General features: G+C 56.0%; 30 protein-coding genes and 2 long non-coding RNA genes across 142 annotated transcripts in view; 15 read left to right on the top strand and 17 right to left on the bottom strand.

Moving 5' to 3' along the window:
- HP1BP3 (heterochromatin protein 1 binding protein 3) overlaps window positions 1-7189 on the bottom strand; it is a 9792-nt gene extending 2603 nt beyond the window's left edge. Inside the window, exons 1-7 of one of the 2 annotated variants that reach the window (XM_053281175.1) lie at window positions 7032-7189; window positions 2987-3174; window positions 2426-2528; window positions 2178-2328; window positions 1155-1314; window positions 413-556; window positions 1-11 (exon numbers count right to left, since the gene is read on the bottom strand). The exon at window positions 1-11 is cut by the window's left edge and continues 70 nt beyond it. In XM_053281175.1, the coding sequence (XP_053137150.1) occupies window positions 1-11; window positions 413-556; window positions 1155-1314; window positions 2178-2328; window positions 2426-2528; window positions 2987-3073 (656 nt within the window). In that variant the 5' untranslated portion in view covers window positions 3074-3174; window positions 7032-7189. The remainder of the gene's footprint in view (window positions 12-412; window positions 557-1154; window positions 1315-2177; window positions 2329-2425; window positions 2529-2986; window positions 3175-7031) is intronic. The other variant, XM_053281176.1, reaches the window with a different exon arrangement.
- Window positions 7190-10207: 3018 nt separating this feature from the next.
- EIF4G3 (eukaryotic translation initiation factor 4 gamma 3) lies at window positions 10208-61422 on the bottom strand. Of its 13 annotated transcripts, none has more exons than XM_053281009.1 (38): window positions 61272-61421; window positions 49018-49093; window positions 46250-46378; window positions 44045-44149; window positions 39003-39098; window positions 38288-38404; window positions 35578-35610; window positions 33129-33149; window positions 32370-32549; window positions 31760-31874; window positions 31151-31269; window positions 30868-30990; window positions 29926-30070; window positions 28565-29371; window positions 25159-25247; window positions 24380-24632; window positions 23348-23481; window positions 22790-22909; window positions 22076-22183; window positions 21168-21338; window positions 20709-20906; window positions 19911-20057; window positions 19325-19561; window positions 18443-18547; window positions 17859-17991; window positions 17295-17389; window positions 17012-17105; window positions 16321-16438; window positions 15954-16183; window positions 15177-15292; window positions 14840-15012; window positions 14608-14733; window positions 14318-14399; window positions 13940-14038; window positions 13556-13702; window positions 12914-12995; window positions 11777-11923; window positions 10208-11291 (listed from the first exon to the last, which is right to left on the bottom strand). In XM_053281009.1, exons 4-38 carry the CDS (start codon window positions 44045-44047, stop codon window positions 11110-11112), a joined length of 5145 nt encoding a protein of 1714 aa, XP_053136984.1. In that variant the 5' UTR covers window positions 44048-44149; window positions 46250-46378; window positions 49018-49093; window positions 61272-61421; the 3' UTR covers window positions 10208-11109. The 13 variants fall into 13 exon arrangements, with proteins under 13 accessions (XP_053136984.1, XP_053136985.1, XP_053136994.1 ...); XM_053281010.1 differs by having other exon boundaries at window positions 44045-44146; XM_053281019.1 differs by lacking the exon at window positions 61272-61421 and adding an exon at window positions 51541-51779.
- A 1867-nt stretch (window positions 61423-63289) lies between these two features.
- Window positions 63290-129719, top strand: ALPL (alkaline phosphatase, biomineralization associated). 2 transcript variants are annotated; one of them, XM_053281029.1, is made up of 12 exons: window positions 63290-64614; window positions 107967-108081; window positions 108940-109059; window positions 110085-110200; window positions 114183-114357; window positions 118340-118515; window positions 123143-123286; window positions 123540-123609; window positions 124373-124507; window positions 124731-124922; window positions 125786-125905; window positions 126155-129719. In XM_053281029.1, exons 1-12 carry the CDS (start codon window positions 64609-64611, stop codon window positions 126424-126426), a joined length of 1641 nt encoding a protein of 546 aa, XP_053137004.1. In that variant the 5' UTR covers window positions 63290-64608; the 3' UTR covers window positions 126427-129719. The 2 variants fall into 2 exon arrangements, with proteins under 2 accessions (XP_053137004.1, XP_053137005.1); XM_053281030.1 differs by lacking the exon at window positions 63290-64614 and adding an exon at window positions 100855-101025.
- ECE1 (endothelin converting enzyme 1) lies at window positions 65089-95355 on the bottom strand. 5 transcript variants are annotated; one of them, XM_053281024.1, is made up of 18 exons: window positions 95251-95355; window positions 82596-82679; window positions 79973-80114; window positions 79646-79849; window positions 79340-79464; window positions 78206-78352; window positions 77560-77625; window positions 77013-77204; window positions 76258-76400; window positions 76018-76132; window positions 75412-75522; window positions 74481-74657; window positions 74283-74386; window positions 71962-72072; window positions 71629-71696; window positions 70954-71144; window positions 70090-70185; window positions 65089-68783 (listed from the first exon to the last, which is right to left on the bottom strand). In XM_053281024.1, exons 1-18 carry the CDS (start codon window positions 95251-95253, stop codon window positions 68607-68609), a joined length of 2256 nt encoding a protein of 751 aa, XP_053136999.1. In that variant the 5' UTR covers window positions 95254-95355; the 3' UTR covers window positions 65089-68606. The 5 variants fall into 5 exon arrangements, with proteins under 5 accessions (XP_053136999.1, XP_053137002.1, XP_053137001.1 ...); XM_053281027.1 differs by lacking the exon at window positions 95251-95355 and adding an exon at window positions 94861-94879; XM_053281026.1 differs by lacking the exon at window positions 95251-95355 and adding an exon at window positions 90338-90356.
- A 12054-nt stretch (window positions 129720-141773) lies between the features above and the next one.
- Window positions 141774-185660, bottom strand: RAP1GAP (RAP1 GTPase activating protein). Of its 4 annotated transcripts, XM_053280855.1 has the most exons (25): window positions 185556-185660; window positions 175460-175495; window positions 166491-166578; window positions 161920-161955; window positions 160954-161001; window positions 160488-160526; window positions 160052-160237; window positions 158013-158116; window positions 157826-157904; window positions 157612-157665; window positions 157006-157089; window positions 155116-155216; window positions 154830-154959; window positions 154512-154667; window positions 153889-153960; window positions 153331-153417; window positions 152682-152822; window positions 152104-152235; window positions 149956-150033; window positions 147301-147410; window positions 146431-146544; window positions 146079-146202; window positions 145679-145781; window positions 145205-145308; window positions 141774-143606 (listed from the first exon to the last, which is right to left on the bottom strand). In XM_053280855.1, exons 4-25 carry the CDS (start codon window positions 161935-161937, stop codon window positions 143496-143498), a joined length of 2175 nt encoding a protein of 724 aa, XP_053136830.1. In that variant the 5' UTR covers window positions 161938-161955; window positions 166491-166578; window positions 175460-175495; window positions 185556-185660; the 3' UTR covers window positions 141774-143495. The 4 variants fall into 4 exon arrangements, with proteins under 4 accessions (XP_053136830.1, XP_053136829.1, XP_053136827.1 ...); XM_053280854.1 differs by lacking the exons at window positions 166491-166578; window positions 175460-175495; window positions 185556-185660 and adding exons at window positions 144394-144442; window positions 162743-163155; XM_053280852.1 differs by lacking the exons at window positions 166491-166578; window positions 175460-175495; window positions 185556-185660 and adding an exon at window positions 162743-163162.
- Window positions 185661-187074: 1414 nt separating this feature from the next.
- On the bottom strand, window positions 187075-207615 carry USP48 (ubiquitin specific peptidase 48). Of its 5 annotated transcripts, XM_053280849.1 has the most exons (27): window positions 207310-207613; window positions 205763-205883; window positions 205014-205170; window positions 204430-204557; window positions 203937-204061; window positions 203705-203813; window positions 203225-203358; window positions 202642-202724; window positions 202209-202388; window positions 201332-201454; window positions 201080-201229; window positions 199095-199298; window positions 198222-198336; window positions 197987-198117; window positions 197607-197675; window positions 194707-194831; window positions 194165-194287; window positions 193685-193746; window positions 193396-193506; window positions 192950-193083; window positions 192380-192486; window positions 190795-190899; window positions 189693-189848; window positions 189303-189428; window positions 189107-189155; window positions 188862-188888; window positions 187075-188751 (listed from the first exon to the last, which is right to left on the bottom strand). In XM_053280849.1, the coding sequence occupies exons 1-27, from the start codon at window positions 207441-207443 to the stop codon at window positions 188729-188731; spliced, it is 3111 nt and encodes a 1036-aa protein (XP_053136824.1). In that variant the 5' UTR covers window positions 207444-207613; the 3' UTR covers window positions 187075-188728. The 5 variants fall into 5 exon arrangements, 3 of the variants coding, with proteins under 3 accessions (XP_053136824.1, XP_053136825.1, XP_053136826.1); XM_053280850.1 differs by lacking the exons at window positions 205763-205883; window positions 207310-207613 and adding an exon at window positions 205255-205750; XM_053280851.1 differs by lacking the exons at window positions 205014-205170; window positions 205763-205883; window positions 207310-207613 and having other exon boundaries at window positions 204441-204538.
- A 295-nt stretch (window positions 207616-207910) lies between these two features.
- Window positions 207911-216343, top strand: LOC128338583 (uncharacterized). The gene is made up of 3 exons (XR_008312659.1): window positions 207911-208237; window positions 213740-215824; window positions 215970-216343. It is a non-coding gene; the product is annotated as an uncharacterized LOC128338583 (long non-coding RNA).
- Window positions 210177-220984, bottom strand: LOC128338582 (uncharacterized). Of its 7 annotated transcripts, none has more exons than XR_008312657.1 (7): window positions 218456-220984; window positions 217219-217920; window positions 216060-216776; window positions 214921-215616; window positions 213770-214478; window positions 210561-213446; window positions 210177-210480 (listed from the first exon to the last, which is right to left on the bottom strand). It is a non-coding gene; the product is annotated as an uncharacterized LOC128338582 (long non-coding RNA). The 7 variants fall into 7 exon arrangements; XR_008312656.1 differs by having other exon boundaries at window positions 210177-210468; XR_008312658.1 differs by having other exon boundaries at window positions 210177-210465.
- A 3876-nt stretch (window positions 220985-224860) lies between these two features.
- Window positions 224861-227275, top strand: LDLRAD2 (low density lipoprotein receptor class A domain containing 2). Its single transcript, XM_053281376.1, has 5 exons — window positions 224861-224936; window positions 225334-225807; window positions 225912-226061; window positions 226481-226624; window positions 226729-227275. Exons 1-5 carry the CDS (start codon window positions 224861-224863, stop codon window positions 226959-226961), a joined length of 1077 nt encoding a protein of 358 aa, XP_053137351.1. The 3' UTR covers window positions 226962-227275.
- A 126-nt stretch (window positions 227276-227401) lies between these two features.
- On the bottom strand, window positions 227402-313569 carry HSPG2 (heparan sulfate proteoglycan 2). 14 transcript variants are annotated; one of them, XM_053280703.1, is made up of 105 exons: window positions 313211-313569; window positions 294751-294886; window positions 294394-294477; window positions 291644-291727; window positions 288437-288546; window positions 288294-288352; window positions 287622-287782; window positions 287457-287495; window positions 284277-284402; window positions 284031-284156; window positions 283398-283658; window positions 283114-283233; window positions 282789-282920; window positions 282256-282400; window positions 282026-282177; window positions 281417-281563; window positions 280899-281062; window positions 280352-280531; window positions 279356-279552; window positions 278682-278829; window positions 278362-278489; window positions 277916-278002; window positions 277318-277376; window positions 276863-276936; window positions 275729-275869; window positions 275418-275600; window positions 275129-275308; window positions 274686-274804; window positions 274435-274546; window positions 273933-274046; window positions 273240-273367; window positions 273073-273159; window positions 272832-272881; window positions 272393-272472; window positions 271831-271971; window positions 271476-271667; window positions 270156-270197; window positions 269118-269222; window positions 268591-268824; window positions 268100-268201; window positions 266930-267013; window positions 265749-265841; window positions 265182-265262; window positions 264516-264746; window positions 264311-264424; window positions 263938-264065; window positions 263765-263851; window positions 263032-263090; window positions 262213-262386; window positions 261844-261948; window positions 261488-261588; window positions 260835-261015; window positions 260063-260170; window positions 259182-259304; window positions 258645-258797; window positions 258008-258150; window positions 257183-257263; window positions 255572-255707; window positions 254912-255063; window positions 254634-254772; window positions 253913-254055; window positions 253666-253798; window positions 252857-253008; window positions 252351-252480; window positions 251370-251524; window positions 250698-250836; window positions 250220-250374; window positions 249172-249313; window positions 248861-249012; window positions 247960-248098; window positions 247419-247570; window positions 247046-247178; window positions 246601-246752; window positions 246169-246310; window positions 244947-245087; window positions 244180-244314; window positions 243760-243941; window positions 243307-243499; window positions 242827-243006; window positions 242033-242293; window positions 241286-241460; window positions 240980-241077; window positions 240408-240674; window positions 240207-240319; window positions 239859-240006; window positions 239488-239604; window positions 239181-239198; window positions 238058-238142; window positions 237281-237425; window positions 236505-236604; window positions 235983-236092; window positions 235670-235778; window positions 234896-234994; window positions 234592-234813; window positions 234100-234344; window positions 233572-233743; window positions 232986-233102; window positions 232471-232521; window positions 232149-232224; window positions 231625-231703; window positions 231014-231055; window positions 230461-230531; window positions 230290-230373; window positions 229856-229959; window positions 227402-229241 (listed from the first exon to the last, which is right to left on the bottom strand). In XM_053280703.1, exons 1-105 carry the CDS (start codon window positions 313337-313339, stop codon window positions 229066-229068), a joined length of 13665 nt encoding a protein of 4554 aa, XP_053136678.1. In that variant the 5' UTR covers window positions 313340-313569; the 3' UTR covers window positions 227402-229065. The 14 variants fall into 14 exon arrangements, with proteins under 14 accessions (XP_053136678.1, XP_053136685.1, XP_053136679.1 ...); XM_053280710.1 differs by having other exon boundaries at window positions 260111-260170; XM_053280704.1 differs by having other exon boundaries at window positions 269118-269219.
- A 3306-nt stretch (window positions 313570-316875) lies between these two features.
- LOC128338391 (chymotrypsin-like elastase family member 3B) lies at window positions 316876-343803 on the bottom strand. Its single transcript, XM_053280746.1, has 7 exons — window positions 343775-343803; window positions 320515-320612; window positions 319747-319881; window positions 319210-319346; window positions 318504-318646; window positions 317509-317661; window positions 316876-316957 (listed from the first exon to the last, which is right to left on the bottom strand). The coding sequence occupies exons 1-7, from the start codon at window positions 343787-343789 to the stop codon at window positions 316940-316942; spliced, it is 699 nt and encodes a 232-aa protein (XP_053136721.1). The 5' UTR covers window positions 343790-343803; the 3' UTR covers window positions 316876-316939.
- On the top strand, window positions 320561-324350 carry LOC128338389 (chymotrypsin-like elastase family member 3B). 2 transcript variants are annotated; one of them, XM_053280743.1, is made up of 8 exons: window positions 320561-320750; window positions 320950-321092; window positions 321244-321341; window positions 321984-322118; window positions 322663-322799; window positions 322997-323139; window positions 323343-323498; window positions 324283-324350. In XM_053280743.1, exons 2-8 carry the CDS (start codon window positions 321042-321044, stop codon window positions 324298-324300), a joined length of 738 nt encoding a protein of 245 aa, XP_053136718.1. In that variant the 5' UTR covers window positions 320561-320750; window positions 320950-321041; the 3' UTR covers window positions 324301-324350. The 2 variants fall into 2 exon arrangements, with proteins under 2 accessions (XP_053136718.1, XP_053136717.1); XM_053280742.1 differs by having other exon boundaries at window positions 320561-321092.
- Window positions 328386-334005, top strand: LOC128338388 (proproteinase E-like). 2 transcript variants are annotated; one of them, XM_053280741.1, is made up of 8 exons: window positions 328386-328425; window positions 328661-328746; window positions 329319-329416; window positions 330723-330857; window positions 331573-331709; window positions 332636-332778; window positions 333094-333246; window positions 333929-334005. In XM_053280741.1, exons 1-8 carry the CDS (start codon window positions 328386-328388, stop codon window positions 333947-333949), a joined length of 813 nt encoding a protein of 270 aa, XP_053136716.1. In that variant the 3' UTR covers window positions 333950-334005. The 2 variants fall into 2 exon arrangements, with proteins under 2 accessions (XP_053136716.1, XP_053136715.1); XM_053280740.1 differs by lacking the exon at window positions 333929-334005 and having other exon boundaries at window positions 333094-333362.
- Window positions 338697-354822, top strand: TMEM269 (transmembrane protein 269). 2 transcript variants are annotated; one of them, XM_053280744.1, is made up of 7 exons: window positions 338697-338739; window positions 345067-345168; window positions 351390-351537; window positions 352256-352353; window positions 352670-352813; window positions 353355-353555; window positions 353932-354822. In XM_053280744.1, the coding sequence occupies exons 1-7, from the start codon at window positions 338712-338714 to the stop codon at window positions 354039-354041; spliced, it is 831 nt and encodes a 276-aa protein (XP_053136719.1). In that variant the 5' UTR covers window positions 338697-338711; the 3' UTR covers window positions 354042-354822. The 2 variants fall into 2 exon arrangements, with proteins under 2 accessions (XP_053136719.1, XP_053136720.1); XM_053280745.1 differs by lacking the exon at window positions 338697-338739 and adding an exon at window positions 343114-343217.
- Window positions 354823-355187: 365 nt separating this feature from the next.
- ARHGEF19 (Rho guanine nucleotide exchange factor 19) lies at window positions 355188-370019 on the bottom strand. 8 transcript variants are annotated; one of them, XM_053280730.1, is made up of 16 exons: window positions 369025-370019; window positions 368295-368616; window positions 365775-366384; window positions 364885-365238; window positions 364599-364698; window positions 364106-364209; window positions 363357-363613; window positions 361876-362036; window positions 361250-361402; window positions 361002-361131; window positions 360414-360488; window positions 359995-360084; window positions 359119-359261; window positions 358727-358885; window positions 357201-357303; window positions 355188-355564 (listed from the first exon to the last, which is right to left on the bottom strand). In XM_053280730.1, exons 3-16 carry the CDS (start codon window positions 366355-366357, stop codon window positions 355478-355480), a joined length of 2499 nt encoding a protein of 832 aa, XP_053136705.1. In that variant the 5' UTR covers window positions 366358-366384; window positions 368295-368616; window positions 369025-370019; the 3' UTR covers window positions 355188-355477. The 8 variants fall into 8 exon arrangements, with proteins under 8 accessions (XP_053136705.1, XP_053136707.1, XP_053136701.1 ...); XM_053280732.1 differs by having other exon boundaries at window positions 359119-359282; window positions 361298-361402; XM_053280726.1 differs by having other exon boundaries at window positions 359119-359282; window positions 369025-370017.
- A 641-nt stretch (window positions 370020-370660) lies between these two features.
- LOC128338385 (zinc finger protein 436-like) lies at window positions 370661-377185 on the top strand. Of its 5 annotated transcripts, none has more exons than XM_053280724.1 (6): window positions 370661-370793; window positions 371250-371775; window positions 372228-372339; window positions 373031-373116; window positions 373429-373549; window positions 374693-377185. In XM_053280724.1, the coding sequence occupies exons 2-6, from the start codon at window positions 371293-371295 to the stop codon at window positions 376123-376125; spliced, it is 2235 nt and encodes a 744-aa protein (XP_053136699.1). In that variant the 5' UTR covers window positions 370661-370793; window positions 371250-371292; the 3' UTR covers window positions 376126-377185. The 5 variants fall into 5 exon arrangements, with proteins under 5 accessions (XP_053136699.1, XP_053136697.1, XP_053136696.1 ...); XM_053280723.1 differs by having other exon boundaries at window positions 370694-370979; XM_053280725.1 differs by lacking the exon at window positions 370661-370793 and adding an exon at window positions 370928-371064.
- LOC128338384 (anoctamin-7-like) lies at window positions 372472-397089 on the bottom strand. 3 transcript variants are annotated; one of them, XM_053280720.1, is made up of 25 exons: window positions 396846-397089; window positions 393157-393262; window positions 391997-392184; window positions 391766-391873; window positions 391554-391690; window positions 390854-390911; window positions 390592-390702; window positions 389962-390127; window positions 389529-389619; window positions 388765-388861; window positions 388228-388371; window positions 387697-387834; window positions 386973-387071; window positions 386731-386833; window positions 386160-386271; window positions 385588-385642; window positions 385358-385455; window positions 385035-385171; window positions 383985-384190; window positions 383183-383325; window positions 383004-383094; window positions 381077-381239; window positions 376824-379255; window positions 374344-374765; window positions 372472-373575 (listed from the first exon to the last, which is right to left on the bottom strand). In XM_053280720.1, the coding sequence occupies exons 1-23, from the start codon at window positions 396903-396905 to the stop codon at window positions 379221-379223; spliced, it is 2646 nt and encodes an 881-aa protein (XP_053136695.1). In that variant the 5' UTR covers window positions 396906-397089; the 3' UTR covers window positions 372472-373575; window positions 374344-374765; window positions 376824-379220. The 3 variants fall into 3 exon arrangements, with proteins under 3 accessions (XP_053136695.1, XP_053136694.1, XP_053136693.1); XM_053280719.1 differs by lacking the exon at window positions 396846-397089 and adding an exon at window positions 393679-395922; XM_053280718.1 differs by lacking the exons at window positions 374344-374765; window positions 396846-397089 and adding an exon at window positions 393679-394478.
- On the bottom strand, window positions 396062-401719 carry CPLANE2 (ciliogenesis and planar polarity effector complex subunit 2). Of its 4 annotated transcripts, XM_053280738.1 has the most exons (7): window positions 401505-401574; window positions 401120-401190; window positions 400705-400827; window positions 400266-400418; window positions 398654-398778; window positions 398285-398421; window positions 396062-397422 (listed from the first exon to the last, which is right to left on the bottom strand). In XM_053280738.1, the coding sequence occupies exons 2-7, from the start codon at window positions 401130-401132 to the stop codon at window positions 397164-397166; spliced, it is 810 nt and encodes a 269-aa protein (XP_053136713.1). In that variant the 5' UTR covers window positions 401133-401190; window positions 401505-401574; the 3' UTR covers window positions 396062-397163. The 4 variants fall into 4 exon arrangements, with proteins under 4 accessions (XP_053136713.1, XP_053136710.1, XP_053136714.1 ...); XM_053280735.1 differs by lacking the exons at window positions 401120-401190; window positions 401505-401574 and adding an exon at window positions 401604-401719; XM_053280739.1 differs by lacking the exon at window positions 401120-401190 and having other exon boundaries at window positions 401505-401591.
- Window positions 401720-402404: 685 nt separating this feature from the next.
- Window positions 402405-425408, bottom strand: FBXO42 (F-box protein 42). The gene is made up of 10 exons (XM_053280768.1): window positions 425153-425408; window positions 418616-418906; window positions 417519-417635; window positions 413344-413478; window positions 409256-409409; window positions 408870-408980; window positions 408259-408355; window positions 407924-407980; window positions 406938-407054; window positions 402405-406526 (listed from the first exon to the last, which is right to left on the bottom strand). Exons 1-10 carry the CDS (start codon window positions 425385-425387, stop codon window positions 405387-405389), a joined length of 2454 nt encoding a protein of 817 aa, XP_053136743.1. The 5' UTR covers window positions 425388-425408; the 3' UTR covers window positions 402405-405386.
- Window positions 425409-425956: 548 nt separating this feature from the next.
- SZRD1 (SUZ RNA binding domain containing 1) lies at window positions 425957-436066 on the top strand. 3 transcript variants are annotated; one of them, XM_053280774.1, is made up of 4 exons: window positions 425994-426229; window positions 431055-431104; window positions 432007-432264; window positions 433180-436066. In XM_053280774.1, exons 1-4 carry the CDS (start codon window positions 426179-426181, stop codon window positions 433280-433282), a joined length of 462 nt encoding a protein of 153 aa, XP_053136749.1. In that variant the 5' UTR covers window positions 425994-426178; the 3' UTR covers window positions 433283-436066. The 3 variants fall into 3 exon arrangements, with proteins under 3 accessions (XP_053136746.1, XP_053136749.1, XP_053136748.1); XM_053280773.1 differs by having other exon boundaries at window positions 426042-426229; window positions 432010-432264; XM_053280771.1 differs by lacking the exon at window positions 431055-431104 and having other exon boundaries at window positions 425957-426229.
- Window positions 436067-437040: 974 nt separating this feature from the next.
- NECAP2 (NECAP endocytosis associated 2) lies at window positions 437041-446796 on the top strand. 2 transcript variants are annotated; one of them, XM_053280769.1, is made up of 8 exons: window positions 437041-437514; window positions 439586-439686; window positions 441352-441456; window positions 442202-442283; window positions 443036-443144; window positions 443950-444118; window positions 444216-444306; window positions 445087-446796. In XM_053280769.1, exons 1-8 carry the CDS (start codon window positions 437423-437425, stop codon window positions 445133-445135), a joined length of 798 nt encoding a protein of 265 aa, XP_053136744.1. In that variant the 5' UTR covers window positions 437041-437422; the 3' UTR covers window positions 445136-446796. The 2 variants fall into 2 exon arrangements, with proteins under 2 accessions (XP_053136744.1, XP_053136745.1); XM_053280770.1 differs by having other exon boundaries at window positions 437043-437514; window positions 444219-444306.
- A 2552-nt stretch (window positions 446797-449348) lies between these two features.
- CROCC (ciliary rootlet coiled-coil, rootletin) lies at window positions 449349-486471 on the top strand. 6 transcript variants are annotated; one of them, XM_053281266.1, is made up of 37 exons: window positions 449349-449773; window positions 452372-452516; window positions 454315-454466; window positions 460449-460640; window positions 461344-461427; window positions 461538-461635; window positions 462382-462547; window positions 462780-462886; window positions 463495-463722; window positions 464026-464122; window positions 465172-465276; window positions 465409-465657; window positions 466412-466611; window positions 466933-467115; window positions 467754-467898; window positions 468070-468216; window positions 468648-468878; window positions 469658-469851; window positions 470851-470978; window positions 471186-471355; window positions 471655-471834; window positions 471939-472073; window positions 472196-472339; window positions 472520-472758; window positions 473530-473689; window positions 474013-474180; window positions 475358-475742; window positions 475834-476024; window positions 476419-476539; window positions 476857-477020; window positions 478736-478951; window positions 479582-479806; window positions 480667-480816; window positions 481489-481689; window positions 481876-482007; window positions 484218-484397; window positions 485285-486471. In XM_053281266.1, exons 1-37 carry the CDS (start codon window positions 449705-449707, stop codon window positions 485369-485371), a joined length of 6168 nt encoding a protein of 2055 aa, XP_053137241.1. In that variant the 5' UTR covers window positions 449349-449704; the 3' UTR covers window positions 485372-486471. The 6 variants fall into 6 exon arrangements, with proteins under 6 accessions (XP_053137241.1, XP_053137240.1, XP_053137239.1 ...); XM_053281265.1 differs by having other exon boundaries at window positions 479582-479857; XM_053281264.1 differs by having other exon boundaries at window positions 479582-479869.
- Window positions 486472-488152: 1681 nt separating this feature from the next.
- On the bottom strand, window positions 488153-498474 carry MFAP2 (microfibril associated protein 2). Of its 2 annotated transcripts, XM_053281203.1 has the most exons (9): window positions 498353-498474; window positions 494089-494199; window positions 493673-493751; window positions 493464-493492; window positions 492854-492940; window positions 492058-492096; window positions 490759-490846; window positions 490043-490116; window positions 488153-489209 (listed from the first exon to the last, which is right to left on the bottom strand). In XM_053281203.1, the coding sequence occupies exons 2-9, from the start codon at window positions 494132-494134 to the stop codon at window positions 489106-489108; spliced, it is 546 nt and encodes a 181-aa protein (XP_053137178.1). In that variant the 5' UTR covers window positions 494135-494199; window positions 498353-498474; the 3' UTR covers window positions 488153-489105. The 2 variants fall into 2 exon arrangements, with proteins under 2 accessions (XP_053137178.1, XP_053137175.1); XM_053281200.1 differs by lacking the exon at window positions 493673-493751 and having other exon boundaries at window positions 493464-493496.
- A 1059-nt stretch (window positions 498475-499533) lies between these two features.
- On the bottom strand, window positions 499534-528137 carry ATP13A2 (ATPase cation transporting 13A2). 4 transcript variants are annotated; one of them, XR_008312683.1, is made up of 30 exons: window positions 523482-523647; window positions 521276-521346; window positions 519701-519868; window positions 519127-519185; window positions 518558-518675; window positions 517800-517879; window positions 517345-517422; window positions 516605-516674; window positions 515670-515804; window positions 515345-515411; window positions 515007-515138; window positions 514689-514856; window positions 514348-514458; window positions 513299-513345; window positions 512843-513031; window positions 512547-512753; window positions 511225-511338; window positions 510758-510914; window positions 509898-510018; window positions 509675-509799; window positions 508618-508772; window positions 507268-507378; window positions 506453-506532; window positions 505584-505736; window positions 504354-504450; window positions 503707-503930; window positions 502665-502816; window positions 501611-501783; window positions 501393-501504; window positions 500998-501115 (listed from the first exon to the last, which is right to left on the bottom strand). XR_008312683.1 is itself a non-coding variant. In XM_053281568.1 (29 exons), the coding sequence occupies exons 1-29, from the start codon at window positions 528045-528047 to the stop codon at window positions 500945-500947; spliced, it is 3543 nt and encodes a 1180-aa protein (XP_053137543.1). In that variant the 5' UTR covers window positions 528048-528137; the 3' UTR covers window positions 499534-500944. The 4 variants fall into 4 exon arrangements, 3 of the variants coding, with proteins under 3 accessions (XP_053137543.1, XP_053137542.1, XP_053137544.1); XM_053281568.1 differs by lacking the exons at window positions 501393-501504; window positions 523482-523647 and adding an exon at window positions 528038-528137 and having other exon boundaries at window positions 499534-501115; XM_053281567.1 differs by lacking the exon at window positions 501393-501504 and having other exon boundaries at window positions 499534-501115.
- A 1737-nt stretch (window positions 528138-529874) lies between these two features.
- On the bottom strand, window positions 529875-534902 carry SDHB (succinate dehydrogenase complex iron sulfur subunit B). Its single transcript, XM_053281406.1, has 8 exons — window positions 534750-534902; window positions 534041-534189; window positions 533170-533255; window positions 532811-532947; window positions 532018-532134; window positions 531093-531194; window positions 530588-530710; window positions 529875-530083 (listed from the first exon to the last, which is right to left on the bottom strand). The coding sequence occupies exons 1-8, from the start codon at window positions 534876-534878 to the stop codon at window positions 530006-530008; spliced, it is 921 nt and encodes a 306-aa protein (XP_053137381.1). The 5' UTR covers window positions 534879-534902; the 3' UTR covers window positions 529875-530005.
- A 153-nt stretch (window positions 534903-535055) lies between these two features.
- Window positions 535056-540693, top strand: TRIM62 (tripartite motif containing 62). The gene is made up of 5 exons (XM_053281405.1): window positions 535056-536844; window positions 537701-537796; window positions 538878-539134; window positions 539333-539448; window positions 539620-540693. Exons 1-5 carry the CDS (start codon window positions 536392-536394, stop codon window positions 540168-540170), a joined length of 1473 nt encoding a protein of 490 aa, XP_053137380.1. The 5' UTR covers window positions 535056-536391; the 3' UTR covers window positions 540171-540693.
- A 3153-nt stretch (window positions 540694-543846) lies between these two features.
- LOC128338483 (protein-arginine deiminase type-2-like) lies at window positions 543847-605787 on the bottom strand. Of its 4 annotated transcripts, XM_053280987.1 has the most exons (23): window positions 604414-605787; window positions 603407-603902; window positions 602749-603244; window positions 602437-602585; window positions 585053-586632; window positions 584773-584927; window positions 579969-580073; window positions 576809-576951; window positions 568832-569015; window positions 567589-567661; window positions 566166-566227; window positions 563657-563774; window positions 562638-562763; window positions 559700-559878; window positions 557712-557815; window positions 556985-557096; window positions 555999-556106; window positions 549251-549402; window positions 548584-548728; window positions 547392-547485; window positions 545714-545799; window positions 544833-544961; window positions 543847-544753 (listed from the first exon to the last, which is right to left on the bottom strand). In XM_053280987.1, exons 9-23 carry the CDS (start codon window positions 568865-568867, stop codon window positions 544520-544522), a joined length of 1758 nt encoding a protein of 585 aa, XP_053136962.1. In that variant the 5' UTR covers window positions 568868-569015; window positions 576809-576951; window positions 579969-580073; window positions 584773-584927; window positions 585053-586632; window positions 602437-602585; window positions 602749-603244; window positions 603407-603902; window positions 604414-605787; the 3' UTR covers window positions 543847-544519. The 4 variants fall into 4 exon arrangements, with proteins under 4 accessions (XP_053136962.1, XP_053136963.1, XP_053136964.1 ...); XM_053280988.1 differs by lacking the exon at window positions 603407-603902; XM_053280989.1 differs by lacking the exons at window positions 602437-602585; window positions 602749-603244; window positions 603407-603902; window positions 604414-605787 and adding an exon at window positions 587228-593258 and having other exon boundaries at window positions 585053-585148; window positions 585382-586632.
- Window positions 605788-605983: 196 nt separating this feature from the next.
- Window positions 605984-660276, top strand: LOC128338321 (protein-arginine deiminase type-1-like). 11 transcript variants are annotated; one of them, XM_053280558.1, is made up of 19 exons: window positions 605984-606141; window positions 608269-608366; window positions 609198-609469; window positions 610495-610602; window positions 616028-616208; window positions 617417-617489; window positions 617626-617687; window positions 618203-618320; window positions 618642-618767; window positions 619112-619290; window positions 620297-620400; window positions 620975-621098; window positions 622137-622244; window positions 622336-622487; window positions 623645-623789; window positions 624184-624277; window positions 624376-624455; window positions 626664-626789; window positions 640300-640458. In XM_053280558.1, the coding sequence occupies exons 4-19, from the start codon at window positions 610508-610510 to the stop codon at window positions 640312-640314; spliced, it is 1782 nt and encodes a 593-aa protein (XP_053136533.1). In that variant the 5' UTR covers window positions 605984-606141; window positions 608269-608366; window positions 609198-609469; window positions 610495-610507; the 3' UTR covers window positions 640315-640458. The 11 variants fall into 11 exon arrangements, with proteins under 11 accessions (XP_053136533.1, XP_053136532.1, XP_053136525.1 ...); XM_053280557.1 differs by lacking the exon at window positions 640300-640458 and adding an exon at window positions 634300-634450; XM_053280550.1 differs by lacking the exon at window positions 640300-640458 and adding an exon at window positions 627838-628873.
- RCC2 (regulator of chromosome condensation 2) lies at window positions 651896-670243 on the bottom strand. Of its 4 annotated transcripts, none has more exons than XM_053280559.1 (13): window positions 669925-670243; window positions 666278-666637; window positions 664154-664247; window positions 661526-661669; window positions 661144-661275; window positions 660588-660676; window positions 659738-659852; window positions 659438-659604; window positions 658953-659133; window positions 657806-657911; window positions 655888-655960; window positions 653760-653837; window positions 651896-653492 (listed from the first exon to the last, which is right to left on the bottom strand). In XM_053280559.1, exons 2-13 carry the CDS (start codon window positions 666614-666616, stop codon window positions 653388-653390), a joined length of 1623 nt encoding a protein of 540 aa, XP_053136534.1. In that variant the 5' UTR covers window positions 666617-666637; window positions 669925-670243; the 3' UTR covers window positions 651896-653387. The 4 variants fall into 4 exon arrangements, with proteins under 4 accessions (XP_053136534.1, XP_053136536.1, XP_053136535.1 ...); XM_053280561.1 differs by lacking the exon at window positions 669925-670243 and adding an exon at window positions 669343-669389; XM_053280560.1 differs by lacking the exon at window positions 669925-670243 and adding an exon at window positions 668873-668983.
- On the top strand, window positions 660152-778090 carry ARHGEF10L (Rho guanine nucleotide exchange factor 10 like). Of its 15 annotated transcripts, none has more exons than XM_053280544.1 (33): window positions 660152-660315; window positions 671529-671584; window positions 676504-676638; window positions 677129-677275; window positions 690308-690417; window positions 692746-693030; window positions 694723-694750; window positions 700115-700206; window positions 700514-700597; window positions 701942-702111; window positions 703789-703905; window positions 705045-705153; window positions 706534-706635; window positions 710078-710187; window positions 711503-711580; window positions 712342-712521; window positions 713736-713852; window positions 714548-714640; window positions 714886-715059; window positions 716521-716666; window positions 718295-718479; window positions 718888-718992; window positions 720487-720602; window positions 721394-721521; window positions 721776-721876; window positions 723962-724080; window positions 727129-727215; window positions 728273-728493; window positions 729536-729690; window positions 736097-736242; window positions 747194-747368; window positions 759017-759111; window positions 777955-778090. In XM_053280544.1, the coding sequence occupies exons 1-32, from the start codon at window positions 660298-660300 to the stop codon at window positions 759076-759078; spliced, it is 3951 nt and encodes a 1316-aa protein (XP_053136519.1). In that variant the 5' UTR covers window positions 660152-660297; the 3' UTR covers window positions 759079-759111; window positions 777955-778090. The 15 variants fall into 15 exon arrangements, with proteins under 15 accessions (XP_053136519.1, XP_053136507.1, XP_053136506.1 ...); XM_053280532.1 differs by lacking the exons at window positions 759017-759111; window positions 777955-778090 and adding exons at window positions 753025-753147; window positions 753728-754815 and having other exon boundaries at window positions 677138-677275; XM_053280531.1 differs by lacking the exons at window positions 759017-759111; window positions 777955-778090 and adding exons at window positions 753025-753147; window positions 753728-754815 and having other exon boundaries at window positions 718891-718992.
- Window positions 777976-1006223, top strand: IGSF21 (immunoglobin superfamily member 21). Of its 6 annotated transcripts, none has more exons than XM_053280564.1 (11): window positions 777976-778111; window positions 856488-856621; window positions 937272-937384; window positions 963224-963345; window positions 980617-980735; window positions 994290-994405; window positions 996038-996509; window positions 1002236-1002321; window positions 1003879-1004071; window positions 1005252-1005290; window positions 1005524-1005815. In XM_053280564.1, the coding sequence occupies exons 1-11, from the start codon at window positions 778095-778097 to the stop codon at window positions 1005595-1005597; spliced, it is 1485 nt and encodes a 494-aa protein (XP_053136539.1). In that variant the 5' UTR covers window positions 777976-778094; the 3' UTR covers window positions 1005598-1005815. The 6 variants fall into 6 exon arrangements, with proteins under 6 accessions (XP_053136539.1, XP_053136542.1, XP_053136543.1 ...); XM_053280567.1 differs by lacking the exon at window positions 777976-778111 and adding an exon at window positions 783365-783458; XM_053280565.1 differs by lacking the exons at window positions 777976-778111; window positions 1005524-1005815 and adding exons at window positions 833547-833581; window positions 1005868-1006223.
- A 29924-nt stretch (window positions 1006224-1036147) lies between these two features.
- KLHDC7A (kelch domain containing 7A) lies at window positions 1036148-1040064 on the top strand. Its single transcript, XM_053280604.1, has one exon. The coding sequence runs from the start codon at window positions 1036171-1036173 to the stop codon at window positions 1038322-1038324; it is 2154 nt and encodes a 717-aa protein (XP_053136579.1). The 5' UTR covers window positions 1036148-1036170; the 3' UTR covers window positions 1038325-1040064.
- Window positions 1040065-1103829: the final 63765 nt, after the last annotated feature.

The raw sequence follows: 1103829 nt of genomic DNA, 5'->3' as shown, positions 1-1103829 counted from the left end.
TTCCCTTTCACCTGGCGCAAAAATGCGGGGGGGGGGGAGAGCGGAGGGAGGTTCAAAGTGCTTCTGGGAGGACGAGGTGGGCAAGGCATGGGGGGGGGCGTGAGAGGAGACGGAAAGGGGGCTGAGCCTCCCCTCGCCCCGGGTCTACTGGCAGGGTGAACGCCACACGGGCCTGTCCCCCAACTCTGGGGCTGAGCGGACAATGCCGAGAGAACAGGAGCGGTCCCAAAGCAGTTGATAAGCCACAGCCCCTGGAGGAATGCGGTGCTGGGGATGGAGAGGGCCAGGTGCTCCCCTCCCGCTCAAAACAAGAGAACTGCCGTTCCCCAAAGGTGCCCGCCTCTCTGCCCACTCAGCAGGGGTCGGGGCCAGAGGACCCTCCTCCCCCCACCCCGGCCCCGCCACCGCTCACCTGCCGGATGACGCCCCGCTCCAGCTCCCTCTTCAGGGCCTGCTTCAGGATGTAGCCCCTCCTCTCCAGTTCCAGGGACGGGTACTTGTGGATGATGTACTTGCGGACGGCCACGACGGAGGCGCCCCCCTTCTGATAGCAGGCCTGGGGGAGGGCAGGGGGTGGATGTTTCTGCCCCCCTCCTCCAAGGGGACTGGACAGACCTTTTCAGCAGGGGCAGAGGAAGCCGCCTTCTACGGAGTCAGGCCCTTGGCCCACCGAGCTCAGGACTGTCTGCCCGGACTGGCAGCAGCAGAGTCTCTCCCAGCCCCACTGGGGAGATGCTGCTGCCGCCGCCACTGCCAGGGACTGCACCGGGGACAGCCGTCTGCAGGCAGGGCAGGGGCTCCCCCATCCCTTTCAGGGGCCTCGATGGGCGGAAGCCCAACCGGAGGAGGGCCCAAAGAAGAGCCCCCCCTCTGTGGACCTCCCAGGCAGCCCCCGGGCCCAGAAGGCGGGGGGGGGGGGGAATGAACTTCCCTGGGGGCCCCGGAGGGCAGCCACACGCCTATCTCCACAGGGCCTTTCTGGCTGGCAGCGGGGTGGGAGCTGCAGCTGCTGCCCTGGCCCGTTCAGCAGCTCCCAGGGGCCTTCCCTCGAGAGAGGGTGACCCTCCCCTCCCCTCCCCGGGGGGCTGACGTTTCGTGCTCTCGTGGGTCGCCTCCGCCCAGGGGCAGGGGCAGCCCCCCTCCTCCCCGCTTGCCTTGATGGCCTCGATCAAGATGGCGTCCATCTTTGGGCGGGAGGAAGCGGCCATCTGCGTCTGCTTCTGTGCCCGGGCCAGCTGGCTGGCGGAGAGGGTGGCCCAGGCAGGGATCGTCTTCTTGACTTTCTTCTCCTTCTCTTTAGCTGGGTCCTTTTCCCTGCACAGGGGAGAGAGGGGAACAACCGTCAGGCCCGGAGGCTCCAGAGATGGGCGGGCGGGGGGACTTCAGGGGTGAGCCGCCGGCGGGAACCAGCAGCAGTGGACAACTGAGCCCCCGAGGTTCCTCTCCCAGGCTCCAGCTCTTTTTCCCTGGAAAGGCCTGGAGTTGACCCGGAGAGGTTCTGCCAGCAGGCCGGGTGCTGGGACCCTTTGCCAAGCTGGATTTAAGACTCCGCAGAGGGAGCTGCTTCACACTGAGCCAGACCACTGGTCCAGCTAGCCCAGGACAGCCTACTCTGACTGGCAGCGTCTTTCCCAGCCCGGCTAAAAGGGCCTTTCAAACTGGAAGTGAACTTGGGGCCTTCTGCAGGCCAAGCAGGAGTGAAGAGGAGCGCCGTCTCTCCCCGTCCCAAGGCTCCGAGTCCCCCAGAAGGGAAACACCACCGCCCCCAGGCTAGCTCCTCCCGACACTTTTTGTCATGATGATCTCCCAGGGCCCCAACAGGTCCCCCAAGGAAGGTGTGAGGCAGTGCTGAAACCACTCAAACCATCTCTCATCGAATGGGGGGGGGCACCCTGGCGGGTCTCCCCAGTCTCAGCGCAGCAGCAGCAGCAGCGGCAGGCGGCCTTTCTGCCGACTGGGCGCTGGGCCCGCGACGGCAGCACAGTGGCCAGGAAAACGCCCAGCGCTTTTTCCCAAGGGCGTTTTTGCGCCGTTGACTCTGTGGCGAGAACCAGCACTTCACGCCGCCCTCGGGGGGGCCAAGGCCAGAACTGGCAGGAGGCTGGCTGCCTCCAGAAGCGATGCCAGCTGTCCCTGCCAAGCCCCCCCCCCCGCGGCCCCCCCCGGAAGCCCCTTACTCCTTTTTGGCCTCCTCGGCCGGTTTGGCATTGCTCTTCTCTTCGGCCTCGGGCTCCTTGGGGGGCTCCGTCTCGCTGGAGGTGGCCGGCGGAGTCTCGTTCTCTCGCTCCTCTACAGTCGAAGCGGATTCCTCCGAGCTGACATCCGGATCTGAGCAGGAAGGAGCAGAGGGCCCCGGCTAAGCCAGGCGGGGAGAACTCATCGCCCCCGGGGCGCTTGGCCGGACGGGGAGAAGGGAGACCGTTACCTGGCTGGGCCTCGGCCCCTTCCGCAGGCTTGCTTTTGGGAGGCGTCTCCCGAGCAGAAGAGTTGACGGCCCGGCGGATCGGCATGGTGCCGTCTTCAACCGTCTGGAAGGGAGAGGGCGAGAAGCATCACCGGCAGGGCCTGGGGGAGGCTTCGGAAGGGCCCCCTCGAGGCACGGGCCAGAGCCAGAGGGAGATGTCGGGCAGGCAGCCGCAGCCCCCGCCCCTGGGCCTGCCTGCCAATGCCGGCCCTACCAGAGAGAGCGCCACGCACTGCTCACGAGGAGACCGACAGCCGTTGCCACCTTCCCCTTCCCCCTGGCGGGAAGGAGAGTGAAAGGCTTGCTTCAGTTCAGCAGGACAGGAGCGAAGAGGCTCACTAGGGAGACCTGGCGGTGGCGGCGGCTGGGGAGGGAAGCCGGGGGGGGGAGGGCAGTGGGGCAGCGGGAGGGGGCCGGGGTCCTGAGGCAGCCCCGCCAGGAGTCCTACAAGCAGGGGGAGCAGAGCAGAGCAGAGCAGGGCTTGCCGGGCCAGTCCGAGCGTGGAGAAGGGTCGGCCCCTACCTCACTCAACTTGTCCAGGGGGGCTCCTGTTAAGAGTGGAAGCGCCTTACGGTGTGCGGGGTCCGCTTCGGACAGCTCGGTCGCCATTTAAACTAACGGCTAGCCCCAACGGGAAGGGGGCGCCTGGGAGGCCCACACCTTGGCCTCGCGGGGGAGGAGGAGGAGAAGGAGGAGGGCTTCCTAACAACCTGGAGTGCAGAAAAGAGGCGGTGTGAAGAAGGCAGACGAGGACGCCACCCCGGAGAGCCCAGCTCCCGCCGCCAACGCTCCCGCACGGAGCCACATCTCCAGCCCGGCCAGAGGGGTGGCGGGACCCAGGGGCGCCGGCCCGGCGGTGGGGGACCACCACTCCGTCCTCATCCCCAGCAGCTGGGGACGCTGCGAGTGCCCGTGGCCCCGGGGAGACTGGCCCGGCTGCTCCCCCAAGCAGCCGGCAGAAGTGCCCGGCGGAGAAGGCAGGCAGGCAGGCAGGCCGTGGACAAAGAGGGGCCCGGGTCTTCGGGAGAGGCAGAGCCCTCCACCGCCTCCGTGTCCACACACAGGCTGCTCCTCACCTGGCCCAAAGGAGCAGGGCGCCCGCAGCTCTCCCTCCTCCTGCGGAATCCGCTGGGCCAAGATCCCCCCCCCTCCTCTGCCGCGCTGCACACTCAGGGTGGCTGGCAAGCCCTCCCACCAGGTGAGGAGGGAGGCCGTCCTCTGAGTCTGGGGCGGCCGAGGGGGGCCCCCCCTTGGGGGTCCTTGTCTCCTAAGGCGGAGGCAGGAGGGCCCTCGGGGGTGCAGGCACGGAAGCAACACTGCCTGGCAGCTCAGGGCGTCATCCTGTAGGAACCCAACGGGACAGCTCAGGTTCCAGGCGCTTTCAGGCGGAGGCCTCACCCAGTCAGGGCATCAGCGAGCTCGCCTAAGAGGGCTCCTCCGGGCCACGGGGTGCAGGCGCACCGGGCGGGGACCCCCCTCACCTTGCCCCCAGGCCTGGGGGCCCACTTTAGCCAGAGCCAGTTGGGCTCCAGGCAGGAAATGGAAAACGGGGGGGGGGGGGAATTCCCCACATTCCTTCTGGTCCCAGCCCTTTCTAGCCATCCTCAGAGTGGAGGACTCGGGACCAGCTTCCTAGGCTAGAGGAGGGCTCATGTTTCAAACCAAGCCGCTCAAGATGGGGGTCTGGCTGGTCACAGGCGGCAGGGGGCCGGATCTAGGAAGAGGAGCATCCCAAAGCGAGTCTGAGTCACCTCTTAGGGGACACGGCTTTGTGTCGAGGCAGCCTGCAAACTTGCGGGAGGCTTATGTTTGCAGGGAGGCGAAGTCTGGGCGACTGAGGCTCCCGTCTGGCGGTCGGCAAGCAGAGCTGCTGCTGCGGCCGCCTGGAGGCCCCTCTGCTGAGGTCAGGGGCTCGCTCCCAAGCCACTAGCTGGGAAGCCTGATTTCTGTCCATTGTGGAATAAAATGGAAATTTTTTGCACCGGGTAGGAGCGCTGCTGAGGAAGGCTCTCGTGCAAGAAGTGCCAAGGCAGTCTATCGAAACCCAGTTGTGGGCCACCTAGTGTTAAAAATGCAAGATGCAAACCTGAGTGGCACAGAAATCCTCCAGAGGCTGGATGTCTGGCGGGGGAAAGCCTCAATGGGACAGCTGAAGAGGTTTCTGGTACAGAATACCTCCCCCCACCCTGCCACACCCCTTCTACTCTCAAGGGCAGGGAAATCACCAGTCCCAAAGAAGAGGGCTATGTGACCCAAAAGCTTGCACTGGTTTTCAAAGCCAGGCAGCAAGTGGGATTCAGTCCTTGGCGGATGTGCTTAGGGTTAGGGAGACCACCTCTCCCCTGTCACCTAGCCTCTGCTTCTGATAAAACGGACATTTTGCCTCTCTATGGAACCCTACAAGGCTCAAAGCACTTGGCAGACCTTTCTGTGGGACCCACACAGCTGCCCAGACTCTGCCCTTGCTACGGTCTGCTCACAAAAGGGAGCGCGCGGCCGAGTCTGGTGTCTTATCCTGAGGCAGCCACGCAAAGCGCCCTGGACCAAGCACCGCAGCAGCTGCTGAAAAGGTTTCCTTCTCCAACATGCTTCCGGGGCACCCAGCAGCTCCTGCTGGACTCCGCCGGAAAGCAGAATTCTCTACAAAGCAGGTGAAGATCCCTGGGGGGAGGAACGTTGCCCACAGGCTGGAAGTATTTGTCCAACTGACAGCTGGACTCCCAACAGGTCTGCTCGGGAGCAAGTGCTCAGGGGTCCTCACTCCCAAGCGGGCGGGCGCCAGCGCCAGCTAGCTCCAAGACCCTCCCGTGCAGGAGCCAGCAGGGCATCGGACAAGGACTGCCGAGAGCCGGGTCCAACTCCTCTTGCAGTGGTGGAGCTCAGGGACTGACTCCCTCTCGGCCTTACCTACCCCACAGGGTTGGGGTGAGGAGAAAGCGGGGAGCATATGCACTGAGCTCCTCCATCTGCAGGAGGCTCACAAGACGCACAGAAGTCCTGACTGCCTCGGCCAGTGCAGCGGGGTGGGGGCTCCTTTCCCCAGCAGGGACCCACTCCCCGCTCCCATTGGCCGCCTGCAACCATCCCGAAATCAGCCACACCCAGGCCCCCCTGCCAGCCAGAGGCCTCAAAACCGAGTGGGCAGGGAGGCCTCTGCAAAAGCTTCAGCTGGGGCTAAGCGCCTTCCTCTGCACCAGGGCACCATCCAGGCTGACCGAAGAGACGTTCCTCTGGGCAAAACTGTTGCTGGAGCCTTGCACAGAATACCCCAAGGATTGGACATCCCTTTCTCTGAACCCCAAGGCGTAGCGTGTGCATAAACAAAACTGGCGTCCCTTGACGCAAACAAGTCTGTGTGTTTCTATAGCACTTGTGAGAGTTCACGCCACTTGGCCATCTTGCTGCGGTCCTCACAACAACCCAGTGAGGCAGGCTTGTGTTAAACACGGCCAGTCAGAGGCCCGAGGGAGGACATCGGAAGCTGCCATCTACTGAGTCAGACCCTTGGTCCATCCAGCCTAGTATTGTCTACCCAGACTGGCAGCGGCTTCTCCGAGGCTGCAGGCAGGAGTCTCTCTCAGCCCTATGTCGTTGGAGATGCTGCTGCCAGGGAGGGGACTTGGGACCTCCTAGATGCTCTTCCCAGAGCGGCAGCTCCATCCCCTGTGGAGGGGAATCTCTTGCAGTGCTCACACATCAAGTCGTGAGAGAGATCCACGGCGGCGGAAGCAACACGGGCCACCAGCTCTCAGAAGAAGAGCCAAACGAGCCCCAGGCCTCCCCACCAGGGCAGGGATGGATCTGGCAGGGCCCACACGACAGCAGAACCCTCGCCGCCGCCTCCTCAGCTTCTGCTTGGCTCTGGGCGGGCGGGGGGGGGCACACTGGGGGGCCCCAGGAGCTGCTGGGGAGAGGGGGGCCAAGGGCATCCGGACACCAGCCCCACCGCCCGACTCCTCCTGCACCCTGGCCGGGCCTCCAGCCACCCATGTGCACAAGCTGGGCTGGGTGGCAAAGGCGCCCCGGACAGCCTCTCCCATCACCCCCTGCAGGACGCCCCAGGTGGGCCTGGAGATGGGGGGGGAGCACCGCTCTGCCCGGGCTGGGCCCCCCGCTTTGTCTCGGGGGGGGTGGACAGCGGAAGCACCAGCTGGCTGGAGTCCCGGGACCCCCCCCCTCGCAGGAGCAGGTCCTGGGGGGGGCAGACACCCTCTGCCTCGCTCTGTCACGTGGGCCACCTGCTGGTGAGGGATCCCCATCCTTCCCTGGGTCTCCCTGCTGCCCCCAAGACCCCCCCTCCCCCAGCCCCCCTGATTTCTGCAGGGAGGATCCTCTGGGGCCCCCACCCCAGGGGACAAGCCCAGCTGGGAGGCTCCTCGGGGCAGAGACCTGGCCTCTGGGGCCTTACCCTGTGACGAGCCAGGGACCCGGATGGGGGAGGGGGGAGGGGGAAGGGGCGGGGCTGCTCCCGCCCCCTCATTTGCATAAGGGCCCAGGATGCAAATAAGCGCCCCACCCCCTCCCGCGGTGACCCCTGACCGGGCCCCGCCCCCGGCCTGTCACTCACTGCCTCAGGGTGCGCCCTTCCCCCTCAGCTTCCTCCTCCTCCTCTTCCTCTCAGCGGCCCGCGGGAGACAAAGCAGAAGCGGCGGCGGCGGCGGCGGACCCTCCAACAATGGCGGCGGCGGAACCGGAGGAAGAGGGGCGGGGCTAGTGCGGCGGCGGACCAATCGGCGCCCGCGAGCATCTTTCGAACGCTCGGGCGCGAGCACGATCCCTCCCTGCGCAGCGGCAACCAATCGGCGGCACGGACCCCGCGCATGCGTCACGTGGCGCTCCCTCTTTCGAGCTCGCGTTCTGGTAGAGCTAAAAAATCCCTAGAGTACCACACCCCCCACCTCCTAGACGGCTCCTCGGGTTGAGTTCTGAGTTACACTTCCGTCTGCGAGGGCGCGTGTGCCCCACCATAGAGACCAGGCGGGCTAGAGCAGTGGACCGCCCGGCTTCCCCCGACGCCGGAAGCTTGGCCTGGGTGTCCCGCTGGCCCTTTCCTTGTCCGCCTCTCTATGGTCCCGGCTCGTTTTCTCCCCTCGTCCCGGTTCCAAAGGCAGCGCGGAGGCACTCTGCCCATGCTTACGGGCTAGGAGAGCAGGTGGGGGCTCCCAGCCGCACAGCCAGCCCTGCGAAGCAGGCTGCCAGGCCAAGAAGGGCAGCTCTGGCTTGGCCAAGGAGGGTGCGGAAGGCCCCAGCTGCCCAACCCAGGCTCTGAGAGGCGCAGCAGTCCTCCTGAACATGTGCAGAGGACTTTTCTTTAGCACAACATCCCCCCCCCGCCCCAGCTCTTGCTCGTTCCCTCCCTGTCCCTGAGCCTTGCCCCGCCCAGGGCAGGTGGTGGGCCCATCGAGCCAGCATCCTGCCCCCTCCGGCCAGACGAGCACCCCTCTCCGCCCAACTCTGCCCCTGGAGGCGGCGTTCCGGGGCCTGCTGCGGGGCTGGGCCCGTCTTGCCCAGCACGCCGTAAGGCGCAGCCCGAAGCAGGCAGGCACCTCTGCCCAAGGATGGGCGAGAAGGGCTCGCTCGCTCCAGGAACTGCCTTGCAAGATGTCACTGAAGGGCTACCGCGCCGGGCATCCGGAATCCAGCGGAGGTCGGCTTTGAGGACACAGACAATCAACACTTAAAAAAAAACACCACCACCCAGTAAACCTTTTTGCAGAGCAGGAATTCCTGCTCCTTTCTGTTTGGGGAAGCTCCTCTCTCAGCCCCCAACTTTGCTCCGTGGGTCTCTTACAATTTCTATACCTGAAATTGTCTTCCCAAAAGACACAACACAGATAACATACAATAAATGCATATCCTCTACAAAACCCAAACCACAGGCATCAGAATGCCACCCTGATTCAGCCACGGACATTAAAAGCAAACCACTCTTCCTATGCACAGGTCTCCAACCACATGCAAAGGTCCAGATCCATCACCCCTTTCTAGAAACTATTCTGTGTTACATTGGTCAAAGCCCCAAAGAAAGGACCTTTTGCATGTGTGCACAAGTCTTGCTGTCCAGAAAGGAATGGCCAAGATCTCACCTGCTCCCACCTCTCTATGATGCTTTTTGCTAAAACTCTCTGTAGAATCGGGGTAATTTCCCTCTTTGGCAGAACTTATTGCTTCTACCTGCTTCCCTCTGAAAAAATTCTACCTGCTTCCCTCTGAAGAAATGGCCCCTTTTGGGTGCAGAGTGCTTGCTGAGGCTTGGGGTCTTTTACTGAAAGCAGGCTGCTTGCTAAGGTGGAGGGTGCCCCCCACTAGACTCAAAGCCTGCCCTAAAAAACTCAAGCCTGGCCAAAAGCAGGGAATAGGCCCTGCACAAGGCCTCAGGAACTTCTAGTAAAACTGAATCTGTCCCGCTCTCGCTCCCTTCCTCCCCTAAGCACCACATAGCCTTTTTTGTAGTGGCCAAAGGTGGGAAGCCGCATCTCCTCATACGCAAGTGCAGGTACCCACAGAATCTGTGGCAAAGCCAGCTTGGCTGAGGACAATGAGTTTGGGGAGACATCTGTGGTGGGAGTTTGCACAAGTCTGCCTTTGACACTATGCAAAAGGTGTATTTCCCCTCAACATTCTTAATGCCACTTGCTGTCCAATCCTGAGCACTTTTTCTGGTCTTTCCCACCCAATAAAAGCCACAAATAAAAAATGGGTCTAATTTCCATTTAAAAACAAAACAGAAAGTAGCAGAAAAGGCATTTGTTTCGCTTGTAACTAGAATCACTGCCAGATCACCTTAACGTCTCCTGCACTGAGAGAAGGCCTTTCCTCCTCTGCCCCCAGCTACGCTGAAGCAGTATTCAGTTCTGGGAGATCCAACAGCATCTAGGATACACAGCCAATTGCTTAACGCGTGAAGGAAAACCAGGGAAGCATCACATTCTCTGTTGCTTTTAATAGCTTTAACATAAGAACATCCCTGCTGGACCAGGCCCAAGGAGGCCGATCTAGCCCAGCATCCTGTTTCACACAGGGGCCCACCAGGTGCCTCTGGGGAGCCCGAAGACAAGAGGTGAGGGCATACCCTCTTTCCTGCTGCTGCCCCCCTGCAACATCATATTGGGAGGCATCCTGCCTCTGAGGCTGGAGGTGGCCCTGAGCCACCAGACTAGTAACCACTGACAGACCTGTCTGTCATGAATGTTGCTTGCAATTACAACACACAACCACAAAGCCATTCCAAAAACCTCCCAAGAAGTGGACTGTTAACGGTCAACAAACCCCCACAGATGTCTTTGGTAGTTCAGGAGGACAGAGCATAGTTGGATGTGATGCAGGCCTGCAGAGGGGCCTTGCGTAGTACTGCTGCTTCCTCGTGGAAGAGTCTGATCGAGGCACTTGGGGGCATGCAGGAAACAGTGCAGTGCCCCACTGGGCAAAGGGGACACCACGGGCACACTCCTCTCACCCTGAAGGGAAACAGCAAGGCAGTGGACCTCAGTGGTCTGGAGGGAGGGGACCAAATCCGCCATCACTTGGAAAAGGATGCCACGGCAGGTTTCTCCCTCCCTTCAGCACACAGGAAGTGCACCTTGGCGCCCGCTGGCTGCACACACAGAACGCTCGGCTCCTCGCTTCCCTTCCCACCCGCTCCCCACATCCAAGAGAGCGCCAGGAACAGGTCAGCTCTGGAAGGCAGGCCCCTCTGCTCCGAGGGGGAAGGGGGGGGCAGGCAAAAAGAGAAGGCACTGCCCGTTCTTTTAAACTTGCAAGGTTTGTCTTTATTTTGTTCTTTATATTTTGAAAGTGAAAAGAAATAGTATCGAGTCAATTTCTTTTTTTAAATATTTGTTCTATGTATTTACAAGCCTTAAAGTTGCTCTAAAGGTTCTGAAAGTATCACTAGGCTTCCTCCTCCTCCTCCTCCTCCTGGGATAGTGCTGTTTTGCACTGAACCAACGAGTCAGTCTCCAAGCAGTCTGGTCCACAGCCGTCTTCTCAAACGCGGTTCCACGGTTACGCTTTGTTACTTATTTTCTTTTTAAATTTTGGAAGCAAGCTGAGAGGCAGGCAGAAAGATCTGGTGACCGTTTTTAAAAAGTTCATCCCGCTCGTCCTGCTCATTCCCGATCCCCTTGAGAATTCATGACATAGTTACCGTGCTTTGAAACAAAACTGAGGTGGATCTGAAGGGGAGGGAAATTTATTTCTCTGCGTTTGTTGTTGTCTATCATACAATTTGTTACAGAAACTGCAAATTTAAAAATTACACTGACATTTGCAGTCCTTAAAATAATAAATTAAAGTTCTCACTTTTTCCCCTAAAGAGATTTGTTTCTTTTAAAAGTATGAATCCTTGTTTAAAAAGGAAAAAAAAGATTAAAACAGAAAATATTTTCTATAAATAATAGATGTATTTTGGTTTAGTGCTCCTGCGCTCAGGTCTGAAGTGGACTTGAATTCTCAAGTATGTTCTGTCCTCCATGATCGCCGTTTGCGTTTACATCTATTTTGTTTCCTCCCCCACTCGTGCACCTGTGGGGAAAGGGTGGGTGGGGCTTCTGCGCGAGAATTGGCCTTGCTGCACGGTGATTGGCGAAGACGTGAAACTTTGTTTTTTAAAAAAAATACTTAAATTGTTTTTTTGTATTCAGTTTTTAATTATCCTCTGACTCCTCTTCAGCTTCTCGTAGCCACGTGAAGAACGCCGTGACCGACTTGAGTGCGACGCCCTTCCCGTTCTGCTCTGCGGGGTCTTTGCTGCTTTCCCATTTGTAGAAGGCATCCTCCGAAATCACCTCCTCATCGTACAGGCAATCAAAAAACATCCGTAACAAATCTGCAGGAGGAGGGAAGGAAGAGGAGATGGACGCCAACGCCGCCCTCTGAGTAGCCTTGCACAGCTGAGAGTTGACAGACTGGCAACGCTGTTCAAAACGCACAGAACGGCAAGTGCAGGTTCACAACACGCTCCCCGCTCCGGCTAGCTGCTGCCCAAGAGAAACTCTTCCCAGCAAAGGTGCCTTCTGGGGCCAAACGCCAATGCCCTGCTCCCCCCGACCCACCCCTTCCTCTGAAGGAACAGCCTTCCTCCATTCAAGTAGGTAAGAATCCTGAGCCAAGAACGGGAAGGCAAGTGGTCTAAAACGGAGGGCAAAACCCACAGCTTAAGCCATCGCCGGCTACGCTGCATTCCCCAGTTAAAGGAGGAAGAGGAGGAGACCGTGAAGACTGAACGTGAGCTTTTAATGCCTCAGCCGCTACTGCTCACTTTGCTGACACAAACCACTGACGGGGCAACTCGCAGCCCCAAGACACACTTACTCGGAGGCTGATCAAGTTTTACTATTGATGCTTGTAGTGCGTAAAGTGCTTGTAGTTCCTTCTCGGTGTCCGAGTCTAGGTACTTAAGTAAGATCGGCACTCTCTGCTTGATGACAGCCGTGTCCACTCGCCAACTTGAACTATCCACTGGGGAGAGGGGGAAAGAGAGCAGCCAACACATCACAACGAGTTCAGAGGCCAGCCTCTCTCTCGACTTGTCTGGGCAGGGGGGAAAGGACTCAACTAGGCAGAAAAGAGGGAGCTGCTGAAGGAGGAGGAGGAGGGGAAGCCATGCTGGTGCTTATTCTACAACAGAAGCCTTTCATCTCGGCAGCTCCTCCTCCAGAAGTGGGACACTCTGGGAGGAGACGATCCCCCTACCCTGCCTTCAGGGACAAAAATGAAGGCCTGAAACACATCTGTAGCCGCTGGCTGGTTATCAGCACCTCGGAGGCCTGGTTTCCACTCAAGTCCTCAACCTATGTCTGGCCTATACCACTTTGGACTACAGGAGAGGGGACACATGAGGCAATGATCCATACCAAAAAAAAAGGCACGCCAGCGAGAAACCTAGCTCTCTCCCAGACACCTTGGTTTCCCTACATATTGGGAATGTTTGTTGTGATGGAGAAACTCCCAGAGATGCCAGTGTGAGGGAGGCTGGCAAGGAGGCCCCGGTGGGCCAAGGCTGCCCTCCCCCTCTGCTTTATGGAGCTTCCGAAATGGTCACCAGCAGCACGCATTTCAGCCCAGGGAATCCTTGCTGGTCAGCAACATGAAGACATCCTCCAAGAATACTACCAGCCACCCCATCTAGGAGATCTCAGCCTCAGGGAGCGGAAGGCAAAAAGACAACACTCCTCTCCTGCCTAGGCCTTCCGTGCCCCCAAGTCAACACACAGAATCATGGTGGGGGGGAAACCATCCCTTGACGGAGGCTAACACATGACTGATCGAAATGGTAAAGGCACCAGCTGTGGTTCTCCCTCCACTGGACAGCACCCAGAGAGAAAGGATCCAGAGGACCCCAGAAACCAAGCCACCCCTCCAATGCAAACCTGGCCTGTTGTCACTCTGTGCTCACAGATCAACTGTCAAAGGGTTCACACCTGAAAATCCTGCATGGCTGTTACTCACCTATAATTGCTGCTTTACAAACTGCTGTCATTAAAGCTCTAAGGAATGTAGGTGAACTCATCTGGCTCTCGTCTAGATTAGCCTGGAATCAAGAGCATTTGCAGCAGTTAAAAGCATCTCTTCTGAAGAGGCCGCAGCTGAAGGAGCTCACTCATTCAGCTCCTTTTGATCAGCTCAGCTCAGCCGTCCTGAAGAGCTTCTGGGAACAGGAGAGCCATTTCGACAGCCCCCCTCCCCGCTGTGTTCATTCAGTCAAGACCGCAGCCCATTTCACAACAGTAAGAGGAGAGAAGGAGGAAGATTCTGGGACGACACTTCCGCGCCACACAACTAAAGCACAGTCCGTGTACATGTTTCTAGGCAGACACACTGATGCCGTGCTTCTAACCCGGCCACATCAGGTCTCCTGACAAGGCTGGCAACCCACCATCACTAACCCCCATTCCAAGGTCGTGTGTGTGTGTGTGTGTGTGTGTGTGTGTGTGTGTGTGTGTGTGTGTGTGGCAACCCTGAAGGCACCCAGGAGCCGAGGCACAGGGCTCTGCCTCCTTTGAGGGCATTCCTGCAGGAGGCGCAGAACGCAGGTCAGGCACAGTCCGTGGCCAGGCCTAGGGGGAGCAACACGACAAAGGGGCTGTGTACCTCCACCCAGTCAAAGATCTGCTCGTCATTCGCCTTCTCCTCCTTAATGAGTGTCTCCAGCTGCTTGTTCAGCTCTTCAGCAGAGAGGTCTTTCTTTGAAAGTGCTTCTGAGGAACTGGAACTGTCCGTCTCGGTGAAGTCCAACTTCTGCAGAGGAGGAGGAGGAGAGAGAGCGTCAGCAGAAGGGAAGCCACACGGGAAAGTCAGAGGAAGCCCTTCCCGGCTCTTAGGGCTCTGGGAAAGGGGAGTGTCGCAACCGGGCCTTCCAACGGTCGGCGTTGGGAGGGGCCACCGTGTTGCCCAGAGCCTGGAATTCTGATCTGCTTTCCTCTGGAGGGGCCAGGAAGGGCAGCGCACCCCACCCCGCCCAGGCTCCCAGCGCACCTGCTCCGTGAGAAAGGTGTGGACGTCCTCCCCTTCGGGCAAGAAGTCTTTCCAACTGAGGCCAGCCTCCCTCCATAAGGCTGCCACTTTCTTATGGCTCTAGAAGACAAAGCAAGTGTGTGTGTGTGGGGGGGGGCCTGTGGAGCGGCGACTAGGAGGCTCTGCCAGAGCCCTGCCCCACGGGACGCAGCAGCCAGCACCACCAGTCCAGCCTCGCTCTCGAGCAAGCGCGAAGGGGAGACCCGCCCGCCCCCAGGCATTGCGCCTCCCATAGGGCGGGACCGAACCCCCTGCTAGAGAAGGGTGACTGTCACGCACACGGGCGGGAGTCTTGCCAGCCAGACCCTCTTGGGCACCCCCAGAGACCGACACACTCACCACTTGTTTGCATAGAAGGTGCAGGATTTCGGAAAGCAAGATGCCAGCTCTTCCCACAGAAAGCAACGGCTTGCTAAATTCTCTGCACCAGAACAAGCAGAAACAAAGCCAGCGGGGTCATTTGGCTGGTGGCTGCCCCCTGGCTTGGCGTGCCTGGAGGCCGCTGCTCCAAGGGCTGCCCCTCCCCACCACCTCTTGGCTTGCCTTGCAACAGAAAGGCGGCCCAAGGGAGCCGCAGCGAGGGCCAGCTCAGGCTCCCTGCTCGCCCGCAGAGGAGAAGCCCCACTTACACCAGCAGTTCTCCCAGAGAGATCCCTCCTTCTTTCAAGACGGGCGTCACCAGCTCAGCCAGGTACAGCCAGATGTGGGGGATATCGATCGCCATGTCGTCCGCCATCTCCAGGGTGTCAGCAAAGCTAAGGAAGGCAGGCAGGCTGGGTCTCCAGCCGGGCTCAGCCGCCTCGGGCTGCCCGCCCCAAAGGAAGGCCATCTGGCTGGCCCTTGCCCTGGCAGGCTACCCACCCCTTGAAGAAGTCCTGCTTGCTCAGCTGCTCCGACTGCACCAGCTGGTACAGCAACTGGCCCATGTGGTCTCTGGTGATCTGGCTCCTCTCCAGGGTGGACTCCACTCCCACTTGCACAAAGACGGGCAGGACGCCCGGCACGGTCAGCTCCTCCACGCACTGCATTGCTTCCTGTGCGGAGAACGCCAAGGGTGAGTTGGGAGGGCCCGCTTCTCTCCTGCTTGTGCAGCCAGCCCCTGGAGATGGGGCCACGTCATGCTAGAACCCCAGAGAGAGGGAGCCGAGAGGCCCGGCCTGTGCGGGAGCTCGTTGGGACGGGCCACTGCCCGACTTACTTTGTAGTCATTAATGTGCAAGAATTCATCAATGATCGACTTGCACTTCCTCTCCAGCTCCTCTTCTGACAATGCAGACTTTTCTTGGCCAGGTAACGGGGAGATTTCAGGCTTGGCTGTCGAGGCAATGGAAGAAGGCAGACATGAGACCAAGAAAGCCCTCTGGAAGGCAAAGGGGCCACTGCGAAGAATCACCTGAGCCTCTCCCGAGTCAGAAAGGCAGCTTGCTATGAACCGCCTAACTCTTCCCATTCCAATGTGCAGGGAAGCAGAAGAGTTTACAGCCACTCTTCTGTCATCTGCTTTGCACTTAAATTCCCCTTTAAAAATGCAATTCAGCCCTGCTGGCTTTCCAAAAATTCTAAGCTGCTTGCAGATATTAAAAAACAACTGAGTTTTCTGAGCTCACGTTGACAAGGAAGGCAGGAGAGGAATGTTTAAAATTAACAGCACACACCTCAAATGGTCAGGGAAAAACACCCCCCCCCCCAGCCAAATCCCCCAATCCTGGCCAGATTAAACCCACCCAATGTCTGCTCAGACAGAAATCTCCCGCAGATCTTGCGGAAGGCCACAAGGGACTCTGGGAGAACTGACGGACCCCCCAAGCAGCCTGCAGCTCAGCCTCTCTGCACTGACTGGCAGCCGGCTTTCAAGGGGCAGGATCTTCCCCAGCCCTGCCTGGAAGGGCGGCCAGACCAAGCAGGGGCCGGCCACTGAGCCAGGAGTCCTCCCCAAACACGGGTGCTGGCAGAGAGGCGGCAGCGGCCGGCTCACCCGTCTCCTTGGCTCTGGCCCTCTCCGTCTCCAGGCTGTTCCGCTCACTCTCCAGGCCGCCCGTGAGCTGCTTCACCGTCTCAAGCATCTCGCGGCGCTGTTCCTCCTGGGCCTGGTTGTCCAAGAGCAGCAGCTCTTTGCCGCCGCCGCCGGCCCGCAGGAAGGTGTTGGGCCGGGACAGGGAAGAGGGCAGCAGCTTGTCGTTCTTCTCCCGGCCTGTGCTCCCCCGACTGTGGGAGGAAGAACAAAGGTCCACGGGCAAAAGGCTCCCCCTGGCGACCCTGCGCACGCCAGATCCAGCCCGAAGAGCGCGGACACCGAGCATTGGTCGGGCGGGGGGGGGGGGGAGAGGGGGGCTCATGCTTACCTCGTTAAGGCCCTGCGAGGGTCCAGCTCGGAGGAGGTGGCCGAGGCAGACACGGACGACACGGGAGGCTGCAGTGCAGAGAAGCGGTTCAAACTAGTGGCACTTGGTCGTAAGGAATCTGCAAGAGGATGTGGGGAGAGTGACAGCCAGCTCAGGGACTCCGGCCACGCAGCTGCCCCCACGCAGGGAGCAGCGCTCCTTCGGAGCAGGCATTTGTGCCGCGCTGCCTGGCTACAAATGCCAACGAGTGACCAACTGGTGAGCGGCTGGAGGCCGGCCGGCAGGTGCTCTGCATCCCCGGCAAGCGGAGAAGGGGGCCCTGGGTGCCGAGGCGCTCCGCGGGGAAAGCGGCACAAGCGTCGAGCCCTGAAGGGCTGAGTGGGACACCGAGAGAGAGACCCCAGGGGCTTGGGGGCTGAGTCAAGCTGGGAGGGGGCGAGGGGGCTTCAGTGGCCTACCGAGCTCCTTGCAGAAGTGGAGCCAAAGTTATGCAGGAGAGCAAAACACGGTCCCAAGCTGCCCAGAGGCATGCAGCTCATAGGTTCTGGCCTGTGTTGATGCATCAGCCTTTCAGTGCGCTTGGCCCCCCGTTTCACGGCGTGTCAGACGGGGAGGACTTTTTTCAAGCAGGGAGGTCACCCGGCCAGGCTGCAGCCCCCTTGGGGGGCACAGAGCCCCCAGCTCCACTCACCAATCTCACTGACTTTGGCGCCGCCACTGCTGCCCTTCCCCCAGCTGCCTAACTGGGCTTTAGGCACAAGCTGGATCTTCTCATCGATCGTGGGCTGCAACACACCGGGGGGGGGAGCCAAATCATGGAGAGTCTGGAAAACCCGGCCCGGCCCTTCCCCGCAGGGGCAGCCACCACCTCCTTCCCTCCCCCGGCTTGAAATGCCTCCCCGGTGGTCCCGGGGAGGCCGCCTGCCCCGCCCCGCCCTGGGCTCCAGCCACTCCCTCTCCCTGCCAACACACACCTTGGTGATCTTAAGGAACTTGGTGGGGTCCAGCACACGGCTGTTCTTGGCCCCCTGGACCGTGTTCCAGCCACCTTCTTCTACCCTCTGGACACCTGCCAAAGAACCAGCGCAACCCCGCTCCGTGACGGCTCGGCTATGGATAGGCAAAGCTGCCTTCCAGACCAAGGGGGCCGCCGTCCGGCACCAGCTCCTTCGCCCTGGCGCCCCTCCGTCAGCTTGGCTTCAGTGGGCCCCAGGCCTCGAAAGCCAAGGCGAGGACGGACAGACGGGGCCGCTCCCTCTCTGGAAAGGGCACTCCCCAGCCGAGCCTGGGCTGCATTTCCAGATGCACTTCTGGCTAAGCGGCTTTCTTACGCACGCGCACACAGAGCCCTCCCTCCCTCCCTCCCGAGGTCAGATGCAGATCCCCTGGTGAGGCTGCTCTCAGCAACACACACCCAGGCAGGCATGGGGGAAGTGCACGGAAGCCTCTCCCCACTGCCTCCAGCCTCACCAAGGCACCTGGGCAGAGACGGCTTTCTCCCCTTGCTCGTGGGGCTGCAGCAGCGCCAGGGAACTTACCCGGCCTCCTCTTCTCTTTGGTCATCAGTTGCTGGACTTTCCGCTGCTCCTCCTGCTCTTCAATTTTTGCTTCTTTGTGGATCTGCTCTATCGTCTTGGGGCCTTGATCCGCCCTCCGCGAGACCCAGTTACACTACAGAAGCCAATCAAGACAAGGTCTGAGGCAGCAGCCGAGATCCCCGAGAAACGCCCGTCCCGAACACACAGTCTTGGCCACAACCTACCTGCATCTTCCAGGCACATTGCCCCCCCACACACACACCCATGGGGTGGTGGAGGTGCATGCAGAGGGAGAAGGAGCCAGTTCCTGCAGAGGGAGAAGGAGCCAGTTCCTGGAGAGGGATGCCAGCCAGCCCCACGGCGGAGGGGGTCCCTCTGGCGGCAAGCCGGCCTGCCCCCGGCCTGCAGGGCAACTCAACTGCCCACCACTGCACTATATGGCCGGCGGTCCGTGGCAAGAGATTCAGAAGGAGCAGGCAAGGACGGTACCTGTCCTTCCTGACCACTCATTCATACAATGGAATGAAATGAAATAATGTGTCTCTCTCTCTCTCTCACACACACACACACTTCCTTTGGCTCACCTGCCTGAGGTCTATGACATCTTGAAGCATAAACCGGATTCTAGAGGAGGTTTTCCTCTCTTTCACAATCTTCTCCATCTGATTGAAATACTGGTCCATCCGAGGCTACAATACAGAGAGATGCTCTCACCTTTCCTCGAAGAACACCAGAACATAGAAGGAGGTTGCGTTATCAGACCGAAGGCCTCTCTAGTCCAGCCCACCCCAGAACTAGCCCTCTCCTGCTGCTGCTGCTCCCTAGCAAATGGTATTCAGTGGTTCACTGCATCTGAATCCGGAGGATTCATTGTGGCTAAAAGCCAAGGGCTGACTCCTCCGTCTCAATGAATGTGTCAGATCTCAATTTAAAACCATTTAAGGCACTGCTTGTCATCACCACATCTTGTGGCAGGGAGTTCCATCAGCTAACGACACATTGTGTGTGTGTGTGTGTGTGTGTGTGTGTATCTCTTTTGTCTGTTCTGAGTCTCCTGCCTGCCCAACCTCCATTCTGCTGGAGGACCCCAAGTTCTAGTGTTCTAAGAGCAGAGAGGAGCTTCTCCACAGAACTTCTCCCTCAATCTTTCCATCATGTCTCCCCCCTCCCCGCCCCACTTTCTCCAGCCTTCCCTTTTGAAATGAGTCAGCCAGTTAGTCAGGCCCTTTCTGACCGACCCCTAGCATGGAACCTGCCTTCTCTGCAGCCGCCACACCCAGAGTGGACATCTTCACGGCTCTCTCGCCCGGTTAGCTGCTGCCAGTTCGGATGAGGGCGGGGCCGATCCGGCAGGCCCGCCTAGCCGACAGACCTCCAACCACGCACTCCAGGTGCACCCCGGCCCCTTCCGATGCTCAGAGGGGGCTCCACCATCTCCCCCCCCCGCCTCCCGGGGCTCTCCTGACCTTGGCTTTCTCAAAGTCCAAGTCTTTGCCGATGGTGGTCAAGAGGCGGCAGAGGCACTCCAAGGACTCCTCGTCGTGGTTCTTCAGCAGCTTCACCACGCAATCGTGCATGATGGCCTCGGTCAGCATCTTCAGCTTGAAGAGCTCCCCAATGAACTTGATGTTGCCGATCGAGCGCCGCCGGGCCTTGTCCTTGGCCTCTTCCAGCTCGTCGTGAAGCCGCGTCCTCTCCTCCGGCTGCAGGGCAGGAGAGGGAAGCGGAGAAGGGGCTGGCGGAGGGGACTCTCCCCGGGCTGGGCAGCCCCAGACCCTCAGCCCTCCGATTCACCTCCCGGCTCTTGGGCACGCAGCTGATGGGAGCTTTTCAAACCACCAACAGCTGGTCCCCTGTCCCCATAGGGCTCACAAGCTAAAAGGAAAGCCCACGGGGGTAAAGCCAGCAGCAGCCGCCACCCCTGCAGGGATGCTGTGGTGGGGCTGGAGAGGCCCGCTGCTCCCCCCTTGCGAAACGTAAGCTCAGCTCCAGCCGAAGAGGCGCCTCATGGGTCCGGGGCAGCAGGGGCAAGGCCCATTCCGGGAGACTCACCAGTGAGGCTGCTTCCAGTTCTTTCTGCTTCTTCTCAAAGACATCGTCATCGGCCTTGTCCTTTTCAAATTCTTTCTGGCAACGATTCAGTAGCAACTTGCGGAAGTTGACGGTGCTCCCGGGCTTGTCTGCCATGGGCACTTTCAGCTGTGGCCAATGCCAGGCACCAGCAGGAGGGAGGAGAGGAGGAGGAGGAGGAGGGTGGTGAGCCACCACACCCGGTGTCTAAAGCCATTGGGAGGCCCCCCCCCCCGCCCCCGGCCCAGGCCAGGCTGCCTCTCAGGCCGGAGGGAAGGACGCCGGCTTGGCCTGCTTCTGGGAGGCTCCAGGCTGCGGAGGACACTCCGCCGCCAAGAAAGCAGCCGCGCCCCACCTGCCTGGCCTGGAAGAGGAAGAGGAGGCGAGCCCCCCCGCAGCCCCATCCCATTTGAGAAGGGCGTCTTGCGCCTGGCCGAGGAGAGGAGCTGCTCCTGGGTGGTCCCTCCTCCGGCTTCCCAGGCTCTCCCTGCTCAACACCCCCACCCCTCTGCTGTTTCGGGCTGGCAATGGGGGCGGGGGGGGAGACACCCCCCACACCTGGAAGAGCAGGTGCAAGTGAGCCTGGTCAGAGCAGAAGGGCGAGGGATGCAGCTAGCACCCTGCCCTGGCCCCTCCCTGGGACTGAGCAGGGCCACAGCAATGCTGCGGGTGCTCTGGGCCGCCCCCACCCAAGCTGGGTAGCCTGCAGAAGACCTGCCGCCCACAGCCATGGGCTGCATCTCCCCCCCCCCCCGGCACCAGCTGCTCCCCCAGCCTTACCGTGACAAGACACCTGCACATGTTTGCATAGGCCACGGAGAAGCTGGGCTCGTCAATGGCCTTCTCAAAGACCAGGTCGATGACCCCCTTCAGCCTCTCCTCGGTGTCCACCGTCAGGTCGGTCACTTGCTTCATCAGCTGGTTGAACATCTGCGGCGTCAGCTTGTTCAAGATGCTCCGGACCTTGCGAAACAGCTCCTGGCGGGGAGGAGAAGCCAGCCGGCATGAGGCGAGACCCTCCAAGGGGGCCAGGCGAGAGAGCAGCCCTGCTCCCGGCTGCCGATTTCCACAGGACCCCCGAGCCAGCCGGCGGAGGGAGGGGGGGGGGAGAGGCGGGCGCCTTGAGGAGCCTTGGCCTGCGCGGGGCACACCCTTCGGCAGAGCTCTTCCTGGGAAGGAGCCCGGGGCTGGCCTCCTCCTCGGCTGGGCCGCGCGCACTGCTCCCTCCTCCGGCCTCACCTGGGTCTTGATGTTCTCCGGCTCCTCGGCTTGCGAGTCACGCTTCAGGCTCGGCTTCCAGGCGTTCTCGGCCTTCTTGAGATGGACGTCCTCTTTGACGCAAACGGTGATGATCTTCCGGGGCTCCCGCCTCTGGCCTGGCTGAGATCTCCGCGCTCCAACGTTCAGCAGCTGAGACAAAAACCAGGCCCCAAACATTACTTCCCCTCAGCAGCCACAAGGAGGATCTGGGCAAGGGCCCCACCGCCCTTCCTCAGCGACCAGCCACCCCTACAACAGGGGGAGCTGACGCTGCGGAGGCCACCAGGCCCGGCGATGCCCCCCACGGGCAGCCCCGGCAGACAGCCTGCCCTCGGGGCAAAGACTCCCCCGCCTCCGCCACTGTCAGGCCAGCCGTCCCCGTCCTGCAGGGCCAGCACAGCCCCATGGCTCTGGCAGGGCAGGCCCCGGGCTCAGGAGGCTCCCGCAAACCCTGCTCAAGCCAGGGAGCCGACTAGCCTTCTGCATTCTTTTGGAAAGACGACGACAACCGTTTTCCCGAGCAGAAGCTTCAGTTGTGTCACTGGGTGCCGAGGTGAGCAAGACACTCTCCACACACACACACACCCCTGAAAAGGAGAAGCTGCCGCCACCCAGCCGTGCAACGCGCCCCCAGCCCTGAAGACTCAGGCCCCACCGGCCGGGCCAAGCAGGACTTACCTGGTCTCCCCCTCTCCACAGGACTGCCCAGCGCAGCCCCGGGTGGGTCCGGCTCAGGCCAGAGTCCCAGCATGCCCTCTGCTGGTGACGTCCCACCCACCACGGAAGAGACGGCCTAGAGGGGAGCACAACGCAAGGCTGCCGCCAGTTCCAGGCGAGGCTGGGGCTCGGGGGCTCCTCTCTTGTGGGGGGGGGGGAGGCTGGCTTACCCCTATCTGCAGGTTCCTCGACGGGTGAGACGGGACCAACAAAGGGCACGCCGGGGTGCCACACCGAGCCAGCGACTGGAGTCCCGGGGGGGGCTGCACTTTGCAGACCTACAGAGAAAGCGGGGCAAGAAAAACGTGGGGCGGGGCTGGTGTCGGTGTCGGCAGCAGGAGGCGCTTGCCCACGCCACGCTCCTCTCCCCGGAAAGGTGCACACCTTGCCGCTGGCAGGAGGGCATCACTGGCAAGGCTTTGGAAGAAGAGGTCAGGGTCCAACCCTGGGGACTGTACGCAGTCACAGGAGGACTCCGACCCCCCCGGCCACTTCCCATTCCAAGCCCCGGCAGGGCAGCTGCTCCTCCGGCCGAGAGGCAAGGGCTGCCCGCCTGCAAGCGCCTCTGGGGCTCGGCCCGCTCCTCGGTGCCAAGGGGACTCCCCTTCCCGGACCGTCCCTGCCCTTGACACCCCACCCGCCAGGCCAGAGGGCCGCCTGAGCACAAGGCCAGCCCAGCCAGAGGCTGCTGATCCGGGCCCGGAGTCCAGCTGCCAACTGACGCCTTGGGAGAGAAAGGCAGAAACCAAGGGGCTTGGTGGGCTACAGGGAGACAGGAGCGAGCGAGAGAGAGAGAGCTGCCAGAGCAGCGGGAGGCACGCTGGACTGTGGGCTGTCTCAAGGGGAGCCAGAGGCAGCTCCTGAAGCCGCTCGCTCAGACTTACAGCTGCCCCCCGCCCGCTGGAGATGGGCCTTCCAAAATCCGCAAAGGCTGGCGTGAAATCTGGACCCCGTGCCAATATCCGAGGGTCCAGCGCTCGATGAGGCAGCTTCGGCTGGTTGATCTGTGCGGGGACAGAAACGCGCAGGGTAAGGATCGCCACCCGAGACCGATGAGCAGGCAAGGGCGTTCATCGGACACTCCCAAGAAGCTGCAAGAGCTGCAAGTCAACCCCAAAGGCAGAGGGGGGGCTCTCCTCTCTCTCTCTCTCTCGGTCCCGTCCTGCTGTGAGGAAACCAGCTGAAGCGGAGTCAGTCGGGAGGAGATGGCTCAAGGCCACTTGGCTACTCCACAACCTGGAAGAAGCCGCTTCATGCCTACAGAAACAAGCCCGGCCAAGGGGAGATTCCTCCCAGGGCCAGGAATGCACCAGAGAGGGGGACCTTTCCAGCTCTGGGCCTCGACTGCAGCCAAGCCCAGTAGCCGCTTCTCAGGGATGAGACGGGGCCACATCCCAAAGAGCACGCCCCCCCCCCGCCTTGCCCCCCAGCCGGCCGCTGACCTTGTCCAGGACCACATCGCTGATGGGCGGCAGCCCCTCCGGCTTCTGGATGCAGGCAGGCATGAACTGGAAATCCAGCAGGAACTCCCGGCCGTACTGCTTCTTCCCTTCCGAGTCCAGGGGCTTCCAGGGCTCTGTAAGGAGACCCACCGCCTCAGGACGGCCCTCGCCTTGCTCCACCCACACGCTCCCGCCACCTCTGGGCATCTTGGCGCTCGCCACACAGCAGCTGCAGCCCCCATTTGCGGCTGGCCGTCTTGGCCCCAGAGCAGAGTGCAGAGAGCCCCGCGCTCGACTGGTCCGGACACTCGGGGGCCTCCTCTTTCCCGGGGGCCGCTTGGGCTGCTCAGAAACCGGCAACGCACAGGAGTCCGACGAGCGGAGGGGGCCTCGAGTCCCCGCTCCAGACTGGGTGCGCTGCAGCGCCTCAAGGAGCAGAGCCCAGGCATGGACTCCCGAGAGACCCGGCGCGCTTCCTGGAGAGAGAAGCCGCCGCCGCCGCCCGGGACACAGGGGGCCGGAGGGCGAGTCAGGAGGCGCAAGCAGGGCACGGGCTGCCAGCCGGGCTCCTCAGCCGAGAAGCCCACCACACCCAGCAGTCCCACCTGGAGCGGGCCGCAGCTCTGGGGGAGAACAGATGCTTTGCATGCTGACGGCCTGGGTCCCATCTGGACGCGGGGGTGCTGCTTGCCCCCCATCAGTGCAGGCCGGGGGGGGGGGGCTGAAGGGCTCCCGGGGGGCACTCGCAGCCCTCCTGCCTCTCCACTTTTCACACACACACCCCCTATGGGGTGCCCGAGCTGAAGGTTTGGGGCAGAAGGGGCCCACTTGCTGAAGACAGACTGGGAGCCCTTGGCACAGAACGGCTGCCAGAGGAGAGGGGCTCCTCAGCGAGGAAGGCTCCGCTCTGCCAGGCCCAGGCGGGGCCGTCTCCCCTCCAGCCTTGGCCACCAGGATGCAGACAGAGCGAGGCCTCCCCTTCCCTGGGAGGAGGAGGAGGAGTTCTGCCAAGGCAGCAGACCGGCCCCCTACCTGGCTTATACTGGCAGGCTGGGGCTTCACTGGGACTCTCTGGGCAGCCTGGAGGCCCATCCCCGCCTTCGCCCTCGGAAACGCTCTCGGCACCGTTCCCGATGGGCTCCCCTTCCTGCTGGCCATTCTCTTCCGCGGCCGGCACCGCTCGGAGGTCAGCGGGGGAGTCCCTCCCGGGGCAGGCCCCGTGGCTCATCGCCTCTCGCTCCGATTCAAGTATTCGGTCACCTCGAAGCTCCTCTTCTGCTTTCGGCTGGAAGACAAGCCAGCCCAGCCCAGAATGGACACTGCCCGGCACACCCGGCCCCACCCCGCTCAGCACAACAGCCTCTTCCTAAGGGAATGGTCTTGGCCTTACATTTCTAGGGCACTCCTCAAAAATACGGGGGGGGGGGAGAGGAACCTACAACCAGCCTAAACCCTGCTCGCCCCCCAGCCACAGGACAGGCGCGTCTTTATCCAAACCCAGAAAAGAGAGAGAGAGACCAGGCAGGCGACACTGGGGCGGAATGAAGAAGGTGCCGCGCAATACGCACACCTCTCTTGGGGTCTGTCGTTCGAAGCCCCTCCAGGGGGGCGGCAGGGGCCACGAGGCTGCGCCCGGGCCAGTTCCACACAGCGCCGTCCCCACAACTGCCCGCTCACACCCTCCACTCAGAACTGCCCACTGCAGGCCAGGGGCTCTCCTCGGGGGCCACTCAGGGAGAGGCAGGCCCGGGGCGGGGCAAGCGCGGGGGCCCCTCGGAGGCCCGGGCGGGGCCTGCGAGAGCCCCCCTTACCTCGGGCTCAGCTTCCACCCCCTCCTCGGTGGGTTGGCTCCGATCTTTTGGCTTCTTCCACGTCTTTGGTGCAGTTACAACTGTGTGGGCTACAAGAGAAGTTGAGACAAGTTACTTGCCAAGTCCAAAGCCCGCTGGGAGCAGGTGAGCTTTGAGCAGCAGTGCGGCCTGTTCGACAAACTCAAGACTACCAAGGAAAGGACAGCAAGTGGCCACAGCCTTGCAAAAGGCAACAACAGGGGGTGGGGTGAGGGGAGAACCACAGCTCCGGGGCAGAGGCCCTGGCTCTGGAAGCATCTCCAGGAAGGGCTGGGAAAGACCCTCCTCTGCTTGAACGCCAAGCAAGATGGACCGATTCAGGCAGCTTCTTGCGTGTGCACACCTGGCGTTTCCGCCCACAGCAAAGCAGGGAGTTCCAAAGTTCGCAAGCACAGCACTAGAGACGGCACGGCTCTCCCTCCTCAAGGCCTCTCTGCAGTCTGACAAAGCAGCCAGGCCCTGGCAAGACCCTCCTCTCTCTTGCACAGTGAAAGAGACCCCAATTTTTTGCAGGGGGAGAGGATGCAAAAAATAAAAAATGCAACACAGCTCTCTTAAAACTACCCATCCATGTGAACTATTCTGTGGGCTCTAACCCTATCAATACAGTGTATGCAAGATCACTGACAGCAGGGCACTTTAGTACCAGGGTCAAGAAACTCTAGTTTGGTTGCAATCTGAAACAGGAGTGTCTGTCTGTCATATGCACGAAGCCACGGAGAAACATGGAAGCCACAGCTGGGGAAACCCTGATATTTGCTGCCAACTCCCGAGAATCTGAAATATGTTTGCGGCCCCGGGCAGGATCCAACACAGAAACTTGGCAGCACATTAGTCTGCTTTTTCTCATGGAGGGAGGAAAGAGTTAGGATAAGCACAGACCTGAGAGCGGGGTGGGGGGGCACACTGGGACCCCTTCCCAACCCAAACCTGCAGTTCCAGATCCCCACCCCAGAGGGCGCCAAACACCAACCGCACAACTCTGGAGGAGAAGCGCCTTTCGGGCCTTTGCTCACTTTTGCTTCTGACGGAGCTCACCGAGGACAAGCTCCAAGCAAGCTGGGGGGGTTTAGCGCCCGCCAGAGATGGTGGGCCCAGAGAGCTGGGCTCAGCCCGGCCAAAGCCGGTCCAAGAACACCACAGGCACTGGCTCTGCAACATGAGGAGACCACAAAAGGGGCTGCCAGGAACAGCCAGGCCGGGCCCTGCCCAGCGGGCAGCATCTCTGGAGCATAAAGGCCGGGCGGTGCCCCAGCAGATCACCGTCAACCCTGAAGGGCCACCGAGGGTCAGGATGCGGCCCTCCTCCCTCTGCGGCCAGGCTGGGCTCGCCCACTTCCCTCCCTTCGGAGGACAGGCCACGGGGTCCCGGCCACACCACAAAGCCCAGAGGAATCCCAGCTTCGCTACTGGGATGAACTGGGCTGGCGGGACGCTCAGGAGAGCGACGGCAGCCTCAGGGGGCAGCTCTGCGCCTGCCCTTCCGGTCAAGTGGAAGCTCCCACTACACGGAAACTTCGGCTCTGCTGAATGACGAGCAGGCGGAACTGGCCGAACGCCAAGCCGTAGCCGCTCGCAGGCCCAGACCTCTCCCGCAGTCTTTACCGAGAGGAGAAACGGGCCAGAGAGCTGCTCTGCGACTTGCGGTTGTGTGTGTCGGGGTGGGTGGGTGGGTGTGGCGCTCCCCCAAGGAAGGAGCACTCCCCGCCCCCCGTCCGGTGAGGGGGCCTCCCCACTACACCCCCTCCCACCTCAGCACAGAACGCTCCTCTTACAATGCTTTCTGGGGTGGGGGAGAGGCATTCACGCCACCCCAGGGGGCTTGGAGACGCAGCGCCTGAGAAGGCCCAAGCGGCCAGAAAGCCCCACTTCACGGCCGAGACCAGGAAGCAGCACTGTGCCCCCCGCGGAGGACTCGGGCAGCAAGGGAGAAGCCAGCCCAGCTCCCAGCCCAGTCGGCCCACCAATGGCCAGACACCAAGGAGGAGGAGGAGGAGGAGGGAGAGCCCTACGGGCAGGGCCTGGCTGGGGCAGGGCCCCGTTGCCGGGCCGTGATGCAAGGGCAGAAGACTGTGACATACAGCCCTGTCAGGCTGGGCTGGGGCAGCTCAGCCCTGCCCACCTCAGCAGCACCACTCAGGGCCTCAGAGCACCTTGCAAGAGGGGGCAGCAGCAGCAGCAGCAGCGGCACCCCGGTCGGCTGGGCGAGCGGAAAGGGAGCCGCGGCTTCTGCTCCTTGGCTTCCTGCAAAGAGCCGCGCCAGCCAGCCCCCTGGCGGCTCTGACTCCGGGTGCCACCCGCGGGCCTCTCTGCCCCCCTGCCCCGCACGCAGCCAGGACAGCTGGCCTTCCGGCTGAAGCGCAGTACGGCTTTCGCGGCAGAGGAGAGGGCCGAGAGGAGCGCCGGCAGCCCGGGCACCTCAGGGGGCTCACCAGGACCCTGCTGGCAGCAGCACAGAGAGGAGAACGCCAGGCGCACCGGGGAAGGGGAAGGGTCAGGGCGAGGGCCCAGAGGGGTCTCGGCCCAAGAGCCTGGCAAAGCCTCGGTCCTGCTCCTGCCTGGGACCCCCAGCAGGCCGCCTGGACTCTCCTCCGGGCAACCACGGCCTGCGTCTCTCGGCTTGCCCAACGCGAGGGACACCGAAGGCAGCCAAGTCCAGATCTCGGCTGCTCTCCCCAGACCGCCCCTCTTCCTCCCTCCCTCTCCAGGAGAGAGGCACCCACTGCCTCCCACCCTCTTCCCGCAAGGGCGACAGACTGACTCATTCGTGCAGCTGCCCTAGAGCGCCCCGCTTGGAGGGGCCTTTCCAACATCCCGCACTCTGCAGGGCGACCTGGCCAGGCATTCCAGCCCCGCCTGGGCCCAGCGCCACTCAAGTCCACGGCTGGGGCATGCAGGAGAAGCCGCCTCGGGGCCCGAGAATGGCAAGGCGCCGAGCCCTGGATCCCCACCACGGGCCGGAGGCATCAGGCGCTCTCCCCGCCCCTCCATCTAGCCGCCAAGAAAACGCGGCGAAGGCTCATGAAGCAGCCAAGCTGGAAGGAGCGGGAAGGGAGCGCTCCAAGAACTGCGCGGTGAGCAGGCACAGGCCGCCAGCAAGGCGGGCTGGGGGTTGGCAGCTTCCTGGGGGAACAGGGCAGGGCCGGCCGCCTGAGGCCCAGACGGACCCTGTGCTGCCTTCGCCCAGCCCCTCCCGTTCCAGCAGCCCACACCCCGAAGGGAGACCTCTCCGGCTCCTTTCCCAAGAGGCGACGCTGCAGACACCCAACTTCTGCCGGCTTCTGCCCCGCCCTGGGCCAGCAAGGCTCCCGCCCACTCGGCCTTTTCCCGCGGGGCAGGCGGAGATGGGCCCAAGCAGCCCGCTTACCGGGTCCGGGGCCCTTCCTGGAGTTCCAGCCCGGAGCCTCCTCCGCGCTCTCCTCGGGCTGCCCGTCCACCTCCAGCTCGTCCCCCTCCAGCGGTTCGTGGGCCTCTTCGCGGAGGGCAGTTCTCGTGGGCTCCTGGCCACCTAACGCCTCCTGAAGAGCAGGGAGGGCACCAGCGAGCGCGAGAGGAGAAGGCGGCGAGGGCGGCGGCGGCGGCAGCGGCGGCGAGGGCGGCGGAGGGGTGGCAGCGCTCACGGCAGCAACCGGAAGGGGAGGGTTGGGAGGAGGCGGCAGCGGCGCCGGCGGCGGCAACGGAGCGGAAGCAGCATCCACTTGGGCCAGGGAGGCTTCCGGGCTCTCCAGCCGGGCAGCCAAGGAGGGCAAGACCTCTTCGCTGGCAGTCACAGGGACCCTCTCCGCCACTCCATTGAGTTCGTGCACAAGAGGAGTAGCAGCAGTCGTGGGGGGGTCCCTGGGGCCCATCCGCAGGGGCTCCCTGCACACCTCGGCCGCCTCCTCCTCCTCCTCCGCGGGGCAATGGGGCGGCTCCATGCAGGGCGCAGCGGTGCTGGGGGGCGAGGGGGCCTCCTCCGGCAGGGTGGCCCCCGCTTCACACCCCTCCTCAGAGTCTGCTGCCAGCGCTGGCTTCCCGGGAGGAGGCGTGGCGGTGGCAGCCGCGGCCGGGCAGGGCAAGGGAGCGAGAGGCAGCTCCAAGGAGGGCTCTGGGGAAGGGGGCCGCTCTCCGCTGGGCTCTGCTCGGGGGGCAGGCGAAGGAGGTCTCTCGGCCGGCTCTTCCGGAGGCTTCTCTTCTGGGGAGGAGGAAAGAGAGACAGCTCAACGGCCACGCGGCTCCTCGCCTCACCTGACGGACCGTGCGCCGCCGGAAGGAACACCCTCTCTTCCTCCTGGAGGCCCTCAAAGAGGAGGGCGCAGCCGCTGGCCGGACCCTGCAGGACGCATGTCCAGAGCACCTCTCGGGCCTCCCCCACCGTGGCAGGAGGCAGGGACGGCCGCTGGGCTCGTCTGCGGCCACTTGCCGGGCAGCCAAGTCCAGCCCAAGCGCTCCTCCGGCTGCTCCAAGCACAGGGCCTGGGGGTCAGGCAGGCTGGCCAACGGCTGGAAAGGGCCTTGGCCACCCCCACCCCGCCATGGGGTGCCTCACGGAGGCAGCTGCTGGGTCGCTGCAGCCTGGAGTCCTGGATGGCACCCCGGCTGCCCCCCAGGAAGGGCCCAGGCCTCCGAGAAGCCGGGCAGCTCGCAGGACCCCGAGGCGTCTCCCTCCCCCTCCCCTCCCCCTCCCGCCTCAGTCACGCCACACAGGCCGGCAGCACTTCTCCACCTCCCCCCCCCCCCGTGAACCCACCTGGCTGCTTCAGGTCGCTCGTCACAGTGACGGGGGCGCTGCTGCTGCTGCTGCTGCTGCTGCTGGGGGCGGCAGCAAGGGCGAGAGGAGAGCTCTCCACAGCCCCATAGACCACAGGGCTGTGCTCTGGGACCTGGCTGGGCAGCTGCGGGGATGGGAAGCACAAGAAAGGGTGAGCACGAGCGTGCGGACACAGAAGCCAGCAACGTGGAGCGCGAGCGAGCGGGGCCAGGACCCCCCGCCCCACCCACACACACGGATGAGAAAACGGAAACCAAGGAAGAGGAGAGAGAGAGACCCCACAAAGAAGCAGCACCTATGGGGAGAAGAGCAGCAGTCGCGGGAGGAGAGAGCGCTACTCTTGGCAGCAGCACGGCTGGACTGGAACACACACACCCCCGGGAGTGTGGGGAGCAGGACTCCCCCCAGCCCCAGCCCCTTCTAAGGTGGTGCCTCAGAAAGCCACAGGCTGTGGGGCCCAGCCAGCTAAAGCCGTGGTGGCACATTCTCCACTGGATGAGCCACGGGAGAGGCCCCTGGAGGGGAGCAGGGCGGCCATCCTGGGAGCCCCCTTTGGCTGCGCCCGCTCAGCCGCCGCCAAAGCAGAATGCCGCCTGTCGGAGACAAACCACCACAGAGGGCAGGGCCAGAGGGCAGGGCCAGTCAGGGCAGACAATCCTGAGCGAGACGGCCCCAGGGCCGGACTCCGTCGGAGGCCGCGTCCTCTGCTCCGATGGCAGCAGCCAACACTGGCTCAGAGCGAGGGGGCCGGGCACAAGCAGAGCCTTCCCCAGAGGGGAGAACACCACACGAGAGGTGCTCAACTGGACGGGGCCCGCAGCTCTTTGGGGGCGACCCCACGAGGTCAGCCTTGCAGCCCAGGAGGGGCCACAAGCAGCAGCACCGGCATCAGACCAGCAAGCCTCCCCGCACGGTCGTTACCTGGGGCGGCGTGGGGGTCGGCGTGGGCCGGACGGTGGGCGGAGTGGGGTTCCTGCTCCCTCCACCAGACATAATTTCCTCCGTTATGTCTTTGCCCCCTTGGTTGGGGTCCCGGATGCGGATCTGGAGCAAGAAGAGCCAAGGCCTGAAGGCACCCTGCCCAGGCCACCCCCAGCAGGGCCAGCTGGCTTCCCGTGCAGCCGCTGGGCGGAGGCCAAGGCAGGTGGGGGCTGCAGCAGGGGGTGTGATCCAGCCGCCCCCCCCCCCGGCCCGGCTCCCTTACCGTCTTCTTCTCACGCTTGGCTGGTGGGAGCGGCGGCGGCGGCTGCTGCTGCTGCGGCGCCGTAGGCACTATGATGGGTGCTGACGGATAGACCGGCTGACTGGGGTAGAAGGGGGCTCCTGCAGAGGGGGGCACACAGACACACACACCCCACTCAGCCCACCGGTCCTTGGAGATGCTGGGGGGGGAGCAGCTGCTTCCAGAAGAGGGCCGGGGGAGGAAGCCACACGCCCCGCAGGCCTCAGGACAGGGGAGCCGCATGCCTGCCTCCTGGCGGGCGGAGAGGAGATGGGGGCCCCAGCGCCTGGGTCCCAGGCAGGCGCCAAGCAAGGAGCTGCCCCCTGCCACAGGAGGAAGGGCCCCCAACGGGGGGGGGGGGCAGAACCTCACAGGGCCCCCTGGGAGCAGCAAGGAGGGCCAAGCACGTGTGCCCAGCCCAGCCGCAAATGCAGCCACCAGGGAGCTCGACGGGCACACGCCAGGCACCACGGCCGTCCTCGTCTGACCGGAAAGGGGAGGGGCTGCTGTGGGCACGGCCCAGCCCCCAACGGCCGGGTGACCTGCCGCCTCCCCCCCCCCGCCCCAGACGCAAAGGGGGACTCTCCTTACCGTAGGCATTGGGGAACTCTCCAGGCCCCGGTCCTGGATAAAACGGGCCAGGCCCTGGCGGCTGAACCGGATATTGTTGTGGGGGCCCAACGTAAGGAGGGCCGCTGTGGCGATACTGCGGCAGAAACAGCGGGAGGAGCTGAGAGCAGCGCCCGGGGAGGCGGCACTTTCAGCACGAAAAGGGCTGCTCACGGCTGCTGGCCCAGGACAGACTCCAAGGGCTGTCCCTTGCCCAGGAAAGGCAGGGAGGGGCAGCCAGACCCCCTCCCACCCCACCCCACCCTGCCAAAGTGGCTCAGCGGCAAGGGCCGGGCCGCCAGGGTGAGGGGAGCCAAGGGTGGGGCCCTGGCGGCTCCCAGATCTCCCTCCCTGGCCCAGTTACGGAAGCCACAGCCCACTTCCCGGGCCTCGCCCTCCCTCTGCTGCTGGCATGTGGAGACGGGACGGGCACCAGAAGCTGCCAGGTGGTGTGGACTCAGCAGTGGAGCAGCCCCAGGCCCTCCTCCAGAGAGCCCCTGCCTCTGGCCGCCACTCGGGGGCCGCTGCCGAGCCAGCATCCAGCCCCACCACACGCCCGTAGGCAAGAAGTCCAGCCCACAGGGGGTCTTACCTGCGGTATACAGTACTGGGGGCCCTGAGGCATGGGGTACGGCATGGGGAGATGGTTCACCATCATGATGTGCTGATTGGTTTGATAGACAGCGGTTGGCGTCTGCGCACCAGGACGGAGGGAAGGGCTGCTGTTCTGGAGCGTCGCTCGCGGAGGCTGGATCTGAGGCCTCTGGAAAAACTGCCGGGGCGGTGGGGGCGAGGAGGGAGAGGGAGGGGGGAAGGAAGCAAGGAGCCCAATGTTTCAACGGGTCGCCTTCTGAAGGAGCAAGAGGTGCCCGGGGCAGTGGCCCCGCTGGCCTCCAAAGGCCTCATCGGGAAGTCCCCGTTCCCCAGAGCAACCAGAAAGGGAACCAGGGGGTGGGCTGGGCTGGGCTGGGGGTGAATCAGTAAGCCAGGATTGCTGCTGCGTCTAGAGAGCCTTGCCCGGGGGTGGGGGGGGAGGCAGGAAAGGGTCTTGGAGACGAGCTTCTTACAGGGGTTGCCAAGACCACCAAGTGGCCGAGAAGAAGCGAGAAGCAAGGCCCAGCCGGGCCACCCCCACACTCCGGTTGCCAAGCCGCTCCTGGGGGCCTCCGTTTGTCTTTAAGAGGCGGCCACCCCTCTGGCTGGGAGGACTTCTCCTGCCACAGAAAGACCAAGCAGCCCGGGGTGAGAGCGCGCCGCCCAAGCGGGGCCGCAGGCGTGACAGAAACATGCCCATCGGGAAGGAGGCGTGACCGAGACCGGGAGGCCATGCAGGGCCAGAAGCGGAAGTTACCTGGATGGGCCGGAATCCTCCCTTCAACAACGGAGCAAGAAAGCAGCAGCGGGAAACAGAAAGAAAGCCCATGGAAGAGCCGGCAGGGCAACAACGGGGGGGGGGGGAGACCCAGCATGCACCCGGAGGAGGCCCGCCTGCCGCGCCCTGCCCTGCCCGGAAGCGCCCGCCTGCAGCCGGCCAGGGCCTTCAAATGCTCTTTGGCCCACCAGCAGGAGGAGGAGGAGGAAGCAGGGCCCGGAAGAGACCAGACGGGCTTCGGGGAAAGCTCTGCCCTGGCGAGCCGCCCTGCTCTGCCTGCAGCCCTTCCCTCCCGCACTCCCCGGCCCAGATTCCTGGCCCACCTGCATCGGCCAGGAGCCCCAGCGGCCGTTCCCCGGACCCCCTCAGTAGAGGCGGGCCCCAAAAGGCGGCGGCAAGGGTCCCCCTGCTGTCCTGGAGCAGGCTGACCCAACCCGGGGGGGCCGGGCGGCGGGAGCAAGTCTGGGGCTTGCCACACAGAACTGGGCCACCCCATCTGCACTACGCCTCCCCGCTAGGACGGGCAGGCCCTGGCCACACACACGCTTGCAGCCAGGGAAGCCTTGGGACCTCTCTGCTCTCGGTGGCCAGGGGGCACCCCTCCCGGGCAGGAGACTGCCCGCTGGCCTGACGGCGGGGTCTGGGCTTCAAGTGGGAGGCAGACGCCCCCCACCCCCACCCCCGCAGGGGTCGAGGTCCGCCCGAGAGGAGGCTGCTTCAAGCTCCCCCCTGCCGCTCCCGGGAAGCCAAGCCAAGCGCTTGACACCCTCCAAGGTTTCACCAAGGTTCCTTCCTTCTCCCTTTCCGAACAGCTTTGCGTCACAGTTGACATGCAAACGCGGCTGCTAATTGCGTGTGGGAACTTCGGCTGTTCGCTGCCTGCTTGCAGCACTGCGCAAGGTCACAGTGGATGCCACAGTCAGAGGCGACACATGGGAGCCCCAAGGAACCGCGGCCCACGTCTCTCCACGGAGGAGCCTCGACATCTCCCTCCCTGCCCCCAAGGAGCAGCTGGTGGCCCACACGCCCAACTGGCTGGGCAGAAGTCATGCCCAGTGAATGGCTCGAGCACACAAACCGCTCAGGAGGACACAACCATCGCCGGACGACACGGCACGTGGCAACACTCAGTGGGGCCCCAGCAGAACCTCTGGCAGAGCTGTTGTGTTCCTCTGCAGCTGGCAGCCAGAAGAGCTGGGGCAAGAAGCCCCCCCCCACACACACACCTTCCCCCCCCAACGCAGAAATCCTCAACGAGCTACCCACATGGTGCTGCTTGGGACAGCGGAGGCCCTCCCTCCCACCCTACTCGGGGGGCTTGACCCCCCCCCCCACCTTTGTTCTTTGGAGTGGAGTTGAGTCCCTGTACAGGAGTTTGAAAACAAGTTGCAGATTTTGCCAAAGCAGTCTCAAAATGCAACTTTGCCAAGCGCCGGACTAGGAATCCCAACGACCCCATCCTTGCTTCCGTCGTCCCCGAACTGCGAGTCCCAAGGCACTCGGTCCCCAGCACATGCCTCTTGCTCTCTGCAGCCCTGCCCCACTGCCACATCAATGGATCGGGGCCTATCCCGTGTCTGCAACCAGAGAGGCAGAACACGGCCCCACTCTGACTAGCCCCCGCCCCGCCCACTCACAGCCGCCACCTCTCCGCTAGCCTCGGGCCTCTCTTCCATGTGCAGCTCCCTCCAGAGCCCCCCCGTCTGTCCTCTCCTAGGCATATGGGACTGGAGCGGGGCTCTGGGTGGGAGGGCATCGCCACTGGTGCTCCTCCTGAAAATCCAAGCGCAGCCGTGGACAAAGGCCAACCGCCCCCCACAGGTCCCCCTCACGACCTGGACTGCTCTGCGAGAGGCTCCTGGGAGCTGGCTGGCGAAGGGGCCCAGCCTTGCCCAGGTCCCCGTGACCGCGCTTGGATCCACACGGGCTGGGGGCGCGGATCTGGGGCATGTGCCCTGCCGCCCTAGCTCCGGCTCTGCAGTGGGGTTACCCCCAGCCTGGCCAGTGGGGGAGCCCCGATGCCCATCCCGAAGAGTCCCTGCTAGACAGCCAAGCCCCCTCCCAAGGCTGCCCTGCGGCGCCCAGAAGGGCCAAGCCCAGCAAACCGCTCGAGCGGCCCAGTGGCAGGGGAGACAGGGCTGCCCTTGGGAGGCCACGCGGACTCCTGCAAGCAAGCAGGCTGCCTGTGTCCCCAGATGCAGGGAGAGCAGCCACGAGGCAGGCCCAGGGAGCGGGGACGCTTGCGGCCAGCGCAGCCTCAGCCCCATGGGCCGTTAGCGGGGCTGTGAATAGAGGCAACGGTGGAGCGAGGAGCCGGAGCAGGCCCCGAGGCGGTGGCGGAGGGCCGGCCCATCATTCCCCTCTCCCCACACGGTGGTTAGCAGCAACAGCAGCACAGGGGAGCAGGGGGTCGAGGAGGGTACTGTACCTGGTGATGGGCAGGTCGAGGCCCCGCGGCAAACTGAGGAGAAGCGGGAGAAACAAAACACAGAAGGAAAGGCACAGAAAGTCAGAAACACCACAACACAAGGCCCACATGTCACACTGTATGCAAAATAAACCCACAAGGAACAAAAAAGAGCTCCACAATCAAAGCTTTGCTGCAGGACAGGGACAGGCAGGGACCGCGACCCCACAGGCTCAGACTCCTGCCCACAGAGCGGGGGGGGGGGAGCACTGCCAGTGGGGTGAGCCCTCGGAAGGGCCCCTCACGCTAGTCTGTGTGCGGTGGGGGAATAAGCCCAAAGAGTCACCGCCAAGCAAGGCCAAGCGAGCCTTTTGGTGGTGCTGGGGAGGGCAGGATGAAGCCCCTGCTGGTGGCAGCATGGCCACCCCCCGACCCACCCAGGGAGGCCTCTGCCTTGGTGCACACGCAGTGCCCTTCGTCGCAAAGCCCCTCTCTCTGGGCAGCCTCCTGCACTCTCCGCTGGGAGCAAAGCCAGCGCCCCCCTCCAGGGCATTCAGAGCAGCTGAGCACGGGCGGGTGGGCGCAGGGGAGGGAGAAGAAAGCTGCGGTCTCCAGACAAGAGCACACGCCTTATCTTCTCCTCGGTGCCCATACGGAAAACAGCACGATGTCTGAGCGTCCACCCACCAAAACCTGCCACGAGCAAGGAAGCAATGGAGGAGACAGAAAATGGGTGCACAGAAGGAAGCAGCGAGTGTCAGCGTGCAGCAGCTCCACCTGGAAACATGGCAAGCGGCCGGGCTCCGTGCAAGCCCACGGGGGCTCTCTGGCAACACGGTCCCTCTCCTCCCGTCCGCCTCTACAGCCGGCCTCATCCCTCTCCCTAGCAGAGCAGAGCACAGCTCCTGACTTGGGCAGCAAGAGAGCTCTTCTGCTCTCCACCAAAATGAAACGAAACAAAAACGAAGGTTTCCTGTCCCAATCTAAGCTGTCCTGGGGAGTTTCCCAAAGACACAGCTGTGCAAAGCCTCTCGGGCCCTCCGATTCCACTGCCCCATCTAGTGCCGAGGAACCCAGAGGGGCCACTTCCCAGGGAGGGACGGCACCTGGCCGGGGCAAGACAAAGAACCACCGAGTGAAGGAGCAGAGGCTGGGGTTGAGCTAGCACAACACTCCGGCAACGCACACCAGCCGGCCGGCCAAGCAGCCAGAGATGGGAGAGGCGGTGCCCAGCCAGCCCAGCGCCAGTCTGAATCACTGTTCCACACCAAGTCTAATTGCCAGCAGCTCAGAAACAGGAGGCAAAGATTTGCATCTTAATCAAATCCAGGAGAAAGAGCAGCAGCAAGTTACAGGGGAAAACAAGCCAAGGGGACTTCAGCGTTAGTGGGAGTCCCCGAGTCTATTTGGCCCTCGCCATCCCTGGCTCTGGGCGGCAGAATTCCTGGCAACAGGAGGTGCTCGCTTGCTCGCTTGCTTGCTCGCTGTAACTGTAAGCAACAGAACAAACTGTAGTCCCTGTGGGGGCCAAGGTGAAAAAGGGGCGCTCTGTTTTTAGAGAGTTCAGGGAAGAGAGTTTGGAGCCCCAATGCTGCCTCTGCCCCAGACTCTTCGGTGCAGAGCTGCCAGGGGGCGGGCAGGCGGGCGGGCACGCACACACACACACACACACACACACACACACACGTGGCATGGTGTGGGCGCGCACTGGCCCATTTAGAACAGAAGCACCCCACCCGCCCCAGCTCTTCTCTGCCCCACGCCAACCGTTTCATGGCTAGGAGAGCGGGGGCAGGCAGACACCCCCAACTGGAGGCGGCCTGCGACATCTGGGGCACCGACCGGCTAACAAAAAACAAACCCCAGCCCCGAACAAAAAAGATACCGAGTTGGCCGGAGGGCAGAAAGAGGCTGTCCAGGCGGAGCCTGGCCCACTGCCAGGGGTCCCTGAATGCAAAAAGAGAGTGGAGTCACCAGGCAGCCCCAGGGAGAAGCAGCGCTTCGGAGGGCGCCCCTCCCCGCCCGGATCGAGGCCTGCCAGCTGCACTAGCCGGACCTGCCTGCCTTGGCCAGCCATCTCCCTCAGTGCCCCTCCACCAAGCCTCCCCTCAGCACCACCGGGACAAACCAAGCCCAGCCCCGAACAAGAGGCCAAGGCTGCTCTGGGCCAGCCCACCCTGCATCGGTTTGGGGCTGGTGGGGGTGGGGAGGGAGAGGCGAGAGGAAATGTTAGGTGAGCAGTTTTTAGTCATGGGGTGGTAATGATCACAAAACGCAATGGATGGCAAAGATCGCGCACGCAGGAGGGTAGTATTTTAGAGGGGAAAGGGGTTCATGGCCCCAGAAAAATGGCGGGCAAGGGACTGGCTGCTGGCGCCCCAACGTTTCCTCCAGCAAGCAGGGCAAAGTCCTTGCCCTGTGGAGATGCCCCTGCCAATTCCCTCCCAGGGGACTGTGATAATTAAGGGGGATCCCAACATTGGGACCGGGGGGGGAATCCCTGGGCCCCCCCCTGCTCCAGCCACCTAAAATGCCGACACTGCCTTTTGCAGCCGCCTTCCGGGGCCAAGGCCACGCTTGCTTGGGGCTTTCCTGTAGATCAGCCGTCGACGGGGGGCCGGGGTGGGGGGAGGAAAAACCCACCGAAAACCAGAAGGGGAAGAAGAGAACTGAAATGGCGTTGCGGGCACCGTGGCCTGCAAGGAGGAGTACAGTTTGTTATATTGCTTACAATGCAGTATTTTATCCAGCCTCTTCCCGCCAAGGACCTGTAAACCGGACTCTGCTCCACAACCTTCCTCCGCTGCCAGGAGTCCGTGCAACGTGCTGCTGGCACTGCTCTGCTGGGCTGTCAAGAAAACCGGTTGAGAGAAGCCGCTCCGGAGTCAGCCACCCTTCGGGAGGGGGGGAGGGGGGGAGGAGCAGGCCTGCCCAGGCGGGGGCTCCCTTCTGCTGGCAAGAGGAGCAGCAGCGGCAGCGGCAGCAGCAGCAGCGGCAAGTTCTAGCCACCCAGCACCACGGTGGAAACAGAACCCTCTCCTAGCCGGGAGCCTGGCGGAGGGGCAGGCCGGGACTCCCGCCAGCACACGCCCCCCGGCAAGGCCCCGGGGGCTCCTCAAACAGAGGCTGCAACGACGTGTGTCGGGATCCGGCCGGGCCTTGAGCAAGCGCAGAAGAAGCTCCCCAACAGCAGAGCCCCCAAGGGGAAGCCAAAGCGCCCAGCACACAGAGACCGGCGGGAACCGTGGTTCAGTCGCAGCACCAGACGCGCAGTCCAGAGCAGGGCTCCTTCCTTCCCCGGCCCTCTCGGAAGAGAACTGCGCAAGAGAGGGAGCCTCTGGCTGCGGGAGGAGGGGAGAGTCTCTTCCGCCCCCCCCCCGCCCCCGGGAGAGCGGCTCCGGCGTGTGCAGCAGGCGCAAAGCTCAAGCCCCAAAGGGCCCCCTTACCGGAGAGCGGGTCTGGGGCTGCGTGCTCATCGTCTGCGGGGCTTGCGGGTAGACCAGCGTGGTGGGGGCTGCGTTCTGTCCAGAGGGGTAAGGGGTCTGCCACGGGAGAGAGAAGAGACCGCGGTTAGCACAAGGGCCGGCCGGCCCACACCAGCTCCCCAGCCCGGGCACTGAGCTCCCTTCACAGCGCTACCTGAGGGGCTGGACGGAAGCGCCCTCGGAAGGGACAGGAAGGCAAGGAGGAGAGGCGACCCCCCACTCCTCCGCCAGACGGGCCTGACAGAACACGAGCAACTGAAGACACCACCTCTGCCACGCTGAAGGGCCAGCTAGTCCACATGACTAGCCAGGGCCCCGGGGGGGGGGCTGCCCCTGTGGCTCTCTGGCCCTGTGGCTCTCTGGCCCAGCTGCAGGGGCCCATGAAAGCACAGCCAGCCAAGGCCCGCTTGCGCGGCCAGTGCAACGGAGCCCTCCTGCCTGGCCTCAGCAGCTCTGCGCCAAGCGCCAAGCCCTGGCACCTCACCACGGCTTCCCAGTCCTCACCTGGGCTAGCGGGGCCCCTCAGCGTGTGCTCTGCCCCCTTCTCCCCAGGACACTCCAAGGCTGGCCCAGGGAAGCAGCAGCAGCAGCAGCAAACTCAGCCAACGGGGACCACCTCTTCTAAATCCCTGCGGGCACGAAGGCTCAGGCGCCCCTTCACACAGCCTCTTGGAGGAGACGCCTAGCTGCTCCCGCCTCTGCGTCCTGCATCAGAACAAACAGGCCCGTCCCCAGGGCTCTGGGCTGCCCCAGGGCCCTGCCGAGGAGGAGGAGGAGGAGGAGCGGCAGCAGCAGCGGAGACGGCGGTCCCTCGGGGCTGATCCCTTCCTGCTGAGAAACAGCCACTTCCTCCTCCTGCAGCCACCGGGGCCGTGCGACACCCTCTCCAGCCCTCCTCCCCAGGCCGGGCAAGCAGGTGCAAACTGCAGGGCTGGCCTGAGGCTGGATCCAGGAGAGGGAGCCTCGGGGGGCCGGCCCATCGCCTGCTCGTCCACACAACGCTGGACGACAGCAGCGCAGCTCCCACCCTTGACCGAGCCGCCCGATCCGGGGTGTGTGTGTGTGTGAAGCAGCCCCGTGGCCAGAGCAGCAGCCGCCTCTGCAGGGCCAGGGCAGAAGCCCAGAGCTCCGGTCTCTGCCTCGCACACGCCAAGTCCTCTCCGCGGCTGGGAAGGGCTCCAAGGGCCCCACGGCGGCCAGACTCAAAGAGGACCCGCCGCTGCCCCACGCCACAGCCCCCCCCGGGCCCCTCAAGCAGCCACTGCCTAGCAACTCTGCCCCTTCTGCCCAAGCCCTCACTAGAGCGCCCGGTGCCAGGCTCTCTTCCATCCCAGCGGCGCAGGGTCATTCTCCTGCCTCCCGATCAGAAAGAGGAATGCACAGGAGAAGCTTAATCGGCGGACACAATCTGCCTGCCAGATGCGGCTGGTTAGCTCTGCGCCTCAAATTCCAGAAAGCAGGGAGGGGGCAATGCCGACTTCTGGGGCAAGATGGGAGGCCGGTGGCATCAGGCAGCAGCCAATGGGCCCATGTCTCACGCGGAGGAGGCTTGGGGGGGCTTGTGACGCGGCCTCCGAGCAGAGCTGAGCGCTGGGATTGCAAGGAGGACAAGCCAAAGGTGGGCACAAAAGCAGGTCTGCAGAGGCGACTGTGAAGGGGCCGCCGCTTGCCATCCGAGCGCAACTCTCCCAGCCCCAGCGGGGTGCCTCAGCAGCCCAGACCTGCCTACCCCGCCAGGCAGCCGGAACGGCAAGACCAGGCAGCACGGCCTGCCGGGCGCAACCCCACCAGGCGCTCAGCAGGAGTGGTGCACCCCCCCCCCCGGCCTACCTGGCGGCAACGAGCAGGCCAGGTCCGGGGGCCAACGCCCTGGCAGGGGAGCCGGCAGAGCAGGGCAGGCAGGCAGTGCTGAAGGGGATGGAGCCGTGAGGGCCCCCCTTCCGGGCGCTCAGCTCCCCTCCCCTCCGCCAAGGGCTTGGAGCCCAGGCAGGCCACAGCGACACAGGGGAGGGGGCAGGCCTGCACTCTGCTCCCCATCTGCCCAGGAAGCCGCTCCGCACAGACCCTCCCTCCCGCCCCCTAAGCACGCAGCCCCAAGGAGAGCCCTGTGTTTAGCCCCCTCGCCCAGCTGGCCGCCGCCCCCCCCAACACTGTGCCGGGACTACACAGGCAAAGGACACCATCAGGGCAGCCAGAACTGCTGAGTCACAGCCAGCGCTTTCGTTTCCTGCTCTGAGCCACAGAATGGAAGTGCCGGCCTCAGCACCACTAACGGCCCAGGAAGCCCCGCCGTGCCGACTCGCTCTCTGCCTCTCTTCCGGGGCCAAGGAGGCCACCCCCGGGCAGGAGGGGCAGCCGGGCTCAAGGCCAGCTGCTTGCTCTCGAGGCCCCTGGCCCGGGCCGCACGATCCTGTCTCTACAGCACAGCCCAGGCCCCCCATACGGCCCGCCCCCCTTGGGAAGCTCCCAAGACCTCGGCGGAGCCCGGCCAGGCCTCCCTCAGCACAAGGCAAGAGCCCAGCCTTCAAGGCGGCTCAAGCCCCCTGCCTGCCCCCCGGCCCTCCCCAAGGCCAGCCCTCCAACCAGCCCAGGACCCAGCTGGTCCCCACCGGCCATCGAGCCAGAGGCACCGCCCTGCCACTGAGACGCCACCAGACAGCTCCAGAAATGGCTTCTGCTCCTCGGCCTCCACCCGGGTTTTCAGAACACAAGTAGCAACGTGGCTCTTCACCCAGGCTTTGATCGGAGAGCAGTTTTTGCTGCTGCTGCTGCTGCTTTGCATGTGACTGTTTTATACAGGTTTTTAAACTTTTCTATAGAGATCCATTATATTTCTATTTAATATCTGATCCTTTTGTGTTTTGACTGTGCTTTGGTTTCATTACATTGTCAACTGCTTGGGGATCATTTTAATGAAAAGCAGTACAGAAATCGCACAAACACCCACAGGCTTTCTGCGGAGCTCCCCAGGAGATCAGCAAGCGTCAAGGTGGGGGCTTCTCTCACCACATCTGATGCATGAAAGCAAACCACGTTCTCCTCCACTCCCGCTGGCTTGCTCAATGGCTCCATGAGACACAGAACTAGAACCTCCTTTGAGCTCTGGGGACAAAGGGGCGGCAATCCACATGTGTGCGGAGCACCCCGATCGCATGCACTGGTTTCCACAGGGCGCAGAGGCGACACAAGACCGAGTCCAGGCAGAGGAAGGGCCGCGGAGGAGGGAGCCCAGTGGAAGGCGAGGCAACCTAAGCCTCAAGGGCAGGCCAGCATGGGCAAGCAAAGGCAGCCTCTCGGGTGGCACACTGGCCCTGAAGGCGGCCGCACCCCAGGGCGAGCTGTGGGGCACTCCTCCCTGCCGTCACAACCAGGTGGCAGGAGCCCCACGCGGACCAAAGGCAGCGGCTGACTTGCTAGCCGAGTCTCTGGCACAGGCACCATCTGCCTGGCCCCAGAGACAGAAAGGGGGCCGTTCCAGCAGAAAAGGCTCCGGGAAAGAGCCCGGCTTCCCAGAATCTCTCGCTCCGGAGAGCTGGACACTGGCCAATGAAGCCAAACTTAACTCCATTCTCGGGAGTATTAACGCTCTTTCGGGAAAAGTCACCCCAAGCAGCACGTGACAATGGCCTTGTAGGCGCGCATAATCAAGCGGGAGGCGATTTTGTTCTGGGCAGGTGGAGATCTAAAGCCTCGCCTGAGAGGCTCTGACCAGCTGTGTGTGTGTGAGAGAGAGAGAGAGAGAGAAAGTGGACATGCTGATTAGCCCAGGAAGGCGCCCTGTGGGGGAACGCCCAGGTCACCATTTCACCTTGCGGGGTTCGGCAGCCCTTTCTGTGGACCCTGGTTCTCTGTGCCCCACAGCACCACCTTTCTCCACCCCCCACCCCCACCCCGGTTCCTCTGAAGCCAGCCAGCAGCCTCCCCTCCTGGCATCCCACAGCGTGTCCTCGTTCCTCCTCTGCGCCCCCACCTTGCCTAGCCCGCTCCCCCACCTCTCTGCACCCCACCCCACTCTTATTCTGACCCCCACCCACCTGTCCCCTGGTCTTCCACCCCACAGGACTCGCTGTCTCTTCGGGGTCCCCCACTTCCGCCTCCCTCCGCTCCGCCACCCTGCCTTGCCAAGTTCAGCCGTGACAATCCACAAGGCTTCTGCTGCTCTCCCTGCAGTCGGCACCCACGGAGGAATCCTGAGCACCGCACGGCCGCAGCGCCTGGGGCCGACTCCGGATCCAGGCAACTGGAGGGTCTATTGCCACAAATACACCCCCCCCCTGGCTCCCCCTTTTGGTGGGCTCATGCAGGCCTCGGCTACCCCCACAGAGCAGCAGGTCTCACGAGGAATTCTCCCCGCTGCTGCAGAGGGCTGCGGTCTGCCTCTGTGCCTCGCCGAGCAGGCCTGCTCTAAGCCCTCGGCCACCCACTCCAGACTCTGAAGGAGCACACTTAAGCCGCTCAGACCGAGAACGGGACAACCTTCTGCCTCCCTCCAAGAGGTCCCCCAGCACGTCACAGCCCTGCTGGTAGGAGGCGCCCCTGCCTGGGGGGACCAGAAATGGCGTCCCTGCTGCTCAGGTGGCAACTCTCCAGGGACCGAACCCCAGCAGGCGTGGAAGATGCGGAGCGATCCTCTCAGGAAGACCAGACCGAAAGCCACCTCTCTCGCTGCACACAGCAGCTGCTGCTCCCAAGCAGAACCAGGCCTCAGAATGCAAAGCGGCCCCCCGGCCGAGCCACAGCCCAGGAAGGGGGCTGTCCAGGCAGAACGAGAGAGAGGCCTCCAGGGGCCCCATCACATCTCAGGGCCACAGTGCATCCGAGTCACCCACAGCTCTGTGGGGCGGGGGACAGTACGCTCCCCCCCAAACAAGACCTCCACCCTTCAGAAAAGCTCTTTTTTAAAAAAAGGAGGAGAAGGAGAAGGAGAAGGAGGAGGAGGAGGAGAAGAAGAGCCAGGCGTGTCCGGCGGGGCATCACTTAACCTTGTTCCTCTTGTGACTCACCATCCCACATCCCAGAATCCTTTGCACCAGCTCCCTTGGATCTTCAAAAAGACTGCTGGCTCTTGGGTGGGGTGGGAAGCTTCTGTCCCTCCTCCCTCCTGGCTGCTGGAGCGAGAGTGAGAGAGAGCGACAGAGTAAGAGAGGAAGAAAGAGAGCGACAGAGAAGGGGGGGGGAGGACGGGGGGGGGCCTGGCACGCTCCTCGGGGAAAGCTCCACTCACTCTCCCCCTTCCCTCCGGCCCAGGTGCCTCTGGCTCTCTCAGCTACGCTACGTCCACCTGGGCTGCGCAATCTCTGCTTCTAACTGAATACACCAACTGGGGGACGGGGACGGGGACGGGAGGGGACATTCCGACCTCTTCTCCCCGCTTCCCACTAGGGCCCACCTGAGGCAGAGCTGGGACCTGGCCTCTCCTCCTACTCCCCGTGGCTGCAGAGCAGGCACCTGGGATGCCTGGCAAAGGCTGATCCCCACGAGCGGCAACGGGAAAGGTCTAGGTCCCTGGAGCTCAGCCGCCGCCACACTGTCAACAGGCCACCGGAGGACTCGAACCACGGCCGTCCCTGACAGCCCCTCCCCTTCACCATGGGGATGGATGCTGCCCGGCTGAGTCTGTGCAGGCCACGGCCTGCCACTGAACAACTCAGGCTGCCCCTCCCTACAGCGCTCCTGCGAGGGAGGCACTCCGGGGGAAAGTGTCAGAGTGCCGGGGGAGCGCTCCGGCGGGGACCAGGAAGCTGGCCTAGGATTAGCCTGCTGTGCCCGGGACAGCACCCCAGGGCTGCGCAGGCAGGAATTCCTCAGCCAGCTGTCAAGTGTGAGCGACCGCCCCCAAGTGAGCCCTGTGCCCAAGGAAGACTGGACGTGCTGTGGAAACGGAGGGCGCTGGCAAGATGCAGCGAGTGGGTTGATAACGGGGACAGCCAGAGGTGTGACCCAGCCCCTCCCCGCATCTGACAGGTGAGGGGGGAGGCAGAAGCAGCACTCACCGCTGGCTGGTCCGGCCAGGGGACGACACCAACGCAGAGCAGCAAGTGCCTCCAGCTGGCAGCCCAAGGACAGCACCGCCTGGCAGGGCCCCACTGAGAGCCACTCACACGGGCCGCCGCCACCGCCGCCAAGCTGGCCGACTGGACCAGCCAGACGTCCAGGCCAGAATGGGGCACCCCGAGGGCCAGCACTCGAGACGGACCTCGCTCGGCCCCGGACAGGCCTCGGGACAGGCCTCTCTCGCCCTCTCCACTCTCTCTCAGTGCACAGGCATGGCAATGCCTCGGTGGATTCTGGCAGGCTTCCCCCCTCAGTTCCTTTTGGAGCACCAAGGACTGCCAAAGGGGTCAGGGCCTGGGGAGATGCAGCCGTTCTGACAGGAAGCCAAGGAGGGGCCCCTGAGCCACTCTTTGGGCTCAAGCCGTAACATGCACACCACGACGCACCACCTTGGCCTCTCAGCAAGTCTGCCAGTGAGCTGACGCGGAGCTCACAGCATGCCGGCCGTGGCCACCCTATGCAGAAGCACCCCCTTCCCTGCAGATGGGAAGCTCCCTCTCTCTCCGTCCCCAACTCCTCCTCCTCCTCCTCCTCCCATGAAGAGCCCAAACTGGGTGCCGTGGGATGCTCCAGAGCCTGGGAGGCATAGCCCGGCCGGCCCAAACCCATTCTAGTTGGGAATGCCACACTCTCCGCCCCAGAACCAGCCCTTCTAACCTCACCCAGGGAAGGACCGCGCCTGGCCTGGCTGCTGGCTCTCCGGGGAGGTCCGAGCGCCCCAGAAGCCCCTGCCCAAGGCGTCCGCCTGAGCTGCACAGCCCCAGCCCCAGCCCCAGCCTCTGGACCCTCGGGGAGCTGGAGCCAGGCCTGCTCTCCTGCCCTCGCCCTGGGAGGCGCCAGTCCTCAGCCACGCCCACTTCCTCCTCCCCGGCACAATGACAGGCACGCCAGCAAAGCCATCGCTGCCGAGCGCACCATCTTCTGTGTCGCACACCAAGGAGGCCTCCAAGGGAGGAGCAGAGGGGCATCAAGGGAGTGGCTCCCCTCTTCCTCCACTGGGGCCCTTCAGGAAGGAGGGGGTGGGGGCAGCACTTCGCCAGGGTGAGCGCGGGCCCCCGCCTCGCCCAAGAGCAGATTTCAGAGGGGCAGCTCCGATCCGAGAAGAGAACGCCAGGCGAAGGACGGAGAAAGGGGTGCCAGGCCCCGGATCTTACCTGGCTGAGCCCAGGGGAGGACGCATGTCCGGGGGGCGTTGCAGGAAGGGCCGGGTGCCCCTTGCTTATCTCATGTGCAGAGTAAGGGGAGGGGGCAGGAGGACCTGGCGGTCTGGCAACTTGTGCAACCTGTGAGGAGATAAATGGTTAGTAACACTGCAGGTCAGAAAAGCTGCCCCCAAGAAAGGTCACTTCCACGCTCAGGGGCACCCTCTTCAGGGCCACTTCTTGGGTCACCGCAAAAGGGCAGCAGGTCGGACATCAAGCCAAGAGAGGCAGAATTCTGCTGCTGGGGGTTCCCAAGCGCCACATTTATGAGCTAACTCCATGCCCTCTGCCAGAAAGAAACAGACACTTCCCTGCTGGGCACTGTTCCCTCTCAGGGGTGCGCACGTGCACGCACTCACAGGTTTTCGGATGTCCGCTCAGTTCATTTGAGACCCCGCTCCGGTTGAATCAGGAAGGCCCCATTCTGAATGCACATGGTGCGCTACACTGTGCCTTGATCCTCTGCTGCCCAGAACAAAACTCATTTCGCCCAGAGATGGGGGAAATGAGAGGGGCCGCTGGGGCTGGGGCTGGAAAAAGTGAACCTGGCCATCGGGGGAAGGCAGCAAACCCAGAAGGGGGGAACTGGGCCAGCGTTTCTGCGGCCTGAGAAAATGGCTGGACATGCAGACTGGGCCCGAGACCAAGCACACCAGGAGGTTGCTCCACCATTCTGCACAGAGACCCATTCGAGCAGCCCTTGAAACGGAAGGCCATCCATGCTATAAAGGAGCTGCAGAAGAGAGCAGCTCCACGGGAGTGTTCGTTTCAAGGCCTTGGAGCCAAGGGAAGAGAAGCTGCCCAGCGCTCAATCCCCGCCAGGGCTTAGTTGTCACAGAAGCCCCAGCAGTTGGGGGTCTAGGCTGGCAACACCAGAGGAGGCGGTGGGGAGAGAGAGACAGACACTCGCCAAGAGCCTCCCTGCGACTTCAACCCAACTGGGTCCTATGCGGATGGGCACTGCTTGGACTGCACCCTCAGACCCTTCTGGACTGACCTCACAGGGTCAGATCCCAGCCTGTCCACTGCTCCATAAGACTTTTTCCTGGCAAAGAAGAGCTGCTGCCCCATTCAAGAACTGCCCCCCCCCAATATATGTATAGGCCGCTTTCCAACAAAAGTTCCCAAAGAACTTTTTTTATTACATAGAGAAATAAAAAACAAGCAAACAAAGTTGGCTCCCTGTCCCCAAAGGGCCCACTATCTAAAAAGAAAGGCAAGACAGACCCCAGGCACAGCCACTGGGGGGGATAATGCTGTGCTGGGGGCGTGGAGCGGGCCAGTTGCTCTCCCCCTGCTCAGTAAAGAGAACCACCACTTTGAAAAGCTGCCTCTTGGCCCAGGCAGCAGGGACAAAAGCAAGAAAGCCTCTTCCGCTCAACAAAGGGCCGTTTCCAACTCAGCGGGGAAAAGCAGCGAGAGAAAAGCCAGTCCGTAGCCAGAGGCATTTCTTCACTGGCCAAAGTCCTTACTCCACCTCTCTTAGAAAGAACCTTTTGATGACCCCCTGGGGTTTAGATGCTGTCGCCTGTGTCTTCCCGAGTCGCCTGGTCTCTCGTTGTCCTGAAATGGGGACTGCAGCCGCCCGATCCTGTGCACACTGACTTAGAAGCAACTTCCACTCTCTTCAAAAGGACTTCCTTCCAAACTAGCAAACCAAGGCCCGCAGCTTTAAGCTTCCAAGGAAGTTATTCTGCTTAGCTCGGTGACTTAAACAGCCTTGATTTAAGCCAATCCAGCCTGGCTTGGGGCAACGTCACCCCGGGATGCAACTGCAAACCACCCAAAGCCGAAGCCTGATCGGCAACGGGCCTTTCTGCCCGGACGCCGATGACCTCTCTTCAGGAGAAGCCGCAGCCTCAGCAGCAGGCCACACGGCAAAAGGCAGCGGCCTCCTGACCCAGATCTCCAGCATCAACGCGCTGTGGCTGTGGCGGGAGCAGCTAATCCTTCATAATCTCTTTTTTGAAGGAAGCACTTCATGGTGGGAATACGCCTTCAGAAGCAACACAGAGATGAGCTGGGGTGTGAAATTCCTGAGAGTCCACTAAGGACTGGTCCTGGGTGTGGAGAGGCAGGAAGAAGCCTCTCCACGGGGCTCTTCGGCTGCAGCAACAGAATGCTGACCTCAGCGCCCGGGGCAGCAGCCCTTTCGCCTCCTTGCCAGCCCAGGACTGCGAGAACCTCCGAATCCCCTTCCTGCGGAGCTCTGCTAGAATGTGTGGGGAGAAGCAGCCATGCCGGTGGTGCTGGCCCCCAGGGAAGTGCAGCATGCCCAGGGCTCCCTCCTGCAGAGCCTACGGGAGGTAAGGATTTAAGCCTCCGGCCAGTTCATACCAAGCCAGGGCGATTTCTGCTTAAGGTAGCTGCACCAGGCACAGGATGTTTAAACCAGGCCTTATTCTCCAAAGATACTGGGCAGCAGAGGCCTGCACCAGGCCATCTTCTTAAGCAAGCAGCGTCTGTTGCAAAAGCGCAACTCTAAAGCTTCCTTTAATGTCTTAATCTGAAAAGTTGTTTGCATTTTTTTTAAACCCACAGAACGGATACCCTTGTATATGAAGGAAATGACTCCCTCCGCTCACCTCACCTCCACACAAACAGACCAGCTCTACAAGCTCACCCCAAATGGCCTGGTAAGCGGGAAGAATGTGCTCCTTGACATCCTCAGAACGACACAGACCCCAAAGAACCTGGCCAAAGCCCCCGGGAATACTTACAGTGCTGTACACAGCGGAGACGGTTGGAGTGAAGATCCGATCCTCCAAGGGCTGCTGCACAGGTCCCCGGGGGATTCTGCAAAGCAGCAAGTTAAGGAAAGACAGAAGGCTGAAAGAGTGCCGCCAAAACAGGGGACGGCAAAACTGTGCCTCACAGTTGCTTGCTCATGCGCAACTGTGCGGTCAGAATAATTCCCACTTCCAAGAAGTCTTCCAGAGCAGGTGTGGCAACGCATGGCCACTGAAGAAGTCAACCAGATATCCCTGCAGAGAGCTACAAACTTACAGAAGCCAGACTGCTACGTTTCCTCTTCAGTACAGACAACATGGCCCCTGACATCATCCAGGATCATGACTCGATCTTCCAATGGAAGCCTGACCTATACTGCCAACAATGCAGGGGTGGGGTGGGGGGGGTGATTTCCTCGCAGGCATTACGCACGACAGACTCACCCCTGCTCCCACTCAAACAGTCCCCTTTAAAACCATCATGGGAACTGAATTAGCTTCTCAACAGGTGGACAATTTTGTCGCTTAAAAGGAAAACTACCATTAAGTGGCTGCCCCCACAGCCACAATTTAAAGCACTACCATGAGCCAGAAGAGCTGCCCTTTACATGCCAAAGAAGAATAAGGCCAGCAGCATCACCAGAAAAAGGTGAGTTTTCAGGGCCACAGAAGGATGCAGATCATCTTTGGCAAAGGGAATGCAAGAACTAGGGCCCTAGGGAAAGTCCCTCTGGCTCCCTCTCCAGTGACAAGCCCTTTCTTAAAGCGGGATGGCCGGGCACTTGCCAAGACAGAGGTTCTCCCACTTGGCTCCCCCGATGCCGCTGGCCTGCAGCTCCCATCCAAGGCCACGGCAGGAGCTGCAGTCCAGCTCCAAGTGGGAGAAGCCCTGTGCTAAGAGACTAGCCAAAGGGCTTTCCATCTGCCTGCCCCACAGAAAAAGCATCAGCTGGAAGGCTCCCCCACACATCTGAAAACAAACAACAATAGACATGACTGTTGAGGGCAAGCTGGCTGCATTCTTCCCAGCTCCCCAAACAGAATGGTGTTTGTGTATTTATATGCTGCCACGCTGTTTTCCAAAACGTTCAATCAAAGTTATTTAACAACATCTCTCTTTGTCCCAGGTAGCCCTCTTCCTGTTCCAAGGGTGTAAAGGGGATTTTTTAAAAGCTCACTTGCCCTCCCCCTCCATCATGTCCTCCAACAAATCCTGTAATTCTGTCAAGCATCCATTGCCTGGCTCCGAAAGCCAAAGCAAGCTGGTCCTGAATAACTGAACGGAAAAGCAGCATACAAACAATTCCTAACCATGTCAGCAGCTGCAGAAATCCACCAGCGGCCTGACCGAAGACGCAGAATATGGGCTCCCAGGAAACGCTTCTCTCTGCAGGACAGACAGCTTTCTTCTCTGCAAGACCTAGAGAGCCAGGGCAGCAAATGCCCCCAGGCCGAGCGGCACTGCCCATTCCTTTGCAAGGTACCCCGAGGAGGCTCCCCACCTGCGGGCCAAAGGCCAGGCGGGCAAGCCTCTGTGCGAGTCCCCGCTTGCTTCCGAGAAGGCCACGACCAGCAGGACATCCGGGACCTTTTTGAAGGCCCAGGCAGACCCACACTGGGAGGGTCTCTAGGGCAAAGGGCGCAAGAGAAGGACCTCGCGTGCACCGCAGGAGGCCAGCTGCTTCTTGAGGCACCACAAGGGCCTGGGGAAGAGCTGCAGGAAGCTGACCCCGGTGGCAGGAGGGCTCTGCCTCTGCCTCTGCCTGCCCCCCTCTCTCTCTCTCACGCACGCTGCTGGCACCCCCCAAATGGAGCACTCCCTCCGGGAACCAGCTAACAAGTTGGAGTCCGCACAAGAGGCTCCGGCACACAGCCTGGAGGAGCAAACCCTGGAAGTCAGCGCCCGACGTCTCTCCACCGGTGCCTCGGAGCCCTTGTGCCGCAACCACCAACTCGGGCATCAAGGCCAGATGCCTCCCGCCTGGTGGCCTTTGGGGCCCAGCAGGCGAGCCCCGCCGCCGTTCCAGACCGACCACCCACCCGCAGCCCCGCCAGCCGTCCTGGGCAGGGGCCCAGCAGCTCTCCTCTGGCCCCTCCCCCCGCTGCCCGGGAGGGCCAGCCCAACTCCGCTCCAAGCTGTTCGCCCAGCGGCCGGCTTCCCTGAACAGCCTAGAGAGCAAACCAGAGGCGGGCCTTGTGCCCGGCCACTCCGGCGGCAGAGTTCCTCCCCGTCCTGCTCAGACCCAGGCAGGCCTCTTGGTCCGCGCCCCCAGAGGGCCGCCACAAAAGCTTCTGGCCAGGGCTGCTGCGAATGCCCTGGGCCGACGCCACCCCACCTCGGCAAGAGGGAGGAGGGCAGCTCCCCGGTTCCGTCGCGCCCCACGCTTGGCTGGCCCGGCACAGAAGCCGGCAGCTGCCCACAACGGAGCGCAAACCCGAGGTCTTCCGCGCGGAAAGCCTAAGCAAGCGACAGCAGGGAAAGGGGCTCCACGAGCCAAGCGCCAGCCCACTCACCTCACACACATGGCCTCCGAGACCACTCAGACGGCAAGCTCTGAAAGAGCCAGCGCTGGGAGAGAACCAACCGAGGACAGAACGGCAGCCTCCGCGCAGAAATGCCGCCGCCGCCGCGGCTACCACTGCAGGGAAGCTGCGTCCCCCAGTACAGCCTCACGCAGTGCTCCGCCGATTCCCCAAGTCCCATCTCAGCCACCGGCCTCTGGCCAACCAGCCCCTTTCTGGCGGAGTGACTCGCTGCTTTCAGAACATTGGGAAGCAGAAACCTGAGCAGGCAAACAGTGACGCATCTTGAAAAGAAGGAGCCCACCATGTGATGTGTCACATCGCAGAGACCGGGCCGTGACCGAGCAAAGCACGTGCCCCCTGTATTTTGAAACACGGACACATGATCTCCACTCCCCAGATGCGGCTTGTTAGCGAGTCCGGAAGCCAGCAAAACCCAGCAGCCACTTTCCCCTGAAACCACACACGGCCCCAGCTGCAGATTGTTCCTCTCGACACTCACATACGGAGAGTGCAAAGGCAGCCCAGCCTCCTCCATCCTCAAGGCCCTCGGGGCAATTTCCAAGCCACAAGCACTGGCCATGCCCACAACCCGAGCCGTTTCAGCTGGTCTTGTGGGAGAAAACACGAACGGTCCCCTTTGCGGAGCAGGGTCCACCCTGGTTGCAGCTGAATGGGAGACCACGTGTGTGGGGCCACTCTGGGGAGAACATCTGCCTGCTTGCAGAAGGTTCCCAGTTCCCGCCCTGGCAGCAGCAGCAGCAGCATCTCCAAGAGAGGGCTGAGAGAGACTCCTGCTGGCAACCTTGGAAAAGCCGCTGCCAGCCTGGGTAGACCTGGCCTGCTCCACTTCGGCCCAACTGTTTTTGAACTACAGCTCCCATAATCCCTAGCCACAGTGCCCAACAGCCAGGGATTATGGGAGCTGTAGGCCAACATCTGCCAGAGGGCCGAAGTTGGGCAGCCCTGGTGTAGACAATACGGAGCTAGAGGGACCAAGGGCCTGACGCGGTCCTAACCCACAGGGCACTCCTGGCGGAAGGGGCCTCTGCCACGCCAGTCAGGACACACGGAGCAAGCCGCCCTGCAGGAAGGCACAGCAGCATTTCCTCATGGGCCCAACCCATGGCACTGCGGCAGCATTTGAGGCGGGTGGGCTTGATCACATGGGGCCTTCCTTGCCACCAGACTGGCCATGGGTGGTGGCAAGAACCCATGGCTGGGGTGTGAGCGAGGGCACTTTAAACACCACAGCAGGTTGAAGTCATGGGGAAGCAGCCCCCTCGCTTCCTGCTGCTGCTGCTGCTGCACCTGCACCACGCAAAAGGACCCTCCGGAGGACCCTCCACTAGGACGAGGCGCCCTTTGCTGGACTTTAGCGCACTCCCAAACAGTAGGACCAGCAGCCAGTGAGTTGCCATGGCCGATCCACGCCGGGAAGCTCCAAGCTTTGAGGCCTCAGGCAGAGGGATTCCCCTCCCCTGAGACCAGGGTTCATCCTAGGCAATGGGGGACTAAGTCTCAGAGAGGACGGGAGGGAAGCTGGGAAGAGCAAGAGCCAGGTGGCAGCTTGGAGGCCACGTCAGAAAGACCACGAAGTATGGAAAGCCAGTGGAGACCAAGCCAGGCGAGAGAGCTGCGGGGAAGCCAGCAGGGGCTGCAAGGCCGCCTGGGACCTGCCTCCAGAGGGACCCATCTTCCAGGCTGCCAGTGGACCCCCCTTTGCTCAGGCTCTCCCACGCCCTTCTGGAATGGCCCCTAGCTCCGCTTCCCCCTTGCCGAAAAGCACCCTTTCCCAGAAACGCCCGGTTCCAAGCAACGGGAGGCTCACGTGCAGCCAGGGGCACAGGCCAGAGGCACTTGTGGGCACCACCCAGGCAGGGGACGGGCCGTGCCATGGGGGTGCTACCACGGCCAGCCCACAGGTTCTGGGCCGCTGCCAGTAAGACACAGAAGCAGCAGACGGAGAAGCCGTCTGCGAGGTGGGCAGGAGCTTCAAGGATCAGAGCGCAGCTGAGAACTACATTCCCTTCATGCATCCCAAGAGCATTTCTCTCCCATTCAGAAGCCAGTTTAACGCCACGGGGTCTCTCAAGAAGCAAAGGCCTCCAGCGGCCCTTTCACCGGGCAGCCCCCGCCCGGCACACACAGGGGGCTCCTCCGCTGCGGGGGCCGGGCACAAGGCGCCCCTTCAGGGGCTTCTCCCCACTCCAAGAGCACTCCACCCAGCAGCGGGCGCAAGGCGGGCCCCGTGCCCTCCGAGCACCTGCTCCCTGGCACTCTGGGCCTTTGCGGCCATCCAAGGGGGAGCTGCGTGCGGCTTCCGTGGACTGAAAGTGGCAAACGGGGAGGGGGCCGTCCTCTTTGCCTCCGCAGTGTTCTGCAGTTGCTGGGAGACAATGTGGAGGGCAGGAGGAGCAAGAAGGGCACTCGAGGGCCAGCCCCACAGCACAGCAGGCGGCTGGGGATCAACCTGCTCACCCACACAAACCACCACCAGGTCTCACCTGGCAGTCAGTGGCAGGATCAAGACCCCCTCCGTTCCAATGAGGGAGGGCACCCCACCCCGGCAAGATGCCTGTGGCTGATGGAGACGCCTGGGAGAGCAGTGGGTTCGAAGAAAAGGTTCGGAACTGCAGCACTCGCCGACTCCCACGGGGCCCTGGGATGGGGCAGGCTGGAGGTTCCCAACCCCACCACACGCACGTTCCAGCCAGGAGCATTTAAATTCAGCACCCTCCCACCCACCCCCGGGGGGGCCTCTTTCCTGATCAGGGCAGCATCACCGGATTCGGGAGTGAGATCAGCCAACAGCCATTCAGAAGCCTCCTCTGCAAAAACATGCAGCAGTCTGAATGGGAAAGACCCACAACTCCCCCCACTTTAAACCAGGAAGCAACATTCATTCCAAAAGTGCCACTGTGGGTATTAACAACCAGAGTAGGGAGCAGGGAAGAGAAGCCAGGCCTGGGAACAAAAGCTCCGGGCCTGAAAGGGCTCTTTGTCTCTCTGGTCAATGCCAGCCTTTCGAATGGCTGAGCAGGCCGGGAGGGGGGCCCAGAGGGCTGGCTCTTCAGGGGACATCTCCTCCTCCTCCACTGCCAAGAGCTGCAAGGCCCTCTGAGACAAGGGCGCTTGCCTGAGCCCAGCAGAGACTCTTCCAAGCAGCCAGGGACACAGGCATTGTCTGTCCACAAGCACAGCCTGGAAGAACCCGCTCTGCCCACACGGAGGAACCGGCATTCCAGAAACTGGACACTGCATCCCGCCACAATCAGACTGGCTGCCCTGACGACTTAACCTGTTCTTCACGCCTGCTCCAAGAACCTCTGGCTCTTCTGGACTATTCAGCCCTGACTCAGCGGCAGAGCACCTGCTGCTGCCCTACAGAAAGCCCTAGGTGCCATCCCTGGCCGGCAGTGTCTCCAGGGAGGTCCGGGAAAGAGCCATTCGGAACCCTGGAGAGCTGCTGCCAGTCAGTGCTGCCAAGGACCCAGAGTCTGACTCAATGCAAGGCGGCTTCCTCTGCTCAGATGCTTCCTGCCAAACGCCACAAGCCCCCGACCGGCACCCACAGACTCCTCCCGACCCTCCTGTCGCCACACGGCAAGACACCCACGAGTCTGCCTTCGTCACCGTATGGAAACCATGGCTCTTCTTCCCAGCTAGAGGAAACGCCATCCAAGACCGGCCCGCTCACATTTAAGAGTCGCCTCTACGAATCCCCATTGCCATCCAGGCCCCTCCAGCTATGTGGGCTGCCAAACGCCACACTGTCCCACCCGAAAGGAAATCAAGGTGATGGAAACCCCTCACTCCCTTTCTTCCTCATTTCAACACCCACATCTTCAGCTAAGAGCGATATGGGAGCTGAGAGCCATGTGTCCAATGCTGCCCTGGGTCTTAATGCAAAGGACACCCCCCGCCGCCCCCATTCTGGGTACTAGCCCTCCAAGCAGCTGGTCAACTGATCATCAGTCTAGCAACCAGAGTACATCACAGAGCTCCGAACAGGGCTAGACAGGTCCAAAGGTGCCCATCTGCTGGATCAGACCCAGATGGGTTCATCCAGTCGAGCATCCTGCTTCCTGCAGTCGCGGGCCCAAGACCTGGAGGCACCATCTTTGCAGTGAATTAACTGCGCTGATGAAATCCTGAGCACACTGCACGTATAAATGTGGGGGGCCATTCTTAGTAATAATGTCCCGCCCCCCACCATATTGCAGGTGAAGAGACCGAGGCTGTGAGAGAAGTGCTTACCTCGGGCTGTCCAGATCACTGAATTTCATGGAGACCTTCCTCAGGCAAAACTGAAAGGGCGAAACATCTCAGGCACACAAGGAGAAGTGGGATCCTAGCAAGCCCAGCTTGGGAACCAGGAGCAGAGCTGGAGGGAACACTTTCCCATCCTGATCCTGTTCCTGAAGCACTCCGGCTAGAATCAACCCTAGCTCTATGATGCAACTCTTAATATGGGGAAAAAATACTGGAAAATGAATTGAACTTGCCTCTAGCAAGGAGTCTATTAGGAAGTCAAGGAGATATTCAGAGAGTGCTTTCGAAAGAGTGTGGATAGCCAAAGAAAGCAAGCACAGACTAAAGAAAAAAAGCTAAAACCACAGCATCCTTGTGCCACAAAGAAGAATAAAAAGGAGTAAAAGCTTGGGAAAGTTGGAAGAAGTCAGGAACCCCAACCAGTTGCCTGAGAACTGCTCTGAAGCCAATGCAAGCTCTTAGTTCCTTCCGCGTCTCCCAGCACAACAGCAAAGTTGGGTTCTTTTAAGGCCAAAGTAGAAAGCCAAGAGATAGGCCAGGCGTGCCCAGGTTAACAGTAGATGAGGGGACAAAGGGGGCGCAGCCTTGATCCTGAGACTTTCCCCCCAAAGCCAGAAGGAGCAGCTGAAGCTGCCCGCTACCAAGCCAGCCCCTCGGCCCGCCGAGCTCAGCCTGGTTCACACAGGGCAGAACAGGCAGCCGCTCTCCAAGGTTCCAGATGAAGAAGAGTCTTCCACGAACTCTTTATGGAGAGGCTGCTGGAGACGGAACCTGGGCTCTACCAATGAGCCATGGCGGCCCACCCTCAAGGGCGCTGGGTGCTCCAAGTCTCTCATGAGAAGCTTGTCTCTGTGGTGGCTCACAGGGAAACCTCCTCCACTGAGGCTCTGCACATCCCGGCCCGATGCCCAGCTCCGCATGAATGGCACGCGCCCCACACTCCACCCAGCCTCTGGCCTCTTCTTTCTAATGCCAGGCACCAGCCAAGGAAGACCAAGCAGGGAGAGCTTCGGTACAGCGCAGCAGCACGTCTGACTAGGACCTAGGCTGGGTCTGGAAGCACCTCTCAGAGGCCCAGCACCACAAGAAGAGGGGGGGCCAACGCCTCCTCCTCCTCCGCCACGGCTTCCTCACCCTCCTGCTTGCCCCTCCCAATGAGCTGCTGCCACACACCCTGGCGAGAACGTGCCTGAAAGTCAGTCCTTGCACAAGGCTGATGAGGGGTCCAGGTGAGCCAACCGGCGGCTGCTCCTGGTGTTGGGGACCAACCTTCAGGCTACCAGTTTCCTGGGCAGCGTGATGCCAAGGCCAGGCCCCTCCCAAGCCAGAAAAGCACCTCCAGAGAACTGGGGTACTCATCACAAGCACCATGGAGGAAGGATGCTGCTGCTGCTGCTGCTGCTGCTGCTGCTGCTGCTGCTGCTGCTGCTGCTGCTGCTGCTGCTGCTGCTGCTGCAAGGGGGTGCTCTGGCTTAGCCATAGCAAAAATGGCAAGGCCAGAGCGCTGCCCATTTCCTCTTCCCTCTGCATCCAGTCCTGCAAAATGAGGTCATCACACCATGCCACTTTCCAAGCCTACCCACCTCGAGCCCAAACCAGCGGGCACTGCTGGATGCCCAAGGCTCTTCACAAGCTCCTCCATTCGAGCTCCGTGCAGCATCAGCTCTGGGCGGCCACAAATGAGCACCATCACCAATGCAAGCCCGGGGCAGCCTCATCCCACAGCAAGTTGCCTCACTGCTCTTCAAGCTAGCAAGCTGCACTCTCAAGTAGGTGCTTGGTCCAAGCAAGGGAGAAAAAGCAAACCATCTTCCCACATTTTGTGGAGCCACACATTATCGCACACGGCGGCTGCAAAACGGGGCTCCAAGAACAAACGAACAGGAAGCCATATTAGCCCACTAGGCGGGCAAATACACCCAGGAGCCACAGCAGCACTACAGGCCACGCCACAGAGCCGAGAACGAGTTTCCAAGGAGCGGGCCAACATCCGCAGATCCCACATACAACCGGAATCCCCCTCTCACTGCCGTACAACGGGGAGGACAAGCCTGTTCCAGGGGCTGTCCAGGGGCCCATCCGCTCAGCAATGGGTACTGAGCAAGCAGCAGAGAAGTGCTTCCGGTCATCTTTGCAGGTGCCACGAGGCCTGAACTCCGTCCTGGCGGGGCAATCCTGTTCTTGCCACTTGGAGTCTTCCCAGGCGAGAACAAAGCTTGAGCCTCTGCACAGGAAAGTGCACTCCCACTCCTCCAGTGACAGGAGCGCCTCCCTTAAGGGCTACTCGAAGCGACCCCGGATGCCAGCCTCTCCCCGCAGCAGCCTCGACCAAACCTGCCAGGGAGCTCCCCACCCGCCACTCTCCAGCCTCTGCCAACAAAGCCAAGCACCAGCATGCAAGGACCCTGCTGGAGGAGACCAGTGTCCCAAGCTGGCCCTTGGCCTCACAGACGACTCCCCTCCCCTGAGCTGCTCCTGCCCCGGCCACCATCCCCGAGTTCCCCGTTCACGCTCCGCCTTCCTCTGCACGGGTCTCTTCTGCTCCCTCCCTCCCAGGCTCTTTCCTCCAGGAGTTCAGTCAACAGCGTCTCCCGCATCCCACCACAGACAGGAGGGCCCCAGCCTCCAGGCGGACCAAGTTCAGGGCTGGACCCCCCAGACAAGTGCCCTGCCGGCCCTCGAGTGGGAGAGCGAGGACGTGCTCTTACAAAAGCACCAAGAACCGACTGCTGGCAAGGGGAAGGGCGCTGGGCAGCCGAGCGCCGGCACGCACCCTTCCTTTCAAGTGGCTCCCCCCTCCCAAAATACAGAGCCCCGAAGACGCCCAGCAAAAGGGCAGAGGCACCAAACGGAGCAGCACACGTGGAAATGGACCCAGGGGCTGTGTGGCTTGCAAGTGACGGTCGCCAAGGGGCAGAACCAGCCTGGGCGGCTCCTCTCTCGCTCACAACACCTCCGGTCCCCGAAGAGCCAGCTAAGAGGCCCCTGCCCGGCTACAGGCTTCTTGAGGAGGGCCTGCTGCCCCTCCTGACAAAGAGGGCCAGTCTCCTTTCCTTCCGCCAGGAGGCGCCCATGGGGAGGGGGGGCCGTGCCAAGCAAGGAGGTGCCACGGCATCTTCCAGAAGAGGCCCCCCCACCCCCCCGCCAGCTTTCCAAGCCACACTAAGCTAGCATTCACTGAGGCTGGACAATCGGGAGGGGATTTTAGGGCTTCCTGGAAGGGCTCGGCACCTTCACGCTCCACCCCAGAGCCAGGAGAGCAGAAGCCACCGGGCCAGTCGGGGCAGGAAGGTGTTGCACTCCAGCCGCAGAGTTAAAAGTCGAGCCAGGAAAGCCACCCAGCCTCTTGTCCTCCTGGAGGCAAGCGCCAGCCTCGGTGGTCTTTTCAAGAAGTCCCCAAAGGGTGCCGTTTGGCCAGGAATGCCTGGGAGCTGCCCGAGTTCAGATCTGGGCGGTCCCGTGAACTCAGGAAACCCAAAGCAACAGATGCAGCCGGCCCAGGAGGGTCCGCCTTGCCCACCTGCTGCAAAGGAGAAGCCCGTTCTGGGCCAGCCGCCCACAGCTGCCTTGCTCTGCCCCCCCCCCCGATTCCGCTTCCACTCTGAACAGTCAGCTGCCCCCCTCCCGACAAAGCAAAAGTGGCACCCCAAAGACCACCCACAGGCTTCAGGCCAGGGAGGGGGGTTTCTCCAGCTTGGACCACGTTTGGGGGCCCCCCATGAGAGCCGCTGCCTCTTTCCCTTGGGCCCAACAACAGACCACGCTGAGCAGCCCCAGGGAGTGGGGTTCTCTAACATGGGCCCCAGATAGGGTTGGCGTGCAGCTCCCCTGGGCCCCAAAGGCAACTGTGGCTGGGGACAGGGGTCCAGAAATGTTGGCTCAGTTCACCAGCCAGACCAAGATTTTACTCAGCAGAGGGTTTCTCGGGCTACCTTGGTGCCGTACATGTCAGGATTCTTTCCACTGGTCAGTCATGGGTTTTTTTTACTCGCCATGGACTAGTAGACCAGTGGATTTCTTGAGCCTGGGCTGGGGACGTTGGGAGCTATAGTCCCCACAACATCTGGGGACCCAAACTGGAGAGCCTCTGAGTTAAGACATTCTCTTCACAGCCCCCCCCCCTCAGACCTCCACTTTTCAACTGACCCTCGAAATGTTTCCCTCCCTGACTCCTGGCCTAATAAATGCACACACACACCCCCCACTTCAGGCAAGAATGACCTTGTGGGGGCTCCAGCCACTTCCTCGCTCCCTCCAAGAGGCAGCTGGTGACACAGAAGGGGGCCTGGCAGGGCTCCTACCATGGAGCAAAGTTGGCGGCAACCACCCGGCCCGTTCCCAGCCCAAGCCCTCACCTGCTGACTCCGGAGCAAGGCCCTGCGAGCGCAACCCGGCTGAGGGTGCCGTCCCCGCACAAGAGCAAGTGCGCACAACACAAACAAGAAAAGCTAACAAGGGCAGCAGCCCCGCACGCGCGGGGGGGGGGGCCCGCAACCAGAAAGCCCCCGCCCCTAAAAATGAAGAGGCCCCTGCCAGAGATGACCCACCAAAAAGCCCCTCCTCAGAATCAGAATATCCCACCACAAACAGATGCAGCAAAGCCCACCACAGCAGGTGCCACTTCCCCACTCCCACTGCCTGGTGTGAAGCCAGAAAGAAGAGAACCCCCCCCCAAAAAAACACACACTGGCCCCACCCTCCATAAAAACGGGGGCGGGGAGGCAGCGGAGATACACGGGGAGCCCCTCCCGGCTGACCCCTTGGGGCCCCCTCTTGTGGAACCTCTTTCCGAAGAGGTCTGGCCCTGGAGAGATACTGCAATGGCGGTGGGGCAGGGGGAGGACAGGAGCCCCCCCCACGGAGAGAAATCAGCCAGGCCCCCCCTCATTGCCGCCGGCCATCCCCCCTTCGCCCGAGGACCACCCTCCTCTCCCCCAACCCAGCCCGCAAAGCCACCTTCTTCACTGATCCAGGCAGGGGGGAGCTTTCCCCTCAGCCGGGGAACACTGAACTGGGCTGAACCGGGAGCCTTCCGGGTGCAAAGCAGGGGCTCTTCCAGGGAGCTAGCTCTGCCCTCCCGCCTGCTGCCCCCCAGGATCCGACCCCCGCTCAACCCAGTTCAGTACTGTCAACACGGACCGGCGGCAGCTCTGTGGGATTTTGGAGAGGGGTCTTCCCCAGCCCTCTCCAGAGAGGCGGCCAGGGGCAGAAGCGGGGATCATCTTGGGCACGCAGAACAGGGGCCTTTGCGCCAAGGCCCCACCGCAGCCTCCCCGGGGCCTGGGGCTCCTTCTCCAGGCCACCCGCTCGTCCGCCCTCCCGAGTCCAAGATCCCGCGGGCGCCCATCACGCCCTCCCCGTCCACACGTTCAGCCAGCGGACCCGTGTCCATCGCCTCCCTGGGACACGCGTCGTCTGCATGCCCAACCTGCGCGCTCAAAGGATACTGCTGGGGGGGCTGCTGCTGCTGCTGCAGGGCCCTGATGCTGGCCGGGTGCGGCGGCGCGGGGGGAGGCGGCTGCGGGGCCGCGGGGCCGGGAGACGGAGGCGCCGCCGCGGCCGGAGAAGCTGCGGCGGCGCCGGCAGAGGATGGTGGCGGCGGCGGCGGCGGGGCGGGCGGCGGCGGCCCCGCTCCGGAGCCGGGGGGCGGCGGCGCGGTGCCGGCGTTGCTGCCGCTGGAGGGGGAGCAGGGGGAGGCGGCGGCGGCGGCGGGGCTGCTGCTGCTGGCGGCCGGGGCGGCCCCTGGCCCTCCCGCAGCCGCCGCCGCCGCGCCCCCGGCCCCCGCCGCCCCCGTGGCTGCCGCCGCCGCCGCCGCCGCGCCGGGCTTGAGGGCCGCCTTCTGCGGGAAGCTCATGGCCAAGCGCAGCCACCACCAGGCCGGCGGCGGCGGCGACGGCGGCGGCGGGGGCAGCCCGGAAGAGGGCCAGCACCCCCCGCCGGTCTCCGTGACAACGCCGCGGCCCGCCTCCGCCCCCGCCCCCGCCCCCTCCTCTGCTCCCTCCTCCTCCTCCTCCTCCTCTCGCGTCCCCCCCGCCGCCGCCGCCGCCGCGCTCAGGCCGGGGCCCGCTCAGGCCGCGCCGCGGCTCATGAGGCCTCCGCTGGCGGCGGGTCTCGGCGCCCCTGGGCGGGGCGAGGCGGCTCCCCGGGCTCGGGCGGCGCTGGGGCGGGCGATGCCGGCGGATTCTCCTCACCGACGGAGCCCAGCGTCCAACATGGCGCTGGCGGACGCCTCCGGCACGACGCACCGCGATCGGCTCTCTCCGGAGGCGCTCGGCCCTCCTCGGAAGCCCCGCCCCCCGCCTAGAGAGGCGCGCAGGCTAGAGCAGCCCTGGCGCGGGCGCGGCACAGCCGGGAGGGCGGCCTCTCCTGGCTCAGCGGTCAATCCTGCCTTCCTTCGTTGGGAGCTGCCTTCTAATGCCCGCCCCGTCCCGCCGCCTCGTCTGGCTCAGGGGCTCCCCGCCTGTGGTCCTCCAGAAGATGCTGATGGACTCCCATCGTACCCAGCCACAATCAACTCTAGCTGGGGACTTGATGTCGTTCAGCCCCATTGGTCGGGCCCTGGCTGGCAGCAGCTCTCCTCCAGGGTCTCAGTCGGGGTCTTTCCCAGCCCTGCCTGGAGATGCTGCCATGGGGTGGACCTAGAAGGCAGAGCTATCGCTCTATTGGCCTCAGCACACAGCCTCATAGGTTTAATTAGAAGTTTCACCGGAAATTAAACCAGAGTGAGAAAGTGGAGGAGCTCCTGCTCGGCTTTAGTGGGGGAGGGGTGTTGCGGATGAGGGCACCGCTGCTGCCCAATCAGAGCTCGGCTAAGGGGTTCTCGAAAGGGCAGCAGCTTTTCCCTTTGCCTTGGGAGACAAGCAAACCTGGCTTGTCCATGTGAACCAGGAAGTGACCTATGGAGGCACTGCGATGCTTCTCTCCGGTCTTTGTGTATCTCTCTGTGCCCCAGCATTGGAGGAGCGGGCGAGCACAGAATTAGGAGGGGGGGAACCCTAGAGTGACACAGAATCAGCACTTCCGGCTTGGGAGAATGCCAGCGGCGGAAGTGAGAGCTGTCCATCGGAACGCCTGGAGAAATCTAGGCTTTGAGTCTAGCTACGACTGGGAAGCAGTGCAAACAAAAGGTAGCAGCAAAGAGAGGCAGTCCCGCCTCCGACCCTGACGGGTCCCCTGCGCGCGTGTGTGTTTGAAACATTAAAAAGTGCAAACAAAGTATCTGCAAAGAACATGCAACCGGGCGCTGGATTGGGGCTGGGAGGGACGCGGGGCTCTGTAACATTTGCATTGACAGAGGCATTTCGCAAATGTTTAAAAGCATCACATTTCCCCCATAAATTTAGCTCAGCCCCATCACCCCGGAAATCCTCCCGCTTGACCATGAGATGGGCGCCTCTGGTCTTTTCGTACCTCTTGACGCCTGGCTTCCTTCCTCTCGCACGAGTTCGGCTCTCCTCGGGCGTCTTCGTCGGCTTGCTCGGGCTGGATCCGGCGGGGCGGCCGTCCTTGTGTTCCTAAAAGGCCCCCCTCCGCTTGGTGCAAAAGCCGCAGCGAAACCAGGACGCCACGCAGGGCAAGGGATCCCTGTGGCCTGCCCGACCTCTCGTGGCTTCCTGTGGGGGGGAGGAGGGCCTCTGTGCTGGCGGCCGAGGGGCCGTATCTCCCGCTTCCCTTCGGAAATGGATGCACCAGCCAGGCCTCCCGCCTGCTGGCACACACAGCCTCCCACCCCTGAACTCAGCCCACCTCCCCAGGCCCCAGTTTGTCATGTTTTTAAACTGCCTAGTATGCACATCTCTGCAGGAGGGGGGGGACCACACTCTGCACACACTCAGAGGCACCCTTTCTTCTGCGCTCTCACCGGCAGGGTCAAGCCTGACGGGCACCCCCCTCTATCCAATGCCCTGGAGTGGCTTGCCCAGACCCATCTCTGGTGGGCCCCGTGGTGCCTGCTTGGACTGTAGCTCCTCCCGGAAACTTGCCCCTGGACTTTTCAGGGGGTCGCGCCATTCACGTCTTCAGAGTTGCTCTCAGTGGGCCGGCAAAGAGGGAGGACGGTTCCTGGAGGCTGCGGCTGAGAGCCTCTGCATGAATAAGGAACAGGAGGACCGTAGAACACCTCCTCCGCAGGCCGAAGGCTCCAGCTTCAAGCCCTGGCAGGATCTCCAGGTCGAGCTGGGAAAGGCCGAGAACGGGGGGAGCTGCTGCCAGTCAGGGTCGGCCATGCTCCAAGGGTCTGTCTCAGCAGGAGGCCGTTTCCTACGCCCCCTATGGATCCTTCAACATTAACAACAACAACAAATGAATAAAGAGAGAGCCGGGGCTTCCTCCACCAAGACACGAGGCCCGTAGGCTTCCTTGGTACCAAGCAGGCCCGTAGGTTGCCATAGCAACCCTTGTTCCAACAGGCCGGGGGCCCGGGGCAGGCCTTGCCTCCCTCTTTGCTCCAGGCATCGGCCACGTGTGGCCCTCCAGAAGGCGCGAAATGCACCCGTGAGCCTAGCCGTAGCAGGCGGCCCAGGGCACCTTTGTTACCACCTGCGCCCACTACGCCTTTGCCAACTGACCCAACCAGCGCATGCTTTTGTGAGCCTGAAGCAGCCCTTTGCGGTAGCACCCACGACGGTCCATGCAGCTGAAGTCTGTGTTAGAGCAGAACGGCAGCCATCAGTTGGCGACACTGTTTGGGCTGCTGAAAAGAATGTTTGCCGAGAAGAGCTGTGTTCGAGTCCTCCTGCAGCTGTTGGACTATAACTCCCATCGTCCCCAGCCACAGTGGCCAATATGATGGTAAGCAGGGTAAACCTCTTTCTTACTACTACGGATATTTATATATGCTTTTCAATATTTTCTAGTGGTTAGAGTGTTGGACTAGGACTGGGAAGACCCGAGTTCGAATCCCCATTCAACCATGAAACTCACTGGGTGACTCTGGGCCAGTCATGTAGCTCTCAGCCTAGCCTACCGCACAGGGTTGTTGTGAGGATAAAAATAACTATGTAGAGGACAAGCAGATTATAAGTGTAAAAAATATAAAATTCTCAAAGCGGCTTACATAGAGAAAAATAAATAAGAAATAAGACTATTTCTTGTCCCCTGAAGGGCTAGAAATCCTTCATCTTTAAGCAAATAATAAAAACACAAATATCCCAGCCATTTCCCAGAGGAGCAGAGAGAACAAAGACTTGGCAAAACTGTAAGGAGCCCCTGAAAGACTAGTCAGAGGGGCACGCAGAGAGTGCGGTAATAAAATGGAGGAGAGCATTTAAAACTTAAAACGCTTTTTATTCCAAAATACAAGAATCCCCCCAACGAGGGGCGATGAAAGGAACACAAACAGAGCCTCCCCACATAAATACAACACTCTTCCCCACAGAACCTCCCTTCGTCTGAAAGGAGACGGCCCTTTCCTGGTGCAAAATGAGGCTCTTCCTAGTGGCTCCCTTTCCAGGTGGCCCCAAACTTTGTCAGATGCCAAGCTTAGTCCCTGCGGGGGCCCCAAGTGCCAGACATGGTGGGGGGGGGCAGCTGGTGTGGCTTCTCTCTAGTGGGGAAGGGGGAACCCTAGATGATTACACACACACACACACTCGATCCCAAAGACGTCCGGGCCCCCTTGAAACCTCCGCCACACATCTTGAACCGCTCAGCACACGGCCTTCTTGGGTCCAGTTACCACAAGCAGATGGCACAGATGGAACCAATTTGTTCCTCCGCGCAGGAGGAACAGGAGGAGGCGGAAACGCGAAGGGACAGAAGCGGGGAGAGAGGGGCGGGAAGCAGCCTCCCAGGGACAAGCCCAGCAGTGGCCCTCGGGGGCCTGGGCAGAGGCCGGGGCCTCTGTCTCGCCAAGGACGCCACCCGTGCACAAGGTGCTGCAGGGGGCCCTTCGAGGCCGTTCAGCAGGTGCTCGGTGCTTCTCCCGATAACGAGGCGGCAAAGATTCCTCCCCCCCAGCACCTGCCAGCGCAGCTCCCCAGCGAGAAAGGAGTCGGAGAAAGCCCCAGGATGAGGGGAAGCGGGGCCGCGGGGCCTGGACAGCGCAGGAAGCCCCCCTCCTCAGCTGCCAAGATCTCACCCCTTGAAGTGCCGCCTACTTCCCCTTCCACCTTTTTAACCATCTGTCTCAGGGTCCCTTTTTGGCAGAACCAGAATTGGGAGCGCGGGGGGGCTGTGGCAATATTAAGGCACTGGGACGGTTCTCACTTGTGCTCAGCGCAGCACACACACACAAACACACACGCTTTGTGCAATGTGCAACCACCTTGCCGATCCGCCCCCCAGCCCGCCTCAAGACCAAGAGGGAGTGGCTGGGAGAATATGGCTGAACTCTGGCTGCGCCAACTCTGGACCAGATGTCTGGGGGCTCTCCGAACACACCCCGGGCCAGCCTCAGTGGTGATGCTGAATCAGCAAAGAGCGGCTTCCACAGGAGAGTTTTGGTGTAGGGGGGTGTGTGGGTGTGGGTGTGCTCCACAGCCCTCCAGATTTAGCAGTCTGCATCCAAGTGGATCAGTTTCCCTTATCTCCATGCGAGAGGCCTGCCAGACAAAGAGAACATCCACGAGAACCTAACACATTGAGTGAATATGGCAGGACACAAAACCCCAAAATGCCAGGCTAAGCCAGAGCCATGGAAGAGAAACCACGGTGGCCTTGCTAACTCTTTGGAACGGAGACCTCCCATTTCTAGCAAAGGGGGAGAGGCGAGTAGCTCCTGTCCATAACTCCACAGCGCTGCTGCTGCCGCCGCCGCCTCCTCCAAGAGGAAGAGCCTTTCTAGCAAAGATTAAGCAAAAAGGAGCACAGCAGATCTGCCCTTGCTGCCGGACAGAGCTGCCCAGGCCAAGTTCAGGGAGGGTTCCCACACATCCGGCCCCCGTTCTGCTGTGTGGAAGCTGGCGAAGGAGACGAGGGTATTGCCAATCCAAAGAAGAAGAGCTGGAGGAAGTTATTTGCAAGTGCTTGGAGCAGATCCTGAAATGGATTCCACATTGCAGCAGAACTCCGGCGGCTTGGGAAGTCGAGCCTTTTGGAGCAGAGAGCTTCCTTCTTGAACAGAGAACTTCTCGGCGCCTGAGAGCGCTGCTGAGCGTCAGAGGGTGCCAAGAGCCAGAAGAGTTTGTCTGCAGGGAGGCGAGGCCAGTGGGAAAAGCCCAGATGTGGGGCCCATCCTGACTCACTACCCCTTCAACTGCCACCCCCACCTTTTTAAGGCAGGTGAGCGGAGCGGACTCAGCACTTGGCATCAAGGGCCAGATGGGCTCCTGCCTGCCTGCCGTGCTGCTAGCGCCAGTCTGCACCTGGCTTTAAAAAAGGATCCCTGACTCGGTGGCCAGAGAAGTGAGCCAAGAAGCCGGGAGGTACTTGGAAGAGACCTTCTGGGACACCACCGGGGCGTGTCCCTTTCTGGCCAACAACAGCTCCAGTGCCAGTCGAGGGAAGTTGGGTGTCTCAGTGTTCGGCTGCCTGCTCCATAAGGGACCCAACCCAAGCTCTGCTCCCCCGAAATCTGCAGAATTCCGCTCCGGGGAGAGTAATCCGCTCTCTGTAGTGGGAGATGGAGTGAACAGCCAGGTTGACCCTCAAGTTTGAGACAGGCTGATGTCGACGGTCAGCTGCTACACAGCGGTTTGTCCTCCTGGCAGGGACCTCAGAGGAGGCTTAAGGCAAAGTGGGCTGAGGAAGAGGAGGAGGAGGAGCAAGTGGCCACAGTCCCCACGAAGGGAGCAGGGAGGTTGCTGGGTCGTTTCCCACTGAGGACTAGAAGCGAGATTGTGGCTGAGCCGGTAGAAGGCTGAAGTGTAGGGCAGTTTTGGAAAGAGGATCGCAGGCGAGGCTAAGCAGGCCGGCCGAGCTCCAGGGATTCTGTGGGAAGCCACGGCGACAGCAAAAGGGAGAACTGCGGAGTCCCAGAACGCTGCTGACCGAAGGGAGAATGTGCATGAAAAAAAAAGGAGGAGGAGGAGGAGGAGGAGAGCTGTGCTCGAAATCCAGGCACAACAAGCCACCTGTCAGCAAGTCCTCTTCCCAAAGAGGAAACTCTGAAGGGACTGGAGCTCTTCCATTTAGAAAAGCAGGAACGGGGCTGGGCAACAAGGTCTCCCCGCCATTGCTTGCATCGAAGGGAAATGCGCTCTACCTACAGTCACACACAGAAGATCAATAAATATACCAATCTGTTTGCTTTATATATTAAAAAAACCACTTCGCTATGTTTTCCCTGAAATTTCCAGTGTTCCACAAAACGTTTTTTTAAAAATGTCTCCCCCGTCTCTCTTACAGCACGTTCTGTGGTGTGTGTCGATGGCAAGGCTGGACTCCGTTCGGGGTGGCTGGGGAGGTTCCTTCTCTCCGGGTGGTTCTTTGTTGGGGCGGTTCTCCCTTTGAAGTGGACAGAAGAGTTTCCAAGCCTGCGCTAGGTAAGAGCTCGGTTTCCCTGCATACAGAAAGTGTGGAAGTCACTCAGTGCATATCGGAACAGGCACTCTCAGCAAAGGTAAAAAGGTAAAAGATACAAGGGGTCGGTGGGGGAGAGGAAAACATCGCAGCAGTTCGGAACATTTTCACAGTGGATCCAGTCAGGTGGCGCTTTGGAGCCCAGGCCAGAGATCCCGTGGAGGGCAGAGCATGGAGCAGGAAGGGGACCTCCTGGCCAGACGGGGCTCCAGGGGTCACGGCTCGCTCCTCGAGAGAGAGAGAGAGAGGCGCCCCAGCAAGCCAGCGTCAGTTCTGCTGGTCGTCTGCTGCTCCCCTTTTCTCCGCCGCCGTCAGGAGGACGTTCACCAGACCTCACACTTGCGCAGGGGGTTCATGGGCGCCCCGGGCCGGCACTGGAAGTGCTCCGAGAACTCTTTGGAATTGGAGACGGTGCCGATGACGCGGAAACGGGACGGGCTGTGCGGATCCGTCACGAGACCTTCGTGGGAGCTCTCCGGGGTGCGGACGGAACACCAGACCTGATGACGAGGAGAGCAGAAGAAATCTCAAGGTCTCCGATGAGAATGAGGGGAGTGGGGAGGAAGGAACGTGCCCGCGCTATTATCCAGGAAGGCCAGAGGGACAGGGAGAAGGGAGGAACCGAGAGGGCATGCTCTCAGCTCTTTGCCTGTGGGTTTCCCAGCAGCACCTGGTGGGCCACCATGTGAAACAGGACGCTGGACCAGGTGGGCCTTCTGGGGCCCGATCCAGAGGGACTATGATGTCTTTAACAGCCTCATCTCTGAAAGTACACAGCAGCAAAATGGATGGTTTCACCTAGATCACTACGTGGGGCACCTGCTTTAAGATATGCTGAATATCTGGGAAACCAAGTCGGCTTAGGAATGAAGCAGAAGGCTTTTTCTGGAGTAGCCAGAAGGACCCTGGAACTCCCTGCCCCATGAGGCTTTCCAGAAAGTGAACCAGCAGGCTTCGGCAAACTAGATGGAACATTCCTTAAAGGGTTTTCTGTGGCAGGGCTGGCTTCAGGATTTTTGCTCATTTGAGTTATTTTCTATTGTTATTGCCAGTTAAATACAGTTAAATACAAAAGACAGCCAGTCTTTTGAATGCTTTTCAATTCATGCTTTTGCTACTGTTTCCAAGTCACCTCGGCTTTGCAGATAAGCAGAGCAAGACCAAATCCAGAATACAAATCTGTTGTTGGTGTGGACATTGCAACTAGAAACAGTCTGGGCTGTTAATATTCAGGGAAAGCAAAACTGCTTTCCATCTAATCCAGAAGATCCAGCATGAACTAGCCGGATGCTTCCAGAAGCCAGCAGGCCACAAAAGCAACCAGTCCTCCCCACCTCAGCAACTGGTCTTCAGGGAGAACGGCTCCCATGGCCAGAGCACCCCTCCTCTTCCTCCGTGGATGTGCCTAGCCCCCTTCTCCAGCTGCCCAAGCCAGCAGCCACCGCCACATCTTGTGGCAGGGAGTTCCTCAAGTTTAATATTATCTGTGTAAAGAAACTCTCTCTTTTGTGAGACTCCTGAATCTCTTGCCAAGCAATGTGGGTGATCTCCCTGTCCCAACAAAAATCTTGTGTTGTGGGAGAAAAACACCCCTGCCTCCATCTCCTCCACTCCTAACAAAGAACGCTTTTGAAGACTGCAATGGCCTTCCATCCCGAGCAGGCAGCCGTGCTCTGCAGCCCTTCTGGTGTGTGTGGGTCCCCCCAGATAAGGGTGGGCCGAGAACGGCCTGCCTGACCTTTGCCATCCAAAAGAAACTTGCGGAGGGCTGAGCAGCACGATAAAAGAACGGTGACAGGCGCTCACCTGGGCAAATCCCACAAAGAACAGCTGGGGGTTGGTCAGGCCCAGTGCCGGCAGCGTCTCCTCCCCTCCGTTCTTCTGCACCCAGTTCTGATAGGCCTGCAGGGTGGAGAGAGGTCAGCAGGGAGGGTGTGGGTGGCCACGGGTCTGCCTGCCACGTGGCCAGGACTCCAGCAGCCGCCTCCCCTTCAGAAACTGAGTCCCAGGAGAGGGCGGCTGACCGGCCCGGGTCTGGCAGCTCTATGGCTCGGGGTGAACAACGGGTGGGGCAGGCAGCGGCCAGACACTGAGTCTGCACAGCTCATCTGGTTGAGGATTGCCTACGCGGAGGACAGCAGCCCTCTAGGGGTTCCAGACAGACAGGGGTCTTTCTTCCACTTCTAATATTTATCCACTGCTTTTCAACAAAACAGCGATGAATGAGGCGGCCACCTGTCCTCAAAGGGCCCACAATCTGAAGAGACACACCAGGAAGACAACCGCCACTGGGAGGGATGCTGTGCTGGGGCTGGAGAAGGACGGCTGCTCTCCCCCTGCTCAATGCAAAAGGATCGCCACTCTGAAAGGGGCCTCTCTGCTCAGTTAGCAGGGGCCTCCCAGCCCTGCCGGGAGATGCTGCCGCCAGGGACCGGAGCTGGGACCTCCTGCATGCCAAGCAGGGGCTCTGCCCCTGAGCTACAGCCCCATCTACTCTGACTGGCAGCGGCTCTCCCAGGTCCCAGCCACTGAGCTGTGGCCCCATTGCCCCCCCAACCCCAACCCCCACTTCCTTGGCAACTTCCCACCCAAACGGGGGAGCCACCACCAAGGCAGGCCCTGCCATGCGACCCGGCACCCTGCACATTCAGCCAGGCCCCCGAGGCTCACCCGGTAGGCGGCTTTGAGCCCCCCGTTGTCGGCGATGTTCTCCCCCAGGGTGTGCTTGCCGTTGACGGCCTCGCCGTTGACCGTGTAGTTGCCGTACTGCTCCACCATGCAGCCCGTCTGCTGCTTGAAGGCCTCCACGGAGGCGTTCTTCCACCAGGGCCGGAGGTTCCCGTCTTTGTCGTACTCCCGGCCTGAAAGGTGAAGAAGAGCCGAGGAGGTGAGCCAGAGATGGTCCTATTATGTCATGTTCTCTTTTTAATAAAATGGTGACCATTAAGAAGAAAGAAAGAGAAAGCAAGTCAAGATCCAAGCAGAATGAAAGCATTTTTAAAGCACAGGGTAGATTTGGTGAAACTCCTCGGGCGGGAACTGCCACACAATGCTGCGGACGAGTTGAGCAGAGGCACTTTCGAGCGGGAAGGACCCCTGGCTTCGAGAGCCGCCCAGCATCCAACTGGAAGAACCTAGTCAAAACTGACACCGGCCCCTCTCCGTTTGCCCTGGGAGCACCCTGACTTTCACGGGGCAAATTGAGGATTGAGCCCTGCTCTGCCTTCGAGGAGAAAGAATCTGAATTCTCTGTGCCAAAAAAACCAGGTAATTCTGCAAGCTGACAACATTCTGGAAACAGCAGAGAGAGACTCTTGCTTGGAAGAGAAAGCGGAAAATCCTCACCTTGATCGTCAAACGCGTGAGTCAGTTCGTGGCCGACCACCACACCAAGTCCGCCAAAGTTGAGTGCCCTTTAAGCGGGGGGGAGAAGAGGAGAGGTGGGAATTTGGGGGGTGGGAACTGGAGCCCACGCTCGCCAGCTTCCTGGGTGGCTGGCAAAGCAGGGCCGCCCCTGCTTAGCGGAGGGGACAAGGCACACTGGCTGCCCCCAGGCCAACTCCCCTCCCCTCCCCTCCCCTCCCCTCCCGCCACAGCCCTTGCCCAGCCGGGGCCCCTCTGAGGCCAGGGAGGAGAAAAGACCGACAGGCGGACGGACAGACAGGGGTGTCTTTGTACTTGGGGGCACTCCGGGTGTAGAAGGGCGTCTGCAGGATCCCGGCGGGGAAGACGATCTCGTTCTTGGTGGGGGAGTAGTAGGCGTTGACTGTCGGCGGGGTCATGCTCCACCTGCGGGGGGGGGGGGAGGAGGAGGAGGGGGAGGAGGAGAGATCCTGCTGCATGAGGGGAAACCACACACCCCCCACACAAGGCCCTGAGCCAACCCCAGACCACGCAGAGGGCTGGCGAGCCTTGCAGCCACCTCTCCAAGGTCCTCCTTTTGGGCTTCTGGCGCCAGGCCTGCTCCCCTTCTTTAACGTAAAGGTACCAAAATGTTGACCACGTGCAGTGAGAGAGAGCGAGAGAGAGGCTGGCTACAACAGCCGGGTCCATTCCCCCCACTCAAAAGACAGGCAAGGGTGAGGGTGAGGGTTCGGGTGAGGGGCTGGGGCACACTCTCCCCAGCCTGGGGCATCTGCAGGGGCAGTGGGGGCGGGCTGGGAAGAAGGGCAGCTGCAGCAGACAAAAGCCCCCCCCCCCAGGTGTTGGCGTCGCCCTGCTGCCCATTTCAGAGTCCAGCCAGGCAGAGCTGGGGTTTCCGCCTGTCTTATCGGTGGCCTTGTGCTCTTCGAGATTAAACATGATCTGTTCTGGTTTTGTAAGCTGCCTTCAGCAAACCTGGGAGAAGCAGGATATGCCGTGACTAAATACATTTTAATGGCGGGGGGGAGAAGAAGAACACGTGGCTGGAAGACCTTCTTTGCGAGGAGAGCGAGAACTCTTTCCCAGGGCGGTTTAGTTCAGAAGGCGACCGACATACTCGAGAGGGTATTTAGGACCCTCTGGAAGAGGGCGGTCAAACCGTGCCATGGTGCGGAGAGAGAGAGAAAGTTTCCTTCCTTCTCCTCAACCTTAAAACCTGGGGAGGGGGTCACCTAATGGACTCAAGGGCAACCGAGTCAAAGCAGCTGGATCACTGTACACAAAAGGGCCTCATCCTTGGATTTAGGTGCCAGTCGGCACAGCGGGGGGAATGACTTGACTAGCAAGCCAGAGGCTGCCAGTTCCAGTCCCCACTGGTGTGTTTCTCAAACAACGGGAAACACCTAGATCAGGCAGCAGCGATCTAGGAGGGTGCTGAAAGGCATCAATCTCATTATTATTATGACATTTATAGCCCGCTCTCCCTCCAAGGAGCCCAGAGCGGTGCACTACATCCTTGAGTTTCTCCTCACAACAACCCTGTGAAGCAGGTCAGGCTGAGAGAGAAGTGACTGGCCCAGAGTCACCCAGCTAGTTTCATGGCTGAAGGGGGATTTGAACTCGGGTCTCCCCGGTCCTAGTCCAGCACTCTAACCACTACACCATGCTAGCTCTCATTCTGTCGGGGGGGGGAAGCAATGGTCAGCCCCTCCTGTGTTCTCCCCAAGACAACCTCAGGGCTCTGTGGGCGCCAGGAGTCAGCACCGCCTCGAAGGGCACACTTTGCCTTTGATCGGTGAGCTCCAGCGGAGGGCTTCACACTGGGAGGGGTTGCTCTGAATCCCAGGAGTCTGCTACCTTTCAGGTTTTACAGAACGCATTTTCATTTAAAGGTACTTCTAATGCAAACAGCCTGTTTTTGTTGGGTTCTTCGTTTCTCACTGCATCTTTGCCAAGTAAAAACAAAATGTTGTTATTTCTGCTTTCACTGACCTTTTTATTGGAATAGTAAATATTTTTTGGTGATGCTATGGGGCCTTTTAAGATTGACACAGCTTGCGGCTTCAGAATGTCCTAATCCAGCCTTGTCTGGAATTCGCTGCTGCGGGATCTGGCCCTGGCAGCCCTAGCTTTAAACGGCTTCTCAGGAGTGGGTTTGCCAAACTGTGGCACTCCGGTTTTATCGGTGGTCATTCCAGTTAAATAGAACCTCCAGCTTCAGAAGCAGCATCCCTCTGGAATGCCAGTTGCTGGGGGGTGCCAGTACCTTTTAGACCGTGAGCCCTTTGGGGACAGGGAGACATTTTGTTTGTTTGTTTACTTTATTTCCATGTAAACCGCTTTGGGAAACTTGTGTTGAAAAGCGGTCTATCAATATTTGTCGTATTTCTCTTGCTGCAAGAGGTGGTGCTGGGGCTGCTTCTGGGATTCCCACTGGGGCATCTAACGGGCCATCCGGGTGGAAAGAGGAGGCTGGACGCCCAGACCCGACCCCCCCCCCCGGCTGATCCTGCAGGGCTTAGACGGGTCTCGCCGAAGAGGCGTGGCCTTGGACACCCTCCTCACGGGCTTCCCACTGCTGGAAACAGGAGGCCCCTCGTGGACCTTTGGGCTGGTCCGATGCCCGTGCAACTCACTGGTCACGGTTCGGGGGCTTCCGGAGCTGGTCGGCGGTGACGCGGGCGGAGAAGTTGAAGAACTGCATCACGTTCTCATAGTAGCGGTCGGGAGCCGCGTCGTACTGCCGAGAAACAGCCCACGTTGGAACCAAGCCACGGCCCGGGGGGGGGGCTGAGGGAGGGTCTGCCCGCTGCGCTTCAGATACCCCCACTCACATCGCTGAACACTTTGTCCAGCTCCTTGGGGTCCATGATGAACTTGGGGTACCCGATCATGTTGTAGATGGCGTCAGCCTTGGCCCTGGCCGACCTCCGCGTCTCTTCATCCATCCACTGGAGACCCTCCAGGCTCTCCTCAAAGGCCGTCTTGATCTCCGCAATCATTTCTTCAGCCTAGAGCAAACAAGCGAGGCCGTAAGAGGCCCCCCCCCCTCCGCCTTCCGCCGGGACGCGGCTCTGCCGAGGGAGGAGGACGGCCTGGGTCGCTGCAGGGACCACACGGGCCCGCTCAGCCCCCCACCCCCCAGAGGGACCTGCGGCCGTGCTGCGGGTGCAGAGAAGCCTCCTCTGCCTCCAGGATGATGGTGGGGGGAGCAGCCCCACAAGTTCCGGGTGAGACGCCATCATAGCGGGATGCTGGAAAGGCATCACAGGCGGCAGCAGCAGCTCCTCCTCCTCCTTCCGAGGGGGGCTGGGCTCCCTACTGACGGCGCCGCCACCCGCTCGGGTCCAGAGGCTTGTGATAAAAACCCACCAAGAAGAGGCCGGGACAGAGGCAGCTGCTGAGTCAGGACCTTGGTCCACCTCACTCAGTCTTGTCTGCACTGGCTGGCGGCAGCAGCGCTCCAGGGTTTCAGGCCCTACCTGGAGATGCTGCTGCTGCCGCCGCCAGAGACCGAGTCTCTCCGGGGCCTCCTGCGTGCCAAGCAGGGGCTCCGCCACTGAGCCCGGACCCCTTCCCTCTGGAGAGAGGGGGCAGGAGCAGCCAGCGCTCCCCTGGGCGGAGTGCTGGCCCCCAGGAGCAGAAGCCCAGGGAGCCCAGCTGAAGGAGCAGCAACACGCAGAGCCGGGTGCCTGGGAGGGGGAGCGGAGGCAGCAGCAGAGCCCCCGCCCCAGGACTCAGAGGAGACGGGGGGGGGGCACCTACTATGGCCTTGCTTTCTTCGGCAAAGGTGGCTTTCACGAAGAGGGCGCCCAGGGCAAAGCCGAGGTTGATGTCTGTGTCGCTGATGCAGTACTTCCAGCGCGGCACGCAGCTCTGTGGGGGCAGGAGGACACGATCCCCGTCTGTTGGGGACAAGCAGCAACACACACACGCCCCGCCCTGCCCTGCCCCGCCCCGCGTTGCTGGACCCCTGGGGCGGTGTGAAGGGAAGCCACCTCCCGCCTTCCTCAGGGTCTGTTTCTTCTAGCCTCGTCAACTTTTATAGAAGGAGGTGGATTCGTCTAGATAACCAAGTCCCTCTATTAACTCTATGTGGCCGCTAAGCGTCAACACTCATCCATCCGTCCACTGTCTACAGAACTTCGGCAGCGGGCAGCTCCCCGGGGCCCACTTCTGCTGAGGTCCAGGAGGGCAGCGTCGATGCGAAAGGCACCGTGGTTTTCCTTTCAGAAATCCGACGGGTGGGATAGGCGGGACGTGGGGATGGCCGCCGGCTTGAAGTGGGGCTTGGGCACATTCACGGAGGATGTGCCTCTCGGGGGCTACCTGCCACCTCCAGCCCCCATCCGGCTCTCTCCCACTTCCTACCTTCTTGCTCCCGTACATGACCTCCATGAACTTCTCCTCTGCGTCTTGGAAACGCTGGTCCAGGAAGGAGGAGGTTTTCCTCACCAGGTTCATGACCATGTAGGTGTGCAAAAGGCTGTGGCGGAGAAGGACACGCGGACCCCACAGTGACTCCCCGGCCCCTCCAGAGGAGCAACCAGGCCAGGGGGGCACCGCCACAACCCCCCGCCCCCCACCCCCGGAGGAGTCTGCCCGGCTCACCACTTGTCCGTGTGGAGGATGAGCGAGGAGACTTGCTCCAGGTATTCTTTGGCGTAGACGACCACCGGCTCCCGTTCGGTGATCTCCACCGGGGAGAAGACAGCGCTGATGAGGGGCAGCCAGTCCACGGCCGGAGCCAGGCCCTGGGGCAGAGCGAGGAGGAGCGACTCAGAAGCCACACACAGAGCGCATGGACCTCCCAACGACACCCGGAGGGCGACAGGGACGCGATGCACAGCCGGGCAGCAGTGGGGCAGAGGCGGGGGAGAGTTGGGTCACCCCAGCCCCAAACTGCAGCGTAACAGCCAAGGCAAGGGCTCTGCACCCACCGCTCCCCGGGGTTTGTATTAGAAGTGTTGAAGTTCCACGAAATCACAACCTTGACCTCCCTGTGCAGAGAGTTCCACAGACAGGCAAAACCGCCAGGACATCCCTTCTTTGGGAATCGAGCTCCACCAAACACAGCCAGTCAGGAGAGGGGAGCTGGGCTTGTGGAAGTGAGCAGGAAGGGCCCCCTTTGCTAAGCAGGGTCTGCCCTGGCTTGCATTTGGATGGGAGACTACCTGTGCGAGCGCTGGAAGAGCTTCCCCTGAGGGGAGGGGGCCGCAGCTCAGCGCAAGAGCCTCCGCTTGGCAGGCAGAACGTCCCCCCTCCCCAGCGGCCAAGGCCTCTGGCTGCGGATCCTGGGAGCGGCAATCAATCCCTGGGAACCCTCCCGACGGGAGAACGCCGGCCCCTGCCAGGCGAGGCCTCACCTGGAGGTCGCCGACGGTCATTTTGTGGTAGATCAGCTCCTCGTCCCGGCGCTTCTCCTGGGGGGCGGTGATGTTCGCCAGCGCCGTCTCAAAGTCCAGCACCTGCTGCATCTGCTGGCGGACCGAGGCCTCGTCCCGGCCTCCCAGCAGCAAGCCCAGCTGGACCATGAAGTCGAGGTACCCCGTCAGCACCTGGACAGGGAGGGGGGGAGGACACGAGGAGGCAGCGGCAGCGTTGGCTCTGTGGGCCCAGGGAGGGTCCCGGCAGCACGGAGCCTGCTGACCCACAGACGGCTTTTGCTGCTCCTCCCAGCCCCAGAGCAGAAGCGCAGGCAGGCAGGAGGCCGGCCCCACCTGCTCTCTGCAGCCAGGTGAACTGGCCTGCTGAAGACCCGGCTCCCCAGCCCCACAAGGGGCCTGACCCCTTGGCTACACTGCAAACGCCCAGCCTGCTCTGGGGCACAGAGAGGCCAGCTCTTGGGCCGGGTCTCTCTCGCGTCCGTCTCGGGCACAGAGCCGGGGCTCCGGGCAGGCGGGTGGCGCTCACCTTCTCGTTCTGCGTCTTGTTGAGATAGTAGTCCCGGGAAGGCAGCCCCAGTCCGGACTGGTCAACCTGGAGGAGGCAGAGACGGGAGGGGGGCGAGGCACACCCTCGCAGGAGCCCAGACGGCAGCCGCGTGCTTTTATTGCTGGCGGGGAGTCCCAGATATTGGGGAGGGGGATTCTCAGGCGCACAAAGGCTTGAGACAAGGGGGGGGCAGATTGATCAGCGGCTGCTAGTCAGGATGGCTAATGGAGCCTCCATGGCCAGAGGCAGTAGGCTGGATTCTGAAGACCCACAGGGGAGGGTGATGGCCTTCAGGGCCCTGCTTGGGGAACTTCCTGGGGGGGGGGGATCCGACCGGGCACTGCAGAAAGCAGGCTGTGAGGTGAGTTGGACCCATGGGGGCTCCTAGGACAGCCAAGTAACCAGCGTTCCCTGCCACAGGGATTCCCAGATGTTGAAGACTACAACTCCCATCATCCCCAGCCAAAGGCCATTGCAGCTGTGGATGCTGGGAGTTGTAGTCAACAACATCTGGGAATCCCCGTGGCGGGGAGCGCTGGCGAAGACCACCCTGACCACCCTTTGCTCATCAGTGGGCAGGGACAGCAGGAGGGAGGGGGGATCTCCCACGCCCCCCACAACCCACCTGGATGATGTTGCTGCTGGAGTTCTTGGAGTCGGCACTCACGTAGATGGAGAAGAAGGGTGCGATGTGGTGGTGGGTGGCCAGCGCCAGCAGCGTCTGGTTGAAGCTGTCCTCGTCCCAGGGGCCGGTGATATTCCAGCCCCCCAGCTGTGGGGAGAGCCAGGCAGAGGGGAGAGGAGGCCCCCGAGGCACAGAGCCCCCCACTCCAGACCGGGCAGGAAATTAAGGGCGACCACCGGACAGAAAGCGGCCGCGGGGACCTCACACAGCCCTTCCCTCCCTTCCAAAAATGGCTCAGGGCGGTTTACTCAGAGGAACTACAAATAAACTAGATGGATCTCTGTCCCCAAAGGGCTCACAAGCTAAAAAGGAACATCAGATAGACCCCAGCAACAGTCACTGGAGGGGTGCTGTGCTGGGGACGGAGAGGGCCAGTTGCTCTCCCCCTGCTCAATACAAGGGAATCGCCACTTTGAAAAGGTGCCTCTTTGCCCAGGGAGCAGGGGTCAATTAGAAGATCTTTACACTCCTCTGTTGAGAGAGGCTCTTCAACGTATTTTACTGTAGCTTGCATCTGGACGTCCTTAATTCTTTAAAATCTAGTTTTAATTGGGTCTGTTTCAGCGGATCTTCTGTTAATTTCATACTGGTTAGCATTTTATCTGCTTTGATCCTTCTGGTTAATTCGGGGCTTGTTCTTGCGGCCATGAAGAGGGCTGAGGGCTCTCCAGCAGGGGAAACACACACACACACACAGTGGTTCCCTGTCCCAAAAGGGCTTGCCGCCTGAAAGGCAATATCAGGCAGACCCCAGCAACCACCACTGGAGGGATGCTGTGCTGGGGGTGGAGAGGGCCAGTTGCTCTCCCCCTGCTAAATACAAGAGAACCACCACTTTAGAAGGTGCCTCTTGGCTCAGTTGTCAGGGAGATACCCAACGCCTCCGGCCACAGACTCCGAGGGGAATCCCCGCCAGCGTTATTGCGAAGGTCAGCAGAGATCTGCAGAGCCCAGCAAAGCCCTGCCTGCTCTTGCCTGCCGCCCCCATGAGAAGACGCCGCTCTGCTTGCTCTGGGCCTGCCTCGCACAGGAGCAGAGAGCGCGAGCTTGCCCTGGGCTGAGGAGGCTCCTTACCTTCTGGATCCGGTCCACCAGGGGCGTGGCCTTCAGCTCCTCGATTCTGCTCTCGTTCATGCAGGCCTGGTAGTAGCGCTGCACTTTGCGTTCAGCCTCACTGGACGAGGCCGCTGTGGCGTTCTCTGTGCAGAAGAGACAGCACTCCTCACCGGTGGTCTCCCATCCAAATGCAAACCAAGGCAAGCCCTGCTTAGCAAAGGGGGCCATGCCCGCCGGCGACCACCAGACCAGCTCTCCTCCGGCCAGTGGCCAGCGGCACAGGGTGGACTGCTCAGCCCCGAGGAGCCCCCAGCCGCCACTCACCCAGAAGGTGCTTGAGGATGGCCTGGTTGTGCTCCCAGAGCTTGTTGAACGTGCCCCAGCGGGAGTGGCCGTCTGGGATGGGGTTGGCCTTGATCCAGCCGCCACAGGCGTAGCTGAAGAAGTCCTCGCAGGGGTCCACCGCCCGGTCCAGCGAGCTCAGGATGGAGCTGGTCACGGAGATGCAGGCTTCTGTCAGGCACGGCCCTGGAAGGGGCGCAGGAGGAGGGGGCCGGTCGGCACCGTGCACAGCAGCCACTCCGAAGAGAGGCCCCCCCCCTCCGAGACCCTGGAGAGACGCTGCCGGCCAGAGCAGCTCCTGGGACTCACTGGAACGCCACTGGAAGAGCAGCACCGAGGCACAGGCCAGGAGGCCGACCGCCAGGACCGCCGTCAGCACGAGGAGGCCCCTCTCGAAAGGAGTCCGCTCCGCCCAGCAGTTCTTGCGGCTCCCCGATCCACGGAAATTCACCTGGGGGGGGGAAAGAAGTGGGACTCTCTCAGCGCAGGTGGACGAGGGCCTAGGAGGCGGCGGGTGTCCCCCCCACCCCCGGTGAGCCTGCTGCCAACGCCGACGGTGGTTTGTTGGGCCTGATCCGAAATGGGGACTCGGCCATTGATTGGAACACCACATTGCACAAGAGGGAAGTCACCGTATTTACCCGAATCCAAGAGGAGGTTTCCCCCAGTTCTTGTGTGCGAGGAATCAGAGGGTCATCTTAAATCCAGAGTCGTCTTGGACTCAGAGGAATTTGGGAAACTCATTTCAAGGTTGTATCTGGTTTATCAGTGGCAGGTTTTTAAGCAAGGACTGGTGAAGCACCCAAGGTGGTCAGACGCCACCCAAAGCACGGGGGGGAGGAGGAGGAGGAGGAGGAGGAATCCCGCTGACAGCACGGACGCCCTTCTAACGCCCTCCTCCCGAAAGATCCCCCGCGTCTCTCTGAAAAGTGACTGGAATTGTTTTCAGAAACACAAGCTGGAGACTGGGAAGGCCGCGATGCATCACCCTGGCAGGAACAGCGGACAATCAGAGGAAACACGCTCCGAGAGCCAGAAGGAGAGGCTGGTCCGCTCCCTGTGGGGCAAGTTTCCGGGCACGCTTTCAGGCCCTCCCCCACAGCGGGCTCCGTGGTGGGCAAGGCAGGAGAGCTGGGTGGGCATGTGGCAGCCAGCAGGAATGGTCCCCTCGGCCAAGCAGGGTCCACCCTGCTTGGCATTCCCATGTGAGCCCTGGAAGAGATGCCCCGCAGGGGATGGGGTCAGCGCTCAGTGGAAAAGCCCCTGCCTGCTTGCCTGCAGAAGGTCCCCAGTCCCCTCCCTGGCAGCAGCATCTCCAGACAGGGCTGGGAGAGACTCCTGCCTGCCACCTTGCAGAAGCCACTGCCAGGCTGGGTGGACAATCCTGAGCAAGGTGGACCAAGGGCCCGACTCAGCATCTGGCAGCTCCCTCAGTTGCTACCACAAAAGAACGGCCACCATGCCCTCTCTGGGTGCCTCGTTCTCCCAGGTCCGGCTGAGGAGCAGCCGGGAACAGAGGCCTCCCTCCTAGGCGGGACGTGAAGGATGGAAGAGACGGGCCGCGGTCGGGCAGCGGACAAAGCCCAGCGCTGGCTGCAGCCTTCGAAACGGGCTGACTGGACAGGAGAGCTCTCCACCGCCCCGCCACTCGGAAGGAGTTCCTGCCCCTGGGCGTGAGAAGAACAAGCAGCAGAAGCAGGGAACTGCTGCTCCCCTTCCAGGGGGGATCGAGATTGGGTTGCAGGAGGGACGACGGGCAGGCGGGCGGGGGAGATTGAGCCACGCCAGGCCAGCAAGAGGCGGAGAACCAGTTTTTCTGGCAGAGGCAGAGAGCAGCCTGGGAACGCAGCTCAGCGGGGGGGGGGGGTCCGAGAGCCCCTCCTGCGCTCCGTTTCCAGCACGTGCTCGTCAGGATGAGAAGAAGCCGCAGCGAGGGGTGCGTGGAAGACGCTGGGCTGACGGGAGGACGCTGGGCTTGTGGTGTGTCAGCAGAGCCTCCCGTGGGGAAGCCACGTCCGTCCGTCCGTCCCGGCAAGAGGCTGGGAGTCCTTCCCTGCCCAGCGGTCCAGAGAGACGGGGAAGCACTTCCCTCGGGTCCAGCAGAGACTTGCAACGTAGGAAGCGGATGTCTCCCGAGTCTGGCCCTTGCTCCATCTAACTCAGCAATGTCTGCACGGACTGGCAGAGGCTTCTCCCAGGTTGCAGGCAGGGGTCTCTCCCAGCCCTCTCTTGGAGATGCTGCCGCCAGGGAGGGAACCCGAGGCCTTCGGCACGCTAAACAGGGGCTCTGCTGCCACTGAGCAACAGCCCCTTCTCCAAAGGGGGGTCCCCTACAGCGCCCAGATGTAGTCACCCCTCCTAGTGCAAACCAGGGAAGACCCCGCTTAGCAAAGGGTTAGGGTTCTAACCGGCTCTGCAAAATCAGCCCCCATCCCGAGGAGGAGGGAGACCCTTCGGAGGCTCACCAAGCAGCCCCCCCACCCCGAGGCCCCACCCAAAGCAGTGCTTTGGACCTGGAGGGAGAGGGGGGTGCAGCATGAGGCCCCAGCCCCTCCTCGTGTGCCCCAGGACCTGGGCCCCCTCTCTGAGCTCCCCCTGGCGCAGGCCAAGCAGATCAGCCTTCCCCTCCCCTCCCGCCCCCCACCCCACCGCTTCCCGCTTGGCAACGATCCAGGCAGGCCCAGCGCTGAGCCATTCAAGGCGTTGGAAGAATGCTTGTGTGGGCAGAAGCTGCGGTGGGGCCAAGCCGAGAGACACGTCGCAGCCCTGCCCCAAGGGCAGAGGGTCTTGTGGGCTCAGCTCATGAGAGGGGCCACTGCTGCAGAGGCCCTCCAGGGCCCCACGGAGGCCCAGGAAGAGGGTCCAGCAGGGGAAGGCCAAACCATGGCTGGGACCCCCCGCACCCCACCCCGCCTGGGAGACAAGCGCTCACCTGGATCCCGTTGGGGTAGGCCTCTCCCTCCATGGAGTCCACCAGCTCCTCCTCGTCTAGCGTCGCCCGCTTGTATGTCGACATCTGGAAGGCCAAGTGCAGGACAGACTCCCTGAGCGCCTCCATGCCGGGTCTGGGCCACCCCGAGCCCGCCGCGGAGGGCCACGCTCATCCCTCGGAGGCTGGAGCCCCCCTCGCCACGGCGCCTGCGAGCATCTCCCACCGCCAGAGCCGGCTGCCCCGGCACAACCAGGTCAGCTTGCGGAAGGAGCCCAGCTGGGCCACGTGGCCCCCCCCCGCCACCTCCCCGGGGAAATCGGGGACCAGCGGCGCAGGGAGGGTGGGAAGAGGCAGGCCAGCTCAGAGCATCCGCTGCGCCACCAGGTTAGAAGTTCTCCCACGCCTGCAGAGTTGGAGCTGCTCCGCCAGTCTAGAGTTACTAAACAATTATACACCAGAGAGCTACCCGAGCTGGCCCACCCACGGGCTCTTCCTCCCCCCCCCCCGCCCGCCGCTGGGGCATTTATGCAACCTCTGCGTAGCCTTGAGCCAACGTTGGGCCGGCCGAAGAAGAGTTCCTCCCGGGATAGGGGCCGGCCCGGCACCCTTTTGCCTGCAAGGCGGACGGAGAGGTGGCCACTTCTCCCAACACGAGGACTGGACGGCAGGCCGGGAAACAGGAAGCACCAGCAAGACGGACGCCCCCCCCCCCCCCCCGCGGGCTCAGGAGAGCGACATTCCAGAGCAGGCTGGCGGCGAGGGAGGGAGGCGGCCACTTCCCGCCCTGGCGTCACCTGCCCACCCTTGGCGGGGGGGGGGAAACACAGCCGCTGCCTGCAAGGGGAGACCGACTGCCCAGCACCCCCAGAAGCCTGAGACGCCTCTCCCCTTTCAAGGCGCGGCGGCGGCTGCAGAGCCGGCTGGCGTCCAGGAGGGCTTATCTGTCCCGGGCTGCTTCCTGCTCCCACGAAGCTGCTCAGCGCCCGGGGCGGGCATGATCAGGGACCTCCTCCCAGGAGGCCAAGGAAGCCTCCTCCGTCCCCACAGCGCGGCTTTTCCCTTTGAGCAGGCCGAAAACGATGCCTCCCGATGGAGCCAGAATCCCGCCGCTCTGGGGCTGAAATCCGGGGGGCAAAAGCTTCCATTACAGAACACAACGTGCCCCAGATGATCCGGGGGGCAGGGGCTGAAAGGCAGGCCCCAAAGCTACGGCTGCTCCCCTTCCAGCACCAACTGCATTGGGGGGAAAGGTCCAGCTTGTACCCAAAGCTAGCCGACAGCTGGGGGCGCCCCTCACACAAGTGCTCGGATCCTGGTTCCAGGTGGCTCACCGGCATGAGCGCGACTGTGGACCTCTGAGTCATCCGAGGTCATCAGCCACCTTGGCCTGGGTTCACACAATCACCATCATGCCGGTCACCCACGTTAAGCCTCGATTCAGACGGCCGCGAGGGCCAGGCCCCCGTCTCTCCGGAGAAAACCAAGGCCCCGTTCAGGCACCACAAGGAACCCGAAGTCTGTCATCGTGTCTGAACCGAAGGAGCCGGTGCGCAGGAGCAAGGCGGGTCCCTTCTCTGCTGGAACCTTCTGCAATGCCGCTGACTCCTTAGCGCGGTGGAAGGTTCCCCCTAGTCATACCCAGCAAGGCATCTCTGAAAGACCACACTCCTCTTAAAACCGCCCTGCTCCCCCTTTCCCCCGTCCATTTAATGGAGATAACCGTCCTCGGTGGATGCCACCCGGCTTCCATGGGGCCTTCGACCCATCCCCCAGGAATTTCTCTACGACAGTGGTGATGTGGGGAACCTCCACACCCAGAGGCAGTCTATCTCTGCAGGCCAGTGGCTGCCTGAGCAAGAGCCGGGGAGGGCTGCTTCCCAGGAGCCTCGGGGGGCCCCCTCTAAGGGAAGCCGTGGGACATGGGGCTTTTCGTCCCGACCAGCTGGGCTCGACTTCCCCTCTCCTCTCCAAATAAGCACGGCAAAGCCAGGAATTGCGTGTTTAATCCAGAGGCGACGCCTGCAGGAGCCGCCAAGCCAAGCTCGGGGCCCAGTTCTGCCGACGGAGACCGGCCCGCTCCAGCCGCCGAAGGGACGGCCGCGCTCTCCCAGCCTCCCGGGGGGAAGGCAGGCAGGAGCAAGCGCTGCTCCTCGGCCCCCTCCGGACTCCACCCGGGCCCGGGAGTGTTGCCTTTGGCAATGCTGGTCTGATTGACTTGACGGGGCTGGGTTTTACACGGCGCCTCAGGGGTTGGGCTTCCCGAGGAAAGCCGCTTCCAGCCAGGACGCCGGGACCCCTGCCGGCTGGCTCACGGCCGGGGCGGCAGCAGCTCACCCCGTGGCTCGGAGCGCTCTTGCCAGGGCTAGCTGTGGAACCGGGACCCTCCACCACAACCCGCCCCCCCCCATCGCAAGCAGCTGCCTTCGACCGGGCCAGACCCTTGGCCCAGCCAGCTCCATCCTGCCGGCACAGACTGGCAGCGGCTTCTCCAGGGCTTCAGACTCCGGGGAGCTCCCCAGCCCTACCTGGAGAAGCTGCCAGGGAGCCAGGGTGGCAGCTCCTGAACTCAGAGCAGGGACTCTGCCGCTGCCGCTGCTTCCCTCCTTCCTTCCTTCCCTCCTTCCCAAGAGCTCTTTCTGCCTGGTCGACGCAAGCAGGAGGGCTGCGGTCCCCACCCCTCGGCCTCCCAACAGCTGTGCAGACGGAAGCCAGCCCGAGTCCCTCCTGAGAGCCAAGAAGATGCCTCCCCTCTGCCGAGGCGCCGGAGGAAGCAAGCAGAAGGCCCCAGGCCCAGTTCCTGGCAGAACCCCCAATGAGGCCGAGGCAAGGCCCCCTCGGCCTGGAACCCGGGGGAGCCGCTGCCAGTCCGTGCAGACGGTACAAAGCCCGAGGGACCAAGGGTCCGACTCAGTCGGAGGCAGCAGCTTCCTCCGTTTCAGGATGGGGCTGGAGCTTGGAGGCACAGAAGGCCCCAGAGACCCCTGGCAGTGCTGCTGCCAGTCTGTGTGCAGAGCCCTGAGCGAAAAGGACGCAGAAGGCCGCTGCCTGTGCACAGAAGGACCGTAGCTTGCTGGCCACGCGTCTGCTTGGCACGCAGAAGGTCCCAGGCTCACTCCCCCTGGCAGCATCTCGACCTGGGAGTGGGAGAGACCCCTGAGCCTGGAACCTGCGAGAGCCGCTGCCAGTCCGTGCAGACACTCCTGAGCTCACTACAACACTCAGGCATACTGCCCCTGAACATGGCTGCCTGGGAGCAGATCGCCGAAACATTGGAACCAACTCCCTCTCTCTCTCCCCCGCCCCCATCTCTTGGCACCCAAGACTTCTGCAACTCTTCCTTATTTCCTTTATTATTTTATTTTACTTTTCTTTACATTTTATATCCCGCTCTCCCTCCAAGGAGGCCAGAGCAGTGTACTACATAACTGAAGTTTCTCTTCACAACAACCCTGTGAGGTAGGTTGGTTTGAGAGAGAAGTGACTGGCCCAGAGTCACCCAGCAAGTCTCATGAGGCTGAATGGGGATTTGAACTCGGGTCTCCCCAGTCCTAGTCCAGCACTCTAACCACTCCACCACGCCGGCTCTCATCCCAGCCAGGCAGATTCTCGATCCAAAGACCTCCCATATCTCCCCTGGCTCTGATAAACACATTTCCGCTTAAAAACAACACACACACACACAGACAAGGCCCCACTCCAGGCTGCCCCCCTGCGCCCTCCCCCCAGGGAAACAGAGTGGGCGTCATTCTCGGCCAGCAGCAATATGGGCTGCATCCTGACACGGGTGAAAAGAGAGAGGCAGGGGGAGAGGGTGTTTGGTTGCATCTTTAGCGTGCCAATGGGCAATCCGGCAGCTCTGCTTACAAGATAAACAAGGAGGGGAAGAAACAGCCACTGAACCGGCCCCTTTCGTCCTTCTGTTTACAAGCTGCTTTCTTCACCACCCCCCGCCCCCCCCAATGGCCCTGGGGGCAGCCAAGGGGCAGCAGGAAACAGCCAGATGAAATGCAACCAAAGCAGCAGAGAAAACAGGGGAGCCTGCTGCCCACTTTTGGGGGGGGGTGTGGCCTGCACGGGGAAACTCGGGGGGGGGCCCTCGGCTGTCCATCAGCAGCATGGAGTGTGGAAAGCGTGTGTCCCGTCCCCCCCCCCGCCCATTGTTCCCCAAAGCCAATTAGGAAGGAAGATAATGAGCGGATACAGACTGGGCCGTTTCAACGCTGCCATCCGCTTCATCCGTGGGGGCCCCACCCAGGACCTCCATTCCCTCCCCCCCACCGCCAGAATTCAAACCCTGGGAGGAAAAGGGTTTGCTGCGGAGTTGTCCTGCCTTGCAGTGTTCATGGGAGTTCCAGCAAACAATTGTTCTCCAGTAATCTCCGGATCCAGCATGTTTGAATGCAACATTTAAACCACATTCGGGACACTTGCTTGATCTCCGCCCCCTTAATTAAATGTTTCCATTCCCCTACTTTGGGCCTGCTGGAAAATCTTGTCAGATATTTACAACATGTGAGATTAACATGCTGGACTTTGAGTTTTAGCTTTTTGAACCATGCATACTGCAAACACACACCCCACACATGCCCCCACACACGCCCCCCGGCTCTCAGGTTCCTGAACATAATAGCCAGTGTGCTGTAGTGGTTAGAGTGTTGGGCTAGGACTGGGGAGACCCGAGTTCAAATCTAGTTGGCCAGATTTGGCTTTTAAAAAGCCAAATTCTGGCTTATGGCCCATTTGACTCATGAGTACACCCCTTAGGTTCTAGCAACCCAGGAACTTCAAATCCCCATTCAGCTAGGAAACTCACTGGGTGACTAGGGCCAGTCACGTTTCTCTCAGCCTAACCTACCTCACAGGGTTGTTGTGAGAACAAACATAACCATATAGACTGGGTTCCTTGGAGGAAGAGCAGCATATAAACGTAATAAAATAAACCTGTTCTGTCCATCTTCCCGCCAGCCGGAAACAAATCTACATCACTGGACCATTCTGTCAGTCCAGTCATTTTGACCTGAACTGGTCAATTTCATAGGAATTCAGGAAGCTGCCTCCTACCGAGTCAGACCCTTGGTCCACCTAGCTCAGCATTGCCCACACTGACTGGCAGCAGCTCTCCAGCGTTCCAGGCGGGGCAAGAATCTCCCCCAGCCCTTCCTGGAGATGCTGCCAAGGAGGGAGCAGGGGACAGACTTCTATGCGCAAAGCGGGGGCGGGGGGCCTCCAACGCTGAGCTATGGCACCGTCCCCAAAGCTGCAAGGTCCCTGCCTCCGAGAGGTTACAATCTATACCAAGGAACACAGGAAACGGCCCTAGACCAAGCCAGACTCTTGGTCCTCCTGGCTCAGTCTTGTCCACGCAAAGACCACCCCATCTCTTTCGCCTCCTCCTGTAACAGTCTCCTTTTCGAATTCACGCTGGCCTACAGAGACTACTCAACAACGGCTGGTTTTCCCAACTGGGAAGGCCAACACTGGGGGGGGGATGCAGCCCCTGCAGCCGCAGCTTCCTGCCCCCCCCCCCCGCCGCCTTGCCCCCTGAGACAGTGTCCTCCTCCTCGGCCCACATTTCCAGACCAAGAGGAGAAACCAACACAGCCTGGCCCAAAGGAAAGAAGCCAACCCGGGGGAGACGGGTGCACCAATGTGGCTCCAACTCTGCTCCGTACTTTGCCCCCCCCCCGGGAGCCCCCCAGGACCCGAGCTGCAGGCAAGGAAGGGGAAGCGGAGCCAGGCAGGGCCAAGGTGCGGAAGGTGGCGGTTGTGCCTCTCGCCTCCCCCCTCCGGGCGGAGAGTGCCCCCCCCCACCGCACAATGGAAAATTCTGCCATCCAGGAACAAAACAAGCAGCGCTTGCCAAGAGCGGCCACGAGACAAGACAGCAGCCGGCGAAGTGCCCCCGCACGACCTCCCCACAAAGGAGAGCTCCCTCGCCTCCCCGTTTGGGCCGCCTCTCGGGAACGGCCAGGCCCGCCTGGGACGGCACGTCTCTGGAGCCCCACAGGCAGCACTCGAGGATCCTCAGTGGGCCCTTGCTAAGAGGGCCACACCGGACCCTGCCTTACACCGAGTCCGGCCCTGGGTCCCTCTCGCTCAGGATGGCAGCGGCTTCTCCCAGGCTGCAGGGAGGAGTGTCTCTCGGCCCCGTCTTGGAGATGCCGCTGCCAGGGAGGGGACTGGGGACCTTCTGCAGGCAAGCAGGCAGATGCTCTTTCTTCCCAGAGCAGCTCCACTGTCCCCTGAGGGGGAATGTCTCCTCGCAGTGCTCACACAGGCAGTCCCCCATGCAAATCCAGAGCAGGGCAGGCCCTGCTTAGCAAAGAGGACACTCCCTGCTGGCTACCACAAGACCAGCTTTCCTCCTAACAAAACGCTGCGTTGCCTACGGCCAGCAACCCACCCTCAGGGCCCCACTAAATATGGTCAAATACGCCCTGGGGCCGGACCACGCTGCCCAGCCAGACCCGGGCTTCTGCCTTCCTTGGCACCACCGCCTTCAAAACACTGGCCCCTGTTTCCTAAAACGCGGTGCTGCCTTGACTTTATTTCCATGTTTCAAAAGAGTGAAGGAACGGGCTGACCCTGGTGTTCAGAAGATCATCCACGCTGCAGAGGAGCCCTTCCCAGCAGGGCCTGGAGTTCTAAGGGTGTCACCACTTGGTCAGGAGTTCATGCCACTGCTCCCCAGCCATGGCAAGCCACGCGATCCCGCCCCAGCACGGGACCTCTAGTGCCTGTGGCCGGGGTCTGTCTCGTGCTCCTGTTTAGACGGGGGGGGGGGGCAGGGAGCCGGTCAGGACCCCCAACCCTAACCGCCTTGAGCCATCTTGGGAAGGGCGGTATAGAAACCAAATCAAAGGAAATACATTGGGTTTTGTAATTAGCAGAAATATCCAACTGCTGCCGATTCATATATTTTTTTGTTCTTGCTCTAATCAAGCCAGCACTTCAAAAATACTAGACCAGCGTTTTGGTTTTTTGCAGGGGGGCTGGTTAAATGCCCCGTCCGAGCTTGCAGGTCCCATTTCTAGGCCCTCCTCCACGGGCTATTCCGGGCCACGCATGTAAAACCTGCTTCTAATCGGGGCAGTGGCTGCAGCTCAGGGAGCGGGAGGGCTCTTGGTCCCTCCCCAGAAATGGACTCCCTTCCGCCAGGCACCCCGTTTCTGGGAAGGAGGCACTGCCAAGCCCCCTGACCAAGCGACAGGCTTCCCAACAGGCTTTGGGGGAACGGCAAGAGCTGCACTTCCTGGGAACCGGTTTCAGTCTGAAGTGTCAGGCACGGCCTGCGTGTCAACGGCAGTTCCAGCCTGACCGGCTGCACAAACAGAAAGCGAAGCTGAACACACCGCATGGCGGGAGCATCCCCGAAAGAGGCGGCCTAAGGCGGGGCCCCGGGCTTTGCCCTACGCAGAAATCCTGTGGGGCCCCAAAGCCCCGCTCCGAAGTGCCGCTGCTCCCCCTCCCCCCCGGAAAGCAGGGGAGGGCGGCCTGTGGCGCGAACAGGCTGCAAGACAAAGCGAGAGGGGAGAGCATCTCGCAGCGGAGGAGGAGGAGGAGGGCGCCACGGGACCTCCAGCCCCTCTCCTTGCCTTTGGTGGCCCCCCCCCCCCCCCCGGCTCCCTTCCAATCCTGCCCTGGGACGTGGTGGGGCTCTCTCGCAGCCTGCTCCCCTGGGCTATGCAAAAGTCACACAAGGGAGGGGCCTTCCTGGTTTTCTTAACACCTTTGCCACTCACCGCTCCGCTCCAGCCGCGACTCAAGGACAAGCTGCCCGATCAGAAGGCAAGCTCCCTCGCTCTCGCTCTCGCCAGGAGGGACGGGGAGGGGAACTCCCCACCCAAGATCACCGGGAGCTGGGCGTGCTCCCAGCCTCTGCTGGTGTGCAAGCGAGGAACAACAACAAGGCCAGAGGCGCCGCCGGCAGGGACGGGGAGGAGGGAAAGAAGCACCCAGCCCCACTGCTGCTGCTCAGCCCTGGCTCACAGGCAGCACCTCCCTCCTGGCTTTTAAGGGACCCTCCAAAATCGGGAGTGGGCACAGCGTCCAAACCTGGGCAGGAGGCCGGTCCTACCCGAATAAGGAGCAGCCCAGAGAGCTGGATTCTCCGTCTCCCTTTCACGCCATTCACACACACACACACCCCCGAGCTCTGAAGCCATTAATCGGCACGCTGCACCTGACCTCCCACGAGGGTCCAATTCGCCCTCCTCAAGCCAGGAACGTGGTGGTCATGCCAGAGGCCTACCCCTCTCCCTTGCAAGGAGCTGACATGCAGGGCAGTGCAGACGCCAGCGGTGTGGCTAGGACTGAGCAGATGGGTTCCGAGGACCTGGGGCCCCCAGCTCCTGCCTTCCCCCCCATTTGCTTCATCATCTCCAAGAGGCTGCTGGGGAGAGGGGCAAACACAGGCCCCTCTCCCCTAAGGACACCCCTGGCAGACGTGTCTCCACAAAGATCTCCAGGGGAGCAAACCCAGCCGGCCAAACCGGGCACCTCCGTGGGCTGCATCCTGCCTTCCAGAAAGAGGCGACTCCGGAGGCCTTGGCTTCGCCACAGAGGGCAAGTTCAGGCCGGCGGCCGTCTTTGGCAAGCCCCGCTCGGGGCCTTCTCCAAGCACACTTTCTCCTCGTACAAACACAGCCTCCCCCCCACCCCAATGGACCAGCTCAGCAAAGCAACGAACCTCTGTGGGTCTGCAGCAAAAAAAAATGGTGCCGGTGGAAGCCAGAGAAACCCAGGCGGCAGCTCCTCCGTTCACGCAGGCTGACCAGCTTCTTCGGGGAGGGGGCCTGTCCCCCCACCAGCCCCAGGCAGCTTCTCCAGAAGCTGCTTCCACTCAGAGCTGTTGCGCAAAGCGGAGCGGAGGCCATTCCCCTCGGGCTGAATCGCTGCAGCCCTGATGACTTCCCGGCAGGCCCTGGCACAGGATGGGCCTTGGCTCTGCCCCGCCAGGCTGCTGTTTCTGGGCCAGCAGCAGCAGCAGCAGCAGCGCTCTACTGCTCTGACCCCAACTTAGGAGCAGACACGCCGCTCCTTCGAAGTAGGCCGCCAGCCGTCCACTGGGAATGAGCTGAGGCCACTGGCCAGGACCAGGCAGGCTGTCAACAACCCAGAACTGTCCGGCTGGGGACTGACTGGCTGCCACTCTAGACGAGCCATCTCTCTCTCTCTCTCTCTCTCTCTCTCTCTCGAAACAAATAATTCAGCAGAACTGTGGCCGCTGCCTTGCCCGCTGCCAACACACCCACCCGCCCCAGAAACAGTTGCACCGGAAAAAGAAACGGAACGGTCTCCAAGCCAGCCAGGCCTGTGTGCCGGGACAGAGGAACCGCGGCGGTTCCCATCTTTTCAAAGGATGATCACCCGTGGCCTACTCCGAGAAACCCCTGGGGGCTAGGGGAGGGCTGGACCAATCCCAGGCACCCGGGAGCCATGGCACCTAGAGACTGAACCGAGGACGTGGTGCCTCGACTAGGGTATTCAGAGGCGGCGTTATTGAGCAAAATCTCCATTTGTGCCAGGCAGCCCGCAGGGAAGTCCACCCCCCGACCCACAAAGTCCAGTAACGTCGTCAAGTGTCCACTGCCTGGCTCCAAGATCCCAGGAAAATCCGTCAAGGCCGGGGCTAGGACGTACTCCGGCCTTTCACGGGCATGGCTGCAGGACCCTGAAACTGGGACCGAGGCTGACTGAAGCAGAGAAGCTTCCCAGAAAGGGACGGACTCCCCCCAAGAAGCCCCCAGAGGCCGAGCATCCACACAACCAGCAGGGCTCAAGCTGCCAATTCTCCTGCTTCCCGGTAATCTGCAGAGGGGAACTTGCACCCCCCCCCAACCCCGTGGAAAGCAGTTATCCCAAAAGCAAGGCCCCCACGACTGACCGATGGGCAGCCCTACCAGGTCGGGGTGCAGCGAGCCTCCAGCATCCCACAGAGGCCAACCAGATGCCTCCGGGGAGCTCACAACTGGGAGAAGGAGGCATGCCCGCCCCCACTGCCATTGCTCCCCTGCACCTGGTATTTCGTGGCTTACTGCTTTTGAACATGGAGGTTCCACTTATCCAAGAGAACTCTCCTCCTCCTCTGAACTCTGTCTAATCCCCTTTTCCAAAGCCAGCTAAGCCAGTGCCCACCGCTCCATCTTGTGGTACTGAGTTCCACAGCTGAACAAACAACAACAACTATACAAAAACAGTTCTCAAAGCCGTAGACATGCTGCAAAGGAGGCCTCTCTCTTGCCTGTCTTTGAGGAGAGGTGGAGAGGGGTTAAACGGCGCCCTTCTCCCAAAGCTTCTTCCAACCGGAGCTTCCGGGCAGGCTCTTGGGAGAGCACACCCCTGTCCCCTCCTCTGCAGAGCGGGCTCTGAGCTTGGCTGGAGCGAAGGTTTCCCCTGCCCCCTGCCAGCCTCGCTACACGCTCTTTTAACCAGGCACAGAAGACGCAGTCGGCTGAGCTAAAGCATCCCCGGAGCAGGTCCGAGCGAGCCAGCAGGAGGCAGGGACTCCAGCAGAAGTCAGCAGGGAGGGCCTGGGAGCTCTGGAAGATGGGGCAAGGCTGACACACAGCCACCCCGCCACGATTTCCTAGTCTGCAGAACAAAATCGTGGCGTGCACCAGAGGATACGAGATTGGCTCTTGCACACTGCCCTGTAACTTTAAGGCGTGAGAGACGGGGTCACAACATCGGGCCTTCTCCGTAGCAGCACCCGGACTACGGAACTCACTGCCTCATGAAACCCAGCAGGCTACCCCTCACACTCTGTGAATTTCGGTCAAAACAGCCTCCCTTGGGAGGAGCCATTTCTGGCCACGGATTCCGCGGCTTTAAGCGCTGCATTGCTGCTGCGGCGGCCATTATTATTTTCATCTAATTATTATTTTTATGGTAGATGTCATTCGTTGCTCTGTTTAGGCCACAGGTGCAGGATAAAGCCAGACCAAACTGTGGAATCCTCCTCAGGGGGGAGCGGAGGCCAGGCCTGGGGGATTGGGAGCATCATCCCCTGAGACCGTCTACCCCATAAGCCGGAACCCAGTTTCAGTTCTGCCCGCCATCGAGCTCAGCCAAAGGACACCGGCGCTTTGGGCTCTGCAAGGCCCGGCCCACGCAGGACCCTCACCGTTCCCAAAGCCCTTTGGAGGAAAACCGCAGCACAAAACCGAAGGCCAGTTGACATTTGGAAACAGGCAGCAACCGGAAGGAAAGTGACCAGCTGGGAACAGGAGACCTCAAAGGCTCTCGGGGGCGGGGGGGGGGGGGTCAGGGGTGAAGCTTCGCTCTGGGTGGAGGATGTGGCTTCCCGGCTCCCATCTGGAAGCAGCCCAAAGTGGCCTCGCTTCTTGGCGCCACGCAGGAGCACATCAACAAACTGCGTCAGCACCAGAGCGCCGGCCGGGCCCTGGGGTTTGCTGTGGGGCTGCCCCCAGGCAGGCGGGCTCTGCCCGTTCCCCCCCCCCGAACCGGCTCCCTCTCCCCACTTCCAGGCCAGCAGTGAGAAGCAGGCAGAGAGCGAGCCACAAAAGCAGCCCTCCCCCCCCCAGGGAGACACCAGCTGCTTCCGCTCCCACAGCCGAGCCTCCCGGCACGGGGCAAAGGTCACAGAGCTCAACCTGCCGAAAGAAAGAGGGCCCCGGGAGGGCAGGAGGAGCGCGGCGGCCTGGCCCGACTGACCCCTCCTCCCAGGGTGCTCCTAAAGGTGTGCCTTGGCCAGCCCCCCAGCCACCACCTCGCTGGGCCCGTTTCACAGAGGGGAAACTGAGGCCCAGAAAGACAGGACGTAGGACTCGTCCAAGCCCACAGCTGCGTTCCCTCCAAGGCCTGCCCACCCAGACGGAGGCTTTCAGGTCCCCCCAGGTCATTTTCGGGCCTGCTCAGGTGGAATCGGGAAGGCCCCCCTCTGAACGCACATGGGGCGCGCACACAGGGCCTGGATGCTGCCGCCCCAAAGGAACCAAACTCATTCGGCACACAGATGAAAGAAGCGAGGGAGAAGAGGGGTCCGCAGCAGATGGGCAACTGGGGAGCTGCTTTCTCTAGCCAGGCCCTGCCGCTTTGCTTGGGCTGTTGGCTCTTGGCAGGGGTGTCACTGGGCCCCCAACTCCCAAGGGCCCCCCAGCTCCACCTCTCCCTATTTTCTTCATTAGCTCCCTCACTCTGAGGAGTGAACATGGGGCCCCCTCTCCTCTAGCTACGTCCCACCTCTAGAAGGTGGCCGCCACCACCACAGCTTGTGGCAGAGAGTTCCCCAAGTTAACCATACCTTGTGCGAAGCAGCATTTCCTTTCCTCCGCCCTGACCCTCCTGCTCATGGCGCCCAAGAAGCAGGTGCAGGAGGCAAGGACCCGCCACCCTGCCCCGCAGCTGCTGGGTTGTTCTGCGACTGAGAGCTCCGGGCTTTCCTCACCAAGGACTAGCCGCACGCGCGGGTGGGGAGGAGGAGGAGCCCCGCTCCGGGAGGGAAGGGAGGCAAGCCCGGGGGGAGCCGCCGCTGCGGGCGCCCCGCGAGAGATGGCACCGGGGCTCGTCCGAGGCGGAGCGGGGGGGGAGGGAAGAGGGGCGAGGAGGGGACCTCGCCCAGTCCGACGGAGAAGCGCCCGGGCAGGGGCGAAGCGCGCCCCGGGCCAGGCGAGCCGTGCGCCCTGCTACTCACCATGGCGGCGGCGGCGAGTGGCGGCGTCCCCCCGGCTGCTCCTGGCGCGGCCTCGTCAGGGAGGCTTTGGGAAGCGGAGGAGGAGGAGGGCCCCGCCCGGCGGAGCGCAGCCGGGCACCGCAGCAGCCAATCGCCGGCCCGCGAGGCGGGATTTCCTCGCCGCCGCCCCCCGGCCCTCCCCGCCGCCAGGCAAGGTGCGCCCGCCCGCTGCGGCGCCCTTGCGCTTGGCGAGGCCGAGGGGTCCCCCGTGCGCCCCGCTTGGACAGCCGCCACGAAGCCGGCCGGGCCCGCGCGCCCGGCCGGGAGGGGAGCCCCCCCGCCCTGCGCGCCCAACCGGGTGGCTCCCAGGCGAGAGGGGCTGCCTCCGGCCGGCGGGCGGGCGGGCGGGGGAGGGGCTGCGGCGCCTTCCTCTCAGCCTGAAGCCCGCGCCTCGGACCGGCGCCTGGCCACCCTCCCTCCGTCCGCCGCAGCAGGCTCGGCGCCTGGCCCCCCCCGCCCCCACCCGGGCAGGGGTCCGTCCTGGTGCGGAGATCAGCCACCCTGCTGGAGACGGACCACCCGCGTTCCAGCACCAAGCCGCCCCGGTCTCCTCTCCCCGCGAGGCCTGGGAGCTCTCGCCTTCTGCAGCGCCTTCCAAGCCGGGCCCGAAAGGGAGGAGGGGGAGGCGGCCTCGAGGCCTGTGCAGAGAGCCGGCCCCTCTGCAGCCTTGCCCCTCACACCCCACCTCCAGGAGCTTCGGCGGTAGTTGTTGCCACCTTTTGCGAAGGGCTCCCCAGCACCGAGATGGTAAGAGGGGAGGCAGGATGCTCCCCTGGGCCTTTGGAACTTCTGCCTATTGCAGGCAGAGGAGCCATGCTGGCCCAAAGGCGGCCACCCGGCTGGGCAGGGGGTTGCCACCAACAGCCCTTCCTTCCGCCCCCGATGGCCTGTCCCCGATGGGATGCCTTTTGCCCCTCATTCTCAGCTAATGGGGAGAAACTTTGGGGCCGTTGTTTTCACTCATCAGGAAACAAAGGTCATGATGACCAGAGCCCCAGCTCCTGAACCTTCTCCCTCCCCAACCAAGGTGCTCTGTGCTTCTGGTGGCCTGCAGGCAGAGGTGCACCGCGGTTTGGGAGCCCGGACCGAAAGGCCTTTGGACACACACCTCCCCCCCCCCCGCATGTTAAGGCATCATCATGCTCAGCTGGGCTACCGCGTCACCTGGGACAAACGAAAGAGGCCGCGCACTTCAGCCCCAAAGTCCAGGGGTAAGAGCGCCTCTGCCTGCAGGCTGACGGTTGCCAGCAGAGCCGTCCTGGGGGCATTGACGAAAGCATTCCCAGCCACCCATGACTGGCAAACTGGCCATTCTCCCGGCATCATCATCATCATCATCATCATCATCATCGGGCTCATGAAAACCATGCACCGCGCTGATGACCGCTAGAGAGTGCTGGTGGGTGAGAGCGGCCTGTCTTTACTGGCTAGCAAGGCTTCTCTCTCTCTCTCTCCCTCCCACAAAATCACACCACACCGTGTTTGGCTAACCAGGGTTATCCCAGGAGAAGCCATTGGAGTTGTGGTCACTGGCCGTTTCAGTTGAAAGTGGCCAGAGCACCCAGAGCACTCGGGCCCTCGCATACTCCCTCCCCCCCCCCCGCCTCGTGTCCCTTATTCGGGCGAGGAAGGAAAGGGCCGCCTGGTCCGCTGCGAAGAAGAAGACCGAGGAGAGGCGTGCGGAGGATCCATCCCGCAGCTCCCCAGTGGCTTTGCCGTGGGTGCATCGGGCTCTGCTCCAAGTGCGCCATGGAGGGGGACACACTCACTGGCATGGGGGGGGCACCATTCATCGCCTGCACAACCCCCCCCCCTGCAGGCTTCCTCCCCTGCTGTGAATCTCTCTCTTTCCGTTTTTGAGACCACAAGAGGCCATTTCTTGGACATTCAGACCCCCCCCCCGCCCCGCTTCTCCTCTTTTGGGAGCTCCCCTCCTCGCACACCCGGGCCTTAGAGCCGCTCCTTGCAAATCTGGGAGCTTGGAGCAGAACTTAAGTGGTTGGAAATGTATTCTTTGGTGACTGTGATGATGATCTGGACGAGTGAGGGTGTGTTTTTGATGGCAGTTCTACCGCTGGAGAGGGGAAAGGGGACAGTTTTTGGCCACTGCTTGGCCAGTTTGCTCCTGGGAGTCGAGGGGGCCGGTTTCGGTCTGCAGAGGGCACGGCTGCAGCCCTCACTCCCTCTCTTCCTTTCGCCCTCTCCCCGGGCCTCCCTGGCCTCCCAGTTTCCGGTAATCCAATCAGCCCGTCTCCAATCTTCATTATGTTCATGGAAAATGCGCGCGGGGGGGGGGGCTCTTTCGATTACAGAGAGCAGCTGCCCGGGGGGGGGGGCAGAGTCTCTGCTCGGCATGCGGGAGGCCCCCTCCAGTTCCTGGCAGCAGCATCTCCAGGGAGGCCTGGGGAAGAGAGTCCTGCCTGAAGCCTCGGACCAGCCGCTGCCAGCCAGTGTAGACAATCCTGACTGAGCCAGATCGACCAATGGCCTGACTCCAGGGGCGTAGCTAGGGGAGAGGGGGCCGTGTTCATCCCGCCCTCTGGCTGGCGCCCCCCCCCCCCAGTCAGGGAGATAATGAAGGGTGGCCACATGCTGGCTTTCCAGACCCAGGTGCCTAATTGGCATATGATGTAAACTGGCTGGAAAATACATTTTCAGCAGAAGCGGGACTGCACGTTTTGCTCCATCACTCCGCTTCTACAAGGCCTAGAACTTAGCTTAAAAAGAGAGAGAGAGAAAATAAAATAAAAAGATGAAAGATGAAATCCAGCCGAATCTGGGTGGGCTGAGCAATCTGGGTGAGATGCTTAAAATCCGGGCGAAACATGAAATTCCCGTGGGGGGCGGGCAATGCCACGCTATTCCCCAGGTGCCCCAGGCAAGCAGAAAAGACAGGACCTTGCTGGCTGACAACCGGCTCCTCAGACGGAGATGCTGCTCACTCCGAGTGGAAGGTTTCAGGGCTGCCTGCCTGTGGCACACGCCTCTCCTTCTCCCCCGAGGAGGCGTTGGCAGCCCTGGAAGGGAGGGAGACGCTTTAGCCCTCTGCTCTGAGCTGGAGCCAAAGGACTGCTGAAGGGGAACCACCGCCGTGGCTGCAGTTCCACAAGGGCTTGCGCCAGGCCGGATCGTGCACCAGGGTTCTTCGCACAGCCCTCTTGGAGGCGAGACTCTCCCTTGCGAAGAAGGTGGAGCTTGGGGGGAAATCCACAAGAGGGGAAGGGATGTGGGGGCGGGGTTTGAGATGCAAATGGCTTCAGAACAGTCCTGCTGCTGGATCAGGCCCAAGGAAGCCCCTCTAGGCCAGCCTCCTCTTTCCCACAGTGAGTGGCCCACCAGATGCCGCTGGAAGCCACAGGCAGGAGGGGAGGGCACGCCCGCCCTCCTGCTGTGACTCCCCTGCCACTGGGATTCAGCCTCTGAGGCTGGAGGTGGTGGCCTAGAGCCCCCAGACGAGGAGTAGCCACGGATAGTCCTGCCCTCCTCCGTCAATTTGGGTCCAAGCCCTGCTGAAAGCCATCCCGGTGTGTGGCCATCACCCTCTCCTAGGTGGGCCAACGATCTGACTTGGTTTCAGGCAGCTGCTCCCTGTGCTTCTGTGAGCCACCCCAGTCCGGACAATCGGGAGAGATTTTGGCTGGTGCCCCAAATCGCAGAGGAGGCTGCAGGAGGCCCCCCAGCCTGGAAAAAAGGAAGTCTCGGGGCTGGGAGCCACCAGCCTCGGCCCCCAAGCCCCGTCCCCACCAGAGGGCGGCATTTCTTGGACAGGATCTTCTGGGTTCCTTCTGGGTTCTACTACTGTGTCGCTTTTATGGCAAAGTTCTCAAAGTGGTTTACAGAGGAGGAGGAGGAGGTCCCCTGTCCTGGAAGGGCTCACCGTCTAAAAAAGAAACACAAGGGAGAGCTTGTGGGAGGGTGTGTGTGTGTGTGTGTGTTGTGGAGGGGAGCAGCTGCTGTGTTCTCGCCGGGTTTAATGTTTAACCAGCCGCCTTCCTTGTTCCCACGGCTGTGGGGCGGCTGCTGCTGCTGCTGCGTCTGCGTCCACTTCCAGCCTGCCGCCATTTCCTTGAAGCCTTCCGGGCGCGTGGCGGCGCTTCAGGGCCCCTGGATCCCACCTCCGGAGCCTGAGGCCCTGCTCCAAGGCCATCGGGACATCAGGGCAGCCCTGCTGTCTAGACCAGCCTCCTGGGGCCCAGCAGATGCCCCTGGGGAGCCCCCGGGCAAGAGGGCAGGGCGTGCCCCCTCTCCTGCTGCTGCGGCGCCCCTGCAACTGGCGAGGGAGGGGGTCTGTCTTGCACCCCACAACTGGACAGCAGCCCCCTCCGAGTGGCAGCAGGGGTGGGGGGAGGCAAGAGCGGAGGGGGGCAGGCCCTCCCTGCTGCTGCTGCTGCTGCTGCTGCTCCCCTGCAACTGGTAATGAGAGGCAACTTGCCTCTGAGACTGGAGGTGGCCCACGGCCACCGGACGGACCAGTCGCCATGGGTAGACCTGGCCTCCCAGAATTGGCCTCCGGGCCCTTCTGTCCCTTCCAGGCGCCAGCGCAGAAGGAGAGCCCGGATTGCTTGGCCAACACTGCCGCTTGCTGGTGCTTTGCGGGAACTGGGGGAAGGTCAGGCGCTTGCAGGAGGCTGCCTGGCCTAGCAGTGGGTCTCCAGCCCACACACCACCCTAACCCTAACCCTAAAGGCAGATCCGGGCAACAGCGCCGCCCCCCGCCAGATGCCTTTGGTGCCACCACCTGGATCTCCCTGGCCCCCCGCATGGCCTGTCCTCGCGAAGTCTGGGCTTGTTTGTGCTGCTGGGCTTTTCCCGTGGTCGCTAGTGAGGGCAGACTTTGAGCTCTTTCATCACACCCAAGGAAATCTCTCCCTCCCTCCAGCCCAAAGAAGAGTTCTGTGGCACTCCAAAGCTTGTTCACTCTGCTCTGACATCCGAGGGGGCAGGGAAGGGGCGGGGGGGGGCGCGGGGTTACAAAGCCAGACCAGTCAGACCGCAGCGCCTCGCCCCACGGGCCCCCCCTCCTCCCCAGAGAAGAACCCTCCTCGGAAGCCTCTGTGGCTGCTCTGCGCCCGCCCGGGATGCGGCTGCTTCTGCAGCTGGGAGAAGAGCGATGATGCCCAGCAGGCAGCTGCGCCTCACTCCGCCCGGGATGGATGGCCTCGCCACCGCTCGGCGGGCCGGGGGGGACGCTGCAGCCGAGAAGATCTCGCGGGGCGGGCAGCGCACCGGCTGGCAGGAAGTGGGCTGCTGCTGCTGCTGCTGCCGCCGCCGCCGCCGCCTGGCTCTCAGCGGGGCTGATTCCTGCCCGAGCCAGCCAGGGACGGCTCTCTTGGAGCGCGGCTGCTGCCAGCCCGAGGAGACACAGACCGACCAGCCAGGCTGGCGCTCGAGGCGGCGCAAGCCGCAGCGCCTTCCCCTCTGCGGGCGGCAGGGGGCAGCACCGCAGCGTCGCTCCCCGGGCTGGCTCGGGAGCGCGGGGGGGGGAGGGGGCGGGCAGGGGGCGGCGAGCCCGCGACCCAGCCCAGGACCCCCCCTCCCGCTCCTCCTTTAAAGAGCCCCGCGGGGCCGGCCGGGGCGGGCGCGCCGCTGCACGAGGAGCGGAAGGTGCCGCTGCTGCCGGGCGCCCACTGAGCGAGCCGGAGGAGAGAGCCAGAGCGCGCAGCAGCAGCAGCAGCAGCAGCGCCTCCTCCTCGGCGGAGCCCCAGCCAGCCAGCCAGCCCGGCTCCCAGCACCCAGGTGAGGCTCTGCTCCTGCGCCCCCGTTTGGCTCTTGCTGTGCCAAACTCTCCAGGCGGGATCTTTCTTTCTTTCTTTCTTTCTTTCTTTCTTTCTTTCTTTCTTTCTTTCTCCCCCCAAAGGCGGCGGCAGCAGCAGCAGCAGGCCAACTTCCAGCGGGACCCCAACAGCGGGAGGGCTTAGCTCCGGAATTGCCTTTAAATGCCAGCAGCCCTTGGTGCCTCCAAGCATGTGCAGAGTGCCTTTGCCAAGCTGCCTGGGCTTGGAGGCTTCCTTCCCGGCGAAAGACCGCTCTCGAAGCTCAGGAAAAGTGCGCGGGGTGGGGGGGCGGGAGAGGCAGCGGCCCCTACAGGGGTCAAAAAGGGGGGGGGGGTTGAGACCCCCACACACTCCCTGCCGTGGCTGGTCCTTTGCTGTGACAAAGCTACCCCCCCCACACACACATGCTCTGGGTGGAGGGGTGACCGTTCCTTTGAGCACAGGGAGCGGGGGGGGGTGCAGGAAGGGCCCCCTTTCCTGCGCGCATCCAGCATTTCAAAAGAATGCCCAGACGGGAGTGAAGGGCTGGAGCTCCTCTCCCCACACCGGTGTCTGCAATGTGCAGCCAGAGGAGAGCTTGTCTGGGGGCAGCATGAGTGAACTGTCCCATTTGCTAAGCAGGGTCTGCCCTGGCTTGCATACGAATGGGAGACTAGAAGTGTGAGCAGCACTGGAAGATCTTCCCCTCAGGGGATGGAGCCGCTCTGGGAAGAGCATCTAAATGTTCCGAGTTCCCTCCCTGCCTGGCAGCATCTCCAAGATCAGGCTGAGAGAGACTCCTGCCTGTACCCTCGGAGAAGCCGCTGCCAGTCTGGGTAGACAATACTGAGTGAGCTAGACCCATGGTCTGACTCCGTATGTGGCAGCTCCCTCTGTTCCTATTCATCTCTAGGCCAAAGAGATTCCCCACCCAGCCCAGCAGTTCCTTGCAAGAGCTCCCTGTCCCTTGAGCTTCGAACCCAGGTCTTTGGTCAAGATGGCTCTCAAGAGGTGGGAGGCCATGGGATGCCCAGCAGAACAGGGACTGGGCACTCTCTCCCAGGCACGTTGTCGTCTCCCGGAATCACTCCCTTTCCATGCCAAAGGGTGAGCCTTTGAACATACGAGAGAAGGTTCCCCTGACCATGTGCAGAGGGCTGCCTCTTCCCCCACCCAAAAAACACAGCTACGTCCCAAACTCCCAGGATGATGGGCAGGAGTCCGAAAGGGCAAGGCTCTTCTGGACAGCCCGTTTTAGAAAGGAAGGCTTCAGTCCCTCCTAACCCCACTAGACTGGGGCGAGAAGCTAGAAGGTGGAAGCCATCAGCACCCTCCTTGAATGCAGCGGGGCCAGAGGAAGTAAGGACATCGGAAGCGGCCACATACTGAGTCAGACCCTTGGTCCATCTAGCTTGGGATTGTCTACCCAGACTGGCAGCGGCTTCTCCAAGGCTGCAGGCAGGAATCTCTCTCTCAGCCCTGTCTTGGAGATGCTGCCAGGCAGGGAGGGAACTGGGAACCTTCTGCTCCTCTTCCCAGAGCAGCGGCTCCATCCCCTGAGGGGAATCTCGTCCAGTGCTCACACATGTGGTCTCTCATTCAAATGCAAACCAGGGCACACCCTGCTTAGCAAAGGGACCAATCCATGCTTGCAGCCACCAGACCAGCTCCCTTCCCGCTTTGAGTCACAGGATACTGCTGTGATTCCGGCTTATGTAAGCAGTCCTGCCAAGGGGGTCTCCTCCCCCCAGCCTCCCTGCCCCACAGTCTCCCATCAGTGTGCCTTGGGAGGCAGAGGGGTCGATTTAGTGATGGGAGCGGGGAGGGGGGCCCTGGCTAGAGGCAAGCAGCCAATCAATGCATCCGGTCGAGGCGCTGAGCGTGGGGGTGGGGGGGGCGGTGGTGGCTGTGAACGGGATGACCCAGACAGAGCTCTCTTAGGGGCTGAGGGACCTCCTGCCACTGTGTCTGATGACCCCTCCAGAGGGCTCAGGGAGGAAGAGGTGTGTCGGGGAGAAGAGGAGTTTAGGGGAGTGTCTGTAGGGGTGGGGTGGCTCTGGGGAGGGGCTGCTTTGCATACCATGGCCCGGGGGTGGGGGGTCCAGTCCTTGGCAGCAAACCCAGCTGCTGCCAGCCCGTGCAGGAAGTCCAGAGCTGGATGGCCGGACTCAGCTTCCTTCTGCTCTGCAGGCAGAAAATCCCCGCCCTGCGTTCACATTGAGCCTGACGCACTTTGGTGCCTGCCAGCGCCTGCCTACAAACTCACAGGGGGTGGGTCTACCCACGCTTCTCAGCCCCCGCAGCTTAATGGACCTGCCAGCTCCAGAGGCAGTCTATCTCCGTTGGCTGACTACAGAGGGAAGCAGGAGGCTGGGCCAGATTAGCCGCTGCGCAGCTCTCCTCCAGCCGCGTCCATATTCAAGTGAGACTGGACCAGTTCAGTTGGGAGGCAGTCTGTCCACGGCTTTGGGCTGTGAGCATGAGGCCTCCATGGCCAGAGGCAGCCGGCTGTGCTGCTGGGGAGAAAGAGCAGAGGAACCGCACTGCCTTCATGCCCTGCCGGAGGCCTCTGCCTGCCCACCGCACCTCCACGCCCAGGGAACTTGCTCTCGTGAGCCTGCCTCCCCCCCCCCATTCCTACTTCAATGCCTCCGCTGCAAAGTTTGTGCTGCTTCTGGTGTGGGGCAGCCGTGAGAGAGAGAGAGAGAGAGAGAGAGAATCTGCCAGCCCCAGACTCCGCTCTCCTGGGCTCAGATCTCTGCTCAGCAACGCCTCTCGCGTGGCGGGGGGGCAATTATCCTCTCTGAGCTTGCCCTCCCCTGCAGGATTGTTGTGAGTGCAGAACCGGTGTGGGGAGGACCCACGCGTGCTCCCCTGAGCTCCTTGGACGTGCAGAGATGTAGGAAGCGCCAAGGGCGGGCCAAGGCCCCGGAGGGAAAGGCCCCTTGCTTGTGGAAAGCGGAGATTTATGCCGGCGGCCCCGGGTCACGAGCGACTTGCCAAGGCACAGGGAGTTCTGGCGGCCCTTCCCCGCCCTCCTCCCAGGGCTGGGTTGCCAGGTGGCTCCGAGTCCTCCTGCTGGGTCACAGAGGGCGGAGGAGTGGAGACCCGCAAGGGCGCTCCTGCTGCTGCTGCTGCTTCCCGGAAGGAGGACCGCGATCTCCAGAGGGGGCCCATGTGGTGGTGGCCCTGCCAAGAGGCCCCTTGCCTCTCCCTCGGCCACGGGCACCACCCGCTCATCCCCACTGCCTTCCTGGCAGGAAAGGGGGGCCTCTGGGCTGCCTGCCTCTCTGGGGCACCCCCAAGGGCGCCTGGGCTGCATTTCCTGGCTCTTCGCTTCTCTGGGAAGGCCCTCTGGGGGCCAGATCGCCTAGTGGGCACCACCTGATCTGAAGAACCCCGCATCCCAGAACAGCTCCCTGTCCTCCCAGCTGGAGCCGGGGGGGGGGCCTCTGCTGTGCCCCCCCAACCCCCAACCTGGGAAAACGTGTGGTGGTAGCGCGAGAACGGGGCGGGGGGGAGGCAGCGGGCGGAATAGCAGCTACCCTCAACGCTCCTTTCCGCCCGTTCCCTCTGCCAGGATCTCTCCCTGACCCGGGTTTGGTTTGGGGTGAGCAATGGTGTTTGGGGAGGGTGTGGTGCAGGCGGGAGCCTCCCCCCCCCCCGGCAGGCAGGCAGTAATTCATATTTTGAGGCGGGTGCACAGCCGCCGCCTCGTAGGCAGGGGCATGGGGAGTTCAGAACTGCCCCCCTTGGGAGCCAGACGGCCAGGAAGGAGGGCTCAGCTCCCCTCCCCTCTGGGAGAGAGAGGGCAAAGGAGGCCCCCCTTGGCTAAGCAGGTCCTGCCCTGGTTTGCACTTGGATGGGTGACTCCATGTGAGCCCATGGAGGTATTCCACTTAGGGGTGCGGGCCTGGCTCTGCAGGCAGCTTCAACCCCTGGCGGCAGCAGCAGCAGCAGCAGCTCCGGGTAGGGCTGGGAGAGACTCCCACCTGAAACCCGGGAGAGCCGCTGCCAGTCAGTGCAGACGATCCTGAGTGAGATGGACCAATGGCCTGACTCGGCAGAAGGCAGCTCCCTTGCCTGGCAGGCTGTCCTCCTCCACAGGGTTGCTCTGAAGGTCAAGGGAGGCAAGCCTGAGCCTGCTGCTGGCCCCTGAGTGGCCCCGAGGAGGAGAAGACTGCCTGGGATGAAGGGATGGTGACACATCAGCGCCCGGGGCCAGTTCAAACAGGCTGGGCCAAGAGGAAGACATTTAGCCCAAGGGCGCGGAGGGACACCAGCCCCAGATTTAAGCAGCCTGGGGGGGAGGGGGAGGGGCTGGCCGCCCAGAAGGTGCTTAAGGCGGAGAAGCAGGATTGGTGCCGGTGGCAAACGCCAAAGCCAAAGCAAAGAACGGAGAGCCTGCTGCCCCACAGCTGTGCCTGAACCCCCAAGTGAGCCAGGGGGGGCAGGCCGCCTGCAAAACCCTCTGCATGCAAAGTCTCCTCTGGACTGGAAAGAAGCGACAGGAAAGTGTGGGTTCGGGGTGTGGGGGCAGTTGTGGTGGTGGGGCAGCCGGTTGAGGCTCCCCAGTTCAGGGAAACCGTTCCGAGGAGGGTGGGCTGCTAAAGAAAAAGCAGGTTCCTCGCAGGGCGGTGTGAGGGAGAGCATGCGAGGCGGTGCAGCTGCAAGTGGGGAGCTGAGGAAGAAGCCGGCACGGGCTGTGCCGCTGTGGCATCTGGGCCCTTTGTCTGCTCGAGGGAGCTCTGCAGGTTTTGGCACCCGAGGAGACTCTGGGAAGCCAAAGGCAGTTACACGGGCACAGAGAACCCAGCTCCGTGCAGCGAGAATCGCCTTGAAGCCTCCTCCTCCTCCTCGCCCCTCTATTCCGCGTCACATTCCGCAGCTAGAAGGTGGCCAACTTTCTGTCCAGCAGAGACTCCCGCCAGGAGCCCGATCTCCGCGTCTTGTGATTTTGCAAGGCCGGGCAACTCGGGTGGCCTCCTGTCAGCAGCCCTCCTCCCCTCACACCCCGAACAGGGGCCGGGAACGGAGTCTCTTCTCCAAGGGTGCGCTGGATGAAACCGACTGGCATGTCTCTTTTCCCCTTTTCCCTTTTTAATTGAGCAGTCTCGCCTTATGCGACTCTTTCTCCTACATTGACTGGCACGGGCCAGAACAAAAGCGCCGTATTTCAATGGCAAAGCTGTTTAAAGGAAAGCTGGTTGTGTGGCAGCAGCATGGCTTGTCCCTGTTGCTAAGCAGGGGCCACCCTGGTTTGCATTTGAATGGGAGACAGGTGTGAGCATGGTCAGATATTCCCCTCAGGGGATAATGGGGCCGCTCTGGGAAGGAGAGCACCTGCCTGCTTGCAAGTTCCCTCCCTGGCGGCATCTGCGAGATAGGGCAGAGAGAGAGAGAGAGAGAGACTCCCTCCTGCAACCTTGGATCTTGCACACGATCACAAAACGGGATCACACGCCTCTCCCAGACTAGCGTCAGACCCCCGTCCTGCCCTACTTATAATGGTATGAACACACAGCACACGGACACACACATCACACACCATGCCAAACGCACATCTCTGGGCAGTTTGCAGACCAAGTCAGACGGTGCAAAGAGTGCACCATTCCTTCGTTGTGTGTCACGCATTTGTGCCCTGTGTCCTCCTGTTCTCCGTCCTCCCCTCCCCAAACTCACTGAGTCTCTAGAAACGGCATTTGCTTGCATCTCTGTCTCCCTGTTTGTGTGTGTGTGGAAAGTGGCGGCGGCGGCGGGGGGGGCATTCTTTCCTGTTGGGCCCAGAAGTGGCAGGTGCTTCAGTGCGCTCTGGGCAGGCATCTGCGGTGACAGATGGTCTGGCCTCGGGTGCCGGGGCGGGTGCCAGGCCAGCCGGGGAAATGCCTCCATCCGGTCCTTTCTTCCCTTCGCCGGCTGCTGCTGCTGCCCGCTTTGGCTGGAGTGCCTGCTTGCTGGGCCCCTGCCAAAGCGCCAGGCTCCTCTTAAGAACCTTTGCGGGTATCGCTTGCACTCAGTGGGAATAATCCCAGCAAATTAGCTCCGGCACAGAGAGGCTTATTCTTAAAGCTTCTGCTAAAGAGGAGGCGGAGGTGGGGGGCGACTGTGGAGCGGGCAGGCCAGGGAGGAGAGCCCTGAGAACCGGAGAGCGGAGCTAGCCCAGCCTGTGGGTTTGGCCACCCCAAATGCAGAGAGCAGCAAAGGGCCCAGCGGAGGAAACGGCTTCGAGCCGCTCGTACGAGTGAGCCCAGCTGCATGCTCCAGTCACACGGTGCTTCTCAAGCAAAGGGTCACTGCCTGCTGCAGCAACACCCCCCCCATCCACCCCCCTCCGTCTCCACTGCACGGGGCTGGAAGCTTGACTCTCCGTTCTGCATGGATGTCCTCTCCTGAAGTCCTGGCTGGAAAGCCAAGCAGGTGCATGCTCTCTGGGTGCACAGAGCCCTGCCCTCTACTGCCCATGGCTTGGGGGCTGCAGGGAGTGAGGTGGCAAGCAGCACACTGCACGGGGCCTCAGCGACCGTGGCCGGCATCGCGCCTTAGGGTCCATGTGCACAGAGGCCTTGGGAGGCATGTGCGCTAGAGACCAAACGCGTTTCCCCTCCTCCCTTGGGAGAAACAGCTTCTGGAGATCAGAGGGGTGAGCCCCGGGGTGGGGGGGGTGGGGGGAGAGTTGGTCTTGTGGGAGGGAGCGTGAATGGTCCCCTTTGCTAAGCAGGGTCTTCCCTGGTGTGCATTTGGATGGGTGACAAGATGTGAGTGCTGTGAGATATTCCCTTTGAGGGAGGGGGCCGAGTGGCAGAGCATCTGCACGCTTGCATTCCAAAGGCCCCCGATGGGGAACTATGACAAGAAACTGACCAACCTCCCCTCTCTCTCTCTCTCTCTCTCTCTCCTCTCTCTGGCTCCGCCATTCTCGGCTAGGACCCGACTCCTCGTCCAAGGAACTCCGAAGACTTCCCCATGGAAGGGCTGCTGCGGCTGCGGCTGCTGCTGGCGGCCCTCCAGGTGGCCGCCTGCCTCTCCTCCTTGGTTCCAGGTAAGGCGCTTGGGCTGAAAATGCACCCTGGGTTGGTGAAGGCGGCAGCCTGAGGACCACGGTGCCTTGGTGTGGCTGGGACAGAGGAGAGCTCCCAGCAGGCCCAGGAGGCAGCTCCTCGTCCCACTCCCAGGGGCAGCCGCCTCCCTGGGGCTAAGAGGTCTGAGAGGCCTCTTCAGTGCCCAGCGGCCTCAGGACTGCCCGCCAGCTGCAAGCCCCGCCCCGCCCCCCTCATTGGCTGAATTGCAGTGATGTCAAGGAATGTTGGCACCTTGGTTTGTTCCAGGCCAGGCCCCCCAAAGAGATTTGCACAGGGCTTCAAAAACAAGCTGTCTTTAAAAAAAAAATAAAATCAACATAATTGGGGGAACCTCCCCTCTAGCAGAGCAACAAGAAAACTGGAAGCTAGGTAAAAACAAACAATTGGAGCAGTCCTCAAATGACCTTCTCCCTGGTGAGGGGAAAGTACCGGCACTGGAATGTTGATAAGCAGCTCAGTTTCCGTGAGAGAAGGGAAAGGACAGTCAAGAGAGTGAGATAGCAGAGCAACAAGAAAACGGGAAGCCAGATAAAAACGGATGAATGGACCAGGGGAAGGATCAGCACTAGAATGTCAATAAGCGGCACAGCCTCTGGGAGAGAAGTGAAAGGATGGCCCACAGGCTTCTTGGCTCTCTCTAGTCGTCATCTAGCAACTGTGGGCGGGGGGGGGGGGCAGAGCCCTTGAAGCCGGTTGTGCTAACTCAGCAATCTGTCATGGGCTATTCAATGTAGAGGTGGGCCGCTGTGCTGTGTAGGCTCTCCTGCAGGCCACGGGGCCCTCCGGCCCTCCCCAGCCCTCTCCTCTTCTGATTCTAGAAAAAGAGAAGAACCCCCAGTACTGGAGACAGCAGGCCCAGGAGACGCTCAAGAGGGCCCTGAGACTGCAGGAGCTGAACACCAACGTGGCCAAAAATGTCATCCTCTTCCTCGGGGATGGTGAGTGCTGGGGAAGGCCGTTCGGGGGGAGGGCTCTGTGCTGTGTGGGGAGGTCAGGGAGGGGGCGCCCCATTGTGGTGCCACCCGAGGGCCTTTGCTGGCACCCGCTGGGCACCCTGCTTTGGCCTAGGCAGGGGAGCAGGCTTCTGCTGGCTCCAGGCACAGTGGCTTCTGATCTGCAGACCTCACGGAGGAGAGGACTGTCCATTTCGGGGAGAGGCCATCGCTCCGTGGCCGGGCGTCTGAGGGGCCACGATCCATCCCTGGTGGCAGAGCCCGCTCACAAGCACCCTGTCCCAGGAAGCTGGTGGTGGGGAAAACCTTTCTCTGCCTGAGCAGGAGGCCAAAGACTAGGCTGGACTTCCAGTCCTGCCCGAGTCTTCTTTGGGAGGAGGCTCCTGTGCTCGTCCCTCACCGATTCCCCTCACGGTGGGGCCAGAGGGGCACCTAGGTCATTTTGGCACCTGCCCCCAAAGGCCTCTGGAGGCCCCACACCCAGCTGCAAGTTAAGCAGCACCCTCCAAAACAAACACACACACACACACACACACACTGTGACACCCGCAGTACTTTCAGCACGTGGGTTCTCGAGGCATAAACAGCAACTGAACTCACAAGTATGTAAGAATATAAAACAGGTCTATTTATGCCAATAGGCATGAGCGGAAACATTTCGACACACACGCAGCTTAACGTATCCCCACCCCACATATTGCTTTCCCTCCCTGCCCCTTCCGTCTCCAAAGCACCCAGCGCCAGTGACAATCGCTCTCCTAGCTCCCCCTTGGACTGGTCCCAGAGTGAATCTGCCAGGGAGTAGATAGGCTGTTGTTGTTGTTGTTGTTGTACTGCTGCTCCTCCTCCTTATATACTGCTTTTCCACAAAAGTCTCCAAAGCGGTTTACAAAGAACGATAGATAAATAATCAATACGAGGATGTCGTCCTCTGATGTGCTAGTCTCTCTGTGCCCCCGCCCAGGCACTTACAGGTATGTGTGTGTGGGGGGGGGCTCTCTCGGCTGCAGGCATGGGGGTCTCCACAGTGACTGCTGCTCGCATCCTCAAGGGACAACTGCAGAACCAGAACGGAGAGGACACCTTGCTGGAGATGGACCGCTTCCCCTTCGTCGCCCTGTCCAAGGTGAGGACGCTTTCTTCCTGGGGAGGAGGGCGCTGGAGGGGCCGCTTCTCTCCCTGGAGCAGGGGAGGCAACGAAAGGGCAGCCGGGGGGGGGGTGCTGGAGCCCCCCTTCCTGCTCCCCCCTTGCCCCCCCCCCCCGGTCTCTGTCCCCTGAATAAGAGCACAAGAAGCACCTGGCTGCTGGAAAGGGCCCAAGTGGGCTCAGCCGGCTAGCCCTCTCCTCCGCACCCTGCCCCACGGAAAGGCTGCCCCTGCCGTTGCCACAGCTTCGGGGCAGCCCACTCCGCAGGCTGACTGTGTTGTGTGTGTTGCGTGTGTGAAGGCGGCCCCTTCTGACACCTGTCCGGAATCTTTGTCCCGTCAGTTTCGTTGGCTGATCCCCAGTTTGGGGGAGGAAGCGTCTCTCTCTCTCTCTCTCTCTCTCTCTCTCTCTCTCCACACCATGTACAGTTTCCAGAGCTCCCACCCTGTCCCCTCCCCCCCCCACAATCAAGATGGGCCTCACAGTGCTCAGGCCAGCTTGTGGGTCTTGTGGGGAAACTCAGCTGTGGGGCCACGTGACACTTCTAGTCTCCCACTCCTATGCAACCAGGGTGGACCCTGCTTAGCTAAGGGGACAAGGCATGCTTGCTGCCACCAGACCAGCTCTCCTCTCCTAGGCCAGCTCTCTGGTTTCTTGCCTGTGTCTGTCTGCTGGACATTCACACTGTAGCTGACCAGGACAATAATCAACGCAGCAAGCAGAGCCCAGGTCCCACGGATTAGAAAGGAAAGGAAAGGAAGTGCAGCCAGCAGCTCAAATGTACGAACCCGGAGAAGTCCTGGCAGGATAAAAAGGGAGTCTTTGCTTGGTGGGAAGGGGTGATCTGGAGATCTGGAGAGGGGGAGTGGCAGGCCTCAGAGATGCGGGTGATGTTGCCCAGGGAAGCCTGGGTGGGTATTGTGAACGGCACATGGAGCGAGGCAGGTGTGGCGGGCGCGGCCTGGACTCAGCACCAGCAGGATGGCCTGTCCACACCCAGGAGGGTTCTGCGAGCCAAGAGAGAGCCCGGCTGCCTGGGCAGCCGCTGTGTCTTCCACCGCGTCCCGGCTCAGTCGTGCAAAAAGGGCACAGAGGAGAGGCGGGCGCTGCGCCGCTCTTTCACGCGGATCCTGGGCTCCGGCCATGCCCAGCTCCGGAGCAGGCCTGCGGGTGCCCGAGCTGCCCTGAGGAAGCCCTCCTCGGAGACGCCTCCTGGCTGGCTCCAGCGCCTGCCCAGTCCAGCCAGACGGGACCCCCTCCAGTCAGGAGTGCCCTTCTCAGCTCTGCCTGCTTGGCAGGTTCTCCCCCACCTGTGCCCCACGTGCAGTGGGCTGGCTCGGCTTGGTGGGCAGAGCCCGATTTCCCAGCAGTTGGTGCAGACGGGGAAAGGGAGGACAAAACCCCTGAGTTCTGGGAGGCGCAATCGGGTGGATTTTGGCCAAAGCAGAGGAAACTGGAGGGAGGGGAAGGGAGAGGCGGCTGGCTGGCTCTCTCCCATGCTGACGCAAGTTCCTGTTTTGCTGGAGCAGAGAAGCCGTGGGGCAGCAGCCCCAGAGGGAGTTGGACTCGCAGTTGCAGGCAAAGCATGGCAGCGGGAGGCAGCCCTCTCCTCTTGTCCGCCGCCCTACGATGGCAAGGAGAGGTACACTGCCTCAGAACCTGGAGGCTCCACTGAGGGCCAGTATCTGAGGTTAGAGTCCCATAGGACTGAGTGAGATTTACTTCCGAGTACACTTCCTGAGGACTTCTTCTTGTGCATGCCAAGGGGCCATCACATCTTCTTGTGGCCGTGAGTGCCACAGACAGGTTGTGTAAGGGGAATATCCCTCCGGTTTCCACAGTGGCCAGTTTCCCTTATCTTCCTTTTCCGTGTACCATGTTCAGACTCTGATATGCTTACTTGGTAAGGCGTCGTTATTCCATTCTGTTTATGCTCTGTCATACCATACATTTCTCTCCCGCTCCGTATCAGCAATATCCAGGCATCGCTGAGTCATCAGCCTCCTCCTCCTCCCCCCCGCCCCACCCCCCCCATCAGTTATGTGTTACACAGATGGGGAGAAAGTCTTGGATATAAGTGTGGATTTTAAATGGTGGAATAGAGAACACTGAAACTGACGTATATATATCAAAATGTCTGTTCTTTGTTGCAATTCCCTCTTTCTGTGTTTCAATTTACACAATAAAATAAGGTATGCAGAGAAGTATTGCAGTAGACCCATCATGTGTATTGCATTATATCAACTCATTCAATAAACAAACAAACAGCTCTATAGAATCTTTCCCCCCAAAGATCTGTTTTATGCAGAAATGCCAGGGACTGAATTGAGGAGCTTCTGCATGCAAAATGCATGCCCTACAGCCCTGTACAGCCCTGAGCTGAGCTTGCTTGATCAAAGCAGAGCGTTCTGAAACACAGCTCAGCTCCTCAGCAAACATTGCTGCTGGCCTGCCAGTTAACAACAACAACAACCTGATTGTTTAGCCACTCCTTTCATTGTTCTCTGGGCAACTTACAAAGTAATAATTTATTTTATGTATTTATTTAACATATATTTATACCGCCCAAAACGCAAGTTCTCTGGGCAGTTTACAAGAGAATAAAAACAACCAATAAAAAGATTAAGCCATTTAAACAATTAAAATTTAAAAGTTACAAACAATTAAAACAGTATCTGATTAAAAGCCTGGGTGAACAAATGCATCTTGACTGCCCTTTTAAAAGTTGTCAGAGATGGGGAGGCTCTTATTTCAGCAGGAAGTGTGTTCCAAAGCCTCGGGGCAGCAATGGAGAAGGATAATAAAACCAAGGAATAAAACAAACTATTAAAAGCACATTAAAACAAAAGAAGGCTATGATAAAATGCAAAAACATTTGTAACACTTCTTTTAGAAGGCGGCATGGGTGCACAGAAAAGGTCTTTAAAAAGTGATGGGCCAGACGAGCCTCTAGAGCTTATAAACGGAGATCGCTTTGAGAGCGACTTTCGTGGAACTAGCAGACCTTGCTGAGCTAGCTACGCAGTCGCTCGGACTTCGAGGGACGCCTCCTGGTGCTCCTTTGCGAGCAAGTTAAGGAGAAGGTGCTTGGAGTGGAGGAGGTGAATGGCATGATGCTTCTTCCAGCTCAGGATTAAGAGGACGGGTTGGGTTATCTCAGCCCTCCCAATCCCCCGGAGCTTGACCTTGAAAACGGGTGGATGAGAATTACCATCTAGAGCTGGGAATTAATTGACTCACCGCAGCAAGGAAGTCTGTGGCGGAAGAGTCCGCCCGGGTTTGGGAGTGGCAGGCCCAAATTTTGACTATTGCTCACATATCAAGAGCATTGATGGCCCTGTACCAGGAACGGTCTCCTGAGTGGCAAACAGGCACACACTAGTTGAGAGGCAGAAATGCTGGGAATACGCCCGTTCCAGATTCCCCTTTCCACTTTAGAATGATTATTTGCAGCCTCTGGGCTCTGGAATGTGCTCCCTGTCGAAATAAGAGCCTCCCCATCTCTGGCAACTTTTAAAAAGCCACTGAAGACACATTTATCCGCCCAGGCTTTTAATTAGATTCATGGTTTTAAATAAATTTAATACTGGCTTTTAAATGTTTTCAACCTTTTAAATAGTTTTAATTGTTAAATGATTTAATGTTTTTAATGATTTTAATTGTAAACTGCCCAGAGATGCAAGTTTTGGGTGGTATAGAAATATTTTAAATAAATAAATAATAATAATCATGAAATTATTGCTTGTATGCATGTGTGAAAACGTCCCTGGCAGCAGCAGCAGCATCTCCAGGTAGGGCTGAGAGAGACCCCTGCCTGCCTGAAACTTTGTGGAGAGCTGCTGCCAGTCAGTGTAGACCATCCTGAGCGAGATGGCGCGCGGGTCTGGCTCAGCAGAAAGCCGCTTCCTGTGTGCCTAATCCTGTCATGGGGGCTCAGCTGAGTCTGGTGTCTCTCCTGCAGACCTACAACACCAACGCCCAGGTCCCAGACAGTGCTGGCACGGCCACGGCTTACCTGTGTGGGGTGAAGGCCAACGAGGGCACCCTGGGGGTCAGCGCGGCCGTGACGAGGTCGCAGTGCAACACCACCTCAGGCAATGAAGTGACGTCCATCCTGAAGTGGGCCAAGGAAGCAGGTGAGGGAACAGCTCACGGCCGGGGTGTGCCGGGACCCCCCAAACTCCAGGCATTGGCGTTATGGGCTGACACTTGTCCTCGTCTTTATCATGTGTTCCCATTGCCTGTCCGGCCTTCCTTGTGGGGCCCGGGGGGGGGGGGTGCATTGGGAAGGCGCAGAAGTTCAGAGCAGGGCCTGAGACATTGCATGGCTGGCCGGGTGTGTCTGGTTGCCCTCAGTCTTTATTTGTTGAGTTGCCTCAAGAGTCGAAAATCAAATATTGTCTTTGGGATTTCCGAGCTTTGGCTTGGCACTAGACGGGACGGGACCCTAAGCGGTCCGGGGCTAATGTGTGGTGCTATTTCTCCCTTGGTGAGTTCAGTTCAAGGGGAGCGGAGGAAGGCAAACACCCCCCCCCCCGTGAATCAGACAAGGGGGACTCTTGTGGGGGTGGAGGAGCGGGCAGAGAGAAATCTCCCTCTCTCTCTTGCACAGCGCTAGGGTTTGGGCTCCTCCTCCAAGCCCTCCGAGGCCCTCCCCACTTCGGCTCTGCATACCCATTTGTCATCCCAGAAGCGTGCCAGCAATGTCAGTTATTTGGGCATTTCAGAGGAGGCCAGCTCCTTGGCAAACCTCTGCTTCCTGAGACCACATGGGTGAGTTTTCTTTGGGACGTCAGTCGGGGAGGAGGAGTTGTCACACCTTCCCTGCTGGAGTGAGAAGCTGTCTTTGTTGCTCTCCTCCTGGGGGCAAAACAGCCCGAGTTAAAAAAGGAATTCACTCCCATCCATCCCTCCTCTGTGGAAATGGGCAAGACGACTCTGGCAGCAGATCGGGGGTGTGTGTGTGAGATGCCAGTAGGGGACTTGTCCACAACTTGGAAACCCCAGCTGCCCCACCCTCCTTGCAGTTTCCTCTTAAAACGTCACTCAGTAACAGGTCGTGGAAATCTTTAAGCCTGCACGAAGAAAATAGGGTATATTTTAACCACACTGGCTGCTGCTGTCCAAAAGGGTCAGGACCGGGTTGGACTTGGACTCTTGATGTGACTGCGTTTGTCAAGGGGACACACGTGTGGGGGGGTGGGGTGGGGGGGTGGAGTAGAGGCTTCCAGCTATTTTGTGCCGTCTGAAGGAAAGAGAGCGAGGAACGAGGGGGCTGTCGTTTTGGGAGGAAGGGAAAGAAGAGCGGATGGCGTGTGGGCTGTCATAACAACAAGTGTTTATCGACCGCTTTTCAACAAACGTTTCCAAAGCGGTTTACACAGAGAAATTATAAATAAATAAATATGATGGATCCCTGTCCCCAAAGGGCTCATAAGCGAGTCCCTCTTGCTTTATTTATTTACTTGAAATATTTACACCCCGCCCCTCCAGGACGCTACTGCTTGGGGGCCACTCACAACAATAAAACAGAGACAATGTAAAATAAGACAAATATAAAATTAACCAAATTAAGTAAACAAGTTAAAAGTCCAGGCTAAAACCACACTCAGAATTAAGTTTCAAATGAAAAGTTATTATAAAAGTTGAAAATTGAGAATTATAAAAACTAAAGAACCTACCAGATATAACCAAAGATGGAGCACTAAAGAGCCTCTTTTTTAAAAATGTGTTTTTGGTTTTTGTTTTGAACATGGAGGGAGGGAGCATGGCGAAGCTCTTCAGGGTGGGCGTTCCAAAGCCAAGGGGCCACAACCCCAAAGGCCCCGTCTCTAGTCTCCCAACAAGCAGCCTCTTCTGCAGGCAATCCACATGTCCTATCCCTCCGCAGGAAACCCACGCAAAAAGGGAATTCTCCTGCTCTCCTGGAAGTTTTTCATACGGAGCTTTTAAAGCCCTTTAATTTGCATCTCCTCCGGAATGGAGGGGGTGCTTCCACTTATCAGCCAGATTTACCCCGAACTCCCTGTGAGTTATCGGGGAGCAGTTCACACTCAATTCGGGTTTTTCCCTGCGTGTTAGAGTTCAGCCTGATTTATATCCGATGTTAAAAAAAATCCATTACTTGCATCGGTATTTTGGGACAACTTCGAGTTCGAAGTAAAGCCTCCCATTAAACCCACGGTAAAGCCCGCGGTGTGTAGAAGTCCCTGGTGTTAGGAGCTGGGACAGGAACGGAAGGCAGAGAAAGCTTTGCCTTCCCCTCCTGGACACTGGTTGGTTCCTGGCTTGATGTTTGTGTGCCAGTTTTATAGGCTGCTTTCCACCAAGTGTGTGTGTGGGGGGGGTGTTCAGAGCACCTTGCAACAACCCCCCCGCTCCCCAGGACAGCAACATTGCAAGCAACCACCAAGGAACAGCTCACCCTGGGAACAGGCTGGCCTAGTCTGTGATGCTGAAGGAAAGCCATAGGAAAGATACAATGAAAGAACTTTGAGCGCCATGTTCATGATCTCTTGCACATTTTTATAAGGTTCAGGCAAGAGACATTCCCTTTGATTGTCCCTTTCCTATGATTTGTAATGAGCAATGTTTTTAGAAGGTCACCAGGCTGTTATAGAAAAGTGTGTCTTATCTGGAGCCTCAGCCGTTCGGAACCATGAACTTGGTCACAAAATAGATCCACGTGGATCTTGTAAAATGAGAGGCAGACTCCATCACGTTGCTCAGAGAAGCAACCCACTCTCTATCCCTGGCGTGGAAACGTTTTGGGGGCTCGAAACCTCCATTCCTTCCTGTTTTCTAACAGCAGATAAACAGGTGGGAAATGCCATGAAAACACGGCACTGTCAAAAGCCCTCCTGTCGCCGCTCATCCGGGCAGAACCCCTCACACCAATCAAGCTTGTGGATGCGCGGCGAAGCATGGAAACCCAGCGCCCCAAGAACAGCCCTCCTCACTGCTGTCCTTTCTCCGGCATGGGTGACTTCAGCAGCACTTGTGGCCACTCTGTGCTTTTATTCGGGGCTGGTGTGTGTGTGTCTGTGCAAATGCCGATCAAAGCCTGGCATTTCCCGGGGCCCGGCCTCGGAACATCTCTGTCCACTTTCTGTCTGTTTTCGCAGCCTTGCCCAAGCTTTTGGTCTCGGTGGCTTGACAGGGCCCCTCTTTCTGCAGATCAGTTGAACCAGGAGTGAAAACAAACCTTTGGGTTTTCTCTTGAAGTACGTGCTGCAAGCGCCTGTTACAAAGGGGGCTTGTGCTGCCTGGTGCTTTACACACGCTCAGTGTCCCTTCTGGGCTGATGCAGACAGAACCGGGGAGAGGAAGGAAGTGTGGAACGGACGGGAGGATGATCCAAAGGGGACAGAGTGCAGTTGTTCGCGATGGGCGTCCACAGAGGAGGTGGAGGCCTGGCCAGGCAGCGGGCACACAGCAGGATCATTAACTCCACCGAGTGGAACAAGGTCACCCCGTTGTTTAACCACCTGGGCTGGTATCCTTTTGGAGAAGCATGTGTTTGGAACCCCAGGCGTGACCTGCGTGACCTAGGCAAGAGGCTGTTTGCCTTGGAAGGGTTTGTGGCTCTGTGCCCCAAAATGCCCAGCGCTGGGCTCTGGGACGCAGTCTCTCCGTGGCCTTGGAGCTTGGCTTGGGGACAAGAGCCCCTGGCCGGTTGGGCTCACTTAGCTTTGCCCTCCCCGAGCCTGGCGGAGCTAAGCACTGGGGAGGAGCACTGGGCTTGTGGGAACAAGCATCGGCTGTCCCCTTTGCTAAGCAGTGCCTGCTGTGGTTTGCATTCGGATGGGAGGCCACACATGAGTGCTGCCTCCTGCAAGGCATTCCCCCTTAGGGGATCGGGCCGTCGTTCAGTGGAAGAGCATTACGTTCCCAGGTTCACTTCCAGGCAGCATCTCCAGGTAGGGCTGGGGAAGACCCCTGGGCTTACACCCTTGGAGAAGCCGCTGCCAGCCAGTGTAGACAGTGCTGAGCTAGAGGGACCAAGGGTCTGACTCAGTAGAAGGCGGCTTCCTATTCCCCCGGAGACCCAAGGCTGGACCAGAAGGTGGAGGCTGTCCTCGCCCTGACCGCGCCATCCCTTTACCTCTCTGGTTGCAGGCAAATCCGTGGGCATCGTCACCACCACGCGCGTCAACCACGCCACGCCCAGCGCCGCCTACGCACACTCGGCCGACCGCGACTGGTACTCGGACAGCGAGATGCCTGCCGAGGCCCTCCAGCAGGGCTGCAAAGACATCGCCCGGCAGCTGGTCGAAAACATCCCGGATATCGAGGTAAGGGGTGCGCAGGCAGCCGAGAACTGCAGCCGGCTGGTCTCCAGGAGGTCATAAGGACATCAGAGCAGCCCAGCTGGATCAGGCCCAAGGAGGCCTCTCTAGTGGCCCCCCAGATGCCTCGGGGCAGTCCACAAACCAGCCGGCCAAGGCATATGCCCTCTCTCTGGCTGCTGTTGCTCCCCTGCAAATTTGCTCCCCAGCAAATTGGCATTTGGAGGCCTCCTGCCTCTGAGGCTGAAGGTGGCCTGTAGTCACCCAGGCGCTTTGCAGATGACGGGCGGTTCAGCAGGCAAAGGCTTCTCAGTTTGGCAGGCTCGCTTGGGAAACATCCATAGCTGGCGCAACCCTCCTAAAGCGGGGAAACGCAGCTCTTTGTTTGCGGCGCACAGGCAGCATTGTAGGAGGAAAACGCCAGGAGGGAATCTGGAAGGCAGCCTTGGGCATGTGGACGGCAGGTGGCTGACAGCGCAGGGACTGAGGTGTCGCCACACAGGCAGGACGGAAGCACACTCAGGGGACACGCCGTGAGCCTGGGGTAGCGGGTCTCCGGGGAAGCGTCCAGACTAGCAGCCATTGGCAGACCTCCATGAATTTGTCTGCGTTGAAGGAGGCGGACTAGGCAGGCCGTCTAAGGCGGCTTCATAGGTCGGGGGGGGGGGGGCCTTGGAGAGCAGAGAGCACCAGGAGCCAATGCCCAGTCCAGGATAAGGCGCTGGCCTGTCTTGCTCCTGGTGCCGCCTGCTGTGACTGGGAGCCACCCTCCAGGGCCCTCGGGCAGAAATCAGTCTCCGTCCTGCCACCCGTGATCCTGTTTAAACTGGAGATTGGTCTGGGACCGGTTCTGTTTTGGTCTGTGTTGGAATGGGAGACTAGAAGTGTGAGCCCTGTAAGAGATTCCCCTTCAGGGATAATGGGAAGAGCAGAAGGTCCCACGTTCCCTCCCTGGCAGCATCTCCAACGAGACAGGGCTGGGAGAGAGACTCCTGCCTGCAACCTTGGAGGAGCCGCTGCCAGCCTGGGAAGACGATCCTGAGCAAGATGGACCCAGGGCCTGACTCAGTAGAGAGCAGCTGCCTATGCTGCTAGCAGTATTCAGGGTGTCATTCAGGAGCTCCCTACCCACATATCCCCCCACCAAGTATGTGACGCTGAGGAAGCGCGGCCATGACTGCCCCCTGGCCAACAAGGGAGGTTTGGTGCCAAGCGTGATTGGCACCTGGGGCTTGCTGGTCTGAGCCCCACCGGCTAGCCCCTCGGCCGCGCCGGCCTTGCTTATTCCGTGTGCCACACCTGGTGCCTCCCTGCTCTGTTCCCTGCCGGGGCACTTGCTTTGCCCACAGACGCTCGTGCCAGGAACCTGGAGGGCCCACCATTTTTTGCCCTAGCCGCTTGGGAACGGCCTCTGTTGCAACACGGGCAGTCTTGGCTGGCGTTACCTGAGCTATGCGGAAGGCGCCCGTTTATTTATCCGAGTTCACTGCAGCTGGCAGCTGCCGAGATGCCAAGGTGCGCCATAGCGGATGGATTTGTCACTCAAGGCAAGCGGGGACATTCCGTGCCTGGGAAGACCGTTTCCTTCTCCGGGGACAGCAAGGCCCTCGGCCAGAGGGCTCCCCTATCCACTGAAGTCCGCTGCCCTGGGCAGAGTCGCGCAGCCAGGCAGGTGAATCCAAGCGAGCAGCCAGAAACACTCAGGGACGCCGAGGAAGCTGCCTTCTGCCGAGTCAGGCCCTTGATGGGTCCAGCTCAGGATGGTCTGCACTGACCGGCAGCCGCTCTCCAAGGTGTTCAGGCAGGCGTCTCCCTCAGTCCGGATCCCAGGGACAGAGACGACTCCAGGGAGTGAGCCGGGGACTTCCTGCAGGCCACGCTCCCTCCCAGTCATCCCTCCCCCCTCCCTCGGCTTCGACTCTCACACCTCCCAAAGCAGGGAGCCTTCTCTGCTCCCGAGGCTGGCCTGCCCCACCCTGTGGGATGATGGCCCTGCAGACAAGCCTAGGGGAGAGCGCCCTCCTCTGAGGGGGCAGAGCCCGAGCTGGGCGGCCCTGCCTGGGCAGAGCGGAATGCAGGCCGGCCTCCAGCAGGGGTCCCCGGCTGACGTCACTAGCCACAACAGCCTTGGGGGCTAATGGGAGCTAGCGGGGAGTTGGGGGTGACGCGGGTTGGAGTCCAGCCACGTTGGGGCCGCCGGTTGGAGAGCCGCCTGGCTGCACCCAAGGGCCTTTCCACACCTGTCCGCCTCGCTGCCTCCGACCCCGTTCCCCGCGTCCGCGTCCGGGTGTCCCTTTTCAACCCACTGGGGAGTTCCTTTCCACGTCTGCCCTGCTTTTGGCCTCGATCGTGAGGAGAACTCACTTATCAGTGATGGATGAAGTTTCCTGAGTTTTGTGTCCATCGCTCCGGAGGTTATTCCTCGCTGTCCTTGAGCCTGGCCCGCGGCCACCTCGACTGCCTTCCTGTGTCCTTCCAGCCCTAACTGGGTTATGGGGGGTCACAGTGGGGGGGGGGGAGGGAGATGAAGACGGGCCCGAGTCTCATTCGTAAGGCTGGCCATCTCATTCGGTCTTGCACATGTGGAGAGACCCCAGAAGAAATCCATTTCTCATTTAGATCAGTCCGTGAAAAATGGTTTGATCGACCACAAGAATGTTCTAAATTGGGCAGGCCTGCTTTTGTTTTCAAGAATTCTTCTCAGTAAACTAGCTAACAAAAATTTGCACTGTCAAGAGGCATTTCCCTTTTCTCTTACGCAGGAGAGGTTTTCCTCTGCTGTGGCCACACACACATGCATCTTCTCAAAGGAAAGGAAAGTATGCCTTTTGCTGCAGAACCCTTAAAAAAAAAAAGATAATATACAAATTAATGCAAACCCAATGAATGGAGTAGTTGACTAAAACTCCCATGATTAATCAACAAAGATTTCTGTAATTAAGATTGTGGGCCACGTTATCCTGGGACTATACCTCTGGACAAGTCAAACTGAGAGGACAGAGGAGGGGGCCAGAGCAAGGAGGCCGGGTGCCAGGTGGCCGGAGCCGGAGTGTGGCCAGCCATTGCCGGGGGCTGTGAGGGCAGGGCAGGGCAGGGCAGGGCAGGGCAGGGCCGGGCCCCCCAGAATGGGGGAGCTGTGCGGCAGCCCAGTCCCCACGGAGGCCCCGTCAAGCTCCTGTGGGGCCTGCGCAGTCCTTCCAGCAGCAGCAGCAGCAGTGGGGTCCTTGGACAGAAGAAACCCTCCGTGCTGGGGGAGCTCCCGGGCTACGAAGCTGGTGGCCTCTTCCAGGCACAGAGCACTCCGAGGCACTCCTCAGAGGCCATGGACTGGGAAGAGCTGTGCACCCGGGACGAGGAGGGATCCCAGGTGGAGGGGGCGCCTCTGGCCAGCCTTTCCCTTGCATGCCGGCTGTTGACCGTGCCGTCCCGCGGCACGAGGGGCCTTTGGGAATGCAGAGCGCCAGGCTGGAGGCTGTGGGTCCTCCGTGAGCAGAAACGGCTGGCGCAGTCCGGCTGACTCCTCCCAGCTCCCCGAGGGCCAACACAGGGCTCTAGCGCCCGGCCGATGAGTGCCCCCCCCCCCCAAGCTGCGGCCTCGCGATGGAATCAGATGACTCTTTGGAAGAAACCAGCAGCTGCCGACCAGTCAGGGCAGTGCAGGACCCAGGGCGGGGAGGGGGAGCCAGAGCTCCTGCGACGCAGGGAGAGGGCCGGAGACGGAGCAGAGGACCCGGGCGGGGCACAAGGCCAGGGGCGTCCCGCCACGGAGCCCGCAGAATGCGCCTCTCTCCACCACAGAGGTCTGGCTCCAGCCGGGCGACTGAGTGTCTTCCAGCAGCAGCAGCAGCAGCAGCAAGCGGGAGGCGGCTGGGAGCATCCGATGGCTGCCACAATGGCCCGGACAGAGCTGGGTCTGAGCAGCGGAGGAGGTCACCCTCCGTGCCCCCTTCCCGGCCGGTATCGTCCGATGGGAGCAGGCACCGCATTTTCCCCTGGTGGTGTCCACAAATAAGTACCCCTTTCTGTTAAAAAAAAAAACCCCAGAGCAAAAACAGCCAGATCTGTTATTTAAGTTGCTAAATGGGCTCCTCTTTTTATAATTTCAACTTTGTTCCCGGACTAGAAATAATTACACGTTGGGCAAGCCAGCTCTGTTGAACAGAGATCTTTAGTGTGTCATTAATTCCACCCCCCTCCTGCTGCTGCTGCTCCTCCGTGATTCACCTTCTAAGACCCTCAATCCAGGAAGGGGGCCTGAAGCAGGAGCGGGACGTAGTTGTGGGCGAGGGAAGACGCTCTCAGTCCTGCGACCTCCCAGGCGCAGCAGACCCGCCGGTGGCATTCAAGCCCTCTCCCCCGGCGGGCAAGGCGCCTGCCCCGGACGGGCCTTCGGGCCGCGGGGGGAGTGTCAGCTCAGCAAAGCTGAGGGGCCTTTGCAAGCCTTGCCCAGCGCCGTGTTTCTCTCCGGCCGAACCTGCCCCTCCCCTGCGCCCTCCTGGGAAGGGGCCAGTCTCGACTTCTCCGGGACTCTCCTGGGGGGTGAGGCCCGGCCTTGCTGCCACTGGCTGCATCTTGCCCTTTCCCTGCTGCGGGCCCCGTGGGGACAGGATCTTTCCCTTTGTGTCCTGGCTAGGTGATCATGGGGGGAGGCCGGAAGTACATGTTCCCCAAGAACACCAGCGACGTGGAGTATCCGGACGAGGACAAGAGCCGGGGGACGCGGCTGGACGGCACAAACCTGGTTGCCCTTTGGAAGCAGAAGAAGCCCAAAGACAAGGTCAGGAGGAGGAGGAGGAGGATGGGGGGGGGACCCCAGGCATTCGATATGTGCCCCAGCAAGAAGCACCCTCTCCGAGTCCCGGTGGTGGGTCCCAGCATGCTGCAGGGGCACGAGCCACAAGGCTCACAAAGGCCCCCCCCCTTGGGCACGGTGCCTGTGGGCTTCGTGGGCCTGGCTAGCCAGGTGGCTGAGAAACACCCAGCCCCTCCTGGTCCCTCTTCATTGTGAGGTGGGCTCCCTCTTCCCACAGAACGCCCATTACGTGTGGAACCGGGAGCAGCTGAGGGAGCTGGACCCCCAGAAAGTGGACTATTTGATGGGTGAGTCTCTCGCCAGGGGCAGAAGCTGGTGTGTCTTGGGCGGTGGGGGGGTGGGGGGGAGGCCCGTTCTGAGCTCTGGGCTCATAACTGGAAGGAGCCGGACAAGGAGGGGCCGGAAGGCTGAGGGATCTGTGAGGTGGAGGCAGCAGCAGCCCCCAGCCCCATGGAGAGCGATGCAGGGTCTCCCAGCAGTATGCCCAGCAACTCCTGGAGGGATCACCGTGTCAACTGCTGCAGCAAAGCACAACCACGTTGTGTAATCGAGTTTCAGCAGGCATGGCCATCCAGCGAGGAGAGCTGCCCTTTTGACACAGGAACACATCGGAAGCTGCCATATACTTGGTCCATCGAGCTCAGTACTGTCCACCCAGACTGGCAGCGGCTTCTCCAAGGTTGCAGGCAGGAGTCTCTCTCAGCTCTATCTTGGAGATGCTGCCAGGGAGGGAACGTGGAACCTTCTGCTCCTCCCAGAATGGCTCCATTATCCCCTCAGGGGAATATCTTCTTCCAGTGCTCACACTTCTAGTCTCCCATTCATATGCAACCAGGGTGGACCCTGCTTAGCTAAAGAGACAAGTCATGCTTGCTCCCACCAGGCCAGCTCTCCTCAGGGCGAAAGGAGGGAGGAGGCATGCTGTATTTTGGAGGTGCATGCATGTGAAACACATCCCTACCATCTTTCAGTGGGGCAGCAGACTGGAATAGGCCCTGAATGATAACTGGACATCTGGTTATCATTCTCAGCTCTGGTTTTCCTTTCTAGGCCTCTTCGAGCCAATTGATATGATGTACGAACTGAACAGAAACAACGAAACCGACCCTTCCCTGAGGGAGATGGTGGTTGTGGCCCTCAGAATCCTCCAGAAAAACCCTCGCGGGTTCTTCCTCTTAGTAGAAGGTGAGAGTTGGAGTGGGGAGGCGGGGGGCGGGGGGGGGCGGAGAAGGCCAGAGAGGCTGAGGCCAGCAGCTCCAAACCGTTGGCAAGAGGCCTTGCATCAAGGCAGGCTCAAGAGGAGATGGCCCGACTCAGCCCAGAACGGAGAGGCGTCCTGATGCGTGACCAGCCGTGATCGGCGGACCTCGTGGCGGCGCTCAGGTAACTCCCACGATTCCCTTCCCAGGGGGGAGGATTGACCACGGCCACCACGAAGGGAAAGCCAAGCAGGCCTTGCACGAAGCCGTGGAGATGGACTGCGCCATCGGCGAGGCTGGACGGCTGACGTCTCCCCAGGAAACCCTGATGGTGGTGACTGCCGACCACTCCCACGTGTTCACCTTTGGGGGCTACACGCCTCGTGGCAACTCCATTTTTGGTAGGTTTGACACACGTGGCACAGCTGGGAGGTGCTCGCCTCCGCTCGGCAGGATGCCACGTGGGAAGCTGCCGGGGGTCGTGACTTGTGCGGGGGGGGGGGGAGCTTCCTGAACGCGGCTGGGTCTTCCTCGTACTTCAGATGCGCTTGGCAAATGTGCCGAGTTTCGAGATGCTGTCGGCTCTCAGCTGTATCTCTCTCTCTTGTAGGTCATGGGTGGAGTGGGTGGGTGTCTGGTTCACCTGTTCATTTTGTGCGAAGAAGAGCATTGCATTCATGTACCCCTGGGTTCTCCGTAGCACTCCCGGGCTCCGGAAGAGGGAACATTTGTGGCTGATCTTTTATTGTGTCTTGGAATCCTCCCTGGCCCCAGTTGCAAAGCTCCAGGGGGCTGAATCCACAGACTTTGTTTTGGGACGGGGGGAATGGCTTGTTATGGGCACTTTGGGTTCCATCTTTTCTCCTGTGTTTTAGCCACACCCTAAGCTCTTCCAGTGCTCTGGAAAGCAAAAACATCGGACAGAGTTTAAAACGGATGGGTTCGGCATCTCAGGAACTGCCTCAGTCCTCTACTCTGAACCTGTTTGCGGCTTGTCTTCTTCTTTTCTTCTGCCTCGTCCCCTTCTGCTTGCCTCTTATCTACCCCAAATGGTGCCCCCTTCTGTCTGTTGACCAACTCCCTGTTCTCAGTGCTGCTTCTCCTCGTCCCAGCCCTGCTCAAACCTCTCCTCCAGGACACGCTGCCTTGCACCTGAGCGAGTCTTTGACAAGGCAGTGGAGTCAGGCTGAATTTCGGCGATGGCGCATGTGGCTGTACCGTCCACGAGGCCCTGTGGCTAATTTGTTCCCTCTTTTTGGCCCAGGCCTGGCCCCAATGCAGAGCGACATTGATAAGAAGCCCTTCACCTCCATCCTTTATGGAAATGGTCCCGGATACGCACTGATTAATGGAGAGAGAGAAAATGTGTCCACGGTGGATTTCGGTGAGTCCCAGGCCAGCAGGAGATAAGAGAGAGCTACAGGCCTCTCTGTGTGTGTGTGTGTGTGTGTGTGTGTGTGTGTGTGTGTGTGTGTGTGTGTGTGTGTTCCTTTATCGCTTTGTGTGAAATGAATGGAGAGGTCTGTTTTGCAGTCTGGAGCCAGAGAATTGTCTCGGCTCCAGCTGCACTCATTTGCTGCCAACCTCCTTGGTCCCCTCATGTGCTTCTCTCTCTCTCTCTCTTTCTCTGCAGCTCACGCCAGCTACCAGGCACAGTCCGCGGTCCCCCTGCGGCTAGAAACGCACGGCGGCGAAGATGTGGCCATCTTTGCCCAGGGGCCCATGGCCCACCTCCTCCATGGGGTCCACGAGCAGAACTACATCCCCCACGTCATGGCCTACGCGGCCTGCATTGGGGAAAACAAGAACCACTGCCGGTCCAGCGCCTCGCACAGCCTGTCGGGACCTCTCGCCGCCACCTCCTCTATGCTCTTCTCTGTCCTCCTCCTCCAGCTTCTCTTCTAAAGACTTGGGCCTCGGACATTTCTGTTCCTCTTTCTCTTGTGCCAGGTGCCGAGGCTGTCAGAAAATTGAGGCGGCTCCCCTGCCCCCCTCGGAAACTTGCTGCCCCACGCCTGCCTCTTGGGGGGGGGAGCGGTCCACGTTTTGGTCACGATGAACCGTCCCGGGGTGTCCCTCCGTGCCTCATAACAGCCCTTCCTTCCACAGCTGGGAACTGCCCTCCCAAGTCACAAGGTTTGGGTGGCCCAGTTATCAGTCGGATGTCTCTGGAAGTTCCTCGATCCCGGGCTGACCTCCGCAGCTGGAAGCGCCTGGAGAGTTTCTCATCTGGTGAAAATAAGAAAAACCTTGGCTGCGCGGAAAGTGGGGGGGCGGGGCGGGGCTGGTTCTGCATTTCTCTCTATTTTGCTGGCGTATCTCTTACCTCAAAAACTTTTTCCGCTTGTTGTCTTAAAGGCTCACGGCTCTTCCTGGACGGCTCTGAAAGCCAGCTAGTCCACAAGATAAATGTGCCGCGCCCATTGACTCAACACCCGCCCATCCCCTTTTCATTCCCTCATCCGTTTCCCCCGATTTATAGTGCAACTTGTGAACCTGCCGTTCAGCCCGTCAGGTTAAAACCTCCCTCTGGACAAAGGCGCCCAAAGGTGTCTCTGAGTTTTGCCACCCGGAGTGGGTCTTTTCCAAGGACACAGGATGGGTTGGCTGCGTGTCTTCAGTAGTAGCCCCCTTGAGTTCCTGGCTCCCAGGAGGCCCCCGTGTATGGCAAAACAAGCCTAGGTCTTGTGGTCGCAAGCATGCTTTGTCCCCATTGCTAAGCAGGGTCCATCCTGGTTTGCATTTGAATGGGAGACTACATGTGTGAGCACTGCAAGATCTCCTCAGGGGATGGAGCCGCTCTAGGAAGAGCATCTAGGTCTCAAGTTCCCTCCCTGGCGGCATCTCCAAGAGAGGGCTGAGAGAGGCTCCTGCCTGCAACCTTGGAGAAGCCGCCGCCAGTCAGTGTAGACAATACTGAGCGAGAGGGACCAAGAGTCTGACACTACACGGCAGCCACCTACGTCCCTATGTCCAGATGTTCATCAAGAGCAGAGCCTGCTCCTCTCTGAAAGGACACTTACGGCATTCTGGCCGCACATGCCTAGCCTTCTGCAGGGATGAGCTGGGAGAAAGTTAGTTCTGCTGTCCCTCGTGCTGACTGGCCGGCACTTGTGAGCAGCCAGCTGAACCCCCTCTTACATTTCACTCTCGTTAAAAACGGAGGTAACTATTGGTTGCTTAAACATACAAACAGCACTTAGAAGGATTAACACAAAGAGACCAACAACTTGCCTGGAGCCTGTGAGGGCAGAGCCGGGCTGCGACTGCTCGGCCAGTGCCTTGCGGAGGGGGAGGGCAGGCGACCCCCCCCACCGGAACCCCCTGCCGTGAGTGCTGCTCGTGCCTGGGCACAATCTGCCTGGGCGCTTTCCAGAGTAAACCCTGCAGTGGGGTCACGGCAGATCTCGGAAGTGTGCTTCCACACCTCCTGCGTCGTGACACCGCAGTCTCTGCATGGACAGCAGGGGGCCGTTCACATTGCCGATGCCTTGTCTCGAATCTAATCGCTGCCATACAGAGCTAGGACGTCGTAGATCCGGCGTAAGGACGCGACTGTTTTCCCGGGTTGTTAGTTTCCAGGAGACGGCTCCCCCTGCTGGGCACTTTGCTATTTACATTTTGAATGCGATTTGCCTGAATGGAAGCATTTTGCCGCTGTTGAGTGGCTAGGCTGGAAAGCACCTGGTGGTGTCTGGAAGTGTTTGCTGCGTGACCAGCACGAAACAGTCACCTTGCTTTGCCTCTGCTTGCTGGAGTGACCCACTTTGTCCGCTGATTCTGCCCCAGTGGATGTAGACTGTTTCTTGAACGGCAGAACGGGGAGAGACTGGGAAGAGAGCAGAGCCGCCTGACGTGAAATTTCCTTTGAAATTACCCCACATCAGTCCAATTATAAACCGCTACGAGCTGATACCAGAGAAAACGAGGCCTGCCAGCTATGCTGAAGAAGAAGAAGAACAGGCAAGCCCCAGACAGTTCACATGAGTGCAGCAGCCGGACTGCCATGAGGGCAAACCCGCCACCAGAGAGCCAAGAGAGGCCCCAAACCCAGCCCAGCTGACCTCCCATGGTCAGCTGCGACCTCCCCCCATGCTCTCCTCTCCAAAAGGAGTTTTGCTCCTTTTCCCATCATGGGAGGACTTGGAGATCCTCCAGTGAGATTGGCTGGCAGGAGATCGGGGAGCGAGAGAAATAAAGCCCTTCTTCATACAATGCGTCATTAATTGAGGGACGTTGCTGCCACGTGACGAGGCGAAGGCCATTTCTTCTGGCTCAGATGGGAGCGAGGCAGATTCGTGGAGGCGGAGAAGGAGGCCCCTCTCCATGCCTATTAGACACAAGAGCGAAACTGGGTGGATTTCTCTGTTTGGGAGCAGTTTGCTTGGGAGGAGAGCTGGTCTTGTGGTGGCCAGCATGAATGGCCCCCCTTGCTAAGCAGGGTATGCCCTGGTTTGCACTGGGTGACTCCATGCGGGCGCTGCAAAATATCTCCCCTGGGGATGGGGGCGTAGCTCCAAGGCAGAAGAGCCTCTGCTTGGCAGACAGAAAGGCCCAGCTCCACTCCCTGGCAGCATCGCCAAGGAGAGCCGCTGCCAGTCTGTGCAGGGGGTCTGGGGGGCTGCCCTTCCCTCAGGCTCTGCTCGTGGGCATCTTCGGAGCATCTGGTCAGGGGGGCTGCTGCTCTTGGGAACAGGGGGCTGCCCTCCAGGGGCCTTGGGGGTCCACCTAGCCCTCCTGATGCCCTTACAGCGGCCATGGCTTCTCCGTCACCAGCGCAGCTGCCCAAAGGATGGCAGCTGGTGATGGTGGCACGAGCTGCGCCCTGGCAGGCGGGCAGCAGAGAGGCCGACGCCACCGATACCTTCCGCACCATTCTTGCTTCTGCAGCGCCGAGGCTGGGAAGCAGCGAGCTGGCCTGGGCCGTCCTGTGGGCAGGAGGGGCCGTGGGCCTCTCTCTCCCACCTGCCGACAGGCCCGCCCTGGGCCCCCCTTGGACCAAGAGTCTCTTCCCAAGCAGAGGGCTTGCCTGTTGACGGGGCTGCCGAGATGCTGCTGCTGGCATCCAGGGATGTTGGAGAGAGAGAGAGATTTGAGAAAGAAGCTCACCTCAGCGTCCTTCCATTGGTTGATTTCTTGTTGTCTGTTCACTCGACTTTTTTAAGGAACAGTTTTAAAAATAAAATTATTTTGGAACACTTGGGAGCTGGAACTGACTGTGTGGAAGGAAACGCTGCCGGGCTGCAGAACCGCAGCCGCGGGGAAGCAGGAGGGGGGCTGGGCGGAGGGTCCTTGCCTGCAAAGCCCCGCTCTGTGTTGCTGCGGCGGCCGGAGCCTTCGGGGAGGACCCCTCGCGGTTCCAGGTCACTTCACCCGGTGGCTAATCTGGGAGCAGAGCTCATCCTTCAGGCTTAGACGCCTCTTTGATTTTTAATTAGGAGAGGGGGGAGAAACGGCTGCAGCGCCCCCCGCCCCCCCTCGCCTCTCCGCTTGCTGGCTCCAGCCGCTCTCCCTGCTCACCAGGCGAGTCTGTTAATTTCCTGCCTGTCGATGAAACCAAACGGCCCCATCATCAGCCGGGCGCCTCCGGGAGCCGCTCACGTGCCGGGCGGACGTGGGCCCAGATCAATCTCCTCCTGGGCTGAGGAGCATCTCATGGGCGGGGAGGGGTCTTTGGGGCGCTCAGCTCTGGGAGCTCCCATCTTTGCGGGGTGGGCACAAAGCGGAGGCAGGCAGAGGCACAGCCTGCCCTTCGAGGGGGGTGGGGCTGAGCGGCTGTGCACAGGCAGAAGTCCTGGCGGGACCCCACAGGTCACCGGTTCACCACCTCTGTTGGGCAGGGCCCTGGGGGACCCTGGTGCGCCTTGGCTGGTGCCAGGGAGAGGCAGTGGAAGCCCCCTGGAGTGTGGTAGTCGGCTCTTTGTCTGCGGAGCATGGCAGCCGCCGTCTCCAGATCTCTGGGCGGGGGGGTGAGGGTGAGGGTGAGGGCCTCTCTTTCCTCAGGACCCTGGAGAGCTACTGCAGGTCAGAGTGGACCAGGGCGCTTTCCAGACTAGCCCCTGCAATGAGGTCAGGACGCATCTCGGAAGGGGGCTTCCACACCGCAGTCCCTACACAGACAGCAGGGGGCTGTTCACATTGCCAGCGCCTTGCTGCCAATTGAATGGACGTCGTGCATCCGGTGTGAAAAAGTTGCTGTTTCTTCGTGTGGTTAGTTTCTGCAAGCCGGCTCCCTCTGCTGCTTACGGTCCGAATGCGACTTGCCCAGTCGGAGGCAATTTGCTGCTGTTGAGCAGCTAGCCTGGAAAGTGCCCTGGCCTGCTGCGCTTAGGCCCCCTAGCTGTTTGGGGAGGACAGCTCCCATAATCCCCAGCCACAGTGGCCAGTAGTCTTGTGGTAGGAAGCATGAATTGTCCCATCTGCTAAGCAGGATTTCCCCTGGTTTGCATTTAGATGGGAGACTACCTATGTGTACTATAAGATATTCCCCTGAAGGGAGGGGGGAGCATCTGCTTTGCAGGCAGAAGGTCCCAGGTTCAGTCCCTGGCAGCATCTCCCAAGTCCTACTTGGAGCCTGGGAGAAGCCGCTGCCAGTCTGTGTAGACAATCCTGAGCTAGGTGGACCAAGGGTCTGACTCAGTATAAGGCAGCATCCTATGTTCCTCTGATGCCCCCCTGCCTCCATTTGTGCAGAGCCTGGGGGCAGCCTCAGGCTGTTCTTGGCACTATGGGGAGACACCACCTGTTCCTGAGAGCAATCCAGAGGCTCAGGTAGCCTTCTGGGGTCTGTGGAAGCTCTCCACCCATGCAGAGGGCAGCTGCCGGGCCCTGCTGTGCATCGGGAGGCCTGGTGGCTTCGGGGGAAGAATGGAGAGCGTGTCTGGGAGGCAACCCGGGGACACAGCCCAGCAGGCCCGCCTCCCTTCCCTTGTGCCTGGGTTTGTTTAGGCCCCCGGCCACGGGGAAGATCTGGGCAGCAGCCGCTTGCTGGCAGCCCGGGCGGAAAGTCGAGTGCCTCAGGAACAAGCCCTGTGCTGAATCAGCAGCATCCGGCCCCTCTGCGAAGCAGAGCAGGCCCAGCCCCAGCGGAGGAGACCCAGGCGGCCGCCAAGCACAGCAGCCCCCGCTGGTCTCGGGGGGTGGGGTGGGGGGCAGAGATCGCTCACTCCAGAGAGGAGCCCCCGCCCCCCCCCCCCAAGGCCTCCAGGGCTGCCCTCGGCTCCGTGCCAGGCAGCCACGCCGACCCCAGGACAGTTGGCACCCCAGAGCACAGGGGGCCGGCCTTCCCTTGCGCTGCGCCTGCCTCCGGCTGGGCAGGGAGAGGGCTGCGAATGGGGCAGCCAGCAGCCTCTCCCCTGCAGGCCGAGACACCCGGAGGCAGGCAGGCAGGCGCCCACCCCCCCCCGGAAGCCTGGCCGTGACGAGGGGAGCCTCTGGGCCTCCGCGGGGGAGCCACCCCATGGGCCAAGCTCTCTGTCTGCACTTCACGGCCGAAGGGCTCAGGACACCGTGGCAAGGGCCGGCCAAGGACTTCCGTCGGCACGTAGCTGCTGCCGCCTGGGCTGCTCCATGGCAGAGCCCCTGCTCAGGCTCAGCAGTCCCTGGCAGGCAGCCTCTCCAGGCAGGACGCGGGAGAGACTCCTGCCTGCTGCAACTGCAGAGAAGCCGCTGCCAGTCTGGGTAGACAACCCTGAGCAAGCTGGACCAAGGCAGGCCTGACTCAGGATGTGGCGGCTCCCTGGGCCCCGACCCTACGTGAGGCCAGCCTGCCTGCCCTCCCTCTCTGCCCTGCTCCCTCCTCAGTCTTCACCTGACATCCCTGCCGGCCTGGCAGAGCCCCCCCCCCGGCCCCCGCCGCTCTCTGGAGGTGCCGCCTGGCTCCCCTCCCACAGCTCTGGACTGCTGCTCTGGAGCAAGCGCCTGGCCCCCAGAGACCCAGGGATCTGTTTGGCTTCCTATTTATAGCCTGCCTTTCGCCAGCGGTTCCAAGGCAGCCCACGAAAGATGTCCAAGCCAACTCCTGGCGCATGTCTACACAGTCCTGCCACACAGGGCAGGAATGCCAGTGGTTAGAGGCTTTTGTGACCTGGCAGACACGCTCATTAAAGACACCTTGTCTTGATTTGCATGATTACATTCAGGTGACGGAATCCGTAGGAACAGAGGAAGCTGCCTTCTGTCGAGTCAGACCCTTGGTCCATCTCGCTCAGAATTGTCTACCCAGACTGGCAGCGGCTTCTCCAAGGATTCAGGCAGGCTCCAGAATCATGTGGAGCCGTGGCATGGTTCTCAAAGGCGTTGTCTCGACAGCCCACCCCCCCACCCCGATTCCAGGTTTGCCGGCTGACGGCACAGGTGATGCCCGACATTGTTATCCAGCCAGTGGGGAGCAGGGAGTTGGTGCGGGCTCCCAAAGAGACCTGGATAGAGCAGGGATTGTCTGCAACGCCTCGCAGCATCTCTTGGGCGTCTTGGCACAGCCGCTGCCCAGGAAGGAGCAGGAGGAGGACGTGCCCCCCTGAGCCAGGGAGCGGAGACGGCTCTATGTGCTCAGAATAGCCGCCCCAGCCAGGAAAGAGCTCGGAGCACACCTCTCCACTCCTTGGCTCTCTGCGGGGGGCGTGGAGCACACCCCGGGCCCAGCTGAGGCAGCGGCTTCCACCCTGGCAACCCAGCGAGCAGCCTTGATCTTGGTGCTGGCGGCCTTGTCTGGTCTGGGGGTGCAGAGAACAGGGGGCCACAGGCCACAGAGGGCTGCTTTCTTCCCTCCCAGAACAGCCAGGTCAACAGCAACAGCTGCCAGCCAGATCTACGCGCCCCCCCCGTAAGAAACGGAGCTTCCCCTTCTGCGGTGTTGGGAACAAGGGACAGAGACCTGGCGAGCTAACTGGGACGGTCTGTGTGTTGCGTCGAGAGGCATCCCAAGTCAGAGGGTCCTGCGTGGAACCCCGACACCTCCTTGGGTGGGTGCTGCTGGGCCTTCCAGCCCTCTCCGTAATGACTCACAGATTTGGAGTCCAGGACAAGCCGTTTCCCAGAAATACCATTATTCTCAACAAAAACAAACCAGAAGGTGGTTGCATTCAAACCAGAGTTTCCAGCTGGTGTGGTCATGTTTCAGTGGGAGCAGCAGAATGCCCGCCGGGGAGGGCTTTTAACTCAAAACCTTCCTAATCACTGCCTGCACAGTCAGTGTCTCTCTCTCTCTCTCTCCCTCTGACACACACACACACACACCATGGCCAAGCCAGGATGCCCTAGTTGCCAGTGGAGACAGACCTCATCACATTCAGGAGGCAACAAGTTGGCTAACCAACAGTGGGCCGTTTCTAACCACACCTCCGAAACAACGGTCCCAAGATTTAAAAGAACAAGTGATATGAAAGCATTTCGGTAGCCATAGGAACATAGGCAGCTGCCATCTACTGAGTCAGACCCTCGGTCCACCTGGCTCAGTCTTGTCTTCCCAGACTGGCAGCGGCTCCCCCAGGTTGCAGGCAGGAGTCTCTCCCAGCCTGACCTGGAGATGCTGCCACCAGAGAGGGAAGCCGGGACCTTCTGCATGCCAAGCAGACGCGCTTCCACTGTCTGCGGTCACTTAAGGGGGAGACCTTACAGCCGACAGTGCTCACATGTGTCACCCCTCTAAACGCAAGCCAGGGCAGGCTCTGCTTAGCACAAGGGACCATTCATGCCCGCTGCCACAAGACCAGCTCTCCTCCTGTGTCCTTTTGCAGCGCAGTCTCACAGCTAACTGTGTGAAGAGAAAAATGACTCGGCTTTGGTCTGGAGAATTTGATGCAAAACACTGTGACCGTACAAGTGTCCAGGTTTGGTATTCGTTGCTTCCCAGCAGCCCAGAGACCTGTGCTGAGCAAAGTACGACCCAGCAGCCTCCAAAAGTGGCGGCTTTCCCCCAAATGGGTGCTGAATTCGGAACACATGAATCCAGGCCATGCGTGAATTTCTGGACACATTAAAACGGTGCCCTGTTGGCATTCCTCATTTGGGATCTTGCCACTGTCATTCGGGAGAGATCAAAACGATGGCTTAGGTGCTCCTTTACTCTCAGTTTTACTCATATGATCTACGGCACAAACGTAGAGCTCCTTTTATAAGAGGTCACCCAGGTCAGATGGACTCTTCTTATCCCGATGGTCTTCCAGCTGTCCAGAATGAGTTAATACCTTCTAATGTGGCTAGGTTTGGTTTGGTAGCCAGCAGGAGGCTCATTATGAATTCAATTTAGCTGCCCTGTTTTGAGGTTCAGCTAGCTAATATTATATTACAACTTGTATGGTTTACTCTGCTGGGCTCCTGTGTGTTATTGTACTGGTCTGTGACTGTCATAAAGTATTCCGTGTTTTCCCATGTGGGCTACATCACATTACAGCAACCACAAAACATGAGAATGAACTCCCAACATGCAGATCAGCTGCCAGTCAAAGGAGACTAGAGCCAGAGCGGAGAGATTATATCGTGGGGTGTTCTTCGCTGATGCCGAGAATTTGAAATCCTGTGCTGACTGGGTGGCTGGCTTTTCTCGGGGGGTCTCCTGACATCACTCGTCACAAGTGGCCACAAAACGCCAGCCGGCAAAAATAGTGATTATCATCTTAGGAGGAATCACAACAACTAGCTCATCGCTTGGAGGGCCGGCAAAGTCTCTCTGTCTGAGACCTGCCTAATATCCAGCACTTTCCCACCAGGTCTAATCCCACTGGATTAATTTTCTCACTGCAGCCTGGGAAAGGAAGGATGTTGATGGGCAACAACGCGGCGGCCTCTCCCTCCTGCTGGGGATTTGTTTCCACCGACTTGGAACAGATCAAGTTGGTAACTAATAGGTAATTTGGCAGGAGATGATCATAGCCCCTGGATCTGTCATCGCCAGGAGCCAGCTGCTGCCACCACAAACCCCCCTGGGCTCGCCTCCTTCCTCAGCACCATCCTGCATTCGCCTGACATCCTGGCTTCCGCCTGCCTTTAGCTTTTAATCATAGACCTGGGCTGGTGAGAAAGGCCTGCTGGCTAGCATGAGCCACACACGGGCAGTCGACCGGCACACAGCGGTTTCTTCCCACCTCTTCCAGCAGCCATTTCTGCCTGTCTCTAGCTAGCAGGCCCAACCTGCTCTCCAGTTGTGGGGACGTCTCACAGACCCCACTCTTTTGAAAAGCAACGTGGGAGCCAGCGTGGTGTAGTGGCTAGAGTGCTGGACTAGGACCGGGGAGACCCGAGTTCAAATCCCCACTCAGCCATGAGACTTGCTGGGTGGCTCTGGGCCAGTCGCTTCTCTCTCAGCCTGACCTACCTCACAGGGTTGTTGTGAGGAGAAACCTCAGTATGTCGTACACCGCTCTGGGCTCCTTGGAGGACAGCCCTCTCTCCTGCAGTTGCTCCCCTGCAACTGGGATTGCCTCTGAGGCTGGAGGTGGCCTATAGCCCTCTGACTAGTAGCCCTTGATAGACCTCTCCTCCCTGAATGTATCCAAACCCTGCTTAAAGCCATCCAAGCTGGTGGCCATCACCACATCTTGTGGCAGATAATTCCATAGATGGATTATACGTTGTGTGGAAAAGTACCTCTTGGCCATCAGTTTCATCATATCTGAATATTGCTTTCCCTGGACCCTAGACACAAAGACATGTGGACCATTGCCCCATTAAATAAAATGAAAGAATGCATTATATTTGAGTGTGTGTCGGTGTTGTGTGTGTGTGTGTGAGAGAGAGAGATGAATTTAGCATCCCTTTTCAAAAAGGAAGAACCAGAGAGATTCTAAGGACACAGACTTGGGGATATAGCAAGGTTGTGCCAGGCATTGACTTCTGCCAGATCAGGAGCAAAAACTAATAAACAACGCATTCTCGCCCCCTGCCTGCCTGGTTTCTCTTCAGTCGCTCCTGTAACAAAGGTGATGTCACTTCCAATGGAAGCCCAGTGGGCAGGCGGAGAGATGGAGAGGTTCCCAGCCACTTTTGCCTGAAGGGGTCAGAAGTTGTTGAATCTGGATGCGGTCCTCAGCGGGAAGCACGGCCTGTGATTTTCTGTTTGTCTGAGGGGTTTTGCCAAAACTGGTAAAGTGTGCCTCGCTTGAGCCAACTGCACAGCATAGCTGCAGTGAGTAAATAACATGCCCTCCTCCTCCTCCTCTTCTTCCTCCAAGAAGAAGCCCACTGAAGAGGTGGTGCCCCATTCGGAGTGGGGAGCCCTTTCCACTGGGGGCTGGAGATCCAGCGAGTGGAGCTTGGCCGGTCACTTACGGTTCAGACCAGAAAGGATCTCAACCTTCATTGTTTGCCAACTTGCCAAAGGAACTGTTCATTCCTTTGCCAACTGCAGGAAACCCGATTCAGCAGCAACAGGCGCAGAAGAGAATCCCGATTCCCACCTCCTCCACCTCCTGTATCAGTCTGGGTGCAGGGCTAGGCGTCACCCAAGAGATCATCCAGGACTCCCCGAAAAGCCAGGCGCTTGAGTGCAAGCGTTTGGGAACCACATCATCTGGGTTTCATGAAAAGAGAGCAATTCCAGATCGAAGGGTCTCGAGGCCATCTTGGGACCACGGAGCACCATGGTCTCCACATGGTCAAAGACTGAGCACGGATGTGTTTAAAGGCACAAATCTAGCAAACCGACACCTGGGCAGTCCCTTGTTGGGCCTTTGTTGATTAAAGCCACTGTGCATTGCTCATTGTGCTTCGGGCATTCACATCTTTCCTGTGCTAACAGATGCGAGCTCTCTGGTCGCTAGCTTCTCACCTCCTCTGCAGATGCAGCATTTTGGTCCCCAGCTGAAGCCCTCCCCAGAGACCTGATGCATAACATCAACAATGAGCATTCTTGTGCCTTCTGTTTATTAAAAAAACCAAACCACACTGCGTGAATGCAAGAAGGAGGATTGCCACATTGTGCTGGAGCAGAGTCGGTAGAGATTAAGCAAAGAGCTCTGCTGTCAGGGACCCAAGAGCATTGGCTGCAATTTGCAGACAATGGCTGGCCCAGCCCCCCGTGTAAGGAAAAGGCCCTGGGGGGACCAGCCTGCCTTTGGCCTTCTTCTTGCGCGCTCTCCTTGAAGAGGATGGGGCCCCCTTGCCTTTCCAACTACAGGTAACCCCAAACCATGCTTGTTGCTATATCCCATCTCATCCAACCTGATATCAAAGTGGCTTTCTGAAATAATGTCAGAAAGGGAACAAAAATGGAGACTCCTGTGTCGGGGTTAAGTGTCTCCATTGAGGGTCCCATCTGGTATACCCCATAACGTCTCAAACTGAGCCACCAGAGCAATTCAACACTCATGGGGTGAAAAGCTCCTGGGAGGGACCCCTACACAGAGCGCTGGTATATTAGGGCAGGAAGAAAAGAAAGCCGGCACTTAGCAGACACACACACACAAGCCTACTGATCCCACTCCCACACTGGCTAATCCAATACAGAATAATGGTCTTGCTTATGAACATACTACCCAAAAGAAACCGTGCACACTACTGGACGATGGAAAACCACACGGGTGAAAAACTAGAAAAACACAGGCTAGGCTGTCACCTGGGAACCTGTGTGGATGATATTATGAAATAAGTAAAATCATGTCCGTGAGCCAAAGGCATGGACCATTTCTCTTCTGGACAAGGGTACTGTATTGGAAACAGTAAAATAAACAAATGTCAGTGTCTAATTTCATTACACGTTCTGTTAACAAACATTCAGATACTGAAAAAACATGCATATGTCGCCACAGTTTCCACCATTTGCAACATTGTTTTATGAATGTTTGTAAACAGAGTGAAATAGAAATCACGGCTTGAGGAAAGGCCATCATCCCCAATTCCTCAACAGAAACGCCACCTTGGAGATTTCTTCCTGGGTCTCCCACATCACTAGGAGCAGCAGCAACTTCTGCACATGTATTAGACCTGAAAAGAAAAGACTATCTGGGGACACCCGAGAAGCAGGAAGCGGGACGGAAGGGCCGTGGGGCTGCTCCGATGGGGGGGGGGGCTGGAAGGCCCAGCCCTGGTTTCACAAGGTCTTCCTGACTCTCCCCGGCCCGGTTTCAGCCTTGTGCACACAGACTCCGCACAGAGCAGGCAAAGCTGCGTCCCCCACTTCAAAGGGCTGCAGCAAGGCTCTCCGTGTGCTCCCAAACCCACAGCGGGGCTGAGCCATCAACCGCGGCCTGTCCTGAGCTCACCTGTGATGTCACCCCGAGCGAGGTGGGCCGCCTCGGCAGCAGCTGGTTCCTATTTAATACTTCCCGGCAAAAATGGTTTGGCCTCTTTCCCCCCCCCCCCAAGCGCCTGATTCTCACTCAGCACAACGTCTTTGCTTCGTCAAATGCAGTTTCCATTTGGACTGAAATGAAGACCTGCCTTTTGGTCGTGGCTAAAGTTTGCTATTTGGCGCTTTCTTATTCCAGAAAAATCCGAACGAGTTGATGACAGAAAAACAGGAGAATCATTGCTGTGCAAAAGGGGAAACTGCCCAAGCCACATTAAGTGTGTGTTCCAGAAAACATTTTTTGTATTTAAATAGATACAAGCAGAGATGAATTTGTGGCTTTTCTGAATGCACCCCGAACAACAGCAGGATTAAAGGATGCAGAGACGTCACACAGCCATCAATGGCAGTGTACAGTCCCTGAAGAGCATTCAGGCAGAAAGGTCAGCTGGTGTACACATCCACACCCCACAAATCTAGCGCAGAGGCCACAATGGATGCAACATCTTGGGGGTGGAGAGAGAGAGAGAGAGAGAGAGAGAGAGAGGTCAGTGCCATGACCTTGAGGGTGGAGGAGAGAGAAGTGCTGAGGGAGGAATATTTGGACTTAAACAAGAGTGAGACAAGCCTCCCAGGAGCACTGAACAGTCCGGACAGGAGACCAGGAATCCTGTGACTTCAGGCAAACGCCCACTTTGCATGAACGGATTCTGGGAAGGATCCCAGGAGAGGACTGGAGACGGCAGGGAAGGAAATGTCAGGCACACACCATTTGGGAGCCTGCCTGCCTCTTCTCAAATATATGCATTTTTCAGAGAAGCAAAGCTTGCTTTGTACAAAGACGAATGTTACTAAAATAAAAATCAGTTACTGTAGTCAAAATGATAAAAATGTTACTTTAAAAATAAAGATTCTGCTCCACAGTGGGCCTGTGCCAGCATTTCAGCACGGGAATGGATTTCGGAAATGTGGATGCTCTGGGAAAAGGGATCTTCCTATGAAACAGGGTTTGGTCTCTCACTTTCCTTCTACAGCAAAGACATCTGGCAACTCATCCAGACTGACTGGAGCTCGCTTTGTAGCTCTGACTGAGGGAGCTGGGAACGTTTCGCTGGAAACTCTTGGCTTTCCCTGTGGGCTTAATCAGAGACAAAACCTGGAGCCAATTGCGGGCAGGAATCAGAGCAGCTCTGGTGTCCTCATTAGGCCTGACTCTCCTGGAATGTGCGCTTCAGGGAGAGGAGAGTTGTGGTCAGAAGCAACGCGGCCTCCATCCCCGTCTTCTCCAGCCCCTGTCTCAGAAAGCACAAGGCTTGTGTCCTCCCTGGTTTCGGTGCCGAGGGAGACCCACAAAGCAACGGATGGCCGGCCTGACAGAGGGCAAGGAGCCCTCTGCCTCGGAAAGAATGGAAGACGCAGTGGGGAGGCCAGGCGGGGCCACTGGCTAAAATGAGCTTGCGGCTGCCGCGGATCCAGGAATCCCGAACCCTCACTGCATTCCTCCGGCGATTCCAGTCACAGGTTAAGGCGCCAGTCTCAGCCAAGCCCATCAGGCAGAGGCGGGAGGAGAGAAAAGAGCTGCTCCTCCAGCTGAGGCCAAAGGAGGTTTCTCCAGCCTCTCCCCAAAGAGAAAAGCCACCGGTGGGCCCACTGCGGGTGCCAGCCCTGTTGCTTCAGCCGGACAAGAAGTGGCGGGCCTGGCGTGTTCCTGGGAAAGGCGGCCAGCCTGCGTCCCCATGAACTGGCCGGCCACTAAAAGCCGAGGGGCTGCAGGCTCAAAGCACGCCTGGGGACAGGTGGAAGCGCTCGCAGCTCCGATGTGCTGCTGGAAACCGCCCTCACAACCCGCAAGGCGGCTGCCCCGCCACCCGACAAGCAGCCACTGGTCTCCGAGAGAAGACGCCCGTGTGGTGCTCCGGGGCCAGGTGCTCCCACCCACCCCTCCTCCCTCCCACATGGCGGCCAAGTTAAGGGGTCCTGGTGCTTAAAAGGCTGAGCAGCACACAGCTGGAAGCGGATGGCTTTGCAGTCCTGCATTTCATTGTTTAAGCCACCTTTAAGCAACTAGCCCAGTTCCTTCCCTCTAATCCTACAGGAGCATTTCCAGAAGAGCTGAAGAGGGATGCCCACAGCACCCTGCAGGCCAGACTCGGGCCCTGCATCCGCCCCCTGCCCTCATGCATCGGAGCCCCCTTCTCTCTCTCCCGCCGCGTGGACATCTGGGAAGAATCCTCCTCCGCTCCTGAGCTCCAAGGCCTTAGCACTGCTCGGAGGGGGTCACTGCCTCCCACCCCAGCTGAGCAGGGGGGCTCCTTTCTTGTGAACCGCACAGAGATGCAGCAGGCACGCGCCGGATCTTGCCCTCACTGAGGAAGCCCCTCGGTCCTTGGCTGGTTTCGTTCCACTTGCAGCGGGCGGGCCAAGCAAAACATTGACCCTGGTCCAAGCACACCCTTCGGGCCTGGATCAAAACTTCTCTGCACCTGCACTAGGAAATTGGATTAGGAGCCCCCTCTGGCTAGCTGGCCGGCCAGCCGGCCCCTCATCTTTCCGCTTTCTCCTGGGAACCAATTCCAGCTGTTTTCCATAGAGAGAAAAGATTGGGACGTTCACAGGACAGAAGAACGGCACACCCTGAAGGCTTCCAGGAGAAGCATCCAAAGCTGATGCCACCAACCCCAAATCCTTGGGCTAGTTTACAAGCACAGTTGCTGAGGACAAGCCAACCCCTGTGAGTCTGCAGACGTATCTCATCCAAGACTCGATCACAGAAACCTGGCCGGGGTGGGCTGGGTGGGGGCTTTCTGGTAGGGACCCCATCTCCGGAATGCCAGTCCACTTCACCCCTCTGGTTCGGCCTGGCTTGGAGCATCTTTCCAAAGAGCGAGTGGTTCATTCCCTGTATGAGAACTCGGAGTTTCCCACTGAAATTGCAGGGCAGATGAAAGACCGTCTCTCTTCCTGCAGTGCAACCCTGACGCACAGAATCCGTCCCTCCCCCCCCGCCACCGGCTGAAAGGGGGATGCACAGAGTTCTCGGTTTTTTATTTTCCCAGCCTGTACATCTTAAAAAGCATTTTACAAATAGGATCTTCTTAGAATAGCGATAAATAGAATTTTTTTTTATACATATGGTCACTGGAAACACCAGACAATCTTGACATGTAAAAATTAAAAAAGAGAGAGGAAAAAGAGCTTTAGTGTCTCAACATTAATTTAAAAGTTCATGGATTTTGTGCAATTCTTAAAAAAAATACAACCCAACAACAAAAAATGAAAAAAAAGGGGGGGGAGAGAAATATGGATATACGCAACACAGACATAAAATAGGCCCAGACATTCACGGACTTTATCTATTCACACCTACAGTCGGCAGTTTTAAATTAAATAGGGACACTTGGGGGGATCTGTACACAGCTTCCCTGCCTCTCGCACTGGGGGCGCCGAGGGGGGCAGGGAGCCAAGCCAGTGTGTTGCCAGTTGGCGCTTTGCCCCCACCCCCCAATAAAACTGTACAGCATGGAGACAGACTGGCCACTGCGTGGAGGAGGCGGCTGCTTTGGCTGTGCACACCGGCCGGCCGACCTCCCGCTCGAGATTATGGCAATGGAGGGCAGCCGGCCTGGCCTTCCTCCTCCTCCTCCTCCTCCGCCGGGGCTCTTCCTGGCTCTCTTGGCCAGCGAAGAGAGGGCGGCACTCAGGCCCCCCCCGCTGCACTCACCCTAACCCTCCCCAAAATAACTGGACGGCAGCAGCAGTTCACAGGAGGGCCCACAGGCCTGGCTGCCGCCAGCAGACTGCACAGCCGGTGGCGAGAAGGGATGAAAAGGGCTCCACACAGAGATTGTCAGAGATTCTTTGGGACAGACGGCCAGGGAAAGCCGTCGGGTGTGAGGTCCCGCCGTCTTGGGGCGGTTTGAAAACAAAAACTGGATTGCGGGGAGGAGGGCAGCCTGTTCAGGTCCGCACAGCCGCCAGGTCCACCCCGCTTCTGCTCTGCTCTCGAATGATTGCCGGGCGGGCCTTGAGAATGCCGAGGTGGACGCCTAGCCGGGCCGGCTGGAGAGAGGAGGGCTCCCGGGTTTGCTCGGGCCAGGCTGCAGACGGCTGGCCCCGACGACGGAGAGGTGGGGAGGGGGCCACTAGCCCGGGGTCCTGGGCGGCCCTCCCCAGCCACGGCCACCTCGCCGACTGCTCTGGCTTCTGCTGAACTGCCGGCTCCGGAAACGAGGGCTGCTGCAGACGCTCTTGGGGGGGGGAGGAGCAGAAGGGTCCCCCCAGGCTTGTGCTTCCCCGGTCCCCGTCCTGAGCTCCCCTGCTCCGAGGCCTGCCCAGCGGCACGAGTGCACCCTCTGCCTGCAGCCGAGGCGCCACCCCTCTTGCCATCTTCAGACCAGCCTGACGGGCATCTCCACCAGGGAAAGAGGCGGGTGGAGGAGGGCGGGGGAAGCAGGGGCTTGCGAATGATTGTCGCCCTCTGGATGCAACAGGGCTCCTCGTTCTGCACGTGGCTCCAGTCAGATGCATCATCGTGTGCCCCTCGGCCGGCCACAAGACATCATGTGGGGCTGTTGGTGGTGGACGACGGGGTGTGTGTGGCTGAGCGCTGCCCGTGGGAGGGGTGGGGTTGCTGCTGAAGACCCGGGCAGGGAGAGACCCCAGCGCTCCACTTCGGCTGCCCACGGCCCCCGTGGGGCGGCTGCGTCCCCAGCGTGCCCCACCCCGAAGCAACCGCCAGAAGGGGAGGGGCTTAAGACGGAGGCTTGGGCTGGCCGGCTTTGTGGACGGGGCTGTCGTCTTGTGCCGTCAGGAAGATGGGGGCCTTCCTCAAGTCCCTCAGCCTGTGCTTCTTCGCTGTGTGCTGTGGGGCAGGTGGGCGGAGGGAGAGAGGCAGACAGTCAGGGCAAGGCAGGTACGGGGTGCAACCCCCCCCCGCCCCAGCGGCATCCTAGGGAACTCTTTGGGATGGGGCGGGGTTAAAAGGCGGAGGGCACTAATCACCGGGACAGGGGCAGGGGGAGCCAGAGGGAACGGGGGACACACAGCTGAGGGGCCAGGTGCTCGGAGAATCCCCAAAGGGCCCCACAGAACCACTCAGCTCCTCTGGGCATCGGGGCTCTTTCCCTCCTGCTCCCTGGGGCTCTTTTCTCACACACAGCTGCCCCACTTCTGGAGCCCAAATCTGGGGCAGGGTGCACCAGACAGGCAGGGGAGCCAGGAGACAAGGTTAGCGAGAGGACGTGCTCTGCATGAGCCTGGCCCCACAGAAGTCAGCTCCGTGAGAGGCGTCATGGGGCTACAAAGAGAGGACTTCCAGACGTACGGGTGCCTGGGGAGACGGGAGTCACGGGATGGGAAGGGGCAGCCCTGCCAGGCAGGAGTGGGGGAAATCTCCCCGTCCAGGGGACCAGCAGTCACCAGGGCTCCCAAAAGAGTCACCAGGGCTCCCAAAAGCATCACCAGGGCTCCCAAAAGAGTCACCAGGGCTCCCAAAAGTGTAATCAAAAGTTCAAACTCGGAGATGACAGCCATGATCCTCTGTTTGGGCCAGGAAGACCATGGGGCAGGGTTATGGGGAGGCTTGCCCCATCCCCTCAGCCCCTCGCTAGGAGCCAGCGTGAGCCCAGAGAAGCAAAGAGGGGTCTAACCTTGGGGGGAGGCACGTCCGTGGACACTGGGCAGAGAGGGCTAGCAGCTCTGGGTGGACAGACACACAGAAGAGGAGGACAAGGTTAAGCCACGGCCACAGGTTCGACGACGACACCGAGGGGAGCCACAGGACGGATCAAGTCGTGCGAGGGAACGCCCGGCTGCTCGGCCCGGACCCTCCCAAGGGGCCACCCCCAGCCCGCTCGCCTTGGCTCTCTCAACCCCTCCCTGTGGCCAAGCGCTGGAGAGCAAAGGCGCTGACGTTCTGCTGGAGACAGAGGCACCCGAGCTCTCTAGCAAACCCAGCCTGCCCAGTCCTGGGCCATATGCAGATCTGGGCACTTGGGGTGGCCTCCTGGGGCTCCCCCCCTCCCGAATGCCTTCTGCACACCCAGCCCCTTTGCAGAGATTTGCACCCGTCATTGTGCTTCTGATAACCCCGGGAAGGCGGGGTGTGTGTGTGGGGGGGGGGCACAAGGAAACACGGAGTCCCCTCTCGGACGGCAGCTTCCGGAACATCGGCTGCACTGCCGGCACATTTCCAGGGCTCTCTTGCGGTGCTTATTTTGGGGACAGGAGAGCAGAGAGACCAGTTCCCAAGAAGCACAGGATGTGACTGGTTCTGACCTCGCCAACCCCATACGCAGAAGGCCTCTTTGCTAGCAAGCACCCAACATCCACAGAAGACCCCCCCCCGCCTTATGGCACCCTTTCCCAGGCTGGCCCCTTGCGCCAATCACCCCCTTACGGCCCCCTCTCCTCCATCCTGGCTACCCAGACCAGCAGATCCGCCCCCCCCCGGGCACTCACCAGGTGGGGGGGTTGCCTCTCTGCCTGTTCCAGCTGGATTTTGATTTCCGGACACGAAGGGTCTGTGGGTTTCCTGGGGTCTGGCTGGGGAGAGCGAGAAGGGCCTGGAAGCGAAGGGCGGTAAGGGTGAGGGGCACACCCAAGGGAGCTGAAGCCCCCCCCCCACGCAGGTGCCTGTGCAGCGACACCCTCACCCCACCCCAGCAAAGAAAGGTGGCTGATTTCCAGACTGGCTTCTTGTGGGCAGAGCAAGGACAGGCCCCAGGGGAAGCACTGCAAATCCGGTCTCTGGCACGGTCTGCTAAGCCTCAGCTTCCCCGAGTGGGAAACGGGAATGGTGGCCGACCTCGCTGGGATGTTGTTGGCCGCCGCCGCCGCCACCACCACCAAGGGCCAGGCGAGCCACTTTTCCAGGGAGGGAGGGAGGGAGGGTGGCCCAGGGGAGGAGGAGGAGGGTCAAGCACAGCCCCGTACCTGGGGAACTGCTGCCGCTGGTGGTGCTGAGGCTGTCATCCAGCCAGGTGCTGTAGAGGAAGGAGTCCCGCTTGTGGGGCGTCCCCGCCGAGGACTGGCTCTCCTGGGGCACACAGAAGGGGGTGAGCAGCAGCCGCCGGCGGAGCCCTGCCCTCCTGGTTGGCTGGAAGCCCCTCCCCTCCCTCGCTTCCTCCAAGAGACTCCGGCTGGGGAGCAACGCTTGGACCCGACTGGAGCCGGACCCGGAGCCCAGAGGGGCCTTGCGGCCTGTCCCAGAGCGAGCAGGCACAGGCGGCCCGCACTGCAGGGGCAGCTCTGCCCCCCCACTAGCCCAGACTGCCCAGGGCCTCCCGCCCCCGCCGTGGCCTTCACCAGCAGGCGGCCCGTCAGAGCTGCTCACCCCGCCGGCGTCGTCCTCGCGGCCCCCTTCGTGCTCCTCCCCCCCGCTGCCGAAGCTGCTGGCGCTGGACGAGGAGCGCGAGAAATCCGGCAGGGCCTCGGGCTTCTGCGCTGCAGGGTCTGGCCTGCTGGGGAGAGGCGGCCCCGTCAGAAGGAGGAAGGCGGCTGGACGACCACGTGTGGCAGCTCTTCACTCCAAGAGAGGGGCGGGACGGACCATGCTGAGGACCACTCCCACCCCTGCAGCCGGGCAGGGAGGAGCCCCTCAGCAAGCGGTTCTGTGGGGCAGGTTTCTGGCCCCTGGATAAGCCGGTCTCGCCCCCCCCCACCGCTGGGGGGCTCTGGGTGTTGACCTGTTTTTGGTGGTGGGCATCTCTGGGGAGCTCTGATTGGACGAGTTCTCCGACTTGGGCTCCTGGGCGAAGTGGCCGCTGTCCGGAGTCACCTGGGTCCCAGTAGGGCTCTCCCTGCAGGACAGGTTTAATTAATTAATTACAACAATGCAACTAATTAATTAGGTGTATTAATTAATTTAATTAATTAACACGTATTAATTATGCTTTGCCGTTTGCAACCGTGAAAAAACCCTTGGAAGCTCTGAATCGTAACACAGAGGATCAAGCAAAACCTTGGCAGACTTTTGCCCCCCTTGAGACCGCCGCCGCTCTCTGGCTGGCCTCACTGCCACATCCAGCCCTTCCTGTCTCTCCCCTCTAGGTCCTGCAGCTGCCGGGCAGGGGGCTGGGACCCTTCTTGCTCTCCCCAGAGCGGCCCCATTGTCCCCTGAGGGGAAGATGCAGACTCCCCTTCATATGCAAACCTGGGCAGACTCTGCTTAGCGAAGGGGACAAGTCATGCTTGCTGCCACCAGACCAGCTCTCCATGGGGGGGCGGGGGGGGGCTGCTGCTGACAGGACTCATCCTGGGAGAGACAGCCCTTGAGGCTGGGCACGGTTTCCAACGCTGAAACCAGCTCTCTGGGTTGGGCTCAGAAGCAAACGGGCAGCCAGGACAGGTGGGGCCCAGGAGGGCTACGGCGGCACACCTGGAGCCGGCCTCAGAACCTCTCACTCCTCCATGATGGCAGGAACGCGCCCCACTCCCTCCCCCTCCCCACAAGGTCGGCACGTAGTGACAGGTGGGCAGGGGCTGGCCAGCCTCGAAGGGCTGGCGGGCGCATCATCAAGGAGGGGAGCGGGCCTTCCAACCCCCCCGCGCCCCACCTTTTCTCCTGCACCTCCTGAATGTTCTCAATGCCGATGGCGCTGCTCCGCCGAGAGCTGAAAGGCCCCGATTTCTTCCGCGTCGGGCTCTTCCCAGGGACGATCAGGGACTGGAAGAGATTCAAGCCCATCAGGCAGAGACTTTGGAAGTGGGGGGGGGGAGCACAGCACCCATGGGTGACGCAGCAGAAGGCCAAGCCACTCTGACCAGGTCAGCGTCAGGGAGCTGGGTTCAGGGGGCTGCCCTAGGAGCAGAGGCAGAGCGTCACACGGGAGAGAGGGGCCGCCATGACCACTCTAAGCAGGACCAACGACCCCTGGGGTGGGGGTGGGGGGGGCAGGCCCAGAGACATCGCTTCTCAAGGGATCTAGGAGAGGACGAAGGGGGCCCTCCTAACACGGCAGTTCCCATGGCCCTCGGTGGGGGGAGCCTGGGGAACTGGCAAGGGGGCCACGGGAACTGACCTAAGGTCAGACTGTTCTTGATTTAGGGACCCCCCCGCCCCGTTTCGTGGCACTTTGAGGGGGAAACAGTGAGGCATGCATCACTTCTAGGGCACGGAAGAGGCCTCCCGCTGGAACGCCTGACTGGGGGGAGTCAGAGGGGGGGCTGGCAGGCGAGAGGAGGTGGGGAGTGGAGAGCATTGCAAGTGCGGGGCGGAGGACCAGCTGCCGGCTAGCCCGGTCCCCACCACAGCAGGCCAATCTCTCTATAGAGCACATGGCTTGTTTTTTAAAAACCAAACAAGGGAATAAATCCCTGCTAACTGTTTCTGCTCCAAAGCAGACCCTGTCCGCCCCCCCACCCACCCCAGGCATTAGAACACAAAAGTCCAAGCTGCCGCTGCCGCACAACCGTTTTATGAGGACCAAAGTCAGAACGCAGAGCAAGCCTTTGAGTGGTGGTGTTGTTTTAGGGGCAGGGGGACCAGACTGGGGTTTCAAAAATCCTTGCTAACTGAGCAAAGGGAACCTTTCCAAGTAAAGGTAAAGTTGTGCTGCCAAGTCGGTGCCAACTCCTGGCGCCCACAGACTAGCCCTGTGGTTGTCTTGGGTAGGATACAGGAGGGGTTGACCATGGCCTCCTCCCGCGCAGTATGAGATGATGCCTTTCAGCACCTTCCCCTATCGCTGCTGCCCGATATAGATGTTTCCCATAGTCTTATATTGAGCGGGGGGCGGGGTGAGCAACCGGCCCCCTCCAACCCCGGAAGAACATCTTTTCCAGTGGATATTTGCTTGTCTTCCTTGTGTTTCTTTTGAGACTGAGTCCCTTGGGAACAGGGAGCCCTTTTCTTACTTCAATTCCTTTTGCTAGGTCAACCGCTTTGAGAACTGTTTTTGGTTGAAAAGTGGTACTTTCTGTCAAGAGTATTACTCGTCATGATAATTCCTCTCTTCCCCGCCACCCACCTTTAAACATTCTTTTTGCTTAACCAATGGCCCGAAGAAGAGCTCTGTCAAACGCAAAAGCTCACTCGCTTGAAGAAGAGCTTTGTCGGACTCAAAAGCTTGCTCACTCTCATGCAATGTTGTGCTTGGCCCTCATAAAAGGATTCTGCTGCTCTTCTGGGAGAGATTTTTGTGGTTTCTTTCATGCATGGAAATGCACTGCAATAGGATAGGAATACAAATGCCATTTGCCAAGGTGGGGATGGGATATCAGAGGGAAGGGGTTCTCTCCAGGAGCCTGGTGCGGGTGCAGAAGAAAGAGGCCCCGTGTTGCACAGGGAGCGGAGGAAAATGTGACGGGGGGGGATGAGGCAACAGAAATAAGCCAGCCCCCCCCGCCCACAAGCTTCCTCCTAGAGTAGCGTCTCCTGCTCTTTCGGCCCCAGAGAAAACCCCACAGCGTCCAGACTCCACCTCCAGCTGCTGCCTCCTTCCACAGGAGGAGGGGGGGATACCTCCCCCCCACCCCGGCTATTCATCTTCCAGCCAAACCAGGAAGATCGATCTTGAAAAAATAGAGTTTATCTACAGAGAGCAATGAAAAAAATAATATGTGACCCCAGAATTTGGAAGGGGGAGATTCCTTACCCCCGACAGTTCAGAAGACAGTTGTTCTGGGGGTTTTCCCATTTTTTCTGGGGTTTTAAAATTTTTATTTTTCTGACCTGCCGTAAGAAAGGCAGGTTTGCCTTCTGCCAACACACCAGCTGGTGCCCACCCAGCCTGCCTTGACCATCCTGCTCACTTCCTCTTTGGAAGAAAAAGGAAGTGGCGGAGGAAAGTGGCTCAGATTTTCTAAAGAAAGTGATACAAATTTTCTAAAGAAATCAGGGGTACTTATTATATTTAAAAGTGGAGGGAGGGGGGACACTCCCAACAGCAGAGAGCCAAGTCAAAGGCAGAATAATAATGACTCTTGTCAATGGATGGGAGTCGTGATCAGCTTAGCGTTTCGGCAAAGAGCCGCTGAAAGCCCTTCCGGAATCCTGTGGGAAGGAGTTCCACCCACCAGGCAGTTTCCCACCAGGAGGGCCGCAGAGCATCCCCCACGGGTGTCCTTTGTGGAGCAAGCAACCTGGGCACCCCCACGAGGAAGAGGAGGGTGCGAGGGGTGGAGCTGTGTGCCCCCCCCCATGCAAGAGGGAGGGTGGGAGGGAGGGGCAGCCACGGGACAAGAGGCAGAGGGAGAGAAAAACCAGCCACCTCTTCTATGGTTCCTATGCCTATGGCGCTGCCGCGACGTCCGTGCCTACTCGGCGGTTTTCCGGGGACAAGCAATGACTGGCAAAGCGAGCAGAGAGCGCAAAAAAAGACAGATGGGAGGGAGAGAGGGAGAGAAAGAAAGAAAGAAAGAAAGAGAAGAGTCATGCAAACAGCCTGGCTCTCCGTCTCATCATCACAATGGCTCAAACTCAAGCAGCTGCTGCCTCGGCCCCCCCCGTGTCAAGGGGGCATGGTGGGGGGGAGGGGCCCCGCTGGGCGAGCTGAGGAAGACCCTCCCAGGTGCGTCTACATGGCGACGCAACACCCCTTCTGCTCCCACCCTCCGAGACCCTGGGAAAGAAACGGCCCCCTTCTGCATCCTCCGAGCGGACTCCGGACCCTGCCACCTGGTGGCGACTCGGGACCAGGCCTTCTCTGTGGCTGCCCCGGGGCTTTTGGACGTGCCCCCTGCTGAAATAAGAGCATCTCCTTCTCTGTTGGTTTTCAGGAAGGCCCTCACGACCCTCCTGTTCTCGCAGGCTTTTAATGAGAATTAATTTTAATAATTTTTAAAACTTGTTTTAATAATTTTATTCGATTGTTTTTATGTTTTTATGGTCATGTATTTTAATTTGTGACTTTTAAATATTTTAAATTTTGTACACCGCCTAGAGATAGACATATCCGGCGGCAGAAAAATATGATAAATAAATAAACAAACAACCACCCACCAGGGGCTGGTTCACAATTTCTGGGGAATCTGCCCAGAGTAAACAAATGGGCATCAGAACACAAGCCCCTGATAAGAACTTAAAAACAGCCCTGCTGGGTCAGGCCCAAGGCCCATCTTGGTGAATCTCAAGATCTTTTCATCTCAAATTCCCCATCTCATGCCTGTGGGGAAGCCCACAGGGACGAGGAGAAGGCATGCCCCCTCTCCTCTCCCTCTCATGCCCCACTGAGACGGGGATTCGGAGGCACCCGAAAGCCCTCAGGGCTAGTAGCCATGGACAGACCTGTCCTCTGTGAACTTGCAAACTGGGGCCGGTGGCATTAGGGACCCAGCACATCCCTGTGCCGACAGAGGACAGTGCTGGAACAACCAGTGGATCTCTTCCTTTGCATTCCTTAGGACCATCTGGGCCCGCACCGCAGGGTCAGCCATGCCAAGCGGTCCCAATCATTCCCTGCCCAGCTAAGGCTTTGGAGCGCAGGCACCACCGTGTGGCAGATCACAGCACTGCGCCCAAGTGCCAGATCTGAAAACCTCCAGAATCCTAGGGCGAAATTTCCCCCCTGGCAGGATGCTAACCCCGGTCAGCCCTGGCAGAGGGATACCTGTACACATATCAGGGAGAAATCAAAGGGGACTTCACTGCAGGGGTGGCAGTGACTGGGGAGAATCCCGTTCACTCTGTGACCTACTGGGAAGGGGGGTGGGGTTAAGGTATTTCTCTGACCCCTATTTCGGAGCACGCTGCTCCTTCAAGGTAGGCTGCCACCAGCGGAAGATGAATGTAGAGCCACTGACGAGGCTTAGACATGACTTCAACACACCCTAGAGCACACCAGCAAACTCCAAGCCAGACAGCTCTAGGATGTGTGGAAGCTGTGTCTAAGCCTGGTCAGTGGCTCTAGATGCGTCTTCGGCGGGTGGCAGCCTACCTCGAAGGAGCAGCGTGCCCCTAAACTGGAATCAGAGCAATCTCTCTACTGAGGGCAGGTCCCAGGAAAACAGACGTTAGTTTGTCACCCATTCCCAGCCCAGCACGCCCCCGTTCATCCCCCCAATTCACGTCAGGCTCAGCGGACCCAGTGAAATTGACTAGACCAGATCAGAGGTCTAGTCCATTTCACTCCCGGGGAAGTTCATTGTAGAGGAGAGAAACCAGCGAAGCCTCCTTGGCTGGAGGCAGCTTGTCTTCAGCCCAGGCAGTCAAAGCAGCAGCAACGGGAAGGCTGAGCCGAGGAGTAGCATTTGGGGGGGGGGCGGAGTGGGGAGGATGAGGCGCGGGAATGAGCAGGCACGAAGTGGGGTGGGTGAGAGAGAGAGAAAGAGCTGCCAGGGGAGGAGATGGGGGTGAGGAGGGGAGTCCGCAGCGCAAGGAGGAGGAGGGGTCCTGGGGAGGGGGGGCGTGGAGCACTCACTATGCCCGCGGCTTTGGCGATGTCCGGGTTGTTGTGTCCGAAGCTGCCACTGTGACTGGTGGAGACGGTGTTCTGCCGCTTGCCACTCAGGCCCACGGCGTCCATGGATTGGCTGCGGCTGCGGATCACCCGCTGAAAGGGAGGCCCAGGTTCCGTTATCGTCTCCTGCCCTATGGGGCCCAACAGCCCTCTGGCAACGGGGCTGCAGGCCCAGTCCAGACCTGGGGAGGGGGGCCACGAGACTCGCTTTCCCCGGCCACGGCTCCCTAAGGACCCTGAGCAAGCGACGCCGAAACGACAGCACAGCAAGCGGCGAGAGAAAGGGGACGGGCGAGGCGAGGACGGCCAAATGATACCTAACAGGGGGGAGTGCTGAGTCTTGCTTCTTTAAAGGACAACCACAGAGGGAGCTGCCTTCAACGGAGTCTGGCCCTTGGGCCGGCTAGCTCAGCAGGGTCTGCACTGACCGGCAGCGTCACCAGTCCAGCTTCCGAAGCGGGCCTGCACCTCGCAGCTGTCCAGCCCGCTGGCGCTGGGAGGGGGTCCAGCCGGGGAAGATTCCCTGGCCCCTGCCTCACCTTGAAGGACTCGAAGAAGCCCCCGCTGCTGCCGCTGCCGTTCTCCATCTTGTCCTCGTCGCCCCCCAGGCCCATCATGGACTGGCTGTTGATGTGCAGCTCCTCGTAGAGCGTCTCCAGCAGGGCGGTCCGTGTGCGCTCCTGCAGCAGGAGGGAGGGGGCGAGGGCAGGCGGGAGCCCCGTCAGGCTGGCTGGAGAGGCTGGGGGGGGGGTCGGCGGGAAAAGGGGGCACCCCGCTCGGTACAGGCACGGCTCCCCCACCCGCGGACTGCCTGGTGTGGCCAGAGATGGTGCCGGTTAAGACGGGGCTTCTCAAAACTGCGTCCCCAGATGCCGTTGGACTACAACTCCCATCATCCCCACCCAGAGTGGAAGATGGGAGTGGTAGTCCAGCAACCCACGCTGGAGAACTCCTGTCTGAAGACATGCAGAGAGCCCCAGGGTGAGGATGTGCAGGATCAGGTCTCAGGAGGGAGAAAGCAGCCGCTGAAGGGCGGAGAGGCTCCCAGCACCCAGCGGGTTACCCCGAGTCTTTGCGGGGCTGGTGCACGGACCTGTCTGGCCCCCGGGGGGTTCGCCTGGCGGGGCGCCTGGAGTTTGGCTGCAGCATCCCCACCCACCCCCCGCCACCTCCACCCCCACCCCTCACCTCCAGTTTGGCAAACTTCTCGGCCTTGTAGCAGGCGTACTCGGCGTTGATCAGCTTGGTCAAGAGGAATTCCTGGAAGTCAGGGCCCTGTGTGAGGAAAGCGGGGATGGGAAGAAGGAAGCGTTGCCCCGGGGGTGATGCCCTGCGGGGTGCTGAGCTGGAGGCTGGCCACGGAGGCTTCCAAGCCCACACCCCTCCGGCTGCTGCTGCTGCAACTTCTAGGCCGCTTTTCAAGGAAGGTTCTCAAAGGGGGTTGCATAAAAATAAACCTTAAAGGCACGAAATGGTCCCCTGTCCCCAAAGGGCTGAGAATCTAAGAAGAAGCACACGGGAAACAGACCCCTGCCTCCTGGCAGCCCCTGGAGGGATGCTGTGCTGGGGTCAGACAAGGGCAGTTGCTCTCCTCCTGCTAAAGGGATCTGAATCGCCGCTTGGAAAGGGGCCTCTTGGCGGACAGGAAGCCAACATGCCAGGTGTGAGCCCCTGCTGCTCGGATGGGGGGGGGGTCCTCAAGGAAGAGCGGCGAGCGGGCTACCTGGAGGGACTGCGAGGGCTCACCTTCCGGAAGACAGCCGGGTTGGGCAGCGGGGGGCCGAAGAAGGGGACGTCGTCCCGGGCAGTGACAGAGACCTGCAGGCAAGAGAGGCACCAGCGGCTTAGCCAGCCCTGCCTGGCAGCCCCCCAGCTCCGCCACGCCAAAGAGCAGAGCCAGGCAGAGAGCTCAGGCTGCCGGGGAGAGAGCTCCGTGAGTAGGAACGGTTCCCCTTGCTGAGCAGGGTCTGCCCTGGTTGGCCTCTGGAGGGGAGACTCCATGGGGGCACTGAATGCCATTCCCCTTAGGCCGGGGGATGGGGCCATCGCCCCGCGGAAGAGCCTCTGCTTGGCAGGCAGGAAGTCCCCGGTTCCCTCCCCGGCAGCAGCATTCCCAGGAAGGGCTGGGAGAGACCCCTGCCTGGAACTCCGGAGAAGCCGCTGCCAGTCCGTGCAGACAAGTTGGACCAAGGGTCTGACTCGGTAGAAGGCAGCTTCCTGGCTGCTGAGAGACAGGCCCAGCAGACACCTTCCCTTTCCAAGAGCAGCCACAGCCGCCTTGGAGATCTGGTTGCCCGGCAGAGTCCGTGGGTGGGCTCCTGAGCCGGCCCCGAGGGCAACTGTGCCTGCCGAGCCGCCTGGGGGGTCACCTTGTAGAGCGTGTGGTCCGAGCAGGGGTTCTCGGCTTGCACCACCACGTAGGCGTGGAGGAAGTTGGAGGCGATCATGTCGGGCACGAAGGGCGTGTTCTCGTCCTGGAAGACGATGGCCACGATGTCGTTGCCGACGTGCCGCTTCCTCTGCAGCTGAGCAGGGGAGGGAGGGAGGGAGGGGCGGTCACGGCCACACGCTTCCTCACACCGGGCTGTGGGTGAGCCAGGAGGCCAGGCATTGCGGCCGGACCCCCTGTGGCCCTGTCCGGAGAAGGAGGAGGAGGAGGAAAAGGGCCTCCCCAGGCCGCTCCGTACCTGCTGAGCGTCTCCCTCCGTGTAGGGCAGCTTGGTGGAGACGTGGAACATGATCTCCTTGTTCCGAAAGTTGCAGTAGACGGACTCGACCCCCGTCTGCCCGTGGGTCACGTCCAGACCGCCCCGGAAGCTGCATCCAGAGAGAAGAGGCCTCGCACCAGCCCCACGGCTCACCTTCCAAGGGGCAGCCGAGGGCCAGGGAGCCCGGGCCCTCCCGCTGCTGCTGCCGGGGCCGAGGGGAGCCTGCCCGCCAGGGGGAGCTGCCCCCTCCGCCCCCCACACTCACCCCTTGAAATCCTGCAGCTGGATCTTCTGCCCCAGGAACTCCAGGAACTCCACGAAGGCCGGGCTCTCCTCGTTGGTGCTGAAGAGCTCCTCCTCGGAAGTCTGCAAGGCAGAGCCAGGTTGGGGGCCCCGCTCTGGAAAGCCCCCTGCCCGAGGGGGGGGGATGCCTCGGATGGAAGCAGACAGAACCTGGATCCCTCTCTCGCGCTCACTTGCACCCCAGCAACCTGAGTAGCCTCCTGCCAACGGTCTCCGGGGGGATACAAGCGCAGCCTGGTGGGTCAGGGCAGAGGCCCATCTGGGCTGCTCCCCACCCCAGCCCCCACCTCCGGCCACCCCGCCCCTTCTCCCTAGCTGTGGATGGGGCCGTAGCTCAGAGGCAGAGCATCCGCCTTGGGTGCCAAAAACCCCAGGCTCGGTCCTTGGCAGCATCTCCAGGTATTGCTGGGAAAGAGCCCTGCCTGCAGCCCTGGAGAGCCGCTGCCAGTCTGTGCAGACAAGGCTGAGCGAGATGGGCCAAGGGTCGGACTCGGTCGAAGGCAGCTTCCTGTGCCTGGCTGGAGAGCCCTGCCAGCACCCCCACCGAGATCCTGCTGCCTGAAATGCTACGTCCAACCCCTGGCATCTCCAGCTAAAAGATTCCAGGTAGCAGCTGATGTGGAAAACGCCTGCCTCCCAGATTCCTGGGGAGCTGCTGCCAGTCAGAGCAGACAGCACTGGCCTGGACGGACCAAGGATCTGACTCAGTAGGAGGCTGTTGCCTGCGTTCAAATCTACTTCTTCTTAATAATAATTAAACAATGGTACTCCCCAGCCTCGGCCACCAGATGGCGCTGCCTCCCCCTTGCAAAATCACAAGATATGCATTTTTGACAAGACAGAGAAGGTGACGTGTGTCTCTCTGTGTGTGTGTGTGTGTGTGGAGAGAGAGAGAGAGCTGGGTCGTGGCTCCCCCCAACCCCCCCCGCCCTTGAGAAGTGGTTGTCAATGAAGGCGCCTTTTATGCCTCTGCGAATGATGATCCGTGGCAGCGCGCTGTCAAGATTTCCCCGAGATGAAAGCTGTGCGGGTGGAAGGCGAGAGGGAGGGAGGGACGGAGCCCTCCCCGGTGGGCTCATTCAGCAGCGCTTTGAAGGCCCTCCTGCATGCTCCGGCGGGGGTGGGGGTGGGAGGCGGTGGGATCTGCCTCTGGGGCCCCCTCTGCACCGATTGCACAGGTGTGAGGAGCTGGGCGGCGGGGGGCGGGGGGGCATTTAGCATCCAGGAGGGGAGGGGTCGTGGCTTCCCCTCCAACTGGGGGTGCCGAGCTGTGCACGGAGGCACCCAAGGCCGGTCTGAGACCGAGAAGGCGGCTTCTGTCTGCTGGGAGGGCTCTCCCTGGGGCGGCGGGACCCTCCTGTGAGCAAGCCCAACCCTGCGGGAAGGGGGCCCAGAGGGGCCCTAAGTCAGTCCCGGGCAGCGTCTGCAGGCAGGGCTGGGAGAGGCTCCTGCCTGAAACCCTGGAGAAGCTGCTGCTGCTGCTGCCGGTCAGGGAAGCACTCCACGCAGTGGCTGAGAGGCCAGGGCCAGGGCCAGCGCCCGCCTCTGCTTCAGAGCTGGGCGCACTCCGGGCACTCAGCCGTGCGCAAGAGGAGCAGGAGCGGCCGCCTGCCGGGGAGGAGCTGGGGGAGGGGGCTGTTCCTCCCATCCCCTTGAACGGCTGGCTCAAGCTGCCCCACGCAGCTCCTGAAGCGGGGCCCCTCCTGTTCACAGCGACTGGGCCCCCCTGCAGCCTTGAGCGAGGCGGGCCGAAGGCCAAACTGGGCAGATGCGTCCTCTGAGTCCCCTCCCCCCGGGCCCCCCGGGCCCCTCTCCGTCCCCCTCGCTCTCTCCTGGCATGCCACCCACCCACCTGGCCGAGCTTCTGGTAGACGACGCCAAATTTGAAGTTATTGCTGATGACGTGTTCGTCAAAGGTCACCACGAGGCGGGAGGCCTGGAGGCAGCAGGAGAGAAGGCTAGTGAGCACCCTCCTGTCCCCAGGGCCCCTCGGTTTGGGGCCCCTCGCACAATCCACCCAGGGCCACCATCCCCAAGCGTGGGAGCCCCTCCGTTGCTTCACACAGGCTTGAAGCCCTGAAGCGCAGTCCGGGAACAACTGCGTGGCTGGCGAGAAAGAGGGCACCGTGCAGGGGAAAGGGGATGCCGGCGGCCAAACCTCTGGCCCTCTCCGAGTCCAAAAATGGCTGCCTTGTGGCTCGCACCGAGGGAGCTTTTGCTGGGTTTTGCTGCAACAGGCTCTCCCCGCTCCCCCCGCCCGAGAAGGGGAACCCAAGAGGTCTTTAAGGAGGGCACACGCATGCCTCCTGGGCCCGGATCCAGCAGACGGGGGAACGTCTCCGCTCTTCCTGGGAGCTGAAAGCAACCGTCTCACGGCTTCCCCTCGTGGCAATCGACTCCCCCTACCTGAGGGACACGGAGCATCGGTGTCAACGCGCCCCAAGAGAGCTGATCTTACCTTTGGGTACAGGACGGGGTAGAAGCGGTCGACGTTCACGTCCTCGCACACCAGCTGCAGCCGAGAGAGACCGAGAAGCAAGCGCATCAACACACGGGGTCCCGGCCCCCTCGGCAGGGTGGAGAGCCACAGCCCCAACTGTCGGGCTCTGCCTGTACCCTGGAGCGGGAGGCTGGCGTGCCCCCCGCCCCTGCCCCCAACGCCACGGACTTGCCTTGGCCATCTGGACCACGTTGGGGAACTCGGTCAGGCAGGAGATGGGGATGACGTCGTGGTACGTGCGGCACTTTGTCCTGTGGGGAGAGGCCACGGTGGCAGTGACATGCTGGCCTAGCAGACAAGGACGGGGCGGAGGACGGGGTGGGGCAGGGAGAGGGATGGGGGCGCCCCTCGCCACTCACCGCAGCAGCAAGCGCAGATGCTCCTGGTCCCCGATCACGTCGTACTTGAGGGAGAAGACGAGGTGCCCCAGGGCTGTGTCCACCGAGTAGTAGTTGAAGTGCTCCTGGTGGGCAGAGGAGGCCGGGCGGGCAGGCGTAAGAGAGGAGCCAGGAAAGAGGAAAGGAGAGGGGACAGGGCTGGAGCTCAGGGGCAGAGGGGTCCCGGGCTCAATCCCCGGCAGCATCTCCAAGATAGTGCTGGGAGAGACCCTGCCCAAAACCTTGGAGGAGCCGCTGCCAGTCTGGGTAGACAATACTGAGCTAGATTGACCAAGGGTCTGACTCAGTATATGGCAGCTGGGTGTTTTCCAGATTATGAGCTTGGCGCTGATAGAAGCATTGCAAGGTGAGACGGAATGGTGCAACAGTTTCAAACCACGAGTAAAAGGTTGTTCAGTGCTTCGTGGTGGGCTGGTGGCCGTTCATATTGCTGCCCACTGCAACGTGGTTTCCAGGCCGGGTGTGTTTGTGTCCATATTCTCTTTGAACTGCATTATCTGCCCCTCCTCTTGCCCCATACTGGGCCAATGGGGTCACGGAGGGAACAGGGGATGACATGACGTCTTAAACAAAAATCTCATCTCCCTCGCGCAAAGCCGTCAGGGAAAAGGCCGTTCAAAAATTAAAAAAAAAATAATTGCAACATTGCACCCTTGCACAAGCGATCCAGCAAAACAAACCAAGCAAAAAATGGCGGAGAGGGCCCCTCGACAGACATCAGGGGAGTTGGGGGCCGGGTGGATTTGGAACAAGAGGGTCGCGGCGGGGGAGTCAAGGCCGCTGCCCCCTTTGCTTTGCCCCACAAAAGAGGTGAGCAAAGCAAGCCCGGGCATACCCCCTTGGCTCTTAAGGCTCCGCCAGCTGCTCCCCCTTTGCACAGTACAAACAAATAAATAAAACAAAAGATAAAATAAAAAGGGACTTGGCCACTCCTCCGTGTGAAGCCAGGCCTGGGCGTGGGGCCTCTGGAGCTCCTGGGCAGGGGTGAGTGCCGGAGGGGGACCGCGGAGAGGCAGGGAGGCCCGGCCCAGCCCACCCCCGGGACACCCGATCCCAGGCTGCCCCTGGCACCGCGGGGCCTCGCCCTTGGCACACACAGACAGACACACCCCAGCTTAGAGAGCGGCTGCAAAGAACCACAGAGGGGGAGGCAGGAGGGCGGGGCGGGGCTGGGCGCAGGGAGGGGCTCTCACCAGGCTGGCAGGGGAGGGCTCTGTGCTCTCCTTGGCTGGGTGCAGTGCCCCCCTTGAGATTCCCTGAGGGCACCACCCTGCACCGGCCAGGCAGAGCAGCCCACCCAGGGAGCCATGGGCAGACAGAGCAATGGCACGCCCCACACCCCAATCCGCCTGGGAGGCCCTGATTCACACAAGCCACCTGATGGCAGCAAGCATGACTGGTCCCCTTTGCTAAGCAGGGTCTGCCCTGGTTTGCATTTGAATGGGAGACCACATCACTGGAAGAGATTCCCCTCTTAGGGGATGGAGCCTTTCTGGGAAGAGCATCTAGGTTCCAAATTGCCCTCCCTGGCAGCATCTCCAAGATAGGGCTGAGAGAGATTCCTGCCTGCAGCCTTGGAGAAGCCGCTGCTAGTCTGAGTAGACAATACTGAGCTAGACGGACCGAGGGTCTGACTCGGTAGAAGGCAGCTTCCGATGTTCCTGTGTGCCACACAAGCCCCTTTTGGGGACTGGAATGACACAGAGAGGGGTCGGGGGTTTCTTTCCTCCTGAAAATGTGAGCCGAGCAGAGGAACGGTATCCAAATCGAATCAGGGGAAAAGGGGGGAGAGGCTCAACCAAAACTTCAGAAACGTGACCGAAGAGAGTCTGAACGGAATGGAGTCAGGCCAATCAGAGCTGTGCAGGAAGCGCTGTTGGTCAGCTAGGCATTTTTTAAGAGGGAAGGAAGGAGAGGGAGAGGAGAAATGGGGAGGGGAGGGGAGGAGCAGCCACCCCCCCATGATTTCCAGGTCCTGGAGTGGCAACCCTTGACCTCACCTTGCCCAGGAAGTGCTTCCTGTAGATCCTGGCCATGTGGTTGCACTCCAGCTTCACCTTGGCGGTGGGAGACTGGAGCGGCTCCGTCTCGGGGATGCTGGTCAGCTCGTGGTTGGTCCCTTCAATCCAATAGCCTCCAAACTGGGGCAGCAAGATGAGAGGGAACGGGCCCTCCCGGCCCAGCACCTGGAAAGGGGAGGGGAGGCAGAGGCATCCGTAAGTCCCCCTCCCCTCGGAGGGCCCAGCCAAAGGGCTTCCCACAGAGGCCAACCGGAGGCCACCGGGAAGCCCAGCAGCACACCGGCTAATGCCTTCCTTGCTCCTGCCTGGTGATAGACTGCCTCTTCCCATGGAGGCTCTGCAGCCGTTTTGGTAGCCACGGCCGCCGCCTCCTCCTCCATCATTACGGCGTGGCTGTTGGCAGGTTCTTCCTTACCTCATGGACACTGGGGTAGGGGATGTAGTCCTCTTCTGTCTGCAAAACACAAGGCGCAAAAGAGTCCGGCTGGGTGAGTGAGAAAGGGTGTGTGTGTTTGTGTGTGTGTGCATGCACAAACACACACACAGAGGCAATCCAACCCCCTCCCTTTGAGCAATTCCGGGAAAGGCTCTGTCGATGGGCACCTTCCCTGGAGCTTGTGAAATGGCTCCAGAGAGGGAAAGGGCGGCGGCAGCAGCAAGGAGCAAGGATCTTGCCCCGCCGCCCGCTTTCTGGGCAGCTCAGCCCCGTCCGCCCCTCCTCCCTCCCTGCCAGAAGCAATTCCTGGCTCCAGGTGCCCCTGGGGGTGGCGAAGAGGCCAGCGGGCTCTCCGGAGGGCAGGGCCAGCCAAGGGGGCTGCTGGGAGCCCGCCAGCCAGCCGGGACAGAGCTGGCCCTGCCCTCCCGGGCCCCGCGGCACGTACCTTGAGGGGTGGAGGGAAGGAGCAGCGCTGTTCGTCCATCCTGCTTCCCTGGGAGACAGAAAGAGGAGCCCGAGTCAACTCCAGCCCCCCCGCCAAGAGCGCCTTGGGGGGGAAGAGGGCACACATCCTGCTTGGCATGGGGCTGGCAAGGCCCCAGCATCCGTGTGCCTGGGTGGGGAGGGAGGCGGCGGATCTGTGCACCGGGCGGCTGGAGGCCCGGCTGCTGGCTCTGCCTGTCTGGCTCAGGGCAGCCGGGCGGGCCTGGAGCTCCCTGGATGGGCACCCGTCTCGGAGCCCAGTCTGTGCCTCGATGGCCCAGGTGCCCTGGGATCGGGGCTGTGTGCTGGCGCGTGTCGGGGGGGGGGGTGGCAGCCCCATGGTCTCCAAGCCAGAGCTGCCCCCTCCCCCAGCTCAGGACCACAAATCCATTCCCATGGGCAGGGCTGGCCCTCGAAGATGCACCAAGTGCTCCAAGAGCTTCTGAGCATGGGCAGAGTGCACCCACCACAGCCAGCCTTCCAGATGATGGGCGGTGTTTCAAGTCCTAGGGGGACGGTCCAGGTAGGCATGGGCACTGACCCCCTTCCTACAGGGTAGCTGCTGGCAGAAAGAGGGCCTCCGTTCCCATTTCTGTGGGCCTGGGCCTCCCCCCTCCTCACAATCGGGGGCCCACATTTAAAGATGTCCCCCCCTGCCCCAGTTTCCTCCCCACGACAGCCCTGAGAGGGTCAGCGGGGGAGAGCCTTCCAGGGTCCCTGCTCACTTCCACCCCAGCCCCACACCTTCCCGGAGTGAGATGCACCGAAGCGAAATCCGGCACGGCCAACTTCCTGCTGGTTGCAGGGTGCTTGGACTGCGTCTGGAGGCTGCCTGCAGCGGTCTCCGAATCAGGAGGCGCTGCTGCTGACCCGGGCTGCCCTGCTTTCCCCGCCTGCTGCTCCGCCAGACGCAGTGAGGCTGACTCACCTGCATCTTTTCAATCATTTCAAACAATTCTGTGTTCTGCAAGAGACAGAGAGGAAAGGAGCAGTGAATGGCTGGGCTCCCTGGGTGGGATCCTGACCCTGCCGTCACCCTGAAAGGCAAGTGGCCAAAAGGCAGGCACCCTGAGCCACATCCCGGCTGGAAATAGGCAGAAGGCACGCCGTGGCCATTCACGACGACCCCAGAGGGCAGGCCAGCCGGCTTCCCAGGGGAGGCTGAGTCGAGGGAGGCCGAGTCGAGAACCCACAGCAAGGGTGAGCCTCCGCCTCAGGACCCCACAGCCCCCAGTCCAGCTCTGTCCGCTTTCACAGGGACCAGCTCCTTCCGGCACGGCACGGATGCCCACCATGGACACCCACCGACAGGGATGAGGACACTCCCCACCGGAGTGCCCCAGACAGCCAGGCGTGCGAGAGGCCTCCAGCCCACTGGGCACAGACAGAGAAGACGTGTGCTTGGGATGCGCTCGCGGCTGGGTGGACCCCCTCTCCCCCTCCGCCCCCTCTTTGTGGCGCTCCCGAGCCTGGCCTGGCTTACTCAGAGGGGCTCAGCGGCTGGGCGGAGAGAAAGTCCCTGCGGAGTCTCCTGGCTGGGGGTGGGCCGGAGATCCAAGCACCGGCTGCGAATCCCGCAGCTCAGTGGGGCTGGTGCCCAGCTCCCTCCCCCACCCCTCAGCGGATGGCTGTGCCCCATCCCGGGACCCCTCTCTGCCAGGGCTCTCCCGCCTGGCCGGTAGGGCCAGCAGCTCGGCAGCCTGCTGCAGGGACCCCGCTCTCTGGGTCTCCAGCCCCCAGGGGTTACTCACGCTCCAGCTGCCCTGCTGGGTGGAATCCCTCCGGGGCAGCAGCAGCAGCAGCAGCCTCGGGGAGGCCGGGGGAGGCCGCCCCACCGCCATCCCTCCTCCTCCTCCTCCTCCTCCGGGGCTCTCCCAGTCACATCCTCTGCCTCCGGGGCTCGGAGGAGGTTCGCTGCTGTAAGGGACAGCCAGCTTGCTTGCCCGGAGGAGGAGGAGGACCCCGGCCGGCCACCGCAGCCACAGGAAGGGGGAGAAGCAGCCCTGCTCCCCTGCTGGCTCCCTCCCGGATCTGTATGTGTGTACTCTTTGGGCGTGGAGCCAGGTGCTGGAGGTGGAGGAGGAGGAGGAGGAGGAGGAAGAGGAAGCCGAGCCCGGAGGAGGAGAGGCCGGGCCTGGCGCCAGCCCCTCCCCAGACTGAGCCAAGAGCAGGGCAGCGGCGGCGGCAGCAGCAGAGCTGGGGCCTGGACCACCCAGGGTCGCCATGGCAACTGGCCTACACTTGAGGGGGAAGAATGGATGGGGAGAGGGAGGGAGGGGGAGAGGGAGGGAGAGCAGCTTGGCAGCGGTGGTGGGGGAGGAGAAGGGGGGCGCACAAGAGCAGAGGGCGCTCTCCGGCACTGGGATGGGAGAGGGCAAAGTTGCTCTGGGCAGCAGAGCAGGACCCCTCCGGTCCCTGCCCCGAGGAGCCTGCAATCTGGAAGAGGGAGGGGGGGAACCGCCGGGGTGGACCTGACTGAGCCCCAGAGGCCCCAAGTCAGACCCGCTGAGCGCCTGCTTTTAAGCGGCAGGGAAGGGGCGGACCCCCCTCCCCAACCCACCCACGTCTGTCTTGGTAATTAAGGCCATCAGCCAGTTAATTAAAGAGAACTAAGTGTGCTACTTTAACTGGTTAATTGATCCATTAATTGATATGGGGAAATGAGCTGGGCAGAGCCTTGAGGCACTCCCAGGCCCTGGAGGGGAGGGGGGGCTGCAGCGGGGAGACCCCTTTGCTGCCCCCCCATTCCCCTCAGTAGTCAGGGAGCTTCTCTTTCCCTCCTCCCTCGGCCGGCTCATCCCTGGAATCTCTGCTGAATGCGAGCACTCAAAGCAAAGGAAGCATCCGCTGGGGGCTGAAGCTCTGAGCATGTGCAGAGTGCCTGCTCCTTCACTGCTAACCGGCCGGCCTCCGCCAGCGCCGTGACCGGCTGTCAGGGCGTCGAGACCAGGATCAGACCCCTGCCCTTCTTAAGGACCCCTGCCCCGGACCCAGCTGCCGAGGAGACCCTCCTGTGGTTGGCCACAGCATTGTGGCTGCGGCTTCGGAGAAGTGGCAACCTCTCCAGACCCAGGGAGGGTTTCCCGGCAATTTCCACAAAGGGCTCCGATTCGTGGGCACGGCTGGCACAGCTTTGCAGGGCTTCCCTCTCGGGGGCTGGCTGGGACAGCCGCGTCCTCGGGGCAAAGTGCTGGGCAGCCACGCCCACCGAGGGCACCCTTTCCGCCAGGGCCGCCTGCTGCACAAGGCCCTGCTCCTCGCGCTGGAGGAGACTCCGGGGCTGGCGTCCGCTGCTCCTCCTCCTCCTCCGTTGACGTTGGCACCCACTCAAGGCCTGGCAGCCGGGAACCAGCACAAGGAGTCCTTTCACCTCCCCAGCGTCATCTCCATCCCACTGCCAGTGGGGCTGGCAGAGCAGTGTGTGTGTGTGGGGGGGGCAGGCCCCCCCCGGGAGTCAAAGTCTCTCTCATTGCAAGGCGGAGCAGCACTGCCTTCCTCTCAGCCCCCCCCCGGATGCCTGAGCACTCTCCCCGTTTCAAAGGGGGGGAGTAGTGGGGGTGGGGGTGTCGGCAACCCGACTGGAGCAAGAGCTGTTCAAGCCCTGCCTGCCACTGGGGGCTTGATCTCCCACCCACCCCCGAGCCTGCACTGCTTTGGAGCAACTCAGCAGCACCCCTAAGAGAACTGGCCTTGTGGCAGCAAGCATGGCTGGTCCCCTCGGCTAAGCAGAGGCCTCCGCCCTGGCTTGCTTTGGGATGGGAGACCACCGGAAGATCTTCCTCTCAGGGGATGATGGGGCCACTCTGGGGAGAGCAGAAGAAGGTTCCCAGTCCCCTCCCTGGCAGCAGCATCTCCAAGAGAGGGCTGGGAGAGAGACTCCTGCCTGCAACCTGGGAGAAGCTGCTGCCAGCCTGTGCAGACAATCCTGAGCTAGATGGACTGAGGGCCTGACTCAGCAGATGGCAGCTTCCTACGTTCCTGTTTATGTGCGCTTGGAATCAATTCTCCCGGATCCCAAGCAGGTAAAGGCAAGAAGACAGCAAGGGAAGGGGGCGCTTAGCTGCTGCCCCGAAACAGGCGGCTGAGCCCCAAGGAGTCCTGCCTGCTCCTCTCTCCAGGCCAGACGCAGGAGGTCAGGCAGGGAAGCCGCCCGCGCAAGCCTTAATGAGTCAGGCTCTCACCCCGGATAGCTGCCTGAGGGCACAGATTGCCATGGAGACCCACCCACAAATAAGAGCCATTCATCCCGGCAGTGGCTGCCCCACGGAGGAGGAGGAGGAGACCTCAGGGAAGCAATCCATCAGAATTCCCCACCTGCCAGGCGGAGGAGAAGGTGCCCACCTCTGGGGAGGAGCTCAGAGGCAGCAGCAGCAGCACTATGCAAGGTGGTGTGTGTGTGTGTGTGTGTGTGTGTGCGCGCGCGCATCTCTCAGTGGTGGGGAGGGGGAAGCTGGCTGGAATCACAGTTTCTGCATCTCAAGAGAGGCAAAGTGGCAGGGGAGGGGGTGTCTCCTAGAAAAAGAGGCTGGGCTCTGAGCAACCTCCGACCACCTGAGTTCTTGGGAAACTAAGAGGGCCCTGCCTTGGAAGGACACACACACTCCACCTTCCACCGCCTGCAACCATCTTGAAAGTGGGGAGGGGGCAGGAGCAAGAAAAGGGTCCCGTTAGGCAGACGCGACACACCCGGCCAGTGATCTCCCCCATTTTTCAAGTGGGGGCCACCCCGGAAAAACAACCGCACCACACACCCTTCTGCATGACTGTCCTTATGGCGACGCAAGGACCGAGGGAGCTGCCCTATACTGAGTCAGACCATCGGTCCCTCTAGCTCAGGATTGTCTGCACAGACTGGCCGCAGCTTGGAGAAGGTTGCAGGCAGGAATCAGCCCTCTCTTGGAGATGCTGCTGCCAGGGAGGGAACTGGGAACCTTCTGCTCTTCCCAGAGCGGCCCCATCATCCCCTAAGAGGGGAATATCTTACAGTGCTCACACTTCTAGTCTCCCATTCAAATGCAAACCAGGGCAGACCCTGCTTAGCAAGGGGACCAGTCTTGCTTGCTACCCCAACACTTCGGAGCACTCTGTGCATGCCCTCCAGGATGGGCCAGGGGAGCCAGAGGGGGCTGCTCCTTAAAGAAGTGCCCCTTGCCCTGTGCAAAGCGTAGCAGTGCATGATGGGAAAGGTAGTCTCTGCACGGTGCCGGCAGCGGGGGATGCTGTGCAGAGGACACAGCCTCATCGGGAGCTTCATGCAGGCGGACGCCATGGCGAGGGGTGATGGGGGCCCCCACCGCCCTCCAGACCTTCCAGCGAAGGAGTCCAGCTGCAGCAGCATCAGGATGCGACCAAGGCAGGGCTGGCTCTCATCCTGCACGTGCGCTCAGCACCATGGCGGCCCCCCGCCGGCCACAGAGGCTGCCCTGCCTGCTTCCGGCTCCCCTCCTGAGCCGCGCAGGCGAAGGGCGGGCCGTGCCCAGCGGCGGTGGAGACGCTTACCTTGGGGGGGCGCACAGCGGCACGCGGAGGGGCCAGACCCAGCTCTAGGGGTCCGCTGGAGGAGGCATGGGCCGGCCCATTGTTCTTCCTGGGGGAAGCAAGCAAGGAGAGTGGCGTGAGGGAGGAGGAGGAGGAGGAGGAAGCCGTGGGCGGGCGGCCCGGCCACCAAGAGCCCCCCAGGGGCCGCCGTGGGCCTCGGGATCAGTGGCACGGGGGGGGCTGAGAAGCAGGGGGGAGGACGGGTCTCTCCATGGCGACTAGTCTGGCGGCTACAGGCCACCTCCAGCCTCAGAGGCACGATGCCTCCCCATACCAGCACCGCAGGGGAGCAGCAGCCGGACAGGGGGCTGCCCCTCTCCCTTCCTGCCTGGGCCCCTGGGGGAAACAGGAGGCTGGACTAGATGGACTTCCACACAAAGGGCCGCCTGCGAGACCCGCCAAAGCCAAGTCGGCCCCTCTGGGCATGCTCAGAGGCTCCCTGCTCAGACTTCTGGCGCCTCGGAACCAAACCAGCCCCAGGGCAAGGTGGAAAGGGGCCAGGGGAAGGCAGGCACCCGCCCCACGGTGCTCTTCCTGGGGTGCCGAGCCAGCTCCAGCCCACGCAGCCCAGAGCAGGAGGGACCCCCTTCCCCACTGCCGAAGGGGGTGGAAGGGTTTCTATAGCAACAGGAAACAGGCGAGGAGGGACGCCTAATTGATTGGCAATTACCATTGAGTAATCGCCCAATGATGATGACAAATGGGGCAACCAACTCCCCAGTGGGTGTGCCCCTTAGTGGAGTCTGGGGCCTCCTGGGCTTGCCCCTGAACCACGGCCCCCTCCCCAAAACCAGCCTGGTGGCCACCAGAAGGGCGTCCCGTTGCCCCCCCGAGCGACTGACTAGAGGCATGAGGAGGGTGCCCCCCCCCAGCCGCCTGGATGGCCCCACGGAGAGCCTTGCAGCCCTCCAGCCCCCGGGGAGCACCCTCGGCTCTCCATGCCTCTCTGCGGGGAGCACCACGCAAGGCTGCCCACTTGGAAACGTGGCACAGACAAGGTTCAGCGGGGAGCGTCCCACCACCCCGGCCCGATCCGCCTCCTCCTCTTCTCATTTCCAGGTCTGGGCAGGCTTCGCTTCTGCCAGGCAGCCAGTTGCTTGTTGGCCAGGGCCTGAAGCAGCCTGCAAGGAGGAGGCCCGCCAGAATCCCCCCCCCACCACTCCCCCGGCATATGTCGAGGTGGAGGCTACTGCACAAGGAAAAGGAGCAGCCGCCCGCCTGGGGTCCCCCTCCCCCTGTCCGTAAAGCCCCCCTGGGGAGGGGGGAGCCACCTCCCGCCACTGAATCCAGCCCTCTCCTTCCCTCTCACCCCAGAGGAGGGGAGGCCTGCTCCCTTGGGCTTTGCTCTGAGCCCCTGGCTGGAGGTCGGAAGCAAGGAACGAGCCTGCCGGCCGGGATCGGCCCCAGAGGGGTGGGTCACACCGTGGGGAACAGGCAGCACCGCGGCAGCACACGGGTTTTGCACAGAGAGGAAAGACCCCAGGAAAGACCCCCGAGAGCCGCTGCCAGCCAGAGCAGAGAGGCGCGACTGCGCTCGACAGAGCAAGGGTCGGATCCGGTATTGCGAACACCGGGGATGTTTCTATTCTGCTTTTCAACAAGAGTTCCCAAAGCGGTTTACACAGAGAGGCACACATACAAATAAAGGAGTGAAATCGCACCCTGTCCCCAAAGGGCCCACAATCTAAAAATAAGATGGACCCCAGCCACAGCCACCGGAGGGGAAGCCTTTTACTCGCAGCCTGGCAAGAGGAAAGCAGGAAAAGGCTTTCAGGAGATGCCCAGCCCTGGAGAGAGAGGCGAGCTCCAGGGCCTGGCAAAGCCGCCCAAGGGGGGCCGAGTCTCTTCAAAGACGTTCCTCCTCTGAAAGAAGCTCCCCCGTGAGAAAGGGTCCCACGGCACTCTGGAGCCCGTTTCCAGCATTTCACCCGGGTCTGAACCTGTGCAAAGTCCGGGACCCCGACGCCCTCGCCAGCCGCAAGGGATTTCGGGGTCCGGCTGTGGATGACCGCCATGGTTCAGGCCAAAGCTGGTGACCCCCCCCGCAAGGACAACCCACGCCCTCAGGCAGGCTGCCAGCTCCAGCTCGCCCCTCCTGGGCGCCAGCCCCTCGAGGGAGGCTCTCTACCTTCCTCCGCGCTCTGTCTTCCTCTTCCGGGTCCGGAACAGCAGGCCCAGGAGGATGGCGAGAGCGCGCAGTTTGGCTCCCTTGGCGGACATCGCGGAGGCCGCTGAGGCAGTGCCCCCCCCCGCGCCCCTCTGCCCTGGCCCTCGAGGCAAGGAAGGAGGCAGGGAAGAGACGCCGCTGCCGCTGCCGCGCCAAAGCCCATCCCGGGAGGCTTGGCCGGAGTCCCACGCGCCTGGGCAGGAAGCTGCAGGCAGCAGGAAGGCAAGGGCAGCTTGGCCCGCTCGGATGGCCCTTGCCGGAGTCTCCGCTCTGCCCCAGGAAGGCCGCCGTGCCGAGCCCCCTGCCTGGGCATCTGATGGGCTCTCCGGCTCTCGCTGGCTGTTATGTGCAGCTCCCCAGTGGAACGTGGGGGGTGGAGAAGGACGCGGGTTCGCCCCCCCCCTCCGTCCAGCTTTGAGCGCCTCTCTGGATGGACGAGAGACTCCCCGAGAGGCTCAGGGGGCAGGAAGCAGTCCTGGAGCAGCAAGGGAGGGAGGGAGGGCCGGCCGGGGGTGCCCCGCAGGGCTGGGAAAGGTCAGCACAGCCGCAGCCGCAGCCGCCACAGGCCCCAGGCTCTGCTTCCCACGGGGCGCCATCCCAAAGCCATGTGAAGCGGCAGCCGTGGAACTTTGCCACAAGCTGGAGGAAGACAGGGAGGGCCGGGGGGCGGGGAGGGGACTCACCTGGGGGACACGATCCAGGCCAAGGCACTGGCCCCAAAGCTGCAGGCAAGGTGCCCGCCCCGCCTGGACCACTGCCGCTTGGGACAGCGAGGCGGGCTGGAGCAGGGCAGGCCCAGAACGTCGTCCGCCCCCCCCCCCCCAACCGGTCGCCTCCAAACAAGACTCTGCACAGAACCCAGGGGCTGCAAAGTGGGGCGGAGCCTGGCCCACCCGCCCCCAGGAGGGGGCTCACCAGCCGGAACTGGGCCCACTGGGGACCCCCTTTCCCAGGAGCCCATCCCTGTGGCATCTGGGCAGGGGTGGGAAGCAGCGCCAGGGCCCCCCTCCAGCCGCTGGCAGAGCAGCCGGCCCGAGTCCCAGGCCTCACCTGAGGTACTTCTGCTGTGTTCAGAGCAGGCGGAGGGCAGGCAGGGGCAGATCCACCTCCCAGGACCACCCTCCAGAAATATCCGCCCCTCCTGCCTTTCCCAAAGCCTTCATTGCAAAGCACCACACCGCCACGAGCCAGCCCACGAGGAACGCTGTAAGGCCACGTGTGCCAGGCATGCAGAATTCCTCGTTCCATCTGACAGTACGGGGCCAAAAGACATTCTGGCAAAACTCTGGCCGAGAACGAGAAGTCGCCGGCACCCCACCCCACCCGTCAGGAGTCGCTGCCTAAAACAAAGCCCGGAGTGGGGCGCGGGGAGCACGCAAACCACACAGTCCAGCCTCCTCCGGACTCAGCCTCCCAGCCATTTCCTCCTGCTTCACAAGACAACGCCAGGCAAAAAAAGAGGTCATCCTCAGCTAGCCATGAAAATGTCCGCTTCTGGGCAAATGTAACCCAGTAACGGGGGTCGAGGCTGCTCATCTCTCGGAGGCGGAGGAGAGAGGGAGAGAGAGAGAGAGGAAGAGGCCCACAAACTGGCCACGAGGAGGCACCCTCCTTCCAGAGATCCAGGTGACCCTAGCAGAGGGAGCCCCCAGGAGAGCCCCATCCAGCCCCCAACCCTGCCTCATGCAGCCCTCCACGCTTGGAGGCCAGAGTCTTTCCCTCTCCTGCCTGGAGATGCTGCCAGGGAGTGAACTGGGCACCTCCTGTGCTGAGGAGATCCCAGAGAATGGAAGGCGTATGGCGGGTGGGGTGGGGGGTGGCTTGCTGAATACCTCCCCAGATCTTCACTCTCCCCGCCTGTGCCTCTTGGGAACAGCAGCTCCATCTTGCCTCAAGCAAGCAGGAGAGAACTAGGGCAGGAGATGCAGGCCGGCCAGGCCAGCCTCCCCTCTCCAGGGTCCCCAAATCCCCCCACTGAAGAGCCCTCCCTCGCTGGGGCTCAGCCGGTGTCTTCCTTTCCGGTCCCATTCGCAGAACGTCACCAGCTCCTAATCTCTGCCCTGCTCGGTGAGGAGGAGGAGCAGCAGCAGCAGGGAGCCCCCCCCCCCCCCCGTCCGCCACCGGGTGCTCATTAGCAACCCCAACGGGGAGCCGGGAACCCACACAAGCAAGGGATTCATCCTGCAGGCCTGGCCTACCAAGGAAGGAGAAGCCCACACCAGGCCCACCGCTGGCCTAGGAAGCCAGAAGACGTTGCTGGGGGAAACCGGGACAGCCAAGGCTTCACTCCTGCTCCTCAGGGCTGCATTCTGGAGGCCTTAATGAAGACGCCCGTTTCCCCCGATCAAACCCCTGACAGGCAGCTGCTCGCTGGGAGGACGCCTGTCCAAGTCTCCGCCCGGCTGGCAGAGGCACACTCAGGCCCCCTGACGGCAATCCCGTCCCGCCTGAGCGCCCTCCTGCTCCACGTCTGATCACCCAAATGCATTCATCAGTGCATGCAACCCGGTCATTAATGCTATACCCACCATCCCTGATGGGGGGGGAGGGTTAAAGAAAGAGATCCTGCCTGGGTGCCAAGTAGTCTCCCCCCCACCCACCCCACATTCGGAGCTGTGACCCCCACCAGGGAATTCAACTGCCTCCTGAACGGATCTCCAGGAAGGCGTCATCTTGAGAAGCGTTTGCAGCCGGCAGGATCCAAGTTGGGGGAGCCCGGAGGCGGTTGAGCCTGGAGTCCAGCTTCCTAAGCGGCAACTCTTAGGAGCGCTGCCAACGGACAGAAAACGCTTCGTGTTGGGGACTGGAAAGGTAACGATACCTGCAGAGACGGAGTGATCAAAAGAGGCTCGCCCACCCTCCATGACCATACGGGTGCCCAGATATACCGGAGTGTCCAAAGGACACCCTTGGGCAAGAGAGTGCCCACGCCGGGCCTGCGGAAGGCTCCAAGGACAGATGCCGGCCCAGGCGGCCTCCTTGGACCAAGGGCCAGGCAAAGCCGTCCTCCTGGGCGACTCTCCGGGTCGGGGTCCTTCCCTGCGGCTCCAAGCAATGGAGGGAGCGGCCTGCAGGCGTGGCTGGGCGGCAAAGGGGCCCGGGGGCAGCCCCTCGCACTGGGCTGGGCGTGAAAGCCCCCTAGCAGCCAGCCCAGGCCAGTTCCAGAACTCAGCCGAGCGACGCATGTAGCGGGTTGATGATTTATGCTGGCGCTGAATCATTCCTCAGGAGCCCTCGCTTTCTCAGCAGAGCCGCCACTGATTTTCCGCTCCGCGGCACAGAGGCGGCCTGTGCGGGCCAAAGGCCTCGCCACAAGCCTCGCAGTGGGGCACGGAGCAGCCAGGCGCTGGCAGCAGCCCCCTCGCTTCTCCCCGCACACTCGAGGGGCAGCGAGGGCTGAAGCAGCCGCCAGCCACGAGCGAGCAGGCACGCATGGCTGACCCTGTGCACCACAAGCAGCCCTGCGCCGCAGAGGGGGGCGCAGTGGATGCAGCGGGTCCCCAGCGCCCGACTGCCCGCGGAAGCCAGAGCGAGGAGGAGAGTGCCGCCACGCAGGCCGCTGCCAGACCAACTGAGCTGCTGCTGCTAACTGGAAAGCGAAGCCAGCGGGAGGGAGGGAGGGAGGCGTGTGTTGGCTTCGCAGTGGGTCCTCCAGAGCAACAGGAAGCAGACGCCCCAGCTCGATTCTCACAGAGGCAGCAGAGGCAGCCCCCTTCACTCCGCCCCCAGTGCAACAGCAGGATAATTAGCGCACCGGCCTCCCTCACAGGGCTGTTGTGAAGCCTACCGAGAGAACAGGTGCAAAACACCCTGGACCGCTCAGTGTGGTTCCTATTAGCGGCAGGCAGCTCTTGGAGCTGTCCGTGGTGCTGAGAACAGCAGCCGAAGCATCAGCCCGACAGACAAAGTTCCTCTTCGGAGAGGCCGACACAGCAAGGAAGCCGCAGGAGGGCCAGAGCCGGTCCTCCTCTCCACAGGCAGCCTTCGCCAAAAGACCAGCGCCCCCTGATCTGGGGCTCCTTGCAAACACACCCCACCCGGCGGGAAGGGCATGTTCTCGCCATGCAGATACTCTCTGCTCGCGGGCAAGCTCTGGGGTGAGGCGGGGTGGGGTGGCCCTACCTTGGGGCAAGGAGGTGGAGGTTATTCTTAAAGAGACCGGAAGAAAAGGGGGGGCGCTCTACGGCCACTGGGGGCCTCCCAACACGGCACTTGTGGGGCCCACCGGCCCTCTCTGCCCTGCCCCCTCCCTCCTCAGCCTGGGAGGCTCCAAAGCGGCAAGATCTCTGCCTCTGCACCATCTGAGGACACGGCTGCCAGGGCAGGAAGGCGGCGGCGGCCGGGAGGGAGGGAGGGAGGGGGGTGCCCCCCCACTGGTCTGCCTGCAGCCTCTCCACACTCAGTACGGCTTCACGAGAGAGCTGCTCCTCCCTGCTGTAGAGGAGAAGAGGAGCAGCCAAGGAAACGGATCTGACCTTGGACAGCTGGAGGAGAAGGAAGGCTGTCCTCCCTCCCTCGCCAGCACACAGGAGGCTCTGGGCTCCAGAGCCTTGCAGCTCTCAGCAAGGCCTGGCAGGACCCGAGGATGCAACGCCCCCCCCCGGCCCCAAAGACAGCAGCACCCCAGGCTACGAGCGGCCCCACAGCAGGCGGGGGGCCAGGCGGGGCCTGCTTCTGAGAAGTCTGAGCATCCCACTCCCAGACAGCCTCCTCCGCTCCCCACGTGGCCCTGCTCGGAGGAGGCCTGAACCCCTTGGCTGCAAGGTGGCAGGAGGCAGAGCTGCCCAGCTGCTGAAGGAAAATGCACTCTGCACATGCTCAGAGGCACACCGGCAGCCTTGACGGGATTTCCTACCTGCCAGGTAAGGTGCTTGGCCTGGAAAGCTGGGGGGTCCTGAGCCAAGCTGGAGGAAGGGGCTCCAGCCACCCACCCACCCCCCAGCAAAGGGACAGCAGACATCCGGAGGCCCACCTCGTAGAGAAAACACCAGGATGTTACCGCAAGGGGGCTCGCAGAAATGGGGTCCAGAGATGGCTCTGTGTCCTCCCTTCCCGCTGAAGTGAGAGGGCTGCAGTCCCACCTACTTTAGGTTTGGGGTCGGGCGCCGGCGGGGGGTGGGTAAGATCTCAGTGGCAAAGGGCCTGCTTTGCATGTGGATGGCCCCAGGTTCAGGGCCTGGCACTGGTTGAAAAAGGCTGCGAGTAGCAAGGGTTGGAAAGAGCGGCTGCCAGTCAGAGTAGGGGACATTCCGCAAGACAGCCAGACTCAGCAGGAAGCAGCTTCATAACCGAGCGGCCGGCCATTTCCCGGGGAAATCTGGCTGCTCCCCGCCCCGCGGGCAAGGTCCTGGGCAGAGGCGTGATAGGACCTCAAGCGCGTCCCCCAGGCTACCCCCACCCCAAAGCATGCGAGATCCAGCGATGCACCCACCAACATTTCCATGGGGTGACTCACTAGCTGGCACTCTCATTCCGGGGCTTGAAAAGAGGCCAATGTTTGGGATCAGGGAGGAAGGCTGCCCGCCCCTCCCCAGGCTGGCTCGTGACCCCGAAAGCCCCCCCCCGCTTTCCCTTGCTCGCTCAGTCGCTCGGCCAGGACCCTGGAGGTGCAAATTCATCTGCGGAGGAGGAGGAGGAGGAGGACCCTGCTGCCGTCTGCAGGGGCAGAATCCAGGGCCCTGGGGCCCCTCCCAGCCCCAGGCTGCTGTGAGGCAACAACAATGCCCCTTTCAGCCCCGCCCGAAGCCCCCACGCCGGGAGCCCGGCCAGGAAGGCGCCTGAGGAGCCTCCTTTGTTGTGGCCAGGCCGGGCCTCTCTGGCCGGTCCCTCCTCCGTGGGGGTGGCAGCCCCAGAGCCGGCCAGCCGGCCCAGCTCCCGCACGTGGTGCAGAGGGGGAGGGCAGAGGCCTGGGGTGGAGAGGGCGGACAGAGAGAAACAGAGTTTCTCCCTCTCTCACAACGCTGGAACCAGGGGTCACCCCAGGAAACGGGGAAGGTCGGGAGGAAGCGCTTTCTCACACAGTGCATCATTAGCCGATGGAATGCTCTGCCACAGGATGTGGTGACAGCTAACAGCCTGGGTGGCTTCAAGAAGGGCTTAGATAAATGCATGGAGCACGGGTCTCTCCATGGCTGCTAGGTCTGGTGGCTGTGGGTCACCTCCAGCCTCAGAGGCACGACGCCTCTCAACACCAGATGCAGGGGAGAAACAGCAGCAGGAGAGAGGGCATGCATGCCCTCACCTCTTGCCCGTGGGCTCCCCAGAGGCATCTGGTGGGCCACTGTGGGGAGCAGGATGCTGGACTAGGTGGGCCTCCTTGGGCCTGACCCCGCTGGGCTGTTCTTAGGTTCTTGGTCTTATTTATCTATTTATTTAATTCACTCCCTGGAAGCCGCAGGAACCCTGACCTTGCCACCTCCCACACACACACACACAGAGACGCAGACCCAAAAGCAGGCCCAGAACGGAACTGACCGAAGGCCGGAGGGAAGAGGGGCTCAGCACCCCCGGGCGGACCGGCACAAGCAGCTGCAGAGAAGGTCTCGGCTTCCTTTTTCCGCTGCCCCAAACCCAAAGGAAGGGGGAGACGTGCAGACCCAGAGACGGCTTCTCTCCCCAGCACCACCCCGGCTGGACCTGGGCAGGAGCCGGCTCCCAACTCACGGATGCTCTTGGCGGCCGCCCAGCAAGAAGGATGGATGCGGCCCGACTGACAGACTCTCCGCTCCCCCCCCCACCGCAGAGCCAGGGCTGCTGTACTCACCACAGAGTCCGAGGATAAACGGAGGTCTTGTCCACCCTGAAAGACACAGAGAAGACACGAGGCCCATTAGCTGGCAGGAGCCGCCCACAGGGAGCTGCTGCTGCTGCCGCCTGAGCGAAGCCCGTGGCCCATCTTGCTCAGAATGGCCTGCACTGGCCGGCAGCAGCTCTCCAGGGTTTCAAGCTCAGGGGCTTTCCCCAGCCTTCCCTGGAGATGCTGCTGCTGCCGCCACCAAGGACTGCACCGGGCACCTCTGCCACGAAGCTACAGCCCCATCCGCAGGAAGCTGCCCTGCCTGAGTCAGACCCTTGGTCAGTCCTGCCTGCACTGACTGGCAGCAGCTCTCCACAGTTTCCAAGGGGGTCTTTCCCAGGCCAAATGGGAGATGCTGCCAAGGGTTGAACCGGGCACCTTCTGCACGCAAAGCCGGAGCTCTGGGGCCAGCCCCCTCCCAATGCCCCCTCCCTGAGTATCAAATAAGGGGAAGGGAGAGACCAAGTCGGGGAGACCTTCTCCCCAACCCTGAAGGCCACAGTGGCCACCGCTCCCCCCGGGCTGCTGCCACGGTGTTCTGCAATGAACCCCCACCCTGGACCATCCTACCCTCAGCTCCCAACTCTCCCCCCCACACACACATCACCCAAATGTGGGCCAAAGATCAACACCTGAAAAACAAGGCTTGTTTTGCGCTGGTCTCCCGCACAGCCCAAAACCTGTTCAGCCAGCCGGGGAACCGGTCGCTCTGTTTGGGGTTGAAACGAGGAGGAGGAGGAGGAGGCTTGGGAGGCAGACAGGCTCCTCCTGCGCCCAGAGACCAGGCTCAGCCGCCCCACTTCTGCCCCCCCCCCACCGAGCCCATAGCACCTGCGACACACAATGCAGGCGGGGGGGGGGGGGCAGTTGAGGAAGCCGGTTGCAAAGGAGGAGACCCAGGACGCTGCTTGATGCCACTGGTCCCTCGAGCGCAGGGCTGCCTGCAGAGACCGGGGGCAGCTTCTCCTGGGCCCCAGGCGGGGGTCTCTCCCAGCCCTACCAGGGATCGGACTGGGGACCTTCTGCCTGCAAAGCAGATGCTCCACCACTGCCCCCCTCAGGATGTCGTCATCGCCCATAGAAGTGCAGACCAAGGTGGAGCCTGCTTAGCAAAGGGGGCCACCCATGTCCACTCATAGGGCCAGACCAGCTCTCCTCCCCTCTGAGCCTTGGAGAGGAGAGCTGGCCTGGTTGTCTCAAGCATGACTTGTCCCCCTAGCTAAGCAGGGTCTGCCCTGGTTGCATCTGAATGGGAGACTAGAAGTGTGAGCAGATTCCCCTCAGCAGGGGATGGAGCCTCTCTGGGGAGAGCATCTATAGGTCCCAAGTCCCCTCCCTGGCAGCAGCATCTCCAAGAGAGGGCCGGGAGAGAGACTCCTGCCTGCAGCCTTGGAGAAGCCGCTGCCAGCCTGTGAAGACAACCCTGAGCTAGATCGACCAAGGGTCTGACTCGGTATGTGGCAGCTGCCTCTGTTCCCGGTGCCCGGGAGCCTTCTTCTTCCGCGTGGAGGACGGGAGCCCTGCCTGCTCTGCAGCTCCCCACCCCACCCCGCTCCTCCTCCTGCTGCTGCTGCTGCTCCTCCTCCAGGCTGGTGCCAGGCACGTCTCGGCCCAGCCTGTAATTGAGTTATTCTGAACAAACAGCCAGCCTGGAGCGCAAGGCTCTGCATGGCTGCCGAAACGCTGCTCCGCCCGCCGAGGGGAGTCAGCTCCAGAGAGCCGGGCCGGGGGAGCCAGGAGGCGGCGGCGGCAGCAGCCGAGGCCCCTGGGCATTGGGGCCAGAGAAGGCTGCAGGCAGAGGCCCCTTTCCCAGCTGGGAGCCCGGCCCAACACCGGCCCCAGCTGCGGGAGGGAAGAGCCCTCGTGGAGGCCGGATTGAGCTGGCTCTGGGCCGGAAGCCCAGCAGAACCGGGGGGGACACCAGCGCCCCAGAGAGGGAGGCCCCCTCTGGCCAGCTCTCACTCCACGGCCGGAAGCTTGGATTGTAGGCTCCTCGGGGCATGCTGCTGAGCTGTCACCCCACCCCTCAAAGGGGATCTCCGGCCATGCATTGCTCACCTCCTGCGGCCACCCACCCAACGGGAAGCCAGGGCAGAGCCTGCTTAGCCAAGGGGGCAGCCCACAAGACCAGCTCTCTTCTTCTTGGCCTGGGCTTGCGTGGCTTTGTTTGGGGAAGGCTGTGCGCCGCCTTTCGACGTGTCCCCCCAAAGCGGCGCACAAGAGTCTTAGAAGCGCAACAGAAGGAGCTGCCACATGCACAGCAAGGGCAACCAAGGAGCCCGGCCCCCCAAAGCAGGGGGGAAGCAAAGCCAGATGACCCCTGGGGTGCTTCACTCACCCCCACCCCTGCACACGGCCCCATCCCGGTCTGCAGCCGGGGCACATTCGGCAGGGGCTTCTCGCCCTCAGCTCTGGGGCAGGAGGGAGGTGGTGACCTCCTCCCATGGGAGAAATGCCAGGGGACAAGCACTGCCTTGTCAAGGCCCGGGGGGTGGGGTGGGGAGCAGAGGCGGGCAAGACGGTGGGGTGGGGGCAGACCCGGCCAGAACCAGCCCTCTTGACTACTTGAAGGTCAGGAAGGCTACAAAGCGGGGCGGGGGGAGAGTGATATTTGCATGTGGGGCAGAACAGAGACTGCCTCAGACTCCCTCCTACATAACTGAACATAAGAGCCTTATACGGAGACAAGCCCTGGGCCCGTCCAGCTCAGAATTGTCTGCACACTGACTAGCAGCGGCTCCTCCGGGGTAACAGGCAGGAGTCTCTCCCAGCCCTACCTGGAGATGCTGCCCAGGGACCTGGGACCTACTGGTGAGGTATGGCCCTGTCCCCTAAGGGCAATATCTCGCAGCGCTCACATGTAGCCACCCATCCAAATGCAAACCAAGGCAGACCCTGCTTAGCAAAGGGGGCAATTCATGCTTGCTACTGCAAGACCAGCTCTCCACCCTCCTGCCCCCCAATCTAAGCAAGTGGGTCCCCTCATTCATCCAGCCTGGCACACTCCGGCCTCCAACGCCAGCCAGGTTCCGGCATCTCGGGCAGCACTTACAGTGGTTGTGAGTTCCATGGGCTGACCGTGCACTCGACAAACTAGCCTGTCCAAAGAAAGCAGCGCCTGGGGGCGGGGCGGGGCTGCCCTTGCTTGGAACAGGCAGGGAGGCACCCTGGAGAGATGTCCCCCCCCCGCCCCCCGCCACTTGTGGTCGGCTGAGCACACCCGCTCTCCACGGCGCCTGCTCCGTTCTGCAGAAAAACTGGGCGGTTTTGGCCACAACGGGCAGCCCTTTCTTGCTAGCCCAGGGCCCTGAAACCATCGCAAGCCGGGGCCAGCCTCAGTCACCCAGAGAGAGCTGAAAACTGGGATGGCAAGAGGTCCCGGGTGCGAGGAGGAGAAGCCGAGAGAGAGAGACAGCGAGGCAGTGGGGGGGCAAAAGCCGGGGTGGGGAGGGGGAATCACAGAGGAGGCAGAGAGAAGCCAAGAGCTCTGGGCCTCCCTCCCTGCATTCCTGGGCTGCAAAGAGCCGTCACCCGGGAGGCACCTTTGCACCCGCCCGCCTGCCTTCCACAGTCCCAGCCCGCGTCCCCCTTGCCCACCCGGGTGCCCCCCTGCCCCCAGCCACTCACCCCCCATAGGCCCCAAAAGTGAAGCTCCGTTTCCTGGAGGCCATGGTCCGGGGAAGAGGCCGAGGGTCAGGCTGCGACGCCTGTGCCTAGCAGCAGCAGCAGCAGCAGCAGCACCCACAGCTCTGGCGAGCTGGGCGGGCAGGAGGGAGGGCGGGCGGGCGGGAAGGAGGGCCCTCGGCCCCCCCTGCCGGCCGCTCCAGCCCAAACCCGTCTGAGGCTGCTCCTCTCGGCACAGGCAGCCCCAAAGGGCCCTCGGCTGGCCTCCCCACATGTGTTCTGTTTACTTTTCTCTCTTGCACGGGGGAGGCTGAAAGGCACACCCTGGGGAGACCCCAGTCCAGGTGCAGCCGCTGGACCCCTGCCGAGAGGCCCACCAGTGGCGCACGGGTCACGCTGGTCCCAAATGCCTTCGTGGGGGCAGGGAGCCTCTCCCTCCTCGGGCCTCTTCTTCTGCTGCTCACGAACCACAAAGGCAATCACGGGTCTCGGTCTGCCCTGAGCAAGCAGGGAACACTCAGGGCCGGAGGGTCCCATTTGAGCCCCCACCCAACGCTGCAGAGGTGAAGCGGGGTGGGGGTGGGGGAGGGTGGATCTCCATGCCAGAGGAGGGAGGGGGCGTGTCCTGCACCCGGTGGGGCCACCACTGCCAAGACTGGATGGAGAAAGGCCAGTGCAAACAGGCTTGACTACTGCAATGCGTTCTACGTGGGGCTGCCTTTGTAGGTAGTCCGGAAACTACAATTGGTCCAGAATACGGCAGCCAGATTGGTCTCTGGGACAACTCAAAGGGACCACATAACACCGGCCTCAAGGGAACTGGCTGCCGATATGTTTCCGGGTGAAATACAAAGTGCTGGTTACTACCTATCACGCCCTTAACAGCTTGGGCCCAGGCTACTTGAGTGAGTGCCTCCTTTGTCATGAACCCTGCCGCCTGTTATGATCTTCTGGAGAGATTCGGTTATGGATGCCGCTGGCTCCTTTGGTGGCGACCCAGGACCGGGCCTTCTCTGTGGCTGCCCCGGGGCTTTGGAATATGCTCCCTGCTGAAATAAGAGCATCTCCTTCTCTGTTTGTTTTCAGGAAGACCCTCAAGACTGTTCTCGCAGGCTGTTAATTAGAATTAATTTTAATAATTTGTTTTAATAATTGTTTTATGCTACTGTTTTTATTTCTGTTTTATGCAACTGTTTTCATTGTTTCGTGCATTTTAATCTGTGCTGATTTTTAAATAATCTTAAATGTTGTGCACTGCCTAGAGATGTACATATCCGGCGGCATAAAATTATAATAAAAACAAACAAACAGAAAGAGAGAGACCGGAAGGGGGGTCTAGCAGGGAGGAGGAGAGAAGGAGCCCGCAGGGCATGGGGTGGCCAGACCTCTGCCCCGCTCCCCAGAGTCTTGGGGGCCATTCCTGTGTCCGGCACTGCCCTGAGGTGAGCTAGGATGACTGGAACCCAGTGCCAAGATGCAGTCCCGGCATACGAGAGGCATTCTCTGCCTGAAGCCCTGCAGAACTGCTGCCAGCCAGTGCAGGCGATACTGAGCTCGACGGGGCAAAGGTCTGACTCGGTAGAAGGCAGCATCAGACGTCTGTTTGGGGAGATCAGGGCTAGAGAGCACTGCACCTCAGCGGCAGAGAGACCCTGCTGGGCATGCAGAAGGCCCTGGCAGCATCTCCAGGCAAGGCCGGGAAAGACGCCTGCCCAGATGAGAGCCGCTGCCAGTCAGTGCCGGCCAGGGTTCCCTTGAACAGGGATTCCCAGATGCCGTGGACTACAACTCCCACCACCCCCAGCCAAAGGCCACTGCAGCTGGGAATGCTGGGAGTTGCAGTGGACAACATCTGGGACCCCCCCCCCCCCGAGAGGGAACACGGGTGCCGACAGCCCTGTGCTGGGAAGACCCAAGGGCTGGGCTCTGTATGTGGCAGCCTCCATCTCCTGCTGCTGCCTCTGCCCCAAGCAAGCAAACCCCTCTCCAGATCCGGATTGCCAGCAGCAGCAGCAGCAGGGCCCAGTGGGAGCACTGGGGGGGGGGGCACACGTGGCCAGACCACTGTCAGAAAGCGCCCCCTACTGGGCAGCAGCTGGCACACAGTGGACCAGGTCGGAAGGAGAGAACTGGGAAGCGGGAAGGGGCGCGGAGTCAGCAGCACCAGCACCCTGGACAGCGCCTCTGGCCTCCGAGCAGGGAGAAGCCCCTGGGACCCCCTTCCGGATCTCGGCGACTACCCCAGCCCCAGTGCACACCAGGACCGGGCGGGCGGGGCCATCTCCCCCTCCCCAGGAACACCGCGGCTCCCCCCTCCGGCTCCCTCTGCAGCCCGGCTGATCTCCACACCGCAAACGCAGCCAGGGTCTCCCACCAGCAGATCCGAGGAGGCTGAGCTTCCGGGTTCTCCCAGGGGAACCAGCCCGGCCAGGCCCACGGCCACCGCTCTGCTGGTGGTCTCTCCCTCTCCCTCTCTCCCACACACAGGCACACAGTCAAAAGGCGCCCCACGGCGGTCCCAAGAGAGGGACGTCCACCGCGGTCTCACCTGAAGGCAGATTGTTCTCCAAGAGGGGCCCCAATGGAGAAGGAGGCCAAGAAATCCACGGCACAGCATGGTGGGCCCTGGCTGAGCCCCACGCTGAGCCCCCATCAGCAGGGGAAGTCAGCTGGGCACTGCACCCCCCTCTCTCCGCAGGAAGCCCCTTTCCGTCCAGCCCCAGGTGGGCCTGAGAGGAAGAGGAAGAGGAGGGGCTAAAAGGCCCACTAAGGGAGTTCATGCTGAGTCCGGCCAAGGTCCGCCTAGTTCAGGGTTGTCTGCACTGACTGGCAGCAGCTCTCCGAGGTTTCAGGCAGGAGTCTTTCCCAGCCCACTCCGGGAGATGCCACCCCCCCACAGCTCTCCTCCTCCGTTGCACCCCCCCCTTTGGACTAACAGCCTGGGCACTGGTGCCCCTCCCAGCTTTTCCGGCAGGCAATCTGGCAGGCAGTTGGGTGGCGGGTGGGAGGTGTGAAGCCACTCAGAAGAATGCCACATTCTGGGAGATGGAGAGCTGGGAGAAGAAGGCAAGGCTCCAGTCGCCCATGATGGCGCCAACTGTTCCGACGCCCAGTTTGGAGAAGAAAGCGCCCTCCGAGGCAGGCGCACCACCAGGCCCGAAATAATACCCCGCCGGTGGCAGGGTGGGGTGGGGGTGGAAGGCGAGGGGAGGACAGCCGTGCCAACGCGTGGGAAGGGGAGGCAGGCCTGCTCCGGGCAAACCAGCACCCCACCAGCTGAGCCCCCCCCGACTCCCAACACCCCCCCTCCCAGAAACCGTTTCCGAGGCCTGGAGAATCGCAGCGGGAAAAGCAGGGCCAGGAGACTCTCGCTCCTCTGGCCACAAGGAGGAAGACGGACGGGGAAGCAAGGAAAGGGCTGTGGGTTGACAGTCCGGCCACGAGGCTCAGAACTGCGCCGGGACGACCGCGCCAGGCTAGACGGACAGGCAGACACAGGCCCCCCCCCCGCTGCATGGGGCCGAACTCTCCAGCTGCAGCCCGGAGCCCCACGTCCAACACCACGAGGCTCTCTCCTCGCCACACACACACACACACACGCACGCACGCACGCCCCGTCTCCCACTCTCACCCGCCCCGCAGGCATGAGTCACTGACTGTGCTTGCAACTCCCAGGCCATACAACGCGGCTATATATAGGCCATGCCTGCGCACGAGTCTGCCCGGCGTGCCCCACAACACGCACACGAGGAAGCCCCCCTCCCCCAACCACCACCCATCCTGGCAGAGGGGCACCACTAGCTCCTGCCGTTCGGGGACGGGGCCGCCCACTCCTCACCCCACAGCAGAGAAGGTAGCCAGCTCATCGGTCTAGCTCTCTCTTTCCTCTGCTAACCAAGCAGAGAGAGAACTTTTAAAGTGGCGATTCTCTTGTATTTAGCAGGGGGGGAGCAACTGGCCCTATCCGTCCCCAGCACAGCGTCCCTCCAGTGGCTGTCGCTGGGGTCTCCCTGAAGCTCCTTTTTATACTGCGAGCCTTTAAGGGACAGGGGGCCATCTCACTGATGTAGTATTTATTTTTCTATGTAAACCGCTTTGAGAACTTTGGTTGAAGAGTGGTAGATAAATAACCGTTGTAGTAGCATCTACTCTCACTGGCAGAAGCTCTCCTGGGAACTTTCCCCACCTTGGCACCGGGATCCCTTCTAAACCTGGGAGCGCCTACATGCCAAGGAAAGGGCCCCACAGATGCGCCTACATTATGCTCTCCCTACTGAGCTCCTCCCCAGAAGAGTACATAGCCGAGCACGGCCTGCTCTGGCTGGCAGCAGCTATCTAGGGCCCAGGCAGGCAGGCAGCCCTGCCACCTGAGACTCTTCTGCAGGGATGGAAACTGGGACCCTGCTTGCATAACGCAGGTGCGCAGCCACTGAGTCCCCCATGAAGGCATCTTGCTGGCGACGTGCAGCAGGCATGCACAGGAGGCCTCTGGAGCCGTCCCGTGGCTGGCTGTGGGAAGCAGGGCTGGGAGAGACTCCTGATCCCGGAACCCTGGAGAGCTGCTGCCCGTCTGTGCAGGCAGTCCTGAGCTAGGTGGGCCTGACTCGGCCCTTGGCAGCTCCCGATGAGCTTTGAAACTGGGCTCACACCCCAGCCGAAGCCAAGGAAAGAGCTGCCCTCAGCCGGGAGAAGACCCAGCGGCGGCCCTGAGAGGGGGTCAGTCCCCACAGCGGGGGCAGGAGCTCAGCGCAGCCCTGGCCTCTGCCACCGACTCATGGGGCGCCCCTGGGCCACTCGCTCCCCTCCTGCCCGCCCCCCACCTACCCCCTTGCCTCTCTGTGCTCCAGGGCCTGCAGTCCTCGCCTCCCACCCCCTCCGCGCCTGGCAAGCTGCCCGTTCTCCTCCAACTCGATTTCAAATCTGTTAACACGGCTGCCTCCAGCACAGAAAAATCACGCCCTCCCCCTCCTCCCGTTTCCAGGGAGCGGCTCCAAGACACGTCCCTCCTTCAGGGCTACACACGCCTAAGAGGGCCGGCGGGTGGGGGGGGGGCTAGGTAAAAACAAGAAGGGAGACCCCCTCCTCCTCAGCACAGCGGTGGATATTCCTGCCTCTCACTCACATCTGTGGGTGGTGGAGCTGGCTAGCAGGCCTGGGCGGACAGGGATGTAGCAGCAGCAGCAGCAGCACTAGCAGGCATGAACCGTCCCCTTTGCTAAGCAGAGTCCACCCTGGTTGGCATTTGGGCGAGGGACCGCAGGCGAGAGCTGTAAGGCATTTCCCCCGAGGGGCGGGAGCAGTCACTCGGTGGCAGAGCCCCCCCTTCTGCTCGGCACGCAGCAGAAGGTCCTGGGTTCTGTCCCTGGCGGCAGCAGCAGCATCTCCGGGCCAGGGCTGGGGGAGACTCCTGCCTGGAAGAACCCGGGAGAGCCGCTGCCGGTCAGGGCAGGCGATGCCGAGCGAGATGGGCCAAGGGGCTGACTCAGCACAAGGCAGCGTCCTCTGTGTCCCTGCCATCGACCATCATTTCAAAGGGACCCGCAGCAGCAGCAGCAGCGTGAGAAGCGGCAGGCTGTACACTGGCACGCGCGGGGGGGGGGAGGGGCTCTCGTGGCCACCTGCAGGGCCCCTCCTTGGAGCTTCACCTGCCAGAGAGCCGGGGAGGGGGAGGGGGAGGGGGGAGGAGAAGGGCGCCCCCCCCGCTCTGGAAAGCAAGGCCGGCAGGGCGGCCGGCAATCTTCTTGGGGAGAGCCGACCAGCAGCCTGGGAGCGGCGGAGGCGGCCTGCGGCAACCCGGCCAGTGGCCACCTGCAGCGCGCCAGGAGGCTGCCGGCCCTTTCCCTGGACTCCCAGGTGCGGCCAGGCAAGTCCTGGAGGGAGCCTGCGGGGGCGGGCGGGGGGGGGCCTCGCCAGCTCAGGAGGAGCCCCTCCCGTCTGACGGCAGCGGTCTGGCCCCTCCCCCTCCCCCGGGGCCAAGGCGGTCAGCAGGACCAGGCAGCTGCCGCGCACCAGAGCCTGGCAGGCGGGCGGGCGGGCAACCCGGGGCGCTGGGCCGCCTCCTCCCCGCTCCGGGCATGCCCCTTCCCCGACTGCAGGCAGCGGAGGGGGGGGGGGCGCTCTCTCTCTCTCTCTCTCGCGGGCCTCCTCCCGGCCTGGCGGGGCCCTTCCCTCAGTCTTGCCACAGTCGGAAGGCTCAGCAGACATTTGCTTGTGCGGACGGGGGGCGCATGGAGGGAGCTGCGCAAGCGGCCCCCGCTGGGGGGGGGAGCCAGCCAGGGCCCGGGCTGGGGGGGGAGACGCAGCCCCTCGCCCACGGGGCGCTCTGCACGGGCTCAGGGGCCCCCTCGCGCCGCCCCACGCAGAGGAGCCCCGCTGCTTCTGCTGCTGCTGCTCCTCAGCTGCGCGCCCCCCAGCCCCGAGCCGCCCGCCAGTCCCTTACCGGCTCCCGCTCCGGCCCCGCTGCGCTCCCGGCCGCCTCCGCCGCCGCACTGAGAGCCGGGCCGAGCGCGCGAGCAGCGGCGGCGGCGGCGGCAGCGTCGTCGTCGTCGTCACCGGGCCAGCCCCAGCCCCTGCGCCGCCCCCATTGGCGAGCCGGGCTGCCTGCTCGCTGGAGGTGCGCAGGGAGGAGCAGCAGCAGCAGCAGCAGCAGCAAGGGGGGGGGAGGCGGAGAGCCCGCCCTGCTGCAGCCAGCCAAGGCCCCCCCCCGCACAGCTGGCGGCGTGGGGAGAGGGCGCCTCGGGTGCTGTGCGGTGCCTGGACGCAAGCCGGGGACCGACGAGCCTGTCCCGCCGCTGGGCTTCCTCGAGGCGGCGGCTCAGGGGAACCTCCCCATCCAAGGGTAGTCTATCAGCAAATGCCAGCTCCAAGCCTGGGCTACTTCTGCGGGGGGGGTGTGTGTCCCCGCCTCGTACAGCATGAAACAGCAACTCCCACGTGGAGAGGAGGCGCCACATCTACACCTTGGCCAGGTGGACCGGCAGCCTCCATGGGGGAATCAATAGGGCGCGAGGAAGAAGGCAGCGCCAGATCGATGGGCCGTGAAGCAGCGGAGAAGATGCGGGAGGGCGGGCGGGCGGGGGTGGGGTGGTGCCCTCGGCCTGTGGAGGAGGGGGCCTGTGCCCCCCACCGGGGAGGGAGAAAGCCGGAGGAGCCAGAGGGGGCTGCTGGACGCCTCCCTTCCACAGCCGCCCCAATTTCCTGGCCAAGGGGGGCAAGGCCAACCAGGCACCCACAGCTCAGGCCTGAAGGTAAAGCGGGGGGGGGCAGGGGGTGTTGCCTCAAGATGCCGCACTCTGCACTTGCTCACACGGGCCATTTTGCTGCCCAGTCTCCCAGTCTGGAAGGATCTTTCTGAAGCTCCTCACGAGGGATGGAGGATTTCACTACCCTAAAGAGCTGAGTGTGCTCTGCAAATCTGGCCGCTTTTGCTGGTCCCCACAACTCCTAGACCAGAGTGCTGGACCCAGGACCGATCCCTGGGGGCCCCACTTCCGGCCTGCCTCCACTGTGAAGAGCGTCCATTCCTGCCCTTCAGCCGGTTCCCCAACCACACATGACCCTGACATGTGGTGAGGCGCTTCATCCAAAGTTCTTTGGGAGTCCCGGGTATACGGTTGTCAACCGGATCGCCCTCGATCCACCTGCCTGTCGGCCTCCGTCAAGCACTCCTGGGGGGTTTCTTCCAGCAAGGGAGAGTCTGCATTTGCACAGGGCCCTGGATCTTGCCTCCCCCCCCCACCGCCCCCCTGGATGTAGGCAGAGCAAGAGAGCAGCAGCAGCCCCCCTGCCTACTTCTCCATGGCCAAGCGCTACCCCCACCCAGGAAAGAGGCCTCCTTGGTTGGCGAGTTCCGAGTTCGCTCGGGATGCCTCTACCCGCCGCCGAAGGCACTCTCCCGCCACTGCTTGGACGAGCTCCAGCCTCCCCGGGAGTCAAGACAGAAGGCACGCGACAGGACGTGTGGAAAAAAAACCGCTTTATGCAATACAGTACAAACAAGAGGACTGACCACATGTACACACCTTCCTAAGGCCTTGAGTGCTCCGAAACCTTGTCCAGACAGTTTTGCAGGAACAGAGGGAGGGAGACGCGCCCCCCCCACCCCCCCGGGCTGGTTCCTGCTCCGTCTTTTTTGTGGCAACACCCAGACACCTCCGCCTGGTACAGCTGAGGCGGCAGCAGCCCTGGAATCTATATTCTTATATATATATATATATATATATATATGTACACTCGCATATATACACATCATGGCTGAGCAGCCTTCCCAGGGAATTAGCACACACGATTGCTGAGGAAGCCGTACAAAAGCAGGAGGGCCGGGGGGTGGGGGTGGGAAGGCAAATGGACTAAAATCTCCCCCGTCCATGCATGAGTGAGTGCTCGTGTGGAGGACAAAGGATGCCCCTTCCGGGCCCGGTTTCGGGGGAGAGGAGCAGAGGGAGGCAGGCTGCTCCATGGAGCATCACCAATGGCCGGCCGTGTCAGGGCTGGTCTCTTGCCCTCGGGAAGGAGGAAGGCGGCCCAGCTCCATTTCTCGCCTCCAAGAGACCTGGGCCGCTTGCCGGGTTCAAGTCCTGAAGCCGAGGGGGTGCGGGAAGACCCTCGGCACCCTCTGCCTGCCTCCCCCCCGCCCCCCCTCTTTCCTGGAACAGCAAATGGAGATGAAACATGACGGTCAAGGAGTTTGCATCTGCTTACCAATAAAAGGCCCAACCCACCCGCTCACACACAACCCTTTCAAAAGGCTGGTGGCCTGTTGCAGCAGTTTCTGCAGGGTTGGGTGTGGTGGTGGTGGGGTTTTTTTTGTGTTTTGTTTTTTTAAAAGAAGCCCTTTTTAGAGACATTCCTGAAGACCTAAAATGGAAGGTGTGTGCCCAAGGCCCCGCCCCACCAGACCAACCAAGCAACAGGCAGAGAGCCAGGGGCACACCCAGGCCCTCCCCAGCTCACCTCTGCCCCTCCACTTTTGCTTTCAGTAGGAAGTACTCGAGGAGAGAGATCCATGGGCATCGCTGGAGCGGAAACTCTCTTTTCTCCCCGCCAAAACCCAAGCCCCAAATCCAGAAGAAAGCCTATGGTTAAAGCAACCCCAGAGAAAATGGCCACCGTTGCCCTCTTGACGTCCTGGAAGTGAAACAGCTAAGGGGCTGTAGGGTGCCCCACGTTTTAGGAGCAGCTGCTGGCAACATCTCGTGGCTGTTAACTGGGGGGGGGGAGGAGGAAGAACCATGTGTGGGTCTCAGAAGCAACGAGGAGGAGAGGCGGCCAGCTGGAGGCAGAGCTCCGTGGGAGTGCTGAGTGGAGGCAGGTGTGGAAGAGAGGCCTGCAGACGACCCTGGGGTAGGGAGCAGGGAGGGGCCAAGGGGTCCGGCTTCCTCCTCAGCTGGAGGGTTCAAGCAGCTGTCCAGTTCTCGCACAACTCCACCACCTTGGTTCTAACCGGGTATCAAAATGGGAAACTCTCCTGGAAAAGGTCCTCTGGGCTGCGGGGCAGTCCGGTCCAACATGGGGAGGCATCCCCTGGGAACGCCGGCTGGTCTGGAGGAGGCCCAGCCAGGCCCCAAAGCTCAGGTCCTGCTCACATCCGCTGCCAGGCAGTGAAGGGAAGTGTTAATGTCCCAGAAGGCCAGTTCCTGGAGAGGGAGGAAGGGACACATCGGCCCGTGAGCCCACCACAGCACACGGGAGGGAAGGGCAAGCCGTGGGGAGGAAGCTGGAGGAGTGGGGGAAGAGAGAGGCTTACCTTTAAAGCCTTCTTCGGGCATACAGACTGAAAAGGGGGAGAGAGAGAGAGAGAGAGAGAGAATCGTCAGGGCTAACCTGAGGTTCTCTCCAGCCGTGGGACTACAACTCCCACCACCCGCTGCCACAATCTGCGGTGGGGCTGGTGGGAGTTGTAGACCAACAAGAGCCTGGAGTCCTCCCCCCAGCTGTGCCCCACACAGGCCAGGGAGGGGGCAGTCTAGAGGGCAGCAGGGAACCCTCTACCTTGCATAACATCATCTATTGCTGCATAATCCACAATGGGCTCATCAGCCTGTGGGGAGAGAAGAGAAGCTGGTTTTAGGAGGGACACCGAGATGGCCACATGCAGCCAGTCCGGGGGTCAGGAAGACCCCGGGCAGGCCCTCTGACCAGTCAGGCCAGCTTGCTCCCCGCCACCTCTGGGCGGCTCTCCGCTCACCTTGAGTAAGACCACGGACTCTGGAGTGACTCCAAGGCTGCCGAGGGTCGCTGAGTCGTCGGTGAGGGTCGCCCCGTCGATCGACAAGTTCTGGTCGAACGGAGCGACGGAGAAAGCGTGCATGATCTGTGCCAGGGAAGGGGCGGGAAGGAGGCCAGTGGTGAGAGGCCCGCGGGCAGGGGGGTGCCCGGGCTGCCCAGAGCTTGCGCTCTCTTCCTCCCCCTCCCCCAGCCGATCTGCTGCCCACACTTCTAGGGGGCCACTCGGCTGCTGCCTGGACCACCTGGAGGATGGCGTCTCCCTGGGAGCCTCAGATGAGCCACCTCCCCCCCCCGCCCTTTCCCAGGGAGTTTCCTCCCGGGGGAAAGAGGAGCCCCTCCCTGGCCGCACCTGGATTTTCAGGTCCTTCAGCGTCTGGTTGGCCGACACCAAGAGGGCTTTCTCCCCACGGACCTTCCGGTGCCTTGTGCTCCGCCGGATTCCCTGTTTCTGGTAGACGATGTAGTTCGGGTGCGAGACCTTCTGCCGCTTGGCGTTGCTGTCGGCCTGGAAGCAGGAAGCCGCTCAGCGACAACCAACGCCAAGTCCTTCCTCGGCCGAGCGAGAAAAACCTCTGGACATCCGTTTCCAGGGGCTCTCTCAGCCTTGCCTAACACACTCCAGATGCCTCCAAGCGGCCCACCGGCTGGGACTCAAGGACGGAGCCCTGCCCTGCTCTTATGCCCCAGCCACTGTTCTGCAGATGTAGACTGCCTCTGAGCCTGGAGGTTCCATGGAGTCCCCACCGCTGCGGAGAGATCTCTCTTTCTCCACTGATCTGTCTAATCCCATTTTAAAATCAGTGAGCACCAGCGTTTCCTGGGCGGCAGGTTATTTATTTATCTGGAGTTTTTTTTTTTACCCTACTTTTGAATTCAAAATATTTACCACATGGCTAACAATAAAACCAAGCAACAGACACCAATCAGAGACAGAACCTCCAAAGCATCCTATGCACTGTCTCTTGCCCCCCCCCCGCTCTTTCTGCTCCTGGCCTCAGGCCCACGGAAGCAGCACTGGGCAGGAACGCACTCTGGAGTTCACCAGGCATCGAGGGGTCCAGGTGCCTCCGGACCTGCTGGGGGGCAGAACACCCAGCAGTGCACAGTTCTCCTCCCCAGAGGTCTCGTTTCTGCTGCCCTTTGGGAGAAAGTCAGGAGCGGCAGGGATCCTTCCTGAGCGGAGCAGCAAACTCCCACGGCTTTTTACCGTCTCTGCCTCCCAGTGCAGACCTGCTTTGCCTGTGGGCCAGGAAAGAACCTGAGGGGGGTGGGCGGGCAGCCCAAACCATGGCTGGCCAGCGAGCGAAGCCTCCATTTGTGGATCCCCGAGATTTTCCCCATTTACTTCCAACTCTGCTTTGGGGAGCATGAGACAAGTCAAGGTTCACCAGACAGAGCCCCACCCAGGAGGAGCGCGGACCTCTCCCCCAAGGGAGGCGGCCTCAACGCACCTGGTTGAAATCCGGGTCCTGCTCGCCTTCCAGCCGGGCCTCCTCCCTCTCTTCTTCCGCCTCCGAGCTGCTCATGTTGAGCTCTGGGGCAGCCTCCTTCATGACCTGCATTTGCCCGCCGGGAGGCAGAAGAACAATCCCTGTGAGCCACGCCGGACGGCACCCGGAAGCCCCACCTGAGGAGAGTTCACCGAGGCCAGGAGAGAGTTGGAGGTCAGCTGCGGAACGGCCTGCTGGTAGATGTGGGCTGCCCCCCCCGCCCCGGCTTGGGTTTTGGCGGGAGGGGGGCGAGGGCGGGGGCGGGGCTTGCCGCGATCAGATCTGGTGCCGCTTCCGGGCTTTGAGGCCCTTGACCTTCTGGCAACCTCAGCTCATCCAGAGATCCAGTTGGCTGCTTTGCTGCTGAGTTTATTCACCCTTTCTTATTTTAACACCCCCCCCCCCGAAGATTGGCGAAAGGGCTGCTGTCAGGAGAGGCTGCTATAGTGACTGGCAGCCAGGCCGATTGGAACCCCTCCCTCCCGCAGGCCAGTGGCCAGCCCTTGACCCTTCAACTTCTCTTTCAGAGGAGGAGGAGAAGGAAGATGACGCTCCTATATTTAGCCCCCACCAAGGCCTGCTCAACAGAATCCCGCGACCTTCCCACACCCGGGCTCCTCTGTTCCGCTGCCGTCAGCTAGTTCCCCGCCCCACGGCCAAGACACTTTCCAAGAGAGAGCCTCCCAGGCGGACGGCAGAGCGCTGGGCTGGGCTGCCCTCCTGGGCTTATCCAAGCTCGCCTTGCCCCGTGACGGGAAAGTGCCTCCTTTGCTCCTTCACGGGCTCTTCAGCCCGCCAACAGCCTCTTCGTGCTGATCTCCCCACCATCGACCCAGCAGCCGAGGACAAACAGCCTTGACGGAGAGGGAGTGGGAGCGCGGGAGAGAGCACAGAGCGCACCCTTGAACATCAAAGTCAAGGACAACCTGGGGCCGTGCACACAGTCGCTTGATCTCTCGGAGCAGCGATAATTCAAACCTATCTTGGATAAATGGAAGCGGCGCTCTTGAGTTGGTGTGTGATGTCTGGAAGGGCCAGGCCTGGCCTGTGCGCTCGAGAAAAGCAGAGCCCCCTTTTAATGAACGCCCTCCCTGGAGAGCAGCTCTTAAAAGCAGCTGCTTGCAGAAGGGCAGAGCCTCCCGGCTCCAAGAGGGAAAAGCACAAACAAACCACTCAACAGCTCATCTTGGGCTGTAATGGAACACAAGGGCCGGCCAATTGCCCTGCTGAGATCAAAAGGTCCTCCTGATGAGCCCCCAGAGCCCTGCAAGGCTGCCAAGGGGACTGTGGCCAACTCCTCCTGGTTGCTCCTCCACCTTTTGGAGCTCCGGAGTAGACTGCCCTGGGCTATGGAGGTGCCATTCTTAGCCACAACAGCCCTTGGCTATTGAAACACGCCCTTTCCACGTGTTTACGGCGCACGTTTAAAAGCCCACGGATGCCAACGGCCGTGACGACGCCCAGCAGCAACCACCGCCCTGTAGGAGGGCTGTGTGGGGCAGGAGGCAGGACAGGGCCAGACCGAGTAGGGGCAGAGAGTGGCTACCTTCTTGTTGTCCACCACTTTGCGCACGTAGATGGTGGCCTGGGCGTACTCCCGGAGGTCCCTCTGCTGCTGGCACAGGAGCCCTTCCCTGCAGTCTGAGCACAGCTCTGGTGGGCAAGAAGGAAGGAAGGAAGGTCTCAGGGAGGGCCCTCCCGTGGAAGGATGGAAGGGAGAGCGAGTGCTAAGCCGCCAAGGGCTGGGACCTCCAGCAGGGCCCAGGAGAGAGGAAGACGAGTATCCTGGACCAAGACCTCCGTGGCCCTGCTCTCGGGAGCCACCTTCAGTCTGGGCCAGGACACACCCGGGCCCCCAGGGCTTTCCCAGAAGAGCAGCCGGATCGTACCGCCTGCTTATGCCCATCAACACAAGGAAAGGCACAACCCAAACATGCCCCAATGCCCGCTGCAAGCGACCCAGGGGGAGCGCACCAGCAATGCCCTGAAGTCATGTGCACAGCCTGACCGTGGCGGAGGGCCCATGGGACTGTTCCGGCAGACAGAGACAGCTGAGCACTCCCCAGAAGCGGAGCCCACCCGCCGGCCCCAGGACAGACAGGCCTCCCCTGCTCACCAGGCTCCGTGAGGTAGAGGGGGCACTCGGGAGCCGCCTCGGCAGGCAGCTGCCTCCGGACGACGCGGATGGCGTGGTCCACCACAAAGAGCTTTTGGATCTTCTCCCACTCGCTGGGCCATATCAGAGCTATACTGTGCAAAGAAACAGAACATGCTGGCTGGCCGGGAAGGGGCGGGGGCCTGGCCCACCCATACCCCCTCGGCACTGGGGCTCCAGTTCCCCAGACACACAGGCTGCCACCCCCTGCCCTGGGGAAGTGCTGCCTGCAGCAGCCGCCAACCCCTCCCGTCTAAACACTGCCCCCGCCCCGTCCCCCGAGGACAACGTGCCCACGTGGCGGATGCAGGAGCGGGAGCCCAGACCAAACCGCTGCCCCCGCCCCCGCCCCCCCCCCCCCCCGGCCGGCCACAGAGACGCGGCGCCACTGAACGGGAGAAACTCACAGCTTGGAGTCTTCTTTGGTCATGGAAGCCAGTGTGAACATCAGGCCGCCGTGCGGGCAGAGGAGGTCCCGGTTGCCCACCGAGGAGACGGGGCTGCACCGAGTCGGCCTCCTGGTTGGGGTGGAGGAGGAGGAGGAGAAGGGGAGGCAGCGTTTGGTAGTGACGGCGACACCTCACAGCAGGGAAAGGGGGCGGGCGGCCAGGGGCTCCTCCGTTTGCACAGGGAGCCGGGATGCCTGCCTGCCAGGACAGAGCGCTGCAGGTGGACAGGCAGCCGCCGCCGACTCACCTCACAAACTTCCTCCACTCTTCCACAAAGAACCTGGAGACGACGTACAGCTCGTCCACCTCCTGGGAAGAGACACGGAACTCAGCCCTCGCTTCCTCCTCAAGGGAGGCTGCTTCTCCAGCCCTCTCGGTCCTGCCGATTAACCTGCCGGCCCCCTTCCCCGGGTCTTCTGCCCCCCAATAATTAAGTACAGTATTGGCTGGAACTGCGGCAGCCCTGGGGAATCCAGGGGCCTGGTTTGCATCTACATGTGTGAGCACTGTGAGATCTTCCCCTCAGCAGGGGATGGAGCCGCTCTGGGAAGAGCAGAAGGTCCCAAGTCTCCTCCCTGGCAGCAGCATCTCCAAGAGAGGGCTGAGAGGGATTCCTGCCTGCAGCCTTGGAGAAGCCGCTGCCAGTCTGTGAAGACAATCCTGAGCTAGATGGACCCAGGGTCTGACTTTGGTAGAAGGCAGCTGCCTGCGTTCCTGATCTGCCTACCTCTGGCCAGCTGCTGAGGCAAGGCCTGCTTTTGTCTTGGAAGAGGTTCGGGAGGGAGCCCTTCTGCTCGCCAGCCATCATTTTGTGGAGGGCCTCATTCTCCTCTCCTTCCCGCTCCAGAATCTGCGGACAGACAGACAGACAGGTGCCTGCTGGTCACTCCCGCCCTGCTCAGCGCTTGGAGCCTGGGTGGGGTCTTCTGGCCTGCCGTGCTCCAACACACCCACGCTACCCGCCGTAATTTCCGAAGCTGCAAGGTGGAAAGAGACAAGCAGCTCTCCCCACCTCTCCGCAAGACAGGCCCGTCCCCTCCAGGGCGAGAGAAGCCAAATTCCACAGTGGGGACCGGCCACTCAATGCGTGGCCATCTCAGGCTCTTAGTCCCAGGCAGCAGGCGCTCCTCTTTGCGATGCAGACACGGAGGGAGGGAGGGAGGGCCCCGTGTGCTTGGCTGGCGCTTTGCCCACCAAAGTTCCCAGCATCTCCACTGCCCGGGCACCCTTGCGCACACACAAGCCCACTCCGCCCAGCCGCCCACGCACCTTGCACTGGGAACAGGAATCTCGGCTGCTGGGGAATTCCGGGGCGTTCCGGAAGTAGCACTGGAGTTTCTCCCAGGCTTCTCTGGAGACGATTCTCCGCTCGTTCTCCGAGATGCAAAGGTTGCCTGCAGCGGGGGAAGAGTAGGGAAGCGGGATTCGTTCTGGCCGTGGCCGGCAGAGAGGTTTCCACTCAGCCCCACAGGGAGAGGCTTTGCAGACGGCTCGGCGTGAACGGGCGGGCAGCCACTGAGGAAGAGGCAGGGCGCGGGGAAGTCACTTCCAAGCCCTGGCTCCACGGCCGAAGCGGAAGAGGCCAGGTGGGCTCAAGTGGGCTTTGCCTTGTCACACCACCACCTCGATGTGGGGGTGCGAGAAGGAGCCTCCCGGGGAGCCCAGCGGCTGAGGGAGCTTGGAGGAACCCCGAGGGCAAAATGCTGCAAGCCGGGCCTGCAGCCGAGTCCCCTGTCCAGGCCCTCAAACCCCACCCCAAGGACAAACAGCAGCATCCCCCAACGCTCTGCTGCTGTACCAGGAGCCAGGTGGGGGCTTGGAGGCCGAGGGGTTGCTACGTTTCCAGGACCGCTGCCAGACAGCAGTGGCAGCTGTGCAAATAGAGCCTCTGGTGCTGCATGAATGCCCCCCGGTTAGCAAGCAGCCAGACCTGAGCACTGCTCTCCCCTTCTTCCCACAAGGCAGGGATTCTGCTACTTCACAGTGGAAAGAGGTGCCCTAGAAACCAACAACTGGCAGGGGCCGGAGCGGAGGGGCAGAAGGGCCCCGGGGCGGCCCTTGGCAGCACCTCCCACGACGGAAGCATCGGGAAAGGCCTCTTTCTGCCATGGCTGCTTCTAGAGGAGGAGGAGGAGGAGGAGGAGGACAACCAGTCTGGGGGCAGCAAGCATGATTGGCTCCCTTTGCTAAGCAGGGTCTGCCCTGCTCTGCATTTGGATGGGCGACTACATGTGAGCGCTGTGAGATATTCCCGAGGGGCGCGGGGATGGAGCTGAGCGGAAAAGTGTCCGCTCTGCAAGCAAAGGGTCCCCGGTTCACTCCCTGGCGGCAGCAGCAGCAGCAGCAGCAGCAGCAGCATCTGCAGAGAGGGCTGGGAGAGTCCTGAGCCGGATGGGCCTACGCTCTGCCTCGGCAGAGGGCGCCCTGGGGCAGGCGGACTCCTGGCCTCAGCCAGCACCTGATCCCTGCCTGCTGCCTCCTCTCAGGGGAGAGCCGAGTCAGCAGTGAAGCACCTGGGGCTCAATGAGGCAGGGGCCGCCGCACAGATGTGGGCCAGGCCCGGCCACCATCCTTGCCGCCGCCACCGCCTCCTCCCTGCTGGACCGAGGGCCCGGGGCGTAGCAGGCCTCGCTGCAAGGCAGACAGCCCAGCTGAGGGCAGCCCGGAGGCCGGTGCAGATGCTTTGCCAGGAGCTCCGTCAGCAGGAGCAGCTGGAGACGCCTGCTGTTTCCGTGCCGCTCCTCCCTGTGCCGCAGTCTCTACGGTTACGGGCCCATTAGAACACAAGCCGGCAATCAGCTGAAGGAGGAGGGCGCTTTGTTTTACCTCCAGCAGATGCCCCAGGGAGGATCTAAGCAGCCAAAAGGGGCGGGGCGGGGCAGGGGGGACCTGGTGCCTGTGGCGGGGGGGGGGGAGAGACTCTTCCTCAGCACTTGCTCCTGGCGACAGCACTAACATGTCTCCCCCCTCTCTCTCTCTCTCTCGCACACACGCACACTCGCTCAGCACAGAGAGCCCAATGGGAACCCTCCACCGACTTCAAAAGGCCCCTAATTAAGTGCAAGCAGCTCTAATGGCCACTGGGCCGTGGTCAGCTGGCGGAGTCTCTGCTGGTTTTCCATCCACGGCCGCCAGAGAGCCCCACTTCCCCCTTCGGGCTTCTCCTGGCAGGGCGGATGCGTCAGCGCGGGCTGCTTCTGGGGCAGTTTGCAGCTCTGGCCAAGCACAGCCCCTCTGGGGGACTTGGCGGCTCCAAGCGTAGGTCCCTGCAGCCCACACAGGCAGAGACCACCTCCAGACCACCCAAGGGGTGCACCTGCTCTGCACGCACAGGATGGCCTCAGGCCCCTCCCTGGCAGCAGCCTCTCCAGGAAGGGGGGGGGGAAGAGTCCTGCCTGGAACCCGGGAGAGCCGCTGCCAGTCAGTGTTCTGAGCTACGTGGACCGCAGGTCTGGAGGCAGCTTCCCAGGGTCAGCCCTGTGGCAAGACGGGGAGGCAAGCCAGAAACCCCTCCGGGGCCTTTCCTGGGTTTCTGAGTGTTGAATGGCAAGCCTCCCTCTCTCTTGCTGTAAAAAACCTTCCTGTCAAGGCAGAAAGCTCTTGCAGTGCTCAGGATCCCTCCTTGGGAGAATTCCTGCAGCCAGCCCAGTCTGGCAGACTCCTCCCCCCCGCCCCCCGTCGCTGCCAGAAATGTTTCCATCCTCACAGGCCAGCTAAGCCCGTTCACATCTCCTCTGCCTGCAAGACCTTGGCAGGAGGAAGAGAGTCTCTTTCCCCTCCAAGGCTAGAAAAGTCACCCATCACTTCCAAGGAGAGAAACACACAAGCCAGCAAGACGCATCGGAAGCACAGGCGCCGTCGAGCAGCTGAGTCACGAAAGGGGCAGCCCAAGACGGGCCATTGACCTGTCCATGGGGGAGAACAGACTGCCCAGAAGCAGGCGCGATTCCACAGAGGGAGCACCCCCTGGGAGCGTCCATGCAGCCATCAAAGCTCCGCTCCCAACAGCTGGAAGCCGGGCGTCAGGCAGCCCAAAGAGGGCCACGTTTGCCTGGGTGGCCTTTGCCCCCACAGGCTCCTTCTCAGTGTGACACGAGCCACGGAAACGGGCCACGGCGTGCCTCCTACTTTTGCGCGCACTTGCCATGTCCCCCCCCCGCCCCTCTCACCATGGGGGCAGACAATGTCCTCGTTGAACTTCAGCTCCTCTTCCTCCCGCTTCTCGGCGCTGGGTTCGTCTGGGAAAGAGGCAGGGGAGACGGCAGGGTGAGCAGCATCCACAGCTGCCGAAGCGGCTTCGAGGGCAGCAGATCGGGGGGCAGGGGGGGCGTCTTGGAGGACAGCTCAAGCCGAGAGGCTTTGCCAAGGATGGGGACAGACACACTGGAAACGCCCCCGCCCCCCACGGCAGCCAGTGAAGCGCCAGAGGCCAGCGGAGGGACTCCACACCGAGAAGCACCGTGGCTCTGCCATGGGGCAGACCCTGACTCGGCATCCAGGCTCAGCGGGAAGATGGGCGAGGCACCGGGGAGGGGGGGTGGCAGGCTACCTTTGCTCTTGGCGTCGCCGTTCATCTTGCCATTGCTTTGGTCCGCGTCGTCGTCTGGGGTGTCCAGCTGCTCCAGGGCCAACTGGCGCCAGCTCCGCAAGGAGGACTTCCCGACCCAGAACCCGTCGGGGCTGCGCAGAGGGAAAGGCGGGCATGGGAGAGGGGGCCGAGGGCACGGCGCTGCTCCAGCCCGGAGTCCCCGCCTTCCGCCCCCCAGGGCCTGGTGGCCACTCACCCTTTGACTGTCACTTTCAGCAAGTTGGAGACGGTCTTGTAGTCCTCGTTGAGCTGGCTCTTCAGGCGGAGGACGCGGCATCTCTCCACCACACAGTCCCGGCAGAGGGCTTTGACTGTGCCAGGGGCGGGCAGGAGGGGAGGGGAGAGAGGCGGGCAGGGTTACCACCTGGGCAGCCAGGATTTTAGGGTCCACCTTACTACAGAGCTGGCCTGGCTTCCTCCTCCTGCAGCCCAAACATGCCCCGCCCTCCCTCAGGGACCTGCCCTGGGTTAGGGGGCAGCCAGTCACAGGCCAAGCCCCACAGGCTAATGCCCCCGACCCAGAGGGGCTGCCCCTCCCTTCTTTATGCTGCTGGGAAGGTCAGAGAGCGGGACGGCTTCCCCCGTCTGCGGGACGCAGAGCCCTGGAGAGCCCCAGCGCCACACGCAGCTCCGAGCAGCAGCTGTGCTTCTCAGGTTAACAGCTTACATCTCAGGAGCTGCCCTGAGAATGTCGGCTGGGAGACGGATCTGGCAAGGGAGGTGTGAAGGAGGTGGCGGCAACGGCTTGCCGTCTGCACAGCCAAGCGAGCGAGCGTGGGTGGGACTGACACCTGCTGAAAAGGTGGACTTCCCTGGCACTCTGCTACTTGGAGAGCGAGAAGGAAAGGAGACACTTGAGGATCAGTGGGTGGCGACCAAAAGAACCTCCTCCACTCAACATGCGCATGTGTGTGTGTGAGAACCACACGTGCTCACTGCTTCCGTGATACCGTCCCTCACGCCCCACTCCTCAAAGCTGCCCTCCTCCTCCTCCATATGCACCCCAGTGACATTTTGGCCGAGCCCCTCCCCACCTTCCCCCGGAAGATGCCCTGCACGCTCGGCGTACCTGTCAGCCTGGGACCTCCGCCGTATCTCTTGTAGAAATAGTCGGCCACGTACTCCGAGACCCTCTTGACGGTGGGGATTTTGTCCGGGTGCAACTTGCCGTGCGGACACAGGCAGGCCGAGTGGTCGATGGGCTTGGGAGGCGTGGCCTCACTCAGCCACCGCTGCAGCCATTCCAGAGACAGGAAGTCATAGGGGGGGCAGCCTGGGGGGGGAGGAGGAAGAGGACGACAGCAGGGCCAGGGAGGACAGGCGTCAGGCCACGAGCCGGCACCCTCTGCTCACGCCCAACTCGGCCCCACACAGCCCAAGGCCAGGCACCCCGCTCCTCCAGAAGGGAGGCTCCCTCCCCCAGATTAAGCACCCACTCAATGGAAGACGGGCTACTGTTTTAGCACAAACTACGTAGAGCTGGGACACGCTTGCCTGCGGAAGGTTCACCCCGTGGTCCCTTCAAAGGGATCCTTGGACCCTCCAGTGGGGCTTGGAGGACAACAGGTCAGACCCTTCCACTAACGTTCCCACCTTTGCAGGGTCTGCCCCCAAACCCTGCAGGCGGCTGCTTCCTCCCAAGGCTCTTAAGAACCCGGCAACAGCCCTGCTGGATCAGGCCCCCTGCCTCCCACAGCAGCCCGCCAGATGCCTCTGGGAAGCCCACAGGCAGGAGGCGAAGTCCTGGCCCCTCCTGCTGCCACTGCTTCCCTGCAGCTGGAGGACTGGGAGGCAGCCGGCCTCCGAGCCTGGAGGTAGCCTACAGTCCTCAGCCCTGTGGCCATGGATAACGACGGCCAGCCAAGGCACTGGCGGCCCAACCGTCCCTCCAGGAACGCAAGCGGCTGCTCCTGCTCACATGCAAGCTAGGCCTGGCCTAGCAGCCGCTGGAGGGGGTGGAAACTGGGCTTGTGGAGGCTCCCCACAAGCAGTTCCCCACAAGCAGAAATCTAGCACAGCAGGAAGCAGCAGCAGCAGCAGCAGCAGGGGCTGGAAATCCCCTCTGCTGGGTGCCAGCGTTCTACTTGGAGGAAACTTTGTAGAGAGGAGAGAGCGTTGCAGAGAGGCACGGCCTGCCCCCTGCAGTAGGGTGGACAATTCCACCACCACCACCTTCTGCTGGGTGCACAGGCCAGGGCAGATGAGGAGGGCCCAGAATCTGGCCGTGTCCTGGCTCAGGTGGGGCGGACCCCGTGTGGGAGGAGCCGAGATTGCTGGCCCCTCGGCCCTGTTCTGAACACACCAGCCAGGGCTGCAGGCAGAAGCTGCACGCTATGCAAGACCAGCCTCCCCACAGCAGCCAGGACAGGAACAGCTGCATGAGGAGGATCCTGTGCGCCCCACACGTTTCGACGTCAGCAGTCTCTCTCACGAGAGAGGCTGCTTGGAAAAGAGGCTTGCCTCCATCAGGCTGCTTGGGAGTCGGGGAGGAAAGCAACCTTTCCCAAGCAGTCTAGCGAGGCATCCCCTGGAGAGCGCGCACCATCCAAACACGTGGGCAACAACGGACCCTCTTTCTCTTGGCTTCTACAGGCAGAAGCCTCTGCTGTGGGCCCGGAGAAGGAGGAGCAGCAGCTGAGAAGCTCCGCGGGACACCCCTGGCCTGCCCTCTGCTGGTGGCAGCAGGATGACCCCGAGGCACTGCCAGCAAGCCCCTCCCCTTGGGGCAAGGCACAGGGCTGGATGGGGCTGCTTGACCACCCTAGGGAAGGCTGCGCCCCCCACCAGGCAGGTCACCTCCTGGGGGGCTTTGCCAGCGGCTCCTGAGGTAGCGAGCACCAGAGCACCAGCGCCCCCCAAGGTGCCCCGCCGAGCCCTGGCCTGCCCACCCGCAGGCACTTCTCCCTCCCAGAAGGGTCCTTGCCAGGGCTTCCTAGAGACCTCCCCGCGGCTGGCATTCTTCCCCCCCCACAAGGCGTGGCCGGTGCGCCTGCCACAGCCCCCACCCCACCCCCGCCCAAGCCAAGAGATTTGCAAAGGGAAGATCTTACAGACCAGCTTTCGCGGGTAACCTCTGGTAGAGCTCCTTCACCTCCTCGTGCTTGCTCTTGCCCCGGGCCACACTCTGCTGGCGCATCTCCGCCATCTCCCGGCACCACTCCTCAAAGCGGCCGTTGTCCTGCTCGACCAGCTCCTGCAGGAAAGCTGGGGGGCGGGGGGGGGAGGGTGAGGGCCCCTGCTCAGCCTTTGCACAGGACCCCCAGGAGGCCAGCAGGGCAGGGCAGAAGAGGGCCTCCTCCGCCTCACCTGGGATGTCGACAGCCAGCGATTTCTCCCGCGTCTGCAGCCTGTACACCAGCATGTAGGCGTTCCGAGAGCGGTAGACTCCCTTGCCACACTTGGCCTTTCGCGCCTGAGATTTGGAAGGCTCTGGTGGGGGAAGAGACACCCGAGCACGTCAGCGCTGGGACAGCTGCTCTCTCCGAGGACGGCAGAGAGAGAGAGAGAGCCTGGCATTCCTCCTCCCAGCTCCCGTCGGAGGCAGTGACTTCTTCTGGGTCGAAGGAGGCCGCGGCGGCACCGAGGCCAACGGGGCTCCGTGAGCAGCCCCTACGGCATCAGCCCTCCATTGATCAAATGCGCCAGAGAGGCAGGTTCAAGCCAGGCGTGCTCAGCAGAGGGACAGGCGAGAGTCCTCGAGGTGCACCGGGCCTTGCCATGGATATCGGGGGCGGGGGGTGCGAGGAGGGGGAACACTCCACCAGTGTCCCCATGACAGGGATGCCCAGATGTTGTATTATTATTATTATTTATTATTAATTCGATTTCTATACCGCCCTTCCAGAAATGGCTCAGGGCGGTTTACAAAGAGAAATAAAACAAATAAGATGGCTCCCCGTCCCCAAAGGGCTCACATTCTAAAATCCACATGTTGACCACAACCATCATCCCCAGCCAAAAGCTGCCACAGCTGGGGAGAATGGGAGTTGGGAGGGAACCCACCGCGCTCGGGAGGGCATGAGAGGGACTATGCCAGGGAGGGCTTTTAGCCAATAATAGAGTGGGGGTGGGGGCTGCTACTCCTGGAATGGTTTGGTTCTCCATGGCCGCTGGGCATATACTGAGACCAGCCTCCTCCTCCACACAGCAGGAGAAAAGCAAGTTTACAACCCAGACACTTTACCTAGATCTTCTTCTGCCCCCAGCTGCAGTTTCTTGCCCTCCATCTTTTCGATCTCTTCATCGTTAAAGCGGTACCACTCTCCCGTCTGCGGGTCTTTCACATGAGCGATGTAGTGGCCGGAATAGGCGCTGACGCCTCGGTGGATGAGAACCGCACTCAGCTCGTAGGCAGAGACGCTGGCTGGAATACAGCAGAGGCTTGGCTCAACCCCCTTGAAGGCCTTGCCCACCACTCCAGCCAGGCGGCTGCTTCAAATGCCTCAGGACCAGCCCTGCCCCTCCCCAGGAATGGCTCATCCTCTGCACAGGACAACATACTGAACCCCACATCCCGAACCTGGCAGCTCGATTCAATTGCTCAGGAACACCAAACCTGGTCACAGGCCCTGTTCTTGGAATCACCCGAGGGGTGTTTTTGAGGATGCTTGGCCCACCTGTGTCTTCCATGAAGGGCTCCATGTCTAGCAATTCCGAAAACTCGATGTACGCGTTCAGTTTCTTCTTGTGGCCTGTTTGTCTAGAAGAGGAGGAGGAGGAGGAGAAGGAGAAAGAGGTCCGAGACACTCACTCTGGCAACTCACAGCAGACTTAACTGGAACGCAAGATGCCTGTTGCCAGGAGCAGAGAACAGAAGGGCCTGCCTTTGGAGACAAGGCTGGCGATGACCAAAGGAAGAGGACCTTTTCTCTGCTGGCACCTTGGCTGGAAAACTGCCTGCTCCGACACTAGGGCGGTTCACACAAATCAGCATCAGAGCAGGAGAAACCTGGTGGGCCACTTTGGGAAACAGGATGCTGGACTGGAGAGGCCTTCTTGGGCCTGACCCGGCAAGGCTGTCTCATGTCCGAGTTTCATCCCCAGGAAGGATGTGGTTGGGGGCCCTCCTGTGTGCACCAGCCCGTGACATGCCTGGCTTGAGGCAAGCGGAGCCTGCCCATAGCTGAAGGGCAGCACCCCACAAACCCAATGCAAAAGACCTCGCCTCCTCACAGGACTGGAACAAAAGGAGCTGCTCACCTATCAAATACGAAGCGCATGAGTTGCAGGTTGAGGGTGCAGGGAAGACTGAGGAGCCGGATTCTCCGGGTGGCGTTCTGTTTGCTCTGGCAGGTCTCACAGAAGTACCGGTTGTCCCCTTCCAGTTTTTCTTCCTGACCAGGAGAGAGAAGCAGCAAAGGTTAGAATTACCCCTCACAGCAGGTCAGCTTCCCACCTCGGTGACAATATATCCCTGGCATCCATCCAATCCCATCTGAGGCATGCAAGCAGAGCGCCTCCCCCCAACACCCCGCAGAAGAAGAGGGCAGAGGCAACTAGGCACCCACTCTAGCAGGACCGCATTGGGACGCTGGGGAAGAGGCATTCTCCTGGGCAGTCTTTTCAGCTGGAGGCCTGATGCAGGGGGCTCTGCAGGCTGGGGAAGGCACACCACTCCTTCGGATGCCCCCATCCCTGACAGACAGAACGAAACTGGGAGGACGAGCACAGATGACACACCTTCAGAAATTCCGTGACACAGTCTGACAGCTGCTTGTGGCCCTGGATGTTTAACTCAAGCTCATAAAACTTCGAGATAAGTTTGGACTCTCTGCCACACTGGTTGCACCTGGAAGAGGCAAACACCGCCACAAGAAGAGTGCCGTCAGGGGGACGTGTGGCTACCTGGAGCACCGGCAAGGTTGAAACTTGCAGCTAAATGACAAGAAGCTCTAGCAGCACCAGGACTTACACAGTGACGTACGCGTACTCGCCGCAAAACTGCTTCTGGACAATGTCCCGCACCTCTGGGTTCTTCTGCGAGGAGAGGGTGTCCTCCAACAGGGACATGAAGAGCTTGGAGAACTCCTGGGCATCCTACGGGAGACACACACACACACACGGCCAAGTCAGGGAGAAGTTAAATGGAACAGGGAGTCTGGTGCTCTGATTTTGTTCTCATTTCACAGCTTGGAGAAGAAAGGAGCAGCCCCCTCCCCATCCACTGCCCTGACGGGGCCTCCTGGCTCACCCCTCTGCCTCAGCCGCGTAGTACACATGGAGAGCAGGAGGAGAGCTCCCTCACTGCTGAGCAAAGTGTCCCTCCTTCGGGAGGCTCGCCTCCGCTCGGAAATCGCGGCTCTGGTGTGACAGACAAGAAGCCCTCCCCACCACAGCTGGTTGGAGCTGCTTTCCAAAGCGGAATGAGGAGGCAGAAAAGCGCAGCCCTCCGCCCCAAACGTTACCTGTTGCTGACCTGTGTCCAGACCCAAGGCTTTCACAAACCCCGATGGGTCGATGTAGCGCCGCTTGCTGTTCTGCAGCAAAGCAAACAGGTACTGGAGGTGCTCACAGATGGTCTGCGGCTCGTAATCTAGCAGAAGGCAAAAGGTTTTCTGAAGCAGCAGGTGCAACATATGCTCAGCTTAACAAGAGAAATGCAGCAGGCCAGCTTTCTTTGTTACACAACAGACTGGGCACAGTAACACTCAGAACATGAATAATTCTAAGAAGCCGCAAGAGAACCAACTCTCACAGGGAGACTTCCCTCCGCTCACACTTCCAACCACTGCACCGCTGGGACACCACAGGTAGCCCCAAGTACGAGCTGGATGTTGAAAAGAAAAACCCACCATAATGCACTTGCCTAATGGAGCCTACTGCACTGGAGATAAAGAGCCGTACACGGAGCTCCAGCCAGCGGTATGGGGCTTCAGTATAGGTGAGACCAGGCGGAAGCCATTAAAGCAGCGATAGGGAAGCCTGGCTCTCCAGCTGTGGTTGAACTACAACTCCCATCACCCCCTGGGCAACATGACTTCCCGCTCACCTTTGCTTACTGGAGTGCCTTCCGCTGTCAGGTATTCGGGGCGGGCGATCGGACACAGGTAGAGCGCCTGCCGGAGCTCCAAGTTCAAGAACCACATCTGCAGGAACGTGTTGACGTAGCAAGTGGCCCCCAAGTTTGTTAGGCCCACAAACGCATTCTGACGGGGGAAGGGCAAGAAGCACACGGTAAGGACAACACCAATACTCGCAGAAAACAAATAGCAAAAGAAATGAAAACTGACCACGGAATGACCGCTATCATGTTGGACAAAGCAGCCAGCGGCTTAAGTCAATTTCAGCCTTCCCATGTTGAATCGTAATCCTCAGCACCAAATTCAAGTTCAGGAAGCATTTACAGAAAGGATTTAGGAACACAGAAAGCTGTCTTAGCAAATCAGACCACTGGCCCATCTAGCTCAGGATTGTCTACCCAGCCTGGCAGCGGCTTCTCCAAGGTTTCAGGGCAGGAGTCTCTCCCAGCTCTACCTGGAGATGCTGCCAGGGGTTGTACCTGGGACCTTCTGCATGCAAGCAGGCAGATGCTCTTCCACTGAGCTACAGCCCCACCCCTAAGGGGAATATCTTACGGTGCTCACATGTAGTCACCCATCCAAATGCAGAACAGGGCAGATCCTGCTTAGCAAAGGGGAGCACTCATGTTCGCTAACACAAGACCAGCTGTCCTCCTCGTTTCTCTTGCCTCTGGTTCTGGAGCTGACCTGCAAGGCACGGAAGACAAACTAAACGTACCTTTTTTCTCCTCTCAAAGTTTGGATCGTCAATATTGTGAAAGGTGTTCTCATCGATTTCGCCCAACCAGACATGCTCACCAATCCCCACCAGGCAGTTAGGGTTCCCCCGGCAGTTTCTCCTGAAAGAGAAAAAGCAGCAGACTAGATCTAGTATTCTCAGAGTGCCGCGTCCTCATTTCTTTCCCATCAGCATTCTGCAGACTCACGAAGAACACTGACATACTAGTCACCCCTCTGTGTCAATTCATAAGAGAAACAGGTATCACAAGACCTTCTTCAGATCATGGACAGCTTCCATGGAAGAATTCTGAAGCTACTGCAGAGAGGGGGCTGCAGAGCCCCCTAGAGTGCATTTTTGCCCTTCTCTCCCAATTTCTGCAAGAGCTTTACTGTATTTCTAGCATCATTTTGCTGTCAACTTCAGGCCCATTTTGCTGAAAGTTGCTTGTAAGTCAGAATGCAAGGGGCAAAACAGACAGCCAGAGGCTTTGAGAAGAAATGCTACCCAGATAAGGACACCACCTCCCTTGACAGATGGAACAGAGATCCCACAGCACCACAAACCGGCATCAGTACCAAACAAAGAGCGTCTCCTTTTCCTCAAAAATTCTTGGAGATGAGAGAAGGATATGCAACTAGGCTCAGACTTTAGGGTGGGGGGGAGAACTGAACCAGCAGGAGGGAAAGATTTGGGGCCACCCCTGGTACCCCACATAGTACTCTCAAATGCACCCTTCAATACCTTTAAATGAATACATGGTACTCAAAGAGCAATGACAGGTGGTGGCGAACCCATGAGGAGGAGGAATCCCAGCAACATTTAGCTGCTCCTCCTCCTAATGATGATGATGATGAGATGGGCACACCCACTATAAAGGGTGCTGCTTCACCCTCAGCGTCTTCCTTCTAGCGGGTCCTAACAGGAATGAGCCGCTGCCCCAGCTATCACCACCTGCACCTTTCCCTCCAGCAGGCCGGCCTGTTGTTGTTGTAAGTGGGAGGGAACTTGGGAACCTCTGCAGGCAGCGCGGGGGCTCTACCACTGAGCTAGGGCCCCATCCCCTAAGGGACGGTGCTGGCCTGTAAGATGGAAGTGCTGCCAGGGAGGGGACTTGGGGCCTCAGATGCTCATCCCAGAGCAGCTCCATCCCCTCAGGGGAATCCCTGACAGGGCTCACACACGCAGTCTCTCTGCTGCTGTTATCCTGATCCTCGGCGTCTTCCCTAGGAGCAAGAACAGGCCTGCTCAGAAGCAGGTCCACCTCCTGGGGGCCTTCGGCAGCCACCCCACTCCCACCCCCGCCCCTCCTCCTCCTCCAGGCCTACCCCTCCCCATGCGCAGAGCGAGGCCTCCCCACGGGCAAGCCCAGGGATCCTGCCCATCATCATCAGGCCGCCTTCTGGGGCCAGACCCTGGCTGGCCGGCAGCCCTCTCCTCCTCCTCCTCGCACCTTCCCCTCTGGCAGAGGCCCACTGGCGAGGGAGGGGCGGCCCCAGGCAGGCGGGGCCGGGGGCGCAGGAGGCCCGTCCGTCCGTCCGACCCACCTGCAGGCTCCGCGCTGGCAGGGCTCGAGGGCGACGCGGTAGGCGGCCTCGACGTGCTCCTGCGCGACGGCCTCGGGCGGCACCGTCTCGACCCAGCGCCAGGCCGCCTTCTCCAGCTGCAGCCGCGGCGCCATCCCGGCGGGCACCGGGGAGGTGACGGAAGCGAAGCCGGAAGGCGGGAAGCGCAGCCGGAGGGGGAGGAGGAGATGGGGGGAGGAGGCCCCCGCCCGACACGACTGCCTCGACTGACAGGGCCGGGGCGCTGGCTTCTGGCGTCACCCCGGCGACGGGGCAAGGGGCGTGGCCTTGGCGGCCATTGGCTCCTTCCTCCCCGATGGCGCGGAGCCGGTGACGTCACGCCCTCACTTCTCTCCGCCAACTCCTGGGCTCCGCCCCCATTGCCAGGAGAGGGAGGGGAGCCTCCGCCTCCCTCCAGCCACGTGATGAGGAGGGGACGCGGGAGGGCGCCAAGACAGCGGCGCGGGAGCCGCTGGGTGGCCGCGCGTGCGCAGCGCCTCGGGTTCGACGCCTCCGCGCTCTCAGCCCTCCTCGGCTGAAGCGGCCCACAATGCATTGCCGGCGGCAGACGGAGCGGGTCCAGCCCATCCTGAAAGCAGCCCTGCCTGGACCCCGAGCTGCGCGCGCAGCCTGCCTCCCGCCCGCCCTTTGCAAGCGCGGTAGCAGCCGCCGCCATGCAGGTTTCCCAAAGGGCTTTCCTTGGGTGAATCCCCCCGCTGCTCTCCTCCTCCTCCTCCTCCGGGCTACCTCCCCTGCCAGCTCTGCTTTGCATTTGAATGGGAGACTGCCTGGGGGCCTGACCTGCGAGAGATCCCCCTGCGGGGCTGATGGGCCCTAGATGCTCGTCCCTAGACTAGCCTCGTCTTGGCCTGCAGGGGGACCCAGCTTCAATGCCTGGCAGCCTCTCCAGGTAACTTGTGGGGCTGGGAATGAGTCCTGCCTTTAACCTTGGAGAGCCGCTGCCGGTCGGTGCAGAGAGTCCTGAGCCAGATGGCCCAAGGTCCCGACTCAGCCCAAGGCAGCTTCCTCTGGCGCTTTCCGGCACCATTCCCTTTCCCATCCTTCCCGCTCTCTGTGTGTTCCCTGCTGCCGGGAATCGCTCCCTCCGCCTTGTTCTGTCTTCTTGGGCTGTTGACCATTTCAGGAGCAGGACTCCGGCTAGGGCTGGCCGGCAACTCCCAGGACCCCAAGACATAATTCACTGTGTCTGGGAATGCTGGGCGTTGTAGTCCAGGAACTTCTGGATGCCGGAGGCTGCTTCCCCCGCCCTCTTTCTTTGCGGGCTGAGTCTTATGCTGGCAGCACCGGCTTGGGTAGTGGTTAGAGACAAAGACACCCCTCCATCTTAAAATCCCCACTAAGTCACACAGCGGACTTTGGGCTCCCCGCTCTCTCAGCGCTCCGCTGCCTTACCGGGCTGTTTGAGATCAAAGGGGCGGGGGGGGGGGGAGACCAATGATGAGGCCTCTCAAATGGTCTCCCACCTCAAGGGAGGCAGCTTAAGTTTTAAGTTAACAAGAGCCATCTAATTCCACCTTGCCCTGGTGCTGGGAGGCTGGCTGGCCTTCCTCTCCCACCTTCACAGCAAGTGCTACACCCCATGACAGCCAGAAGTTCTCACACTGGGAGAAAACAGAAGCTGTTATCACAGGTGCTTCCTAAGGCGGGCATGTTGGTCTTGGACGTGCCAGAGAGTTGGGGGGGGGCGTGGCAGGAGGGTGTGGAAAGGCCCACCAGAAGCACCCCACACCTGCCCTTGGTCTGTGAGGCCCCAATCAAGAGGGGGAGGACGGAGTGCTTGGAAGGAACCCACAGAGATGCTCCCTGGGGCAGGAAAGCCAAGGGCAGGGGAATGACTGAAGGGAAGGCTGCTGCATTGAGGAGGGCTTGGTTGGTTCCCTGGCCCCCCAGGGAAGACCCTGCCCTAGAAATGAGGTGGCCAAATTCGCAGATGATACCAAACTCTTTGGGGTAGTGAAATCCAGAACAGGTTGGTTGGAGCTCCCAGAGGATCTCTCCAAACTGCGGCTCAGTGCTGGCAAGTGTAAAGTGATGCACATTGGGACAAAAAACCCCAACTTCAAGTATACACTGATGGGATCGGAGAGGGATCTTGGGGTTGTGTCGGAGTGTTGACTCAGTGTGCGGCAGCAGTGAAAAAGGCCAATTCCATGCTAGGGATCATTAGGAAGGGGATTGAAAATAAAACAGCCCATATTATAATGCCCTTATACAAAACTATGGTACAGCCACAGCTGGAGTATTGCATACAATTCTGGTCACCATATCTGAAAGAGGATATTGTAGAACTAGAAAAGGTGCAGAAGAGGGCAACCAAGATGATCAGGGGCCTGGAGCACCTTCCTTATGAGGCAAGGCTATAACACCTGGGGCTATTTAGTTTAGAAAAAAGACAACTGCAGGGAGACATGATAGAGATCTATAAAATCATGCATGATGTGGAGAAAGTGGATAGAGAGAAATTCTTCTCCCTCTCACATCACACTAGAACCAGGGGTCATCCCATGAAATTGATTGGCAGGAAATCTAGGCCAACAAACAGAAGAATTTTTTCACACAACACATAATGAAATTGTGGTATTCTCTGCCATTCTCTATCAAATAAAATGTCAAATATTGCAGTCCTTAGAACAGCCCCTGTGGATTTACCTTCTTCTAAGGAAGAAGGCTCCCTTGTTTTGCATCGTGTCAGCATTGCTCTTCAAAATTGTAGGTTTGATCAGAAGTGTAGCAACTACAACAAAAATCTTTCAGACATTTAAAATACATTACAAGAAGAAGAACCCGGGTTCTACACAAAGGTTTTACAGAAATACTGAATGCACACATACAGAACAACAATTTAATGGTAACAAACTAAACTGTCTCTCAATACGTGGACCAAGAAAGCATCACATTCCATGGCAAGTGAACTGCTCCTTCCACAGTGAATCTTTTCTTCAGACTTCATCTTTTTTCTTCAAGTTGCAGAAAGTTCTCCTCTTTCTTTGAAGTCTACAGGGGAGAGGTTACCAGCACTTCACCCTGACCGTAGGACTTCAGCTCCTATGTCCCTATATCACTTATTGTAAGAGCAACTTTCAACCTGTCTGCACAAGTCTCTTTTGAGAGGGAAATCTGCTAGAAGGAAAACTTTAAATAGAGTCAACTTAACTGTATATCTAACATCCTAATAAGAGAGTAAAAACATCTAAGTAGGAGTTAATACATACCTCTTTGATATTAGCCACTTTAATACACTTTGGATTTCTTCAAATATCCTCCTAAGTAGGGATTTACCAACAATCCACATGGCCGTCTATATAAATCAGTCTGCTAGGGGGAAATTTTCTGGTCTTCTCTGACATTAGCCACTTTTATAAATTTCTGATTTCTTGCAATATCCTCCTTTGTAGGGATTTATCCACAATCCACATGGCACTGTATACAAGTCAACCTGCTGGGTAAAAAGAAAATCTATAAGCATATTAAAATTCTTTCATCATTTCAAATAATTCATGTTTCAAAATAAAACATTAACACAAATCTTTAACAAATGTGTTAAGTGTTAGTTTCAAACATCACAATAACAGTTTTTTCAGATTCACTGAACAAATACTCACGCAAAGCAGCAAGGTCAGGAGATCTGCACCAAGAAACATTCCATTTTTCTCCAATCCAAGTTTAGAATCAAGGCTCAGAAAATCCACTAGTCCACCCATCTGTGACAAGTGAAAAAAGATGCCTGACGAGTGAAAAAACCTGATGTGAACCAACACAGCTCAATGAGTATGGCTGGTGAACAGAGCCAATGGTTGTTTTTTTTAACTCCTGTTTAGAATACTCAGTTTTTAGTTGGGAATGCTCTTTTTTCTTGTCTATTTTATCTTCTGTTTAATTGCATTTAGTAGTGAATGGTTTTTTGCATTTATTAGTGGAGTGTGTGCATTTAGTGGTGGATTTTTTTCCATTTAGTAATGGGTTTGGGGTATTTGTTGCATTTAGTAGTGGTTTTTTTCAATTTAGTTGTGTGGGGGCTTGCATTTAATAGTGGGTTTTGTTGTTGTTTTGCATTTAGAAGGGGGGGTTGTTGTTTTTTGTTTTGTTTTTTTCATTTAAGAAAGGTCAAGCGGCCCTGAATAGCATTTTGTTGAATATTTATTATTTCATTCATTCATTCATTGGCTCAGGCTGGTTTACATTAAAATTAAAAAAAACCCACACAGAATAAAACAATTAAAATCAAGAAACATTTAAACAAGATTAAATCTAATTAAAATTAAGATTAAAACATATCATTAAAAGCCAGGCTGAAGAGATGGTTGTTTAAGGCTCTTGAATAGGCAGGATACAAACAATGTAAACAAATGTATTCTTATTTTTTAGGCATGAACCCTTCAAGCCAGCACAGAATATTCCAGGCTAACTTACCTCACAGGGCCAAGGATAAAATAAACTCACGCTTGAAGCCTCTGTTTGCAGCAGCCAGCCACTGGTTTTGAGACTAATCTGAAAAAACAAGACCTAAAAGAGTAGTGCAGTTTTGCTTGGCATGGCTTGTCTCTTGTCGCCTCCATTGGTCTGTTTTTGAAATCTGTTGGCAAAGAACAAGTTACATAATTTATTTGAAGTGTGAGCAAATCCACAGAGTACGAGACATTTATGAAGGATGACACCTTAGATTTCCTGAGTAATACATTTCTCAGAGTTTCATTTTTATATTCTCCTGTGACAATTGGTATGTAATAAATAAGTATGCTCAGTATTTGTATACATATTTATATTTTGTATATGTCCTTCAATTCTCTGATGAAGCCTCATCACGAAAGAGATTGGGACAGCTTGTCTTGTCCTCACTCTCCTTGCTCCTTCAGCTCCTTCCTGAAATCTGCTGGGAAAGAACAAGTCAAGTCATTTATTTGAAGTGTGAGCAAAACTTGATGAATATACTTTTCACAGTTTCATTTTTACATTCTCTTGTAACAATCAGTGTGAAATAAATATGTATGCTCAATATTTACACATAACTATAATGAACACAACTGAATGACTATGTTGAATAGTTATTCAATTCTCTGACAAAGCGCCTCTCCATCACAAGATTGATCAGGTCAACTTGTCTTGTCTTCTGTGTCCTCCTCATTCCTTGTGCTCTTTCTTGAAACCCACTGGAAAAGAAAAAGGCATATCATTGATTTTTAAGTGTGAGCAATACCACATTCTTCTGTTAGAATATGAAAAGTTCACTCAGGATAAAATCTTAGATTTCTTGGTAATTATTTTCACAGCTGTTTTGTCCCATCTTGCAAAAGTCAATGCATAATGAATACCGGCTCACATGCTGGCAAAATTACCCAATGCAACCCCTATTGAAATTGAGTCATCCTTTAGAGTAACCATTGAGGGGTAACTACTGAGAAACCTAGTTCTGCTTGTCAGCCATAACAATACCTATTTTGTACAGATTCTTCAGTGCCCTGCTGAAGAGCCTCATCATAGCAGGCATTAGTCTAGTTTCTGTTCGATTGTCTCTTACAACACCCTAAGAGTTCTGTTTTTGACGGTGGTGGGATCCCTTTACCTTGGTCCATGCCCTGTCTTTGATCCTACCTCCCACACAGGCCTCTTGGGAGGAGAAAACATTCCAAAACCACCACTCCGGCATGGAGATCATTGCAAATGTGTGCCTACTCTGTTTCTTCTTTCCAAACATGCCACAAAGGGCTGCTGAGCATGCAGCACACATGAAGTGTGTCCTGTTAAAGGCAGTCACCATCTTAGAGGATCTGCAGCTTGACAAGGCTGTTGTTGGGAGAATGAAGACGCGTGAAGCTTCCATGCATGAAGCGTGTTCCATTCGAGGCAGCCACAGAATGAGAGATCATGCTGCCTTCCGCAGCTGTTGGGAGAACAAAGCAGCCTGAAGTTTCTACTGATGGCCCCTAGATTAACAGAGGATTCTGGGTGGTGAGGAACAAAGCCCTTGGTTTGGCTATCTTGTGCATCATCGTGGACTGTTTTAATTCCTTCGTGGCTTGTGTGTCCCTGCCTCTTGGTTCTTCCATGAGACTCTTTTCCTCCTTCCTTGGCTTGCATGTGGTTGCCGCCTTTTGTGAATTCTGTTGGGAAAGAAGCTAGGTCTTTTATTTTGAAGTTTTGGCAATATTACATGTTTATCTTCTAATATGTAAAGTTGGCCTAATGAGAACGTATAAGAGTTCTGGGATAACATACTTTAAACAGTTGTTTCGGTTTTATATTATCTTGTGACTATCAATGTGTTTTGTGTATATATTCTCCAGTCCTGATGAAGGGCCTTATCTTAGAAGGTGCTGGGAGAGCTCGAGATTTTTTCTGTTATATTTTCTCACATGCTGAGAATTCTTTTTTTAATATATGGTTTTCTCTTTAGCTAGGTCCAGTCAGTATCTTTGAGCCTTACCTGCCACGCTGGCCTCCTGGGAGGAAAAGATGCTCCAAAAGCAGCACTCTGGCCTGGAGGTCGCAGGGACACATGCGCCAACTCCGTGTCTTCTTGCCCAGTTTGCCACGCAGCGTTGTCGAGGGGACAGAATGGAAGAAGCATGAAGCCTCTTCCACTCAAGGCAGCCAGCATCTTAGAGTGTATGCAGCCCAAGAAAATAGTTGCGCGACTAAAGAAGCTTGAAGCCTCCGACACGCGTGAAGCGTGTTCCCTAAATTGCAGAATACAAGGTGTCTGTGGTATTGTGTCTGTTCTTGGCAATTCCCCCAAAGCTGCTAACACGCATGAAGCGTGTTCTATTCAAGGCAGCCAGCATTTTAGAGATGCTGCTGCCGCCTCCTAGAGCTGGAGTTTTGTGTTGTGATTTGTTTGTTGTGTTGTATGTGCTCTTCCTGGACGTTTTTCTGTGTTGTGTTATGTTGTGTTGTGAGCTGCCCAGAGGACTATTTGTTCTGGGGTGGCGGCTCACAAATGAAGTGTGTGACGATGATGATGATGATGATGATGATGATGATGATGATGATGATGATGACTGGGACAAGAGAGAAGCCTGAAGCTTCTACGCAGCCCCTGGGTTGTGGTTTGGTTTGGCTTGCCTTGTGTGTCTGTGTCGTTGGCTCCTTTCATGTCTTCTGTGACGTTGCCTCCGTTGGTTGTTCCTTGAAACCTGTTGGAAAAGAGCAAGTTGTGCCACTTATTCCAGAGTGGGGGCAATGTGGCGTTTTTTCATCTTAGGAGGATTTTGCCAAAGGATTGCATATTTGATTTCGGGGATAACGTACTGTTCAGGTTTGTATTATCTTAGGTGACTTCAATGGCTAAGAGATATTGGAGGAACGTTGGGGCTACCCTTTCTTCAGTCCTCTGAGGAAAGGTCTCGTCACAAAATGCAATGATACAGCTAGGTGACTCTGGGCCAGACACTTCTCTCTCTCAGCATAGCCTACTTCACAGGGTTGTTGTGAGAAAGAAACCTAAGTATGTAGTACACCTCTCTGGGCCCAGTCCTCTGAGGAAAGGTCTCATCACAAAATGCAATGATACAACTAGGGAGTCTATTCTGGTAGATTTTCTCCTATACAATTAGCATTCTCTTTTTTGAGCCTTACCTGCCACGCTGGCCTCCTGGGAGGAAAAGATGCTCCAAAAGCAGCACTCTGGCCTGGAGGTCGCAGGGACACATGCGCCAACTCCGTGTCTTCTTGCCCAGTTTGCCACGCAGCGTTGTCGAGGGGACAGAATGGAAGAAGCATGAAGCCTCTTCCACTCAAGGCAGCCAGCATCTTAGAGTGTATGCAGCCCAAGAAAATAGTTGCGCGACTAAAGAAGCTTGAAGCCTCCGACACGCGTGAAGCGTGTTCCCTAAATTGCAGAATACAAGGTGTCTGTGGTATTGTGTCTGTTCTTGGCAATTCCCCCAAAGCTGCTAACACGCATGAAGCGTGTTCTATTCAAGGCAGCCAGCATTTTAGAGATGCTGCTGCCGCCTCCTAGAGCTGGAGTTTTGTGTTGTGATTTGTTTGTTGTGTTGTATGTGCTCTTCCTGGACGTTTTTCTGTGTTGTGTTATGTTGTGTTGTGAGCTGCCCAGAGGACTATTTGTTCTGGGGTGGCGGCTCACAAATGAAGTGTGTGACGATGATGATGATGATGATGATGATGATGACTGGGACAAGAGAGAAGCCTGAAGCTTCTACGCAGCCCCTGGGTTGTGGTTTGGTTTGGTTTGGCTTGCCTTGTGTGTCTGTGTCGTTGGCTCCTTTCATGTCTTCTGTGACGTTGCCTCCGTTGGTTGTTCCTTGAAACCTGTTGGAAAAGAGCAAGTTGTGCCACTTATTCCAGAGTGGGGGCAATGTGGCGTTTTTTTCATCTTAGGAGGATTTTGCCAAAGGATTGCATATTTGATTTCGGGGATAACGTACTGTTCAGGTTTGTATTATCTTAGGTGACTTCAATGGCTAAGAGATATTGGAGGAACGTTGGGGCTACCCTTTCTTCAGTCCTCTGAGGAAAGGTCTCGTCACAAAATGCAATGATACAGCTAGGTGACTCTGGGCCAGACACTTCTCTCTCTCAGCATAGCCTACTTCACAGGGTTGTTGTGAGAAAGAAACCTAAGTATGTAGTACACCTCTCTGGGCCCAGGCCTCTGAGGAAAGGTCTCATCACAAAATGCAATGATACAACTAGGGAGTCTATTCTGGTAGATTTTCTCCTATACAATTAGCATTCTCTTTTTTGAGCCTTACCTGCCACGCTGGCCTCCTGGGAGGAAAAGATGCTCCAAAAGCAGCACTCTGGCCTGGAGGTCGCAGGGACACATGCGCCAACTCCGTGTCTTCTTGCCCAGTTTGCCACGCAGCGTTGTCGAGGGGACAGAATGGAAGAAGCATGAAGCCTCTTCCACTCAAGGCAGCCAGCATCTTAGAGTGTATGCAGCCCAAGAAAATAGTTGCGCGACTAAAGAAGCTTGAAGCCTCCGACACGCGTGAAGCGTGTTCCCTAAATTGCAGAATACAAGGTGTCTGTGGTATTGTGTCTGTTCTTGGCAATTCCCCCAAAGCTGCTAACACGCATGAAGCGTGTTCTATTCAAGGCAGCCAGCATTTTAGAGATGCTGCTGCCGCCTCCTAGAGCTGGAGTTTTGTGTTGTGATTTGTTTGTTGTGTTGTATGTGCTCTTCCTGGACGTTTTTCTGTGTTGTGTTATGTTGTGTTGTGAGCTGCCCAGAGGACTATTTGTTCTGGGGTGGCGGCTCACAAATGAAGTGTGTGACGACGATGATGATGATGATGATGATGATGATGATGATGATGATGATGATGACTGGGACAAGAGAGAAGCCTGAAGCTTCTACGCAGCCCCTGGGTTGTGGTTTGGTTTGGTTTGGCTTGCCTTGTGTGTCTGTGTCGTTGGCTCCTTTCATGTCTTCTGTGACGTTGCCTCCGTTGGTTGTTCCTTGAAACCTGTTGGAAAAGAGCAAGTTGTGCCACTTATTCCAGAGTGGGGGCAATGTGGCGTTTTTTCATCTTAGGAGGATTTTGCCAAAGGATTGCATATTTGATTTCGGGGATAACGTACTGTTCAGGTTTGTATTATCTTAGGTGACTTCAATGGCTAAGAGATATTGGAGGAACGTTGGGGCTACCCTTTCTTCAGTCCTCTGAGGAAAGGTCTCGTCACAAAATGCAATGATACAGCTAGGTGACTCTGGGCCAGACACTTCTCTCTCTCAGCATAGCCTACTTCACAGGGTTGTTGTGAGAAAGAAACCTAAGTATGTAGTACACCTCTCTGGGCCCAGTCCTCTGAGGAAAGGTCTCATCACAAAATGCAATGATACAACTAGGGAGTCTATTCTGGTAGATTTTCTCCTATACAATTAGCATTCTCTTTTTTGAGCCTTACCTGCCACGCTGGCCTCCTGGGAGGAAAAGATGCTCCAAAAGCAGCACTCTGGCCTGGAGGTCGCAGGGACACATGCGCCAACTCCGTGTCTTCTTGCCCAGTTTGCCACGCAGCGTTGTCGAGGGGACAGAATGGAAGAAGCATGAAGCCTCTTCCACTCAAGGCAGCCAGCATCTTAGAGTGTATGCAGCCCAAGAAAATAGTTGCGCGACTAAAGAAGCTTGAAGCCTCCGACACGCGTGAAGCGTGTTCCCTAAATTGCAGAATACAAGGTGTCTGTGGTATTGTGTCTGTTCTTGGCAATTCCCCCAAAGCTGCTAACACGCATGAAGCGTGTTCTATTCAAGGCAGCCAGCATTTTAGAGATGCTGCTGCCGCCTCCTAGAGCTGGAGTTTTGTGTTGTGATTTGTTTGTTGTGTTGTATGTGCTCTTCCTGGACGTTTTTCTGTGTTGTGTTATGTTGTGTTGTGAGCTGCCCAGAGGACTATTTGTTCTGGGGTGGCGGCTCACAAATGAAGTGTGTGACGATGATGATGATGATGATGATGATGATGATGATGACTGGGACAAGAGAGAAGCCTGAAGCTTCTACGCAGCCCCTGGGTTGTGGTTTGGTTTGGTTTGGCTTGCCTTGTGTGTCTGTGTCGTTGGCTCCTTTCATGTCTTCTGTGACGTTGCCTCCGTTGGTTGTTCCTTGAAACCTGTTGGAAAAGAGCAAGTTGTGCCACTTATTCCAGAGTGGGGGCAATGTGGCGTTTTTTCATCTTAGGAGGATTTTGCCAAAGGATTGCATATTTGATTTCGGGGATAACGTACTGTTCAGGTTTGTATTATCTTAGGTGACTTCAATGGCTAAGAGATATTGGAGGAACGTTGGGGCTACCCTTTCTTCAGTCCTCTGAGGAAAGGTCTCGTCACAAAATGCAATGATACAGCTAGGTGACTCTGGGCCAGACACTTCTCTCTCTCAGCATAGCCTACTTCACAGGGTTGTTGTGAGAAAGAAACCTAAGTATGTAGTACACCTCTCTTGGCCCCATTTGGGGAAGAGCAGGATATAAAATGTAAAAAATAGAATAATGAATAATAAATAATATATATTGGAAGAACGTTTGGGCTACCCTTTCTTCAGTCCTCTGAGGAAAGGTCTCATCACAAAATGCAACGATACAACTAGGGAGTCTATTCTGGTAGATTTTATCCTATACAATTAGCATTCTCTTTTTTGAGCCTTACCTGCCACGCTGGCCTCCTGGGAGGAAAAGGTGCTCCAAGAGCAGCTCTTCCGCCTGGAGGTTGCAGGGACACATGCACCGACTCCATTTCTTCCTGCTAAATTTTCCTCGAAGTGATGTTTAGGGGATAGAACACACACAAAAAATGTTAAGTTAATGGCAGCTGCTAAATTGGAGAGTATCCTTCCCTATAAAGTTGGCAGTTATAAAGAATCCTGGTGCTTCTATCATGCATACAAGCCAGCCCCCATCTTAGAGATTATGCTGCCTCCTACAACTGTTTTATTTATTCATTGTTTCATTAAGTTTCTTTATCCCCTCATCCAGATAGCTCTAGGCGGTTCACAAATATGAAAAGATATAACTCACTAAAACTAATTTGAGAGAATATAAGGAGAGCCCTCTCTTCTGTTGAGAGAATTAAGAAGCCTGAAGCTTCCCCCATGCATGAAGCATGTTCCATACAAGCCTGCCTGAAAATTATAGATTATACTGCCTCAGAAAGGTGTTCCGAGTATCTATAACGCTAAGGCTTTTAATGCACAGGGAGGGTGTTCCATTCAAGCCAGCCACTCTCTTAGGAATTATGCTGCCTTACAGTGTTGGGAGAATAAAGGAGCCTCAGGTTTCTCAGACTAAAAGGGCCAGTCTGTAGTTGCACAGCAGCCCCTGGCCTCTGGGAATTTCCTGCTACAGCCCCTGTGCCGTTGCGCTCAGAAGTCCTGCCCTACGCGGTCCATATTTCTAGCATTTGTATGCACAGAGAAAGAACGCTCTAAGAGTGGACAGATTTTCACCGTGATGCAGAAGACTGTGGCGCCCCAGTGTTCTGAGGACGGGGAGAATCTGTCGCGTTTTGCCCTCTGCAGACAAATGCTACAAATGTGGGCAGTGAGGTGGCAGGGCTTTTGTTCACGTCAGCACGGCTGCAGCATCCTCCGAAGGGGTTTGTTTCAGTTCTTTTGGCAAGATGAAGCCAAAGCAGGGAGATGAACTCCCCACACAGAAACTTCTCTTCCCCTCAGATTTATTTATTTATTTATTTATTGCACAAAATGAAGCCCAAGCAGAGAGATGAACTCCCCACACAGAAACTTCTCTTCCCCTCAGAAACTGCTTTTTGGCAGGGGTCTTGAAGACCATATTCCCACCACTCTCCCACAAAGTATTCTTTTAAACAGCCATATCCTGGCTGAGTAGCATGGCTTGAGTGGTTTCCTCCTCCTTTTTCTAAAGCAACAGAGATTTATCATCGTTATTTTGGTGAGGTAAAAGCCAAGGCTGGGCATAGAGCCCTTCCTTGCCCTGTCTTGGAGACAGCCTTTCCTCAGTGACTATTTATTAATTATTCTCATTAAAATGCTGAGGTAAAAGCCACTGCTGGGCATGGAGCCCTTCCTTGCGCTGTCTTGGAGACAGCCTTCCCTCAGAGCATTTCCCCTTGGGATGGAAGGAAAGCAGCTGCTGCCCCTTAGAGGCAATGTGGGGCATGAAGCCCCCTAATTCCCTGAGGGGAGCCTCTCCTCTTCAGCCCTGCTGGCCCTCCTGCTGCAATGTGTGGGGCGTGAAGCCCCCTGGTTCCCTGAAGGGAGCCTCTCCTCTTCAGCCCTGCTGGCCCTCCTGCTGCAATGTGTGGGGCGTGAAGCCCCCTGGTTCCCTGAGGGGAGCCTCTCCTCTTCTGCCCTGCTGGCCCTCCTGCTGCAATGTGTGGGGCGTGAAGCCCCCTAATTCCCTGAGGGGAGCCTCTCCTCTTCAGCCCTGCTGGCCCTCCTGCTGCAATGTGGGGCGTGAAGCCCCCTAATTCCCTGAGGGGAGCCTCTCCTCTTCAGCCCTGCTGGCCCTCCTGCTGCAATGTGTGGGGCGTGAAGCCCCCTAATTCCCTGAGGGGAGCCTCTCCTCTTCAGCCCTGCTGGCCCTCCTGCTGCAATGTGTGGGGCGTGAAGCCCCCTAATTCCCTGAGGGGAGCCTCTCCTCTTCAGCCCTGCTGGCCCTCCTGCTGCAATGTGTGGGGCGTGAAGCCCCCTGGTTCCCTGAGGGGAGCCTCTCCTCTTCTGCCCTGCTGGCCCTCCTGCTGCAATGTGTGGGGCGTGAAGCCCCCTGGTTCCCTGAGGGGAGCCTCTCCTCTTCTGCCCTGCTGGCCCTCCTGCTGCAATGTGTGGGGCGTGAAGCCCCCTGGTTCCCTGAGGGGAGCCTCTCCTCTTCTGCCCTGCTGGCCCTCCTGCTGCAATGTGTGGGGCGTGAAGCCCCCTGGTTCCCTGAGGGGAGCCTCTCCTCTTCAGCCCTGCTGGCCCTCCTGCTGCAATGTGTGGGGCGTGAAGCCCCCTGGTTCCCTGAGGGGAGCCTCTCCTCTTCAGCCCTGCTGGCCCTCCTGCTGCAATGTGTGGGGCGTGAAGCCCCCTGGTTCCCTGAGGGGAGCCTCTCCTCTTCAGCCCTGCTGGCCCTCCTGCTGCAATGTGTGGGGCGTGAAGTTCCCTGAGGGGAGCCTCTCCTCCTGCCGCCGCCTCAGCTGTCTCAAATTCTCCTCAATCAAATGCGGCGCGTTCGAGGCGTCGCGAGCTTCAGCTGCGGGAGGCGGAGCCGGCTGTCCAGCAGCCCGCCAATTAGTGGTGCGCCTGTCACCCCGCCAACCAATCAGAGAAGCGGGCTCGGCTGCCAGGGGCGCGTGCGTGGGGGGGGGGATGGGGAGGAGCGCAGAAAGCCCGCCTGAATTCCCCCCGCGGAGGTTTTGCGGCTTTGTGCCGTTTGCGCATGTCTGTAGCGGCTGCGCACGCCCAGTGGCCCTCTCCGTGCCGGTTTCCATAGCCCGGCAGCTTCCGAACCCCGCGCCGCAGCCCGGAGCCCCGCGCCCGAAGCTTTGTGCAGGCGCTTTACGCTTTCAGAACGAGCCTGCCAAGCCGAAGCATTTTCGTGCTGAACAGCCTGGGAAGCGCCTTGGTCAGTTTCACCTCTGCCGCCACTACCACATCTGCCAAGCCAACCAACCCAAACAAAGCTGTGATGTGTCTGCAAGAGTGTCTGTTTATGCTGAACATTGTTGCTTTCTAATTAATTGCTTCCCAACATTGTTTTCTTTCCGCAACTGTTTTACTTCCGAGTAAACACACCCCTCTTCTCCTGTTGAGAGCACAGTTTCCTTCCCCCCCCCCCGCCCCGATGTTTCAGCTTTTCTTACACACGCTTTGGTGTTTGCTCATAATGGGAAATCGCTGAAACGCTTATAACTGGGTTAAATACCAGATGCACAGAACTTATTTATGCTTGTTTATAGCAGCCAAGATGGGTGTCTCGTGGCGACTTACACACACACACACACACACACAAAACAGCTATAGAAGAGAGAGATTTCAGCGGCGTGGGGGAGCTGGTCTTGAGGTAGCAAAAGTTCGTTGTCCTCTTTGCTAAGCAGGGCCTGCCTTGGTTTGCATTTGGATGGGTCACTGCATGTGAGCGCTGTAAGCTCTTCTCCTGAGGGGACAGGGAAGAAGGACACCGGCATTCTTGCATTCTGAAGGTCCCCCGTTCAGTCCCTAGCAGCATCTCCAGGTAGGGCTGGGAAAGTCCCCTGCCTGCCTGAAACCTTGGAGAGCTGCTGCCAGTCCGTGTAGACAGTTCTGAGCTAGATGGACCAAGCGTCTGACTCAGTATAAAGCTGCTTCCTCCATTCCTCTATGGCTGGTGGGGAGTGGGGGGGGGGTCGCAAAATGGGAGGCAGCTCTTTGTTGTAGTCAGATGAGGACATTACCGAAGGAAACATCTAAGGGAGAGATGAGCAAGCCACAGAGACTACAGGAGAATGAAGAAGAATACAAACATGTCAATACAAGTGGAAGCAAATAATCCTTGACAGTGAACGCAAGAAGAAGAAGTGATTAAAGGCCACAATGAAAGATCCAAAGGGGAGAGAGACACCATCAAAGGCAGATGAGCGGTTCCTGAGAGAGCGACTATTTAATTATGCATCTGTTTACTGTAACGGGAACACAAAGAAGACTGCTGCCTGTCTGGTGTAGTGTTTTATTATTTAGGTTATGGTAATGGTTGTTTGCTGATCAGTGCTCAGGTCCGGAATATGTGTGCCTACTGCCTGGGGATGCCACTGTCGGCTGCTCCGGTGATGGGTTGATTGACAGCTGTGTCAAGAGGGGCCAGGCTTGCTCTGTTGCAGGCTCCTCCGTCCATGTGAGTGCAGCAGCAGCAGCAGGACAGGATCCTCAGGAGCCAACAGCCCTGCTCGTGCAGCTGTGCCCTTCTCTTGGGCTCCCTGTTTGGCTGACAGTAGCAGCCTCTGGCAGGCAATTACCCAGGAAGCAGCTGTGATCTAGCACCTCGCCCAGCCAGCTGGCTCCAAATTCCAGAGGCAGCAGCGAGTTTTCTGGCTGGCTGGGATCGTGTGTGGCTTCATCAAACTCCCGTATTTCCATGGCAATTGAGTCAGGCACGCAGCGGCTGCAAAACCTGAGGTGAGGCCGAACAAAAGCCAAGCTGCTGAACCATTGTGCCTGGGGTTTCGCTTTTTAAAGTGAACGTAGCAGGATGGGACCTTTTGGCCACAGACGTTGGCCCACCTCGTCCTTTGTTCCTCTGTCAAGCTGTGCCAAAGCAATCTCCAGCCTAATTTGCTCACCGAGGGGGCTGCGGGTCTCTTCAGACCTGCTTCTCACAGCTGCTGCCATCCCAGACGGTGCTGCCTCTTCTTGGCCCAGCCAGAGTTGAGCAGGGCTCCCAAGAAGTGGAGAGATGGGCACAGCAGACCAGAGAGGAAGTCCACAGGTGTGGGGGAGATGGCTGCTTCTCCTGAAAGTGACCTCCGTGGCAACCTCAGCCATGCAAACAGGTAGGGTGCATGTTTCAGAAACGTCCTCAAGCTCCTCGCTGGCCTGAGAGAGAATCTGGAGCGACAGGCGCTTTTGTGCGGCATGAGGGCTGGTGGGGTGCTGATGGGAAGAGCAGAAGGTTCCTTCCCAATCCCCTCCCTGGCAGCATCTCCAAGAGAGGGCTGAGAGGGACTCCTGCCTGCAGCCTTGGAGAGCTAGATGGACCAAGGGTCTGACTCCGTATACGGCTGTTTCCTATGTTCCTAGGCGCCCAGCAAAGCATTCAATTCTGAGTGAACTGTTTGGGTGGGACTTTGGTCTTCGGAAGGCTTGTGAAGAAATTGGGTGGTTTGGCCTTATTCTGATGGCATAGATGGACCGCCAAAGAATCCAGAGCAAGCCTGGAAGTATTTCACACCCAGCTATTCGTTCGCATCTCCTCCGGAATGGAGGCGGTGCATTCACATATCGGCCAAATTTACCCCGAATTCCCTGCGAGCTCTCGGGGAGCAATTCACACACAATTCAGGTTTTTCAGCGTGTGTTAGAGTGTCGCCTGATTTGTATCTGGGGTAAAAAAATCCACTTTTTGCATTGAGTTTTTGGGGCAACTTCAAACTCATAGTAAAGCCTCATAGAAGAAGACCTTCAGTAGAAAGCTCCTGGTGCCGGAAAGCGCCTGAGTGAAATTTCCCCGAAGTGAGTGGGGAAGGGGAGATGGGGGAGGGACGCTCCTTGTTAGTTTCATACTACCGTGTGTAAATTATGTGATGGCAACAGAAAAGGGAGCTGAATGACCAGCATTCCTGGCTCTAATTTGCTGCGATTTCTGGGTAATGACGGAAAGGACCATTCAATGGGTGCCTGGTAACTAAAATATCTGTTGAGGCTGCTTTCGGTCAAATCACAAAGAGCCCTGTGGAACCTTAAAGGCTAGAGGTTTTATTGTGCCATACATTTCCATGAACTGGAATGGAAGCGGGATCCAATCCACAGTCCTCACTCTGTTGTTAGCCTTTGAGGTGTAATTCAAATTAAGAGACGCCTCTTTGGGGCAGTCCCTACTGGGGCTTGGCACAGTGAGGGGTCTGGGTGAGGCCAGCTTGCTCTCTGCCTGAATCAAGAGACGGCAGGTGGGGATTGTTCTTGAGCAGAGCACTTGGATGATGCTATCCAAAGAGCACCAGGCATCTTGGTGGACGGACTCTGTTCTGCCACCAGTCAGTGATGATGGCTGACCCAACCCTTTCCTTCCTAGCCTTCTCAGCCTTGACTAGCTGCAGCAGACAGTGGCATAGTCATTCAAGCCTAGGTTTAATGTGGGTTACCAACACTGGCATAAATGGGGGTGTGTGTGTTTCAGAATCCTCTCGGTCCAGAAACCCCCTTGGCCTGGGTTCACACAATCATGCTAACGTTGGTCATCCCCATTAACCCTAGAGGTGGACGGCTGTGTGGGCCAGGCCAGTGTGAGGGGGGCCCAGCCCTTCTGCCTCTTTCCTGTGATCGGGGCAGGCTGGACTAGCTTGCCTGACCAAGGAATCACCACCAGTTCGGCCCTTTGCAGAAGCATGCTGTGTTCATGAATCGGCATGGCGGATATGTCTGCTCCTGCCTTTCACGTACAGAAACAGAATCGCTCAGAGTATTCGCTGCTGGGGACAAAAGGTGCTGTGCACTCCCCACCCCCCCCACCCCCCCTCCGGGGGCTTTCCTGGATGCATCCGGCTGGTTGCTCCTGGAAGCAGGATGCTGGATTAGAGGGGCTTTGTGTCTGATCCTGTAAGGCGGCCCGTGAAGCATCCCAAACGCCACCGGCTGAGCTGGCAACCTTTTCCTGAGTTGTTGTTGTTATTTCAATTTAGTTCAAGTGACGGCAGGTGAGACCTCTTGGCTACTCCACCAAGTGCCAGCCCAGCATGGCCAGCTTCGGATGTCCACAAGGGGCTTCTTGGCATTGCCGCGGGGCCCTGTGGAGGGACGTCGCAGTGGGGATCGGCTGCTTCTCCATGGTGCCCCACTGATAGGCCCGCTTCGGGGGGCCTCCCCGCCTCTCCCCCAACAGCCAGCGTGGTCGACCTGTGTGGCCAGACCCTCCGAGGGGACGGGATGGTGCTGACGTCCCACCGCGACTCCCGGCGCTTCTACTTCGTGGTGGCCGGCACGGACTGCCGGGTGACAATGGAGGCGGCTTCCCCCGAGGACCGGCTGCAGTTCCAGTTCCGCTTCTTCCTGGTGTACAGCATGCTCCGCCTGCCGCCCAGCACCCCCCCTCCTGGGGCCAGCCAAGTGCCCCTCACCCGGGGCTCACCCCTGCCCAGTGGGGAGCAGGGCCCCCCCGACCCCTGTGCCGCCGGCTCCTACGTGCAGTTCTACGACGGCAGGGGCCCCACGGCCAAGCCCCTGGGGGCGCCCCTGTGCGGGAAGAGCATCCCCAGGCCCATCCTCTCCACCGGCGGCTCCCTGACCTTGCGGCTAGTGACCCGTGGCCAGCAGCCCCGGGTGGACTTCGTGGCCGACTTCACCTCCCTCCGCACGGGTAAGGCTCGCAGCGGGAGCCAGCCTGTCTTGGGCCGGGCCAGGCCGGGCCGGGGGAGCTTGTCTCCTCTCCCGGCCGGCCTCTTCAGCGCTGGCTCTTTGCAGGGCTGAACGCTTCGGCCTGTGGCGCCGCGTCCTACTTCCCCTGCCGCAATGGGAAATGCATCCCGCGCAGCTTGGTGTGTGACGGCAGCCAGGTGGACAACTGTGGGGACGGCACAGACCAGGCCGCCCAGCCCCCAGCCCGGTGCCAAGGTCAGCCAGCCTGGGGGGAGAGCTGGGGGTGGGGTGGGGGGGTCAGGGAACCACCCCTGAGAGGAGGAGGAGGAGGAGGAGATGGAGATGGTGGGCCAGTTAGGAGCCTACCTGCCCCCAAATGCCAGAGCCGTAAGAGCCACCTGGTGGTGATCGCTGGCCCAGTGAGCGTGGCTATGTTCCAAGTGGGGTGGGCCGCTCTGGCCAAAAGCCCTTCAACACGCCAGCCCTTCCCGACTGCCCTGACGTCCTCCACACGGTCAGGGCTGGGAGGGCCCCCTCGACCAGAGATGGGCCCTCTCTCCAGAGCCCTGGAGTGCCGGGCAGGGCTGCATTCCCAGCACTCGGCACGTGCCTGCCTTCCAAGATGGGCTCCATCTCCCCACGTTAGCCCCACTAACGGCTGCCTCTCCTCCCAGGCTTACCCACCCTTCCACCCGCCGCCCTGCAGGCTGAGACCCCACCGAGAGTCAGTGCCCACCAGGCAGATCAGGAGAGCTGCACAGGAGCCCAGGAGGGCCGGCGTCTGCCCCCAGCTGCTGCCAACCAGGGCCCAGCAGCAGGTACGGTCTACAGCCCGACCAGCTGGTTGGAGGGAGGGCTCTGGGCTTGCTCCAGCTTCCTGCCCCTCACCAGCCACTTCCTCCTCCTCCTCCTCCTCCTGCAGACAAGCGCCCGCCTCTCTTTGCCTGGCTGGCTGCCCTCCTGGGGGCCGCCCTGCTCTTCTGGTGCTGCTGCTGCAACCCGGGCTGGCTGCTCTGGCGAGTCGGGGCCTGCAGGTTCCTGCCCGGCTGCAATTCCGCCTGCGCGGCCGGCCACCTCTGCACCCACAGCTGTGCCCGCCGCCGTGAGCCCACCAAGGTGACTCCGCAGGGAACCGCCGCCGAGCCGCCCGCCTGACTCGCCTGCCCAGGAAGGCCCCCGGGCTTCCGTTCTGGGGCAGCCAGCCCTGCAGGGGAGGGGAGTCGGTCCTGGGGGAGCAAGCAGGAACGGCCCCCTTTGCTGCTGAGCAGGGCCCGCCCTGGTTTGCAGGTGTGGGAGCGGCCAGGTCGTCTTCTCCCTGGGGGAGGGAGCTGCAGCTCAGCGGGAGAGCCCCTGCTTGGCCCGCGGAAGATTCCCGGTTCCATCCCTGGCAGGTAGCGTCTCCAGGTAAGGCTAGGGAGGGCTCCTGCCTGGAACCTGGGAGAGCTGCTGCTGCCAGCCAGTGTGGACAATATGAGCCGGATGGAGCCGTGGTCTGACTCGGTATGAAGCCGCCCCCACTGGGTCCCCCCGACTTTCTCCTTTCTCCTCGGCTGCCTCAGCAAAGGCTTGTCCAGGAAGGGAGCCACAGACACGGACAGGGTTCAGCACCATTTATTGAAGAAGAAGAAACGAGCACAGAGGGCCAGGCAGGGGAAGCCAAGACAGGGACGGGTTCTGGAGGTGGGCAGCCCCTCCCGGACAGACCTCTGATCCCGGCAAAGGGGGGCGGGGGGCAAGGCAGAGGGGCAGGTGCTGGGCATGGGGGATCATGGGGGCCAAGCCGGAGCAAGCCACGAGGTGAGGGGAATCTGGCCACCGGACGGGGGGGTCATCCCTGGAGCCCACAGCTACAGACAGGGCTGCCTCCCCCCCCTTCCGTCTGCTTGGCACCCCCTACCTATGGGGGAACAAACCCCAGGGCAGTTTGATGAGGGGGGTGGGGGTGGCGTTGGCCAGAGCCTGCCGTCCTCGTTGTCCTGGGGCCGATGGGGAGGGGCCCCTTTCCGCAGCGGGGAAGGGTACCGGTGGAGGCCTCTGGCCCGCCTGCTCAAGAACGCCCCAGCCGGACCCCCCGGACCGTGGGAAGGGCTGCAGCTGCTGCTGGGAGAGAGGGGGCATCGAAGCCCCCTCCCAGCACCTGCCGAGGGGAAGGGCCACCCCACGGCACGGAGAAGGGGCACCAGCCCACTGGCCAGGCCGCAGCAAGCCGGGGAGGGACCCGTTGCCTCCCCTGGCCAGCCCTCCAAGGCTGGGTGGGGAGCGCTGGCTGCCGGCAGGGGGCTGGACCCTGCAGGGTGGCCCCGGGGACCACCACCCCTGCCCCAAGCGTGAATAAGGCACTGAAGAAAGGAAGGGCTTGGGGGGCAGGGGAGAGGCTTGGCCTGCCTCGTGGCCTGGGGGTAGACAGAGGCACCGGGGAGGCCCAGCTCTTCTCAGTCCCAGACTGAGCTCGGGGCCGTGGCAGAGGCGGCGGGCCTGCGGGGCTCCCTGCAGAAGGCCAGCCTGGCGGTGGGGGGGGGGGGAGGCCAGGCTGGGAAGAGGCCGGACTCAGCTGGCAGCCTAGCAAGACCGCCTGCTGGGCCAGGGGTGAGAGAGCTCTGCCTGGGCTGGGTGCACAGCCTCCCCCGAGCAGCACTCCCCTCGGGCTGGGGGCCGTGGCAAGAGACCTCCTCCTCCTCCTCGTTCCCACCAGCCCTGAGGACTGGCAGTGGAGGCTCCCTCCTCCCTCGCCCCCCAGGGAAAGGGGACTCGCTTCTCACTGGACGGGGAGCCGTGGGGCCCGTCTCTTTGGTCACAAGCTGCCTGGTCCAGCCCAGCCGCCGAAGCAGAGAAGCCACGTGGCCAGCGGGCCCCCGCCCAGCGCCTCCTGGAGGGCAAGAGGGCAGAGCCTGTGGCACGCCCCCCCCCCCCGACCCGAGGGTCCAAAGCCCCGTGGGGTGCAGCCGGGCATTCCTGGAGGGTGCTGCTGCCCAGGCCCCTCTCCCAGGGGTCTGCTGTGCTTCTGCAGGAGAGCCGGGGGGAGGTTCACGTGGCCCGCCGGCTGCTCTGCCACTGACACAGACCCTCCCCACCCGCCACTTTTTGGTAGCAGCAAAGCACCATTTTTTTGTTTCTTTAAAAAAATTCATCATCGTCATAATAAAATAATAATAACAACAACAACAATAACAACAACAACAACAACCACCACAGCTGTCTCTCGGTTGGCCTGCTGGCGGGCACCCCGACGGCGAGGCGGGTGGGGGGGCGCAAGCCTGGCCTACGAGGGGCACTCCTGGAAGTTGAAGCCGGCCTCCGCGTGGTGCTGGAGGTCGACGGGCTGCTGAGCCGCCTCCTGCCCGGGCCTGGCGTTCAGCAGGACCACATTCTTGACGCATCCCGTGATTCCCGAGAGGTACTTGCCGGCCGTCAAGGTGCCGATGTCGGGGGCCCCCCCTGTGGAGAGGAGCGGAGCCCGTTCAGGGGAGCCCCTTGGCCCTCCCCACCCCCCCCCGGAAGACGCCCGCCGGGAGGAGGGCTGGCCTGGTGGCCGCGAGCAGCGTTGGCTCCCTTGGCTGGGCACAGTCTGCCCTCCGCGGATTGCACGGACCCGCTGGGGAAGGGATGGAGCTCTTGCTCACTGGAAGAGCAACTGCTTGGCCCGCGGAAGGCCCCCGCTTCACTCTCTGGCGGCAGCGTCTCCAGGGAGGGCTGGGAGAGAGACCTGAGCATGAAGCCCTGGAGCGCCGCTGCCGGTCTGGGCAGGCCATCTTGAGCCGGAGGGAGCAGCGGCCGGGCTCAGTGGGAGGCAGCTTCCCGTGGCCCAGGGCCAGAGGAGAGAGCTCAGCCTCTCGCCCAAGCCGGTGGCTCTTGGCTTCCACCCTCGTCCTTAGCGGTGACATTCAATCTTCACAAGGGTAGTCCTTTCCGGCTCACCTCACCCCGTGACTGCCCGGCTTCACGTCTGGACCCAAGGCAGCCGTGGCACCCCCCCCCCGGCCCCCTTGGCCACAGACCCCTGCGGACCCCTTGAGAGCCGAGCTCTGCTTCCTCGGGACGAAAGGGCTCACCTATATAAACGGGACCTTTGGTGTTCACCATGATGTTCTTGCCCGGAGATTCCGCAGTGACCGTCTCCTCACCGTCCACTTGCAGGAAGCCTTTTTTCCCTTCGCTGGAGGAGGAGCAGGAGGAGGAGGAGGAGGAGTCAGAAAGGCCCCTGTGATTTCTGGCCGAGCTTGGATGAGCAAGGAAGGTCGTGGGGAAGGCGGGGGTGCTTTTTGCCCCCAGGGGCAGAAGTGTGGGTCTGGCCCCCAGCAGTGCCACTGGGCGGGGCCCCTCCTTGGCTCAAGGCGGGCTGGGGACAGCGGGGTGGACGGCACCCTCCCACCCCCAGGTGCGCCTGGGTTGCTCTTGAGAAGGCTCTTCTTCAGGGCCACCGGAGGGTCTGCTCCCGGGGGGGCTCCGCTGCTGGCGGCACCACCCTCCCTGCCTCTCTGCTCACCGGATGGCCGTGACTCGGTGCCACTCGCCGTCGTCAATGGGGTCTTCCGACTGCAGGTTGGCTTCGCCGCTCCCCAGCTGGTAGCTGCAGGAGAGACGGGGTCAGCCTCAGAGCACCCTCCCGCCGGCCGACACCGCCGTGCCCGGCCCGGGAGGAGGGCGGCTCACTCACCTGAAGACCAGGTGCCCGCCCTTCAGCCCGAGGCTGACGAAGTCCTTGGCTTTCCCGCTCTGCCCTTCCTCCTGTGGTGGAGAGCAAAGCCGGGTGGGAGGGCTGAACCCGCTCATTCGGCTGGAGCCGGGCCTGTGGCTGCTGGGGCCCCTGGGAGCCGGAGGGCCACAGTTAGGCAGCCGTCTGTCGGAGCAGGTGGCTTCGTGGGGCCAGGAACGGTGGCCCGACAGCAAGCCTAGCAGCGTGCCCACTCTGGAGGCCTCCCAGCCAGTGACGGGCCTCCCCACGGCCTCAGCCATGCCGGGCGCTGCGAGGCTCTGGCGGCCCCACCCAGCCGTCCTCCTCGGCTCACCTGAGGGCACAGCAGCAGCAGCAGCAGCAGCCTTCACCGCCGCCGCAGGCCTGCTGGGGCCCCTGCTGGGGGCCGAAGCAAGTCCTTCCAGGCACTCAGGTGGGAACAAGCCCCCGCGGGGGTGAGCCGGCCCCCTGCGCCACTCTCCCCCCCCCCCCCCGCTGCCATGCACCGCAGCCCAGCCAGCCAGCCAGCCAGTACCTCCTTAGCAACATGCGGCTCAAGACCCGCCTCCCTGGTTTCCTGGAAAGAGGGAGAGAGACAGACACACACAGCGGAGGCCATGCAGGTGAGGCGCAACAGGGACGGGCAGCAGAGACGGGACGGGCAGCAGCCACCGCCGCCTTCCCTGACCCGCAGGGCACTGCCGGGCTGGGCAGAAAGCAGGCCGCGTGGGAGCATTGCAGAGGCATGCAGGGGCCACACCCAGGGCCCCCCTTCAGAGGAAAGTCTTGCAGCAAGAGGCCCCCGATCTAGACGCAATCATGCAACAGGCTGTCTCTTCTAGCAGGAGCGTCGGCAGCTGCCTTCTGCAGAATCAGAGCCTGGGCCCGTCTAACTCAGGACTCAGGACACGGACTGGCAGCGGCTTCTCCAAGGTGGCAGGCAGGAGCCTCTCCCAGCCGAGAGAGGCCGGGCCGAGGGTCAGCTCCCTACGCTCCTGTGTCCAGGACAGCCAGACATGCGCCCACCGCAGGAGCTCTCCGTGGGCCTGATCCGCTTCCTCACCCCACTCTCTGCCCCCCATGGGCCCAGCGCCCCACCTGCAGACCCCAGCCAGGCCACGGCCTCCCCCTCCAGCTCTCACTCACCACTCCCTGCCAGAAGAGCAGCCCGCCGGGCAAGCTGGTGCGCACTTCCATCTCTATCGTCTCCGGAGACTCGGGGAGGCTGTAACCAGAAGAGGCCAGAGGGATGCTGGGGTCTTCCCATGTCTGCCCCCTTTGTGTGGGGAAGGGGCAGGAGGCAGCCGGGTCTCCCAGCACGGGGCATCCGCTCTGAAGCCCACACAGACCTGTCTGCTCCATGGGCCCAGAGCGGAGGAGGCCTTGGCCTCATGCACAGACTGCACCCCCCTGCCAAGCCCGGGAGCCCTCTCTGCTTCCTGCAAGGGCCCCCTGCCTCCTTCAGCAAACCCGGCACTTTCTCCAGGGTTGCCAAAGGAGCCTGGCGTGTGGGGAGGATGTGGGGTGATGGCATCCTCAGATGGCCAACGTCCCCTGACTACAACTCCCATCATCCCCAGCCAAAGGCTGCTGCTGCTGCTGCTGGGAGCTGCAGGCAACGGCATCTGGGTGCCCCTGCTCCAGGAGACACCGGCGGGGACGACTCTCACCTCCTGGGGAAGGCGTGCCGGGCCAGGGCCACGTAGCCGCCGTCATGGAAGTAGGCGCCGTACTGTCCGGGGGCATCTGGAAAAAAGCACCCGTCAGACAGCGTCCGAATCGGCAGAGCTGCCCCAGACCAGAGCAGAGCAAGGGGCCGGCCGGGGGAGGAAAGCGGTACTCGGTGGTGGGGCAGCCAATGGGGGGGGGGCGGAGAGAGGGAGAAGCCGCCGAGACAGGCGCCAGCCAACATGCCAGCAGAGCGGGCCCCATTCAGTGAGTGCCCCCACCCAGCTGTGAGAGCAGCCCCCGCGCCCAGGGCCCTGGCATTACCGTTTTCCCCGCTGCCCTCTGCAGTCCACTCTGCGCGGTGCTGTGTCACATCTGCAGGGCAAAGACCGAGGCAAAGGCTTGGCACGGCGGGAGGGCAGGCCGTGTGGCGGTGAGCAGGGACGCCCCCCTTCGCTCAGGGAGGTCTGCCCAGGGTTGCCGGGGGAGGGGAGGCAGCCTGGGAGCGGCATCTCGGTGGGGCAGCGTCGGCGCTGCATGCAGAAGGGCCCCGGGGCCACCCCTGGCGGCAGCGTCTCCAGGGAGGGCGGGGAGAGACTCCTGCCTGCGACCTCGGGGAAGCCGCTGCCAGTCAGAACACAGACCACGACCGGATTGGGTGGAAGGAGGCTTTCCATGTCCCCGTGGTAGCACCCGCAAGAGACCGCCTGGGGCTTCTGCTGGCCAGGGGGGCCACGGGGCTCCTCAGCACACCTCCAGCCGGGGGAGGGCAGGCCATTCGGGGAGGGGCCCGCCTCCCCAGGCTGCAGCCGGCCATCCCCCGCCCACGCTGGGCTTACCATGTTCACAATACGGCCCCCGGAAGCCCAGAGGGCACACGCATTCCTTGGCCCGACAGGTGCCCCCGTTGAGGCAGGGAGGCTGACACTCGACCTCAGACACCTCGCAGCGCTCCCCTGTGGACAGAGAGAGAGCAGCACAAATGCAGGAGGCGCCCCCTTTGCTAAGCAGGGTCTGCTCTGGTTTGCTTTGGGACGGGAGACGACATGGGAGCACTGCCTGCTGACAGGTATTCCCCTGAGGGGAGGGGGCCGTAGCTCAGTGGCAGAGCCCAGAAGGGCCAGTCCCAGTCCCTGGCAGCATCTCCAGGCAGGGCTGAGAGAGACTCCTGGGCCTGCCACCTTGGAGAAGCCGCTGCCAGTCTGTGAAGACAATCCTGAGCGAGATGGACCAAGGGTCTGACTCAGTAGATGGCAGCTTCCCCTGTCCCTAGGACACAGAGGTGGTGTGGCACAACCAAGCCCCACAGGCGGGCATGGAAAGGGGGACCTGTCCAGGGGCCAACTTGCTGACTCCCCCCAGCGCAAGAGCTTCCACACCCACACCCACCCCCCTCCCGCACGCCCTCGGCCCTTTCCTCCTCACCCCGGTAGCCCTCTGGGCACAGGCACTGGAACTCGTACTCGCCGGTGGGCTGGCACTTGCCGCCATGCCGGCAGGGCCTGCGGTCGCAGGGGGAGCTGTCGTAGCACTGCGAGACGCTGCGGCTCTCCAAGAAGCTGTACGAGATGTCCACCTTCTTCCCATTGATGGAGACCTGCAGGGAAAGCAGCCCAATGCCTCTGTCCCCAGCGGCAGCCTGCTCCCTCTCCCAGAGTGACTTCCGAGGCAGCCGGCTGGAGGGAGCCCTCTTCCACCCCCTTGCCGCCATGGCCAGGCCCCTCGCCAGTAGCAGTGGAGGGAAACCCGCACCCTGGGCCCCCCTGACACTCCGCCCTGCTCCCTTCCCAGAGTCAGGACACAGCCCTGCTTCTGCAGTCAAGAAAAGAGCTGGTCCTGCGGGGCCAATCCTTAACGGTTCCTCACGCTAAGCAGGGCCTGCCCTGGTTTGCATTTGGCTGGGTCGCTGCATGTGAGCGCGGTTAAGATATTCCTCATGGGGGACAGGCTCACCTCCCCAATGCAGCCATAGAAGTGCCCGGAGACATTGGCGGCTGCCGGCAGTTGGATGCTCTCGTCCACCCCGCCCAGGTACATGGGGGTGCGGAGGTTCAGGCCCTGGCTCTTCCCGGGCGAGGACCTCTTCACCGGCCGCTCCTCGTCCACCTGAAGCGTGCCGTCTTTGTTCACGCGCTCCGCCGTGATCTTGTGCCACTGGCCCAGCTGCAGCCCCTGGGAGCTCTGGAGGACGGCCGTCCCTGGAAGGAGGAGGAGGAGGAGGGGGCAGAGGGGAGTTGGCAGCCTGGTCCCAGCAGCCCTCAGGGTTAGGTCACCATCTCAGCATGGCAGCTGTGCTGCTTCACGTTCACACGGGGGGGGGGGTTGCGTTCCTGAATGTGCCCCACCCCGTGGAAATCTCCCCAGAGACCCCCTTGCAGAAAAGTAGTTCCACCCCATGCTGTGCTCGGACGGGATGCGTGAACGGGGAGGGGGGGGAGCCGTTACCTGACCCCAGCTCGTAGCGGAACTCCAGGTGCCCGTTGGCCATGCTGAGGGAGACGAAGTCTGCCACGGGGGCACCGTTGCCCCCGCTGAAGAGGATGAGGCCCTCGGAGTGCAGGGGCTTCACCTCCATGTCGATGCGCAGCTCGTAGGGGACGTTGGTGAGCGGCGGGTAGGAGACGAAGGCGTCGCCCCCGTGGAAGTGGGGCGTGGTCACCGAGGTGCCTGCGGTGCGGAGGAGGGGTTAGCGGGGGCTCTGTGCATGCTCCCCCCACCCCGCTGGGCTGTGCAAGCCCCCGACACTCACCGGACATGCACTTCTCCCCGTATTTGCCCAGGAGGCAGCGGCAGGAGTAACCCCGCCCGGAGGGGTGGTTCACACAGGTGGCTTCCGGACCGCAGGCCTCTGTGAGGAAGCGGCGGGGGGGGGGGGCGGGGGAGAGAGTCAGCCAGGCCCCCGAGTCACGGCCCTTCCCTTATAACAGGAAGCTAGCTCAGGGGAAGAGCACCTCTACCTGCTGGCCTGCAGAAGGTTCCTCCTTCCCTCCCGGGCAGCATCTCCAGGTGGGGCTGGGAGAGACGCCTGCCTCAAACCTCGGAGAGACGCTGCCAGTCAGGGTAGACAATCCTGAGCTAGATGGGCCCAGGGTCTGACTCGGTGTCAAGCAGCCGCCTCTGTGCCGGAGGCAGACGCTCCATCTCTCCAGCTACATCCCGTCTGCCCTGACTGGCAACGGTTCGCCAAGGTTTCTGGCAGAGGAGGGTCCTCCCCAGCCCTGCTACTGGCGAGGCGACAGACGGGGCCCGGGACCCCCGGCCTGCCTGGGCTGAGCGACGGGCCCAGTGGCTGGATGGCAGGGCTCGCCCCCCCTGCCGGGCACAAGAGACATTTTAAGCCAGCTGGAGCAGGAGCGGATCGCCTCCAAGGGGGAAGGGGGGGGCTTGCTTGGCAGCAGCACGGAGCGTGCCCCCTGGAGAGCCGGGCGCCCCCTTCTCCAGGGCCCTCGCCTCAGCCCTCCCACCTGGACTGCCACCTGGCCAGGGAGACCCTTTCGAAGGCAGCGGGTTGGAAGCGCCTTACCCGGGTGGCAGCGGAGGGCCTGGGGGTGTTCACAGTTGCTGCCGGCAAAGCCCTGCGGACACTGGCACACGTAGCTGCTGCTCTCCGAGTCCCTGCAGACACCTCCGTTCTGGAGAGGGGGGGGGAGGGGAGGCGGGCAGTGAGGGCCGTTTGCCCCCGGACTGGCATTGCCCCGCCTGCCCCTGGAGACCGGCCGGCCAGCCGCCGGGGCTGTGCAAGCAGCGTCTGCCCAGCGGCAGTCTGTAGGGCAAGCGGTGGCCTCTCCGCCCCCCACCCCCCACCCTGCCCAGTCAAAGGTGGCTGCGCTGCCTACCTGGCATGGCTGGTCTTTGCACGTGGGGCAATTCAGGACGTTGCTGGCTGGCAAGTCGAAGTCTTTGAAGATCACCTCCTTGCCCTGGACCAGCAGTTGCCGTACGCAGCCTGGGGGGGGGAGGGCAAAGAGAGAGGGGGGAGCCGTGGTGGGAGGGAAGAATTGTGGAGGGGGGAGCTATGGCGGTGAAGCAGGGGCCAACTGGTAGGGTTTTGGGGGGCGGGGGAGCCCGTCCCATTGGTACGATCAGGCAAATGGGACACACCCAGAAGACCCCCCCCACCGAGGGCTCAGACGGCCCCCTTGATGGTGCCGCGTCTTTTCCGAGTGAAGAACAAAAAGTGGGGAGCAGACTGGCCTGTCCCAGCCCCACAAAAGAGGTCACGAAAAGCTGTCGGGAGAGCCGGGTGCTTGCCCCGGGGGCTCGTGCAGCCGTCGTCCTCCTCTCATCCCCCCGGGCCAGCCGAAGCCCCCCAGCCGGCCCCAAGTGGGCCTCTTGCGCCCCCCCGGCGTTGCTCTCACCGATGAAGCCGCTGCTCAGGCCGCTCTTGGTGACGGCGGCGTAGTTGGGATACCCGCCCAGGTAGAGCCCCTCATTGAGGTCCAGGCCTTGGAATTTGCCCTGGGGAGACACGGAGAGGTGGGCGCAAATCCAGCAGTGATGGACGGACACAGGAGCCCAGGACGCTGCCACCTTCTACCGAGCCAGGCCCTTGGTCCGTCTAGCTCAGCGCGGTCTGCACTGACTGGCAGCGGCTCTCCCAGGTTCCAGGCAGGAGTCCTTCGCCACCCTACCTGGAGAGGCGGCCAGGGACCGAACCTGGCTTGCCAAGCAGGAGCTCTTCCACTCAGCGACGGCCCCATCCCGCCTAAGGGGATTCTCTCACCGTGCTTGCATGTAGTCTCCCATCCAAATGCAAACCAGGGCAGACCCTGCTTAGCAAAGGGGGCAATCCACGCTCTCCACCCCCAGGCAACCTCCTGGCCCTTTGGGTCTGCACACCCTCAGCCTCACCACCTTGCATAACCTGGAACGTCTCGACTCCAGAAGGGGCGAGGGGTCAGACTTCAGTGGCTCCATTACCCAGCTAAATGGAACCTCCATCTCCAGGGACAGTCTAGCTCTAAACACCGGTTGCTGGGGGACAACGGTCAGGAGATGCCCTTCCGATGTTCCGATCCGCTGTACCTTGCGCAGGTGGGGACAAGCTCCCAGCACAGCCACCGCCCCATGGATCCTGCCGTCTCCCCCCTCAACCCCACCCCTGCCCCCACCCCACCCCAAGCCTGTTCCTCACCTGGGATGTGCCGTTCACAGGGGGCTGGTCGTCCAGCACCAGGGAGCCCTGCGTGAGATTGCGGTACAGCCGGACGGTGTGGAACTCGCCCAGTTTGATGATGGACGGGTGGCGGATGGTGGCCATGCCGGAGCCGGCATCGAACCTGCAATTCCAGGCAGCTCAAAGGGGCAAAGGGGCCGCGGCCCCCCTCCTCTGCCCTCCCCACCCGACCTCATCAGTGCCGCATGCTTCAGGAACGCACCAGTTCAGCACGGTCTAGCGGAGCTGTGCGTAGCTCTGGATTCATGAGTAGCCCAGGTTGATGGGGAGTTCTGAAGCAAGGCAGTGGGCACTGGGACCCCCGAGGCTGCCCCTGTGCCCGGCGTCGTGAGTTGGAGGGCTATCCCCCTGCTAAGGGGTCGCAGAGGGCCCCTTTCAAAGTGGCGATTCTCTTGTATGTAGCAGGGGGAGAGCAGCTGACCCCCTCCAGCCCCAGCGCAGATGGCCCCACGGAGCTGTCGCTGGGGCCTCCCTAGGTTTCGTTTTAGATTGTGAGCTCTTTGGGGCAGGGGACCATCTGGTTTATTTTCCTACATAAGCCACTGGGGACATTTTTGTGGAAAACGAGATCCAAATATCAGCCACAGTCGGGAGCCTGTGCACAGCCCAGGGGGTCTGAGGCCGGCTCTGTACAAGAGGGGTGGGCCACACAGCAAGGAAGCCGCTGCTCATGCCCACCAGCCCGGCCCAGCCCAGCCCAGCCCCGCGGGGGCCCTGCAAGCCGCGGCTTCTCACCTGAGCTCTGGCCGGCCGCCCACCAGGCCGAAGGACATGAAGTCGGTGCCCGTGTTCTTCTTCTGCCCGTTGTAGACCAGCATCCCTGCCAAAAGCACAGCCGGGGAGGCGGGTTGGGCACGGCCAGGTGGCATGTGCCCACTTGCCCTCCCCCCCCACAAGCGGCCGGGGGTTTGCTGCCAAGCTAGTCCGGAGCAGCGAGGGCCCCTTTGCCGGGGAGGAGGGTGCAGCCGAGGCCAGCTCCATGCAGGCAGCGGAGGCGCTGAGAGCGAGACAGTCCACCACGCATGGCTGGGCTTGCGAATGAATCCCCAAGCCGGGTTGCGGGGGGCTCACTTGAGGATGGGGCAGGGAGCAGGTGCCAAGGCCCCGCTTGGGCAGGAGAGCTGCTCTCATGCTGGCGAGCACAAGGGGATCCCTTTGCTAAGCCCAGTCTGCCTTGGTTTGCGTTTGGATGGGAGACGACGTGTGAGCCCTCGTCTAAGACATACCCCTCTGGCCTCTGCTTGGCATGCAGAAGGTGCCAGGGGTTCAAAAGTCCCTGGCTCGGGACGCCTGCCCGAAACCTTGGAGAGCTGCTGCCAGTCAGTGCAGACAGTCCTGAGCTGGCCGGCCCAAGGGCCTGACTCAGCAGACGGCAGCTCCCGACGTTGCTATGACTCCAGTGGCCCGTGGCACAGGCGGCCGGAACGGTGCTCTTCCAGAAGCCGAGTGGCCATTCCCTGAGCCCGCCCGGGAAGCAGGCGAATCGGCACCACACTCAGTGCTACGAGGGCCCGAGAATGCCCCTGGATGGCTGAGTAGGACGCCCGCCGGAAGCCCACACCGCCCCTCCCTGGGAAGGAGCAGAAGTGACGCCCCATGGGCAGGAAGGGGACGAGGCAGAGGTAAAGCATGGCCCAAGGAAGCAGCCCAGCCCGAGAGCATGAAGGTGCGCGCGGGGGGGGGGGGGCGTTCTGGAGTCCATGGGGTTTCCCCCGATGCAAGGTTAGTTTGCATGTGGCGGGGGGGGGCACGCATCCCACGACACACACACACGCACGCAGCTCTGGTGCTGAAAGGGTTAAGAGAGGCGCCGAGGGGCGGCTGGCCAAGAAGCCCAGAAGGTGCAGACGGATCTTACCTGAGTAAAGCATGAGAGCTGGACAGGTGGGGAAGAGGGGAGGAGAGACAGGAGGGGGGAAGGTGGAGGAGACACAGAGCGGGGGGGGGGGGGAGAGAGAGAGAGAGAGGCGAGAGGGAGAAGAGAGTGTGGAGTGAGAGAGCCCCAGAGAGCGCAGGCAGGCCTCCATCCGCAACCAGACACGGGGGGCTGTCCGAGGACCGGGGGCTTTGCACGGGTGGGGGGCGCTGGCTGGCGTGGCCGGGAGGGGCAGGGGTCACGCGGGCAGGGCCCCCCGCCCCACTCCCCAGCCCCTCTCTCCTCTTACCATCAGGAGTGTCGGGCCGGAAGGTGATCTCGATGGCGAACGTCTTGTAGGCATCCTTCATGGTCGGCAGGACAAGGAAGGAGGGGGGGTCCTGGGTGAAGTACGGCACGACCCTCTCTGAAGCCGAAAGAAGGCCAGGCGGCGGGCTGAGGAGCTGGGGGGCCAATGCCGGGACGCCCCACAGCCCCTGGGGGGAGCCCACCCCGAACCTTGAGGACCCCGGCCAAGGGGGGAGGAAGCATGGAGAAGGAGGGGGGACCCCCCTCGACGCTGGAGAGGCCCCTCCGTTGCTGGAGACCAGCAGCTCCCTCCTCTGGCTGCTCCGCCGAGGAAGTGGATTCCGGGCCAAGGGACCGAGGCGGCATTCTCACCTCGCACCTTGAGCATGGAGAACGCCGTCACCTTCCCCTGCCGGTTGGACGCGGTGCAGACGTAAACCCCCGTGTCCTCGGGCTGGGCGGATGGGATGGTCAGGACGTTGCCCTCCAAGCGGACACCCTCGGGGAGGTCGCCCTCCAACTGGAAGAGAGCAGCAGGCCCCGTCGAACACCCTCGCCCAGCTGAGCTGCCCAGAGGCGCCCCTTGCCCCTCGGCAGGAGACCTCTTGCCCCACTCTTCTGCCACCCGGGAGGCCTGCCCTGCCTCTGCTCCAAGCCCGCCTGCCTTCTTAGAGGGCGGCAGACCCCACAGAAGGGCTGGCCGCCCTGCTCGGGAGCTACCTTGGTCCAGGTGATGTCCGGGACGGGGAAGCCGGAGGCCAGGCAGGGGAAGGCCACCACGGAGCCCGCGCTGACCTCCTTCACCTCTGGCGGAGCCGAGATCTGGGGGACAGCTGTGGGGGGAGCGAAGAGAGGACGGGCTCGTGAGCGGGGTGTGGGGTGTCCCCCCAGGCCGGCTGGCTCAGCACCCCGGGCACTTACACTGGACATGCAGGATGACGTGGGACTGGACCGCGCCCACCTCGTTGGTGGCGGTGCAGCGATACTGCCCGGCGTCGCTCGGCTCCACCCGCTCGATCTTCACCATGCCGGCGCTCACCAGCACGTCCGGCCGCAGCCGTCCCCCCACTTTGCTCCAGGTGACCTGGGGCTTGGGGTCCCCGAAGGCCAGGCACTCAAACTCCACCGCGTGGCCCACCAGCACCGTCTGCACCGACGTCCGGATGTTGATCATCACCTTGGGCAGCCCTGGCCAGAGGGAGGGAGAGGCAGGGAGGCCGTGGGGCTGGGGACGGCACCCCGGCCACTAGAGGGGAGCCCCCGCGGCGGAGACCTGGTTCCGTTCTGCCCCGAGACTGGCCTGTTACCCAGCCCAAGGCCGCAGAAGAGGGTGGGCTACCTGGGGGAATGTGTGGAGATGGACCAGCAGAGCACCGGAGCACCCGCAAGGGCAGCTTCCGTTGTGGAGGGGCTGCCTGTGCCCGGGGGTGGGGGGGCAGGAGGGTCCTCTGAGGGAGCCGAGAAGGGGCCTCTGGCTGCTCAGCTGCACTTACTCTGGACAACCAGCCGGGTGCTGTCCTGGGCCTGGCCGGTGGCGCCGCTGACCCGGCAGACGTAAACCCCTTGGCTGCTACGGTCCAGCTTCTCGATCCTACAAGGAAGCGGCTGAGAGACTTGGGGGGCCCGGCTGCGGCAGAGGCTGCCCCCCTCCCACCTGGCTTGTTCCCAGCTGCCTCCTACCCTCCGGGGGTAGGGCAGCCCCCCAGCACAGCCTCCCTCTCCTTAAAAGGCACCACTGCCTTCCCACCGCCACACACTCTCCAATGTGGGGCAAGGCTCTCCCCACAAGACCTCCATACCGAAGCACTCCGTTCCTGATGCTGTGGTGGGGGGGCAGCTCCCCGTCCTCTTTGAACCACTCGATCTGGGCCTGGGGGGCTCCGGAGACAGAGCACACGAACTCCGCCGTCCCCCCCACAGCCTGGGTGTCACTCCGTGGGATGACCTGGACAGACAGGGGGACTCCAGCCGGGCCTAGAGAGAGAGGGAGGGGAGAGAGGGGGGGGTCTCTCAGCTCTGGGGGGTCCGCTGGAGAGACCTCGCTGGAGGCAGACCTCACCTGGGAGACGAGGCCCCATTCGGAGTGCCACGTTTTAAGAAGGATTTAGGCAAATGGGAACAGGTTGGCCGTCTAGATTTGCTGGGGGGTGCTTTAGCTCTGGGTTCCCTGCAGTGAGAACCTAGGGGGCTGGCCAAGATGGCCGACAACATCGGAACTTAGGCAGCTGCCCTATACTGAGTCCGACCATTGGTTCAATCTAGCTCAGTATTGTCTTCACAAGCTGGCAGCGGCTTCTGCAAGGCTGCAGGCAGGAATCTCTCTCAGCTCTATCTCGGAGATGCTGCCAGGGAGGGGACTTGCAAGAACCTTCTGATGCTCTTCCCAGAGCAGCGGCTCCATCCCCTGCTGAGGGGAATCTCTCCCAGTGCTCACACATGCCGTCTCCCATTCAAATGCAAACCAGGATGGACCCTGCTTAGCAAAGGGGGCCATTCCTGCCGGGTCCCTCAAGGCGGCTCCCCACCCCGCCCTCCGCCCCACTCACCATGCACCTGCACCTGGGCCAGCGCCTCTGCGGAGCCCACCCGGTTGCTGACGAGGCAGCGGTAGGTGCCCGCGTCCTGGGGCGTGGCGTGGCTGATGTGCAGGGTGCCCTCGCGGACCGCCACGCCTCCCGAGAGGCTGCCCTGGACCTTGCTCCACTCGTAGCGCAGAGGCCGGGTGCCTTGGGCCAGGCACTGCAGCTGCACCGCCTCCCCGGCCTGGACTGAGGCCCCGTCGGGCAGGGTGGTTGCGTACGGCGGTGCTGGGGGAAGAGCGGGGCGTCAGAGGGAGCCGTGGCCCGAGGGGCTCTGCTTCGGAGGTGGGCCGGGCCTTGCCACAGCCTCCCTTCCTCCGTGGGCACGCGAAGGAGACCCACCCCCACCCCGTGCCCCCAAACAAACCCACCCCTCACTTCCTCGCCTCTGGGAGGCCCACTCCTCCTTCACAGGCGTGTCGGGAGTTGCCTGATACTTTCCGTCCCTCTTGCTCAGGACTGGCAGCACGGACTGGCAGCAGCCCGCCAAGGTTTCTGGCAGAGGAGGGTCTCTCCCTGCCCTGCCAGGGGATGCTGCTGCTGCTGCTGCTGCTGCTGCTGGGGACTGACGCTGGTGCCTTCTGCATGCCAAGCAGATGTTTTTGCCACTGAGCGATGGCCCCATCCCTTAAGAGGACTACCTTGCTGCACTCCCCTGCCCTTGCCCATCCAAATGCAGAGCAGGGCAGACCCTGCTTAGCAAAGGGGGCCACAAGACCATCTCTCGTCCTCCCCGCACCCGCCACGGCATCATCCCTTACTTTCAACATCGAGGACGATGAAGGCCTCTGTGAAGCCGGCCGAGTTGGTGGCGTTGCAGATGTACTGCCCGGAGTCCTGCTGGGCCACCCGGGGGATGACGAGGGTGTCGTTCACCACCTGATGCTGCCAGGGCAACGGAGCCCGGAGCTTGGACCAGTGGATGGCGGGAGCCGGGTCGCCTGGGCAGCCGCGGGGAGGAGAAAGACGGGCTGGGGGCCAGGTCCAGCGAGCAAGCCCGAGGCCAGCAACTGCGGCCGCTTCGCACGGACCCACTCAACCATTAGCCAGGGAGCCCCCACTGGCCCCCAGGCCTGACCACGGGCAACATGGAGCGACCAGGAAGGCCCCCTCTCTTCCTGAGCCTGCCCCCTTTCTGCCCCACGCTGCCTCTCCCCCCCAACCCCTGGAGGCCCCGCCCACCAGGAGACGCAGCCTCCTCATCTGAAGTGGGGCCCGCTGCCCCCCGGCGCCCCTCTCACCTGTGGCCGTGCAGTGCAGCCGCGCCGTCTGCCCAGCGACCACGGTCTGCGTGGGAGCCACTTGGATCTCCGGGGCCCCCGGCCTCCCATGGACGGCCTCCACGCTCACGTCCACCTGCGCCTCGGCTGTGCCCAGGACGTTCTGGGCCATGCAGACGTATGTGCCAGCGTCTTCGAGCTTGGCGGACAAGATCTGGGGTGAAGACAGCAGGGGGTTGAGGGGCGCAGCAGGGTGGCCTGAGAGCTGCAAGCAGGGCTGGAAGGAGACTCCCTGGGCAGCATTCCGAGATAGGCTGCCTCTAGAAATGGAGGTTCCATTGGCCTCCCATGGCAAACGGCTGCAGCCTAACGGGCGCACCGCAGGGGTTTCCTCTGCAGCAGTCCTTTGGGCATCAGACCCGCTGCTGCCCTCCCCCCCCATCTCTTGCCCACACCCCACTTCTGAGGCCCCACCTTCAGAACCGCGCGGCTCTCCAGCGGGATCAGGGTCTGGTGTTCCACCTTCTGCCGGACGCCCAGCTTGCTCCAGCGCACCAGCGCCCGGGGCTCTCCTGTGCCTAGGCAGTCCAGGCTGATGGACTTGCCTGTCTTCACCTGCACGGGGCCCTTCGGGACCACCGAGACGGTAGGCGGCCCTGGGGGGGGGGCGGGGAGGAGGAGGTGAAGGAGGTGAAGGAGGGAGCCTGTGGGGCAGCATCCTGGCAGCGAGCCCCGAGGGGGAGAAGAGCAGCCGCCAGCAGCGGGACTCTGAGCTCCGCCCGCAGGCGCCGCCTTGGCCTGGGACCCGCCGGGCTCTGGGCAGCGCCAGCCCCCTGAGCGGAGAGGGGCCGGCTGCCTGGGGAGCGCCCCCGGCCCTCCCCCTCCGCCACGCACCTTGCACCATCAGGTTGACCACGCTGTTGGCTGTCCCGAAGCGGTTGGCGGCCACGCAGTGGTAGGCCCCCTGGTTCTGGGGCTGCGCGCTGGAGACGGTGAGCACGGAGCCGTTGGGGCTGACCTTCACGTTCTCTGCGTCCGGGGAGGGAAAGGAGAAGAAGCCCCCTCAGGCCAGGGCCGGGCTACGGTGGCCCAGCGGGCGGAACGACACCTGCCCACCCCCCACCCCCCGGCCACAACGCATTGTGGGGCAACAGCAGAGCTAGGCTGAGTCCCCTGCCCCTGGCCTCTAAGCTCGGGGGGAGATTTGGGCAGGCCCTCCTTGCTGGAGGGTAGTAACAACCTGCCCGCACGCTCCTCCTGGGGTTTGGGCGAACGACTGTGACTACTACTCCGGAGAGTTACACACGGCTCTTCAACCAAAGTCCTCAAAGCGGTTGATGTCGAAAAGCGAATACGACATCACCGTGGCCCCGTCCCCAAAGGGCTCGCCATCCAAAAAGAAACCCACGGCAGATACCAGCCACCGCCACTGGAGGGACGCTGGGCTGGGGACGGAGGCGGGCCAGCTGCTCCCCCCCTGCTACATACAAGGGAGTCGCCACTTCCAAAGGGGCCTCTCTGCTCCATGAGCCAAGCGTCTCCAGGAGAGAGGGTGCTGCTCCTTGGCCTCTCCTCCCGGGGGTGGGGGGTGCTGAGCACCACCCCAGGCGTCTTTCTCAGCCGGGCTCCGGCGCCCAGACGGGGAAGAGGAGCCTGCTTGCCTTCCAGCTGGTTCTTGGGCAGCTTCCAGGTGATCTCGATGGGCGGAGTGCCGCCGTTGATCCGGCACCGGAAGGAGATGTCGGCCCCTCTGCGCACGGCCGTGCTGTGCGGTTCGATGGAGATAACGGGCCGCGCGAGACCTGTGGGGGCAGGGGGGGGGGGAGACCCAGAGCCAAGGTGAGGCGGGCGCGACGGAGCCCCCTTCCTGCCTGTCCCCGCTCCGCAGGGGAGCCGCTGCTTTGCAGGCAGAAGGTCCCAGGTTCGATCCCAGGCAGGGCTGAGAGGCGGCGACCAGAAGGAAAGCCTACACGGACCCTAGACAGGGACTAGTCCTCTTGAAGGAGTTAGGCACACCCCGTTATGAAAACGGAGCTGACTGAATTCCTCCATAAAATGGGAGAAGTCCAAATCAAGCTTCTTTTTGCCGGGGGATTGAGCTGACTTGCTTGTTCTAGGTGGTGATTTATATTATATTATCTTCATGGCATTAGCCGCCGTTGTGCTAGCCGGCTATACAGATTTTGCTCTAGAGTGCTGTCTCTTGCCACTGAAGAAGACTCCTTCTTGGGCGGAAAGGTGTTTGGCAGCTGACAGCAATACAACAAGATACGGATGTCGACGGAGACAGGATACGCTCCCCCCTCCCCCGGCAAAAAGAAGATTAATTGGGACTCCTCCCATTTTATTGAGCAATTTTCAGAACTTTTTAACCTCTATAGAGACTATTTTGTGCTCATGCTACGTACACAGATGTGATTTTAATAACGGAGTGTGCATAACTCTTAAACAGGACTCTGCCCCTTAAGAAGAGAGTTTTATTGTAATCAAAGTGTGTGTGTGTGTCTCTGGATTTCAGGCAGGGGTTTTGCCCAGCCCTATTCGTCACATGTTCTTTTTGTGTCGAATCGGGCTGACAAAGACCCCTGCCTGAAATCCGGAAAAGCTGCTGCCAGTCAGTGCTGCCAATACCGAAGAAGACGGACTAAGGGTCTGACTCTAGACAGCAGCTGTTCATGGGACAGGATTGCCGTTCAGCGGCGGAGCCTGTGCTCTGCTTGGCAGGCAGAAGGTTCCAGCTTCCATCCTTGGCAGCATTTCCAGGCAGTGCTGGGGGAAACCCATCTGGAACCCTGGAGGGACTCTGCCAGTCAGTGTAGGCCGTACTGGTCTGAGCTCAGGAGAAAGCAGCTTCCCATGCAAAGTAGGAAAACTCAGACATACGGGTAGCAGGGCTGGTCCTGGACCGGACGGAGACCAGGAAGGAAGCCTCCTGTGGGCTGGCATCCGCCCCGCCCCCGCGGCACACGTATTCGCCAGAGTCCGCTGGGGTGAGCTGCATCAGCCGCAGCTGGGCGCCAGAGACCTGCGTGCCCAGGAGAGAGGGTTGGAGGCGGCAGTCGCAGGGCAGAGACCCTCTCCCTCTCCGGCTGCATACACCAGCCCTCCGGGCAGAGCACACAGCCACCAGCGGGGCGGGAGGCGAGCCCTACCCGGGTGGGGTGTGACAGGCAAGCAAGGCGGGAGGCGGCTTGACCGGCAGCCGAGCTCCCCACCGACCCGCGGCGGCTGCTGCTCGGGCTGGGATCCCGGCTGTCTGTCTGGATGGTGGGAGCCATCCCCCTCCTCTCCTCCTGGGTCTGCCCACCTGCTTACCCGGTGCTTGGCGGGCAGAGGCGCCCCCCGCCGAGACCACGTGAAGGTGGCCTGGGGCTGGCCCGGGGAGAGGCACGTCAGGTCCAGGCTCTGCCCTTCCTCCACCAAGGGCGAAGAAGCCTCGATCCGCAGAGGGGCAGCGCTTCCGGGACCTGTTGGGGGGAGGCAACGCCAGAGTCAGGGAGCAGGGGGTCTGTTTGATGGGGGGGGAGGAGGAGGAGATCTGGCACGCGCGATCTCTCCATCTCTCGGTCATTCTGATGCCCCCTGACGTGTGCATCTCGAAGCGGCGGCACGGAATTGAAACACAACAAAGAGAAAGCAAAGTACAAATAGTTGAGATTTCACAAGATAAACAAAAACTGCTCTCCAAGGCCAAGGAGGTGGGACGCCTGCTGGAAGCGGGAACGGCAATGCAACGCTGGGGCTCGGCCCACTGACCTACCTCCGGAAAGGGTATCTTGGATGGTGACCACCAGCGCGGCCTCCTGGGTGGCGGCAGCATTGCTGACGCGGCAGACGTACTCGCCAGAATTGGCCGAGGAGACCTGTGGGATGCGGAGGCGGGTGCCGGAGACCTGTCCGCGGGGGGGTGGGGGGGATGGTTAGCCTGGGTGCCAAGCCAGCCCTGACAAGAAGAGGGGGGCCTCCTGCCAGTCTGGCTTCACAAAGACCGGCCGGTAGCTGGAGGCACAAACCACAACCCTCCTGGGGGCGGAGAGAGCGGAAAAGGAGCGCCCACGGCCCACCTGGCTCCCCAAAGACCACGGATGGCGGGGGAAGCAAGTGGACCTGGGAGTCTGAGCCCGCCTCCATACCTGGTGGTTGTCTGGGAGGGGGCCTCCCCGCTTGAACCAGGTGACCGTAGGGTGGGATTGGCCAGCAACCAGGCAGTTCAGTTCCAAGGTCTGGCCTTCAGCGAGGGACGAGGAGGAAGACTCAATCCTCACTGGCGGGACGACCCCGGAGGCTGTTGATGGATATGGGAGGGGCCCTGTCAGCTGGCAGCAGGGACGTTTCCGGGCTAGGACGCGCCCCTCTGCCTTCTTCCTGACCTCCAAGTCACTGCTGAACTGCCCCTCCCTAACACTCCTTGTGCTAAGTCCCAGCACCTGTTTACACCACCTGGAGTCACACCAAATGCATGAGGAGTAACAGCCACAGGAAGAGCCTTGCTGGATCAGGCCAAGGGCCCCTCTAGGCAGCCTCCTGCCCCAGGCAATGGCCAGCCAGAGGCATCTGGGGGGCCCACAAGTGGGGAGGAGAGGGCCCCCTCCTGTTGGCCTTCCCTCTGAGCACCCAGGATCCCTGTCCCCACGCCCAGCCGAGGGCACAGCAGCCAGCCCCCAGAGCACCTACGGTAGGCAGAGCCGGAGCTGCTGGGGATGGAGACGATGACGGAGGCCTCCAGGGGACTGGTGCCGTCGTTCACGTAGCAGACGTACTCGCCCGAGTCCGCCACCGAGGCCTGCAGGATCCGGAGACGCGATCCGAGGATCTGCTCGTGGTGGGGGGAGGAGGAGAATAATGGGGAGACTGGAGGAATCGGTGGCTCCTTACATGCCTGGAGCCGACGGAGCCCCCACCCCACAGATCTCGGGCAGGGGGCTGCTTGGATGGCCCGGAGTTCCTTCCCCTGAGTTCTCACCCCAGATCAGTCCAGCTTTCCAGTGAGCATCCACAAAGCATGCGGGGGAGCGGGGGTGTGTGTGTGTGTGTGCATCTGAACCCAACCTAAAGAAGGATTCCACTACTCTTTCCCCTTTTAACATCATAGGAACTGAGGTGGCTGCCATATACTGAGTCCGGCCGCCGGTCTCTCTAGCTCAGGACTGTCTTCACAGACTGGCAGCGGCTCCTCCAAGGTTGCAGGCAGGAGGTGTCTCTCTCAGCCCTATCTTGGAGATGCTGCTGCCAGGGAGGGAACCTGAGACCTTCCGCATGCCCAACAGGGCCTCTTCTGCCACTGAGCTGCGGCCCCCTCCCCAAATAAAGTTTCAGGCAGGAGTCTCCCCCAGCCCTTCTTGGAGATGCTGCCAGGGACTTCCTGCCTGCAAAGCAGATACTCCCTTACTGGGCAGTGGCCCCATCCCATAAGGGGCAGATCTTCTAGTGCTCACCTGTCGCCTCCCCTCCAAATGCAAACCAGGGCAGACCCTGCTTAGCCAAGGGGACAATCCACGCCTGCTGCCACCAGACTAGCTCTCCTGGTGCAGCTCCCCCCACCCCACCCCCAGCCACCTCTGAGGGGCCCCCTCACCTGGCTGTTGACGGGCAGGGCCCCTCCTCGCTTGTACCACATGACCCGGGGCTGTGACTGGCCGGCCACCAGGCAGTTCAGGTCTATGGTCTGTCCCTCGACGGCGGAAGCAGAGGAGGTCTCGATCCTGATGGGGGGAGTGACCCCCACCGCTGCAAAAGCCAGAGGCAGGAAGTTCTGGGGCGGGCCCCTGGAGGGTGAACCCCAGTAAGTGGCGCCCCCCACCCCACCGCCGCTGCCCCACACAACCCCTCCTCCCACCCAGCCCCATTCAGAGCAACAGCCCTGCAGAGGCCAGAAGCAGCGCTTACCGTAAGAGGAGCCCTCTCCTCCTCCCTGGATGGTGACGATGAGGGAGGCCTCGTGGACGGCCGTGCCGTTGCTGACGCGGCAGAGGTACTCCCCGGAGTCCGCCGCTGAGGCCTGTGGGATGCGCAGGAGGGGGCCCGAGACCTGGGCAGGGGGGCGAGGCAAACCAGGGGTGAGCTGGGGAGGAGGGCGGCACGCCCCAGCCCCCTGGATTGCTGCTCCCTGTAAGATCTCGCGCAGTCTTCACACCGAGTAATGCCAGGGGCTTTCTCCAAAGGCGAATGAATGCAGCTTTGCCAGACTGAGGTTGGTGCGGGGGGAGTGTTCCCTCTGACAGGGGTGCCCAGATGTTGTCGACTACAACACCCAGAATCCCCAGCTGCGATGGCTTTTGCTTGGGGGTTCTGGGAGTTGTAGTCGACCCAGGAAAGCCACCTGTCTGGGAAAGCTCCAGAGTCACAGAGCACTCAGCCAGGTATTTTCACGGCACAAGAAGCCCGCCAAGTGACCAGAGCAGATGCAACAGGCGGGCAGATTCAGCTCACTCCAGCAGGCGGAAGCCTCTCTGCAGAGTCACGACTCAGAGGTTCCCACAGCCCCCTCCTCACCTGCCTCCTAGCCCCGCACCCAGAATTCCCAGCCAGTCCAGGGCAAACCCCCAGACGACGCACCTGTCTCAAATCAGGCCTTCTCGCCCGAGCGCCTCTGCCCCTTGCCATGCAACTGGCACCTCTTGGATGCTTGAGAAATGCCAGGCGTGACTCTTCCTGCTGTTGATCCAGCATCTGTTTACCTATCGCATTTATATACTGCCCCAGATATAAAATCTGGGTGGCTTACAATTAAAACCCAGCAGCAGCAGCAGCAGTTGAAACGGGAAGTCATATGAAGCAGATTCAAACAACCACCCACAGATCTTCCAAGCATTAAAAACCCCAAGGCTGATAAAGCGGGTGCCTTTTCAAAAGCCAGAGGTGGCTGAATGGGACAAGGAGAAGCAGCCGGGAGAAGGGCCGTGGGGAGCAGAGCGGCCCTCTCGCCGGGCATCACCTGGTGGCTGGCAGGAAGGGGCCCTCCGCGCTTGTGCCAGGACACTCGGGCGTGTGGCGCTCGGCCGGCGACGATGCACTTCAGGTCCAGGGTGTGCCCCTCGGCCGGAGAGCTGGACGAAGACTCGATGCGCACAGGAGGAGTCACGCCGGCCGCTGGAGGAGTCACGCCGCCAGAGGGAAGAGTCAGCAGCCAGAGAAGCCAGAGGCCTGGCACGGGGGCACCCCCTTTCCCTCCCTCCCTGTCCAGCTAAGGATCAAAGCGGACACGATGCGGGAGACCCACGCAGAGGCCTCTCGGCGCTTCTCTTTCAGCCCCAAAGCTGGCTCAGAGGGCTCCATCCAGGACACCCAGACTGCCCCCCCTGCTCCCACCTCCCCTGTCCATTGGGGCACCCAGGCCCCTGCCATGGGGCGGCACCCAGCGGTGGCAGCTGCGGGAGACGCCAGCAGGCCTGGCACGGGCACCCCCGACTTACGGAAGGAGTCAGTGCTGCCCTGCTGGATGGTGACCACGACCGAGGCCTCCTGGACGGTGGCGTCGTAGCTGACGCGGCAAACGTACTCGCCGGAATCTGCCGGGGTGGCCTGCAGCAGCCGCAGGCGGGACCCAAAGGCCTGTAAGGGAGACGGGCCCTGTTTTCACGGCTGCGGCCACCTGGGTAAAGAAACCCTGGCCCGGGAATGAATCCGCCCAGCCTGCGCCCCAAAGGAGAGCAACCGCTTGCTTTGAAGGCGTGGGCGGATTCGATCCGCTGGCTTTTACCTGTGCTGGTCATTAGACCACAGCACAACAAAAGCGCGATCGACACAAAGCGCACAACACCGCCTCCAGGTCACACAGCGGGACACAAGCCCACCCCGATACTAAGGAAGGGCAACTTCCGTGCCTGTTGCCGTGGCAAAATGGACAATGCCGCCAGTCCTCCTGTGCACCTTTGGGTTGGAAAGGCCGGGCAGATGCGTTTGGAAACCCAAGCGAGCCACCGGGGGGGGGGGGGGCAGCAGGGCGGAGCTCTGAGACTGCGGCACTGCTTCCACGGAGGACAGAGGCGGGGGGGGAAGAAGCAGGGGGGATGCCAGGAGGACGCCCCCCCCAGCAGCAGCAGCAGCGGGCCAGCTCCCCCCCTGGGCACGCTGGGAAGGCTTACCTGGTGGCTGGCGGGCAGAGCAGACCCCCGCTTGTACCACGTCACCGTGGCCTGCTGGTGCTGGCGGGCCAGGACACAGTCCAGCTCCAAGGTTTGCCCTTCGGCGACGTGAGGGGAGGAAGCCTCAATCCGCATGGAGGGAGTGACGTCCAAGGCTGGGGGGACCCGAGTGAGAGCCAAGTGAGAGGCAGGATTGCAGCTCAGTGGCACAGCCCCTGCTTTGCACACGGATGCCTCCGCGCCCCCCCCCCCCCAGCCCCGGCTCGAGCCCTGAGGTCTCCATGCAAGGCTTGGAGAGATGCTGCCAGTCAGTGCAGAGCACACTGAGCTAGTTAGAGGAAGAGCCTGACTCTAGAAGGCAGCGACCCAGGGCCCCCCTGCCCCGCATTTCCTAGTCATTGGGAAGGGCTGATCATGTCTGGTGGTGGGTTTCAGGCCACCTCTGTTTGCTTCCGCGGCGTTTGGCTTGGCTGCTTTGATAGTATGGTTGATGCAGCTGCCAAAGGCTTGTGAGCCAAAGTGGCCAAGGCACTCAGACAGAAATGAAACCGGCAGAGAGACGGGTCCGTTTCCTGGGCCACTCTGAGCACTGTGGAGAGCAGCGGAGCGCAGGGGAAGAACATCTCCTTGGCATGCAGAGTCCAACCTCTGGCGGCATCTGCAGGGAGGCCTGGGGAAGACCCAGACGGATGGCCCTGCTGCTGCCCAATGCACACTGAGCCCAGAACTAGCCGGACAGAGGGAGCTGCCGTCTACCGAGTTTGACCCTCAGCCCCGCTACCTCCGTATTGCCTGCACTGACCGGCAGTGGCTCTGTGGGGTTGGAGACGGGGGCCTTTCTCAGCCCCACCTGAACCGGCAGGGATGCAAGCAGTCCCCCCTCCCACCGCCAATTTGGGGGCAGGCAGCTTCTGAGGCCGCCCAGGGCCAGGACTCCGGGCAGGCTTGGGACCAGCCCCAGGCCGAGGGGGCCGCACTTACTGGAAGAGGAGGCGGTGCTGCCGACAATGACGGAGGCCTCTCTGATGACGGCGTCCAGGCTGACGTGGCAGACGTACTCGCCCGAGTCAGCTGGGGAGGCCTGCGGGATGCGCAAGTGGGAGCCAGAGACCTGTGGGGGGCGGGAGACACTCAGAAAGCCCCGCAAGCCCAGGCTGGGGAGGGGGAGGCCACCCGCTTGGCTCCCAAGAGCCCTCCTCCTGCTGACTTGGCAGAGGCCCAGGGCTCCTGGGGGCTCCTGGGGGCACCAAGGAGAGGAGTCCCCCGCCCACAACCGCCACGCTTCCTGCACGAAAAAGCCTCCCCCGCTTCCGCCGTTCCTGCCAGGGAAGAAGAAGATGCTCTGACCGCTGTCACTCTGCACCTTTGGCATCCGAGCGAGACCTCTTGGGATCCCCGGGAGTGGCTCAGAAGGTGGGGTGGGGGACCCCCAAGAGCGCCTGCCACCCCACCCCCCACGGCCCAGACCGGGCCAGGCCCCCGCTTACCTGGTGATGGGCCGGCAGGGCCCCGCCTCGCTTGTACCACCTGACCGTGGCCCCTGCCTGCCCGGCGATGACGCAGTTGAGGTCCAAGGACTCCCCTGCGAACAGGGAGGACGAGGAGGACTCGATCCGCACGGGAGCGGTGATGCCGGCCGCTGGAAAGGCAATGGGCCTCCGTGAGGGGACTGGTGGGGGGCAGAGCAGGAAAGAGGGGGCCTTCCCCCACCCCTTGCCCGGAGGAGATGGTGCAGTGCTTGGCAGGAGGAAGGGAAGGCCAGGCAGGTGAAGCCCCTCTTTTCGATCGGAGGAGAAGTGCGCTGAGGAAAGAGAGACCAGGAGACCCCCCCCTACTCCTGGGGGGGCCCAGCAAGTGGGATGACCCCCCCCACATCCTCCATTCATGTTCTCTGAGGGACGCCTTTGTTCCTCTACCAGTAATTCCCCTCTGGACCACCCCAGACCAGACTGGTGGCGTTGCCAAAGTTGGTAACCAGAGGCCTGATTCATACCGTCATTCGAACCCAGGTTTAATGTGGGCAGGCAACCAAAGCTGGTCTCGTGGCAGCAAGCAGGAATGGTCCCCTTTGCTAAGCAGGGTCCAGCCTGGTTTGCATTCGGAGGGGGGAATGACATGAGTGAGCACTGGAAGAGATTCCCCTCCTCAGGGGATGATGGGGCCGCTCTGGGAAGAGCAGAAGAAGGTCCCAAGTCCCCTCCCTGGCAGCATCTCCAGAGAGGGCTGAGAGAGAGAATTCTGCCCGTAACTTTTCAGAAGCCGCTGCCAGGGGAACAACCCCCCACCCCCGACTCACTTTGCGAGGATCTGGAGATGGTGACCGTGATGGAGGCCTCTTGCACCGTGCCGCCACCGCTGCTCACCCGACACACGTATTCGCCCGAGTCGGCCTCCGTGGCCTGAAGGATCCTGAGGTGGGAGCCAGAAATCTGCAGCAGGGACAGGCCGGCGGGAAGGGTGAGCCAGGCGGGATGGGGAGGCCTTTGCCCCCCACGCATGGGGAGCAGGAAGGCCCCCATTGGGTCCAGCCCACAAAGCCTTACCCTGTGATTAGCCGGGAGGGACCCCCCTCGCTTATACCACGTGACTCTGGAGTGCGGCCGGCTGGCAACGAGGCAGTTCAGGTCCAAATTCTGCCCCTCGGAAACGGAAGACGGTGAAGACTCGATCCGGACCGGCGAGGCCTCTAGGGACACAAGAGCGGCCCCATGGGGTCAGCCCTAGGAGGTTCGAGGAGCCCACGGCTGCTCTGCCTCAGAAGCTCCCCACAACGGCTGCATCCAGGAGCTCCCAGGATGAGGCTGGGAGGGGTGCTCATCAATACCGTCTACACTGACTGGCAGAGGCTTCTCCAGGGTTTCAGGCAGGAGTCTCTCCCAGCCCTGCCTGGAGTCGCTGCTGCTGCCTGCCAGGGACTGAACCGGGGACCTTCTGCATGCCAAGCAGAGGCTCTTCCAGTGAGCTGCGGCCCTCTCCCCTCAGGGGAAGCTCTTCCAGCACTTGCAGGTCATTTCCCATCCAAATGCAAACCAGGGTGGACCCTGCTTAGCCAAGGGGACCCTTCCTGCTCACTACCGCCAGGCCAGCTCATCTCCCTTAAGGAGTCGCCGCCCTTTCAGAGGCCGCCCTTCACTGCAGGAAGGACAGGAGCTGCTCTCCAGAGGCCAAGGGGTCTCCCACGGTGGGAGATCTCCTGGGTCGTACCTGGAGGGGCTGGGAAGCAGCGGTGGGGTTGGGGGGAGCAGGAGCCCCCTTCAGCCTTACCGTGGGAGGAGCTGGAGCCCTGCTGGACGGTCACAGTGATGGAGACTTCCTTGGGCCCCGCCCCGTTGCTGGTGCGGCAAACGTACTCGCCCGAGTCGGCTGGGGAAACGCGCAGGATCCGCAGGAGGGGGCCGTAGATCTGGGGAAGAGCATTGCAAAAGAGACCCTGCCTAGCAGTCCAGCACCCAGGCTGCAGGAGGGAGGGGCTGAGATCATGGTGGCCACCTCCCCGCCGGTGGGCGGATGCAGCCGGGGCCACGCGGCCTGTCTGGCCATACCTGGTGGTTGGCTGGCAAGGCGCCTCCCCGCCGGTACCACGTGACCGCAGCAGCTGCCTGGCCGGGCACGACGCAGTTCAGGTCCAGGGTCTGCCCTTCGACGACCAGAGAGGACGAAGACTCGATCCTCAGGGCAGGGGAGACGCCGGAGGCTGCGAGGAGGAGTGCGGAAAAGGTGACACGTCTCCCCTGCTGCTGATCAAGCCCCAGGGATTCACCGGGCTGCTGGCCAGCGTGCGGAGTCCAGTGCTGAGCCCCCGGTTGGTCCCCGGGGGGAAACCTCTCCAGGGCGCTTTCCAGACTAGCTGCTCAACAGCAGCAAAATGCCTCCGTTCAGGCAAGTCACCTTTGAAACATAAACAGCAGGGGGAGCCGTCTCCCGGAAACACACAACCCGGAAAAACAGCAGCTTCCGTATGCCGGATCTATGATGTCCTAGCTCTGTAGTGCAGCGATTAGCTTCGAGACCAGGCACTGGCAATGTGGACGGCCCCCTGCTGTCCACGGAGGGACTGCGGTGTCACGACGCAGGAAGGGTGGAAGCCCCCTTCCGAGACCCGTCGTGACCCCGTTGCAGGGTCTACTCTGGAAAGCGCCCAGTGGGGTCTCCGCCCGCCACAGAAGGCCACTGCGGCCCAGGGAGATCAAAAGGCTCCTTACCTCGAAGGACCACCACCTCGATGCGCGCTCGGCCCACACCAGCGGCGCTGCTCCCCACGCACAGGTACACCCCGCCGTCAGCAGCCGTGATGGAGGGGATCACCAGGGTGGCAAAGTCGGTCCTCTCTGTCCGGGACTGCAAAGGGGAAGGAGAGCCATCGGGACAGAATCGGAGCAGTAGCCGCTGCTCCCAAAGCCCCACAAGCCGGGGCGGGGAAGACAGGTGGGGCTGGGATGTTGCCCTGGGGCCGTCAAAGGGCAACACTCATTTCTCTGTTTATTGTATTTTTTAAATAAATTAATTAATAAAAATAAAACAAAATAAAAAATCCAGAGTCACTCCAGGATGCAGTACTAACAACACAACAGCGGAAATCAAGGCCAAGGCGCCAGGCTGCAAGCAGAAGTCTGGATGTGGGGTTTGATGCCGGGGCGGAAGAGTCAGGGGCAAGACCCACTTCCGTCCAGGAGATGGGGGGTGATAGAGTCCCTGCAGGGAAGACGAGGCTGCTCCAGCCATTGTGGAAGCTGCTGTCTACTGAGTCAGACTCTTGGTCCAGCTAGCTCAGTACAACCTACCCTGACTGGCAGCAGCTCTCTAGAGTTTCATTCCCAGCCCTGCCGGGAGATGCTGCCAGGGACTGAAGCTAAGACCTTCTGTGTGCAAAGCAGGAGCTACAGCCCCATCCACAATAGCCCAAATTAAGTCAGGGAATTGACCAATACGGTGTGTGTTTGTTTTTTTTATATTTAGGTAGATCTGCTACTTTTTATTTATGGCCCTGAAACAGCTAAATAAACAGTCCCAGAAGAGCAGTCAAGCGAAATGGAATGAAAGCAAACAGAAACCCCAAACAAGATGTTATCAGCCCTTCCCAATGATGTGAAATGTTGGAAGGTGTTGCTAGTGGCAAGAGGCGGAAAAGCAGTACAGAGAGCGACCGAGGGAGCTGCTGCCTACTGAGTCTGGCCCTTGCTCCATCGAGCTCAATATTGTCTGCACAGACTGGCAGCGGCTCTCCAGGGTTCCAAGCAGAGAGGGGTCTTTCCCATCCATGCGGAGATGCTACCAGGGATTGAACCTGGGACCTCCCACTTGCAAGCGTGCAGATGCTCTTCCACTGAGCTTCGGCCCCCGGCCCCATTCCCTAAGGGGACTATCTCCCATCCAAATGCAAACCAGGGTGGACCCTGCTTAGCAAAGGGGCTAATCCATGCTTGCGACCACAAGACCAGGGCGCTTTCCGCATTGCAGGCTGTTCAGCCGTAAAATGCTTCGGGTTGGCAGGACCGTTTTGAAAACGTAAATAGCTTGTGCAACCCTCCGACAACGGGGAAATACAGCTTTATTTATTTGCGATGCGCACGCAACATTGTAGGGATGAAACGCAAGGACAACATCCGGAAGGCAGCCTTGGAAATGTGAAGGGCACCTTGCTGTCAGCGCAGGGACTGCAGCGTCGACACACGGCGTGACCCTGTGGCAGCGGGTCATCGGGAAAGCGCCCGGCTCTCTTGGGGGGAGGGAGGGGAGCGGAAGCCCCCTCCGGTCTGTGCCCGGGAACTGGCCCACCTTCGGGAGGGGAGAGGGGAGAGCCCAGGGAGCGCTACCTGCTGCAGCTCCCGGATGCGCTGCTGGAGAAGCTCCAGGCGGTCACCTTGGAAGTGGAAGAAGCCAAAGACGGGGAGAGCCTAGCCAGAGGGGGGGAGAGAGAAAGAGAGAGAGAGAGAGAGAGAGAGGCGGCCCCCGAGGAGGAAGAGCGAGGAAGAGGCAGAGAGCGCGCCAAGGAAGAGGGGCATCAGAGGGGCGGCCTGCGGGGACAGGGGGAGCTTTGTCTCGAGAGGACCTGCCTGGGGTCCTTGGGCCGGGCTGGCAAGGGCCTCGCCTCAGGGCCGTCTCTTCCCCTGCAGCTCGGCTTACTCACGTGAGCCGCCGAGCGCCACCCCGACCCCCCCCCTCTGCTGACCTTCCAGGTCATCTCCCCCTGCCCTGCTGGCCTAGCCTCCACGCTGGCTAAAACCCAGCCCTGGAAGGGAGGCTCAAGGCGCCCGTGCCTCTAGGCATGCACCGAGGGCCTTTGCCTCATCCTCAGGCACATGGGGAGCTGCTGTCTCCCGAGTCAGGCCACTGGTCCCTCCAAGCTCAGCACTGACGGGCAGCGGTTCTCCCAGGCTCCAGGCAGGAGTCTCTCTCCCAGCCCTGCCGGGAGATGCTGCCAGCACCGGACCCAGCCCTGCCTTCTGCATGCCAAGCAGGGCCTCTCCCACTGAGCTCCGGCCCCATCCCTGCACGCGGAGGAGGCGCTGGGGCTTCTGGGGCAGACTCCCCGGGCGGGCATCCCTCCTCCCTGCCCCCTGCACACCTGGGGGCTGCTCCCCCCAAGGCAGAGGACCCGGCCTCCCCCTCGCCTCCCACCAGGAAGCCCCCGGCCTTACCTGTGGGGGCAGGCTTCCGCCTTGCTTCTCCCAGGTGATGGTTGCGGCAGGGGAACCGGAGGCTCGGCAGTACAGCCGGACCATGTTGCCCTCCTGGACCTCTGTGCGTTCCGGGCTGACCTGCACTTGCGGGACGCTGGCGCCTGCCATGAGAAGCGGCCGGTCAAGCTCTCCTCCTCCCCGCCCTCATCCGGGGCAGGAAAGCAGCCCGAAGGGGGCACCTCCCTCTGAGCCAGGCAGAGTGGCTAGGAGAAGAGCCTGGGTGGGGGAGGATGGAATCTCCCCCCTCCCTGTCAGCCCCCCACCCCACCCCACCCCACCCCTGGGTCTATGACTTGCAGGCCTGGCCTGGGACTCTCTCTCTTGCACGCAACCCCTTCATCCTTGGGGCAGCCCCACACAGCCCATCTCCTTGTCCAATCCCTCCGGGGGTGTGGCCCCACACATGTGGCCCCAATGGGATATGCCCCCCCAGCAGAAAATCCCCCCTTCCTGCTTTCCAGAGCTTGGAAGCAAGGGGGCAGGTGTCCTGTGGCATCCCCCACTCTCATTCCTCCCACCACCACCCCCGGCACCTGAGCCTCCTGCTTTAGAGACCGGGGCCAATGGCCCCGACTGCCCTCCCAGAACGACGTACTGTGTACTTGCAAGAAGGCCCGGGCCACATCCTTCCCGGCGCTGTTCTGCACGTGGCAGAGGTACTGCGACTCGTCAGACGGTTCTACTGCGGGGAAGCGCAGGAGTCCGCCCTGGATCACGGCCCTCGGGGAGATCACGCCTCCTTGCCCACCTGCGGGGGAGAGAGATGGCAGACTCAGCAGGGACCTGGAAGCCGGGGTACTTGCCGGGGGGCTGGGAGCCCTTGGGGAAGGGAAACGGCAGAGCCTCGAGGGGGTCAGGATGGTGCTGAGGTGCTGGGCTGGGCTGGGCTGGGCTGAGTGGCGGCAGCAGCCACCAAAGATGTGTGTGTGGTGTGCACACCAGTCTATTCCTGGGCGGGGGTGTGTGTGCTGGGGAGCCGACGGAAGCCCCGGCTCGGTCGGTGAGGCCCCCACGGACTGGAAGGCATCCCCCCACCCCGCCCCACCCCTCTCAGTTCCAAATCTGGGAAGTCTTGGCTCAAGCCGGAGGGCGAGGCCAGCCGCGGCTTCAGCCAGGATCGGGGGCTGCTTACCGATCCACTCCACTGTGGGCTGCGGGCTTCCCGTGGCCAGGCACCGGAACTCGGCCGGCTGGCCCGGCTGGACGCTCAGCTGGGAGGGCTCGATTCTGGCCGCCGGAGGCACCACTGGGGCTGCTGAAGCGGGGAAGGGGAAAGAAAGTGACGGCAGGCCAGGAAGACGGCAGGGGTCGGGCAGACATCCGGAGCCATGCTGGGGTGGGGTGGGGTGGGGTGGGGCCCCACATCCCTGCCTTGTTCCCGACTCACAGACCCAGGAAAGCAAACAGCCCCTGCGCATGCACAGCAGCCCCAGGCCCAGATGTGACGCATGCCCTGACACCATCCCAGGTGTGTGGAGCAGAAGGCTCTGGGGAGGGGTCTCTGCCCTGTCCCACTGAACACTTCCTCCCCATAGCCTCCTCTGTCTCGAACCCTGCCGCCAATTATGCTCATCTGGGGAGGTCTGGTTACCGTTGCCATCAGCCCGTCCGGTGGCGACTGGGGACAGGGCCTTCTCTGTGGCTGCCCCGGGGCTCTGGAATATGGCCCCTGTCGAAACAAGAGCATCTCCATCTCGGATGGCTTTTAGGAAGACCCTCAAATCACACCTGTTTTCTCAGGCTTTTAACCCAAGTCAATTTGAAACGGTTTAATTTGCTTTTTATCCCGTGGAATTCTTTCAGCTTTTTTATTCTGAGAAATGTTGTTTTTACTCTGTTTTAAATTGTGTGCACCGCCAAGAGAGACACATGCCAGGCGGTATACAAAGACAACAGTTTGCTAAATAAGCCAGGATCATGCAGGAGCACAAGCGCCCCCTTCAGGCCAGCCAGAGAAACGCTCAGAGAGAAGAGGACGAGGCAAAGGGCGGGGGGGGGGGTCGGATCCAGCACCTGCGGGGAGGTGCTGAGGGCATGCAGGGCTCGCCCCGGCCGACTTACAGGGTCTGTGGCCCTCCACCACTTCTACGGGTCCAAAGAACATCTGGGTTTTAGAAGGAGCTGGAAACGAGGGAAAGCGTTGGACCGAGAGCCGCCGCGGGGCAAGCCACACCGCCCCAGGCGCCGCCTCCCTCCTCGCTCTGCAAGCTGCCAGGGGGCGGGCCTGTCTGGGCGCCAGGGAGGACCTGGGGGCATCCGGGTGGTCTCCGGGCAGACCAGGCTTGGCTGGCCCCACGGACCCTTGCAGAAGCAGCAGGAGGGGGGCGTGATGGGGCAAGAGCCCGTGCTGGGGCCCTCTGGGGGTTTCAGGCGCTAGTCAGTAGGTGCCGCCACGGAATAAGAAAGCTCCCCAGATGGTTGGGCCGAAGTTCAGAGGGGACCGCAAGTGCACAGCTGCCGCGGGGTCCCTCCAACCTCTTCGCCCACGTGGCAGAGGCAGCCGGGTGCAGGGAAAGCCCGGATGGAGCCACTGGGGGGCCCTCCAGAGCCCCTTGGTGGGAAAAGGGGGGGCCTCCATCCCCAGACCCCGCAATCAACCTCTTTCCCCCCAAGCCGCTTGGCTTTGCCCCCGGCTAGCATGGCTGGCAACCGTCTCTCTGGGTGGATCTGCAGAGAAGCGTGGGGCCCGGCGGCCCGTGGAGAGCCCACAGCGAGGGGACGGTGGCGTGTGTGCGCTCAGCGGTGGGCCTGTGACCCCCGAGGCGGGAGGGCAGCAGGGGCCTACCTTGCACGTAGAGGGTGGCGGCCCCCTCGTCCATGTCGAACATGTTGGAGCCGGTGCAGACGTAGACGCCGGCATCCTCGGGCTGGACGTTGCGGATGGTCAGGATGCCGTTGAAATCCATGGCCCGGCTGGGCAGCTTCTCGTTGTGCTGCCGCGTCCAGACCAGGGTGTAGGCGGGAGACTGTGGGGCAGCGAGGGGAGGAGAGTGAGCCAGGATGGGGAGGGGAGGGGAGGGGAGGGGAGGGGGCCACACCACCACGCCTGCTATGGAGGAGGACGTGGCCGGGGAACGGTCCCCTCGCTCTGGCCGGGAATCCTGGCAAATGGTGCCCCCACACCAGAGACGGGCGTGGCTTCTGTCCCCCCCCCCTTTGGGGTCTGATCCTGGCAAAGGAGGGTTCCTTTCACATGCAGGGGGGGGGCTGACAAAGCCAAGCCGCCCGCCTGCCTCCTCCCAGGTGCCTCCCCCCCCCACGGGTGGGTCCCCAGGAAGGATCAGGAGGAGTCTGTCCGAGGTGGCTGCTCTGCCCTCGCCCCACTGGAGGAGTACGAGGCTCCTCTGGACAGGTGGGGCCTCGGGAATCACACGCCCCTCCTCGTGCGCGCTGCTGGGGCTCTCCTTGCCTCTCGCTGCAGGCGGGCCGGAGCCTCACCTTGCTCTTGGCTGTGCAGATGAAAGTGACGTCGGACCCTGGCTTCACGTTCTGCACCTTCTTCTCCTCCACCGTCACCGTGATGGGCTTGCTGGGGGTCTCTGTGGGGCAGAGCGGTGTGAGAGAGACCCCCACCCCACCCTGGGCCAGCCTCGTTGCCCACTCCCGCCTCACCAGGACCTCTCCCCACATTGGGTGCCCCCCCCACATCTGGGCACCCCACAGGCATGGGTTCAGCCCTCTTGGGTTTGCGTGAGGTCTCAGACAAGAGACCAGCTTTGCCACTTGGGGCCCCAATGACAGCCCCACCCCCGAGGCTCTACCAGTGAGACTATCCGCCCAGGGCCACTGCTCACCAGTCACGATCACTTCCGCCCGGCTGCTGTTGCTGTACTGAGGGTTGCGGCAGGTGCAGATGTAGACCCCGGCTTCGGAGGGCTGGATCCTGGGGAAGTGCAGCTCTGCGCCCGAGGAGGAAGGCAGACGTCAGCCCCGGAGGGGCCACGTCTCCCCCACGTGGCCCCCCTGCCCTGGGGGGGGCTCACTGGGGACCAGGGCAAGCAGCCCACTAGCTTGTCAGCCTCGGCTCTGAGGGGCACCCTGACCCCTTCAGCCACGTCTGGACCCCAAAGGTGGTGCTGGAGAGGAGAACCTCCCGGGTCAGACCCCTGCTCCCTGACTGCGCTCAGGGCGGTCTCCACCGACGGACGGACGGACGGACTCACCTGGCCTCCCCTGCTGGGTGCTGCTGGGCAGGGGGCGCCTGTCCTCCCGGGACCAGAAGAAATAGTGGGGTGGGCTCCCGCTGACGTGGCAGCGCAGGGTCACCTCGCTGCCTTGCGGGACGGCCGTCCGGGGGGGCTCCACTTGGACAAGGAGGCGGGGCTGGTCTGGAGGGGCTGCGGGGGCAGGAGGAGGGGGAGGAGGAGGAGGAGGAGGAGAGGGGGTCAGCAAGGCCAGGGGGCCGAGGAGGGGGAGGGAAGCGCTCCTCAGCCAGCGGAACTCCCCAGCATGAACGTGCCCCGGCCCCTCTGCAGGCAGCCTGGCCAGAGGAAGCGGGACCTCTCGGCCACCCTCTCACCCCTCCCCTGCATGACCCTCAACCATCGGGGGGGGGCGGGGGGTAAAACTCCCATGCCACCTGTCCACAGCAGCCAAGCAGTCTCTCCCCCCCCCCCGCATGAACCACCTCCTTGTGCAATGGCTCTGCAGGAGACGGACCAAAGGAAGTCCTTTGGGACACAGCGTGGCATTAACCTGTGGAACTCACTACCGCAACCCATGGCAATGCCCCCCTGGCTTCAATGGCGGTTTGAAGGGCTTTAGAGAAATCCATGGAGGAGAAGCCTATCCACAGCTGGGGGGGAGGCAGGAGGGGAGAGGTCTGTGGCCTTCTGGGCCTGCTCGTGGGTTCCTCAGAGGCACCAGAGAAGCAGGATGGGGGCCCCCTTGGAGTCTGCTCCAGCAGCTGCTCTTACAGGCAGTGGGTCACCCTCCGCCCCCCATCACCACTAGTGGGCCCTGCGGTGGCCGCTCTCACTTACCAAGGGGCACACACTTCTGCCCATGGACGTTGGGGTTCCCAGTGTAGCCAGGGGCACACCTGTGGAGCAGCAAGAGAAGCGCAGGGTGGGGCCAGGGGTGGGAGACTGGCCTGACAGGGAGAGGTGCTGAGGAACACGCTCCCCCCATCCCGGACAGCAGCATTGTCCTGGTGCATGGAACATAGGAAGCTGCCATATACTGAGTCAGACCCTTGGTCCATCTAGCTCAGTATTGCCTTCACAGACTGGCAGCAGCTTCTCCAAGATTGCAGGCAGGAATCTCAATCAGCCCTATCTTGGAGATGCCACCAGGGAGGGAACTTGGAACCTTCTTCTGCTCTTCCCAGAGCGGCTCCATCCCCTGCTGAGGGGAATCTCTTCCAGTGCTCACACTTCTAGTCTCCCATTCAACTGCAAACCAGGGCGGACCCTGCTTAGCTAAGGGGCCACATCCTGCTTGCTACCACAAGACCAGCACGGCTTGCCAGGGGATGTGGGATGAGTTAGGGAGCCCTGCAGGGGACCTGAAGGTCTTCCGCTTTGGAATGCTTTTGGTGGAACACAACATTGGGAGTGGCCTCAAACCGAGTCAGACCCTTGGTCCCTCCCGCTCAGCGTGGTCCACACTGACTGGCAGCGGCTCTGCCGGGATTCCGACCAGGGTCTTCCCCAGCCCCCTGGGGCCTTCTGCATGCCGGCCGAGGCTCTGCCCCTGAGCTCCGCAAGCACTCACTGTTCACAGTACTGGCCGGTGTAGCCCGGCTCGCAGGCCATGCAGCGGTAGCCTCCGCCCGCCAGGCTCTCACAGGTCCGCGAGAATCTGCGGGAGGAAAAGGGGCGCCGTCACGGAGGTCCAGGCTGGGGCAGCTCCCAGTCCAACCCCCAGTCCCCAGCACAGGCACCTACTGGTTCTCCGGCTCCGGGAGCGGGCAGGCGCACGGCTGGCAGTCCTCGGGGGTGCCGGCGGTGGCGTCGCCGTAGAAGCCGGGGGCACACTGCTCACAGAAGCCCCCAGCGGCATTGTGCAGGCAGTTCTGGGGAGAAAGGGGGAAACGTGAGCGGGGCGGGGGGGAGAAGAGACGGACCAGCCACAGCGGGGGGGGGCGGCACCAGGGTCCCTCTCCCAGGACTCCCCAGATGTTGTTGACTTCAACTCATGGGGTTATGGGAGCCGTAGTCAAGAACAGCTGGGAATCCCTGTGCGAGGGGACACGGGTGGCCATCCCAGGGGGGCAGCAGCGGCCACGGACTGGGCCCTTCCCCCAGGAAGGCCACTCACCGAGCAGGCGCCGGTCTCTGGGTGGCAAGAATCCGAGTGCCCGTTGCATTCGCACAGGGCGCAGTGGCCCAGGTAGAGCCCGCCGCCCGTGCGGGTGTATCCGGCTGCGCAGTCCTGCAGAGGAGAGAGCGGGAGAGGTGGGGAGTCGTCCCGCAGCCCCGAAGGCCTCCCCCCAGCCCAGCCTCCGGGCCGCAGGTGCGCTCACCTGGCAGGAGAGGCCCTGGTAGCCGGGCGGGCAGCGGCACTCCTCCACCTCCAGGGCCTGCGGCAGGCTGGTGTAGGCGGGCACGGCCGTCTCCATGCTGACGCCGGAGATGCTGGCCGAGACCATGTCCGTGGAGTAGGTGGCGCGGATGAGGATCTCGTCCAGGTCGGCCAGAGCCATCATCAGGTGCTCGCGGGTGGCTGGCTGCCCGTCCGGGCGCTGCCAGTGTTGCTGTGGGGGGAAAGAGGGGGACCGGCTGGCTCGGGGGAGGCAGCTCCTCCCCGGAAGGTTGGGGGAGTGGGGGCGGGGGGCGGGCAGGAGGTGATGGAGACCCTGGCTTCTCAGCACTCCCCACGGGGGCCGGAGCAGGCACAGTCAGACTGAGCCTGTGGGCTGACTGCCGAGGCTAGAGAGGGACTGGCACAGCAGAGGATCAGGCCCTGGGCCCCGGGGCCCCAGATCAGCCAAGCCTGGAGCAGACTCTTCCTGCCAGCTTCCCTCCCTCCAGCCGTCGCTTGCCTCAAGCCGGGAGCGGCTGTTGACTGGCTTACACAGCCTGTGTCCCCAACACAAACAGGTCTCTCCAGTGACTGGCCCAGCCTCACCCCAAGGGCCCAGTTTTAACTCAGGGGCCCCGCAGGCAACAGGGCACCCCACACCCCTCACCTCTCGGAAGACGATCTCGAAGCTCTTCTGCTCCTGGGGCTGCAGCTCAGGCTGGTAGGCCACCAGAGTAATGTCGTTGCCCTGGAGAGACGACACCAAGCGAGAGACACCGGTCTGTTCCTCACAGCAGGACTCAGATGCCATTCTGGGCAGCCACACCCTGCTTGCTGTCCATATCCTGCCTTTACCCCCGGGTAACCCTGAGGCCTTCCCTCCCTCCCTCCCTCCTCTCTGCACCTTAAATAGGCTACATTCAAGTTTCATCTTTCGTTCCTTCTTTTTCAGGCCAGCACCCAGCTGGGGAACCAAGGCTGAGATTAAGAGAGTTGGCCGAGTCCTCCCAGGGGGTCTGTGGCAGAGCTGGATTTGAGCCAAATCTAATTCTGGCTCTCTACGGGGCCACGCTCTCTCCCATCTCTGCCAGTGGCACGATCCCCACCCTGCCTCCAGCCCAGCCCTCTCTCTGGCCGCCCCAGAGGCCCTTGGGGGCTGTCATCTCCAGCATGGCTCCCCAGCTGTCCCCACCTCCCCCCCGCCCCCCGCCTTTCCAGAGTCCCTCCTCCTTACAGTGATCTGCACATCAGCATCCGGCAGTGGGGGGCCTCTCCCGCCAGCGTTGTAGGAGAGGGTGTAGCGGAGGCGTCCTCCGTAGGAGCCCACCTGCAGGGGTGAGAGGAGAGACGTGTCAGGTTGCACCCCTGCAGAGACGCCCAGAACTGGAGCTTGTTTTCAAAATCTGACTTCTGTCTTGGTTGCGACTCTCGATTTAAAAAAAAAAGAGATTCCTAACTGGGCTGCAGACATTTGGTTGATTAAGCGGTCAGCTCCAAGGATAAATAACATTTTGGCCGACTAAGTAAGTGTTCTTGATTAAGTGATCTGCAGGTTTGTATCGCGTTTCAGTTCTTTTTCATACCCGTCCACCCTGGGACGGGGACATTCCCCTCCCGAGGAAGAGCACAGGGTGAACCGCCCCGAGCCACTTTGGGAAGGGCGGTGTAGAAATCGAATCAATACAAGGCCTCTTTCAGCCTGGTGCCGGGTAGGACACCCAGGTGCATCTGGCAAAGGACGCCCACTCCAGAAAAGCGGGATAGAAATATGGGTGGTTGCTGTTGTAGTAGAAGGAGAAGGATGCTCCTAGGCAAATGCTGCACATTTAATGGACGCGACTCCTAAGACTATAAGGGACTCGGATTTCTTGAACTGGGAGACGGCTCTAGTTCAGCCAAAACAGAAGACTTGGGGGGCAGCGGCAGAGCAGGTCGCGCCACGGCTGTGACACCCCACAAAGAGTGGCGGGGGGGTTTCCCAGTCGCCTCCAGGGACCCCGCGGCAAATCTTTCAAGGACTTGGGGGGTTATCTGAGCCCCTGTCTTTCCTCCCCCACCCCAACACCTCAGCATCCTCGCCCCTCTTTAACCTGCCCTTGGCTAACCCGCCTCTTGCAGAATCCGAAACACCCACAAGCCATGAGCAGGAAGCTGCCTCTTGCTCCCGACAGGATCCAGGGGGCAAGGGGGGCTGCGGCAAGGGAGGGGCCACGAAGGAGAACACCACAGAGCCTCTCCCTCCCCCCCCACCCCAGCCTCCCCAGGCAATGTGCACAGCGCCGCTCTCCCGTCTGGTGTCTCCCCTTCCCTCCGACCCTCTTGCCTCACCGTACCCACCCCAGGAACAAGCCCCACTGGGGCCCACAGTCCCCACAGAGGAGGGCCCCCCTCCTGAGGCCCTCGGTGGGAAGTTACCTTGTCCCCCAGGAAGGCTTCTGGCAGCCCCCAGTAGAAAGAGATTTCGGGAAGCAGCGGGAAACCCTTGTAGAGAAGCCGGTACTGAGACAGAAGAGGCAGAGTGAGCGGAGTGGGGCCCGGGGGCTGGCCGGCAGAGAGGCGGGGGGCCCAGGCGCACACCCCAGCAGGCACCCCGCACCCAGGCAGGCACAGTGCAAGGGGGTGCAGCACGCACAAGGGACAGAGGGAGCTGCCGCATACTGAGTCAGACGCTTGGGCCATCCAGCTCAGGACTGCCCACACTGACTGGCAGCAGCCGTCCTAGGTGGCAGGCTCAGGGGCCTTTCCCAGCCCTAGCCTGGAGAGGCTGCCAGAGACGGAAGCTGGGGCCTTCCGCACGCAAGCAGAGGCTCTGCCACGGAGGGCTCCTCCGTGGTCACCCATCCAAAGGCAAACCAAAGCAGGCTCTTCTTAGCAAAGGGGGCCGTTCCTGCTGGGGACCCCAAGGCCAGCTCTCCACCGGACCTCCCAGCTCAAAACCATTGATGCTCCACCTCGAGGGCTCCACCCACCCTGCAGGAGCCGCAAGCACCACGCCAAGGCAGGGGCACCCTCAGAACCCCCAGGGAGGCTGGGCATTGGCGGCATGGGCACTGGCCTTTCCCAGAGCCGAAGAGCCACAACACGCCTCCCGCCCCTTGCAAGGAGCCCTGCGGACGCTGAAGCCGCCCTCCCTGCGGGATGCCCCTGATGCCTCTCCCAACTAGCACGGGCGAGTGACAGGAGCTGCTGCTGGGGAGGGAAAGCCCCGGAAGGGTTTTCCTGCCCAGGGCCCGGCAAGGGGGACAGCAACAGGTGGAGGGAGAAATGGGCGAGCCTCTGGACCCGTGAAAGGTTGCTTCTTGCCCAGGAGAGGCATGGCCGAGACCAGAGGCAGAGATCCTGGCCAGTTCGCCAGCGACAGCAATAGCTTCCTATACTTCAGTTCCCCACCAGAAGTTTCCTTTCCAGAACTGGGGTCGTTTCTGTCCCCCAGGCTCAAGGTCTGGTGAGACAGTGGAGAGCCTGTTGTCTACATGGCAGGATCCGACCGCTCGGCGGCACCTCCGGCCCTGCCCGGCCCCTGCCTCGCAGACCTCAGCATGCAGCTGCCTGCCTGAGCCACGCGCATGCTGCACTCCTGGGTACCTTTTGGGCATCAGCCACCCGGAGATTGTATCGGGGGGAGGAGGAGGAGAGCAAGTTGCCCGAGTCCTGGGACCGTCCTCTGGGGATTCCTTCTCCCTGGGGCTTGGGACACAGGAGGGGACTCCATGAGAGGAAGGAGGGGCGGTTGGCCCCAAGAGCCCAGTTCCCAAAAAGGGGGCTGGGAGGAGGCACGAGTCAGGGAAGGAAGGAAGGAAGGAAGGAAGGAAGGAAGGAAGGAAGGCTCTCTTACAGGGCTCACCTGTAGTTTCCCATTCAAATGCAAAGCAGGGTGATCCCTGCTTAGCAAAGTGGGCAAACTGAATCCAGATGAGAGCTGGTAAGGTTCTGGTTTTGGTTTTGAAGGGGGGATAGTGAGTGTAGCTGAAGGAGCAGAAAGCATGTGTCCGGGCGGTGGGGGCACCCCTCCAGGAAAGTGGGGAGAGTCAGGAGGGGAGTGTTTTGGGAGACGCCGCAGAAGAGCCCAGCCGTACCTGAGGGCGTGAGCCAGGAGCAGCCGCTAAGGAAGGGGGGCGCAGAGGGGCCCTGCCCGAGGAGGCGATAGAGTGGGGAGGGGGAGGCCCCTGGGCAGCAGAGGGGGCCTGCAGCCCTGCGGGAGGGGGCCTGGGAGCCCCGCCCTCCTTGGGGGGGGAGGCCGCCTGCTCCGTGGCCAAGCGGCCAAGCATCGCCCAGATCTCCGCGTCGCGTCTCCACTGCGCTTCGTCTGCCTGAGGGATGGAGAGAGACAGAGAGAGAGGAAGGAAGGAAGCGAAAGGGAAGGAAGCGAAAGGGGCGGAAGAGAGCGCCGAAGTGAGAGCAGAGAGGGAGAAGAGGGCCAGGGGCCACGCACGGCCAGGCCCCCGGGTGGGGCAGGCAGGAGCCACCCGGCATGAGCCCCGCTGCAGTCTCAAGCCCACCGCCGAAGACCTCCCGCCCCACACAGCCCCTGCTCTCCAGCGCCCCAGGGCAACCGCACCAGCCTGTGTCAGGCAGTGACTCCCGCCCCGCTCCCCTGGGTTACCTGGGAGGCTCGCTGGGCCCGGGGCCCGGGGCCCAGGGAGTGGGGGGCCCGCCCGGCGGCCACGTCCTTCCTCAGCTGCTCCTCTGTGAGGGACGTGGAGTTCTGCTGGGGAGGGGGCACAAGGGGGCTTGAAAGGCCGGCCGGCCCCTTCCCATGCCAGGGCTGGCAGCTCCTCCTCCTCCTCCCAAAGGTGCCTCCTCTCCCATGCACTTGGGGCCCAAGCTGTGGCTCTTTCCTTGTCACACAACAGGCAGGAATAAGGTAGCCACACATTCCAAAGGAGGTGGCCAGAGGGGACCAGACACCCATCCATGCACCAGAGAGGGGGTGGAACTTAGGAAGCCGCCGTCCACTGAGTCAGACCCTTGGTCCATCGCACTCAGTGTGGTCTGCACGGACTGGCAGCAACACTCCAAGGTTTCCAGCAGGAATCTCCCCTAGATGCTCTTCCCCTGAGCTGTGGCTGCATCCCCGATGGGGGACATTTCACAGCAGGCAGCGCTCACCAGTGGCCGCCCATCCAAATGCAAACCCGGACAGGCCCTGCTGAGCCCAGGGAAGCATTCATGCTGGCTCGTCAGGCAGGTCACACTCAGTCCCAGGCAGCAGTTCTCTGGCCTGCCCAGTCGAAGCCACAGAGGAGAGCCGCAGAAGAGGGTGCCCCCTCCCCACAACCACAAAGAAGGTCACCATAGGAACACAGGAAGCTGCCATATGCCGAGTCAGACCCTGGGTCCACCTAGCTCAGTATTGCCTTCACAGACTGGCAGCGGCTTCTCCAAGGTAGGAATCTCTCTCAGCCCTCTCTTGGAGATGCTGCCAGGCAGGGAGGGAACTTGGAACCTCCTAGATGCTCTTCCCAGAGCGGCTCCATCCCCTGCTGAGGGGAATCTCTTCCAGGGCTCACACTTCTAGTCTCCCATTCAACTGCAAACCAGGGTGGGCCCTGCTTAGCTAAGGGGACAAGTCATGCTTGCTGCCAGCAGACCAGCTCTCCACACCACGCCATGCTGCGTTACGGGGCACCTGCTTGCATACCTTGTGGGCCCGACGCATCCGAGCAAAATAGGTTTCCTTCTGCTGGTTGGTCCAGGCAGAGGAGGCGGCAGAGAGGAAGATGGAGAGAGAAGAGGGGGTGAAGGGGGTCAAGCCCATGCCCCCCCCGATGCAAATACAAAGGCTGGCTCAGAGCTGCGACCCGCCTGGGCACGAGTCGGCTGCTCCCTGCCCGCCTTCTGCGTCTCTTTCTGTTCTGTTTCAGCCACCTGGGAAGCCCCTTCTAGCCTATCCAAAGCACGAGTGGAAAGGGATGAGAAGTACATCAAGAGGGCGCGGGGGATCCCCCCAGGCAACAGCAGCCCACTCCAGGCCCCACCAAAGGGAACACGCGTCTTCACGCTGCTCACAACTCTGGAACTCCCTGCTACAGGGAAACTGCTGGCGGCTGCCAGGATAACCGGCTTGCGGGGGAAAGAGGGAATCAGACAAGGGCCAGGACAAGCCAATCAAAGGGAAGCCGGTTGGGGCGGCGAGAAAGAAGCAGTCGGAACAACGTCTCCATGACCAGAGGCAGGGTGTTGGCCACGGGAGGGAGGGTCCTTTCATGGCATCCTGATTCCGCCTGCCTGTGCTTCTCGTGGCAATGCTGCCAGAGGCCTCCGACGTCCAGTCCAAGAAGCATTTCACTGCCCTCTTCCGAGGCAGCTGGTCAGCCGAGACCCCCACCCCCACCCCACCCCACCCACACGCTGACGGGGCTCTGGGGCCCCTTTCCTGCCCCATCAGGGATTCTTGAAGAGCCCCTCCCTGTTGAAGGCAGGGCCTCCTTGGAGACAGCCCCATCCCCACGGCAAGAGAGGGAGGGCCCTGGCCAGACCTCCAGGAGCAGCCAGGCGTGGAGCTGCCAGGGCTTCCCCCCCCCAGCAAGGGGGCAGGCCGCAGGAGGACCTCCTGGCCTCCTCCCAGCTCTCAAGAATTCAGCAGTAGCGGGTGCGAAATGCAACACCAACCGTCTTATGCTGTAAAGCACCTAGAGACTTTGGTAGTGGGCGGTATACAAATCTATCAAATCCATCAATCAATGTGGACTCAGCTGGGGAGCCACAGAGATGCCTCCCCCTCCCCCCACCTCTGGGCCAGAAAGCGAAGCGCACCGAGGTTGCAAAGGGCCAGACGCCACCGTGTGGGGCTCAAGGCTTTCCCCCAGGACCCCCAGAGCCCTGAGGCTCCTCGTTCAGAGAGGGGTTCTCCGCAAAAGGCGGAGAGGCGGGTGCCGTCTGTTCTTGCCTCCCCTCGCCATGCTGGGGCGGGGGGCAAGTACTACCCTCCCCGCCGCCGCCGCCATGGCTCAGGGCTCACCTTGTCCCCCTGGAAGGCCTCTGGGAGCTGCCAGTAGTAAGACTCCGACCCTCGCTGCCCCAGGTGGCCGTAGGAGAGCTGAGGGCCCTGCGGGGACGTCTCCACCACGAAGCCCGTCCGGAGGTGGATGCTGCGCTGGCGGTTGACCAGAGAGAAGCCCTGGGGGTCGCCGGCCAGGAAGGGGACGCTGATCTGCAGGGGAGAGAGGAGGAGGAGGAGGAAGAGGAGGGTTCCTAAGCCACGGGCAGAGGGCCAGCCGGGCAGGTGAGTGGCCGGCCGGCCGGCTAGAGTCCAGCAGGGGAGAAGGGCCGGCCATCGAGATCCGGGAGGCAGGGGAGCGGGGCTGGCTGCTTACCACGTCTCGATAGTGGGCAGAGGCGGTGCACTGCTGGGTGACGCCCATACAGAAGCAGGGCAGGCAGCCCTCCCGGTTCTCGGCGTGCAGGTGGAAGTGGTGGGGGCGGCAGGTGGCGCAGGAGGGGCCCTTCACGTGGGCCTGCCGGGAGAGAGGGAGAGGGCGATGGCGGCGGTGGCTGCAGCAGGGCATCCCGCTGTGCCCCACGGCAGCCAGAGGGGCAGCTGACCCCCACCAGCCTGGCTGGGCTGCAGCCTCACAGACCCCCCTGGGCAGGGGCTGTGAGAGAGGCCCAACCCTCCCCGCCCCCCACCCCCAGCAGCAAGTGGGGCCAGGGGGCTTGTGGGGGGGGGAGGGAGTGGCTGTGGGGCTCACACATTGAATGCACAACGCAGCCCAGAGATCCCGAGTGGGCTGTGCTTCATTGCGGGGTGGGAGGTGTGCATGGAAAGGAGCAAGCCCGTTTCTGGAGAGGGAAGGGAAGCCCCAGTTCATGCCCCCTCACCCCCGGCGGTCCCCCAAGTGTCGTCCCCCCCCCCCGCAGATGCTGTGCCCGCCTCACCTTGCACAGGCATAGCCCGCTGGCATCACACTGGCTGCTCACGCTGCCCCGGGGGTCACACTGGCACCTGGCGCCTGGATCTGGAGTCGGGGGGGGGGTGAGGAAGGGGGAGCTGAGGATGGAGGACTGCAGGGGGCCGCCCTCTGCTGCTGCTCCTCCCCGGCCACGGACCATGCCCCACGCCTTGCCCTGCCCCGCTCCTTGTGGGTGGGGACTAGCAATAGGTGCTGGGGCTCAAGCCGCCGCTTCTGCTGCCCCCTAACCTCAGATCTGCGAAGGTGGTGGCGCCGGTGGCCACTCAAGAGTGAGGGGAAATGCTCTTTGCACATGCTCAGATGCACTCCCCTCTTTGCATTGGGCTGGCACTCAGAATAGGCCCCGGGGCCAATCACTCCCTCCCCCCCTGATCTCCTCTCCCCACCCGCAACACGGAGCTCACCTGTACAGGGCTGGCCCCGGCTGGGGTTCCCCACGTAGCCTGGAGCACACCTGGCCCAAAGGAAGAGGGAAGAGGGGCAGAGTTAAGGACACAGGAGCAGCCCTGCTGGATCAGGCCCTCTCTAGCCCAGGCCCCTGTCTCCCATCATGGCCCACCAGATGCCTCCAGGAAGCCCACAGGCAGGAGATGGTAAAGGCATGCCAAGCAGGAGGGAGGAGGCCCAGGGGCCTGGCCAGCCCACCTTTCGCACTGGCGTCCAGCATAGCCCGGGGCGCAGGAGTCACAGGTGGGCTGCCCGTCCGTGTCTAGGAAGCAGGTCTTGGTAGCCCTGGGAAGAAGGGCAGACGTCAGCTGCAGCCCGAGCTGTACCCCCCACCCCATGAAGGAGAGGCTAGCAGGGGCACCTACTGGCTGGCAGAATACGGCCCATGGCACGGGCAGGGCTGGCAGTCGCGGGGGGTCCCGTGCCTGGCGTCCCCAAAGAAGCCCGGCTGGCAGCGCTCGCAGTGAGTCCCCTCCGTGTGGTGCTGGCAGTCCTGGAAGAGAGGGAGGGAGAGAGGAAGAGAGGGACGTAGGAAGCTGCCTCCTACTGAGTCTGGCCCTGGGTCCAGCTAGCTCAGGACTGTCTTCCCGGACTGGCAGTGGCTCAACAGGGTTTCAGGGAGGGGTGTCCCCCAGGCCCCTGTGGGGAGGCTGCTGGGACCTGCCTACAGACCAAAAGCAGATGCACGACCACAGAGCTAGGAAAGGGACAGGATTCTCCTGACTCTCCATAGGAACAGGATGCTGTCAGGAGATCCCAGCTGTCGGATCAGGCCCTGGGGGGCCCATCTAAGCGAGCAACCTGCTGCCCACAGCGGCCAGCAGACATGCCAACGGGGAGCCCATAAGCTGGGCAGGAAGGCAATGGGCCTCCCTTTTTGCTTATCTCCAGCATCAGGTGGACTGCCCCTAAACATGGAGGCTTCACTCAGACCGCTCCTCCATCATGAATTCATCTAGCAGACAGACCCTTTCCTGCAGGGCCAAGCGCGGGGGTGGGGGTGGGGCACGGTTTGCCAACAACCAGCCCTCCGGTCCGCAAGTCCGGCGGGGTCTCACCTGGCAGTCTCCCGTCTCGGGGTCACACTCGGCTGCGTGCCCGTTGCAGGCACAGGGTCCGCAGGTGCCCAGGTAGAGGCCGCTGGTGGTGCGTGTGTAGCCAACGTCGCAATCCTGAGCGAGGACGGGAGGAAGGGAAGGGGCTCAGTCCCGGGGGGGGGCCTGGCCTTTCCGTCCCCGGGGGGCTTTCTGGCCTCCCCCCCCCACCAAGCTGTGCACACCAGCACGAGAAATGCAGCCAGTCCTCGGGGGACGCTTGAGAGGCCAGCAGGAGCTTTGGGGGACTCCGAGCCCGCTCCATGCCATGTGCGGAGCATTCTCGCCGCTGGAACATGCAGGAGTGGGGCCAGGAGTGGGGAAGCCGGGCCTGTGGGGCCAGAAGGCCGAAGATCCAGGCGGGGACCTCTCCGCTCCAAGCCCAGATGCACCCACGAGACGTGGGGCAGCCTCCTCCCGCTGGGCCCTGCTTGTCTGCCGGCCGGGGGGGGCGCCACACACTCACCTGGCAGGACGGGCCGCGGTAGCCGGTGGGGCAAGCGCACTCCTCCACTTCCACCGCAGGGTCCAGCCCCGTGGAGTGGGGCACCGCCACGTCCATGTGGATGTCAGAGACCCTGGAAGGGGAGAGGAGGCCACGGTGGGCAAGGCAGCCCGCCCGCCCTCCCTCCGGCCTCCACACCAGTCCCCTCCATCCCGGAGTCTCTTCCCGGCCATCACTGGCCCTGCCCAGGGGGCCCCCGCCCACCCCGGTACCTGCTCTCGGCTGGCCGCTCGGAGTAGGAGGCGCGGATCATGAGGACGTCCACGTCTGCCAGAGCCATCAGGAGGTGCTCGCGGGTGGCCGCCTGTCCGTCCGCCCGGCGCCACGCTTGCTGCAAGGGGCAGAGACGGGAGGGTGAGGGTCCTGCCCGCGCCCCCTGGGGCCAAACCTCTGTCGGGGGAGAAGCCCCACCGGGGAAACATGGCTGGTGCTTCCCAGCTGCCCCCCACATAACTGATGGACTTCAGGCCCCACCGAGCCGGTCTTGTGGTTGCGAGCATGCGTGGTGCCCGGAAGCCGGGAGAGCCGCTGCCAGTCAGCGCCGGCAATCCTGAGCTCGAGGGACCAAAGGTCTGGCTCAGCAGACGGCAGCTCCCCGTGTCCCGAAGCCCCCCTCCTCCTCGTGTCGGTGCAGCCGCCCAGAGTGGTGCCTCACCTCCCGAAAGGGCACCGTGAAAGTGGTGGGCACCCCGGGCCGAGGGCTCGCTTCCGCCAGGTGCTCCAGGAAGATGCTGTTGCCCTGCAGCAGGACGTCGGCTTTGCCGTGGAGCAGCGGGAAGCCGGGGGGAGCGTCGTGCCGGATGGCGTAGCGCAGCTCCCCGCCGTAGGAGGTCACCTGGAGACGGACGACAGCGCCTGAGCTCTGGCTCTGGAGGGAGGCCCGCCCCGTCCCCTCCCTCTCCCGCCTATGCCGGGACCGGAGTCCCCCTCGCCGGGAGGCTCACCTTGTCTCCCTTGAAGCGCTCGGGCAGCACCCAGTAGTAGACGTCCCGGGGCAGAGAGCTGAAGGAGGAGAAGGTCAGCTCCGCTGGGCCCGTGAAGCGGATGCCCTCGCTGACCGTCCGCGTGCCGGCCGCATTGGAGAGGGCGAACGGTGCCCTCTCGGCATCTTCGGACGCCACGCGCACCTGGAACCGGAGAGCGCGGTCCGTGAGAGGAAGCGGGGAGGGGATCCCGCAGGGGAAGCCCCGGTCTCGGGTCCCGAACAAAGGCCGAAGTGGGGCTTGTGGGCCCCGCGCTAGGGGGCTGCGGGTACCTGATCCCTGTTCCACGACGAGCTGGCACACTGGCGCGAGACGCCCATGCAGAAGCAGCGGAGGCAGCCGTCGGGGTTCTCGCCACTCAGGTGGAAAGACCCGGAAGCACACTCATTGCAGAGGCGCCCCGTGACGTTGGGCTGGAAAGAGAGAGCGCGGGTGAGAGGCCTAGGCCCTGCCCACGTACTCAGGTTTGTGGCCATAAAAAACTCAGGTGGCGCTAAAAGGGGGAATAAGAAAAATTCACGGGAGGAAGAGCAGAAGGGGTCCGCCCACGGCTGTTGGCAGCGAAGACTCAGTGGAACCTCCATGTTCAAGAGTAGTCAACTACAGGAGAGGAGTGAAACTTCCCGGTGCCTTTTAAGAGGAAGGGGGGGGACTTCTCCTTTGCGCAGCATAGAAGGGCAACCACCACTGTGCGCCCTCAAAACCACCTCTGGCAAAACGCCCTTCCCGCCTCGATTTGCCCGCAGGAATCTGGCGCTCTCGTCTCTGGCATTAGTCCTCCCTAAGCACCTTTCCAGCTTGGCTGTAGCGCTTTTAAGAAACATTTGCACTCGGGATTCGTACACAGATGGCTGCCAACGTTTATCAACACGCCTTGCTCTGCCGGGTTTGTTTAAAAAACAACCACCACACATCTCAAAACTTGAAACCCAAAACTTCCCCTCAGCACCGCCGAGCTTCACCAAGTGCACGCCCTGGCCTGGTTCACACAACCATTCCAACCTAGGCTTCAGCCGACATGACCGCGATCATGAGGGCCCACTCCAAGACAGGGACCTGAGGTCCATCTGGGGCCATCCAGCACCTTGGGCCTGGGTCCTCCACAGTGTCCCGCTTGTGTCGGGAACCCACATTCTGCCTCGATTCGGACGACTGTGTGGGCCAGGCCCCTATTTTGGGCTCCGCTGAACTCCTGAGCCTTGTGTGGCAGGGAGGTAGCAAACCCAAGGCGGCAGCAGCAGTGGGACGGGTGGCTGCGTTTGCTCCCCAGTTTTCTGGCCAAGCTCCAGAGTCCCCCGCAGGCCGGGGGCTTTCACAGAAAACTGGCCACAGAGGAACCGGCCCCCGTTGGGTTGGAGACCCTCCCGACTCCACTGGCCACTCCGCCCAGAGACACGCAGCCCTACCTTGCAGCGGCAAGGGCCTCCGGAGACCTCACGACTCCCTCGCTCGTCACAGCGGGTGTAATCCTGCGCGGATTCTGCAGGGGGAGACAGGAAAGGGTCTCCTTTCTCAGCCCTCCCGGGAGATGCTGCTGCTGCTGCTGCTGCCGCCAGGGACTGAACCTGGTGCCTTCTGCACGCCAAGCAGACGCTCTGCCCCTGAGCCGTGGGCCCAAATGCAAGCCAAGACAGACACGCAGCCGAACTGGCCCCACGGTCTCAGACCAGGAGCGGAGGACAGCAGACCCACAGAGCTCCTGCCCCAACTACAGGCTCCCGCCCCTTTCCATGGGAGCCCCCAACGTCCCGCTGCCTGAGCCCTGTTCCCTCCCCCCCACTACTTCCCATCATGCCTGTGGCCCCCCTTGGCCCCCATGAAACATCCCTGGAGGAAACGGCCCCCCACGGGCTTCACTCACCGATCCGCTCACACTTCCCGCCCGGCTGGATGGGGTTCCCTTCATAGCCAGGAGCACATCTGGGGGTGGGGGGGAGAAGGAGGCTCATTGGATAAGACCCCCGGGGAGAGGAGTCCCTCCAGAAAGGGGGCGCTGCTTGGCCGGGTCAACATGCAGCCAAATTGGCGGGGGGGAGCAGATGGGGGTGTTGGGAGGTGGCCAAGTTGATTGGACCTCTTTGGACACTGCGTTGTGTGTGTGTGTGTGTGTGTGTGTGTGTGTGTGTGTGTTTTCTTATGTTCTTATCCCCACAAAAACGCTACACTTCACCCTATGAGGAAGATGAGGCTTAAGAAATATACAGCTGGCCCAGAACCACCCGTGAGTTTCATGGCTGAACGGGGATTTGAACTCAGACCCACCCTGCTCCTCATCCAACCATTACAGACCTCCTTCAGAAGGCTGGGAAATGTCCCTCGCACACCTGGCCTCCCCTCCGGGACACCTCTGACTGGCTGACCCAGCAACGCTGCTCTGTGCTGATCTTGCGACGCACTGAAACCGTCAGGGAAAGGGGCCCCCACCTTCCCCCAGGCAAGCCAAGGAGTGGCCGGCTCACCTTTCGCAGCGGCGTCCTGCATAGCCCGGGGCGCAGGCGTCACAGGTGGCCTGCCCGTCCGTGTCCAGGAAGCAGGAGCTGGAAAACCTGCAGGCGGGAGGAGAGGAGGCGGGTCAGCCTTCTTGAGGGCCACGTGGCCCCCGCTCAGAGGTGGCCAGGCCTCACCTCCCGTGCCGCACAGACCGGCCGCCAAGGAAGAGCTTCCCAGCAAAAGGCTCCGTGCGTGGGGAGCTCCAGCTGCTCAGCGGCGGGAACAGAGTCCCTCTTCTTGCCTTCTGTTCCTGGCCAAAGCCCTCATCAATTGAGGATGAGGCGGTTCCCAAGTCAAGTTTGTGACGCTGACTCTCTCGCGGCGAGGCGCGCCTGGGAGACATTGTCCGAGGCAGCCCGGTGGGCTCCCCACAGCCCAGCCCCACTGTCAGCTGCTTCGGGCCCCAGGTACTCACTGGCGGGGAGCTTCGGTGTAGGGGCAAGGGCATGGCCGGCACGCCACAGGGGTGCCCTGGCTGGCGTCGCCAAAAAAGCCGGGCTTGCACTTGTTGCACTGAGGCCCTTCGGTGTTGTGCTGGCAGTTCTGGAGGGGGAGGAGAAGGGGGGGGTCAGGCGGGGGGAGGCGTTCCCCTCAAACCCTCAAGGGCCTTGCCTGGGAGGCCGCCCCCCCCCCCCGGCTACCCAAGGCTCCCACAGCCACCCCCAAAGTCCCTGGGGCCAGATCATGCCCCCCCCATCGGCCCTCTGCCCCAGCCACCCCCTTTGGTGACCTTACCAGGCAGTAGCCAGAGTTGGGGTCGCAGAAGCTGGAGTGGCCGTTGCAGTTACAGCCCGAACAGGTGCCCAGGTAGGGGCCGCCGGGCACCCGCTCGAAGTGGGCCTCGCACCGCTCACACGACAGGCCGGAGTAGCCGACGGGGCACCTGGGAGAGGACAAGCAGGGCTGGAAGCCGTGGCAGGCGCAAGGAGGCCGGGGAGGGAGGTCCGCTTGGCGCCCTCGCCCGGCTTTTCCAGAAGCCATTTTTAGCCCGGCTCTTAGGGACTTCCCAACAGTTTTAATTTTCAGTTGTTTTTAATGGCTTGTTTATTTCGCTTTTGTTCGTGTGAACTGCCTAGAGGCGCGTGGGTTAGGCGGCCTCCTCCACGCTTCCTAAAGCGAGGCTAACAAATGAAGTTTGCCAGTCCCTGCAACGCACGGTCTGGCGAGGAGCCACCCGACGGCGAGTCCAACAACCAGGCCCAGAAAAGCTGGACGGAGAAGGAGGAGGAGAGAGAGGAACCCCCCCCCTCCCCTGCCGCTCATGGGCTCTCCAGAGGCCACGGCGTGAGGCAGGGGGCTGAGCAGGACGGGCCCTGGCCGGATCCAGCAGGGTGCCCCCCACCCCGTTCTCCCGGCTGGCTCCCCCAGGCCCTGCTCCGCCCTGCCCCCTGCTCCCTCCCGGCTGGCACCTGCACTCCTCGATGGCCCGCGCCAGGCCCAGGCTGGTGGCCTCCGTGCTGGTGCTGTCCATGACGATGTCGCTCAGGCCGACGCTGGCCATCCGGTTGTCGTAGACCGTCTGGATCAGGACAGCCTCCAAGCTCTGCAGGGTGAGCAGCAGCTCCTCCCGGCTGACCGGGGCGCCCGACTCCTTCTGCCAGTGGTTCTGCGGAGATGGCAGCGAAGCAAGAGGCTTGCAGGTGTGGCAAGGCACAGAGGAGGTGTGTGTGGCGGGGGTGTGTGGGGAGGACCTGCAGGGCAGCAGGCTTGAGTCGGGGTGTTTTCTTCTCCCGCCACGAAGTGGGCTTCGGGGAGCGGGAGAGGCACCTGGTGGCATCTTTCTTAGCAAGATTTGAGGGGGTGGACCTTGCACATCTTCCGAAGTACCAAACGGCACAGCCTATCTGAAGTGGAGCAGGGCCTGCCCAAGTGAGTTGGGAGGGCGTGCGTGTGCATTGCTTCCCTGTGCAGCATGGAGCTTGGCTCACTCACTTGAGTCGCCTCCCCATGATAGGTCCGGTGGGCGCACAGTGGCGTGGATTGCTCTGGGCAGCCAGGGTAGTGGTCTGGTCTAGCTTCCCACTTTTGAACACACTGGGACATCCAGACCAAAAGACTAGGGAGGTGCAGAACCGATTCAATCGTGAACTGCACTGCCGGGCCGGTTCGAGCGGTTCAATTACAAACCTCTTCGAACCAGTTCAAGCTGGCTCATCAAACCAACTGGCCCAGCTTATTGGTTCGACTGAACCGGTTCGCATACCTGCAGTTCGGTCCGAATTCGGTTCAAATTCTGACCGAACTGCACCAAACGATCCATGCATACCCCTGCAAAAGACATCCAGACCAAAGGAGCCTGTAGGACCCATAAGTCTCCTGTTATTCTGCCCCCACACGGAACAGTCAGTGTGAGCAGCCCCTGGAGCAATGCCCCCCACACCCACACACATACGCAGCTGCCCCACCTCGACAAACTGGATCTGGCGCTGGTTCACCACCGACGGATAGGCGGGCGCCTGCACCCGGTAGATGAGTTTCTGCCCATTGCCCACGATGACGACGTTTGGCTTCTGGATGGGCTCCGACTCTCCCCTGGCCAAGCCGTAGCGGACTTTGAAGCGGAGGAAGCCGCCATAGGAGTCCACCTGCAGGCAAGTCCGAGACGGGGGGATTTTTTTTATTGACAAGTTATGACGCTCGGTATCAGTTCTTGCAATGTATGTTTTGTAGTGTCAGTCTGATTGCCGTGGGAAGAGATGTGGATCTTTAGTCTCGTGTATTTACGTGTGCTGACCCTGCCCCAAAGGTCTGTTCACTGGAATGACAGTTCCCACCCTAGACTGGGCCTCCTTGGCCACTGGGTCTGCTGGGGGTGTGTGTAAATCTTGGCATCAGATCCTCAGCCACCCATTTTTTGGCTGGGCAGAGCTCAGGAGCCAAATCCCTTGGGGAGAGCTTAGGGGGCAGCCCAGCTGGAGCCCCTTCCCAGCCCCCTCGGACGGGGCGCGTCACCTTGTCCCCCAGGAACTGGCCGGGCAGCGTCCAGAAGGAGTCGTGCATGAGGAAGCGGCGAGAAAGGTCCACCAGCTGGAACTCCTGGAGCACCGGGTCGATCTGCATCTGCGTTGGGGAGAGGGGCGGCGTCCCGGGCTGGGAGGGCGTCGTCACGTTGACTCCTGGGGAGGGAGGGAGGGAGGGAGGGAGGGAGGGTTGGTGGAGCTGCTGCCACAGCCCTGCAAGGAAGCCCCGGGCCACTCGGCACTTTGCACGTGCCCAGAGGCAGGACTCTTCTCCTGAGCCTTGTCTGGACCTCAACGTGGCCCCCTCGCTCTGACGTGGAGCGGCTGTTGCTCCACCCACCGGCCCGGCCCCCTTGCAGACTCCCACACCGGCTTCTTTGCTCCGTTCTGCCCCAGCCCTCTGCCCGGACCCCCCTGGCCTGCAGCGAGGCCCCTCCCCTCCCCTCCCAGGGGCCGAGCAGCGTCTCCGTGGGCCCCCCAGTTCCTGCCCCCCCCAGCTTGGAGCCGCACCTTTGAAGTCCTCAGGCCTGTCGAAGCGCAGGTGGATTTGGGAGCGATGTCGGCTGGTGGCCCGGCAGGTTTTGGTGATGCCAAAGCAGAAACAGGGCAGGCACTGGGAGGGAGCCTCCAGGTAGAAGTGTCCCTCGGGGCAGGGCCCTGAGAGCAGAGGGGAGGGAGTCAGCGATGGAGGGTTGTCAGCTGCCAGCTGGGGGGGGGGACACCCCTTGCAGCACAACCCCAGGCGCACAGGAGTGAGCAAAAATCCCGCTCTGCACATGCTCAAGGACGAGGCCTTCAATTGGCAAGAAGACTCGGAGCCGAGTTCAGATTCAGCCCAGCCTCCTTGCTGATACAGATCCCTTCCGTCCAAGGGTTTCCAAGGCACAGCAAGGGCTGGGTGGGGGCAGCCATGGGGAAGGGGCGCAGGGTGTGGGAGAGGGGGCCTCAGAACCGAAGAACAGCCCTTCTGGATCAGGATCCGGCCCAAGGCAGCTGCTCTCGTCCAGCCTCCTGGTTCCCACTGCGGCCCAGCAGGCAGCCTGACACCAAGGAAGGCAGAGAGAGTGGGGGGAGCCCCCCCCCGGGTGCCCCCCAGATGAGACTCTGTCCCCAGCTCACCTCGCCCAGGCGTCAGGCTCAAGACGCCGTCAGGAATGCCAAAGACCATCCCGCGGGCGTTCATGGCCTCGCAGGTGTAGGCGCCCTGGTCGGCCTCCTTGACGTTCTGGATGACCAGGGTCCCGAAGCCGTTCTTGGTGGTGACGGACACCCTGCAGGCAGAGGCAGGAGGTCAAGACCCCGGCCCCTGGCAACGGGGAGGGGAGGGGGCATCCCCCAGCCCGGCCTACCTGCTGCTGGGAGGAAGGTGGCCCCAGTTGAGCCTCCAGCTGATGTGGGGGGTGGGCACGCCGGTGGCCATGCAGGTGAAGCGGACCGTGTCTCCGGGGGCTGCCTCTATGAACGCTTCTGGGAGCAGGACCACTTGTGGAGGAGCTGAGCAGGAGGAAGGAAACAGAAAGAGAAGCCGCAGATTGAGGGGGTGCCGCTCATCCCCTGATGTCATTCACCTCTGGAACCCTCTGCCACAATATGTTACAGGAGCCCCTCTCACACAAACAGTTTTGTTATTAAAAGGAGGCGATGGTCACTAGCTAAGAAGGCTTTCAAAAGGGGATGTGATGAACACACCGCGATGCCGTTCTAGGGCTCCTAGTCCTGGCGGCTAAACAGAGCCTCCACACTTAGGGCAGTCTACCCATGAAAACAGCTTGCTGGAGGGGAGAAGGAAGAGGGAAGGGGGGCTACCTTGGGTGCCCTTGGAGAGGGGACCTGGCTGGCCCCACCCCTCTCCCCCCCCCGCCCCGGCCCCCGCCCCACTCACCGCAGCCAATCTCGTCCGAGCGGTCCTCACAATCCAGCTCGTCGTCGCAGTGGTAGCTGGCCGGGACGCAGGTGCGGTTGGCCACGCACATGAACTGGTCAGGGCCACAGGTGTCTCCGGGCCCCTTGGTGGCTGTGGGGAGGGCAGGCGCGTGAACTGGGGCATGTGGGCCCCCCCCCACACCCCTCCATCATGCACGGGAGGCTCCCCACTTTCTCCCCTGCAGAGGACCCCAAAGGAGGGGGTGCCGAGGACACGTGCCAGCCCGAGTCAGGCAGGCCAGCCCCCACCCCCCCACCCCCCGCAGGGTCCCTCCGACGCTTACGGCAATTCAGCTCATCCGAGCCGTCCGCGCAGTCGTTGTCCCCGTCACAGCGCCAGGACTTGAGGGCGCAGTGCCCGTTCCGGCACTTGAACTCGTTGGGCTCACACGGGATGGGCGTGCCTGTCCGGGAGGCAAAGGAGGTCAGCGCCCTCTGAGGACCCCTTCCCCGAAGATTCCAAGTGGGGCCCGACCCACGCCGAAGGGAGAGGGGCTCCAGGCTGCGCCCCGCCCAACGCAGAGGCGGCCCCCACCCTGCCAGGCCCGCCTCCGTGCCGGGGACTCACCGCAATTCATCTCGTCGCTGCCGTCAGCGCAGTCCCTCTGGCCGTCGCACAGGTAGTCACGGGGGATGCACTGCCCGTTGGCACAGGCGGCTTCCTCCCTCCGGCAGGGCCGCCCCGCTTCGGGCAGCGGGGGCTTGGAGGTCCGGGGCGGCACGGTCACCTGGGCGCGGCGGGTGGTCACCGGCAGGGAGGTGGTGGTGGGGGCACGGGTGGTGGCTGGCCGCGGGGGGGTGAGGCCCACAGAAGGCGGGGTGACGACCACTGTGGAGAGCAAAGGCATTGCGTGTAGCCAAAGTGAACAAGCGCCCGGAGGCAAGAGAGCCGGCCTTGGGGTGGCGCGCGTGAATTGCCCCCTTTGCTAAGCAGGGTCTGCCCTGGTTTGCACTGGGATGGGGGACTCCGTGTGAGTGCTCTAAGATATTCCCTTGAGAGGAGGAGGGGGCTGAGGAACAGGAATGCCCAGGTTCAAATTCCCCACTCCGACACAGGGTGGCCTCAGGCCAGCTTCCTTCTCTCTCGTCCTAGCCTACCTTGCAGGAGCGTTGCCAGGAGGCCACCCACCACCCTGAACTCACTGGAGAGAGAGGGGGGGGTTGGGGGGAGGCAGTCTCCGTTTCCCTCTGCAGGCCTCACCACAGTCGTCTTCGTCGGAGGCGTCTTCGCAGTCGGGGTGCCCGTCACAGCGGAAGGCCAGCCGGACACACTCCCCGCTGTCACAGGTGAACTCCTCCTCGGCACACTCGGGGGGCATCGGCTCCTCTGCGGGGCAGGAGGGGAGAAGCCAGGCTGACCCCAAAGGCTTGTGAGGGAAGGTCGGGGATCGGGCTAGCTGGCCATGGCGCCTCTGTCCCCACAGCCCTCCCTGCCCCACAGACTCACCACAGTCCAGCTCGTCTGACATGTCCCGGCAATCTGGACGCCGGTCACAGAGGAACTCCCTGGCCACACACTCCCCGCTCCGGCAGGCAAACTCCTCCGCTGTGCAGACGCGCACCTCTGGGGTCACTGGAAGCAGAGGGGAGGATCAGGGCCAGAGCTGAGGAGTGGGGGGGGCGGCACCCAGGGAGGCAGCTGGACCCCTTGCAGCACTCAGGGCACCCTGCCCAGGGGGACTGCGCTCTGGCTGAACTCGGTGGGGTCTGGCAGGCTGCCTTTGGGGAGGGCCGAGGATGCGCCCTGGCAGCCCCCAGTTCCCTTTTCCAGCCACCATTCTCAACTGGGGGGGCAGACTTCTTCTGCAGCTGCCCCACAGCTGCCCCACCATTTGCTTTCCACGAATGCACTGGGTGTTGTGACCACTCCAGAACAGAGCCGCTCTAGTGGGGCAACCTCCCTCTCTGCCTTGCGGGTGATTCCCCCCCCCCGGTACATGCCAGCCCCATAGCACGTGGGCCCCAGACATCTCCCGAGGAGAGCTGAAACTGCCGCCCCACTTCATGAGGGCTGGAGGCGCACAGCAAACCCACGGCACACAGCTGGGGGCAACCAGCCCAAGCCAGACACGGCAAGGAAGGCACAGCCACACACACACACACACACACGTTTCCATCGGGCTTCCTGATGGCTGGGCTGGTGCCCCCCCCTCCGCCCCCAATTCGCTTCTGGATCTTGCTCAGAGGGAGAGTGCCAGGAGAGGGGCACAGAGGCCCAAGAGGGAAAGGGGCAGAATCCCCCCAGCAGAGAGCCCCACGTGGTGGTGGTGGAGACCACAAGAAGGCGACCCACAAATGGCCCCCGCTGTCTCTGAACAGACCAAAGCAGCACAAGCAAATTCCCTGGGGCTGAGCTGGGAGGAATGGTCGGGGAGGGGGCACTCCCGAGGTTCCCTACACTGCCGCCCATGGGCCTCACCCCCACCCCCACCCCGACTCCAGCCCCAGAGGAGCCAAGAAGCTGCAGGGTCTTTTCCAGCCCCCCAGCTCCCAGGGGCGGTGCCCGGCCAGCACTCCCCAGCAGCTGAGCAAGACGCTTCTCAGGTGAGACTCCGGCCTAGAGGGGCTGCCCCCCCATGGCGTGCAGGTCAGCAGCAACACCTGCTTTTCCCGGGCTGCCCCTCTCGGGACTTTGGGAGGCGCTTCTTGACCACATTAGAGCCTCCCCTTCGCTGGATGCTTTTAAGAGAGATCTCGAAACAGGCCGGCTTAACCAGGCGTTTCATTCACCCTTTTAGAGTTCTCGTGTCTCCTCTACAGTCGACACGGTTTTAATTGTGTCCGTGTGTTCAATCGTCGTCGTGTTTTAGAACGTGAACCGCCCAGAGGTTTGCAGACGGGACGGGACAGAAACGTGCCCAATAAGTCAAGGAATGTGCCCACCCCACTTCAGCCCCACCCACCCCCCAGCAGGAGGCAGGAGCAGGCACAGCCAGGCGGAGAGGCTTCGCCACTCCACGACATGCAGACCAGGCACAGCCGAGCTGAGGGACTCCCTGCCACCCCGCCCAGCCCGGGCACCCCAGAGCACTGGCGGGAACTGCACACACCACAGGGCAAGGCACACACACACACACACGGCACGGCACAAGGAGGTCTGGGCAAAGGGACCTGGGGCCTCTGGCGAGGGGGGTTGTGCAGAGACAGGAGCTGGGCTCTGAGTGCGGGCTGGAGCATTGTGCAGACAGGCCCCTAGAGCGGGTGGAGGGGTGTGGGGGGGGCGTGTGTGCTCAGCCGCGGCTGCACAGGATCTCCCTCTGGCCTCCTGGTCGTGTGGTAGCAAGGGGGACTTGTCCCCTTAGCTAAGCAGGGTCCGCCCTGGTTGCATACAAATGGGAGACTAGCTGTGTGAGCACTGCAAGAGATTCCCCTTAGGGGATAATGGAGCCGCTCTGGGGAGAGCATCTGAGGCTCCAAGTCCCCTCCCTGGCAGCAGCATCTCCAAGACAGGGCTGAGAGAGACTCCTGCCTGCAACCTGGGAGAAGCCGCTGCCAGTCTGTGAAGACAACCCTGAGCTAGATGGACCAAGGGTCTGACTCAGTAGATGGCAGCTTCCTCTGTTCCCAAGAACCACGACGGGAGGGGCCGAGCAATTTAGGGCGAGGAGGCCTGGCCTTGTGGTAGCAGGCATGACAGACCAAGGGTTTGGCTCAGGATATGGCAGCTTCCGATCTTCCCTTCAGTCTGCAAGGTCAAGCTGCCCAGAGGCAGCCGAGGGTGAAACCCGAGCCCCAGCGGCAGCAAGGGCCTGTGCCGCTAAGACCTCGGCTCTTCCGGCCGCCGGGATTCCAGGGAGCTCCCGCCAGCCGGCAGCTGAGGAGCGGAGCCAGAAGGCACTCCGGCACGCGGGGGGGGGGGGGCGGCCACGGATCGTGGCAGGGGGCAGCTGCCTGGCAGGCGGAAGGGCCCAGGTCCCCTGTCCGAAACCCAGGGGAGGCCCTGCCCGGCAGCGCGGGACGGAACGTCTGACTCACAGGGACCTCGGGAGCGGCTTCTACTGAGTCAGACCACTGGTGCCTCTAGCTCTGCACTGCCTACACAGACTGGCAGCAGCCCCCCAAGGTTTTCGGCTCAGGGCTCTCTCCCAGCCCTGCCTGCAGAGGCTGCCAGAGGCTGAACCCAAGCATGCAGGAGCCCTCCCGCTGAGCCCCAGCTCTTAAGGGGGATCTCTTACAGCGCTCACAGGTAGTCTCCCAACCACACGCAATCCCATGCAGACCCTGCTTAGCAAAGGAGGCAGTCCATGCTTGCTGCCCCCAAACCAGCTCTCCTCTCAGCAGAAGGCCGCTTCAAGCGTCCGACAACACCTGCTGTGCTCGCAAAGGGTCCCCGGCCCACCCGCTGGCATTTCCATGGAGGGCCGAGAAAGGCCTCTCTCTTCCTGGAACTCTGGGGAGCTGCCGCCGCCGCTGCTGCCAGTCAGAGTAGACGGCCCTGCTCTAAGCAGAGCAAAGTCTGACTCAGCAGAAGGCAGCTTCCTGTGTTCACGCCACGGTGCCCCGTAGTACTCAGAGCCGCCTTCCCTGGACGACAAAGAGGAAGGGCCTGAAGGGGAGAAGCTCCTGTCCCCCCAGAGCCTGCCGGGAGCCTCCAGGTCCCAGTGCACCTCTCCGACTGGACACTCACCTGGAGACTCCATTGCAACAGGGGGAGGCGGGGTTTGGGCTGGAAGCAAAGAGAGAGTTAACGGCGGAGGTGCACCCCTCCCCAGAGGGACCCCCCTCTCCACACACGCCCGGACACACACAGACATACACACACACACGGTCCGGGCTGGCTCAGGGGCTTCACCTGCTCCCAGACGTCGGAACTGGAAGCCCGTCAGGGAGGTGACGTAGGAGGCGATGGAGCCGCTCTCGATGACCGAGGACAGCACCTGGCGGATCTGCTCCTCGTTCATGTTCCCCTCGGAGCCGACGTCCAGCTCCACAAAGATGTAGCCGTCCTTCTCCCTACGGGGGGCGGGGGAGGAACAGCAAGGTTGAATCCGGAAAGCACACACACACACACACACACACACACACACACACACAGAGAGGGGCCCCCTCTGCCCTTTGCCCAAAACACAGAAGGGAATATGGGGCATGGATTGTCCCCGTTGCGAAGGGTTCAGTCCCTGGCAGCAGCATCTCCAAGAAAGGGCTGAGCGAGACTCCTGCCTGCAACCTTGGAGAAGCCGCTGCCAGTCTGTGAAGACAATACTGTGCATGATGGACCAAGGGTCTGACTCCGTAGATGGCAGCTCCCTAAGTCCTTCTAAAGGCAAGAAAGCCCATAGACTGGTGTGGGCTGTGTGTGTCCTCACCCCTCTCCATCCCCAGCCTCGACACCCCCCTCTTTCCCACCAAGTTGCCCTCATGTCACCCCTCTGAGTTTCCCAGGGCTGGGGAAGGGTCCAATCCTGCCCCACCAACAGCCCGCTAGGGAGAGCAGCCGCTGCTCTCTGGCAGCCCCCCAACTCACGTGATGAACACCACGCTGACCATCTGCTCGCCGGGGATCTTGTAGTATTCGGACTCCAGCTGGGGAGAGAAGAACCTCCGTCACTTGGGGGGAGAGTGGAAGGGGGGGGGTTACCGTGGGGAGGGGCAGGGCCCCCGGCTCACCGTGTCCACCACCGCGTCGGAGATTTCCCGGAACTCCTCGGAACTGACGTTGTCCAGGTGGGGGCTGTAATCGATGGACTTGGTGAAGTTCACCAGGGCCCGGAAGTAGACTGGAGCGGGGCAGAGAGAGTGGAGAAAGGGGTCAGGCAGCTCAGCCCCACCCCAGAAGCAGCAGCCCCGCCCTGTGCTTTGCCCCCCACCCCCTCCTGGGGCAAAGCACGGGAGGAGGGGTGGAGGACGAAGTGATGGGGGAGGCAGCCGGCCCCCAGAGCCTCTCAGCCAACCCAGTCGCCCACGAGGGCCCCTCCGCACGGATCCTGCACGCCGGAGGCCGCCAAGTGGCATGCCAGGAGGACGGGCCCGTTCCCCTCCGGGGACGCGGGTGCTGGGTGCGCGGAAGGAGCCCCGGGTGCCCCAGCATCCACGCGGGAGGGGGGCTCCGCTCACTCTGCAGAGACCCTCCTCCCCGCCCCACACTCCCAGCGCCCTTCATTGCAGGGCCCAGGTGGGGGGCAGCCTTGAAGGGAGACAGTGCCCCCGTGAGCCCCATCTGGGAAGGCGCTGGGAAGAGCTCGGCAGGCAGGCCAGGCTGGCGGGGGGGGGGGGAGGCTGGCGGCGGAGTCTCCCCCAGATTCCGCCTTCCCCACCCCCAGCTTTCCCACGGGCGGCATGCCAGGCTCCCCGGCCAGCGGCCCAGCTGCAAACCCCTGTGTGGCGCTGCAGGTGCCGGCCTCAGTCTCTCGCTGGCCCAGGCGCCAAAGAGGGAGCTCGGCTCCAAGAGGCCAGCCCCGCCTCGCCAAGGAGCCTCTGCGCTGACGCCGACTGGGTGCCCCCCCCCCAGATCTCCTCCTTTTTGCACGTTGGAACCGGCTGGCTGCTCTTGCCCGGGGCCCCACAGCCACCCGGCGAGGCAGGACACCACACCACTAGCCCCCGTCGACAGCTGGGGGAGAAGGGCGGGAGGGGGCAGGTGACGTGGCCAAGGCTGAGGAGGAGGTCCGCAGCGGAGGCGCCCTGGATGTGGGGCCACCAGAGCCTCAGCCACAGTCTTTGAGCCTGCCAAGGACTGCCAGAGGGAACAGCGCCTCAGCCCCACTTGGGGCCCCCAGGTCCAGTGGGGCAGGGGGAGCAGCAGAAGGAAAGGGCCAGGTGAAGAGGGAAAGGTAGCACTGCCAGGGAGGGGGTCCTCTCGGAGTTGCGGCCCTGCAGAAGGGGGTCCTCGCTGCCCACACATCTGCCCCACGCCACCCCTGGGCCGGGGAGGGGGAGCAAGGAGGGCAAAGCCTCCCCGTGCTTTCTAGGGCGGCAAACCACGGGAGGCAGCCAGGGAAGCGAGCCAGGGTGCGTCCATGCAGCTCGTGGACACAGGGGGCTTGTTGTCGGGACCCACACAATGGCCCCATTCAGGGGGCCCCCAGGCCTGCCTGCCGAGTCACCCCCAAAGAATGTGCCATGCCCACTGCTGGTCAAAGAGTGGGGAGGGGAGTGGACGGGAGGGGAGGGGAGGTTCTCTTGGCACAAAGGACCCCCCCCCATCACAGCATTAGCCTCTCTTGCTGCCATTGCACCTGGGGATGAAACAAATCCCTGACCCCCCCCCCATTCATCCTCAGGAGTAGGATTTAGAGATGGAAACGCAACTCTGGAATGTCTGATATGGTGGAGGAGGAGGAGGAGGAGGAGGAGGTTAAAACAAGATCAGCAGGTCCTCTGAGCATGGGCCAAGTGCTGCTCCTGTTCTAGGGAAGGGGGGGGGCTGGTGGGACATGCTCAGGCCGATTCTGCCACAGCTCCCCTGGCCTGGTGCTGAGGGCGGCCAGGAGGGGGCCCAGAGCATATCTGAGGTGCCAGATGAGGCGCACCCACTGAGAGGAGAGAGCAACGTTGCGCCCCCCCCCACACACACACACAGAGCCACTTGGGCACCACTGAAGCTGCCCCAGGGAGCCAGACAGAAGGCAGAGGCAACACACGGCCCCCGCTGCCCCCTCCGGCCAGAGAACGGGGTGGCAGAGCCCGGATTGGCCCAGGGGGCAGGTGGGGGTCTTGGCCCGAGCTGGGGAGCGGCAGCGCCAGACCCTCGGAGGGCCCCTCGGCCAGCGGCTGGCCCTGCCTGGAGCCGGGGAGGCTTGCTCCAGCCGCCGCCCGAGGAAGCAGGACGCTCACTCTGCCTCCTTTTAAGGCAGACCCAGCAGGGCCCGCTGCGTGGACGGGGGGGGGGGGCGCCCTGGGAGAGCACTTGGCGCCGCTGCCACGGAGCTGAACAATGAGCCCAGCCCCCTTCCTGTCCGCTGAGTCAGTCTCCCCGGCCGGTCCCCAAAGCACAGGGCAGAGCCCACGGCCCCAATGGAGGGCAATTCCCTTTCTGGAAGCCCTCGGCCTCTCTGCTCCTGGCCCCCCACAATATTTACGTCCCGCAGGAATGGAGTTAAGACGGAGGACACAGCAGCTGAAGCTGGGGGACCATGACAGGCCAGGACCCGGCTTCTCCTCCCGGTGGCCAACGCGATGTGCCTGCAGGCAGCACTCTCTGCTGTGGTCTCTCTCCGGGATCTGGTACTCAATAAGATACACTCCTTCGGAACCTGGAGGCTCCATGCAGCCACCCTAATAGCCACTGAGGGGCCAGGGAGGCTCCCCAGGTTTGTCTGGCCCCCTTTGGAAGACCCACAGGGAGGCTACAAAGGGCTGCGGTCAAGCGGCCAAGATCATCCCAGACTCCCTCTCTGGCTGCCACACACACAACTGCATGGTAGACACAGGCGACCTGGGCAAAACCCGACTTCGGCCAGGACTGGGAGCCCAGCCTCTGTTTCCGATGCGGAAGAGCTTGCTGCAAGCCGTGCCCCTGGGGCCCAACCCGAGTGCTCAGCCCAGCCTCCTCAAAGCAAGCGCGGCTGGCCCTGGTGGCCCCTGGAGAAAGCAGAAGCCCGGGCGTAGACGTGGCAGAGCCGGTTAGGGTTAGGGTTAGGTGCGGCACCGGCACCACCAGAGGTGGGATCCAGCTGAGCACCCCACCCTCTTCACAATGGAGCTCCTTAGGAGACGGAGCTCCTTCTCCCTGGAGTGCAAGCTGCAAAGTCCGTCTCCAAGGCAAGCTTCTGGCCCCAGCAATGGCTGGTGGTGGTGGTGGTGAATGCAGACGGACACCCTCTTGGTGCTGCCCAGCATGGCCTCGGGCCCTTCCCACACACAGCCCCCACTTACTGAGCTGGGAGTCATCCTCTGGCTCGGAGACCGTCATACCCGCGGGGGGAGGGAGCCCCACAGCAGGAGGAAGAGGAGGAAGGGCTGCAGGGAAGAGAAGAGAAGAGAAGAGAGGAGAGGAGAGGAGAGGAGAGTTGAGGAGAGGAGAGGAAGGCAAGTGAAAAGTCCAGCTCTTAAGAAGGACAGTGCCCAGCCACAAGTGGAAGGCAGACAGGCGGGCAAGCAGGCAAGCAGGCAGGCAGGCAGGCGTCCAAGCTACCCCAGTGGCTGAGTATGCCCTCAGGGCCCCCACCCACAGCGCCAGCCTCTGTGACGTTTCTATGAGCATGCGCTTCTCACACAGGGACCCCCCCACCAGCCACTCTCCTCCTGGGGTCTCTCTACTGCCACAGTGCCCAGAGTGTCTCCTCGAGAGAAAGTCTTGAGACGGGGAGGGACATCGGCGGTGTGTCTGACGGGGCTCACAAGGGGTGAAGACGACGGTGGGTCTGCAGGAGGAGGCCTGGAGTCCCCCGGGCGGAACTGCTCCATCCTGGGGGCCCCCAGAGATAAGAAAAGAAAACCCGCAAGGCAGCTGCTGCTGGGAGGCCTCGCCCAGCGGCCTCCGCCTCTCTCTGGAATGCCTTGTGGGAGCGGAGCGGTCTGGGGCTTCCCGAGCCAAGCCAGCCAAGGGATGAAGGAGGGATGCTGCCTCACGCTCCCCGGGCACGGCAGGGCAGGGCTGCAGCCAGCCAGCCAGCTGAAAGGGGGACCCACACCCCTGCCCCCCTTGCGGAGAAATGGAGGAGAGGGGCTCTTTGGGAAGCCACAGCGGGGCTGGGATTTGGAGCCCCGGGGGAGATCCAGTCCCGGGAGCAGATGGGAGTGCACCACCGGGGGGGGGGGTGCATCTCAGAGCCCTGCAAAGGGGCACCCGCCAAGAGCAGGGAGGGGAGCGGGGCAAACCCTGACCTTGGAAGAATGCAGTGGGGGGGGGGAAAGGAACCGGCTGGAAATGGGCAGGTGGCGTGGAGCGCGAGGGAAGGGGAGAGCTGCATTTTAGGGGAAGGAGGGAAGGAATGGGGAGGGGGGCAGGTGGATTCTACAGCCGGGACTCCCCAGTGAAGAGGAAGAGGAAGAGGAAGAAGAGCACCTCCGCAGAACGACACTTCCCAGCCCCCTGCCCTGTCTTTTGGCAACAGGGACTAGCCATATACGAAGGCAGTTCGTGCGATCATCAGTGGGGTAGGACAGGGCCCCCCACCTGCGCCCCGCCAGATGTGGATGAACTACAACTCCCATCATCCTCGGCCCCAATAAACTGTGACTGGGGGTGATGGGCGCTGCAGTTCAGCCACATCTGGAGGGCCGCAGAGGTGGGGAGCGCCCCCCACGGGGGAGAATCCAGCATCCGACTAGCGTCAGGAGCTCTGTGTGTGCTCCTGATTTGGATCATGTGCCAGAAGCTGAGAAGGACGGTGCTGCCTGACCCAGCCTCCCGGCTCTCCAGTCCCTCCCCTCCCACTCCCCAGATGTTTGCACCGGGGTCCGATGCTCGTCCTCTCCCCCAAGGATCGTGGGAACGGCCTGGAGCTCCTCTCTCCACCTTGCTCCTGAGCTCAGCTCTACTGCTCTCTGCAGCGAGGAAGCCGCTGCCCGCCTGGGCCCACCTGAGCTGCTTCCCACGGGAGAGGGACCTGGTTCTGGCTTGCACCCCCTGCTCGCTGACCCCAGAGAGACCAGAGTGGAGGACACAGGCCCGAGACATCCCTCCTGGCTCTCTTTTGGAAGCCGGCAGCTTGGCTGGAAATGAGCAGGCAGGCTTCTGCCGGAGGAGTCCTGCTCCTAGAAGCAGACTGGCTGGGATGTCTCCTCCCGGCCTGGTGAGAAAGCCCCCCCTTGTGCCGGCCCCCGGGCCTGGGGGTGCTCCAGACAGGCCTCGGCCGGCTCCAGAACGCCCCCCACAGCCGGGATCTGGCTGGGGCTCATCTGGCTGGAGGTTCGGGAGGGACGGCCAGCCCTCTGCCCACAGCACAGGCCAATCCGGAACCAGCCGTCCTCAGTGGCACGATCCTCCGGCATGCTACACATTCTGCAAGGCGCGATTATTCCGCCCACGGGAAGGAAAAGGCTCCCTGGGCAGAAGGGTGCCCCCCCACACACACTCCAGAGGCTTCAGATTCCATGAGGATGTAAGAAAGGCCCAGATCCCACCCCCCCCCCAAGAGAGCAAGGAGGAGACCACACCACCAGCCCCGCCTGGGGGCCCCCTCTGTGCCATCCCCACCTCCTGGCCATCCTGCACGCCCAACCCTTCGCTCTCCATCTGTGAAAAGTGGGGGTTGCTGGCCCCAGGCTGGAGAAGCGTTCTGGGCACGACTCCCTATGGTGCCACCCACCCGCCCTCAAGCCAGGAAAGAGGGCTGCTTCCCCTTCACCGGGGCGCAGGGGCTGTCTTGGGGAGAAGGGGGTTCCAGCCAGACATCTTGGGGTTCCATTTCTCACCTCTCCACCCACCGCAAACACCTGCCTTTGCTACAGTTTGGCCATACGGACCTGGGGCTGCTTCCTACTGACTCAGAGTCTTGGTGCAGCAAGGCCAGTGCTCCCTGCTCTGGCTGGCAGCAGCCATCCCGGGTCCCAGGCAGAGAGAGGCCCCTTTCCAGACCCTGCAGCCTACGACTGACCCTTATGAGCAAAGACGCTGGAGACTTCTGCGTACGAAGCCTGCGCTCTACCCTGTGCCCCACTGTGCCCCACTGGCTCCTTACCGGTGGTGACCAGGGGCTGGACACTGGAGACCAACAGGTCTGGGGCCACGGTCCCACTGCCGTTCTCTCCGCTGCCGTAGCCATCTGCAAGGGAAACCCAGAGAGCATCAGGGGCTGCAGCCAGGAACACCTCCTGGCCCCCTAGCAGGGCGGCCCAGATCCACAGCTCCCCAGAGGAAGAGCCTCCTCGGGCGCCCTGCAACAATCCCACGGGGAAGCCACGGAGGCCACTCATTCGGAGGATGCTCCCAACTGTGCCCCAGCCCCAGAGCTGGAGGGAGCCCCGTGGGGAAGGGCCCGGGCATCCACTCCCTGCAGCCCAGGAGGAAGGGCCGTCCCCACACATCACCCCCTCACCTCCAGACGCCTCGTCCGCCAGCAGATCTTCGTCATCGGAAAAGTCCACGTAGCGTTTCCAGTGTCGGTGCACCGCCTCGGATTCCGTGTCTTCCGGAAAGGAGGCCTCGTCCAGTCCCTTGGAAGCGTGCACCCCCTGCAGTGGGGAGCACAGAGGTGGGCTGAGTGGGGCGGGATATGCCCCCCCCGGAACGGAGACAGGGCTCCTTGCGCTTCGCCCGCCCACCCCAACACCCCCTCCAGAGCCCGGAGGGCCCACTCCAGAGTCCTTCCTTGCCCCTCCGGCCAATTTCCCCTGCAAGTTGCTCCCCCAGCACTTCTGTCTGGGTTGCATGGCTGGGATCTTCTGCTTCGTAGCAGGTAATAAACCAGATGCAGGGAGGGAGGGAGGGAGGGTGGGGTTGCTCTCTCTCTCTCTCTCTCTCCCTCTTTCACACACTCACAACTCGGCACAGAGACACAACTGGCTCAGGCCAAGGGGGCCCGTCCGTCCAGGCCAGCATCCTGTGGCCCACCGGCTACATCTGGGGAGCCCTCAAGTGGGGACCACAGCACCGCCTCCAGCTGTAGCCCGGTGAGCCAGAGATGGGTCCCCCCCCCACTGCCATGCGGGGAGAAGGCCCCCTCATTGAGCAAGTCCCAGCACAGAAGGGAACTTCGGTCAGCAGCGGGAAGCTGCCAGCCAGGGTTAGGGTGGCTCTCCGAGGGAGCTTGAAGAGCGGCCGGGTGGGGTCGGCTGCCTCCCTCTGAGCTGCCGTGCAGAGGCGGCCTCTCGAAGACGCCAAGGAGAGGCTGCCGGAAGAGCCAAGGTGGGGCTGGCAGACGGGCTGGGAGCAGTGGGGAGAAGTGGCGATACGGCCGAGGAGTCTGAGTCGGGGAGGGGAGGCGTGTGGAGCGGAGTGGCGCTTTCTGGCAAGGAAGGAGGGGGCACCCCACGGAAGAGATGGTGCTGCTCCCCCCGCCTGCTGAATGCGCTCACGCCAATGGTCACGGAGGTCTGGAGCCGCACAGGGAGGAGGGTTGCCTGCTTCCAGGGCGCGGAGGGGAGAAGCCCCAAGGTCGGAGCTGGCCCCCACCTTCGGCCCTCCAGTCAGCCAAGGCCCGGGGAGCGCTCCCTCTCCACCCCCCAGAAGGGACCCTCGACCCTCCCTGGTCCCAGGCTCACTCCCAGCCAGCATCTCCAGGTCAGGCTGGCAAAGACCTATTTTGGCTGCCGATCAGTGCCGACCATACTGAGCTAGGCAGACCAATTGCTGCGCCCAGGAGGCAGCTTCACATCTGCTCATACGACGATGCTCTCCGCAGCTACCAGGAACGAAATTATTCAGACAAAGGCTCTTCCCAGGGAGACAGTCCAGAGCCAAACTGCTGAAGCAGAGCTGACCAGGACATCTCATCCTGTTTGTTTAGGACTCCCCGGAGAGCACAGCCTTTCCCTGCCACTCCAGATGTGAAATCCATGCAGCAAGGCTCGGGCATCAGGCATCGGAGGAGCTTCTCATGGCCAGGGTGCCAGACACATTTCGGGGCCTGTGGGAGGGGGCTCCTGGCCGGCCTCCATGTATCGACCCGTCCCCCACCCCCACCCCGTGTGTGTGTGTGTGCATGGATGGAACTGTTTGGATGGTTTCCTATTGTGGTCAGTGGCCTGGGGCAGGGGTTGCTTTGCAAACAGACAGAGAGGATACAGAAGCATCTTTGGGAATGCCGGTGCTCCGCCAGCCAAGGGCAAAGCGACCCAGCCCAGGCCATGCCTCCTGGCTGCTAAGGGCCTCCCCGGCGGCTGCCCCCTCTAACCGGGGGACTCCAGCTGGGAGACCCTTCCACCCTGGACAAACACAGATAAGGCCGTGTGGCGGAGGGTGGGGTGGGGGGAGCTTTCACACAGGCGGCAGAGCCCAGATTCCAAGGCCCTGACAGGCTTCCTGCAAGCAACTGGTTCCCCTCCAGCGGACTGAGAAGATCAGACAGAGAGATACCGAGCGGCCCCTGGCATGGGGAAGCCCTCCCCCCAGCACGGACATGTCTGCACGTGGCCTGGGGAAGTCTCAGGAGGAAAGCTGAGCAAAGGGCCGGTGCTTGAGGAGGAGGAGAGCTGGTCTTGGGGGCATGCGCACAAATGGTCCCCTTGGCTGAGCAGGGGTTGCCTTGGTTTGCATTTGGATGGGTGCCTGCATGTGTGAGCGCTGGGAGAGATCCCCCTCTGGGCAAGGGGCCGCTCTGAGAAGAATGCATGCAAAAGGTTCCAAGTTCCCTCCCTGGCGGCATCTCCAAGATAGGGCTGAGAGAGACTCCTGCCTGCAGCCTTGGAGAAGCCGCTGCCAGTCTGGGTCGGCCATCCCGAGCTAGAGGGACCCAGGGTCTCACGACTTGCTAGAAGGCCGCTTCCGACCCTGCTCAGCAATGCATCCTGGCCACTCCAAGTGCCAGACCGGACAGGCCAGTGGAGCGCCTTCCTCACTCGGGCCCCTTTGGCCTCGCACTCCCAGATCACTTTGGCCTCAGCCGCCCCCGGCCGGCCAGGAAAGCCAGAGGGCCAAACCTACAGCATGTGTGCGTGGCCCCCACCCCCAGTGGCTGAGCAAGGAGGCCTGCACATCTGCGGCCCAGTCTGGGGAGGGGGGGGGGAGTTCCTCTCGAGTGCCCGCCAACCTCGGCGCACCAGCGAGTGAGCGTGGCTGCAGCCCGGCTCTGCTGGAGGCTCACGCAGCCAAATGGCCCCCGCCCGCTGCACACAGGAGAGCCCCCACCTCCGGCCGGCCAGCCCCCCCCCCCACAGCTGCAGCCTTCTCCTCCTGGCAAGCACCTCATCGGCATTGCTGAGGAGGAGAGTCATCTCTGAGCCCCAGCACTGCAGAGAGGGGCGGGGGGGTGAGCTCATCTCAGCCAGCCTCCCACGGCAGATTCCTGGGCTGGCAAGAAGCCCCCGTGGCAGGAAGACGCTTGCTGACTCCCAGGCCAGGAAGGAAGGAAGACCGGCCACTCTCCTCTCTGCTCCCCGGGCTCAGGCGAGGGGCTCACGGCTGACCACAAAAACGGCCCCTGCGGAGGGTGACTTCATCCCCCTGGATTCTGAGTGGGAACTCTGAGATGCTACTCAGGTCCGGGCTGGGGGTGGGGGGACCTTTGCAGACAGGCTGGCTCTGGGGGGCTGAGCCAGCCCCACTTCCAGTGCAGAGAAGGGGGCGTCGTGAGGAATGGGGGGGGCGTTTGACTTGGGGGCCAAAAGGAATGCTCCCCTCTGCAGAGGACGTGCCACCGAGATAGGGAGCTGCCTCTGCAAGGTGTGCCCTTCTTAGGGGTCACTTCCAGGAAGAGCCTTTTCCTGGGCAAAGCAAGACGTCAGTCCTGGTGATGGAGCGTGCAGGGTTGCAACGGACACACGGGAATGCGAGGAGGAGGAGGAGGAGGAGGAGGAACAGCAGCAGCACAGACACACCACCCACTGGGGAGCTGCCTGCTTGCTTGCTTGCAGAAGGTCCCAGGTTCCCTCCCTGGCGGCAGCATCTCCAGGTAGGGCTGAGAAAGAGACTCCTGCCTGCAACCTGGGAGAAGCCGCTGCCAGTCTGTGACGACAAAACTGAGCTAGATGGACCAAGGCTCTGACTCAGCCTACGGCAGCTCCCGATGTCGCTACGCACACACAGAGCCCGCAAAGGCAGCCGGCCCCAGGGCAGAAGCAGTGGCCCAAAGTGTTCCCCAGGCCAGCCTGGGGCGGACAGCTGCTCCGGGGAGGGAGAGCAGGAGAGGCGGCAGAAAGAAAGTCCCTCCCCAGCTAGAAGCTGGGAAGTGCTGGGGAAGGCCCTCCATCCCTCCACACCCCACTTCTCCCCCCACCCACCCACCCCCCAGCAGCCCCGCTGCAAAAGTCATTCCGGTTAGGTGGGCGGGATGTGTGTGTGTGTCCACAGGCAAGCAGGCCAAGACAGCTGGAGGCAAGGAGGGGCCCTCTGCTCCGGACGACGGACTCCTCCGTCACGCACGTCTCCAGACCCTCCACCTGACCTTCTCCACCACGGGGCGGGGGGGGGAGGGAGCAGGCAGCGCGATCCAGGCCTCCACACCGCCAGAGAGGTTCCCAGGCCTCGGGCCCAGCTCGGCCTCCTGGCGGCACCCCCACCTCCTGGGCTGGGGGCACGGAGCGGAGACCAGGGGCTCAGCCGCCTGGGGTGGACGCTCAGCAAACGGGGCCACATGACGTGGCCCAGGCAGCGTCTCCAATCTTTGCACCTCAGGATTGGCAGCAAGCACCTACAAGCCAGAGACTGTGCTGTCCAGGGCCAGCCCGCCTGCAAGTTCAGCCTCACCAGGGTGGGGGGGGGTGGGGGGCAGAGGGATGTCTTTGCCTTGGGCTCCCCACTGTTATGGGGCGGAAGTGCCTTGTGTGCACGGAGGACAGCTGGTCTGCTGCTTCCGCCTGGGAGGGCTCTTTGTGCATCGGCTCCCTTTGAGGGACCCCTGGCGGTGAAGCTGGGGGGCCCTTCCCAACTCCTCCTCCTCCGGGCCCTGACCCACCTGTCCCTCACCAGCCCCATGCCCGGAGCGGTGCCCTCAGGTGGGAAAAGCAACCCCCCCCCCGGGCTGGCAGCCGAGCCGGCCGGTTCAGCAGACCGCGGCAGGAATCCGTCACGGCAGCACTTTCCTGTGCAAACAGAGCGGGCCGCGTTATTGAAGGCTGGCCGGGCCGGGGACAAAGGGGGCATCAGAGGGGATTTAACCGGGCTGGGCGGCCTGAAAGGGCATGAAAAGGCGTGCCATGCCGGCTGCACAGGCCAGGCGGGCACCCTGCCAGCCTCCAGGCCCCGGCACGGACTCCGCCGTCCCCGGCTTCCCGTGGCCGGTGCCGGCCTCGGCTTCCTCCAGCCGGAAGAGGTGCCACCCACAGCACGGAGGGCGCCCGGCTTCGGAGCAGGCCAAGAGGAGCCACTTTGCCTGAGTCCCGGGAGAGAAGCCGCCGCCACGGGCGGGGATTGCCCAGGAGGACACCTGCGCCAGCCGGGCGGAGGGAGGGAGGGAGGGAGTCCTCAGCGCTGCCAGCCAAGGATGGAGAAGGGCTCCTGGCACCTGCTGGCGGGCTCTCCAGCCGCCCCGGGGCAAGGATCCAGCCAGGCGCTGGGCGTGCCCAAGAGGCAAAAGGGGGACGGGGAGAGGAGCCTCTTGCAGGGGCTGCGCTCGGCCTGGGCCTGCCGCTCAGATGGGAGGAGGGATGGGGAGCCGGGGGGGCACCCTGTGGGGGCCGCTCGGCTTGTTCCATCCGTGGCCGCTCACAGCAGCCTTTGCAGGGCGGGCCAGGCTGCCGGGGGGAGAGGCCCACCCGCCCGCCCAGTTCTCGCCCTGCTACTGACACTTCTCTGCTGGCCGCATCCTTGCCAGGCGCTACCTCAGACAGGAACCGGGGAAGCTGCCTTATGCGGAGTCAGACCTTTGCTCCAGCTAGCTCAGGACTGTCTTGCTCTGACTGGCAGCAGCGCTCCAAGGTTTCAGGCAGGAAGTCTCTCCCAGCCCGACCTGGAGTTGCTGCCTGGGGACAGCCCCTTCCTCCAGCCCTGGCCCCACAGCTCCTCCCTCCCTCCCTGCCGGGGGCCCCCCTCCCCACCGCCAGCCCTCTTGCCTTCCAGTCGGGGCACCAGCCGCTCTGCAGCCCTGCCTGGATCCGGGTGGCACAGAGTAGCGGGGGGGGGCCCCCCAGAGGCGAGGGCCTGGGAGGGAGCTGCAGCTGCCAGCCGGGCCCGGGACCACTGAGCCCCACACTCCTGCAGGCACGGCCGGCAGAGCCCCCCAACTTGGGCAGGGGAGAATCCCCAGCATGTGCCCAGGGCGAGAGAGGCATGCAGGTAGCTTGCTGAGGAGAGGCTGGGAATGCCTGCCCTGCTGTGGAAAGGAGGCCAAGCTGGAGCCCAGGAAGGGAGCCGGCTTGGCCCCGGCTACAAAGGGAATCCGGAAGGAGCAGGCGGGGGCAGCGGCTGGCACCAGCTCAAGCAGCGGTTCTTGGCAGGGGCGGCCGCCCAGGTATGGGGAGATCTCGCTCCTCCCGGAGGGGCGGAGGCTCCTCAGCGATTTGGCAACGGGGAGGGCAGGGTGTGTGTGTGTGTGCGCACGTCCGCACAGACACACACTCCCTCCCTCACTTCTCTCTTCTTCCCCCTTGCAGCACAGCAGCTTCTGCAGCCAGGAGAGACTGACTTCACCCCCCATTCCTGGCTGCCGCCTGCCGGCCTGCCTTTCCCACGCGGGGCATCACCTGGGAGAGCCGGCCCGGAGCTCAGCTTGGGACCCCCCAAAGGCAGAAAAGAGACCGGCTTCCCGCCAGGAGGAACTTCTGAGCAACCCCCCAGATGCCCTGATGAAGGGTGCCATGGGTTTTCTGGAAGTTCTTTTAAACACAAGCGCTGATTAAAAACTGAAGACGCCCAACTAGTCAGAGAGGATGGGATAGCTTCTAAGAGAAGGCCGAGGTGAAAACCAGGTTCCCACATATGGGGCCTTTCTAATCGAGGGGTCTCTGACAATGCCACCCACACCTAGTTAGGGCTGCCCCCCAGCCCCACTCCAAGGAATCTTGGTGCCTCAATCAGACAGTGGCACAAACTGGTAGATCAACAACTCGGGTCTTCTGAAACAATTCGTCTTCCTTTGATGATACACCCATGTGTGAACACTGCGAGGTATTCCCCTGAGGGGATGGGCCCAGATCTCAGTGGAAGAGCACCTGCAGTCCGGCATGGCGGAGGCTCCAAGTCCCCTCCCTGGCAGCATCTCCGAGAGAGGGCTGGGAGAGAGACTCCTGCCTGCAACCTCGGAGAAGCCGCTGCCAGTCTGTGAAGACAGTACTGAGCTAGATGGACCAAGGGTCTGACTCAGTCTATGGCAGCTTCTTGCATCCGGAAGGCCCTCCTTCTCTAATAATAAGCATGAGGATGGCCCTCTCAAGGCAGGCACGGTCAGGCCATGCCCTCCTGTGACGAAACTTTGCCCTCTGACTGACGGATCTCCATCCCACCCTGGAAAAAGTGAGTTTCCAGCCAGCACCAAAGTGCAACCTCCCCCCCGCCCGTCAGAACAATGGCCGGGCTTTTTCCCACCAGGATTTGCTGGGCTATTTCGGGGACGGAGTCTGCACAGACCCTTCGAGTCCTTGACACGTTTCCTGAAATTGTCCGAGGGCCGCTGCTGAGCCGACAGTCCCAGATGCTGAGAAATCCCCTGCCAGAGAGGCTCCGAGGTGACACAGACGACGGGGAACCTGCCTTGGCCACCGGCCACTGCCTCACCCATCCCCCAGGCAGGCCGAGGGCCGACCGGGCAGAAGGGGGTCCTTGCCCTCTTCCACCTGGACGGTGCCCAGTTGGGAGAAGCAAATCCTCCCGCCCCTCTCTTGTCCCCACTTTGGAGGAGCAAACAATGGCCGCATTATCCCCTCAGGGGAACACCTTGCAGTGCTCAGGCTGCTCACCCATGGAGTCTCCCATCCAAATGCAAACCAGGGCAGACCCTGCTTAGCAAAGAGGACCATTCAAGCTTGCTCTCCTCCCTCACAGTGGCAAAAAGTGACATATTTTAAATTGTTACATTGTTTTCAGTGTTTGTATATGTTTTAAACTTGTTTACCGCCCAGAGACGAAAGTTTGGGGCGGTGTACAAATCTGACAAACAAATACACTGTAAAAATAAAAACAAGCAAGAAACCAGGCTGCCTGCTTTCAGTCTCTGCCATTCATCATTGACGAGAGACCAGTTAATCGCCTCGCCGTGAGGAGCCCTCTACCCTGCCCTGGGGCGTGGAGGATCAGCCTGCAGCCCACGCAGCCCCACCACTTCCGACCGCCTCCGAGGACGGACTTCTGCCCTTGAGCACTGGCTGCCCCTTTGCTCGATTTCTGTCTCACTCCCCTTTTTCATGGGCAAAAGCGGGACGTGTCCGGGGGGGGGGGACCCTGGCGTGCCGGGATAAAAGTCACGGAGAAAAACTTGAAGCCTTGAGGGAATCGCTGGCTGCTCGGAGGAAGCCTTCCTAACATTGTCCAGCCCGCTTCTCCTCCCCGGCGGTGTTTGGGAAAGGACAGTTGCCTTGTTTCACAACAAGGGCGGACTGTTTTTGTAATTAACCAGAGCCTCAAACTAGCCGATGGTGAACGTCTCTGTTTGTTGCCGTTCCGAGGGAATGTAAAATACTTGAACCATCTGTAACGGGCCCATTGACCGAGCAGAGTCCAAACCCACGCTGGGCCTCGGGACGCCTCATGAGAACAGCAGATGAGCTCTCATAATTCAGACGACGTGGCTTGTTTTGGCCCGTTGTTGCCCCAGAGTGGGTGGCTGGGAGCTTCCTTGGAAGCCCACAAGCTGGACATGAAAGCAACAGTCCTCCCTTGTGGGCCTTCCTGCAACTGTTATTCAGGGGTAGACTGCCCCTGAGCCTGGAGGCTCCATCTAGCCATCATGGCTCATAGCCAGCGAGAGGCCTGCCCTCTCCAGGCCTCTCCAAGCGGGAATCTCGCATCCCCGCATCCTGCCCCGACTTTCTCTTCCATTTCCCGGTTCTGCAGGCTTCCTGCTTCTCCGGGGGTAGGGGAGAGCGAGAGAGAGCACACAAGATGTTTGTGATCCTCCAGAACTTGACTCTCCTCCAGAAAACATCATGGACAGCCACTTAGGGTTGCCGGGTGACAACAATCTGCTTCCTCCTCCAACACTTACACGGACCTCACACAGGAAGGCGAGGAAATGAATCGCTCCCGGCACCATCAATCTTCCGCTGGCCCCAGAGTAAACACTGGACTTTAATCAAGGAGGAAGAGAGGAAACCTCAGACAAACAATGTCCCTTCTTGCTCCAGAGGAGGAGGAGGGGGGGGGCAGCTGGAACCCAGGCTGGGAAGACTCCTCCTCTGTGGCAAGGGGGCCCAAATGGCACCGGCGGGGACCTCCCACCGGGGGCACCTTCATTCGGGTGGCAAGGAGCCACAAGCCGGGGCTGAAGCAGAGCGCCCCCCCGCTCCTGCCTTCAGCATTCCTTGCACATTGGCGTCTTGGCGCCTGGCGCTCACTCAGAACAACAGCCTCCCCAACACCTGTGCTCAGAAGCCCGACCAAAACACAGCCCCAAAAGCGACTCAAGGAGGAGCCGAATGCCGGACCTGCGGTGGGTGACTTGGACGCCCACCCAGGTCACTCCGTTTCGGTGTCCCCGCCGCGCACGGAACAGCCCAGAAATGACCCAGGAAAAGCAGCCCCGTTTCTGAGCCACAAGGAGGAGCACCGTAGAAGAACCAGATAGGCCTGGGCGCCATGGGGGGAGAGCTGGTCTTGTGGTAGCAAGCGTGCAGTGCCCCCTTTGCTAAGCAGGGTCCACCCTGGTTTGCATTTGAAGGAGAGACCTCATGTGTGAGCACTGTAAGAGATTCCCCTCAGGGGATGGGGCCACTCTGGGAAGAGAACCTGCCTGCTTGCATGCAGAAGGTTCCCAGTTCCCTCCCTGGCAGTAGCTCCAGATGGGGCTGAGAGACTCCTGCCTGCAACCTGGGAGAAGCTGCTGCCAGTCTGGGTAATCTATCCTGAGCTAGATGGACTTGTGAGGATAAACATAGCCATGTACACCACTCTGGGCTCCTTGGAGGAAGAGCCGGATAGAAACAGAAAGATAAATAAAATATAAACTCAACAGTAGCACTGCAGAAGGACCTCAGCTAGACGGGCTTCTCACAGGCAGAAATTTCAAAAACCATCGGGAAGTCCAAAGTTCCTGGTGGCGGAATTCAGCTGCGTAAGCCTGAGGACCAGGGAGTCTGGATGGAATGAATGATGCATCGCAGCAAAGAGCCTGCACATTTTCAGAAACAAATGCCGAGACGCACTCCGTTTGCAGGCTCTTTGCTGCGATGCATCATTCCTTCCATCCAGACTCCTTGGGAAACCCTATTACAGTTTTCATGTCAACGAGTAACTAGTTTCCGTGGCATTATTTCAGTTTGCAGAAGGGTTAGGGTTAGGGTTTGGGGGGGTGGGTTATGTCCTCCTAGTCCTCCTCCGACAGCCCCCTCCCAGCCATCAGAGGGGCGAAGGCGCAGCCGCCTGCGAAGAGAACAAGCCAGAGGCCTGCCTTCGGAAGAGGCTCCTCTCTCATTATCTCCCTCCAGAACAAGGTCAGGCTTCCTCCTCTCATCCCTGCACAAACATTATCCTTGGCCCCTCCACTTCCAGGGCGCAGACTGGAGCTCCAAAGGCTGGCCAAACAAACGGATAAAGAGCACCTTCCGCCGAGCAACCGGCCACATCCTGACCCCCTCCCCCGGCCTTACATGCACGCGCACACAGAGAGTGGGGCTGCCCTGGTGGCAGCAGCGAGGAGGCCCCCACATCCCCTCCCTCCCTCCCTCTTTCCCCCAGATGCCAGTGGGGTGGGGGAGAGATGGGCCCCTCTGGGAGCCAAGGGAAGAGGCATGCCCTGGGTGCCTACCAACGTGGCAAGCGCCCATCTGGAGCAGACCCCGGCCAGGCCAGCCATCAGCTGGAGAGGTGGGGGGATGCCCTTCACCGCGGGGTCCTCAGTGGGAGACCCAGGCCTCGGGGCCGCGGCAGGACGTCTCCGCCACTGCTGCTCCCAGGACGCCACCCGCCTGGCCAAAGCGACCCCCAGCCAGGTGGCCAAAGAGGCCTTCTGGAGAACAGGGACGTGCCAGAGGAGAAGAGCCAGGGGTGGTTGCTGCTGCTGCTGCTGAAAGCGGATCGGCCAGAAGCCTCCCCAAAATAGCCCCGTGCCCGGCAAGCCAAAAATATGCCCAAGCAGGCGGCAGCCGAGGTGGCGACACTGGGCGCCTGCAAGCCTGGCCCCATGCGGAGAGGGGGCAACCAGCAGCCCCCACCCAGCCCTGCTCTGCACACATTCGCCAGGGGCCTCCGAGAGCCCAGCTCACACTGGCAGCAACCTAGGGGGAGGGCCCCTGTTTGGACTGCAAAAGGTTCCAAGTTCCCGCCGGCAGCATCTCCAAGAGAGGGCTAGGAGAGACACCTGCCTACAGCCTTGGAGAAGCCACTGCCAGTCTGGGTAGACAATCCTGAGCGAGATGGACCAAAGGTCTGGCTCCGTATATGGCAGCTTCCTCTGCTCCTCGAGGCCTCCCTAACCCTAACCCTCCCTGAGCAGCGCCTTGGGGTCCCCCTGCTGCCCCCAGGCTGGGAGCTGCTCCCTTCTGCCAACGGATGGATCTCATGCAGGGTTATGGGATGCAGCAAGTGAGTGCATACACCAAAAATCCTCACTGACAGCAACCAGGGCCTCATCCTGCCTGCTGCAAAGCACCAGCCCCCTCCCCATCCCTGCAGAGGCCCAGACGGACGGCATTGCATCTCCACACCTGCACGTTGCCGGGATGACCCAGTGCAAAGCAAAGAGGGGCAGGCTGCAAACCCCTCCCCCCCAGCACCTGTCAGCCATGACAGCACAAGACAAGAGTTGCCGCTGCTGCTGCTTCTGCAAGGGTGGGCTCACGTTTCCGGAAGTGGCCCCTTGCTCTAGCCACCGGCCCCCCTCCCCACTGGAGCCACATGGGCCCAGAGTCAGAGAACATCCTGTCCTCGGAGCATGGCTCCGCTCTCCAGCCAGCCATGCTCGGCGCCTTTCCTGGCTCACAGGCAGAGGGCTTAGAAGGGAAGGGGGTCTTCTTCTGTCCTCTGCACTGGGAGATGGAGAGGGGGAGGAGAAGCAGCCCCCGCCATGGGACACCCCCCCACACTCAGAAAGGGATCCCTGCCAGTTCTCAGCTTCTCCAAAAGGGCAGTGGGAAGGAGCCCTCTAGGGAGGAGACCTGTGTGGGGCTGGGGGTGTCCTGCTTGCTTGCCAGAGGCCCTTGCCATTGGCCGGTGGGTCTGCAGATGGCTGGCCCAGAGGCCTCTGGGAGAGAAAGGCAGCTCTCCCGGCTCCATGCACGCGGGATCCTTTTAGCTGAGGGTGGGATCGAACCCGAGAGCCTTCTGCAGGCCCCAAGCAGGGGCTCTCCTACGGAAGAGGGGCCCTCCCCAGCCTGGCTGCCTGGGAAGCCCAAGGCAGTTGGGAGAGAAGCAGAGAGGTCCCTGGGCCCCAACTCCCACACAGTCTCCAAGGAGAAGCAGGAACGGCTGCTTCCCAGCTTCAGACTTCGGCCTCCCCCAGTACCGGGCTGGGCTGGGTGTATCCCCCCCCCGATTCTGGCAGCCTTCTCCAGAGAGAAGGTTAAAGATTTGTTGCTTCCAGCGGGCAGGGAGAGTGTCACGCGATCACTCGGCTTCAGGGGCCTGTGTTTGAGCAAAGGCTTCCTACGCAGCGATCCGGGGGGGGGGGGGCGGGGGGAGGCTGCCGTCCAGTTGCTTTCTCTGGGTCAGGCGTGGCTAACGTTGTGCCTGTCAGCCCTGGCAGAACAGATCTGCCGAGCCGAGCAGGGAGGGGGGTCCTCCCAGGGCATAACAAGCCATGCTCGGGGCGTCCCAGTCGGGGGGGGCCTTTGGGGCCAGAGGGAGAGGCAGCGGCCCGGCCTGCCTCGGAGCCCCCTCTGGGGAGGAGGGGCCGCTGGATCCGTAGCCCAAGAGGCTTCGGCCAGGCAGCGGCTATTCATAGAGATCCCGGCAGCAGCTTCCTGCCCTCCAAGGCCAGGTGACGTCAGCAGCAGCGTCAAGGTGTTTCCTGCCCTGTCCAGGGCAGCAGCCCCCAAGCCAGCAGCAGCAGCCGCAGCAGCCAAGAAGAGCGGGTTCAAGGGAGGCACCAGCACCCAGCAGAATCGTAGCCGCCCCCCCCACACACACACCCTCACGGCTCAAGGCAGCCAAGGTGTGGCCGGATCTCCCCGGTTATCGGGAGATGCTCTAACCCTTTCTCTCAGGCAGCCGCGAGGCCAAGCCGACAACAGGCGGTGCATCCCTTGGCACGGGAGGCCTGGCTGGGCAGCCTGCCCACTGGCCTCCGTCACAACAAGCCCTGCTCTGCCTGCCCGCTCAGGGCAACCCGGGCAAAGCAACCCGGGCATGAGAACACGGACTCAGGCCGAGGGGCAGCAGACTCCACAGCGCAGCAGGGGCAACCGGGAAGCCCGTCTGTGGGTGGGACACGGGAAGCGGCCGGATACCGAGGCAGACCCTCGGCCCACCGCGCTGAGTGCTGCCTGCACTGACAGGCAGCGGCACTCTAGGGTTTCAGGCCCAGGGGTCCTTCCCAGCCCTCCCTGGAGATGCTGCCGGCAGGGACTGAAGCCGGGACCCTGTGCATGCCAAACAGACGCTCTGCCCCTGAACGATGGACGAGCAGGATTCCTGGGTGGAGCAGGAAGGAGACCCGACCCGACCCTCACGCAGGCCTCAGCCCCAGACAGGCGGCCCAACCAGCTCAGTCTTGGGAACAGGGCTGGGAACAAGCTGCTCACAGAACCGGCTCTGCCGAACCCAACACCGAGGGCTCCTCACTTCCACGGAGAGCCTGGAAGCAGCAACAGCCTCTCACCTGACAGCGCCAGGTGTGGGGGGTATGTGTGGGGGAGACGGTGCCAAAGAAACCACTCTTTTTCTGCACCTTGGCGGGAGAACAGGGGCCCAGAAGGCAGACACGGTGGCTGAGTGCTCGGACCATCCGTGCCGTGTGCGTGCCAGTGAGAAGGCCGGTCAGGAGGAGGACATGCACTCTGCACGTGTTCAGAGGCTCAGACCTGCTGCATGGCTTCAGAGCCCGCCTCCAGTCCCTGGCCCCTTGCCTCCTCAGAATAGATTTACAGCCACGGCTATTCTCTGCCAGGGTTTTTGGGCGCATTCCTCTCCGGAGCAGCAACAGGGCCCAATTTATCCACAGCAGCTTTCAGGGCAGACTCAAAATAGCCGCCGCTGCAAGGAAAGGAGCCCAAATATGACCCACGTAAACAATCCGGACAATGGCACGTGCCCAGCGGATCTGGGCAAGCAAGGACAGCGCCTTCACTGTCGGGGGGGGGGAGGAGGAGCTGGAGAGAGCGCTCAAGTGGAGCGGGCCGCCCAGGGCCCCCCCAGCCAGGAACCCTTCTGGGTCGCTGCCGTAGTTGCCGCCAGCAGCATTGCCGTCACCTCCTGGAGAACAGCCCTGCGAGCTGCGCGTCTGTCCAGGCAGAGGCAGCTGCTCCTGGGCCGGGGGAGACGCGGGGCAGATGGAAGCCCCCCCCCCGAGTCTCGCTGCCCACCGGCCAGCACCTCCCTCCCTGCCCCGTCGGATTCCGGCCACCTCCCCACAGCCCAGATCACGCCGCAGCCTTTGGAGATTGGCAAGTCTTTGATGGGTGCCTGCGCGCGCACACACACACACACACACACACACACACACACCCCGCCACGTGCCCTTTGCCCTCTCCGCAGTCAGCAGCAGAGGAAAGGGCTCCGGATTTAACCCTTTGGGCCACAACAAGGGGAGGGCCGAGGGCCGAGGGCTGGTGCCCCACCAAAGACCTGCCACATGCTGCCCTGGGGGCTGGCAGAGAGGCGCCTCCCGGAGCAGGGAAGCCTGGCCTTCCCCGGCAAGCCACACCCAAGCGGGGCCCGGCCAGCTGTTGCTCAGCCCCAGCTCCCAGCCCCAGCCTGGCCCTGCAGAGAGCCCTCCGGCCACCTGAAGGCCCCTTCGGAGCACCTGGGCCTCCTCCCAGCCAGGGAGACTGCAGCGCATCCCCCCCCCCCAAGGGAAAGAGAGAGCAGAGCCCCCCCCCGCACAAGTCATGCAGCTGGCCCCACAGCGGCCTCCAGACCCCTGGAGCAGACCCAGCAGTGCAGAGATGGCAAGGCAAGACCAGGCCCACCCCAGCCGGTGACGGACTCTGCCGTGGATCTCTCCCTCTCTGCAAGCAGCACGAGAGCCGGGAGAGAGGCAGGAAGCTGCCGAGTCAGGGCCCTGCTCCTCCGAGCGCAGGACTGCCTACACAGACCGGCAGCAGCTCTCCAAGCTTCCAGCCCTCCCTGGAGATGCCGCCAGGGATGGAGCGTGGCACCTTCCGCACCCAAAGTGGAGGCTCTGCCCAGGAGCGCCAGGCTCCTCTCTCCACAAACGAAGCTGCTTCCTACGGAGGAGCCCGGACCCCGTCTGCACGGACGGGCAGCAGTTCTCCATCCCAGCAGCAGTGGTCTTTCCCAGCCAGGGAGGGAGTGAACCTGGGCCCTGCAAGTGCAGCCCCCCTCCTCTTCTCCCTGGCTGCCTCATGCCTGCTCCACAAGGCCTGGCCGGGTTTTCCACACGGCATCCTCACCTCCTCCTCCCCGGCCTGCCTCTCTCTCTCTCTCTCTCTCCCTCCTCTGAAAACCTGTCTCCTTGGGAAAGGACCCCTCCTCCCCATGCCGAACAGCCATTTCCCGGCCTGGAGCTGGGCACCTCTGGAGCAGGAGAGGGCAAGCTGAGGGAGGAGTCCCTGCCCTGCTGGCCTTGGCTCCACACCCCGAGGAGGAAACCCCCCCAGAAACAACGAGTGCAGCAAAGCCCAGCTCCCCGGCCCCCTTCTAAAGAGGCAGGGCAGAAGGACGTTTTGCCTGCAGCCAGAGTTCCCTGCCACAGGGACTCCCAGGTGGTGCTGACTACAACTCCCATCATCCCCAGTTGCAGTGGCCTTTGGCCGGGGGTGATGGGGGTTGTAGTCAACAACATCTGGGCATCCCGGTTCCAGGAAAGAGTGCCTGCAAACAAAGCCTTGCATCCTCCCCAGGGATGTGCTGCAGGCTTGTCTGGCTTGTGAGAGAAAAGCACTCTGTATGTGCTCCGGAGCAGTCCGCTCTCCCCGCCTCACCCAGGCCAGAGTGCATCCTGCAGAGAGAAGGCCCAGCCTCGAAGTGGTAGAGCCCACGGGGTTATTTTTAGCGGCCTGGTTACAGCCCTGCCCCGACCCCGACCCCTGCCCCCTTCTCTCCCCACCTCCTCTTCGAGGTGCCTCCCGCTCCCCAGAATTTCGCAAGGTCCCCCTGCCTTGCAGACCAGCCGGCCTTGGGCAGGCAGGGAACAAGTTGGAACAAGTACCTGCTGGCGGGAGGGGAGAGAAGGAAGTAGCCCCCCCCCCTTAGGCAGGCCCTGCCCCTCTGGTTATGGGGCTGGAGAACTCTGTCTCTCTCTCCTCTGCCCCGCACATAAAAAGAAGGCCCTGCTGCTGGCCACCAGCTGCCCAGGCCCCTCACCAAAGAGGGGGCGGTGGTGGGAGACGAACCCAGGGAGCCGCCTTCCACTGAGTCCAACGCTTGGTCCATCCTGCTCAGCCTGGCCTGCACGGACTGGCAGCAGCTCTCAGGCAGGGAGTCTCTCTCTCTCTCTCTCTCTCTCTCTCTCTCTCTCTCTCTGAAACACCGCTGAGCTGGATGGACGGAGGGTCTGACTCACCACCAGGCAGCTGCCCTGTCCCAGGAGTCTCTCCCAGCCCTGCGGAGATGCTGCCTGCAGGGCTTGGACCTGGGACCCCCAGGAGCGCTGACCTCTCCCTGAGGTCCCCAATCAGAGGCCAGCTGGCCCTTCCGCAAGAGGAGGCAGCCGCCAGCACAGGGCCACCCACAGTCCCCTGGCCTCAGGGAACAAGGGGGCCACTCTGCTCCCGGGACTCCCAGGTTCCCCAGGGAGGGGCCGGCCCCACAACCCAGCGGGCTCCACAGACAACAGGCCACTCAGCCCGCCCCGAACCCATCCATGGCAGAGTCCTCGGGAAAGCAACAGGGCGGCGGAGCAGAGCCTCACCAGTGGCACACCGGGCTGTCCTTTCCCGCGGAGGACCCCACCACTGTGCCATTGTTCGGGGGGGCCTGCTACCCGAGAGGCCACTGGCAGCGTCCAAAGGAAGGGGCTCTCCAGGGGACCCCACCAGCATGCTATACAAGATGGGGGCCACAGCTCAGGGGCAGAGTGTCTGCCTTGCACACAGAGGGTCCGGGTTCCACTCCCTGGCAGCCTCTCCAGGCAGGGAACCCCGAAGCGCTGCTGCCCGTCAGTGCTGACAACACTAAGCTAGCGGGACCAAGGCCGGACTCGGGAGGAGGCAGCTTCCTGGGCCCCACCTATGCCCTGCTCTACTTGGCAGTGCCAGGCGGGGACACACCGGCCACCACTTCCCAGGCGCACGAGCCCATCCTCCTCTGCACAGGTTCCCCTTGGCGGTGGCGGCATCTCAGGCCAGGCTGCCCAGGGCGTGGCTGTGCCGCAGGAGGCCTCGAGGAATGTGCCCTCCAGGAAAGGGGGGGGGCCCTGAGCAGCTGGTGGGCGTTCTTCTTCTTCTTCTTCTCCCCCAGAAGAACCGAGTTCAGACAGCCAGGCACACAAAGCCGCCCATTGTTGCAGGCGCAGAGTGTGTGGGTGGACCAGCAGGCCAGGGGAGCCGCGGCCCGGCTGGCTGGCCGGCCGGCTGATCCCCTTGCAGCCAGGGAGGGCTGCAGGTCAGGCCAGGGTGGGGCCGGGGGGTGGGAGACCAGGGGCTTGAGGTCCTGCCAGCAGGCCCAGGCGGAGGCCAAGCAGAGCTAGGGAGGCACCTGAGGAGCAGCAACCGAGAGACGGGGGAGGGCTGCAAGGTCCAGGGGTCCCTTCCTTGCAAGTCTGGCGACGCGGCCCTAAGTGCCTCCTTCCAGGCGAGGCGCACACCAGCGCCCGACCTCGAAGCCTGCAGAGATCTCCCCCTGCCAGGGAAGACCCTGACTCTGGCAAGGGCGCCCCGGCAGCCCTCCAGGACCCCCCTCCGCTCTTCAGCCCCCAGCCACGCAAGGTCCCCTCTGCATGGCCAGCACAGCCAGCCAGCCCGCACTTCTGCTGCACGATGCGCCTCCGCGCGCGCTCAGCCGCTGGGGAGAGGGATGAGAAGGGGGCAGGAAGCCGCAGCCCGCCCGCCCGCCTGCCCCATGGCTCGGCTCCCTGGCTGGCCGCCCCCTCCGCTCAGGCGCAGCTCCAGCGGCCGAGCTTTGTCCGCGGGTCCTCCTTTTATTTCCAGGCGGCTATTTTTACGCCCCTCTCCCCATCCGTCTCCGGGCCCGACGCGATGCTGCCCGCTGCCTGTCAGCTTTTAAATTTAGCCAGCAAGAGGGAGGGAGCGAGCGAGCGAGCGAAGGAAGCAGCGGCCGGGCCGCCAAGCAGCCAGCGCCAAGCCTCGAGGGCGCGGACAGAGCCGCCGCCGGCTCCTCGCCCTGGCCGGCCGGGCGCGCACGGGGCCCGCCCGGGCACCGTCCGAGGTGAGCCCCAACCAGCCGTGGCGCGCAGGCAGCTCGGCAGGCAGCGCGCCCGTCCTCCCCCGACGGGCGCCAGCCGCGCCATGAATAGCCTCTCAGTCCCCCGGTTAAAATTAGACGCCACGAGCAGCGAGCTGCGCCCCGGAGCGGCCAGAGGCGCCGCCGCCGCCGCCGCCGTCCCCACCCAAGCCGACCGGGAGGGAAGGGCGGAGCGGGGCGGGGGGGAGGCTCGCCCAGTGGCCGCCAGGCGCCCCGCTCCGGCCCAGAAGAAGAAGAAGAAGAAGAAGAAGAAGAAGCTGCCCCGCACTTACGCCCAGGAGCGCGGCTGCGGCCATCAGGAGAAGCGCCGCTGCCGCCGGGCACCAACAGCGCGCCGTCCGGATCCGGCTGCCTCCCTCGCTGCCCGAGAGCCTCCTCGGAGCCTTCGTGGCGGCTCCCATTCCCAGCCGCGGAGCGCGCCGCTGCCCGCCGCGGGCCAGTCCGGCTGCTGGAGCTGGAGGTGCTGTTGCTGCGCTCTGGCGCGCCGCCGCCGCCTCCTGCTCCCAGTCGCTGCCCAGAGAGCCCCGCGCGGCGCCGCCAAGCGAAAGGGCGAGCCCGCTCCCGTCCCAGGAAAAGTTTGCCTGCCTCCCCGCCAGCAGCAGCGCCGCCCGGAATCTCGGCAACGCACTCCAAGTCCCGGCAAACCCCGGCCTGGACTTCCCGAGGATGGGACGGCAGGAGGGGGCGGGCAGGGGCGGGGCGGGGCGGGAGCCTGGCAGCCTCCCTCCCTCCCTCCCTCCCTCCCCGCCCCGCGGCGGGCTCCGGCTGGGTGGTGGGAGAGCCCCCGCCACTCGGAGGGAGGGAGGGAGCCGCCGGCCGGCAGACCGTGCCTGCCCAGGAGACGCAGGCAGCAGCCCAGCCGCGGCGCGAGGCCTCCGGGGATGCCCTCGGACGGAGGCGGGTGCGGGCGGCGCCCTCCTCCCGGCGGCCAGGAGCTGCTGAAGCCCGGCGCTCGGGCGGGAAGGAAGGGGGCTCCTCGCCGCCGCCGCCGCCGCCTCGCCTGCTCGTGGTCTCCCCAGCAGAGTGTCCTCGCTCTGGGCTGGACTTCCTCATCCGCTCCGCCGTCTGTCCTTCGGTACTCAAAGGGCGGCGGGGGTGAGGGTGGGTGGGGGAGAGACCCCCCCTTGTTTGCAACTAGCCTGCCGGGGGCGGCTCTGTCTGGTGCAGATGCTGGGGGGGGCTCGGCCCGGGGAGGTGGCCGGAGTCCGCCCAGCGCCGAGGAGCCGGCGAGCTGCAGACCCCCAAGGTGGGGGGGGACTGCCCCTGATCTGCCCCGCCCCCGCCCCCCCGAGATCCTTCATCTGGAGGGAGGGAGCGGGCGGGGCCTGGGTTCTGACCAGCGTCCACACCGGCAGCGGCAGCGGCATCCCTCCTCCGGACTCTGCTCCACTCTGTCCATGCTCTCGCTCTGCGGCGGCGGCCCAGAGGCAGCAGCAGCTGGCAGGCCGGGCCCTCTCCAGTTATCCCTGCCCTCCAGGCACGGCGGCCTCTGACTCACCCGGCATGACCTGGCGCTGGCTGAGCCTGCTGTGCGGTGCCCCGGGGTGCTGGAGGAGGAGGGGGGCCGGGGCCTGCTGGGATCTGTGGGCAAGAGAGGAGCCGGCTTCCCCCCCCCCCCGGCAGTACTCACCCTGCCTGTGACACCGCTGCACCAGCTGAGTGGGGTATGTGTGGGGGTGACGGTACAAATCCCCCCCCCCTATCTGCACCTTGGAGGGAGACCAGGGGCCCAGAAGGCAGAGCGCTCGGACCATCCTTGCCGTGGTCCTTGGTGCTTGCCATTTGGATGGGGGACCCCACGTGAGTGCTGGAGGAGGGTCGTCCCCTCCGGGGATGGGCTGGAGCTGCTTGCATGCGGAAGGCAGTCCCGGGTTCAGGGATGGCAGCCTCTCCTGGCAGGGCTGGGAGGAGAGACTCCTGCCCGGAACCCGGGAGAGCTGCTGCCGGCCAGTGTAGGCAGTCCTGAGCTCCATGGGCCCCGGGGTCTGAGCAGCCACCAGGCCCTGGATGAGAGGAGGGAGACCTGCAGGAGGACGCGCCGCCCACTGGCGCCCTCTCCTGGCAGAGAAGGGGAGCCGGGACTTCTCTGAAGAACAAACACAGGAGGGAAGCTCGGAGCCGGGACACGTCCTCAGAGCTGAGGTCTGGCGACTAGCTCAGCCGGGCGGCCCTTCCGTGAGGTGAGGCGAGGCGAGGCACTTCCCTCCAGCAGCAGAGCAAAATAGGGAGGAGCTGCCTGCCAGCGAGCCAGACCCTTGGCCGATGCTCCTCTCCCACTGAGCTACGGCCCTCTAGTCTCCCATCCAAATGCAAATCAGGGCAGACCCTGCTTAGCAAAGGGGACCATTCATGCTTGCTGCCACAAGGCCCCTCTCCTCCCAGGTTATGCAGGCACCAGGAGGGTTAGGGTTTAGAAAAATAAAGAGGAGGGGACCAGCCTCCCGAGTGCAGGGGCACGTCCTCCTCTGCGGTGTCTGATGCAGACACGAATCCCCACGAGGGCTGCTGCTTGACCAGTGCGCCCGCCACTGGAGAGATGCTGTGCTGGGGACGGATAGGGCCAGCTGCTCTCCCCCGCTACAGATAAAGAGAAGCATCACTTTGAAAAGGTGCCTCTTGGCTCAGTGAGCTGGGCTCGGGGGTTCACATTGAGGAATACATGAGACCCCCGTGGCGAGTGCATGGGAGACCCTGGCCCTCTCTTTGGAAGGAGAAAGTGGGGAGGGAGGGAGGGTGGGGGAAAGGTCCTTGGCCCAGCCATGGGTGGGGCTCACAGCCATGCCAGATGCAGTGCCCAAGTCGGAGAACTTATGGGCAACGGTGCGTGGGGGTCCCTGCGGCCACTGCTCCTCCTCAGTGGAGCAAACACAGCAGCAGCACAAATGTGTTAGCCAAGAGGCGGGGGGCAGGGTGAGAGAGAGAGCCCCCCCCGCCCCACCCCAGATGCAGGGGAGAGGAGAGTCCTTTGCCTGCGCATTAACAGCGACAAGGGGCAAGAAACTCCCGCCCTGCCTGGACCGCGGAGGGGTGCCGAGTCCTCCTTTGGCCCTAGGACTGCCAGCCGCCCCCACCAGTCTCACACCCCTGAGGTGCCCCACATACCACCCCCAGGCCTCTGGGGCCCTGGCTGGCATCTCCGCCTGCCCTCCGTCTTTGCTCAGGTGCCTGCAATGCAACCCCTTCTCAGCTCTGCTGCGGGTTCATCATTTGTTCCCCCAGTTCCTGGCGGGTGCTGCGCTGAGAAGGAGGAGGAGGAGGAGGCCGCTGCTGAGCAGGGACCCCTCGAGCCTGGCACAGACGGAGAATGCAGAGCCAAGGCACTGCGGGTGGGGTGGGGGGGTCCCCATGCCTTGGGGGGAGGGAGGGAGGGAGGGAGTTACTCCGACTGGCCACTTTAGCTCGCGGCCTCTGCTTGCTTATCTCGCCCAGGATCTGGACAGCAGTCAGGATGTGTTCCTCAGCTGGCCAGCAATTTGCATGGCAGTTACAAATCCTTCAGCATCGCACATTATGACCATGAAAGGCCATAAATGTGAGGGGAGAAGGTGGCCTTGCCAGCCGCGCTTCAGTTCTGAAACCTTCTTCTTCCGCCGAATCAGGATGCATCGTCCTGATGATGAGAGGGCTCTCCGTCTCCTCCGTCTCCTGCTTTTCAGCAAGAGCGTCCCAAAGAGAATGAAACCGGAGAGGCTTCCCTGTCCCCAAAGGGCTCACGTTCTAAAAAGCAACAAAAGCCTAGTTCACATGGAAACTCCCTTTCAAATCTTGGAAAGCGCAAAATGGCAGGTGGTGAAGGGGTGTGTGTGTGTCTGTGTGTGTCACTGAGGACTAGGGGACTGAAACGACTTTGGTGCATCCCTTTGGTGTAGTTGGGCCGCCTCTGAAGGATGAGGGGAAGGGTGGAGAGGGAAGAAAAGCAAGAGAAGCGGAAACGTCCAGGAAATGTTTTATTGGTTTTAACCCGTGGAGTCCAGTGAAGGGTGCCACGCGGATTCCGGACCCTAATGGTTGTTGATGATCTGCAAAGCAAAACCAGAGTTTTCAGTTCAGCTATGTTTTGCATTGTGCACTGAGCTGCATTTACATTTCTGTATTTATACATCTTATGAAAAGATTTCTGTGCCGCCGTAGAGCTCCATGCCAGAGTTCATGATTATTGCACAGCAGCCACAACCACAGCACAGACCTGCAATCTCTTCCCCCCGCCCCACTGCTAGGTTTGCAAAACTCTGCCCTCAGAAGCCTGCAGTGCGTCTGGGCCACAGAGCTGGGGGTGGTGGAGCTCTTGCTAATGGGAGCAGGTCGGCTGCTCTTGCCACCCCGCCTTGAAAGGAGGCGCCCGGAGTCCCTCCTTGAGGGGGAGCAAACAGTTCTCCGATTCAGGAGTTGCAGGGGGAGGCTTGCAGTGGTGCCTCCGCAGCCCAGACTTGAGCCAGGGCGGCCCTTTCGTGAGGCATGGGGAGGCGGCTGCTGGGGACTCCATCAGGAGGCAAGTTGCCCCGGCTGCTTTGGGAGCAAGCTGGCCCTGGCAAGCTTCACAAGGAGCACTGAAGAGGCAAAAGGCAGTCACCTCTTTAATCCAGGAGATGAATGCAGAGGTACGGGTGAAGACGGTGGGTTTCTTCAGGGTGTTACATTGCGCACCATTCCCCCAGCTGACAATCCCGTGGATGTACCATTTCCCGTCGTCGTGCTTGCAGCTGAGGGGGCCCCCAGAGTCACCCTGAAACAATATTTATGGAGTACCTCAAGAACCAGGCACGGCACAGGGAAATAAACGTCTGCCCTCTGTATGCGCACAGACCTCTACCGTGGGACCATTCAAATGGAGCACACTCTCCCAGGAAGCACCCACCATTCGACGCTCCAGTCCCAGCTGCAGCTTTTAGCAAGCAAGTAAAAACGTGGCTTCTTACCCAGGCTTTTAGAGAAGGACACTGCTTGCTTTGCTCCTGTGTGCTGTGTTTTATTGCTTTTGTGGTGTACATGTTTAACTTGTAAATGGGTTTGTATTTTTAAACATCCAAATCTAACGTGTATTGTTTCAACGGTCTAATTGATTTGTATTGTTTTTATCAGTCTTGTAAACCGCTTTGAGGGAGGAGCTTCTACCGACTGCCAGCTCGGAGCCGGAAGCTCAGAAGCACCCCCCGCAGAAACGCAGTGGGTCCAGGGGGCACTTCTGGTGGCACCAGAGAGGCAGACCCAAAGGGCAAGCACTCCGCTACTCTTTATCGATTAACATACGCAACACTTTTTCCAGCCCTCCAGGGTGGGGGGCAGACCTGAAGAATTATAAAGGGGAAGACCGACTGTCCCTCTGAGCTCCTGGGTCAGTTGAGACGGGGCTCCGAGCTGGCTGGACACCAGAAGGGCACCAGATCCTGTGAGGTTGCCGTTTGCCCGTTTCTGGTGGCAGCCAGTTCCACCAGCCTGGTTTGCTGCTTCCTGTCCACATCTGGCTCCAGAAAGAGATCCGAGGCACACGCTCTCCTCCGCCACACAGTGAGCAGCCCCTTCAGAGCTGCCTTCTCGCCACCCGGTTTCTGTCCCTTTGCTACTCACATGGCAGGCGGACCGGATGTCCCCGCCGGCGCAAACCACGTTATCCAGGACCTTCTCTCCCCACCAGTCGGGCTGCGAGCAGTGCTCGTGGTCTACCACGGGGAGCAGAGCCTGCTGTAATATGTCGGGGGAAGACCCACCGGCTGCAAGAGGAGAGACCCCGAGTCAAGGGCACAGTTCTGGCAGGCTTAGGTGGTCCTGAGTTGATGGAAGCGGTGGTGCCCTAAAGCCCGGGGACAGACCTGGGAAGAATGCTGGCCGGATGCTGTGACTCGAGTGCGAAGTAAGCCACTTGCCTCTGGGCCAGTCCCTTCAAAGGAATGCAAAGGCGAGCCCTTCATAGGAACAGAGGAAGCTGCCATACACTGAGTCAGGCCCTTGGTCCATCTAGCTCCGTATTGTCTACACAGACTGGCAGCGGCTTCTCCAAGGTTGCAGGCAGGAATCTCTCTCAGCCCTCTCTTGGAGGACAAGCCTATCATTGGCTGCTAGTCCTCATGGCTGCCGGTGCCCTCCAAGTTCAGGGTTTAGAGGAGGAAGTCCGAGATCCCTCCGGATTTCTGGGACGAGGCCAGGAATGCCATCAGGAGTTGGGGGGGTGGGGCCCTGAAACAGCCCCCTGCCCCTCCACTCACCCACCCCCACGCCCGCCTCCTGAGACCCCCCCCCACCCCACCTCCCCTACGGCCAGGGCAGAGTCGCGTACTGATGGTGCTGCCCCAACCAGTGACGTAGCAGGGATAATCATTGGGGAGCAGGGACCCTTCGCAGGGGACGCATCCCAGCTTCACTTTATCGCTGAGCACAGCGCTGCGGGAGAGCTTGATCAGGGCGATGTCGTTCCTGAAAGGGAAGCGAGGCAGCGGTCAAGGCCAGGCTGGCAGGGACGTTTCCGAAGCTTCCGGCTCACCGTAGAGCTCTCTGCCCCCCTTCCTGGTATGGTGGCCTCCAGGTTGGACTAAGGTGAACCACTCCATGTGGGGCTGCCCTTGGAGACATTTTGGAAACGTCGGCTGGTTTGAAGAGCCCACCTTATGCTGCATTACCCACTAGACCACCTGGTCAGGTCAGCATTGTCCTCTCTGCTTCTGACCACCCCAAAGGCAAGGCGGGAGCGGCAGCAGGAATGACCGGGCTGCCAGGAGGAGAGGATGAGGGCCAGCGAGCGAGGAGGCCCCCAGGCCCCGGGGGCTCATGTTCTTAGGAGGTGCCCAAGCACTTACAGCTCTGTCCTTGCACTTACCCAGCATACAGAGAGGAGAGCTCCCAGTCGGGGTGCACATGCATGTCCTCGGGGTTCACAGGGATGTACTGTTCGGGTCCTTCCTCCACACTCAAGTTATACTCCCCGAGTACCACCCTGGTGTTGAAGCTGGTCCTGGAAAGGAAACACAACCAGGTTGTGTGTGTGTGGGGGGGGCGGGGTGTCACCACATCTCCAGCAGGGGCCATGGGTGCATGAGGAGGTCTGTGGTTTTCTTGACTCACCCCCGTTTGCTCAGTTACTTCCCTCCCTTCTTCTGCATCCCTTTCCCTCCCATTATATCCCCATTGTCTGTTCCAGATTGTAAACTCCTAGGGAGCAGGGGCCTGTCCATTTGAGACCATGAAGCTCCATGAGGCACCCATTAATTAATTAATGCTGATGAGCCCAGGGATCCAATTCTGGCATCATAGCTGATTTACTGCAGGTTTACTGTGGTTTTAGTAGTAGTTGTTGCAGCCGGAAAACTGGTGGGGTATAAATATTTTAGAACAAATAAAACAGACCGATGGGGGATTCCCTACTGGCCTCAACTCCACAGCCTCTAAGAGCTCCTTCCAGGGTCTGGGTGTGAAGCAAACTCTGGGGTCAACCAAAATGTCCACCTCCTCTCCTCCCACCAGCAGGCAGGAGCCAGAGATTCAGGCTGCGGGAACTCACACAGAGACACACCCTCGGGGCATGAGCCTCCTCAGGCTCTTGAGTGCTTTACACATCCCGTGCACCAGGCATAGAGACGGGACTTACATGATGCAGTGCCCAGCAGTCAGGACCCAGTCAGGGGTAATCAGAGTCCCCCCACAGTTGTGAAACCAGGTGTCACCGAGTCCGATCTGCAGGGAGATCTGTGGAAGGAATCGCGGAGAAAGAGGCTCAGGGGACTGCCTGCCAAGTCCCATAAAGCCCTGCCAGATGCTCTCAAGAAACCCAGAGTTATCAGCTTGGATGACGAAAGCCATGTGTGTACACATCCCACTGGCCAGGTGAGTCTCCTGGGAAAAGAGCCATCCGCAGGGGATGTTGCGTGTCCAAGGCTGAGAGGCGTCCTTGGGTCCTGCACCATTGGGATCAACCCTGCCCACAGCTGTGCACCGGCCTCCTTGGGGGGACCTGATAAAAGCCCCCGCTGCAGATCCTCAGCCTCAGACAGACACGCTACAATGTGGAGGTTTCTCTTTGCAGTTCTGCTGGCCGCTGGGGGCAAAGCGCAGGCCCCGGACAGTGGACCCTGCTGCCCCATCCTGGACTGTGGGCAGCCCGCGTATCCCCCCCTGATGAGAGTGGTGAATGGCGAGGATGCCCAGCCATACAGCTGGCCCTGGCAGGTAAGTGCCACCCCCGGGAGGGTGAGGGGACAACCTCAGGCAGAGCTGGGGCCCAAGCCATTTAGGGCTCTTTAGGAAGTCCCCACCAGCACTTTCTGGTCTGGCCAGCAGTCAGTCCCCTGAGCCTCTTTCTCCGCGATTCCTTCCACAGATCTCCCTGCAGATTGAACTCGGTGGCGCCTGGTATCACAACTGTGGGGGGACTCTGATTACCCCTGACTGGGTCATGACCGCTGGGCACTGCATCATGTAAGTCTCGTCTCTGCACCTGATGCACGGGATGTGTAAAGCACTCAAGAGCCTGAGGAGGCTCATGCCCTGAGGGGGTGTCTCTGTGTGAGTTCCCGCAGCCTGAATCTCTGGCTCCTGCCTGCTGGTGGGAGGAGAGGAGGTGGACATTTTGGTTGACCCCAGAGTTTGCTTCACACCCAGACCCTGGAAGGAGCTCTTAGAGGCTGTGGAGTTGAGGCCAGTAGGGAATCCATTGGTCTGTTTTATTTGTTCTAAAACATTTATACTTCACCAGTTTTCAGATGAATTCACAGCTGCAAGGAGTAATACTAAAACCACAGTAAACCTGCAGTAAATCAGCTATGATGCCAGAATTGGATCCCTGGGCTCATCAGCATTTATTTTGTGGGTGCCTCATGGAGCTTCATGGTCTCAAATGGACAGGCCTCTGCTCCCTAGCAGTTTACAATCTAGAACAGGCAAACGGGATATAATGGGAGGGAAAGGGATGGAGGAGAAGGGAGGGAAGTAACTGAGCAAACGGGGGTGAGGGGTGAGTCAAGAAAACCACAGACCTCCTCATGCACCCATGGCCCCTGCTGGAGATGTGGTGACACCCCCCCCACACACACACACAACCCGGTTGTGTTTCCTTTCCAGGCCCTACTACAACACCAGGGTGGTACTCGGGGAGTATAACTTGAGCGTGGAGGAAGGCCCTGAACAGTACATCCCTGTGAACCCCGAGGACATGTATGAGCACCCCGACTGGGATTCCTCCTGTCTCAACTGTGGGTAAGTGTGCTCTCCCTCCACCCCCACCCCACCCCCGGACAGAGCTGTCAGTGCTTGGGCATCTCCTAAGAACATAAGCTGCCTGATGCCTTCGGATGCATTTGCAGAAGTATGGCAGCTGGGCTTCATCTGAGCCCTTCCCAGTGTCTGTAGGCAGCTAAAAAGGTGTGAAGCGATCCGTTAAAGGGTGTGGAGCTGTAACTCAGGGGCAGAGCTCTTGGATTCCGGTGGCAATCCTTGGCAGCATCTCCAGGTGGGTCTGGGAGAGAACTCCATCTAAAAGCCTGGAGGGATGCTTCTGGTCAGAACAGACAATGCTGACAGAGATGGACCAAGAGGGACCAGTGGGTGGTCCAGGATACGGTGGTTTATCCAAACCAGCTGACGTTTCCAAGAAGTCTCCAAGGGCAGCCCCATGTGGAATGCGTTGCCGTAATCTAATCTAGAGGCCGCTGTACCAGGAACGGGGGGCAGAGAGCTCCACGGCCAGTCTCTGTAGACTCAGAGCAGCCTGGCCTTGACCGCTGCCTCGCTTCCCTTTCAGGAACGACATCGCCCTGATCAAGCTCTCCCGCAGTGCTGTGCTCAGCGATAAAGTGAAGCTGGGATGCGTCCCCTGCGAAGGGCTGGTGCTCCCCAATGATTACCCCTGCTACCTCACTGGCTGGGGCAGCCTCCACAGTAGGTGACTCTGCCCAGTGGGGAGGCGGGGTGGGGGTGGGTGAGTGGAGGGGCGGGGGGTGTTTCAGGGCCGGGATTCTTTCAGGCCTCGGTTTATTGGGCACCAGCTGCATTCCCAACAATGCAGGGCCACATGACCGTGTCCGGCGTCTGGCCTCCCCTTGGGGTCTCTCTCTCTCTCTCTTTCCCCCTTGCAGCCAGCGGGCCTGACCCTGACATCCTGCAGCAGGCGCTGCTCCCCGTGGTCGACCACGAGCACTGCACCCAGCCCGACTGGTGGGGAGACTATGTCAACGAGAAGATGGTTTGCGCCGGCGGGGACATCCGGGCCGGCTGCTTTGTGAGTGCCCAAGGGCCGGGGGGTGGGGGGGGTGGGAAGGGCAGGGTGGGAGGGGGCCGTTTCTTCTTGCCGACCCCCAGTGAATGGGAGGGCGCTGGAGGTTTGTACCGGGAGCTAGGCTGAAGAATATCAGCACATAAAAGGACAGCAGCACTGCCCAAGGGGGGAGCTTTGGAGGTTCTTCACACGCGTTTTTGTTCCAGGGCGACTCCGGTGGCCCTCTCATTTGCCAGTATCCTGAGGACGGGAAGTGGTACGTCCACGGGGTCACCAGTTTTGTCTCCGGCTTGGGCTGCGACACCCTGAAGAAGCCCACCGTCTTCACCCGGGTCTCGGCATTTGTCTCCTGGCTCAAAGAGGTATGGCATCGCCACCTCTACCCCTGGGTTGGGTTGGTCCCAAAGCGGTGGGGTCATTTTGCCTCCCTAGTGATGCCCCCAAACCCTGCTGCCCCCCACCGTCCTTCATACAAAGGTCACCCTGGCTCAGGTCTAGACACGGCGGGACACAGACACTGGCAGTAGCCTCGGAAAGCTGCTTGCTCCCTCCTTCCGGGAAGGCAAGAGTGCCGCCCTCCTCCTCCTCCTCCTCCTCCCTCAAGGGCACGGCCTGCTCCCACCCCATCCAGCTTTGGGAGCGAGACACACCGCCGATTTCTGAGGGCAGAGTTTTGCAAACTTGGTGGTGGAACTGGCGGGTGGAGAGATTGCAGATTCCTGCAGTGATGCTGCATGCGCTAATGGTGAATTCTGGTATGGATCATGGCAGCACATGAATCTTTTAAATAAATGCATAATAACTGCATTAAACAAATGCATAAACAGCCAACAACCTGGATGGCTTTTAAGAGGGGTCTGGATCACTTCATGGAGGAGAGGTCTCTCAAGTTGGTCTACCAGTTGGAGGGCTACAGGCCACCTCCAGCCTCCAAGGCAGGATGCCTCTGAGTGCCAGTTGCAGGGGAGCAACAGCAGGAGAGAGGGCAGGCCCCTTTCAACTCCCGCCTGTGGGCTTCTAGCGGCATCCGGTGGGCCACTGGGGGAAACAGGAGGCTGGACTAGATGGGCCTCCTTGGGGGGCCTGACCCAGCAGCAGGGCTGTCCTGATGTCCTCATGTAATGCAACTCTGGTTTTGCTTTGCAGATCATCAACAACCACTGAGCACCTCACGGGACTCTGTTTGTTAAAAACAATAAAGCGCTTTCTGGCAACCACGTTTCCTCTGCTCTCGCTTTCGTCCCCTCTCTCACCTTCCCCTCCCCATGTAGAAGTGGCCACACAACACCAAGGGGCGCCCCACACGCACTGACTCTGTTCTTTCCATGCACCTCGTCCTCGGTGACACACACCCCTTGGGCTGGAGGAACTGAGGATGCTGCCTTGTGCCCCGGCACACCTTTGGCCCGCCCAGTTCAGTGTCCGTCCACTTCGGCCTCTGCCCAGGTTTCCCCAACTTTTAGAAGGCGGTTTCCATGGGATGCCAGACCACCCAGTTTCTGATTTTGCACGGAAGGAAAGACTCGATCAATGGCCAGGCAGAGCGGGCGCTACCCTAGCAGGGATGTGGGTGTTGGGGGTTGGGTTGGGGGTTGGGCGGAAACCATCCCCAAGGAGAGTTTGAGGCTCCGGCAACAGCGTCATTCTCCCCACCTTTCTTGCATGGGCTGCTGTTAACATCAAGCATCTTAATGTCCAAATCTGAGTATGGAAGAGGCCCCTGGGTAGGGTTGCCATCTTTGCCGGATGGGCCCGGAATCTCCTGGACTGGCAGCCATCTCCAGGTGACTCTTAAAACAGCCCTGGAGATCGGAAGAGCTGCAAAGCGTTGGGGGGAAATACTGGGCAGAAAAACAGCCAGAGCCGGCAACTCGCGCTTTCCTCAGCCTTCCCTGCAGCCCCTGGAGGCCTCTGTTTACGCAGAAGCAGGCCCCCTGGAACAAGGATGCATCTTCCTGTGATGCCTTAAAGACAGTCCGGCATTTTGTGGCAGAAGCAGCCGTGGGTGTCGTGGGGGGGGGGATCCCCTCCTTGCTCAAGTGCATCAAGGGGGCAGAGAGGGAGGAGGAGACGGTGCCTGGTGGTGGGGCCCCAAAGCCATGAAATGCAAAATGCAAAGTCGGAGGTTTACGCCAATATCAATGCAGTGTCATGATCTATTAAGAGGCCAAGGAAGAGCAGAGACCCCCACCGGGAAGAACTGATGGATCCATTCTATTAGCCCATGGTCCAAATCCATGGGCCAAAAGCACGGAGGCAGAAGCTCTGCCCTGTTCCTTGCCTCCAGCAGCCAGTGCTTAGGGGTAGAGTGCCTCTGCAAAAGGAGGCTCCACTAGCGACCATGGGTGACGGCACTATCTTCCATGAGCTGGTTTAATCTCCTGTTTGAGCCCAATAATAAAGAAACCCATGTCAAATCTGCCAAGGCACTCCACAATGCCTCTCTGTCTTGGATGGCTCTCTTGAATAGCATCCCCTCTTGCAGGGGTCAGCAAAGTGAGCCAGGCAGGAAGAGGGCAGTAGCAGGAGAAACGAAGCCACTGGCAAAGCAACGGAGGTGCAGGGGTCACGGAGTAGCCCCAAGGGCGATTCTCTGTCTTCATCACCTTATGTAGATATGGAGATGGAGAAGCTGCAGGATCATGTCCAAGGTGCCTTTTGCTGTTCATCTGCAGCCTTCCTTTCAAACCTTTAGAACAGCCCAGGTTGGCTGTCCATGCATCTTGGAAAACAGGAAGCTGGGAAGCTGCCTCCTACTGAGTCAGGCCCTTGGTCCATCTGGCTCAGTATTGCACACACTGACCGGCAGCGGCTCTCCCAGGTTTCGGGCAGGAGTCGCTCCCAGCCCTACCTGGAGGTGCTGCCAGGAGCTGGGCCTTCTGGGACCTTAGACGCTCCGCTACTGAGCTATGGCCCAATCCCCTTAGGGAGATCTCTTACAGAGCTGTGGGATGAGAGAGAACTGGAGGTGGTCTCCCATCCAAATACATCAACAACAACAACAATTTATATACCGCTTTTCAACAAAAGTTTCCAAAGTGGTTATTTACATAGAGAAATAATAACAAATAAAGAAATAAGATGACTCCGTGTCCCCGAAGGACTCACAGTCTAAAAAGAAACATCAGAGAGACACCAGCCACAGTCGCTGGAGAGATGCTGTGCTGGGGGTGGAGAGGGCCAGTTGCTCCCCCCCGCTCTATAAAGAGAGTCACCATGTTTAAAACAAGGTGCCTCTTTGCCCAGGGAGCAGCTGCAGGGCTTTGCAAACCAGGGCAGACTTTGCTTAGCAAAGGGGGCAATTCATGCTCCAGGCCACACAAGTCCAGCTCTCCTCCCCTTCATGGCCTGAACGGGCAGTTCAGGTGGAGTCTGAGATTAATTATGGATTCATTAGTCCATTATATCTGTGCACTGCCCCACACTTACATCTCTGGGCGGTTTACAGCATAAAACACACTCAAGCAGAAATGGAAGCGTTAGAACCATGTACAACTGCAAGTCTGCTCGAAACGCTTGGGTGAACAAATGCGTCTTTGGAGAGGCCTTGAGAGTCGTCAGAGATGGGGAGGCTCTCCTTTCAGCCGGGAGCACCTTCCAGAGCCTCAGGGGGGCAGCAATGGAGGAGGCCCATCCCTGGTGGTGACAGCAGGCAGACCTCTCCGGCTGACCTCAAGGAGCGATGGGGCTCAGAGCGAAGAAGAAGAAGAAGGCGTTCTCTTCATGAGTCCTTTCTTTCCTCTCCGGATTTGCTGGTCGATTTGCGCCAGTGAAGTTAGCCAAGGTTTAAAATCCGCCTCCGGGAAGCCCAGTTTGCCGGGCCTTGCTGCTTCCCTGCGTTCCAGCAGAGAGCAGCCTCCGTCCACCGACAGATGTGGCAAGCTGAGGGCTGGACTTCAGCACAAACATTTCCCTGCCAGGCTGCAAAACCACCTTTCCCCGGAGCTGCTCCCCGCCCAGCAGCCTGCATTATACACAGTGAGTGGTTGGGCTGCTGCTTCCCGGCTTGCTGTCCTTCACCTCGGGCGCTCTCAGCTCCTCCTGAGTGTGGGACCTCCTTGTGCAGAAAGGGCCCTTTTCCGAGCCAGAAGGCAAGGGGGCTTGTTAATTGTTAACAGGTTTTCCCAGACACCTGCGCTTGCTCCCAGGGAGGGGGAGTGTCCACCTGTTCAAAGACCTTTATGCTCCCCGCACAGAGGCAGGAGGCGACCCAGTGCCCGTGCCACTGGGATAAAATGTGGGGCTTGATCTCAGCCCTATAACGCCCTGTTTTTCATGTCAGCATCACCGCTTGTGAAGAATAAAGCCGGCTTTGGAGGGAATGAAGAGAGCTTTCCCCCCAGGCTCAAACAGGGGGTGCTGCCTTATGCTGAGTCAGACCCTTGGTCCATGTAGCTCAGGATTGTCTGCTCTGACTGGCAGCGGCTCTCCAAGGTTCCAGGCAGGAGTCTCTCTCGGCCCTCTCTCAGGGACGGAACCAGGAATCTGTTCTGCATGCCAAGCAGATGCTCAGCCAATGTGCTACAGATGCAGCCCCTCCTCTGGGAAATCTCTTCTAGGGCTCACCCATGTAGTCACCCCCCCAATGCAAACCAGGGGACCATGCAAAGGGGACCATTCATGCTTGCTTCCACAAGAACCACCATCTCTCTTCCCCTTAAAGCTATAAATAAATAAATGGCAAAGGGCTTTTGCAGCGGCAGGCCTGACTTCCCAATCACACCTCCAAGCACCAACCTCTCGCTCGCTAGCTGAGACTCACACTGAGCATGAACAAAACTCTGGCTGTGTTAACACACCAGGGTCAGGCCAGGTAGGCCTGGGTCATTGGCTGGAGCAAGGAAATGCTCTTTGGTGGGGACCACCTGTGGGGCTGGCTGTGCCTCTCTGAAGCGGGTCCTGCTGCCAGCCCAGGGACCAATCCATGCCAGCTGCTGAGGGGGCGCTGCTGAGGCCTGGGGGGAAGCGTCCTCCCCACACGGCTCTCTGGGCGTCCTGGGGCAGCGTCCAGCTCCCTTTGACTGGTGAGAGCTGGCCCTTTGGCGCCTTCTTGGCGCTCGCCCAGAACTGGGCAGCAAGGACCGAGCTGTGTGTGTGTGCAGACCGCCCCCCGTGCCCCCCCAGTGACCTTGGGGGCCGGATGGTGGGAGAATCCCACACCTGTGCCTGGCACTTGTGCTTCCTGCCAGTGCTGATAAGGGGGGTACAAAAGGCCGGGCGGTCCCTGCACGCTGCCCTGACCGAGCACAATGTTGGAAGTGCTGCTCCCCGTTCTGCTGGTGGCTTCTGGTGAGAAGAAACAACGGAGACTCTCTCTCTCTCTCTCTCTCGGCTTGCCTCAGTGGCAGCAACTGGGACGGGGTGTGCAGGAGGCGTCGCGAACTGAGCAGGGCCCAGGATGGGGTCTGCCCAAGAAGGGCCGGGGGGGGCAGAGTGGGGTCAAGCGGGGTGCGGCCGGGTCCTGCCTTGCAGCGGCCTCTTCATCACCCCCAACCCGCCCCCCCTCTTTTGCTCCCCTCTGCAGCCTCCGGGTGCGGCCGGCCCGTCTACTCCTCCAATGCCCGGGTGGTGAACGGCGAGGACGCCATCCCCTACAGCTGGCCTTGGCAGGTGAGCCCCTCGCCTGCCTCTCCTCTGGGCTTCCTCCTGGCCCCAGCCCAGCAAGGGGGCCTGACGGTCCGCTGGGGGGAGGCAAAGCCCTGTTGGCCGCAGAGCAGCTTGGGGGCCCTGGAGTTGCTCACACTTGACCGGCGTCTCCTGCGGAGGTGCCGCTGCTGGTTCCCTGCGGAAGAGGTGGTCGATTTGCCCCCCGCCCCTCCTGGCTCTCGGGAGCCTGGCCCCTTCTCCGCATGAAGCAGCAGCAGCCTCCTTCCCCAAGGCAGCCCTTGCCAGGGGCGGGCGGGGGGGTGTCTTCTTCACCCACAGCCCAGAGACAGAGGCCTGCGTCTGCCGCCTAAGCATCCCCTGTCCCCGCGGCTTCTTCCTTTGAGTGCTCCCCGCTGCAGAAGGTGCCTGGATTGGAAGGGCGTCCCTCCCTTTGGCCTGTGCCCAGAAGCATCCAGCCCAGCTGGGACACATCCAGCAGCCGGAGCGGGTTTCCTCCTGCCCCACTGTGGGCGCTCCAGCCATGGGGGGTGGCGGGGGCTCTTGCCCAGGTGCCTGACGCCCTCGCCTCCCCACAGATCTCCCTGCAGTATGAGAAGGACGGTGAATTCCGCCACACCTGCGGGGGGTCCCTCATCGCCCCCAACTGGGTCATGACTGCTGCCCACTGCATCTCGTAAGTCCTGGAAACAGGCATCTTGTGCGGGGGGGGGAGGCGCTCTTTGCCTGGGGGTGGGGACCTGCACACCAGCCCCAGCCATTTCTCCCCAGTGGGGTCCAGAGCAGGCCAGGAGGCGTTGGGCTGGGGAGCCCCCCCCGTCCCACCCCCGGCAATCTCTCCTCCCAAATCGCTCTTCTGCCTCCTGTCTGCCTGCCGCTTGTTTCACTGAGCATCTGCCCAGCGAGGAGGCCTTGGAAGGAGGGAGCCTTCTTCTTGGTGCCACGTGGGCTCCTTTGGGTTGAGGAGGTGTCGCGGAGAACCAGGTGGGCAGAGTTGCCAGATGCTGAGGGGAGCCTGAAATCTCTCTCTCTCTCTCTCTCTCTCTCTCTCTCTCCACAAAACCTGTGGCATCTAGAATGAGTGGGGGGTTGCCAAGACTGGTGAGTTTGTGTGACCCCTGGGCAAGGTGGTCTGCGTGCCCAAGCGCCTTCCCCCTTGGCCTGGGCTCACACGGCCACACCAGTGCCGCTAACCCACCTTGAGCCCACCAGATCCACAGGGCTGTGTGAAGAGGCCTTCGGTGTGGAGTGGAGCGCTCTTCCTTCGGTGATCTGTCTGGCTTCCTCTTTGTCCTGCTTTAAGACATGATGAAAAAACCATCTTCTCTCTCTTGGCATTTCCTCCTCTCCGTGTCCTTTGCTGCCTCCCCTCCTGGCGGGTTAATGATTGGAGTGGCTTCCCTTTGACCCTTCTTTCTCTCTGGCTTCCTTTTAGTTGTGCCCAGCTCCTGCCTCTCCGCCTCTCCCCTCCACTTTCTTCAGAGCCTGAGCGCAAAGCGGGGCTTCCATGGGGGACTCCCGACAGCGCCTGGCACATGCGGAGAGCTTGTAGAAACCACGAGGGAGGTGCGAAGCAGCTCGAGGTTGAGCCGGTTCACCCTCGAGCCAAACAGGGCCCAGCGCGGCACAATTTCGAGCCGGCCACCCTGGGCTGGTTCGGGGGTTCTAAATGTGGGAGGGGGGACCCACATTTAGACCCCCCTAACCAGCTTGAACTCAAGCCGAGCTGGGGGCGGGGGTGTCCAGGGATGTGCAAAACTGAACATGCCCGGTCTGGTTTGAGTCCGGTCTGGACTCGAACCGAAGCGGGCCGACTGGTTTTGAGCACACCCCTAGAAACCACAGAGGGAGTGGAAGCAAGGTGGGTGGGCAGTTCCCACAGCTGAGGGGTCTCAGGGTGACGCTGGGACTCCAGGCCTCAGCACCGCCCCACAGGAGACCCTCCCCCCCAACATCACGACCTCTGGGGGCTTCCCTTCTAGCAAATCCCGCACCTACCAAGTGGTGCTGGGTGAATACGATATGAGCGAGGCCGAAGGCACCGAGCAACGCATCCCTGTGAACACCGGCGACATCTTCGTGCATCCCCGCTGGCTCTCCATCTGCGCCGCCTGCGGGTAAGCCCTCTCACTGGCAAGGTCTCCGCTCAGTCCCGGGAACGTTAGGAGGACTGCAGTGCCTCTGAGCATGTGCAGAGGCAGCGTGTCTTTCCTTAAGGGCTTTCCGGTCTAGGGATGGGGCTTTCAGGAAGCTCCTGTGAGGGATGATGAGATTCTTCCCAGAAGCAGGAAGGTTTGCCAAGAGCGAGTTTGGATACTCACTCAGTCATGGAACTGGTCGCCGATATTCTCATTTAAAATACTGATGCGCCGCTTTTCAACAAAGACCCTCTCAGAGCGATATGCATAGGGAAAGGTGTGAGGAAACGTCACCCAAGTTCTGAAGGCAGTGAGGAAATAGTTCCCTGCCCCGAAGGGCTCACAATTGAAAGACAAATGTAACGGAGGAGCCAGCAACAGCCACTGGAGAGACGGGCTGCTGGGTTGATGCCACTGATAGTTCACTATCGTCCCAACTATCCCAAGATCTCAGGCTGACATTTATCCTCACAACAACCTTGTAAGGTGGGTTAGGCCCAAAGCGGCAGTGAATGGCCCTAGGCCATCCGGCGAGCTTCATGACTGAGTGTAGCTTTGCTGCTGAGTCCCCAAGTCCTGCTCTAACCAAACGGGCTCTCTCACGGGCTGGCCAAAGAAAGCAAAGAGGACTAGCCCCTTGGAAGCCTCCCTGCTGCTCCTGTCTGACTGTCTGCTCCACTCTGCTCCATCCCAGCAACGACATCGCCCTGATGAAGCTGTCCCGCAGCGCGGAGCTGAGCGACCGGGTGCAGCTGGCCTGCCTCCCCCCTGCCAACGAAATCCTGCCCAACGAGTACCCCTGCTACATCAGCGGATGGGGGCGCCTCTACAGTACGTGGTTTCGCCTCGATGGGGCTGAAGAGGGAGGGGGAGACCCGTGTCTGTGTGTGTGTGTGTGTGTGTGTGTGTGTGAGAGAGAGAGAGTTAGAGTTGATGGCAGGGGCGTAGATATAATTGTGCGAAAGGGTTCAAAGAACACGGGCCGCCAGCTCCTGAGGGCCCTCCAGCTCCATCCCTCCCTATATTCTTCATTATCTCCCTCACTCTGGGGGGCGCCCGAGAGAGGGATGAACACAGGCCCCCCCCTCCCCTAGCTACGCCCCTGGTTGATGGGACACAAGCACTAGCCGCCCCTTGCTTCCCGCCTCCACCGTCCCAAAGCAAGCCTGTGTGGCAAAAGCTTGTCGTTAGGTCCACGTGCCAAAATGCTTGAAGCTGGGGACGGGGTCTTAGGGAGCGCGACAGCCCCATTTCCAAAGGCAGCTCAGCCCAGCTGCCCACCCCTGGGGGATGAACAAGGCCTGAGGGAGAAAGCCAGGCCAAAGGACCTCGGAGCCCAGAGGGCGCCCTAACCCTTGAACATGGCCACCCTACGGAACCGGCCACCTCTGGCTTGCTGAGGTGTACTTCTCCTTAGTTTAGATGGCACAGCAGTCTCCATGCGTGTTCTTCAAATAACGGCAACCTCTCCACTCAGCGCTCTGTCCCTGGAGTGGGGGGCTTCCTCGGTTGCCGCTTTGCTGAATAACCGCAAACCCCAACCCAGGGAAGGCGGAGGTCCCCGGTGGAAGAGCAGAGCCCATTTCCACGCAGGGACTCCTTGCGGAGTGCAAGAGCCCCCCCTGCCCCCGAAGTCTGCCGTTTGGAGAGGGAGGTGGTGGCCCCGAGTGGGTGAGGGCTGGGGCAGGGGGCGTCCTTCCCACAGTGGCAGGACCGGCTTTGAGCCCCAGGCTCTCCCTCCCTCCCCCCCTCGGCAGCCAACGGGCCCCTGCCCTCCAAGCTGCAGCAGGCCGTGCTGCCCGTGGTGGACCAGGAGCACTGCAACCAGAAGGACTGGTGGGGAGGCGTCATCCGCAGCGAGATGGTCTGTGCTGGCGGGGACATCCGAGCTGGGTGCAATGTAAGTGGGGGGCCGGCTGGGGAAGAAGCGAAGCACCCACGGCGGGGAGGGGGGCCCTGGCGGCAGTCTGCAGGTACCTGCTTCGGAGTCTCACCCGGCTCTTTCGCAAGGCCTGCCTGGTCTGGGATGAACTTAAGAGCAGCCCTGCTGGATCAGGGCCAAGGCGGCCTCTCTAGCCCAGCCTCCCAGATGCCCCTTGGGAAGCCCACAGGCAAGAGGGGAGAGGGGCCGGCCCTGCTGGGACTCCCCTGCCACGGGTACTCTCGGCGTGCCTCCAAACCTTGCCGCCTCTTTGGGGCGGCCTCTCCTTTTCAGGGCGACTCGGGCGGCCCCCTGAACTGCCAGGCCACCGACGGGAGGTGGGAAGTCCACGGCATCGCCAGCTTCGTCTCCAGTCTGGGCTGCAACGCCTTGAAGAAGCCCACCGTCTTCACCCGCGTCTCAGCCTTCGAGGGCTGGATTCAGCAGGTGAGAGGGCTTCACTGCAAGGCCCCGGAGAGCTGGTCTGGTGGCAGCAAGCATGACTTGTCCCCTTAGCTAAGCAGGGCCTTGGCTTGCTGCAAATGATTTCATCCCCCAGGATGGAATTCAGAGTGTGCACTGGAGTTGGTGTCTGAGCTACGGACTGCAGAGATTGGGAAGGAAGGAAAGTTTTCCAGAGAGACAGAGAGTTATTTTTTCCAGTGATGGGAACAGACTGACTGACAGTTTTCCTGAGACAGACCATTACCTTTCCAGCCACAGAGACAGAAAGTTAATTTCCCAGCAAAAGCTCAAGAAGACCAAACAGGTTGAAGCCCCCAGCACCTCCAAGGCACCCAAGTGGGTGCCAGGCCGGGTCTCTGCCGGAGAAGCTCTTCCACCGCTTGGGCGCAGGGTTCCCACTAACAGGGATTCCCAGATGTTGCTGACTACAACTCCCAGCACCCCCAGCTGAGAGGGCCTTTGGCTGGGGATTCTGGGAGTCGCAGTCAACAACATCTGGGAATCCTTCTTAGAGGGGACTCTGCTTGGGACAGCCCCACTGGAGCGGGTTTTGCCTCCCAAATCCCTTTTTCTGCCCCACTGTTGAGAGCACAGGACTCCCGCCGCGGCCACATCACCCTTCTGACCACCAGGTTCCATCCCAAACCCTTCCCTTCCCTTTCAGACCATTGCTGAGCACCCATGATGACCTGAGCATACTTCGGAGACTGCTCCGGTTCCGGAATAAAACTGCTGAAAGAACCCTGTGTTGACTCCTGGTGGGTTTTCCTCCCTTGGGGGAAGGGGTGGGGAGATTGTGCATTCCCCACAGCGTGTGGTTGAAATGTGGCACGAAAGACCCCATTTTGGTGAGCCGCGGGGGGAGTGGCGCTTGGAGTCGCCAGGTCCGTCCTGGGGGGGGGGCGTGGAGAGCGGGGGCTGATCAGCGGGTTAAGAATACAGTGGCCCGCTCGGGTCAAAGCTAGGCACCGGATCAAGCCCTTCCAAGGGGGCCTGCTTTCAGGCTGGCTTTCACGGGTTCTGCTCTCTGGAGATTGCAGGCCCGTCCTGGAGGGTGGGCAGCCCTACTCAACCCCCGGGGATGGGAGGGGGGGGCTTTGGCTGCTGTTGCTGCTGCTTCCCTGGGCACTTCTGTGGAGGAGACCCTGCCAGATTACCGAAGACCGAAGGGGAGAGCTAAAGATAGAGCCCCAGCCCGATGCAAACTCTGCCCGGCTGGCCCCTGGAGAGCCTTGGTGCCCAGATGGCCTCCGTCCCGCTCCTCCGCGCTGGCTCCCTGCCGAAGGTTCTATGATGGACGTATCATTGTTCCCTGGTGGAGGCTTATCGCTTTGCAGGAGGGCAGTGAGGGCAGCCGGGTAATCTACACCACCCTGGAGCCCAGGCACACTCCGTGCTGCGAGGCGCCTGCCCTTTCCCCAGTGCAAAAGTAGGACATGGTGCACCTCCTCACCTGCTGCTGGGAGCCCTCCCAGCAACACCCCCCCCACCCACACCCCGCACACTTTCATCAGGCCTTTGAAACATGACTGACTGCTCTGATCAATGCCATGGTCAACCCTGGGCAGGAATCCACACAGGAGCGAACACGAAAGGAGGCTCCAAGGAGGGAGGGAGGCCTGCCTCTTGGGGACATCGATCTAGTGCCTATAAAACAAACGTCTCTCCAGGCGGTTCACAGCCAAATAAAGCAGCCAAGAGTTTAAAGACAGACATGTCAAACTTAGAAAGAATCCAGTAAAACAATAAAACGGCAAGAATTCAACTTGAGGTTTGGGGACAACACAGAACGAGGTTGTGGAACTCACTGCCACCAGCTGAGGGGATGGCTGCAGGCTGAGATGGTTTTTAAAAGGGGGGGTTGACAAATGGAGGAGGAGGAGGAGGAGAGGTCTGTCAGTGGCCACGATGGCTTATGGAACCCCCATGTTCAGGAGCAGAGTTCCTCTGAAAAACAGTTGCCAGGGGCAACCACAGGCAAGGGATATTGCCTTCATATCTTGCTGGTGGGCTTCCCGGAGAGATCTGGTCAGCCCATGGGAAGCAGGTGGTTTCCAGATAGCGAGCCTCACAACACAAAATGTGGTGTGAACGGCAACGTTTTTGTGTGCCGAATTCAAACGCAGTTGAAATCCAGCTATTCTTCTTCAACATAATATCGGGCTACAATGCAGCACCCAAATCCGAAATAAGGCACCGGAAATGTGGACGGCACCTTGTGGACAGGCAGGCAGTGCAGAAGCCCGTTGTGCCACTGTGGTAGCATGCTGCCATCTGGAAAGCGCCCAGGACTCTGGGCCAGTGGGCCCTCTCACCGGGATCCCCAGATGTGGTTGACTACAACTCCCAGCATCCCCAGCTGCAACGGCCTTTGCTTGGGGATTATGGGAGTTGCAGTCCACAACATCTGGGGATCCCTGTGAGAGGGGACACTGCTCTGGACTAGAGGGACTTGGGTCGGATCCAGCAGCCGGGTTCTTATTTGGCATGGTAAGAACAGAGCCTCGCAGGGTACCTCTGAGCGCCTGATCCCGGAGACAGAGAAGCGGGGAAGGGTGGCATCTTTCATGCAGATCCCAGAGGAATCAGTCTGGTTCCTCCCTTTTGGAAATGAGGCGCAGGGGTGAATGGCCCCTTGGTCCAAATTCTCCCAGGGACAGGGCGTCTCCTATACCCCTGGCCTACATTCTCCGGCCTCCTGCTTGTTAGGGCCCAAAGAGGAACTGCAGCCTCCCCCCCACCCCCGGTCACACGGCTGTTGTTTGTCACCTCCTCGGCTGCACCCTGTGTCACTCTCACCGTGTGACTTTGCATTTTATGAAAGGGAGAGATCACTTTATGATTGCAAACATGATCTCGGGAAGGTTCACTCGACAACACCCAGGCTTGCGAAGGGTTAAGCCATTCTGGATAGGGCTCCTGACTGGATCCTGGCTGCAGTGGAAACTCCCTTTCTGGGCGTAAACTTACACCTGCGAATCCGAATCCGGGCCTTCCTTCTCCACCCTGTGGCCTCCTTTCGCTTTCTGCCGGTTCCCACAGCACTCAGCCCGCCGCTGACATTGTCTTGTGGGATTCTCTCAGCAGCCCAGCAGGGCAAAGACAGATCTCGTGTGCGTGTTTCCTGGAGGCACCCTGTACAACTCACAGCCTGGTTTTCCTTGAAAACAAGCAGTTGCTCAAAATGTTAATAATTTCTTTGCAGCCTGCTAGTTTCTGGCCCTTCCAAGGCCCTTAACTGGGAGATTTGGGGGCGGGGGAGTGAGTTTCCACGAAGCCTTTAATGTCGGGCTCAGGTGAGCTTCTTCTGAGAAACCTTTCCCCCCTCTCCTAGCCCCAGAGCCAGGGGTCACCCCATGAAACGGAAGGTCGGGGAATTGAGGACTGGCAAAAGGAAGAACTTTCCCACACAGAACATAATTGATCTATGGAATTCTCTGCCACGGGATGTGGTGGTGGCCACTGGCTTGGGTGGCTTTAAAGGGGGCGTGGACAAATTCACAGAGGGCAGGGCTCTCAAGGGCTACTAGTCTGGTGGCTGCGGGCCACCTCCAGCCTCAGAGGCAGGATGCCTCTCAACCCCAGTTGCAGGGTTTGAGCAGCAGCAGCAGGAGAGAGAGGGCCTGACTTCATCTCTCGCCTGTGGGCTTCTCGGTGGGGGGACACTGTGTGAAACAGGATGCTGGTCCTGATAGGCTTCCTTGGGCCTGACCCAGCCGGGCTCTTCTTACGTGCTTCTGGGTGGTCCTGGGTTCCAGACCAAGGACACCAGCGCCTCCCTGGCATGCTAGGGTTTTCTTTTTCAAGCTTGCCAGGATTTTCTCCCCTGTGGGGGTCACAGAGTCCAGCGCCTGCAGGTGCTCCATCCGCTCCTGCTGCGGACATTACATCTCAGGCATTCTCCTCCGCCCCGGAGAGGGGAAGCAAGCAAGCAGGCTCTCCTCTCCTCTGAGTACTGATCCTGCCGCCTGTTGAGTCATCTCTGGCCAGGGACGGCTATTCATAGCGCGCACCGCAGTGGGCTGATCCCCAGTGAAACCCTTGGCCTGTGCAGAGGTGAAGGGGTTCAGCTGGCCACGTGGGATTCTTAGCCGGGGATTTGTTCACTGCAGGAAGGGGAGGGGGAGGCCAGCTCTGTTGACTGCAAGGGAGCGAGGGGGAGGGCTGTTTATAATTATCCGGCCTCCTCCTTGTGATTATCTCAGCCGCTGGCACGATAACTTTGGCCCCAGACCGTGTTTATCACCCGGAGCGTGACATCACGGGGCCGGGAACGTCCTGAACCAGGCTGCTTCTTCTGCGGGACAAGAGGGCGGGGGCCTTTGCTGACACCCCGGCGTGAGCTGGCCGGGAGGAGAGCTGGCTTTGTGGTCGCAAGCATGGCTTGTCCCCTGAGCTAAGCAGGGTCCATCCTGGTTTGCATTTGAATGGGAGACTAGATGTCTGAGCACTGCAAGTGATTCCCCTCAGCAGGGGATGGAGCCACCACTCTGGGAAGAGCAGAAGGTCCCAAGTTCCCGCCCTGGCAGCAGCATCTCCAAGAGAGGGCTCCTGCCTGCAATTTTGGAGAAGATGCTGCCGGTCTGGGTAGACAATACCGAGCTAGATGGACCAAGAGTCTGACTCAGTCTATGGCAGCTTCCTCTGTTGCTCAGAGCCTCGCATCAGCCTGGCCAGCACTGCTCACCCCAGCAGGCCCTGCCGGGCACTCCTTGACTCAGGCAAACCCCGTGAACTGGGACCCCACCCAGGGGTGTCCTGGCAGGCAGGCAGGCAGGTGGGCCCCTCTGCTAGGGAGGAGTGGGGGAGACCCTGGCACCTTCCTGGGGACTCAGGCTGACTCTGCAAGCTGGCTGGGGGGGGGGAGAGCGAGAGCAGCCCCTTCCTGGACGTGGAGGGTGTGTGTGGTTCGGGCTGGCCGAGTGCTGAGGGCAAGGCCGGGCATTCCGAGGGGGTGGCCATGGGGCAAGGGCCCCCTGACCTCATCAGCCGCCTCCCTCCAGCAGGAGAGAGGGACGTCGCTCTGCGTCCCTGCTGGGGTCCTGAAGCAAATAAAAGGCACTGGGACGGGATTCCGCCTGTCCCTGCAGCACAGCCCAGCCCTGAGGATGGGGACTGTCGTCCAGTGACAGCTGGAGGGCCCTAGCTGTGCCTCCTCGGCACAGGGTGAGTCCAGGAGGAATGGCCGGGGAGGGTCTTGCTCCCTTGCCCCAAAGGGCTGGGAGGCCCACAGAGAGACCCCTGCAAATGCCACATGGGTGGGCAGGGCAACACAGCCTTGGCATGACTCCTGCTAGGCAGGCACCTGCCGAAGCCAATCAGAGAGGGGAGGCGGGCTGCGGGGCTGCTTCTACGGCATGCCACGGCGGCGGCGAAACCTTTGCTTTGGAATGTGGAGATCGCCTGTTGCCGGCCTGTGTGGACAGAGGAGCTGGACGGAGGAGGAGATGGCGGAAATCACTCTGAATGGAACAGGCAAGCAAACAAGCTGTGATGAACCTTGTTCGGGGGAGATAAGGAACCAGAGAGAGAGAGAGAGAGAGAGAGGCAGGCCGGTGGGCAGATATTAGAGGAACATGCAGACCTGGAAGATGGCACGTGGTCAGTCCTAGAACATCTTCTGGACACTCAGATTGGAGGTGGGGAGAGAGGAGATGATGCAGTTTGGGACCTGTTAGGAAGCGCCCCTGAAGCTTTCATAGAATCATAGAACTCTAGAGGGACCCTCGAGGTCTTCCAGACCAGCCCCCTTCTCAGAGCAGAACTCTGCGGCCTCCAGTGCAAGAGAGCCTGCCACTTCATGAGGCAGGCTGTTCCGCTGTCCCTCAGGTCTCCTAACGTCTAGTCTGGAGCTGCTTCCTTTTCATTCCAACCCTTGGGCCCTCCTTCTGTGTGGCAGCCCTTTGGAGATTCGAAGCCGGCTCTTGGTCTCCCTGGCTGGGTCTTCGCTTCTTAGACCCATCTCTGTCACCTCAGAGGAGCCGGCTTCCAGACCCCTCATGCCCACTTGTGTGGCCTCCTCTGAACCCCACCCCGTTCACCCACATCCTTGAAATGGGACCCAGAAGGGGATACAGCATTCCAAGCGGGGTCCTCGATATCCCCGGCCCGGTCTCTGTCTCTCTCTCTCTCACACACACACACCAGCCAGGCCCAATGCATCTGCAACCTGCATATTTGCAGCCACTTTTGCTACTCATCCAGGTCATTTCCCCCCACAAAATGCACAGCCCAGAATGAGTGGCAGGTGCAGATGGATACAAAGGGCAGTCTTCTGGGAGACTGAAGGCTGGGAGAGAGGGAGCCGTGTGGATCTCAACCACAAGCAACTTCCACAACCTGGGGGCAACCACCAAGAAGGCCCTGCCCCGCGTGCTCAAAAAATGGGCCTCAGCAGGTATCGGCACACGGAGCAGAGCCCTTCCAGCCGATCGAGTCAGGTGGGGAAATTCAGCTGGGAGCAGGCAGCCCCTAAGCTACTTTCCCCCCAAACCCCCCCTTTTGTTGAAAAGTGGCATATACATACATATACACGGCGGCGGCGGCGTTTGCCATGACAAGGCTGGTGTGCTCCTTGCCTTCTCCCAGTCCTCCCTTGGTGGCTTATGGGCCAAAGGCCTGCAAGGTCTTGAACCTGGGGCAAAAGTCACCCCCCACCCCGCCACCGGTTCCTGCCAGTTCTGGGAGAGTCCTTCCTGGTGCACTCCGAAGAATCACGCGCCACAGAAGATGCCACCCTCCTGTGCCCATCTGAACGTGCATCTTGTGACCGGAGCTTTATGGGCAGAGGGGCCGTCCTTTTTGTCCTGGCACTCCAGGGCTGCAGAGAGCTCATCCCTCTCCTCAGCACCACGGAAGGCCACATCCTTCCCGGGCCATATTCCGTTCTTTATGACACCTGCCCTGCCCATTTTTGGAGGGGCACCGTGACATTTCACACAGCCCAGACTTCTTTGTGGAGAATAAAACCCGTTAAACATTACATGCTATAGAAGGTCCCCACCCAGGTCAGCCGAGTCAAACAATGAGAGGTCATGCAAGGCCTCCGGGGCCAAGAAATGGAGGCAGGATCTCCTGGGCAAAAGGGCGGCCATCGTGGGGGCTGCCCTGGACCCCGGGGCTGCATGTACCTCACCCACCCCGTCCTGTGGTGACGGCATGGTCACTAGCCACCTGCTCCCACCGCACACGTCATTCAAGTGAGCCAGCAGCCAAGCTCCTGGGGGTTCTCTGGCCTGAAGCCAGGAAAGGACAGACAAGCCCTTCGAGAAGAGTCCCCATTCACCCTGAGCTCTTCATGGGTCCGCGCTGCAGCCCAGACAAACAGAGTGTGCTCTGCATGCGAAAAGTTGCCGGCATCTCATCCTGCTAAAAGGAATTCTTGAGGATTAAGCAGGGCTCAAATTCCCGAGTCCTTAAAAGGAAGGACACTGGCTGGGCTCAGGATGGGGTGGGGGCACAGCTCCGTGGCCGAGCACCAGGTAGTGCAGGGCAAGATCCTGTCTCTGGAACCCTGAAGAGCCGCTGCCAGTCTGTGCAGACAGTATTGAACTAGCTGGACCAAGGGCTGGGCTCAGTAGATGGCAGCTCTCTGTCTCTCTCTCTCTCTCTCTGCGCTGCTTTTCTACCTCTTGCCACTGGCAATACTTTCCCACACCATTGGGAAGAGAACAACTTGTTTGGGTTTCCATGCCATCTCTGTTTGCTTTCCTTTGATGAAGTTTGGCTGCTTTTGCAGCTTGTTTATGTAGCCGGCCAAGGACTGTAATCAAAAAGTAGCAAATGCACCTAAGTATAAACAAAACCAACGTACATCTTATTGGTCAATGTCCTGGCTTGATTTGAACCATTGTGGATAGGACCACGGTTCGATGGGAGAGGCTGGATGGCCAGTGAGTGTTTGATTCTAGAGTGTTTGATTCTAAGGACTCCGAAGAGGGTCTGAAGCCTGACAACGCTAGGTGCTGGTGGTAGGAAGAACTCGTTCCCTTCACAAATGCGCGATTAAAGGCAGTGACTTTCCAAGGATTACCCAAGGATGGCTCCTTGGTCGCACAGGAACATGGGAAGCTGCCATCTACTGAGTCCGACCCGTGGTCTATCTAGCTCAGTATTGTCTACACAGACTGGCAGCAGCTTCTCCAAGGCTGCAGGCAGGAGTCTCTCTCAGCCCTCTCTTGGAGATGCTGCCAGGGAGGGGACTTGGGACCTTCTGCTCTTCCCAGAGCGGCTCCATCCCCTGAGGGGAATTTCTTCCAGTGCTCACACATCAAGTCTCCCATTCAAATGCAACCAGGGCAGACCCTGCTTAGCTAAGGGGACCAGTCATGCTTCCTACCCCCAGACCAGCTCTCCTCCCAGCTCTGGTTAACAGAGGCAGGTGGAGGAGCATATAATTTATTTATTTAAAATATTTATATCCTGCCCCTCCAGTGCAATATTGCTTGGGGAGGCTCACAAGAGTAAAACAGCAAACGTAATATAAAACTGTAAAACAACTAAATCACAGTGCAGAATAAAATTCAAGTAAACTGTGGAAAAACCTGTCCGGCTGCAGAAGTCATTCAAAGGCCTCTCTAAACAAGCAAGATCTTTTAAAAACAACAACTAGCAGGGCGAAGCTCTTCCGAGAGGGCATTCCAGAGCCGAGGGGCCACAACCCAGAAGGCCCTGCCTCTTGTCCCCACCACCCAGATCTCAGTCAATGGCAGGGCCATGAGCAGCGCGCAGAGGGAAACCTAGTCTGGTTTTCGCAAGGGGTGTGCCAACCTCTCTCTTCCACTTCCACTTGCTCAATGGCTCCAATTGCGCTGGGCTCGGATGTGGTGGGATTTTACCACTCAGTGGCAGCTGCTTTGAGAAGGAAACGCGCGTCCACAGCAGCCTCCGAAAGAAAGGCATCCGGAGGAAGGCGGGCGGTCTGGGCAGGTTCCAAAGAGCGGGCGCTGGGATCAGCAAACCGGTGCTGCTCTCCAGACATGACCCCCGTGGCCTGCTCTGCAGAAGCTCACTGGAGGGGGAGAACAGGCTCCTGTTTCACCCTCTGGAAACAGGCCGTCCCATCCCTGGCCCCCGGCCAAGAGGGAAACCCCCTCACCTCCTCCCCGGACCTGCCTTCTGGGAAGCCAGCCTGTCTCGAAGGAGCAGACCTTGATCCCTTCCCCCACCTCTTCCCAGCAATCCAGGCAGCCCCCCACCCCAGAGGAAGCCTTGCCCTCTTCGCCAGCACACTTCGTGCCCTTTGCTCTCCAAAAGGACCAACGCAGGGAGGGAATTCTGCCCCGGTCACCTTCCTCAGGCATCCTGGCCTCTCTGGTTCCAGGGCTCACAGGAACAGAGGGAGCTGCTTTAGACCGAGCCAGGACCTTGGTCCAGCCAGCGTAGTGTGCTCTACACGGACTGGCAGCAGCTCTCCCAGGTTCCAGGCAGGCGTCTCTCTCCCAGCCCTACCTGGAGATGCTGCTGCCAGGGCGTGAATCTGGGACCGAGCTTCTTCTGCCTGCGAACGGGATGCTCTGGCCCGAAGCCCTGAGGGGAATCAATCTCCTACAGCAGACACAGCGCTCGCCTGGAGTCCGTGCAAATGCACAGCAAGGGAGGGGCGCCCCCTCCACCCCCGCTTAGCAAAGGGGCCACTGCACGCTCCCCACTGCCAGGCCAGCTCTCCTCCCCCGCCCGGGCCTGAGGATGGGACGGAGTCTGCCGCGCGCAGCTCGGAGGCTGGAGAGGGCGAAGCCGGGGATGGGGCCTCCGAGGAGGGCGCCCGGGGGAGGCGGCGGGGAGGGGGGGGGAGCGAGGAAGGGTGCCTCCCCCTGGCCCGCCCTTTCCTGTGGAAATTTCCCGACGCGGCGTGCGGGGGGGGGGGGGAGGCGGGATGCGCACCGCATAAAAGCCGGGCTGCCGCCGGCGCAGGAACTCAGCAGCGGGAGCGCAGCGACTCCGATTGCCGAGCGGTGAGTGTCGCGCAGGAGCCAGCCTGGGGAGGCAGCGGCAGCGGCGGCAGGCTCTGCCCAGGTTTGCTGGGAGCAGCCCGGTGGGGCGGCCGCCACCTCCTCCTCCTCCGTGCGCCCTGGGCGCACCACCAGCCCTGGCCGGCGGGGACCTGATCCCCGTCTCCGCACCTGTGACGCATTCAGCGCGGGAGGCCTGCCCTGCCTGCTCCCCCCACCCGCGCCCCAGGATGGGGGGCGCAGGAGGACGACCCGCGGCGCAGCCCCTTCCGCCGACCCATCCCCTTCCCCGCGGGGCGCCCCGAGCCCCCGCCTGGCTGCCTCGTGCGGAGCTTCGCTCAGGAGCGTCCCGGGGAGGCGGAGGAGGGGGCCCCGCAGGCAAGCAGCCCTCCGCAGCCCCTGGCACCTACAGGTACATTGCCGCTGGCGCTGGAGGCTCCGGCAGCCGAAGCAGAGCGCCGCTCCCTCCTCGCTTGGGCGGCTCGTGGCTGCGGGGCAGGGTCGGCGATGGCGGGGGGGGGGCGAGAGAGGGAGCAACGCCCCCCCCACTTCCTGCTCACCTGGCAAAGAGGCATCTTTCCAAAGTGGCGGTTCTCTTGTATTCAGCAGGGGTGGCGAAGAGCCGCGGGCCCCCTCCGTGCCCGGCACAGCCTCCCACCCTCCAGTGGCCGTTGCTGGTACCTGCCTGCCTTCGGTTTCTTCTTAGGTTGTGAGCCCTTTGGGGGCAGGAGGAGGGCGGCGTTTTATGGATAGCTACGTGAACCGCTTTGGGGACTTTTGCTGAACAGCGGCCTTTAAGTGTCCGGGGTGGAAACAGGGCCCTTCCTTGGGGAGGCCGGCGACAGGCACTCCCCCTGCCTCGGCACCTGCTGCGCTCCCCTTCCCCCCTGCGCCCTCCTCAGCGGGGCTTCTCTCGCATCCCGGCCACTGCCGGGGCTCGGGGACCGCGAGGCTCTCCCAGCTGAACCCGGATTCCAGACCCAGGATCCCCGGCGGGGGGGGGGCTCCAGAGGAGGCTTCCTCCCCCTCTCCATGGCCTCTGCTTTGGCCCTCCTGGCCGGAGTGGGATCCAGTGGAGGGGGCGCCCCGCCCCCTTCAAGCAAGTGCGTGCACCAGCCTGGCCAGGAGGAGGAAGAGCTCTTTAGGGTTAGGGTCACCGACCAGAACAGAAAAACCAGCAAATAAAGTGATTAAAAATGAGTTAAAATGCAATGTATCCATAGCAATAAAATGGATATTATAAATTAAAACAATCAAATTCCCTTATTAATCATCCGCCGACCAGAATTAATGGCAGCAGCATAGTATCTAGCAACTCTAGATGTGACTGCAGACTCCGCTTCTGGTCTGTTTTGCAAGGAGGCCGGACTACCCATAGCTGGCCCCACAAAGCTTTTCTCTGGCCCCCTAATGTGTTTGCAGTCCTGGAGAGCAACCAAGCTGGTCAGACCTGGGGGTGGGGGGCCGAGGGGAGGGGCCCCAGGTATTGGCTTCCCCAGCCTAGATGCTGGCCCCAGATCTCTCACTAGGCAGCTGCTCTTGCCCAGCAGCAAAGAGGCTGAGGGCGCTTGTGGCTTCTGCCACCAGCACCGGTGGGCTTGGGGAAGCCCTTTCCTCTCCCCCCCCCCAGCAGCAGCAACATGGGGTGAGGCCGCTTACCGCAGCCCAGGAATGTGGCGAGCATAATCCCGCACGGCTTCTCGCCTGCCTGAGATTTCCTCCTGAGCAGCTGTGCTCAGGGGACGTTCTCTTCCAGGGGACGGAGGAGGCCAGCCTGCTCTGTGTGGCTCAGGCACAGTCTCCTGGAGAAACCAGGCCCTGAAGCGGCTGCAAATCTCTGCTCTCTTCCTAGGATTCCCTTCCGAAGCAGCAGCAGCAGCAGCAGCAGCAGCAGCAGAAGGGTGTAATTTCCCCCTGGACTCTGCCAAGATGTGGATGCTGTCGCCCCCCTCTGGTGAGTAGCACTCCGCCCCCCCCCCGTCCCTCCCTTCCCACCACGCCACTCCGGTTGGTTGGTGCCTGCTGATGAATCGCTTTGATGGGTGTGATGATCATCGCCGCCGCGGCTTCCGGCCCGCTCCCCTTTCCTGGCCCAGCTCGGAAACCAGAGAGGAAGGCCCGTCCCGTCCCCCAGAGGTCGCTGCGGCTGGGTGGACCTGAAAGGCGGACGGATTTACTGCAGCCGGCTTGAGGCACCAAGGGCTGCCCTTTTCTTCTGCCACTTGGCTTACTTCTCAGGCCTGGCTCCCCGTCCCCATACGAGGTGGGTCTTGCAAGTGGCAGGCCTGAAGGACAGGCCACCAGAGGCCGTAGCAGCCGGGGACTGTGTTTCAGGTGGCCAGTGGTGGAGGGAGGGATGAACCAGGCCTGTAGGTTAGGGCTGGTCCTGGCAGCCTGGGACTCCACCCAGTTCGCACAGGAAATCCCAAGAGTGTCCCACATAGATTAGCGGGCCCCTTACTGCAAACTCAGCGCTATCCCAAATAACCTGATGTGAAAAGTGGATTCTTTTTACCCCGCACATAAATCAGGCTGCACTCTTAACGTGCAGTGAAAAGCCCGAAGTGTGTGAGCTGCTCCCCAGTAACATGCAGGGACTTCGGGGTAAATCTGGCCGATATGTGAACATGCCCGCTGCACTCCGGAGGAGATGTGGGCTAAAAGCCGGGTGTGGAAAACTTCCAGGGAGGGCTGGGAGAGACTCCTTGGAGAGCCGCTGCCAGTCAGTGTAGACAGTCCTGAGCTAGGTGGATGGAGGGTCTGACTCCGTATACAGCAGCTCCCAATGTTCCTAAGGGTCTGGAGTGTGATCTTATGGACCTGTCAGGTCTTCTGGAAGTGGTCGGAAAGGAGCAAAGCACCACCCTGTGCTGGAAATGCGGTTTCCAGCGAGACTCTTCGCAGCATCTCTCTGGAGGCAGGAAGGTCTGCAGTTAGGAAGAGCCCCCGTCTCCTCCCTCTCTGGTTTCCCACGGCCCCATCCCAGAGGGTGTCCCCTGGCCTGGCTCTCTGATCCTGGACATGATTCCTCCTGGTTCACAATCTGGAGGGGGGCTTGGCTGGGAAATTCCTCGGCACTGACTAATTGCCCTTCACCCCACTTCCTGGAAGGCTGGCCTCCAAGTCTGCGCCTGGGCCCTGATCCGGCTTGGGTCCGTGTTGTGGCAAGAGTGTGCCCCCCAAACTCCTTCGGAGCCTGCCTGGCGGCGTCTTGGTGGCTGAGGCTTTAGAGTACGGCCCTGAGCGTGGCGTGGATGGTCCCAGCGGGGTTTTCAGGAGAGGCAGCAAGGAGCTGGGGGGACAGGACAGGCGGGCTGTGTCCACGCAGTCTTGCCCCCTGGCCCGTTCCCCATGGGTTTCTGATTTCCCCGGGTGGCATTTCCTCCAAGTTGGCCCCCTATGTAGCCGGGTCAGCCCCTGCTTGGCATTTGGAGTGGGGGGGATTGTGGAGACCTCTCCTGGGGGCATTGTTAGGGTGTGCCTTCTCTCCCCCGGCCAGCACCCTCGGCCTGTGAGGGTCTCTCTGGAGGCGGTCTGAGCTGAGTTAGCCGTGACTAGGAAGCCCCACTGCAGTGGATGTTCTTGGCTGCAGAGAAGGGTGAGAGTCCCCAGCGCCACCGTGTGGCCCTCTTCGCCCAGAAATGCCCCCTCCTGGCCAGACGCTGAAACCGCACCCAGGCCTCTGGCTGCAGAGAGAAGCTGGCCGGGCTGCTGAGAGTTTGGCTGAGAGTCCGAGGCACGTCACTCGTGACCACCGTTGGGATTGGCACTGCTGCTTTCCCACAGGGCCGCTCTGGGCTGCCCGTTCAGGATTGGAGAGCGTGCCGTGGCTGTGTGGAATGAGCAGGCCGCCCTCTCCGGGTGCCCATGGCCAGCTGCCCCAGGGACTGCCGGGCTGGCTTCTGCCCGCCGACACCTGCGCGGGGCTTGCCTGGGCTCTTTCCCTGTGATGGGGCCTGCCGGGGCCACACGAGGAACGCCCGGAGCCTTTGCGCACGGGCAGAGGGGGGCACTCTGGCTGGGGCTGCTCGTCCCAGCCCCGTCCTGCTCGGTGGATGGATTGCTCCCTTGTCCAGCACCTCACTTGATGGCGCTTCCTTGGACTCGGAGGGAAGCCTGCTCGGACGCTCTCGGGGCCACTCCGCCTCTTAAGCCCTGCCCGGTGCCCCTGCTCTGGTCCACTTCAGAACCCCACCTTGGAATGGCCGCACTGTTTGACTTGAAGATGAAAGGAGAACGCCCGCTCGCATCTCCCCCGCGTCACGTGCAGGCTGCTCTTCGGGGCGGCCAAGTTGCTTTCCGTGGGACTTTTCGCCTGACCCTGGGCGTGTCTACTCAGAAGTAAGCCTTGCAGAGTTTGGTGGGGTTTACGCCCCAGTCGGTGTGCTTGCGGTGCAGGGCAGGCCTCCTCGCCACTGGCGTGGTTGGATGAATTGGTGTGGCAGGGACGGGAGCAGAGTTGCAGAGACGGTCCTCTGTGAGGCAAGGTGGCCTGGAACGAGGCCCTGCGTGGAATCAGGATCCGGCCGGGGGGGTTGGGGGGGTGCAGGCCAGGCTTTCTGAGAAATGGCCGCAAAGTGTGGCCGGGTGGGAGGAGTGTGGCACGGGCCTCAGGGCGGCCGCTGGCTTTGCCCTCCCCGTGCGGTTTCTCTTTGCTTCCAAAGCGACGGAAAAGTCACGGAGAGCTCTTAGAACAGAGCGCCCCAGCTAGTCGGGATTCAGTTGATCCAGTGGTTTGAAAAAGGGGTCTTGACGTGGCGGTGAGGATGCCTTGGTGGACCAGAAGAAATGGTCTGAATGGGAGGGCTGGTGTGGTCTTTGCCGGAGTGGCTGCCCTAGCAGTGAAGTGGAGTGGGAAGCCCTTCTTCAGCCGCTGGTTATGCCCCTGCTGCCCCATTCCTTCCGGGGGGTGTGGGGGTGGCAGCTTGCTACCACTCAGTGGGAGATGCAGGGGGGGCAGGTTACAGGCATGGCTGTTCTGCCAGACCTGCAGAAGGAGAGGGTTCTGCATTCCGGCCCCAGCCCCCAACAGACATGCATGCATGCATAGACACACACACACACACCCTTGGGGTGTGGGGACGTGCCAAGGCCAGGATGAGGCGGGGGTTCTTTCCTGCCCCCCTGAAGGCTTGCAATAAATAGGCTAGCCCCCCTTCTGGCCATGGGGCAAAAGTGACGTTGGGACTGTGTCTTCCTGAGCAAAGCAGCTGTTTGCCGCCACCGGTCTAGAAATAGTGAGTGGGGATGTTTGTCCCCTCCTGCGATGGAAGGGCCGGGAAGCGTCTCCGGACGCAGAGAGGGCCCCCGCATTGAAGCAGTCCCCCACCAAGCACTTGCTTGCTCTTCTGGAACAACCGGCCGTCCTGGCTGCATCAGGCCGCCGCCTTGAGGCTGGGTGCAAGGCGGAGCCCTTCAGCAGCGGGCTTGTCCTACTTCGCAAGCGCCCGCGTTGCTGGCAGTCGGGGCCCTGCTGCATACTTTGGCATCTCGGGGTGGTAACCAGCCAGGACACCAAGTCCTGGGTCCTGGCACTGCACTCGGCAGGGGAAATTCCACTGCCGGGGACAAGACGCTTCCTTTGGAGGGTTGTGCCGTGCAAAGCCAAACGCACGCACCCAGCCCCTGAGGAATGTTGCGTGCCGCGAGCGAAAGAGGGCACAGCACAGCCGCCCCCATCTCTCTGAAAAAGCGCCTCCATCTTTTCATCCCCCCCACCCTCTTGTTTTATTTGGAGGCTGTTTTGGGGGAGGGGGCGGGATTGGTCCTGTGCTAGATAGTAAGGCGGCTCACCGGATTATAACGGGGGTGGCCTTGCCTGACTCGGGAGCTTGGGCACGCTTCTGTCCTGTGACCGTCTGCGAGGGAGACCGCAAGGTCGGAGGGGGAGGAAGACGTGGTCATCGGGGCGAGAGGAGCTGGGCCGGGCGCCACTGCCCTGCCCAGCTCTCGAACCCAGCACTTAACCGAGGCAGGAGGAATTGCCATCCAACCCAGCCGGGGCTTAGCAGGCGATCCCTTCCTGCCCCTCTGACCTTGCTTCCCCGCTCACGCTTCGTCACAAGACAGGAGCAGGCACGGCTCCCGGATGAGGGTAGCCCACTTTTTCCTACCCTAAGGATAATCGTGTGAATTGCCTTAGTCACTGCTGGAAATGAGGGCGGCAGGGAGGGAGGGAGGGCTGCTTTGTGAGAACACACGGCCGCCCCCAGCTCATCCAAACCAGCAACGGACTTCTGTGCATGGGGAGAGAGCAAGCTGGGCTGGATTCTTGCGTTCCCAGGAGGTGGTGGTGGAAGGAGGCGGAACCCAGACGTGCCTGTCCGACCGTTGGCTCCCAGCGCAGAAGGCGCCCGGAGCGGGAGGGGGGGGGCCTTGGGGGCGGGTGTTAAATGGGGAAGGGGTGGGGGTGAAGCGAGACGAACAGGGTTCAGGGGGATGCTTTTTGGATGCTGTCTTGCTCTGACCTGCTGTTTTCTTTCAGATGAAGAATCTCATGAATTTTCCGGCGTTTGGAAAGACGTCAAGGGCAGGGTGCATAACACACGAGTAGGACATGGTCCCTTCACACTTTCTCTGCTAAAGAGTAGCCCTCTTTTGGGGTGCTAGGATGAGGTGTTTAGCCAGTTGGGGGCGGGGTTGTTGGTTTTTAATTGCAGGGTGGGGGCTCTCCTTTGTTTTCTCAGTTTGATGCCCGCAGCCGGAGTGGTGGAGGGGGGGGCAGAAGTAAGCACAAGCAGAGCTAAGACGGAGAAGTGCTTTCTTGAGAACGCCCCCCATCTGTGTCAGTGAGGCAGGTGGTTCAGCTTGGGCTAATGGGGAGGGCTGAGCATGCGGTGGGGCCAAGGAAGGCCGTGATCTTGCATGTCTGTCTGTCCGTCCCTCGGCTTCCTCTCTGTCTCCTGCAACCTTTTAAACGCTCGTGTTGTGTTGTGATGAGTCAGCACAGAGTCACCCGGGTGCTTTCCAGATTACAGGCTGTTCGGCAGTGAAATGCTTCGGCTTGGCAGGGTCGTTGTGAAGACGTAAATAGCTTGCGCAGCCCTCCAACAACGGGGAAATGCAGCTAGAGCACATGCAACATTGCAGGACTAACACGCCAGGATGAAACCCGGAAGGCGGCCTCGGAAATGTGGACGGCACCTTGCTGTCAGCGCAGGGAGTGCGGGGCCGAAAGGCAGGGCGGAAGCACCCTTAAGGGACAGGTGGTGCCACAGTTGTAGCGGGTAATCTGGAAAGCGCCCCGGAGCTGAGCAGCGATTTGGGGCCCCTGGGAAATGCCGCCTCCCAGGGGTCACGCAGCCCGTGCTTCACATAACCTCTCCCTGCTCGGGCCCCACCACTCTTAAAGCGGTTGGGGGGCAAGCACCCCCAGCAAGCCATTTGCCCCCCAATTCGGTTTCAGAAATCTTCGGGGTGGGGCCCAGCTCGTCCATGCATGCACTTTGCCCCTGCCGGGCCACCCCCTCCGTTTATGTCCCGGTGCGGCCGTTGCCTGGGAAGCGAGGGAGCATCGCGCTGGCACACAGGCAGCCGGGGGCCATTTGGAGCTGGCGGGGGACTGGCCAGGGCCCCACGGCTGCCCCCAGCTTGTGGGGGCTCCAAGCAAGTCAGAGAAGGACTAGAAACACCTCCATCCTCGCTGGGGTATCGGCACAGGGGCGCCGTGAGAATGGGAAGATGGGCCCCCGGAGCCCAGGAGGGGGCGGGGCCAGGGGAGGGGGCCCATCTTGCCGTCTTGCCCCAGAGCCCACCCCAGCCTTGCTACGCCCCTGTGTAGGTGGGCCGAGCGTGCCCGGCTGCCGCGGGGTGCACGGAGGGAGACGGAGCCCTCCAGCCACTGGCGGCTCGGAAGCCGCCCAGGGGCACCGCTGGGACTCGGGGCAGCAGCTTCTGCCAAGACTTCCTCACTCGAAGGAGGAAGGAAGAGCCGCAGGTCTGGGGGGCCCGCGAGGGCTCCTCCTCACACGGCCAGCCGGCCGAGGCTCACGCACACGCACTCACTCTGCCCTCTCTCTTGAGCCAGCAGTTCTGCGTGCCCAGAGGGGGCCCCGGCACACCGGCAGCCCTCGCTTCCCCGCCGGCCCCCTTAAGGGACGTGCAGAGAGCAGGGGGCGCAGCGAAAGCCCCCGGCGGGGACCCCTCCTCCTCACGCTGCCTTCTGCTGGCTCCTAGGTGCCCTTCAGCACACCAAGAAGCTCTTCCTGAGCGAGCGAGCCGGCCGCGCGCAAGCGGCCGAGTTCCTGCGCAAGAATGCCGCCAACGCCCTCTCCATCGCGAACCTTCTCGCCGGGCTCTCCTCCATCCTCTGCAGCCTGAACGGGTGAGGGGACTGCGCCGCCCGCTTCCACTTGGGGCCCCAAGCAGCCTGCCTGCATTCCCACGCCTGGCCTGGGGGTGGGTTGGCCCCGGGCAGCTGCCCTCCGGCTCAGGGGTCTCTCCCAGCCCTGCCCGGACATGCTGCCCCCAGGACGGGACCCGGGGCCTTCTGCGTGCCCAGCAGGGGCTCTCCCGGTGCTGAGCTGGGGCCCCTCCGACCCAGGAACAGGCAGCAGCTTCCAAACGTCTCGGGCAGAGAGGGGGGCCCCTTCCCCAGCCGTGGCTGCCCGAGAGCCGTTTGTTGGCCAGGCCTGTGGCCGGACCCAGAGCTGCTCTTGGTCCTGCCAGCAGCTGGCCTCTGCCTCTGCCTCTGCCCTTGCCCTTCTCTGCTGGACCCCAGCCTGTGAGACTGGCAGACAGGAGAGGGCTTCTGATGGGGCTGGAAGTGGGTGGGCTCCCTCCGGGTTGAGCCCCCTCCTGCCACTTCAGTTTCCACGGTCGGTGTCCCAGCCCCAGAGGCCCCTTTGCTGCGCTGGGTGCACCAAACGCCGGCTCAGGAATGCTCCTCGAGAGGAGGAGGAGAGGGTGGAGACTCCGCGGGGAGCCCCTCGGCCTGGCAGTGGGTGCAGCTGCCCTCTCCTCCCTGGGAATGTGGAGCCGTGCCCGCTGCCGCCACCATGGTAACCCCCCTGCCCGGCTGCCTTGCTTCTCCGTCCCTGCAGGCAGTCGCATTATGCCTGCTTGCTGATCCTGATTGGGTTCCTGCTGGACCTCGCAGATGGAGCCGTGGCCAGGCAGCTGAAGGCCTGCTCGGACCTGGGTGAGCCTCCTCTGCTTGGTCCCCTTGTTGGGCCGACAAGGCAGCGCCTTTCTGGGGCCGCGGGAAGGGAACCCGTCCCGAGCAGTTGGGGCTGCCTCAATCCTAAGCGGGGGGGGAGGGTCCTGGGTGGTGTCTGTTGTAGAGGTGGGGGCCCGCACAAGCGGCAGCTTCAAGGGAGCAAGTCCACTGTCGAAATTCGGTGGTTGAGCTGGGGGGGGGCCTTGAGCAGCCTGCTCCCCAGATGCCTGCCAAGCCCCAGCGAGAGGCAGAAGGGCTCAGGACGGACGCCTGCCTTTCTCTGCCCCCCCCCCTGCAGGAGCCAAGCTGGATGACTTCGCCGACTTCACCACCTTCGGCCTGGCCAGCGCCTTGCTGCTGCAAGCCCACGGCCTGCTGGACGGGCTGCTGGCCATCCTGTACGTGCTGGCTGTCTTCACCCGCCTCTGCTTCTTCCACAGCGGTGAGTCTGCGGCTGCCGCCAGACTAGACCGGCCCCTGTGCACGGCCCGCAGCTGGGGGTCTGGAAGGGGGCAGGACCCCCAGGAGGTCTCCGCTTGCCGTGTAGACGGGTGTCTGTCTCCAGACCTCACGGGACACCCGCTGGAGGCCAGAGCTTGAGGAAAGAGCTGGTCTCTGTCCAAAGCGGGGCGGGGGGGGGGGGCTCGCAAATGGCCCAACGGCCTGGACCAAGTGGCCCCTTTCAGAGTGGTGGAGCTCTCCTTTTGAGCAGGGGGAGAGCAACGGGCCCTCTCCAGCCCCAGCCCAGCATCACCCCTCCTGCAGCTGGGGTCTCCCTTCTGATGCGGTGAGCCCTTTGGGGACAGGGAGCCCTCTTCTCCCCGTCATCCTTTTTCTGTGTAAAGTCCCGTGAGAACTTCTCGGCTGAAAAGCAGCGTATCAATAGCAGGCGTCTTCTGGGAGGAAGGAGGCCCTTGCTCTCCTCGGGAGCCCTCCTGGCCCACCTGACTCACCACCCCCGCCACCCCCTTCCTTGCCCGCAGGGGTCCCCTTCATGTACCGGGGCTTGCCCTGCCCTTACGGCGCCGCCGTGCTGGCGACCACCTACCTCCTGACCAGGGGCAACCTGCTGGTGATGTGCCTCATTGCCCTGGTGATGATCCTCTTCATGGTGGACCAGGGCTTCTACCCGCACGACCAGGTGCTGGAGTCCCAGGCGTGGAAGAAGGCCGTCTATGCCGGAGGTGAGTGCCCAGCAGGCCGGCGGGGAAGCCTCCCTGGGGGGGTCCGAGGACGGAGGCGTCTGTGTGGAGGCTTGAGATGTGGGGCTTCGTTCAGGGGGGTGGTGGTTCCCAAGGAATACCCCGGAGGTCTCTCCAGAGACCTTGGAAAGGCGGTCTGGCTGCATGCAAGCCGGCACTGAGCGAGCGATGGCCCCATCCCCTCAGGGGACGCTCTCGCTGTGCTCACACACTTGCAGTCTCCCATTCAAGTGCAAGGACTTACACCCTGCAGGCATAGACTGACTGGGCGGGCGAGAGGGACGCCTCGTGCTTTGGCTGCGTGGGATGGAGCTGCACATCAAAACCCTGCTCCCTCTCTCTCTCCCTCTCTCGGCAGGCGTCGTGATGCTCCTGTTCTCTGCCTCGCCCTTGTCTCCCCTCTACTATCTCACCTGGTCCGTCTCTTACATCTTCTTCCCGAGCCTCTTGTGGAGCTGCAAAGTGTAACCTCGCGGGGGACGGTGGTGCACGGATGAGGCCGGCTGCTCCAGCGTCAACAGCCACAAGTCGCCTAAAACCTACTAGAGCTGCTGTCGCCGGCTGGGTGGCTCTGGGGTGTCTCCGTCGCTTTCCGCCCCAGACAGGGAGGGGGGTGTCCGGGGAGCACGGCGCCCGCCTGCCGCCCCAGCCGGGTGAACGATGCCCCAGGCCTCTTCTGCCACGTCGCAGGGAATGTACATACTCTTTTCTTTCAAAAAAGCAAACACTCCGTAGACCGAAGAGGAGAAATCCATGCTTAGAACTTTATTTTTTTTACTCCGTGATTTACTGGTTGACGGGATGGAGGGAGATGCAAAGGACTTTGCCAAGCCCTCTCGCCCTGCTGCTTTTCAAGACCCTGCCCTGGACCAGCCCAAAGTGAGAATTTCCCTGGTGGGAAGAAGAGGATCCCAGCACTCTCCTGCGCTCGCAGCCCACCGGCCCCATCGAGAGCCACGCCGTGTGCCAGAGGAAACCTTTCCGGCTGTGGGACCAGATCTGCCCCGCCCCGCGACCAAAGGGCTGTGCCCTGTGGAGCTGTCCAGGGTGGGGGGCCCAGCATGCGCCTGCCCCTCGGAAGGGTCGAGGGGGGCCTGCCCCACAAGGTTCACCTCTTTCTCCGCAGAGACCTTTTGGGCCAAACCCCCGTTTTGCTGTCAAGACCAGGCAGATTGTTTTGTGTCTCTCTGGAAAAGCGTACTTGAAACTAATGCTCTCATGTCTTGGGAAATAAAAGGCAAAAAGTGAAGGTGGTTTCCTGTTTTGTAATCTGGCACCCTTGGGAGTAAAAAGGGGAGCGGGAGGGGAGGATGAGAGAGGCCAGACGGAAGATGGGGGCGTAGTGCAGTGCGAGAGCGTCTCCTTGGCATGGAGGGTCACTCCCTGAAAGCATCTCTAGGTAGAATTGGGAAGACCCCTGAGCTTGAAGCCTTGGAGAGAGCTGCTGCCAGTCAGTGTTGACAGTCCTGAGCCAGATGGATCAAGGTCCTGACTCCGCACAAGGCAGCTTCCTATGCCTTATGGAGAAGGCCTCACCGTGACTCACGGGGCTGCTGTGGAGACACAAACCTACTCCCCCAAATGGGACGGTGGCCTCTTAACACACCAGGCAAATGCAGACACAAGCTTTATTGTTTGTTTTTTTAAAAAACCAACACCACCACTCATTTCTCAAACCAAAGTAAGAAACGGGCTTAAAAACCAGAGTTTCCGGATGAGAAGGGAAACCCCGCGGGGACAAGGAAAGGTCCAAGGACCACAAAGAGGATTGGGGAGGGGGAGGCCGTGGTGGGGGGGTGGCTTTGGCTGGTTCTGGAGGAAACTCCCAGCCGCTGCCTGGTCCTCTCAGGCCGCTGGGCATAGCTGGGCTCAGGCAGGTGGCCGGCCTCTGGTGGCCCTGGTCCTCAGTCGTCAGATGCCCGCATCTGCTTGCAGAAGGCGTCGAACTGCTGCTGCTCCAGCTCCGTCATCACCCTGTTGAGGGCGTAGATCTGTGAAAGGGAGGCGCAGGGTTATCAAAGCGGGCTCCGTGACCCATCCCACCCCTGGGGGAAAGCAGCCCTGCCTTTTGAAACCCCCCCCCCCGCAGGAGGCAGCCCAGAGTGCCCTCCGCCCTTTCCTGGGGCTGCCCCAAAGGCCACCCTCCCCCCATTTTCTGGCTTAAGAGGTCTGTGCCCCTCCCTTCCCTCCAGCCCACCACACTAATCAACTCCTGCATTTCCCTGAAGCCAAGAGGAGGTTTCCTCCCCGTTCCTTGGGGTTAGAGATCAGGGGGCCGTCTTGAATCCAGAGCCCTCTTCTTCCTTCCAGGCCAATGCAGTCTAGTTTGCTTGCCCTCCTCCCCCTCCCCCGCCCCCGCCTTTCCCCTCTCGAGCCGCCCTGAGCAGGAGCGTACTGGAGGGGCAGGCTGCTGTAAATGTCTCAAATAAAAGAAATAAAATAAGATGCTTTAAATAAAAGAAATAAGCAAGGCAAATAAATGAGGTGGAGCCTCCACCCGCGGACGCAGTCGACCCTTGGCTGCGAGGAGCGGTTTGCAAGGGGAGGGGGAGCAGGGAGGGGCGTGACCGCCCTAGTGGGCGTGGCCACGGGGCGCGGGAGGACCGCCCCGCCCCCTATTTAGCATGGCCCCGCCCACCTCGGCCCGCTGCCGCTGCTTGAGCTCCTGCTGGGCGGCGCGCTGCTTGGCCTTCTCGCCGCGGCTGCTGCCCGGCGGCCCGTCCTTGGCCTTCCCCGGGGGCGCCGGGGGTGGCAGGGGCGGCGGCAGCTTCTCGCGGCGGCCCCCGCCGGGCTCCATCGCCGTCCTCCTGAACCCCCGAAGGAAAATGGCGGCGGCGCATGCGCGGAGGGGCGCCCGGGGGCCGCCGCTCTCCCCTCGCGGCTCTATGGCTGCCACTGAGGGGAGCCTAGAGCGGCGCATAGACTGGAAGGGTGGAAGACTCATGGAGGCTGGGAACACTCGCGGGTTCCTTAGGGTTCGAAGTCCTAGCGTCTTTATAGCAGGCGGGGGGTGGGGGTGGAGTTCGCGCATGCGCCTCTGCAGACGCGCCTGTGCCACGTCTAGGAGGAAAGAGGCACCCGGGGAACCAAAGAGGGACCTACAAAGCAAGAGCGCACACGGAGGGTTGCCAACTGCTTAGAAAAGCCAGCCCCTCCTGCTCGTCTGAGCAGTGGAATTAGCAGGAATCAGCCACCAAACTCACTCAAGAGAGAAGCATTCTGTTTCTCAGCTGACAAAGATGCTGTGAAAGGCATAGCTACAGGTGCCAATTTGAAAGTTGGCAACCCAGCTCTCTCCGTATCTCTTTTTCTGTACCTTCCTCCTTTTTTTTTCCATCCTCTGGGTTGTTGTTGTTGTTGGAATGGTAGCCTGTCTTTCCCTACCCATATTTTAATAAACCGAACCCCTTTTTATAATTGCATTGCAATTTAATTCTTTTTTTAAAAAACCAAGACTACATTCTTCTTATGTAAACACCTGAGTGTCAACTGGCAAATAAATATATACAAACTAAATGTAGACCTACTGTTTGTTTTATTATTATAGCAAACGAATGCCTAACATGTGCTGCTGTTAGGAGGAGCGGCTCCATTAAGGAAGGGGAGCGAATGATGCCATGGCGTTACCTTCCTTCTCGGAAATGAGCTTTTTCTCCAGCTGGGGGGTGGAGGGGACCATGGCTGAAATCCACCGCTGCTTTTCACTCCTGGAGGGGCAGAAGAGCTTTTGCTGTTTGATAGGGAGCATTGGAGTGTGAGTCGTTTCCATTGAGTTTTATTATGTTGTTTCCCACTTTGAGAAAAGCAGGATAGAAGCTTCCAGCAATAAAAGCAAATGCCCCGATATTAAGCCCATTTCAGAGACTGGGAAAACTGAGGCTCAGGGCCAGCCACCTGGTCTATCCTACCTGCTTCATTTCTAGAAGCCAGCCACCCACAGATCAAACAGGAGGTGCCCCGGAAAATGGCATTTAAAGAAGAGTCACTGTGGGCCTTGATTTGCGGCTCCATTTTTCATGCCTTTGGGCCTTGATGCTGCTAAAGGGCTTATAAAACAATGTATAGCAGACACTGAAAAGCAGAGTGATCTGGCACGAATCTCTGCAAGAAACATCTTTGGTAGTTTTACAAACGACCCTAAACCAGCCCTCTATTTAGTGAGCTTAACAACTCTGTCCCAGAAAAGGGCTTTCTCCCTTGCACGCTTTATTGCACTTCCATTGGCTGTATTGGAGGGTAGGAATCACAAAATCCCTGCCACTCACCGGATCTGTCCTTGTAGCGAAGGTGTTGAGACTGTGACACACGCCCTTTTGTATTATTTGTTTTATAGGGATATTCGTATCTCTCTCATCTCTCCCCTTTTATTAAATACTAGTGTTTTCTAGCCCGTTGTAATAACGGGCGCTAGTAGGGGAGAGTTGTGCTACCTCCCGCTGCCATCTCTGCCTTCCCCGTAGCCCCTGCCCCCGCCCTCGCCCTCTCCCAGCCGGCCCCGCCGCCTCGCCGGGCCCCCGCCGCCGTTTTCCCTGGCCTTCCCCTGCTGGGCCCGCCGCCTTCTCCGGGTGAGTCGGCGGCTCCAGCCGGGCCCGCCGCCACCGCCGCCTCCTCTGCTTGCCTGGCTTTCCCCCACCGCCTCCTCCACTCGCCGTCCACCGCCGCCTGCAGGCTTCGTTTTTTTGAGGCGGCCGCTTCTGGCCGCCCAAGATGGCCACCGGGTGCCGGTGGTCGTGTCTCCCTTGCCCTGTTCTGCGCCTGCGCTTCGCGCAGGCGCAGAACAGGGCAGGGAGGCACGGACACACGCTTGGTGTCCGTCCACGGACGGACACCAAGCGTTTTATTAGAGAGGATCCCTGTTAGAACGAGTGATGGATATGCATCCTTTATGTTAGCTGATCATTGTGTACCCACAACGTTGTGTGTGGCCAAAATTTGCATGGCCGCATGTAATGTGCTGTTTTTCTTTTGTTCTGTTGGGTCAATGACCATAATAAAGTGTCTGTCTGTCGATCTATCTATCAAGTCAAATACTCCGTGAGGCTGGCCCCCATAGTTTGGCCATTGGTATGATCTCAGGGGACGAACGCTCATAGTGATTTTTGGCAATGTCAACCCCTCAAGAGATGGAACGTAGGTCCCCACCCGGCACTCACTCGCTCTGTGCCCGCAGCAGAATCTGGTGCTTCAGTTGCTGGTTGTCTAGGAGCTGGAGGAGGAAGATCTGCCCAGGGATCCTGTGAAGTTTGGAGCTCAGGTCGGTCACCCTCAGCTCTGGCATCTTGGCGTGAACAAATACTGCAAATTTGCCTGTCCTGAGGAGGTGGAGGAGGAGGAGACAACACAGAAAGCAAGGAAGTGACCCTCTCACTTTCTGTGAAACTCTTCTTGTCATTGCAGGGAGCAGCATTTGTCGTGCAAATGAGCATTCTGGAAAAGGCAGGTTTCCCCACATTTGCACTACAAACTAATCTCCACTTGCCTTAACTTTCTCTGCTACAAATGAATGAACATTGCGCGCCAGGCACCGCGTCCCCTGAGCACTTACTCCTTTTTCCGGGACAGGAGGAGGCAGTCATTGAAGAGGTGGAGGTACACCATCTTGGCAGAGAGCTTCAGCTTGGAGCTGGAGGCACTGGGCACCTGGATGTCCACTTCCACAAGCTCCCCGTGTTTCACGAGCCAACGAGACTGAGAAATCAGTGGGAAAATCTGTGAAGGGGAGAAATGAGGGGATAGAGGAAGAGGGCATAGAGCATGCAAGCATATACGCACACACAGGTGCAGAGGCCTGGTTCAGACATAACAACGCTCCACCCAGGTTTAGCGGTACATCCGAACCGGGCCAGCTGAGATGCCAGGTTCTCCCCTGAGCCTCTGCACCCCTGGCGCTCTGCACCCCTGGCACCAGGTAAAAACTTGCGTGGTTTACACAGTTATTCAAAATCTAGGTTTAATGTGGGTTACCGACATTAGCGTGGTTGTGTGAACCCAGGCCAAGGCGGTTTAAGGCCCGAGATGAATCTGAGATTCTTGGTGTAAATTCACACAATCACGCTAACGTTCGTAACCCACATTAAACCTAGATTTCGCACGACTGGGTGGAGCAGGCTCCGTCCTGGATTTCAACCCAGCACATGGATTGGTTTGGCTGCTTCTGCTTTTCTTCTCTAGTTTTTATTGGAGTTCCTGAATGCAGGGAAGCAAGCCAGAGGCTCATATTTTTGCCATGACAACCATTTTGGCCAGCATAAATTTGCAAAGAGTAGCCGTGTCAGCCCATGGCAATGGAGACAAGCGAGGGCCCCAGGAGGCGGGTCTGTTCTGGGACATCCTTAGCTGCATGGTGCAGTCTGGTCGTTTTTTCCAATGGGGCCAGTCTGACTGCCTCCGGGTGAGGCCAGCCGTCCCCCTCCACACGCACCTTGCTCTCAAAGTGGATCTTCTGGCTGAGGTGGATGAGCTCTTCCGTCCGTTTCATGGACTGGACGCTGGTGTTGCATTCTCTGACTAGCTGCGGTTGGGTGGGTGGAAGGAACACAAGGGTCACAGCATCAAGCAAAGGTCTCTCTAGCACCCAGGAAGTTGTCTCGGGGACCTTGTGCCTGCCACGCAGGGCCTCTGCCGCTGGACTATGGCCCCAATCCCCTCATGTTCCTCCAAGGTGATGCTTGGAGTTGTTCTGGGTCACGACAACCAGACGGCATGCATTTGGGGGATGGGCTGTGAGCACAGAAACGGTGCTCTCTAGGCAAGCGGAGAGGCTGGCGTCTAGAGAGCCCTCCCTTGAGAAATGGACTGCCAGTGCGGATGGGAGTTGCCTCGGAGCAGGGCCATCCTTACTCTCTTCAGCTCGCTGAAAGCCTTCGTGGCCAGCTCTTCATCCGGAGAGCTCTGCAGGGTCCTTTTCAGGATGTTCTGCGAAAGAGGAGGAGGAAACAATACAAGGTCACCACCCTCTTCCCTGGGGGTTAATATCTGTATGATTATTCCATGTGCATCCATCTTCCTCCCACCCCAGAGCTCAAGGTGGTATGGGGGGTGGGGGGCGGTTCCCAGGGGTCTCCCATCCAGGCACTGACCACACTAAGACCTGCTTAGCTTCAGCCAAGTGGCTGTCTAGTGTGCCCTTAGACCACACCCTGGGTTCCCTGTTCTCAAGCCTGACCTGACGACTGCAAAGCAGATGTTTGCCTGCACCTCTTAATGCAAGAGCCGGGAGGAGTTCAAACAACTGGGTGTGTGTTAGCAAACCAAAACAAAGACATCTCACCTGGGGGTGAGACATCCCCCTAACCCAGAGACGGCAGATCTCAGGCCTTATTATTTACCAGACCCCCAAGTCCACCCACAGCACTGAGCAAACGTCTCATCCTTGGGGAAAAGAAACGGAGCCGAGGGTCCCTCTGAGCGTCGGCCAAGGCCCCTTACCTCCACCACCATCTTGAGGCGGGTGACCCTCTGGAAGGGGAGGATGAGGAAGGAGGCGAGGGGGAGGCGCTGGCACACGGGGGCCTCCTCCAGCTTTGCCAGGATCCCTGGGAACTTGGAGTTCTCCAGCCTGCGGCGGGGGGGGGGGGGGGGCAACAGGGAAGAAGAACGGCTTGAGCCACAGGGCCCTCTTTCCAGAGCCGGCGGGCGAGGGAGTGCAGGCGGGGAGGGGGCTTCCTCTCACGCACAGCAGGCGCTGGTAGGTTTGCTCTTGGTAGGCCTGGTTGGTGACATACGGGAGGTAGACGCGGCGGAAGGCCGGGCAGTGGCGCAGGACGATGTCGCAGACCTCAAAGCGCAGGATGTCCTCCTCCAGACGCTGCTCCAGGTCCTGCAAGAACCTGGAAGCCCCACCCAGGAGAGGAAGGAGACACGGGGAGGGTTTTGCGAGGGAGCTGAGACGGCCACCTGTCTCTCGGCCAGGGTGGTCGGGGGCCTGGAGCACCTTCCTCACAAGGCGTCTTCTGGGGCTTTGGGGTTTGGGAAAGAGGCCACTATGGGGAGACATGAGCGCGGTGTAGAAAATGATGCATGGAGTGGAGAGGGTGGACAGAAAGGAATGCTCTTCTCCCTCTCTCACAAGAACCAGGGGTCACCCCATGAAAGTGAAGGTTGGGAGATTTAGGACCGTCAAGAGGAAGGATTTTGCCACGCCTGTTTAACCCGAGGCGTACGTGGGCCGAGCATCCTCACCAAAAGCAGCCGTCCCTCTTTGCAATGGTCCCAGCCTGGGTTGGGGGGTGGTCTGATCACCTGTGTCTCCAGACACAAAGCACCCGCCCCCCACCCACCCACCCCGCTCAAGCGTCCCAACCTCTCGCTGACGTCCTTGACCTCGGGCAGCTTGGAGAAAAGCCACTGCTTCTCTTGGGTGCTGAGGCTGCCGTCCAGTTCCCGCGAATTCATGAAGTGGCTGACCACAATGGAGAGGCTGTGGAGGTAGGAAGCCTCTGAAGTGATGAGCTCGAACTTGGCCTGTGGGCGGGAGAGCTTTTGAGGGCCGAAGGGAGAGAGGAGGCCCCTGGGACGGAGGCGACAAGCCACGCAGCCGTGATGGGGGACGCTGTGACTCCAGAGGGTCGCAGGTTCAATCCCTGGCAGCATCTCCAGGGTGCATTCTGGATTACACGCCACAACAGTTTCACTCCATATCTGCTAAGTGTGCTTCCAAACTACCTGGAACAGAGCTAGGAGGATACGGAAGCTGCCATATACTGGGTCAGGCCCTTGGTCTATTGAGCACAAGTATTGTCTACCCAGACTAGCAGCGGCTTCTCCAAGGCTGCAGGCCGGAGTCTCTCTCCCAGCCCTGTCTAGGAGAGGCTGCCTACTGTGTGGAGATGTGAGGGGCCGGAACTTGCCAAGGAAGCCGTGAGTTCTGCTCTGCACACACAGATCTCTGGGCAGGGATTCAGGAGACATGCACAAACTCTGCCCCTAGAAGTGTGCGCGCACGCACACACACACACCGCACATCGTCATGCTCTGATGTGTGCTGGGCACTTCCTAATTTTGTGCAAGCTAGAAGAGATGGAACGGTGCTCCCCCCTGCTGGCGGCATTGTGCAAAGCCACCGAGAGATTTTTATTTTTTTTTAGAAACCTCTTCACGTCATCAGCAAGGGGGTGGGTGGGCAAACTCCCCCCTCCCTGCGACCCCATTGGGCCAAAATGGAAAAGGAGGAGAGAGGGAATATCCTCTTGAATATTCCTCATATTCAAAAGGAATATGAACAGCCCCGGCCTGGAAAAACATGTTGTAGAGGACAGCAAGATGAACGGCCACAGCACTGCCACGAACCATTGAAGCCACCCTTGATCCATGGTTTCAAAAGCGATGCAGCAAGACGTCGCACCTTACCCCACTTTCCACGGGCGTAAGGATCGCCATCTGGAAAGCGCCCAGGTAGGGCTGGGGAAGATTCCTGCCTGCAACCTTGGAGCCGCTGCCAGCCAGTGTAGACAATAATGAGTTAGAGGGACTGAGGGTCTGACTCAGTAGGAAGCAGCTCCCTATTTAGGGGATGGGGCTGTAGCTCAGGGATGGAGCCTCTGCTTTGCAGGCAGGAGGCCCCAGCTTCACTCCCTGCCAGCATCTCCACGTGGGGCTGGGAAAGACGCCAGAAACTCTGGAGGCCCGCTGCCAGCCAGTGCAGGGCTACTACTTCCTGCACCAAAGGAAGAGTGCACACCCCCAGAGCTCCACGCGCTCCCGGGAGCAGAGATGGAGCTCCAGACTGGGGCAGAGTCCTCCCTGGCCTTGCCCACGAGCCGCACGATGGGACAGAAGGCTCACCTCTTGCAGTTTGCAGGCTTGCATGCTGATGGTGCCCAGCAGGCCGCTGCTGCGGACATTGGGGATCTCCTGCCACAGCGAGAAGGTGGAGCCCCCCGAGGAGCGCCGGGAGCAGAAGGAGCCGCTGGGCGAGAGGTTGCTCCTGGAGGGCCCCAGTGCCTCCTCGCCCCCCTCCTCCTCCTCTGGAGCGTCTTCCCGTTGCTGGCGCTGGATCTCGCGGTTGGTGGCGGCTGCACTGTACTCCTGGTAGAGGACGGCTGGTGGGGAGAAGAAGTGGGGGTGCAGGGTTAGGTCGGCCGTGCCTCCTCCTGGTGGGGCTTCCAGGCCCTGAGCAGCTGCACATCAGGCAGACAGTCAACAGGTGGTGCTGGAAATTGCATCTCTTGTGTGGGTGTTAAAAGCTCAGGGGCTTCTGGACAGAAGAAAAGGTGGCAACCCCTACACAAGATGTGGGGTTATTGAGGGGCTGGAGAAGAGAGAGAGTTCTGGGGTCAACCTCTGGGAGCATCTCCAGAGAGGGCTGGGGGAAAACTCCGAGTCTGAGACCTTGGAAAGCTGCTGCCAGTCAGAGCAGACAAGGTGGAGCAAAGCCTGACTCAGTATAAGGCAGCTTCTAAGGTTCCCGGGGCCCCAGACTTGAAAATGGGAATCCTTCGTTTCTGAATTTGCTTTTCAAAATCTGTCACGTCTGCCCACTCAAACCGAGCTTGTGTTTCCCACGGTTCAGGCTCAGCACCCAAGGCGCTTACAGTTTGGGAGGAATCTGGAGCACCGCTTCTCGTGTGGCGCCATCCTGTTGTGGTGGACCTCACTCTCCTCCTCCTCCTCCTCCTTCTCTAGGGCTGAGTTGCTCCTGAGGAGGAAGAGGGAAGCATCACCACTGGGAGCAGAAACAGGACGCCCTCCTGGATGCCTCCTCTTTGGCCCCTAACTGTGGGTGCTGGTGGAGTGCACTCTACACATGCTCAGAAGCACTCTCCCCACACGCACTTCATCTTCTCATCAGAACAGAAGAAAAGCCCTGCTCCATCCAGTCCAGCATCCTGCCTCACACAGCAGCAGCAGCCAACAGGGCACATCTGGGAGAGCCGCCCATGGCGGGGGGAAGGGAAGGGGGCACCTGGCTTTTCCTGCATGGAGACCTCAGTGGGACACATCCCTGGAAGGGGCTTCTTCTTGTCTCCCTTCCCCACACTCAGCCCTCTGGGTCAAAGGGGCAGCCTCACTCGTCCTTGCCCACACCTGGCGTTCCCCTTGTGGTCTGGCAGCGCCGAAGCCAAGGTGTGGCTGCATTCGCTGGTGATGCTGTTGGTGGGGGTCCTCACCTGTCCAGCCTCTTGGCCTGGAAGGAAGGAAGGAAGGAGAGGGGGGAAGAAACGAAAAGGAAAAAGAAAAGGGAAGAGAAAGAGGGAGGGAGGGAGATGGAAGGCAGGCAGGCAGGAGGAAAGTTTCGGATGGGTTACTTAAAAGAAAACCAGATCTGTCTCAGAAAGCAGGGGAGGGGGCGACCTCAGTCTGGAGGACTTGCCCAGCTTGGGGGAGGGCTGGTGGCCCTGGGTCAGCTGCAGCTTGCCCATCATCCTCATCTCCGAGAAGCACCACTGCGGCCCCAGCTCGGCCTGGCCTCCGGACCCCCACCCAGCGGCAGAGCCCCGGGGCAGAGCCAGGCTCAGCGTCCCAGGCGGAGGGGGTCCGTCCCCAGCAGGCCTCGTGGCCCCCTCGGTGGTCTCCTGGAGCGCCGACGGCAGCGCCGAGGTCCGGAGGGCGTCTTCCAGGGACAGCCGGCCTGCGGAGGTGGTGATGCCCTCACGGTCCAAGCTGGGGCCGCTGAAGGATTCCCCGCTGGGGCTGCCCTCCGGGGCGTAGAGGCGGAGCTTCCTCCCTGGCCAGAGGAGACGCAGAGTCAGCCTGTGGTGGGGCCACCACGGAAGAGGACAAGCACGGGGGCCCCGTTTTGGGAAGGGGGAGGGGGCGGGGGGCGGACGTGCCCAGGTAGTACCTGGCCCTGATGCCGATGAGGAAGCCGTGCTGCTGGGCAGTGGGCCGGCCAGGGCAAACAAGCTGGGCACCCCGGCGGCTGTTGCCCGGCGGCTCCCCTCCCCCCCAGCCATAAACGGTGGCGGAGGGCAATGGGCACTGTAGTTCCACAGCGGCCAGGGGTGGCCTGCCCCAGTGCCTGCAGTGCTTGGGGAGGGGCTTCGGTGCCCAGCCAGAGGGAGGGCTTCGGTGCCCAACCCTGCCAGCAAAACTGGAATCAGTTCAGTCTGGAGCTGGGACTGGCCGGACACAGGTTGACCCCTCAGATACTGGCCAATCCCCACTTTTATGGGGAAGAGTTGAGATGTGGCTAGCATGCACCACAATGCCATCCCTCCGGCCCGCCCGCCCGCCCGCCTTCCCCTGTCACTAGGGACTCACAGGCCTTCTTCTCTGGACCGGCTCCGAGGGAGGCTCGCCGCTGGGACTCAGGCAGCTTTGTTGGGCTCCAGGGGCCACCAAGGACCCCCTGGTGGAGGGAGGGATCACTGTGGGAGGAGGGCGAGGAGCTGGAGGGGTGAGAAGCTGCTCTGTGGGGCCAGCTGTCTGCCTTCCCGGCCACCTGTCTTCCCTGGGGGACAGAGAGCCCTGCCGTCCCCGGCCGGGGTCCAAAGCTCCAGTTCTCGCAGTTGGGCCCACCGGCCGGGGGCTCATCAGGGCTCTGGCAGCTGGCAGGCTGGCGTGGGTCCCCGATGCTGGGGTGGCCCTGAAGGTTGTCATGGGGGGCCTCTGGGAAGGGGAGACCCTCCCCTTCCTTTGGAGAAGCCCAGAAGACCCCACCATCCCTTTGCCTTGGAGGCGGCAAGGTGCCCAGGCAGGCGAGGGGCAAGCCCTCTGGGGTGCAGGCAGCCCCCCCAGCTTCCACTGGCCGTGCACTCCCTTCCAGACCCTCCCCAAGGCCAAGGCCACCCCTCAGGCCTTCCCCCAGCAGCTGGCAGGGCAGGGAGGGGGGACAATATTCCATCGCTCAGCGGCAGGCTCCACCTTGCACCTGCGGAGCAAGCAGAAGGAGAGAGAAGAACTCAGGGACGCGGGCAGGATCGGGCCCAGGATGTTGTGGATTCATTCACACCTGTTTGCCCTGCTTGGCTTTTGGAAGGCAAAACAACGTCCACAATCACAAACACATCCTGGAAGGAAGACAACACCAAATCAGAGCAAGGACACCGGGGAAGCCGGGAGCAAAGCCGAATCATTGACCATGAAACAATCAAACAAAATGAACCAGTTGTGGGCCAATGAAACCATCAATTCGAGCCTGAACCAGTAATGGACAAATAACTCGTCTGTCAGGCAGTTACGGACCAAAATTAGTCAAGGAATAAACAAAAATTAAGGACTTTGAGTCATTGCCAGGGTTCAGTCTGTGTTGGAGTTATAATCACAAGGACGAGAGGACCTTTGGGCACGTGAAGAGTGTGCTTTCCTCACCAGTTGGGTCACCGTAGCCAGCCCTCCACTCAGTTATTTAAGCAGCAAGGCTTCCGATTCCGGATGGGCCTCTGCCCTGGCGACAGACCCACCATCTGCTGTCTGAGGCCACTTGCTTTGCCCTGCCTCATAGTGGAGCCGCCCTGGAATTTCACTCTGCAGCTGAGCCCTGGAGTCTGTTGCACGCAGAACTCGGCGTTGTCATTCATAAGGAAGGCCATGCCTTGGAGCATGTGCAGGGTGCACTTTTGAGGTTTGGGAGCAGCCATCCGGATCACAGAGGCAGACCTGCACCCTCGGGCCTCCTTGTTGGGGCGGGGGGTTGTTAGCGACTGCCTCTGTCTCCTTGCAAGGCCAGACTGACAAGAGCTGCTCTGGGAGGGCATGTCGGCTCCAGAGGCAGAGAGGAGGCACTGAACCCTCCCGCAAGGTCTCGGCTCCAGCCACAACGGCTCGCTTTCTCCTCACACCGCCACATCCTGGCGTCTTCAGCATCTCTCGGGCAGATCCTTTAATGGGCCAGGAGGCGGCTGCTTCTCCTTGCCACGCCAAAGAAAACAGTCATTTCCCTTGGCAGCTCAAAGGTGCCCAGCCGCCGCCTCCCCCTCCCCCTCCTCTGCTGCCTCCCCCGCCTGACAGCCTGATCGCCTGGCCTCATCCTGGCATCTCCTCTTGCTTTCCTGCCATTTCCCTGGAGGAAGCGTGAGCTCTCCCAGCAAGGAAGGATTTGTGCCCTTTGGGCACAGCTGAGCTTTTGCAGGCTGGGCATCCTTTATGCTAACTTTTGTTGGCAGAAAGGGAGAGAGGCTGGGCCCCTTGCTGGCAAGAAGGGCACCTCCGCCAGGGCCCACCTTTGCTCAAAGGAGGCCAGTGAATGCCAGCATGGCAGAGCACCGAAGGAGCAGGGAGGCCTGGCTGAAGTGCCTCCTTGTCCAGGGAAAACCAGTTGCTCTTTCTCGGTGAATGTTGCCACCTGCTGAATGTCTGCCTTGCCACTACAGGTGCAGAAGCAAGGCCAGGGAAAGAAGGTGGCAACTGTCTTCCAGCAAGGCTCGGCTATTTGTACTGCCACAGATTAACACAGCTTTCCCTCTGGGAATCCACCTGCAGCCTGGGGTTCACTGGAGCCCCTAAACATATTTGGAGTCCGAAGCATCCTTTAACACATGGGATTTACATGGAGGACTGTTTGCTGTTCGGACAGAGCAGTGACGGGGACGCAGCACGCCAGAAAGCCAAGCTCATCCCAGTTGTGCAAGCGATTGCCTGCAGTGACTCAGTGGCACTCGGGACATGCCCAGAGGCACCCTTGTCCGCATGATTGCCCTGGGTCCCAGCCGCTCCTGGGGTCACTGACCCCTGCTTTCAGGCTCCCACGAGAACTTCCACAGAGAAGCAGACAGGACATTTCCAAGCGGAGGGGGAAAGAGACAGACAGAGGGAGGGAGGGAGGGAGGCCTGGCAACGTACCTCATCTGCACCCGGGTCCCTGGGGCCGGTGTCCAGAGCTCGGCCTCCACCAGGCCTTCCCTCTCACTGGGCCAGGGGCTGCCCGAAGCCTCGGGTCTCCCGCCTGGCTTTGCATTCCTCTCGGTGACCTCCGCTGGGTGCTTGCAGCCGGGGCGCTGAGACTACTGCGGCACAACCGTGGGGGCAGAAGGTGCTAGCGCCAGCCACGCCCACCGCCCCCCCCCACACGTGGCACGGCTCCGGCGGCTCATCTCCGGCACCTGTTGGGAGCCGCCTGCCTGGGGGGACGCCAGGTCCGATGCCGCTGCTGCTGCTGCTGTGCCTTGACAGAGGAGAGAGAGAGTGGGGAGGGGGGGCAGGGGGAGCTGCTCAGGCTTGCAGGCGGGCTCCCCCCCCCGCCCGCTGCTCCCCGCAGGGTATGTCTGCTTAGCCACAAAAACAGGTTTGGCTGGTAGGGAAGCAGGAGGGCCTTGCAGTGCGTGTGGGACGGTGCCAGGAGAACTGGCGGGGGGGGGGCTTGGTGCTGGGGTGGGGGCCTGCCACACAATAGGGGCCCTGTGCTCCTCGCAGGCAGCTGTGGGACGCGGCCCAAGAGATGGAAAGTTAGCCCCAGGGGCAACTGAGGCGGGAGGGGGGGTGCAATATGCCCTGGGGGGGAGCAGAGCCAAAAGAAAACCACACTCCCTTTCCTCCTCCGGGGGGGGGTAAACAAAGCAGGCTTGAGCCTCACCAGATTACTGTGCTTAATCTCTTTCTGGGGCCAGGATTTAGCCCTGGGAGGCAGAGAGTGCTCCTTTGCCGAAAGCCATTTCTGCCTCCAGATGTGGTGATGGGCACTCGCTTAGGTGTCTTTCAGTGGGGATTGGAGCCACGTATGGAGGGAAAGCCCAGCTGTAGCTCTCAGCTGTGACGGCTGGTGGAACTTCCATGTTCAAAGGCAGCACACTTCTGAATATCTGTTCCGGGAGGAGGAAGCTCATGCCTCCTGTGAATGTCCTGGAGGCATCTGGCCGGTGTGCGAAACAGGAGACTGGCAGAATAGGTAGAATAATCCTCTGAAATACTCTCCTCAGTTATAATTAGTGCATTGGTGAATACTCTTTTCCAAGTCACTGATTGAGCGAGGCAGATGGAGCCTCCACATTCAGGGGCAGTCTACCCCCCAAATGCAAACTGCCGGTGGGACAAACCGGGGGAGGCAGCCATCCCCTTCCTGCCCTGCTTGTGGGCTTCCCTTTGGGGCTTTGAGCAGGCCACCCATGGGAAGAAGAGGAGGCTGGATGGGGTGGGTCCCCTTGGGCCAATCTAGCAGGGCCACTCTGGGGCTGCTTCCTCCATTTCAGATGGAGGAGGAGGATGCATATTCCATACCCAGAATATGCACCTTCACATGCCCACCACCTGTCTCCTCTGCTTCCTTTTTGCTGAGCTGTAAATTATGGGGTGGGGAGGCGAAGGGGGGTGGCCGCTTCCTCGGCGGCTGCACCCTCCCCTCCCTCCCCCCCCCCTTGCCCTGTGGCAGGCGCTGAATTCCAGAGACCCAGATTTGCTGTCTGCATAGATTTCCTTCCATCTTCACGGATTTGTTCAGGTGGCGGAAGAAGGCGCAGCCAGGAGCCCTCCTTGCCGAAAGAGCCCCTCCCTTCCCGGCTCTGGGCTCTCCCCCCCCCGGAACCCACAAGCCCCTCCTGCCTTGAGGGGGGCTTGGCTGGGTCTCTGGCCCCCGCGGGAAGACCCGGCCCCCCCCGCCCCCGTCTCTCTAGTTCCAATTGGACTCTCAGCATTTCTCTTCTATTGGGGTGCCGAGGAGCTTAATCTCTCTCAGGCAGCCGCGAAGAGGCCGAGCCGACAACAGGCGGGCCATCCCTCGGCACGGGAGCCCTGGCTGGGCAGCCGGCCCACCGACCTCCGTCCCAGCAAGTCTGCCTCAGGGCGACCCGGGCGTGAGGACACGGACTCAGGCCGAGGGGCCGCGGACGCCACCGGGAAGCCCGTCGGTGGGTGGGCCACGACTCAGTCTAGGGCGGCGTCCTCTGTTCCTCGGAGCCTCGCATCAGCCTGGCCGGCACTGCTCAGCCCAGCAGGCCCAGAGCCGCCAGCAGGCCCTGCCGGGCACTCCTTGACTCAGGCCAACCACCCAGGGATGTCCCGGCAGGCAGGCAGGCAGGCGGGCCCCTCTGCTAGGGAGGAGTGGGGCAGACCCCCCGGCACCTTCCTGGGGACTCCGGCTGACTCTGCAAGCTGGCTGGCTGGGGGGGAGAGAGAGGGTCAATGGCTGGACTGACCCACGCAGGCACCCATCCACCATCCGTGCCCCCCCCCGTCAGCCGGAAGTGGCGACGCGCGCCCGCAACTTCCGGCCACTTCCGGCCGACGGGCGGAACGCTGCCGCCCCGAGGGGCTTGGACTTTGAAGAGCGCCGGCGGGGGTGGGGGGGGGGTGAGTACACTCTCCCCCGCCCTTACAAACAAAACTTCGGGCACATCGCTAGAAAAGCGGGTTCGTTTCCCCCAGGGTTCCCAAGTGCCTCATTCCTGTAGACGTTTTTCCTCTAGGCTTGCAGGAGTAGTCTCGTGAACTCTGGTTGCTGAGCATGCGCAGCCGCGGTCTGGACGCAGACGGGTGCCTGCGTGGGTCAGTCCAGCCCTTGACCCAGAAAGGAACCTTCCCTGCTGGCCTGCCAAGGCGGGTGGATATTTTGCATCCTGCTCTTTGCAGAAGCAGCAGCCGCAGCAGCAACGCCGCCGGTGGTCAAGAAGGCTTTCCTTGGGTGAAGCCCCTGCCGGTCTTTGCACCCTCCTCCTCCTCCTCCTCCTCCACTGGGCTTCCTCCTCTGCCGGCGTTGGAGGTCTTGGAGGGGTCTCTGGCCCCTAAGGGAAGCCCCTCCCTCGCCTGCCCCACAGGGTCTCCCCTGGTTCCTCTTGGACTCTCAGCATTTCTCTGCTTCTCCTGCAGGGAGGAGATCCGTGCCGTGGAATCTGGCTGCCCATCCCTCGACATGGAGATGTTTTTGGGCGCCGCCTTGGAGCAGCGATTAAAGACCGCCAAGGAAGACCCCACTGGCCGGGGAGCAGGAAAAGGAGGCCCGGAGGCCAGCCAGGCACGGGGGAGCAGCAGCAGGGAATTCTGGCGAAGACTGGAGCAGCTGAAGAGGCGGGGAGTCGAGGAGGCGGAGGCCACCAGCTCAGGGGGGCAGCAGCCTCACCGCTTCAGGCAGCTCTGCTCCCGGGCGGCCAAGGGCCCCCGCCAGGCCTGCAGCCGGCTGCACAGGCTTTGCTGCCGCTGGCTGGAGCCCGAGAGGCACAGCAAGAGGCAGATGGTCGACCTGGTGGTGCTGGAGCAGTTCCTGGCCCTCCTGCCCACGGAGGTGGAGAGCTGGGTCAGAGGCTGCGGCGCGGAGACCAGTTCCCAGGCGGTGGCTCTGGCAGAAGGCTTCCTCCTGAGCCGGGCAGAGGACCACAAGCCCCAGGAGGAGGAGCAGGTGAGGGAGCGGCTTCTCTGAGAGCTCTGGAGTGGCCACCACGGGCCAGGACAGGGAGCCCGGAGACCCCAAAACAAGGCCGAGGCTGCCCAAGACCTGGGAACTCACTCCAGTGAATGATCCCCCCACCTCCACACCCTCGTGGGGCAGGCAGGGACTTTCTTGGGGATCTGGCCGTCGCCCAGCGGAGTGTGGAGGCCTCTGCTTTGCCTACAGGAAGTCCCAGGTTCCCTCCCTGGCGGCAGAATCTCCAGGTCGAGCTGGGAGAGACTGCTGCCTGGACCCTGACTCAGCTGCTGCCAGTCAGAGCACACAGTCCTGCGTGAGACGGACCAAGGCTCTGACTCGGCATAAGGCAGCTGTTACCTCTGGGTCTTCCCTGCACTGCTTTCTCTGTCATCCCTCTCTGTCTCTTCCCTGCTGCTGGAAATCTCCTCTTCTGTCTCTTCCAGGTGCAAGGCCTGCTGTTGGGAGCGGCCCCTGCTTCCCCCGAGGCTGAGGAGGCTCCATTGGGCCCCAGGCAGAGGCCGCCGTCCAGCGGGATCTCACAGGAGGGTGAGGCAGGTGCGGCCTTGCTAAGGAAAGCGGGATGGGACGGACGCCCCCTTGTGCTCCCTCTCTTGCCAGTATCATCTCTATGCACATCTCTGGGCGGTGTGCAAAACTCAGAATATTTCAAAATCACTGATTAAAACATATGGTGATAAAAACAATATAATAAAATCGTTATTAAAACATAATGATTAGAAATTAATTCTCCTTCAAAAACAGGAGGTTCTTGCTGCAAACCTTGGCCAGACCCTTTTCCTGCCCAGAGGACAGTGGTGCGTGGAAGCCAGATGAAGAACGCCACCCCCCACAGCCTGTCTCCGTCTCCCAGTTCCCCTTCGGGCTGCCTCTGGCTGCTGCCCGCCCTAGCTGCCCACTTCTGGGCCCCGTCCATCTTTTCGCTGCTGGGTGTCCCCGTTTTCTCCGGTGCTGCGTGCAAGAGATCCCAAGGGAAGGCAGAGAGCAGGGAATGTTCCCGGAGGGGGGGGGCAAGGCTGCTCCCTTGTGTGACCCCCCCTTCCTCCCCCCCCAGGGAATGATTGAGCCCATGGGTTAAAAATGTCATGATTAAGGACAGTTGTGGATAGCGAGTCCCAATCTGCACATTGAATTCTGCACAAGGGCTGTGTGGAGGAGTTTTTCAAAACTCGGTTCTGTCTTTGTTTCATTCTCCTCCAACCCCCCTTCCCTTTGGGGTCCTTTGCAGGTGCTGGAAGGACACAGCCCAGGCAGCCTCCCGCCTCTCTCCTTTCCGGTGGTGGAGCAGAAGAAGCTTCAAGAGGACAGGTTCAGGTAGGGGGGGGCGTTGTTGGGGGAGGGGGATGCAGGAGGGAGAGAGGCGCTCCCTTCCTTGGTCATCCCTCTGGGCCTGGAAGATGCGCTCTTCCCTTGGGCTCCTATCAAAGCTGGTCAGGGTGAATCAAAGTACCGTTTTTGCTACGAAGACCACTTTGATCCTCCTCCTTGTTGAAAAGCAGGACGGGGAGTCCCCAGTTCCCCAATGGGTTGTGTTCTTGAACGACCCTTTTGGATGGTGCTTCCAAGAGAAAGACGCGTTCTGTGATCTGCCAGGTATCGAAGGTTTCCTTCCTCTTTCCCGGCTAGGTGACCTGTGAGGAAGTGGCTGTGCATTTCACAGAGGAGGAGTGGGCTCTGCTGGATCCGGCCCAAAGAGCCCTGCACAGAGAGGTCATGGAGGAGAATGCTGCAAATCTGGCCTTTCTGGGTAAGACTCCTTTTCCCCTTCCTTCCCTGCAAGGGGAGAGTCAAAGGGAGGGAGAGATCGGCCTGGTTTGCTCAGTCGGTGGGAACATGGCGTGCACTTTTGATCCTGCCAGCATTCCTTGCAACATTGTAGGGATGTGCACAAACTGGTTCGGTGTTGGTGTGCATGCATGATGTATGCGCGTGCACCGGCCACTTCTGGTCTGCTGATGACCAGGGCGGTGAGGAGGTATGTTGCTGCCCTGTGCCAGTGGTTTTGGAATCAGTGCTCGCGGGGGGGATGAGTACCTTCCCACCCCCGTCCGCTGGTTTGTGCAGATCCCTACAACATAGGGACTTTGCAGACATATTAACACAAAAATCCTATTTACAGTAATGAAGAGGTTGGTGCCTATTAATACAATGTACAATTCATTTATAATCCAAGCGCTTATTCAACAAAAACCAAGAGGTCTCAGCCTTGTTTCTCCACACCAGGGCTGCAGAGCTTTTGGCCCTCTGGCTGGATTTGGCTACGACGTGCATCACCCCCAACCTCAGTGGCCACCAGCCAGGGATCATGGAAGTGAGCTGCCCACGATCGGTGTGAAACGTTGCAGTGAGTTATATGAAGACTTTCCCCTGAGGAAGAGGATTTTCAGCTCAAAACACACCAGGACTCAGTATTTTCTGCCTTTAAAAAACCTTGGTCACATCCCAGCGCTGCAGCCCCAGGACAGCTCTGAGCCACACAGGGAGGACTAGGGCATCTTCTCCCAGGAGCACGTAGTTCCTGGGAGAAGGTCAGGTTCTCACCTTATGGCTTAAAGCTGCCCCTGGGCTGCCCAGAGAGGTCCACCAAGGGTCCTTTGCTGGCTTGATTGGGTAGTTATGACAACGCTGTCTCTCCTTGATGCCTCCCTGATTTCCTTCTCCAGCTTCCGGTCACTGCCTAAGGGGGTCGGAAGCCAGTTCCATTTGCAAGATCTTTTCCATTCTGTCCTTAATTTCAGTCCAATAGCTTCTAGGGTAATCACGCAGCCATCAAATATGGGAGAAGAGGCCAGCGTCTTGTTTGCGTCTCCATCATTTCTTCTCATAAGTTCTCCTTAAGGTTCCATTTCGATCCCCGGCTCTGACCACTTTTCTCCCTTGGTTCCAACAGGTGAGAGTTGGGGAACGGATGGAAAACCCAGCAGAGGCATTTTGGGAGGAATAAGATGGAAAAAGAGGAAATCCTGGAAAGAAAGAAGGGGAGCAAAATGGAAGATGAGGAATGGATCATCCTGTTCTCATCCTGGAATCCAACAAATAATGCAGAAGGAGAGACAGAGAAGTCTGTGCCTCCTAGGTAGGAAAGACTCCAGTTCAGAACCAAGCTGTCCACGTCTGTGGGAAATGAATGCAGGAGAGAAACCACATAAATGTTTGGAGTGTGGAAAGAGCTTCACCACGAGGGGAAACCTTACTATACACCACAGAACCCACACTGGAGAGAAACCACATAAATGCCTGGAGTGTGGAAAGAGCTTCAGCTGTAGTGGAGGTCTTACTAGACACCAGAGAACCCACACTGGGGAGAAACCACATAAATGCTCGGAGTGTGGAAAGAGCTTCAGCGACAGTGGAAATCTTACTAAACACCACAGAACCCACACAGGGGAGAAACCACATAAATGCTCAGAGTGTGGAAAGAGCTTCAGCCACAGTGGAGGTCTTACTATACACCACAGAACCCACACTGGGGAGAAACCACATAAATGCTCAGAGTGTGGAAAGAGCTTCAGCCACAGTGGACATCTTACTATACACCACAGAACCCACACTGGGGAGAAGCCACATACATGCTTGACCTGTGGAAAGAGCTTCAGCACAAGTGGAGATCTTACTAGACACCAGAGAACCCACACTGGAGAGAAACCGCATACATGCTTGGAGTGTGGAAAGAGCTTCAGCACGGGGGGAGAACTGAATATACACCAGAGAACCCACACTGGGGAGAAACCACATACATGCTTGGAGTGTGGAAAGAGCTTCAGCCGGAGTGGATATCTTACTAGACACCAGAGAACCCACACTGGGGAGAAACTGCATACATGCTTGGAGTGTGGAAAGAGCTTCTTCACAGGTGGAGACCTTAATAAACACCATAGAACCCACACTGGGGAGAAACTACATAAATGCCTGGAATGTGGAAAGAGCTTCAGCACGAGGGGAGAACTGATTATACACCACAGAGCCCACACTGGGGAGAAGCCACACAAATGCTTGGAGTGTGGGAAGAGCTTCAGCCGGAGGGGAGATCTTACTGTGCACCATAGAACCCACACTGGGGAGAAACCACATAAATGCTTGGAGTGTGGAAAGAGCTTCAGCCGGAGGGGAGAACTAACTAGACACCACAGAACCCACACAAATGCTTGGAGTGTGGAAAGAGCTTCATTCACAGTGGATGTGGAGGACCCAGCTGTCAAGTGTGGGGAACAGCTCTCCATTCCAACTGACTCCTTCACCGCGGTCACCAAGTGGGCTTTTGGCACGGCTGAGTCCCCTGCAGGAGCCCTGCCCAAAATGCAAAAAACCCAAACCAAACCTTAGTGGAGTGGAAATGCCTATAGGTGTGGGGTGAAGGCAATCAATAAGGTCTTACTATGTGAACCATAAGGTTTTTACTAAAAAAATTTCCAATTAAAACCTTTCTTTACAGAGAAATACAACACGTTCAATACTATAGGAGTTTCCCATAGCCTGGGAAACATTAGGTTCTTCTCAAATCTGTATTGGGCACACAGACCCACACCTAAGATAGATAGCAGGCCTGTTTATGGAGTAGGAGATTCTCTGGGAGATCTCTCAACTTTTGAACTTTGGGAGTTGGGTGCCTGCACATTTTTCAAAGGTATGTTGACAGAGACTTTTGAAACTGTGCGCAAGAGGCTTACTGACTGACCTGCGCTGGCAAGGTCTACGCAACACTGAGGTATCAGAGATAATTGTCAATAAGGATCAATATGGTTATTTTGCATCTTTTCCTTTCTCTCACCCCCCCCCCCATCATCTTTGGAGCTGCAAAAACGCTGTCCTTTTGCTACCCAGAGACAGCAAAAATAAAACACCCCATGTTGTTCCCTACTCAAGGACTATAGCTCAGAAGGAACAACAGAGACTGTTTGAAACTGGCAGAAGAGACACTTTTGGCAGTGATAAAATAAGGTGTGAAAGGCTGTACCAAAGGGAGAGAGTTGTGAAATGGCTAAAAAGGAAGAGACAGAGAGCTTTGGGGGCTTTGCACTCACGGTGGAGAGCCTGGCCTTCATTTACAGCACAGAGTCTCTGACGGGAAGAATCCAGAGTAGAGGTGGATCCTGTGCTTGCTTCTGTATTTCGGGCCTCCGCTTTCAAATGGGTCCGGGTCTTAGCTTCCAGCCAACTCCTCTAGCTGCTGCAGCCTGCTAATAAGATTGCTTCCTTGAGAAATTCAGCTCCACTCCCTTCTCTCTTCCAAACCTCTCTGTCTCCCCCTCTTCTTCCTTTAAGATGTCATGAGCAGTGTTTATGCATTTGTGATGACTAATCATTAAGGCAACACACACACACCTCTCGCCAGCTCTCATTTCTTGGTAAAAGCTTGTTATTTGTTAGTAAACATTTAAAAGTGTCTGTGTCTTTCTCATGTCTTCTGCCAAGAAATTGCATCCTCTTGCAGAAGGACCCAAGGGAGTTCCCAGGGGCTAGTGTTTATTTCCTTTGACTCTGAGGTGTCTCTAGAGCATATACAGAGTGCAAAGTGGCTGAGCACACAGCATCTGAGAGGCACCTTTTCTCAGAATAATGTATGGGCTCAAAATTGGAGATCTATGATGATATTCACCAGGACTGAGCAGGCTCATGGAGAACGCATCTCAAGTTCACATTGCACCTGTTTCACACATTTGTGTACACATAAATGCCTATGTGCACATCTACACGTGTCAGGGACACACATTTATGCTACACCTGTTATATTAGAGCTGGTTCCTCGCCAGGTCATCAAGGGCCACCTCCCATGGCAGCTGGCCCCTCTGGAGAGGGGAGACCTTGTGCCACCACCTTGCCGGGGCAAAGAATTCAGCAAGGGGTTCCTGTGCGAACCACATTTACCCTCGGAGTCACCCTGTGCCCAGCAAGGCCTCCTTTGCCTGCCCGGACTCCCCAGGAACACCACCACCACCGCCACACTTGGAACATGCCACATTTTATTCATTCCCCTGCAAGACAGAGGGGTGGGTGCAGTTGCAGCTGCCCAGCAGGGTTGGGTGAACATGCCGGAAGCGGGGCTGGGTAGTGTGTGCTGAGCATCAATCACAACACAGGAGGAAGACAGGCTGGATCCCACTCCGCCTGCCACCCCCCCCCCAAGCAGCAGCAGCAGCTGGAAGGAGGCCCTCCAGCTCCTTTGGCCCCCCTCCCTGCGGCTTGCAAGAGGGGTGCGGAGGGGGTGGGTTTCAGGAGGTGGGCCAGCTCGGATGCAGAGAGAAGAGGAAGCAAATGTGCACCACACTCTCTGCCTGCAAGCTTTGGACAGGCATCACAGCCCCTTCCGGCGGTGCTGAAGCAAACGAGGCGAATGAGACTCTCAGCTTTCCACGGGGGGTGGGTGGGCAGTGAACCTCCTCCCATGTCCATTCTCCCTGGCACGCTCCCAGAGACCCACGGCTAGACCCCCACCCTTCCAAGGCACCCCTCTGGCCTTCCGCTGCAGCTCCAACTGAAACGGCTCCTGTTGCCCTTGGAGCGATGGGCCACTTTTCAACAAAAAGGAACATAAAGGACCCGAGGAAGCTGCCTCCTACTGAGTCAGACCTTTGGTCCCGCTAGCTCAGTCTTGTCTACACGGACTGGCAGCGTCTCTCCAGGACTTCAGGCAGGAAACTCTCCCGGCCCTATGCGGCGGCCAGAGAGGAAACCTGCATGCAGAGCAGGGGCTGAGCTACGGGAGAGAGACCAGCAACAGCGCTAGGAAGACACCCTCCGGCAGGATGCAGCGGGGCAGCTGCTCTCCCCCTGCCCAATACAGGAGAGCCAGTGCTGGGAAAAGACACCTCCTGGCCCAGCAAGCAGGCCCAGCAACTGGGCATCTCTGGGGGATCAGAAAGGGCTGCACTGAAGGGGCGCGTGCGTTTCAATTCTGCCTACAGCTAGGGGCTGGAAACTTGTGCTTCAGCAGTGGTCACAGGCCCCTTGTGGGGGCGGGGGGCAGCCCTGGAAAGACTCAGCCCTTCCTCTGGCTGGACTGGGCAGGCTGTCAGGGAACAGGGACTCAGGAGAGAAATTCAGCTGGAAGCATTCGGCCGGGGTGGGTGGGGAGGGGAGGTCTGTAAATACGGTCCGGAGTCCTTGGGGTGCCTCTTCAGCCTCGTCCAACTAGGAGGCCAGGCTGTACTTTCAGACAGGGGGGGCAGGGGACTCTCTGGAGGCCCGGGGCTCAGGACAGGGATGAAGCAGAACCGGCCCCTCCAGGGCACGTGGGAGCCACCCCGACTTGCTGTGCCCGTTGTTATTCCCTCTCCAGGTGTGTCTCAGGAGGGCGGGATGGGAAGCTCTCTCCACGACTCGCGTCCGCCTCCGGGCTCGTGATCCGGCGCCTCGGAAGGAGAGAGGAAACCGGGGTCCTCGTCCGGCTCGGCCTCCCCTTCCCACCTTGGCTGGCGTTGCTAGATCAGGCTGCTGGGTAAAGAGCAGCTGCTTGCTGTACGGGATGAGAAGGGGAAGGGAAGGCAGAAGACAGAAGGCAGGTTTAGGCTACGGAGGGAAAGCGGATGGAACACCAGTCCAGGTCTGGGGAAGACGGGCAGCCTTATACCCTTCCATAGGAAGCTTCTTTCCACTGAGTCAGACCATTGGCCCGTCTACACTGACTGGCAGTGGCTCTCCAGAGATCTGGGCCAGAGTCTCTCCCTGAACCTGGGACCTTCTGCGTGCAAAGCAGAGGCTCTCCCACTGAGCAACGGCCTCACCCCTTGCAGGTAAGTGGCCTGAGTGCTTTCCGGATCATAGGCTACAACCGCAGTAAAATGCTTCCACTTGGCAGGATCGTATTGAAAACCTAAATAAAAAGGTCCAGCCATTCGTTACGCAAAGCCACCAGCAGGGGGAGCAGTCTTTTCTAGCTTGCGCAAACTTCCTACAACGGGAAAATGCAGCCACTTTTTTGCGACGCATATGCAACGTTGCAGGGTTAAAACGCAAGGATAAAACCCGAGAGAAGGCATCGGAAATGTGAACGGCACCTTGCTGTCAGCGCAGGGACTGCGGTGCCACAACACAGGGAAAATACGGAAGCACACTTAGCAGTTCCATAGTGACACTGTTGTAGCACATAATCTGGAAAGCGCCCAGGCGGCAGGAAACCCCAGGCTCACACAGAAGGGGGAGAGCAGTTGTAGTAAAATAGCAGGATGTGCAAAAAGCAGGACAGTTGTGGGGTGGGGGGAGCGATGGGGGGGTGCAACATGCATGCATGCACCCGCCATCTCACCAGGCCATGGGGAATGGGTTCAAGGTATGGCTCCCCAACACCAAGAGAGTGTCAAGGCTGACCCCAAAGGAGCCCTCTCCTGGTGCAGTGCGCGATCAGCTGGTGGAACCCATTGCCACAAGGTGCAGTGAGTCCTCTAGCATCAAGGAGATAAATTTGGTTCCTAGTGGTTAGTAGTCATGATAGCCAGGAGGCACAGCCTGCCTTTTAAGAGGCAGGGATATTTGTGACTACCAGGTGCAAGGGCGAGGAGGCCATGATCTCCTACTCTGTTTCTAGGGTGTCTGGCTGGCCACTGCCGGGAACGGGATGCTAGACTAGTTTGACCATAATTCTCTTCTGTGTTCTTACAGGTTCCCACACTGCTATCGATATTTATATACCACTTTCCAACACGGTTCTCAAAGCAGTTCACAAAAAAGAGAAATAACAAACAACAAGCCACAACAACAACAACCACAACCACCAAAGATGCTTCTCTGTCCCCAGAGGGCTTGCAAACTAAACAGGGCTCAACCTTAGCCCGAATAAATAAGTCCTGGGGCTCAGCAACCATGAGGCCCAGCTCCGGAGGAATCACTCCGAGAGGGGAAACGGTGTGCGTCAGAAAGGCCAGACACCAGTTGGGGCAAGACGTTTGCTCTCAGAAAGCACAGGCGCCACTCACTGCCCAGCAATTCATGCCGCCACGGAGACGCACACGGCCACATGGCGCATGCAGAGAGAAGCCCACGGCACATGGGCACGCCCCCCCGCCCCACCACAGCGACCCAGAGAGAGCCCTAGCGGGGGGCTGCCCTCCTCCGACCTGCAGGGCTGTGTTTCTTAAACTTAGCGAAAGCAGGTGAGGATTCAGGGAGGCTGCGAGGAACGTGTGCCCTTTGGCTGGGGAGCGGCATGCACCCCTTGGCGGATGATGTGCCCCCCACCCTCCGCGGCTGGCTGCTCGGAGCCTCGCCACGGCAACACTGACACGAAAACACACACACACACACGTCCATGTGCGCACCGGGCGCTCTTCCACGCACTGACCTGCTGAGGGGGAGGAGTCACGACTCACCGTCAGCATCACGTCTTGGTTGTCGGCGAGGGCCTGCTTGGCCAGGTATCTCTCGCGCTTGATTTTCACCGCCAGGGACTCGGGGACGTCGGGGACCAGCCAGTCAATGAGGCGCAGGCAGAAGAAGACCACGTGCTGGGAGGGGAGAGGAAGGAGATGGCTGAGCAGGCAGCCCGATGCGGCGGCCACAATGGGAGCACCGCGTGCAGTTCTGGTCACCGTATCTTAAGGAAGACATGGTCGAAGTGGAGAAGGTGCAGAAGAAGAGGGCGAGCAAGATGATCAGGGGCCTGGAGCACCTTCCTTAGGAGGCCAGGCTACAGCATCTGGGGCTCTTCACCTTGGAAAAGAGGCGACTAAGGGGAGACAGGATCCGAGGTGTATAAAGTTATGCATGGAGTGGAGAGGGTGGACAGGGAGGGACTTTTCCTCCCTCTCACACCCCACTAGAACCAGGGGTCACCCCATGAAATGCAAGGCTGGAAAATTTAGAACTCACAAAAAAGAAGGACTTTCCCACCGATTCCCACATGTCTCTGCCGTTGCTTCTTTGCATTTTGTTCCATTTTTATGCTTGTATTTTAAATCTTTTTAATGAGATTTGCTTTTTATATTTTAGCTTAATATTTTAATTGTGGCTCTTTTTTTTAATAATCTTTTTTTTTAATTCTGTGTAAGCCGCCTTGGGATTGTTTTAATGAGAGGCAGTATATAAATTAAACAATCAAATCAATCAATCAATTTGATCTATGGAATTCCTTGCCACGAGATATGGGGGATGGCCACCAGCATGGATGGCTTTAAGCAGGGCTTAAGACAAGTGGATGGAGGACGGGGCTATCTGTGGCTACTAGTCCTGATGGCTACAGGCTCAGAGGCAGGATTCCTCAGAATCCCATTTGCAAGGGAGCAACAGCAGGAGCTGGGGCTTGCCTTCATCTCTTGGTTGTGTGGCTTCCCAAAGCAATGGTGTGAAACCACCATGCCTTGGGAAACAGTGTGAATCAGGATGCTGGACTAACCTGGCCCAGCAGGACTCTGCTTATGTTGAGAGAACACCCCCCAAGTCCTCATCCAAGTGCTTCAAGAACAGAGATTTGTTCTTGGTAATCCTCACAAGAACCTTGCGAGGTAGCCCGGCATGATTGCCCCCACACTGCAGATGGGAAGACTGAGGCTGAGAGAAAAGGCTTGCCTGGTGGGTCTGTGACCAGTCTGCTGGCTCAGAGAGATTATCAAGCAGCAGGAGCCTCTCCCCTGCTGGAATTCTGTCCCAAAAAACTAAACAAGCCAATTAATATACCCCATTATGCAGACATGACATTTATTATCCTGAGTGCGTACATCCATAAGATGGTGAACTCAGGAAAGGCAGCCAAAGTTATGCACATGCCGTACATTTTTTAAAATTAAAATTTAGTGCCTCATTCAGACATTTAAGACCCCCTCAGGCAGAAGATTATTCAACTAAACGAGAGAATTTAAATTAAATGCAGTTAAAGAGGACAATTATGTTCCATTAAATAAGAGGATTCAAGGGGGGATTAGCAAAAATACTTGTCAAGAGTAGCCGAAATGCTGATGTATTTTTAGATCATCATTATTATTTTAAATGGGGGCAGGGGGAGGTTTTCCACCAAGTGATCTGCACATTCCACACCTCAGCACAAATTGTTCCATATGGGAAAGTGATGCAAACAGATTCTATGAATAGAGAGACTGGCTTTGTTTGTGGATATGGCTTCCATCTGCACGCTTGATTCCAGAAGCAAAGATCTTTTCCAAGCGTCTGGCCAGACTACTGCAGTGTGCTTCAGCTGGGGCTGCCCTTGATGACTGGCTGCTCAATCTTAAAGCTCCGGCAGCTCCAAGATCAATCCAACCAGCTGTGGCTCTCACCTCGAAGGTGATGATGAACCCCAAGCGGATGGCTAGGAGCTTCCAGTAGAAGAGGGTGTAGTTGCCGTTGGGGTCACGGAAGGCCTTGTATCTGCAGGGAAATGTTGCAGCGGTGTTTTAGTGTGGGCCCAGTGGGGCAGGGGACACCTGGTTTCAAGGAGTTTGGGGCAGTGACTCACCGGCACATGGTGTGGTTGCTGTCTACATAGCTTGGCGGAGAGTAAGCCAGCGTGAAGTTGACGTAGCCGTGGAGGTGGCTGTCGTATTCGTACTGGTAGAGGAGGCGTGGCAAGAAGTCGGACGTGAAGGCGATGAGGAAGGCCTGCCGGAGGGGTGGGGGGAACCCCAGAGAACACCGCGGTCAGGCAGGCAGGAGAACCAGGAGCTGGGTTGGGGGTCACACAGTCACGGGGGTCCTGGCGAAATCCTAGTAAAATGCTTCTGGGCCGGAGCGGTTGGACCAGGATGTGCCCTGGAATTCTGGGTTCTCACCGTCAGCTCCACTAATCCTGTTTCTGCATTTAGCCAGGGTCCTTGTGACTGTGTGAACCCAGCCAGAGAATTTTACAGCTGGGAGGAACATTGGAGGTCATCTAGCCCCGCCCTGCCGCTCAGTGAAGGAAACGGCTATGGCGTCCCTGACAGCCTTAGTCTGAAAACTTCCTGCCACGGAGAAGAGCCCACCACTGCATGAGGCAGACGGTTCCACTGTCCAACAGCTCTGACAGTTTGGAAACCCCTCCCACGGCCTGGCCTGAATCGGCTTCCTTGCCATCCCAACCTACGGTCTCCAGAAGCAGCAGAGAGCAAGCCCCCGGCTCCTTCTCGGGGCCAGCCCTCCAGACAGCGGAAGACCCCCCCGGGGTCTCCCGTCTCGCTGCTGAAGGCTACGCCTAGGCGACAATCCGGAAAGCAGCTCCCAGCTGCCCGCGCCTTCACACCTCCTTCCCCCAAGGAGTCCTGGACGCCTCCCTGACTCACGTTGACGATGACGGAGACCTGGGCCAGCACGTCCAGGATGAAGAACCAGACGCTGATGTCCTGGGCCCTCTCCGCCACCGGGCGGCGGTACTCGCACACGAACTTCTGGGCGTCCAGGCGGATCTCCACCCAGTTGTTGAGCAGCGCGAAGAGCGGGGCCAGCGGGAAGGCCGCCACGAAGATGGTGATGAAGCCGAACTGCAGCACTGAGCGGGGAAGAGGAGGAGGAGGAGGAGGGAGTGGCAACCTGCACAACAGCCCTTCAGGGTAGGGCTGTGTTGTTATTCTCACTTATACAGGAGTGCGTGTGTGATGGGGGGGAACAGTTGCTATAACGACTAGGGGGTTTGGAGAAATTGCAGCACCAAGGAAGGAGAAAGAGCCTGGGGCCTTCTGAGTTTAGAAAGGAGGCAGCTAAGTGTGGAGGCAGCGGCATTTGAAGGGGAGGCTAGAAGTGTGAGCACTGGAAGAGATTCCCCTCAGCAGGGGATGGAGCTGCTCTGGGAAGAGCATCTAGGCTCCAAGTTCCCTCCCTGGCAGCATCTCCAAGACAGGGCTGAGAGAGACTCCTGCCTGCAACCTTGGAGAAGCTGCTGCCAGTCTGTGATGACAATACTGAGCGGGATGGGGCAAGTGTTTAACTCAGTAGGAAGCAGCTTCATTGAGGGGCCATAACTCAGTGTTAGAGCCTCTGCTCTGGCAGCACCTCCAGTTAAAAAGGATCCCAGGTTGCAAGTGAGGGGAAGGTTGTTGGGAGAGATGCTGCCAAACAGAGTTGGCCACGCTGGGCTGGATGGAGCAATGGTCTGGGCGCGGTGTCATTGAAAGGCACCTGCTCTGAGCTCACACAGTCCCAACTCCAGTTCAAGGATCTCCAGTACCCCGGTAGGGGAAAGCCTTTCTCTGCCTGCGGCCCTAGAGAGAACTGCTGCCAGTCAGAGCTGGCAGAACTGGGCTAGGCAGCCCCATGGCCTGACTCGGCAGGAGGCCGCTCCAGGTGAGCAGGTGACCCTCCCCCCCCGCCCTCCCCAGCCACCCCGACCCCCTTACCCATCTCCAGGTACTCCTCGAAGAGGCCTTCGCACTCAATCAGCTCGTAATCTTCCTCCCAGCGCTTTGGCTCCTGGCAGATCTGAGAGCCTCGCACCCGGGCCAGCTTCCGCTTCTGCCACCAGGCCTTCAGCTTCCTGCGGGGGCAAAACCAGGAATGGCCGGAGCTGTGGCTGCCGGCTGCCTCTCCAGTATGCGCACGACGCCAGGAGGCCCGCCGGGGGTGGTTGCTGCTGCTGCCCAAAGCACCCCCCACCACACCCAGTGTCGAGGAGTTCCACAGGAGGAGGGGTAGGGGTGTGTGTCTGGTGGAGGCAACTCACGGAATCAGGTACTCCTGGACGTTGCTGACAATCTGCTTCCCGACCATGATGATGAAGAGCTGCTGGGCCAGTTCGATCAGGCACCCGCCGGGACCGCACTGCAGGGAGGGAGGGAGGGAGGGAGGTGTCTCTTCTGCAGGGCTCAGGAGACACCTCTGGGGCGCCAAGTGGTGAGCCCCCCCCCCCCGACTGAGAAGCACCGTCCCCCTCCCCTCCGCCCCGGGACTTACGTCTTCATTCCGCATGCCCAGGAGTTTGCCGTACTGGCCGGGATACCCCACAAACCTGCAGAGGGGAAAGGGAGGCATCGCTGCTGGAGTCTGCGGAAGACCAAGCCACAGCGTGCGGCCGGTGGGTCCTTCCTTAGCGGTGCCCCGAGGAATGCCAGAAAGCCCCCATTTCTCCCGGGCTGGGTGGGCTGCCAGCTTTACCACTGAGCCCAGGAGAGGGCGAGGAGGAGGAGAGCTGGTCTTGGAGCAGCGAGCACGAATCCCCCCTCTGCTAAGCAGGGCCCACCTTGGTTTGCATTTGGAGGGGAGACTCAATGTCTGAGCCCTGTAAGCTCTTGCCCTCAGGGGATGGGGCCGTGGCTCCGAGGCAGAAGAGCCTCTGCTTTTGGCAGGCAGAAGGCCCCCGGCTCAGAGCCTGGCAGCATCCCCACGCAAGAGCGGGAGGGACCCCTGCCCGAAAGCTTGGAGTGCTGCTGCTGGTCAGTGTAGGCAGCGTTGAGCTGGGTGGACCCCCTCCCGCCGCCTCCCACCACCCCCTGGCCCCAACGTGTGTCCCACCGCCGGCACAGCACCTCCCTTTGAAGAACGCCACGTAGAACGGGGAGGAGTAGAAGTTGACGAACTGGAAGATGAAGACCTTGAAGGTGAAGGCGTCCTCGTGCTGCGTCTGAGTCCGGTGCATTTCTGCCCGGGAGAGACCGAGACTGAGCGGGCCGAGACTGGGCTCGGTGGGCCAAGGGTCTGACTCAGGAGGAGGCAGCCGCCTCGTCGTCTCTCAGGGGCAGAACATCGGCTTTGCATGCAGAGGGTCCCCGGTTCCCTCCCTGGCAACGCTTCTCCGGGCAGGGCTGGGAGAGGTTCCTGCCTGGAGCCTCGGAGGAGCCGCGGCCCGTCAGAGCAGGCAGTACTGGGCTAGGTGGGCCAAGGGTCGGACTCGGCACAAGGCCAGCGTCCTGGGTTTCTAGGGACGTGGGTGCCGGGCACAGAGGGCTGAACGGTGGGATGAAAGGAGGAGAGCCGGACGTGCCGGGCTGGTAACGCTCACCCCCAAGGCCGCGCGAAGTGGGTCGACCGCGGCAGCCTCAGAGGGGAGCGGAAGGCGGCCGGTGGCAGCCCAGACCCCTGGGAGGACCCCAGACTCACCCCACCGGGTCAGCTTCTCCGCCAGGGAGGTGTAGACCTGGCTCATGAGGAGGATCAGGACCAGGTTCACCATGGAGCTGCTGATGTTGGCGATGTTGCCTGCCTGCAAGAGAGGACATCCGAGGAGGCCATTGGCAGGATCAAGCCGGGGGGGGGGGGCGGGGCGCATCCTGGTCCCAGTGCAGGACCCCACGCCGGGCATAAGACCCTCCCGCAGGCCCCCCACCAGGCCCCCTCCTCACCTGGGTCATCAGAATGGTGTTCCCCGTGTGATACATCATGGTGCTGACGATCCCCCGATACATGATCACGGACACCAGAAAAATCATCACGACGCAGAGCTGGGAGGGACAAGAACACAGACTGGGTCACCAAGACAGGGATGTCGTCGTTGGTTCATTTGTGCTGCGCAACCCATGCACATACGTCTTTAATGAATTTTATGTTAATATTTTAAGGGGTTTTCGTTTTGGGTGGTGGAATGCCCCGGGCCGTTTTGGATAGCTGGTTTGTAAATGAAAACAAGCCAGAGTGGCTTAAGAGTAAAAAAGTAAAGGCTTACAGTCTACACACTGACACCAGGGAGACAACAGAGGAAGGGGCAGGCGGTTGGGATGGGGAGAGACGCATTTATTTCTGTGACATGGACTTCTAAGCTTCAGGGAAGAAAGGAGGCTGGGGGTTGTGTGAAGGGATGCCCAAGTGAGTTTTGAGGAGGGACGGGGAGGGAGGGATGGGGGGGGCGGGGAGGGAGGACAGGAGGCAGCAAGGGAGAAAAGGCAGAGTGATTTAAGGGGACATAATTCCAGAGGGCAGGAGGTCTGTGTGGGCAGAGACATTTAAGGGGGAGGAGACATTTAAGGGGGAGGAGACATTTAAGGGGGAGGAGACATTTAAGGGGGAGGAGACCTCTTGCACACGCACACACACACGCCCCACTTGGGGACACACACAGGCCGGCCGTACCATGATGATGATGGCCATGGATCCGGTGAGGATGCGCGACAGCCGGTCCCGCTCAGGGAAGTGGGGCTCCTTCACCCCCGTGATGGGGTTCTGCTCCATGCAGGGGGCCATGGCCGCGAACTCCGGCCGGGGACGCTCCTGCTTGGTCCAGGAAAGAAAGAGAGAAAGAAAAAGAAAGAAAAGAAAGAAAGGCAAAAGGAAAAGACAAAGAAAGTCAAAACAGTTCTTGTAGGCAAAAGAGAGAAACTCATGGCGGCAACCCTACACCCTTTTATTAAGGAGGAAGTCCCACCTAACACAATGGGTTTACCTCTAAGGAAGTTTCCTTGGCCTTTCCCCATCTATCTCCTGCCAATCAGGGATGCTGTTGCTTTATCTGTTTGGCGGATTCTTGCTATTAACTGGGATACAATTCATCTGTTTGGACCCCTTTGGTAACCACTCTTTCCCCTTCCCTTTAAGGTTGTGTCTCTGGGTTGTGTCCATCAGCCCCACACAGGAGGACCCCTATATCTGCCCCCCCCCGCTTGCCTCCTCTTCCTGGAAGTCCAGGCAGTCCCAGTGGTGGGCAAGCGTGGCATTCTTCCGCTTCCAGTACTCCAGGAAGGCCACGGCCCAGAAGGACATGAAGACGCTGAAGAAAACTGTCCCCGGGTGGTCGAAGAGGTAGCCGACCTGTGCATGAGACGGGAGAGAAAACCAAAAGGGAGAAAACCCAGGCTGCAGTCCACAGAACAAAGATGTTTGGAGAGAAAAAAGAGAGAGAGAGAAAGGACACTCCCTCCTTCTTGGATGTGGTTTATGTCCATTTCATTTATTATTTATTGTTTTATTATTTTATTTATTGTGATTTTATACCACCACCCCTTCTGTCAGTTCTGGGCAGTTTACAATAAATAAGATAAAGACCTAACCATCAGTTAAGCCCAGTCAAACAATCAAACACTATGAAAGTGTTTCAAACAATTTAAAAACCCTGGAAGGCCAGACTAAAAAAAAAGGCTTTGCCACGTTCCATTAGCAAAACACAGCACCAGCATATATATATGCCCACGGCAGCCACCTCACCTTGGCCATGGGGCAGATCTCCGAGACGTTCCAGTTTTTGCAGGTATCACAAAGGGGGCACATCAGGAACTGGCCTCCGCTGTTGCAGATCTCCTGCCTGGGAGGAGCAGAGGAGGGAGTCAGCGGGGGAGGCAGCCACGGATGTGCCCTCCAGGTCCTCAGCCTCTGTTGGGACCCTTCCTAGGAAGCGGCCTTATACTGAGTCAGAACCTTGGTCCATCCAGCTCAGTGCCTCCTACTCTGACCGGCAGCAACTTCTCCAAGGCTTCATCAGGCAGGAGTCTCTCCCAGCCCTACCTGGCGATGCTGCCAGGAATTGAACCTGGGACCTTCCGCCTGCCAAGGAGAGGCTCTGCCACTGAGCTATGCCCACCCCTTCCAACCTTTGCTAGGGCATAGATTTGGCACAGGGCCAATGCCCTTGAAATGGGGTCAGTAAGCAACTGGAGCTTGACCTGGAAGAGAGAGAGAGAGAGAGTGTGTGTGTGTGTGTGTGTGAGAGAGAAGCCACAGAAGAATAATTGACTGCCGCCTTGGAGAAGCCGCTGCCAGTCTGTGTAGACCATACCGAGCCCGATGGACCAAGGCTCTGACTCAGTATGTGGCAGCTTCCTGTGTTCCTGCGAGTTCTTCTCAGCACAGGAAGAAAGTGGCTCTCCCACCCAGAGCCGCCACCCTCAGGGGCCTCCAACGAGAAGGTGCAAGGGTCCCCTGAGCGGCCCCGCCCAAGCCCCTCCTGGCCGCGCCCCCCCTGCCCCACTCACGCCGGGGTGTTCGCCCCCATGGCTAACAGGCCCGCCAGGAAGACCAGCGTGCCGACGGCAGCAGCTGGGAGCAGCCAAGCAGTGTAGAAGCCTGCGGGGGAGAATGAGAGGGGGCCCCCGTGAGCACCGACCTCCCTGAGGGGCAACCCAGGGCCCCCACTCTCTCCATTCACGACACCCACCGCCGGACTTCCCTTCCTCTCTCTCCCTCCTTGAGCCCCCTTCCACCCAGATGTTGGCTGCAGAAGAGCAGCCTTCGCTGGCCACAACTCGGCACCCTGGATTGCGGGGAGTCGTTTTAAAGAGGAAAGGTTCCCTCTGGGTGCATCACGGATACAGGGCCCTGTTTTCAACACGGGGGAGGAGGGAGGGGACCGGGGCGGCGGCGGTGGTAGTGGTGGTGGTGGGTGCTCTGGCTGCAGCAGGCTCTCACCCAGCCAGGCGAAGTAAATGGCCACTTTCTCTCCAAAGTACTCGCGGATGTGGTCCAAGGGCTGGTATTTGTACCAGCAGCGCCACTGAGCCCAGAAGCTGAAGAGGATCTGCCGCGGATTCAGCTCTTCGCCGGGCACCTCGTACTCGGGGAGTTCAAAGGGGCCCTGGAGGAGAAGGTAGGGAGAGGTCTTTGACAGCACGCATGTCTCAGGGAGCCACATCGGAAGGACACAGGGGAGCAAACCTCGAGCTCCAAACCAGCTCAAAAGCCAATTAAACCCATAGTTATGTCTTGGCTGGGGCCTCCCTCGCACTGCTCCTCCCGGCCGTGAGCCCCTTTGGGACAGAGAACCGTCTTCCCACTTCATTCCACTGAGTCGGTCACGTAAAACACTCGGAGGACTTTTCTGGCTGGGGGGGGAACACCGGCCTACAAATATCTGATGATAATAAAAACCGTCACACCAAGCGATGACAATGGTGCTTCTGGGCACGTGCAGTGTGTCCTCCTCCAGCTCACCCTTCATGGCATTCTGGGCAACGGCAGCCCCACCCCCCCTCTCGGGAGCTGCCCTTCTGTGCCCACCGCCCCCGACTCCAAAGCGGAGTTTCCCAGCAAGCCTCTTACTTCGTGCAGTGGGAAGGCTGCGGCATAGACCCCTTCATTCAGCAGCCGGTCGATGCCGATTTCCGCGTGTTTCCGCTTCCCGTAGACCGTCCGCGCCAAGATCTCATAGACCTGCCCGTGGGGAGGAGAGACGGGATTCCAGCCTCAGGCCGGAAGGCAAGCGGCCCGCAGCAGATGCAGGGACACCGCCTTCTCCCAGGCGTGGAGCTCCTTTCACCCTGGGGATGGGGCGGGCCGGGCACGCCACCCGGCGCACACTCACAATGCGATGCCTTTGTGTGTTGGTGAAGTAGGTGTCGTGAGAGTCGCTGCCCAGGAACCTGGCAGAGAGAAATGTTGCAGACTGGGGAGGGGGCCGTGGCTAGTGGCAGAGCCCCCGTTCGGCATGCGGAGGGTCTCGGGATCAGTCTCTGGCGGCATCTCCGGCTAGGGCTGAGAAAGACGCCAGAGCGGTGTGCTACATCCTTGAGTTTCTCCTCACAACAACCCTGTGAAGTAGGTGAGGCTGAGAGAGCAGGGACTGGCCCAGAGTCACCCAGCTGGTCTCCTGGCTGAATGGGGACTTGAACTCGGGTCTCCCTGGTCCTAGTCCGGCACTCTAACCACTACACCACGCTGGTGGGAGAGCCCACTGAAATAGGGCTCCTGCGTGCAGAAAGTCCCAATTCAGTCCCTGCCGGCAGCATCTCCAGGTAGGGCTGGGAAGGACCCTCGTTTGAAACCCTGGAGAGCCCGTGTGGGTCAATACGGACAGTCCATGAGCTGGGTGACCCGTTCCCTGGGCTCCCCTGCAAGCCTCTCCAGGCAAGAACTTGCGGTCTCAAATGCTCTCTAGAAGAACACAGATTCGGCCGGCCACCCTCTCAGCCCGGGTGGCGATGGCCTCCGGAACCTGGGAGGTGGCCGGGGGAGCCGAGCTGGCAGGAAGGGTCCCCCCGGGGCCACAGCCCGCCCTCACTCACTTGTCCAGTTTGGACTTGCGGAAGGCACAGGTGTAGTAGTCCATGGGCTTGTTGGGGACCCGCTGGTCCATCGCGTTGGGGATGTGGAGCTTCTGGAGGAGGTCGCCGGAGCTGTTCCTGTCCGGGTTAGGGTGGGCCTGCAAAAGGTGAAAAGGGGGAGAGGTGGCTGGGGGCTGCTCAGGGGGGCGGGCTTCTGGGGAGGGGCTGCTCACCTGGAGAGGGGCGCGCATGCACAGCTCCTCGGCGTAATACACCAGCACCTCCCAGGGGGCGCTCAGCTTCAGGTAGTGGATGCTCTTCCTCTCGCTCAGGGTCTCCTCCTGGGAAGGGGGGCGGAAGGGAGATCAGAGAGGGCGGTGCTGGACTGACCAGCGGAAAAAGGTCCCTACACCAACCGCCAGGCCCCCCTGGGCCCGGTGCTGCAGGGCAAACCCACCCCATACCTTCTCCATCAAGAGGCCCGCACTCCGCAGATTCTTGAGGAATTTCCGCTTCCACCTTTCCTGCCGCCCCAGAGCCTGCTCCTGGCTGCCTCCCGGCCCCGCTGCCCGGTCGCCTTCAGGGTGCGCCTGCTTGCTCTTCCTCTTCTTCGAGGGACGACGCACCTTCTCCTCCCAGACCAGCACAAAGTCTGCACAGAGGAAGGGGACCGAGTGGGGGAGAGGAAATCAAGGGTGTGCCCCTCACCCCACTAAAAGCACTTCCCCTCCCCAGAGAGGCTCCCCAGAGCCCTAAAGTTGTGTTGACTCCTGGGGTCCACAGAGCCCTGTGGTTGTCTTGGGTAGAATACAGGAGGGGTTGACCATGGCCTCCTCCCGTGCAGTATGAGATGATGCCTTTCAGCATTTTCCTATATTGCTGCTGCCCGATAATATAGGCGTTTCCCATAGTCTGGCAAACAAACCAGCAGGGATTCGAACCAGCCACCTCTTGCTCCCTAAGCAAGTTACTCCTCCGCTGTTCTATTTCAAAAGCAATAGGGAACCTTGTTTTCACTGTTTGGGATATTGTTAGGAGAGGAGAGCTGGTCTGGTGGTAGCAAGCTGGACTTGTCCCCTTAGCTAAGCAGAGTCTGCCCTGGTTGCATATGAATGAGAGACTTGATGTGTGAGCACTGGAAGAGATTCCCCTTACAGGGTGGAGCTGCTCTGGGAAGAGCAGAGGATTTCAAGTTCCCTCCCTAGCTTCTGAAAGATAGGGCTGAGAGAGATTCCTGCCTGCAACCCTGGAGAAGCTGCTGCCAGTCTGTGAAGACAATACTGAGCTGGACAGACCAGTGGTCTGACTCGGCATATGGCATTTTCTGTGCTCCTATGTTACCTGCTGGACACTAGACTTTGTTTGTAAATGAACTCTCTTTTATTCTTATTTTATTATCACTAGAAAGATTAGCTTAGCCAATCTGGGAAATATCTTGGGGCAAGCCCTCATTGGAGCAAGCAGCTCAGCTCTTGCAAGGTCATTTGGTCCAAGCATGCAGCTCAGCTCTTACAAGAGCATCTCTTGCAGGTAATCAGTTGCAAGAGAGTCCAGTTCTTTCCAAAAAAAGCTCTGGCAGGACACTGGAGCCAAGAGGCTCCGGAGTGGCCACAGCCGGACTCACCAATCTTTGTCGTCCCGTCTCGGAAGAAGTTGCCACTGGCCCCCCTGTAAGCCCCGTCGCCGTATATGTAAATGGGGTCGTCGTCGTCGTCCTCATCGTCCACATCCTGGTGACCCAAGAGGAGGCGTATAGGATCAGACTGGAGCAGAGGCTAAAGAACCAGGTGTCCCTTCCCCCCCCCCCACCCTGCAAGGCAGGCCTGTTGAAGTTGTCCCGCTGGGGAGGGGCTGCAGCTGTGCAAGGTCAGGCCTCACCCTTCCTGCTGCCTGTGTTTCACTCGCACAAGGCCGCTGTGCTCGCCATTCCTGGCGGCCCCAAGCCCACCCCTCCTGCTCTGGTGTGGCCCAGGCTGTCCTTCAACCCCAGGCCTTCCTCCAGAGCCGGTTCCCTGGCGTGCCCCCCTGAGCATGGGCAGAGCGTTTCCCTGTGGACACTCGGCCACGACAGCGGGGGGTCCCTGGAAAGCCCGTCCGTTCCCCCCCCCGCCCCGTTCCAGGAGCTCAGCCCCAAGTTGGCACTTACGAAGCTTCCGCCGGGGCCCCCATTGGGGAGGGGGCTGCTGCTGCTGCTGGGGTCGCAGAAGGGGCCCGAGCTGCGGCTCCTGCCCAGGCCGATGAGCAGGCGCGTGTCCTGGGCTGCTGCTGCCGCCTCCGGCCCGGCCAGCTTCTTGCGCTGCATGCTGGCTGGCTGGCTGGCTGGGGGGCCCCACTCCGGAGCAGCGGCGGCGGCTTCTAGGGCGGCGGGCAGGCAGGCGCGTCCCCGGTGGGTGGGGTGGGAGGTGGTGCAAGGCTGTTGCTGCTGCTGCCGCCGCCCCCCGGCGCGGGGTCCCCTCCCTGCCCGGCTCACCTGCGGGCCCGCCGGGCGTCTCCTCCTCCTCCGCGCGCCCCCCGCCGGCTCCTGCAAGGGGGAGGCGGAGCCGCACGAGGCCTGGCCGCAGTGGGGGCCCAGCAGCTGCAGCAGCCCCCCCGCCCCGTGCCGAGTCACCCCCCCTCCTCCTCCGCGGCAGCTGCGCCTCCCTCCCTGGCTGCGCCCCTGCGCGGCGGCGATGGCGAGGCGGGCGGAGCTGGAGCAGCAGATGCTGCCGCCGCCGCCGCGAAGATGGAGATGGCGCGGGCGGGGTAGAAGGGGGGGGAGCACGCAGGGAGGGGCTGCCACAGCAAGAGCAGCCTCCCCCCGCCCCAGCCCCGCTTGCAGAGTTTTGCCAGGCGGGCGGAGGACGGAGACCGATCGCCAGTGGGGGCCTCCCGCCGGAATGCGCCCCCAGAGCCCCTCCAGACCAGCCTCCTGCTTCCGCGGGTAGGCTGCGCCTGGACGTGGAGGCTCTATTCCTAACGCCTAGCAGCGACTGTTGAAGAGCCCCGGCGCGGGCTCAGACCCAAAGAGCCATCTGGTCCAGCCTGGGGAGGCCAGAGAAGAAGGAAAGGGCGCGCCACATTTTTGGGCCACCATAGAGGCTGGGAGGCCACCTGTCAGGGCGCAAGACCTGGACTGCAAGCCCTCCAGGTACCCTGCCAGCCCTTAACATCCTTGGATGCTGGTCCAGCATCTCTTGTCCCGTGTGCTGAACGGATTCACACCAACCAGCCAAAGCTTTTCATTTTTGCCAGTCCCTGACTCTGCAATAAATTGTCTCTCGGAGGCCATTGCTCTGCCCCTGCTTGGCCTTGCAGAAGGTCCCAGATTCACTCCCTGGCAGCAGCATCTCCAGGTAGGGCTGAGAAAGACCCCTGCCTGAAACCTGGGAGGGCTGCTGCTGTTGCCATTTAGTGCAGGCAACAACAAACTAGACGGGCCAAGGGTCTGACTCTGTGTAAGCCAGTTTCCTATGTCTTTTTAAATTCGGGCATTGTAGTTCTTCACCTTAAATAAAATAATCCGGTGCTTTCAGGGCCTCTCGGCACTGCAAAGATGGGCGGTTATGAGGATGAGGAGTTCATTAAGCTCCTGCCCACCAGAATGCAGGGACGCTCAGGTCAAGAAAACGGTTTTATTTTAAAATAAAATAAAATGTGGCTTCTCAGAGAGGCCTAAATGAGATGGATTCGAGGAGGCGAATTGCAACAGCCAGCAGTTCCAGAAGCATCTTCCCCTCAAGTTTGCACGGTCGGCCTCTCGGGGGTGATGCTGGCCCATTAAATATTAAAACTAACTCTGTGCAAATGGCAGAAAGAGAGGGAGAGAGACGGGAAGAGGGCGTCTGGAAATGCGACACCCTGCTGCAGAGCCTGTGTCAAGGGAGCCGCAGACCCAGAAAAACCCAAGACGCGTGTTGGGGGCATCAGCTTGCCCTCCGAGCTGTAGAATTTAGAGCTGCCAAATTTAAGCATTCAAAAATAAAGGGCTGGTGCAGAATTTCTGGGCCTTCTGGAGCGCTGGGATAGCTCCCCGGGGGAAGAAAGAGGTCCACTCCACAATGGCCAACGCAGAAAGGCCTATACCATGCAATCGAGCAAGCCCTGTTAGGCAGATTCACCCTGGAGTTGGGGATTTGAGGGCAGCTTTCGCATGCACAAACATGCATGTTTAAGGGACACAGGCCTGTCTCCTAGCAAATATAAACACCTTAAGTAAATAAAATAATAAACAGGGGCTGCGTGTCTGCGGCAGGAAACTGCCTCTAGCAAATTCAGTTGCTTCTATGAATTAATTCCACTCATTAATAGAGAGGGGTGTATCTGGCCCCAAAGGACGGGGGACTGGGTGGGGGGATTGCTGATGTAATATCTCATTTACACATCTTGTTTACGAGGAGGCGAAGTTCTCCACGGTGCTAAGGATTTTTAGATTGCAACCCCCTAGGGCCAGAGACCGGCCTTATTCATTGCACAATGTCGCGCGCGCAGGTGGCCTTCTATAAATGATAAACAAAGGCAAGATTATTGAGGGAGTCTATATGCACACAACCTCTCCTTTCCAAATTCAAGGAGTTTTACTTTAACTCATTGCTATAATGGTGATACAAACGGGAAGGAACCCACACAGAGAACAAGGCAGTGAGTGCAAGCCGCCGCCGCCGCCGCCCCCAACCCAGGAAGATAAAACCTTTACAAAGATCAGCTCAAATGGCAAAGTTGTAAGCAAGCTTCCAAACATCACAGAACTCTTCTTCAGGCCGGATGTTGGGCAAAATAAACAAGAAAACAGGACATACCTGGAAAACCCTAAAGCCTGTCGTTTGGACTGCCTTAACATGGAGTTCAGGAGGTGTTAGATGGAGAGTTCAAGCCTAGGGATGTTTACTTGGATTTTAGCCCCGCTTTGTTCAGTGGGGCTTACTCTTTAGCAAGCTTGCCTAAGATTGCAGCCTTAATCAGATTAGCCTGAGCTAGGTACCCAACGGACCCTAGGCTGCATCAAGAGTAGCCAGGATAAAGGAACAATAGCCACTCTCCCAGGTTTTTGGGAAAATATAAAATCTAGTTCTTGCAAAAACAATACTTATGTTTAAAGCACTTCTTTAAAAGTCACTTCTTTTGAAAGTCCCTTCTTAAAAAGTCACTTAAGACACACACACACACATATATATATATAAAGACACCTTTTTTAAAAGCACAGCTCCAACCTGTGACCGGCGTTTCCCTGCAAGAGGAAATCCCAGATGTTGTTGACTACAAATCCCAGCATCTGGGATTCCCTCTTACAGGGAAGATTGCCAATATGACTAAAGAGAAGTCAGAGAGTTCTCCTACCTTTTCAGTCCAGGCTAAAGCCCCCATTCGGACCGCCACGGCGATAGTACTACTCTGCATTACTGAATGCAAATTCTAAGAGGGTGCTGGGGTCTCGGCGCACGGCTGTCAGTGAGGGAGGGGCTCCCCCAGAGGATCACCTGGCTGCTGGCCCCCTCCTAATTCAGGGGTTTCCCCCACCGTGGGCGCCATGGCAACATGGCCTTCAGCCTGGCCGGTCTCCCAGGCGTGGAAGTGGGAAGGCTTTGTGCTGCCTTTTCCCTCCGTGGGCAGCTTTTGTGCAGCATTCGGAGAACCGTTTGCTGCCAGCAGGCCCTGTCAACACGGAGTGGGCTCTGGGGGCCCAGGGGCGGGCAGAATCAGGCCTGCGGCCACTTGGTCCTGGCGCCAGAGGTGCTCGGCCAGGCCGTTCAGGAGGTGGGCCACGTCCGAGAGCCCCGCGCGGCCGTCCAGGGAGTGCCCGTCGGCCAGCCGCCGCACGTTGACGCTCTTGGCCCGCAGGACAGGCAAGCCCCACGTGTGGCGGAAGGCGGCCATGTCAGGTCCCGTGACGTCGGTGTGCGCGAACTGGTCAAACCTGGACGGAAGCGTCAAGGAGGAGAAGAGGGGAAGTGTGCGGGGAAAAGAGTCTTAAAATATGGCAGGGCAGGAGAGCTGGTCTGGTGGCAGTGAGCATGAGTGGTCCCCTTGGCTAAGCAGGGCCTGCCCTGGTTTGCATTTAAATGGGAGACTACATGTGAGCACTGCAAGAAATTCCCCTTGGGGGGATGGGGCCGCTCTGGGATGAAAGGGCACCTTGCCTGCTGGCCTGCAGAAGGTTCCAAGTCCCCTCCCTGGCAGCATCTCCAAGACTGGGCTGAGAGAGACTCCTGCCTGCCACCTTGCATAAGCCGCTGCCAGTCCGTGCGGAAAATACTGAGCTAGATGGACCCAGGGGCTGACTCAGTAAAAGGCAGCTTCCTGTGTTCCTATGTGTCCCAAACATTATCTCTGTTTAAAATGCTGACAGGCCTGTGCCACATAGCTCCCCCTTCCGATGGCAAGCCTCTTTTTAAAAGATATTGGGGCCATCCTTGCGGTTGGAACTGGGGCGGGGGAAGTCTCCCAATCTTGTGCTAGATAAAAGCAAGGCTGGAGGCAGGGAACTTGATGATGTGCTAAGCCCCAGCTGGGTCGGATGAGCACGCCCTGCCCAGATACCATCCCCCGTCTCAGAACAAGGTAGGCGGGGAAACCTTCCTCCCCACCTGGGGCTTGGCAGACAAGCCCGCTCTCTTGTTCATCTTGCTTTCATCTAACACACCGCCAGGAATCGGGAAGCCGCAGAGCTGCCGGGCTGGGGCAGGGGGCTTCATAACAACAGCCCTGCTTTGTGAGAACAGAGCTGCTTTGAGCACACCCGGAGTGCCTGCAACAGAAAGAGTCCCTCTAAAGGATACTTGGTGCCGATCACCATCTTGACGGCCTTCTTGGCCCCTTCGGCCACGCGAGAGATTTGGTTCGGCAGGTCTTCGAAGGACGCGCGGTCCGTGAAGGAAAAGAGAAAGAGGAAACCGTCCACTTTCTCCGTGCACGCCTGTGGGTCGGAGGCGGGTGGGTGGGGACAGGCAGGGAGAGACGCGCAAAGATAGATCCTGGTTAGGAAGATGCCTGGCTTGGAAACCCGCGGATTAATTTAATTGCTGCATAATGCCTGCCTCCACCCGCATCTGATGCTGCTCTGACTTCAGAATGCAGCCCTCCTTGGGAACAATTTTGAGCTTTTTCGTGGTCCACAGGGCAATTAAGCCCTCCGTATTGTTGCTCACCGGGAGGATGTGATCAAACTTCTTGAGCACAGCTTCTCCACAGTCCCAGAAGGAGAACTTGAAAAAGAGGGCTTTGCTGCTCTCTCTCAGCTTTGCCGGCCAGTACACTGTGGTCGTCTGGATTCCTACAATAATTTCAATCATCCATTAAAATAACAAACATTTAAAACCAGCTAAAACAATTGAAAAAGCATTTAAAACTCCAGGCACCAGGGAACCATGGCGCCTAGAAATTTAACCATGGCACTGAGACGAGGATGTTCAGAGGCAGAGTCATTTAATGAAATCTGTATTTGTCCCAGGCACTCCTGTTTCTGATCTAACTGCATTACGTGTAAAGGGGATAAAGAGAAGCCCATACAGGTGAAACTCGAAAAATTAGAATATCATGCAAAAGTTCATTAATTTCAGTAATGCAAATTAAAAGGTGAAACTGATATATGAGATAGACGCATTACATGCAAAGCGAGATAAGTCAAGCCTTAATTCGTTATAATTGTGATGATCATGGCATACAGCTCATGAGAACCCCAAATCCACCATCCCAGAAAATTAGAATATTGTGAAAAGGTTCAACAGTAGGCTCCAGGTGTCCCACTCCAATCAGCTAATCAATCCATAACACCTGCAAAGGGTTCCTGAGCCTTTAAATGGTCTCTCAGTCTGGTTCATTAGGAATCACAATCATGGGAAAAACTGCTGACTTGACAGTTGTGCAGAAAACCATCATTGACACCCTCCATAAGGAGGGAAAGCCTCAAAAGGTAATTGCCAAAGAAGTTGGATGTTCCCAAAATGCTGTATCAAAGCACATTAATAGAAAGTTATGTGGAAGGGCACAATTATAACAAATTAAGGCTTGACTTATCTCGCTTTGCATGTAATGCGTCTGTCTCATATATCAGTTTCACCTTTTAATTTGCATTACTGAAATTAATGAACTTTTGCACGATATTCTAATTTTTCGAGTTTCACCTGTATTTCCCTTCCCTTCCCATCTACACATTATCAGTCACTAAATTTGGGGTTTTTGCCAAGGGTCCATTGTCTGGCTCCTACATTTCGGGGCTGGTTCTTAGATCCAAGGAAAACTTGCCACAGCCCAGCATAATGGCATTCTGTGAAGTCCAGAACCTTGCATACACCACGCCAAGCCATGCCAGTAAGTTTGCTGCTTTTGTACTGCTGCCCTTCAGGACCAACGGAGATGTTGGTTGAACAACCCAGTTTTCAAATTATCTCTGGAACCCAGACGATTTCTTTGTGTATTGAGCAGGATTTGTGCATATCGTTTGTGTTGTATGCATGTGGGCACATGCATACAAGGCTGGGTTGATGCTGTGGGTGCATATGGATGTGTGCCACAAGAATGTACCGCACATGTCAGGAATCACATGGGGAACTCCCATGGAAAACAGCAGATATTTTTGTGTTGCATGCCTGCTTTTTAAAAAATTTATATTGGCAGAAGGTACACTGATTATTGTTTTCGTGTATTGCAGACTGCCCAGAGCTATTTCGATGGGGCAGTATAAAATCATGTTAAATAAATGCGATCAAGCAAATCAACAGGAGGCAACGTCAGCTGCTCCCCCGCTCCCACGGCCAACACCTGTTGTCTCGTGATGCACCGGAGGCACTTCCAGACCGGCCAGCTTGGCCACCAAGGCGGTCTTGCCCACGCCGCTCTTCCCCGACACAAAGACCTTGTAGCTCACGACGTCAGCAGCCACTTGAGGAGGGAGCACCGGCCTCTCAATCGACCCTGCCAGGGATCAGCACCAAAGCAATTCTCACCAGGGGCTTGACATGGGAACACAGGATGCTGCTGCCTACTGAGTCAGACCCTTGGTCCATCTCACTCAGTATTGTCTATACTGACTGGCAGCAGATCTCCAGAGTCTCTCTCAGCCCTGCCTGGCGATGCTTCCAGGGATTGAAACTGGGACCTTCTGCGTGCAAAGGGTGGCCTCTGCCACCCACAAACCCACCTCCAGAGCTTAAGTACCCTCCCTCAAAGTGCTGCTGAAAGCCAGGTTCTTCCCCCTCACCAAAGAACTTGCGCCTGTTCCGGTGCAAGAGAGCATCAAAGTACTCCTTGCTCTCTTGGGTCTTGTGCCAGTCCAGGACGACCACCGATCCAGGGGGCACGATCATGCCTGCCCTCGTTGAAACTGTTGGAAAGGGAAACAAAGCAAGCAGAAGTCAAAATAAACCAGAGGAGCGGGATGCTGTACAGCTGTCAAGGGTGGGCCAGAAAAGAAAACACCACACAGGGCCTAGGAGCGACGCTATCGTTGTGCATGGTTCTAACAGGTGGGCTGCATCCTGCCACTAGAAAGGCAGAAGCTGAGCTTCAGTGCATACGTGCAGCGTGAGGGTGGTGTATGGAAGGTCCCCATGTAGCAGGATGCAAAGCTACTTGGACGCATAGGCAGCTGCCTTCTAGAGTCAGACCCTGCTTACTTGAACTAAACATTGCTTGCACAGACTGGCAGCAGCCCTCCTCCGTCGCTGCTGGGGATTGAAACGGAGACCTTTTGCATGCAAAAAAAAAAAAAAGGCGCTTATCTTTAAGCTACAGTCTCATTCCTCTCTGCCTACAGAACTACTCGAATGCCAGGCAGGCTCCTCGTGGGGAGGGGGCGGGAAGTTTCAGGGTGGGCTAGGCAGGCAGCCACGGAGGTGGACAGAATGCCCCTTGGGGGCCCCCACCCTCAGTCTCTTCTTTGATGAGTTGCAAGAGAGCTGAGCTCCCCGCCCCCCAAAAGAGAATTTAAAAATGCATGACATCAGAAGCACATAGCCCATGCATCTTAATGAGAAAGGCTTGCCCTCGATTCCCCCCTACCCAAATTTTTATATTGTTTTCCAAAAAGTGCGTTCACAGCGGCCAGCTGGAACTGCCCCTTTAAGAAGGTGCCTGCCTAGTGCCTCCTCCTTGCCTCACCTGCGCAGGCACTTCCGCTCCCCTTGCGTCTGACGACAGCACGCCCACTAAGCCCGTGGCTCCTCCCCTTCCTTTCCCCCCGCCAACGACGCATGCGCGCAAGAGCGTGTCTGCGATAAGCCTGCTCTATTGCTAGGAAATGATTTTCAGACGACTTTGCAAGCAAAATAATGAGTTGCACTTGAGCATAGTCATCTCGGACCTGTTTATTATTTAAATAATAATTTACAAAAACCTGGCACCTGCAAGCAGCATGCTTCTGAGCATGTACAGAATGCCTGCCTCCCTCAGCAGAACATAGTGCTTTTAAGGACCTAAAGAGAAGTGTTTCTGAGCATGTTCAGAGAGCCTTTCCTAACAGGAAGCTTTAAAAAGTGTAAGAACAAGGTGCCACTGAACATGTTCAGAGTGGATTTTATCACACACATATTTAAACAGATTTTATCCAGCCTTAACTCCTGTTTTGTTCTGGCAGCTGGCTGCAAGAGGAGGACTTGTAAGCTTCTTGGGGCAGAGACCTGTCCTTTTGTACCTTGCAAAGTGCATTCCACACTCTGTCATTCATAAATAGCAACTTTAATGATGTGCATTATAGAAGCACCCTTTCTTGGCGGGCCCCACCCTGCTCGAAGGAAGCTTATCTCAAACTCCAGAGGACTGAGTTCAGACCAGTCCTTTGCAGGGCACCTTTGCCAGACACGGCCAACTAGCCTCCTTTCATTGTTGACCCAGTAACTTGGGACACACTTTTCCCCTAAAGGCCGATGACCTCCTTGGAAGAATACACATCCAGACAGCAAAGCGGTTTGAAACTTTTTTCCTTTTTATTTGTTAAATTGCTAAAAATCCGTCAGGGCGTGGGGGAAAACATTTAACAAAAGAAAGAAAAACGAAATTCACACAGAATCCTCATGTTTCCATTTTAAATATCAAGGACATTCACTTTCCATTCCTACAACTTGGATGAACCTAAAATGATTAGAGGTGTGTTTGCCTCTGTGTGTGTGTGTGTGTGTGTGTGTGTGTGTGTGTGGTCCATCCTGAGTCACAGGGGTGCGTGTGTGTGTGTTCCAAAGTGGGGTGGGGGGGGAGACCCTCACTCATCGCACCAGGTTGTACCCTGCTGTGAGGCACAACGAAGATCCTTCTTAAGGTGGGCAGGGAAAGAGAGCAGAGAAGGGAATTCTGCCCTTGAGAAGAGAAAAGTCACTCTTGGGAGCAGAGGGGAAAGAGCTGCGTGTGCGTGGGGTGCTTCGTGCACCACCAGAGTGCATCTGCTACAACCGCACAGGGAGAGAGCAGAGGGGCGTGGGTGTCTCGCGGGTGCTGTTTCCCCCTTTCCCCCAACTCATCCTGCAGGCAGAGGGGCTGCACAGGAGTCAAAGACCCGTTTTTGACTCCTGCACAGGAGTCAAAACCAGCCTTTCCTTCTGAACTGAAGCCACCTGAGCCTGCTCGCGACGCAGACATTTGGGAAATGTGCAAGGATTTCAGGTGCAGGGAAGAATTTGGAATGTTCTTGTCGGAATCCACCAGCAGGGCCAGCTGTGACTACTTCCCAATCAGACAGCGATGTGATTGTATTCGAGGGCGTTCCCACCACGCAAGGAGAAGCAGCATGCAGGGAAACCAAGTCTCCATTCTTGGTTAGGGGGAAATAGTGCCCGTTTCGTGAGAAACAGCCAGAAGGGTGCCCCTGAACACTGCCTCCAAGATTCAAGTGTGTGTCTTTTTGGTTAGGATCCTTAAGTGCTCCTGAGGGCTTTATTTTTTGGCGGGGTGGGGTGAGAATGAGGGAAAACATGCCCCACTTCTGTTAAGACAACACAGGCTTTAAGACAGTACACAGCCCAGCTTGACAGATGGGAGGGATTCACACAGATTTGTCGAGGATGCAGAAAAAAAGGGGGACGCGGACGAAGCCCTCTCTCTCCTCCTCGCTTCTGCCCACCCCCAATTCCTTTCAGGCCCTGGGCAGCAAGTAGGTCAATGCAACACAAGGTTCGTTTGGTCAACAGTCCATTCCCAGTTTGTGGGGGTTCAAGGCTGAGCTCCTAAAGGGAACAGGAGCCGGTGAGTTGGAGGGGGGTGGGAGAGGCCCACGGCCACACGGATCCTCCCTCCATAGCAGGGGGTGGCCACCAGAAGCAGACCCAGGAAAGCTTTCCTCCAGGGTTTCTTTCTGCACAGCCCGCAAACGGCACTCATCTGCAAACCAGGAGGGCAGGGGAGGAGACCGCTTGGAAATGGAAACGGCCTCCAGCAAGACGCAGAGGCCAGGGGTACAGAGCGACTGGCTGAAGCTCTGTGTGGATCGCCTCGTTGTTAAAAAACCCCAAAAAACCCCAGAGAAGCAGCCGCTTTATGGTTGTAGGGAGAAGTGGGAGGAAGGGAAGTCACAGGGACAGGATGGGTGGACCATGTCACCAGGGACAGAGAGAGAGAGAGACGCTGCCTTTAAGCCACTCGCGTGTGTTTGACGAGCAAGGGCCCTTTGCGGGGGGGATGCCGTTTCCATGGGGCCCCTACAGTACCTCTCACCCCCACCCTTGGCTGACTTCCTAGGTTTCCTCCAGCCCCTGCTCCTCCACCCTTGAGGTCCCCCCTTGGACCTCACAAGCATTTCGCCGCCTTCCAAGGGGCTGCCACAGCTTCCACCGGGGGTGCTGCGGACACCCACCCACCCACCCCACTTCCACCAGCCTGCCAAGCCCCTTCACCTGCCCCGTGGCTGCAGCTGGGGCAGGGAGAGGAGAAACCGAAGCTCAGAGCGGGGTTTGCGGGGTGGTGGCCAGGCACAGCCACACCGGCTGCTGCCTAGGGAGGAATAATGAAAGGAGGGCCAGGCTCGGTTTGGAAAGCTCCAAGCAGAAGAGAGGGGTTTTTTTTGCCACCTGAAAACCGAATTCCAAGTTGGATGCACAAGGGAGATGATGCCGTGGAGGGCCCGGGGCAAGGGGAAAGCTTGCCAGCCGAGCCACTGAGGTCTCCTGAACCGGGGCGCAAAAATGTGCTTGCTAACGCATGCCCATCGCGACCGGCTGCGAAGAAAGCCAAGGGCGGAAGGGGGTGCCATTCCACGGCCACCCGGCCTCCCCTACCCTCCAGCGCAGGGCAAGCCTGGGGGCTCTCACAGAAATGGCCAAGAGCCTTGTGGCACCAGAAACACTGCACGGGATGTGCAGGAGAAGCTCTTGTGGGACAGACGCAACCAGGGCCTGTCCCACGGAAACTTCTCCCGCAGAAGTTTCTCCTGCCCGTCTCCAAGGTGTCCCAAGACTATTCCGTTTGCACCGATTCGCACAGCAACTCCTCTGGGACTTATAGTCGGGGAGGGTCCTTCTCCGCCTCCTGGGGCTCCACACAAGCCCCAGGGCCTGCCTTCCCTCCCAGGTGGGGGAGCCAGGCAGAGGCACCAGCTGACCAGGCCTTGCTGCGGCTCAGTCCGAGGCAAAAGCAATCCGGGCCCCCAGGGGCCCCCTCTCCCGCGGCACTGCTCGACGGCCTCCTCTCGGCCCGCTCGCCCGCCCCCTCTTTGCCACTCGTTCTCTCTGCAAAGGAAGCTTCGGAGCCTCAGGCAAGGAGCATGCTGGGAGCCAGAGGGAAGCATTCGCACCATGTGCTCACATTTTCTGCTTTTATTACGGGGTGCGGGACCCCCCGTTCACAGCCTGCTTGCCAAGAGCGCTAAGGGGCGCGGGGGGTCTGATCAGGTAACCGGAAGCCGAGGCGGGGGAGAGCGGCGGGGCTGGATGGGGGGTGGGGGGGGGGAGGCCTGCCGCATTATCTCTTCGCTCGCACGAAGTACAAGGCATTCGTTTTGGGGTAGTACTTGACGTTCTGCTTCTTGTCCATCAGGCCGCCAAAGATGATCACCTCGCCCCGGCCTTGCACCACCGTGTGCAGGCTGGTCTCGGGCGGCCCCACCACGGCGCTGCTGCTGAAGAGCTTCCACTGGACCCGGCCGTGCTCCTTGCTGTCCTTAATGTCCAAGACGTACATCTGCATGGGCTTGCAGTTCATGCTCTGGTACAGAGGCTTGCCCACGTTGAGTGACTGGGGCGGGTGGTGGCCCAGCCGGCGGGCGATGGGAGGCAGCGAGTGCCCGTCCCCCTGGGCGGAGCCCGGGCGAGGGGCGGGGGCCGGCTCGGCGGCGGCGGCGCTGCTGGCACTTTGGCTGCCGGGAGACCCTGGCGAGGACCCCAGAGGGGGGCTCAGCACCGCAAGGGCGGGCGGGCCTTTGGAAGACAAGGCTTTCACCGCTTCCAGGCTCCGCCGCAGGGCGCCCGGGGAGACCGCCCCTGCCAAGGAGCTGGCCACCTGAGGCGGGCTGTGGATGCCGTTGGTCTGCTCGGGGGGGTTCCGGACGCCGCCGCCGCCGACGGTGCCCCGGCTGCTGTCCAGGCTGCTGTCCAGCTGACAGGCCAGAGCAGGCAGTTTCGGCTCCCAGTTCAAATCCACGGAGGCCAGTCTCAGGTCTTTCTGGTCGGGGAGGGAGCCCCGCCGGGGCGCGAGGGGAAGGCCGAGCTTCAGGTCGCATCCTTCGGCGGCAGAAGGCATGCTGGGGGACACCGCCTGGACCGGGCTGTCCAAGGAAGCTCCGCCCACGGCCAGGGCGCCTGGAGACAAGCCCCCGCTGCCGTTCAGCACGGGCGAACTGTCCTCCCGGGCTGGCGAGAGGCTCCCTTCCCGAGACCCCGAAGGCGTCTGCCTCTGTGCCCGGGGCCTCAGGGTGCCCCAGCGCCCGTTCACGCAGGGCGCCTCATCTGCGGTCCGAACCGGAGACTGGGAGCGGTATTCCCGCGTCTCGGGAACCAGGGCTGGGGGCGTGGCACTGATGGGAGACGGGCGAGAGTTCAAGCTGGGGCTGAGGGGCGCCCGCCCACTGGGAGCCTGGCTGAAGACCACCACGCACTGGCCCACCTGGAAGAGAGCAGAGAAGTGCGTCACAGCAGGGCTGGCGGGCAGAAGAGGAGACAGCCCTGCCTGCCGGCGGCGGCGGCGGCACATTCTGAGCGGCAGAAAAAGCGGGACTGAAATCCACAGGTCTCCCAGCTACGACCTGGCCGACACGCGTGAGCACCTGAGCTGTGTCCAGAAACAGAACGGTACATCATAGCCAACAGAGGCATTTCTCACTGACTCTGAACTTGGTAGCCACGAGTTCAAATCCCCGCTCAGCCTCAAGTGGGAGCTGCTGCAGGAGAGGGCGGAGAGTTCACTCCGGGTGACCACTTTTCATCTCATCCCCCTCCTCCCCCCCAGAACCCCAGCCACACTCTGGTCGTCTCCCCTCACTCCCCGCTGCCCGAGACAAGCCCCCGCAGCCCTCACCTTGCAAGCGGGATGGCACCACAGCTCGGGGGCTCCCTGGTCCTCGTTCTCCACCTTCAGGGGCTGCCACGTCCACGGGCTGGAGTTCATGCGCAGCAACCAGGCGTCCTTGAAGAGCTGGGAAGGGGGGGGGGAGAGAGGAGGACCCGGGGTTAGCACCTGGGGAGCAGGACCTCTTCACAGCAGGAAGATATGGGTGGGTGGGTTTTTTTTAAAGAGCAATGCAGCGGGAGGGGTCTTGTCTGCCTGATGGTTTTACTCTGAGGCACCTGACCAAAGCCGTTTCATTTGCTTTCAAAGGAGTATCTTTGCACGGCTTTTGTTGCAGGTTAGAGGTGTGAGTGCCCAAAAGACACCTGGGAAAATTCAGGAAAGGAAAAAGTTTATTCCTGGCTTTTACCAGAAGGCCAAAGATGGAAAAATTTGAATTTTCCCCTGGCTTTGGGGGTGGGGGTGGCAGTGGGAGAAACAAAATCTGGAAAAGTCCTCCCTGAATTTTTCTGGCCTGCACCCCTCTACTGCAGATGCTGCCCACTGGCAGATTTCAGTCTAGTCACGGGGGTAAAAAGTCCTCCAGAAAATGCTCTGGGGCTCTGTTTTTCCATGGAATGCTTTCCCCCACTTCTGAAAATGCAGCTTTCCATAAAGCAAAGCAGGAACCCAATGGATGGATACAGGGCCAGCCAGAGCTGCAATCAACCTCCCCGAGAGAACTGCTCCCCTCTTCTCTCGTTCCACCAACGAGCGCAAGGGGAGACTGCAAACTTCCGGGCCCACCCGCGGCTCATTCAACGGAAGGAGCTCTCTGTGGGCAGAAACCGTCTCACCAGCTAGCGATGGAGATCGCTGTGCAAGCAGGACGCGAACTCTGACCCTGAAGCTGAAGGCCTCAGACCAGGGAGTTCAGAGCAAGCCGGGGCAGCTCTTGGCAGCCATCAGAGGGGACAAGAGACCACCTGGGCCACCACCCAGCACCGCCTACTCACCGCATTGGGCCCACCGCAGCCACCCAGGACCAGGATGGTTTCGTCGTCAATGACAATCTGAAGGAGAGGGAGAGGCGTTGGAGGCAGCAGAAGGAAGACACTGAAAGCCCCGGGGCTGCGGGCCAAGGCGGCCAGTGGCCAACCCTGGGCTGCCAATACAAAAGCTTGCTGGGGTCCCTGCTGTCTGGAAGTGGGCACCAAGCTGCATGGCTCGGAAGCCGCCTGCAGCGGAAGAGCGCTCACTGGGCAGTGAGTTGGCAACCCCAGACGCCCTTCTCTGCCCAGCGCTGAAGCCATTTGTGGTTTGGGGGGGGGGGGAAGAAAGCAAGGCGCACCTGTGACTGGCCCCCTCGGGGGTGAGGGCTGGGGCCAGAGATGTTTGGCTTGGACCAGGCCCACTGCTCCAGATCCAGCACCCAGACGTCATTACTCCTGCAAGGAAAGAGCAGCCCGTGAGGCTCTCCCCGGAGCAAATGCCGATGGGAAGAGCCAGTGGGGTGCAGCGGTTAAGAGTGCTGGACGAGGGCCGGGGAGACCCGAGTTCAGATCCCTGCCCGGCCATGAAACCCACTCCTCGCTCACCCTAACCTCCCCTCGGGGTGGTGGTGAGGATAAATATAACCCTGTGCACTGCTCTGGGCTCCTTGGAGGAGGGAGAGCAGGATATCAGAGTAGTGAATAGAATACAGCCAGCCCAGACAACAAGGGACCCGACAGAACTCAAAAGGAGCCGGGGAAACACAGGAGCTCAGCTCGGCCACGGGAGGAGGAGGAGGTGGAGACCCAACGCCCCTCCAGCCCAAGGAGGTCCCGTCAGGCTCCCGGGCCCTGTGTGTGGCAGGGCTGCCCCACCCGGGCCCACCCCTCCGCCCTGGGCAGCTCTGGCCACTGGTCCCGCTCCAGCCAGCCAGCGAGGCAAGGCAGGGGTCACGAGGGACTGACTCACATTTGCCGGGAGCCCAGGGAGCCCCCGAAGACGATCATTTTGTCCTGTATGACGCAGGAGGAGTGGCCAGCCATGGGAGGCGGGCCGTGGGTTGTCACGACACAGTTCCACCTGCGGAGGGAGAGGGCAGCGGGTGAGCACCGGGCGAGGGGCCCCGGGGCCCCAGACACAGCCCACCCTGGCCCCTTCCCTTCCCCTGTGCCAAGGACGGCCTAGGCCTGGAGAGTCCCGAGGGCCAGGGCTGGTGGAGGGGAGAGGCCGAGGCCGCCAGCTCAGGGCAAGGCAAGAGCAGAGCCACCGGGGGTGTGTGTGTGTCCGGGAGAGGGATCGGCAGGCAGGGGGTCCTGGGCGCTCCAAGCAGGCTTCGGGTCCGGCTGCGCTCTCACCAGTTCTTGGAGGGCGAGTAGGTGTGGATCTCGTCAAAGAACCTCTCCGGCTGGTGCAGGGGGTAAGGGCTTGGCCGCGTCCAGCCGCCAAAGAGCACCAGCAAGTCCTTGTACACCACCAGCGTGGCGCCAGCCTTTGGCGAAGGGTAAGAGCCTGCCCAAAAGAAGGGGGGGAGGGAGGGAGGGAGGGGGAAGGGGGTGATCAGAGAACTGGGCGCCGCTTGGGCAACGGGCTGCGGGCCCACGGAGGACAAGGAGAGCCCTGCTGCTGGGTCAGGCCCCCCAAGGAGGCCCATCCCGCCCAGCTTCCGGGAGCCCACAGTGGCCCTCCAGATGCCCCTGGGATGCCCGCAGGCAAGAGCCGAGAGTGGCAGGCCCTCTCTCCTGCTGCCCCTGGGATTCAGAGGCCGCCGCCTCCTCCTTGCAGCCGGGAGCCAGGCTGGAGCCATCAAGGCTAGTAGCCACGGACAGACCTGCCCGCCACGCCTCAAGAAGCGCTGGAGACCCCACCCAGGCTAGCTGAGGAGGGGACCACCGCTCAGGGGCAGGGCGCCAGCTGGCTGCATTTAGCCAGTCAAGATCCAGGCGTTCTTAAAGGCAGACAAGGGCCGACGGCAAGGCTGCGAGGCTGCAGAACAGCTGCTCTGCAAGCAGAAGGCCCCCTGGATCCCCAACCAGAGCGATCCCGGGAAGCGGGTGAGGGGAAAGGCGCCTCTCTGCCGGAGACCCTGGAGAACGGGCTGCCAGTCTGAGCGGACCGTGCTGGACTAGGTAGACCGGTGGTCTGACTCAGAAGGCGGCTTCATGTGCCCACAGAGTCAAAGGCCTTCTGGAACGCAGGAACCCTCACGGCAGAAGAGGCCAGGAAAAGCAGAGGGAGCCGGCTGCTCGAGCGTCCGGGTGGCCAGAATCAAACAGTCCCCCAGAGAACTGTGTTAAGAATTTTTCCCACTGTGGAAGAGAGTTCTGCTCTCTCCCAGGGTGGAAGCAAAAAAGGGAAGGGCGGGGCGGGGGGGGGATAGTTATTTCAGCACTTCCACTCCCCACCCACACACAGAGCACGGCAAGGAAGGTAAACGTGCACAGAGAGGAACCTTCCCGCAGTGCTCCTAGGGGACTTGGCGTCACTGTCCCGTTACCCATGACCCCGAGGGCCAGGCTGGAGCCAGCACCAAAACTGGGGACAGGACTATTTGTAGCCCCTGCCTGCAAAATTAATGGGCCCAGACTTGTCAAAAATAGGTACCTAAAGTTAGACCCCTGAAGTCTGGCGTACGGGGGCCCCTGAGTAAGCACAGCCCGCAGCTCCCCAGGGAGAGCCGCTGAATTCCTCAGGAAGCCAAACCGGGCAGCCTCGGTGCTTTTATAAAAATAACCGGCCCTGGCAGAGGCTTCCTTGTTGAACGCTCTGGAGGGAAGGCGGGGGGTGGGGAGGGAATATCCAAGAGGCTGAGAGAGTCAGAGGGGAAACCCATGAGTGGGACGGCCACCTTCCCCCTGGAGAAGGGCTGGAGTCTTTTCCTGTCCCACAGCCCAAGCGAATGCAGGAGCAGCAAAGGCTGTGCTGGCCACTGGAACTCCAGCCCCCTTGAAACCTCCAGCCCTGCCCAGAGGCTCCTCTGGCTGTGCCGTTTGGCTCCCCACAAGGACTAGAAATGTCCCCATTTTAAAATAAAAAGCAAAGTAGTGCAGCACGGAACGCTCAGCCTTTCCACCAAGCGGCTAGTGCTCTTCCAGAGGGGACTAGAAGCCAGGTTGCTATGGCACGCGCACACCTCCCCCCCTCCGCGACTGTTTTGTGGGGCACACGTAGGTCATAGGAAGCTGCCTTATACAGAGTCAAACCCTTGGGCAGCATAGAAATAGAAGCCAACGAATGTTGTGGCCTGTATATCCCCTCGGCTTGTAAATGGGTGCGGCTTTCCCTCCACTCCTGAGGGGCTGAGCTCCAGCAGCCGGTCCCAGGAGTCCTGCTCCGCCGAAAGCGCACGCCACCGGGCGGGACAGTGAGCCTGCCCAGGTCCGAAAGAGCCCCCTGAAGGAGCAACTGCTGCCTCTGCGGCCCTGGAGCAAGACCATGGGCAGCACTTCCCCCTCTCCTAACATGGCGCAAGACGCATTTGCAAGAAACGGCACATGCGGCTGCGCCCGCAGGGGGGAGGGGACGGGGACGGGACACGCAGAGGGGAAAGGGACGCACCAGTCGCCCTGTCTTGGCACGCTGAGCCTTGAGGTCCAGCTGGCAGGCTGCCAAATGCCCTCAAAGCCGCCGTGCAGCAGGGCGGCCCAGCACAGCTTGATGGCGCCACCATGGGGCCAGGCAGTCTCTGGGGGAAGGGGGCAGGACTCACTCCTGCCTGCGACGGAGCCATGATGTGGGCCGCCCAGAACATTCCCCAGCGCCCGAAAGAGATGGCCATCTTATTCTGCGTGCCGGACTTCTCTTTCGTCAGCGGAGCGGAAGTGGGACGCCGCCATCTTAATTTTACGTGCTGTAAATGTGTGTCCCTCCCCAGACAGGGCTGAGAGAGACTCCTGCCTGCAACCTTTGGAGAAGCCGCTGCCAGTCTGGGTAGACGAAACTGAGCCAGAGGGACCAAGGGCCTGACTCAATAGAAAGTCGCTGCCTATGTTCTCTGGAGGAAGGGAAGGACACCAAGCTAAGGATTTGACAGACACACACCCGGGCTTTCCCCCAAGGGATAGTGACCTGAGTAGACTGAAGGACAACTGTGGAAAAGGCCCCCTTTGACCAGTACTGGATTGGCTCATTAGGTCAGGGGTTCTCTAGCTGCGGTCCTCAAACTCTGCTGGATCACAGCTCCCAGGACCCCCCAGCCACAACAGAGATGATGGGAGCTGTAGTCCAACCACGTCTGGGAGCCAAAGTCTGAGAACGCCTGCATTAGGTTTTAGAAATGATTTAGAAATGCAAGTTGTATTTATTTTTCGCTTCTGAAAGTAGTGCCAGCTAATTATATCACGAGCTTAGCTGTACACACAATTGCACCTCAACCAATGAAGGACAGACTGCTCCCGCCAGAAGTATTGCGTTAGTCTCTCTTGTGGGCTGAAAAGGCGGGATTCCTAAAGATGGCCGGGGAGGAGATCCTAGAAGATTAGAGAGCCTCTCCGCGCATATTCAGCTCGGAAAGGCAGCCAGCAGCAGGACGAGTGGCAGAGGGCCACGGTTTGGCTTTGTCAAGAGGGGATCTCCGTCACTCTTCGCAGCCGTGGTGGGAATCAACCTGCAGCCTTTCCTCGGCTCGAACGGTGAGCCCGAGGATTGTGGGAACGGACTCGTTTCCCACGCTCCCTCTGGTTGCTGGGGGTAACCGGCAAGAGGCAAGTCTTGTCAGCTCTTCCACATACCTGAACCGGGAACACCCAAAGCTCTGAAGAGCAGACGGCCCTGTGTCACGGCTGCCTGCTCCTGCAGAGAGGCAGGCGCCTGGGGCCTCCGAGAGCCAGCCGGGCCGGGAGCAGGTTTTTCTGAGCAGAGGCCGCAGCTCAGTGGGAGAGCCCGTGCTCTGCAGGCGGAAGGTCCCTGGGTCCCCTCCCTGGCAGCATCTCCAGGTCAGGCAGGGGAAGACTGCCAGCCCTGCCCGAGAGGGCAAAGGAGGAGGCGCCTGCTTAAAGATGGAGCCTCTGCTTGGCATGCAGACGGTCACAAATGCAGGCCCGGGCAGCAGCAGCAGCACTGGGGAGGTTTGGGAAAGACCCCACCTGAAGTCTGGGAAGCTGCTGCTGCCGGTCAGTGCAGACACTACCTAGCCGCTAGCAGAGCCCCTGCTTGGCACGCAGAAGGACCCAGGGCCGATCAGGGGGTGGATGGTGGGAGAGGTCTCGTCATTCAGCAACAGTCGGAGGGCCACGTTTGCCCAGCCCCGAATGCAGAGAGAAGGCGGAAGGGGCCGGAGCCTGCATCCTTGTGGCAGGAGGCGCCTTGCGGGGGGATCGGACAGCAAAAGCCCCAACTGTCAGCAGGCCACGGCCCACCCTCCCCTGACCTCTACGGCAGCCAATGCCAAGCGGCAACAGGCAGAGGCCGTAACAAGCAGCGGGATCCGGCAGCAGCTGCCCCTCACCTGAGGCCAGCGGCCGAATCCATTCTTTGCTGTTCAGGTCGAGCCTCCAGAGGTCGTTGAAGGCAGCGTTGCAGCTGCTCTGCGTGCAGCCCCCAAACACGTACATGGATTGATTGACGCCGTAGTAACACGCACCTGGAAAGCAGCGAGCAGAGAGACAGCCGGTCAGTGGGAGCCAGCCAGGTCTCTCCCGGCCTCTGCCAGCCTTCCCATTCCTTCCCCTGCTGGGCCCCGTTTCAGACCCTAAATCGCCAGGCACGTCAGTGCTGCTCTACCGAGTATTCATCAGGCCACCACCAAACCATCGCAAGCGCTTGCTGGAATATCCCCCACCCACCCACCCCGGTGCCCTAAATAGACCGCAAGCCAATTTAGCAGGTTTGTTTGTGCCACTTAGGTGAGGCAAGCAAAATGCAATCTTAAAAAAAAAAATTTAAAAATCACACCCCACATGAATTCTATGTGCTGTAAGAATCACAAAATGCTTCCCAACAGCCAGAAGCAGCAGAACGTCAACTTATTTATCCAAGGATACTGTTTAGCAGAGCTGCTGAACCCGAGCGGCCTCCAGCCAGGCCGAAACCCACCACAGGAGAAGTGCAACTCCACAGAAGGTTCCTCGGTCATCCCCAGTGAAGCTCAACAAGCCCAGCAGCTTCTGGCCATTCAGGGCCAATATGTTCCAGTGAACCAGCCGGGATTTTATTGTGGTTTCTAGGGGGAATTCTAGGCTCGCTCTCAGTCGTGATGCTTCCTCCTCTTGGAAACGATGCGGTTTATTGGTGTGATTGCCTGCCTGGGGGGTTCTGTGTGCTGTAAACCGTCCCAGGGGCTTTATTATGAGAGCCCCGTGGTGGGGTATACATTTTAAGAACAAACCGGGTTGCTAGCATTCCACACCCCTCAGCATTCAGGCCTCTCGAGGCCCAAGCAGGATCTCAAGACAGCCTGCAAAGGTGTAACCCGCTTGCTCCAGAACACAGGAAGGTTCTTTGCTCCAAGGGACACACAGCCAACAGCTCGAGCAGAATTTACACGCACCCCAGCCCAGATGTCCCTCCGTTAAGGCACTGGGGCTCTCAAAGGCAGAGAGAGGGGGCCTGTTTTCAAGCAAGGGCGCTGCTCCTTGCCACAAAGGCAGCAGGGAGAGGGGAGAAGAGGGGAGCCCTCGTTGCTCCGGAGTCAAATGCCTGTGAAAGAGACCCAGGCTGATCACCACGGCCAAAAACTCTGGGAAAATGCAAAGGCCGCGTGGGCAATGAGGGACCGGAGGCAGGTCAAAGTCCAGGCAAGAAGGGCCCTGGGGTGGAGCAGCGAGACAAAGGCGCAGGGGCAGAGGGCAGGCTGTAAATCTGCAAGGGGCACTGATGCCACGGACAGGGGGTCAAGCCCAAGAGCAGCCATAAATACCCAGGGGGTTCAAGCTCAAGGACAGCCGATGCCGGGCGGTGGCATTTCCCTCGGGAGTGTGGAGAGGGCCGCAAATCACACAGCTGCGTCCAGCAGCGCTGCACGGCTCGTGGTGCAACTTGCTGAAGTGAGGTAACTCGGGACAAGGAACTTTTAACACCCCCGTTGCTCCAAAGCCGTCTCTCCGGGAGAGGGACAGGGACAGAGAGGGGCTCTGAATGTGCTTGTGGTCAACGATGGGAAGACGCTGGCTCTGGGGGTCTTCCCAGTCCTCTCAATAAATGTGAGTTGCAGGGGGAACCACTGGAGTTGGAAACTGTTAGAGCAGAGCAGCAAGGAGACCGACGACCTCCTCGTCTGTGCTTGGAGGCTCGAGATCAGGGATGGGCAAATCTGGCCGGCCAGCTGTTTGAACTGCCACTCCCATCATCCCCAGGAACAATGAACTGCGACTGGGGATGGAAAGAGCTGTCGGGCCAGGTTCGCCCAGCCCTGCTGCTCTCAATGGAAAGACCTTCATGTCTAGGGCAGGCAGTGAGTGCCTGTCTCCGACACACAGGGGCCTTGTTCACTCCGCAGCCAGGAAAAGAAAGACCGACTGACCGAGAGTCACTCCCCACACTCCACCTCAACAATTACTCTCGGCTTCTCTGACCCCTTGCTGGGTCCCAGGATGCCCCCCACAAAGCCTCGCCTGGGAAGAGCCTCATCAGGACTACGCCCAGGAGAACGGGCTGCCATAAAAACTGGACAGTCCATCACGCCCGGACAAAGGGTCCCCGTGGCAGGGGGAAGCAATGAAAACCCTCGCCCATTATGCACCCATTGTCTGACCCACGACTTGTCATGCAGATGGCCCGCTGCCCCCCAGAAAAGCCCCTCTGACACCTCGGCACCCTGGCTCAGGCTGAGAAGCAGAGGCCCTGGCCAAAATCCACTGCGGGAATTTTGGTGCGTTCAGGTATTTCTTTGACGCTTCCGGTGGGGCTAAGCCTCCTGGTGTAAAAAAGAAAAGAAAAACATGCCGGCCCTTTTTTCAAAGGAAAAGAAGAACGAGAGACTTGAGGAATCGGTCTGTAAGAAGGTTTATCTGCCTTGAGAATGCTATTCCAAAGATAGTTGTGTGTCTTACTCCCTGATGAAGAGAGCTGTGTCCAAATGCCTTGATTTGAAACATTTAGGAAAAGTGAGTGATTTCTTTCCGTTCTAGCTGCCTTCTACTGAGCCAGACCTTTGGTCCGTCTCCAAGGGCAGCCCCGCGTGGGATGCAGCCGTTAAGTAAGCAAGACTGTGACACAGTTACAGAAGGCCCACTGACAGAACCAAGGGCGGGGAGAGCAGAGGGAAGGGGGAAGCCAGGCTAAGATGTGCCCGAGGCCATGCATGCCCATCCTTCAACCCCAATTCTCTTTCTCCCCACCCCTCACTGGAGGCCCCTTCCTGCCCCACTCCCAGTTTCAGCTGGCTGAGGAAGCCCGCCTGGGCGCCCTCAAAACACTGACATCCACAAACACACAAGGTGCCCAACCCAAAGCAACAGCAGCAGTGCAGAAGCAGACCAGTTTAATGTGGCATAAACCCATACAGGCCTGTTTCGACAGACAGACAGTCGGACAGACACGCACGCACAGGGAAGGGTGCAAGACCAGGCGAGGCATGTTATGACTTAAACCCACAAAGGATCCTTTTCAGAGGGAAAAAAAAGCAATCTCTCTTCAGGAATGAGTCACCAAAGGCCCTGTCATGTCAGAGTGATGACGAAATGATTTTCCCGAAAGAACACCCACAGAACCCAGGTGCCCGCTTCAGGGACGCCACGCTTGTGTGAAGGCAGGGATGAGTCGTTAACAGAAGAGCAAGCGAGGAATCGCTCTGCACACAGCCAGCCCTGGCCTCAAATCCCCCCACCCCCGAACCAGAATCAGTCTCAGACTCATCTGAGGCTCTTTGGGGTCAGGGACTGAAATGCAGAATTCTTTCCGACCACAAACCCACAACAGAACTGTGAGATTTGGCTCAAACTGGCCCACAGACATGCAAAACCAATCTGTAAGCTAGGCAGCAAGGCTGTTAAACGGAGAAAAAATTGGGGTGAAATTTTTGTTTAAGGGAACAGCTGTTTGAAGAGCGTCCTCCATTTGGGTTGGTTTTCCGCCTCCTAAGGCAGGGGTCTCCAGCAGAGGGTACTAGTACCTTTAGGAGTAAATGGGGGGGCCTCCCAGGGGGCACTTGGAGGCACCCCACCTCCCCACCCTTCAGCTGCGTGCAAACACACACTTCCTCTCTCTCAAAATCTCTGTGGGGAGAGGTGAAGAAAAGTTGGCTCAGTTTATCAGCCAGACAAAATATTTTACTTGTCAAGCTATATTGGTACATGGCTCATCAGGATTTTTTTCCACTCGCCAGGCATCATTTTTCACTTGTCACTGACTAGTAGACTTGTGGGTTTCTGCAGCCCTGTCTATGGAGTACCTGAGAGGAATGTTTGCAGCAAAAGGGGCACACATGTATTTAAAAGGCTGGGAACCCCCATCCTAAGCTACTCACTCTACCAATTATATGGTGGGACACCACCTCTTTTGCAATCATGAGGGCCGAGAACGGCACCATCTCCTCCGTTTCCTAACCAAGTTAGGATAGACTCCCTGGGCAGGAGGACGTGGTCTGCAGGGCCCCAGAGCCAAATCCCCTTGGGAGCCCACGGATCCAGAACGGCACACGGACCTTCCGGCTGGTGCCTGCTTGCCTTCCAGCTGGGTACTTACTGTGTGAGAAGCGCTGGGTGATGGGGGTTCCAGGGTAGGGATACGTGCGGCTCTCCCACTGGATGTTCCCCTCTTGAACGGCCTTGATGAAGCCGTGGTAACACTGATGGGCGACACCTAGAGGAGGAGGAGGAGGAGAGAGCAAAAAGGCACAGATGCTTCACGCTGGGAAGCTGGAGAGTGACCCCGCCTTGAGAGCCACCACCCACAATGCACGGTGGGAAGGTCGAGGAGGCTTCTGCTCCTGCACCCAAAGGTCTGACTCAGCACCATAGATGTAGAGAGACACAGTCCGTTTGGGGTGTCAAGGATATTGGGGGCGGGGGGGGATCCCTGCATTGTTCCTTATTTGCCTAGAAAAGATGATCTACCAGTCACCTTGGCCCCTATAACTCCCTTGTGTTTTTAGGACCCAAGTCTGGCTATGCTCCTCAAACATCAGGACTAGCGAGGGGGCTCATTATGAACGTTGAGCTGCCTGTTTATAGTCAAGATTCGTGCGGGGGGGATGAATAAGTTTTGAACCCTCTTTCCACATCAATGACGGATTGTTTTGTTTTTGCATGACCGTTTGTTTATTGTGGTTTGTTTGGTATCACATTTAGGGATGCATGAGTACACTGAGTTGCATTTCTGATGCCTCGTTATTGCTGTGAGCCCCTTTGAGCCGGAAAAGCAGCACCCACCTACTGAATCAAGTGGGAACCAAATGAGGAGGATGGGGATTGCTCAGCTCTCCATGAAAACATAAGCCCCCGCTTGCCGACATGAGCAGGCGGAGGGGCAGCTCCTCACGGGCTCCCTCCTCCCTCTCTCCTTTGCCCTGAAAGAGGCGCCTGAAAGCTTCCCCTTCTGGCTTGCATTTACCCTCCCATCTGATTGCAGCAAATTATTCACTGAATTCTTAAGGACTAGAAACCGAGTGCATGTTTTAAATGTCCCCCCGAATCATGAATTCTGCCACAATAAGCGGGGGGGGGGGGCGGCTTTCTAAACGCAGAATGCACAAAGCTCTGGCCCAGTGTAGTGGACCTCCCACTGAACAGCCCGGATTGGGGAACACGGCGTGTTAGAAGGAAGCGGCTTCCTGCCATTACCTTTGATCAGCCGATACCACTGCTTGCAGACGAGGGCGGCCGTCTTGTGCTCCTGATATGGCGAGAGGAAGGACAAGATATACTCCAGCACCTCTTCCGGGAGCTCCAGCATGGACCGGTGATGCTGGGGCTGCTTCTCCTCCTGCTGCCGCCGCTGCTCCTCCTCCTCCCTGGGGCGGGACTCCTCGTCCTGCTCCATGCTCCCTTCCGCCGCGGCTTCCTCGGGGTCCACCGCCATAAAGCTGTCATCTTCGCTGTCTGAGGAGTGAGCCATGGCATTCCACTTCGCAGCTGCCGGAGAGGGGAGGACACAGGACACCACACGTCACGGGCCCCGTCGGGTTCCCTCAATCAGCCCAGTTGCAAAACAGGGGCCGGACGCAGCCCCCACCCCCCGCCCGCCCGATGCCTCGCTGCTCCCGGGTGGAGGTGCGCCAAGCAGGGTGCGTGAGAAGGGGAGGGGAAGCCAGAGAGGGAGTCCTCTCCCCTCCCCACCCCACCTGACAGACGTCCTTGGACTTTGCTTGGCGGCCACACCTCTGCACCCCCAGGGTGGCTCCTGAGCAACTCTGGAGAGACCTCGACAGCTCCTGTCTCTGCAGCCACGCCCACAGCATTGTGCAAACATGCCGAGTATCTCCAGTGGCAGGGAGTGGAGGGGGCCAGCTCGGCCCAGGAGGGTGGAAACACCACGGGGGGGGGGGGGGAATGCCTTCAGCTCACAGTCTGAGGGGCTGCGTCTTGGGGGCCAAAACACGCTTCCCCCAACCTGGCCACAGCTTGGTCCCAGGACCTCGGGATTCTCCCACTAGCATATGGTTGGCCCTGCATTTGCCAAATCCAAATGAAGCCACCTTACCCCGAGTCTGGCCCTTGCTCCCTCTAGCTCAGGATCATCTACTCTGACTGGCAGTAGCTCTCTCGGATCTCCGAGGGGAGATGCTGCCAGGGATTGAAATGGAGACCCTCTGCAGGCAGAGCCCTGGCGCTTCTGATGGAGAGACGAAGCTGCTTCCTAATGAGCCCACCTCCCTCTTCAAGGTTTCAGACAAGGAAGGCCCCTCCCAGGCCCTGCCTAGAGATGCCGCCAGGGACTGATCCTGGAGCTTGCAAAGCCGGGGCTCTTCCAGGGAGCTACATCTGTCCTCGGCGTCTTGCAGTCGCCAGGGAATCCCAGAAGGATCGCTGCGGCCCAGGATGGACCACCCCATCTCCCTCCAAGTGGGCAAAGCAGGAGGCACAGCTCGCCAGAGTTACTGCCCAACTGCAAGGACGAGACCAGCCCGTCGTTCTGAGAACCCAACAAGACGACAGGCTCCCTGTCCAAACACAAGGGGGAAATGCTCCACACCAGAAGACAAAAACTTATGCCCCAGGAATCCACAGCGGGGAAACCCAAGGATCGCAGGTCCACACACCTCCTGAAGGAGAGGCCCGAGATCCTGGCACTGCCCTGATCCCCAACTGCGTCCTGCCCCGACGAGGTCCTGCCTCTGGCACAGAAAGGCACCCCAAAGCAAAACGAAGGAAGGAGAAGCCCTGGGAAGAGGAAGCTCCTCTCCCTCCGAGGTTATCTTGCTAGACATTTCGTGCATTCAGATACATAAAGGTACATCCAGCCAGCCACAAAGGGGTCATTCCCAATGGCAAGACCTTTAAGGAAACGAGAGGGGGGCTTCAGAATTGGGGGGGTCTGCCTTGTGCTCATCAGAACTCCATTCAGGAGGCTGCAGAACTTTGGCCCTTCTGCTGTGGTTGGATGACAACTTCCACCATCCCTATCCACAGTGGCCGATCACAAGGGATAATGGGACTCGTAGTCCAATATCTGCAGGAGGGGAGAAGTTGTGCAGCCCGGCGCTAATCAGAGCCAGGCGCAAAGTAACAGCTGGGAGTGAAGTCAGGCACAAAGCGATCGGTTCCAGGGTGGGCAGGTAGGTTTGCCAGTGATTCCCCTCGCTCCGTGAGCCACACGCCAGGACCACATGCATATACGGATACAAACCAACGCCCAAGTGACTACAGGCAAGAATTCCAAGCACAACCCTGAACGGCCCGGCAAAGACGCACAAAGTCCTTCTCCAAAGCGACCAAAGAAGGTGCCTACTTTGAAGGTAAGGCGGAGAGAGGAGCTCAGTGGCACAAGATTGCCAGGGCAAAGATTTTCAGGCTCACTCGCAGTTTCAGGAAACGACAAGATGGGTCAGCACTCTTAAGAATCAAGCCCCATTTTCCAGATGGGGAACAGCAAGGCTCAGAGAGAGAGAGAGAGAGCGAGAGCGAGAGCGCATTGTTTAACAAACTGTGAGTCAGAAATCCTGGCGGACCTCTTGCAAATCACACTGTGAACTACCAACAGACCCCCATCCCCCCTTCTGCCCACCGGGTTTGAGCAAGAGGAAGAGAGTGTATGATCAACCCAAGGCAGGCAAAGGATGCTCTGTTTCCTCCAACCGCACGCCAGATGGGGCTGTCAGCTTTGGAACGCCTCCCGCCCGCTCAGTCCCTGCGAGAAAATGAGCAATCCGGGGTTTGCTGTAACCCTGACTTTTAGGCAGTGAGCTGTCTGGGGGCCGTCCCCCACCCAGTGCAGCTGCTGGCTAATTACACCCTCTGTGCTGGCTGAAGCAGGCTTTCAGCGCTCGGTTCTGCAAAGGGAACATCCCACCCCGGAGGGGACTGTCACCGACACTCCTGAAGGGTTTGACAGGACAAAACCTCCTCCCCGCACCTGCCTGGTCTGATCACAAGCGGCATGTGTGGGTATGTTTGGGGGCAGGGGGGTTAACACCACACAGCACCAAGACAGAGAAGGCAGGCAGGGTCTGGCATGAAAAAGCCTGAGATCCCAGCCCTTCACACCCAGTGGATGCTGAGGGTTGCAGGAGTGGGTGGTTCTCTCCCTTTTGCACTCCAAGCAAGGCCCTCTCTTAGGCCAAGCTTCACATCCTCATACAGGGAACGGGGCCGTAGCTCAGTGGTAGAGCCCCGGCTTGGCACGCAGAAGGTCCCTGGTTCAATCCCTGGCGGCAGCAGCAGCTCCAGGTAGAGCGGCTGCCAGTCTGTGCAGACGAGACTGAGCGAGATGTCAGGAGCACAGGAAGCTGCCTTACACCAAGTGGAATACTGCGCATCAGGTCCTGTTGGGAGGGCAGGACCAAGGAGGAAACGCAGCCCTCTCCATTGTCAAGCAATTCCCAGCGTGGCCGATGGCTTCCATTGCAACCAGAGCTGCAGTCTTGCGAACGGGATGCCTCCTTCCTTTTCTTCGGCTCCGAGTAAGTTAAACCACCAACGGAAGGCCCCGGGAAACAGGTGCTCAGGAAGCGCCTGCTTACGCTCCCCTAGCCGCTGTTCACACTCTCTTGGGCAAATGAGCAGCAGCAGTGGCTTCTGCATGGCGCCAGCCCTACAGTGGTTGTCAGACTACAACTCCCATCACCCCCAGCTGCTGTTTCTTTGCCAAATGTGAACAATTAGGTTATGCCATTAGCCTTTGCCCTTCCCGCTGTGGGGCAGCTGTGGGCCGACAAACAGGTTCTTTCCCCTGGCCTACAGAGCCTCCCTAGCTGACACGGAAGCAATATATTTTGTACAGGAATGCCCACAAGAGCTCCATGCAAGCTATGGGGAACAATTCGGGGAAAGTCCGTCAAGCCTCAGCTCTGCCACTTAAGTTCACATGGAAATCCCTCGGCCTCTTCGTTTCACGTGCAAACACTTTGCTCCAGCTGGTTACACCACAAAGTACACATGCAAAGCAGCCCCAAATCACCTGCCTGCAAATATATAAATCAAATAAACAGACAAACACACACACGGACATTTGCACACATACCAGAGGAGCTGGATGGGGGCCAAGGTCTACCTAGTCCAGCAGATTGCCTCTAAGTGGGGATAGCTGATGCCCCAATGGGGAGACCCCCCACAACCTGAGTCCCACAGTAACAAGGAGGGTTTTAAGGCCTCCTAACTTTGTCCGGCAATGGTTTTCCCTGTGACACTCTATGGATGCGAAAGCTGGACTTTGAAGAAGCAAGAGAGGAAAACTATTGACACTCTTGGACTTGGGTGCTGGAGAAGACTTTTGAGGAAATATGGACAGCCAGGAAAACAAACCAATGGATCCTCGAACTAATCAATCCAGGATTCTCACTCAAGGCACAAATGACCAGGCTCAAACTATCCTACTTCGGACACATTGTGCGAAGACCCAGCTCCCTCGAGAAGTCCATAATGCTGGGGAAAGTGGAAGGCAAGAGAAGAAGAGGACGACCAGCAGCCAGGTGGATGGACTCGATGATGACAGCAATGAATGCACCACTGAGAGACCTTCAAGGCCAAACGGAAGACAGATCATCCTGGAGAGAATCTATCTAGGTGGTCGCTAAGAGTCAACACCAACTTGACGGCATGTAATCAATCAATCAATCAACTTTCTCTGGACTCTGCATGTTTCCCCCAAGGAACAGACTTCTCAGATCCAGGGCAGGACTTAAAATCAGAGCAAGAGGTCAGTTCTGGGACAGCCCCGAAAACCACAGCTAAGCTCTGGCTCCTGCGGAGTAGCAAGGAGAGCCTCTGAGCACCCGCCAAGCCTGCCCCCACCCACCACTGCCAGGGATCAGTGGCAGCGCCAAAGCCACCACTCTGAAAAAGGCAAAGTCACCAGCAGGGGAGGGAGTGGGGAACGCACTGAGAAGTTTGCGTCTGGCAAGCGCTCCGACGAGGAGTCTGGACAGGGCTGCTGGCGAGACGCAAGCACCGATTTCTGCCACATCACATCAGCGTTGAGAGAGGAGGAGGAGGAGGAGGAAAGGCAGAAGAGCAAAAGGCTGGGCTGGGAGACCTGAGAATCTGGCAACAGCCATGGGGAGTGTGTGGCATCCTGGGGCAGCCACTCCAAAGCTGCATTCTCACCAAGCAGCGACTCCAAGGCGAGCAGAACCCCCCTGGGAAAGGACCCTGGGGGCCAGGGAAAGGCCTGCCGCCCTGGGGTGCTCGTGGGAATAACAGGGAAGGTGGGGCAGGCTTGGGAATCTCCCCCTTCCAGCCCCACACCGCTTTAGGGGGAGAAAAACACCCTTCACTCCTGACAGACAGGGCTGAGAGCTGGAGCAGCCAGGCCTGGGGCGAAGCTGCAAGAGGAGCAGGGAACGACAAGCCCCTCCGCAAGCTTCATCCAGAGCCAGGCTGGGGTGGGTCTTCTTGCCCCAGTGCCATGGTGCACCCCAAACCCTATCCCAGCATGGACTGCTCCCTCCTTTCTCACAGTTCTCTCCAGTGGCCCTACAAGCGGACCACCAACTCAAAAGGGCATCACCCACCCACCCGCGGGGAAGGGGCCTCCCTCCACTCATCAAAGGATTCCCCACCACCCAGGTGGGCTGGCTTCGCTCCCTTGCTTCCCGAGACGCAGCACGGCTTTGCTCCCCTCCCCAGCTGGGACCTGCACCCGCATTTTAAGCCCTCTTTGGCTCCCCAGGAAGGAGAGACCCACTAGTCCCAGTTGTGAGACATACACACACACACACACACACACACACACAGCCCTCCACCCTTCTCTCTCTGGAGCTCAGACACACACACACCCTCCGGCTGGAAGTTTCCCACCTCTCACGCCTCCTCCCAATCCTTTCCCGGCCAGGCCAGTCTTCAAGCAAAGCGGCCGGGGGGCCCCATCTCTCCACACCAGGCACCCCGGCCCCAAGATCCCACTTGGCAAAGCCCCTCCATGTCTCTGTTAGGAGACCACCCCGCAATCAGGGCTGTCCGGCTCCGTCTCTCCAGGACAGACACAAATAAATAAAATGTCCCTACACTTGTACAAATAGGTGGGGCAGGGAAGATCTCAGGCTGCACATTTCATGCAAGATGGGGCAGGTGGGGGTGGGGACCCCAAAGAACAAGAAAAAACCCCTGCCTCTCAAAATGAAGACCAGTCTCAGCCCCTGGGCTGGGGGGCAGCCTCCTCCGGGCCCTTCCCCTCCAGAGCCAGACCCCTAGCTTGAGGAAAAGGTGGGGCTCACCCAGGAGGAACATAGTGGGGCACCCTGGCCCCCCTCCCCTCCACAAGCCTGGGGGTGAAGCCCCTCCCAGGGCGGGGTCTCCCCCCCTCTCCTGACACGCAGCCAGGCTGCCCCCCCCGCCCCATTCAGCCCCCCCCCGGCATCCCTAACCCCACCCTTGAAGGAAAACCTGCAGGAAGGAAGCTGCCCAGGAGAGAAGCCCCTCCCCCCAAATCCAGGTGTGCCTCTTTATAGGAACCTGGGGGGGGCAGGGTCTGTGGGGGGCAGCCCCTCCCCTTGAGGCCGGGGGGCTGCTCTCCCCCGCTCCAGAGCAGGGCTGGAGCCCCTCCCCCCAAGGTAGAGACCCCCCCCGACATACACACACACACACACAAAGGCAGGTGGGCTGCAGCCCCTCCCCCCCAGGCAGGAGCCCCTCGCCCTAATTCTAGGGACGCCCCTCCCCCCGCGCCCAGGTGTGTGTGTGGGGGACGACTACCCCCCATCCAGCCTCCCCCCCGTTCCTCACCTGGCCCCCTCCTCCTCCTCCTCCCCCTCCTCCTCTTCTTCTTCACAGTCCTTGCTGCCGCCTGGGCGGGCGCCCCGAGGAGCCCAAGCCGCCTTCGCGCGGAGCCTGAGCCCTTCCGGCCACCGTCGCCGCCGCCATCTTGCCGCCGCCGTCCCGGGCGGGGAAGGAGGAGGAGGAAGACAGACGCGGGTGGGGGGCAAGCAGGGAGGGAGAAAGCGGCTGCAGCCACGCGCATGCGCGAGCCGGGAGGGGGAAGGAAGGGAAAAAACCGTCGTCGCCACGTGACGCAGGGGCGGAGTCGGCGAGGGACGGGATTGTCCTGTCAGGGGAGGAGAGAACGCGGCGGCCATCTTGAGAAGGGTGTGTGTGTGCCTTTTTAGAGCGCCATCTTGGTGAGGGCTCCGGGAGCCGCCGTCCTCTTGGGTTGGGGCGCCCTGCTGGGACTGGGAAGGGCCGAAAGACTAGAACTCTGTTTCCAACCAAGGACAGCCAGAACGTGACGTGCCTCTAGGTGGCCCCCAAGCAGGGCAGAAAGATCTTTTTGAGCCCGGTACTCGGTGGTAGAGTGCATCTGGACATGGAGGGTCTACTGCCAAGGACCCTAAATGGTCCCAGATTTAATTGCAAATAAAATGAAACTGTTTAAAACTCAGACCCTACCTTTCCACTCTAAGATACTACATAAAATATACTAAGTAATAATAAATAAATTTTTATGAACGCTAAATAATGATCGTGATGAGGATGATAATAAAAAAGACGAGATGGGTTGCTCTCTGGGCATTTCTTCTCTATCGTCTTGGGGGTGCGCATGCGCAAGGAGGAACGGGCCGCGTCCCGCCTACCCAAGGAGCACGGCGGGAGGCTCGACTCGAGAGCGCATGCGCCGGAAGCCGCCCGAAAAGGGAAGCGCGCAGGCGCGGCATTGTCCGCCTCCCAGAGCGAGGCGCCAGGAGCGTCTGGGCTGCTGCTCCTGCCGCCGTGGCGCATGCGCCCTTGGCGAGCTGGCGGCGGAGGGGCCTTACAATGGAAGATGAGGAGGTCGCGGAGAGCTGGGAGGAGGCGGCCGACAGTGGGGTGAGGCCGGGCGGCCGCGGAGGGCGGGGAGTGGGGCCGGCGCTGCCGGGCGAGCGGAGGGGAGAGGCCGGGCGAGCGGGCGTCAGCGGGGCTGAGGGGGCCGGGTCCTCCTGGCTGGCGGTGAGGCTTCGCGGGGGCTGCTAGGCCTCTTAAAGGAGCCGCGCCTCAATTCCCCTAGCCGGCCCACGTGCTCCCTGCCTGGCCGGGGCGGGGGCTGCAGGAGAGGGGGCGTGTGCGGCGCCCCGTGGCCGGCCTGAAGAAGGGCGGGGGGTGGGGGCGAGGGCACCTGCTCGGCGCCCCTCTCCCTCTGCAAGCCTGGCCTGGAGGAAGCCTCCTTTCCTCCCTAGGTGAGGGCACCTGAGTCTCCTCCCTCCCTGGGTACAGCTTCTGATAGCTGGATACTGTGCAAAAAGGTTAGAAAAGAACCCCCAGGAGTGGGTAGCCCAACTGTTCACAGGGTTGCCAGCCCCCCAGGAGGAACCGGCCCCCTTCTCCAGGAGCAGGCTCTCGGAAGTGGACCAGGAGACTTCCAGGGCTTGGTCTGGTGGGGAGGTCTCCCCTAACCCTAACCCTTGGCGACCCTGCCTGCGCTTCTCCAGTGAGGAGCTCAGCGTGAGCAGCTCTCTTCCGTTTCCCCGCTGCAACAGCCCTGCGAGGGAGGCAAGCTTGGAGACGTGAATGGCTTGATCTGGTGAAAAAAACATGGTGGGGGGGGGGGAGACATGAGGCGAGGGGAACCCCCAGGAATAGGGGGCTTCTCAAAGCTTGTTGGTTTCTCCTTCCTGTTTCCTTTTGGGTAGAGAGCACTTTGAGGGCAGGGAACCATCTTCTTATCCCTTTTGCTCCGGAAACCGCTTTGGGAGCTTCCTGGGTTGAAAAAGTAAAGTGGATTAGCTTGCTCCCATCAGGCAAAGGTTGGCTTTACTAAGTGGTCCCTCTAGCCTGGGCCAAGAGTCGGCATCTTCTTCAAGTGGCAGCACTCTCAGATGTCGTTTGGGGAGAGCAACTCTCTCTCTCTCTTCAGCCCAGCCCAGCATTCTTCCCAGGGGCTGTTGCTGGGGTCTCCTTTGAGTTTCTTTTCCCACTGTGATCCTCTTTACGACAGGGAAGCCATCTTCTTGCTCTTTCCCCCATGCAAACTGCTTTAAGGACTTCTTTGTTGGAAAAATATGCAAGTCCATTTATAGTGTGCATTTGTTTCATTGCAAGACAATTGCATTGTCTCTGCCCCGAGGGGTGTACAAGCTGGAATTCAACACTGGGGAGACAGCGGAGGATATGGAGGGAAATGAAGGCAATTGCCATGAAGGCTGGATGTACCGTCTCCTGAAAGCAGCCTTCCTCTGATTGCCAGTTGCTGGCAAGCAGGAGGTGAGGACGGCCTAGATGTTCCTGCCCTTCTTGTGGGCATCCCCAGTGTTCCTTTTCCTCTGATCCAGCAGGCTGCTCTTGTGTGTGTTTCTGTGATGATTCTATTTCAGGGTAGCTTGTTCCAGGATAGTCTGGGAACCAAGGGTTGTGTTGGGTCATCCCAGAAAGCAGTAGCCAGAAACTGCTTGCTCTGAAGACTCTCTCCTCGTGCATTCAATCTCCAGCCCTCTGCTTCTGGCCAGTGATCCATCTGCTGTCTGCCCCAAAGCCCTGGGGCAGCTGTAGCGTAGAATTGCTTTGCCCTTGCAAAGAAGTCCAAGTGTGATAAGTGCAATGAGAAACACAACACTTTGGAAAGGTTTAATGCAAAATGTAAAAGACAACATAAATGTGCAAGGGTTATCGCAAATTATAATTCAAAAATGTTCCAAACCAAGCCAAGGGATGAGATGAAAAAGCAAAAACCTGAAAGACATGTGTCGTGCGATAGACTCTGTGTTTAGTTGAACTTCATCAGTCATAAAATGAAAGTGTACAAATGTTTGTAAAACCTTTAGGTTTTTTAATATTATCTCTTCCATGTTGTATTAAATCTTTCCTTAGTGTGGTGTTGCCATTTGCTCAAGGGTAGGCAGGAGATTTTGGGGTGACCCGTAGGAGAACTGCCAGAGTTTCTCCCTCTGAGCCTCGGCATTCTCCGCTATAAAGTGAGGCTTTGGTGCTCAGAAGTGCCACCACGACTTGCTGTTCTTATAACTTGAAGTAAAAAAAGAATTCTCCTGTGACTGGCCTGATGCTAATTGCTCGCCTCCGTGTCCCTCGCCCATAAAAGAGGGCAATGAATTGGTTGCTTTGGACCAGGTCTCTCTGCTGCTCAGTCTTGTGTTGCAGTAGTTGATCTGTAGAGCTTTGGGTCTAAACTTGTACTTGTGGGTGCAAAAGGTCTCCCTGTGTGACTCCTGGGTTGCAGGGGGTTATTGGCACTGCCCCCTGGGCTGCCATTTTGTGTTCTGGCGCTAGTTCATTGACCTTAGGCTTCCAAATTAGACTCCAAGTCTGAAGTCCACCTACCCCTGATTTAGATATATCTTTCAAAGGAGATTAGATGGATGCATGGGAGGCAGAGAGTGGGAAGAGGTCTGTGTCTATTAGTTGTGATAAATGAACTAAACGAACTTCCAGGCTTAGAAGCAATCTACCTGTGACTTCCAGTTGGAAATGGGACGCAGGGTTAGAGGACTGCGGCATGGCCTGATCCAGAAGGCCTCCTCTTATGTTTTAATGGGTACTCAAGATTACCAGTAGCTTTCTTGGAGAGGGTGAGGCCAGGTCTCTTACTGCTGCCTTCCATCCACCTGAGCTGTTCATGCTGTGGCTTCTCAAGCATTAGGAGAGGTGTGGATTTAACGACTCCTCTATTGAGGTTTAACCGAAATCTGTATCACAGTCCAAAGTCTGGGGGCTGAGTTAATTTTTGAACGCTAAGGAGTGTTCGCCTCACTGCGTCATGAGTTGCATCTTCCTTTCCAGAAGAATCTGTAAGATGTTTGAGAGAAGCCATGTTCATAGCATCTACCCATGCACCTTGGCCACGTGTTATGATGGTGTGTGCACAACCTGTGCGGTTCATTGCCCTGGACGTGATACCTGGAAGGAAAATGGTCTGATGTGTCTGTCCCTCTGGCTCTCACATGACCCTTTGTGTGTCTTACGGCAGGGATCTACAGAGCACCTGCCTAGAACACCTTCCTTATGAGGAACGGCTACGACACCAGGGGCTTTTTAGTTGAGAAAAAAGATGACTGCGGGGAGAAATGATAGAGGTCTATAAAATCATGCATGGTGTGGAGAAAGTGGATAGAGAGAAATTCTTCTCCCTCTCACATCACACTAGAACCAGGGGTCATCCCATGAAACTGATTGCCAGGAAATTTAGGTCCAACAAACAAAAGTATTTTTTCACACAACACATAATCAACTTGTGGAATTCTCTGCCACGAGATGTGGTGTTGGCTACTAGTTTGGATGGCTTTAAGAGGGGTTTGGATATAACTTCATGGAGGAGAGGGCTATCAACGGCTACTAGTCGGAGGGCTGTGGGCCACCCCCAGTCTCAAAGGCAGGATGCCTCTGAGTACCAGTTGCAGGGGAGTCACAGCAGGAGGGAGGACATCCCCTCAATTCCTGCCTGTGGGCTTGAGTTACCCCAGCCCTCTGGTGATCGCCACACAGATCTCCTCTCCAGAGAGCTCATGTCCAACGCCAGCCTCAAGAATCCTTTCTAAGGGCTTCCCCTGCTTCTTTCCATGTCTGCCTCCCAGTGCAAATGACAGGAGACTCCCTCCTAAGCCCTCCGCCTGTGTGCTGGAAAAGAGGGGATTGGAGACAGTGGCCACAAGTAACGGCTGGCATTGCACTTGCACGCAGGAATGCTTTCTGCGTCGCCATCAAGCAAGTGATGGCCCTCAACTGCTCCGCGTGGGAGGCCTGCAAGCCAGACCCTAAATTTAACCTGCTGCTTCTGCATAGCTCCGTGGCGGTGTTATCTGGAGGAGCCCTGTTGGCAGGAATAGTTGCAAGTCGATCTGGTGACAGGGAAGGGTAGCTGGCTCAGTTTCGGTCCCAGAGGCCTCTTCCCGGAGGAGGGTCCATCCCACCGGTCACGTTGGTCCTTCGTGGAACTGGAGCAGCAGGCAGCCAGCCCCTGGTTCTGAGCTGCATTCACAGACACAGATTTTAAAGAAGAGCTCTGCTGGGCCAGGCCAAGTATCCTCTTTCCCGCAGTGGCCAGCCGGATGCCTCTGGGATGGACAGGATGGCCCCTCCTTTGCTGGTATTTCAGAGGCAGACTGCCTCTGGCTCTGGAGGCTCTGTATCGCCATCCTGATCCCTCCGTCTCTTCCTTTGAAAGTCATCTAGCCTGGGGCTGTTGCTACGTTCTGTGGCAGTGGGTCCCATACTTTAATTGTGTGAAGGAGGACTTTCTCTCTCCTCTCCCATCAGTGTCATTGTGTGCCCCCCAGCCCCCAAGTTCTAGTTTTACGGGAGGATAAAAACACTCTCCCACTTTCTTCACACCATGCGTAATTTAAGGACCCGCTAGTGCAAAGAGTCTCTGACTCATCAACCTGCCGCTCTTCAAGGTGCTCCAAAGAGTCTCTTTCGTGGTGGGCTCTTCTCTATAAGCCTGCCTTGAGCTCATTCCAGCACCATTTCACCACCTTCAGTATAACCGACTTGCTGATCGGTGCCAACTGCACCGCCGTGAATATGCCAGCCTGGTGTCAGAAGTGACATGATACATTGGCCTCTTCTTTTGTGTGTGTGTGTGTGTGTGTGTGTGTGTGTGCTTTTTTTAATGATGCACATCGCTTTGTGCTTGTGACCTGCCCGAGTTGGGAAATTGACTTGCATGCAGTGAATGAAAACCTGACAGCCTTGTGTTGCCTTCCAGGAAATAGACAGGCGGTTGGAAAAGACACTGCGAATCACGCAAAAGGAAAGGTAAGGCTGCTCTGCAGCCCCCGCAGAGCCAAGGCTGGTACCTTGCTGGCACTGAGGCCCAAGGGCTGTGCTAACTCCCGCCTGATGAATGTGGGGTGAGGGATCCTGGTAGAAGCCCCTGCTGCTGGGTAGCACCCTCGGTTCATGGAAGGTTCTGTAGGCTGCTCTGCTTGCATCTGCTCGGAGCAGAACCGGACCTCTGAAACTGAAGCAACTGCCTTATAGCCTAACCCTCAGGGTATAGGGCTAGGGTGACTGTCTGCTATCCCTGGGGCCGGGGAGCCTTGGCGCCTAGCAGTTTACCCCTAGCACCCGGACTAGGATATTCAGAGGTGGGGTTCTTTTGTCTGAGGCAGCCTTGTTCCTGTTCTGTCGTGCTTATAAAGGGGATAAAGAGAAGTCCGTTGGCTGTCCTCCCCTCCCCAGTGTCCGTCACCAAGTCCAGTACCTTGGTTGAGCATCCAATGTATGCCTCCTGCATTTGGGGGCTGGCTCCTAGATCCAAAAAAAATTGTTGAATCCTGGCCTTCCCAAATGGCCACAGCTCTCTGGAGACCCAGGGTCTGAACGCAAAGCAGGGGCTCTCCACCCTCAGAGTCAATGTGGTGTAGTGGTTAGAGTGTGGGACTAGGATCGGAGAGACCTGAGTTCAAATTCCTGTTCAGCCATAAGACTCACGGGGTGACTCTGGGCCAGTCACGTATCTCTCAGCCTAACCTCATCCTCACAGGGTTGTTGTGAGGCTAAATATAACCATGTACACCGCTCTGGGCTCCTTGGAGGAAGAGTGGGATAGAAATGTAAAGTAAAATGAAATCGCTACTGGCAACTTCTTGCATCACTTTCCTAAATATCCCATGGGAGTAATAAACAGAGCTGTCTGCTTTCTTTCCCCCCTCTAGCAGCCGGAAATCCAAATCTCCCCCCAAAGTGCCGGTTGTGATTCAGGACGAGAGCCTTCCCTCAGGGCCCCCTCCACAGATCCGGATCCTGAAGCGGCCCACGAGCAACGGGGTGCTCAGCAACCCCAACTCGGCCAGCCGGCCGGCCTTCCCCGTGAAGTCGCTGGCTCAGAGGGAGGCCGAGTACGCGGAAGCCAGGAAGCGGATCCTGGGCAGCGCCAGCCCGGAGGAGGAGCAGGACAAGCCCATCCTCGACAGGTGAGGGGAGGCGGGCTCGTGGGCTGCTCCCAGCTATTCCAGAGGTGGGCTTGAGCAAAGGCAGGCGCTGGGTTCACCCAGCCCAGGGTGGTGGTTCCGATGGCCGCGGTTTCCCGAGGTTCCCTAGCTGAGGAAGCTCTTTCCCTGCCCTGCTGCCGGATCTCCTTTTAGCCACAGGGGCGGGGATGAAATGCAGACCTCCATCATCTTGAAGGGCTGCATTTCACCACTGGTTGAAGCTGTGTCTAAGCCTGGTCAGTGGCTTCAGATCAGTCCTCAGCTGGTGGCAGCCTGCCTCGGAGGAGCGGTGTGCTCCTAGATTGCGATCAGAGCAATCTCTCTACTGAGGGTGGATCCCAGCTGTTTCGTCACAGATGCCAAGCACAGGACCTTCCGTGTGCCAAAGCAGGGGCTTGGCCCTTGAGCCGTGGCCCTTGCCCAAAGGGGCAGCCCAGATCGGTTGCCTTGCATCCCAATTGTCTAAGCAGCATTATTTTTCCATAACTGAATGCTGCTTGCACTTAGGACTGCCCCCTATATATTTTTGGCAGCCCCCCCCCCCCCAAATGTTTAGGCTGGCGATGGGCCTGGGGAAGGGAAGGGACCAGCCACTGCCCACTCCTCAAGCAGCAGCGACCCAGGATGTCCATGCCATCATGCCCCAAAGGCACAAGGCGAGAACTGGCTGAGATGCTTGCGCTCTCTCTCTCTCGTGTCTGATCTCAGTGTCTTGGCCACAGTCAGTCTGGCGGAAGCCTCTGGGCTTGGGAGGCTGAGGGTGCTGCCACTGAGTGAGCCTCTGGAGGGTCAGTGCAGGGACGCCGGGGGTGGGGGGGGGGGTGAGCAGGCTGCTGGGTTCCTTGCTGATGAAAGAGCGGCTTGGTGCTCTCGCTCTCCTTCCCTCCCTCCCTGCAGGCCCACGAGGATCTCCCAGCTGGAAGAGGCCAGGCCGCCCAGCAATGTGATCCGGCAGCCACTGGGCCCCGACGGTTCGCAGGGCTTCAAGCAGCGCAGATAGGCATGGCCTGCTGACGACGCAGCACGGAAGCAGGGTCATCCCCCCCACCCAGGTGGCACTGCAGCCGCGGACACACTGGCCTGAGCGGGGGGCACCCCCTGGGTGACTTCTTGCACTGTGATCCTCCTTCGCTCCGCCTCCTGCGACCTTCAACCCCATGCACTGTGACCCCTGCTTCACCCACTGTGATTGGCACGCTCAGGAGGGCTGTTCCCAGCCGCCGTGAAGGGAGGGGGCGTGGGGCAGGCTTCTCTCAGGCCTGAGCCGGGCCACGCCTCCCCCAGCCAGCAGCAGCAGCAAGCAATAATCAACCCCCTTGACTTCTGCAGACGGGCTGACCTGGGATCAGACGGGAGAGGCGGCAGCATGCTGCTCCCGGGGAAAGGCACGTCTGTCCGCACCTCTCTCGGAGCGAGTTCTGTGGTCGCAGACCTGCCAGGAGCTGGGTGGGTGAGTGGGCGGGGACGTGTGCGCAGGTTTTTGTTGGTTGGTTTCTTGGGAATTGGATGGTGCCGAAGCCAAGTGCATGGGAAGGAAGCAGGGTGTTAGCTGTTTAACTGGTTGCGATAGTTGGCTAGAGTTTCACGGAAAAGAGGAAATGAATTTGGATCAACTCCGGCAGACGCTAACGGAGAGGGTTTGGCGAGCAAGGCTGCTGCTGCTGCTGCTGCTGAGCAAATGGCCTGGGGGGGCAGCTAGGCTTCCCCGCCCCCACCCCGGGCTCTCCTGCTTATCTGGAAGCATGTGAGCTGGGATGAGGCCCCAAGCTTTTACGTCTGCGTGATGAACTTTGCCTAGTTCTCTGCCTTGGGGAGAAATGGATTGAGACACGCATCTCACTGCACCTCCTCAAAGGGAATGTTGGCCACTACCTCCCTGGCTGGCTTTGTGCCGCTTCCAGGCACAGGGAGGGTGGCTGCGCTTTTGCCACTAGGACTATGAGCTAGGGATAGGCTAGTCTAGGTTCATACCGGTGCCCTCTGGGGAGGCCACCAGGAGGCGGGCGGCCCAGCGTCTGGGTGATGCTTGGGCTGGCCAGAGAGAGAAAACGAGGCAGGCAAGGCACCGGGGCCCAGAATCTGGCCTTCTTGCCCCAAGTGCGCCTTCTGGTTTGGGGCCGGGTTAATTTGCCGTGAGAAGGCAAAGGGACCCGGAACCAACCGCGCTCAAAAGGTTAGTGGTGGTTGTGATGGGGACCCTTGCCGAGTGGGAGGGGGCTTGGGGCTAGACAGAGTATCTTGCAGCCAGGCTAACTGGAGGCAGGACTCTTGTCTGTCCCGGGATGCTGCCAAACAGCCCACTGCAAGACTCGGTGGGGGGGCGGCAGACGGCTGCCTCGTTCCTTGTCTCAAGCCAGGCACAAAAGGTAGGATTTCCTTCGAGGAGCACGTGACCCAGGTTGTTCCCAGGCGGGTATGGGGGACAAGGTGCATCTGGGAGGGTGCTGGTAAGAGGGCTCTTGCATGCTGGGAGGGGGTCTGCTCCTGAGGAGTTGAAACTGGCTGGGCCTTCCCTGTCCTCTCTAGCAGCCATATTGGGGGGGTGGGCTGTAGGCCTCCCCGCCCAGCACCACCTTCAAGTGACCATGGGCTCGTTCGCTTCACTGTGGTTCCAGAGTCTGCCTTTTTTGTTCTACTGTCTGGTTCCGGAGGACACGACCGGTCGGGGGCGGGCACTGCTGCAGTACGCCCCCCCCCTTGTGCTGGGACGGAAGTGGAACCTTTGCCTAAATCGGGTCATAATGGGGGGGAGGGGAGGGGGGTGTCTCTTTGTACGTCCACTCAAGACATGTACCAAACTCCTGCAAAATGAATAACTGGTCAAAAAAGTAATAATAAATAAATAATAATAATAATAATAAAACTACCTGTGTACAAAAAAGAGAAAATGTGACGGACAGCTGCTCTGGTTGATTTGCACCCCTCCCTGTCCTGCCCTCCTCTCCAGTCCAACCCCACATATTGCACCCCTCGCCTTGGCTTTCAGTGGTGGCTTCCAGCACTGGGCTCTCAGCCGCCACCTCTTTGGAGTCACACTGCAGGTTCCCAAACTGCCGGGTCTCGAGACAGCCGGAGTTTATATTATTATTTTTACTGAGTGCTGCTCTGGCATTGTCCATAACGTGCCCCAGTTTATTTCAGAGGGGCTTAATTCTTCCTCCATGGGGGTAGTGGGTAGGAGAGGAGGAGGAGGACATACACACCCCTCCCCTCAATTGGAAGGCTAGAGAGAACATGTTAGCAATAACTCTGCGAAGCCGCCTTGCTTTTCTTTAAACTCTGCTTTAGGCTGGGTGGCTAAGAAATGTCGTCTCCTGCTGTGGGTTGGGCTCCTGCATGGCAAAGGTCTGCTTTCCCTCCACTTAGGGTTCTGCATGCCATGGAGCTGCCTAGGCTTCCAGGAGCGGAGCCTGGTCCCGACAGGTGGCAGTGGTGAGAGGAGGCCATGGTCTCCCCTCCTGCTAGCTCAGCCTTAGCTCTCAGGGGTGCTGCTGCCTGCAGGCAGGGAGGTGGCCCTCTTCCGGCTGTTGATGACCACTGGGTGGGGGCCCCTCTGGTGTGGGCACTGGCAGGTTGTCTTGTCCAGGAATCAGTGTTTGGGAGAAGTCAAAGGCCCTTTTGGGTGGGGGAGGTTGCGTGTGTGTGTGTGTTGAGGGGCACTTTAGGGTGTGCGCGCATGCATGCGTTCACATGGCAAGCAGAGGCTGTGCCTGCCCACAACCTTCCTAAGTATGCAGATAAACATTTTATAAATTGTATTTTAAATAAATGTGTTAACTTTTAACGATGTAGCCTCATTGTGATTCCTCTTCCCTCCCCCTCCCCTCCATGGTACAAAAGGTGTTATTTTTAAACACATACACGGCACTTAAAAGAGTAATGTAAGTTGGGGGAAAGGTTTCTGCCCCAAGGACCTTACAATCTGTTCCAACAGGTTGGGAGGGGTATTAGGGTTTTTTTAACAGCAAAAAACCAGCAAGACTTCTGTGGCAAGTTTATAAAGACCAGCAGTAAAGTGATGATACATTATCTTGGTCTTTAACAGGTGCCCAAGGACTCGGTGTGTCTGTGGGGAAAACATGAGTCTTTCCCGGCTTTTATGCATGCTTTACTTGTTGCTCCCAGAGAGGCTGGGGGAATACACTAGCAAGGTAGGCACAACCTTTCCTTGGGGTGCAAGCTTTTGCATTCCACAGATCTCGTCCTCTAACAAAGGTGTTCTTGGCAGGCAAGGAAGGAGTCCTGGAGTCCTGGCTGCATCTGAAGGAGTTCTTGTTTTTTAATTTTAAAAAAAGTTCCATTGAATAAATGCAATGCAAGAAAGGAGAAAAGATATTTCAGCGTTTGTGGGACCTTACGGTCCTGGTCCGCCATTACCTCCTAGAAGGAGGATATATTTCTGCCAGGGGCAGCCCCCCTGGCAAAAGCTGTGTGTGTTTCCTTCCTTTCCCACTGGAGGAGAGCTAAACAGCCTTCATGTTCAGAAGCAATCTACCTTTAAGTACCAGCGGCTGGAGAGATGCAAAGGGGGGGGGGGTGCTGCTAGCACGCGCGCGCGCGCACACACACTTCTGAAAAGCTTCTCCCTGTTACGTCTGTCTTCAAGCGCTTTCTGTTGCTGGAGAAAGCAGTACCGCTCTAGCTACTGTATTCCGTGGCTCTATGCCCTTTCGACTCCTTTGATCTTTCTAGCCTCTTATTTCTGCCATAGAGAAATGGAACTCTAGCCTTGCACAGAGAGTGGCGGCTGCTGCGGTCCTTCTGAAGCTAGAGGGACACTTCCGGTCGCCATTGGAAGGCCGTAAGAAGCTGTGCGGAGGGAGAGGCCTTAGGCCGAGCAGCCGCTTATCAGGCCGGTCCCCAGAGAGTTCGCCCCAGAAGGGCAACTTTTCCTCCTCGCTCCTTTGCAACCGCGTACACGTCTCCGACGCTCGAGCAGGAGCCCGAAGTCGCCTCGGCGGCGCCTTGCTTTCCTCTTGGTCGCCGCCTGGCGCCGGCGCAGTCTCCGGCCTTTCTTCCTTCGCCTCTTTGTTGCCTCAGAGGTCGGCGCAGGCGCGGTGGCTAACGAGGCGGGCGGCGCAGGCGCGGTGGCGCCGTGCGGGCGAGTGCCCCGGATGTCCGGGTTCTTCCCGCAGCCAAGATGGCGGACGCCGAGTACGAGTCGGTGCTGTGCGTCAAGCCGGAGGTGCACGTCTACCGGGTGCCGCCCCGCGCCTCCAACCGGGGCTACAGGTGAGGAGGAGGCGGCTGCGGCCAGAGTGCCGGAGGCCCCCCGGCCCGACCATGCGCAGAGCGCTTCTCTCCTGAGGGGAGCGTGCCTCTGAGCGTGTGCAGAGTACCCTCTCCCGGGGCGGCGGGGGAGAGAAAGCGCAGAGGAAAACATGCCTCTGATCCTTTGAGCAAGTGCAGGCTGCCGCCGCCGCCTCTCTCCCGGAGTGGGGACTTAAGCACAGGAGAGAACGGGTCTCTGAGGACGTGCAGAGTGCTTCCTCCTCCATTTCCAGCTCTCGCAAGTCACGAGCCTCGTACGGCTGCAGGGAGGGAGCGAGAGAGAGAGAGAGCCGAGGGGCGGCCTGCTTCGTCCTGGGCTGCTGCTTGAATACGGGACACACACAAGGCCCCGCCCGGGCGGTGGGAGGGAGGTCCATCAGTGGGCGGGGCCAGCCCCGGGGTGGGGGAGAACCCCCCACGTTTATTTACACACAAACACACACACACCATTAAGAGACCCCCCCCCCCCGTTTACTTAGCCACTTAATGGTGCAGCAGGAAATGACTTGCCTAGCAAGCCAGAGGTTGCCAGTTTGAACCATATCAGGCAGCAGCGATCTAGGCGGATGCTGGAAGGGATCATCACCTCATATGGCGCAGAAGTTGGCAATGGTCAGTCCCTCCTGTATTCTAGCCAAGACAACCACAGGGCTCTGTGGGCGCAAGGAGTCGACACCCACTCGATGGCACACTTTACCAGGTTTACTTACACACACACACACACACTCTCTCTCTCTCTCTCTACATTAAGAGAATCCCCCAGGTTTACGTGCGTGCGCACACACACTACATCCCCACTGAAAGCCTCAGTGAAAGGCTGATTGAGCTGCCAGAAGTGGTGAGCAGGAGTCTCTGGGTCTATTTACATTTGACAAGTAAAGGATTAGCCACTTGCAAGATGTAAATAAACCCAGTCAGTTGCTCCTGCAAGTTTGCAGAGCCCTTGGGGCTTCTTTTGGGGGCATGGTTGTTTCTTTCACATTCTAATATGCCCTTCATCCCTGCTTCAGAGGGCTCAGAGCAGATGCATTGAGAGATGAGGGCTCTGCCAGTAATTGCAGGGTGGGACGCAGTACTGTGACAGCCTCTCCACATGACAAAAAGCTGCCTCCAGGCAAGCAAGTCATCTGTCTTTCTCTTGTTTTCTTCGGGACTGTGGGGCACCCTGGACAAGTAATGTTGGCAGGCTTGTTTACAAGGGTGACTTCCAGCAGCAGTTCTCCTACTTGGGGGCCCCAGGTGTTGTTGTCCTACAACTCCCATCATCCCCAGCCCTGATGGCAGATGGGGGAGTGTGAGAACCCTCCGCTGCCCCCGGTTCCAGCATCTTCCAGCATCTTCCGAATCCAAAAGACAGAGGAGTCCCGAGGAAGCTGCTTCCTCAGCATTGCACAAGAACAGCAGATACTTGCAGCCTGGTGTTGTTTCAAGGGAGTGCCTAAATTGCTGTGTGTATGGGGGTGACTTTTGTTTATTATTTATTATTTATTGTTAAATTTATACCCCGCCTTTCATTAAGAAAATCTCAAGGCAGCTCGCAATAAAATTTAAAAACACGATTATAAAAAAGACACATTAAAATACTGAGCTAAAAAGTATAAAAACAAGTCTGATTAAAAATAATAATAATGAATTACTTAGCCACCTAATGGTGCAGCAGGAAATGACTGGATTAGCAAGCAGAGGGTAAATAAGACAAGAATGTGTCCCTAAGGTCAGTCCTACAGCCTTGGGATTCCTTTCACGTAGGGATGGGGGCTAAGGGATTGCACCAAAGCTGTTGTGGGAGAGGTGGGATTCAGAGAAGGGTTTCTAAAAGCCTGAGCTGTGGCCTCAAGGGGGGCAATTCCAGGCCGAAGGGCAGCAGGAGAGAACGGGAAGAGTTATTTCACGCAGAAGTAATCCAGATTCTTGCAGCTGTTTCAGCAATCTCTCCTATTAAAGTTCCGGTTGTGTAGCAGATACTGTGAGTAACAGGCAAAGCAGCTGGGGTGGGGTGACCTTTCAGTCCTGACCAGTGGTGTCTTCCCAGAGCGGCTGAGTGGCAGCTGGACCAGCCAGCATGGAGCGGCCGGCTGCGGATCACGTCGAAAGGGAACGTGGCCTACATCAAGCTGGAGGACAAGAATTCAGGTGAGGAGCCGGGTTGAATATTTGCTTAATCCTCCCATGCTTGGAAGTGGAAAGCTCTCGCCTAATCTGGGGTATTGGGGTCAAAGCCCAATTAAATCACAGGGAGAGGGAGAGGCCGGCTGGCCAAGATATACCCGATGGGGACTCAGAACAGTTTTATGAAGGATTCTTGTTTCTGTCGGTGGCTTTCAAACTGGCTTTCTAAGGTTCTTTGGAAGCTTGTCAGAAGATTCTTAGTGCGAGGATCAGTCAGCACAGGCAAACCTCCTGCAAGGCAACTTGCCCACCGGTCTCCTCCTCCTCCTCCTGCGATGCACAGCTTCTGGGGAATGCTGCAGGAGTTAGTCTGGAGCACGTTGCTGTGTTCTGGGGGAGCAGTGGCAAGACCTGGCCGAGGCCCTGTTTGAGCCGAGAGCACGTCCTGGGCTTGACTCCGAATCCTCTGCGATCGCTCAGGGTTACACCAGCACCTCTGTCAATGTCCCTGAAGGTAGGAAGGTGCTGCTTTGTTGTGCAGCAGAGATGGTGTCTGGGGTCTCTAGAGACCTGACTATTTAAACGCCACACATACACCCCAGTGTCTTCCTTATGTAGGTTGTCATTTGAACTTAAAATTTCTGGGAGGAATGACAATCAGGGTTAACATTTTTATAGTCATATTAATAGCTCTGCTTTTTGTATTTTAATTGCGTATTGCGTTTAACCATATGTTGTAAACCGCTTTGAGACATGCTTAATGAAAAGCAGTATACAAACTGAACAATAAATAAACAAAATAAGCTGCTATATCAGCATAAACCAGCCACTTCTTAAAAAATGCTTGGGAAAGTGAAAATGCACATGCTTTAAAAAAGGACCAGCTTAGAAAACAACAACAAAAAATATTTATATACCGCATTTCAACAAATGCTTCCAAAGCGGTTTACATAGAGAAACAACAAATAAATAAGATGGATCCCTGTCCCCAAAGGGTTCACAATCTAAAAAGGAGCATAAGACAGACACCAGCAACAGCCACTGGGGGAATGCTGTGCTGGGAGTGGAGAGGGCCAGTTACTCTCCCCCTGCTAAATATAGAGAATCACCATGTTGAAAAGGTGCCTCTTTGCCCAGTTAGCAGGGGTTAACTGCTAAACACCTAGCCATGCAAAGCAAGAATCAGAACTATGTACCTGTAAACAAATGCAAACAAATACTGCATAAGATAAGCATCATTTGGTCCCTGATATTGACCTGAGTAAATTTGTTTCTTTCATAAGCAAGTGGTCAGTTTCCCAGGCCTTCACTTACCTCCAGTTTGAGGGACTGAGTTGTCTGTTGTGCCTAGTATAAACTCCCCTGATGACATTCTCCATTCCAAAGGAAACATTCACGTATTTGAGGACCCGCCCAGAACAAACAGGATAACACAGGGGTGTGTGCGAAGCAGTGCAAAGTGCTTGGTTCCCTGATCTATTTTTATTTATTTAACACATTTCTAGACCGCCTTACTTACGTCTCTGGGCAGTTCACAATCAAAACAAAATTTAAACACTAAAAACAAATTGCAGGAGAAGTCACGGTGCGTGGATTGTCCTGGGTGTGCTGGTCCAGAGGGCCGGGGAACGGGCCAGGCCCGCTGCTGGCTCTTCACCTTCTGTTCTCTTCTCTCCCCTCCGTCTGCAGGAGAACTTTTTGCCCAGGCGCCTGTGGATCAGTTTCCCAGCATCGCTGTGGAGGGGGTGACGGACTCCAGCCGATATTTTGTCATCCGGATTGAGGACGGGAACGGTACGGGGCGGAGGTGTGGATCCCCTCCTTGGCCTTGGGGAAAGGATTTCCCGGTTGGGCGTGCAGTGCGGATTCTGACGCACACGCCCATGGAAGCGACTGTCCGCGCAGAGACTCCCTCTCCTAAAGCTCCCGCTTTGGTGGCCGCCTGGGAGCTGGCTTGGATTCCCCAGGCCGTTGGGAAGCGAAAGAGGCGGTGGAGTTTTAAAAAGATCCTGTTAGAGGCTAATGAGGGGGATCGCTTTCCTCCCTGGGCGCCCGGGAGGCCCACAGCGCTGGGAGAGAGTGCTTGAGGGATGAGAGGCACGGAAGCCTCGGCGCTTCCGCCTCCAGCTCCACTCTGGCTCCCTCGTGGCCTGCCCTGTGGTAGATGCTCAGCCAATGCAGCAGATGGGCCACTGGTCAAGCCCAGAGTTCAGGGCAGAACTCCAGCTCGCGTGCAGGCCGCTGTGTCCGCAGGCCTGCCCCAACAGGCCGCAGGCGCCTGCTTCTTGGCCACCTAAGCCCTCCTCAGCGGCAGCCATCAGGGTTCTGGACAGATGCTCCCGCTCCTCCAGGAAAGGAGGCCACAAGCTCTACTCCAGCATCCCCCGTCCTTGAGCCCCTGGCTGCACCTTGCTGACCCCCAGACGGGGCCTGGCCCCCGTTCGGGGGTTTCTGTGCAGGGCCTGGCGTCCTGGGGCCCTGGCGTCCACGGGTGGGTCTGGGCAGAAGAGCAGCAACCGGGCCCTGCTTTCTCCCACAGGCCGCCGAGCCTTCATTGGAGTGGGGTTCGTTGACCGGGGCGATGCCTTCGACTTCAACGTGGCCCTTCAAGACCATTTCAAGTGAGTCCTCCCCAGCCCTTGGTGGCCTCTTTGCTGGACGGAGGCGGAGGAGAGAGCTGGCCTGGTGGTGGGAGCGAGCATGAGTTGTCTCCTCGGCGGAGCAGGGTCTGCCCTGCTTTTCGTTTGAATGAGAGACGACCTGTGAGCAGCACCGCACGCTATTCCCCGGAGGCGGTGGAGCTGTAGCTCAGCGTTGGCTCACCGGAAGGCCCCCCGTTCAATCCCTGGCCGCGTCTCCAGACAGGCCTGAGACCTGGGAGAGCTGCTGCCAGTCAGTGTCGACGGTGCTGAGCTAGATGGACCGAGGCTCTGACTCTGTGAGGCAGCTTCATGCAGATGTTAGCCGGAGTGGCTCCGAAGGGGGCTCTCCTCAGTTCTGCTTCTGCCGTGGCCTTTTCGTGGCTTGGTCTTCAATTTAAATTTAATTTTGGGCCATGTTGGCTGGGGATGGGGGGAGCTGTCGTCCAAAAACAAGGACCCAAGTTGGAGAAGTTTCGGGTTTCTCTCCCGCAGCTCCGCCGTCCACTGGCTCCAGCTGTGGGGGCTTGTTACGTCTGAGGCAGGCGGAGTGCAGACAGTTGGGTTTTCCCTGGGAAAGAGCTTGTTCGAGCGGCTTCGTATGAAAGGCAGTGAGGTGCCTTCCCCACCCGCCCCCCAGCCCCGGTTGCAAAGGCATCTGTTGCTGCTCGTCTCTCTTCCCTCTCCCCACACGCTCACTCGGCCGCGCTCCTGGTTTCTCTGTCTCCGTGCAGGTGGGTCAAGCAGCAGAGCGAGCTGGCGAAGCAGGCCCTGAATCCAGACCAGGGCCCCAAATTAGACCTGGGCTTCAAGGAAGGGCAGACCATCAAGCTCAACATTGCGGTGAGGAAAGGGGGGCTCTGGGCTGGTCCTGTTGCCTGTGTGTGTGTGTGTGTGTGTGTGTGTGTGTGTGTGTGTGTGTGTGTGGAGAACCACACCGAGGGGCTCAGAACAGACTCCAAGGAGCCGAGCAGAGCCAGGGAGGAAAGCGGGCTGGATGGCCGTGGAGGCTTGAGTGAACGAGCCGAGCCGACAGCCAGCCGGAAAAGCAGAGCCCCAAAGCACCGGAGTCACTAGCCAATACAACCAAGAGGAGGACATATTATGGAACTCTCTGCCGTGGGAGGTGGTGATGGCCAGCAGCTCAGACGGCTTTGAAAGGGGCCTGGCAAATTCATGGAGGGCTGCTGTATCAATGGCTACTAGTGTGCTGGCTATAGGCTACCTCCAGGTTCAGAGGCAAGAATCCCAGTCGTGGGTGACGTCAGCCGGCAGAATCCTAGAGAGGAGAGCTGGTCTTGTGGTAGCAAGCATGAATGGTCCCCTTTGCTAAGCAGGGTCGGCCCTGCTTTGCATTTGAAGGGGAGACTACAGGTGTGAGCACCGTAAGATATTCCCCTTATGGGCCGCTCTGGGAAGAGCATTTGCATGCAGAAGGTTCCTAGTTTCCTCCCTGGCAGCATCTCCAGATAGGGCTGAGAGAGACTCCGGCCTGCAGCCTTAGAGAAGTCGCTGCCAGTCTGTGCAGACAGTACTGAGCTAGATAGACCAAGGGTCTGACTCGGTAGAAGGCAGCTTCCGATGTTCCTGTCGGAAGGCCTCTGAGCGTTTTGTGCTGCGAGTTGAATGCTTCTCCCTCTTCCTTCAGAACATGAAGAAAAAGGAAGGCACCCCGGGGACCAGACCCCGCGGAACAGGTGCTGGGGCCCCCAGCCTCCTCCCGCCCCCTCCAGGAGGAAAACCAGCCCCTTTCCCTCTGCCTGGGGAACAGCCCTCCTTCCATCCTGTGCAGGCCTCAGCAGGGGTCGATGAAGCAGGTCTGTGTTGGGGGGGGGAGGGCAGTCCTTGGGGAGCCTCTGAAAGGAGCAGGAGCTAATCTGTGCTTCTCTGGGTGGTGCATTTTTCCTCTTTCAGCAGATGCCTCCGTGTCTTGGCCACAGCCCAGGAGTTCTGCGGCAGAAGGGCTGGCTGCTGACATCTGGGGAGACTTTGCCAAAGCCTCTGGGTGAGGAACTCCTTTCTCCTTCCTGTCTGGCCGCTGCGATGATATTTCCCCCTTGCCCTCCCAGATCTCAGTGCCTGGGTAATGTTTTTATGACGGACTGGGATTTTCCATTACCCTGTCAGATTTCAATACCCCGGGGTAAGCTTTTCTGACGGCTAATGTTTTATGACAGACTAGACCGAAATTTTCACTACCCTTTCAGATTTCAGGACCGGGATAAATCTTTCTGATGGAATAGATCAGGGTTTTGTTTTGTTTTTGTTCTCTTATATCCTGGGCTGTTTTCTGGCAGGTAATGTTTTCTGACAGACTAGACTGAAATGTTCTGTTACCCTGTCAGGATTTCAATACTAGCAGCTTCATTCTGTATTACTGAGCATTCTCTACTGCATGCTTAGTTGCATAGGGTAAAGAAATCTCACAGGGTAGGAAAAAACATTGTTACATCAGCTGTGGTGATTGGAGAAAAAGGTCCCTCTCACACACATGCGTGCATGCACACCTGGGCCCCTTCCTCTTCCCTTGTTAAGGCACCCTCACAGCTTTTAGTGCTGCTTCAGTTTCCAGGAGGTGAACTTTGCAGTTTGACACGGGGTGGGCGGGGGGGGGGGGAGAAGAGGCCAGCCCTCTGCTTCCTTATCTCCCTCCCCAAAAGATCCCAGAGGACAGCTCTATATAATGTCCTTGCAGGTGGGTTACCATCTCTGCTCCCTCTGGCAATCTGGTGTGTCTTTGTAAGCTGTGGTTAAAAGGCCCTTTCTCTCCCTCCCCCCTTCTCAGGTCTGTCTCCGGCCAGGCTCAGCAGAATACGGGCTGGGTCCAGTTTTAAGCCAGGGGTCTCTCCCCACTTCTCCTGTGAAGGCGCAGGAGTCGGTGAGGAGAAGGACCGGCCGTCTTTTTTCGTTTTCTTTTCATTGTGGACCAAAGGCAAAGAAGAAAGGCCTTGCCCTTCAAGAGGCCCCCCAAACTCTGGGCATGTGTGGGTGTTTGCTTTTGGCATTCTGGGGGCTGGAAGCGGGGGCAAAGTATGTACATCCCCCCCCCACCTGCTGCCCTGCTGCACCTGTCGCATGCGGCAGGGCGGGGTTCCTTTCCACTGCTCAGAGACTCCCGAGGGTGGTCAGCTTCTTCCGTAGAGCAGCCGGAAAAGGCTTGGAAGGAAGAGGGGCCCTGTGGCTGCGTCTCAACGGAGGTGCCTCCCTGCTCTCTGTTCTGCCCTGCCAAAGAAGTTCTGGGATTCCTGGGCAGGGAGGAGCTTCTGGCGAGGGCAGGCCTTGATTCTGGAAAAGTATGGGCTTCTTAGACGCACCCACTTGGTATCTGGAGAAAGGAGGGGGCCCTCCCCAGTGGGCGATGTGGAGAGGTGCCCAGGGCAGTGTGCAAATGGCCACCCTGGCACATACCCGCCCCACTCACCCGCTTCCCAGGATGGAGGGGTTCTGTCACGCAGCTGTGCCATGCACGCAGGAACTCCTCTCCGCACACAGCTCCTCTTCTCTGGCTCAGAGAGTCTGTTTCCCATGGTGCACCCAGACGCCTTGCTGCTTCTGAGGCCAGGTTTACACGGCAGCCTCCAAGTGGCTTAGCAGTCATGCCTGCCCACAAAGAGACCCTGTGTGGGATTGCAGGTCTCGGCACTCCTCCCTCACTGGAACCCGAAGCAGTCCAGTTTAAAGCAGAGTTACGCCTCTTGTCTAAACACTCCTTGGGCCACTGTGGGTTGGGCAGAACCGCCAGGACAGAGAGGACAGGTGACCGCTCTCTGCGTGGGAGCCCATGTTCCTCCCCACTGGCTTTTTTGTGCTGTTTTTCATTGTGAAGTGCCTTCTCTCTCTTTCCTTTTCCCTCTGCTGCTCAACAGCCTTCTCTGGAAAAGTTTTGCACAGTTACTGAGGCTATTTCTTGTGTGAAACTTTTCTTAGGCTACGTTCACACAGTCATGGTGATCCTGGTTAAAGAACCCAGAATTTCCTTTCCCCACTGCAGTTAACCAGGATAGATAACTAGGATCTGATCCGCAGCAGTTTGACCCGGTTTGCCTTAGAAATCCTGGGTTCTCACAATCAACTCGGCAGAGCTCAGTGATCCTGGTTAACGCTTTAACTAGGATTGCCATGATCGTGTGAATGAAGCCACACATTCCTTCCTTGTGTGCCTTTTGTGGGAGAATAAATCCTTTTTAAAAATTTTTTTTGAAGCAAAACAGGCCTTTTTCTTCTTCTTACAGCTGTTTGGCCTGTGACACGTTTTAGACATCATGAAGGACAAACTATTTTTTCTGGGTCTTTTTTACAAAACTGGACTTTAATTCCTTTTTGAAATATAGATATGTGTCTGTGTGTGTATATATATATTTGTATCTATTTATACCAAGGTGAAGGCCTTTTACAGAATGTTTTACTTTTATGCAACTCTGCAAAGCCCTTTTCTGACTTTCTTCATCGTTTGGTTTGTGAGCTGGTTCCTGATTAAAACAAAATGTGGAAATCATTTGTTTTTGTTTACTTGGATGCAGGGAGGAGAGGGGATAGAAAAGCGAAAAAGCAAGGAAACTTGGGCACCTCAAGGAAGGGTTTCGGACAAGAGTCTCTCCCAGCCCAAACCTGGAGATACTGCCAGGGAGGGAACTTGGGACCGTCTCCTTGCAAAGCAGGGGATCTCCCACTGAGCTGTGGCTGCTCCTGCTGAACTTATAAAGCTGCCTTATACTGAGTCGGACCCTTGGTTCGTCTTACTCAGTAATGTCTGCTTTGACTGGCAGCAGCTCTCCAGGGTCTCAGGCAGGAGTCTCTCCCTGTCCTACCTGGAGAAGCTGCCAAGGGTGGAATCTTCTGCATGCAACGCCGATGCTCCGCCGCAGAAAGTCTTGTGAAGTTCAAAGTGCAGTCATGGTGTTTGCGACATAGCTGAGTGTCTCTGGGCATGGACAGCATCCCTCTGCCCCTGTATCTGTGATTAGGGTTCTCAAGGCTTCCACAGACATCCTTTTTATTATGTATGTAAACAGTCCTCGGAAGGAAAAAGCACCCTCATAGAATGAATGGGTGCAGAAAGACAGAGAAGGCGAACCCTTTCCTTTGTGCAAGAATGACTGCAATTTTACCCTAACAGTTGGGGGGGGGAGTGTGCTTAGGAATCAAAAGGAGCCGGTAACACCCAGAACGCCGTGAGCGCAGCCATGCTTTCAGCGGCTTTCCATCTCTTAGCAGGGCAGACCCTGTAAAAAACCACTGAGCGTTTGCTCCCTGAAATAGTACCAGTGGCTGACGGGAAGCCGGGCTGAAGACAGCATGTCCTGGTGGTGGTGGTGGTAGGTAGTGGGCGGAAGTGGCCGGCTTCTTTCCCAGCAGGGGTCACATCCTTTCCCCAACCAAGGACGGCCTCTTTCCCCAGCCACGCTGCTTAGCTAGTATAAGCTCCAGCAGCTTAAGGAGCTTACGCAGGGCCTGAGCCCAGCTGGCCTCCCTGCCAGCCACACTCTGGCAGCTGCCGCTGGCCGAGAGGCCGGACAAACGGTGAGGGCGGGACCCAGCCCCTCCTCTGGCAAAGGTGACCCAGCCTCCTCTCCTCGCAGCACCAGGTGGCCAGCGCTATAGTAACGGCAGGCAGAGAAGCCAACGAACAGCCCCAGTGAGTTTGGGGCTAGTCATGCCGCTGGGCCCGAGCCATCTCCACAGGTGAGTTCTGGGCCCGGAGTCTGCCTGGATGCTTGACATGCTTTGCAGGAGGGATGCTCAGGTGGGAGGCAGGGGCAACAGAACAGGTGCTGATGCACACACGCTGGGCATTTTGGGGTTTGGGAAGAGTTTCCAGGGCTCGATGCTTGTGGTCAGTCCAAGCAGGAGATGGCCCTCCTCCATCCTGGTGTATGCATTTGCTTCCTGGTGGGGGAAATGTACTTTGCACGTGCTCTGATGCACCCTTTTTATCAGAGTGCAGCACTAGAGGCCTAGAGCAGAGAACCTAGATGAGGCTGCCTTCTCCCGAGTCAGGCTCTTGCTTCAGGTAGTTCAAGTCTTGTCTGCACGGACTGGCAGCAGCTCCTTGGAGTTTCACGTGGGGTTTATCCCTGGTCCTCCCTGGAGGTCCTGCCAGGGATTGAACCCGGGGCATTCTGCATGCCAAGCAGAAGAGCTACTAAGCCTCACCCTAAACACAAGGGGCGTGTGAATTTATTATACACACACAAACACACAAATTTATTATAGAATTTATGAATGTATTACAGAATTTATTATACATACACAAACTTATGTCTGGGGGGTTTGCAATAAAACAGCACAAATGAAAACAAAATCAAGATGTTAAAACATTAGAAATAATTCAAAATTTAAAGCCATGTTAAAATTGGTGTCTAATTAAAAGTCTGGGTGAACAAATTGTTTCTCGACTGTGACTAAGGATGTCATTCAATCTAGCTGCCTTATACTGAGTCAGACCCTTGGTCCATCTAGCCCTGTGTTGTGTGCACTGACTGGCAGCAGCTCTCCAAGGTTTCAAGTAGGGAGGGGCCTTTCGCTGCCGGCCCGATGCTGCCGGGGAGTGGATCTGGGGCCTCCTGCATGCAAAGCAGGTGATCTTCCTATACGAAGAAGCCGTCTTCTGCAGAATCAGAGCCCTCGCTTGATCTCGCTCAGGGCTGCCTACACTGCCTGGCAGGGGCTCCCCAGGGCTTGAGAGAGAGCGGCTCTTCATGCCCAGCCCTGCCTGCAGAGGCTGCCAGGGACTGAGCCTGCTGGGCCCCTCCCCGCAGGCCAAGCAGGGGCTCTGCCACTGAGAGAGGACCTTGGAGCGGCTGAGTCCGACCCGGGGTCCATCCAGCTCCGCACTGACGGGCAGCATCTCCTCGTCTGCAGGGTTCCAGGCTCCGGGGTCTCTCCCAGTCCTGCCTGGAGGAGATGCTGCTGGCCCGGGATGGCGGCGGGCGTGAGCGCGGCGGAGGGGAGCAAGGCGCAGAAGCCGGCCGTGCTTGCAGCTGGGCAGAGCCAGAGCGGAGGCTCTTAGGACCTGCGAGGAGCGCCCGGCTGCAGGAGCGGCTCCAGGAAGGGGTGGGCGCGCGGGCCGGCTCAGTCAGCCGCTCCTCTCCTCCTCCTCCTGGCTGGGGGATTGGCCAGCCGAGGAGGCTCCCCGAGGGCCAGGCCTGCCCGCCCGCCCCTGGCACGCCCCTCTCTGGTGCCCGCGCCCGGCAGCAGCCCCAGCCCGAGAAGCAGCGCGCTGCGCTCTGCAGCCTGCCCCTCGGCCAAGGAGAGCGAGGCGGGCGCGCCTTCTGCGCGCATCTCTGCTGCTGCTGCCGCCGCCGCCGCCTGATGGGAGCCATGCGGGGCGCCGCCGCCGCCCCCGGTGCCTGGCAGGGCCCCCCGCAGGCCGGGGCCGTCCCGTAGGGCAGCCCCCGCCCCCCATGAGCAGCCCAGAGGCCGCCGCGGAGCAGGAGGAGGGCGCCGAGCAGAAGCTGGAGGCGGTGGTGCAGGTCAGTGGCCGCCGGCGGGAGCTTTGGCCGAGGGGGCGGGGGTCTCCATCCATGGAGCGAGCGCGCGCGCGCAAGTCGGGGTCGCCTCGCTGCTCTGCCCCACGCCGGCTGGGCTGGCAGATCGGGTGGCGAGTGGAAGAAGGGCGCTATGGGGAGCGTTGCTGGCGGCGGCGGGGTGCATGCGAGGCGAAAGATCGCGGCAAGGGCTCCTCCTTGGCAGGGCTGGCCGTCGGGCATTCGGCTAAGTTGGGGGGCCCCCCGGGCTGCGCGATGCTGCGGAACGAGGACTCCTCTCCTTCAACCCTTCTTGACACACACAGGGATGGAGGAGTGGATGAAGTGCCGTCCAGTCGGGGTCGACTCTGAGCGACCACCTAGAGAGATTCTCTCCAGGATGGATGGTCTGTCTCCAACTTGGCCTTTAAGCTCTCTCAGTGGTGCATTCATTGATGCTGAATTTGAGCCCATCCACCTGGCTGCTGGTCGTCCCCTTCTCTTTCTTTCAACTTTCCCCGGCATTATGGACTTCTCAAGGGAGCTGGGTCTCCGCATAATGTGTCCAAAGTATGATAGTTTGAGCCTGGTCATTTCTGCCTCGGGTGAGAATTCTGGATTGCTTTGTTCAGGATCCATTGGTTTGTTTTCCTGGCTGTCCATAGTTTCCTCAAAAGTCTTCTCCAGCACCCAAATTCAAAAGCATCCATGCTTTCCCTATCTTGCATCTTCGCACACACCTACACACGCACAGAATTGTGATCTGATATAAACCACAGAAGCCACACTACTCGTGAAGGCATTCGAGTAATTTCAAGTTTCTCAAAGCAACCAAGTAATTGCTTTGGGCAGGAGGGGAGAGATAGTATTGGGGGTGGGGAGATGCCAGCAAAGCAATGCCCCCCCATGGATATGGTGCCTTGTGGCAGAAGTTTGGGACTGTTGTCCCAGTACAGATCTGACCCATCCGTTGCTTCTGATGAAGCAGGCTCTTCTAGACCACAGCAAAGTGGCGAGTAAGCAATTTGCGGCCTGATCCAGCTGCTGCTTGTGACCGGACTTACTCCCCAGTGGGTGGGTTTATGTCTAGGATTGTGGCCTGAGGCCTTTCAGGCACACAGTCGTGGGCACCGTGGGCACCGTTACTACTCACGGGAGTCTGTAGGATTTACACCTGAGTCAAAAGGCTGAAGGTCTGTTAGATGCCACGGGACCCTCTGGGACTAAAAAGTTACATGCCGCTGGGTCCCTTGAGCTGTCATTTTGCTTCTGGCTGTAATGGATAGACAGTGAGGGGGTCTCTCCACTCAAAACTAAGTAGACCCCATACACTTGAAGCCAGCCCACCTGTGCCTTAGGTCAACCCCCACCTGTGCGGGTTGCTCTATATGTATGTATGTATGTATATATATATGTATTTATTTTATTCAATGTATATGCCACCCTTCCAAAAATGGCTCAGGGCCGTTTACATCAAAGTAAAAACAATGTATTTACATGTATTTATTACTCAATTAAAATATCCATATCTTGCATCTCTGAATCCACTCAGGTGCTTGGAGTTGTCGAGCAGACCTTTGGGGTCCTGTGAGAATCCTAGGTTTGGTTTGGTCGTAAAGAAAGACTGTGGTGCTCCCAGGAAGGAGGGGAAGGGGCCTCTCTTCTGGCCCTCCTCTCTGGGTCGCGAGGCCAAATTTGGGTCCCGTCTTGCGGCTGACCTGAAAAATCTTTTCCTGGATCAAGGAGCACAAGGAGGGCGCCTTGATTGGATTGCTGGGCATTAGAACTCTATATGTGTCTATCCTGGAATAGAAAAGCAGCGAACTGTGCCCAGTTCTGAGGCACAATCCGGGAGATGTGAGCTGTTCTGGGTGTTGAATCCTCCCTCCTAAAGAAACTGCAGGGTGGTTGTTATTTACTCCCTGGTTGCCACATTTGGGGTTCTTTAGTTAAGAATAAAATAAACTGGGGTGGATTCATAAAAACGTGTGCATGGTTGTGCATGGGTGGGGAACAGGGACAGGGAGAAGTTTCATCCCACAAAACTGGCTGACCATAAAGTGTAGCAGAGAGGCAGAAGGAGCCCTTCTTCATGTAACTAATCTGTGGAACTTGCTGCCACAAGGTGATGGTGATGGCTGCTGGCTTTAAAAAAAAGATTTGCACAATCATGTAGAGAGAAGGGCTCAAATGGCACATATTAGCTTCGATCGTGAAATGAAGCCTCCATGTTTAGAAGTAGTCTACCTCTGGGGCTGTCGCCTGGAGCCTGCTCCTGCCTCTTATGTGTGCTCACTTGCCCTGGTTCTGTGGCCCAAACAGGGCTGGTTGTGGGTCCAGCGTAGAAGCAGGACTTGAATCTGGCTTCCCCAGCCTCAAAGTCTCTCTCTCTCTCTCTCTCTCTCTAGCTCAGGGGTCCATAGTTGTTGGACTTTGGAACTCTCTTCTGGTTTGCACACGCCGCCCATCCCTGATCCGTGCACCCTCTTGGTCTTTGGCTTCTGCCTTTGCATCCCGGAGGGGTCCCAGGGCATTGGGGTGAGGGGCCTCGGCTTGTTCAGGCCTGGTGTCCGGAGCGCTGACTTTGTCCTTCCTCCCTGGCAGAAACTGGAGCGCAGCGTCCTGATCTCGGCGGAAGGGAAGAGCCTTTCTCTCAGGGGCTGCTGCTGCGGGGACTCGCCACCCACCCGCTTGCCGGCCCGAATCCGAGAGATCGTCACCAAGAACCTGTCGGAGAGCGATAGAGAAGGTACGGCCGCAGGAGACACAGACCGTTTCCAGCCTGGTGGGGATACAGGACAGAGGACCACTCACAGTTCCTGGGGGACGACGAGGCCAGGCACGGTGCCCGGACTTAAAGTTCCCTCGTTGCCATTCTCAAGGACCAACCCACCCACCCCCAAATTCCCCCCAATTTTATCTGCTGTTTAGAAGACCGTCTGGGAGCTCACCTGCCCCAATCTCACCAGGACTTAGTTGCTGTATATCACCACGGAGCCATTTCCCTTGCACAGGCATCGAGTGGGTCCAGATAACCGGAGAGCATTGCTTCAGAGAGCAGGGATTCTCGACGTTGGGTCCCCAGATGTTATTGGACTTCAGCTCCCAGAATTCCCAACCAAAGTCCACTGGGGCCGGGGATTATGGGAGTTGAAGTCCAATAACATCTGGGGACCCAACGTCGAGAATCCCTGCTTTAGAGGATGCCCGGGGTCTGAACTGGCCCTCCCTCAGGCAGCGAAAAATGCAGGCTCCGTGTTTCTCCTTCGCAAGCCTTGTGCTCTGGCACGTGATGGCCGAGTCGTGGCCCATTGCCTGTTTGGCTAGGGTGCCAGCCACCTGGCCACTGGCTCTGTGCTGGGTCTTCAGCATTGCCCGGTGACTGCTGTGATTCTCTGTACTGCCTGGAAGTCACTGGTGTGCAACCAGACTTCGGGACATATGGCTGCTGGCAGAGAAGCCACGAGGCTGGCCCAGGATAGGAAGCGACGTCTGTTTCTCTGGGTGTGGTGCTTCTCTCTCTCTCTCTCTCTCTCTCTCTCTCTCTCTCTCTCTCTCTCTCTCTCTCTCTCTGTGATGTGTGGTACCTTCACGGTGCCATTGAATTTGGGCTGCATTTTTACGGAGATGAAGCTGAGAGCAGGGCTGACATTAGTCATTCAGGATAAGATTTATGGGGGAAACATCCCCCTTTCCCCCCGAGAGGTCCCTGAAATTATTCCACAATTACTCATCCCAATAAATTAGCCCCTCATCTATCCTGAAATAAAAGCGCAAACCACAACATGTTTTTCAGCTGAGAATGAGTAGTATCTTTCTTTCCCCTGCTGCTCCGTGCTCTGTCACTGGTGGCTTTCCCATCAGCAGTTAGAATGTTTGTCAACATTCCCTGGCATCACATCCGTTTCCCATATAGATGCTATCTAGATGCAGAGTTCAGGGAGTACATAGAGACAGTGTGCATATCCATGGGGAGCCGAAGTGATGCCAAGGGATGTTCATGAACATTCCAACTGCTCGTGGCTTGAGGTCCACCTTTTGTGCTCAACTATTTATCCATCTCGAGCAGTGAGTTCCAAGGAGTAACAAAAGCTGTGGAGTGGCTCTCTAGAGAGCTCAGCCACTGAACATTTTAAGGAGCTCCCCTGCCTGGAGGGGCAGAGAATCTATTTCTGTCCGAGACATGACTTGATTTATTAATTTATTCAGGGCCATTGTATTAGGGCTAGCCAGTTTGGGCTGTGGAGTTCCCAGCATGCATGGCTCTGGCTGGATGCCATGCACGCTGAGGTCAAAGCTCCCCGACCCCTTTCTTAGGGGGCTCCTTTCCGTACCCACTCAGCATGCCCAAGAGTGGGGCTGCGGGGCTTTGGCCCTCCAGATGCTGTTGGACTACAACTGCCATCATTCACAGCCACGGTGGCTAATAGTCAGGGGTGTTGGGAGTTGCAGTAGCCCTTTTTTCCAGGCTGGTGCTCGTGGCCAGGCATGCCACCAGGGGAGTCCCTCGGCCCAGCTCACCCCCTGCTCCTCCCTTCTCCCCGCAGCCTCCTTCCACGCCGAGATGTCCTCCCTGCTGTCCCTGCAGGAGGAGAACCGCATCCTGCAACAGGAGCTCTCCCGGGTGGAGGATCTGCTGGCCCAGAGCCGGGCCGAGCGCGATGAACTGGCCATCAAGTACAACGCCATCAGCGAAAGGGTAGGCGCCCCGGAAACCCGTCCTCTCGCAGGCGGAGTCTGGCGAGGCTCGGAGCACCGTGTCCGACTCGAGCCAGCCTTTCCCGTGCGAGCCGGAGCGCTGCTGCTCTCTCCTGGGAGCTTGCCAAGGGTGCTAGGCGCTGTACAGTCCGCACGAGCAAAAGGGTCCCTGCCCCGAGGACCTTGCAGCGTCCCTCAGAGGGAGCAAGGTGTGAGGAGCCCCGTAGCAGGACTGGGGGCTGCCTTTGGAGACGGGGCTCCCGCTCTGCTCACGGTTCCCCCTGTCACTTCTGTGCTCTGCAAGCGATAGGTAGCCAGAGTGGTGCAGGGTGTTGGTCTAGGACTGAGGAGACCTGAGTTCGAATCCTGTTTCAGCCGTGGAACTCACTGGGAGATTCTGGGCCGGTCATGTATCTCTCGGCCTCGCCTACCTGAGGATAAAATAGGCTTGTACACTGCTCTGGGCTCCTTGGAGGAAGAGCGGGATAGAAATCTTATTAAAAACATTTCACATATTTTAGCCTCATTGGCACATGCAACAATCTATAGAACAACACAGCATACATTTAGTGCCAGAATCCTACATTCCTTTAGACACGGGTCTGTTTTGGAGCAGATCTTTATTCCTCTCGCCAGCAACGATCTACCTATACGCCCTGCTAAAGGCTGCAGAATTTGCTTTGGCGGCAAAGAAAACGCGAGTCCAACAAGATCCCAGGGGTGCCTTGCTTCTATGACATCTAAGTGTGTTAGAGGTGCATTTGAATTTTAAACCTTCCGATACGGTGGCAACCGAGACAGGAGACGATTTATTTTATTCTTCTTCATCGGTAGGGGAGATATTTTTCTGGTTTGCTTTGTAGGTCTTAGAGGTTCTGTTCCTCAGCTTTTGAACAGCGGTGGCCATTGGCTGGAGCACTGGTGTTTATACGTAAAGCACAAAGAAGTCCCTGCCCCAAGGTGCTTACAGTCTCCATGACAAGCCCACTTCCTGGTAGTGGTGGACAGGACTGGCTTTTTCTCGGGCTGATTCCAGATCTGATAGCTGAAAGTTACGGTGTCCATCCTGCGGTGCCGGGAGCTTCATTGGGGACCCCCGTGTGGCACTGGGCAGAGGCAAGCTGGCCCTTTTACCTCTGTTCCCCCACGGCCAATCTGCCTTCTCCCTTTCCAGTGGCCCTGCAGCGTCTGATGCCAGCAATCCCCATAGGGAGCCAGAGGTACTTGTGGGGTGGGACATTTCCCATGATCCCCTGGCTCTGGCCCTCATCCTGCTGTGTTTCCCACCCCACTCTCTGTGGGGTCCTGACCCTCGTGCTGTTGCTCAAGAAGAGACCCCGAGGAAGGCACCAGATGGCTATTTTGCAGGGGCTCCGTGTGGGGTGTGTATTTTGCATCCCTCTTTATGCTGAGAGCTTCGGCCTGTCTGGACAAGCCCAGCTAGCAGAACAAAATTGGGGCTTGTAAGGGCTTGCCCACTGGCCATGAAACCCGCAATGGGTTGCCGCTTCTCTTTGTCCTTGGGGTGGATTTGGGAGACTTTAATATGTGGGTCTTCAATGAACTTTCTCTTTCTTTCCCATGTTCTTGAGCAAACAGGCACCTTTCAGAGTGGTTCTTGTCTGTTTGCTGGAGGAGAGCAACTGGCCCCATCCAGCCCCAGCACGGCATCCCTCCAGTGGCTGTTGCTGAGGTCTCCCTCGTTTTATTTTTTTTTAAGACTGTGAGCCCTTTTGGAACAGGGAAACATCTTAGTTATTTTCTTCTTTTACACACACGGCTTTGAGAACTTTGGTTGAAAAGTAGTCTTCAGTATCTGTACTAGTAAGATAAAGGTAAAGTGTGCTGTCGAGTCGGTGTCGACTCCTGGCGCCCACAGAGCCCTGTGGTTGTCTTGGGTAGGATACAGGAGGGGCTGACCATGGCCTCCTCCCTTGCAGTATGAGGTGATGCCTTTCAGCATCTTCCTAGATCGCTGCTGCCCGATGTAGGGGTTTCCCTACAGTCTGGGAAACAGACCAGCAGGGATTCGAACCAGCCACCTCTGGCTTGCTAGTCAAGCCATTTCCCCGCTGCGCCCTAGGAGTATGCATTGCAATGGAACCAGGGAAATTAAATGCGTGGGAAGGCAGAATCCCCAAGCCGTCCAGACCCCGATTAATATTTGCGCGGCATGTTTGAGGGCACAGAGGAGTCCACCCTCCGGTTGTGTTTGCCGAGGGCTTGGATTTCTGCTAGTATGAAGTGCCGAGCGGGGCGGGGTGGGGGAGAGGCACCGGCCCCCTCAGGGCAGCCCTGGGGTCGGGGAGGGGGTCTTCTCTTCTTACAAGGCTTTGTTGGGGCTCAGCCTGCCTGCTCCAGTGGCCATGGTGATCAGCAGGAGATTTTGCACGGACTGCAGGTTGCTACGGCAGCAGTTGCTAGGGGAGACGGTAAACTTTGCTTATACAACCCCTGCCCAATTTGGCGGGGGCGGGGGGGGGAATAAACAGAGGAATCTGCCTTCTACCGAGCCAGACCCTTGCCCCCCTCCCCCGCTAGCCAAATATCGTCAGCAGTGACCGGCAGCAGCTCTCATTGCGGGATCTTTCCCAGGCCCTCCCTGGAGATGCTGCCGCCAGGGATGGCACCCGGGACCTTCTGCCTGCCAAGCAGAGGCTCTAGCACCGAGCAATGGGTGCTCCTAATAAAGACCTGACGCTGCCTGGGAACCGAGTCAGGCCCTTGGTCCAGCTCGCTCAGTATTGCCTGCACTGACGGGCAGCAGCTCTCCAAGGTTTCGGGCCAGGAGCCTTCCCTGCCCAGCTCGGACCTGGAGAGGCAAAGCGTTCGCGCGCCTCGCTGGGGTGGGGTTGGGGGCTCTCCTTGAGTCCGCTGCGCACACGTTTCGAAAGGGAGATGGGATGTTCAAAGGGGCCGGTGGGAGGGGCGGATGGCTGAGAGAGATGCTCAACAAGGCCCCCCTCCCTCTTGGAGAGGGCTTTTCCAAGGGCCGGGGGTGATGCGGGCGGGGGGGAGACGACTCAGACAAAGCCCCGGCCAGCCCGTCACGCGGTCCTCCTGCGCCTATGGCCGGGCCCCCTTTGGAGGGCGGGTTAGGGTCGCTGCTGTCCTGCCCGCCTGCCTCTCCATCCCAGTGAGAAGGGCGCTTTCCGCCTTCGGGGGTGGGGGGGGGGAGAGTTGGGCCAAGCCAGCGCGGCGGCGCCCACAGGCCTGCCCTCTGCCCCCTCGGGAGGCTTTTGTGCCCTGCTCGGGAGGGAGGTGTCGGGAAGGCAGATGTCGGGCGAAGCGGCCCGGGAGGAGGAGGACGCCGCTGCCGCCGGCGCCGGGGAGTCCCCCGGAGGACCCGGGGGCTCGTATGTGAGGAAGCGAGTCCGACGGGCAAGTAGCACCTGCTGCAGCCGCTGGGAGGTTGTGCGGGGCGGGGCGGGGGGGGAGAGGCAGCGGAGGGATGCTGAGGCCGCTGCTGAGAAGCTGGCCCGCGTTGCCGGAGGGAGGGGATGCTCTGGGCTTTGCCGGGAGCCGGGGGCGGGGCGGGGGCGGGGGTTGCACTTCAGAGCAGGTCTGTGTGGCTTGGGGGTGGCCGCGGCCCCTCCGCCTCTCGCACAGTGGGGCTCTAGTGCTCTCCAGACCGCCCCCCCCCGACGGTGCTCACTTGGCCCGGAGGGAGAACGCTGCCCGTGGAGGCCGTTCGCCTCTCTGAGGTCACTTCTCTCCCCCTCAACGGGCGCCGGCTGGTGGGGTCCGTTCACTCGCGGTTCGGTGCCCCGCGTAGTTCTCTCTCCTTGCCTGAGCGCAGATTTATGCAAAAACGAAGAGCTGGGGGCTCATGCGTGTCATCGGTCCAGGGTGCAGAATACGGTGTTTTGGACCGAGAGCAAAAGCTGGCGTTTAATAACAATGCTTAGCATTTCTGTAGTGCCTATAGAGAAACCTGTTTGTTTGTTTGTTTGTTTGTTTATGTGACTTCTAGACTACCCAAACTTTTGTCTCTGGGCGGTTGACATAAAAAACAATGAAAAAACAGATATAGAAGTTAAAACAATGCAACCATTTAAAATCAGCCATAAAATTAAAAACAGTCAGTTTTTAAAACTTGGGAAGCTTGGGGGAAAAGATGGGGTTTCAGACACTGTTGTTTTTTAAACCTAGCATTTCTATAGTGTCCAGAGCACTTATCACTTGTGTAGTCGTCTGCACAACGGCCCTTTAAGGTGGAGCAGCCTTCATATCTCCATATTGCAGCTGAGTCTGAGAGGGAGCGGTTTGCCTTGGGTCAGCTAGGGAGATTCGGGCCAGGGAAGTCCTCACCGGCGACTCGGTCTCTTTGCCACAACAGTGCTTTCCGTCTCACGCCTCCCTCTTCCTCCTTCCTTTTCTCTTCCCGGTTTGAGGGGGGAAATGCTGCCCCGTCTGCCCTGATCTCTGCTTCGACCCTCCACCATTCCTGGCCGCACAGCTGGAGGAGAGCCTGCGCCTGAAGGGGCCCGATCCGGTGACCAATGCAGATGTGGGTATCCCCGAACACTTGACATAACCATCTGGGAGAGAGTGTCCTCTCTGGGGATGCTCCCTCTCCTTACCAGGGAGGAAATCCTCCTGCTGCTTCTTCCCCATCCGGGGCTGGGGCTTCCGGGTCAGGGGTAGGGATGCCCAGATGGGTGTGCAACAACTCCGGCACCGCTTGCTTGGCGCTGGAACCGAGGGCCAAGGGGCTCTTGTGGGTTTTGCCCACCCGTTTAGCATTTCGCAAGGGTTAGGAAGTCAGATCAAAATACGACGTGAATTCAGCGCCATCCTCTGCATCGCTGCCTCATCCGTCCCCATCCCACCCCCTGCCCTCAGACAACTCTGTGGTTCCCCCCAGGCCCCTCTCCTCTTTGGCCTTTTCTCTCCTCCATGCTTCTCCCTCCACGGATCTTTTCCTCCAGTGCCGCCCTCCTCCTCCTCCTCCTCCCCTCCAGCCAACGGTGGGGCTCTTCCCACCGGCTCTATCCGCGCAGCGCCTTTTCCTCTGTCTCCCTCATCTCTCCGGAGAGCTCCGCTTGCCTTTTCCTTCCCAAACGGGCCTGGCGGTCCCAGGGTTGGTCCACATTCTTTCCTGGGCATTTTCCCTCTCAGCAGTCAAAAGTGCTTGTGAACATTCCGTGACCTCACAGCAAAGGCAGCCAATGTCTGGGGGGGATTTTGAGGCAAGAGGTGGGCGGGCCCTTAGCCACAGGCTGTTTACTGCGCCTTTGTGTGTCATTTGTAAAACTCGCATAGCGATACGGTTGATTGCAAGATGAAGTCTCATTATTCCAAGGGCATGGCTTTGGGGAGTGGTGAGGAAATGCATGGCTCTCTTTCCCCGCGGAGAAGAGCAGAGGGAAGCGTGCTTGGCGAGCGTGCAGCCCCTTGCCCCTGCGAGGCCGTTCGGATGGGCTGCGGCCTCCCCGGTTCTGCCCGCTGGAGCACTGACTATGCAATGTCTTTTGGTGTGGAAGCTGGAGCAGCCCCTCCACTGGAGCGCCACGGGGCTGGGGGCCCGGCAGAGAGAGGCGGAGCTGAGGCGGAGGGGCCAGTTGGTAAGCTGCTTCCTGCAACGTCATCGGCACAAGCGCGGGGGGCCTAGTGGTTAGAGCACCGACCCTGGATTCGGGTGGTGGGGGGGAGGCCTCCCCTCTTGTCTGCCGCCTCATATCCTTATACCAAGGCTCTGTGCGCACACCCGCAGCCGAGGGAGCACACAGTGCACCACGCATGATTAACCTGCGGAACTCATGGCCCCATGATGTTGTGTTGGCTGCTAGCTTGGATGCATTTCAAAGGGGATTAGACCGATTCCTTCTCCTGGAGGGGATCGCTGTTACGTGCTTTCTCTGTACAGCGCCTAGCACATTTTGGCATGAAACGGCCGTTGCACCCGCATTGGGGGTGGGGGGTCTGTACGGACTGTCCCGTGAAAGGGGCCTGATCCTCCTTTCCTTCCTTCCTTTCCCAGCTGGAGCAGGCCCTGCGCCTGGAGACGGGCGAGCGGGAGAGGGAGTCCCTGGAGAACAAGAGCCTCGCCCAGCAGAACATCGAGCTGCGCCGGCGCCTGGACGAGGAGCAAGCGGCCTACAAGCGCAAGCTCCAGGCCTACCAGGAGGGGCAGCAGCGGCAGGCCCAGCTGGTGCAGAAGTTGCAGGCCAAGGTGAGGCCCCGGAGACCCCTGCCGGCCAGAGCAGGCAGCCCAAAGGCCTGACTCCGCGGCACAAGGCAGCTAGGAAAGGGCAGGGGGAAAGGGCTCTGGGCAGCCCTGCTGATGTCCTTCCTTCCTTCCTTCCTTCCTTCCTTCCTTCCCTCCCCTCTTTCTCTCTTCTCACCTCTGTTCTAGTTCTTCTTTTCTTTCCTATTCACACTTTATTCTCCTTGCCTCTGTTTTGGATTTCTATCTATTCTTATCTCCTTCCTTCCTTCCTTCCTTCCTTCCTTCTGCCCTCAGCTATTCTTCCTTCTCGCCCCTCACTCCCTTCTCTCTTCTTCCCTCTTTGTCTCTCCTCCTTTCTTTCCTGTTCGCACTTGATTCTTCCTGCCTCTTTATTTCATCTCGACTTTCTGTTTTCTTTTGCTCTTTCCCGCCCTCCCATCTCTGTTCCTCTCTTCTTCCTTCTCCTCTCTCACTCCCTTCTTTCTTCTAATTCTTTTTAGATTGTGAGCCCTTTGGGGACAGGGAGCCATTGGCTAAATTTTATCTATATCTACATAAACCGCTTTGGGGACTTTTTGTTGAAAAGCAGAATATAAATATCCGTCATCTCATCTATCATCTCATCCCTCCCTTTGTCTTTCCTCCTTTGTGCCCCTTCCTCCCTCCCTCCCTTCCCTGCTCACTCCCTTCTTTCTTCCTCCCACAGGTCCTCCAGTATAAAAAGAAATGTAGTGAGCAGGAGCAGCTGCTGTTGGAGAAATCGGCAGAGTTGGAGCAGCAGAGCCTGGTGGTGAGGCACCCCTTTCCTCCGGACGCTGGGGGTGTTGGCGGGGCGGGATCCGGGGCGCCTGTGGGGCGAGTCTGAGCCCCGCCTGCTGCCTTCTCCCCCTCCCTGCTCAGAGCCGCCTGGACCTCACGGAGTCGCGCCTGCGTCACGACGAGGAGCACAGCAACGACCTGGAGACGGCACTCATCCGGCTGGAGGAGGAGCAGCAGAGGTCCGTGCTGGGTGGAGATGCGGGGAGGGGGCATGTTTAAAGGTCATGGGCCTGGGGGGGGGCGGGGTTTGGGGGTGCATCTGACCCTGCTCGATCAGGACTCTTGACCCATTTCGGATCTGGGAGAACTGCAAAGTTAAAAAAGCAAACCCATAGAGAATTGTGGGTGTTCTTTTGGGTTATGCATTTTTGCTCTGTTGTGTTAAAAAAAATAAAATCCCATCACTCCCTCATCCCCACCCACTTAAATTGCAAGAAGCATTCCCTCTGTGTGTATTTAAATGACATTTTTAAAATGTGCATTGTGCCGTGTCCTTGTGAGCTTAGCCGCTTTATTATTGTATAGGAACGTAGGGAGCTGCCTTCTACCAAGCCAGCCTCCTTGATCCCTCTAGCTCAGGGTTGTCTGCACGGACTGGCAGCCACTCTCCAGGATTTCAGTCAGAGGAGGGACTGTCCCAGGCCTCCCTGGAGATGCTGCTGCCCGGGACAGAACCCGGAACCTCTGCGTGCAAAGCAGATGCTCTGCCACTGAGCTACAGCCCCATCCTGCTAAAAACAAAGGGAACTGCTGTCTGCCGAGCTCAGTATTGTCTACTCTCTGACTGGCAGCAGCTTTCCAGGGTTTCAGGCTCGGGGAGCTTTCCCAGCCCTACTGGGAGGGGCTGCCAGGGACTGAACCACGGAGCTGTTATCATTCAGGATTATTGGCTGGCCAGATCCTGACCTCACGCCGCTCTCTTTAGGAGCTCCAGCCTTGCCCAGGTCAACGCCATGCTGAGGGAGCAGCTGGACCAAGCCAACACCGCCAACCAGGCCTTAAGTGAAGACATCCGGAAACTGACGACAGACTGGACGAAAGCCCGGGAGGAGCTGGAGCAGCGGGAAGCGGAGTGGCGGCGCGAGGAAGAGGTCTGGGCCTTGAGAAAAGTCTGATTGGGAAGCAGCCAGTCCTTAAAAAAGAAAAGAAAAGAAAAAATTGAAAGCGGTGAAATAGGTTTAGCAGGTTTTGGGAATAATCCGAGAGCCTGCTGAACCTGCTTGACCCGAGGCAAAGCTGGAAATTGCCTATTGTCGTTTTTGTTTTGTTTTTTGGTCTGATTGGTATATGGATCGGTAAGCTCCTCTTTTTCTTCCTCCCCAGTCGTTCAACACCTATTTCAGCAACGAGCACAGCCGCCTGCTCACCCTCTGGCGGCAGGTGGTGGGCTTTAGGAGACACTTCAGCGAAATGAAGACCATGACCGAGAGGTTGGTGTTTGGGTGGCTCAGCCTCAGGTTTAAACGGGTTTAGATCTGATTTTGTTTGCTGGGATATCTGCCAAAGGACTCTTTGGGAGCTGTGGGGTGTCGAGGGACGGAGGGCACCAGTCTCTTCCGGAGGGGTACATCGCTGAAATCCCGCACCAAGATAAGCTGCATTCTGTGCTTGCATAAATTATGCAAATCAATTCGCACCCTGCGGCTTCTTGGGCAGAATTTTCCTGCTGGTTGCAGAAAAGCCCTGATACCCTGACCCAGTTGTCGGTGCACTTCCCAGACTGTTTCGTCAGCCATGAGGGATAGAAACTTGCTGGGTTTTAGGATTTTAAAAAAGATACCCGAGATTCTTGGGGGGTGCTCAGTTTTGCACCTAGCAGATCCTGCCGTTTTCTTGCTCTTGCTTGGAATTCCCCAACGCCCCCGGTTCTGGGTCCCTCCTGGAGCGGCAGCAACAAGGGTCCCTTGGTTGGGAGCCGCCCCCCCCCCCAACCGCTCTCAGAAATGCACACCCTGAATTGTGTGTCTGGAGGGTGCCTCGGCAGGGGGTCAGAGGTGCAGCCCCCCGTGTGCTGGGGTGACGCTGCTCCCCCTTGCAGGGACCTCTCCGAGCTCAACCACGAAGTGTCCCGGTCGACCCGGACGGTGCACGCCGCCTGCTTGAACCTGAGCGGGAACCTGCGCCTGGCGGAGAGCAGTGCCAGCGTGGCCCTGGAGAAGCAGGCGTTGCTGACGGCGCAGCTGGAGGAGCAGCTGAAGGACAAGGTCCGGGACATGATCCAGCTGCAAGTCCGGTGCGACACCGAGAAGGCGGAGCTGATCAGCAGGTACCGACTCCGATCACAAAACCTTATGGAGAAGGGTGCCTTTTTGGCTTAGCAGAAAGGGTACCCGCTGGAACCCTTTCGTTTGTTTGGGACCCATAGCTTAGTGGGCAGAGCTTCCCCTCTTAAAAAGACCTCAGTTGGCAGAGTCGGGGGAAACCCTTGGAGAGCTGCTGCCGGCCAGAGTCTGGCGCGCCTGAGGTCGCGTCGAAGAGAGCATAAAAACATCCCATCCCCTGTGTTTGGAGAACCGCCGAGGGTCTGGCTCGGCCGGAAGCGGCTCCATCGGCTCCTTTCTCGCCCCAGGATCAACGAGGTCTCGTCCACGCTGGAGCGCCTGAAATCCCAGAATGCAGAGAAATCCAAGACAATTGAGACGCTGACCCAGAAGTTAGAGAGTCTGGTGAGAGGAAGCAGCTGTGTGTATGTGTGTGGGGGGGGGAGATGGGGGGGTGTCCGAGGCCCACAAGACAGCTGGAAGGGGAGGATTAACATGCAATTAATGGGTGTGTGGTTCCCCCCCCCCCCGCCCCCGCCCCCACAACAGTTCTCCAAGCTAATCCTCAACGTTATTTAGCAGGAAGCCTGCTTCAAAAGAACAGCCAGGTTGAGAAGCAAAAGGGAAGCAACTCTAAGGACTTGGCGAACCTAGGCAGCTGCCATATAATGAGTCAGACCCTTGGTCCGTCTAGCTCAGTATTGTCTACACTGACTGGCAGCGGCTTCTGCAAGGTGGCAGGCAGGAGTCTCTCTCAGCCCTATCCTGGAGATGCTGCCAGGGAGGGAACTGGGAACCTTCTGCCTACAGATGCTCTTCCACTCAGTTATGGCCCCATCCCCTAATGGGAGTATCCTGCGGTTCTCACAAGTAGTCTCCCCTTCAAATGCAAACCAGGGAGGACCCTGCTTAGCAAATTGAACCATTCATGCTTCCTACCACAAGGCCAGCAATCCTGCAGATGGAGATCCCGGCTGGGGAGTGAATGCCGATGGGGTCCCAGAGCACACGATACGGCCACCTTGCTGAAGACCTGCCGGTCAGAGTCTGGCATGCCTGAGGCTGCCGGCCAGCAGTCTGACTCAGTCAAAGGCAGTCTCTCCCCCCTCCCCTGCTTTTTCTTTGGGTGTGGTCAGTGCCTGGGTGGGAGGCCCATGTATACCACCTTTGGGGGTGGGGCCAGATCCCTGCTTGGCCTGCAGAAGGCCCCAGGTTCAGTCCCTGGCAGCATCTCTAGGTAGGACTGGGGGAAACTCCTACCTGAAACCTTGGAGAGCTGCTGCCAGTCAGTGCAGACAGTGCTGAGCTAGATGGACCGAGGGTCTGACTCAGTATAAAGCCGCCTCCTAGGTTCCTAACAGCCCAGGTTCAATCCCTGGCAGCATCTCCCGGTAGGGCTGGGAAAGACTCTTGCCTGGGACCCACGGCCAGAGCTCCGTGTTTCTGATTCCCAGGAAGGAGCTCGTGCTCAGGAACAGGCGGCCGCCGAGGCCGAGGAGATCGAGACCCTGCGGACGGAGTCCGAAATGCTGCAGCAGACTTTGCGGGACCTTGCGCAGGTACGGAGGGGCCGGGCAGAGGAACTCCCACTCTCGGACCCCGCGGGATGTGTCGGGTCCACGCAGAAGTGGACTAGAGAGCGGAGCCCCGGGGGAATCCCTCCTCAGCATCCTTCCTGCCGTATCGTGCAGGCCGTCATCTCCGACGCGGACAGCGGCATCCACCTCTCGGCTACCGACCGGGCGACTGACGCCTCGGACAGCGACGCCACCGGCTTCAGCTTGCGGGGCTTGTCCTCCAGCCTCCGGACGTCCTCCCCGCTCCGCCGTTCCTCCCCGCACCGGAGTTCCTCTCCTCGCCGCAGCCTCTCCCCGGTCTTCTCGGACTCCACGTTTGCGGTGGTGCAGTCGGCCTTGCAGAAGCGCCAACTGCAGCTTCAGGTGAGAGAGGGACGGCAGAGGGGGGCGGGGATATCCCACGTGACTATCCGTGTCAAAACGGGACCCAGGCGTCCGGGAAATGTGCCATCTCGTTACAGCTTTTAAGAGAGTCCCACAAGGAACGTTTCTCGTAATCTATATCATTTTTTTTCTCCCCCAAATCTCCTTCCAGAGGTTCAGGCTGTGTAGAAATTCCCTTGCCGGTCAAAAGAAACCTTGCAGGGGGTGGGGAAAGATCAGAAGGCTACCTTGGGGCTCAGCCTGCCCTCTGCTATGGAAGACCATTCCCCCAAACTCCCTTACCCAATTCAGCAAATTTCCTATATCCCGGGTTATGAATTTATGGGACAAACTGAAATTCTGCAGCTGGGTTCTGCAGCCAGTTCTTTCTGATGAGATAAAGCTTCTTAAGAGAATCCAGCTCACAGATGCTCTTTGTAAACTCCAGCGGCCCCTTTCTGGGATCTGAATAAGTTTTTTATTTTATTTATTTAATGTATTTTTATACCGCCCCAAACCCACGCGTCTGGGCGGTTTACAACAAGATAAAAACAAAAGTAAAACATGAGTTAAAAACAAAAACAAGACATTTCAGACACAACAATTTAAAGTGTTTAAAACAATAAGTTGGCGTACATTGACTTGTCCTTCGTAAGAGGCTCGACTTTCCTTCGGCCAGGCCTCGGGAGTGTGGGGCGGGCAAGGGTTTTCTTCTTCCTTCACCCCAGAGTTGAATTTGGTGCCTCCCGCCTAGGACATCCGTGCGAAACATGAAGCCTCGCAGGACCTGGTGTCTTCCTTGAAGAGGCAGCTGGCGGAAAGCGGGAACGAACGGCATTCCCTCGAGCAGAAGATCCAGCAGCTGAAGGACGACGTCGACAGCTTGACACAGGCCCAGGAGGACGCCGCCCGTGATGCCAGCCGGTTCCGGGCATCCGTGGAGCTTCTGAGCAGGTGAGTTGGCCGGCTTGATGACTGGGATCGGTTGCGGCAGCCTTTTCCATCGGAATCGTCCCGGGGGAGAGAGCTGCTTGCTAAGCCGTGGTCCACCAGCGGACTCCTAGAGTGCCCGGAGGAAAGTGCTGGATTGCTCCTGTGAGGCCAGGGCACCCACCTCATTGGAGGAGGGAGCCCGGCGCATCTCTGTATGAGTCCCCACAAGCGAGAAGGCACACCTGGAGAAGAGTTTGCAAGCTGGAGGAGCGAGCCCGGCACATCTCTGTATGAGTCCCTGTACGTTTCCACAGTATCTTCCCCCCCCCCCCTCCACACTAGTGAGAAGACTCACCTGGAAAAGAGCTTGCAAGTCGCGCAGGAGAAGTTGGAAGCCCTGAGGCAAGAGAACGGGAAGTTGCAGCTGGCCAACTGTGACCTCCACCGCCAGCGTGACAGTCTGGAGGAGGAGAAAGAAGACATCAGCAAGGACCAGGAGCGGGCCCAGAAGGAAATTGAGCGGCGGTAGGCGGGGAAGAACCTCCTGTCTTGTTGGCCGGGGCACGTGGTCTTAGGTTAAGTCCTGGAGTCCTCCTTACTTCAGCTGCTGTATACCGAGTCTGGCTGTGCTTCCAGCCAGCCCAGCACCGACTACTCTGACTGGCAGCAACTCCTCGGAATCTCAGAGAGGAGTCTCTCCCCTCCCGACTGCCTGACATCCTTTGACCAGAAATTTAACCCAGGACCTTCAGCATGCAAAGCCCATGCTCTGCCACTGAGCCTATTCCTCCTCCTAAATTTGAATTTATGCCCATCTCGGTCTCACTGGCAGCTTATAAACTCTGCGGGAGAAAGAAGCAGCCGGCGATTGCATTTCTCAAACTGAGCACAGCTTAACACCCGCTCCCCCATCCATGAAACACCCAATGTCTCTTTAATCCCACCCCCACCAAAAAAACAGTCCTGTGTAACTCAAAAGCTTGCACCTGCATTGGGAGCACAACTTAGTAAAAAATGTCCTTGCACCTGTCCGGCATATCTCCCAAGCCAACGTGCCCACTGGATCTTGGACTTCCCAGAGTGGTTACGAGGCAGCCGGGTGTGTGTGTCTGTGTATGTGTGTCTGTTGCCACCTTTGTGTTCTCCTCTGCCCTGTCCTGCAGGCACAAACAGCTGGAACAGCTGGAACAGAAGAAGTCCTCCCTGAAGAAGGAGCACGTGCTGATGAAGGAGGCCCTGAGCAAGGCCGTCCTGGAGAAGGAGGTCTCTGAGAACGAGAAGGCCGAGGTCGCCGAAGCCCTTACTAAGGTGAGGGACCGGGAATGCTCTGACGCCAGCCCTGCAGGGCCCGCTTGCCGCCTTCGCCAGTCATGCAAAAAAACTTGGGGGACTTCTGTTGAAAAGCGGGAGATCGGTATTGGTTGTCGTAGGAGTCGTTGGGTCCCTCCTGACGTGCTCTTTCCCCTGCACCTTGTCCAGGCTGAGCTGAGCCGGGCAGAGCTGGAGTTAGCCCTGAACAGGCTGAAGGCCGAGGAGGCCGCCTTGCGCGACTCCCTCTCCAAGATGAGCGCCCTCAACGAGGGGCTGGCGCAGGATAAAACCGAGCTCAACCGAATCATCATCCAGGTATGCCGCGGGGGTGGCTGGATGGGCCATGCCGAATCGGAAGGGCCATGCCGAATCCCGCCATCATGCTGACACGGGTGCAGGGTTCTGCATCCTTTCCGCCTCCAGGACCCAAGTTCCTAGTCCTCCAGACAGTGCAGAAAGTGCATCGAGCAAGTGGGGACCTGCCACAAAGAGTAGCGGGGTGTCTGAAGCGGAAGCCATTCGGGCAGCTGGGCAGCCTGTCACGGGGGCCCTTGGGCACTCTTTGGGGTTTGCAGGGTGCTGCAAAGCTCTGTTAGGGGTCAGCAAACAAAGCGGGGAGGGGGGTGTCGAGGAGGAGGCTGACCGTGGTTGGGCGGAAGGAGGAGAGAGGAGGGAGCAGCAGCGCCCGCTAATGGGATTCCTTTGTGGTGTCCGCCCCCCGCCCCCTCCCCGCCGTGGGGGCCCAGCTGGAAGAGGAGAAGGCCTCCCTCCTGAGGAAGAAGCAGGAAGTGGAGCAGGAGAAGGCCACGATCCGGGACGAGCTGGTGCGGCTGGAGCAAGAGAAGCTGGACCTGGAGGCGGAGCGGCAGGGTCTGGGGCAATCTCTGCAGGCGTCAGAGCAGAGCCGGGAGATTCTGGAGCGGGAGGTGCTGGCGCTGCAGAAGGACAGGGGCCAGATCCAGGAGCAGCTGGGGCAGGTAGGCAGCGGGGGCGGCGGGGCAGGGGGTGGCGGACCCCCCAGCCTCCGCGTGCTCGAGGCCGGCTGGCTTCCTCGGGGGAGCTCGGACGGTCTCCCAAGTTTGGGGTTAGGGTTAGGGTGATGCCGTCGACTGGCTGTCCCGGGAAGCCCTGCAAGGCAAGTCAGCCTTGTTTAGGCACAAGCCTTGCTAGACCTGAGCTGCTGCTGCTGCTGCTGGCACCCTGCAAGGCCCTGGTTGCCTCGAGCGCAAAAGCAAACGTTGCTGAACCTGACAAGCTGCAGAGGCGAGCTCTGATTGTCTGGCGAGCGGTTCTGGCAAACCCCGACCTTCTCTGCTGGACCGGTGTGGTGGGAGAACGCCAGTCTCCTACAGACAGGAAATCGTGTCCACAGCGTTGTTTTCTTGGTGACCTGGACCTGCTGTATCCAAATCCTAGCTCTGGGGAATAAGGGCGGTCTGTGCATGCTCAGAAGTGCTCTTTGCGCCTCTTTGTTCCAGGGCTGAGACCTGGTTCAGGGGCTCTTAATCTTGTTAGATGGCTTTGGGCGGAGTGGGGGTGAGGAATTGGCTGTAGTAGCTGAGCGAGGCCATGGAGGCTTCACAGTCCCTCCCTCTCTTTCTCTCTCTCTCTCCTTCCTTCCTTCCTTCCTTCCCCTTTCTCTTCTCTCCCTCCTTCCTTCCTTCCTTCCCCTTTCTCTTCTCTCCCTCCTTCCTTCCTTCCTTCCCCTTTCTCTTTTCTCCCTGCCATTCCTCTTTTTCCTTGCTTGCTGCCTTAGTTGTCCCGCCAGAGGCACGCAGCCGGTGAGGAGCTGGCGCAGGCGCTCAGGGATCTGGAGCGCCACGGCGAGGCCTCGCTCCGGGCTGGCAAGGAGAAGGAGGCGCTGATGAAGGAGAAGGCCAGCTTGGTGGTGCAGCTGGCCGCCTCGGAGCGCGAGAATCGGGGGGTGGCGGAGGAGATGGCGGGCCTCAGGTAGGCGTGGGGCGGAGGCCGGTGGGCCCCCTTCCTCTTCCGGCACCCCGGCTGCACAGAGGTGGCCACGTCCAGTGGGGCTGTTGGTGTGGGGCTGGTCTGTTGGCTGGCTGGATCTGGGAGGAGCCCTGGGATGGTAACCATGGCATGGTAATGTTGGCAAACAAGCCAAGAGGGTGGGTGTGTCTGTGGCAGGACTTGGCTCCTGTTCTGGGCAGGTGGAGGATCTCCGAGGTTCGTATCCTGTCTGGCCCCTTTCCAGGGCGCGCGCACACACCCAGCCCAGTCCTCCCTTGCCCCTAAGTCCCTGGAGAGGAGACACAGCGGCAAAAGGTTTTGCACCCAGCCTTGGTGTTCCCCTCTCAGAGCGAGCGTCCCAAAGCACAGGGACCCATTTTGCATTCTGCAATCTGTGGGGAGGAGAGCTGGTCTGGTGCCAGCAAGCAGGAAGGGTCCCCTTTGCTGAGCAGGGTCTGCCTTGGTTTGCATTTGGATGGGAGACTGCATGTGAGCGCTGTTGGGTATTCCTCTGAGGGGAGGGGGCTGTCGCTCAGCGGAAGAGCATCTGTGCGTGGCATGCAGAAAGGCCTCGGCTCAATCCCCGGCAGCGTCTCCAAGTAGGGCTGGGAGAGACGCCTGCCTGGAACCTTAGGGAGCTGCTGCCAGTCAGTGTTGACAGTACTGAGCTAGATGGACCAAGGGCCTGACTCAGTCGGAGGCAGCTCTCTCTGTTTGTAACCGCCTCCAAAAGCTGCCTGAAGCAGTGTCCCTCCCCACATCTCCGGGCAGCGAGCTTCACATCAAGAAGAGGACTCAGAGCGCCGGCAAGGAAACAGAGGCTAGATATCGGGACGTTGCTCTGGGAAGCTGTGGAAACATTTTCCCATGAAGAACGGCAGAGCCCCGCTCTCTTGATGCAAAGCCTGCACAGTGTCTGGGTGTGAGGCCGAGGCGAGGCGGCGGGAGCCCGATTTGACCTTCCGCTTCTGGGTCCACCAGGTCCGAAAAGGACGCCCTGGAGACGACCCTCTTTGACATCCAGCAACATCTGGCTCAGCTGGAAGCCCGGAAGGAGCAGCTGGAGTCGGAGAGCCAGAACTTGCTCCGGGTCAGGGAAAGCTTGCAAGGTACCCTGGGGAATTACCCCTTTGGGGTCTCACGGCCGCCTGGATGGCTTTTGGCCTTTGGTGCAGGTGGTTGCTCAGATGTCTTAAGGGGACCCTTTTCGGTCTCTCTGTCTGTCTTTGTCTTTCTCACTCTCCTTCCTTCCTTCCTTCCTTCCCCCTCTCTCTGACTCTCTCCTTTCCTCCTCCTCCTCCTCCTGTCCACGACAGTGGAGCTTGCAGGCACCCACAAGCAGATGGAGGCCGAGGTGAGCCGGCTGGAGAGAGAGCAGGAGCTCTTGGCCCAGCAGCTCAGCCAGACGGAGCAAGACGGGCAGGCGGCTCTGAAGAAGGCCCAGGCCGCTCACGAGGAGGACGTGGACCGTCTCCAGAGGGAGAAGGTACGTGCCAAGCCCGGCACAGATGGCTCGGCGCGCAGGATCCCGCCAGGTCTGCGCTTGGGCTGCAGCGGGGAGAGTGGAGCAGCGTTCCTTGCGGAGAAGGCGTGCCGTGCGCATGTGCGGGATGCCCTCTAGGTTTGGGGCGCCCTCCTTTGGTCTCTGCCTCCCTCACCAGGGCAAACGCTCTTTAATGTGTGATTTAGAAGATGGATAAAGTTGGCCGCGGGGAGAGGCCTGGGGTCTGTGTGTGTGTGTCTGCCTGTGACTCCGTTTCACCCCTGGGATTCTGGTCCTCGCAGGAGACCTTGAGGCTGGAGCTGGACGCGGAGCACGAGGAGGTCCTGCAGCGCCTGAGCCAGGAGCGGGAGGAGCTGCTGGCCCGCTGCGAGGCGGAGAAGGAGGAGCTGAGCGAAGAGGTCACGGCCCTCCAGCAGGAGCGGGACGAGAGCCTGCTGCTGGCCGAGAACGAAAAGCAGCAGGTGAGCCAAGGGGGTGACCAAAGGGGGCAGGTGACCAAAGGGGGCAGCGGGGCGGAGGCTGCGGGGCTGACCCCCTGACCTCCCCCCCCCACCCCCGTGCCCAGGCGCTGTCCCTCAAGGAATCGGAGAAGACGGTCCTCCTGGAGAAACTGTCGGGTACCCAGCAGAGCCTGAGCAGCGTCACCCTGGAGATGGAGAGGCAGAAGCGAGACGCCCAGACCCGCCAAGAGCAGGAGCGGGTAGGTGCCCGGCAGACCGGGGAGGCCGACCCCGGGGAGCTCTCTGGGGAGCAGGGGCTAGCTGGGCGCTTGGAGGTCTGCCCCAAATCTCAGCGGAGGCGGGCTTTCCCTCCCCTCGGCAGAGCACCATCAACGCCTTGAACTCGGAGCTGCGGAACCTGCGGGCTCAGTTCGAAGAGGCCATCGCGGGCCACGAGCGGGAGGCGAAGGCCCTTCACGAGCAGGCCCGGGACCTGACCCAGCAGCGGGAGTCCGCCCTCCGAGAGGTGAGTGGGCTCTCCTGGCAGACGGCTCTTCCCCCGTCTCTGGGGTTCGCTTCCTTCTCGCTCTGTAGTTGGCTTGCAGGACCTTCGTATTCAGAGGCCCCGGAAGTCGGTGGGGAGAGGAAGCGTGGAAAACGGACCCGAATGCCGATGCTCCTTCTCTCATGCTCCTTTCCTGCCCAGGTGGAGGAGCTGAAGACGCAGCTGCGCATGCTGGAGAACGCGCGCGACCTGATCCGCCAGGACCTGCTGGAGGCCCACCGCCGGCTGCGGGAAGCCCAGGAGGCCCACGACCTCCAGCACAAGGAGACGGCGGACCTGCGGAGGAGCCTGAGCGATGAGGCCAAAGAGAAGGAGGCCCTGCAGAGGTCCAACGCGGAGCTGCGCGCCACCGTGAAGCGGACCGAGAGCGAGCGCATCAGGTGAGGAAGGAGGCGGCCTGGGGAGGCTGGTTCTCCCTCCCTCCCCCTCCCATGGCCGGTCCCTCCTCTGCCACTGACTCACCACGTGGGGTCGGGCAGGTCCCCCTCTCTCCACCTTCATGCCTGGTTGTCAGAGGAGTGGGCCAGTCAGACGAAGCATTATTTGCCACATTTGCAGAAGGTTATTTATGGCATTATTGCTGTAAACCGCCTAGAGACTTTGGTAGTGGAGGGTATACAAATATGTTAAATAAATAAAAGTTATTTGAACCAGCCCCCCGAGAGCTGAACAAAGGTATGGAGCCTCTTTCTTCAGATGCAGTCTAGCTCCGAATACCCCAAAAGCCAAGCAAAATTGTCTTCACACCCTGTTTGTGGCCTCCTTACGAGCAGGATGCTGAGCTAGGCTGACCGTCGGTCTCTTCCAGCATAGTAATTTCTAATATAGAACCTCCCTGTCCTGAGGCAGTCTACCTCTAAACAGCAGTTGCTGAAGAGCAGTGGCCGGTGGGGTTGGCAGCCACCCAGGATCGGCCTGAAGTATCTAGGAATCCTTGGAGATTCCCATGCTTGATCTAGTGGAAAATATTGCGGGGGGAAGCAAATCTCCAGGGGTAGGCGTCGGTCAAAATTGGCAACCTTACTGACAGGGGAGAGCTCTTGCTGCTCTCCCCTGCCTGTGGCCCTCCCCAGGGGGGATTTTGCTGTCCCCTGTTGGAAACAAGACAGTGGGTGAGTTGAACGTTTGGTGTGCTCCCTGCCCACCTCCAGTTTGAAGCGTGCCAATGAGGAGAAGGAACAGAAGATTTCCATCCTGGAGGAGGCCCGGGCGGCCGCGGGCAAGGAAGCCGTGGATCTGCGCATCAACCTCCAGGAGGTGGAGCGCTCTCGGCTGGAGGCTCGCCGAGAACTTCAGGAGCTGCGGCGACAGGTGGGCAGGAGACGGGGAAGGGGCCGTCTGAGCGTCGCATACAAATTTGTTTGCTGCCTCTTCTTTGATCTGTTGTTACTGAAACTCACTTTCTAATGAATGAGTCCTTATGTTTGAGAAGCAAGAGCAAAACTGGGGCCCTAAAAGCACCTCCTGTGAAACCTCTCGTTCAGGCAAGCGTCTCTGAGAAGCTCGGAGTTCAAAAACTATGGGAAATAAGGTTGCAGGCAGGCCGTCTTCTCTAGGTGCAGCTGAACCAAACGGGAAAGGTTTGGAAACGGGGCCCGAATCTGTTTCTCGTATCGCTGGCTCGTCATCTGCAGGTCAAGATGCTGGACAGCGAGAACCTCAAGAAGAGCAAGGAGGCGGCCGAACTGCAGGCCAGGGTCGCTCTGGACGAGCAGCGGGAGGAGGAGAGCCGGCGGGAGTCCTTCGGCCTCAAGCAGAAGATCGTGGAGAGCGAAGCCAGCAGGGAGGCGGCCAGGAAGGAGGTGGGTTTTCAGACTGGGGGGAGCGCCTTCCGCCTCTCCCAGAAAAGCGCCGGATTTGGGGACAGGGTCCTGCCTTTGCGGCTAGGGTTTGTTACCCTGGATGGCCACTGGGGTACGACAGTAGTCCTTCTGAGACGGTTGCTGCTTCCCCCAGTGGGATGCTGAAATGTGCTTGCCAGTTGTGGAATGCCTCTTTCCTTCCTGATGCATAAAATCCTCCCAGTTCTCCACCGCATCGTCCAGTTCTTCCACATTTACCGGCAACTGTAGCTGCCCGAGACCACCAAACGGGAATCTCATGCATCCTGAGAAAGAAATGAGCCCCATAAGGGAAGGGTCCTGGGAGCCCCGGGTCCCCGTTCGCAGGGGTTGCCTGTTGGACCCCTGGAGACTTCACCGTTCTGACCCGACTTCTGGTGGGGAGGGGAGGCAGAGAATTCTGATCTCGGCCTCGGCTGGATCATTTAGTTGCTCCTGATGCAGAGAATCACCCGCCTTCACAGAATGGCTGACCGTTGTGTCTCTGTAGGAGTCTCCGAAAGACAGCAATCCCAGAGCAATCAAGGGAACAGTAATTCTTCGCATCGGGGTGGCACTGTAGAATACCCAAGCGCCTCATATTAATTCTTTTCTCATCTTTCCAACACGCCTTCAAGGCAAGGAAGTGTTATAATCCTCCCCTTACTGGAGGTTGAGAAACTGAGGCTAGCAGAGAGAGAGAGAGAGGCGTGTTGAAATGGTGGCATTTGGACTGCAGAAGTCCGGATTCATTCGGCCTTTTGGCCAACAAGCAGCAATGCTGACTTACTTCTCCCACAAGGTTTTTAATTCTGCAGCTTTTTACGTGCTCTTAAAAGGAAACGTTTTGCTTACAAGAGAAATGCCTCCTTCCTTAATGCAGGAAACAAAGTATCCTTTGGGTTCCTGGAGTTTGGGAACGGTGGTTTATTTGTTTTGTTTTGTTTGTTTATACTTATAAACGGCCTCCCACCTGGATGTCAAGGCGGTGTACCCAACGTAAATGCAATAAACGGAACTCAGCTAAAATAATGTTAAAAGCACACACATTCTGCCGGTGGGCGGAGAGGGTTGCCCCGAATGCCTCTCAGTGGAGAGGGTTGCCTCAGTGGGTGGAGAGGGTTGCCCCGAATGCCCACGCCTTTCCCCTCCTCGCCAGCTGCACAATTTGCACCGGAAGCTGTCGGACCTGGAGAGCGGATTCCTCCTGAAGGAGAAGGACTGGCTGGGCAGCCTGGAGGAGGCCCGCGCCAACGAGAAGAAGCTCCTGGACAACGCCCACAACCTGCAGCTCAAGCTGGAGGCCGCCCAGGCCGAGGCGGGCGAGCTGGGTCTGCGGCTGAGCGCAGCCGAGGGGCGCATCCAGGGCTTGGAGGCCGAGCTGGGCCGCGTGGAGGGCCTGAAGCGCGAGGTGGAGTTCAAGCTGGGTGGCCTCCATTCCGCCCTCCGGCGCACCATGGGCATTGGACACGGCGGCCAGGCGCCCAGCCCGGCGACCAGGGGCCGCGGGAGCTCCCCCAAAAGGCTCTTCTCCCCTCCCAAAGGTAAGTACCGCCGAGGGGAGATGGAGCCATCCCTTCTGGACCTGCCTTCCTTTGGCGTTGCCCTTGGACAAGCCTTTCCCCGTCTCTCTAGGCGAGGCTGCCACGGATGGCCGCAGCAGCCCCACGCCACGGGTGGGCAGCCCGAGCTCCCGCCCCCTGTCGCCGGAACGCAGCCTCTCTCCCAGCCGCGGCGAGCAGCTGGTGGCGGACATCGACCCGGAGGTGGTCCGGGCGGCGCTTCGGGACTTCCTGCAAGAACTGAGGGAGACGCAGCGAGAGCGGGTACGTCTGCCACGGATATATTTACGGACCGCTCTTCCACCAAAGCTCTCAAAGCGGTTGACCTAGAAAAGGGAGCAGTACATCAGTAAGATGGCCACAAAAACACGAGGTAGACCCCAGCAACAGCCGCTGGAGGGATGCTGTGCTGGGGTTGGAGAGGGCCAGTTGCTCTCCCCCTGCTAAATGTAAGAGAATCACCAATTTAAAAGGTGTCTCTTTGCTCCGTTAGGAGGGGCCTGCCCATGTCTGTGGGCAGATAGGATGGCTCCCTGCTGCCAGTCTTGAGTAGACCAAATTGGGCAAGAGGAATCAAGGGTCTGACTCCAGGTGTCTCTGCCAGATCCTGATGGCTCTCTCTCTCGCTCTCTCTCTCCACTTTGCCCTTGGAACCCAGGACGAAGCCCGTTCTCAGCTGGGCACCTTGAACCGCCAGCTGGCGGAAATGGAGGCGGAGAGGGATGTTGCCAGCGCCCGGGTTCAGCAGCTGCAGAAGCAAGTGGCTGAGCGTGATGAAGGTGGGTACCCAGAGCGGGGCCGTGTCTCTCTTCAGGTGGGAAGAGGCCGCCCCACTTATCTGGCTGCAGCCCCGATCCTCAAGCCTGCCACGTTCCCGAGCTAGACATGGAAGCCATTTCCTTGCCCGGGCCTCCTCCGTTGGCCCGCCTGAGGCATTGGGGCTGCTCTTGCCAACCCCTTGGCTCTAAGCGCCCAACGCTTCCACTGAAGCCTAACCTCTGCGGACCTCACAGCGGGGTTCCTGGCCTCCTCCGTGGGACGCACGTGGCCTGTCCCTCATCCGACCCTCACGGCTGCCCACCCCCTCTGCCTGCAGGGAGGCGCAGCCTGGACGGGAAGCTGAGCGGCGCCCAGACGGCCCTGATGCTGCAAGAGGAGACCCTGCGCCGGATCGAGCGGGAGCGGAAGGCTTTGGCGGACAAGCTGGCCACGCTGGAGCGCAGCCTGCAGGCGGCGGAGAACGAGAGGAGGGCCACCCAGGTAAGGGCCTGGGGCACAGGGGAGGCCTAGAGCAAGGGGCTTGCTTCTCCCACCCCCCATTTCTCCCCTTACAGGGAAGGGCTGCAGTAGAGCGATTTCCTCCCTTCCTTCCTTCCTTCCTTCCTTCCTTTCCCTCTTGCTCCCTCCCTCCCCCCCCTCCCTCCCTCCCTCCTTTCTTTCTTTCTTTCTTTCTGTCTTTCTTTCTTTCTTTTTCTCCCCACAACTTCTGCCCATAACCAGCCAGCTCCACCTTTATTGGAGTTCATCTGAGTTCAGACTTGGGGGTGTTCTTGCTTTCTTCCCATTCCTGGAAGCTCAGAAAGGCTTGTCGTCGCTTTCAGATGCAGGGGCGGGGGGGATCTAAAAAAGCTCGGCCTTTCCTCCCTGGGGTGACGCAGGGCAGGCACTGAGGTCAAAAGCGGCCGGGTGGGGGGGGGGAGAGGGCCCCTTCGCTCATCTTGGGCGACGCACGTGAGCCAAGACTTCAGACGTCTGGTGGAGGGAGGCGTCCTCCGCCTACGCTCCGTGTGTGGCTGTTTATGGCTGCCGGTCTGGGCCGCAGTCCTGCTTCCCGGATTGAGGAACAAAGCTGGATGGAGGCCAGGGGGGCTGACGTCGGGGGCCGCGTCATGTGCTGCCCCAGGGGCCAGCGGGAGAGGGGGCGAGGCCACGAGGCCGCTCCTGAGCTGGGCTTCTCCCCCACTCCCCCTACTGAGTCTGGCACAAATTCCCTTGGAGAGATCACAGCTGTTTTAACCACCTCTCTGGGATGGCAGCGGGGGGGGTGTGTGTGTCAGGGGGGGCAGATGCAAGCACGCACGGCAGAAGCACACCCCAAACAAGCCGGAGAATGCTTTAAAGCTCAAGCCACCGCTGCTCTTCAGTAGAGTGAGCGAGAGGCATTCCTTCCTGGAGGAGGATCCCGGGATGGCTGGATTTCCGTAAAGCATTTGAACGCCGCCTTATGCGTTGCCGAGGCGCCTCTGAAGTGCACCGTGTGCCGTCATGTCCCGCAATGCAGACCCCCCCCCCAGCTGGTTCCGTGGCAGGACCCTGTTGGTCCTAAATTTCCCAACCTTCCGTTTTATGGGGTGACTCCTGGTTCTAGTGTTGGGAGGGAGGGAGAGAAATTCCTCTCTGTTTACCCTCTCCACTCCATGCATGATTTTATACACTTCGGTCACGTCTCCCCTTAGCCGCCTCTTTTCCAAGGTGAAGAGCCCCAGATGCTGTAGCCTGGCCTCCTAAGGAAGGCGCTCCAGGCCCCTGATCATCTGGGTCGCCCTCTTTGACACCTTTATAGGAACCTAGGAAGCTGCCATATACCGAGTCAGGCCCTTGGTCTATCTAGCTCAGGATGGTCTTCCCAGACCGGCGGCAGCTTCTCCAAGGCTGCAGGCAGGAGTCTCTTGCTCAGCCCTCTCTTGGAGATGCTGCCAGAGAGGGAATGTGGAACCTTCTGCTCTTCCCAGAGCGGCTCCATCGTCCCCTACTAAGGGGAATCTCTTCCAGTGCTCACACACTTCTAGTCTCCCATTCAAATGCAACCAGGGCGGAGCCTGCTTAGCTCAGGGGACCCTTCATGCTGGCGACCCACAAGGCCAGCTCTCCTCTGCTTCCCAGTTCGACCGTGCCCTCCTTAGGATACGGTGACGGGGCTGCCTTCTGCTGAGGCCACTGGCCACGCTCCCCCCCCATGTCTCCCCCTTTCCCAGGACAAGATCAGCAAAGTGAAGGCCAACGAGAGCAAGCTGGAGTCCGACAAGCGCCGCCTGAAGGACGTCCTGGACGCCTCGGAAAGCCGAAGCACCAAGCTGGAGCTCTTGAGGCGCTCGCTGGAGGGGGAGCTGCAACGGGCCCGGCTGGTGCTGGGCGACCGCGAGGCGGAGATCCAGGGGCTCCATGACCGCATCGACGCCCTGCAGAGACAGGTACGGGCGCCGAATCGCTTCCTGGGCTCGTGTTGACTGTAGCGGCTCCTTTCCCTCCGGGCCGTGCGGGTCGTCCTTTTGCTCTTTCCATCTTCCTGCTCAGGGTCCCCGTAGACAGAGTGTAAATATCTGGCCAAGATCAAACTCTTCAGCCCTCCAAAGGTTGGGTATTCCCTGCTGGCTATTCCGCAGCAACTGGTATTTACAGGTAGACTGCGTCTGGACACGGAAGTCCCATTTAGCTCTCACATTGGCTTTACGCCAGGGCTGCTCAGTGTCGGCCCTCCTGCAGATGTTGGCCTACAACTCCCAGAATCCCTGGCTATATGGCCTCTGTGACCGGGGATTGTGGGAGTTGTCGTCCAAAAACAGCTGGGTTAGGGGCAAATGGAGCAGGCCTGCTTTAGACCTTTCCTCCTCCTCCTCCTCTTCCCGGAATTTGCCTAGTCCCCCTTTAGAGTCACCTAAGTGAATGGCTGTTGCCATCCCCCTGGGAGCAAATCCCTCGTTTCAGTTCTGCGTCTGGAGAAGAAGCCCTTTCCCTTCTCTGCCCTGTCTCACCGGATGGCCCCTGTTCTGAGGTTTGGAGAGGGGAGGAGAAAACTCCCTCTTCCTCCCGCTTCCCCGCAGGTGACGGAGAGCGAGACGAAGGCCAGCGGGCTGCAGCTGTCTCTGGACCGCCTGACCCTCTCGCTGGCGAAGGCCACCGAGGCGGAGGCCTCCCTGAAGGAGAAGGTGCAGGGCCTCTCCGGCTCCCTCTCGGACAGCACCGCCAGCTCCACCGCGGCCCAGGAGAAGGCGCTGCAGCTGCAGAAGGCCCTGACGGCCAGCGAGCACGACCGGAGGGTGCTGCAGGTGCGGGGGAGAGCAGGACGCAAGCCGCCGGGCTGTCTGTCTCCGGCCAGGGTTCGCCCCCCAGTTGCGTTCCGGTGTTTTATTGCTGCTCTGTTTTGATTTTATTTAAACACACGGGAAGCACTCTCTAGGTTTCCAGCTCTCCCGGGGTGGCCGGGGAATCCAAAATACAAGGGGGCACAGTTGGATATAGGACATCAGTCGGCTTGCTTGCTTGCTTGCTTCCCTATCTCCACCGCCATGTAAATAGCATGTTCAAGGGGCGGGGGGATTTGGAACGGGACCACAGTGGACGTAGGGTGTCCTCTCCCTTATCACCGTCTCCTGCAGTCTTGGTCTGGATGTTTGATTGTAAGCCCCCTGGCAGCAGGGACCTTTCCCCTTTCACTGCTTCCTACAGGCCTGATCCGGACATTTGATTGTAAGCCCCCTGGGGGCACGGACCTTTTCTCTTGTACTTGGTACAGCGCCGTGGACCTGAGTTAGCACTCTCTTCGCCTGGCACCAGGGAGATGGCAGGCAGGGTCAACGCAGGAAGTTTTTCACGCCCGGCATTTAGTTCACATCTCCTCCGGAATGGAGATCTGCATTCACATAGTGGCCAAATTTACCCCGAAGGCTCAGGGAGCGCTTCACGCACAATTCAGGTTTTTCATTGCCAATTAGAGCGTAGCCCGATTTATATCAGAGCAAAAAAAAAATCCACTTTTTGTGTCGGTTTTTCGCCACAACTTCGAACTCGCAGTAAAGCCTTGCCGGAAACCTCCTCCTGGGAAGGCCATTCTGCAGGCAGAGGGAGGGGACCTCAGTGAGAAAGAGCCTCTTGTGAGGGACCCCTCTCCCCTTTTGCTTTGCTCCAGGAGCGGCTGGATGCGGCCCGCCAGGCGGTCTCGGAGGCCAAGAAGCAGAACGGGGTGCTGACTGAGCGCCTCCAAGCGCTGAAGAGCCAACAGGCTGAGGGGGAGCTGCAGAAAGATGAACTGGAGGCCATTGTCCGACAGCAGGAAGAGGTGAGTCCGCCGTGCTTTCGCCTGTGTTTGGACCCCACGAGTATTTACCTGAGGGGTCCACGCCGGGTGCAAGAACTCTCGACATCCTGCACCAAGAGCAGCGGCATTCTGAGACCTGCCTAAATGATGCAGCTGGGGCAGATATGCAAAAAGAGAGAGATCCTCCGGAAATCTCTCTCTGCCGTGATCCTTCTTGTTTGGCCAATCAGGGCACATGACCCCCAGCTGTCTCCCCGTCGCTGGAAATCCTCATTGGGTTCCCGAGATTCTGGCAGGTGTTTGCCTGCACACTTTCCGGAATAACTTTCCCGCTAGAAATTTCAGTGGAAACCAAAGCCGGGGTTCTAGAGGAGCGGGCGTCTGAGCTCTCACTAGGCTGGCCCATTGAACAGATGCAGAGGGGAGCAGCAGCAGCAGGAGAGAGAGGGGCTCCTCCGAGGCATTCGGGGGCCACTGTGCGAAACAGGATGCGGGGCTAGATCGGCCGTGGGCCTGGTCCAGCCGGGCTGTTCTTAGGTCCCGAATGGTGTGACCGGACCTCTGGCGGTGGGGGCGAGGGAAGTGATGGGATGGCAGGTTGGCGGTGCAAGCCAGGTGGTACAGTCCTCTCCGGAGGTGTCGCTGGGCCCTGCAGAAGCCTCCCCATGCGCCTCCCCCCCTGTCCTTCCGCAGATGCTGCGCCAACGCCAGGAAGGCGAGACGGTGGCCCTGCGGAGCCTTCAGAAGCTGCAAGAGGACAAACGCCTCCTCCAGGAGCGCCTCGGCAGCCTGCAGAGAGCGCTGGCCCAGTTGGAGAGCGAGAAGCGGGAGGCCGAGCGCTCCTCCCTGCGCCTGGAGAAGGACAGGAACGCCCTCAAGAAGACCCTCGACAAGGTGAGTCTGCGGCCGAGGTCTCCCCACGTGTGCTGCCCCTCTCAGACAAGACACCCTGCCCCCCCCGCCCGAAAACCGAAGCTGAGAGTCCCAAGCAGCCGCCTTCATGGCTCCGGCCAGCTTTCCGGGTCCCCTGCAGAGGTGCCCCCTTCGCGCCCTGACGCCGCGTTTTGCTTTGGCCTCCAGGTGGAGCGCGAGAAGCTGAAAACGCACGAGGATTCGGTGCGGCTGTCGGCGGAGAAGGGGCGCCTGGACCGATCCCTCACTGGCGTGGAGCAGGAGCTGACGGACGCGCAGCAGCAGATCCGGCTGCTTGAGGTAGGAACGCCCACCGCCGGCCCCCCCACACCTCCGGTTGTTTTCTCAGCCGCCCTCTCCTCTGCCGCAGGGGCATGGTGCAGACCTCTCCCTCGAGCAGAGTCTGGTGCTCCCGACAGTCCTTTCTTTTCCTGAAAAGCTGCTGCGGGGGTTGGGGGCTGAGGCACGGGGAGAGGGAGAGCCCTTTGCCCCTGCCCCAGCTTAAAGCTCCTGTGAGCCAGGGAAGGGGAAATGTACAGTCCCGGTTGTTGCAAAAGTGGGGATTATTTGGGTGGAAACAAGAGACGAAGGAATTCTTCTGGTCCTAGGATGAGTTTACCAACCCTTCGGATCAGGCTTTGGGCCTCCCAAAATGTGCGCCTCCGTCTTCGTGCGCACCTATGGGCATGCTTGCGTGGTGGAGGAGGCAAGATGGACCCATCTTCCCTTCCAGAGATTTTGATTTTAGAAACCCCGGGGGAATTGCGGAGCCCTGAAGGATGGCAACAGCCAGCATGGCACCCTGACACTTTTTTAATTGGGCGCCTTCAAGAGAGAGGGGTGTAAGACAGGCCAAGTGTGTGTCGGGCCAGTTTTGCCTCCTCTGTGATCCACCTAGATTAGCATCCCTCCCCTCCACCCCCGCCACCAACTCCCTTCCCATCACCTCCCCTTGCTTCGGCTCTCTCTGCTTGGATTGGCCCAGCTCATTGCCTTCTCTCTTTTGATTGGGCTGCTTTCCCTGAAGGAGAAGTTGAACACCATCAGGAGGACCATAACGTGCTCCTGGGTGAGTGATGGTTCCCACCCCACACGTCCCGCTCAGCCAGTCCAAAAAGCCTGGAGTCCGTTGAGTTGCTTTTGGCATGGACCTTCAGGTCCTCTCCCACCAGACTCCTAGAGCTGAAAAAGAGCAGGAGGTCTTTCCTCATCCCCACGCCTTGCCTCAAGAGAGCCAGGGTTAGAGATAACGGTGTCTGAGCTCATAACCATGGTTAGAACAGATTGGGAACATCCCACGGACTTCAGCACTTCTTCCTCTGCTTTCCTCCTCCCCTCTTATTCACAAATTCTTCCCTTTTCAGAACTAATCATGGTTAGCATTATATGTGCAACCATCTTAATGCTAACTATGGTTAGTTCTAAACCTGACTTTGCAAATCTGGTTCCAACTAAACTCAGATATGTGGCTAACCATGGTTAGCATCAAGACTGCTGCACATAAAATGGTTAGCTGCGACGCTGACTTCAGTTAGAACCAGGTTTACAAACTCTAACTAACCAGGACTAGTTTGAGCCAACCCTGGTGAGTTTAGAAAGTCAGAGATGTCATGACAACCATGAATGGTCCTGAAACGGGGAGGGGGAGACGATGGAGGAGCACCAAAGCCTATGGGTCCCACATGCTGTCTTTAACCATGGTTACAGGCTAATGGAGCCCAGCCCGGTTTTGCTCGCTCGTGGGAACCAGGATCACACCTGATCCCGGCGGCGACACACCAGCAAACCTGCCTATGTAGCCTCCTCATTAAATGAGGTTAAGGGAGCAAGAGGTCTCTTACGCTCATTTTTTTGGATCGTGTGACTGCCACGGCTGCTCCTAGCTGTAGCGGGCACACTCTCAGGGGGCTCCCATTGGGGCTCTGGGGGGTGGGGCACCGTGCGCCAGCGCTTCCCAGCACCCGACCCCCAGAGAGCCCGGGCAAGGGGTGGAAGCACCACAGGGAAGCCACCGAACCGCCTGCCCAGAGACCAACGGAGGATCGTCTGCGGGGAAGGGAAGGCTAACCCTCCTTCCCCGCAGATCGTGAGAAGAGCTTCTGTATCTGCTTTCTGCTCCTGGTTTTGTTGCGGAATTCATTATAGGTCTGCTAGTCATGGGAAGGGGTGAGAGGAACCCACCAGGGGCTGAAATGGTCTCCCCCAGCCCTTCCCAGTTGCTGGAAATCCTAACCAGCATCCAGTCCAGCTTGTGGGATTTTGGCCCAAACGCTTCCAAGCCGATCTCTGAGATCTTCATAAGGACTAGGGCCTTGAACAAAAACCAAACCAGAGCCTGTTGAATCCATGTTGTGAGGAGGAGAGGAAGGGGCTTGAGGGGCAGCCCGTTTGCCTGGAAGGAACAGGGAGGCCGATGACGGGTGAGGGGACGGCCATCGGCCTGTCAATGCACTTCTGGGGGCCCTGCAAGGAGAAGGGTCTTCAGCTGCGGGTCTGTTCCCCTTCGCCAGGCTCAAGTCGCCGAGATGGAGCAGGCCCAGGCCCAGAATCTGGCGGACTCCTCAGCCCACCACCGCCAGGACCTGCAGCTGGAGGTGGAGCGCCTGCGTAGCTCCCAGCTCCAGGTGGAGCGCACGCTGGACGCCAGGGAACGGGCCCACCGGCAGCGGGTCAAAGGCCTGGAGGGACAGGTGAGCCCTGGATGGGACTGTCTCGCCACCGGTCCTTGCCGCAGGCAACGGTGGCGGAGGCGGCTTCCCCCTTGAGCCCTCTGTGCTGTCTTAGGGCCAGCTCTGGGTGAGCCCTTCATGGCAACACCAGTCAAAAGCCCCTCGTGGGGAAGCCAAGTTCTGCCGTGCACAAGCTGCGTAGTAATAGTGCAGAATGTCTTGGCCGGGCAGCGGGTGGAGGAGAGGAGAGCCGGTCTGGTGGCAGCAAGCATGACTGGTCCCCTTAGCTAAGCAGGGTCCACCTTGGTTTGCATTTGAATGGGAGACTAGCTGTGTGAGCACTGCAAGAGATTCCCCTTTAGGGGATGGAGCCGCTCTGGGAAGAGCAGAAGGTTCCCAGTTCCCTCCCTGGCAGCATCTCCAAGATCGGGCTGAGAGAGACTCCCATCTGCAACCTTGGAGAAGCCGCTGCCAGTCTGTGTAGACAATACTGAGCTAGATGGACCAAGGGTCTGACTCAGTATATGGCAGCTTCCTATGTCCCTGTGCAGAGGAGGGAGGGCGGAGAGCTGGCCTTGTGGTAGCGGGCATGAATCTTTTATTTTATTTATTTAACACAGGTGTATGCCGCCCAAAACACAAGTCTCTGGGCGGTTTACAACAAAACAATAAAAACAACAAATTGTCCCCTTTGCTAAGCAGGCACCACCCTGATTTGCATTTGGATGGGAAACTACATCCCTTGAGACAGACCTGCATTCTCGGGCTTGTTAATATTAATATCAATTGTTGTGTGTTAGACTGTACACCGCCCAGAGATTTTTGCATATGGGGTGGTGTAGAAGTGTGCCCAATCAATCAGTCAGTCAATAGAAGGGCTCTGGCTCTCTCCTCCTCCTTTTCCACAGATCCTCACGCTCAAGGAGCAGCTGCAGCAGGAACTACGGAAGGGCCAGACGCTCTTCACCTCGTCATCCATCCTCTCAGGCAACTAGGGAGGGCTTTGTGGCTGTGGACCCCTCCCTCCATGGCGGCCTCCTCCAAGCACTATGGTTTCCAGAACACACGGGGGCCCTCCGGCTTTGCTTTCCATGGCCCTGTTTCCAGCGAGGGAGTGGAGAAGCAGGGTCCCCTAAAACCCCGGGTGAAGATTAACCCTGGCTGCGATCCCGTGCCAAGTTCGCCATGAATTTGCCAACGTGCTTCTGGGTTCGTGATGTAAAAATATGCCTAGAAAGGTTGGAGGGGGAAGGGGAGAGAGGGCCATGGTGGCAGGGTGTGGTGTTTGTGTTTAGCTGATCTGTTGGACAACCAGTGACAAACTGGTGTTGTCTGTTTGCCATCACACACTTTAGAAAGAAAATGCAGTGTTGGTGTGCCCATCCCTTTGGCTGTCACTGTGGAAAGATGAGTCTACCAGATTAATTTATATTCGAGTTTTCCTCCCTGCACCGTCCCCTAATTTCTAGGACCATGGTGGTGAGCACCAAGACAAAAAACCCCAAATGTTCAGGGGTAGACTCCTATCTGTTTGAACGCGCGGGCCTCCATCACCCAAATCCAGCACCCTTCCCCAAAATAAGACCCAGTTTGCAGATGCACCCCAAAGCTACATGGCAACAGGAAGGAAAGGGTGTTCCTTTGACATCCCCTTTCCCTGCCTCTTAAGACCCAAGGAGTAGCCCCCTCCCCAACAAAGCAACCCATACTTTTATATGGAGCTCTTTCCCTATTAAAACCCACTGCAAAAAACCACTAGCAGGGCAAGAATGTAAGCTGGGGAAAGACTGGAGGAGCAGAGGCCCATGTTTTCCATTTGAGACGTTGGGAAACCACGTCTCGTGACATTCTTCCGTTCATGAAAGTGACCAAGATTCTTTTTTAACATACTTTGTCTATTTCGCTCTCTCTCTTGTTTTTTGGTTCTTCCTGTAACACATTAATCAAGACATGTAGAAAGTTTCTATTTTTTATAACAGTGCTGGTATTATATTATTATTATTGTGAATATATTTGGACTTTGCTCTATGCTCCCCTCACATTTGGAAGAGGGTCGCTGGAGGCAGCTCAGATTAAATGTCTGTTTTAGCACCCATTGTGTGTGTGTGTGTGTGTGTGTGTGTGTGTTGGTTCCCCTTTCTCCTCCTTGGTCTGTTTTCCTACCTGTACCTAGAGAGCGAGTTAGCTAAAACTGCTCCTTTTCCACAGGTGGGGGTAACATTTCTATAAAAAGTGCTGTGACATTCCGGTTAAGTTAAGTTAAGTGTTCTGTGCCTGATCTTTTCAGCAATGAAAGGTACGGAGGTCTTCCACCAGGCAACATTTTCTGCTGGATTGGAAATATTTTTCCATTCCTTTCTTTAAAAATGTATTGGTTCATGCAAATTAATTAGTAACCAAATGAATGCATACAATTGCAGTCAAACGGCATGGTTTAAAATTGTCATCTCCCCCCCCCCTTTTTTTTGCAGGTGAGTAACTTTCTGTGCACACACACACACACACACACACACACACACACCCCTAATTCATTGCTCTTCAGGTGTGCTAAAAGGAGTTTGTTACCTGTTCTCAATCCCTTTATTATTTCCTCCCTTAAGGAGTTCAGCAATGGAAGGGGACACACTCACATAGGATTTTCAATATTCTGCAGAATGTCTGCAGGCATTCCAGTCAAAGTAATTTCCAAGGAAAGCTTTGAATTTGTTTGACTATAACATTCGGACTCCAAATTCAATGGGTGGTGAAAACTGGTGGGTTGAATTTCTCATCATAAGGACATAAGAACAGCCCTGCTGGATCATGCCCAAGGCCTCCCTAGTCTACCCCACAAGCAGGAGGTGAAGGCATGCCCCCTCCTCTAGGAGGGAATTCCAGAGCCACGGGGCCACAACTGTAAAGGCCCTGTCTCTCGTCTCCGCCAGCCTGATCTCCCCCTCTTCCACTGTGACTCCCCTGAAAGTGGAATCTGGAGGCCTCTGAACCTAGAGATAGCAAGGGTGTGGGGACTAGGCTGGCTGCAAGTTCTAGACTGCTGGGGTTCTAGAGTACTCTGAAACACGAGGATCTGCTCGGGAACACGAGGCCAGGCCTGGCAGATCAAACCCAAGACACATCTAGTCTGGCAAAGCACATGCTGAGTGTGTGTGTGGGGGGGGCATGTTCTGGGAGCCCCCACCCTGGGTTCTGCTCAGAAGACTCTTTCTCCCTAAGGGGCAGCTGAATCTCCCAGCACAGCACTGACTGGCCAGAGTCTGTACCACCACATACGCCCCACCCTGGAGCAGTTTTGCAGACTGCTCCTGGGCAAGCTAAATTGTCCAAATTCACCAGCAGTGCTTTAAGCAATGGTGAAAAACGGACAGCCCCAGCCCTGACGCGAGGGGGGCAGGAGGCAAAGAAGGGAAGACTAAACCAGCCTTTGCAGAGTCGAAAGTTGCTTTGCAGAGTCCAAGTGCAAGATCAGCTCACCCCACGGAGCAGAGACACACACAGCAGGCCCTGTTTTTCGGTTCCCCTGTACACAGGCGATGGACCCTGTGAAGGCCCCCTTTCAGCGGCTGTTGTTGCCCGCCAGACTAGTAGCCCTGGCCTCCATGAATGTGTATGGGTCCCTTTGAAAACCATCCAAACTGGTGGCCGTCACCAGATCCCCTGGCAAAGAATTCCATCGATTAATTATATGTGCTGTGTGGGAAATTCCTTCCTTTTGTCAGTCCTAAATTTCCTGGCACGGAAATTTGCAGCACCTTGTAAAAGAGACACTCACAGACAAGAAGTTGTAACTTTTGGGTTTATTTCTTTTTTCAAAATGTTTTTGTAGAAAAAGGAGAAACAACAACCAAGAAATGATCTATACAAAAAAACAAAAAACAAAAAGACTTGCAACTTACCGGGAGGGAAAGACACAATGACAAAACAACAGATTCTCTTGCTGGGATAAAATGCCACGGATATGCACATGCTATTCCAAAGGCTGCCCGATTTCTGGCTAGCTAGCCTAACGGCCACTCACCGCAGTCTGGGTCTACCTTCCAGGTGCGTTACCTGCCCGAAGATGTCAACCACTTGAAAGGCTGCGGATCATGGCCAGAGAGTACATCCAGCCACAACAAGAGGTTTGTTCATGGGGGGGGGCTGTTTTTTAAGCCCACACTCCCCTGGGGAGAACTGGGCACTCAAGAGGGCGCCCGGCAGAAAGTGGCTATAAAGTGGAGCATCTGCTGTTGGCACTGCCAGTGGCAGCAAGGGCTACTGGGGAAAGGAGGCTGTGCCGTGAAGCATTTAAACCGCCGCCCCCCCCCCCACCGAAAGAGATTCCAGAAAGGAATGCCATGAGCCTCCTGTCCTGCTTGGTTCACAGTGAAGGGGAACCAAACCCAGGCGGACTCCTCACCCCCCGGACACACCCGGCTAGTTGCAAATATACATCAGGCCCGACATGTACAAACAAGCCAGCGCAGAGGACAAAGGCCTCCGGCCAGAGACTTCTGCAAGACAAACTCGAGTAATACACCCTTGAAACGCACACACTTGATTACTGAGGGCACAAGACGACAGCTTGGCTTGCAGCCGCCTGCCTCCTGTGCTTTCCGTCGCAGGGGTGAGACTTCCAAGGACAGGAGGGGGCAGCCAGGCAGGCAGGCAGGCGTGGCACCGTGGCTGGGGCACTTGGCTTCCTTCTTCGGCGGGGGGGTTGCGTTTCCGGGCAGGGCTCCAGCGTCCCGTCTTAGCAGCCGCCGCAGCTTCTGACGCAGGAGGTGGCCACAGTCTGGCAGAGCCCACTGACTGCCATCACGCCGCACTTGGAGAATTTGTCGCGGCAGAGGTCGGCTGCAGTGGTGGAGGGGGGGGGAAGGGGAGGCGTGAGTGAGCAAGAGGAGAGCTGGCCTGGTGGGAGCCAGCATGACTTGGTCCCCTTAGCTAAGCGGGGTCCGCCCTGGTTGCATCTGAATGGGAGACTTGATGTGTGAGCACTGGAAGAGATTCCCCCCCCCCCCTCAGGGGATGGAGCCGCCGCTCTGGGAAGAGCATCGAGGCAGCGGTAGGAAAAACTGGCCCCTCTGGCTCAATACTGTCCACACTGGCTGCTGGCCCCGTGTAGACATCCTCTCCGGGGTTTCAAGCTCAGGGGTCTTTCCCAGCCCAACCTGGAGATGCTGCCAGGGACTGAACCTGGGACCTTCTGCATGCAAAGAAGCACTCTGCCACTGAGCTAAGGATGCTCCTGACGGACATTTACAGCTGCCTGCTGAGACCATCCAGCTCAGGATTGCCTGCTCTGACTGGCAGCGGCTTCGCCAAGGTTTCAGGCAGGAGTCTCTCCCAGCCCTACCTGGAAATGTGGCCAGGGATTGAACCAGCATGTGAAGCAGATGCTCCATCACTGAACTACGGCCCCCAGACCCCAGGGGGCAGATCTTACAGTGCTCACACATGTAGTCTCCCATCGAAATGCAAATCAGGGCAGACCCTGCTTTGCAAAGGGGTAGTTCATGCTCACTACCACACGGCCAGCTCTCCACTTCTCCCACAGGGTTGAAATGTTTAAAAGTTTAGGGATCAAGCTTTGCAGGACCCTCCACCGGGCGCTGCACATATTTAGTACACTATTTAGTACACCAACACCACGCCAAGCATGCACAGAGTGCAAAGGACAAGCCTACCTCGGAGCAGTTCTTCATGGGCGCAGACTGTACGGATGCAGATCTCCTTGTTGATGACATAAACCCGGCGGAGACTGGGAACAGGGGAGAAAGGAAAAACCCTCGTCATGTGGGAGGAGGCCTATGCTCCTTCCATTTCATCCTTTTGCATCTCCAACATGGGGATAATAAAAGGACTGGCTTAACTTATTAATTTGTGGTATTATGGAGAGAGAGGTGCCTCTGGGAAGCCCACAGGCAGGGTGTGAGGGCAAGAGCCCCCTCCTGCAACTGGCGCTGGTATACTGCTTCTGAACATGGAGGCTCTATTTAGCCCTGTGGCTAACAGCAGACTTGCAGCAGCACAATCCTAAGCATGGCTGCTTGGAAGTAAGCCCCACTGCGCTCAGTGGAAGTCATTCCCAGGAAAGTGTCCTAGGACTGCAGCTTCAAATCTGCCTAATCCCTTTCTAAAGCCAACTAAGATAGCGGCCGCCACCACATCTTGTGCCCAGGAGTTCCACCAATTAATCATGCTTTGTGCGAAAGAGGGGTTCATTTTGTCGGCAGTCCTGAACCTGGGGCCGCCAATTTCACTGGGCGACTCACAGCTCTAGTGTTAGGCACAAAGTTGAAAAATGTCCCCACCCCCTCCCATTTATCCATGCGATGCATCATTGTATACCCCTCGACAGCCCCAGGACCCAGCCGGACAGAAAGGGGCCCCGTCTGCTCACCTGTAAAAGCAAATCTCGTTCAGACACTGCTTGCAAGGTTTGTGGACCGAGTAGAGTCTGGTGCAGGGATATTGCTCCTCTTGGCAGTCTGGAAAAGAAAGGCAAGAAGCAGGAGGACCCACGGTGGGACTGGGATCGTGTGTGTTGTTTTGTGTTGTGTGTGTGTGTCAGTCACAAGCCAGGAGTGGCAAAAGGCAAATCCCCCCTTCCCCATCTTAGCCCCAAGCCAAGAATCAGCCCTGGATCTGGGTGCATACCCACGGCAGGACAGAAGAGAAATGCTGCTGGATTAGGCCAAGGCCCATCCGGTCCAGCATCTTGCCCGGGCGGGGCCCACAAGACAAAGACGACAACTGGCCCCTCCCGCTGGCACTCCCTAGCTAGTTCAGGGGCATCATGTCCCCTCTGGTCCTGATGGAATCGTGCCGCTCTCCACAGTGATAGCCTTGTCCTCCATGAATTTGCCTGATCCTTTTTAAAAAAACTGTCTAGGTTGGTGGCCATCGCCACATCAAGTGGCAGTGAGTTCCATAGTTTAACTACACATTGTGTCAGGAAGCCCTTCCTTTTGTCTGTCTTGAATCTCCCAGCATTTAGTGTCAACAGATGACCCTGGTTTCTAATGTTATGAGAGAGGGAGAAAATTCTCTCTCTGTTCATGCCGTGCATAATAATTTAATATACCTCTACCATGTCGTGTGTCCCCCGCCCCCCGTCCTTACCCTCCTCCTTTCTAAGCCAAAACAGCCCAAAGAGATTGTAGTCTTTTCTCAAAGGAAAGCGTCACTCCAGGCCCCGGATCATTTTGATTGCCTTCTCTGCGCCTTTTCCCAACCCTGCAGTGGATTTGTATCAGGGCATTGCTCTATCAGTAGGATGATCCAGTCGGCAGCAATACCAGATGCAAAACTCACCATCACATTTCAGTCTCAAACTTTTGCTCTTTTAAAAACTTTAAAGAGATTTCAGTTACCAGGAGATTAAGAGTCCCCGCTTTGTTTGTAAGAGATCCCTGCAGCAGCAGCTCCAGGAAGGGCTGGGAGAGATTCTTGCCCTGCCTGAAACCTTGGAGAGACGCTGCCAGCCTGTGCAGACAACACTGAGCTGGTGGACCAAGGGTCTGACTCAGTATAAGGCAGCTCCCTAATGTGCTTCAGAGACATCCGCCCAAGATGAAGCGTCTTCGTCTTCAACCGTTTTGCAGGCTGAACATCCAGCACTTTGAATCAAGTGCCTGCTCATTAGCGTTACTAAGGAATCCCCACATTTTAGAGACACGTATCCAGCTGTGCTTCTTACCAAGCGGCCCTGGCTCTGTGGGTTCTGTTTCGGGGATGTCTGGAAGAGAAGTGGGAAAGGAAGACACGTTGGGACACAGCGAGGCTGGCATGGAAGGGAATTCTGGGGTGGTGGAGAGAGAGGGGGGCGAATAATTCTTCCAGGGGAGGTGGCGCCGGCTGATTCTGTGGGGCCTGCCCCTCCCTTTTGGCCACGTGGGTTTGGGATTGATCCACTCCTTGTAGCTGCAGGCACAGGAGAACTGGCACCTGACGGGCGCCACACCGGATATCACAAGCTGTGATTGCACGAACAGTACAACTAGCTGCACACCTGAAGCAAATGGTGCACGGTGTTCCTTCTAACAGGGATTCCCAGATGACGTGGACTACAGATCCCATCACCCCCAAGCAAAAGCCACTGCAGCTGGGGATTCTGGGAGTTGTAGCCAACAACAGCTGGGGATCCCTGTTAGAGGGGACATTGACGGTGGGTGACCCACACGGGAAAACTTGACTCCTCCGACTCCTCCTCTTTCAAGCATAGCCAACTGGAATCCTCCTTGCCACGCTGAACGTGTCCCAGAGATGCCAAGACGGGGAAGCCCCGGTCTTTGGGCATCAAGGGAGGAGAAGCACCCAGGGAACCTCGGTCGAAGCTACGAGGCAAAGCGGGGCCCTTGAGGCCTGGAGGGCAGGCTCAGGCCAGAAGGGCAGTGCCACACAGACAGGGTTTCTCCACCCTCCGGGTCCCTCCCGTCCCGGGAATCCACCTTCTAGAGCAAGAGGCGTCCGACCCAAAGCAAGGCAGGACTCACCGGCGGTCGGGGCGCGGATCACTTCCTGTTGGTTCTGCTGCTGGGACTGGTACTGATACTGCTCCTCGGGGGTCCGTGGGGTGATGTCTGGGGCAGAAAAGGGGCTGCTTGCCTTCAGTCACTCCGAGCCTCCACCCCAACCCCACACCGAGGGTTCGATTCACACTGTGCTGTTGGGGTGCTAGACGTCCGTCACTTCACCCGGGGCCAGCCGTCCACTAGGCAGACCTCTTGGACACCAATTTCTTTGTAGGGGGTGGAGCACCTCAGCTGTGCCCGACTAGAGCTCGACCCATTGATCTCTCCCTCCCTCTTGTACTGCCCCCCTGAAGGGCTCACAGTGGGGTGAGGAGGTAAGGTGCAATCCTGCCCCTTGCTCCCCTATCCTTTCTCCCCCTGGATCCGCAAACCAGCGTGGGCTGGACATTTGCTGGTCATCCAGCTTTGTGCACCAGCAGCCTGCACGGTTCGAATTAAAGCCGGGGCGCGGCCCTTATCAGAGAGCTGTTGGTGGGGGGTGCTGGTCAAGCTTCCCCGAGGGCGCCAAGGGGAACCCGAGGGTCGGCCCTGACTCCACTGCAGCAGTGGGGAAAAGAGGAGGTGGACTCACCGTTGCCGGCATAATCGTAGTAGGCTTGGCTTTCTGGAAAACAGAAAAGAGGGTTCAAGCAACGGGGGAGAAGCAGGGAGTCCCTTGCTTGGCTGGGGAAATAGTTCTGGACTAAGAACATCAACACCGACACAGTCCCCAATAAAAGGGTTTCAAGGCTGCCGTTGTGCCGCTTTTAAAAAATGGCAACAGACACCAATGCGAGGTACTTGCCTATTTCGTAAGGGCCATACGGTGTGTCGTGGTAGGAGGGGTCGTCAATGTCGTACTGGCCCTGGACCATCAGCCCTGTCGGTGGAGAAAGACACGGAGACCTCAGCCAGCGTTTCCCATGGGGAGCAGGAAAGGGGTCTCCGAGAGCGGCCGGGGCATTGGCCTGGTCCAAAAGATTTGGGCTACGGAATTCGCCCAGCAAGAGTCATGTGTTTGTAAAGCTTGAACTTCTTTAGATGAGCAAAACGATATCCAAGAGAGGAGGAGGAGGAGAAAAAGAGGAGACAGAGACCTCTACCTTCTGGATAACCCCCATCGAAACTTCATAGCCTTGAGGTCTCCTGTTGCAGTAAGATGTCAGCCTGCCCAGAAGTACAGCTCAAGGCAGGACGCAGAAAAGGTTTCCACTCACCTGGCACAGAGAGGAGGAGGAGGAGGAGGCGGCACACGGTCCTCATTTTGGGTCCGGGGCAAAGCTGGGCACGCAGCTGCTCCAGAGGAAGCTGGATGAATTGGAGGCAGGCTGGAGGAGCAAGAGAGATGCCTGCATGGAGCCGCAAGGAAGGACATGTGCATGACTAGAGGGCTGTTGTACGGAGCAAGGCTGGGGAAATAAGAGAGCAGCCAACCCGGGAAGTGGCAATGCTGACCAGCCTCCCTTTCCCCAGGAAGCCCTCTGTGCCACCTGGAAATATATCCCTGAGGGCTGTGGGGCCCTCAGGGACATGTTTTCAAGTGGCACAGAGGGCCTCCTGGGGCAAGGGAGGCAGTTAAACATTGCCGCTTTCTTGCTGCACTGGTGCAGTTAGTGGGCAAGTGCTGGTAGCCTGATTTCTCCTCTTACTGGAGAGTCCTGGCTCAGGAGAGGAGAGCTGGTCTTGTGGTCGCAAGCATGCCTTGCCTCCTTAGCTAAGCAGGGTCCGCCCTGGTTTGCATTTGAATGGGAGACTAGAAGTGTGAGCACTGGAAGAGATTCCCCTTAAGGGATGGAGCCGCTCTGGGAAGAGCATCTAGGTTCCAAGTTCCCTCCCTGGTAGCATCTCCAAGATAGGGCTGAGAGAGACTCCTGCCTGCAACCTTGGAGAAGCCGCTTCCAGTCTGGGAAGACAATACTGAGCGAGATGGACCCAGGGTCTGACTCAGTGTAGGGCAGCTTCCTGTGTTCCTAGTATGTGCGTCACTGTGAGGATCCAGGCAAGGCTCTCCCGATTAAAAAAAAAAAAAAAGATGCAAGAGGCAAAACTGCAGTTGGGCAGGGTTTTGTTTTGTTGTTTTTGTTTTCAAACATGAATTGAAATTTCAAGTGTTTATCTTACAAATAAGACTATCCTTATTATCTTAAGGATAATAAGTGATCTTGGTTTCACACACAAAACGAAAACAACCCTGTAAACCTCCAGCATGTTTTAACAGGACATGGATGAGGCAAGGTGGTCTGACAAACCATCGGCAGATAGGAAGCTGCCACATGCTGAGTCAGAGCCCTGGTCTCTCTAGCTCAGTATTGTCCACACAGACTGGCAGCATCTTCTCCAAAGTTGCAGGCAGGAGCCCTTTCTTGGAGATGCTGCCAGGGAGGGGACTTGGAACCTAGATGCTCTTCCCACAGCGGCTCCATCCCCTAAGAGGAATCTCTTCCAGGGCTCACACTTCTGGTCTCCCTTTCATATGCAACCAGGGTGGACCCTGCTTAGCAAAGGGGACAGCTGATGCTTGCTACCACCAGACCAGCTCTCCGATCACCAAAGCCTACTTCCAGAAAGGCCACTGATGTGGCTTCTGTTGAAGTGTCTTTCTGAAGGCAAGAAGCACTCTTTGCTATGGCAGGGAAAGGCCTAAAACGGACTCTGCTGTTTGTGCCAGAAATGTACTTTAGGATGGTGTGCTGTTGTCAGCACCCCCCAGCAAAATCTCCCTGGACTAGAACCTGCGGTCTGTTCCCCATCCCCAAGTTTCCCCATTTCTTTTGCAGACTCTGCAGAGCCGTGTGGAGGAGGAACCCCTCCGGGGCTTTCCGAGGGGTGGGAAGGAGGCCGTGTGTGTGTGTGTGTGTGTGTGTGTGTGTGTGTGTGTGTGTGTGTGTGTATGTGTGAATGTATGGGCTGCTGGCACGAAGCTGCCAAATTCTCACTGCCCCGTTGACTGTGAATATCAACAACATAATGGAAAACACAACACAGACACCGTCTCTCCCCGATGGGCTGCCGTGAAGCTGGCTTTAGCCTTGCGTTCTGCTGAAGCTGGTGTGAGGCTCTCCCGGGCTGTTGGACTACAGTCCCCATCATCCCCTGCCACAAATGTCATGGGGGTGATGGGCACTGTAGTCCAACAGCTGCAGAGCTTTCAGTCAGTCACCCATTCATTTATTTATTACATGGATAAGCCAGCCCATCCCGAGGCTCTGGGCGGTATACAACTAGTTGAAAGAACATACATACAAACATCATTTAAGACATACCTACAGCCTGAAAACCCCAGATTCCTCAACTGAGCAAGGCTGGGGGGGGGAGGAGGAAGAGGAGGAGGAAGGGTCTCTCTGCTGGCTGCAGCAGCCGTCCCCAGAGAAAGATGGCCGGGCCTGGAGAGTGTTTCCAAGAGCAAGAGCAGCAGCAGAACTTGCACCCGTGCAGTCTTCCTTCTTCAAATCCTCTTGGCTTTGATGGAGCTAACCGGCAGGTGAGGCAGCCGAGGGCTGCAGTCTCCTTTTCCCGTCCAGCAATGGGGGGGGGGCCTTAGCTAGTGGTCTCTGGGAGGGCAGTGCCCCCCCTCCGGTCCCGCCTCTGGCTGGCTGGCTGCTTCATGGCCCTCCCACGGCCAACACGCTCCTCGCAAAGGATGCCAACTGCGTCCAGCAAAGCGGCTTCTCCCCAAGCAGTCTGGAGCGGATCCTGCTTCATATTTGAGGAGAGTTTCCTGGAGAGCCTTCCCCGCCCTCTGCAGAAACCATCTCATGCTAAGAGTGGCCCAGAATGACCCATCATCGTACAGGGGGCTTCTGTATCAGGGAAAGTGGCATCGGCCGAACAGACAGAGGACGTCTCCTCTTCCTCCAGCTCAGGGCTTAGGGGTGTTGGCGCTCAGGCTGGCCTGGAGGCACAACCTCAGACTCTTGCCTGGATCTGCACCCTACACGCACTCAGAGGCACTCTCGTTGAGTGGGCTTCACAGGTCCCAAAGAGCTGAGCCCAGAGATTTCAGAAAGGCAGCCTCTGAGAGAAGCTCTTGAAGGGTCCCTCCTGGGCTCTTTGCAATTCCCCCAGCTTGCGTTATTTTGAGGCTATTTCAGATGAAACACCAGCTCTGCCATCAGCTGCTCAGGAGCTCACAGGCTCTTGGCTGCATGTCCAATCACGCAAAGGATTAAAAAGATAATGAGGGAAGCAGCCTCGAGGGCATCTCTGACCATGGCTAGAGGGCTTTCCCCGTCTAGCCCCTAGGAACACCAGCCAGCTTCCACACTTCTGGGTTTAGGCCCCAACGTTCAGATTTCCAGGTAGGTGCAATCACATCCCCTCTTTTCCAAGGAAAAGGCGAGAGGAAACACGCTCTGTGCATGGGCAGAGGTACTCTCAGAGAGTGCCAGAAGCACTGCCATGAGATGCGGAGGCCGAGCTTTGCCCCCGCCACTCTAGCCACACACCCCCCCCAAGAGCAAGCCCAGCAAAGGTGGGCCATTTGGCGATGGCTTTAGCAGCCCAAGTTTCCCAGGACGGTCAAAGAGGGAGACGCAGGAGGGTCGCGCTCCAGAGAAACCAGATGTGCTTCGCCGGGCGCACATCTGGGAACAATCAGCCAGCTCCGAGAGCAGAGACGGCCCGATGGTTTCCTGAAACCCCACCTTCTAGCAGGCGCCCCCTTCCTCCTCCTCCTCCTCCTCCTCCTCCTCTGCTGCCAAGAGGAGAGAACAAAAGAGAGGACCCCCCCCTGCCCCTTCCACCGCCTGCACCAGCCAGGGGCTGCCAGGGTTTTTTCGGGGGGCTCCAACCTCGAGGGTACACACTCTAGTGCAGACCTTGGCCGGGCCTTCTCCTCCGCACCCCCCTCCCCGCCCCCAACAGACAGACTGTTCTTTCTCCTCGAGGCGTCCACAGAACCAACTTCCAAGAAAAAAGAAAGCGGAGCCCCTTCCTCACTCCCCCCCCTCGCCGCCCCCGCCAGCAGCATTCCAGACATCAGGAAGCAGCCTCCCCCCCAGCCAGCCAGCCGACTCCTCGGGCTCCTCGCTGGACTCCATCCGAGTGGGCCAGGCAGGCGCCCCACACACCGGCCTGGGACGCATCCCTCTCTCTCCCCCCTGCCTGTTGGAACTTCTGCTGCCCGCTGGAAACTGTCCTTTGTGGTTGGTGCAAGAGACCCGAAGGAACTGGAGTGGCTCATCCTTCTGGCCATTGCAGCTCTTTGCGGGGTTGTGCTAAAAAGTTCACCAAGAAGCTCCTTTAAGGGCCATAGATCGGAATTGGCATTCGGAAAGGACATTTATTTGCACGTCGGCCCCCACCCTGCCCCTGCCCTTTAAGTTTAGTGTTCATCGGATGAGGTGGACCCAACTCTGCGTTTTGCGAAAGGATTGTGGACATTTCTACGTGCTGGTGAAGTTTTGGTGCCGCAGAGAGACGCAACCCCCCATCTCCACCCGACGCTCCCCGAGGAACCCCCTTCCCTTCCCCTCCTCTTACCAGCCTGGAGGTCTCTCTCCTGTCCAAATGCCTGCCTCTCTTCTGCCTGGCTGCAAGAGGGCAAAAAGTCCCACTGCTCCCTCCCACCTGGGTCCTAACGCCTCCCCTTTCCAAGGCAGAGCCTCCTCCCCAACAACTCCTGGTCGCTGAAGCGCCCGTGCACAAACCTCACTCCCAAATTAAATTTGGAGGCACATCCCATCCACATGCCTGAACGGGGGGAGAAGAAGAGACTTTTCAAAAATGGAAGAATCAAGAGCCATCTTCCCAGAAACTCATCCTGGAGTTCCTGAGTGAGTCGCCTTCTGCTTAAAGAGGAGGAGAAAAAGCAGAGCGCAGGAACTCCTGCAGAGACCCCACGGCCAGCCTCCTTGGAGCCAGCCAACGATGCTGCATCTCTGTGTGGGGCACTCCAGGTCAGACCAAATGCACCCCAAGTTTCCCTTCTGGCAGAAATGGTTTGGAAGCCGGGCTCTCGGGAGCCCCATGTCATTTAATTTGTGGATGTTCTCACGGCACAAGAGCACCTGGTAGGGAATTGGTGCTCTCCAGGGCGCTGTTAGAGAGAGAGAGGAGAGAGGAGAGAAGATCCCTTCCCAAATGCAAAACTGGGCCTTGTCCAAGCTCTGGCAAACTCTCAGGGATACCTTCAGCAGCGGCTAGGAGGCTTTCGATAGCGAAGCGTGGTTCCACAGCCGTTGGGGCAAAGAATGCACTCGCCTCGTGCTCAGAGGCTCACTTTGTGCACAGAGCCCAGAGTTTTGCCCTGGGAACAAAGCTGGTCCAGCACAGTCATGCCTGAACAGCAGGTGGGGGGAATTCCTTCTTTAGAGGCCCATCACTAGAAGGGAAGCCTGAAATTCCTTTAGAGTAATGAGCCAGTCCTCTCATTTGAGATGCCCAGGATGGAAGGTGCTGTACCCAATAACCAACTTATGGGACTCCTGAGGTATAGCCACAGCTGGTGATTACTTTCCGAAAGGATTAGAAAAGTTCCAGCAAGGGGAGGCAGCTGATGGCACTCCCATGATCAGGAACAGTCTACCTTGCTGGGGGGCCTGCGGCCCTCCTGGTGGGCTTCCCAGGGAGGGCACCTGACTGGGCTTTGCTGGGAACAGGACACACAACAGACTCGCCTGGGCTCTTCGGAATGAGAGCAACCCACCACCCTGTTTCAAGAAAATATCTCTTTTATTGTAAACCTCGCCCACAAACACACAAAGACAGACCGGACATCATCTCTTCCTAGTCACACACATCCTTTCACAGAATGCCCTTTGGGGGGGAAATATATATATATAGTCCTCCTAAAAACACAAACACACAAACACACACACACACACACACACACACACAACCCCTGGATGAAGCAGATCTCCTTGCAGGGTGATACGGATCGCGACCGGTTACAGCCGTCCCCAGCCCACAGGGATGGAGCTGGGTGAGTAGAGCCTTTCAGGTACATTTTCCAGTGAAAAGCCATCTGCCTGCCTGGGAACCGCACCACGGCTGCTCTCCAGAGCCATCCCGGCTCAGAGTCGACGGCACACGGGCAGATTCGCAAAAGAGTTGGCAGATGCAAAGGGACGCTCTCTGCTCCCCCCCCCGGGAAGGTTTTCTGGATTGGATACAGGTTGGCCCCTGGCGAGGGTCTCAGCTGGCCCTGCTTCTCCAGTCCTGGGAGAAGGTGCACAGGCCCAAATTCTCCTCTCTCTGCAACGACGCAAGAGACACAGGGGGCTCAGTCCTCCATCCAACCCAGCGGCTCTACCCGCGGGCCACGCAGTCCTTGGGAGGCGAGTGCAAAAGGCGCCCTCTCTCCTGGCAGGGCAAACAGAAGTCACAAAAGGAACCCCCCTGCTCCCGTAAGGCCCCACGCCAGCTGTCTCTTAGCAGCCACACTAAATAAAACTATGCCATGGGGCAAAGGCAGAGGACGGGGTGCAAGGGGGCCCCACGCCACGCCCACACTGCTCCACGTGGGATGGGCAGATCAGCTCGGCTCCACGCTGGAAGCCGTTCGGCAGATCTGAATATTGGTTCTGGAGTACTGCTGAGGCCTCCGGAAAGGAATCCAGAACCCAGGTGGGGTTCTGTACTCCAAAACAAAGCCCAGCGGGGCTGAGGGGTGTAGCACTGACTGGCATACACTAGTGGCGTCGTGAATACCTCAGGCCTTCCTGCAGCAGCTGCAGAAGCTTCGCCTGCAGATCTCTGGCCCAGGGCACACCGGAGCCAGGTCAAGCCGCCTTCCAGTACAGCCGATCTTCTCTGGCTGGGGGAATGGAAGGGGAATTTGGCAGCAGCTTGGCTCAGGGTGGAGAAGGCTGGGGGCGGCGAGGACAACCCGAGCGACCTTCAGAAGTGTCTCTTCTTCAGGGGGAAGAGGGACCACTGGAACAGCTCCCCACCAGATGTGAGTGCAGGGTTGAAGAGGTTCACAGCTCTTATTGCCAACTGGGATGGAGGATCAACAAGGGACAGTGTTGCTACCGACAGAAATAAATTAAAAGGTCCTGGGAGGGGAGAGGCACAAGTCTTTGGAGTCCACCCGGAGCCTTCCCAGCCATTGGCACTGGGGGCAGGCCAGCGTCATCTGGTCGCGATGGAGATCTTGGCAGTGGCGAAGAGTGGCTCATCAAGCGGCGGCCAGGGCGCCTGCTGCCGGCTGAGTTCTTTCTCCACCTCCTTGAACTCCTTCTTGGAGACCTTCTTGCGGCAGAGCTTCTGCAAGCAGTTCAGCAGGCCGCGATCTATGCCCGTCTGAAAGGGGAAGGAGAGAGGTCAGCCCAAGGCAACCAGACCTGAGAGCAACACCCCCACCTCTGCTGTTGCGGCCCAGCAACTGGTATTCGGAGGTAGACTGCCTCTGGATCTGGAGGTTTCACCACTGTGTCCAAGAGCCATCAGCAGACCTACATGAATTTGTCTAATCCCCCTCTAAAGTCACCTAAGCTAATGTCCATCAAACCCATCCAGTGGCTGTGAGTTTCGTAAGTGAATGATTCCTAGCACAAAGCAGGGCTCTCTTTGGTCTGACCTGAATCACTTGTCCTGAATCTTCTGCACTGGGTGACCCTGTATTCTGGTTTCATGAGAGGGGAATAAACTTCTCTCTATCGGCCTTTCCTCCGCTATAAATTTGCCGAATCCTTTTCAAGAAAAGCAGTGCTTCCGTTACGATTTACTCTGCTCTGTTCCTACCAACCACCAAACACCCTTCTTCTGTCGTGTGGCCCCCACCCCCGGCCCACGTACCTCCAAAACGAAGGCTGTGAAGAAGTGGAGTGTGGCCATCCCCAACAGGAGCAGCTTGAAGTTCAAGTCACCGATGGCTTTCAGCTGCATCCACGATGCCATGAAGGGCAGCGGGGAAAGGGTTAACCAGATCATCAGGCCGAAAAGAACAATTAGGGCGATTAAGAAGAACACTGGGGCGGAGTAAAAAGAGAAAGCGAGAGAGGCATTTCTAACAACTCCGTAGCAGAGTCAAACCAACAAGTCAAGTCGAAAACTCTGTGCCACCCAACCATGGCGTTTCCCAGGTGGCATTTCACTCCTGCGTCACTAAGATCGCGGCTTAGGGTTAGGGTTAGGGTTAGTTGCTGTTCCTGGGCAAGCTTTGCTTCCAGGACACAGAAGAAGCAGAGTTGCGGGGGGGGGGGGCGCGGGGGGGGGGGTCGAGAAGCCGCTGTTCCAGTTGGTTCTCCTTTTCCCCTTTTCCTGTGTGAAACAGGATGCTGGACTAGATGGGCCTTGGGCCCGATCCAGAAGGGCTGTTCTCATGTTCTTAAATACACCTCCATGGGATTCTTGCACAAGAGTGTCAGTGCAAACACTGCAGTACAGGGAGGGTCTTACCATTTGTACAGAGGGGCCGATCCGCTGATTCGTATAGAACGGATATTCGTATGGAACAGATATTCATATGGAACAGATTATGGAACGGATATTCGTATGGAACTGATATTCGTATCGTATGGAACAGATATTCGTATGGAACGGATATTCGTATGGAACAGATATTCGTATGGAAGGGATATTCGTATGGAACAGATATTCGTATCGTATGGAACAGATATTCGTATGGAACAGATATTCGTATGGAACAGGAACGGATATTCGTATGGAACAGATATTCGTATGGAACAGATATTCGTATGGAACGGATATTCGTATGGAACGGATATTCATATGGAAGGGATATTCGTATGGAACAGGAACGGATATTCGTATGGAACGGATATTCTTACTGCCGTCTATCTGATTTGTATAGAGGGGCTGATCCGCTGCAGTACAGGGAAGGTCTTACCATTTGTGTAGAGGGGCTTCCGGAAGGGGTAGCCCTTCGACATGACGATGGCCAGGATGAGATACTGGAACCCTGAGATGCAGAATACAACCGTGTTTTCATAGTTTGGGAGATTCTCAGGAGCCGTGACGGTTCCATTGAGCGGGATGTACCTGGAAGGGAAGAGACGGCTGGCATTATGCTTGTCCCGAGATCCGTCAACAACGGAGACTGGAAACCAAGTGGATGGGATCATAACTCCTTTATACATTCCTGTTCAACCAGGTTTAGGCTCCTGTGTGTTGGGACCCTTTTGCAAAAAGGAAATCTCGGAAAGGTATAGGAAAAAGGGGGCGTAGCTCAGCGGTGGGGAGTCTGTTTTGCGTGGAGAAGGTCCCTGGTTCAATCCCTGGCGGCAGCATCTCTAGGCAGGCCTGAGAGACTCCCGCCTGAAAACCCGGAGAGCTGCTGCCAGTCAGTGTAGACAATCCTGAGCTAGATGGACCAAGAGCCTGACTCAGCTAGCATCCGAAAAAAGTATAAATGTGGCTGCTGCTTTGTGTTTTATGTATTATTCTTTATAATGGGTTATTAAATTTTTTAATAGAGATATAATGTTTATATGTATAATATCTGTACTTTTGTATTTTAATGATAATCTGTTTTAATTGTATTGTAAACCGCTTTGAGATTATTTTAATGAAAAGCAGTATATAAATCGATCGATCAACCAATCAAGGCAGATTGCTATGTAACCTGTATTCTTCCTGTGTTCCTTACCCAAAAGTTCAGGTGTTGGAGAACCTTCCCCACAAGGAAAGGGTCTGGGGATTTTTAGTTTGGGGAAAGGTGACAAAGGGCGTGTGTGTTTGTGTGTTCAGAGAGGTTTATGAAATTATCCAGGCTGCATCATTTGGAACTCATGGAACTCACCGCCACAAGATGGGGGGGGGGAGAAGGGGAGGCTGGCTGGCAAACCTCCATGGACGTGAGAAATACCAGCCTGAAACTTTGCCACCACTTTTCACGTTGCCTTCACCAACTCTGCCGGCCACTCACTCACCATGGCTGGTAGGCAAGGATGAAGAAACTGATGACCTGGATGGTAATCAGGAGCCCCGTCTGGAGGAGGAGGCTGCCCAAGACGGCCACGTTGATCAGCGCCCCTTGCGGGCGTGCCGGGCTCAGCTCTTTCGCCGGGGCCGTCCGGCCCATCAACACGGTCACTGTGGATGTAACGATCAGGTCGAAGAAAAGGAACTGCATATCGCCCAGGTTGGTGTTTATCTAGATGTGGTAGCAAAGGGGGACAGAGCCGTGAAGGGAGGAAGAGGTGACTTGCTCTCTTTGAAGGGGGGGGATAGAGCTTCATGTTCAGGAGTAGTCTACCCCCAAATACCTGATCTTGAGAACTAATACTGGGGGGTACTGTGAGAATACAGAAGCATTGGGTTGTTCTCTGCTGGAAACAGGATGCTGGGTTAAACAGACCTTCATGCCGGCCTACTAGGGCTCTTCTTGCGTTCTTAAAATGCTACCCCTTAGATACTAAAACGGCAGTGAATTCTAGGCAGACCTGGGAAAGCTTCATGCCATGTGCCAGCTTGTGGAACCCACTGCCACTCGATTCTTAAAGCAGCTTTACAAGAGGCTTGCATTCCACCCTGGAAAGAAGACCCAGAGAAGCTGCTTTGAGGACACAAGTCTTACCGTGTAGAGGAGAAGCACAGAGACAAACTGGATGAGGCTGTAGAGAGCCATGTACTTGAAGACTCCGAAAGCGGTCACCAAGCTGCCTCTGCCTTCCCTAAAGAGCACCGGAAAGAAACATCACACATCTGGGGGAAACGGGGGCTGCAGAGCTCCTGGGAGGAAAGCCGGCTCCAGTCCTGCCTTGGCCACTGAACCACAGCAGGGCCATTAACAGCCTCCGTTCCCCACCCATCAAATGGGAAGAGAACTGACCTACCTCGCAGGGAGGCTGCAATGTGACCAAGACTGCAAAACACTCAGCCCAGCAGCCCATGCTGTTTGTTGGAGAGGCCGTAAAGCTCAGAGCAGGCTGATTTCATATCTACTGGAACTGTCATTACTGCAGTGTCTTTTCAGATATGTTTTTAAATCTGACTTTTTAGATTATATGAGGGGGGAAATATTATAAATAGGGAGGTGAAATATTATCTTGAACATTGAGACTTTGGCCAGGGGGTGGAGGAGGATTCATATATATATATATACATATACATATACATATATACAGACTATTGGTGAGCGATAACAATAGTTTTTTTAAAAATGAAGAAGATAGTATTTAAGTTTGGAAAACGGTTTATAATCTGTGTCTGATCGCATTTCTCAATTCGCATGCAAAGGGTGTGTGTGTGTGCGTGTGTGTTTAAATACTTATTTTTATTATTTTATTTTGCAGACAATTATTTTGCAGACAACCAAGAGGACACACCCAGAGTCCTTTCTACTTTGAATAATGCAGAATATTTCTGCAAATTTGATTCCACCAGGGGACAAAGAACTCTGCTCTTTCTGACACTTACTCGCCCATAGAAACTGGAGGTGCCGAGAACGAGAGAAGGGAATCCATATTGACAAAACATGTTGATTTTCTAACAAACAAAGAACAGGCCAGTACCGTGAGCTCTTCTGTCTCAAGGAGATGAGCAAAACTCTAAACCACATTCAAGGAGCAGCACCAAAAGCTCCGAACTTGGCAGTCATGATGTCTGCTCTTCCCCAGACAGTCAAATTATCGGGGCAAATTCCGTTTTATGATACGATTGGTTCTCTGCTGCCTTTATGCCTTTTAATCACTGGCTTTTATGTGCCTGTTGTGGTTGGTTTCGTGCTGCATTGTTGCTGTTTTATTGTACTTCTATCGAGATTTAAAATGTATTATGGCTCACTGCCACAAGTCCCCAGACTTACCGAATAACGACGGGCACGCACTCGATGTTGGGGATCCTGGAGGTGAACGGCGACGCTACTGAGGCTTCCGCTTCGGACAGCGAGATCCCCACATCAGCCGCCTTCAGGGCCCCACAGTCATTGGCACCGTCCCCACACATCCCCACACAGTAGCTGCAACGAAAACACAGTAGCCAGTAGTCCCACACATTCTTGCCTTCATCCTCCTCTCCTTCATACTGGTTGCCAAACGCAGAAATTGTTAATATTCTGGAAGAGTCAGCAACAGGAACCCCTGAACAGGAACCCCCTGAGCAACAGGAATTGGGGGGCAAGGCCTCTGACCCCCACCCCTTCAAGTTTGAGAGTAGATTTTGGTTGGACATTAGGAGAAGCTTGTTAATGGTGGGAGTAGTGGGACCACAGAACCTGTGACTTAGGGCGTGGTTGGCCCTGCCTTGCTAGAGGTCTTCAGCTATCCAGCCATCTGCTGGAGATGGTCTAACTCTGGATTTCTGAACTGAAAAGGGGGTCTGGCTAGATGACCTCCATCCCTCCCACTCCATGATTTGATGCTGCTATGCATTTTTGGCTGAAGTCTCATGTGTTACTGATTAACTTTATAAAGCAATGTATTTTCAGAAACGGAAACATTTCTTGCGGGAAAACAGTACAAAAAAGAAAAAAAAAAGGCTGTTCCACATTCCTGGGTCCTACGGTGGTTTAGCTTGCAGCTGCTTCTTTCCACACATTCACAAACAAACGGCTAGTCCACTCGCCACTTTCTTAGCTCTCGTCCCCCCTCTCCACAAAGTGGGAGAAGAAGCACAACACACACACACACACACACACACACACACACACACACACACACACACACACACACTTACCCCAGACCCTGAAAGCTGCGAACCAGGAGGGTTTTCTGATCGGGCAACATCCGGGCAAAAATTGTCGCCCGGACCAAAATCTGCAGAAAATGAAGAGATTTGTGTCAAGAATGGCCCGAACCAGAGAACCAGAAGCACCAAATGCACCAGGCATGATTTCCCAGCACGACGCAACGCAAGAGAAACAATTCAGTTCTTAGGAGAAGGTGAGAACCCTAAGTTGTGAGGCGCTTGGACAAATAATGCTGAACCGAACTTTTCATTTAACAAGTTAAATATGGCTTAAATGGCATTTGGCACGGAACATAGGAAGCTGCCTCATACTGAGTCAGACCCTTGGTCCAGCAAGCTCAGGATGGTCTACTCTGACTGGCAGCGGCTCTCCAGGGTTTCAGGCAGGGTTAGGGTTTCTCCCAGGCCTACTTGGAGATGCTGCCAAGGATTAAACCCGTGACCTTCTGCATGAAAAACAGACACTCTGCCCCGAGCAAAGACCCCCAAGGCAGTAATCTTTAATTCACTCTATAATCCTGAGTGGTTTTATACAAAGCAGCCAGCCCCACAAACCAAAGCAAAGCAACAGGTGTTGAAATGCACAACAAGAAGAGGAAAAAAAGACACTTTTTTGTGTGTGCACGTGTCATTGTTCAGATGTGGGGGAAATGCTCCTCTTTCAGCGTCTCTTAAAAACAGGCGACAGCAGTAGTGGGAAGGAAGCCTGTGGGTCTGGGATAAAGGGCAGGGGGAACAGACTGCCGGGAACCTGCCATGGGGTGGATTCCATCCAGGCGGCCCGGCCTGGCCTCTGGGGTTACCTTTGGCAGGTGGTTCGGGAAATGCTCGCAGACCACAGCGAAGGATTTCCCGTTCAGAGCCAGGTGGCACGGATGCTGTTCCAGGAAGGAGCGCTCCTCCTGGTAGGCCCCCTGCAAAACCAAGCAGACAATATTCAGCCACCCACATCCATTTAGGCAACGACCGCTGGGCTCGTGGTAGCCAGCACGATTTGTCCCCTTAGCTAAGCAGGGCCCGCCCGGGTTGCATTTGAAGGGGAGACTAGAAGGCTTTTCATTAATATGGTTTTAATGCAGTTTTAAAATATTGTTTTAATTTTTTTTTAATTGTTGTAATGTTTTAAACTCTTTGTTTTTGTTTTAACTAATGTTTTACTTTCTGTTTTTATTTTGTTGTAAACCACCCAGAGATGGAAGTTTTGGGCGGTATAAAAATATGTTAAATAAATAATAGAAATAAAGAAGCGTGAGCACTGGAAGATATTCCCCCACTTAGGGGATGGAGCTGCTCTGGGAAAAGCAGAAGGTTCCCAGTTCCCTCCCTGGCAGCGTCTCCAAGAGAGGGCTGGGAGAGAGACTCCTGCCTGCAACCTTGGAGAAGCCGCTGCCAGTCTGTGTAGACAATACTGAGCAAGAGGGACCAATGGTCTGACTCAGTATATGCAGCTTTCTATATTCCTATAATTTTTATTTGTGAGGGCGGGGTAGCATAAGATCAAATCCCCTGACACACACCCTCCCCGCCGATTTCTGGCCCACACTGTCTTTGGCTCAGTCAACGTGGGGCAAATTCTCAAGCTTTGAAGATTCTCAAGTTTTGAAGCAGCAGCTTGTGGGGATAGGAACATGGGAAGCTGCCATATCCCAAGTCAAACCCTTGGTCCATCTAGCTCAGTGCTGACTACCCAGACTGGCAGCGGCTTCTCCGACGTTGCAGGCAGGAGTCTCTCTCAGCCCTAGTTGGAGATGCTGCCAGGGAGGGAACTGGGAACCTTCTGCATGCAAGCAGGCAGATGATCTTCCCAGAGCGGCTCCATCCCCAAGGGGAATATCCTACATGTAGCCTCCCATCCAAATGCAAACCAGAGCAGGCCCTGCTTAGCAAAGAGGACAGTTCTTGCTTGCTCCCACAAGACCAGTTCTCTTCCCATTGACCTAGGGATTCTCTTGATCCATTGACCAAGGGTGTTCTTGCTCCATTCAGAGGCACCAGAATACAACCCATTCCTCCCTCGATTTTACGACAATTCCAAGACCCACCTCCTGATGCCTCGCTTGGGTGCCCACAACCCTTTTACCTCAAGCAAGGAAAATGGGAGTGCACAACCACACCCGATCCCAACGGGATCTTTTTGCAGCAGGGGAACTTACCTCTAGCTGCCCCGTGGACTGATGGTAGGGGGTGAATTTGAGGGCTGCCGGCTTGGTGTGGCTGGGCGGAGCAGCGTTCACGAAGACCACGCGCTCCTTCGCTTCCACCATCCGGCAGCTCTTGGCCACGTTCACGGCCGTCAGCATGTTGTCTCCTAAAGCAGGAAGGGGAGAAACGCAGCCCGCTGAACCAGCCACCCCTAGTCAACAAGCGTGGCCAGACCAACGTCCAGACTCTACAGAAGGCCAGAAGCAAACGGCATCACTCCGTGGGGACAGCCCCCGATTTGCCTGCCAAAGGCCCCGAGTTCAATTCCTGGCAGAATCTCAAACAGACAAATGAATATTCATATGCCGCTTTTTGACAAAAGTCCCCAAAGCGCTTTACATAGGGAAAGCAATAACAGATTAATAAGATGGCTCCCTGTCCCCAAAGGGCTCACCGTCTAAAAAGAAACACAAGGCAGATACCCAGCCAGGGTAGGAGCCGGCCATGCTCCCAGCAGGAGGAGGAGGAGAGAGTGATCTTGTGGGAGGCAGGAGCCGGGGAGGGCAGAAGCGGCCAAGCCAAGGAGAGCTGGTCTGGTGGCAGCAAGCAGGAATGGCCCTTTTTGCTAAGCAGGGTCCACTCTGCTTTGCACTTGAATGGGAGACTAAATGTGTGAGCACTGGAAGACAGTCTCCTTAGTGGGTGGGGCCGCTCTGGGAAGAGCATCTGAATGCAGAAGGTCCCCAGTTCCCTCCCTGCCTGGCAGCATCTCCAAGAAAAGGCTGAGAGAGCCGCTGCCGGTCTGGGTAGACAATCCTGAGCAAGAAGGACCAAGGGTCTGACTCGGGAGAAGGCAGCTCCCTATATTCCAAGCCACATCCTGTCGCCCGCATTTTATCGCGCGCAGACGGAAAGCTGCCCTCCCCGCCTCTCGGCTCCCACACAGCCCCCTCCTCTCCCCTCCTCCCACCTCGATCTCTGCAAACTCCTGGGCTCTCCTGTGACCCTGTTGAGGGTCCGGAGAAGAGCCCTACAGTTTCAGAGTGGGGGTCCTCGGCCGCTTGCTACCTGTCACCATGACGGTCCGAATCTCTGCGTTCCGCAGCAAATGGATCACCGGAGCGGTTTCGGGCTTGAGGACGTTCTTCATCACCAGGAACCCAAGGAAGACCATCCCACTCTCCACCGAGTCCCTGTCGGCCCAAGGAGAGATGGCGATCAGCGGGGTTGCTGGGGGCAGAGAAGGCCGGAAGAGGCCAGGGATGCAGAGGACAGAGGGAGAGGGAGGCACCTCGTCTCCGCCTGGGCTTCTTCGAAGGTCCCGACAGCAGGAAGGCATTTGTGGGCCAGCCCCAGGATGCGGAACCCGTCGCTGGCATAATGGTGCAGCATCTGGGAGAAATCTGCAGGGACTGCGACGGAGAGACAAGACAATTTAGAAACAGCAGGATGTGTTAGGGAAGCTGGAGGAGGAGATGGGGAGTGCAGGGAGGAGCCCCTGACCAAGAACCCGGGGATCCTTCTTCATTCCCCATCAGAGCCGGGCCACGGACATGGATGCATTCTGGTGCAGAGCAAGTAGAGAGAGGAGATTTCTCTCTCTCCCCTTCTGCAGCTAGAATTTAGGGGGTGACCCAATGAAACTGATGCTCAGGAGACTAGCAAAAGGAAGGACCTCTTTTTGGCAATGCGGAATTAGCCAATGGAACCTGCTGCCACAAGATGTGGTGATGGCTCTGAGTTGGCATTAAAAGGGATTAGACAAATCCAAATTGGAGGAGGAGGAGGAGGAGGAGGAGGAGGAGGAACCTGTCAATGGCGATTACATATAAGTCCCACAGGCCTGGTTCACACAACCATGTGAATCTAGGTTCAAAATTGGCAACCAACATTAGCGCGATTGTGTGAACCCACACCAAGATGACCAACATTGGTCTGTGCCCAGAGATGACTCCCAAGATTTTCACCTTTACAAAACCACACCGACATCAGCCACCAACTTCAAACCTCGATTTGAGCGGTTGTGTGAGCCAGGCCGTATCCAGAGCTGCTGTGGGGGTGGGAATGGGGCAGCCCCCGTGAGCCCGGGGGGCCTGTAAAGGACGCGCCACCCTTCAAGCACAGAAGCACCGCCCTGCCGGAGGGGTTTACCCGAGTCCTTCTTGCAGAGGCTGGCCACCATCTCCGGAGACCCCTTCATGTACGCCTCCGAAGGGCCCCTGCCCGGGGGCTTCGCGATGACGCACATTCTCTGCAGGGACGAGGAGAAGGGGAAGCGGCGGAGGACGGCCAAGGAGGCCGTGTGTTTCTGGGGGGGGGAAGGAAGGTGGGGGGGCCCAGCGTCACCAGATGGGGCCCTCCAGAGGAGAGAGAGAGGGTCCTGCTTCTGCCTGCCTCAAGCTTGCCTTCCCGTGGGGGAGCAGCAGTGGGTCAGCACAGTGGGGCACCTTTGCTCCAACGGCCCCCCCAAGGCGGTGGGCTTTGCTCCCCCCACCCCGCCAGCTCCACAAACGGGGCCAGGCTGAGCCATCCGCAGCCAGACTTTGGACCTCCTGCTTGTGCTGACAAGGCACACAGACACAGACAGACTTCTCCTGCCCTCCTCCTCCGGGGCTTACCGTGCCGTGGGGCTGCTCTCCCAGCGGCGGAGGGTTCATCACCACCAGGGCCCGGGTCCCAAAGCGCTCGGCCATGTGTGCCTCCGCGGCCTCCCCTTCCACATCCTCCATGGACTGCAAGGAAGGTGGGAGGGCGTCAGGAGATGCTGCAGGGTCTACAGCCTCTGCTGGGGTCATCGTTCTGAGGCTTGGCATGCAGAAGGCCCCAGGTTCAATCCCTGGTGGCAGCATCTCCAGGTAGGGCTAGGAAAGACTCCTGCCTGCAACCTGGGAGAAGCCGCTGCCAGTCAGAGCAGACCATCCTGAGCTAGATGGACCAAGCGCCGGACTCAGAATGCAGCTGCAAATGTTCATCAGGGGCATCCATGACTCTGTCGCAGAGCACCGGCTTTGCATGCAGAAGGCCCCAGGTTCCATCCCTGGCGGCAGCATCACCAGGCAGGGCTGGGAAAGGCCCCTCGTTGCCCAAAACTTTGGAGAGCTGCTGCCAGCCAGTGCACACAATATAGAGCGAGGTGGACCAAGGGTCTGACGCGGCGGAAGGCTCTTGCGTCTCTTGTGTCTCTTGCCACAAGCAATTCTTTCCAACGTTTCACATCTCACACCCATTAGGGAGGGTTGACAACAAATTGTTTGGGGTCGCACGCCGCCTCTGTCTGCTTTCATTCCATTTTGTTTGGCTGTTCTTATGTGACTGTTTATGCAGCTGTCCGCAAACAGGGCACATACAGCAAATTATCAATAAAACAAGCAGGCTTTTTCTTAGTCAATTTCCTGGCTTCATTTGAGCGATTGAGGATAGGGCCATAATTCGTTGGTCAAGGCTCTGCTTTGCAGGCAGAAGGCCTCAGTTTCCCTCCCTGGCAGCGTCTCCAGGTAGGGCTGGGAAAGAGGCCTGCCGGAAACCTTGGAGAGCTGCTGCCAGTCAGTGTAGACCATCCTGAGCTGGCTGGACCCCTGGTCTGACTCTGGAGAAGGCAGCGTCCTCTGTCCCCATCTTAGAGGTCCTTCTCCATCTCTGCTACCCAAGGTCTCTTGTTTTTAAACTGGAGATGCCAAGGAGTGAAACCAAAACGTGTTCTCTCTCTCTCTCTGTCTAAAAACCCATGACAAAAAACTCACCCCGTGGTGAGAAATCCCAGTCATCCTGCATGGGGGCGAAATGGAGAGACAGCCCAGGCAAGGAGACCTAAGAACCCAAGAACAGCCCTGCCGGATCAGGCCCAAGGAAGCCCATCTAGTCCCGCATCCTGCTTCTCACAAGCCTGGGCTTGTGCTGCTCTTAACAAAACCGAACCCCGCGAGAAAGCCTCCTCTCTCACCCAGCCGGTGGATTCCAGCATCTTGAGGTCGACGGGGTCTCCGATGGGCTGATCTCGGAGCAGCGAAACCGTGTGGCACGTGGTCAGGCAGGCGAGCAGCGGCCCGTCCGCCAGGCAGCGCAGCTCGTGGGTGACGGGCTGGAAGCAGCTGTGCTCCTGGGGAAGGACGCCCCAGATGTCGAGGCCGTCCTCCGTGAGGGTCCCTGTCTAGGGGCAGAGACCGGCCACGTCAGAGCGGAGCCACGTCCGTCGGCCAGCAACGTGGGGGGCCCCAAATCCCACGGCACGGTCCTCACCTTATCGAAGCAGACCAGGCGGACCTTCCCGCCGAGGTTGATCCGCGGAGGGCTGATGCAGAAGACGCCCCACTTCTTCAGCCGACTCTGGGCGTAAATGCTGCTCGCCGTCATGGCGGCTGGCAGGGCCGGGGGGACGGCCACCGTCACGACGTCCAGGGCACGGACAATGATGAGCCCAATCGCCACCTCGACACAAAAGAGGAAAGAGTGCGGGAGGTGTCACGAGCATGCTGGGCCGGAGATTCTTCCCGAGACCCAAGGCGGGGACTTCCTCCTGTCCGTTCACCGGCGGAACTCCTAGCCACAAGACGCAGGGAGCTCGCTGTGGCTGGCTGAGAGTTGCGGGACAATAACAAAATCCAGGGGCAAGAAGCCACTCTCCGTCTGGAGGAGGTGGGGGCAGAGATGGGGGTGAAGGGGGTCCCACCCTGGATCCTCCTGAAGGTAACTTACATGGTTGATTTCCAAGATGACGATGCTGTAGATGGTACCAATCAAAGCTGGGAATATGAGAGAGAGAGAAATATAAATGCCCTGATCCCACCCATCTCTGACAAGTGAGACGTGGACCTGAATTCAGCCCAGGGGACCCTTTGAACTGGCACCAAGGGGTGAATTAAGAACTCAGGTATCACATCTGCTCTGTCTAGAGATGTGATTCAGGGCCAGAACTACTGCTAATAGAAAGATTTGCCTACTGCTTCTCAACAAAGGTGAGGAACAGAGGAAGCTGCCGTATACTGAGTCAGGCCATTGGTTCATCTCGCTCAGTATCGTCTTCACAGACTGGCAGCGGCTTCTCCAAGGTCACAGGCAGGGGTCTCTCTCAGCCCTCTCTTGGAGATGCTGCCAGGGAGGGAACTTGGGACCTAAGGGGGATATCTGACAGTGCTCACATTTCTAGTCTCCCATTCATATGCAACCAGGGCAGAGCCTGCTTAGCTAAGGGGACCAGCCATGCTCGCTACCACAAGGCCAGCTCTCCTCTCCAAAGGTTCTCAAAGTGGTGAACACCGAATAAGAAAACAGATGCTTCTCTGTCACCAAAGGGCTCACAGCCCAAAAAGAAACAGAAGGGAGACACCAGCCACAGCCACTGGAGGGATGCTGTGCTGGGGATGGAGAGGGCCAGTTGCTCTCCCCCTGCTGAAGGCAAGATAAACACACCACTTTAAAAGGTGCCTCTTTGAAATGAGCAATCAGTCCTTCCACGCCAAAGGCCGTTCCTGCTTTTCCTCCCAAGCCGTGTCTCTAATGTGACTGTTAACCAGCAGGGAATCGGGAACCCTGTTTGAGCTCCCGAAGATCTCGATCAAACACTGCCCAGCCGGTGGTTAAAAAAATGAAAAACAGAGGCACAGGCGCTTCAGATCTTTGTGGAAGCTGCAGAGAGCTGCAACCATCCTTTCTTCTTCTTCTTCTTCTTCAGTCCCTCCAAGATGGGGGTCTCCTCTCCAATACGTCCAGCCTGTGATTTCTGTGCTCTTAAGAGATCGGCTTACCCAGGACAGCAAGGAAGAGGACAAACTTTGCTGCGTCCTTATAAAATCTGAAGTTGATGGCCTTTGGGTACAGGATGGAGCTGATGAGGTCTCCTTTGGCCGTGCAGAAGCCTGGGAAGGGAGACAGCAGGAGGGGAAGTTAAAGGCTGGATCTCGAAATAAGGGCTTCTTTGGGGGGTCAGGAAGGGACAAGAACTCTGCCGTTGGAAGCCTCGAGGAACACAGGAAACTGCCTGGCCCTTGGAGTGAGGAGCGCTTCTGCCCCAACACGCCCGGAGAGAATGGCCGGGCCTTCTGCAAAGCTAGATGGTGGGACACGCAACCCCCCCCAAGAAGCTAACCTGTGCGGGTCACCACCGCTAGGACCTCGGTGCCCACGTAGGATCTGGCCTGGATGACCTGCGTCCCACAGAACAGCGTGTACCGTTTGTGCTCCTCGGGGGAATAGATGGTCTTGGAAGCTTGCAGGTCTTCGGGCACGGGGGTCTTCATCACCGGGACGCTTTCGCCTGCAGGGGAGCATTGCAGCTGGTGAGGGAGGCCAGCGGAAAATACATGTGGGGGGGGGGGCAGCCAAGCCCAAATGGCAAGCCACCCCTCCCACCAATAACACCCCTTTCGCTCGCTCTCACCGCTCCCCAACTTCTGGCATGGCTCACCTGTCAGCATACTTTCGTTGACCATGCATTCCCCCGTCAGCAGAGCGGCATCGCAAGGAACCAGAGTTCCATCTGCGGGCACGATGATGCAGTCACCTGGCACAAGGTCTGCGGAACTCACGGTCACTTCCTCTGCAAATCCCGCCCCCAGAAGACACGTGTTATATCCCCACAAAACAAGCTGGCAGAACTTTTCAGAAGCCCAAACAACTCAAGAGGGGTGTGCCATTAGCACTATTTTGGTAGCATGAAGAGAAACAGGAAGAGCTGAATTGCCCCTTAATTGCCCCATATTTAGTCATCTTTTGAGATTAAATTACGGGTTTCTTTCCACTTACCTCCAGAGGCTCTGCGGATCTTCACATCCACTGACATCTTCACCATGTCCTGCAGAGTCCTGCTTTGCTGTGGGAAATCAGAGGCACCCAATAAAGCCATCAGGAGGGGTGAAACTAACAGCCACTGGATTGCAGTGTGGAACTCAGCAATGCCAAAGGAGGGAACCTCCTAGCCACCCTTTCTTGGTAGCTAAAGGCAGAGATTCTCAAACTCAGGCCCCCAGCTGTCGATGGACTACAACTCCCATCATCCCCAGCCACAGTGGTCGAAGTCAACAAGGCCTGGGAATCTCTGTTCCAGGGAACAGAGCTGGTGGGCACCCACCTTTTTTGTCTCGTAGAGAGAGATCATGATCGAGATGGTCGAGATGACAAAGATGCAAACGGCGTAAGAGAAGTACTCTTCGTAGAGCCACAGGCTGATGCTGAAAATCTGGAAGATGTAGAAGGGGTTCAGGACCTGTGGGGGGAGAGGGAAAACTGAAACATTTTCAGAACTTTTTAGAACACGAGTCCCTCCTTGTCCAAGTGACTGTCTGCAACTTGGTGGCAGGTCCCGGGTTCAGCCCCCGGTATTTCCAAAGGATCTCAGATGGCAGCAAAGTCTCTCTCTGCCAGAGGGCTGCTGCCAGTTAGAGCAGACAATGCTAGTTTGGGTGGACCAATGTCCTGACTCTCGGGACAAATTCAACCCTGGAGCGCTTGCAAAAGAGGCTGTTACTGGCAACAGATTTCATAAGCAAGCAATGGATGCCTTATCTTGTTTTGCTTTAACAAGTTCCCCATTTCACACATGGAAGACCCACCCATGCTTAGGCTGCATTTCTGTTTCAGAAGTTCTGGGAAGAGGATAAAAAGGAGGAAGAAGAGGAGAAGCTTGAAAAAGTGACATAAATATTGATCCATTGTCAACTCCATTTTGGAGTCCTCGCCATCACTCAAGGTGGTCCCCCAGATAGAGAGATGTTTATATTTCCATTCTGTTCTTCCTCCAAGGAGCCCAGAGTATACATGAAGTATACATAGTCACGTTTCTCCTCACAACAACCCTGTGAAGTAGGTTGGGCTGAGAGAGAGGTGTCCGGCCCAGGGTCACCCAGCAAGCATCATGGCTGAATGGGGATTTGAACTCGGGTCTCCCCGGTCCGTGTCCAGCCCTCTAACCACTACACCACGCTGGCTCTGAAATATGCAAGACCCATTCTGCCATGCAAGGGGTGTTCGGGGGGGAATGCCACTGTGAAATCAAAACTCACGAACCTCATCTACCAACAGCCTGAAACAAGACTTAACTGGTACATCAATCCGGTTTGGTCCATAAATAGTTTTCCTGTTAAGGGAAGGGGGAAATACACTGGTTAGCATACTGGGCATAATGTAAGTGAAAACTCACTGGAACTTGGGAGCGTTGGATAGGATGCTGCCATATGCTGAGTCAGGCTCTTGGTCCATCTAGCTCAGGATTGTCTACACTGACTGGCAGCGGCTCTCCAAGGTTTCAGGCAGGAGTCATTCTCAGCCCCACCTGGAGATGCTGTTGCCAGGGACTGAACCTAAGACTTTCTGCGTGCAAAGCTGAGCTGGCCCCTCCCCTAAGGGGAATATCTTAAAGCGGTCACAAGTAGCCTCCCATCCAAATGCAAACCAGGGCAGACCCTGCTTAACAAGGGGACCGTTCATGCTCACTCCCACAAGACCAGCTCTCCTCTGCACAATTACTGGGCTGGTGATTTAGGCTTCTTCAAGTGTATTTAAATGCAAGAATGGATCCCTACCTCCTCGTGAGAGTGCTTGCGTTTCCGTCAAAGCAAAAGGACAGGCAGAACATTGAACAAACAGCTTCTACATGCCACTGTTACAGGGTGAATTTATTTATTTTGAGCCAAGGAAAAAGAAATGAAACCTCCGCAAGGTGTCGTCTTAGGCCAAGTGAGCCTTTTCCTGAGCTTCGAAATGGCTTTATGACCTTTCAGCCATGCAAAATCATTACACACCCCTACCTGGCACTCTGCTCCTCGGGGCTCAGCCCACAGTGGGAACGGTGGAGGTCTGAGTAGGTCCAATTTTCATCCAAGATGCTGCAAAATATGAGCAAAAGGCAGGCCGTACGCATTGGCAGCAGGCCAACAAATGGTGTTTCCTTTTTATGCAGCCCTGGCCCACCATTGGCTAAGCTGCTGTGATGTCACAGAAAGAATGGGAACAGTGCGACAGCTGGGAGGGGAAGGGTCAGACGTACAATACTGAACATGCTAAGAGAGGAGTCAAAGGTGGGGTTGGGAAATTGCAGGACGATGGTTTGCTCAGATGATGCACCTGAGTCCAGAGCAACTTTTGCAAACTTGTGTGCAAACCACATCTTCCTGACAGCTACTTTGCAGCTTGAGATAGGAGAAGGCAGAGAGGGGAGAAGTGAGGGCGGAAGCGACCAGGGTCCCTGAAGGCAGATGCCTACCTGGCCTTGCAGTAATCGTGGTATCTTTCAATCCAGACATAGCGCAAGCCTTCAAAGAGGTAGTAGCGGATGACGGTTTTCTGAACAAGAGAAGATCAAGTGTCAAAACAACATCCCACTTCCCTAGGGCAGCAGCTCAGGAAAAAAATATAAATTAAAAGAGAACTGCCCCTCCGCCGCCAAACACCCTGCCTCCCAAAAAAGAGCAGGACCCTAGGACGAGGGATAGGAAGCAACATGCAGAGGTGGGACCGACCCTCTGGCTGTCATTGGCTTAGCTGCTCTGATGTCACAGAGAGCTTGATCAAGCAGTCCAGCTAAATGCTTAAGGGGACACGCGTGTGTGTTCTCATTACAGGAAAACAACATTTACTGCATCACATGACATTTAAGGAGCAGTTTGCCGAACAAACGGCAACATCAGACAATTATCGCAGACCGAACACTGCCCAAGATTCTTGATCGAGGTACTTCTTATAACCGCACCCCATAAGAATCAAAGACCGCATTGAGTAATCTCTCTTACTCCGCCCTACGCTGAAAACACAAACCACACAATGTCCCTTATATTCTGATTGATTGCTGGAACTATAACAGCATTAGCTAAGCCTCCTTTTTATCGATCCTTTAGTAAAACAAGAGAAACGTAGGACTTGAACCCCTGAGTCCATTGTCAACGTCAGCTGACTCTGTTTTGGGGTTTCCAAGGACACCCCAAACTGGAGACAGTACTAGAGATAGAAGAGAGAGAGAGATACCTCCGTCGCCTCCTTCGGATGCAGCCTAATAGTGTCTCCAACGACGCTGTCGTCTGACACTGCGATAGCGGTGCTGTTTCTCCCATCGTCCCTTCCGCTCAAAAGATGATGCTCGAGGCTTCACAAGAAACGAGAGGAAGAGGGGGAAATAAACGACGTGTTTTGGGGTACAAAATGCCGTGAATTCTTCTCTGGTCTTGTTTTAAGAGGGTTTTAAAGCTCTTGAGCCTCAACACATTTAGTTCTGGGAAAAACACACACAGCCCGTGCAAATTCCTCTTGGAGATGCAGCCGCTGGCCTGACATCTCACCAAGCATTACCAGCTCAAAGCGCTTCCGCCACGGTAGCCAAACCCATCCTGAGGCCGTTTAAGCTCACAGTGAAGACGCGCCTTCCAGGGCTGCATCCACAGGGCCTGTCAGTGTGTTGATCGCGGGACGTTTCCCCACCTCCCCTCGGCCTTCGCTCCTGTAGCTCTTTAGTTCTCCCTCCGCCCCCCGTCCCGACTCAAGACTGCCCCTTGCAAGCCAGAGAGGGGGAAAGAGAGAGACCCCGAAGCCCCACTCACCCGCTTTCCTCCACTGGTTCGGTGTGCACCCGTGCTGTGAAATATTGCCCAGTCTGGTCCTGGGAAAAGAGCAGGACGAGCGATTCAGCCACAGACAGAAGTCTGGCTCACACACTCCAAAAACCACGAAAGGGATTTGCCTCACTCCACTTCTCTCTCTGTCGGGAGCGGTCACCTCTCAGAGCCAGAATCAGGAGGGAATCCCTCTGGCATGACAGGAGAACCCTATGATGGGCCCCCAGAATAAGCCATGGTCAGGCTTATTAAGCAAAGGGACCCCCAACAAACCCCGAAGAGTATATCCCAACATTATAAGAAATCGAAATAATAATAATAAGAAGAAGAAATGGGCCTAAAAAAAAAAAAAAAAAGATGGAAATGGAACCATGTGGTGGGATAGACTCTTAGCCAGGAAGCTCCACAATAAATGCTGTAGTCCTTAGAGTGCCACAGGTCTCTTCATTGCTTCAGACCATTGTCAAGAACACGTTTCAACGGCAGACCCATATTCCTCCTCCTCCTCCCAAGGGGACCAGGTTTCTCCTTCCCGAGAAGCTGCTCCCTTCGCACTTACTCGGATGACCACCCAGTCGGCCTGGGAAAGCTGGCAGCGGGTGTATTTGGCGCGGACAGCGAGACGCGGCTTCCAGTGAAAGACGACCAGCGGGATTCCCACGGTGAGCAAGGAGAAAAGGTGGCAGAGGACCATCTTCCATGTTTTGCGCTGGTAGCCGATGACTTCCTGAGGCAGAAACGGAGAGGCGAGATGACACAGGTGGAGTATTGGGTACCACAAATGCAACACCCGCCCCCCCCCCCCCCGCACACACACACAACACCCTGAAGGTGATGGAGGATGCACATTCCAGAGAGCAGAAATCCCACCACAGGCAGAAGGTGGGCTTAACTCAACTCTCTCCCCAGACCGGGAAGCCGTCCCCCTCTCCTCCAATTAGAGAATGTCTCAATTAACTCGAATTAACCGAATTAACCACCTTGGAAGGAGCTCGGCTCTGGGGCCACAGGGACCAGCAACGGAATCCGTCCCAGGGCCAAATCTAGCCCTCCTGAGGAAGCCGGATTTCTCTGGTTGCCACCCGAGAGGCAAAGAGGACGAAGGGACGATCATGTCATCGAAGACATGATCGAGGTGTATAAAATCATGCATGGTCTGGGAGAAAGTGGATAGAAATAAATTCTTCTCCCTCTCTCACAAGACGAGAACCAGAGGTCATCCCATGGAATTGATTGCCAGGAAATCTAGGACTGACAAAAGGAAGGACTTCTCCACACAGCACACAATTAATCTCTGGAATCCTCCGCCACTGGATGTGGTGGTGACCACTAGCTTGGATGGCATTAAAAGGGGCTTGGACAAGTTCACGGCAGACAGAGCTCTCAAGGGCTACTAGTCTGGTGGCTGTGGGCCCCCTCCGGCCTCAGAGGCACGATGCCTCTCCATCCCAGTTGCAGGGGAGCAGCAACAGCAGGAGGCAGGGCGTGCCCCCACCTCTTGCCCGTGGGCTTCTCAGAGGCATCTGGTGGGCCACTGTGGGAAACAGGATGTGTGAAACTGTATGAAACAGGATGCTGGACTGGAGAGGCTTCCTTGGGCCTGATCCAGCAGGGCTGTTCTTATGTAAAGAGATAGCGGCACACACACACCCCACCCCGCCTGCAGAGACTGGAAAGACGGGTCCCCCGACGCCTTCGCTTGCTCTGCAACGTGGCCCTTCCGGAGAACAAGCTGCAGACCAGGAAACTGCTGCAAGGTGCATTTGAACACGCCGGCTGCCGGCCGCGTCCAAAGACTGTAGCAGCTTTCCAAAGCCAACCAGCAGAGGCCACAACTGTTTCTCGCAACTCTCAGGGTGGGTCGGAATGACCAGGAAGCAGATCCAAACGAGGCCTGAGGAGGAACGTCCCGACTGCAACAGCAGCGGACGGCGGAACAGCCCGCCTCATGCAGTGGTGGGCTCTCTCGGGGTTTCCAAACCGGGGCCGGCTGGCCCCCTTCCAGGGACGCAGCAGCCGCTGCCTGCTCTGAGAAAGGGACCTTTCCGCCAAGGTCCCTTCTACTCCAGCAGGCGAGGATGCTCTCTCCCTCCCCGGAGCGGATCTACTCCCCCCCACCCCGCACACTCCTTACCATAAAGGGGTTGGGGGGTCTCTGGATGGCTCTGTAGTCGGGGCCCCCGTCTCCCAGCAGCCTGCCACTGTCTGTGAAGAGAAAGTGGCACAGCGTTACCTGTAGGCCAGAAGCAAAGCCACGGAGGCACACTGGGTTTTGGGCGGGCGTTTGCACCGGACAGGCATCGCTGCTCCCAAGGCTCGGTCCAAGCCTGCCTTCTCCGGAGGACCCCCACCGCGTCCCCCGATTACTGCCCACCATGCCCAACACAACAGGAATCTTTCCAGCCATTTCCTCTCCGCAGCTCCCCCCAAAACCCACTTCTTGGCGGCTTCCCCAGCTTACTTTCCCCAGGCTGAGCCGGAAATATCTCCTGCCTTTTTGCTCTGCTGCTTCTGCCCAGCTCTCCTCCTCCTGGGGAGACGTGGCCACCGAGCACCCAAGCCCCACACCGAGGCGACCAGTCCTCTGCGGACACACCTCTTTCCCAAACACAGCTCCGGGAAGCCGCAGAGGGAGGCCCGGGGCGGGGAAGCCCGCGTCTCACTCCACGCCTACCTCGGGCATTTTTATGGCTCGGAGCCCGAGAGCCCTAGAGCCAGGGACTTGCCAGCTCAGCTGTGCCCGGCAAGGGGGCAAGCATGCTCCCCTCCTCCTGGCTTGAGCTGGCTTCATTTGCCACCTGCGCTGCTGTGCCGTTGCAAGGGGGCAGCCAGCTCAGGTGTGCAGAGGGGCGTTTGCTGCAGCCCAGAGAGCCCACCTGGACCCCTCTTCCATCTCCAGCTGCATCCATGGGTGGCAGAAATGGCTGCAGCAGAATCCGTCCTGCCAGGCAGCGGGCATTTCCTCCTGGACCTGCTGCAGTGAACAACAGCGGTGGCAGAGAGGCGGCAGGTATGTGGTGGGTGGAGAGAGAGGATCATCCAAATGCATCCAAGGCCTCCTGCGCCGACGCAGAGAGGAGAGGAGAATCTGTGCCAGTGCAGCTTCTCACACACGGCTGAGAAAAGTTGCATCAAAAGTTGGGTGGTCTAAAGCGTAGAGGCAGCAGAGGGGGCTTCCTTCCTCCCTGCCGATCCTGGAAATGGAGGCCATCTAATGAAATTGAGATTCAAGGCAGGTGAAAGGAAGTCCCAAAATGTAATTAGCTGGTAGAACTCTCCGCCACAAGACCTGATGATGGCCACTATCCTAGGTGGCTCCAAAAGGCTCTGGCTGTTTGTAAGCAGCTTTTGGAAGAACGATTCTATCAGGCTTTTAGTTCATAAGGTTCCATTGATGGTTGTTTCAGTTTTTAAAAATGATTTCAGGTTTTAATTGTTGTTGGGTTTTAATTGTAAGCCACCCAGAGGTTTTATATGGGGAGGTAATTACATACAACAAACAAATACAAAATAAATAAAGGGAATTAGATTAAGAGAGGAGGAGGGTGCCTATCAGTGGCTACAAAGTCATGATGGCCAAATGAAACTCCCATGTTCAGGCACAGTATACCTGCAAGGACCACATGCTGGGGGAGAAGCAGCAGGAGAGGGGTTTTGTCTTTTTGCTCTGCCCGGGGGCTTACTAGCCGCATCTGGTTGGCCAGTGTGGGAAGCAGAAGGCCGGACCTGATGCTCGCCCCCACGCCCGCCCCGGACTTCATATGCCCTTATGAGGCATGCCCATGAGGAATTAAGCCTCCATGCCTAGGGGCAGTCTCCCTCACAGTACCAACTGCTGGGAATAGCAGCAGCAGAAAGCTTATTTATTATGCACGTTTATCTACTGCCCTTCATCTTGGGACCCCAGGGCAGGGAGCAGCACGTTAAAAACAATAAACCCATAAAACAGTCCTAATGCTTGGCGATGGTGTGACGGGTTGTTGCCTTCAGGCCTCTGCTTGCCATCTTCCCAGAGACATCTGGCTGGTTGCTGCTGGAAACAGGATGGTGGACGAGAACAACCTTTGCTCCAGCCCCACCGGGCCCTTTTTGCGTCCTGATATTATGATTTCTGTCCGTTGCGCCGCGCTTTAACGAGACCGAGAAGGCAGTTCTCTGCCCCAAAGGGCCTCCAAACCTAAAGCCAACACCAACGGAACCAAACTCCTCCCAGCCGGCACGGCAGCCCAACCATGTTTCAGGGAAGCTCCCTTTTCCTTTTCGCCCACTCCAGGGAACCCAGGCTAACTGCTCTGAAATCTGTGCATTCCCTCCCCATCTCAGTTAAGTCGGAAAACTACCTGGAAACAGCCTTGGGTGTCCAGCAGCCTCCACCCCGCAGTCCCCGCCAGCGTTCTCCATGCTTCAGCAGCATCTGCCTGTGGGCTGCGGTAGGAAAAACCAGAGCTCCGCCCAGCTGGCTCCTGAAAGATCGCCCAGCCCAGGCGTGCAGCTCTGCTGAGGACGAGCAACCGAAAGAAGCCGCAGCCAGCAGACTGCATGCACCGGGGAAGGAGATCGCCGGGCCCTTAGCATCTTTGCTCCGTGCACATCCTGTGTGCAGACCGACAAAGCCGAAGCAAGCAGGAAGGGCAGCAAGCAGACGGGAAGGAAATGGCCCTCGGCTGCCAGGAGAATGAGGAGCAAAAGGCCCCTCCTGCTAGGTCCTCAGCAGGATGGGTGCTCCGCTCCTCCCCTCCCACAGAAGCCGGTGGTGGGATTGCAAGGAGGAAATCAGCCGTCGCGGAAGGAGAGGCACTGCTGCCTGGCCCCTTGTGCAATCACTCCGACCATACGAGCTGCAGAAAGTAAGAGGAGCCCTGCAGGATGAGACCGAACCCAGTTTCCATTCATGGCCTACCTCTGGGAAGCCCAAAAGCAGGACACAAAGACAACAGCCCTCCTCAGAATATGGTATACTCCGAGTTAGACTGCCCTTGAACATGGAGGTTCCACTCCAAAATACATGACTATTCTGGATCAGTTCCGGGGGGCGGGGGGCGGGAGGAGTTCCATCTCACCTAGCATCCCGTTTCCAAAAAAGAGCCAGCCAGAGAAGCTCAGAAACAGGCAGTGGTATCAAGCTTCTAGTAATATTTGAACTGGACAATCCTCCAGAACCACCACCACCCTGCCCTGCAATGTCCTTAATCAGTCCATCATTTTATTACAGTCAGCGACCAGACCGAATGCCCTTAATCGACTGGGACCCAGTTTAGCATACGCTTGCTTTGACGCAGACTTAACAAGCAACATTTTAAGAAAGTCTGCTCTGTTCGTTTTATAACTATCTTCACAGTTTCTCTGACTGGGTTTAAATAGCTGAGCTTAAATCTTAAACCCAGGTGTGTGTGTGTGTGTGTGTGTGTGTGTGTGTATAAGCCACACTTGAAGGCTTAAATGTGTAAACTTTCACCACATTGTCTAGGTTGTTTTCAGCGCCTAGTCTTTAAAGGAGGCAGCATATAATACAATTTTAATAAACAAACAAACAAACTTTTAAACTATACTCAGACATTGACTTTTGATGGAAAATATTTATATCCTGCTTTCCAGCAAGAGAGTCCTCAACGCATTCCACAGAGCAACAGGAACGAGGAGAAAGGCTCCCTGACTGAAAAGGGCTCACAACCTAAGAAGAAACACACCAGCAGCAAGAGCCTCTGGAAGGATGATGGAAGTGGTAGTTCAGCAAAATCCGGAGGACCACTGGTTTCTGGGAACCCCCGGTTTGTCAAATTGTATTTATTTAGAGGCTACCTTCCCACGCACAGAGGCACCCAAGACCGTTCACAAAACGAAACCAAAACCACGAAGTGTTATCACTGTATGCTGCCTTGGCAGCTTCTGCAGAAAGAGCCGTATCAGCAAACCACCCCTTGGATTTCCTTTCCCCATGCCTCCGTTTTCTTTGTCCCCAGATACTCGCTGCGACAACTTCTTTTCCCGATAACACTCAAAAGGAAAGTCTGGGTGAGGCTCTTTGCTGCCGGTTCCTTCTTGGCACTTCCACAGACTTGGACAATTCCATTAAAAGCAGAAAACCTCTAGAGAGTTGGGAGTCACAAGATCAACTTTCTCTCCCATTCAAGACGGAGGATTCCCAGGCTTACGCAAACACTGTTTCCCCATAGAGATGCCGCAGGGTCAGGTCCGAAAGTGGTTTTGCATTATAACCAAGATGGTGCGTTGGGCACTGTTTTTCATTATGATGATTATTTCTAGCCCAAACCCATACAACCCCACCCCAGCCACTCCCCTCAAAATCCCCCCACATAAACTCTAAAAATCCCACAGCAAGGGTCTGCATAATAAGACACACCCTCCTAACACAGGGGTGCAGCATGAGAAATGTGTGCACACCGAAAGCTGCTGATCGGCATTGCAGAATTAAGTGCAGAATCTGAGTTTCTGCCCTGCAGGAGGGAGGACCTGTTCCCCACTGTCAAGTCTCTAGGAAATAACAGCTGGCAAAGCATCCTCCTCTGTCTCCGAGAACGCCTTCCAGGAACAAAATTCCACGTCTAGATTAACGCCACAATATGCCACCACCCCCATCCAGCACACAGGCAGAAACCTGCAGTTCAGCCTACACCTAGCAGCAGGTCATAAAACTATCCGGAAGAGTCTTCACTTGCCCAGAGCCGCAAAGCAAGGCATGGCCAAAAGTGCCATTTCCGGAAAGGCTGGAGATCTCGGGCAGCAGCATGAAGGAAGAGGCAGCAGCCACTTTATGTAAGTGTGTTGAAGGGAAGCATAATTCCTTGGAGGGCTTGCTTAGGATCTTCTTTCAAAAGGTCTCTGTCCAGCTGATCACAAGACAGGACACAGCAACTTGCAACTGTATAACACAAAGCCTGCAACGTCAGCCAGCAAAACAAGGTCTAATCATAAACAAACTAGACTCTCGTACCGAAATCTGAGGACCCTTCCCAGACATCTTGCTCGCCCTTACGCTGGGCCAGGGAGCCCTAACGGTGCACTTCCCAAATCAGCTGCAAAGACACACGCTTGAAGAGTGAGAAATGATTACTCCAAAGCAACCCAAATGCACTCTGTATATGGCACAGAACAGAAGCATTCTAAGCAGGCCCCAGGGCACCCCAACGCAGCCCAGGACCCACGTGAAGCATCATGGAACAGTCATATTAATATAGCGGAATCTGCAGCATACAAGAACTCTTTGTCCTTCTTTTCTCCTCCCAAAGTCTGGTCGTGAATTTCATTCCAGCTCCAGCCCCACTTTTATTGAGTCTCTCAGGACAACGGGAGGCCTACCTGGGAGGGGCATTGTGAAGGCAAAAGGCCTCTGACCCAGCAGTTGTTGGAAGGGAAGGACTCTGCGCTGACTCATGTCTCAATGACAGAGCGGGACAGATGAGTGAGTCAGAGGGCTAGAGGGGTCAAGACATTGCCATCTACTGCTCTGACACTATCCCTTTGGTATGTAGATTGCTGCTCTTAGAAACTTCCTGCCTGCCACTTCCTCGTCCTTCCCCCGCCCCTTGCAACACCCATGCTCCTCTCTCCCGGTAAACATGTGTGCAGAGATGCAGAATCCATCCCTCTGCATCCAGCTAGCTAGCTAGCTAGATTAGAGATTCCATCTCTCCACTTGACTATCTAGAATGGAGTTCACTAATAAAGACTCCTCATATTGATTTGAAGTGATGAACTGGCTCCAAGTTTCTTTGGCTCTCAGCAAACACACATGCCCAGGCAGACACCGCTGTGTTGTGCCTCTGTGTGCTCTGCTGTACTAGAAGGGTATCTCTTGCCAGAGAGAAATCCCAACAGCAGGCAGGACCAAAATAAGCACCAGACAAGAAGCGAGGAGTCCTGCGTTGCTATCGCCGCACCCCGTCACCGCCAGCTTCTCCTCATCAGAGGAAGAAGGTGGTGGGCATGTCCACAAGGGCAGCAGCCACTTGTGTAACTGGAAGCCACGAGTGCCCCACTGCCAGAGCCCCAGAACCTCCTCCAGCCTCAGCCACCCTCCAAGAAGACAGCCAGTAATCAGGGATGGAGCGGGGTGGGGGGTGGGTGGACCCACCAAGCGTGCCCCCCATTTATCCCTTGCACCATGAGGAAAATGGAGAGGCAGCCCCTGTCTCTGTTAGCGCATGAAGGATCCCTCCTGACCCCACAAGGCTATCTTGAGCATCTTTGCAGCGAACATATCCACCTCTGCCCAGGAAGCAGGGAAAGGAAAGGAGGAACTGTCCAAAGGGGCCGGGAGGACAGCGTGTCTTCCTTCCAGGGTCCCCTCGAAGCCCCTTTGCTCTGCACCCCACGGAGGAGGAGGAGGGGGAACCCCTTTGCACCGGGGCTGGAAAAAGCAACCGGCCCCCTTGAATGCAGGGGTCTCCAGCCCGGCCCCTCCGCTGCCTTCCCAAGCAACCCCCTCTCCATCTCCCAGATTCCCAAAGGAACGGCCTGGCGTCGCTTGGGGCTGCTCCCCGCACCCTCAAGGCCCCCTCCCTGCCCGCGGCGACCCCGCCAGAGTCTCCTCCCTCCCTCCCTCCGCTCACTGCCAAGGCTCCAAGGAGTCCCTCTGTGGGTGCCCAAGCAGAGGTCAGAACTGGCACCATGGCCCCGATCCTGGAAGGGAGGGAGAGCGGGCGGGGGGGGGGGTCCCTGCAAGACCCACCCCGAGAGAGAGAGAAAGAGAGAGTTCGGGAAGCGGGGCAAGAGGGACCCCCAGCGATCGCCCCCTCCCCGCTCTTCTCTCCGGGCAGCACCAAGCGCAGGGGGTCCCCTCCTCGGCCCCAGCCAGCAATCCTCCGTCCGAAGGGGTGGGGTGGGGGGCTAGCGTGCAAGGAGGACCCTCCCCCCCAAGGCTGGGAGACGGACTCACCTGAACTCATGGCTGGCGCGGCTACTACCGCCCCCTGGCGGCTGCCGGGAGCAAGACGGGCTGCGCTGGCCAGGCGCGCGGCGCGGCTGCTGCCTGCACAACTCACAACAAAAGGCAGCCGCAGCCGCAGCTGACTCTCCGGGCAGTCAGCTGGAGGGGGGCGGGGCCAGGCGCCGAGGCTGCTGGGAGCTGTAGTTTTCAGGCCCGGTGGAAGAGTCTCCCTCCACCCCACCCATCTCATTTATTTCCCAACATCTGGATGGTGTTGCAAAAGGGGAAACTCGGCAGAGCCTTCATGTGCTTGGCACGCCGGAGGGCCCAGATTCCCTCTTCCAGGCAGGGCTGGGAGACGCCGCTGCCTGTCAATGCGGACGCTACGGAGCTACACGGACCAATAGCCGGACTCGGTTTGGCAGCTGCATATGTTCACCAGGCGCATCCGGCTGCTTCCCCGGCAACACCTCCAGCTGGCGCCTTGGAGAGCCTGCTAAGCAGCAGATGGGCCAGAGGCACCCTGTGTCAGACCTTGGGTCCATCTAGCTCAGTATTGTCTTCACAGACTGGCAGCGGCTTCTCCAAGGTTGCAGCCAGGAGCCTCTCTCAGCCCTCTCTTGGAGATGCTGCCAGGGAGGGAACTTGGGACCTATAGATGCTCTTCCCAGAGCGGCTCCATCCCCTGAGGGGAATCTCTTGCAGTGCTCACACTTCTAGTCTCCCACTCAAATGCAAACCAAGGTGGACCCTGCTTAGCTAGGGGGACAAGTCATGCTTCCTCCCACCAGACCAGCTCTCCTCTCACTATGCACACCAGATGTAGCTTCATGTATGAAAAGGCCTCCACTTTAACGCACACCCCTATCTCATTTTCAAAGGGTCTCAAGCAGTAGGGCTGGGAAGGACCCCTCTCTTAGGCTAGCTGGACCCATGGCCTGACAGAAAGGGGGGGGGAGTTTTGAGGTGAAGCCCCTGCTTTGCACGCAGTGGGGGTCCCGGCTTCCATTCCCACCAGCTCTCTTCGAAAAGACAAAAGGGAGCCAGTGAGGAGGAAAAGTCTCTGTCCAAGACCTGGGAGAGCTGCTGCCAGTCAGAACAGATGGCACTAGACGAGCTTGGGCAAATAGTCTGACTCTGCATGGCAGCTTCTTGGAATGGTGTCGGGGGGGGGGGGCACTGTTTTGTGGTAGAGCTCTTGCTTTGCTGGGTTCAGCCCCTGGCATCTCAAGGCCAGACGGATCAAGGCCAAAGGCGATTCTCATCCAGCATCCCATTTCGGACACAGGGGCCAACTCACTGCCTCTGGAAAGAACATAACCTTCACTGCGTAGTGATATCTCAGGATTATTTGATTTATTGTTTTTAATTTGCTGCTTACTGCCCTGCAGTCCCAAGATGTATATGCACATAGACAGGAAGGAGCAGGGGGTGGGGAAAGCATCACTCTTCCAGCGAGCGGCTGCCAGCCAGAGCAGGCAACATTGAGCGAGCTAGACCAAGGCCCAGACTCTGCATCAAGCAGGCTCCTGCCCCTTACATGCATGCCGAAGAGGGCTGCAGCCACTTTCAGTTCCGCTTGAGGCAGAACCAACCTAAAGGTTCCTCCCCTGCTGCCTTCAATGCCCGCTTTGGCTTTGCGGTTCACCTCATCCCCAGCCCCAGTAAACCCAGACATTGGAGCTGCATCATGGGATGCTTGCCTTGCAAAAAAGGCTTCCACTCTTCAAACCGGAGAGCAATGTTTGTTCCAAGAACACCCAGAAAACCTGCAGCCCCAGCCAGCCCGTAAGCAGGCCATGCCTTGAAAGGCGACGGAGAGAAAGAGAGGCAGACAGACCTTGGCTCAGCTCAGCGAATAATATAGCACTTTATTCCTGCCGGACACGGCAAGAAGCCTGCCCAGGAACGGGATATAAGTTACTTCCAGCAAGAAGGGGGGAGCGCGGAGCAGAAACCGACAGCCCAGGAGGAACCTCAGACGCTGGCGGCTCTCTCCTTATACGTGGCCATCATCTTCTTGATTTCAGCAATGGCTTTTCCGGGGTTCAGCCCCTGAAAGAGAAAAGCAGGGAGGTGAGGAGTGGAAAGAGAGAACCGCAAGAGGTCGGCTTCATCAGCACAGCACGGTGGGGGGACGGAAGACGGAGAGAGCTCGTTATGTTAGGGTTATGTTCATCCTCACAACTACCCTGTGAGGTAGGCTAGGCTGAGAGATGTGTGACTGGCCCAGAGTCACCCAGTGAGTTGCTTGGCTGAGGGGGGGATTTGAACTCGGGTCTCCCCGATCCTAGTCCCCAACACCCTCGCCGCGACACCACACCGGCTTTGGATGAAACACACTGTGGGGTGGAATGAGGAAGTGGCCGGCTACATTGGGGGTTCCTGGGCCCTGAATCATGGGGGCAAAGAACGCCGCGAGGGGTCAGAAGGGTTTCCCCGAACAGACCGAGTCCCTGAAGTCTGCCAAGGGGTTCCTGGCTCTCGGCCAGCGGGGCCTGTTTCTCTTACGCGCCCCCCTTCCCACTGAGCAGGGGGGGCGCAGGGAGGGGCCCCCACCTTGGGGCAACTCTTGGTGCAGTTCATGATGGTGTGGCAGCGGTACAGGGAGAAGGGGTCCTGCAGCTGGGCCAGGCGCTCCTCTGTGTAGTCGTCCCGGGAGTCGACCATCCAGCGGTAGGCCTGGAAGACACACACACATATACACACGGCTGTGGGGAGCCGCCTGCTCTCTGAAGGCATTTCTCCACCCCGCTCTGCTTCTGTTGACCTCCCGTCTGGCCCCACTCCCCCTCCTGAAACGGCCACCCCTCTACTCACAGGGAATGAGACACTTAGGAAGCGGCCTCCTACCGAGTCAGGCCCTCGGTCCACCTAGCTCAGCACTGACTACACTGACCGGCAGCGGCCCTCCGAGGTTCCAGGGGTCTCTCCCAACCCGACCTGGAGAGGCTGCCGCCCGGGGCTGGGACTTGGGACTGGTCCCCATTTCCCAGATATCTTCTGCAAGCCGGCAAACGGTCCGCCCAAGCTTCGCCAAGCTCCCTTCCCCGCCAGCGTTTACCTGCATGAGGACAGCAGGACCCAGGTATTTGTCTCCGTTCCACCAGTAACTGGGGCAGCTGGTGCTGCAGCAGGCACAGAGGATGCATTCGTACAACCCGTCCTGCGGGAGGGGAAGAGAAGCTGGAGTCAGGACAAGGAAACCGCCAGGCCATTCCAGCACCCACTGCATCCCACACACATGCTCTAGGACTCGGTGGCCACGGGATGTGGAGGCGGTCATGAGAGATGCGACAAGGAGGACCAGCTGAATGGAACCAACATCTCGCCTTGTGGTGGTGAGTTCCAGAGGTCAATTCTTCTCAGACAGGGCTCTCTGCCTGAGACCTTGGAGAACCGCTGCCTGTTGGGAATCGATAATCCTGGACCAATGTTCTCTCTCACAGGGATTCCCAGATGTTGAGGACTACAACTCCCAGGATCCCCAGCTGCAATGACTTTTGCTTGGGGATTATGGGAGTTGTAGTCAACAGCATCTGGGAATCCCTGTTAGAGGGAGCACTGCTTGAAACTGCTCGCCTTGCAGATCTGGACAGGCTCCGTGTTCCCTCTAACAGGGTTTCCCAGATGTTGCTGATTACAGCTCCCAGAATGCCCAAGCAAAAGCCATTGCAGCAGGGGATTCTGGGAGTTGTAGTCGACCACACCTGGGAATCCCTGCTCGAGGGAACACTGGTCAGGAGGACTCAGCTGAGAAGCACCAGAAGTATTCACTCAGGGCTGAATGAACAAGGTGGTGGAACAAGGAGGAGGAAGAGACGCAAGCCAGGACACAGAGGCAGAGAGCTTGCAGCATGAGGGCTAGGTGCTTGAGAAGTGACATGGGAAGGAAACATCTGGGGGGGAAAGGAACCTCTGCCCGAGGGCTGACCACAACAGGGACACAACAAAACACGAAATAAAGTCAGAATTAAAAGGGTAATGACCAGCTTCTCCCGCTCCTCTAAGGACTGGAGGTATTGTTCTTTGCCTTGGTTGGATTCGTCCTTCTTCCTCAAGTACGGCTGGATAGATTTGTACTGGGCGTAGAAGTTACTCAGGTCCTGAAACGGGGAGGAAAGACACGTCTTTCAAAAGGAAAGCGGCATTTCCCTAATTATTCCTTTTTCAGTCTTGCAGATCTCTCAGGACTATCCTCCAGGGGTTTAAAAAAGAAAAAGGAAAGAAAAAAGCTCTGCCTCTGCCTATGGGTTAACACCATATTTTAAAAAGGCAACTCACAAATATTAACAAAGTCACAAGGAAAAAACCAAAGCCAAATGCATACTTTTAAAAACTGCAGGCAAGGACCCAACTGACAAATGACCTCTTAAGACCTTAAATTTTAAGACAGAGAGGAAGGCGACTGGGGAAAAAAAACTTCCTGAAGGGGGCCGTAGTCTCAGTGGTAGAGCATCTAATTGGTATGCAGAAAGTCTCAGGTTCAATCCCTGGCAGCATCTCCAGGTAGGTCTGGGAGAGACCACTGTCTGAAACCTTGGAGAGCTGCTGCCAGTCAGAGTTGACAGTACTGAGCTAGAAGGTCCAAGGGTCTGACTCTGCAGATGGCAGCTTCCTACTGGCAAGCTGAGATGATGCATGTAAGGGTTTTGCAGCCACATCTCATCCAGCTCTCCCCTCTTTCCACCCAAATCACACCCCCATCTGATCATTTTAAGCCTCTTGGCCAACCTTGTTTCCTCACTGCTGAGCGGATTGACCGCCGGCGTTAGCACTTACGGGAACGAGATCCTTCACCACGTACATGTGGGGGAGAGGGTAGATTTTGGCAGGTTTGCCGAGGTTGGTGTCAATCCGCTTGGTGCAGGCCAGCGTATTCCCTCCATCGATGTTCATGGCACAGGACCCACAAATGCCTACGAGCAGGAGAAGATGGGGAGTTCTGAGAACACACGGGGCCCCCCCTCCGGTGCCTGTCTGGGCTTGTGGATTCTCAGGGTTAATTGAAGGAACTGGCTACCAAGGGGCGTGGGATAGATGGGCTTGAGCAGGGAGAGGAGGAGACACATTCAGAGGAGGAGGTCTGTCAACAGCTAGATCAATCCCGCGAGGCTAGACGCTACAGCGGGGAACGTTACCTTCCCTGCAGGACCGGCGAAAAGTCAGGGTGGAGTCCATTTCGTTTTTGATCTTGATCAGGGCATCCAAAACCATGGGCCCACATCTAAAGAGAGAAACGTCCGCATTATCGCTAGCGATATAGATGACCAAGGATTTAAAAAACAAACAAACACTGGAAGTCTTTCCATGAGCCTAAATCAACAGGAGTTTAATTTACAGTGCAGGTCTGTGGATGTTTCCCCAGAAGTAAGTCACCCCATGTTCAGTGGGGCTTCTTCTCCAGTAAGGGTGCACAGAGCTGCGAGCCTCACACACACTTGACTTGTACCTAGTAGCCCAACCACTCTTAGAAGTCCAACATGATAGCTTCATATGACGTATGGATATCTCAGTGCCACCCAAAACTCAAAGTAGTGGAATTAAAATATTTGATCAGCGGGAGGAAATCAGTATATCCCCAGGATTGGGAATGAGGCTGTAGCTCAGAGGTAGAGAGCTGGTCTAGTGGTAGCAAGCAGGACTTGTCCTCTTAGCTAAGCAGGGTCCACCCTGGTTGCAGATGAACGGGAGACTTGATGTGTGAGCAGCACTGTCAGAGATTCCCCTTAGGGGATGAAGCCGCTCTGGGAAGAGCATCTAGGTTCCAAGTTCCCTCCCTGGCAACATCTCCAAGACAGGGCTGAGAGAGACTCCTGCCTGCAACCTTGGAGAAGCCACTGCCAGTCTGGGAAGACAATACTGAGCTAGGTGGACCAAGGGTCTGACTCAGTATATGGCAGCTTCCCATCCTCCAAATGCCAAAAGAAGAATGCCATCACTTTTTCCCGGCAAGGGCCCCCAGAGAGGATCTCCCCCAGAGCTTTCCTCCAGGGAGCTGAGCGTACCCACTTGTTCAGGTCTATTTCGTAGGTCTGCATGCGCGGCTTGTCTCCGGGCTTGTCTGGGTTCCATCGGTACACCACAAACTTCTTGATGCGTGCGGAGGCCTCTGGGGCTGCTGCTGCTGCTGCTGCCGCCGCATGTGCCCTGCGACAGACCTGAGACCCAAAGGATGACATAGCAATGAGCTCTTCTGGCAAACCTCTCCAAGAGGCAGACATTGCACAGATGGCAGTTGCATAAGAACATAAGAACCGGCCTGCTGGATTAGGCCCAAGGCGTGGCTCGCCCAGCACCCTGGCCCACACCTCTGGGAAGCCCACAGGCAAGAGAGGAGGGCAGTTCTCAGAGAAGATAATTGGGGGCCACAGAGTCTGTAGCTTTCTAAGGTCTTGCACATTTCCTCCCTGCCCATTTGGTCAGTTTTATGCCCCCTTGAAAGGGAAAACTGAGCTTGCCCAAAGCTGTGAAATGGGTTCATCTCCCATCTCCCACTTCAGCCACAAAACCCGCCGGGTGACTCTGGGCTAGTGACGTATCTCTCGGCCTAGCCTACCTCGCAGGGTTGTTGTGAGGGTAAACATAACCATGCACACCGAAGAGTGGGATATAAATAAAAATATAAATAAAAATAACGAGGCCATGCCAACAGCAGGATAATATCAATGCCGCTGGGGGCAATGACAACAACAGTTCTACGCTCCTTTTCCTGGCTCACCTGGAGCGCGGCCCACCTCGCAGGGGCGCCCGCGACGGACCTGAAGGGCGACCTCGCTGCCATTGCCGCCGCCATCTTGGTTTCCGGCCCGGGGGGGAGCCACTTCCGGCGAAGGAGGGCGGCGGCCATGTTGGGAGGGGCCAGAAAGGTAGCGGGCATGATGGGAGGGAACAAAGACCAAAGAAAAAGCAGCTGCGGAGGCCGCCATGTTGGGAGTGGCGGAGGAAGCCGAGAGGCCCTCTGGCTCTTGAAATAGAGTTCGGATAGGGTAGAGCGGCACATTCCTGGCGGGCGGCACTTCCGCCAGGAGCTTGGAGGACCGTTCCCTTTCCACCACGGCTTTGCTTTTTACCCTCGTTCTTCTTCTTGGGGCTGCTGCACTTGCTGCTCTCAGTCCGAAGAAGCTGTCACAGAGAATGTGTCCCTCCTCAATGCGGATGTCAGCTCGGCCTTTTAGCTTTTGAACTGGATTAATTTTTTAAAAATATATATTATATTTGATATTATATAGAATGCGTTTTCGATTTCAGTGTAAGCCGCCCTGAGCCGCTCCAGGAAAGGCGGTCTACAAATCGGATGGATGGATGGATGAAAGGCTGTCTCTGTCCCATTGATGTCCTGGCAGAGAACCTGCCCTTTCATCTAACTGAGCAAGTTCATTTGTACTGAGCCGGGGGAGAGCAGCCGGCCCTCTCCAGCCCCTGCACAACATCCCTCCAGGGGCTGTTGCTGGGTGTCTTTTTAGACTGTGAGCCCTTTGCGGACAGGGATTCATGGATTTTTTTTTCTTTGTAAGAGCAGTATATAAATATATTCTTAGTAGTAGCAATAGGGAGCCGCCCAAGCCCTGGAAGGGCGGCGTGCAGCTATTTTAAGCCCATTTTTATTTAAAATAATAAACATTTTTGTTGTTATATTTTAAAATAAAATGATGCCCTGCCCCCCATTGCTCCTGCTGCTGCTGCTGCCGCCAACCTGGGTCGCTGGCCGGCTAACCCGGCGGAGTCCCCCTTCCTCCTCCCAGGGGAGCGGCTGGAGGAGCTGCGCCCTTCCCCCGCCCGCTGCCAGTGCCTGCGCGCCTTGCTGGCCAGCTGGGGCGCCTCCTCCTCCTCCTCGACGCCGGGCTGTCCTGCTGCGCTCCGCCTGGTTGGCTGAGGCTGCGCGCGGCGGGGTTTTGCTGAACGCGCCGCGGCGGCGGAAGCCGGAGGTGGCCGAGGAGGAGTTGGCGGAGGCGGGGACGGCGCAGCTGGAGAGCCGGCGGGGCGGCTGCTGCTGCTGCTTTGTCTAGCCGAGGCCGCCGCCGCCATCCCGGGGGGCGCGCAAGGCAGAGGAGGCACGCAGCTCCGAGGAGGAGGAGGAGGAGGGGGAGAAAGCAGCCGCCCCCGCAGCAGCCCGGCCGAGGGGTCTCCTCCGGTGCGCGCGGCTCCCTGCCTGCCTTCCCCTCGCTGCTCTCTCCGGGCGCGCAAGGAGGAGCGAGCAGGCGGCGGCGGCGGCGGCAGCAGCGTCCCCCCAGCAGGGCGCAGCGCTTTGCCCGGCTGGCAGCAGCGCAGTGGGGCGGCGGCGGTGGGAGGAGGAACCGGTTGCACCGGCCGGGCTGCGGGCTGCCGCCGGCGGGGCGGGTGTCTGGGCTCTCGGGGCGGCCATGGCGTCGGCGTCGGCGGCGTCTTCGTGCAGCCTGAAGGACGAGCTGCTGTGCTCGATCTGCCTGAGCATCTACCAGGACCCGGTGAGCTTCGGCTGCGAGCACTACTTCTGCCGCCGCTGCATCACCGAGCACTGGAGCCGGCAGGAGGCGCAGGCGGCGCCGGCCCGCGACTGCCCGGAGTGCCGGCGCACCTTCGCCGCGCCCACCCTGGCGCCCAGCCTCAAGCTGGCCAACATCGTGGAGCGCTACGCCGCCTTCCCGCTGGACGCCCTGCTGAGCGCCACCCAGCAGCGCGGCGCCGCCTCGGCCCTGGCCTGCGCCAAGGAGCACGCCAAGGTCAAGCTCTTCTGCCTCTCCGACCGCGCCGTCGTCTGCTTCTTCTGCGACGAGCCCGCCCTGCACGAGCAGCACCAGGTCACCAGCCTGGACGACGCCTTCGAGGAGCTGCAGGTGCGCCGGGAGGGAGGGAGAGGGGGGGGCCCTCCTAGGAACAGAGGCAGCTGCCACCCACCGAGTCGGACCCTTGCTCCATCCAGCTCAGCGGTGTCTACCCAGGCTGGCAGCGGCTCCTCCCAGGTTGCAGGCAGGAGAGTCTCTCTCGGCCCTCTCTTGGAGATGCTGCCAGGGGGAGGGGACTTGGCACCTTGGTGCTCCACCCCCCTCAGGGGAATAGGGGCACCCACAGTGTGTGCCAAGCCCAGCGGACGCTCTTTGGACTGGGCTTCCGGTGGAGATCCACCCCCACCCTGCAGGCTGGGGTGGGTGGGGACCCTCCAAATGCTGAGCAGTCCACTAATTTGGCAGGATTGTCCATGCAAAATGTGGTATTTCTCTGCAAGGCAGTGGGAAGTATCTTATTCAGAATATCGTCTTTAAAATTAAAAAAAAGTGTTTTCAGCTTTCCCTGAGCATCTTCTGGTGTTTTAAAAAAATGCATTGCAGTTTCTCTATTGGCAGTAGTAGGGGCCCCCCAAAGGCTTTTAGGCCCAGGCTCCAAAATTACCTAGGTGCACCTCTGGCCAAGCCACAACTGGCTAGTGCCAGCAGCTGCTGGCTTAGCTGACTCTAGAAAGGGACTCCCCCCCCATGGAACCTCCATGTTCAGAGGCAGCCTACCTCCCCCAGCCTGGCATTGTTTCCGATTGCTTCAGTGATGGACGAGGATGCTGCTGCTGCTGCTGCCCCCAGGGTCCCCTTTCCCCCTCCCCATGGCGTCACGCTATGCTGGAAGGGCTTGTGGGTTCTGGAGTGCATCAGCAGGGAGGGGGCCAGCCTGTGGCTTGACGGCCTGCCATGTTTCTTGCAGCGGGAACTCAAGGAGCAGCTGCAGACCCTGCAGGACAGCGAGCGCGGCCACACGGAGGCCCTGGCCCTGCTGAAGCGCCAGCTGGCCGACACAAAGGTAAGGAGGCCGGGAGGGCCGGCCACAAGCCGCAGTGGCCACGGAAAGCCTCCCTCCCGCTGCTGCATTATTCTGTGGGGAGAGTCCCAGCTCTCGAAGCCTGTGGCTCCCTGGGAAGAGTCTGTCAACCATTTGCCTGTTGTTCTTGGTTGAAAACAGTGCCCAAGGCCAGCTTGGAGTCTCTTTGGACAACGCATTCTCCACCTTAAGGGCACTTGGAGACCTGTTAGGGCGGCGGGCGGCAGTGCTCCTGTATTGCTGTTGTGGTGGGGCAGAGAGAGAAGAGCTGGCCTTGGGGCAGCGAGCACAAATTGTCCCCTTGGCTGGACAGGGCTTGCCTTGGTTTCCATTTGGATGGGAGACTACACATGAGCACTGTAAGATATTCAGTGGCAGAGGTCCTGCTTGGTATGCAGAAGGTCCCAGGTTCAATCCCTGGCTGCATCTCCAGGTAGAACTGGGAGTAAGGGTGTGCACGGACCGTTCATTGCTGAACCGGTTCACCTTGAATTGGGCCGGAGGGTGGTTCGGTCCACAATGGAACCGAACCAGGCCTGGATCGTGCAAACTGGTTCGGCAGTGAACGCTGTGCTGGGCAGGGGTGGTGAGAGAGATAGAAAGCTCCGTGCCTGTCCGGCGCAGCTGCTGGCATCACTATTCACCCTCCCTGGCGTGGCCCCAAGAGTTTGTTCTGCCTTCTTTAGGAAGCCGCCCACACAGCGGCGGAGCAGTTCCGGCGTCCACACACGCCATGCAAAGGCCAGAACTGCTCTGCTGCTGGGCAGGCGGCTTCTCAAAGGGGGCAGAGCGCACATTTGGGGCCAAGCTAGATTGCAAGCAGAAGCTCGCCTGTCTCGCATCCCGAGCCGCTCTGGCGACGCTCCGCGAGAGATGGCAAAGTGGCTTCTAACCTCCGACCGGGAGTGGTGCCCAATGGTCGCTGTCTAAAGCCCCCATCTCCCTCGAGCAGCACCGGGGCAGGGGCAGAGGTGGGGGGCTTTTCTGGGCCACCTGGGAGTCCCGCCCCATCCCCGACCTGCCTGTGCTTCTCTCTTCCTCCTCCGCCGCCGCCTTCTTCCAGTCTTCCGCCAAGAGTTTGCGAGCGACGATTGGCGAGGCCTTTGAGAGGCTGCACCGGCTGCTGCGGGAGCGCCAGAAGGCCATGCTGGAGGAGCTGGAGGCGGACACGGCCCGGACCTTGACGGACATTGAGCAGAAGATCCAGCGCTACAGCCTGCAGCTGCGCAAGGTGCAGGAGGGGAGCCAGATCCTGCAGGAGCGCCTGGCGGAGGCGGACAAGCATGCCTTCCTGGCTGGCATCGCCTCGCTTTCGGAGAGGTATGCGGACCCGGAGGGGGGGCGGGGGGCCGCAGCGGGAGTTGGGAAGCGGGGGAGGGCTGCAGCTGGCCAAACGGGGCTGGCTCGTGTGTGGGGCGCCAGGCCGCCTGTCCCGAGTACCCCGGATCCGGCGGCACAGTCTAGGTAGCGGAACCGGTGGGCGAAACGCAGGCTGACGGGCAGGCTCCCTCCCTCCAGGCTGAAGGGGAAGATCCACGAGACGAACCTCACCTACGAGGACTTCCCCACCTCCAAGTACATGGGGCCATTGCAGTACACCATCTGGAAGTCTCTCTTCCAGGACATCCACCCAGGTGAGTGGGCTCCCGCCCCTGCCAGAGCGACACGGTCACCGGCACCCTATTGTTAAAGGGGGCGGCGCTGGGTATGAAGCCGACGAGATCAGGAATAACGAGACAAAAACGTTTCCCTTCTCCTCCCCCCCCTGCCCCCCCCCCGCCGGCCGGGTCTCCCTCTGGCCGCAGTACCGGCCGCGCTCACGCTGGACCCCGCCACGGCCCACCAGCGCCTCATCCTGTCCGACGACTGCACCATCGTCGCCTACGGCAACCTGCACCCGCAGCCGCTGCAGGACTCCCCCAAGCGCTTCGACGTGGAGGTCTCGGTGCTGGGCTCGGAGGCCTTCGGCGGCGGCGTCCACTACTGGGAGGTGGTGGTCTCGGAGAAGACGCAGTGGATGATGGGCCTGGCCCACGAGGCCGTCACCCGCCGGGGCAGCATCCAGATCCAGCCCAGCCGCGGCTTCTACTGCATCGTCATGCACGACGGCAACCAGTACAGCGCCTGCACGGAGCCCTGGACGCGGCTGAACGTGAAGAGCAAGCTGGAGAAAGTGGGCGTCTTCCTGGACTATGAGAAGGGACTCCTGATCTTCTACAACGCCGACGACATGTCGTGGCTCTACACCTTCCGGGAGAGGTTTCCCGGCAAGCTGTGCTCCTACTTCAGTCCCGGGCAGAGCCACGCCAACGGCAAAAACGTGCAGCCCCTCCGGATCAACACCATCCGCATTTAAGGGCTCGCCCTGCCCTGGGTGGGGATAGGACGCTGGTGGGTGGGTGGGTGTCACGTGCCCGTGACGAGCTTCTGGGGGGAGGGTGGCATGGAGAGGGTTCCTCGGGAGGGGAGGCCGAGAGGGACCAAGCTCGGTGCCTTGGACTCTTGGGGGAGAAGAGTGGGCCGGGTTTTGGACCTTCTGCATGGCTGGTGGCCCAATGGGGCCCACAGGACTAGCCCAGGGGCAAGGCGTTCCTGCTGGGGACGGTGTTGGAACTTTCCCCCAGCTGGCGAGAGTGCAGACAGTGCATGCCCTGAAAAAGTTAATTCTGCTCCCACCCACCCCGAGTCGGCAGAAAGGGGTCCGGGTTGCGTGTCCGTCCAAAACGAGAGTCCTTTTCCTGAGCTGGGAGCGGAACTGGGAGCAAAACGGAAGCACTTCTGCCGACGACTGGGCACAGTCGTCTACTCCCTGTTAAGGAGAGGATTTATAGAGAGAGATTGAAAGCAACCCACAAAATAAAAGGAAAGTTTGGTCTCGGCGTCTTAGCCAGAAGCTGCTTTGTTCAGGTGCTCTGCACTCGACGAGATCTCCTGCTCTGGGCTTTGCTCCCTCTGCTCATTCTGTTTCTTGAGGGGCAGGAAGGATCCCCTTCTTGGGGCAGCCCTAGGGCCTGGGTGGGTAAACCTCTGCCCAAGAAACGTTGGCGGCACTGGCACTGGCCACTATTCCCTGACCCGTGGGTCTACCTAGTTTCCTGGGATTGGGTGATGGCTCCCCTTCCCACATTTCTGGTACTTACTGATTCCTGTAAGTACTGCAGCCCTAAGCCCCAGAAGGGGGAAAGCAAGAGGAGGGAGACTGAGCAGGCTGTCTGGCATTTGGACTTTTTTCCTAGTGGCCCAACGTGGCTACCTGCGTGTTTTGGTCCTCCTGGATGTCCTTCTGAGTTGGCACAAGAGGGCAGCATTTGCTTAGTGAGTGGCACGTGGAGAGCTCTGTGGCTTAGGAGTTAGATGGAAAGGGAGGAAGATGTCCTCTTATTCCTCCTTCTGCAAGGACAATAAAATACTTATTTACAATATTGCAAAAAGGGCACTGTGGAACTAGAAAAGGTGCAGAAGACGGCAGCCAAGATAATCGGGGGGGCTGGAGCACCTTCCATTTGTAGGTAAGGCTACATCATCTGGGGCTTCTCGGTATAAAAAGGTGACTAAGAGGAGAGACGATCGAGGTTTATATAATTATGCCGGGTATGGAGATAATGGAGAGGAAGGAGTTCCCTCCCTCTCTCACAGCACTAGAACCAGAGGTTTTCCCTTGAAACTGACGGCCAGACTATTTAGTACCGACAAGAAGAAGTAGTGTTTCACGGGGCACATAATTAGTATATGGAATTCTCTGCCACTGGATGTGGTGATGGCCACCAGCTTGGATGGTTTTAAAAGCGGCTTAGACACCTTCATGGAGGACAGGTCTGTCAGTGGCTACTAGTCGGAGGGCTATAAGCCGCCTCTGGATCCCAGTTGCAGGGGAGCCACAGCAGCAGGAGAGAGGGCCGGCCTTCATCTCTTGCCTGTGGGCTTCCCAGAGGCATGTGGTGGGCCATTGTGGGAAACGGGAGGCTGGACTGGATAGGCCTTGGGCCTGATCCAGCAGGGCTGTGCTTATTGCTGTACATAGATCCTATTTGGAGATGCATTCTAAAGTCCTCCAGGATGGGGGAGAAAGCCCAGTTGAGATACTTCACAGCACAGTCCTGGCAGAGGCTTTGATAGAGTTCACTAGTTGCAGCTTTGACTCTCCACAGTTCTGGCTCCAGCGTGCGCAACATCTGGCTCGACAGCTGAGCTGCGTCGTCACTTTTTGTTGGCAGGGGGACCTGAGGTCTTTTGCTTTGAGCCGGCCAGCCTTGGCAAAGCTTGCTGGTTTCTGAAGCCAGGCACCTTGTTCGAGGGCAGGCCTGCTCAACTTCGGCCCTCCTGCAGAGGTTGGCCTACAACTCCCATAATCCTTGGCTGTGGGTTATGGGAGTCGTAGTCCAAAAACAGCGGCGGGGGTGGGTGGGAGTTGAGCAGGCCTGTTCTAGCAGACGCTGGCTGGGCTGTGGTCCGAAGCTAAGCAGTGCGCCTTGGGCTCAGGCATGGAAGTGGGCAGAACAGACTCTGCTAAGATACTTTGACGGGGTGGTTCCTCCCGTTCAGGGTGGGGGAGAGTAGGGGGCCCTGCTTGGCACACAGAGGGGCCCAGGTTCAAGCCCTGGCAGGACCTCCAGGTTGGACTGGGAAAGACCCTTCCCTGCCTGAAACCTTGGAGAGACGCTGCCAGTGGGTGCAGACAATGCTGAGCCAGAGGAACCAATGGTCAGACTCCGTATTCAGCAGTTTCCTATATAAAGAAGGGCGAAGGAAATCCTTGGGGAAAGACTAGCTCAGTGGTCGAGCATCTGCTTTGCATGGAGGTCCCAGGTTCGCTCCCTGGCAGCATCTCCGGATCGGGTCGGGAAAGAAGCCCTCCCTGTAGCCTGGGAGAGCCGCTGCCAGCCCGTGTAGGCCACACGGAGCCAGCTTGGACCGAGGCATAAGGCAGATTCCCCTCCTCCTAGGAGGGCCCAGAGTCCTTGAGGATCAGCTGTGCCTCCACCTGCTCTGGCCGAGGAGCTCTGGAACATTTTGCACAGGCTGAGAAGCATAATTAGACCCTCCATTTGGGAGGGCAAACGATGTGTGAATCGACTTGATAAAGGGCGGGGAGGGGAGAACTATGCCGCCCCCACCCCCCTGACGTGGCCTTGGGGCAGAAGGAGCCGGGTCCCCTCTGGCGGGCTGTGCTCTGACGACGGCCCAGCTGCTGCCGCTCTGGCTGGAGGATAACCCTACCCGCAGCCACAACAAAGGCGGGAGGAATGCGCCCCCTCGCTCTCCGGTTCCCCGGGCTGGCACTTGCCCAGCCCAGACAGCCATCTCCTCACAACCGGCCATCCCTGGCAGTCAGTGGCCCTGTCAGCTGGTGGGGGCTGACTCTCTCCAAACCCATTTATCCTGGCTGGAAAGACGGGGGCCTAAATTTAATTTCAGCGCTCAGCGTTTGTGGCATAACTGTCATCGGCAGCTCGGCCCGAGTGCCGGTCTTCGCAGCAGCTGAGGCCTTCTCGGATCCCCCCTTCCCTCGGCCCTCCAATCTGATCTCCCCTGACTCATTTAATTTGATACCCAGCCGGAACCTCTGGACTTGGCCCCCTCTCCGGGGTGACATGCCTGGCTAATAACGTGGCACATGCACTCCGTGCCTTTCCTCTGAAGAGAGCGGGGCTCCTTTTCACTGCCCTTGGGCGAAGCTGCCCCCTTCCCTTGGAGAGAGGAAGCTGGGGCACATCTGTGCAAGATGGACCTTTTGCTAAGCAGGGTCCACCTTGGTTTGTATTTGAATGGGAGACCACGCGGAAGCCCTGTAAGATATTCCCCTTGCGGGATGGGGCCGTAACTCAGTGGGAAAGCATCTAGGTCCCAAGTTCCCTCCCTGGCAGCCTCTCCAAGATAGGGCTGAGAGAGAGACTCCTACCTGCAACCTTGGAGAAGCCGCTGCCAGTCTGGGTAGACAATACTGAGCTAGATGGACCAAGGGTCTGACTCAGTATATGGCAGCTTCCTGTGTCCCTTTAATGCAGAACGAACAGATTCTGTAGAAGCTGAACTGAAAGGCACATTTGCAGAAAAGACCACTGAAGGCTTTCCGCATGTTTATTACCATGGTTTCAAATCCCTGCCCCTCTGAACTCTGATGCAGCAGCTTCTGTTCCGTGGCTTCGTGAAATCCCTCTCTGGTATAATGCCCCCAAACCAGGACTGTCGCCTCCAGCTGCCATAAACTCCAATGCCTCCAACACACACACACACAAATGCACACAATGGAATGGGTTTGGGGCTTGCTGCGTGCTCGAGAAGAGGAAGCCGGCACACCTGTTGACTAGCAGGCAAAAGGAAAGAAGAAGAAAACACACACACACACACAGTAGGCGCAAAGTTGTTGGAAAACAAAACAGTGCCTTATGATGCTCCCTAACGAACTCCAAAACCTCCCCAGGCAACTCCAAGCAAAGAAGCAAGCTGGCAGGAAAACCAGCTTCTCTCAGAGGAGGATTCAGACAACCCTTTCCCCCTCGGCCCCACGGCCTGTTGGCCCCTACAGCCTCTCCAGCGGGCGCTGGCTGTAGAGTCCATTGGGCCTCCGTGGACCCCTGAGAGACACCCCAATTTGCCACTCGCGGTGGGCAGCCCAGGGCCAGGCGGGGAACGGGTTGTCTGAACCCCCTTCCTTGGAGTTCCGGCCCTGGGATTCTCCTCCTCCCCTCCCCTCCCCACGGCCGCTCAGGGCAAGGCGTGCCACCACTTGTAGGCGAAGGCCTTCCGCTGGACGTTGGTGCCGCAGTGGACTTCTCCCAGCTGGTTGTGGTAGGAGGAGATGTCGTCGATGAAGGTGCACATCAGCCCCAGGGGGTCCATGAGGGAGGTGACGTATTCCTCCAAGCAGCACTCGGCCTCAATGATGGGGCCGTAGGGCTTCGGGACGCCCAGGTCCCTGGCCAGCACGATCATGTTGACCTGGGAGGGAGGGAGGGAGAGGGTTAGGGAGAGGGGGGTGCCCTGCCCTCGGCCGGAGAAGGCGGGGACGGAGCCTCACCATGTTGGGGAAGTAGGCGATGGCTTTGCCTTGTTTGTCGATCCGGAAGAGGGCAGGGATGTCGAGGATGTGCTTCTCCTGCAGACCCAGCTCCTTCTTCAGGATGTCTCGGTTCCAGTCGATGCATCGCTGGCAAGGAGGATGGGAGAAGCACAGTGTGAATGGCCGCCTTCGCACCAGGGTTTCACCAGCCAAGAACCCCTCGGCTGCATCCCTCGCCTCTTTAGCCCTGGCCAGGTATGGTGATCAACGCTTGCCCAGCAGGTGAACAGTGTGCAATACGGCCAATCGTTACAGACCGCTTTTCAGCCAAAGTTCCCCAAGCGGTTTGCATTGATATAAATAAAATAAAATAAAATAAAATAAAATAAAATGGCTCCTTTGTCCCCAAAGTCGGGCTCACAATCTTAAAAAGTCACCATAAGACAGGCCACAGCCACTGGAGAGAAGCTGTGCAGGGGCTGGATAGGGCCAGTTGCTCCCCCCCGCTCAGTCAAGAGAAGCACTACTTTTTAAAAGGTGCCTCTTTGCTCTGTTAGCAGGAGACAGGCCCACATCTACACACAGGCAAGTCACTCACCTGGTACAGCAGTGCACTTCACAAGAAGATGCCACCTACTGAGTCAGGCCCTTGGTCCCTCTAGCTCAGTATTGTCTACACAGACTGGCAGCAGCTCTCCTAGGGCTAAGCCCAAAGCAGTCTAGGACGCAAACGTTTCCCCTGCACACCCAGCCGCTGTCGGCTTTGCAATGGGGTCGCAAACATACACAAGTGTGTAGCCATTCCTGCCTTTGCTGTGATACGGCATCCAAGTGACACCGTACCACCACCGCCACCCCTGTGGCAAGGACCACGGCATGCAGCGCTGCAGAGGCGTTACCTGCACGTATTGGTTCTCCTGCACCATGATCTCGTTGGAGAGGACCTTGTTAATGGTGACGCGTTTCGTGTCTGTGCCGGTGTATCCTGGGGAGACAGAAGAGACGGCTGCAGAGAGCTCGCCCCAGAAGCCTCCTGCAGGCCACAACAAGGCCTGGGGGGAAAGGGGGCCGTGACGAGCAAGCTGCCACTCAGCCTCCGGGGCCTGGGGGTATTGCCTCCCACCCCCATGTTCAATTCTAGCTGGCCCCCTGGGCCCTTCAGGTTGCTCTCCCTTTGCCCGAGATTTAATTCTGTTCTGTGCAACTATTTTATTTCATGTCTATATTATGTTCTCCGCCTAGAGAGAGGGAGAGACAGAGCAGGCAGTACATAAAGGTGATAAACAAATGAATAAATTGCCGCGAGCACCAGAGGAGGGCTGGGGGGGCGGAAGGAAGGAAGAGAGGAGAAGAAGAAGAAGTGGTGTGACTTTCCTGCCTGCCACCTTCACTCATCCGGCAGGCTATGGAGGCAGTTCATGCATCCGACGAGACGTCCAGATCCTGCTGGAGGGCGGTGTGATGTGCACACATGTGACCCGCCCCTCGGATTCCACACCACAGGCTTCTGCCATGGCCAGCTCTCCACTTATACAAGTCTGGCCCTAGCCTCTTCAGCTGGACCCCAAACGGAGCAGGCGTTTTCTGTTCACCGAGCCTGGAGCTCGGCCCCTGCCCTGGACATTTTCACTCTGCGCCAGGATGCAACTTCCTTCTGGGTGATGCCACACTCAGTCTTACAAAGACCTTTATGGGAGCCAGTTTGGTAGACCGGATACGACCGAGGCCAAGGGAGAGGCCAAGAAGCCGTGCCAGCAGGTAGCCAGTTTCCTCCTCGGGGGAGGCAGCCCGTGCGTCTGGAAACAAGGGCGTTCCACAACCGGGAAAGTGTCGTGACTGATTCTGAGCTGACCGTGCTGCAGTCTCCCTCTCCCTCTTAAAAGGAGAGAGAGGGCTCGCCCAGAAACCGCAGCTGCTAGACAGTAAAAAGTTCACAGGACGCAAAGGCGCGGGACCGATGGTGACCCACCAGCTGTTGTGGCCACTGCTGGGCCCTGGGTGGTGGGGGTCGTTCCCAGGAGTGCCCGGTCACCCTATGGGTCTAAGGCACACCTGAAATCAATGGGCAGGATCGATGCCAAGGTGCCTCGGCAGCCTAGTGGCGGGTGTCTAAACAGTCTGCACAGACTGGCAGTGGCTTCTCCAAGGCTGCAGGCAGGAGTCTATCTATCTTGGAGATGCTGCCAGGGAGGGAACTTGGGACCTTCTGCTCTTCCCAGAGCGGCTCCACCCCCTCAGTGGGGGAGGATCCTCCAGTGCTCACACTTCTAGTCTCCCTTTCGTATGCAACCAGGGTGGACCCTGCTTAGCTAAGGGGACAAGTCACGCTTGGTCCCACCAGACCAGCTCTCCTTCTATGCAGGGTGTCTGGATAATGCCCGTCGCCACAAGCCGCTAAATCAAGGGCCCTCCCTCCTCCTCCTTCAGGGCATAAGGCGATCTCAGCACCCGCCGCCACCGCCTTCCCTGCTGAGCAAACCGAGGACCGAGTCACCAGGTGCAGCCAGGGGCTCCTCGCCAGTGTGAGAATCCGACATTTGGGAGGCAGGGCTCCATTCCGGGTCTGAGGCCACCTACCTTTGAACATGATGGCTTCACCGTGGCCTTCCTTCTGCTTCTGTCGGAACAGCTGGTAGCAGGCGGAAGGGCTGGCCATGAGCATCCGGAATTGCTGGGCGCAAGGGAGAAGCAGCGGCCGGTTAATCGACAGGGAGGGCCCGGCGTCAGGGGCCGCAGGGAGGGGTGCAGCAAGGCTGGGGCGGCCCAAACCCAAGTGGGGTTCCTGCCCTCCCACCTCCCTGTCGTCTTCTTCAGAGAGGCACGAGGGGGAGGGCAAGGAGCGAGCTGCCCCCCAGTAGGCGATCCCCCCACCGAGCCAGGGGGCACGGGTTCCCCCTCTCGTCCAGTGGCCACTCGGGCACTGCTTAGAGATGCCAGGCAATTCAGACTCGGAGGACGGCCGGTTCTGCCTGTGACCCTTCTCCTCTGGCATAATACCTTCTTAGCGCTCTTCAACGGAAAAGGTTCTCAGAGCAGCGTACAGAGCAAAAGGAACGAGAAAATGGCTCCCCGTCCTCAGGGGGTTCACAGTAACAATAAAAAGGAAGAGAAGGGAGACACCAGGAACAGCCACTGGGAAGGACCATTGTTTCCCCTTTGCTACATAGAAGAGAACCACCACTTGGAAAGGGGCCTCTTCGTGCAGCTGATGGGTGGAAATTCACGTCTCCCCTCTAACAGGGATTCCCAGATGCTGTTGACTACAACTCCCAGCATCCTGAGCTGCAACAGCCTTTGCTTGGGGATTGTGGGAGTTGTAGTCAACAACATCTGGGAATCCTTGTTAGAGGGAACACTGATTGTTATGCACACACATATAGATCAATCTGCTGTTTCTGTCTGCTTTTGTATCAAAATTGGGTTTAAAGGTTGTTTGTTCCCCTTAGAATTGTTTGCCTGCGTTATGATGCATGTTATGGAGTTTATTTATCCAAATGTATTTATTTATAGTCTGCTTTTCCACCCACAACGGCACCCAAGGCGGCTCACAAAACCAAACCAAATCCCTGAAGTAGTATCATTGTAGGCTGTCTTGGGTGCTCTTGCAGTAAGAGGTGGCCACTTCTCCACTTGGATTTCTTTTGCACATCTCCATTTCTTCCCACTCGGCACACATGCACACAAACACCCAACTTGTGGTTCCGCTCCATTCCTTTGGCCAAAACGAAAAACCACAGTCACAGAATGAGCCATCAGAAGGAGTCCCCACCTTTTTGCCAGGAATGGGGACAAACGTCACGAATTCATCCACGTGACCCACAGTCAGCCAATCAGAATAGAGCTCCACGGGTGATTGGACTTGCTGGGCACAGAGGAAATCACGGACCACTTTCGTCATCCTTCGCCCAGCGGATCTAGTGGTTGGAATTCCCCAAAAGGGAGTAAGAGAGTTAGTGACGTTTCATTTTTTTGCTTATACACTTATAATCGACTGCTTACAGTGGAGGACACTGCTGGACTACAACCCCCATCATCCATAGCCACAATGGGATAATGGGAGTAGTAGTCTAACAACGTCTGGGGACCCAGGTTTGAGAACCCCGACTTATATTATACAGGTGGGGGGTTACCTCTTGAATTACCCCCACCAGGAATACCCAACAGTTTAAAGGGGATCAGACAAAGTCATGGAGGGCGAATCTATGAGGCAACTATGACGGCTAAGCAGAACCTCCATATTCAAGAGCAGTGTATCCCTGCATAGCAGCTCTAGGTTGGGTTTTCTCATGAGAAGTTGCCTTATCCTAAACCAGACCCAGAGCACTGTCTGCTCTCCCTGGCCGCAAGTTGCCAGGGTCTCAAACAGTGGCTTGTCCCTGTCCAATCTGGAGATGCTGCCAGGGGCTGAGCTGGAGTCCCTCCCGAAGCCCTCTTACGTGGGGAAGCTGCTTCCAATGAGGATCCTCCCCAAAGGATACTCCTTCCCGTTGGCCGTCACCGGAGGGCTGACTTCCAAATTGCCGAAAGAATCCAGACTGGTGACCTCCTCAAACAGGGGCTCTCTGGTCACGTAGCCAAAATCTGGGCCCTGTGGGGAGAGGAGGAAAAGCCTGCACAAATGCTTCAGTCAACTGTGAATAGCACCAGGGACTAAGCCACCTGCCTCGGCCATTTTGCATCGGCGGCTTCTTTCTCGCACCTGCCTGCACATTCCAAGCCCGGCCACAGAAGCATTCCGTAACATCTTACGTTTTCCATCAATTTGCTGATTAACAGCCTGTCATCTGCCTAAGCTCTGTTTACATTTTTAAAGCCATCTCTAGGCTACGGGAAGGGGACTTAAAGAGGACGTAAGAAGGAACCAGAGAATTCGGAAGAACTGGGGTCTCCAAATCAAACCATGTTGGACTGTGGTCCCCACTAAAATTATCAGGATGAATTAACTGCAACTGTCATAAGACCCCCTGACTTAAAACTGGACGTACGCAGGACAAATGGAGAAGAGAGCTGGCCTTGTGGTAGCAAGCATGACTTGCCCCCTTAGTTAAGCAGGGTCTGCCCTGGTTGTATTTGAATGGGAGACTTGATGTGTGAGCACTGCAAGATATCCCCCTTAGGGGATGGAGCCGCCACACTGGGAAGAGCAGAAGGTTCCCAGTTCCCTCCCTGGCAGCATCTCCAAGATAGGGCTGGGAGAGATTCCTGCCTGCAACTTTGGAGAAGCCGCTGCCAGTCTGTGAAGACAATACGGAGCTAGATGGACCTAGGGTCTGACTCCGTATATGGCAGCTGCCTATGTTCCTAAATCAAGGCCGGGCAGCTCAGGGCAGTCTTAGGATTGGGTTTCTTTGGGGAAAGATTGCTAGGGACACGGTCTGCAGCTCCATAGCATAGAAGCCAGCCACGCCTGCGCCCCATCAGTATCTGGATGGGAGACCTCGTGGGATGTCCATGCATACCAGTCTGAGCTCTGTTTTAGAAAGCATCTGTAAGGCTCTGCTTCATAAACAGTTCTAGAGGGCAAGAGGACTGCCCAGAATGGATTCTAACTCTCCTTCCCCGACTCAGTTAGAAGGAGGCTAACACTTCCACCCTCCATCTCCTCTCCCCGCTGCCACGATGCTCACTGACAGCACCCCCTGGTGCTGGAGCATCCACGGGACAGGTACCCATTTTGGGGGAGGGTCCATCCTCCACCGCCAAGGTCTGCAGCAGCTGCATGGAATGGAGAGCTCTTAAAGCAGGGAGGGGGTGTCACTTGGCACCCACTCAGTCCCTTGACAACTGAGCTGATCAGGCCTCTACAAACCCACTTGCCAGCTCATCAGGGACGAGTGCCCTCAGCCCTCTGGCCAGCAGGACACCCAGCACCACACAGATCTCCACATCAGAGGCCTCCTTTCCACCCTCATTTTTGAGACGCTAAGAAACAGCAGACATGCTTTTGAGCAGAAGCAGAGGGACCCCACACCGTTTCTCCCCACCTCCATCCCTCCCAGTGCAAAGGACAGAAGAGACCCGCATCTCTCCTAAGCCCTCTGCCTGTGTGTGCCAGAAAAGGACCCGAGGGAAGAGAGGGGGTTGTTGGCCATGGCCATCACAGATCATGGCTGGCTAGTGAGCTCAGCCTACATTTATAGACACCGGGGATGGTTTTCTTTGCCCAGTTCTCTCTGCTTTTGATTTGGGGATTCAGGAAACAGTGACCTAGACAGATAGACACTCACTCACGCATTTGATTTCTATACCGCCCGTCCAAAAATGGCTCAGGGCGGTTTACACAGAGAAATAACAAACAAATAAGATGGCTTCCTGTCCCCAAAGGGCTCACCATCTAAAAAGAAACATAAGAGAGACCCCAGCAACAGTCACTGGAGGGATGCTATGCTGGGGGTGGAGAGGGCCAGTTACTCTCCCCCTGCTAAATAAAAGAGAATCACCACGTTAAAAAGGTGCCTCTTTGCCATGTTAGCAGGGGTTGACGGGAAGAGATGTTCAAAATAAACCTTGGTGCCTAATGGAAAGGAAAGACAGAAATGGCACCCAAGGTGGGGCGGTCTACATCCTAGCGTTATCCCGAGGAAGGCCTGGAGGAGAGAAGCAGCTGCCGTTCACAGCCAAGCTGGTAAATATACTTGTCACAACACTGCGCTAATCAGCCTGACGTGCCCCACGGCTCTGTATGCTGTTGAAATCCGACATAAGCTCCCTTTGGAGGGTGACAGCAGACGCTCCGTGGGCTGGATGGGCCTCATCCACTCAGCACACAGTCACGCGCGCTGACCATTCGTGTGGATGGATGGGTGCCAAGGAGACCCAGGCAGTGTCTGAAAGAACAGAAAGGTGCAGCCATTCCAGAGGGGCCATTATTTCTGAACTGGCTTCCTCACATTCGAGATGCAGCGAAACCCAACGTCAGGAGATCTAGCATTTAAGAGGCAAACTAGATGAGGCCCGGGCGATTAGATCGCCTGCTGTTAATTTAAAAACACACACACACAAAACTAGCAAAGAAGGATGAGAGAGTCTGTGGTGCTGAAAGCTCAAAGCCAGCAACTGCTTGGAAACACCTGTCCTGCGCGGATAAGGTGTCGTGGATTTGAGGCAACGCGCGGAAGATATCTGAGCAGCAAGCCTGGAATCTGCAATGGGAGGTTTCAAAAATCTCGGTACAAAAAGGGAAAGGGTGTGGTGTGGTGGGGGAAAGAAACACATACCTTGGGCAGAACGCAGGTTCAAGAGCGATTCTTTCCCAGAAAGAGCTAGGGGGACGTGGGGTGTGATACGCAGCTCCGGTGTGGAACCCCACACTGAGCTCAGACCCGTGTCCTTGAGTCAGACTTCGCTCTGGGAGAGGTGCGCCCTGCCCTGATGCTTAAGGGCACAGTTTCCCCATCATAGCTTCCAGCCCTCCTGGTTCAGCCGCGTTGTCCATCCTGGAAGCCGAGGAAGGGAAAGGCTCCTTGCCTGAAGGAGAAGCCGCTGCCAGTCGGTGCAGACAATACTGAGCCAGATGGACCAAGGGACTGACTCATTAGACAGCAGCTTCCTGTGTTCCCATGACAGCTGAGGGTGCTGGAACTGGGGGAGCAAAGGTCACAAGTCGGGATGTACTGGGCTCTGAGTGCTGGCTTAAGAACTGCTGCCAGAGATTGCCCACAGATGCCCGTTCCTACACGCCAGGCATATGCCCACGTCCAAATTTCCTGCGAGCCATTTCACGCAGGTCAATGCCCAGAGGAAGAAGGGACACAAACGCAGAGCAAGGAAGGTTAAAAACAGGCTGTGAGGAAGGCCGCAGGTCTGATTTAGAAAGGGATTTGGGTCGAGGGAGAATGCTGAAGAACAGGGCGGCAGCAAATTAGATTGTTTGAAGCCACTTGAAGAGGAGTAATCCCATCTCCACGATTAGGTTACTGGGAGGTATGGAGAAGGGCATCATGGAGAGGCCTTCCTTCTTGCCAGGGGATGCTTTGGGGATTGCGCCAACCAGCTTTAAGCAAGGGATGGATTCGCAGCAGATGACAGCTTGATGTCTTCATTTGGAGACGTCCGGGGGGAAGTGAACCCCTTTCCTTGGAAAAAACCTCTTTTCCTTAAAGACTGGGCAGGTCTGAAATGCTGTACGGCTGGAAGCTGCTAGACAAAAAGGCGGGGCGGGGGGGACGGACACTTGCCTAGATAACATTTCAACACCTCCCCAGAAGAATTTTGCCCCAAATAGACTTCAGGATGACTCGGGATATTCATGTCATTGGTTTAATCCTTAATCATTCTGTAATCCTGACCAAATGCCCAGTGAAGTTTCTGAGCTCTGTTTTTCTCATTGGAGCAGTTTCAAGCGGCCGGCACCCACTTCTTTGGTAAGAGGATACCTGGGGGGTGGCCTGCCTCCCGTCCCAAGCAGCCTCTCATCCTGTGAATTCATGGCATGAGGCCTGTAAAGTTTCACAGAACGGAGCTGGGGGTGGGGGTGACAAAGCAGCCCCCAAGCCAGGTGGTTAGTTACAACCTAACTGTTGTCTCGTTTTAGAAAGGGAGACGAAAGCACCCACACTGCAGCAAAAAGGCTGGAGTCCTCTTGTATGCCAGTGGAGCTAGAGAAATAAAACATGATCGTGGTTAATAAGGAGAATATAGGAGGGGGCCAGAGCTCTGCTGTAGAGCCCCTGCTTGGCACACAGAAGGTCCCAGGTTATGTATCTGGCAGCATCTGCAGGTAGGGCTGGGAAAGACCCCTGCCCGTCTCCTGTAGCCGTAAATGCTAACCATGCAAACTCAGAGTGCCTCTGCCAGTCAGAGTAGACAATACTGGGCTTTTCTCGTCTTCTTGACATCTGAGAATGGTGCTAAGAGTTCTTTTGTGGGCCGCCTCGAAAACCCCCCAAATTGCAGGGTGGGAGATGCATTCTAAAAACAAATCCCATTTCTTTCCCTGCCCCATTCAGCCAGGAAGAGGCATCTAGTGCGGAGCAAGGGCGGTGTCCAAGCAGGAGAAACAAGCAGCACACACGTGGGACACGACAACTTCCAGTGGGGGACGCTCTTGGCCACGTGCCTTTTGTGGCAGGTCCTTGGATCGCCACGGGCTGCCCAGTGATCTTGTTTATAGCACGCCTGGGAAGCACACTTGGCAAAAACCGGGACATCCTTGTACGTGCATGGAAGTCAACCATTTCTGGAGGGAGAGGAAAGCCGCCATAAAAATGATTTACAGAGCAACGAGGATGTGTTGGGTTAACACCTCAGCTTCTCCTTACTTCTCCTAAGGTTCAAGAGGCAATTCGCTCCAGGAGGTGTGAGAACGGCATCTTCGTTTAATATCGCTCCTTTGGTCCTCTCCCTGCTTCCCGGCACACACATGAAGATTAGTGCATGCGAGATTTGATGCCCGGCATGCCTCACACCAACGGGTCTGACTCAGTCTAAGGAAGCTTCCTATGGTCCAGTTTTTGTGCTGCTTTTGGGCTGAGGACTCTCACTCAGAAAACAGAAATCCCCTCGCTCAGTGCCCAAAGAGGTGCTGCAACGAAAACCGAAATCCAGTGCACAGCAAACGAAACGACAGGAGTGACATCCTTTTTGCTGGTCTCTGCTGGAATGTCTGTTCCACCACAAGAGCCCTCCGAGATGTCCGTGATTGCAGAGGGCAAGAGAGGAGAGGCTCTGGAATTTCTAGGAAACGGCCTAGAAGACACAGCTCGATCTGGCCCCAGAAGGTTCAGGTTCCCTCACAGGAAGGACTGTGGCTCTTCTGGCTTCTACCAAGCCCTCCTTTTCCAAGAAATTAATTCCCCCTCGTCTCGTTTCCCACTAAGTGGGCCCCCAAAGGCTTATGGGTGGGCACGCGCCTCACTAGCGGGGTGAAAAACGTTGGGCTAAAATGTCCCATCTGGAAAATGAGATTGGAAAAGATAGTGGGGGGGATTAGGGGAGGCTTTAAAGCAGAAGATTGGAATATAATATGTTTAGCCGCTCTGGAGTCTGAAATTGCTTTTCTAAATGTTACAGATTTTTCCCCCCAGAGGGGACAGACAGAAGCACCCGTCTAAAACACACACAACCAAAACCACAAATCCACACAAATCTATATTTGCAAAGAAAGGGCCGGAGTGACCAACCTGGTATTCCTATCCCGCATGACAAATCTGGGACGGCCTGTACTCATTCGAGGCATGATAAATGATAGATTTCACCACATTTAAAAGCGATTAACCTTCTGCGTACGGAAAGGGAGCCATGGTGGCTGCAATGCCAGCGCCGCCTGGCTCTCGGCTCCGGTTACCAGCAACGCCGCAGAAAGCCACGGGGTGCTGCCAACCAGCCGCAGGAGATGCCCAACGCAAACGCTCCCCCAAATTTTGGAGGCGCCGAGATCCCACCATTGGGAGGGATCCGTGCCATGAGCAACGTGGAGGGAGGGCTGCTGGGGGCTTCCCTTCACCCCAAACCCCTTCCCCAGCGCCTTCCCTGCAGAATTGGCAAGGTGTCTGTCTGTCCTTGGGTGACTTTGCCTGACGCAATCTGCTGGTGGGCGTTCTGCTGCGTGCCTGTGGGGCCTGTTCTAGGGACCCATTACAGCCGCTCCTGGGAACAGCTGCATCCCTGGACTGAGGACACCCAGGTAGCCCGTTCTGCTTCTGCTGCTGCCTGGGGGACATAGGAAGCTGCCATATACCGAGTCAGACCCTTGCTCCATCTAGCTCAGTATTGTCAGCATTGTCTCCAAGAGAGGGCTGAGAGAGACTCCTGCCTGCAACTTTGGAGAAGCCGCTGCCGGTCTGTGAAGACAATACTGAGCTAGATAGACCAAGGGTCTGACTCAGTATATGGCATCTGCCTATGTTCCTATGTCCTTAAAGTTCATCATCATCATCCCCAGATAGGGCTTGGAAAGACTCCTGCCTGAAAACCTTGGAGAGCTGCTGCCAGTCTGTGAAGACAATACTGAGCTGGATGGACCAAGGGTCCGACTCAGTATATGGCAGCTCCCTATGTTCTGGTTGCCCCAGAGCTCAGCGGCTCACTTTGGCCCCAACTCTGGACTCAGCCCTCTCCCAGCCAACAGGACAGGCTTGCTTTGGGGTGGGGAAAGAGGGCCAACTGGTAACCCGGACACAAGCACGCAAGAGGCAATGTGTACATCAGCCCTGCCTCCGGAGTGTGCACCAAGCCCGCTCCTACCAAAATCTCCTTGACAGCAAAATCCTGAAGGCCTCCGTTCCTCGGGGAGTCCAGGACCACCGGGAAGCCTTTGTGAGGAGCATGGATGTACCCAAACTCAATTTCATCCTGCCAAGAGAAGGAGGGAGAGCACAGTGATCTATTCAGACACAGTGGAGAGGTGTCCTCCTCTAGCAACGCAGGCGCTTTGGGTGCTAAAAGGACAGGGCTGGGCCAGGGACGACTCGGCCACCCCTGGGACAGCCACGGAGGTTGCTTGGCAGAGCTACGGTCCATGCAAGATGCACCCTTGGGCTGGTTTCGCAGAGACCAGGCTTGTTCTCACTAGGGAAGGAGGAGCCTCCGGTCCTCGTCCGAGAGTGGTGTGTGCTCCTGGTACTTGTCTTCAAGAGGGAAACGTAGTCAGAGGCGCCTGCCGTATCGGTGTGGCAAGCAGCCGTTGGGCCAGTGGGCTTTTCCTCTGGTTTCCCTGAATCCCTTCCTTTCAGCAGCTGGGTACAGCTTCTGGGTTGAGCAGGAAGCCCCCGGCTCACCCGCTGCACAGAAGGAGGTCCAGACCTTGTTTCCCCCTTGCAAACCATCAAAGATTGGGGGCACGCACAGCTCCCAAACAGCCATAGCGTGAACTAGCCTACTCCGTCTCCCAGGGAACCCTGGGAGTTGTAGTTCTGCGGGGTGGGGTGGGGGGCCATGAGATTAGCAGCATTCTGGTGGCCTGACCAAACCACAACCCCCAGGCTTCTTCTTTGGGGTGGGGAGCAAAAGGCAAGGCAGCAAAAGGGGCAGAGAACTGAGAGGAGGCGGCAGTGCAGATCAGAGCCATGGTTCAGGACTGCTCTGGCGGGCAGTAGCTATCCACAGCTGCTCCCAGCTCCGATGCCCAGAGATGCTTGAACCAGGACTGAACCAGGCACCTTCTGCCATTGAGTGTTGGGCCCTCCCACTGCCTGCCCGCCCACCCACCTGTGCCCTCAGCATCGGCTCACCTGCATCCACCGGTCTCCGCGGTTCATGTACCGCGAGCAAACTTTCATCTGGCAGCCGGCTTTGCTCACCAAGCTCTTGATCTCCTTGACGAAGAGATGGTTATCCTTCACGCTGACCGAGGAGGGTAGAAAGGAATGGTGTTAGCTAAGGGACCAGCAAGGGACCATCCCAACAGTCAGAAGAGGGATCCATGGAGCCCTTAGCCCCACTCATGGGCTGCTCAGGTAGGGGAAAGGACCTTCTTCGGGGGCTTATTCCCCCCACTGCCCCAGCACTTCACCCTCTATTGCTTCCGCTGTACTGCTTCATAGACTGTAGGTTCATTGGGACAGGGACCTGTCCTCCCACACCTTGCATCTTGCACATGGATGGCACTAGACAGTATTGTTTTCATCATATAGCAAACACTTCTGCAACTAACCAGGGTTCTCCTGAGTCTCCAGGTTGGAGTTGGTGTTTTCCTCCCAGAAAAGGAATTCTCCCCTCTCCAAACAGTTTGTAAACTGAACCCTGAAATTCAGCTCACTGAATTCTTTCACAATTCAATGTTGGGGGGGGGGGGAATCTTCGGTATTGCACAGTTTTGCCCTTCAAGGGCCAAACAATACAATACTCAAGATTCTTTCCAAGAAACATTGAGTTTTGAATTCTGAAAGTTAACTGAATTTCTCCATGAAGCTGCCTCCGCCCACAACCCCCCGCCCCGCCCCCCAGCTCTGTCTCTACCTGCACACAAAAACATTGACAGGTGGCAAGGTGTTAGGCGTCATGATCCACGGAGCAACCCGGAAGACGACACTGTCTGTGAAGATCGGGGTCTGTGGAATACCCTTTTGGGGGAAACAAAATTGCATGCAATTAATTAAAAGGAAAAGACAGGAAGTGTGCGAGCGAGTGACATGAAAACATCACCGATGTTATGTCCAACGCTCATACATGACAAATTTACAGTGTCCACATGTGCAGTGATTCATGTGTTATGCTGAATGCAGATACAGAAGTACATTTCCAGTGACTGTTGCTGGGGTCTACCTTATGTTTCTTTTAGATTGTGAGCCCTTTGGGGACAGGGACCCATCTTATTAATTAATTAATTAATTCTCTGTGTAAACTGCCCTGAGCCATTTTTGGAAGGGCGGTATAGAAATCGAATAAATAATAATAATAATAATTTCCTGTCTGTACCATGCAACTGAGGGACCTGCATCCAGGTTCACTTTTCAAATGAACACAGTACAGTCGTTCACACAAACACATTTACGAGCGTACAGACAGCTGCACACTTGTACAGCATCATATCTGAATCGGGTAATATTCTCTCCCAGCCTAATTCGGGAGGCAGTTTTTCAATGGATCGACACAGTTTTCATCAATAGACTGGCTAAACCGCACAGCCTACGTGGAGAATTCAGAGAACATCCCGGCCGCCCAGAGAAACAGTCAGCAACAGAACGTTGACCAACGGTGCAGCTTCTACGAGGGAAGCGAAAGGTCAGTGCGGGTAAGGGAAGCAGCCCAGGGAGGCCGAGGAGGCAGAGGGCAGGGTGCATTTCAGTTCGAAACACACAGCCAAATTAGTAGATTGCTAATAGGAGTTGTATTTTTATGCAGCAAGGTGGCCGGGCCTCTGGAGCCATGCACGGCATTTCAGTAGCGGGGAAAGAGAACCCGAGAAGGCCGCCCGGCTTAATTTAAATTGGCCTCCTTTCTGCAGCCTCATTTATATTGCACTAAAACGAGCGAGGGAGAGGGCTCCCGCCCCAGAGGGCCTTTTGCCGCTGAGGAGCAAACAAAGCGAGGGGACCTGCAGGAAAGCGGCACCTGTCAGCTGAAAACTGGCACATTTGAGGTGCGAAGTGAAGCGCCAAGCCGCCACCGTCAGCAGCTCCTTCTGGGGTTACATGGTCACACGGGTTGCCAGAGGAAGGGAGAGGGGACAGCAGGCACCAGGAAAGGTGGAAGCGGAAGGAGCCGAGAGCCGGGAGAACGTGCGGGGCAAAGCTGGGAGGGCTGCCTCGCTGCCGTTTCAGCCCTTTCTACAGCAGCCATTTTGGAGGCGACCGCACATGCACCTTGGTCATTAGTGTGGCTGGGACCTGCTGCTGAACACAGTGTTAAGTTTACTTAAAAACAAAAAACAAAAAAACACAACCATCTAGAACTCCCGAACCAGCCCCGAGTCGGCCTGGGGGGTTCGGTTCGACCTCGAGCCAGACCAGTTCAATGTTGAACCGGTTCGAGGCTGAGCCAGTTTGCACATCCCTAGGAGCTGGCTGATCAACTGTGAGCCCTGAGCCCCATGGAGAAATGTACTACCCAACATTTATACCCAGCATTTCAATGAGGGAGGAAGAGCCATCTCCCCCAGCTCCTCCCTCGCCAATGATCACTCCCGCCCCCTGACTCCTATCTAGTTGTTTGCTCACACACGATCAAAAATCAGGAGCGTGTACAGCTACCAGAGCTGGGTAGGACGCTTATTCTGCCCTCTGACAGACCACAAGTCTGTCTAACGACGTCCTCCTAGTTTTGCGCCATCAGGTGGGCCAATCTCTCCAGCCATGGTTGGACTACAACTCCCATCAAATTGCAGCTGGGGTCGATGGGAGCTGTAGTCCTGCAAAAGCTGGAGAGTCTGACCACCCTTGTCTCCGCACTCTGTGGCTAAGCAAGCATGCTCTCCTGGCTGCACTCTCCTCCGTTTGCTGACGAACCTCAGCCAAGGCCTCCAGAAGGCTGACATGGACCGTCACGAGCCCGCTGAAGCTGTCATCTGGGAAGCGCAGCCCCTCCACGAAGAACTCCAGCTCTGCAGAGCCCCCCGTATACTTCACGACGTGGTAGAGCTTTCTTCGGCCCAGGACGTGGATGTAACGCTGGCCAAAGAAGGGATCTGGGGACGGGAGGAGGAGAGCAAATTCAAAATGGCGCACTCCACCCCCAATATACGGAAGTGGGCTACCACTAGGCAGAGCGTTGGTCTTCAAAGGCCTTTCTCTGGGGGCTCCCATCTGTGGGGCAAGGTCAGGGGCAAGGCCATTCATGCCTGCACCTGCAAGACCAGCTCTCTTCCCTGGCTTGTTGGCTGCCAGATTTCTGAAGCACAGGGGTTTGCTTCAGAGGAGGGGCCATGAAATTCAGGGCAGCCCGCTTATGCAATCCCAAACAGATTGTGAGGAGCTCCAAAAGGATCTCTCCAAACTGCGGGAGTGAGCGACAAAATGCGGTCCAATGTTTGCAAGTGTAAGGTGATGCACATTGCGGGGGGAAACCCCAGCTTCAAATATACACTGATGGGATCTGAGCTGTCGGTGACTGACCAGGAGAGGGATCTCGGGGTCATGGTGGACAGCTCGGTGAAAGGGTCGACTCAATGTGCAGCAGCTGTGAAAAAGGCCAATTCCATGCTAGGGATCAGTAGGAAGGGGATTGAAAATAAAACGGCTAATACTATAATGCCCTTATACAAAATGATGGTGCGACCACACCTGGAGTACTGCGTTCAGTTCTGGTCACCACATCTTAAAAAGGACATTGTAGAACTGGTAAAAGTGCAGAACATAAGAACAGCCCTGCTGGATCAGGCCCAAGGAGGCCCATCTAGTCCAGCATCCTGTTTCACACAGTGGCCCACCAGATGCTGCTGGAAGCCTACAGGCAGGAGTTGAAAGGGGTATGCCCTCCCTCCTGCTGTTGCTCCCCGGCAACTGGGATTCAGAGGCATCCTGCCTTTGAGGCTGGAGGTGGCCTGTAGCCCTCCGACTAGTAGCCGTTGATAGACTTCTCCTCCATGAAGTTACCTAAACCCCTCTTAAAGCCATCCAGGTTGTTGGCTGTCATCAGATCTTGTGGCAGAGAACTCCACAAGTTGATTATGTGTTGTGTGAAAAAGTACTTCCATTTGTTGGTCCTAAATTTCTTGGCAACAAATTTCACAGGATGACCCCTGATTCTAGCGTTATGTGAGAGGCAGAGAGAAATCTCTCTCTATCCACTTTCTCCACACCATGCATGATTTTATAGACCTCTATCATGTCTCCCCGCAGTCGTCTTTTTTTATAAACTAAAAAGGCCCAGATGTTGTATCCTTGCCTCGTAAGGAAGGTACCCTAGGACCTTCCTGATCATCTTGGTTGCCCTCTTCTTATGTTAACCCCCTTCTGACACCACAGCAGGGACTGCCTGTTTCTCCCAGCTGGCCTTTCCAGGGGCTGGAGGCCTTCCGTTAAGGTCCCTTTACAGCCACGGTCCCGTTCACGAGCTCACATCCCCCAGCGCCCTGCCAAGCACTCCGGGGTGATCCCTTTGGCCTGCCCTCCCTCCTGACAATACTGAAAGTCTAACGTCACCACCACTGAATGTGGTTTTATAAGCTGCAGCAAAGAGCAAGGACAGGAGCATGAAAGGAGGCTGAGACGTCTCCAGGGGATTAGGGAGGCCAAACAGAGAGATGGTGTCATGGCTGTAGCCCCCTCAGGCGCCGAAGCCCTCTTGCAACGCAGCCTCTGTTGCAGCTGCAGATGATGGGAGTTGTAGTCCAACAGTTGGACAGCCTCAGGTTGTTGGAGATGGAGTTCCAGTACATCGACCCTTTGCACCGACTATCCAAATGACTACTGGGAGTATTGGGAGTAGAGGTAGCTAGTGAGGGTCTCCCTACCTGTCCCTGCTTTACCTCTATGACCCCTGCCTTGACTCCTCAGGTAATTCCTGTGGGGAGTCAGAATCCCTTCCTTTCCACTTGGAGAGTAGATGGAAGCATCTCTCTCCCCCCACCCCATCTATCCATTATGTAGCTCTTAGACAAGGATAGGACTTTGCTACCCAGAATGTAAGGAAAAGGTAAAGTGTGCCGTCGAGTCGGTGTTGACTCCCCGTGACCCCAGAGCCCTGTGGTTGTCTTTGGTAGAATACAGGAGGGGGTTACCATTAGGGATGTGCGAATCGAATTGGGTACAAAATGATTTGTACCCAAATGCATTTGTTTTGGGTGATTTGTAGACAAAAACAAATTGGGGGTGATTCGATTCGGGTACAAATCGAATCAGAAAAATTGATTCGTGCACATCCCTATTTACCATTGCTATCTCCCATGCAGTATGAGATGATGCCTTTCAGAATCTTCCTATATTGCTGCTGCCCGACAGAGGTGATCCCCATAGTCTGGGGAACAGACCAGCGGGGATTCGAACCGGCAACCTCATGCTTGCTAGTCAAGTCAATAAACCTCTTTTGTTTAGATTGTATTACAATCTCCATGGGTGTTCTTTAGATGACTGTAGCAACGAAGACTCTGCCTTCTGCTCTGTAACTGGAGTAGCTTCCTTTGTAGGCACTTTGAAAGATAATCACCATCTCTAACACAGGTCGGCCTCATCTCGGTCAGCCCAAGGTCACCCAACAAGATTCATGGCTGAGGGAGGATTTGCACCCAGGTCTCCTGGTCTGTTTTAGCCACCACCATATTGTCCGTCACTAAAATCGGCACAATATGTGATGCTCGGCCTTGGTTCAAGATGGGCTCACAGCAAAACACCAAAACTCAAAGAGAAGAACAAAACGGAGGCGGAGAGTGTGAAAGAAGCTTGTGGTGGTCAAGAGGCGAGAAATACCACGACGCACCGACAGGGAAAGAGAGGAAAGCCCACTTACTCTGCAAGTAAAAGACTCCTATTTTGTCAGAGTCGGACATAGGAATGTAGAGAACCATCTCGTACCCAGGAGGCAGCCTGTCGGGGCCCCGCGTTCTCAAGACCATGCGGGACATGTCCTCCAGATCTGTGGAAATGAATGCCCAGGAAATGGAAGGAAAGAAGCCAGAGAAAAACGTCAGGAATGGACCCAGACCGGCATCTACACATGCACCTGGCACAACCACAGCTCTGGACTGTTAAACCCAAGGGTGCACAACTTCAGCCGTCCAGGTATTGTTGGGCTACAACTCCCATCATCTCCAGAGACTGGGAAAGGAGGGATGATGGGAGTTGTAGTCCAGCAATAGCTGGAGGGCTGAAGTTGTGCACCCTTGGTTGGACCAAGTCTGGGGAACGATGTGTTGACCCACTTCCTCTCATCCTTTCTCAAAGAAGTCTGGCTTCTAGGACCTCGCCTTCTTTCCAAGAAGCCAATCTTCTTCTTGAACGGGAGGGTCCAAAGCTGAGCATGCAGAATTCCAGATAAGGCCTCCCCAAAGGCAGCATTTAAAATGGTTAAGTACCCAGGAAAGGGCCAAGGCCAGAAGTTCAGCTCATATGCACGCTAGGCCACCGGGCAATATTGAACGGGGTCCTCCTGATAGCACTAACATGCATGCAGCTGAATTTAAAATGGAGGCTGTAATCACGCCACTCGGCATTTATTACAGCAGCAGGCCAGCACCTGGCGCGAAGGACTGAAACATTTATTAGAATCCAAGCGCGGTCTTCCTCGGCGCCTGCCAGGACATCACTCAGAACTGCCGACAACCCAGACGGAAAGGGAAACTAAATTAAAGAACCACTTTGCCCCAAGGGGCCATGTCAAACCAACGATACAATTCAGTCAAGGAACATCATTACATTCACAATGGCCCACGATATAGGAGGAGGCTTCTCTAGTCTGTCTGGAAAGGACTTTCCTACCCACTGGGCTCTCTGAATTCACGGCTTGTCCGGAGCAGGGGCCCTGCGTACCTTCCTTGCAGTAAACTTTCTCATCCTGGCAGTCCTCGGCAATGCTGAAGAAGCTCTCCTTATCGCAGTTGACCAGCAGGATGGCACCCTGTCCGTCTGGACCCCACGTCCATGTGCCCTGAAATTGCAACATTGGGGTTTAACATGCCGGGCCAGGGGCCTGTCTTTTACGTACTGACCATCTGTGGAAACCCTGGCCGACACCCAACTGTGTCTGCGCCATGCTCAGCGTTGTTTAGCACCCAGGTCTGGCTCGGTGGCACAGGCAGCCCCAGGGGTTAACAGTGGCAGCAAGTGTGTGTCCGTGTGTGTGTGTGTTCCAAATCATGCAGCAGTGAAAGAAACAGGATGTTCCTGGACATCTGGTGGGCCACTGTGTGAAACAGGACGCTGGACTAGGTGGGCCTCCTTGGGCCTGATCCAGCAGGGCTGTTCTCATGTCCCAAAAACAATCCTCTCGTTCCCTCTCTCCGCACCACACACACACTTTCATAAACATCTGTAGTGACCCTGGTTAGTTTTCTCCAAGATGTCCACCGAAGAGCACTTAGATTCTCGAGTCTCAAGGGGTTATTAAGGACTCCTTGCTCCCTGGAGGTCTGCCTTAGCAGTCTCTTCAGCTCTGTGTGCCCCCAGTTGTGGGGCTGGCGGGTTCCCAGAAAGGTTTGGCTGGGTTGCTTGCTAGTTCGAGGAGCCCAGATTCTAAACAGCGGCCTGGGCCTTTGGTGCTGAAACGCTGCCTGTGAGGAACACTCCCCCTTGGGGCTCTGGAGCTCAGAGGATCCTGCGTTGGCCATTACAAGTCTCTGCCCATGGGGGCTGGCAGCCAGGGGATCAGCGGGCCAGCAGGGGATCCAGGAGGAATGCTGGGAGGAGAGGCTTCAGCGCCAAAGTATGTATGGGGGCCGAAAGGCGGCCGGCATCCCTTTCGTACACAGTGTCCCAGCCTTTTACAAGGAGGGGATTTTTTCCGCCAATTTAAATACCTTGCAGGCTCCAAGAGCTAACCCGAGTTGACTTTGCCTCTCCCCCTCACCATGATGGGCTGAGAGGAAAGTTATCCTTGCACAGCGGCCTCGGGCATGGGGGCACATCTGCGGGCACTTCAGGACTCCTAACCCTGCATCTTTTCTTCCAGGAATTGGAGCGCATACATTTTAAAAAGTGACCCCCACACACAGACACACACACTACTCTCCATGGCACTGTCTGTCTCTCTCTCTCTTGCCCCTGCAAATCTGGTCCATGTGCACGTGCTAGAGATCACAAATAAACCATGTGTGCATGTGGGCGGCTGGAGATGGTGAAACCCAGCCCAGCAAACAGGATTGGTGGGTGGGAAGCGGCTTGAGGGGCTGAAAGGGATGGCCCATCTGTCACCCCCACCTGCCTTGGGAGAGGGAAGGACAGCCAGGTCACCGGCAGGATCATGTCCACTGGCTCCAACTCAAGGACACGGACACAACAGCCAGAAAAGCTTAAGTGCAACCCACGGAAAATCGCTTCGCGCTTCACAGAAAGGCTGTCAGCTGCACTTGTGGGGCATGGAGACGCCTGTGAACTATGTGGCTTCTGGATCACTTCCCAAGCGTGGGACATGCTTGAGCATTCTCACCTACACAGGGACATAGGAAGCTGCCATATACTGAGTCAGACCCTTGGTCCATCTAGCTCAGTACTGTCTACCCAGACTGGCAGCAGCATCTCCAAGGCTGCAGACAGGAGTCTCTCTCAGCCCTGTCTTGGAGATGCTGCCAGGGAGGGAGCCTTCTGCATGCAAGCAGGCAGGTGCTCTTCCCAGAGTGGCCCCAGCCCCGAAGGGGAATATCTTTCCGCGTTCACATGTAGTATCCCATTCCAATGCAAACCAGAGCAGACCCTGCTTAGCAAAGGGGGCCATTCATGCTTGCGACCATTAGACCAGCTCCCCTCCCTCTACCTACCTACTGCCCTTTAAAGCAGGGCTGCTCAACTTCGGCCTGCCTGCAAATGTTGGCCTACAACTCCCACAATCTCTGGCTATTGGCTAGTGTGGCTGGGGATTATGGGACTTGTAGTCCAAAAACAGCTGGGGGGGGGGCTAAGTTGAGCAGGCCTGCTTTAAAGCACGGGCCAGATCTAAGGGGCTTCCTTGGGATCATCCAGGGAACCCAGCTTCAGACTGAGCAAAGGGGCACCTTTTAAAGTGCTGACTATTATATTCAGCGGGGGGAACAACTGGCCCTATCCAGCCCCAGCACAGCACTGGTGTTCCTGCTCACAGGGATTCCCAGAGGTTGTGGACGACAATTCTCAGAATCCCCAAGCAAAAGCCATCACAGCTGGGGGTTCTGGGAGTTGTTTATTATTAGTCTATGTAAACTGTTTTGAGAACTGTTGAAAAGCTTTACACAAATATTTGTTGTGTTCAGCAAGGATTCAAACCTGGGCCTCCGGGTTCCCATCCAACCACCCTGGTCTTTCTTCTAGCTCTTACTGCAGCTTAGCCCATTCTGCATGCAAGGATTACCTTCCTTGGGTTGTTCTTCTCCACCACCCCGTCACGGTCTGCATCGACGTCCAGTGAAATTGCTAGAAAGACAAGGAGAGGCGATGAATGTTTCATGGCACACCAGCAAGATTTCCGGTCTGGTCCTTTAAACCCCTTCCTAAAAGCCAACTGTTCCATGAAGACATGGGCACAGGGATTCTCAAGCTTGGGTGCCCAGATGTGATAGGACTAAAACTCTTACCATCTCTAGTCGCATTGGCTGAAGGCCACTCAGCAGGAAGCCCTGCTCTACCACAATGTAATCAACCTTGAGTTCATGCCCTTGGGGGCGGGGGGAACAAACGACATATTCTCTTCTCTTGTTTGATTAATTGATTAAGTGCCATCCAGTCGGTATGGACTCTTAGCGATCCCATAGAAAGATTCTCTCCAGGGTGATCTGTCTTCCGCTTGGCCTTGAAGGTCTCTCAGTGGTGCATTCATCGCTGTCGTCATCGAGTCCATCCACCTTGCTGCTGGCCGTCCTCTTCTTCTCTTGCCTTCCACTTTCCCCAGCATTATGGACTTCTCAAGGGAGCTGGGTCTTCACTTAATGTGTCCCAAGTATGATAGTTTGAGCCTGGTCATTTGTGCCTCGAGTGAGAATCCTGGACTGATTTGTTCTAGGATCCATTGGTTTGTTTTCCTGGCTGTCCATGGTCTCCTCAAAAGTCTTCTCCAGCACCCAAGTTCAAGAGCATCAATACTTTTTCTATCCGGCTACTTCAAAGTCCAGCTTTTGCATCCATTGAGTGTCACCTCTGCCTCAATTTCCTTCCCGTCCCTCAGCCCTCTCCCTTTGAATTTTAGATTCTATGCCCCAAGAGGCAGGGTCATCTCCTCTTGTCTTTGGAAAAGCACTCTGCATATTGATATGCACTCTAAACAAACAAGCAAATGAATGAATGAGAAACTGGCAGGGGTGTGTTTTGGTTTAGCATTTTCCTTCTTTCCCATTCTGTGCTCCTGGGACAGTTTTCCTTGCCTTTTCCTCTCCTTGAAAGGAGAGCATGCTTGAGCTTGATTATAAAAAAGAGGGCTATTTTGCGTAGTTAGCAACACCCCGTTGCAGAGTTCCTTTGCATAAACTCTGCTAGGGAAAGCGCGGGGGAAGGCAGCCGCTTGCTCTTCAGCCCAGGGCACCCTTGTGACTTTAAAACGCTTCATCTAAAGATGACGGGCCGGCAGGCTTCAGTTCTGCGTTGGCTGCCAAATCTCTGCTTTTGTTGCCTGCAGCATCAAGAGGCTGCTCTCATCACCTCCCAAAGCTGGAAAGCTCCCAGATCTTGCCTGATTCTTTTTAAGTAGCCGTAAGAATTGGCAACATAAAACCAAGATAAACCGGATTATGGGCTCTCCCATTTTAGGAAAAGCCAGGGAGGAGGGACCCCAACGTACTTACCAACGCCAGTCAGGAAAATACCAGCTTGGTCTATGGGGTGGCCACCGTTCTCTCCGTAGTAGCCCACAGTTACCTGGAGCGGGGGCAGAGAAATGCCAAGGTGGGTGAAAGTGAAGAAGCCAAGAGAAGCATAAATGGGCAAAGAAGCACCTTTCAAAGGGGTGATTCTCTTTATACTGAGCAGGGGGAGAGCAACCGGCCCTATCCAACCCAAGCACAGCATCCCTCCAGTGGCTGCGGCCTCCCTCGGGTTTCATTTTTAGACTGTGAGCCCTTTGGGGACAGGGAGCCAACTTCTGATTATTATTCCTTTTCTGTGTACACCGCTTTGAGAGGAGCCAGTGTGGTGTAGTAGTTAAGAGTGTTGGACTAGGACCGGGGAGACCTGAGTTCAAATCCCTGTTCAGCCATGAAACTCACTGAGTGCCTCTGGCCCAGTCACTTCTCCAGGAGTGATGCCTTATAGGAAGCTGCCATATACTGAGTCAGACCCTTGGTCCATCTAGCTCGGCATTGTCTACACAGACTGGCAGCAACTTCTCCAAAGTTGCAGGCAGGGGTCTCTCTCAGCCCTGACTTGGAGATGCCAGGGAGGGAATCTGGGACCTTCTGCATGCAAGCCTGCAGATGCTCTTCCCAGAGCAGCCCCATCCCCTCAGGGGAATAGCTTACAGGGCTCACACATGGAGTCTCCCATTCAAATGCAAACCATGGTGGACCCTGCTTAGCAAAGGGGACCATTCATGCTCTCCTCCCCTTCTCTCTCAGCCTAACCTACCTCACAGGCTTGTTGTGAGGAGAAACAGAACCATGCACACTGCTCTGGGCTCTTTGCAAGAAGAGTGTGCTATAAAGGGAGTCAATGGACTTGTTTTGGGTTGAAAAGCGGTATATACAGAATAGTTACGGAAGGGGAAAGGGGACCAGGGATGGGGCAGCTGCAATTTCAGGAATGCTCTGCGCTGACCTCTGACCAATTTGGGGATTTCCCCCATCTAACTCAGCTTTAAATGGTGGGAAGACCCCAGAGGCCTGGGTGCTTTGGGGTGGTGCTTGCATAAGAAGCCCTGCTGGATGAGGCCCACGGAAGCCCGCCTCGTCCAGCCTCCCGTGTCCCCCAGTGGCCCACCAGATGCCCCTGAGAAGCCCGCAGGCAAGAGGCAAGGGCAGGCCCTCTCTCCTCCTGCTGCGCGCCCCCCCTGCGGTGTGGTGCCAGGTGGGCTCCTCCCTCCCCGCCGCTCACTTTGTTGTCGTTGGCTTCGGTGCTGGGCTGGGTCATTCGGATCTGCAGGATCGTCCTGGGGTCCAGCGGGTACTGCTTCCCGCCATTCCCTGGCGCCGGCTCCGACTGGCCGCTGCTAACGATGTCGACCTCGACCCCGTCCGAGTGCTTCACGCTGAACGTGACCGCCTCGGCCGGTGCTGCTCTGTAAAAGGCAAGGGAAGAGGATGACGGCCTGTGAGGAGAAGACGGCCTGCCTGAGGGAAAGGGGGGGGGGCCCTCTGATTACAGCTCCTGGCTGCCGCTCACTGGGGACTCAGCAGCAACCCCCAACCTGCAAGTGCCTGGTCGGGACTCCCAAGGAAGAGGGTCTCTGCCTCGGGGGGTTTACAATCTACACTAGTGTGCATGTGCGTGAGGATTTAAGCCTGTGGCTCAGTTGTAGTGTTGACCCAGAACGGACAACACTCCCCCCCACCACCACCCGTGATTTAGGACACCAAAACCAAATACACGAAGGCCAATGGCACAAAACAGAGACTCAGTTACTCGGAGCATAGGAAGCTGCCATCTACTGAGTCAGGCCCTTGGTCCATCTAGCTCAGTATTGTCTTCACAGACTGGCAGCGGCTTCTCCACGGTTGCAAGCAGCAGGAATCTCTCTCAGCTCTATCTTGGAGATGCTGCCAGTGAGGGAACTTGGGACCTCCGATGCTCTTCCCAGAGCGGCTCCATCATCCCCTAAAGGGAGTGTCTGACAGTGCTGCTCACACATCAAGTCTCCCATTCATATGCAATCAGGGTGGACCCTGCTTAGCTAAGGGGACAAGGCATGCTCGCTACCCCCAGACCAACTCCTCCTCCTTGGGGATACTGCCAGGGATTGTGCCTGGGACCTTCTGCACACAAAGCAGATGCGCTACCCCATGCCCAAAGGGGAATCTCTTACGGCGCTCACATGGAGTCACCCACCCAAACACAAACCAGGGCAGGCCCTGTTTAGCAAAGGGCTCAACCCCTGCTGGCTCTCACCAGACCTGCTCTCCTCCCCAAGGCTTCCTTTCCAGTTGCCTCAAAACTTCCCAGAGAAAACCCAGTCCAGGTTGCCACCTGGCACTTTTCATGGGACGGCCAAGACATCCGGGTGGCCGTCTGGTAACGCTGCCTGCAGTGCTTCAGCCTGAAGAACGTTTTCCCAAGCTACGCATAAAATCCCGGGGTTTGTTTATCCCTCCCCCTCACACCCGCCGTTCTCCCCTCCGCTTCACGGAGTTTATTCTCTGCTCACGGGCTGCGTCAGGTGGCCTGGAACCAGCATGCCATTCAGAAATCCTACCCTGGGAGAACTTGACTCTTGCTTGAGAGAGAGAGAGAGAGAGAGAAAGCAATCCATGCATGTGCTCAGAAAGGCCGCGAGTGGGGACAGGCACCCGGGTTCCAAAGACGTCTCAGCTAGTCGGAGAGATTTACTACTCTCCCAGCTGTACGCTCTCAAGGCAGCATTCTTGGGAGAGGCCTGACCGGCTCTCTTTCCTGACTCTCTCGGTTAGAAGCAGACCGCTTGGGCTTCTGAAGATCCGAGGCCAGATCCAAGAGGGCAGCAGCATCGGACGCCCTCCTCGCCTCCACTTTTGCCCGCCAAGGCAGACTCGTAGCGGAGTTTAGTCCATCGATCTTTGCAAAAGAGTAAAAGCGAGAAGCGCCGCTCCTTCAGCTTTAGATAACTTGCAGGGGGAGAGCTGGTCTCGTGGTGGCACACATGGCTTGTCACCTTTTGCTAAGCAGGGCCTGCCCTGGTTTGCATTTGGATGGGAGACTACATGGGTGCCACCACAAGACCAGCTCTCCTCCTGCAACTCACGGGCATGTTATGTAAAACCAAAGGAATGGGGCTGTAAGATCTTTCTCTAAGACGACAGGGCCACTCTGGGAAGAACACCTGCATGCCAAAGGCCCCAAGTCCCCTCCCTGGCAGCATCTCCAAGATAGAGCTGAGAGAGACTCCTGCCTGCAACCGTGGAGAAGCCGCTGCCAATCTGGGTAGACCATCCTGAGCTAGAGGGACCAGTGCTCTGACTCAGTTTGAGGAGGCTTCCCATGTGGGTGTCTATAATTTGCAACCAGCTTTGAGTGGCTGAGATTGTCAAGTCAATAGAGCTGGAGCTCAGAGGGAGAGCCTCTGCAGTCTTGCATGCAGGGGGTCCCACGTTCAATCCCGGGCAGCATCTCTGGATTTATACTCCCCACTTTCCCCATCCCAGACTGGACCCTGACAGGTTTAGCTTGGGTAGTCCATGAAGGCGAGGGGGCTGTGCCAAACCTTGGCTTGAGGAGAGAAATAAGTTGGCGCCTCCGTTGGCATATTTCTGACCTAGGCACCTCCTGCACGGTCCCCTTGTAAGACCTTAGAGCTCAGCTATCCAGAGGCTCTGGGGCTTTTCAGCCTCTCCGGGTCTGACCTACAGGGGCTAAGCAAGTCTCTCTACAGGACCCCGGCTACGTAGCAGGGCGACTCGAGCTTTGCTGTTGCCAGACGTGGTGCTCTAGAAAACCTGCTCTCAGCGAATGCAAATATTATGGTAGCATCCTGAGAGGTGGCAGGGCTGCCCTCCAGTGCTGGCCAGGCAAGCATCAGCGTCAAGGTCAGGGGGAGGAAGCCAAATCCCTTCCCCTTTTGGCTCTTCAGAAGCTGACAGGCCCGCCCCAGCTCCCGTTTAGGAGCCATTGCATAATACTCATGGCTTCCCACATCTATTTTTAATCTCCCCATCAGCTGTACCCCTGACATGGGGCAGCTGGAGCGCCCGCCCATTAGCAATGGACACGGAGACCAGCCCACACTAGCTCCGCTCCACTTCTTGGGGGAAGCGGCTGACACAGCAGGTTGGCGGCTGAGAGAGACACTGGCCCCTCGGTCTGAACATGCTCCTCCAGAACAGGTTCCACAAAGCATCCAGTGCGGCCGTGCACCCGTCGGATGTGTCCGACTGCGGGGGGACATGAGAGAGGTCTATAAAATCATGCCTGGTGTGGAGAAAGTGAACAGAGAGAAATTCTCCTCCCTCTCACATCACACTAGAACCAGGGGTCATCCCATGAAACTGATTTCCTAGAAATCTAGGACCAGCAAATGGAAGTACTTTTGCACACAATGCATCATCAACGTGCGGAACTCTCTGCCACAAGATGTGGTGACAGCCAACCACCTGGATGGCTTTAAGAGGGGTTTGGATAACTTCATGGAGGAGAGGTCTATCAATGGCGACTAGTCAGAGGACTATAGGCCATCTCCAGCCTGAAAGGCGGGATGCCTCTGAGTACCAGTTGCAGGAGAGTAGCAGCAGTCCAAAGGAGGACAATTTCAGACTCTTCCCCCAAATCTCAGAAGTTCTGTTACTGGCAGTTGCTTTATTTCAAAATAAAGGGAAGGAAATCAGGGCGGCTATTTAAGGTCCTGCATTCAGACCAGCCTCATTACAAAAAGGAACAGCCACATTTCATTAGTAAAAGGCAGAGACTATATCAGTAAAACCTAAGGCGAGTGTCCCGAGCATGAGAAACAGCAAGCGAACGAGAGGAAACTCCATCTAGGCTGCCTTGAATTTCATCATAAAAGGAAATTTCATGATGAAATTCAGTAGTCGTTTTAAAACAGTAGTTTTAAATCTTCCACTTAGCTTGCAAATTCTAATCTAGGAATCTCTTTGCAAGACCTTAGAACTGAGATATCCAATGGCTCCTGTCCGGGTAATTGTCTGCAGATTCTGCCTGAGAGAGAAGCTGGTTTTCTATCTAATCCAACAAGTTCAGTAGAGTCCTTGGCAAATGACAGGAAAACTGGCTGACAACCCCTCCCCCCCAACAGAAAAGAACAGACAAAAGCCGAGACACTGAAAAGTAGGAGAGAGAAGGGAAATTATCATGCACAGATGCTCCCTAAAGGCATTGAAACTTGTTTTTCTTAGGCTTAATTGATATTTACTAACACTGCTTAGACAGACAGACACACACAGAGCACTGTGTGTGTGTGTGTGTGTGTGTGTGATGGCATCTGCAAAAATGCCCTGGCATAAACGACTCATTGAGTGGCAGAACAAAGAACAATTGGCCATAAACAAGCATTTGCAGAGACAGGAGAGGCTTACACGGGATTACTGAGCTCTCTGCTGATGGATGGCCATTTAAAAATACGAAGCGCCCACAAGGCCAGCTCAAAAGTTAGGGCTCACTGCTGTTTAACCCCAGGACCTAACAAAGAAGCCATGCATTTGATATCTCCATTGTTGAATGCCTGAAGGGAAATATTATTTAATGGTCTGTAGCTGAGAATCAGTCCTTGTTCCTCACAGAGGTTTCTGTCATTTAAGCACCCAGGCCGTTTCACCACCACAACTCAGCCCTTTGGGAGATGTGAGATAATCACCTGGGCATGTGCAAAGTGCCATTCTGGCTCTGCCAAGCAGTAAGCATTCACATGTAGTCTCCCATCCAAATGCAAACCAAAGCAGACCCTGCTTAGCAAAGAGGGCCATTCCTGCTCAGTACCACGCACGAGACCCTCTCCTTCCCAAAATTCTCAGATCGATCAATAAAGAGGATCTCTCAAGCAGAACAGGGTGTTCTGCAAAAATGCCCTTAAGTTGAAATTTGAGCAAAAGGTGCATCCAGCAACTGAACGCACTGCCCAGGTCTCAAGGGGGTTCTGCCCTGTTCCTGCAATGTGTGAATTAACTCTGACATAAACAGTCTCAACATGTGCAGAGCGCATTTGGCACAGAGTAGCCACCCACTTTTTGTACATCTGGGGGGCTGTAGACCAAGGCTACCAGGATGGTGGAGCTGTGATCTCCAGGCATGTTAGAAATCCAGAACTGCCTAAAAGTGCAAGTCAGAGACAGCTGGACTCTTGAGACGTCGGGGTTTTTAGAATCTTTTGGATTCTTCGGAGCCTAGGGACCAGCCATCCCTCGTCCCCTCCCTGCCCGCCAGCCCGTGAAGACAGCCCTCTGACAGGCCCGGCCATCAGCGCGAGGGGCTGACAAGTCACCCACTCCATTTCCAGCACCCACAACACATGGAGCGGAGAAGCGCAGGGATGCAGGGATCGAGAGTTGATCTCGGCACTTGCCTGCCCCCCCGGAAAGTATGACCTGCAACCCAGTTGCTCAGGGAGGTGGAGGGGCTGGGAGACCTAAGAAGAGCTGTGGTGTGGCAGGAGAAGAGAAAAGCAGGTGCCAAGTGGGTACGGGAAAGAGAGGGGAGAGAAAAGGAGGAGGCCCTACAGCAGGGCAGGGGTGGTCGCAAAGAGGTGGCAACAAAGAAGAGATCTGTGGACGCACCAAGGCTTACCAATTTGTTTACTGCGAGATTTCACAAGCTCTGGGGCCCACACGACAGCAACTCTAGTCCACAAAAAGCCGATGCTACCGTATGGTGAGTAAGAGGTTAGGGCGAGGACTTCTTCGCTCGTCCGTCAGTGCAGAACTATGCAGATTTACACATAACACAGAACTCTGTGTTAGAACTTGTACCACACACACAGAAGGTGCTGTATGGATAAGGGTAAATAGTAACAACTCTGCATCAGGCTGGATGAGAAGGCTGCTATCAGAAAGAGGTAGACAGCACCCGCTGAGTAGACCCTGCACAGACCCCACCACTGAGTATCTGCCCAAAGAGCTTGCAGTCCAGATTAGGCAGAGAAGACCAAGAGAGCCAGGGTGGGAAAGAAGAACAGGGGATAGTAGAGAGCAGATGAAGAAAGATTAAAAGGAGACAGGGAAGAGGCTGGTACATCACAAAGCACCCCAGCGCTGGGTCGCGGCTATATTTAATACAGCTTCCACACCCTGTCAGGATCCGCAGACTTTTTCAGTCTCGACAAAGGGTTCTGTTTAACTCAAAAGCCTGCATACTCCTTTGCCAACAGAGGACAGTCACCTGTTCCCATAAAGGACATTTCCAAGCAGGGAATGGAAAGGAAGGACCACCCTGGTCTTTAAGCACTCGTGCTCTCTCATTCTCTGGTAGACTTGTACTTATTGAGGGGGAAGTGCAGAAGGCCTTCACGATGGTAGGGGACACAAGGAAAGGGGTTGCCCAGATTTAAGAAAACATGTGACAAAATGCAAGAATCACGGAAGGCTGCTGTGGTCCAAGGACAGTCTGGAAAGCGCAGAGCTGCTATCCCGGTACAAAGATATTGGCAGTGTGGGGGGAAGGGATGCAGAAAGCACTGCCAGGACTTGGGGGGACAAGCCCTAGATGGTGGGGGCAGGGGGGGCAGTGCTGAGGGGCAAAAGGATCCAGGCAGGCAGGCAGTGCTGGGTCATCTGGGGGCCGCTCTGGGTGCCCAGCAGCAGCAGGGGTGCTCTCCAGGACTGGTGCAGAGGGCTTGTTTGGGGATACAGATGTGTTGAAGGGGGAGATGCGTGGAGAGGAGCCCAGCAGCTGAGCTGGGGCTGCAAAGCTCTTGTGGGGCTGCCTAGGAATGGGGATGCGTTTAGGAAGGGCGGGGAGAGGCGAGGGCCCCTGTCAGCTCCAAGATGCAAATATTTGGGGAAGGGGGAGGCGGGTAGAAAGCTATTGGGGGGAGCTGCAATGGGGTCGCCTAGGAATTAGGGCGTGGGGGGGGGCTCTGCTGCCCCCAGGTCTGGGATGCAGCCAGACAGCTGGGGAAGGAATCCGGGCAAAAGGCGAGGCGAAGCTGTTGGGGGAGAGGTGACCCGTCCTCACCCGTAGACGTCGGTGGAGAGCTGGGTGCCCACCACGATGACGGCCTCGATCCGGTTCCCGAACTGCAGCCGGAGGGTCCGATCCTGCAGCATCTCGCCGGCCTGGCTGCCGCGGAGTAGCGGCTCCGGGGCAAAGTACCCTCCTGCTGTTGCTGCTGCGGCTGCTGGCGGCGGCTGCTCCGCGCTCCTCGCCTGCCTGCCTGGCCCTAGTCCCGCCGGTGCTCCTCCCGGCTCGGCCCCGCCCCCTGCCCCACAGTGGTCCCAGGGGGCGTCAATCACGCCCCCCCCGCGGGGGGGGGCACGGGCATCCCTCCTGCTGGGCTGCTGCAGCCTGTATTTTTAGAAGGGGGAAGCTGGATGCCTCGCAAGTGCCCAGAGCGAACTGGCGGCGGCGGCGGCTCAAGGCAGGGCTGCTGGCGGCCGTGCCTCTGAGCCTGTACAGAGTGCAGCGGGACTCGACTCTCCCGTGGAGCAACGCGAGAGCTTGTGGGCAAGGAGAGATGGGGGGCATCAGGGATCGGGACAGAGTGAGAAAGAGCTGCCTGCCCTTTCTAGACGGACCCCGAGTCCCTTGTCTCTTTGCCCGGGAAGGAAGACCCCTTCCCCACCCTTGCTGCCTCTGTACTGCAGGAATAACGTGGGGAGGGGGGCATGTTCAGAGCCGGGGAAATGAGGGGCTCCCCATCACCCCTAGGAGAAAGGGGGCACCGCGCCTTCTCTGCACCCAAGCATTTCGCGGAGAGAAAAGAGGACTTCCTCGCCTATGGCATTCCACGTGGAGAACCGAAGGGGGCCCTGGAGGACATCTAGTCCAACCCCCGTTGGGTGCAGGAAATCCAGAGATGGCTGCCCAGCCTCTGTCCGAAGACCTCCAGGGGTGGAGGGAGCCCACCCCGTCCATAGGTAACTGGGCTCCACTGCCGAACTGCTCTTACCGTGAAGAAGTTTTTCCTAACACGTTCCACCAAAACCTGCTGTCCTGTAACTTAATGGTGGGTAGATGGAACCTCCGTGTGCAAACGCAGGCTACCTCAGAGTGTGCCAATCACTGGGGGAAAGCAGCAAGGGAGCGTCGTCACCTCCATGGCCTGCTTGTGAGCTTTCCAGGGGCACCTGGCTGGCTCACCTGAGCTTAATGCTTACTACTACTACTAACAATAGCAGTAATAAAATAAAATAATAATAAATAATGCTTCATCAGTATTTTTAATGATCTGAACTGAAGCGGGGAGCAATAGCAGCAGGAGAGAGGGCATGCACATACCTCTTGCCTGTGGGCTCCCGAGAGGCATCTGGTGGGTCACTGTATGAAACAGGATGCTGGACTAGATGGGCTTCCTTGGGCCTGATCCAGCAGGGCTGTTCTTATGAAGGGGAAGGCAAGGCAAGCCAACAGGTAAGAGCTGTCTGTATAAAAAAACATGGGATGTCAGCAGTCAGTCGACATCCTAAGTTCTTTTAGGGGTTGGGAAATCAAATGCTCGTGCCATAGGAACTGAGGAAGCTGCTTTATACTGAGTCAGACCCTTGGTCCATCTAGTTTAGCATTGTCTGCACAGACTGGCAGCAGCTTCTACAACGTCCCAGGCAGAAGTCTTTCCCAGCCCTGTCTGGAGATGCTGCCAGGGATTGAACCTGGGACCTTCTGCGTGCAAAGCGAGGGCTGTACAGCTGCAGCCCATCATGGGGTGGTCTTATTTTATTATTATTATTGCCTGTCCATATTATGGACAGATGGGCTTTAATTAAGACATAAGTGGCACTTTGCGCCAGGGGTGGGGGGCAGACAGGGGATTCGCTTGGAAAGCAGAGAGAAATCCGGGGCCAGCTGGGTGCCAGAGAAGCCGTGCCAGGGCGCTGCTGGGTTTTGATCCACCTTGTCAACATTGTGCTGCACTGATCCTCTGAGCCAGAAACCTCATCATTAATTGTGCTGAGCTGACAGCTGCTTTGAGGCTCTTTATTATTATTTGTTTTCCTGGGGCTTGGGAGGGGATTTAGGGCCGCTCGCTCAAATGGAAATTGCTCCAGGAACAAAAGGGTGCTTGCCCAGCCCCACCAGGAATGCTCAGGGATGGTGCTGTGCAGAGGACGCACCTCATGAGAAGTCTCTGTACTGAACCGCCCAGCGCCTGCCCCGGGCAGCAGGATGCCCCTGAAGACCACTTGTCGGGGAGGGGTCTATGGTGTCCCCTTTGGGGGGGGGGTCTTCCCAAAGGCATGTGGTGGTGGGCCACTGCGGGAAACAGGATGCTGGATGCAATGGGCCTTGGGTTCCCTTAGGTCAGAGCTTCTCCAACTCAGATCTCCAGATATTGTTGGACTACAACTCCCATCATCCCTAGCCACATCGTGGCTCAGTAAGCAACTTGATATGTTCACCAGGTGCACCCACAGCTCAGTGGTCAAGCTTCTGCTTGGCATGCAGAATGTGTTCCCAGGTTCGATCCCTGGCAGCATCCCCCGGCAGGGCTGGGAGAGACCCCTGAGCCTGAAACCTTGGAGAGCTGCTGCCAGTCAGTGTATAGACAGTCCTGGGACAGACAGGCCAAGAGCCTGACTCAGCAGAAGGCAGCTTCCTATGTAAGGAAGCAAAACATTCAGCGCTGCTGCACCCAGAAGGCATTTGCAGAAGGGGAATATTCTCCTGGATGAAACAGACCGGCTCCATCGGAGTAGCCCATTGTGGAGGTTTGCTGAAGCCAAGAGGTCTCTGATTACCCCAAACGCAACAGGACTGCAAGGGATCAGACTCCAGGATTTATAGCCCTTTGACTGTTCCTCTTGTGAACTGCCAAAGAGCTCATGGGGACAAGGGCAAGTTCTGGCAGCCCTGAGGACTTCTACAGTCCTTGCGTGATTCTTGACGAGAGCTTTGGGCAAGCCACATTGTAGGGCTGGTTTCATCCCCTTCTGGACACCAGGGCTGAGCCCCAGATGGTTTAATAAGACAGCCAGTTGTCTCTGGGTATATGCAGAGTGCATTTCACTCTGCCACACCCTACAGACAGCACCAGATATCAGGGTATAGGTGGAAAGAAGGGGTCCAAGTACCTTCATGGCAAAGGGCTGACCCTCAACACAGAGACCTTCTGCAAACCTTCTGTGCACAAGACAAAACTACACTTTTTGGTTCTAAAATTCTTTGTGAGAAAGTTTAAAGGGGACATGCTGTGAATTCTAGTGGGTCTCTAAACTGCATGGGGATTTTTCTTGGTAAGGGCCTCCCTAATAACAATACTACTATTTTTACTATTATTAATTATATACTGCCTCTAAACAAGAAGGTTCCCAAAGCAGTTGACATAGAGAAATGAATAACCAGGAGGTGGTTCCCTGTCCCCAAAGGGCTCACGGTTTAAAAAGAAGCACTAGGCAGACCCCAGCATCAGCCCCTGAAGAGATGCTGTGCTGAGAGTGAACAACAACTTGATTTATGGCCCACCCCACAACTCTGGTTCTCTGGGTGACTCACAAGATCTCTAAAAAAAACCTCCTTCATTGCTGTTATTATCCAAAACGTAGTTTAAAGCTAATCTAGTTCTGCTTTCAGACTTCATTTTGCACCCATGATGAGGACTAGTAACGTGGAGGTTTGTTTTGACAGTCAGAGCAGTGAGCCTCCTGATATTCCTGCCCACCCACAGACTCCATGAGGTTAGCCTTCACACATAATCGAAATCCCAGCTTTGCAAAGCCAGGGGCGAGTGGGGGATTCCAGAAGCCCTCTCGCTCTCCGAAATAGATCCAGGACTTCAAAAAATAGTTGGAATAGGTATTAAAGCTCTACGGAGAACTTTAAAATAGAACGGGCACCTCAGGGCCTTGCAGCCTGTCAGCACCTCTGACAGGGCACACAAATCTTTTATCCTGAAAGAGGTCACGGGGCTTATTCCGTAGATTGAACCCTCTGTGGGGGGGCGGTTTCTGCTGAGGATGACTCTCCCTAGCCCTCTGCAAAAACCAGCCAGGTCGGGCAGGGAGACGTTTCTCCCCTCTGTGGATGTGAGTTTCTTCTGGTTTAGCTTAATATGTGCAGGGGTTTAGGCGGAGTCTGGAATCAAGAAAAATGCAAAATAATGCCCTAAGGATAGGTAACTTTAGGACCCCCAGGAGAATCCTTTCCACTCTGGTTCTTATTCCTGGGGGCATTTTGTTTGAATTGTCAAGGTTTCCTCTTCAAAAGTTAGAACTGACGTCCAAAACACATTTACTTGGAGGTAAGCTCTCACTGAGGAGGGAACATGTCACTGCCCATTTCTCTGCTAGGCCCCCCCCACCCCTTTTTTTTTGCCAGAGAGGAACAAGCAGCAGTGAGTGATGGGCACCATGGTAGCAGTTATTAAAACTACTTTTTACTTAGATTAGTAGTTAAACTACTTTTTTAAAGGAATGATGTGGAGCGGGTGAAGAAGTATTTGCACCTTCAAAATGCTGGTCCAGTTCATGACAGGCAAAAGGAAATACTTCTACATGCAATGCCTTGTCAGTCCGTGGAATTCCTTGCCACCAGGATGTTGTGACAGCCACTAGATTTGAAAAAGAAACAGTTTAGATAAATGGGGGGATGCAAAGTGGCTTAAGCAGGGTGGCTAAGAGTGGAGTCTGTGAGCAGAGACGGAACAAGGAGGAAAGCCCAACCCCTTTGGGCCCTACAGATGCATTTCCCTGGGGCGCTTGGCAGGTGGCTGAGAAGAGAGAGAGGCCAAGATAGAAGGAAGGAGGAACTTTGGCCTAAGTCCATGTGGCCATCCTAGATTAGGTTTTGGGGAGCAGGAAGAGGGGGAACATCCTGTGAACAGCATCCCAGTGGGACAGAAAACCCCTTGGAAGACACTAGCAGTTTCTTCGATTGCTTTTGAGAGATTCGAGCATGATGACAACCATGGCCAAAGATGCAGGGGGCAGGGGGGAACGAACGTAAGGTGGGCCCCAGCTGTCTCAGCTGCATCTGTCTAGGTGCACGGGCAGAATTCTGCGTCACTGGTGCTGTGTGGTGGGGCATGCTGAGGCTCAGGGCTCCTTCCCTCTGGAGAGGATGAAGCAGGAAGCCTCACCTGGTGATGGACAAGGAGCCTCTCCGTGTCTGAAAATCTACTGGTAGTTCCCTGCTGACTCCACTAGATGGATCCAGCACACCACATTCGGTAGACCGTCTTGGCAGCTTGCAAGGAGGAGGAAAAGGCCAGGAAGCCAGGGGTGCTCTTGTCCCTGTCCCTTTCCAGGCAGCCCAAGAGGAAATGTTTACTCCTCCCAGCAGCCTGGCCTTGGGGAGACAGGAGCTCACCTGCGTCAGCCCCAGCAAATCTCACAAGCAGCCCTGAAACCTGCCACCTTCATAAAGGTGTGTCCCAAAGCATGTGCAAAGTGCCTCTAACTGATTCATCAGAGGCTCAGCCCCACTGAGGATTAAGAGTGGTGCTTCAATTACAGGGTGGACTGGCCCTCTAAGGGGCCGGGGCCGTAGCTTAGTGGCAGAGCGTCTGCTTGGCATGCAGAAGGTCCCAGGTTCAGTCCCTGGCAGCATCTCCAAGTTGGTCTGGAAAAGACTCCTGCCTGAAACCCTGGAGAGATGCTGCCAGACAGTGCAGGCAGTACTGAGCTAGATGGACCAAGGGTCTGACTCAGTAGGAGGCAGCTTCCTATGTAAGTGCCTGACGCAACTTGAAATCTGTTTTGCACCCAAGGGTTCCCAACCGGTGGCACTCCAGATGTTGCTCAAGGAACTACAAGTCCCATGTGACTGGGGGTGATGGGAGTCGTGGTCCAGCAACGTCTGGAGTACCACAGGTTGGGAACCCCTGGTCTAACCCAGCTAAGCTGACTCAATGGCTTCTGCTCTCCATCTTAAGACTTCCAAACTGTTGACTTTGGGGCACATCACCCTCAACTTCCCCTCTCATTATTATGCTCAACATCCAGCTTGATGAAGAGTTCTGTTGTACTTGAAAGCTTACACTTTTGGATTTCATGCACACACAAATCCTTTGTACCTACACCGCTCACATCACGTGTGGCATTTCAACAGGACCCAAAGGAAAACTGAAGAAACTGAACAGTCTCTTTCCATTTGCAAATGCACCCCTGTCCACGTCTCTGGAGGCATTTCTTATTCGCCACAGGGCTGCAAAGTGAGTAGCCCCGTGGCTACTGACTTTTCAGTGCAAGCCAGGATTGGAACCCAGGTCCCAGGTGCCCGCTCTGTAACCCCAAATTCACACCCCTTGTCTGACAACCCCTAATTAACAAGTTCGTTAGGGAGCCACCCAGAGAGGGAAGTGAATGCAAGCAGCCAACCAGCCTGACCGGTTGCAAAGCGAGCCACTGCCACACGCCCCGGTAGGTTCCCCATCGCCTCTTCTGCATGACAAATTGGAGGATTATACTGCACAAAAGCCGGGGTGATGCACCTGGCAGGCAAAGGTGCCAGGCGCACGTAGGCCAGGAGGACACACATCAAGCCCAGGAGGACGTCCAGCCGTCTGGATTGCCTGTGGGCCAAAGGGTTGCCTCTCTCCAGCTCCAAGCCCCAGGCACAGGCGAGTGCAGGAAGGCCAAAGGGGCTGGAGTGAACAGAGGAGGAGAGGGCGGTTGCTGCCACCTCCCCGACTTGCAGGCTTCCCTGCATGAAGCAGCATGCTGGACGAGACGGGCCACTGACTGGCCTGAACCAGCAGGGCTGTTCTTGCGTTCTTCTTCAAGCAAGCTGCTTCCTACAGAGTCAGGCCCTTGGCCCGCCTGGCCCAGTGCCGCCTGCACGGATCTGCAGCAGCTCCCCAGGATTCCAGACAGGGGCTTCCCCCAGGCGATGGTGCCAGGGATCGAAGCTGGGAGCTTCTGTGTGGGAAGCAGAGGCTCTTCCCCTGAGCTATGGCCCTTCCCCCTACAAAGAGAGAAAAGCCGCCTTATGCCAAGGGGGACCCTTGGTCCCTCTGGCTCAGCAGTGTCTCAGGGAAGCCACTGCCAGGCAGTGTGGACTCGACACCAGGCCTGCTCAACAGCCCGGCTGCTTTTGGACTGCAACTCCCATCATCCCTGCCTACAGCCAGGGGTTATGGGAGTTGTAGGCCAACAGCTGCAGCAGGGCCAAAGTTGAGCAGGCCTGCTCTACACTGACTGGCAGCAGCTCTCCAAGGCTTCCGGCAGGAGTCTTCCTCAGCCTCACCTGGAGATGCTGCCATGATGCTCTGCCACGGAGCTATGCTTCCCTCCAAGCAACTGACACACGCATCTCCCATTTTTTACTCTCATCTCAAAAAGAAAGAAAAGGAGCAGGAAAAAGCCACAAAATAAAAAGGAGCAGCGCCAGCAGATTAAAAAAAGCCGCTCAAAGCAACGGGAAGGGCCAAGACCAGTAAAGCCGAGCCCTCACGGAGGTCTCCCCAAAGAGCATGGCTGGAACACCCCTCATGCATTTCGGGGCCTCTACCCAGCAAGGCAGTTAAGCTCCTGCAGGAGCTCCGGGACAGGCGGTGGCTCCAGGACATGGCGCGGCTCGGAGTGGTGGCTCAAAAGAGTTACGTAAAAACCTCTCCGCCACTTCCCCATTTCCCTCGGAAGCCGCTCTGAGTCAGGCGGCAGCAAGAATTCCACCTGCAAATCTAGGGCTGGCTCTGAAATAAATCACACCCCACTCTGACAAACGGGCTCCCTTAATCATCACTTAATACCCACGTCTGGCTCAGGCCAAGTGGCGCTGGCCATATATCTTGGCTGGGAGATACAAGGGTATATATTTAATATACTGCAATTAATTACACACACACACACACACACCCCATAGGAACGAAGAGCCTGGAAGTGTTACTTGGTCATCTTCGTCCAAGGCTGCAGAACTCTGGCCTTTTTCAGCGATCGTCAGACTACAATTCCCATCATCCCTATTGGCCACTGTGACTAGGGATGATGGGAGTTGTAGTCCAACCACCGGTGGAAGGCCAAATTTGTGTAGCCCTGTTCCCGATGAACCTGACATCTTACATCAGGGGTTACATGTGAACACAGGAAGCTGCCTCATACTGAGTCAGACTCTTGGTCCAGCTAGCTCAGTAGCGTCTACCCTGACTGGCAGCAACTCTCCAAGGTTTCAGGCAGGGGTCTTTCCCAGCTCTCGTGTGACAGACAAGGCCCAGGAGAATCCATCTAGTCGTTTCTCTCTGCGGCTAACCAGACACCCCAAAGTGAAGCCCACAAGCAGGAGGAGAAGGCAAGGAAACTTTCCTTGTTCTTTACCCCATAGCAGCTGGTATTCAGCAGGTGCTTCTGAACATGGGGCCTTCTCAGAACACAGGCAGCTGCCATATACCGAGTCAGACTAGCTCAGTATCGTCTGCACTGACAGGCAGCAGCTTCTCCAAGGTTGCAGGCAGGAGTCTCTCTCAGCCCAATCTTGGAGATGCTTCCAGGGAGGGGACTTGGAACCTTCTGCCCTTCCCAGAGCAGCCCCATCCCCTAGGGGAATATCTTCCAGTGCTCAAACATGTAGTCTCTCATTTGAATGCACACAAGGGTGGGCTCTGCTTAGCAAAGGGGCAGCTCTCCTCCCTAAGAGGTCAGTCTGGACCTACCAAGGAGATCCATGCTACATCCCGTAAAGAGAATCTGTCAGGTGTGCCATAAGCATTTTTTGACCGTGCAAAAAGATGCCCCCAATGAATTCTTTTACAGACTTATATCCTGCTCCTCCACTTCAAAAGAGAGCTCCACTGGGCAGCAAGTTTTAATTTCCTCTCCAAAGTGCTGCAAAAATGAAGCTGTGCTCAGGAAAACTCTGAATCCGCCTGTGATTCTCCTCGCCCCCTTCCCAAAAACACAAGTGGACATGTGACAGGCCTGACCCTGAGTACATAGGGAGTGTCTTTTTCTTCTGGGGAAGGTCAAAGTGCCACTAGCAAGTCCAACAGCGAACAGTAGTGGGATCTAAGCCACTGGAGCATGGCCTGCCAAAGAACAGCACACAAGGGACGAATAGGGTTGCCAGCACGGAGGCTTTTCTTGGACAACCCCTGCCCCCCCCCCCGACCATTTTGCACAAGACCAAGCCCTGTACATCTCCAGAGTTGCTTTCAAGAGACACCTGGAGATGGCCAGGAAGTTTTGCAACCCAGGGACAAAGGTTCTACTTGTGGGGATGTGGAGTGAAAAAACGACGTGTTTAACTAGACCTTGGCCCTCAACGCATGGCAGAGTATGCTCTGAAGCAGCAGCTACTGCACCTATGAGAAGCACCTTTTGTACCGGGGAGGTCAGTTGCCTTTTAAAAGCTTTGGAAAGAGAGCTCTGCAGACATTTCCCACAAAGATCGCTGGAGAAAAATGGCCTGTCGTTCGGTTTGGCTTATGGCTCTTCCGAAATACCATCTTCAGCATCCTGCAAGCCTGAAGCTAGAGAAGTACACAGGCAATTAAAACTAATATTTATTTCTATATCAAATTCCCTCCCGCCCTCACCCTTGCACCAAGCGGGGGGGAAGATCTGTAGGATCCTAGCAGGAAGAGACTTCTCATACTTCATCTCACAGAGTCTTCATCCTGGTCTCCTCCTCCAACTTCTTCTGATCCTGGGTCTCCTGTTGCTCATCTCTCTCTGCAGTCATTTCTTTTGTCTAAGAAATTGGCCGGGACGTGGGAGAGTTTGAAAATCTCTACTCCTTAGCCTTTTCCCTCACCAGTCCTCTTTCTCTCTCCCCCTCCCCTGCCGTTCAAACTGGACAGAGCAGAATGGCTTCTTGAGGACTGTGAGAGTTCACCAAACCACCCAAACCCCAGAAGGGGACTTTAAAGATACTGCCTTCAGGACATGTTCCCTTGCCTGACAAGGGTCAGGCAGTGTCCTCACCCATTGGCAGTTGCCCAGCATGCCAGGCTGAACGGAGTGGTGGTCAGAGATGGAACGCTGCCTCGTGGGCAGTGGAGAGGAGGCCGGAGACGGGGCAGGGGCGCAGCTCAAACGACTGCTCAGAGCACCAAATGGGTATGCAGGCTCCTTGGGAAGCAGCCAGTCTTCAGTGGGGTCTGAAAAGCTGGAGCAACCTGGGGCAGAGATATGAAGTCAGGCAGGAAGAAAGCCACACAAGCCATATTCCTTCCAGCTACCTGGGAGGCTGATCAGAGCAAGAGGTTTCCAAGGGCAGCCAGCCTGGCTTGGATGGAGACACTCAAGAGCTACCTGAGAGATTCCTGGGAGGAATAAGTCCCCTGTGTTCTGGGGTTTCAGGCTTTTAGTATCAGTGTACTTTTCTCATCATTTCTATATGCTGCTTGGAATATTTTAATATGCTGATGGGTCTAAAATATTTAATCTGCTTTGAAAGGGCTTTGAACTAGTTTCCATATTAAACTAACAACTATTTCTTATTATACTACACTAGTTTATACTTTTAGATTTTATCCTATTTCTTATGTTATACTACACTAGTTTTTGTTTTTAGATTTTATCCTATTTAACACCTATTTTTGTTCTAGTTGTTAAAGTATTTTAAGGTTGTATTTAGACAATATTGCAAGCAGCATACAGAAATAATGGGGGCAAGGGAAGCCATTCCTGATAAACCCCCGGAAACACCCAAGGTCAGCTGCTCTCCAGTCATCTCAGTGGCTGCTCTGAGCAATGCGGAGCAGAGACATCAAGCCAGGCATGGAGGAAACCACACTCCAAGAATCTCGGGGACTTCTCAGAGCAGGAAACAGCAGAGGCATGAAGACGGAACTGCCAGAAAACTGCCCCTCACGCGTGCCGCTCTTGGGAGGGCACCACCAGCTGGCCGGCTAAGCTGCTTCACAGGGCTGTGCCACTATTCAGATGCCACAGAAGATTCGAGTCCCTTGGAGACAGCCACCATCTTCGTGTCGAAGCTGCCCCACAGCGGAGTGGGGATATTTCAATGCGACAGAACTGCCACTCCGTCATGAAGACAAGCATGAAGCCCGCCAGCTCCTAGGAGGGGAGCCTGCCCGTCCCTCCTCTCCTGCTTCTCGATGGCCAGTCTTCTTCTCCTGCTTCTCCAGGTTTCAGGGCTCCTGCTGCACCTTTCTGGTGGCCTTTCTCCTTGGTCCGCAGTCGCTTCTTCAGTCTTTCTCCTGTTCTCTTCTAGAACACGGGGGAACAAAAAAGTTTCAGACTCTTTCCCCCCTTGTCCTTAACCGCATCTGTCCTTTTCTGCCTGACCCGATGTGCCTCAACCCCAATTTCTGCACCTTTCTGCTGTCTTTTCTCCCCTTCGCCCTCTAAACAAAGAAAAAAGCTTCTTCAAGACCTTTCCTCTTTTCTCTCCTTAGAAAGGCTTTTTGAGGAGCAGCTCTGTTCATCCCAGAGTCCAACCCAAAGAGAATAGGAACATAGGAAGCGGCCATATACTGAGTCAGACCCTAGGTCGCTTTAGCTCAGTATTGTCTTCACAGACTGGCAGCAGCTTCTCCAAGGTTGCAGGCAGGAATTTCTCTCAGCCCTATCTTGGAGAAACCAGGGAGGGAGCTTGGAACCTAGATGCTCTTCCCAGAGCAGCTCCATCCCGTGGGGAATCTCTTACAATGCTCACATTTCTAGTCTCCCTTCCGTATGAAACTAGGGCGGACCCTGTTTAGCTAAGGGGACAAGTCATGCTTGCTACCACAAGACCAGCTCTCCTCTCCATGAGACTTCAAAGCTTAAGGCATGTCTCCTTGCCTGATCAGAGTCCACTCACCTGGTGCCTTCAGCCAGCTGAGCCTGCAAAGCACACCACACTGCTTGAAGAGGTCAGGGATGCCACACTCCCAGCATCCCTTGCTTCCTCCGTGGGCAGGGCAGACCAAACTGAAGAATGTGACTGGGGCAGCTTGGAGGTACCACTTCACCATCACTCAGAAAAAGAGCAAAGTCACGAAGCCAGGATTGAAGCTGCTGCCATCCTTTTAAATGAAATACTCAAAGAACAAATGTAAAGTCCAACAGGAAAAAGCAGTACCAAAAGACCAGGCAGGGGTGGGTGGGTCTGGCGAAAAGACATTAAGTCTAGCATGAGAAAGCCATGTCCCACCCAAATCAGGAGATACTCACTGAATAGATATTAAGTACAGCCTAAGGAGGCCACGCACAATTTTAGGGGTTCCTTAGTACCAAGAAATGAAGTCCAGCATGAGGAAGCCACCTCTCAGCCAAATTAAAGGCTAGTCTCTGCAGGGACATGAAGTCCAGCATGAGGAGACTATGCTGCTGGTAAATGAAATGTTGACACCTACCTGAAAGTCATCCTCCTCAGGAGGAAGGAGTGTAACCGAAGGATGGTGGATATACTCCTCCGAACAGAGGGAGAATCAGCCCTACTCAGAGTGATCCATGGCAGAGAGAAAGCCAGCAGTGAAGCCATCCCACTTGTGCATCGACAACCTGCCCGCTTCTTCGGTGAAGCTTCTTGAACATGTCAGCTCCTCCAAGTTGCCAACTTCTTCTCTTTGCATGTCTCCTGTTGCTCCTTTCTGCATGGTTTTCTTCCTCCTTCTGCACTAATTTCTTCTGTCTTTTCTCCCCTTTGCATTCTAAACAAGGAGTCCAGCATCTGAAAGCCGCACCCCAGCCAAATCAGGGGCCCCTCAGTGTATGGCCACTAAGAAGGCCAGGCACCCACAGTTTTAGGGGCTCCTCAGTGCAAAGACATGAAGTCCAGCACGAGAAAGCCATGCTGCAGGTAAATCAGCCCTACTCAGAGTGATCCATGGCAGAGAGAAAGCCAGCAGTGAAGCCATCCCACTTGTGCAAGCACAACCTGCCCATTTCTTTGCTGAAGCTTCTTGAACATGTCAGCTCCTCCAAATTGCCAACTTCTTCACTTTGCATGTCTCCTCTTGCTCCTTTCTGCATGGTTTTCTTCCTCCTTCTGCACTAATTTCTTCTGTCTTTTCTCCCCTTCGCATTCTGAACAACAAACAAACCTTTTTAAAGACTTTTATTCTTTTCTCTCTTTTGAAAGGCTTTTTGAGGACTAGCTCTGTTCATCCCAGAGCCCAGACCAAGGAGAATGAAACCTTAAAGCTTAAGGCCATGTCTCCTTGCTTGATCAGAGTCCACTCACCTGGTGCCTTCAGCCAAAGCAAAGCCTGTTCAGCACACCACGCTGCTTGAAGTGGTCAGGGATGCCACACTTCCACCATCTCTTGCCTCCTCCGTGGGCGAAGCTGATGGTAGGAGCAGGTTGGAGATGCCACCTCACTCACAGGATGAAGGGCGAAGTTATGCAGTCAAGAACCCCTCAATGTATAGCCACTGAGAAGGCCAGGCTCCCAAAATTTTAGGGGCTCCTCAATTGCAAAGACATGAAGTCCAACATCTGAAAGCAGCACCCCCGCTCAATTAGGGAACCTTCAGTGTATGGCCACTAAGAAAGCCAGGATCCCACGATTTTAGGGGCTTTTCCATTGCAAAGACGTGAAATCCCACATGAGAAAGACCCCAGCCAAATTAGGGGCCCCCAGTATGAAACAGACTGGTTCCTGATTAGCAAAGGAATAAGACAAGGCAGTATACCTTCTCCTTATTTTTTCAACTTATATGTTAAACATATACTGAGACAATCTGGACTGGAAGATGATCGTGGTTTTTACATTGGAAGAAGAAACATCAATAACCTGTGCTATGCTGATGACACCAATCTGATAGCTGAGAATGTGGATGGTCTGCAAGCTCTTGTAATGAAAGTCAAGGAGCCCAGCGAAAAAAATGGGACAATGACTAAACGAATGACAACTGGTACAGCAACCAGCCTCAGAATTGACAATGAAGACACTGAAGTGGTGGATAGCTTCTGCCTTTTAAGATCGACCATGAACTGTAAAGGATCCAGCAGTCAAGAAAGACGCCGCAGACTAGCACTTGGTAGGGTTGCAATGAAGGCCTTGGAAAGCATATTAGATGTCGAGACGTGTCTACACCTACAACGATTAGAATTGTTCGGACAGTGCTTTTCCCCATGACACTCTATGGATGTGAAAGCTGGACATTGCAGAAGTCAGACAGAAAAAGCATTGACGCTTTTGAACTTTGTTGCTGTAGAAGACGTTTGAGGACATCATGGACAGCCAAGAAAAAAAGAGGATCATCAAATAAATAAATCCAGGATTCTCACTGGAGGCAGAAATGACCAGGCTAAAACTATTATACTTCGGACAGAAAAAGGGGAAGACACAGCTTCCTTGAGAAGTCCATAATGCTGGGGAAAGTTGAAAGAAAGAGAAGGGGACGACTAGCAGCAAGGTGAATGGACTCAAAATCAGCATCAATGAATGCACCACTGAGACCTTAAAGGCCAAATTGAAGACAGAACATACCTGAGAGACTATGTGGTCGCAAAGAGTCTACAATCATTCAGTCAATCAATAGCAACCAAGAAGGCGAGGCACCACAATTTTGGGCGCTCCTCAATCGCAAAGATGTGAAGTCCCGCATGAAAAAGATGCCCCCTGGCCCTATAATAGACCCAAGGCCAGGCACTCACAATTTTAGGGGCTTCTCAATTGCAAAGACGTGAAGTCCTGCATGAGAATGATGCCCCCAGCCCTATTAGGAAACCCTCAGTGCATGGCCACTCAAAAGGCCAGGCACTCACAATTTCAGGGGCTTCTCAATTGCAAAGACATGAAGTCCCGCATGAGATAGAAGCCCCCCGGCCCTATAAGAGACCCCTCAGCATATGGCCACTCAGAAGGCCAGGCTCTCACAATTTCAGGGGCTTCTCAATTGTAAAGGCATGAAGTCCCGCATGAGAATGACGCCCCCAGCCCTATTAGGGAACCACCAATGTGTGACCACTCAGAAGGCCAGGCACTCACAACTTCAGGGGCTTCTCAATTGCAAAGACATGAAGTCCCGCATGACACCCCAGGCCCTATAAGAGACCCCTCAGCATATGGCCACTCAGAAGGCCAGGCACTAACAATTTCAGGGGCTTCTCAATTGCAAAGACATGAAGTCCCGCATGAGATAGAAGCCCCCCGGCCCTATTAGAGAACCATCAATGTATGGCCACTCAAAAAGGCCAGGCACTCACAATTTCAGGGGCTTCTCAATTGCAAAGACATGAAGTCCCGCAAAAGATAGAAGCCCCCCAGCCCTATTAGAGAACCATCAATGTATGGCCACTCAAAAGGCCAAGCACTCACAATTTCAGGGGCTTCTCAATTGCAAAGACATGAAGTCCCGCAAGAGATAGAAGCCCCCCAGCCCTATTAGACAACCATCAATGTATGGCCACTCAGAAGGCCAGGCACTCACAATTTCAGGGGCTTCTCAATTGCAAAGACATGAAGTCCCGCAAGAGATAGAAGCCCCCAGCCCTTTTAGAGACCCCTCAGCATATGGCCACTCAGAAGGCCAGGCACTCACGATTTCAGGGGCTTCTCAATTGCAAAGACATGAAGTCCTGCATGAGATAGAAGCCCCCCGGCCCTATAAGACCGCCCTCAGCATATGGCCACTAAGAAGGCCAGGCACTCACAATTTCAGGGGCTTCTCAATTGCAAAGACATGAAGTCCCGCAAGAGATAGAAGCCCCCCATCCCTATTAGAGAACCATCAATGTATGGCCACTCAGAAGGCCAGGTACTCACCATTTCAGGGGCTTCTCAATTGCAAAGACATGAAGTCCCGCATGAGAATGACGCCCCCAGCCCTCTTAGAGACCCCTCAGCATATGTCCACTCAGAAGGCCAGGTACTCACAACTTCAGGGGCTTCTCAATTGCAAAGACATGAAGTCCCGCATGAGATAGAAGCCCCCCGGCCCTATAAGACCGCCCTCAGCATATGGCCACTCAGAAGGCCAGGTACTCACAATTTCAGGGGCTTCTCAATTGCAAAGACATGAAGTCTCGCATGAGATAGATGCCCCTCAACCCTATAAGAGACCCCTCAGCATATGGCCACTCAAAAGGCCAGGCACTCACAATTTCAGGGGCTTCTCAATTGCAAAGACGTGAAGTCCCGCATGAGAATGATGCCCCCAGCCCTATTAGAGACCCCTCAGTGTATGGTCACTCAGAAGGCCAGGCACTCACAATTTCAGGGGCTTCTCAATTGCAAAGACATGAAGTCCCGCATGAGAATGATGCCCCCAGCCCTATTAGAGACCCCTCAGTGTATGGTCACTCAGAAGGCCAGGCACTCACAATTTCAGGGGCTTCTCAATTGCAAAGACATGAAGTCCCGCATGAGATAGAAGCCCCCTGGCCCTATTAGAGACCCCTCAATGTATGGCCACTCAAAAGGCCAGGCACTCACAATTTCAGGGGCTTCTCAATTGCAAAGACATGAAGTCCCGCATGAGATAGAAGCCCCCCGGCCCTATAAGACTGCCCTCAGCATATGGCCACTCAGAAGGCCAGGCACTCACAACTTCAGGGGCTTCTCAATTGCAAAGACATGAAGTCCCGCACGAGATAGAAGCCCCCCGGCCCTATTAGAGACCCCTCAGCATATGGCCACTAAGAAGGCCAGGCACTCACAACTTCAGGGGCTTCTCAATTGCAAAGACATGAAGTCCCGCACGAGATAGAAGCCCCCCGGCCCTATTAGAGACCCCTCAGCATATGTCCACTCAGAAGGCCAGGTACTCACCATTTCAGGGGCTTCTCAATTGCTAAGACGTGAAGTCCCGCACGAGATAGAAGCCCCCCGGCCCTATAAGAGATCCCTCAGCATATGGCCACTCAGAAGGCCAGGAACTCAGAATTTCAGGGGCTTCTCAATTGCAAAGACATGAAGTCCCGCATGAGAATGACGCCCCCAGCCCTATTAGACAACCATCAATGTATGGCCACTCAGAAGGCCAGACACTCACAATTTCAGGGGCTTCTCAATTGCAAAGACATGAAGTCCCGCATGAGAATGATGCCCCCAGCCCTATTAGAGACCCCTCAGTGTATGGTCACTCAGAAGGCCAGGCACTCACAATTTCAGGGGCTTCTCAATTGCAAAGACATGAAGTCCTGCATGAGATAGAAGCCCCCCGGCCCTATAAGACCGCCCTCAGCATATGGCCACTCAGAAGGCCAGGCACTCACAATTTCAGGGGCTTCTCAATTGCAAAGACATGAAGTCCCGCAAGAGATAGAAGCCCCCCATCCCTATTAGAGAACCATCAATGTATGGCCACTCAGAAGGCCAGGAACTCACAATTTCAGGGGCTTCTCAGTTGCAAAGACATGAAGTCCCGCACGAGATAGAAGCCCCCCGGCCCTATTAGAGACCCCTCAGCATATGGCCACTAAAAAGGCCAGGCACTCACAATTTCAGGGGCTTCTCAATTGCAAAGACATGAAGTCCCGCACGAGATAGAAGCCCCCCGGCCCTATTAGAGACCCCTCAGCATATGTCCACTCAGAAGGCCAGGTACTCACCATTTCAGGGGCTTCTCAATTGCTAAGACATGAAGTCCCGCAAGAGATAGAAGCCCCCCAGCCCTATTAGAGAACCATCAATGTATGGCCACTCAGAAGGCCAGGAACTCACAATTTCAGGGGCTTCTCAGTTGCAAAGACGTGAAGTCCCGCATGAGATAGAAGCCCCCCGGCCCTATAAGAGACCCCTCAGCATATGGCCACTCACAAGGCCAGGCTCTCACAATTTCAGGGGCTTCTCAATTGCAAAGACATGAAGTCCCGCATGAGAATGACGCCCCCAGCCCTCTTAGAGACCCCTCAGCACATGTCTACTCAGAAGGCCAGGCACTCACAACTTCAGGGGCTTCTCAATTTGCAAAGACATGAAGTCCCGCATGAGATAGAAGCCCCCCGGCCCTATTAGAGACCCCTCAGCATATGGCCACTCAGAAGGCCAGGTACTCACAATTTCAGGGGCTTCTCAATTGCAAAGACATGAAGTCCCGCATGAGATAGAAGCCCCCCGGCCCTATTAGAGACCCCTCAGTGTATGGCCACTCAGAAGGCCAGGCACTCACAATTTCAGGGGCTTCTCCATTGCAAAGACATGAAGTCCCGCAAGAGATAGAAGCCCCCCAGCCCTTTTAGAGACCCCTCAGCATATGGCCACTCAGAAGGCCAGGCACTCACGATTTCAGGGGCTTCTCAATTGCAAAGACATGAAGCCCTGCATGAGATAGAAGCCCCCTGGCCCTATAAGACCGCCCTCAGCATATGGCCACTCAGAAGGCCAGGCACTCACAATTTCAGGGGCTTCTCAATTGCAAAGACATGAAGTCCCGCAAGAGATAGAAGCCCCCCATCCCTATTAGAGAACCATCAATGTATGGCCACTCAGAAGGCCAGGAACTCACAATTTCAGGGGCTTCTCAGTTGCAAAGACATGAAGTCCCGCACGAGATAGAAGCCCCCCGGCCCTATTAGAGACCCCTCAGCATATGGCCACTCAGAAGGCCAGGCACTCACAATTTCAGGGGCTTCTCAGTTGCAAAGACGTGAAGTCCCGCATGAGATAGAAGCCCCCCGGCCCTATAAGAGACCCCTCAGCATATGGCCACTCACAAGGCCAGGCTCTCACAATTTCAGGGGCTTCTCAATTGCAAAGACATGAAGTCCCGCATGAGAATGACGCCCCCAGCCCTCTTAGAGACCCCTCAGCACATGTCTACTCAGAAGGCCAGGCACTCACAACTTCAGGGGCTTCTCAATTGCAAAGACATGAAGTCCCGCATGAGATAGAAGCCCCCCGGCCCTATTAGAGACCCCTCAGCATATGGCCACTCAGAAGGCCAGGTACTCACAATTTCAGGGGCTTCTCAATTGCAAAGACATGAAGTCCCGCATGAGATAGAAGCCCCCCGGCCCTATTAGAGACCCCTCAGTGTATGGCCACTCAGAAGGCCAGGCACTCACAATTTCAGGGGCTTCTCCATTGCAAAGACATGAAGTCCCGCAAGAGATAGAAGCCCCCCAGCCCTTTTAGAGACCCCTCAGCATATGGCCACTCAGAAGGCCAGGCACTCACGATTTCAGGGGCTTCTCAATTGCAAAGACATGAAGCCCTGCATGAGATAGAAGCCCCCTGGCCCTATAAGACCGCCCTCAGCATATGGCCACTCAGAAGGCCAGGCACTCACAATTTCAGGGGCTTCTCAATTGCAAAGACATGAAGTCCCGCAAGAGATAGAAGCCCCCCAGCCCTATTAGAGAACCATCAATGTATGGCCACTCAGAAGGCCAGGAACTCAGAATTTCAGGGGCTTCTCAGTTGCAAAGACGTGAAGTCCCGCATGAGATAGAAGCCCCCCGGCCCTATTAGAGACCCCTCAGCGTATGGCCACTCAGAAGGCCAGGAACTCACAATTTCAGGGGCTTCTCAATTGCAAAGACATGAAGTCCCGCATGAGAATGACGCCCCCAGCCCTCTTAGAGATCCCTCAGCACATGTCTACTCAGAAGGCCAGGCACTCACAACTTCAGGGGCTTCTCAATTGCAAAGACATGAAGTCCCGCATGAAATAGAAGCCCCCCGGCCCTATTAGAGACCCCTCAGCATATGGCCACTCAGAAGGCCAGGCACTCACAATTTCAGGGGCTTCTCAATTGCAAAGACATGAAGTCCCGCATGAAATAGAAGCCCCTCGGCCCTATAAGAGACCCCTCAGCATATGGCCACACAAAAGGCCAGGCACTCACAATTTCAGGGGCTTCTCAATTGCAAAGACATGAAGTCCCGCATGAAATAGAAGCCCCCCGGCCCTATTAGAGACCCCTCAGCATATGGCCACTCAGAAGGCCAGGCACTCACAATTTCAGGGGCTTCTCAATTGCAAAGACATGAAGTCCCGCATGAAATAGAAGCCCCTCGGCCCTATAAGAGACCCCTCAGCATATGGCCACACAAAAGGCCAGGCACTCACAATTTCAGGGGCTTCTCAATTGCAAAGACATGAAGTCCCGCATGAGAATGACGCCCCCAGCCCTATTAGGGAACCATCAATGTATGGCCACTCAGAAGGCCAGGCACTCACAACTTCAGGGGCTTCTCAATTGCAAAGACATGAAGTCCCGCACGAGATAGAAGCCCCCCGGCCCTATTAGAGACCCCTCAGCATATGGCCACTCAGAAGGCCAGGCACTCACAATTTCAGGGGCTTCTCAATTGCAAAGACATGAAGTCCCGCACGAGATAGAAGCCCCCCGGCCCTATTAGAGACCCCTCAGCATATGGCCACTAAGAAGGCCAGGCACTCACAACTTCAGGGGCTTCTCAATTGCAGACATGAAGTCCCGCACGAGATAGAAGCCCCCCGGCCCTATTAGAGACCCCTCAGCATATGGCCACTCAGAAGGCCAGGCACTCACCATTTCAGGGGCTTCTCAATTGCAAAGACGTAAAGTCCCGCATGAGATAGAAGCCCCCCGGCCCTATTAGAGACCCCTCAGTGTATGGCCACTCAGAAGGCCAGGCACTCACAATTTCAGGGGCTTCTCAATTGCTAAGACATGAAGTCCCGCAAGAGATAGAAGCCCCCCAGCCCTATTAGAGAACCATCAATGTATGGCCACTCAGAAGGCCAGGAACTCACAATTTCAGGGGCTTCTCAGTTGCAAAGACGTGAAGTCCCGCATGAGATAGAAGCCCCCCGGCCCTATTAGAGACCCCTCAGCGTATGGCTACTCAGAAGGCCAGGCACTCACAATTTCAGGGGCTTCTCAATTGCAAAGACATGAAGTCCCGCATGAAATAGAAGCCCCTCGGCCCTATAAGAGACCCCTCAGCATATGGCCACTCAGAAGGCCAGGCACTCACAATTTCAGGGGCTTCTCAATTGCAAAGACATGAAGTCCCGCATGAAATAGAAGCCCCTTGGCCCTATAAGAGACCCCTCAGCATATGGCCACACAAAAGGCCAGGCACCCACAATTTCAGGGGCTTCTCAATTGCAAAGACATGAAGTCCCGCATGAGAATGACGCCCCCAGCCCTATTAGGGAACCATCAATGTATGGCCACTCAGAAGGCCAGGCACTCACAACTTCAGGGGCTTCTCAGTTGCAAAGACATGAAGTCCCGCACGAGATAGAAGCCCCCCGGCCCTATTAGAGACCCCTCAGCATATGGCCACTAAGAAGGCCAGGCACTCACAATTTCAGGGGCTTCTCAATTGCAAAGACATGAAGTCCCGCACGAGATAGAAGCCCCCCGGCCCTATTAGAGACCCCTCAGCATATGTCCACTCAGGAGGCCAGGTACTCACCATTTCAGGGGCTTCTCAATTGCTAAGACATGAAGTCCCGCAAGAGATAGAAGCCCCCCAGCCCTATTAGAGAACCATCAATGTATGGCCACTCAGAAGGCCAGGAACTCACAATTTCAGGGGCTTCTCAGTTGCAAAGACGTGAAGTCCCGCATGAGATAGAAGCCCCCCGGCCCTATAAGAGACCCCTCAGCATATGGCCACTCACAAGGCCAGGCTCTCACAATTTCAGGGGCTTCTCAATTGCAAAGACATGAAGTCCCGCATGAGAATGACGCCCCCAGCCCTCTTAGAGACCCCTCAGCACATGTCTACTCAGAAGGCCAGGCACTCACAACTTCAGGGGCTTCTCAATTGCAAAGACATGAAGTCCCGCATGAGATAGAAGCCCCCCGGCCCTATTAGAGACCCCTCAGCATATGGCCACTCAGAAGGCCAGGTACTCACAATTTCAGGGGCTTCTCAATTGCAAAGACATGAAGTCCCGCATGAGATAGAAGCCCCCCGGCCCTATTAGAGACCCCTCAGTGTATGGCCACTCAGAAGGCCAGGCACTCACAATTTCAGGGGCTTCTCCATTGCAAAGACATGAAGTCCCGCAAGAGATAGAAGCCCCCCAGCCCTTTTAGAGACCCCTCAGCATATGGCCACTCAGAAGGCCAGGCACTCACGATTTCAGGGGCTTCTCAATTGCAAAGACATGAAGCCCTGCATGAGATAGAAGCCCCCTGGCCCTATAAGACCGCCCTCAGCATATGGCCACTCAGAAGGCCAGGCACTCACAATTTCAGGGGCTTCTCAATTGCAAAGACATGAAGTCCCGCAAGAGATAGAAGCCCCCCAGCCCTATTAGAGAACCATCAATGTATGGCCACTCAGAAGGCCAGGAACTCAGAATTTCAGGGGCTTCTCAGTTGCAAAGACGTGAAGTCCCGCATGAGATAGAAGCCCCCCGGCCCTATTAGAGACCCCTCAGCGTATGGCCACTCAGAAGGCCAGGCACTCACAATTTCAGGGGCTTCTCAATTGCAAAGACATGAAGTCCCGCATGAGAATGACGCCCCCAGCCCTCTTAGAGACCCCTCAGCACATGTCTACTCAGAAGGCCAGGCACTCACAACTTCAGGGGCTTCTCAATTGCAAAGACATGTAGTCCCGCACGAGATAGAAGCCCCCCGGCCCTATTAGAGACCCCTCAGCATATGGCCACTCAGAAGGCCAGGTACTCACAATTTCAGGGGCTTCTCAATTGCAAAGACATGAAGTCCCGCATGAGATAGAAGCCCCCCGGCCCTATTAGAGACCCCTCAGTGTATGGCCACTCAGAAGGCCAGGCATTCACAATTTCAGGGGCTTCTCCATTGCAAAGACATGAAGTCCCGCAAGAGATAGAAGCCCCCCAGCCCTTTTAGAGACCCCTCAGCATATGGCCACTCAGAAGGCCAGGCACTCACGATTTCAGGGGCTTCTCAATTGCAAAGACATGAAGCCCTGCATGAGATAGAAGCCCCCTGGCCCTATAAGACCGCCCTCAGCATATGGCCACTCAGAAGGCCAGGCACTCACAATTTCAGGGGCTTCTCAATTGCAAAGACATGAAGTCCCGCAAGAGATAGAAGCCCCCCAGCCCTATTAGAGAACCATCAATGTATGGCCACTCAGAAGGCCAGGAACTCAGAATTTCAGGGGCTTCTCAGTTGCAAAGACGTGAAGTCCCGCATGAGATAGAAGCCCCCCGGCCCTATTAGAGACCCCTCAGCGTATGGCCACTCAGAAGGCCAGGCACTCACAATTTCAGGGGCTTCTCAATTGCAAAGACATGAAGTCCCGCATGAAATAGAAGCCCCTCGGCCCTATAAGAGACCCCTCAGCATATGGCCACTCAGAAGGCCAGGCACTCACAATTTCAGGGGCTTCTCAATTGCAAAGACATGAAGTCCCGCATGAAATAGAAGCCCCTCGGCCCTATAAGAGACCCCTCAGCATATGGCCACACAAAAGGCCAGGCACTCACAATTTCAGGGGCTTCTCAATTGCAAAGACATGAAGTCCCGCATGAGAATGACGCCCCCAGCCCTATTAGGGAACCATCAATGTATGGCCACTCAGAAGGCCAGGCACTCACAACTTCAGGGGCTTCTCAATTGCAAAGACATGAAGTCCCGCACGAGATAGAAGCCCCCCGGCCCTATTAGAGACCCCTCAGCATATGGCCACTAAGAAGGCCAGGCACTCACAACTTCAGGGGCTTCTCAATTGCAAAGACATGAAGTCCCGCACGAGATAGAAGCCCCCCGGCCCTATTAGAGACCCCTCAGCATATGGCCACTAAGAAGGCCAGGCACTCACAACTTCAGGGGCTTCTCAATTGCAAAGACATGAAGTCCCGCACGAGATAGAAGCCCCCCGGCCCTATTAGAGACCCCTCAGCATATGGCCACTCAGAAGGCCAGGCACTCACCATTTCAGGGGCTTCTCAATTGCAAAGACGTAAAGTCCCGCATGAGATAGAAGCCCCCCGGCCCTATTAGAGACCCCTCAGTGTATGGCCACTCAGAAGGCCAGGCACTCACAATTTCAGGGGCTTCTCAATTGCTAAGACATGAAGTCCCGCAAGAGATAGAAGCCCCCCAGCCCTATTAGAGAACCATCAATGTATGGCCACTCAGAAGGCCAGGAACTCACAATTTCAGGGGCTTCTCAGTTGCAAAGACGTGAAGTCCCGCATGAGATAGAAGCCCCCCGGCCCTATTAGAGACCCCTCAGCGTATGGCTACTCAGAAGGCCAGGCACTCACAATTTCAGGGGCTTCTCAATTGCAAAGACATGAAGTCCCGCATGAAATAGAAGCCCCTCGGCCCTATAAGAGACCCCTCAGCATATGGCCACACAAAAGGCCAGGCACTCACAATTTCAGGGGCTTCTCAATTGCAAAGACATGAAGTCCCGCATGAGAATGACGCCCCCAGCCCTATAAGAGACCCCTCAGCATATGGCCACACAAAAGGCCAGGCACCCACAATTTCAGGGGCTTCTCAATTGCAAAGACATGAAGTCCCGCATGAGAATGACGCCCCCAGCCCTATTAGGGAACCATCAATGTATGGCCACTCAGAAGGCCAGGCACTCACAACTTCAGGGGCTTCTCAATTGCAAAGACATGAAGTCCCGCACGAGATAGAAGCCCCCCGGCCCTATTAGAGACCCCTCAGCATATGGCCACTAAGAAGGCCAGGCACTCACAACTTCAGGGGCTTCTCAATTGCAAAGACATGAAGTCCCGCACGAGATAGAAGCCCCCCGGCCCTATTAGAGACCCCTCAGCATATGGCCACTAAGAAGGCCAGGCACTCACAACTTCAGGGGCTTCTCAATTGCAAAGACATGAAGTCCCACAAGAGATAGAAGCCCCCCGGCCCTATAAGAGATCCCTCAGCATATGGCCACTCAGAAGGCCAGGTACTCACCATTTCAGGGGCTTCTCAATTGCAAAGACGTAAAGTCCCGCATATGATAGAAGCCCCCCGGCCCTATTAGAGACCCCTCAGTGTATGGCCACTCAGAAGGCCAGGCACTCACAATTTCAGGGGCTTCTCAATTGCAAAGACATGAAGTCCCGCATGAGAATGATGCCCCCAGCCCTATTAGAGACCCCTCAGTGTATGGTCACTCAGAAGGCCAGGCACTCACAATTTCAGGGGCTTCTCAATTGCAAAGACATGAAGTCCCGCACGAGATAGAAGCCCCCCGGCCCTATTAGAGACCCCTCAGTGTATGGCCACTCAGAAGGCCAGGCACTCACAATTTCAGGGGCTTCTCCATTGCAAAGACATGAAGTCCCGCAAGAGATAGAAGCCCCCCAGCCCTTTTAGAGACCCCTCAGCATATGGCCACTCAGAAGGCCAGGCACTCTCGATTTCAGGGGCTTCTCAGTTGCAAAGACATGAAGTCCTGCATGAGATAGAAGCCCCCCGGCCCTATTAGAGACCCCTCAGCATATGGCCACTAAGAAGGCCAGGCACTCACAATTTCAGGGGGTTCTCAATTGCAAAGACATGAAGTCCTGCATGAGATAGAAGCCCCCCGGCCCTATAAGACCGCCCTCAGCATATGGCCACTCAGAAGGCCAGGCACTCACAATTTCAGGGGCTTCTCAATTGCAAAGACATGAAGTCCCGCAAGAGATAGAAGCCCCCCAGCCCTATTAGAGAACCATCAATGTATGGCCACTCAGAAGGCCAGGCACTCACAATTTCAGGGGCTTCTCAGTTGCAAAGACGTGAAGTCCCGCATGAGATAGAAGCCCCCCGGCCCTATAAGAGACCCCTCAGCATATGGCCACTCACAAGGCCAGGCTCTCACAATTTCAGGGGCTTCTCAATTGCAAAGACATGAAGTCCCGCATGAGATAGTAGCCCCCCGGCCCTATAAGACCGCCCTCAGCATATGGCCACTCAGAAGGCCAGGTACTCACAATTTCAGGGGCTTCTCAATTGCAAAGACATGAAGTATTGCATGAGATAGAAGCCCCCTAGCCCTATTAGAGACCCCTCAATGTATGGCCACTCAAAAGGCCAGGCACTCACAATTTCAGGGGCTTCTCAATGGCAAAGACATGTAGTCCCGCACGAGATAGAAGCCCCCCGGCCCTATTAGAGACCCCTCAGCATATGGCCACTCAGAAGGCCAGGCACTAACAATTTCAGGGGCTTCTCAATTGCAAAGACATGAAGTCCCGCATGAGAATGATGCCCCCAGCCCTATTAGAGACCCCTCAGTGTATGGCCACTCAGAAGGCCAGGCACTCACAATTTCAGGGGCTTCTCAATTGCAAAGACATGAAGTCCCGCACGAGATAGAAGCCCCCCGGCCCTATAATACCGCCCTCAGCATATGGCCACTCAGAAGGCCAGGCACTCACAATTTCAGGGGCTTCTCAATTGCAAAGACATGAAGTCCCGCACGAGATAGAAGCCCCCCGGCCCTATGAGAGACCCCTCAGCATATGGCCACTCAGAAGGCCAGGCTCTCACAATTTCAGGGGCTTCTCAATTGCAAAGACATGAAGTCCCGCATGAGAATGACGCCCCCAGCCCTATTAGGGAACGATCAATGTATGGCCACTCAGAAGGCCAGGCAATCACAATTTCAGGGGCTTCTCAATGGCAAAGACATGTAGTCCCGCACGAGATAGAAGCCCCCCGGCCCTATTAGAGACCCCTCAGCATATGGCCACTCAGAAGGCCAGGCACTCACAATTTCAGGGGCTTCTCAATTGCAAAGACATGAAGTCCCGCATGAGAATGATGCCCCCTGCCCTATTAGAGACCCCTCAGTGTATGGTCACTCAGAAGGCCAGGCACTCACAATTTCAGGGGCTTCTCAATTGCAAAGACATGAAGTCCCGCATGAGAATGACGCCCCCAGCCCTATTAGGGAACCCTCAGTGTATGGCCACACAAAAGGCCAGGCACTCACAATTTCAGGGGCTTCTCAATTGCAAAGACATGAAGTCCCGCACGAGATAGAAGCCCCCTGGCCCTGTTAGAGACCCCTCAGTGTATGTCCACTAAGAAGGGCAGGATCCCACAATTTTAGGGGCTCCTCAGTGCAAAGACATGAAGTCCAGCACGAGAAAGCCATGCTGCAGGTAAATCAGCTCTAAGAGTGATCCATGGCAGAGAGAAAGCCAGCAGTGAAGCCATCCAACTTGTGCATCTACAACCTGCCCGTTTCTTCGCTGAAGCTTCTTGAACATGTCAGCTCCTCCAAGTTGCCAACTTCTTCTCTTTGCATGTCTTCTGTTGCTCCTTTCTGCACAGTTTTCTTTCTCCTTCTGCACTAATTTCTTCTGTCTTTTCTTCCCTTCGCCTTCTAGACAAAGAAAAAAGCATTGTAAGATTCAAGATCTTTACTCTTTCACTTCTTTAGAATGGCTTCTTGAGGAGCAGCTCTGTTCATCCCAGAGCCCAGACCAAGGAGAATGAAACCTTAAAGCTTAAGGCCATGTCTCCTTGCCTGATCAGAGTCCACTCACCTGGTGCCTTCAGCCAGAAGAGCCTGCAAACACACTACGCTGCTTGAAGAGGTCAGCGATGCCACATGTCCACAGTCTCTTGCCTCCTCCATGGGCGAAGCTGATGGTAGGAGCAGGTCAGAGATGCCACCTCACTCACAGGACGAAGGGTGAAGTTATGCAGTCAAGAACCCCTCAGTGTATGGCCACTAAGAAGGGCAGGATCCCACAGTTTTAGGGGCTCCTCAGTGCAAAGACATGAAGTCCAGCACGAGAAAGCCATGCTGCAGGTAAGTCAGCCCTACTCAGAGTGATCCATGGCAGAGAGAAAGCCAGCAGTGAAGCCATCCCACTTGTGCAAGCACAACCTGCCCGTTTCTTCGCTGAAGCTTCTTGCACATGTCAGCTCCTCCAAGTTGCCAACTTCTTCTCTTTGCATGTCTCCTGTTGCTCCTTTCTGCACAGTTTTCTTCCTCCTTCTGCACTAATTTCTTCTGTCTTTTCTTCCCTTCGCCTTCTAGACAAAGAAAAAAGCATTGTAAGATTCAAGATCTTTACTCTTTCACCTCTTATAAGGGCTTCTTGAGGAGCAGCTCTGTTCATCCCAGAGCCCAGACCAAGGAGAATGAAACCTTAAAGCTTAAGGCCATGTCTCCTTGCCTGATCAGAGTCCACTCACCTGGTGCCTTCAGCCAGAAGAGCCTGCAAACACACTACGCTGCTTGAAGAGGTCAGCGATGCCACACGTCCACAGTCTCTTGCCTCCTCCATGGGCGAAGCTGATGGTAGGAGCAGGTCAGAGATGCCACCTCACTCACAGGACGAAGGGTGAAGTTATGCAGTCAAGAACCCCTCAGTGTATGGCCACTAAGAAGGGCAGGATCCCACAGTTTTAGGGGCTCCTCAGTGCAAAGACATGAAGTCCAGCACGAGAAAGCCATGCTGCAGGTAAGTCAGCCCTACTCAGAGTGATCCATGGCAGAGAGAAAGCCAGCAGTGAAGCCATCCCACTTGTGCAAGCACAACCTGCCCGTTTCTTCGCTGAAGCTTCTTGCACATGTCAGCTCCTCCAAGTTGCCAACTTCTTCTCTTTGCATGTCTCCTGTTGCTCCTTTCTGCATGGTTTTCTTCCTCCTTCTGCACTAATTTCTTCTGTCTTTTCTTCCCTTCGCCTTCTAGACAAAGAAAAAAGCATTGTAAGATTCAAGATCTTTACTCTTTCACCTCTTATAAGGGCTTCTTGAGGAGCAGCTCTGTTCATCCCAGAGCCCAACCCAAGGAAAATGAGATCTCAAAAGCTCAAGCCTTAAGGCCATATCTCCTTTCCTGATCTGAGTCCACTCGCCGTGTGCCTTCAGCCAGCACACAACACTGCTTGAAGAGGTCTGCTTCTTCAGCAGACCAAGCTGATGGTCTGGAGAGAGCTGGTCTTGTGGTAGCAACCTTGACTTGTCCCCTTAGCTATGCAGGGTCTGCCCTGGTTGCATATGAATGCGAGAGTTGATGTTTAAGCACTAGATATTCCCCCTGGGGATGCAGCCACTCTGGGAAGAGCATCTAGGTTCCCAGTTCCCTCCCTGGCAGCATCTCCCAAAGCAGGCTGAGAGAGATTTCTGCCTGCAACTTTGGAGACGCTGTTGCCAGTCTGTGTAGACAATACTGAGCTAGATGGACCTATGGACTTACTCAGTATATGACAGCTTCCCATGTTCCTATGGGCAGGTCAGAGATGCCACATTTCCCCCATCAATCATTTCTTCCACAGGCAGGACAGATCAAGCTGAAGATTAGGCAATTCAGATATGCCACCTCACCACTTCTCAGGGCATGAAGTCACGCAATAAGGATTGGAGATGGACATCCTCCATTTAAATGAGCTGGAACAGAAAATGTAAAATCCAGAAGAAGAAAGGCACACTCCTACTAAATGAGGGGCCATGCAGAGCAAAGAGGTAAAGTCTAGTATGAGAAAGCTATTCTCTGGCTAAATCAAGGGTTATTCAAAACAAAAACAAAGTCCACATAAGAAAGCTATGCTCTAGCTCCTTTGCGGGCTGCTCTTGAGCAATAGGTGTCAGGGCATCCAACCTAGCTGTGGGGGACTACAGCCAAGCCATCTTAGGGACTGTTATGAGGAATAAGTCCTATGCTTTCTAGGGTTCCAGGCTTTTACTATTGATGAGCTTTCCCCATCATTTCCATATGCTACTTTCAATATTATTTTAATACACAAATTGTTCTAAAATATTTAATCTGCTTTGAAATTGCTTCACACTATTTTCTGTTACATTTCCTTGTTAATCACCTATATTTCCTTTACTACACTGCACTAGCTCACTGTTTTTAGATTTTAGCCTATTCTTTTAACTTTTATTCTATCCTTATTTGTTTTTATCCTATTTAAAGCCTATTTTTGTTGTTATCCTATTCAAAGCCTATTTTTGTTTTTAAAACTATTGCAAGTTTGTATTTAAACAATACTGCAAGCAGCATACAGAAATAATGGGGGGGAAGCCATCCATAATAAAAACCAACCAACCCTGGAAACACCCAAGGCTAGCCACAGAACTGCTATTAAAGACTTCAGCTCTTTTGAGGGAGCCTCACAGGTCTGTGTGGCCATCTCCAAATGCCACAAAACAGCCTCTAGAAAATTAAGCCCGTTTGAGGGAGCCGCCGCCTTCCAGCCAGAGGAGCCTCACAGGGCTGTGGGGATATTGAAGGGCTACCAAGCTGCCATTCAGGCGCCCCTCTATTCTGTTGCTCGTCTGAGGCAGCCTCTCTCTTCCAGCCGAGGCTCCTTCTCCTCTCAGGGCTGTGTGGGGAGGAGGTTTCGGAGCCCTCACGGACCCGCTTCCAGCCTCACGGCGGGGCTCCTTTTTCGCGTCCTCGCAGAGCTGAAAGCAGAGAGTGTCGTGAGGGAAAAATAAGGCGCTGCCAGCAGGGAGCAGCCTTGGGCTGGCGACCCGCCTCAGCTTCCCTGTCCCTGCCCCTCTCCTGAGGCGAGGCTCCCCTCATTCCCCGCCGAGGCTCCTTCCCCTTCAGTCTCCTCACAACTCAAAAAAATGCGCGAGCAGCCGAGGCTCTCCAGCTGGCTGGGCGGGGCCAGCAGCCGGCCAATCAAGGGCGAGAAGGCCGGCTCGTGCGGCCAAGTCTGGGAGCGCGCGGCCAGCCGCCAGCCAATCAGGGGCAGCGACCAAAGTTCGCTCGCGGAGAGCGGGAAAAAGAAAAGGGGAAAATATGTGGGGGGGGGGGTGGGGTGTCGCCCCGATAATGTCCCTTCCCGCCTTTTTCCTCCCTGTCAGAGGACAGACTGACTGAGCCCAGTTCCCCCTGTTTAAATCTGCCTTTCAGGCCCTGACTGTCAAGTGTGAGGCAAAAAGAGACTTAAAAGGACTTGAGGCTCCCAGAAAGGTAACGAGGGCCACTAATAGTCGTCCTTCCCTAGCTGGGAGGGGGAGCACCAGGCTTGCCAATTCTGACAGGAATTTATCCTGGACTGGTGGAGACTCTGTTTCCTCCACTCTTTTCCCACAGTGTCCATTCAGATCTCCAGGCTCTCTAGTTAGGAAAAACACACCAGAGAGTTACCAGTTCTTCACTTTCTGGCAGAAATTGACTGATTCTGGAGACTGTTTCCCCTCCAAGATTTTTCCACATGATTCATTCAGATCTCCAGGCTCCCTAGCTAAAAATCACACACCAGGGTTACCAGTTCTTTCTGGCAGGAATTTATCCTGGATAATTTCCCCCCTCCAATCTTTTTCTACAGTGTCCATTCAGATCTCCAGGTTCCCTAGCTAGGAAACACCAGAGAGTTACCAGTTCTTTCTGACAGGAATTGATCCTGGACATTTTATTTCTTCCAATATTTTTCCACATGACCAATTCCCCCCGGTTTAATATCAGAGCGCCACTGCTTTAAAAATTGTCCCCTCTGCCCAATGAGTAGGCAAAACAGTTCCCTGTTTGCTCTGGGCTTTTAAAAATATACAACTAGACACCAAACATGCAGTTTCAAACAAACAAAAGGTGTCGTTCTAAAATAACGTTTGTGCATTTCAAACACGGAAGCCATGCACAAATTATATGATGCCAGATGGTGCAAAAAAGTGGCTGGTAAGAACGAGAAAAGTAAATAGTCCAGGCACCTTTGAAGCCCAGGCCCACTTTTTCACCAGAGATGCTTCCCACAAACTCTCCACAGAGTCTTCGCCAATGATTAAACACTCTTTTTTTGGGCAATAGTGTATCAAATAGTTTAGTTCTGAGGATCTCCCCACACTCTGTGTAGGCTTCTAAATGTCATGCAATACCGGCTACAAAGTATATGTGTGCAGAGATGGAAAATGCCTAGGTGTGTTGTGCGGGGGGCACATGCTATGCAAAACCCTTGCAAAACTATTGTTTTCTCCAAATGCAAATCTTTGAAAATTAGTATAACTGGTTAATCCATTAGACTGAATAGGATTATTCCTATACTTTCTTTATATCTTCATCTTTCCACGTCAAGGAAATGCACTCTCTTTAAAAAAAAAAAGATTGCACCGTCTATGCTAGGGACGGCTTGCTCTCGCCCTCTCTGGTGGCCTTGCACATCCGGTTTCCTCGTCCTCTCTCTGCCTGCCATTTCCCTGTCTTTTCTGCCACCTGGTGCTTTGCCTTGGCTCTGCTCTGGCGCATGAGCTGGACACCCCCCCTATGGCTAAAGCGATTTGGCTAATTAAATAAATCCTCCCACCAACAAGGACGGGGGCGCGGTGGCTGGTCTGCTGCCTCCCTTCATTGCCTGTAATTAGCTGGAGAGGCTTTGAAAGCCACCAGCTGCAATTAAGCACGTGGCATAATAATTAATGTAAATAATTAGCAGCTTAAGGAGATGATTAAACTTTCCATGCAGCCATGGGGCTGTGGGCCTGATTAAAGTGAGGGCATGAAGGGCAATTTCCCCCAGTGGGGGGTGGGGTCCCCACAAAGGTGGCCACCCAGAGGTTGGGGGATTGGAGAGTCTCTGCTGAAAGGGGTCACCCTGGTGGCTGTCTATCTGCTTTTCTCCATGTATGGCCCTCCGTTTGCACCCCTCAAATCCTCCCACCTAAAGCACAGAGACTCAGGAAGCTGCCTTATACTGAGTCAGACTATTGATACATCTGACTCAGCATTGTGTGCTCTGACTGGCAGCGGCTTCTCCAGGGTTCCAGGCAGGAGCCTCTCCCAGTCCTATCTGGAGATGCTGCCTGCCAAGGAGCAAACCTGAGACCTTTTGCATGCAAAGCAGATGCTCTGACACTGAGCCACAACCCCATTCCCTAGGAAGCTGCTGTCTACTGAGTCAGACCACTGGTCCATCTAGCTCAGTTTTGCCTACACTGACTGGCAGCGGTTCTCCAGGGTTTCGGGAAGCTTCTGATGTTCCACAGGCATGTCCTGCAAAGCCTTCTCAGACCCTGGGACACTTTGCCACCCCGCTGACCCTCTTCCATCCACTCTCCTTGAATGCTGCTACCTATAAAGGCTCCTTCACAGCATTTTTTTTTTTAGGAGAAAAGTCAACCAAGCACAGCGGCCAGTAGTCAGGGATGACAGGAGTTGTAGGCTAACATCTGCAGGAGGGCCGAATGAGTCGCCTTGTGATAGAGGTTTGTAAAATGATGCATGGTCTCTGGAAAAAAGCAGAAAGAGAGCCGTTCCCCCACCTCCTCTAATACTAGAAATGAGGGTCATCTCATCAAACTGATGGGCAGTAGATGCAGATGCCAGAAACTCCTCCACGAATTCAGTGCCAAAAGAGTGGGCGTGTGTGTGTTAATCATGGACACTCTGACTCAGACAGTTTGAAGTAGGGATTAGAGAACCTCATGGGGAACACTAGGTCTATCGCTGGCTATTGATCCTGATGGCCACGTAGAACCTCCATGTCCAGCAGCAGTCTATCTCCGAATTCCAGTTGTTGGGAGAGGCAACAGCAGCAGAGGCTTGTTGCCTCTACAGCCTGTGGGCTTCTGGGCTTCACCAGGATAATGGACCTTTTAGACTAATCCAGCAGGGCTCCTATGATTTTTTTTTTTTAAAGTTTGCCCCAATCATAACACCTGTTTGTCTGGCGATGACAGAGCTGTGACTCTTGCTCCATCAGATGGCAAAATCCTCCATTTGACCTCGAAACCGTGCCTCCTGTCAGCGGCTCATCCTGAGGTCATCCAAAAGGGGAGAGGCTGCTCTGAGTCAAAGCTTTACATTGGCTGGAGTGAGTCCACTAAGTGTCCCTCTGGGGACCAGGTCCTAAAAGGCGGAGCAGGTTATCCAAAGGGAAAGTTACAAGCTTTTAAAGACGACTAGGAGTTTAATGGCTAACATGGTTAACCTTAAAATGAGGGTGGTGTGGCTAGACCCCTTTTTTGCAGATTCTGGCCGATAAAAGCTCCTGTTACAGTTTTATTATTTTATAACCCATTTTATTTCCATCACAGAACTCAGGATGACATATGGAGTCCCCCATCCGGACAAGCACCCTTCTGGACAGTGACCAGACCAAGACCTGCTTAGCGTCAGCAAAAGTATGGGACCATCGCTCAGAGGAAGAGCATCTGCTTTGCATGCAGAAGGTCCCAGCTTCAGTCCGTAGTATCTCCTGAAAGACTTCTGCTTGAAAATCTTGGAGAAGCTGCTACCAGTCAGAGTAGCCAGTACTGAGCTAGATGGACCAAGGGTCTGACTCGGCATAAGGCAGCTTCCTTCCTGTGTAAGTAGCTGTATGCAATTCAGAGAGGTCCCTGAGTAGGCCTGGAACCTCTGTTTCAGATATGGTGATAGTAACTTTTTAACTGGCACATGCAATTTAATGTAACCTTCCTCCAAAAAATGCATTTCAGTTTTTTTTACCTCTTAATGGCTCTATGTTGCTTTGAGAACTCCCTGAAGCCAAAAGGGTAACACACACATTTTGCAAACAAGTGAAACTCTTGCAATCTGAGATGACAGTACTGGTGCTGCCGTGGCAGCTGACCCAAACACCTCTCAGAGTGTTCGCAAAGAAGGAAGCAGAAAACGACAACTACAACAAATATTTATATACCCCTTTTCAACAAAAGTTCCCAAAGTGGTTTACATCAATATAAATAAATCAAGATGGCTCCCTGTCCCCAAAGGGCTCACCATCTAAAAAAGAAACCTAAGATAGACCTCAGCAACAGCCACGGGAGGGATGCTGTGCTGGGGACGGATAGGGCCAGGTGCTCTCTTCCTGCTCAATAAAGAGAATCGCTACTTTTAAAAGGTGCCTCTTTGCCTGGTTAGCAGGGGAGCAAAGGAAAAGAAGCCAAACTGCTGGGATTTCTTTCTCCGGGTTGTGTGCAGCCATCCGGCACTTGTCCTCTTTCTTAGCTAAACATCATATCTGATCGCATCCTGAGTAATTTGCCCAGAACACATGAATAGCTAAATTATAGTATTTCTCCCCTAGAAGGAGACCAGCCCTTTCCGAGTCCTCCCCTGAGGATCTGACACCTTTGCACACCCAAGTGTTCAAACCCGGGGCTGAGTTTTTGGGGAGCGTGGTCACCTCCTCCTTCCCACCCCAACTATATAAGATGCAGGCTGTACTTGAACACAAGTAGACCGTGTCTCCAGTTATACCCGAGGGAGACAGAGGGAGAACAAGGAGGAGGAGGAGGACGACAACAACACATGTCTTTTGAGCAAGTAATGCTGGTTCAGCCATAAAACAGGACAATCCAGGCACTTCACACAGGTGTTAATTTTGTCCAGGTTCTCTGCAGCAATGACAGCCAAGCAGAGAGTCATCCGGGTGTCTACCGAGCAGCCGACCTACGCGGTCACCGTGCTGGGGACGGAAATCTCTATAGACGTAAATGGGTGAGTGATGGCCTTTTCAGAGAATCGGTGCCCTGGGGTGGTTAAGAAACAGGGGCGACATGCTGTGCAGTCCTGGGATCAGGGGTGCCATTAAGGGGTAGCCCTTGGGGCACAGGCCCCCAGTGAATGGCTCGGAGCCCCCTCCCTGCTCTTCCGCGACCTCTCTGCTGCGGGAGCACATGCAAACCACATGGGAGAGAGCCCAAGTTGGCACTCCCTAGCTCCCTGCCACTTGCAGAGGTGTTGTCTGATAATAACAGAGACTTTGAAAAACAGACCGAGTTTAATTATCAAGGGGGGGGCAGATCTTTTAAGTACCAAGCAATGCTCACATTTAAAATGTGAGCGCTAAGCAAAGGGAGGTGTGAATTTCTGAAGGAGAACAAATTGAGCTTTTATCTTTAAAACCCAAAGAGGGGACAGGGGAATTTATAGTTGAATATTGGACATGCAAAGACTTGATGCAAACGGCACACACCCCTGGGAACAAGGTGCTATTTTGGTCCACTGTGACAGCAGCCTGCAATCTTGGAATGAGTAATGTATCGAGAACTGGACTATGCAAGGGAAAGAAGATGTCCTTCTGCCATAGTGACATCGTGAAAGCAGCTCCAAAACCTAGATCCATTCCTCATGCCATTAGGAGTGTTTCTGACCCCGCTGGAGTTTTCCCAGACAGCAGGATTTACTGCAGGTTTACTGCGAGTTCAAAGTTGCCCCCCAAAATGATGCAAAAAGTTGATTTTTTTAAAACCCCAGATATGAATTGGGCTACACTCTACATGCAGTGAAAAACCTGAATTGTGTGTGAAGTACTTCTCGAGAGCTCACAGGGACTTCGGGATATATTTGGCTGATATGTGAATGCACCCTGCCCATTCCGGAGGAGATGCAAACTAAAAGCTGGGTGTGAAAAACTTCCTGGGGCTGGCGTGCTTGTGTGAAAGGCAAGAATACAGTTTAAAATGTGTTTGGGTTGGTTTTCTAAAACTGATTGAAGGCCATGCAGAGAACCAGTTTTACAATTGCATTCCAATCTTCCTGCTTTTTCTTTTCTGCAAAGAAGTGGTTTCCATCTGAAGGGCATTTTTTGTCCTTCATCTACCTTTTATCCCCAGAATCTTGTATATATTTGGGAGTCAGGGAGTTACTAGATACTTTAAAGATCCAGGGTCCGAGCCCACAGCCCCCCCCCCTGATAATTAAACTCAATCACCCCCCCCACAAGAATAACTACATATGGTGTTTTTAAAGTCTCTCATATTATTACCCAGCACCTATAAAAATGGATCCAGCAGAGAGCTTGGACGCTTTCCAGATTAGACCCTGCAACGGGGTCATGACGAATCTCTGAAGTGTGCTTCCACACTTCCTGCATGGTGACACTGCAGCCCCTACGCCGACAGCAGGGTGGCATTAATATTTCCAGTGCCTTGTTTCGAATTTGATTGCTGCGATATAGGCTATGACGTCGTATATCCAGTATTAAAAAGTTGCTGGGGTTTTTTGGGGTGGGTGGGTTAGTTTTTGCAAGACTGCTCTCCCTGCTATTTACTTTTCAAATGCGATTTGCCTGGACTGAAACATTTTGTTGCTGTTGAGCGGCTAATCTGGAAAGCACCCAGGTGAGGCTAGGAGCTCTCTCCCTCCACTACTAACTACTCCACTCCCTCACTCCCTCTACACTTCCCTTCTGGAAGAGATTATGAGATTTGGGGCTCGGAGCCATCCTTTGAAGGCCCATGCCCCATGGGTCACGCCCTAATGACACCCTTGAAAATTTAACCTTTCTACCCTCGATGGAAGTGTCAAGGTCACTATGAAGGTGTCTTCTGTTTAAGAAGTTGGGACATGGTCCCACTGTATTTCTTACTCTCCCAACAAAGGATTCCACTGCAGTCTGCAGAGCTCATGGTCTCATTCCTCAGAACCCCTGTATCCACCCACCATATGCAGCACACAGTAGACCGACAGAAGAGGGAAGAGGCCCATATTCTTATATAATATTACATTCGGGGGCTTCCTAAGGACGAAGTGGGGCAAAATTATACATTGTCTGCATTGGAATAAATAACTTTTTTGGCTGGTAAAATTATCTGTAAACCTGCCGGCCTTCCGCAATATTTTACAGTATTTATCAACTCCATTCACATTATCAGGGTCATCTTTCTGAGTCAGTGAACAATATATGTAGGGATTTCCTCTAATGCAAACAAAAAACAGTTTTCCTCCTTCCTTAGGTGGTAGCACCCGACCTGCCTTTCTTTCTTTATATGACAACTATATGCAATAATGTCATTTTAACCTAGAGGTGTGACACTCCCCTTACAGGTGGATTCAGCAGGGCAGAACAGTTTCTGCTAAAGGAGAGGCTCAGATACAGTTCATATTTGTTTTATATCTAAATGAATCCATATTGCATTGACTGATGATGGTGAGAATTTGGCAGAAGAGCAGTGATAGGGGATAAAGTATTTTAGATTATGAAGAGCATGGCGTTGAATTTATGGTTTGCACCTTCAAGGTTATAGACCCTTATGGACACATTCAGAGGTCCTGTGGCACTTTAAAGATGAAGAGATTGTGGCAGAAGCATTTGTGGGCCAAAGACCACTTTGTCAGGTGCACTAAGGGGTTTTCTCAGTCAGAAGAGAGAGAGCGAGACTGAAAGGAGAGAAAGTGGACCACGGCCAGAGTGTGGCAGTGTAATGGGCCAGTGACAATTCTGTACCTTTTGCACTCCATGGCCTTTTAGCCACACAGCTGACAAGTGGGCTCTAGTCCGTGAAAGCTGACACCTCAATAAACCGGTTCGTCTTTAAGATGCTATAAGAATCTTTGTTTTTATTGCAGCTAGCCACTCTTCAGTAATCTGACACATTAAAGGATGTATTTGAAATCTGGGTGTTTTTTTTTTTTTAAATCCATCTATTATGCAAGTCATGGTTTGCTTGTATAGTTCTGCTTGAGGAAGAGTTGTTGACTTGAAATGCATTTGGCCTCAAGAGGTTGGTCGCATCCGCACATAATGGGGAACCAGAGTGGCAGAGGCCTGAGGTTTCCTTACCATTACGTCTGAACTCTTGCAACTCTGATCCTGTCCCTTCTGCAACCCAAGGCTTTGCTCCGGAGACTCCAATTTGATCCCTCAGTTTGTAGTGAGTTTTGCTGTTCAAAACCGAGGGCTCATGGATCCTCTGTTGCATCCGAATGCAGCACTGGAGGCTGCATTCGGCCGGACTGGAGTTGAGGGAGGAAGCTGTTCCCTCTCTCCCTCCATGATTGGCCGTGCTGGCTGTCCTTCAAGCCAGAAGGAAGCCCGCACAGCCAGATCCTCCTCCTCTCTCCAGCCTCGCGGGCTACAGAAAGGACACTCTCCTTGTCGTCTGAATGTGGACAGGAGAGTGGGGGTGGGCCACGTGGTTCCACGTGACTTGTGAATGCATCCTTCGTTTCTTTCTTGTGCACTGTTTCCTCAGTTTGCTGGGGAAACTATACCTTTCAAAATAGATTCCTCACCACTGGACCTACCAAACTGCCTTCTACAGAGACAGACCCCTGTCCCATCTAGCTGAGTATTGTCAACACTGACTGCCAGCAGCTCTCCGAGGTTTCAGGCAAGGGTCTTTCCCAGCCCTAACTGGAGATGCTGTCAGGGACTAAACTTGGGACCTTCTGCACACAAAGCAGACACTCGACCAATGAGCTACAGATGGATCCCATGAAGAGTATGCTCCATTCATCTTAGAGAAGCCATCTCTTCTCTGCAACAGCTCAAATCACAACCCAGTTTGGTAGCCTTTGGTACCAGTAGCGGTCATTCTGGTTGTTGCATTATGGCAAAGCAATGATTTCGGAAACACTGACCTATGTTTTGGTCGTCTTTAGTTCGGCCTTTGAGAGGTGGGTTTAAAATGGGTGTGGGGTAATCTTAATATGATTCAGTAATTTACATTTACATCTAGTGGGCTCTTTATTCTACAGGTTTTACCATTTTAGTACTGTGCAGTCACCTAGTCGAACCCTCGGGTGGGAATTAGACGTTTAAAGATGCCTGTTCCGTGTGCACAGAGCACAGCATTACAATCCGTATTCTTATTTGGGCCTATAAGTGAGTGAGTTTCCCCCCCTCTTTTCGCCACTCATCCAAACATGACCAGCTCCAGGAACTGTGGTTAATGGGTGTACTACTACAGATCATAAATCCAGCAGAACCCAACCACAAGAGAAGAAGCTATTACATGGGTTTATGGCTGGATTTATCACCTCTCTTTCTCTCCCCTTTTAAATTCTGCATGCTGACAGATTAATATCTCTCTTTACAAGCTGCTGCAAGGCACTGACAGAGCAAGGCAGAAGGATCATGGGGTCGGAGAGAAGGCAAAAAGGAGACAATAATCCTAACCCACATCTTCCCCCCTTTCCCTTCCCTTCCCTTCCTGCCAGACCAATTTGATGGAAATATATCACCTTCGACAGACGCGTGGGAGCTACATATCCCATCTTTCATTTGCCAAATCATCTGGAGTGAAATACTGAACATAGCAGAAGCAGCATCGTGATCTAGGCAGCCCCATTATATGTTTGCACTGCACTTAAGCAGCAGCAGGGTGACCTTAATCAGCCTTTTTTGGCATACACAATAAAAACCCAAGGGCAGTTCCCACAATCGGCATTAAAGCAGGGGAAGCCGCCTTCCCTAATTGGGGAGCGGTGCATACTCCCGGTTGCCAGTTGTGCATGAGTTAAAAACAAGGCTGATTGATTGATTGATTAAGTGCCGTCAAGTCGATGTCGACTCTGAGCGACCACATAGGGAGATTCTCTCCAGGATGAACTGTCTTCAACTTGGCCTTTGAGGTCTCTCAGTGGTACATTCATTGCTAGTGTCATGGGAGCAAGCATGAATGGTCCCCTTTGCTAAGTAGTGTCTGCCCTGGTTTGCATTTGGATGGGCCACTACATGTGTGAGCACTGTAAGGTATTCCCCTTATGGGATGGGTCCTCTCTGGGAAGAGCACCTGCCTGCTTGCATGCCTAAGATTCCAAGTTGCCTCCTGGGCAGCATCTCCAAAGAGGACTGAGAGAGACTCCTGCCTGCAACCTTGGAGACAATACTGAACTGGATGGACCAATGGTATGACTTGGTTAAAAGAGCAAGACTTTTAATAATCAGCTTTTTAAAAAGAAATTATATACCACCTAACTCCACAGGCTCTAGGTGGTTCAGAAAAATGATTTAATTTCAGAGTAAAATCAGAATGAAACTGAGGGTCTCATAACCAGTAATAAAAGTTGGGGAATATGATAGGCTGGCTAATTCACTGAAGCGTCTGTTGCCAGATCCAAAACTATTCTTCCTCTAGTTCTGCAGGAAGGTATGATAAAACTGAATACTTCCTCTGACTGTGTCATTTGGCCCTAGATTCATCCCAAGAGGGGCTACATCCTTTGACGTCCGCGGAACCTCTGGTCTCCGAGTCTACGTAATCTACAACCCAAAACTGGTCACAAAACCAATTGGGGCAGTTAGATGGCCGCTCAACTCTGAGGTGGAGGTCATAGTGGCCTCGAATGACCCCAGCAGTGTCGTCAATGACAACAAGGTGAGTGGGCAATCATGGGACGCCTTGAAGGGCCGTGTGGTCTTTCCCAAAAGAAAGGGAGGAATACCCAGTAGGGGCTCCACAGTATTATGTGTTGCAACTACCAGACTCCTTATCTTCTGTGCAGTTTCTCTCTGCCAAAATAACAGCAGCTTCTGCAGAGTAAATTGTTCTTCTGTCTGTGAGATAAAAGGGAGGCACGGATGGGGGAGACTGCCTTTGTGGAAGTGTTTTATGTCCAGAGTGATTTGGGAGCTCAGCATGGGAGGATGATAATGCATTCTGAAGACAAACAGCATAACACAAGGCTGGAGGAACTGTGTATGTTTGGGCAAGAGCAGAACCAGGCAACCGGAGACCCACGGACAGGCGCCTGGCCCAGCAAAGCTACTTCCTGGCTTACACAGTTTCATCCTGATTCCTAGTAGAAACTCACCTGTGGGCTGGTTGGCCCACAGGTCAATCACAAGGCCGGGCATCTTATATTCTCTACCCTGGCCTAGGGTAGGATAAAAAGGTATCTTATTGAAGAGAGTGCTGGTAACCCGAATCCCTTCGTCAACAGCCACCTTTGTCAGAAGGTTGCCCTGAGAAAGGTGATGGGTCAAGGCCGGTGTTCCCTCTAACAGGGATTCCCAGATGTTGTTGACTACAACTCCCATAATCCCCAAGCAAAAGCTATTGCAGCTGGGAATGCTGGGAGTTTTAGTCAACAGCATCTGGGGATCCCTCTTAGAGGGAACACTGGTCAAGACTCTAAATCTCATCCTCTGAAGTGGCCTCCTAGACGATCCTCTTCTTCAGCCCCTTTTCCCTAACGTCTGCCCCCAGGTTGGCCGTTAGGAAGCAGGATAGCCCCCAGGTGCTGATCGCTATTGGTCTAGCCCAGGGCTCCACAACTTGCCCCCTCCAGCTGTTGGACTAAAACTCCCATCATCCTTGATCACTGGCCTGCTGTGGATGATGGGAGTTGTAGTCCAAAACCAGCAAGCGGAGTGGGTGGCGTCAAAGTTGTGCAACCCTGGGATAGCCTCTCTACATTTTGGCCACTGTTGGTTTTCCAATCCCCTTCCAGACAGGAACAAATAAAGATAAAGATAAATAAAATAAGCCTTACATGATTTAAGTTTCACATGTTTCAGTGATACCTTAGATATACCAGATTTGAGGTGTGGTGGGGAGTGACCAGGCACTCTCTCTTCCTGCAGGTTAGAGTTTCCTATTATGGCCCAACGGGGGAGACCCTCATAGCAAATGCTTGGTTGTATCTCACTTGTATGGGTAAGTAGCAACCCAAGAAGTCTCACACAGCTTTGGGTTCTTGGTTCCTTATCCCTTGCCATTCTAGTCCTGCTCCAGCAGCTAATCTGGAAAGCGTCCCAGAGATACTAACAGTTTGATTTTGTCAATGTCTTAGCTATTTCTCTGGATGCTGATACCAGCCGAACTGGAGTGGTAGAAAGCACTGCAAACAACAAGGTAAGAATGTTTTGGGTTTTTTGTAGATTATTCCTACTGGGAGATTCTCGGGGGCTGAGGCAATTTGAGATATCCATGGAAGCAGCAGTGAGGCTGTGCCTGGCTCTTTGCACAGCGGATGTTGCCAGAAGACAAGATGTCATCAGGAGGGGAGAGCTGGCTTTGTGGTGTTGAGCATGAATTGCCCCTTTTGCTAAGCAGGTTCTGCCTCCTTGGCTTGCATCTGGATAGTTGGATGTGAACACTGTAAGATATCCCCCTGAGGGGCTGCAGCCGTAGCTCAGTGGAAGATCATCTGCATACTGGCATGCAGAAGTTCCTAGGTCCAATCTCTGGAAGCATCTTCAGGTGGGGCTGGGAGAGATTCCTGCCTGAAATTTTGGAGAGCTGCTACCAGTCAGTGTCGGCCATACTGAGCTAGATGGGCCCAGGGCCTGACTCGGTATCCGGCAGCTTCCTGTGGAGGAGAGAAACGCCAACTCGTGGGCTCTCTTCTTCCTCACTTTCCCCAACAGACAAAATGGACGTGGGGCCCACATGGAGAAGGAGCCATTTTGCTGGTGAACTGTGACAGGGACGGCCCGAGCTCTGGGAACTTGGACAATGCGTATCCATCTGTCCGCTCCTACGAAGGTACTCACTGGGGCATACACTCAGTCACTGGGGGCATGGTTTGTAGGCAGGAACAAAAAGTTGCCTCATGCCATTCCTGGGTGGGGAGCAGTGTTCCCTCTAACAGGGATTCCCAGGTGTTGTTGACTACAACTCCCAGAATCCCCAGCCAAAGGCCACTGCAGCTGGGGATGCTGGGAGTTGTAGTCAACAACATCTGGGAATCCCAGTTAGAGAAAACAGTGGGGGGGGAGCTGGAAATACAGAGCTTTGGGGCTGGGGAGGCCACCCTTTTATGGGACATGGTTTCAGAAGCCAGCCTTTGTCTCTTCTCTTTCCAAGACCTGCAAGACATGTCCCTGATGATCCTGAGCACCCAGGGACCTGCCGGGGTCTTCGACAGCCACAAGCTGCTCCTTCATATCTCCATGTTTGATGCAGGCAAAGTCAGGGTTTTCCACGTCAACGGTGAGTCATCTGAGCTAGGATATCTCCCCTGCCCTCTGGCCTTGGAGGGAATGGACACATATGCGTGAACGTATAGACAAAACACTTGTGGGTTTTATTGCCTCTCAAGGATGCAGCACCATTCCCGTCTTTAACCAGCACTGACTTCTGCTGCATATATCCTTCTCCATTTGAAGTGCCTAAGAGAGTTCTTAGGCTACCTTCCACCTCTGCAAGGAATGGTGCAGATTTAGTGAACCATCCAGGAGATGTTCTAAGGTGGGGCATTTGTAGGTTCTATGCTCCCCCCCACATCTGCCAAGAGACACTGCCAACACTGTGGCATGCACTCCATTTTGCTGCAGGCAACACATCCCTCTCCAGCTATGAGCACGTGCTGGGCTCAGACAAGCTCTCCTACGCAGTGAAACGCAGTGATGGGAAAGCGCGGCATTCCTTCTTTGTGGAGGGGCTGGCATTCCCAGACGCTGACTTCGCAGGGCTGGTTTCCTTGAACGCCACCCTTCTGGAGCAACCCAGTCAGGTACGACCCCAGGGAGGATGTGGGGGGAAGTGGGAGGAGAGCCGGTCTCGCGGTAGTGAGCGGGAATGGGTTCGCCTTGGCTTGCATTTGGATGGGTGGCTACTTGTGAGAGCTTTCCACTGTAAGGTATTCCCTTCAAGGGATAGGGCCCTAGATCGGAATGCAGAAGGTTCCAGGTTCAGCCCTGGGCAGCATCTCCAGGTAGGGCTGGGAAAGACCTCTGCCCAAAACCCTGGAGAAGCCGCTGCCAGTCAGAGCAGACAGGACTGAGCTAGATGGGCCAAGGTATGACTCAGTATAAAGCAGCTTCCTCTGTTCCTATGAGATTCTTTGTGGCCGTGTTCAGTGAGCTCTGGCAGAGATGGCTAATTATAGGCGATGCAAGACCATAGCTTGGTGAAGGCTCCAGGTTCCGCCCTTGGCTTTTGCAATTGGAAAGACCTTGGTCTGCCAATCAGAGTACACAATACAGGGCCAGATGGACTCAAGAGGCAGCTCTGCGTGCTCAATACTCTAGTCCTGGGGGGATCCTCAAACTTGGGTCCCCAGATGTTGTTGGACTACAACTCTCATCATCCCCTGCCTCTGTCCATTGTGGTCATGCATGATGGGAACTGTAGTCCAACAACATCTGGGGACTGCTGCTACTTAAATTTACATACCGCTTTTCAACAAAAGTCTCCAAAGCAGTTTGCACAGAAAAAATAAATAAATGAAGGGTTCCATGTCCCCAACAGGCTCACGATCTAATAAGGTAGATACTAGCAGCAGCCACCAGAAGGCTAGGGTTGGCTTGGGCCAATTGCTCCCCCCCGCTAGATATAAGAGAATCTCCACTTTAAAAGGTGCTGTTTTACTCAGCTAACAAGGACCCCAGTTTGAGGGGGGAAAACCCGCCCGACTTCTCCATAGGCGTCTCCCTTCTCACATTTCTCAGTCTGAGAGTGCAGGCACAAAAATAAAGATCTACTAACTTACTTCCCTCCCCTCTGCTTGCTTCTCACAGGATTTACCAGCCACCCCAGTTTTCACGGACACTGTGGTTTTCCGGGTGGCTCCCTGGCTGATGACCCCCAACACACTGAAGCCTGTAGAAATGTTTGTCTGCAGGTAAAAACACAAAAAACCAAGGGCTTAGTTTTTTGGGTGGGTGGGTGCAGGAGCTGTTTTGGGGTGCTAAAGCTAGTGTCCAGACAGTTTGCGTTCTGCTGGTGCTGGATATCGCTTCCAAGGACGGCAGCTCTAAACTGGATTAAAGACTCTACCTATTAGCCAAGGCGCAGTTTATGTGGGGTGGCATAACCCAGATCTCTTCTCCTGCCTCCTTGCTTGGAGGTCAACAACTGGCAGGGACCAGAAGAGGCTGCCTCCAACGCATACTCTAACCCTAATTGTCCCTTTGCATGAGTTTTAATTATAAACTGCTTTAGCAGCCTTGTTTTGGGAAAAAGAAAAAAAAAGCAGGGAACAAATAGAACAAATGAATACAGAAATGAGGTCCCAGCTTCCTCCTCAGGGCTCAGTGATCCTGGTCATCTCTTTAACCAGGATCACCATGACTGTGTGGACACAGCTTCATTTGGAACTGGTTCAGATTTGCAGTCAAGACCCAATGCCTTCCAAACTGAGCCGAGGTGTCCCTCATATCTATACAACCTTGTCTGCTTCTTCGTTTTCTTTCCAGCATTGTGAGAGGCCAAAACACCAACCAGAAGTTTTTGGAAGCCATAAAAATACTTGCAAAGGAAGCCAATTGTAAACTGACAATTTGCCCAGAAGTAGAAAACCGGGGTGACCGCTGGATCCAGGTATCCCCCTTGGGGTCGTGGGGCACGGAAGAAACACTGTGGGGCAGAAGCTTATCTCTAGTTGTTGCTTTAGAATATTCCACGTAACTATTCAGCAGGAAAAGGCAATCTGTTCACCACGGTTAGGTGCACAGCATATGAGTTAGTTACTACCTGGTGAATGGTTGTAATTACCCCTTTTTAAAATGTGCACACACACCCCACACACTCACAACAAAACAACACACGTAAGCATGGTGGGAATTTATGTCTAATGGCGCAGCGGGGAAATGACTTTATTAGCAAGCCAGAGGTTGCTGGTTTGATTCCCTGAACACCTATATAAGGCAGCAGCCTTATAATTGGAAAACAATGCCACCAAGTCATGAGTGAGCTTTTGAGCTCTTCAAAACTTCAGCCTGAAGAAGGGATCTGGAGAACACAAAAGCTTGCTCATGATTTTGAAGAGGAGGAGTTCTGAAGGATCCCAAAGCCTGCTTATGACTTTGAGGGGTTGTAGTTGTTTCTTATACAGGATGGTATGGTGTGTCTGTGTGTGGCTTTTGTGCAAAGACATTGTCCTTGTGCTCACCCTTTCATAGCACATAGGAAGCTGCCACATACTGAGTCAGACCATTGGTCTTTCTAGCTCAGTATTGTCTTCACAGACTGGCAGTGGCTTCTCCAAGGTTGCAGGCAGGAATCTCTCTCAGCCCTCTCTTGGAGTTGCCACCAGGGATGGAACTTGGAACCTTCTGCTCTTCCCAGAGCGGCTCCATCCCCTGAGGGGAAGATCTTCCAGTGCTCACATTTCTGGTCTCCCATTCATATGCAACCAGGGCAGACCCTGCTTAGCTAAGGGGACAAGTCATGCTTGCTGCCACCAGACCACCTCTCCTCTCTTTCATCAAAGGGAAACCAACCCTATAAACAAGCCACCCTCAGAAGTTCCTACTGCTTGAGGAAAAGTGGGGCAAGCCACCAGCCCCTTTTGAAAACACACATATATGGGGTATATTTTAATTGTTGCACTCTAATGCACATTCCCCCCACCAACAGGACGAGATGGAGTTTGGTTATGTGGAGGCCCCGCACAAGTCTTTCCCTGTTGTCTTTGACTCCCCCCGAAACAGAGGCCTCAAGGAGTTCCCCTTTAAGATGATTTTGGTAAGCTCAGCTCTTGGTATAGTCTTGGTTGCATGATCGATTACCAATTGTTGCTCGTATGCAACTTTCTGCTCTCTTGTTCCCTTCTAAGGGCCCTGATTTTGGGTATGTGACCCGAGAGCCCAAGAATGGCCGCATCTCCAGCCTGGATTCTTTTGGGAACTTAGACATCAGCCCTCCGGTGACAGTCAAAGGGAAGGAGTATCCTCTGGGGCGGATCCTCATCGGGAGCAGTTTCCCTGGGTGAGCCCCCGATCTGGGGGAGCCGGCCGAGTGAAGGTTGCAAAGCCAGCATGGTGTAGTGGTTAGAGTGCTGGACTAGGACCGGGGAGTCCCGAGTTCAAATCCCCATTCAGCCATGATACTTGCTTGGCGACTCTTGGGCCAGCCACTTAACTCTCAGCCTAACCTACTTCACAGGGTTGTTGTGAGGAGAAACTTAAGTATGTAGTACACTGCTCTGGGCTCCTTGGAGGAAGAGTGGGATATAAAATGTTTTTTTAAAAGACAACAAAAAAGGCAGGGATACCCCAAGAACTGAGAAATGTGTACAGAGTCCAGGTAGCCAGCACATGGACGAGCCTATGCAATCTCGGGTTTCTGGCTCTCCATGTACGCTGGAAGCTCAAAACTGCTCCCAAGACACATGGAATGAAAGCAGGTGGTACAGAAGAAGCCTGGCTGAAATGAATCAACCTGGTTCACCTGGTCAGTGTTTGGATGGGAATCCATCTCAAAGCAACATAGAAGAAAGGCAGGATATGAACGTTGTATAAATAAAACCAACAAGAGCCTATTCTTAACCGGGGACGATCTGAGTTCTCACAGGCCACGCTATTGAGCAATTTTTGGAAGGGCGGTATAGAAAATCAATCAATCAATCAATCAAACAAACAATATTCTCTGGACAGCAGCCCAGAGTCTAGAACTGCCTGGGATGCAGGTGTGTGTGATTAGTCTCCATGATAAAGTGGTAAAGGTAAAGTGTGTTGTCAAGTTGATTTTGGCTCCTGGATCCCACAGAGCCTTGTGGTTTTCTTTGGTAGAATACAGCAGGGGTTGACCATTGCCATCTCCTACTCCGTATGAGATGATGCCTTTCAGCATCTTCCTATCTCGCTGCTGCCTGATGGGAAACGTACCAGCAGGGATTCGAACCAGCAACCTCCTGCTTGTTAGTCAAGCATTTCCCCGCTGCTCCACTTAAGGTGACGATAAAGTGGTACCCCCTAGCAAGAAGGGCATCACACAGTTTGGAAAGCATGCATTCAGCCATAGGTTGCATGCTCATATCCATACCTCTGCATGGATGATGCTGTCAATCATGTGAGAAGCTGCTCTCAGTTTCAAAAGTTGGGCGTCGTCTCATTTCACCTTTCTCTCCTTCTCTCAACTTTTAGGTCCGGCACCAGGAGAATGGCGAAAGTTGTCCGCGACTTCCTCTATGCGCAGAAAGTTCAGTCCCCTGTGGAACTTTATTCTGACTGGCTCACTGTGGGGCATGTGGACGAGTTCCTGACCTTCGTCCCAGCTCCTGACCGGAAGGTACTGATCCACGGGGCAAATGATTCAACCATTCTTCCTTTCCTATAATGCTTCATGTTTCATTAGCTCTAGTCTGGGGAATGGAGGCTTTTACCCATCTACCTTGCCATTTCCCCTAGCAGTGGCTAATGGCACACACGTCCCCCATCCCGTTGCTCTGTAAGGCCTTCCTCTCACTGCTCTTCACAAAAAGCACACTAGTTGTCAACCTTCTGGGACTGATGCACCAGCTTAAGCAGTTAGAATGTTTGTGGACATTCAGCGACATCACAGCAAATTCCCCAATGCTGGGGCCGGAGTGGATAAGACTCGAGAAAGCAGGCAACAATACAAGATTATACAGCATTAATCACATTCTGTGTCCCGCTCACCGGCTTCATCCGTCTCCATGCAGGGTTTCCGACTGCTACTAGCCAGCCCCCTGGCCTGTCTGAAGCTGTTCAAAGAGAAGCAAAAAGAAGGTTATGGAGGCGCTGCCCTGTTTGAAGGTGAGCCCCAGGAAGTTTTCTCCCACCCGGGTTGCCCAAGCATTGCCTCCTCCACCCTGGCCAGCAAAGCTTACTTGTTAAACTTATTTCCCTTGCAGGCCTCGGGAGAGTGGGGAGGATTACTCTCGATGAGATCCTCGCAGATGAATATTTGCGCAGCGACAGCAGATACGTGCAGGTAAAAAGATACCCGACGACAATCATTTTCTGGTGCGTGCATCAGCAGAGATTTCCTCCTTAGCAGCTTCTTAACAAGCATTTGAGGGCAGCCAGCCCCACAGGCACTCCTGAGGAGGAATAGCCATGTGTCATCGGCAATGGAGAACAGGGGAGTGGTCACATGCTAGCCGCCATCTGGGTAGAGCAATGACAGCCAACCCACACTGGGTACCCAGCATGGCAGTGAGTGGGGGAAATGGATGCCCAATGCCATCCTACCCAGACTGGGGCTGGCACGCCACCACTCCCCCCCTCTTTGTCGACATTTATGCGCAGGGCTTGCAGCCTGGCTGGATGCTCGTCACTCCCACTCAACTGTCAGTCATGGCAGCATTGCCCAAGCAAGGCCCACTCCAGCCCATTTCCTTTGAAGGAAATGGGCCATTTCCATTGTGGGGGCTATCTTATCTTACCCTGGAATATTTCGCCGCCACTTCCCTAGACAGCTGGGCTGCATTGCCCAACTCGTTTCAAAGAGTTTTCAGGATCTCTTGTTTAGCAATTTCCTTTCCAAATGACTCGCATGCAGCACCGGCCTCTCTTTCTGACTAGGAAAGTACGTCTTCCATAATCTTTCAAAAGAAATTCAGAATTTCATATTACTGGCTGATCGCCAAGCCGAGCTAGGAAGCCGTGTTCGCTAGTTGCTTCCAGACCCCATCACCTTAATTTCTACCAAGTCAGAAACATAAGGACCGTTCACACGACCCGGACTGACACTGTATTTACCTGAATCAAAGACTAGGTTCCCACCCACCAGCAAAGCTTTTTGATGTTAGAAAGTGGGAGGTCCATTGACTGATTGTTGGGTCTGTGTGAAGCTTCAGCGGAAGGGAAGGATAGAAGAACAGAACAACATCGTTCTGTTGACATTCCTCAAAGCAAATCTTCATCTTCTGCTGCCTTGTCCCCAAGAATGTTAAAAGTCAAAGGAGTTAGGAGAGGAGGAAGAAGCCAAGCCATACGTGTTAGACAGCAATTAAATGACTTCTTGTGTCCCTCTATGTGATGCTAAGAAGAAATATGTTTAAAGTAACAGCAAAAGGGGTACATGTTTGAGGCAAGTTAATCAATACATTTGACTAAGGCAGAACAATAGGTGACATCATGACGAGCATCCTGAGGTAAGGGATTGCCTGAGAGCAAGTTAATTGTGTCTTCACAAACACTGAGAGACAATGCTACCTTCACAATTCAATTAACAGAGGCAGTCAAAAGAGTTAATCATTAGTTGGCTGAGGCCTTGGATCAATGTTTGGGTCCAGTCCATTAACTTTGGCCATGCTGGCCATAATGGTGGCGCAGCGGGGAAATGCTTGACAAACGAGCAGAAGGTCGCTGGTTCGAATCCCCGCTTCTACTATATTGGGCAGCAGCGATATAGGAAGCTTCTGAAAGGCATCATCTCACACTATGCGGGAGGAGACAATGGTCAACCCCTCCTATATTCTACCCAAGACAACTACAGGGTTCTGTGGGCGCCAGGAGTCGACACTGACTCGATGGCACATTTTACTTAGTGAACAATCACTTGGTTTGATGTGGATTAAAGGCACTCCCTATTTACCCTATATAATATTTTAGAGCCCTTTTTAAGAGAAGTCCCACGCCTCTTTTGTAATCTTGTGGGAGCTATCTTGAGGTAAAGAGGACTGTGTGCTAATTTATTGGCTTAACTGAGCTTAAATATAGTCAAGGGAGGGTGTTGACATGGGCCTAAGCCTGCTATTCTGACGTAAAATTACCTTCCAGTGAAACTGATGAATCCGGTGACGCAGGTGAAACATTGCCATTTTATTTTTAACCTCATGGAGACTGAATTCCAGAGTGGTTGTGACTAACTTTAACTTGCCAAAACTGAGGTAACCCTGAGGTAAAATAATGTTCAGGTAATTCGGAGGCCTGGCTCACACAACCATTTGAATCTAGGTTTAATATGGGTTACCGACATAAGCGTGATTGTGAGAACCCACTCCAAGGTGGGGACCTCCGGTTCATCTCGGGCCATAAACCACCTTGGCCTGGGTTCACACAATCACTCTAATGTTGGTAACCCACATGGGATGCAGTTGGCGATCCTGAGCTAAAACCTGTAGCAGGGTGCATGGAAAGCGCTCTTGGCTTGAGGGAAATAACGTCGCATTGGAAACGTCCTTCTTTCTCCCAGAGCTGCATTGACTGGAACCGGAATATTCTGAAGCGGGAACTGGGCCTCAGCGAACGCGACATCGTTGACATCCCGCAACTGTTTACTCTAGAACATTCCTCAGCGACCGCGTTGTTTCCGGACATGGTGAGGCAGCCACTCATCCTCTTAGACATTTAGGCAGGGGCATTTAACACAATTCAGGGTTCCTTGGGGACCACCATCCTCATGACGACTGTTCTTTCTATTATGTATTATGCTATTTACACAATTTATTATAATAATTAATAATTATTATTTATTAATAATAATAATTTATTTATTATTGCTATTAATTAATGATATTTATTATTATTATTTCTTGTTTACACAGTTAGACAGGTGTTATTGACTGGTTTGTTTTATCCAGACATTGAGTCCTTCTCAAGGACCTGGGATGGCTGAATTTTATTATCAATATTGTTGTTATTATTATAGATATCATCGCAAATATTATTATTATTACTACTACTACTACTACTACATGAAAATACTGTCCCATCCAAACAGCTCTGGGCGGTGCACAACAACAAAAATAAAACCCACAAATCAGTCCTTTAAAAACAATCCTTACAGAACAATTTAAAAACAACACAACACCATTAACAATTAAAACATTTAAAACAGTTTAAAAACCCTGGAAGGCCATTCAAATAAACCATTAAAATGGCTCCCTGTCCCCAAAGGGCTCACAATCTAAAAAATTAAACACAGGACAGACACCAGCAGCAGTCACTGGAGGGATGATGTGCTGGGGATGGATAGGGTCAGTCGCTCCCCCCGCTGCTCAATCAAAACTTTTTAAAGCTGCTTCTTTTGTTATAGGTGTTTCCCAGAATATGGGAAACACCTCTATTGGGCAGCAGAGATATAGGAAGGTGCTGAAAGGCATAATCTCACATAGTGTGGATGGAGGCAATGGTCAACCCCAGAAAACCACACGACTCTGTGGTCGGAGTTGACAGGACACCAACTCAAGGGCACAACTTTACCTTTACCTTTACCTTTCTTTTGTTCAGTTAGCAGGGATAGCTCCAGGATAGCCCCGGAGTCTCTAGGATTTTTAAAAAGCAGTTCAGCAGCAAGGAAACCTTTGTTGGGTCAGGCAGGGTGGAACGTTAACCAACCCTGACCATCACTTTCCTGCTCCCTGAAGGTAAACATGCTTGTGTTGGGAAAACGTCTGGGCATCCCGAAACCATTTGGCCCCATCATTCACGGCCGGTGCTGCCTGGAAGAGGAGGTTTGTCGCCTCTTAGAGCCGCTGGGCCTGACCTGCACCTTCATTGACGACTTTTTCTCTTACCACGTGCTGTCAGGAGAAGTCCACTGTGGCACCAACGTCTGCCGGGAGCCCTTCTCCTTCCACTGGTGGAACATCCTCCCCTGAGCCGGGACGTCTGTCTTTTTCTGAAACTCTCGCTTAATTTCCTCAGCACTTTGAGGGCGGGAAACAAGGCGTCTTGCCTGGGAGATCTTGCAAGAAGAGGGTAAGAACGCGTATCAACAACAAATCCCCACTCACCCAACATTCTCTCTCAGCCCTTGGACGTTAATACTGAGGGGGCAATTTGGAACTGCAACCCATGGAAATGCAGACTAACTCAACTCTGCAAAAACAATGAAGTGGTTTTCCTGGGACATGTGTGTGTGTTTCACTGCGAAATGAGGGATCTTTGGTTCCGCAGAGGGGGCTCAGAGGTTTAAAGAGGCAATTCTGGCCCTCTTCACATGTTAGGTTCATCCCATGCACAGTGTGCACAAGTAGTTTTTCACACATTATGTTCAGCTCACAGACAGTCATAGAGTTCTTATCTGTACCCTGCATTTTTGGTGGCCTGTGCAGCAGGTTCACTTTAAAAATGAACGCATGTACAGTCATTCATACAAACACATGCACAGACAGCGGCATGCACCATACAAGGTAACGTCTAAAATAGGATGCCTACATATTCTTTATTAGAAAAAAAAAAAATCCCATTGGACTCAGTAAGGGCTTATTTCTGAAGAAACACTGTTGTTAGTTATGTTTCTATTCCGTCTTTCCAAGGAGCTCTACAAATTCCCCTCTCCTGCCCGTTTTATCCTCATAACAACCCTGCGAGGTCGGTTAGGCTGAGAGAGTTGCATAAAATGAAGCTGTCTCTCTTTTCTATGCAGCTTTAAGGAATTAGGGATGTCTGCTCTATGTACCAAAAAATAAACACATTTCCAAAGCATTCTAAAAAGGGCAGCCAGATTAATTTCCAAAAAGACAGATGCTTGAAGTCATGTCCGTCTGGGAACTATACCTTCCATCCCAGAAGCTTTGTCCACCCCAAAGGTACGCAAGCTGATTCTAAGTGCTCATGAGGAAGAACTCTGCACATGCTCAGAAGTACTATCATTGTGAGGAATGAGAACCTCAGTTCAAGCCTCAGGATTAGAATAGTCTGAGGGGGCAGAAGTGGACACCACAGAGGTCTCTCTGGTGGTCTTTAAACAAGTCCTATAGCCCAATTCTGGTGATGAGGAATATTAAATTAACAAGGGAAGGACAAAAGTGAACCAGCTGTAAATGTTCAAAGGAAGAACATTCCTTGCCTGACTCATCCCCTTAGCTAAGCAGGATTCATCCTGGTTGCATATGAATGGGAGACTTGATGTGTGAGCACTGTTAGATATTCCCCTTAGGGGATGGGGCCGCTCTGGGAAAATCAATAGGTTCTAAGTTCCCTTCCTGGCAGCATCTCCAAAATAGGGCTGAGAGAGATTCCTGCCTGCAACCTTGGAGAAGCTGCTGCCAGTCTGTGAAGACAATACTAAGCTAGATGGACCCATGGTCTGACTCAGTATATGGCAGCTTCCTATGTTCCAAAGGTCCTAAATCAGAGACAGATGAAGAGACGAAGCTGTCACAACAGAAACAGAGAGGTTGATACTGCCATTTCTCGAAAGAGGGAATGGATTTCTTTCTGGTGACACAATTTTTCAGTTTTTCAGGAAAAGGAAGTCCTAGTTTGATTGTTTCATAAATATTGGAAAGATGCACTCTGTTTTCTAACAAATGTGAGCCATTTGTTTCTCATAACTGGCCAAACCCCACATGTACTATTCCCCACAAACACTTGACAGAGTGCCCCCTGCAAGGACTATTAGGAAGGTCTGAAGTGAATCATGCAGGGCCAGGCTACAACGTCTGGAGCTTTTTAATTTAGAAAAAAGATGACTGAGGGTGACATGACATGGTGGTCTCCAAAGAGTGGAGCACCCCCACTGCCACAACATCCTAATCTAAGTCCATCATACAGCCAGATAAGAAGGTGGTAGCGATTCAGATTCATAGAATCAGCATGTTGCTGATATTGTTTGTTTGCTTTGTGCCCAATCTAATTGATAGACCTGATATTTCCAATGCCGGTTTTATTGCTATGATTATTTTCTTCTTGCTTGCATTCTCGGGTCTTGTGAGTCTAGGCTTAATTGCACAGCGCTTCCGGGAGGCCGGGTGTGGGTCAGTATGGCTCACGTCCCTGGAGCGGCAGACATGTTCATCTGCATAGATCTCCATCTTTGATAATGGGGAATTAGGCAAGCCTTGAGCCCTGGCGTCAGCTCTGCCAGAGGCAATTTGTTACTGATGTTAACTTATCTAAGGAAAGCCCTGAGGAGCTGAAAAGGGGCGGGCAAGGTCAGAGCAAGCCACATCCTTTGTGTCTTATCTTTTCTATAGCACTTTTGCATGTGCAGAGTACCTTATAGCTCTTATCTGCTTGGATTGATTGATTTATTGATTAGATCAATTGATTAGATTTATTAGACTGATCAATTGATTAGATTGATTAGATTAGAGTTGATGCCGACTCTTAGTAACCACATAGATAGATTTTCTCCAGGATGATCTGTCTTCAACTTGGCCTTTAAGATCTCTCAGTGGTGCTTTCATTGCTGTTGTAATCTCTAGTCCATCCACCTTAGGAACATAGGAACATAGGAAACTGCCATATTTTGAGTCAGACCATTGGTCCATCTAGCTTAGTATTGTCTTCACAGACTGGCAGCGGCTTCTCCAAGGTTGCAGGAGACCTTGCTGCTGGTCGGCCTCTTCTTCTCTTTCCTTCAACTTTCCCCAGCATTATGGACTTCTCAAGAGACCTGGATCTTCGCATAATGTGTCCAAAGTATGATAGTTTGAGCCTTGAGTGAAAATTCAGGATTGATTTGTTCTATGATACATTGGTTTGTTTTCCTGGCTGTCCATGTTATCCACAAGACACTTCTCCAGCTCCAAAATTCAGCTTTCACATCCATAGAGTGTCATGGGGAAAACCACTGTCCAAACGATTCTAATCTTTGTAGGTATAGACACGCCATGGCATCTAAACATCCTTTCCAAGGCCTTCATTGCAACCCTACCAAGTGCTAGTCTGCGGCGTATTTCTTGACTGCTGGATCCTTTACTGTTGACAGTCAATCCTAAAAGGCTGAAGCTATCCACCACTTCAATGTCTTCATTGTCAATTCCAAGGCTGGTTGCTGTACCAGTTGTCATTAATTTAGTCGTAGTCCCATTTTTTCACTGGGCTCCTTGACTTTCATTACTAGAGCTTGCAGATCATCCGCATGCTCAGCTATCAGAGTGGTGTCATCAGCGTAGCGCAGGTTATTGATGTTTCTTCCTCCAACTTTAAAGCCACGTTCATCCTCTTCCAATCCAGCTTCTCTCAGTATATGTTCAGCATACAAATTGAATAAATCAGGAGAGAGTATACAGCCTTGTCCTGCTCCTTTGCTGATCTGGAACCAGTCCATTTCACCATGTTCCGTCTGGACTGTGGCTTCCTGTCTTGTGTATAGGTTTCTCATGAGAAAAATGAGATGTTCTGGGAGGCCCTTTTTCCTAAGGTTATTCCACAACTTGACATGGTCGATGCAATCGAAGGCTTTTCTGTAGTCAATAAAGCACATATTGACTTCTTTTTGGTATTCTTTGGCTTTCCCAATTTACATCCCAGTTTACATCCCAGTTACATCATCCCAGTTACATCATCTTTACCTTGTCCAACCTGAGATTTCCCCCCTAGATGTCTGTTGCCCAGTTGTCAAACATTTTCTATCCAAGTGTGTTCAAAAGCCATGGACACTGAACACACATTAGATTAAATTAACAATCAGACACTTGCCAATTAGCCTGTGCTGCATTAATCATGCTTGATTTGTTTGCATGCTCTGAGATGACTCCAGCTAAAGTTAGTGGTGAGACCGAGCGCTGAAATCCTATGTATACGTTTCCTGGGCATACGTTCCATGGAACACAGTGGACTTACTTCTTGGTAAACATGCATAGGATTGGACATCAAACTGAAAGCCATAGAACTTCGATTACATCAAACTTGTTTTGTGGATTTCAAAGGGGCATATGGCTGACTTCAGCTGGATTGGGGTCATGACAGGAAGTTGCCTGATACTGAGTCAGACCATTGGTCCAGCTAGTTCAGTATTGCCTGCACTGACTGGCAGCAGCTCTCCAAGGTTTCAGGTGGGCGCCTTTCCCAGCCTTGCCTGGAGATACTGCCAAGGATTGAACCTGGGACCTTCTGCATGCAAAGCAGATGGAGCTGCGGCCCCATCCCCTACATGATGCTTGTCACCTTTCTGCCATGGGGTAGCTGTTCTCAGTCTCTCTGTAGCAGTAAATACCAGCCTGTAGTGGTTACCCAGGGTTGGGATCTAACCCTTGCCAATATATAGGGAAAACTGTTTCTCTTGGCTCCATTTTGACATCATTTACTTTCCAGTGTGATCTTGGTTTTCAAATACTTGGAAAGAAAGGGGATGGCCAAGTGGAAGTGGTGAAGGAGATGGTATGGGGGTATTGGTATAGGGAGGAGAGCTGGTCTTGTGGTAGCAAGCGTGAATGGTCCCCTTAGCTAAGCAGGGTCTGCCCTGGTTTGCATTTGAATGGGAGACTACATGTGAGCACTGAGAGATATTCCCCTCAGGGATGGGGCCGCTCTGGGAAGAGCCCCTGCTTGCTTGCATGCAGAAGGTTTCAAGCAGCATCTCCAAGATAGGGCTGAGAGAGACTCCTGCCTGCATCCTTGGAGAAGCCGCTGCCAGTCTGGGTAGATGATACTGAGCTGGATGGAGCAAGGGTCTGACTCGGTAGAAGGCAGCTAAGCTTCCTATGTTCCTGTCAGAGGTTTCACAGCTTTCCTCATGTGTCCCTTTGAGCAGAAACTTCCAGACAGGTAGCTGTAGAAGTTATTCTGAGACTTGTGTCCAGAAAGTTGAGTGGCAGGCTGCCCAGAGAAGCGCAGAGCCTTTTCAGACAAGTGTACAAGAAGTCTCGCCGTCTCCCGCACCTCCCCGTCCCCTGGACCAAATTAGTTAAGATCAGATTCCCCCAAGAACAAGATTTGTGGAATAAAGGGCTGGTCTCTTCCTGGAGCCAGCTTTCTTTCTCCTCCTGGATGTTGATCTGCGGGGCAGGTTCGGTTTGAGGGGGAGGTTTGCCCTCTTAGAAGGAGCCCCAAATTCCCTTGACAGCCAGGAAGGCGAGAGAAGTTGGTGATGACTTGTGCAAAACCAGGCTCTGCTTCCTCGATCGCCTCTGAGAAAATCCTCTGTATTCTTTGACCTCCCCCCCAACCCCCAGAGCTGCACTCAGGGGCAGAGACTCAGCACAGCAAGAGCTCAAATCAGAGGTCTGGAGGTCCCTGCAGCCGCCTCTGCCTGCCTCTTGCTCAGGGGTGCCCCCCCCAGCACTGTGTACGAGCCAGAGAGGCCAGCCCCAAAGCTTGGCTTAGCAGTTAGCAGTGACCCCTGAAGCTCCCTGGGCAAAGAGGCACCTTTCTAAACCTGGCGATTCTCTTGATTGAGGGTGGGGGGAGAGCTGAACTGGCCCTCTCCACCCCCAGCACAGGACCTCCAGTGAGTGTGACTGTCGCTGGTGTCCCTCTTATGTTTCTTTTTAGCTTGTGAGTCCTTTGGGGACAGGGAGCCACCTTATTTTATCATTTCTCTATGTAAACCGCTTGGGAAACTTTGTTGAAAAGCGGTATCTAAGTATTTGTGGTGGTGGTTGGGGCGTCTGCGCTGCTGTGCAGCCTCCTCTCCTGCTCGGGACGGGAGGCCTCTCCACGTCGTCCACTGGCGGCGGGGGAAGGACGGAGGAGGGTCAGCAGGGGGAGTGGGCGAAAGTCCAGCTCGGCTCCTGCAGGCTGCGCTGCTCTCTCTGCTGCCCGCATCAGGCGACGAGCGCGCAGGGAAGGAGAAAGCCCTGACCGAGCGAGACAGGCAGGCTGGCACCAGACCTGCACCCGGGCAGGACAGCGAGCTGGCTGTGCCCTCCCACTCCAGGCAGAGGAGGAGGAGGAGGAGGAGGTCCGCCCGCGCCGCTCTCGGGCTTCCTCCTTCCATCCCCCCGCCCCCAGCGCCTTGGGCAGCCGGGTGGTAAGCCCAGGCAGGCGGCAGCAGGTGACTCGACCTGCCAGCTGCATCGCCACCCAACCCAGCCTCCGGGATCCAAGAGGTGGGATTACAGCCCGCAGCAGCCAATCGCCTGGCAGGATGGAGCGCGGGGTGGGACCCTCCGGCCGCCCCAGGTCTCCTTCTTAAGCGCATCACACCACCCCAGGACCGAGGCTCCCTCTGAGCAGCCGCTGCCGCCCGAGAAGCAAGCCCCTTCTTCGCCTGCGGGCCCCCCAGCATGTCTCAGCAGCGATGGATCCGGCTCTCCACCGAGGAAGAAGCAACCATCACCATTTATGTGCTGGGCACAGAAATGTCCCTGGATGTCTGCGGGTAAGAAACTTGCATGTCTGTTTCCTTTCCGGGGCTGCTTGAGAACCGCGGTCAGACCTTTGCCGTCATCACAACTGGCAGGCATATTTTGCAGCCCCCAAGAACTGGGGGTGGGTGTGAGCAGATCCTGTCTGTGGCCCGAGGGCTCTGTCTTCCAGTGTCCAGAAAGAGGGAACCCAAAGGGTCCTCCGGGATGTGATCAGCCTATTCTGCCCAAATTCAGAACCACTCTGTACTCTTTTGCCCTTTGGCAGCTGTGAGTGCGAGCCCAGAATTTGTCGCTTAAGGGTGTGGAAACAAAACCATCCCTTGAAGCATGTTACTCAAACACTTGCTAGTAAGTTCTGCGACCGGGAAGAGAGAGTCAGAGAGTCGGAGGTCTGGTGTTGCCATCCTTCTGGAGGGTCCTCCTCAATGCCCCCTATTTGTCCCACCTGGGAACTGGATTCCATGGCTTGCTTTCACAAGCCTGCCTTCCATAAACACTGACAGACACACACACCCGATTGCAATGAGCCTATGCTGGCAAGTTGCTAATCTACAAGTTTAATTTGTAACCTGTGAGCTGTGACTTGTCCTTTGTTTTGCTATCCCAAGGAGTTCAGCCAGACAGCTCAGTCGTTCCTGACCTCCTCAGCAGTTTAGAAGGAGAGCTGCTGTGTCCTCAGCCCAGCTGGGTTTGAGGGACAAGATGGGCTCAGGGTACAGGAGCAGATAGGTAGCTGTCCAGTACTGAGTCAGGCCCTTGGGCCATCTCGCTCAGTCTTGTCTGCACTGACCGGCAGCATCTCCAAAGTTCCGGGTTCAGGGGTCTTTCCCAGCCCTACCTGGAGAAGCTGCCAGGGAGTGAACTGGCAATCTTTTGCATGCCAAGCTGGGGATCCACCACTGAGTTAGGGCCCATCTCCTGGAAGTTTTTCACACCCAGCTTTTAGCTCCAGAATGGAGGTGGTGTATTCACATATCAGCCACATTTACCCTGAAGTCCCTGTGAGCTCTAGGGGAGCACTTCACACACAGTTCAAGTTTTTCATCGTGCATTAGAGTGTAGCCCAATTTGTATCTGGGGTTAAAAAAACCCCACCTTTTGCATCTGTTTTTTGGGGGGGCAACTTTGAACTCCCCACAGTAAAGTCAGCTGTCTGGGAAAGCTGGGATGAGTTCTCCAGTTCAGCCCAAGTGGACTGACAACATCCAACACAGTTGGGGGGGGAAAGAAGTAGAAAGACTTCTCTTTTGCACTCTTTCTGTGACATACCACAGTAAAAACATAGATAGATAAACAGATAGATAGATAAAGTGCCGTCAAGTCTGTCTTCAATTTAGATCTGTCTTCAGTTTAGCCTTTAGGGTCTCTCAGTGGTGCATTCATTGCTGTCATGATCGAGTCCATCCACCTTGCTGCTGGCCGTCCTCTTCTTCTCTTTCCTTCCACCTTCCCCAGCATTATGGATTTCTCAAAGGAGCTGGGTCTTTGCATAATGTGTCCAAAATATGATAGTTTGAGCCTGGTCACTTGTGCCTCGAGTGAAAACTCTGGATTGATTTGTTCTAGGATCCATTGGTTTGTTTTCCTGGCTGCTCATGGACTCCTCACAAGTCTTCTCCAGCACCCAAGTTCGAAAGCGTCCATACTTTTTCTGTCTTGCTTAGAAGATAGAAACATAGACCAACCACTAAATCACAGCACCTCTTACTTCAGTTATGCTTTATAGGTCAATATAGCAAATCAGACCACCAATTCCAAGTCAATTACGTTTCTTCCAGTATTGGAAATGTTTTTCCATTGCTTTCAGCTTTGCAAAATATTTATTCTCCCTCTCTGGAAAGCGATACATGATAAACTTAAAACATGTAAACTTTCACTCAGGATAGCCTACAGTGACTGGCAGCAGTTCTCAAAGGTTTCAGGCAGGGGTCTTTCCCAGCCCTCCCTGAGTTGCTGCCAGGGATTTGAACCCGGGACCTTCAGCCACTGAGTTATGGCCCTATCCCACCCCAGCCTTGATCACAGTCAAACCCTCCTCCTCTTCCAATACCTAACGGCCTGGCCACTGTACCCTGCGTTCCTATCCAGAGTGTCCCAATGTGAGTTCTTCCTATAAGGCCACCATATAAAAAAATAAAATAAATAATAATAATTTTTTAAAAATACCGCAGACTTATCCATTAATGTGGAATAGTCAAGACAGGTTGGGAGGTTGAGCTGAGAGCTAAGTAAATAGCTGCCATTTCCTCAGGATTTATATTACGGTTGTAGTTTTTTTTAATTGTTTCTGCTTGTTCTCTTCAAAGATTGATTGTCCAAGAACATAAGTAGTAATAAATAGGTTTCTGGTTGCTCCCTTTCACTGGGGTTGATATGGAGTTGACTTTTAATCAGGGAGCCCTTTTGCCTCCAGCTCCGTTTTGGAGACTAGCCCCGTAGAAATGTGTATTAATAAAGTAAATAAAAGCACGTTTGAGATGCAAAGTGTTCGGTAGTGTAAGAAATAAGCCACAAAGCAGAGCATACCCACACCCACCCACGCCAGGACAATTGTGTGGAAGAACTCATAGACAGTAGGTTAAAGGTGCATATTTGCACTGGCCGTGTTTACTCCTAGACAACCTCAGCAAGATTTACTCGTGACTTGTGGCCCTTTGCTGTCCAGCAGCTTTACTGCTATCTCCGATCTTAATTTAAGAGTGCCGGATTTCGGAGAAGCGATGCCATCTCTTCTGCAGTGGCGATGCTGGGCAGGGAAGCAGACGGGCCACCCAGATGCCACATGGCTTGTGAATAAAGTGCAGTTGGAGAACAGGACAGCCGTGCTTGGAAGGTAGCCTTGGAATAGGTCCCCCCATCTTTAAAGAGGCACCTTTTCAAGTGGTGATTCTCTTACACTTAACAAGGGGAGAGCAACTGGCCCTATCTGTCCCCAGCACAGCATCCCTCTAGCGGCTGTTGCTGGGGTCTGTCTTACGTTTCTTTTTAAGATAGTGAGCCCTTTGGGGGCAGGGAGCCATCTTATTTATTATTCGTTTTTCTCCATCCACTGCTCTGAGGACTTTGGTTGAAAAGCGCAAATGTATATAAAGACTCATGCATCGTAGTGGCAGAGGTGGCATAACGGCTCAGCATCCCACAGAAGCGGGATGAACTTCCCTGCTGGTGGGATAGCAGTTCTGTTTTTTCTTTCTCAGCATGAAGGCAAGAGAGGGGGAGAGCCCAAGGAGGGTAGCCCCGTCCCCATGCCAGCAGCCATGTGGGCGGGACACAGAATAAGCTAACACCGCTTGGGAAGCGAGGCCCTGCAGGAGGAGGAGAAGCTGGCTGCCCTACCCGGAAGGTACTTTCGCCCCTTGGGAAAGTGCTTGGTCTAGGTAGTCCTCCAGATTTTGCTGAAGTACAACTCCCATCACTACCTCAGCCTGGGGGGGCGGGGTGATAGGAATTGTGATTCAGCACCAGTTGGCAACCTCAGGTCCAGATCCTGCCCAGATCCTGCCCAGCCTATTGTGACCACGGAGCAGGGCCAGAGGTGCTCTGACCCCTGGACTTCAGGGCCCAAGTCCAGGGCCTTCACAGCCCCTGCCCCCCCCCAATCCTCTTTAGTCTGTCCCGGGCAGTGTGGCACCTGGCACAGCACGATGATGCTTAATTTTCAGGGGAGGGGGCCCTCCAAAGGCCTTTCGGTCCCGGCTCCCAAATGACCTCGGTGCACATCTGAGCAGGGCAGCTGAATGTTGCAGCTCTTGATAGGGGAAAACACCCACACCCAGGACAAACTTCTGCCTGGCATGCAGCCTGGAACTGGAGGGGGTCGGAGCCTGACACCCACGTTCCTGAAAGGGCCACCTTTGCAGGAAGGTATAAGGATTTGTGAACACTGAAGGCCCCCAGAGAGACAGAGGGAGAATTGTAATCTCACCAAACAAGCAAGAAATACTTACCAGTTACTCAGAGAAGTTATTGGGGCTTGCAGAACAGCAGTGGGTATGTGCTGAAAAGAAGCAGAAAAATTCACACACACCCACCCCCCGCCTGGTAAGTCTTACCACTTACCGAAAGGGGAGGAAAACCAGCACAACAGGTGAGGTTTGCCAGCACCTGTCAGGATTGGGGGTGTGATTTCTGAAGAGGCTTTAGTGGCATTGACAGGAGGTATGTGTAAGAGAGCAGTCAGGGGGAGGTAAAAGCAGAGAGGCAGGCGTGGCTTTGCAGGATTAGGGCCAGGACTAAGTCAATGCAGGATACAGACCAGAGCAGGATGCAAACCCCAGCATGACAAAGGAAAAGGACTTGCCTCAAAATGCCGCCAGCACATTAGCCAGAGGGCCAGTGAATGGTCTGGAGTGAGGCAAAGCTGAATAGGCTTTCTGCACAGCTCAGCTCACTCCCGAGTCCTTGGGATGGCGATGCTGCACACAGCTTCCTGAGAAAGAGCATGGACCCATGTGCTGCAGAGCTAAGGAGGGCTGGCACAAAACAACCCACCACTGAGTGCTACTCGTTTCCAAACAGAGGCTGGGCTGCTGCAGCGGTTACCTGCACCAACATACCTGCCAGCATTTTCCCATTCAGGTTGGCAGGTATCTCCAAAGCTCCCTTCCGACTCCAGCACTGCAAAATGCGGCAAGACACAGCCGTCCATGCCTCGCTTTACCCCCGCTGCTTGGAGTTCAATCAATCAATTCCTTTATTACAATCGCAGACCAGCACAACCTGCATAGAGTTAGGTCGAGATAGTCACAGATTCTCCTCTGCTTGGCGCTGAAAGCAGGGAATTGTCTTCCTCTCTGGGATGAACAGTCTGAGGTGACCTGAGTGAGGCCACGGGTCCCAGTCTGGTCCTGTCCACCTGAGCCAAATCAGGTCTTTTCAGGATTGACGATGAATCTGTGCTCCTTTCCCCAAAAGTGCTCAGTCCTCATGCAGGAAGGGAAAAGGGCAGGTGGTAACGCACAGTTTTGCTAAACTGAAGGAACTCTTCCTCCTGTACGTGCAGCTTAGATCATAACAGCAGAGACAGATCAGCAAACCGGAAGAGAGCGGAGGAGGAGGGATTGGTGGAAATAAAGTAAACAGAGCAGCTAAATCAATTTGAGTTAATCAGGCTGGGTGTCAGCCCAGCGTAATGAGCTGCTGGAGCTCACGGCTCAGCCACCTGGGATGCCTCGAGGGTTGCCAACTTTTCTGCTGGGCCTTGATGTGCAAGTGCAAACAGCCATTTTTGAGTGGTGGTTCCTCCTCCTCCTCCTCCTCCTAGTGGCAATTCTCTTTATTGAGCAGGGGGAGAGCAACTGGCCTTCTCCATCCCCAGCACAGCATCCCTCCAGGGCCTGTTGCTGGTGTCTGTGTCTTATATTTATTTTTCAGATTGTGAGTCCTTTGGGGCACTTTATTGATTGATTTATATCTATGTAAACCGCTTTGGGGACTTTGGTTGAAAAGCCGTATATAAATATTTGTCATATTCATACTACTACTACTACTACTACGGGTATGAGTATGGGAGGAGAGCTGTCCTTGTGGTAGCTAGCCACATGACTTGTCCCCTTAGCTAAGCAGGGTCCAGCCTGGTTGCATTTGAATGGGAGACTAGAAGTGTGAGCACCGGAAGAGATTCCCCCACTTAGGGGATGGAGCCGCTCTGGGAAGAGAGCAGAAGGTCCTTCCCTGGCAGCATCTCCAAGATAGGGCTGGGAGAGATTCCTGCCTGCACTCTTGGAGAAGCCGCTGCCAGTCTGTGAAGACAATACGGAGCTAGTTAGACCAATGGATGGTCTGGCTCAGTATATGGCAGCTTCCTCTGTTCCTATGACTCTTAACCATCCCTTTTGCTTGCAGGTCAGCCCCAGTTAACGCCACAGCCTTTGATGTCTGGGGGACGCCTGGCGTGAACTTGTATATCATCCACAATGGGAAAATGGTGAAGGTGCCCTGCTGCGTGCCCCGGTGGCCCCTAGATCCTAGCATGGAGGTGGTTGTCACCATGGACACACCAAGCGCAGACGTCGACGAGGACAAGGTGAGACACCCAGAAGTCTTTGGCCAGACCGAGAGAGAAGAGACGGAGGGAGATAGTTTTCCCATTCGAAATTGGTCATGTAGATAGATCTTAAACGTAGGCCTTCCTGTTAGCTGCACTGTGAATTGTTCACTGGCAGTGGCAGCAACTTTGCTGTGTCTTGGCAGGTCAGGGTTTCCTACTACAAGGACAACGGCAAGATGCCCATCGCTAAGGCTATGCTTCACCTGACCTGCGTAGGTAAGTCACTAACTGCGTGAATCAGGAAAGGGGAAGGTTAAGGAAAATCTTAACTTAATCGTGAGTGCATCACAAATATCCTTGCTTTTGGTGGGGCTTATTTGAACCCACTAGGAACAGCCAATATTCCTTGTGCCCAGAAAGCTATTTTTGTGGTGCAAAAGGCTTGTGATTCTTCTTTGGTCATTTGGTCTTCTACGTTATGTCCCCCCTCCCCGTGCACTCTTCCTAAACTGCTGATCTGCAGAGAGTCCAATGCAGTGTACCAGGTAAACCCCACATGTAAAGCAACCTAATGTGGCAAAATGCTTGCTACTCCTTGGTGAATGGGCACTGCTTTTTTTACACACACACACACGGCATTATTTGTTTGTACCTTGATTTCAGCCCATGGACAGCATTCATAACTCAATGATGGAAACACTCCTCAAGTCCTCACCATGTGGGGAAATCCTCCTGTGAAACGCACATCGCTGGCCCTGTGGGGCAAGGCAGAAAGTGGACAGGATCCTTTGCAAGGGCTGTTGACCAGTGCAGTTTCACACGGGGGTAGTACGGTGTGGTGCAAGGCTTCCTTCTGGGAATCGGAGACAGTTGAATGGTGTTCCTGGGGCAAGTCAGTACCTGGCAGACTCTTACCTACACTGAGAGGAGCAAGAGGACCTCCCTTGAACTGGGGAACCATTGGCACCTCAGAACGTGCAAGTGGAGTGGATGTGCTTAACTCAAGCCCCATCTGTGTTGTGTTCCTAGTAATACTAAGATATAAGCATCAGCAAAACGGGTGCATCGCCCCAGGTTTCTGCTTGACAAATGTCCCCACAGATGTTTCCCTCCCATTCTCTCTTCTGCTGCAGAAATCTCCCTGGACGTGGATACAAACCGTTCAGGAACGGTGACCAGAAGAGCCAAAGATAAGGTAGGGAAGCTCGGCTGACTGAGCACGGGGGACTTTTCCTGTGTGAAACACTTTGGAAACTTTTGCTGAAAAGCGGAATGTAAATTCTTGTCATAGTGGTTCCCTGTAGCAGAGACCCGAAGTTATTTGCTTGATGAGGAGTCAGCTTTTGGCGAGCAACCTGGGGACAATTTTCCCTGCACCTTCAGCAAGCAGTGGGAAGAAATGGTGCTAGTCGTGGCTGGGGGTGGCAGGTGTGGGGGTTTGATGTGTTCATGACTGCAAGGCCTGATGGTGCTTTTTGCCTCTCCAGAAAAACTGGACATGGGGTCCCGAAGGGAAAGGAGCCATCCTCTTGGTGAACTGCGACAGAGACGACCCAAGAGAGAGCGGCATGGATAACCAGGACAAGGAAATCCAATCATATGCAGGTCGGTGGCCGGATCACTGCATGGCGGCCAATGGGTGGCGTCTCGCTTACGAATCTGCATCTCCAGTGTCTGCACCCCAAATGTTGTCCCTCCACTGAAGTGTGTGCGTGTGCGCACATGCACAAGTCGCAAATGTGTATGGCTCTTTGGCTCTGACACATGCACTGTAGGAGCCATTAGCAAGCCCCTTTAATTAAGTCTGTGGTTACATAGGAAGAGCCCTACTGGATCAGGCCCAAGGCCCATCTAGTCCACCATCTTGTTTCCCACAGTGGCCCACTGGATGCCTCTGGGTAGCCCACAGGCAAGAGCGTGAGGGCATGCCTTCTCCCTGGCTGTTGCACCCTTGAAACTGGGATAGCATCTTGCCTCTGAGGCTGGAGGTGGCCTATAGCCATCAAGACTAGTAGCCATTGATAGACCTGTCCCCCATGAATTGTAAAGCCATTCAAGCTGGTGGCCATCACTGTATCCTGTGGCAGCGAATTCCAAAGGTTAATGAGGGTCTCCATTCCAGACCTCCGAGACATGTCCCTGATGGTTCTGACCACCCGTGGGCCGGATGAAGTCTTTGAAGACCACCAGCTGGTTCTCCACATCTCGGCATCTGACAGCGACAAAGTGGGCGTCTTTCATGCTCGCGGTAAGCATTTCAGTTGGGCCACCTTCACCTTTTTAGTCTTGAGCCACTGAGGTTAAGGCTGGAACTTGGTGCTCAGAAAAAAGAGGGGAGATCTTCATTGGGCTACCAAATATACATCCCCCATGCGTCTTTAAAAGAGGAATATGTCTTGTCCTCTTTTAAAAAGCAATACAGGCCCTATCCACCCCCAGCACAGTACCTCCAGTGACTGTTGCTGGTGTCTATCTTATGTTTCTTTTTAGACATTTAGCCCTTTGAGGACAGGGATCCATCTTATTTATTTATTATTTCTCTGTGTAAACCGCCCTGAGCCATTTTTGGAAGGGCGGTATAGAAATTGAATGAATGAATACCCGCTAAGGGCCATCAACACTTCTGGCGTGAATTCCACGTTTCACAATGCACCTAAGTAAAGTGTGCAGTCAAGTTGGTTTCGACTCCTGGCGCCCACAGAGCCCTGTGGTTTTCTTTGGTAGAATACAGGAGGGGTTTACCATTGCATCTTCCCATGCAGTATGAGGTGATGCCTTTCAGCATCTTCCTATATCGCTATTGCCCAATATAATACCAGTGGGGATTCAAACCGGCAACCTTCTGCTTGTTAGTCAAGCATTACCCTGCTGCGCAACTTAAGGTGACGTATCAGAACTGAAGCTCTGTGATGATGGGTCTGCTGCAGAAAAAGAAAAACCAAACAGACAGCTAGGGATACATTCCTTTGTGTGGCAAACTATTAATTGTTTATTTGTTAATGCTTCCAAGACGCTATTTACCCCAGTGCCAAAGTGGTATGAAATCATAACACTCTCTCTTTGGTTGACAGGCAAAAAGCAACTGAGACAATATCAGCACGTTCTGGGGTCTGGGAAGCTCTCTTACGTGGTGGAACACCGCTCCGGCCGAGAGGAGAACATTTTTTACGTGGAAGGGCTGAAATTTCCCGATGTCGACTTTTCAGGCCTGGTCTCTTTCCATGTCACGCTGCTGGAGTCCATCGCTGAGGTATGAAGGCAAAAGGGGGCATTTGAAAGCGCACCAGACTCACAGACATAAATCGTTTTTAAGAGCAGGGAGAGTTCTGGGCTGGGCACTCTGCGAAGCTGTCCCGGTGGGTTTATGCTCCGTGGATACTTTCTGCTTGATCAAACGTTTTGCACCTAGAAAACTTGCATGTAACAGCCTCCTTAATGTACTGCTTTTCTGCATGCAGAGAGTTCCTTCATGGGGGCGTTCATGCATGCATCCCCCATCCCACCCCAAGGCCTGAAGCTCGAAACCGTTCAGTTCAGGACAAACTTGAGTACTTGAATCTGTGGCTCATATCAACGGCTATAAATCTTTGTCTCCCCTTAGCAGATTGCATGAAACCCTTCTACATATCACCCCTGCTAACTAAGCAAAGAGGCATCTTTCAAAGGGGCGCTTCTCTTATATTTAACAGGGGGAGAGCAACTGACCCTATCCAGCCTCCAGCACAGCATCCCTTCAGAGGCTGTTGCTGGCATCTGCCTTAGATTGTGAGCCCTTTGGGGACAGCGGACCATCTTTTTGATGTATTATTTATTTTTCTATGTAAATCACTTGGAGAACTTTGGTTGACAAGCAGTATATAAATATTGTAGTAATAGTATCTGGAAATAGTTGGTATCCCCAGCCTCACTACACTTCTTCCGAGATAATGACCAGTCCCTTCCACTTGACCTCTGGGGTTTTCCACTTTTGGTCGTCTTAACAGCTCTTGGCTGAATCCAGCGTGCCCACCTCTTTATCAGTCTCTCTCTTGCATTTCCTCCCTGCTATAGGAGCTGCCCGAGGCACCAATTTTCAACGACATGGTGGTGTTCCGGATTGCCCCGTGGATAATGACTCCCAACACCTTGCAGCCGGTGACGGTCTATGTCTGCAGGTACCAGCTCCTGTTCTGTGGCCAGCATTCTGGGTCTCATGTCCTGGATTCTTCTTCTGGAGGGGTTAACTCCTCCCATTTTTTTGTTTTTTGTTTTGGAAGAGAGGACTATACCTGTGCTTGTATGCTTGATCTCTTTTCAGAAGAGGAGCCCTCCTCCCGTTTCAGTCCTGCCTGCTTCATAGCAGTGGGACTTTGATGGAGGCCCAGCATGGGACTGGAGAGGCACACCCCAGGGTCCCTTGCAGGGAGGCCATATTTGGATTAGGGGTGTCAGAGAAGGAACGTGTGCACTCCAGGAATTGTCCCCCAATGTCATAGGAACACAGGAAGCTGCCATATACTGAGTCAGACCCTTGGTCCATCTAGCTCAGTGTTGTCTACCCAGACTGGCAGCAGCTTCTCCAAGGTTGCAGGCAGGAGTCTCTCTCAGCCCTATCTTGGAGATGTTGCCAGGGAGGGAACTTAGATGCTCTTCCCAGAGCGGCTCCATCACTTCAGGGGAATATCTGACAGTGCTCGCACATCTAGTCTCCCATTCATATGCAATCAGGATGGACCCTTCTTCGCTAAGGGGACAAGTCATGCTTGCTACCCCCAGACCAGCTCTCCTCTCCTCTCCTACCCCATGTCCTCTGGGGTACTGCAAGTGTTGTGGGTAAGCCTAGAGATACTGGAACACTCCTCTCGGGTTACACAATGCAACACTTTGGCAAGTCAAAATGTCTCATGGTGGCTAGACTAGTCCAGTGTTCTCTCTGACAGGGATTCCCAGATGTTGTTGACTACAGCTCCCAAAATCTCCAAGCAAAAACTATGACAGCTGAGCATTCTGGGAGCTGTAGTCAACATCTGGGGATTCCTGTTAGAGGGCACATTGGACTGGTCCCATGACAGCTGCACACACATCTCCTGAGCTTTCCCTCTCCACACCTGGCTGGGAAATGTCCAAGCACCAATTCTGTGTGCCCATCCATTGGCTTGCTCAGCTGACTTCTAGAGGCTGTGTAAAGCTTTCTCCCCTCTGCTGGATATTTCTTTTTTCCTGCCTCTGCCTCAATGTCCTCCTTCCTGCCTCCTTTTCTTATTTTGACATCCAGTACAGGTGACAACACCGATTTTGTGGCATCTTTGAGCAAGGTCACCCACAAAGTTGGCTGCAAACTCATCATCTGCCCTGAAGCGGAAAATCGTCATGACCGCTGGATCCAGGTATGAAACCTTTTACAAGGAAGAAAGGTGCATGCGTCTAGAATTGCAGGCTGAGATCAGTGTTCCCTCTAAGAGGGGTTCCCTTCCCAGATGTTGTTGACTACAACTCCCAGAATCCCCAAGCAAAAGCCATTGCAGCTGGGGATTCTGGGAGTTGTAGTCAACATCATCTGGGACTCCCTGTTAGAGGAAACACTGCCCCCAAAGTTACTTGTTTTGTCCTGATTGCATCTTGATAGTCACACATTTGGGTACCATTCTGCTCAGCCGCTCGGCACGAGGAGGTAACCAGGTTTCTCTCTCCCCTGCTGAACCAGGATGAGATGGAGATTGGCTACATTCAAGCACCCCACAAAACTTTCCCGGTGGTCTTCGACTCCCCTAGAAACAGAGGGCTGAAGGACTTCCCAATTAAGAGTGTTCTGGTAGGTGAACTTCTTAGCTCCTGGATCATTGAACTGAAAGAGAGAGGACTTGTCTTGTGAGGCAACATTCCTACCCTCTGCTTCTGTCTGTCTGCCTGCAAGGGTCCAGATTTTGGATACGTGACCCGAGAACCAGTCACAGGGAACGTCTCTGGCTTGGACTCGTTTGGGAACCTGGAGGTCAGCCCGCCGGTGACTGTCAAAGGCAAAGAGTACCCCCTGGGCCGAATGCTCTTTGGGGGCCACCTCCCCAGGTGAGCGAGCAGAGAGAGGAAACCAACCTGCCAGGGGTGTCACTATAATTGAGCGAGTGGGTTCAAAGAACCCGGGCCCCTGAGGGTCCCCCAGCTCCACTCCTCCCTGCTTGACTTCTTCAGGGGGATTCAGCATTGGGAAAGGCTGGTGGAAAGAGGGAAGCTACTGAACACGGCTGCTCGAAAGCCACTGGTGGCTTGGGCATGGACCCTAAACCAGAGCTGCTCAACTTCGTCCCTCCAGCTGTTTTAGGACTAGACCAGCCTGTGTGGTGTAGTGGTTAGAGTGCTGGACTAGGACCGGGGAGACCCAAGTTTAAATCCCCATTCGGCCATGAGACTTGCTGGGTGACTCTGGGCCAGTCACTTCTCTCCCAGCCTCACCTACTTCTCAGGGTTGTTGTGAAAGAGAAACCTCAGTATGTCGTACACCGCTCTGGGCTCCTTGGAGGAAGGAGCGGGATATAAAATGTAAAAAATAAAATAAGCAAGCCAGCCCTAATCACAGTGGGCCAAGATCTGCAGAAGGGCCGAAGTTCAGCAGCCCTGCCCTCAACAAATGCTCCTTCTCTTTGTTACTAGTCCCCAAGGTGACAGGATGGTCAAAGTGGTCCGGGACTTCCTCTATGCCCAGAAAGTGCAGTCTCCCGTGGAACTGTATTCCGACTGGCTGGTGGTAGGGCACGTGGATGAATTCCTGTCCTTTGTCCCAGCCTCCGACAGAAAGGTACTTGTGCTCGAACACGTCTAACTAATCCTGTTTTAGAAGGCTTACCCGGTAGCATTTATTTATCCCCCTGGGGGATCAAGACACCAAATGTGCAAGATTACTTGTAGGAAATGTTGGCCCCATGGCCAAGTTAAAGATGATTTTGGTCTGCAAGGACAATATTGGAAAATGTTGCACTTTGTGTAAACTGCTGCGAGAGGCCTGCTTTTGGCAGCCTTGCTTCTAGATTACATTAAAAGACACGAATGGCATATTGTGGAGCTTTTTATTTGTGAACTGCTAGCAAAAATGGGGGGCTCAGCTTCCAGACTTCCCATGTTGTTGGACTACAATTCCCGACATCCCTAGCCCCAATGGCCCTTGGGAGTAGTAGTCCAACAATATCTAGGGACCCAAAATCGAGAACCTTCTATGATGGACTTATTGGAAACCTCAGAAGTCTATTCAGGACGTTTACATCCTCTTCTAGCAGCAAAAAACCCCACAACGTTCCTGCTCTCCATGAAGCTTCCAGGCCTGCCTTTTAAAAACGGCTCCACCTGCCTCTGGCCCACCTCTTCTGACAGCTCTTCTCGCTTGTTTTCAGGGTTTCCGCCTCCTCTTGGCCAGCCCCAGCGCCTGCTACCGGCTGCTGAAGGAGAAGGAACAGGAGGGCTATGGAGATGCTGTGATGTTTGAGGGTGAGAAGGTCTTTCTTCCTCTTTTGCCCATGCAACATTTCAGAAACGGAGCTGAGAAGGGAAGCTTCATTCTCCTTGGAGACATGAAGCTGCCTTATAGAGTCAGACCCTTGGTCCACCTAGCTGAATATTGCCTGCACTGACTGACAGTGGCTCTCCTGGATTCCAGGCAGAGATATTATTATTATTAATTCTATTTCCGATTCGAATAAATTCCGATTCGAATAATTAGTTCTCTTTCCCAGCTCTGCCAGGGACAGACCTGGAGACCTCCTGCCTGAAAAGCAGGGGCTCTACCCTCCCTTACCGACTTAATTTGGCAGATGGGAATGAACAGCCCGGTCCTCTCCAGTGTGGTGATGCACTCTGAAGAAAGCGTGCATAAGGTGGTAGCCAATGGCTTCCAAAAGGGTGAGCTGGCTGCCAGCAGAGGGCGACTTGATCTAAGGGAGCTTGATCGGAGCATCCTGTCCTGCTCTCTGATATTTCCCCATCTATATCATAGCTGGGCTTGCAAATACAGGATGCTGGACCAGACAGGCTTTGGGCCTGATCCAGCAGGGCTGTTCTTATGTAACTGCCTGTATACATTTGTTGTGCAATGTTGAACGTAACGCCTGAACGCGGCTTGCATATCTTAGTGGAGAACATGAACATGGGTTGACATTTGGCCTTAATGAACCAAGCAGAAACCTGACTCTTGTTACAGGACTGAAGGAAGGCAAGCATATTTCTATCAAAAAGATCCTGGAGGACACATCCTTGAGAAACAGCAATGAGTATTTCCAGGTAACGTCCAGACTCACTTACTCGCCTATAAATGACAAGAGGCAGTTTGGTGTGCCAGATTATGGTCAGAGAAGAGTGCAGCAATGTTAGGGAATATGGAGGGTGAGACCGGGGCAGTGGCCGGAGTCTGCAGGTACATGAAAAATGTGCTAGCCACAAGGAGGTGGCAGGCCAGGGAACCGGGCTGGCACACCTGGAAAACCAACGGCTTCGTTTGGGCATCACAGCACTGTGACACGAATCCCTGGCGTTTCTTCCCCCTCTCCAGAAATGCATTGACTGGAACAGAGACGTCCTCAAAGAAGAGCTGGAACTGATGGAGGAGGACATCATTGACGTCCCACAACTCTTTTATCCTGGTTTCCTCAGGAAAGCGTCTGCCTACTTTCCAGACACGGTGAGGCCTTGGTCAGAAGCCCACTTGGGGAAGTGCAAGGAGAATAGCGGCCCAGCGCCTCCGTCCCTGTGCCCTGGCTAAGCTCTGGGGGGACAGATCCACTTTCTGCACAGCTCTTTGGCCCTCCAGTTTTGGCCGCTGTGGCGGGGCTACAAGCGGGAAATTTGGAAACCGTAGCCTCGACCTGCTGACCTTGAGGACTGACAGACATGTCCATTAACATGGACATGAAAGGGAGGAAGCTTTTGACACACTAATTTTACTAATTTATCCCAGAGCTTAATGTGGTCTCCTCCAGTGGCAGCAAGGCAGAAATTGAGTGCCACCACAATTGGTTTAAACACCCCACGCAAGTTTCTCCTCTAAGAGCAGTTCTTGTGGTAACAAGCATGACTTGTCCCGTTAGCTAAGCAGGGTCTGCCCTTGTTGCATATGAATGGGAGACATGTGAGCACCATAAGATATTCCTCTCAGGGGATGGAGCCGCTCTGGGAAGAGCAGAAGGTTCCAAGTTCCCTCCCTGGCAGCATCTCCAAGATCGGGTTGAGGGAGATTCCTGCCTGCAACCTTGGAGAAGCCGCTGCCAGTCTGTGAAGACAATACTGAGCTAGATGGACCAAGGGTCTGACTCAGTATATGGCAGCTTCCTATGTTCCTATGGCTGCTAGTCCTGATGGATATAGGCTACTCTCCAGGCTCTGAAGCCTCTCAATCCCAGTTGCAGGGGAGCAACAAACAGCAGGAGAAAGAGGAATGCCCTCACTTCTTGCCTGTAGGCTTCTCAGAGGCATCTGGTGGGCCACTGTGTGAAGCAGGATGCTTGACTAGAGAGGCTTCCTTGGGCCTGATCCAGCAGGGCTGTTCTTGTATCTCCTGCCTGCAGGTCAACATGCTGGTTCTAGGGAAATACCTCGTCATCCCCAAACCCTTTGGGCCCATCATTCACGGAGAGTGCTGCCTAGAGCAGGAAGTTCGCCGGCTGCTGGAGCCCCTGGGCCTGAGCTGCACCTTCATCGATGACTATGAAACCTACCACCAGTTCTTGGGAGAAGTCCACTGCGGCACCAACGTCCGACGGAAGCCCTTCTCCTTCAAGTGGTGGAACATGATTCCTTGATCCGGCCGAGCGGTTGGCCTTCAGCCCTGCTTTCTGCGGGTGAGAAAGATGTCGAAAATAGCTGGGCCTTGGTGCTTCCATGCATAATCCAAAAATTTTCCAAAAAATGACATGGGTTCTTCTCCTGGTAGCATAGGATGGTGCGTGCTAAGCCCCCAGTGCCTCTGGCCAGTTTAAAGAGCCAAGCTGAGTCCCCTCCTGAGCCCTTCACACTCCCTGGTCCATCAACACATTTCCTCCCCAGTGGGTCGCAAGCCCTCAAGTCCACACCAGTACCCATTTACAGTCCCTTGCCAGTCTCCAAGGCCTGACATCCAGTGCTCTGTGGGTGTCCTCGAGGGGCTGCAATCACACTGCTCGACGGCCTGGGCAGAACAGAATCGGCCACAGAATTCAAACCAGTTCACAGGGAAGTCCTAGACCCCAGGGGCTTTGAGGCAGTGTTCATCAGGGGCTCTGCCAGCTGTGGGGGCACAGAAGGAACAAAGTGCATTTATAGGTGGGTACGATGCACTCCACTTCAACTCCCATAACCCCCAACCAAAGGCCACTGGGGCTGGGGATTATGGGAGTTGAAGTCCAATAACTTCTAGGGACCCAGTGTTGAGTATGCCTGGTCTGGAGGATGCTTGCTCTCTTTGCCGCCTGGGAACCACCCTTGTCCTCCAGCGTGGATGGGCTAACGGGCCCACAGTCTTAAGAGAGCTCCGTATGGGCTTGACGAATCTCCGATACGGAGCAAGGCTTGGCAAAGAGGAGTGTCCTGCCTCAAGCCCAAATGGTTCAGCGCAGCAGCGCTTGGAGAGGCAGGTGTGGACGTCAAGGAACTGATCGTGGACCAGGGTGGAGGGCAGTCTGAGAACGTTAGGCTGAATGCAGTGATGAGTGTGGAAAAGCATCTCTCTTTTTAAAAATGAAAATTGTACTACTGGAGTCTGTTCCTCCGATGATTAAAAAAAAAAAAAAAGCATGCAAATTTCTCTCTCAAGAGCTTCTGCAGGCTGTTTGAATAAAGCTGTGAAGGAACAGAGAGTAGCAGCTGTCCTCATGAGGGTGTGCGTGCGTGCGAATCCATAACGGGTCTTGTGTGAGGGGTCTTCTGGCTGGCAGGGCTCAGGCCAAAAGCTCAAGCTCAGCCCTCCTCTGTGCCCACACAGCCAAGGAGTTGCCAGTGGCAGCCCCACTTGTGGGAACTATGGGGCAGAGAACTTGCACCAATTGCTCTGTGCCTTTCTTGAATCAGTCTTGGGGGGGGGGGGGGTATGTCTAGTACACCATTCCATCTTTTATTTATATAAACATTTATTTTGAAATAGATATATAAAGAGGGGAAAACTGGATCATTAGAGGAGGGGGCTAGGAACCTTTCCCACCTCATCAAAACCTGCAATGGTCCCAAAATGGTCCTCCTATCCCCCACCCCAGTGAGGAAAGACCTAGGGAAAAGGGTCACCAAAGGGGGCCTCTGAATCATTCGGGCTGGCCAGGCAGAAGATGCCTTGAATCCAAACGCATCACTCTTTGGTGAAGAAATACCTTTCTGACCTTGCCCCTACCCAGCAACCCCCCCCCACTAAATTCCTACCCAGCAGCCCCCCCCCCACCCCACTAAATTATCTGTTCCAGAAGCACAAAGGTTTCTGTGGGACAGAGGAGAGACCTTGAACAGGAACACAGAGCCAAGCAGACAGTGTCCAATTTCTGATCCAGATTTTTCTTTTTATATAAAGGCAAATAATAAAGCACTATACAGCCCCACACCCCCCAATGTCAGATAACTCTCTCCACCCAGTGTCCATTGCCCAACGTTTACAAGAATCCTGGAACTGCAAATGGCACATGACATCGGCCAACACTGCTTTAGGGGGGGACTCCAGAAGTGAGGCCGCAAATAGAGAACAGAAGAGAAAAAGGGCGGGCAGGTGGCGGGAGAAATTCCCTTCAGTCGTGGGTTTGGGTCGAGACAGAGCAGTGTGCGCGGTCCAGAAGGCACCCAATTTCATCGAGACAACATGGTGAGAAAGGAGCAGCTGTGGACAGAATGCCAACTGCAGGGGAAGCAACCACCTACCTTCTAAACTACTGAAAAATCTAGGCACAGCCAGCCAGGCTAGACAACAGTCACGGCTCCCACCACTCTTCAAAATGCAGGGAGTTGTTCTTTAACAAGATGCTGGGAATTTCTTACTGCAATTCCCAGAGCTCGTTCAGCTGGGAACCAAAACAATGAGTGTGAAGGTTGTGGGAACCTGCAGGATAGTTAATGGCCTGCTGCAGCAAACGCAACCCTGAAGGGGTTGCTGTGTGATTTCCCAGAGGAGTCTGCCAGCACAGGAGAAGCAATGGGTGCCGAGGTGGGAGGGAAGGATTCATCCCAAATGTCTGAAGCCGGATTTTGTCACGCCCCCCAAAACAAAACAGAGAGAAGCTCTCCATCTCCTGCCCTTTTCGGATGTCACAAAATCAACCAAAAGTGGGGTGCCTCTCTGCTTCCATGCAACTGTATTGCCGGCAGACCTGATATTTACAACCTCAAGGCCAAGTTCTAGCTTTGAAGAAAGCCTCATGCAGGAACAAACAAAAACAAAACAATTAACCACACAAAAGAGTGTGAAAGAGGGAGCACCATCGTCACCTCGGGGCAAACTTGATTTAAAAAAAAACCCTGAAGGAAACATGTAGATTTGAAAAAGAAGAGGACTGGGAGGGGGCACAGAATAGTTACAAAACGGAACAGCCTTCTTGAAGGTCTCAGGGCGACACCCGCTCTGTTTTTTGAAGCCAGTCCCTCACCTTTTCTTAAATGCTGGTTACTGGTCCATTGCTAGCCAAAATTTGATCTTAAAAACTTAAAAAAGGAAAAACGGAACGGTCCTGCCATTTTCATCGGAATGGAAACTCAAGAGGACGAGCAGATCTCTCCCACATAAACCACCCCTTCCCAACCAACCAAAAATACAAAACACAAAACAAGCCATCTCAGGGGGAAAGGCTGTGGGGGAGGGAGGAAGAGTCATGGGGACAGGTAGTTAAAACTTCAAAACTGCTTATCAAGCCAAATCTTGGGTAGTCTAACAAAAACGCACGCCGGCGTAATCCGTAATCTCTTCGCATAAGACTCTGCGTCCCAGTGCACATTGGAAGCGGCAGCTGCCTGTCGAGGCTATTCGGGCCGGCAGCCTGTGTCAGAGCGTGCGCGGGTTGTACTCCGGCAGTTTCTTCAGCTTCTCCTTCTCGGCTTCGCTCTCGTCGCGGGCGATTCCCAGGGAGTGGGCGTACCCCATGGCCACCTGGACAGACAGGGCAGAGAGCACAGGAAGACGTTTTATGCCGAGACAGGCCCTTGGTCCATCTAGCTCAGTACTGTCTGCTCTGGCTGGCAGCGGCTCCCCAAGGTTCCAGGCAGGAGTCTCTCCCAGTTCTACCTGGAGATGCTGCCAGGGATTGCACCTGCGGCCTTCTGCTCTACGCAAACCGAACAAACCCTTCCTTGGAGGTACATGGTGCTAAGTGGGGTCTCCTGGGCAAAGCTTCCTCGTGGCTGCTTCAGCACTCACCTGCTCCGTGTAGATCCCATCCAAGGTCTTCACCTCCTGAGCTGAAGTTGAGGACTTGGGCTTGTGGTCTCCATAGCCCTAAGAAGACAAGAGGGAACCCTTGCCAGAGATAAGACGGCTCAGATCTCCGAGTGGAGATCAGGGCGGTGCAACTCCAGCCCCACAGCTTTTGTTGGGATACAACCCTCAGCACCCCACCACCACGTGGCCAAAAGTCAGGGGTGATGGAAGCTGTACTCCAAGAATTGGAGGGCCCAAATTGGGCAGGTGGACTGATTCTATTACTCCAGTTAGATGAGCATAAAGCTCTTTCACGTATTCCTTTCCCCAACTCTGTCGGAAAATGTGTTTGCTTTTGTAGCCTCCGAGGGACAGGACGAATGGCTTTTGCACCAGAAGGAACACAGCCCAGGAAATCTCTCCCAAGAGCCAAACCCAGGCATTATACTACGTTCCTGGCTTGAGGCAAGGTTCTGTGTTTATGTGTAACTTAACCTTGCCACAGAGAGTGTGCGTATTCTGCTGCTGCTTTTTGGCCCAAGTGTTCAGCCTCTGAATCCTTTTTGAGACAGCTTTTCAGATCACACACACATACAAACAAATTAGCTTGCCTCAAGCCAGGAACACAGTATGCTGCCCAGTGTTCACTAGCCCTTGGGAAAGCCTTCCCGAGCCACTTTAGATGTGGCAGCAATGCCCCCCCAACAGGGATTCCCAGATGTTGTAGACTACAACTCCCAGAATCCCCAGCTGCAGTGGCTTTTGTTTGGGGGTTCTGGGAGTTGTATTCCACAACATCTGGGAATCCCTGTTGGAGGGAACAATGTGTGGCCCGAGTAAGAAAGATGCCCATGAAGTCACTAAAACTTTACCAAGTACACCCCTTTGCACAAAGGAGTAGGAATTACAGCCATGGCGATCCAGCCCTGTGTTGGAAAAAGTGCGACGGCACTTGGGGAGGGACAGACCAGATATTTATTGCTCTGAAGAACAAAATGGGTCATGAGAGCAGGCTCCATGCATAAAGACATCTGGAAATAGATCTCTGATTTCCAGGTGGAAAAAATGCTGCCTACCAACGGCAGAGTCTGTTGCCTAACAGCACTAGGCCGGTTAAGTGCCTTTTAAAAGGAACGCACCAGACAGGCTCCGAACGTCCAGCAATTAGAGACCAGAAGATCCATTAGCCCAGGAGGTGTGAAGCCAGCAGGCAGCAGAGATGCCTGCCCCCAAGGACCCAACTCCACTTCCTACCAAGGCCTCGCCCAGGGCGAGCTGGCAAGAGGAACAGACGCTCTGTGGCCACGGGTCCCTTTCGCCCACTCCCCAGAAAGCTCTCACAACCCACACCACAAGGGAGGCCACCAAGGGCCCATGAAGCATTTGTGGCGCTTGGGCTCTCTCCTCCAAAAGTGTTCTCCGTGGCACTTTAAGCACACGGCATCTCACCAGTGGAAGGCCCTTTTAAGTGGCCCCCATGAATGCTGGGGTGGTGTGGGAGGGGAAAAGCCACCCCACTCGAGTTGCTGTGCACCCCGGAATTCCGGGTTTCACCTGGATTTTAAGCATCTCACCCAGATGGCTTAGCCCACCCAGATTCGACTGGATTTCAGCTTTCATATAAAACAAAAAGCTAAGCTCCAGCCCTTGTGGGAGCGAAGTGATGCAGCAAAATGGGCAGTCCTGATTCTGCTCAGAAATGATTTTCAAGCCAATTGACATAATATGCAACTTAGGCACTCGGATTTGGAAAGCCAGAAAATTATTATTATTATTAATGTTGTAACCGTACACTGCACGCAGAGCCACCTAACGGTGCAGTGGGGAAGTGCTTGACTACAAGCAGAAGGTTGCCAGTTCGAATCCCCGCTGGTACTATATCGGGCAGCTGCTAGGAAGATGCTGAAAGGCACCATCTCATACTGCAGGGGAGGAGGCAAAGGTCAACCCCTCCTGTATTCTACCCAAGACGACCACAGGGCTCTGTGGGCGCCAGGAGTCGAAATCGACTTGACGGCACACTTTACCTTTACACCCCACACAAAGACGATGCGCCCTTGGTGCGTGGGCAACACAAGCGAGTCCAGAAGGCAAGAGAAGCCTGTCCCAGCCGCCACCACCTCCTTACCAGTTCTCCAAAGGTGGGAGAGGGGCCCCAACTGATCGTGCTCTCGTCTGCGGCCACTATAACACTGCTCTTCCTGAAACAGGCACATGGAGGAGGTTACCGTTCGGAGGGCTCTGGAGAAGGTTCCCTTACAGTCCTGGCGCCCACCACATGGCGGCAGGGCTCACACTCGCGGCAGGACCACCTTGGGTTAACCCAAACCAGCCTGCCCATCCACCTGCAGGAACAGGACACGCGGAACGGCCTGATGCCGAGTTGGACTACTGGTCCGTTTTGCCCAGTGCTGTCTGCTAGGGATGTGCACAAACCTGTTCGGAGGCCCTTTTCCTGGACGCGCCTGCACCCAACGTGCACAGGCGCGTCCAGTACTTCTGGGTATATCCGGTAAACGGGGCGGCAGGGAGATACGCTGCCTGCCGCCCCGACACGTTTTTTGGAAATTGTCCGCCGGCGGGGGAAACATGGCGAGGTGGCAAGTGCATCCTCCCCCGCTCTTAAAGTGTGCCCCCGCCAACTCCGTGCACACCCCTACTGTCTGCCTGAGACCCCCTGGGGAGTCACTGCCAGGGAGAGAGTCAAGCGAGACAGAGGCCTTCGCCATCCTCACCCAGAGAGCCGCTCTTCCCCACTGGGGACCCCAGAGATGGAACCTGCTGCACACAGCGTGTGTGACCGACCGCTGAACTATGGCCCCATGAGATTTGATGGGGGGCAAGGGAGAACGCAAAAGATGAAGTGTCTCAAATGGAAATCAGGATGATAAGCATATTAATGAAATTACCGCCCCCCGCCCCCCCCAGCCAAGTCTCATCCGAAATTCGTCCCGGGCTCTTAAGGCTGGTAATAGGTTTCAATCAGTCCTGCCTGGGAGGACATGGGACGGATAACCCCATCAGAGATGTCCTCGGCTCCAGCATGCAGAGAAAGTGGCTTTCACCAGGCATCTAAGAGGGGATGCCGGGTGAATCTGTCCGGGAAGGGCACGCCCCACAGAAAATGCCCTGTCTCTGATAACTAATTGCCAGAGGTGGGGGTCCCCAGAGAAGGGCCATAGTAGCTCAGTTACAGGGCACCAGCTTGGCACGCAGAAGCCTCCCCCCCCATTCAAACGCTAGTTTCAGGCAGAAGCACTGGGCAAGAGGGACCAATGGTTTGAGTCAGTAGAAGCATCATCTGTGGAAGTCACACATTTGGAAGAAAAAACAGGACAGCCATCTTTCAAACACATGGAGCTAGAGGCCTCCAGGGCCAGTGAGGCTGCTAAGAACAGAAGCCGAGGAGGCCTGCTTGCCTGGAAGCTCCCCCAGGGCTAAATGGCCCCCAATTTTGCAGAGATTGCTGTCCCTGCTGCATTCTGCAAGCGCTCCATTGTCCCCTTAGAGCCTTCAAAACAAAGATTTTAGAAGACAGGCCCCAAGACCATTCGAACAGGACATTCTCTCTTAACATTCGCAAAGATATGGTGATTTCTCTCCCTTTGTTTCCCACCCCCCCTGCCCTTCTGGCTATGAAGGAAGCACAATAGGTCCAACTCAAATCCATTTGCAGGTGGACAATTGGGAGGTCATCTTACTGCTCGTCTGCATATCAACAGACTCCATTTCAGAATCTGCCAACTCCAAGTGGTCAGAGGACGGCCTTGGGGGGCACTGAAGCAATCTTGGTTGCCTTCAGAACTTCCTCAGGGGACAATCCAGGAAACTTCCAAAGTTTTCAGTTCTGAAGACAACTCAGCTGCCAAATACCATACAATCTGCAATGGGATGCAAACCATCAATCTTTTCAACAGTGTCAACTCTGGACTAGTCCTGGGAAGTCTGTATATTCATCCTTCTCGCTGTGTCCCGCCCCCCGCACACACTCACCCCCGCCCCCCCGCAGCCCATTTTTCTGTAAAGAAAAAAAAGACGTTTCTTACCCACAAGCCAAATTGCGGATTTTCCAGCCACAAAGATCCTGCACAGTTTTGGGGTACATGGTTGACTCCCGGGAGGTGTTCGTAGCCCCCCAGAAAAACAGGCCACCTTCAAGATACAGCAAGAAGGGAGGGGAAATTGACAGAGTGAATATCTCACATGCACAGCTTTCTCTTACTGTGCATTTGGCTTAGTTGCTGGAGCCATCTACTCTGCAGGCCTTTGTCTGCTTCCACTTTCAGTTTAGGGATACCAAGAGGCAAGTAAAGGTAAATTAAATTGTCTCAATTGTTTTAAGTTTTTGTGTATGCTTGAAACAATTTAGATAATTTAATCTACTTTTAGTTTTTGTGTATGCTTTTAACTTTTTATGTTATTGTTACCTGCCCAGAGATGAAAGTTTGCGGCGGTGTACAAATCTGATAAATAAATAAAGTGTGCCATCAAGTCGATTTCGACTTCTGGCGACCACAGAGATATAGGTGGTTGTCTTTGGTAGAATACAGGAGGGGTTGACCATTGCCGCCTCCTGTGCAGTATGAGATGATGCCTTTCAGCATCTTCCTATTTCACTGCTGCCTGATTTAGGTAACATACCAGCGGGGATTTGAACTGGCAACCTCTGGCTTGCCAGCCAAGTCATTTCCTCACTGTGCCATCAAGCAAATACTCCCACATTTAAACCAATTTCCTGCATGCGATTTCTTGGCTAGCAACAGAAATCTATTAGGCCACTCTCCCCAAATGCTAGAACCTGGGTCCTCTAACAACCCTGGGATGTCAGCAGTTTCAGGCTGGGGGGCAAGTACACCTTCATGCAGTTAACTGCAGCAAGGTGATGTTCTCTGTCCATGGATGGAGAGTTCCTGGACTCTAGGAGAAGCTGGGAGTTCAGAAACAGGGGAGGACTCTCTCCATCTGGCCTGCTTTGAAGTTATGCCCCGCCAAGGCCAGTGACTGGCCACCGTCAGAGGCCACAACTGGCCTCTCCAATGTTCTCAACCCAGGGAACTGCAGTTTGTTCTGGCAGCTGCTGGCAGAGATCCCTAGCCAACTTGAAACAAGCTATGGGGGAAGCGACTGCTGTGCTCACCCCTTCCCCACAGCTCCCCATCGCAGCTAGCCACAAAAGACAGTGGCCAGACCTACCTGTTTCACTGACGGCGAATGAGCAAGTGTAGCCTGCATAAATCTGCGCTGCCCCACGTCCCGGGAAGTCAAAGAGCTTCACTAAACGTGGCACCATCTCATCTCTCTGCTCGGCGTGGCCCAGTCGGCCGTAGCCCCCGAAGCCCCAAGAGAAGACACGCTTCTGTGAGTCCAGGACGAGCTGCAAGGAGAGGACAAGAAGGATTCTGTGTGTTCACAATTCCTCGCTGTTTTACAAAGTTGGAAAGGAAGATTGAATGAGCAGCGTTGTGTTTCCCAGAGGACAGACACAGATGCATTAAAGAGGCACACGTTACGCACAGTTGGTTTTCATTTGTAGTGTGAGGGCCCCAATCCCACTGTGGACACTTTTAACCAACAACTTTTGCAAGTTATGCTATCCTCGTATGCTTGTCAGCCCCAGTTGGCCGTCGCCCACGCAATAAAGCCCTTGGCTAAAGCCGGGACAGCACAACAGGCCTTACCGTGTGGTTGGCTCCACAGGCCACGTCCCTCACCACCACGTTAGGGACGGGAAGGATCTGGCCGTCTTTTGTCTTCTCTATGAAGATGGCAACGCGACGAGGAACCAGTTCACAGTCGAACTCTATCCTCTGAGCTCGGGCAATGAACTTCCCGTCAGAGTTGTGCCCTGTCACAAGTCGGAGAGAGAGAGCATGAGTGGAAGGATGCCACGAAGGAAGCCAGAGGCTAGCAACAACCCCATCTTTCTCTGTGCATGCAATCAAAGCCAGAGAAGGTTTGAAAGGAAAACAGGAGCATACCCAGCTGTCCATATTCCGGGCATCCAAAAGAATAGAGGTTCCCTTTGCAGTCCATCACCATGCTGAACTCCGCCCCACAGGCCATCTTGGTGATTGGTTGACCATTGTACATGATCTAAACATCAGGGGTTTGGGGAACAGGGTGGGGTGGGGTGAGAGAATTAGCATGCAGAAACCAAGAGGTATCCCGCAGAGGAAACTGCTGTGTGCACCCCTCTCCTTGAGCCAGACTGTGCATGTGGGAAATGAAAACTGTTCCCCCCATTTTTCAAAGGGCTACACAGCTGATTCTATGCCAAGCTTTGTTTTGCAGTTATTGATGGATTGATTAAATGCCGTCAAGTCAGTGTCGACTCTTAGCGACCACTTTGCAGTTATAATGTTCATCTAACTTGCTCTTAGGTTTGCAAGTACATCATCTTACTGGCCCTGACAGAACTGCATGAGAAATATGACTGGAAACACACACACACACACCCTGCCAGGAGAAACGCACTAGCCTACTAGTCTGAGAAGAGTAAAAAATGATGTCTGATGAGTGAAAAAAGTCCTGATGAGCCATGCATCAACATAGCTTGGTGAGTAAAATATTTTGTCTGGTTGATACACTGAGCCAACATTTCTTCACCCCTGCAATATATGTATCACAAACACACACACACCCCTAGAGCAATCTGGGTTCCCAACATCTTTTGAACAGGGTATTCACATGTTTCCAGCTCGCCGATTTGGAAAGAGCCAATTCAGATCTCCATGGGCCCAAGTTAGCTACGCTGGGCATAAGCATGTTTCTATCCAAATGGTCCATTTACATTAAAAAAAAAAAACCTTTAAAAGACTCAGCACCTACCTGCGTGGGGCTTGGGACTGCATCCGTCTGATTGCCGAGACCGAGCTGCCCCATCTTGTTTTCTCCAAAGGAAAATACGGAGCCACTCTCTGGAATGCAAAGATGGAAGACACACCGGTGCCATGCTCGAGATCTACTGCCAGGTTCTCCTTTGCGGCTCTTGGCTGTGTGAGGGGAGATCTCCCAGTGTCTCTCCCCATCCCATCCCTCTTCCTCCTCAAGCCCTTCACTTCATGAAGCCAGGCCCCCTCAGAGCCCTCAGGCCAGTCCTTCAGCAACCTTGCTCCCCTTCCTGCCCTATCAGCCTCCATACCTGCCTCTACCTCTTCCGTCTGCCATTGCACAGTCCCTCTTTTTCTTAAGGCCTATGCAAGACGTTCTCTTATCCAACCCAACATTATGCTTCCGCCCTCCACATGCCATTGCTCACCGTTTCCCCCTCGAACAGTTAGAATGCTGGTGAATATTCTATAGCGTCACAGCAGCCCAGCCAATGAGGAGGTGGGAGAGAGAAAGGAAGGCAGAGCGAGAGGCACACAGAGCCACCTCCTTGTACCTGTTAGGGCCAACGTGTGGCTTCGCCCACAGGCTGCCAAGACCACGATTTCACTGCTGAGCACTTCAATCGGCTTGGGGGCGTCCACCCGCGTGGTATCTCCGTGGCCCAGCTGACCTTTGTCATTGCGTCCTACACACACACACACATAGAGGGAGAGAGAGAGAGAGAGAGAGAAGAAGTTGTTTTGTGCTCAATCCAATCATTGGTCTCTCTAGCCCAGGATTTCTACTGGTTGCAGCCTCCCCTCACCCTGCTGCAAAACCCCTTTCCATTGGAGAGGCTGAAGATTGAGCCCAAGCCCTCCCGCAGACAAAACAGATGCTCCACCCCGAGACGGCTCTCCCCACCAAAATGCCCATGGAGAACTTCTGCTCCTTACCCCAGCTCCAGAGCTTCCCCTCTGTGGTGATGAGGAGACTATGAGCAGCACATGGTCCTGAGACCACCGTCCGGACTTGGATCCCCGAGAGACACCCATACCTGTGGGGCCCCCACAAGTTCTGGCCCAGGTTACGGTAGGCGGCTGAGGAGGGAAAAAGAACATTTAAAGACTAAGCGATGAACGTATGAAGCTGCCATGCCGAGTCAGGTCTATCTAAGTCCATCTAACCCAGTAGCGTCTGCTCTGACTGCCAGCAGCTTGACGCTCCTACCTGGGCTTCAAGCGGAGCAAGGCCCCTCCTCTCCTGCTGGGACCCTTTAACTGCAAAGGCTAGGAACTGAACTTGGGACATAGAAAGAAAATAGGAAGCTGTCATAAACTGAGTCAGGCCCTGGGTCCATCTAGCTCAGTATTGTCTTCACAGACTGGCAGCGGCTTCTCCCAGGTTGCAGGCAGGAGTCTGTCTCAGCCCTCTCTTGGAGATGCTGCCAGGGAAGGAACTTGGAACCTCAGATGCTCTTCCCAGAGTGGCTCCGTCCCCTAAGGGGAATATCTTCTTCCAGTGCTCACACTTCTAGTCTCCCTTTCATACGCAGCCAGGGCGGACCCTGCTTAGCTAAGGGGACAAGTCATGTTTGCTACCACCAGACCAGCTCTCCTCTCCCAGGACATTTTGCATACAGCCAGATGCTCTACTTCTGAGCACCGTTCATTCAACTGAGGCTCACAGCCTGCCCTGCCAAGGGCTGTCCTTGCTGCAGGGGCTGAATCCCAGAAGCAGAAGTTGGTCTTGGCCCAATTCAGGCTACACCTCTCGGAGCAGAGAGGAGTGCAGTTTAGAAAATGTTGACTGGGGTTAGGTTGCAATGCGAGGTTCCAGCAGACACGGATGCTAAGCCCCACGTGTGTCCCCTCTACACATTCAGCGTGCCACCCTGCAACCTCCCACCTTTTGTCTTGCTCAGTCACCATCCAAGCTCAGACGTCTTTAAACCAGGCAGCAGACAAAGGCTGCACAGTCTAAGCGGGGAGACAGACGTCAGCGCTGTGATAAGAGCCGTGCTGGCGGGGGTGTGTGTGTGTGTGTGTGTCCCTTCTTGCATTCTGATACAACCCAGCAAAGGAACGGCAATTAGGTGCTCTGGAGAGGCAGCAAGCCGGTCCCATTAACAGCAACAACAAATACTGATCTACTGCTTTTCCACAAAAGTTCCCAAAGCGGTTTACATAGAGAAATAATAAATAAGTAAATATGATGGCGCCCTATCCCCAAAGGGCTCACAATCTAAAAAAGAAACACAAGATAGACCCCAGCCACAGTCGCTGGAGGGATGCTGTGCTGGGGGTGGAGAGGGCCAGTGACCCCCCCCCCGCTCAATAAAGAGCATCACCACGTTAAAAAAAGATGTCTCTCTGCCCAGTTAGCAGCGGTTAGGGTTGCAGGCTCAAACTTCCAGAGGAATAATTTAAACACACACACTTGGACGGCCTTGTTTTTTTGATGTAATTGAATGAATGAATGAATGAATGAATAAATAAATAAATAGTAATAATAAAAGCCTTTGGAGCCACCCCATGCCGCAAGTTAAGCATCCTCCTCCTCCTACACACACACACACACACACACACACACACACACACACCCTGTGACACATGCAACATTTAACATGTGGCTTCTTGACGGCATAAACAGCAACTGAACTCAAAAGAAAATAAGAATATAAAACATATATTAAATATATACATTATATAAAAAGGTATATTTCTGCAAATATGCATTAGCAGGAACATTTCAGCATGCAACTTAACGAATTCCCATCCCACATATTTTCTTTCCCCACTCCCCACTCTGTCGCTAAAGCACCCAGCTTTAGAGGTCACAATCACACTCAGCCGTCTGGCACAGTGCAGGCCTGTGGGGCCCCGAAGTCCAGGGGTAAGAGAGCTTCTGGGCAAGTCTACAAATCTGAGAAACAAACAAACAAAGTGGTACAGCCCAGACACAGATCTGCCACCCTAGTGAAAACCAGACCTGGGAGTTCAGCCACGAATCCAGTCACGTTTCGTGTGGCATCCCACCCTGACAGTGTTCAACCGGCAGTCAAGATTGTGGGAACATCTACACCTGGCTATTCCTCCTTTATTCACATACTGGACCAGGAAGCGCCAACCCTGGAACTCCCCGAGACATGATGGGCAATGCAGTATTTAACACTCCACTTGTATTGGAGTCTCAAGCCTCCACGTAGTTCCAACCCGTTAAGATATTTTTGTGCTTTCTACAGATTCCTTTCTGAACTCTCTGTTCACACATCTTCCTTCGCCAAGATGGACAAAATCACAGTCAGAGTTAAAAATGGACTTGATGACTCAGTATCTTGCCTCTCCCGAAAAAACTCGATTTAACTTTTTCATTATTATTCATCTCACATCCTCAGCAGAGGCAGCTTACCAGAACTTAAACTTGACCTTCCAGTCAACATGCAGCAGCAGAGCATCCAACAGAAACCGCTAAAGCAGCAAACCACCTCAAGTCCTTTCTAGAGCGTTTGTGTTTATAAAACGTGCTCACACACCGCCCGGTCATTTAATCTAGAAAAACCAGTTCACACGGCTACAACCTACCTTGTTGCTTAGGCACTTCTTTGCGGCCAATCAGGTCCCAGTTTGTTGCTCCAAATATCAGAAGCTGCCCCTTGAACTTGGACCCTTCAAGTTTCTGGGAGGAGGAAGGAGAAAGAGGAAACGTCAGATGTGCTGTACCTGCAGGAATGGGAACGCCGGGTACTCTGGCAGTCTCTGTAACAGAACATCAGAAGCTGCCATATACTGAGTCAGACCATTGGTCTATCTAGCTCAGCACTGTCTTCACAGACTGGCAGCAGCTCCTCCAAGGTTGCAGGCAGGAGTCTCTCTCAGCCCTATCTTGGAGACGCCAGAAAGGGAACTTGGAGCCTAGATGCTCTTCCCAGAATAGCTCCATCCCCTAAGGGGGATATCTTATAGTGCTCAGAAATCAAGTCTCCATTCATATGCAACCAGGGCGGACCCTGCTTAGCTAAAGGGACAAGTCATGCTTGCTACCACAAGACCAGCTTTCCTCCTCAGAGCCTGGCCATGCTTAGGGCTTGGCCACCAGTGGACCTGAACCAATGGTTTGGTACTGAGTTCAGAATCTGCACTGCAAGACCTGAACAGCAATGAACTTTAGGTGAAGCCGCTTGTTGAATGAAGAGTCCTGCTTCCTCACAGTGGCTGACGTGACGCCTCCAGGAAGCCGAAAGGCAGACTAGTACGACAACAGCCTTTCCCCGTTTGACTTCCCGCACCTGGTACTCTGAGGCAGACTGCCTCTGGATGTGGAGGTTCCATTTAACCACCGGTGGTCAGAAGCCAGTTCACACAGTAAACCAGATCAACCCTGATCTTACACATCCTGATCTTTGGATGGACTGATAAGAACCAAAGCGTCCGGATACAAGGGTCACTAACCCCCCCCCCCCCATACTGTACTCAAGGCAAGAACGTCACAGATCAGACAAGAAAGTGGTCCAATTCTCATCCTAGCTATCAGGACCCTGAAGCACCGCCAAATCCAGCTTTCGCCCCGATTTCCTGGGTCGTTCTTTTCTACACACCACATACTGTAAACCTGCCAGCAGAAATACAATTTAGGTTACAGCAGAAGAACCGGCGTGGAAACAGGAAACCCGGACGGAAGGAACAGCTGACTTCTGCCACAGTATAGGAAAGCCGGGGAGGGGACTAGCTGAGCTGATAGTGGCCTCCTGCCCCGTTACTTGGAAGGCCGATTAGCCTGCCTCCTTGAAATCAAGCCGTTCTTCGTTAAAAACTCCCGAAACGATTCAGTAGTGATACGGGACGCCGCGCTGGCTCAGGAGCAAGTCCTACTCTGCTTAAGCAGGACTTCCCGAGAAGGCGGCCGGACACCACGGACGTTAAGATACACTCTCCAAACGGGCAGGCTGCACCACTCACAAACCAGACCCAAACCTGACCGCAGCGGCACTGGTGAAAACATGTGCTACCCTACACAATGTTCAGGCAAAGATTTTTATTATTATTATTTCTTTTTGGTGGGGGGAGAAAGTTTCAAGATGGGCAACTCTGCATGTTGATTAGCCTGGCCATTTTAACCAGCAAACTGGCAGCTCTTGCCTGTCCCCCGCCCCCCGCACTGCACCCACAGCCCGCCCCACTGCAAGGAGACAGATCTGCAGGCAGACAAAGGGGTGGGTGGGTGGGGAGGTTTGGAGGAGAAAGTGTGGCTGGCAGTCATGCTAATCGAGTTGGGGCTGGGCTTCCCCTTTCATTGGGAAGGGGGTGTGGGTGGGTGTGTTGTGTCCAGTCTTCTGCCTGAGTCAGCACTGCTGCCTGGTCTCTGCTGGAGCAGGGAACTCCCCTGTGGCCAGGGCTCTCAAAAGTTGGCCCCTGGATGTTGGGCCACCACCTCAGCCACGGCGGCCGACAGTCCCCAACATCTGGTAGTCCAACATCCTGCAGGAAGGCCAGAGCAGTGCACAGCCCCAGGGAAGAGGATCAGACTGGTGCTCTTCTGTCCCCCAGAGGGGCATGCCTCTAGCCTAGACCTCCAAATCCTACCAGGCCCTCTTACAAGAAGTTCCATACCGCCGGCTGATTGGCAACCCCCATAACAGAATAACTGGGGGTGTCTGACCACGAGAAACACCCCCCGCCACGCCGCAGGCATCTCCCCTTTCCCCTTACAATGCGCTCCTTGCTGTGTTCGGGTTCGCTGACCACCACGGCGGTTGTTGAGTTGGGGGTATTCGTCTGGGGGTTGTGCTCTGCTCCCCGTCCTCCTGCGGGCCGGGCTGCCTTCTTGCCTCCGAGGGTGGTGGTCGCAGGGGGCACCCCCAGGCCGTCTCTCTCATCACTGCTGCTGCTGCTGCCGCCTCCGTTGCCACCGCGGCTCTTCTTCTTCTGAGGTGCCCCCCGCGCCGAGGCGGGCCGCTTGCGCGCTCCAGTGCCGTTGCCGGAGCTGGTCCCGTCCCAGGCCAGGCCCCCTCCGGATGACGAGGCCGCGGCCGCTTTCCGTCTGGGCATCTCCTCTCCTGTCCTTCTCGCCTGCAAAAAAGGGAGGAGACGAATGAGATGGGCTGTCATTGAGGCTGGGGGAGGATAATGGGACGGGACGGGGGCACGATTAATCCCAATGCCTACCCCCTGCTAAAATTAATTGGGGGCAAAGTGTGCAAAAAAGGGCACCCAGGGCGGGGGGGGGAAGACGACACACCAAAACAAATCCATGCTGCCTCCCCGCCCCCCTCCTCCAAAGAGCTTTGCCTGCAACAAGGATGGAACACATTTCCTCCCCCTCCCATCCGTTTCACACAAACGTCTATGAGATTCCTGCCTGCAACCTTGGAGAAGCCGCTGCCAGTCTGTGAAGACAATACTGAGCTAGATGGACCAATGGCCTGACTCAGTATATGGCAGCTTCCTATGTTCCTATGACATGAAATGCATGCTACCTCCCTTAAAAAACAACAACAAAAAACAACAACATATATTTCAAATCTGTCATGGTTAGTCTGTCTTCCCCAACCCTCACTTGCTTGATACTTTCATACCAAAAATAGTACTTTTTTCCTTACACGGCCATTAGTTTTGCATTTGTTACTCCCTCTATATTTAGCTGCACCTCCCACCTTTTAATTGTATTTCCCCCCCTCTTTAAATATAAGCTTTGAATCTTGTTTTTGGAAAGCGTAGTGTATTTAATGGCTCACGTAAAACAATCACACACACACACACACACACACACACACGGCAATCCTAAGCACATTTACGCAGATGTCCAAGGGGTTTTACTCTCAGGTAAACATGGGTGGCAACCCCAAAGTCACAAGGGAACAGAAAAGATGGAGCCCACATCCCTGGACCCCCCCAGTCTGTATAGAACCGAGGGGGTCAAGGAGATACAGATTCTTAATCCCACCACAAATACAGAAGATAAAAATGCATGCACAGTGTAACCCTAGGTTAGGTTGGGCTTACTCAGAAATCAGCCCCACTGTGTCCAATGGGGGCTTTACTCCCAGGTAAACTGTGCAGAGGATTGCAACCATAAGGAAGTCGAGGTTAAAACTAGGAGAGAATGGCCTTCCTAAATCTATCTCCTCTCTCCACCAAAAAGTGAATCTATTGGGGGGGGGCCCACGATCAATCCCATCACCTGCCCTTCCCAATTTCAAAATAAAGAAGGTAGACACACAGACAAAGAAAAATGGGGAAAGGGGGCAGCCCCAAGTCTCTGCCTCCCCCCCTTTTACATGAGCAAGGGGCCCAAGGATGACCCCTTCAATGAAATAAGAGACCCCTAAGAGGAGAAATAGGACGAGTCAAACTCCATGTTGGCTTCTATGCCCCCCAAGTAAATATACAGCCGCCTTGAGATTTTCTTAATGAAAGGCAGGGTATACATTTAACAATAAAGAACAACAATAAAATACAGCTGGAGCAAAATCCAGCATGCATTTATTTGTTTTGACATTTATATTGTTTTGTTTTAAATTCTTATAATGTTTGAAACTTTTTGTTGTCATTATTTTAACCAATGTTTCAATTCGTCATTGATTTGTTTTAACTAATGCTTTAACTCTTTGTTTTTGTTGTAAACCGCCCAGAGACTTAAGTTTTGGGTGGTATTAAAATATGTTAAATAAATAAAAATAAATATCCTGCTCTTTCTTCAAGGAGCCTAGAGTGGAAGATACTCTGGTATTCTAAGTTATGTCCCATGCAAAAAGGGATTGTGCTTTTTAAGTTGAAACATGCAGGAAAAAAAAAAGGGTTTTTAAAAGGTAAAATAAAACTAACCACCTACGCCTTCTGCCTGGTTCACGGCACCTTAAGAAATACGGGGTTATAAATCTGGGTGGTGGGGGTCAAGCAGGAAAAAACCCCCTAAACATTAATATCACCCAAACCAGCATTTTATTACTCACACAAGTAATTTTTTAAAAAAATCAAAACTCCATCATGGAGTGGGGTGGAATCCCCCCTTCCCAAAAATTAAGAAAGTAAACAGGCATCTTCCCTTCACGTGTAGGGTGGGGGAGATCTGCCCCCCACCTGTGGAGGGTGCAGGAATACAGGAAAGAAATCCCCAAACAATATTTATTGTATTTTTCAGTCAATGACATCTTTGTTCTGCACAGAAAGCCCCAGAAAGAGTTAAAAGATCTTTTAAAAAACCAACCAAAGTGAAATTCCCCTCCTAGCTCTCAGCTCTGAGGGAAGAGGCTGGGATTTCCCCCCCCCCCATATAATTAAGATGCAAATTAGGCCTCAAATTACCTTTCACACCCAAATTATCACCCCAAACATCCCCAAGTCTGGGCCCCACAGCCATGGGGCAACCCCACTAACCCACCCCATGACTGCCTCTTAAAGGAATATATGACTCCCCATTTACACATTTAACCCCCCCGGCAACTTTAGAAATCACATTTGCGCGTACACACACACCAGCTTTCAATATACCAGTAATTAAATGGGGAGGGGGCTTCTCTAAGAAACCCCCCCCCTACAGGAACATTATCTGCCATGATGCAACTTTTAAAGTCAAAATCCCCCAGATGCAGAGTTTCTCCCAAATGCCTTTACCAAAGAACAGGGGAGAAAACCCACTGGCCATCCGTGCTAATGCAGTTAAACTCACATACATACAACCCCCCCCCCATTAAATTGCAATTCACGACCCCCAGTCTACAAACTCCAATCTGCAACTCAAGTACTGCAAGCATCAAGCAACTATCAGCACAAACCTGGGCATGTTTACTCAGAAGAAAGCCCCACTGTGTTCAATGGAGCTTACTCCTAGGTGAGTAGAGAAAAGATGATTGCATGGAAACAAAAGCAGAAAGTGTGCGTTGAAGGTGTGTGTGTGTGTGTGTGGGTGACACACACCCTGTCCCAAAACAGAATTAGTTTTAGCATTAAAGCAAAACAAAACCACACACACACATACAGAGCTTGCAAACTCTTAAGAAAAGTAAAACGCTCGGCCCGGATTTTTGGTGGGGAGGGAATCCCTATTTTTTTAAAAAAAGAGGCGATTCACTTATTTTTAAATTTGCTAACAGGGTCCCCCCGCCACTGAACTCCTGGCTCGGTTAAAAAATAAAATAAAATCATTATTGCATAATTCCAATCAATTTATCTTTTCTTCTGTCCCACCTTCCGCCGGCCCAGGCAGGGCAACCCAAATTCACATTTTCCAGCAGGATTAAAAAATAATAATAATTTATTTATTTTTTTGGCCCGACCCAGTTTCCCCCGGGCCTTTGCAAAAGAAAAAGAAAGCCAGCCGGAGAAAAGGCCACCCCGCTCCCCCAGCCACCAAGCACCTGCTTTTTCTTCTCTTTTTAGTCGCTTTTTGCCAAACCGGGAGGAATAAAATGCCGAAAGAAACCAAAAACTTTGTCCTTCCGCGACGGTTTCGCGTCTTTCTCCTTTTCCCCGCGCGTGGAGCTTTTCTTTGCAAAAGCTGCCTCTGAATGCAGCTTATAAATGTGTCCACATCTTTTCTGCTTTCTGATTTTTCTCCCCTTTTCTTCTGTCTGCCTGGGGTTTTTTTTTATATTGATTTTGAACAATGGGATCTCTGTCTGTCTCCGATTAAACCACGTGGATCCGCCTTCCTTCCCCTTTTTAAAAAAAATTCACCCCCCCTTGTTATGCCCCCACCAACTTTCACCCCCACCCCCCAAGTAATTAGTATCCAATTGCAAGCGGTGATCTGGGCTGGAAGGAGGAGTGAGTTGAACATGAAATAATGTGGGATTTATTTTTCTTTCATTTTTTATTTTTTTCGTGGTTTGCTTCCCCCCCCCGAAAAAACTAAAAACCTTTTAATGTTTTGGGCCGTTTCCTGTACAAGGAAGAGGAAAGGAGGGAGGGGAGAGAGAGAGAGAAGAAACGGCTTCTTAAAGCCCACCCACCAGCCCAGCTACACTTAAAAAATATGAGCATTCTCTACAAAACAGAAACACATGTATGGACAGGAAAAGGAGAAGACGAGAAGAAAAGGCACATGAAAACGGCAGCCAGGAGAGGCCTGTCGAGGGAGCACAGCACCACCTTAGGGTCAGGATGACTGCACGGAGGCATTCGTGGGAGGAAGGTTTTCACGTGCCTTTATTTCTGCAAATGCGAAAAGCGCGAGCAAGCTCTGGAATTCGTGTGCACGGAATTGCTCTGCAGTTAAAAGATGGCCAGTTCTTGCCTACAAAGAGGGGGCATAAGCAATCCATATCACTGAGTGCACATTTAAAGAACACAAACCATCCAAGAGTAGTATCACATTGTTATGGGGACAAATGGAAAAGTCACAGAGGTGCAGGCAAGCTTTTGAATGACAAGAATGCATCCTGTAGAATGAAAAGGTGGTCGGTTCTCAGCTGTATAGAGGGGCATGTGTAATTTGTATAAATACTGACCGCTGATCTTTCTCTCGATCTCGATCTCTTTTAATAAAGCAACAGTAGTTTCTAGGACTATAGACAGTCCCAAAGAAGCAAGCAAGCTTCTGAATCGCACATAATTCCTCCAGTGCTAAAAAAAACCCCAGCCAATTTTGAACTATATAGGGGAGCATAACTAATTTATATAATTATTTGATTCAGATAATTGTTCAAGTAGCATGAATTATACTTGAACTAAAATGAACTTGAACGAAAACTATACGTGAACTAATTATACTTGCACTAAAATGAAATGAACGAACTAAAAATAAGTGTGCACGCGCGCTCTCTCTCTCTCCGTTTTGGTGATAAATAAGTGTTCAAAGAATTGATAATCCTTTAACCACTTGGATTTGGGACTAAGATGTGGTGGTTAAGGGAAGGGGAGAAGGGTTGGAGTGACTCCATTTCGATGACATCTTTGGTGGTGGGGCAAAAAGGATGCATAAAGACTTAAACCAAGATTTTTTATTTTCCGGTCCTTGCAGAGCTTCAGCCTTTCCACCCTGTCTTCCACGGATGGCTGCATCAGGATGCTCATGCGGTAAGAAAATATCACTCCTTGGCACATATATTTTGTATTTGTCCCGAGCAATAATAACGTGTAACATTTGAGGGTCAGCATTTCCTCCACATCAGATTGGTTAATGAGTCCATTCTCTCCCCCTCACGCTCCCCATTTGCATTGTCAAATATATTTTCATTTTGACTGCTCTCTAACAACGGGCCAAATTGCAGACTTCTAGTTCTCAGTCGAGCCAGGTTAAAGGGGTCCCCCTTTCCATGAGTCCGGGTGTGCAATCTCTTGGCTAGAACTCTATTAGGCTTAGGGTGCTTGGACGAAAGGATACCCTAGGAGGGGAAGAAACACTTTGATTCCTTCTCTCAGCTTCACTTCTCCGACCTGTAAAACTGAAATGATGGCGATCGCCCTCTTAAGGTTGCAGGGGAAATAAAAGGAAATGTTCTCATTACTTGCTGTAGGCAAGGGAGAGACCCCTGCAGCCGGAAACCTTGGAGGAGCCGCTGCCGGTCTGTGAAGACAATACTGAGCTAGATGGACCAATGGTCTGACTCGGTATAAGGCAGCTTCCTATGTTCCTATGGCCCCCTTTGCAGTCGAGGCTGAATTACCAGTGTGACTTGAGAAAATGTGACTCTCTCCTCTCTCATAAATCCTTCTGATTCTACAGCTGTGTTCGGAATAATTACTAGGTGCCCCGGTCCCATTGGAGCTGTCTTGACTTGCTTAATTGCCAAAGGCATCGGGTGGGTGTGTTTGGACTCAGCTTGTAACAGGAGGCTAAATCTGGCTGCTCTTCTCATCAGAGGAAACAAAAAAAAAAGGATGTTGCAAATCCTTTGCAAAAATCCCCACCTTGGGCAGAGGGTGGCCCTCTAGAAATTGGCTGGAGAGGTCCACCTGGCCCCCTGCCCACACCGGCTTAGATTAATCACAGCAGAACCCTCCCAGAAGCAAGTGGTTCCCTTTGTACAGCCGTGTGAGAGATTCTTCGGCACGCTCCACCTTTTTCAGGTTTAGCAGGTCTATTGAGCAGGGGGTTGGGGGAGTAATGTACACTTCATGGTTGATCTCTACTGTTACTTAAAAAAACACACCACGTAATTAATAAAGGGTCTCTGCTGTATTCTGTGGATGATCCCAAACTTAACCCTTCAGCCAAGCAGATGCATAAGAACCCTGCTGGGTCTCCGCAAGGCTCATCCAGTCCAGCACTCTCTTCCCCACAGTGGCCCACCAGATGCCACAGAGATGCCACAGAGATGAGGGCATGCCCCGTCTCCCGTTGTTGCTTCCCTGCAACTGGTATTGAGAGGCATCTTGCCTCTGAGCTTGGAGGGAGCCTATAACCATCAGGACTAGTAGCCACTGGCAGACCTGTCCTCCGTGAATTTGTCTAAGCCCCTTTTAAAGCTCTCCAAACTGGTGGCCCATCACCACATCCTGTGGCAGAGAATTCCATAGATTAATTATGCTCTGTGTGGAAGAAGTACTTCCTTGGGTCAGCCCTAAATTTCTTGGCCATCGGCTTCATGGAATGATGACCCCTGTGTGAGAAAGGGAGAAAAATTTATTTCTCCACACCCAGGCGCTTTCCAGACTGTCTGCTCAATAGCAGCAAAATGCCTCCGTTCAGGCAAGTTGCATTTGAAACTTAAGCAGCAGGGGGGGCCGTCTCGCGGAAATTGACAACCCCCCTCAAACAGCAACTTCCTTACCCCGGATAAACGACACCCTAGCTCTATATCGCAGCGATTAAATTCGAAACAGGGCATTGGAAATGTGAACGGCACCCTGCTGTCCGCGTAGGGACTGCGATGTCACAACACAGAAAGTGCGGAAGCACACTTCCGAGATACAACGTGACCCCGTTGCAGGGTCTAATCTGGAAAGAGGCCAGGCATCCTCTCTAATAAAAGCCTTGGTGTCCGTCCGTGGACGGACACCAAGGTGTGTGTTCGTGCCTCCCTGGCCTGTTCTGCGCCTGCGCGAAGCGCAGGCGCAGAACAGGGCAAGGGAGACACGCTCGCCGGCACCCGGCAGCCATCTTGGGCGGCCAGAAGCGGCCGCCCCGAAGAAGCTGGAGAGGAGGCGGCGGGAAAGTGACCAAGGCGGCGGCAGAGCCGCCGCCTCGGCCAAAATAGATGGAGGCCGGGGGCGGAGCGGAGGCCATGTAACCTTAACAAAAAATTTACTCCCGCGGCCGCCGCCGCCGCCCGCCCACCCTCCCTCCCAGCTGCCGAGTCCCCCTTACCCTGGCCGACTGCTGTCGGCCGAAGACAGCCCTTAATTTAAGAGGCCGAGAGGAGCTCGCAAGCAGAGCTCCTCTCTGTGCAAAGCCTCTTGCCGAACTGCCGCTTTGGGCGCAAGGGACGCAAGCGCCCAAAGCGGCAGTTCGGCAAGAGGCTTTGCACAGAGAGGAGCTCTGCTTGCGAGCTCCTCTCGGCCTCTTAAATTAAGGGCTGTCTTCGGCCGACAGCAGTCGGCCAGGGTAAGGGGGACTCGGCAGCTGGGTGGGAAGGAGGGTGGGTGGTCGTCGTCGGCGGCCGCGGGAGTAAATTTTTTTTTAAGGTTACATGGCCTCCGCTCCGCCCCCGGTCTCCGTCTCCCCGGCCTGGTGGGGGCAAATGCCTGGGCCGATTTGGCCCTTAAAGGTAGGGGGGGAACGGCGGAGGGAGGGGGAATGGCGGCGGGGGTCCAGGAGCGCCGTTACTAGCGCCCGTTATTCAACGGGCCAAAATTCACTTGTAATTTTATAAACCTCTATGATGTCTGTCCTTAGATGCCTTCAAAAAAAAAAAGTCATTGTTATGACTGTGGGCTTTCACAATGCCAAGGCGATGCCAAGTTGCTGAAATTCACCCCCATGTCATGATAATGGAAACCGGGTATATATTGCTGAACTGTAAATAGCTGAAAACGCAAAGGGAGAACCTGTGATAATCGGTACTTTCCATGAACTTCTCTCTTCCTTGCCAAACCCACCTTGACAAAAGGAAACTCTGGAACAAGCACTGCTTTCTGCTCAATTTTTCCTTGCAAGAACACCAAATCTTTGTGAGCATGCCTCTTTGCTGGAGAGAGAGATGCTTCCATTTCAGAGTGTCGGCACCACCAGGGGGTGCCCCAAACCTTAGGCTTCCCCTGCACGAAACTGGATATGATTTTTTGTAATTAATAGCCAGACAAATTGAGACAGGAGCGTCCCCACCGTTAACAGGGAGTTCTTTGGGGAGGTGGCAGCATTGGTCTGGGAGACAGGCAGATACAAAGACAGTCTGATGGTTTCTTGTAAAACCAAACAGTTTTTTGTGGGAACATGCTGGAGAAGCTCCTAGAAAGATGAGCATTTGTGCTAGTGGTGTTCTGATCAACGTGATCAACGGGAATGGCATCCGAACTGCAGCAAGATCTTGGCCTGACTCACACAATTGTTTGAATCGAGGTTTAAAGTGGGTAATCAACATTCGCATGATTATGTGAACCCATGCCGAAGCAGGAATCTCTAATTCGTTTTGGGACACAAAACTGACATTGGTGATTTTGGCATGGACAACACCACATCAGTTTGTCCAAGAAAGAATCCAAATATGTGTAGATAGATAGGTAAGTGTGCCGTCAAGTTGATTTCGACTCCTGGTGCCCACAGAGCCCTGTGGCTGTCTTTGGTAGAATACAAGAGGGGTTGACCATTGCCTCCTCCCACGCAGATGAGATGATGCTTTTCAGCATCTTCCTGAAACCTTTTAGACAAGCATATTCCTACATCGCTGCTGCCCAATATAGTACCAGCGAGGATTTGAACTGGCAACCTTCTGCTAGTTAGTCAAGCATTTCCCTGCTGCTCCACTTAAGGTAACCTACAATAGATTGATAGATATAATTAAATCCTTTATTTACAATGAAGAAAAAAAATAACCGTCCAGCCAGGGGACACAGCCCAGTTAGGGAGTTAAAAACTCAATTTTAAAAATCACAGTCACATATATATACACATAATGATTCTAAAATAGTCTCTATGAGGATTGGAAGAAGTTGAATGTACTGAAGGTTTCTCAGTGTTGATGGAAAAATGCAATCTAATCTTCCTTTTGTTGCAGAGTAATATTTCCAAAGTCAGTACTCCACTTTATCTTGTTATGTTATTAAAACTTCCAAACGTGTTTCGACCCAAGAAAAAGGTCGTCTTCAGTGGCAAGTGTTCCCACTATAGAACAAAATATGAATATAAAATATTCACAATAGAGACTAATACCATACACATATTTATAATCCAAATCCCACACAGAACCAACGTTCACAACCCAAATAGGACGATATCATCCACACAATCATGCGAATGCCGATTGCTAACTTCAACCCTAGATTGTGTGAACCTGGCTGTTGGTTTCCAACCATACATCGATCTGAAGCCTTGGGCATCTTCCTGCCTTTCTCTTGTGCAGAGACGATTTGCTTTTAGAACCCTGAATGGTTTCACACCTTGGGAGGGTTCAGTGCACCTGCCCGGCCTGTGTTACAAGCCTGTCTCTATTTGCAGCAGTCAGATGTGGGAGGGCACACCCACGTTTTCTGTTTATTTAAGGCTGCTGGCTGGAGCTGTGGCAGAATCCTAAAAAGTTCTCATTCACGGGCAGTGAATCAATTCTTGCTTCATGCCTCTTGAGAATGCTCTATAATGAAAAGAAAAAGGAAAATCCAAACAGACAAAAGGGTGTATGTGGGGGGGAGGGGGGATCTAATAACTTCCGCCTCTGAGGCCAGCACTGGCAAACTTTCTTGGTGCAATGAAGCCTTTTGTTTGTGTCTTCGAGGTCTTGAGCTGCAAGCTAGGCCAAGACGACTTCCAATAGAGGAAGTCTTGAGGAAATCCGTCTCTTTAAAAATGGCAATAATAAAAACAAGCTCGCTTAATTCTTTCCCCTTTGCTTGTCTAAAAGGTTTCAGGAACAAGGGAGCGCGTTCCTGGGAAATTCTCCTGCAGAAGCCTCGTGGTGTAGAACCGAGCAGAATCTTTATGACGGTCACCGACCAGTGGAACGGAAGCGGTACAAGAACGTGATCGCTCTGACAACGTAAGAGCCAGCAGGGTTAGAGTAAAGACCTCTATCAGTTCCAGCATCCCTTTATCCCAGCTCTCCTCTGTATCAGAAGAAGGCCACTCAGAGACCAAGGGGAGGAGAGCTGGTCTTGTGGCAGTTAGCATGAATCGACCCCTTTGCTAAGCAGGGTCCACCCTGGTTTGCATTTGAATGGGAGACTACCTGTGTGAGTACTGTAAGATATTCCCCTCAGGGGATGGGGTCGTAAATCAATGGTGGAGAATCTGCCTGCTTACATGCAGAAAGGTCCCAGGTTCACTCCTTGGTGGCATTTCCAAGTAGGGCTGGGAGAAACTGCAGCTTGGAACCTGGGATGGCAGCTGCCAGTCAGTGTGTAGACACGACTGAGTCCTTACAGGATGAGCCCGGGAGTTCAACCCTCTCTGAGTCAGAGGCAAAAACATTTTCTTGCCCAGGGGCTGCTGCTGCTTCTTTGAGGAAGTCATCTGCATTCTGTGCTCAGCTCCTCCAGGTGCCTGCCTGACTTCTGTCCTTCGCAAAGGGTCTTGCCTCACCTGGACTCCAGACCCTGGAAAAGGAGAAGCCAAGAAAGGACTGAATCAAGCCTCGCACAAAGAACAAGCACCCTGCCAAGGAGGACAGCACCTTGGTATGTTCTTTCCCCCCTTCATCTCTTAAAAAAATTTTTTTGTTTTAAAGTTTCTCAAAATTGGGGATCAGTGACACAGCTTGGCATGTCCCTGGAATTCAAAAGGACCTCCGTTGATTCCTCTCAACTCTCTTTCTCCTCTTACTTATTTACTACTATTGTTTATATACTGCTTTTCAATGAAAAAATTCCCAGAGCGGTCCGCACAGATAATAGGACAAGAGAAAGGGTCCCCTTTCCCCCCACAGAGTTCACAGTCGAAAAAGGAGCACAAGGCAGAGACCATCTTACCCCAGGAAGACCTTAAGACAGACTCTTGGATGGGGCGGAAGGAAAACGAGGTCTCAGTTCTGAGAATGGTTCTCAGATATTTGCCATGGGATGAGGTGATGGCCACCAGCTTGGGTGGCTTTAAGAGGGGCTTAGACAAAGTCGCGGTGGACAGGTCTCTCAGTGGCTACTAGTCTGGTGGCTGTGGGCCACCTCCAGCCTCAGAGGCAGGATGCCTCTCAATCCCAGTTGCAGGGGAGCAACAGCAGGAGATGAGAGGGCATGCACAGACTTCTCGCCTGTCAATTTCACTTTGTGAAGCAATTTCACTTTGTGAAACGGGATGCTGGACTAGATAGGCTTCCTTGGGCCTGATCCTTCTTATGTTCTTAAATCGCGGATGGAGGGCTGGACCATGTGACATAGCAGCAAGCAAAAGGTGGTGCTCCTGAGTCTGTGCAGAGTGCTTTTTGTTGGTTACTAACTAACCACAAGCAGCCTATACCACCCCCTGGGATTTAGAGGGTTCCAGATTAGCTCTGAAGTCACCAGGTGTCTCTGCCTTGACTTTTCCTCTGTGAAATGGGACATGAAGATCATCTGAAAGTCCCGGTTTCAATTTCTGGCAGCATCTCCAGGTAGGACTGGGGAAGACTCCTGCCTGAAGCCCTGGAGAAGCCGCTGCCAGTCAGTGTCGAGACTCTCGGCAAGAGAGTACTGAGCTAGATGGACCAAGGGTCTGACTCGATATAAAGCACCTTGCTGGGTCCCTAATGCTTGCAGGAAGATTCGGTTAAAAAGCCGGTTTTAAACCATCTTGGTGTAAAAGGGCGCCTTCCGTCTGACTCAACGCACTTGATTCACGAAATGCCTGCTGTACCGGAAGGCATTCTCGGTGGAATCTGTTGTTATCGTGCATAAATAATACAGGAGGGGCAACTCCCATATGGGGGGTTGGTTTGGCAGGGCGTGAAGTCGGCTTTCTTTGATCCCTGAGTTCTGCAGCACACTCTTTGTAGCGTGACTGTGAGTGATTCCGCTCCCCCATGGGGGAACGGAGGGGAACAGAGCAACTCTGTTTTGCCTTTACTATAGTTCTTCCATTGCTTCTAAGTTAAGCAACAGCTGTTCCCTGTCCGCGTCGCCAGGTATGGCTGGGAAGGACCCCCGAACTTGAAACCATGGAGAGCTGCCGCCGTTCAGTGTAGAGACCATACTGAGCTAGAGGGACCAAGGGTCTGACTCCGTATAAGGCAGCTTCATTTGTACGTGGGAGAGGTATAATCTTCTACTGCGACTGTGAACATTTCAACAAAAGTTCTCCAAAGCGGTTTACATAGAGAAATAAATAAATAAAACACGTAAATAAGATGGATCCCTTTCCCAAAAGGGCTCACCATCTAAAAAGAAACATAAGGTAGCCGCTGGCAACAGCCCCCAGAGGGATGCTGTGCTGGGGCTGGATAGGGTCAGTTGCTCTCCCTGTGCTAAATACAAGAGAATCACCACTTTAACAAGGTGCAACTTTGCTCAGTTAGCGGGGGATAGTCTAATGGCAGAAGATCCTGCTTTGCACGCAGTTCAGTCCCTGGGATGAGAGCTGGTCTTGGGGTCGCAAGCATGAATGTTCCCCTTTGCTAAGCAGGGTCCACCCTGGTTTGTATTTGTATGGGAGACTACTTGTGTGGGCACTGTAAGATATTCCCCTTAGGGGATAAAGCCACTCTGGGAAGAGCACCTGCCTGCTTGCATGCAGAAGGCTCCAAGTTCCCTCCCTGGCAGCATCTCCAGATAGGGCTGAGAGAGGCTCCTTCCTGTAACCTTGGAGAAGCTGCTGCCAGTCTGTGAAGATGATACTGAGCTGGATGGACCAATGACCTGACTCGGTAGAAGGCAGCTTCCGATGTTCCCATCCAACTTGGTGGGATAAGGGATGGGGACGGGGTGCACACGAGGCTGATTCGCTGGGGAATAGCCGAGAGCCTTGACATGGGTGTGATGCCGCTTGAGCATTTTCAGAGCGCGTTCAACAGAATATCCTTTGACTCTTCCAAACGTAAAAGCCCTCAGCAGCAGGCATGTTGCTGCAACAGTATCTCAAAGCCTCCCAGAGATCTGGATGGACCTGTTGGGCTTGTCAGCCTGGTTTCTCCTCCCAGCGGTTCATGGTGAAAGTGTTGGTAGCAACAGCCGAGCGCTGTGGAAGATGATGTCAGCTGTCTTGACTGGGCCTTGGGTGTTGCCTGTCCAAATGGGTGTGGGAGTACATAGGAACATAGGCAGCTGCCATCTACTGAGTCAGACCCTTGGTCCATCTCGCTCAGGATTGTCTACCCAGACTGGCAGTAGCTTCTCCAAGGTTGCAGGCAGGAGTCTCTCTCAGCCCTCTCTTGGAGATGCTGTCAGGGAGGGGACTTGGAACCTAAGGGGGGTATCTGACAGTGCTCACATTTCTAGTCTCCCATCCATATGCAACCAGGGTGGACCCTGCTTAGCTAAGGGGACAAGTCATGCTTGCTACCACAAGGCCAGCTCTCCTGGTCTTGTGGTAAAGGTGTGTGTTTGAGATTTTCTAGATGAGAAAGTAAGGAATGCTTGGGATCTCCTTCAGTGCCTTTGCCCAAGTTCCGTGTGTTGTGTCCTTTTGACCCGGGTGGGGTGGGGGGCACGGGGCTCCATCAGTCAGGCTCAGCCACCATCCTCCATGTACGCCTGGGGTCCCTATCAGGCAGAAGGAGCCCTTAGCTGGCCTTTGCTGCACTGCAGCGCCACCCGAGGGGTGGCCAGAAAGGGTATTGCAGCGGATCAGCCCAGATGGACCAAGGATCTGGGGAGCCAGTTTTGTCTGAAGCTATTTCTTTTTCCCCCTAGTATTGCCCCCCTGCCCCAATATTTCTCATAAGCCTTTAAAATCTCCCGGGTTTCTTTCAGGAGTCACCAGGAGGTGCATGCCCCTGGAGGGCTGGTCCTGGTCTGCGTAGCTCCCAAGCTTGGCTAGGATGCATCTCCCACCCTGATTAGGAAGGATCATGGGAATCAGCCTAATGAGTCTCTGCATGCCGTCTCTCCGAACCTGGCTGACCTGTCACACCCCCTCCAGCCATCGCAACCGGCAAGCTTAAGTGCATAAGCCCAGGGGGTCTCTGTGGGGCTGAGAAGGGATTTTGACTTTTTTCAGATGAAGCTCACTCAGCTAAACCCTTTTAGTGCTTCGGCCGACGCCTTCGTGAGGTTTGCCAACACTATTCCAGTGGCTCCCTCTCTGTTTAGTTTTTTAAGTTAGAGTGGCCATCTTCTGGCTTTCCAGATCCGGGTGCCTAATTTGCATATTATGTAAATTGGCTTGAAAATAATTTCTGAGCAGAAGAGTGACTGCACGTTTTGCTCCATAACTCCGCTTCTACGAGGGCTGGAGCTTAGCTTTTTTTAAAAAATGAAAGCTGAAATCTGGGCGAATCTGGGTGGGTGAAGCAATCTGGGTGAGATACTTAAAATCCGGGTGAAACCTGGAATTTCGGGGGACATGGCAACTCTTATTTAAGTCCTTTCCAACCTTGACATTCTCAGTTGTTTAACACAAACTTCCAATAACATGTAATCCACTTCTGGGTTGCCCAGGTCTGCCACCTCCTAAAGGGAGCCGCTCAAATCCGCATTGATCTCTGAGCCGGCAGATGATTTTATATATAGAGTAGCCCTTTTTGGTGTTGATACCAAGAATGTGCAGCGGCAATTTCTGTAGATAACCTTATCTTGCCTGCTCTTAAAGACGATATGACATGGATAGGAAGGAGATGTCTTCAGGATGTCAGAGAAGCTTGAAACTTGACTTGGTGCTGCTGAGAGATAAAGAGGAGGCAGTTGCTAGAAGCCGGGGGGCGGGGGGAGAAAGAGAAGAGATGCTGCGTTATCAAAGAGAGGTATTTTACAGGCAGTACTCCAGTGACTGGAAGCAGGCCTGTCAGGGTCCTGTTTCCTGGAGTTCGTCCGTGATAATTCAGCAATCTGGGTTCTGGCCTCGAGGGCCCACCCCCCAGCTTAGAGCCCCCTGCCAATAAGCACCACATGTGTCACTGGGGCTGACCATGCTCTGTTGAAACCAACCATGTCTTTCGGACCTGGATCTTCTGTGATGCTGATGGGTATTGAACCTTGTTTTTGTTTAAAAAACAAACAAACTTTGGCTTCATTTGTGTTTGGAAATATTGCATAGATCCAGGATAACCATGGGAGGTCGCTTTCCCTTCCAAAAATCTGTGTGGTTCTTTCCCAGTGCAGTCCTGTGTGTCAGAATCCTGTGTGTCGAAAATAAGCCCCAGGGAGGCAGGATGGGGCTGTTGTTCCAGTGAGAGAGCATCTGCTTTGCAGGCAGAAGGTCCTAGGTTCCATCCCTGGCCGTGTCTCCGGGTGGGGCTGAGAAATACCTGCCTGAAACCTTGGAGAGTTGCTGCCAGTCCGGGCAGACAATACTGAGCTAGATGAACCAAGAGGCTGACTCAGTAGAAGGAAGCATTTTATATTTGCTTGGAGAGATTAGGGATAGGGCTGTAGTTCAGTGCATGCGGCACGTCCCAGGTTCAGTTCCTGGTAGGGTTGGGAAAATTAAAACTCCTCTGAATTCCCAGAAAGCCTCCGCCAGGCCGTGCTGACACTTCCAAACCAAACAGACTAACCCACTGACCCATGATAAGACAGCTTCCTCTGTTAACAAACGTTCCCTCCCGCTAGGATCCTCCCCAAACTGCACATCTGATGCAGTCCCCGTGAGCATCTGTTTTACTTGGGTTATAGCAGCCTGCCACTTAAGAACCGCGCGGTTAAGCGATGGTTGAAATCCGAGGTGAACCCACAAAATCTGCTTTCAATGCATGTTGAGAAATGTGTGCTCCTTCCACAGGCAAAAACGCACACTGTCGATTAAACCCCTGGCCAAATGGTCAGTGAAGATTTGCCACCGGCATCTGGCTAGTTAAAGCCGCAGTGCCAGTGTCCTCGAACCGGGTGCCAGGCGAAAGTAATGGCATCCGATTTGCTGATGTGCTGTTTTCCACAGTCCCCCCGCCCCGTGTGACCGACTGAGCAGGGAATTAGGCCAGGGGTTGCTAGTTCTTTGGAACGAGAGAGAGGAGTGAGAGAGAGAGGCTTTAGACGAGACTCCTGTGCTTGGCCTCTGACGTGGAGCTGACAAGCAGCTTGGCTTGGCCTCCTCTTGAATATTCATGCCTGCAGGACCTCTGAGGGCCAGTGGGGAGGCCACAGCTGCCATTCGATGCTTGGGAGACTCCTCCATCCATGCGCGCTGGGGAGGATCAGCTGAGGGGAGGCAGTGAACACCCACTCACGGTGCCGCCTGCTCCCTCTCTGCGTGCAGCGAGTGCCGCGATCCTGGGAAGGAAGCACAAATCCTGCTCGGAGTAGCCCTGGGTGAGGCCTAGATCCTCTTCCAGGCAATGGAAGGAAGGCTGGACACAGAAGCCGCCAAGACTTAACAGAAAGCGATGCGCACCGGCGGTGTGCGCATGGGGGAAGAAGGCGAAGAGAAAGGCGCTGGATTTCTAAGCCTCACCATGGAGCTGCCTGCTGGGTCCCTGCGTGCTCCTTTGTAACATCACAACAAAGGCGGGAGCGCAGAGAGGGAGGGTAAGTGGCTGGCCACTCTCTGACCCTGCCGGATTCCTCTCTCTGGCCTTGCTTGGGTGCATCGTCATCGTCGTCGGGGTGTGTTGTGAGAGAGGAATGCCTTTTGGAGAATTTGTCCGGCTTTATGTATGGATTTCTCCCCCGCTCTGCATGGCTTTCTCCCCCCACACCCTCCTTTGCTGCCTTTGCTGCTTCAACAGAAATCCCTGCTTGTTTTCCAGAGTGTGGATGGCTTGAAGTGGGGCCGTGGAAGAGTTTTGCACTCCGGAAATGGTTGTCGGGTTAAACCGCAGAAACAATGCCATGCAACGTCCTAAAATCCTAGGAATGGCTTTGCTACATCGTGTTGTGAAAAGTCAGCGCGAGGAATTTTTTTTTAAAATAACAGATTCAAATAATCTTTCTTTTTCTTTTTCTAAAGTCCAGCTCTGAACCCTGTAATGCACCCCCTCCGAATTCAACTGGACATGGTGACCTTTCTTAGATCAGCAGAAATGATGGGCACCTGACAAGCCCGCGGTTTATATATAACCACAGCGGGGTGTAAATAAAACCCATCTTGGAATTGCGGGGAAGCGGGCAGGGAAGGAAGGAGAAAATGTGCAAGGATTTCAGGCATCTTTGGGGGTGCCAGTGTGGGGATGGTCCGCTGCGCTTTTTGGGTGTGTGGGGATAAGAGCCAGGTGGGAGAATGGCAGTTGTGAAGGGGAAGGAAGGTCTCCCCATGCTGTGGCTGAATGCTATTCTGGAAGAACATTTTGAGAGGGTAGCTGTGTTCGTCTTCGGCCGCAAGAAGTTTGTGGCACAGCACACTTGCTGGTCTTTAAAGTTTCACAGGGCATTGGGTGGTTCACGCTGGAAAATATACCTGCGATGGCAATGCTCTCTCACGCTGTCAAAAGCGGAGCGGAAGCCCCGAAACCAGAAGTGGGATGTCAGCTTTGGGAAGGGGTTCCTGAAAAGCTTTTGAGTTTGTTTTATCTTCTGCAAGCTGCACGCCAGCTATTTCCAGCCTGTGCACTGGGAGAATCCCTTGTGGGGCCACAAGAAATAAATGCAGCCTTAAAAGTCCCTGCAAGCCAAAAGAGCCCATCCCCAGAGGAGGTCGCCTGTCCATCTCTGCATGATTTACAGCTCTGGTTAGTTGCCTTTCAGCGAGCCTCGGCTGAGGGTGGATAATTCTGCCCTATCTCTGCTTTGGGTGCAACGAGGGCTTCCAGTCACTCCCAGTCCAGAGACAAAGCAGAATGATGCTCTCTGAAGAGGAGGTCGCCTCTGGCATGTCTGCAAGGCTCAACTCTGGGGCGGCTGCTTTCCAGTCAGGAGGCACACTCAGAACAGGGACTCCTACAGAGACACAGCAAAGGAGCTCCACTGAGGGAGGGGGATCTTTACACCAGCCTTCTAAACACCAGCCTCTTGAGGGTTTGTCAGTGACAACACTTTCCTTTAACTATGTGTGTTGCAAGGGTGTGCTTTTTTTTTTTAAAAAAAATTGTAACCCAGCAGCAGGATCAGACCCCACCGATGCTGTTTGCTGCGGAGAATAGAAACTCATCCCTCTCAGGGGTCAATGTAGTGTCGTGCAGCGTGCTTGTATTTCCGTTGTCAAAAGTGTGGCAGGCAGTGGTGTAAGTCAGAACACCACTTTCTGACTTGCACATTTCTTTTGTCAGAAATATGCCTCTGGCAAAGCAGCATGAATTGAGCATGAATTGCCCCCTTTGCTATGGGAGACTGCATGTGAACATTGTAAGACATTCCCGTTGGGGATGGGGCCGTATGCTCTGCATGCAGAAGGTCCCAGGTTCCCAAGATGCCCTTGGCGGCATCTCCAGGTCGCACGGGGAAAGACTGCTGCCCGAAACCCTGGAGAAGCTGCTGCCAGTCAGAGCAGACAGTACTGGGCTAGATGGACCGAGGGTCTGACTCAGTAGGAGGCAGCTTCCTGTGTTTCCGGACGGCTTGAAACTTGGGGTCTTCTTATCGCTAAATGTTTAGCATAAAAGGCAAATTGCATTTAATGGAGACAAAGCCTTAGTTAAAAACCAGAGGCCAGCGGCAAGAACAATAGAGAGGAAGGTGGGGCTTCGGAGGGCAACCGTCTGTGGTGGACGATGGCATGGCGGAGAGGGCCACAAATTAGTCTGGGCTGGCCAAAAGGACACGATGATGCCAAAGAGCAACACCTGGCAGTCCACCCCAGTCTGGAATTTCTCTGCTCCTCGCACAGCTGCTGTCTGATGGGCCTTTGTACCGTGCAGCTCGTGAGCAAACAGTTCCTAGGCTGGCCTGCTTGAACTGGAGCTGTCCTGGGAGGGTTTCTCCCCCTGAGTATTTTTCAGCAGATCGAGCCATACAAATCTCCAGGGCGATTTTCCAGAGTCCCCTGGAGAGGGAAGTTGCAGCCCCCGTGATTCTGGCTTGGAAAGAGAAGAGACTTGAGCCTCCCGGGGAAGCCGTGTTTTCTTTTCTGTAAGCTTGAGCTCTGTGGGAATGCACTGTGGCTGATGAGTGGTGGGGCATGTCAGACTCTGTACATGCTCTGAGGTGCTCTGTACCTTGCCGCCGACGGCACCCTGGGTCTTGATTTCCCAATAATGTTTTAAAGCGTTCGGTTTCCAGGCAGGCCTTAAGAGACGCGCCTTGTTGCTCTGAAACCTTGCCCCCTTTCTCTGCCTCTCTTTGTTCCCAACTCTGCTGCCACCAGTTGCGAAGGGAGGAGATCTGGAATGGAGTTGTTGGCTGGCTGCTTTCTCGGCTTCCCAGATGTCTCAGCACCATTTCCCTGGCTCTGGCTTCCTGTGGTGTCTCATGCAGCAGTGACTAGGATAGTGTGTCAGAGCAGTGTGTTTTGGAGCTGCCACTTTTAGGAGCACAGGAAGCTGCCATATACTGAGTCAGACCACTGGTCTATCTAGCTCAGTATTGTCTTCCCAGACTGGCAGTGGCTTCTCCAGGGTTGCAGGCAGGAGTCTCTCGCTCAGCCCTCTCTTGGAGATGCTGCCAGGGAGGGAACTTGGAACCTTCTGCTCTTCCCAGAGCGGCGGCTCCATCCCTAAAGGGGAAGATCTTCCAGTGCTCACACATGTAGCCTCCCATTCATATGCAAACCAGGGCAGATTCTGCTTAGCAATGGGGACCATTCATGCTTGCTACTACAAGACCAGCTCTCCTCTCTTTTGTGGGAGGAAGTGCAGAGAAGGACACCTGAGTTGTTTGTTTGGTAGTGGTTTAGACAGTTCCAGGGTCAGGAGGCAAGGAAGGCATTTGCAGGACGACTGCCTTCCCTTTCTGGCTCTTAGTTCAGCATTTCAGGCCTTGTTCTAGATTCCTCCACCCGCTGATGTCTATTAGGATATCTCTTAGGGACAGGGCCTTTTTGGTTGTGGCCCCGTCACACTCCCTCCAGGAGTGGTTCATCCTAACTATCTGGGGCGGGATGCCAAAGAAGGCACAGTTGCCTTTGCTTCCCGGAGCTCCGTTTGCTCCTCTCTCTCCCACCCCAGTGTTAAAGAGCGTTGTGCTGCCTGCAGGCTGGCCATAGAGTGGCCAGTGATATTCAGAGGTGTACTGCTTTTGAAGCTGGAGGTTCCATTAGGAGGAAGTTGAGGCCGGTGATGCTCAGGAGGAGGTGGGTGGGCCCAAACAAATAGGAGGTAAACACAGCCCTGGGGAGATGGGGTTGGTTTTCTGGCCAGCTCAAGCCAAGGAAGGCACAGAAACCTTGCTGGGGAGGGGGAAACCTTGCACTCTGCTTCCTGGAGCCAAGGGTCACTCTTGCGCATTCTTGGCGCTGGGCGGTGTTTGCTTCCCCAGCAATTCCTCTAGCAAAAACCAGGGTGTTGCCAGAAGTTCTTTGTTTTGGATGGCGTCCGGATCGTCAAAGCCACACCAAAATAAAAGAACGCTTCTTATTTCAGACAGCTGTAGCAGAGGCAGAAACAAGCAAGCAAGCTCAGTCAAGATGGGTGCGCACTGTTGTGATTGAATTTGAATTCACACCTTTCCAATTAAGTTTAACACAGATAGGCTGGTTTCTGCACTCGGAGCATTACTAACAGAGGCGTGGCTACACATTTCAGTGCATCCGAGGGCATGAAGTAATCTGGAATGCACATCTGTGTATGTGCAAATGCCTCCGCTTTATAAACTTGTTCCCCAGCATGTCACACTTGAAAGGGCTGTCAAAGCAAAGACATGGCTTAGAGACAACTTGGCTTGTTTCTGAGCCAGTCCAATGCTGAGAATAAAGGACCTTCTGCAGGCAAAGCAGGGATGATACCACAGAGTTACGGTTCAACCCTTTAGCATAATCTTTATCAGATTGAGCTTGGTTGATTCATTGATTGATTAAGTGCCGTCCAGTTGGTGTCGACTCTTGGCAACCACCTAGATAGATTCTCTCCAGGATGATCTGTCTTCCGCTTGGCCTTGAAGGTCTCTCAGTGGTGCATTCATTGCTGTCCTGATCAAGTCCATCCACCTGGCTGCTGGTCGTCCTCTTCTTCTCTTGCCTTCCACTTTTCCCAGCATTATGGACTTCTCAAGGGAGCTGGGTCTTCACATAATGAGCTGCCTTATTCTAAATTGGTCTTTCTAGTTCTGTATTGCCTACACTGACAAGCAGCAGCTTTCCAGGATTTCAGACAGAGAAAGTTATTTCCCAGGCCCCACTTGGAGCTTCTGCCAGAGACTGAACTTGGGACCTTCTGCAATCAATGCAGAGGCTCTTCACTGAGCTGCAGCCTCATCCAAATACTTATAGTAAAATGCGCTTGCTTTTTTAAAAAAGGGGGTGGCAACAAGTCCTCTCCAGTCATTGGTAGATCCTCTGTGATGTCATGGAATGTTAGTACAGTAGATGTCCTGACTGCTTGGCGGGGTGTGGGGGAGGAGGAGGAACTACCAGCAACAGAATGCGAACAAACCCTCTAACTTCTGTGCAGAAAGGGAAAGGTCAGTTTGGCTGCGTGAAGAACCTCACACAGGTCTAGAGTTTCTGGGTTAAGCAACTCGGAAAACCAGAGGCTCATTTTGAAATGAGCAGAGGCTGTGTATCTGCAACAGTGCTTGCTAAATCTTCTCCGGATGCCTGGCAGCTATGAAAAGTTCAGAAGCCTGCCTGCTCCTTGACAGCCGCCATACGGTCGCCACCTGACCGGTTTTCTCCCGAGCTACTTAGTTTGGTGTCCCCCCGCCCCCCCCCCGCTTTCAAACCATCTGTCTCTTGCAAGCGAGCCTATGATGGCAGAGAATTAGCAAGCTAATGTTCTCCTCCTGCCCCCTTGAAAATAATTGTGGAAATCGCTAATTACTGTAGCATTTTTTTTACTTTTTTTTAAAAGAGAGAGAGAAAGAAATCTGTTTGCCACTGCAGGGCAAAGGAAGTTAAAACCACGACTAAACTTGGCAGAGGGTGGCGGCAGCGTTTAAAAAAAAAAGGCCCATGGTTTATGTGCTGGATGGACTCTGCCATATGCCAACCCAAGCAGCTTGCAGGAGGGAGGCCTCCCCGTTCTCCTTGACATTCTGCGGTGGGGTTAATGGTGGACGCGGGAGGGCAGTGCCCCTGGGTAAGGAGGATTAATGGCATCTTGGGGTGCTGCGTGTTTTACAGCAAGCCAGGCTTATTTAGAAACCTTGTTTTGTTTCTGTATTCAATTAGGATCTGCAGATCAGGGAATCAGGGACCGGGGAGTGAGTTAAGCTTGCCGGAGGCCAGCCAGTGAGTTAATGACCAAACTGGGGGCTTCCCAGTTTGCGGTTTATTCCTCAAATGCTTCCCTAGCTGGTTTGTAGGGTTCTTTCTCCCCAGTTCCTCTGGAGGCACCAGGATGCTGCCAGGCCTGGACACAAACCCAGCTGAATGTCCCTTTGAGTCGTCCAGCAGGTGTCTTTTGCTCAAAGGCTGGTGCTCAGGGCAGATTGGCCAGTGCCGCTTTGCCCAACCTCTTGCTAGGAGACAGAGCTCCCTCTCTGCAGATCCATCTATGCAATCCAGACCCCAGTACGTGCAACAACCGGCGACTGAGTGTGCTGCAGAGACAGCAGATAATTCCAGTTATCTCGAACAAGTGAGCCAATTTACATGCCCTGGGTAAGGCAAACACAAACAGCTTCACAGGTCACTGGCCAATCTGACCGTGCAACCGCTTTATGGTGAGGGTCAGCTTTAAGCTGCTCTGTGTCCTAGAGGGGCCAGAGGAATCTGGGATGGGGCTGAATGCTCAGAAAGTGGTGCCTCTGATCATATCCAGAGTGCCTCTACCAGCACTGTACAATAACAGTTCAGAGCACATGGCCTTCAGGTCCAGCTCAAACCTTGGCACGTGTCTTTTTAAGAGTCAGCCACTGACCAAGGGTTGTATTAGCCGGAGGCCTGTGATCTGGAAGGCTTAATTATTTTATTTAGATTACAACAGCCAGACAAGGGCTTTACAGACAGCTATCTGTTAGCCACCTTAATGGTGCAGCGGGAAATGACTTTACTAGCAAGCCAGAGGTTGCCGGTTCAAATCCCCGCTGGTCGGAAACACCTATATCAGGCAGTAGCAATAGAGGAAGATGCTGAAAGGCATCACCTCATACTGCGTGGGAGATGGCCATGGTCAGCCCCTCCTGCATTCTGCCAAAGACAACCACAGGGCTCTGTGGGCGCCAGGAGTCGACACCGACTCGACGGCACAACTTTACCTTTATCATTTGGTTGCTGGTAGACGAAGACTTACGTGATACGCGTAGGAAGGTGGGGGGTCAGATGGCTCTTTATTCCCTAGCTTTCATTTGAAAGGAAAGGTAAGTCAGTAGTCCTCATGGCTAGAGGACTGTCATGGCCAAGGAAAATGGACAAGGACTAGCCGGCTGTGCATCATCTGTACAGGCTCGCCAGCTGTGGGGAAATTTGGCCACAGCATCTGCTGAAAATGACACATATCGGGCAAGCTAATTTAGCCCATGCAGTTTGCACAACTGTACAGGCTTTGACTGTGCAAATATTGGGCCTGCCAGGTGTGGTCTGTGGCACGAGGCGAGGGTGCGTTAGAGGAAAGGGTGCAATGGAACAGCGTCTTAGGCGCACAGCCTCCCTCCTGAACAAATTTCCTCTCCTTTTCTCTTCAGGAAGACAGCTGGGGAAGGAGCCGAAGGGGAGAAAAGCAGCAGGACTCTGTGTGTGTGTGAGGAAGAGATGGCCTCCTCTTCTTCCCAGCCACCCCCGAGCTCATCACTAGGTACTGACACCCGTGCCTTGTAGAGATAGCGTCCTGATTTTTATCATGGCAGTAGCCCTTGTCTAGGAATCACCACGAGGTCCCGAAATGCCCCGTTTCGCAAAGCTCAGCTGGTTGTTTCTGAATTCTGAGAAACGCAGCTTTCATACAAAGCTTCAGCAGCTTCCTAGACCTCCTTGTTGCTGAGCAAAAACATCATATTGAGTTTAGAAGGGGTGTGCATGTGCCTCGTGCAAATCTATCTGGTTTTGCCTAATTCCAAGCAACTAACCTTTGAAGAAAACAGAGCAACTTTCTAGATTTCATCGCTGCTGATTTAGCAACACGTCTGAAAGGACGCGCGTCCATTTTGGGGAACACTTGGTTTTTAAGATTATATGATATCCTGCATTTCCTTCATGATAGGTGGCTACGCAGGGTTCTCTGACGGCCTCTCACTGAACCAGAACCTGATCTGATTAACTTCAGCAAGGCTGCAGAGTTCTGGACCTTTCGACCAAGTCCTGGGTCCTTTAGGGCAGGGGTTCTCAAACCTAGGTCCTCAGAGGTCTCCCAAAGGCCATTGTGACTGGGGATGATGGGAGTTGTAGTCCAACAACATCCATCAGGGGACCCACGTTTGAGAACTCTTGGCTTAGGATGTAGAGCTGTTTTGGGTAGATGCCTTCTAGGAATCGGCACGTTGCCTTCGTGTGCTCCAAGATGCAAAATATATCAGGCTGTTTCTGTAGAAGTCTCTTGGCTCTTCATGTGAGCATAGAAAAGTTTCTAGACCTCATTGTGGCTGAGCGGGAGAAAATTGAAAACTTAACGACAATTTTTGCTAATGCTTTAGAGTGTCGAGGCGGTCTGACCGGATCTTCCAGAGGGAAGGTTGTTTGCACTCTGCATAACTCCCACACCTCTCCCTCTCCACGGCCTCTCTTTCAACCCGTGTCTCCATGATTTAGTGCAGGGGCGGGCAACCTTGTCTCTCCAGCTGTTGCTGAACTACAGTTCCCATCAGCCCCAGCTGCAATTTATCGGTGTGAGCTGTCGTTGAGCAGCAGCTGGAGAACCTAGTATCTAAAACTAGGTGCTGGAACTCTGACTGCCTTGCGGTTATTTGGCAAAGGCACTTTGCACTGCCTCAACCTTCCCACAGCTCAGAGCTGATCCTTGTACAGTCACTGCCTAAACATTCTCACTGCATAACAACAATTTTGCAGAACGTGAGGTGGATACGTACTTAAACGGAAGGTGTGCAAATTGCCCTGACTTCCCTTGCAAACGTTGACAGCTCCTTTCCCCACTGGCTTACCTCTGCGTATATCTGAGACCTGGCTGCCCTTCCATTCTGCCTGACCAAGCATTCTGTGAAACCTGAAAGCTTCCATGCATCCATACTGAGGGAGAAAAGAAAACTAATGCTTTTTTTTTTTTTGCATTAGTGACAGTCTAATGGGGAACAATTCCTACAGTACCCAGTGGCTCAAATGAAAGAGGATGTTTGATCTACTCTGTTCCTGGCCAATATCTTGACAGGGGAAAAGCTCTGAGACTCAAAAAGTTGTTCTTACTCTAAAACACGTCATCCGAATGGCCGGCTGGTCCTCCTCTGGGTTGACTGAGTCTCTTTCAACCTCAAGCTGTTGCCAGGCAGGTTTGCAGGTGGCGACGATGTTTATGCCTCCACTTCAATCCCTGGCTTTTTGGCAGCTGGTCACAGCGAGGCAAGGAGCGTGTGCTAAATTGGGAGCAAGCAGAAACTAGATATTGTGCGAGAGACCTTCCGCAGCAGTGTTCCAAAGTGACCCGAGAGAGGGCGAAAGACATGGAGGGCAAGGACCACTGAACCGTGCATGTCAGTTGCTTTGTTGCTCTTCAGAGTTTCCAGTTTTGTTTTTTGAAAACGATCTGCTGATATGCCTTAATAACAGCCTAGATGAGCCCACCCCCTAAAAAACAAAACAAAGCCACAGCCCCCCAAGACCCTACAAACAAAAGCAGTACAGAATCTGCGGCATGAATAATGCCTTTCCAAAAACTTTGTCAAGTGTGATTGAACGGAGTGGATCAAAAGCCACAGTCACATGGGGCAACTCCAGTTGTGTGCCTGCGTGTTTTGGGGTGCCCAAGATCCCTTTTTGACTGAGACCCTGGAGGGCTGCTGCCAGTTAACATAGATCACACTGGGCTAAAAAGCGTGGATCATACTGAGCTGTGCTCATACTGAGCTTAGATCATACTGAGCTAAAAAGCTTGACTCAGGATGAAGCATTTCGAAGTGCTCGAGTTAGTTTGCAGCCGTTAATTCCTGTTCTGTCCCTACTCCTTGTTTCTCTGCAGGAGACAGAGCTGCACCGTGTGCTCTGGAGACCTCAGCAGAGGGGGAAGACGACGTCGGGGAGGCCTTTGACTTCGACGACAGCGAGGAAGAGGAAGACAGTGCCCGGCTGCTGGTCAGCAATGCCAGGAAGGAGCTGGGCACCAGGGAAGCACTCCAGGACCCTCCCCGGAGGCGGCGGTCCAGCATCAGCGATGACCTGGAGCCCCTGGGCGACTGGGAGGCCGAAGAAGCTCTCCTCGAGGGGCGGGAACCGTTGACTCCGTCAGACTCCCACACGGATCTTGGTAACAGCCGGCAGCCAGCTGGGACAGAAGGGAGGGAAGGGTAGAGAAGAATCAAGACATGGATGCCAACTGAAACAGGCTTGAAACGAGTTTGAAATCAGAAGAACGTCAAAACAGCCCTGCTGGATCAGGCCCAAGGAGGCCCATCTAGTCCAGCATCCTGTTTCACACAGTGGCCCACCAGATGCCACTGGAAGCCTACAGGCAGGAGTTGAAAGGGGCCTGCCCTCCCTCCTGCTGTTGCTCCCCTGCAACTGGCACTCAGAGGCATCCTGCCTTTGAGGCTGGAGGTGGCCTATAGCCCTCCGACTAGTAGCTGATGATAGACTTCTCCTCCATGAAATTATCTAAACCCTTCTTAAAGCCATCCAGTTTGTTGGCTGTCACCACATCTCGTGGCAGAGAATTCCACAAGTCGAAGTATGTGTTGTGTGAAAAAGTACCTCCGTTTGCTGGTCCTAAATTTCCTGGCAATCAATTTCATGGGATGAACCCTGGTTCTGGTGTGATGTGAGAGGGAGAAGAATTTGTTGTAGTTGTAGCCTTGCCTCATGAGGAAGGTGCTCCAGGCCCCTGATCATCTTGGTTGCCCTCTCCTGCACCTTCTCCAGTTCTACAGTGTCCTTCTTCAGAAGTAGATGCACTAGGCTGGTTCATGAGAGCAGAAATCGGGTGTCTATCTTGTGTTTCTTTTTTAGTTTGTGAGCCCTTTGGGGGCAGGGAGCCATCTCATTTATTTATTTATTATTTCTCTCTGTAAACCGGCATCATAATTTGGAAACTTTAGTTGAAAAGCTGTACTGTATATAAATAGTTGTTGTTGTTTGAGATTCTGGGGATTGTTTTGAATACAATCCTGCCAGGCTGAAACATTTTACTGCTGTTGTAGCATGTAATCTGGAAAGCGCCTAGGTGATTTTAAACTAGTTCCAAACCGGTTTCAATTGTCATCCATGTCTGGATTCTTCTCCCTCGGTCCGGGCTCTTCCAAGCCGTGGAGTTTTCAGGTAGCTAGAACAGGCTCTTTCATGCCGCAGACACAATTTTCTTACGCGTTCCTTTATTGATTACTGCCTTCGTTCTTCTTGGTCTTCTGGGTGGGTGTTTTTACCAGAGGTGCTCCTATAATTATTTTTCAACATATCACCCATACAGCAGCAAGGACTGATCGACATTTATGTCCTGTCAGCTTAAAACAGCTCTGGCGTCTGCTCGTTGTGACTTTGCTTAGTCGTAGAAATTTAGAAGGCGAGGCATTTCCTGACGTGGACATAAAAGGAACGGGAACTGCTTTACCTGCTGGATTTCTGCACGTGTCAGGCTAGTACAGAAGGAGCAGAACTGGTAAAGCCACCAGAGTTAGCACTGCCTAATGCAAGGATAAGTCACTGAACATTGTAGCTTCAATGCCAGTTTCTTGCTATTGGCGCTCTGCGATACTCCCCAAATGTTTTAGGGACATGGCTGTTTGGCAGGGACATAAGACCATACAGCCTGCTGCCCAGAAGCGGGCACAAAAGCAATAGCTTTGCCCAGCAACTGGGATTCAGATAGACTGCCTCTGAACAGGGAAGCTCATAGCCCACTGCGCATAGCGGCCTCCTGGGGAATGTTGGTTCTGAAACGACACCTGCGTGGGATGGTTTCCAGGGTCCAACTGATGGGCTTCTTTCTTCTTTTTCCTCCTGACAGATTTCTTGGGACCACAAGCACAGTCAGAGTAAGTAGCCTTGCATTTATTTGATGCTTAAAATAACAAGGAAAGGATGCCTTGGGACGTGATGCTTGTGGGCTGGAGAGAATAATGTTGCTCTTCCGTGTTGCATGGTTCTGTGTCCTGTTCCCTAGGATGGGCGGGTCCCTTTGGGAAGCTCCCCTGCTCTGCACCTGTATAGAGGTCACGATGTAATCCACGATGTAATTCCAGATATCACTGGAAGCCCACAGGCAGGAGTTGCGGGCATGTTGTCTCTCCTGCTGTTGCTCCCCTGCAACTGGTACTTTTTCACAGCTGCTGCACATTGAGTCGACCCTTTCACCCCTTTCACCGAGCTGTCCACCACGACCTCAAGATCCCTCTCCTGGTCAGTCACGGACAGCTCAGATCCTACCAGTGTATATTTGAAGTTGGGGTTTTTCGTCCCAATGTGCATCACTTGACACTTGCCAACACTGAAATGCATTTGCCACTTTGTCGCCCACTCCCCCAGTTTGGAGAGATCCTTTGGGAGCTCCTCACAATCCGTTTTGGATTTCACTACCTGGAAGAGTTTGGTGTCATCTGCAAATGATACCAGCAGTCTTAAGACTTGTAAGTAGATGCAGAAGATTGGCCGTGCCTTAACCCTGCTGTGTTGCTCTGTCTGCCCAGCAGCTGAAGGGTTAATCGGCAGGTAGCTGCCTTTTCCCTGCCCGCCCCAGGTCTGCTTGGGCTTCCTGGACATGCTGCCCTCCGTTCCCTCCCTCCCTGGTGATAAGTGAGGTAGCTTTTGGGAGGCGGCCAGAATATGGCTGGCCTTGAAAGCTAGAGGTGATCTCTGTGGTCGGACCCGGCAGCAGCGCTGCTTACAGGTGCTTCGTCCTCCTTTTCCCCCTTCAGGTAAGGCAGGCAAGAGGCCGGCTGGCTTGGAGAGAGAGGGGCTCCTCCGCCCTGCCTTTGTCTGGTGCACAGTGGGGAAGCTAGTGACGCCCCGGTCCAGATTTCAAGCCATTGTTCTTTGAGCTGATTCCATCTCTGCACCTTTGCAAATAGAGGCCCTCGTTGGGTGTCTCCCTGTCCCTCTGCCATTCCTTGCAGTCATGTCTGACTGGCAACTGCTAGAGGCTTCGTTTAAGCACACACACCCCCAGGCTTCATGAGAACGCCCCCCCCCCTTTGAAGTTTGCCTGGAACCGCAGAGTCCCTTCCTCTTGTTGTCGGACAAACTGTGTTTGGGTCTCCCCTCTGTTCCGAGAGAGGAGAAGGACCTTATTGTGTTTCTGTGCTGACTCGAACTCAGGCTCCACAGAGGTGTGGGCAACTTAACTGACTTCTTTACAGGGTTGCAGGCGGGTCTCTGGCAGGACTCCTAAACCAGGCCTGTGGCAGGGTTTATCTTAAAGGAGCCAGATTAGGGGGGTGATTTCCCTCCTCTCCCCTCCCCTCTGGCTCAAAGTAGCCACGAAGTAGTGGGCCATGGTATTTTGGATCATGGCTGTGGCAGGGGCCAGCTAGTGTTTAATCCCAACACAGCTTCCTCCAGTGAAGGGTTCTAGCTTGAAGCAGAGCACCTGCTTTGCATCCAAGAGGTTCCAGGTTCCTTCTTCAGGATTTCTAGTTCCTGTAGCCCGGACAGGGAGAGACTTAGGAGAGCTGCTACCGGTCAGAGCAGGCAGCCCTGGGCTTGGAGAGTGGCTGCCAGCCAGAGCTGGAGGCACTGAGCTCGATGGACCGACGCTCGATGGACTCCGCATGAGGCAGCTTCTTATGTTGCTCTGACCTTGCTGCCATCCCCTTCCCTTCCCTAATAAGCGGGGGTGGGTGGGGGTGGGGAGAGGACAGCTTGGCCTGCTCCTTGGGGGGATTTCCTGCTTCCTTACTGTATTCGCTTAACCGTGGCACTTGGCTCGCTTCCTCAACCCCCTGAAGGGCGGGCAGTCAACTGTGTTCGCAGCCTGGGCTGTGTTTGGATTGCAAACACTGCAGAGGAGGAGAGTTGGGCCATAACTACACTAGTTAAACTTTCCGTTGAAATTCTTAAAAAAAAAAATCCTTTAACTGGTTTTGGGCCATCTAGCAAGCCAGAGGTTGCTGGTTTGAATCCCTGCTGGTATGTTCCCCAGACTATGGGAAACACCTCTATCGGGCAGCATCCATCAAGACTAACAACCACTCCCGTTGCCACAAACGAACTGCACATATGTTTGGAGCACACGGCAGCCTTGACGGAAGTGCAGATGATGCATCCAAGGGAAGGTGACAGCATGAGGGGCAGGGAGCGAAATATGAGCTCTGGCATTGGGTGTGTGTCCGAAGAAGAGTGAGAGATCTCTTGCCGGAAGGATGGGGCAGAAACAGAAGGTTGGGGATTTCCAGTGTTTCATGGAGTGCCAGAAACTGGAGGAGGAGGATGGAGGCTCCATACTGGCGCCTTGTGGCCGCTGAAGGCAAAACACTCATTTGATTATTCTGCCTAATAGTTGTGACAATGTTGGTAGGCTTGATTGCAAGAAAAAACTCCCCCTTTTGGTTCCACACCCACTTTTTTTGAACTGAAGCAGAGTCGGCTCTACTGTGCTGCGTGGAGGCATGGCGGAGGCCATGAAATTAGGAGCATGGGAAGCTGCCGCCTGCTATTGCCCACATGAATTGGCAGCAGCTCACCCATCCAAATGCAGACCAGGACAGAACCTGCTTAGCAAAGGGGGCAATCCACACTCGCTGTCGCAAGAGCCTCTGTTCTCCCATAATGCCAGAATCCAGGGTCACCCAGTGGAATTGATGGGCAGTAGCTTCGGGAGAAACAAAAGTCCTTCTTACAATGTATACCTAACCCCTGGAAGACCCTGCCACAAGATACAGCGACGGCTTCTCGTCTTCCTCCCCCATGAATTTGTCTCCGTGGATATTAGCCGTGATGGCAAAAGGGGGACGGATGGCTAATGGATGCGGACTGAGCAAAGAGGCACCTTGCAAAGTGGTGATTCGCCTATATTTAGCAGGGGGAGAGCAACTGGCCCTATCCGGCCCCAGCACAGCATCCCTCCAGTGGCAGTTGCTGGTGTCTGTCTTACATTTCTTTTTAGATGGTGAGCCTTTCTGGGGACAGGGACTCATTTATTTATTTATTTATTTATTTATTTATTTATTTATTTATTTTTCTGTATAAACCGCTTTGCAAACTTCATTGAAAAGCACTATATAAATAGTAGTAGTAGTAGTAGTAGTAGTAGTAGTAGTAATGAAATATTTTTAGACGCATGAGGCCTAGAGCCTTGAAGAATTAAAGCTCTGGGCTGCCAGGATTCTGCTCCGAGCCAAAATTCCTTTGGTGTGTCTCCTTTCCAGCTCCGTGCTCTTCTGGATGAAAAAACTGGCATGGCCGGCCGGCATATGTGTTTGTGTGTCCGTGTCCTGCCTTGTCAGAAACGCCCTTTGGGCTGGCTTTTCGCCCGTGGGCCCTGACAGCTCCCGGTGGCAGCCTGTCCTCTTATCTCTCCCGAGCGCTTCTCCTTTTGTTTTTGCTTTCCAGTAAGAGGATTTTTATCAGGCTCTCCATTAAGAGAGGGAGGCGAAGTGCCTGTCTTCTGGCAGAGCTCAGCCCAGGGAGGCCTGGGAAAAGACGGCTGGTTCAGGGCGGGGCGGGGAGCACCATATTGATTGCTCGCCTGTGTGCCGGCATCATCATCTCGCCCGGTCAGCGCAAGGGCGGCGTGAAGGAGAGAAATGGTGCCTTACTGCAGTGTGGGGAGGAGGCTGAGCAGGGGATAAGATCGGGGTGAGCGTTGGAAGAAACAGAGAAACAGCTGCAGGGCCTTTTGGGTACGTTGTGCCAGCAGATTTTTGCATGCCTTCTTCTAGCATCTTAGTGGCTAATTGCTGGACCCGTTGCCAGAAATTTGGCTGTGGGCGAGTCCGAAAACACAGTGGTGTTAGGGGTGTATTGTAACTTAATGCAAAAGAGCAAGTATATAGAGATGGGATCTAACTTATTATTATTTTTTTCCCCATAAGGATGGGCTGATTTTACTTGGGTCTTGCTCTTCATCAGGGCTCTCTGCCGTCTCCCTTCCCTTTGAATGGAGGGTCAGAGCTGTCTGTGCCTGCTTAGCTTTGGCAGTAATGCAGGTTACATTGGAAACTGCCTTATACCGAATCAGACCCTTGGTCCATCTAGCTCAGCATTGCCTGCACTGACTAGCAGCAGCTTCTCCAAGGTTTCAGACAGGAGTGTCTCCCAGCCCGACCCGGAGATGCTGCCAGGGAGGGTATCTGGGACCTCCTGCATGCCAAGCAGATTCTCTGCCACTGAGCTGCGGTCTCACCGCAAGCTGGTGCCTTGAGTGTTTGCTGGATCATTTGCTGAGACCAGGCAATCATAAGCGTGGACAACAGGCAGGCTGGAATCTGCTGGTAGACCTCTGTGCAACTTGCAGGGGGTGGGCAAAAATGTGCGACTCCTTGTTGTTAAACAATGGGCAACTGATGAGCAACTGATGGCTAGAGGCCACCTCCAGGCTCAGAGGCAGGATGCCTCTCAATCCCAGTTGCAGGGGAGCAACAGCAGCAGCAGGAGAGAGAGAACACCCTCCCCTCTTGCCTGGGGGCTCCCCAGAGGCATCTGGTGGGCCACTGTGGGAAACAGGATCCTGGTCTAGATGGGCCTTCTTGGGCCTGATCCAGCAGGGCACTCCTTATGTGCTATGTATCTCTCTGAGTTTCCGTGCCAGCTCATGGCCGCCAGGTAATTGCTTTTATTGTGGTATCATGGCCGCCAGGTAATTGCTTTTATTGTGGTATCATGGCCGCCAGGTAATTGCTTTTATTGTGGTATCATGGCCGCCAGGTAATTGCTTTTATTGTGGTATTTTCATGTGTGTGTGTGTGTGTGTGTGTGAGTGAGTGAGTGAAATAAGCTACCTTGAGTTCTTAGAAAAATAGGTGGAGTATACATTCTTAAATAAACCAACCAGAGTTCCCTGTAACAGGGATTTCCAGATGTTGTTGGCTAAAACTCCCATAATCCCTGGCCATTAACCATTGCAGCTGGAAATGCTGGGAGTTGTAGTCAACAACACCTGGAAATCCCTGTTACAGCAAACACCGGAACCCACCAAGGTATTCTAGTTTCAGTTCACTGAAAAAACCCTCTCTGCACTCCAGTTTTGGCGGTTCGGTTCAGTTCAGCTCCCTTGGCTGGGATGCAACCATGAACAGCTGCCAATGCTGGTTCCAATCTGCTTTTACGCCTTCTTTAGGGTTTCGGGTTACTTGTGGTGTTCCGGGGAAGGGGAGGACCTGGGTTATGGGTCTTGCTGTACAGGGTGCAGCTGGAGGGACCAGCACCTTTTCAGTGGGCTTTCAAAGCTACCTTTCTGCATCCAGGTTCCTGGGAGTCGTCAGCAATGGAGACGTGGTGGGAAGCTCACAGCCTGGGGTCCGAGCCTACAGCTGGAAAAGGAAGAGCTTCCGGAGAGGTAGGACTGAGACATTCTGCTGGGGATTGGGTGGGGAATGAAATGCATGTGCCTGGACTGTGGAGATGTGTGCGTATTCTCGCAAACCGGTTCTCATTGCGGCCTCACCTTGAGTCTGTGCTAGCTTGCTGGTTGACTGAAAGGAGCCGAGGCTACACCGTGGGACCTGCAGGGCCTGTGCTGAGCCCGCTGTCGAAGGGAGATCCACCCGTTCCTCCTCCCATTCTGGTTTTCAAGGTTTAAAATTCATCCCGCATTCTCCCCGGGGCTCTGACTTCAGCCTGCCCTTATGTTGCTTTCGTTCCAGGCGCTCGGTTTAATCCCCCAGCACCCGAAGATGATGTGATCTATGATGACGTTCCTTATGAAAATGTGGACCCCGCTCAGTATGGTACGGCCCCTCCCGCAGTGCCTCCCTTGAGGTGTCTGATCCGGTTTCTCTCTCCTCAAGATCCTCCTTTCTCATCTCAGCCTTATTCACACATTACCTTCCACACAGGTACAACCTGTGTGCAGCGCATTCAGGATTCTTGATCTGTATGCAGTTACAGAATTCACACATTCTGTTTGGCCATCTTTCCCCATATATATCTGCCCCCAGACACCTCTAGAGGTGTGCATTGTATTGTGTGAATAGTGCTCTCTCTTCCTCCCTTCTCCTCATCCTTCATAGCATTCCCCTTTTCTCATCTTGGTGACATTCCTCACAAACGGCTCTTTCTGAAAAATGCATAAACATAACATCATACAATAAACCAGGTGGACAGTGACTAGAAATCTTGATATTCTGAAAGGAGAGAAGGCATTTGGCATTGCCCTTGATGTGTTATTAAGTCAAACGACTAATTAAAAAATAATTAGTTAGATTATTTTTAAGCTAAATCCATTGTTCGCCAAAAGCACCTCTGTTTAGACCTTTGTAGCCATGATAAAATGCTGCATTTGATCCATTTCATCCAGTGATCGCAAACTTTACTTTGTGTTTAGAAATAAAAAAGTTAGAAGGATGGGTTCAAAAGGCTTGCAGGCCCTGGAAAACCAAACCTCTGCCAAAGGGCTTGGTTTCTGCTTGTTCAATGAATTTAGTGCTGATAAGCAACAGAGAATGAGGTCTATTCCCTGATTCTTTCAGGTTCGGCCAAAATGCTCCTGAATGTGGAGTGTTGTTGATATTAAGAACATGAGAACAGCCCTGCTGGATCAGGCCCAAGGAGGCCTCTCCAGTCCAGCACCCTGCTTCCCACAGTGACCACACCCCCATGCCTCTGGGATTTCACACTCCTGGTGGGGTTGAACCTTCCTGGAAAACTTGGAGGTCCTCTCCTTCCCCCTCTTCCACCCACAACGTGCACAAATATCCCGTGAGAATGGCTCTCTGCATATGCTCTTTCTCGCCATCACTTCACCTGCTCCAGAGCTTCCGTGAAGGGCCCTCGTGTGGAAGCAACCTGAGTTAAATGCCGGCATTTCCCTTGCTCTGATTTCATCTCTCTTTCTGCATTCTGTGTCTGCCTTTCTCTTTCTCCATTCAGCAGCTGCCTCGCTTTGAGTTTGGAATCTCTGTTCCATTTAATCTCTTCTTCCCCCTTCTGAGTTTCCTTAGAACTTTCTTGGTCAGGAACTTGGCCCCGTCCGGCCATCTCCATCACTTAACCCTGGCTGGCCCCATGCCTTGGCCCTGGCACTGATCCATAGCCCTTTCCTAAATGGTGCCTTGGTCTTCCCTCCTCCCCAGATTCAGAGAAGAGCCTCATTTATGAGGACGTCCATCATGGCAAGGAGCTGCAGGAGGCCGATGATTTAGGCTGGAGCTCCAGCGAGTTTGAAAGCTACAGCGACAACTCGGGCGAGGAGAACAAGCCGGAAGCCGGACCTGCCAAGCCCAAGGTGTCCTTCCAGCCCAAGGTAATGGATCCTACCAAATCTCGGTGGGTGGCTTGTGGGGTAGACCAGAATTCCACGAGAAGGATCCAGCATCCTCTCTCTATGCGAAAATGTTCGTCTTTTTCATTGTAAGGCCCGGGGGCCGCCCTCAACCCTAAGTGCGGCGTCCCGACTAATGGTTTGTTGGGCCTGTGTGAAGCTTCGGACGAAGCTGAATCCTCTGCGCAGTCCTGCTGGCAACATGTGGAGGCGACCACTCTTACCGTGCATGCTCACCACGGCCCAGCTCCCAGGGGGCTCCTTTGAGGGAAACGGAGCCCTCTTGAGGTCTGGCCTCTTCTTGGAAGGCGTGCATGGATGGCTGGGATTTGTATCGCGTCCCCGCACTTTCCTCCTGGAGGCCCTAAGCGAGGGCTCCGTCTCTCTTAAAAGGGCCCGCCCAGTACTGAGCAAAGTGCAGTACGTGGGAAATGACTCTCAAAGGGAAGGTTTTTATTGGCAAAGTGGCCCCCGCTTGAAAAATAGTGAAGGGCATCACCGTTCAGGCCTTTCCAAGTCCTGGAGTTTGTATCCCTTTACGTAAATGTTGAGAATAGGCTGAGATCGTTTCGGCCCCAAGACCGCCAATCGTTCGCTTTGCCCGAGTCTTTGGAATGCACCTTTTCACTGAGAAGCTCACCTGGCGGCTATTGGAGCAATAAAGGGAAGCAATAAAGAAATCACATGGGAAGAGGCAACATTTTCGTAAATAAATACCACTTAGTACTTGCCTAGCGAGCAAGAGGTGGCTGGTTCGAATCCCCCCCCCCACTGGTCTGTTTCCCAGACTATGGGAAACACTTATATTGGGCAGCAGTGATACAGGAAGATGCTGAAAGGCATCATCTCGTACTGTGAGGGAGATGGCCATGGTTAACCCCTCCTGTATTCTACCCAAGACAACCACCTATATCTCTGTGGTTGTCAGGAGTCGACACCGACTCAACGGCACACCTTTACCTTTATTTGGTAAATAAATACTCCAGGAAAGCTCCCCTAGGGACAATGTTAATCAGAGCAGCAGGAGCAGGAAACAGAGATCATCAGGGCAAGTAAAAAGCCCCTCTGGAAGATGCCTGGCATCAGGAAGGGGGTAAGGGAGGAGCAGGAGAGCTTGCCTCGGGAGGGAGTTGTGCCGCTGAAGGCCCCGCCCTGCGTTGCGATCCGCCAGTGGGGGCACACCACAGAGGGGCCTCCGAGGAAAATCCCGGCGTGTGAGTTGGCTCTCCGTGGAACAAGCAGTCCCCCTTAGGAGACCCCGTTGGCTTGCCTCGACACCCTTAAGGACTAGGAGCGTGGTTGAGAAAGAAGGGAAGTAAGTGTGGGAGTCCACGGCCTGTGAGAAATGGGTCCCGGATGAACGCAAACATCTGCTTCTGGTTTCTTTTCTCCTTTGGCTTTCTTTTAACCACAAACCGACCTGGCTGTCCTGCTGTCCGGGGGAAGGAGCCTGCATCCAAAGGTGGCGGTGGTGGCAGAGCCGCTTTTGGCCTGCCCTTGTCCTAACTCTGCAGCTAACCTTGTGTCTGGCTTTGCCTGCGCCTTGCTCGAAATGTCTGCTGCTTACCTGGGTCTCTCTCTCTCCGCCTCTCTCCTCCTCCCCCCACCCCCTCCACTGCTTCCTCTCCTACGTGGGCGCTGGCATTTGGGGGCTGGCAGCTCTCCCCAGACCTCCATAGGCTAAAGGAGAGATACTCCAGGACTAAGAGGGACATTCTGGCTTTGAGAGTTGGGGGGAAAGACATGCAGGAGCTGAAGCAGCGCTACGACTGCAAGGTACTGTCTCCCTCCTCCCCCCCGGACCTTGAATGTGGCTTGCCCTCTCTTGCTCTTTGCCTCCGGGCTGTGCAGCGTGTGCCCTCTGCTCCAAACGGGGCCTGTGTGCTTCCGCTGTCTTTCTTCTCTGCTTTGCAAGAATTAACCATGGACCTCAGAACAGCCCTGCTGCTGGGTCCGGCCCAAGGAGGCCCATCTAGTCCAGCATCCTGTTTCACACAGTGGCCCACCAGATGGTTTTAGCTGGGGTTGGGGCGGGAGGGGGGGAAGAAAAACAAAAAACACCTTCAGTCATGCAGCATTAGAGTCGTTAACAGGGATAAGGCAGTGACGGAGCTCATGGGCGTTGCCTGCAGAAGGCCCCAGGTTCAATCCCTGGCAGCGTCTCCAGGTAGGGCTGGGAGAGACCTCTGAGCCCCAAACTCTGGAGAGCGGCTGCCAGTCAGAGTGGGCAGTGCTGAGCTAGAGGGACTGATGATCTGACTCGGTATAAGGCGGCTTCCTAGGTTCCAGTGGGGTTCGCGACTGTCGTGGTAGGATGGGAGGAAATGGTAAAGTGGGAGAAGATACAGAAATGAACTGGGTCCACAGAGCAAGGGGAGAGGGGTGTGTGTGTGTGTGTGTGCCTCGTCCCACCCTTGCACCGTCTTCTTGCTCCGTCTGAACCTGCAATGTGCTCCCGAAATTGCAAATAATAAGTCAGAAAGGGCAGCTTAGAACAGTCGGGGCTGGAGCTTCTTCCCTACCTGCGGGTTTGCGTAGGTGGGGAGGATCTGGTCCGCAGCCCCCTCAAGGGGATCCTCTGCGGCTCCCACCACACCCGTCACCCTTGGCCCCGAAGTCCTCTCTCTTCCTCGATGCGTTCACGTTCCCTCCTCTTCTCCCAGTTATGCTTCCCAGTGTGTCTGTGGCATTTGCTCCTGCAACGCACCATTTCCTTTCTCCTCCCTTCAGGCAAGGGTTCTCAAGCTTGGGGGATGTTGGACTACAACTCCCATCATCCCCCTGGTGCAAGGGTGACCTTCTGAGGATGACCTTCAAGTTTGGGACTCTCTGCCAAACTTGGGACAGCTGGAGCTTTGCTAGGAAAGGCTGATCTTTTCTTTGCCTCCTCTCTCTTTCCTCCCTGTTGGGTGCAGATGACGCAGTTGATGAAAGCTGCCAAGAGCGGCACCAAGGATGGCCTGGAGAAGACCAAGATCGCTGTGATGCGGAAAGTGACCTTCCTGCACAAGAAAGAAGTCCCAGGTAGTCTTTATCTCTCTCTCCATGTATGCGGCGCTTTTCCAGGGTCACCCATATGGGACTTCTGAGCCCTTGGAGTCTGCTGTGGGTCTTTAAGGGCCAGCCTAAGTGTGCTGGTTCTTCATATTGGTGTTCGGAGGTAGACTGCCTCTGATCCTGGAAGGTCTATATAGCTGCCTGATGAATAGCCACGATAGCCCCTTCTTCCTCCATGAGGTTGGTCAACCCCCTGTAAAAAGCCACCCAGTGGCCAACCCCATACCAGTCCGTTCATTCATGCGTGGCGTGATGAAGGGCTTTCCTTCTGCCTGCCTTGGTTATCCTGCCTTTCAGTGTCATGAGACTCAATGGGGCTGCCCCTCTCCTGTTTTGCTTGCTCCTCCCTCTGGGTTTCCCCTCTCTGCTCCCTGGGCTTTGTTTGCATCAGAAATTTCTCCATTTCACCATCGGGCAAAGCCACGTTTCTGTTTCATTTTACTGTTCTTCTGCCACTCGCTAGCGAAACTCAGAGTCAGAGAGTCAGAATCACCTCTTATGAGTTCCCAGAGGAAAGCCGTTTCCCAGGACTCTGGGAACGCCTTCCAAGATGCTGCAAGGGTTCAAGCAGGCTCCGTTTCCCTTCACAGCATTTTCCTGGTGCTGGACGCGGTGAGAATGTTCAGCTCCTCATGCTGTCAGCTTTGGCTGAAGATTCTCACAGGCCCAATAAACAATTAAGAGGCCGCACTTAGGATTGACGAGGACCACCATTGGTCCTCAGACCCTGGCTTAGATCTCTTTGGTTTCCCTGATTGAAAGCACCCTGTTCTTTGCTCCTTAACATGTGCTGGAGCAGAGCACCTTGGTTGTTTCTGGAAGGTGAGGTGGGCATGAGGTTGGTGGGCTTCCCAAGATTTCTAAAGAAGAGGAGTCACGCACACGCACGTGGAAAGCACAGAGTTCCCCACCATCTGCCGAGCAGAGATTGAAAGCAGGGCATCCATAACCACAAAGCCCACTTCCTTCTTCCTCCTGGACAATTGCACAACGTTACTTGGGGTGACTGCAGAATTTGCTTACACAGGAGGAAGATGCACCAGGAACAAGTTGAAATGTGTTTGGTGGTTTGGGGTTTTGTTTTTTTGCCTGGGTTCTGCATCAGCATTGCCAGTTTTAGGAGGGAAGTCGGGGCCCCTGCGCTGCGTGGCTGGCCAGTTGGAAGCAGCATCCTCCAGCCGTGGAAGCCAAAGATCCGTTTTGCATTGCTTGGGCAAAACCGCCGGGGTGGGCCGTGGGTTGGACCCTCTTGCTGCTGAGGGTACTTTGCTGTAGAAAAGAGGCGGGTGCGTCCCTGAGGGGCGGAGAGTAAGCACTGTCTGTCTTGGTAACACTTCCCACATCTAGGGGATGGAGAGCCCAGCCGGAGTGCGCCCGAGATGGGACGGAAGCGTTCTCTTTCTTGGACTGGGGAGCTCTCCAAGGCTCACAGGGTGTGCTCGGAGAGAGGTACGGATCCAGCCGCCCTGGATCCTGCCCTAATTGATAGCATGGCTTGCTGTTGAGTTGTCTGTGTTAACTGGCCTCTGCTACTGCGAGAGAGTGATGCTAGTGCTTGAGGCCGCCTGGAATCTATGCACTCTGCACATGTCCAGGAGCACTAGACGCTTCACCCAGTCTGCCTAGATAACCCACCTGGATTCCTTAAACACATGGCATCCTGTTTCCTGCGCTCCACAGGTAGGCGGCAGGCGGCGGTGCACTCTGTATTTTCAGAGAGCCACTAGATTCCTGGGTTTGGTGGTGGCTGGGGGAGGACCTCTTTACATGCTCAGTGGCCCCCCTGCAGCAAGCCAGCACGGAAGAACAGATTCCAAAGCAGGAGCCTCCATTCTCCTAAAGAAAGATGCAAGGGAGGGAGCTGTGGAGGCTCGGTGCTGAAGCACAAGGCACTCTGCGCATGCTCAGGATATGAATCTGGGGGTTTTGGGGAGGAGAGGGGAGGATATAAGCCCTCCAGTTCTTTCCTTCATGCATGTGGTGCTGGTGTGGAGAGTCCCTCTGGGTGCATGCCGAGTGCTGTGCCTCCAGCAGGCCCATAGATTAGGAGGGGTGGGGCTTCTAGGTCGCAGAGCACGGCTCCCTGGGGGTGCTGAGCCCCTGTACCTCTTGCTCTGCAAATCAGTCCATGGAGTGTGAGTTCGAATCTGTGCATAGATCTGGTTGCATCCTCTGGTTACCGTGCTGACCGTGTGGAGTGCCTTGCACGTGGTGTTCGCCTTGCAGTGGCTTCTGCCTCGTAGCTGAGTGTGCCGTGTAGAGCGAGGTTTGCCTGCTGCCAGTGGTATTTGCTTGCGGCCTGTAGGTAGAACCCGTGTAAGGTTCCCTGTGGCTTCCTCATGCTCTCCCAGCTCCCCAGCTCCCCTGGCTTCTCGGATTTAGATTGTGGGGCAGGGATCCTTTCAAAACCTTTGCATCTGTTCCTCTGCACACCGTGCCAGTAATTTGTGAAATCCGGATGAAGCGTTCCTCTTGTTCTCCTGCTTCCAGTACTGTTTATTGACAACAAATTTCCAAGTCCATGGCAAAACAGAGCCCTTCTCTCTCCCCACCACCTCATTCTTTTCACTGGGGTGGGGGGGGTGGGGTGAAGAAAAACCTTTAGAAGATGCGTTTATTTCACATCCTTTTGGGTCGTGGAAAAAATGCCTCACGTCCATATCTTGAATGCACCTGTACTGTCTGGAAACAGCCTCATGTGCAGTTTGCCTTTGATACTGGGGTCCTTTTTTTGTTTCCCCTGTGAGTCAGGTCTGTAAACCCTTCATGAGTGCCAACGTTTTTGCAGCAGGGATTTCTTTAGATTTCTTTTTGCTGCACCGAAGAGTCCTGACTCTCGCCCCTCGCCCACCCGCGTCTCTTTCCTCTCAAGCTGCTTCCGTTCTGGGCCCTCCGCCTCGAGCGGCTGATGTCCCGCCAGCGAGGCAGGCAGCTGTTCCAAAATTAGGGAAGGAAAAAGGTCACCCTTGCCATCGCTGGTCTATTCCTGTCGCCCTCTGATCTCCGCCCCTCCCTGGGCTGCGAACGCGCTCTGCTTTTCCTCCTCCTCTGTCAGTGAAACCTGGGCCTGGGAGCTGCTTCCCGAAATGCAGTTTCCCCCCTGCGGGCGTGGCAGACTGTTCTAGAGCAGGTTCGGCCGGGTTGGGGGGGGGGGGCCTTGGAAGCTTAGATGGGAACTGACTTGGCAGCAGAAGGAGGAAGTTCAGGGCCAGGCAGTCGGGGCTAGCTGGAGGGAGACAGTGGGGGGAGAGGCGCCCACAGGCACGATGTGGAGGAAACGGCACCCGGTTGACAGGGACTATGTCATTGTCCGCGCCTCCAATTCCTCCTCTTCGTCTGTCTCAGGTAAGACCGCTCTTGGCTGTCTCACCTGGCCACAGCCTTCCTCTTGTGGTGGTGGGGGGGGGCCAGGGAGGGCTTCCTCTTTCTCCCTTCAGCACAGATTCCAGCTCTGACAACTCTTTATGGCAATGCTTGGATTCTGACGGCAGCTCCGGGCTCCCTCTTCTCAGCTCTGCTGGCCTCTTTGGGATGCTCTGGAGCAGGGTAAACAAAAACCAGCCTAGGACCCCAAGGCCCACTGACTGATGCAAACTAGCCGGTGGGCAAGTGGGAGAGAGCCACTTCAGAGGAAGGACCTGGGTGCCTCTGAGCACACGCCCAGCAAGCCCAGGAATTTGGGTTCCAGAACAGCCCATTCCCACAGAACCCCACTCCTGGTTTTCTCCCGATATCTCTTCGTTCCAGCAGCCGTGTGTGTGTGTGTGTGTGTGTGTATTTGGGTGTAACATTACTTTTATTGTTCCTGTCCTTAAACACTTGTGAGCTGGCCTCGTCTGCTGATCTAAGGATCTGCCTGCCTGCCTGTCCCTGGTCTAGGAGCCCTCTGTCTCTGCAACATTGTCACTGGAGGTCCCACGTCAGGCCTTGTAATGTTTTTCTTGTGGGGGCGGTTTGCATCTTGGCGCGGGTCGCGTGCATCCGTGGTGGTGGGCTGATTTATGACCCTGTTTGGGGTGGGGAAGAAATTTTCCTGATGGTTGTTTTAAGGGCTATAGCTTGGCTCGTTGGCTTGAGTCATCTGCCCTGCAGATGCTGCTGTCCACGGCGTGTGATGTCTGGGTTGCGTAGCTTGGATTCCCTCCTGGGGGCCTGAGGGCGGACAGGTGAGCTGTTGGGCCCACAGTGAGGTCCTCTCCTCCCTTCCGAGTCTAGAACATGCTGCTTTGAGGGTTTCTTTGTGTGGGGGAAAAGTTCTTCCATTCTGTACTGCCACACGTCTGGGGATAATCTTTGTTTCTGAAGTGTTGGCAGAGCTGAGGTGTGTTGAACACACGGCCTCATGCTGAGTCAGAGTGTGCGTGGTAATCATCCTGTGCAGTCTCTCTGACTCATGCCTGTAAACTAGAACATAGGAACATAGGAAGCTGCCATATACTGAGTGAGACCATCGGTCCATCTAGCTCAGGATTGTCTTCACAGACTGGCAGCGGCTTCTCCAAGGTTGCAGGCAGGAGTCTCTCTCCCAGCCCTGTCTTGGAGATGCTGCCAGGGAAGGAACTTGGGACCTTCTGGTGCTCTCTTGACCCTTTTAAAAGGGAGTGGATGTTTCCTTGAGGATTTTAATTCAATTTTCATTGAATTGGGCAGCTAATGTCTTAAGAATACACCCCTGTTGGTGGGCTGGGGACTCTGAATGTAGGAGCTGAATGCGCCTGCAGAATCCTCCCTGCTTCTAGGACTTATTCGCTGTGGCTTTGTTGTGCCTGGTGACTAACAGCAATGCAATTCTCCCTGTGCCTCGGTTTGATTCCAGCCCTGCTGCTCCTCGCCAAGCTAGGCAAGTAAAGGTATCATAATTTGTCTATTTTATCTGTGTATTACTTCCCAGGTGATTCCGAAGAGGAGGAGATGGGATTCCTGGACGGGGTCACTGTCGCAGATATTAAACATCCGCTTCCTGAGCTGGGCCCGATGCCAGATGGACTAAGTCCACAGCAGGTTGGTGCCTGGACTCGTGTCCTCCTGCCCCCAGGGTTAGGAGGTGGAGGGGGGAGAGAGAGAGAGTATTGTAAACTCTGGAGCTCAAAGACTGTGAAATCAAGAGTGGACAACCTTTGACATCTCCCTGCAAAAGTTCCATGTATACCAGCTACAGTAATAATAACAACTTTATTTTTTGGCCGCCCCATAATAGTTGTGGTCTGGGCAAGCCAAGCGCAGTACCATTTGACAGCAGCAGTAACAAATAACAATAACAAAGCAATGACACGTGCAGCCTTTCTAGCTTTGCCGTACCAATTCAGCAGCTGCAGCAGAACTGCAGCAGGAAAACTGTGGTCTCTAGACGGAATCCTAAATGAACAGAACTAGAATCCCTGCCAGTCAGTTCTAGCTCTGCCATCTGTCAAGAACGGGCAAGGTTTAGAGCTGCACGGAGCTCTTCAGGCGTGTCGAGGTGAATCGTGGTATGCGCTGTGCAGGCTTGCCTGCTGTGGAATGTTAACATAATTCCGCCCGATTAAAAGCCACAGCCATCTCTGGACTCTCCTCGGACAATGCTTGATCTCCCTTCCTGTTTTTGCTCCCCGTCATGCCCGAGCGTCATGAGCCCAGAGGAGATATGGCAGCCTGTTCTAAAAGTGTCCTGTGGCAGCAACAGTCGGGGATTATGGGGCCAGGGGTGAGTTCATTCTCCAGCAGTGGGGGCTGCGAGGGCAGGATCTCGTGCAGCTACTGTGGAGCGAGCAAAGAAGTGGTTTAACGTGACTGGTGTGGGGTCTTTTCAGATGTGATAGATGGGGAGCCCTGGATTCGCCCCTCCCGGGTGGCCTGGAATAGTTCTCAAATTGAGTGTGTGCCAGCAACTGGTACAGCTGCAGAGGAAAGCCTTCCAGATATTTTGGGTTAAGTATTAAATGTGGTCAGGAGATGTCAATTTGAGCTGGCCCTGGGGTATTGCTTTCTCATGCCAGGAAGTGTGAACTAACAGGGAAGGGTGCCTCTGAGAAGGTACAGAGCGCTTTCCCTTGTGCCTGCTGCAAATCTGGGGGCTGGGGGTTAGGCTGGAGCTCTGGCGTTGTGCAGCAGCCCGAACGCAGGGGAATCGGCCTAAGGGTGGGCGGGCATCGTTCACCACGTCTTAGGTCAGTTCAGCCAGTTCCACCGTAGTTACACATTGTATGGAAGAACTCTTTAGCCTGTACTAACTGTTGGTCTCTGCATGCTGGTTATATGCTAGTTTTTTCCTTTTCCCTCCTCCTCTTGGGAAACCTCTGCCTGATGCGATGTTGCCGTCTTTCTCTGCATCTGACAGGTGGTGCGCCGTCACATCCTCGGCTCCATTGTGCAGAGCGAGAGGAGTTACGTGGACTCCTTGAGGCGGATCTTGCAGGTAGTGAAGAGTCTCTTCTTGCCCCAGCAATGGCCTTTCTGCCCTTTCCCCCCTCCTTCCTCCAGCCCCAGGAAGTGACTCTAGAGGTCCTCTTGCTAGGAAACATTTCGGGATATAATTAGCACGGAATCCCTGGATAGCAGCAACTTGGGTAGCTGATCTGGAATCTCTCTTACACACACACTCTAGCAAGCTAAATTTTCATCGAGCAGTTTCAGAAAGTGCTTTCTTGGGACATGCAGCTATTTGGAACAGGCATCGTATGCAAAATATTGCAGGTGCCAGCAAATGGAATGGCTGACCAAAATTTGAGATAAGAACGGAAGAGCCCTGATGGATCGGACCCAGGGCTTTCATCGCGTCCAGTATTGCATTCCCCACAGTGGCCAGTCGCAGCAGAAACGTCTATACGTTTCCAACTTGGTAGCCAGAGAGTGGAAAATAGCCTTTCTAGTCCAATCTCTATGGTCCAGGAGGCCTAGAAAATGGGCATCCAGTCTGATTTGAAACCCAACCCGGCGGGGCAGACAGGCTCACCTGCACTTGCTTCAAAAGGTGCCAGTTGTCAGGAAGGAACCAAGTGCCAGGATTCACTCCTTATGACGAGAGGCACCCGGGTGCTCATAAATCGATTTCTCCGTATAATATGTGTGTGACGCCCTATGGCAAAATGGAACCCACTTGAGGCAGGACCCAGAGGAGGAAAAGGAAGATGTTCTGATGGCTCCGTGTGTCTGTCTTGCTTCCTCTCCCGCTAACAGGACTACAGAAACCCCCTGATGGAGATGGAGCCCAAAGTTCTAAGTGCCCGGAAATGCCAAGCGGTTTTCTACCGGGTCAAAGAGATCCTTCAGTGCCACTCCATGTTCCAGATTGCCTTGTCGTCACGCGTGGCTGAGTGGGACACGGCGGAGAAAATCGGGGACCTCTTTGTGGCTTCTGTGAGTCCTCCCAGGAGAGCAATGCGGTTTCCCCACCTGAATACCTAAGCAAAACTGGATTTCTGCCGGGTGGATGTAGGTTCCTCATGTCTTTCAGGCCAATAGCCTCTACGTAGCACCCCTGGATATATTGTGCTTACCACCTAGACTGAAAAGCCGGGAATCCAGTTCAACCTCCATGGTCCAGGAGTACTAGAGAGCAGACATTTGAAAGGCAGCCGTGCTCTGAGCTTGCTTGCTTGCTTAATTATTTATTTAAAATATTTATACCCTGCCCCTCCCGTACACTACTGCTCAGGGCAGCTCACAACAATAAAATAGATACAGTATAGAATAAAACGAATAAATAATAAACCCTAAAAACTAAAATAAAACCAATAAAACCAACCAAATTATAGTTAAATGTCCAGGCTAAAACTACAATCAGAATTATAGTTGCTGTTTTATGAGTTTCAGAGCATGGCGAAGCTCTTCAGGGAGGGTGTTGCAAAGCTGAGGGGCCACAACCAAAAAGGCCCCGTCTCTAGTCCCCGCCAACCAGATCTCTGCGAGTGGTGGGGCTATGAGCAAGGCCTGAGATGATAGCAGAGGGCCCTGGCAGATTCAAATGAATGAATATGGTCTGACAGATAACCCGGCCCCAAGCTGTGGAGAGCTTTAAAGGTCAAGACCAGCACCTTGGTAACCAATGAAGCTGCCGCAGGATGGGTGTGACACTCATGAAGTGACTTGCGCTCACGAGCATCTTTGCAGCAGCATTCTGGACCAGCTGAAACTTCCGAACAGTCTTCAAGGGCAGCCCCACGTAGAGTGCATTGCAGTAGTCCAATCTGAATGTTACCGGTGTATGAGTGACTGAGGTCAGGTCTGACTTCTCCAAGTAGGGTCGCAGCTGGCATACCAGCCGTACATAGCTTGTGCTGTCACTGAAATTTGCCAGTTACAAAGAAGGAACTTGGTACCCCACGGCCCAAAGCTGTAGAAATGGCCAGCCCAAGAGGCTGATAGGTGCCTCCACATCACCTCTTGATTTATTATAAACCAGAGGTGGGCAAACTTGGCCTTCTGATCGTTTTTGGATGACAAATCCCAGCATGCCTAGCCAGTTGTGGAGGACCACGTTTGTGCACCCCCGGTGTAAGTCCATCTTGGAGTTTAACTCTCCCTTTCTTCCTTCCTTTCCTTGGCGGTTTCTTCATCCCTGCCTCACCAAGTTCTCCAAGTCCATGGTGCTGGATGTGTACAGCGAATATGTCAACAACTTCACCAGTGCCATGTCTTTGATCAAGAAGGCCTGCCTGACCAAACCAGCCTTCCTGGAGTTCCTCAAGGTGAGAAGAAAGGGTGCAGAAGGTGTTGTTGTTGTTGTTGTTGTTGGTACGGATGCTTCTAAGTGGGCTGTTACAAGCGTTAATGCTCATCTAAGATGACATTCTCCATCTGCAGTTTTTAGAAAAAGTTGTATTAAAAGCATTCTATTTTAAAAGCTGCTCCTTGATTAATTGGGGGCACCTTTTTGGCAAGTTGAGATATACCAGGGCCTGGAACACTCAGGAGGGCCAGCTGAGAAGACCTCACAGGTTGGGATACAACCGGCCAAGAGAGGCGATCCCGGAGATATACAGGTGCTAAGCCCATAAGGGTTTTGTAGGTGAGAACCAGCACTTTGAATTGGACCCAGAAGTGAACAGGCAACCAGTGCAGCGGCCATAAAAGCAGTGTGACGCTATCAAATCTCCGGCCACCCATGAGGAGGCGGGCCGCTGCATTCTGGACGAGTTGAAGCTTCCAAATCGTTCCGAATCGTCTAGGTAGAGTGCAATACAGTAATCCAAACAAGGGGTCACAAAGGCGTGAGTGACTGTTGCCAGGGCCTGCCAGTTGAGAAAAGGCTTACCATGAATATGATAAGATGTGCAAAGCACTTTGGGTGCTGATGGTGCATGCAGGTGGTGTTCAGCTCTGAACCAGGGCTAAGCAGGCTGAAGGCCTTCAGGCTAACTGTGGACGTTTCTCTTCCTGGCAGAAGCGGCAGATGGCCAGCCCGGACCGGGTCACCCTCTACGGGCTGATGGTCAAGCCCATCCAGAGGTTCCCCCAGTTCATCCTTCTGCTGCAGGTACTGCCTCTCGTTGCCTCTCCTGCTCTTTCTCGCAGAGCCTGCTTAGAGGGGAAGCCAAAGAGAGCACGGTCAGAGCGGAAGGGCTGGCTTGCATGCGCGGAGGTGTTAAGAAAACGGGGCAAGGGGTCGGGTGTTGGGGCGCATGGCGGCTAACTGGATTCCAGGGGTGGTCAGGAATGGGGCGTGGGCGTCTCTCCCTGCTCCACCGTCCCCTCTTGGCCCTGTTCCTTTGCCCATCCCAGGACATGCTGAAGAACACCCCAAAAGGCCACGCGGACCGGCTCTCGCTCCAGCTTGCCCTCACGGAACTGGAGACGCTGGCTGAGAAACTCAACGAGCAGAAGCGACTGGCTGACCAGGTCACGGAGATCCAGCAGCTGACCAAGAGCGTCAGCGACCGGAGCAGCCTCAACAAGGTGCATGCAGGCTCTTCCAAACCGGGTGGTGGCTTTTGGTCCTTGCTTGTGCTCCAGCTGACTTCTTTCATGCGGCCCACAGTCGGGCGTTTAGGTTGCTTGTGCTTCCTGTGCCGTCTCAACTTGCTGGGTGGCCGTGTTGGGAAAGAAATAGACCAGATAGTCACAGTGGCTTTTTGGGTGGTCATACGCTGCTTGGGTCTGAAATGGATTGGTTCTTCCATGGTCCCTGTAGCCCCTGAACAGTGGTCCCTCTAGCAGGAATTCCCAGAGGTTGTTCACTACAACTCCCAGCATCCCCTGCTGCAATGGTCTTTGGCTGGGGATGATGGGAGTTGTAGTCAACAACATCTGGGAATCCCTGCTAGAGGGAACACTGCCCCTGAAGCAATCTTAAGATGAGCTTCCTCTAAATTTTTACGCATTCTGATAACCCCTGTTAGGAGGTCATACCACCTGCTTCAGGTATCAAGAATTCTCGTAACATTGCAAAACCTGGACTCCAGACCTTCCCCCGCGAGACTGAGAATCCCTCTGCACACTCCATTATCCTGTGCAGCTTGACACTTCTGTATTTCCTTGTCTCAATAGGAATGGTTGTGGATCCACAACCTTTTAAAATCTTGGTTGCATAAGTCAGTAGCGGTCACACTCTTCAGATCTGGGACTTCTTCTAACCCTCATCTCCAACATGAGGTTCACTTCTGTTTATTTTTTTTATTTTAAAAAAAACTATGCATGTTTAGGGCATGGCCCTAGACCAGACTTGCTCAACATAGCCCCCCCACCCCCGCTGTTTTGGACTACAACTCCCATAATCCCCAGCCACAGTGCCCAATAGCCAGGGGATTATTTATGGGGATTGTAGGCCAACATCCGCCGAAGTTGTGCAGCCCTGCCCTAAACCAAACGGCTCCACAGCAAGTGACATCTTTGGAACCCTTTCCGTTTGCTGCAGTACATTTGATCTTCGCCAAAAGGCCAGGGAGTGATGCTTATTCATCTTCTGAATCCCTCATCTTTTAAATTGCATTTGTGCTCTCTTTCATGGCTTTGGAACAGGGTCTGAATGTTTAATTTACCCCCATAGTATCAGACGATAAACTGCCTGCGTGGCTCTGAAAATCTGTAATTATTCATGCTGTGTATATATAAGCTAATCAAAGCAGAGTCATTTCCTCTAATGGTACAGTATAGAAGCGTTAAGGAATAACTGAAATTCCCAGGGCCCTCCAATCCCAGTGCTTTGGCTTTTATTCCTTCCTTCTCCTGTCCCTCCTTTCCCTCTCTTCCATCTTTCTCTTTCTCTCCCCCTAAGAACCCCCTCCCCGCCCCAAACTGTGGCAGTCTTGCTGGAGTGACCCAGCTTATCCAAGGATGCATCCCAGTTTGAAAGTCCTGGCAATCTACCAACTGACATCTCCTCTCTCTCTCTCTGTCTCTCTCTCTGCCTTTCTGTAGCTCCTGAATTCAAGCCAGAGGCAGCTTCTGCTGTGTGAGACCCTGACGGAGACCGTTTACGGCGACCGGGGCCAGCTCATCAAGTCGAAGGAGCGCAGGGTGTTCCTCCTGAACGACATGCTGGTGTGCGCCAACGTCAACTTCAAGTGCGTGTCTAGGAATATTTTGCCCGTGGGTGTGTGAGGGGTGGCAGTACACAGAGGTCAGGCTTCAGCGCGCTGGAGGGCAAAATGGGAATGAAAAATTCAGAGCCGCTTCTGCGCCCCTGAGGTGTAAAGCCTGGTCTCCTCCGCACACTTGTTGTTTCGAAGGGGCGAAGCGAAGTCCGGCAGCTAGAAGTGTGTGTTTGCCCCTCCTCGTGGTAGACACTGTTATGCTTACACCTTGCCATAGGTGTGAGGAATCTTTCTTGCAACTCCAGAACAAATGTGTGTGTGTGTGTGTGTGTGTGTGTGTGATATTTAAAGATGGGGTAATTTTCCTCCTCCCAGCCACAAAAGTCAGACCGGCTCATTGCTTTAGTAGAGCAAAGGCTTTTCAGCCACAGGTCCCCAGATGCAGCTAGACTACAACACCCATCTGCCATTGTGGTGATGGATGGTAGGCACTGTAGTCATGGAGGGATACATCTGTCCATAGCAATTGGTCTGGACAACTGCATGGAATCTCCATGTCCAAAGGCAGTCTCTTTCTGAATACGAGTTGCTACGGAGGACCTTTTCCTTCCACAAGACATCTGGTTGTCCCACATCCTATTACCAATGGAAGTCTAGGTGGACCCACTTTGGTTTGTGGCAGGTGGAACTTCCATGTCCCGAGGCAGTCTACCTCTGAATGCCAGTTGCTGGGGCGCAACAGCCGTAGCCTTCTTGCCCACCTTAAGGACTTCCTGGAGGCATGGTTTTGGCCACCCAGCAGACCTCTTCTTACATTCATGTCTCCTTATTGTGGCAAGAGGAGAGCAATGTGCCCTAGAGACTTGTGGGGCTGGACTTTCTCCTTTTCAAGAGCTTGAACCAGGAATGTTAATGCACTGAGAGCTGGTTGATGCCGTAGGCTGCAGCCTCTCGGTCATTCCAGGCTCCTGGGGGTCGAGTTGGTGCGTGGTGTCGATTCCTAAAATTCACGTCCTTGTCCTCTTGGTGGCGGCATCTCATTAGCCATGCCTGATTAGGCTTTTGTGGACATGGATTGAGAGTGACAAGCTCCGTTTTCCCTGGGAGCCCTCAAGAGTCGGTAACAACCCAAGTCTTTTAACTTTCTTGCAGGCCGGTGAATACCAGGTAGGCAGGAACATGTGGTGTGAGGTTTGCCTTGCTTTTCTTAGGGTGCTGGCTGTGACTTGCAGAGTTTAGGCACCCTGGTGGCAGGTGCTGATGGGTGAGCAATTGCTTCTGCCTGCTTAGCCTTGGGGGCAGATTCTGGCTCTATTATGCTCTACTGCTTTCCTAGACTTGCAACACTAGACCACCCACCACCCATCGCGGTGCAGCGGTGGTGGGATGTTTCTTCTCGTGCTTATGGCACAGATGGAGCGTGTTCCTCCTAGATTTGTGGTTTTCAAATGGGCACCCTTTCTGCAGGGTATCCGGTGCTGCTTTGCAGTGAGATAGAAAAATCCTAGCGTGGACGCTGTTGGGTCTTGTTGCATGGCTGCTTGCTAGGACTGCAGTGGAGTTCCGCCCTGCCGGTGTTTGGGAGTGATAGTGGGGGGCCTCCTCTCTCCCTCTCTCTCTCTCGGTCTTAAACTTGGGGCTTCCTTTTCTTCTTGCAGAGGCCAGCTGGAAATCAGCAGCCTCGTCCCGCTGGGCCCGAAGTACATCGTGAAATGGAATGCGGCCCTCCCGCAGGTCCAGGTGGTGGAAGTTGGGCAGGAGAGCAGCGGGTACGACAAGGACCACGTTGTCGTCCAGAACGTGGGGTCCAAGAAGCACGTGCCCAGCAGTCAATCTTCGCACAGTGAGTGGCGTCCTCCTCCCCCTGTCCTTGCCCCAGGTTGCCGGCTCATTGGACCCGGGCGGGCCCCAGATGTGGCAAACGGAGAGGTCCATTGGATGGCCAGACCAAATCACACACACCCAGGCATTTTCTCCCCTTCCTAATGTTGAAGAGGCTCCCCATTTCCCCAGGGTGAGAAATCCCAGGAGCAGGGCTCCACGGCTTCGGTGTAATTTTGGACGAGAGCACGCTCGTCTCCGGTTGCGGCTGTGGCAGTACATAGGGTGCCCACCCACATCCACGTTTTACAAAGGAAAAGAAGACCGTGGGGTGTACAGTTGGAAAAGGGGGCATGAGGGTGTCCGCAGAGGAAGGGGGAGGCTTATTAATGGTGTCATTGTGATATTGCTTTGTTGACCCACACACAAGCAGAGCCTAAGTGGAGGCAAACAGTCAGCCCTACCAGGCAGCAGCAGCAGCAGAGCCATCCGCCCACGTCAGAATCTCAGAGAGAGAGGTCCCTGCACTGTCAAGGTACCTTCAGCCAACACTCAGCTCGCTCTCTGCCTCTTCCAGACTGCTCTTTCTTCTCTGGCGTGCACGCACTGACTCTCACACTCAGGCACAAGCAACCAGCATCCTGTTTCCCACAGTGGCCCACCAGATGCCTCTGAGAAGCCCACAGGCAGGAGCTGAAAGGGGCAGGCCCTCTCTCTTGCTGTGGCTCCCCTGCAAATGGTATTCGAAGGCATCGCGCCTCTGAGCCTGGAGGTAGCCTATAGCCGTCCGGACTAGGCGCCATGGATAGCCCTGTCCGCCACAAATTGGTCTAAGCCCTGGTGGCCGTCTGCACATTCCGTGGCATAGATTAATGATGCACTATGCATGACATGCAGTATGTGAAAAATGATGCACCATGTGAATGATGCATGGTGTGTTTGTTGTCCTAAATTTCCCGGCCATCAGTTTCATGGGATATCCCCTGGTTCTCATGTTGTGAAAGAGGGAGAAAAATTTCACACACCATTGGTCCCCTCCCTTTTGCCCCCAGAGCTTGGAGAAGGATACACACATGCCCACCAATCTGCTTTAAAACACGAGAGAGAGATCTGGAGGTACCCAGAGACCATCTCCTCGCCATTAGCTCCCATCAGCTGAGCATTCTGGGCGATTAGCATAGCAAAATAATAGCCAGGAGCCCCAACGCTGCAGTCACTGACCTTCTGTCTTTCTCCGCTGCATACACCAGGCATATGAAGCCATGCGCGCCAGAAGCCAGATTCTGTCAATCGGGATGGTTACTGCTGTGCCAAATTCTAGCTGCTTTGTCTCTGTTTCTAGCATTGCCTGCCCTGTATTTTGGAAATGTGGGTTGTAAAGTGGTGGTGCTGTTTATGACCCCGTCAGGAGGGTTTCTCAGTCGTTTAAGCAAGTGGGTGGTATGAGAGAGGCGTGGTTTCCCTTGATGGGGCTTGTTACTCACGACGAAGTTATTTCTTTGATTTTACTGGTGTTTTCTGGTGACTCATTTTACCCAAAGAGTCTGGCAACAGTGCTCTTGGTTAACACTTAACCGCCTCTCAGAAACAGCAAGATAAATTTGCTTTTATGGAGAAAGGTAAAATTATATGAAAATCCCCTCCAGTTAAGAAGGTGTTTGCTTAGCTCAGCCCTGTATGAGACCTTCTCTTGAGAACTGTGTGTACAATCTGTTTGGGTCATGCTCATATATATATATATATATTTGCACAAAATTAAAATGTGAAACCTTCATATATGTATTATAAGGCGAGTTATTTAGATGTAATTTTCATGTTTGAAATTTAATATGTTAAACACACACACACACAAGCCACGCTTGTGTGGATTTTTGATGCACAACTGAAAAGTTATTTTAGCTGGAGAATATGTCGGGATGAGCGGATGCACCATGGGCAACGGGAACCTTCATCAACTTGCCTTTTAAAAAGTATTATCTGTCTCTAGCCAAGCTCAGAATTTGCAGCTACATATGTGTCTTTCCTTCAGATAAAGTCTACCTGGGACCCCCTCGCCTCTTCCAGGAGCTCCAGGACCTGCAAAAGGATCTGGCCGTCGTGGAACAGATAACGCTGCTTATCAGCACCCTGCACGGCACATACCAGGTGAGTGCAGTTCCCAGAGAGGCAGACGAGATTGGAAGAATCCTGTTGGGCATTTAGGCCAGAGGAACAGGAGGGTGAGGAGTCCGGCTGCTCTTGGCCGATTCCGATCAAGATTGGATTGGTGCAAAATGGTTGGGGTTGGTTCCAGCTGGATCCAGCAGATTCGATCATCCTGTTCTTTTGCCATCCACATTGGCTACCAATTTGTTTCCAGACTTGGAAAGCAATCTTGTCCTTGCTTACCTGTAACAAGAAGATAATACACATGAAGCACTTTGAACACTTATGTAATAATAATAAATAATTAGGAACAGCCTTCCGAGGGGTGGGGGTCCTCCAGGTCCCATCGCTGCTTGCCTTCCAACCGTTGTTTTATTTCAGTCTATGATTTCTGGATAACTTGGCAGTGCTGTTGTTGGCTTTACCTTCCTACCGATGAACTTTCCCTTGGGGCAAGTCAGACTGTCTAGCCAGGATTGTCTCCTTTGGCCGATAGGGACTCTCCAGGTCTCGGGCAGAGAGGGGCCTTCCCCATCACTTCCCACCTGCCCCTTTGGGGGCTGCATTACTCTTAGTGTGTCGCTGATGGCTTGGTTTCTGCCTGCCGTCTTGATCGTCTGTTTATAGAAACATGGGATTGTAAGTATTGGGAATAAAATAAATATATGTGATATTTGGCCCAGACGCTGCTCGGTGTCTGCCCTAAAGCCACGGAGAGCCTATAGTTGTGGCCGGTGGTCCTTTCGTGGAGCAAGGGAGGATTCCTCTTTCTCTCTCTCTCCCGCTCCTAGAACCTGAACATGACGGTGGCGCAGGATTGGTGCCTAGCTCTGCAGAGGCTGATGCGGGTGAAGGAGGAGGAGATCCATTCTGCCAACAAATGCAGGCTCCGGCTCCTGCTTCCAGGGAAGCCAGACAAGTACGTCCCTGACTCCAGCACCTCTGCTTTCTCCTCCAAGATGTGTAAACAGTGACAGAAGTCTGAGGTGCTGAATCCAGCTCCCAGCAGCGGTGTGTGTTCACTGCTTAAAGGGACAGGGAGGAAACATCAACCCATTTAGGGGCCAGAATTTCCCCACGGTGACCGAATGACCAGGTCAGACGGTCACTTCTGCATGGGACCGATCTGGGAGCGGAGGAGGCAGACATCCTAACTTCTTCTCCCCCACGCAGATCTGGCCGCCCCATCAGCGTCATGGTGGTCTTCATCACCCCCAACCCCCTCAGCAAAATCTCCTGGGTGAACCGCCTGCACTTGGCCAAAATCGCCCTCCGTGAGTAGTCTCCTTTGTTTATAGGTTCTTGCGATCAGTAAAAATAATGCTTTGAATGAGGGTCAGCCACAGTTAAAATGCAGAAAGCAAGCTTCCGGAGCTCTGCTTCGCTCATCAGGGGAGAAATAAGGAGAGGACAGATGTCTGAGAAAACGCTGCTTTCTTGGTGGTGTACTTTCCCTGTCCTGACGTTTGTTAAAATGAAAGTGGACTGTGAGGGTATTTCCCCCCCAGAGGTCTTGTGGTCATAAGAACCGTATTGCTTGGTCAGGCCAAGAATTCGTCTAGTCTAGCATTCTCTTTCTCTCAGTGGCCAACCCTATTTTAGTCCAAAACCTCCCAGTATTTGGAGTCACTTCCATATAATAGCCAGCATGCCTGGTATGTTTGTCCTTCTCCATGGGCTGTCTAGTCTTCTCTGAAAGACATCAAAGCCTATAACCATCACCACATCTCATGGCAGGGAGTTCCATTAGCTAACAGTGTGATTCCCCCCCCCCATCCCAGCCTTCTCTCATTTCACTTCCTCTCAGTCCTCTTTGGTGTCTGTATTCCCCAAACCACCTCATAGGTTCCCCCCCCCCGCCCCCTTTGTTCTTGTTTGTCCATGTACACAGTTCTGCTGTGGGTGGCTCCAGCGACTTCTTTCAGCTAGCTGCCTTTGGGCTGGTGTGTGAATGTGTCCGCAAATGAAGAACTGGGCGCCACTCCCAGATACATAAATTTCCCACTTCCCTCACGAGCGAGGGAAGTTCAGTTTGATTGTTCAGGAAGTCAACAGATGCTTGGGCATGTGATGCTGCCTGACTGAGTCAGACCCTTGGTCTGTCTAGGCCACTGCAGCCTGCTCTGACAGGCAGCAGCTCTCCGGGGCCTTTTGCCCAGCCGAGCTACCTTTTTAGTTAGGTAAAAAGGGGACCGAACTTGGGACCGTCGGTGTGCTCTGCCCCCTGAGGTTTAACGCTCCCTCGCCGTCTTGCTGGAATGCGTCTCCTTGCCTGCTTGAATCCGGCGTATCTGCCCAGCGTCACTTCTTGTGGGGTGGGAAGGGAACGAGCGGTTACTTTGGAGAAGCTCATTACCAGTTCTTGTTCCTGGCTTGAGTTGACTCACGGCTGCTCGAAGGATGAAAGCTCTCCGTTCACTGCCTTAAATGGAGCACGTCCCCTATGGAAGTTTACTGGGGGACCCCCCCCCCTAAAAAGCCCCGAATAACCCCACAATGTCATTGTTCTGAGTTTTCTGTTCTGAGCGGCTCCCTGCCCTCTGATCTCCTCATTAGCTGGAGGAAAGAGCCAGTTTCAGGCAGCCCTAAACTCTCTTCCTTTTTCAACTCCCCGGCTGGCTCCCTCCCGGAATGTGCTTCTGTTCCTTCTTATCTCCTTTTTCGGTTCAACTGCTGCCACCACTGCAGAAAAACCGCTGCTCCCTCCCTCTCTCTCCCCGCACCCCCCCTCTTTTTAATGGAAGAGAGGGGGGTGGAAATTCATTTGAAATCTTATTTGAATCCCCGACTTCCCTCAGGCAACGATGATTGGATTCTCTTGTTGTTTCTAAACAGTTTGTGGGTCTGTTTTAATCTGAAAGGCCTGCGGGAAAAATAACGGCAACCGGCACTTAAGAATAAGATGTGCTAAAAACTCTAATGTGGAGGAGCGTCTCCGTGTCTCGCCTGCCGCTTGCTTGCTTCGCTCACCCTACCCAGCTGCCGACGGCGGGCCTATTTTGCTGGGCGGCAGAGCGCAGGACATGGGCACGCGCCGTTTCCGTGCAGGAGAGGAGCAAAGCAAGAACTGTCTTTACCTGAATCCAAGACTAGCCCCAGCCCCAAGTTCTTTAATGTTGGAAATCAGGGGGTGCATGTTTTGGGTGGTATCTTAAATATGCTTAATAAATAAAGGCGCAACACAGTTTATGCCCATTTTATGGAGTGGAGAACGGAGGCCTGTGGAGCAGCCAGCCCTCGGCCGGGAACAGCTCACCCACTGCCCTGCAGAGGCACGGCTTGAGCCCTTTTCCCTCCCCAAGACCTGCACTGGACCCCCTCGGCCCGTGGAGTGCTCAGCTCTCTCTTCTTTGCTGCAGGGGAGGAAAACCAGCCCGGCTGGCTGTGCCCCGAAGAGGACAAGAAGAGCAAGGCCCCTTTCTGGTGCCCCATATTGGTCTGCCGCCTCCCTGCCTTCTCCAGGGCTCTCGACCTGCAGGTAAGAGGCCACGGCACCCTTTCCTGGCTCGCCCGTCCCGAGCTGTCGGGGCAAGAGCCGGGAGCTCGTGCATTGCTGAGCATGTGCATGGATGCTTTTGTGAGGCTGCCTTGTATTGAGTCAGGCCCTGGGTCCCCAGAGCCCCATCCTACCTGCTCTGACTGGCAGCCCTCCTCCTAGGTCTTGGGAAGAGAGGCGCCTTCCCCAGCCCTGCTGCCCGAGAATTCTTTGAACTGGAGATGCTAGGGACAGAACCCGCTGCTTTCTGTATGCAAAATAGGGACCCGACCCTATCAGTCTCCCCTGGACATACAAAGCTGGCTTGCACTGAGTCAGGACTTTTGTCCAGCAGTACTGGCAGCTCCGACTGGCAGCGTTTCTCCAAGCTCCTCCCCAAGCGCGGCTGCCTGAGGTCCTCCCAGCCAGATAGATGGACCAATGGTCTGACGCAGTATATGGCAGCTTCCTCTGTTCCTATGTAAGCTTCCTTGAATATGCTTGAAGGACAGGGCAGAAATATTTGAGAGGGGCGCTGGTCTAGTGGTAGCAAGCATGCCTTGTCCCCTTAGCTAAGCAGGGTCCGCCCTGGTTGCATTTGAATGGGAGACTAGAAGTGTGAGCACTGCAAGAGATTCCCTTCAGGGGATGGAGCCGCTCTGGGAGGAGCAGAAGGCCCCAAGTTCCCTCCCTGGCAGCATCTCCAAGATCAGGCTGAGAGAGACTCCTGCCTGCAACTTTGGAGAAGCCGCTGCCAGTCTGTGTAAGCAATACTGAGCTAGATGGACCAATGATCTGACTCAGTAGATGGCAGCTTCCTCTGTTCCTGGAGGTTGAACCTGGGACCTTCTCAGTGCAGAGTCTGTGTTTGGCCGCTGAATTCCATAGATTAATGATGCGCAGTGTGACGAAGCCCTTCCGTTTCTCCATCCTAAACCTCCTGCCCATCCGCTGCACGGGATGCTCGTGGCTTCTAAGACCGGGGGGCTTTTCTCTGCTCGCTGACTCCGAGAGCTCATGCCTCGTGCTAATAATATCGGCTCCAGTCAGCCCGATGGGGGGAACGGCCAGTGTGGTTCTCCCTGGGCCGCAATTAGCCACGGCTTCACTTGCCCCAGATAGCCCAAGGTTGCTGCAGAACTTCAGCAAAAGGGGCTGAGGGAAAGGAGAAGTCACTCAGAGGCCGTTCGTTCTCCAAAAACTGCAGAAATCCATACCGCTTTCTGGCAGCAAGCAAGGCAGCTGTCTTGTTTTGAAGCATCCCTGCCACATGCGTGCCCAGGATGGCTTCCTTGACTGTGCCAACCGTTGGAGGCTCCATCACTGAAGCTCTCTGAGCCTTGCGCTTGACGAGATGCCTCCCACAACCTGCCTTTGCCTGGCATGGAAGCTTTTTCTCTCTCTCTCCCTTGTGTCTCGCTCCTCTCTCAGCTCATTTCCCAGAGTTTCCTCACTGTCCGTTTTCAGTACTGGAACACGTGTAGAAACAGTGGGATATGACAGTGTGCGCCTGAGCTTGCACAGAGTGCCTCTCTCTCCCCGTTGGAAGAACCACATCTGGGAATAGAAAGGAGCTCTTGCACCCCAGGAGTCTGGCTTCTGGTCATGACTGAGCCCCAGAAGGCGTTAAGAGTACCCGCGCTGTCAGTGGGTGGGAGAGTGACTTGGGTCCCAATACTTCCTTCCTTCTTTGGAGGTCCCTCCTTTCTGGCCAGCTGCCATTTTGAAATGAAATCCAATATGGCTGAACACCACGCACTCGTTCTGAGCGTCTCCAGGATGACTGGAACGGACCAGATAGCAGAGCTTTTTGGCCAGGCTCTGGAAGGTGCAGGAAACCCGGGTTCAAATTCCCACTCGGCTGCAAAGCCTGCTGGGTGCTTGTCTGCGTTCTTTGAGATGATAAGCAGTCTCTGATGGGCTCCCCCCCCCAACTAGCTTGGCTTTCTGTCTTCAGAGGACTTCTGAATGTCGTGGCTTTTTTAGAAGAACCCAATTAGCAGTGGTGACGGATGCAAAGCTTTTGGGCCACCGGCTGCATCCTTCCCTCCAGCTCCAGAGGGACGGATCGTGTCGACGGAGGCTGTGTGCGTTGCCTCCTGAAGGCCTGGCTGCCGTTTGTCTAATTATACCAAATGGTGGCAGATTCCCCCCGGGGACGGCCGAGTTCCTCTCTCTTTCCCTTTTCGGCAAAGCTCTGCTGTTTTCATCAGGCTGGCTGCAGATTTTGCTCTTTTGATGGTCCACAGTTGATTTCTTCCACACACCCACCCGGGAGGAAAAAAAAGGATAATAGAGCCGCTGGAACAGTGGAACTTCTGTATGCCTGTATGATGATGAATCTACAAAGTCCCTTTGACTCCGTGATGTCCTTCCCTCCCTTCTGTCTACCCCGGAGGCTCCGGATTCGCTTTGTTGTGTTGTGTCCTCTGGCTTCAAAGGCTCACCTTTGGTGCAAGGGAGCCACCGTCCTTTTGGGGAAGGCATGAAGTGTGTCGGATGCTCAGCTGTCCTCCTCTCTGCCTCTTTTGCCTTTCCAGGCGGCTGTGATCCGTGAGGGGGAGCCAGTCCCCACCGCCTGCAAATGTGCAGAGTTTTAGCTCTGCAAATCAGTTCAGGGTCTCATCTTTCACGCATCCTGGAAAGATAAGAAGACCCCTGCCGGTTCAGGTCAAGGGAGGGGCCCGCCTTCTCGAAGACCGCAAGCAAGCACCCGGCAAGCATTTGGATTTGAACCCAGTCTCCCGTATCTCCCACACTTAGCCCGCTGTGCCATGTTGACCAACAGCCTCCTGTTGCCTGCAGTGGTCGGTCAGATGCCAGTGGGAAGTCCACGAGCAGGGCTGGAAACCAGCAGCCCTGGAAACCAGCAGCCCTTCCCTCCATTGTAAATAATCTGGTATTCGGTGGAAGGTTGTCTCTGATCTTGGAGGTTCCATTTAGCTGCTGTGGTGATCAGGCATTGACAGCCTTTTCAACACACCTCCCTTTGCCTCTGCTGTTTTCTACTTGTGACTTTCCTCTTTCTTATTTTCTAAATCCTTTTTTCAGCTTGGCACCGCGTTGCACAGCCCGGTCCATTCCTCACTGCTGGGTTTCTCGGCCGTCAGCACTTCCTTACCACAAGGCTATCTCTGGGTGAGTCTGTAGCGCAAATGGCCCATGAACAAAAATCGCAATGAGTATCAATTGAGGATGGTGATTATGATTGTTAAGCCAGCATGGTGCAGTGGTTAGAGTGTGGGACGAGGCCCAGGCAGACGCGAATTCAAGTCCCCCTTCAGCCATGAAACGCGCTGGGTGACTCTGGGCCAGCCACTTCTCTCCCGGCCTAGCCTGCCTCACAGGGTTGTTGTAAGGAGAAAAGTTCCCAAAGTGGTTTACATAGAGAAATAACAAATAAATAAATATGATGGCTCCCTGTCCCCCAAAGGGCTCACAATCTAAAAAGAAACCTCAGAGAGACACCAGCAACAGTCACGGGAGGGATGCTACACTGGGGGTGGGTAGGGCCAGTTACTCTCCCCCTGCTCAATAAAGAGCATCACCACGTTAGAAAAAGATGTCTCTCTGCCCAGTTAGCAGGAGAAACATAACCATTCACACTGTTCTGGACTCCTTGAAGGAAGAACGGGATATTCGCATAAAAATCTAAATTATTGTGCCAAAAGGTGTTTAGGCATTGTACATGGATTAAAAAGGATCTAACCACTGTTTGATCCTGAACTGGCCACAGTTGGAGCCAACCTTAGTTTCCCAAGTCCAAACAGAACAGGAAACCATGGTTCATTTACAATCCCAAAGCTTTCAGTCTCCCAAGACTTGCAGCGTCTTGTTGGCTGTTGTCTCAGCCACGGTTCAGGTGACCGTCTGAACCCGACCCTTGTCTCGTAGCAGAACCACTTGCCCCATGTCATACTTGGCATTTTTCTTCCTAAAGCGGAAGAGTCCTTCCCTTCCCTTCATGGGGAATATTGTAAAACAATCCAGGTTCAGGGAAGATTAACTTTCGATCCTTGCAAGCAAGCAAGAGTGGGCTTGGTTTGAGGTCCCTGCTTTCTGACGCTTTCTGGCTCTTGTTCTGTTGATGCTTTGCGAGGTATGCAGGGAGAGCAGCAGAGGAGTGGCTTCCGGGAGCCCCTTTGCTCAATCAAGCAGGGGCAGCCTTCATGCTCTCTCTCTCTTGGCCTTCCAGGTCGGGGGAGGCCAGGAAGGGGCCGGGGGCCAAGTGGAAATCTTCTCCCTCAACCGTTCAGTGCCTCGCACGGTGAAGTCCTTCCCGGTGGCTTCCCCGGTGCTCTGCATGGAATACATTCCGGAGAGGAGCGAGGAGGAGCGTGCCGGGGATCCGGAAATGGCTGCCGACCAGGCCTTGCCCGCACAGCCTGCCATCTACCTTGGGCTACAGGACGGCAGGTGAGGCATGCGGAGAGCTGCCAGGCGTCTGCTCCAGGGTCGGGCTCCAGGCGGCATGGCTCTGGGGCCTGGAGGAGCTGGAGATTGGTCCAAGGCGTGGATAGCAGGCAGGGGCTGAGCCCCAGAGTAGTATGCAAGGTGTCGAGGGCCAGGGGTAGGAGGGGTCAGGAGCCAAGGCAGCAGTCCCCAAGCCCAAAGAGAAGCTGCTCAGGAACCAAAGCGGAGGCGAGGGTTTTGTCGGGCCCAGTGGGCCAGGATGAGCCCTTAGGAACCCGCGGACTAGTGCTCAAGTTGGTATTGCAGCCCAGATGGTACCCTGGAGGGAATGAGCGCAGTGAAACATGGGTCGTGCGTATGCCCCAGTCTGCCAGCAGCCCGCCAACGCCGGGTATTTTGAGACATGCATTGGAAAGCCCTTCCTTTCAAGGAGCAATTCCAGATGTGCTGGTTGCGCTTACTTGGAGAGAAGGCAGGGGAGGAAGCACTCTGGACATCCTCCGAGGCACTCTCCTGTTGAGTAAAGGCCAAGTGTGCCGTCCAGTCGATTTCGACTCCTGGCGCCCACAGAGCCCTGTGGTTGTCTTGGGTAGAATACAGGAGGGGTTAACCATGGCCTCCTCCTGCACAGTATGAGACGATGATGCCTTTCAGCATCTGCCTAGATCGGTGCTGCCCGATATAGTCCCAGCAGGGATTCGAACCGGCAACCTTCTGCTTTTTAGTCAAGCATTTCCCCACTGCACCACTTAAGGTGGTCCTGTTGAGTCCCGCCCTGTATATTTCAGGCGTGATCTCTGGCACAGAGAGCAAAATCCTGAGCTCAGCCTCAGCCAGCATTGGCTTGGTTTATTCCCCCCAAACGAGGTCGACGCCCTTGCGTTTTAGACTTCGGTGAAAGAGAGAGAAAACCAGACCCGGCGGCTCCAGAAGGCGGCCACTAGGGGCTGCTCGTTCTGTTCTAGTTGGGGGCCGTTGAATCTGTCCTCTTTCCTCCACCGTGTTCTCAGCTGCTTGTGCTTCCTGTGCACATCTCTCCCGCCAGCATCCTGGTATACGGAAGCGTGGACACCGGGACGCAGTGCCTTCTGACGGGCAAGAGCCCCCGACTCCAGCCCGTCCTCTGCTTGAAACACAGCCCCGATTACCTGTTTGCCGGCCTGCAGGACGGAACCGTCGCGGCCTACGCGAGGAGCAATGGTGAGCATCTGCAGCTGCGGACACATGGCCAGCAGGTCCTTAGCTTGGTTCTTGAGTCCTGGCGCTTTTTCCACCCGGAAATGGCTTTTCTCCCAAGTGATGGTGGCCCTCCTCAGACAAGGACCGCTCCAGAGGCAACTGGCCCTGGAATGTCTCTCCCTTTTCCAAAGCAGCCAACGAGGGGCCATTTGGGCCGGTGTGGGGGCAAAGGGTTAGCCCCACATGCCACGACGCCACTTCAAATTGCCCTCCTCCTGGGGCTGCTCCTTGAAAAGACGTCGGGAGTGTCAGACATGAAACTTGCCTCATATCAGACTATTGGTTCATCTAGCTCAGCATTGTCTACACTGACTGGCAGCATCTCTCCAAGGTTTCTTATCCCAGGGGTCTGAAATCATTTCAAATTTGGGACTCCAGCATCTCAAATTCCAACTTCCTACATTACCTGTGTTGGTCTGCACTGGTCCTCAGTCCAGAAGACTTTCAGGAGAACCTTGGTTCAATGTCCCAAGAGCCCCTAACCCCAGAATTGCACCTATTAGATAGGTTTGTGGCTTTGCGGTTCCTTGAGGCTCCCCTCTGGGGGAAGGCGTCATCCGTGCTTTGTTTCCAAGTGCCTTTAATTAATTTAAAATCTATTTTAATTTCCTGCTTGTTGCAGCTGGGAAAGAGGAGTGGGGGCGGGGGCAGGGAAGAAGTCATCTCTTCCCCCTCCCTGAAAAAAAACATTTTATGCTAATTGGCTTTCAAAACGCGGCGTCTCGAATTTGGGTCTAGGTCCCGAGGCAAAACCCCAGTTTGAGAGCTCTGTAATTTCCTATTGATTGGCTGTCAGTTCCCTCCAGCAAGCGAGGACAGCGGCCGTTTTACTGCCAGTGAAGTCTGTCAAATGGGTTTTAATCCCCCTTCCCGGTAAATTTCCAATGAACAACAACACCCTTGCTGGGGTCAGTCCTGCTCAATTACGTGAGAAGTCGTTGGATGGCGGAAACGTGCAGCAGTGACACCCGGGTGGATTGGTGTAGGCTAGGTCAGACGCTGCCGTCTACCGAGTCAGACCCTTGGTGCAATATTGCCTTCACTGACTGGAAGTGGAACTCCAGGCAGAGGTGCCCCTCGGTAATTTTGGAGCCTGGACCTAAAGGCCTTGAGAGGCCCCCCGCTGCAAGTTAAGCATCATATTTTAACACGTAGGTCCTAGAGGACACAAACCAGGCCACCCAGGGCAGACGAAAGAGGATTTGGAGGGCGGGGGTGTGCGGAGGACCTGGACTTTGGCCCCGAAGTCCAGGGGTTAGAATGCCTCTGCTCCAGGGTTTCACTTGGATATTTCCCAGGCCTACCTGGAGATGCTGCCAGGGACTGAACCTGGGGCCTTCTGCGTGCAAAGCAGAGGCTCTACCATGGAGCTGCTGTCCATCCCTTTATGCGTGAGGAGACTCTCTTTAGGTTATGCTTACATAGAGAGTTATTTCAGCGTTCCTCGTCGTCATTTTGTGTCTGCCTTCCCCTAAAGCAGGAAGGAATGCCTCTTCCAATCCCGGATGACAATGTCATAACTATTATTTATTATTTCTCATGTGCCTAAGAAACAAGATGGTATACGTACATAAAATTAGCAATGACAAATCCTTGCACGCAAGCTTGCAAGCTAAAAAGGCAGAGACAGAAGGAAAGGGGGTACAGAAAGACAGCGAGGAGGAGAGGTGCTGATGAGCTAAAATTGCCACAGACGAAGGCAGGCCTGGGAGAGAAAATAGGTCTCAAGGGACTGAATCATAGGACTGTCTGGAGATAGCGAGCTCCAAAGAGGAGGTGCTCCAAAGGAAAGGAATGGAGGCGGGAGTCTGCAAGAGGCAACCTTGGTCTAGCTAAAAGAATGGTTTTTGAGGAATGCAGGACTCTGGTGGGGGCATAAAGGGAAACTACAGGAAGAGAAAAATGAATAAGAGACCCCTGGAAAGTGGGATTTGATACGGGAAGGGGAAAGGAGAAGAAGAGAAACAGGCTCATATTTGTGGGCAAGAAAAACGAGATGCCCTGCAGAAGGAATATTGATAGTTTCAGATGAGATGAAGGAAGACCAACTACCGTAACAGGATGTGACACTAATCAAGCCTTGATAGAATAAGGGAATCAACAAGCATTTTAGCAGTAATGCATTTTAGAAATATTATTGATAGCATGATTTAGAAAGGGTCTGAACTTGCAGGGCAGAAGTCAAAGAAAAAGAAAAACCAGACACCCCCAGATTCCTAGCATGCGTGGAGTAGGCAAGCTGAAACACTGCCGAGAGAAGGAACCGAAGAAACCGTTGAAGAGCCCTAGCCCGCGTAGCCACCAAGCGAGCCGGTGGTAGCCGTAACCAGACCTCCCCAGATGATCTTAATAGGCAGGCGGGTTTGTGACAAAGGAGGCATTCTCTGGACCCAAGCCATTGAGGTAAAGTGTGCCACCGAGTCGGTGTCGACTCCTGGCGCCCACAGAGCCCTGTGGTTGTCTTGGGTAGAATACAGATGGCAATATTACCATGGCCATCTCCTGCGCAGAGTGAGATGATGCCTTTCAGCATCTTCCTATCTCGCTGCTGCCCGATAGAGGTTACCAGCGGGGATTCGAACCGGCAACCTCATGCTTGCTAATCAAGTCATTTCCCCACTGCGCCATTAGAGAGCCAGTGTGGTGTAGTGGTTAGAGTGCTGGGCTAGGACCAGGGAGACCCGAGTTCAAATCCCCACTCAGCCTCATGAGACTTGCTGGGTAACTCTGGGCCAGTCCCTTCTCTCTCAGCCTAGCCTACTTCACAGGGTTGTTGTGTGGAGAAACTTAAGTATGTAGTACACCGCTCTGGGCTCCTTGGAGGAAGAGTGGGATATGAACTGTAAATAATAATAATAATAATAATAATAATAATAATTAGGTGGCTTAGCCGTTGAGGGCTTTATAGGTAACAGCAAGTATTTGAAATGAGGTGTGCAGCCCTGACACAGGCATGGTGGAACACCTGGAGCCCAAATGGAGAGAACTTTCCTCCTCTATTCACAGGCAGGTTTAAAATGCTTCCAGTTAATTGCCAGGCAAGCAGCAATGGGGTTATCCTCTGCAGCACAGCATCACTTGTTTCGGGGTGCTACCCCGGGGTTTTCCTCTCCCCAGTGGTGAGCTGGAAGCAGTTCCTGTGCCTCGTCAGGCGTGGATTCATCTCTCTTTATGCCCCTCTTCAACATCCAGTGTGTGTGTGTAGGGGGGGATGAGTCCCGTCCCCCCCATGCCCACCGCCTTCTCCGCTTTCCATTAAGCACCCCAAATCTGCTACTCTGAGCCTGCCCTCCGTTCCAGGGTTATAAGCGGATGTTTACCCAGAGCTTCTGAACCTCCACTTGGCAGCGGACTGCTTTTTATTAATTAGCTTCTGATAAGCCATTTAGGCTTTTTAATTAAAGTGTGTGAGTGGCGGGGGGTGGGGGGGTGGAGGGAAAGCAAAGTGTGGTGGTGGGTGGGGTGGGGGGAGAAAGGACTCCCTCTCCCAGGCAGATGCGGACGCAGCGCATGAACGTTTAATCTGCTGCTCACATCTGCGAGGGACAGCGTTAGCCCAGCTCCTGACTGGAGACATCTCCACTCGCGGCACACCTGGTGCTTGCTGGAATGGAGCTGCCTGGGCTTCCTCTACCTGTTCGGAATCGGACGGCCAGCGCTTTGGTTTTTGCTTTCTCCAAAGAGGCACCATTTTTGGGGTGGGGCCAATGGCGCCTCTGAAGGGCAGAGATTAAACAGGTGCATTGAGCTATATATATATAATTTTGATGCTTTCTCTGATGTTCTTCCCATGCTCCAAGCTTTATTTATAGTCCAGGTGTGCAATAAGCAAATGGACATCAGGAGTGCGTAAGGGGAGCTCAGCTGGATCAGGCCCGAGGCATTCTGTTGCCTTCGGTGACCAGCTAGATGCCTCCCAGAAGCCCACAGGCAAGAGATTTCAGCATCAGCCCTCTCCTGCCATTGCTCCCCAGCAGATGGTATTCAGAGGTAGACTAGCTCTAAACATGGAGGCTCTGTGCTCATGGTGAGCAGCTGTGGAGAGGCCTCCCACACTCCCACACCAATTTCCCAATCCCCTTTCAATAAGAACATAAGACAAATGCTTTTGGATCAGACCAAGGTGGGTCCGTCTAACCAGCTTGGGCCCTTCTGTATAAGGGGGGGGGGAAGAGGGTTATAATAAATAATAAACCTATTAATAAATAAACAGCACCCTTTCCCCGCACAGTGTCCTAACAGATGGGCCTGGGAAGCCCACGTGTGTAGGGCACGAACTACAACAGATTCCCCCTGTTGCTTCTCCTCCGTACCGTGTATTCAGAGCTACACGGCTCCTGAACATGGAGGCTTCACTAACCCAGCCATTAATACACTCTGTGGATTGGTCATGTTCCTTTTTAAGCCAACGCACTGAGTGGCCATCACAAGAGTCAGAGTGCAAAATGGCAGGGGTATTGCAAAGCCCAGTGCCCTGCCTCTGAGAGGGGTGTGGCAGAGAGACAAAAGCCGGTTCTGTGCACGTGGGTGTTCTTCGCGACTCCTTCCTAGTCCAGATGAAAAGAAGATGGCTCTTGTCGTCCAGCTGATTTTAGAGTGCCACGGAAACCCATTCAGAACCCCCTCCCCGGGTGGCATTTCTGCCCCTTCTCCTCATGAAGGTGGGAGCCGTGAAAGGCGTGCCGTGCCGTTGGAAGCTGGCCGCCTCTCCTCTTCCAGGCCCTCCTGGCTGAGTGTGCAACTTCGGATTCCATTTCAAGCTTGATCTTCCTTTTGCCCTTGCCGCTTTTGGCTTTCCGAACCCTTTGTGGAGTGCGGGGCAGGATTCTGCGGGCGTCCTTTCAAGGCCTTTCCCCAGCAGGGCCCAAAGCGCAGGAAGTTCTGGGGGCGGGAGAGGTCAGCCCCTTCCCGCAGCTGTGGCGGCTTCTTTGGTGGGGAGCTGGGCTCCTCCGATTGCCTTGATGAAAGGAGGGAGGCGGATCAAGTGAAGCCTCCCCCCTCGGAAGGCGGAGAAGCCATGCGAATGAGGACGTGATGGGTTAGGGTTAGGGTTAGGACGCCCGTTTGTCTGTGGTCCAGCACCCCCACTTGCTGCGTTTCTTTTTAATGTGTGAAGAGAGATCATCCATGGAGAGCGGAGAGCATCTAGGTCCCAAGTCCCCTCCCTGGCAGCATCTCCAAGAGAGGGCTGAGAGAGACTCCTGCCTGCAGCCTTGGAGAAGCCGCTGCCAGTCTGTGAAGACAACCCTGAGCTAGATAGACTAAGGGTCTGACTCGGTATATGGCAACTTCCTATGTTCCGATATGGATTGGTTTCCCAGTAGTGCCATTTGCAAACCAGCAGGAGGGCTGTAGCCAACATCTTTACTCCCCCCCCCAAGTCCATATGAACCTAAGAAGAACTTCTGGATCAGAGCCGAGTGGGTCCACGGAGCAAGCAGCCAGCTTCTCCCCACAGTGGCTAAGGAGATGCCACCAGAAGGTCAACCAGCAAGCCATCCAGGCAACAGTTCTCCCCTGTCTGTCCCCCGGCCGGCTGGCCACTGGTATCCAGAGGCCTCAGGAAGCCATGCTGAGGCTTGGTTTGGGCCGTTCTGACCTCTGCTCTGGTCACGGGGGCGGGGAGCGTTCCCATTCTCCCTCTTGCTTTTGGAGGAATGGAGCAGTCTGTTCCCTAGACGCTGGGAGTCGCGGCAGTGCGAGATGCAAGATGGGAATCAATGGCCACCACCAGTGCAAAGTCCTTGCCCTTGGGTGGCATCCCTTAGCAAATCAAACTTAACTTGAAAATAATGGTTGTGAAGGTGGGGTGGGGCGGGGGGCGGGGTGTGTTCTCCAAATAATGGCTTTGCAGCAGCTTCAGTATTTGGAAAGCAGGGTGGCTGGGATTTGTGCTGCAGCGTGCCTCTGCTTCCCCCCTCCCACCCCCGCGCCAGACGTTCTTCCTCTGCCGGCCCGATCGAGTGGTTTCTCAGACAGGCTGCCTCTTGCAGGGCCTGTCACAAAAATTAATGAGACGAGAATGACACATCGTCTTGTGTTCTGACAAATGTCTCAGAAATGATCTGTAATAATGTGTATGACGGGCTGGAAAGTCGGGCTTGTGGGTTGCCCGCCTGCTGCGTAGAAGCCCTTGGCCCCTCCCCGGCATTGGCTGAGCTTCTGTGATGTCACAGCACCGACATTCTAAAGGCTAGCGCATTTAGTGGGCAATTGTCACCAAACCAGTGCTGGCAGAGGGCTTTCTCTCTCCACCTCCCCTGCTGCCTTGACCCTCCTGAACTTGGCGGTAGCTTTATGTGGCGCCTTCCTCCCCACTTCCTGTGGGTCTCTCTCTGATCCCTCTCTCTCTCCTCCCTTGCCACAGGGAGCCTTTGGGACGTGACCGCTGAGCCCACCTGCCTGACGGTGGGGCTGGCGCCAGTCCGAACTCTGCTGACCTTGGATGACGCCGTGTGGGCCAGCTGTGGGAACCAGGTCACCGTCTTCGACGCGGCCAGTCTGAAAGCACAGGTAGGCCACGGCTTTCCTCTGCGTTTCCTCAGGGAGCCTGTACGACGAGCTGGCCTTCCGCCCCTGTGCAAAGGTGTTTCTCTTTGGACACGTGTTTGGCTGCTCGTTTGCTTGTAGATCCTAGGCACTCCGGGTGGGCACCTTGGTGGTGGTGGTGGGGCTCTCAAACATGGCCTTACAAGTCCCCCCCATCCCTCGTTTTTCTCTTTTGGTTAATTTAGTTTTGATCGTTGTTTATCACTTGGGTGCATGACATGTTTTAGGGTGCGAGCTGCGTTGCTTGCTGTTCAAGGATCTAAGAAGCGGGATGGGATGAGGCTGGAGGCCCATCCTGTTTCCCACAGTGGCCCACCAGATGTCCCTGCTCGTGTCCCCTCTCCTGCCGTTGCTCCCCTGCAACTGGAATCTGGAGGCCTCCCCTTGCCTTTGAGCCTAGAGGTGGCCTGCCGCCATCCCGACTAGTACCCACCAGTTTGACAGACGGGTCCTCCAGGAATTTGCCTAAGCCCCTCTCAAAGCCACCCCAGCTGGTGGCGGCCGCTGCTGCCGCCACCACGCCCCTTGGCAGATCATTCCCCAGATGGTGAAAAAGTACTTTCTTGGAAAGGTGAGCTATAAATGCCTCAGGAGAGCAAAGCAAATCGTGGACTGGCCGCGTTGAACTCAAAAACCTTGAACCGCTCTGCATATTCAGGGGGCGGTCGTGGTGAGAGACCTCAGTGCTTGCTCAGAACCAAGGCCACCGGGGCGGCAGCTCCGACCACTGTGTGGCGCTCTTGCGGCATGCAGAGTGGTGTGCAGTTCCCAAGCCTCCACCGAAAGCCATCCCCTTCTCTCCCCAGGCCGTCTTTCATAACCGAACCAGCCGCCGCCGCCGCAGAGGCATGCATGTGTCTTTATTGACTCTGCAAATTTCTTGGTTGACCGGCCCTGCAGCCACCGCCCCCCCCCCCCCCCCGCTCCAACCCGGAGCATTTCCATTCTATTATTCATGAGACTAGCGGGCTGCCTGCCAGGAGGCTGCCTGACCCCTGCCGGCTTCTGACTTGGAGGTCAGCTGTTGGATGGCCAGGGAGCACATCTGCCTGTGCAGGGAGGAGTTTGCTGCTGGCAACGCCCCTTGTGGCAAGCATTGGAGCTCTTTTGCTCACTTCCTGGGCTCGGTGGCCAGCCCCGTGTCTCTGCTCCTCTCCCTGACTTGTTCTGGGCACTCCTTTTCAAAAGTGGTCTTTCGTGGCCTTGGAAAAGGGCAGCTGAAATGATGGGGGGGGCTGGGGGGCTGGTGTGCTCTCCTTGCCAGGAGAAGTGTTGGATTTTTATTTTATTTTTTAAGTTTAGGGAAGAAAAGGATTAAGTGGGGTACGAACAGAGATTTATAGAATTATCCACTGGTGCAGAAGTAGTAGGCAGAGAGGAGCTTTTCTTCTGCTCTCAGAATATTACAACTTGGGGATCATTCAGGGAAACTGGGCAGCCATTTCAACATTGATGAAAGGAAGCGTCTCTCCACACAACACAAGATTTAAACTCTGGAATTTGCTGCCACGAGGCGTGCTGATGACCGCCGTCCTCAATGGCTTTTTTCAATGGTTAGCTATACATCTCTGGAGGGAATGAGCCCTCTCCACAGCTATTGGCCGCAAAGACAGAACAGAGCCTCCACGAACAAGCGAAATATACCTCTGAATGCCAGATGCTGGAGGCAACCGGCAAAGAAAAGCCATTGCTTTTATGCTCTGCTTGTGAGTCCCCAGAGGCACTTATCAGGAACTGGGTGCTGGGCTTGGAGAACCTTGGAGGGCATGTCAGTTACTTGACAGATGAAAAGGGTGAGCCTTGGCCATGCCAGCAGGGATCAGTTCCTAGGGTGCCAGGTGCTGAGCTCCAGCGCTGAACAGGAAGAAGCCTTCTGTAAAGCGCCTGGATCTCTGGCTCAGCTGGAGCGCCAGGCGCAAGGCCTTCTCATTGACCCTCAGGACTCCCGTCTGTAAAATGGGCACAGTTCCAACTAGTCTCATATAAGGCAGCCCAGACGAACAAGACCAAGGGCTGGGAGCATGCAGTATCTCTCTAAAGTGCCCTGGGTGCACGGCCAGGGCATGGGATCCTGCTACACATATTTATATACCACTTCCCAACAGAAGCTCCCAAAGTGGTTGACTTGGAAAATGAATAATCCGTAAGTGGGTTCCCTGTCCGCAAAGGGCTCATAGTCTGAAGCGGAAACAGAAAGTAGACGTCGGCAACTCTGCCGCTGGAGGGACGCTGAACTGGGGCTGGTGCGGGATGGTTGCTCTCCCCCTTGCCCACAAAAATGTAAGGGGATCAGCACTTTAAAAGGGGGCCTCCTTGCTCACTTAGTGGGGTTAGAAGGGTGTTGTCTCTGCCCCGTGGATCTCACCAGGGCAAAGCTTCCCCGTGGCCGAGGGGGTGTCTTGTGCACCTCTAGGGTGGTCAGGGCCTTCCTCAGCATTCCCCGTGGCTTGTTTCTACTGGAGAAAGCAGGAGGGTCCTTGGAGCAGAGTCCGCTTCCTCTGCACTCAGAGCCTGCCTGACCTACATCTCTCCCTGCCTGCTGCGCAGCCGGCTTCGAACGCGTTCTTTCACGAGGCAGTAAGAGCCCAATCTTCCACTCGGTGGTGCTGCCGCCGGGGTCCAGCCGGGGTGGGGGGGTTGTATATAAATCAAACAAATGGATGAACAAACAATAGAGCAACCAGCCTAAAACAATGTAAAAACACATTTAAAAACAGATTAAAACCAGTTTTTTTTAAAAAAAACAACAACACCACACATTTAAGAATGATTTTAAAACCCTGGAAGGCCAGGCCAAACAAATAAGTTTGGCCTCTGCTATGAACTCGGTGCCCTGATCAAGCCCCCAACACGGCCCTGCCCAACCTCCTTTGAAAGTGGAGAAATTTCCCAAAGCAGGCAGCTGAAAACCAAGCAAGGCCCCTTTAAAGACCAAAGGTACTCCAGGAAGGAGAACTTCCCCTTTCGTTGCCAGGCCCAGCCCTGAATCCTCCAGCTGAACTCTGGCCATGGTCCTGAAGGGGTTGGGAGCTGGGAGCTGTCCAAGGTATGTCGGGACACAGGGAGCCGCCTTGGACCAAGTAGATCATCGGTCTTTCGGCCTCAGTATTATCTGCTCTGACTGGCAGCAGTTCTTCAAGGTTCCAGGCCCCAGGGCCTTTCCCAGCCCTCCTTGGAGATGCTGCTAGGGACTGACCCGGGGACCTTGTGCATGCAGAGAAGGGCCTCTGCTGCCACAGAGCTACAGCCCCAAACCCCCAGGACATCCCTGGTCTGTTTCTTGGGAAAGGCAGCCGCAGTCCTGGAGCAGGGCGCTCTCTGGCCGTAGGCAGGCTGCTCTCTCTCAGCCTCAGTGTCCTCGCGGCCAGGAACAAGATGAAGCGTCGTCATCCCGACTTACTGACATGGGCTACCTACGTCCCTCTGCTTGGAGCTGGATGGGGACCCCGTGGGATTGTGCCACGGCTTAGTCAACCTCTGTGGGACACACAAACTGTAGGGACATAGGAGGCTGCCATATACTGAGTCAGACCATTGGTCCATCTCACTCAGTATTGTCTACACAGACTGGCAGCGGCTTCTCCAAGGTTGCAGACAGGAGTCTCTCTCAGCCCGATCTTGGAGAAGCCAGGGAGAGAACTTGAAACCTAGATGCTCTTCCCAGAGTAGCTCCATCCCCTAAGTGGGGGAATATCTTACAGTGCTTACACTTCCAGTCTCCCTTTCATATGTAACCAGGGCAGACTCTGCTTAGCTAAGGGGACAAGTCAGGCGGGCTACCACAAGACCGGCTCTCCTCTCCTTGAGGCCATGGTTTGGCCAGAGTTGTGATCTTGGGGTTTGTAGTGGGGGGGATTGGAAAAGGAGCAGGGAGTTGCTGATCCTCCACGGGTCTGGCAGGTGACACACGTGGCTGTCCAATGATTAAGGATCACTTAGCCATATTACTAGCCTGGCGTGGAACCAATTTATCAATTAATTGACCACTGGAAATGGTGGATGGCTTCTTGGAGCACCTCAAGGAAGGTGTTTTGTGGAGGATGAAGGTTATTGGGGGAGCGGTGAGTAGGGAGGGAACTCTTGGTGCTTCAACCCGGAATAGGCACAGGCACATTAAAGGATAACATGGACAGCCCGGAAAACAAACCAATGGATCCTAGAACAAATCAATCCAGGATTCTCACTCGAGGCACAAAAGACCAGGCTCAAACTATCATAATTTGGACACATTATGCGAAGACCCAGCTTCCTTGAGAAGTCTGTAATGCTGGGGAAAGTGGAAGGAAAGAGAAGAAGAGGACGGCCAGCAGCAAGGTGGATGGACTCCATGAATGCACCACTGCATGATCTGAAAGGCCAAGTGGAAGACAGATCACCCTGGAGAGAATCTATCTAGGTGGTCGCTAAGAGTTGACACTGACTGGACGGCACTCAATCATGTTAAAGAAGAGAGTTCCTCTGGGCATCTGCAGAGTGCCTTTCCCATGCTGCTCAGCAATCTCAGCCAGGAGAGGGGGAAGCATCCAACTGTCCTCAGGGTGATTATGTGAACTTGTCTCAGTTTCCCTATCTGGTCCTTTGGATTGCCAGGGACAGGGCTCACCTGTATTGTAATTACTGACTCTCTGTTAAGTCTTGACTGGATAAAGAATTAGGCATGCTAGCTAATTGCAGGTGTGTGTATGGTGTTCTTTTAAAACCCAGATGGAAGGTGTTCTGCCATTGGATGCAGTCGGCAGCAGCTACAAGAAGTAAAAGTGCCCACAAGTGCTGGGCAGTGTGGATGATGTCCCTGTGTCTTTCTCCCACATCTGCTGCTTCTTCCCAAAAGGAAATGCCAACATTAGTTGTTGCTGTTTGACATTGTGGTGTGTTTTCAGTGGGTTTCCACACTTTGGAAACCTGGTCAGGTTTTTTCCAGGTGTTGATGCCAGGGAGAGTGGTGGTGTGATGGTGCATTGATTCCCAGGATTGGGTAGAAGAAGAAATAAAATTCAGCAATGCTATCAACGGAAGGAATATCAATAGTCATTTCTGGCCTCAAAGGCAACCGGTGGAAGACGTGATTGGAGAATTAAAAAACCACCCAAGTTGTTTTTTCAGGTGGGGAAAGAAATAATGCGGAACTGTTTTCCATTCTGTGTAAGAGCAGATGGGGAGCTCTTTGGATACAAGCCCTGTAGAGAAAGCCTTGGGTTCTGCGGTTGACCGCCATTTGAACTTGTACAGCAATGTGTGGAGATCTTCAGGACAAATTTAGATGGTTGGAGAAGGTCCATATTCTCCATGCCGGGGATTCTGAATTGGGGATGGTGGAGGCACCACGTGCAGCACGCGGCCAAGATCAGGATCGAGATGCCGTAACGAGGAGCCCTTGAATTCTCAAAGTTGCCCTGAAGTTGTAAGTTCTGAGCTTCCCCTGGCAGTCACTTTGTGACGTCTCCACAACGAAGAAAGGTGTTCTCTCCGTGCTCTGAGGCACCCCTGTGCGAAGGAAGTCCTGGAGGCCTCAGGAAGGGAATTCCACGCAGCGTCTGCAGTGCTGCGTATTATAATGCTCTTTGGTGCTGCTGGGGCGGAGTCCGAGCATTGAGAAGTAGATCCCGGAGATGAGCTCAGCAGTTCAGATCCTCGGAGGGAAAGCCTTGTTGTGTGCATTTCCCCCTGTCCTTATTGACTAGGGGTCAGTTCCTGTTTGGCCCCTGTTCTTCCTTCTTGGGGATACATTTAAAACACTCAGCTGCGTGTCAGTTGAGCAGGCTTTCTTCAGAGTCCAGCTCCCCCCTTGGGTCTCCCGAGTGGGAAATCTCTGAGTGGGGCAGTAGCCAGTGACTTTGTGGGAAGCGGCCTTGACAACATGGAGAGGCATTTGGCAGAAGGTAGACAGAGGGAGCCAAAGAGGTTGAAAGTGACGGAATTCTGTGGAGGGGGTCCACTCTTGCTTTGGAAATGGAGAGACATCACGTCTTGGCTCTAGTGCACATGCATATTTAAAGGCCTGCGCATGAGCGCTAAGCCACCATGTGTGATGCGGCCTGCCGTTTCTGTTTCAAACTGTTGGAAACAGACTATAGAGAACAATCTAGTTTTACCTTTAACCCCAAGAGCAAGCGCCCTCCTTCCCAGCTCTTGAATCCACAGAGAACAAGCCAAGGCAAAGTGATTTAATACATTGCACAAGAGAATGCGGCCGTCAGCAATATGCAGTCATTAAAGGACATTCTTGTCACATCCTGTTCTCATAGTGAGGAGGGCCCCCCCCTTCCCAGTTACAATTACCAAAGACTCTTCTCTGCCTGTATACTTTCAGCATTCTCCCTGACTTGCTGCCTTTCTCTGTGCAGGGAGTGCTTTTCTACAAAGGAGCATTTAAACAGTGACACCCCGCCCCTCGCCCGTGATCCTCCTCACCTGCAGTGAGACCTGGGCTTTGCTGCTAACCCCACACTTCTGGGGATGGCTAGCCCTTGCTGTGTGAGGATACTTTTGTCTTCCAACCCGCTTGTTTTAGAACGCGCTGTGTCTGTTTCCTCCGAGCGGTGGCTGTTGGCACTGGCTGTGCTTTGGCACCGTCTGTCACGCCAGGTTTGATGCCTCGTCAATACGAATATGACTTTATATGCCTCCCTTGCTGCCTGGGAGGATTTATAGAAGCTCCGTTTTTATATAGACATTTCGAGGTACATAAATGCTGCTGTTGCCGCCATGGGTAGGGTTGTGTCAGCGTTTTCAATATAATATTTGGGGGGTTTTGGGGGGGGTTGTGTGTTTTTAATGCAGGCAATAAAAAGATTGCTGCTCCAAGCCGAGATGCGTAATAGAGGAGCTCAGTCCAAGTCGGGAGGGAAAAACCTGTATTTTTAGCCACAGGGGAGAACTGGGTGGTTTGATTGAGTTATAAATGCATAGCAGACGCGGGGAGGAAGGTGCCAGAGAGGATGATTTGAACTCATGGCTTTTGAAGTCCTTGGAATGAATCGGAGACGGTGGCTACAAAGGGGCCCTCTGCATCGGAGCTCGCTGCTGCGTCTTCTCCCCAAGTGTTCAAAGACAGACGGACGGGCTCTGGGGGTTTCCCGGGAGATGGAGACCAGTCTCAGGCACGCTTACGACACCTCGCTTTAGCCTCTAGCCGGCCACGTTTGGCACCTGACAGTGCCAAAGGAAGGGCCTCGCAGCGGAAAACATCGCATGTGAATCTACCCGCGTCTTGCCCAAGCCGATTAGAATCTGGCTGGCAGGTTTGTAAGCCAAGCCAAGCCGTGCGCTCCGGTGGGACTTCTTCCCTCTCTCTGTCTTGCTCTCCCTCCTACCCCCCTCGGGACCGCCAACCTTGAGTGCGTCCTTGAATCGCACTACCTAGCAGCCCTTCAAAACGCCCCGTCGTCCCTCCGGCTTCCTGTAACTTCTCCTGCCCGTGCCCCCCCCCCCCGCAGTCCAACCTCTTCTGCATCCCTTCGGGGAGAATCCGTAATGCAGCAAAAGGTCAGAGCTAGAAAACGAGAGCTGGCGAAGCCCTCAGAGGGCTGTTCTCTCTGGATAGCTTGAAGGCTGAGGTTTTCCCCCTCCGTCCCTGCTGGTTAATTTCTACCCAGGCAGGAGCTGGGGTGCAGTCTTCCTTCGGAAGCACATGCCTCGATGAGGCAGGCTGCCTTGACCCCCTGCATTTGCGGCGCCTGGCATACGAGAGCCGAGTTCACGGAGCTCCTGGTCCCCGGCAGTGTCTCCAGTGAGCAGGGCTAGGGACAGAGTGCAGGCTCCCAGAGCAGGCAGCCCTGAGCTCAAAGGGCAACTATATGACTTGATACAGGGCAGCTCCAGAGAGAGAGGGAGGGTTTTTTTTTTTAGCTTGAAGATGGATCCCACACTTGGCATTCAGCAGGCCCCAGGTCCATCGCCAGTTACAGAAGTCTCAGGCACTGGGAAAGACTTTGAGAGCTGCTGCCAGCCAGAGCAGACAGCTCTAGAGAAGAGGCCTGTGGGCTGGCTTGGGCTGGCAGCTTCACCTGGGCGGGGTTGACCATGTGGGGTTGACCTTCACTTGGAGGTGAAGAAGCGGGCATCACACGTTCTGTGGCCAGTTGAGGTGACCTTGACCGTTGGCCTTCCCTGGCTGCTAGCCTCCCAAAGCCAGAGGAGGACCATAGCTTTGCAGGCAGGAGATCCAGGTGCAGATTCTCCAGGTAGGTTAGGGAAATATCCCGTCCGAGGCCCCCCGGGGGAGGGGGGACCTTCTGGGCCCGTCTGCCCAGCTCAGGACTCTGTAGAAGAGAGATTTGCCCATCAGCTGGGAGCGCCAGTTGCACACACAATGCAATGTGAAGGAATCACACTCTCCTAGCCTCACCCGCCTCCCAGGGTTATATATGAGGATAATGTTCCATGGAGGAGGAAATACAACACACAAGCATGAGAAACAGGGAATTTACTGGAGCCCAGAAGCCCAGCAGGGGCTTTCAGTTTCCGGTTCTGAATTCTGCTCTTGGCTAAATGCAGCCAAGTCCTAGGACACAGGGACATAGGCAGCTGCCATCTACTGAGTCCGACCCTTGGTCTATCTCGCTCAGTATTGTCTACCCAGACTGGCAGCGGCTCCTCCAAGGTTGCAGGCAGGAGTCTCTCCCAGCCCAGTTTTGGAGATGCTGCCAGAGAGGGAACGTGGAACCTTCTGCTCTTCCCAGAGCGGCTCCATCCATCCCCTGAAGGGGAATCTCTTACAGGGCTCATACTTCTAGTCTCCCATTCATCTGCAACCAGGGCAGACCCTGCTTAGCTAAGGGGACCAGTCATGCAATATCACAAGACCAGCTCTCCTCTCTACAATCCCCCCCTCGCTGTCCCTGCTCCCATAAACCACCTGCGTCTCTCTCGTTCCTGTGACGCATCCTTACAACTTGCTAAACAGAAGAGAGAGAGAGAGAGAGACACACACACACACGTTGGCCGCCTACAACTTGCAGAATTACTCCATGTAAAAATGTCACCCATGTTTTACGTGCTGGATTCCAGGCAAGGTGATGGGCGGGCAACTTTGACTGCAGCAGGTGATTGCTTGCTGCTTGACAAGGAAGAGAGAGGGAAGGAGGCCAGGTAGGGAGACGTAAAATTCCCGGCATTAGAAACTCTGCGTGGGTTTTGCGAGATGGCTGGGAGTGAGGAACCACACAGGCACGTTCTTGGTGGGGTGGGATCGGAAACAACATTTCATCTCTCTGAATTTTATTCCTGTAATTAGGCTTCTGGCGACTGGATATCTGATTTCCTCAGTCACAGGCACATATTAAAAATACGAAATTTTGGGTATGAAAATCTGCAGGGAAGGAAATCGGACTGAATTTGTTGTCGTGTGAGAGCGAAAACAGATGTTGCTTTAAACCCATTGCTTGGCCCTGCATATTTGCATTAAAAGAGAAGAATCAAGCCCCCCGAAGCTGGCTGTAGGGGAGATGCAGATTTGGACCTCAAAGGGGTAGCATACCCCACACTGCAACCTGCTATTAAGTTCCCCACCCCAATAATGCCATTTTGCTCTTCTGCTGTAACTTGGGTCTCTGGACCACAACTCCCATCATCCCCAGCTCAAAAGTTAGGGCCATTGTTAAGGCCATTGTGGCTGCGGGTGATGTGATCCAGCAACATCACAACCCTGCTGTAGTTAACTTCTAGAAAGAGAGATTTAGGGACTCAGCATCAGCTGAAAGTCATCCTAGCCCAGTATTGTCTACACTGAGTTGCTGCCAGTCAGTGACTGTCTCCAGAGCTGCTGCCTGTCAGTGTTGGGCTAGATGATTTTTAGCTTTATTCTGAGGCCTCTAAGGTCTTTCTTTATCTTATCTGGAGATGCTAAGAATTGAACCTGGGACCTTCTGCTTGCACTGAGCTATGGTCCCTCTGAGCTTCTCTGCCCTGGAAGCCCTTTCTGTGTTGAGGAAACTTTGCATGTGCTCAGAGGCTCATTCCCAATTCCCCCTGCTTCTCATGCTTGATGGCGGAGTGCTGGCATTTTATTCTGGGCTCCAGAAGACCCGTAAAGGCCAGAGGAGGAAATAACTACAAGCCGACACGCCAATGAATTAAGTTCTTGGGTTATTGCATCTTGGAGGACTCCATTTCTGCCGTCAAACTGTTTTTTTTACCTTTCCTTCCACTTGCGAGATTCTGAGGACTGGTGGAATGAAACCTTTTCTTTTTAAAAGCCCAGAGGGGACGTGGGCAGAACTTGTTTCTCAGGAACCACCACCACAAGAATCCATTTCCTCCCATCTTTCTTTCTTTCTTTAATTGAATTCTGACAGCCGGCATACCTGCTCTTGTTACTGGCTAGGTTTGGAACAGAGACTGCCGCTTGACGCTGCATCCCCCGATTCTCCTTCCTCCCAGCAGGAGTGGGGAGAGAGCGGCCGAGTCTTACGATTTTATGCCCTCCCCAAAACTCAGGCTCTCTTGGAGTTAGCCCAATGTGTAGGAGTGACTAACCCAATTCATTGTGGTGGGGGGGGTGATGGGAGTTGTAGTTGTAGTTCAAGAACAGCTGGAGAGCCAAGGGTGCCTACCCCTGCCATGAGGAAATAATCCTTATTTTTGGCTTGACCCTTAAAACAATCCCACATGCTGGTCTCTGCAAGCACCGACTGGCCTATGGCTGAGAGGTCAAAGGACAACTTTCAGCCCAGCCTAATTTTTATAGCATTCCCAGCTTTAGCAAAACATCGATTATATGCCCACCAGATTTAAGGTTTTAGAACATTCCCGAGTCGATGTCTGGAAGACAGGATCTGAGGTTGAAATGCCCTATTGCCTTTATTTTGGATTTGTGCAAGTGTGTGTGTGTGTGTGTGTGTGTGTGTGTTCCTTTTCTTTCCTGCATCAGCCTCTGGGCTGTTCTCATTCAGTCTCCCATTCTCTTCGTCCACAGCAAATATTCGAGGCCCACCCAGAAGAAGAAGCCGGCGTCACTCACATGATCAAGGCAGGCAGTGGCGTCTGGATGGCCTTCTCTTCCGGCTCCTCCATCCGTCTCTTCCATACGGAGACCCTGGAGCATCTGCAGGAAATCAATGTCGCGACGCGGACCACTTTCGCCCTGCCAGGTAGGGGGGCAAAAAGGGGGAGGAGAAGCCCTGGGATATTCCAAGCGAGGATCGCCATGGGACAGCATGCTGCCTCTGGTGCGGGGTGTGCCATCTGTATGCTCTGCCAAAGATTTCCCACGACAAACCAGGTGCATTGCAAGCCCCCCATGCCTGGTGGGGCTTGTGGCACGTGAACCCAGCTTGGCCCTGGCAAGGTTTCACCATCATGGGAAGCCATTCTCCGCCAGTTCTGGCCCCTTCCTCTCGGGGGAGACTGGTCAGGTGGGACTCCCCCAATATTTCCATCCCCATTTTTTTGGAAAAAAACCAAAATTGTGGATATGCTTAGAGCATTTATGTTTGGGGCAAACCGGCAAAATGCGGGGAAGGACCAGGGGGCTTTGTGGCGGTGTGGAGACTTGAACCCAGGTCCCCCCAGGGCAAGCCCACGGCTCTGTCCAGTATCCTGCTTGGTCTTTGTCGAGATCCCATTGCTCTTCTGGAAAGAACCTGCCTTTCTATGCAGATCGCAGAGGTTTGGAGTTGTTGGAGGGACCTTGGATGTCTTCTGCTACACATGGTCCCTCTCTCACACACCATGCCTCTTTGTGTGTCTCTGTGTGTGTCTTTCCTCCCTCCCTCCTTTCCAGCAGGAGGGTCCTGGCAGAACTGGGCTTCTCAGCCCCATTCCCGGCTGCAAGGGTGGTTATCCCGAGCGCCCGGCTTCCGTGCCTGGCGTCATGGTGCCTGGGCTGCTCTCAGGGGCTTCGCCACCCACCTCCCCAGCTCCAGGGCTCCGTCTCAGACGCCTCCCTCAACCTGAGTTCCGACCCTTTTCTGCCTTCCAGCTCCCTCTGGGCTCAGCCTGCTGCCTCCCTGCTCCGCCCCGCAAATCTGTCATCTTCCTTGCCATTTCTCTTCCCTTCTTTCTTCCCTCAGGGAATAAGAGTGGGTTGCCTCTGCTGGGGAGGAAATTGCCGGTGCTGCATAAAGAGGGAGGAGGCAGGAGCTGGAGAGAAGAACCACCCTGTGGACAATGGGGCCTCTCCTCCGTGATTCGGGACTTCTTGCTCCTGGTCGCTTCTGCCTGCCTCTCCTCTCTTCTGCATTCCTGGCAGCCGGGCCACTTCGTGCCGCAGAAACGGCCAAGGGGGAAGCCGTCGTAAATTCTTCATTCGTCTTTCCACTTCCTCTCCCCTCAAGCCTTTTAGATCTCCCCTCTTCCACTTTTCCAACTACAAGATGGAGTAATCGTGTAATTAGTACTAAATGCATTACTTGTGTAAAGTGTTTGGTAGGGTTTCTTTTTTAAAAAAACAACCAAGGCCACGGTGGAAAAAAATTTATTGCTGCTTCTTTCCTTCCCCAGCGTGAGCTTTTTAGAAAAGTATTAATGCATTTCTGGACCTAAAGCATTCTCATCCTTTTTAACTATACAGGCCATTAATAAAGTTTTGCAGAGCAGCTCAGCCTTTTAAAAGATGTATATATGCACGAGCCATATATCGCTCTGGAGAGTCCGACATTGCAGTGTTACGTCTTTGCGATGAAATATTTATTTGCCATTAGAATCCCACGTCCTCCTTTTGAAGGTGGGGGTGGGGACAGAGGAAGGGAGCCATTTAACAAAAGTGTCCTAGTGGTTGCTCAGGTCAGGATGTGAAGTGTGCATGATTTCTTCCCTGTCACTTTTGCATTCTTGCTCCAAGGAGGTTAGGATGGTGAATGGGGTGGAGCCCTCCTCTTTATCCTCACAACAGTCTTGCGGGGTAGGTTAGGTTCGACCAGTAGAAGGTTTGTGGCCCAAAGTCACTCAGGCAGTGCCGGGACCTTGTGGGGAAACTGAGAACAAGGGATGGGGCCATTGCTCAGTGGGAGGGTCCCTGCTTTATGGACGGTCCCACCCTGGTGGCATCTCCAGGTAGGCCTGGGAAGAAGGACTCCTGTCTCTGGCAGTGAGTGTAGACAGCCCTGAAGGTGCAACTCAGTAGAAGGCAGTTTCCTACATTCCTTCATGCCCAAGGTCAAAATGAAGGTCAGTGTCAAAGAATGCTTTTTAAAAAAAATGCTTCTCAAGGTGCTTCTTTGCATCTTTCCTCACACCTTCTTTCTTGTGAGAGGTGATTCACCTTCCTTGGGGTGACTCTTTTGCACATTCCTGGAAAGGTGGGGCGCAATCCCTGCTTAGTGCAAGGTTTAAGGTTCACACACGTCATTGAGGCTGGGCAACGTTTCTTGTTACTTAGGCAGTGGGGTGGGAGAAGGGCTTAATCCCGTGCACGTTAAAATGGCCACGTGGCGCTTTTTGGCCGCAGACCAGGGGAGGTGAGATGCGGAAGGGGTTTCCAGCAGGGCTCTTGAATCTGGGTTGTGCAAATCAGCTCACAGTCAGGAGGATGGAGGCCAAGAGATTTTTAAGGCCTGGCGATGCTCTACTTAGCAGCAGGGACCTCTTTGCAAGAACTCTGCCTGCTTGCAAAGAATACTGCTTCTTAACCATTAATGCTGACAATCACTCCTCCCCGCCCCGCCACCCCCGGCCCGAGGCTCTCCTGTTCCCACCTTGTTTTATTGACATTTTCATCTCACTCTTCTCCCTCTTCCCACCACCAACACTCCTGGTCTTTCAGCAGCTAATTTGCAATTAAAATGCACCACTGCGCCACCAGGCTTAGGAGAGAGAGTGGGACCGTGAGGGGAATTGTAACCGGGCGCTATTCCCCAGGGTGGGATTCCTTGGGGACCTCAGCCCTGAGTGGGGAAAGAGCTGAAGGAGCTCTCCGGACTGGTCCACACCTCGTTCAGACTTGTCTCGGAGACCTGAGAGCACAAGGGCCGGGCTGCTGGCCCCATGCCGAACCTTCCTCCTTCCTGCCTTTCAGGCCTGCTCTGGTCTCTGGTCAGACAGGGAGTAGAGGGGTGAGATCACTGCGGGGAGACACGATAGAGGCCTGTAAAATCATGCCTGGTGTGGAGAAAGGGGAGAGAGAGAGGAATTCTTCTCCCTCTCCCATCACACCAGAACCAGGGGTCACCCCATGAAATTGATTGCTGGGAAATTTAGGACCAGCAAACGGAGGTACTTTTTCACACAACACATACTTCGACTTGTGGAATTCTCTGCCACGAGATGTGGTGACAGCCAACAACCTGGATGGCTTGAAGAGGGGTTTGGAGAACTTCATGGAGGAGAGGTCTATCTAGGGCTACTAGTCGGAGGGCTAAAGGCCACCTCCAGCCTCCAAGGCAGGATGCCTCTGAGTGCCAGCTGCAGGGGAGTAACAGCAGGAGAGAGGGCATGCCCTCGCCTCTTGCCTGTGGGCTTCTCAGAGGCATCTGGTGGGCCACTGTGTGAAACAGGGTGCTGGACTAGATGGGCCTTCTTGGGCCTGATCCAGCAGGGCTGTTCTTATCAGGGCTGAGCCGAAATGCCTCCCCCCAGTTTTGCTGCCCCATTCACAGGGGACGGGATGTGCTGGATTGAGCCATGGATGGCGTAGCAGGGGCAGAAGGGGGTGTCACGGGTAGTCCTGACGATCCTATACTGTCGGTACTAGGAGGCGAAGAGAGCTGGTCTTGCAGTCGTGAACATGAATTGTCCTCTTGGCTAAGCAGGGTCTGCCCTGGTTTGCATTTGGGTGGGTGACTACCTGTGAACACTGTAAGATATTCCCCTTGGGGGACGGGGCCGTAGCCCAGTGGAAGAGCATCTGCTGTGCCTGCAGAAGGTCCCAGGTTCAATCCCTGGCAGCATCTCCAGGTAGGGCTGGGACAGACGCCTGCCGGAAACCTTGTAGAAGCCGCTGCCAGTCAGTGCAGACAATGCCAAGTTAGATGGGCCAATGACCTGACTCAGTATGAAGCAGCTTCTTTTGTGCCTGTGTAGTCCTCTCTGGGCAGCTGGTGGTCAGTCCGCCTGCCCCCCTCATAAGTCCTCTCAAGGAGAGGAGAGCTGGTCTTGTGGCAGCAAGCATGACTTGTCCCCATAGCTAAGCAAGGTCTGCCCTGGTTGCATATGAATGGGAGACTAGAACTGTGAGCTCTGGAAGATATTCCCCTTAGTAGGGGATGGAGCCGCTCTGGGAAGAGCATCTGAGGTTCCAAGTTCCCTCCCTGGCAGCATCTCCAAGATAGGGCCAAGAAAGATTCCTGCCTGCAACCTTGGAGAAGCCGCTGCCAGTCTGTGTAGACAATACTGAGCTAGATGGACCAACGGTCTGACTCAGTATATGGCAGTTTCCTATGTTCCTATGAACATCATCACATAACGTCATTCCCAGGGGATTCTGGGCAAAAATGGCAGCCACCAGCCGCCCAGGAGAGCAATGCCATCGCTAACACCACAAAACAGGTAGCAGCAGTCAGGTGGGAGGGATGGTGAGTTGGGGTGTTTGGGGAGTAATCTTTGTGCCCCCAACCTCCCTATTTTGAGCTAAAGGTCCTGCCAAGAGAAGCCTTGACTCAGCCTTTTGTAACCTGCACTTTCATGATAAAACTTCCTCCACGCATTAAGTACTAAGCCATCCTTCTGCAAGACCTCCATCGGCAGGGAGAAGTGTACTTTCTCAATAAATTGCTGACAACAGGCAGAGTTGTGCTCGAATGAATCACGCGCCGCCCCAATGCTACTCTTCAGTCTGGCCTGGTGGGATGAGGTTGCAAAGACCTTTGAACCTGGGCACAAACGGATGTCTTTTGGACTAGGCGCTTTCTACTCGGGCGGATGCTTTCCTCCCTGTGGAGTGCGCCTCTCCCCCTACCTGCTCCTGCACCTGGGAACAGGTGGTGGTGGTGGTGGTGGGGGGTGTCCGTCTCAATCTGCCTGCCTGGCTTCCTTTCCTGCCGCTCTTGCTAAACCAGAAAGACAAGCCCCTGCTGATCAGGCGGGCAGAGCTAATCTGGCCTGACACCGAAAACATGTTAATTCACGGCAGCAAGTTACCCATTTTGTTGTCTGTGCGGAGCAAAACAAAGAGAGATCCTTCTCGCTTGCCAAGGCCCACGCGTGCAGCATCTCAAAAACAGGAGCTTTGGGAACGGAGCCGCCACCTTCCGTGGGGTGGCCGTCTCTGAGTCCAGATGCCCCCACGCCCCTGGCCTGATCTTTGATCTTTCCGTTCTGGGGAGTGTGACTGGATGGGCTTACCGAAGATCTGACAGGTCGCCTGGCTTGTGGTCTGGGTGGCATGTTGCATCCATCTCAGAGACAGAGAGGGCTCTCTCTCACAGCTTGGACTTATCCGGAGCCATGGAGACGCCTCCCTGCAGTGTAGGACCACCGCGTGGTTTTGGATTTGGGAGCAGTCTCCCTTCTAAGGCATGTGCATGCATAAGAACATAAGAACAGCCCTGCTGGATCAGGCCCAAGGAGGCCCATCTAGTCCAGCATCCTGTTTTGCGCAGTGGCCCACCAGATGCCGCTGGAAGCCACAGGCTCACAAGCTTCTTGATGTCTGTTCAGTTAATTTTAGACCCCGCTCAGGTTGAATCAGGAAGGCCCCACTCTGGATGCCTTGGCTTACACACTGTCTTGATACTGCTGCCCAGAATGAAACTCATTCCGCCCGCAGATGGAAAAAAAACTAGAGAGAACAGGAGAGGAGACGTGGCAGAGGGAAGGACTGAGACGGGCCACTTTTTCCGTTCCGTGATCTTCCCCTCTTTTCCTCAACAGGCCAGAAGAGCGTCCGTGTTACCAGCCTCATGATTTGCCAGGGTCTTCTGTGGGTGGGCACTGACCAGGGCATTCTGGTCCTGCTGCCCGTGCCCCGGTTGGAGGGGATCCCAAAGATCACTGGTGAGTCTCCTCCGATGGGATCACATTTCTGTGTGGGGCAGCAGAGAACAAGGGAGACGCGAGCCAGGAAGTGGCCAGAGATGGGCTCTTTAGTAGAGGAACGGATTTCCAAGACATGGGAACAGCTTGAAATCATCAGATCAATGTATTTATTTTTTGCATGCCAAAGTCCTAGATCATTGGAAAGTATGGATTTAAATTCGCCGATTCCTGTCGTGATCCTAGAGGGATTTTTGGACCATCCAGTCTAGAATTGATTGACCGTTCTGTGCATATTGTGTGTCTCTCTTGAGCGGCAGAGTCATTATTTCTCTCTGTTCAGTGTTTGATTTTGTGAATCAGTGTCTTGCCTCTTAGAATTATTATTTTTTTGCTCTTGCCTCTGTCTGCTCTAACTGCAGGGTGCACCTAATGGGAGGCAACCCCCCCCCTTTTTTTTTTGCTTGTGAAATTGCATTAGGAGAGTTTATTTCTCCTCTAAATTGGTTCCGGGTCTGGTTGTTAACATACAGAAGTGTGCTCTCAGACGTGCGGCCGGCTTGTTGTTAACTTCTCCTGCCTCCCTCTCTCTGTTGCTCAGGGAAAGGCATGGTCTCTTTCAACGGCCACTGCGGGCCAGTGGAATTCCTGGCGGTCGCGCTCAGCACCCTGGCTCCAGACGTCTTAAAGAGCGAGAAGGAGGAAGACCCCCTGGCGGAGTCCCCAGCTGCCGATGGCGAGAAGCAGGAGGGCGGGTCCACGGAGCTGGCTGCCCAAGAGAGCCCCCCCACCAGGGAGATGCGGAAAAAGGGCATCCTCTTGCAGTATCGTCTCCGCTCCACCACCCACCTCCCTGGGCAGTTCCTCTCGGTCAAGGAGGCCCCTTCCGCCGCTGGGGGGGCCACTTTGGAGCACACCGAGGAAGACGGCTCCATCTACGAAATGGCGGACGACCCCGACGTCTGGGTCCGGAGCAGGCCGTGTGCCCAGGACAGTCACCGCAAGGAGATCTCCTCCTTGGCTGTCATCTCCGGCGGGCGAGGCTACCGGAACTTCAACCCCAATGGCAAGACGCCGGCCAGCAGCGAGACGGACAGCACTCTGCTCATGTGGCAGGTGCCTCTGATGCTATGATGCCCGTCTCCTCTCTTCCCTTGCTCGCTGCTTCGCCTTTTCTCCCACTAGGAACCGCTTTCGGGCAGCGGCAACGTAACTGGATTGTGTGTGCCGTTGGATGTGGCCTGCTCTCTTGCCGTTTGACGTCTTTGGGGAGAAAGCGGCTCCCCTGCTCCCCTGCAAGAGGATGGCAGGTTTTTAACTCCCTCTCTGGGTGGTGTTCACACTCTCTTTTTAAAGACTTGGTGTTCTTTTTTTTCAGATTTCAGGTCTCTTGTTTGTCTGCTTCTCTGGGGAAATGAACTTGCAGTTTTTCCAAGCAGGTGGCCTAGGAATTGAGTGCTCCCTGCAGGTTTTGGAGCCACCAGGAAGAGTGTTCTTCTCCACAGATGACTTTCCCCCCGGAAAGGGGCATGAAGATTTGTGTATCCATGTGTGAATATATAAATAAATATATATATAAATATATATATATATAACATTAAAAATTCTGTATATTATTAAATTGTATAAATGACATCTGTATATATTGGTGTGTCTTCTGACGCAGAAATAAAGAAGGTAAACAGAGAATAGTTCTGTCTTCACTGCCGCCGCTGTTGGAGTAGACTCATGCAAGGTAAGCATTAGTGGTCTCCTCGTGTGAAACTTGCTGCCAGTTTAGAGGTTTCTCCTCCAGCAGAGTATGTAAGAAATCTGCACTGGGTCGGACCATTTCAGTAAGCTTGGTGAAAGTTCTCAGGAGGATTTATAGGAACATAGGAAGCTGCCGTATACTGAGTCAGACCCTTGGTCTATCTAGCTCAGTATTGTCAGACTGGCAGCAGCTTCTCTAAGGTTGCAGGCAGGAATCTCTCTCAGCTCTCTCTTGGAGAAGCCAGGGAGGGAACTTGAAACCTTCTGCTCTTCCCACAGCGGCTCCATCCCCTGAGGGGAATATCTTACTGTGCTCACACTTCTAGTCTCCCATTCAGTTGCAAACCAGGGTGGACCCTGCTTAGCTAAGGGAACAAGTCATGCTTGCTACCACAAGACCAGCTCTCCTCCTTGTGTACGTGTCCCTACAATCTTGCTGATTCAGATGGGCAATGACTCCTCTGAAACCCACCACACCCCTGTGAGGACACATAGGTAAGGCTGGGAGTTTGTAAACTCTGGAGACGAGGGAGACCCAAAGACCATCCAGTCTGCCCCTCAGCAACGTGGGAAACGTTCAGTGGGAGGAAGCAAATTTGGGGTTATAGGGTACTTATAGGGGACACAATGAGGTGGTTTCAGCCCTTGTGAAGCAACGTGGCAAGAGGTAGAGAAATGAAAGTGAGGGGAAGAGGGCGGCTGAAATGAACTCAGCGTTGACATAGCAAGAAAAGGGCAGAACTGAGAGATGAAGAGGAGAGCTCGGGGGCCAGAGAGTTCTGACTCTGGCAAGGGAGGGTTTTTATCAGCCATTTAAATCCATCCCAAATCCGATTTCTTGATCACTCCAATTTCATTTTCATTTTTGGCTCTCAATTATATTCTCAGCAACTCAACCTTGAAATAGGCCGTCTCAGCCGAGCGCTGTCGGAGAAGGACTATTACCAGTTGTACATGATTTCCGTAGCTTATTTTTTTCCTAATTAGACATTAAATGCGTGTAACATTTTCGCCTTCTCTTTCTTATTTTTTTAAAAAGCCATTTCTGCTCCAGATTAAGTTGTCTTGCGTTCTTTCTCTCCCCCCACATCCCAGATGTCTTGATTTGGTTTTGAATTTCCAGTGGGGGCCAAATCCCCCCCCTAGGTCTTCCGAGCTGAGGTTAATCTGTTTGAATGGAGCATATAAGAGGGCCAAATTCTTCAAGAGAAGGCAATCATTTAAATATAATACAATGAATTAAAACACTAGAGCCCCTGGTGGCGCAGTGGTAAAAGAGCCCCTGGTGGCGCAGTGGTAAAACTGCCGCCCTGTAACCAGAAGGTTACAAGTTCAATCCTGACCAGGGGCTCAAGGTTGACTCAGCCTTCCATCCTTCCGAGGTCGGTAAAATGAGTACCCAGAATGTTGGGGGCAATATGCTAAATCATTGTAAACCGCTTAGAGAGCTCCGGCTATAGAGCGGTATATAAATGTAAGTGCTATTGCTAGTGCTATTGCTAGAGCCATGGCATCTATTGGTCTCCAGTGCAAGGGAGCGTGCTGTCTGTCTTTCAGGGGAGAATCTCAGCCTGGTTAGCAGGCTGCAGACTCTATTCTGGCACGGGAAGCTGCCATATACTGAGTCAGACCCTTGGTCCATCTAGCTCAAGATTGTCTTCACAGACTGGCAGCGGCTTCTCCAAGGTTGCAGGCAGAAGGAATCTCTCCCAGCCCTATCTTGGAGATGCTGCCAGGGAGGGAACTTGGAACCTTCTGCTCTTCCCAGAGCGGCTCCATCCCCTACTAAGGGGAATATCTTCCAGTGCTCACACTTCTAGTCTCCCATCCAAATGCAAACCCAAGGGGACAAGTCATGCTTGCTACCACCAGACCAGCAATCCTCTCTAGGAGGAGAGGGTGCCAAGATTGGTTGACAATATGCAGATAAAGATAGAGCTCTGTACAGAGAATTAAACAGCATGCGAGTGAATATTGCTATTTTATTCCTTGCCTCTCCTCACCACCTTTCAGTTTTGCCAGCTTACAAGGTATTAAACCAACATTGTCTTTATTAAACAGCATGGCACTGCTCCCCCCCCAGTGGCGCCTAGGGCATGTGCCCTGGCTGCCCCCCCTAGTTTCGCCTATGGCCCAGAGACTCTCCTGTCTCTCCAGAAAGTGTTATTTTACATACAGAGGGGAGCTGGTCTGGTGGTAGCAAGCATGACTTGTCCCCTTAGCTAAGCAGGGTCCACCTTGGTTTGCATTTGAATGGGAGACTAGAAGTGTGAGCACTGCAAGAGATTCCCCTCAGGGGATGGAGCCGCTCTGGGAAGAGCTGAAGGTCCCAAGTTCCCTCCCTGCCTGGCAGCATCTCCAAGAGAGGGCTGAGAGAGTCTCCTGCCTGCAACCTTGGAGAAGCCGCTGCCAGTCTGTGAAGACAATACTGAGCTAGATGGACCCAGGGTCTTACTCAGTATGTGGCAGCTTCCGATGTTCCTATGTTTCCTAAAAGGGTTTTCAAGAGGTCTCTCCTTTTCCCTGCCTTTTTTCTTTTCTAGTATGTGTAGACAATACTAAACTGGATGATTTGGTCTGATTAGGTATAAGGCAGCTGCCTACAGCCCAATAACACTCTCTCCCTCTCATTTTGAATATGGTTAAACACGTTTTCTTTCTCCAAATGCAAAACACACACACACACACACACACACACACACACATACAGAGTTTTTCTCTTTCCTTTTTCCAAACAGAATATAAAAGGTTGACGTGAAACAGAGTATACTTTTAAAGATGACAGAGAGGCACAGAAGAGTAGGCACATACAGAAACAATGACTTCCGATTGAGAGAGATTTAAAATAAATACATAAATAAATAGATAGATAGGCAAACAAACTAGGCCTGGAGTGGGGCAGAGAGTAAACAGTGCTGTTTGTTTTGAGAGTTCTGAAAACCACTGGAGAACTTTTTCCCCCTGTGGTTGGAGAGTGTTATGTAAATATCCTCAAGCATGTTGCAATGATAGCCAACAGAAGCTTGGAGGTGCAAATAGATAGCTGAGGGGAGCAATTGCAACTCTGGATGAGGCCCAGCACATGCACGGGCTGAGTTCTCGTTTCTGGCATGGGAAACAGCCATATACTGAGTAAGACCCTTGGTCCATCTAGCTCAGGATTGTCCTCACAGACTGGCAGCGGCTTCTCCAAGGTTGCAGACGGGAGTCTCTCTCAGCCCTCTCTTGGAGATGCTGCCAGTGAAGGAACTTGGAACCTTCTGCTCTTCCCAGAGTGGCTCCATCCCTTAAGGGGAATCTCTTACAGTGCTCACACGTGTGATCTCCCATTCAAATGCAACCCGGGTGGACCCTTCTTAGCTAAGGGGAAAGCGGTTCCTAGTGGGTCATGCTTGCTACCACAAGACAGGTTCGCCGCCGCCAATATTACCCCCCCCCCTGATATTTCCCCACGAGACTCCGTCGAGCTGCTCTCGTGGTGGCAAAGCATGACTTGTCCCTTTTGCTAAGCAAGACTTTCCCTGCCACCGATATTTCCCCACACTGAGCCATGAAGATCTCCAGGGTTGCTTTGAATAGCCGAAGCTGATTCCCGGGGACTCCAGGCCGAACTCGAAGGGTTGCTGAGGCCCAACAGCTCCGTTACAGTAGAACTCTGTATGAGCTCTGCAGAGGGGCATGGCGGCTGCGTTTCCCTCGTTTCCTGAGCGAAAATCTCCCCTGCCAGCCCTCTGGATTTGCCCTGGAGTCCATAGGCATTGGCTTCAAGCTATTGGAAGCAACCTTGGAGATCTTAATGGCTCCACTGGGAAAGGTATTGGAGAAGATATTGGGGGAGAGGAAGGGGGGATTTCCAGGACTAGTTTTGAGGGTCATGCACACCAAGACATGGAATGCTAAGCAAGGTCCACCCTGGTTTGCATTTGCATTTAATGGTTTGGTATCAGTAACTATATTTGGAAAAAAACATTGGGTGTGTGCCGGCAGTCTGTAGGAATGGCTTCTGTCAGAGCTGGCAATGCTAGCTCCATAGAGGGCCTGATCTTCCAGTTTCTCCAAGAAAACTTCAACTAGCTGGCACCAAAAGCAACCAGATTTGTTCTGGGCCTTCTACGACCCTTTGGTGTCATTCTTGCAGATGGACCCTGCCAGTCAACCAAGAAGAGGAACTTCCCAGAAGTAAAGGCTGCTTTATCCTGAAGCCTCTGAGCAATGTGAGCATGGAAACTGACGGTAAGTTCACGTTTCCCCTTTTCTCTCCCTCTTTCTGCTCCCGATTAAGTTGTCTTACCTACTTTCTCTTTCCCCTGTCCCATATGTCTTGACATTGTCTTGGCTTGCTGGTGGGAGAGGAACAAGAGAGGAAAACGAGGCCAAATTCTCCACTTTACGGCTTCTGAGTTTGGGTTACTTTATTTGCATCAAGTGTAGCTTCAAAGGTCGGGGCAAGTCTTTCAAGAAACACAGTCAGTTATGAATTAAAATACCGATGTTATGACATCTATATTTTGCTCTGGTTGCTCTTTCTGTACCATGGACAGTGGTGTGCATTACGGAGACATTTTTTAGGGAGGTCCCTAAGAACAAGCCTCTTCCCTGAAGCCAATGGCTCTGGAATTGGCTGGAATTCCTCATACAGATCTTGGAGAAAGCCGCTGTTTTGGGATAGACTTCTTCTTCTTCTTCGTCTTCTTCTTCTTTTTATTTGCTTTGCTCGGGTGACCTTGATTATCTCTTGATCAAATTAACACACTCAGGCAGCCGAAGCTGCTTTAATGAAGACATTTTCGTGTCGCCTCGTTTTCTGCCGGCTGTCTAATAAGGTGGGTATTGGCGTTCCGCAGAGAAGAATAGCATCTTCTTGCAGACGGAAGCCATCAGATGTCGCGCGGCCTGATTCATGCGGCTTTAATGAGATTGGCTGGTCCCAAGGTGTGTCCGTAAGCCCAAGGAGACGTCGGGGCTCGGGGCTGGAGTCCATCAGCCCGCACCGCATAGCTTCAGTGGGGTGAGTTATGGGGAGGGAAGCCCCCGATCCCCAGCTGGTGCAACTGGCCGCAGTCCAAGTTCAACAGGGCTGTGCCAATTCCTCCCTGCCACTTGGCTTTAATTGAGGAGCATCTGGTGTGGCAGAACTTGGCACTGGAAGATGGTTGCCTAATCGGCTGCCGATAACAGGTGGAGTGCTGGGTGGCTACCCTTCTCCTTGCTGGGCTAGGACATAGAAGGCTGTCCTCACGGTCGAGGTTAGGGTGGGCGGGGCTTCCTACCCTCATGCGTGAACTATCCGCGCTCATAAGAACGTAAGGACAACACTTGTGGGCTGGCAGCTGCGAGAGGCAGCTGCGAACCCAGAACTTGTGCGTAATTCCAGAGCCAGGGTGGAGGGAAAGCATCCTCCATGCCTCCCGCCTCCGTCCCCAGCTTGCAGACGACCGTTTCTCCTCCCTTGCTTGTAGTTTTCTCATCATGGCCACTCTGGTTGCACATAGATCCCGAGTTAAGGTAGGTGAAGTCCTACCCTAGGAACACAGGCAGCTGCCATATACTGAGTCAGACCCTTGGTCCATCTAGCTCAGTATTGTCTACCCAGACTGGCAGCAGCTTCTCCAAGGCTCCAGGCTCAGCCCTCTCTTGGAGATGCTGCCAGGGAGGGAACTTGGAACCTTCTACATGCAAGCAGGCAGGTGCTCTTGATAATGAGAACACAGCCCTAGAATCTCAAAACCGGGAGGGGGAATTAAAGACTATTGAGTCAAAGGAGAACCCTGTGGACAAGACCAGGTTCCATACTGGTCAATGAGACACCTCTGGGAAGCCCCCACAAGCATGGCAGGAAAGGCACAGATGCTTCTCAGCAGCTGATGTGCTGTTCACAGACCCTCCCCATGATGCAAGAATAAAAGAAACCTAGAATCCAAGATTTGGAGGGCTAACTGCTGGGAGATTCAGGAGAGACAAACAGAAGTGCTTCTTTACACAGGGTGACGTTAAACGATGGGGGGAAATTTCACTCCCTGCATCAGATGATGGCATGGACACAGCTACTGGGCAATCACCCCTGTCTTGTGTGAATTGGTCAGTAGGCTGGCGTGGCCGCTTGATGCTTAGTCAAGAGGAGATATTGGTTAGGGAGTGTTGTGGAACCTGGAAACCTCTGTATTTTTGAATGATACCAATTGGAATTTGGAGCGCGTGATACCTCTCCGGCTCAGGGTGGGAAGGGACAGCTGTGGGTGTGTTTGTGTGTGTGTGTTTATCGGGAGAGTGCAGTTGGCAGTACTGAAGCATCGGGAAACTTGACGTGCGGAATCCTCATCCCCTCCTCGGTGTCCTCTGCTGCCAACAGCTTCCAGCAATCCAGGCCACAGCGGCCCACGAGCAGAGAAGGCTGCACGTTCCTGCCCCACCATCCCGCCCGCAGCTCAAAGAAGTAAAACCTGGGAAAGAGCAGTGCCGTCCCCCCTAGTTGAAGAACTGCTCTCTCTCAAATTGAGGTCAGGCTCCGTGCCGGAGTCTTTACAGGCCCTTCTTGAACAGCCGGGGCGAGGTGAGAGCTTCGAGTCCTTGGGGAGACAGGCAGGGCTTTATAGAACCATCTAGGATGGCTCCAGTTGATAGAAAAACTAATAGCAGGAGATAAATTGGTGTCAGGCGAGGGCTTCGGTCATCAGTCAGACCTGCTAACAAGCATATATCCATTGTTGCAGCGAGATTGAGCAGGCTCTCCACTCCTTCCTGCAGACCAGGCCAAAATTTTGCTCCACCGTTTTGTTTTGTTTTTGCACCACAACTGTAGCACAGCGGGTAGGTTTCTAACTCAGGTTTGCTTGCAGAATCCTCCATTTCCCCTCTCCCTGATTCTCACTCTCTCTACATTCGGTTTGGAAAAATTATCGCCGGTGAATAATGAGCCCACACCTGAGCCGCTCAGAAATATGCTGAGTTATTTAAAAGGACAGAAAATGATTCCATTTGCTTCTGAGCCAATCCGGATTTGCCTTCCCTGATCCCTACCCACTGAGGAACAAAAATGAAGAAAAACTACCAAACCAGGCAGGCATCCAATGTCTGGGCAAATGCAGCAGGTGGCTTCTGTAGTTTTGTGGTGGGAATTCCCAAAGGGCATTTTTAATAGAATTGCCATGTCCACCGGAATTCTGGGTTTCACATGGATTTTAAGCATCTCTTTTCCCTTCTCCTCCACAAATATTTTTTTTTCTTTGGGGTCTGAGCAGGGATTGCACTGCACTTTCTAGCTGCTGCTGCTGCTGCTTAGCTCTTGAAGGGGCATGAAACCTTTCAGGGAAGGGGATGGCTTAGCTGGGATTTGAAAGCATGTCTGTCAGGCATCCGGGTGGTTTTTGCAAGTGCTCAGAGAGCAATGGCGTTTGCGAGGTGAACAGGCTGGTGTTTGGTCTTCCCTAACTTTGCTTCCATTTTGCCTTTTGCTTCATGTTGAGAGAGAGAGAGAGAGAGAGAGAGAGAGAGAGAGAGAGAGAGAGAGGTGGTGGGATGGGGTAGAGGAGAGACTCAGCATTTTAAAAGGAACATTCAACACACACCCTATCCCCGAGAGGGGCGATGAAAGAGAGGGAGTGGAGATGAGAATGAGTGAAGCTCACGGCGGGATTCTGCTGATGCTGCCAGGTTGATGTTGGCCATGCAACCTCTTGGGCTCTCAGGCGGTCTCCAAGGGAGCCGCCTCAAAAGATGCCCTGGCTGAGAACCACGGGGAGATCTGTGGAGTAGTCGGAAGCTGGAGAAGAGAGCTGCTGTGTGTGCAATTCCCACTCCACCAGTGGGCCAAGAAGAGAATCAAAGCGAGAGATTTGTACAGCCGGCAGCTGCCTCCTTGGGCATTTGGCTGGGCCAGATCAATCCCAGAGAGAACAGCAAATGCCTCTGCTGGGGAGGTTCTCTGTGTGCACCGTAGCAGCAGACGTTTGCAAAAGCCTGCCTAGACATTCGGGAGGCTGCGGCTGTGTTTCACCTCCTGGAATCACGGTGTGGCAATTCTAGACAGCACTGCCAGCATTTTCTCATCAGGAGAGAGGGGAGATCTCGCTCTAACGGGACCTTGGAGGAGGATTAACTCTCTCTGCAAGGGGCATCCCAGTTGACCTCCTCGTGCGGGGGGGGTGCTCTGGAGGGGAAATGCCCCAGCAATAGAGGAGCAGGGCCACTGTCTGCGAGGGAAGCAGAGGCTGCTGGGGGGGGGCCTAGAAATAGCCTTGCCCAGGTTTTTTTTTGGGGGGGGTGTTCCTAGGAAAGGGAAAGGACAGAGGGAGCCCAGGGCGGAGACCAGAGCGGGATCTGTCCCTTCCCCTCTGGGTCATGATGGGCGAGTGTCTGGGGCCAAGGGCTCACCGCTCCCGCAGGGGCAGAGGGTGGCTTTCTGTGTGCTGCTCAAGCAGCTGCCACGGTCGCCTGGTATACATGCCTAATCCCTTGCAAGGCAGGGCTGAGCTAACAGGCCTAAAGCTGCCGTGGAGATGCCCATTTCTTAAATGCTCCCCGTCAATGATAGACCTCATCTGCTCAGAAATCCCTCGCCGCGCTCCGCAGAGCAGCCAGGAGGCCTCCGTGCGCATTAATGGTCTGTCCGACTCCGTCCCTAATCTACACACACACACACACACACACACACACACGCCTTGTCCAGGCAGCAGGCCCTCCCTTCCACCAGGAAGGTTTGCTCTCCTGGCCCCTAAGCCTTCCTGTTTTGCTGCCCACCCCACGGTAGCGTCGTCGTCTTCATGGCTTGTTTTGCTTGAGCCAGTCATTGGTGGTGGGGAGGGAGAGAGATGGTCTTCTCTCAAGAGAAGCTGCAAACACATTGCAGGGGGAAGGAAATGATGTGTGCTCTTCAGTGCCAAAGACAGGGCTGGCCTCTGAGTCTGAGCCTTGGTCCATCTAGCTCAATATTGCCCACTCTGACTGGCAGCAGCTCTCCAAGGTTTCAGTCGGGGGTCTTTCCCAGCCCTACCTGGAGATGCTGCCAGGGAGTGAATTGGGGACCTTCTGCATGAGTGCTCTCAGGGTTTCCTGTTATCGATAGCAGCCCGGCTCATTAAAGGCTAAGCATTGTACTGCTGAAATCTCTGCTGCCAATGTGACCCCCCCCCCAATTCACCTGGCAGGGTCTCCAGGGACCCGAACAGCTGTGTAGGTGAGAGGGACTTATGGGCAGGTGCAGCTTTTTACCAGTTTGTCATCTCAGGATGTGAGAAAAGCGGCACCAGCCGAAATTCCCTCTTGCATTCAAAGTACAGAGGGGGCATTTCCTCTAAGCATGTGCAGAGTGCCTCTCCTCCTGGATGCACGGCCTCTGGGGTCGGGGCCAGAGAGCGTGGGCCTCCTCTCTCTGCAGCTCTGAGCTCCCTGGTTCCTCCTTCAAAAGGAATTAAGCTAACGCCAGCTTGGTTCACCCTAAGAGCAATTATCCTTAAGCCCTCCTGTAGTGGCTTAAAAACCGTTCCCTGCTTGGGACTGGCCCGGGGCCAAGGCAGCGCGGAGATCCCAGGCGAGGGGAGGATTTAGAATCTCGCCGGCGTTATTTCTCTGTGGCTGCTTCTGGCTGAAGGTCGAAAGATGAATTATGCATGGCCAGGCCTGGAAAGGCTGGCTTTCCTTATCGCCCCCAGTTCATCCCCTCCAAAGTGTCCACGTGGGGATTTCCAAAATCTGTTCCTCTCTGTGTGTGCATTTGGAGAACGGCGAAGGACTGCTCTATCTCTGTGTGTGTGTGTGTGTGTGTGTGTGTGTGCGCGCGCATACTAGGTTTGGGGTCTGTGTGGTTCCTCCAGGGCTCTCCCGTTTCCATTTGGACCTGCCTGCCGAGGAACCTAATGGCGCAGCAGGGAAATGACTGGATTAGCAAGCCAGAGGTTGCCAGTTCGGATCTCCGCTGGTACCTCTATTGGGCAGCAGCAATATAGGAAGATGCTGGAAGGCATCATCATCTCATACTGCGGGGGAGATGGCAATGGGAAACCCCTCCTGTATTCTTCCCAAGGCAACCACAGGGCTCTGTGGGCGCCAGGAGTCGACACCGACTCGACGGCACAACTTTACCTTGTTACCAAGGAACATACGAAGCTGCTGTATACTGAGTCAGACCATTGGTCCAGCAAGCTCAGTATTGTCTGCACTGACTGGCAGCGGCTCTCCAAGGTTCCAGGCAGGAGGCGTTTTCAACTCCCTACCTGGAGATGCTGCCAGGGATTGTAATTGGGGCCTTCTGTGGGCAAAGCAGATGCTCTAGCACTGAGCTACGTGCCCGTCCCCAAACATGGGTCTCCCATCCTGGCACTGAGCACACCAAGAAGCTTTGGCCCACCCTGTAAGCTCAGATGTGCAAGAGTGAGCTGAGTGGGGAAGCACTTGTTCGTGCTCAGAGGCATGGTTGACCCCTGCCTCTACCGGCCTCCCTTTTCCTCTGTTATTCCCCTTGATAGCTGGATTGTGGGCTGTCGGTCCAGGGCGCCATCTCCACTTAGCTAGCCTCGTGGTTAATTGTGGTTCTTGTTGCATCTCTTCTCATTCCAGGGCCATGCGAGATGGTTTAAGCTCCTGGTTAGACTGCCACCACTGCATCCGGTGGCAGTGAATTCCGCAAGCTAATTTTATTTTTGCATTGATAAAATTGCAGGCAGGATTCCTTTTTTCTAAGCTCGTGGCCACCACTGCGTCTGGATCTGGTGGCAGTGAATTCTGCAAGCTCATTCTCTTTTTGCACTGATATCCTGTTCTTCCTCTAAGAATTGCCAGAATGGCTGTGTTGATCCTCACAACACCCCTGTGAGGTAGGTTAGGCTGAGAGAGAAGTGACAGGCCCAGAGTCACCCAGTGAGTTTCACGGCTGAAGGGGGCTTTGAATGTGGGAAGAGACCTGTCCATTCCTTCTCCGGAAAGCGCTTTGAACCTGTATGGCCCTTGTAAATAATCACCACCAGAATGCTGACCTTTTCCAAAGCATCCTGGCTGCTGCTTCCCTGCTCCCACCTGTCCATTTTAACACCCCGCCTGCTGGGGGAAAGATTGCCTGGTGTTGCTTCTCCTCATTAGCTCACATTTAGAAGGTCGTTAGCATACGGAGGAGATCCGGTATTGGAAATTAATGGACTGTCTAGGGATGCTTAAGCCCTTCTGTTGTTTAAAAGAGAGAAAGGGGGAAAGATCCTCCCAGGATGTGTCCGTGAGTAACACGGGGGCAGACCAGAGCGTCCTCTCGCTGGATGGCGCCCTGGACTTCTCGAGAGGAAGGTGTTGGCCTAATTGAGAGGGACAAACCGCAGTGTTTAACTGCTCATCATAACCAGTTATTCGACCAAAGGTTAAGAACATAGAAAGCTGCCTTATACTGAGTCGGACCCTTGGTCCAAATAGCTCAGTATTGTCTTTACAGACTGGCAGCGGCTTCTCCAAGGCTGCAGGCAGGAGTCTCTCTCAGCCCTCTCTTGGAGATGCCGCCAGGGAGGGAACCTGGAACCTTCTGCATGCAAGCAGGCAGGTGTTCTTCCATTGAGCTACGGCCCCCTCCCCTCAGGGGAACGCCTTACAGCACTCGCATGTCATCTCCCATCCAAATGCAAACCAGGGCGGACCCTGCTTAGCAAAGGGGACAAGGCATGCTTGCTACTCAAGACCAGCTAAAGAGAATGCCCGTGAGTGTGTGTGAAAGCTGTCCTTCCAGGCTCCTGTATCTGAACACCAAGCTTTGCTCCACTTTAGGAGAACCACAGGCTCTAAAACGTGCTCTTGCTGGGAATCCCAGTTGGCGGGGGAGGAGGATGCTTCGTCCCTTGCAAGGAGAAAGCCACTCTGTTCATGCTTGGGGACTTTCCTTCATCCTTCTCCCCACGGAGAGCTGATTCCCACCCCCCGGCCCTGAAATTAACCCTTGACTGGCCACCCGATACATCTCGATGTCTTCTATCCAAACCTTTCTCCGCTTCCGTGGGCCCTCCTGGCCGTCTTTCTCCTCCAGGGTAGGCCCCTGTGCCGGAAAGCCCCACTTGGATGCAGAAGAGCGACCTGCCAGGCTGAGCAATGCACAATGAATGTTTGCCGCCAAGGCCGATCGCCCAGGAGACTTCGGGAGTGCTGATTTCTCCGGTGGTGCAGCATAGCGAGGCCTAATGCGTGCTCTGGTGGCGGCAGCATCCATGTGCTGCCCTCCGGGAGGTGGTTTTGGGATGCATCTGATGTCGGAGTCCCTTCGCATTCCATCAGCCTCCCGGCTTTGAAGGTGAGCTTCCTTGGCAGGCTCCTGTGCCGAGGTCTCATTGATACCTCATTCCTCGTCGGGAGAGCAAAACAGACAGCAACCCAGATTTCTGCTGGTGGAGGCCCCCTCCTGAGTCTGTTCAGGCTTCCTTCTGGATGTATTCTCCGTTTGAACCACACTTCTTACACTCTCCACCCTCCTCAGTCTCTTTGAATAAGCAATATCTTCCTGTGTTCTTTTTGAGGGCAGTAGTGGGAGCCAGCACGGCGTAGTGGTTAGTGTGTTGGACTAGGATGTGGGAGATGACCCGAGTTCAGATCCCCATTCAGCCATGAAACTCAATGGGTTGCAGGCAGGAGTCTCTCTCAGCCCTCTCTTGGAGATACCGCCAGGGAGGGAACTTGGAACTTCTAGTCTCCCTTTCATATGCAACCAGGGCGGACTCTGCTTAGCTAAGGGGACAAGTCATGCTGGCTACCACCAGACCAGCTCTCCTTCCGAAGCACATGTGTTGTGACACCACAGTCCCTACGTGGACAGCAGGGTGCCGTTCACATTTCCGATGCCTTGCTTCGAATTTATTCGCTGCGAAATAGAGCTATGACGTCTTGTATCCGGCGTAAAAAGGTTGCTGTTTTTTCAGGTTGTTGGTTTCCACAAGACTGCTCTCCCTGCTGTTTACGTTTCAAATGCGATTTGCCTGGACGGAAGCATTTTGCTGCTGTTGAGCAGCTAAGCTGGAAAGCGCCCCTTTCTCCCACTCTTTCTGTGCTGTCTCCCTGTTTCTGGAAGTTTCGGATCGCAAGGTCTCCCCTGGGGCAGCAATTTGTTCCCTGTTTGTGGATGCGGCACGCTGTCAAATCCTGGATGTGGAGCAGCCTGCTTGAATCCACCTCCATGTCTCCGTGGCCACGAGGGGCCTGTGGGAGGGACCCGAAGGTGCTGCCACCCCCGCCGGCTGTTTCAGCACAATGAGCGCTGTTGTCACCAGCTTGTGTGATTCACTCTGCAGCTGGGGAGTGAGGGACTGTGTGCGTAGCATGTGGAGAGGCACCCGTAATTAGCACCTTGCTCCTGGGACACGTGCCGGGCTCCCTGCTTATTAAACGGGCGGAATAAGAAGGTGGGGGCTGGTCTATGAATCACGCATCTTCTGTGGACCTGCCTGCCTGCCTGCCTGCCTTCCTTCCTTCCATCCTTCCTTCCTTCCTTCCTCAACAGAATCTCCACTCCATCCTGCAGAAACGAGGTGCATCAGAAACACAAGAACTTGCACTGGATTTCTGTTTCCATTCATGAATTTATTTTTGAGAGTGTGGAGCAGTTCCACACAAAGCAGGAAATGGAGATCAGCTAGAGCAGGGCTGCAGGAGAGGTTCGTCTGGCAGCTACTCAGGGATGGGCCTTCTCCGTAGCTGCCCCTGGACTTTGGCATGCGCTCCCTGCTGAAGTAAGAGCCTCTCTGTCACTGGCTACTTTTAAAAAGGCACTGATCTGGGCGACAGTGGTGTTAGGTGTCGAGTCGGTGTCGACTCCTGGCGCCCACAAATCCCTATGGTTGTCTTGGGTAGAATACAGGAGGGGTTGACCATGGCCTCCTGAGAGGATGCCTTTCAGCATCTTCCTCTATCGCTGCTGCCCAATATAGTACCAGCGGGGATTCGAACCGGCAACCGCTGGCTTGCTAGGCAAGTCATTTCCCGCTGCGCCATTAGATGCAAGAAACACAAGTTTTGGGTGGTCTAGAAATGTAATAAATAAAATAAAATAAGTAAATAAATTAGGGAAATCTGGGCCAGGCCAGAAGGGTCTGGGCATGTCTGAGAATGCCGGCTTCTGCTGCTATCCCTAATCTCTAGAGAACTGTTTCCAGGAGGGAAATAACCATTAAACAGTCCTGTCTAGAGGTTGGCTCTTAATTCAGCTGCTGGCACATCAGAGTCAGATTGGGTTGCCTGCCTCGGGCCAAAGGAAACTTGGAGGTAGATTCAAGCAAGTAGCGTTATGAGCAGACCTGCAGAAGTGATTATTTCAAGCCTCAGGCCCCAGGCGCTTACAATTTGAGGTTTAGCAGAGGGGAGGGGCAACAGAGGAAGAGGAGAGAGAGGTGAAAGAGAGATAGAGACAATAGAGGATGGATATGCAAAAAACGGTGGAGTGGAAGAATTAGGATGCTCGCCTTTAATGATATTCTTAATGTATGCTTGTAGGCCTCTTTGTGGTGTTATTGAAGCAAATGTTTTGTGCTTGTTCTTTTCAGTGTTTTGCATGTTTGGTGATAACATTAATTAAACAAACAAACAAAAAAACTGGTTTGGAACTTGTTTCCAAATTGGACAGCTGTGCAGCAAACCGGCAGAACTCAGACCTCAGCGAACGTGGCGTGTGTGTTCCGAATGTTCTCCTCCCACCTTCCCAGCAATTGAGGCAGGCACCTGTCCTCCTTGCCTATGGGGGGGGGGCGAGTTAGCAGGGTGCAATTTGGCAGGGTGAATGGGCCCTTTGGCCTGGATCAGCCACGGGGCTCTGAGCTGGCGCTTTCCCAGACAGCCGGCTTCGCCGTGGATTGAGAGTGAGGCTTCTAGGTGAGTTCGAAGCTGCCCCCCCCCAAACCGATGCAAACAGTGGCTGGTGTTTTGTTTTGTTTTGTTTTTTACCCTGGATATAAAACCGGGCTACATTCTAACCTTCAGTGAAAAGCCCAAATTGTGTGTGAAGTGCTCCCCTCCATTCCGGAGGAGATGCAGGTGTGGAAAACATCCTGGTGGGGGCTACCTATACCTGTGGCCTCTCCCCCTAAACTGCAACACACACACACACACACACACACACACACACACACACACACACACACACACCCCACCACCCAGACTGAGGCCTTTCCTGATGGCTAAGGTGCCCCGGCCCCCTCCTCCTTCCAGCCTAGTCCAAGCCTGAAATTGAAACCAGCGTCTGAGAGAGGCGAGGTCCGCTGGGTCCTTGGCAAGTGTTTTTCCTCCCTCTTCTCTCTGCTTCTGAGATACTAACCACTGGTCCTTGTCACAGTGCTGAGAGGCACAAGCCTTGAGTCGGAATGGGGAGAGAAAATCAATTTCTTTCTAAAGACATATATTATTGTAGCCCCAACTGGCTGGGTCCTCGCGCTCCCCTCCCTCGAAATCTACAGAGGATCTTCTTCGATTCCACATCAGGCTTTAATCTCCTTGCTTATCCCTCATTATTGGGGGGTTAGGAAGAGCAGGAGAGATTAAGGGAGCGAGAGGGAGATAACAGGCCCCGCTTTTCAGCATCCACACACCCCAAGGGGGGCGCGGGGGGGGGGGCTGGCTGGGTGCTGCCCCCAGCTCAACACTCGGCTGTGATGTTAGCTAAAGGAGGGCTTTGCTGGAAGGAATTAAGGTTTAAATGGAAACCCCAAGTGGCTGCAGTGACATTTCAGCTGCGTCCAAATTGCTCTTTTCCCTTCAGATCCTTTACAATAGACTGTGATGTGTTTGGTGTTAACAGGCAGGAAAAACACCACTGCATTTGTGTGGCCTTTCCAGTGCTGACACCGTCAACTGACTGCTTTTTTGCAGGGGCGGGGCCGGGGGGACCAGATCTAAAGGCCTTCTTCCTGTGAAGTGCAGAGTGACTGTGTGCTCTGAGAGAATGTGAGGGAGCATTGCCGCTCCTGCAAGGAACCGTGTGTGTGTGTGTGTGTTGCATGTGTGTGCACATGTGTTGTGTTGTGTGCGTATGTTGTGTGCATGTGTGTGTGTTGCATGTGTTTGTGTTGTGTGTGTGTGCATGCGTTGCTCCAGGGCTAGCCCAGGGTCTTGCAGGCGCCTGGTCAATCAGTGCCCCCATTTTTGCCTTGGGGGGGATGCCTTGTTAGCCTCTTCCTTATGTGAGGATTCAGTGTTGCCACCCTTGAGGGTTCAGCTCCCTCCCTAGCGAGTCTCCAGAGATCTCTGAGTGGGGAATGGGTGTTCTCTTGGCTGCAGGGCCCATCCATGTCAACTTGTGCAAGATCCCCAAGGACGGATCTTCAAGCGAGAGCAGATGTCCAAAGCTGGGTAGACGGCCGGTCAGTGGGAGGCAGCTTCAGACCTTCAGTGGCCGCAATGATTACACAAGAGCTGTGTAAGCAGGAATATCTCGGCGGCAAAAGGGAAAAGCGCCTAACACCACTCTGGCTTTCATGCAGCTTATCTTCCCTCCAACCAATCTTGACCTTCGTGCCACACTCTGAAAGGCTCTCTTCTCCCTATCTCCAGACCGTCAGATTTTATTTTTTGGCCCGTGTTCTAGGAGAACTTCCTTCGCCTCTGCTCCTCTTCCCAGCCTGCCTTCCATCTGCAGTTTGGGCTCTGTGGCTTTGTAGCTGTCTCTTTCTCCACGGGAAGCTTCGGGCAGAGTGTTTTGTTCTCAGCTCGGCCCTCTTTCTTCCTCGTCCCCGTTCCCAGTCAAATAGGTTTGACTTTCCCTCCACCTTCGCTTCCCTCTCCCAGCCCCTCCTGGGCATCGAAGAGTCAAACGTTTATCAGCAAAGGCCCACCTTTCATCTCCGGGTAAATGAGCTGCTGCGCGACATATATCTGCATACATCTCGGGGATGAGCCAAAGGAGAGGATCTCTCCGCCTCCTCCTCCTCCGAGCAGCCTTGGTTTCCAGCAAGAAGCTTTGGAGATGAAAGTCCCCCTTCCCTTCAGAAGGGCACACAAAAGGCGGTTCTGCTCTGCGGAGGAACCACCTCTTCAAAGGGCCTTTTGGTGGCAACAAGATGGTCTCTGCCCCATTAGGAAGAGCGGAGCTTTGTGTCGGCCACTTTGAACCCCTCGGTCCAGGGTGCTTACATGGAATTCATACTCACCAAAGAGTCTTCTGAGGGGACTGTTTTGGGGCAGGGGGCTGGGTGGGTATTTGCATGAAAGCAGCGGGGGCTGCAAACACCAGCAGGCAAGGAAGAGGACAGAAAATGTGGCGGAGGCAGCACTGGAGTGTCATACCAGGAGGGATGGACTCCTTTATAGATGGGGAGGGGTTTCTCTAAACCAGAGCCCTCTAATAACTCGGTAAATGGCAGCTTCCTATGTTCCCAAGTTCCAGGCATCACCAGCCGGGGAGTTATTAACATTGCAATGGTATCTGCAGTGGGGATCCGGTTTCTGCCACCTCTACTGCTGTGAATCTCGGCTCCCCACCGCTCTGTTGAGGCCGCGGAAATTGTCCGGGTGATCACGAAGCAAGGCCCAGCTAAGAAGGCACGTGGAATGAGAGAGGAGGGGAACTGGTCTTGTGACTTATCCCCTTTGCTAAGCAAGCTCCACCCTGATTGCATATGAATGGGAGACTCAGTGTGTGAGCACTGTCAGATATTCCCCTTAGGGGAAGGGGCTGTTCTGGGAAGAGCATCTGCCTGCTTGCATGCAGAAGGCTCCAGGTTCCCTCCCTGGCAGCATCTCCAGGATAGGGCTGAGAGTGATTCCTGCCAGCCACCTTGGAGAAGCCGCTGCCAGTCTGTGAAGACAATACTGAGCTAGATGGACCAAGGGTCTGACTCAGTATATGGCAGCTGCCTATGTTCCTATGAAGAGCATCTAGGTCCCAAGTTCCCTCCCTGGCAGCATCTCCAGGACAGGGCAGAGAGAGCCTCATGCCTGCAACCTTGGAGAAGCCGCTGCCAGTCTGGGTAGACAATACTGAGCTGGATGGACCAAAGGTCTGACTCAGTATACGGCAGCTTTCTATGATATCTTCCCCCCATGGGGCTCCTTCCAAGGAATCCCCTCCATCACCCTCGTGTCCCTGGGAGTGGAGGCAATGCTGCCCCAGGCGGACATGAAGATATGAAGAGCCCGGCTGGATCAGGCCCATCTAGTCCAGCATCCTGTTTCACACAGTGGCCCGCCAGAAGCCTTGGGGAGCCACACTACCTGGAGATAAAGGCATTCCCCCTCCAAGAGTGGGGTCTTCCTGGTGGAGCTACTCAGGAGGAGGGGGAGGCCAGCTTGGGTGCCTCCTCTGGAGGTGGGGCCCCAGAAGGGTGGAGGCTCTCAGGGGTTGCGTCTGCTGGTCCAAGAGCTCCCATTCAGAGCCTCTACTTCCAGCCTAAGGCTGTTGTTGTGTGGGGTTTCAATGGTGCACATGTGTCATTGCATGCTGGTAAAGCAGCATGCACTAATTCTGGGATTAATTTTAGAAATTCGAGTTCAACAGGCTTTCAGGAGGAGAGGGATGCAGGGGGACATGAACTTGGGGAGGAAAAGGGAGCACCTTCGAACAACTCCTTTCCTCTGTATGGAGACCAAATGCCAGGCTAGGAGCAGCTGTGTCCGGTGGCCCAGTAGGGGAAGGAAAAGCACCTGGTTTCGGCTGGTTGCCCAGGACGCTCTCTTCCAACATAAAATCCTGTAGCATGACTTACTGGAATAGAAATCAATGCATGCAGAAAGGTCCACAGGTTGAAACACTTAGGCAAAAAGGAAAGCAAAGTTTCCGATAATTTATTTGGACAAGGCAGCCTCAACACCGGCACGCCACGCTGAGTGGTGAGATGCAACTGGAAATTAACCTGATCAAACAAATCCAAGCAACAGCTGAAGCGTTTTGTGCACGTCAAACCCAACAACGTACAGGCGAGCGGAGCTTCTGAGGACAGAGAGAAGCAATCTATCTAGGAGGAGAATCCAATTCCTTTGCAACAAGGTTAAGATGCGTTTTTTCCTTTTAAGATGTCTGGTTATTAAGTTTCTGAGAGGCAGGGAGAGAGGCGGCCGCGGCTGGCGGAAAAGGCTCCTAGAGGGAAATTATTCCATCAAATGCAACAAGTGAATATTTGAGGCAAAGACGCTGCTAATGCCGGAGCTGGAGGCTCCAGAGGGATCAAAGCCGCAGCATTTTTAGACACCAGCACTTGAGAAAACAGGGCTCCCAATTTGTAAACCTTTTGCTTTCTCTCCTCGTCTGCCTGAGGGACTTGGAGAAATTTCTCTTGCCAACCGGCCCCCCAAGTTCGATGCTTCGGAATCGGTAGCTCTTCCCCTCTCAGCTTCATGTTTTCCTCAAGAAGTCCTAGAACGTGGCTGTGTCACCAGACAGCCTTCAGCTGTAGAGAAGAATCCTCAACAGTAGAAAAGGGGTCCCCAAACCCAATCAGTAGATACTGTAGCTACTCAAATCCAAGTTTAGGGTTCCCCCCCTGCCCCCAGGTTCTCTGGTGTTAGAAATTGGGCTGGTCACCTTAAATTCAAAGTCCTTTCCCCTTTTGCATCAATACTGGTATAACCTGTATTTAACCTCTATTGTTTAATCAGGGGGCCATCTTAAATTAACTACCATACCATACCAGCATTATGGACTTCTCAAGGGAGCTGGGTCTTGGACACATGACGCGAAGACCCAGCTCCCTTGAGAAGTCCATAATGCTGGGGAAAGTTGAAGGAAAGAGGAGAAGAGGACGGCCAGCAGCAAGGTGGATGGACTCGATGATGACAGCAATGAATGCACCACTGAGAGAGCTTAAAGGCCAAGCGGAAGACAGATCATTCTGCAGAGAATCTATCTATGGGGTCACTCAGAATCGACACTGATTTGATGGTGTTTGGGTAAACACAGTAAAACCCGTGATGATGATCAGCCCTGGGAGATTTCTCAAGCGATGTTGCCCAAGTGAGGAACACTTCCAGGGCAGAAGAATGGGCCCTAGCTGGCAATACCTCTGCCCGCCGGGATCCAGTGTGGAGGCTTGTCATACATCAGAGGCAGCTGTGACAGGGGTGTCGTGCCTGAGGCTGTTCTTGTACGATCACAACTCTCAACACCCTCAGCTGCAAGGGAGCCTATGATTCAGCCTCATGCGGAACCCATTTCCCCCAGTACGCCTCCTCGGATCCCCCAAAACTTCCCTAGCTGGAATCCTCGAATGGAGAAGGAGCCTGCGTCCTTCTGCTCACGAGGCAGGTGCATTATTGCTGAGCTACACCCCCTTCCCCAAATCACGGCAGCCAGGATTGGGCTAGAAAGCCTGGCGTCCACATGGCATCCTGCTTCTCAAGCTGTTTTTTGGGACCATTCTGCTCTTAAAAAACCAAACAAAAACCAAATGCACAACACCTACATTTTTCATCCGTGTGCATCTGGGTATCACCGCAGAGATCTACACAGCCATTCTGTCTGGGAGAAGATTGATAGCTCCTTTCTTTTAGTGTTTCAGAAATGAGGGCTTTTGTGAGCATCATGAAGGGGGGGGGAGGTAATCCAGCTGGTATTTAGAGCTGATCGTAACTCCACTTACCGGCACCTGCTCTGGAAATGACTTGTACGTCCGCGGGAAAGTGCTTTTTGTCTCTCTTTGGTGGCCCCCGTCACGTCCCCTGCCTGACAAGTTAAACACCGTATGAACAATCTGTGCTGTATCTCCTGGGGAGTGCTGGGGAGATTGTGTCCATATGGGGGCAAATTCATTTCTTTGCACCCGAGACACAAAATGGAGAACGTGGCCTGCTCGGTTAGACCAATGTCTTTTATGCAGTGTTTTGTTTTTTTTAAAAAGAAAAACAAAGCCAACGGAGTTGTGCGTCAGTAAGTGAACGAGAAAGGCAGCAATCGGCCATGGCGGCAAGAACCTTCCTGCTCAGAGACCGTTTTAGCCTACTTCAGAGACACGTGACCATAAACTGGGTGGGAGACAAGTCCTACCCTGTTTTGGGAGCGGTTGCAACCTCCCGTTGTGCAGTCATGTGTTCGATAATGGAGATCGTGGAGAGCTTGAATGTCTGCCACGCCCCAGCTGGGTAGGACAAGACTGCCCTCCCCAGATTCTGTCTCCAGGTTCTGAACGAGGTAGGTGAAGAAACCCTCCTCCTCAGCTGGGGCTTAACAGGCAGTCAAGCCCTCTGCCTCTGGCTTTAGGAACATAGGAAGCTGCCATATACCAAGTAAGACCCTGGGTCTATCTAGCTCAGGATTGTCTTCACAGACTGGCAGCGGCTTCTCCAAGGTTGCAGGCAGGAGTCTCTCTCAGCCCTATCTGGAGATGCTGCCAGGGAGGGAACTGGGAACATTTAGATGCTCTTTCCAGAGCGGCTCCATCCCCTGCTGAGGGGAATATCTTCCATTGCTGCTCACGCTTCTAGTCTCCCATTCATATGCAACCAGGGTGGACCCTGCTTAGCTAAAGAGATAAGTCATGCTTGCTACCACAAGACCAGCTCTCCTCTCTGATGATGGGAGTTGTAGTAAAAAAAAACCAAACAGCTGGGGGAGGCTACGTTGAGCTACGTTTCTGGGCTAGAAGCTTGTTTTTTGCCTGTTTAATGCAGTGGTTCCCAATCTGGGTTCCTCCAGATCTTGCTGAACTGCAACTCCCATCATTCCCAGCTACAATCTATTGTGGCTGGAGATGCTGGGAACCACTGCCTTAGAAGAGGGAAAGAAAGCGGAGAGGTACAAGTAGCTGGATTTGGTCCTGCTTTTCTGCAGCAGCCTGAGCAGAAAGGGAGACGGGTTTCCCCAGAGCCCTGAGTGGCTAACCCTGCTCATGCTGTACCAAGAGAGATGGAGACGGAGCTCATTCTCAGACCCAGCCAGGCACCAAGGAACGGACAACCTCTCTTCTGCAGAGACAGGCCACTGGTGGTCCCTCCGCTGGCAGAGAAAACCTTTCCTCTTCCTCTGCTGCCTTTTAAATTGGAGATGTTGCCCGGGATTGATCTTGGTCCCTTCTGCAGGGGGAAGACAGCCTCTGCCACTGAGCCCTGCATCTCCTTCCCCTCCTCTCTTTCATGAATTACAACACTCCACACGGCCTTGTCTTTCCTCGAAGGAAGAAGACTGCTCCTCCAGGAGTCGCTAATCCGTCTTTCGTGTAATCCTTGGAGCTCTCTGGAGCTAAAATTGTGCACAGCCAGCAAAGGGAGCCACATGGGGTTTCTTAAAAATGCCTTACAAATTGGCGAATGTCCTCCCTGAGGCGTTCGCAGAGCCACCCTCCCCTTCCAGTCTCATGGCTTCTGGCCTTCTTTGCTTCTCCGACCCCGAGAAAGTTTCCTCGAGAGACCCCTGTGGAGGCAGAGGTGCTGTGCAAACCTAGGCGCGATTGCGCGGGCCTGTGACTGGCTCCCCGATCATGCCTGAGGGGACGCATGTTCAGGAGAGCCATGCTTAATTACACAAATGGCCGGTGTGAATCAATCCTCTTGCAGCACTTAGTGTGCCAGGAGATTGATAGGATGAGCTACTGGCATGGTCAATACTCAGCTTTTAAAGGCACGTCTTGCTTTATTTCCCCATCGACGTTGCCCCTCTGGGTACTTCTCCCACCCTCCCTTCCCTGCCCTCAGTTGCCCATAAGCTAAGCTCAGTCTGGGGTCCAAATCGCCTGCATCCAAATGGAGCCAGAAATATGCGTCTCTGGGAAAGGCCATGTGTTGCTGCTTCCACAGTCTATCTCCGGCCCCTGGTAGATATACTGCTCAGAGATATATTGAGATATACTCAGACTGCTTTTGCACATGGAAGTCCCATTAGCTGCCAGGATGATTGAGACAGGATAGAAACATGTAACATAACTTAAAAAGTATGTTAAGAAAATCACTGTGCTGGTCCCAGGTGAAAAGGGGGGTTACATCTGGACCCACCCCCAATCATCTCCAACATCTGGACCCATCTCCAATCATCTAGATCAAGGTTTCTCGGACTTGGGTCCACAGATGTTATTGGACTACAACTCCCATCACCCCTAGCCACAATAGCCAGCCATCTAGCTGATGCTTTGGTCCACATTTATCGCTTTAAGTTGGGTTGATTTTGTGATGCCTTAAATGCTCCCCTTTGATTCCAAGTTTCTGTTCTGTTTGCAGAAATGCCAAATTGGATGCTCGGAGACAAACTCTGAAAGACAATCTCTTCCCTGCGCCTGCAAAGGAACGCTTCCTTGTGAGACCTGCATCCTTCCTGATAAAGCTGCTTGTCCCCCTTCAGGCAAAAGATTTTGCAAGACATGAGGCATCCGGCAAGGTGAGATAAGGTTATTAATTTTCAGATTGAGGCACATGAACCACAGTGGTAATTGCAATCAAATTGCATTATTGAGCGGAGTGTGTTCAGGAGGTGGCAACGTTGGGAGCAATGGACCACATTGGCCAGATGTTCCAGACAATGGTCTCCCTTGCCCCGAGGTGGGAAGGAAATGTCCGTTCAGAGGGAGCAGAAATGAGATTCCACAGTGGCCCACTAAGCTGGGCATTTCTAAATCAGAGATGTCAATAACCCAGTTTTTTAAAACTTTGTTTTTATATAAATTGTCCAGTGTATGGTGAACACAGGCGAAGCATAATGATGTTCAAGTTGGAGAGACACGTTTCATAGGCTAAGTCTGACATCTTATTGATATGAGTGTGTGTGTGTGGTGGCTCGGAAGCAACCTAAAGCCTCACTGTTGTCAAGTTGGTTTAGAACGTTATGTAGGAACATAGGAAGCTGCCGTATACTGAGTCAGACCCCGGTCCATCTAGCTCAGTATTGCCTACACTGACTGGCAACGGCGCTCCAAGGTTTCAGGTAGGGGTCTTTCTCAGTTCTACCTGGACATGCTGCCAAGGATTAAGTTCTGCATGCAGATTGGATGCTCTGCCACTGAGCTAGGCCCCCATGTAGTTACCCATCCAAATGCAAACCAAGGTGTATCCCGCTTGGCAAAGGGGAGAATTCATGCTCACTGTTGCAAGAGTCGCTCTCCAAGTTGGGGGAGATTGCTTTTATGGTTAAGCCTATGCATTTTAAAGGAATTTCCCACCAGTGTTCTGTCTAACAGGGATTCCCAGATGTTGTTGACTACAACTCCCATAACCCCCAAGCAAAAGCCATTGCAGCTGGGGATTCTGGGAGTTGTAGGCAACCACATCTGGGAATCCCTGTTTCCAGCCATCTATTAGATAAGTCTATTGAAAATGGTCTTTGCTCCAAACCATTCCGCCCACCTGCAATTTCCTTTCAGATCTCAAGAGCAAGTCCCTTATAGCCATCCCAACGCATAGGTCATCTGAGGAGGTCCGTCTCCAATTACCGCCAGCTCGTCTGGTGGCTACACAGAGACGGGCCTTCTTGGTTGCTGCCCCGAGATTGTGGAATGCGCTCCCTGCTGGGAGACGAGCCTCCCCATCTCTGGCAATAAAAAAAAAACACCTAAGCTTTCCCAGCTTTTTAAAACTGTCTGTTTTTAATTTTTATGGCTGATTTTAAATTGTTGCATTGTTTTAACTTTTTATATGTGTTTTAATTGTTTTATGTTAACCACCCAGAGACGAAGTTTAATAAATAATAATAGTAATAATAGTAATAATAATAATAATAGTGCTGGAAGACTCCGTGGCTGTCTGATGCTGCGTCCTTGTTTGGGGAGGCCTGATTGGGCTGCAGATCTGCCATCTGTCTCCTTTTGTCAAGCTGTGTCCCTCCCCTTTCCCCTCCTCACCGGTAATTCCAAGATTGATGCTCTCTCTCTCCTCTGGAGTGTCAACTTTTCTCTTATTACGCCTTAATTAAAATGATAAACGAGTCCTCAACTGGGCTTCAAGGTAGCTGTGCTATTCCTTCTGTTACCCCTCCCACTTCTGATGAGATCTTCCCGGGGACTTTCGGGTGACCTGGAGAGACGTCCTCAGCCCCGGGCCCAGCCCTGCCATGAGGCAGGGAGAAGCCGGCTGCTTCCGGTGGTGCGCTGTGGGCCAGTTCTCAGCCCACCCAGCACCCGCCCTGTGGAAGACCCCCAGAGGAAGGACAGCAAAATGGCGCCACGGGGGGTTGCCTCTTCCCTTCCTAAAGGGCATGGATGGAAGGAAAAGAGCTTCGGAAGGAGGAGGGAACTCGGGTGTGTGGCTTTTCCTATTAAAGAGAGGGCAGGGAGTGAACGGAGGAGGATACCAGTTGCAGGGGAGCAACAGCAGGAGAGGGGGCCTGCAAGATATTCCCCTCAGGGGATGGAGCTGCCGCTCTGGGAAGAGCATCTAGGTCCCAAGTTCCCTTCCTGGCAGCATCTCCAAGGTAGGGCTGAGAGAGATACCTGCCTGCAACCTTGGAGGAGCTGCTGCCAGTCTGTGTAGACAATCATGAGCTAGATAGACTAATGGTCTGACGCCGTATATGGCAGCTTCCTACGTTTTGACTTGACACATGGAACAGAATTAATATTCCGCTTCAGAGAGAGAGAATCCAGCCTTCTGGCCACTTGTCTCCTGCTCCGATGAGGACACTGGCAAGGTTTTTTGCCTCCAGGCAAGCTTTCCCCTCTTTAACTCCATGGTGCTGCGTTTGGGAACAAGCCCAGCTCAAAACCAAGCTTGTCTTGGACGGCTGCGGCCGCCAGGTTCTGCCAGCTTGTCGGTTTAATGCAGGGCTGGGGGGCTTCTTGGCCTCCCGGGTGAATCCATGAAATGCAACCCCACTCGGAGGCGGCTGCATGTGGAGAGCTGGGCTTTGCTCTGAAGGGGCTTAGTCTCCTCTCCTTTGCGAACAGGGCTTCATCTTCCTTGGGTGCCACCCGCTAGGAATTTGGAGGGGCGGTAGGGGATTTGCTTGTAAACAGCCGCCGAGCTGAGTTATTTACCGCAAGAAACAAGACCTTTTATAAAAGCCCCTCATTTCACAGCACAATGGACAGTCTGTTGGAGCACTAACCCACAAGACGAGCACATCTTTCACCATAAAGACGGATTACGAGAATCCCCGTCTGACAAGAGGGAAAGGCCTGCGCTTAATCACTTTCCAGCCTCGTGCAAGCTCTGCTTTTATTATCTGGATCCGGTTACTAAGGTGTGCCAAGCCAAGCATGGCAGAGCTCAGCAGAGAGAGAGGGAGAGGAAGAGAGAGAGAATTTGCTCCTTCTCACTTCTCCCTCCCCTCTGCAGATTTTCCTGCCATTCTGCTGGAGGCACAAAAAGTGGATTTGGGCTCCACAAGTGCCTGGCCACCATCTTGTCACGAATAAGTGAGTGCTACGACTCTTTGAGAAAATGGTGGGGAGGGAGGGAGAGAACCCTGGGAGAGCATTCATCTTTCTTAGTCAATGACCAAAACTTTGCAGCTGTATCTAAACCCATCCTCTCTCTCCCCCCGCCGTGTGTGTGTGTGTGTGTGTGTGTATAAGACTCCTGGCTCCCCACTGAACTGGCAACAGTGAGAGGAAATTTGTGGGGGGTGGGGGGGCCCTAAAACTGGCGCTTTGTCCCTTGTGCCAATTTGAAATGCAAAAGGCAACGGAAAGCCGATTTACTGAAATGAAGTTGGCACAAGCGAAAGCACTTGGGGGTTGAACGCACAGAATTAAAATGAAAAGTGGGTTTCCCCCCTTCAGACAGCTATAGTTCAAACGCAGACCTTGTGATGCAATGGGCCACAACAACAACCTTGGATGCTCTTCTGTAATGTGAGGAATAAGATACGGCAGAGGAGGCTTCCGGGGGGGGGGGGCGCTCTGGTTGACCCCTGTGGGAAGCTGGATTTGATGAACTCGCCTTGGTCTGCCCCAGCAGCCAGGCTCTTCTTATGTGCTGGTCTATCTATGGTTATTAGCTCCGGTTATGAAATAGAACCTCCACGTTCAGAGGCTGTCTACCTCAGACTAAACCTGGGACCTTCTGCGTACAAAGTAGCTCTGCCACTGACATGGCTTCAGACATGACGCGGAATATGCCATTGTGCAGTGAAGTATTTTCTTTTCCTCTGTCCCGAGTCTGCTGTCAATCCAGCGGGCGACCTCGATCCAGGATTATGAGTGAGAAAAGTCTCTCTCTCTCTCTGCATCCTCTTCGGTGGTGCTCACAATGGCTGGGCCTAATTTGTAATGTTGTACGTCGCTTGGCGGAGGAGGAGACGGAGGGGCAAAGATGAAATATCCTTTTAAAGGTGCCTTCCCTAATTAGACGACCTTCAGGTGGCCTTGCCAATCACCGCCTCCCCCCCTCCAGTGCCAACCTGCGCAAGAACATTCCCCTCCTTTGCTCCTCTTCTTCCCCTCGCCGGTACGTCAAATGCCACTGATTAGAGAAATAAAATTTCCATCTGTTGAGGAATTTACGGGAGTTATTACTGGTAATAAAAAAGTCATACAAAGGGGGAATGATGGATCCGAGGGGGGAGCGGCACCTCCAGTTAGCAGCAAAAGTGACTTTTAAATAAGGTTACAGACTTCCTTATTAACTTGCACAAACCGGAGTGACTCCCTTGGCCCCCCGTCAGACCCCTGGGAGGAAATTGTGGGTTGCAGCTTCTCCAACACGAGCTGCTTCCTTCAGGAGTCTGGCAACTGGAACACAGTCTTGAATTGCTAAAGAAAAGAGGGCCAGCAGCCACCCGAGTCTGTCTGGACTCATATTTATCCCTCTGCCGGCAGGGTTATTCCAAAGGTCCATCCAGTGTTCCCTGTAAGAGGGAGTCCCAGATGTAGTTGACTACAGCTCCCAGAAGCCCCAGCTGCAGTGGGCTTTGGCTGAGGAAGCTGGGAGTTGTAGTCAACAACATCTGGGATTTTCTGTTAGAGGGAATACTGAGCCCATCTAATCCTGCATCCTTTCCCTGCATAGTGGACAATCCGATGCCTTCAGGAAACCCACAAGCAGAGCAGGAAGGAGAGGCACCTTTCGGTTGGTTCCCAAGAGAGATAGACTGCTCCTGTGCACAGAGGCTCTTACCTACTTCTCGCAGCAAACAGCTGCCAGAAGATTAATCTCTCTCTGCTGGTCGATACTACTAAGAAGTCCAGCGCTGCGTCCCAACAGGGGCTGTAGTAGCCAGAGATCCCTCCAGGGAAACCCACAAGTTGGGACTGAAGGCAGGAGAGCGCCCTTGGCAGTTGCACAGAGGTAGACTTCCTCCAGCCGTGGAGGTTCCGTTCACCCACCACCAGGGCTGCTCACCATTTTAGACCTCTCCTCCTCCGTGCACATGGGCCTGATCCCTTCTCGAGCCGGGATTCTCGAGGACCCTGGGGTCCCCAGATGTTACTGGACTTCAACTCCCATACTCCCCAGGCTCAGTGGCCTTTGGTGGGGGGCGGGTTATGGGAGTTGAAGTCCAAAGGCGTCTGGGGACCCCAGGCTGAGCACCCTGCCCTGTTCTAGAGAGTCCGCCCAAGCGCTGGCCCTCGTGCTTGGCTTGAGGAAGGACTCGCTGGCCGAGACCCCCCCCCCCCCCCGCCGCCTGCCCAGCAGCAGCCCCTGCACGTGCCTCCTCCTGTGAGGGAAAGGCCTCCGGGCGGGGCCCGGGAAACGCCCACAATGCCCCGCGGGGCGCGGGGGGGCGCGCTCAGGTGTGCTGCTCCTGCCCTCATCAGCTGCAGCTGCTCCCGGGACTGAAGCAAGCCCGCAAGGTAAGCGAGGCCGCCGCCCTCTGGCGCTCCAGCTGCAAGGCGGGCGGGGGGCAGCGGAATGCGGCGGGGTAGCCCCCGGGTGGGCCAGCTGGCCGGCAAGCTGCGTTGCCCTGCTTGCCCGGCCTCGCTTTGCGGCGACCCCCGCCCGGCCCGGCCCGGCCCGGCTCGGCTTCGCCTGTGCTCCGCCTCGCGTCCCCCGCGCTCTCCCCTGCTGCGCGCGGCTCGCCCGCGCCTGGCCCAAAGCGTGCCCTTCTGCTGGGCGACCTGCGGCCGTGTGTGGGGCGCCTCTCCGGTGGGGCCGCGTCAGGGGCGGGTGCAGGTTCCTGCTCTGAATGGTGCGTGTCTCCTGCCCCCCCCCCCAGGCCCCTGCTGGGGATACGATACAATACCGCAAACATTTATAGACCGCTTTTCCACCAAAGTTCACAGAAATAAACAAACAAACAAGACGGCGCCCTGTCCCCGAAGGGCTCACCAGGGGAAAAAGAAACACAAGACAGGCCCCAGCAACAGCCGCTGGTCCTCAGGACTGCACCGAGCTTCCGTATTCCGAGAGAGGCCACCTCTGAAGAGCAGTTGTGGGGAGGGGGGGTCAGTCAGCAGGGGGGAGTTGTTGCTGCCCTGCCCTCCCTCGAGGGGCCGTCCTGGCCAGGCACAACCTTAGAACTCTTCTTCGATGGCTCCACCAGGACCTTTAGCGATGAGTGGCAAATGGAGCCTCCAGGTTCAGGGGCAGCCTGTCTTTGAATATCAGCTGGGAGGCCTCCATCACTCTGCAGAAACTGGCAGGCTTTGGCCTCCAGGCCTTCTGTAGGGCCGTTGAAGGAGTCACGCTTCCTCCAGGGCTTGGGTGCATGCTATGCATTTATGAGGCCGGTCTTCAGCTGCTGCTGCCACCGCCACTCTCGATAGCGCGTTGCGTCTCTGCCTCTAGCTGCAATCTAGGTTTTGTGTTTAAACTTGTTTTGATTAATTACTGATTGGACTGGACTTGACTGTTTGCAAAAGCCGCCTTGACCCCAAGATGAGAGGCCGCTTAGAAATGTTGGTGTCCCGCTGCAAGGAGACAGGACTGGTTGGGCTGGCATCCGGTCCCACGCAGGCGTGCTGTTGGGGCTGCTCCTGTGAGAGGCTGGCGGCATTCTCCCCCCTCCCTGCCCAATGAGCCTTGCGCCTTCTCCTTTTCCCCTAACACTCGGAAATGATTGAAAGAGCTTCTGCCCTTCACCTGCCCTGCCCGTTTCCTATTTAACTTGATTGAATGGCCAAAGGGTAATCCACAACAAGGGTGCAGGTTGATTTGAATCACAACTCTGTGTGTGTGCGTGTGGGGGGTGGGTGGGCACGGGGTGGGGAGGGCAGGGGTTTTGTTAACCATTTGCCTGCATGCCGCCTTCGGTCTCCAAAGGCGCAGCAGTGCAGGTTGGGTTGTTGCCACCTCCCCCTGTGACCTCGCTCCTCTGCCTTAGAGAGAGCAACTGGCTCCACTCCTTATCAGCTTGCTCAAACCAGCTTTGCTGACGAGCTCTCTGTGTCTGAGATGGTGGCGCACGGAGTGCAGAATCGGCACCAGGGCATTGAAGAAGCCGGCCTCTGACTTCTGCCCAGGGCCAGCTGCTGCAGGCCGTTCTGAGAAGGCCTGGCCAAAGAGATCTCTAGTCCACTCCCTTCTGCTGGGGTGGGCTCCCCTGCTCCAGAGAAGAAGATGTGGGATTTCTTCATTCCCGGTGGACTAGCAGAAGCAACAGTTTGCCTTCTGGCCAGTGATTGCCACCAGCTCTGTCCCCCGGCACATAGCTGGTGTTTATTTATTCATCCGTTTAAGAACTTGTACTCTGCCTCCTTTCAATGAACTCTAGGTGGCTTACAAAAAGCAAAATACCATGCCATAAAACAATCACAGCAGCGAGGACAGTGCTCGTCTAAAAGCACCAGAGGGCAAGAAGGAATTAAACAGGTGCAATGTTGATTAAAAACTGCCTCCAAGGCCTGCTGAAAAGGGGTGCTTCTTTTTCTGCCGCTTAGGGGCAGTTAGGGAGGAGAGCTTCTGAACTTCATGGGGAAGGGAGTTCCAGAGGGCAGCGGAGCCACCACAGAGAAGGCCCACTGGTACATTGCCACTAGCCAAACCTGGTAATGTGGCTTCCCTTGGAAAGTGCAATGAAATGCCCAACTGGTATAAAATATGGCCCCCAGATTCTTAGCAGGGACTCTTCATTGGGAGCATATGATCCCTGCCTTTTGCAGGCTGTGTTATTTATTTTATTTTATGCATTTAGATCCCATTCTTCCTCCAAGGAGCCCCAAGTGCTGTTTCTAGTTATATTTATCGTCACAGCAACCCTGTGAGGTAGGTTAGGCTGAGAGAGAAGTGACAGGCCCAGAGTCATGACTTTCATGGCTGAGTGGGGATTTGCACTCGGGTCTCCCTGGTCCCAGTCCAGCACTTTAACTCCTACATCACAGTTATAATTAGCTGCTTCTTAGTTTCCGGGCTCAGTTCAGGGTGCGGCTGTTGCTTGTCTCTGAAAGTACAGAACAGGCTGCGAGGACCGCTTTCTCCTGTCGGTGATTTCTCATGCACCCCGTGCTTTTTGGGGAGGGAAGGTGCATTGCTGCTTGTATCACGGACTGTTTTGGCTATGAGTTCTCTGGATTTGATGGGGCTGCTGCTGCTACTTTTGGCTGGTTTTGTGGCCTTAATCACATTTTATTGTGGTTTCTTAAGGTGATGTGGGTTCCGTATCATCTCTGTCTGTAAAATCTGCCTTGATTTGCCTTGGCCAAGGACATCGGGATGGAAATGTGTCTTGAAATACATGAATTAACATGGGAAGAGTTATATCGCTGGGAAGGTCTTATGTTTCAAGTGAGTTTGGGCAGATATGGAAACTGTCTGGTGCTTGATCTGAGAGGTCCCTTTGAGATGTACTTGTACCCTTCCTTTCAGTAACAAAACTTCTAAAGCAGGTTGCAGCAATCAATCGTGGAATACTAAAAATAACTTAAAACAGAACCATAAAAACCTTTAAAAGCAAAAAACAATGAATAACAAGAGACTACAGTGTTGGGTGATGTCAGCAGATGAGCTGACAGCTGTGGCAAATTGCATGTGGAATTAACTTTTCGAGATTCTCCTCGTTATACTAGAATTATAAAGGGCAGAATGTGGGGAATCCGCTTGTCCCGAAAGTGCTCCTGAGCAATGCCAAGATCTCAAAAACCTCCTTGTGCAGGGAAAGTCTACCCTGAGCTTCTGAGGGCCGCTCTTCTGGTGTTGGGCAGGGATCCTCACAGCGCGGAGGCTGCTTTTGTTCTGGCCTTTCCAGTTGTGCCTTTCAGCTGAAAAAGAGGCTGCACCGGGGATAATTTCAGAGTGCGGACCTGGCTGACGGCAGAAGACCGGCCTCTTTACAGCCGGTGATAAATTTTTAGCGATACCTTCCTGGAGATAATGATAACTTGGCTGCAGCTGCCATGATTTTCATTTTGTTCTTAATTTGATTAAGTGGGGGTGATCGATTGAGTGCTTAAGAGGGAATTAATTCATTTGGGCTGCTCCTCTGGTGCAAGGGAGGAGTGGTCGGTTCTACTTCTGGAGGCCCCAGGCGGGGAAATCTGTACCAGGCCCGCCTTGGGGGCCTGGAGGTCCGTCCCCCCCACAACAGCATCTTTACCCAGAGTTCTGGGGGACCCTCCGGGTCTCCAAGGTGGGCCTCTTTCCAAAGTTGCAGTCTTAGAGTCCCAAAGGGAATGGTGATAGTTGTGGCCACATTTTGGCAAATATCTACCCGGAGTTGCACAGCTGTGGGATGCCGATCATGAAAACCACCTCTGATGCTGAGTGGAAGAGTGGAATGACCCTTTCGGATGGACGGGCTCAGCCCTGGCTCTGTGCCTCTGTGCACGTGAAGAGTGCATTCCCCAACTCACCACAGAATCATACCTCTTCATCCAGGCAGGTTTGGGAGCCTGTAGCTCTCCTTATGAAGAAGAATCCCCCTCACCGTTTTATAATTTAGACCATTTAAGCAATACTTTATAATTATAATTTAGATAATTTAAACAGTATAATTATTGTTTATAATTTAGAGTCAACCAACCAGTTTGCTTTGGGGAGACTTACTTGAATGTAACTTCCAAGTTCTCTCCCTGGCAGCATCTCCAAGATTGGGCTGAGAGAGACTCCTGCCTGCAACCTTGCAGAAGCCGCTGCCAGTCTGTGAAGACAATACTGAGCGAGATGGAGCAAGGGTCATATACCAAGGTTCCTGTGTGATGTGTGCCTGGAAAGAAGATTTCCAGCTGCTTATGGAAAAAGCCTCTCCTGAGATGATGAGCTTTTGCAGCCTGTATAAAAGGCTGAGCAAGGCGATCGATGCCGCTCCAGGCAAATTTCGAGTTAAATTGCTCGAGCAGTGCCTGGGGTGGGAAGTCCTCTCGATCTCCTGCCCACCTTTTAGACCAACCAAGGAGCTGGCGTTTTTTCTACAGAGGAGGCTCTAGCTCAGGCTTGTCTCTACTTTCCCATAGTCTGGGAAACAGACCAGCGGGGGCTTGAACCAGCAACCTCTAGCTCACCAGGCAAGTTCCTTCCCCGCTGTGCCATTAGGTGGCTGGTCTTGTGGTAGCGTGCGGGCATTGACCCCTTTGCTAAGCAGGGCCTGCCTTGGTTTGCACTGGGATGGTCGACTTCATGCTTCTGCTGTAAGACATTCCCCTTAGGGGAAGGGGTCGTAGCTCAGCTAAACAGCACCTGTTTTTCATGCAGAAGGTCTCGGGTTCAACCCCTGGCAGTATCTCCTGGTAGGGGTGGGAAGGGCCCCTGCTTGGAACCTTGGGGAAGCTGCTGCCAGCCAGAGTAGACCATACTGAGCAAGATGGACCAATAGTCTGACTCAGTATATGGCAGCTTCCTATGACATTGCAGATGAGTTCTGGGGCACACGTGCCTCTGGGATTCAATCTTGACGAGGCCTTAAGAATCCCAAAACAATTGAAACTCCTAGTTGCCATTTGGCTTCCCGGAGCGCTCCTGCAATCCGTGTCTGTCCAAATAGATGTCGGGGCAAATGGCCCGAAACATCCAAAGAGGCTGGCTTCTCCCTAGCCACAGACAGTGCTTGGCATCTGCACACAGCCTGGGTAGTGAGGCGGTGTATGGAGCTCCTTTCTCTGGAGCGGAGGCCGGGTGGGGTGGGGAGAATGGCGGGAGAAAAAGATTTGCCAAGAATTTATTAGACTAATTACATTTCCCTAACGCAGTTGACCTCAGCTGTACGGCGGGGCGTCGATCAAAGCTGCAGCCTCCCAGATGTTATTGGAGGCTTAATAAGTGGCAAGTGGCCATTGTCGCTCCGGTTGGGGCCCTCCGTGGGTGGCATCGAGAGTTGGTTGCGCAGAGAGGGAGGGGAGGGAGCTGCTTGCGCTAGTAAAATGGCGGCTGCGGCGTCTTCAAGGCTGGTTCTTCTCCTTGGTCTTGCTGCCCTCCCTCCTTCTGAGGGAATCCTCTTCTGCCCTTGCCGCCACGCAAAAGGGCCCGCCAAGAAGGCTGCTCAGCCCCTCGGCACCTCCCAGCCGGGGTCCCCTCTCACAGGGGTTCCCAGATGTTGTGGACTTTGACTCCCAGAATCCCCAAGCAACGGCCATTGCAGCTGGGGATGCTGGGAGTTGTAGTTGACCACATCTGGGCTTCCCTGTGACTGGGGACCCTGGTCCCAGCCCGCCCAAGGGAAGAGAAATCTTTCAGCATAGATTGCAGTAGTTAACCAGGGCAACCGGGCATGCTTGTATAAGGGAGATGTTTGCCAGACTCTGATAGTTCAGCACTTCCCCACCTGCTGGACTACAGCTGCCACCATCCTCAATGAAGTGTAGTGGAGGAGGACCCCAGGCTGGGAAACCCTGTGATGGGCGAAGCATGTTTTTCCAGCCCCAGGGAGAGCCCTGCACTAGAATCCGGCATTGGCGCATCCTGTATCCAAATGTGGCCAACCGGATGCCTCCGGGAAGCCCACGAGCAGGGCAGGGAGGGTTAGGTTTGTCCCCCAGCAACTGGTTTTCAGAGGTAGACTGCCTCTGAATGTGGAGGTTCTACTGGGCAGTCATGAGTAATAGTCAAGAGGCCTGGCTGGCTTGCTTTTGTTCCTTGGCTGTCTAAAGGGCTTTGTTTGTGAATTTATTTTTATTTATTACATTTATATCCCGCTCTTCCTCCAAGGAGCCCAGAGCGGTGTACATAGTTATCTGTATCCTCACAACAGCCCTGTGAGGTAGGCTAGGCTGCGAGATACATGCCTGGCCCAGAGTCACCCGGTGAGTTCCACGGCTGAATGGGGACTCAAACTCAGGTCTCCACGGTCCCAGTCCGACACTCTAACCGCTACGCTCTGCCGGCTGTCATATGCCTTGAATGCCTTGAGACCTTTGTGGATAGGCGGTCTTAAATAAAACAAAACGAATACGTAAATAAAAACCCGCAGAGCTGATGGCATGAAGGCAGCTGGAGCCAAGCGCCCCTGATAGCAATAGCAATAGCACTTACATTTATATACCGCTCTATAGCCGGAGCTCTCTAAGCGGTTTACAATGATTTAGCATATTGCCCCCAACATTCTGGGTACTCATTTTACCGACCTCGGAAGGATGGAAGGCTGAGTCAACCTTGAGCCCCTGGTCAGGATCGAACTTGCAACCTTCTGGTTACAGGGCGGCAGTTTTACCACTGCGCCACCAGGGATCTAGAAGGGACAGCTCCGGAAGAAGAGGGGGAGCTCGTCTGAACGTGGGGTTTTAAGTTAGAGCTTTGGCAGGGCCAGGGGGTTGCACGCTCCCTTAAAAACCCTTCTTGTGGGGTTTGAGGGGCAGCTCCACCGGTGCCTCCTGCCTCCTCTCTGGCGGAGGAGGCTGGCTATTCCTCCCCTCCCTCCCCTCCCCGCCCGCCTGTCCCTCCTGGGCACTGGAGTTTGTGTGGCTACGAAGCCTCATTAACATGCAGGTTGTGTGGTCCCCGCTGCTGCTGCTGCTGCTTCCTCCAGACTCCGGGAAGAGCTGCAGTCTACTGAAACAGCTTTCTTCTCTCTCCTGGACGTGGGCCAAGCCGGGCCTGCGGCTTCCTTGCTCCGGCCTCTGCCTCGGTCGCTGCTGAAACCAGGCCTGTGGACGACACGAGCCGCCTTGACCGCGGCGTTCCGAGGCGTGTGGAAAATGCACGTACAGGGGTTGGGGATCGGGGCTGCAGAGAGCCGCTGCCAGTCAGTGCAGACGAGGCTGAGCTGGGTGGGCCAAAGGTCTGACTCTGCAGAAGGCTGCTCTCTCTGTTCATAGGCTGTCTGCAGCCGCATAAGCTGCGGTGGGCCATTCACACGGGTGCCAGTCTAACAGGGATGCCCAGATGTGGTTGCCTACAACTCCCAGAATCCCCAGCTGCGGCAGCTTTCACTTGGGGATTATGGGAGTTGTAGTCAACCACATCTGGGAATCTCTGTTAGAGGATGACTTTGATGGGTGCATTAGATGTTACGGGTCATCCGCCAACATGCATTGATGCGAGCCGGTGCTCTTGGGTGCGATCAATTGGGGAGCAACTTGCTTTGGCCTACAGATCCCTCCGGGGTATCGAGAATTGTGCCCAAGGGTCTGAGCCTTAGGAGCCCCAGATCTAAGATGCGGAACCCAGACCTCTGTCCCCCTGTAACAGGAAACTGCAGCATATCCTGATCACATATCGGGAAAAGTAAAACTGAAATACTTTGGGCAGTAATTGCATAGATTTTTGTGGGGGAGCGGAGGGGGGGGGCTTATCTAATTTGGCGCACACAATGCCATTAACATGCCCTGCCAATAGAAGTTTCCCATCAACAAAAGGCCTCTGATGGGCAGATTAAATTATCCAAGGAAACTTCAGACATAACCTCATCTGTGTTCCGATCTTTCGTTTCAGGATTTTGTTTTCTAAAGTAGCTTTTATGGATTTTTTTTTTAAATAAATAAATCCCAGGCCTTTTCAGACCTTTGATCAGTTTGAGGGGCTTGCCGCTTGTTCCTAGGCATGCTTACTCAGGAGTAGACCCCCGTGGATGCCTTTGGTGGTTTTGCCCATGTAAGTCTGCACAGAATTGCAACCTGGAATTCCTAAGGACATTTGGGGGAGGAGAGCTGGTCTAGCGGTAAAGTGTGCCTTCGAGTCAATCTTGACTCCTGGCCCTGTGGTTGTCTTGGGTAGGATACAGGAGGGGTTTCCCGTTGCCTCCTCCTGCACAGTTTGAGATGGTGCCTTTCAGCACCTTCCTAGATCGCTGCTGCCCGATAGAGGTGTTTCCTGTAGTCTGGGAAACATACCAGCGGGGATTCCAACCAGCAGCCTTTGGCTCGCTAGGCAAGTCATTTCCCTGCTGTGCCATTAGGTGGCTGGTCTTGCAGTAGCAGGCATGAATTGTCCCCTGTGCTAAGCAGAGTCCACTTTGGTTTGCATTTGGATGGGAGGCTACATGTGAGCGCTGTAAGATACTCCCCTTATGGGATGGGGCCGTAATTCAGTGGTAGAGCCAGAAGGTCCCAGTTTCTCTCTCTGGCAGCATCTCCAGGTGGAGCTGGGAGAGACTCCTGCTTGAAACGACGGAGAAGCCGCTGCCAGTCTGGGTAGACACTACTGAGTTGGATGAACCATGGGTCCAACTTGGTAGAAGGTGGCTTCCTGTGCAGAGGAGCCCTGCTAGGTTAGATCAAAGACTTGATCCTGTTCCCATTATTATGCTTGTGCATAGTAATTGCACATGGGATTAGCCCCCGCTGACCTCAGTGGAGCTTCTTTCTGAGTAAGCATGTAAGGGAACAAGCTGCCCGTCAAAAGAGCCATGAATTTGGCGGTTGCCTTTAGTTGAAAAGGAGAGGCCGGGGGAGGGAAATCCTCCAGCTTCTCACCTCAGTCCTGGCATTGAAATGGGATGAGTATATACACACACACGGAAAAATCGCCTGGCCAGTCCATCCGTAATTACGTCTAAAGGACCACTGTGTGTGTCACGTCAAAACATTAAGAGGTTTAATTTTGACTCCTGAATGCAGATTGCGAATGTTTTATTCATGCTGTCGAACTTCAGCTCTGGCAAAATCGCGGGCTATATTTAACGCGGCTAATCATCATTGTTGACTCCCCAAGGGGGGCTTGGCTCCCTGATTAGCAGCGGCAAAGGAGCGGGGAATTTAAGCCCCTCTCCGAAACCTCCTCGCTGCTGCGCCTTTATCAGCTGGTGTCAAGCTGTTCAGGCATTAAGGCTGCACATGGGCCAAGCGGGAGCACCCATTCCTCTCTGGGTGAGAGGCAGGCAGGCGGGGGCTGCTCACAATTCGAGGGGCAGGCCAAGGAGGCTCTCTTGCACCAAGCGTGGCTGCGGCTGGCCCGGGCATGCGGGTTTCGAACTGTGCACCTGACCTGGGGGGTGATCCTGGCTTCCCGGGCATTGACTGTGGCCAGGCGTGCTTCATCTCCGCTTGGTCCGACTCACCGGCTGTGCAGCCTTTTGGGGAGAAAGACCTGGCCAGAGATCAATGCACACCGGGAGTGAATTATTGGAAAGCATTCCATTAGGGGAGCCTAGGAAGCTGCCATACTGAGCCAGACCCTTGGTCCGTCTTGCTCTGGGTTGTCTGCACTGACTGGCAGTGGCTCACCGTGGTTTCTGGTTGGAGTCTCTCCCAGCCCAACCTGGAGATGCTGCCAGGGACTGAACTGGGAACCTTCTGCAGGCAAAGCAGGAGCTCTCAGGCCATGACCTCATCCTCCTTGAAAACCATCCAGTAACCACTACTGGAACTGTGTGCAGAGACCAGGACCGGTTTTAGGGAGCATGAGACGTCACTTTTCTGTCAGTTGCATTGGTTGCCGGTCTATTACCTGCCTGGCTTTTACCTTTCAAGCCTGAAACGCAGATTTAGGAGTCATAATGCTAGATGAAAGGGTTTGACAGGCTGTTTGGGATGGATGGAGAAAGTCGTCCTTTGCGCAGTGCAGCATTAACCAGCAGAACTCACTGCCACAAGAAGTGGAATTTATCTAATCCCCTTTCTAGAGCCTTGGGTGACCTCGGTTCATGGAGGAAGGAGGGGTGGAGTATTATTGGCTGTCGGTGGACTTGCTTTGTGCAGTGCTCATTGAATGAGGCCAGCTATTCAGTACTCCTAGTAAATGAGTTAATAAACCTACCTGGAGCTTCTCAAAGGCTTATTGGAGCCCCTCGATAAGAAGATGCTTCCCTTCGGAAATACAGGTTCAGTTTCCACTCTGGCTGCGCCAGAGTGTTGGGACCAACATCTATACTTCCGACGGATGCGTTCTGTGTTTGCTTGGAGATTTCTGTCGCTCTTGATTTGCTCTATGCTGTGCTTAAAATGGGGAAAGGGGGTATGTTAGTGTGGGGCAGGCAATGGAAGCGATGGCATAATTAGCAGAAATGGTGATTACCGCTGCTTTGCTGATCGTTCTGCTGTTAGGCAGATCACTGGTTAATCGTCTGGGGTGACTGGCTGATGCAGCGTTCATGGGAGCGAATGTAAGCAATGGTCTCCTGATGCCTGGGAATTGCTCTCCCTCTGTTTGAATGAGATACCCACGGAGCTGCCTTATTGGACCCTTGGTCCATCTGTCCAAAGATGGAACCAGGAACCTTTGGCTTGGGAAGAATGTCCTCTGTCACCGAACTGTGCCCCCCCCCCCCCGCCCAAGGAGATTTTCAGTGCTAGCATTCTCTCTCCCCCCCATCTGCCTTGACTTGCCTCCTTTTGGAGGGTGCCCTCTTCCACGTGTGTCCCCCCTTCACCCTCCCTCCTCAACCCCCCCCCTGCCCCAATTCCACCTTATCTCCTGCCAGGATCTTATTAGCTGTGTTTACATGGCCGGGATGTCGAGCGATTAATTTTTAATGGCTTGGCTTATTGCATGTTTGAATGGTTTATTGAGTAATTCCCACATCTTAAGATTAATTCCCCCTCGAGTTTGGGAGGACCGTCAAGCGCCGCATTAATCAGGCTCTCCGAATGCCAGCGGCCCGATCAATCAATCCTCTCTGCCAGGGAGAGTCGTGTTAAAATACCTCAAGGTACAAGGAGGTGAAAGAGGAGGGAGTAATTAAGCGCTGAATTGGCTCTCTGCAGATTGGGGCTGCTGGCCGCCTGCTCCTCTCGGAGCTCGAGAAGCCCCCGGGGTTAATGGGGGAGGGCGCCTGAGCTCCCCAGTGCCCTGTTTCCGCCCAGGGTTGGGAGTTCTGGCCTGCTTCTTCGTGCTCCCCAAGTGGGACGGATGTACTGGGTCTCGTGCCCATCCGTGAGAAGGGCAGCGGATATCTTCGGATAACTTGGGCGGTTTCTTGCTAGCAGCTCATGGGCCATAAAACGCGGCTGGTGGGTGGTGGAAACGGGGATCACGGACACGGCTTTGCTCCCGGTCTCCGGTGTCTAGGATTGCTCAGCCCCTGGAGGCATCACACAAGCACAACCGCTCTTGCAAGTCTGCAGAATGGAAACTGCTCCCCTCCGCTCTCCGTCTCCGGGGAAGGGGGCCGTGGCACGGTGGTGGTGAAGCCCCTGCAGGCCCCTGGCAGCATCTCCAGGTCGGGCTGGGAGTAGGGCCGCCATGTGCAAGTTTCCCAGATCCGGGTGGCCTAATTGGCGTATTATGCCGATTCTGCAGCAACTGATTTGCATTGAAGGTAATTTATTTATTTGACAGATTTGTAGACTTCCCCCTCCTTCGCAGCCCTCTCATGTGGTCGGATCCAGACTAAAATCTGGGCCATCCGGGCAGCGCATTTGAAATCCGTGTAAACCTGGGTGGAATTTAGCAGCCGGGGGGAGGAGGCAAAATCCGGGGGAGGCTCCCCTAAATTCCGGGGGCCATGGCAACCCTAGCTGGGAAAGACCCCTGAGCCTGAAACTCTGCACAGCTTCTGCCAGACAGTGTAGACACCGCGGAGTTAGCCGGACCTAGAGCCTGACTCTGTGTTCACGTGGCCTCTTCCACCCTTCCGAGGGGAGCCTTGTGGGCTTTGCTCTAGAAGAGGCAGCTCGCGTTGGGGATCCTTCCTGGCTCGGTTTGCTTCTGGATTTTGTGCTGCGCTCCTCTGTGCTTGCAGAGTTTCCTGCCTCCTCTAGTTCCTCCTTGCCTCCCGCCGCCTTCCCGCCCTTGATGTGCAGGGAGGAAACACAAAAGAAGGCTTGTGTGTGATGGCATCGAGGGTGTTTGCTGGGGTATGTGACTCCGTTTCGGGAGTTACGCCACGTCACAGAAAAGGAAACTGGGTGCCGTCTTGGGTACGGCCTCGTGGCAGGTCCCAGCCGAATGCTGTCGGAGGAGCTGCGATGCTTGACCGAGGTAGGGGTCAAGTGGCGGGGAGGAACCTAGCCCAACTTGTGGTCTGTATCGTCAGGTGAAGGCCTGGGTGTGGCCCATCCCAGGCCTTATGGATTGGGATTGGATCACTCTTCTTTGTTCTGCCTTTCCCATGTCAGCTTTTGCCACCTTATTTTATTTTATTTATTTATTTACATTTATATCCCGCTCTTGCTCCGAGGAGCTCAGTACATGGTTATTTTTACCCTCACAACAACCCTGTGAGGTAGGTTAGGCTGAGAGAGAAGTGACTGGCCCAGAGTCACCCAGTGAGTTTCATGGTTGAATGGGGATTCGAACTCGGGTCTTCCCAGTCCTAGCCCAACCCTCTAGCCACTACGCTATGCTGGCTCATAGGAAGCCCTTGTTGCGGGCTTCCTGGATGCATCACTAGGAATGGAGGAAGCTGCCTTATGCTGAGACAGACCCTTGGTCCATCTAGCTCAGTGTTGTGTACACTGACTGGCAGCAGCTTTTTAAGGTTTCGGGCAGGGGTCTCTCCCGGCCCTACCCAGAGCTGTCCCACAGATTGAACCGGGGACCTCCTCCCTGTTCTTACATTCTTCTGATTCACTGAGGACGGGTCTGTCAACAGCCCTCAGCCATGAAAGGTACATGGAGCCTCCATGTGACGAGGTAGTCTATCCCTGGTAGTAGACAATTCATGCCTGGCTTGTGAGCTTTCTCTTGGACACCTCCTGGGGGAAAAAGACCAAGCCCCCTTGATCTGATCCTGCAGGGCGCTGGGCCAGAGTGACCCTTGGTTGAGGGACGCTGCTCTTTATGGCTGCTTGAGCCACGTTTAGGAGCTCTTCTTGAAGATCTGCCTCCGATTTCTGCTGCTGCCGAGACGCCGCCTCCTCTTTGGCGCATCGTAGGAGCTTGTAGTTAGCCGAAGTTTATGAGCTTGTCCTGATGGGCCGTGTGGGTGTCCAGAAGGACTTCTGGTTTTAACTTATTAAAAATGCAGCGCTTAACCTTTAATGTCTAAGCGTCGACTTGAGAGAATCTCGCCTATAATTAAGAGCTAGCTTTTTGGAGATTAAATTGCTTTGCAGTATAACACCTATTTCTGCACTTGACTTCCCAATTTAATTTCCTCTTGCGTTAGCATTCCGCCGCGGTGTTGATCTGGTCCAGGTACGTTTTGTTTTTCCTGCTGCTGCAGAGGTGGGCCGGTGGGGGGCAAGTCTGTAAATTCCTGCCTCCAGCAGGATTTCTGCACGGAAGGCTCTGCAAGATGCTAGAATATTTGAAGCAGCTATATACGGAGTCCGGCCCTTGCTTGCTCTGGATGGGGATTGTCTACCCTGCCTGGTAGAAGCTCAGAGGCTCTGCTTGCTGAACTCATTGCCCCGGGCGGTAGATTGCTCTTAAAGAAAAAAAAGAAACTGCTTAGGGTGCTGAGTGCATGGCAGACGCTCTTGGGGAGGAGGGCTGGTCTTGCGGTCGTGAGCATGAATTGCCCCCCTTGCTAAGCAAGGTCTGCCTTGGTTTGCATTTGGATGGGAGGCTACGTGTGAGTGCTGTGAGATATTCCCCTGAGGGGATGGGTCCATAGTTCACTGGAGGAACATCTGAATGCTTGCATGCAGGAAGTCCCAGGTTCAATCCCTGGCAGCATCTCCAGGAAGGGCTGGGAGAGACTCCTGCCTGAAACCTTGGAGAAGCCGCTGCCAGTCTGGGTGGACAATACTGAGCGAGATGGACCAAGGGTCTGACTCGGTGGAAAGCAGTTTCCTGTTTCCTGAGAAGGAGTCTTGTGTCTCCTTTCCCCTGATATACTAGCTTTCTAAGGGCAAGGGGCTTTGGCCTCTGTCCCTGCAGCTGTGCTGTTCAGAAACAGGTTAACCCCTTTGCCTGCTGCCTGTGTGTGAGCCAGGCCTGTGATTACGGGCAGGCCCGTTCGAATTCCCGCTGGTCTGTTTCCCAGACTATGGGAAACAACTCTATCAGGCAGCAGCGATCTAGGAAGATGCTGAAAGGCATCATCTCATATTGTGTGGGAGGAGGCCATGGTCAACCCCTCCTGTATTCTACCCAAGACAACCACAGGGCTAGTCTGTGGGCACCAGGAGTCGACACCGATTTGGCGGCACAACTTTACCTTTACTGAGATTGCCGTGAATTATTTCCTGGAGCGACTGAACTCCCAGGCTCCCCTGCAAATATTCTCTCTCTCTCTCTCTCTCTCTCTCTTTCTCACCCCCCCTGCCCAGCCAAATTCTCCCTTTCCAATTTCGCTGGCTCGTAAAGTGGAATTGGAATTAGCTGGCCTTTTGTCACAAATCCCCCTCTGTTAAGTCTTCTGCAGCCGCTGAGCCGATCTCCGGAATCAAAGTGGCTCTTAAGCGGCTGCTGCTCCTCCTCCTCCTCCTCCTCCTCCTCGCAACGGAGGTGTTAGCCGTGGCCAGCCAATCATCGTGGCCGCTCAGGGCCCTGGCGTGGGGGACATTCGAGAAGCCAGCCCTTCCCTGATCAAAGCAGGGCAAACGGCACTTCAGAAAAGCCCTGCGCGGAGGCGGTCTGTGTTTTCAGAGAGCCAAATAAACGCTGCTGTTGAACAAGCATCCCTTATTCTTTGCAGAAAACTAAATGGCCCCCCTACCCACATAGACTGTCCAGGCCAGCAGACCCCTTCCCACATTCGATGCAGAAAATACAATGTCTGTCTGGCCTCTGACAGAAACCAGACTGAACAAGACAGACCCTGGGGTCTGATCCATTAATGCCATTCGCACCTTCCTGACTACAGGTAAATCTGTCTGTTGTTAATCCAGTGGAGCCTCCAGGTCTGGAGGCAGCCTATCCTAGAGGATGCCAGTGGGCTGTTTCTGTCATGCCGTGTTCTTGTGTCCCTCCCAGAAGCGTTACTGTAAACCGCCCAGAGATGGATGTTTGGGGTGTTCTACAAATCTGAAAAATAAGCAAGTGAAATGAAAAAAATCTCCCGATTCCGCACCAGTTCCTTGCGTTCTTGCCTCCCGGTTTCCTTAGAGGGGCAAGAAGCAGATAGAAGCAGCCTTAATAATCATAACAACTACCAAAAGAGACGTCCCGAGAGGCGGGCGAAGCAATTTGGAGGGCTGGCAGAAGCCTTTTGAGATGATTATCCCACTTGAGGACTATAAATAGTGCTGTAGGGGGTCCTTCCTCTGTTTTCTAAAGTCTGCTAGCAGCTTGTAATTCCTTTATGGGGAAAAATTGTATATTTAAATGCTTAAATTGTTTGCAACAGGAGCTGCCGAGGCTCGGGAAATTACAGGGTTTCCCAACAAGTCCTCTGGATAATGCTTGTTCCCCACTCCCTGATCAGCCAGTCCACTTTGCAAAGTGCTGCCGCCGCCGCTGCCTGGGCCTTTCGGCTGCATTTTCCCTCTGGCTGTTCCGAGCACAAGTTTCCTTTCATTCCCCTGCTCTTCTTCTGCGATTGTCCTTTATCATCCAGCAACCAGCGGGAGGGAGAAATGAAGACCAAGTCGGCCAGGGAGGCTCCACTTCCTCCTCTTCTGACTGGCTGTTAATTTCCCTCCCTCTCCTCTTCTGGAAAAGGGAGCCCTTAGCTCAGGAACCGGCTTCTCCATGTCCTTCTCCTTGGAGGCTGGGGGTGTGTGTGTGTGTGTGTGTGTGTGTGTGTGTGTCTGCTTATCTGTGTGCTTCTGAGTCCTCATGAAGAGGCTGCATTTCCAAGCCTGCCTGTGAAATTACCTGACACCGGAGGACTGATTATGACCGCGACTGCAATGCAGCTTCCTGGCTTGACCGTGGTGCTCTCAGGGTCCCGGCTAGTGACTGTGGCCAGGAAGGCACCTTGGGCTTAAGCCCACTGGTGGGAGGGGCTCACTGGCAGAGCCCCTGCTCTGCATTCATGGAGCGGCCTCATCCTGCTGGCCATGGGGGTTAATCCAGGTGGGGCGGCCATGCTGAGGTTTTATTCCTGAAGCCTCCTCCCAGCAGCTCCAGCTAGCTGAACCCTGGTTTTTACTGAGTTGCACTCTGGTTCTGCTTTTATTATTATTATTATTATTATTTTTATGGGCTGTGTTTGTTTCTGTTTTGGAATTACAAATTGCCTTGTGTGGGAAAGCAATCTGTGCGATTTTGAAAATAAACAAAACCTTTGCCCAACTCAGATCGCTAGCAGATCTCAGCGCAGCCTGGCAGCGGCTTCTGCAGTTTTGTCCGTATCCTACTGCGAGCCTCAAGGGGCAGCAAATGTGAGATGGCTCCGTTTGAGCCTCACAACAGCCTTGCAGGGTAGGGCAGGCATTGAGAGAGAGCAGCAGGCCCAGGGCCACCCAGGGTGGCCTGCATTGGCCCTCCTCTGAAGGCAGAAGCCAACCCATTGCTCAGTCCAGGTATTTGGCGCGGGGCGGGGGGAGAAAGGGTCCTGACCAGGGTGTGGGCACCGAGGACCAAAGAGCTGCTATTTCAGGGAGATTTCTAGGTGTGCTCGATGCTTGGCAGATGGCCAGAGAGCAGGTCTCGCCTGGTTCGATTGATCCCCTCCTCTCTTTTTGCCTCCTGAAATTGCTGGTGGAATGAAGGGGAGGAAATTGTTTACAGTCTGGGTTTTGTAGCTGGTATCCAGCGAGAGGGTCTTACGGCTGCCATTTGCTGGTGAATTTGAGTGGTGCAGAAAATGCCGGCTTTTTCAAAAGCCGGGGCTTCAAACAGAAAGCACCTTTCAGAAGGCCTGGCTTTAACACTGCCCACAAAAGCCTGGATGAAACGTGCATCCTTTGCAGGGCTGGGGAAAGAAAAAGGATTCTTTGGGAGAAATTAAAGCAACCACCTTTGATCTGGTCAGGTCTAGACACTTCTTTGTGGTCACTTGGAGGACTGAAAGAGTCCCTCCTGCCCCTCCAAAAACAATGTAAAAATGTGGGTCCCTCTCTCCTCCTGTTACTACCTTTTGCTGACTTGCCTGCCCCCATGGGCAGGGCTGCAGAAATCCACTAGTCGGCTAGTCTGTGATGAGTGAAAAATGATGCCTGACAGGTGAAAAAAGCCTGATGAGCAAGGTACCAACATAGCTTGATGAGTAAAATATTTTATCTGGCTGATAAACTGAGCCAACATTTCTCCACCCCAGTCCGTGGGTGTGCCAAACTTTGCGTATGCTCAGAGGCGCTCTTCTCTGAGCGCTGGAAACAGTCTCTGGAGATGATCTTTATCTTAAATGAAGCCCTGGGTCCATAAACACAATTTCCGAGTCCTTGAGGATTAACTAGGCCCTATAAGAGAGTTTAATTACCGTATTATGTGACACTTACTGGGCACTGGGTGTTGGTTTTTTTTAAGTTTTAATAAAGGAAAAGTGAATTATCTCTAACAATTAAAATTAATTACATTTTCTTCTGCTTAATTAAATTATTCTTTTAATAGGGACAGTGGGTGTGCGTATGGTGTGCTGCCATAAAAAGAAAAGCAAAATGCAGAGATTTCCCCAAAGGGAAACAGCCCCTAGCAAGCCACAGGAAGGCGATCTGGATGCCCACTGTTGAGTGGGAGCATCTGGAAAGGTCAATGGAGAAGGAGAAGGACCTGCTTTGCATGTATAGCGCCCCCCCACCCCGATGAATCCCACTATCTTCGTTTAGGAAGGCTAGGAAAGGACCCTACCTGAGAGCTGCCTATGGAAGTGCTGGTAGTGGTGGGGGTGGAGGGCAGAACTCAGTGGCAGGTGACCCTCTTTGCATGTGGGAGGGGCTAGATTCAGCCTGGGGGGCTCTCCCAGAAAAGCAGTTTGGCCACAGGTAATGGGAAAAGGCAGATCCCAGGGAGCTTCTGAACTTGGTGGGCCACAAATTGGACGTGAGCCGGCAGTGTGGCGCAGCTGCTAAAAAGGCAAATGTCATATTGGGCCGCATTAACAGAAGCAATAGGGTCCGGGTGATTTGTGGGGGGCGGGAGAGAGTCCCAGTCTATTCTGTGCTGGTGGGTGTGCAGTTCTGGGCCATTTCATTTTAAGGAGGACGTTGATAAACTCGGACAGGTTCAGCGGAGAGCAACCAAAATGGTGAGGGACCTGGAAAACAACTCCTAGGAGGAGAGCTGGTCTTGTGGTCGCAAGGAGGAGTTGTTCTCTTTGCTAAGCAGGGTCTGCCCTGGTTTGCATTTGAATGGGGGACCGTGTGTGAGCACTGTAAGAGATTCCCCTCGGAGGATGGGGCCGCTCTGGGAAGAGCAGAAGGCTCCAAGTTCCCTCCCTGCCTGGCAGCATCTCCAAGAGAGGGCTGGGAGAGATTCCTGCCTGCAACTTTGGAGAAGCCGCTGCCCGTCTGTGCAGACAATACTGAGCGAGATAGACCAATGGCCTGACTCAGTATATGGCAGCTTCCTATGATCCTGTTAAGGTGCTGCATATGTTTAGCCTGGAGAAAAGTGGAGATAGGTTAGCCATCTTCCGTTATCTGCAAGGCTGTCTCAGAGGAGGAGTGGTCTTGTTCTCAGAGCCAGGGAGTGGGTCTGGGCCAGGCACGGGGAGAATTCTGTGGGGGCAGTGGGGCAGCCATGCAGGGCTGGGCCCTCTTTTGCGGGAAGCTTTCCAACAGCAGCTGGGTGGCCACTATCAAGGATGCGATAGAAAATGTTTGCACTGGGGTGGGGGGGCGGGTCGACCAGGAGACCTCCCAGGCTCCCTTCCAGCTCTGAAACGAGAGGATTCTGTGCTCCAGGTAATGGCTAGTCTCTCCAGGCTGAGTGAGACTGAATGTCTCTTTTCTTGTACGCCTCCGAAAGTTCCTTGTGCGTGGGGGGTGGAAATGTGACACTTGGCCTAAATAGAGCCATTGATGTTAATTCTCCTTCTCCAAGGCCAGGAGGTTATTGCTGAGGCCTTAATATGGGGCGGCGGGGTGTGTGTGTGTGTGTGTGTGTGTGTGTTCCTTCCTGCTGGGATTTTGGAGCTGTGGCCAGAGAAGCAACCCCTACGCCATGCGGGGGCCGTGTTTCATGATGGTGTTGTCGCACGCGGCCGAGGAGCCTGTGGAGCCGAATGCCAAATTATTACTGGCGCCGTGGGGCAGGCGGCTCTTGGGAACCCCAATACCGCAGCCCTCCCTGGTTCTTCATTTTGCAAGAGGGGGCCGGAATCTTTGGGGCCCTTTGGAAAGCGTTTTGCGCGGTGAAGTGTTTCAGGCAGGCAGCCGTTGTGGGGCGAAGCCGCTTTGGATGTTACCAACAGAAATCTTATTGGAGGAGGAGCAGTGGGTTTGTGGGAAGGCGCCAGGTCTCGAACGGGAAACCCGGGCCTCTCTGCATGGCTGGCTTGTGGGGCAAGCCCCCAGGGCGGCAAGTTGCCGCCTCTCCCTAGGCAATGGGGTGTGTGTTTCCCCTTCAGCGGTTCCACTCAACGCTAACCTTAACCGGCTCTCAACAGGGAGAATGATGAAAGTGTCCTGTGCTAATTCGGAGAGGCCTTACGAGCTGGGGAGGGGAGACACCCCCCACCCTGCCTGCCTGCCTGCCTCAGAGACAGCCTCTTGAGGCCTGTCTTTCCTCTTGCCTTCCTTGGCCTCCCTTTCTTCTGTTCCTGTCTTAGTACCCTTCCTGGGTTGTGTTTCCCCCTGTTAGGTAAAAAGGAGAGCGGGAGAGAGAATGGTTTGGGACATGGAGAAATCCAGTTGTTCTCTCTCCTTCCTACCTTGGGTGCTGTCTGGCCTCAGGACCCAGCTCCGCTCCGGCAGTGCTGGTCCCAAGAGGGGGTGAGGGGGGATCTGTGCAAGTTCCAGGCACCCCACCAGCTCGGAGCGTGGCCACCTGCTTCCCCCGAGCCCCTTCCCCCCCCCCCGGCGTCTTGGGCACTCGTTGCCAACTCCCCAGCCTGCAAGCCAAGCCGGCTTCCTCGCGACAGGCTGAGCCGCTGCTCTGACAGGTGGGTGATGATCATTAATAATCACTTGGAGACAGCGTCGAGAGTGAAAACATGGATTGTGTCGGATAATGAATATTCACGAAGGGGCCTGTTCGATGGCTGGCTCAGCGTGCTGTTTGTGCTGCCCATGCGGGTGGGTGTCTGAAGAGTTTCTAGAAATGCAACGGTCCTCGGAGGGGCTGATGCAAATATGGGCACTTCTGTGTGTGACAAAAAAATGCTGGCTGGGGAAAGTTCTGCAGTGGTTGGTCAGTTTTGTTTCTCTATTGTGGTTTAAAAAATAATAATAATTTTTAAAAAATCCTTGGGTTCATCTGTACTGCACATTACTCCCCACCTTTGTCCCAAGTATTTTGCTTTTCAAAGTCCAGGATAAGTGTTGGACATAATCCATCCCTTGCGTCCGGGGAAGAGGTGATGTTGTGTACCTTCATGATTTGCCCCTCCATGTCACAATCAGCCCTATGCAAGAAGTAGTCAGTAGGGCTGGCCCCAGACATTTTTGGTGCCCGAAGTGGAGCACCACACACACACACACACACTTGTTCTCTGTCCCCTTTTCTAGATGTTTCTGTTGCACTGTCCCTGCCTTTCTTCCTGGGCTGGCAGAGAGAAAGAGCATCTTTCTCCCTGTCCCTGGTGTCAGCTTCAGAGGAAGGAGTGAAAATGCAAGAGGAGGCTGGGTTTCCATCCATAGAGTTGGGCTAGAGTGGTACCTTCCATAGAGTTGGGCTGGCTAGAATGGTGCCAGAGGCTTTGTGGTGCTGCCAACTTTGGCAGAGCTGGGCAATGCTGCCCAATCTGCTGCCCCCTCTCCAATTCACTCAGTGAAGCGATTCATTTCATCCTGCTGCATAGCAGGATTCGGACCCCCAGCTGTTGGGTGCTGGTATCTGTTGGGCTCTGGGGGTGCTGGCATGACACTTAATCCAAGTCTCACAAAGAGAGGCTTAATCTCCAAACGCAAAGAAGATATGCACAAGAGGAAGTCTGGGTGACAAATATTTTAGCATCATATCAATCCCTCCAAAATCTTATAAAGCCGAAGAGTAATAATAATAATTAAAAAAAATGAATACACTTAAATGCAAATAAAATCTATAATGTGTTTTGAAAACAATTTTCCAAAGGATGAGTTGCCAGACTCTGTGTGCGTTGCTCTGCCTTTGGAACATTTTTTTTTTAAAGCGCAGTATGGATTTTATTTCTGTGTTAACTGTATTCCTGTTTCCTTATTTGGTTTGCATGAATTCATTAGATAAAACAGATATCTATTGGGTTTGACAGTCGCTTGGAGTTTTCAGGAGAGATCCGTAGGAACAAGAAGATACCAGCCTCCACAAAAATTCTACATCACTGTGCTGGGCCGTTAGAGGGGAAAAAATACCCCCAGAACATCGGAAGCTGCCATATACTGAGTCAGACCCTTGGTCCATCTCGCTCAGTATTGTCTTCACAGACTGGCAGTGGCTTCTCCAAGGTTGCAGGCAGGAGTCTCTTTCCCAGCCCTACCTCGTTGGAGATGCTGTCAGGGAGGGAATGTGGAAACCTTCTGCTCCTCCCAGAGTGGCTCCATCCCCTGAGGGGAATATCTTCCAGTGCACACACTTCTAGTCTCCCATTCAAATGCAACCAGGGCAGACCCTGCTTAGCTAAGGGGACAAGTCATGCTTGCTGCCAAATGACCAGCTCTCCTAGTGTGATTTTTCTTTTTTAAAGTTGTTCCTATACTGGCATTATCTCGCATGGCCTACAGAATCCAGCTGCCTCCCATTGATTGAAAAGGAAGGCTAATCTCAAGCCTCGAGGGAAAGGGAAATCTACCTTGATTCCTCTCCCTCTGCTCCTGCCTTCCTCTTCCTCGCCTGTCTTCGCTCCCTCTGCGTTTTCGGCTCCGGCTGCACGAGCAGGCAGTGCAGAGAGTTTGACCTTCTCTGTTCTTGGCCATAATTACTGTTATCCCAGATAATCACTTTGAAATAACTCCTCTCCTTACGCATCCTGCTGCAGTTCCATCCCCATTGATCGGTTAGGCCTGTGCCTGGGAAGCAGAGGAACCTCCACCTGATGGATTTCCCCACAATACCCAGATCCATTGCAAGGAACTGGCTTAACTGTTTGCAGTAATGGTCCCCTCTCTCCATTCTTGGATTTGGCATGGAAATCCCTTGTATTATTGATGCTGTGTGTGTGTGTATGTTGGAGGGCTATAGGCCACCTCCAGCCTCAGAGGCAGGATGCAGGGGAGCAACCTCAGGAGAGAGGGTATGCCCTCACCTCTTGCCTGTGGGCTCCCGAGAGGCATCTGGTGGGTCACTGTGGAAAACAGGATGCTGGACTAGATGGGCCTCCTTGGGCCTGATCCAGCAGGGCTCTGTGTGTGTGTGTCTGTATGTGTATATGCACACGCACACACATTTTGTGTGTTCTCTCTCTCGAAAGTGAACCTATCTGTAACTTAGGCCTAGTTCTTAGAGAGACAAAGAGCTTCAGGGCAAGGGTCTCAGTGGTCTGGATGCTCCTTCCGAGAGAAACCTTCCCCTGTGCATAGAAAACGAGCCATTCAGGGCCCTGGGTTCTTCAGTGGCTGGCCTGTGGCCTGCCGGCAGGTTTGTATGTGCAGCAGCATTTGATTAGGCTCTGCTCTCCCTCAGCTAGGACCTAGAGCTAGACTGGAGGAGGCCACCTTGGCTCTCCAGCTGTTGTTGGACTACAACTCCCACTGTCCCCAGACACAACCATTAGCTGGGGATGATGGGAGTCATAGTTCAACAACAGCTGGAGAGGCAAGGTTGCCCTCCCCGCCGTGAGAGAGACATTGACCGGGGAAGGCTTTGGTTGGAGGCTGTGACTCTTTCGGGGAGGCCTGGGCAGCCCTAGTCCTGGTTGCTGAGCTCTCCAAGGTGCTGATTGGCTTGCCATCCAGTTTCCCAAGGGGTGAGGAAGCTTCCCATTCGCCCGTTCAGGCCAGCCGGCCCCCCTGTTGGCGCTGCCCGCTGCGCACGCTTTTTGGTGACACCCCTGGTGCCTCGGTGGCTCAGGAAGTCGAGGTGCTTCCTGCCAGCACGCCTCCACTTGCGACGGTGTTTGGGCTGCCTCGCTCAGTGCTTCATGTGCCTTCCCAGCCCAGGCTCCCAGACTGATGACATAAGCTGGCTTTCTGTTTGTTCCCTTCCCTCAGGAATCCTCTGGGTTTGTTTGTGTGACGCCGACTTGGGGGAATTGAAACCGTTTTGCTCAAACAATCCCTGCACCCGCCCAGCGCCAGCCTCCAAGAGAACAGCTGGGCTGCCATGCCTTTGCTGCCGTGGCGGAGTGGAGCTACCCAGCCAGCCAGCCGCCTTGAGGAAGAGGCTGTCTTCCACACCTGGCCGTGGCACTGGATGGCTGGTTATGGGCTGGGGCAGGGAGGCCCCATTGCTGGCTGAGGGGTGAGGATGGTCGGGGACCGAGATGCTTTGTGACCCAGACCAGGGCTCCTTCAGCCTAGAGACGCGAGGGCCAAGTGGGGATGGAATTCCCAACCAGCCCTGGCTCTCTCTCCGCTGCCGCCCCCCACCAGGTCTCAGGATGTTCCAGGTGCTGGCTGGGTCCCAAATCAGTCTTGTCTCCCCACCCCACCCCCTTCACCAATTCTCTTAGAACTCCTGTTCTGTGCACCTTCTCTGGAAATTATCCGGGGGCGTGACTGTTCTCTGGCTACTTGGGGTCAGTGTTGCCTCTAGCAGAGATTCCCAGAGGTTGTTGACTACAACTCCCATAATCCCCAAACAAAAGCCAGTGCAGCTGGGGATTCTGGGAGTTGTAGTCGGCAACATCTGGGAATCCCTGTTAGAGGGAGCACTGCTTGGGGTGTGTGTGTGTGTTGCTTAGAGAGGCCCAGCGGTGGGCATTCCGGGTTCCGGCCCTGAGAGTACCAGAGGGATGCAGCTTCCTTGAGCTCGATGGGCCCAGTGCCTCTCCTTCTGGGTCCTCAGCACCGGTCTGGCTCTCAGCCTTTTTTTTTTCTGCTCCTGAATTTCCTCTTCTGGTGCCTTTTGCGCAGAAGGCAGCTGGGAAAATGCTTTGCGGAGGGAAATGTGAACCTGAGGCTTGGGCAAGGACCCTCCCTTGAAGCCACGATCTTCCTGGGTCTCCAAACTGGTAGAGCGTTGGTGGTGTCCTGGTTTTGCTTAGCGTAACGGTGTGGGAGGGAGGGAGAAACCGACAGGCGGGGAAGGTGCAGTCAGAGCCAAAACTCTGTGGAATTAAGGCATCGCTTTGATAATAAAGACTATTTCATCTCCGAGTCTCTTTGCTTTGAGTTTGTCCTAGAGTGTTTTCTGTGGCTCATTCATATATGTATATCATGTCAGTGAGCAATTCATCAAATTGGGGGACGTCATTTGTGCGCTTTCTCTCTCTCTCTTTCTCTCTCTCCCTGCCGCTCTTCTGTTTTAAACCCACACACCTCACCTGCTTTCATGAAGAGGAATCTTTTGCCAAGACAATGCGTGACCCCCAAAAACTAGGAAGGAGGGAGCTTTGGAGAGGGTTGCCACTGAACACCCCTTCTGGGGTTGAACAAGCTTCCCTGCTTCTGGAAATGAAGGCAGTTCTCTGCAGGAGAGGGGGGCACACCGCACACTAGGCAGGATGCTTCTGAGTCCCAGTTGCAGGGGAGTCATGGCAGGAGAGAGGGCACGCCCTCAACTCCTGCCTGTGGCTTCCAGCGGCCTCTGGTGGGTCACTGTGCGAAACAGGATGCTGGACTAGATGGGCCTCCTTGGGCCTGATCCAGCAGGGCTGTTCTGACCTTCTTACACTTGGCCGCATTGGGTCTGTATTCTTTACCAGAATCCTGTTTTCCATCAGTTGAGCCTGTGGGCAAAAAGGTGACACGGCGGAACAGAGCGAATTCCCTCCTAGACACCAGGAGGCCTGGGTTCCTTCTGCAGCACCACCCCTGAGTCGCTACAAAGCAGAGATTTGGACGCTGGGCGGCAGAGGTGCTCAGTGGCCTGCTCTGAGGCGCGAGCAGGAGAGGCCAAACTCGTAACTCGCTCTTAATTTACCAGGAGTAGGAGACCCCATCTGCTGCAGAGCGCCCAGAGACCCACCAGGTTCTCGATCCACCCTTGGCCAGGCCCAGCTCTCCGGCTTCTGCTCTCTCGGGTTCTCCGCCTCCTCTCTGCTGCCTCCCTTCTTCTCCCCTCATCGTCCTAAGTTCCTTGTAAGCCGCCAGCTCCTCGGCAGGTACCGGATCCTTCTCCCCGTCACGCAAGCAAAGAGCCAGATTCTTGACTCATCCTCTCTGCTTGCTGGGACCCAACGGAAGCCATGCATTTCTTGGGGGGGGGGGCTGCTGATTGGGTACCAAGAGACCCCCCCCCCGATCCAGCTCCTCGGGGGTACTTAGAGGGGGGGAGTCACCTGGGCCTTCCTGGTGGTGTCTGAACGAAGGTTTTCTCACGATGCCTCTCTTTGAAGGCAGCTGTTGATGCCGCAGTGCCTTTCTCTCCACGTCAGTTCGCTTTTCCCGAGTTTCATTTTTAATGAAATTATCCAGCTCTTCTTTGAGGGGCTTCAAAGTCTGCTGGAAAGATGAGGGAGGGGAGGAGGGGCCCTTCAATGCAATTTTCTGTTTCGGTGGCATTCCCTTTATCTCTCCTCCTCCAAAGCGCTGGTACATTTCCCCTTGCTCTTGTCTGTAGTGTTCTTGGGCCTTGAACTTGTCCCATTCCGGCTACCTAATTTTAAAAAAGACAGATGTGCATTTCCCTGAGATTAGCAGATCAGAGCTGTTCTCTTTCTTTCTCCCCTGCCCTCCCTCTCTTGGGGCCCCACAGAGGAGACTGGCTTAGATACAGCCCCATGTCCAACTTACCTTTTCTGCCTCTGCTTTCCCCCTTGACTTCTCGGTGTTTCTAGTGACATTGATGGGAATCCATTCAGGGTGGGGGCGGGTGGGGGGAACAAGTTCTCCTTCACTTAGTACGCCTTTAGCTTACAGAACTCATTGCCCCAAAGATGTGGAAATGGCCACTGGCCATATGAAAAGCAAAAACATGTGGAGTCATGGAGGAGGAGGTGGAGGAGAGGGCTATCAATAGCTGCTAACCAAGACTGCAAAATGGAGCCTCCATGTTCCGAGGCGGTATGCTGTTGAACTAGGCCTTAGTGTTGGAGAAGGCTGCACCAGCTGGGTAGCAGGGTGCTGGGTTTTGTGGACCCGGTTTAGTCTGATGTGTGAGGGTCCCGATTCTTGCTGTAGCTCCTGAGCTAAAACAGTCTAGTGCCATTGTTTGGATTTCTTTGTTGGGCTTAACCAGGAGGTGAAAACATACTTGGTGTTTCCCTAGGCCAGGGCTGCAAAACTTTGGCCCTCCAGTTCTTATTGGACTACAACTCCCATCATCCCTGACCGGTGTTCCCTGTAACAGGGACTCCCAGCTGTTGTTGATTACAATTCACAGCATCCCCAGCTGCAGTGGCCTTTGGCTAGGGATGATGGGAGTTGTAGTCAACATCTGGGAGTCCCTGTTACAGGGAACACTGCCCCTGACTACTCTCCACTGTGGCTGGGGATGATGGGAGTTGTAGTCAACAACAACAACTGGAGGACTGGAGTTGTGCCACCCTGCTCCAGGTGAACCTCGCTGCCAATCTCAGGTGAGGTTTGCAGGAGCTGAGCTTGCCACGCGAGAAGGCTTGTAGGGCCTCGTTGGGGGATTAGCAACCATTTGCTGGGATTTCTGGTTGGAAACCCTTGCATGGAGGGCGAGGAGCATTTCTGGGTGCAGCAGGTTGGCTGAGTGTTTGCATGGACGGCGGGCCGGTAGTGCATTAGCCCCGCCATGCTTCTCGACGGACAGAGGCTTAGAAGACTCAAAAGAGTGCTAATACCATTACGGGCGGCCGGAAAGCCACATGGCAGGGATACAAATTGGTGCAGCGGAGAAGTGAGGAGGTGGTAAATGCTCCGGAAAATGGCTTCCTCCATTTCGATGCACCCAGACTGATTTGTTCTGTCAATTACAGGCGGGTATTATAGATGCAGCTCTTTGGAGAGAGAGCAGGGGATGCTGTCGATGGAAGTAGGGGGTGAAATCTTTGGCTCTGGGGAGCAGGGAGAGGAGGCCACAGTTCAGTGGAGTTGCTTCTCCAATCTCACCCCAGTGGAATCCCAGGCAAATCCTAATGGGCTCTTTGTGGCGGTTGGGCCTTGGGAACTGGGGATGCCTAGGCTTAAGCCACACGTACAGAGTGTGGCGGTAGAGGCCTAGCTTGGTAGAATGGGCTATCCCACTTGGTGGAGTGGGTGCCATTTTTTAAATGCTTCCCTGCAGCAAAAAGGTAGCACATCAGGGAAAAGGTTCCTGCCCAGCCTGCTCCTTGTGGTGCTAGCTTTCTCCTTGCAAGGTGTCCCTTTTAATGCACTGCTCATTCGTTTTAAAGCTGGTGTAATGTTAGGAACATGTGTGGAAGTGGCCGCCTTGCTGTGTTCATCCTTCACCCACCCACTCTCAATTCCCCCCTGCTGACTTCCTCTCTCACTTCTTCTTTAGTTCCATTTTTTGAGACTCCAGTTCAAAAGTACTTGTTTTCTTGGTGCCGTCCATCTGGTAACTCAGCCGCCCGTAAAGGAGCTCTGCCTCTGTTGACGATGCTACCTGACAAGCAGACGGCCTCTTCTCCAACCGGAAGAGCGAGTCATACAACTCCACATATATCCATGGGGCGGGGAGAGAAAGGGGGGATTGGGGCACGTGCGTTCAGAAGCCTGGACGTCGGGGGCTCACTCAGAGCAAGTGAACTGCCTCTCCCAGGGGAAAGCCGATTCGAAAGGGAGGCTGCAGCGATTCGAAAGGGAGGCTGCAGCCTGGAGAACTGGGCTTTTTTGGTGACCTGCTATTGACGCTGCTGGCAAGAAGAGGCTCTAATGTTGGAGATGGATTCAGCGGGGGGGGGGGGTGCCGAGACAACACGTGTGTGCGGGGGTGGGGGGGCAGAGCAAGACGAGAGCCGAGCTCTCCTGCCACAATCAATGGCTTTTATTTGTAATCTTCCTCATTCCCTTTGTCAGAATGGCAGATGTTTGTGTCGAGAGAAAGCTGCTGGCTGCCTGGCCCAGCATGACTGCAGCCTTGGGCGCACGGAGCTGCTGGTTTTCCACCAGCGAGGGCTTCTGGCCTGTCTGCAGCACGTCCTTCGCTGCTGTGAGATGAGTGCTGGTGCAGCTGTAGCGAGAGACAGGCTGGTGGGAGAGGAGGCGGTGGGGTGGGGAGGACGGGGAGAGGCCGCCTGTCCCGTCTCTGCCTAGCCTGTGTGGTGGGGTGGGGTTTGCAGGGCCCACCAGGGCAAGGATGAGGCCACGGAGGGGCCGGTCTGTGGCGTGCTCCTTGGAGCAAGAGAAGGGCTGGCGATGCCTGCTTGGTTCAGGAGCTGTGCCCGTGGAGGTGTCGCACGAGTCTATTCTTCTGCCACAGTCTCCTGATGGCGGGAGCTGGGGAGGCCTCCGACGCTGGACAGCTCCCAGGTCAGGACCACGGCCAGCGCCCGCCAGGCACCTCAGGAGCTGGGTGTTGCAGTGGGAGGAGTTGCTCCGGGGAGTGTCTCCCAGCAGGCCGCTGGGCGTTCTGGCCTGCTTCGAAGGCAGCGTGATTCAGCCTCAGCCCTTCCACAGGCAGGCATTTGCTCCAGATCAGGAGGCCCTCCTGGACTCTCCTTGGAGAGGAGAGCTGGTCTGGTGGTCGCAAGCATGACTGGTCCCCTTAGCTAAGCAGGGTCTGCCTTGGTTGCATATATGAATGGGAGTGTGAGCACTGGAAGAAGATATTCCTTTAAGGGCTGGAGCCACTGCTCTGGGAAGAGCATCTTGGTTCCACGTTCCCTCCCTGGCAGCATCTCCAAGAGAGGGCTGAGAGATTCCTGCCTGCAACCTGCCTGAAGCCGCTGCCAGTTTGGGTAGACAATTCTGAGCTAGATGGTGGACCAAGGGTCTGACTCAGTATATGGCCGCTTCCTATGTTCCTATGACTCTCCACACCTGGCCAGGGGCGGGGGCACTTTCCAGGGTCCAGGATCAGGCCACAGCTGTCAGGCAGCAAGTGACTTGTTTCATAGCTGCCCGCACCCCCTTGGAACGTTCCTATAATGGGGTTCAGATTCCGAGTAGGTCTAGGTCCTGTTTTCCTCCTCCTCCTCCTGAGGGTTTCTAGACGAGATGTGGGCTGGATGGCTCTGAATGCCAGTTGTAGGGGAGCCCCAGCAGCAGCAGCCGCCAGAGAGAGGACCTGCCTTCATCTCTTGCCTGTGGACTTCTCAGAGGCACCCCGCTGCGGAAAACAGGATGCTGGACTTGGTGGAGGAGCTGGATACTGTTCCGGCGGAGGAGCTGGGCTCCCTCCCCCAGACAAGGCCCCCTGACAACCACAGGGAAATAGGTGAGCTCTTTGCTGAGCCCACAGGTGAAGTTTCTACAGGTACAAAGGAGAGTCAGGTGGGGAGGGCCTCTGTGGTTCTCTGCTTATTCACGGAGCTCTTTTTTGCCGGAGACATCTTTGAACCTGCTGGATCTGCCGGCTCTGATATGACTAGTTTTTAAATTCACTCTCCCCCGCCCCTCTCCGCTTCAAGAACCTCCTGGTTTGGAAGCAGAACTCCACTTCAAAGAGAGTTTAGGCTACAGGTCTCCAGGCTCCGCCGGATTTTTAAAAAAAGAAGAAGAGTGAATGGGACTGATCATGCATGGCTTAATAAATATTTATGCCATGGTGAGAATTCATGATGGAAATAAATAGCGGTTATTTTCTCCGCTTAGGACAGAAATGTTTCTAAAGTGAAATTAAATGTGTGATTTATACATCCAGGAAGGGTGTAATTGGATTTATAATAAACAGGTGTTTACATCCTTATCAAGCCTGTAATGATGTCATAACACAGAAATGGGAGTTGGGGAAAAGTCTTCTGCCGCTCGGGTAATGGAGGGCCATCGGAAGGCCTCCGCTGGGCCATAATTCCTTCCAAAGGGGCCGGCGGCCTCATAAACCTTGAGCATGGAAACTCAGATCACTAGAGCTCGGGCGGCAGAGTTGTTGGCAGGAGGGGCAGCTCCTCGGTGCACAGTTCTGCCATCTTCCTCCATAAGAGGGGGACATCTGGGGGTGTGTGGAATCCGTTGCCCGCACCCAGTCAAACTTACTATTTTAGAAAAGAAAGATGCAAGGATGTCTTTTGAAATAGAGAGTTTCGAAAGCTTGAATGAGATCCTGCAAAGGAAATGGAAAAGCCCAGCCTAAGAATGGGCATGCTCCTTTTTAAGGAGGAGAGCTGGTCTGGTGGTAGCCAGCATGACTTGTCCCCTAAGCTAAGTGGGGTCTGCCCTGGTTGCATGTGAATGGGAGACTAGAAGTGTGATCACTGTAGATATTCCCCTTAGGGGATGGAGCCGCTCTGGGAAGAGCTGAAGGTTCCCAGTTCCTTCCCTGGCAGCATCTCCAGGATAGGGCTGAGAGGGAGATTCCTCCTGGCAATCTTGGAGAAGCCGCTGCCAGTCTGTGAAGACAATACTGAGCTAGATGGACCAAGAGCCTGACTCAGTATATGGCAACTTCCTATGTTTTTAAGGAGAGCTGGTCTTGTGGTAGCAAGCGTGACTTGTCCCCTTAACTAAGCGGGGTCCACCCTGGTTGCATTTGAGTGAAAGACTTGATGTGTGAACACTGGAAGATATTCCCCCCACCCCCAGTGGATGGAGCCGCTCTGGGAAGCAGAAGGTTCCCAGTTCCCTCCCTGGCAGCATTTCCATTGCTGAATGGTCTCTTGGCCTTTCATACCAAATCTTTATGGTAGACTTTGGTGGAAATGTTTGGCAGTTCTGCTTGGGCGGCGGGGGGGGGGGGGGGCGGATCTCAGAAATGGCCAAGGGAGAAGCCCAGCAAACTCTGCTTTGGGATTCCCCATCTCCTTAATGACCGATCTTTGCGACGGCTGCAGGGTCCTGCTTTGGGCTGCCCTTGTGTTGGATTTGCAGTTCTCTTTGAGCCCCGTGCTGGGATCAGGAGTCATTTGGCTAGCACCGGTAGATGCCTTGCCAGATCAAGAAGCCGCTTCGGTGTCCTTAGGGCACTGTCCCAGTTGGGAAGGACCACCCAGTGGTGTTAGAAGTGGCTCAGTGGCTCCCCCCATCCAGATAGGATTGTTTTCTTGCTTACTGTGAGTCAGTCTTGTGGGGGAAAAGATCCAAGGGCCAATGGGCTGCCCCTTCGGCCTAACAGCTGTTGCACCTTTGAGGGGCTTCATGAGATGGGGGGCAGAGATAGCCCCCCCTCTACCTTGGCAAACAAGGCTGCCCTGCTGTGTCTACACTCACACGTGCTGTGCCTGGGATTTCCAATCCGCTGCCTCTGCCAGCCATGAATAGCTTGAAATCTCCTGGTTTTGTTGGGGAAATTGGATAACAACCTCCTTGGCAGATGGCGCCTCTCGGCTCACAAAGGGGTGTCTTGCAGCTGCCTCGTTTGCCGTCTTCTCCTTCCTCCCCTCGTGCAGATGTGGCCTTCCTCCTCCTCCTCCTCCTCCTCCTCCTCCTTGCTTCCACGTGGCATTTCCGAAACCTTTGTTGGAGAGAAAGCCATGCATGGCGCGGTTTTCTCCTCCTCCTCTCACTTCTCGTCGTCGCCAGAGCAGAGGGAGGCCCTTTTGTTGCTGACAAAAGGGAATCCAGGTCAACAAGACAAACTAGTCCTTCAAGGAGAGCGTGAGGAGGGAGGGGGAGAGAGAGAGAGAGACCTGATTGCAAGTGGCCCTATTGTGAGCACTGGCGGGCATGTCGATTGCCTTTCATGCCCCTTGAATTGCACCAAATACGGGCAGGAAATGCAGCATCGTTTCTCGTAAAACCGGCGTCCGCTGGTCTAGTGACTCAATAGCAGTGATTGCGAATGGTGGTTGGACGCTTCCCCGGCTCGCTTCAGCTCAAAATACAAGCTGTTCCCACTTATCGCTTGCTTTTTCGGAGCCCAATTGGATCCTGTGGTGCACCTGGCGGGGGACCGCAGGAGAGCAGTGAGGCTCAAATGTTTCCCCCTCCCCAGCAGCATTCTCGGCACCAGAAACCCAGGGACGTGTCGTTCCCAGGGCACCTGGCATCGATATTAAGGACTTGGGTGCCCGGGAAACTTAACTTCCCGGGATCCCTGTCACCTGAGATGTTGACACATTCAAGAGCAGCCCGGGAGCAGCAGGTGGAACACATGTGGCTTGGTTTTTGTCCATGCTAAAGGAGAACTCTTCCTCCTTGCTAAACTGCTGCTGCCGCTGCCACAGCAGTGGAGGATGGGAGAGATCGAGATCGAGAACCCTACCCAACGGTCATCAGGTGAAGTGGCTGGGAGTCCCAGGGGCCAGTGATTTGGAGGCTTATGGGTGGAGCCAGCCATTACATGGGAAAAGAGACTTTTTTGGGGGGAGTATTCTCCAATGTCACTCATAATTACTAGCCCCAAGGGACTTCGCCCATCCCTGGGACCAGGGCCACCTCTTTAGGGGTCTCTGGGTACATGCAGGGTGCTGTTTTACCTGGAGGGAATCTCCTCTCGGTCTCCTGCTGCGCTGGGGAAATTAGGAGTCAGCAGGCTTGAAGAACGAACATGGCAGCCGCCGCTGTGAAACCAGAGAGTCTCTTCTGATTCCCACCACTGCCGTTGGCTTGAAGAGTGGCAGGGGGGCGCTTGCTTTCCAGGCTTTGACACCTCTTAAGATCCAGGAGCTGCCTTCTGATCTGGTTGATGGTTCTATTAGTCACGCACTGGGGCTGACTATGCCCCATGCTGGCAGAACTGCCCGGGGCAGGGAAGGCAGCCGTGGTGCCCGTGCTGCCAGGCAGATGTGCTTGGCTTACGGACAGAGAGGCATGCTGTTTGGCTAGGAGCTAGAGAAGTGCTCCGGGGCTCGCTCCTTAGGCTAGGTGGCCGGCATTTAATTCCCTCTGCCTTCCAGTCTGTGTGCTGCTTCCTGCGGGGAGAAGCATCTTTGCTGTCTCGTCGAGAGGCGAACTGTAGGTGGGTGTCGAATGGGAGCCAGTGGATGGAGCTGGGAGTGCGGAGGCAGAAGGAAGAAGGCGGTTGCTGAAGCCGGGTGTTCCTCCCTCTAATGGGGAAGCCCAGATGTTGTTCACTACAACTCCCAGCATCCCCAGCTGCAGTGGTCTTTGTCTGGGGATGATGGGAGTTGTAGTCAACAACGCCTGGGAATCCCTGTTGGAGGGAGCCCTGCAGCCCTGCACATGTGAACTTGCTGCTTGGATTCCCCCATCTGTGTGCTCTTCAGGTCTGAATAATGCACTCCGGCCACCACCACCACCACATGCATGCAGGAACCTCTGTCGGTGTCCCTCCCGTGTGTGGAGCTAAGGCACATAGGCCTAAGTGACACACGGGGCTTCTCTGGAGCAGGCCCCTTCTCCCCCCCGCCCCACCCTGGGACATCTCAGATTCATAGTGTGCAAACCTAGATCTGTTTTAAAAATGAAAGGCTTTTTTTTTTTTTTTTGGTAATGGGGTTAATGACTTGTTAATCAGGTTGCCAGCCAGCCTGCGACAGCCCTCCTCTAAATCCCAGGGCTTCTCATTTCCAGGCTAGCAAAGACCTCTGCGCAGGTCATTAGGGCTTAATTGCAATTTAAGTGGCCTCATTTGTTCTCTCTCCGCCATGTCACCAGGCAGAGCTGCTTGGCTTCTCTGGCCTTCAGCTGATCAGATCGGGGCTGCTTCCTTTCTCCATTGTCGTGCTGCCTGTTGTCCTTCCCCTGCCCCCCCCCCCGCCCCCCTGATGGATGACGGTACAATCCTTGCCCATTTTGCATACGGGCAGAGATCCTGGGCACGCAGCAGTGAGATACCTGCTCTGCTAAAGAGTGCTGGGGGAGAGAGATATCAGAGTTGCTGCAGGAACATATGAAGATGCCAGGCAGATAACGGCTGCGCTTACGGGAGGTGCAGGCCGATACATTATTCATTAAGAATAATTCTTCTGGTTCCTGAAAAGATAGGACTGCCCTCGGCTTGGTGATCGGCATGCATGGCATTGCCAAATGGATTCGCTTGGGCTGGTCCTGAAATGCAAACCTGTTGGGTTGGTCCCAGCAAAGGCTGAGGGACAGGAGCCTTGTTTACACAGCAAGGGTAATGGGAGGTGATTTTTTTTTTTTGGAGGGTGGGGTGGGGGGCACAGGCACCAATTCTGCAGGTGCTGCTGTGCATTTGACCGCTTGGTGAGCTGGCCAGGTGTAACCTCTTGCCGCGAGTGGTGGGGAGGAAAGGACCACAGCCTTGGGCATCCCCTGCCTTTCTCCCCAGATCTTGGAATGTGGAGTGAAAGGGGAACGCTGGTTACTTTTACGCGGTTGTGTGTTGCCCCTTGAGAAATGATCACTTGAAGCTAAGCTGGGAAACTGAAACACGGGGGGGGGGGGAAACAACGACTGCATTCTAGGTATGCAGAACTTGCCATGGAATTCCTCTAGGATCAGCACAACTCCCTTCTCTTTAAATTCCTTGGTGGTTTCTCCTGGGCAGGGATTTTCCAAACTGGCCCTGAAATTTTGGGCTAGGCTTGTGGTTCCTGGGAGAATGGCTAAGGCAGGTTGGGAAGGGAGAACGGAGTCGCCCGGAAAGTCTTGGGATGTGTTGGGCCAGACAGAAGGCATGCGTGTCGAGTCCATTCTTGCAAAATCTGCCTGCAGATGGAGCTAGAGGTCATGTTGGCTACGGGTTGCACCCACCAAGGGAAGAGCGGCCTGACGTGGGCTGAGGTGGCCCAGCTGAGGAGCAACCTTCCCTTGCCTCGGAGGCTGCTGGGTTAGGAGCCAGTGAGCAAAGGGGAACCCGGGGTAGACCCAGGAGAATCTGCCTAGCACCGTCTGGATGCACATTCACCTCTGTCCCTGGCACTGGCTTTCATGGGATGTGGTTGGGCGCATCTTCTGTAAACTGGTGTGAGAACCTCTTGGGACTGTGAAGCGTAGGGATCTACAAACCCGCTGGCCAACGGCAAGTGCCCCCAGCCCTCTGGTGATCACCACACAGATCGCCTCCCCAGAGGTCCTCTTTCCACTGCCATTTTTGAGACGGTAAGCAGCAGCAAGAGAGGGCTCCCCTGATCCTCCCCATCTCCATCTCCCAGTGCAGACCCTCTCTCTCCTTAGCCCTCTGTGCATGTGCCAGCAAAGGATCTGAGGGAAAAGTGGGGGTTGGTGGCGACCACAAATACTGGCTGGCCAGTGAGCTGAGCCTCCATTTGTGGCTCCCTGGTGGAGACAGAGCAATAAGCGAGACCTTTGCCACAGCTGCTGTGGCTCCTGTCGGTTCAGCCAAAGGATGCCGCTTCCATCCCTTTTCCTGACCGCCTTCTTCTCACCCCCAGATGATCAGATGGGGGCAATTGTGTTTCCAAGGTGGCCACTAGCCACCTGTGCCATCCCGGAGGCTGCCAGCTTGCGATGAATAATCCTCCCATCCTGGGGGAGGGAACTAGTCTTGGGCGGCTGGTTTTGCTTCCCCTTCTACCCCGTCTGGTGTGTTATCTGCTTCTAAGTGCGTTTTTGTCACTTCCTGACAGCTTGATGAAAGACGATCAGGAGGGAAGTGTTCAAGAGGCGCTCCTGGGGAAGAGGGGAGCAGGCAAAGCAAGGAGAGGCTGAGCAGCAAGCCGTGGGCTGACATTTCTCAGGCCCCCGGGGAGGCGGCATCTCTGGGGGCGGCTTCTCCTCCAAGTACAGCCCTCTTTTGCAGGAGGCTTGCACCAAGAGCCAGGAGGGGGAACTGTCAAGCGGCTGAGCCAGAAGTTCCAAAGGGGACTTGGCAGGGAAGGTCCCCTGGAGAAAACCCGCTCCAGGCGCTTCTTATGAAGCCTCCAGATCTCCCTGCATTTCAGTGTGCTGTCTGGAGGACCTGAAACATTTCTGGGAGGCCCTAAATTGTGAGCTAGGCTGAGCCGAAATGGCCGTCTCGGTTTTCTGCCTTCTTTGCATGCTGTGAAGCTGGCGGCATTTCAGCAGCTGGGGAGCAAGCAGGTGGATTTGCTGGTGGGCAGATCCAACTTCCTAGGTGCCGAAGGGAGGGCAGGAGTCATCCCTTTTAGCTCCTGTCCTCACTTTAGTTTAAAGTAAAGTGTGCTGTCAAGTCGATTTCGACTCCGGGCACCCACAGAGCCCTGTGGTTGTCTTGGGTAGGATACAGGAGGGGTTGACCATGGCCTCCTCCCGCGTAGTGTGAGATGATGCCTTTCAGCATCTTCCTAAATTGCTGTTGCCCGATATAGATGTTCCCCATATTCTGGGAAACACACCAGTGGGGGTTTGAACTGGCAACCTTCTTCTTGTTAGTCAAGCATTTCCCCGCTGTGCCACTTAAGGTGACTTTAGTTTAGCTGCCTGATGATGCTTTGTGGTGTTGGTGTCTTGATTCTGTTGGCAGTTTCAAAACCATGTTGTCCTGGTTGGAACGTCCTTTCCACCCCTACCTAGAGTGACGCCTGCCAATTGGAGATTAGGCGTGTGGTGATGTCACGGTGCAGCCAGTCTGATCTGCCATCACAGAAGGGGAGTGCAAAGCCCATTCAGAGTGAGGGGTTGGCTTCCTGGCTCGGCAGAGCATTGCTCAGGCAATCGGTGCAAAAGCAGGGGTCAGTTTTAGATGCTGACGGAAACCTTCATGAACCGCTGCCCTCTGTCCCTGTCTTGGCCCCACTTGGAACTGTGGGCTGGCTTGCGTTCAGTGGGTGGGGTGAAGTGAAAGGCACGGAGATATTGCGGTAGCAAATTCATACGCAGAACCGAGGGGCATTAATGCTGAGAGCCATCTGGAGCGACGCGGCGGAAGAGAGAAATATTAATAGAGTGAAACAGGCGGCCCTGTTTCTGCCTGGGATTTGCTGCATTATTAAAGGACTGTTAATCTTTATGCTCTGGACTAGCCCAGCGTCCGGAGGGACCTCTTTCTTCCCCCCTTTTAATTTTACTGTGGATGGAGGCGAGGGGGCAGGCTTGTGATGTGTGTGGGAGAAGCCACATGCCAGTGTGTTGATGTGGCGCAGTGGGTCACAGGCCCTGTCCTCGTGAGCACAGGATTGGGCTTGCAGAAAGAGCGCTCAACTCTTGCAGGGAGCATGCACACAGCCTGCTCCGTGTGTGCTGTGGCGGACGATGGTGTGGGCAGGCTGCTTCCCCGCCGACTGTGTTGGAAAATATTTGCGGGAAGGGTGTGTCCGGGTCTCCCACAGACTTTCAGATGTGTTCGTTGTCTGGCTTCGCTCATTTATAGCTTTGGCGCTCCCTCCGCATGCCTCTTTCTGGTGTCCTTCCTCTGCTCTTTGGGCGCCCCTGTCCCCACAATTAGCAAGGCAAGAAAGAAAGACGGTGGGCAGCCTGGAAGCCAAGCCCACTGAGGAACAGTTGAAAGAGCTGGTGGATGGCTAGCCTGAAGAAGAGGAAGCGAAGGGAGGATGTGACAGCTCCCCTTCAAATATCTGGAGGGTGGTCACAGAGGAGGAGTGACCTTGCTCTCTGGGGCTCTGGAGTACAGGACTGGGACGGATGGGTTGAAACGGCAAGGAAGCAGACTCCAGGCTAGACACCGAGGGGAATTTCCTGACTGTAAGAGCTGTTGGCCAGTGGAACAGCCTGCCTCATGAAGTGGCCGGCTCTCCTTCGCTGGAGGAGGCTGGATGCCAATTGGATGCTTATTCCCTTCAGAGGCTGGATGCCTATTGGTCAAGGATGCTATCGCAGATCCCTGCACTGAGTGGGGGGTGGACTAGATGAACTCTTGAGGACCCTTCCCACTCTACCACTCTACGAAATTATGTCCTTCGTTCCCCGGTTATGTATGGCCAGGCTTCAGGCAGTTGGGGTCAGACTACAAGTGAGTCGTGATGTCAAACGCCTCACCGTGAAGCCTTAAAATAGCTATGGGGCAAGGGTGGGGCGGGGATTCAGTGTGGATTGGGACCGCAGCCCTTTCCTTGCCAGCAATTTTTCCTCTCCCAGCCCTCAAAGGTGCCGGGGCATATACGGAATCTGGAAATTGGAGTTTGCATAGCCCCCTAAATTCATGAGATCGCAGAAGTGCAGGCTGCAGCCCAAAAGACCCACAGAGGCGCATTCAGGTCACAGCAAAGGAAGCAGCACCAGGAACGTTGACGCTGGAGGTCTGGACAAGCCAGGGAGGGCCAGGCGAGCGTCTCCTGCCAAGCGGGGAGGGATCAGGCGCAGTGGCTCCCCCCCCCGCGTGTGCCCCTCCTCAAAATGCATGCTGGATGCAATTGTCATGCAGCCTTCTCACCAAAAGCAGAGGCGTCTGTCTCCGGAATTATTTTTACAATCTCTCTCTGGCACTGATATCTCTCCCTTTGCAGGAGCCATGGCTATAAATAACTCCCCCAGACAATGTTCTCGCTTGCTGTTCTCTTGCTTAAAAAAAAAAAATTATTATTATTGCGATGATCATCCTTCTGTTGTTGCTCTCCGGCTCGTCTCCTCCTTTCTTTCCACCCGGGTCCCAATTCCCCCCACTCTGTCTTCAGCCAACAGAACTCAGTGGTGAGGGGACGGATTCGGACAGTCCCGTTTGCTTCCCACCACTCTCCCCTCTTCATCCCTCCCGCCGGCTGGGATTTGCTCTCTTTGAGGAAGGAGGTGGGGACTCAAAGTCTCCCTTGATTAGAGTTGCCTGTGGCCGGAGAGCCGTCAGGAGAGAGTGCCCCCCCCCCCCGTGCACCGTGAGGTCCCAGCCAGAGGTCAAGCCAGGTCCCGGGGGGCGAGCAAGGCTGGCCTGGGCCCTGGGACAAGAAGAAGCCCCCCAGATGGGGGCCTTCTCCCACAGCCACCATCTTTGCATGGGCATGGTGGGAACCCAAGCCTTCTCCGCACGCCCTTTCTCTCACTCCTGTGCAGATAACATCGCACACTCCCCATGCATGCAGACACTTCCACATGCTCACGAGTGTGCACACATTCTCCTGGCTCAGAAACGTGTTTTAAACACACACACACACACACACACACACACACCTACCACAACCACCTCGTATTTTCATGCATCACCCCCCGGGGAAGAATGAAGAGAAAACTGCCACCCGGTCAGCAGGGCCCCCTCCCTTAGGGACCCAAGGACATTAGTTTTCCCTCCCCACCGCCCGGTCAATTTTAGCTGTGCCCCTGCTAAAGAAGTTGGAAACTAAGCAAGGCTCTTGCCAACCAAGAGACATCTCCGCCCGAGTCGGAAGGGCTTGGAAGCAGAGAGGGCCAAGCTGAAGGCCGCTAGCCATGCTGGACTACAACTCCTATCACCCCACAGCCTCTACGTTCGACGGCAGTGTCTCTCTGAATACCAGGTGGCGAGGATGGAGGGTTGCCACATTCTGGCTGTCCGAATCCGGGTGCCCAATTTGCATATTATATAAATTGGCCTGAAAATGATTTTTGAGCAGAATAGGCACGTTTTGCTCCATAGCTCCGCTTCTACAAGGGCTAGAGCTTAGTTTAATTTAAACAAACAAACAAACAAATGAAAGCTGAAATCTGGGCGAATCTGGGTGGGCTAAGCAATCTGGGTGAGATGCTTAAAGTCTGGGTGAAACCCGGAATTTCAGGGGGCATGGCAACTCGACTAGGAAGTAACCACAGGAGAAAGCGGTTGCCTTCCGTTCCCGTGTTTGGGCTTCCCAGAGGTTGGGCTGGAGACAGGACGCCGGATAATTCTTGGTTTGATTGGAAAGGGCTCTTTTTATTTCTTAGGATGGGATGTCCGCCCTTCCAGGAAAAGTAAATCTTCTGGCAGTTTTCATGGCAAAGGTGGCCTGAGGCTCTTCCAGTCCCCTCTCCCGACCCTGCAGGTGGTGTCAACTTTACCTCCGCTGAGCTGTGGCCCCATAAAGCAGATATACGCTAGCTTGACTCTCCGCTGACACCGACGGTATATCCTCTGCCAGTTTGAACCGATCAATAATCCCAAGCCCCATAAAGTTGTGATTTCTGGTGTGGCTGGGCAAATATGATCTCTCTCTCTCTCTCTCTCTCTCTCTCTGGCGTAATGGCAGGAATGTGGCTGGAGGTCGGGCAGGAAAAACCGCCCCTTGCCTCCGAAAGTGCTGGCCAGGAGCCATTGCCTGGAGGGTGGTCCAGAGTGGGAGGAAACTCTGTTCTGCCCGCTTGTGTGCATTTCAGTGAGGGCTCCCTAGCTTGGCTGAGCTGGTGACCTCCTTAGGCAAGGAAGTTCTCCTCGGTGTAATCCTGCAGTTGGATGCAGGCACCCTGGCATGGGTGACGGGTCTCTGGCACGGCACCTCATCTGACCCTTAAAAGCTTCCTGGGGAGAGAGAAAGTGGGTGCTGGGGGCCTGTCTGTTTTGCCAGTGCCTACTTGACTTCTGAATAATGCCGCAGTGCCGGTACTTACAATATTGTGATGGCGTCATAACCTGTGCCTGTGTCAGCAACCTGCCTCGGTTTGCACTGGGAAACCACTCAAGAGTTCCAAAGGAAAACACGACGTGTCTCCACATGGCAAGTGGTATCCTCTCCGAAGAGGGTCCTCCCTTTTCTCCCTTGCTGGACAGAATGCCTCGTCTAGGATGGGGCTTGGAAGTGACTGCAGTTTTGAATGGTAAAGTGTCCCATCGAGTCAGTCTTGACTCCTGGTGCCCACAGAGTCCTTTGGTTGTCTTTGGAGGAGTACAGGAGGGGTTGACCATTGCCTCCACCTGTGCCGTGTGAGATGACGCCTTTCAGCATCTTCCTATATCGCTGCTGCCTGGTAGCGGTGTTTCCTATCATAGTCTGGGAAACATATCAGTGGGGATTCGAACCGGCAACCTCTGGCTTGCTAGTCAAGTCATTTCCCCATTGCGCCATAGTAGTGGTATTAGATATTTTTCTTTGGGGGGAAAAATCTGTAGACTGATGGATGGGAATATCCTTCTAGACTAACAAAACGTTTCTTATCGGATGAGTGGTTAGGTTGGTTGATTAATCAATGGTAATAATGGTGACAGCAATGGCCGGAGGAATAATTGTCGTCTTCCTTCAAATTCTCCCTCTGCAAATCCTGTTGGTTTCTCTCCAGTGTCTAGCAAGTTCAGGGAGGAAGGCAAGTCTGATAAATGCAGGGAGCTGCCTTCTGCAAAGTCAAACCGTTGGCCCATCCGGACCAGGGTTTGTCTGTTCTGGCTGGCAGCTGCTGTTGGAGCAGGGGCCCACAAATCCAGGCTTGGCTCACCGGCCGGCCATCATTTGGGGCCCTGCTCCGGAGACCCTTGAACGGCGGGATTCGAACCAGGGGCCTTGTGCGTGCACAGCAGGCCCCTTGCTTCCTGGACTCCTTTGGCGGAGTGCTGGAAGGGCCGCCACTCGCTCAGGGGCTGAATCTCGGAACCCGACCCGGAAACCATGTCCTGCAGGTGGCGGCCTCGGCCTCCTCCTCCTCCTCCTCCTCCTGCTGGAGCTCAGGAGGCCTCTTTGCCGGCGCCCCCCCCCGCCCCGGGCACGCCTCTCCTTGTGGCGTGTCTGCAGCGCATAGCACAAGGGGACTTGAAGGTGGCCGCTGCCGGCGTCACCCGTGGCGGCGGCCGAGAAGGAAGCCGCCCTCCCTCCCTCCCTCGTCCCTCCCTCCCGGCAGCCTGTTGAGGGCAGTAATGAAATGCGAGTCACACGCCATAATGAACTGCTGTGAGGAGTCCTCCTTTTCTGCAGCTCCCAGCAAATTAGATCTGGATTATTGGAGCAATGAGAATTGAATGATCAGAGATGTTATCGGGCGGGGTGTGTGTGTGTGTGTGGATTGGGACTCGCTCCCGCCCTTTACGGCCCCGAGCTGCGGGTGTTTAATTACCTGGCATTAACAACCCCCCACCCCGCTGACAAACGAGCACACAAACCAGGGCCGCTGACACAGATCCGTGGCACCGAACGCCGCCGCGAGGGAAGACCTGCTCCCCGCCCCCCACCCCCACCCCGCCGTCCTCCTGGGAGGGAGAGATGATGCCATCAATGGCGGCAGAGGAACGCAGGGCTGGCGGCCCGCCGGGGGGAGGAAAGAAGGAAATCTGTTCCGACAGATGGATGGGAGGATGTCTTGCAACTCCTGAACAATTCCCTCTCCCCGGGAGTTGTGCAGGCTCCTCGACTCAGCTGGAGCGGAGATTGCACCCTTCCGCGCGGCCCGCCTTTCGAAGCACCGGCCGCCCACCCCCCGGCCCTGCTTGCCCTCCGGACCCCAGAGCGGGCCGGAGCTGTTCCACTCGGCTCCGGAAGCTTGCTGGCCAGCCCCAGGAGTTGGTGCCGCCCTGCGTCCGAGAACTCTTCCCTCCAGCTGCGGTCGGACTCCAACTCCCAGCGTCTCCCCAGCCGGAGCGGCCACTAGGCAGGGATTAGGGGAGCTGGAGTCTTCCTCCTGGGTTTGAGCCGTTCCTGCTTTGCACGCACAGCGTCCTGCCTTCCGTCCCTGGCGGCACTTCCAAGGAAGACTGGAACTCAGTGGATTGCAGTGTAGTCGATCCTGAGCGAGGCAGACCCAAGGGGGTCTCTGCAGAAGGCAGCTTCATAGGCTCATAAGTGCCACAGTCCTGGAACTCCCCCCGCGCCCCTGCCTGCCCCATACTCTGAAATCTGCACTCTGCACGTGCTCAGGCATTCTTACATTAACCTCGACTCCACCCCTTCAGGGGCTGTACCCTGGAAATAAGTCCCGTGACTGATCTTTGGAGCCCACCCACCCCCGCAAAAAAAACTACCTGCTGCGGAACTGCCTCTGTCTTGCACCCCAAATGTGGGCCAAGTGGAATCAGTTTGAAAACAAATATCCATCTCTCAGGGCTGCATCTGTTTCCTCACCAGCGCGAGCGGCTTTTGTTGGTGTGTGCATATCGCCGGAGAGCCGCAAATTAATTTATCACCCCCGTCCTCCCCCCTGCTCCCCCCCCCAAGCCGATGGGAACTGATGTATTCATAAATTGCTAGGGAAAGTTAGACAAACAGCAAGTTTACTGGATCATTTTTCTATTTTCCAATTTGACCGGTAAGGCTTTAATCAATTCTGCATGGTGCACGCTCTGATTAAGCCCTGTGGATGCTTTTCACACTGCGAGCGAGCCGAGGCGGGATCCTGGGGAGGATGCAGGATTGACTTGTAATCAGTGGTGAAGTTGGGCCAGATCCTCAGCTGCCTCCTGGCCCTTTCCCACCATGCCGTCTCTTTGCCGAATCAATTATGGCCCAGCAAAATGTGGAAGTTTAGAGCTGGCATCAGAATGTCAACTGAAACGGAATTTGAGGCGAACTTGTAGACTTTTCCTTGCCTGAGGAATGTTGCAAGAAGCCAGGAAAGTCACCGTTAAGCACCACCCAAGGAAACTTCCCACTGGCTGTATCAAAAGGAACCAGCTGATAAACTTTGGGTGGGCAAAAAGAAGTACTTGGCTGCGTAATTTTTCAGGGGTTCACCACTCCAGGGTGTGGCAAAGACTGATGGCTTTAAAAGGGGATCGGATGAAGCAGAGGAGGAGAAGCTTATCCATGACTGTTTGCCAGGGCAATGGTTTTCCCCTGATACTCTATGGATGCGAAAGCTGGACTTTGAAGAAGCAAGAGAGGAAAAGCATGGACGCTCTTGGACTTGGGTGCTGGAGAAGACTTTTGAGGAGACCATGGACAGCCAGGAAACCAAACCAATGGATCACAGAAGAAATCAATCCAGAATTTTCACTCGAGGCACAAATGACCAGGCTCAAACTATCCTACCTGGGACACATGATGCAAAGACCCGGCTCCCTTGAGAAGTCCATAATGCTGGGGAAAGTGGAAGGAAAGAGAAGAAGAGGACGGCCAGCAGCCAGGTGGATGGACTCGATTATGACAGCAATGAAATGCACCACTGAGAGAGCTTAAAGGCCAAGTGGAAGACAGATAATTCTGAGAGAATCTATCTATGTGGTCGCTCAGAGTCGACGCCGACTGGATGGCACTTAATCAGTCAGTCAAATCTAAAAGGAATCTCCAGTGTCAGAGACAGTCTACCTGTAAACACTGGTTTGTTCAAGGGGGTAACCACTTTCGGGCTTCCCAGAGACATCTGGCTATCTACTCCTGCGGGGAGCAGGTCAAATGAACTTCAGGGCAGATTCGGTGAGCGCCTCTCTGATGCTCTTGGAACTGAGTTCCTTCAGAATTTCACAGTTCTCTTGCAAAAGTACCTAAACGCTTGCGCAGTGCTACCTTAAGACTACGTAACCCATAATGCCGCTCAGCTGAATGCAAATGGCAGCCTCTTGGGCCGGATCTGTGTCGCTTCGGCGTTGTGTAGCCTGAGCGTCCCTTGGAGGACAGAGTGGGTGGGGCGGACTGAATTGCATTGCCCACTCCCACCCCAACAGGAATCCTGCCACAACTTCCTCCTTCCCAATCCGCACCCTGCGGCATGGCATGAATATTTCAGACCCCCCCCCATTTCTGCCTGGAAACTGGGGCTGCAAACTGATTTAAAATCCAAGCCCATCAGCAAAGAACAAGCAGATTTAATTAAACATAACCTTCCCTTTAGCAAGAAAATAAAACGCATTCTCCTGATAGAACAATTAGTATTTACCACCCCGCCCCCACGCTCTTTTGTTTGCTCCCCCTGCCCCTCCCCCATTAATACCTCTCCTTTTAATGTCTCCGACTTGGATCTGATTTGCATAAATTAGCAGAAGGAACTGCGCAGGGGAGAAATAAGGGGGGAAGGGAAGACAGTTGGCTGAGTGAGGGGGCCGTTTCTTGAGGGGGCCCATGGTCCAAGGGCTCGGATTTAAGCACACAAGGGGGCCAGTCCTCATTGTTCTGGGATGGGGTGGTAAGTGCTGGAATGACAGGAGGGCAGAGGGGGGTCGGCCCTATAGCTTCTGTGTTCAGGAGACTTGGGTGCAATCTTGGAAACACTTGGGGGCATCGGGTGGGTTTTGTTATGGGCCCCCTACCTTCCCCCTATAATTTGAGCACAAGAAGGGGGGGTTATGGGAGGGGTCTTAACTCACTGGTAGAGCCCCCATTTGACATGCAGAAGGTCTGATCCCTGGCTTCTCCAGAAGGTCTGATCCCTGGCTTCTCCAGAAGGTCTGATCCCTGGCTTCTCCAGAAGGTCTGATCCCTGGCTTCTCCAGAAAAAGGAGCCTGGTGGCAGGAGTGAACGAGGCCCCGAAGAGCTGCTGCCGGTCAGTGTAGACAACCCTGGACTTGCTGAACTAAGGGCCTGACTTGGGAACACAGGAAGCTGCCTTCAACTGAGTCCCGGGCCTTGATCCATCTAGCTCACTGTTTGTCTACACAGGCTGGCAGCGGCTTCTCCAAGGCTGCAGGCAGGAGCCTCTATCTAGGGATGCTGCCAGGGAGTGATCGTGGGACCTTCTGCATGCAAGAATGCAGATACTCTTCCCAAAGCAGCCCCATCCCCTGTGGTGGGGGGGATACCTTAGAGTGCTCAGACATGTAGTCTCCCACCCAAATGCAAACCAGGGCAGACCCTCCTTAGCAAGGGGGGAAGTCATGCTTGCTACCAGCAGGCTTCTACTGCGTTGCATCCAAAAGGTCTCGGGTTCGGACCCTGAGCCTGGCATCTCCAGATGGGCTGGGAAACGACGGCCCCTGGTCTGGAACCCAATAGAGCCCCTGCCAAGGCAGTTTCACACGTTCAGGGTTGGGCTTCTAGGGGTCGGGTGCAAGCATGCAGGCAGGCAGGCCTCGGGTTCCATCCCTGGCAGCATCTCCAGTGAAAAGAGTTCTCGGGCAGCAAGGCTGGGAGATGCTAAGCAAGAAATTGTACCCAGCCCTGCTCTAAGGAGGGGGGAGAAGCTTTGCGGGCAAGACATGGAGAGGCAGAATGTCCCCCTCCAAGAAATGAAATGGGAGCCGGGGAGGAGGCCCACAGGAAAGCCAAGGCGGAGGGCGGGGTGTGTGTGTGGGGGGGGGGAGGCTGAAGTGGGATTAGGCTTTCTAAAGTTCACTTGGTCCCCAGCGGTCCTTAAGAGAGAAAAGCTTTCCTCGGCCCGGGCAGGGAGCCAAAGATCTCTGTTTGTTTGAACGTGATATAAAATATGATCTACATGGGAGCACCTAATTCCTCCTTGGCGGGGAGGGAGGGGGGGGGCCCTTCCTGCTGCCATTCCTTTCTTCCCTTTTTTTGCTCCGTGCACGCACCGAGGAAATGTCAAACTCTAAGCCCTGCTGCAGGCAGGGCGTTGCGGGGATGCCACGTGGAGCGCGAGCCGCTTGACCTTTGGCTGTGACAGGAGGCCATCTTCTCCGGCCTGGGCAGGCTTCCTTGGGAAGCTGCGTTTGGGGGGGGGGCTTTGCTCAGGCCCTGCTGGGGACCCCGGAGGCTGCAGCTCTTCCTGCTGTAGCCCCCGGAGTGACTTCTGCAGGGAAGGAGGCGGCAGGCACCGCCTGCAGCCTGCTTCAGCCTGGATGTGTGGGCACGCTCTTCCTTGGTTACTCTTACGGGGCGTGTCCTGAAGGGGTGGCCCATGGGGCATGGCCCCCCAATGAATGGCCCCCCCAGTGCCTGTCCTCCTCTGTGGCCTCAAAAGGGGGCACTGGAGGCACCTGCCCGGAGCAGGGCAACACCAGCCCCCTGCCTCGCTTCGCTCTCTGCGGCTTCCCTCTTCAGAGGTGCTGTATTGATATTAGAGACTGAAAACCACATGTCACATTCAGGTGGTGGTGGTGGGGGCTGTGGGCCTCGGGTGCGAATCTGTGAGGGCCATGCCATAAGAGCCTCCCTGTCGCATCGGGGCAGAAGACCCCCCACCGTTGCAGCCGTGGCCTCCAGGAGGAGCTTCTGGGAAGCCCACAAGCAGGAGCCCCATTTTATCCAATTCTTTTGGGAGTGGGTCGGAGAGGAAAACCGTATCTGTCTCCAGGATATGACTGGTTTCCCCCTTTTCCCATTTCTGGAGGAGAGCTGGCCTTGGGATAGCCAGCATGACTGGTCCCCTTAGCTAAGCAGGGTCTGCCCTGGTTGCATCTGAATGGGAGACCAGAAATGTGAGCACTGGAAGATCTTCCCCTCAGGGGATGGAGCCGATCTGGGAGGAGCAGAAGGTTCCAGGCTACCTCCCTGGCAGCATCTCCAACGAGATAGGGCTGGGAGAGAGACTCCTGCCTGCCACCTTGGAGAAGCCGCTGCCAGTCTGTGTAGACAATACTGCGCTAGAGCAGCCAATGCTCTGACTCAGTATAAGGCAGCTTCCTATGTTCCTATGCTCATGATGTTAGCAGTGGAAATGGGTGGAGAGGAGTTTGTGAGGTAGAGCTGCTGGTGCTACCTAGCAACTGGAATTCAGGAATATGGCACCTAAACATGCAGGTTCTATTCAAGATGGGGTATGGGGCTGTAGCTCAGCGGCAGAGGATCTTCTTAGCATCCAGAACACGGCCCCAGGTTCAGTCCCTGGCAGCATCTCCGGGTAGGGCTGGGAGAGAGACCCCTGCCTGGAACCTGGGAGAGGGGCTGACGGTCAGCATGGACAATCCTGAGCTAGATGGACCGAGGGTCTGACTCGGTATAAAGCAACTCCCTGTGTAATCATGGCGAATACTGTCGCTGTTGCTAGAATGGTCTCTGCCTCTGCAGATGGGTCCCGTAATCCCCTCTGAAGAGCATCTAAAGCCCTCTCTTCCATCGCCTCCCTTCCCCTCGCCTTGCTGCCCCCCTCTTTTTACATGCCTGTGATCGGGGACCTGTGCTGTCCCTCTGCAAAGCACTGAAAACCAACCGTGCATGTGCATGGCATGTGGGTAGTGTGGAGGGGGAGGTCTAGCCACTCACGAGGGTGGACGGAGGATGTGGATGCCAATGGGAAAGGTCTGAAGGTAGCATTCCCAACCAGCCCTTTCCTCCCAATGGAGGCAGCAGGAACTCCTCCCTCAAAATGGCTTCTTCTCGCTTCCCTCCAAAGTTTGGCTCACGAAACTCTCTGCCTCTGAATGCGCCGTCCATCCTCTTGGCCTCTGTTTTAAGAGCCCAACTGCCTTGACAGATCTATCTCCCCACCACCACCACCACCACCACATTCAATTTCCCCTTCTCTCTCTCTCTCTCTTTAAAATGTTGATTTCTCTCCTCCCCTCGGTCTGATAATCCTTTTGAATGTTTCCTCTCCTCTGTACGTAAATCCCCACAGCTGTTAGGGCTTCAGAAATCCTTGATCCATCAAGAGAGGCAAAGAAAGAGGAATGTGAAAAGGGCGCTTGGCAAACGCAGCCCAGATGGGGAGGGGGGGTACCCCGCAGCCCACCGATAATGGCGCTTGTACGCCAACCAGTGAAATTTCTGGCATTCGGCGTATCATTAATCTGTCTAAAGTGGCTTTGATCTCCTCAGCTTTAATTAACTTATAATTATAACGTGATTATATTTTTTTGTGTTGGGTGGAAATGGGGAGCAGCAGTCTGAAAGGCAACATCACTGAAAAGCAATGCTAGCTTGTCTATCACACCCGGCGCCCGTTCGCGCATGTGTGCTCTCTTTCTCTCTCTCTGGCATTGGTGGCAGTGCCTAAGTGCACATGCGTTGGTCTAAATTGGGGTGGAAGAATCGGAGAACAGAGGTGGAGAAGCAGGCGGGTGGCTTTGGTGCCAGTTTACTCTTTGCTTTTCTTCTCCTTTTGAAAAGGAGAAAATCTGTGGTTGGTTTCCCTCTGGAATTGTCCAGAATGTCAGGGGATGGGGATGGGTCCAGAGCTCAGTGGTGGAGCATCTCTTCTGCATGCAGAAGGCCCCAAGTCCAATCCTTGGTCGCGTCTCCAGCCTTCAGGTAGTGCTGGGGAAGACCCCTGCCTGAAAACTTGGAGAAGCCGCTGCCAGTCAGTGTAGACAGTTCTGAGCTAGACGGACGCAGGGCCTGACTCCGTATGAAGCAGATTCCTTCCTATGCTCCTGTGGTGGTCAGTTTTGGATGGTGTTGGGGGAAGGGCTGGAGCTTTTTAGGAGGCCGTGGTGCATCAGAGGGTCAGATAGAAACGTGTCATGGGCATGTGCGTGTGCTCTGACGAAACACGGCCAAAAAGCAGTCCTGGGGGGCGATCAGAGGTGTCTTGCTGATGCATCCCTCACACTGGTGAAGAGTCACCAATGCAGTCTTAGAATAACCGTAATACTGAGCTGCATCAAGGCGGCTAAGTGTCACCAGGGTGCACCAGAAATGTGGAGGAGAAAACCAGGGATGAGTGGAAGGGCCTGAGCTTGTCGTGTTCTAGTGGTTTGAGTTTTAAAATGGGAAACTTCCCAGAGACTTTTATAAGGGTGTGTGTGTGTGGGGGGGGTATAAACCTGTGCTAAGGAAGTCAGATGCTCTGTGCCTTCACAGAGCACGGTATGGACTCTGGGAATAAAATAGGGGGAAATGGAAGGTTCCGAGTGCCTCCCCCCCCCCGTCAAAATCCAGTCTGCAGTCTTCTCAGGGCAGGGACCTGCCTCCTCGCTTGCAGGATCCTGCCAGGGGTCACATATGTTGAAGGCAATGTTTGAATAATGCATCAAGCCGCTGCCTGCTGCAGAGTAATCCCTTTCCGGTTAAAGCTTCGCCGTGCCAATTGGAAACAGTTTTCCCTGACAGGGAGTGGAAATAATGAAAGGAAGCGGTGTGTGTGTGTGTGTGTGCGCGCGCATGCATGGTGGGGTGGTGCAGCATTCTCCGGAGAGAGCTCCCTGAGAGAGGAATGACAGCCCGTTCGGTCCAGGATGTGTGGAGGAGGCAGCAGACCTGGCCGTCCGCTGTGCCCGTTATGGGCATGGAGTGGCAAGAAAGCTCCCTCCGCCACCCAGCCTGGTGATGCACCTGCACGCACGGGGGTGTGTGTGTCTTTCTCTTGCCAACGTGAGCTCAGGCTTTCTCCCTCCTGAAACTTTTATTCTGCAGCCCGAGAATCTTGGCAGGCTCTGTGGGACGGGAGCTGAGGAAGGAAATGCCAAGTAGGCTTCTGTGCTGAGATGGCGCTGAGACGTGGCGGAGTTTGCCTTTTGAAGGGTGTGTGTGTATGTGTGTGTGTGAGTGGAAGTTGAGCCAGAATGCCCCTCCCTGTTTTGTCACCCCATTTGCAGGCCCTCCGAGGCTCAGTGGGTATCCTCTAGGAGCGAGGGATTTTCGGCCGCTGCCATGGTGCTTCTGACTCTTTGGAACTCCCTTCCACAGGAAGGGGAATGTGCTGTTTAATAGAATGCAGGAGGCTTCCGGGCTTTCACAGGAAGGCCCCAGACTAAAGCAGGCATCCAATGTTTTTGCAGTTGACTCCTGCATATTTATTTTATTTTTATTATGTTTATATACCACCCCATCCAAACAGCTCTGGGCGGTGCACACTAGCAAAAATAAAACCCGCGAATCAGTCCTTTAAAAACAATCATTACGAAACAATTTTAAAAACAGTTTTAAAACCATTAACAATTCAAACAGTGTTGAAACTCTGGAAGGCCGGGCTAAACAGATAGGTTTTAAGGGCTCTTCTCCTGAAGGCCGACAAGGAACTCCCGCTATGGGTTTCTAAGCATCCTAAGCGATCCCACAATGAGTCTTTCAGCCCTTCTGACAAGGGCCCCTCCCCTCGAAAAGGGAACAGTGCCCCCCCCCCCGAGGAAGAGCTGGCGTCCTGGCTGCCCAAAGTCCGGGTTGGGGCTCCCCTTGGCCTCCACCCCACCCCGAAAGGTTCCTCCCGGGCTCAGGCCTTTGAGTCAGCAGAGCCAGCAGGACTCTTGGAAGAGGAGAGGATGGCTCCTTTTCCTCTCGGAAAGCATCCAGGCAGCTGCCACCAGGATCAATATGTCAGCACGAGTTATGGAGTGAGATCGCCCGCCGGCTTTTGACAAGGTGTTAGACGACGATGAGTATATTTACCCCAGGATGTCGCCGTGGCATTGATTTATGGCAGATAATTGGGCGGGAAGAAGAGAGGAAACTTCCCTCTCTCTCTCCTGCCCACACACCCAGGCTGTTCACTTGGCTTCGGTGGGCTTGGCTGTATGCAGAGTCAGACCATTACTCTCTCCGGCCAGTACTGCCTGTTCGCCGAGGCAGAGAGAGGCCACCCCCTTTGGGGTCATGCTCACTAGAGAAGCCACCAGGGCCTGTGCCAAGCAGGGGCTCTGCCACTGAGCTCTAGTGCCCCCCTTGGGTGTGCATTCTTTTGATGAGTCTTTGGGAGCTGCTGCCAGTCAGAGTTGTGCTGGCTCAGAGCGAAGGTCCGTTTGTTCTTTAGGAAACGCCGGGCTTTCTTGCACTTCCAGCGTCATGATGCACACCTGCCTTCTTTCCCCGTATCTCCTCCCTCTGTCTCTCTGTTCCTCCCTCTTGCTGGTAGTTGTCTCTGTGCAGGAAGCTTTTCCCGCAACGGAAGAGCATTCTGCTACGTGAGGCTTCACCTGAGCATCAGGACAGCCCTGCTGGGTCAGGCCCCCCAAGGAGGCCCACCTAGTCCAGCCTCCTGTTTCCCACGGTGGCCCACCAGATGCCTCCGAGAAGCCCGCAGGCAGGAGGGGAGGGCACACCCTTTCTTGCTGTTGCCGTCTGGAGCGCTCCAGGCCTCCAGCCACACGTTTACCGCCTCTTCTGCTGACGGTGAGAATTAGGTCCCTTCCCCACCCGCTGCCTTCATGTGACGAGGCAGAACTCTGAGGGCTGAGAGGGGGCTCTGGAACTCCAGGCTAGCCCAAACTGGTGGCTGAGTCTTAGGATGGCTTGGATTTCCCAGGGCCGGCACGCATCTCCTGGGGAGCGGTGACCCCTGGGCTTGCAACGGGCGAGAGGCTTGGCGGACACACGATGACCCCGCGGCTGCCGATGTTTGAAGCGCAGCAGATGTTCCGGCTGGCTGGGGAGCGGGTGCCGCACTTCTAAAAGAGGCCAACAGCTGTCGTGGCTCTGAAAGTCAAGGGTTCAAAGCTCGCGCCGGCAAGGGGAATTTGCGCTCGGCTGCCTTCAGCTCTCTGCTCTTTGTGAGAAGCGGAAAGTGGGTTTCAGAGCTCGGAGTCGCTGCCCTGCCCTGCCTCAAGAGTCGACGGGGGATCCAAGCTCAGCTTCTCTTCTCTGGGCAAGGTTGGGCCCAACAACAGACAGACTGGATTTCCAGTGAAACGTCTCCGTTTGTGTCCAGGAAGGGAGCCCTGAAAAGGAAATGCCACCCTTTTGAGTCTGGTGCACGATTCCAGATTGGGGAAGGCAGAAAGCCTCTTTCCAGGTGGGAGTTTTGCAGCCCAAGAAAGATGTCGGCCCACACGTCTCTTTCCCCACACGCCACGGCTGCCTGCCCGCCCGCCTTTTAGTTCACGCTTCTGCTTTTAACATACATTTTGGGCTCAGGCTTGAATGGCTGCCGAAGCTTAAAATACCTGACCTAGTTTTCTTGGATTTACTTCCAGCCTAAATCTGCCTCGTTTGGGATTTCCGTCTCTTGGCAAGACTGGGGCTGTTTGGGGCAGAGATGCCTGCTCTGGCTGAGGACAAGACAATAAAATGAGAAGTAAGACACCTGCAGTCCAAGAGAGAGTGTTGCTTGCTGGTGCTGAGGTCTGGACCTTAGGGACCTTTTCGGTGCCAAGCAGTTTTCCACCTCTTGAGCGATTGGCCCTCTCCTAGGGACATAGGCAGCTGCCATATACTGAGTCCGACCCTTGGTCTATATAGCTCTCAGCCCTCTCTTGGAGGTGCTGCTAGGGAGGGAACTTGGAACCTAGATGCTCTTCCCAGAGCGGCTCCATCCCTTAAGGGGAATATCCTACAGTGCTCACACATCAAGGCTCCCATTCAGATGCTGGGATTGGATCGGGCCAGTTGTTCTCCCCCTGCTAAATATAAGATAATTGCCGCTTTTGAGGATGTCTCTTGGCTCACTTAGGAGGGGTACCACCCAGACATTTCTGGCTGTCCACTGTTGGAAGCAGGGTGCTGGGCTAAGCAGACCCATCTTGGCTGCCCTCCTGGCTGCGTTCCTTGCCCTTCCTCCTCTTCACCTGCCGTTGATTCCAGAATATCCTCTGCATCTAAGCTACATATTTGGGCAGAGTGACCGGCTTCATTCACTGCCCGTATCGGTTTTCTCTCTCTTCAAGCCCCCTCGTGTCTCACAGCCTGGGAAATGCGGAGAAAGGTGGAGTGGTGAGCCCAGGGAGGCTGTTTGTTCGCTTCCCAGGTGGGGGAGCTTTTGAGCCCAGCCGGAAGGCCGTTCTGTTGTCAGTGGGGAGCGGCTTCTTTGGAACGGCTTTTGTGCTTTTGTGCAGTGATGCTTCCAGGAGCTTCTGCACGTGGTTAACTTGCCACACAAAAGGTGCCTCGATACAGCAGAATGCAGTCTCTGCAAGCTGACTTCTTTGCATGCTTTATGAATAAGAACAGCCCGGCTAGATCAGGCCCAAGGAAGCCCATCTAGGCCAGCCTCCTGTTTCACACAGTGGCCCACCAGGTGCCTCTAGGGAGCCCTCCCCTGTGGCAGGGCAGGGCATGCCCCTTCGAGGATGGGGCTGTAGCTCAGTGGCAGAGTCCTTGTTTTGCCTGCAAAAGCTCCCAGGTTCACTCCCTGAGTTTCTGCTGCCAGTCAGTGCAGACAATACTGAACTGGATGGACCAAGGGTCAGACTCGGTATGGCAGCTTCCTCAGCCGTATTCCTCTCCTTTGCCCCGGAGAAAGCGACACCCTGAATAGGAAAGGGATGGGCCCTGCTCATGCCTCCCCGCTCGGTTCTGGAGAACAGGCCTCCTCTCCTCCTGCTTGCCCTGTGCTGTTCACACCAGCACCCTCCTCCTGGCAACAGCGGCGCGTCTGAAGTGGGCAGGTGCGTGTGAAGAGACCACTCTGCTCGCTGGCATATGGAGACGTTCTGGGACCCTTTCCATGACTGCCTGCCTGCCCGGCGTAGCGGATGGTCTCGGGTGCCAAAGCGGCCCCTGCTTCCCAGCCAGTGGAGGCCCGCCATGTGGGTTCTCATTAGCGCCTCCGTAGCTGTGGCACGCCAGGCGCTTGGCACAGGCAGGCAGCTCTGCTTCGGAGTGACAGGCACCACCGGGCAGCATGTGAGCGCCAGCTTGTTAAGAGGCCTGGACGGGTACTGGGAGTCCAATATGAGTTTCCCCCAGCCTGGGCTGTGCTTAAAAGGGCAGGCATGCTTTCTCTCATCGTGGGGCTGTTTCCCCCGTAACTGGCAGCAGACCTGTGGCAGGGAGTGGGTGGTCTTAATTGTCAGTGGAGGGAAAGGAGGACAAAAGGGAAGGGAGGAGGCAGATGGCGGAAGCACGGATGGACCCCTTCTCTCTGTAGACATTGAGAGATGTTTTGGCATTGCACTGCAGTTGCAGTGTGTGCATTCTTAAAGCCTGCTTTCATATCAAAACCTGCTGCCTGTCGGGAATAAACTGGTATCTGCGCAGTTCCCTACCTCCTCCCCTTAATATGCCACAAAAGGAGAGAAGGTGAATTGTTGGAAAGATGCACCAAAAGGCACCTCGATTCCGGGACCTTTTTCCTCAGTGAAGATTTGCAGGCGTTTGCTGATCCTTGCAGAATGGTTTTTCAAGTTTGGCCCCCTCAGTCGGGCAACTAATGAGCGACCCTGGGACTTGCACAAAAGCAGGAGAATATTCTTTTAACGATCATGGATGCTTTCCTGATGGTCTGGAATCTCAAGTCAGCCTTTGGAAAGAGACACCCTCCGGCTAGCAGGAGGGGCAGAGAAACCACTCGGAGCCAGTGCCTGATTTAAAAGGACCCGGAAGAGAGAGGAGAGTTTTAGTGGAGTTGGCTGAAGCTGGCACAAGAGTCGCTCATGGGGAATCTGAGGCAAGATCAATGGCTGGGCTGTCGGCTTAAAGGAAGATCCTTGCTTCCACTTCTGCTCTGCTTGTATGCTTGTAAGGAACGCTTAGCAAGAGGCAACCCACCCCACACCTGCCTGCCGGGCCCTTGTTGAAATTGGGACTGGCATTTATGAGCTACATTGGAGAATGCACAGGGGAAAGATCACATTTACCCAATGTTTTAAACTCAATTGCTGCCCACTCCCCATTGCAAACCTTGGCAGCTGCTGCTGCTTCAGAGGTGAGGAAGGAGGTTGGTCAGTCAGTCGGTCTCTCTTTCCTCCCCTGTGCTGCTACGGTGGCATTTGTCGGAGGCAGCATGGACACCTTCCCTTCTCCTGACCTGCGACACCATTGTGGTAGCATTTTAGTTGCCAGGAGACCTGGGAAAGGTCGTTTTCTCATGGCACCTTAATGCCGGGTGCCCTGGGAAAGAAATGCATGTCCCAGGGCACCTGGGATACTGCCACAGCAGGCTGAGGGAGCAACAGCCTTCTTGTTGCCCCTCGGCAGCTAGTATTCATGGATATACTGCCTTTGAATCTGGAGGTTCCATTTTGGAGGGAGTGAGAGATTAAATTATAATAAGGTTTGGCTAAACAATCAAGACATCTTTTGAGATCCAAGAAATTGCACAAATCTCCTCCCACGTGCCAATTGACAGGTGCGTTGCCCATGTCCCACCACGATTCCTTGGGAATAATTCAGATAAATATCATTGAATTCTGAACTGAACTGAAGTTTCTGCCCACTTAAGGCCAGCATGCAACAGGTGCCAGGGTTCAATCCTGCCCAGGAGCCAAGCCTTCTGACTTGGGATCCTATTCTGCTAACTACAGACTTGCAGTGTCTGGGTGAGGAAAATGCAACTCTACACATGCCCAAGAGACACAATTCGCTGTGCTGTTGTGCCTCTGCTTGGACCGAGCCTTGAATGAAGTGAACTTCAGATACAGGGTGGGACTGACTTCACTGAATTGCTGCAATTTCAAGCCACTTCAGATCCATCACTGGGCATTCCTGCATCCATTAGTCCTGCATCTCTGTCCCTCATTAATCAAACGGCTGTGTCCTGTGGGCAGCAATGAAGTCTTCCAATTTAAACTTCCTGTAGCAATCAGAAAGCTGATCGCAATCGGCATGGACGCCGGAAGCATTAGGATCCAGCGTGGCAAGAGTGGTGAAGACGCTCCTTTCCCCACCTCCCTCGGTTCGCTCTCGAGCCGTGCATCACCTATAATCACCGCATCGTCTCCGTATCGGTTTTGCGCCACGGTGCGTATTTAACTTGAAAAGGGGGGAAAGTGAGTGTGCGAGAGAGAGAGAAATCAATGAACAAGAATATTAAAAGCAAAGAGGAACCTGGAGCATGGATAAAAGGAGGTGAAAAACGCGAGGCTGGCCTTGCTTTGGAGAGCTTGGTGCCTGAAGCAAGAACAAAGGGCTGTGGGTGGGAAGGTTGCCTCCTGGGCTGTTCAGCAGCTGATCAAGGCTGACCAAGAAAGAAAGAAAAAGAGCAGCCTTTAAGCTCTCACAGAAGTGCTAGAACATAAAATGTGGAAGAGGCATGTTGTCCAGCCCTGTTTCCTGACCCCGTCGTCGGGTGGCATGGCGGATTTGAGCCGCTGCTGTGGTCGCATTCAGTGAGGTGGTTGTAGGTCTGGAGAGGGTGTCGGTGTTGCACCTGACCCGTAATACAGACCCGAGTCCAGACCCTCCTCCGACAGTGGAAGATCCGGCTCGTTGACGGTGACACGTCGGGAGGTTTCCATGGCCAGGCTTGTCCTAGACGAGTGGGATCAGTGTGTGGGTCAAAATGGAGACCCACTGACAGACCCTATCAGCAAGTATAAGCCAGTGCGGTATAGTGGTTAGAGTGCCGGACGAGGGCCCGGGAGGCGCCAGTTCAAATCCCCGCCCAGTCACGAAACTCACTGGGTGGCTCTGTGCCACTCGCCTCTCTCCCGGCCTCAGCGGCCTCACAGGTTTGTTGCGAGGGGAACCCTAACCATTTGCACCGCTCTGGTCAAGAGCAAGAGAGAAATGTCAGAATAAAATCCCCTCCCTTGGAAGGGGAGGCAGGCTGGGCCCTTCAGAAACAGCTGATTAGGCAGAATGCCTAGAATTTAACATATTACGTTCTTAACTCTCTGTGGCGGGACTCTGGCCAGGCTTCTGATTAATCGATGTTTCTCAAAAATAACCCCCAAGGCACGGATTGCCAAGGAAGGACGCCACGTCGCCAAGTCCAGACATGTGCGTCTCTTTGTAGAACTGCCAGTAGGGTGGGAACGTTCTGTGTTGAGGATGGTTACCAATACATCTATTTTTAAAAATGTGGCGAGAAACAGAGACTGGTACATTAATAACTCGTCCGCGTATGCCTTCCGATGCAGAGGTGGAATGCATTTTTAACTGATGGCGCTAAAATGAGCTCTCTCTTGAATCCATCAGAGGGCAGGGTGCTGGCTTGATCGGTGGAGCCATTTCGGAAGGGCGGTATAGAAATTGAATGGATGAATGAATGACTAAATAAATGCTGTTCCAATATATCCCCACCATTGGGGTGGGCGTCTGGCCGCTCCCCCTCCGGAGTTGCCCTGTACCAAAGCCCAGGTCTGTGCATGCGGAATGAATCCATCTTCTCCCACAGTGGGTCCCTTCTTCCATTTCCCGCTCCTTCCCCTGCTGTCTCCCTTGGGTCACAACCGTGAGCCCCTCTGGGCAGAGAATGGCCTTCTCCTTGCTTATAAAGTGTCATGGGCAGAGAGGAAGGATGCTCGAGAAGGTACGGGCACCCAGTGCCAAGGTCAGAGGAGGTGGAAACTCACGTAGGGCACTGCATTTGGGAAAACTCGGGGGTGATTCTGCAGTGCCCCTGCATTCGGCTTTTGTGGCATTTTGTGAAACCCAGAACACTTTTGTGTGTGCTGAAGGGGCAGTCTTTGTGCTGTAGAGAGGGATTTGGCATATTCTTCTTGACTTCTTATTGGGTCTCCTTGGGTGTGGCGCTGTGCCTTGGATTGCACAAGTGGATTTGTCTTACTTTTACCTTCTTAATTTTCCAGTAATGAACAATAACAAACAGTCATTTTGGCAGTCATTAATATCCATCAAACTTATCTGTATGATGCATGATGATGTATGAACATTGGTCTTGTGGTAGTGAGCATGAATTGTCCCCTTTGCTAAGCAGGGTCTGCCCTGGTTTGCATTTGAATGGGAAGATACATGTGTGAGCCCTGTAAGATATTCCCCTTGGAGGATGAAAACACTCTGGGAAGATCACCTGCCTGCTTGCATGCAGAAGGTTCCCAGTCCCCTCCCTGGCAGCAGCATCTCCAAGATAGGGCTGGGAGAGACTCCTGCCTGCCACCTTGGAGGAGCTGCTGCGAGGCTGGATAAATGAGCCAATGGTATGACTCAGTATATGGCAGCTTCCTATGTTCCTGTGACATCTTTAATGACTGATTATGAAGGATGGCAGGAAAAGAAAGAAAGAAAGAAAGAAAGAAAGAAAAGTGACCTCCCCTCAAAGGTCTTCTCCACCTCTGATCTGAAAACAGAGGGGTTTGATGCAATCAATGCCTCCACCACCTCACCCAAAAACAATGTACAGGTTGGTAGTTCCTCTGTAGAGTGTGGGGAGGGAGGCAGAAGAGCCGTGGGAAAGCCATTGGCTCAAAGGACACAAGGATGCCTGGCTTTGCTGCTAAATTGCTTCTACTCTGCAAAGGCGTTTGTGGCTGTTGAGCATTTATTGATGAATGTTCCACACCCTGGGAGTTTATTGCTTTGTCTGCCAAGCACATCCAATCGTTAGACATATCCGTCTTTCCATTCTCGCGTGGCTCCCAGCAAAGGCCAAAACAGGGGCCCTCCCAGCAGCCCTCCCACTTTGCTCTGCATTGAAAAACAGAACAGCAACCAACCCATAGGCTGATGCTTGTTTCCGAGGCTGCCTCTTTTCTTGCCCCAAGACCGAAATCTCTAGTCCACAGTGCCATGGGGGCCAGAATCACTGCTGGCCCAGGAGCGAGGCTGGGACTCAGGGGTGGGGCACGAGCGTGGCAGGCAGAGGGTTCTCGTTCAGCACCAGACTCCTCCAGGGGTGTGTGTGACTCAGACACCGATTTCAGCACCCCGGAGAGCGCTGAGCTCGCTTGTCCCTACAAAAGCCCAATTCGCACAGGATTTCAATGTGTGGGCCGTGCACATATGTACAGTTGTTCACATGTTACGCTCAGCACGTTTAGAGTAGTTCATCACCAGTGTGGACCCTGCATTTGAGAGGAGTTGGTGGTGGTGGTGGGTGCTGTTCGCTTTCAAAATGAACACATGCACAGCTACACAAAAACGTGTATACAGACAACTGTATGCACATGGGGTTGCCAGATAAGAACATAGGAGGTTTTTGTATATGGAGTCAGACCCCTGGTCCATCTAGCTCAGTATTGTCTTCACAGACTGGCAGTGGCTTCTCCGAGGTGGCAGGCAGGAATCTCTCTCAGCCCTATCTTGGAGATGCTGCCAGGGGGGGCAATTTGGAACCTTCTGTCTGCAAGCAGGCAGGGGCTCTTCCTGCAGTGGCCCCATCCCCTCAGGGGAATGTCTTCCGGCGCTCACACTCATGCAGTCTCCCATTCAAAAGCAAACCAGGGCAGACCCTGCTTAGCAAAGGGGGCCATTCATGCTCGCTGCCACAAGACCAGCTCTGTAGAGCTGTAGTCAGGAGCCCAGCTGAGCCCTCTCTGTTCCAGGTGCATAGTTGCCAGATGGGCTCGAGGCAACTTGGTCTTTGGGTAGCAGAGCCTCCAACTCAAAGAGTTGATAGGCAGGCAGGCACCTCAAGGGCCCTGCCTCCTGTTGCCCCATTGGCTGACCTCCACTTGGGGGCGGAGCCAGAGGGCTATATAAGCTGGGTCCTGTTGTCTCACCTCACCCCGCCCCCCCCAACCTGTAAATCTCTTTGAAGCCATTAAGGGTCCTTGCCATTCTGAGACAAATTAAGAGGCAAGAAAGGGAGATCAATGGTGTTGTTTTTCCGCAAGCCAAACCAACTCATAACTTTTTTAATAGCAAAATCAATGCAAATCTTTGTGAATAAAATGGGGTTGAGGATATATCACCGGGGGGGGGGGAAGAAGGCCATTCCCTCCCCCCCCCCGCCCCCAACTCCCTGGCAAGGCATAGGTCTCAGCAAGGCAATGGCTTTGCTTCTAGACACTTGTTGGAAAAAGAGGTTTCAAGGATGTCATCTGGATCGGACCCAAGTTCCAGTTGCTGTTCCAGCATCCTGTCTTCCTTCCACCCAGTTGTCTCCAGGGGGCCCATAAACGGGGCATGAGGACCCCAGTGACTCAGTCCCCTCCTCCTGGGGATGCCCCTTCTGGGTTATGCTCTCGGGGGTGGTACGTGCCACCAGGGTTCCTCGGAACATAGGAAGCTGCCTTATACTGAGTCAGACCCCTGGTCCAGCTAGCTGAGGATTGTCTACACTGACTGGCAGCGGCTCTCCATGATTTCAGGCAGGGGCCTTTCCCACAGCTCTGCCTGGCGATGCTGCAAGGTGACCTAGAGCCCCATCCCCTCGGGGGGGGGGGGAATCTTACAGCCAAGAGGGCTCACGCGTCGTCACCCATCCAAGTGCAAAACCAAGGCAGACCCTTGCTTAGCAAAGAGGACAATCCATGCTTGCTGCTGCTGCAAGACCAGCTCTCCTCCTCAAGGAGAGATGGCGGGAGAGAGACCCGCACAGCAGGGAGAGTCTTGTGGTCCTTGTGGAATGCTTTGGGTGCCTCTCCCTGGGAAGGGCGGCATTGGTGAGCAAACCCACACGAGGCGGTTTCATTGGGCTGAGTGGAAGAACCTTCTCTCCATCTGGGCCTGAGAATTCCCCACTCGCACCGTGGTGGCGAAACCCCCCAAGGCCGCCCAGCAAGTGTGTCCGTGCGGCGTGGGGTGGGGGTGGGCCGTCCGCTTCTTCCAAACCCACCTGCTCCTTTTAGAGACGGGTCAATAACGGTTATAACCTAATAATTATTGCCCTTCCCTCTCTTTTTTTAAATTTTTAATTAGATATTGATAACAGATGCAGGTGGAGAAGATCACGGGCGGGCGGGCAGGGGGCTGCAGACCAGCGGGGGAAAGGCAGAGAGTAGTGGGGTGGAAAATGATTCCTGAGTTGGATCCATAGAATATTGTCCATACAAATTCAGGGGCGGGCTCTTCACCACTCCCCTTTGCTGTATGCCCTTGCTTCAGGTTCTGGTGTTTAAATGGTGTTTAAATCAGCCATGAAATCGCCGCGTGACTCTCGGACAGCCTCTTCTCTCTCTCTCTCTTAGCCTAACCTGCCTCGCAGGGTTGTTGTGAGGTTTAAAGGGCGACAAAGCGGAAAGTATCATTGTGTGTGATGAGTGCTTTTAGATGTGGGGGCCCTTGGCCTAGCAGTTGAGGGACTGAGCTGTGAGCGGCTTCCTTTGAATGGAGGAGAGCTGGTCTGGTGGCAGCAAGCATGACTTGTCCCCTTAGCTAAGCAGGGTCCGCCAAGGTTGCATGTGAAGGGGAGACTAGAAATGTAAGCACTGGAAGAGATTCCTGCAGGGGATGGAGCTGCTTTGGGAAGAGAAGAAGGTTCCACGTTCCCTCCCTGGCAGCATCTCCAAGATAGGGCTGAGACAGAGTCGTGCCTGCAACCTTGGAGAAGCCGCTGCCAGTCTGTGAAGACAATACTGAGCCAGATAGACCAAGGGCCTGACTCAGTGTATGGCAGCTTCCTATGTTCCTATGTTGCTCATCCAGAATTGGGACGGTGACTCTCCTCTGAGCCAGGGGTAGGCAGCCTGGGCTCTCCAGCTGTTGCTGAACTCCAACTCCCATCATCCCCAGCCACATGGGGATGATGAGAGTTGCAGTTCAGCAACAGTTGGAGAGCTGAGGCTGCCTACCCCTGCTTTAAACCTCAGCCCCTCTGATCTGCGGTAAAGGGATAGCCGGACTCGCCTACCTTGCAGGGTTGATGTAAGGAAGATTGAGGCCCAGTTTACACCATCCCAGGAGTGGAAGATGCTACCCCTTCAAGCTGCAGGTGGGCAATCTCATTTTCGGATGCTCCTCCTGGAGGCCCTTCTTAAACTTGCGGGGTGTGTCTTACACGGGGGAGTGTTAAAAATGCGGCCCTCCCCTGACAGCCTGAAGCGGTACAGTCCTTGCTCCCACATCAGGACTGTGCCACCTGCTCTGGCAATCTTTTCAGGCCAGGCCCAAGGTGACCTCTGATGCATTCCAGGCAGCCTGAAGTGCCGTCCTTGCATCGGGGAAACAGAGCCCTGTTGGGATCAAGCAGCTGACCTTCCTTTCTCAATCTTCTCGTCCTCCTTCAAACATTAATTCTTTGATATGGGGAGGTGGCTGAGCACTTTGAGCCTGGGAAAATCCCTCCCTTAATCACCACTTCCCTCTGCCCTCCCCAGCTCTGCTCACGTAGTCATAAGCCCAGGGAGTTTTAAAAAAATTCTCCCTGCTCCCGACTCCTTCGCGGGTCCGTATTATTTTATATTTTATTTTAAAAGAGACCTAGGTGGGTGCTGAAAGGGAATCCGTAAATCTCATTTGAGAATCAAGGAGAGGGAGAATAAAAAGGATGAAAAGTCCTTTTACTTATTCCCCCTCCTCCTTGGCGATGTGAATTTTTTTTCCTAAGCGAATAAACCCAAAGCAAATTTAAAGAGCAGACTCCCAAAGAAAGCAGCACAAAATGCAATTCAGTGGTTCTAAATGAAGACAGAGGTGCCAACGCAATATTAAATCCGTTCCCAGCAGAGTTGGTTTCATTTCAGTGCAAAAATCAGGTTTTGGAGTGTAACCAGCTCCTCTGCACACACCCTTCAAAGCCCCCCCCTCACCGAACTCATCATTTCCACCCCTCCCTCCTAGGTTGGCAGCCCTGCTTGAGAGAGTTGTTTCCAGTGGCTGTTTGCTTGCTTCTCTCAAGGTGATCTCGGGCTCACCTTATCTCTGAAATGAAGGTCTGTCCAAAGATGTGGGGAGAGGCCTGGCAGCCAGCCTCATAACTGGGGGCGGCCCTTCCGTGGGGCCAGGTGAGGCCGTTGCCTCAAGGTGTCCCCTGCTAAGTGGCAATGAGGTGCCCTTTGCAAAGTGCTGATGCTCTCCTGTTTAGCAGGTGGAGAGCAACAGACCCAGCACAGCATTATCGGGGGCTTGTGTTTCTTCAAAAACTGTAGGCCCTTTGGGGCAGGGGACCTCCTCCTCCGTAAACTGCTTTGAGAACTTTTTCATCAGATTAGTGGGCTGTGGGCCGGGCAGCAAAATGGCCCCATCGCCTCTCTCTACTGTCCATGGCTCCTATGTGAGGAGAGCCGGTCTGGTGGTAGTGAGCATGAATGGTCCCCTTTGCTAAGCAGGGTCTGCCCTGGTTGCAGTTGAATGGGAGACTACATGTGTGGACGCTGTAAGATATTTCCCCCTTAGGGGAGGGGGGCTGCTCTGGGAAGAGCACCTGTCTGCTTGCATGCAGAGGGCTCCAAGTTCCCTCCCTGGCAGCATCTCTGACTTCAAGAAAGGGCTGGGAAAGAGACTCCTGCCTGCAGCCTTGGAGAAGCCACTGCCCGTCTGTGAAGACAATACTGAGCTAGATGGACCCAGGGTCTGACTGGGTAGAAGGGAGCTTCCTACATTTGAACTTCCATCAACATTTTTCGGGGGTCGGTGGGGGCAGGCTGACTGCAGGTTGAGTGGCTGCGGATAGGCACAGCTCTTGGGAGGCAGGGGCTGAGGTCTGACCTTCTGCTGCAGCTGGGCGGAATGGTTATGGGCCACTCGCCTGCTTCCGGCCCCTCTTAGATCGATGGACAGTTTTCTCCCCCAATCCCAACGTCCAGGACTCTGGAGCGTGACCCTTGCTGCAGCCTGACACTGTCTGATTGGCTACATAGCTTGGTGACATCATCCTGTTTGCTACAGGATCCCTGGCTGAGTGGGCCCGCCCACCTGACTAATCCAGGAAGGAGAAAGAAGCAGTACCCAGAGTGGGGGCAATCAATGGGGCAGAAGCAGGAGCAGCCAGGGGGAAACCAGGGCACAGAATTTTATTATTATTATTATTTAAAAAAATACTCTTTGCAGCCGCCATTTGATGCCATTTCTCTCGTGTTTGCTTGGGTTGTTTGTTTCTTTGCGAAGAGCCAGGTGGCTTATTCGGGAAGGGATTCTGTGCAGATTGCCGTGCCGTGGCTCAGGTCGTAGGCTGCTGCTATTTATTATTATTTTTTGGTCCCCTCATTCCTTATGTATACAGCTGATAGGAGCCAACAAAAATATCATCATAATATCTGACAATTATAGGGCGGCCTCGCGCACCACAGCACTTTATTAGGAGCTGTGTGTACCGAGGAACGGCTCCAGCCACCAGTGAAATGCAATCGTCGCTGGACTGGAAAGCTAATCCGCAGCAGCCGGCCGGTGGGCAACCGTTGCTGCTTGATGGGATTTGGACGGCGCGAAGAAGGTGTCGCGGCCCTGGCCCTGGGCCCCCTGCCATCAGGGGAGGGGTCCACCGGCTGAGGTGGGGCTCCAGACCATTGCTGGAGCAGCCCTCCCGGCTCTCTGCTGGTTGGTGGTGGGCCCCCTACTCCGCAGGGCCTGGGAAGCAGCCTCACCGTGAGCTCTCCATGGTCCTGGGCATCTTGGCCATGCCCAGCAACGGTCCGAGAGGGGCTGTTTCTTCTTTCTTTCTTTCTTTCTTTCTTTCTTTCTTTCTTTCTTTCTTTCTTTCTTTCTTTTTCTCTCTCTTTCTTTTTCTCTCTCTTTCTCTTTCTTTCTTTCTTTCTTTTGAAAGAAATGCCACTTGTGTGCTCATCTTGGGTTGACAGAAAGGGAGGGCAGCCGGGAGTGGAGGGGAGAGAAGATTCCAAGAGGCTTCCTGAGCTGATCATGTAGCGCAGGATTCATTATATCGGGAGATGAAAGATGCATGGGCTGTAATCCTAAGTGGTGCTTTAATGCATTAGCGGCGGCAGCGGCAGCAGCTCTGTGGAAGTCCGGTGTGAAAAAGACAGCTGCCTAATGTAATTTCTCCGAGTGGTGGCTCCGTGCCAGCCCGTTCTGAAACCCTTGGCTGTCCTTTGGGGCTGCCTCCCCGCGAGCCCTTCAGGGCGGGGCTTTTCCAAACACCCTCCGCCCCACCCCAGAAGAGGCCAAGGCTGGTCTGAAGCACCCCACGCGAGCTCTCTCCTCCCTGTGGTCAGGCGGCGAGGTTGCGGGTGGTGGCGGGAGGCGGCAATGTGGGGGCCTTTTGGCAATATCCTTCTGTGTTTTGTAAAACTGGATGCAGGCTTTCCTTGCTCGGTTCTTTAGCCGAGGGGGTTGACGGTGCTGGTCTGGGGAGGAGAGCTGGTCCCTTGGCAGCAAGCATGAATGGTCCCTTCTGCTAAGCAGGGTCTGCCTGGGTTTGTGTTTGGATGGGAGACTGTTAGCAGTTCCCCTTCGGGGATGGGGCCGTAGCTCAGATAGCCCACATTTGCTATCCACACTCAATTTTTAAGACTGCCTCCCCAGCCTGGCCTTTCCCATCCAGGTTGCTGTTTCCCTTGCCACAGCCAAGGCATATACATTATTAAAGAGCGATTGTTCTTTCCGTGTTAAGTTTAGGAAAACACATGTCACTGCTGCAAATCACGCCTCGCGAATCACACCGTTACTCCGTGATGTATGGTATCTTTGCTTTAACAACAACAACAACAAGATCCTCTAGATATCTGGAACAATCTCTCATAAGAGAATTAATTGCCTAAATGTTTCGCTCCAGCTCTGTAATTCTTGTCGCCACCCCCAGCGCCCCACATCCAAAGCGGCGCGCGAGGGAAGGCTTCTAGTAATGTTGTGTTAATCAATCTCTTTCCTAACGAACGTGAGCGCCAAGGGCGTCCCAAGGCCAGGGAAGAAAGTGGCTGTGAGAAGGGGCAAGCCCTCGGCCCTCTGACGTAGCGCTCTTTTCTGGCAGACGGCATCGGGGTGGAGACGTGGGAAGCCCAAAATGCAATTTCAGATAGGAGGACCCGGTATCATAAGAGTTTAGGAGCACGATGATCGCTCTGCTAGGCCAAGGGTCATCTAAATGGGTCACCCCCCAAATTTGCTGCCCCATTTGCAGGTAGCAAATTTGGGGTGGCCATTTCTTCTTCCTTCTTCCTTCCTTCTTCCTTCTTCCTTCTTCTTCCTTCTTCTATTTATATACCACTCTTCAACAAAATTCTCAAAGCTGTTTCCATAGAAAAATAAATAGTACATAAATAAAGATGGCTCCCTGTCCCCAAAGGGCTCACAATCTAAAAAGAAACATAAGGTAGACACCAGCAACAGCCACTGGAGGGATTTCCTCCCTTTTTTGGAACATGGGTGGATGGTAGCACTGTTCATTCAAACTCTTTTTTCTTTAAACCATTTCAAGAGCACTGGAGCTCTTTTGGGGGGCTGCCATTTTGTTTTTACCCAGAATGCCCCCAGGGTACGTCCACTCTGGGTGACATCTCCACCCTGAGACTCCGAGAATCCAGGACTTTGCACCCTGGAACGAGCACCACGGAAGATCAGGAGGCAGGTGTGGAAGCATCCAAGCAGGTGCTTCCCACCAGGAATTGGAAGTGGTCCAGTCCAGAGGTGGGCGTACCCTCCTGTCTGCTGTTTGTGCGAGCCCAGAGTGTGTCTGCGTGTGTTGAGAAGCAAGGAAGCAACCGTGCACAGGGAATCTTTGGCTTGCCACCAGCTTCCCTGCCTCATTCACAGACCAGATATTTGCTCAGCCAAACTTCGCATATTCATTAGCGAGTTAATTGCAAAATTGTTGTGTGGGTGTAGCCAATTTGGAACCAAAAAAAAAAAAAAAAAAAAGCCCACTGTGGGAAACTCTTGAGCAAGCTCTAGGATCCGGTTGTGTGCGATTCATCAGAGTTCGGCATCGGTGCCTGGCAGGGTAGACAGGATCAATAGGTGCAGTGCGGTCTATAATCAACAACACCTGGTTCCAAGCTTGTGTCAGATCTTGACTGCACACAGACACACACACACACACACAGACACACACACACACCTCTGTTATACCTGCTTCTTTGGCTGCCATTCTCTGGCTGTGCTGCTCTCTCATTCTCCAGTTGTCTGGTTTTGATTCTTATCATCTTGTCTGATTTATATTGCTGGTTCTGTTGCTTGTGGTTTGCGAATCGCTCTGGAATATTTGGACAAGCAGTGCCACGGACGTGTTTTTATCATCCTCATTTCTTAAATACTAAATTGCTGGATGCTGGCTGGATTTGTTAGGGGCTGGAGGATTTTCTGCATGATCTTCAGGAACTCTGGACGCCTTGAGTTAAAAACCTCATCTCCGTGAACTGGAATTAGCGATGATCTTTGCAAACCTGTGGCATGCCTTGGCATGCGACCTACAAATTATAAGGCGACCATGTTGAAAGTATGAACTTACTAAAGTCATCAATTTTCTGCCTGTTTTTCTGCCATCATAGATCAGGGAGTGATTAGCAGCGTTTTCTGGGAGCATATTCGGGTGGTTTGAGAGGCAGCTCAGCTATTATTCACCATGATAACTTCATGTCAGTTTTCTGGGCCGTTTGGCCGAATATATCGGCACTGTCCCCATTAAAGGGCACCCGTTGTGCCATTCAGATTGTCTTAACTGGCCACAGGTCTGCAATCCCAGAGGTCACAAACCCTGTTAAGATTACTGCAGCATCCTGTTGGCCTTTGGAGTGGAACGGACGCCAGTGGCTCCTTTGGGTCAGGGCCGCAGATGAAGAATTCTTGCAGGCTTCTGAGACAAAGAGCCGGCCGGTCCCAAGGATGTCTGCAGTGGGGAGACCCGAATCAGCAATGCCTTCTTGATTTTTGCCACCCCTTACCTAGGGGGTGGAATGGGTATTTTGGTGATTCCCCCCTCCCCCCCGAGGTGGGTGAAACTGGAGGAGGACGCAATTTTGTTTCCCGCCCCCCACTGCCGCCATTTTGTTTCCCATCTGTGCTGTTTCCCGCCATTTTGTTTCCTGTCTGTCCACCGGCGCTTTCCTCTCCCCCTGCCGGCAGCTTGCTTGTGAACTCTTGTGAGAGCTGCCACACCTGGGATTAGCGATGGCTACGCCTTAGAGGGACTATATATATGTTTAAAGATGCCGCAATGAAGGGAAGTGATTGCCTCCCCCACGAAACAGGGCGGTAGCTGTGCAAGATGGCGAGTTGGGCACGAGGCTGGTTCCAGAGAGGCAAGCATCCCTTCAGAAAAGTAGGCTCCCCACTGCCCCCATATTCCCACCCACCCCGAAATCTAGCATATGGGACACAGCTTGCCCTCCCAGAAATGCAGGCTGCCCCTTCTGTGGCCTCTTCACATTTTTTCTGGCGCCACTGCCAGTATGGCTTGTCGTTTCATTCCACAGAAGCGGAAAGTTCCCACGATAGAGTTTTTGGCCTGGGAGGACTGGACATCCTCTGGGTTGCAAGGGGTCTCCTGGCAGAGCCTGGGGCAGCTGTACATGCACCCTGTGTCTGCCCTCCTGACTAGCACGGGCAGCCCGTGTAGGTGTGGTGGCCCCCATGCTCAGAGCTTTGGAGATTCTGGGGGCCGGGCGTGTGCTGATGCTTCTTTCGGGCAGCCACCTTCCCTCCTGGGTCTGAAGAGGGCCCCGCGGACACCCAGGGGCCTGGCTGGGCTAGGCTGCGTCTGCAAAGCACGAGGGGGCTGATGCCCAGTGCCAAAGGTCTTGCTAGCTGCAGGACCCAAGGGTGGTCTGGTGATCGCTGGTGCTGCCTGCAGAAGGTTCTGTGGATCTGGCCTTCTGCACACGCCATGGTGATGGGGAGCAATGGGAATGTCCATCTTGTAGTCAGAAGCCCCGCTGTGCTTGCCCAGCGTCTGTCTGGTGTGGAAAAGTCAGGTTGTGAGTGAAGAGTGACTTCTGGAAACATGCCCCTTCCCCAACTCCGGGGTCTCCTTTTATTGTGTTCCTAAATATTTTTTCCCTCCAGGCTGCCAAAGGATTTACCAATTAAATGGCTGTTTAGAAGTCTTTAGAGCCACTAATCAAATCTGCCAAAACCCTTAATGAGGGCTTTTTATTTCCCCTTGCATTTTTTAAAAGGTTCATTAAAGATCCACAAAGGAGCACAAAGTGCTTCTCAAGCGGCACTCCTCTCTGCTCCTCGCTAAATTATTGAAGAGGCTGCTATGGGCTCTCCCCTGTCTTGTCCAATGATGGGGCTGAGAGATGCCAGCCCCACTGGGCAGCTCACTCTTGGTCTTCTCCTCTGCAAGGCTTCACCTCGGCCAGGTGTAGTTGGGGGTCATCCCAGGGGCTTTCAAACCTGGATCCCCCAGATGACGGACTACAACTCCCATCACCCCCTGCCACAATGGCCGAAGGTAGTCAAGGATGATGGGAATTGTAGTCCAACTCCATCTGGGGACCCAAGTTCGAGAACTCCAGGGGAACCCTAGGGTCTTTCTTTCATTCTATTCCTTGGTTCTGTTCATTCAGTCTATGCTGGGTGCTCTTGAATTCTGACCTAACTAGGAGAATACCTGAAAATTAATTCTAGACTCTCCTTGCCATCCAAAACATGGGAGGAGGGTTCTGGGATCATGACAATAGAGGAACGGTGAGTGGCCAAAGAGATCACCCAGAGATCTTCATCGCCGAGTGAAGCCCCGAATGGGGTTTTTCCAAGTCCCTGCTCCAGCATCCTAACCACTGCAGTGCCCTGGCGCTCCTGTTTCGTACAGTGCCAAGATCCCAAACCCCATTGTGCAGTGCAAGCGAAGGACATGTGCCCAGACTTCAAAGCCCATGATGCAGTGAGCAGAGCATCCCTGTGCAGAAAAACCCACCTCAGGCCTTTTAAGTGAAGCCTTTAAACGCCAATGTTAAACATGCAACAGGGCAATGTTCACATGGTCACCCTGATCTTCCCGTAGAAAACGAGGAACGCTCAGGAATGAGAAAGCAGAGCCTGAAGAGCAGGAGTTCCCCTCCAGCTTCTGCACGGGCTCCTCTTGGACAGGGCAGCAACAGCCGCCCCTGAGTCCCATGCTGGAGCCTCTGCATCCCGTCCCCTTGTCAGCTCGGCTCCTGCCCCCATAAAGCGTGCCGTTCAGCTGACGATATCTGCGCCAGCCGCATCTCACGGAAATTGCTGCTCAGAAGCAGGAGCATATTGGTGGCAAAATCTGTTTCTCTCTGTCTTTTTATCCGGAGCGTCTCTTTGGGGGTTTGAGCATTTGCCTCCTGTTTACATTCATGAGAAGCAAATAAACTTTGCGTGCCACCCAATACTACAGCTTGTAAATTTGCGAGCAGATAAAGCCGTGGCGCGTATCGGAGGCTGCGAGGGCTGGAAGACGCCTTGCATGGCTCTCGGCGGCCGCGGGGGCTGGATCTGCCGATTTAATCATTCCGAAAGCATCCCTTTGCAAGTGTTCCCTCACCGCCACACACGGCCCTTTTCTGCAAAGATTTCAGATCCCAAAATAAATGCACGGCTGCCAGCTTCATCGCCGCCTCCTGTTTATTAAAGGAAACCAGCCAGTGTTCATAAGCACGGGCTGAGTTAACAAGAACTCGCCTTTCTTGTGAAGTGAAACGTGGAGATGGGAAACAGGGACTCGGGGAGCTTTTTTCCGACGGAGCCAGACCTTGGGTCCGCCCGACTCCCCGGAGTCTTCTTGGCCCGGCAACGGCTCTCTGAGGTTTCAGGCAGTGCCTAGTCCTGGGTGACTTTCTTAGGCCCCCAGCCCCACACCCCTGTGGCTCTGTCTCTCTGTTGCCTTTGCACGGCCCTCCTTCCGGGATTCACTTCTCTTCTGTGCGGACTTTTCCTGATCTGTCCTTAATTGTTCCCCGTCTCAGTGGCAGAGCATCTTCTTTGCGTGCAGGACGTTCCGGCTTCCATCCCTGGCAGCAACTCCTCCAGGTGGGGAGAAGAGCTGGCTTTGTGGCAGCGAGCATGAATTGTCCTCTTTGCTAAGCAGGGTCTGCCTTGGTTTGCATTTGGGCGGGTGACTCCATGTGAGCGCTCTGAGGGATTCTCCTTGGGATGGGTCTGTAGCTCAGTGACAGAGCTTCCGCCTGCTTTGCCGGCAGAAGGTCCCCGGTTCAGTCCCTGGCAGCATCTCCCGGTAGGGCTGGGAATGATTCCTGCCTGGAACCTTGGAGAAGCCGCTGCCAGTAAGTGTAGGCAATACTGAGCTAGAGGTAGCCATATCTAGCTCGGTACAACAGCAACAAATATTTATATACTGTTTTCCAACAAAAGTTTCCAAAGCAGTTTACCTAGAGAAATAATGAATGAATGAATGAGGTTTATCCTTACCCTCAAAGGGCTCACAGTCTAAAAGGAAATGTAAGACAGACCCCAGCAACAGCCGCTGTGCTGGGGGTGGATAGGGCCAGTTGCTCCCCCCCTGCTCAATACAGAGAATCACCTCGTTAAAAAGGTGCCTCTTTGCCCAGTTAGCAGGGGTGTTAGGCAGCTTCCTAGCTGCTTCCTTAACTGTGGCCACAGAGCGGGCCCTAAGTGGCCTTAGTGTGCCTTTCTGCTAATGACCGCACCACACACGGTCTCATTCCCAGCCCAGGGCTGATGTCATGGTTAGAATGCTCTGCGCTCGTTTTCACAGGGGAGAGCTAATAAGCCACCGTGCTTAACTCGGCATTGTGTGAGCGGCTGGGTCCGCCTCCTGCGTCAACGGCCCCTTTCCATGCTGGACGGGCACAATGGCGCACCCTCCCACCAACGACCCCAAGCGCAGTGCAGCACCACTGAGCCGCATGCTGACCGTGTGCATCGGGGCCCTGTCGGTGGCTTGCTGGAATGCCGCTTCATTGAGATAAACTTGGTCTCCCAGGCGCCCAGATAATCGACACACGCTTGCTACCTGCCGGGCGTCTCTTATTGCCAGCAGATCTGCTCAGTCAAGTGGCGGAGAACTAATTTGCCTTAAAGAGATTGTTTGTTTGTTCCTCTTGGCGCGAAGGGGGGATCCTGCGTGCTTCTTCATTTTCCTTCCCTCCCACCCCTCTGGCCATGCTGGTTTCACTAGAAAGTCCGCTGGGGGCCAGCCCAATTCAACTTGGGCCATAGGGGATGTTGTACTTACTGTTGGAGTTTGTTTTTTAATGGTTCTCTCTTTAACTTCAGTTGTAGCACGTCGTTTATTTCACACATTGAGAGGTGTAATTTTATTGCAAGTTTACTGTTATGGTCATAGACCGGCACACATGTTGGGAGGTGTGTTTTCTGCCTTTTGCTTGCTGTTGCAAGCTATTATGGCTTACTGTTTTGTTTTGTTTTGTTTTTAAATGGTTCTTTCTCTAACTTCAGTTGTAGCACATCATTTATTTTGCACACTGAAAGGTGTAATTTTATTGCAAGTCTATTGTTATGGTCATAGACCGGCACACATGTTGGGAGGTGTGTTTTCTGCCTTTTGCTTGCTGTTGCAAGCTGTTATGGGTTTTACTTTTTCACACAATGCATAACCAACTTGTGGAATTCTCTGCCACAAGATGTGGTGACAGCCAACCACCTGGATGGCTTTAAGAGGGGTTTGGAGAACTTCATGGAGGAGAGGTCTATCAAGGGCTACTAGTCAGAGGGCTATAGGCCACCTCCAGCCTGAAAGACAGGATGCCTCCTAATCCCAGTTGCAGGAGAGCAACAGCAGGAGAGAGGGCATGCCCTCAGCTCCTGCCTATGGGCTTCTGGTGGGCCACTGTGGGAAACAGGATGCTGGACTAGATGGGCCTTCTTGGGCCTGATCCAGCAGGGCTGTTCTTATGTTCTTATGTAGTCTTTGAAGTCCAGGACTTAGCTTGTGCATATATATATCTATTTCAGTTGGCATTGGCCTGGGCACTGGAGGGAGGAAGCCAAACTGAAGGAGTCGACAGCAGTGGACAACTGTGCAGAAATAAAGCCTGGGGTGCTGGAGAGCGCTGTGTGCATCCGTCCCACTTCAGAAACAAGACCAGGTAATTCAGAACTCCAGCTTAGACATCTGGATGGGGTGGGGTTGCTGCTTTTGTTACCACTCTTCAACGTACCAACATCCTTGTTTATGCCCCTGCCAACTGGGCCAGGAGGCCCACCTTTCAAAGTGGTGGTTCTCATGTATGTAGCAGGGGGAGAGCAACTGGTCTTCTCCATCCCCAGTATAGTGTCACCCCCCTGGTGGCTGTTGCTCCTGCGTACTTCATGCTTCTCTTCAGAATGATCACGAGCCCTTTGGGGACAGGGGACCATTTTCTCATTATTCCTTTTCTATGTACACTGCTTTGACAATGATGTTGTTGTTTGTTGATGATGAAAAGCTGTATAATAATATGTAAATACAATAATATCTTGGAGACATGACTCCTGCTAACTGGGCCAAGAGACCCACTTTTCAAAGTGGTGGTTCTCTTTTATTTAGCAGGGGGAGAGCAACTGGCCCTATCCAGCTCCAGCACAGCATTATCCCCCCCCCCCCCCCTCAGTGGCTGGCTGCAGCTGGGGTCTCCCTTGTAGGGATGTGCAGAACCGGTTCAACTGCAAACCGATCCACTGCAAACCGGGTCGGTTTGATTGCGAACCACTTCAAGCTGGTTCGAGCCGGTTCGTTGACCCAACCGGCCAGCCAGTGGGCCATTTGGGACCAAACCATGGAACTCTTTGTGCTCACCCTGCCTCCCTTGTGTTTCTTCTTAGACTAGGGGTTCTCAAACTTGGGTCCAGTGTTCCCTGTAAGAAAGAATCCCAGATGTTGTTGACTACAGCTCCCGGAATCCCTAGCTGCAGTGAGCTTTGGCTGAGGATGCTGGGAGTTGTAGTCAAAAACCATCTGGGGTGTTCTGCTGCAGGGAATGCTGCTTGGTCCCCAGATGTTGTTGGACTACAACTCCCATAACCCCCAGCCACAATAGCCAAAGGCCATTGAGGACAGGAGAATCTCCTTAATATTTTTCTCGATGTATGTAAACTCCTTTGAGATCTTTTTTGTCGAAAAGTGGTATATAAATAGCAGTCGTCGTTATCTGTAACCAAAGGTGGTGCCCTACTTGACGGCTGATGGGTGCATGGTATTGTGTATTCTGTCCCCGGCTAACTGAGCAAAGAAGCATCTTTCCAGAGTGGCAATTCTCTTCACTGAGCAGGGGGAGAGCAACTGGCCCTCTCCGTCCCCAACACAACATCCCTCCAGTGGCTGTGGCTGGTGTCTCCCTTCTGTTCCTTTTTTTCTTTTTAGAGTGTGAGACCTTTGGGGACAGGGAGCCATCTTTATTTATTTCCTTGTATCTCTGTAAACTGCTTTGACGACTTTGGTTGAAAAGTGGTATAGAAACGTTAGTTGCCGTACTGTGAAATTCTTCGGAAGGTTGCTGCTGCAGACGCAATCTAGAACGGCATCGACTTCCTGTGGAACCGCCTTTGTTTGTCGGTGGGTTTGTTTAACATATTTGTGTACTGCCCCAAAAGCAAGTGATTGATCCCGTCCGGGGATCGGCCCCACCTTTCCCTCCAGGGAGCTGAATGGTGGGAGGCGCCTTCTGCTCTTTGGACAAGAGCCTTTCGCCTGGTTCCTCCCAACCCGAAGACGTGGCACCAACTTTTGCCCTGCCTTTTCTCTGCCGTCCCCCCATCCTCCTTTCTCACCCGCTTCCTTGCTCGTTTTTTTCTGCCTTTTCATTTGAAAATCAAGGCAATTAGATTTGGGGGTGGTGGCGGCTTTGTTGCGGAGGGGAAAAAAGGGAGAAAAATGGAACAAACTGAAAAAGAAATTTCCCGACAACCCACGAGAAATAATTAGCGGCACATTGTGTCATTAAACACTAGACTTTAATTAAATTGCGTAGAGATAACTACCTCTAACGACTGGAAGTCTGGGAGCCCGTGGAAAGAAAGCGCTCAGCATAATGGAGTAATAGACCCCGTAAATAGAGACAAGTCATGACGCCCGGCTTGATGAAGGGCCCGGCTCCACTGGGTGGCCACCTCTTCTTTGGTAACCTACCCCCTAAGACTTCCTCATTATCTCGCCCGGCACTTGATCTCTTTGGGGGGCCAACAATGTTGTGTTAAGAACGAGGCTGTCAGGAGAGCAGAGAGACAATCCGCTTCCGCCCGTCGTCCTTGGCTGCTGCTGTTCCATCTCCCTCCGTTCTCTGTGTGCTTCATTGTTCTGTTTCTCGGTAGAGGCATTCCCGCGGGGTGGTTGGCTTTATTGTCGTGACTCGTCCGGGATATGCCAGGCCCTTCACGTGGCTGTGCTCGGTGGATATCAGGCTCTGGGGTGTGTGTGTGTCTTTTGCTTCTGGGGCCTGAACACTTTTACCACCTGTGCTGCCTAGCCGCTGCCAGTCTGTGAAGACGATACTGAGCTAGATAGGCCGATGGTCTGACTCAGTAGATGGCAGCTGCCTATGTTCCATGCAGGCTTGTTGTAAGGGCAAAAGGGGAGCGAAGAACCACATAGGTTACCTATGACTGGACTGGCAGCGGCTTCTCCCAGGTTGCAGGCAGGAGTCTCTCTCAGCCCCATCTTGGAGATGCTGCCAGGGAGGGGACTTGGGACCTAGATGCTCTTCCCAGAGCGGTGGCTCCATCCCTTAAGGGGAATATCTTAACAGTGCTCAGACATCAAGTCTCTCATTCAAATGCAACCTGGGCAGACCCTGCTTAGCATAGGGGACAATTCATGCCTGCTCGCACCAGACCGGCTCTCCTAGGCTCTCTCTGGCTCTTTCCCCTGGGACGGAAACTGGGAAGCCGAGCCCAGAGGCGTCCTGAAATGGGGCAAGCAGCGGCCCTGTTGATCTCCCCAGGCCGTGAGTCTTGCAGTTTCCCTTCCTTCCACAGCGTTAGAGGGGCCTTGTGGAACAGAAAGGCTCCTGTCCATTCATCCTCCTGCCTGTGAGCTTCCTTGATAGTGTGGTGAATTAGGCACTAGAGCTCCTATTCTGAGACACACACACACACGGTGCCTTTCATGTATTCAGGTCTTGCTGTACCTTCTGCCTAAGGTAGGATTTGAACCCACAACTTCTCGCAGCTTCAGGAAGCCCCCAGTTGACCCACCCTTTCCGTCCGGCAGCCCCTTTTCTGCTCCGCTTCCCTCTCGGTGCCCTTGCCCCTTTCACCTCCCTCCGTCAGTAATCCTCTCCATCCTTCTTACTCCTGCTGAATCCTCATTATGCCTGGGTGGGCCCGGTTAAGTGCCCGGCGAAAGGTTTCCCGGCTGACGCCTGGTGCCCAGCGAGGGAGCTGGCATCCTTTGCTTGGCACAGGCCCGGCCAGGTGGATCACTTTGCTGCCAGAGGGACAGGCAAGGCCCATTTGAACGGGCTCTCGCCAAAGGAGGAAGGCGTCTAAACGGATTAGCTTGATCTTGTTAGAGCTGGACTCTTTTTTTAAAAAAGAAAGAAGATAAAACAAGTCCCCTTTTAAAAGGACTGGTAATCGTGGACAACAAGCCGGCCAGGTGCCCACTTCACATCAACCCTCTTTGGTCTTGGATGGGAGCTGGGATTCCTGCATCGCAGCTCTGCAGAGACCGGCCAAGAGCCGGGAACCCACCACACCCCGTGAGCTGGGATGCGTGGTCCGAACGAACGGGGGCGTGGGAGGAGTTGGTGTGGGGATTGGCGCTATGGGGAGCCCCTCTTCCTGGGAATGCTGGTGCTGGGTTTCTGGGCTGTCAGGGCCTCGGTTGGTTTGAACACTCAGCCGTTGGTCAGCATGGCATGCTCTGAAAAGCCTGCTCCAGGAAAGGCAGGGGCAATGTTTTAAATTGGGAGATGTAGACTCGGAGATGTTGGGACATCATAGGAACAGAGGAAGCTGCCATATATGGGGTCAGACCATTGGTCTATCTAGCTCAGTATTGTCTTCACGGACTGGCAGCGGCTTCTCCAAGGTTGCAGGCAGGAGTCTCTCTCAGCCTCATCTTGGAGATGCTGCCAGGGAGGGGACTTGGAACCTTCTGCTCCTCCCAGAGCGGCTCCATCCCCTGACGGGAATATCTCACAGGGTAGTAACAGAACAGTCCATTAGTTTTATAGGGACATAGAAAGCTGTCTCATACCGAGTCAGACTGTGTGATGAAGATCCCACTGGTCTATCTTGCTCAGGGTTGTCTACTTTGACTGGCAGCAGCGGCTTCTCCAGGGTTCCAGGCAGGAGTCTCTCCCAGCCCTACCTGGAGATGCTGCCAGAGAGGGAACCTGGCACCTTCTGCATGCAAAGCAGACGCTCTTCCACTGAGCTGTGGCCCTTTCCCCTTAGGGGGAATATTTTGCAGTGCTTAAATGGCGCAGCAGGGAAATGACTTGCCTAGTGAGGAGGAGGTGGCTGGTTCAAATCCCCTCTGGTCTGTTTCCCGGACTATGGGAAGCACCTCTATCGGGCAGCAGCGATCTAGGAAGATACTGAAAGGCATCATCTCAGACTGCGCGGGAGGAGGCCATGGTCAACCTCTCCTGTATTCTACCCAAGACAACCGCAGGGCTAGTCCGTGGGCGCCAGGAGTCGACACCGACTCGATGGTACAACTTTACTTTAAATGTGGTCACCCATCCAACTGCAAACCAAGATGGGCCCTGCTCAGCAGAGGAGACAATTCATGCTCGCTACCGCCAGACCTGCTCTCCTCCCCAGTGTTTTAAGTGGCTGTTTAGAAAAGCATGATAGAGGACATGCCTATCAGTGGCAACAGTAACCTAAAGGTGGAGCCTCCATTTCTAGAGGCAGTATACCTCTGAATGTACCGGATCCTGGTGACAAACGGGGCGACTTCCATGCTGCTCTTGTTGGGATCCCTGGAGACATTGAAAGAATTGTTTTGTCTGTTGGGCGGCTTGTATGTGCTGGTTCTCTGTGGAGGCAGGGAAGGCCTCGGAGTGACAACCCTCCATTTCTTGATTGTGTGAACAAGCCCTGCATGGTCACCCGGAAACCCTGGAGTTTGTGGCGGCATGTTCAGCCCTCTCCTTTCTGCAGGCGGGTTGATGGTTCCCCTCCTCCTGTTTTCCATTGTGTGTGTGTGTGGGGGGGGGGCAGCAAGCTTTGTCGTCTCCACTTAATTCCGCGCGAGGCTCTCGCCAGCGAATGGATTTAATACTTAACCACACTCTTCTCCTTGCACACGCCTCACCTGCCTGAGGAGACATGGAGACCCATTTGCATATTTATTAAATATCTTTGAGTAGGGTACACAAGCCGCATTGCTACATCTTGTTCACCGTGCGCGGCCCTGCTGGCAGAAGGGGGTGAGGAAGCAGCGAGCGTGCGTGTGTGCATGCATCCATGTGCGCATGCATGCTGTGGAAAGGAACGTTTAACGGCGCGAGGCTGGGCAGGCTTACTTGGAAGGAAGTTGCACTGTGTTAGATGGAGTTTGCTCCCTGGGAAGCGTGCAGAGAATTTCGGCCTGAATTGCAAGGTTAGCTGTGAGGGGGAGTGAGAGGATCTGAGATGGAAGCTGATTGGGGTGCAGTCCTCTGCCACGAGATGTCGTGGCAGCCACCAGCCTGGATGGCTTTGGGAAGAAGTGTTTAGATAAATTCATGGAGGACAAGGGCGACCAGTGGCTCTCCTCATCTGCCTCCTCGACTCACCATCCTCCTAGTCCTCACTGAGGTGGAACAATCCCTTTGTCATCTCACTCCTGGATAGTACTTCCTTTTGTCGGTGCTGAATTTCTTGGCCATCAATTTCGTGGGATGACCCCTGGTTCTAGTGTTATGGGAGAGGGAGAGGAATTTCTCTCTCCACTTTATCCCACACCATGCATGGTTTTATAGACCTCTCTCATGTCTCCCCACAGTCGTCTTTTTTCTAAACGAAAAGGGTGTTGTAGTCTTGCCTCATCAGGAAGGTGCTCCAGGCCCCTGATCATCTTGGTTGCCCTCTTCTGCACCTTTCCCAGTTCTACAATGCCCTTTTTTAGATATGGTGACCAGAACTGTACACAGCACTCCCGAGTGTGGCCGCACCATCATTTTGTATGAGGGCATTTCCCATCTCTGCACTTTTAAAAACACAGGAACATAGGAGACTGCCTTCTACCGAGCCAGACCCTTGGTGCGTCTAGCTCAGTACTGTCTACACTGACTGGCAGCGGCTTCTGCAAGGTTGCAGGCAGGACTCTCTCTCGGTGGTTGTGGGAATCCGTCCTGCCCCTGCTTGCTTTCTCTCAAAATGTTTGCTAAATGACGCATAAGGTCTGGAACGTTCGTTTCTCTTGTGGACATCTTGGCCCTTTGTAGCAGATTCCTGCTTCTTGCTTGATTGTTCAAGAGCTTCGTAAGAGGGTGTCATCGTCGACAACAGGCCGAACCCTGTTCTCAGAGTGACCCGTACGGAGTTGCCAAGATCATTCGCTGTAAAGGGAAACATCTGGATGCGGGCAGAGTGTCTGTGTCTGTGTCTGTGTCTGTGTCTGCCAGAAGTTGCAAAGCCAAGGCTGAAGGTGTGCTGGACCATGTGCAGAGTGCAGCGTGGCTGACGGAACGCGGGATGGGTGATGACCTGTGAGTGCTGCCTGCTGTAAGATACTCCCTTGTAGGGGATGAGGCCGCCGCCCAGCGGTGGAGCATCTGCTTTGCGTGCGGAAGGTTCTGGGTCCACTCCCTGGCAGCATCTCCAACCCGGGGCGCGGAAAGACCCTCGGGTCCGAAACCCTGGAGAGCCGCTGCCAGGGAGGACTGGGAGAAATCCCTGCCTGAAACCCCGGAGGGCCGCTGCCAGTCCGTGTCAACAGTTCTGGTCTGACTCCGCAGAAGGCAGCTTCCTCGGGTCCCTCTGGTGTGGGATTTGATGCCCAGGGCGGGATCTGAACTCTTCCCCTCTCTCTCCCTTTCCCGCTGGGTCCTCCCCAAGGGAGAGGCCAGCTCAGCCCCGAAAGAGGGAGGTCCCCCCTGGCTTTGGTGATGGGAGCTGGCTGGCTGGGTGAGAGACAGAGAGGGGTGTGTGTGTGGGGGGGGGACGGACGGACCAGGAGGCGCATGGCTTGCTGGCCTCCAGGGCCTCCATGGAGGAGGAGGAGGAGCAGAGAGGAGGGATGAGCAGAGCACAGTCTGCCCTTGTTCTCCCGCCAGGCTCGAAGGCAGCAGCGGGGCTGGCTCCGTGCCCGCCCTGTGCTCGTGGGGCGTGTGTTCCCTTGGCTGCCAGAGCTGCGCGGGGCCGGGGTGTGTGTGTGTGTGTGTCTTTTTGGGAGAGGAGCGCCAGGGGCTGGCCTCTTGGGCGGAGGTCAGGGCTCTTGGGAATGGCTCAGAAGCCGCGGGGAGAGGGAGGCTTGGGCGGCTGGCGGAGTCGCTTCCTGCCATGGGGGCCCCCGCGGCCGCGTGCCTTTGGGTGCCTCCATCCTGACCCGGGCGGACATGGGGCCCGGTGGAAGGGCTCCTGCTGGAGGAGCCAGCCGTCTGCCTCGGGACAGGGTGGCTTCTCTCCATGGCGGGAGTCCCTCCCAGCTGTCCATCTCAGCTCCTCTTCCTTTGGCCAGGGAGCCGTCACTCAGCCACAGAGCTTGTGCTCTGCACACAGAAGGTCCCCCGTCCCATCCCGTCCCGTCCCTGGCAGCATCTCCGGGCACGGATGCTGCCAGGCAGTGCAGACAGTATTGAGCTGGATGGACCAAGGGCCTGACTCAGTCGGCAGCTCCCTTGGACTCTTCCCCTCCCTCCCACCCTCCTTCTCTGCACTGCTTTTCTGCCTCTTGCCGCTGGCAATTCCTTCTTCAGGTCTCACACCCGCTGGGAAGGGCTGCTTTCCGTGCCTCCTCTGCTTGCTTTGGTTTGGTTGCTCTCATGGGAGTGTTTATGCAGCTGCTCAGGGCTGTAAGCAGGAAACTGCCAGGGCACCAAGATAGAAATAAAGCCAACCCACATCTTGTTGGTCAGTTTCCTGGCTTGATTTGTGCCATTGTGGATGGGGGTCTGTTGCGCAGGGGAAGGGCCTCTGCTTGGCAGGGAGAAGGTGCCCGGTCCCATCCCTGGCAGCATCTCCAGGTAGGGCTGGGAGAGAGCCCTGCCTGAAAATTCAGAGAGCCGCTGCCAGTCAGTGTTGACAATACTAAGCGAGATGGACCAAGGGTCTGACTCAGTATGAAGCCATATCTTCAGTAAAGATCTGTCCATGCCCGTTTGAGTAGTGATCGAAGGTTGGGTGGGTGACAAGGGAGAAGAGAAGGGGGCGTTTGGATTCATTTGGGGTCTGATGTGGGCACAGCTCATGAGAGCAAACGTAACATCCAGTTTTGAGAAGAAACTCACCTGCATGGACTGAATCCACAGCCCTGACCGGATTGCTTTGGCGGGGGCTTGGTCGCGAGTGGGTTCTTCTTCTTGCCCCAGGAGGCAGACCGGCCGTGTGGGTCGGGCGGGCGGGCGGGCGGGGAGTGGCAGCCGGGGGTCAAGTGTGCTGGCGGTCTTTTGTCTGTGTGTGTGTTGGGGGCAAGGGGTTTGCACGTGACACAACATCCGCCGTTTTTGGTGATTCTCCCGGCTTGATGAGAAAAGGACTTGACAAGGCTTTTCACTCTGTGCACGGCTAGCGAGCCATAATCACGCTCCGGTAAATAATCTACAGCGGCCGCGGTGCTGGCGCTGAGAGCGCAGGGCTGGATTCTGCTGACCCCGGCATTGTTGCTACCTGAAGGGAAACAGCCCCCATAAAATATTGAAGGGAACTAATAGAAAACGAGACAGCATGACTAATGGAGTGGAGCGCCCTGGACGCCACTTGCGAAGGCAGCTCCTTCTCTCCCCGGCTTCACCCGGAGCTGCCCCCCCCACCCCACCCAGGAGGATGGCCGGGAGAGGAAGCCAAGCCCACCCCGACTCGGGGTTGCCCGGCCCATGCAGCATCGGGGAGGGCTGCCTCTGAATCTCCCCCCTCTGGCCGCAGAGCCGTCGTGCCGTGGTGGGCCAGTTCTGTCTCCCAGCCTCCGCCTTCTGCCTGCAAAATGGGGACGGCCGGGACTTTTTGCCCGAGGGTTCACCGCAGTGGCGTGCAGCACTGCGGATTCCTTGGCGTCCAAATGCACATCTCCGTGAACCCAGAGTGCTGGGCAGTCATGTGGCCTCTGTGACGGGGGTGTGTGTGGGCTGATGGGCCCTTGGATGACCCCGGCAGAGGGTCGTCCCCCGGAGGCTTTCCCGAGAGGGGTTCCTGGCCCTCTGTGGGTGCTGGTGTCTCCCACCCCCCAGCCCCTGAATCTGCTGCAGGTTCTCAGACCCCCCGGTCATCCAGCTTGGAGAACACCTCGAGGGGGGCTCCGACGGATGCTTGGCTCGCTGTCATGGCCACATGCCGGGGGCAAAGGAGTGCTGGGAAAAGCGGGGACCTTGTCAGGAGAGGAGGGCTGGGCTGGTGGCAGCAAGCATGACTTGTTCCCTTAGCTAAGCGGGGTCCACCCTGGTTGCATATGAAGGGGAGACTAGAAGTGTGAGCACTGGAAGAAATTCCCCTCGGGATGGAGCCGCTCTGGGAAGAGCAGAAGGTCCCAAGTTCCCTCCCTGGCAGCATCTCCAAGACAGGGCTGAGAGAGACTCCTGCCTGCAACCTTGGAGAAGCCGCTGCCATACTGAGCTAGATAGACCAATGGTCTGACTCAGTATATGGCAGCTTCCTATGTTCTTATGTCAGTGCAAGGCAGGGTCTGGTGAGGCCTTGGGATGAGCCAAGCCCTATCCCAAAGTGCTGGAAAATGTTTTTATTTATTTATTTTTTCCTTGGGGTTTCTCTGCCCATGACAAGTGTGACGTGGTGTCCTGGCCAAGGAGAGATGGCTTCAAAACCCAACCCAGACATGAAGCACATGCAGATTGGGTCAACCTTGTGCCAACCAATGGCATATAGTTAAGGAAGGGAAATCCTCTTGCAGAGCTCTTGGAGCCTGAGACTCTCGAATCGGGGCCCTGCTCAAACTCCCTGGCAGTGAGGGGGCCTCAAGTTAAGAAGGGGAGGCCAAAAGCCCTCCCACAAACCTGGGGATCCAAACAAATCATTGCATTTGTCTGTTCCTTTGTAGCGAGAACCTACATTCTTGGCTTTTGTTTTGGTTTTTTGCAGTGGGTTGAGTGGGGGACTCCCAAAGAGCAGCCTGAATCGGAGCATGTACAGGGTTGATTCTTCCCCTGCCCCTCTACGTGGGGAAAAGCTTCCAGATCAAAGGCCACGATTTCCAGGCAGGCCGAAGTCTGGGCCCTCTCCCAGCCTGGTTTATTGATTTGCTGTTGCCATCTTCTTGGGGGTCCAGCTAAGCAAGGAGCTCCAGAGACCCACTCACTCCGCCTCCAGCTTCCTTTATTTTTTCCAGTCTGAAGGGTTGTTTGATTTACAGAGCCGCCCCGGGCAGAAGGATCTCCGCCTGCCACGACCAGACCTGTCTTTAAATCAGCTTTGACAGGCCCAAAAACGCATACCTGAAGGAGGTCATTACGCTCCTCTCTCCTTGGCGCTTATTAGCTCCAAACGCCAGACAGCTGCACCTGGAAATGCCGAGAGGTGAATTGGGAGCGGGGGGGGGGGGCGGGTTTACACTGTGCGCAGAGTGAGTGGGCTGCTTCCTAGCCATCCATCTCCTTCAGTCAGATCCCTCTTCGGCTCTGGAAGGTTCAGGGGTAGCTCTTTTCAGCTGGGCCTCGCCTCGCCTCGCCTCTCCACTTCCGTATCCCCTCCGTATCGCCCAGCCGATTCCCTTCAAGTGTGTCCTTCCTCTGTGATTTCCTCCGTGTTTACCTATCGCCCGAACACATTTTTGCCATCACAAGAGAAGCGTGACTTAGAAAGCCTCTGTCTTTTCATAACGGCATCTTGTGTTCTCGTCCCTGAACTTCTGCCAGCGTTGCGGACATTGTGGCTGGCGTTGAATCCATTAGAGGCGGAAACGCAGAGCGTCTGGTTAGGAAATGTGAATTGTTTACCAGCTCTCTGTTTGTTTGGTTGTTTCTTCTGTTCTTTTAAATGTCTTGTTAAATTGTTTTTGTGGTTCGCTTGCTTGTTTTGCCACTCGTTGGCTCTCTGGAATCAGTGTGGGCCTGTCAGGTGCTTCTCTGGAACTGGACGGGTGGGCCAGAAACCCTCCCACAAGTCAAGGAAGACGTAAGCTGGAGGTGAGGGCGTTGAGACCCTCAGTTGAGATCATCTGCATTGCACTTTTGCATGACTTCTGGAACGGGTGTAACAGCCACGCAGAGGCATCTCCTGACATTTTTGAGAGGGTGTGGAGAATTTGCTCTTTATCCGTTGGCCTTTCCCAGAAACGACCCTTCCCAGCTTCCTTCCCTGGGGGTCCGTGGATAGTAAGCAAGATTGGATCTGGAACCTAGAAAGCCACCTCATACTGAGTCAGACCCTTGGCCCATCTAGTTCGGTACTGTCGACACTGCCTGGCAGCGGCTTCTCCAGGGTTGCAGGCAGGCAGGGGTCTCTCCCAGTCCTACCTGGAGATGCTGCCAGGGTTTGAACCCGTGGCCTTCTGCGTGCAAGGCTCTCCCACTGAGTTGCAGCCCCATCTGGCTTAAACGCATCGTGTAGATGCAACTCTTGAAGGCGCCTCTGGCGCAACAACCTGGCATTTCCAGATTGCCCCCCAACCTTCTTCAGTGCATCGGAAGTGGGCAGAGTCTGGGCTCGGCTTCCCTCCCACGCGCTCTCGCGCTCTCTCTCTCTCACACACGCAGACACTTCACCATGTCAGCTAATGGCTGACCTTTCTCCATCCAGGCTGGCCTTTAATAAAATATTGTGATTTAAAATCCCGGAGACTCGAGATTTATGAACCTTGAAAGTTAAGGAGGTGTGGGAAGAGGGGGAGGACGCGAGCTCCCCACGCGGGGGGCTCTAATGGGCCAGGAAGGGGCCGGGCGGCGGAGTTTCTCTCTTCCTCGTCTCTCTCCTGCACCGGAGAGCTGTCGGAATGGCTTCGGAGCAAGCAGACTGGCAGACGGCTGACAGAACTAATTGGCGGGCCAGGCCCCGAGGGGCGCCCCGTTCCGTGCCCCGTCCCTCTTCTCACGCAGCTGCGGCTGCACTCTTTTTCCGGCTTCCGTGTGCGGCAAAAGTCCGGGCAGCTCTGCAACTGTGCTCAGCAAGCGACCCAGACCGGCAGGGTCACCCTGGAGCCGAATCTAATTGGGCCCGTGAATCTAGTTGTGCATATTCTCCCCGCTCCCCGGCCACAGTCCCTCTGCCTCTGTTTCCTTCGCCCCCCGCTGGGGTCTCTCTTGTGTCTGTTTAGATTGTGAGCCCCTAGGGGCAGAGACCGGTCCTTTCATCCACTCTAGCTGTATTTGGGCTACAGCCCCTCTCGTCCCCAGCCACGGTGGCCAGTAGCCAGGGATGGCTGGAATGGTAGTCCAGCATCTGCAAGAGGGCTGGGGTTGTGCAGCCCTGATGCCCTGTGCATGGGAGGCGTTGGATTTATGACCGGGAGCAAAAGGGTGCCGGTGTTAAGGGCTCGGCGGTGATTTTTGTGTGCGCCATGGGGGAACTGACCTCTGGCCGTGTGGCGTTGCTCCAAGTCCTGACAGCCACGCGGTGGCAGTCAAATTGCCCCCCTCCCCAGGTTACCCCGCCACTGATGCTACAACACCACATGACATTCGGGGAGTGCCCCCATTGGTGGGACTGTCGTGGTGGAGACCAGTGAAGGGGCAGTGGACACCATCCCCTTTTACCCCCAGATCCCCGCCCTCAAACTTGACCCACCCAATGCGTCTTGAGTCTTTGCTTCTGGCTCGGACAACCGAAAGGATCCTTAGGGCGAAACCCTCGAGCGCTGACTTCAGTGTGTGTGTGTGCTGGTTTCACCCGCAGATCATCCAAGTTATTTGTGGTTGTGCTGTGTCGTTTCCTTTTTATTGCACTATTGGATTTTCTCTCGTTTGAGTTTCCAGCACGGAAACTACTTTCCACTTGATATTCTCTCCTCCGAGCCCCCCACTCCACCCCCCACCCCTTTCCCAATTTTCCTGGATCCTGACAAATAAGCAAAATCTTCTCATCGGAGCTTAATGTGGGTTGGCTGGAAAGGCGATGTTGGATCCTGGTAAAATGCCGCCGAGATCAGAGCCAGAGCGTCGAGACTGGCTTTACTGTGAAATGTCGAACGTCTCCCCACTATATTAGGGGGTGGTGGTGGTTGGGATTTCCCCTTTCTCATAAGTCAGGAAATCAGGGGAAAGTGGATAAAAACAGAAAGTAGGCAGATTTCTTCTTCTCTCTCTCTCACATACTAGAATCTGGAGTCATCCAAGAAAGCTGACTGGGAGTAGAAGACGGTCTGGGCTGACAAAAGGTCCATCCGAGCCATAATTGTGGAACTCCCTGTCACAAGATGCTGGCAGAATAGATGAACTGTTAGTCTGACCTAGAAGGGCCCTTCTTTTCAGTGGGGATCTCACCACCATTGCTTCTTTTAGCAGTGAGGTCCACAGGAACTCTCGCTGGCCTTCTCTTCTGGCGGTGAGTCTAACCAACCTGGGTTCTTGCGCTGCACTGATTCTCAAAGTATGACCCTCCTTGAGTGTGCTTTCTCACCTTGTCATCTTCTCTTCATTAATGTGATGTAAGGCTGGTACCGTTTTTGTGTGTGTGCATGTGTGAAGTGAAATGCAAAGTGAATTTCAGGGTCCTTCCCAAGGTGAAACATCTGATAATTGTCAAGGGAAGACAGACGGGCATCTATCAGAGACGTGAAATTTCCTTGGGGTTTCTGAGCCCCACTTGGGGGCTGGCCTGTCTTATCAAAGGCTCACCCAGAGGGGCACACCCACTAGGCAAAGAGGCCCCTTTCCAAGTGGCAACCCTCTTGTGTTTAGCAAGGGGAGAGCAACTGGCCCTGTCCAACTCCAGCACAGCATCCCTCCAGAGACTGTTTTCCGGCACCTGTCTTGCGTTTCTCCTTAGACTGTGAGCCTTTTGGGGTCAGGGAACCAGCTTACTGTGGTTCCGGGTACGCCACTTTGAGAACTTTTGCTGAAAAGTGGAATACAGATCGCTCTTCTGCTGGGTGCCTTCTGCCACCCTTCCACCTGGCTCTCCCCGGGGACCCGCAAATCCAGACTTTGCTCACTGGCCAGACATTCTTTGTGGTTGCCACCAGTCCCCTCTCTCTTCCCTCCGATTCTTTTCTGGCAGGCAGAGGGCTTAGAAGGGAGTCTTCTGTCATTTGATGGCAAGGAACAGGGGGACTCCTCCCTGCTGTATCTTATCTTCTTGAAAATGGCAATGCAAATGGAGAGGGGATCAGTGTTGGGCTGGGCGTCCTGCTCGCCAGCGGGCCGGGGGAACTCACCAGTGGCGAGCTGGCCAGTGGATCTCTAGATGCCAGGTCCTCCCCTTGTGATGTCCCACGTGTGGTTTGCTTATGGATTTATTGCATTTCTATCCCGCTCTTTCTCCAGGGAGCCCAGAGCATTGCACGCAGTCCTGTTCCTCCTCACAGCAACCCTGTGAGGTAAGGGAGTGCTTGGCCCCGAGGCCCCTCCAGTGAGTTTCACTTTTGTAGACTAACTTCCGGATGGCGGCATGTGTGTGTGTACGCTGGCCTTACGGGGTGCCAGCGCTGACACTGCGGCCAGGTCTCCCCACCCATCTCTGGCTCGGAGCCGGCAGGGACAGAAGGCCTGTCTTGACACGTGTTCGGAGAGACGGGAAAAGCCAGTATTGACTTTCCCATCCACTCTGATTCTTCTCTGCCCGAGGGACACTTCCCTTTGTCTCTTCTCCCACAGCTCTGGTTGCCTTTGATGCGCGCTTATTGTCTCGGTGTGTGTGTGCTGGTGTGCGTGTTCTTTTGTCGTCTGCCTTGGCCTATTGTTGCCATTATTTTTGCGATCCCTTGTCTTCCCTTCGATCCCCGCAGTGAGAGAAACTATTTGTGTCTGTTGCTATATAATTAACGGCAACTGAAGCCCACGAACGCCTCCCGAGGTACACAAGGGAGCCGAATGGGGTCAGGTGGGATGGCTGCCCCCCCCCACTCCAATTTGAGAACAACGGAGTGGTGGGGAGGAGGTGGCCAGGCATTGTGTGTGGTGTTGCGAGCAGCTTTTGGACTTCTCCAGGTGCTGATTCCCTCTTCCTACAGTTGTTGTTGTTGTTGTTGTTGTTGGGTTGTGGGTTTTTGGGGAAGTTGATTAGGAGATATGAAGCTGAAAATAGTCGCGAGCCGCAAGCCCCGGTGGGTTGAGTCACTCCGATCGGGGGCTCCGGGCGCTTGCTCCATGAGTCTTTGCCAACACCTGGAATTAGCTGTTTTAGATTTGCATTTGTCCAGCTCGTAGTGTTCACCTTCATTGCAGAGCTCCGCCCCGCCCCCCCCCAACATCTTGTCCTCCTCGGATGGCGATCTAAGCCACTGTGCCATTTTGCAACACTGTGGGGCCTTGGGGAAGGCGGCTTGCCCAGAACACCCAGATCCTTAGTATGGCATCGTCTGCCTTGGAAACGACCTCGTGTCTGGGGTGCATCTCCGGTTGCCTTCCTGCCTGGCTTGTGGGCTTGACCACCAATATGGCAAGCAGCTTGCGGACCTCAACGCGCCCTCTTTCCAGTCCTACAGGATGGTTCTTATGTTTGGTTAGGAATGGAGCTCCCATGTATAGGAGTGGTCTATCTCTATCTTCTGGGGACAAACAAGGACGGCCTCCTTGTGGGCTTCCCAGATACCGCCTTGCTGCCGCTGCCCAGCCATTGTTGGAATGAAAATGCCAGCCAAGATGGACTTTTCAGTTCCTACGATTGTAAGCCTGGGTCCATGCAGTCTTGTGTCTCCTTGCCACCATGGATCATGAGTCATAGGAACATCGGAAGCTGCCATATACTGAGTCAGACCCTTGGTCCATCTAGCTCAGTGTTGTCTTCACGGACTGGCAGGTTGCAGGCAGGAATCTCTCTCAGCCCTGTCTTGGAGATGCTGCCAGGGAGGAAACTTGGGACCTATAGATGCTCTTGCCAGAGCGGTGGCTCCATCCTCTGAGGGGAATCTCTTCCGGTGCTCACACTTCTAGTCTCCCATTCATATGCAACCAGGGCGGACCCTGCTTAGCTAAGGGGACAAGTCATACTGGCAACCACCAGACCAGCTCTCCTTTTGGGGGGAGCTTCAAGTGTGCTCAGAATCCTCCCGTTGCCTTCTCTGCATCTTCTGCATTTGCCCTTCCCAATTACATGCTGGCCTACGTGAAAAATCAGCAACTTATTTATAGGCTCCTTTTCTCTTAACCGCGGCTCCCTCTTCCATCCGCTCTAGCACACCCGGCGTCGCAAAGCAAAGGTTACGCGTTATTCTCGTTGCCGTACGGAAACCAGCACAAGCGGCTGATCCTCATTTTGGACGGCAGCGCGTGACTCTCTGCATACTTAATACGGCTTCAGTCAGCGCTCCCGATTCCTCCCCGTCGCTGCGGAGGACGAGGGCTTGGAGTGGGAGGATGTCAGCCTGTGGATTGAACTCCGTCTCCCCTGCTCCCCGTCCATTCTGGAATGATTTACTCCGTCTCTAGGTCCCCCCACTCCATTTGTTCACCTTAGTCAGAGCGAGGAAAGGCAGTGATGTGCCTGCAGCGGAACGGAGGTTTTGATGAGGCTTTCCAGGAGGGTTGGAGGGGGGTGGAAAGGAGGCTGGAGGCACAGCAAGGGATCGTCTGTTTCATGTGGCAGTGAGTGCCGAGTGGCCAGACCTTGGAGGCCCCCCGTTTGAGCGATAGGGCTGCGGGAGCCTCTGTGGGAAAGCAGTTTATAAATATTTGCTGTATTTGCATTCGGCTGCAACTCAGTGGAAGGGCCTCTGCTCTGCTTGGCATGCAGAAGGTTCCCGGTTCAATCCCTGGCAGCATCTCCCGGCAGGGCTGGGGAAGACCCCTGAGCCTGAAAGCTTGGAGAGCCGCTGCCAGTCAGAGTCGAGCGTGTTGAGCAAGGAGGGCAAAGCTCTGCCTGGTTACAAGTCAGCTTCTTAGGAACCTTGGGAGCTGCCGCCTACTGAGTCAGACCCTTGGTCCATCTAGCTCAGGATGGTCTGCCCTGACTGGCAGCAGCTCCTCCAAGGTTCCTGGCAGGCGTCTCTCCCAGCCCTACCTGGAGATGCTGCCAGGGATTGGACTCAGGAACTTCAGTCTGCAAGCAGATTCAGCACCGCTGAGCTACGGCCTCATCCCCTAAGGAGAGCACCTTACAGTGCTCACCAGTCTTCCCTGTAACAGGAAATCCCAGGTGTGGTGGACTACAGCACCCAGGGTCCTCAGCTGCAGTTGCCCTTGGCTGGGAATGCTGGGAGTTGCAGTCAACAACATCTGGGATTACCTGTTCCAGGGAGCACATGGGCTCACATGGAGTCCCCCCATCCAAATGCAAACCAAGGCAGACCCTGCTTAGCAAAGGGGACCGTTCATGCTCACTGCCACGAGACCAGCTCTCCATCTTATGTTCCTAGGGCTCCGGAGGCAGCCTCTTAGTTCTGGGCAGAATCCCCTGTGGCAGGGGATGATGGGAGTTGTAGTTCAACAGCAGCTGGAGAGACGAGGTTGCCTTCCCCTGCTGTTGCTTCTCAGGCAGAGATCTTTTGCTGGCCTTGCCAGAGACTGAACCCGGATCCTTCCATGTGCCGATCGATGCACCCTTCTCGTGCCCCCTTCCTTGGACTCACTCTGCCTCTCACCGCAGCCCCAAATCTCGCCCTGCACTTCCCACTGGGCCAGTTTCTCCCCCCGTCCCTCCGCCTCTCCCAAACAAAACTGCATTAACTAGAAAAACCTGTAGCCTTTTAAAAAATTGTTGTTACGTCCTCCCGTTGCCATAACGACTCCATGCAAATCTTGCTCCCTCCCCTCCTTCTCGTGCGCGCACAACACACGCCTGGCCTCCCCACATCCAATCTGCCACCACAATTCCAGAGCGACTCCTTTTAGGCACAGCCTGTCCTCTGCTTTGGGAGCAACCGCCCACCGCTGCCTTCCGCCGGAGAAGCCATTTATGATGCCGCCGTGGGTTTGATGAGGAGGACCCACACAAACCCCCGCACAGTGTCATCTTTGTGTCTCTCTGACTTTGGGGACAATTTCTTCCCCGTCACTAGACAGATCAGGACAGGGAGGAGATTTGCGGGGCCAGGAGAGAGCAGCAGATTATCAGCCGTGGAACGTATTGTTCTTTACAGAGATGGCCTTATCCGGGCAAGCTCGCTGGCAAAGTTCTGCTCTGCGTGCAGAAGGCCCCAGGCTCAATTCCTGGCAGCATCTCCCAGCAATTTTGCCACCCTGCCCTTGCCCCAATAAACTGCCGCTTGAGGCCAGTGCCTCACCTCGCCTCTGGGAAGGGCCGCCCCCCAGATTCCAGCAAGCCAACCTCTGTATGTGTGCAGTGCTGAACTCTCACCTGCAAAGTTTCTTTCTAAAGCAAAGTTTTCCTCTCTCTGAGTATTCACCTTTCAAGGGAAGATTGGGAGGGAGGGAGGCAGCCGTACGCGGTTTCCTCTCCATGCATACCCACCACGAACAACCACTCACGCACTGTGAATTAGTGTGTTTGCAGTGCACACCTCCTTGAGGCAGCCCGGGAGCCAGCGATTGCATCTTAACTCCCCCCACTCTCTCTTTTATTCATAGCTCCCTGTTAGATGTCATCAACCTATTTATACAGATGTTCCCTTTCGTACGTGTTAAAAATACAATCTTTTATCTTCTTCTCTGGATCCACACCTCCATATTTATCTACGGCCCCGGGAGGATTCATCTTGCCAAGTGACGGGTGATATTTTGACGGATGACGTTCAGGAGGTAGGGAAAGGAAGATCTTTTTGGCATTGAGGGGAGGGGTGCCTGCTGAGGATGCGGCTCTCAGCCAAAAGATTTCTCCTTGTCTGTTCACGATTCAGAGCGCAGTGTGGTTACATTGGGCCCAAATGGTCTACCATTTTGATTTTCTGTTGTTGTTTTTAAAATGGAGTGATTTGAAGGTCAAAATATCTGCTCAGAAAAGCTTGGATTTTGGAATTAGGGAATGCCCCCCCACACCGGTTGCTGCTTCTTTCTGTATTAATGAAATGGGCAAGCCAAGCCAAGCAGAGTTCATGTAGTAAGTGGGATGGTGTCACAACGCGACATAGACCACCGGATCGGACTCCCCAGTGACCCTTGAGGGCACGTGAAGCCACATGAGACTGAAGGCAGAGCTCCCTAGACTGGTGGCCTAGAGGAGACCAAGCAATCAGGGAACACAGACTGAATGGGTTGATGTCAATCTGGCGATGCGATGATGTCACTCAGTGCAAAGTTCATGGAAAGAGAAAGAGCTCTGCACGCGAACTGGAGAAATGGCCAGTTCTGAAGGAAATGTCCTCCCTCCCTCCCTCCCTCTTCCCCCTTACCCCCTGCTAACTGAACAAAAGAGGCACCTTTCGAGTGGTGATTCTCTTCATTGAGCAGGAGGGTGAGCAACTGGCCCTATCCATCCCCAGCACAGCATCCCTCCAGTGGCTGCTGCTGACGTTTACCTTGTGTTTCTTTGTAGATTGTGAGTTATCTATCTCTGTAAACCGCTTTGGGGACTTTTGTTGAAAAGTGGTATATAAATATTTGTCATTGTTTTCGTAAAGTCCTGCTGTTGCTATAACTGAGAGGAAATTCTGAAAGGCTTTAAATAGACAAGGCATTTGCCTGAATCCCAGAGGCATTAGCTGGTCTGTCTTGGAATTCAGCTACACCAGCAAGAAACCCCAAAGATCCCCTGCTAGACTGACCAATAATAAGCAAACACAACCTAGGCAAATAAATCTGTAGTTGGAAATTTGTTTCTAGTGGTGCAGTGGGGAAATGACTTGCCTAGCGAGCAAGAGGTTGCTGGTTCGAATCCTCACTGGCGTGTTCCCCAGACTCCTGTATCGGGCAGCAGCGATCTAGGAAGGTGCTGAAAGGCATCCTCTCAGACTGCGTAGGAGCTGGCAATGGCAAATTCCTCCTGTTTTCTACCCAAGACAACCACAGGGCTCTGTGGGCACCAGGAGTCAGCACCGACTAAACGGCACAACGTTACCTTTACCTTTACCTGTAAGCGAAATCAAATCAATGGGAAATATTGATGAAACAGCTGTATGCTCAGAGAGGAGTGATAAAGTCCATAATGTGGAAATGGGTACAAAACACAAATGAATAAGTCCTCACACTGTATAATCAAAGAGGAGCGGTGAAGTCCATGAAGTAGAGATGGGTATGAAGACTGAACAAGTCCGCACACAACTGTGATCCCCGTTTCGAGATGTCTCTTTTTCAAGGGGAAGTGGAGGTTGATCTTGTCAAAATAGCGTTGGTCAACGTGCTCCAGTGACCTAATATTTCTTATGCAGCCTCTGCAACAGCTCCTAGAAAGTTCTCTTGAACACACAGGCACAGCGCTTACTCAGGCTCGCCAGTGTGCAAAGCAGTGTGCTGAATCTTCCATCTGACCCGGCAGGACGATTCTTCATTGCGTGTTGGCAACGGGAATGGAGCTTCCAGCTACAGGGGCAGTGTACCTCTCTGAGCCAAGGCAGGGGAAGACGGCTGCCTTCAAGCTCTGCTTGTGAGCTTCTTGGAGCATCTGGCTGACCACTTTGGAAACTGGGAAGCAGAACACCGGACCAGATCCTCCTGTTTCAGCCGGCAGGGCTCTCTATGTAGTCATTTTTTGTCTCTCTTTCCATAGCTCTGGAGAGGAGACCCATTGCTCTTCCGTCTTCCGGGGGCATGAGAACCCTTTTGCATGTGAACTATCCGCAAAGGAGTCTCGGGAAAGCACAAACTATACAACTCTTCTGTAAGAGACGATGAAAGAGAGGATCTGAGGGAAAGCAGAGAATAGAAAGCACACGGCATGCAGAATCACCTGTGTGTGTCAGTGGAGTGTGTGTGTTTTTAAAAAAAATCCTGCTCCATTCCTTATCGCTAACACACAGCGTGTGTTTCCAGCTAAGTTAAAGGAGAGGAGAACGCCGGAGGACAAAGGGAGGTAGAGGAAGATGAAGATGAAGAGTAGAGGAGCAGCTGGGAGGGGAGGAGGGAGGGGCTGCCTGCCCTGTTTCCACCCCTTTAAGAGCGGGGCTGTAAGTGCCTTTGAAGGATTTACATATTTAGGTGATGCCTAAACACTCCCAAATTGGAGTGGGCAGGGGAGGGGGCTAGGGGGAAACACCAGCAGAGCTGCAGTAGCAAAGTTTTAACCCGCTAGAAGCCAGCTTTGCAGAATGTTTGAGGTGACTGAAGAAACCCAGCCGCCTGTGCCTTCTGCAGGGCAGTGGCTGGACTGCTGTGATGTCAGAGCATGAGCAGGGAAGCTTCAGCCAGTCCCAGCTGTCTTGCTAGATGGGCATCCCCCTCTGGGGCTCCTTGGGGCAGGGGGCGTTGGGAGCTGTTGAAATGAGAGGAGGGCAGGTGTGCACCGCCTAAATTCTGCGCAAGGCTTTCCTTTCCTTCTCCTTGGTGCCTCCCATCCATCTCTTCCTCCTCTTCAACTGCTCCATCCTCCTCCTCCTCGCGTCTCTTCTAGCATTCTCCTGCTTCTCTTGCAGCAGCAACACTGACTGTGAACATTCCGTGACTGGTCCTTCCCTCCCATAGCTGTAAATTGAAATGCATGTGAGCGTTGCAGGTGGTCATATCCAGTTTTTGTTTTGTGTTTTAAATCACGTGTACCTGAATTTGCACGACAATTTCCGCTGGGAAAGACAGAGTCCCGCCCTCCGTGAACTTTGCAGAGGCAATTTGTGGGGTTCTGGAATGTGGCAGTTACCTGTTGACCCCGAATGGCCGGGAGGCCGGGATAGGGGTGCTGTGGCAAGCAAGTGCCCTTCTTTTAACTTATTGCCATCATCCTTCTCAGGTGGGCTAGGGGCTCTCACTGCTCCGTCGTCTGTGATGTTTTAGCTACAGAAACTGTAGCTAAAAGAATTGAGCCCCTCACTTTGAAATGTGCTGACTCTTAGAAGATGAAAGTCTCCGCCTGGACGCTTTGCTAATGTCCCCCTCCCTCCCTCTTTGCATATAATATTAAATATGCATAATGTAGATGGAGAATAACCCTTGCCAGCAATTGCGAAGCGAGTCATATTTCACAATGTCACCAAAGAGGGATAATTTAGCTAGAGGAACGGTGGAGGCCCCTGATTAGATCATCTTGGAGGCGAAAGGGAGAGAAAGGAGCAGCGGAGAGAACTGGGAGTTGGAATGGCTGGCGGCCATGGTGCCCTCAGATCCAATATGGTGGCATTCATGGCAGCTGCCATCTTGGAAACGGAACACAAGAAGAGAACACAAGAAGGGCCCTTGGTCTGCCTGGTCTGGTCTTCGTCAAGGGGCCATTTTCACGATGGCAGCTGCCCTGAGTGCCGCCATATTGGATCTGAGGGTCTCTCTGGTCTGGTCTGGTGACTCCAGGAGTGGCCAGCCAAATGTTTCTGGCAACAGTTTCCCCCACCGGAAAACCACACATGAGGCACATATCGGTGTCTGCCCATAGACACGTGTTGCAAGCCCCTTGGCTTCAAAGGTCAACAGGGCAACTCGATCCTCTGAAGGCTTAGAGTGCAAAAGGCACGTACTGCTTGGATGGATTGTGAGCGTGACGTGAGTAACTGACGGGCAGCAGCACATATGATCATGTTTCGCCATTGCTGAGGTCACTGCATTGGTTGCCAGTTCACTTCCGGGTCCAATTCAAGGTGCTGGTGATCACCTGTAAAACCCTTCAGGGTTTGACGCCTGTGTACCTTCAGGACCGCCTCTCTTCTCCATCTCCAACCTGCCCTGTGGGGTCGTCTCAGGTGGGCCTTCTCCGAGTTACAGGCCCAGGGGAAGGACGGGGGGCCCAGGCTCATGGGAGGGCCTTCTCCGTGGCAGCCCCCTCCTTACGGAACACCCTGCCTCCTGAGATCCATAATGTCCCCTCTCTTCTGTCCTTTAAGAAGCTCCTGGAAATCTATCTATTTTGCCAGGCTTTTCGTTTTCAACATCCTTTTCTTTCTCCCCCGCTTCCCCTTCCTTCTTCTCTTGTCTTCGTCGTTGTTTTAATTTATGTAAACCGCCTCGAGTCTCAGGAAGCCAGGCGGTTAATAAATTTGCTAAATACCTAACTTTGCCTATTGATTAGCAGTCATGTACTGGACACTACTTGGATGTGTGCTCAGTGTAATGTGCGAACAGAGCTTGTGTGTAAATCTGAGGGGAAGGGAGGACCAACTCCGATTCCCTCGAAATCTCAGCATTCAGCACAGACATACGACCTTCTCAGTGCAGCCAGTAATGGGAGTCATTTCTAATGGTTTGGGGGGGAGGAAAAAGGACCCTCCCGGCTGTGGGGGAGGGGGCATGTTTTTAGGGCTGGAGATTGGGATAATGAGCCAAAGATAAATCCCCCGTTAATGCTAATGGCAAGTTATCAGTGGCTAATTACCCCTGAGTGCTGCATCTTCAATCATGGAAAGTGACTTTGTCAAGATGACTCTGCCTGTCTACCGGGCTCTCCCCTTTGCGGCCTCAGGGGCCCGTTGCCAGAGTTTAAAACCAGCAGTCGGCCCCCCGAGAACTGCCGTGCTGCCATGTCAGGGAGCCCCCAGTTCGAATCTTGTCTCGGCACGTGCTTCTCCCAAGAACTACTTGGAGGGCGGGGAGGGAGGGGTCTCCGGAAGGGGGTGCTTCAGATTGGAGTCTGGACGCGTCCAGAAGCAAACCAAGCTTGGCTTCCCTGGTTTTTCCCTTTCTTTGGCCGAAAGGCAGGATAGATGTCCAGTTGCTGGTGCAAAACGTTAGTCGGCCTCCAGGTCAGTGTGCTTCATTGTCAGCCTGGCAGCGGCCCCAATTGACCCTAACTGTGCCCCCCCTGACTAATGGTTTGCTTCAGCCCTCTGGAAAAACCGTGCTGGTCACTGTCCCAGCTGATGTCCACAGACCATTTTTCTGGTTGCTGTTTGTGCGCTCGTGTGTAGGCGGGGCTCGGAGTGAATGTATGAGGTTCAGGCCAGGGGCGAAGGTTTGCAGAGGATTCCCTGCTTCCCTGTGGACAGCTTGGCTCTCTGGTGAAGGGCTGGAGGAGGGCGGAGGATCTTCCCGGGTGGGTGGGGCAAGGGATGCCGGGCGGGGCCAGAATGACTTGTCCTCCAGTTTTCCTTCGAGCCCTCCCTTCCTGCCTCTCGTTAACTCCACACAATAACCTGTTCTAGCCGAAAGGGCCCCGAGCAGGTAGCAAGAGCTTCAAAACACGGGATGTTATTACAGCATAAAACGCACATTTATAGTCCGACATAAAAAATAATGCTTATAAAATGGATTGGAAAGATATAGCTTATCTTTGGTGCATCTTTAAAATGTGCAGGTGAAATAAAGGCTTGCTTATGCCTGGCTGCTAAGCGGAGGCTGCTTGTGTGCATGTGTGTGTTCTCTTGGCATCTGGCTGGCCTCCACTGGAAGCAGGAGACTGGGTTGCCGGAGGCTTCTCTTGGTGGTGGTGACGATCCTGTTACAAAGGGGAATTGAATAAATCCATGGGGAAGAAGAGGTAATAAATAGTGTCAGATGGGGCAGAGTCTGGGAGAGGAGTTGGACAGGGAGGCATGCCCTCCCTCCTGCTATTACTCCCCTGCAACTGGGACTCAGAGGCATCCTGCCTTGGAGGCTGGAGGTGGCTTGAAGCCCTCCGACTAATAGCCCTCGATAGATCTCTCCTCCATGAAGTGATCCATACCCCTCTTAAAGCCATCCAGGTTGTTGTTGTTGGCTGTCCCCACATCTTGTAGCAGAGAATTCCACAAGTGGATGATGTGTCTTTTTGTTGCCCTGCCCAGCTCGGGATCCTCCTCTGGAGCAGCTCTGGCCGTGGTCCTGAAGGCCTCGCCCTGGGAGCTGTCCGTGGTCCTGAGCATTCGAAGAGACCAGGGCAGGCAGCCCTTCGCGCTGTGCAGAATTGCCGGGTGTGCCTGAAGCATCCTGCATGGCAAGCCGGAGGGAGGAGGCCTCACTCTGCCTCGCTGCCTTGGAGAGCTTAGATGGGCGGCAGAACCTTTATTAGAGTGTCCAAGGCAGCAGCAGCAGCTGGTGGTCAGTGGTCCACTCTGGACCTGCTGCCCACTTTGGGTGGCTCCCAAGCCCCACCCCCCTGTGCAGTTTTGGGCCAGTTGCTCCCAGCGTTGCCTACCTTGCAGGGTGGTTGTGGGGGGCATAAATAACCACGTACACTGCCCCGAGCCCCTGCAGAGAGGGATAGGAATGTAAGCAGTCAAACAGGGAGGCCAAGGCAGGCGTTGGGGCTGGGGAAGATGCCCAGGAAAGGTCTCGGGTGGCCCAGCCTGGACAGGAAGGCTGCCTCGCTCCCCCTGTGGAGCTCACGGCCAGGCCCTCTGGCAGCTCTGCCGGACGTTGGCTCGAGTCCTGGGGCCAAACCCCCGGGAGAAATGGGCAGAGTCTGGACAGTCTGGGCCCCCTTGGGACTTGCCTCTGGCGCCCAGTGGGGCTGCAGCGTCCTCCTGGCTCTGGCTTCTCATTCTGCGTCCCGATGGGTCCCCCCCGCCGGGCGCTGCGTCATCCCCCCGAAGGACGCGGAGGGAAGAGGGGGCCGCCAAGGAGCAGGGGAGAGCGTCCGCCTGCACTCTCGGTCTGTCTCCTCATTAATCTTGATTACGGAGCCCTGGTGCTGAAGTTAATTTTCTTGTAGATGCCTATCAGTCATGTTAGCTGGGAATCTCTCTCCAGCTAATGAGGAAACCGTATTCCTTGCTACTTTATTATGCCACTAATTAGTGTGCAGGATTCTGGCAAATAGGCCGGGGGGAGAACGGGGCGGGGGGCGGGGTGGTGGTGGATATTAGAGAGTTTTTGGAGGGACGCCTTTTGGAGATCGGAGCAGGGGAGAGGCCTGTGGCATCTGGGCCGGGTTGGGGCAGCCCGATGCTTGTGACGAAGCGTCTTCCAGAGCGGTGGGCTGGATGGCGTAGAAGAGGGGCCCCTGTGGGCCTGTCCCTCCAACTGTCCAGCCCCAATGCTGGCATGACCCTTGGATTCAGAGGGAAAGGCAAGGCCTCTCTCCGCCACCCTTTCCCACCTCCAGCATGCCCGTCCAGAGCCTCCTCTCAGCCTCTTTCTTGCTGAGCTCCTTGCTGAAAATCAAATGCATGGCTTTCCACCCTCCCAGAAATTCAGCCTGGAAAACGCGAGTGCAGATTCAGCCACGCCTCTTGAGCCCACAGAGGGAGCAGTCGTATGGACGGGGTGAGGGAACCCCTTTCCCCACCCTCAGGTCTGCTCCTGGTGGCTTTTGGTGGGCCTGAGGCCAGGTCATAGGGACATAGGCAGCTGCCTTATACGGAGTCTGACCCTTGGTCCCTCCAGCTCAGGATTGCCTGCACTGACGGGCAGCGGCTTCTCCAGGGTTGCAGCAGGCAGGAGTCTCTCTCAGCCCGATCCTGGAGATGCTGCCAGGGAGGGAACGTGGGACCTTCTGCTCTTCCCAGAGCGGTGGCTCCATCCCCTAAGTGGGGGAATATCTTCCAGGGCTCATGCATGTAACCTCCCATTCAGTCCTTTTGAGGATCCTGGGCAGCTGACCCCCGACACTAACCCTGGGGCCATACTTGGACTGCCAAAGAACCGCTGCTCTCTGGATGGATTGTGGTTTTACGCCCCTCTTGCTCCGTGGAGCTGCCCACCCTCCCCACCCCTCTGCAAGGTGGCTTTCGGCTGAAAGGGGGTCATCCAGGGTCGTCCTGCGGGTTCCATGGGGAGTCTCTGCCCCTATGAGCATCCATGGAGGAGAGGGCTATCAACTGCTGCTAGCCTGGGTAGCTGTATCCTTGCATCGTGATCAGAGGGGACATGCCCCCGAACACCAGATGCCCTCTGGGCCCCACTTGTGGGCAGGACGCTGGACTGGATGGGCCTAAGAACTTGGTCCAGCAGGGCTGTTCTTATGAAGGTGGCTTTCCCAGGGTGCAGGCTCATCCATTGCACTCTGGGCATGCTGACCCCTATGATTTCCCCCAATGCGGGAAACTCGGTGGCATAATTTGCGGGTGGGATCTGAGGCTCTCTCAGCGCTTGTTCCTCCGAGGAAGAGCTGTGTGCCTCTGGGTCTTGGATGCTGGGGATGCACTGCTAAGGAGGAGGGCCTTTGCTTTCTGGGAGCATCTGGCTGGCCATTGTGGGCCAGGTGAAGCTCTCGCCTGCTCTAGCAGGCCTCTTCTGTGCTTCTAGCCCTGTGGCACGCTGGAGCTGGCTTGCCCCTTGCACCCGAGGGGGCCAGTTGCATCTGAGCAATCACCTGGCCTATTTCAAGCGCCCCTCGTAAATCTTGCATCTGATCTCTCCAGGAGAGCTGCTTCGACTGGTCTCTGTGTGTGTGTGTGTGTGCGCGTGCACGAGAGAGAGAGGGTATTTTGGTCCCTGCGCTTTGCTGTGTGTGTTTTTCTAATGTATGCCATCAGAGCTTAAATAATGATCTAAAAAAGACTTGTTTATCAGGCAGATTCCCCCGAAATCATAAAAGCATTAATAACGTCGTGTGTTCCCGCGCAAGCTGGCGCATTAGCATCCTTTTAAAAGGCAGCTTGACTTTCAGGGGGTGAAAAACCTCCCTTTCTTTTACGTCTTTCATTCTGAGTCCGATCCAAAGCCAATTCCCCCCCCCCCACACACACTTTCCCCTGCTACTCGCCAGAGATTTCAGCCACCCCCGTCTGCCATGAGGCCTTTTTGGCAAATGAACTTGTGAGCGATGGAAAGAAGATGGAGAGGATTTGGCGAGGGAGGGGCAGGGGCGCTGGGGATGAGGGGTGGGGAGGAGTGGACGGAGAATGTCCACGTTGTCCTCCTAAGGTGTCGTCAAGATGCAGTTTCTATTGATCGGCCATCCTGAGCACACGGAGGGGTATCTTCAAGAGAGATAAACACCCAGCTGGGTCTGGAGAGCGAGAGCGAGGGAGTAATAATAGAGAAATCAAGGAAGCAGATGGATCGGTGGAGGGCTGGAGAGGAGGCCGGGGCTTGGCGAAGGAACCCATACGGCAACTGTGCTTGAAATCTCAGGCACACACACCCCGCTCCTGCCCCAGCGTAAATACAACCGGGGATCCTGAATCATCACCCCACTGCAGATGCCGGCAGAGACTTGGACTTGCATTTTCAAAAAGGGCAGGTGTCTGAGTCCTCCCTCCGGTCCTAGCGCGTGACCTGGCAGCTTCATTTTGAACTAACGGCGGTTTCTGAACAGTCTACAAGGACAGCCCCCATATGCAACACATAGCAGTAGTCAGTGCTAGAAATGGCCGGCACATTAATACATGTTTCCAGGCTGTTGCTGTCCAGGAGATAACAGTCTCCGTTCCTTGGCTCCAGGTGTGTGTGTGTGTAAGAGAGAGGGTGGGGTGTCTTCAGTTAAGGAGGGGGTGCCCAGATGGGGGATGTTGAGTCCCCTAATTCTGCAAACTCCCCAGATATGGGGTCTTTTGTGCTGACTGTCATTGGCCCCAGTATGTTTTTGAGGCCGGTGGGGTCTCCTTTTCCTCCTAGGCCCAGGCGCAGACTGGCCCTGTTGTTTTTCCGCCCACACTTTGCTGTCCCACTCCCACCCGGTCTAGTCCTGGGGTTAAAGCTCTGGGGCGACACACGCCCTCGCGATGAGCTACAGCCCGCCCCGGTTCCTGCCCATCTCTCCCCCCCCCCTGCCGGCCTCCTCCGCCTGTACATATAACAAATGCAGCTGCGGCTCCGTGCACAGCAGAGCTGGCGAAGATGGAGTAGGTGGAATTTAAATACCTGCCAATTTGCAAAACCGCTGCCCCGGGACACTGGAGACAATGCTTAGACAGAGCTGGGTAGTTTTTATCGCCGTTAATAACATTTTTGAAGCTCGGGAGGCACGGAACGGCGAGGAGGAGGATCATCCTATTTTGCACCCGACGGAAGAGGGTTGCTGGAGCCAGGCGCGGAGGGAAGTGGAGCACCGCTGGTTCCGTGCTGCTGGCGCTTCTGTTCTTGTGCTTGTGCACAGATACTGTCTCGCCTCTGCTTCCGAGGGCTCGGGCAAGAATTCGCGGTAGCCTCTGGGCCGTTCCCCTCCCTTCCTCTTGCACAAGGTGAAGGGGCCACACTCCCTCCTCAGAACCCGCCTTTTCTGTGTAACCCGTCTCTTCTGTTCTTAGATTATCAGCATCCTCTCCCCCTGCCTCCATTCCCTGCTCCTCCTCCTGTTGTACCCATTTTCTAGATTGCAAGCCCCTTGGGGCAAGGACCTGCCTCCTCATTCCTTGTACAGCACCATGCCCATGGATGGCACTAATCAGGACGAAACCAGCTAACCCCTGCCGACTGAGCAAAGAGGCGCCTTTTAAAAAGTGGTGATTCCCTTGTGTTTAGCAGGGGGGAGAGCAACTGGCCCTCTCCGTCCCCAGCACAGCATCCCTCCAGTGGCTGTTGCTGGTACCTGCCTTATGTTTCTTTTTAGATGGTGAGCCGTCGTATTTATGTACGTATTTTTCTATGTAAACCACTTTGAGTACTTTGGCTGAAGAGCGGTATATAAATATTCGTAGTAGAAGTAGGAGAGGAAGAAACGTAGGAAGCTAAGAAGCTGCCGTCTACTGAGTCAGACCCTTGGTCCATCTCGCTCAGTCTTGTCTACCCAGACTGGCAGCGGCTTCTCCAAGGCTGCAGGCAGGAGTCTCTCCCAGCCCTACCTGTCGATGCTGCTATATCCCTATCCCTGGGGGGGATGATGTTCCAATCCTCCGTCAACGATGGACTCATCGATCCTCCACGAAACCATTGGAGGTGTCTTCTTACGCTTTTGTAGGATCCGGACCTCTTGGGAGAAGACTGTTAGAAGCTTGGGTGAAACCGGAGTCTCTTTTTTCAGCCGGCTCAAGTGATATCGTGCATTGGCCTGACTTATACACACCACAGAACCAAGTGCAAATGCTTCCGCTAGATCGTAGCACTTCTGGTGGCAGGAAGCAGCTTGAATTATTGGGTGAGAAAGCATGCAGTAAATTAGGGTGCCAGGGAATCGTCTTCTTGATATTCTCACTTTCCCCACGCAGTGACTCTGCACTGACCTCCCTCTGCAGTCCGAAGCAGTACAGCTCAGGAATAGCCCTTTTACAGCCATTTAAGCCAGTGCCCGTCACTACATCTTGTGGCAGGGAGTTCCGGACACGAACAGCGCGTTGTGCAAAGGACGACTTCCTTTTGTCTTTTGTCCAGGCGATGGACGTTCTTCCTGTCATATTTCAGCAACGGCGCGGCAGAGAACCTGGCTTCGAGAAAGCCTCCTTGGGGCTGGCTTCCTTCCCCGGCTGCCACTCTGGTGTGCACGCTGGCTTGCAAATCCCTCCCCCCCGGACCTCCCCCACCAGTGCACTGTCTGTTGCATTCCCCCAAGACAGTTCTCTTTGCGTCTTGTTTTGCCGCACTCTCCGTCCTCCCTTTTTCAAACCCCGATGAACCCCCGAGTTAATTATCGTTATTATTTGCTGTTTCCACAACTCGGCTGTAATGTACGAGCGTTGTTGATGCCAGAACATGCAACTGGGAAGAAAAAGGCGGAGGAGGCGCCATCTCGACCAGAGGGCCTCGTCGGCGCGTCCTCGTCTCTGCGATCAAATAAACCCCGGCCTCGTTAGCATACGGCCTTTGCGCCCTCCTCCGGAGCGTGTCCCACTGCTTGTGCTGGGGGAGAAGAGAGGGCAGCAAACCCACCTTGCGGGAAGGGACTTTCAGCGCTAATTGATTTGCCCCCCCCCCTTCTCGTTAGACCCCGAGACAGTTTGTGGTTGCTTTAAAAAAAAATTATTTTGTAATTATTGTTCTTCCTTGTGGGCTTTCTAGTCCTAGAAATCTGACCACAAGTGACTTCGGCCTTGATTCTGTGCTAGCTTTTGCAGAAGAACGTCACGCGCAGAAACCGAGAGCGGGAAGGTTGCCTGGGTTTCAGAAAGCTCCCTGCCTTCTACTCAAAGGCAGAACTGTGAAGAGAGGGCGGGTTGCTCTCCATACAAGGCTGGTGTCTAATAACTGAATGGAGGCGAGGCTGTGAGGCCCGAAGAAGAGCCTCCCAGTGCAGGTGCAGTCTATCTCTGTAGACCTGAGGCTGGGCGCCAATGACAAGGGTGGACTGTTGAACTCCCCGGAGGCATCTGGCTAGTCATGGCTCAAGACAGGATCTTGGCTCAGATAAACCTTTGGTCTAATCCGGAAAGACCCTTACAATGTTCTCATGAGCCCTAGGAGTCAGGAACGAAACCTCAATGTACAGGGGTAGTCTACCTCTGGATGCCAGAGTGCGTGGAACTTACTGGGTGGCTTTGGGCCAACCTCCCTCTCTCTTCAGGCGACCAACCTACAAGGGGGGTCACGCACACCCTGCCACGGCCCGCTTAGCCTCCCGTGGCTTCGTGGTCTGCCTCTGTCTTTGAAGGAAGGAGGGTGGGCGAGGGCAAGGTCTCCGTGCTCGCTGCTAGGGTCAAGCATCAGAGCTGAGAAGGTCCTGGCAGGGCCTGCTGCCGCCGCTACCAGATGCACCCTCGGATTTCCTCGCTGCCGTTGGGTTGAGCTCCCTCTGTCTTTAATCTAGGCGTGCTTTCTCTGCAGTGCGGTCTGCTCCGTTTAATTGGGGAAATCCTCTTAATTGGGACAGTCTTCCGGGGAATGAGAGGAGGCGGAGGACCATGGGGGACCTCCCCCGCCCCGTTCATCTGCGCAGTGCACGGAGGGTTTCGTTGGGCTGTGTGTCCATGGGCCTATATTGCACCGGAGAAGTGGGGATTCTCTGGATCCCTTTGGGTGCCCTCGGTGGATGAGCATTCCAAGCAGTGCCTGCTCCTTCCCAATCCTCCTCAGCAGTGGAAATAAGGCATCATAAGAGTCCTGGCATGTCGGACTCAGGATTTACGTTGTGGTTCAGCTTCCTGCTTCCCACGGCGGCCACGTATGTCCACTGAGAGGCCCACAAGTAGGAGAGGGAGGCCAAGAGCCCTCTGCTGTTGGCTGAATGCCTCCCACCCCACCCCCGGCATCCAGGAGACAGGAGGGACTGCCTTTGAACAGGGAGGTTCTACTTAGCCAACGTGTCCAACCATCATTGGCAGAAAGGAGAGCTGGTCTGGTGGTAGCCTGCCTGACTGGTCCCCTTAGCTAAGCAGGGTCCGCCCTGGTTGCATTTGAATGGGAGACTTGATGTGTGAGCACTGCAAGATATTCCCCTCAAAGGATGGAGCCACTCTGGGAAGAGCAGAAGGTTCCAAGTTCCCTCCCTGGCAGCATCTCCAAGATGGGGCTGAGAGAGATTCCTGCCTGCAACCTTGGAGAAGCTGCTGCCAGTCTGGGTAGACAATACTGAGCTAGATGGACCAATGGTCTGACTCGGTATATGGCCGCTTTCTATATTCCTATGTTCCTAAAGCTGTCTGAATTGCCTGGGTCAGCTAGGACAGGACATCTCCTAAATGTTCTGAATTGCTTTTCATGTTTTCTTGTGTGGCATTTTGGAAGGGGAAGTTGAAAATGCTCCCCCCCCAACAAATAAGGGGGTTACTGAAAATAGCGGATGGCACTTTTGAGTGCCTAGGAAAAGTGCAATATACATGCAAAATATCATTACAGTTTATTAAATATAATTGCACATAATCGGATGTTCTTTTCCCCTTCCTCTGGGGCATCATTACTGCTGCGTCTTGAAGATAAGTTGTCAGTTGACTTATAATTAGCACCCCCCCACACACACACCAAAATACTCCCTTCTCAGACGACCATGGCTGGATCTGGTTTTGGGCTTTTTCATCACAATTTGTGGAGCAGGGATGGAGCTTCTCCCCATTGCCTTGAGACTGCTTGGCAATGACCTTGGTTTTCTATTTTATTTACACTCCCCCTGTCATATCTGGCTTGAGTCACTTACTTGAGTAATCTGAAGATGTTGGCTCTGCAGGCCCTTAGCTGAGCCTCCCTGGCTCTTGGCTTCTGTGCTTCCTGGTGGTCTGGATGGAATGGGTTAATCCAGTGGGGCGAGGGACCCCTGAGAGGATGGACTCCGCACGCATTTCTAGATGGCCTTTTAGGTTGCTTGCAGTTCAGTTCAGTTTGTGCTTGAATTAGTCTCTCTCTCTCTCTCTCTCTCTCTCTCTCTCTCTCTCTCTCTCTCTCTCTCTCTCCGGAAAGCTATGTGAGATGTTGGGGTGTGTGGATTGCCTTTTGCCCTTACCTCCTGCCTTTGATACCCCAAACACTGATTAAAATTGCTGGGCGGAGTCAATAAATAACAGTTGATATAATTAATAGTTAATTAAACAACAATAATCACAAATAATCAAGTAAGAAATAAGAAATGATTTCATAAGGACAGCCCTGCTGGAACAGGCCCAAGGAGGCCCATCTAGTCCCGCATCCTGTTTCCCATAGTGGCCCACCAGATGTCCCTGGTCATGCCCTCTCATCTCCTGCTGTGGCGCCTCTGAGGCTGGAGGGGGCCCGTAGCCCTTTATTTCACCGCAACGTGCTGCCTTCAGAAGTCCCAAGAGCTTCTCCCCACACCTTGTTTTGCTGGCATCCCTTTCAGAGACCCAGCCCGGCTATTACGTCCATATTGCAGAAGGGGAGACTGAGGCTGAGAGAGAACAGCTTGCTGAAGGCTGGCGTGTGAGTTCACGGCAGAGGCAAGATCTGAGCCAGGGACACACACACACACACCACCCAACAGGAAGGAAAGGTTTCAAAGAGGAATCTGCAGCCCAGGACATTCCCCTCATTTCCATTGCTCCCCCAGTCACTTTTCCCTCTCAGGGCAACTGCTTCCTGTGGACTAATAAGGCATTCCCCATATCTTGGGGGGTGGAATCTGGGCGCCTGGATGCTGAGGGGTTAAGCGACTAAAGCAAGCAGGCGAAAGTGTGTGTGTGTGAGTGTGTGTGTGTGTTGGGGGGGAGGTGGAGCAGAGGAGAGAGGGGCTGATTTCTCCTCTTGCTCTCCTCTCCTCTCCTCTCCTCTCTCTCTTGCTGCAATAAATCCGGCTTAAAGGACGAGAGCCGAGGAGCCGAGGATGGATTAAAGAAAAGTCTGTATAATACAGACACCAGCACAAGCGGAAAAAGGGAGAGAGAGAGAGAGAGAGAGAGAGGCAAAAGCAGAGCGACAAGGAGGAGGAGAAAAGGAGGAGGATGAGTTGAAGGTTGTGCTTCCCAAACTCCGGCTGCTAACCTGGTTCTTCCCGGGGAGGAGGAGGAGGAGAGAGAGAGGACCTCACACAGGTGCATCTCTTGGGTACCACTCTCCTCTCAGCATCCCTGGGTACCACTCGCCTGTGCCGTTCCTTTGGACATCTTTCCCTCGCTGCCGCCGCCGCCGCCACTGCCTTTCTCTCTTGCGGAGGGGAGACCCTTTCCTTCCCCGAATCGCCTCCTGCTCGGATTCTGGCAGGCGTCCGCGATGCGTGCGGCGGGCACCACCGGCCGCGGAGGCTTTGCTGCCCCGTCCCAGCCAATGCTGCCATGTTGGCGATGTGGGCAGCAGCAGCCGGGCTGCTTTTGAACCAGATGGAGTTTCTATCCAGAGGCCAAGAGACCAAGGATGAACGGGCTGCTGCTTGCCTTTCTATTCAGTGGACTCTTGGATGTGGCGCTGGGTGAGTGCGTGGTGGAGACCTGCTGGGGGCTGGGGGGGGGCGGGTGGAGATGGGGGCTTGGCGCTCTCCTTCCTCCCCAAGGGAGAAGCATGTGACCAGCCGCTGGAGTGGACAGGGCTGGCTCCAAAATCCGCACGGCCGTGGGCATCAACTTCTCTTTCCCCCAAACCCACCACAATCGCAGCCTGACGCAAAGCCGTGTCCTTTCCTTCATGTGGTGGGGGGGCAGCTTTGCTCCTTCCTGGTGGTGGGGGGCGGGAGGGGCAGCTGGCAGCCAGTGTGGGCTCCCCTAACTCAGGCCAACTTTCCCCAGCAGAAGCGGACACCTGTCCTCCTGTTGTCTGTTTTGCTTTGCTGGGGAAGGTCCAGGAATTGCGTGTGGGGCAAGTTCTCTGTGCCAGAAAAGACAGGAAAGCAGGCAGGAGGGTGCTTCTGGACAGATGCCAGTCCTTTCTTCGGTGTAGATAGAGAGATAGATAGATTTATGCCCAGAGCGCTTGCTTTCTCTCCTCCTCTCTCTCTCTTGCGCCTTTTATTATTCCCCTGATTTCCCAAATAATCACAACAAATCCCTTCCAACCCCCCAATCAACATGCATTGTGGAAGCAGTTCGCTGCTTTTCAATGGCTTCTGATGAGTAGTTGGCCCCTTGGACGGAAACAAAACACAACTCTGTTTGTGCGAGAATTTTGTGCGGAATAAGCGGGGGGGGGGGTGTTTGAGGATGGGGCTGTGGGGGCTGGGTATAGGTGGCCACAGAAACCCAAGCATTGGCAGGAAAAGGGGAGGGTGTGTGTGTGTGTGTGTGTGTGTGTGTGGAGGGGGAGTAGTGAGACTAGCCAGTGGTCTAAGAGAAGATTTTGGGTTGGGTCTCTGTCTTGGGTGCAGGTTTCCTTTTGTGGGGAGTGGGGGGGCGGTGTTTTGGTACGGAATTGGGACCTCAGTGCCGTACCTCGACTCATCCTCGCCAGGGGTGGTTTGGAGACAGCAGGTCAGCACTGCCTGGGCTACCCAGAGAGTCAAAGGGGGAAAGTTTTCTTCGGTCCATTCTTTCAAGGCATAAACAGGCAAGAAAACCGTCTGTGGCATGCGCGGGCGACAAATTTGGCATGGGCACGCTGCAATATTTTGATTCGGATCCAAGCCCATTTCCGCCCTCCTTCCTCTAATATATCCAGGAGCGGGGGAATAGCAGACAAAGAACGAGCCAAGTCGACCTCCCCCCCCAGCCCGATTGCTCCCGACTGCACTGCCTTCTGTACCCCAGCTCCCCAATCCTTAGCTGGTTTCGATCTTGGTGCTGAGAGAGTTGTGTGTCCCTGGTCTGTCGGTGAAAAAGGGGTGGTTTCGGTATGTTTGGGAAGGGAGAGGAGATAAATATTGGGGTGCTGCAGGAGGGATTTGAGTGATGAGAGAGAGGCTGAGGCTTACAACCCCCCTGTACTGGGGAAGGTGTGAGCGAGGGAGGGTCTGTAGAAGAGGGGAGGGGTCTCTCTCTCTCCCCCCACCCCTTTGTCCAAGAATTGGGTTATGGGGTGGATTTGGGACTCATGGCAGAGGATTTCTCTTTGGAGAAGACCCCAATGCAGTGGCAGCAGGGCCAGCTGAAATGTCGTCAAGTTGTGATATTTTCCTATTGTCGCTTTGGAGGGCGTATTCAGTTGGACGGCAACCCAGATTACGCTGTACTGTTCTGTGGCATCCAGAGGGTGGCTTTGCTTTTTTTAAAAATAAAAAATAAAATAAAAATAGTCTTTCTTGAGACTTCAGGGTGAGATGAAATCTGGATGGATGATCATAGTGAACCCTGTTGGGCAGGCAGAAGAGGTCTCTCTGCAGATGTGTGAAGACATTTTCTGGCTGGCTTTTTTTGCACTGTAGGATGATGGAGATTTCTCTACAAAGTCTATGATGAGCTGCTGTCTGTCTGCCTTCTTTTTTTTACCCGAAACACAGGGGAGGCATAAGAGAAAACGTCGTTCCTACCAGTTATTCAGAACAGCAGCTGTTCTGGAAGCAAAGAAGATGAGCAGAGCAAGCGAGAAGCAACCTTGCTCTGGAGAAACTTTGGCTTTCAATGCAGGATGCAAGCTTTTGAGTCACACAGGACACTTCTTGGGGCTGGATATTTTTAAAAAAAGAAGAGAAAGAGATGCATTTGTGTCAGAGATTAAGCTTCCTAATAATCTGACTACCTTCTGTGTGCCCTGCTGATTTTTTTCAACCCCAAGATGGAGGGAGGAAGTTCGAGGAGACCCAGACTTTTTAAAATTCAGTCTTGGGCGGGGTGGGGAAATTTATTCTCTCACAAGCTGTGGCTTGGTTCACTTGCTTGAGCTATCTGGATCCGTCACCTTCTGCTGTTCCCCTCTTGTGGTGTGCGCTTGCTCGCCGTCTGCTATAGGGAGGAGCGCTGGTCTTGTGGTAGCAAAGATGAATGGTCCCCTTTGCTGAGCAGGGTCCACCCTGGTTTGCATTTGAATGGGAGACTACGTGTGTGAGCACTGTAAGGGATTCACCTTAGGGGAAGGGACCTGCTTAGCATGTAGAAGCCTCCAAGTTCCTGTATGTCACGTCTCCAGACAGGGCCGAGAGAGAGAGACTCCGCCTGTAACCTTAGAGAAGAGATAAACAGAAAGAAAAAGAAAGAAAAGAATAGACGGTTCTCTGCTCCTAGGAGCTTACAGTTCTGAAGTTTTAACAGTGGAAGCAACAGCAAAGTGAAAGGACCAACGGGGACAGTAGCCCTGGGGTGCTGTGGGACGGGCCCTCATTCAGTGGCAGAGTGCTTGTCGGCTTCATCTGTCCAGTGCCAAGGTCAGAAACAAATTCTTGTCGGTTGTGTTCAGTGGGCCATGCAAGGGATTGAAACAGCAGCTTGGCTCTTTCCCACCGAACGCTCAAATTGTTTTAAAGAGGGTGTCTGTCCTTGTGGCTGTCATGTCGCCGTGAGTTCCCCAGGTTAATTGTGCATTGCGCGCGAAAGAGATAGGTGAAGCGCACTGGCTCACCTAATCCTGAACACGTTTACTCAGAAGTAAGCCCTGCTGCTTCCCCTCAGTGGTGTACGTTTCCAGCTGTCTTCTGGCAGCAGTTTTCCGAAATATCTTCTCTCCATCGCCGCCTCCGAGTCTGGATGTGCCGGCTGCAATCCCCTGGCCTGCCAGCAGAGGACGCCTCTGTGTGTGCATTCCCTGACAGATGCCGGCTGCGGACGGTGAACTTTGCAAACTTCTGTCAAGTTCTCAACTTGATGGTTTCATAAAAGGAGAATTCCCCGCCCGCCCGCTGACACCGCCAGTCCTCCCTCCCTCCCTCTCCGAGCTGCAAGACGGACGGACTCTCTCTCTCTCTCTCTCTTTCTGCGTCTTCCTCCTCGTGGGGCCTGGGTTTGCTTTGTTCTGCAAAGGGATGCTCTTGCAGGGAAAAGGGCTTAAATAATAGAAGCACAACCGGAGCTGGACTTCCTTTAAAGCCGCCTCCGAGGCGGTGAAAATTTAATGGCCGGGAAACATCTTCTCTGCCGTGCTGTCGTGGTGGCAGCTCATCTGGCCTTGGGTGTGACAGGGCTCGGGAGGCCTTGTGCACAGCTCCCAGCGAGAGGGCGTCGGGGAATCCCGAGCAAGGGACCTCAGCACTCACTCACTGCCTGCCTTTCCTCCATGAAGCACAAGCTGGGCTTGGTGGTCCCCCGGGGTCTTTCCTCCAGGCCCTGGACTGGCTTCGGTGAGCTGTTTCCAGAGCAGACCCTGGATTGGGGGATGGCTACCTTGCCTCTCCAGCTGGGGCTGAGCTGCAAACCCCATCACCCCCCAGCTTCTATCCATGGCATCTGGGGCTGCTGGGAATTGTAGTCCAGCACCCGCCGGCCGGCCAAGGTTGCCTGCCTGCCCTGGATGTTCCCAACAGAGAATGATTGAGCTGTGGAATTCTCTGCCACTGGGTGTGGTGGTGGTGGTGGCCACCAGCATGGAGGGCTTTAAAAGGAGTTGAGGCACATTCACGGTGGAGAAGTCTCTCTGTGGCTACTAGTCTGGATGGCTATAGGCCCGCTCCAGCCTCAGAGGCCTCTCAATACCCATTGCAGGGGGGCAGCAGAAGGAGAAGAGGCAAGCCTTCATCTCCTGCTTACGGCCTCCCCAGAGGGGTTCCCCCTGGGCCACTCTGGGGAAGAGGGGCTAGATGGGCTTCCTTGGGCCTGATCCAGCAGGGCTGTTCTTACGTTCTTATGGGTCCTTAGGTAGTGTTGGACTACAATACCCACCATCCACTGACACCATGGCCAAGTGATGGGAGGATGGGAGTTGTAGTACAACAACTTCTAGGGCCCCCAGTCTGGGAACGCCTGCCTCAGATCAGTGGGGCAGAAGGTTGACCGAGGCCTCCCAGCTGATCCCGAGGGTTAGCAGCCCTCCTGGCCCGGCCTCGGGTCTCCCGGAATCGGCATCCACCTCCCGAAAAAGACTTGAAAAGCCACCCCGGAGAGCTTGATGGCTTGGTGTTGTGCAAAATATTGGGGCGGGGGGGAACCCTCCAGGAATTGTTCCACTCGGAGCTGGCAGCCCTGTGATTTGCAGTAGTTCAGCCGAGGTTTCCGGCTCCCCAGAGTTTCATGTCGCCAGTAAATTTGCCGGCAACCATGCCGTGCTCTGCCGGGGCAAGGAACGGCGAGAGAGCGCAGTGACAGCCAGAGAGAGAAATGTGGAGGAGCTGCTTGGGGAAAGGGCTGGTCTTCTTCCCCTTGGGAGGAGGAGCCGCCGCTCGCTGCCTTGGATCGGGGTCTGAGCGCACCTCTGCCGGCCAGCTCGGCGCTCAAGCCCCAGCCCTCTAGCCAGGCCGGTCTGCAGGGCATCCCCGCCGTGTATGGCTCGCAGGGCACGGGAGGCCGGTAGAGACCAGGCCGGCATTCGAGGCGGGAGGCTGGGTTTGGTGACCCCTTTGCCTTCCAAAGGTTTGAGCTGGAAGTTCTGTTAGGACATAATGGTTGTGGGGGGCGCGAGGAGAGAGCTCTGCGGACAGACCAGGGAAGGGGGCGCTCGGTCCGTTTCGGCGACCTCCCAAAATTGTGGCGGGAGAGCCTTCCGTTGCCCAAGAGGTTTTGCTGGGGTGGGCCAGAGCCATGGAGGCGGGGATGCACCGGTGCCCACTGGAGCCCCCCTTCCTGCTGCAGAACTGGAGGCTTCCACCGCAGCGGCTCCGCTCGGCTATCGAGCCTTGCGTCCCGGCGTGATGGGCCCCGCTCCTGGCCGCAGGGCTGCTTCCGCAGATGCTTTGTGGGAGCGTTGAGGTGGCCTGGTTGGCTTTGTATGTCGCTTCGGGCGTCGTCTCGGAAGGAAGCGCGGTCTGGAAGAGGGATATCGGCGCTCTGGGAGAAGTGGCGAAAGGGGATGAGGAGCACCTTCTTTCCAAGGAAAGGCAAACGATTTCTGCCTTTCCCTTCTAGAAAAAAGGCAGCTAAGGACTGTCTGCACTGACTGGCAGCGGTTCTCCCAGATTTGAGGCGGGAGGCTTTCGCAGCCCTGCCTGGAGGTTCCAGGGATTGAACCTGGGTCCTGCTGTGTGCAAAGCAGATGCTCTGCCTCTGAGCTAAGGTCCTTCTCCACACAGAATTATAAGAAGCTGCCTTCTACTGAGCCAGACCCTTGGCCCATCCAGCTCAGGATTGTCTACCCAGGCTGGCAGCGGCTTCTGCAAGGTTGCAGGCAGGAGTCTCCCTCAGCCCCATCTTCGAGATGCTGCCAGGGAGGGAACTTGGAACCTTCTGCCTGCAAGGCTGCAGATACTCTTCCCAGAGCGGCTCCATCCCCTGAGGGGAATCTCTTCCAGTGCTCATGCATGTGGTCTCCCATTCAAATGCAAACCAGGGTGGACCCTGCTTAGCAAAGAGGACACGTCATGCTTGCTGCCACAAGGCCAGCTCTCCTTCCATGCCCTGCCCAGTTGGCAGGGGAACAAGACCCCGCCTCCTCCCAAGTGGCACCCAGACTGTGGCCTTCTTTCGGGGTTTCTCTGGCACATTATTGGTCTTTTAAGGGCGGTGTGAGCCGCCTTGACGGCTCCTTTGGGCGAGGCCGAAAGGCGTGGCGTGGCAATGATAATTAATTAAACCACTTGGTTCCACCCGAGCCTCGAGCTGGCTGTCTCTCCAAATGACACAGCCGAGGAGGATTCCCGTGAGACCCCCACCCCCCGAATCTTCCTCCCCGCTCTTCTTCCGGTTTTTCAAAAGCTCTGCTTTGTATAGCCGTCCGAGAGGGATGCGCCGTGGCGGGAGGAGGCTGCGTTCAGCACGCCTCTCCATTTCCCCGGCATGAACTGCTCTGTGCCAGTTCTTTCCCCACAAAGTGCCCGGGTAGCCTCAGGCTCCTTGGCAAGTGAAGATCCCGCATGATCTTCCTTGTCGCTTACTTAGCTCCGTTTTCAATCACTGCTCCTGCCTTGTGCTGCTCCGCCCAGAGTGACGATGCCATCCTGGAGGAGGAGGAGGAGGAGGAGGAGGAGGAGGAGGAGGCGGCCACACTGAGCGTTTTCCAGCCTCCTTCTTTTGCATGAATTTCAGCTGCATTAAGGTCTTCTGGCTCGGAGTTTCAACCCGGACCTTTCTTGCTTCACTATTATTTTCCGAGCTGCAAGATTGTGCTAGTTTGGTACCAGGGTGTGTGTGTGTGTGTGTGTGTGAATATTTGGAATCTTGTAGTATCCGGGTTTGATCAAAGCAGTGTCAAATGCTTCTTGGTTTTCCTGGGCTGTCTTGATACCGGTATAAGTGAATTTAAAAACTAAAACCAGCAGGTCTGAAGATGCACTGATGCTCTTTTTAGGACGTCAAGTGGGCTGTGTTCGCACTTCAAGGGCGCCCTCTAGGCGGCAGTACCAGCCCACCTGAGCATGCTGACAGCTGACCCCCGAGAGCCAATCCCATCCCACCACGCGGTATAAAGCCAGAGCCTTCGAGTTTGCTTCTCAGTCTGAACTCCTCTTCCCCGGGGCGAGGACGCTGCCTAAGCGCTTGCTCCTCTTCCTCTGCATTTTGACCTCTGTCTCCAGCCCTCAGGGCGCTCCTTGATTGCTCCTCTGGAACTTGGCCCCTGTCTGCTTTGGGACATGGCTCTGCTTCTGGCCCGCCTGGACCAACCACCAGCTCCTTTGGGCGGGGAAACCAATTCCGCCTGCTCCACACATGCTGAGGTCGAGAGCTGTCCAGCACTTTTGGCTGATACTCCGTCCCGAAGCAAAGCAGGTCCCTTCAGCAGGACTCAGCCCACTTGGACCCAAACTGCATTCCTAGCCCGTTTGGGTCCCATTGGGTTGAGCCGCAATCTACTTCACTTTGCCCCGTTTTGGTCTGCCTCCCCTTCCCTCCTCCCTGGTCTCTTTCCTGCGGGCACCATCTAATTGACAGCAAGTTTGAAAAGGGTTCCCAGAAACAGGATTATCGAGGGACATAGGAAGCTGCCTTCTACCGAGTGATGGACCCTTGGTCCATCTAGCTCAGTACTGCCTACTCTGACTGGCAGCGGCTCTCCAAGATTCCAGGCACGAGTCTTTCCCAGGCCGACTTGGAGATGCTGCCAGCGAGGGAACCTTGGACCTTCTGCACACACGCACCTTCTGCCTCTGCCCCTGAGCTACGGCCCATCCCCTAAGGAGAATATCTTGCAGCATCCACATGTTGTCTCCCATGCAAATGCAAACCAAGGCAGGCCCTGCTTAGCAAAGGGGACCATTCAGGCTTGCTGCCACAAGACCAGCTCTCCCCCTCTTATTTCCCAGCCCTAAGAAAATTGCCAGGCTTTTGGGGAACTGTAGTCTTTTCAGGGGCTGCAGTCATTTCCAGGAGTGGACTGTGGGAAGAGGGAAAAATAGCCTCTTTTCTGAGCGTCATTGTCCAGCCGAAGCTGTGCCTGTTTCCCCCCTGCAAACTGAGTCCTTTCCCTGGCTCTTTGCAAGGCAGAGTGCACAACTGTGTTGTTTGCTTCAGCTCAGTGCTTAGCAGAAGAAGGGAACCAACAAAGGGCCAGGAACATGACAACTGATGCCTGGCGACATGAAGTTGTATGATTTGCGAATGTTATCTGACAAGTAGGGGAAGCCACAAGATGAGCCCAGTGCCAGAACAAGTGGGTAATAATTGATGAAGGCTTTAAAAATTAACGCGTGCGACCTTTCTTGAAAAACCTTCTCCGTTATCTTGTGCTGCGAAACCCTCTCCGACGAGATCTCCATCTCTACCCACCCCCTTGATCCCCCTCCTCAAGGCCATCTGTTCCTCTTCATTTGGGGCCTCCTTGGAATGGGCAGGGAAATGAAATAAGAGAGAGTCTGGAAAGGACAGGGTGCAGTTTTAAATGCCAGTTGCTGGGGAGCGACAGCAGGAGTGGGTTTCTGTCTGTGCCCTTTCTGGAGACACCTGGCTGTCCTCTGTTGGCGTTTAGCCTGATTGGGGTTGGAACTGAAGCCCCTTCAAAGTGAAATTCAAAGGAGCATTTCGGGGTTAGGAACGTAGGAAGCTGCCATATACTGAGTCAGACCATTGGTCTATCTAGCTCAGTATTGGTATTAGCTCAGTATAGCTCACAGACTGGCAGTGGCTTCTCCAAGGTTGCAGGCAGGAATTTCTGGTCTGGTGGTAGCAAGCATGACTTGTCCCCTTAGCTAAGCGGGGTCTGCCCTGGTTGCATATGAAAGGGAGACTAGAAGTGTGAGCAGAACTGTAAGAGATTCCCCTCAGGGGATGGAGCCACTCTGGCAAGAGCATCTATAGGTCCCAAGTTCCCTCCCTGGCAGCATCTCCAAGATAGGGCTGAGAGAGATTCCTGCCTGCAACCGTGGAGAAGCTCTCCTGGTCAGTCACCAACAGCTCAGATCCCATCAGCATATACTTGAAGTTGGGGTTTTTCGTCCCAATGTGCATCACTTTACACTTGCCAACATTGAACCGCATTTGCCATTTTGTCGCCCACTCCCCCAGTTTGGAGAGATCCTTTTGGAGCTTCTCACAATCAGTTTTGGATTTCACTACCCTAAAGAGTTTGGTATCATCTGCAAATTTGGCCACCTCACTGCTTACCCCTGCTTCTAGATCATTTATGAATAAATCAAAAAGCACCAGTCCCAGTACAGAACCCTGGGGGACCCCCACTTCTTCCTTCCTTCCATTGTGAAAACTCTCCATTTATCCCTATCCTCTGTTTCCTGTCTTTCAACCAGTTAGCAATCCACACATGGACTTGTCCCCTTATCCCATGACTGCTAAGTTTCCTAAGTTTCTTAGATCTTCTAAGAAGATCGCTAAGTTTCTTAGATCTTCTTTCTCCCCCCACCCCCATGCCGTAGCGTTGACTGCTGTTGTTTGAAATGGGATGTGTTTGGGAATCCGTGCTTTGAAATCCTCGCTGGGTGTGGCTGGGCCTTTTCTCTGCCTGATGCCTGCAAGAGCTGCTACCAGTCAGAGCTGGCAAGACTGAACTAGATGGCTCAAGGGTCTGACTCCATGGAAGGCCAGTTCAGGTGTTCCCGTTTTCAGCCTCGCAGGGACAAAAATCCCCAGGAGGTTTTACCAAGGAGGGTCTCAAGTGCAACTTGTAACCTAGAATGGGATTCCTTGATTGGGGCGTGTGCTGGGACCATGAGGTCAGCTCACCCCGGCTGTTTGCCATTTTTGAGATGGGAGCATTTTGGTGGCTCCCTGGAGGACTACCCGGCATGGGTCTGCATCCTCAATGGGCACTCTCTGGTGTGCGCCTTACCCGGGATGAATTCTGCTCGGGCATTGCGTTGGTTGGTGGGAGGGAGCATTCAAGTGGCTCCCTAGAAGGTACCCCTGCTGGTGGGGGCGCCATCTTGGATTCAGACCCGTATGAAACTCCTGTGATGGGGGATGAAGGAGGAGAACCGCCGTTCACTGAGTCTGCAGGATGCAGGAGCCGGAGCCATGCTGCTGAGTCTGGGTCTGCTGTGAGGCTCAGCCTGAAAGGGAGGGAATTTTTGCATGGGCGTTGTGTCCCTACATCACCTCTCCCCACACGGGAAAGGGGAGCGACTCAGGTGAAGCGTGGAGGAAATGGCCACATGGCGGCGGCGGTGGTGACAGGCGGCCGTGTCTTCTCAGCCGCTGACCCGGGAAATGAGCAGCAGCAGCCTGCAGGCAAAGGGGTCCAAAGCACTCCCAAAGATGGGGCTGTGGCTGGAGCCTGCTGCTGGGGCCGCTTGGGGGGCTCCCTGGGAACAGGCAGGAGGGGCGCACGCCCCGGGGGACACCTGGAGAGGCAGGCCTGCCCGTGGCCACCCCACCTCTCCTCTCCTGAGTCCTCACACAGCAGGCTGTGGTGAGCCAGCAAGGGGCTGGGAGATGCCCCTTCCCCGCCCTTCAGGCATGGGTTGCAGCAGGCATCAAAGGGGGCGGCTCCTCCCAGGCATGGGAATCCTGCCCAGGGTAGAGGCGGGCGATCCCCAGACTCCTCTGCCCGTTTGGGGGTGGATCCAGAAAGACACCGGAGGTGGGGGCCCTTTGGGTGGGGCTGGTGAGCTGAAGGGAGATCCCAGCCGGAGGAGCTAGGAAGTCCAGGCAGAGACCTGGGGGACGCCTCCCAGTTCAGCACCCGCTCCGGTGGACAGAGCCCAGGGAAGGGACCTCAGGGGGCCTGAAGTGCTGCTGGAGGAGGTCGGGCGAGCTGAGTCCTTGTGCAGCTTGTAAAGGCCACCCCCGCCTGGCTGTTGCACTTCTTTTGGCTGATTTCGACCTGAACATCTGAAGCTGCCGTCTGCTGAGTCAGACCACGGATCCCCGGAGCCCAGGACCGTCTACACAGACTGGCAGCGGCCTTCCAGGGCCCCAGTCTTTCCCAGTCCTACCTGGAGGTGCAGCCTGGAGGTACTTTCTTCAAGCAGAGCAGGGGGCTGGGCACAGATCTCTCTCTCTCCCCCAGCCGGCCTGAATCCAGCATTCAGGATAAGAGGGAGGCTTGGTCAGGGCTTAGAGTCCTCACTGAGGACTGAATCACTGTGCCTTCTCTCTGGGTCTGGTGGGAGACCCCCCGTGTACTTTTCCTCTGACCACCCAACAGGTGGGGGGTCCCAAGAGACAGGGAAATGGTCTCAGGACCTCCAAGTGGGGAGACAGCCAGCTCCCTCTGGCAGGCCCACATGGAAGCCCAGTGGCAACCATCCTCTCCTATCACAACTGGTATTCCGGGGTAGGCTGCCTCCGAACATGGAGGATCCAGTTCGCGATCGGGCGCTTCGCTCCCTGAATGCAGCCATTCAAATATGCGCCGGAAGCCTGCCCCCCCGCCGACGAATATCTCAGTTCTGCGTCTTCTAAACCTACAATTTTATCATCATTTTTTTAGTAGCCGTGATCGCTTTTTAGCGGTGGTAATGGAAATTCTCTCTCTGTGTCTCTTTTGTTGGAGATTTAAAACTTCCTGGTAGAGGAATATGACGTTATAAATATCTGCAAACCGGCTCTCAATGGTTGTGGTTTCTCCTCCGAGCGAGGGAACTGTATCATTGCACTTTGCTGTGTTGATAGCGGAGGGGCAGGAATGAAATAGGAGGGCTGTTTGGAGAGGAAGGCAGTCTGGGCAGAAACATGCCAGCAGATTGATCTACCCTAGGAGCAGATGTCCAAAATAGCACACTGCCATGTCCTCCGCCAAGAACGAGAGAGAGAGAGAGAAAGATAAGGTGGGATTTCTCAAGGTGTGTGTGTGGGGGGGGGGGGTTGGTGGTGTTCTTGGAGACCTGAGGTGAGGGACCTCATGAAAAACCCTCTGCAAGTTCTGTCCAGGTGTCTCTTGAATGCCAGTTGTCACCCAGAACCTGATTCCTGGAGGAGCATTGGGGCCCCATGGTGCCCAGGTACCCCCTGCTGGCTGCCATTTTTTAATTGGGAGTCTTCAAGCTGCCCCCTGGAAGGTCCCCTGAATGGATGGGCATCCCGTCCCCCTTAGATTCATGCCCAGACTGGGCCCTGAGACACGTCAGCACCCCCTACCTGTGACAGATGCAGTTATTGGGCAGAAAGTCATCTTGGGTAGGGAGTCTGGAAGTTGCTTCCTAGACAGGTCCTTGTATGGACAACGTATACCCACGATGGTGCCATCCTGGGCTCCTTCTAGGAAGCAGCTTGGATGCTTCTTACCAGAGACAAAGACGGTTATCTGTCAGAATTCATTAGGGGATGTTAAAACAGAGCAGCAGCTCATGGTTGAAAACCTCTCTCTCTCTCTCTCTCTCTCGCTCTCTCGCTCTCTCGCCATGCAGTTGTGGGTAAATTTCAGAGTAGAAAAACTTGGAGGCAAACCGGGGGATAAGCAGAGATAAACGTAGAGAGTCCAGTCTCTGTGGTACTTCTTTCTGTCTCCTTGTCCTGCTTACTGGATTTCTCCCCAAAATGTTGCTTATATGGCTACCTTCACAATGACCTTGAGGCCACTGCTCCCAGTTTTAGAGGTGGAAGCCAATAGAGTGCCTTAATTGATTTGATTGATTGATTAAGTGCCGTCCAGTCGGTGTTGACTCTTAGCGACCACCTAGATAGATTCTCTCCAGGATGATTTGTCTTCAACTTGGCCTTGAAGGTCTCTCAGTGGTGCCTTCATGGCTGTCGTCATTGAGTCCATCCACTTGGCTGCTGGTCATCCTCTTCTTCTCTTGCCTTCCACTTTCCCCAGCATGATGGACTTCTCAAGGGAGCTGGGTTTTCACATAATGTGTCCGACGTATGATAGTTTGAGCCTGGTCATTGGTGCCTCGAGAGAAAATTCTGGATTGATTTGTCCTATGATTCATTGGTTTGTTTTCCTGGCTGTCCGTGGTATCCTCAAAAAGTGACTTACCCCAGGTCAAAAAATGAGTTGGGGGAGAGGAAGACCTTGAACCCGTCCCTGCCGCAATCTTCTTTCTCTCTCGTCTGAAGCAGAGCCCATCAATTTATTGTCTTGTGAGTAGGCCTGCCAGCGCTCTTGGACTGCCCTGGAGCCCTCAGCAATAAGAATAGCCCTGCTGGATCAGGCCCAAGGAGGCCCGTCTAGTCCAGCATCCTTTCACACAGTAGCCCACCAAATGCCTCTGGGAAGCCCACAGGGATGCTGTTGCTCCCCTGCAACTGGGATTGAGAGGCATTGTGCCTCTGAGGCTGGAGGTGGCCTCTAGCCACCAGACCTAGTCGCCATCAGTAGACCTGTCCACCATGAATCTGTCTAAGCCCCTTTTAAAGCCATCCAAGCTGGTGACCACCACCACATCCCATGGCAAGGAATTCCATAGAATAATTATGCGCTGTGTGAAAAAGTACACTGTAAGTACAATCTGCACCCATCTCCAGGAGAGATATGAAAACCTTGGACATCTTTGCAGCTTGATACTGGAAGGGGAAAAAATCTCTGGGAGTAAAAAGCTGGTAACCCGGCTTCTCAGGCCTGCTTGGGAATACCACAAGGTGAAGGGATGCCGAAAACCTTCCTTGCCTCTTGCCTGAGTTGGGTTACATGGCCTACGAGGCCAGACCTTTCATCACCGCGGCTCCAAAAGTCAGAACGAGGGCCGGGCCTAAAGATGCCGAGGACTGGGTGGGTGGAGCGTTGAGGCTATAGAATGAACAGCAGCGTTCCGGACGGCCAGGGACTTTGACACACCCCAGGCTTTACCGCGAGTTTACTGGGAGGCTTTACCTCGAACTCGAAGTGCTCCCAAAAACCCGACGCAAAAAAGTGGATTTTTTTTTTACCCCGGATGTAAATTGGGCCACACTTTAATGCGTAGTGAAAAACCCAAATTGTGCGTGAACTGCTCCTTGCAGGGACTCTGGGGTAAATCTGGCCGATTTGTGAATGCACCCCCTCATTTCCAATGCGTTGAAAGGCTTTAAAAGCCCCGTGTGGAAAAACTTCCTGGTGCGGAAATCCAGTTCTGGATGCTCCTCCCTGTTGAAAACTCCCTTCTGGTGGCAAACGAGGACCAGGGAAGAAAGGTCCCCCATGCCTGGCCTGCTGGCAAGGAGCATTTCTTAGCGGAAGGGGGCATTCAGAAAGGCAACCCCCCACCTGGGGTCCACGGTGGTGCCTGCTGTTCAGTCCCCTCCGCCCAGTGGTGGTTGCGACAGATTCCTGGGCAGAAGCAGGTTCCAGTCTCGGCGACGGAAGCTGGTTTTCCTCACGTCTCCCCGACAGAAGACACTGTTGGTGCACTTTTACAAGCCGTTTGTGGATTGATTGTGGAGCCTGGGGGTGTTGGCAGTAGATGCCGCTCTTGCTGCTGCAGCAGGAAGTATTATTTCTCTTCCACGGCCCCCCTCCCTCCTCTGGTGCCCCCCCTTTCCTTCTCTCTCTATCTTTCTCTCCTCACTTGGTTGAAAGCTTCCTGCGGAGGGGAAAATAACCAACCTCTTTAAACATTTAGAGGGCTTATTTAAACAATGTGCTCTTCCCTGGGAAAAAAAAAGGGAGCGTGCATTTATCGGTTATATTTAGCACGTCGTCGGGGAGGACAAAGCAGATGGGGTGGGATCTTGAAACCCCCCAGGGCCCCGGGAATATTAATCGTTTACCCCGTCCCTCTCTGTGGGTTGCAAAGAGCAGTGTGTGTCATATTGGTGCATGGGGATGGGCTGTGTGGGGAATCTCGATCATCAGGGTCTGGCAGGCCACAGATCCCTGATGGCTGCCCAGAAATGGTATTGCTTGCCGGAGCTGGCATAACGGCAATGTTGTCTTTGTTTGGGCCTCTCTTTTTAAAACACGGCGGCAGGGTTCTGGCCCTTCAGCCTGCAAGGATGGGCTTGAGAGTGGGTGGGCAGGAGCCAGAGCTCAGGACAAAGGTGGTGAGGGACCCTGTGTCGAGTTGGACCCCCAGCTCAGTCTGGTCTGCTCTGACTGGCGGTGGCAGTCCAGGGTCTCAAGCAGAGAGGGGCCTCGCTCTGCTCCGCTCCCTGAGGTGGAGGTGGGGATAGGGGCCTTCTGCCCTGACCCGGGGCCCAACTTCCAATCATACTATTGCTCCATCTATCTGTCCCTGTCTTGTCTACTCCTGGGCTGCCCAATTTTGGCCCTTCCGCTGTTAGGAACACAGGAAGCTGCCATATACTGAGTCAGACCCTTGGTCCATCTAGCTCAGTATTGCCTACCCGGGCTGGCAGCGGCTTCTCCAAGGCTGAAGGCAGGAGTCTCTCTCAGCCCTATCTTGGAGATGCTGCCAGGGAAGAAACTTGGGGCCTAGATGCTCTTCCTAGAGCGGCTCCATCCCCGAAGGGGAATCTTTTCCAGTGCTCACACTTCTAGTCTCCCATTCAAATGCAACCAGGGCAGACCCTGCTTAGCTAAGGGGATAAGTTATGCTGGCTACCACACTGCAGATGATGGAAGCTGTAGTCAAAATCTACAAAATCTGGGCACCCCTGGACTCCAGCAGGCAGCAATGCGAAGACCCAGCTCCCTTGGGAAGTCCATCATGCTGGGGAAAGTGGAAGGCAAGAGAAGAAGAGGACGGCCAGCAGCCAGGTGGATGGACTCGATGACAACAGCAATGAAGGCACCACGGAGAGACCTCAAAGGCCAAGTGGAAGACAGATCATCCTGGAGGGAATCTATCGGTGGGATCGCTAAGAGTCGACACTGACTTGACGGCACTTCATCAGTCAAGACCAATTCATGGAGGGCAGGGCTATCAATGGCTAGCTGTCTTGATGGCTACAGGCCACCTCCAGCCTCGGAGGCAAGATGCCTCTAAATGCCAGATGCAGGGGAGCAACAGCAAGAGAGCGGGAACAGCCTCCCCTCTTGCCTGTGGGCTCCCCAGAGGCATCTAGTTTGGCCGCTGTGCGAAACAGGATGCTGCACTAGAGAGGCCTCCCTGGGCCTGATCCAGCAGGGCTGGTCTTAACCGAACCCTTTAAGACAAATAGTCCGTGAAAGCAGGAGGGCTGTTCTGGACAAGCTCTCCTTGAAATTCCGCCACACTGATGGGGTGGAAACGGACACATGGCTTTCTTGAGAGGGTGACAGGGGCGAGGGAAATGGTGTGGGGTGGGAGTCCTTTTCATTGATTCCCAGATTGAATTGCAATAAAAAGAGGTGGGGGGGAGTTACTTCGTACCTGTGAGTGCTGCCCTCTATAGAGCCCTTCAAGAGCATAAGGAAGGGGGGGGGGAGATTCCTTCCCCACAAACAAGCTTCTCCATCTCTCCAAGCCAAACTGCCAAGCCCATTACTAGGCTGCTATTACCCTTCCTCACGGGAGCACTGAATTAAAGGAAATATTTTACGATTCCACGCTTCGTTATGTTTTATTAAAAGCCGTGTGTCAGCTTTCCCCTGCCACATCCATCAGATGGGCTGCCCTCTCCCTCCACTCCCCCCCCCCCCGGTGCTCTTTTTAAAGAGGCAGCTGCTCTGTAAGGCTCACAAACCGGAGCTGAGCCCCAGAAGCGGAGCCGGGTCCCCGGCCTCAGCCCTGGGATCGCTGATGGGTTGGCATTTTAGCCCAGCCAATCAGGGTCCTGTTGCAAAGAACAGGGTGCCTCTGAGCTTGGGCAGAGGGCATTCCTTTGTTTACCGAGAAACCCCAGGGCACCCCCGCACCCCCCATAGCAGGTGGTGTGTTCGGTCCTAAGGCGTGGGGTACTGCCAGGTGTGAATGCTGCAATCCCATCTAAGGCTTGGCGGCCAGGATGAGCCTCTTTTCCTCCATTCCAGTGGTAAAAACGCTGCAGAAGAAGCATCCTTGATTATGACGGGTTGTCGTTCTTTCTTGAGGGGGGGTGATGCCTTCTATATCACTCTAACCCTGTCTTGTCAGTCCCGCCAAAGGGAAGGAGAGCCCACCCCTGCGAACCGTTTCCCAGAGATGCTCGGTAACACTCAGCCCGACGGGCCAAAGGGCCGTCTGCACAGATCAGGGCCCGATGAATATTTGATAGGCATTTATATCGAGGCAAAACGGGGAGACGGAAAGGTATTAATTAGCTGCGATTCCTCCGTGGCTCGGCTGAGGATTAAGGTAGCGGGTCGTCTTGTCTCTTTCTGTAGCGGCTGAGAAGTAGCAGTAAATCAGCATTATGGATCGGTGCTGTGTGAGGGAGATATGTTTTAATCTTATTAGCGGCCCAGCATTACTGGGAGAGCAAAGGGATTATTAATCACAGGCAGCAAATCGTTTGCGGGGGGCGGGGTGAAGGGCAGGGGAGGGAAGATGCAAGTGATTGAGAAGAGGTGGTAAGTTGGCAGAAAGGGTGTCTGTGCGCGCAGTGGTACATAGGCGAGCGGGTGAAAAGGCCTTCCGCGGAGTGAAAACGGTGGTCCATCTTGCCCCGGGGTCATTTAATTTTGATGGGGAAGATCTTTAGAGGAAAGCTGGCCTTGTGGCAGCAAGCGTGACTTGTGCCCTTAGCTAAGCAGGGTCTGCCCCGGTTGCATATGAATGGGAGACTAGAAGCGTGAGCCCTGTAAGAGATTCCCCTGAAGGGATGGAGCCGCTCTGGGATGAGCATCTGAGGCTCCAAGTTCCCTCCCTGGCAGCATCTCCAAGATAGAACTGAGAGAAATTCCTGCCTGCAACCTTGGGGAAGCCGCTGCCAGCCTGGGTAGACAATACTGAGCGAGATGGACCAAGGGTCTGACTCAGTATGTGGCAGCTTCCTGTGTCCTTTCCAGCCCTGCTAGCCAAGATTTATGAACTGGAAACGCCGGGGGTTGTTCTTTGGACCTTCTACCCCTGCTCACTGAGCCAAGAGGCACCTTTAAAAGTGGCGATTCTCTTTGTTTCGCAGGGGGAGAGCAACTGGCCCAATCCAACCCCAGCACAGCATCCCTCCAGTGGCTGTGGCAGGGGTCCGTCTTGTGTTTCTTTTCAAAATTGGGAGCCCTTTGTGGGATAGGGAGCCATTTTATGTATGTATGTATCAACCTCTTTGGGGACTTATGTTGAAAAGCGGGGTCTCAATATTTGTGTATTCGCATTCATACATGCCAAGCAGGGTCTCTGCCACTGAACTATGGCCCATCCTTAGGACAACATTGGCAGCTGCCTCCAGCCGAGTCAGACCCTTGTTCCACCTGGCTCAGCCTCGTCTACACGGACTGGCAGCGGCTTCCCCAAGGTTTCAGGCAGGCTTCTTTCCCACCCCTGCCTGGACTTCATTTGTCGCTTGGTGGCTTCATCTGTCTTCCAGGTACATCTGCCGCTCAGTGGCAGCGCGTCTGCTCTGCTTGCAGAAGGTGGTCCCAGGTTCAAACCCTGGCAGAGGAATCACCCTTCCCTGAAACCTTGGAGAGCTGCTGCCAGTCAGAGCCGACAATACTGAGCTCGGTGGACCCAGGGTCTGACTCGGTAGACAGCAGCGTCCTGTGGACCTGGGGATTTTCAAGGGGAAGCCAAGCATGTACCATCCCTCTGTGGGTTTCTGCACAGCCTCCCACCTTGCTGGATCAGACCTAAGCGTCCACACATGGCCCCTTCCAGTGCCCCCCCCACCGACTTCCTCCGAGGCCCCGAAGCAGACCCTGCCTGGGGGGGTGGTTGGAGGTGGTTGTGGGGAAGAGACAGCTCCTCCCCACTCCTCCCCTGCCAGCTGCAGAGAACTCGTTTTCCTTCCCAAAGTGCTGTGCATGGCCGCGGCTGGAGCGCCTGCGCGGGAAATCTCCAAGTTTAATGAACGGCGTCTCTCTTTTGTCTTTGGCACATCCCCGGGGCAGCTGACACCTTTCAGCTCCCATGCAAATGAGCGCCTCTCCGAAACGCTCCCCCACTTTTCGATAGTCCGCTCCAGGAGGCCAAATCCTCCTCCAGGCGGGCGTGGCGCTCCTCCCCCCTTCCCAGTGATGGTTTTGCCCGGCTCTTTCCGGCTCTAATTAATTGCCCTTAATGAGACGGGTTTCCTCCCAAGGAGGCTGGCTTGTGGGTATTTCTAGCAGTGAGTCTGAAAAGGAGCCGGGGGGGCGGGGGGGGCTCAATCCGTGTCTGGTGGTGGTGCTGCCCAATCAATGCCAAGCCCAGGGATTAAATATATAACAATATCAAGAGAAAGGGGGGAGAATCGATAGTTCCCAATGAGATGGATCCCATCAAAATGCAGCCATAATTGGATTTCCTCAAACTTCATCAGCCGGAGCAAAAGGAGCCCCTTTGTTTCCCACACCTTCGTTTTATATCCTTGGCACCGCACGGTCGATTTTCGGCTGGGCGGGGGACGGGGGGGATGGCGGCAGGCCCTTCACACCAAACGGAGACAGCCGGTCTTGTGGTCGCGAGCAGGAGCGGTCCCCTGGGCGCAGCAGGGTTCGCCTTGGTTGGCGTGTGGATGGGTGGCCACGTTGGAGCGCTGCCTGCTGTCAGCTGTTCCCCTGGGGGGACGAGGCCATTGCTCAGTGGGGCAGTCCCTTTGCTCCGCACGCCGTGTCTTGGCGCCACTCGGAGGGTGCTGTGTCTGGGTGCCCTGCAGAGCCCGCTCTAACGGGAACGCCCAGCTGGTGTGGACTCCCGCGCCCACAATCCCCAAGCAAACGCCATTGCAGCTGGGGATCCTGGGAACTGTAGTCGTCCACATCTGGGAATCCCTGTTGGAGGGAACCCCGGTGATTCGCTTACCGTGGGAGGTACTGGCAGCACCGGGCCACCCAGAGTCGGGGTCGAAGGGTCTTCCCCCATTGAGGAGGTCCCAGATCTAGGGTCCTGGCCAGTGTTCCTTGTAACAGGGATCTCCGGAGGCTGTGGTGGCCATCAGCTGGGGATGATGGGCATTGTAGTCGGCAAGCCCCGTTACAGGCAACACTGGTCAGGACGCTGGTGCAGCCTCTCTGTCTCCCCCCCCCCGCCCCAGTTTCAAGCCAAAAGTTGCCCATGAAAAGCCCTTGCCAGGAGCCTGTTCCAGGGTGTTCCTCAGAGGCATGTGGCACGTCTGTGGGTGGGAACAGAGCCCCCAAGCCTGGCACACCGGTGAAGAATCACGTCGCGTCCCCTGCCATACGGCCGCCTCTAATTTTTGCAGATTGTGGAGCCGGGCTGTTTATATAATTAGCATGAATGAGTTACATGTGTACTGCAGAGGGAGCGTGCACCCCGACGAACAGCCTGGGCGTAGGTTAGGTAATCAGAGAGCGGCAAGCAAATTAAGCCTCTTGATTAGATCGCGAGGTGTGTGTGTGTGCGCGCGGGCGCGGGGAACGGCTCTGGCTGCAGGGAGCCAAAAAGTAAAATCGCACAAAACAGCCCTCCCCAAGAGACACAGCCCAGGACCAAAGGGGAGGACTGCCGACTGCCCGGCAGAGACAGGACTGGTGGTGCTCGTTCTCTGTTGGGGGGGTGGGAGGCACCGAGCTTGGCTGCACTGAGGAGATTTCCAGCAGAACAGAATTCGGGGTGAACATTCGGGATGGGCTGCAGGAAGGCCCTTTCGGCAGCGCCCTTCGTTGTTCCAATGGGGATGGGCCAGTTCTTGTGTGTGGTTATTTTTCGGCTTGTGGGTTGTGCCAAAGGGTGGCAGGAGGGGGAGAAAGAATGCTGGGGGGCGTTATGAGCATGGTGGTTAGAACGGCAGCCTCGGCTCGGTGAGAGACAAACCCAGAGGCTCCCGTCCAGCCATGGAGCTTCCGGGGCGCCTTTGGGCCACTCTGTGTTTTCTCAGCCAACCCCAGCTTGCAAGGTGGTTGTGAGGCTGAAATGAGAGATCGGGTGTGCCGTCCTGAGCTCCTTAGGCGATCGGTGGAATAAAACGTCATCTGAGCTGGCCGCCGGCTCCTTCCGCAGTCTCCTGCGCCTGCAGTGTGCCGTAGGACCCTGTGTTGACAAGAGTGGCAAAGTGCAGTCCTTTCTGCAGGGACATGGCAAAGGGGTCCTTGCTTCTCTGCAGGGGTGTGCTTCCACCATGCAAGGCCATGTCAGGGGTGGGGGGAGGCGAGAGACATTTGAAACCCACCGGCAGGAGGTTCAGGACAGGCAAAAGGAAGGACTTCTTTCTGCAGCATGTAACTGACCTACGGAACTCACTGCCACAAGATATGATGACTTCCGCTGGGCTATTGTGGCTATTAGCCATGGTGCCTGTGTGAAACTTCCACGTTCAGGAGCCCTCTGAATTTTGCTGGCTGTGGAAGGCAAGGGCGAGGGAGGGTTCTTGCCTCGCTGCCCTGCCTGTGGGCTTCCCGGAGGCCTCCAGCTGGCTACAGGCGGCTGGAAGAGCGAGGGCCACTTGGGTCTGCTCCAGCAGGGCTGCTCTCGGCCTCATTTAGCTGCCGGGCGTGAGCCTTGCTTTAAAGACAGCCGAGCCTGATTTCCATATATGCAAATGGGGAGCGCACTGCCCGTCTCACAACGGGTCATTCCAGGGCCCTGGCCTGGCCTGCCTGCACGGCTGGCATTAATGGGGGAGACAGCTGGCCTCGCAGATGGGGGGAGAGGCCGGCAGGGCCGGAGTGCAACGGCCGTGCAGGCTGGCTGGACCCCGTGCCCCAAATGAGCCGCCTCCTTCCGCGGCGCGCCAGCTGCACTCGCTGCAAGCCCCGCCGTCCTCGGCCATTTGCATACAATTCCCAGCATGCTCCGCAGTCTGCAGCAAGCACAGCCGGCTGCCGTAAGCTGCTTAGGATTCTGCTGGCAGCCCTCGCCCGGCGGGGAAAGGGGAAGGCTGTGCGCAGCCTGCACAGCCTCCGATGGCCGCTGCCTTCCCCTCGGCTGCTGCCCACCCGGGTTTGCCCCGGCGGCTCAGCCCGCCTTCTGTGGGCCTGTTCCTCACGGCCTCGGTCAAGCGGCCAGAGAGGGGTGTGGGTTTCGCTTCACGTTTCGGAAGGTTTCCCCGCCAAATACAAAATCCCGCCCGGCTTCGTCAGTGTCGGCTCGTGCAAGCTGCTTGCTCCTCGGGGGACTTCTCCGAGTCAGAGGCAGGTTGAGGCCCCTGGGTTGCCATGTGGGCACTGCCTCCGGTTCTTTCAGGTTGCCCTGGTGTGGGAAGGCTCATAGGGTGGGGTCTCCTGGGCTCTGGCTTGTCGGTAGCGTGTAGGTCAGGGTCTGCGCCGTAGGGTCTTCTCACTCTGTTTCAGCCTCCCCAATTGGAGGGTTCCCCGCAACTTGCTCCCTAGCAAGCGGGAACTGGGCAGAGACTGCCTCTGACTATGGAGGCTCCATTTAAGTGAGCCGCCATTCATTTCTCTAAACAGTTGGCTTGAGCCACAGACAGGAGCTTGTTCTGCAGAAACTGGTCTTGTGGCATTTTAGCCAGGGAAGCCAACGGCCCAAAGGACCGAAACCCCTCACCCCCCCCCCCCCCGGGATGGACCCCTTCTCCATTCAGGGCTCATGGACTCTCACACACAAACCCCCCCCCCCGCCAGAGAATGGCGCACGGCACTCGGTCCCCTTTCCCAGCATATCTCCTGGCACGCCGAAGGAAGGGACCGGGTGAATGTATAAATACAACTTTACTGCAGCCGGGTAAACGCTGCTAAACATTCCTCACATCTGTGTGGTGGCGAGAGATAAATATTAAATCCATAATTTATGTAGATGGCTCCCCGGCTTGCAGGGAGGGGGCCAGGGCGGGCTAATAAAACCCATTCCCTCCTGGCCTTTGCGTGGAGATCTTTGGGCTCATCCGCCTCCTGACCTCACCTGCCGCTAAATGCAGCCCAGGGTCACCCCGGCGGCCGGGCTGTTTGCTTTCAGTATATTGATTTGTGTCCGCGTGAGCACACATTGTGTACTTTCCTCTTAAAGTTCCGGGCCTTGTTTGGAGAACAGATTCATCACTCTCTGGTATGTAATAATCGTCCGTTCCTCTCGGCATACGCAAATCCAGCCATCAATCAGCCCACGTTAAGCCTCTTTTCGGAGAGAAAACAGAATCCCCCTTGGGGGTATTAACCTCGGTTGGCGGCATTTCCCGGTAAGCCAGAATCGTGGGCCATCTAGCGTGGCGATCCAGTCTGTCCGTGGTGCGATGCCAAAGGAAGGTTTGCAAGGGGGCTGTGTTGGATATAAAGATATAAAGCCCCTAGATATGCCATATTCCGTCTGCTGGTGTACTGTGTGAAAGACCTAGTCCCTGCTAACTGGTCACTTGAGCTGTACAGCCTCTCTGAACATGGGAAGTTGTAAATCTGCCCATCATGGCCAAGAGCCATGGAGAAGACCAGTTTCTACCCATGTACTCCCCACCCCACCCCGGGAGCCATTCAAGCTAGTGGTCATGACAGCATCCTGTGGCAGAGAGTTCCACCGGTCCATGGTGCAGGCAGCGTTTTTGCTGCACGGTTTGTCCACTTTGGGCTCGATCTGCTGCTTGACGGACTTGAGTCTGCCTGGCTGCTCTTCAGGCTTCATCTCAGCAGCCAGTTTTCCTCCATCCACAACTCTCCTGATGTCCAGAACAAAACCGCTTGCGCCCTTCCCCTCCCAAGGCTGCCTTCTGCCTGCCTGTTGCGCCGCTCTGACGTGCATATAAATCACGCTCCGATTATGACAGCAAATAGTGACCAATAAAAGGGATGTAAGCACCTGCTCTTTATCTGGCCTATTACGCCCGCCCGCCAGCCGCTAATGAAAAACAGATCCGCTGCAGATAGACTCATCCATAACGGCTACGTGGCTGGTGCCAGGACAGAGACGCGCGCCCGTGCTAATGTCTTCATCGCTCCTGCAGAAGCTCCCCATCAGCGGCGGGCCGCTGTTCCAGCTCGCCAGAGCAAAATATCAGAGGACACTCTCTCCTCTCTCTCGCGGCATCATCTCTTGACGCCTGTTTCTACAGCCGTGGCCTAGTTCACACAGTTGATGTTGGGGCACCCAGACAGACCTGGGCCACAGCATTTCGAGTTGCCCCTGTCTGCGTGTCTTGGAATTAAACCCTTACACACACACACACACACACACACACACACACACACACACACACACACACTAAAGCCCTCTTAGCTGGAAAACTAGGGTGTCAGGGAGAAGGGTTCTGGTCCACCCTGACACCCTCGCTTTCTGTGCATGGGGGATATTTAACTTTCAGCCATGGGATCCTGCCCTAGGGATACACCCATTGGGGCGTGTGATCTACTTATGATTACTTGGGAGGGGGCAGGGAGAGGTTGGGAAGTGACGTGTCTGAAAGCAGGAGAAGGAGAGCTGGTCTTGGGGTAGTGAGCATGAATGGTCCCCTTTGCTAAGTGGGGTCTGCCTTGGTTTGCATTTGGATGGGGGACTACATGTGAGCGCTGTAAGATATCCACCTTAGGGGATGGGGCCACAGCTATGTGGAGGGGTCCCGGGTTCAGTGGCTGGCAGCATCTCCAGGTAGGGCTGGGAGAGAATCCTGCCTGAAACCCTACAGAGCCGCTGCCAGTCAGTGTAGACAGTCCTGATCTAGATGGACTAACGGTCTGACTCAGTATCAGGCGGCTTCCTCTGTCCCAAGGCCCCTCACCTGCTGCTTTTGTAACGACAGGCCTTGGACTTTGTAGTCTTGAGAGTTCCCATTCCAGGGGACTCAAACATTTCCTTCCCTGTGGAGGGCCACCAGAAAAGTCTTCTGGGGTGGGAAAGAGTCCCTTCTATCCTCTGATTCAGCGGTCCTGAATGTACAAGGGGGAAAGGAAAGCATTGCTCATCAGTGGGTCCCAGAGGGCTCCCCAGGGCAAAGGGCAAAGGCCCTTGTTTGTGTGAAGGAGGAGACCCAAAGGACGTGCAAGAGGGGGCTGAAGCTTTTTGTGGGACCCATGCCTTTCATGGCTCCCTGGCAGCAAACTTCTCCCGCCACCTTGGCCGTCCAGGCCCTGCAAGCACCCATGCCGTCGAATTAAAGGTCCCGTTGATAAGTGTTTCTTGTACATTCCTGCAGATGAGTGAGGGAAGAGGCCTATAATTAAATGTTTGTACTTTAATACGCTGCAGTGTGAAGGAAGATGAATTTTAATTACCAGCTCTTAATTGTTTGGTTGGCCCGTTAATATCCTATTTACACAGTATTAATACAACGCGCCGCTCACCAGCAGGGCCCTTCTCGTGGCGATAATGGAGATTTCCACCTCCCTTTGCCAGCCTATTGAGACGCTCCGGGTGTCGTGCACGCTCTTGTGAAGAGGGCTTAGCTCCGTCAAACGCTGTCGAGGGAATTAGCCTGCGGAGCTACGAGACCCTTGATGCGACATAGAGCCAGAGCACCACGACGCACCACGCGTGTCATCCGAACTTGAACAGGCTCCACTTGGAGCAAGGGAGAGCAAGGCTCTAGTCCCTAAGCTCCATTCAGGGCTTTGCAACTGAATGCTGAATGCTGCAGGTCTGAACCTTCCCTTTTGTCTCTTCTCTCTCCCTTTCCTGCTGGCCGAATTCGTTCCTTTCTAAGACCAAAGTGGGCAAGAATAGGGCAAAGGTCTTCAGCTCTTGCCACATCTAACTGGTCAGGCCTAGAAGGGTGCTGGGCCGGCTGAGCCTTTGGGGCATCTCTTCTGGGGTTCTTAACTCTTCCCACGGTTGGGGGCCCCTCTGGAAACAGGACGACGGCACTGGCCATATTGAGAGCTGCAGTTTTGCAAATCGCTCTCTGCAAAAGGCTCTGTATTTATGAGTGTGATTTGTATGTCTTTCCCTCTGAGCAGAATCTGAGACTGGCAAGACACACGAGCTTCTCACATATACACACGCTTACATGCACTCCCAAATGCTTCTGACCAAGAAATGGCTCATTTTAGAAGTGTGAAAACAGCTTCTTTTCCCAGCTCTGATTTTCTTTTCTCTTTTGCATAATTTAAACCACGGTAACATATTCATTTCTAACAATTCTACTTAATGGCAATGTGGAGACAAGGTTTGCACAGAATATCCCCCCAGTTCTGATTTTCAGGCCAGAAGTAGTGATGTGGGGGAGTTAAAAGTGTTTTCTGGGAAATCTTTTGTGTGGTCATTAGTTGTTTGGATGATCCCAACCAATCAGGGATTGTGTAGTAATCGTGTTGATGTCGTGATTCTATTTGGCCAGTCAAATTTGGCTACATGATATCATCTTTGGGGCCAGATGAAGTCAATTGAGAGGGTGCCAGTGTTTCCTGGATTGTCCCAGCCAGTCAGGAATCCCGGAATGACCAGGTTGATGTCACCATGCTGTGCAGCCAATCAGATCTGGCTAAGTGGTGTAGGCAAATGATAACTCAGAGTGAGAAATGGAACCCAAGAGGGCCGTGTAAATAAACAGGTAGACATTTTCATGAGCGGTCTTGAAAGCTGGTTGAAAAATTCCCAACATCGCTGAAAATACTCTACCCGCCAAGTGGCTAGTCACTTTGCCTCTGCCCAAATGGTGTTTCCTTGATTAGGAAACCAAAGCCAAGCCTCAAGACCCTGGTGTTCTTAGAATGGAGGGTAAGGCGGGGGAGAAAAGCTCTCCTCCTGTGTCCCTTCCCCTCGCTCGCTTTTCTTCCTGGTAAACGGAGAAGCCCAGCATTCCGGCTTAATTGTAAATTGCCTGTGAGATTATGCATCAAGCGTTTGCGAGAAGGCCGCCGTGACCTGGAAAGGGGACGTGTGCCTCAGCTACGCTTGCAGGAGAGAGGACAACTGCTGGCGTGAATCTTTCATGAACAAGATGTTGCAAGCCGCAGCTTGTCGGCGCTGGTTTGGTCGGAGGGGACTCGCTGGGGAAGTTGGCTGCCCAGCCAGGGGTGCTCTCTCTTGGGCTGCAAAGCGTGGTGAGTTCGAGTCTGGCGTCAGGGCGGCGAATCGTCTTCCCGGAAACAAGAGCCCGCCAAGACCAAAAGTGGTCTTCACGCATCCATGTTGGCGCCTGCGACCCCGAGCGGTGCTGCTTGTGTGAACAGACCCTCACAGGACCCTCAGAGGCGCAGCGCTGGCCTGACTCTTTAGCACCCCGAGTCTCCCGGTGAATCCGGCCTTGGAGGGTGAGCTGGCACCCAGTGGGCTCCCCGGTCTCCTTGGCTCCTCCTTGGGAGGATGGCGGGCGAAAGGGGCAAACCGAGTTCCTTGCCTGCTGGTGCTGGTGCTGGGAGAGAGAGGCAGAAGCCTTGAAGGGAACAAAGCTGAATAATGCATGAAGTTTTGTTAATCATGTACTGATTAAAATGATGATGTGTTAATATTATCTCTGTCACCTCAGGAGAGAGGCGGCCGAGTGGAGGCACCTGGGGAGGGGAGGGGGAGGGAATGGAAGAGCGAGATCGGGGGGGGGGGCTGCAGATTCACCGCCCTCCTGAGTCCTGAAGGACTACAAAGGCCGTTGGGCCATGCTCTTCGTTGCAACTTAGGCACTCTCTCTCTCTCTCTCTCTCTCTCTCTCTCTCTCTCTCTCTCTGTCTGGTACCCTGGTGTTGGAATCCAGAACCTGGTGAGTTGAGGCTAGCCAGATGGCTACCTGGGCCGGGACACCCGGTCTCACCTTCTTTGCTTCCACTGGAAGAGCGCCACCTCTTCCTCCTCGAATCGGTCTCACTCTCGGCTGCTCGTCATCTGCACTCCTTGTAACGAACGCCATTGTTTGTTTCTTGTGTGTGAAGAGGTAGGGGAGAGACTCTGGCACAGAGGCAGAACTTCTGCTTTGTATGCAGAAGCTTACGCAGGAAGCTGCCTCCGACCGAGTCAGGCCCACGGTCCATCTAGGTCAGCATTGTCTACACTGGCTGGCAGCAGCTCTCCAGGGTCTCAGGCAGGAGTCTTTCCCAGCCCTATCCTGGGACTTTCTGGGTGCAAAGCAAGTGGCCAACCACCAAGATACGGTTCCATCTGCTGTGGGCCTCAGTCTGGTCTGCCTCAGTATATGGCAGCTTCCTATGTCAACAACATTTGGGAATCCCTGTTAGAGGGGACACTGCCTGAGATCTCAGAAAGCCACTGCCAGCCAGTGCAGGCAACTGCTACGGCCCCAGACCTCGAAGCCCCTTGTCGGGGGTCGTACACAGAAAGCTCAGGGGATGAGTCAGGGCGTGATGTTCTAGCCCTGTTGGATGCTCTCCTGGCAGCATGACCAGAGGAGGCCCCCTTGCCTTCCTCCCCAGACCCATCTGAGGACCTGTCTCATCAGCACCATGGCCTATGGAACAGTGTTGCCTCTTGACGCTCTGGCAATTCCTGTACAAGGTGGACAGCAGAGAGGAGAGCTACTGGAAGGCTTCGTTGGCAGCGTCTCTCCCTTGAAGCACCCTCTCCCTGTCTCCCGGTAGATGCCCTCTCCGCAGCCTTGGGAGCTGTCCAAGTTCTGATCTTGTCCTGGGAGCTGGCCTTGGTCCTGTCCCTCTGTCTGTTTCCTACTCCGAACCAGCCCCCTTCCAGTACTTGACTGTGGGCCCCATACGGAGCTAGATGGACCCACAGCCTAACTTGGTTCAAGGCCGCATCCTAGGTTCCTGTAAGCGCTTTGTTCTGACTGCCCTCCTGATCCTCCTTGTTCAACTAGTGTGAACTCTTAGAAAGGGAGAAGAATTGCTCTCTCTCTCCCTCCCTCCCTCCCTCGGCTGCGTACTTGAAGGACCACCTCATTCCTTGTAAGTGCCAGCCCTGACTCTTCAGGGTCAGCAGTGCTTGTCCCCTTGAATTGGCCACGAGACGGGGACTCTTTGGATGTGGCACCATGAAGTTAGAATGCCCTTCTACGCAACCTCCGCCTGTCTTTCAGTAACGGATATGGAACGGGCTGTTTAGGTGAGCCTCGAGGCTCCACTGATGTCTGCGGCGTCTGGATATGGTTCTGTTGTGGTGTGTGTGTGTGGTGTGTGTGTGTGTTGACTCCTTGCCACAATGAGTTGGGTACTATGGATTTTTTAATAGCTCTTTGTGAGCTGTCCTAGGGGTCCGTCTGGGCCTAAAGCTCCAGGCAGAGGCACCAAGGATCAATGTTGCGCCTTCAGCCTTCAAGCCCCCGCTGGCTGTTCCTTCCGGCGGTGTTGGGCTTCCCACGCACGTTGACATAAACGGAGGGCAAGCGTTGACTAGCCACGTCACCTGTTGGAAATTAGCCCGGGGGGGGGGGCCTTCTGTCCGCCAAGGACTCCTGCATGAGCCAGTCGATAAATATTAATACTGGATTAGCCCGTTACTTCAGCCACAGATGCTTGCAAAGCCCGGCCTCCAGCGATGGGGGGGGTGGGGGGAGTATTTATACAGCGTGAAATGGGTCTCTGGGGACCGGCATCTGTCAGCTCATCTGTCAGCGTCGCATCCAGCCACGCCGTGACTGGCAGCCTCTTTTTCAGGTTGTCAGTCAAAGTCCTCGAGAAGAGAAAGGAGGCAGGAGGTGTGTGTCGGTGCCAGAGCCGAGGCGAGGTCCTTGGCTGGCCCAGGGGCTTCTGTCCAGATAAGAGCGCCTCCCCTGGGCCGGGGCTGTATGCGGGGACCAGCCGTGCCCAGCAGGGATACGCCGTGGAGGCTCCTTTGGCCTCCCTCCTTCCAAGATGCCCGGCTGTCCTTAGACCACACAGGGCCTCTCTTTGGAAATCTCTTTGGGGAGCCGTTCAGGCATTCAGGCCCTGAGCCCAGCCCAAACGGAGCTATGCTGCCGTTGGGCATTCGGGGTTGGGGCCCGGATTCCTAGCCTTGGAACCCGATCCCACCCCTTCTCAGCACACACAGGTCGACAGCTATTTATTGGTGACATGCCTTCCCTGCTTTTCAGCCGGTTTCTTCAGCTGCGGCGAGGAGCCTGTTCCAAGCCCACGAGAGGCCACATTTTAGGGGTGTGGGTTATGGCTGGCTTTTCCAGAGCAAAACAGCCGATGGCACCATAGTTTAGCTTGCAGAGGTCCGGCACACGCGGCTGTTTGTTCCTTCTCTGCCTCTTCCAGGGCTCTGCACACCCGCCTGGCCAGGGGAATTGCCCCCGTCTTAAGAACTCCCGGCCTGAAACGGCAAAGGCCTGGGAGGAATCCAGCAGACGTTATCGACCCACTCTTTTGCCGAGAGCGGAACATGTTGCAAACTTTGAGAAAGAGGAAGGGGAGTGTGTCCCTCCAGATCTGAAAGGACAAACGTGTTTATCTCTTTGTGTGTGTTTTCGTAATGGGCATTTCCAAAATTACCTCGGCTTGCTATCGGAAGATATTCATATTCCGCTGGGCTGCCATCTAATCAGAGAAGTTGTAATTCCCGGCTGGTAATCTAATCAGGAGGTTGCATTTCAGATACGACATTGTAGAGGAGAGAGGCTGCTTCTACAGGAAGGATGGGCTGGCGCGGGGTGGGGGTGGGGATCTCGGGTTGTTTTAGCTGTGTGCACCACAGCCTGGCTACTGAAGGAGTTCCAGCCGGTAGAACCCGGGGTCGTCTGTTGGAGCAAAATGGTGGGAGATGCAGGGCAGAGAAAAGGAAATACTTGTTTATACAGCCCGTCGTGGATCCATGGAACTCTCTGCCACTGGATGTGGTGATGGGCTTAAAAGGGGCTTAGACAAATTCATAGAAGATAGGACTATCAACTTCGACTAGCCTTGGGAGCTGTATACGTCCATCAGGATCCGAAGGGGTGCGCCTCTGAATACTGGGGGGTAGGGAGCACCAGAGGTGGGGGGACTTGCACTCTTCCCCCTACTTGTGGGCTTCCCCGTTGTGCCTGGTTGGCTACTGCGTGAAACAGGATGCTAGAGGACATGGGCCTTTGGCCTGATCCAGCAGGGCAGTTCTGGTGCACGCCGCGAAAATAATTTGAAACTTGGCTGGGGTGGTCCGAAGGGGATTTTCTTCACAGCCTTAAAAATAGTGTGGGATTAAGGCTCCTCCTCCTAAGTCAAGGTCGCTGCCCTCCTGCCCATGTGGCTTGCTCCCATCATGTTCATGAGCTGCTGCTGCTTCTTCTGAATGTGGCCCTGGGTGGTGTGGGGCAATGGGACCACCCAGCAGACTTGAGAAGCTCCCCCCCACACACACGCTTGCTCGCCTGTGGCAAGAATTGACAGCCAGGCACCTGCACAAGACTCATTGTTTCCCTTTTAGACATAAATATCTGATCTAGGTGCATGCTGAGATGCTGGCCAATAAGTGTCCTGTGGACTAGAAACTTAGAAGATGTATTAGGCCAGCCCCGCTCTGGCCTAGCTAGCCCCACTGCTCATCCAGATCTCGCGAGAGCCACTCCCGGTTCTGCGAGGTCTCATCGTCTTTGGACGGAAAGACCGAACCTCCCTGCTAGGGCCAGTGACAGTGCCTCCATGCGGGTGTTTTGGTGTCTGTTTCCTCCCTTGCTGAATCGGGGCATTCCTTCAAGACCGGGGGGGGGAGCCCCACCCTGGAGCTCACTGTGCTTCCCCGCAGCAGTCGGCTCTGCCTCGGGGGTTCCCTGACACAAATATGTGGGGTGGGGGGAGATGTTAAAAATATGCATTCTTTTTGGTGACTGGGCAGGCGAGTGGGGACAAATCCAGACCTTGATAGTGGAAGAGAGCCGAACAGAAATCAAAGGAAATGAATTGCCAAGTTTGGGAATGGGGAGACTGAAGTCTATTGGGCCGTAATTTCGGGACTCACTGCTGGGACTCACTAGCCTCAGTTTCTACCTAAAGGCAGCGGAAGAGAAATCCAGCCAGATTCCCCCAGGGAAGGCATTTCACCAGTCGGGGGCAGCCACCGAGAAGGCCCCGCCTCTGTTACCCCACCAACCAAACTTCTTTCAGTGAAGAGCCAGAAAGCAAACCTCCATGGCCCGCCTAAAAATCAGGGCAGGTTGAATGCAGGAGACGGCGATCGTTTAGAGATGGTTATGAGACCTGTGGGGCCGGAGGGTCGGAGCCAGCAAGGCAGACCTGCCCAGGGCAGCCTGCAAGCCCTGTCATGTGACTTGCTGCTTGTGTGACAACCGCCCGGTGGGCCTCTAGGCAACAGCTGGCTGAGCTGTGCTTGGCTTGCGCCACTCCGAACCCGAGCCACACCGTGAAGGCTTTTGTTGACTTGCGCTGACGTACCTAAGGCAGGAACAGATGTGCCTCGGCTCTCGCGGCTGCCGGAGGCTGAGGCCCTCCCGGGTGGCTTCTGCTGGAGGTCCGCAGCTTTGCAGAAGGCCACCCCCAACCCCACTGCCGTCGCTTCTCTGCAGCGGCATCAATAAAAATTGGATTGCCGTCTGGGCATGTAAACGTCTCTCCGCGTGAAAGTGCGGGCAGAGCTGCAAAGTGTTTGTTTTGCTGTGGCCTTCTGCACCTATCGACAAACGTGGCGCCCGCCAGGAGGTGGCAGATCTAGGCATGCAAATCAGTGGCCCGGGAGGGTTGCGCCAAGAAGCTACCCTCTTCCGTAGGACCTCTTGGAAACTTCAGCGGCTGCACAAAGAATGAAGCTGCCTGCCGGGCGGGACACAGGTGTGTGTGTGTGAGAGTGCATTCGAGGCAGTGCTGGGGTGAAATGCCCTCTCCCCCAGTTTTGCTGCTCGCTTCTCAGGTGGCAAGAAGGAAGGGGGCTTCCTCAGCAGGCTTTCTGGGGTGGGCGAACCTATGGAGCAGCGGTAGCTCCCGGTAACCATCGTTTTTGACCCAGAAGCTTCCTCTGTGCAATGCAGTCCTCCAACAACTTATCATAGGAGGCTGTTAAGCCTCGGATGAGCTGACAAGGCTCCTGCTCTAACCAGTAGCCGGCACTACTGACAGTGCAATCTTTAGAGGCCCTTGTGATTTTGCAGGGGAAGTGCAGAGGCAATCTCTCCTCTGCCTTTCCTTTTATTGTCCCTCTGGCTTGCTCTTCCCTCCATCTCGCTTCCCCCGGATTCCGGCTTAGCTCAGAGGATGTCTGAAGTTCCTGCCAGAATTCGAGTGTGCCCTCTGCAGAGCCTCCAGTTCCTTCGCATCTTTCCCTCGCTCTGAGTTACCGCTGTGCCTGCATGTGCTTTGGTAAAGCACGGCGTGAAGGAAAACATGATGCGGTCGTGCGTGTGATGGCAGGAAGAGAGGGGTTCCCCCCCTCCCCTGGTTTTTGTTTTATTAATGTCCAGAAGTGGGCTGCATGTCGCTAACACACACAGCAAAAGAGCCAGCTGCCATGGTAGTTAAACACGTCTCAAGATGGCTTCTGTTGAAGAGTTCTCATGGCACAGGTGTGCACCGGTCATGCGGAGGACAGAAAAGAGGTGCAGACCCAAAGATTGGAATTCTGCGACTCGGCGCTGCATGCGGAACGCAGAAATAAAAAACGGGCCACAGCGGGTTCCGAAACCATCCGCTCCACTCCGGGTTGGGGCCAGCTCTTCTCCCAACTTGAAAGAGGATTTCAAGGCCAAGCAGAAGGCAACTCAGGAGTTTTCTCCGATGGCTTCTCCCCATCCTTAGAAACCGGATGGGGGATTTGGAACTCCCGGCCAGCAGCCCCGGTTCAGACGCCCGGCGGGCCCCTCTGGGGACCCCAAGGGGTCTCTGCTCCCTGCAGCCCTGCGGTGCTCTCCTCGTTTCTCCAGAGCAGGAGTCCCTCTTGACGGGTGACCTTGGCGTGGGCCGGAGAGGAAATCTTTGCAGTCCAGACACATGCCTCCTGCTGGCACACCGAGTGATTTGTATGCCTGGCGCACGCCGCCGCCTTTTCAGGAGGGAGAAAGGCAGCTTGAGGAGTCATTTTTCAACGTTTGACACAAAGTCTCTTTCGCTCTTGCGCCCAGCCCGATAACTATCAGCAGCTGGAGAGATTAGAAAAATATATACATTGTATGGGGAAGGAAGTACGGCGGAAGGGGCGGGGAGAGGGAGTGAGCAGCCTGCCCCCCCCCGGCAACGGGAGAGCTGCTTGAAGCCATGTCTAAGTTCTAAATGAGGTCGTGATGCTGGCGGCTGCTAAATCATGGACCCTTGGTGCTCAGCGAGAAATTCTCAGGAGCTTGGAGCTGTAGGGACCTAGGAAGCTGCCATAGACTGAGTCAGACCCTTGGTCCATCTAGCTCAGTTTTGTCTACACAGACTGGCAGCGGCTTCTGCAAGGTGGCAGGCAGGAGTCTCTCTCAGCCCGATCTTGGAGTTGATGCCAGGGAGGGGACTTGGAACTGTCTTGCATGCAAGCAGGCAGATGATCTTCCCAGAGCGACCCCACCCCTTAAGGGGGGATATCTTGCAGTGCTTGCACATGCAGCCTCCCATCCAAATGTAAACTGGGGCAGACCCTGCATAGCAAAGGGGACAGTTCAGGCTTGCTGTCACAAGACCAGCTCTCTAGCTGTAGCCAGGGTAAGGCCATGGGTGAGTCTCCCCATGGAGAATGGATGCATCCCATCTAAGAACGTTTTGAAACATTCTTTTGAAAACAATCCATGAGTTGGACTCATGGAGGACAAATCTATCAATGGCTACTAGTTCTCTATGGCTGCTCGCTGCCACCAGAATACCAGCTGCTAGAGCTCCCCCTTCCACTCCTGCAGTTTGCATCATCCTGATCCAAAGCTCTGAGTGATCTGGGTGCTCCTAGCCAATCAGGGATCCCGGAATGAACAGGACGATACAACTCCATGATGCAACCAAATAGATTTTAGGTCTCTGACAGATTTCTGGATCACCCTTCACCCAAGGATGACAGAACGTTGTGTTAAAAACAATGACTACTTCTTGCTGGCATGACTGAGGGCATAGTAGATGCTCTGGAATGAGGACATGCTTCCTGAATGGGCCGGCATTTCTGAAGCATTTCTCCAAAGAGAGCACCACCGGAAATATTGCTGAGAACCTGAGAGCTTTCGTCTTGGGCCTACTTGTGGAAATAATTATTTTGCAGCTCCTGAGGTTTGCCTGCTACTGTCAGAATCCCAGTCACAGCTCTCCTGAGCTGGAAACGTGTGTGTGTGTGTAATATTACTGTTCAAATAAGAAACACAATCAGTGTATTATCTTTTCCTCCCTCCACACAAAAAATGGCAGTTTCACTTCAGCTGCATCCTTCTTTTCCACTCACTGCCGTTTATCTGCAGCAGCGCACACACCCCACACCCCCGCGGAAAAAAGTGGAGTCTTCACCCAGTTGGATCCTAACATGTTGATAATAAAAGCACACGAGCGATTTGGGGTTTTGGGGTATTTTATTTTTTTTAAACCCACAAATATCAGCACCGCTTGGCCCTTGCTGGGACTCTGCTCCGTCAGATAAGACTGGAGCAGCTCCACAATTTCATTCCGCACCCGAGCTCCGTCTGGATGAATTCCCTGCCTTCCAGTTCCGTCAACCTATCAGAGGTAGATAAAAACTGTGATTATTAGGCTTTGCAAGTTGGAAGGTTGGCCACAATCTGTCTATGAACATGTGTGCTCCTTTTTTTGTCTGCATCCCCACCTCCCTCTCCCTCCCTCCCTCCCTCCCTCTCACAAAATAACTCTTTTGACTGTTGCTTTTGCTACTTTATGATGGTTATTTACTGCTGGGTGAATGAAACAGAGAGCAAAAATGTGTCCGGGTCCCTTTCCCGAGTCTCGCAAGCTGCACTGAGTGCCTAAAGGAAGGAACAGGCAGAATAATTAGGGCTGAGCTAAGATTTTGCAGGCCAACCTTTTTGGTGCAGAAAAGGAGTTATGTCCAGAAATGTCTCTCACTCGGAGATGCGGAGGGGAGGGCAGATGACCCACCCCAGACCCCGAGTTGGGCGACCTGGAAGCTCAGAGCATGCTTCTGTCTCCAAGCATCTCTCTCTCCTGGACCAGTTTTGTCTTGAAGACAATTGTCGCCTTGCCAAATCCGTATGTAACTAATTTGCTCCAGACCCCCTTGGGCATTTTGGCTCCGTCTCAGGTGAAGAGAATAGAGAGGAGGAATAAACGAAGCTGCTGTTTCCCTCCTCTGCAATCAGCCAGAGCTAAACGCTTCTCTCCAAGCGCAGCTGCTCAGGGGTGTGAAATCGAGATTAGAGCCGAGGAGATTCATTTTCCGACGGCTTTGACGGCACGCGGTACAATTCCACCAGTGTTGGGAAGGCCCTCTCTGCGACTTGCTTGCTTCCCTGTGGGCTCCTTGTCTGGTGGGGGGCAGATAGAGAAATGGAGCTGGCAGTAACGAGGGCCACCTCCTCGCTGGGACTCTTGTCGAGGCCGCCATCGGTCTGTTCCGGTTGTTACTGCCGTTGTGTGATCGTGTTTGTGCCGTCTTGTTGGTACATGAAGGGACCTGGCTTTAAGAACCTTGCCGTTGTGCTCTGACTGGTTGGCTGCAAGGCCAGCTCAGTGGCGATCCTAGGCTTGCTGGTGGTTTGTCATGGGAGGAGGAGCTTGCTGAAGGTGGTGGAGTAAATTATGGGAATCGGAGGCCCTGCTTTGTTTGGAGTGGTTCCAGTCCTTTCTTGGGGGGAGGGTCCAGAAGGTGGTGCTGGGTGTTATTGCTCGGCTCCGTAGCCATTAGGAACATAGGAAGCTGCCATATACTGAGTCAGACCATTGGTTTATCTAGCTCAGTATTGTCTTCATGGACTGGCAGCGGCTCCTCCAAGGTTGCAGGCAGGAGTCTCTCTCTCAGCCCTATCTTGGAGATGCTGCCAGGGCGGGAACTTGGGACCTTCTGCTCTTTCCAGAGTGGCTCCATCCCCTGAGGGGACTGTCTTATAGTGCTCACATATCAAGTCTCCTATTCAAATGCAAACCAGGGCAGACCCTGCTTAGCTAAGGGGACAAGTCATGCTTGCTACCACCAGACCAGCTCTCCTCACCAGCTCACCATTGGTTTGTGGGATCCCGCAGGGTTTGGTTTTGTCCTCCATGCTGCTTAACATCTACATGAAACTGCTGGGAGAGGTCATCCGGGGACTTGGACTGAGTTGTCAGCAATATGCAGATGACACTCAGCTCGCTCTCTCCTTGTCACCTAATCCTGGGGAGGCAGTGGAGGTCCTGAATTGGGGGCTGGAGGCCGTGATGGGTTGGATGTGGGCTAATAAACGGAGATTGAATCCGGGCAAGACGGAGGTAATGTTGTAGGAGAGCCAATCGGGATGAGGAGATTCTACCGGTTCTGGGTGGGGTTGCACTCTTCTTGAAGGAGCAAGTACGCGGCTTGACCCGGCTCTGCTTTTGGAAGCTCAGGTGGAAGCGGTGGCCAGGGGTGCCTTTGCATGGCTTCGGCTAGTGCGCCAGCTGCGTCCCTTTCTCGAGAAGGCAGATCTGGCCACAGTTACCCATGCCTTAGTCACATCATGGCTGGAATACGGCAACGCGCTCTACATGGGGCTGCCCTTGAAGAATATCCGGAAACTGCAGCTAGTGCAAAACGCAGCAGCGAGGGTTCTATCTGGAGCTGCCCGGTGGGAGCACATCACACCCATTTTGAAAGAGCTGCACTGGCTGCCAGTTTGTTTCCGAGTCCAATTCAAGGTGCTGGTTTTGACTTTTAAAGCCCTGAACGGTTTGGGCCCAGGTTACCTGAGGGACCGCCTGCTCCCAAGGGTTGCTGCCCGCTTGATGAGGTCATCTGAGGGGGCTCTGCTCCGGGTGCCGACAATGAGGGAGGCTCGGCTGTCATGCATGCGGGACAGGGCCTTCTCTGTGGCTGCCCCCAGACTCTGGAATGCCCTCCTGGTGGCTATTCATTCCTCAGTCTCCATCACAGTTTTTAGAAAGTGTGTGAAATCTTGGCTTTTCACCCAGACTTTTATATGATTGTCTTTACTGCTGCTGCTTTTTGAACTTTGTATGGTTCTGTTGGGCTTGTATTTTAAATCTTTTTAGTCAGATCTATGTTTTTATATTCTAGCTTAATATTTTAATTACGTAATTTTTATAGTCTTGTGTTAATTTTTCTGTGAACTGCCTTGGGATTGTTTTAATGAAGGGCAGTATATAAACTCAACAATGAATGAATGAATGAATGAATGGGAGTGCTGAGGGAATGCTTGCAAACATTTGCTCATTATTAATGTGAAGTAGTGTCTTATTCCTGCCACCCGCCCACACAACATGTCCCCTTCCACCAGCCTGACTACTGTTCTTTCTCTCTTTGCAAATCTGTTGCTTCTCTTGGAAACAAGGTGGCCCTGGAAGGCATGATACAAAGGTGAAGGTCCATCCAGCCACAGACCTGTTATCTGAGCTATCTCTGGCTGGAATTCAGTATGTGTGATACAGTTCAGGATTGACCAAAGGAGGGAACAGCAGGTTGACTGGCACGAAAGTTTCTTAGCCGCACTAGGCTAGCGGAGATTGTGGTGTGTGTGTGTGTGTGTGTGTGTTGTGGTGTGAGGCCTGTGGGTGTGTTCTCTTTGTGTTCCCTGATGGTTTACAATTTCGGTTTTGTAGGAATACCCTTGTGACCTGTATAGGAGGCACGGTAAAGGTAAAGTGTGCCGCTGAGTCAATTTTGACTCCCGGAGAGCCCAGAGCCCAGTGGTTGTCTTTGGTAGAATACAGGAGGGGTTGACCATTGCCATCTCCTGCACAGTATGAGATGATACCTTTCAGCATTTTCCTATATTGCTGCTGCCCAATGTAATACCAGTGGGGATTCGAAACAGCAACCTTCTGCTTCATTTCCCCGCTGCGCCACTTAAGGTGACCTTGCCCTAAATTGGCTTCATTGGCCCTTAGTTACAACTTACATTGGCAGACAGCTACATCTGATGGTTACCCGTCTACGTTTTCAAGCCATGCCCTCAGCACATCTTGAGGGTAGATTTCACAAAGTCCCCGTGGAACAGGGCCTCTGACCCTGTGGCCAGGGGCAAGTGGAAGATGTTGGACATTACATCCTATAGTGCTCCTTGTATGGCACAATAAGAGAAAAAACACTGGGTCAGGTCATTGACAAATTCCCGGGTGCTGAAACAGATAACTGTTAATTACTTGCTGGCGGGTGTGTTTCTTTGTCAACTGGCCATTTTTGCTTTCTTGCCTTTTAAAACTAGGGAGAGAACTTTATCTGCTAGCCCTGCTACTCAACTGGCCAAGGACTAGCCGTCTTACGCAAGTTGCCCCCATCAGAGTTGTAACTACAGTTAGGTCTTTAGGATTATCTCTCTTTGTATTTTCGTGCCTGTTGTTAGTTGTTATGTTTCTTGCTCTCCTATTATGTCTTAGCTGTTTTTCTTTAAGAATGATGTATTAGCCACTATGTTTTATGTTGTTTTCTTATGCTTTGATATGTGTGTTATGACCTGTGATTGCAACAATAAACTTACTCACTTACCTCTGATTGGCTACATAGCCCTGTGAGATTGCCATGTCGAGTACCTGCTCCCTGACTGGTTGGGAACACCTTTGTGGGAGGAGAAGACAAAGAAAAATAGCAAGAGGTCAGGGGAGTGGTGGAGAACAGGCGCCAAAAGAGAGGAAGGGGCTGGATCCCATCCAATACATTTCTGAGCTGATAGGTGAACCCGGAGAACGTTTGGCTCAGCCTAAAGGTTTCTGGAATAGGTTTGCCAGCTGGCCTGATCGAAGAAAGAACTCCGTTCCTTGACCTTAACCGAAGGACCGGCCCCTTCTCATTTCCTCTGGCTCTCTCCTCTCCCAGAAACTCCCTCCCTCCCTGCAGTGTGTGTCAACAGCAGGATTTGGAGCCGTGACCCGGAGAAGGGAAGACGGCTTTGCAAATTCCCGGGCCTTCCATTTTGTGAAAAACCAGACACTTGGGTTTTCTGTGCGCGCAGCTAGGGTTGGAAAGAAGCATTGGTGGATAGATGATTATTTACATCCCGGACGGCAGGTAACGGACTCTTCCGCTCTGGTTTCCTGCTCTCCAAATGTGGTTATTAAAACGGAAGGACCCCCTGGCCCCCATTATCTCCCTTTAGTGCGCCGAGGTGGTCTCCTTGCCACAGAAGCACCTCCAAAGTGGTCTCTCCAGCACTCTCCTCTTTCTCCGCCGCGCTTCAAGTTGCCCTCTCTCCTGACAGCCCGCCCCTTCCTTCCTTGCCACCCGGTCCTGTTCCCCCCCCCTTCTCTGCGTGACAGTTCCATTAAGAAATTATTTACATTTCTCCAAGAACGCCTCTGTTGCTTGCTCCAGTGTCATTTCCTCGGCGTGGAGATGAAATTGGATGTGAAGAGGGATCTCGGGGAAATAAGCCCTGTTGAGGTTCCATCATGGATTACGGAGACAAGAGGTGCAATTTACCTTTCAGAAGCATGATGGGGTTACCAGGGAGGGCCCAGGTCCAGAATTCCTTCGCCAGTGTGGTGTGGGCTGATTTTTCTAATGAGGCTACATTAGCAATCGTGGTGTTTTCTCCTCCCTGCCGTGTTTTTGACCTGCTTCGTGTGAGGAAAGGGCAGAAACAGTGGGTTCCACTCCAGGAACACTTGGTTGGAATGGGGACGGATTGATTCCTCGCTACGCCAGCGTGGGAGCGGATGGGGAGCATCGAGAATGGATTTCTGGATCGAGGCTCTGGGGTCTTCCCCAGCCTTGCCTGGAGAGGCTGTTGCCAGGGATTGAACCGGGGACCTTCTGCATGCCAAGCACTGGGGCTCTGCCACGGAGCCCAGTTGTGTTACTCAAAAGGAGGCATGACCTCTGAGCCCCCTGGGCTCTCTAAGCCTGGGGGAGCAAGGGTTTGCCTGCAGGCTCAGCGGACATTGCCTCCGGTAGAACGGCACTATAGCCTCTGTGGCACCCGTGCACTGCAAAGCTCGGTCTGCTGTGGTAGCTGGTGGCTGAGGTGGTCAGGTGCTGGATGCTGAGGTCCTGGTTGAAGATGGCCCCATCCCAAGGGCAAGCAAGACCTTTCCTCCCCCAGTGGGTGCCCAGCCTGGCCACTGCGTCTGCTGCATCCCGGAAGAACGTCAGAACAGCCCTGCTGGGTCAGGCCCAAGGAGGTCCATCTAGTCCAGCATCCTGTTTCACACAGTGGCCCACCAGATGCCGCTGGAAGACACAGGCAGGAGTTGAAAGGGGCATGCCCTCTCTCCTGCCGTTACTCCAGTTGCAACTGATACTCAGAGGCCTCCTGCCTCTGAGGCTGGAGGTGGCCCACAGCCCTCCAACTAGTAGCCCTTGATAGACCTCTTCTCCATGAAGTTCTCCAAACCCCTCTTCAAGCCATTCAGGTTGTTGGCTGTCACCACATCCTGTGCAAGAGAGTTCCACAAGTGGATCACGCGTTGTGTGAAAAAGTCCTTCCGTTGGTTGGTCCTAGACCTCCTGGCAATCAATTTCAGTCCCTTGTGGGTGCCGCCAAGGGAAGCGTTGTGAGCCTCTTGCCCCCACCGGAGGAGAAGGGTGGCTCTCCCTTCCCGTGCACTTCCGGTCAGCTGCTGAGCAGGCCAGGAGGAAGTGGAGGAGAGGAGAGCAGGGTGGTGCCCGTAATCCATAATGCATTTCCCTCAAGGTGGTTTTCTGCAGCTGTCAAAAGTCGCCCCGGCAACTCGGCACTCTGCATTTTGCGCGGCGCTTTGGGAACAGGCTTAAATTTTTAAAAGGCTGCTGCTGTTTCTCCATCCCTTTCCCCTGCTTCTGCCCTGAAAGAGCAGCCTGCTTCACTCCGAAAGCTCCCAAGAGCTTCCAGAATTATGCAGAGTGTGGACTCCTTGGAGCCCCCCTTGGCTGAGGCCTTGGTCAGACCCCAAGTGGACATGGGCAGAGGCAAGGGGACCCCTTCTAGCGGGGGTGTCGCTCGCTTAAAGACACACGGATCTGCCTACATTTTCATATGGGAATAAGCTGATTCTAAAGAAAAACCTACTTTCATTTGGGAAGATGAACTTGTCTATGGGCCAGGGGCCATAATAACAAAAGAAGCATTCCCATTTCACTCTCACACAGAATAGAATGCCTCCTTTAAGCTTGAGTTTGTCCTCTGCATACATTTGCACATGGAAACAAGTTAGTTTGAAAGAAGAGCTTGCTTTGTTTGTAGAAGACGTGTATCGGGGGCCATAATCACAAGAGGAATTCCCCTTTCTCTCTTGCATAGGAGAGAATGCCTCTTCTAAGATAGTGCATGTCATCATCTTAGGAGCAGAGGAAGCTGCCATATACCGAGTCAGACCCATGGTCCATCTAGGCACAGACTGGTAATGGCTTCTCCAAGGTTTCAGGCAGGAATATGAATATGATGAATATTTATATACCACTTTTCAACAGAAGTTTCCAATGCGGTTTACACACACACGTGTGTGTGTGTGTGTGTGTGTGTGTGTGTGTGTGTGTATAATTTTATATTATAAAATATTATTTATTCTATAATATAAAATAAATTAAAATGGTGGCTCCCTGCCCCTAAAGGGCTCGCAATCTAAAAAAAAAGGGACATAAAAGAGACACCAGCAACAGCTACTGGAGGGATGCTGTACTGGGGACGGATGGGGTCAGTGGCTCTCCCCCTGCTATACAGAAGGGAATTGCCCCTTTTAAAAGCGGCCTCTTTGCTCAGTTAGCAGGGGTACTGTCTCAGACCTGGCGTGCCTCATCTTGTGCATGGACAAGTGAGTGCTCGTAAAAGGAATGAAGTTGAACCAAACATTCCAAGCGGAGAACTTTCGGCTTCAGTTTGGGGAAGGAAAGGGATGGGTGAGCCGCTGGGCCCTAGCTTGCTTCTGTTCACTCTCACTGCCCTGTTTTGCTGTTGCTCTCTGTGGTGGCTGACAGCTCCCATTTCCCCCCAGAAGCCCATGAGAAGGGTGTTGCATCGTGCCACAGCATCAACCTGGGAGTTCTGGGGAGGAACATGGCAACTATTGCAAGGAATGCCTTCATTGGAAGAGCCCCCATTTTGCTCCCTTTCACACCCCCAATTTCTGAAACCCTCCGTTTTGCCACCCACAAATAGGGTGTCGAAACTGGGGTGGAGGATATTGCCTCAGCCTTAATTTCAAAGCAAAGTGGGACAGAGGCTATGTTCAGACAATTGTGGCGATCCTGGTTAAAGAGTTAACCAGGATTGCTGAGCTCCATGGAGCCGAGTGTGAGAAGAACCCAGAATTTCCAGGCAACCGTGGTCAAACTGCTGTGGTTAACCCACATTTAACTGGCATAGATAGCCAGGATCAGATTGTGAGAACCAGAATTTATTCTCACCCACCCCACCTCTGTGATTAACCTAGAAATATATTTATCAGGCGGTACAGAAATATGACAAATAAATAAATTTAACCAGGATTAGATAACCAGGATCTGATCCTGGTTAGCTATCCTGGTTAAATGTGGGTTCGCCGCAGTGGTTTGACCAGGATTGCCTGGAAATTCTGGCTTCTCCCAATTGGCTCCACAGGGCTCTGTAATCCTGGTTAACTCTTTAGCTAGGATTGCCAGGATTCCGAGAATGCAGCTAGGATTCAATCTGCTCGCTGAATAACAAGTAACACTTTCGGAGAGCCTCGGAAATGGTTTAATCCACTTACTCAGCCAATTGTTTAGGTTAATGTTACGGTCCTCCTTTCTAATTCTGTGACTTGCCTGTCCAGGAAGGCAGAAAAGATAATGGAAAGAGGACAGCTTTTCCGTCATAAGGGCTGGGTGGCTTGGCCTGGGATGGAAAACCAGCGTCTACAGTATTGGATCTGGCCGCTTAAACTGTACCGTGCTTGCCTTTGAAGAAAACTGTCAACAAGACTACTCAGCAAGGGCGCCTGGCCCCCAAAGGAACTGGTTCCTAGGCAGTGCTGATCTCCCTCCTCCGTACCCTCAGGACCCAGAACCCTCTTCTTTAATTGGCCTCTCTTGGCTTGCTCTGCTCCTTCCGTGCTGTTTGGGGGGAATATCATTTTGCTCAGCTCCATCGAACGTTCTTCAGGCGTCTAACACGTCTTGACGGAGACAGATCTCTGCAATAATCTCCCCGTGTGGCCGTGTCTAATTCTTAAATATTGCCCGTTATTTTGCTAAATGTATCTTAATAGGCGAGGCATGAATGCTCTTGCTGATCGAGGGGGGAGACTGATGGGGCAGTTCAGAGTAATGAAGCGTCAAGTTAATGGAGGATCTGGCCCCGTGACACTGGGGAAGAGAAGCGTCGCAGCTGGGAGGCGGCGGTGGTGGTCAGAGGCTGGATTCGTATTTATATCAGTGGTCTGTCTTTCAGCTTGCTTTTTAAGCCCTTTGGAGGATTTGCTGTGTGGCTGGTACCGTGGAGAGGCAAACCTATATTTTGAACTGGGAAGGGATGTCTGAGAAGCCAGGATGGTGGGACATCATAAACTGCCTCCTACCGAGTTGAACCCTGGTCCATCCAGCTCAGGATTGTCTGCACAGACTGGCAGCAGCTTCTCCAGGGTTTCAGGCAGGAGTCTCTCCCAGCCCTACCTGGAGATGCTGTTGCCAGGGAGTGAAGCTGGGACCTTCTGCAGGCAAGTGTGAGGATGGTCTTCCACTGAGCTATGGCGCTGTCCTTATGGCACAGTGAGTCAAGTGTCAGAGGCCCAGTTCAGATCCCCACTGAGTCGTGAAGCTCACTGCGTGACCTTGGCCAAGTCACTCTTAAGCCGACCCTGCCTGTTGTGTGAATCTGATGGGATGAACCCCACAGAGGACATCTTGGAGGGAGGTTGGGGTGGACATTTGACAAGTCTAAAGTCGGATTTGCAAGTAGTGCCGGGAAAGATGACCCCACTGGATTGTTTTCACAAATCTATTATTATTACAGGTTGAGTATCCCTTATCCGAACTGCTTGGGACCAGAAGTGTTCCGGATTTCGGACTTTTCCAGATTTTGGAATATTTGTATAATTGTAATGAGATATCTTGGGCATGGGATCCAAGTCTAAACATGAAAGGTTGTTGTACACTGTATTTTTATTTTTTTTAGGTTTTATTTAAAGTATAAAAACAAATAAGCATTGAATTTATGATAACTACAGGTAGCTGTAAATGTAGTGAAAACTAAGTTTTAAAGAAATTTTCAACGCAATAATGTTGCTGGTCATGTTAGGCTCTTTCTGGATTTTGGAGCATTTGGGATTTCGGATGGCCGGATTAGGGGTACTGAACCTGGAGGAGGAGGAGGAGGATGACGAGGATGATGATGATATTAACACACAGTCTACCAGATGTTATTGACTGGATTTGGTACTTTAATTATCAGGCCCTTTCCAAGGGTCTAGGATAACTAAAGGGCTGGTCTTGGGCTAGTCCCAGCTCATATTAGTCCTGAAACTGGCCTCCTTTCCACTTCTGGAAGGATGAGCAAAGAGTTTCCCTGCATTTTGGGAAGCAGATGTGCTCTGCTTAGGTGTGATAAAATTCACCACTTGTTTGGGGAATTATTTTCCACCGGAGATTGAAAATCCGAATGGAGGGAGGATGTGCAAGGGTGTGTGTGTGTGTCTGTGCATTTTGCTCCTCTTTGTGGCAGGCTGTGTATCTATTAGTAGAAGCAAATATGCTAAATGGGTGTGGTGGGGAGGGATTAGATGGAATGTCTGCTCTTGTCAGTCTCTTCAGCTGCTAGCATGATTGGCTAGAGGGGCATCCCATAATGCTGCCCCCCCACCCCATATTAGTCACACTGTTTGCATCACGGTGTCCAGGGACTGTCTCAGACAGGTGTGTGCCTCCCGTTCTCCTCTTCTCGATGCAGCACCCGGTTCTGTGAATCGTTCATTGGCGTGTGCTGCATTTTAAGCAAGCAACCACAACACCCCATTTAAAACAAAAAACCAAAAACCAAACACACACCTAATACTGGAGTGTGTCTGTCATTTTCAGGGTTTTTTAATTGTTTGAATTGTTCAGTTGCTGTATTATCATGTTTTGATTGTTAATTGTTGTTGTTTTACCTTGTTTTATCATCTCTGTTTTAATGGTTACTGATTTTAATGCTATAAAAATCGAGTAAATAAATAAAATAATAAATAAATTAGTACCTGTAGGACTGTATTATAGCGTCATTCCGAGGGGCGGGGGGGGCGGGGCGGAGAGAGAGTGGCCTCCAATCGCTGAGAAAATGCTCTTGTGAAATGGGTGATGGTAGGGCCATTTGCTGAGCTGGTTGGGCAGTTTTGTCTCCTTTCCTCTCCCCCCTCCCCAGTTCAAGCTAACTGTTCCCCACAAAGGCAGCACGCCTTTGATTTCCAGGTGCAGAGAACAAGCCACAGAGGATCAGCCACATCCTATGGAGCATCCTGGGGGTGGGGGGTGGGGCGTGTGGGACGTGGCTGGTTACTTCTGGGCTCTGGGTCTGCTGCAGGAGGGCGACGCTTCTGACCCCCAAAATGTCCTCCCCCCGCTTTTGTGTTCCAGGTTACCTGACGGTCAGCATCGAGCCGCTCCCACCTGTGGTGGTTGGGGACGCCGTGACGTTGAAATGTAACTTCAAGACGGATGGCAGGATGCGGGAGATCGTCTGGTACCGGGTGAGTGTCTGCCCGTCCCCTTGCACGGCCCGGAGACCCTGCTGCACTGCTGTGTGTGGTCTGTGTGGCAGGAGCAAGCAAGCCGAGCGGGGTCCCGGGGAAACTGCTGGCCGAACCTTCGCCCCCCTTCTCCCCAAAGGCTGAGATATCCATCGGGGTGTGCAGCACAATGGCTTGACCTTGTACGGAACAGTGAATCGTGCAGGAATAATGCCGGGAGTGCTCCCTTTGAAGGAGGCCGTTTCTTCGAATGTGCCACTCAGCCGTTTCCGGTTGTGGTTGCCAAGTGTGACTAATTGCTACGGAACGCCTGTCATCGAGGCGTTGACTGGCTTGCCCCAAATCTGAGTATCTGTGTGCACGGCACAGAGGCAGAGTCCTCCACGGAAAGCAAGCCCAGCCCGGCACCCACTCCAACACGTTCTCGCAATCTGTGTCAAACGCCATTTAGTTCCAGGTCACCTGGATAGCTGCGAGAGCCGGAGGTCTATTTATCTCCCAACCCATTAAGTCTTTCCGGGGACGACAGGAGTTTAACCCTGCCTGGGAACGCTGATTGCCATCTCTCTCCTCCTGCTGCTGCCCTCGCCGCTTGCTGACGGCCAGCCTGCACCAGCAAGACGGGAGAAAATGGTTGCTGTATATCTTGGTGCGCCTCCAGCCCGCTTTTCAAAAGACCACCCTAACCAGTGTCGGACTGCTTCCTAGTTATGGTGTACTTGGAACCGGCTCCAAAGCTGGAAAACTGCATGGAATGAAGGGCTCTGCCTAAATGTCCTCTGGTTTCATTTTGTAGGGCACAATGCTTGGAAGAGGGAATCCTTTCCTTCTGACGTCAGTTTGCTTGCTGCCTTTGATTCTCCAGTTTTCTGTGCCTTTAATCCCTTTATAAAACTAAACTGTGTTGTTCTTCTTGTTCTGCGTCTTCTTTGGAACACAGGAAGCTGCCATCTACTGAGTCAGACCCTTGGTCCATCTCGCTCAGGATTGTCTACCCAGACTGGCAGCGGCTTCTCCAAGGTTGCAGGCAAGAATCTCAGCGTTATCTTGGAGATGCTGCCAGGGAGGGAACTTGGAACCTCAATGCTCTTCCTAGAGCGGCTCCATCCCCTAAGTGGGGGAATATCTTACAGTTCTGCTCACACTTCTAGTCTCCCTTTCATATGCAACCAGGGCAGACCCTGCTTAGCTAAGGGGACCAGTCATGCTTGCTATCACAGGACTACTACTCCTCCTCCTCCTTCTCCTCCTCCATCAAACCATCCAAACTGAAGAAGTTTAATCCATGTCACGATTTCACGTTTTTAAAGTTCAGTGGTGGGGAATTTTCTTTGAAGAACTAAAGATGTGGTTGATTCACCAAAGCTCTCTTTTCCAAGAAAACACCTACCCCCACCCCCAGCAAGATCCTACTGACCACACACTTCCCGCAGAAAGCTGGGGCTCGGATTCTCATCACGCTCCTTTGTAATAAAACCACCTTGCGCTTGCCAGTTGGAGATGGTCCCCCGCGCCCCCCCCCCCCGCTGTTTCCATTCCAAACAGATTTCAATGTCAGGCACCCAAGGGGATTGAAGACAAGCAATAATATGATGTGGGTGGCAAGAGTCAGGGGGAGAGAAATCCCTCGACGCGGGCTTTTTAATGCACACCGACATTTAAGGTTCCCTGAGCTCGCACAGAGCGATTCTCCTGTGGCCTGAGCTGACCCTGCCAGGGAGTGAGGCGGCTGTGATGGGAAGTGAAGGGCGGCGAATGTGGGAAGCTGCCGTCTTGTCTCTGCCGTCAAGGGGTTGCAAAGGCCGCAGGGGTGTGTCTTCACAGGGATGTTTGCAGGCTGGGTGGGTGGCTCGGGCAGCGGCTGCTGACGCCCGCACACCCAAAGTCACCCCGGGCTGCATCGCCAGCTCAGAAGGAGCAACCTCGTTCTCTTCTTCCCACGACAAAGTTCAGCGCAGGATCCGTCTCCTACAGGTGTCGCCCACCAGCTCCTTTGGGCAGACCAACCCAGGCCCTCTGCATTTCTGGTCTTGTTAGTAGCAGGCATGCATTTCCCCCCTTGCTAAGCAGGGTCCACACTGGTTTGCATTTGAATGGGAGACTCCATGCCTCTGCCAGATAGATGGACCAAAGGCAGCTAACTGTGCTAACTTCTGTGTTGCAACAAACATCAAGGACAGCAGGGGTTGAGTTCAGCCGGCAACACTGCTTGGCTGGGGGTTCAAAACAAACGGAAGAAAGTTCTCCATAGGGCGTGTGACCTAATCTATGGTATTCAGTACCACCAGATCTTTAGTTCATTCATTTTATATTTCTGTCCCGCTCTTTCTCCAAGGAGTCCAGAGTGGTGGACATGGTTATGTTTCTTCTCACAACAACCCTGTGAAGTAGGCTAGGCTGAGAGAGAAGGGGCTGGCCCAGAGTCACCCTGCACGTTTCGTGACTGAATGAGAATTTGGACTTGGGTCTCCCTGGCCCTGGTCAACCACTACCCTATCCTGGCTCTCAAATATTTAGCTGGCCACTGAGTTTGACAACTTTAGAGGTGGATTAGTCAAATTCATGGACAGTGAAATGGAGCCTCCATGTTCAGAGGCAGTGAACACCATGAACTCCAGCCTTTTGGGGGGACAAACGGGACAGCTGTCATATATCCATGCTCTGCTTGTGGGTCTCCAGAAGGCTTGGCCAACTTGATAGCCACCTTTCTGCGTCTCCCTTCCAACGCCTCTTCATATCGACACAGCAACTGCCAGATCTAGTGTCCGCCCTTTGCAGGTTTTCTGTGTTCTTTGTGGTGGCTGCCAGGGAGGCCTCTGTTCCTTGCGGTCATTAATTACCCCCGGCTCCCTCCCCAGCCAGGCGTCCCTCGGCTCTGGGTGTCGATTCACCCTTGCTTCCTGCTTGCCTTTGGTTTGGCGCCTGGGTTCCCTTGGGGCTCTATATTTCGCAGCGTCCCTCCTTTCCTTTGTCCTTCTGCCTTCTTTGTGGCAGTATTGTGTCCGCATCTTAATCTGCTCTCTCTCTTTTTTAAATGAATACAAACCTAATTATCCTCTCTACTCCTTGTAAAGCACTTCCCCCACGCGCCCAGCGAGAGGCTTTGATCATCCCAATTACCCTCTCTGGCACTTTTTTGCCAGGGTCGTCATTATCTTCTTGGAAAGACAGCTTCTCCCTGCCTTCCTCAGGCCTCCGAAACGGGCCACCGGGGTCCCTTCTGCTGCTGGCTCTTTTAGTGAGCCCTTCCCCACCTGCCGAAATTAACTGACCTTCTCTGAACCTGGGAAGGCCATAAAATAACATGATGAGATCCGTTACCCTGGAGCTTCTAGTTCTGCAGTCCTTTCGCCTTCCTTGGGAACCGCCGAAGATGGCTGCGGCGGAGAGTAGGGTAGAGATGCTTAGCATGGAGGAGGGGCCAGGAAGGAAGTTGGAGGTTCTCGCCTGGGCCATGTTTTTATGGCCCTACCCTGGAACAGTGCTGCATCCCAGGGCCATCAAAGGGATGCCCACCAACGCACAGCCTCATATTGCAGCTCCTGTGAAAATGAGCTATTTTTTAAGATACAACAGTGGGGACCCTGAAACCAATTCGGACCCTCCCAAATGGGTCCTGGAAGTGACCGTGGAAGTTCCCAAAGGGCCTGGGACAAATTAAAACTGCCCATCACTGTGATGTGTGACGAGCCGCCAGGAGCACCACCGCCTGGAGCATCTCCTCGGGGAGGATTCCCGTCTTCTGGAGCGACTCCACCCACCCAGGCCGGCCATTGGCTCCCCTCCACAGGAAGGGCTCTAACGGCTTCCTGTTGAGCTCTGGACTTTGCCTGGGCAGCGATAGCCTTGCTCAGTTTTGGCTCTTGGCTTGCTCTCCGGTGTTCTGACCTCTTGGCCCAGCTCCGGCTCCCGCTCGGCAGCTTAGCTCATCTTGGCCACAAGGAGAACCCAGGGCCTTCACTTCTGTGCCAGTGGAGCAGAAGGCCACCCCTTGTGTAGCCAGAACGTGCCCCCTAAATTCTGTGGGAGCCCTTAAGAAACAAACTGGCCCCATCTGCATTGATTGATTGATTGATTAAATGCCGTCTAGTCGGTGTCGACTCTGAGCGACTACCTAGAAAGATTCTCTCCAGGATGATCTGTCTTCCACTTGGCCTTTCAGGTCTCTCAGTGATGCCTTCATGGAGTCCATCCACCTGGCTGCTGGCCGTCCTCTTCTTCTCTTTCCTTCCACTTTCCCCAGCATTACGGACTTCTCAAGGGAGTTGGGTCTTCGCTTAATGTGTCCCAAGTATGATAATAATGTGTCCGAAGTAGCCACACTCATTAGTGTCATTCTGTGCCCCGTTGGGTTGTCACGCTTTGTTGTGACCAAGAGAGGAATAATAATTATTCATTATGCAATGCAATGAATAATAATAACAATAATTTATTAATGAATAAATGGTTCAATAATAATTAATAACCATCAATTATAGTTAATCATAATTCTATTTAATATAATTTAATATTGTATTAATTTAAATGATTTAATATTTAATTTGATGATTAATTATTGATGATGATGATGATGATTTACTATGCAATGCAACCGCCATTCTCCTGTGCGCGTTCTCTCTCTCTCTCTCCCTCTCTTGCCATCTTCCCTGACTCCTCCCAATACGCCAGACCCAATTTTCCATTCACTTTGGAGCCAACCTCTTTAGCATATATCAAAATGTCTATAAAAGTTGGGTTTGTTGCTTATAAAGCTCCCTCCCCCTCCCTCGATTTGCTGTACATTGTCAGCGTGCACGCTGGATTGTAAAGGCAACCATCCGTGCCAGCAGAATCACGCACGTTATAAAAAGATTAGGAGGAGGCTTGCCAGCGACCGTGTGCTGCACACCAAACAGTCTCCTGTGGAAAGGAGGGAGAGGAGCCCCGGCGAACGAGGACGTGCAATGCTAATGAAGTTAATAATTAGATCTGCAACGCTTACCAGATTAATCGGTCTGATTAATTGATTACATATCTCTTAAACAATGTAAAAATGTGCTCCCAGTGAATCAGGCAGCAACTTCATTTTTAAGCAATGTTGGATTATTTCTCAGTGAGCCTCCAGCAGGTAGCGGGTCCTGCCTTAGAAGAGGTCTTCTCTGGCGCAAAGGAGGGAAAGCCTCTTCTGAGAGGGTTCCTGCTCCCAACGCGCGCGCACACACAAATACACACACATGCACCATTGAGAAACAAAGCAACGATCCTTTCCCTCCTCTCTTTAGAATTAGCTAATTAACTGAATCTGTGTATGAATGAATCAACTGGGATTTCTTTAATTAAGTGGCATCCATTGTAAAAATGGGAACCTGTTCTCAGAAAGGATTTTTGTGTGCGGGGGAGAGAGACAGCCTGATCTCAGTTTCTGCGTGCAGGCATACTTTCCCCTTTTACGGTGACATTATTAATGGAGGCTGTGCTGTGCTGATGAACTTGGTGGATTCTCGGCCAAAGAAGAAGTGCCCCCCCCACAAGACCCTGGTAGCTGCTGGGACCAGGAGGAATTGACTCCCCCTAGTGGAGGCTCCGAGTCAGCTGTTTTGAAGGTCACCCCACGCTCGGACATATACCCCTTGTCCCATGCTTGGGATCCCTTGTGCCATGGAACCCCCCCCTCCCACAGTTGCCCCCGCAGGAGGAATGAATCCAGACAGAAGCCCCCGTCAGAAGGCAGAGCGCTTGCTGTCTGCAAGGGGCCTCCTTTCCCCAAGTTTGGAGCCTGACTGAAGCCTTCCTAGGATCAGGGACTCTTCTGATGCGCTAGGAAAAACAGATCTGTGAGGTTGGCTGGAAGAGCCCTCCATGACCTCTGCTGGTGCACTGCCTCTCCTGCCTGCCTCCCCGCAGTCCAAGTTCTCGGGTGTGGACAGCTCCTCTGCTCCAGCAGCAATCGTGCTGGACAGCTCCTGCATCTCCCTTGCAAGTGTGTGTCTTCCCACCCATTCTTGAATCGGTGGGAATGGGACATTCTCCAGGCCTGCTCAACTCAGGGCCCCCCAGCTGTCTTTGGACCACAACTCCCATAATCCCCAGCCATAGTAGCCAATAGCCAGGGATTATGGGAATTGTAGGCCAACATCTGCAGGAGGGCCGGATTTGAGCAGGCCTGCGGAGCCCAGCTCAGATGCCCCGCTCTGTGTCTCTCCACTTGGCGTGTAGCCCTCCTCCTGCTTCGGTCCAAATTTGGAGAATTGCAAATTTGGTGCCTTGACGCCTGGGGTGAGTGCGCCCACTGTCCGCCCCCTCTGCACACCCCCACTTTCCCCCTCCTCGCCTGCTTTCCCTTTGCCACTCACTCACCGCCCTGCTCAGTAATATTGGATTAGCCCACTTTTCCTGAAAAGCTGATTTCTGATTTGCATAATCCTCCCCCCTTTGGAGCAGCCTTGCCGGGCTCCAGTGATAAGATGGGGTGGCTGGCTGGTGGCGGGGAAGGAGAACAAATCACGCTCGCTGGGGAGGCGGGGAGGGGAATATATTTTCTATTTTTATCTTTCAAAGAAGAAGCAGCAGCTCTCATTCTTCCCAGGCAGTACAGTTGGCACCTGTTCGGCTTGCTCCCTGGAAGCTGGATTTTATCATGGAGCTCGGAGCGAGTCGGCCATGGATTCCTCTGGCCAGCCCTGATGAGCGGCTCGCTTTTGGCTATGGATTGAGCTAGTCTGGTGGTAGCAAGCAGGACTTGTCCTCTTAGCTCAGCAGGGTCCACCCTGGTTGCAGATGAACGGGAGACTTGATGTGTGAGCAGCACTGTCAGAGATTCCCCTCAGAGGACGGAGCCGCTCTGGCAAGAGCATCTATAGGTCCCAAGTTCCCTCCCTGGCAGCATCTCCAATGAGATAGGGCTGAGAGAGACTCCTGCCTGCAACCTTGGCGAAGCCGCTGCCAGTCTGGGAAGACCATACTGAGCTAGCTGGACCAAGGGTCTGACTCAGTAGATGGCAGCTGCCTATGTTCCTATGAGATCTGGCAGCAGTCCCCAAATATTAGAAGGGCCACTGCCAAAGAGGAGGAGGAGTGGGGGTGGACTAGATGACCCCCAAAGTCTCTCCCAGCTCTGAAATCCCAGCTCTGGAGGTTAAGGAGCCCTCCTTGGAAACAGACAAAGCCCTCCCAGGTGGACCGAGGCTCCAGCTTAATGCCTGACTCTTCCAGGATGTGCATCCTTCACCGAGCCTTGCCGGTGAATTGTTTCCCCCAGTCTTGAGCACTGAGCAGAGCAGCGCTTCCCCCGTCTCGGAGTCCCCCCCCCGCTCTCTTTCCCTCCCCCCTCCCCTCTTGGTCCTGCTGGCACTCAAAGTCCCGGTAGCCGTCTCCGCCTCACTTTAGGAATGAAGGATGCTCTCCGCTGAACTGGTGCAGAGACGCCGGGGCTGTTGAGTTATATTTATACCGTTTGTAAATGGTTCTGACAGGGCTTGACGGCGGGAGGAAAAGGAACAGGTGTGCGGGGTAGGATTCTTGCTCTTGGCGGGAGGAGGAGGAGAGGACCCGCTTCCTCGAGAGAAGCTGCCGACGTGGGGCTGGAAAGTGTCCTTGAAGGCGGTGGGGGGGTGTCTCAGGCTGAGAGCCAGAGCTACCACTTCCAGGCCCCAAGAGTGTGTTGGGTGCAGTGTCCTTTCCAAGAGGGATTCCTTCCCAGATGGTGTGGACTACAGCTCCCAGAATCCCCCGCTGCAGTGGTTTTTGCTTGGGGCCTGACAGACTCTCCATGTTTTGAGGCAGTCTGTCGCCGAGTACCAGTCGCTGGGTAGGTAACAGGGACAGGGGAGCTGTTGCCTCTGGGAAGCCCAACCGCAGGGCGTGGGGGTAACAGCCTGTCCCTGCTGTTGCTCTCCAGTGCCTGGTATAACGTGGCATTCTGCTTTGGAACAGGGAGGATCCAAAGAAGTGAAGTACAGTTGTGCTGTCGAGTCGGTGTCGACTCCTGGCCCCCACAGAGCCCTGTGGTTGTCTTTGGTGGAATACAGGAGGGGTTTGCCGTTGCCTCCTCCTGCACAGTATGAGATGATGCCTTTCAGCACCTTCCTAGATCGCTGCTGCCCGATATGGGGGTTTCCCATAGTCTGGGAAACACACCAGCGAGGAATCAAACCAGCAGCCTCTTGCTCCCTAGGCAAGTCGTTGTTGTTGTTGTTGTTGTTGTTGTTGTTGTTGTTATTACATTTATATCCTGCTCTTCCTCCAAGGAGCCCAGAGCGGTGTACGACATACTTGAGTTTCTCTTTCACAACAACCCTGTGAAGTAGGTCAGGCTGAGAGAGAAGTGACTGGCCCAGAGTCACCCAGCTAGTTTCATGGCTGAAGGGGGATTTGAACTCGGGTCTCCCCGGTCCTAGTCCAGTGCTCTAACCACTGCACCACGCTGGCAAAGCAGTGCCATGTGTAAAAACTAGATTCAGAATTGGGTTCCGAGCAGGAGTTTGCTGGAGTCTAGGGTCAGCACGAGAAAGCGACCGGCTCAGGGCAAGAAACCGACCGAGGAACAGGACCACGGCTAGCTCCCAGGGCAGGGTCAGGACCTGGAGAGCTCCCAAGGCTGTGTGGAGGGTATCCGCCGAGGGATGGGAAAGATGGTGCCAGGGTGGAGGTCTGGCCCCAGCTGAGCCTTCCCATCGCTCTGCTCACCAGCTCCTCTCTCTGGGTCCATCACCCGCTGGAGTCACCAGGGCTTAGGCCCCGAGGCTAGGGAGCCTCCATCCAGGCAGGCTGAGCCTCAGGTGGGGCTTCTGAGTCCAGGGGGAAAGCTAGGAGGCCTTCTCTGGTCCCGCGGGGGTGGGTGGGTCTGATGCAGCAAGAGCCCCCCCCCCGCCCTGCTCCATCCCTTGAACTCTCCGTGCCCTCCTCATTTGAGGGGCATCTAGATGTGGGGCTGAGACACTTCCGGGAATGCCTCCGCCCCACTTTTAGTCCCTATCATTCCACCTGGGAGCAGAGAATTCTGCCAATCCATTCTGCTTTGCACAAAGACCTCCTCGTTCCTGAGCCTCTGGCCCATCGGCTTTGTGGGTCGGCCCCCAACTTCTAGTCTTCGGAGAGAGGGAGAAAATTTCTCTCCCCCCGCCCCGTCCCCACACCATGCATAATTGGATGGACCCCCTTCTCATTCCTACACTGTCCTCCTTCCCCCCTCAAGAAAGACCCCCTCAAACTGCAGCCTTCCCTCATCGGGGAGGTGCCCCCACCATTCCGATGGCCCTCTTCTGCGCCTCTCCCCACTCCAGTGTCCTTTCTGAGGCGCGGTGACCAGGATGGCTTCCGCCGAGAGAAGCCCCAAAGCCCAGCCGTGGCGGCGGGGACGGAGGGTTGCCATGGAGACCTCCTCCTTCCAGCACTGTCCGCTCATTGGAAGGGCCGGCACTCTCTTTCACCATCACCTCTCCTCCCGGCTTGAAACATTTGCTTGTTCTCAGCTGGTCTTATCAGGAGAAGCCAGAGATGAAGGGAGGGGAATAAATGGAGCCATTGTGGCTGGTCCCTGAGATGCTTCCCTTGACGTGGTGCTGGGTAGCAATAAAACAACAAAGGGGACTCGGCGCTGTGTTGCCAGGAGGGTGTGTTTTTTGTGTGGCTGGCCTCCCGAGCGGCAGGGTGGAAGCAGATCCGCGAGGCTCTGCCTAGGGTCCTACGGGGGCCATCGTTTTAAAGATTTGCTTCTTCCCACTTACGCCACCCCATTTCCCCTGGATTGACGCCCCACCTCCCAACCAGTTTGGCACATCTGCACCGCGGGTTTTTTAAAGGGCTTTCGAGGAGGGACTGACGTTTGAAGGGGGAGAGTTCAGGATATGAAGTCCCCCCCCCTTTGGAAGGCCTTTCCCACTCTGAATCGAGCCCAGGACCTTCTGGGAGGCTTGGGAGCCCTGGGAAAGTGCATTTCCTAGGGCGGCTGGCACAGCTGAATGCTAGGTTAGCCCCAACAGAGGCAGGGAAAGGGCTGCGGAGAGAGAAAGAGATCTCACTGGCCCCACTGCTGCCCATGGGAGGAGTGAGCGTGGTGAGGGTGTGGTTGGTTTCTTGGGAGGAGGGGAGGGTTGAAGGAACGGATCACAGAGAGTAAGTAGAAACGGAGACACGCCCACACCCATCACGGCATTGGGGTGATATGGTGGCTGTTTGGGTGAATTTGGAAAACTGTACTCAGGTGACGCATCTTGAGGGAAACTGAGGGAAACGGGAAGCATTTCAGTAGTATTAGTGATGCTTCTTTGCGGTGAGGAGAAGGTGGCTGCTTCCCCTGCTGTAGTTCCTGCACTAGAAACAGAATCCAAAGCCAATTTGGAGGGTCATCCTGAGGCAAAAGTATCGCTCGGAAGTTCAAAGACAGTGTGAAGAATTTCAAGCGGAGTGAAATATCTCGGGGGTGTTTTTGTGCGTCTCTTCCTGGGATCGGAGCAGCCAGGAACGTGCAGATTCTGCCTTCCTCCTCCTCCGGTGACATGTCCCTGCTTGTGACCTTCACTCCTCTGGCTCCCCCACCTTGGCATGACCCCTTCCTGTGACGAGGCCGGTGTTGGCAGCCTTAACTTGTGGCAGAGAGGCCAGCTCAGGTGCGAGTGCACGTCTGCCACGATTCCCCTCCGCCTCGACTTTGTTTCCCGGTGCGGCCAGGAGAGCGATACGAGACTCTCTTTTTCGGTTTGGGCGTCGGTGGGTGGAATCCTTTGTCGCCTGGCAAGCAAGATTCCATTATCACAGTTTCGTTTCAATTCCGATACTTGCAGGAAGGCCTCCTTATTCCCAGGAGGAGGAGGAGAGTCTATTGGTTGTTCTCATCTAGGCCCATCTAACAGCTCTCTCACCTTTCGCATGCGGGAAGGCAGCTGCCATTTCTCCGTGGGAGGCGATGTTGTTCATGCTGTCTGTTCGGTGCTGTGGCTGGGATGAACACCTTCCAGCATCTCAGTCCGTGGGGAAATGAGAGGACCTCCCTGGTGGGCTAGCTGCTTCTCTTGCTTTCTCAGCCCTGTCCCCGCAATGTAGGGGTGGTTTTTGGTTTCGGTATCTCTCTTGTCCAGCAGCCTGCAAAGTCCATGCAGATGTTGCAGTGAAACCCACAAATGGCATGAAAGCAACAGTCCTCCTCCATGGTCTGTGCCGTTAGCATCTGGAGTTCTCAGCCCCACTCTGTCTGGAGTTGGATTGCCAGTGGCAGTCAGTCAGCCGGTTAATTACGGCCGATAGACCGTAATTACAGTCAGTTCATTATGGTCAGTTACAGGTTGCTGTCAGTGACTTGCATTGACCGAGCCGGGAATGGCTTCTCGGGAGACTTGGGGATGGGGATGGGGCTCAGTGGAAGAGCATCTGCTTTGCATGCAGAAGGTCCCAGGTTCACTCCCTCACATCAGAGCACAGGAAGCTGCCTTCTACTGAGTCAGACCCTTGGTCCATCGAGCCCAGTATTGTCCACACTGACTGGCAGCAGCTCTCCAAGGTTTCATGCAGGAGTCTTTCCCAGCCCTACCTGGAGATGCTGCCAGGGAGTGAACCTGGGAGCTTCTGCATTCAAGCATACAGATGCTCTCCTGCCTGTAACCTTGTCGAGCCAGTCTGTGTAGACAATGCTGAGCCACATGGACCAAGGGTCTGTCTTGGTATAAGGCCAGTTCCTCTGTAAGACTGAGTAGGGAGCCAATCAAAGCAGAAGAAAATCAGGAAGACATTTCAATCCTGGGTCATCTGGATGAGGTGTCCTCTCCCTGCGCCTCGTGGATTCTGGGAAATTTGGAGTTCATCTTCTTGTTCTCTGTGTAAAGATATGTGTGGTGGCTTCTGTGTCTGATTGATTGGTTGGTTGATTGATTAGGTGCCGTCAAGTCGGCATCGACTCTTAGCGATCCCATAGAAAGATTCTCTCCAGGATGATCTGTCTTCCACTTGTCTTTTAAGCTCTCTCAGTGGTGCATTCATTGCTGTCGTCATCGAGTCCATCCACCTGGCTGCTGGTCATCCTCTTCTTCTCTTTCCTTCAACTTTCCCCAGCATTATGGACTTCTCGAGGGAGCTGGGTCTTTGCGTCATGTGTGCCAAGTATGATAGTCTGAGCCTGGGCATTTGTGCCTCCAGTGAACACTCTGGATTGATTTGTTTCGTGATCCATTGGTTTGGTTTCCTGGCTGTCCCTGGTCTCCTCAAAAGTCTTCTCCAGCACCCAAGTTCAAGAGCATCAATGGTTTTCCTCTCTTGCTTCTTCAAAGTCCAGCTTTCGCATCCATAGAGTGTCATGGGGAAAACCATGGTCCGAACGATTCTAATCTTTGTAGGTATAGACACACCACGTCATCTAAATATCTGTGACTTATATCTGTGACTTCCTGAGGTGCCCCTTTCTCTTCCTCCATCAGTGATGTTGCCAAAATCCATCAAAATAAGAATTTGCCCCGCTGGTCATTTCTGGCTCCATCGTGACCATGCCGAGGCCTGAATTCAGAACAGGGTTGTGGGGTGGGCCCAAGTTATTTTCCTGGCTTTGGACTTTTTTTGTTTCCCCCCGAAGTTCCGCTTGTCCTGGCTCATTTGGATTCGAAGCAACAGGAGTTTTCTTGGCACGGCCCTCTGTGACTCAAATGGCCGTTTCTCTCTGGCCACGTAGGACGCTGGAATGAGAGGTAATCTCTCTTCCCCGGCGTGGGTGGTAATGTATTGTACACCGTCTCTACTTGGGCAAGCATCTGACAGGCAGCAAATATGGTGTGGGAATTCAAGTAGAAGTCTGTGACAGGGAGCCATTCCTTACCTTTTTACAAGGGATGGCTGCGGCATTCCTGATGCGAAAACGTCCCCTTTCCCCTTCGCTCAGTCCGTGCTGCCGGCGGGGTCTCTGAACTTTCTAGAATGTGAGTCAGGGCCAGCCAAGCGATGAGGCCATCTTGTAGTGACGGATTCTTTTGGAGCGGCGGCGGTTTTTGTAGGGCAACCCTTTGGAGGGCAGCCCTTTTCAGCGGGGACCCTGAGCAGGTGACGGACGGGCCCATGCAGACCCCCACGTGAGCTGCTGCTTCCAAGATAGGAACGCAACCGCCTCCTCTTCCTCCATGACCATGGAGAGGTCTTCTGGGGAGTTTCTGAGTCTCCCTTCATGGGCGTCGGATCTTGGCTCCTGACGCCAAGACCTCAGAGGCTGGTTCCCAAGAGAGATGAACCAGGATATTGTGATCCCATCACGGGACGTTTTGTGGGACTCCCCCAAATTGACTTCCACACCCAACGGCCTTAGAGGAGGCTGAGTGTCAAATCCATCCATAGCCACGGGGATTTGGAAGAAAGGGGATTTAGATCAAGGCAGAGGAGCTGTGGGAGAACAAGAGCGGGCAGCTTAAGAAACCGCGCTACCCTCAGGAGAAGGAAGCTGGTATTGACTTCCCAGACCGCCCTGAGCTGTTTTGTAAGGGCAGTCTAGAAATCGGGCAAATAAATAATAAAATAAAATATCGCGGTGGCGAACATGAAGGGCCCCCCTTTGCTAAGTGGGGTCTGCCTTGGTTTGCATTTGGATGGGTGACTACATTTGAGCGCTGTAAGATACTCCTCTTAGGGAATGGGGCTGTCATTAATTAATTTTATTTATTTTTATTTATTGTTAAATTTGTATACTGCCTTTTCATTAAAACCATCCCAAGGCGGTTCACACAAAAATTAAAACAAGTCTAGAAAAATCACACAATTAAAATATTAAGCTTAAAATATAAAAACATAGATCTGACTAAAAAATATTTAAAATGCAAGCATATGATATCCATACAGAATACAAAGAAGCCACAGTAGAGACAATCATACAAAAGCCTGGGCAAAAGTCATGCTTTCACATGCTTTCTTAAAAGCTGTGATGGAGACCGAGGGGCGACTGGCCACCGGGAGAGCATCCCAGAGTCTGGGGGCAGCAACAGAGAAGGCCCTGTCCCGCATGCACGACAGCCGAGCCTCCCTGATGGTGGTACCCTGTCGTTCAGTGGGACAGCATCTCCTTGCGTGCTTGCTTGCATGCAGAAGATCCCAGATTAACTCGCTGGCATCTCCGAGACAGGGCTGAGAGAGAGACTCCTGCCTGCAACCTTGGAGAAGCTGCTGCCAGTCAGTGTAGACAAGACTGAGCTAGATGGACCCAGGGTCTGCCTCAGTAGAAGGCGTCTTCTTGCGTTCCAGGTTAGGGCAGGAGTTGAATGCCGACCTTCCATCGCAACAGTCTCTCAGCGAGTTTGCCAACGGCTTCCGGACGACTCCCTCCCTGTCTGGACGTGGATGGCGCGGGATCGTTTATCTCCTTGGTTCCAGAATGCACTGCAGGAGATGCCTGCCAAGCTTCGGGTGCTTTGCTGCTCTTCCCCTTCCTAGGACCCCTGCCAGCCCCTCCTTCCTTGGCAAAGACGTTCCCAGAGCCCAGTGAGGGGCCTGTGCCAGGGATGCCACCTCCTTTCCGTGCCTCGCAGCAGTGCCCAAGGTCACGGGGGCCGGCCCATCCTTCGGCTCCGCTCTTGGTCTCGCTTTCGACATTCGGGGCAGGGCAGGAGAAACAAAGGGAGGGGCGCCTGCCGGGCCTGTTAGGATGGAAGAGGTTGCGTCGGCTTTGGAGCGGCGGAGGAAACTTGGCTGGAGGCCGCTGGCGGGCAGCGGCCTGTTTTTGCTGCGGGCTCCTGGGCGATATCCGGGCTCCTTTCCCATGCTGAGACCTTCTCGTCTTGAAAGGCTGTCCTTTGCTCTTGAATGTCTTCCATGAATTTCATGTTTATTTGATGCCCTTTTTATTCAGTCCTGCGGGGTGAAGGGAAGCCAAAATTGGGGAGATGGGAGCCATGGGACATTGGCCTCCCCTTTCAGTTCTTTAGTGGCCCATCGTGGGAGTGCCCCTTGAGCTTCTGCTGACCCCAAGAGCAGCCCAGAGGTTGCCTCCTTGGCTTGGCAGCCATGGCAGTCCTTGGATGCCCTTTCCGTGGTGCCGGGAATATCCTGCCCCCGTTGACGGCTCTGCAGCTGCTGGCCCGGAGCTGGGCTCAGCATCGGTGTGACGCCTGACCACCTGCCAAGCTGGCAGCGTCCTGGCAGAGGCAAGGAGCTGTTGAGTGATGCGTTGGCTTCCGATGGCGGCTGGGTTGGGAGCCGTGCCCGAGACTTCATCGGCAGCGCTGCCAAAGGGCCTTGCTGATTCGCGGGGAAGGGAGGGGATGATTCCGTTGCAGTCCCGTGGGTGACCTGCCGCTTCTGCAGGCGGGCTGATACGGAGCGAGCCGAGGCACGGCGGAGTCTTGGCTGGGCCGGGCGGCTGGCCTTGCGGCACCAGCGTGGGGACTGCAGGAAGGAGGCCGCTGTGTGTTGCAGCTCTGTGGGAACTGGGGCCAGAGTTCTTGGCTGAGAGATGGTGGCAGAAGGCAGCGTGTTTGTTGATCAACCCCCTGCCTGGCATGATAGAGGGAGGGGACTGGTGAGAGGACAACCGTCAAGGAGCAGGTTTCTTCTTTCACATTTGCAATCTGAGGACTTGCTTCCCAGGGTCATTGGAAGAAGAGGCAGGGCTAGTGCTCAGGGCCAGTTTCGAACTGGTGGACCTTGGAAACCAAATGCCCTCGGTTCAGAAACCTACCCCCAATGCAGGCTGAGCTCAAGCACCCTTCGAGGTTCAGTCCCAGCTTGAACGGAGTTTACCTTTTCCTTTGCGTTGTTCCCCCGGCTTTGTTGGAAAGCGTGCCCTTGTGGATGATGGGACCAAAAAGCAAGCTCTGGTAAGAGGAGGGGCCCTGTCCTGAAGGCCTAGATGTTCCTGGGCCTGCTCAGTGGTGCCATTTCCTGCTGGGGCCATGGGAGCTGTCATTTCCCATGCCTCCTGGTTTGACAGTTTGGACTGGGAGGCAGAGGAAAGGACCAATCCCATGCACTGTACCGGGAAAACGCTGCTTCTGAGCATGTTGGCCTTAAGGATAATGAAACATCTCACCGGCTACTGATTTCCCTTGGGAAGTGGAGGAGGATATTCTCTTTGCAAAGGCTCCCAGAAGAAAGCTCAAAGACCCAAGCTTGTTCTGAGAGAGCTCAGGAAAAACCAACAACAAGTAATTAGGAGCCGGGAGGTGCTCATCCATCATGAGGAGTGATGGATGAGGCAAACCTTTTCCAGTCCTTCTCACAATGCAAAATGTGGCCAGGCTGTGTTGCCTTTCGCTCTGTGGGCCATCACGGATGGTGTCCTAGGGCCAGGCGGGGGCCATTTGAAGCCTCCCCCCGACCCAAATCAGTGGAGGCCTCACTTCCCTCCAGCTCGGTTCAGAACCGGCTCGGGATTTACGAGCTTTCTTGGGGAATGTTTGGCAACAGCTTGCCTGCCCTGCAGGAGTGCAGAAGGGGATTGGGAAAGTTTCTGCGTGGCTGGAAGAGACCCCCAGTACCCTGGGGCCTCCACACCTTGCCCCTGAGGACTTTCGCGACAGCTCTGGTTCTCCCCGCTCATTGCCAGTGCCTTCCAAGGCTGGGAGCGGAAGACGTTTGCCTTGCCTGGAACTCCGCCCTCGGGACGTGCGCCTTCCTGGCCAGAAGGCAAGCAGCCAAGTTGCCGCCAGGGCCGGTGGTCCACGCCTGCTTCAAAGCCAGGGAGCCCGGCCTTCTGCCCTTCTTGGCTCAACAGGGCCGCGGATCCTTCCTTCCCCGCTTGTGGCTCCTTGAGCCAGCCAGCGTCCCAGAGGGCCTTTCGCGGCCCAGAGCGCCCTGCAGCTCTCGCTCTGGCCATGCTCCGGCCTCCTCCTCTCCCTCCCTGTGGCCTGGCAGTGGGGGGCCCGAGGCCCTCAAGCCGTCTGCAGGCAGAGCGGCGCGTGGCTGGTGGCTTCTCGCGGGTGCCTTGGGCCGCTGGGCTTTGGCTCCCAGACCTCCGCGGGAAGCCAACTTCCCGGCCCTCTTGTGCCTGCAGAGCCAGGCGCGGAGGCCTCGTGGACTAATGAGCCGCCGTCCCTGATGGCGGCGATGCTCTTTCCGCCACCTCAGTTGTCAGCCGGGCCTCCGTCCGGGGGAAACCGCTCTGCTCCGATGAGCGAGAAGCCCATCAGACAGGACAAGCTGGGGTTGATGAATTACAGGCGCTGGCCGCGAGCTCCCCGCCTGCCTGATCGACTCTGACAAGCTGGAATCCCTGCAGGGGGCCCGCCTGCCAGTGCCCGTTAAGAGCCGGAGACGGGCTTGCTCTGCCCCGCAAGGTAGCCAGGGGCTACGGGGAAGGGGGACGGCCGTGCCGAGGGACTGGGACTGGGAGCCCTCTCCGCTTGGGTTGGGCAGGATTCCTGCCGTCTCAGCCCTGACGGCCAGGCGGTTGGGAGGAGAGGGAGCGGGGCCGGAACCGGGGGGCACTCCGGTGAAGGGGTGGGGTGTTGGCAGGCCGCCGCGGAGCGTGTTGGGCAGACTGGGAGAGGCGGGTTCGAGTCCCACCTCAGCCCTGAAGCCCCCCAGGTGACTTTGGGCTGATCACGCCCAGCAGAATCTGCCCCAGAGGGCGATTTCAAGGAGAAAAGGGGGACGTGTCAGGCCCCCTGAGGCCCGATAAAGATCTGCTCGATGGGAGTGAGGGACGTTCGCGCCTCGCTGTCTCCCGCATGTGTTGGCTTTGGGAGTGTGCTGAACGTCTGGACCTTGGTCCACTTTGCGCCATCTTCTCTACGCGGACTGGTTTCAGGCTCGAGGTCCCGCCCAGCCCCACCTGGAGGTGCTGCTACCTGCCAGGGAGTGAACCCGGGACCTTGTGCCTGCCAAGCAAGCAGGGGCTCTGCCACTGAGCATCCGAAGAAGCTGCCCTCAGCGGAGCCAGGCGTTTGATCTCTCTAGCCCAGGATTGCTAACTCTGCCTGGCAGTGGCTCTCGGGACCGCTTTGCTGGGGATTGAAACCAAGACCTCTCCGTGCACTGCAAGGGCTCTACCCCAGACTGCCGCCCGGCCGTTTGCTTGCACGGAGAAGCGGCTCTTCGTTGCGCTGCAGGAACCAGGCCCAACTTCTCATCTTCTCTTCAGGAGAGGAGGTGGATCAGTGGCTGCCCCTCCTCCTCCTCCTCCTCCTCCAGACCCACAGCCCAGAGGGGGCGAGAGGCCGTAGCTCAGTGTGAGAGCCTCTGCTCTGCACGCAGAAGGTCCCAGGTTCAATCCCTGGCAGCATCGCCCATTAGGCCCGGGAAAGACTCCTGCCTGGAACCTTGGAGAAGTTGCTGCCAGCCAGAGGAGACCGTCCTCTGACTGTGGCTGGACCCCGGGGGTAGGAGGCAGCTTCCTGTGTCCGCTGAGCCCAGGCTTGGAGGTCTCGTCCAGTCCTCACGTTTGACGAACCCTCCTGACAAGCCATGGAGAGGGAGGGCAATTCCCGCCTGGTCTTCTGAGCGTCTATGTTGCAAGCACTGCAGGGGCCGGAGAGGAAGGTGGCAACGAGGTTGGGGTGCCCATGCCGCAGCCGCCACCGCCGCCTGGATTTGGTGAGGGCTGCCTCCTCCCTTCCGTGGCAAGGCAGGCGCTGAGTTGATCCTTAATTATTTCCACTGCCAGGCGGAAAGCGCTTGCTCCTGGAAAAACAAATTGAATGCTCTGCTTGTTCCCAGGCCGTGCGTACGTCTCTTGGCTGATGCCAGGAGGGAAGGAGGAAGGAGGTGTCCCCCTCCCCACCTCGCCCCTTCCCCCCCCCTTCCATAGCAACCACTTGAAGTGCATCTCTCTCTCTCTCTCTCTCTCTCTCTCTCTTTCTCTGCAGCCGTTTTCTACCCAGTTGTTCCAAAGACGTGCTGTCAAGGTAGCCGGGCCCAGAGACGTCCCCGTCTCTGCCACCAACCCACAAGGGGGGACGCCCAGGTTCTCGGCCAGCACCGGGTTTCAGTTCAAGCCGCTGGACTGGACTGGAATTCCCAAGCGCACGGCTGCGTATATTTGTCTCCCGCTTTCTGACACGGTCTCAAAGCGGTTTATGCAGGAAAACAAACGCCCGGTCAATAGCGGCCCTCTCTCTTGCCCGGATGAGCCCCCCATGTCTTAGTCTGCAGGCTGTTCCTTTGCACCGACCGTGGCAAGCCGTGTGAGTGAGGAAGGGGGAGCTGGGGTGGCGGCAAGGGGGGGCCATGCAATTTAAACAGTCCGAGGGACACCGCTGAGAGTTGTTTTCGCTTCCCGGCCTCTATTACACACACTGGCCGTGTCGGCGGGATTGGGCCGTAAGTGGGAGATCAAGTTTATTACAGCTATTTCCAGTCTGTAATTGGTTTTGTAGAACACGGAGAGCGGGCGGGCTTGGGGGAGAGGAAATGCCAAGGCCCGGCGGGGGCCTCTGGCTCGGATCGGCTTTGCTTCTGCTTGCCCATTGGGAATTGCTGGCCTGCCTGCGAGCGGAGACCTGGGCGGAAGGCGTCCGGCTGGGTGTGTCCGTCCCGCTGCAAAGGCACAGGCTGGGCAGGAGCAGAGCTGGCGGAGGAAGAGAGGCGTCTTCTAATCTAAACCGTCTCCCAAGGCCAGCCTGTGTTTGGTGAGTGGGAGCAGCAGCGGGGGCCAGGGGGCATCGGGATTTCTCTGGGGAGCGTTGGGACTCCCAGAAGACCCATCTCAGCCAGGATCTGCTTCCCAGCCTCCTGTGGATCCAAGGAGCCCCCAGATCGCGAGGCACTTTTCTTTGTGGCCCATCACCTGGGGCCGAGGGTCTCTGGGCACAGAATGGGAGCTCAGAGTGCTTGTGGATGGGTGCTGGCGTCGATCCTCGCGGGCCTCTGCTTTCCGCGAAGAAGGCCCCCCCAGTTCAGTCTCTGGCAGCATCTCCAGGTAGGGCTGGGAGAGTTCCAAGCCCTGTAGCGCTGCTGCCAGTCAGTGTTGACAACACCAAGCGAGATCAACCAAGGTCCGGCTGATAGAAGATCGCTTCCTATGGGGAGGACCATCACTCGGAGCACCCGTTTGGCGTGCAGGAGATCTCGGTTCACTCCCTTGCAGCATTTCCAGGTGGGCTGGAGACCGGCACCGCGGCAGGGGAGCAACAGCAGGAGAGAGGGCCGGCCCCTTTCAGCTCCTGCCTGTGGCTCCCAGCGGCATCTGGTGGGCCACAGTGCGAAACAGGATGCCGGACTAGATGGGCTTCTTTGGGCCTGACCCAGCAGGGCTGTCCTGATGTTCTTGTTCTTATGCTTAGTGGTCCGACTTGGTAGAGTCTTGGAGTCGTGTGCTCATTGCTGGTGTGGTGAGTTTCTTTCAGAAAGCATGTGTGTGCTCAGTCAGCGATCGTGATTCGGTGATTTAATTATTCTCCACGAAGGTCGCATTATGGCAAAAGAGCAACATGCTTGAAACACGTTGGATGCACTCGAAGAGCAATAAATAAATCCGGTGGCCCCTTTCGATCTCTCCCTCCTCTCCCTGTGAATCGGTGAAGCTCTCTTGTTTCTGGACCCTGGGTTTCCCCCACAAGATGGTTCTTAAGGGCACAGAGGTGGGCGTCTGTTTGCAGCGGATGGGGTGCTCTGATGTTGTTGAGGCATCTTGCCTGCCCTAAAGATCAGATCGGTAGAGGAGGGACGGTCAGTTTGCCTGTGTGTGGAGTCTCTTTTCCGAGCTGTGGCTTCCCAGATGGGCACCACCAACCAATGGCTTTGCAAAGGTGTTCAGGAAATGTCGCTCTAGGCCCGCCCCCCAGTTTTATATTTTTGACAGGGATGTCAGCTTCATGATTAGCACACGTCAGTTGCCTTGCCACGCCAGGAGGTGACAGCTATTGGAACTGACAGAGCTCCTTCCGTCTCTTTCCACGCCATCCCTGTCTGGTGTCCACTGTGGGCCGGCCGCCTTCTGATAGACAGATCCTTCCCTGTTTCTGGGGAAGGAAAGATAATCTGTCCTACTACACAGAACTATTGCTGTAACCGGTGCTGGCTAGATTGAGGGAGAGAGTACTTGAGATAACATAGGAAGCTGCCATATACAGAGTCAGACCCTTGGTCCATCTAGCTCAGTATTGTCTACCCAGACTGGCAGCGGCTTCTCCAAGGTTGTAGGCAGGGGTCTCTCCCAGCTCTATCTTGGAGAGGCTGCCAACGAGGGAACTTGGGACCTCAGATGCTCTTCCCAGAGCAGCTTCACCCCTTAAGGGGAAGATCTTGCCGTGCTCACACATCAAGTCTCCCATTCAGATGCAACCAGGGCAGACCCTGCTTAGCTAAGGGGACAAGTCCTGCTTGCTGCCACCAGACCAGCTCTCCTCTCCTCACTTGTTAGCTGGAAGTGAGGGCACCACAGAGCCAATTAGATTTGGTGACGTGATGATGTCACCAAGCCAAGTCAGAGTGAACGGAACGTTCTCGCTCTGAATGGACAGACGCTTCCCCTCTCTTTTGCAGGCCCTCCTGGAATATGGAAATATAGGGACATGGAAACTGCCTTCCACTGAGTCAGACCCTTGGTCCATCTGGCTCAGTCTTCTCTACACTGACTGGCAGCAGGAGCCAGGGACTGAACCTGGGACCTTCTGTGTGCCGAGCAGGGGTACTGCCACTGAGATAGTGCCCCCTCCCCGTGTTTCATGGGGCAGTCATATCCTCTTGGCCCTAAATGGTGACACTTGTGGTCTCTGCACCCACCACCGTTCTCCGTACCAGGGATTCTGAGATGCTGTTAGTTCCCATCATCCCCTGCCAAGGACCATTGCAGCCAGGATGATGGGAATTGTAGTCAGCCCCATCTGGGAATCCCTGTTCCAGGGAACACTGCCCTCCACCTGTCTTCGGCGTCCAGCAGATATCCTCCCGTCGTTTGGCACCTGCCCTGTGCTTGTTCTTGGAGATAACTTTTTTCCAAAGACCAGCTTTCCTCCCCGCCCCGCCCTAGGAGCCTCCTTCCCCAAATAACCAGCTTGTTTGCTGCGTCCAGACCTGCGGAAGAGATTTCAGTAAAAAGCCCCAGCCGAAAGTGGACGTGTCCTTGAAAACCTCCCCGGTGCGTCTCCCCAAAGTGTTGGAGATTTACAGCCCGGATAATTCTCTCTGCGGTTCTTTATCTTGTGTATGTGAGAGTGTGTATTTTCTTTGCAATAAAACCTGGGCTTAGGCAAATAAATTTGAGGAGACAGCTTTACTGACAGCTCCCCGCCTGCCCCCCACCCCCAGTTCTCTTGTCATAAAAAAAAAGAGAAAAGGCGAGTGAAATTTCGGCTGGAAGGGACAACGCGGGGTGCATGCTAAGCGCCAGATGAAGGCCCGGCCCCTGCTGTGCAGTGGGTGTCGGCAAAAGTGTTGGGGAGGGGGGGGGACTCTCGCGGCTTTGATCTCCCCGGCTCAGGTCTGCTCAGCTCTGATCCAGGGAAGGGGGGAAATTAGAAGGTGACTCCAGAGCGGGAGCCGACCCGGGGAGATTGCCAAAGGACTCGGACTTGAAACGCTTCGGCGTCTCCTTCTTGCCTGAGGAAAGGAAGTGGCTGGTTCTGCACAGCATTAAAAAGAGAAGTCGCTTCTCTTGGCTTCCCTTGTCTGGGTACTCCGTGTCGGGAAGGGAGGTTTCGCTGTAGACCAGAGGTGTGGAAAGGGACCTGGGAGACCCTGGTGGCCAGTGCCCGGATCCAGCCAGTTGGGATGGGTGGGAGACCTTCCCCGTGAAGCGGAACGGCTGGAGGTTGGATACCGAAGAGAAAAGAGGAGTTTATACCATAATTTACTTACAGCAAGGCTACTCAAACTTGGGATCAAAAATCAAAATCCCATAGGAACACAGGCAGCTGCCATCTACCGAGTCAGGCCCTTGGTCCATCTAGCTCAGGATTGTCTTCCCAGACTGGCAGCGGCTTCTCCCAGGTTGCAGGCAGGAATCTCTCCCAGCCCTCTCTTGGAGATGCCGCCAGGGAGGGAACCTGGGCTCTTCTGCATGCCAAACAGATGCTCTGCCCCGAGCTGACAGCCCCATCCCCTCAGGGGAATCTCTCCCAGTGCTCACATGCGGCCTCCTATCCAAATGCAAACCAGGGCGGACAATTCATGCTCGCTTCCACCAGGCCAGCCCTCCAGCCTTTTTCCCGGGCAGAGCCTTCTTCCCCCCCCCCCCCCACTGCCACGTGCCCATCCACGCCGTCTCCCCACGTCTTTCCCTTTTTATTTATTTATTTCTCCCCCAGACGTTGCTCCTGGAGTGTATTAGCACCATCTGCGTTTTCGCATTTCCCGTGGAGGAGACATTTCTGACACAGCCTCCAGGTGCGTTATTTCATTAGCGGATTCGCGCCTTGTCGGGTATGATCTGGGAGACGTGGCCACGGAGACACCATCGTGGGAGAGAGCAGCAGCGTTTTGGAGCTGGCTGCCTTGGAAGGCTGAGATCTCCCTTCCCTCCTCCCTCTGCATCCGTCGATTGTCTTCCCACCTTTTCCTCTTTCCAGAGGGACCTGGGATCCTTCATGAGAGCTGCAGAGAGCAATCCTTTTTTCCACCCGTCTCTCTGAATATCTGTGCCCTTTTCGGTTAAGGCCCGAGATGGGCAGCTTTACCCACGCTTGCTTTAGAGTGACTCAGCTTCTCCTAGGGCCAGTCGTCGAGATGTAACCGAGCCGGCAACTCTGTCTTGGTTTTATATCAACAACAAAAAATTAACTGCCAAGGTTTTCCTCGAGAGGTTTTCCTGGGAGCTGTACTTTGAGAAGAGCACTTCTTGGAGATGCGTGGCTTTCTCCTTTTGGAACAATAAGGAGATTAAACTTTGGGATTTGCTGCCACCGGGTGTAGCGAGGGCCACCACCAGTCCAGATGTTTTTAAAAGGGAACCTAGGAAGCTGCCATATACTGAGTCAGAGCATTGGTCCATCTAGCTCAGGATTGTCTACCCAGACTGGCAGCAGCTTCTCCAAGGTGGCAGGCAGGAATCTCTCTCAGCCCGATCTTGGAGATGCTGCCAGGGAAGGAACTTGAAGCCTTCTGCCCTTCCCAGAGCAGCTCCATCCCCTAAGTGGGGGAATCTCTTGCAGTGCTCACACATCAAGTCTCCCATTCAAATGCAACCAGGGAGGACCCTGCTGAGCTAAGCATGAGCTACGTCATGCTTGCTACCACAAGGCCAGCTCTCCTCTCTTGTGCTGCGGATGGATGATGCCAGTAGCTCTGCCCCTGCTCCATATAAGAGAATCGCCGCTGGAAAAGGTGTCTCTTTGCTCCGTTAGCAGGGGTAGCTGTGTATTTCCACCAGGATCCGAGGGGCTGTGCCCCTAAACAGCAGGTGTTGGGGAACCCCGGCGGGAGGGTCCCTCACCCTCTTTCCCCCATTCGTGGGCTTCCCAGATGCACCTGGTGGGCCACTGGCCTGATCCAGCAGGGCTTTTCTTACCTGCCTCCAGTGGCCAGGATTCCACAGGACGAGGGATGGCCAGGGTCACTCTGTGGTGTCGAAATGCCCTCTGATTCTGCTTCAAGGAGAGAGCCAGAGACCCATTTGGGACCTGGAAAAATGCAATCTATGCATATATGTGTGTGGGGGGGAGATAAATAACTCAACATGTTCTGAAGCCGGCCTGCTCCCCCTGATGCTTGCGGAGACTTTAAAAGCTCTGCCGTGATCTTCAGAGCTCCGCGGTGGCACAAAGTGATTCCCTCGCCTGCTCCTGGCCCCTCCGGCAATTTTCCTGGCTTCATCTCTCTGCTGCAGGTCTTTGAACAGCTATTGCTGAAGTTTGCGGATCAAAGTTGGTTCCTTTCTTTTGCTCTCTCTTAAATCCCCCCCCCCCAAAAAAACCCCTCACTCTCTCCTTGGATGTTTCTTTCTCTTGCAACTTTTGTACGGAATTTATTTTTAAACATGCCCTAACCGTGGCGAGGCAGAATGAAGAATTCAGAGAGGAGGGCTGGTGGGGAAAGAATATTTTCGATTGCCGTGGCTGGCGGTGGGGGGAAAGATCCCGCTCCGGATATAATGTCCGAATCAGCAGCCAGGCGTGTTTAAGAAGAACGGAGAGCTTTGTGGTTGCAGGCCAAAGGCTGAGAAAACAAAGCTGTGGCCAGTATGTGTAGGTGTTTGTGCTGGGGAGAATGGCAAAGGCTTTGGATCGCGAAAGTGGTCGAGCCGGGGGCACCTAAAACCGGACCACTTTCCAGCACAGGAAGCGCATCTGTGCGAGAATCACTTGCAGACCCCATGGGATTGCCGTGTGGGTCAGTCACATGCATTGTGTGCTAGCTGTGCATGGAACTGTGATTGTCTGTGACCAGCTTGGGGGACCACAACACAGCTTGACAGGCTACCAAGATGGTCTTCTTGCTGCTCAGTGGTATTCCAAGGGGAAGCCCTAGTTCAACTGGTAGAGCACCTCTTTTGCAGGCAGAAGGATCTAGGTTTTACTTCCAGGAGATGCGGTAGCAGATGATGGGAGAGACCCTTCTCTCCTGAGGGGAGAGTTGCTGCCAGTTTGTGTACAGACCACAGTAGGAAAGAGGGACCAGTGGTCTGACTCATTAGACAGAAGCTTCATATATTCATATATAACGCATGGAAGGATGTTGAAATTTATTGTGTTCATAACTGCCCATATACTTGTACTTGGAAGAGCTAAAGTGGTGACTGGAAACCTGTGAGTCATAGGAACAGAGGAAGCTGCCATATACTGAGTCAGACCCTTGGTCCATCTAGCTCAGTATCGTCTTCATAGACTGGCAGTGGTTTCTCCAAGGTTGCAGGCAGGAGTCTCTCTCAGCCCTGTCTTAGAGATGCTGATGAACAGTGTCCCTGTGTATTTGCAACTTGGTGGTCCTCTGTTCTGTGTTATGAAGAGTTCTGTGAAATCTGTATGCCGGCTTGCTCCAAATAAGAAACTGCTTTGGCTTAATTTGTTCTTTCTGTGTTTCTCTGGGCAGGTAACAGATGGCGGAACCATCAAGCAGAAGATTTTCACCTTTGATGCCATGTTTTCCACCAACCAGTCACACATGGAGAATTATCGCAAGAGGGAAGACCTTGTGTATCAATCCACAGTGCGGTAAGCCTTGCCAGCTTCTCTGACTGAGTTTTGCTGGGATAGAGTTTTTGAGTTCTTCTCATTAGTAAAAAACTCTGAATATTCTAGGCTGAGCTGAGAAAAGAGGACCTCTTTTGGGTAAACCTTCTCTGGAATTTAAAAAGACTTCTGTAGTGAAAGGACTGCAAAAAAGTGTTTAAGCTGACTGTGACCCCTGATTGGCTAGGATATCTCTAGAATGTGACCCCTGATTGGCCAGGATGTCCCTTATGTCCTATGTCGGAAACATTGTCCTCACTCTAAATGAGGTGCTTTTCCCCAGTGATGTCAGCAAATAGTCAAATCTGACAGGCACTGTCTATTTTATTGTTTATTGTTAAATTTCTACTCCAACCTTCATTAAAACCATCTCAAGGCAGTTCACACAAAAGTTAAGACAATAAAAATTACACAATTAAAATATTAAGCTAAAATATAAAAATACAGATCAGATTAAAAAGATGGAAAACAAGCCCAATATAGCCATAAAAAATACTAAGCGGCAACAATAGAAACAACCATATAAAAGCCTGGGTAAAAAGCCAAGATTTGGATATGATGACATCACAAGATGTTGTGATGTCATCATCTCCTGTATGATAGGCTAGGATCCCTTGAGAACCAATGGATCAAAGTAGAAATGACTGCCAAAGCAGCAACCAAGAGGGGTAAAAGGAGCAGTGAATAGTGGCAGGGAAACTGAAAAAGTTGGGACAAATACTTCTAAGGTGAAGAGCCTACCTGGAGAGCTTTTGTCTGAGTCCTTTTATATTTAGTGGCTCCGTGGATAGGAGTTGATTCACTGCAAATCTCCTAAGAAATTATTCTCTCTTTCTTAACCTTGCTGTTAGGAAGTATGTTATAACGGAAGATCAAGACATTATTCAACAGTTAGAAATCACAGTCCAGATGTCTTTAGTTTGACTTTGGACAGATCCGAAAGGTGTCTCATTGTTAAAACTTGGCTGATCAGAACTTGGGATGTTGCCATGAGCAGAGAAACTCCTTCCCTGTCTTGGCTTCCATAGAGGCTTGTTCCCCCACCTATAGAGAGTTCTATTTTTGGAAAATGAAGATGTCAAAATGTTTAGTACTTCCACAACGATTATATTTCACACACGATCCGGTCTGCATTATGCGAAGGAAAAGAAAGCACTTGAAATAAAAATTAACGGCAAGGGAAGGGAAAGGAAGGACAATCATCTGAGCAAAAAATATCTGTCTTCCCCCAAACCCAAAACATTCCATGGAGGCAACAAAAGTTCTATGCAGAACCTGCCGCGGCTGCTTCCTGATTGGCTGGGGAGGCTTCAGGGAGAAGAAATCCACATTTACATATAAATGAAGATATTTACAAATTAATGTATTTTGAGGAAGACTGCAGCTGTCAAAGCGGCGGCCAGCCTTGTTTTGGGAAAGTGGAGAATGAAGGGAGGGAGGGTTGCTGGAGGGTTGCGTCACCATGGTTCCCAGTGACCACAGGCAGCATCCGACCCCAGGGTGGCTGCCCCACAGATTGCCACAGGGCAGTAAACCACATGGCCACCCCCAGAGTCTTTGGTGGGGCTTGAGCTGCTGGCCTGAGACAGGGAGAGGGGCAGAGGCCCTGCCCTACATGATGGGGGTGGCAGGTTCAGCCCCTGGCGCCTCCCCTGGGCAGAAGGTCCTTGGCAGGAGGGAGAAAGAGTTTGCAGCACCGGGGTTGGATAAAAAACATCCCACATCTGGACTTCTGTCCTTGCCTCAGCCCAGCAGGACGTCAAACACTCCTGCAGGCTTCTGCAGTGTCTGCCGGCCACTCCCCCGGTGACCGGCGACCCAGGCAGCTGGATACGATCGGCAGGAAATGGCACCGGCTTCCATCGATACGTTCCCCAACTGGCTGCATTGGTGAGGCAGGGAGGGCGTGTGGGGCACGGGCCCCCAGTGAATGCCTCGGAGCCCCATGACCTCTTCCGGGAAGGACGTGTTGCAGCAGAGACACCTGCACAGAGCAGTGGGCGTCGTCCCATGAAACGGAAGGTTGGGACATGGAGGGCCGACAAGAGGAAGCACTTTTCCACGGAGCGCATCATGAATCGATAGAATTCCTTGCCATGGGATGTGTTGATGGCCACCGGCTCGGGTGGCTTTAAAGGGGGCTTAGACAGATTCACGGAGCTACTAGGCTGGGGAATAGAGAGTATCTCCAGCCTCAGAGGCAGGGCGCCTCGAAATGCAAGTTGCAGGGGAGCAACCGCAGGAGGGAGGGCATGACCTCAACTCCTGCCTGTGAGCTTCTCAGGGGCACCTGGTGGGCCACTGTGGGAAACAGGAGGCTGGCATTTGAAAACACACATAATTATTCAGGAGGGGGGGGCACATTTTAATTACCCAAAGCGGGGCTTGGGGCCAGGGCTCGGATCTCTTAGGAGCCTAGGGCCGCCCCTGTCTCCCGGAGGGCCGTCTCATCCCCCTACCGGAAGCACTGCTTGCATTTCCTAGCCGTTCTCTGCGGAGTGGAAGTGGCTGCTTCCTCCAAGAGGAAGGAAGCCGCCACCACCACTTCCACCACCTGGGCAGTGGTGGGCAGACGGGACGTGGCAGGCTCCAGAGACGCAGGTCGGCTACCAGCGACTCATTCCACCGACTGGCAACGCAGCTGCTTCTCCCTGGGTGCTGGGAGAGAATCCCCCGCTGCCAACGCTCGCTTTTGTCCCGCTCGGCAGAGCAACCCGATTCTCCCCTCGCCGCCCCTCCAGAGCAAACCTTTTTTGGATGCTGGTTCACGTTTGAGCCTGGTGGCGGTGGGTTTTCGTAAATCTCCCCTTCCAAGCCCCGAGGTGGGAACGGAGAGCCGGAAGGAAGCCGGCAGTTCCTGCAAGTGGCGTTCCCGGGAGAGTTGTGCGTGTTTGTGTTTCCAAGAAACCAACAAGGCCGCGTTCCAAAAGGCGAGTGAGAAGGGGGCGGGAATCATCTTGCGTGTGGGGAGGCGAATCTTGCGGGAAGTGTTCCCCTCCTCCACCCACCCTCATTTTCAAGGCAGAGGTTTTTAGGCAGGGAGGTTCAAGCCGCTGCGGAGACCTCTCTCCTTCTCCAAGGCTCTGCTGGCCAGGGTCAGGCTGTTGCTGACTGCTCCCATCCCACCAGATCCTTCTGGGGAGCTCCCAGGCAAGAGGTCTGTGCCTGCCCTCCCTCCTGCTGCTGTGGCTCCCCTGCAACTGGGATGCTGAGGGATCTTGGCTGGAGCCATGGATAGGCCTGATAGACCCTGGCCTCTTCAAAGGATGGAGAGCTTTTCCCCTCTCCCTTCCTGGGCTTGACGGCTTGCAGGTGACGGGGTTTGCACCCACCCCTGCAAACTAAGAGGTGATTCTCTTCCTTGAGCAGAGGATACTGACTCAGGATACGGCAGCTTCCTATGTCCCTTCTTAGAGGGTGAGCCCCTTCCTACGGCCAGGGAACCATCTCCTCCTGCCTTTTGCTGTGCTTTGAGACCTCTTCGGGTGGAAAAGCCGTGTATACATATTTTACATGGTGGTAATAATTAATAATGGCCCCTCACTTGGAGACGTGTGGCTTGCCCTGGTTTCTGGCATGAAAACTGAGGGTGGGGGGGCAGGTTCTCCCCTGTCCACCCCTCTCTCCTTTTTCTTGCTCTCCTCCCTTTCCCTGCTCCCCGCCTGACCACATTCTGCTGATGCCCCCCCCCGCCAATGCTGCGAATTAATTACATCCTGTTCCGTTGCCTGGTGAAAACCTGCCGGCATATCCCCAGCCGGTGCCTCATCCCCTGTACCCTCCAGTTCAGCTGCTGTTGCCTTCTGCGGCGCTGCAGGGGAGGCGTTCAGAGACCCCCTCGGACCCCTTCTCCTCCCCACCCACCCACCCCCGTTTCCCCACCAAAGAGGCTCTCCCTTGCATCCAGCTCCCTTGGGAAATTGTTTGGCACCCTCTAGTGGAGCATGGGAGCCATTGCCAACTTCCGTGTCCGTTACGGGCAGGTGCAGAAGAGGGCCACCCGGAGGGCAGCCTGGCCCATTGGAGAGCCATGGGCGAGAGGCAGCCCTTGCTGAGTGGGCCCCCGTCGGCCTGCTGGCCCCCGTCCTCCAAGTCTGGCTCTCCAATCTCCTCCTTCTCCTCGCCCCGGCCAGCTGTTGCCCAAGTGCCTGGTCCCCTCTGCCGCCTGACCGCCGGCCGTGGCATGGAAGCCCTCTCTCTGCCCCCGGGGGATGGAGCTGCGGGGAGACGGAGGGACATAAAGGCCAGCCGAAAATAGCAAGGCGGCATCGCGGTGCAGGCGGGAAATAAATAAATAACTCTTCTCTTCTCTCCAACCCGCCCCCCGAGCAAGAAATCACTCGCAGGGATGTTGGCTTTATTACTAATTATGCCGTTGGCTTTGCAACGAGGGTTATAAAACCCAAACTGGGGGTATAAAAATGTTACAGAGAGGCTTAATTTAAGGAGGAGGCCGGGGATGCCGCGTCTCATCTTTGGGTGCTATTTCTTCAGAATGGGTCCGGACATATTTCAGCCCTTTGCTTTCCTTTCCTGGCGACGGAGGACGTAAAGTTGGCCAAGCGTCCCCACACCTGCTTCTGAGCTTGGCTTCTTTGCTGCTCTGGAATCTTGTCTCCCGGCTTGTGCTTGCAGATAGACGGAGATCCCCGCTGGATCAGACCTCACATCTATCCCACTGAGCATCCCGTGTCTCAGTTTGCTGGCAAAATGTTTCTGGAAAGTGCCCTAAGCAGGGCCTGGAGGCAACAGGGTCCCTTCTTGGGGCTTGTCTCCAGCATATCAAAGATGCCCTTGGAACAGGGAGCTTCTTTTAGCTATCAGGGCTAATTGGCATTCAGTTTTTAAAAGGAGGTCTTGTAAGCTCATGAACATCTTGGGGCAGTAAGATCCACAAGTCGGTTAAGTCTCAGGGATGGAGGGGATGAGGCCGTAGCTCAGTGGCAGAGTATCTGCTTGCATGCAGAAGGTCCCAGCCTGTTTCCATCCCTGGCAGCATCTGGGCTGGGAGAGACTCCTGCCTGTAACCTTGGAGAGCTGCTGCCCGTCAGTGCCGACAAGATTGAACTACACAGACCAATGGACTGACTCCATTTAAGGCAGCTTCCTTGCGTTGCGAAACATGGCTTCCTCTTGTCTAACCTGACCCAGGCGCCCGTCAGTTTCACCTGTGGTATCTTCGAGTTTAATCTAAGGTGTTGTGCCAGATGGCCTTCTGTGGGCGCCCTCATGCCTGAGTGGAGTTTGATGATCTTTGCAAGAGCTGAGTCGCTTCATCAAGCCCCTTTGCAAGAGCTCAGCTCCATGGCCAAGGAATGGAAATAAACAGGGTAAGGATCCAGCAAATACGCCGCAGACTGGCACTTGGTGGGGTTGCAATGAAGGCCTTGGAAAGGATATAGAGATGCTGAGATGTGTCTACACCTACAAAGATTAGAATTGTTCAGACAGTGGTTTTCCCCATGACGCTCTATGGATGTGAAAGCTGGACTTTGAAGAAGCAAGATAGGAAAACCATTGACGCTCTTGGACTTGGGTGCTGGAGAAGACTTTTGAGGAGACCATGGACAGCCAGGAAAACAAACCAATGGAGCCTAGAACAAATCAATCCAGGATTCTCACTCGAGGCACAAATGACCAGGCTCATACTATCATACTTCGGACACATTGTGCGAAGACCCAGCTCCCTTGAGGAGTCCATAATGCTAGGGAAAGTTGAAGGAAAAAGGAGAAGAGGACGACCAGCAGCCAGGTGGATGGACTCGATGACGACAGCCATGCATGCACCACTGAGAGACCTTCAAGGCCAAGTGGAAGACAGATCATCCTGGAGAAAATCTATCTATGTGGTCCCTAAGAGTCGACACCGACTTGACGGCACTTAATCAATCAAGCTTTGCAAGAGCTGAGTTGTTTGACTAAGCCTGGTGCTTCTGCAAGCGCTTACCTCCTTTGTCATTCAAGCTGTGTGTGTCTGTGTGTGTGTGTAGAGTCATGTCGCAGCAAAGACTGTCCTGTTAGCCCCAAATAGTGATCAGGCTCCGTAGCCATTTTGCCTGTCACGAAACTCACAACTGTTGTTCCCAAAGTGCCAGCCTGCTTTCTAGCATCCTGTTGAATTCCCCCCTTCATCAGCGACTCCTTTGGAGTTTTCCTTTCATGTGCTGACAGGTATAAAACGGGGGGGGGGGGGGCTGGCGTTGGGGAGTTGCCTGCCTGCTCTTCTGTGCCGCTCGCTGGCAGGAGCAATCCGCGGAGAAAACGGATCACGCCATGGCGACGCCGCTCCCCAGGGGGGCCCTGTGTTCTGCTCAGCCGCCAACTTGATTGTGGTGGAATTTTCTGACATGACTAATTATTGTTTTGCAAGTATTTCTGGGGCTTTACTAATTGATTACATATTCCCTGACTTGACACTTTCCCTTCTCCCTTCTGGAATGCAAAATGCAATCTCTCACCCCCTGCTTGTAAGACTGTTGTTTTGGAGGTGGTGTGTTTTTGGGGTTTTTTAAATATAAATATTATTGACTTTGTTCTCTTGATATTCTCTAAAGTGCATTTTTCACAGTCAGAGGGGACAGAACGGGAACTTTTCCTTTCCTTCTCTGATGCTTGACCCTGAAAAGCTCTTGCTGTGTTGCCAAGGGCATGTCACCGGGGTGCATTTGAGGACCCATCGACTGCCGGAGTGCCCACAAAGCGGTGGTGGAAATACAGCCCTGACCAGGTGCCTGAAATTCAAGCCCTCTCACCCCCCAGCAGGATTGGACTGTCAGTCAGGGACGGAGTGGGGGGCAGCCCCAAATAACTCCAGAGAAGGCAAGGAGAGCCCTGCTAGATCAGACCAAAGGGCCATCCTAGTCCCTAGTTACTTCCCGTCAGCATCTGCTAGCTCTGAGGTCGACTACCTCTGACTATGGAGGTTTCATTTGGCCACCATGATGAATAGCCATCCATAGATTGATGGAGCCTCCTCCTCCATGGATTTACCTATTTGGCGTCATCTTACTACAGCATCTCGGCTTCCATGCCAGGGGACGGAGCCAGCGTTGACCCTCCAGACCCTTTGCAGTTCAGCATATGTGGAGCTCCAGGCGTTCTAATGAGTGGGGCATGATTGTACTGAAGGAGGAGAGCTGGTCTTGTGGTAGCAAGCTTGAATGCCCCCCTTGGCTAAGCAAGGTCCACCCTGGTTTGCATTTGAATGGGAGACCATCTGTGAGCACTGGAAGAAATTCCCCCTCAGGGGATGATGGAGCCGCTCTGGGAAGAGCAGAAGTTTCCCAGTTCCCTCTCTGGCAACTTGGGACCTTCTGCATGGAAGCAGGCAGGTGCTCTTCCAAAAGCAGCCCCATCCCCTAAGGGGGATATCTTACAGGGCTCAGCCACGTAGTCTCCCATTCAAATGCAGGCCAGGGTCAACCCTGCTTAGCAAAGGGGACACTTTATGCTTGCTACCACAAGACCAGCTCTCCTCCCTGAACAACCAGGCTTGTTTCAGCATGCATACTTTTTTAGAGTCAGGCCCCCAACAGCCGAGGGGCGGGCCCTTGTACCTGGACCCTGAAACCAGGTCTCCGTTCAGCAGGACGTGGGTCCTGGCAGATCTCCCCGGGGGGCGAGGTCTGTGAGTCCCCGTTCCTCTAGGCTGCCCACTTCTCCAGCCCAGCCCTCCGCGCTGTCAGCGTGGTCCTCGTCTGCTCCCCCTCACCGGCGTGTGTTGTAGAACTAACCCAATTTGCAGGCAGAACGGTTTCTGCTGGCCCAGCACTGAGCCCTTAAAAGCCTCCGTAATTGTCGGCTTGGTTTGCGCAATTTGCCTGAATTACCGTGGCGCCGAGTCTGTTTGTGGTAGGGGTGCATTTTTCAGATTTGCCGCTTTCTCTTCTTGAAAAGCAAAACAGCCACCTTCCCTGGCTGCCTTAGAAAGGAAAGAGGCAGTTTTATCTCGGGGCTCGGAAGGAAGAGAGGTCCGTCTTCGAAGCTGCTGCCTTTGGGCCATTGTTGTGCTTGTTGCTGTCAAAACGTCCCCACGTGTTCGCTTGCTGCGGAGAAGGGGCTGTCTTCCCAGCTCAGCTGGAAGGTCAGGATGCACAGAGGAGCTTGGTTTCCCCTGGTGGATTATCGGCTCTAGGAACGATAGGGGGTGAGGTGGGGTCTTGGAGAGCCATTCGAAGTGCCTGCCGGGAGGAGGAATCGAGGCGGGCCACTTGATTGCCGGTCTGCATATAAGCAGTGCTTGCCATGGGGTGGAAATATGTCCTGAGCAGCAGCAAAATGGTGTCCGTGATTCTAGAGGGGCCACAATTCCGAGGGAGATGCTTGCTTTCCACACACCAGGTTTTCTGCTTGATCTTCACCTAGATGAGGTCGTCGTGGTGCCCGGCGGGGTGGGTGGCCGGCTGCAGCCAGGCCCCTCGCCAAATGGCTCATCTTCCCCTCCGGGGATGGAGCCGCTCTGGGAAGAGCACCTAGGTACCAAGTCTTCTCCCTGGCAGCATCTGCAAGACAGGGCTGAGAGAGAGATTCCTGCCTGCAACCTGGGAGAAGCCGCTGCCAGTCTGTGAAGACAATACTGAGCTGGATGGACCAAGGGCCTGACTATGGCAGCTTCCGATGTTCCTATGTGTGCCGAAGAGCCCCGTGGCCCCACTGGCCTCCCTTGGTGGGTTCCAAGATGGCCGCCGGGTGTCATCCACCAGATGTGCTTGGTAGCGTTCAGGATGGATGCAAGATACTGTCCACTGCAAAGTCACCCCAGACGTGTTGCCATAGCAACTGTGATGTAAGCTTGGCAGCTTCCAAGACACGTGTGTGTGTGTTGTTTTAAAAGTCATATGTGCCATAATTAATCGGTGACATGAGTTAATCATAAATGAATCTGTGGGATTCTCTGCCATGAGATGTGGCGATGGCCACCATCTTGGATGACTTGGAAAGGGGCTTGGGTAAATTCACAGAGGGCAGGGCTATCAGTGGTTTCTAGTCTGGCTGGCTAGAGGCTTCCGAGTCCCTGACAAACTATAATTCCCAGTCATCCTTGCACACACACACACACACACACACACACAAAATTTGTTGTCATCCTCCTACGGATATTTATATAACGCTTTTCAACTAAAGTTCCCAAAGCGGTTTACATAGAAAAATAAATACATAAATTAGATGGTCCCCTGTCCCCAAAGGGCTCACAATCTAAAAAGAAACATAAGGCAGATACCAGCGACCGCCACTGGAGGGATGCTGTGCTGGGGATGGATAGGGCCCGTTGCTCTCCCCCTGCTAAATATAAGTGAATCGCCACTTGAAAAGGTGCCCCTTTGCTCAGTTAGCAGTTAGGCAATAGGTTGAGGGGAAAGGGAGAGTAAAAGGAGTGAAGCAACTCAGAACTGAGTCTGTTTGCAAGCCTAGCTGACATGTAAAGCGATTCTGGCATGAGTTGTAAACAGCTCGTCCTTTGCAAACTGGGCAGGAGTCATTTCTACACACACCCCTCCCCATTCCAAAACCCAGCTCTGTCGTGGCCTCCCCCTGCCCCTGGCCTTCCTGTCCCTAAGTGCATCTCCTTCTCCGTCCCAGCGACCCAGCCCTGGCAACTGAGAGAGCAGAACTATCCATAAGAAGCCCAACTCCAGCCCAGCATCCCGTTCCCATTAAGAAGACCCCCCAAAGTCCTTGCTGTTGCTCCCTTCTTGGAAATTGGCTCTCGCCTTGCTGGTGCACAAGCCCCCAAGATCTCCTCTTAAAATACCATGTTCTCTGCGCTATTGAGAGTTAATTTCTCCCAGGGAGAAAGATGGGTGTTTGGAACACCTTGGGGACGCTGGGAAATATTTGAAGCCAACTGCTCAATAAATCATTTTCCTCCCCCAATGGACGCTGCCTTTTTCTTTTCCTGCACGAACGGCATTAAGCTTAAATTGCCATTGGAATGAATAGCAAAAACCACAATGAACGCTCAGTGCTAAACTCCCCAGGCCCTTGGCAGGCTTCAGCCGTGGTGATGCTGCGTCTGCAGCAGATGGAGGCCCTTGCTTTGCGGAGAAGCGCTGTGGGCAGGATTGGGCAGGTACTCCTCCCAGTGGCGAAGGCCTTGCAAGGTCGTTGTGTGGAGAGGGAGGGGGAGATATTGAGAGCCACACTGGACAAGAACGTTGTGACTGAACTGCCTGCTTTAAAAAGTTGTAGGGCTCCCGATTCAGATCAGAGGGGTACCAAATATAGGGGTCCCCGAAGGGGGACAAGCATCAGGAATAGCAGGAGCTTAAAGCTCCTCTCCAAAGCTCTTCCCTCCCACCCCACCACTCCACAGAAGGCTTTTCTCTTTCCACTCCATTACCTTCTGCCCCCCATTTCCCCTTCCTTCCTTTTCTCCTTCCCCACCACCCCCACCCAGACAGATAAGTTGTGACGGTGGTGAATTATCTTCCATTTCCTTTTGAGCACTCAGGTAATTAAGGGTGGGAACAGATGGTAGAGAAAGTCGTTGCAAGTGGCAGGCCCATTAAAGTAAGCTGCCAGTTTGACAGCTCCCTTTAAGGGCACGGAGGTTGCTAATTTGAAATTGCTGCTGCTGAGATCGCCATCCTGGGGGCTCTCCCGGCTTCAAGAGATGCGGCAGTGCTGGGCAGATTGCATCCGGCACCTTTCTGCTTTCTTGAACCGGAAGGACAAGCCTGAGGCAGACAATAACTTTTTCAGAGAGTTGGACCAGAGAGAATGGAAGAGCCCAGCTGGGTGAGGCCCAAGGGCCTCATGAAGGCAAGAAAGAAGTTTTTTTTTAAATTGGAGGAGGAGAGCCGGTCTTGCTTACATCCAGACTAAGTTACTCATGAGAACTGCAGAGCCCCTCTCAGCCCTATCTTGGAGCTGCCCGGAGTGGCCCCCTCCCCTAAGGGGAATCTCTTCCAGTGCTCACACATGCAGCCTCCCATTCAAATGCAAAGCCAGGTGGCCACCCTGCTTAGCAAAGGGGACCATTCCTGCTTGCCGCCACAAGACCAGCTCTTCTCCACTGTATGGGTGTTGAACTTAACATGTGAATAGGGCTTAGGATTCTAGAAAGCTCCCAGGCCAACGGGAGAGGTTAGCTGGACACCCTGGCCTGTGTTTTTGTCTAATGCCACACGAACCCTGAGCTGCAGAGGAAATCCTGTTGAACACACCAGCCCTGTTAGCTAGGTTGAAGAGGGACTTGGGTGCCGAGGGAAATTTCCCCCGCCACCGCCACACAAGCACCTGCCATGCTCCCTTAAACAGCCATCCTTCTGCTACTGGGGGGAAATCCGCCTAGCTCAGCCATCCGAGGGGAAGCTTTAAGCCCCAAATTGTTTTTTGGATTTATGTACACGCCGAGGAGCCCTCTTTCTTCCCCTCTCCCTTCTTTGGCATGCTGTGTTGGTAACTTATGCATCCAGCGCTCATTATGTGCACTCAGCTTGGCTTACCGGCAGCCGGATCGACACAAGTTGCTGGGAGAATCACCAGCCCCCTCCGTGCCACGGAGATGAACGGTGCTTGGCTCTTCTTAATGAAGCGTCGGCAGAAAAATGTTGCTCTGGGCAGCTTCCTTCGCTGCAGGTTCCTCCCCCCCCCTTCTTTTTTATGATGATGATTCTTTCTAAGCAAATCAAGTCCACCAAAGAGAGAAAAAAGTTGAGGATTTGGAGACCTGGAAAACCGTACGAAGTAAACAAGTCCGTTTCTTCGAAGCCTTAAGGGCTAGAAACTTGGACGTTTTTCTCACATCACAGCTGAAACCCATCAGCCAGTCTGGGATAGTAGCTGAGGAGGCCGCCCACAGGAATATCTGTTATGACACTAAACTATTCAGGGTAGTGGAATCCAGAATAGAATGTGATGTGCTCCAAAAAGATCTCTCCAAACTGGGGGAGTGGGCAACAAAATGGCAACTGTGCTTCAGTGTGATTGATTGATTAGGTCCCATCCAGTCGGCGTCGACTCTATGAGTGACCACATCGACAGATTCTCTCCAGGACGACCTGTCTTCAACTTGGCCTTGGAGCTCTCCCAGTGGTGCATTCATTGTTGTCGTAATTGAGTCCATCCACCTTGCTGCTGGTTGTCCTCTTACCTTTACAACAAGTCTAAAATGATGCATATTGGGGCAAAAAACCCAACCTCTGTCACATAAACCCAACTTGTGTCACAGGCTGATGGGGTCTGAGCTGTCGGTGACGGACCAGGAGAGAGATCTTGGGGTCGTGGTGGTCAATTCGTTGAAAGTATTGACTCAATGTGCGGCAGCTGTGAAAAAGGCCAATTCCATGCTAAGGATCATTAGGAAGGGGATTGAAAATAAGAATGCAAGTATTATAATGCCCTTCCACAAGTCTAGGGTGCAGCCACATCTGGAGTACAGTTCTGGTCACCGTATCTTAAGAAGGACATTGTAGAACTGGAGAAGGTGGAGAAGAGGGCAACCAAGATGTTCAGGGGCCTGGAGCACCTTCGTTATGAGGCCAGGCTACAGCATCTGAGGCTCTTTAGTTTGGGAAAGAGGTGACTAAGGGGAGGCATGATCAAGAGGTATAAAATTATGCATGGACTGGAGAGGGCGGACAGAGAGAAATGTCTCTCCCTCCCTTACAGCACTAGAACCAGGGGTCATCCCATGAAACTGAAGGCCGGGAAATTTAGGACTGACAAAAGGAAGTACTTCTTCACACAGCACATCATTAACTGATGGTATTCTCTGCTACAGGATGTGGTGATGATGGCTGCTAACTTGGGTGGCTTTAAAAGGGCCTTAGACAAAGTCATGAAGGACAGGTCTCTCAGTGGCTACTAGTCTGGTGGCTGTGGGCCACCTCCAGCCTCAAAGGCATGATGCCTCTCAATCCCAGTTGCAGGGGAGCAACAGCAGGAGAGAGGGCAGGCCTTCATCTCTTGCCCGTGGGCTCCCCAGAGGCATCTGGTGGGCCATGGTGGGAAACAGGATGCTGGACTAGATGGGCTTCCTTGGGCCTGATCCAGCAGGGCTGCTCTGATGGTCTTATGACAGGACTGTGTTCAGCATCTCCCTTCTTCCAAAAAGCGGCCACTAATGAATTGGGGCCAGGTAAATGGACAGAGTTGCCTTCTGCAGAGTCAGATCTTTGGCCCACCCAGCGCAGGATGGTCTTCACTGACTGGCAGCATTCCTCCAGGGTTTCAGGCAGACAAAGGTCATTCAGAGCCCTACCAGGACACACCAGGGATTGAACCTGGGACCTTCTGCATGCAAAGCTGATGCTCCGCCACTGAGAAATGAATATGAGGTTTCTGCTTTCTGCTGACTTTGGCCCACCCAGTTCAAGATTGTCTACACTGACTGGCAGCAGCTCTCCAGGGTTTGAGAAGCAAGTATTTCCCAATCCTTAATGCATCCCGACCGGGTGATTCCAGGCTCCAAAATCCAGAGAGGAATTCCGACGAGGAGCACTCCCAAAGTTTCCCTAGCTGAGGAATGCGGCCTCAAGAAGACCGGTCGGTCTGTTCTCTGAGCACACACCAGGAAGGAGAAATAAACCTCCGCACTCCAAACGTGGAAAGGAACGGAACTCAACCCTCCCCAGGTGCCGAGGCAGAGGGCACCGGTTCCTCCTTCCGACGGGTCGCTGGATCTCCGCCGCCGGTGCAGTGAAGTGTCCTAATGGAACAGAAGTGCGGCTAATTATCACAGGAGCTCAGGAAAGCTGCTCACGCTAACCCTAACCTTTGCTGCCAGGGCGGGGTGGGGGCTTTTGAAGCAAATGCATCTTTGTGGGCGAAGCAGCCCGTGCTTGGGGGTCTCCATTGCCAAGGCCTTTCCATCCCGCCCTCCTGCCTCACTCCCCCCCTGCGCTCCCCACAACTGCTAGTTTCCTTCACTCGTCGGATGGAAGTGGTGAGGGCTCCGTCCTCTCTCTCCTGTTCCAGCCCGTCTTCCGCCGGACCCCCCTGCCCTGGATGTGCGCCCAACCCACGGAGTGATTTTTATGATTGCCGCAGTTCTGAAGCGAGAGGAGATGGGGAAGGGGGAGGCTGTGGAGGGGGGGGAGTCGCTAATGGGCTTTTAAAGGCTTTGGAGGGTGAGTTCAACACCCACTAAAAGGAGCGATAAAAAGCGCTCAGCTCTGCACAGAGACACGCTCCGATTCCAGCAGCTCAGCTCCCTTCCTCACTCCTTCTCCGGCTCCTCCTCGGCTCTGCCTTTGCCTGGCGGATTAATTGGCCACGCTCAGAGATGCCTGGATCAACCAAACATATTTAAATCAGACACATTTGCTGATTTGCTTCCCATGGAGTTGGGAGCAGCCACCGAATAAACGCCAGCTGTTTTAAATCACAAGTCATTGCAAAGATAAGGGCGGTGGCGGTGTCGGGGGGGGGGAGAGAGATGGTATCATAGCTATAAAAGGCTGAAAAACAATTCGGTATTGCTTGCCCGCCAGCCTGCCCGGCCATTCGCTGAGGGGTTGTGATGCCACGGAATGTTCACATGCATTCCAGCTGCTCAGGGGATCATGTCAGCGATAGGATGTTGAAGAACCGTGACGTTTGGGGAAAGGGAGCCACAAATCACACCCTTACATGCAGTGGAAAGTTCCAGCTCCGTGGCATGTGTGGGGCGAATAGACGTAGGCAAGTGTCTGAGGTTGACAACATTTGGCTTTGAGACCAGGGGGCAGAGCTTGGGGAGTGGACAAGGGGTGAAACCTGAGCCAGGTTTGGGGACGGGGCCGTCGCTCAGTGGTAGAGCATCTGTTTTAGGAACATAGGAAGCCGCCATATACTGAGTCAGACCCTTGGTCTATCTAGCTCAGCATTGTCTACCCAGACTGGCAGCGGCTTCTCCAAGGCTGCAGGCAGGAATCCCATTCAAATGCAAACCGGGGGGTTGCTAACGGGCCCTCTCCACCCCCAGTACAGTACCCCTCCAGTGACTGTTGCTGTCTTACGTTTCTGTTTAGATTGTGAGCCCTTCGGGGGACAGGGAGCCATCTTATTTATTTATTATTTCTCTGTGTAAACCACCCTGAGCTATTTTTGGAAGGGCAGTATAGAAATCAAATAAATAATAGTTGGAGGGCTATAGGCCACCTCCAGCCTCCGAGGCAGGATGCCTCTGAGTTCCAGTTGCAGGGGAGTAACAGCAGGAGGGAGGGCAGGCCCCTTTCAGATCCTGCCCATAGGCTTCCCAGGGGCATCTGGTGGGCCACTGTGCGAAACAGGATGCCGGACTAGATGGGCCTCCTTGGGCCTGATCCAGCAGGGCTGTCCTGATGTTCTTGCGTCCTTGTGCCGGTTCCCCCCAGCGGTGGCCTTGCGTCCCACCCTCTCTGCTCCTCCTCCCCTGCAATAACACAATTACTTAGCCTTCCGAGGAGCTGTCAGTGTTGGTAAACTCCAGCTGCTAAACTGCATTACACAGATCTCTCCTTAAAACCTTCTGCAGTATATTAATAGTTTATTGATCCCTGAGCCCCACCGCTCTGTCCCGGCCCCTCGCCTCCCCCACCCACCTCCCCCCCCACCTCCGCTTATCTGAATACTGACTACTAACCAGACAGCCGGTCGATGGCACTCAATTCCCCGGGAAAAAAAATGTTCTCCTGCCTACTTAATCCACTTTGGGGCGGGGAGGCGACTCCACAGGGAGCTTAGGCTGCAGAGGTGAAACACTGTGCTCAGTGGAGACCGTCGGAAGCCAAGGCCTGCGTCTTTTGCGATGACCCCCCCCCAAAGAGATGCAGCCCCCAAACGCTAGGGCTGCAGCAACCCCCCATGGCTAATTAGGAAGATAAAGTTCGCCCTGCCAAATTGGGCCAAGGTGGGTTAAAACCATCTGGCCCAGTCCTCAGTTTCCAACAGGGGCCAGTCGAGTGCGTCTCGGAAGCCCTCCAGTTCTAGCGGCCTTCCCGGGGTTCACAGCAGCTGAGAGGTCCGTGGAACTACCAGTGGATTTCTCTCCTCATTCCTCCTTGAGTTGGGCTAATCTGCCACTTGAGTCTTTGCTTCAAGGAGGGCTGCTGCCACCAGTCAGAGCAGACTGCGCCAGTAGGTGGGCGGAGGGTCTGACTCAACAGAAAGCAGCTTCCAATGTCCATAGGAGGTCATCCTTTACAAGTGAGGATACCAAGATCATCAGAAGAGCCCAGCTGGATCAGGCCCAAGAAGGCCTCTCTAATCCAGCATCCTGTTGCCCAGAGTGGCCTGCCAGATGCGGCCGAGAAGCCCACAGGCAAGGGGTGAGGGCATGCCCTCTCTCCTGCCATTGCTCTGGGATTCAGAGGCCTCCTGCCTCTGAGGCTGGAGGTGGCCTATAGCCGTCAGTTCTAGTAGCCATCGATAGACCTGCCCTCCATGCATTTGTCCTTGTAAAGCCATCCAGGCTGGTGGCCATCACCACGTCGCGTGGCAGAGAGTTCCATGTCGTCCTTGACTGCATCTCCTCTTTTCTCCGGTTGGCTCGCCCACCCTTCTCGCTCTCCCTCTCCCTCTCGGATGCTCCTTGTGCCCAGAAAAGGACCCGTCCCTCCTCTCCATGGAGGCTCATTTTCTGAAGCAGCCTTCGGCCCGGATGTAATTGGAGTTCTCCACTTGCCCTCCCCAAACTTTGCCTCCCGAGGGTGCCGCTTTCCATTGATTAACTTGCAATCTGCAGCCCCGCCGGTCGGTGCCATCAATCTGTCTGTTGCTAGTGAGGCGCCTTCATCACGGTGCTCCACAGAGACCCATTTTTCCCTTCCCCTTCCAAATTGGACTCCACAATGAGGTAAGGGACACTTTGATTTTCGGTTGCTCCCCCTCCACGGCCTTCTCGGCTCACTCTCCCCTCCCCTCTTCTTAGACCTGTTTTTAATTTAAAGTTTTGTCACTTGATGAATTTAATATCGGACCAGAGCGGTGTCAGGACCGAGCACCGAGGTGAGGAGAGATCAATCCGTCCCTCGGCTTAACCCCTCGCTCCCGAGCGCCACGCAGACGTCTTTCTGCTCTTCCTTAGCCGTTTGATGGCCTCATTTTCTCTTCCTCTCCCCTCTCCTTCTGCTTGGAGACTCATGAGAGTTCTTTTTCCCCCTTTGCAAATACTTCTTGGCAAAATCTAGGTTGGGGGGTGAAGCAGTACTGATTTTTAGCTCCTCTTCTGAGCCGTAGCAACGCCCTTCGAGCTGATTCAGGAGCGAGGTTCAGCTAGACTTGCAAAACAGAGATGTTTTATTATTGTCATCATTTTTATTTTTGTTTTATTATTACCATTTCTTGCAGGCTTCCTGAGGTCCGGATCTCTGACAACGGCCCCTATGAGTGCCACGTGGGGATATACGACCGAGCGACGCGCGAGAAGGTGGTGCTAGCATCGGGCAACATCTTCCTCAACGTGACCTGTGAGTGGAGATCTTCCCATTTATGTCTTTGAAGGGCATGAGGCTAAGTTGGTGGGGCAAAGATCCATCATGACCAGCTGCCCTTCTGCTGAGTCAAGTCCTCGGTCCGTCGAGCTCCGGGTTGTCCACAACAGCGGGGAGCAAACTTGGCCCTCCAGCTGCTGTTGAACTACAATTCCCATCGTCCCCAGACACCATTGGGAGTTGTAGTCCAGGAACAGTTGGAGGGCCAAGTTTGCTCGTCCTCCTGGTTGGCACAGACTGGCAGCAGCTCTGTGAGATTTTAATCAGGAGTCTATCCCTGTCCTCGCGGGAGATGCTGCCGGGGACCGCACCTGGGGCCATCTGCATGCCACAGAACCATCATATTCAGCCGCAGTATACCTGGTTCTCTCCAGCACATGTCAGTCCCAGGCCTTGAGGCACCAGGCTGTGGAGAGAAGTCTGGGGTCAGTCCCGACACCCTTGGCTGCTTCTCACTTAGTCAATATTTTCAGTCCAGTTAAGTGGCCAAAGCAAAAGAGACGGCAGGAGATGGTGGTCGTCTGTGACGGCCTGCCACGAGCTAAGAAGACCCCCCACCCAACTGCCCCCTGCCCGCCACCTCTATTTCTGAGAGGTGCAGAGACAACGTAAGATTTCCCGACACCACCACCACCACCGATGCAGCCAGCCAGCCAGCTCACCCAGTGGTTCTAGGCACCCAACCGCCACCTGCCTGGACCCAGAGCAGCAAGACCAAAGAGGGTGGAGCAAAAGTGACTCCTCAGATTCACAGCCCCATTCGGCAGCGACTCTGGAGAGGGCATTGCAGGGATTCGGAGAGACGGAGAAATCCACCCACCCATTCACGGGAGGCTTGCCCTCACAGCTGGCCAGATCAAGGGAAAGGGACTCAATTTCTGCCTTTCATGCGCTCTCCTAAAACCCGTAGGCAAGTTTCTCTCGCCGCCGCCCCCCCAAAAAACGCTCCCTGGTGTTTCAGCGCCCCACCCCTCCAGATTCTGCTGCCAGCCTCTGAAATCCGAGCCACAAGTCTTCGAGCGAGCAGGCCGCTTTTGCACACAGGCAGGGTTAACAGCCGGCCCTCTGCACCGCCGGCCCGAAATATGTCTTTGACAATCAAGAGAAGGCCGTGGCGGAGGGAGCCCCAGCAACGGCCCGGCACACACCAGCTGTCCCTCGCAGTCCTAATCCAGCCCCGATACCGGGGGGAGGTAGCCGGGCAGCCGCGGAGTCAGCGGGCCACGCTTGCCGTCGCCAAGAGGGCAAGGCTCCATCTTGCTTGTTTGGGTAGCGCGCAAGTCATGACGGCACCGGCCCTGCCAGGGAGCAGCGTGGAACAGATGTTGCGGTTTATATTTACTGAGCGGCTTCGTCTGCCGCACGGGAACCCGGAGTTGACAAACGAGCTTCCCCCACGCTGGGGCGGACTCTGCATCGGCACCAGCTGCTGCCGGGCTGCGTGCAGCTGGCCGCCCTCCCGAAATCTGGGAGTGGCGCAGCGAGCCGGCCTGCCTTTCTCTCTTGCAACGGGGGACGTTGAAGTCCCTGCCGGAAGGAGCCGTTCAGCGGGAAAGAGCCGGCGAGGAGTATCGTTGGCGAGGAGGTGCAGTCTGCCGCCTGGGGCCCAGCGTGACTGATTGGGGCCCTTTTCCTCAGGTGGACTGGAAAGGACGGATTTCTGGGGGTGAAGCTGGGAAAATGGACTCTGCCCACATGTCTCGGCATCAAACCTGCACAGCCCAGAGGGTAGAGATCCAAACTGAAGGGGAGGAGTGTAGCGCCAGGATAGATCCCCTGCTTGGCATGCAGAAGGTCGCCGGTTCCATCCCTGGCAGCATCTCCAGGTAGGGCTGGGAGAGACCCCTGCCTGGAACCATGGAGAGCTGGTCTGGTGGTAGCAAGCTTGACTGGTCCCCTTAGCTAAGCAGGGTCTGCCCTGGTTGCTTATGAATGGGAGGCTAGAAGTGTGAGCACTGGAAGAGATTCCCTTCAGGGGATGGAGCCGCCGCTCTGGGAAGAGCAGAAGGTCCTGTGTTCCTGTGCCACTCAGAGTAGACAGTAGTGGGTTGGATGGCCCAAGGGTCTGATTCGGTATAAAACAGCTTCGTCTTCATCTCTCCGTGCCAGAGCATCTGCTTGGCATGCAGGAAGGTCCCAGGGTTTCGATCCCTGGCAGCCTCTCCAGGTAGGGCTTGGAGAGACGCCAGTCAGTGTGGACAATACTGAGCGAGGCGAAGCGAGGGACGGACTCAACAGAAGGCAGCTACCAAGGCCTCCCTCTGTGCTGCGGCTCTGCATTTTGCCACTTGCGATACCGTCCAACATTTCATGGCTGGCGCGCGCGTTGGGAAGGGCTGGTAGCATCCTGTTAGGGTTTCCAGGCCCCCTTCCGTTTGCTTTCGTTTGGCTTGGCTTGGCTGTTCTTGTGGGGCTCTTGATTTAGTGGCTTCAGTAAAAGGTGGCAAACACCCCAGAAGATAAACAGAACAAAACATACGTCTTCTCGGCCAGTTTCCTGACTCAATTTGAACCCTTGCGGATAGCTTGGCGTGCCGGAGAAGGACCCAGGTCCACTCCCTGGCAGTACCTCCAGGTAGGGATGGGAATGACCCTCCTCTGAAGCCCTGGAGAAGCTGCTGCTGCTGCCAGTCAGTGTAGACAATACTGAGCTGGAGGACCAATGCCCTGACTCAGTAGACGGCAGCTTCCTATGCAACCTGTGTAGCTCCCCACCCAGGATTCCTCTCTGTTGGGTGGGGGGCCCATTCCCTGGCTCTGTAAGAGAAGCCTGACGCACCGTACAGCCGTATCCATGGCAACCACCCAGTGGTTTAAACTTGTCTTTCTCCCACCCACCCGCCCGCCTGCCCTTCTGCCTTTGCCGTCCTCTTCCAGGCTGGAGCCTTCTGGCAGCTCATTACTGGGCAGGAAATGCAGGTCTCCCCTGCCGGTTCTTGGCCCTTCATGGCTGCCGCATGAGTCGCCTGGCCTTTCCGGTGGGTGTCTTTGAGCCCGGCCCCGCTCCCAGAAACAGCAGCCCAAATGCCCAAAGCTCACGCCGCCCAGCAAGCTCCGCGCGGCTTTGGCCTCCATCTTCTTTCGGCATCCTTTCACCATTAGGGCGGTTGCTGCTCTGGGAAGAGCATCTAAGAGGTTCCCAGTCCCCTCCCTGGCAGCATCTCCAAGATGGGGCTGGGAGAGATTGTCCTGACTGCAGCCTTGGAGAAGCCGCTGCCAGTCTGTGAAGACAATACTGAGCTTAGATGGACCAAGGCTCTGACTCAGTCTGTGGCAGCTTCCTCTGTTCCTATGTTCCCAAAAACATCCTGAGGGATTTTCTAGAAATGGGGCTGAACATCCTCTCTTGCCTTATTCCTCTCTGCAAGTCTCAGTAGGTTCCGTGGACTCAAAAGGGGGGTCTTGTGCCACCTTCAAGACTAACCGATTCCTTGTGGTGTTGTCTTTTTCTGGGCTGGAGCCCGTTTTGTTAGATGCATTAAAAAATTAGTTAACGGCGGGGCCAAGAGGCCACGAGGCGCAAGAGGCCGGCTTGCGACATTTCCCACGCAGAGCTCCAATGGAGACAGCAGAAGTAGTCTCCCGGGATTTGTGTTATCACTGACGACTGCTCTTGTCCGGGTCACTCTGCCTGTCTTGTCTACATTTGAGCTTTGCCTAGAAATGTCAGCAGCTGCTGGACCTCTTGAGTTCCAGGGCCTCTTGCCCTCGGTGTTTGCATTTCTCTCATTTGTTCTTTGCAGCCTTGGAATGAGGCAGCAGGCAAGCCCTTCTCTCTCCCTTTCTATTCCTGCCTGCTCCGAAACCCTGCAGAGCTGCTGCCAGTCAGAGTAGGCCATCCTAAGCCCGGAAAAGAGGAAGCTGCTTTATACTGAGTCAGGCCCTTGGTCCGTCGAGCTCGGGACTGATCCTGCAAAGCAGGGGCTCTTCCACTGAACTGCAGCCCCATCCCCAGAGGGGAAGGTCTTACAATGCTCGCGTGTAGGCTCCCATCCAAATGCAAACCAAGGGCAGCCCCTGCTTAGCGCAGGGGACCGTTCATGCTCGCGACCAGAAGACCAGCTCTCCTCCCCAACAAGGGGGTCCTCACAAACAGGCCGACTGGATTAACCAGCCGCCTGACTCAGTCGAAGGGCGTTCAGAGGGGTGTCTGCCAGGAACAGAAAGTCCTTGTGCCACAGGAAGACCTACGTTTGAAGGAGCCCCGGTTGCTTCAGAATAAGTGGCACGCCTGACCTTTGGAGCTGGGAAGCGGGCCCCGTCTCCCACACGGCCGGTTGCGTAACTGGCTCCAGCCTTGCAGAAAAAGACAGAGCCGCAAATGAGGTTGTGTGTGCCCTATGGGAGACTGTCCTCCCCCTCAGAGGTAGCCAAGCCTATCAAGCGGCCTTAATAGCAAGGAAGATGCCGTGCCGAGGGCAGCAGCCAGCTGTAACCTCAGATGCACCCACCTGCAAGGAGTCTGCCCTGCTTCTGACAGGACTGTGTGTTCTTCCTGGCACTTGGAAGAAAATAACTGGCCATTTCTGAAGGGTGCTAGCCAGCCGGCTAGCTACTCTCAGAGTGTCAGTGGTGAGGCGAGCCATTGACCACAAGGCCAGCTGCCTTTTTGAGGGAGTGTTCTTTGTACTTCCCCACTAGGTGGCACTGGAGTTCCTGTAAGGTGTGTGGACCACACTGGCATCTAGTGGCAGAAAGCAGGCATTACAACGCAGATTTAGCTAAATCTGCCTTGTAATGCTCCCTTTCCACATTCCTTGTCCGCATTCCTCGTCTCCCCAGCAAGGTGGGGGAGTTCTCCAGCAGGGCAAGGGGCACGCTTGAGCTGTGCTTGCTGAGGCAGTGAGAGAGCTATCCAGCCAAGGAACTGGCACTAGCCTACGCAGCTGGAAGATGCTGCACCAGCAAGCAAAGCAGTTTCTTCCTGGCTGCTCCGCCAAAAAAAGAGCTGAATTGCCGGATCCTGCAGCCTCGGTCGGTCAGCTCTTAGGGTGCACTCCAGCTATAAGCACCACCTCTAGCTAATATTTCAGCTGGGACAGCGTGTTAATGGAAGCGGGCGTTTAAACTCACTTCACAAATCAGGAAGTGCCCGGCTTCCCTTGGCCAAGGGTCTGGCAGTGTCTGCCACCCTCCTCTCAAAGAGATCGACGCCTCCGAGCTCTCCCTCCCTCCCCCCCCCGCCATCTCAGTAGCCCCGGGGTTCCAAAGCGAGGCCAGTGACCCCCCGCGACAGCCGGGCAGGAATAACTCATTTCCTAATAGAAAGCCTGGTCCAGACTGCAGGATGTAATTAACCGAGGGGCTCCTGCAAGAGACCTTCCCGCTGGAAACGTCCCCATAAATATCGGGAGGTGGCAGAGGCGCCCACTGCTGGGAAGAGAAGCCCAAGAAGTCCCTCCTCTAGTGGAAGCGGATGCTCTGAGCCCTCTCCCCTCCAGAGACGGTGGGGCTGGATTACTCGGGGGTGGAGAGCTGGTCGTGGGGCAGCGAGCAGGAACTGCCCCTTTTGCTAAGCAGGGTTTGCCTCGGTCTGCATTTGCATGGGTGGCTCCCTGTGAGCACGGTTTGCTGTGAGGGTTCCCCCGGAGGGGCTGGAGCCTCCCTCAGTGGCAGAATATCTGCTTGGCCTGCAGCAGGTTCCCAGTCCCCTGCCTGGCAGCATCTCCAATGAGATAGGGCTGTGAGAGAGGCTCCTGCCTGGAACCTTGGAGAAGCCGCTGCCAGTCAGTGAAAGCAATGCTTGATGGACCGAGGCCTGACCCGGTAGGAGGCAGGTCCCTACGCTGCCTCCAGCTCATCCCAGCTCCCTCCAGTGGGAGCAGGGCCACCCCTCCTTGGAACACTGGCCTCTCTCTCCATCTTTCCTGGCCGTGTCCCTGGAGGAGGGATCCTCATCCTGCCCCCACATCCTGCCCAGCCTCCCAGGCCTAACCGGACACTCACAGACACGCTCCGCTCCTGAGGCCGAGCCCCTTCCTGAGCTGCCGCTGCTCCTCTGCCCAGGCTTCGATGCTGCCTCCCCGCGCCTCCCTCTCCCCCACCCCCCTTCCTTGCCGTTCCCTTCCCCTCCGCTAATTTGTTTCTCCGCTCCCCCTGCTGCCCTCGGCCCTGGAGCCGGCATTAAATCACCCGCAGCAGAAAGCCATTCTGCCTGCAGATTAGCCCGGCAGCCCCTATTAAAAGGGGGGGGGACCCTTCCAGCAGCCGCCGCCGGGCCGGGTTCCGTCTGAGGAGCTTGAAGCAGGCAGCCCTCTCGGTAACGAGGCAGGAGGCCCAGCTGGAGACACAGTCCCCGGGGGGAGCCAGAGGAGAGGGCCGCTCCAGAGGAACCTGCTTGCCGACACGCCAGGGTGGAGTGGCCTGCCGGGGGGGGGGAGGCTCTCCCAGGGCCTGCTTACATGGGTCAGGGTTGGCTGCTGCCTGGGCCGCTGGGCTGGATCACCTGGAGAGGTTGCCAGAGACTCAACCTGGACCTTCTGCGTGCAAGGAGGAGGATGCCCCACCACTCAATGCGGGCCCCCTCCCTTAAGCGGCACAGCGGGGAAACGCTACCCCTCCTGGATCCTACCCAAGACCACCCCAGGGCTAGTCTGTGGGCGCCAGGAGTCGGCACCGACTCGACGGCACCCTTGACTTTTACCCCATTCGAACCTGCTAGCATCTATTTGGACAGCCCGTGGTTTCCCGAGGTCTTTCCCCCCCTGAGATGTTTTAGCTAGAGATGCCGGGATTGAGCCGGGGAGCTTCTGCACACAAAGCACAGGCTCCACCCATCCGTCGTGGAGCTCCACACATCTGTTGGGGAGCTCCACCCACCTGTTTTGGAGCTCCACCCGTCCGTCGTGGGGCTCCACCCACCCACTTTGGCCCCTCCCCCAGCGCCTGGGAACCCTGGGCCATCCAGCCAGTGCTTCCCTTTCCTTCCTGCTCCCATTGAACTGCGAAGAGCAGGCGCATCTCCTGGGCGCAGTGAAAGGAGGCCTTTGATCCTGGAGGCTGTAAAGGGAGCGAGGGCTACCTTCCGTCAACCTGTGGCGGTGGCAGAGAGGGCAGGCTCTGCAAGAGGGCAGCGGACCGGCTTCCGAAATGGGCCTCGGGTGATTCTTTATGCCTGCTAATAACATTTGCAGCTATGCAAGCCGCGGCATTAAGGGCAATCAAATCTTGCGCTTCGGGGCATAAAAGCATCACCCGCTGGGAACTTTCCACCCCCCGGCCACCGAAAACACTGTGCCTCCTGCATTAAGTGCACGGCGGTTTTAATATCCCTTCCTCTGCTGCATCCGGCCCCCTCCCCTTCTAAACGACACCCTCGGTGGGGGGCAGAGGACTGATTGCATCTTCATTAAACTGGCTGGCTTGGTTTCTTGAGTTGAGTCAGGGGCTGAGGGAAACGGACTCGGCCATGTCCTCTTCCCTTGGCCAGCTGCTGCTTCTTAGCAGGCAGCATCCGAAGTCCCCCCTGTGGAATTGCTGCCTGACCTGCAGCTCTCAAAAGGCACCACACTAGGAAGGGAGAGACAGGAAAGTCCCCTCCCAAATGGCACTATTTACTTATCAAAAGCCTTGAGATAACTCAGCAGTATGTCTGCGCCTGGCCTATAGAAGGTCCCGGGTTCAGTGGGCAGCAAGCTCAGGCAGGGCTGTGAAAGACACTCTGCTGAAAACTTAGAAAGACGCTGCCGGTCCGTGCAGACAGTACTGACTCAGAGGGACCAAAGGTCTGACTCAGTAGAAGGCAGTTCCCTATGTTTACAGGGGATGGAACCCTCGCTTAATCGGAGGGTGTCTGCTTTGCATGCAGAAGCTCCCAGGTTCCCTGCCTGGCAGTAGCATCTCCAAGAGAGGGCTGAGAGAGACTCCTGCCTGCAGCCTTGGAGAAGCTGCTGCCAGTCTGGGTAGGCATTCCTGAGCTGGACGGGCCAGGGGTCTGACTCCGTAGAAGGCAGCGCCCCATGCACCAATGCAGAGAAAATGCCGCGTGGGACTTGTTGCTGGAGACAAGAAGCAGACTCCCCTTGACAGGCGTGGCTGACTGTTCCCATCTGCTGGCTTTCTCCTTCAGCCTCCCTGCCTTGGCGCGCGTGGGGGGAGCCTGTGGCGACATAATTAGACGCTGACATCTCCCGGGTCAGGTGGGCGGCTTCCCACCTCCCCTGCCGGCCGCTTCTAAATTTAGAGCCGTCTCCGCATTCGGCAGCGTTTCCTTCCGCCAGGCGGCACCTTTAATTGGTTGTGATGTGTGACTCGGGGGTCCAGAGCGTGCACGTGTGTGCCTGCCCGGCGGGGATGGGTTAGGGGGGCGGCGAAGGTTCTCGGCCCCGTCCTCGATGGCGTGGAGACGCCTGCGGGGCTGTTGCAGAGGCCGGAGGGGAAAGTCCCGCCGGGAGGAGGCGAACTGTCTTGGCTGACGGGACGCATCGTAGGCCCTGTATGGTGGGTGTGGATGAGCGGAACAGAATGCCACTTGGTTCCTCCGGATTCGCCCGGAACGCACAGACGCCCCCAGAGCAGAAGCTGTGTCGGAGAGGAGAGCTAGAGGAGCTAGAGCCAGGCTGCTGGGCGGCTCTCCCCCAGGGCCAGCCTTTCCTGCCGCCGCCAGCGCCCTTGCCCAGGCGGACCTTGGCAAGGGCGAGGGAGGGGTCCGGGCCTCGTGGCAACCTCAGGGGGCCTTGGATTGAGGCCTGGGCGCTCCTGCAGGGGTGTGCAGCCAGGTTCATTGGCGCAGGGGAGCACGGGGTGTGTGTGTGTCATTCCCCACGCTTCCCAGGGGCAGTTAGATGCTTTGGGGCATGCATTTCAGTGGCGTCCACATTTTAGGCTTCGCGTCTATGGCGCCATGAAGCCACCCCATCACCTTCCCCCTTCATCGAGGTAAGTTGGGGAAAGGGTGTGGGGCGTGGGGAGCCACCTAATGGCGCAGCAGGAAGTGACTTGACTAGCAAGCCAGAGGTTCCTGAGTCGAATCCCCGCTGGTATGTTCGCCAGAGTATGGGAAACTCTTCTGTCGGGCAGCAGCAATATAGGAAAGTGCTGAAAGGCATCATCTCATACTGTGTGGGAGGAGGCCGTGGTCACCCCCTACCAAAGACAACCACAGGGCTCTGTGGGCGCCAGGAACCGACACTGACTCTACCGCACAACTTTGTGGGCCGTGAGAGAAGACGACGGAGTAAGGAGATTTCTTTTTTAGAAATATGCATGGTGTGGTGGAAGTGGATAGATTCTTTCTCACACAGCATTAGGGGCCAGCCAGTTGAATTGTTTGGCAGGGGAGGTAGAACACACAAAAGAAGCTCCTCTTTGGCTCGATGCAGGATCAGCCAGTGGAACCCATTGCCACAAGATGTGCCCATGCTCACTAACCCGGATGGCTTTGCCAGGGGATTAGGCCTGTCGATAGGTATGATCCGTGATGGCTAAGTGGAAACTTTCTGTTCAGCGAGAGGATGTCACTCAGCACCAGTTGCTGAGGAGCAAGAGGGAGTGGTCTGTTGCCTTCACGCCTTGCTTTGTGGACTTCTGCTGGCTGGCAGCTGCGGTTGGGTTTCATAAGGAGAGCAGGGCTCTTCCGGTCTCTGTATGATGGTCGGTGGCCCCTCCCAAAAGCAGAGGGAGACTTCCCCCCCCAACAATACTGAGTTGCTCCCTTCTCGCCAGCTGCCTCCCACTGATTGCCCAGTGCCCGGGTCATACCCCACCTCATCCATCCTGTTGCTGGGTAGATGAAGCCTGCTCCCCAAGCCATTCTGTGTCGTCACTGAAGCGATGGTGCATAAAGCATCCGCCAGGCACACCAAGCGCTCACATCTCCCACCACGTGCAGCTGCCGTGTTCCGCCCTGCCATAGTCTCTCTGTGGGGTTATTTATGCCTCTTGCCAGCCCCCTGGGCACTGGGACCTATATTTTCCTCCGCCTCCCCATAACTCCCTCTGTCGCCCTCTATCTATCTCCCCTCTCTCTCCCGCAAATGCTCGCAGGGACCATTCCTCTTCTCTCCCTCCCCGTCCATCTTTCCCCTGCTCCGACGCAGAAATATGATTTTGCGTTGGGGGGGGGGGGGCACTTGCATCCCGTTTGTGCCGGGGGAAGAGGAAGCGAGATCTATTTTCACAGGGCCTTCGGAGGCACGAGAGGCGGGACTCGAGCTCTCCCAGTCTCCTGTGAGAGGAAAGACGGTTGGTTAACATTCCACGCAGACACATCAGTGCTCCAGGGAATAGAGAGTTGCGCCTACAAGGCTCCCAGCGGAATTCCCAAGAAAGCACCGTCCCCTGGGGGGGAACGTTGTCGTTTCCGGTTCGAGAAGTGGAGCGGAAGAAAGGAGGCACCTTCCCCAAAGGGACATCCAACAGCTGCTCACCGTCGTGGGGGAACACAGGCGTGGTGTTTGAATAAGGCAGCATGGGGACGCAGGAAGCTCCTGCCTACTGAGTCAGACCGTTGGTCCGTCTAGCTCAGAATTGTCTACGCTGACTGGCAGCAGCTTCTCCAGGGTTTCAAGCAGGAGTCTGGGTTGACTACCTGGTGCACGGTCTGTGGGCGACCACTGTCGGTCTCAGCTGCAGGCTCTCTTTCACTGGATCTGCACATGCAGCAGAAGGAAGGGGTTGCCGCTTGGAGCCTAGAAGCGGCTTTGTACCGAGCCAAACCATTGGTCCGTCTAGCTCAGCATTGTCTACGCTGACTGGCAGCAGCTCTCCAAGGTATTAGGCCAGAGTCTTTTCCCAGCCCTACCTGGAGATGCTGCCATATACGGGACTCCCTTCCAGGCACTGACCACCCCAGGACTTGCTTCGCTTCAGCACGGTGGGGGTATCGGGTGCCCTCAGACCCTGCCCAGGGACACGTTGGCCGTTCAGGACTTTCTAGTACAACTGCTACCCCAGAAATAACCATCCAGGAGATGCTGGTGGAAAGGATGACTCTTTGTGTGTTTCCCGGGGCCGGCTGGATCTTCTCAAGGAGGAAGCTGGAGAAGGGTCCCCTCCGCTCCCAGCCGAAGGCACGCGTTTGCGGTGCAGCTGCCGCCCGGGAAATCCCGCCGGAGCGCCGGAATGGAGGAGAGCGTTCACAGGCTGTCGCTTGGCATCAGTCAGCCGAGCTCTCTTAATTTCTGTGTGGCGGCCATGGCGTTTACTCGCGGGGGCTCCCAGCCCACTGAGCTGACCTGGTTTCCGTCTGGAAGGGCATGTCTTCGCGTCAAGTTGCTGACTGGAGCGTCTGGGGGTCTTGAACGAGGCCTCAGGCCTGCCAGGACCTCCGACGACACCAGCTGTGCAACCTCGGGGTCTCCCAGGTCTACCCTAGCATTGCTGCTAGAGAGGATTTTTTAGCTGGAAGAAGGCTTGAACCTGGGCCCTTCAGGCTAGACGTCTCTCTGATCCCCTTGTGAAGCCATCTTGTGGCAGTGAGTTCCACTGGCTAATCCTGCATCGCGCAAAGGAGGAGCTTCTTTTGTGTGTTTACGAGGGCCCGTTACGAGGGGAATCTCTTACAGTTCTGCTCACACATGTAGTCTCCCATCCAAATGCAAACCAGGGCATACCCTGCTTAACTAAGGGCACAAGTCATGCTTGCTACCACAAGGCCACTCTCTCTCGCAGCCGGCTAAAAGATCTCCCCCTTGAGGATAGCAGGGATTTAGCCATCGGCATGCGAAAGTCAATAACGTGCCAGGGGCTGCCATACCACTGACAATAGCAATAAACACGGCTCTGGTTTTGTTTCTCCATAAAAGAGTCTAATCTGCAATATGTGCCTTTTTTTCCCAGGGGGTCGGTGGCTCCTGCTTGCTCAGGAAATGCCTCTAGTTGCTCTGTGTGTGTGTGTTTCTCCCCCCCCCCATTTTTTTTAAAAAAAATCAGTAGACTTTTGTGGTGATGACCACAGGGGACGGAGGGATTGTGCAGGGGAAGAACACCCGTTGATTTGTGCTTGCTTGCTAGATCTGCATTTCTTGGCTCGTAAAAATGCACCCGTTAAAGAGAAACTGTCCATCGGGGATGAGTTAAATAACACTGGCGCCGTGTGCTCCCGTGAGGTGGCAAGATGGTGTGTGTGTGTGTGTTTTTCCCCTCTTCCTACCTATCCCAGAACTTAGCGGGCCTGGGGACCTACGTAGGTATTTCAGGAAGCCCAGCCTGCTTCTCCCTCCTCCATCTTCCCCGGAGCATCTCTCCAAAGAACCAGCCCAAGACCCAAGCCAAACACTCCTGCCAAAATGTCTGCCTTGAAATGAGGCTGGGGGGGCGAGGTCTGAATTGGGGTGACTCTGGGGTGGTGAGATCCCCTGGAGGGCTTGTGGGGGGCTGTGTCAGAGGTGCCCAGGACCCTGGACAGCTCACAGGGGAGCAGATGACCAGGCCAGCTAAGAAGCAGAGAGGCTGGGGTGTTGGGAACAGAGGCTCTCTTATCCCTGGACTTCGGGGCCAAAGTCCAAGGCCTCCACACCTCCTGGGGCCCCCCAGATCCTCTTTCGCCTGCCCTGGGTGGTGTGGTTGGTGCTCTCAAGAACCTATGTGTTAAAAAATGATGCTTCACTTGCAGCAGGGGGGCCTCCCAAGGCCTTTAGGTCCAGGCTCCAAAATTACCGAGGGGCACCTCCGGTTGGGAGTATAGGAAGCTGCCTTACCCTAAGTCAGACTGTTGGTCCTTCTAGCTCAGAACACTGACTGGCAGCAGCTTCTCCGAGGTTTCCGGCAGGAGTCTCTCCCAGTCCTACCTGGAGATGCTGCCGCCAGGGAGTGAACCGGGGACCTTCTGCATGCAAAGCAGATGCTCTGCCCCGAGCAACGGCCCCATCCCCTGTGTTACAGCGCTCACACGTCGTCACCCACCCAAGTGCAAACCACGACAGACCCTGCTTAGCCAAGGGGGCCACTCATGCGCGCTACCGCCAGACCGGCTCTCCTCCCCGTTGGCAAATAGGCATCGCCAACCGCAGGTTGATGGGATCCTGCCGCAAAGTGGGAATGTCACATGCTGACCTCTCACAGGGGAACTGCTTGGTCTGAAAGGGGTAGCACCCTGTGGACCGGAAGCATCTTCTGCTGGTCCTGGGGGTGGCGTGTGGGGTGGGGGGAGGAAGCCCTCCTGCACTGGAGAGGGTTCTGCAGGTGAGTTATCTACGTCAGGGGGTGGGCGTGGGCGTGGACAGGGCCACTTCTTTAGGCAGAGAGGATGGGGTCGTTGCTGGCCCCAGCGGTTTCCGTTCTAGGGGAGTGTCTGACGGCGGCTCTCCTGGGGGGGTCCTTCGTCTCGCCTTCTTTGCCCTCCATCATCCCCTGTGGCTGAAGTTTCAGATCCTGGGCCAGGTCAGCGAACCAGCGGCTCCTTCAAAGCAGCGACGCCACACATTTACTTCGACTCCTCTTTTCATTTCCGCTCCCAGTTAGAACGGTGGGGAGAAATTCACGGGCGGAGAATTCTGTCCCTGCCGGCCGAGCGGTCTGTCCTGGGACCCTTTGGGGTATGATGGGGACAGCTCATCAGGTTGATGGTCGCCCTCTTCCTTCCCCCCGCAGCTCCTCCGACCTCCATCTCGGTCATCGCTGCAGACACGCCCGCCCCCTTCAGCCGGTACCAAGCCCAGAACTTCACCTTGGTCTGCATCGTCTCCGGCGGGAAGCCTGCCCCTGTGGTGAGTTTGGGTAAGGGGGATCTGGGGGGGGGGGTAATGTGTGTACAGTCTGCTCCATTTCATGTTTCTGACATTTCGGCCTGAATTGTACTGTTGGGGCTCTCTAATGAGGACTAGCTACATGGATGCTTCACCAGATTCAGCCCTCAGGTCACTTTGCCCTCCAGATTTCAGAGTATCCAAACAGCCCCCTTCCTCACACAAGTAGCCAGAGCTGATGCCCATCTGGAGATGTCTTGAGTGGGTTCTGTGGTGTCTTTCTCTCCCCCACCCCACCCTGCCCCACTTCTGAGGCCACCTCTCCAGGCCTCTTTCTAGCGGATTCCCGTTGTACAAACGCAAGCAGAAGAGACCAAAGTGGGGAGGGAGCTGGCCTTCGAAGAACCCGGAGTATGATTTCTGCTTATTCATCCAGACATGGGAGGCATTTAAATGTAAAAAGAGACGGTACCGGGTGGGGGAAACCTTCTGCTGTTTGTTTTTTTAAAACCCACTTATCTGCAAACGTTCCTGCGGCCGTTTCATTACACCGTGACATCCAAGTCTTGAAAGGAGCTTTTGGAAACGGAATGCAATCTTCTCTTCAGAGAAGGGCGTTCAAAAAGGTTTTAACAAGCGTTGCGTCTGTCGGTGAATCGTCCCCGAAGCGGCACCGATGCGCATGCGCACCTTGCTGCAGAGCAGAGTCCCTGCTGTGCGACGGTGTTGCTATAGATCAGGGGTGGGCAAAACCGGCCCTCCAGCGGCTGATGGACTACAACTCCCATCATCCCCAGCCACAGTAAATTGTGGCAACATTGGATTCCCTGATGTTGTTGACTACAACCCCCAGAATCCCCAGCTGCAATGGCGTTTGCTTGGGGATTCTGGGAGTTGAAGTCAGCAACATCTGGGAATGCTTGCTGGAGGGAGAAATGGATGGGAGCAGAGGGGCAAAGTTTGCCCACCCCTGCTAAAGATGCCCTCCGGCTGGGTGTGTCCTGGGCCAGCCCATGGTGGCTGCTTCCAAAACCAGGCCCAGGTACCAAAACAGCCTAGCACGGGATTGTATGAGGAGGGCCCCGAGTCTCTGCTTCGAAGCTGTTGCCTGAGTGCAGCACGAAGAATATCGTTCTCAGCACGAAGAATATCGTTCTCGGGGTCCAGTTTGTTGACTGCTGGTTGACTGCTCCCAAGCTGCACCCATGGCCCCAAACACAGGGCCCGTTCCCTTGGGAGAGGAAAGTGGTGGGATGTTGAGAATCAAACAAGGGTGTAACTTCACTTGATTGGTGGGATGTAACTTGGGGAAAACCTTTCGGTCTGTCCCATGCTTTGGAGGAAGGAGTAGCTTTGTGGGTATTGCCCTTGGATGGCTTTAGGACATGACTGGGCAAGCCGTTTCCAGACTGGACCTAGCGCAGGGGTCCACGGATGCTCGTTGGACTACAACTCCCATCATCCATGGCCATAGTGGCCTTTGCTCGTTGTGCCTGGTGACGAAGGGAGTTGTCGCTCAACAGCAGCTGGGGACCCTGTCCAGGTTTTCACCCTGCCCTCGGGAAGGGTAAATTTTGTCGGCGGCCCACTGCTCGGTTTCTGCTGCTGCTTGCCAGGAATAACCGGCCGCCTTCTTGGCTTTCCCTTTCCCAGGTGTACTTCAAGAGAGACGGGGAGTTGATAGAGGTGGTGCAGCTGGTGGAGCCCCCCGTCAACGCCGCCGGGCTGCGAGACGGCCGGGCCTCCCGGAACCTGCTGAACCGGGACCTGGACGACACCAAGATGCAGAGGTCGCTCTCCCTCCTGGACGTGGAGGACCGGGGCGGGAGGCCCTACACGGAGGACCCCCTGAAAGGCCTCACCCTCGACCAGGGACTGTTGTTCAGCCCGGCCACCGAGGCCGTCCCAGAGACTGTGGTGAGCCTGGAGTTCCCGCGGTGGATCCAGAACACGGAGCCCGTCTACTACGCCCACCACACCCACATCCCCATCAGCGACGGCACCGTGGAGGTGCGGGCCATGCTGATGTGGACGCTTAACCCCCAGATAGACAATGAGGCGCTCTTCAGTTGCGAGGTCAAGCACCCAGCCCTTTCCATGCCCATGCAGTCGGAGGTGACCCTAGGTAAGGCGGAGGGGCTGGTGGGAGGGCGGGGCGGGCGGCGGGCCCCATGGCACACAGGCAGAGGCCAGTGGGTTGTGTCTGTCAGAGGAGGCACCACGGGGAAGGCGTCGAGGCGAAGAGCAGTGTTCCCTGGGACAGGGATTCCCAGGCGTTGACGACTACAACTCCCACAATCCCTAGCTTTGGGGGATCATGCCGCTGGGGATTATGGGGGTTGTAGTCAACAGCATCTGGGAATTCCTGTTCCGGGGAACCCTGGTTGAGATGAGCATGGCCAGATGCTGGTTTCCCCAGGGACACTAGAAGCCAGCCTGGAAGAGGAACCCAAAGCACCTTCTCTCTATTTGCACATGTCTCATTTGCTTATCAAAGCCCTTTGCAAGCTGCTTTTCCAACACTCCAGGCAGAAAACAACAAAAATAAGAAATAAAAAAGCAAGAACCAAAAGATGAGTCAACAGTCCAAACAATTCAGGGAAGCAAAGAAAGCCAGCCCTGTTCCGTTACTGGGGCCTAGAGGGTGGGGCTGTTTCTCAGTGGCAAAAGCATCCGCTTTGCGTGCAGAAAGTCCCCAGTTCCCCACCCTGGCAGCATCTCCAGGAAGGGCTGAGAAAGACCGATTTGAAGCCGCTGCCAGTCAGTGTTGACAGTACTGAGCTAGATGGACCAAGGGTCTGACTCTCCCTACATAGCCATTGATAGCCCTCTCATCTTCCATGGGTTTCTCCAGCTGTCTTTAGATTTTCTGCTCAGAACTTTGGGCTTGAAATTTGGGGTGTGTTGGGGGTCAAAAAGTGCCACTCTCCACACCTTTCCCCCCACTCCCGCTATTTTTGCATTTCTGGGCAGCTGGCAGTCTTCGTAAGTCCCCCTGCAGATGCAGTATCATCCCCAAGGGGGTGTGGGAAATTTAAATGATGCCTGCCCCCACCCCAAATGGGGCAGGCAGGCTGGTGGGCCTCCCATCCTATCCGGCTCGGTTTTTGTTCCTGCAACCTTCTTGCGCTGTCCTTTCCATTTCAAGCGCTCCGTTTCCAAGAGAAGCAAATTGGTGCATAGCCAGGCGGGAATCCAAGTGGTGGTGGCCGCATTCCCCCAGCCATCCCATGCGGGAAGTGTCTCTCTCTCTCTCCCCCAAATTAATGAAGCCCCCTTTCTCCGTCAGCGCTGCCTGCCTGTACTTTCATTATGTCTAATGGGTTCTTCAGGCCATTAGCAGCCATCGAAGGCACCCAGCAAGCATCCCCTTCCCACTGAGATCGCTTGTCAAACTTAAATGATGGCCCTCCTCTCCTTCCTCTGGTCGGTCCTCCTTGCTTGCTTGCTAATGGAAAACACGGTTTAAGAGGTAGTTATCCGGACTGCGAGCAGAGAATCTTTTCCTCCCCTTTCTTCTCGCTGATCGTTAGCAGGGAACATTCAAGCTAACCAGACTTCATGGGCTCCAAAACATGCCAGGAAAATGGAGTTGGGGGGTGCCTCTCCTTCCCCTGTCCCCCATTTCATAAAGCAACTTGGTTCTCTGCCAAGTGAATTCCTTGCTCTGCCGCCCCCTCCCCAAATCAAGAGGCATCAAGTTATCTTCCCATTCCCGTTGGCCCCAAAGTGGCCCCCAGTTGATCGATTCTGTTCCTCCACCAGCTGAGACTGAGGTTGTTTAAGAATTTAGAACTGCTGTGCAGGCTCAGACCATCGGACCCAGCCTCCTGTTTCCAGCAACGGCCCAAGAAAGGCCTTCATGAACCCTGCAAACTGGGCACAAAAGCTCTCTTTTGCTCTCACACCGCAGCAGGCAATATCCAGGTAGGCTGCCTCTGGGCATGGGGGTTCTACTTAGCTACCCCAGGTCTCTCGACAACACACGTTGTGCCGACAGGTCCTTCATTAGGTACTTCCTGAATCTCCCAGCGTTCCGCTTCAGTGGATGACACGGGGTTCCCGTATTAAAGAAAACACCCAAAGGTCGTCGCCTTTCCTCGCAGGGGAGTCGCTCCAGCGCCCTGAACATTTGGGTTGCCTTTCTCTGTGCTGTTTTCTAGCTCTCCGCCTCCCTACCTTCACCAGGTGTGGTGACCAGAACTGTGCACAGTTTCCCAAATGTGGGTGCCCCCGAGGTTTCTACGGCGAGGGTCCCCACATCCCATCACAACACTCTTCCAGTCTCGAAGTCTTGCAAGCCGGCCTTGGATTTCTCAGCTGGGGGGGGGGGAGTTGGATAGAGACTCTGCCTCCGCCCCGAGCGCCTCACAACCAGCCACTTCTGAGACGCCTTCTGCTTAGACGCCGCCACTGATCCGGGGGGCCTTGGCAAAGTCGCTCCGTCAAAGGAGGCCTTAATCGCTTCAGAAAGCCACGGAGCCCCCCTCTCTGGATCCGTCCAAGGCTGCCGTTGGCCCTCTCCTTCTCCCGCCAGCTGGAGGACGATTAGCTGGTGTTCTGTAAGGAGCTAATCCCGGGAAGGGTGTCCTGATCAAACATTCCACTGAGTTATGTCTTTGCGCGGAGTGCTTCTCTGTGCCTGTCAGACCTGGCATTTACATATTAAAGACAAAATGCCTTTTATGTTAATCCCTGGCGGGAAGGCTGCCGGTGGTGGCGGAGGGAGGCATAAATCTCACACTCCCAAGATGACGGGGCTCCCTCGAAAAGGCCCTACGCGTCCGGCACGCTGGGATCCTGGCCCCCTGGCCCTGCCCGCCCCCATCTTGAGAAGTGGACGCGTATTTCGCATTGCGGGCCGACTGAGCGACAGGAAACGGGTGGCGGTGGTTGGTCTGCGCCTGGGGTGTGTGTTGGACGAACTAGAGCAGTCTCCCCTCTGGGTCGTGAATGGGGGTGGGGGAGAATTTCCTCCCCATAAAGGTCAAGTGGGCTCGAGTGTTGAGGAAAGTGTCGAGGAAAGTGTCGAGTTAGAGTGGCCAAGGGCCTGACGCAGCAAATGGCCGCTTATTGGGTTCGGGGAGGCAGCCGTAGCTTTATGGTAGAGCATCGGCTTTGCAGGCGGAAGGTCCCGGATTAAATCTCTGGCAGCATCTCCAGGTAGGACGGGGAAAGGCTCCTGCCTCAAACCTTGGAGAGACGCTGCCGGTCCGTGCAGGCAACCCTGAGCTAGGTGGGAACAGTGGCCTGACTCAGCAGAAGGCCGCTTCCAGCGTTCCTAAAGCCTTTGCCACTTCAGCCAGAGATTCCCCTTGGGGAAAAGTGGGCCGGGCACAAGGTAGGATCTGCCACACTCCTGACCCGCTGCTGTCCTTAACTCTGCCCCAGAGTCTGCAGCCCCGAGTTTGCCGAGACGGCCTTCAGGGACGGTTCTGGAGGATGCAGATGGGCGGCTTCCCCCTCTGCCCTCCCCCTGAAGGCCTGCGCCACGGGCCGCCTTCGTCACCGTGCACCCAGCCAGGGAGCAAGAGGGACCCTCCTTGCCTCTCATCCCCCTGGCCCCGTCAGCCAAGCGGTTCCTCCTGCGCCCTCCCGCCACGCACACACCTGGAGGCGAGGCGAGGTTGCCCTCTCGACCAGAAATCACAGCTGCCAAAGGGATTGTTCCGCCCATCCATTATTCACGCCTTCCTCCATTATTTACCGGTGCCGCAAAAGCCTCTCTCTGCTCTCCCCACTGGTTTGCGTTGCCCCCAGGCTGACAGGGCAGCTGAGGGCAGGCCGGAGCCTTTGGTGAGCGCGCCCGCCCGCCTCCCAGAATGTCAGGTCGCTTCTCTCCAGTCCCGAGGGAGCTGCCAACACCGTGTTCTCGAGCCGCCCGTGAGATCGTAGGACTTGTCAGCACTCCCACAGGCAAAAGATGTTTTCGACTTGAGAAAATTACCTTGGAGATTCGGGGCTGCTTCACACCTGTCCGTCTCGGCAGCCGCTTGAAAGGCTGAGATGATCCCACTGCAGACCGGGAGGGGCGATTTCGCTCTCTGGCTTAGCAGCCGGAGGAACATCAGCAGAGCCCTGCTGGATCAGGCCAAAGGCCCACCAAACCCAGGAGCCGGCTTCCAGCAGAGGACAGTCAGGTATGCCTCTGGGAGGCCCACAAGCAAGTCGTAAAGTCAACAGACCCGCATCTTGTGAAGATCCCATCAATCAAGGATGCATCATCTGAAGCAACGGTGCCTTTTGCCAGTCTCGAACTGAGAGCCCTTCATGGGCTTTGGGTGAATGCAGTGACCCGTAGTCACACATCCAGGTTACCCAAAGGTAGATGTGCAGGTGTGAATCCACCCTTCATCTCATGGCAGAGCAACTGAGAAATGTGACTGGAAAGGTATTCCTCTCTGGATTTATATTAGGAATGATGGCCAGTATTATGCTTGCCATCTATCCGTATTTACCCGAATAGAAGATGACCCTGAATTTTAGGTTGCCCCCTTTAAAAATATGGATTAAATCTAGGTTATACTAGTTACCCAAAAAGAAGAGGCCCCTAAATTGAAAAATTGAGCCCCCAGTTTCTAACATCAAATAATGGGGGGGGGGGAGGGGGGACCTAGTCTTGGATTCAGGTCAACACAGCCACGTGCAATAGCAGCAGACAGCTTATGGTCTTCCACTTCTGATGCCTCCCAAAGGCAGTCAAGAGATGCCAGTGAGTCAAGAGTCAAGGCGAAACGTCACACTTGGAAGGCACGGGTGAAGGTTGACTTCAGAACGTCACATGCACCCGCTGAGTGGCAAAACAAGATCATTCTGGATGGTGCCTTCTCGATGTGCAGGAAGGAAGGAGCAGGTGTGATCGGATGCTACGGTACTCCATACAAAACAAAAGCCTCTCTCCACGTGGAGAGCCACAATGCAAGGGAGAAGGCTGTTGCCTTTCTAGAGTCGGAGAGAGTGCTACATGCCAGGCGGCCTGCTGCTGCAGGGTGGTCGAGAACCGCCCGTCCCTCCTCCATCCGGCTTACCCCCTTGAGCATGAAATTTGAGTACCTCCGTTATTAACAGGCATAACCTCCATCCTGGTGTTTATTAATGGTTGTAAAAATTAGTCAACCCCTTTGCAAAAAGGAAGGGAGAGAGATAATCCAGGTGTTGAATGTCACCCTAGAGATTCGGGCTGCACCAGGAAACCATTTTTGTTTTATTTGCTGGTTGTTAATTTAACTGACTTGGGCCTATGGGCTGTGAAGGCGGAGAGGAGGGCGGGCAGGCGGCTTGCACCGTTCATCTTTGGGCCATCTGGCCCCTTTCCTCCCAGCCCCCTTCTGGGGAAATGCAAGGCGGTGGTTCCACGTTGTGTCGTGTCTTCTCTAGAGGGTCGCTAACGATAGACATCTTCCTGTTGCTGCTCATGAAAGGGCAACATCTCTCCCACCCGTTAGGCTTGTAACAGAGTTTGCAAAGCCAAGCCCTTTCCCCCAAACTCAGAAGCATCCCCCAGTTTATTCCAAGCCCCGTCGGGCCATGCTTGATTTGGACCAGTCATGCTTCTGGTGCCTGAGCAGTGGGAAATTGAATTTTCCATCACGCTTCTCTCATATTTGAAGCCAAAATCGCAGGTTAAAAAAATACCCTGGTTTGCTCCTGTGCCTTTTGAGGGGCAGTCAATATGTAGAAATCTGCAGCCAGCATTTCTCAGGGCATGGGGCTCAGCCTGGTCCATTGCTGTAGACCAAGCTTTTATGAAAGGCACAGGAGCGTGGGGCAGTTCAACAGCTGGCAACAGCAGGCGGGGTGAACAGCAGGAGCCAGGCAGCCGAGGGACTAATGCATTTTCTTTTCCTTCAGTGGCTCCCAAAGGCCCTAAGATCATGATGACCCCGACAAGAGCCCGAGTGGGAGACACGGTTCGGATCCTGGTGCAAGGGTTCCAGGTGCGTATCGGTCTCAACGGCATACCGATAGCTCCGCCCAGCCAGGAGACATGGGGATGGGTTGGGGAACGGCTGTATCTTTTTATTTCAGGCAGTGTTGTGCATAACAGAAAAGCAATCTCTGCATGCCTGAACCTCCCGGAGACAGACGTTTGGGGTGGTCTTCAAGTAATTAATTAATTAGTTAAATTAATTAATGGGGTTTAATAGGTTTGTCATGACTAGGGAGCTTCCAGACTAAGCCAGTCATAACTAAGCACCATTGAAATCAGTGAGACTGAAGTTAGTTATGACTAACTTGCTTCCTTGGTTGCAGTGGTGTTTAGTCATTACTAATTTAGGTCCCATCGATTTCCGTGGGGCTCACTCATGACTAACTTAGACCCCTGCTAACTGAGCAAAGAGGCACCTTTTGAAAGTGGTGAAAGAGCTGCCGGGAAAATACCTGTAAATATCACCCTGTGGTGCTATTTCCCTGTAAATAAGTGGCTTTCTGAACACCAAAAAACATGAGTCATGTGGCAGCTTAACGGTTAACAAATGTACTGTTAAAAGCAATGACCTAATATTAGGTGAGTGTTATTTATTATTTACCGAATCACATTTGGTAAATGTTTTTGTATGCAATTGTATGGACAGCATATTGTCTTTTCATTCAGTATCCATACAAGTGCAACAAATGCTAACTTGGCAAAGAGGCGCCTTTTAACATGGTAAAGAGAAACCTTTGGCGTCCCCACCCACTTTCTCTCTGCTGCCCCCCTGAAACCGTCACAGCAGCCCTTCTCTCATGGAGGCCGCTTTCTTCATTCCTGTGCCGCTCAGCCAAATAGGTGTGGAAAATCCGCCTAAGCAGGCAGAGGGACAGATGGGCGGGGTGCCGTGTGCATCCGTTGCACCTGCTTTGCAAGGCACCGGGGTGGGGGGGTGGGGGCAGGATTCGGCTCGGTCCCCACGTGTTTTCTCCCGCCCCATTAACTCTGAGTGTCTTGTTGAGGATTTGCGAGCTCGTCAATGCCTTCTCATCTCCACCCCTGTTTGTTGTTGTCTTACGAGAAGGCAGCCAGGAAGAGAACTAACTGCCACGTAATCTGTGTGGCGCACGGAGCATGTAAAGTACTGTGTGAGGCTCCAGGGGGGACGCAGGGAGAGGAAGGATGGCGCAGAGGGGAGGCCTGGAGCTCAGGGTGGGGGGAGAGCCTCGCTCCCCACCAGAAAGGTCCCTGGAGCAGGGCCTGGCATCTCTTCTGGCTCCGCTCTCTCCTGGGCTGGTCAGACCTGACTTGGATTGGAGCTGGGCAGATGCCAAAAGGAGAGACCGAAGGACCCCGCATCTTGTGTCTTCGGGACAGAGCGGCCTCCTGCCATTAAAAACCAGAAGGTGACCAGGCGAGATAACAAGTCTCCCTGCAGCTGGTCCTGCCTGTGTTACGTGAACCAGGGCAGGAGGAGGAGACGGGGCAGGGGACTGGTGCCTCTACAGACTCTGGAGGCTGGGCTGCTTTGAAAGGGACCCCTGGCTGGGGCTCATGTGGCTGTCCCCACTTTGGCCTGCAGAGCGAGGTCTTCCCCGAACCCATGTTCACCTGGACCCGCGTCGGGAGCAGGCTCCTGGACGGGAGCGCCGAGCACGACGGGAAAGAGCTGGTCTTGGAGAGGGTGCCGGCTGAGCTCAACGGCTCCATGTACCGCTGCACAGCACAGAACCCGCTGGGGTCCACAGACACCCACACCAGGCTCATCGTATTCGGTAGGTGGAGGTTTGGGGTCTTCCCCGCCCCTGGGCCACTTCAGCTCCCCCTTCCTGTCTTCGCCCGGCCACATTTCCCACAGCGCCTGGTGCCCACCCTCCCCGGTCTCGTTATGACAGGGTGGCCGCACCGCTTGCAAAGGGGTCTTCCCGCACGAGGGATGTGCGAGACCATTTCTCCTTGGTTTTCGCTTTGCTATTCTATTCCGCCCGTTTCTGGGATTGAGAGCTCCATTCGTTGAGTTATTTGGGAAACCCGCGTTTGCTTGGCGGCCCGTTTGGTAGGATTTCATCCGAGGGTCTAGCTCCCATCCCTATGGATTCCCTGTGCCTCATGGTCTCCAATATGGCAGACGCCACTCCCAAGAGAATTTGTGGGGAATTTCAAGAACCGGCCTCCTGGGAGAAGTGGCGGCAAAGCCCCATCCCTCACAGGGCAACCTCTTGCTCTGGGGGCCCCTGGGGAGGGTGTGCTTTTGCCCCCCAGCAACCATTGTCTGGGGCCTGGGAGCAGATGGTTTAAATCCTCCCAGCCTGAATGACGCCAAGTGAATAACCCAACAGGTCAGAAATGACTACCCCGTCCGCTATTGATCTTGGGCTCTGGTCATTTGTTTTGGAGCGGATGAGAAATGTGCCAGATGGGCCCAGCTGAGTTCATGGTGTCCATTTCTTCCGCAACCAGTGGACGCCCACTAGCAGGCAGATGGGGCAGGGGACGTGCCTACCTCCCTGTCCTCCCAAGCAGATTTCCATCCCTTCTCTTTCCCCATCACGTACTGTTCTTCACGTGGGGTGCTTTAGATTTCTCCTGCAACTTTGGCGCTTACATCAAAGGCTCGCAGGGGGGTGATGAGACTTGTAGTCCAACACCATCTGGGGACCAAGCTTGAGAACCCTAATCCTAATTGGGTTGGGGACAGGCTCATGGACCAGCTTCAGGGCTGCTCAACTTCGGCCTTCTTGCAGAGGTTGGCCTACAACGCCCATAATCCCTGGCCACTGGCCACTATGGCTGGGGATGATGGGAGTTGTCGTCCAAAAACAGCTGGGTGGGTGGGGCCGAATTTGAGCAGGCCTGTCCTATATGAACGTGCCTCCTCTGGAAAAGCCTTTATGGCAGTTGTCTGCATAAAATGCCTCTCTAATTCTTGCCTTGTTTTCCCCCCTGTCTGATTAGAAAACCCAAATATCCCAAGAGGGATCGAAGACTCAAACGGTAAGATGTTGCCCCCTCCTGCACTTATGCTGGTTCAGTTATAAGGCTCCCTTCCTGCCCTTGAGTGTGCCACTCAGAGCCCCCCACCCCCGACCCCCCACATACAGAGTGGCCCATAGCCAGGGATTAGGGGACTGGTAGCCAAAGGGCCACATCTGCAGGAGGGCCGAAGTTGAGCAGCCTTAGTGCAGAATGCACTTGCCGACTCCTCACCATGTCCTCTCACTGGCCAGGTTCTGGGACCATCCACAGCACCTTCAGACTGCTTCTGGCTCTCATCTTAACAGTGACCCTGGAGCTAACGTGAAGGCTCCTCGGAGGTGCTGCTCTTCCTCGTTTCTTCCCTCGAACGGCTCCAGCATCCAGCAGTTCACATCTCCGTTGATTGGTTTTCTATTATTTTTCTCTCTTTCCTTTCATTCCCACCCGCCCCCCGCCCTTCTAAACTATTTACAGTCTTGTTATCTTTCTGTCTGTGTCTTGGCTTCGTCATCCAATTTAATTAAAAACAACAACAAAACCATCCTCCCCGGTATCTGACTGATGGGAAATTATTTTCATGATCCGTTTCACGCAGGTCATATCTGCCCCCCGCTGAAAAGAAAATAATAAATTGGGGCGAAAGTTCCTGAGACCACACAGAACGATGTTAATTGCACATGAAAGATTGTTCCAGGAACGGGCATGTGCAAAGGATTCGGCCCTGACATTTGAGACAAGTCTTCAGCAATTTAGACACTGTCTCCTTCCAGTGGGCAAGTGATGAAGTCTGGGAGATAGCCCTTAGAATGTCTAGATCAGTGTTTCTCAACCTTTTTTGGAGTCAAGGACCGCTAAATTCTTTGTGCGGAGTTTCAAGGACCACTACATTCTTCATGCACAGTTTCCCGGACCAGCAGAACTTGCATCTCAGGGCAGTTTACAATTAAAATAATATAAGCATTAAAATCATTAGATTTTGAATCTTTTGCAAACATCGAATATTAGGGGTTTTCAACCTTGGGGCCCCAGATGTTGGTGGACTTAAACTCCCATAACCCCCAACCACAATGGCATTTGGCCATTATGGCCGAGGATTATGGGAGTTGAAGTCCACCAACATCTGGGGAGCCAAGTTTGAGAACCCCTGAATCTAAAAGCCTGGGTGAACAAATATGTCTCCAGTATGTGTGGGGTGGGGGTGCTTGTGATTACTTAATGGACAAGGGATGTTGGGCCATTAGAAAAATTCAAAAGCTACATGGGACCAATGAAAACAACACACAAGCAAGCTTTTGAATTCCCCAAAACTCTTCATCAGGCTGGATGTCAAGCAAAGCAAAAAGGAGGGGAGGAGAGGAGAGCTGGGCAAGTGGTCAGTAGAGCCCAAAGTCTACAGTTCAACCCTGTCTTGATGGAGGTGGAGTTGTGTAGTTGCAGGGCCGGATCCAGACCACATTAGTCAGGACCACCCACTGAAATTAATTTAGTCATCTCTCATTTGTGTCAACGCTGCTTGGTCATGATCACCTGGCTTGGTCTGGTATGCTGCTTAGAAATACATTTCACTGAATACACACACACACTTCACAATATATAGTGATATACATTGAGTACTATATATTTGTGCTCAAAGTCAATAGTTCGAAAGTGAATTTTCCTAAAGGGCTCACACTCTAAAAAGATACATAAATTGGGTACCAGGAACAACCCCCCCCCCCAAGGATTTTGTGCTGGGGCTGGATACAGCCAGTTGCTCCCCCCTTTCAATCAAGAGAATCATCACCACTTTTTAAAGAGGTGTCTCTTTGCTCCATTAGCAGGAGGCTGGTGTGTGCTCCAGGTTCAATGGGTCAAAGGGTCAGTGGGTCAAAGGGGCAGTGGGTCAGTGGTCCAATGGGTCAAAGGGGCAGTGGGGCAATGGGTCAAAGGGGCAGTGGGGCAATGGGTCAAAGGGGCAGTGGGTCAAAGGGGCAATGGGTCAAAGGGGCAGTGGGGCAATGGGTCAAAGGGGCAATGGGTCAAAGGGGCAATGGGTCAAAGGGGCAATGGGTCAAAGGTAGGATCACTTCATTCCAGTGCCATTCATCCAATTACCCTTTTGCATGAATGCACAAAATGGTATCTTGCCTCTCCCCCGCACCATGCTGCCTCCCTCAGCGCTCCTTGGTACTCGTGCTTGTTCCCCCTCCTCCAAGGAAGGTCCACCTGCACTCCCTTTCTGAGCCTCCATGTTACTCCTCTTCCTCTTCTGTGCCATGTGCAAAACCGAGGAAGTGAGTGCCTTGATTGCAGTTGGGGGGGGGGGGCGTTGACTCCCAGCCAGGGACTGGCACTCAACCCTTTGCGGACCGGTAGCAGTCCAGGGGCCGGTGGCTGAGAAACTGTGGTCTAGATTGTCAGGACCAAAAAAATTGCACCTCTGCCAGTGCAGGGGAGCTGAAGGGGGCAGACTGTTGGGGGTTTACTGACCATAAATCCCCTAGGAATCATAGCATGATTCCCAGGGACCCATGGGAAAATAAAAATGGTTTACCTGCCACCCTGAGAAGTGTTACCAGTGGGTCAGGCGCTGCTGGGTCCCGGTCACGGGGGCAAAAACAGGACTGCCTTTTCTCCCTTGCATGCCAGAAGTTATCACAAAGGACTTTGGCCACTCAGCACTCTAGGACAGTGGAAACAAAAAGAGACGGAACCTCAGAAGGGTCACTCACGATGCTCTGATGTGGTTCGAGCCAGGGATTGGCCCTCCGCCTTAACAGTGCAGAGATGATGTATGCAAAGTTTAATCATCCAGTGCTCCACTGCAAAGTCTGGGGGCAATTTTTGGCATGCTCTCCTTCCCCCAGAAGCGCTTTTAACACCCATGAGCATGCCCCTGAGGGCCACATGACCCTCATGGACCTTTTTAATCGGCATTATGCTTCTGGGGGAAGGAGAGATCAGTGAAAATTCTCACCGCCCAAGTATGCAGCAGGACGCCAGATTACTAAATGCAGTGCATGCAGTGTCTCTGCTCCGTTAATTAGGACCTTGGCCATGAATTCTTCTTTGGGAGCATTGGTTAACCAAAGACATCTGTATTTGTCTCTAACACAGTAAGCACTATTTGTCTCTATACACATTTGCAGAAAACACACAAAATGTGGTGAAGGATTCGGCTCCCCCAGCCTTCCATTAAAGTCTCAAGTTTCTAGTCCTTTGGGTTAGCAGGGGGAAGTGCTTGGAAGTGTGTGAGGAGTGCCTGATGAAATCTGTGAAGCCAGATGGGGCCAAATCACCTTGCCAACATTCGGTAGGGCAATGTTCATTTCCCCTGACCTTGACCACCTTGCGAAATGCAAGTTAAAAGAATTATGCAAAATGAGATGAAGCATCCTTACCTTCTATGATGCAAACCGGTGGAATTCGTCCTCCTCTTTGTGCAGATTCTGCACAGCCATTAATTACGCTGCCGGCTGCATGCCACAGCCAGAACAGGCTGGGGAGTTTCTGTGGAGACAGAATATTTGCATGGAATCCGACCCAGTGCCAACTCTTGCCAAGAGAAAGCAGGAAAATCAAAAGGTCGCTTTCCCCACCGCGCCCTCCCTGCCACCAACTCATTTTAATAAGCAAACAAAATGCCTTAATTAGGCTCCCGCCTGGTTCATGCCTGCCGCTCCTTTTGGACCTGCAGAGATGCACACTAATTTAGCCTTCCTCTCCTTTTTCCCGACACCTGTGAGAGTTCAAAGCTGGGGGGGGATAACTGGGGAGGGAAACTCATGTTCTGCCGGATCGGGGTTTTACATCACAGCGATGTCACCGCTGTGGTGGGGAGATGGTTCTGTATTCCGCTTTCCCTGTTCTGTTTGGAGCTAGGAGAAATTTGCCGGAAACATCTGCATTTGGCAGGCCTGCGGTGTTCTAACATGGCCCAGATACACGCAAGAGCAGATGCCCAGAAGGAAACACAAACCAGGGTTGGTCATTTGAGGGCGGGGTGGGGGTGGGGGAACAGATCTAGAACTTGTCTTCAACAGAATTGGCTTCCCCAACCACCATCCGCATTGGAAAGAGGCAGATTCCCACTGAAGGATGGAATGGACTGGAACAGGGGTACCCGTTCGTTTCGAAACGAATGAAGAAACAAGCCGAATCGGGCCCTAAGCGAGTGATCCAAGCTTGGAATGAACTGCAGACACGTTGCTCATTTGGTTGGCAGGGGGATTTTAGCATCCCGCACCCCAGAAAGTGGACCCTGGGGGACCCAGAGCCCCTTGGGGAAGAGGATCCCCTGCGGGGGGTGGCAGCCCAGAAACCGAAGACCAAAAGAAACAGCAGTTACCAAACTGGAGTTCACAAACTGAACAGGGTTTTCACAAATGAATGGGTGTTAACCTCACAGAGAGAGTAATGAGACAAATATCTGGGCAGCCTCTCCTGGGTAATTCTACCAAGTTTCTGCTTTGGGCATCATGGAGCCCGCCCGCCCTTCCCCCTGCAGAGACGTGGCAGTGTTGCTCACCCACCCCCAGACAGAGGAGGCGGTGGTCCACCACGCCCCTGCCCGAGTGCCAGTTCTTGGCCTGCCACGTCCCAATCAGCCTCCTTTGGGGACAGAGAGTCCTACTGTTCTGCACCACTGGGTGAGATTGGAGACTCCCGAGGAGGCTGGCCGTGTGGCTCTGCGTGAGTCCCTGCTCGGGGTCTGCTTCCTCCCATGAGCAACCTCTTCTGTGGGCAGATGGCTGCTGGCCCTTCGCCTCGGGGGGGGGGGGGCGCTGAATACTCCAAAGGACGGGCATGGCCCAAACCCTCCTTTGCTCCCATTCCTTTTCAGTTTTTTTTTAAAAAGGGAAAAACTCACTTTCGCCAGCATCTCCTCCCAGAACTCCAAAGCACAGCAGCTTTCTGGCGGCAGCGATTCTTCTTCCCCACCTGCCCTGGGATGCCACATCACGCCTCTGGAAAACAAATGAAAGGACAAGATGGAAAACCAAACAAATGACAAGTCAGACAAGTTGAAATGAAAAGCTGCGGGGGGAGGAGAGAAAGATGGCTTTCTTTGCAGGCCCCGATCCCAGGGGGGAGCCGTCTGCCATGTCTCTGCCTGAGTCACTCCTTTCCACCAGGCAAGCAGAGTGACTCACGCAGAGCCAGGCAGGGGCGGGGCGGGCTTCGCTGACAGCAAACAGCGCCTACTCTCTGAGAAGGCATGGCAGTCCACAGCAGCAGCAGCAGCAGGAGGAGGAGGGATCCCGGGATTGGGGGCTCAGAGCACACTCGTCTTTCCTAAAGAAAAGCAACCCAGCCGCTGCTCCCCTCCCCTGCACTTCTGACATGCTTTATGGATCGCTTGGCCTCCCAGACGCCAGTGCGAGGTTGCGCGGGGCCTGCCGGAGTTCTGCCTGCTCCGGGCTATCGATCAAAAGGGTCTGGAAAGCTGGTGGCTCAATCACTCCCCTTGATGGATCCCCCGTGACCACCTGGGCCGCTTAGCACCCCCCGGCCTGTCTCATTTGTCAGGAATAAGAGCCTTCCTGGGGCGATTGCTCATGGCCAGGGCGGAAGGGTGTCTGCGAAGAGTGGGCACTGGGGAGGGTGACCCTCTCTCGCTGACGGCTCTCCGAGACGCCGCCGGGCCCCGCGTGGAAATGCAATGCGTCTCCAGGGCAGCTCTGCACAGGTTGTCGGGTTGACGGATCGGTGGGAGGCGTGATGGAGGCGGGGTGGAGAGGCAGCGCCAGTGCAGAAGCCAGAGGGTAGGTTGGGGGCGCTTGGGCACAGTTTGCTAGAAGTGCCAATATTGAGGGTTCAAGTCCTACCCACCTCCCTCCGGACTCAAGAAGAACTTCCGTGTTCAGGAGCAGTATGCTGGGAGGTAGCATCAGGGAAGATAGGGATGGGGGCATAGCTCAGGGGGAGAGCATCTGCTTGGCATGCAGAAGCCCCTAGGCTCAATCCCTGGCAGCATCTCCAGGTAGGACTGAGAGAGTCTCCTGCCTGGGAAAGACGCTGCCAGTCAGGGTAGACAATACTGAGCTAGATGGACCAGATGACTCGGTATAAGGCAGCTTCTTGTGGGCTTTCCAGAAGCATCCATCTGGAAGTTGGACGTAGGCCCCAACGGACTTTGGTCTGCCCAGCAAGGAAATCCTCACGCTCTAATGAGCAAGGATGCCTCATGGATAGAAAATAGAACCATTTGGGTACTTTTGAGTACCAAACGGCAGGGAACAAAGAACAGCAGGCAGCTTCTGCCTCCATGCCCTGAAGCTGCGAACTTCCCTGAAGTTTCTGGCTGACCTCTTCTGGAAACAGGATACTAGGACTAGATAACCCCAGCCTGTATTGGCAGTGCAGTCATTCTTACAACGTGCTGCCCGAAGTTGGGTTGCTTTTTTAAATGGCAAAAGTATGCCCGGCCCAAACGCCCCCCCCCCCTTTTTTTTTTACTTCGAGAAAGTGTAAAAGCGGAAATGTGTTGATGAGAGGAAAGCGGACAGTAGTAGAAGGGGGGAAAGGAACATCAGAGGGAAGGGCTGAACAACAGAAGGGTGTGCATGCCGAAGGAGGAGAGCGCTGCCAGGGACACAAGTCTGGCCTCGTGGACAGCTTGTCAGAAGACACCAATACGAATATGTTGAATATTTATGTACCACTTTCCAACCAAGTCCCCAAGTGGTTTGCATAGCTATAAATGAAGAAGGTGCCCCCCCCCCGTCCCCAAAGAGCTCACAATCTTAAAAAGAAACAGAAGACAGATCCCACGGGAGGGATGCTGTGCTGGGGACGGAGAGGGCCAGTTGATCTCCCCATTGCTCAGTAAAGAGAACCGCCCCTTTAAAAAGGGACCTCTTGGCTCAATTAGCTTAAGTGGACTTTGACACTTAAGCCTATTCGTTGGCACCCTCCCGACAAGGGCTGGTCCAGAGATGTGGCAGCAGGTGGCAAAGCCCCCCGAGCGCAGAGAAATACTTGGGGTTTGGTTGTGAACCGAGAGAAATGGCTGCCGACAGAAGACGCCCACCAGCTCCCCGTGCAAAATGTCAACGTGAATGCATGAGCAGGTTCGCCATGAGGCTTTTCCTGCAGGCTGGCCTTGACCTTGAGGCCCGGCTCCCGGGAGCAGGCGTCCAAGAAGCAAAGCCGGAAAACCCGGGTCTGAAGAACTGCACACCAGCTTCACCTGGAATGTGGCAGCTTTGGACCCCAAGGAACAGCCAAGTGCCGTTTACTTTCTGCAGCTAGAACTGCAGCAGAAATGTACTGCAGACAATAACAGCCCACTTCACCTAACTGGGGTACAGTGAGGGTACCTCCCCAGCTGATTCTCAAAGTCCGATGCAAACTGACGCTGAAAGGCATTTACAATAAGAGGTTCTTGGGGGACTATAACCCTATAACTATTTTGCACACACACACACAAATAGGTACAAATGTATTCCAAGAGACAACTAACGTCAGTGAGATTCTGGCAGAATCACAGAATGGTATACAGGCCTGTAGCCAGCCCCAAACGTCGTGGGGTGTGTGTGTGCCAGAAAAGGTAGTGCCACACATTCACAGTAGGGAGACTGCAAATTATCCAGGCCCCATCGGTCCTAAGAGCTAGCAATGTTTAGTTACTTAGAAGTGTGGGAGGAGAAAAAACACAGCTCCCAAACCCGGGTAGAACATAGTTCTTGCTTGTGTGAATGACCTCGTAAGGTCAGATCTTTCCTTAAGATCATAACAGCCCTCCCTTGCTGCTTGTCTCCACCACGTAATATTCAGAGATATACTGCCCCAGAACATAGAGGCTCCATTTAATCGCTTGATAGCCACTGATAAGACCTATCCTCGCCAAATGCGTCCAGTCCTGCTTGGGCATTCCACGGACTGCATTTCTTCAACCCCTCTCCCTCCCCCAACTCTGCGTCTGAAATACACACTTAATATGTTTAAGAATTGCCTTCACCTTGAACTCATTCATCTCCTGGTTCTTTATTAGAGAGACACATTAAAATATATATATATAAAACTCTCTCACACACACACCCCTTACTTGTTCTCCAGAGGCTATTAACTACGAATAATTTATCCTGGAAATTTGTTATGTTAGAATTACCAATTAGATATGATTATAACTTACCACAGCTAACGCTGCGCCGCTGTTGAAAAATCTGAATCCCATTAAAATCAAATTAGCATATATTAGACGAAAGACGGGTTTTACGGCACGGCACGAGTTCTTTTTATAGCAAAAGCTGGGCCATTCGGGCAGTTTGAAGCCGTTGGCCACTTGCAGGAAACCCTGCAGGTGGATGGTAGTAGCCTACTCTCTGGAAGCCCTAGCCAAAGGGAACCACAAAGCCATTCCGAGCCGAGCCATCCCTGGAATCTCTTATTGCTGGGCTCAGCTCAGAAAGCCCAAGTGTCCTTGCAGACTCGGCTCCAATGCAAAGTGAGCTTCATGAGCTCCAAAATATCTCCCAGCTCTGATCCACGCTGGAGAAGGGATCCATCCACTCCACTCGCCTCGTCCCCACCAGCCCCTCAAATCCTCCCACTCATCCTTCAAAGGCTCTAATGCAACTCCCGGCCAAATCAAACAATATGTAGAACAGTGATCTTCACTATTTTTCAAGTGGGGGCCACTGTGGCAGAAAAAGGAGCCTTCAAGTATGTGAATCATTTCCCACTGTGCTGACCTTGCACATGACTGTGATGTTCTCAGTGCTGGGAGGGCCCTTTTCAGAGCGAGATGGAACCCTCTCTTAAGTCGTCTAGGGAGAAGCACTGGGAAAGATACAGGAGCTGAAGAAGGCTCAGCTTCCCTTAAAGGAGCCTGGGCAAAACACAGCACTGCATGGTGAGAATGACCATCTCAGCATGATGCCAGGGGGATGGAGCAGTGTATTCCACTTTGGACGAAACTTCACACATAGAGTTGCCATGCCCCCCACAATTCCGGGTTTCACCTGGAGGTTTGGTACTGGGTGTTATCAATATGCTGATGACACCCAAATTTACTTTTCCATGTCAACCGCATCAGGAAATGGCATATCTTCCTTAAATGCCTGCTTGGAGGCGGTAATGGGCTGGATGAGGGATAACAAACTGAAGCTGAATCCAAATAAGACAGAAGTACTGGCTGTGGGGGGTCAGGACCCAAGACATGGTTTAGATCTGCTTGTTCTGGATGGGGTTACACTCCCTCTGAAAGATCAGGTACATGGCCTGAGAGTGCTCCTGGACCCAAAGCTTTCCCTGGTTTCTCAGGTTGAGGTGGTGGCCAGGAGTACTTTTGATCAGCTTCGGCTGATTCCTCAGCTATGTCCATTTCTAGAGGTAAATGGCCTTAAAACAGTGGTACATACACTGGTAACCTCCAGGCTTGACTAGTGTGATGCACTCTACGTGGCGCTGCCTTTGTACGTAGTCCGGAAACTACAATTGGTACAGAATGCAGCAGCCAGATTGGTCTCTGGGACAACACGAAGGGACCATATAACACCAGTTTCGAAAGAACTGCACTGGTTGCCGATATGTTTCCGGGTGAAATACAAAGTGCTGGTTATTACCTATAAAGCCTTTAACGGCTTGGGTCCAGGCTATTTAAGAGAGTGCCTCCTTTGTCATAAACTCAGCCGCCTGTTACGATCTTCTGGCGAGGTCCAGTTACAGATGCCACCGGCACATTTGGTGGCTTTCTCTGTGGCTGCCTCAGGGCTTTGGAATATGCTCCCTGCTGAACTCAGAGCGTCTCCATCTCTGTTTGTTTTCCGGAAGACCCTCAAGACTCTCCTGTTCTTGCAAGCTTTTGATTATAATTTAAATAATCTAGCAGGGTTGCTCTTATATGCCTGAAACACCGATGTTAGCAGGAAGATGTAAGGACTCATCCCTGACACCAGTGGGGCTCTGTATCGGTTACAGTTTGCAAACTGCCCTCATGGAGAGGCCCAAGTAGAAGTTGGGTGGTTTTCTCTTGAGGTCACTAGGGCATGGATGGGAGTGTCCAGGTCAGCGGATTTAAGGCAAAGCTGACCACTGGATCTTCCTGGAAATGTGCAATCCCACCATGGAGGAGGTGGGTGAGGTGAGGGGTGTGTGTTTCGGGCTCCTTTTGCACCTCCTTATTTAACTCCTACCCGCTGGGAATAAGCGGGCCTGTTTCCTGACTTTGAGGAAATACCTCCACCCGGTGCTATTCAAGGCAAAACTGGGGGACAGGGTAGAAACATCACATACATTGACGAGTGTCTCCTCTCCAAGGAAGAAAAGGGTTAGAGCAATTTGCCACCGCAGTCTCAGAGTGAAGGGCGCCTTCGGCGGAGCACCTGTTTCCCCAGCTTGGAAAGGTCTCCCGAGGGATGCGCATGCCGGCAGGGCCCCCTTCCTTATATCAGGCAACTGGGGCGGGGTCTCCAAGCAAAAGCCTCCGCCACTTAATTCCAACGCCTGCCTCTCCTGCAAGGCGGCTGCGGCACGGTGCAGATGTGCCATAAAAATTTTATGCGCTTCATAAAATGCCTTGCCATTTATATCCAGATGATACATCAGAAAGTGTATAAAGCACACTTTAAATATTAAAAGACCATCCTTGCATCCCCTCGTATGCAAGAGGGGGGGGAACTATGTGCCATCGAGGAGAGGAGATGTGATGGGCCACTTTGTCAAGGGCAGGATCTAGCCATTGTGCGTGTTTCCGTGGTGGCTTGTACCCTCGGTAGGCAAGCTGGAAGTCGGGTGGGAGAGACTAGAATCGCTGGGCGAGGATCACCCTGGCTTGGAGGCCTGTTCAAGCTCTGCTCCGTGAGCAATACCTCTGCTCCTTCCAGCCAGGGCCAGGGCTAATCTAACTCCATCATACCCCGTCCCTCCCCCGACAGGAATCATTACATTTTGTTTTAAAGGAATATTACAAGACTACAATTTATCTGAATCCAAGGCTACGTTTTTTCCAAGTTCTTTCCAAGTGTCTCCTATAGTCTGGGAAACATACCAGCAGGGGTTCAAACCAGCAACCTCTTGCTTCCTAGGCAAGTTCCTTCCCCACTGTGCCATTAGGTGGCATCGGAAGCTGCCATATCCTGAGTCAGGCCCTTGGTCCATCTAGCTCAGTATTGTCTTCACAGACTGGCAGCAGCTTCTCCAAGGTTGCAGGCAGGAATCTCTCCCAGCCCTATCTTGGAGATGCTGCCAGGGAGGGAACTTGGAACCTCAGATACTCTTCCCAGAGCGGCGGCTCCATCCCCTGAAGGGAAACTCTTCCAGTGCTCACACTTCTAGTCTCCCATTCAAATGCAACCAGGGCAGACCCTGCTTAGCCAAGAGCACAATCCATGCTTCTACCACAAGACTGAAGTGGTGGGTTCAAGCCTTAGTCTTCATCAACACACAAACATATTAGCGTTAACATTCCTGGGATGCTTTCTCCCTCTTTTCCAGCTAGCTTGCTGGTTTTCCTGTGGTGCTGCTGTTTTTCTGGGTTTTCACAAGGGTGGGGGGATGCAAAGCAAGAGACTATTTCCAGCCAACATTTGCATATGCAAATGTATGCAAACAAGCCACAGAGTGAGGCTGTAGGGAAGGAAATGAGAATGGAGGCCACCCAATCCCACCAGGAGGCACGGACTCACTATATGGGCTGCATCCAACGGTATATTGAGCAAACCCAACTGGGCTGAGTATGCCAGTAATAAATTCCAGGCTGGCGCATTCTGCGGGCTGAGTTAAAAGAGTGCCAACGAGATCAGCCGTCAGCTTAGAGAGAGAGAGAGAGAGAGAGAGAGAGTTCCACCCCCGCCCCGTTTGTTTTTATCTTCTTGTCCAATCTTTCGGTGTCTCCTTTGACTAAGCAAAACATATTTTCAGTTCACTGAAGAGTTTGCTGGAGCCGCGAAAGACGAGATGATCCCCGATAAATATTTGATGATATTACGGCAGCTGCCAGCCGGGCTGCACCAGCTCCTGTTACAGTGAGAAGCGGGAAGGTTCAGTGCCCTGGCACTCTGGCACTCCGGGAGCTGGCTCTTTTTTTAAAAAAAAGTCCTCCTAACTCTGCTGAAAAAATTCACTGGAGGAGCCTCCATCTCTGTGTTTGTTCTCAACCTCCCGGTTATTCAGGGCTCAGCGCCACCGAGATCCACAAGAGCAACCAGTCCAAACAAACTTCAATCCAGTTCATTTCAGTGGGAACTAGGCTGGGTGATGCTCTCACGGCCCACATAAGGGATGAGTTGCCAGCCCGTTTCAGCAAAGGGCAAGGGCGTGGCGGGGGCAGTGAGCAGTAAACCCGTGTATACTGCCTGGCACTGGCAGCTGCTGAGCACCACCTGGGGTTGTCTGGTTCGCAAGATGCGGAGGGAGCCGAGCCACAGTCTGGGGAAGAGCATCTGCTTGGCATGCAGAAGTCCCCGGTTCACTCCCTGGCCGCATCTCCAGGTAGGGCTGGGAGAGACTCCAGCCTGGAACCTTGGAGAGCCGCTGCCAGCCAGAGTAGACACTGCTGAGCTAGATGGACCAAGGGTCTGACTCGGTAGAAGGCAGCTTCCTAGGTTCCTAACATCCCCAGTTCAATCCCTGGCAGCATCTCCAGGTAGGGCCGGGAAAGACTCCGGGCCAAAACCCTGCAGAGTTGCTGCCAGCCAGAGTAGACCGTACTGAGCTAGATGGACCACGAATCTGACTCAGGCAGCTTCATATTCATTTCTCAGTGGTGGAGGTCCTGCTTTGCCCCTGGCTTGCCTTGGGGGCTGTCCAGCAAATAGCGTCCAGCTAGGAAGACCCACTCAAACAATTCCATCCAATTCAGAAATGGCCAAGTTCAAGGGAGTGAAGCTGAGTGCCTTCCTAGCTTTGAAACAAAGAGGGACAGGGACTTCAAAAGGCAGAAGCCGGAAAGATTCCACGGGCCTGTTTGCTCTGCTGAGCGATGTTTAACTCGACCGAGGGCCACCAGTCACTGGCGGAGACCTTGGCTGAACGGAAGGGGGAAGGAAAGATTAGGCTCCATCAAAGACATCATTAATACTGAGTGTTTGCACAAGAGCTTTGTCTTTCAAAAGTGTTCCCCAAACACTGACTAATCCTGTGGGATCAACACCTCCAAGGGAGAAGACAAGTCAGAGAGTTTGTGCAGGCGCCTTTGCACAATTAACCCCTGCACAATTATGCAAATGTCCAGGGAGATTCCAGTGTTTGAAGCGGCAGCCTCATAGCTAAAGGCATCGACAGTGTGGTCTTCAGAGGAGAGCCGGTCTGGTGGTAGCAAGCATGACTTGTCCCCTTAGCTAAGCAGGGTCCACCCTGGTTGCATATGAATGGGAGACTAGAAGTGTGAGCACTGGAAGAAGATATTCCCCCTCAGGAGGGGATGGAGCCGCTCTGGGAAGAGCAGAAGGTTCCAAGTTCCCTCCCTGGCAGCATCTCCAAGATAGGGCTGAGAGAGACTCCTGCCTGCAACCTTGGAGAAGCTGCTGCCAGTCTGTGAAGACAATACTGAGCGAGATGGACCAAGGGTCCGACTCAGTATATGGCAGCTTCCTATGTTCCTATGACAGTGTATGCTCATTACTGGCACCTTCTTCAAGCACAGAAGGGGATTGGTTGGTTGGTTGGTTGGTTGGTTGGTTGGTTGGTTAAGTGCCATCAAGTTGGTGTCGACTCTTAACGACCACATAAATAAATTCCCTCCAGGATGATTTGTCTTCAGCTTGGTCTTGAAGATCTCTCAATGGTGCATTCATTGCTGTCATCATCGAGTCCATCCACCTTGCTGCTGGCCATCCTCTTCTTCTCTTGCCTTCCACTTTCCCCAGCATTATGGACTTCTCAAGGGAGCTGGGTCTTCGCTTAATGTATCCGAAGTATGATAGTTTGAGCCTGGTCATTTCTGCCTCGGGTGAGAATTCTGGATTGATTTGTTTCATGATCCATTGGTTTGCTTTCCCGGCTGTCCATGGTATCCTCAAAAGTCTTCTCCAGCTCCAGAGTTCAAAAGCATCCATGCTTTTCCTATCTTGCTTCTTCAAAGTCCAGCTTTCACATCCATAGAGTGTCATGGGGAAAACCATTGTCCAGATGATTCTAATCTCCTGCAATTGGCTGGTCGCATGAACCTTCTGGATTGGGCTAGCCTGGTATACATACTAGGAGAAAGTCCACAGAATGTGCCCCCCCCCTTTTCAGAGGCAGCAAAAGGCAATTTGGGGGGCAGCACAGCAAAATCTCAAAATTTGGGGGGGGTGGCTTATCACTGATTGACAGAATTGGTGTCTTCCTTTTAAAAAACTTAATTTTGCTGTGTCTTTCTAGGTAGGCTGGAAGCACTAGAGATCTTCCTATTGCCCGCTGTATTCCATTTCCCTCAGAATTCCTGGGAATAACGCTACATCCTGACATAGTGTACAGTAATTCCAAGAGGGCTTCTGGGAAAACATGGCGGCCACCATGTGGCCACTCCCTGCCACCAACCAGTGGTAAGCCACCCCCACAAAACTGGAGAATTTCCTCTCTGCATCCCTAAGGTCAGCCTCGGTTTTGCTCATCCCACAATCCTTCCTGTGCTCCCAAATGCACGCCTGTCCTGAATCCTTCCACTGAGTGGCTCTAGCAGAAACTCAAGGGTGTGGGGGAAACGTCTCTCTCTGCACACTGTGCATGAGCTTATACACCTCCGTCGGGCCTCTTCTTTGTTCTCTTTTTCCTACGCAAAAAGCCCTGAACTCTTTAGCGTTTCCCGGCAGGGAAGATGCTTCCGAGCCGTGATCGTCTTGGGGATCCCTCTTCCATCTCTATGGTTCTGTGCGTTTCGCTTCTCCCGTGAGCCTTGACGTCAGGCGATGTTACTTCGGCTACGGTGAAGAAAGAGGTGAAGAGCTTATGGGTTGGGCACCCGCCTATGCATCCTTTCTAACTTCTCGCTCAATGCAAAGTTGGCATGCCAAGGCGGCCTCCCAAGCCTCTCCTTTCTCCATTGCTCACCCCCATCAGGCCTGGGGGAGCCCAGCCAAGCCTCTTCCAAGACGAGCACTCTCGCTCTCTCTGAGCTGGATATTTCTCACTCTCGTCTCTTCTGGATTGATGCTCGGAGGGGGCCTCATCTGAACATGATTAAACCGCCATTATGCCCACTCGCTAAGAAAATGGAGATTTACAGACTCCCAGACCTCCATTTAAATGCAAATGTGCCGGTTTTAGCCTGGAACCATGGAAATGAGGAACATTAAGGTTGCTGCGCCATCGTGAACCATCTCTTGCATCGTCGGTGCGAGGCCTCGGAGATGGGGTGTAATCTCGCCAACCCAGTTGCAAAGAGACGCAGCCACAGGGATCCGAGATCGTCTCGCTGATCGAGTCAGAATGCTATTGGGGTCACCCACTTCTCGCTGGAGAGAGGCGACGGTGCCTTGACCCAAAGCGAATTGAACACGTCTGGTGACTCTCTGCTCAGCCGGACCACGGGCCCGTCAAGGCAAGTCTCGTCCACTTTGACCGGCGGCAGCTTTTCTGGGTCCTCCGGCAGAGAGAGGGGGCTTTGGTCGTGGAGAGACCTGAGGAATCGGGCCTGGAGTCTTGGAAAGGCCAACCTTGTGTTCTAGCACTGAGCTCTGGGCTCCCCTCCCTCTCCCTGAAATTCCAAGGTTTCCTTGGGCACACAGGGACACCTGGCGCTATTTTATGTCGCCGCAGACTGTGAACTGACTGAGCCCAGACTTGTCTGCTCTGACTGGCAGCGGCTCTCCAAGGTTTCAGGCAGGAGTCGTTCCCGGGCCTACTGGGAGATGCTGCCAGGGATTGAAACTGGGAGCTTCTGCATGCCAAGCAGTGGCTTCTCCCACTGAGAGGTGGATCCAGGATACGCAGCTCTCTATTAAGTCAGACCCTTGGTCCCTCAGGGGGGTGACTCCCCTGTTTTTGAGGCTGATGTCTTCCCCAGCCCTACCTGGAGATGCCGCCAGGGATTGGACTTGGGGCCCTGCGGGATGGAGCCGAGGCTCAGAGCATTTGCTTGCATGAAGGAGCTTCTGGCAGCCTCTGCGGGCGGGGCAGGGAGAGACTCCTGCCTGAAAACTTAGAAAGCTGCTGCCGGTCAGAGTCGACAATACTGAGCTAGATGGACCGCGGGTCTGACTCCGTATAAGACAGTTTTCTATGTTCCTGCGTGGATGTTTTCTCTATTATTTTGCTTCTCTCGGGGGTCAGGTCATAGCTCAGTGGCAGAACAGCTGCTTGGCATGCAGAAGGCCCCAGGTTCAAGCCCTGGCAGCATCTCCAGACAGGGCTGGGAGAGACTCCTGCCTGCAACCTTGGAGAAGCTGCTGCCAGTCTGTGTTGGCAATACTGAGCTACCAATGCTTTGGCTTGGTAGAAGGCAGCTTCCTATAATTTTGCACGGGGGAGGACCACAGCTCAGTGGAAGAGCATCGGCTTTGCAGACAGAAGCTCCCAAGTCCCCTCCCTGGCAGCATCGCCAGCAAGCAGGGATGGGAATGACCCCTGCCCGAAACCTCGGAGAGCCGCTGCCAGTCAGTGTAGGCAATCCTGGGCTAGAGGGATCAAAGGTTTGGCTCAGCAGAAGGCAGCTTCCTGTGTTCCAGACGGCAACCCCATCCTTCTGCTGCACGTGCAGATCTTGGAAGAGTCTGCAGCCGAGGCCGGCAGCCGTAGCCCACAGACGGTGCATCATCAGGTTGGTAGCCAATGGCCGGCTTCCCTGGCCCACTATGACTCTCGCCGGGTAATTATTGGACATCAGTTAAAGCACTCCTGCCCTGCCCAGCGTTTGAAGCCCTGAAATTGAATAATGCAGAGCATTGGCAGCGGGGACGGGGGTGAGTTAGGGACCGCTGCTGCGATTGTTTCATTATTGATGAGCGATGACAGGTCCTCCTCTGACAATCTGCCTACGAGAGATGATTAGCTTGTGAAAAATTAATCGCCGCTCTGTGGAAAGACGGGGATGAAACACAGACGCACACGGAGGCGTGCCTGCGTGCCCCCGAAGTGCGGCATCACCGGCGTCCCCTTATTCCAAGGGACTTTGAAAGGGGTTGAGCGGAACGCGGAGGAGACAATTAGATTCAATTAGGATCACAAGCGCCCAAATGTCACTGCGAGGATGGGAGGCGGAGGCGGCCGGGGAGAGCGGCGAGGCGGGCGCTGGCAGGGCTGCTGATCCGGAGAGGACAAAAGGAGGCCGGAGGTACCTGGCCGTGCCGTTCTTCGCACCGAGAGAGTCTCTCGGGAGGGAGGTTTGCGGCCGTGAGGAACTGGCCAGGCCAGGCCCATGGTCTGTAGTCCAGCGTCCTGTTTGGCACAGTGGCCCACCAGATGCCGCTGGGAAGCACACAGAGAGGAAGGCATGACCCCTCCCTCTTCTGCCGTTGCATCCCTGCAACGGGGATTCGGAGACGCCCCTCATCCTGCTTGTGCGCCTGGAGGCAGCCTATAGTCATCCCGACCAGTAGCCATGGATAGCCCAGCCCTCCATGGAGGTGTCTAAGCCCTTGGGAGGGGCTGCTTGCCCTCTGCTTGCCACCTATGGGCTTCCCAGATCAGGGATGGTTCCAAGAGGCAAGCACAGGAGATTGGGTGCTCCCCGACACCAAATATTTCCCATCCCCCTTTCCACTCATCATAGGAACATGGGAAGCTGCCATATACTGAGTCAGACCCTTGGTCTGTCTAGCTCAGTATTGTCTTCACAGACTGGCAGCGGCTTCTCCAAGGTTGCAGGCAGGAATCTCGCTCAGCCGTATCTTGGAGATGCTGCCAGGGAGGGAACTTGGAACCTTCTTGCTCTTCCCAGAAAGGCTCCATCTCCTGAGGGGAACAGCTTACAGGGCTCACACTTCTAGTCTCCCATCCAAATGCAAACCAGGGCAGACCCTGCTTAGCCAAGGGGACAAGTCATGCTTGCTACCACCAGACCGGCTCGCCTCCATCCACCCACCAGACTGAAACTCTACAACAAAGCATCAGGCAATACAGTCCTCCTAGTATATTAAAGCTTGAATTAATTGTTTTAATCACTTTGTTGTAAACCGCCCAGAGATGTAAGTTTTGGGCGGTATAAAAATAAGTTAAATAAATAAAATAAAAGGCCTCTGTTGCTCCAGGAAGCCTCGTGCACTCACTCCTCTGCTCCAGAACAAGCTGCAGAACCCAGTGCAGCCAGGTAGGTGGGAGACTCGCTAATTATCTTAATGACCTTACCTCTATACGCATTTAATGTCTAGCAAAAATCGTGACTCCCGTTCTTTGCTCCCCCAGATGTGTTGTTCAGGAGTGACCTCTGTCCCAAATGCAGCTAGCCAGCCGCTGCATGTGGCCGGAGGCGGGTCTGGGTGGGCCTCTGGTCTGACCCAGCAGGGCTGTACTTATGTTCTGATGCAATTAACATGCATTAATTAATAGTGTCCTAGAAGCAGGGCTCGCCAGAGACACATGAAGCAAAGAAAAAACGCAGCTGTCCCAAGGAGCCAACAGCCAGCTCTATGCACGGAGGCCAGAACTGAGCTGTTACCAACAAGTTGGCAGCTTGGTAAAGGGGTGTGTGTGTGTAGCACACTCATTGGGGCTGTGCCAGGGAGGGCAAGTAGCAGAGAGTGGCTGCGCCGGCCAGATAAACAGCTTTTTACCTCTCTTGCTGCCCACACCTGGCTGCCTCTTATCATATGAAGGGCCCCCCACCCTCCTGTACTTGTAAAGGGGCATCCTCGCCGGTTCAATCAAACGGATTGGCTGGTTGGTTCAACCGAAACGGTTCGGAGCAACGCAGTTCGGTTCGAATTGATTCGGATTCAAACTGAACCACATTTTTCGGTTCGTGCACACCCCTATCCTGGAGCTGGGGAGTAACTGATTGAGTTACCACCTACGCGATCATTGTTTGAAGTCAGAACGCAGGCAAGGTATGTGAGAGGCTGGAGTCTAACTTAGTTACCTCAAGGAGGCAATTTTCTGCAGGGAACTGGCTGTCTTCTGCAGAAGTTTCTCCTGTTCGGCAAGCTATTTTTGATGTTCTAGAAAACCCTGCCCTCCAGGTGGCCTTGATGATGATATGTCTGAGAAAGAAAAGCTCTCTCTCCCCTCCCCGTCCCCTACAGAGTTGGCCCATCTTTCTTTCAACTCCACTGGGAGTTGCCTCTCTCCTGTTCCAGAGCTGGGTGGGGGTTGAGGTCCATCCGTACAGTTTTGTCAACCATCACGTACCATAACTCCTTGCCTTTCAACTACCTGACCCTCCTTTCCTCGGGGAGGCAGGTGCACTGAAAGAAGACATGGATACGCACTCCAGAACTGGCCTGTGCCCAAGTAATAATTCAGAAAGGAACAAAGAGGAGACGTTGCCAGAGTTTTGAGGACAGAGAGTACTGTCTTCATCCCTGACCTTGGCGGTGCAGAGGCAGGAGTGGTGGAGACCTCCGCTCAAGGACACCCTCGGCCACAGTTGAGTGGCTCCACTGTCCTGAAATTACACACTCCCCAGCAAGGATCGGAAGCTTTGGGAACGGTTTCAGCCAGTGAGAACTCCATGACATCCAAAACAGAGCAACACCTCACTGTCGCCATTGCAGGGAAGAGTGCGTTTCTCCCATCTCATCCCTTTGCTGTTTATTTTCAAATGGCTTCACCATTGTGACTGATATCATAATGCCCCTTTACAACTCTATGGACACATTTGGAGTACTGCGTAAAGTTCTAGGCACCATACTTCAAAAAGGCCTGAGGAGGGGCAGAAGAAGGCAACCAAGATGATCGGGGGCCTGGAGCCCCCTCCTTACGAGGCAAAGCTACAACGCTTGGGGCTTTTTAGTTCAGAAAAAAAGACCACTGAGGAACAACATGCTAGAGGTCTATAAAACCATGCATGGTGTGGCGAGAGCGGATAGGGAGAGATTCTTCTCCCTTTCTCACAGCACTAGAACCAGGGCATCGTCATCCCATGAAACCAGGAAATTTAGGACCCATAAAAGCAAGTGCTTTTTCACACAGTGCATCACTGATCTATGGAACTCTCTGCTTTTAAGACCATCCAGGCTGGTGGCCATCACCACATCCCGGGACAGAGAAACGCTGTGTGAATAAGTACTTCCTTGCGTTGGTCCTGAATTTCCTGGCCTTCAGGTTCACGGGAGGATGACCCCTAGTTCTAGTGTTGTGAGAGAGAAGGAGAAAATTTCTCTCTCTCTCTCCACACCTGAGCTGCAGGTTTGCAACTGAAGACGCACACCTGTTTTAAAAGGCCGGGAACCCTTGGCCTGATGCATCAGTTCCATCTTGGAAATAAGACTCAGTATGGAAGCATGTTCCATTCACTCATTCTACAGAAAGGGGTTAAAAATTGTGACCTCTCTGCCCCTGCTGAGCTCTGATCTTTAAGAGCTCTGATCTTTAAGAGCAAACCTCATGAGAAAGGTGAGAGAGAGAGAGAGATCTGCTTGAGATGTCAAGGAGGGAAGGGCTGTGTTTGGTCTCCAGCTTTCCTTCCTTCATGTAATTATGAAGAGCAGCAAACACCAGGCTAAGTTCATGGGGCCACTAACAACCAGATGCATTATTCATTGTTTCCAAGCAGCTGCTGTTTCCAACCCAGGTCTGCATGCTGATTCTTTTAGAAAATAACCATCATAATACAAGCCTCCAGAAAATGCTCAAGAGACATTTGCTAAAAATGGTAAGCCAACTTCTCCTGCCTAGCCAATTAGCAGAGTCCCAGAATGCACTGGGGTTCACACAAAGGGGGCCCACCAACGGCCACCCATAGTCAGTTCCACCTGTCTAGGGAAGTTTCATAGTGAGCTGAAAACAAACATTTGCCAACACTTTAAATTTCACTTGTTCAGATTTTGGCTGTAAAATTATGAATTTAAGCTTTGCATTTTCAGTATGAAATCTGAGCTCAGGGAACAAGTACTTTCAGTATAGTAGCATCCCTTTCACATCTTGATATTTGCAGGCATTAAATATAAGTTGCCAACTGTCCAATACTAATGCCATTGCATGTCAGCAATTAAATACTGTCAGATATTAAATGCCATTGCATGTTAGCTGTCAGACACTAAATGCCAGAATTCTGTCATACTAAATGCCATTGCATGAAAACCGTCCAACATTAAATACCAAATATGGTTAGATATTAAATGTCATTGCAGGCTAGCTATCAGCTCCTGCCAGATACTAACTGCCCTTGCATGTCATCAGCATATATCAGCCATCAAATATCATTTCAAGTCAGATACCCATATGCCGGTTCGAATCCCTGCTGGTATGTTTCCCGATACAGGAAGATGCTGAAAAAGTCATCATCTCATACTGCGCGGGAGATGGCAATGGTAAACCCCTCCTGTATTCTACCCAAGACAACCACAGGGCTCTGTGGTCACCAGGAGTCGACACACACTCGATGACACACTTTACTCATATCAAGACACATTTAAATACTATCAGAAAAGCATGTGAATATCTGACATTCAAATTACAGAGAAAACATTTTGAGAGAAGGGGTGTCTAGTCTGAGTCATTCTGGATTTTGACTTTGGTGGCTTAGTTCTGAGCATGCAGGAAAGAGTGTGAAAAGTCGCACCAACAGGCGTCTCAGAAGTGGAGGAATCGAGATATTCTAAGCATGCGCAGAGTTTTTTTCTATCCAGGATCAAGGGTGGGGTTTCCGTCTCCGTTCACAAGGCTGACTTAGCCCTGGGACCCCTCAGGTGAGAAATTAAGTACAAGCAGAGCTGCTTGTCTCCCCCGGCCCAAAACAAAACCATCTCCGTCACCCCACCCCACCGCTGACATCCAGACCCGCTAGGAACTCACACAAAATGCTTCCTCGCTTCTCCTTCACTTAGTGGAACACTTGTCAGAAAGAGCAGGACTAATCCTTCCCCTTCCCCTTCAAAGCTTTTCGGATCCCGCCCCCCCACCGGCCCCCCCCCCATCAAAAGACACCCGTGAAAAGCAGCTGTCAGCCTTTGATGTCACCTTCTCTTTCAAGTGGCAGAGCGATGACTCTGAAATCGTGGAAAGGAGGCTTCTCTCGCTCCGGTTCCGGGCTGACTTTCCTCCACGTTTGTTCCAGGCTCACCAGGGGCGAACTTGGACCTTTTTCGGCTTCAACAGCAGAAGACCGTGATATTTCCAAGCCTGCCATGATTCCCCCGCCGGAGTGGAGGCGTCGCAGGGGCTGCCGAGATGGGGAATGACAGGGGATGCTGGGTTTCCTGGCTTCTGATAATGGGTGCCATTTAAGCACCTTCAAAGATGCAGGTTGGTCTTCCATGGCAACAAAGGAAGCTTCCTTATACTGGGTCAGACCCTTGGGCCCTCTAGCTCAGTACCGTCAACACTGACTGCCAGGGGTCTTTGCCAGCCCAACTTGGTGATGCTGCCAGGAAATGAACCTAGGATCTTCTGTGTACAAAGTAGGGGCTCTACCACTGAGCTAAGGATGCTCCTGATGAACATTTGCAGCTGCCGGCTGAGTCCGTCCTGTTCTGTATTGTCAACTCTGACTGGCAGCAGCTTGCCCAAGGATTCAGGTAGGAGTCTCTCCGAGCCTGACCTGAAGATGCTGCCAGGGAGTGAACCTGGGACCTTCCGCATGCAGAGCATAAATAGGACATTGCCTTATCCAGGTCAGACCGTGGGTCCATCTCACTCAGGATTGTCTGCACTGGCTGGCAGCGGCTCTCCAAGGTTTCAGGCCGAGATCCGTCCCAGGCCTACCCTGGAGATGCTGCCAGGGATTGAGCCCGGGACCTTCAGCACACAAAGCAGATGCTCTGCCACTGAGCTATGACTAAATCCCCTAATCCTGGGGAGGACAGCTGGTCTTATGGAACTGTCCCATTTGCTAAGCAGGGTTTACCTTGGTTTGCATTTGGATGGGTGGCTACATGGGAACGCGGCCTGCTCTAAGACGCTCTCCTCAGGGGATGGGGCCGTAGCTCATCTGCCTGCATGCAGGAGGTCCCAGAAGGAACCCTAACCAGGATGAGTGTTGCATCACGGCACAGACGCTGTCCACAGCCACCTGGCTGCCCCACCCCCACCCCAGATATTAGGCCTAGCTGGATCATTCTCACACTCAGTTACCTCAGCTGGCTGCCTACCTGAGAGGGTTGTTGTGTCACAAACATGGCGTAAGCACCACCAAGAGTATCCTCTAAAGCAGGGCTGCTCACCTTCGGCCCTCCAGCTGGACTAAAATTCCCATCATCCTCTGCCACCGGGACCAATAGTCAGGGGTGATGGGATTTGTGATCCTACACCTGTACTTGGCTTCAAAGCACCCACATTCTTCTTGTTTACAACTCAGGATCGCTGGTGGTGGAGACTAACACTTTCTGCTTGTTAAAGGTTCCCAGTTCCCTCCCTGGCAGCATCTCCAAGACAGGGCTGAGAGAGATTCCTGCCTGCCGCCTTGGAGAAGCCGCTGCCAGTCTGGGTAGACATTCCTGAGCTAGATAGACCAAAGGTCTGACCCAGTCGATGGCAGCTTCCTATGTTCCTAGCAGGCTGGCCAAATTTGGAGCAGCTGCAGAGACCCATCAAATCTGCACGAAAAGCATGCAGATTTTCGTGCAGATTTGTTTTCATAGGTAGGGGGACGGATGTCTCTGGCAAACCAGAACTGCCTTGTTTGCAGAGCCCATCAAAGGCGTGTGGCGTTTTGCCTTCCTGAAGCAAGAGAAATCTTCTCCTTCTAGAGTTCAGAAACACACACAGGCGCACGGAATTGCTGACTTTTTGCATGGGGATTTGGGGGAAAGCAAGCAAAGGAGAGACATCAAAGGTGTTTTGTTGCTCAAGAAAGCAGTGGCAGCAAGAGGTGGTTGGGAGTTGGTTTTGCTTTTTCTGCAAAAGCAGATTGACTGGGGGGGGGGGTGGGCAGTGCAAGTGTAACCCTACAGTTACAAAAATGCAGAGACAGAAGAATACAGAGAAGCAACCAGGAGGTGCATTTAATCTTGTGGGCACAGTGCAAGGAACTGAACACTTTTCGTGCAGATTTGATGGGTCTCTGCAGCTGCTCCAAATTTGGCCAGCCTGCTAGGAACACAAGAAGCTGCCATATACTGAGTCAAGGCCCTTGGTCCATCTCGCTCAGTATTGTCTTCACAGACTGGCAGTGGCTTCTCCAAGGTTGCAGGCAGGAGTCTCTCTCCTAGCCCCATCTCATTGGAGATGCTGCCAGGGAGGGAACTTGGGGCCTTCTGCTCTTCCCAGAGCGGCTCCATCCCCTGAAGGGAATATCTTGCAGTGCTCACACTTCCAGTCTCCCTTTCATATGCAGCCAGGGCAGACCCTGCTTAGCTAAGGGGACCAGTCATACTGGCTACCACAAGACCAGCTCTCCTCTCCATTGCTGAGGGACTTTAAACTTGGAGTGTGACCAGCGTCGTAACATTTCTTCCTTCCCCCACTGCAGCTTGCTATGGGTGCATTTCGGTCCTTTGTGGCCAGTTCGGTCAGCACTGCTCTCTTGTGCACGTCCTCTAGCTGTGTCTCATCTCCCCATCCATGCTAATAATACTGAACTGCCTCACAGGGTTGTTGTTCCCAACATGGGCTACTTGGAGGCCTCCCAGGGGGTCCTCGGAGCCCTCCTGCCTCCCCACACTGCAGCCACACTATTGGTTCCCCATCTGAGGGCTGCCAGACCCTCCTCCTTAGCTCCTGATTGGATGGCTACATGCTGAAGCTCAGCATGCCCCTCCCCTCAGCCTGAGTGACCGGCTTCAGAAAATCTGCACTGAGTACTCCCACTGAAATGAATGGGACAAGTAAACTTGCCCCATTCATTTCTATAAGACTGCTTAGGAGTAACTTATTGTGGACGTGAGCCAATGACTGGAGCAGCCGGTCTCTCTAAGTGTAACTCTTGAATTCTTGTTTTGATGTTTATATATGTACACACACACAAACACACACTTTTAAGTGCTACAGTTATGAGCTGGGCTATTCCAGTCACTGTCTTTCATTCAGATTAAGTTGCTCATAAGCAGTCTTAGTGAAATTAATAGGACACACAAGTGTGTACACACACACACAGCCCTCTATGGGATAACTGAGCTAAAGGGTTTGCAACAGAAGAGATACCCTTGTTTAAGAAAGCTTGAGAACACTCCCTGTTGGCAAGAATATAAAGCCCATATAAAGTATGTTTTATATTCACCAGGGCCACCGAAAAGTTAGTTGTCTTTACTCGCTAATGTAAACAACTCTGCCCTTCCTTGAGAGGAGGAAAGGCCAAGCTGAATATTTGCTCGTCCCTTCTGTTCTGTTGTTATCCCAACCAGACAAACAACCAGGGCCCACAACCAGTGACTGAAATTAGCCCTCAGGGGAAACTGCATCAAAACTTTCCCCCCTCCTATGCTCACACCAACCCTGCAATGCAGGCCTAGCAATGCAGCCGGCTGGAGGGGGCGACGTTTCAGCTCAGCTGAAGTCAAGCAGCCGAGATTCTTTGCCGGCCAGAATCCCTGCCCTCCAAACTCTCCCACCCTCAGAGAAAGTTCCTTTTCCAGCTCATAACTCCGTTTGACGAACAGTCTCGCAAGGTCGACAGATCTGACCTGCACAGTGCGTGCTGCGTGTAGGGATCTCCTCTGGGGCCGTGTTTCCTGATACGCCACGTCCACAGCCCCCAGATCTAACCAGGGCAGGATTAAAATAAATACATCAGTGTCTGGTGCTGTGCAACCAGGACCCTACAGGGAAATCTGAGACTGAACTTATATGTTTGCTTGAGGTTTATCGGAACCCGTTTGTCTAGCTACTGTGCTGAGAGTGTAAGATGACAGTAAACAGTGCCGTTCCCTGCCCGCCCGCACGCACCCCCCCCCATGAGTAGGGCTTTTGCTGAGGGATGGGGAGCAGAAGATGCTTGGCTTTCAGCGCGACTTCCCTGACACAGAAGCTGCTGAAAAAGCCATGCCCGCCTGGCATTGCTCCACATGGGGCAATAGCACAGGCACACGGCTTGTTGCAATGGTTGGCGCAGTTGCACAGAGTCAGCACTCCAACACCTGGGATGCAAGGTGCCGACGGAAGACGCTGAGAAGCAGCACCGCTCAGATTAGGAGCACAGGAAGAGGCCTTCTAAGGAGCCAGACCCTAGGTCCATCTAGTTCATTGTTGTCTACACTGACTGGCAGCGGCTTCTCCAAGCTTGCAGGCAGGAAACTTTCCCAGCCCTACCTGGAGATGCTGCCAGGGAATGAACCTGGGACCTTCTGCAGGCAACACAGATGCTCTACCTCTGAGCTCCCCCCGCTGAGATATGGCCCCTTCCTCTAAAGGGAATCTCTTACAGCGCTCACATGTAGTCACCCATCCAAATGCAAACCAGGGCAGCCCCTGCTTAACAACGGGGGCAATTCATGCTCGTTACCGCAAGGCCAGCTTTCCTCCCCAATGAAGAAGCACGGCCTTCTCGGCTCTTGCAAAAGCAGAGATGCAAGATTTCTTTCCCTGAGCCACGGTGTTTATCTCCCACGCAGACAATCCCATGGTACATCCGTCCCCATCACTGGAATTGCACAGAATACACAGGCAGCAAAAACGCAACACCCACGCGTAGCGGCCTGCAGGTTGCTTGCTTGCTGCAACGCTTGTCCGCCTACGTGGCGAGCAAGCTCGGAAAAATCTCTCCATCTGACTTGGCAAGATTCTACCCCAAACCGAAGTCCACTGACCCAGCCGTTCACGGAGGACCAAACGGAGGGCTGGAGGCCACTCCTGGCAAAACGCAGCTGCTCCAGAACATTTCCCAGAATCCTCTGCCGGTGCACAGGGGTTCCTAAGTGGAAGAGGCCAACCGAAGAGAGATCCCCAAAGAGAGTGCCGCGTCTTCAAAAAGCCACCGAGATCTATAATTCATCAGGAAAAGCCAGGCTCCCGCCAGATAATGAGGCTTCATATTTCTATGCAGCATTTTGGAGCGCTCCGGTCGGAATTGCGAGGTCACCCGAAGTCCAGGCCTTGCGATGTGGGGAGAGGAGGCTGGGAGCTGCTGGAAGGCAGCGAGATGGATTGGAAAGTCCTTGGGCTGATCTAGCACCTGTGAGTCATAGTTCCCCAACATTGAGTCCATTGAGGAAAACGGGGTCAGGCCTGTGAATGGGCAGGAGGCGTGGCCAAGCAATCTGGGAGGTGTGGCCTAGGCATAGTGGGTGTGGCCAGGCAACTTCGGGCATGCAATGTCCAGAGGTCAGGTGGGACAATGTGTAAGGGGCGTGGCCTACGGCATGTCGCGGGGTAGTCACAAAACCAGGTCCGTCTGCAGCTGCCACCAGCTCATCCGGTGTCTACTCAGGAACGGACCTTCCCAACTGCTGCCTCGAGGTTTTGCAATAAATGTGCTCCCTGCTGAAATAAGAGCCTCCCCTCATTTCTGACAGCTTTTAAAAAGGCTGTTAAGATGTGTTTAGTCATCCGGGCTTTTAATTACAATGATAGCATTTGTCATTGTTTTTAAAATTGTTTTCATGCTTGCTTTGATCCGTGTTGTGTTATTTGTAAACCGCCCGGAAACCTGAGTTTGAGGCAGCATATAAATATACTCAGGAACGAAAGAAAGAAGCTGTAGGTGGCGTGTCTAAGCAACGTGGGAGGGGTGGCCTATGGCATAGAGGGGAGCGGCCATCAGTCCTGGGGGCAGTGTACAAGAGGCAGGGGGCATGGCCAAGCAGTTTAGCTGGCGGCTTTTAGGAGACCAGAGCTGTAGCCGGCCTGGCTGGGCCTTCAACCCAGTCCTGCAGAACTCCTTCCGATGGCCTTTTCTATTTATGTATGTATTTATGTATGTATGTATTTATTTTGAAGTGTGCTTTAAAAACAACCAAGGAAGCAAGTCGTGATTGGGGCGCAATGCCAGCCGATCCACCACACAGACACGCCTGCCACGGTTCTTCTGCACAGGTCCCCTAGAATCCACGTTTCCAGCCGGCGCGACATCATTACGCCCGACGCACAAACCGCTGCTCCCCCACCCACCCCCTCCGCGCCTCTCGCACTCACTTCTTGTGCCCCCAGGTTCCCGGCCTCCAAGTTGTTCATTAGGAGGGTCCTCCAGGACCCTCTGCATGAAGGATGAATCCTCCTTACAGCTACCCATGAGCAGCTCATGCCCTTTAAAGATGCTCCCCCCTCGGCCAGCCTCTCGTGCCTTCCACTTCCCGGGCTCTTTCCTCTTCACCTGTTCGTCTTGCAAGCGCTGGCGTCTCCCGGCAAAGCTCACGTGACCCGGCGTGCGCAGACTGCCAGGCACGCAGCACAACCCCGGCTTCCAATTATCGTTCAAATTTCTCTCCTGTCTTTGGATGTTCGCTTCACGCGCGGCCCTGGTGGCCTCCTCCTCCTCCTCCTCCTCCTCTTCCTCCTCCAGCCCCCAACTCCTCTCTGTGTTTCTTTCCACTAAGCAATCGTTTAATTTGCTGCCAAGGGGCAGGGAGGGCTCCAGAGAATCCGGCTGGCCGTGCAGAGCTGGGGGGCGCCAGGGGGAGCAGACCTTTCATCTCATTGCTCCCTGCTGACTGCCAGCCAACAGTGGGAAGGGAAGACATCTTGCCTTGGGGTGGGCAGAAGAGCCAGAAGCAAGGGGGCAGACTGCTGGTCCCGTGAGAGCAAGCAGGGGTGGTCCCCTTTCCTAAGCAGGCTTCACCCTGGTTTGCATTTCAATGGGAGGCTACATGTGTGAGCACTGCACGATATTCCCCTGAGGGAATGGGCCCACACTGACAACAGCATCTGCATGTTGCCTGCAGAAGGTTCCAAGTTCCCTCCCTGGCAACATCTCCAAGAGAGGGCTGAGAGAGACCCCTGCCTGCAACTTTGGAGAAGCCGCTGCCAGTCTGTGAAGACAATCCTGAGCTAGATGGACCCAGGGCCTGACTCAGTATATGGCAGCTGCTTAGGTTCCTAATATGTTTACAGGTAGCCTTGAGTGTACAGTTGCAATAGGAGGGACTTGCTCTCTGTTGCTTCTAAGGGCAGGGTTAGAACCAGTGGGTTGAAATTTCAGGGAAGCAGATTCAGGCTAGCCATTGGGAAGAATTCCTTTACTGTCCGAGCAGTTTGCCAGTGGAACAGCCTGCCTCATGCAGTGGTAGGCTCTAGAGGCTACGTTCACTAGAGGTAGCCTTCACTAGAGGGATCTGTCAAGGCTGCTAGAGCCATTCCCAGGGGTCGGACTAGGAGACCCTTCAAGGTCCCTTCTGGCTGAAAATTCGATGATTAAATGTCAATGCAATTAGATTTTATACAATTTAAAAACAACAACAACCACCCCTAGCTAATGCTTGTCAGTTATCCCAGCACCTTCACACTCATTAGCAAGAACTTGTGGAATTCTTTGCCGCCAGATGTGGTGACAGCCAACTACCTGGATGGCTTTAAAAGGGGCTTAGAGAAATCCATGGTGGGCAGGTCTATCAATGGCTTCTAGTCTGAGGGCTATAGGCTACCTCCGGTCTCAGAGACAGGAGGCCTCTGAATCCCAGTTGCAGGGGAGCAACAGCAGCAGGAGAGAGAGCATGCCTCTACCCCTTGCCTATGGGCTTCTCAGAGGCATCTGGTGGGCCACTGTGGGAAATAGGATGCTAAGGCTGACTCAGCCTTCCATTCTTCCGAGGCTGGTAAAATGAGTACCCAGAATGTTGGGGGGCAATATGCTAAATCATTGTAAACTGCTTAGAGAGCTCCGGCTAGAGAGCAGTATATAAATGTCAGTGCTATTGCTAGTGCTATTGCTAAGACTGGATGGGCCTCCTTGGGACTGATCCAGCAGGGCTGTTCTGATGTTCTTATGAAATATTCCCCTCTTATTGTATAATGGGGGGAAAGACGAGTTTTTTGAGATTAGAGTCTCAAAAAACAAAAGCTGAACATTCCTGGGAGGGAGGCTGAGACCTCCCTTGGGACAGCCCACCCACCCTCCTCCACCCCGTGACTACAGCCCAGGCAGGTCTCTTTTGATGCCAGACCCTGGAAAGCCAGCTGGTGGCTTGGAGCGAGGCGGCGGGAGAAAGAAACCTGTCCTGGGAAAACAGGTGCCGCCTCCTGACAGCTTTAGGAAACCTCGTTTTACACACCCGCACCCGTTTCCTACTTCCTCATCGTCTCTGTGTGTACTAAGCGTAAGAAACCCCGCACCCAGCACCCCACTGGAGAGCTCCTGGCTGGCCGGGCACCTGCATTTGTCTCTCGCCTCCCTCCGGCCCGGCCCACCTTGCTCAAATATGCAAACCTCCTCAGGTAAGCAGACACCAGCTGGCTGGGAGCAGAGCGTGTTCTCTTCCACCTGCCAACAGGTAAAAGTCACCTTCCCAAGGGTCACAGGAGGCCGGCCTTGATCCCCCTGGAGTCTGTCCTCGCTTGGCAATCATTAATCCCAGGCTTTTCGCATTCCTGCGCACCGGCGTGATATGGAAGAATGTTCACCTGCCTGGAACTAAGCGGGGACCGTCAGCCGTCCGAAATGCCGCTCGCCGGGCGGCTGGCCCTCTCTGCCGCGGCGCTCCTCTTGCTGACTTTGGCATACCGGTACTACAAGTCCCGGGTCTCTGCCGGCACCCAAGGAGGCGGCGAGGTGGGAGCCGACGGCCCCGGGACGGCTGCAGGGCCCGGCCAGCACCTGGATGGCCGTGGGGCGGGCCCAGGGGAGGCACCGCCGGGGCTGAGGCACAGACAGGTCAGCAGCGGCCCTGGAGCGAAACAGCCCAGAGGAGGGGGCGGACAGCCTGCAGCCCTCGAAGGACCTGCTGCTGCTGCTGCCAAGAGAGAGAGTGGCCTGCCGAGAACACCTGTCGGCAGAGGGCTGGCTGCTCCGAAGGGGAAGGCGGAGGAGGTGGAGCGCTGCCGAGAGGCAATGAGTCACCCCGAGAGCGGACTGCAGCCAGACCGAAAGCGCCCAATGCCAGAGACAGAGGGAGACGCCGCCGCAGGGGCTGTGGGCAGCCAGGGCAGCCGGGCGCAGGCCTCAGCGGCGGAGTCCGAAGGTAGGCCAACGTCCCCCGCTCGGCTCGCCCAAGGCAGAGACGCCCCCCGTTCAAATGGCGGCGGCCTCGAGGGGCCGGGCTCTGGGGAACCCGATGTTTGCACCGCAGCCCGCCCCAAACAAGCAGGGCCAGAGCTGCAGCCTGCCGACGGGATCCGGCCCACCTTGGAAAGAGGGAGAGAGGAGGCGTCGAGGGGGGGCAGGGGTCCAAACGGAGCGCCGGAGACGCAGGCCAGGCAGGAGGGGGAGCAAGTGTTCCGCGCGACATCCAACCTGGGGCTGGCCATCAGCCAGACCTGCCCGCGGTCCAGTGCTGCGTACACGTTCTCCTCTGTTGCCCAAGTGCAGGTGGAGGAGAATGTCATCCCGGAAAGGCCATCAGAAGAGGGCTCTTCCGGGCAACCAGGGACCCCCCTCCGAGGCAAAGTCTACAACTACTACGTTCAGTCCGTTTCCCAGTCGGTGCTGAAGGAAAGACCCTCGCACGCCCCCCGGGGCACCCAGCCCCTCCACGACCTATCCACCATCGGCCTGCCCAATGACCCCGAGGGGCAGTTCTGCCAGAAACCGGCCCACAGCTCCCCAGCAGCAGATGAGGACAGACCGGCACTGGAAGCCATGGCAGCCACACCTTCCGGCCCTCCGATAAAGCCGGGCGATGAGCAAACTGTGGAGCCCGAAGCATGGGAAACGGAGGGTGCCGGAGCAAAGGCTCCCCAGAAGCCTCCAGAAACAGGACGGGTCTTCAGCCGGAAGGAGAGCTTCCACAAAATTGTAGAAAACCCAGAGCTTCAGGTGCAGATGGAAGGATTTGGGTCTCGGGACTCCAGCTCAGCAAGCCGTGGCACTCCGCCTCACAGCCCCCTCCGCGCCAGCTCTGTGGCGTCACTGGTGGAATCCATGCAGAGCCTCCAAACTGACACAAGGGAGGGACCCACCGTGGAGTTTGTGGCCGGGGCCAAATTCTTCCAAGTCCCGCTGAGCCCCGAGGCCTCCGTCAATGTCCACTTGGATCTGGGGAACTGCTACGAGGTCTTGTGCATGGCCAAGAAGCAGAAGCTGGACGGCCTCCGCGAGGCGGCGTACAAGGTCATGAGCAACAACTACCTCCAAGTCCTCCGGACCCACGCCATCTATGGCCGCTTGAACGCCATGGAGCGGGACCAGATCCTGCAGAGGAGGATGCGGGGCAAGAAGTACATGACGGTAGCCGACGTCAGCTCCCAGGAGCACGGCCAGCAGGCCAGCAGAGTCTGCTACTACGACGACCAGACCGACACATGGCACCCCTTGACGCACATGCCGATGGAAGCGGTCTCCAGGGGGTGTGCCATGTGTGGCATGTTCAACTATCTCTTTGTAGTGGCTGGCTGCGAAGGCCGAGGCAAGCACCAGAAGCCTTCCAAACGGGTCTTCTGCTACAACCCCCTGACCAGCATCTGGCGGGAGATCTGCCCATTGAACCAAGCCAGGCCACAGTGTAAGCTGGTTGCCTTGGACGGCTACCTCTATGCCATCGGCGGGGAGTGTCTGTACACGGTCGAACGGTACGACCCCCGGATGGACCGCTGGACCTTTGCCTCCCCTCTGCCCAACGACACCTTTGCCGTGGCCCACACGGCCACCGTCTGCGACGGAGAGATCTACGTCACAGGGGGGACACTCCGCTACATGCTGCTGAAGTACATCAGCCGGACAGACACCTGGAAGGTCACCCTCACCAGCGGAGGCAAGGACCGGACCACCGAGATGGTGACGGCCAACGGGTTCATCTACCGCTTTGACCTGAACCGCAGCATGGGCATCAGCGTCTACCGCTGCAGCGCAAAGGCCAAGCTCTGGTACGAGTGTGCGAACAACCCCATGCCTTTCCCGGCGTGCTTCCAATGCACCGTGGTGGACAATCTGGTCTACTGCATTGGCCGGCTCTTCAACATCCGCTTCCTCGCAGATTACGTCTCACCACGGTTCGGGACCAAGGAGTTACAAAACTTCCCGTCCCCACGAGGGACCCTCTTCCCCATCACGTTGGTGCTACCAGACAAGGAGGCCGTGCAAACGAGGGTCTGATGAGCTTTTGAGTCCCCGAGAGGGGGAAGTTGGTTCATTCCACAGGTCCGCCGCTGACAACCATGAACCATCTTCTGCTCGCCAATTTCCACGCATCTGTCAAGGGAGATGGAGCCACACGATTGGCAGCGTCTGTTTATTTTAAGATACTTAAATCCTTGTAAATTTGCATTCAAATTAAACACAGTCTTTGGGGTCCTGGACGGTTGCCAGGACAGGCCTTGTTAGTGCAGATTTCAGCAAATGGTGCATAACGGTGGCAGGACATGTCTGCCGAACGTTGCCATCCTCGGAAATACTTTGGAGGCACAACCCGCAGCTGTGCAACTCCATGCCCTCCTGCTTCCAGTTTGGGAAATTTGGCTTCAGTTTGGGTTATTAATCTATAGTTGGTGGGTGGGCAGGGGCGGTTTGCAAGAATTTAAGAACTCTGATGAATCGTGTCAAAATGTCCTGCTTCCGCTGTGGACAATCAGATGCCTCTGGGAAGCCCATGAGTGGGTCATGAAGGCAACAGCCCTCCCCCTTGGGGGTTGCTAGGTAGCTAGAGGTGGACCACCCCTGAATCTGCAGTTTCCATTTAGCTATCACAGCATCACATCTTGTGGCACTGAGTTTCACAGATTAGTGAGGCAGTGCATGAAGGAGTCTTCCCGTCTGTCTGTCCTGAATCTACTTCCCATCATTTTCCTTGAGTGACCCTGAGTTCGAGTTGCCAACTCTGACCGAAGAGATTCCTAGAGATTCCTCTCCCCCCACCCGCTCCCAATTCTTAATGCCATATCAAGTCATTCAGATCTCCAGGATTCCCCCCACCCCAATCTTTCCTAGAGATTGATGCAAATGCTGGAAGCTTTAGAACCCCACTCTGAGTTCTGTTATGGAAAAGGAAGGTGGAGACCTAACCCCAAGCTATTCCAATCAAAATGTACCTTCTGTGTAGGATATACCAGAGTGAGTGCAGGGGTTCCAATATGCTATAAAACCGCCCCCCTCCATTCATTTCAGTAGAGGAGCAACTCAATACCAGGCAATAATGAACACAGATCCTCTGCCCACATGCAGAATGCCTTTCCTTCACCCACTGAATAACCCTGATCAGCCCAATTGCTACATCTGAGTACGGGCCTCTGGTTCAGAGCGTTTGACTTCCAGAAAACCTTGAGAAACAACACTTCACTTTCTAGATGAACAGAAATCTCTTTAATGACCTGTGTTGCAGTGATAGGCATAATTAATTAGCAATTGTTAAGTCTCAGATCGTCGCATAAAAAGCCTGGAATATTCATTTGTTAATGCTCTGTTTTCATCACCCATAGTACAAGATGCACGCTTAATCATAGACCTGTGTGGAATTCATCATCCATATCTTTCAGCTTTGCGCTGCCATCTTTTCCGGCCCACCCTTTTAGCCCTCAAAGCGGCCCCTACCATCCTGTCCCGTGGCCCAGCGAGCAAGGCTCCCCCAGTTTTAAAAGGGCCTCTTCCTTCCCTCCTAGACCCCACACTGTGTGACAATATTCTATTGCTGATGTTTCCTCTCCAGAGCAGGCGGAATGTGTGTGAACATTCTATGACCTCACAGACGTTCAGCCAATGGGGGTGGTGGGAACCTCGGACAGCCAAGAATAACTTTCATCGCTAGTTGCCTTTATATATTATATATAGGCAACCAAATTAAGGAGTCATTATTCAGGGTTTGAATATGCAAATAAAACAAATAGCAAGAGAAAAGGCCCTTAAAAAGTCTCTGCTGCATATTTTATTGTAAATTTTTGCTGTATGCTCACATACTCTGGGTTTCTCCATTACCGTAAGTGACTGGAATTGGATAATGAAGACACATAACCTGCCATAACCATTAATGTGCTTTATATCCTAGTATCTCAGAATGCATTTTCATCAAAGTGCCACCAATTATTCATCCAGAGTGCCAATAGAAAAGGCTGCCACGTCTCGGCTCTTTTAATCCGCAGAAAGGTCCAAGATCCCCATCAAGCCTAAGAGAGTCAGTTTTGCATCTTTAAATTGGATCAGACCAAAACACCAATTTAGCCCAGCATCCTGTTTCCAATGGAGGACAGTCAGGGGCCCCCGCAGACATGCACCTAGGTAATTTTGGAGCCTGTGAGCCTGGACCTAAAGGCCTTTGGAGCCCACCCACCCCTGGCTGCAAGTTAAGCACCATTTTTTAGCACATAGTTTCTTGAGGGCACAAACCACACCACCCAGGACAGACTAAAGAGGATGGGGCCCAAAGTCCCCAAAGTCTAGGGGTATGAGTGCCTCTGCCCCCACCCCCACTCGCTCCGAGGAGCTCGCAGGCAGAGCAGGGCAGGAATGCTCAGCTCCCAGGTTTGTCCCCAGTATCTAATATGCTGAGATATACTGCCTCTGATGATGGAGGCTTCATTTCCAATAGCCCCAGCTAATGAATATGTGGGGGGGAAGCATTTTGCACCCCACGTCAGGTGCCAAAATGTGTTGGCCTAGCCTTGTCGCAATGCGTGTGGTGGACCACACCTCCGAGAAAATTCCCCAGAACTACTCCTTGGAGAAACCCCTGAAATATTCTTCAAATCTCTTCAAAGGTCTGTTTCCACTATGAGTTCCAGCACAACTTGAAAGCAATTTAAAACCACCAATAAAGCCAGCAAAACAAAGCAGTAAAACACAGAGACTCCCACTCTGAAAACACAGCCAGTGCACAAACCAAAACAGAGAGGTATTATTAGGGAAAGAAAAAGAAAGTCCCTGAGAAATTTTGCTTGTCTTGGAGAAATGCATTGGGCGCTCCCTTGAAAACTCCCTGATGGACACTTCATAGGAAGAGAGGAAGCTGCCATATACTGAGTCAGACCCTTGGCCCATCTACCTCGGTATTGTCTTCACAGACTGGCAGCGGCTTCTCCAAGGTTGCGGGCAGGAGCCTCTCACCCCTATCTTGGAGATGTTGCCAGGGAGGGAACTTGGAACTGTCTTGTATGCAAGCACACAGGTGCTCTTCCCAGAGCAGCCCCATCCCCTAAGAGGAATACCTTGCAATGCTCACATTAAACGTTATGTATATACAGCCCCAAACCTGTGTCTCTGGGCACCCATCCAAATGCAAACCAAGGCAAACCCTGCTTAGCCAAGGGAACAGGCTATGCTCGCTACCGCAAGACTAGCTCCCTGCCCCCAATTCTGGGGTGTCAAGAGAGGTGACTTTTAATGATATACTGTCCGTACACCCCAGGTTGAGAACCCTTGCTTCAATTAAGCTGGAAGTCAGGAGAAACCGGACACAGGGCAGAGCAAATCGGCAAAGCCACAAAAGCAGTAGAAGCAATGTCTGATAACCAGGCTCCTCCGCCATAAGGATACCTGGCCTGTCGATTGAGAACCAAGCCACAGGGTCCCAAGAGACCCCAAATAAGCTTTCCTCCCATGTCTGCCTGGCCAGCAATGGTCCTGTGAGAGCAAGCAGGGATGGTCCCCTTTGCTAAGCAGGGTCCACCCTGGTTTGCATTTGAATGGGAGACTACATGTCTGAGTTCTGTAAGAGATTTCCCTTACGGGATGGGGCCACGCTGGGAAGAGCACCTGTGTGCTTGCATGCAGCAGGTCCAAAGTTCCCTCCCTGGCAGCATCTCCAAGATAGGGCTGGGAAAGACTCCCGCCTGCAACCTTGGAGAAGCCGCTGCCAGTCTGTGTAGACAATCCTGAGCTAGATGGACCAAGGGCCTGACTCAGTCTATGGAAGCTTGCTAAGTTCCTAAACCAGAGGCCTTACCCCCATGCTAAAGGTAAAGTGTGCCGTCAAGTTGATTTCAACTCCTGGCACCCACAGAGCCCTGTGGTTTCTTTTCTTTGGTAGAATACAGGAGGGGTTCCCCATTGCCTCCTCCCACGCAGTATGAGATGATGCCTTTCAGCATCTTCCTATCTCGCTGCTGCCCGCTATAGTAGCAGCAGGGATTCAAACCAGCCAGCTCCTGCTTGTTAGTCAAGCATTTCCCCGCTGTGCCACTTAAGGTGGTTTACCCAGTGCTGGAGGAATCCAAAGAGGGCCCCAGTTGCAGGGGGAGACACCTCTTCAATCGCATCGTCTGACACACCCTCAGCTCCGCACAAGAGCTAAATATACAAATAAAATCCCGCCGCCTGCATCTTACGGCCTCAGTTAAAACGTGCACACGCACAAACACAAACACAGACACAATCTTTTTTTTAAAAAAAAAGCATGCCCAAACAAGTTTAAACAAGAATAAATAGGGAAACCAGACAACAAACACCCCAGCAGTAAGTGTGCTGCTCCCATTAAAATGTCAAGCCAATTACGCCAGGAAAAGCAAAACGCTGCTCTCACACGGCGCATTCGGGGAGCGATTTCCACTTCAATAATACAAATAATTGCCATTCACAGGCAGCCTGTCTGTCAAAGACGGAGCCGGCTCGTGGTGGCACAGACGGGCCCTGACAGGGCTGGGCAGCCTCGGTTACCATCCCACACTGACGTCGCCTCTTGCAAAGCCGGCCGGAGGTTTCACCAGCAATGTGGGTCTGCCCTTCCTTGCTGCCAGAGTGTTGCGGTGTCGCACAGCAGCGGTCTCACAATGGGGCTCCCAAGAGTCCACACTTCCAATGCATTGCACCAACAGCACTCTTCCTTCCACAGTGAGCTGGTGTGCTGTCAGAGGCGTTTTTACCCCTGGGTGAAGTCCAGGGCCTCCACAGCTTCGGGGGCCCCCCAAAATCATCTTTAGTCTGTCCCCAGCTGAGCGTGATGATGCTTAATTTGCAGGGGAGGTGGGAGGCTCCAAAGACCTCGAGGTCCAGGCTCCAAAATGACCTAGCTGTACCTCTGGGCTGAGCTCGGTGGGTCAAGGGTGCCCTCCGGGCAGCAGTACTGCCTGCCTGAGCCTCCAGTCAGGTAACACAACCACCCCCACCCCGCCACACACACACACCCCACCAAGGGCCAATCCTGGCCCACCCAAGCTTGGGGCTCAGAGCTGGTTCCTCAATCCAAGCAGGAACTTGAGCCTTGCAAGGCCTGACACACGGAGAGGCGGCTGTATTTGCCTGCTTGGAGAGGGGGGGAAAACACTCTTTAAAAGTCCACCCGGGTGCCAGTGGGTGCCATGAAACCCAGGTCTTCTGAGTTTGCCCATTACAGATTCATTTTGGACAGGTCCCCGACCCCACAGGGGCTGGATCCTGTCTGCAATGAGTCTGGTTCATATCCCAAATGAATTGGGTGGAGCTCTTAGGGGAGCTGGGAGGTGACTGCTCAGGGTCACAAGAGGGCCCCGTGGCCAGAGACAGAGCATGCAATTTGTCTGTAAAAGCTCCGAGGTCCCGGAGCTTTTATCTAACCAAGCTGGCAGCGGCTCCTCCCAGGTTGCAGGCAGGAGTCTCTCTCAGCCCTATCTTGGAGATGCTGCCAGGGAGGGAACCTGGGACCTCAGGTGGTTTTCCCAGAGCGGCTCGACCCCGTCAGGAGAAGATCTTCCAGTGCTCACACAGGTAGGCCCCCATCCAAATGCAAACCCCTGCTCAGCAGAGGGGACTGTTCATGCTTGCTAGCTCCCCCGAGACCAGCTGGTGTGGGAACCTGAATGGAGTTCTGGTGCGATCCAGCGAAATGCCTTCCTTGTGCTCTGCGTTTAGCACTCCCCCCGGCTTCCTCAGACCCACCAGCACAGTCCTCCTCCCTCCCCTGAAGCCCCAGCAAAGAAATGTCGCCTGCGAGAAGACGGAGCCTTCCAGCACGAAGGGAACACTCTGGGAATGTCAGCCAGCACCTTGAGAGTGTGGGGAGGTCAGCGCTAATGAAAAGATGCTATCGGGGAGGCTGGCAGGCCGCCAGACAAACATAATTAGCGGTATTTGCAGACGGCGAACCCTGGCAAGCCACAGGGAGGGAGGGTGAGGACTCTGTGCGCGTGCGGGGTGGGGGGAGAAGTGGGGGGAAGGAAACGTGGCCCCCACCACCACCACCGGTGAGCCTTTAGGAACCCACCATGCTGTTTGGAGTGCGTCCAAGGCCGAGTAAGAGCCCAGTGGATGGCTGTTTAATTAAAGCCTGCTCCACGCCGGGCCGGAGAGTGAAGCCGCACAGGGGTGAAATATGCATGGGATCTGGCGTAAGTTGCTTTTTTTCAATGCGCCGGCTCCCGCCTGACCTGCACTTGAGAGTCACCAGCAGTGCTTGATTCACTAGATATCGTTAAGGAGGGAGGGAGGGAGGCGAGCTCTTTCTCTCTGCCACTCGCAGGAACACACAATCAGCCAGGCTATTAAGAGAGAGTCCCGGGCATGCATTTATTTATTCCTTGGAGCAAAGACCCCCAGGCCGGGAGAGGCCGTTCCGCATCCATTCCTCTCCCTCATTTGGAATGGATGAAGGTCGTTTGCAAAACAAGGAAGAGAAATGTGGTGTGGGTGTCCGTTTGTTTTCATGGAGAGGGTCGAGGTTTACTGCAGATGCTCAGCAAGGGTTCCAGCAGAGAGCCCCGGGCCAATCACCAAGGCTTGTGGGCGAAACATGAAACGGCCTCTATTTATGTGTTTGTTTGTTTGGGTTTATATACCACTCTTCGTCCTGAGCCCCCAGGGTGGTTAACAAGAAGATAAAAACATTTCAATAAAAACAGAAGAAATGTCGTGGAAAATTTTTTAAAAAGAGCAAGCAACAGCTCATTGGCCAAAAGCCTGGATAAAAAGGGCAGCCTTCCCTTTCCTCCTAAAGGCCGGGAGAGAGGGAGCCATGCCAGCCTCAGCCGAGAGAAGGTTCCAAAGCCCGGGGGCCCTCTCCGAGAAGGCCCTGTCCTGCGTGCTTGACAAAGGGGCCTCAGCAGGTGTCGGGGTGCAGAGCAGAGCCTTCCTAGTCCATCTAGTCAGGTGGGCCGATTCAGCTGGGTGCTGGTGGTCCCTAAGACACCTGGGACCTAAGCACATTGCAACCCCAAATTCTCCTGGCTTAGTGTCACCACCCCAGGGCCAGGAGCCCCTCTGCTACAGAGGGGTGAGATAGATGCAATGACCCAGGACCCCCAGACTGGGGGGCGAGGAGGACAGTTCAGGGGATGGGGTAGGACGAGGAGACCCTACGGCCGAGACCCCAGCAGTGTTCTCTCCAACAGGGAATTCCAAATGTTGTTGACTAAAGTAAAGTGGTGCTGTCGAGTCGGTGCCAACTCCTGGAGCCCACAGAGCCCTGTGGTTGTCTCTTGGTAGAATCCAGGAGGGGTTGACCGTTGCCTTTTCCCATGCCATATGAGATGATGCCTTTCACCACCTTCGTATATCGCTGCTGCCCGATATAGGAGTTTCCCATAGTCTGGGAAACAGACCAGTGGGGATTTGAACTGGCAACCTCTGGCTCACAAGGCATGTTATTTCCCTGCTGTGCCATTATGTGGCTAACTACAACTCCCATAATTCCTGTCCAAAGGCCATCGCAGCTGGGAATGCTGGGAGTTGTAGTCAACAACATCTAGAATTCCCTGTTAGAGGGAATGCTGGAACCCAGGTGACCCCGTGCTGCTGGGAAACCCCCCCCCACACACACACACACTAGGAGCCCTCCAACCTTTGTCTTCCTACTCAGAGGAGTCCCTCGAGGAGTAGCTAGCATGAGCAGGAATCCCCCAATGCCGCCGGTGCCAGTACTTAGAAAACTGAGCAGGGCCCTTCCAAATGACGCAGCATTCTCCTTCAGGAAGGGGAAGCAGTCATCTATTGCAGAGCAGCCACAAAAAATGGGTCATCGGCTCCAAGCAGATGCTGGAACAACAGCTATCCTGATGGGATCTATCCAAGGTCCTGAAGCCTCTTCCCTGAAAGCTGTCTGAGAAATGTGTCCCTCCTGGACCCCTGCCTCAGTGGAGCACTTGGTTTGTTCTGGGACAAGCTGCCTAAGATGTCAGGTGAGACCAGAGGGCCGATCACCTTATACCAGCCACTGGTGCAGGAGATGGTCTGGCAGAATATGGTGCAAACACCATCCTGAAGCTAAGCAGATCTGAGCCTGGTCAATGCCTGGATGGGAGGCAGCCCAGAGGGCAGGCACCCCTGGACACCACCTTGAGTGGAAGCAAGGTAGGATCTAAGCATATCAGATAAATAACAGGAGCTGCCTTATGCTGAGTCAGACCCTTGGTCCACCTAGCTCAGGACTCTCTGCACTGACTGGCAGCAGCTCTCCAAGGTCTCAGGCAGGAGTCTCTCCCAGGCCGACTTGGAGATGCTGCCAGGGATGGAACCTGAGACCTTCTCCATGCCGGGCAGATGCTCCCCGCCCCACTGAGTTATAGCCCCGTCCCCTAAGGGGAGCATCTTACAGCAGGCAGTGCTGATATGCAGGCCATCCATCCAAATGGAAACCAGGGGAGTCCTTGCCTAGCAAAGGGGACAAGTCATGCTTGCTACTGAAAAGCCAGCTCTCCGCCCTGAATATCTGCCTTGCTCCACACACTTCAGCTGTCGCCACACAACGTGTGTGTGTGTGTGTGTGTGTGTGTGTGTGTGTGTGTTCATATATCACCATCGCTATAATTCTGTAGTTCAGAGACTGCCTCCTTCAAAATATTGTTAGTGTGAGTTGCTGGTTGCTTTCCCCAAAATGGGGTTAGGAACACAGGAAGCTGCCCTATACTGAGTCAGACCATGGGTCCATCTAACTCAGTATTGTCTTCAGAGACTGGCAGCGGCTTCTCCAAGGTTGCAGGCAGGAGTCTTTCTCTCTCAGCCCTATCCTGCTGTCAGGGAAGGAACTGGGAACCTTCTGCTCTTCCCAGAGCAGCTCCATCCCCTGAAGGGAATATCTCGCCGTGCTCATGCTTCTAGTCTCCCATTCAAGTGCAACCAAGGTGGACCCTGCTTAGCTGACAAGTCGTGCTTGTTGCTACCACAAACCGTCAGCGTTTGGATGAGTGAGCACTTGTGGTTGCTAACACAGCAGGTAAGCACATCTAAATTATTGCCCTTAGCTGACCAGTAAACCTAACACAGAGTGACTACAGCTGACAAAACAGATGCTGTTTCTTTACAGCAATTCCGACACACACACACACACACTCTCGCAGCCTTGATTTGTTGCTGCCATACTGACGGCAGCCTTCCCCTCAGGGGATGGCCCTCAGTTGGCAGACATTCGTTCTGTTCTATGCTGGGCTTCCGTTCTGGTCGACTGCAACCTCAGAGAGCAAAGGCGGCCCTAGACAGAACCTCTTCAAGTGCCACACCGTGGCAGTCTACCTCTGAATACTAAATCTCGGAGTCAAACCAGGAGGAAGAGATCTTGCCTTGGAGCCTGGCTTCTGGGGTTCCCAGAGGCACACACTTGGCCATTGCTGGAAACAGGATTCTAGACTCAATGAGTCTTGGGCTGCATCCTGCGAGATTCCTTAGCTGCCCCCGGAAGGCACAACCAAGGATTCATCCACTGTGTGTGCTTAGAACCTCAAGACTGCATTTTGCCCTCCCAGGAATATTGATGTGAAAGAAACCCCCTACACACCCCAACAGGGCATGATTTGGGACTCCCAAGGAGATCGCAATCTCAACGGTATCAGTTTCAAGTCTCTGTGAGGAAGAAAATCTCCGAGATCTCCATTGACAGCTCCGGAATTTGCCATCTCAGCAGACGCTCCCAGATTTTTACAGTTCAATCTTCTCCCAGCTGCTTAGATGAATAATCTTGTCATCTTTCTTGCTGTCGTGGAGGCGTCTGGCTGAAATCCATTCCTCTCTCATCTCATCCCAGGCTCTCGGGTGCCGGTGTGTGGATATACACTTCTCATGATTGTGTGGGTGTGGAGAACGCACTGAGTTACTGTGTGTGTACTCCAGCATACCCGTCGCTAAATGCAAATGTGAGGGAAGGAATGCCAGAAGAAAATATGTGACCTGGAGGAGAAAGCAGCTCCAAGAAGTAGGGAGTATGCTGGTTGAAAGGAACAGAACCTCCACATTCAGAGGCAGAAACAGTCCAAGTCCCAAATGCTAAAGACAGTCAAGAGGGAAGGATTATGGGGAACATAGGAAGCTGCCATATACTGAGTCAGACCCTGGGTCCATCTCGCTCAGTATTGTCTTCACAGACTGAAAGCAGCTTCTCCAAGGCTGCAGCAGGCAGGAGTCTCTCTCAGCCCTATCTTGGAGGTGCTGCCAGGAAGGGAACTGGGAACCTCAGGGGGTGGAGCTGCTCTGGGAAGAGCATCTAGGTTCCAAGTTCCTTCTCTGGCTTCTCCAAGATAAGACAGGATTTTTATTTTTATTTTTAATAGGACAAGATTTTTTATTGAACCAACAATCTACCAAAGCATACAGTACGAGATTCCTGCCTGCAACCTTGGAGAAGCTGCTGCCAGTCTGTGAAGACAATACTGAGCTAGAGCGACCAATGGTCTGACTCCGTATATGGCAGCTTCCTATGTTCCGAAGCAGGCAGGTGCTCTTCTCAGAGTGGTTCCATCCATCTCCTAGTCTCCCATTCAAATGCAAACCACAGCAGACCCTGCTTAGCAAAGGGGACAATTCATGCTTGCTACCACCAGACCAGCTCTCCTCCCCAGTGGTAAATCCCCCCCCCTTCAAACTTCACAAGGTTTTCTCTCTCTCCAAAATCTCCCCGCTTCCTCCCCAGACCCGACAGAGCACGTCTGAATTTCACTAGAACTGCTCCCAAGATAGTTTTCTGATCAGCTCCAATGCCTCTTGGGGAAGCCCCGGCTGAGAGCTGTCGTGCCACCGATCCTCTCTTAACATCCCTCAACGCTCTTCGTTCTTTGGGGTCTTCTACTCAGGCAAGAGCCCATCCAATGGCTCTGCGTTCTGTAAAAAGGTGACACCAGTGCGCTGCAAAACAAAGTTTCTCCCGTCTGTCGCGCACGGTATGGTCTGGGGGCCAGTGGTGGGCCCCATCGGGACGGAGAGGGCCACACTTAGGACTCCCTGGCCAGTCCTTGATTGCACCTGTGTGAAGCTTTGGCCAGAGCGGAATACTCTGCCTATTCCCCGGACACTGTGTGGAGGTGACCGTCCCGATGATGAGCCCCTGCCCCGTCTTGGATGGTGTGCGGGGCCAGAGCTGTCCTGGAGGTCTGCAGAGAGGGCTCCTCCGTCTCTCTGAACGGGCCCTCCCAGCCCCGAGAAACCCCCAGGACTCTGTGGAGGTCAGCACAGTGGGGAATAGCTCTCGCGCGGAAGGCCTTTTGCCCAAAGTAGCCCCCCCGCTTGGAAAACAGTCAAGAGCACTTCATATCGCCCAAGGTCACGGCACTTCTTTGCTCTGCAGAGTCCTGACCGGGTGCTTCAGCGATCCTTTAACCGCAGCGCCCTGCGGCCTGATCAGCATGGGCTGGCGGGATGGAAGGCGGCGAAGACGGACTTCTCCGGTTCCAAGATCCGTGCAGGCCACCCACATGGAATATAAATGAGCCTGGGAACCGCAGCCGCCTCGGCCCACCACAGGGCCCTAATTGGAGCCGCTTGTCGTCTAAATGGGGGCCCCTTGGTCAGCCATCCAGGGGGGCCGTGCGCCGAAGAAGCCCCCTTCCTCCCAGCGACGGCAAGGAGCATGGCAGAAGGAGCAGCCTAAATGAGCTCCCGGGAGGCAGGCGCAGGTCAGCGTCCGCGTGTTTTGATTTCCCAGCCACGCTCCTAGCCGCGTCGGTGCTGCGGAGAAGCCGCAGTGGCCAAGGTGGGCCAGTCCTTCTTGGGAGGGGGCTGTTCAGTGGAAGTTGTTGGACAGCGGGAAAGGCGGGCGCTTAGGCGGGCGCTTGGGAACGGAAAGCAATGTTCGGTCTTGATGGTGAGGAAACCCACCGAGCCGTGAGTGGGAAACCACGTCACAGAACAGAACCCTGGTTCAGGGCCTGGCCTGAGAAAAGGTTTGGCCCGACTGATCGTCAGGATTATGTTCGTCATGTAAAAATGTAGCTTTGTTGTTTCTGTTTTTGTTGTCCTTTCTGTTAGAATAATATTTGTTGGTAACGCTACGGGGCCCTTTCGGTTTGACACCACGGAGGGCCTCGGTGGGTCGTAATCCTGCTCCGCTTCTGCCATTCGCCTCCCGTGAACGGCCCAAGTCAGACTGGAAACAGGCCGTGAAGGATTAAAGGCATCACCTCGAGAGCGCAGGGGTTGTTATTTTCCATTACAAGCTCATTAGCTTTCTTGCCAAAAGGGCGATGCTTCCAAGAACAGCCTCTGGGTGGACATTTACCTGAGTGGCAGACGCTGTGCCAGGTCAATCCGCTCCGTGGGCCATTAACGCCAATGGCTTCCGTCTCTGCAGCTTCGTGGCCGCCTTCACGGACCTCCAGGCTCTCCACTCCAGGAGTCGATGGGAGAAAGAGCCCAGGCCTGTGCTGACCCACGCCCTTGGCTAGGCACACTCCGCAAGCATACGCCAAGCTTCCAGTCCTCATTTTTAAATTGCTCTGCTTTTGTCTTCAGATAGGATTGATTGATTAAGTGCCATGTCCAGTCGGTGCCGACTCTGATTGAGACCACCTTGGGAGATTCCCTCCAGGGTGATCTGTCTTCAACTTGGCCTTTAAGGTCTCTCAGTGGTGCAATCATGGCTGTCGTAATACAGATATACCCAAGTACAAAAACCTCCCAAGTCTCTAGGTGAATTGTAGGGCTGGCCAGGAAAGGTTGGAAAATTTAAACGGGGACCACTTTTAGGAACAGAGCAAGCTGCTCGATACTGAGTCAGACCCTTGGCCTATTGAGCTCAGAATTGTCTGCTCCGACTGGCGGCGGCAGCAGCTTTCCAGGATTTCAGGCAGGGGTCTCTCCCATCCCTACCTGCAGGTGTCCTGTCCTTGAGCTAGAGCCCTGAGGGGCATATCTGACAGCAGACAGCACTCACATGTAGTCACCCATTCAAATGCAAACCACGGCAGACCCAGATTAGCAAAGGGGACCATTCATGCGCCAGGATGCTGGACTAGGTAGGTCTCAGACCCGACCCAGCAGGGCTGTTCTTATGTTCTTAGCACAAGGCCAGCTCTGGGGTTTCTTCCAAGGAGAAATTGGGGGGACTTTCGAGGGAAGTCAAACGAGCTTCTATAAGCCAAGGGACTTCTCAGGAGGGTCCTGCACAGCGATAGGAGTGGGGCTGATCAAGAGGAAGCGGGGTGAACTGGAGTTCCCCTGGGCATCATCTGCAGCAGAATAACTGGGATGCAAGTAGAGGTCTTGAGCATTCAGCATTTTCTTTTAATCCAAACAAGGCAAGGCTACAACGCCTGGGGCTTTTTAGTTTAGGAAAAAAGACGACTGCCGGGAGACATGGTAGAGCTCTGTGAAATCATGCACGGTGTGGAGAAAGTGGACGGAGAGAAATTCTTCTCCCTCTCCCATCACACTAGAACCAGGGGTCATCCCATGCAATTGACTGCCAGGAAATCTAGGACCAACCAATGGAAGTACTTTTTCACATAACGCATCATCCACTTGTGGAATTCTCTGCCACAAGATGTGGGGACACACAACAACCTGGGTGGCTTTAAGAGGGGTTTGGATCACTTCCTGGAGGCCTCTCATCGGAGGGCTACAGGCCACCTCCAGCCTCAGAGACGGGATGCCTCTGAGTACCAGTTGCAGGGGAGCAACAGCAGGAGGGAGGGCAGGCCCCTTTCAGCTCCTGCCTGTAGGCTTCCCAGCTGCACTTAGTGGGCCACTGTGTGAAACAGGATGCTGGACTAGATGGGCTTCCTTGGGCCAGATCTGGCAAGGCTGTTCTGATGTTCTTAAACTTCAGGCCCAAGGAAGCCCATCTAGTCCAGCATCCTGTTTCACACAGTGGCCCGCCAGATGCCTCTGGGGAGCCCACAGGCAGGGGGTGGGTACCTACCTGCCTTCCTGGGCGACTTGACGGACCCACGTCTACAAAACCCTATAGGAATGACTCAAGAGTCCTTGCAGAACCTCGGGAGCTTGTCTGTGTTGCTTATTTTACCCTCTAACGTAAAAAAGAACCTTTAATACACTTCTGCCACTTTCAAATTCAAGTGGAATCATTGTCAAATGCATCTCATTTATTCAGGCATGCCTAAATGGGGGTCTCATTGACCCCCACGGTCCGATTAGCAAAGCATTTCCTTTCCAAATGTGGGGAGGTGGAGGCAGGCGGGGCAAGGTTTGTGTCCGTCTTCCAGGCTCGGCGGTTTTCCCAGTTTCTCCACGCCTTCGTCTGCACACACACAATGAACAAAGCCGTCTAAGGCCAAGTAAATTGGGTCTTTAAAGGGGGGGGAGGAACACACACACACACACACACATTTCTGCCTTTGCATTATCTGCAGCAGAGGCGGGTTCGGGGGGGGTGCGAGTGCCAAGCCAATCCGAAAGCAAAACAGAGCAGCCAGCTGGATCTGCCAAGGAATGGAGGAGCTGAGAAAAGCTCCCGGACTGGCCAGGGCTGATAACAGGTTTAGAAGCGGTGCCAGGAGTTGTAGAAGCTTAAAGCAGAATTCCAGCGGGGGTGGGGGGGAGACCTGGATCCGGCCCAGCTTAAAGGCCCACCTCGTGCCAGGGAGGCAGCCAAACAAAGCCACGAATCACCAGCACCGCCTGGCCGAAAGGAAAAATCGGCAGGCCTGGTGGCCACCTGCGTTGCTGAAGACCACCACAAAACCGATCGGCCACCACGTGGACGCGGATGGTGGCCCTGAGGGCATCAAGGGGCCAAGAGTCGGTCTTCTGGAAGCAAGTGTGAACTGACCCCTTTGCTAAGCGGGGCCCACCTTGGCTTGCATTTGGGAGAGCACTGTAAGGTATTCCTCGAAGGGGAAGGGGCCGCTCTGGGAAGAGCCCCTGCCGGCTTCCGTGCAGAAGGTTCCAAGTTCCCTCCCTGGTAGGGCTGGGAGAGAGTCCTGCCTGCAGCCTGGGAGAAGCCACTGCCAGTCTGGGTAGACAATGCTGAGCGAGATGGCCTCTTAAGCAAGACTGCATAATTCAGAACCTGTAGCCAATTCCTGAGCAAGAGGTGGATCTCGGTTAGAAGACCTCCCTGTAGAGATGTGCCTGAAACGCAATCCGAACTGCACTCTGAGCACTTTGAAGGAAATTAAAAGGGGAACTTTTAAGAAAACGGAGAGTGGGTACTCACCTGCTCTCCGCCACCCCTTCCAGCTTCCTGCTGGAGTGGCACGTATCCCCAAAAGCCCTGGGCACCATCAGCATGCACATGGTGTCATGCATGCTTTTTGGGACACGTACCACCCCAGCAGGAAGCTGGAAGGGGCGGCAGAGAGCAGGTTAGTACCCGTTCTCCTTTTTCTTAAAGTTCCATTTCTAATTTCCATCAAAGTGCTCGAACCACGCTTCGAACCACGCTTCGAACCACGCTTCGGGCTCATCCCTACCTCCAAGGCTGTCCCTTCCAGCTCTAGCATTCACTGCTTCTAGATCCACTCAGATTATTTGTAACAGAATGGTCAAGAGATCTGGAGCTTGCCTCTCTGTTCACAAATATAACACCCCTTCGGTGACCATGGGTGCTCATTCCAGCCGCTTCAAAACCATAAAAACAAGAGCAGGGCTCGGCAAGACAGAAGCTCGCCCACCCTGGGGAGGCAAGGAATGGAGAGAGGAAGCCAACAGGCTCGTTTTCCCGTTCTGAGCAGCTGTTATCTTTTTGAGGAGGAAATGCAGAGCCACACACAGACACACACAGACACACACAGACACACACACACACACACACACACACACACACAGCATGGCAGGTGAGTTGTATTTACTGCTATGCAAAAACCAAACCAGCAGCTGCAGCACTGCATGGACGCCAGCAACGCTTCATCTCCGTTCAGGAAGTCTCTCTGATGCTTGGGCAAGCAAGGAGGTGCTGGGAAGAATTAAGAGTCCCATTTGCTTGGATGGATGCTGGCAAGAATTTGCCTCCAGGCCAGGGCTGGTTGGGAGCTCCAAGAGGAATGACGCAGAAGCGCGGGGCGCCTGCCGTTTTGCCATCTGTTCACAACCGAGATCTACACAACCTGCAGATATCTCCTTAAAGCCCCTCAAGAAGAGGAGGATGGAAAGGCCCCGTGGACCCCGTTGGAGGGCTGGCCAGATTGACAAATTGCCACTCGTGCTGCGGTTCTCGTTTTAAAACTATCCAGCTTGTGTGAAAGCTCGCTCGCTTTATGAGCATATGAAACTGCCGCCAATGAGGCCAATCAAGGGTCCATCTCGCTCACAACTGGATTAGCAACAGCTCCCCAAACTCTGCAGTAAAACGTCTTACTTCTCCAAATCCTTCTAAGCAGGGCTACCAAGGACTGAATCTGCAACTCTTGGCATGCAAAGGATACCAGCAGCTGCTGAACTGAGGCTGTCTCGGCAGGCTGCGTGCCAAGATCGTCACCTTTGAACTGGCCGGAAGAGGACTCAGGAAAGCAGAAGGAGAGAGAAGGAGCCAGGCTTCTTGTTTTCTTTTTGCCATATAATCATTTCACGCAGCAGGAAAAGATTAACATACTCCTGCACCTAAGGCTGAGTCAGAGCAGAGATGCAGAAATGCACTTTGGCCCTTTCATGCCCTTCCCCAACTGTGTTATTTCCTGGTGCCAAAAATGTCTGCTCATAACCAGCAAGAACATCCTGATGGCACACAGCCAATTGGATCTGGCTGTGCGATGATGTCACACAGCCAACTGAGAGTGAGGGCAGGGAAGATTGCCCTCCCTCGGAATGCGGCCCTGGGGAAATGTTCACCTTTGACCGCAACCCGCTTACGAATAATGGGAACTGAGGAGTGGAGACATTAATGAAGCGTACATACGCGGCAGAAAGTCACACAGGTGTTCGTTCTGGAGCAGAACAACTTGAGGCGACTCGGGAAACGATTCTCTTAACCGGGTGACAATAAAAGATGAAAGGCAGGAAAGCAATTATATCGCACGCTTTTGTCAAGCGGCAAACCTGCAGAAAAAGCACACCGAATGGGGTCTTTGGAGAAGGCCGCTACTGTCTAGACTCAGCCGTCACGTTTGATACGTTTCTATTCTTCATAACTTCATTGACGCAACTCAATGATCTCGCTTGCACCTGTAGCCGAGGCATTAATCTTGCTTTCGGTAGAATGGTTCGTGGTATCTTCTCGCTGTGCCCCATTAAGCTCAAAGGTCAGCTTGGAGGATCTCTGGTTATTTTGCAGTCTGGACAGGGATGTCTGCGTGCCTCCCTGTCAGGCAGAGTTCTGATATTTTCATCGCAGAGTATTTCCACTCCATTTTAAAATGCCCATCCACAGCGCCCCTCCCCAGAAGGAGCCGCCTCATACCAAGTCAGACTTTTGGACCACTTGCTTCAGGATTATCTACTCTGACTGGCAACAGCTCCCCAAGATTCAAGGCAGGTCTTTCCCAGCACTACCTGGACATGCTGTGAGGGACAGAACCTTTCCACCTTCTACCACTCTGAAAGGAGTCCCCCTACAATACGCAGCTGCCTTCTGCTGAGCCAGATCCTTGGCCCCTCCAGCTCTGTGCTGTCTACTCTGACAGGCAGCAGCTCTTCAGACTTGCAGGCCGAGAAAGGTCTTTCTCAGCCCTGACTGGAGATGCTGTCAGGAATGGAACCCGGGGCCTTCTGTGCGCACAGCCGGGGCTCTGCCACGGCCTCCCCACACCAACAACTAATTCTGCCCAATCATGGCTGCTGGAGGCTCATTCAAGCATTCCCCAAAATATCATACATTCTCTCTCGGAGCTGTGGCTGAATTTGGGGAGGGAAAGGAAGAATGATCTCCCTTTCACCTTGCATCATTAGTGTCTCGGAGTTTCCTATCTGCCAGCCCAGGACCCCTGAAATGACATCCCCTTTCTCTCTCCGGAGAAGCTGGAGAGACTTTGCAATCCTCAGCAATCTTCAGGACTGCTCATTCCCTGCAAATGAGTTCCCCATCAGACGGCTCACTGGAGGACCTCAGGACCACGTTTCTCCACAAAGACAATTAAACGGCACTTTTCCTCTTCTGCTTTTGCTGGCTGCCATCCCCAGGTTCCAGGAAACTCGGCATCGGACCGAAGCCTGAGTCATCAGCTGACAGGGCCCACCACAGGCCAGGTTCACCACCAGCCAGATAAAGGGGCAGCCCATAGAGAACTGCTCCTGCAGAAGCTCTGCTGGTATGGACTGCACAAGCAGGCAGCCGGGAGTGGCATCCAAAAACAGTGGCCACATGTCCAGAATTTCGCCATCAGGCAATCACTGGTGGCTGGATAGATCTCTCTCTCCCTCTCACCCCCGCTCCTCATTTTTGCATTTCCCTCTGCAAGCAATTTTAGGTTCTGTGCTGTTTTGATTTATGGAATACCAGCTGCACACCTCGCTCCCCCATGAACCGAGCAATTAGCAGAGACGGTTGTTTCCAGTTAGCAGCCAGCACCGTCACAAGTGGGACAGACCAGACTCCATCCTTGCATCCATCAAGCTCAGAGCCCAGCGCCAGGGAGGGGAGGGGAGCCGGGGTGAGCTTCCCCTCAGACGTCGCTGCGGCTTAGAGGAAGGATTTCACACCTGTGCTCCAAAATCCACTAATTGGCGCTTTCGCCTTAAAACACCACATCAGCATTTGGCTCTGGGTGGACGAGCAAGGGCCTCGCCGAAATCCGAGAGATCTGGGATAAGCAGATTGATGCCCAGAGCCAGCCGGATGCTTTTGGTCAGGTGGGATAATTTTCCAGCAGGTGCTGGCCTTGGAGGACCAGAATCTGTGTTTCTCGGGTCTAGTGGCCGATGTAGGCAGCCTGTCAGAAGAACACCCCCCCCCCCATTTCCTGTCCCTGCAGGGATTTCCCAGGCCCCGGTTGGCCCCCAGCCAGAGGCAGAAATTAAGTGCAAGGGAATCAGCGTGCCAAAGGTAGCTCCTTCCTCTTTTTCCTCTTTATTTTTCCTGGGAGTAAGCAGGGAACATTTTGCCACTCCGCCAGCATCCCATTGATCTGCCGCTTGAGGCAACCATCTCAACTTGCCTCATAGAAGGGCCGCCCTTGCTTCCAGCCTTGCCTTCTAACTGGCTGGGAGCCCCCTGTATAACCATCCTAGAGGAGAGCTAGTCTTGTGGTAGGGAGCATGCACTGTCCCCTTTGTGAAGCAGGGCTCCCCCAGGTTTGCATTTGGACGGGAAACATGTGAGCACTGCAAGATATACCCCTTAGCGGGCGGGACTGTAACTCAGTGGAAGGACAGCTGCCTGTTGGCATGCAGAAGGTCCCGGGCTCACTCCCTTGAAGCCTCTCCAGGATGAGATGGAGCAAGGCTCTTCTTATAGAGAATGCCACACCTGTTGAGTTTCTGCCTGCCACTCCGTTCTCCATGGCAGAGGAAACCTGCCAGAAAGGAAGATGTCAACTCTGCCCTGAAGATAACCATGCGTTGCTTCCTACAATCTGCTCCCAATTATGAAGTCATCTCCTCTCCTCCGCTGATGGGGGGAGCTGTCAGCCTTCTGGGCCCCTAATCATGTCAACAAACCCTACTTAACATGAGAGAGAGAGAGAGAGATCTCACTCTGGGCTCCTGTTTAATGACAACCTTCCAAAAGCCTGGTGTGCAAATACCTCGTAAAAGATATTCCCCAAACCAAAGAGCTTATTTTTCTAATTAAACAAGACAGGTAAGCGAGAGGGATGGGGAAGAGGGACCCCAAAGAAACGGCACAAGGTCGCAGCCACAGCACGGGCAAAGAATTGCTGTCTTTGATGGGATTTCCAGAGAGACACTTTCTCTGCCACCCACCCAGAGGAATCGCTCAGTGAGGTCCCCGACAATCTGTACAAGGAAACAGAAGGCCCTTTTTGGTTGCCTCAAAATACAGCTCTTGTCTGTCAGTGTGCGAGAGTTGGAAGGGCAAGAAAGCAATAAACCGAGCCAAGAGGAACCTTTCTGATAGTGGCGATTCTCTTTGTTGAGCAGGGGGAGAGCAGCTGGCCGTATCCATCCCCTGCACAGCATCCCTCCAGTAGCTGTTGCTGGAGTCTACCTTGTGTTTCTTTCTTAGATGGTGAGCCCTTTGGAGGACAGGGAGCCATCTTTATTTATCTCTCTGTAAACTGCTTTGGGAACTCTGTTGAAAAGTGGTATATAAATATCCAGGTGATTCTTTAGTTCTTTCTGGGGTACAAAACTTATGAACCCTGCAACGTTCCTCTCCCTTCTGCCCACACAGGTAGTGCCAGCAGGGGGCCCACAAGGGAGGTTTCCCTCCACCACCACCCCATTGCTAAACCTGCTGCTCAAAACTGCAAACTAAAAGGCTGCAATTCAAGCGTGCTTCCTTGAAAGAACTCCATCAAAACAAATAGGATGGAGTGGAGAAAATGTGTTTTGTATTCATGCATTGCACAGCTCTCTCTCTCTCTCTTGGAAATCTGTCTTGTGGGACAAAGCGTGGTTCCCTCACCCCCACCCCCCAAATAAATGCACTTCTCTGACCTCCTCAATATTTTCCCCTCTGGTACCACCACTGTCTGCCCATAAAAAGCAACGCTGTCCTGATGGCGAAGAGCCAATCAGAGCTGGCAGTGTGGTGATGTCATACAGCCAATTGAGAGCGAGGGCAGGAAGCCTTGTCCTCACTTGGAATGGTCATCGCAGAGAGATCCACACCGGGATCATCTTCACCCTGGACCACAGTCCCCTTCCAAAATTCCAGAACAGAGGGATGAAAAGAAACAACATCCATGCAACACGCAGAGACGCAGTTTTGGCTTAGCTCGAGTTGAAACAACTTCAAACACCCATAATCTCCTCTGCCCCCCTCCCCAAGCTGAAGGGCTCCCCCCACCCCCACCCCACTTTCCGTTTTTTAAAGAACTGATTGATCTTGCTCGGCTTCAGAGGCCGGGGATGAATGATATTCCACTTTGCACAAATTGAATCCAATTAAAACGAGCCCAGTGAGCGTGGGCCGATCTTTGGACCCTTCTGGAGCGGGTGCCAACCCAGCCCTAATGGGCAAGCTTCCAGGATGCCCAAAGAGGGGATGTGGGAGCTTAGGGACCCTCCAACAGCTGCCTGCCCCACATCGTGCCACTGTGACCCTCTCCTCCTCCCCAGACTCCTTCTCCTCCGAACATAAATAGCAGCCAGCTGTGCATCCAAGGTCTTATTTCTTAGAGTCAGGTTACGGGCTGTGCCCGCTGTGGTTCTCCAGCTGGCTCCTGCCCAGACCCACAGATTACATCCTCCTCGCAGCTACGGCTGCCACCTGCCAAAGTCTGCGGCAGTGCCAGGACCGTCCTCGGCCATACCGCGCTGGCAGCGTCTTAGTGTGAGTTGCCGTTTCTGCCACCCAGAAGAGTTTCTGCGTCCCAGAAGCCTCGCGAGATAAAGGATGAGATCTGGTCAAGGTTCTGTGGCATCGTGGACAGAGCGTCGGAGAGGTACTGCACAGGCCTGAGTTCAAATCCTGCCTCCATCCTGGATCCCAGTGGCTTTGGGCAACTGTCCTAAGCTACGTTGCAGGGTCGTTGGGGTGACAAAGGGGGATAACCTGGGGGCATGCCCCGTAAGCTTTTGAGAGGCATAAAAGAAACCAGGAAGTGGTCTTCTGCCACGTCAGTCCATCTAGCTCAGTACTGTCTGCTCTACCCGGACTGGCAGCGGCTTCTCCAAGGTTCCAGGCAGGAGTCTTTCCCAGGCCGACTTGGAGATGCTGCCAGGGACTGAACCGAGGACTTTCTGCAGGCAGAGCAGAAGTCGATAGCTTCTTGGGCCTGATCCAGCGGGGCTCTCCTCCCTCCCGTTAGCCAGCCACATGGCAAAAGAGATGCCATTTCACGTCCCTCCAACTGCAGCAGGGCTAGATGCTCCCTCGCCACGAAAGCAGCAGGGATTTGCAGGTAAAATGTGCCGTTCCAGGCTACGGTCAATGGCCTTTCTGCTAACCTTTTTGCTGATTGGATTAAAGAGCATTAAGGCAGCTTTGCTCATTGACAAATGCACCGGGAGGACGCCTGCCGGCTCCGAATTCAATGCTGTCCAGACCTTTTGGGCTTTTTTTTTTAACAATTTATTTTAAAGGTTGGATCTTCTCTTTTTGATGGCAAACACAGCTTCAGTCCGGCACTGTGGCGCAAAAGAAGAGCTTGGAGATGGTGGGAGCCTAGAAGGCAGGGCTGCTGCACTTTGGCCCTCCTGCAGATGTCGGCCTACAACTCCCACAATCCCTGGCTGCATTGGCCACTGGGGCTGGGGAGTGTGGGGGTTGTAGTCCAAAAACAGCTGGCGGGGGGGTGGGCGGCTAAGCTGAGCAAGGCTGCTCTAAGCCAAGCCGGGGCCAAGAGAGAGGAGGCAGCCATCAAAGGCCACGTGCCGCTTCAGCCTCCCTAGCAGAGGAACCGTCCACCACGTGGGCACAGGACGTGGGCTCACACCACGCACCAACAACGATGCACGCGCAAGTTGAGCTTGAGCAAGAGGCAAGCCCTGGCTTCCCAACAAAACCTCCACTGGGGGAAACCTCTTTCTGCCGCTTTTGAAACAGCAAGTCAGGCTACTACTGGTTCAAGCCCAAGGGAGCCCATCTAGTCCAGCATCCCGTTTCCCACGGTGGCCCATCAGATGGCTCCGGGAAGCCAACGGGCAAGAGGTGAGGGCATGCCCTCTCTCTCCTGCTGTTGCTCCCCTGCAACTGGGATTGAGAGGCATCGTGCCTCTGAGGCTGCAGGTGGCCCACAGCCACCAGACTAGTAGCCACGGATAGCTCTGCCCTCCACCAATTTATCTAAGTCCTTCTTAAAGCCACCCAGGCTATTGGCTGTCACGACATCCTGTGGCAGAGAATTCCACAGATTAATCATGCACGGTGTGGAAAAGTCCTTCCTTTCCCCTGAATTTTGCAGCTTCCTTCCTTAGATAGGTTTGCTTGTGGCCATCTCCGTTATCTTTTAGGCACCAGGAGACATCCGTCCTGTTCTCACATACCTTATTTGTGGTAATTGGAGTCTCTGTTAACTTGGTTTCAAAACAAAACTGCTGTGTTCTTTTATCTTTGGTTTTTATGAGCGGCTTTATATTGCTGTACGTTTTTATTGTTTTATCATCGTTTTACTTGCGGCATCTCTCTGGTTTTATCATGAGATGCCTTGGGGGTCACTGAACCCAAGGCAGAGTTGAAATGAGGGGGAAGAAGAAAGGAAGGAAGGAGGGAAATGAGAGAGAGGAGGAGGGAAGGAAGGGAAAACAGAGATTTTATTGGGCAAGACCAAAGATCCATCCACATCCTGTTTCCAGCAGCCAGCCCGATGCCTTCATAATGCCCAGAAGGACCTGGCATTTAAAGGGGAACTGCATCTGCCCACAGAGGCTCCACTTCTAATCATCATGGCTCATGAAGTCAGAAGAAGAGCCCTGCAGAAATATACCTCTGGCCCATCGATCTATCCCAGCATCCTCTTTCCAAGAATGGCCAGCGAAGTACCTCTGGGAACGGCATGGGATGAAGGTCACAGGTTTTCCCTGCCACGTGCCCTCAGTAGCCAAGCTGGGAAAGGCCTCTCCCTGCCCAGGGGAGGGGGTCTCCGGAGTATCACCCCTTGCACCAACAGACCTCTCCTTTCCCCTGCAGGTCAGGCAGACGGAGCCCTGGGCTTGAAGGAGACCTTCAGGGCTTCAATGCCAGCCCACCAGGCATGGATCCAGAGTAGACCCTTGCCAAGGCCTGGCTCGTTGGCTGGCCCAAACATCTTGCATTCGGCTTCCTTGGAAGGTCCTTTAAGGTGCTGTGTGTGTGGGGGGGGTGTTCCTATGTGGTGCTCTCTGTCAACATCCATTAGGGGTTTCTTCCATTCCACTTAACGTCCCGGTGAACTCCCTCTATGGATAATCAAAGCCGCCTCAGCACTCTGGTCGGAATGCCATTACAAGCTTTTCCTTGTACCCCCCCTTTATTGACACAGAGGGGGAGGGAAGTGGGGAGTGATCGTTCACCCCCAAACTGGAGATGTCAGCAAAATGATGCCCAAGCACTGGAAGAACCGCTGAGTCCAGGCCGAAAACTGGGCCAAGGGAGAGAAGTGGGGTTTTTGAGTCCAACAAAAATGTACCCGTACAGACCGGAACAGCGGTTGGACCCCAAAGACAGGGGCACATATCCTCCCCCCATACAATGATATTTATCCTAGACCGGAGTTCCCAGCCACAATAAAAAAAAATATTTATTGTTAAAATTTCCATACCGCCTTTCATTAAAACAATCTCAAGGCAGTTTACACAATAGTTAAAACAGGACTACAAAAATCACACAATTAAAATATTAGCTGGAATATAAAAATCCAGATCGGATTAAAAGGTTTTTAAAAACCCAAGCACAATATAACCATAAAAGATACAAAGCAGCAGCAATAGAAACAGTCATATAAAAGCCTGGGTAAAAGGCCAAGATTTTGCACGCTTTCTAAGAACTGTGATGGAGTCTGAGGAACGAATGGCCCCTGGGAGAGCATTCCAGAGTCTGGGGGCAGCCACAGAGAAGGCCCTGTCCTGCGTGCACGACAGCCGAGCCTCCCTCATTGTCGGCACCCGGAGCAAAGCCCCCTCAGATGACCTCGTCAAGCGGGCAGCAACCCTTGGGAGCAGGTGGTCCCCCAAGTATCCCGGGCCCAAATCGTTAAGGGCTTTAAAGATCAAAACCAGCACCTTGAACTGGACCCGGAAACAAACTGGTAGCCAGTGTAGCTCTTTCAAAATGGGTGTGATGTGCTCCCACCGGGCAGCTCCAGACAGAACGCTAGCTGCCACGTTTTGTACAAGCTGCAGTTCCGGAAATTCTTCAAGGGCAGCCCCACGCAGAGCGCGTTGCAGTATTCCAGCCGTGACGTGACTAAGGCATGGGTAACCGTGGCCAGATCTGCCTTCTCGAGAAAGGGACGCAGCTGGCGCACTAGCCGAAGCCGTGCGAAGACACCCCTGGCCACCGCCTCCACCTGAGCTTCCAAAGGTTTTTGTGGCTGGAAACCTCGCCCTGCCCTAGACCCCAAACCCAACTCAAGCAACCAAGTTCTCCCCAGTTTCCTGAAACACCAGCTGGCATCGTTGTAGGGAGCATCGTGAAACTGAGGTGGAGGAGGGCCCACGCGTTGGGGTCTGGATCTCAGTGGGTCCCAACACAAAGCTATTAATGGTAGGAACGCTGGCCCCAGTGGTAGAAACTTCCCAGGCATGCTGGAGGAGACTGATGGGTCCAGTAAACCCCAGCTTCTGCCCCCAAACTGGGGGTGTGCCTTGGACTGCAGCACATGGGTACTTGCAATGAGCGCATGCACACGGACGGAGATGTGGGGCTGGCCACGCGAAAAGCCAAGGAATGGAGTTTCTGGACTGCGCACGGCAAGGAGCTTTTTCTTTCAAATAATTTTTTTAAAAAATGATGTGCCTCAGAAACCCTCTCTTTGCCTTTCAGGCTGTCTTTTGCCACAGGCTGCGGGATGAGCCTGGCTGGCTGTCCACGGCTGCTGGCATTTTGCAGTGCCAGGGTGGCGTCTGGGGTGGATTCTAATTCGTCTTATTTGGAGTTCGTTCAAATAAGGGGTCGCTCGTCTTATTTGGCGCTTGCATTTCTCTGTCTGTCGCCCAGGCAACCGGGCCTGGTACTTCTCCCTCCTCTTCATCCTGCCTGGCAAATCCACCAGGCCACTTCTCCTCCTGCCACGTCCCAAAATACTCCAAGGGAACCTCCCAGAGAGGCGGGGCGGGGGGGCGGGCGGGTGAGACCTCCTCCTTGCAAGCAGGAAACCCGCATGGGCACGGCCAAGGGGTGGGTCCTCCTTCACTGGGCTTCGCCCGATTGGCTCTCCCCCAGCCCTGCCTCTTGCAGTCCCGCCTTTGCCAAGACCCGGCAGTGTGGCATGTTCCACACTTAGCTCCTTCCCACCCTGGTGCCTCTGTGAAGCCTATACTGGAGCACAGCCCTCCTCTCTGCTTTTTCGACCACCTGGAATCCAGAGCATTCTCCATCAGAACGCGACACGGCTTGCATTTTGTCGTCCTCTCTTAATTGGCCGACCCACCTTTTAAATTCACGGCCATCAGAACATCTTGTGGCAGTGAGTTCCACATGCACGGTGGAAGAAGGATTTTCTGTTGTCTGTCATGGATCTCTTGCCATCAAGCTCACTGGATAGCCCCACATTCTGAGATTATGGAAGAAGTGTGTGTGTGTGTGTGTGTGTGTGTGTGTGTGTGTGTGTGTGTGTGTAAATTTCTCTCCACTTTTCCACACCATGCATAATGTGACAAAACTCTGAACCACCTTCCATTAACCACATCTTTCAAATGGTGAAGAAGCTCTACCCTTTATCCTCCCCTCCTAGCGAAGATGTGCTATCCCCCTGCTCCTTTAGGGTGCTCTTTGCTGCACTTTTCTACCATATCCAGATGTTGGCATGAACATCTGCAAGCACCGACTGCATTTATTCACCCACGCTTCTTCACGGGAATTGTGGTTTTAAATGGTTCAAATGTTTCAATTTTTGTTTTAGTTTGTTTTAGGTTGTGAACTTTTTGATTTAGTTTGCTTTATGTTGTTAAATTATGTTGCTAATTTTTGTTTTCATTTGTTTTATGTTGTTAAGTTTGGGGCCGTGTACAAATCTAATAAACAAACTACCTTCTATTCCGCTGGGTCATTGGTCCAACTCATTCAGTATTGCCTCCTCTGCTTGGAAGCAGCTCTCCTAAGGACTCGGGCAGAGAGAAGACTTCCCCATAACCTGCTCCCCAGGATGCTGATGATCAAACCCGAAACAAGCATCACCTCACTGAAAGCAAACATGAGGGGGAGGAGGTTTGCAGCCTGTTAGAAGACATACATTCTGCAGAAGTTGCTGAAGTATGTAAAGAAGAACAGCCCTGCTGGGTCAGGCCCAAGGAAGCCCATCTAGTCCAGCATCCTATTTCGCACCATGGTCCACCAGATGCCTCTGGAAGCCACAGGCAGGAGTTGAGGGCATGCCCTCCCTCCTGCTGTTACTTTCCTGCAACTGGTACTCAGAGGCATCCTGCCTCGGAGGCTGGAGGTGGCCCACAGTATTCAAACATGAACTCTACCACGAAGCAACTTCCCTCCCAGCGGAGTAAAGGAAAAGTTGTGCCATCAGGTCAGTGTCGACTCCTGGCAACCACAGAACCCTGTGGTCTTTCTTTGGTAGAATACAGGAGGGGTTGACCATTGCCTCCTCCTGCTCAGTATGAGATGATGCCATGCGGCACCTTCCTATATCGCTGCTGCCTGATAGAGGTTCAAAAATTCGGCGCTCCAAACATGACTGCACCCTCGTCCCACCATGGTGGTTCCTTTGGCCCTCGGGCTGCGTCCCTTCACTACCCTGCGCTCTTGGTTCTCCGCGACCCTTTGCCGAGAGCGCTGTGTGCAGGCCCACACGGTGGTGATGGCGGCGGTGACGGAGAGGGGAACATCTGTCTTCTGCAAGAATAAAAATAGGCTGGGCAGGCCAGAGATTCATCACCTTCACCCTCTTGTCAAGCCAGCCAACAGCTCCGCACGCTCTGTCTGTCTTGCTGTCATGGGCGAAGAGCCACTGCAGGCAGGCATGCCGAGCGGTGGCGTCTGTCACTTTCGCAGGAAAGATGATTAAAATGATGGAAGCATTTGGGATTACTTGTCACCGGTTCCAGGCCGGTGGCAATCAGGAAGGTGAGTCGCTCGAATCCCTGCAGACGAACGCATCGGCCTGCTTCGTGTGGTGCTGAAACTCTTCTGTCGCCAGTTCTTGCTGCTTTTCCTGTTTGGTTTTTTTAAAACTACGATCGATTTAAAAAAATCTCCCTGCCCTGGTCCATTTCTTGAAACTACAGCTTTGTACCAAGTATAAAGCAGTTAGAACGAGGCAATCCGAAGCGAGAGCCCGCAGAGTCGGGCGGAGAACGAGGAAGGAGAGTGTCGTGGTCTGCCCCAGAACACTCTGGAACGCCAGAAGGGGCATCTGGAGAGGTCTCAGGTTGGGGTGGGGAGATGCTGAAACTACTAGCCAGACGACTGCAAGATCCCCAAGATCTTGCAGGGCAAAACCCGTTAAAAGAAGGGAGACAGAGCATGGGCGGGGCTTTAAAAACGAGGTGTGGGTGAATATTTCAACCGCTTTTATTTTAAGTTTTATGTTAAATGCTAATGGCTTGAATTTCGGGTGTGAACCACCCTGAGCTCTTCTGGGATGGGCGGAATACAAATGAAACTAATTAATAATTTGATCAATCAATGCATAATGTAATTTGATTAATTAAAAGGGCTTAACATTCATTGCGAGTAATAAAGCAAAGCTGCGGGGTGTTACGGAATTTAGAAAATTTTGTTTCCCACCATGCAGAGACTTTTAGAGTCAGAAGCAACCTTCGAGGTCCAGCCGCTTCGCTCAGCCGCCCTGACAGACAGCTGCCCCATCTCTGTTTGGAAACCTCGAGTGGAGGAGAGCCTACCACGGCATGAGGCAGGCAGTCCCACCGTCCTGCAGCTCTCTTACCCCCAGGAAATGCCTCCACATGTCTAGCCTGAATCCGCGGCTTTGCCATTTCCAGCCCATTTGGTCCTTGGCCCAGGAGACAGAGAGAACAAGTCCGTTCCTCCTCCTCTTCCTAGGCGAGAGCCCTTCCGGTCTCTGAAGCCAGCTAGCCTCTCTCCCCTCGGTCTTCTCTGCTCCGCGGAGAATGCTACTTTTGCGCCTGTGCGTGCACGTAAAAGAGGATGGGCATCTCCCAGCCCGAAAGATCAGCCCCTGAACCCCAGACGTTTCCACCAGAAGCCCCTCTGCAAAGTAGAGTTGTGGGAGAGGAAGGCCGAATCCACCCTCGTCTGAACCACACGTGGGCTGGAGCCAATGTCGGCCTCCCAGAGATCCGGAGATTTGTGTGTAATTAAAAATAGAGGTGGCTGGAAGGCAGGAGGGAGGGGGGCTCCGTGGAGCTCACAGCTGATCGCCGAGTCTGCTGCGGACGTCAGTGTGCCGAGGGGATACGTGGCACGGCCTGTGGAACAGCAAGGCCCTGGCGTGGGGAGACGGGTGGACCGTTGGCCTTTCACACTCCAGCCTGCTGGAAAACAGCTCACTGGCATTGGCTGGGCTCCCACTGTGCCCCCCCCCCCCACACACACTGCAGTGCAATGACTAATTAGGAGTCCGGTCATGCTGCTCCGGTGCCCCCCAGCTTGCATTCACCAGCCGGTGCCGAAGCACAGGGCTGGCAGGCGCCAGACCATCTGCCGCGGGCTGCCAACGGGGCCCCGACGCTCCCAGGGTTGGCGCGAGGGAGGCCACCTTGCCGCCCGGCTCTGGCGCGCGCACACAAAAAGAGCCAGATAAGCAGAAGGCCCGGGGAGGCTCCAGGGCCTGGATTGTGAGCGGCCGTCGCTTCTGGCTGGGGCTCCCTGGCGGGCCGGGAACGTGCACAAGCTGTGAAGTCCCGGCAGCCACACAGGCCGGCTCCGTCAAAGAGAGACGGGGACAAAAAGGGGGACTGGAGCGGATTGTGCCGGTTCTGGAGGGGCGTTGTGTGTGCAGCCGAATCACAAGCCTGTCCAGCCCCACCCTGGGCGGGAAGGCAAGCCGAGATTCAGGTCTGACGGAGCCACGGAAGCGGAAGAGAATCTCATAAGAGGATAAGAAGGACAGCCCCGCTGGATCAGGCCCCCCAAGGAGGCCCATCGAGTCCAGCACCCTGTTTCCCATAGTGGCCCACCGGATGCCTCCGGGAAGCCCACAGGCAAGAGGGGAGGGCAGGCCCTCGCTCCTGGCGTTGCTCCCCTGCAACTGGGATTGAGAGGCCTTTTGCCTCTGTGGCCTCTAGCCAACAAGACAAGTAGCCCTGGATAGGCCTGGCCTCGATGAATTTGCCTCAGCCCCCTTTACAGTCAACTCAGGCTGGTGGGCTTCACCACATCCTGCGGCAGAGAATTCCACAGATTAATTCTGCGCTGTGTGGGAAAAGCCCTTCAGTCCTAAATTCCCTGGCCACCAGTTTCACGGGATGAGGACCCCTGGCTCTCGTGTTGTGAGAGAAGAAGGAGAAGGACTTCTCTCTCTTCACACCGTGCACCATTGAATGAACCTTGGTCATGTCTCCCCCGCCCCCAGTCGCCCTTTTCTTAAACTGAAAAGCCCCAAATAGAGTCATCTTATCTTGTAAAGAGGAAGCCACCTAATGGTGCAGCGGGGAAATGACTTGACTAGCGAGCCAGAGGTTGCCGCTTCGAATCCCCGCTGGTGGGAAACCCCTCTATTGGGCAGCAGTGATACAGGAAGGTGCTGAAAGGCATCATCTCATACTGTGCGGGAGGAGGCCATGGTCAACCCCTCCTGGATTCTACCAAAAGACAACCACAGGGCTCTGGGGGCACCGGCAGTCGACATCAATTTTACCTTTACCTTGTAAGAAAAGTGCTGCAGGTCCAGAGGAAGGCAGCCTTTTATCATCAGTCTGCTGAGGGCAAACAGGCGTGCTCTGGCTCTTCTAATATGGCTATACCATTGGCTGTTGGCCAACATAGCAGAATGGAGCTCCCAGTTTCAGGAGCAGTATACCTCCACATACTAGAGGCTGGAAAACACACACGAGGGGAACACTGTTAGCTCCGACAGGGATTCCCAGACGTTGTTCGCTACAACTCTCAGCATCCCTAGCTGCAAAGCCCTTTGGCTGGGGATTATGGGAGTTGTAGTCAACAACTTCTGGGGATCCTCGTTAGACGGAACACTGTAGGGGAGAGCGCTATTTGTAGATTTCCTAGGAGAATCTAGCCAGCAACTCTCAGAAACAACATGCTCAAGGGGATGGACCCCACATAGGGCAAACCGTCACAGACTGACCCACACGCAAGAGGAACCTCGAGCCTTGGCGTTCGTGCAAACTTGTCACACATCTTTCCAGCAATCGTTCTCCCAATTAACCACTTTTTCCTCCTCCCCGCCAAAAACCCTGAAACATTTTTTATAATTTAAAAATTATACGGCTTCTTTTTCTAAACCTAGACTTGGGGCGCCCCCTCCTGTTCAGAGGCGCTCCCTGCATGGCTGTATGTCTGCATTTCCACCAGAGGTCACCCTGGGGGCTCAGAATCTTATTCCTGCCCCCCACACAAAGGGGCCAGACGTTGCAAAAGCATCTTTTTGACATAGAAGTATGAGCACTGCAAGATAGTCCCCCACTTAGGGGATGGAGCCGCTCTGGGAAGAGCAGAAGGTTCCAGGTTCCCTCCCTGGCAGCGTCTCCAAGATAGGGCTGAGAGAGTTTCCTGCCTGCAAGCTTGGAGAAGCCGCTGCCAGTCAGTGTAGACAATCCTGAGCTAGATGGCTAGATGGTCTGACTCAGTATATGGCAGCTTCCTATGAACCGGCAGGTTTGATCTAGCCAATGTGGCAAAATCGTCATTGATTGGGCTCATTCTCCTCCATGCATTTGACGACTCCCCTTCACTCCTTCACTCCTGCTCAGGTGAACCACTGGACCCCTCACCTGGCAGGACCAAAGACTCCCGGATCACACTGGGATTTTGCCTGGGAGAATGCCACCAGGGCACACATCTCTCAGGGCTTCCTTGGTTAGCATCTTAAGCCTCAAACCAGCTGCAGACAACAGATGAACCTGCCTAGAATAATATTCTCCTCTCATTTGCAAAACATCTGCCCTGAGCTCTTTATTCAAAAGAAGCAGACGTCCATGCCGGTGGTCAGCGCCACATCTTGTGGCAGTGAGTTCCATCACCAATTCTGCGCTGCTTGAAGAACAGCTTTCTTTGGGCTGCCCTGAGCTTCCTGCCCGTCAACTTCGCCAGCCAGCCCCAAGTTCTAATGTCCCCTGAGAAGCGGACAAAGTTCTCTCTCTGCTCCATTTGCGATCTTATAAAGCTCTATCCTGTTCCCGTGGCCCACACTTGCGGTCTCACAAACATTAGGGTCTGCTAACTGTTGCCAGCTAACTGAGCAGAGAGCCAGTTTTTAAAGTGGTGATTCTCTTATATTCCGCATACATCGAAAGCTGCCATATACTGAGTCAGACCCTTGGTCCGTCTAGCTCAGTATTGCTTGCCTTGACCGGCAGCGGATTCTCCAAGGCAGGAGTTTCAGGCAGGAGGGGTCTCTACCAGCCCTACCTGGAGATGCTGCCAGTGATTGAGAAACTGGGGCCTCCTAGTTAAAGAAAATATTTAAAATGACATTTCCTAAGAAGCCAGAATCCTTCCTGCTGGGAATAACACGAGGAGTAATCTCTACAAATAACTTAACATTCTTCATGTATGCTTCCACGGCAGCCAGAATAATATATGCACAGAAATGGAAAAGCAAAGAACTGCCTTCAAAAGAAGATTGGTTGATAAAATTTTTGGAATATGCGGAGATGGCAAAACTTACAACACTGATAAGAGACCAAAACTTAGAATGCTTTAAAGAAGATTGGAAACCATTTTTGTTGTACTTAAAGAATCATTTTCCTACTATGGATCTTACAGCAGGATTTGAAATTTAGGGAAAAAATGCAGGTTGGGTAGACTAATTGTCTTTTTAAGGGTTTAAATTTGTGTTTTGTATTATTATTATAGCCAGGGTAAATCTTACAGTTGATGTTTCACGAAGAGAGGTGCGCGGGAAGTTCATTTTTGTCTATTATGTTTGTTATGGATACTATTGTTAAAATTAATAAAAATTGAATTTGAGAAGAAGAAGAAGAAAAGAGAGAAACTGGGGCCTCCTGCTTGCAAAGCATGAGCAATTCCACTGAGCTACAGACTTGCCATAAATGAAGCTGCCTTCTAGAGTCAGACCCTTGGTCCAGCTAGCTCAGGACTTTCTACACTGACTGGCAGCAGCTCTCTCAGGTTTCAGGTGTGTGTGTGTGGGGGGGGTCTTTCTCAGCCCTGCTTGGAGATGCTGCCAGGGAACCTGAGACCTTCTGCACACAAAGCAAAGAGTTCTACCCCAGAGCTCAGCTCTGTCCCTCCCTGGAACTGGCCCCATTGAACCCCCCCCCCCCAGCACACCACATCCCTGCAGTGACTGGCACTGGTGTCTACCTTGCATTTCTTTTGAGACTGTGAGCCCTTTCGGGAAAGGGGGACCATCTTATTACGCAAACTGCTTTCGCTTTTGTTGGAAGGCGGTGCATAAATATTGGCAGTGGTAGTTGTTGTCGTCTGCAGATGTCTCCAGGGAGAACCTCCAGGCTCGAAGGGCGGACGGACCTTGGGGTTTTAAAGCCGTCGGCCAGAAGCTTCTTTGGAGAGAAAGGGAAGGGTAAGCACCCAGGTGCCCGGAGGAAACACAGTATTTTAGAGGCTGTAAAACAGGGGCGGCCACCTCTCTGTGTACGGGGCGATAGAACTGCTGGTGTGTGAATTTATAGCCAATAAAATTCGCCAAGCACAGATCGACAGTGTCTTTGGTAGTTTATAAACACATAAAAACACAACATTTCCTTCCACACATCAGCGCTTGCTTGAGTGGGAAATGGATGCCCCCATAGAGGATGGAAGTGCCGCTGCTACAGAGTTGCCAACTGACCAGGTAAAAACATCCTGGTCTGCTCTTGTGCCCTGGCAACACGTAACATGCAGAAATGGGCATATAAAGCTTTGCACGGCATGGAGAGAAACAAGATCCTCTGGGGATGTCTGCCCTTTGGGTGGCTAACAGCAGCATAGGAGCAGGGACCAAGCAACAAGCTGGCAACCCCACTCATTCAGCAGGCTTGAGGCATTTGCTGTCCTATTTACAGGTGGTGAAAACTGGCAGAACATTTAAGTATTTTGTGCAGGGTGAGAGAGAAATATTTACAGTGGCGACAGTGATTTTCCAGTGGCTGCCATTTTAAATTCCACAGAAGTCCCTGGGAACAGTGCCTTGTGAGGTTGTAGTGTTACTCCCAGGGACTTCTGGGAAATAAAAATAGCCGATGTCAGCAAACGAAGGAGAGTTACCCCCGACTTCTCCCCCACTCCATAGCCCTCCTCCCAAATTCCAGCCAAATGTTTTCAGCTAAAAATGCTTCAGCCTTCTTTATGCACTTCAGAGTAACGCTGTCTGCTCAGGTGAACCAATGGACCCCTCACCTGGCAGGACCAAAGACTCCCGGATCACACTGGGATTTTGCCTGGGAGAATGCCACCAGGGCACACATCTCTCAGGGCTTCCTTGGTTAGCATCTTAAGCCTCAAACCAGCTGCAGACAACAGATGAACCTGCCTAGAATAATATTCTCCTCTCATTTGCAAAACATCTGCCCTGAGCTCTTTATTCAAATATTTCTACACCGCTTCCCCCACCACCACCCGAAGGTCCAGAACTGTTTGCATCACAACACACACGCAAATTTCAAAACAGCCCACACCACAATCTTTACAAATCAACAACTGGGTAGGAATCAGCCACAGAGAGAGCAGTGCTGAGAACTGCATTATATCGACCAAAAGGAGTGCCTTCTGTCAAAGAGGAAGGTTTCTGTCTCCAGCTAAACTTGCCACAAAGACAGCTCAGAAAAGCCGACTGACTAAACTTCTGTGGGCAGGGGTGTTCCTAGGGGAGGTGGCAGCCCTTAAGGTAAGACATACTGGAGGGAATGTGTGCAAGACGTTAAAAGATGAAAACCAGCGCTTTGGACCCAGAAGCAAACTGACAATGAAGGCAGCACAAACAAAACAGTGGAATAGACATGTGTGTCCCAGTACCTGTTCAGAGGCAGGCAACAGCTGAAGCGTCCAGGTCGTCTTCAAGGGCAAGCCCCACTACTTGCAGTAGTCAAGCCTGGAAGTTCCGGAAGCCTCATTCCGCATGGCAAAATATGACCTGTCAAAAAAGAGGAGAAAGCATTCATATTTGGCAAACAAGACACTCCTAACCACCACTCCTGCCTGCTTCTCAAGAAGTAGCACCAAGAATCACCCACTCTTTGCCAGTCCAAGAGCACCCCGGTTTTTGCTCCCGATCAGCCAGGATCACTGACGAGCACACGCATCTCCTCCAGAGCCTGGCCATCCCTCCCAGCATCACCCCTCTCTTGTCTGGATCCACTTGTCACCCATTCTCCTTAATCCACAATTCCCAAACACTGGTTCAGGAGTTCTGTGTAACACAAAACCCTACAGAGAACCAGTTTGAACTCCATCAGCCTGGCCACGTCTGACAAGGGCTGACACGAGGAGAAAAACCCCTCAAAATAGTCCCACGGACATGAAAAGGGGATGGTACTTGGGTTCCATGGAAGAGCAGGGAAAGAGCCTTCTCTGTCTAAAATCTTAAGAGAGCCACTGTGACCGGAAGGGGCCTTTGTTCGGCCCTAGAACTCATTCAAGTCTCAAACCAGATCTTCCTTCAATCCTCAAAGCAGTTTTTGGCCTGGCTTTGCTGTCCCTTTGTGGATTTCTGGTCTCTCACTGGCCTGTTGTGAATCTCTTGACCCCGGAACAACCTCCAAGTATTCTTAAGCACCAGAACATCATGCAAATGGTTGTGCCTATTGTTGGAAAACCTGCTACTGTCCGGGGGAGACATTTAGCTTTTGAAACAAGTGCTGAGCATCAGCTGCTATGATGGAACATAGGAAGCTGCCATTTACTGAGTCAGACCCTGGGTCCATCTAGCTCAGGAGTGTCTTCACAGACTGGCAGCGGCTTCTCCATAGTTGCAGGCAGGGGTCTCTCTAAGCCCTGTTGGTTACCAAATCCTTGTGTGTGTTGTACAAACAACCACTTTGTATATAATTGTGCTTTGGTAACGTATTGTATGCTTTGGTGGTTTGTTGGTTAAATAAAAAATCTTGTCCTATCTGGAGATTCCAGGGAAGGAATTTGGAACCTAGACGCTCTTCCCAGAGAGGAATCTCTTGCAGTGCTCAAACTTCTCATCTCCCATTCATATGCAACCAGGGCGGACCCTGCTCAGCGAAGGGGACAAGTCATGCTTGCTGCCACCAGACCAGCTCTCCGCTCCCCTGTCTTTGCCTGTGCTTTGGCTATCACCAACAAGAGGAAGACGGTAATTGCTACCCGGATAGATCTCTTTCCGCTTGACGCTAAATTTGCAAATTCCCCCCTATATTGGAAACAGCCAGATTTTGTGAAGCTAGTGAGCGTAGGGTGGTAGTCAGGGCACGGAGGAGGTCCGAGGTTGCTGTTTCCAACATGCTACTTTTGTGTTAGTTTAGCTTTGTTACATGGCTCCTAGGAGCGTGCAGAGTTCACCAGGATGCAAGCTTTTGTTTACTGAACTACAACTTAAAACCAGACAGTAACTTGCCTAGGGAGCAAGAGGTTGCTGGTTTGAATCCCTGCTGGTGTGTTTCCCAGACTATGGGAAACAGACTATGACTATGATAGATAGTCATGATAGATAGTCAAATGATAGATAGTCAAAAAAGACTATGACTCTGACTCCCAGACTATGTGTTTCCCAGACTATAGGAAACACCTCTATCAGGCAGCAGCGATATAGGAAGATGCTGAAAGGCATCATCTCATACTGCGTGGGAGGAGGCAATGGTCAACCCCTCCTGTATCCTACCCAAGACAACCTCAGGGCTAGTCTGTGGGCACCAGGAGTCAAAATCGACTGGACGGCACACTTTACCATTTTACCACTGAACTGCAGCTCCATCTCCAAGCAGGGGATGTGGGGGTGGCAGCACCCAAAACAGGAAAACAAAATGAAAACAATGCTTCCAAAAGTGTCGACCGAGATGACATTTTTCACAAAAACAAACACTCGCCCAGCCCAATGCATTCCCATAAAACTGCCTCCATCGGGGGTGCTACAGTAAGAGAAACCATAAAAACACTGGACTATAAAAATCAACAATCCCTCTCTCTAGGTCATTATAATCATCTACTGCTACTACTACGGCGGCAGATATTTATATCCTGCTCTTCAACCAAAGTTCTCAAAGCGGTTTACGTAGAAAAATAAATGCATGAAGAAGATGGCCACCTGTCCCCAAAGGGCTCACCGTCTAAAAAAGAAACATAAAACAGACACCAGCAACAGCCACTAGAGGGATGCTGTGCTGGGGACGGAGAGGGCCCGTTGCTCTCCCCCTGCTAAAGAGAAGAGAACTGCCACTTTAAAAATGCATCTCTCTGCTCATTTAGCGGAGGTCTGCTAATACAGTGAAAACTGTAAATATAAATAAGGGGTGTTTTTGTTTTTTTTAATGAAACAAGATCCTTAGCCAATTCTTATTTTAAAAAAATCCTGACACTGAACTACACTGCCTGCCCCCAGTAAATAACTGTAAACCACCCTGAGCCATTTTTGGAAGGGTGATATAGAAATCAAATGAATAAACTGATCCTCTCTGTCCCCAGCACAGCATTTCTCCATTGGCTGTGGCTAGTATCTGTCTTGCGTTTCTTGTTTTAGATTATGAGCCCTTTGGGGACACGGAGCCATCTTTATTTATTTACTTATATCTCTGTCAACCGCTTTGGGAACTTTTTGTTGAAAAGCGGTATATCAATATTTGTTGTGGTGGTGGGGAAAGCCTCTGAAACCCCACATGATAGTCCCTTAAAGACATGGCAATGGATAACACAGAGACTAAATCTTTAAAAAGAGAGAGAGAGAGAGAGAGAATATTGCAAATATAACATTAAATGTATATAAGTTTATTATGAAATATTAGAACAAAATTGTAATCACCAGTATAAACTGGGTTGGGGTTGTTGGCTGTTTTCGAAATGAAACAATAGTGTTAACCAATTCCGATTAAACCAATACAGGGCAGTCAACCAGCCTGCCCCACCGCCACCTAGTTAAAGAGCAGAATGATGTGTGGCAGAAACAGAGTCTGAGGTCTTCAGCAAACTGGACCCTGAAAGAAATCCAAACGGACATACAACCGGAGACGAAACTCAGAATACAAAGCACGGTGGCTCTTACTCAGCCAGGCTCTAACCAGAACCGCCAGCCTGCCAAGACTCACCCCAGAGGGATTTTTTGAAACACATTTGGGCCGAAGGCGTTTCCTCAGCCGGCTCTGGGCGGCCTGCAAACTGCTGAGCTGGTCTTCCTGGCAGCTGCTCGTTATCTCCCACACCTGGGAGTGATCACCACAGAGGGGTCAAGCACCTGGTGCAGAGCTGCAGAATCCCACGGCAATTAGGAGGACAGAGAGGCCAGCCTGGGCTGCTGCCTCCGGTTTCCTTGGGACTACTTGGAGTCATTTCCATTAGTCCCTCAGCCAGGAACTGGACAAAGCTCGTACAAAGGTAAGCCCACTCCTTAAAGGGGAAGCCCAGGGGCATAGCTAGAGGAGAGGGGGCCCCTGTGTTCATCTCTCTCTCAGGTGGCCCCCCCCAGAGTGAGGGAGACAATGAAGAAAATAGGGAGGGATGGAGCTGGAGGGTCCTCAGGAGCTCGGGGCCCCTGTTCTTTGAACCCTTTCGTTCAATTATGGCTACGCCCCTGACCCACCGTTTCTGGAAGCTTGTAATTCATAGCAAACTCCCACAGTATCAAGCACCTGTAGGCCCTGCAGACATTTAAAGGCACAATGCAGAGGTGCACATAGATCATTTTGGAGCCTGGACCTAAAGGCCTTTTGGAGCACCCCCGCTGCCCCACCCCAAGTTAGGAACATAGGCAGCTGCCATATCCTGAGTCAGACCCTTGGTCCATCTAGCTCAGTACTGTCTACCCAGACTGGCAGCGGCTTCTCCAAGGTTGCAGGCAGGAGTCTCTCTCCCAGCCCTATCTTGGGGATGCTGTCAGGGAGGGAACTGGGAACCTTCTGCTCTTTCCAGAGCGGCTCCATCCCCTGAGGAGAATATCTTCCAGTGCTCACACTTCTAGTCTCCCATTCAGATGCAACTAGGGCAGACCCTGCTTAGCTACGGGGACAAGTCATGCTTCCTACCACAAGACCTGCTCTCCTCTGAGATTAGTTAAGCATCATCTCCCTACACACACACACACATTGCGATACATGGAGTATTTTTAACACATGGGTTCTGGAGGGCACAGGCAGCAACTGAACTCACAAGAATGTAAGAATGCAAACCAGGTATATTTATGCAAATATGCATTAGCAGAAACATTTTCACCCTCCACTTAAGGTAGGCCATATATTACTTTCCCCACTTTCCACTCTGTCTGGGAGTGGATTTGGGTTGTGGAGGCCTTAGACTTCAGCCTGGGAGTCCAGGGGTAAGAGCACCTCTGGCACAATGTCGTCAGTTACCACCTTGCTAATGTTTAGGGCGCATGGAAAGAGGTGTGTGAGATTGCCATCCTTGGGTGGTGATCTGGTGCCACCTGCTGGGCACAGGTGGCACTGTAATCTGCTGTTTAAACAGGTACCCCTATTTACCTGAATCCAGGAGATTAGATTCACCCTCTCCCCGCCCCCCCCCCCCCGCCAGGTTCTTTGGTATTAGAAATCAGGCCAATAAATTCAGAGCCTTCTTCCTGTATAATCCTGCAAGGGGAGCATCTTATATTCAGAGCTGTCTTCTATTCAGGTAAATACAGGTATGACCTGTATTTAACCTGTAATTGTAAGGGGGGGGGTCATCTTAAATTCAGTGTAGTCTTTGATTTGCTTTTTATGTTTTTATTGAATAGGGTTTTTTTTTTTTAATCTCTCTGGAGTCTTGGGACGAAGGGTGGTGTGTAATTATTTGTTTGTTTGATTGTTGTTAAATTTCATTAAAACAATCTCAAGACAGTTCACAGAAAAGTTAAATCAAGACTATAAAAATTACACAACTAAAATATTAAGCCAGCATATAAAAATACAGATCTGATTTAAAATATTTTTAAAAACCAACCACAAGCACAATATAACCATAAAGGAATTCAAAGCAGCAGCAGTAGAGACTGTCATAGAAAAGCCTGGGTAAAAAGCCAAGATTTTGCTCTCTTTCTAAAAACAAATTCAATTGAGGCAAATACAAGTATTTTACTACTACTACTGATATACTGCTAAATAAGTTCACAAAGTGGTTGACATAATAAATAAGTAAGTTCCCTCCCTGTCCCCAAAAGGACTCATAGAGGATATATGAGGTAGACACCAGGAACAGTCACTGGGAGGGATGTTGTGCTGGCGGTGGATAGGGCCCATTGCTTTCTCTTTGCTAAACAGAAGAGAATCGCCACTTTAAATGGTGCTTCTGTGCTCAGTTAGTAGGCGTGTGCACTTGATTTTTGAACAATTTCTATCATGCCCTTCTTTTCTACTGCAGGGTGGAGACCGTCGTTTAGAACCAGGAGGGACTTTTCTGCAGGGCTCCAAGGAGATATTTCTGAGGCAGTCAACATCAATACAATAACACGGGTAACTGGCCTACCTCAAAGGGTTATTGTGAGGTTAAAAGTAGGGAAGGGGGGGACCTATGCATTATTTTGAGGGCCTGATTGCAAATGCTGCCTTTGCCATGAAGCTGGAAATTTAGAAACTAGACTGTAAGCGGCCCTCAGCCCATGGGATAGAGTGGGATATCAATCAGATTTGGGGATGGGGCCTTGGGGCCATGGTAGAATGCTTCTTGCTACCAGCCATCTCCTCTCCTTGTGCTTCTTCCAAACTTTGCAAAGGGTGTGAGGAGAGCTTGCAGGGGTCGGGCTGCCGGGAGAGTTTTGCCTCCTCTGCTGCCTCACTTTGCCTTATGGAAGGGCCACCCTGTCGGGGGTGTCGCTGCCTCCAGTGATGAATGTGTTGTAGGCTTCAAACTTATTGCTAGTGTGGCGTAGTGGTTAGAGTGTTGGCCCAGGACTTGGGAGGCCCGAGTTCAAATCCCTGTCCGGCCATGAAACTCAATGGGTGACTCTGGGCCAGTTTCTTGTCCCGCCTCCTACCCTCCCCCACAGGGTTGTTGTGGGGATAAACAGAACCATCTACACCGCTCTGGGCTCTTTGGAGACTTTTAATTAGACTTCCAGAATCTAATCTAATCATTGTTTTAATGTTTTAACTTTGCTTTTAACCTGTGTTGTTTTACTGTAAACTACCCAGGGACATGAATTTTGGGTGGCATACAAATATGATAGATAGCTATAGATAGGATCTCCCTTTGCAGCATGCAGAATGGGTGGAGAAGGCATTTTGGGCTGTGCCCTCGCCTGCCCTTTAGATAGATGATTACTCCTTTAAAAATGTACCACCCCACGGGCATGAATTTCCTTTTATCCCCCCCCCCACCCGGCAATCTATCTTTCTCATCTTTCAGATGATCATTACACTTTCCCCCGAGGGAGGGGAAGGAAATAATTCCGATTCATCCCAAAGGTTATCAATGGTCACAAGGCAGAGGACAAGAAGACTGGAAATTGTGGGTGTTGGTGCATCTGATGGGAAACCTTGGGTTTGGGGGGGTGGGATGGTTGTGGAATAGTTCTGCCCACCACCTTTAAACTCTAGATTCTACTCTCCTGGACCTGGATGTGATCCATTCGAAAGCTACGAGGCACTGGCCGAAAGACAGAGATCCTGTTATAGATTCCCCCACCCCCAAATCACTGAAGGGAAGGTGTTGGGTCCCCCCCCCCCCCCGCCACCGCACCTCTCAACACTGTCAAACAGAGATGTGGAAAAACCGACGGAGAAAATTCTCCAGTATTTCTCCTTGGAGGAATCTGAAACCCCTCTTGCTGTTTCTTCAGTTTCTCCTTAGCAGAAATTCTCTCTTGGATGTCCCTTTGGCGACATTTCAGTTCCTACCCTACCAAACCTTTCATGGGAAGCACCCCCTTTCCCCAACTTGGCCCCTCAGAGACACATACAGTCCTACCCAAAGCCTTTCCTGTGATGTTTTCTGACATGGGCACGACCTTGAAAGCACTTCCACGGAAGAAGCTGGGACCCCACCGTTGGGGTTCCCAGTGAGAAGCGTGTGTGGTGGGTGTGTGCTTCCAAATGACCCGAAACCGCTTCGGTCTGCTTTGCGTCGCATGGAGAAGCTCCCTCCCATCAATCCCCTTTCTCCCAAGAATGTCAGTCAGCGAAATGCCCAGGGGGTCTGTCCCTCTGGAAGAGCCTCTGATTTTCTGCTCCCCAGAGTGTGCCAAGTTATCGCGTGGCTCGAGGGCGTCTGATGTGTTGAGCTATTTATCTTGGCGGTTCAAAAAAAGACGACCCCTCCACTTCCCCTCTCGGCGGGACAAGGCCTTCCTCACAGGGCTCTCGCTCCGGACAAGGCCCCCCTGTCGGAGAGGCTGCTTTGAAGGTCCTTTCTATCATGTGTCCCATCAGTGTTGGAAAGCTCCACCATGACTAAAACATGACAATACTGGATCTATCTCCGTGGAGAGTCCCCGTCACATGCTTTGGCCATGAGGGCCGAGAGCGAGCTGGGCTGTTATGTATCTCTGAATTGCTGCTTTATGGCTGCTCCTTAACACATGCTTACGGAAGCTACAGAAATGCCTGTTTGAACCAGACTGAAATGCTGGAGGAGAAAATCAAGATGACTGTCTGTCTTTCTGGGGTGGGGGTGGGGGGGATGCCCTCCAAAAGAAGAAAGGGGGAAAGGACTCCCTGAGAAGTAACCACAACATAAAGGGAACGTTCAACTCCACAGAAGCACGGAGGAACCGTAATTGCAAATCTTGACTCGTTAAGTCTGGCGCCTTAACTGACAATGTTCATGCCTGTTGGTTGCACAGGTGGATTTGTATCAGTGCTTTAATGCTTCTCTTCATCCCAAGAGGGTTTGGTCCTAGTATTTATTTATACAGTCCTCTGCTCCGGATGAATGAAAGAGGAGCAAGGCCTAATGGACTCCCCTGTCCAAATTCCAGACCAATTAAAGGGACGTATTTCGGAAGTCGGCACCGGGATTCCATGACTGATTGGAACTAATGATAGGAACGTAGGAAGCTGTCTTTCTGCCGAGTCAGAGCATCAGTCCATCTTAGCTCAGTATTGTCTGCACGGACTAGCAGCGGCTCTCCAAGGTTTCAGGCGGGCGTCTTTCCCAGCCCTACCTGGAGATGCTGCCAGGGTGTGAACCGGGGACTTTCTGCAAGCAAGCAAGCAAGCAGATGCTCTACCTCTGAGCTGTGACCTCATCCCCTAAGGCAGGGATTCTCAACGTTGGGTCTCCAGATGTTATTGGACTTCAACTCCCATAATCCCCAACCGAAGGCCACTGGGGCTGGGGATTATGGGAGTTGAAGTCCAGTAATATCTGGGGACCCACATGTTGAGAAACTCTGCCCTAAGGGGAAGGTCTTACAGCAGACGGTGCTCACATGTAGTCACCGACACCCATCCTAATGCAAGCCAGGGCAGACCTCAGCGAAGGGGGAAGTTCCTGCTTGCGACTGCAAGACCAGCTCTCCGTCATTCAAGAGAACGAAGGATTCCCTCGAGGCAAAGCTCTCCCTTGCTCTGGTGAGTATCACTACCTCACACTCCTAGAAAAAGACCCCATGCCCGTCCCCTTTCTGCAAGTGGAGGGGCGCCCTTTCCCCAAGCTCTGGTGTGTTTCTCGCGCAAGCCCAGCGGGATAATCCCCCGACCCATTAGATCTTCAGTTCTCCAGGTATCATTCTGGTCAGAGTTGGCAACCCTGCCCATGCAAACTACGTATAGGAACACAGGAAGCTGCCTTCTATATACCGAGTCAGACTGCTGGTCCACCTAGCTCAGGATTGTCTACACTGACTGGCAGCGGCAGGAGTCCTCCCGAGGCCTGCCTGAAGACGCTGCCGCCAGTGACTGTTCTGCACAGGTGGAGTCAGCACCTGGGAGCCCTGCATTCTGGGCAGACATTCCTTGACCACACAGGGCAACCAGAAAGCCATGGGTACCGGGTTCTAGTCCTGCCCGCTGATGCTCAATATGGTGGTTCAATCAATAAAGCTCTCTTCTCTTTTCTCTTCTTCTCTTTTCTCTTCTCTTCCTACCAGCTCTTGACACTTGGGCAGAGATTTAGGGACACGTCCCAGTGAAGGCAGCGAGCTCTTCCAAAAGCCAACCTTGTGGGGTGTAAGAGCACAACACAATTCTGCTTTTGATTCAGCAGAAGATAAATAAGCATCCACGCACCATCAAAAGTTTGCTCTCCGCCGCCTGGTTTTAGGCCTGCTTGCCCTCTCATCCAAAACCACGGCCCCACCACCCAGAGCGACTGGCCCAAGGTCCTAGGGATGAGCGAACATGTTCTCCAATGAGCCTGCTCGACTTGAACCGGTTCGTTTCAATGGCTCGATATCAGACCGAAGCCCCCCCAGTTCGGTTCATTGTCGAGCTGAACCCTCCCCGGCCTGTTCGGGGGGGTTGCGAGGTTGTTTTTTTTTTAAAAAAAAACAATTTATTTATTTTTTTAATAGCCAACCATGCTTCTTATCCAGAGCCCTGCGGTCACATGCGGGCATTACGAAGACCAGAAATAAGCCTGTGGCTGAGATGGGCAAGAAATGCCAACCTGGGTATCAGTGGGCTGGGGCGATGGACAGTTTGCGAGGACCGTCGGCCTTGATCCACCGGCCGTCTTCTGGCTGGGCCAGAGCATTCAAGATCTCCCTTGTAACGTGGGGGATTCTTCTTCGGTCTTTTCTGCCACTCAAGGCAGCCAAACCAGGGAGACTTACAATGGCCGTTTGTTCCACGGCGGCGTGTTAATTAGCCAGCGAACCTTCCCAGGGGCTGGGAGCCGTGGTTGAAAGGAAATGCTACCAGTAGATATCGCATCAGTAGATGTGATCTTTAGATGCCGGTCTAGCGCGAACCAGTTTTTCTGCCTTCCTCCGGCTTCTCCTGGCTTCTCACTTCCTTCTGAGCGTTTGATGTTGTGTTACTTAACTCCCCTCTCCCCGTCCCATCCCCTCTTAAATTCCATTTCACAATTTCTGGCAGCAGAGCCCCAGGGTTTCAAAATGGACGGGGCCAAAGCTCCATGGTGGACTCTCTTCTTGGCACGCAGAAGGTCTCAGGTTCGGTCCCTGGCAGCATCTCCAGGTGGGCCTGGGAAAACCTCCTGCCTGGAGCCATGGAGAGCTGCTGCCAGTCAGTGCCAGGCCTGTTCAACTTCGGCCCTCCTGCAGATGTTGGCCTACAACTCCCATAATCCCTGGCTATTGGCCAATGTGGCTGGGGATTATGGGAGTTGTGGTCCAAAAACAGCCGGGGGGGGGGGCCTAAGTTGAGCAGGCCTGGTAGACCAGCCTGAGTAGACTGAGCAACAATCTGACTTAGTATAAGGCAGCTTCCTATCTTAGGAACGTAGGAACCTAGGCGCTGCCATATACTGAGTCAGACCCTTGGTCTATCTATCTGAGGATTGTCTACCCAGACTGGCAGCGGCTTTTCCAAGGTTGCAGGCAGGAATCTCTCTCAGCCCTACCTTGGAGATGCTGCCAAGGAGGGAACCTGGAACCTTCTGCTCTTCCCAGAGTGGCTCCATCCCCTAAAGGGACTATCTTCCTACATTCCTAATCCAAAGAGCAACCCAGCAAAATAATGGAAGACTCATTCATCCTCAGTGACGTCACTGGCTTCTTTTTCTCCACCTTGGTACCAATCATCCTCACGTGCACCAACGTTTTTGCCAGGGAACTCTCATTTCGATAAGGTCTTGCCATCCCCAACAAGCAGATCAAAATTTCCATGGACCATCTATAAGATTAATCCAGACCGAGCCCTTGGAAAATTGGCACGTCTCACGGTGGGAAGAAGCGAGGAGGAGGATGGCCTGAGAGAAATGAGTCGCAGGACACATACTAGCCTCGTTTGACATGGCAACTCATAACTGGGTCCTTTTGTTGACCCAGATCCATAAACCTGGAGGTGCTGTGCTTCCTCTAACGGAAACATACAGAGAGGTCCAATGGCTGCTTCTGTGTCTTCTAGACTGCCCCCTCTCCTTGGGGATGAGTCACAGAGTTTTGTACCCTTGCGTGGCCTGTACGCTGCCTTTCCCATGTTGGGTTCAGTCCCAGCTTCTTTCCTTGGCCAAATGTCATCCGGAAAGATCAGCATGAAGAGGCCAGCACACGCTGTGTCAACCACATGTCTGGCCATCCCTTGCGGGCTTTTTGCCTCTTGAAAAACAAAGCTGCACGGCTGCCGGGTCTCACCCACGTCTAGAATGTTTTGAGGAGCGGGACGCTACTGGCTTGCTGACGGAGCCTGCTGTTGGGTGCCTCCCTACCGTACAGGGTCAGGAGGCCCCCAGGCCCCCACCCAGAGGAGACCCTTGCGGAGGGGAGGTGTGCCCCAGCGGAGACCCTCAGCCCTGATCTGAGCTGCCAGAGTTTGCCCTGTGACTGACCCCCCAGGAGGGCCCTGCAGCAGCTCTGGGGACCCTATGCCCCCCCCCCCACCCCATCAAGGCCCCTTCCTCATACCTAGAACCCCTCCAGGGCTCAACTCCGAGAGAGCCAGTGTCATGCAGTGTGGTGGGAGAGCTGGACTTCATGGCCACCCAGGTCCCTGCTTCGGACTCTCTGGTTCTATTAGTCTGTTTGCTCCGCGGCGGGCGGGCGGGGGGGGGGGTTCTTCTTCACTTGAGGTTGCCGAGCAGAGGCTGGACAGAGGCCATCTTGTGGGGTTGCTGCAGCGATCCTTGCCTTGGGTGGGGGGGGGCTAGACTAGGAGATCTCCAGGGCAGGGGTGTAGCTAGGGGAGAAGGGGCTCGTCAGCCCCTCGGAGTGAGGGAGATAATGAAGAAGATTGGGAGGGATGGAGCTGGGGGCAGGTCCTTTGAACCCATTCACTCAATGGTAGCTACACCCCGGCTCCAGGGGGGGCCGCCTCTGTCTCACGTTCTTCGTTTCTATGTAGCAGGTCAGACTAGAAGAGCCTTTTCTTTCCCTTCCTTCCTTCCCTCCCTCTTTCTTTCTTTCTTTCTTTCTTTCTTTCTTTCTTTCTTTCTTTCTTCCCTATCTATCTATCTATCTATCTATCTATCTATTTATTTCTCTTAGGAACATCGGAAGCTGCCATATACTGAGTCAGACCATTGGTCCATCTAGCTCAGGATTGTCTTCACAGACTGGCAGCGGCTTCTCCAAGGTTGCAGGCAAGAGTCTCTCTCAGCCCTATCTTGGAGATGCTGCCAGGGAGGGAACTGGGAACCTAGATGCTCTTCCCAGAGCGGCTCCATCCCCTACTAAGGGGAATATCTAACCGTGCTCACACATAAAGTTTCCCATCCATATGCAACCAGGGTGGACCCTGCTTAGCTAAGGGGACAAGTCATGCTTGCTGCCACCAGACCAACTCTCCTCTCCTTCTTTCCTTCCCGCTCTTTCTTTCTTTACCTACCAACCAACCAAACCACCTCCTGCACCCCTGTGGGGATGCTGTTCAACGGCAAACCCATTCGATCATGCTTATGACGAGCGGGAGAATCATCTTGGATCAAGCCCAAGGCCGATGGCCCTGTGGTGGCCGGCGAGGGGCCTCCGAGAGCCCCCCATGCAGGGCCCGAAGGAGCAATGCCGTTGTTCGGGGACTCCCTGCCTCAGATCGCAGGGCAGACGATCCCAGCAGAGGACGGCTGCCTCGGCATAAGCTGGGGAAGGCCTGGGTGTGTGGTTCCTGGTCCAGAGCTTTGCAGGAGGCGGGGGCCGAGAGCTGCCTCCCGCGGCCCCCCAGGCGCCTGTTAAGCTGTGTGTCCAGGCATGGGTCTCTTTGCGGCTCAACAAATGGGCATGTGATTGGCCCGAATGCATTATCCAGCACTGGCGAAAAAGATCAAGTGGGGAGAAACGGGATAATTCGATTAGCGTCTTGTGACCGTCGTCTGAAGCGTAGTCCAGGGTGGACAGGGCCGGGCGGGGAGGGCGGCATGGAAGGGCAAACTGGGACGCTGACATTTCGTGTCTCGGGATGCTTGGAGAGTTTGTGGGGGCTGGCTGGAGTCATGTCAACGGGCCAACATTCCAGCCCGTGGAAATTAACTCCGGGTCCACTTCCGGCCGGCCACAAATCTTAAATAAGGCTTGGCGTAAGAGCAGCTTGTGTAGGAGTCGCCTAAAAGTCTGTCTAGCTCAAAATCCTGTTCCCAAAAACTTTGTTCTGGGTGCTCTGGAACATCGGAACATAGGGAGCTGCCTTCTACTGAGTCTGACCCTTGGTCCGGCTAGCTCAGTGTTGTCTACCCAGACTGGCAGCAGCTTCTCCCAGGTTGCAGGTAGGATTCTCTCTCAGCCCTGTCTTGGAGAGGCTGCCAGGGAGGGAACTTGGGACCTAGTCTACTCTCTGCAGAGCGGACCCATCCCTAAGGGGATTATCTTATGGTGCTCACACATGTGGTCTCCCATTCAAATGCAAACCAGGGTGGGCCCTGCTTAGTAAAGGGGACAATTCATGCTTGCTACTACAAGACCAGCTCCCCTCCCCTAACGTCCCCCACTCTGGAAAGCTCAAAAGCAAGGCACGAATGTGATAACTGGCCTTTGTGCTTTGCCCCCCTGCCTCTGCAGCTCTGAAAAATGCCCAGCATTCAGAGTGGATGTCCACGATCCCATCTGCAGCACTTCTAGCTAGTCCAGCTCCCCCAAATTAGGATTGCCAAATCCAAGCTTCCCAAATATGATTTGCATATCATGCAAATTACATGGCAACTAATTCGCATCTTATTTATTTATTTATTTGACAGATTCGTATACTTCCCCTCTTTCTCTGCCCTCCCGTGTGATCAGATCCAGGGTAAAATCTGGGCAGCACATTTGAAATCCGTGTAAATCCGGGTGGAATTTAGCAGCCGGGTGGAGCAGACAAAATCCAGGGGCTGCCCTAAATGCTGAGGGACATGGCAACCCTATCCCAAATCCAGAGCAGTCTGCTCAGCAGGAATCTAGCTACCAAGGGGAGAGCGAAAAGATCGTGTGTCCCGCTGCAAGGGTGCATGTGGGTCAGGCCTTGGCAAGGGTTGGGCTCTAGGTAATTGGACTCCAGGACCTGGATGGAAGCAGTTGGGCCGGAATGGGCCAGCAGTTCAGTGAGGTACAGACAGGGGTTGGATTCCAGAGTAGCAAACCAAGATTTTCCAGAGGCAGATGCATAGTCAAAAGCAGGCGAGGGTCATCCGAGGCAGCAATCGGGGCAGGACAAAGGCTCTGAGTCTGGGTTCTCGCCTTGGAGATGCTGCTCGGTTCGTTGACTTCTTGGTTGGATTCAGCTAGGCTCTCCAGAGACCACCTTGCATCTTGTGTCTACTTCGGTCTTTGTGCAGGAATAATTTCCTATATAACCTCTGAGCAAACGTGTGGAAATTTGGCTGCAAGGTGATTTAAGAGCAAATAGTAATCACCTTGAAACACCGTCAGAAATGATCCGAAGAATATTGGGGAAAGTCTCAACAATGCATTGTGATGCTTACCTTGAAACATCCACTGCAATAGGAACTGGGGACTATTCATGCTTGCTGCCACAAGACCAGCTCTCCTCCTGGCAAGACGTTCAGTAATGCAGAGGCTGTTTGGGAGGAGGAGGAGGAGGATGATGATGATGATGATAATTAAAATAATTAATAATAATAAACTTTATTTGTTAGCCACCCTATAACAAACTGTTCTCTGGGCAACTTAAGTTACTACACAACGTTAAAACCTAAGATAAAAACACACAACACATCAAATCATAATAGACCAAGAAGGTTGCGGAGGTAGGGAATACAAAATATGGAACAAAACAATTTTTAAAAACATTTTTTAAAAAAATCAGTTAAAATCAGATCAAAAATGTAAGAAGCTTGAGTGAACAAAAAGGTCTTCACTTGGCATCTAAAAGAACAAAGTGATGAAGCAAGATGAACCTCACTGGGGAGACTATTCCATTAATGGGGTGCCACCACCGAAAAGGCCCTCTCCCTAGTAGCCAGCCAAGGCTACCATTTTGCAGGGGCACCCAGAGGAAGGCCTCTGAAGAAGATCTTAAGGTCCGGGTTGGGACATATGGGGTAAGGCGCTCTCTCAAATAACCTGGTCCCAAGCCATTTATTTATTATTATTTTAGGAACATAGGAACATAGGAAACTGCCATATACTGAGTCAGACCATTGGTCTATCTATTTTATTTATTTATTGAATTTTTATACTGCCCTTCCTGATTCGGCTCAGGGCGGCTTACAAGCAAAACAAAAACAGTTAAAATCAGTCAACAATAAAAACAATTTTTTTAAAATACCATAAAACAATCAGTTAAAAAAACAATTTAAAAACCCTAAAAAAAACCCCAGTACATTTAAAAAAAAAAAAACCCTTACAGCCATTTAAAAACCCTGGAAGGCCAGGCCAAACAGAGAAGTCTTAAGGGCTCTCCTGAAGGTCAGTCAAGAGTTCAAGTTACGGATTTCTGCCATGAGTTCTGCATTCCACAGCCCAGGAGCGGCTACAGAGAAGGCCCGGTTTTGAGTCGCCACCAGACGAACCGGAGGTAACTGGAGACGGGCCTCCTCCAAGGACCTTAATGTGCACTGGGGATCATGCAGAAGAAGGTGCCCTCTGAGGTCACCTGGACCTTTCAAGATTAAAACCAGCACTTGGAATTGGGTCTAGAAACAGTTTGGATTAGTGGTTCGTGGGCCTTACTTTGTCGTTTTTTGAATATCATTAGTTATGGCTCCGTTAGGGGGGAAAAATCTTTTACCCTCACCCCGGTCTCTTTTTAACCTGCGAAATCAGTAGTGGGAAAACAAGAGCTAACTAAACTGCTTTTGCTTGGGTAGAATTATCAGCACAGCATACCTAATGGCGCAGTGAGGAATTAACTTGCCTAGCGAGCCAGAGGTTGCCGGTTTGAATCCCTGCGGGTATGTTTCCCAGACTATGATAAATGCCTATATTATAGGTGTATATACACCTATAAACACCTATGGGGAACACCTATATTGGGCAGCAGTGATATAGGAAGGTGCTGAAAGGCATCATCTCACACTGCGCGGGAGGAAGCAAGGGTCAACCCCTCCTGTATTCTACCAAAGAAATCCACAGGACTCTGTGGGCGCCAGGAGTCGACACCGACCCCACAGTGCGACTTTACCTTTACCTTACACTGATCAGTAAGTAAAACTGCAGGGATTGTCAATTGTCATTGGTCCGATTAAATAGGACCAATTTCGTTTCGTCGTTTCATTTCATTTCGTCAAGTCCATCAGCCACGAGAGGGCAATAAAGAGCTACGTTCTGTCTCTAGGTGGAGAAAAGTTCCACAGGAGAGGGGAGAGTTTTCTCCAGCTAGAGCAGATGGGACAAGGTTGCCAACTTTCCTGCTGGCAATGGTTGCAGTTTCCTTCACAGAAGCTCGATGTCCTGGCCTTAGCAGGCAACAATGCTCACATCTGTGCCAGCTTTACCTGCTGATGCCTGGAGCTCAAGCTGCTGCTAAAGGCAAAGGAACAAGTCTGGCTCTTGCCCCCCAGTAAGTTGGCAACCCGAGTAAAGTTCGAGATAAACACACGTGCCCATTGCTTCATGGCCCTGCTGTGATCACAAAACTACATACGAACATAGGAAGTGTGTGTGTGTGTGTGTGTGTGTGTGTGTGTGTGTATTTTGCAGTCATCCCTTGCCAGCCACAAGGTTTCCATTTTGCAAAAACACCGTAAAATAAAGGAGGAAATGCTAAAACAAAATAATGGCAAAATGCCCCTTAATATCGCCAGGAGTCACCAAGAGGAATGAGTAGACTGAACCTCTGGAAATGTTTTGAACCGCCACCCCCAACCCCACTCAGATGCATTTCAAATCTGCAAGGGTCACCTAGCAAATAAAAGTTTATTATTATTATTAATAATAATAATAATAACAGTATTATTATTATCTTGTTTACACAGTCAGACAGGTGTTATTGACTGGTTTGTTTTATCCAGACATCGAGTTCTTCCCAAGGACCTGGGCTGGGATGGCTGAATTTTATTGTCAATGTTGTTGTTGTTGTTGTTATAGATATCGTTGCAGAATATAGGCTGTTCCCAGTAAAGCTGCTTCTTGTAATTGGCTGATGGTGATTTCTGTTGTTGTTGTTGTTATTATTATTCAATCCAAACAGCCTCTGCATTACTGAATTTCCTGCCACTTTCTCCTAAATGGGAGGATTGCTGGTCTTGTGGTCGCAAGCATGAATTGTCCCCTTTGCTAAGCAGGGTCCTCCCTGGATTGCATTTGAACGGCGAGGGATGGCTGTAGATACCTCGATACCCCATCTACCATCTGGGCACCTATGGAGACGAGTCGGACGTGGCTAGGCATGGCCTCAAGTTCACCAGATGTGTGGCTGGGCCAGCTCTCCTCCAGAAAGACAGCCCTCTCCTCTTTGGAGGCCAGCTTTCCGCTCGCACCTCCCTGGGTCTCCTTTCTGATGCATGATCTTCCCCGTCCCTTTCCCAGCAGTCCTGGTGTGGGAAGCGGAGGGGCTGGCCGAAGCTGATTCCGCCAGCCTCTCCCGCGTTGGGCATGGCCTCCAGGGAAGGACGCGCCATAAAACACCACGGCACTCTTCAGCATGGCGTCTGCACCTGTCGCTGCCTGTCCTCGGCATCCGGTTGAGTTATAGGCCCTGACACATCTTGAGCTGCTCAGTGCCAAGGTGCTGGCTGACATTTCGCCCCGAATGCTGTGAGTTCCTGGGAGACAGAGGTGCCTGTTGCTCTGAGGGCGGGGAGGGCCATGCAAGGAGGAGGAGGAGACGCCATGCTGCATTGGGGACAACGGAAAGCAGGCAGTCGGGAGTCCAAGGGAACCAACGTGTCTGTTCACAGTGATGCATTTATTTGTGCTTTGCACCTGCACGCTGCAAGAAGGTTACAGAGGGTAGGAAATGCAGACACCCTTTATTTTGCTGCCTTCCTGGAGAGGTTGAGCTGGGTTCTCTGGTTTTGTGCACACCCCTATTTCCAGGCGGCCATGCGCCGTGTGATGCGAGAAGCTTGTGTGCAATGTTCCAAGCATGCGCTCGCTCACCCTCCACACACTGCTGGAAGCGTCCCTCCTCCTTCCCGGCATCAATCTGGGCTTCCTCCGGGCACAGAACAAGGCCCACGCCACCAGCTGTCCGGCTCTGGCCTTCCGAGAACTGGTCGAGACTTTTCGGGTGAATGGGGGGAAGGGGCTGGTTCTTCTGGGAAAGCCAGGCTGGCTGGCAGGTGCCCTGCTCAAGTTGAGCAAGACCTTCACAGGGTGTCTCGACAGAGCATGAGTTTGGGCCGGCCGGGAAGGAGGACAGAAGCCTGTGTGCATGGGGAGGGCAATGAAAACCACACTTGAAACTTGTGCACAACCTTCTTCTTATGTTGCATCGTATTGCAGGCAGAGTATTGCCTCCCGGAAGGCCTCTTGTCTGATTATTTATGATTTGTTTATTCGATTTCTATACCGCCCTTCCAAAATGGCTCCGGGCAGTTTAAAAACAATTCAAACCAAAAACTATAAAAACGGAATAAAACCAATTAAACATTCAAACAGTTAAAAACCCTGGAAAACCAGGGCAAACTGTTTGTTTGTTCGTTCATTCATTTATTCATTCATTTATTTGATTTATATACCACCCTTCCAAAATGGCTCAGGGCAGTTTACAACAAGATAAACACAATTACAACCAGTTAACAATTAAAAATCAACAACTATAAAAACAGAATAAAACCAATTAAACATACAAACCGCTAAAAACCCTGGAAAACCAGGGCAACCATTTAAAACCATTTAGAACCGTCTAAAAACCCTGGAAGGCCAGGCCGAAGAGATAGGTTTTAAGGGCTCTCCTGAGAAGATTACCTTCTCCTCTCCGAGGAAACTCAGTGAGCTGGTCTTGGCGAGCGAGAATTGTCCCTTTTGCTAAGCAGGGGCTGCCTTGGTTTGCATTTGAATGGGGGACAGCACGTGAGCACTGTAAGAGATTCCCCTGAGGGGATGGGGCTGTCACTCAGTGGAAGGACATCCAGGTCCCTGGTCCAGACAGGGCTGAGAGAGACCCCTGCCTGCCTGCAACCTTGGAGTGCCTCTGCCGGTCCGGGTAGACCGCACTGAGCTGGATGGACCCAGGGTCTGACTGGGTAGAAGGCAGCTGCCTCGGTTCCTCTGACACCAGCGTCTACAGCCGAGCTTTGAAATGGCCTTCTGGGAGCTGGCCTGGACTCTCCTGCGTTTCCAGGAAGTCCTGGTCCCGCCTCCTCGGCCCTCTTTGACAGCCACAGGTGCTGGCTGGGATGGAGTGGAAAGGCTTGAGCCGGGAAAGGGGCCCCTGTGCTTCCTCTCCCGGGGCAAGCATCAGTCAATGTGCTTTGGGCGCCTTCCATTGCCCGCTGTGGAGACAGGCAGGGGCGCTCCCCCTGTGGCCTGCTGATCCTCCACGCCCCCCAGGGTCCCGCTCTGGCCAGGGGCGCCTCCCTCGGCCGTGGCTGGGGCCCAACTTTCTGCCTCCCGAAGGTCCTCGTCAAAGGGAGGCTTCTCTCCCCAGAGAGCAGGAAGTGAGTAATTTCCCAGGACATGTGAGAGAGGCTCCAGCCCCGTCTGCTCCCACCACCACCACCACCGCCCCTCAGAACTCTCCGGGGCAGGCTGAGCTACTGTGAGTTGGGGGGAGAGCCTGGGGAGGGCGTGTGACTGTCCCACCGGCTACTGGCACGTGCTGAGGAGGCTGGGGGGGTGGGCGACAGGGTCCTGGCTTGGTGTGGCTTGGTAGGGCCGGAGATGGGAGGCTGGTAGTAGCCACTTCTTTAATAGCAGTCTGTTCAGTTCAGGGCTGAAGCCATGAAGCAGCTGTATACGGAGTCAGACCTTTGGTCCGGCTAGCTCAGTATTGTCTACCCAGACTGGCAGCGGCTTCTCCAAGGTGGCAGGCAGGAGTCTCTCTCAGCCGTATCTGGAGATGCTGCCAGGGAGGGGACTGGGAACATTTAGATGCTCTTCCCAGAGCGGCTCCATCCCCTGAGGGGAAGATCTTCCAGTGCTCACATATCCAGTCTCCCCTTCATCTGCAACCAGAGTGGACCCTGCTTAGCTAAGGGGACCAGCCATGCTTGCTCCCACCAGACCGGCTCTTCTCCCATGGAGAGCTGGATCATACATAGAGCCACAACGGGCAACTACTTCCCTGGGAACCTGGCTTTGCTAGGTGTTAGCTGTGAACCCTCCTGAATAAAACTGCTCCTAGAGAGAGGCCCATGCAGACGGTTTTCTTCTCCGCCAGAAGCTCTTCCTGACTTGCCCAGGAGATGGCAGCCGCTTTCTTCTCTTCCCAGTTGAATGGGAATTGCTTTCCAAGAGATCAGCAAGGCCAAGGAGACCCACCTTTGATCCCAGCCTGGCAAAGTGCAGGTCGGGTTGATTTACATTCATTTGAGGGGCTGTCCGTCTTCCACCTCTGCTCCCCTAGGATGGCCCCCGATGCAAAAGAGCAAAAAAGGACTGCTGGGAATCTTGTTGCTTTCAATTGCTGTGAAAGTGAAACTTGTCCTGTAAAGTGTATAGGGTGTATCTTTGCAGCCCAGAAACAACTTTCCTGGCTCCCAATAGCAATAGCACTAGCACTAGCAATAGCACTTACATTTATATACCGCTTTATAGCCGAAGCTCTCTAAGCAGTTTACAATGATTTAGCATATTGCCCCCAAAATTCTGGGTACTCATTTTACCGACCTCGGAAGGATGGAAGGCTGAGTCAACCTTGAGCCCCTGGTCAGGATCGATCTTGCAACCTTCTGGTTACAGGGCGGCAGTTTTACCACTGTGCCACCAGGGGCTCATGAGCCACCAGGGGCCCAAGAGCTTCCCCGTCCCAAATCAGTGTGATGTTTCTTTTTAACGGAAGTAGGACTACGTGAGCTGGGACGTGGAGGTCTAAGGGCCATACAAATCTGCCTAAGGAACATAGGAAGCTGCCATATACTGAGTCAGACCCTTGGTCTCTCTAGCTCAGTACTGTCTACCCAGACTGGCAGCGGCTTCTCCAAGGTTGCAGGCAGGAGTCTCTCTCTCAGCCCGATCTTGGAGATGCTGCCAGGGAGGGGACTTGGAACCTAGATGCTCTTCCAGGAGCAGCTCCATCCCCTAAAGAAATATCTAAGCATTCAGGTTTTTCCCCCAAAGGCCTTGTTCTGCTTTCAGAGGTGACTGATACGAGACAGGACCTTATCTGTGGCAGCACCAAGACTGCAGAATTCACTCTTCTTTCTCCTACTATCTCCATTTTGAGGCGACCGATAATAAAGGTCTTGTTTCAAAGGACATGGAGATCTCAGGGGATGAGTTCGTGTTTTCCTGCTGAAGTTTCTCTTGATTTCTGAATATAGAAGGCAGACTTCTTCTGCGTTCCATGGGTCCTTCAAGCTCAGTATTTGTCTATTCTGGCTGGCAGCAGCTTTCTGAGGTCTTTCCCAGCCCTGCCTTTAGGAACATGGGAAACTACCTTATGCAGAGTCAGACCACGGGTCCCTCTAGCTCAGTATTGTCTACACTGACTGGCAGCGGCTTCTCCAAGGCTGCAGATCAGGGTATTTCCAACCCTAGCCTGGAGGTGCTGCCAGCAATTCAACCTGGGACCTTTGGCATGCAAAGCAGATACAAAGCACTGAATCTCCTTTTAAACGCAGGTGCCCAAGGTACAGAACGGAACCCCTCAACTCCATATTGCCTCAGTATCGGCTGCTCTGACTGGCAGCGACTTTCAGTGTTTCAGACAGGGGGTCTTTCCTGGGCTGGAAAGATGCTGCCAGAAACTGAACCTTCTGCCTGTCAAGCAGAGTCATGGCGCTTTTGCTTAGAACCCTTTTACGGACTTGGTTGATAGAGCTCCCTTTTTAATTGCCACCTAGTCCCAAAGTGAGATCCAAACATGGGTTCCTTATCTCCATCTTCTGCACCAGACGGCTCTCCACAGGCAAGCCACCACGTGGAGTTCTCTGCCGCGGAATGTGGGCTTGAAGGGAGGCCTAGACTAATGCATGGAGGTCCTAACTCTTACTTTTTCAGTCTTGGAGCAGCGTCTGACTTTGACTGAAGATAAACGGAGACTTTTGAACTTGGGTGCTGGAGAAGACTTTTGAGGGGACTCTGGACAGCCAGGAAAACAAACCAATGGATCCTCGAACAAATCAATCCAGAATTCTCACCTGAGGAAGAAATGGCCAGGCTCAAACTATCATACTTTGGACACATTAAGCGAAGACCCAGCTCCCTTGAGAAGTCCATCATGCTGGGGAAAGTGGAAGGCAAGAGAAGAAGAGGACGGCCAGCAGCAAGGTGGATGGACTTGATCAGGACAGCAATGAAGGCACCACTGAGAGACCTTCAAGGCCAAACGGAAGACGGATCATCCTGGAGAGAATCTATCTCTGTGGTCGCTCAGAGTCGACACCAACTTGACGGCACTTAATCAATCAAACAAACAAACTGAAAGAGGGCTTAGAGAATCAAGAGGAACGGTGGCTTTCTGCCCAACAGTGAGAATAAACAATGCAAATAGCTCGGGGAAAGGGGGCTCTGTTCACCCCTCAAACACGAGGGGGAAATGAAGAAAATAGGGAGAGGTGGGCTGGGGGTCCCTCAGGAAGTACGGAAGCACACTTAACGGACAGAAGTGACACTGTTGTAGCGGGTAATCTGGAAAGTACCCTGGATCGTTTTCTTAAGCCCAACCACCAGTGATTATGCCATTGGTGTGACCCACCTAAGACCACACACTTGTGATCTTCACAGTGTACCAGCTGAAGACCTGTCTGTTTTAAGGACACAAGATCACCTAAAATTTGAGCAGTTTGGGGAAACAGCCCCCCCCCCCACACACACACAAAGGAAACCTCACAGATCCCTCTAGTGAGGATTCCTGTCCTGTCCCTTCCTCATTTCCTTTTTTTTTTCTGTTTTCAAAAGGTGGAATGAACAGAGAGAGGTGTGGCAGGGAGGAGTCAGACCACAGGTACTAAGCCGCTCCTGTTATTATTCTGTTATTCAGCAGATGGGCTGGGAACAGCAGGAGACCCCAAACGGAAAACCAGAGAGGTGTGTAAAACAATTTCTTTTCTAAACACAGGAGAAAGGAGGTCTCTCTTGCTGTGACTTCGCATCTTCTGTTTAGAGGACAACAAAAGGAGAGAGATGTTTTCCTGATAAAACTCTCAAAAAGTTAGAAAGTGCTGAAGAACTCAAGTAGTGTTCAGAAGAAATCCCATCTGTCCTCTGTTTGCCAATCCATCCATATAAAGTGAAGTCTAGTCAGAAATTCAAGTGACAGGCAGTTATGTATTTATCCCACTCTTAGTGCTGCAGGGAAATCTCACCCCACCCCACCCGCGAAAGTCACTTGGGAAGGGCCGTCCATTTTTCATAGTGGATCTTGTGTTCTTATTGGTGACTCTTCTCTTCACCCAAACTGCCACCACCTATGCAGCCAGCAGTGGGTGCAACATGGTGTCAGAAAGCATCTGACGCTTAATGGATGGTTATATTAAAGTGTCATTGCAAAGAAATCTATCATTTTTGTCGGCAACAAATACCGCTTTTAAGCGAAAGGGCCGGGGAAGAAAGAGAAAAGAGATGCTGTTCCTGCCTGTCAGACTGCAGGGCAAGAGGTCTGAGCCAACATTTGAAGAAGGGACTATTCATAAGAAGCCACATTTTAAGAAGTAGAACGAAACAAAGCTTTGCTGGAGGGTCTGTCTCGAAGAGGGCATCGTTTCCCCACTATCGCTTGTGCGGAGAAGGACAATCAAATGATCAGTGGGTTGGAGCGACTCCCGCATGAGGCAAGGCGGTGACATTTGGGCCTTTTTCGTTTCAAAAGGTGGCCGCTAAGGGGGGACATGATAAAGATGTGCAAAATCATGCATGACATGGATCAAGTCGATAGAGAGAAGTTTGCCTTCCTCTCTCATCATATTAGAACCCAGGGTCATCTGTTGAAGTTGAATGCTGGGAGATCCAGGAGAGACAAAAGGAAAGACTTCTTGACACCATGTGTAGTTAAACTACGGAACTTGCTGCCACCTGATGTGGTGGGAGCCACCAAGCTAGCTGGTTTTAAAAGGGGGTGAGGCAAATTCACGAATTCACTGATAGTAGCTATCAGTGGCTACTAGCCTGCAGAGCGGTTGATGTCCATCAGGGTCAGAGGGGGCATGATGTCCCTGAACACCAGGTGCTTGGGAACGCCAAGGGGAGGGGGACAGCTGCCTTCTTTGGGGGGCAACTCCCACAACAGCAGTTCTTGTGGGCTCCCCAGATGCACCTGGTTGTTAAGATGCTGGACTAGAAAGGTGGGTCTTTTGGCCTGATCCAACCGGACTTTTCTTGTGCATAAAACATGAGTCCTATTGACTGACTTAAAACTAGCAGTGAAGTGAAACGGTGTGGACCCTAAATTCCTGGGATCTCCCTGACCCAGACCCCTCCAGGGAGCAGGCCCTTCCAACATGGGTCCACTTTGACTCCCAGACACCTGAGTTCCCCCAAAAGAGTGTCCCACTTTTGTCCCCAGCTGACCTGCCCCAGTTAAACCAGGATTCAGAGGAGCAGCACAGGTTAAACCAATAAAACAATAAAGAATGTGTTGCTCCTCCCTGTGAATTTCCTCTGGGCCGTCACAGGTTTCAAACCCAGAGAGATGACACGGCGGAGGTTGGATTCCGGTTCGGCGCCGAGCATCCTCCTCACTTCTGAGGATTTTGAATCTTCAGAAGTTAATTCCCTGGCCAACCTTTTCCCCCTTTCCCCTTTAAGAGCAATTCCAACCCCCCCATTTATGCCCGCTGCATTTAGTGATAAGTTCTTGGACTCATTAGCTCTCCGGAGCCTGCCAGCCGGCACGACAGATAGCCGTACCGTCCCCAAGAATAGCTGAGGTGCTGTGGGGGAAACCTGGCCCAGGGATTATGATAAGGGGGGTGGGCATGTTGGTATGCTGAGCACGGCCTTTCCCTCGCGTCCCCTTCACCGGAGCAGTTGCTGAGGCCGTTGGCTGCCTTCAGAGGCCAAAAAGGCTTCTGAAGAAGAAGCCAGAAGTCAAAACTCTGGGAGCCTAAAGTATCACAGCTGCTGAGGCCAGGGGCCAAATGCTGCCTTGCCTCAAGTCCCTGGTGGGGGCCAGCCGGCTTTCAAACCAAGCCTGGCAAGCTTTGGAAGTGGCCCAGGTGGGCAAGGAGGAGAAGTGGGTGGCTAGCGGCCTCTCCTCCTCTCCTCATGCCAACTTGTCAAGGAGGGTGCGAAGAGGCACCCCTTGCAAAGTTGGCAAGGGTCAGAGAAGTCCCAAAGTGTTGCTCTGGTGGCAATGGGATGGGGGGCATCTTGCTGCCATGCTGGTTCCCAATCACTCTGCCGCCTAAGGCAACCAACCCGCCCTGCCTCGTGGAAGGACCACCCCGGTTTAGCTTGGGCTTTGACAGAAAGAGAGGAGAGCTGGTCTTGTGGTAACAAGCATGACTTGCTCCCTTAGCTAAGCAGGGTCCACCCTGGTTGCATGTGAAGGGGAGGCTAGAAGTGTGAGCACTGGAAGAAGATATTCCCCCTCAGGAGGGGATGGAGCCGCTCTGGGAAGAGCATCTAGGTTCCAAGTTCCCTCCCTGGCAGCATCTCCAAGATGGGGCTGAGAGAGACTCCTGCCTGCAACCTTGGAGAAGCCGCTGCCAGTCTGTGAAGACAATAATGGGCGAGACGGACCAAGGGTCTGGCTCAGTAGATGGCAGCTTCCGATGTTCCTAGAAGGGCTCTTGGGTTTCGTTTTGCCATGAGGTGATGAGAAACATGGGTGTTCTTGAAGAGAGAGAGATTTGGGGGCTTGGGCTGTCGCCCTTTCCTGCACTGACTGGGGGTTAGGTTAGAAGACCTCCCTTCCAGCTCTAAAGTTTGCAGTCTAAAGGTTCCCACTGCCGACACGAAGGGAGGGAAAGATGCCTGGGAAAGGAAGGAACAGAAACCGACAGGTGTGCACTGACATTCTGGAAGCCGTGTTCGAAACTCTCCTCGTTAAAGCAGAATGTAGAAGAGGAACCCTCAAGACAGAGTGGACCTGGGGCAAACCTCTCTCACCTCTGAATATGCACTTGTCTTGCAGTGGCCAGCAGGAATGGTCCCCTGGACTAAGGACAAGGACTAAGCCCCAATTGCGGGGGGGGGGATCCCTGCCTCGAATATAGAAAAAGCACCTTCCGAACCCCTTAACGTCTGTAATACAGCATCCATGCCAGCGAGCCAGCATAATGTGGATTGAAAATCTCTCTCTCTCTCTCTCTCTCTGATCATGTTCCTTCGGAATCGCTTTTTAATAAGACGCGGCTTAGCCTCCTCTTAATACAGTTATAATGTGATTTGGTCTGCTCCCTGGCTGCAAAAACTAAATTGTGTCATAACGGAGATGCATCCGCTGGGCCAGCTCTTCTGTGCGGCTCGTGGGCTGGGGTGGGTTGGCCGACGCGGCCTCCCAAGATGAGTCACTCTGCTTTTGGGGGGAATGCAACTGGCTCCCTTTCCGGCCCCCTGCCCCTCAATCCTCAAGCTGGGCTGCAGCACATCTTCAGGGGCCAGCCCAGCCCAGCCCAGTTGGGGCATCAGGCTGGTTTACTCTGGGAAATCCTCAGGAGAGGGGGAATGGGGTTGCCTCCTCACAACTCTGGGATCCAGGGAAGACGGGTTCTTCTGGGGTAAGGGAGCAGGATTCAGCTGCACCCCAGCCCGGGATAGGGCCAGGAACCTTCATCTTTTTGCCTGGGGATGGGGCTGTAACTCATTGGGGAGAGCCCCTGCTCACTCCCCAGGTCCACTCCCTGGCAGATTCTCCGGGTAGGGCTGGGAAAGACTCCTGCCTGGAAGTTTGGGAGGCTGCTGCCTGTCAGTGTAGACAACACTGAGCTGGCCGGACCAAGGTTCTGACTCAGTAAAAGGCAGCTTCGTTTAAGACAAGCGTCTGCAGCTCATGCCGAAGGTCCCGGGTTCCATTCCTGGTAGCATCTCCAGGGTGGAGCTGGGGGAGGCTTCTGCCCAGGACCTTGGAGAGCTGCTGCCTGTCAGTGTAGTAGACCATGCTGAGCCAGATGGACCAAGGGTCTGAGTCAGTTGGAAGCAGCTTCCTCTGTTCCTTCCCGTGGCTTCCCTTTCTTGTGAGCCACCAGCATCTGGGCTGGATGTCTTTGGAGGCAATCAAAGTGTCTCCGGTTCTGGGCTGACTTTGCTGACTTGCTGGCTCCTGAGCCCTGTGATATGGCTCCTCCGGTAGGCAAATCAAGATTCTCCTGTGGGGGCCAGAACCTCTCGACCTGCATTGCCTGCAGCCATCGAGTCACTGCAGACTGGAGCCACACTCAAGCTCTCTCCACGGCAGCCGTATCTGTCCATCCCAGAGTGACTGCAGTGCCCATCCCAGAGCGGCAACTGATCAGCTAAACTACAAGACGTCAGAGCCTTCCGATGGACAAAGTGACCCGTGCAGCAGCCACAGAGAGCAAGAAACCAAACCGGAGAAGCCACAGAGGGCAGAGGAACCTCGCCCCATCCCAGGGAAGGGCATCCCAACAAAAGTGTCTTCGCCCTCCGTCCAAACCTGTGAAAAGAGGGAGAGAGCTGAAACTTCCTGAGGCAGGGAGTTCCGTAGAACAGCCATGAAGAAGGCACTTGGCTGCATCTCTGCCCTGTACACCTCGCAGGGCGTGATGGCTTGATTTTGCCAACTGTATGAAAGGGTCCCAAGTGACCACTCCGTTCCAGCCTCCAGTTCCTAGTTTTCGCATCCAAGGCAAACAGCTTCCGGCATCTGATTGCCAGTGTGAACCCCTTGGGGAGGCCTTCTGTGACCAAAACCTGAACCCCTTAGCTCTGATGAACTGAATCAAGAAAGACAAAGAAAGAAAGATTGGTTGGTTGAGGGGGTGGTTCTTTTCAAGACACAGGTGAGCAAGGAACCAAAGAAAGAAAGAGAGAGAGAGGGGAGGAGGAGAGAAATTCCTTTTGCAGAGACTTTTTTCATCTCCCTTAACCACCCCGATAGAGAATTAAATGAATTTCATGTCTATGATGAAGGAATTAATGGCCAGAGAGAGAGAGAGAGGGCGAGAATGGTATTCAGGCAGGAGACTGGAATCCAAAGGAGGAAATAAAGCCTTGATATTCAAATAGGGGGGAAAGTTATTATATCACCATAAAGGCGGCCTATTTTACATGTGTAAGACTATGAAATGCATCAATGTGGACCAAGAGATCCCTCTGGGAAGCTGGGATTGTGTTTTTAATTCACCTAGACAAATAGGCAGCCGACTGGCACCCTTCAACGCCGCACCGTTTCAGTGCCGGCCCAGCTGTACTGAGGCAGGAAGGTCTCTGCCTCCTCTCCCTGCCTCAGCTGCTGCTTGACACTGCAAAGAAATGCCACCAAATGCCTTGCGTAATTCTTTTATTTCTTCTTTGCAGCAGATGAGAATCTCCAGAGTGGCCAGCAAGGGCAAGAGGAAAAGATGGCGGAAGAGGAGGAGGAGACGGTGGAGCTTTCACGAAGGGCGTGTACGATGGCCGCGAACCCAGGTGATGTATGCGTCACCAGCATGGTCCAATATGAGCCTGCATGCTTCTGCACTCTAGCACCACTGCTGGCCAGAGGGTGGTATTGCAACTGGCAAGGGTCAGGCGACCCAAGAAACTAAAGACGAGTGTTGGCGCTGAAGTACAACAGTAAGGGCAGGTAGGGCTACGCCCTCCCCCTTTCCTTCCCCAAACAAAAACAAACCCAGGGTCCAGCAGAATATCATGCCCGATCAGTACCTGCTTGCCTCCATATTGCCGGCCTCAATACAAGTATATCAGCCAAATTTCTAGGGGGGCGGGGGGGGACCAACCTCAGTTGTTAAACTGAGCCAGATCGGGCTGATCTGGTGCACTGTTTGGAGACGGGAGTCTCCATCCATGTGATCCTCCATTGCCCCAACTAACTGGGCAGAGAGGCACCTTTCAGAGTGGTGTTCCTCTTCTATTTAGCGGGGGACGGGGGCGGGTTGGGAGGTCAACCCCAGCTCAGCATATCTTGCTGCCCTCTAGGGACAGGGAACCGTCGTCTTCTCCTTATTCTTCTCTTTCTATGTAAACTCTTTTGAGAAATGTGTCCAAAAGCAGCATAGGCATAGTATTGGTAGTGGTATCCTCAGGGGAAACCCAACAGCTGCCTGGTTGTCCCTGAAGGTGCGGGATCCCTTGGACTGCTTCTTCCTGATTGGTTGGGTCCCTATTTCTGGGAGGAAAATCAGGGCGTTTCCTACAAAGTAAATATCAGGCATCCTGTCCTGTCCCAGCTAGACAGCCATGGAGAACCTCTGGACACTTGGGAATGGCCGGATACCTATATCTGGTCAACATGCCGGTGAATGGGAGAATGAAATACGGAGGTCGTTCACACAATCAAAAACTGTGTTCTACCCGGGTTTGGGAGCTGTATGTACTCCCAGTTGTCAGTTGTGTAGAAGCAAGGTAGGGGAGAAAGATACCCTCCAGGGGCGTAGCAAGGTTGGAGTGGGCCCAGAGACAAGATTTTAAAATGGGCCCCCCCCCCAAAGTCCAGGGCCTCCGCACACCCCAGGCCCCCAAGGATTTAATAGCAATAGCAATAGCAATAGCACTTACATTTATATACCGCTCTATAGCCAGAGCTCTCTAAGCGGTTTACAATGATTTAGCATATTTAAGTCTGATATTCCAAAATAAGTATGCTGCCTGCAAATACATTTCACTGAATACACACACACACGTCACAATATATAGTGATATACACTGTATACTATATATTTGTGCTACTTTTAATGCCTAGAACACACTAGCAACGCTAATTATTAAAATGGTCCCCTCGCTGCAGATTAGCAAAGGAGACTTTCAACCATGCAGGGTGAGCCTATGTTTGTTTTCTCAGAATTCCGAACAAATTCAGTCAAGTTCGATTGCAGGAGGTTTTTCACAGGAGGCTTTTAAAGCCCTTTAAGACACATCTCCTCCTCTGGAATGGAGGTGCTGCATTCACATGTTGGCCAGATTTACCCTGAAGTCCCTGCGAGTTATTGGGGAGCAGTTCACACACAAGAAAAATAAAATAAAAGCACCACACCTGCTTCACAGTTCTCACTCAGACCTTCTGGGTTGCAAAACAACTTGAACATAAGTGCATTTATAAATGAATGAATGAATGAATAAAATTAATAAAATACTGTTCCAGAAGTTTTTGCAATTTTCTGCCATGAAACAAGCCACTTATAGGACTTTTTAGATAGTTTTTTTTAAGTCAGCAAATTTTCCAAGCTGTTTCAAAATAAATATTCAGAGACTTCTCAGTCCCTCCCCCCCCCCATATCCAAGCCCTATGGCAAGCAGATCCCTATATATGGGGGGGGGGGGCAGGAAGGTAACCACAAAAAGGAGTTCACACTCTACCTGGCCAATGCTGGTCTGGGTTGAGCAGGGCAGCAAGGGCTCTTCTGCTGCAGAGAAGACTCTGGCTGCCTCCTCCTTCCTGGCTGGCTTGGGCCCTACTCGAGTTCAGGCTTCACTGCGGCCTACACGGAGGCCTCCCTGGAAGCCCCATTGCCCACCCGCCGATCAGCTGAGAGGCGGGAGAAAAGGAGCTCTTGGCAGCTGGGCTGCTGCTTCCATT

The sequence above is a fragment of the Hemicordylus capensis genome, chromosome 16 (assembly GCF_027244095.1).
Source record: "Hemicordylus capensis ecotype Gifberg chromosome 16, rHemCap1.1.pri, whole genome shotgun sequence".
NCBI lineage: Eukaryota > Metazoa > Chordata > Lepidosauria > Squamata > Cordylidae > Hemicordylus > Hemicordylus capensis.
The sequence above is the reverse complement of the archived record's forward strand: the minus strand, read 5'-3'. Positions and strand labels throughout refer to the sequence as shown.

Bases quoted from the DNA above. Each gene is read 5' to 3' on its own strand.
- TMEM269 (XM_053280744.1), top strand. From the start codon at position 338,712: ATGGCGGAAATCACTCTGAATGGAACAG. The intron at 352,354-352,669 runs GTGAGCCTCCTC...CCCCCCCTGCAG, and splicing joins GAAGGCCTGCTCGGACCTGG to GAGCCAAGCTGGATGACTTC. The intron at 352,814-353,354 runs GTGAGTCTGCGG...CCTTGCCCGCAG, and splicing joins CCTCTGCTTCTTCCACAGCG to GGGTCCCCTTCATGTACCGG.
- LOC128338385 (XM_053280721.1), top strand. From the start codon at position 370,888: ATGCGCAGCCGCGGTCTGGACGCAGACGGGTGCCTGCGTGGGTCAGTC. The intron at 372,340-373,030 runs GTGCGGCCTTGC...GGTCCTTTGCAG, and splicing joins CTCACAGGAGGGTGAGGCAG to GTGCTGGAAGGACACAGCCC. The intron at 373,117-373,428 runs GTAGGGGGGGGC...TTTCCCGGCTAG, and splicing joins CTTCAAGAGGACAGGTTCAG to GTGACCTGTGAGGAAGTGGC.
- TRIM62 (XM_053281405.1), top strand. From the start codon at position 536,392: ATGGCGTCGGCGTCGGCGGCGTCTTCGTGCAGCCTGAAGGACGAGCTG. The intron at 539,135-539,332 runs GTATGCGGACCC...CCCTCCCTCCAG, and splicing joins ATCGCCTCGCTTTCGGAGAG to GCTGAAGGGGAAGATCCACG. The intron at 539,449-539,619 runs GTGAGTGGGCTC...CTCTGGCCGCAG, and splicing joins CTTCCAGGACATCCACCCAG to TACCGGCCGCGCTCACGCTG.
- ECE1 (XM_053281023.1), bottom strand. From the start codon at position 82,721: ATGGAGGCGCTCAGGGAGTCTGTCCTGCACTTGGCCTTCCAGATGTCG. The intron at 80,115-82,595 runs GTGAGCGCTTGT...TCCCCCCCCCAG, and splicing joins CCTACCCCAACGGGATCCAG to GTGAATTTCCGTGGATCGGG. The intron at 70,186-70,953 runs GTGAGCCTCGGG...TCCACCCTGCAG, and splicing joins GGCTCAAAGCCGCCTACCGG to GCCTATCAGAACTGGGTGCA.
- HSPG2 (XM_053280703.1), bottom strand. From the start codon at position 313,339: ATGGGAGCCGCCACGAAGGCTCCGAGGAGGCTCTCGGGCAGCGAGGGA. The intron at 274,547-274,685 runs GTACCGGGGTGG...CTCCCCTTCCAG, and splicing joins GAGCGGCCAGCCGAGAGCAG to GGTCTCTGACATCCACATGG. The intron at 271,668-271,830 runs GTAAGCAGCCAG...TCTCCCCTGCAG, and splicing joins CTGCCCACTATCGAGACGTG to ATCAGCGTCCCCTTCCTGGC.
- LDLRAD2 (XM_053281376.1), top strand. From the start codon at position 224,861: ATGGCGGATATGTCTGCTCCTGCCTTTCACGTACAGAAACAGAATCGC. The intron at 224,937-225,333 runs GTGCTGTGCACT...CTCCCCCAACAG, and splicing joins TTCGCTGCTGGGGACAAAAG to CCAGCGTGGTCGACCTGTGT. The intron at 226,062-226,480 runs GTCAGCCAGCCT...CTCTCCTCCCAG, and splicing joins GCCCCCAGCCCGGTGCCAAG to GCTTACCCACCCTTCCACCC.
- SDHB (XM_053281406.1), bottom strand. From the start codon at position 534,878: ATGGCCGCCGCCCTCCTTCGCCGGAAGTGGCTCCCCCCCGGGCCGGAA. The intron at 532,948-533,169 runs GTAACGTTCCCC...TCCTGCTCGTAG, and splicing joins TCGCCGGTCCTGCAGGGAAG to GCATTTGTGGGTCCTGTGCC. The intron at 531,195-532,017 runs GTCATTACCCTT...CCCCTCCCGCAG, and splicing joins TAGAGGAGCGGGAGAAGCTG to GACGGGTTGTACGAATGCAT.
- FBXO42 (XM_053280768.1), bottom strand. From the start codon at position 425,387: ATGCGCGTGGCTGCAGCCGCTTTCTCCCTCCCTGCTTGCCCCCCACCC. The intron at 409,410-413,343 runs GTGAGGGGCAGC...TCTTTTGGGCAG, and splicing joins GATTCGGCCGCTGGCCTCAG to GCTCTTACCCTTCGCCAAAG. The intron at 406,527-406,937 runs GTGAGGGCTGCG...GCTCTCTTCCAG, and splicing joins GGTGCCATCCCGCTTGCAAG to GTGGGCCAGTGCGTGGTGGT.
- LOC128338321 (XM_053280549.1), top strand. From the start codon at position 638,795: ATGGTCTGGAGTGAGGCAAAGCTGAATAGGCTTTCTGCACAGCTCAGC. The intron at 641,640-641,931 runs GTAGGGAAGCTC...TTGCCTCTCCAG, and splicing joins CCAGAAGAGCCAAAGATAAG to AAAAACTGGACATGGGGTCC. The intron at 643,695-644,494 runs GTATGAAGGCAA...TCCCTGCTATAG, and splicing joins TGCTGGAGTCCATCGCTGAG to GAGCTGCCCGAGGCACCAAT.
- RCC2 (XM_053280559.1), bottom strand. From the start codon at position 666,616: ATGCCCAGACGGAAAGCGGCCGCGGCCTCGTCATCCGGAGGGGGCCTG. The intron at 661,670-664,153 runs GTAGGTTGTAGC...TTCCCTCCTCAG, and splicing joins AGAAGTGCCTAAGCAACAAG to CCGCCTACCGTAACCTGGGC. The intron at 661,276-661,525 runs GTAAGGAGCAGA...GTGTGTGTGTAG, and splicing joins GGGGAAGCTCTGGAGCTGGG to GACGCAATGACAAAGGTCAG.
- MFAP2 (XM_053281203.1), bottom strand. From the start codon at position 494,134: ATGAGGACCGTGTGCCGCCTCCTCCTCCTCCTCCTCTCTGTGCCAG. The intron at 493,493-493,672 runs GTACCTCGCATT...TTTTCCAGAAAG, and splicing joins GGCCCTTACGAAATAGGCAA to CCAAGCCTACTACGATTATG. The intron at 490,847-492,057 runs GTAAGAAGCACA...TTTCTTTTCCAG, and splicing joins CACAGAGCCAGGGCCGCTTG to ACTGCCAAGAGGAGCAATAT.
- ALPL (XM_053281029.1), top strand. The intron at 114,358-118,339 runs GTGAGGGAACAG...CTCTGGTTGCAG, and splicing joins GAAGTGGGCCAAGGAAGCAG to GCAAATCCGTGGGCATCGTC. The intron at 123,287-123,539 runs GTCAGGAGGAGG...CTCTTCCCACAG, and splicing joins AGAAGAAGCCCAAAGACAAG to AACGCCCATTACGTGTGGAA.
- CPLANE2 (XM_053280735.1), bottom strand. From the start codon at position 401,697: ATGCGTCGTTGGCGGGGGGAAAGGAAGGGGAGGAGCCACGGGCTTAGT. The intron at 398,779-400,265 runs GTGTTGGCCGTG...AAATTATTGTAG, and splicing joins GGTGCATCACGAGACAACAG to GAATCCAGACGACCACAGTG. The intron at 397,423-398,284 runs GTATCCTTTAGA...GCTTCCGTCCAG, and splicing joins AAGATGGTGATCGGCACCAA to GTTTGACCAGTTCGCGCACA.
- LOC128338384 (XM_053280719.1), bottom strand. From the start codon at position 393,834: ATGCAGCGCAAGAAGCTGGCCGGGCCGGAGGCGGCAGCAGCAGCCCAG. The intron at 392,185-393,156 runs GTGAGTCCGGCT...TCCTCTGTGCAG, and splicing joins AGACGGGACGACAAAGATTG to ACTTTGTGCTGGTCTGGGAG. The intron at 385,643-386,159 runs GTGCTGTGCCGG...TCCCCTCTGCAG, and splicing joins GTGGCGTTCTTCAAAGGGAG to GTTTGTGGGGTATCCCGGCC.
- SZRD1 (XM_053280771.1), top strand. From the start codon at position 425,964: ATGCGCAAGGAGGAACGGGCCGCGTCCCGCCTACCCAAGGAGCACGGC. The intron at 426,230-432,006 runs GTGAGGCCGGGC...TCCCCCCTCTAG, and splicing joins AGGAGGCGGCCGACAGTGGG to CAGCCGGAAATCCAAATCTC. The intron at 432,265-433,179 runs GTGAGGGGAGGC...CCCTCCCTGCAG, and splicing joins GACAAGCCCATCCTCGACAG to GCCCACGAGGATCTCCCAGC.
- USP48 (XM_053280849.1), bottom strand. From the start codon at position 207,443: ATGGCGCCGCGGCTGCAGCTGGAGAAGGCGGCCTGGCGCTGGGTCGAG. The intron at 204,062-204,429 runs GTAACGTTTGGG...TGTCTCCCGTAG, and splicing joins TGGACACAGGTCAGCAACAG to GATGCCCAGGAGTTCTCCAA. The intron at 189,156-189,302 runs GTGAGCGGAGAG...CTCTCCCCACAG, and splicing joins AGTCCGTGGTCTTACTCAAG to GCTGATGAGCCCATTGTGGA.
- LOC128338483 (XM_053280986.1), bottom strand. From the start codon at position 575,637: ATGCTGCAGGATCGGACCCTCCGGCTGCAGTTCGGGAACCGGATCGAG. The intron at 559,879-562,637 runs GTAAGTGGGCTT...TCCCGTCCCCAG, and splicing joins AGGAGTCTTTTACTTGCAGA to ATCCCTTCTTTGGCCAGCGT. The intron at 545,800-547,391 runs GTAGGTGGCCTC...CTGTCTCCCCAG, and splicing joins TGAAGCCATCATGTTCAAAG to GATACACCGGCACAGACACG.
- LOC128338391 (XM_053280746.1), bottom strand. The intron at 318,647-319,209 runs GTACGCGACTCT...CTCCTCTTGCAG, and splicing joins TGGTTGGGGCAGCACCATCA to CCGGTGGGTCTTCCCCCGAC. The intron at 317,662-318,503 runs GTGAGTAGCAAA...ATATTGTTTCAG, and splicing joins ACATCCGGTCCGCCTGCCAT to GGTGACTCTGGGGGCCCCCT.
- ATP13A2 (XM_053281567.1), bottom strand. From the start codon at position 523,542: ATGGAGAACGCTGGCGGGGACTGCGGGGTGGAGGCTGCTGGACACCCA. The intron at 513,032-513,298 runs GTAAGTTACCTT...TTTTGTGTCGAG, and splicing joins TCATCTTGGAAATCAACCAT to GTGGCGATTGGGCTCATCAT. The intron at 509,800-509,897 runs GTGCCTCCCTCT...TTGGGCCGACAG, and splicing joins GAAGCCCAGGCGGAGACGAG to GGACTCGGTGGAGAGTGGGA.
- LOC128338388 (XM_053280740.1), top strand. From the start codon at position 328,386: ATGTTGGAAGTGCTGCTCCCCGTTCTGCTGGTGGCTTCTG. The intron at 329,417-330,722 runs GTAAGTCCTGGA...CTTCCCTTCTAG, and splicing joins ACTGCTGCCCACTGCATCTC to CAAATCCCGCACCTACCAAG. The intron at 330,858-331,572 runs GTAAGCCCTCTC...GCTCCATCCCAG, and splicing joins TCCATCTGCGCCGCCTGCGG to CAACGACATCGCCCTGATGA.
- LOC128338389 (XM_053280742.1), top strand. From the start codon at position 320,928: ATGTGGAGGTTTCTCTTTGCAGTTCTGCTGGCCGCTGGGGGCAAAGCG. The intron at 321,093-321,243 runs GTAAGTGCCACC...TTCCTTCCACAG, and splicing joins CATACAGCTGGCCCTGGCAG to ATCTCCCTGCAGATTGAACT. The intron at 323,140-323,342 runs GTGAGTGCCCAA...TTTTTGTTCCAG, and splicing joins ACATCCGGGCCGGCTGCTTT to GGCGACTCCGGTGGCCCTCT.
- ARHGEF10L (XM_053280530.1), top strand. The intron at 693,031-694,722 runs GTAACAGCCGGC...TCCTCCTGACAG, and splicing joins AGACTCCCACACGGATCTTG to ATTTCTTGGGACCACAAGCA. The intron at 729,691-736,096 runs GTGAGCATCTGC...CCCTTGCCACAG, and splicing joins GGCCTACGCGAGGAGCAATG to GGAGCCTTTGGGACGTGACC.
- KLHDC7A (XM_053280604.1), top strand. From the start codon at position 1,036,171: ATGCCAGAGACAGAGGGAGACGCCGCCGCAGGGGCTGTGGGCAGCCAG.
- IGSF21 (XM_053280563.1), top strand. From the start codon at position 833,562: ATGCACCTGCACGCACGGGG. The intron at 833,582-856,487 runs GTGTGTGTGTCT...TATCTATTTCAG, and splicing joins ATGCACCTGCACGCACGGGG to TTGGCATTGGCCTGGGCACT. The intron at 1,005,291-1,005,523 runs GTAAGATGTTGC...CTCACTGGCCAG, and splicing joins AGGGATCGAAGACTCAAACG to GTTCTGGGACCATCCACAGC.
- EIF4G3 (XM_053281019.1), bottom strand. The intron at 44,150-46,249 runs GTAAGATCCGGG...CTCTCGCTCCAG, and splicing joins CCTCCCCTGGGCTCAGCCAG to CAGCCAGGAGGGAGGAGGGA. The intron at 19,562-19,910 runs GTGAGTCTCCCG...CCTGCCCTGCAG, and splicing joins AACTGGAAGCAGCCTCACTG to CCGGAGGAGAGGACGCGGCT.
- RAP1GAP (XM_053280852.1), bottom strand. From the start codon at position 162,832: ATGGCGGTGGGGCGGCCTCCCCCGGCCTCCCCGAGGCTGCTGCTGCTG. The intron at 157,905-158,012 runs GTGAGTGGCGAG...CTCTCCCCACAG, and splicing joins CATCTGCGCTTGCTGCTGCG to GACAAAGTGCCGCACGTACC. The intron at 152,823-153,330 runs GTGAGGGGTGGG...CTCCTGCTGCAG, and splicing joins AGAAGTTTGCCAAACTGGAG to GAGCGCACACGGACCGCCCT.
- NECAP2 (XM_053280769.1), top strand. From the start codon at position 437,423: ATGGCGGACGCCGAGTACGAGTCGGTGCTGTGCGTCAAGCCGGAGGTG. The intron at 437,515-439,585 runs GTGAGGAGGAGG...GTGTCTTCCCAG, and splicing joins GCCTCCAACCGGGGCTACAG to AGCGGCTGAGTGGCAGCTGG. The intron at 444,307-445,086 runs GTGAGGAACTCC...CCCCCTTCTCAG, and splicing joins GACTTTGCCAAAGCCTCTGG to GTCTGTCTCCGGCCAGGCTC.
- CROCC (XM_053281264.1), top strand. From the start codon at position 449,705: ATGAGCAGCCCAGAGGCCGCCGCGGAGCAGGAGGAGGGCGCCGAGCAG. The intron at 467,899-468,069 runs GTGAGGGACCGG...CACCTTGTCCAG, and splicing joins TCGCCGAAGCCCTTACTAAG to GCTGAGCTGAGCCGGGCAGA. The intron at 471,356-471,654 runs GTACGTGCCAAG...TGGTCCTCGCAG, and splicing joins ACCGTCTCCAGAGGGAGAAG to GAGACCTTGAGGCTGGAGCT.
- ARHGEF19 (XM_053280726.1), bottom strand. From the start codon at position 366,357: ATGGAATATTGTCCCCCCTCCCTGCCCTGCCAGCTGCTGGGGGAAGGC. The intron at 362,037-363,356 runs GTGAGCCTTCTG...TCCCGCCCACAG, and splicing joins AAGCCTGCAAACTGCAAGAG to GCCAAGTTCGAGCTCATCAC. The intron at 359,283-359,994 runs GTGCGTGTGGAG...TCCCCTTCACAG, and splicing joins AGATCCACTTTGAGAGCAAG to ATTTTCCCACTGATTTCTCA.